General features: G+C 36.0%; 4 protein-coding genes, 1 non-coding gene and 7 pseudogenes across 24 annotated transcripts; 5 read left to right on the top strand and 7 right to left on the bottom strand.

The window, feature by feature from the left end:
• The first annotated feature begins 88,749 nt into the window (after positions 1-88,749).
• On the top strand, positions 88,750-345,932 carry FMNL2 (formin like 2). Of its 5 annotated transcripts, none has more exons than XM_016151086.2 (27): positions 89,229-89,345; positions 236,425-236,508; positions 253,180-253,260; positions 258,190-258,266; positions 266,803-266,886; positions 269,823-269,975; positions 283,433-283,541; positions 287,379-287,455; positions 289,111-289,204; positions 310,119-310,193; positions 313,753-313,863; positions 316,213-316,362; positions 318,093-318,194; positions 319,808-320,120; positions 320,457-320,669; positions 325,663-325,787; positions 326,411-326,613; positions 328,130-328,364; positions 329,433-329,501; positions 329,616-329,696; positions 331,028-331,157; positions 333,772-333,935; positions 334,860-334,961; positions 337,290-337,388; positions 338,113-338,236; positions 341,926-341,972; positions 343,831-345,932. In XM_016151086.2, the coding sequence occupies exons 1-27, from the start codon at positions 89,229-89,231 to the stop codon at positions 343,867-343,869; spliced, it is 3,258 nt and encodes a 1,085-aa protein (XP_016006572.2). In that variant the 3' UTR covers positions 343,870-345,932. The 5 variants fall into 5 exon arrangements, with proteins under 5 accessions (XP_036091785.1, XP_036091782.1, XP_016006572.2 ...); XM_036235890.1 differs by having other exon boundaries at positions 341,926-342,019; XM_036235891.1 differs by lacking the exon at positions 341,926-341,972 and adding an exon at positions 340,215-340,340.
• Positions 199,974-200,092, top strand: LOC118614540 (annotated as a pseudogene).
• LOC118614327 lies at positions 202,383-202,501 on the bottom strand (annotated as a pseudogene).
• On the bottom strand, positions 202,958-203,076 carry LOC118614331. Its single transcript, XR_004956020.1, has one exon. It is a non-coding gene; the product is annotated as a 5S ribosomal RNA (ribosomal RNA).
• Positions 231,551-231,668, bottom strand: LOC118614562 (annotated as a pseudogene).
• Positions 345,933-351,774: 5,842 nt separating the features above from the next.
• PRPF40A (pre-mRNA processing factor 40 homolog A) lies at positions 351,775-400,768 on the bottom strand. 11 transcript variants are annotated; one of them, XM_016151095.2, is made up of 27 exons: positions 400,654-400,768; positions 399,698-399,773; positions 398,412-398,543; positions 386,043-386,123; positions 384,895-384,925; positions 383,114-383,130; positions 372,835-372,945; positions 371,296-371,416; positions 371,009-371,062; positions 369,430-369,454; positions 368,385-368,759; positions 366,331-366,439; positions 365,783-365,847; positions 365,253-365,417; positions 364,490-364,598; positions 363,609-363,759; positions 362,701-362,834; positions 357,969-358,083; positions 357,707-357,810; positions 357,499-357,615; positions 357,052-357,189; positions 356,635-356,730; positions 354,558-354,644; positions 354,377-354,473; positions 354,236-354,297; positions 353,338-353,469; positions 351,775-352,138 (listed from the first exon to the last, which is right to left on the bottom strand). In XM_016151095.2, the coding sequence occupies exons 2-27, from the start codon at positions 399,734-399,736 to the stop codon at positions 352,046-352,048; spliced, it is 2,760 nt and encodes a 919-aa protein (XP_016006581.1). In that variant the 5' UTR covers positions 399,737-399,773; positions 400,654-400,768; the 3' UTR covers positions 351,775-352,045. The 11 variants fall into 11 exon arrangements, with proteins under 11 accessions (XP_016006581.1, XP_016006579.1, XP_016006574.1 ...); XM_016151093.2 differs by lacking the exon at positions 400,654-400,768 and adding an exon at positions 400,353-400,371; XM_016151088.2 differs by lacking the exon at positions 400,654-400,768 and having other exon boundaries at positions 357,707-357,798; positions 399,572-400,185.
• Positions 393,584-393,702, bottom strand: LOC118614849 (annotated as a pseudogene).
• Positions 400,769-400,891: 123 nt separating the features above from the next.
• On the top strand, positions 400,892-599,573 carry ARL6IP6 (ADP ribosylation factor like GTPase 6 interacting protein 6). 6 transcript variants are annotated; one of them, XR_004955539.1, is made up of 10 exons: positions 400,892-401,389; positions 402,769-402,822; positions 411,284-411,416; positions 555,789-556,013; positions 563,366-563,451; positions 565,209-565,334; positions 587,184-587,284; positions 588,938-588,998; positions 596,627-596,698; positions 597,555-599,573. XR_004955539.1 is itself a non-coding variant. In XM_016151097.2 (4 exons), exons 1-4 carry the CDS (start codon positions 400,996-400,998, stop codon positions 430,261-430,263), a joined length of 675 nt encoding a protein of 224 aa, XP_016006583.1. In that variant the 5' UTR covers positions 400,892-400,995; the 3' UTR covers positions 430,264-431,578. The 6 variants fall into 6 exon arrangements, 2 of the variants coding, with proteins under 2 accessions (XP_016006583.1, XP_016006584.1); XR_004955538.1 differs by having other exon boundaries at positions 587,184-588,998; XR_001597643.2 differs by lacking the exons at positions 587,184-587,284; positions 588,938-588,998.
• On the top strand, positions 439,510-439,629 carry LOC118614127 (annotated as a pseudogene).
• On the bottom strand, positions 463,592-463,710 carry LOC118614599 (annotated as a pseudogene).
• Positions 529,321-529,439, top strand: LOC118613909 (annotated as a pseudogene).
• A 282,092-nt stretch (positions 599,574-881,665) lies between the features above and the next one.
• Positions 881,666-882,940, bottom strand: RPRM (reprimo, TP53 dependent G2 arrest mediator homolog). Its single transcript, XM_016165644.2, has one exon. It carries the CDS (start codon positions 882,841-882,843, stop codon positions 882,514-882,516), a length of 330 nt encoding a protein of 109 aa, XP_016021130.1. The 5' UTR covers positions 882,844-882,940; the 3' UTR covers positions 881,666-882,513.
• Positions 882,941-950,297: the final 67,357 nt, after the last annotated feature.

The following is a 950,297-nucleotide window of genomic DNA, read 5'->3' as shown; positions in this document are numbered from 1 at the left end:
AGGGATTCACTATATTTTCCACAAATGTATTCACATTTTTAATAAGATATTTTATAGGTCTCAGATTAAGCATGAAGACAAGATATCCTAAAAAAAATCTATAAGTTTTGTTTGAAGCTGTGACAGTATTCCTGTGTTGCCTGCACCTGGCTCAGTGGATGAGCAACAACAAATGCACCTGGACAGTGCCGTGTCCTGAACCACTCCAATTCCCATAGGCGGGGCTTCAGGCGCCTTATTGGAAGGCCAAGGCTATTCCCAAGCCCCATGAGGAGTCTTTCTAAGTATCTCCCTCCTGCTTTCTCTTATTTATGCACTTGTTCCATTCGATGTCTCTGAATCCCAGACTACACCTCATTCCTAGAATCCTCCTCTCTGTTGCGCCCCTTCCAATTGCCGCTTTGGTTAGCAAAAAAACAAATTCAACATTTATACCAATTTGACTCTCTGCCAGGCTTTTTCCAACTTTGCTGTCAGGTCTGTGTTTCATATCTTCTTGGACATCGAATTCTGTTACCCTCACACATGAACCCAGCCCTGGATCAGCAAGCTCCCACTTGGGGAATTCAGGGAACTTCAAGGAAAATGTGTAAATGTGAGAATGAACTAATATATTGTAAACAAGGTAGATTATTAATGACTTCAGTAGCTAAAGTAATTTGACTAGAATTAGAGATGGAAATCTATAAATATGATGGGTCCAATTTTAAAAAAAAGAAAATATAAAGGAAGAGTTGGAATTATCATAGGGTCAATATAATAAAGGAGGGCACATCCAAACTTATTGTTGGCTCCCTACTAGAAGTAACAGTTCAGTCACTACAGGAAAAGATCAGAGGCAAAAATTATAAGGAGTTTGTTAAGGAGGGAGGGAGGGAGGGAGATATTTTACTATATATCTGTTCTATTTATCACCATACCAGGTTAAATTGCTTTATTCAATAAGTCGAATAATAAATAAATTTAAACATGATTGTATACTAAAGTAGAAGTACCGTGAATAGAAATGACATTGTTGAAATACGGGACAAGCAAATATAGAGGTGGATCATTCTCTACACTTTAAAGAATTTAAGATTTTTTTTAATAGAGAAGACATTCAGAAATAATGCAGAAAATATTAACTTACTTTTCTATAAAATTATACTCTAAAAACAATGGAAATATTTTTTATGGTTATAGTTACATGGTACCTCAAGAAGGCTATAATTACTCATGAAAAAAATACAGAAAAGCATCATCAGAGTGATAAACTATATTGGGACCTACTGTCTAAAAATCAGCTAAATGATTAAGCCTTTAACTTAAGAAAGGTAGATGCTAAGAAAGAATATCAGTTTATAAACTGTAGCTCACACATATGTAGCACTTTTTTAAAACACTATCGTGCCTTATTTCATTTGCACATAAACATTTAGTAAAAATCATTCATTATCTTCATTTTAAAAAGAAATTGCTTGTAAAACCTTGAAAGGAATTGATAAAATGATAGTGTACTTCTTAATTAAATTATCAGTGGGGGAGATTTCTTTGTAGTTTGTAAGAAGTACATTAAATGTTATACAGTGGACAATAAACTTGAGATACTTTTTAAAAAAAACTCGGTCTGGTAAAGACCTCAAAGTTATGTGGTTTCAAAGAAGATTAAGATCAAATTATAGGTGATATATCCAAAATGAGTTGTTAGTAGAAAATAGAAAATATTCTTCTACACAATATCCCCATGATCTCAGAGTCAATTCTTAGATGCTGAAAACAAATATCACGTGAAATCAAATAAATTGCTGTATTCTTCTAAATACCCTGTATTGGAGTCTTAATTAACTACCAAATTACTATTTTAGGACTAACCTTTAGTTCAAAATTAACATCTTCCACATTCCACTTAAAATGCAATAATCTTTGCTTTCCAAATTCATTAGCACACTAGCAGAATCCAGGAGTAGCAGATATTACAGAAATGGCAAAATGAATCCCTAAGTGTAACTAATGAATGATTTTTAATATTCCTACACCCAATACATGTGTTCTCTATTCTCATTCCCTCTAGAAAATAAAATATTCATGCTCTTTGTATCCATGAAGTGATCTAGAGTTTTAAACAAAGACATGAAAAATACATTTTTCTTTAGCTAGTCTCCAAATACCTATCAATTTTGTTGTTTATTGGCCAGATCTGGTCTAACAGTAGTACAAATAAAGCTGTGATAGTGAGTCAAAGCTAAAAAAATATATATATATATGATCCACCATAATCTTGTAGTTTACATTGTTGTTGGTTATATGATGTTTATAAGGTTAATATTTGTTTCATAATAATCTTTCAAATAGGACTTATTTAACTAAATCAAAGAAGGTGAGATGGGTTTCCAGTTACTCTAAGCCAAGATTTACATGACATATAAGACAATGAAAAAGTGTTCGGATACTTTTCACAAATTGTCTTAAGGTTCTTAAAAAAAAACAGGAGAGAATACAAAAGAGTCTCTTTAAAATGTTAATTGTTTTGTTGACACAAATCATGTATAAAAGATTTCAAATCACTGGAAACAATGTGACTCAAAGGCTTAAAGCCCTAGTTCCACACACATCTGCACAAGGCCTTGTGTCTGTTTCACACTAAAACTCAAATTGGAGGAGCCGTAGAGCCAGTATATCCAGAAGCAAATGTGATCTGAGAAACAAGTGCAGACCTAGCTGAGAAGTAGAGGCAAGGGAGACCAAAGGAGCAATAATAGACATTCATCTGGTCCATAGGTAAGAACCTTAGAAGAGAGACCGGACAAGAAGTCAGGAGCAGAGGAGATAGGTGTTGGCAAGCCAGTATGTAACAGGGCAGAGCAAGGATGCTAGAGGCTCATTCCTGTGTGATGACTGTAGGTTTATATGCAGAGACTGAAGGTAGACACTCTGGAGGATATAAACAACATTAAATAGTACACAATGAGGTTGCTGATCTCAAGAAATTGACAATCTAGTTGAAGAGATTTTACTTATACCCATTAAAAGTTAAAAAACAACATAGGACAGCAAGGGGCATTGCAAAGGAATGTATGACTGATTAAATACGGAATTATGAGGGAAGACTTTGAAGGAGAGGACTTTTGAGCTCAGTCTTGATGGATGAGAAGAGTACAAATGAGTGAAATAAATATAGGGATTAACAGAATTAAAATAAATAAATAAAAAGATCAGATCAGGAACGTATCTGATATACTATGGGAAAGTAAATAAACCAACCTAAGAGGTATATTAATTATGTTTTTCATTTTTTATATTACATGATACTTTGACATCTTGGGACCTTGCACATTCAATGGGGGACTGTCCCTCTAAGGGGTAGTTAATTCATAGAAATAGCAAACAGCCTGCCTGGGAGCACAAGCATACTTTTGATATGCAAACTAAACAATCTTGTGTCTGTACACCCACCTGCATCCTTTAATCTGGCTCCTTTAGTCCAGGACACTATTCGCTTGCTCTAAATCACCTCAGGGCCAGGTATCAGACAACTAGAAAGAACACCTGTAGCCCTGAGCCCACGGACATTATTCAAACTATTTGATCCTAAACATGCACAGCTGATTACCCTGTTTCATCCATTTTTTCCCCCATGAAAACCACAATAAGGGCCTTTACCCACACATTCCCTCACTCATTCTGCCTCCTGACTGACCCTGGTACTTCCTGAGGCCTCGCATAGCATGGTGTACCCCCTCCTCTTGAGAACTGTAAGTAACGAACTGTCTTTTTAATGACAATTGTCTTCCGATCTGTTGGCCTCATCATACCTGAATAAGAACAAAATCCTGGGTACATTTTAAAAACAAGATGCAGAATGTGAAGCATTTAGGAAGAAGTTGGTCTCAATGCTGAGGAATTGAGTGCCTGAGACCCTTAAGGGAGTCTGAGATCAAAATCATGCACAAGTAAAAGATCCTCCCAGAATTCAATAGCCCAGTGGATTTTAATGTAACAGAGTATGAAAAGACCATCGATACAATGTCAAACCGCTTGTTGTAGCTAATCTTTGAGAAGCTACCACTTGGTATATATTGGTATTGTGTCATAGAAGAATATCAACAGTTATCTGTAAACCATTTAAAATACGTCTCCCTCTTCCAACTGCCTATCTGCACGAGGCCAGGTTTTCTTCATATACTTAAAGCAAAACAACATATTGGATGCAGAAAGATATCGGTTAGACCAGATAGTAAAGAGATTTTTAAAAATGAGATTGCTATTCTTTTCACTGAATTTGTTTAATTTTGAAAATACATTTATTTTTTATAAAACTTTTTTATGGTAACATGTAAAATGTTCATTATTATTTGTAAATTATCAATAAATTTTCAACATTTCTGTTTTAATTTTAAATATGGCAAATATCAATAGATATAGCCTCCTCTCAAGAGCAAAAAGGGGTCATGAGATCAAAATTTCAAGAATCACTGGTGTGAAAGTATAGCAACAGACAATACTGGAAATGCAGGAAGATTCACGTGGTGAACAACTTGAATTGCAGGCTAAAATAGGGATATATATCAAAGAGGTAATGAAGTTTTGAGCTGAGAGATAACATGATGAGAGGAAATTTTAGGGGAAAAAACCCCTGGAATATGTGTTTATGTTTGTAGGATAGTTTGAAAAGGGTGTATGTGTCTGTTTAGTGTGATTTGGTGGAGGGGGAGGTGGTGGCGAAGGCAGAGAAAACAGGCAGGAAACTGATTGAAAATCCTAGAGAGAGTAATCAATGTCTTAATGAGAAGCATAGTAAGGGAATGAAAAAGCTAGTATTTGTTAATATGTATTGAGTGCTTACTATATGCCAAGTGCTGTGCAAAACACTCGGTGTGGATTATCCAATTATCTTAACAGTTTTCTAATAGTTAACTTTATAAATTACATTTTAAAGATGAGGATATTGAAGCACAAAGCCTAAGCCTAATGTAAGACAGTAAGTGAGAGGGTAAAGCTGATGTATGAACCAGGCACTCTGACTACAGAGCCAGAGTAAAAGATTTGGGACAGCATAAAGAATTATTTCAGGCATTTGGTAAGTGTGACAGATGCCTTTGGTGTCCTCTCTGGTCCCCTTACTGGGCAGCGTACTCATCCCCAGCCACCATGAATATTGGCAGCTACTGGCTCACAACTACATCCTTTGGGGGAGGAATGCCTTTGGCTGACAGGAGATGATTAGGAGGCCTGGGACACTGCTGGAGGTGGCTCGTGGCCAGTCAGTCTCTGTGCGGTGTGCAGAAAAACCTCTGTGGCAAGTGTTCCACACTGCTTCCTGACTCGCATGCTCCCTGTAGGGTCAGGCAGGGTTGAGGCTAGACCTCTCCTGAAACTACACCTTTGTCTGCCTTCTATTCCTGCCCTCGCCTGCTACCCTCACTGCTTTTTAGTGTCTTGGGAAAGCTCTCTCTCAATAAACCAATTGCACACAAAACTCTGAGGCTCTGCCTCTAGGAGCCTGACTGAGACACCGAGGAAATTAATTTAAAAATACCTTTTGGAATTCTTTTTGCACGTCTCAGACATTATAGCTGTCTCTGAGATGGATCTGCAATGTGGTCTCTCATTAACCTGACTTTTTTTGACATCTAAATACCTCAAGAAACTCATTAACATTAGGACCTGAGACATAGTCATCCAAATCACAACTCCAATTAGAACCTTCAGTGCTTTTTTTCTAATCAAGCTATTCTGGCCACTCAACTCTCCCTTTAGCAGAATCACCTCAAGGACTGGAATCTCCATGCTTTACTCATTTTTTATTCCACCAGCTCCTATCATGGTGTTCTGTACTTCAGAGAGATACAGTAGATGTATTAAATAAAGAGAAAAAAAATCAGAATTAAGTTATTTTACTGCCATCTTTATGCTGAAGAATATCTATTTGATAATCTAATACAGGCATACCTGAGAGATACTGTGGGTTCAGTTCCAGATCACCCTAATAGAGTATGGCAATAAAGCAAGTTGTCATCTTTTTGCTGATGGAGGGTCTTTGTAAACAACACAACACCTGTGATGTGCTGAAGCACAATAAAATTAGGTATGCCTGAATGATTCTTTCATGAGCTTGAGACTCACCTGGGGGAGCTTGACAAAAATGCAAATTGAAGGGTTCTACTTTTCTAACTTCCCTGCTTTTGATTTTATTCTCTAGGGCTGAGATAAGGTTAGAATTTGCATTTTTAGCAGCACCACAGAAGATTTCAAAATATGTCATTGGGCCATATTTTGAAAAACTTGCTTTAAAATATTTAAAAATACATTAAACTGCCTATTTAAACGCACACGCGCGCGCACACACACACACACACATACACAATTTGAGATCTAAAGCATACAATGTCTCACAATCATGAACATTATCTTTTACCCAAAACTATCATTGTAAGAACAACAAGCCATTTTAAGGATCTAGGAACATTTTCAGACCTGCCAAGTTTTATTGAGATTACTTCCTCACTAAACATGGGAACAATGAAAAAATAATGTTTCCAACAAGTTTGGTATTTATATATGTCCAACATCCTATGCAGTGTATCATTAGATTCCCTCTAACATGCTATTAGTATTCCTAGGGGCCTTGGTTATCCCATAACACATTAACCACAGTGATTTGTACAGCCTTCAGGCAATTTGCTCTTCCATCCTTCAAAACAAAAATACAGTAATGAATGCTTTTGAAGTGTCTCTGAGGTAAATGACCTCTGCCACCTAGAAAGCACTATTAAAGTGATGTCTGCTCTGGGAAATTGTTGCTGCAGCATTATTAATCTATCAGTGACTGTGATGACCACTAAAAAGCCAGAGGTTCTGAACTGTCTCAGAGGGGTCAGTTCCCAACACTGAAAGTCAGTGATTTACAATAAACCATGCTGTGAGGGACATCTAAAAGGCTTATGACAGACTCATCCCCAGCTTATTCACAGTCTTTCTTGCCTTTAGGAACAACCCTAAAAAGACTGTGAGTTGGTTGGCCAGCTGTGGCATTGCTACCAGAATGGGCAAAAGTACTTTTACGCTCTCAACAATAAATGGCACTAGATAACGATTGCAGTAATATGTACACATGATGATGCACTAAGACCTTATAAAAGAGCTTCGGTTCAGGTCCCTTGAGATTATTTCTGATTCATCAATGAATCCTAATTATATCCTCCAAACCCCTGCACAGCCTGGCCTTCTGTCCCTTAAAGCAACTTACTTTCTTCGTATAAACTTACATTCTCCATGTGAAAGGTGAATTGATTTCCATTTTACAGTTTTGATTTAAAATAGCCAACCTACCTCACACAGTTGGTTGTGAAAAATCAGATCACAATCTTATAAAAAGTACTCCTGAAGTACCATATTTATTTCAGAAAACACATCAATGAATCAATGTTAATCCATCTGTCATTTTCAAAGAAATACTCAAGTCCATTTTTATATTGTATTCAAGACAAAAAATACAAGGCTTATGATTTGACCATAGTAAGTCAGTATTGAACACATAAGTTCCATATTTTATGCCAAAGTTTCAGTATTTTGTGTAGCTTAATAGCTATTTTTGAACAAAGTCTGAATGCATTAAGTAGAGGATCTCTCTCAGTATTCATACCTATGTCAAACTGGTTCTGACCCACATCATTAGAGGGATGTGGTATATCACAGAGATATGCAACTATCATCACAATCAATTTTAGAACATTTTCATTGCCCTAAAAAGAAGCCTGTGGGAATATCTTATTTTCTGGATTAATATTTGCATATTTTCAGCTAGACTAACTGTAAACAGCAAAAATCACTAAAACATTTTCTGTTGCCAAAGTATAGAGGCAATTAAGTTAAGTTAAGGCTCCTTTTTACTGAAATTATGTGTGCATCAGATCTTCAGATAATGTTTGTTCAACATTGTTTAACTATAAAAGTGATGAGATGCTGTAATAACTTGCTTATATCAGTGGTAAAACTTGGTTTCATTACACTTTGTTTTGCTTTAAGTCGCAGACCCCATTGATGATGTTAAGGACTTACTGTATTCTTTTAAGTGCAATCTCAAGTAAATACAGATTCCCCTCACCTTATTCTTCCAGATTTCACACTATTTTTTAGGTATAATACCTAGAAGTAGAATTGTTCCATGTTTAACTTTTGAGGAATTGGCAGTCTCATTTCCAAAGTAACTAACTGCTCGATTTTGTACTCTCGTCAACAGCATGAGGGTTCTGATTTCTCCATATTTTTACCAACACATTTCATTATCTGTCTTTTTGATTATAGCCATTGTAATGGATGTGACGTGATATCACATGTAGTTTTGATTTGCATTTCTCTGATGACTAATGATGTTGATCATCTTTTTATGTGCTCTTTGGCCATTTGTATATCGTCTTTGGAGTCATGTTTATTCAGATCCTTTACCCACTTTTTAATTGGATTGTCTTTTTATTATTTATTCTAGTTCTTGTCCTTGTCCAAATAGGAATTGCTAGTATTTTCTCCCATTCTGTGAGTTGTTTTTTCATGTTTTTGATAGTGTGGTTTTACACATCAATGTTTTTAATTTTGATGAAGTTCAATTTGTCTATTTTGTTGTTGCTTGTGCTTTTGGTGTCATATTTAAGACAACATTGCTTAATCTAAAGTCATGAAAATTTACTTCTATCTGGAATTCTAAGATTTTATTATTTTAGCTATTATAATTAGGTGTTTGATCCGTTTCAAATTCATTTATATGGTGTGAGGTAAGGGTCAAAAAGAATTCTTTTGCATGCGCCTAGTCAATGTCCCAGCACTATTTGTTGAAAAGACTGTTCTTTCCTGATTGAATTGTTTTGGCATCCTTGTAGGAAATCAATGAACTATAAAAGTGAAAGTTTATTTCTGGATTCTCAATTCTATTTTATTGGTCTGTATGTCCATCACATGTCAGCACCACATTGTCTTCATTACTGTTCCTTACAGTATGTTTTAAAATTGGGAAGCGAGTCCTCCAACTTTGTTCCTTTTAAAGATAGTTTTAGCTATTCTGGATCCCTTGAGTTTCCACATGAATTTTAGGATCAGCTTGTCAATTTCTGCAAAGAAGTAATTTTGGATTCTGAATAGTAATTGCATTAAATCTATGCATCAATTTGAAGATCATTGCCATCTTAACAATATTAAGTTTCTGATACATGAACATGAGTTGTCTTTTCATTTATCTAAATCTTTAATTTCTTTTAACAAATTTTATAGTTTTCAGAATGTTCTTCACTTCTTTTGTTAAATGTATTCCTGAGTATTTTATTTTGTGATGCTATTGTAAATGGAATTGGTTTCTTAATTTTAGTTTCTGATTATTTATTATAAGTATATAGAAGTACAATTGATTTTTGTATAATAATCTTGTATTCCACAACCTTGCTGAATTCATATATCATCTCTAAGTTTTTAAATGGATTCTTTAGAACTTTCTTGCAATATGAAAATAGAGTTAGTTTTACATCTTTTTGAATCTTCCTGACTAGAATCTCCAGTACAATGTTGAATGAAAGTGGCAAAAGTAAACATTCTTGCTTTGCTCCTGATAATATGGAAAAAATATCTAATCTTTCACCATTAAATATTTCATTAGCTGTGGTTTTTTTACAGTTGCCCTTTGAGAGGTTAAGGAAATCCCCTTCTATGTTTAGTTTATTTGGTGTTTTTAATCATAAAATCATGTTGAATTTTGTCAAATGCTTTTTCTTTGTTTATTGAATCGATCATATGCTTTTAGCCTTTATTCTATCCATAAAGTATTTTAGACTGGCCAATTTTCATATGTTAAACCAACTTTGCATTCCTGAGACAAATCCCACTTGGTCATGGTAAACTATCCTTTTTATATGCTGCTGGATTGAGTTTTCTAGTATTTTGCTGAGAAGAATTTTTCTCAGTATTCAAAGGGATATTAGCAAATATATTATTACATTTTTATATATTATAGGCATATATATACATATACAATTATATATAATTTCATTATATATAATCATATATATAAAATATATAGCATTTATAATCAATTGTATTATACATTTATTCATGTACTTATCTAAGCATTTTCTTTGAATTTGCTATTGAGAGCTCAGGAAAATATTAAGACGAATTTCCTTTTAGGTTTTTGTGGTTTATTTTCATCATTAACTCTGATCTCTAGAATTAATTTTGATCAAAAGTAATGATTTTTTTTTCAAATTGCTAAGCAACTATCCTAGATAATTCATTGAATATTTTTTGTTTTTTTCTACTTTTATCATGTAATAAAATATTACTTATGAAAGTACTATTTCTTTACCGTATTGTTCATGGTAAGCACCTCATGTCTCAGCTTATTTCCTTTAAATAACTGCTCCTCCACTTTCCACCAAGTTCTGTTGTAGCTGCTGAACATTTTACTACCACCATCACTGACTATAGAGATTCACACATGACAGGCAATCCCTAATTATCATACTTCATTCCCTCCTTCCAAGAAATTGGTCCAAGGGGTAGATAAGGACCCAGGCAGGGCCAGAACCATTCTCTAGGATTTAATATTTGGTTATTCAGAGAAAGAAGTTCTCCCTGAGATTGCTAACTTGGACAGTGTCATTTGTATTTCCAGTAAACTAGTTGTTTGATTTGAGGCTTGATCAGATTCAAGTTTAATTATTATTATTATTATTATTATTATTATTATTATTATTATTATTATTTTAGCTAGGCTTCTTAATGGGTAGCATTGTATATTTCTATCAAAGGACAATCAATGTCTGGTTAATACTCTTTTTGAGATATAAGCAGTCACTGATACTCAATGCCTAGATCTGTTAGTGCATAAAGGATGTAAGTGGTTATATATTAATATATAATATATAAAACAAGAGTGTTCCTCAGTCATGTATTACCTTCAACATTTCTTTAAAGAGAAACTTGTCTTTACCTGCTGTTGCATAATTACAATGATTTTTAAACCACATTTAATTGTATTAGACCTATATATTAGGCCTATACAATTCAGAAAGAATTGACATCTTTATAATATTTGGTCTTCACACTCAGAATATTATATTTCTTTCTACCTTTTCATCTTATTTCTTAAATTCTTCAGGAAAGGATTTTAAAACTTTTTACTTTCTCCAAACTTTTATGTAAAGTCTTCTCCTAAAGCCATTTACATAGAATTTCTCCTATTTAAGGATTTTTAAAGATGAAGATTCCATAAGTTTAGTAAGCAATAGCAATGTTTCCTAACCCCAAATGTACAAAAATTTTTCTTTACCTCTAAAGAAAATCTGCTCTTTACAACTAAATAACATTTTGTCCTTAGATCATCAGCTATTTTCCTTCCTCCCTAAAATTTTCTTTTTTTGATTTTCTCTTTAATCACATCATGAACTACTGGTTTCAAGGAAACCCCTCTGTAAATTAACAATCCATTTAGACTTTAATTTTATGAGACAAACATCTAGGCAATGTCTATCCATCTCTGGTAGCCAATTTTAACCTAAAGAATGCCAGTCATACATACAGACACTACAGAATACCCAAATCCATGGTAACCATGAGAACTGACATTCTACTTCCAATGTATCCATTCTAGAGCAGAACCAAACTTCTCAATTCATCCTAAATCAGCTTACATTCTTGAATAATGGGGAGTCTCCAGGAAAATGTGTTAAATTGAGAATGAGGTAAAGATTAGCAGTCTCCAAATTTATATATTTATCTTTAGTTGATTTTGTCTAAAATTCCTAACTATCAAATCAACTTCTACCTCTACTAATTAGAAACTAAGTATTCTGGACTAATTCTCCTGCTGAGGACAACTTGAAATATTGGGGAAATACCAAAAACCAAACCAAAGTAAATAAACTCCGAAATATAGATATTTGCTCAAAAACATCAAAGATAGAATAAAGACTTTCAGAGTACTGTCTGAAAGAAGCTAAAATCCCAAAAGATAAGCTTTTCATTTATGGTGACTTTTCCTCTGGCAAAATTTGCCAATTAAAGGAATGAAACCAAAAATCTGATTACTACTTATAATAGCCTCATGGAGCTGGGATGATAAAAGTTGGGGTCCAAGATCTGCAAGGATCCACAATGGAGGAGTAGCCATGGGAAACTCTCCCCATGTTTGGGTTGGAATCTCAAAGGGCTGAACCCTGGGAAAACTAGTGAATAGAAAATAGATCAATACTCACAGGCTTCATGTCATTTTAATTTCTAGAATTTGATTAAGTTTGTACAGGATTGCTAGTGCCCCAGAACTTAGCAAAAGGGAAATTAATTCACTATGTTGTAAGATAATGTTATCATAGGTGACAAATTATTACTACAAACATCTTCAAGTACAGAATCTAGCACATTATAAAAAATAACCAGATACCCAAGGAGACATAACAACATAATTGAGAACCAACAGAAACAATAGGCAACAGAAACATGCCTTCCAGGTCCATTAGAGTTACCAGAAATAGACTTTAAGTATTTTTTACCATGTTCAAGAAGGTAAAAGACAAGGTCGAAAGTTTTTGAGATATGCAACGTAAGACAGTTGAAAATGTTACCAAACAGAATCCTATAAATGGAAAACTAATGGCTAGAATTAAAACTCAGACATATTTGAACAATAACAACAAAAAACTAGAATGAAGCCCAGTGAGTCAAAAGGATGGAAATTGTAGGTGCAAGGGTATGAGTCATAGAGGGTGAATTGTAAAACCAAATGTGGATATAGTTGAATTCCAGAAGAAAAGGAGAGAAACTAAGAAGAGAGAGATCTAAAGAGATAGTAGCTGAGAATTATCCAAAAACTGATAGAAGTTATAAATTCAGGAATCCCTATAAATTCTGAAGACAATAAACTAAAATCTATACCTAGGTCCGTCACAGAAAAAATTATGAAATGGAAAAAGAAAAGGAAAAAAAGAGTCTGCCAGGGGTGTGGAGGAAGCAGCTAGAGGAAGAGGAACAATTAGACTAAGAGCTAACAGCTAACTTCTTAATGAAACAGTGGAAGCCAGAAGACAATGGTATTACTTCAAGGCATTGAAAGAAAATAACCGAACTAGAAATTTATGTGCAGTGCAAGTGTTCTTCAATAACGAGGAAATAAACATACTTTCAGACAAAACTAAGCAAATTAGTCACATTCACATCTACACTAAAGGAAATACTATAGAGTATTCTTTAGGTAGGAAGAAAAATCCCAGTTGGAAGTATAGATAGAAATGAAAGCATGAGATTTAGATATTTGGATAAATCTAAATGAGTATTTACTGCATAAACAGTAATAATAATGATTTTTAGTCTTCAGAATATGGAGAAAAAGAATGATGGTATTTTAGACAAGATACAAACTATTAAAGTATTCTAAGATTCTAGCATTTTCTGGAAAAAGGGTAAAAGTACCAGTAAATATCAGATTTTAATAAACCACAAATGTAATACTTAAGATAACACTGAAAGTCTAATAAAATAGTAAATAATTTCCCAGCTCATCATGGGTCAAGAATAGGGAGATTGCGTTCTTCTAATAATTGGAAATTTGACTAAGCAAGTTAAATGTTAATGAAACATATATTTCGAAAGACATTGCCCCATTTTAGGTAACCAGAATTATAATAATAGGCACATATAGGATTCTATCTTTTATTTATGACTACTTTTACCTTTTCATCATAATTTCTAAGAAGCCAATTGTTTCCTAAAAGATTTATTTTAAAATATTAAATTTTATTCATTTTATTCTTAACCAAAAATAAAATGGAACTAAACTAAATAACTGAATGTCAAGTAACTAGTTATACAGCCAGCTCATTTACACTGAATTAGTAATTTGCTCAGTCTACAGTTTATGTTAATTAAAGAAAGATTAGCTTATGTTATACATTTACATAATGACATAAATGTCTCATTCCTTTCTCTGTAAATGTTATTACCATCTTAAATTTCAGTACTTTTCCACTATTAGCTTCTAAGAGTAATTCCGTATAAGGTTATCATTTTCATTATACTTTTGTTACACTGTAATGGGGAGAATCTTCAACTTAAAAATTAAACAAGTATTAAAAACACATAGGATTCTCTAGGCTTCATTGAGCTGTGTAATACTCTGCAGAAAATGATATGACAATAAATACTATGATGTATTTATTTTTAAACATAAGTAGGCTCTTATGCTTTATAAATGTTTATATATTTTAATATAATTATGCTTTTATGAAATATTTTTAATAAAAATCTTAATAATGAAATATTCATGAAACATATATTTTTTCAATATTGTAGAGATTAAACAGTGGTGTGCTTGTATGCAGTTGTTCTGAATCTTTGTCTAGCCAATTAATTTTATATGCATAGTTTAAGGCCCCAATCACTCATTAGGATTATCTGGGAGAAAAGGGACATTTTATTCTTTGTCTACATTTCCTACACTTACCAAATAATTATCAACTCTCTAAAATAGGTAAAGACCTAAATTTCAGTTCCATCTTGGCCACTGACTTGTTTCATCAACTTGACTTCTCTAAGCTTTTCAATTTTCCTCTTAGTAACCTGTCCCTGTCTAGAATATGTATTTGAGTAATTTGACCTCTTAGGAGAAAAGAATTTCTGCAAATCCAAAGTATTTTTATTATCCTTCACTGGAATACTCATATCTAAAGTTTTCAGCTGAAAAACACCCTAAGTGTTTCCCCGTGCACAGTAAGGGCCTCACCACAAACTGAGGCTAAACATAAAGCATGTGCAGAATCCAGCAGCCTCTCCAAGTACAGTGAGGCTGTGACGTTCACCATCTTATTGTTCATTGTTTCCTGAACTTGTTGCATATAAGAGGCTGCTTTTCCAATATTCCCCACTAACAATTGTTTCTACTGTCATGGCATCTTTCCACCCAACATTTCGTTGTTTACTGTAAGAAAAGGATCTATAATAGAGAACTTAGCTTTATTGCACTTAGGACTTCAGGCCCAGCAGAACCAAAGAAATCCTGCAAGGAGCAAACTCTACACATGAGTAACCACTAACAGACTTCAGAGTGTTTGTTCTATTTTGCCAAAAAACTTAGGGGAGAGTTACCTCAACAATAAACTGAGCCAGCCTCTGTATAAGGGTTAAACTTCTAGTAATAGGAGGTAAACTAAATATTAAAAATAGGTTAATTCAAATAATACCACAAAATTAAGAGTATATGCAAATCACTAAAATGTGAGTTTTACAGTCACTGTGAAAAATCTTTATGAGTAAAAACTGAATTTTTCTCAATGAAAAAGAGGATGCTTGAGGGTCAATCAATAAAGTGACAGAAACAGGACTATAAATGATAGAGATAAAGAGAAAAACAATATAGGCATTAGGTCCAGGAAGTGGTCAAATATGTACCTTATGAGTATATATGACATTTTTAAAAATCCTAAAAGTAAGACTTCAATATTTAAGTTTAGAAATTATCGGGATTAGAAATATCCTATGTATTACAATCAACTGATCAAACCTGGAACGGTATTTTGATAATGAGAATAGAGAAGAAAGGAGGGCTTGGGGAAATAGAAAACAGAATCAAAAAGAGAAAGATATCGAAAGAGACAAGAATGAAGGACAGAAAAGAGAATTAAACATAGGTATACTGACGAGACATGTACATTCGTCTCAGTGATATTACATTGTTTATTGCTGCTATGGCTTACAAAATGCTTTGAGCAAGGATTAAGTCATAGAATTTCACCTTCTCTAATGTCTGTTTATGGAAGGAGTGTGCTAAGTAAGCACGCAGGATGGGCTGGAAGCAGACAAAGATATCATGATTCCTCAAAGTTAGAGTCCTCTCAAGATTAAGCCATAGCTGGGAGACAGTTCTGTCTGAGAGAAAACAAAGATGATGGGCTCCCCTGCTGGGATTACTATCCTAATTATCAGAGAACCATTGTTTCTTTCTGTTCCTGAGCATCAAATAGGCTGACCTCCTCAACTTCAAACAACCTCCCACCAGTACTGAGAGCATTCTCTGGCTCGTGCCTGCCTTCTCTAAAACCAAAGGCACTTGGCGGAGAGCCAGTTCTTAGTATTACAGTCCTTGGCACATTTCCATCTGCACTGATCTTGAACACATACACTTTAAAACTTCAGTTCACATTTGTCTTAGCATTAATAAAAAAAAAAAAAAAGTTCTAGTATTTCTTTTAATGTTAACTTCAATCTATTATAGGAAAAGCCTCCTTATGATGGATTTTTTTTTAAAAAAATAGAAATTCTAAAGTAGTATCTTTAGGGATAAAGAATCAAAAATGAACTCACCTTCAAGCTAATTGCATTATCACAGAAGACAGCAGCATAAGGTTTATTTCCTTTGAAATAGACCTTTATCCTAAAATCTATCAAATTTAAAATTTAATAAATTTGTATGAGGTGTATATGTATTATTTTCCTTGGCTTTAAATGGGACCTACCTCCTCCTTTCAAGCAAAATTAACTTGCCTTATGAGAAAGAGTTAACAATTCTAGATAGTTGCCTCCTGGGAATAGAATTGCATCCACTATTGGGATATTTTATACTTCTGACAATTTATTTATCACCCATTTTATTTTTCCTCCTCTTTAGTACAGCTGTGTTCCCTCCACACCCAAATATGGCCTGAGTCCTGATCCACTAAAGTAAACTAGCTTTATTACAGCCATTGTCTGGCCAACTCTTTCCTCCTCCACCAGGCTCCACCCTTCTCAGGGGCCTTGGGTCCCGTTGAAGCAGCAAGGAGTAGCAAAGAGCTGGAAATCTGGAGTCTCATATTCTAGTCTACTAATGAGACTGTCCCTGTTATCTAATTAAAGCCAGTCACATCTGTAGGCCTTGTAAAATAACAAGACCAGACTATTTGTCATCTAACATTCCTTCTCCTTCTAAATTTTATGACTTTAATAATGCTTTCTGGTTCCTCTGTTTCTAGAAGGCGTACTAGCCCAAAAATCTGAAAGATGTTTTTCTGAAAAGGGACGATGTATAAGAGAACTCTAATCTTTTATCCACTCATCACTCAACAAATGTTTATTGGACACCAACTATCATCCAGGCACTGACTTGGCATTGAGTATTAATTACAATTATATTTGTTCGTTCTCAAAGTGTTTTATTGAGGCAAAATTCACACAACATAAAATTAACCATTTTAAAGTGAACAATTTAGTGTATTTAGTATATTCACAATGTCGTACAACTACTACTTCCTAGTTCTAAAACATCTTCACTCCAGAAGGGAACCTCATACCTGTTAAGCTATTAGTCCCCTTCGTTCTCTCTCCCTACTCCTGTTAATGATGTAGTGGCTTTAACTGAATCCAGTTCAGGAAGACAGTTAACTGCTTCCAAAAATATTTTTAAGAGCTCTGGCCACCAATCGGCTTTCTGTGTCTGTGAATTTACCTATTCTGGATGTTTCATATAAATGGAATAATACAATATGTGACCTTTATTGCCTGGCTTCTTTCATTTAGTATAATGCTTTTGAGGTTTATCCATGTTGCAGCATGTATCAGTATTTAATTCATTTTTCTGGCTGAATAATAATACTATTTTACACACACACACACACACACACACACACACACACACCACAAGTTGTTTATCCATTTATCTATTGATGGACATTTGGATTATTTCCATCTTTTGGCTATTGTAAATAGTGCCGTTACGAACATGTGTATACATCAAACAGCTTTTAATATCTAGTCAAATATGGCTCAAATATACAATTTATGGCCAGAACTCTTACAAATTCTTTTAGAAGCAGTGAACTGTCTTCTTGAACTGTATTCAGTCAAAACCACTACATTGTCATCCAATCTATAACTTCTCTCATTTCTTTGTTCCTGATTTTACTACTCAATAAATTGAGAAAATATATAGAGTATCTCCTAATCCTTACTGTGTTCCTATAAATATATAAAACTAGAATTCAATAAATGTTTTTGTAATCAATGCCATATACAGTCATATAAACAAGGAGCCATTAATATCAGAAAAAGAAAAGATCATGTTTTGTAAAATGTTTCCAACTGATCAATTACTGGGAAGGGGAGTAGGAAGAAAGTGCCAGGTTACCGCTATTCAGATCAATTAGGAGAGCAAAGAAGCATATTGTTTTCTTTTATAAATTATGACTTATAGGAACCATTTCTTTTCTTAGCTATATGATAATTTAATAAGAACTAGGTTTTTTAACTTTTGTTTGTTTGTTTTCCTGTCCAGAGGCCAAATTGTAAAAATCTCTCAAATTGATGGTATCATTTTTAGATACAGCTTAATAAATGCTTCATCCATCTCCTGATCACATATCCAAGACATCTGTGGTTCTATTCCAGTTTCTCTGCTTACCAATCCTTAATGATCCATGTACTGTTTTCATTCTTCAATTCATTGGCTCAATGTAAATTTGTCAGAACTACAGTGCTTGGCAAAAACCAGTTTTCACATTAACACACACACACACACACGCACGCACACACATGCACACATACATATTCAGTGTTCTCTTTTGTATTCTCTTCATCAACTGAAAGATTCTGGCTTCATATGGTTTATCAATTTAGAACTATTTACTTTTAATATCTCACCATAATTTCTGGCTTGGCTTAGGTATAGGCTTAAAAATGATGGAAAATTTTACAAACTGATAGTGCTTTTATGATTCACTAAAATCTTATTTTTCTAAAATAATAGACTTCATTATTTCTAGGGTGGTCCACTTACTGCTCTGGCCAGTGTTAATTGTTTTAGCCCAAAAATAAATCCATATTCTCTTCACATACATAAAGTGCAGTAGCTGCCATTCATCCACTCGGCGGGGAAAAAAAGTCAAATTAGTTCTTTGAATTGAGTTCTGTTAGATCAGATAGATAGAAACTGAATTATCATCTGGATATTAGATAGAATCTGACTGCAGATATCACTTAAATTAATGGTAAATTATTGGCAAAACTATTTATGAAATAGCTGTGCTTATTGAAGCCATGAATAAAATATAATTTTTTAATGTTGACTACATTAAGGGATCTCAATAATTTTTTTAAAATCATCATGACATCTCTTATAAAGCAAAGAATCATTAAGAAAATTAAATTATTTCTTAATTATTGACCTATTTTGCAAAGTTTGATTTTCACATTAGGTTTGTTTCAAAAGCAAAGTGCTAAAATATCTTAAGTAATAAGACTTCCCATTTACATAGGTTTTTAATTTCCAAACTTGTCTTTCTGTCACCACATATTTGACAAATATGTGGTGACAGAAAGGAATCCAACTATGGGTGGTGAATACACAATGCAATATATATATTATATATTTATTATATGTTATATATATTATGTAATATATAATATCTCACCATGTAATATATAATATATATAATAAATATATTATATATATATAAATGTTTTATGGTTGAATTGTACACCTGAAACTTACTGGATTTCATTAACCAATGTCACCACAATAAAAATAAAAATTTAAAATATAATTTCCAAACATTTTCCTGGCTGTAACAGTGTAACTCACATAGTTACACTGTGTAACAAGTAAGACTGCTGTTATCTACACACAAGTTAGATATCTTCAGGTGTTGCTGCTCTAAGCATGATCTGTGAACAGTATTGTCATCAAAAGTATTTGTTAGAAATACAGAATCAAAAAAAAAAAATAAATGCAAAAAACAATATCACTCTAGACCTACTGAGTTAGAGTATCCATTAAGACATATTGAGTGGTTTGCCCTGGGTTTTCTAATGGTAAATCTGGGGCTAGCACTCTACTGCTCTATAGCTCAAAAGTTTGTCATCTGATTATCTTGAACTATAATAAACAGGTAACATGTATATGAGAGGATACCCTTCCAAAAATAATTATTAATCTGGCATTTTTATTGTGTCCATGACACAAGTTGTCAGTTACATCAAACAATAAAATATGTAGGATCTAGGAAACAAGGCCTGGCTGCAGACAGAAATTTGACAGGTCTTTGGGGGGGGGGGCGGGGAAAACCCCAAAAAACATTGTTTTCTTTGTCAGATTTTCAGCATCAATTTATTAGCACTGAGAATTATATAGGTGGCTTTGCTTTAATGTACAAATAAAAGTAACAGGAATTAAACACTAAGCCAGAGTTAAAAAAGGATAAAATATACACCAACTTTACCAAACAGCTCTCTGTATACACAGCATACTAGCATTTTCCATGGACAGATTAATGCTTTTTACAGAGGTAATGCTTTCTTTTCTTACTTTCTCACTGCCTCAAGTAAACTATTAGTGAGACCCGCCCCCCCTCCACTGCTGAACAAAAGTTACCAGGGTTCTTTTATGATAAGATTTTTATCTGAAGAAAGTTTGTTTTAAAATGCAAATATAAAAGAGTTGATATATTAATATGATAATAAATGGTAATTAGGTCTGCTGGGATTTGTTTATCTGATAGGTATAGAACAGGCCCTCTAGAAATGAACCTCAATTCCAGGGGTTCGTAAATGTACATCGGGTAGTAGTGGAAGGAGGCATGCAGAGAGGAGAGACGAAAGGTTGGGGGCGTACCTGGGGATGGTAATAAACAAGAAAGATATTAAAATTCTACACTGCTTTACACTCGTGGGGTGTTCTCCCTTGTTTATTTTTTATGGTAACAAGATCTCTGGGTTCATAGTGATGATAGGGGAGACCAAAAGATGGTAGATGCTTGAGACCAGCCAAGGGAGATGCTGCAAACTTGGAGCCACCTTACCTTGGCATTCCATCCAGGATAGCTCTTCAAGGGTACTGCCTCGCTCAAGAGCAACCGTGAAGCCAAGTCGGCATTCACAGTGAAGGCATCCTCTCTGCAGTGCGGTCCTATAAGACTTCAATCTTGCTCAAACCAACTCTCTCTTAATTGACTTAGGACAGTGAAATTCCCCAAGAGAATATGTTTTTTTTTTTTTTTTTGAAAAAGAGGAATGAATATTTTAAAGTCCTTTCAGTCCTCTTTTACTGTTTCCTCCTAGTTTACCCTAGAATAAAGATTACTAAAACAAGGAATTTTAAATACTGAAATGAATTATAAGAGAGGTTGTGAAATCATCATAACTCAGATATTCAAAAATAAAATAGCATCTAAGTTCTTTGGGGTGATTAGATAGACACTGGCTAAAGGCAGGATGATAGACCCCAAATTTTTTTGATTACTTCAGTTCAGTAACTCAGAGACGTGTAACATTTATGTTTAAAATTAGGTTTAAGTGTTGAGTTCCTAAAGATATTGAAATTTCACAATAGTATGTTTGAGTTTTGAGCCTGAAATAGTAATTTGGCTTGCAAGAGCTACACTGTAAGGACACCTAACAGAATAATTATATTCATATTCAGGATGATTCATGAGTGTTATGTATTATTAGAAATCAGTATTTGTTTTTGTGTCTTTAAAAGTCTTTATATGTGCTTCTACGGTGCTTCATAAATATAATTGTGAATTATATTATATCCAAAGTATAATTGTCATTTGACAAAAAAAAGGATGGAATCTTAGTAAATTATACAGAGGTGAGAAAAAATATTTTTAAACCTCTTTGACCTTAAAGTCTTTTCTTAATCCTGTTTGTTTCAGAAGGTAGACACTTTAACTATGGAAAGGAATCAATAAGTTACTCTTAAATAACAAAGTATGCAAATCTAGCAGACTTTGATCAAGGCTATTTTATACATTTTATAAATGATCTATTTATGAGACTAAGTGCAAAGTATTATGGAAAACATTTTAAAATATCTTTAAAATGTCTACAGCATTTAGAGAACATTTTATAATTTGTTCATCCTGATTTTTTAATCAAAATGGTAAACAATAATTAATGACATTCCTCTTTATTAAACTTAAACTTAAGGTGCTTAAATGTTAAAAGAAACTTCTTGAAATATCTTATATATCATATCTGCTTAAATGTTGTGATCTGTATTTGATGACATGTTTGGAAAGTTATATGAATTTTAGTGACTAAAAATATTAAAATGGGTGAATGATTCCATCTTTATATGAATAAGTAAAGACTGAAAATTCTTCTGTTTGGGAATAATATATAAACTAATCAATTTATAGTCCTGTATACAACTATGTAGATATATGTATATAAAGATCTTTTTAAAATGGCCTCAGTTTGCATATGATGTTTGCATACTGCCATCCCCAATAGGGAAGAATAAATGTTATTTTTATATATATACAATGTAAATAGATATATAATGTACATTTGTGGTATATATCCATTTCCCCAAAACACACAGATATACACACACCATACATATGCCAAAGAAAAGGAAAAGTAGTAAGTCCACAAATCCTGGCCTACAGTCCATCATTACTTTCTTTAAAATAGAATCTATTCATTAACTTAAAAAATAAACCAAACCATTCCGAAGAAGTGCTTGCTGAGCATAGATCTCTGTTTAGTCTGTATAAAATATGGGAATTCAAATATTGACTAAGGAAGGCTACCACTTTGGGTATGTCTAGCATTTGACTTAAAATCATAAAATAGTTGTTCCGTACTTCAAAAGAATTTTCAATTAGTGAATGTGCCAGTTGAACTTTATTGGCCTGTTGTGACATTATCCATTTGCCTGACATACTTCTATCTACAAAGATTTTACAAAAAAAAATGGATCAGGCCAGCCATATTGATCCAAAATGTGCTTTTTGCCCCTTACTTATATATCTAGATACATCTCTATATCATCAAACACAGATATTCTTACTTTCAGTAAGTTCTTGCATCCAGTGTTTGGTTATATCATAGTCTATGTAGGTATTCCCCATTGATATTTAAACTGTTTTCAGGCAGGTGTTTTCATTTACGCTACTAAAAATACTATTTCAGGGAACATATGCAGCTTTATGTGCTTGTGTCGCATTTATGTAAGATAGATCCCTCCATAGAACATTTCTCACTAAGGTCACCATAACAAGCCTGATGTTAGAGTCAATGGACATTTCTTATCCTTTGCATACTCCTGACCCAAGAACATCCTCTCTGTTCCCTAGAAGACTCTCTGCTTTTCTTCCTACCTCTTATGCTGCTCCTCATCCTAATTCGCCACCACCTCCTCCTCAATACAACCTCCTCAAGCTCAGTCTGGCCACCCTTCTTTTTGCATATTATATTCTGTCTCTAAACAACTGCATCAATGGCCAAGGCTTAAATTACCACGTGTCCAGGAATGGCACCTATATTTATATTTCCCTAGACCTCTCTCAATTCCAGAACCACATAGATTGCAACATGTCTGCTAGTTTTTAGATTACCTTTTATATATTTTTCCACCCCATACCTCTTCATGACCTTGGGCACAAAAATCCTACAGCCACAAACTCATTCTATTTAAAACCAAACTCATAATTCCATCAAAATCAGTCCTCCCCAGTATTTTCTATCTTAGTGAATGTACTGCCATCCAAATAGTTGCCGAGTAGAAATAACTACCCTTACATAATTCATCACCAGCACAGTTTTACTTTCTAAATATTTCTTCTGTCTATCCACTTCTCCCTATCTCCACTGCTATTCACCTAATTCATGCTACTACCATCTCTCATCACTGTAATATCTTCCTAATTGAGTTCTGCCCCCTACTCTTCCCCTCCTCTAATCAAGTTTCCATCTACAGTCAGATTCTGACCTCCTTCCTGACTTGATTCATTTAAGACATACCAGAATTCTTTCAGTTCCTCCAGTGTTCTCCCATGCTACTTCCACCTGCAGAACATTTTTATTTTGAGACTCTGGGGTTGTATCAGTGAGAAAGAAGTCAGGCAAGGTTTCTGCTTCTAGTGGAGCTTGCATTCTAGAGAGGGGTAGAGTGGGAAATGACATACAAAAAGCAGACACAAAAATAAACAAGACAAATATCAGATAGTGATAACCGTTAATTGCTATGCTAAAAATAAGTTGAAGCTGGTATAAGAGAGGATAACTGACTGGCTCCTCCTCATTCGATGGGCAGGGAAGGCCTTCCCGAAGGGGTGATTCTTGTAGTTGGGACTTGAATCAAAAGGTAGTCAACCTGCAGAGATCATAGGGAAGACCTTTCCAGGTGAAGAGAACAGAGAATGCAAAGACCCATAACATGAGAATGATCTTAGTTTGTTGGGCCAGGATGGTAGGGTGGATGTGGTGAAAAATGAACATATTGAGAAAATGCTCGTACATGCTGTTCTCTCTGTATGGAATAGTTTCCCTCCTTTTTACCCAGTGTATTCCTACTATTCTTTGATCTTACTTCTTGGGGAGGCCTTTCCTGACACTGTAGATGTGATCAGGTCCCCTGTGTATGTGCATCATGCACCTTTTCTTTATAGCATACATCACAGTTGTAGTTTGGTAACATTAATATCCTTGGTGATTTGATTAATTTGTCTTGTCTCCTTTGTGAATACTTGCTCCATGAGGGTCAGGATCTACCTGCTTTGCTTAATATGGGTTTTCTAGTTGCTAACACAGATGGGGCAATCAAATATTTGTTAAAGTGTGATTAGTGGATCTAAGGTATGCACCTTTAAAAAATTAAATTTGTTGGAGTGACATTGGTTAGTAACATTACATAAGTTTCAAGTGTACCATACCATTCTATAACACATCATTTATATATTGCATTGTTTATTCACCACCTAAAGTCTAATCTCCCTCTGTCATCATATATTTGAACCCCCTTACCCTCTTCAGACTCCCCCTACCACCCTTTCCTTTCTGGTTCCCACAATACTGTTGCCAGTGTCTACAAGTTTATCTGTTTGTCCTACTTGTTCACTTGTTGCTATCTGTTTTATATTCCACATGTGAACACAATCATATGGCTCTTGTCCTTCCTGTCTGATCTATTTCCCTCTCAAGAACCATCCATGTTGTCGCAAATGGCAGTATTTCATATTTTCTTATGACTGAGCAGTATTCTACTACATATATGAACCCCATCCTCTTCATCCAATTATTCATCAAAGGACACCCAGGTTGTTTTCATGTAATGGCCACTGTGCACGATGCCATGATGAACATAGCGGTACATATAGCTTTATGAATGTCTTCAAATACGGGGTGGGGGTGGGTAGAGACCCAGGAGAGGGACCACTGGGTCATATGGTAGCTCTATTCTTAACTTTTTGAGGAACCTCCATACTGTTTTCCATAGTGGCTGTACCAATCTGCGGTCCCACCAGCAGTGTATGAGGGTTCCCTTTTCCCTACATCCTCTCCAATGCTTATTATTTCTTGTCTTATTGATAATAGCCATTCTAACTAGTATGAGGTGGTATCTCATTGTGGTTTTCATTTTAATTTCAAAGGTATGTACTTTTTAAATTTCAATGGATATTGTCAAATTACTTTTTTTTGAAATTCATACTGCTTTCCATTTCCATTAAGTGTCCCTGAAAGCATTTGTTTCCCCTCATCCCCATCAGTCCTGCACATTAGCATTCTGCTTCACTTCAGCACTCCAATAAATGGCTATTTGCATTTTTTTTTTGAGCACCTACATTTGAAATCAATCCAATTGTATTAAACTCAGATCCATATTAGACTTTTTAGGCCTGAATTAAATTTGTTTATTTTGGGAATGCCTTCCTCCCATCTGACTCTGCAGTTTGAGTGTGACATACTGTGTATCTCATACTCTTGTTTGAAGATTTCGGTGCTTACATATGCTATTTTGGCAGTCATATCCTAAACAGCCAGAAGAGATTGGGTACCAGTGAAAGATAGGTGGATTATAGGTCTCAAAGTGAGGAAATATCAAATTAATAGGAGAATCAGAGAAAGAAATGAGAGAGTTAGAAATGAGAAGAGTTTTGTAAAAAGATGAGAGTTAAGGTAGACTCTGATAGTGTAAAAGATCTTGGGTAAAGAGTACCTGAGGTCTTGACAGATTCTTAAGAACTTGGTAGCGCCCCTATTTCTTCAGTGGCCAGGTGAGCTTAAGCAGAAACATAAAATTAGATTGAGAAAACAGATTTGTTGGTAGCAAACCATGACATGGTCTATGTCTGAAAAGGCTTGGACTGAAAAGGTTGAGTAATTGTATCTAAAACCAAGAACCACTAAGATCCTACTCATTTGGACAAATTTGGACCTAGATTTTGGAAACTCACTCTAATAGACTCAGCCTCACAGAAAGGTGGTGTTCTTGCAAAGAAACAGTACATTGTTTTTTTTTTTTTAAAAGGGCCATGGGAGACATTGAGGAATGGGCGTAGCACCTTAGCCCATAAGTACAAGTCTCTGGGGCCATAGGTAATGACAGTAGGAAGTACCAGCAAAAGTCATTCTCATTATTTAGGATTGGGCACCAGGCCTATATGATCATGGTTATCCACTTATGGGAATAGTGGATTATGAGGAGGGATCGAAGATTGTGGACAAAGAACCCATGGGTGCAACAGTAGTCACTGAATCTCTAGAGCTGTAGCCTAAATACGGACTTAATATTAAGTCCCCTCAGACTGGGGACAGGGGAAGGAGTGAGAGGGCAAGGTATTTTAATTAGCCTGAGGACTGAGACAAGGCCGACAGGCATTGTGGACCAAGCTATGGAAAGCTGAGGGGAGAAGGCAGAGGGAAGTGAGGTGGAGTCTAACAATGGCAAAGCCCAGTGATTCATTATGGGCTGCCTATTGAACCTAAATTATTCGGATGTTTTCTGTCACCTCCACTTTCACTATATACCGTAGCAAAATTAATTTCTGTAGATTTTTGGATTTAATAGTGTCTTGTACTGACATGTGTGTGGGAAGAAATTATTTCCTTCAGAACATCAGGTCCTAGAATGCTGAAATGAGGTGAATGTGATGGAGCACTGAGGGTGTATTAAATTTGGTTAGCCCATTCATTTCCCCTTTGTCTGGGAAGGATTTCATGGTACATTTTCTAGTGCATTGTCCAGGCTGGTTTTCAATGCTTCATTTGATATGGACTTTTTTTTTTTTTTTTTTTGGCAGCACATACCTCACCATTAAATAAATCTCACTAGTAGGAAATCAGATAGGTTCCCTATATCTTCCCATTTTATTTCACCTCATTTCACTTGTAACTCATGATAGTAAATAATTCCTTTCCCAGTATGGCACTTCGAAATAAGCACCACTGTATTTTCACAAAGCTCTGTAAGATTTTCTATTTTGTTCCAGTCCAATATTTTACCTACAAGCTCTCCTGGTTCCAATTATTACAACTGATTTGAGTCAGCACAATGCACTTGAGTGCTCACTGTCTGTTCCACTTAGATGAATGTTTGTAAATGTAGCACCTTTAGAATAGAATAAAAAGCCCTTTGGATATCTATGAAATTATTGGTATTATAAATGAGGAGAAAAATCTGTATTCACTTTTTTATACATGCTCAGACGAGATTGTTCTAATGAATTTTGGCCCTTTAAAAAATGCTAGCATCAATGCAACAGCAACAATAACAACAATAAATCTTAATAGTAATAAATCACCAGTGGCTTCACCTGTCCTACTTTTAGTCATGAAGACAAATATAATCTTCCTATAATACCTTTTATTCAAAAGAAGCCAGTGTAATTCTTATGGTATTTTGGTAGCAACAAGAATATTTCACATACGATAGTTAATTTTTAGAGAATTAAGAGACAGTATCTTACTATAGGAATAAAAATCAGATCTCTAAAAACGATAACTGATCAAGGCACAAAAGCTAGCCAATTGCTGAACAAAAGCTTGCTGTGTAAAAATAATGGAGTTAATAACCCTATCTATCACTGTCTGCTATGTGAGTTTGTGTCCAGATGGCCAAAATGCCAAGCAAATCCTTGACTCACATGTGGTGTTGAGATGCTGATTTGCATGGGAGATTGTGGGTAGGCACCACCTACCCCAGCAGGTAGGCTCTCTAAGTGAACTCTGGCAAGGAGTAAAATCATTACTATGCCTATAGGTGATACTGATGACACTGAGGGGAGTCCTGTTGTGGAACAAGGCAGCTGGGTGAATGAACATTTTTCCTTCCCTGATCATGTTTCTCAAGATGTGGTCTGAGGATCACCTAAATTAAGATCATTTGGATGTCTTTTAAAACTGTTTAGTGGGTCCCACCTTGGCTTATTCAATCAATCCCCAGAATACAGTTTAGGAGTCTGCATTTTTTTTTTTAAGATGCATTTTTAAAAAACAAAGTCCCAGGATGATTCTTCTAAGCACTAAATTTGAGAACCATTGGTACAATAATAGTGAGGTGATGCTCAACACCTGCTAACACATTGCATTATGGAATTTAAGGAGAACACAAAGGCCCATCTGCCCGCTGGCACAGCTACATGTTGGCTGTAACTGGATAGCTAACTATGTAGCTTTCTCTGACCCCTGGAAGACTTCCCCAAACAGTGAATTCCCTCGATATTAACATTTGTCTAATGCAACTTATGGCAACCATAAGTTTCTAGGACAGTTCCGATTTCCTGTTATTTCATTATTTTCAATACAAGTAGCCTATGTAAATGAGTATTTTATATTTTTACAGCAGAAAAATGTTTTTATATTAAAGCATGTATTTGAAAAATAATCTCACCTACCCTTGCCCTTTCTGCAGCATTCGAGCAGCACCAAGAACACTCTATATGCACTCTCCTCCGCGTGGGGGTGACACAGAGAGAAAGCAATTAGTGAAATTTCTGGCTTTAAGCTATTAAGAACACTTTAAAAATACATAACAGAGGCAATAGTTGGAAAGCCAAAGCACTTTTGAGTTATGTGAAACGGAGTCAGAAAGAAGCGTTGTTTTTGTGGATTGCTTTTAATTCGAAAAACTTGATTTTGAATATCAAGAGCCAAGTTTGAGAAAGAGAGAACAGTCTATATGAAAAGCCAGAGTGGTGAAGAAGGCGCCATGATGGTAAGAATAATTTCTTTACAAATAGAACAGGAAGTACATTTATTTTTCCTGCTAGTGGTGGAAAAGAAGCTGAGTGAACATGACTAAGGACTGCCACCGATGGTCTTTGAGAAAGGGCCCAGTGTTCTAGACCAAGTCCTGAAGTGTAGAGTCGGAGTGGTTGGTTGAGAGAATAAAAACTCAATAAATTGGGCAAGACTTGGATCTTGAGGCAGAAGGACCATTACACGGCGTCCTAAGATATTGCTGAGGAATTTGCTCACCTCACAGCAGAGCCCACTGTGCCACATAAATGCATGGGCCTGCGGGCAGCTAGCTGACCTGGAGAGGCTCAGTGTTGGATAGAAGATGCAGAGTGAATTTGCTGACCCAGGAGCCAAAAGAAAAGGGTCACTAGAATTTTCAGCCACTGAAGCCAATAACAGATGAGTGATGTAAACAACTCAAGGGAAGCCCACAAAGACAAGTATCTTCCCCTCCTCCGTGCCAGGATATTACATATGTGATATGTATCTTAAGGTTTTAGATCACCCTCCTGGAGATGGAAATGGAATGGAAGAATCTCAAGTTTACTTGAGTGTTGTCAGACAAAAGACACTGAGTTTCAAACTAGATGTCAGCATGGCATGTAATCAGTAAAAAATCAAATTCAATGCACCTTTGTGAGACTTCATATGAATGAATTCACAAATCAATTTAAAAAATTCTTTGTCAAGACACATGTTCTGAGTTCTTAGCCTGGAAAATATTATCACCATATTTATATCAACCTACTCTACCTCATATTTTCTTAGAATTTTTCTCCAGATATTCTAGGTCTTGTAACTTTCAGCCTTCCAACTGATTTAAGAACATGCCCCCTCTTCTCTCTCTTATTACTTTCTATACCTCTGGATGTATGGAAGGTACACAATGAATGAATAAATGGATGGTATACTAAAATATATATGAGGTTTCAATTCCAATAAATTAGTTGCGTAGGAAGTATACTAATAAATAAAACAGGAATTAAAATAGAGTTGGGCGGCCCTTAACTTGGGAATTTGTACAATGATTAAAATAACTGAAGAGAAAGAAATCTTGTTAAAACAACTGTCTTTTAAAAGCATCACTTGTCTCTTTTTTCCTGCTCTAAGCGCCAGAATCTTGATAGTGCTAGCTAAGGAATACAATTCTACATCTTGATCTAGAGGATTATTTACATTGGAAATAAAAATCTTAGGATTAATAGAAAGTGATTGAATACCCACCAGGGGAAAAAAGTATATATACATTTTGCCATAGAATATAGTTCTATAGTTTTTTGGTTCAATCCCTTATTTGTCATTTTGTTTCTAAACTTTATGAGGCAGAGACTGCTGTCTGACTACTAAATTTCCTAGGCTCTTAGCTAGACTACTAAATCTCTTGCAGTTAGGTTTGGCCGTGTGTCTAATTTCTAGTGGATGGAATGTGATTGAAAGTGATGTCGGCCCTTCTATACCTGGTTCATAGAAGACTTCCATATGTAATAATATTCAATAAACTTTTCCTATCTGGTTCAATTTAAGTGAATATGGAAGTCACATGTTGAAGATGACAAAATGACAAAGCGTAATGAGCTTGAGGTCGGCATTGCCACTTGGAGAAGAGTTGCCCACTGATAAGAAGTCCCCATTTTGGATGCTAAGTGAGTGAGAAACAAACTATTATATTAACTCACTGAAACTTCAGGGATTTCTTATTTCAGTAGCAGTAACTAATGTACTTATAATTTCATATGGTGATCTACAAATATACTGTGAGACGTCAACTTTCAATAATAAAAAACTGATGTAAACTCTTAGGTGAATAGGTTCTTAAATTATTCAAGCAAAAATAAAATACTTAAATCATTTGAGTAATAATACAATCACTACTTTATAGTAAGGCTGTACTATATTCTAGGCATGATAATTTTGTATTTATTATCTCATTTAATACTCATTTATAGTTCTATATTTAGGCTACTAAGATTACCTATAATAAACTCAGGGAGGTTAAGTTACTAGACCAAGATCACCCTGCTGGTAAGTGGCAGTGACAAGATTCAAACCCAGATTTGTAATTGCAAACCTTAATCTCTGGCACTCAGTGGTATCTTCTTCATCTCTCTTTTGCTTGCTTTCTATTCCAGTGTGGTCTGTGCTAGAGTCTTTTATGTCAGAACCTTCCTACTTTTTGCATGGTTTTCAGTTTCCATCTATAATTATGCAATTTTGTGTATAGGGTTTAAATATATATATATAATTTTTTAATTTGTCAATTACTGTTGGTATACAATATTATATTAGTTTCAGGTGTGCAACATAGTGATTAGGAACTTATATAACTTATGAAATGATCACCCTGAAAAATCTAGTACCCGTCTGATACCATATCGTACTTATTACAATATTATTGACTATATTCCCTATGCTATACTTTACATCCCTATGACTATTTCGTAACTACCAATTTGTGCTTCTTAATCCCTTTCCTTTTTTCACCCATTCCCCAAACCCTCCTCCCATCTGGCAACCATCAAAATGTTCTCTGAATCTATGAGTTTGTTTCTGTTTTGTTTGTTTATTTTGTTATTTGGATTACACATGTAAGTGAAATCATATGGCATTTGCTTTCTCTGACTAACTCTACTCATTGCAATACCCTCTAGGTCCATCCATGTTGTTGCAGATGGCAAGATTTCATTCCTTTTTATAGCTGAAGACTATTTCATTTTATATATGTACCACCTCTTTTTAATCTATTCATGCATTGATGGCCACCCAGGTTGCCTCTATATTTTGGCTATTGTAAATAATGCTGCAATAAATATATGGATTCACATGTCCCCTCAAAGTAGTGCTTTGGGTTTCTTCAGATAAATACTCAGAAGTGGGATCACTGGGTCCTTCTTTGTCTCTTGTTATAGCCTTTGTTTTTTTTAAAGTCTGTTTTGTCTGGTATAAGTATTTCCACCCCATTTTTTTTTTGTTTGTTTCTGTTTTCACAAAATATCATTTTTTATCCTTTTACTTTCAGTCTGTGTGTGTCTTTTGATCTGAAGTTGGCCTCTTATAGGCAGCATATGAAAGGGTCTTATTTTCTTATCCATTCAGCCACCCTATATTTTGATTGCTATATGTAGTTATTTGTTGCTATATGTAGTTTTTGCCATTTTATTATACATTTTTTTTTATCATTTTTTTCTTCTTCTTAAAGAAGTCTAATATTTCTTATAATATTGGTTTTGTGTTGATTAACTCCTTTAGCTTTTTTCTTACCTGGGAAACTCTTTATATATCCTTCTAAATGGTAGCTTTGCTATATAGAGTAATCTCAGTTGTAGGTCCTTGCTTTTCATCATTTTGAATATTTCATACCAATCCCTTCTAGCCTGCAAAGTTTCTGCTCAGAAATCAGCTGATAGTCTTATGGGAACTCCCTTATAGGCAGCTAACTACTTTTCTCTTGCTGTTTTTAAGATTTTTTCTTTGTCTTTAACCTTAAGCAGTTTGATTATGATGTGTCTTGGTGTGGGCCTGTTTGGGTTCATCTTGTTTGAGACTCCCTACACTTCTTGGGCTTGTATGTCTATTTCCTTTGCCAAGTTAGGGAAAGTTTCTGTCATTCTTTCTTCACATAGGTTTTCAATTCATTGCTCTCTCTCTTCTCATTCTGATGTGAATGTTGGTACACTTGATGTTGACCCAGAGGCCCCTTAAACCAGGAGTCCCCAACCCCAGAGCTGCGGACCAGTATTAGGAATCCGGCCACACAGCAGGAGGTCAGCAGTGGGTAAGTGAGCAAAGCTTCATCTATATTCGAAGCTGCTCCCCAGCTCTGCTTTCACCATTCAGCTCCACCTCATATCATCTGGCATTAGATTCTCATAGGAGCACTGGTCCCTGGTGTCAAAAGGCTGGGGACTGCTGCCTTAAACTACCCTCACTTTTTAGATTCTTTTTTCTTCTTGCTGTTCTGATTGGGTGTTTTCTGCTACCTCATCTTTTAAGTTACTTATTCGGTCCTCTACTTCATCAAATCTGCTATTGACTCCCTCTATTGTATTCTTCATTTCTGACTGGTCCTTTTTTATGACTTCCATTTTCATTTTTATGTTTCTTATCTCTTTGTTAAAGTCCCCACTGGCTTCATCTACTCTTCCCCTAAGTTTGTTGGGCATCTTTATAACCTGTGGTTTACACTCTGCATCTGGTACATTGCCTATCTCCATTTTGTTTAGTTCTTTTTCTGAAACTTTGTTCTGTTCTTTCATGTGGGACATGTTTTTTTGTCTCCCCATTTTGGCTGCCTCCCTGCATTTGTTTCTGTGTATTAGGTAGGGTTGCTATGTCTTCTAATCTTAGTAGAATGGTCTTACATAGTAAGTGTCCTGTGGGGCCCAGTGGCACAGTCTCACTGGTCACCTGAGTTGGGCCAGGTGTGTAACTTGTATGGGTTGTATTTACCTTTCTGTTGTAGTTGAGCTTTGGTTGCTATTTGCACATCAGTGGGAGGGATTGACCCTCAGGCTGACTAGTTGTAAGGTCTGGCTGGTGACTACAGCAGAGTTGAGTGGGGTGGATCTCAAAGATTCCCTGAAAATACCTTCTACAAGTCACTTATTCTCCCAGGATTTATTATATTTGCTGGTCAATATATATTATATATTTCTGACCAACAGATGAGAAAGGTAATTTTTTTGGGGGGGGTTTGTTTGTTGGTTTTGTTTTTGCTTTTTTAGGAGAGAAACTTCATGATTGGAATTCAAACTGAAAGTGAATCCCCACATTGGGCAAAATATTACTGCAATCTTCCCTGGAAATTTCTCTGTCTATAGCATTCAGGGATGTTACTATAAACAGTTTTATACCCCATGTTGTGAAGCTGTTCCAATTATCTGCTGATGTAGATGACAACCCAAACAACTGATAACTTTAAAAAATAACTTATTCTTATCACTCCTAAATCTAATTTCGCTGGGCTCAGCTAGGTGATTCTAATTTGGGGTGTCTCATGCAGTTGAAGTTATATTTTGACTGGGGCTGGAGTCATCTCAGGACTCTACTGGATGTCCAAGAGCTTTTTCTCTCATATCTGGTGCATAGGCTGAGATGGCTTGACTACCTGAGGGCTTCTTAGGCATATCAATCCACATGGCCCCTCCATGTGGCTAGCTTGAGCTTCATTATAACATAAAAGTCTCAGGGTAGTAAGAGTTCTTATATGGTAGCTCTTTTTCTCTAGAGTAAATGTTCTAAGAGGCCAAGGTGCAAGCCGCAAGCCTTCTTGACCTTGCCTCGGAAGCCATGGAGCATCACTTTCACAGCATCCTATTGATTCTGTGAGAACCAATAGAATTCAAGAGGAGAGAGTATACACGGACATGAGTACTGGGTGGCATTGTTCATTGGGAGACCATTTTTGGAGAATAGGTACCACAGAGGTTAAACATAACTGTGCTCCCTTCAGGAAGCCCCAGCTGAAGGAAAAGACAACAAAGATGTGGCTAAGATTTCTAATGCTAATAGGAGTAGCTTTTCAAGTTCTGTTCCATCCTTTGGCTGGAAGATACTCAAGTTTTCCTGCTTCAACTCTTGCTGCTTTCTGCCATCTGGCAACTTTAATTAGCAATTGCTTCTGCTGCTCTTATCTCAGAATATGACCTTGTCATATTGCTGAGGGTTGACCTTATTATTGCAATGATGTGAGACTTACTGCTTCTCCTTAAGATGCGATTAGACCTCTGATTTACTTGGGAGAGTCTTTACATCAGCATCTGTTACAAATTTTTTATTAGCATCCCAAAAGTGTAGTTTAGTTTCCTCAAAATCTTATAGATCTTTCCTCACTGTATTTTGGTCAAGTTCCTCTTGGTCAAGAAAATTTGAGTGGCATCACTCAGAGACACACCCCAAATTATCTCTCTACTTTTCACCATGAACCCGTGGCCTTCTCTTTCCTGAGATTCCTATATTGGTTGTGTATTACGTTTACTGCTTAACCCAAAAGCTCTTTAATCAGAGGTGCCATGTGACAGAATTATTGGGGAGTGAGAAAGTCAGCAAATATACAACTTTCATGATCCTAACTCATTGTTCTACAATGTTGGACATTTTAGGGGTCTAAACTGAGATTGCTGATTTCAAACTATGTAAGAATGAAGGCATGGAGATAAACAGATAAAGGTTAAAATGCCAGCTTTATTACTAAATTTCAGCTTTATTACTGATTTGCAGCTCTAGCTTTAGATCCATGGCCAAAGAGATTGCTAGCAATCCCATGCCTCACCTTACCCAGAGGTTAAACTTTCCCCTGAAGAAATGTGCCTGCTAATGTTATCGCATCATGAAGAACAAACCAGCATGTGAGAGGCACCTCCTCACATGGCCAGGCTGACTCCTCAAGAAATCCTAGAAGGGGCATGCCCAGCCACGCCAACATGTCATTGAAAACTTAGACAAGTCATATCTCTCAGGAGGTAGAAAAAGTGAGGGGTGGGGAAGAGGCTGAAGGCATTTGTTGTCTTACTCACCTCTCCATGGGAAACATGAAAATAGGGGAATATGTGTTTTTTCTTATTGAGTACTGGGGCATCCCCCCGCCACCCCAACCCCGAACCCCCAGGGATGTTGGGGAGGAAGCACAGAGCACTCGGACATTCTCAACATTCATGCTTATCATTGCAAGGAGGGCCGTTGGTGATCTGCAGTGGCTTGCCAGCGTTCTTGAAATACGCGCATATGTAAGTATCCTCGCCCACCTCAACTTTCTTCATACTGTTTCAAAAATACCATTGTAATTACCAAACAAAATCACATCTGCATAAATGAAGTAGGAAGTAAGGATAAATACAACTTGGAATTTAGAGAATTGATCTAGAGCCTGATTATACCCAACTATGACCTAATAATTCCACAATTTTTTTCCTGGGATGTTTCATTTCAAGGCCTATTTGTCATTGGGCAATACCAACAAAGCAGGAATACATTTCATAGGTTTTATATACAGATATATGTGTGTGTGGCTGTGTGTATAAATTGCCTGCTCACGATAGAATATACATCTGTAAATGTGATGTCTATGACTTCCTAAAATAAATAATTCCTTGGTTTCTGCTGTAAATTTTGAAAGTGGAGGTTTGGACCCCTGTATTTTGCCTTTGAGCTACCTCTCGTGTATAATTTACACATTTAACATGTAAGTGTCCTTCTTTATAGATCTATAGATGTCACATCTACATAATGCATGTGCTGAATAGACAAAGCTTATTTTCCTTTTGAATTAAAATTTCAGATATACTAATTCATCTTTAGAAGTAAGAACACCGATCAAAGGATGCAATGATACTATTAACACTGAGTGATGAAAAGCCTGTTTTAAGTATGGTGAGCAATAAGTTCTAGTGGTGGGCATAGGGAATTATGCAATGAGCTTTACAGCACTGGCCGTAAGCAGCCAGATCCTGCCCTGGGTCTCCTGTAGTTACCCAACAACCCAAGAATGTACGAATTAGTTTCTAAGAAACATTTTTAAAGATCATGTGAGTAGATAAGGAGCAAAACAGAAGCTCTTTACCATTCCATTGCATTTTATCTTTAATAAACACTTACATAGTGCATATCAGGAATTGTTCTAGGTACTTAACACACATTCTCACAGCAAAACTGCAAGTGAAAAATTCTGACTAGCCTTGTTTAGAGGGGGGAAATGGAGGCATAGAGAAGTTAAGTAGGTGGCCTAAGGTTGGCCCGCTGAGACTTGAACCCAGGTAAGGCTGGTGCTAAAACCCATGCACTTAGTTACTCCACCTTGCTCCATTCAGCCTCAGCACATGGCGCTTGGTAATCATCCTTTTGCTCATCTAACCTAAGGCAAATTATTTCATATTGCCGAGCCTTAAAGCCACCTTCTTTAAAACATGACAGATTTATAGTTATTCTTTACTAAACATCCTAATGGTAGGGTGAGAAGAAACAAAATGGACTATGAATTCCTCAAAGTTTTTACCCCGATTCCAGGTATAGAATTTTAAATGTCTGTGAGGTTTTTTTTTTTTTTTTTTTTCAGTATTTTTAAGATAAATTAATCACTTGTTGAAAAGTTATAAACAAATGTCTGGCCTTGTTATGTTATTCCAATTGTAGCACATACGATTTGAGGCAAATCGAATGAGTTGATGGATGTAACAACTCGATGGATGTAACGAAAAGGCTTTGACAAAGAAAGTTTCCAAACTTGAAGCTCTAACTCCCCTAGCTATTATTTAGCCTCACGAATTGCTTCCTCCATGTTCTATCAAATGCCTTCTTAGTCTTCTAGCTCCTGAAATAAATCCATCTTAGTTGCATTCCCATGTCTAGACCTTAAACTCTGGCCACAGTCATTAACACTAATTGGTAGGCTCAGCAGAGATGTTGAGGGCTGAATGAGCACCAGGCACAAAAGTAGGATCTCGCCTTAGAACTGTGTGAATGAAAAGGGTGGGAAAGGTCAGCTTGCTGCTGCCTGCATTGAATCTGCTTCAGAAGAAAGGACTTTAGTCTGGCGTACCTCCCAGCAAACATAATTGAAAAGAAATCCCACTAAGCAAAATTTTATCTTTGGATTTTATCAGATTTATATATATCCTAGTTATAGAAAAACACACAAAAAAAGAAACCAATCCATTCCACACTCTCTGGGCCAAAATGAGATTGTGTTTACTCAGTGACTTTAACTCCTGCGAACTTATCCTGAGTGGCTTTGCTCTGCTTGGAGCTTCCATTATTGCCGAACCCAGCAAGTGACTCACTTCAGGATGCTAGGGAGGTCCAGTGGTCATGGTTCTAAGGGTATTCTGTACTCACAGTGCCACAGAAATAAAGACAGGGCAGGAGCAAGACTCTACATTTTAATAAACAGAGGAGAGGCTCTTGACTGCTGCAATGAGGAAAACATTATACACAACTTTCCTTTTGTTGTGGCAGTGAAATTATGCAATGGATAGGTTTTTTATTAGAGTACGAAGATAGGAAAAATTTCCATGGGGGAATTTCTGCTCAGGTTTTGGCCAATAGTAATACATAGTATAGATTTGGGTGGAAGTAGAAAAGTAAATACCTAATGAATTACAAAACTATGCGTTTAGCTGGTCATCATCAACTTAAAAATCTGGATAATTTCTGAAAACTTCTGAATGAAAACCAAAAATGGTTTCTCCATCTGTCCAGAAGAGAACTAAGTGTAAGAAGTTTGATAATATGTGGCCCATGGCACAATACTTTAATATAGTCCAGAGCCTTTCATCAAATGACCTGATCGAGTGATCAAATTACGAACAGAGTCATTCAACTCAATCATAATATTCAGGTATACAGAAAACACTTTGAAGATATACCTCTATTAGTAATCAAGAAGTCACCAGTTCATGATTGTTTTATTTTTTTATTTTATTTTTTTTTAACCCAGCTCAGCAAATACTTACAACAAACATGATTCGAAGGCTCATTAGGTATTGAAGCAAACTTGAATAGGACCATAAACTCAATGAACATTTATGAACACTTTTTAATAATAAAAATGAAATTATCCAGGGGTAATGATATAAATTTACAGATGATTTATTATAAAATTGTGTGTCTGAAACTTATATAATGTTATTAACCAATGTTACCCCAATAAATTTAATTTAAAAAATTGTCAAATCTTTCCTAAACCTAGGCTCCCCTTTTCCTTTATAATTTATTTGGCTGGTCATTCTTTATGCTTGGGTGGATTTATCAGCTCCTTCCCTATGCAGACTCCCTACATCCCTACAGTGATTGGGAGACTCAAAAAAAAAAAAGAGTTGTATCTTGGTTTATACTCCTAAAACCCTGGCATGTTGACTCACTGCTGCTGCTGAAAATAGAAAGTCTCAGGCGAACTAAGATCTGTGATTAATGTCACAAATTTGGGATTCTTCTAAAATATGTTTTATTCTTTATAACATGTAATACAGAAATCATTATAGTGCATACCTTTTAATTGACTTTTAGGCATGTATATAAAGTGTGACATAATTAGCAATACAAGAAATATATTTCTTTAATCCATTTCCTTTAGTTCCTGGATACAAAGTTTACATAAATATAGCATAATGGAATTTTCTGAAGTGTTGGCAGCTAAGCAGCTAGACCAGTGGGGTTATTTTTTGCCTCCAAAACTTCCTTTTCATGTAAGAATTTTATAGATCTCATGAACGTTGCCAGAAACTTTATTCAGTAAACTGATATTAGAACCCCAATAAATTAAAGAAAAGGGAGACGTGTTTTCTAAAGCCATGCAGTGAGACCAGCGTCCTAAACATTGTTGATTGTAGCAGATGTGCTTCACCTGTCAAAATGATAAAATCTAGAAAGCTTTTACTTCTCCTGAAGATTACAATAATTTGGCTTTCAGACAAATCATGGAGAATATATTTACCAGATGAACAAAAAAGAATATTAGTTTAGTGAGTACTGGCACATTTTTTTGAGGTATGCTAGCAGTGCTTTCCTTTCCTGGAAAAAGCAGCCTGAACCACCCCCTTGCTGCTGCCATCCTGGTGAACTCATGCTCTTGGAGCCCTGCTGTAACAACTTTTCAACAGTTGTCTAAGACTCCTTACTCTACTATGGCTGAGACAAACAGAGCAGACAAATGAGCAAGAGTCCTGGTCATCTGACTTCAGTTGTGGGGTGGCAAGTCCCACGGATACTTCATCCTTTTCTTAGATAGGTGCAACAAGAATAACCACAATAAAGGGAATAGGTGACCCAAGGGCTAGTAAGCTTCTCAGAGGCATTCCACCCCTCTGAACTTGCTGAGGATGGCATCGTCATCCAGCCCAGTGCAAGCTCCCTGAGAATATTCACAGCATTGATTCCAGCTTATTGCAGGAAGACAGCTAACTCAGAATGAAGGTCCCAGAGTACCAGGAGGACATCTGGATCCAGATCTGTGCTGGTCAATAGAAAAGATCTAGGTCGGTATTGGTTAATAGAAATCGGTTAATAGAGAGAACCACAACAGTAATTTAAAAATTTCTAGTAATCACTTTAAAAAGGTAAAAAAGAAACAGGTAAAATTAAAAATTTTATTTAGGTAAAATTGATACATAACTGTACGAAGTTCAGGTGTACTACATTATAATTTAATATTTGTATCTATTATAAAGTGATCACCATTGTAATTCTAGTTACCATCCATCTCTATACAATTGATCCCCTTCACCCATTTTGCCCCCCTCACAACCCTCTTCTCATCTGGTAACCACCAGTCTGTTTTCTGTATCTAATAGTTTGTTTTTGTTTAGTTTCTTTGTTTTCCTTTTTTTTTTTTTAAGATTCCACGTATAAGTGAAATCATATGGTATTTGCCTTTCTCTGACTTATTTCACTTAGCATAAAACCCTCAAGATCCAAATAGCTGAATAATATTCCATCTTTATCCACTTAGGTTATCTCCATGTCTTGGCTATTGTGAATAATGCTTCAATGAACATGAGGATGCATATATCTTTACAGATAAATGTTTTCAAATTTGGAGGGTAGATATGCAAAAGTGGAATAGCTGAATCATATGATAATTCTATTGTTAATTTTTTGAGGAATATCCATACTGTTTTTATAGTGACTATACCAATTTACATTACCACCAATATGTATGAGAGTTCCCTTTTCTCCACATTTTCTCCAACACTTATTTCTTGTCTTTTCGATAATAGCCATTCTAACAGGTATTAAGTGATATCTCATTGTGGTTCAACTTGCATTGATTAGTGATATTGAACATCTTTTCATGTGCCTGTTCATGATCTGTATGTCTACTTTGAAAAAATGTCTATTCAGATCTTCTGTCCATTTTTTAATTGGGTCATTTGTTTTTTTGTTGTTGTCGAGTTATGTGCATTCTTTATATATTTTGGATATTAACTCTTTTCAGATATATGATTTGCTAATATCTTCTCCATTTCTGTAGGTTGTCTTTTCATTTTGTTGATGGTTACCTTTACTGTCCAGAAGCTTTTTAGTTTGTAGTCTCACTCATGTTTGCTTTTGTTTCCTTTGCCTTTGTAGTCGTATTCAAAAAAACACTGCTAAGACTGATGTCAAGAAGTTTACTGCCTATGTTTTCTTCTAGGAATTTTGTGGTTTCAGGTCTTACATTAAGTTTTTAATCCACTAAATGTTAATTTTGTATATGGTGTAAGATTGTGGTTTAGTTTCATTATTTTGCATGTGGCTCTCCAGTTGTACTAACACCATTTTGAGGAAACTGTCTTTTCCTGTTGTATGTCCTTGGCTCATTTCTTGTAAATTAATTGTCCATATTTGTATGGGTTTATTTCTAGGCTCTCTATTCTGTTGCGTTGATCGGCCATATTGTCTTGACTACTGTAGTTTTCTGGTACAGTTTGAAGTCAGGAAGCTTAATACCTCTAGCTTTGTTCTTTTTTCTCAAGATTGCTTTGTTTATTCAGGGTCTTTTGTGGTTCAATACAAATTTTGTAATTATTTGTTCTAGTTCTGTGAAAACACCATTATTATTTTGGTATTACATTGACTCTGTAGATTGCTATGGTTAGTATGGATATTTCAACATTATTTCTTCTAATACATTTATTTGTATCTTCTCTAATTTCTTTCATCAATGTCTTATAGTTTTCATAGTCAATAACATTATAATAACTATATATAGTGCCAGAGGGGAACTAGACTAATTGAAGGGATCACTTCATAAATTATATAAATGTCTAACCACTATGCTGTATACCTGCAACTAATATAAAATAATAGTGCATTTTAACTCTAATTGGAAAATGTTTTATAGTTTTCAGTGTACAGGTCTTTTACCTCCAAGGTTAAATTTGTTTATAGATATTTTATTCTTTTTGATGCAATTGTAAAAGGGATTGTTTTCTTAACTTCTCTTTCTGATAGTTCATTATTAGCATATAGAAACATCACAGATTTCTGTATAGTGATTTTGTATCCTGCAACTTTACTCAATTAATTTATTCTAACATCCTTTTGGTGGTGTCTTTAAGATTTTCTATATATACTGTCATAAATAATGGTGATTTTACTTTTCCTCTCCAATTTGGATGAGTTTTATTTCTTTCTTCTTGCCTAATTGCTGTGGCTAGGGCTTCTAATACTATGCGGAATTAACATAGAGAGTGGGCATCCTTGTTCCTGACTTTAGAAGAAAACTTTTAGATTTTCACCACTAAGTATTATGTTAGCTGCGGATTTGTCATATATAGCTTTTATTATGTAAAAGTACATCCTCACTGTACCCAATTTTTTGGGAGTTCTCATCATAAATGGATGTTAGACTTTGCCAAATGCTTTTCCTGCATCTATTGAGGTGATAACATGATTTAAATCCTTCATTTTATTAACGTGGTGTATCATATTCATTGATTTTTGCATGTCGAACCATTCTTGCATCCCTGGAATAAATCTCACTTAATCATAATGTGATCGTTTTAATGTATTGTTGAATTCAGTTTACTAATATCTTCTTGAGAATTTTTGCATCTATGTTCAGGAATATTGACCTATAACTAACTTCCTTCCTCCCTCCCTCCCTCCCTCCCTCCCTCCCTCCCTCCCTCCCTCCCTCCCTCTTTCTTTCTTTCTTTCTTTCTTTCTTTCTTTCTTTCTTTCTTTCTTTCTTTCTTTCTTTCTTTCTTTCTTTCATGTGTGTAATATACTTTTCTGATTTTAGTATCAGGATAATGCTGGCCTCATAAAATGAGTTTGGAAGTATTCCCCCCTCTTCAGTTTTTTGGAAGAGTTTGAGAAGAAAAGGTATTAAATCTTCGAACGTTTGGTAGCATTTACTAGTGAAACTGTCTGTTCCTGAACTTCGGTTTGCTGTTTTTATTTTTTTTTTATTATTATTATTACTTATTCAATCTTCTTACTAGTGATTGGTCTATTTGGATTTTCTACTACTCCATTGTTCAATCTTGGAAGATCATATATTTTTAGGAATTTATCATAGGTTGTCAAATTTGTTGGCATATGATTGTTCGTAGTAGTCTCTTATGATCTTTTGTATTTCTGTGTTATCACTTAAAACTTCTCTTTTATTTTTTATCTTATTTACTTAACCTCTCATTTTTTCTTGGTGAGTCTACCTAAAGGTTTGTCAATTTTGTTTACCTTTTCAAATAATCAGCTCTTCATTTCATTGATTTTTTTCTTTTTCTTTTCATTCTTTTAGTATCTATTTTATTTATTTCTGCTCTGATATTTATTATTTCCTGCCTCTACTCACTTTGGGCTTTGTTTGTTCTTCTTTTTCTAGTTCCTTTAGGTGTAATTTTAGAATGGTATAACTGCTTTTGTTACATCCCATAGATTTTTAAATATTGTATTTCCATTTTTGTTTATTGTTTTTAATTTTATTTTATTTCATGTTCATTTAATGTGTTTTGTGGCCTAATATATGAACTATCCTGGAGAACATTCCATGAGCACTTGAGAAGAAAGTGTATCGTGCTGCTTTGGGATGAAATGTTCTGTATATATCTATTAGACCATCTGATCTTATGTGTCCCTTTAAGGCTGATATTTCTTTATTGATTTTCTAATGTAAGTAGATTATTAAACTCTGCTACTATTATTTCATTGCTGTAGATTTCTCCTTTTAGGTCTGTTAATATTCACTTTACATATTTAGGAACACCTTTACTAGGTGCATATATATTTATAAGCATTATATTTTCCTGTTGGATTGACTCCTTTGTCATTATGTAATGCCCATCTTAGTCTTTTATTATAGTTTTTGTTTTAAAGTCTATTTTGTCAGATATAAGTATAGCTACTTGAGATTTCTTTTGGTTTCCATTTGCATGACACATCTTTTCCCATCCCTTCACTTTCTGTTTGTGTGTGTCCTAATGTCTGAAGGAGTCTCTCATAGGTAGCATAATATGGGTCGAGGTTTTTTATCCATTCAGCCACTCTGTCTTTTGATTGGAGAATTTAGCACATTTACATTTAAGTACTGTAGAAAGGTATGTACCTATTGCCATTTTGTTAATTCATTTCTGTTTTGTAGTTTCTTTCTGTTTCTTCCTTCTCTTATTCTCTTTTCTTGTGGTTTGATGACTTTCTTTAGTGTTATGTTTAGTCCATTCTCATTATCTTTTGTGTAATTACTGTAGGTTTTGCTTTGCAGTTACTATGAGGCTTATTCACACACACACACACACACACACACACACACACACACACAGGTCTATTTTAAGTTAATAGAAAGTTAGGTTTGAATGTTTTAAAACTCTACATTTTTACTCCCCCACCCCCATGTTTCATGTTTTTGGTGTCATGTTTTATATCTTTCTAGTCTGTTTATCTCTTTATCATTATAGTTACTATCATTATAGTCACTACTTTTGTCTTTTAGCCTTCGTTTTAGCTTAAAATTAATTTTAATAATAGATCTTACTTAATATATTCATAATAACCAATAGAAGTTATTCAAATTTTAACAATTGTCCCACTAATGAAATATTCTGGTCCAAGATCCAGTCTAGAGTTCTCTAATCTGAAACAATTTCATATTCTTTGACTTTCTTGACCTTGACATTTCTGAGGAGTCCTGCCCCATATTTTTGCAGATATTGCTTAATTTGAGTTTGTATAATATTTTCTCATATTAAATTTAGGTTATATATTTTGAGCCAAAGTACTGCAGAAGTGATGCAGTGTCTTTCTTGGTGCTTCATATCAGAGCTGCACGATGCCAATTTGCCCCATTACTATTAATTCTAACTTTCATCACTTGATTCAGGTGGTATCTGCCAGATTTATTCCCTGTAACATTACTAAATAACTAACTTGAAGAGAGATACTTTGAGACTATGCAAGCAAAAGGTTTATTATACTTTTATCTTCTAATTTTAGCATCTACTGATGGCTCTTGCCTGAAACAATTATTACTGAAGTGTTTGCCAAATGGTAATTTTTCTATTTTCACCATTCCTCCCCCATTTATTGGTTGAAATTCCACTGAAGAAGAGAACTTTCTTTTCTTCTTCCTTTGTTTATTTATATTATTATACACTCAAATTTTTATTTTATTCAATGAGTTATATAAATTCACTATGAAGATATTTATTTTGTTGCTCAGATTATCCCAGGTTGGCTATTTGGAACCCCTTAATGTTGGTTCCTGAGTCTCTTCAAGGTGCCTTCATCCTTTTTTGAGCACTTTCTTACTTTTTGTCATTACAAGATATCCCAGGCTCATCTTGTATTTTTCTTGCCCAGATGTGACATCAACCATTAATAAGAAACCTTCGATTCCTTTTACCATAGAATAGTATTTAGAAGATAACATCTGAGCATTAGGTTTGTTTTCTGCCATTAGGTATTACTGTTGGCATGCAGTATTACTGTTGGCAGGCCCTCTCCATGAACAGAGCTGGGTATATACATGCATACACATATATGTCAATATCTATATTTATATATAAGTTTAAATGCATGAATTCACAACAGTACCTTTGATTTCACTCCAATACCATAGGGTTCACTACTTTTTCTCTTTTTCCATATCTGTAACTCCTCCAACAGTGAGAAACCTGGCTCCAATTATGTGTACTGTATTACTTCTTTGATCTATTCCCTTATATGTAACCAATCTTCCATAAGCCATCACCATTTCTTTCCTTGCATGAATGCTTGCCTCACTACACTTGGGCTCTGACATACTGTCAATATTTTTATGTAAACAAAATGCCTTCCTTATCCTGCTTAGACTCTGATACTTTGTACCCTTACCCAAAGGCCACAGCCTCATGGAGGGGAGCGAATACCTAAACATAATCAGTTAGCAGAGAAAAAGAAGAAAGTGGATTTTAGATAGACTGCTTGCTACAGTACCCACTGCCATTTCGATACTAGTAACCTGACTTTCCTTTGAGGAGCCATGCATCTTCTCAAATTATCCTTGTGATTTGAGTGGATCTGAACTCTCCTTTGGCTCCAGTGAAAGCAGATTAACCATATTACAAACCCTTGACTTCTGTGGTTGGTTCAAGGATGGATATGTGACCTAAGTGAGATCAATAAGAGCTTTGTCTAAATTGCTAAAAAGATTATACAGAATCTCTTTCTACTGGTGTTGCCAATCCCAGGACTGTTGATAGTCATTTTGCCACCACATTTGAATAAAAGCAGATCTATGACTTGGAGAGAGAGAAAGATTCCATACATTATTGTTTAAGCATCTTGATCCAGTCATGCCTGAAGCTAGTATACTCCTAGGCTTATCAGTTTTATGAGCCAATAAATTGTCCTTTTTGCTTCAAGCAATTTGAGATAAATGTCTGTCACCAGCAACAAAAAGAGTTCTGATAAAGATTCACCTTAGATGGCTTTTATATTCTCCCACCAGCTGGGGAAGGCTTATGTATCATAATTCTTAGCTTAACCTAGTGAGATAAAGCAAAGACAACATTAGACTTTAAGTGAGAACTCCATGGAAGAACGAAAGGGTTAATAATGATTTTTTAAAAATCTCTGTGGACCCTAATATATTTTTAAATATTAAGCCAGTGTTACTTAACTAGTCTGTTTCCTTTCTAAGTGTAAAAAATAATGGCAAAGATACTAAAAATTTCAAGTTACTCCGCCCAAAGATCAAGCAAGGAATTAAGAGGACATATTTTAAAGCAGCTTCAATTCCTCAAAAAGTACGGCTAAGGGTGTTTTTTAATCCGCTTTTCCTGTGCTGCACTTGTATTTATCATGTAGCTGTGGCCAATAAAAAGTGCTGTTTCTAGACTCTTGAACATATGGCATATATCAATTTTTAAAAAACAAACTCATACAAGAAAGAGACTTCGAAGGCCACATCTGGGCATTTCAAGAAAGTGCTTCCAGAAGGAAGTCAGAAGCCTCAGATGGACAAAATGGGCGTTTCTGTCCAAAGACAATGGTTTTTTTTTATGTTTATTTTAGTCATCCATTTGGCACTGGGGCTGAGGTCACTCTCCCAGTCATGCACTGCAGCGTCTTGCCTGGGGTTAGCAAAGAAAGGCGAGACAAAGAGAAGCTGAATCGCTGAATCGGCAGGACTGAACTGGCAGCTGTGACAAGAGAAGTGTGACATGAAGCAGCTTTCCTCACAGCTGTACATCTCACACTGTCTCTTTAAACCTAAAAGTGGGAATCTGAGGAGTTTTTGCTCTTTTTTTTCTTTAAGATTACAGACTTTTCTTTTTCTTTGTCTCTGGTGATTTCTGCTTCCCAGTCTGTGAGCTCCGCCCTTGGTTTGAGGTGGTGGTGGTGTGACCCAGTCCTGTGGTGGAACCAGATAGTCCCTGCTAAACTGCCACGGAGTTCCTGGTGGAAAAGACTTAACAGCTATAATCCTGTAATCTCTTCTTCAAACAATGACTCCATTTCACTTGAAGAAGTTGAAATGAATGGCTTTTGTCATTTGGAATCTGAACACATATGGACAAATTTTTAGTTAAAAAAAAAAAATCAAACCATAAAAATGCCAACAATAGTCCCCGTTTTGAGGACACATGTGATTTCATCATATCAAACACATGTTAAAAAGCTGTGCTTATTCTTATTTCCTTATTCTGCCGAAGCCAACAAAGATAGCTGAGCTACTACTCTGCCTCCCGTTAACCAGATAAGGAAGGTATTATGGACTTGGGATATGGGTGGCATAGTTCTGACCACACAGCATTTTAAAAGTCTGACAAACAGAAAGCAAATAAAGCTATATAAGATTGCTGGCCATTTATTTTTAATTATCCTTAAAAGAATAACTTTAACAAATAAATTTGGATTGTTTTAAAGATAGTATATCCAAACTTTTCTTTTAAAATAGTATATCCAAATTTTCTTCCAGATACTACAAACCCAAAGCCCAAATCCAGGGAAATTCGCCCTCCCTTGGATAAAAGAGAAGCTTCATAACTCAACTTTTTACTTGAGTGTAACACTTCTAGAGTGATCTGTCTAAGGAATAAATTAATTTTGTACCCCAGTGAGACCTTTGGAAGATGGGAAACATAACTGGGTTCCTCTTCTCCATTAGTTCTTAAATAATCAGTCACCAGCCTAACAGACTACTTCCTAAGTGAGTGTGGCATTGGTTTGCTCCATCCAGCACATCCTCATTTGTTCAAAGCCTTAACATTTCTCACCTGAATGACTGCAAAGGTCTCTTAACTAATTTCCTTGCCCCAGTCTCCTGCTTGCCATAAGAATATCTCTATTCTATTGTCCATAGTGTCTTCACTTTTATCAATGAATCCAAGTGGCCCCCCATTGCAGAATACATACAGTCTTTTGGATCTGGCCCTGTTAATCTCTCCTGCCTCAAGGTCTTTACTATACCCACTTGATGTTCCCAGATGCTGCATTACTTGAGAGCTCTCTTACTCTCTTGTGAGCATTTCTCTCATTTGGGCCTTTGCATTTGCTGCTTCATCCACCAGAAATGCACTCTGCCACTTTGAAGCTGGTTAAATAACTGCTGCTGGAATTTCAACACTTAGCTCAGATGCCAATGCCTCTCAGATACCGTTCCTGGATTGCCATCTGCTTCCAGGTAAGGAACCTTGCCTGTTCACCTCCTGGATTTATCTTCATTGTAGCCCTACTGCTACTATCATCATCATCATCATCATCATCATCATCATCATCATCATCATCATCATCACCATCATCATCATCACCATTTTTACTTGTTGTGTTGCACACTAGCCTGGCAAGGGCTGTTTCTTTCATTTCTTTTTTCCTATTACCTACCTTGATTCTTGGCTTAAAGTTGGTGTTCGAATGCTGAATGAATAAATGAATGATGTGGAACATGGAGAATTGGTTTTGGTTACATAAAATTTAGTCATTTGTGTTTTGTTAGTTTTAATTGGCAATGGCAATGACCATCTCTAGGTCACTGTATTAGTCTATTTGCTTGGACATTTTTTATTACGTTTTTAGAAGCTTTGAAATGTGTATTGAATCTCTGCTTCAGTCAACTGTAGCTGAACAAAATTATTCAACACAAAACACAGTAAGGCAAACACATAAATTCACCATATGGAGTCAATAAAAGGTGTTAAAAACAGGAGGGAAAGTTACTGATAAAATGTGAGAAGGTTTTCAAACAGGGGCAATGTTGTCAATTGAAATTACAGAGACCTTATTCACACTCACCAGCGAACAAAAGAATAAAGATTACAGATTTGTTTGGGGATATTTGGAAAATGGAAATAGTTCTCGTACTCTCTGTATCTGAGTCATCATCTAGAGATAATTATTATCAAAATTTATACCTGACCACTCCCCACTCTGAACTTTATATCTTCTGAAGTCTGGTTTTTGTGCTATTTCCTAAATCCCTTATCTATAGTATAGGTTTCATGTCCTTGCTCATATATGTCTTCAATTTGGAATACAGTCATGTGCCACTGAAAAACAGGGACATGGTCTGAGAAATGTGTTAAGTGATTTCGTCATTGTGGGAACATCATAGAGTGCACTTACACAAACCTTGATGGTATAGCCTACTACACATCTAGACTATATGGTATAGCTTGTTGTTTCTAGGCTACAAACCTGCACAGCATGTTACTGTACAAAACAATACAAGACTAAATCAAGCACTAGAGAAAATAATACAATCAAGAGATTCAATAAACATAAGATGTATGAGGCTGCTGCCGGTGTAACATGACATACTGTTTTAGAGGAAATTTTTTTAGAAGTAGAAGGAGTACACTCTAAAATAATGATAAAGTATAGTAGAGTAAATACATAAACCAGTAACATAGTCATTTATTATCATTATCAACTGTTATGCACTGTACATAATTATATGTGCTATACTTTTATAAAGACTGGCTGCACCATAGGTTTCTTTACATTAGCATCACAACAAACACATGAGTAATGCATTGCACTGCAATGTCAGTAGGCGAGAGGAATTTTCCCCTCCATTATAATTTTATGGGACCACTGCTGTTTGTGCAATCTACCATTTACCATAATGCTATTATGCAGCAAATGGCTATGTTCTATCTTCTGTCATTTACCTAAGCAACTTAAGTTCTCTGTCTTTTAGTCTCAGCCTAAATCCTACCATTATCAAGGGAAACTTTCCCAACTTTTTTGACCCACGTGAATTATACCTTTCCTGATTTTCTACACCACTCACTTCTGTGGTGTTGCCCCTCTCCTATCCTACCTCCAACAGTCTTCATACCCACTGGAATCTACATGTCCTTGACACCTTTTCGCTGTCTCCACGTCCCTCGTGTCTTTCCCTCTACACTCGGTATAAGTTACTTCCACAGTCAATCATCATAATCACTCTCTTGAATATATTTTCAACTTTTATGGTACACGCTTAGCAAAACCCCAGTTCAGGGCTACCTCCAGTGCTCTGCCTCTGGTGCCGCTGCATTCGCATAACTGCTCCTGACTAGAAAAACGTCACCATGCCAACTGGTTTCATTTTGAATACATCATCGCTAACCTTGAATGGGTTCCTAATGCTACCTGGCAATCTTTTTATATTTCCCTATTCTATTCACTCTCCCATTCTCCTAAATAACTATGTTATGTTGTCGTTTGATTATATGTTGGCTTGTCCTCCAGTTATTTGAGGAGCCTTGTTTTTGCAGGGCTGTATATAACTTGAGGGCAGGATCCCATTGGCAGAGGTCCTTTTTATATTCTTAATAATGCTAAGCACATAAACAGTGCCCTGTAAATGGGCCAAAGTCCTGAAATAGTTCCTCTATCCCATCCTCAAGATATGGCAATATGGCAAGGATTTCTGAAAAGCTAGGAAGTTCAACTGAGTGTAAAAGGCCCAAAGCCATTTAAGATTGCCCCTTATAGAGAATACCAATAGTTAAGGTGACTGGAGAGAGAAAAATGAGAGTCCTTTATATTTGCTGGAGGTAGCCAATCAAGAAGGCAAAAAAATTGTTATGAGAACCAGCCATAGAGTCAGAGAGCCTGAGTTTTAATTCATTTTTATCACTAACCAGCCATGTGCCCCTGGGAATGTTATTAATTCATCTTTGCATATATTTCTTCTTTGGTAAATAAAACAAAGTAATTTCTAATACATAAAGCTTAGAAAGTTTTAATGAGATATGCATGTCAAGTACTATCATGCATATCCCAAAATTTAGCTATTATTTTTACGAATTAGAAAGATGCTGAACAGGTTAGCCTGAGCTTCTCTAGCTTAAAAGGTAATATCAAACCTCTGATTCTGTTTATAATGAGCTTTAGAAGATGATATGGCATTAAGTTTTTGATCCTGAGACCTTAGATACTTTGTTAAGCTCTCCAGAGCCGGCTTCCTCACCCTACTCTGCTCTTGGACCTTTCAGTTAAGGTCTGTTGGACCACATTTGAGCTGACTCAACTCATGGTCAGGCCTGGCTCTTTCAGTTGGCACCACTAGTGGCCGGCCCAGGTGATAATACATTTTGTTGAAATGAATTGCATTTGGCCCTACTCTAGTAGTGTTGGGAATTTATAGAATTACCTTCATTTTACATTATGGTAATTTGTATTACAAACATAAATACTACTTCTTGGGAGCAGAGACTTCTACAGTGGGCCAGTCAAACCCCTGGGAAGATGATATAGCTGCTAACCTGAGCCAAGAAGGGCTCTGGTGTTGTTTGGATTCAGTCTAAAACAGTCACCTCTGTTCACCTGATGTGTCTTCCTCTTAGTACTGACCAATCTCCCATTGAGTTTTGTGCTAGGCACAAAGGAGGATATAAGCCAAATGTAAGATGTTATCCTTTGAAAATCTTGCAAATGCTAGACTAACTCATTACATGCCCCAAGGAAATCACATATGATAATTTTGTCATATATTTAAGGGTAAACTCAAGCTGCAACTCTATAAGAAAATACGTGGAGAACAGTTGGGTCAGATGAGAGAAAGAAATGAGCTGGCGCAGATGACCCAAGGACACAGCCACCAATGTATACATTTCCTTTTGCTACTCTCTCTGCTGTGGCTCTTAGAGCTGGCTTGGATGGAGGTGAATAGTGTTCTGATATAGCAATGTCTTGGAAATTCTTGCCCATCAGAAAAGTGAGGGACTAAGTTGTAGCTCAGGGAGTAACCAAGTTTAACAATCTCTTTCTTTAATTAATTAATTCTCTCTCTTATTTAGTCACTGATTCTCTAGCCTCTTTAATGTTTAGATGTTATGTTTGTTTGGGCAGAAAGGGAAGGAAAGAGTGACATCAATAATTAAAAATAAACTGTAGGGAGAGGCAGTAACGAGACACATTGTCCTTATAACGGCATTCTTAGAAAAACATGCCTGGGCCCTAGCTTCTGACTGAAGTCACTTACTTCATAAGTTTTTTCCCTCCCTATTAATTCTGCCAGGATCTGATGTAAACCAGTCCACACTAGATTTTATGAGATTTCTTAAAAAAAAAAAATCACCAAAAAAACCTTTCTCTGTTCAATCAAAACTTTTCTAACCTTTAATACTGGATGAGGGAAAAGCCAACGACCTGATTAGCAACGTCATATTTTGGTAGGAATCTGAGATCTGCATCTGGTTTGAATTAATTTGGGGTGGTTAATAATTGTCATTTGACACTTATTTGTCAAAGCCAAGTCCCAGCAGTTACTAGTCTAAGTTTACATCAAATGTAGATAATACTAATACAGGGTAAAGCTTTAAGCTCTTATTATACTCCAGTCATTTGCTGAGCAAGAAACTCTAATTGGTATTGCTATTAATGTAAGTGAATGGCAGCTTTCAGCTGCAGTCGAATTGGGACTGGTTGTGAATTAGTCACTCAAGAGAATTGATTAAATTGGAGATCACCAAAAATGATGCATGTATACCTTAAAACATTTTGTTTTATCTAAAAACATAAATTTATATTCATCTGCCAATCTTTTGATGTTTAGCCAATATCTTTTAGTATATGTCTGTTAAATGGAGTTCTGGGGTTTTCATTTGTTTGTTTTTGTTTTGTTTGTTTGTTTTTCAAAAACAATACCCATAATTAATAGTCTGTAATTTCCATGTTTCATTTCTTTAAAAAAAAGCAGAAATTTCAATGTACTTGGGATGTACCTTAAATGCAGAATTTGTCTAGATTTTTAAGCTTGTTACCCTAATCTTTTACAGTCATCTAATTCACACAATTACTTTTCAATGATTTGCCTTTTCTGAGATTTTTCAAAAGCAATCAACTTGATTTTTATCAGTTTGCATGCATTTTCATCTCTTTAATTGAATTAACTAATTATAACAAGTATAAGATGCATAAACAGATTTGGGAATAAACACAGTGACTTACAATTAAGAACTACAATTTAATTGGTGGGAGTAAAAGTGTATGCATATGACAAGAGATTACTAGTCTCAAGCAGTCAGTAATTCTGCAATTTTCCTAAGAACATTAAAAATGGCAGTTATTTAACCTTTCTAAGCCTGCATTTTTTCATCTTTAAAATGAGGAAAATAGTCCCTATTTGCAAGATTGCTATTTGATCAAGTGAAGTAATTTATGAAGGAATTGGCACATAGAAGGAGCTCAGTAAATAGTACTTTAGAAGAAAATAAGAGACAATGAATTTCTCCCTTTTGTTCACTATGCTAATTATAATAGAGCCTTTTTTTTTCTTTTTTCTTTTTTTCCTAATATGCCTGCCCTCCCTCATAGTTCAGCTTATTCCTAACTCCTACCTAATTCTTCATTTGGCTATGTTAGTCTGTACTGATTCTTCCTTTCTAATAAGTTACCATATATATCACACTTTTAATAACTCAATTCAGTTGTCCAAGAATTGCTGAGAATATGGAACTACTAAATACTAAGCTCTCTTCCACTGCTGGTCAGAGTATAAACTGGTACAATCACTTTGGAAACCTGTGTGGCAATATCTGCTACACCTGAATAAACACATACCCTGTTACTCATCGATTCTACTCCAGGTATAGACTTCCCCCTCCAAATAGGGAAATACATGCACCAAAACACGTGTACAAGAATGCTCATAGCAGCATTATTTATAATATCCCCAAACTGGAAACCACCCAAATACCCATTGACAGAAATATAGATAAATTTTGATGTATTCATATAATAAAATGCTATACAGCAACAAGAATTAACAAACTATTGCTACACATAGAAAGATAGATGAATTTCACAAATGTAATATTGAGTCAAAGAAGCCAGAAACAAAAAAAATCCAAACTATATGATTCCATTATATGAGGTTAAAAAGCAGGTAAAATCAATCTGTGGTGATAGAAGTCAGAATAATTGTTACCTTTGGTAGTAATGACAAAAAAGGAAAATTAAAAGAAGCCTCTAGATTGCTATGGGGTTGATCTACGTGATCGTAGTATAGGTGTATTTAATTTGTAAAAGAATCATCAGCCTATTCACTTATGATATTGTTCTCTTTTCTGTACATATGCTATATATCAATAAGAATCTTTACTAAAAGAAAAAGAATTTGCTTTTCAGGGGAAAAAGATGGGCACAAGTCAAAATGTGAGAAGTATCATAAAAAGATTCTAAGCGAAATGCTGTAGAGTTAGAGAGGATATATCAGGATGGAAGAAATCATGGAAGGTAGATATTTTTGGTTTGCTTGGGAAGGACAAAGGTAAGATTGGAGAGGGCAAGAGAAGGACATTTCTTCAGGAAGGGAGTAGCAGGCACGAAGTTACAGTTTCTGCCCAAGGAACAGTAAATATTCCAAGTTGGCTGGAGTATCAGGCATGAGAAGGACAACAATGAGAAAAATGCCTGGAGATGTAGGTAATAATCTATTATGTAAAGCATTGATAGGTTGAAGAATATGTACTCCATTCAGCAGGAAATAGGGAGCCATTGAAGATTTTTGAGTAGGTTACACTTTTGCAAGATCAAATGAATGGTAGTGGGAGGGAAATGTAGAAGCAGAGGAACTAGAGCCCAGACAGTTAGTTAGGAGTCTGTCCCAAGTGGACTTTATCGACTTGAACTAAGTTGGAGGCCTATAGCATGGAAAAGAGAGGTTAAGTGCAGGTGTCAACATACAAACGGACTTCATACAACTTGAAAACCAACTGAACATGAGACCAAGAGAGACAGAGCAGTCAAAGAGAGAGAAAGAGACAGGCTGTCCAGAAGTATAATGGTACATTCACTGCGAGACGACTTTAAACCATTAAATCTTTTTATTTCCCTATGTTCTATCTCAATTAAACTCTATTTCTGAGAGCAGAGTGTATGTCATAATTTCTTGCATTTCCAGCTCTTAACCTGATGCCTTGAACATAAAAGTATTTGTAAAGATATTTATTTTTGATTGTTATTATGATAGGTATAGCATGTGGCCAAGATTTTCCCTCAGTGCTTCCAGATAGACCAGGAGTTTGACTTTGCTTTAAGTTTTAGAGTTGCCAAGTTCAATAGTGCTCTGGCCCCACAAATTCATTGAGCAGGAAAGAATTTCCAAAGATAATCCAAGAGTCATCACATTTCCAACCTCCTTGTGTTTAATCCCAAGAGACATCTGAATATAGGAGTCAGGACTGTTGCCCCGCAAAGTTCTTCACTCGACTAATATGTATTTATGTCTCTTCTATGTGTCAGACATTTTAAGGGAGCCACAAGATTTACAGAACACTTCTCAAGTAAATTTATGGGGTTTCAAATTTTAGACATCAGTAACAAAGATATAGTTCGGTACCATTAATGACACTTGGTTGGCAGAGTATGCTTAAGTAACTAAGTCCCCAGGCCCTAAGGACAATTTAAATTTGTCCCACAATCATCTTGGTCCAGTGTTTTATAAACATAATACTTAAGCTTTTTATTGTTTTCTAAATTAACTTTTTAAAATTAACTTTCTAAATTAACTTCAGCACCTGGGCTGTTCATGAAGCCAGAAAATGACTTTCTGTGTTAGGTATTAGGTCTGCAAAACAACTTTGAATTGTTTCCTAAATAACTACAGAAAGGTTGTGGGTTTTATTTTCTTTGGATCTTATGGCCTAGACCAGTGCTGCCCCAAAACATTCCGCACTGATGGAAATGTTCATTCTGAGCTGTCTGTACAATATCCGCTAGCCACTGCTAAACACTCGAAAGGTAGCTGGGGTGACCAAGAAACTAAATTTTAATTTTAATTTAATTATTTTAATTTAAACTTGAAATAGCCACGTGTGACTAGTGACTACCATGTTGGACAACACAGCCCAAGGTGTAAGTAATTACCTCTCTCAGGAGTACCCAACCGTCTTACCAACAACACAGTTTAATACTGAATAAATATTTGTGCAGAGAATGCTGAGCTTTTATGCTGCATATTTTGTTGAAGATCCTCAGGAACTTGGTGGAGGTAATAAGGACTAGAGTAATTAATTCGATTGGACTCCACCTAATACATACTGGCCACTTCCTAAGTACCAGACTATGCTAGTGCGGGAGATACATTCATGAAAATGCTATTTGTTTGGGGGTAGCCTACAGACTAGCTGAAGGGAAACAAACAAGCAAGCAATGTCAGCTCGACATGGCGAGGTGGTAGAGGGAACACAGGGGATGAGCACTTCACCAAGGCTTCCTTGTCAATCCTCAACTGGGTCTTGAAGGCTCAGCTTTAGTAACTGGTAAGTGGTGGAGGTGAAAAAAAGAAAGTTATTTACGGCAAAGGTTGCAGCACAGTCAAAGCCAGGACTGAGAAATACACATTTTGTTACAGCAAGGAAAAGTACAAGGCAAGTAATGGCAGGAAAAGAGGCGGGGAAGATAGACAGGGGCCCAGATCAAAGGAGCCAATTCATTTAGCAAGTATTAATTGCAAACCTACTATGTATCAGACACTATTTGAGGCTAAGTTCTGGGAACATCAAAGTGAACCCATGATTCATCCTCATAGAGTTCAATATCCAGAAATAGCCAACTATGAAATTTTGACAGATACTAGGATAAAGTAAGTACAAGATGCTTGGGAACATACAAGAGGGGAACAAATACAACACTATTATCAGGAAAACCTTTCTCAAACATCCCCAACAGTTGACAAAGTGTCAAAATCAAAAAGCAGATGTTGTAACTCTCATTTAAAAGAGTTGGACAGTGTCCTCAAAGGCCAGATTGAACAGTACAGAATAGACAGGTGCACCCAAAATGGCACTTCACTTAATTTTTACTAGAACATATATATGATGTGTAAAAACTGCACAATTCTTCTGTGACTGTGGATGTTTCAATATCTCTGTGATAGACTGTGGAAAGAGAATGGGATCTGGTAACTCAAAGGTAATTGGGACCCTTGAAATAAGATTCCCTTTAGAAATTGTCTCTTTATTTCCCTTCCTGCCGCCCCCACCTCAAAGTACTCTAATTTATAGTTATGTTAGAAAATTAAACCACTAAGTGCTCTTTCATTTGCATGTTGCTTCAACTAACATTCATTAAAGGCTCTTTTTAACTGAGCTCCTTGAGGGAAGACCCCATATTTTTCATCTCTTTCTCCCCAAACATGGAATACAGCATACAAAGTTATTCAAATAATATTTGTTGAAAAAAAAATGAATGAATAAGTGAAAGAATGCCAGGCAAGTGCTAGATGTTATAAATATGAGTTTAATGGGATGGGTTCCATTGACAAGCCCATCACTTAACCAGAAAATCAGACACATATTTTTTACCTAATATCAAGTTGCATTTCCTAGAGTGTGCTCCATGGAACTCTGGTCTTGTGAGATTATCTAAGAAAAGATAAGTCCATGCTCAAATAAGTGTGTGAAGAGTCACACACAACATATCTCTTCTCTTCTATATTTATATAAGAATGTTATCACTCCAGAATATTAAAACCCCTGAGAAGTCTTGTGGTAATGAAACCTATTTAGCTTACCATTTGCCAAACTAATTCGACCTGGGTTTTTTTTTTTTTTTTTTTTTTCATAACATCTGTTAACATGTCACAGAGCTAATGTTCTAAAAAGCACGTTTTGGGTATTTCTGATAAAATGCAATAAACACTTTTCCTCCTTAGAGGTATTATAAATATATTATGATGTTTTATGTTATTATGAATGCAATATATATTTAACATTCAAAATACAAATGGTGTTATTTACCATAGCAACAGACTAAAAAAAAAAAACCCATATGGTCATCTCAATAAATGCAAAATAAGCATTTGACAAAATCAACACAGTTTCATAATAAAATCTCTCAGCAAATGAAAGAACCCAATAAAGGAGATCTAAGAAAAACCTGCAGCTAACATCACACTCACTGATGAAAAACTAAGTGCTGGTCTTGGTAATCATTCCACAGCATATATATATCTCTCATCATCACATCGTACATGTTAAATATGTACAATTATATTTGTCAATTATTCCTCAATAGGAAAGAAGACCAGTGCCTTTTTACTAAGATTGGAACGAGGGAAGGATGTCTGATCTCATCGCTTCTATTCACTGTACTAAGAGTTCTAGCTAGTGTAATAGGAACATAAAAATAAATAAAAGGTTTCCATTGGAAAGGAGGAAGTAAAACTCTTCATAGAGGCCATAATCTTCTATGTAGAAAATCTGATGTCATCTAAAAAAAGAACTACCCAAACTATTAGAACTAATAAATGAGTTTTGCAAGATTGCAGAATGTGAGACCGATAGATAAAGATCATATTTCTATATAATAATAATGAACAATTAAAAGTTCAAATAAAAACAATATTACAATGGCATCAAAATATAAAACACAGAAGAAAAAATCTGATGAAGATGTATAAATTACAAAACATTGCTAAAATTAAAGAAGACATAAAAAATTAAAAAATATATTATGCTTATGGGTCAAAGTGTCAACATTGTAAAAGTATTGATTCTCCCTGGGAAATCTCAATTAAAATACCCACAGTATTTTTTTTTTTGTAGAAATTGACACATTTATTGTGAAATTCAAAAGGAAATGCAAAAGACTAAGAATAGCACCCTTTCCCTTCCCCCAAGAAAAACTTTAGGGAAGAGCAACAAAACTGGAGGACTTATAATACCTTAGTGCAAGTGTTATTCTAAAGCTACAATAGTAACCAAGACAACGTCATACTGACATAAAGATATATGAATAGCTCTGTGGATCATGGTCTAGTGTATAAAAATAGACCAATGTATATGGTCAATTGACTTTTGATAAAGATTCAAAGACAATTCAAAGGAGAAACAAAAGTGTTTTCAACAAATGGTGCTGGGACAACTAGATATCCATAGGCAAAACAATGAATTTTAATTTATACTTCACACCATATATAAAAATTAATTTAAAATGGATCATAAGCCTAAGTGTAAAAGCTTAAACTGTAAAATTTCTAAACAAATACATAAAAGAAAACCTTTATGATCTTAGGTTAGGCAAAGATTTCCTAGATATAACACCAAAAGCATGATCCATAAAGGAAAAAATGATGAACAATATTTTATCAGAATCCAGAATTTCTGCTCTTTGAAAGGCCCTGTTGAGAGAATAGAAAGACAAGCTACTAGAAAATATTTACAAGTCACAAATCTAATAAATGGCTTGGATCCAGAATGTATAAAAATATCTTAGCCTTCTATAATAAGAAAAAAACTCAAATTTTTTAACAATTAAATGATTGGAAAGGACACTTCGTCAGAGGAAATATATGGGTAGTAAATAAGCACATGAAAGCTGCCCAACATAATTTTTCATAAGGTTAATATAAATCAAAACCACAATGATATACTACTATATACCTTTTAAAATAACCATAATTAAAAAGTTGATCATAGCAAGTGTTATGAGGTTTTAGAGTGACTAGAACTTTCATGTACTCCTGGTAAGAACTCTCATCCACTACTTTGGAAAACAGTTTGGTAGTTTCTTTAAAAGCCCATCTAGTCCAGAAAGATGGAATCAATGTACTTCTCCCTTTTCCTTCCACTAAGTACAGCTAACATATCTGGATATTATATGTAAAACAAACAGGAGACTTTAAAAGGTAGAAAGAAGACAGACAGGCTAGGAATTTTGGACCTAATGTGGCAGTGAATTCCCTGGATTTTGTTACTGCTGTTGTTTTGCCCTAATTAGTTGCTAGAGCAACTTGTAACTTAGAAATGCCAATAGATAGGGCGGGGAAAGCCTCTAGAAAGATCTGCTCTCTCTAGTCAAAGAAGTAGGAAAGGGACATCCTGGCAAGACAGAAATTTTTTAGATAGTAACTGTTCTATTGCAGCCAAACACCATAGAAAAATAGAACTCTGATCTTAGCCATACCCATGCCAAGCAAAGGCCGTGTGGGGCACCCAGACTTATACCCTTGTCAGGCTGTATAAGGTATTCAATGTCCTTGTTGGGGTGGTGTTAGAAGGCCAAATATGGAATTGGATTTTCATCTTCACTGGTTAGTAACAAAGTCCTTCTTCCCCTGTAACATTAGTTAAGACCAGTTGGAGAGCCTGGACTCATACTTCCATAAAACAACAAGATACCCCTCTCCCTCTTTACTAGAGTGATACCAGAGGAAGTCTATGGGAAAGTAAGGACTTTCACCATAGCCCAGTGCTAATTGTCAATGGAGGCCACCGTGGTCAGCCAGAACTATCACCCCTACCCAACAGTAAAGAGGCTAAGTGGGGAACTTGGACTTCTACATTCATCTGCCAGTAATAAAGCATTGCCCTTACCCCTTCCCCTGCTGAATTAGTATCAGAGAAAGTCAGCTAAAACAGAATATTTAAATAAGATCCAGGGTCTCATAATAAAATATTACCGAAATCCATATTTAATTGAAAATCACTTGTTATAGTAAGAACTAGGAAGATCTAAAGCTGAATGAAAAAAAATTAACAAATGCCAACAATGAAATAACAGAGATATTAGAATTATCTGGCAAGAATTTTAAAGTAACCATCATAAAAATGCTTCAACAAGTAATTATAAACCTACTTAAAACAAATGGAAATGTAGCATTTCAGCAAAGAATTAGAAAGGCTCAGCAAAGAAATAGAAAATATAAAGAGAACCACATGAAAAATTTAGAACTAAAAAATACAATAAACAAAATTAAAATCTCAGTGGATGAGCTCAACAGCAAAATAGAGGGATAGAAGAATCAATTAACTTGAAGATGAACAATAGAAATCATCCAAATTTAACAACAGAAAGAAAATACCCTGGGGTGGGGGGAGGGAAGAGCTTCAGGGACCTGTGGGACTATAACAAAAATCTAACACTTATGTCATTGGTGTTTCCAAGAGAGAGGATAATGAGGACAGGCTGAAAAATACTAAAATAATAATAATAATAATAATGGTTAAAAACTTCCCAAATTTATCAAAAGACATAAATCTATAGATTTAAGAGGTTTAGTGAATTCCAAGTAGGATAAATCCAAGGACAACCATACTAAAACAAAGTAAAGTCAACTGCTCAAAACTAAAGAGCAAGCAAAACAAAATCTTGTGGTATCTGGGGTATAGAGCTACAAGAGAATTTTGATATTCTTCTAACCCAGGAGGAAAAATATAAAAGAACAATGCTTTGGGAACCTTTATATAAATCTGCATATTCTCTTTTCAAGTTTTTGCTATTGCTTCCAGGCATGCAACAGACATTGAATCAGTGTTAGTCATGACAATAGAACTTTTCATCATAGATGAGGGATTGTTTAGAAGTGGAGGTCTGTCTAAATGGAGCAAATTCTCAAGATCTCTTTGAATAAGCCGTGCCTACCAGGGAAGAGATCAAAGACTGTGGAACAGAACTGAACCTGTTGTATTACATAACCCAGTACATATGAAACATCTTCCAGAACAGACCTTCTTCCTGGTAATATTAGCATCATATTTCAGGCCACATAAATGTCTGCTATTGAAATATGAGCCAGAAAAGCAGGCTTTTAGAAACTGAAGTGACACCACCATGATATACATGCTGGAGGCTATAATTACCAATTGCTTAACATTTATTATGTAGGTGGAGCTGCTTTAAAAAAAAATTATAAATGCTGATTTAAAAAAAAAAAATCCCACTTTTAGTGTTATTGACAACAGGCAGGTAATTTAATTCCCCACAGGGTAAAATTCTTGTTCTGTTACATGTTCTGGCTTTGTCAAATTGAAGAAGTCAAAGGCTTTCCATTCCTGTGGTTTTGGGCTGGGGTTCCTCCAGCTCTGAGAAGATGCTTAATCATGAATGATTATGTCCAAATCCCATCGTTAATTCTGTGATTTTGCTATGAACAAAGATGTGACTTCATTTATCTGTAAAACATGGACTATGTCCATGACCTCCCATGCTACATAGCTTGTGATGATAACAGTAGTGACATGTATTTCATGTAGAGCATTTATACACAGAATATTTATTATCTCCTCCATACCCTTTAGAGATTTTAAAATTTGTCCAAAGTAACACATTAAGTCAATGGAAGAGCCAAAATATGAGCTAGGATTTCTTCAATTTCACTGTTTTGTTCTCATGACAACCTTAATTTTGAAGACAGTGCAGATAGGAATAAGGGAGAAAAAATGAGGTAGCTTCTGGACTGTGGTAATAATGTTTTTCTAGTGACAAAGAAACTTCTACTGATAAGGAAATACAAAGTCTTGTCCACTCTCTAGCTTCTCTTCAGTTGCTTTCTCTACTCCAGCCTTGCTGGTTTTTTAATACCTGGAATAGATCAAGCTCTTTCCCACTTCAAGACTTTCACACAGCAATTTCCTAACTTGGACCCCTTTTTTATTCCCCTGGTCTCCCACATCTGATCTTTCAATTTTTGTGTTTACATGCCTCTAGTTCCAATCTAAGTAAGATCCATGCCTTATTTAGCTCAGGTTTTCCCAAAGCAGAGCCTGAGACAAAGGCTTTTGTGTGAGTGCCTAGCAGGATTGAGAACAGGGAGTGAAAGAAGGAAAAAGGATGAGCCAACATAAGGACATATTATTAAGCTGACCACTCCTATGGAATACTAGTTGCTTTATCACACAGGACTTTCTGGGAATCTTATAAAATGCATCTCAGAACCTTTTGGCCATTTATCCATTGGCTTCTGTAAAGCATTTGGTTGGAAGAGATTTGTCTGTCAACTCAATGCTATATGAGGCTTAAATGTCTCTAAACAACATTCTATGTTTAATATAGTGCAACCTTGAAAGCAGATGAGGCTGCTGGTCACTGGGATCTCCTACATCTTTGGGCCCCTGAGATATAACTAATGCTCTAGCAAATGGGTAGAACCAAGATCAGCAATTCCATAATTCTTATAATTATGCCAGCAGCATGAGTCTGGCCATACTGCTCAAGTGTTACATTTACCACATAACCCAATGCTTTATCTTCTACTCACATCTCACGAGTAACAGTCTTAGTTATTGTGATGCTAATGCATGCCAAAGTTCATCAACACACTACTAGCAAAAGAGTTCTTATTGCTACCTTATTGGTGAGTGATCTGATTCCAAGTTCCCATTCTGACTGTCTGTTTTCTAGAGCCATGTCAGATCACTACGTCTTATCCTTCATTTCTCCCAAAGCAGAGTCTAAAATAGAGACATTCATATGATCAAGGGGCTATGGGGTGCTGATGAAAGTTTGACAACCAGCTCACTAGGAAAAATGTATGCAATATACATATACATTTGCAAAAGTTTATTACAAATTTTTACTGACATAAATAACATATAGCATATAGCACACAATTTCTAAATTATAATAAAACGTACAATGCTCTTTATGATAAATTCTACATAGCTGATTGATTTTCGCGGGATGTTGTAATGATTTTTGCTGGTCTTATATATATAGCCAACCAGTGTTTATGATTGTTAGAAAAGTACAGTTGCAACATGAATGTTGATTAATTTATACTAATGAGTAGGATTAAAGAGAAACTGGAAGATGTGTATCAACTTCACTCATTTATAAAGGGTATGAGTGACTTTTTTCCTAAATTGAATAATAGTCTAGAACACAATTTTTTATGCCATTTACAATGTAACTGTTAGAGACATGACATGCTTCTAAGTTTAATTTACATTTTTAATATTTTCTTAAGTCTAGACAATCAGAACAATTGATCAAATCCTATTTTGTAGCATTTGCCTATTTCTGTAATGTAGATTCTTTCAACATGGCTGATAGCAGGCTACTCACATAGCACAGAATATACACTTGGGAAGAGATGCAACACAGCATACCATTACATAGTATTTTCACCAAACATATATATGATGTAAATAACCTCAGGAACACAAATAATAATAAAATGAAGTAAAATAATTAGGAAGTAATAAATATTTTATTCCCTTTAAAATATAATTTAATTTTATATAATTTAATTTTAAGTAATGCCTGGCTTTATCCACCAAATGGCAAAATTCCTGAAATTTAACTATCAGCTCTTGCCACCCTGAGTGAACCAGTTTAGCACACAGCTGGGAGGAAGTGAGTCATGGAAGGAGGGAGAGGCAATATAAGGATGCATTAGTGAGTCCATCTACCTGCTATCGACAACTGGGAGCTCAACCTCACAGGAGCCTTCTGAGAAGCCTTAAAAAAGTGTCTCAAACCATCCTGCCAGCAGACATCAGAAAGAAAGAAGCATTTATGCAGTGGTCTCCACATGGCATTAATATTTCCACACTCTGGCTTGCACATGTGTGAGTGTTGGGTGGATTCCCAAAGTCACGTTATACTTGTGAAGTCAGAGAATCTCTGGGGCTGGAGCCTGGACTCTAGCAGTAAGAGTCTGATAGAAATGCAGATTTACGCTTGTATGAAACTGGTTGAAGCCTGCTTTGCAACTGGTTACCATGCAGTCACTGGAATCAGAAGTGAGTGAGGCCAGACAGATTCGAAGTGGCAAGCAGGCAGTACTTGTTAAAGCCCTCTTACACTGTCTCATATCACCCAGTTTTTTCCCCCACGACATTTATTTATGTCAGTATTTTTTTAATGGTCATTCCTCTACCTGGCTGTAAATTCTGTGATGTCATGACTCTGTCTTTGTACTCCCTACTGTTCCCAGTGCCTGGCCCTTATGCTTTGTGCCTAATAAGTGATCGATACATTTGTTGACCAAATAAATACATAAATAGGACATGACAGGCATTTTTCAATTATCCTGGAACCTCCTGTCCCTCCCACAACTACCCTCCATCCTGATAAACAACAGCAAAAAAACATAAAATATTTGTATGTGGTAAACATTACTGAAGTTGAGGGTAATGGAAAGGCACATCCACATTCTTTTTATCTTTTTGTTCATTTTCTGGGGCTCCTACCACCAGGCTCATCCCATTAATTAGTGGAGGAAAGCAATTAATCCCTTTTCCTCTAATTGGTTCCTTCTCCAGTTTCATATCCAGAGCCCCTAACATGCTTTGCCCAACAGTGGTGGATTTACTCCCTGTCCCTCTCTCTAGAAGCACAAAAATGTTACCAGAGGATTAAAATTCCCTCTCTTCACTTTCTTCTCTCTCTCATCAATCTCTGCTCGTGGAAACAAGCAACACAAAGATTTATTTCCCCGTTAATGTGAATTATGATACCTCCCTCAGTAAAAAATTTTCCAGAAGGAAAAAGCACCTATGATTAGTTTGGTTTTTAATTGTCAAGTTTTCCCATCTTCATTATAAATGTCTAATGCTTGGGAGAATACTTGACACATAACAGTAATTAATATCAATTCCATTTACTTTCGCCAGTGTTTCTCAAACTTTAGTCATTCCCATTCAATTTTCACATATTTGATGAATTTATATACCACCAGAACTATTATTTCCTTTGGAGTTTTCTTTAAATCACTTCATATTTTTACTTAAATAAGTTTAGTTAAACGATAAATTGTATATTCTCATCATAAATAGAACTTTTTGAATCACGTGTTATAAATAGAAAGTAACCATAAAACGCATTGTTATGGACTGAATGTTTGTGTCCCCTCAAAATTCATGTCGTACCCTAACCCCCAATGTGATGATACTTGGACATGGGGCCTTTGGGAGGTAATTAGATTTGGATTGAGGGCTTAAAGGCGGAGTTGCCATGATGGGATTAGTCTTCTTCTAAGAAGAGGGAGAAATCAGAGCTCCCATTCTCTTTCTACCATGTGAAGATACAACCAGAAGGTAGCCACATGAAAGTCAGGAAGAAGGCCCTCATCAAAAACTGAATCTGTCAACACCTCGATCTTGGACTTCTCAGCCTCCAGAACTCTGAGAAATAAATGCCTATCTTCTAAGCCACCCATTCTATGGTATTTTGTTACAGCGGACTGAACAATTCATTAATTAAATACTAGCTTGATAAATCCCTGATAGATGCCTTGATTTTGAAGCCTGTTCTCTCTTACTTAGAAAGAAAGAAAGAAAGAAAGAAAGAAAGAAAGAAAGAAAGAAAGAAAGAAAGAAAGAAAGAAAGAAAGAAAGAAAGGAAGGAAGGAAGAAAGAAAGAAAAACATGTGTTAGAAAAGTTTTTAAAAGCATGAGAGATTTTTTTCCATGACATAATCAGAAGGATGAAAATAGAATTTAAAAGCAAGTGGGTTCCTCAGTATGGTTGTCTATGCTTTTCAAAGTTGTGTTTGTGTATCCCCCCAAATCTCCTTGTGGATATGTCCTAGACTTTAGGAAACACTGGCCTACATTCTTGCTGTCCATAAGAGTAGACATTTGAAGGCACTGCTCAGTTTTTGTATGTTGATGCTCATGTGCAAGAGAACATTACAACTTTATGTCTTTATCTCCTGCCCCCTTTACTATCCATGAATCTATTGTTTGATGATCTCAGTTTGAAGGTTGTAGAGGTCCTGTAGAAAATTACAGAGTCCTGGGATAGAAGTGGTAAGGTCGGGGGGTGCGGGTAGGGGGCTGCATAAATTAGGCAGATACCTAATTTCTCCAACTTCAGTTGCTTTGTCTATAAATGAGGTGTCAGAATCAGTGGGAGACAATGATATAAAATGACAGGTAGTAGATGTAGAGATGGGATCTCAGCCATGTTCTGCCTGATCTTTGTCAGAGCCTTTAAAATGGCCACAAATGACCATTGGAAAATGAAATGCTGTGAACACCATCCACCAGTTGTATTGCAGCAAAAAAAAAAAAAAAAAAAAAATTGCTGGGAATGCTGAACCAAATCATTATTCCCAAACCATGACAGACAGACTTCTAGAAATTGATTTGAGATAGTAGACATGTACAAACTTATTCATAATTGTAGTAGTTCTGCATCAATTTTTAGAATCACCTTTTTAATTATGGAATAGACAAAGTTTCATTTTAAAATGAATGCATTTAAGTAAAAAAAGGTGAATCAGTTGAAAGACAAACACAAAACTAATAAAGTAGGCGTGGCTTATGGATATCACTGAATCTGTGATGTGGAACTTGAGTAGCTGAAATTTAGGAAACATCAACTCAATCTTTAAAATATTTTTGGCCTAAAGTAGTAAAATTCTGTGCATTATCAGGGTTAAGAGGCTCATCTATTTTCTAAGGATGCTGTTAAAAAAATAAAAAAGATTAGTGTATGTGGGGTCAAGGAGTATACGGAAACTATGCTTTGTGCTCAATTTTGCTGTGCACCTAAACCTACTCTAAAAAATAGTCTATTTAAAAACAAAACAAAACAAAATAATAAATAGTAAAGCATTCTATGTTACAGGCATAGAAAACTTACTCACCTGCTACAAAGGGTTATGGGAATAACCCTTCGTTATGTAAACAAGATATGTGCTTTGACCTCTCAATATGCGAACTTAATGACTCACTCTTTATAAATGAAAAAGTTAATCCTCTGAGGTCACTTAAGGTAAGTAATTTATTAATAAGGAATTTTGTTCCGTATTAAACTATTATCTGGTATACTTCATATATCTATTCCTGTCATTATGGCCTATGTTAGACTGTGAACCCTTGGGTAAAGAAGACTAAGCTAATTAAGATGCCCTTTTCTGCACAGAACAATATATTTTGGTGTAAATGATGATTATAATAGCATAGTAATTTTGAGGGATTATAGTGAACTAAGATCATGAACATATATAGGTGGTTAGACACAGGAAGTTCATCTAGAAGTTACAATGATGGCAAATCAAAAATCATGAAATGTAATACATATTTTTTTGAGACTTAATATAGTCTTTTCTTATACACAGAGCCAGCTTTATGGGCCCTGCACTTGGTTTGCTACTCTGCTGGTATCATGAAATTCTTAAAGGTTTCCTCTGGGAATTTGTGTTTTATAAGTCAAGTTCCGATGGGATAATTGAGCATGCACATGAGCAGAGGAGAAAGCACAACACACGTGTCCACTGTTTATCCACTCCCCATTTATATATCACATTTGCAATGCCGCATGGGCACAGAATTCTGGGGAACCCACGGCGAGGCACAAAGCAAATGGAAAGTAAGAGTTACATCCACAAATGAATAACTAGAGGTCCTGACGGCCCTGGAGGGGCCATGCCTTCCATGTGAATCAGAAATTGTTTCAAATGCAGAAATAAGGCTAAGGAATTTTAAGAAGCATTAAAACTAAGGAATCCTATCATATCTTTTCTCATAATACTTCCCTTTATTAGTGAGCCACTAATACTGAAAACGACAACATGGAAGGAAAGGGAAAGATAGGGCAACACATAGATCCTTTTCCTTTCCGTTCTTCCTTACTCACCATTCTGTTGGCAGAATGTTTCCGCGTCAAGAAGGGAAATAAAAACAGTCAAGTTAATTTTGTGCAGCTTTTCTAGTGTTCTGGTAAGAATGAAATGTATATGCCTGTATGAGACATGAAAATAAGAATTGTGTAATTTTAGTGATTCCACATACAAGTTAATACTCTTCTGTTTAAAACTGGCACTGAAAATATAAGGATAAGTAATAAAATTCAAACTAATAATTAAAAATATTTTTTTACTTAGAAGAATATTAAGTAGCAAATAAAAAAATACAAGTCAAAATAGAGAACACAGGAAAAAGGAAAAATAATTATATTTTAGTACCTTTAACACCACTATTTTTCCTGCATTTTGAACAAAAATTTCCACAAATTATATAGAGTGCTCTGTTTGGAGAGGATGGTTTATAAATGCAGTTTGGGCTAAATGCAGAGAAATAGATACCTGTCAGCCTAATATTCTCCAATTTCATGTGCCTTAGATAACCTCATGGATTCCCGAAAGATCCGCTAGGCTTGCACTACTGAATGAGACATTGTAGGCCTCCCCCAAACTTCTCTGCCCCAAGAGAAAGTTAGTCACTACTGTTTTTGCTACTTCTGTACCCTCCACTCAGTTTTACTGCTGTACTTAGCACAGTATGTTATAATTAACATTTATAGATGTGTCTTCCTTTTTGGTCTGGGGACTTCTTAAGGAAGAGACATAATTTACTTATCTCCATGACCCAAGAAACCTGGCTTAGAATAGACATTCAATATATGTTTCTTAATAACTCATTAAAATTATTTTTTAATTACTTATGTATAGAATAAATTCGGGAAGGTCCTTTGAGTAGATTATTTCTCCCCTGAATTACCTGTCCATTTGTTTCAGAGGAGCTCTGGAGAGACACAATACCAAAGGGAGTGTTGGAGTTTGGGGTGTGGTATCTCCAAAACCTGTGTTTTTCTTGTGGTGTGGTACTATTTGCAGTCAGAGGAGAGCTAAGTAGAAAAGCAGACTTGCAGACCATGGTTCTACCCACTTGCTAGAGTTTTAGTTATGGCTCAGGAACCCAGAGGTGAAAGAGATCCTAGCAACCAGCAGCCTTATCTGTTTTCAGGGTTGCGTTATATATATATATATAAATAGAAGGTTGTGTAGAGACCTTTAAACTGCATGCAATATTATTTTAAAATTTTAATTTTTCAATTAGAGTTGGGATTTAATATTATTTTATATTAGTTTCAGGTATACAGCATAGTAGTTACATCTATATAATGTATGAAGCAATTCTCCTGATTAGTACCAATCTAGCGCTATACACAGTTATTACAATATTATTGACTATTTTCCCTATGTTGTACTTTAAATCTCCATAGCTATTTTGTAACTACCAATTTGTACATAATCCCTTCACCTTTTTTTACTCAGCCCCTCAACCCCCTACCCATCTGGCAATCACCAGTTTATTCTCCGTATCTAGGAGTCTGTTTTCATTTTGCTTATTTTGTTCTTCAGATTCTACATATAAAGTCAAATTATATGGCATTTGTTTTTCTCTCTCTGACTTATTTCTGTTATCATAATACCCTCCAGGTCCAGCCATGTCATTGCAAATGTTAAGATTTCTTTTTTATGGCTGAGTGATATTCCATTGTATATATGTACCGCCTCTTCTTTATCTAATCATCTATTGATGGGCACTTAGGTTGCTTCTGTATCTTGTATTGTAAATAGTGTTACAGTGAACATAGGGGTGCATATATCTTTTAAAATTAGTGGGTTTTTTTTACGGGGGGGGGGGAGTAAATACCTAGAACTTCAGTTGCTGGGTCATAGGTAGTTCTATTTTTAACTTTTTAAGGAACTTCTGAACTGTTTTCCATAGTGGCTGTACCAATTTGCAATCCCACCAACAATGCACAAGGATTCCCTTTCCTCCACAGCCCATGTGATACTGAGTTAGTTGAGAGCTTAATTTATTTCAACCAAATACCTTACATTTGGAAAAGATGTTCATTTATCAAAGATTTGTTGGCTATTAGAAACTTAGCTGAATCATGCAGACAGTGTGACCTGAAAGGAAAAAATGCAAATGCCAATAGAGACAAAGCCAACTCAGCAGTCAAGGGACTGCAAAGAGCAGTCATATGGCCTCACATTTTAGGGAGATTTCAGAACTTTTGAACTTAAGCTAGCAATGGTTGATGAGATATTTCTTGAATGTCTTGTCATAAAGATGATATTCTTTCCAGTTAGCCTAAACCCCTGGGGACAGGAATAAGAGCTGAGTGAGTTCCCAGTGAGAATGTGAGGGAAGGGAAGGGATTAGGAAGACCGTTAAGCCCATATCTAAGAGAACATAAAGTGAAGAGATCATATTATTATCCAAGTCAATTAAAAACCCAAATCCTTAAATCTAATGATTTTTGGTTTGACACTTTGAAATAATTAACTCATTGTTTTTTTCCCATCTATAAGGGGTAGAAGCGGTAGATCCTAACTCTGCAGAGAGCTCTCTACAATTCCTGTGGGTATCTGTTTGCATGAAACAAACACCTTGGAATTCTGTAACCTAGTACATATGTACAGTTGCTCTTCCATCTCTCCCCTTCCCTTGTTCCCGCCTATCTCATTGTTGCTCTCATTCATATATAGCCTAAATGTATTTAGATAGATGCTATAACCCAGGTTCTTATGAAGTCATTGTATGACAAAATATTTGGTTCTGACCATCATAAAATGAAACATCACTGAACTTGAAAAATAATCAAACATCCATTGCTACAACAATAACTTTTTATTCTTAATGCTTCTTTCAAAGAAGCAGCCTTGGGCATACTAATAGGCTAAAGCCAAAAAAGTTCCATCAATATAGCAGATAATTATCCTCTGGAAAAATCCCAGGCCTGAGACCAGTGTTGACTTGGCAAATCAATCTATATTTTTCAAGTGCCTCATTAACTGTAAGCCTTTTAAAAATTGCTTGCCTAGTATATTTTAGCTCAAAACCTCAGGTGTAGGCTTAAGGGCACAGTAAGAGACATGGTGATCATTATTAATGATAACACGTGTGTGTGTGTGTGTGTGTGTGTGTGTGTGTGAAAGAGAGAGAGAGAGAGAGAGAGAGAGAGAGAGAGAGAGAGAGAGACCACGCGCACAAGCGAGAGATTGAGCAGGAGAGAAGTAAGGAGGGGGAGAAAAAGAGGCAGTCAGTGTTCCATTGTTCACAAATGGACCAGCTGCCTTCACAGCAGGAATACAGCCAAGGGAAACCACCAGGCTTGCTCTCAGGAGACTTGGCTCTAATGCTACTTCTGCCAAAAGATGTCAGTGACCCTGTCAAGTTCTGCCACTTCTCTAGGTCTCTGATGTAATACAGAGTTTGAATGAAATATTTGAGCTACTACTAGCATATAATATTATAGTATCTAATTCCAAGATTATCTAAGAGACTTAGAATTTCCTTCTATTTTTCCCTAGTTCATCCTACTCGAGTAAGAGGTTCAGATTTACATCAGGGGACTTCCTTCATCATTATTTCTACTGCCTAAGCTAACTCCTGCTCTCCAAACTAGAACTTCTCATTAAAATGCAGACTATATCGTAATCTAGTTTATTTGTGAGCTAAGAAGCAAGTTGCTAAAGCCTCTCTTTCCCAGTTCAGCCAGACTTAGTGTAGTATAATAATATATTTCTCGGAGGCAGGACGTGGTGCCCCAATGCTAGCCACTGTAAGCTGACACTCCAAGTCGCAAGTCCCCCAGCATTCTTATGTCCTGATAATAGGTTCTTGGTTTCTTCTCCTGATTCCTCCTCTCTATTTTAGGCCACACCACTAGGTTTCAGGCCTCTTTCTATTTGTTGTTCCATTTCTTATAAAAGTTCTACATGGTTACCAAAGGAAATTTGAAAAATTAAAGAAATAGCGAAGCAACCATAAACTATAATCTCACTACCCAGGCAGCCACCCATAGTAAATTGTTGCAGCAAGGCCCCCAAATTTGTTCAGACCTTCCTGTAGCAACACCTGTGGGTATTCCTCTCTCACCCCTGAGTCTGGGTTTGGCCTATGCGGTAATAGCAAATGTACCTTAAGCAGAGACTTGGAAAATCTTATGATTGTACTTGCCCTCTCTTGCTGCTTGTGGAATGTACTGCCACCTTGTAAGCAAGCCTCTGGTAGCCCTCTGAATGACAAGAGATATATGCCCAGTTACCCTTATCTCATCAGCCATTACTTGGCAAATTCCCAAAAGCAGAGGTGCCCAGGTGAATGGCAGCTGAACACAGATGTGTCAGTGAATATGATCAAGACCAGCAAAAGAACTACCAGCTAAGCACAGGCCAGAATGCAAGCCCACTGAACCCCGAGCTAAATAAGAGGTCCCTCTTCAAACCACTAAGTTTGGAGGTAGTCTTTTACGCAGTAAAAGCTAACTGACAAAATAATCCTTCAGCCTTTTTACATAGAACAAAATTGAGATTATACTATGTATATATTCTATAACAAACTTTTTTCACATGTCATTTTTCTAAGTCTTTAATATTATATCCTCCTCATAATAAGTTCTACCAGGGTGAGGAATTATATCTGTTTTGTTCTATGCTGTATTCCCATCACATAGAACACTACTACAAACATGGTAGGAACTCAAGAAATATTTGTTGAATGAGAAGACATAATTTTTTTGGATGCTTGGATGGTGTTATGTCATATGAAGCTACCACTTTTGTTCTGAGTTTTTGTTTCTCTAATAGGTTTGATATCTCAGCTTCCCACTAGAACTGAACTTGCATGAGGTCTTACCACCTCCTGGGAATCAGATCTCCAATTCAAAATCCCAGACAGGAGGAGGGCTTTGCTAAGAAGACTTCAAAATTTAGTTGAAATAACATGTCCTGTGAGGGCATACTTGGCCCCCATTGGGGTTTACATACTGTGTTATGTAACTCTCTGTCATGTCAAGAATACTGTGTCACAGTATTTCATTTACAAGTCTATTTCTTTTGCCTTGTGAACTTCTGAGGATAAGAGTTCAGCTCCCACAGTGCCTGGGACATAATAAGCACTCAATCAATGCCTGAGGGATAAATGAACAAATTAACTCACACACTGCAAAAGACTCCCCTGACAGCAACATATATGTAACCTTACTCCTTAGTTTTTTTAAAAATGCATTTTTATTGCAAACAATAAATACATTAAGGATTACAACAACATTGTGAGATAGCATATTTATATCTCAAAAAATCTTAATTAGGAAATATCATGGAGGACATTTCTTAAATGGCTTTAATTCCATTTGAATCTTTTTAAAAGCATGATGAAGAAACTAGAAAAATAGAAAACAGAAGTGTGACACAGAGTATAATACTCTAGTTTGCAGTTTGCAATGGTCCATTATCTGCCATGGATAAGGAGGAAAACAATATCAGTTTATATATGTTTAGACATAATAAAACCTAGAGGTTAAAGCCTGAACTAAGGTTAATGTCAAATAAAAGTATATATTAGGTCTGTCTTCGGTTAGAGTTCCATTTGGGATTTTTTGTTGAAGAAAAAACCTTATACTTTTCTGAAAACTACCGTTCTGTAAAAGTACTACTTAGGAATAAGACTCTGCCTGTTAAGGAATGTTAAGACTTGATTATTCACGCACACATACACACATAGAGTTCCAACACATTACTCTGATTGCCGTAATAAACTTAAAAGACTTCGGTTTAGACAAGCAGCCAGGCTTTGTTATAATAAGGTTGTAAACACAAACTCTGATTAATTAATGTGCTGCAGTTCTTTCCTTATAAAGGATATCAGCTTAAGTTTGGGCTTCAGCACAACAGAATTTACACACATGAATTTTTTAATGTAAGCACCGTATATAAGTCTATTCCAACAACATTGCTGGTCTTTTAATACCAGAGAGCAGAGCTAACATCCTTTTTAACTCTCTCAGGCCATGGGAGCAGCATTTACTAAAAGTCAGCTCTGTTAGGCTTGTGGTTTCATTTGGGGGTTTTAACCATTCTAGAAGAGTTTAGGGGAATGGCTCCTCCCCTCATCCTAGATTCCAGCTGTGATGGCATGTAATTCACGTGTTTACACTTCCCTATAAGATTTCATTCAAAGATGAAAACAGGTTTTTATGCCCCAGTGCTATTAAGGACAAAGCCTTTGATTGAATATCCAGAGCTGCAACTCTGGCCTGCAGCTGCAGTCCCACAACCACAGCCTGCTCCCGGAGCTCTGGCTGTCCATTTGGTAAACAAGATGTACCAGAAAGTGAAGCAGAAGTCGTGCAGTCACCTATACATTATTTAAATGCATTTAACTGTTAAATGCACTACCAATCAATAATGAAATGGACCTTTATGGAAACTGAAAGAAAAAAAAAAAAAGGAAGAAGCAGAGAGAGAGGCTGGGTCATAGCAAGCGGCAGGGAGGCCAGTCTGGAGTCCCTTGACTCTTCTTTCAGTGCCAAGAATTGGAAATCATGGAGAAGCACCTGTATGGTAGACACGGTTAGTTACATAACCCCCATCTAGTGAATACGACAGGAATTACCAGAACGTTGTAGGGAAACATATTTATATCCAGAAAAAAAATTTTAATTAGGAAATACTATCAAGGAGGAAATTTCTCCACTTCTTCCGTGCTAACAAAACTTCAGTTTAGTTTAGGGCATCACTGTTCCCAGTCTGGGCAAAATCATAATGATTGGTTTAAGTCAATAATGGTAATCCTATTTCCTCTTTTCTCTGCCTTTTTAAAAAATTGACCATTTTTTCAAGGAAGTTTTAGGTTCACAGCAAAATTGAGCAGAAGGTACAGAGACTTGTCATATACCCCAACCCGCCCACACACATAACCTCCTCAACTACTGACATCCTTGTACTAAAGTGGTACATTTGTAACAGTCGATAAACCTATGTTGATACAGCATCACCCAAAGTTCATGGTTTATATTAGGTTTCTTGCTTGGTGTGGTACATTCTATGAGTTTGGGCAAATGTATAATGACATGTAACCACCATTGTAGCATCATACAGAGTAGTTTTCTGCTCTAAAAATTCTCTGTTCTCTGCCTATTCATCTTTCTGCCTCCCTCCCTTTACCCCTGGCAGCCATTAACTTTTTAATGTCTTCATAGTTTTGCCTTTTCTAGAATGTCATATAGTTAGAATCATACTATGTGGCCTTTTCAGATTGATTTATTTCACTTAGTAAGATGCATTTAAGTTTCCTCCATGTCTTTTCATGACTTGATAGCTCATTTCTTTTAAATGCTGAATAGTATTCATTGTTTGGATATACCAGTTTGTTTATCCGTTCATCTACTAATGAACATCTTGGTTGCTTCTAAGTTTTGGCAATTATGAATAAAGCTGCTATAAATATCTGTGAGGGTTTTGTGTGGATATAATTTTTCAATTTATTTGGGTAAATACCAAGGAGCATGATTGCTGGATTGTATGGTAAGAGTATGTTCAATTTTGTAAGGAACCGCCAAACTGCCTTCTAAAGAGGCTGTACCATTTTGCATTCCCATCAGCAATGAAAGAGAGTTCCTGTTGCTCTACTTTCTTGCTAGTATTTGGTATTGTCAGTGTTTAGGGGTTTGGCCATTCTGATAGGTGTATAGTGGTATCTCATCAGTGTCTAAATTTGCAATTTCTTAATGACACATGATGTGGAGAATTATTTCTTATGTCTATTTACCTTTTGTATATCTAATTTGGTTAGGTGTCTATCAAGGTCTTTTGCCCAGTTTTTAATCAGGTAATTTGTTTTCTTACTGTTAAGTTTTAAGAGTTCTTTGTATATTTTAAATAATAGTCCTTTATCAGACATGTCTTCTGCAAGTATTTTCTTCCAATTTGTGGATTGTCCTCTCATTTTATTGACAGTGGTTTTTGCAGGGCAGGAGTTTTTAATTATAATGAAGTCCAGCTTATCAATTCTTTCATGGATCATGCCTTTGTTGTTGTATTTAAAAAATATTGCTCTATCCAAAGTCATCTGGATTTTCTCGTATGTTATCTTCTAGAAGTTTTATAGTTTTATATTTTAAATTTAACTTAATAATCTATTTCAAGTTCATTTTTTGTGATGAGTGTAGAGTCTGTGTCTAGATTTTTTTCTTTTTTCCTTTTTGCATGTAGATGTACAGTCGTCCCAGCACCATTTTTTGAAAAGACTATTTTTGCTTTGTTATATTGCCTTTTTTGAGTTATCAAAAATTAGTTGATTATATTTTTGTGGATCTAGTTCTGTTCCATTGATCTATTCATCTGTTCTTCTACCAGTATTACACCGTCTTGATCATTGTAGCTTTATAGTAAATTTTGAAGTCAGGTAGTATCAGTTCTCCAACTTTGTTCTTCTTACATACTGTGGTGGCTATTCTGGTTCTTTTGCCTCTCCATAAAAACTTTGGAATCAGTTTGTTGCTATCCACAAAATAACTTTCTGGGATTTTGATTGAGATTGCATTGAGTCTATAGATCAAGTTGCAAAGAACTGACATCTTGACAATATTGAGTCATCTTATTCATGAACATGAAATATCTTTGCATTTATTTAGTTCTTTGAATTTGTTCATCAGAGTTTTGTAGTTTTCCTTATATAGATCTTGTACATATTTTATTAGAGTTACACCTAAATACTTCACTTTGGGGGGTGCTGATATAAATGATATTTGTCTTTACTTTCAAATTTCACTTATTCATTGCTGATATATATGAAAGTGATTGCCTTTTGTAGATCAACCTAGTAATAAGAACCTTATTATAATCCCTTACTAGTTCTAGGAGTTCTTGGTTGTTGTTGATCCTTTCACATTTTCTACATAGACGGTTATGTCATCTGCAAACAAAGACAGATTTATTTCTTCCTTTCCAATCTGTATACATTTTATTTCCTTTTTTCATCTTATTGAATTAGCTAGAACTCGAAAAATTTTTTTTATTTAAATATAGTTGGTATACAATATTATATTAGTTTTAGGTCTACAATATAGTCATTGGACATTTATATACTTTACATTGTGATTACCACACTAAGTCTAGTAATCATCTGTCACTGTGCAAACTTATCACAATATTATTGACTACTTTCCCCTTCACCTTTTTCACCCATGCTCCCCATTTCACTCTGCTCTGGCAACCATCATTTTGATCTCTATTTCTATAAAGTTGTTTTTGTTTTGTTTATTTTTTGTTTATATTCAAACATATTCGTGAAGCTATATGGTATGCCTTTCTCTGTCTGACTTATTTCACTTAGTATAATACCCTCTAGGTCCATCCATGTTTTTGCAAATGGCAAGATTACATTCTTTTTTATTGTTGAGTAATATTCTATCACATATATTTTACACACCTTTGTTATCCATTCATCTATGCTTCTATATCTTGGCTATTATAAATAATGCTGCAATGAAATAAAGGTTCATATATCTTCTCAAAATAATGTTTTTGTTTTATTCACATAAATACCCAGAAGTGGAATTGCTGGGTTGTTCAGTAGATCTATTTTGATTTTTTTGAGGAATGTTCATAGTGTTTTCCATAGTGGCCACACCAATTTGCAGCCCTACCAACAGTGCACAAGGATTCCCTTTTCTTCACATCCTCACCAACACAAGTTATTTGTTGAATTTTTGATAACAGCATTCTGACCATTTTGAGGTATTATCTCATTGTGATTTCGATTTGCATTTCCCTGATGATTAGTGATGTTGAGCATCTTTTCATATGACTGTTGGGCATCTATACATCTTCTTTAGAGAAATGTCTTTTCATGTCTTCTGCCTGTTTTTTGATCAATTTATTTATTTATTTGTTTGTTGAGTTGTATAGGTTCCTTTTATATTTTGGATATCAACCCTTTATCAGATATATCATTAGGCAAAGTCTGCTGGATGTGTGTAGGGGGATATGTTCTGGGAAAGATGTGTCTTTCTTGATAAACGAAGAAGAATACAACTGACACTGTCCTGCCCTCTTTATTTGATTTTGAATATGGATGCAGTAGCTGGAGATATAGCAGCCATCTTGCCATCTTGATGGAGGGAGAGTTCAGTGGGGGTGTAGGGACAGTAGCTGTGAAATCATTATAGCGCCTTGCGCAAACACCTGTCTCTGAACTCTTGTTGTATTTAAAAAAAAAAAAAAAAAAAAAGGACCACTTTTTGTTTAGCCACCATAGCTGGATTTTATGTTATACACCCAAACCTGTTTTCAACTGATACTCGTGTCATGTCCATAACAAGACACAGGGAAGTCATCAAAGAAGACTACACTATTGCTTTGTTTCTGCAAGTGGTGCTCTGGTATCTAAGCTTGGGAAGATAAGCCATGAAGGGGAAGCCGACAGAGGGTAAAAAGGAGAATAGCTGAATGAAAGGGCATCAACAGAGCATCTGATTGCTAGGGAACTCCTGGGCGAGACCAGATTAGTGTAGGAAGACCAATACATGGCTAAGAGCAAGATCTATATCCCAGGGGAAGGGCAGGAAGGTGTTCATGAAGTGGCAAGATAAAGTGATGTTACAACATGGTTTAGTAGAAGTAGATGAGCCTAGGGACCAAGGAAATGGGAAATTGAGTCCTAGCTGTGCTATTTCTTAGTTATATGCCTTGGTCCGACTATATAGCCACTATTAATATTAACCATCTCTTCTATAACATGAAAAAAAATTGCCTGCCTCACAAGGTCATTATAAAGATTAAAAGCAATAACACATTTAGAGCTCATAGTTACATCACTTTTGTTTCACTTTCCTTTTCACTTATTCAAAGTCGGAGTGAAGTTAGCAAAGAGATCAAGGCAACATCTGTTAGAAAGACATAGACTGGAGAGAAGCTTGTGTGCTAATGGATTATGCTGATAGAAGTTCTGTGAATAGAGGGTCTCTTAAAATCAGTAATCCAAAACATCTTCTTGGAGTCACCCAGTCTTAAATGAGCTGCAGCTAGGAAGCAATAAGTGCTTCCAAACCTAATTGAATACATAAATCAAAATGTTAATATTCCCCGGGAGCAATAGGAAATCATTGGGTTTCATGTATGTACTGTGTGCGTAACAATCTGAATATTTAAGTATAGTAAATATTTGTTGAATTAACAATACGTTAGAACATTAAAAAATTTTTGGTAGTGCCTATAACAATATTTGCCTGGCTTACGAAATCATTTTGGTATTTTCTCACAGTAATAACTGGAGGAAACTTTTCTAGCTTCTAATGGGGAGGAGGTCTAAATGAACTAGAGGACACCTGGAGAGTTGGGAACAAATTCAATACGATGTTTCATCACAACCAGAGTAAATTAAAATTACATTATTTTAGAAAGAAAGAAAATCCAAAGGTGATTTAAGCAGTTTAACTCATGAGAGAATGAGGATTATACTAATTGAAGGTGCTATTAATGGCATATTTATTAAAAATTGAGAATATATCCTGAGAGTAGGGAAGATTTCCCATGATTGGATTTCCTTCTGAAGTTAGATTTATTCATTCCCTAATCCAACAAGTGATTAGTGAGAATCTTCCAGGTGCTAAGCAGAAAACTAGAAGTGCTTGGAGTTCTGTTTTTTGTTTTTAAATAGTCTGTGATAATAGTATCTGTTCTTTCAATATAATGAGTCCTAAGCTCTGTGCGCATAAGAATCACTTGGGTAGCTTGTTAAAAATGCTTACTTCTTGGGCTTACCACAGAAATGCTGATTCATGAGGATGGGACTAAAAATTTCCATTTTCATTTTCATAAAGCACTTCAGATGATTCTAGTGCAGGTGGATGGATAATCACACTGTGAAGCATATTATTCTATATTATAAGCTAGTTGTAAAATAAAAAATACATATTTCAGGAGGTCAAAAATATAGAATGACAGATCAGGATGAAGGGTGCCAAGGCAGAAGCAGTAAATCAGAATATGCTAGTTTAGGGAACAGATGGACCTGCTGTTTTCTGGGAACTGTGATCATGGGTAACTAGAGCTAGACAAATTAACAGTCCTAATTAGAATATATAATAATCCTGCAAGTTGGGATAAAGCAATGATTGAGACTAAGCAGGGGCCATAGGAACCAAGAGCAGTCAAGAATTAGAGATTTTAAAAAAGACACACACACACTCATGACTAGAAATAAAGAGACCCTGATTTGGGTGGAAATTCAGTGTTATCCAAAAGTTGCTTATAGCTTTCCCATTGGAAAACAACGCAGTTCTAGAGAGGCTTGCCAGCAGCCAGCAGAATCAGGAGAGCAGGGTAGAGAGGAGAGTGAAGAACTGAAATGGAATTGCTGAGCCTGCCCACAGTTGAAGGGCAAGAAGGAGAGCCACTGGGAAAGTAAAATATGCCTGATTTTAAATTCATTTAGTGTGGTAATGGCCACTTCACTGACTTAGCAACTAACCAGTAACCAAGGCAGGCTGATGGACACGGGTAACAGAAAAGTGCGAAAAAGCCCTTTTAAATACATTGGCCAACTACCCCTGAGGTACCGGGAGCACTAGGATCTCAGTGAATGGTCTTCTTGAAGGCAGATTTCAATATTATGCATTAGTTTACTCATCAGCAAAACAGGAATAAGAATAATATTTAACTCATATAGTGGTAGTAAGTACTAAATGTATTAAATGTAAAGCAGTTAGCTTCCTGCTTGGCCCGCCGTTAGCACTCAGAGTAAATGATGTTATTATTTTATTATTATCATTATTAACCCTGTTCTGGGATTTTCTTTAGAACTGGAGCAACCATAGGTCACTATTTGCCATGCTTAGGTTTTTTTTCTGACTCTTTTGTTAAAATTTTAGTTCATGTCAATATTTTGAGGGTATTTTTCTATTAATTAAACAATGCCGGAAATCTTGTCACATCATGTCTTCTGAATATGGGTCCCACTGTTGCAGTTTCTTAGTCCCATGCCTGGAGGTGTTTACCTGCTGACATTTATTGAGCTCTTTCCATGTGTTGGGTCCAGCAGTTAGTGATTTATATGAATTACCACAATTATTCCTCACAAAAACTACTTGAAGTAAATACTGCTATTGCTCTTATAGAACAGACAAGGAAACTGGGATTTAGATAGTTTTAAAAACTGTCTTCAATTTACCAACTGCTTTCTTCTTACATAAGTAAGTTTTTCAGTCAGGTCTTATTCACCATCTCCTATCTCTGCACCTCATCTTACATCTGTTTTTCTCTCTGCTTATCAGTCACCACTGTCATCAACCATATTTAAACTTTATAGACTACAGCTTCAGCCACCTGAGATAATGTAACCTGATACTTTTAGTCTAAAATCCAAAAATCAGAGGAGAGAGGGAGGGATCACTCTGCCAAGCCTGAGTTACAGTCATACCCTTTGACAGGTCAGCTGGGGCCAAGAGAACTAAGGAAATATGACAGCTCTTTTGTTGATAATAGAATGGAATGGAAGGGAAAGCCATTCCTAGAAGAGGGTGCTCTTTTGAGAAGGGGTGTTGGACAGATAAAAAAAAATAGGGGTCCAAAGCATCTGTCTAGAGCTGTATATTCCCCACAACTTCATTGCATCGTTCATATTTTGAATTCCCATTTTTAATTATTGTTAGTACAATAGAGGTTTAAGAATATATAGATACATATTACTTTTGGGGCTTGCTTCTTTTTCATAGATTTCAATTCAGTATTTTGAATTGTTTCTTTAAGAATTTTAATGAACACCTCCCACCCTCCCAAATTGACAAAACAGAGCAACAGGCGGTGAGAATTGGACCAGAGACAGGCTCTGGCTCCTGTTGTAAGCACTTTTTTAGTATAGTTGGACAAGGTTAGCAGAGTTCAGTTCTCCAGAGAGGGTTAGCTCTGCAGGTGTTTGTATCTGGTGATTACAGAGCAGGCAAGGGGCTTGATCCTTTGAGTGAGATCTTTTAGTTCTACTAATTAGTTGCTCAGCCCTCTCCCCCTTCCTTCCACCAGTGAACTTTTCTTTGATCTTAATCATGTATGGAAAATGATTGCAACTAGAATAATATAATACAATAAATATATTTGTAAAATTAATGTGATAAAAGGAAAATATTGTTAGTAGCATTCAGTAGCTCTGGACAGTTTTATTTCTTCTATGTATAATGCAATTTTTGGCATCCATTAGGTCTATTTTTGTATATAAATGTGAATTTAGGGTAGGAGGAAAACTATATAACCTAAATTCCACCTCGAAATTTGGATACCTGACAAATCTGTCCCTAAATCAGGTGTAAACAACCTACACAATAGAACCAGTTCTTCTCCAAAATCTAAAAAGCACAAACGAATGCAAGTATGAAAGAACTGATGACTTTGCTTATAACTTTAAAAATTTGTGTAAATGTACTTTAAAAGGAATAATTTTTCTAATTAAAATAATAGCTAATTCAATTTTAAAGCAGCATATATAATTATTCAATGGCTTGAAAATAATTTGGCTTTGTTCCCAAGTAGAGGCATTATTGCTTAATTGCAGATGAGTCACTTCCCCAGTCCCAAGCAATTAATCACTGCTTCCTAAACTTGCCTAAAATAGGAATTATCTGGGTTTTTTGCCAAACATACAGATTCCTGGGCCCACTCAAGACCTATTGAATTAGAAATTCTAGAGAAGACCTGTGGAAATCTGTATGTTTGTTAAGAATCCAAGATGTATCTTATTATCAAGCAGGTTTGAGAAATATTGTTTGGATTCCTTGGACAGTGGCATTAACTTTTTGAATTACTATTTTATTGAATGACCAGAATAGAGATTTATAACTGGAAGAACTGGGACATTAGGAAGCATTCACTGACTCTAAACCAAAGCATGTTCTATTTCATGTAGATTCGTCTTCTTGTTACCTGAAACAAATACTATGTATTTACATATTTTCCCTTTATGCATTAAGATTTAGCATAAATTTTTATTACTTCAATTAAAAGCCCAAGATTAAAACCATTACCACCTTGGGAAAAAGAACATAAGGAGGAAATATCTCTTACTGGCCATCTGCCCATGTATCAGGCATGATCCTGATAGTTGGTTTACGTAGTTATTTCCCTTAATCTTAACGATCCTCTCGTGGCATGAGTATTTTATTTTTATTTTATAGATACGGCAACAGAAGTTTGAATAGATTAATGAATTTTCCCATGGTCACTCAGAGCACATTCTAGAGCCAAATCCACCAAGTGCATGCTTTTACACGATACTAGCCTTTAGGGTTTAAAGTGCAAGTCAAGGAATTCAAATTAACTAGACATCATAATCACGTGTTTGGGAAAATTTCTTCTCTGTATACAAAAAAGAGATAATTTGTCATATATTTGGGCTGAGTCAGAGGGAGAAGAAAGGACAGGAGATTTCAAAAAGTCCGATTGCCTCTTATAGGATTATAAGCCACTTTTCTCCTTGCGATCCCTTAAAAATTAACTCTCCCAGAGAACAAACGAGAAAAGTAAATAAAATTGTAAATCTGGAAGTGCAATATGTGTGGAAACAGATTTACTCCAACTCATTCTCTTTTTTATTCTCCCCATGCTGTTTATTTTGGTCGAAGTAGTTGTAGCCAGAAACAAAAATGCCCCCTTTGGGATTTCTTGTTTTAAAAACCCTTTTTTCAAAAAGTTTGTTTTCTTAGACTTGGAAGCTGTTGAAAGGTGCCAGATGGATAGCCTTGGAAGCTGTTTATCTGCAGAGGAGGGTGTGGATGGGGGCATCCTGGGCTTCCCACGCAACACAGCTGAGGTACTCTTGCCCTCCTGGGTGACAGTTAATATTAAGTTAAGAGGACTCTCTGAAATAAAAGCAGACACTACAAGTCAGCAGCACATTCCTTTGCAGACTAAGACCAAACCATCCAATCATTTTTACTGCAGGCTGTTAAGGATTTTGGAGAAGGCAATACAGTACAGGAATGCAGGACAAAGGGAGAGAGTAGGTGACACAGTGGGTAGGATGGTGAAAAATAGTCAGAACTTGACTTTTCCTACAATGCTATCGGCATTTTCTGTTGTCCTCCCTCCTTTCCTCAATCCCTCGCTTCCTTCCTTCATCTCTCTCTCCCTCTTTTTCTCTCTCTCTTCTTTCATGCAAGAGGTGCTTTGCATCCAGCATGTCTCAAATGACTTGTAGTAGGTGACTAATTAGTCTTCACTCGATTCAGTTTCCTTTAAACTGACCAATTGGTGAAGCAAGGCAGTGGCGGAGCAGAGGTACCAGTGTTTGCGAGCCCATTCGAAAAGAACTTTCACCAATTTTTTCTTCTTTACCACTGACTGTATTTTTTAATGTGTCCTATAGAGACGTACCCGTTTAGTATATTAGCTACTTCAAGAGAAGTTTCAGTGTGTTCTATATATACATATTCATGTATTTCAAATATATATTAAACTTGCATAAATAAAATTAAGTTTCTGTGTTACTATTTTCATATCATTAAAAAATGACTTTTGCTAAATTTGAAGGTATGTTTATGTGACATGCTATACATTGTCAGGCCTAAAAATGATGGTATCCCAGAGGCAAGATACGAGCTGGAATTTTAAATCTTACAGATAGTTAATTCTCTGGAACAATGTTGGAGAAGCTAGGATCTTCTAAAACTTTTTAAATAATAAGGGTGACATTATTTAGTTAAGATATGATTAAAATTCCTAGTGCCTGTTAAAACTAGCAGACAAAAGAGCATATAATGGGTTTCTATCAAGATGGTGAACAGAATATATGTTTATCTTTCCTTCCCCAAATCTCGAGATGATGGAATAGGACAGTATTTAAAAGAGAACAGGCCGACTTGACAGAGAACTGGAACTTGTATTAGAAGTTCTTCAACTAGAACTTCTACCACAAAGTTATCAGTGAAATTTAAATCTCAATGAATAAGGAAAACAGTAGATTTGATAAGGTTAAAGAATACTGGAAGCTCTAAGAAAATCAGCTACAATTCAGCAAAGAGATAAAGATACGGAAAAAAAAATCAAAGAGTAATTAAGAGACTATAGATAGACCAATATATATATATACACATATATATATATACACATATATACATATATATATGTATGTTTCAGGAGGAGAAGAAGAGAGAAGGGGGAGAGACAATATTTTAAAAGATAACAGCTGAGAATTTTTCCAGAACTTAGAAAACAAAAAAACTCTGGAGTCTTCAGACTGAGGAAGCAAACCAAATTCTGAGCAGGATAAACAGATTCATTAGTACCTAGACTCACTGTATGTAGTAAAAATATAGACAATCAAAGACAAAGAAAAAATGTTAAAAGAAACCACAGAGAAAAAGATGTAATAACTATTTTTTAAAAAGTGACAAGTACAGTTATGGTAGATTAATTTTTTTATTTGCTTGTTTATTTTGTTTTTTAGATTCCACATAGATTTCTCATCACCAACAATGAGGAGAGATAATGGAATAATATCTTCAAAATGGGGAGGGAGAAAAACTTTAAATCTAGCATTCTATAACCAATAAACTATTTTTAAGACTAAGGGAAAAAAAGACATTGCCAGATAATTTTGCCTTTCACAGTCTCTCATTGAAAGAAACACTAAAGAATATACTTCTGAACAATGAAAAACAAATCCAGAAGCAAAAAGTAATATAAATCTATACATGCTCAGCCTATTATCAACTGAAAGCCAGCCAAATAACAACTGGATAAATGAGAAATAAATGCTTATTTTTAAATGGCCAAAAAAAAAAAAAGGCAAAAAAAAAAGTAAATGAATTGGTAAGCATATCAGTAAATCTAAATAAGGATTGGCTGTGCTAGGACTACTCCTAGTACTAAATAAAGGCTAACGTGAATAAATAAAGAAGAGTTAAAATAATATATAACACTTAACATGGAAGACAGGAGGTGAGTTCAAATATTCTAAGTTGCTTGAAGGAAGAGGAGAGAGAAAACAATTGAATTAACTTTTATTTTTTGTAACAACTTTATTGGGATAATTAGCCAACAGTACTGTACATATTTATAGTTTATAATTTGATAGATTTAGCATATGTACATACCCATGAAACCAGCACCATAATCAAATTAATGAACATATCTAACTCCCAAGTGGTTTCACTTTCGTTCAGTTCAAAATATGTTATAAATTTCACTTTAATTTTAAAAACTGATTTGTGGTTTTTTAGAAGTGCAGTATTTAGTTTCCAAATATACGAGGATTTTCCAATCTTTGCATTCTTGATTTCTAGTTCTATTGTGGTAAGAAAGTATAGTTTGTAATACTGGAATCTTTTAAAATCTACTGAGAGTTGTTTTATAACTCAGAATATGGTCAATCTTGGTAAATGTCCCTGTGCACTTGAAAAGTTATGTATTCTGCTGTTATTGGGTGGGGTAGTCTATAAAATCAATTAGATCAAGTTGCTTATAGTATTTTTTAAGTGATTTTTATTATTTTTTATTTTTAAATTTAAATGTACTTAAATTTATTTTAAATTTGATTTGGGTCAATGAGACCCAAAATATAGGTTTAGAGATTACAAAGAAAATAAATACATTTGTGGGTCAGAAACGTCCCACCTGGTCTGAACTGCTTTTCTTCCTCACTCATTTTCACTAGTCGGGGTCTGTGCATGTGTGTGTGTATCTATATCCCTGTTTTTCTTTATTTGATTAGTAATGCACCATTAACTTTGATAAAGTAATTTTAGATATACAGATTGCATTTATTCAGACTTTTGAATTGAATTTATTATATTCCTTTAAAAAGACTAGAAGCGGTTTATTTAATAGAGCATACACACACATGATGTATTTGTGTGTGTATTTGCTTCACATAGGCTTTTGGTAAAAGCCACTTGCCAGTTCAACAAATAGTCATTGAACATCTATTATGCTCAAGGTATCTTGGGGTTCAATAAAGCTGAATGAAATGTGGTCTTTGATGCTTTAGTCTTGATGTGTTACTTTGTCCAGAAGCAGCTGCTTTTTAACAACAGGGCAACAACCCTGGCTTTATATCAGATTCACCTCCCAAAACTTGTTAAAAATACACCTGCCCAGGCACCAGCTCTCAGCTTAGGGAAATTCTGGTAATAGGCAGGGCCTAAGGTGTGTGCAGTTTTAATAACAAGCTCCCTAGGTGAATCTGATCACAAACCAGGATTGAGAAACACTGCTTCTAGCTAATTGCAGTTCAGTCACAAGTTAACCAGGTGGATGCCCTTGAAATCTACAACATGAGCAGCTGGCTGAAGTCGTTTATAAGGCTGTTTCTATTTCCACTGCTTAATAGTGGGTAGTTACAGTCTGAAAAGTACCCCAGAGGAAAGGGTTGGGCCCAATCTTCTCTGTAAAACACCTGGAACTAGATTTATGGAGGAATAAGATTGCTACAGCCAAAGATCATCTCCAAAACCTCCCCAGTCTGTTCTTATTTCCATCTCAGAAGAAATGTGGTTGTGTAAATTTTCTCCTTCACTAGATTGTGAAGTATTCCAGAGCTGGAGCAATCCTCTTTCTTCCTTCCACTAAAGAACTCAGTAACCCAAACATAATAGCTATTGACAGGTGTTTGTTGTGAATTGAATCTTTCTCATGAACTCTTGGGGTCTGACCATACACGTATGCACATATTCATAGTGCATATTTATAAATATCCATAAAAGTATATTTGTTTGTAAAACATTTCAATTACACAAACGAATACGTAACATAGATAAGAAAGAACAATAAAACAAGTACCCATGGATCCACACTTCAGTTTATGAAAAAAGACGCTGCCAATACCTTTGAGGCCCCGGGTTCAACTAGATTTTTTTTTTTTTAAACGGTAACAAGCTCCTGCAATTTAAATCTGAATGAGTATATTCGTTGATTGACTGGATCATTCATTCGTCAGATGTGCCTACTAAGTGTCAGAATCGATATAGACGACATGGTTATTTCTCTTATTGGAGTGAAGTGGCTCAAAAGTGACATAACTGTCTCTTGAGGTGTACAGATTGCCTTTGCTGCCTGCGGTCCCAACCCTGCGGGGCCCTCCAGACCCGCGTGGTTTCGTCTTGCGGACACTTTGGGCCGAAACTACGGGTCCCGGCAGTCCGCGGGGCGAGTGGGCGGAGCTGGGCCCGGAGCGGGGGCCGGGCGAGAGGGGGCATTGTGTCGGGAGCGCGGAGCTGCATTTGTCTCCTCGAGGTGCTCGCGGAGCGAGCGTGGTGCTCGGCGGCCGTGGGCTGGAAGTGTCAGCGGTGGTCGCGGCCCCAGGGGGAGACCGAGTCGGAGGAGCCACGCGCCGGCTGTCTGCGATCGCTGGCTGGGAGCGGCGTGCCAGCGGAGCAACATGCAGATAGGCGCCCGGCGCCCTGACGACCCCTCCCGAGGAAAAGAGGCCAGAGCGGCGCTGGGGCGGCGGGGAGCATGAGGGAGGCCGGGGGGCGGCTCGGCTCGGAGCGCTGCTAAGGAGCGGTGCGCGCTGCACAGTCGCCGGGGCGCAGCGGAGGGCGGGGAGCCGCGCAGGTCGCGCCAGCGGGCGGGAGCCGGCCGCCCGGAGCTGTTCTGATTTCCGACGCGGACGCGAGGGGCCCGGAGCAGCCCCCAGCCCCGGCGTGCAGCCAACATGGGCAACGCGGGGAGCATGGATTCGCAACAGACAGATTTCAGGGCGCACAACGTGCCTTTGAAGCTGCCGATGCCTGAGCCAGGTGAACTGGAGGAGCGATTTGCCATCGTGCTGGTGAGTGTGCGGCGGCCGACGGTCGGGCACCGGGCTTCGGGCTGGGAAGCGCTTCTGACCCCCTCCCCGCGCCGAGAGCGAGCCTCCCGTCCCGAGGGGGAGGCGCCCACCTTCCCCATTGTGGCCTCCCCCGCCTCCTCTGCGCTCCCCTCTCCAGTTCCTCCGCTCTCAGCCCCTTAGGGGTCCCTGGATGGGGCCGCGGGCTGCCTGGCTAGCCCGGAACCCATTGTCTGGCGGGAGAGGCACCTCGCAGCGTGTGTGCCCAGGAGGTGCGGCGTGGGAGTGAAGGGGAGGCGGCGCGGGCCCGGGAGGAGGGGGTGGCGAACCGCTAAGGCTTAGAGGAAAAAAAAAAAAAAATCCCCGCAAGCCTCGAGCCTCGAGCCTCTGCGGACTGTCCGGCGGGCACCCAGCCCCGGGGCTGCGGAGTCCCGGGCGGCGCACCAACCGGGGCGCGAGAGCGAACTTGGACGCGGACGATGCGGCTTGGCGGGGGTCAGTGCCCCCGAAAGGGAAAGAGAAGACACCCGCGGCAGTGCGGCGCCCCAGTACCTAAGCCAGGAGAGAGGCATCTGAAACCTAGGCGAGAGAGAATCTTCGCCTCCGTGCGTTCCTTTTGGTCTTAAATCTTGAACCACAAAAATGTGCTCCTTCGCTGGGACGTGTTGCGAGTTGTACTGACTCCAGGGGCGACCCCTCCCCTCCGACACCTAGCCAAGTCCCCGACTCCCTCCCGAAATCCGCTTTTTCCCAGTTTTACAGCTTCTCAAATCCAAGACTTTGAAGACTCCCTTCTTTCTCCCTTTCCTTATGGGACTAAGTTTCTGGGCCCTTCCTTGCCAAAGCTTGTCAGTGCTGTGAGCTCAAGAGGGTGTGGCGGTTCCCCCACTCCCCCTCCTGCCGCGCCCTAGCCAGTCTGTGAGTTGGTCCTCAGACTTCAATTTTTAGTGTCCCAGCCTCTTTTAAGGGATGTTGGGAGGGAACCAGACAAGATCAGACACTTTGTACGTTTCCTTTTTTCCTAGCAAGTTACCTCAGCTCTACAAGGCTAAGCAGCAAGAGAAACTCGTGCTCAGGGAAGCCAAATTTTGCGTCTGCCTGAGGGTTTTCAGGATGTAACCTCACAACCTTGGGAAAGGACCAGAGTCTGAACACTAACTAGGACATTTAAATTGTCTTTTTTCAGGCCTTTAAAAAGGGGTGGTTTGATATGGGGAATAATATTCTGGATGGTAGGTTTGCTTTGTGCTCTTTGGGAGATGGTGGCCACGAGCTGTTTTCACACCATTGGGAAACACTGGTGTGGCAGTTGGGAGACAGATGAGGCTACTTGTCTTGCTTTGCATCCTCTGTGATCTCCCACAGCTGCTCCCACCTTGTGCAAGATGGGACACTCTGAAATGAAAGCATAGGCTTAATTACTTCTCAAGGCAGCCTGGCTGCATACTTAACTTGCCTTTCCAGAGACAAACGTTTTTATTCTAAATCCCCTTCCTACCGGACACATGGTCCTTAGCACCCAGCTCTGGGTTTACTGTCTTTCCATTTACGCTATGGTGCTCTGTTTTTGTGTACTTGAAGGGCCAATGACAAAGGAAGACCAGATAACAATAATGCAATTAAGTTTGCTCAACTGGGAGAGCATGTTTTGCATGAGCTCTCAGTTACGCTGCTGATTGATAACACATGGTATGAATTAATCTTTAAGAAAATAATGTCTCATCATTGCCATTTGTGTTACTATTAAGTCTAGCAGTCACAAACTTAGTAAGTAGATACTTCTGATTCTGCATCATAAGCTCCTTGGGGCAGTGGTTCGTTGTGGCTATTTACACTCTACTATGTGTCACACAATTAGTGGATGCAGTTCCTTTCATAACTGTTGACAGTATTCTAAATCTATCAAACAACACCACCAGGCTGACCATTTTTGAATAGAGACAGCTTTTGAGAAAGTCTCAGCTTGGGAGCCCTCTTGCTAGGGATGCACATTGGTTTAATGTAACTCCTTAGCTCCAGCTGCTCTTTGAAAACCTACAAAAGGAGTTAAAAGGAATCTTGATGGAAGTTCAGAGTTATGGTGATTTCTCTTGTGGTCAGTCCTCGCCCCCCCCCCCCCCCCGAAATTGTACATGTGATGCTTTCAACTTTGCTTTACTTCATGAATTGCTTAAGAAATCAGCTCAGAACAATTTATTTCTGGAGTTCAAGCTTGGAGGACATATTTTAGGTTGACAAGTTTTTAAGTATGTTGAGAAATTCTCTGAGACAATAGGAACCATTTCGGCATTATTGATCCTAGTTTTATTTTACTCTATGATAAAGATCATATATGTTTTGGGAGGAAAACTAGATTGCAATACTGTACAGAACTTCATACAAGTGCCCATTGTAAGTATGGCTTACATCAATAATTAATGAGCCATTTCAGGCATAGAAAACAATTCCACCTGCCTCCAAGCTCTAGAATATTGAAAGCATTGGGGAAGAGTAGATAAAAGTAAAAATGACAGAAGTCCATCTATTTCTGGAAAATCTCGAGAGAACAAACCTATTCGATGACTATTTTCCAACCCCTTCAGTCTATATGAGTTAAATTGTATAAATCTAAAAGTGGGTATGAATGGAAAGGTGAGAGAATAAAAGATTGCTGAATTAAGATCAGTGGAGCGGTAAACTTTAAAAAATAACAGTTAAAAAAAACTTTTAAAATGAGATTTCCGAATAGAGATTTGTGTGAACTTCCCATAATTAATGACTAGTAACAAGTGGATACAAATCTTAGGACTTGTCTTCAGTATTATTATCATAATAGTTATAAAACTTTAAGGGTAAAGATTGCTGACTCCTTATATACATTTAACTGTTTGCCTCTTTGTACCTCCTTTTCAGGTAGAACTATAAATGATATGCCTCTGTGCACGCGCATACATACGTGATGTTTCTGTTCCACCCTTCAATATGTTTCGTAAATTATAAAATTATAAATTCAGTCATCTACTTCAACTTTTGTTCCTTTGGTATATATGTTTTATATATTTTGCGGGTAACATTGGCCTGTGTTCGTTGGGTTCCATACATTTGTAATTAAATATCCATGTGGCTTTCCATTATTAAACACTGTCTAATTGTTGGGGACACACATATGTTTCCCATGTCCTTCATTTTCAAAGATGACACTATGAAGGTGATTTTGGGTATGGTGAACAAATGATAGTCTTTGTTCAAGAATACTTCTTTATACATTAGACATTCCATAATATTCAATAAGTTTTGGTTTGCACACTGTCCCCAAGAGCCTTTATCAAAGAGCTGTCCTAAGGATTCTGAGTTTCAGAGGAAAAGATAATTTTAAGCTCTCTATCCTAGCTGTTTTATCTCTGTATGATATCAGATAGCTGGCTGCTCAGAAAACAGATTCAAAAAGACAGATTAGGAAGTGATGGCTTAGGGCAGTATTATCTCATGTTTGATACTGGGAACTGCTTTGGTATGGGATTACTTTGAGTCAGTTTCCTTTTTTTTTTTTTTTTTTTTTTTTTGCCCTGGGGTTGAATGTGGTCATTTTGCTTTAGAGGAAGTGGGAATATTTTTTGAGTACCTACTATGAGTATGCCCTGTGCTTACAAGTTCTCATTTAATCCTCATCATAATTCTAGCTATGAGAAACATTATAGATGATTACCTTGGACCTAGGACTGAGGAGGAAAACAAGTGGTGTGGGGATGGGGGCGGAGGGTTGGAACTATCAGTAAAGCTGTAAAACCCCCCAGAAAACCCAAAACCTAAATCCGGTAAATGCAGGTTTGGCATCTTTACCGATCTGTTGTTTTTGGCATGGAGTTAAATACTGAGTTGATATGAAAGGTACTCTTCAGTTTTTCCTAGCCAGACAGACTTGAACTACCTTGATTGGGAAGCTTAGGTTTTCCAAACCAGAGGGAGGAGACAATCTGTCAGTGTAGTGCATACACTAAAAATGTAATTGTGAAAGGGACAGGGAAGGTCAGGTTTTAACATTTAAGTTTATTTCCCTCTGCAAGGTGTCATTCCCTTTTCACCATCTCCCAGGAGAGCTCTTGCCATGAAGTCTGCTGAGCAGATGGATGGGTAGGAGTATAGTGAGGCCATCGTCAGATGCATGCTCATTTGTTTTCTCACATCTTTCTCTTGTTGGGAGGGAAAGGAGGTGGAGAAGTGGGGTAGAGTGTTGCCACTTTGAGCCATTGCAGTCTCATCCTAAGTAGAAACTCCTTGAGCTGTTTTATTCTTAAAAGTAGAAATATATGCTCAGGACTGTCCTTGTCATCATTATCTGGGTGCATTTTCCCCCATCTCTCTAATAATATGAATACAATAAATTTAGGTATCTAGGATAAAAGTTGATAAAGGCTATTCTCTGAATGCAAATGTTTGGCTGCAGTGTGAGACTGGCCGCACTGTAAGCGGATGAAATCTGGGGAGAAAAGGTACGCATGCTTTTAAATCCTTAAATGATAAGAAGTACTTTTACTTGTAACCTCTCATTTAGCAAATAGCTTTGGCCTGGGAGGCGGGAGACGTAGTTTCCAGGATTGTATTTGCTATACCAGCTTGAACAAATTAAACTCTCTGGTCTTTGATTTTCAATCTCAATAAATAAGAACAAAATTTGACACAACTGTTAGGATAGTCATGAGATTTAAAAAAAATCATAGCACTTGAAAGCGTAAAATTTCGAGAACATGATATATTGTAATCCATTAGCCGACTTCATATTTTGAAGAACTTTTGTGTAGAAAAGTCTGTAGCTGTATTCTGTGTGGTCTAGAGAAGAGAATAGTACAGGGTTGGTGACTGAAAGTTACACAAGCCTAAGGAAAAGTATTGTAACATTTAGAGTTGTCAAAGAGTGAATGGTGAGCTCTCCATTAGATTTGCTCAGACTGACGTCCTATGTAAAATGCTGATGATTGGAAGGTCTTTCTGAACCCAAGAAGTAGCTAGTGTATTATTGGCTTGAACCGTGCCTCACCTGCAGGTTCTAGACATAGAATGAAAGCAACTGAAAGTGAGGATGGACCTTGTAGGTTCCTCCTGGGCTCAAAGAAGAAAACTATAGACTCATGTTTGGGAAATTCATTCAACTTTATTAAAACTGTTGCCTGAAGGGCTTGGTCTTAATGAAATGTGCTCTTCTTTTCATACTAGGGCTTGGGGAATAAGGACAAGATGAAGTGGGCTCTCTGGCCTCATATTTAAGCAAGTAATAGATGTTGTAAAAGTGGCCAGTAAAAGAAGCACTGATTCCAGATGATTGTCTTTTGCAAGAGGGTGCTAGGACCTGGAATCCTCTTAGGAACAAAGCAGTGAATTCTTATAAAAGAATAGACTGGAGTTGCTTAGAAGAGAGGGTGAGTTACAAGCTGTGCCGCTGTTTGGCAGATAAACTCTTGTAGAGTGGCTCTTCCACTCCAAAATGGGTGACCTGTGCCCCTTTCTCCGTAACAAAGAGTATATTCCCAGGCTTATGGGTCATGTTGCCTGTAGAGAGGCTTTCTGCACCTTCTCAGCGCCCACCTACTTGAACGGTGGGGGCAGAGATAACTTGCCTCTTCCCTTGAAGATGATGTCTTTACCTTACTTAGGGGTCATCTTCTTCCCCAGTCACCTATCTTCTCCAGAACCTTCTCTTTCAGCCTAACACCAAGGACTGTGTGATTTCCAGCAGATATAATTCGCAAGCAATGTCTAGGGAAGAGCTAGTAGGCCAGAGAGCTATCATGGGCTGTGATTCAACTAAGGCCCACGGGTGTGGGCTAAGGTGGCTGTGACTCTCTTACTTGGGAAATGCTAAGTTCCTTCTTGAAAGTATGATGGTATTTGATGTGGACTTTCTTTTCACAGTCTTAATATAACACCAGCAACAGAAAAAAAACCATTGGCTTCAACTCCAGGTAGGCACCTTATCACAAACTCTAATTACTAGGACATACCACAGGTGTTCCCCTCATCACATCTTCGTTGTTCTTGTGTGGTGTAAAACTGACTTTAGTGATTCTTATTTCACGTGTAACCTTAGTCTACTGTCTTTGCCAAAAAAGCTTTATCATAAGCCCTTGTATCCCTTGCTACAGAAGCTAAAAAAGATTTCAGGTGTTTAGACCCTACTGTCTCCAGGGCTAATCTGCCCTGACTGATTGCTGTATGATAAGCTGTGCCCATGGCCTGGTTGATACTAAAACTTATTGGCTTGGGAAAGGTGTTGAATAGTTCACATTTTTTGGCCCTTTGGCACTAAGGTGTGACTGGTGCTTGAAGGTAACAGACCTCACCTATCCCTGGTTCTGCCTTAAGTTGAGAGGATTTGCTCAGGAACCTGATTTTTTTTTTCTCTCGTCCCTCCACCCCCCCCCCCCATGGAAGTTCAGCCAGACACTTTAAGGTAGGATAATGAAGGATTGATAAGCTAAAGTGGTGGCTTTCACATGGCTGCATGTCAACATTACCTGGGAGCCTCAAAAAATATAGATGTCTAGGTCCCACTCTCAGAAATTCTGATAAATTTGTCTGGAGTGTGACCTGAGCATCAGGATTTTTTAAAGCTCCTTAGGAGATTTGAATGTGCAGCCTTGGCTGAGAGCTGCTGTGCTACAGAAGTGGGTTTCCCCCCTTTTCTGCCTTCCTCTAAACACCAAAAATAAGAGTTAAAACGACAGTGATAAAAGCAGATGAGTGTAGTCGGAAAGGAATTTTTTTAAGAGGTCCCAGAAAGTCCCGGGAAATTGGGCACAGTGGAGAAGGGTTAAACAAAACAAAACTGCTCAAGATGTTTGATTTAACCAAAAGCACCAAGATGAGAAATACAGAGAAATGAATCAAATCCTGTTGAATGTTTGAAGGACTTATTTAATCACTTAAGAAATGACCATCAAATAATCATACTGGATATTTGCAGAGGAAGTTCTGTATGTTATAGCTAAAGAGAGAACAGTGACTCTAAGGTGTACTTCTGGACTAGAAGACTCAATAAATCAATTGTATTTTTGCTTGGGTCTCTATTCTTCAGCCTAATTGTTGGTTCAATGCAGGCCTTTTGCTTTGATCTCTGGTTTTACCACTTACAAAGACTTGATGAGCTTGGCGTCCCGGAGTGAAATTCAAATACTCTCATGAAATGTAAACAACATTCATTTATTAAGAATTCTATAATCAAGGCAAATTGGCATGCTTATATAAGCAATTATCTTTGAGAATAGAAAGATAAATAGGATGCTAGGTCAAGAATGAGCTGACTGTTCCCAATGCTAGACTCTAGTTATTCCTTTTATAGTTATAACATAAGCAAATAGACATTCTTCTCATTCATAATCTTTAGCATTTGTGGTTTGGGGTTTGAGGACAGTGTATGCGGTTTTCTGAGCTGAGAGGGTAGAAGCAATTATTGTCTCATTTTCGTCTAGAAGTATAAATAAATCTTTCAGGAAATGTAGGTAGTTGGTTTATGACCAGACAAAACTTTCTAGTATTTGGAAACAGGGTGAGAGAAGGTATGGATTTAGGTATAGATAGGAATAGTAAAGAAGAATAAATATAGTTTTATTTTGGTAGGGATGGTAAAGAAGACAACTGTTTGATAAAGGCAGAAAGATTAAAAATAACCTCATCTGTCTTAGGTGAATATCATAATTATTATTTTGTACAGAGAAAGTGTCAGGGTAACTAATAGCAGGAGAGGCTGGATAGAACATGATTAGATTTGTACCATGGCGACACTCAATTTGCACAGTGAGTTCACTGCCAAATGTCTTATTTGTGAAAGCTGGGGAACCTAAATGCAAAGGCCGTGAATCAGGGGAATAGTTTTATGGGTTAGTTTCAGTTCTGGCTTTTTCAGTCTCCGATTTGGTCAGCCTTGCGGGTCTTTCAAGGAACCTTTGCCTTTTTAGTGGTAATGGAATATCTTGTCTGATCGGGATTCTTTATCCCCAAGAATTTCTGCCTGGTGAACCTACGAAGCTAGTTCAGTCCAAATGTCTTGGGACCAGGATGCTATAAATTTGGAATTGGTGATTCACCAGGCCTTATCGCAGAATCATTATTTTATTGCCAACTAATCAGGCCATCCAGATGCAAACCTGGAGAGGCCATTTAGAACTGTGTGGCTTCCTGGAGTTGTGGAACATTCAGCTTGCCAGTGTTCGGCCACTCCAATGTCCTTTCCCGGTAAAAGTTTTGAGTCTCAAGGTCAGCTTTTTGGAAAGCATTTGTTTGATTTAGAAAACCTCAAATCATCTGAATTTACCAGGTCCCAGTCATTTAATAGAGTAATACTTTAACATTAGACAACTATATCTTTATCATTTTGCCAGTAATTATCAGAAATTCCAAGGTTGGCTTTTCTGTAATTTTTCTATTGATAATGGAGAAATTTAAAAATTCTTTCTTTGTTCTTCGGTATGATAAAGAATCATCTTTTAATCATCCTTTAAAGGAATCTTTTTAATGAAGAATAATATACAGAGTTGAGCCCATATCATTAAACATGTGGCTTGGTGGGATTTCACAAACTGAACACACCGTTGTAACCAGCCCCTCCTTCAGGAACCGGAATGTTTCCCTGTTTTTCTTTAAACATGGTTCTACTTGGCTCCTTGCCTCCCTAGCCAGTCACTCACCTGAACTTACTTTCCAAGTGGCGTGACTTACGTGGAGAAAAATAGACCACAGGATTGTGCCTTGCGGTCTGACTGTGAATGACTGTAACCGTGAGCTTTCCACCACTTCCTTGGAGAGATTTCCTCAGCCCAAGTAGGCCTGACCGTTAGGAGACATTGACATTGTGACATCCTCCTGTTGTTTTTAGTTCTATTATCATAGATAACCCTAATGGTGTTTCTTTCGCATGTGTATGGTATCTCTGTTTTTCATAATACTGAGATGAGAACATTTTGATTTGTGCTCTTAGAGTAAAGCATGAATGAGGAGGGATTTCCGCAGTGAAAATGAGCATTTGCAGTTGGGGTGTCAATATGTGGAATTATGTACTTGCAGACACACGTTTTATTTATTCACTCTCAAGCCTGAGTTCTGGCCTTTGGTTTTTGCCATTTTTCTTGATGCTTCTTTTAAAATATTAAAAAGTGTATGATTGCGAATTTCATTTTCTGGTTCAGTTTTCCCAGTAAAGCCCTGTTATTCTAGACATCGATCCAACTTGAGAGGTTCTTTGGCCACATTTGTTAATGATTTGCTTCCATAATCTCCCCTGTAACTTGTGTCCCTCTCAGCCTTCCCCTTGAAGTTTCCACTATCTGGCCAGATCCAACCCTCTTCTTTCTCCTTCCTCGGACCTGAGTTGGAGTTTGCTTTATCCCTGTCCACAGAACAGTCCTGCACTTTGCCTCCGTATGCCTTTTCTCACGGTGATTCTCCTACGTATAATATGTTCCCTTTGCTTCTCTGTTTATTGAAAACATATCCAGCCTTTAAGGCTCTTCTACAGTCTCACCTCTTCCAAAGGTCCTTGCAGACGACATCTGCTTGGGAGAGGTGGGATAAACAACGCTCCTCTCTTTGATCTCTTAATAGGATGAATAGTATGAATTGTTTCTCATACTCATGAGGCACTTGATTAAATACCACCTTGTGAGAGGTGTGACTGTAAAATAAGGGGATGCTTTTATGTGCAGCTTTGTAGTCACTCATTACACTCTTGAGCCATCTGTTTATGCCCCTGTTTTATTTGCTGGTTCACATTGTGGGCTCCTGGAAGGCAAGGATCATCATATACAGGTCCTTAAACATTCCACTTTTCCTTAAACATACCAGCACAGTGCTTGGTCTGGGGAAGGGTCTTAGCAGAAAATTACTGACTTGATTAGAGAATGGTGCCCACAGAAGCAGTGCCGGAAATTGAGCAGCTCTCAGAGAATTGACCACAGTGGGCTGTTGGTTGCACAAAATTGGTCTTAGTGTTGAAATGAAACTTTGTCACAAACTCTTACTCATCTTGGTGTTCCCCACATCATGTGTTGTAGTAGGTGCCCAAGAATACTAGTATTCAGAGGTAATGAGTTGACATCATGCTTTACCTGACGCCTTATGGAAAACTGGTGAGTTAGGAGAAGAGGAGTAGGGCAGCTGAAATGGTCAAAGAAAATCAGTTTTTCACTGTCACTTAGCCAGATTGGTGTGTCATGATGTACTGTCACCAGTGAATAGTAGCACAGTAGTATAAGGCTTTCTTTTGACATAAAACGTCCTTCATGATACTTTTTAAATTTGGACTGAGACAGGTTTAAGTAAGCAACATTCCTTATTTTGGCAGTTTAGTGCTTTGCTGTTTGCAGTGTTTTTAAATTATCTTCTGTAAGTCTAAGGGTTCTTAGTAAATGAGGCAAATAGAGCTTTAGGGTGTGTGGCTTGAAGTTACATAGGAAGGTGGTGAAGTTTGTGATTTAGTCCTAGATCTTTTGCACTAAAACTCTGGGGGACATTCTACTGTAAAATAATATGTCTATGTGCTCACTCATTCTGTTATGGTCTTTATGAGCATATTTCTGATATTCGCAGCAACCCTTGGAGGGAGATATTCCTTTTACTAATAAGACAGTGAGGCTCTGTGTTATAGTGGCCACTACCAAGTGACAGAGGCAGGATTTGAATCCAGTCCTGTCTCATGAGAGAACCTGCTGCTTCTGTACTCCGCTGTGTATATTTTCTGAGTTAGTTATGTCATACATATGCTTCTTGTTCTTCGTTCTTCATATTCAGTTTAACCCTTTGGACTAAGTTCATTAATTCACACAATAGCTGTACTTTTATGAGTCCATATTGATGTAAGTTCTCAGCATCCAGAAGGGAGGCACCATTTCTATATTTTGAATATTCGGAAAAAAAACTTCCTTGGAATAGGAAGTGGAAAGATGCTAGCTTGGTCCCAACCAGTACCTAGACTATACTTTTTAGTCCACATTGTGCAGTTTTGCTCTTTTGTCACCGCTTTAAAAGGGCTGCTATTTTAATCTGACAGTCCAAGGATATTTGCTCAGCACTTACTATGCGCCAAGCACTGTTGTAGGCACTGGGGGATGCAGTGCTGTGCAAGGCTGACCAATCATCTGCCTTTGAGGAGTTTATAGTTTAGGGGTGGGAGCAAGCAGTGGGGAAGCCAGACATAAAGGGGTACACAGATATATAAATGGTCAGTTCTGATGCTTCAAAGTGCTAAGAGGAGAATAAACCAGGATGATGTGAGGTGATGCCCTCTTGGTTAAGATATGAATGATGGGGTGCAGGCAGTAGTGTGGGGGGCAAGTAAGAGCCCTCAGGCAGGAGTAGCCAGGGCTCCATTTGTTTCTCTCCCTGCTGGCTCAGGATGGGGTTCCACCAAGTCTGGAGTAAATGAAGGGAACAGCATAGTTAGCCCAGTTGACTTCAGACCTTACCTGTGGGGAATCCTCAGGGTGGAGGTGCAGGATTCTATTTCCTTTGACTGTCATAACAGCTGTTTCTTGAGAGTGGCTTTGAGCAGTCACAGTTCTGCCACTTGTTAAATTAAAATGATTTCTAACACATGATTATTGCAATCTTGTCACTTCTAGACCCTTGGGATGTACAGTTTGAGAATGGAGTATTTGGTTAGTGGAATATTTGCATTTGCAAGTAAGGGCACTTTGAAGGCCTGTATTTGAAATGGCCCATTTCAAATATAGGCATGGGTTAACCTGGGTCAGGCAAAGGAGGAAGAAATTCCTTTTTTGCTGTAACTTGCTGCTAGCTTGTTGCTCAGATTTTTTTCTTTTCTCTTTTCAAAAGATTTATATATATATATATTTTAAGGGCATGCAAGAGGTTTTTATTCTGAAATTAAAAATAAAAGTCGTATGTAGTTAAAATGATCCCTAAATTTCCTTAAGTTGCCCATAAAGGTACAGTAAACACAGTTCTAGATCTATAGCCCTAGAAAGTAATTCTAGTGTAGGTTAAAGTTTGAGAACCTCTGAGCTTGACTAAAGGAAAAGCGCCAGCAGAAAGGTCTGCGTGCAGCCTTCTGGGAATTCAGACCATCTGCCTTTAACTCTCAGACCTCCCGGCAGTGACTGGAAAATGGGAGGAGAATTCTAATATCTTGCTTGCTTATCAGTTTACTCTGTTCAGTATCACAGTAAGTCTTTTAATTCATGGGAGTGAACTTATTTCTTATGAGGACTTTAAGGCAGCCCTCAGGTTAAATGTGGGTTTGATGTAAGTACAGCAATAATAACAGTATCACCTATTTTACATTTTTAAAATCACTTCAGTGAATGTGAAAGGTAGCTCAGAATACCATATTATCTGTTTCATATATGAGAACTGAGTGTTAGAGGAGTTAAAGGACTGGCCTGAGGACACATTTCTAGGCATTGGAGCTGAGAATCAACTTTGTTGACTCTGAAGATATGCTCCTAACATACTGTTTTGACTTTCAATTGCAAAAATATAAGCATGATAAATATATATGTAATGTTTTGAAGTAAATTGAAAGCCCTTTGAGGGTAAGTGCAGTATCTTTTCAGCCTGTATTAATTTTGTTGGTATTATATGCCCAGAACCAACAGCAGTTACATATTCATCCAAAGGAAAAAAAAAATGATAACTGGATGAATAAGCTATTGTCCACTGTTGAAATAGTAAAGGCCAAATAAGCTTGTGATCAATTGGCTATTTTATAGTAACTTTTGTTCTCTGAAGGCTCTCTTTCAGACAGCTGTGTCTGAACGTTTGTTTTTAAAATGTATAATCCCATTCATTCATTCAACAAATGTTTTGTTTGGGTGTTTTCTTCAAGCCAGACATTGTTAAGATGCTGGGACACAAAGGTGAATAAAGCATCATCTCTATCTTTGAGGAGTTAACTGCCTCGTAGAACAGATAGGCATGAAAATGAGATTTTAAAAGGCATTTATCATATGTATGTGCTGTGTGTATAATGTGCTATGGGAGTGCAAAGTGTTGTAACATTTTAGGTTAACTTGTTAAATCTAGACAAGTCAGTAAATCTGGGTGAAAGTTGTAATAAAGCCCAGATGAAATGAATTCTGCTCAGTCTGAATACTTATTCAGGCGTATGTGTAAATGCACCTGTGCAAACCACTTGGAGAAGAATCTGGTAAAAAGTACTCATTTTCAGAGACAGACTTTCAGGTGGTAGAGCATTCTACTCTGAAGAGTAACAGACTGTGAGGTTTACTCCTAGGTTGCAGACATCAGAAACTAAATGTCTGCTACACTCACTGTGCTAGAAAGCCTACAGTTTTCTCAACAAAGCTTATTGTAGGAAGTAATGGCATTGGACTATTAGGACCCAGAGTGAGCCTTTAAACTAAACTATTAAACAAGGCTTAGTTTTTTAAAAAAATACTTGTTTATGAGCACAGTCTTTGCATTTAGACCTGAGTTTGAATCAGGATTTTGCTGCTTACTGGTTGAGCGATCTCGCTAAGCCCGGTTCGCCATGCCTGTCATATAAGTTCGAGAGCTACCTCTTTGGGTTGTTGGAAATATTAAATGCTGTCGCTTAGCATAGTCACGTTGTGCAACTTGGGTAAGCACTTCACAAGAAGTGGTGGTTCTGATTATTTCACACTCTTTTTATTTGCCTTTATTAAAACATTAATTTTAGAAGCTAGGCTGTGGACTCTAATAGGACTTTAGTTAAATTATCATCAATCAACCTCAGTGTAAAGTATGCCCAGAATCGAAATGAAGGTGGTTTATGCTTGCTGCTCTCACCTTAAAGTTGTATTTACTGACCTTCTTTGATATATGAGTGTTTCCAAAAGCCTGGTCCACTGTATGTGGCCTCTACTTGGATATTTCATCTTGACCCCTGTTTATTTTGTGCTGTCTAGAAAAAAAGAGCCGGGTGTTTCAGGGCATTGGATTATTTCGTTTTGGAGCCTAATAGAAGTGTTAGCATTTTCAAAATTGGAGCAGACAGCCACCATGCAGTGTACAACAATGTGACTGTGACTTCTGAGCAGCTGGTTCACATAAGAAAATACATTTAAGTAGTGAGCATTGAAGAAACTGCTGTTGAAGTTTTATTTGGCTCCAGCTGCATTCTGGGATGGATGGAGTCTTTGGGACTTCATTCTAAAATCCAACAGTGGCAGAAAAAGGATTTGTATAACTCGTGTGTAGATGGCCTTCTGTTTGATTTGATTGAGATAACAGCATTGTTAAATAAAAGCTTCATCTTTGTTTCAAATCAAAAATACAATGCCATCCGACTTGATCTAGGAAAGAAAGTAATATCACTTACAGGTTGCATTCCCTCAGTAACCCCTTGCTGTATTTTTTTTTTTTCCCAGAAAGTTCTTTATTAATGTATTTGGGTTACATAATACATAGTCCATCTTGCTGAATCAGATCTAAGCTTATGAAACAAATCAGTCTCAAATCAAATCAATACACTACCACCATCCAGAAATGAGAGCCTTGAATTTTCTGAAGATGCTTTTTACACCATTTTCTCTCTTACTCACCAGTGAGGTTAATTTCTTTTTCTCTCAGTTGATGAATGTCATTTTTGTCCTATGTTTTATAGTGGCACTCTACTGTTTAAAGTTACTGAGATGAAAGAATATTTGATAGAACTTTCAGACTAGTATTAAATAAAATTCTGTATTCTCAGACCCTTGAGGATCCATAAATCTTGTGGGCTGCAGCTGTGTGCATGTTTTTCTTGGTGCCTTATTTTCATATCAAATTGCTTTAATTTTTGGATTTTAGTAATGAAGGTATGAACCCAATCTGTCAGGCTTCTAGAGGCATTTATTGTAGCCCTGAGCTTAGAATTGTATGAAAGGATGTAATAAGCCAACTCTAAGACCATCCAGATGAAAAGGATTATAACTTGGTACAAAAATATTAGCATGCCCGGCCCAGCGTGTGACTCATTCCTTTTAGAGTATCCATTTTGACACCTTTTTTGAATCACACATAAATCACAATGTGGGTATTTTTGGCTGGGCGCTAGACTTTACCCTGATGCTGACAATGGTGACCGCCAAAAGTGAACAAACAATTAGAAATGAAATATAACAGTGTTGCAAATGGTTTTTTTCCTCCTGGGGCAGAAACAAAATTGGGAGCCTGATGATGTCTTTTGCATTGTCCCAAGAAAACCATTGCTTTATTGCAATGAAAATAAAGCTCTGATGGGTCGTCCCAGTCTTTGGCTCTAGGAACTATTCTTATGTTTCCATTCAAGAGTTTTCCTTCCTGAATGCTCTCCCCTATCCAAGGAATAATTTTTCGAAGGCTTAAGGTTTTTCTCATGATGTCCTGGTGACTAAGCCTGCTTTGGGATCACTCCACCCTGTGCTGCATGTAGTCCTTCTGGGAAGAAACTCCCATGCACTGCAAAAGAGCAGCAGAGACACAGGGTGTATCTAGAAATGAAAATTTGACCTTTTGTCTCTCTCTCTCATCTTTCTCTCAAACAAGCCTCCTTTCCGTCTGTGTAAACAGACCCTTGTAATTGTGGTAGTCTATCATGCTGTTAAATGATTTGCATCACTCCTCCAAATATGTGCTGTTGTATTGCGCAGAAATCTCCTTTCATACAATTTAATGCTCAAAAGTGTGTGTACTTTGCAGCATGTGTTCTTCACTATGAGAACTAGTTCTAATGGATATGTTCTTAATGAAATCGTCCCATCGTTACAGACTAGTCAGTTAAAATAACCACCTACCTAAAGAGAAAAAATCTTACAGATAGAGTCCAAGCTTCTCTGTCTTCATTTCCTCTCTTCCTTGTATATGTCATTTCTGTTCACATTTGGCAGAAATTATTTGTAATTGTTTGAGTTTATACAACTAGTCTTACAACTCACATGTGCTTTTGACTCTGCACATTTGGTTTGAGGAGTATTCATGTTAATGCATGTAGCTTCAGGTCATTTAATTTGTGAATTCACTGAATGAATGTACCATGAATTATTTACAGTTGGTCCTCATCCTTCCTGGAGTCTGAATTTGCAAATTTGCCTATTCAGTAAATTTACTTATCCCCAAATTAATGCTTACAGTATTTTTGTGGTCATTCATGGATCACAGAGTGGTGAAAAATTTAAGTCACCTGATGAGCAGTTTCCCTACTGAAGTCAAGCAAGGCTTCTCCAAGTGTAGTGCTGAAGTGCTGTTCAGTGTTCCTAAGCGCGAGAAGACTGCAATGTGCCTCATGGAGAAAATATGGGCGCTTTGTTAGGGCATGAGTTAGAGAGATGTTGGCTTTGAGTTCAAAGTTAATCAACAACATATATTAGATAAGATGTCTTTAAACAAACACGCACATAACAATTTTATGTGTCGTGACCAGAGGCTTGCAGAAACCTAACCCCGTATTTCCCCTAGGAACAATGGTTCAGTATTTGCTAATTTAGTGTTTGCTGTCACTTTCTAGAACATGACCACTGTGAATGAGAATCAAGTATCTCTTACCCTATTGATGGGCATTTAAGATTATTTACAATTGCTTATTACAAGTAATGTTACAATCATTATCCTTGTCTATGTCACCTGATGAACAGGTGTAAGTTTCTTAAAGTTGTATACATAGAGGTTTAACTGCTAGGTCCTGGGTATGCCCATCTTCAATTTGATTATTGTTGTCGAAACGCTCGGTAGAGTGGTTATTTCCCTTGGTATAGTTGACGTTAGTGGGGTTTGTTCCTCTAGTCTATTCAGATTGTACCTACTAAGAGAATTAACAAATATATTTTTCAGCACCTACCAGGTGCTAGAGATTATGAATAATAGCAGTGAGCTGTCATCCAGGAGTTTGTTTCCAGTGATAAGATTTAGAACGAAAGAAAAAGTAGTTTCCGTCTATTTAAACTTTATCTTTGAATGAGACGAGTAGAGACAGATTGTTTGGGCAATGCTTAATGTTACAATAGCAGCTAATATTGTCTTTTGTGCTGGACTGGACATCTTTTATTGCATTTAATCTTGGTAACAACCCAAGGGGGTACGTGCTGTTATTAGTTCAGTTTTACTGAAGAGGAAACTGAGGTGTGAAGAGATTGAGCAGTTTCTCCAAAGTCACACAGTAAGTGACAGAGTCAGGGTTTAAACTCAGGCCCCCTGATGCCTGAGCTCCCAATCGGAACTGTTAAGTTCTATATGCCTCAGTTTTCCACTTAATTTCTTACATGTCACCATGACCTATAAGGTAGTCTGTCTTTATGTAACAGACTAAAAACAATTCAGGTGAGTTGGGGAATCATGAAGCAGGAGGTAAGTGTGGAGTTTTCTTAAACCACAGGCAGTGGTGAGGTAGGACATACAGGGGACCATCATGGCTTTAGTATGGAGTACCCAATTTGTCTTTGATCTTGGTAGGAGGAATTTTTAATATCTAGCAATTTTTATCACTGTTTATAAGCCACTGAGTAGTTTTGGGAAGAGGAAAATTTGTGAATTTTGTTTAGTTTATTTGCTCAAGTGAGGATTTTGCTATTTGTACAACAGTTTCATTATTTATCTTTACTACTTTTGAGGCTTTCAAAGGGCCAAGTACTATGCGAGTGCTCTATTTGTATTTCTCAGAACAATCCTGTGGAATTTTGATTAATAAGTGGCTGAGCAGATTTGAATGAGGCGTTCTGACTCCATAATACACATTCAACTGCTCTGCTCTGTACTACGTTGGTGAAGATGGAGTGGCTTGGAGTAGATAACACTTAGGAAGATGCCATCCTCTGATAACAAGCCACAGGCTGTAAACCCAAAGGCCTGATTATTGAAATGGAACACACTGTTCGTGTTATTTTGTCATTATCAGAAAGGAGAAACAACAGCAGCAGCATTATTAAGGGGGGTTCTGTAAGCCACCAATAGTACCATTGTTCTCAGAGGCATCTTACTCGTTCCTAGTCAGGTGAATGCGCTGTATGAGATGTTCATAGTAAGGCGAATGAGAAAATTGCTGCCTCATTTCTTAAAATCAGTGACTTTGTTCTTATTAACAAATGATCTATATCTTCTGAAAGGAAATATTCATGGCCTACTCTGAAAGAATTAAGATTGTTCTTGGAATCAGCATCTTTCAAATTCCTGACTACAAGCTATGCTAAAATGTTTTACATTCATGGTCCAATGTCTACAAAATCTGTCAGTTTGAATAAAAACCAAAGCAAGTTTTCATAAAATAGTACTTTTACTAGGTGAATTGTATTCCATTTTCTATACTCTTCTATCCTTCGAAAATGTAGTCACCTTATTTCAGATGTAAAAGATGCACTATATGATACAATTCCAGAAATTGTTCATAATTCCTATTGAAGCAACCTGGTCAGTTATCCTTCAAACTCCTTAGCTCATAAAGTCCATACAGAAGAAATTGTTTACTCTTTAGATTTGATCATATGACTATTCTTCGGTCTTTGATGAGTTGCCAATGTGTTTGTTCTCTTTGGTTATGCAAAGATTGGAAACATTTGCTTTATAAAGTTTTTGACTGCATAATGATCAGTGGGAAAGAATTAAGAGTCAAGAGAATATTGAGAAGAGGGCTTACTTGTATCAGATATAGTAATATACTTGGATTTGTACCCTGATTTTTTGGCTAGAAAAACATTTATCTGGAAAATACTACACTTACAAAGTAAGGGAAGCTTTTTTTATTCTTTAGGTCTCTTGAGTTTTGTATATGTGGTGGCAATCTGGATAATGGTAACACAGTTTTGTAAATTTTTTGAAATTTAGCTTGATATTTTCAACGTAATTTTTACTCAATGAAATATTTCCACTAGAATAAAAATGAGAAACCAAAATCACAGGGTAGCCATTTGGGGTGTCCTGTGTTGTTTGTGGGTGATTTCTATCTAGGCTTTTTGCTTTGTTTCAAGTATACTTTAACTTTCTGATAACGTCATAGGTGATGGTCCTTATTTATTATGTCTGTTTTAATCCACATCCGTTCCGCTTGACTTCAGTAATAAAATACTATCACAACGGAAGGTGGTTTGATGTTTTGCTTCTGTGTGCCTAAATTTTACTGTATATGTGAGGTCTGTAGACTTCACAGAGTAGCACCATTCTCAAAAAATCTTTTATTTTCCTGGGTTTATGTTTCTGATTTATAGTTTAACCATGAGGGCTGGAATGACTTAAACCAGAGGCTTTAATCCCATCTGTGCCAGCCACATCTTTAAGGTCTCCTGTATTTTAACTTCACCATCTGCAAATGGAATAAATAAATAAAGATGTTCTTACCATCTCAGAGCATTGATGTGGAATAAATCCTGCAAAGAGCTTTGGTAGAGGGAAATCATTTTATATATAATAATGCAGAAAGAGGAATTATACTCAAAGTCTTATTACTGTAATATTATCAAATAGAATATAACCATTTACACTAAATGCTAATGCTAAGCATATTTAAAAGTAATTTTTTCTACTAATGCAAACAATATATTTTTATTGTGGGAGATAACACAGTGTAGAGACAGAAAATATAAATACTTTAAATTCCATTGCCCAGAGATAAGCACTGTTAACTATTTTGGTGTGTACAGTCTTCCAGTATGGCTTTGTTTTCTTGTGTGCATCCGTGTCATGAATATCTTTTAATCAATAATTAGAATTTCTGAGTGCTTGTGAACTGTTAACATTGATGTGCATTTCACAGTTTATTTAACTAGTTCCTATTGTTTGAGTCTCATTACTGTCTTACTCTTAAGTTTTGCCAAGATGAATATCCTTGTAGCTGAGCGTTGACACATTCTGAATCTTTCCTTAGAATGATGTTGAATACAGTTTAAAAGGCAGTTCAGAGTGCTGAATTAAATGGGTAGTAGGAGAATTAGATTTGACTTTTAACATTGCTGTTAATTGTTGCTCTAACCTTTACGTCACTTTCTTTCCTGGGCTTCATTTTCCTCTTCAGTAACAGAGGTAAAATGAACCAACTCCTGAAGGGAATTTAATTCTGACTGCAATCACTTGGGGGTATTTTACAAACAAAACTAGGACTGAAAGGGCCTCTAGTGTTGCTTCTTCTAATGAATTCTGTGTTTGGAGGTTTACTCTCTCTTTTTTTTTTCTTCCTGATACCAAAGGTACTGAGCACGCTGTGGTACTTTAGAGTTATAATCATTTATATTCAGTGATTATGATTAAAGGTGTCTGAAGCTGAGCCTATTCTGACTTTAGGAAATAGCTTTATTGATAAAATCCCACTTAGGAAGTTATTGAGTTTAACATTGTTTTCTTTGAAAGTCAGAGACCCATCAATGGGTAAACAAAATGTGGTATATCCACACAATGGGATACTATTTGGCCATAGAAAGGAATAAAGCACTGATACATGCTATAAGACATAGATGAACTTAGAAAACATTAACTCTAAGAAGCCCGTCACAGAAGACCACATATTACATGAGTCCATTTATATGAAATGCTCCTAGCAGGCAAATCTATAGAGACAGTGGATAGTGGCTGCTTAAGGCTTGAGGAGGGACTTAAGGCTTAAAGCTTGGGTGGGAATCGGTGGTGGGGGAGTAATAGCTAAAGGGTACAGGGTTTCTTGTTGAGGTGATAAAAATGTTCTAAAATTGATTGCGGTGATGGCTGTACAACCCTCGAATATAGTAAAACCTCGAATGTTGTATACTTTAAATGGGTGAATTGTATGGCGTGTGAATTATATCAGTAAAGCTGTTACCAAAAAAAAGTCAGATTCTAAAAACCTTTGTTTCAGGTTTTTAGATGTTTGAATTATAGCTAAATGGAAATCGATTATATTAAACTCCTTATATGTTGCTTCATTTCCTGAGAATCTATTTGAATCTCAATATGGGAGGATGGCTGAATTGCCAGCCTCTTCTTCTCCATGTGGAGTTTGTTTTGAGGGCTTTACTAAGATACTTGTTAATTTCAACATTTTATGATCTATTTCCTTTGTCTCTCGGGGTTTCTGAAGTGTTTGTAAGATACTCATTCTGGATGCTTCTGAGTTGTATAATGCGTATCTGATAGGCAGTGCTGTCCGTTAATTAATGTTGCCATAGCGGATCCCAAGTAGCTTGGAGTTGATATTTGTTGTTATTGATGTTGTCGGCATTAGAACTCATAGCACTGAGTTTTCTTGGTTATTTGCCTGAGTGTATTGAGGAGTTGCTCATGAGGTAGTTGCCTGAGGAGCCTCAGGTACCAGGCACTTCTCTATTGGGACAAATTACAGAAAAGTGAATTCAGCTAGGGAAAGCAGAAGTAGGGGTAAGAATTGGTCTGAATTTACAAGCAACCCACGTTTGATCATTTTCACTCAACTTTCCCCATCCTTTGGAGATTTCTACCAAATTAATAAATATTAAGGTTAAAATTCAGTCAAAAATTTTGTTTTTTCCTATAATGACCTATAGAATATGTATGGAGTTACTGTTATGTAATTTTGTCTTCAGCCTTTCTTGTTCTGCCATTGCATGCTGTCGTGATATCAGCCAAAGAGCTAGGCTTTTAAACCAAAACACTAATAAACCATAGAACATATCTTAGACAATCTTAATGCAGCAAGAGCAAATTTGGCAGAATTTCTGAAGCAATTCCATGACTGGTATTTCTAATAAATTAATCTGTTTAGATATGCTTTGGGTACTTTTCTTGGCAAAGTAGTATATTATGCAACTGGAGGAGACTAACTCAGATCTTGGAATTAGCCTATGACTTTGATCTTCCATAAATGATTTTCTTCAACAATGTTTCTGTTTAATGTCTGAAAAAAAATCCAGTTTTATTCAAGAAGGTTTTTAGCTGGACAGTTTTCTGTGTCATTACTGAGAGTTCAGAATTGTCTCTCATAATAAGTGAAATTTGTTTATAGGTTCTTGAGAGATTGAGAGGTCTTTTCCTCCCATCTAGAACATCCCTCTGCAAACACTAAATTATAATGTTTAATTAAACTGCGAGGATTCAGACAATTGAGATATCAAATAGAGTACAAGTATTTATGGACACTTTTCAATCCACATATGGTATTATGCACCTACTATGTGCCTAGCACATAACATATAATTTATTCATTCAGTGAGGATTTATTGGGTGGCTCCGGTTTGCTGGGCACTATATTAGAGTGTACATGTACTTACATATAGTAAATGCTGTAATAGAAATATGTATTAAATGGCAGTATAAGGTGATATATGATCTTCGGAGGCAGAGATTGACAAGGAATTAGAAAAGAAACTGAAGAGAAGTTGACTCTTGAATTGGAGAGTGGAAGATGAATAGGATGGCTTGGGGTTGGGGAGAGGAGAGGAGCACTTTTGGGGGAAGACATTCTAAGAAATGAATGGAAGTCTGGTGCATTTTGAGGGACTGCATGTAGTTGATATTAGAACATAGGTGCCTGTAGAAATGACCAGAGAAGTTGTGATAAAAGCCGTTTTAAGAATATTATCTGGAAGGAATCTGTTTCTTTTTCTTTTTCTTACACCTACAGTACCTGATCTTCCTAGGTGGTCTTCCATCCAAGTACGAACAAGGCCCAACCCTGCTTAGCTTCTGAGATCAGACGAGATCGGGCTTGTTCGGGTGGCATGGCCGTAGACTTGGAAACAATCTTTGGATGGTTTAGAGTGGACATAGTTGGAGTTGGAAAGCCCATTCAAAAGTCTACTGCTGTAATCAGGCTGTGAATGACTGGGAATAGACAAAATAGGTGTGTGTATGAATGAAGAACAGAAAACCTGAGCATTGGTACCTAAGAAGAAAAGGCAGGACTGGGATTTAAATTGGTTCTTATTTGGATCATGGATCACTTTGAGATTCTTATGAAAATCGTGGATTGTTTTTCCAAGAGAAGTCCATACGTATATCCATATGTATATAAACAAGAACAGGCAGTTCCAGAAACCCATTCACAGACTGTCAGCTGCGTGGATCCCTGGTTCAGAATCCCTTGGTCAGTAGAATGATGGAAAGAAAAGAATAACTCTCATGTTTACTAGAGCCTGGGAATTTGGTAGGTTATTGGTGTAGCCAATAGACTAGGCTAATTGGGTAGAGTATTTTGTGTCATAGAAGGATGTATTGAGATTTTGGGAGTGTATTGAGATTATTGAGATTTCCCTATAAGCCTAGAACAGTGCATTTGCTACTGGTGTTTATTGTACATGCACTCTGCTTGAGACTGCCTGAGGCTAGATAAAGCATAATAAAGCATACTATTTGACTGAATGCAGGCTCTAGATTAATCCTAGTAGAGCTGCAGTTTCAAATGTAGTGTGCCCTGGTTTAAAATGTTCTGACCAATGATTTGATTTTACTTGCTTTGTCTAGGAGGCTACAGTCTTATTTTATATTGTCAATCTCGACTTTAGGCATTTAGTGGGCATTTATGTTTATAATCTTTGATGAAAATGTGACTACTGGCTGGAGGCCAAGAATGATGCTGGAAAAAAAGTGGATTATTATATCTAAGCAGGTCCTATGTCTATACATTTAATGTCTTTACACTCATGATTCATATTTTTTTTTTGACAGAAGTCTTAAGCAATAATTTCGGCATCTGAAGAGCCACTTGGAGAATTTCTTGGATTCCCAAGAGCACTGATTAATTTGTAAAACGGGTTGGAAGGGATTGTGAAATCAGAGTCTGTCTTCTAGGTGTGTGAGGTCATATTGTCTTGCTTCCTGTCTGTTAGATTAAAACCACACCTCAGGCTCCAGGAAGCCAACTACGCACCTGGTTCGAAGAGATTTTGTATCCTGGTATTTAAGTTATTTTTTTTTGTGTGTGTGAGATTTCCATCTGAAAGCTCATTGGTGAGGAAGGTTTATGGGAACTTGTTAGAAATGCAGTGTCTCTGTTCCTGCTCCTAAATTACCGAGTCTTCATTTTAACAAGATCATACAAGTGATTAGTGTATGTGTTAATGCTCCAGACTTACTGGACGAGTTCACCCACCTACTGTATAGGACCCTGGGCTCTCAGAGCTCAAATGCTTAAGTCAAGGCTTTTCCCATTTGTTTTCTACTTAGAGGTGATGGGGAACATCTGGTCACCATCTTTCATATACAAATTTTTGTGGAATTAAAGATAATTTAGGTGCCTCTTAGCCTTTTTTTTTTTTAAGCCTAATAACTGAAGTTTGTATAATCTCTTTCCTCATAGAGAAGATTGTCTGTTATCCTTTCATCCTGTAATGCCTCTGGTCTCTGTTTCCTAGATGATTTTTAAAAATATTTCTAAAATGAGCAAAATACTCTTGTTAAGGTCTGTTGTTACAAACAAAATAACTCCCGATCTATGTATTTTATGTTCTTACTCTTAAGATCTAGAGACATTTGGTTTCAGTTCCATTTGAAAGATTATTTTTTAAGCAGTAAAAATAGCAACTATTCTTTCTTGAAGGAACTTCAAACCCAAAAAGTACTGACATCTCGTTTCTGAAGGATGGAACAAGTTAACAGGTGGTCTTTGGCATCTCTTTGCATTGGTACTTCAGGCTTGTTTTAAAAGAAAGAATGAAAGAAAAGAAGAAATCAATAAAATTAATAAAGGGAGCCAAGAAAACAGGGAAGGGAACTAGATGAATAATCTAAAGCAGAACTATTAAAAGTCAGTCAAATGGGAAATGAGAAGTTTAATGTTGGTGATTGTTTTATGAATCTTTTGGGGACTCAGAATTCCTTGAAGAATTAACTTTTTTCTCTTGATTTTGGTGGGAAAAAAAAAGCCATAAAATATGTCTCCTGTGGTTATTTTATTTTTTAAGCATCATGGATTTTTTAAGGCATTGTTTTACCTTTTGGGTGTTTTTAGTCCACGCGTCTTTGAATTTAGTGTAAGTTGTAGCTCTAAAAGAGATGCGCTTTAGTTTTCTGCAATAAAGTATCCTATTGAGAAAGGGATAGTAGTCCAGGTAGTATCTTTTAAAATGATTCTTAAAATCAAGCCTCTTTAGAAAAAAAGATGTTATTTGTGAGCTGGAGAGACTTGGCATATTCAGGATTTATATAACATCTTGTTACAAGGAGAGGAGACAATAGTAGTTAATTCATTAATTGTTTCCAGTCATATTTACATAAGGTCATAGGTTCAGCATTACTTTGCTGGGTTGTAATTTAACGAACCTGAAAGCCCAAATTAGTACCTACAAAAGCCATGTGGCTGATTGGCAAATAAGACTTGGACAGATGCTTGCTATGCAATTAAATTATAGTCTGCTCACCTTTAAGTGTGGCTTTCTTTGTATAGTAATATCTGTATACTTGGTGTCCTGCCTTTGCTATTTCATTTAATTGCATCACTGTTAATCTGTAAAATTTGTAGGTGTGATAAGGCTGATAGGTGAAGGAGGTAGAGGTTCATTTGTGTGAACACTGCATGCCAATTATCTAAGCCACTAAGACATGCAATTTAGCTTTCCATGACTGGACATGTATATAGTTAACCAGAAATCATTTCTCTCTTTCCCTAGGCAGCACATGGGGTCTGAGTTAGCACGAAAGAATGCAGGAATATGGAACTTCAAGGTTGCTCTTACTGCAACTGTGTTCCTTGGAAAACAGCCATCACCTCTCCCCTCCCTTTTTTTAAGATGGGGAAGAAGCTTATTTTCTCGGGGTACTATAAAATCAGTAATAAATACTTCATGATAAGGCATTTATGTCAAATGATAAACCTGTTGTTTGGTTATTTATATGCATCTCTTTGGGACTTCTTGATTTCGTAGTTTTCTTGGCTACTGCTTTGCTCTATATTATGAGTGGGCAGTAGAAGATGAAGCCTGAGGAGGGGCAGATGAGTGGATGGAGAGGCAAATCAAATAAGTGATTTGACTTAGTTTAACAAAGAAAAAGTTCAGCTTCCTAAAGACAGTTTGTGAACACTAGTTATGGCCTTATATCCCTTCAAATAATATGAGTTTTTATTAGCATTAGGGTGGATGATATTGAGTTGATTGAAGTGGATTTTCAAAAATAGCTTCCAACATCTATTGATACTGTAAAGAAGATGGTAAATGATTAGGACCTGGGTTGGTCACTTAGGAATGCTGCATTCTTTGCAGAGAAGAGTTGATCAAGAAGTGAGACAGGTCACTGAACCATTGGAAGAACGAAATTAAAAGTCATTCAAAAACAGAAGATGCTATACTTTCATTTCCTGAAGGTTGAGTTAATCAGGAAACATATTAGTAACCTATTGCTGTGTGACAAATAACTTCAAATCCTAGAGACTTAAAACAATAGTAAACATTTATTATCTCCATTTCCGTGGGTCAGGTCTTTGGGTGGTTCTGCCTCAGTTTGTCTCATGAGGTTGCAGTCATATGAAGGGGATGCCATTATATGAAGGTTTGCTTGGGACAGAAGGATTTGCTTCAAAGGTGTTTCATTGCCATGGTTGCTAAGTTACTGCTGGCTGTTGCCAGGAGTCCTCAGTGCCTCTCAGGGAGTTTCCATAGAGGACTTGCATGTCCCCACAACATGGCAGTTGGATTTCCCCAGAGTGAGCAAGCAATCTGAGAGGCAGTAAGCTGGAAACTGATATTCCTTATTACCTGTCCTTGAAGCCCTTCACATTCACCTCTGCGATGTCTAGTTGGTAACACAAGTCAGCCCTGTTCCTGTGGGTGGTAACTGCACAGGGCATGAATAGCAAGAGGCTAGGATCATTGGGGGCTGTCTTGTAGGCTGACTACCATAGAAGGACACTCCATTTAAAAAAAAAAATCTTAGATGCTTTTCTCCTAATGGTAAGTCAGATATTGCTAATTTACAGCCTCTTTAAGCTCACACACGGAGTGGAGTGTATGGGACACAAGAGATCTCAATGCAGTGGGGAGATATAATACATACCTTAGGGTAAGGATTTTTATGTGACTGATGAAAGTATTTTAATTAATACAAATATATGTACTAACTGGCATGTATTACTAGCTTATTAAATTTTGTAGCCCTAAGATGATTCTTTAGGGAGACAAACTATAGTTAGAGGTCTACCAACAGAGAGTCTAATTTATTTAGTATGTGAGGCAGATTTATGGTTCATAATGTATTCATTATATGAAAGATTCTGTTAGAAGTTTGGTCAGTCGCCTGCCCTAGGATAGCTTAAATAAACTCTGTACGGCATCCATTATGAATTGATAGTTATTCTCTTTATAGTTGGAGCTTTTGGTTTATTTTTACATTTCTAGTTTGGCATAGGGCCCAGGGGACGAAAGCTCATTACTACATCTGACAAATGACCCATGTTGATGATGAGTCTTATCTCACCTGTTTATTTTTGGGATGCCTTCTCCATGTTATTGGAGAGTTTTCATTCTGTGCTCACTAACCTTGGTAAAGACCTTGACTACTCCCATTGTACTTTAACTTTGGCAAGGTCTTTATGGCCGACTTTGCACTACTTTTGAGAACTTCTTTGCCTTTTCCTCTGGGCAGTCTGAGCACTGGCCATTTTTACCAGTTAAAGGTGAGAGCTATTTCTCTCAATGAATTGTGGTTAATTACAGCTTATATTCCAGTCATCTGAGATGGAGCTGCTTTCTCTAGTTTCATTGAAGACTGTTTAGCTCCTTTTTTTGTTGTTGTTGGCTGATAAAATCTGAGGAAGAGGCAAATGCTCATTTGAGGATAGGAAGAGCCCTTTGACGTCTCGGAGTGTTGTCTGGGAATCAGAAGAGATGAACACTATTCTCACTGTGTTGTTTGAGCTAGGTTGGGTCTATGAGGGAACATGGCAAAGTCAGACAGCCGTGGACCACTCAGTGATCAGGTTCTAAGTGCCAGCCTTAATACTAACTGGTTGTGTGACTGGTTGGAACAAGTCATTCAATCTCTTTGCACCAGTTTTCTAGTCCATTAAAATAAAAGTTTAAGCGAAGTTATCTTTACTACCTCTCTGCCTCTAAAATTCTGTTAAAAGTTGGCTCTTCTCCTTATAGGTCATATGCAAAGTTATGAGACTAATCATGTTTAATTCTTCAATTTGAGTTTTTGAGAATCTTTGTAAGGAAGTTTTTTGGGTATTTAGTGATAATAGAAGTCTGGTCCCTCATGACAGATATAAAAATTGGAAGATTTTTTTTCCATTAACAATTTAGGAGAATTTGACTTTATGCCAGAGTGTGGATAGAGGAGTAGAATTGGGTTTGGTGTTTCTGAAGCCCTTGGCTCAGTGGTATTTTAAAGGAAATCCTTAGATGGAGAGGCTTATTTTTAATTCTGGAATATGGGAGTCCAATGTCATTTGAAGCACATCTCTACTTCATAGTATTATTTTGCACTAAAAATCAGGGCACATGATTGGATGAAGATATTCTGGGTTTGAAAAGTCGTCTGGGTGATGTTTTTTGCATTCAAAAGAATAGAATTTCCTAGATGTTGTGATTGGTTATGTCAATGTAAGAAATGTCCAAACCTGCGGAGAATTTTTATGAGTTTGTTTGAGCCAAACTGATGACAGTTACTGGAAAGCAATATCTCAACAGATGGAGAAAATGTTCCAGAGGATGGCAGTTTTGCAGCTTATTTTAATTATATTAGAATAACAGGACATGAAGGGAGGGTTTCATGAAGTCCATTGGTGGTAGGTTAAGGCAGTGGGAAAAAGCAAAGTGGGGTATCTCCGGGATTGGATAAAAAGGTGCAATGGATAAACACAGCCCCTTTTTTATTGGTGGGCACAGGATAGTTAATAATGAACATTTATGGTACATAGAGTTGATATGCGGGGAATGAGATAAAGATAAAATGAAGGGTTCTGTGGTCTTGTGCTCTGGTGCCAGTGGATGTGCCCTGAGGGGTCTGGAAAAGAAGATTACTTGGACATTTCAAAGATATGTTATCTTAGATGCAGAAAGACAATGGACTGGCTCACTTGAGGTAAAGCTTGACCTTTGTCAAGGAAGCTACAGGCCTAGGATATGGCTATCTGCCATGACCTTTTTTTAGTTAGGAATTTTTATGTTCAGACCATCCTCTGTGATTACTTTCGGTCTCTGAGTTTATAAGGCCCGCCATGCAGGCCTCCCCTGAGCTTGCCAGCTTTAGTAAGTGACCCCTTTTTTTGTCCACAGTTCTCTGGACAGTGGGAAAGGATATTTGAAGCTATGGCTGATCTGTATGATTCTGGACATATAGAAGCTTTGCTTCTAGGTACTTTTCCTCTTTGTGTTGATGTTCAGGTTAGAAACATCTCAGTTATGTTCATTACATTAATTGTTCTCTGTTAATGAATGGAGATACAGGTTTAGCGCTAAGAGAAAGAGGCTGCAAAGGGGAATCTTTCACCCTAAATCCGAAGAATGGTTAATCCAAAGACTAACCATTTCGAAGTGAGGTATTGTTTTTGCCAAGTGCTGAAAGGGAGATTATCTTGCTTGTCATATGAGTCAGGGTTGTGGTCAACAAGACCAGGTAATACTTTCATTACACATGTTTGGATGAATGTCACTTATTGTGGTCTTCAGCACTAAGACTTTCTTGATCACATAATACCTTGCCAGTTCCAGAAAACCAAGTGCTAATCTTGTGTCAGCTGTAAATAAGTGAGTTTAGAAGACAACATTGTACCAGTGGGTTGTTTTAGGCAAAGTATTTGAAAAAAGAGGTGGATAACTGGATTGAAAATGAGGTAGATAATGGAAAAGTCTTCATTTTAATGGCTTTACATTTATTAAGTATCCCAAATAAAACGTGAATAATTAGAGACATAGACCAGGGGGAGAGACTGTGGGAATAGACATTACGATTGAGTTTCTGTGGGAACCCCGTTACTGTCATTTGATGAAGTCTTGTGTCCTTAACATTTGAATGTGGATTTAATAAGGCTAGTTGGCTGCCACATCATCTTCTAATGGGCCTGTGAGCCTATGTGCTGATTCTTTTTCCTTTGCCCCCAGATCTATTCTTCAGTTTGCTCTGTGCACCCCTCCCCTCACCCAGCTCACCTTTGTAGACTATTTATCAGAGGCCTCCTAGCTTTCCTGTTCATTTTGATTTAGCCAGTGGAAGTCAGAGAGCAGGAGTGAGTTGGCAGCATTTATTCTGTCCCCCTTCACTGCTAGGCTATTCTGCCTTTAGACCGTGAGGTGCTCACCACTCTTCACTGTTGCTATTGAACTGGAACTATAGTTTTCTATTGGTGGATTTGAGATATTGTTATTACAAGTTTGTGTGTATATAAGTACATGTAGATATATGTAATCACACACGAATATATGCGTATATGTGTGTGTGTGCATGTGCAAATGTGTGTATGCGTGTGTGTGTGTGTGTATTTTTTTTATATATATTGCATCTCCAGTGAGTGAAGTTCTTGGCTGAATTTTATTACTTTTTGGCGCCCGAGAATGGTATTACCTATTCTTGTTATAGAACCTTTACATGGAGGAAGAGCTTTGAGATCTTCTCAATTTGCAAGTTAATGGAGATGTAGTGATCTATATAGAGAGCACTGACCAGATGTTGCAGGCCAGACAGTTTGAGTCCTGTCCACCACTCACTGCAGACCAGCTTTTCCACCAGCAATAGCTCTCCAGACTCTGAAGGAATGGGCATTTTAATTAACAGTTTAACTACACTTGGGCTGGGTTATATTTTGGGCTCCTGCCATTGCTTTGTTATGATTATTTTAGGATTAAAAATATATATATAGTTTGCATACCATAAAGTTCACCTTTTTAAAACCTACAATTGAGTGGTTTTAGTATGTTTACAGTTGTGCAACTATTATCAATATTTAATTTTAGAGCATTTTTATTACTCCATTATGAAATCCCTTACCTGTTAGGAGTCATTCCCCACTGCCCTCTCCTCCTAGCTCCTAGCAACCTTTCTGCCTTTATAGGTTTAGTTACTTTGGATATTTCATACAAATAGAGTTATAATATGTAGCCTTTTGTGACTTGGCGTCTTGCACTTAGCATGATGTTTTTAAGGTTCATGAATGTTGTAGCATGTGTGAGTACTACATCTCCTTTTAATGGCCAAATAATATTCCATTGTGTAGATATACTCCATTTTTTAATCCACTTATCAGTTGATGGACATTTGGGTTGTTTCTACTTTTTGCTGTTATGAATAGTGCTGCCGTGAATATTCATGCACAAGTTTTTGTGTGGACATGTTTTTTTTAGGGGAGCTCTTCTTGCTTTGTTTTTAGCAGAAGTTTCCAGGGCTGGGAACCTTTGAACTCTGTATACATCTCTGGCACTGTTGAGAGGAGGGTTCCTCTGCAGTCAGAGAGATCTGCCCTGATGATTCTACAAGGGGTCAGATGGCCTGCTGGGAACTGAGGAAGGAGCTTTGAGCCCGTAATATCTGAGGAATGGAGAGCACAGGCATAGTGTGATGTGGCCTTGGGTGTTCACCTGTCAGATGCCTTACCCGTAGGGGAAGAGTGACATTACTACTGAAAGCAGTGACCCTCTCCAGACATGAGGTAAGATTAGTGAATACATCTTGGCTGTGCTAAGCTCTTCCTTTGATGGCTCACCGTCTCAGAGGCAGCTCTGCTATAGCGCTGAAAGTAGTAAGATCTGTGAGACAGCTGGAGAAATGCAGTTGTCATCGCTTTCTCGGGAATGGGGGGCTTATAGTTGCATGATTAGGACACCAGTTAATTTCCAGCATTCTAGGTGAAAAGTACCAGATGTTGGAAACTTGGGGGCATGTGATCTACCACTTCAGTGAAAGTCTGAAGAGCACAGGGGTGATAGACACACTGAAAAAGAGGCAGTTTGGTAGTGAGGAAATAACCTGCTCTCTGAAGTTGCATAGATCTGAGTTGGAATTCTGCTTTTGCCAGTCTCTCTAGAGTTAATAAGAATAGTGATGGCTACTTATCAGAATTGTGGTGAAGATAAAATAAGACCACGGTTGTAAAGTACCTGCCATAGTGGGTGACACATAATAGATTATTTGTAAATATTAGTTACTTCCCTTTTCATCTGGTTCATGGCTGAGCTTCTAGGTAAAACTCTCATCTTGGAAAGAGATTGCAATGGAAGACAAGCCAGCTTGTAACTGTTAGAATTTATTTGACCAGGCGCCAAGATATCCACTAGATTTTGAAGGTTTGTGTCAATATTAAAATTCTTAGGTATCTGGTCTAATTTTTAGACTTGTAGGAATGACTCTGTCTTTTAAAGAGTTCTCGATGAAATTTAATGACCTTCCTTATCTTCTGTAGCCGTTTTCTCTAACGTGGTAGCCACCAGCACCACATACGGCTATTTAAATGTAAATTAATTAAACTTAAAACAAACCCAAAATTACATTTCTCAACTGTACTAGCCACCTTGCAAGTGCACGAGAGCTATAAATGTCTAGTAGCTGCCTGGACAGTGCAGATACAGAATACTTCTGTCATCACAGAAAGTTTAGTTGTCCACCGCAGTTCTTATTCTATAGAATAAGAAGTGGGAACTTCAGTAGAAGCTTATTCTTACATTCATCTTATGAATCTATTTGTGGCTAGAACTCTCTCATTCCTTCACTTTGGATTGCCAACATGATTGATATTTGAAGTAATGACTCATAATAGTATCTTTGTTCAGACATTTGTTTCTCAGATCTCCTTAAAATTTCATACTTAAAGATACAAGATAAATTTAGCCCATTTCACCCTATACACAATCTCATCAGCTCTCCAGACCTCTTCCAATCCTAGGGATCTGTTTACTTTTGGGTGAAAGTTTATAATGTTGCAATCATCTTTTCAAATAGGGTCATTTAAAAAGAATACATTTGAATTGAATTTGCTCTGAATTGTATTTAACACTTAAATATCCATTTCATCTATGAAAACTTCTAAACTACCAGGATTTAGACATCATTTTCAGAATTCCAGTGTTTTTCTTAATTCTGAAATGAGTGTATCCAAATCCTGGTGTGGATTTGTAAATCTGTTAGGTTGGCTACATTTGCATGTAAGTAACTAGATATCTGTTATGTGTATTTTTCATGTTTAACCTACTCTTCTGTTTTTCTTTGTATTTTCTTTTCAGCATTGGGTTAGCAGTCAGAATACCTGATGTTTATTCTGTTACCCCAATTCCCTCTCTTGCTACCTTATTTATTAAGCATTGTCAGTGTGAGTTGCTGAGGATGCAGGAATGATCACAGTGTGGTTTCTGTTCTGGAGGCGCTCCCAGTTCCCTCATATGTGAAGTTGGGGATAGTAATACACGGCCTGTCTGCCTTATTGCTTTGTTAGTGGATTTACTGAAAGCTTAGATACGAGACACTGTGTGGACTGCTCATTGTTACACAAACAATGTGTTATTAGCATCCTTTTTAGTAGGATAGGTGGAAATGTGGGCTATTAGATTCTTCATGGAATGAGTTTTCTAGAACAATTTTCAAGAGTGAGGAGAGATGTGCGTTGGAGCTGGTAAGGTAGGAGGATATATTGCAGATGTTGACAGGAATGATGAGGGAAGGGCTGAATGGTACAGCTGTGAAACAAGCCTAGGAAGCGGAATGGAGGTGAAACCTAGCTGTCTGTGTCTGTGTTTTCTTATGCTCTCATGTTGGCGAAATCGGAACTTGAGATCTGCAGAGTGACGTTGAGTGCTGCTGATGAGGAAGGAGATTGGTTTAGAGACTGATGATGGTATTTTAAAGATCTATATGCAGTGTGTCTATATGCTAGGCATGAGCCATTTAAATCAGAAGCTACTTTCCTGCTTAAGGACAGGTGCTGGGATGTGAACGCTCGGGATACAGTTATAGCACCATGTTGGTTTCTTGAGCAACCCATTATTAGTTCTTACAGGTTGGCAGTAAACTCTGCTGTGACTGTTGGATAGTCTGTTTGCAGTAACTTAAAACGCTGATGGTTTGTGGTGAGTCATTTGTATTGTTATGCTTTACTGGTATCCGAGCCATCTTGATAAGTATAGATCAGTGCTTAAGTGTGTGAAGTGTAATATCAGGATATGGTTAATACTCCATCATTTGTATGCTTAGCTCTTAATCCTTTAATTTTGCTTTTAAATGTATATCTCGTATTTTTAAGGGTGTTAGCATATAATGTTTTAGTTTTCCTTTTAAAACAAATATTTTAACAACTTGCTGAAAATGCGGTAGTCATAGAAGGGAATGCTTAGCATCGGGTTTAAAAAATTATACTCTGTTCCTGGGACCAGATGGGTGCCACATTCCTAGCTTTGCTGTGGTACATGGAGTGCTAGAAAACTTACTGGAAATGGATTTCTAAAATATTTGGGAGGATGGTGATATTATTGTGTATTTTGACTTGAGTCTCAAATAGATAATAGGGTACAAGGACATGGAAATGATACAGAAGTGATAGAAAAGATTTTTATTTCAAGGGCTGACCCATACTTGATTTAGTTGATTATTTCTCTTAGATGTTATAGTGATAGAAAACAAAATAATGAAATCTGTGAAAATGGAGAGGTGGGTGAGAATTCAGTAGCTTTATGAAAATGTCTACAAATATGTAAATCAGAAATAGATGCAACCGTATCCGAGATAGGCCTAGATGTGCACAAAAAGGTGAGTTAAAAAAATTTTTCTGTTGCTACCCTTTGAATATGGACCTAGTTAATTGATAATAGTCACTCCCTGTTTGCTACTTGTATAGCACTCATTGCCTTTTAATTATTGTGGCTGTCTCCTCCTGGGTTTTGAGCAGCTAAGAATAAGGTCAGTTCATCTTTGTATCCCTAGCATCTAGCATGGTGCCTGGCACCTAGGAGTTATTCAGCAACTATGGGTTGAATGAATGAACCATTTATATGTGCAAAATCTGATCCCTGTGTGTGAGCCAAAGGAGCCCATTGTCAACCTTGGCGAGCGCACTGCTGGGAAAGCTTTCTGCTTGTGTAGCCATCTAGCAGCCGAAGTCTTTCCTAAAAAGTGAAAACTTTCAGATGAGTCTTCATTCTGATCTTTATTAAAGCAGCAGTATTATATCCACACTCTCCTAATTGTATATGGTAACTTCTCAGAAGTTTATGAGGTACTTTCTTGTAATCTTATATTTCACACTCCTGAGAGAACTGGGAATACAGTTGACGAGACTGCCCTCTCTTCCCTCCCTATCCTGGGCTCTCGCACCTCTGCTCAGTTTTTCCCCTTCACCTGGAATGCCCGTCCTCTGTGGTCTGTCTGCCCTTTGGCTGTCTTCTAATGGATTGCTTTTGAGGTCATCTCCGTCCTTTTGGCTGAGCTTTTATCTAACTTGTCTAAAAAGACTATCTTTTAAATCAGTGGGGGGAAAAATATTTTTTTCTCTTGCCCCGTGTACCCAATACAGTTGGTTTGCAGATGAATGTGTAGTTTTACATGGCATATATTGTACTTTACTGTGTCTGTGAAACCACACCAGTTTGAGAACATGGAGGATAGCAACAATGATATAATATTGTTATTATTAGTTACTAGTGGTTTATGGCAGATTATGGCATTTTAAAAAAAGAAGTTAAAATGTAGAAATATTTCAAATGGACTACTTCTAGAAACCATATAACTCCTGATTAATTAGCACAACAAATAGCAAAACAGGTCTTTACACAGGTTTTAACTACTTTGTCCTACTTTTTGAAGCACTAATGAAAGGTAAATGTACTTATGGAAATGACATGCTTAGAGGACAGACTGAATGTCAGTCCTCCCTTAAGCAAAATGGGAACTCGGCATGACTAAGTGGGAGAATGTGTATGATGCTTAGGAATACCTCTTTTTAGGTAAGTGCCTAATAAGTAGAGGTTCCTTCCCTTTTCTTTGTTTCAAATGGTATAAATGAACCTTATTTTGAAATCAAGAGTTGCTGATCTCACCAAGCCTGGTCAAAGGATATTGATTGCTACATATTTGTCCTCAGTTTGGTGCAACCTGACTTGTATCTCTGAATTGCTGTGGGTTTTATTTAAGCACATGGGATTGGTATTAAGATTATGGTTCAAGAAAGACTCATACATAGGCTGAGAAGTAGAAATGATCATGAGAGCAAGACACTTTGAAGACCTTGACCATGGTGTATTTCATAAACCTTGGCTTGGTGTCCAGGGCTTCCCTAAGAAGAGGAATTTCGTGATCTTTGAGCTCACACACACCCTTTGCCTTGAGGTCTCTCAGAAGGGGAAGCCAGATCTCCAGGGATGCTCACTGCCAGGGAAGCAAGGAGAGGAGCTTCTTGTTTGAATGTCTTTGTTCACAGCGGAGATCTTATTTGAAGTTCTTCTCTTCAGAGAAAAGAGCAGAATGGAAACTCGTTTAATATTCCTGCCCTTGGGGTTCCCACTCGGCATGCGGTGACAAGAGTCATAGCCTTTATTCTGGATTCTAAAGCGACAGTTGTTTTATTTTAAAAAATACATTGCACGGTGTTGGGAAAGTGAGAACTGTTTCTGTGAACTTCCCAAAGGCGGGTACTCAACTCATTTACTGTGGCATTTTTAAAAAAGAAGTTAAAATGTAGAAATGTTTCAAATGGACTACTTCTAGAAACTATATAACTCCTCATTAATTAGCATAACAAATAGCAAAACAGGTCTTTACACATGTTTTAACTACTTTGTCCTACTTTTTGAAGCACTAATAAAAGGTAAATGTACTTATGGAAATGACATGCTTAGTGGAAACACATACAGAAGAATGGTTCCCAGATAGCTGACTCACCCTTAAGATAGTGCTCATTTTTGTATGGAGGTTTTTGTTCCCGGGCAATCACGTTTACTTCTGTGCAGTAGACTTGCCTTGATCAGGATGAAAGGGGAGGTTGCCAGTTATGAAAGTGTGTATGTGTGTCTGCCTTCACGTCCTCTGGATGTCCTGAAGCGAATTAGCCTGGATTCTCCACTAGGAGCTCCTGGGAGGCTTCCGTTGTCACGTGTGGGAGACCTTTTCTGACCCTCTTCAGTGCTGTCTTGGGTCCTTCTGTGAAAAGTGGAATTTAACAGGCTAGAACAGGGATTCCACCCACCTCCACAGAGAGCCTGATGCCGACAGAGCCTCGCTAAAGAGAGGTGACTCGGCCTTGACTCTGACTGCATTATTAAGGCTCTTAGAAATAGGAGTGTGATGAGGGAGGACCAAGAGGGCAGAGCGAGGTAATTGTCTTAATTTCTGGGAGGCGAGATGCTAATGTTAATTTACTTCCCTTCGGAACTCTGGGAAAGGGCAAGGCAAGAGGCCCGAGGAAATCTAGATGGAACCTTTTAGGTGTAGACTCATGAGAGGTAATACTTTTTTTTTTCTTTTATAGTTTTGGAGGCAATACTGTGTTAGGCTCTAAATTTGGGTTTTGTGACTTTCTTTTATGAAATGAATTTTATTTTCCATTTTGGAATTTGTTTCATGCAGGGATAATCATCTGCTCTTCATGCAGAATGATAATAAGCTTACCTATATACAACTCTGGATGTAGCAAATACTTCATAAGAGATAGCTGGTATTAATAATAGTGTAATTATAATGATGTTACTATTATTAAATGTCCAGAATGGTTATAACAGACTTGGTGCTCTTTTTCCTTTGAAAATTACCATAACAGTTAACCTTAGAAAGCCAAGAAAGTCATTGAAGAACTCCTAGCCATCCCCAAACTTGGAAAAAGTAAACTAGGACATTTCCTTCGACTTTGAGGATCTCGATTATTTATGGTGAAGAAATGAGCAAGAGTCATCATGTAGTTTGATTATTAGCATCTGTTTTGTTTAGAGAATTTTGACATCATACACTAGGAATTTGTAGAACTGTTCGTGTGTATATTTGTTTTGTTCCTGCATCAGGATAGCAAGCATATGTTAAACAGATCTAATCCTTTACTTTTCTAGAGTTATATTGTAAGAATTTTGTCTAGTAAAAGCTCATTCTTGGCTGGTATGCATTTGGCATTGCCCTTTGAGTTAATAGAGAAATAGGAATATTAATTACCACTTACTGAATGTCTGCTTTCTACTTATTTAATTTTCATAGCAGCTCTGTAAAGTAGGCATCGTCTTTTACAGATGAGGAAACTGAGATTCTGAGGAGTAAAATAATTTGCTTCAAGTCTTGTGATAGATTAATAAGTAATAGCACTCGGGTTGGAACCAGGAATTCCAAAGCCCATTTTCCCTTTGTTACTTGAGTGGTTGAACTTACACATTTTTCTGTATTTCTTTTCATGTTGCCTATCCTCACACTAGAGTCTGGGTTACCAGTGTGGATCCAGTAGAAGCTGGGAATGTCGAAGTGGGGCTTGGGCCTTGGGCCATAGGCATCAGCGTTGCTGGCCAGGCTAGAGGCTAGGCCACGGGATGATTATGGGTAGAAGTCAGCTGGTGGGAGGTGTGGTCTCATAGGTGGCTGACATTATCAAAAGGTCAGCAGAGTCCTCTTGACCAGTAACTGGTCCCCCAGGACAGAAGCACAGCAGGAAACTCCAAAGGCCACGCTCTAACTCCTTGGTGACTCAAGCAATGAGAATTTGAATCCAGAGGCTTCAAAAGGGTGGGGCCGCTCCTGTATTCTGCTAGTGCCTATTTGCTGAAAGAGTTAGTTAACAGTGGCCCTTTGAACAATGAAGCATTCTGTTTTTGGTGCTAGCATCTAAATTGAAATTGAAATGATTTGCTCTTGATGTTAGTTGGCAAGTATATTCTCTTCCAGAGAGTAAGGATGAAATAGAAGCCCATCCAGAGAAGGCAGAAGGGAGGGAGGGAGACTGGGGGTGAGAAAATGAGCTTGATGGGTTTGCAGAGCACTTGTGGCTTTGAAGCTCAGGCCGAGGCCTTTTACTTCTTAGTGTTCTCACAAATATGCTTCCAATAAAAACAATTCGAAAAGCACAATATAAAATTCTTCCATTTAAGAGTACCTTGCTGAGATCTGCGGGAGTTGTTTAAACTGTGCTGTGATTAGAACCATACCCTGTGAATGTGTAATATGTTGTCAGACCAGATGGTCATATAATGTTCACTGTCCCGATGAGTTTGAATTAAGGACCTCCTCATCTCTCCTGCGAAACGGGGTGGGGGTGGAGGTGGAGTCTTGGCTGGGAAAGGTAGAGTGAGGCAAAATATATCTTTGGGGGGCAAGGTTGAGTTCAGCTAATTTGATCTCTGCAGTAGTTTTCCCTAGCAGTCTTGCCATTATTTGTTGCTTTTTACTATTAATTGGGGTTTTAGTCACATGCTTTGTGGTTTGTTTATGAAGTTTTTATTTAAATGACTTATGGGAACTATCAAAATGGTTGCTCTGAAGGACTAAATTATGTTCTTTTGTGGATTTTCTTCAGATGACCATCTTAATCATGTGAAAATGCTTCAATAGTCTGACTGCCAAATCGTACCGGAAGGCTTTTGGGCGTGTCTTGATTTATCTTTCTTTCACCCCTCCTGGATACGCTATCTTCTCACTCAGTGTAAGTGGCATACATTCAGTGCTGTAGACAACAGTCTGTGCTTCAGCACCTCAAAGGTAGAAGTGAAGTCCCCTACTTCTCTTGGGAGGAAGATGCTTGCTTGTTAATAGATCAGAGAAGAAATTAGAATATCAGGAAAGATTCCATCATTGGTGACAATAGAAGGGAGAACAATTTTAGGGGAATAAGAAAATGAGATGAACTTGTCTTTGTACTAGCATACCTTGGGGGTGGTTATCTTGCAATTTGTTCACCAGTGGTCTCAATGAAAGGGAAGAAGTAATGAATGGAGTTCTGCCTCTACACTCTGACCCTGGGTCCATGCTTTTTTTCATCCTTGATCTGTAAGTAGGAGGAGTGTGGCATGGACTTCACTGAATGTAACCTCTGCTTAGAACCTCTCTTAGCTCACTTGTGTGATGCTTCCTTATTAAAGGGTTTCTGCTTTTGCTACTCATGTCTTCATCTTCTCCCTGAGAGTGTTTTACCTTAGTAGTTAAATTATATGATTTAAAAAATACCTCTTAATTTGGTAGGGTCAGTGCATGTGGTAACTAGTTTGGTCATTCATTAATTCACTCAACAAACTTAGGGCTTCAGTGGATCACCTTTTAATTATCAGTCTCCTTTGCTAATTATCTTTGATTTTCAAGCTGTTGACCTTAAATATGCCTGTCATTTTTCTCTATAGGACTTTGGTGACCCTACTTTCCAGCAGTTCATTGTCTGTCTGATGTTATTGCTTTGAGGCCTGAGGTGGTTTTCATTGACTTAGATAAAATCAGAAGCAAGTTACCATAAATCACTGACTTTTGACTTCCCCCCACTCCCCGTTTCTGTATTAAATATTTACCATAGTCTAATGAAATACATTAAGTAGTAATACAGAATGAAGTGGTTTCTGTTTTCAGAGTGTATTTAATTCCTCTCAACAATAGGTGGAGATAAATTTTGTTGCTGCCAGAAGTTAGAGGACTCTCCTGGGCAGTGGTCCCCAACCTTTTTGGCACCAGGGACCTGTACTCCTATGAGATCTAATGCATGATGAGCTGAAATGGAGCTGAGGCGGTGATGCGAGTGCTTGGGAGTGGCCACAAATACAGATGAAGCTTCGCCCCCTTGCCTTTCACTCGCCTCCTGCTGTGCAGCCTGGTTCCTAACAGGCCCCAGACCAAGTAGCCTGGGGGCTGGGGACACCCGTTTCTGGGCAGTTTGCTGTTCTTTCTTCCTGAATCTTCTTCCCTCTTCACCATTTGTCCAAGAAGCTTGGATGATGGGTAAAAAGAAAAAAGTCATGAGGGAGGACTGGTTCCCAGATATTTCGTGAAAAAGTGTGGCTTGTCCTGGGGTTAAGCCCTTCCTGTGCAATAGGAATGAGCTTTTCATTGCTTTGTAGATGACCACACTATGTACCTGCCTTACTAGGTGTGGATTGCATACTAAAGCCCAAGCCGTTATCTATAAAGTCTGTGCTGTTGCTAAGCTCCTGTAAAGTTGTAGTTGGACAGACCACACTGCAGTTGCAAATGATGATTTTGTGTCATCTCTGTTCTGTGAATGGCTAGACTAAGTTTCTACCCTAGACAGATACTTTTTTTTTTACTGACAGCACCAACCTAGGGCCTTGCTCTTGTAGTAGGCCTTTGATAAATGTTTAAATTTAATTGCTTGCTGACTTGTTGAATACTGAATACTGAAGCATTATTAGTTTAAGGCTAATATGTTGTAGCTAAGAACTGTTTGTTATTCAGTCACAAAATAAAAAATTATTTTAGTCTAAAAAGATGTGAAGTATAAAACAAGTTAAAAAATAAGCCTAACGGAGGAAGATTGTGGCTCGGGAAACCTGGATGCCCTATTAATACTGCATTTAATAGTGGAGATTCAGTTATTTAATTGAGTTTGAACTCCATGCACAGTTGTTTTTAAACATTTTTCGTTGTTGTTGAACTGTCAAGCGAAAGTCTGATTAACAGGGCAGAATGCACCATGTTAAACATAGTGCACAGAAGACAATGTTGAGGAATGTGTTGGAAAATTCCTTGTTGGCCAGTCCTCCTTCTCATGGAATGAGAAGAACAGTCAGTCATCTGAAGGCAGTGTTGTCTTGTGCTTGGCGGGTTTGTCCTTAATGAGTCAACCTCTTTGGACCTGTTGAAATCCCAGCTGCTCTTTGTATGTGTGGTCCCCTGGGCTTTCCTGCATTTCTGATATGTTTGGGGAGTACTATCTGCTAGGAAGTTTGAACTTCATGTTCTAGGTGGGCCGTGGACTGATTCCGGGAATCACTCAATGCAGTTAAAACAATTTACTGCTAAACACATATTTTAGTTGTAATTAAGACAGTATTTAATCTTTAATTGTTAAGTGTTTTCATTTATGTTGTTTGTTCCTCACATTTGTCTTTTGAGCTAGATACTGTAAACCTAGAGATCCCTGATTTTCCAGGATAAATTTTGTGACTATTACTGTGCATAGATGCAAGAGCTATTTTTGGATTCTAGAACCTCCACCAACACCTTATTGAGACACTCAAGGTAACTATCTCTGATTTTAAACTTAGATATTCTCCACCTTCCCTTCAAAGTTGTTCTAGGTGTTAACCATCAAGGAGTCCTTTTTCATATTTGCCCTGAATACCTGTAACTGCACACTTTCATCAAAATTTCTTTTTTCTTTTTTGGCTCTTCTTTATTGAAAAGCTTCATTGTCCTGATAATTAGGTAATATTTTAAGAATTAGGAAGCCTCTGCTTTAACAGCTTTTCTTAGATGACAAAGATTTATAAAGATTCTAATGGCATTTATTTTGTACTTTCTGGTAATGCCATTTAGAGCTGAAAAGCCATAATTGAGATTAGCTCTCACAGAGGAAGAAAATGCTTGTGCACTAACGATCAGTTAAAATGATTCAAGATAAGTGATCAAAGAAGTATTATCTTCACCTCTCTTCTGCCTGAATTAGAAAGCTATCTGTAGCAGCTGAATAACTCAAGTGCCTAGTGTCACCACAGGTTTTGTTAATTGCTGATTTTCTAATGCCATTGCAGGACCTTCTGATAGTTTGTGCACAAATCTTCAAAACAAAGGAAGTTAGTGTCACTTTCGAAGAGAGATTTATGAACTAAAGTGCCCTTAGAACCAATGAACCGGATATTGAAAAATTACTGAGGTAGTCACATTGGTGGATGGCTGTGCCTGTCTACTTTTCATTTACAGAGCTCATAACTGTTTTTAAGTGAAAATGATTCCCTCAGTCTTCACTAAAAATGAGTGTTAAAAATATCCAAGGTAGATATACTCTGGTTTCTCTTCAGATCCTAAAATCTTCCACCTTTTACTAAAGAATTCTGTGGAGAGGAAAAAGGCCAGCAGTGGCTGAGGCAGTAACTACTAAAGAAACTGAGTCATGAGTAAAATAAAAATCTTAACTTTGGCTTCTTTGGTTAGAGTCTAAATGCTGTCTCCCAATTCAGGCTATACTGGGAGGTGGTACGAATGAACGGAGCATTTTTAATTTCCCCAAAATGTTCACAGTGTATGAGAGAGATACTTACCTTGTCTGAAGACACTAAAGTATTTAACTCTGAATTCTTACATACCTCATGGAAATTAGAACTGCTTTATTTCCTATTTGTGATGCTAAATTATAATGATTAAAGTAATTGTTCAGCTAAGGCATGAAAACATGTGATTTTAGGAGACAAAGGTAGCTAGAATATCAACAACTTTCACACCCTGGTTTGAAAGGATTGTTACTGTGCTTTCTTGGCTAAGCTGAAGCATGAATAAGTACAGTAGCAATGGTAACCACACCCTTGCTGTGTCATGTTTTTTCAGTTTCCATCTGTTCTTGCAGCTTTAGCTAAAGCACAGATTCCCGACTTAAAACCTGAATTACGGCACTGGGTCTTGGTGACTTGTTCCCAAAGGTGGAAGTCAGTGTCTAAATTTGATTTAGCCACTGGAGTCTTTTGGGCAACTTCACTTCGAATCCTAAAAGTTTGACTTAGATAATGCCAAGTGAACACCCTGGAAACTGGTAATGACCTTCTGGGAGATTTTGACTGAACGTTCAGAACAAACAGGTAAAAGAGACTTAATGTTTTAGAAAGCAATTGCCAAGGAGCCAAGTGAGTACAAAATCAATGAAGGCAGTGGAGATAATTGAAAGGAAATGCATAAAGGGAGAACTGGGAGGAGCGGAGTTCACCAGGGAATGTTTTTTGGGTACTAGGTTGGGAAGCTTGGTTGGGATGGGGAAGGGATGGGGTATAGGAAGACATGACGGTGGGAGTAAAACTGAGTGCCGGGAATAGCAGGTTGACTCTCTTGGCGCCATGAGCTTTTTAGATTAGTTGAAAATAAAGTTAATTTTAATTCTAAATGAGACGTCTGCTTTACTTATTTCCCAATAGGGCTTGTGAGTGTAGTGACTTTGAAGCAAGGATCGTTATCAGCACTATCCATGGTACCAAATCTTTGAGGGTCATGTTATTGATTCAGTGGTCATTTCGCTGTTTGACCTTTTAAAATTGGCCTTTTCCTGCTGCAAGCCTTTATATGTTTTAAAATAAATCGAGGTAGAGCCCTTGCCAGAATCTTATCAGAAATAGTGAACTTAGAAGATACAAAAGAATGGGAGCTAGAAACTGATTCTTTTGAGCTCCATGGAGTCTGGAAAGCACGTCTCCTTTCTATCACCTCCTTGCTTTCATTTGCTGATTATCAACCTCACTGCTATTTGAAATAACTCGTTCTTTGATATGGTTTAAATGAGATTCCCTACCTAAAAGGACAGCTATTTGCATAACATATCAGTTGTACCTAAACATTGTGGAAATTGTTTTCTTTTATAACCTTGTAAAAAAAAAGTTTGACTTTTCGAATCTTGTTTCCTCATCTTTTGTCAGAATTCTTTTTGAAGTGACCAGAGCTACTCAGGTCCTAATTTGTTGGGTGATTTAGGGTAAAATTTTTTTTAAAAATTAAAATTTTTTTTTTTTTTTTTTTTTAAGGCTTTGGGATATACTTCTCTCTTGTGCCAGTCATCAATAGTGGGAAATCCCTTTTCACCTTCCTTGTTGGATGATGGGGAGAATGACTGAGATAGTTAATAGTTTTTTTCCCCCTCTCCAGATCTATTGTCTGCTGTCCTTTGGGGTGGGCAGTGGTGTCGACTGTGTCCTCCAGGCTTCCTGGCTCTCTGGCTTCCTATTGGATTGGCCAGTTGGAGGACGTCAGGAGCGCTGAGCTGGAGAGGAGAGAGATACCAGGCATCATGACCCCGCACTCTCCTTGTATCTCTGCAGAAGTGTCGGCAGTGGGTGTGTCACACCAGGGAACCACTCTGCCTGGTGCGCACTCTTCCAGGGCACGCTTTTCTCCTTGTGTGTCGTTCGCTTGCTTTCTGCCTGAACATCCCTTGGTGGTCCTCTTCACCCTCCCCAAATCCTTGTAAATGAGTTCTTGAATCAGGTGTGTTCTTTGTAACTATATGAGTTGCCTGTATGTAGTTCTCACTCACATAAAACACCATTGATTAAAAGTGTTTTAAACAAGAAACAAATAGTGCATTGAATCTATGTGTAATGATACTGTAACATATCTTTGTATGCAAACTTGCCATATACCAGGTTATGTGTTTCCATAGATGAGAAGTGTGTTATGGATATTTTTGAGACTTGTTTCTTTTTGAACATTGCTTTCTAAAAGGGTTGAACCTCTTTAGCATGCTACCAGCAGTGTGTTAGTTTTGTTTCACTGTAACCATGATAGACATCATTGTGTGTTGACTTTCCTAAAGATCTTTCCTAATTTGATAGGTCAAGAGATTCTTTTAATTTGAAGGTGAAAATGAACAATTTCTGGATTATCGATGAGTTATATTTTTAAAAATCTCCACCTATTGTGCCTCATTATTTTTCTTATGCATAAAATAGGTCAGAAGTCAGCTAACTTTTTCTGCAAAGGACCAGAGACTAAATACTTTAGGCTTTGTGGGTGATGTAGTTTCTGTCCCAGCTACCTCAACAATATATTGGCAGACAAATGAGTGTGGTTGTTCCTTATTATGGACACAGAAATGTGAATTTCAGATAGTTTTTACTTGTCCTGAAATAATCTTCCTCTTGATTTTTTTTTTCAATCGTTTAAAAATGTAAAAACCATTCTCAGTTCATGCGCTGTGAAAAAATGGTCAGAGGGCTGGCTTAGGCGTATGGACCATAGTTTGCTGACTCCTATAAAAATTTATTTAATTTTAGACTGTTTCTCACTTCCCTTTTTAGATCAACATTTTAGACCTACAGAAGTTTAACCTTTTTTACATAATCAAAATAAGCTTCCTGTTATTTTTGTCCTTATTTTGAAAGTTAATATGTCCTTGCTAAAGATTGAACCCCAAAATACACATGATTTAATTTTATTATTAGAAACTTATTTTTCTAAGAAAACAATTGTGGATTGATTTTTGAATACTCGTAGTATAGAGTTTCCAGCTCTACTTTGGATGTTTTTGACCTCAGCCTTGTATTATGATTCTGTCCCTACTTTTCACTTGTATGTAAGAAGTTTCCGTCCATCCAACCCTCCATCCATCACAGGTTACCCTGTGTGGTTTGGCAAGAATGATCTTTTATTTAGCTATTGTAGATGTGCTGAAGTGGCTTAAAAATATAATTTGACAAAAAACGAAAACCTGTTGTAATGAAAATTACAGAACTAAAATTGCGGGAGTGGTTTCCTTACTCTTGAGACTTAAAATGTGTCTGCTCCCCATTCAGTTTATGAAGAATAAATGCTTTTATTTTCTGATAACACCAAAAGTTATTCCTCTTGGACCAAAATAGTGTTAGAACGTCAGTGATGGATTTGCCTTAATTTATTTTCACACAAAGCTGTACTTTTTACAGTGTGTTAAAATTCCTTTCTAATTCTTTGGTTTGCAGAAAAAAAAGCCTGCTGAGAAGCCCCCTGTGATCAGCCTGTATTTGCAGTTAGAATGTTCTCTCAGACTCAGGATTGTCTGTATGTTCAGGCTGGGTTGCCATGGTGTTGTGTGACATGAGGTGGCAAACCTGACACAAGAGTTAAAGAGATGCGTAGTACTTGGGATGCAGATGACGGAAAGTACCACTTGCCAACAAGTTCTAGGCAAGAGGTCGAACGAACTGTCTTAATCCGAAGCGGAAGAACTTCAGTCCAAGGTGCCTTGGGTCGAAATGAGATTCAGTGCTTGATTATGCCCCAGATGGGCTGTGAGCTTCGCTTAGGGAACTCCTTCCAATTTTGTGTCTCCGCAATGGTCGTCAGCTAACCATCTGGACTGATCTCTTAAAATTAAATTAGAGGTGATCTTTTGATTTGAAATTTGAAGCCCACGTTTGTGTTTAGACTACAGTGATATACTTAGAATTTTTGTTCAACATCCCCTACCCTATATGTATTTGGAGAAAAGTAGGAAAGAGTAAAAAATCAATAGACTCTTATGAAATGAGAGGACATTATGGAAATCGCCTTAAATTCCTGTTTGTAAGCCAAATTTATTTTTATAAGCCTTTAACGGAAGACAGCTTGTTCTTCTTTGGATAATTGGCCCAGGCTTTGTCCTCCTCTTTCAAATATGCTTCGACCAAAGACCCAACTATGAGATGAATAGGAAAAATGAATTTGAGAAGTAAAACAAAGTTTTGTTTTCTTAATGTGGAAGGAAAATAGTCACGTGGAATCTTCTCTTTTTGTTTTTTAATAGTTCGTATGAGCCTCTGTCTTTTGACAGCATCAGAAAGTTGTTGCTTAAGCACATTTGTCACTACAGATAGTAAGTGGGATTCAGAAGTCTTTAATGTGGTTCTATAAATATAATGTTGTTTAATCATAGCATTTCTGCAAAAATGAACTCTCATGTGGCTGCATCTCTCCCTCTCATTTATTTTAGTTTCTTAGATCTAGACTAAGCACTCGAACAGCCATTGCTAAGTATTTCCACATTGGAAAACTAGAAGAATTTGGCTGAATATAGTTCTGATTTTCACGGGAGGGAATTATTTTTCCCTCTTCTGTTTTAGAAGTCATATCCTATATACTTGCTCTTTGGGCTGAACTGGCTTGAAGAGTCAAACAGGAATGAATCTAGCTTCTAAATTTAGAAAACCGATTCATAATTTCTTGATCTTATACAGTGGGCGGTATGATCATTGACCATTTTATTGTTTCAGTGCTTGTCAAATCTAGAAAGAAATCCAAAGCTCGCTGTTTAACCCTCTGTGGCTCTGATAATTCACTTCTACGTATCCTGCTCATTTTTGAAGATAACGTGTAACCAAGGGCCCGTAGGTCCTGGCATAGATGGATCCTGTTGCGGGCAAATTTCCATGCCTCTGCAAGGACTTCAGAAGTCATTGTCTTCACTTCACCCCACTCCCGCCCCCAATTAACCAGTGCGTTTCTGTGTAAGTCACACTTTAACTCTCCTGTCTCACTGACATTTTCCAAGTCCCCTTTCAAGTATAGTTAAAGTGAGATTTAAAATAACTGAGGAATTACATTTTGGGTAGGTATGCTGTCTTAAATTCTCTTTATGACATGTCTACTTGCCATTCGGAGTAATGGTTTTTCAAAGAGTACTACGTAAATTCCATCATTAAAAAAAATGTGGCTCTGTCTGTGTACTACCCCCATCATTTCTGAAGCTCTCTAGAAGCCTGTCTGACTTAAGACTTTGAAGGAGAAAAGCACTTGGCACATTGTTCAGTATCCCACAGATTTGTAGACGAAATATATTTTTTCTGTGGCTCATCCAGAAGACATCGTCATCTTTTAAAATTGCAATTAGCACAGTTGTAAAATTGGCCGATGGAAGGTGATATATTAAGGTTGTGTGTGTTTTGGATTTAACGTTGTTTTACTTAAGGAAGTTAGAGGTGACCTAATCCTGCTTCACCTGGGATATACAGGAAGGGAAATCGAGAATATATTTTTTTAATTAATAAATTACAGATGGAAGAACTTGATGACTGTTAAAAAGTCACAGGCACAGATGGTTCACCTGGATAATTTACTGGGGAACCAGATGAGCAGAATGTAGGCAATTTAGAGAAATTATCTGGATTATTCAGCTCCCTTCTCTTAAACTATCTGAGCCTTTGAGAATAAATTGGGTTTTTGGATGTCAGAATTACCTGCTGGAATTGTATGTGAACTTAACCAGGAAAAAAACAACGAAAGGGAGAAGTTCAATTTTCCAGTATGATGTAAAGAAAACTAAACTGAGATATGCTGGGGAAAGTGATAGAACGCTTCCAGGCTGTGAACCTCAGGTAATTTCCTGGTCAAACCATGCAATTTGTAGTTCCCTTTTTTCCTTCTCTTCCTTCTGTCGGTCCTTCCATCGGGGTCAAGTCTTTGGAGAAAAGTGGCTACTATTATATCTGTAGACTTCTGAGCCCTTTGTCATTCTTTTCTGAGAACTGGCATTGGTGAAAAGCCTCAACTATTTGTCCTCTGGCCTGTGATTTGCCCAGGGTGGGGAACTCCGCGTTATTGAGGCAGTGGGCTGAGTGGCAAGAACATGACATTTGTAGTTAGACTAGTTACATGACTTTAGGCAAGATACTCAATTTCTCTGATCCTTATCGGTAAAATAGAAATAATGTCTAGCTCAAAGAGATGTGAGAACTGTAAGCTACATAAGAGGTAAAGTACTTAATACGAGGCCTGATACACATGGTAGGTTCTTCTCAAGGAATGCTATTTTCTTTCCTGCTAGGCCTTAATAATTGTAATTTTGGATGACTAACTTAACATTCAAGTGATATTTTTTGAGCAATTAAAATGTAAAACTTTTCTATGCCCTTAGAGGAATAAGGCATGAATGACAGGAAGCATTTGCATGCACAGACATTATTTTAAGCCATGTGCATATTTCATCAAATTTAATCTTCTCTATGTTGACTGTGAGGTGTGCATCATTATTATCCCTAGTTTCTAGGTGAAGAAAGAGTATAGAACATTAATTTACCTGAGGTCACACAACTGATAAGTGATGGAGTTGGCTGAGGCAACAGATAAACTGATGAACGTAATACAGGCACAGTATGGTACTTATTCCAAAAAGAGAGTGAACCATCAACAGAATGAAAAGGCAGCCTACCAAATGGGAGGAAATATTTGCAAATCATAAATCTAACAAGGGTTAATATCTAAAATATGAAACGAACTCATACAACTCATAGCAAAAAAAAAAAAAATCCTATTAAAAAATGGGCAGAAGATCCAAATGGACAGCTTTCCAAAGAAGATGTATAGATGGCTACCAGGCACATGAGAAGGTGTTCAGCATAACTAATCATCAGGGAAGTACAAATTAAAACCACAGTGAGCTATATTACTTCACACCTGTTGGAATGACTATTATCAATAAGACAAGAAATAAGTGTTGATGAGGATGTGAAGAAAAGGGAACCCTTGTGTCTCGTTGGTGATAATGTAAATTGGTACAGTCACTATGGAAAACGTTATGGAGGTTCCTCAAAGAATTAAAAATAGAACTACCGTATAATCCAGCAATCCCACTTCTGGGTGTTTATCTGAAGAAAACGAAAGCATTAACTTGACGGGATAGCCACACCCTGGTGTTTGTTGCGGTGTTATGACAATAGTGAGGACATGGAAACAACCTAAGTGCCCATTGATGGATGAATGGATAAAGAATATTATTCAGCCATAAAAAAGGAAATCTTTTCATTTCAACAACATGGATGGAACTTGAGGGCTTTATGCTAAATGAAATAAATCAGAGAAAGAGGAATACTGATTTCATAGGTGGAATTTAAAACAGAATTCATGGATACAGAAAATAGATGAGTGGTTGCCAGAGGAGGAGGTGGGGAGAATGAGGGATGGTCAGAATTGGTGAAAGTGGTCAAAAGGTACAAACTTCTAGTTATAAAATAAGTAAGTCATGGACACGTAATATATTGCATGATGATTATAGTTAATACTGTATATTCGAAAGTTGCTGAGAGAGTAGATCTTAAAGATTCTCATCACAAGAGAAAAATTTGTAGCTGTTTGTGGTGATTGATGTTAACTAGACTTGATGTGATCATTTCACAAAATATACTAATATCAAATCATTATGTCGAAACTAATATGCCAGTTATATCTTAATTTAAAAAAGAGTGAAAATGACCAGTTAATTTGGAAAAGAAGGCAATTTCGTTTGATTTTGGTGGGAAAACTAGGAAAGGCTTCAGGAAGAAGGTGTTGTTTAAGCTGGCTATAGTAGGAATGGGTACGCTATGGCGAGTCAGAGGTGGAGCCACATAGAGAAGACCGATGGGCACAGAGATGGAAAAGCTTGGTGGTGCCCAGGAGCAGCAGACAGCTTAGCTGGCTTTATGAAGAATACTGGGTGTGTGATAACCAATTCAGAGGCAGCCCCTGGGCACTGGTGCTGGGATCCCAGTCTTGAGATGGGGCTTGGGGGCAGGGCTTTCACTGCCTAAGGTTGTGCGGCAGTATGGGAGGCTGAATATTGACAGAGAGAACTCAGATCATAAGCCAGGTGACTAAACGCGTAGATCTGAAGGGTAGAGGAGTAGAAAGTGGCAAAACAGGACTCGTGAGAATGTTTGAAGTGGTTGTAAGGGGAGCCTAGATGGTGAGTCTGGACATGGGTGCAAGCAACTTATCAAATGTTCTCTTTGTGGTGTTGACAAGTAGGAGAGAAAAAGGCTTGACAGGTAACTCGAAGTGGTGTTGTTGGAATCCTAAGTGCCAGCGTCAAGTTTGAACTGGAAGAATTTGATAGGCTGTTGAAAGTTTTTTGGAGGCGTGGGGCAGGGGGAGTAGTGATGAATTGGGGATTAAGAGAGAGAGATCTGGCATTTGTGTGGCGATGATGTTTGGGTGTTTGAGATTGTTTTGACTTTGTAGGCAGGACATTTGAGTTGATGCCTTTTCATCTGGAGTTTTCATCTGGAGGTGGGATTCTGAAAGCTTTGCAATTAATTTGAGTTGGAGGGAAATGAGGAAGGAGTAAAAAAAAAATGCCCTTCATGTTTTTAATGATGTGATTATTCATCTAACAGATATTTGCAGGACTTCCATGTGCTATGCAAAGTGCTGAGTTCTGTGTATGCAGATAGCTGGGGAGGAATAGAGTGAGAAGTGTGATTCTCTGAAATTCTGAACCTCTGTCATGGGGAGAGTGCGATATTTACTGAGACAGGACAGGCAGGAGATCCTGATGATGAATTTGTTGTGATGAATTGAATTTGAGGTCGGTCATGGCAAGTAATCAGTTATCAAATGAGATGTTTTGGGCAGAGGTTAGAGATGTCAGTAGATGGAAAGTGGATCAGAAAACAAAGGTCGTGTAAATATTCAAGGGAAGAGGGCGGAAGACAGGACTTTGAGCAAAGCTTAAAGTTTCAGGGGCAGAAGTAAGATACTGCAAAGAGGACTGAAAGTTGAAGTTGAAAGTGTAACTTGAATTTTTCTACATACATGTTTCTTTGGCAGTTTTCAAGCCCTTTTCTTTCCTTTCCTCTCCTTTCTCCCCTTCCCTCCCTTTCCTTCCCCTTTTCTCTTTTTTTATGGCTTTAGAACAAGGTTTCTTAACGTCGGTGCTAGTTTGGCATTTTGGGCTAAATAACCGTTCTGCTGTGGGGGCTGTCCTGTGCACTGTGGGATGTTTAGCAGCGTTCCTGGGCTCTAGTCATTAGATGACAATGGGTAGCACTCTCTCCTCCCAGTTGTGACAATCAAAAATGTCTGCAGACATTGCCACATGTGCCCTGAGGGGAGCAAATCTCCCGTGGTTGACAACTACTGCTTCAGAAGTTATGATTTTTGTCATTTTCTTTTTTTGTGGGTACGTCCCTCCCAAACCACAGTCAGGGAGTAATTACAGGGCAGACAATGCCAGCAAAAGGCTTGAACGTTTGTTTGGCTTCAAGTGTTTTGTGACTCAGTTCTCAATAAAGTTAACAGATAGGAAAACATTGGCGATTATCCTCTGCAGAGGTTTACTGTGCTCGAGGAGGCGTCCCGGGCTTGCAGGACCGTTTCGCTTCAGCTCTTCAGCAGGCCTGGGCCTGCGATGCGACTGCACTTGTGGACATCCATGAGGGGTGGAATAGGGGAACTTCAGCTCTGGAAATTTGGGGAATTTACCCATTTCAAAAGGAGTATTATTTTACAGAAGTCCCTGTGCAGTTCTTCGTTCATTTAAATGTGTCACATCAAAGAAAATAGATGTGTGTCCTAATAGAGTTCTTTAAAAGTTTATATTGAATACCTCCCTCCACCAAATCAATTAGTATAAGAGGCGTACACAGTTTCAGTAGTTTCTGCATACCCAGCGCAATACTTTTTCACCTAGTAGATGAGTTATTTGAGTTGAATTGAAATCCTGGCTGCCCATTATGCTTGAGGAAAGCTTCCCTTTTGATCTTGAAAGAGGAAGAAGTAATGCTGGGAGGCAAAAAGCATTAGCTTAAATCTGTGCAAGATATCAAAGACCAAGTTAGTGACAATGAGGAATGCACACAGTTTTATTTGAAACCTGTATTTTCAGGTTGGCTGTATTTGGGTTTGGTCGTTTGGTCAGCAGAGGGATGATGTTGATTCAGGATGTCTCTTCTCCTCTCTGGAGCCCTCCAGGTGCTCCGCTCTTGTCTTTGAACCCCAAGTTGATTTCTGACAGGTGCTTGATGAAGATGTGGTTCCTGTGATTAGTTCGGCCTACTAAACTATTCATAGGGCTGGAGAAATTGTCAGAAAAGAGAAGCACAGAGGAAAAAGACAACTTTCTAAGTAGTTTCAGTTGTTGTGTTTAATCCCTTAAAAGCTTGCAATGCCAGAGTTGTTCTCATTTATAATTAGTGGTGAAACAAAAGCAAAGGGATGGGAAAGAATGTATGGTTTTAGTCAGAGGCCGGGTGGAGGCGGGTCTAAAAAGGCTAGGCAGATTCCCTTAATTCCAAGTGGGGTGTTTGGCTAGCAGGCTCTGGGATCCTCTCTCTCTTTGAAAGAGCAGAAAGTGCCTATTATACCTCTGGCCACTGAATAAGACCTGGACTTTTCTGAGTGTGGTCCACCTCATAATAGATGCAAATTTAGATCCCAGTAGAGTTCTGACGTCAACAACTTGGCTGATGTTTACTAGTCGTTGAAGATAGGGTAGTGAGTAGAAGGGAATGAGGACGAGTATTTGCTGCCAAAGTGAATTTGGCCAAGTTCATCCATCTGTTCTTCATTGCACACTGCTACTCGTTCCCTCCTCTTTGACTTTTTTTTTTGAAATAAACTTCTTATTGTAGAACAGTTTTAGATTTATAGAAAAATTGAGATGATAGTATAGGAAATTCCCATATGCTCTGCGCCTGGTTTCCCCTGTTAACATCTTAGTATGACACATTTGTTGCAATTAATAAACCAATATTGATATATTAACTAAAGTCCATACTTTATTCAGATTTCTTTAGTCTTTACCTAATGTTCTTTTCACATTCCAGAATCCCCCCAGGGTACCACATTACATTTAGTCATCATGTAGCCATATGCTCCTTTTGACTCACAGTTTCTCAGAATTTCCTTGTTTTTGATGGCTTTCACAGTTTTGAGCAGTACTGGTCAGATATTTTGTATGATCCCCCTCGGTTAGGATTTGTCTTTTGTTTTCCTCTGATGATTAGACTGGGGTTATTGAGAGGAAGGCTAGAGAAATAAAGTGCCATTTTCATCACATCGTTTCAAGGGTACATACTATTAATATGAGTAATCAATGTTGATGTTGACCTTGATCACCTGGCTGAAGAAGTGTTTGCCAGGTCTCTCCTTAGTAAACTAAGCACATACACAGCCCTCCCATCCCCCCATTGCGTCCTGCTCTCACCGGAAATTACCATGTGCAACCCACACTTAAGGAATGAGGAGTTAGGCTCCATTGCTTTAGGGTAGAGTAGCTACATAAATTATTTAGAATTCTGCATGGGAGATTTCCCTTTTCCCCCCATTTATTTCTTTGTTCTAAATGTTTTGATATCAGTATGGACTCCTGGGTATTTATTCTTTGGGCTATAATTCGACACTGTTTTGTTGTTCAAATTATTACATTTTTGGCCATTGGGAGCTCTTCAGTTGGCCCCTGAGTCCCTTAGGCTCTTTCTCACTTTCTGGTTCACAGGTTCCTGTTAGGTTTTGTATATGCCTTTGTAATGCTTCCTGCCCAGTGTGGAGTAATGATAAATCATCACATGCTTGTTGGCTGAGAGCCAAGGCTCTGGTCTCACCTCACTAATTTACCTCACCTTTGTGATTCTGTTTGCTCTAAAATAAATATACCCAAGTCTTTAGCTAAGAGTTGTAAAAATCCAGTAAATATAAAAGGGCTTTATACATACTTTATCCATAGTGTTTTTTGACATTGAAGCACATCTTAAAGACTTTCATTTCTAGGCCTTCCTACAGCTCCTGTCCATGTTTACTAAATAATCCAATGCTCATTCAAGAAATGCAACTCCTACAGTACATTTAGCCAGCTCTTTGAGCAGTTTAGTGTATATCAGTGACAAGCTTTTCCTTTCCCACATAAACATTTTGTTTTTTTGAGTTAGATTATCTTGTATCTCTTCACCACACAGCACTGGCTCGCAGGTTACTTACAAGTGCTAGCTGAGAAGCAAAGGAGAAAGTGTACACAAACTGAATTTACATAGAAAAAACAATGAGGGAGTATAAATAAAGTCTGGCGATAGTATCATTTCTTTCTTCCTGTTGACTCAAACTTTGAAATGATCTTTTACTTGTAATCAGGTGCTTGTGTTGTCATTAGATTGCCAGTGATGAATGAATAAATGAGCAAATGCATGCGGGGAACTGTATAGAATGCTGATTTAGGGGAGGAGTCAGAAGAATTATCTTTTGAATAATTTATCTGTGCGTTCTAGACTCTCAATGATAATGAAGTGGTTGTATTAAATGCAGCAAAGTTGGAATAGAAACCTTATTTATATTGTTAAATCCAGCGGGGACTTAGGGTGTGGTCAGCCACTGTCCTAGAGGAGGTGTAGGAATAGATATTTTTAAACACATGAAAATATAAATATATCTATCACATACACATTAAATTTTTTTTTTTTTTTGAGAAACAGAGGATGAGGAAGTGACCTGTGACATTTTATAACATATGTCCCAAAGTAACACGAGATGGAGACTATTCCATGTTGATGTTTCTCTAACAATTGAGTTTTGGAATGACAAGAGAAGTGTAGGTCCCTCTGCAGGACAGGTCCAGGGCACAAGTACTGTGGCCGTTGCTCATCTTCCTTCCTTTTTAAAGCCTGTAAAGGGTTCTTACTGGTCTTCATTCATTCCTGCCTCTGAAGGAATGGTTGGTAAAGGGCATGTTTATATGCTGACGTGTTGGGAGATAGGATAGGTGCTTGGGAACAAATGTTGAGGAGTAAATTGTTGGTGGTCTTGCTGGTATCAGGCAGGTGCCTTTTCCACAGCATCTAATTGCTTCTGTGGACTTTGGGGTTCCAGAAATAAGGCCTTTTCACTCCTTTTATCAAAATGAGGCTGTGTATTACTATTAAACATAAGGTTGGATTAGGGAGAGTTTGGACACAGAGATTCCTCTGACATTCAAAAATTCTCCCTTTCTGTGCTTTTATTTTTTTCCCCTCTTTTGAAGCAAGTTTTCTGTCTTCTCTAGGAAGCTGATCTGGTTCCTGACCTCTCACTGACCAGTACCTAGAATGTCAACAGTGACTCATGTTCTCAACATCCTGTCCTTGTTCTGGAGAAATGGAACTGTTTGCCTTAGGAAAACACAAAGTTTACCTCTGTGGAAAACTCCCCAAACAAGCATTTCTTGTACACACAAGTTTTCCTTAAATGATATCTTGTGATTTTTTTTTTCTTTAATGAAAGTGTTGAGTTTTCCTGTGTCCCTGTGTGTACCAGGTGATTGAGGATTCGAGGCCTTTAGATATGGAAAGGAATTTGGAGACCAGCTGGCTGAACTCCTTTTTATGGTTCTAGAAACAAAGTTCCAGGTGAAATAAACTGATCTGAGATCCAAAAAATAATCATTGATAATCAAGACTAACTAATACCTGAGTCTCCTGGTTCTTCGTTCTGTGACCTTGACTTTGTGGTTTGTAGTGGGGTTTTGAACATTTGATTTGGCTGCCTCAGTGGATGTTTAAAGCTACAGATAATGTACTTTAAGAATAGATGAGATGGTGTATTGTTACTCGGAAGCTAAGGAGATGGAGAAGGGTGAAAATTGTTTTGAGAATCAAGACATTCTTTCCTAGTTTCGCCTCAAGACACATTTTGGGCAAGTCATGTCTTGAGACTTTACTCAGAAAGGGGCTGGATTTGACTTTCTCTTGTTGTAGTAAGCTCTGAAATTTTATGATTTCATATTTCTATAAATGTTATATCTCTTTCCCATGAGGGTACAGAATGTCTGCAGTGTGGGTAAATCCTTATCCTTTAATTCCAGTATTACAGGATATAGGTTTCATGTTATTTACGTGATTTTTTTTTTTTGTCAGGGAGGGGGCTACCTTGATTCCCCGAGAGTCATTTACTGTATTCATTAGCCTTCTGAGTGAGGAGAGATGTAGAGTAAGCTTGCTATTGGGCAAACATTAGACCTGTGTTAGGTTAGAATTAGTGTTACAGTGGGGAGAAAAACCATAGGAAGAGGAGGAAAGCAATTTATTTGTGGGAGTTATAGACCCATCATTTCATTTACCCTTTCAGGTGTCTTGAATGCTGTGGTTGAAGATATTTGGCAAGTTTTGTAAAGATGGCCATCTCAATTTCTTCTACAGCCCACACTTTCTTTTTTTAGATTCTGACTTTTATGGCAATAGTATAACTTTTGTCTGCATATGATATTAGAGATTGAATCACTGCTTTTACCAGTAATTAGCTCAATTTTAGAGATGAGAAATTTGAGTCTTGAGAATGTAGGCCCAAATCATGTAACTGGCATAGGTGAGATCTCAAACCCAAGTCTTTCTGACTTCAGAGTTTACGCTTTTACAAAATTACAATCCAGGTGCCATGCACGTACTGTCCTATTTTAAATCTCACATGTTTCATTTATTTTTTTTCTTATTGATTAGAAGTTGATTGTTTTCTTAAATTACTCTCTAGTCCCTGATACTAGAAATATTTTTATTATTGATTTAAAGGTAGCAAATATGATGAACTGAAAGAATAAAAGGCAGAGGCTTGTGAGTCACTCAGACTTCTTTATACTACTGGCTCTGTCACTTTATTAACTTCTCTAAAAATCTGTTTGGTCACCTGAAAAAGTAGGGAAACTATTATTTGCCACACTGGGCTATTATGACATTAGAAATAGAGTACATTGAACTCTTTGCAGTGGTTAGTACATAATAGGTAATTGAGTGGTTGCCATTATACTTATGTTGATGTTAAATTAATAAAAACCTAAAAATATTTCTTTTACTTTTTCTTTTTTTTCTCCCCTTAGGACAGACCATGTCATTTCCCCTCAATGCCTGCTACCCTCAGGGAGTTCTTAGCAATAGAAGGAATGTATTATCCAGGGACTATGAGTATTTAATGCTATCAGATTCTTTTTTTCATGCTCCTCCCCGCTCCCTCCCCTTCAGTCATTCATGCAGCCTAAGGCACTGTGGAGTGTTAGCTCAGCTCTGCGTGCTGACTGCTGGTAGGTCTTTCTTCAGGGAGTTGGATGTGGCTTACATGGTAATTGGTCTCTTTTCTTCAAGTCTTCCTTCCCCCCTCAGAATTCTCAGTTCACTGGAAAAGTCCCCAAAGCTTTTCTTCAGCTGATTGTGGCCCAGTAGCCAGATAGTGGCGTCTGCTAAATGGAGAGGAGCGTAATGTTTCTTCCCTTGTTTTTCGACATGTTGGCATTTGAATTTTTATCTGCCACAGTGAGTCTGTTGACTCCTCCTCCTGCTATCACGGATCCTCTATCAACATTACACTTTTCATGAGTTGGGTTAGCCGCCTTTGTCAGTTTTATTCATCTTAGATACAAACCTCTTTTTTTTCCCTTTCCTTCAGCATTTCGAGAGAAATGGACTTTCTAGGCAGGGAAAATTCATCACTGTGATAAGTAATAAGAAAAAGTCACCAGTGCAGTACCTGGCACACAATAGGTAGTCAGTAGATGAAAGAAACCACAGATGACTACAGTTCCAGTAGCTCTACCAACGCATTCAGTGTTTTGGGGGGAGACTGAGGGATCTGTTTATAAAGATGAGAATTAGATTCAGTAACTTGGTTTGGAAGAGCACTCTTCCATCTCTCTGACGCACGAGGATAGAAGGTGGCAGGGAACAGGGTCCCAGAGTTTCTCTGGGTAAGTGGATTAGTATGGCTCCAACTTGGAATTAGGTACATATTTAAAATTTACTTAACAAAGAGCCTTGGATTAGCTTCTGCTTATAGAGTTATTGAAAGATAGTGAATAGTTGTGATAGGTTATAATATGTAGCACTTGGGTCTTTTTTTAATCCTCAAAAGAACTTTTTAAAAACACTTTAAACAGTGAATCTACCTCATATTTTTCATTGTACGTTGTAGCCTCATGTTCTCGTCTGTGTCTTTGTTGTAATCTGTTTCTTAGGATGAACGAGTAAGCTTTGCCAACTGGTTTAAAAAGTGTTTATGAATTTAAGTCTCTGCGGAGTGAGAATTAAAATGACACTATCTGGAGCTTCACATTTACAGATAAAATGCTGGCTTAGCATTCTTGTCTTGCTTATTTTCCCAAGTTGTGAACTGTCAATCAAATCAGATGACATTCAGGAATTGTGAGTTTTGTGTTTTTTCCTTCAAGTAGTTAGTACTGACTGCCAGACTTGGGTTGAAATGTGCATTGTGCATTAATATATAAAGTTAATCCTTAGTAGATACTTAAAAAAAATGAATTTTACTGTTTACAAGAGAAAGATTTGCAGTTGGCTTCATGAAGTTCTTAGACTTTTAAAGTTGCAAGTGAAGAACCTTTAATGGACCACTAGGAAGTGCATCCTGTCCTGTCTCACCCCGTTCATCAATTACATAGCTATGAAAGTGCTCCAAGGAAATCCGAATACGATTATTCCTATTGATTAGCAATTTTCTGCCCAAATCCAACTGCTATGCACAAAGCTTAAATTCCATTCTGTGGATTAGGAAAATGATAGCTGACGGAACCAACTTAAGTACAAAGGTGATATAGTAGAACTTATTTATTCTTTATATATGGCAATGTTTTTTGAGTGAACAGGTGAAAGAAGTAAAACCATGGCCGCTGCTCTGGACCAACTGTGATCAGAGAACATTTTTTAGAAGCTCAGAAAAGAGGTGAAGAGCAGGGATTAAGTTTTCCTAGCTTGGAGGAAGTTAAGGAAAGGAGTATGATGGAGGTCATGGGAAAGGCAGTTGATGGAGTTGGAGAGTTTTATTGTCTGTGGTAGAAGCTTCCTCTATGATATGGGATGTAATCGAGAGTGTCAAGTGAAGTCGGTGTCAGTGAGACTGCTAACAGTGACCCTGGGTGCTGGAAGATGTAGTGGTGTAGTTCACTTCAGGCAGTGATCAAGACCTGGCTTATGAACATCTGATGACATTGATGCTTTATTGAGAACTTAGCACATACCAAACAGTTTCTATGCTTTCTCCCATTTAATCTTCACAACGACCATTTTCAGATGGTAGTTCAGGGGAGTAAATCATTTGCCCTGGGCTATATTGTCAGGGGTAGAGCTGGGATTTGAAATCGTGATGCAATACTGCACCCTCTTGATGAAGTCAGGGTTATCAAAGTAAAGAACACTGGAACGAGAAAAATTTCAGAGACAGAAGCCTCAATGTTTAATAACAGAGTAGGAAGTATGTGAACTTAAGGCTCAATGAGAAGGAAGAAGATGATTTTCAAGTTACAGTTCTGGAAAAAACCAAGATCATAGGGCTAGTGAATGAGGGTAGGAAGAATAAACAATAACCCTATGTCTCAATCATGTTTATGGACTCCTTCCTAGAAAACAGCCAGTAGCCTTTTATCTGTCACTGTTAATTTCATCTTTTGACTTTCAGAAAACAGCTGTCACTCCAAGTACTTGTTGTCAACATGGGACACAAATTGTGAACACAGTGCTTTTGTGCTAAACTCCTGTCACACAGGGTAATTGAGAGTGCAGCAAACCAATACCCATTCCCAGTGGAGCCAGATTCACACATCACATTGTCCTCTAATTTTGCTGATTATATAATTGGCATCTCATTGCAACAGTACAGTGATAGTCACTGACAAGACCTTCCCTGGGAAGGATTACATTTATTCTAACTTCCCCATATCAGCTCTTTAGGACCACAAGGAGAGTCTGCTCTTGTTCAGAGTTCACTCTGAGCAGGTGTAGCATCCTGAAAGAGGTTGTGCTAAGGTCCAAAGATGCCCAGGCCTGACCTAACAACATACAGACTGACTCAGGAGGAAAGTTGGCTAAATCTTGAGTTGGCGATTGTGACTTCAATAGATCTGCCCATTCTGGTTGACCCCCTCCCCCCCTCTGTCCATGCATATTTTTTTTTTGGATTCACATGAATCATTAAATGTTTTATTCTCTTAAGCTTCTTATTTTTTTGGGTGAAAAGGTGAATTTTCCTAAATGAAAAACTGACTTGATTGAAATAAGCCTCTGCATAGGAGAGAGTATTAATGTTGTAAGCTGTGTGGCTTTGTGGGCAGCTGGCTGTCCTGAGAACATTTTTGGTTAAGAGGTGAAGAAAGAGGGAAAGTCTAGGAAGGGAAAGTGAAATTACACACCCTATTAAATGCCTGAACAAATAGTAATCGTAATTGGTTGCATATTGGGGTATGTATGTGTCATTGAAATGGTGAGTATTTTACTTGTCACCAATGGGAAGAAGAATGTTGGAAAAATGATAGATGTTTGCTCAAAATGAGAAATACACCCCTTTGTCCAAGAATCTGTCTGTAGCCCACCTTTGTTCATATTATCCATTCATTTTATTGACTATACTCTTCTGGAGAGAGAAATAATGTATGTAAGAAGTCCTAAAATCCATTCCCTCCCTCTTCCTAAGAAACCATCTTTATGGTTAACATACTTCGAGCTAAGTAAAGGACCAGCCAGCTATTTTTCTCCATTATCTTAAATAGGATGATAGCTTAGCTCATGCACTGAGGCCTAGTCATTTGTTCATTCTACCAGCTAGGGCTTGATGGTGTTCTCGTTTCTGGCTTCACCTCCATTTCACTCACATTAAATCTCAGCAAGTTCCTAGCACTCTGAACAGCTTATTTTACTTGAATGACTCCTGTGTGACCAAACTCTTAGGGAGCTGAGCTCATGGTGGTACAGTTTTATTTGATGTCATAAGATAACCTTTGTACCCCTTGGACTTTGAGCTTTCAATTGAGCTTATAGTTAATTTCCCAATGAACATTTTGTGTGTTAGCCCTAGTGTGTGGCTTTTATGGTCAGGAGAGATGACCCTATTATGGTGGCCCCACAGCTGAGATCATAAAAGCATCTCGAGTGTCATTTGGAAGTCAAACACTAGGTCACGTGGCCATTTTTTGGAGGCGGGGAGGTTAATCTCCTTAAGATTTGTACCCAGTTATTCTTCATCAGTTTACCTGTAAACTTCCATTTATTTCCTTTATCATGTATCCTTAAATTCTTCTTTGTTTAACCTGTGCGAACGAGGCTGGTTCTTGCTCTTTTATATCGTCTTTGAGCTTGTGGTAGGCGGCATTTGGATCCCTCTGAAGGCTGTCCTTGTGTATTGTTTTCATAAGCTAAATAAGGCACGGAAAGAACACCGAAAAATAGACTTCTCCTCTAGGGTAGAAGAGAAAGGGAAGATGGACAGTTTGCAGTTGACATGTGACTCTTGTTTGAGTGCCTTTTAGAGGAGAAATTTTCTTATTCTTCAGTCTTATGTTTCTTACTTTCTTTTCCTCAATACATGTTATGTATATATTATATTTTTTAAATTAAGAACAAAATTTATACCAGTCTAATGTCGAATTGATTTTAATTTTAACTTTTCCTAGATTAATCTATTTTTAGAGCCCCTATTAATAAGAGACATCTGTCTTTACAGATAATAAAATTCATATGGTACAGGGGAAAGAATTTTCAGGTTTAGTCTGATACATATTAGTTCTGTGGCTAGTTGATTATATATTCAAAGATATTTGTTCTCTTATCAAGAAGAGGCAATTTTATAACAGGAGCTTCTGACAGGTTTAGTATTTACAAATATCAAAAGAATTAAAGACTATCATGGAAGTTTTAAACCTGTTCATTTCCTTCTATCATTCTTCCTTTTTCCATGCTCATTTCCTCTCTCATTCTTCCTTCCTCTTCCTCATTTCTTTAGTTTCCCCACGCTAACTCAAGTAGTGCTGTTTCTATTCTCCTTTTCTTCCTTCTTATTCCTTTCTGTGTAGAAGACAGGGCAGCCCTTGACTGTTTTTGGTAATGATATTGAAGTGGTTTTCATTTTCGGGGAAAAAGTCTTCCTAGTATTTCTTTCTTCATAGGTGAGGAATGCCTTTGTACTTACTATGAGACAAAAAACAATACAAAACAAAGTAGATGTTTTGGTAGAGCAAAATGGAGAAATTTGGATTGGCCACAGCATGAAGTTGCCAAAATACTTCTTTAGCTAGTAGCTGTATTTAAGAAAAATTCATTTTTTATAAGTGATAAAATAGTGATCAGAGAGCTAAACTGAAATGAAAACTTATTTCCATATCCTATCTTGACCAAGTAATCAAGTGTTTCTATTGCCATTAGTTTGAGCCATATGAACATGCTGTTGTTACAGGTAGGTCAGAAATAGTTGAATGATGGTGATTTGATGTGGTTCAACTCAATGAACCTGATCAGGAAATGGAGACACAGGGAGGTTAATCAGTTAACTCCTCCCCACCTTCTGTCCTTGAACCCAGTAGGCAGAAAACTGAGACAAAGCTACTTTTTTCTTTTTTCCTTCTTCTCTTTAACTCTCATCTTATTGAGTTAACAGATAGAAAAATAAAGAATATCTCTGTAGGAGAGACTGTTGGGAAGTCATTGTGGCTGACATTTTGGAGGTGAGCAGGGAGCAACAGGTATTCTATCTCTCTACACTAGGGCAACCATTACACCCAAGTTTTACGACAAGGGTAAAATAGAGACAGCTTCTGCAGAAATGAGTGTATTTAGTCTCTGGTCCTTTTGTGTAATTGTCTGAGCCACATCATGCTGTCCTTGAGGAGCATGGATTGTGCTGTTTTCATTGCATTCCTGACATGCTTTAAAAAAGGCTGCTACAATCTACTGTAGCTGATTGATGCCAGGAAAGTTTATTGCCCCTAACAATAGCCTTTCTCCATGAAACACTCCATTGATACTTTTAGAACTCATTACTGCTAACCAAACAGTAGTGGTTTTATTACTGTACTAATGGAGCCTGGTACTTGGAGGCTGGGACTTGATGGAGGGGGAAAGGGTGGGGCAAGGAATGTGGACAGGAAAAAAGGATCTCTTTCCATATTAGTAGTGTCCCCCAGATAAGTTGTTAGGCAGTTTTCAGAAAAATAATGTGATAATCTAGATATAGAGCTGGGGTTAATATGCATATGCAAAGATGCACTAAATTAATTATTCCCAGCAGGGAGGGTAGGAACAAGGGCTTTCTCAATGAAGAATCAGCAAGACAGCAGAGTTTTCAGTGGTCTTTTCTAATACAGTAATTTGCTTTCCTAATAGTGCGTGGAGAAGAACAAATGTGTTGTAAGAGATACCGATGCACACAGGACCATGCTAGACTTGGCAGGCTCTTCATTGTGGGCAATCGGATAGGCCCAGGCGACAGCTTCTGCCCTCTTTTGTGGTGGTTGTAATGTACTTGGGTCCTTCCCTTCTTCCTTCTCTTCTTTCCTTCTTCTCTTTGTTTTTATCTATTTTAAAATGGGAGTTTATCCATTTACCTTTCATATGATTATTGATATAGTTGAGTTTTTATCTACCATTCTACATCTTGCTTTCAATTTGACCAGTTTTATGTTTTTTCCTCCTTTTGGGTGAAGCAAAAAGTTATTCCATTTTTGCTGTTTATAGTCTTCTTAGTTCTTTTACTCTTTTAGTGGTTATCCAGGAGGGTACAGGGTGCATCCCTGACTTATTACAGTGTAAATACAAACTCTTTTTACCTTTTTTTGTACATGGCTTTCATTTGGTAAAGTATGTGATTCTTAACCCCATTGGCAGTGAAATGATTTTGTCCTTGTTTCCTACTTAAGTCCCTCTCACACTAGCTCTTAATTAGCAAAACGGCTTATAACTTTCATCAGAGCCTTTGCCCTTGGAGACACTCCACTCAGAATTGGACAGCCCACTGATGAGTTTTTGGCTTTCTAGAATAAGGGGTTTTCTAGTAGCCCCCTGAGGCTATCAGCTCTTCCATAGCAAGGACTTGCCTACCCCTTGTGCCAGGCTATCGGACACATAGTAGCTTGTCAGTTGAGATTTGAATGACTGAGTTCAACTAAACCAAATGCCAGGCCCACCTTAGAGTCAGGGTGCAAGCCGGAGAGGTTTAGCCCATTTTAGGTACGCTCTAATCGTTAAAACTCTACCAGCTTCTCCCAGTAACTTCTAGCTGTTTCAGTTGAATTAAGGTTGTTCTTTACTTTTCTTTAATGTCACTCTCCCATGCACACTCACGTAAGTTTCAGCCATACTCACTCACTAGTTGCTACCTGTAATGCTTTTACAGAAAATTTAGTAAAGTGGTAGAGCTCCCCAAGTATCTAGTAACTGCCATTGTTTTTCAGCGGGACATGAGCAACATACATAGAAATAATGTGAGAAAAGATCCTCGAGTTTCTCTTGAGCTTGTTGAGTTTTGTGTGCCTGAAGCATAAAATCCCAGTATAGGGTAACTTACCACAGAGTCAGCTATAGGTCACTAATTTTTAGGTCATTTTAAGCTGTGATAAGGAAACCCTACAGCAGAAATGTGAACCCTGTCTCCCAGTGGCAGCAATGTCAGTTCTATTATGTCATTTTTTAAAGTAACCCCAGGGATTTATCACGTTAGTGTGAAGACCCATTTCTCAATGGCGGAGGAAGTTTTTTTATTTTTGTTTTTGCTTGTTTATTTGTTTTGGATCCTGCAGGTTCTTCACTTGGAGACAACATAGTCTGTGCAGAGGCAGCTTGGATTTGTCAAGACCTGAGTTCACCATCCACTCATCGGTTTGGGGGTTTTGAGTACCCGTGGATGTGCTTCGTCAGCCCTTTTAGTCTTATCTGTGTAGTAGGGATAGTAACACTCAGCTTACTTCACAGGCTCATTGTAAGGTTAACGTTATTTATTGGTTCCTAAAAGTGGTTTTTGAAAACTGAGTCAGTCACTCTATGAATGCAGTTTGTGCATTCTGTTTTCTCTCATTAGCTGTTTTCCATTCGGGCAACTAAGAATATAGGCTCACCTCAGGTGGAGCCTGCTAACATTTATTTTTGAGGTGGATGGTGGAAGATTGAAACCACTAACTAGTACTGAGTGTCAGAGAATCTTTTCCCCACTCTTAACAATGCTGTCCTTGGTATCTACTCTAAGATATTAAGTGTGTTCCACATGAGCCAGTTTTGGGCTCCGTGACGTGTAGCAGAAGTCAGAAGGTGGAGAGTGCTGCCTTTAGGCATTGTCGACTTTCCGAGAAGTTTTCTCAAGATAAATTAGCAAGAAGTTGTTTCCTTAAACAAAGGCACCCGGTTGATGTGAATTGACTCTCCAGAGAAATATTTACCACCACTGCTTCTGCCAGAGTGAATGTGGTCACCAGGGGCAACAATAGCCGCAGTCTTGATCCAGACAAGTGCAAGACCTGAATTCAGATGCCCCTTCCTACGGCTGCCAGCGAGTCTGAAGTTTGGAGTGCAGGGAATGGGTGCTCAGTGTTAGTTTCCTTGGGTTTTGGGAAAACCATATTTGTTGGGGCATCTGCCAAGCGTGGATGGGAGAATTGCAGAACTACTACTTGAGAGACTTGTAAATGGAGGGACAGATGTATAGATGTTCTGCTCAGTGCCTGGAGGGACTATTGAAAAGGTTTCTTAAACCACAGAAGGGGCAGAGATGTTCTTTTCTCCCATCAGGATACCCATGAGAATTGGAGAACGACAGTGGCAGGTACAGGGACACCCTGAGACATGGCAGAAGGATTGGTGTACTTACCACATTTCTGGAATTGACTTTGAGGAGTGATGCTCACTTCTTTTTTCCAAGCAAGTTTAGCATATAGCAACAGTAACTAGTGACTAATGTTTTGCCTTTAACTTTCATGAAGAATGAACCCATTTTCTAATTTCTGTAGGAAACTGCACCATTGTTTAGCCCTCACTATAGAGACTGCCTAGATGTTTGGTAAAACTTCCATGAAATCTCACAGTTTCTCAGTTGACGTAAAAGATCGAAGCTATTATGTCAGGAGTGGACTTCTTTCCCTGGCTCTGCTGCAGCCTTTACAGATGCGATGCAGCTGGCAATAAGGGCCTGAATCCAGAGTGGCTCATGCGGACTGGTAGCCACCCAGTAGAGTAGCACTTCTATGATTTGGAGAAGACTTTCAATGAGATTAGATTTTAATTGTTATATTTAACTTTTAATTACACCTTATTGGGATAAGTTTTAATTTCCCAAATGTTAACAGCCATGGCGTGAAAATGTGGGTCAGAGAAGCTAATAGAAGTAAAATAAAAACAATATAACAAACCCTAAAGCTCACCAATTGCATCTCAGGTAATTAGAGGAACATATAGTTAACTAATGTGTGTGAATATTTCACAGGTCCAGAAAAAATAGTTCCATTGTCTCCCAGTTGGCAGTGGTTCCAAGGGGACTTGAAATAATGAGATTCGACTTGGGTTTTTATACATGTGGGTAGTCAATGAAGCCTTAGTGATTCAGGTATAGGTAGTTCTCTGTGTTGACTTTCACATTGCCATTTATCATTCTAGTCTCATTAGGGAGTGCAGAGTCTCCCGAGCAGACAGAGTAGCACAGACATAGACATAACATGTGCAAGGTTCCTTAGGCTAAATAGAAAATATGTGAGTTTATCTGTTAATTCAGACGCTTCATGCCCCTCTTCTGCTTCTCGCGGGCCAGTGATTGACGTTTGTGTTAATCTTGTGCTTGAAGTCACCAGATAAGAAACTTCAAGGTTCTGGCTTAACCAGAGGAGTTTGGGAATTTTTTGTATGTCATTGACACACACAGACAATTTTGTGGCTTTCTGTGAGCTGAATCCGCTGACTGGTTAGACTGTTGGGGTAGGAGAACAGCTCTCTTGCTGTGGTCAGTGTGGTGTGCTGAGAGGCTGAGAGGTGGGGACGAGAGGGTGTTAGGTAGTAGTCTAGGCATTGGGACTATTGGATGCGCCTATACAGAAGTTTTCCTGTAATCTGTGCATGTACATCCAAGATAATGGGGGCTTCAGGTATAGGACTGAAGCTGGCTTTCAAGGTAAAAGATTAGGATAAAGAAAACATGTCGGCACATATGTCTCTTCTTTGCTCTGCTCCCCTCTGTGTTGGCTGCCCTGACATAACCTCACCTGCCATGTGCTTTGTTGAATTGCTGTTAGAATCTCACTGAACCTGAACTGTTATTTTGACCTGCCTTGTCTGTTTCTTGGTGCACCGAGTGTGGGAGTAAATGAACTGATTTTTTTTTTTTTTTTAATTATAGCAACTCTTATGGAACAGTTTGAACCTAGAAGAGTCACCCATTATTCTATTGCTTTTTGTTTGGTAATTTCCTTTTCCTTTTTATTTATTAACATAGAGTGGTAGTTTTTGTGTGTGCTACATTTATATCTTTTTATTGTGGTAGAATAAAGATTCAGTGGCATTTAGTACATTGTTGCGCAGTTATTGCCACTATCCATCTCACACTGAAACTCTCTACCCATTAAGCAGTGACTCTCCAGTCTGCATTCCTTCCAGCCCCTGCTAACCTCTTCTAATTCCCGGTCTCTACGAATTTGCCTATTATAGGCACCTCATATAAATTGAATCGTACAGTATTTGTTGGTTTGCATCTGGCTTATTTCACTCATACCATAATGTCTTCATGGTTCATTCACGTTGTAGCGTGTATCAGAATATCATTCCTTTTTAAGGTTCATTGTGTGTGTATACCACATTTTGTTTATCCATTCAGCTATAGATTCAGGTTGTTTCTACCTTTTAGCTATTGTAAATAGTGCTGTTATAAACATTGTTGTATTAAGTGTCTGCATTCCTGCTCTCAGTTTTTTTGGGGGTATATAGGAGTAGAATTGCTGAATCAGAAGGTAATTCTGTTTAATTTTCCGCAGAGGTGGCACCATTTTATATTCCCATCAGCGATGCACAAGGGTTCCGATTTTGCTACATCTTTGTCAATACTCGTTATTTTCTGCTTTTTTGGATAATAGCCATCCTAATGGATGTGAAGTGGTATCTCATTGTGATTTTGATTTGCATGTGTGCATAGATTTAAAAAATATGTTTAAACAGAGCACACATGTCATTTTGCATCTTTGCTCAGCTACTATTTCATCATGTTCTCTTTTGCATATAAAATGACTATTTTTAATTGTATCTTTCTGGGATTTATGTCAAAGTTACCAGTTCTCCGAAGATTTAGAATTTGAGCCAGGATCACAAATGTGATCTTTGCTGCAGAAAGGAAAAGGAAAGTGTGATACAGTGTGTAGGTGCTTCTGAGAACACCCCAGGAGGAAACTGGAGGGCTTCCGATGTCTCTCTAGGTGTTCTGAAGGACTTTACCGGTCAGCATATGCACTGGATGCTGTGGAATATGGGAGGAACTCTGGTTATAAGAGGCAGGTTCCTGGTGAGACAGAAATGTAATTAGACCAAAGCAGTGCCAAACAACAGAGACAGAGCAAAATCATCCAATTTATCATTCTTCTCCCAAGGCTGAGAGGCTTTTAAGTAGTTTGGGAAAACTTTGAAGGGGTAGGGGAAGCTTGAGAATAATATAAAAACTTGTCCCCTGCAGGTCACTTGTTTTACGAAAAGGCTAAAGCAGTGATTAAGCAAAGCTTTTGAAAAAGAATCTTAAAATACTCCAGTAGGAGAGATGACAGGATATGGTTACTAAACACCAGAGTATTTAAAAGAGGATAGTGAAGCAAAAATGACTCCTTTGTGTAAAGACGAATTTGGTCACCAAAAATTACAAAAACTTTCAGAAGATACAGAGGAATTCTTGTAAGCAAAAAGGAACTCTTTGTAGAACTGAGTTAAAAAATGTTTACCATGGAGCTTCATTTCTAAGCAGGATTTCTAGACTAAAGCTGAATATTATTTAAAATTTAGTAGGAAAACACCCATATCTCTTTGCTACTGACTGTTTTAACCTGTAGTTTTGGGGAAGAAGCATCTATTTGTGAGAGTTATCTGAAAGAACCAGCCGTTAATCAGGTCTCTTCCAGAGAATGAATACTTGTCCTACAAGATGGCCAAGACCACAATTGACGCTGGGCCATTTGGACATCAGTGGTGAGTTCATCTGTGTTTCAGGAAGGAGCTGACAAGCCACCTCTGAATCCAAAAGTTGCCAGACAGACACAGTCAGCTCTGAGCCGCATAGTCATTCCGGGTGATTATGTGGAGATTTGCAGACTAGAGCAAAGAGAAGAATGAATTGAATGGGCCTGAGGGGGATAATTTATCCACGACTGTTGAATTCAACTCTGCTGTGGGTTTGCAGGGGATGACTTCCATGAAGATAGTGCTTCCGTAAAGATCCTTAGAAACCCACTGGTGGAAAGAACTTGACCAGGTCTCACCACCATCTCAGTTGTAGGGTTAGCATGAGGTTGAGCACAAAATTAGGAACAGGAGATCTGGGTTCTGACTCAGTTTTGCCTGTATTAGCCCGAGGCGTCTAATGTTGGTAGCTTAGTATTTCTGCAAGGTTTGTGGCAACTGTCAGTTGCATCATTTATGTGGGAACATTTTGGAATTAGAGAATGCAGCAAGCATTGTTATTAGTAAGTCAAATAGTAAAACTGAAATGAAAGAATAACCCTCCTGCCCCACCCTGCCCCCATTACTCATTTCCTCTTTCGGCATTACTTAGGATTCTCCTGTCAGTGAGTGCAAAGTTCCCATTAAAGTCTTTGGCTCAGAGGACGACAGAGTCGAATGAATGACTTTAGAGTTCCTAAAATAAATCATTGGCATGTTACGGACATTGTGGTGGTTTGCCTAATCCTGAAGCCAGTAATGTGAGGTACTTGAACCAACCACAAATTAATTCTCTTCTTTTACTGAGACAGTGTTAGGGTTGCAGGTGCAGCATAAGCACCACTGCTTTGTGATGCTGTTTCTGGATATTTAATAATGTGCAGCCACTTTGGGACAAGACATCAGTGCTGATGTGTCTTGGGAAAGTTGGGTGCAATTCTGAAATGTAAGTGTTCATCCACAGGCCCTGCAAAGTAGCCTCTTATTTTGTAAAATCTATGAGCATGGCCAAGAATAGATAATTGGTACATTCAGGCTCACAAAACGCTTCCTCACAGGGTTTCTTCCAAATGGTTATCAAAAGACCCTGAGTTCACCTGGAAACTTATAGAAATGTAAGAGGACTCAGTTTTGTGTCAGCATGTTTTCCTGTTACTGAATCTTATCTACTTTAGAGCTCATTTCCTTTTGTACTAAATGGAGGACAGAGAGATATTACCAGGGATCGATGTTATTGGAACACTGTAAGTGTAGGTAGATGAAAAGGCTTAGTTGCCTTGTTATTTTGCACAGTGATCTCTTTGTGTACATTTTATTATGTTTATCTATAATCGTAAAATGTAATTGGTATGAATGTGCTGTATTTGAGTGCTATCCCTGTGCCAAACACTAGGTGCTTGGCATTTGTCTCCAATCCTATTAACACCTACAAGATAGGTGGTTTTATTGATGATGAAACTGGCTTGGATCGGTAAACTCCTGTAGCCGTGCAGGCTGGGTTTGAAATCACCTTTGCAAATCTCAGAAGGCCTGAGCTGCTTAGGTCATACTCTGCTGCCTCCCATGTTTAGCGGAATTGGCTTAAGAAAGTCAGGGGAAGTACTTTATTGTTGAAGCATGTTTTCTTAGTCACAGGTACTTAGTGTTTTGTGCTTGTGTGAAATGTTCTTCCCAGAAGGAGGCTTCCTAGGGATGCTGTTGTTCCAGTGTTTTGCCAGTCATTGAAGTCATGGATACTCAGTGTGAGATCACGTGTGTTTGTCAAGACCTATGAAGAGGCACCGGGAATATCGGTTTGCATGCTGGATTTTGATTCCAACTGAGTTTAGAATTTTGATTTCCATTTTTATAACTACATAGTTAATTTTGTTAAGTTGACATGTGATTGTCTTCTATTTTTTTAACTTCTTCATTGAAGTGTAGTTTATATCATAACATTCACTAATTTAAAGTGTAGCTGTGAGTGATTTTTAGTAGACTTACAGAATTGTGCCACTGTCAACCACAGGCTAATTTTAGAACATTTCTGTTGCCCCCCTCCCCCCAATTGCTCTAGTTGTGTCAATTTTTATCTCCTCTGATTTGCTATCAGATTTTCAAGTTGGCTGTGAAGAAGAAGAAAGCATTTTTAAAAAGAATCTTTTGAATTCAAACATTTGTTATAGAAAATATGTTCACCACTTGTCAGGCACTGTTAAGACTAACTCATCGAAGGCCTTGACTCCTCCTAACACCCTTTGAGACAGTAACTCTCATTATTTGTATATACAGGTGAGGAAATAAAAATACCAAAAAATTAAATGTTTTGGCCAGTGTCATAGCACTCGTTATGGTGGAGCCAGGAATCAAAACATGTTATTCTAAGTATTTTGAAGCACTCTGAGGCCAGAAAGAATCAGGGAAGCAGTGGTTGGCCAAGTGGGTAGAAGGCATCATAAAAAGTGAGCTAGTCCCCTCCAGGAAAGAGTCAAAGCCTTCAGTTGGGGCTTGGTCTAAGGTGCCTTAGTGTGAGGTATTAAGTAAGGTCTGATACACCCATCCTGTGGTCTGCCGAGCACTTACTTACCTGTTCTCTAGGACTCATCCCTGCAGTTACCCTTCCTTTGCCTTGTTGTCATAGGGAGCAAAACATGTTTTTATGGACTGACTTTGGTTTGTATACTGGATGCCCAAGAGCTGCAGTGTTGTGCTGGAGGCGCCTTACCTCCAGCAGGAGAGGAGTTATGTTGGGGTGTGTGTGCATGGGCCATGTTCAGGAAAAGGTCCTTGGTGCAGGTCTGAGACACTTGGCTTGGAAGGATCTGTGGGAGGAACTGGGCTCAGTCTGCTGCCCTGGGTCCCTTCCTTTTTCTTGGCTCCTTTCCTCTTTCCTTGCAAATAGTTGTCGTATAGCCTTTAGGGTCTGCCTGTTAACCTTGCTTACTTTGAACTGTGTGACCCCTTTTCTGTTGAGAGGGATGGTCTCTTAATGTCTTTGGATTCTGGGGAGGCAAGCCCATAAGGATGGTACAACAATTGAGTTCAGCAGTGTACCAAAGACAGCTGTTTTTGGAAATGGGTAATCTGGAAAATGCCAACCCCAATAGTAATTAACCTCAAAGAGAAATTTTTCACTCTGGTTTTTGCTTAGCATTCCCCTGTCCTTAGGGCATAGAAAGGTTGAAGAAGTATTTGGTAGTATAGATGAGGAGACCCCTATGCTGAATGTGTGTTCACATTTATAGTTAGTAAATGTTATTGCATTTTGGTGGGAAGAAAATTGGGCTTGGCATACTTAATCTGTAACGTTGTTGGGATTTGATAATTGTTATAAATGTGTTCATTTCAAATATACTGGCTTTCTCCCCCCGTCCCCCCCCCCCCCCCGTGTCTACCATCTTTTCATTCTGTCAGGTTATGGCCCTCATCTAGTAGATTTTCATCTAGTTGAAAGACTCTTAACTTATTAAAAATCACAAGAAGATGCCCAAGAGGAAATCAGAGTTTGTGCAATGCAGGGTAATCTGTCAGAACTGTTCGTATGTATTAAAAATTGGAAAACTACTAAACTTGAAACTCCACTGCTTTTTTTCTTCCTTGCACCAGTTTGCGTGGGTTAGTTCTAGACTATAGCCTTTAAAAGCAAAATGTGGACATAGGAATCTATACTGACTGATACCCAAGTGTCTTAATTTATGTAGATTAGTTTCATAAACTTATCAGCTTGGCGAGCCACCCTAATCATGATTGGGAAGAGCTGTAAGTTTCATACTTGTGCAGTGGCATGAGGCACCTCGTGGACTGTTGTGTGGTTTAATTTAGATGGAACTAAAGCACTGATTGTAGTCACTGGTACTTGGTCATTTCATAAATATTTCTTCCTGCCTCATTCTCACTCCAGCCTATTCACTGCTCTTCTATTTCTTGATTCTCACTGACCTTTCTATCTGTCTGTACAGTTCATTCTTGTCTCATAGTCTCACATTGCCTTGCCCTATAACTTAACTTGTTCACATATGTCAGTGTAAATGTTTACATTTATAAAATATCCTCCCAGATTTATGGAGATCAGGAACCCATTCTTTCCTTTCTGACACTCGTTGTGTCTGGGATATAATAGGTGTGCATCAGACACCTGCAAGGTGTGCTGGCCAAAGACAGCCCTGGTGAGAAGGCCAAGTCTGCAATGTTTATTCACCTTTCAGATGTCATTTTTTTTTCTAGTTGTGAATTAGAAGATATTTTGAAGCTGAAAAGAACTTCAATAAAACTTTAAGCACAACCTGTTCATTTTACGTATGTAGGACTTTTGAAGCCTGGAATGGTTGTCAGGGCTCCAAAGTCCTAGAAGGAGTTAGGTGAAATAAGCAGTCCAGTTTTCTGATTTAATTTTCCGGTGCATCTTCATCCGGAAGATCCCATATGCAGCCTTATTATAAAGCAAAGGACATAGGCCTGTAAGATCTTATTTTCTAGGTAAGAGTGCCCCGTGCTACTTCAGTAATGGGATTGGAGAAAGAGCTACTTGAGATCAAGTAACTGCACATAGTCTTATAGTTTTCATTCTGTGCTGTTGGTTAATGCTTAGTCGGATTAAGAATTTCCAGTGTATGCATTGGAAATGTTGGCAAAATCTCTGTAAATGACACTTATGAAAAATTTTTATACATTACATAATATTTTTCATAATATTTTTCTGACAGTTCTTCAGTTTCTCGGCTTAATTTCCAAACAGAAACCAAAAATAAAAATGGACAATCTGGAGTCCTCCTTATATTTGTATTAATGATATTTTGTTAATATTGAAATAAAATAGCAAAACTGTTATATCCTAATATACCAGATTAATTTAACAGTCAAGTTTATACCAGATATTTTATTGTGAAACATGCCCCCAATTGCATCTTGAATGGAATTCTAATTAGGTCATGCTTGTAACATTGGGAAGACATAGGAACGCCCCTTAGGCTAAAGTAAGTCAAGGCAATGCTTTTTGTGGTTTTCCATATGTTTCCAATGAATATTTCTTGGCAGTTTCCAAATGACTCTCTCACCCCATCTCTCCAGGGTGAGCATTCCGAGAAAAAATGTATAATCTTCGACTAGAGCACACAGGGTTGCAAGGCTTTTTAGCAATGTTTCGTTGGCAGAATCTCTGATTTCACAGGTTGACCATAGCCTCTGTTAGCGTTTGGTTATATATTATGGGAGATTTGCGGTAAGGGCCTATCATTTTTGGGATGACAAAGGTATTTTTTCCATGTACCTCATTGCCGTTCTGTAAAAGTGTATTTTAAGTGTTACAGCATCTGAGTAAATGGAGATGGGAGACATGGAGAAAGGGAACGAGGAAGAGGCGTTCAAGGTCTTTTAGGCCATAATGGACCTTGAGCTGTGAGTCATGGGTTATTTATTTTTGCAGTTGTCTGTGGTTGAAATGCCCACCAGAATAGCAGTAGGTGTTAGAATAGCAGTCTAGCAGGGTGCTTGTGTATTTAAAGACATTTGGAAGCGCTGGTAGCGGCGTAGACAAAAACCAATGGAAAGAGACATAACACAGCAGCCCCTTCAATATCTTGTATCACTTGTTTTATCCTCCATTAACATTCAGCACCAAAGGGAAAGGCCATATTACTATGCATTTAAATGCCCAAGAATTATTTGTCTGCTTAATTCTTGAAAACTTATCCTTCACTTCATCAAGTAACAGGATGAATACATACTCAGCTTTGATGTGAAATGTGTTCTTTAACCATAAGTTAAGACACAGTGGTTCTGATTTTATTGGCCAGAGGTTTGGGATGTAGGTATTGGGATTTTTTAAAGGTCCCCAGATGATTCTGATGGGCAGCCGAGGTTGAGAAGACAGAGAAACATATAAAGCAACATATATTTTATATATGTTCACTACTTGATAGTTTTAGAAAAGGTATGTATAACCTTTTCCTATTGTTAATTTGAACTACCATAAGGGAATATACTTAAAGATCAAGCTCATCATGTGTTTACATTTAGATAATTCTCTTTAAGAAACCTAGAAGATACTTGTAAGAAAAGTAAGATTTTAAACAAAACTGATCCATCTGGAGAAATAAAAGATCAAACAGTTGCTGCGCTCCAGGTAGGCTCTTCTTGCCTGGCCTCCTGGTCCCCACCTCACTGGGTCAGGTGGCCTGTAGAATAGCAAGCCTGGTGTTCTGTATTTATTACAGAATCTCTCTGTGGACCTTTTCTTACCCCTGGTAGGGGAGGATTGTGTCAACCTGGTTAGTTTCCCCTACTCCAATGCTGGAATGATTAGGAACAGGAAATGATTCTGATTAGGCCACAAGCACGCGTAAAACGAAAACCAATACTCTAACCACTGAGTCCTAAAATATATTTTTGCAGAAAAGGGAAGAGAAGTGGGGGAAAGTTATGTTTAAAATCATTTGCTGTTGTTTTATTTCTATAATTTATTCCCTCCCATCCTCCCTTCTTTTCTTCCTTTTTGAATATATAGTAGATACCAATGCTTTAGAGACTCTTTTCAAAACTTTTTTGAAATGTTACCATTTTTATTCTTTTTTAGGGGAGCTATTATATAATGTGTCGGGAAGGTGAGAAATTTCTAGTAATTTGAAATGAGTTTGTAGAAAGCCTTGTGTTAACTAATTTCTCTTATAATTCTGTAACATGGCTGTTGGTCTTAAATCATTAACGACTTTGCATGGAAATAGTTCACATTGTGGGGTAGAAAGTGTTTCTAGTTATTACAGTATGTAATATCTTCTCTAATGAATGATGCTATGTTTCTGGTCTGTCTAGAGATTTATGTGACATCGTTGCATAAAAATGGTTAAAACCCAAAGCATTGTGCCATTATCGATCCAAATAAGTCTATGCAGAGTTGTCCCCTCCTGGGCCTACCCCAGCCTTATGTTGTGGTTAAATTCCCGCTTCCTTACTAGATTCTGGGTAAGGGCCTACTGTGAGAACTGGAGCATGAATCAGTAATAACGTCCTGCCTCTAGCGATTCATTTTTCTTTTCTACATTCTTTTAGAGATAGAGGCTTTATTGAAATTTAAAGGGAGAAAAACTAAAAGCTTAGTATTTCAATTTGCCAGCCTATTGCCGCCGACTTGCAGTCAAGAGCTGGTGCCAAATTAGTGCGGTCGATATTTATTGACTGATCCCTTAACATGACCCCCACTTCTCTTGTTTCTTTGCCTTCTAAGGCCTTTTTTTTTTTTTTTTTTTTTTTTGGTACCCGCCTTCAGCTTGTCTTTAGTTTTGGCGGAATTCTCTTTTATTTTAATTTCTAGACTTTTATAAATCAGTCCTTCAGATTAGTCTCAGAATTCACACAGTATGATAAGAGTCTAAGACCTGATTTTGTTCTCCAGTGCCATGAGTGACCTGTTAAGCAGGTTGAAATGAAGATGTTGGATTAAATAATCTCCATCTTTTTCACTCAGCTCAACCATTTCATGCATATATTGGATCTGCATCTCTATCTTGAAGTTTTTTTAAAAAACTATGGCAGCAAATGTGTATTCTGAGCAGTTATTTTGGGATGTTTATACTGGTTTTATCAGGCAATGACTAATTATCATCTCACTCAAAAACTAAAGCGGTGTTCATTTTCCAATTTTGGGAGATTGTAATCTGAATGTAGGAAATGTGTTCTCGCATTAGTCTGCTTTAGAATTTGGGGACGTGGAGTTCTTTGTTCCTCTGTGGACAGCACCCCTTTGCCAGCCTGCACTTGTGTGCGCACTCATCCTTTATGTTTCTTTGTTCATGTTCTATGTTGGGCTAAATGAACATTGACTCAATATGTCTTACTCAAGTCATTTAGGTGGGATAAAAGTGAAATATCATTTCCTAATGGCCTTCTGGATGGCTTAGAGCCTGTGTCTGTGGGGTAGAAGGAAGACAACGTGGTAAGGCGAGATAGTGTTTGTAAACCTATTTTTATCTCTGTTAATCCCTTATATTTCTTTAAAGGCTTAATTCAGGATTTATCTCAGCAAATCCTGTAATTACAAAACCCCAGCTTTTTGTTTTTTGCTCATTGATGGTTATAAATGGACCTTAAAAATACATTTCCCAGACTTCTTTGCATCTGTTTTGAGTGATTGTGTTTTGCTTTACAAAGGGCAGTGTGACTTTGGGGCCTGAAGGCTTGGCTGACTTTGAATTTTTGAATTTTTTTTTGGGCTACTTCAGGGATCTGGAAATTAATTTCTTTAGGTCAATTATTATTTTCTTTATCACACAAAGAAGAAAAGATCACCTTTAGGAACCATTGCTTTAAATCAGTGTCCTTAAATATTAGTTCTCTATTGCTTCATTCAAAAATGGAGAAAATTAATCCCTACCTCCCCAGACTCATATAAGATTCAATCAAGGTAATGGTATAAAAAATTTGAAAATTAGACTTAAGAGAAATTGAGTTAATCTAGGATTACTTATCAGTGTCTCAGTTTAAAATGTGTTTTGTCTACCAGCTTGTTGCATGTGCACAGTTGATCCAAGAGTTTGCTTTTCAGCAAATGAAGAAATGAAGAAAGATTAATTAATTTCTTTATGGATCATATTGTGAGATGAAACATATTCTATTCTAGCTACTGCAGTAAATTGAGAAACATGTTTTCGAAACAAGTGTGATTTTGAATTAGTCATTTAAATATCAAGTATTATCATTTTTAGGTTCAGGTACCGTAATTTGTGTTTTCATTATATAAAACTTAGAGTATCTGGGATAAACAGGAGTAGTTAATGTTCCATATGCCTCTTTTAAAGATTAAGTCCAAAAACTTTAAATCTGAGAGATGTTCTGAATGTTTTTCAGAAAAGATTCTCTCATTCTCTTTGTACGAAATTATGAAATGTGATTTACGGTGTTACCAGTATTTGGCTTGTATCTGTGTAAAAGGAAAACGGTGTCCTCACGTAGTAAATTGTGTTTTCTCATAGAGACTAGCACTTGCATTTTTTTAAGGAGTCTTGGCTGATTCGTCTCCACTTTCTGGTAGTGCCTGTGTTGATCGAGCATGTTAAATCTTGACATCATGATTAAATCATTCTGTGATTTTGCAATAATTCAAAGTGGAGCGGAAGCATCATGAGGGAATCTTGCCAGTTTTAAGGTCTGACACACCCATCTTAATTTAGAGTATTGTTCTAAAGATGCACTAGGAAATCCACACATAACACACACACACACCAGCGAGACATCTGAAGGGACTTTTTTGGCTGCCTCCTGCCCTTTTCTTGTCTCTTCCCTTTGTTTTCCAGATTCATCAGCCTATGGCTGTTCAAATTTCTAAATTTATACCTTGTGTGACCTTTAGGCTAGAGGAAGGCAATCTCTTTTGAGGGTAGCTTTCCAGGCCATTGCAAGTAGATCTTTTGTCCATTGTCATAAATAAACTTAAGTCTTTAGATATTACTTCTGAGGTTTAAATAGTGTAGCCTTTTTGGGGACTGTAACAGATTTAAAAATAAGCGAGACAAAACTGGACAATGTTCCAAGATAGTTCCTGAGCCCTGTAGTATGAGAGAATATAGAAGTTGCAGTAGACTTCTGCTGAGGGCTGGCTTTGAAAGAACTTTTCAGGGTATATGTCGGGTAAGACATTGTCTTTGGAGCTAGGCCGAATGGGGTTTGAAATCTGCCTCTGCTGTGTGCCAGCAGAGCTTACCTTCTGGAGCTATTAGCATTTAATGAGGTCCTACATCTATGCAGCCCAGAACTGATCTTGGACCTCACAGGTGCTCAAAAATTTTAGGTCACTTAATTTCCAATTATAAGAGCCCATTCAATTCAGAAAGCTATTTATTCAAGGACAGGAGGCTCTGGAACTGAGAAAGGAAAGGGAAGTTGTATGTTACCGAGCTGAGAATCAGAAAAAGAATCATGTGAATAATTTTGTTAGCTTCTTTACCATCCACTGTATTATTTATTGTGTTGGGTGCTTTTAACTATTGTAACATAAATAGAGAATGCAGGTAGTCTTAAAGAAGTGTCTTTGTGTGTGACAACTTATTTTATGGGAGAAGTCACATAGGTTACTGTATGTATGTCTATTGATCAAAAGACCTAAAGGGTATAGACAAAGGAAATTGTGATGATCATTCTGGAGGAGAGGAAGCCAACTTCTTTCCCTCCTACTTCTGGGCTGTGGGATTAACTTGAGAATGGGAAGTTTTGGCTCATTTAGTGAGTCTACTCAGTGTAGGGGTAATAAGTATAGCGAGATCAATCTGAACATACCGTTATATGCTCCTGGGCATATTTGGTTGAGAGATGACAGGAAAAGTTGGAAAAAGTAAATGGAGTAGTTGAGAAAAATAATGGTCTAGGAGTTTTTGAGAAAAATGTATCACTACTTTAGGTTGACTGTGATTCTACTTGACTGACTGGGCCTGTGATCAGAGGGTGATGGATAAAGTAGGGCCAACATTTTTGTCCTTCTCATTTCTGGATTATTCTGGTTCTTCCCTGCTATTGGCCCCACATTCTAAAAAAAAAAGCTCTGCAGACAGCAGTGGGAGAAAATTAGTCTTAGGTAGTCTGGAGAAAATTTGCATACTGTCCTACTTCCCTCTAGCTTTGAAAATCTCAAATGCAAGGCCAAACAATGAATTATTACTAACACGAGATAGAAAATCAGTACTGTTAATGTCATATAAGGAGAAAGCCCATTCTGAGTAGGAACAGAAGGACACTTATGAGGGAAAAGTTGGCTGGCTGTGGCAAAACTGAGTAGTAGGAAATTTAACTGTAATTATTCCATTGAAGTTTTTAGAGGCACTCTTCAAACTGTTGGAAGTTAGCTAGTAATTAGCATAGTGCCATTAACAAAAGCACACTTTGACCTAGAGCAGCAGGAAAGGCAAAGAGTAAGATATGTAAATTTTGTGCAAACTGCTATATAGCAGGAAAGTATGCACAGTGGATTTCCAGATTAGATCACTCCCAGTTAAAATTTATAAATGCCAGGGGTGCGGATGGGTGAAGGCTTTGGGATTGTATGGGATCTTTGAAAACTGCATGTTTGGGCTTCATGTTTCTAGTTGCAGCTAAATCAAAATTTGAGATTTTAATCCCTTTGGATCAAACTAGGTATATTATAAGAATTAGACACTTGATCTCATGCATCTTATCCAGTACACAGGGGCTCTAGTGCCTCCTCAGCCTTGACATAATCTGGATCCTGGCTGGCCTTTGATTTTAGTTTCTGTGCAGTGATTAGGGGGCACCTTGGTGATGGTGGGATCTTTTCACAAAACCAAAGGGCCCCGGCAGAACACAGCAGTGGGTTTATTAACCAGTCTACCTCCTGCTTGCCCCAGTGGGCTGGAAGTTGGCTTTAGGTGGCTGATTGGTTTGTTGTTGACCGTAATTAGGTAGGTAGGCTTAGCTCCTTTAATTATTCATGCCACTTGGGGAAAGCATAAGCTGCCTATTCAGAGTTCTGGGGCCCGGTCTTGGGTAGGAATTCTTTGGCCAAGCCAGCTGCAGGATTAGCATTAATGTGATACTAATTCCTGGGATAGCCCCTCGGCTGTGTGCACACGTTTGTTTTCCGTTTCCAGAGTCCACAAACACATGTGCAGTAGTAATGAGCAGGCTCTAGCAGTCAACATCCAGACGGCAGGGTTTATGGCAAAGAAGGCTTGGAGCATTTGTCGGAGTCTTGAGTAGAGAGAGACAGAGATACAGTCTAGAAGGTATTATATTTAATATCTCTGTGGAGCTGCTGGAATCATATGGCCTAGATTTCTTTACTCAGATACCCGTACATACACACCCTTCACTGAGCTTTCCTCACGCATTTATTTAAGGGTAAATAGAATGGGTTATGTAAAAGTCTTATGGGATTTATTTTAACTTCTGTATACATTTAGATATCCCATATTGATTACACTTTGGCATCTTTTTCTGTTCTATTGTTTGTGTTTAGTATTTGTTGTTATGTGCAGTAAATACATGAATACTATTACTGAAGAGATGGTTTCCTAAACTAGTTAGTGGGATGTAAACTGTAATTAGTAGAACTTCAGACAGACCAAAAATAAACGGTCTCTCTATAAACAAATAAAAAACTGTAACAGGCAATGGTGCATTATGTTTCTGTAAAGGTGGTAAAATGAGGGGTTTCTAGACTATCCCTCTCAACTATAGATTTTCTAGCATTTATATTTTGTTCATGCTGAGTCGGAGAGACATAGCTAATTGTAACATCAGGGAGTGAAAGAAATGAACAATAATTTACTGAATTGTTAATTATGTCCTCAGCAAGTTGCTGTGATATTCTAGCGTTTTATTGTGTGATACACTTTTGGAGATAGAGGGAACCTGACTATTCCCTTTCAAGAAATAAGCCAGGGTGCACAGACTTGAAGAGGACACCACGACCACCACGTACTTCCTTGACCCCACCTGGGTTGCTGTGCAGATCCCCAGGACTGTTCCCTCCACCTTCTGTTTCTTCCACATAGCGTTAAGTATATAGGATGTGTACAAAAAAGCATCATCCTGACCATCAGAAGACCTATGTTTTTTCTCTCTCATCTCTTTCACTGAAGATACCTCAGATAGAGAGCATCAGACCATATTGCAATTTCATGCTTGGTAAACAGACCTTTTCCCACTTCTTCATCCCATTACAAATCTAATGTAAAAGTTCAGAGTGAATGTTCTCTGCTAGAATTCCACTGGCTGATTGTGAGTTTCACTCACATAACAGCTCAGTGTAGATGTTCTTGGTAGGTGGGTGGGTTACCAGATTTTCTTCCTCCCTCCCTCCCTCCCTCCCTCCCTCTCTCCTTCCCTCCCTCCTCCCTCTTCCCTCCTCCCTCCGTTCTTCCCTCCTTCCCTCCCCCCTTCCTCCCTCCCTTCCTGTGGCTTTGGACTCCTGTGAATCTAGATAGCATAGATGGGAAGAGAGGGTGAAGAGACTCCACTTCTTTGCCATCTTTGCCTAGAAGTGATATACATCACTTCCTCCTGTGTTTTCTGAGAGTGAAAAGTGGTCCCAGTATCCCACATAGATGTGAAGGGCCTGGATATATAGTCCTGGGTGGAAAACCACTCCCCAGTGGCAAGTTGACAGTATGAAGAAGATCTGGTGGACAGGTAGTCCCTTCTGCTCACAACACTTACATATTCCAAGAATCTAGGTTTGACTTTATTTGGACATCATGGGGCTAGGCATCAGAGTTGTCACTATGTATCCGACATGGAGCCACGTCATAAACTTCTTGGAGTGTATTTTATTTACTGCCTGCCATGCCTGTTTGCATAGATTGTAAAGATTAAATGGAAGAGAATAAGATCATATTGACTATAGAAACCTTAGCTGCAAAGCAGTGGAATAATGATGGTTAGTCCTCTTTGCAGAGAAGATGATGCTCTGGCCCAGCAAAAATGATATTGACTTTGCGAAATCATTTCTAACTTACAGTAGATTGCTGGATTGATTTCATGCTGCCTTTTAAAAAAACCAAATCTTGATTATGCTTTTTTTAATATGCTTTTTTAAAATAGCCAATTAGTTTGTCTGAAACTATTTGTAACCGCAGTGACATAACAGCTAGGACAAAAACCCAAATTCAAACAACAGGAACAAAAGCGACATGGTAATCCCCTTCTTGGCCATTCTTTGTCACATCTGCAAAAATTATATAGTTGATCTTTGAATTTCACTACCTCTTGGCTGTTCATTGGATTTATCTACTACTAAAAGAGGCCAATTTGAGACTGTTTACTCAGTTCTGTATTACTCATGTCTTTTGTAAAAGACTTATTAGAATATGTTTAGGAAGAAAAACAGTGCCTTTACGGAATGTATACTTGAAACAAGAGAGATGTTTGCCTTAAATTTGGCCATGACAAATAATAGAGACTTATGTGGAAACTTTGGAAGTATTTTTTAGTGAAATTTGTTCTTAAAGTCTGTCTCCTCAGTGCCAAAAGAGAAGGCAGAATGTCCTAATGTTAGAATTTGACTCACTGAGACGGGGAAAATTTCGATAGAAATAGGAAGTATGTTCAAATGAGAACACAGATATTAGGGAAAATAAGAAGCCCTGTTCAACATTAAGTATAAATAGAGAGGAAATGGGACATGCTGTCATGCACTGTTGACTCATCCTTCTTCTGGGGACAGTCATTCAGAAATCACAGGCAATTGGCCAACTACCCTTTGTATCTAGAAGTAAAAGGGTCACCAACTCAGATGTGTCCAAAGGTCATGCAGTTAACCTAAGTGGGTGATGCTGGTTTGAATTAAAGTGGCAAATGGAGAGATGAGTTTCTGGTGGAAGGGAGAGAAAGTAGATATTGAAGCTTATGCAGACATACAGGACTAGCGTTGCAGATCTTCAGGTTTTTAAAGAGAAGCTTGAAATTTGTTTTTTGTTTTGTTTTGTTTTGTTTTGTTTTGAGATGTGAGTTGTATAGGTTAGTGAGAAATGATCTGCTTGTCTTACTTGTCCTGAGAACCGCTTCTATTTTAGTGGCACGGGAAGCCACGTTGGATTCTGGGCCCACGATGAATGGAGAAGAGCTCTCTGGTTTAGCACCATATTATCAGGCTCAGTTTGTGTAGTTGTAGCCTCAGGAGGCTAATGCCATTCTCAATCTACAAGGATATATTGGCTCTGTGGAGAACCTGCCATTACTGATCCTCTTTCATAAACTGAAATTCTATTTACTCCATAGAAGTGCCATAATTATCAGTTGCCCATACCGATGTTCCTAGTAGTTGAGATTAGGAAATCAGCAAAGATAGTTTACTGGGGATTGAAAGCATAGCAAATTTAAAATCTCAGTTATTAAAAAGGAAGTAAAATAAAAGCAGTTGGCCTACAAAATGGGTGGAATTCAGTTTAATTTTTTTGTGTGTGAGTTGGCCATAGCTAATTCAACTGTTCTGTGTTTCATATCTCTATATTGTTGGAGAGATTTGGCTTTTAGGGGAAAAAATTTCTAGATGTAGAAAAAGAAGTTTTGGTGTGTCCTTAGGTGAGTGAGTGAGAGAAAGAGAGAGAGAGAGAGAGAGAGAGAGAGAGCGCGAGCGCGCGCGCGCTTGCATGCACCCACGCATCAAGCCAAGTTTCATTTTATGTAATGGCTGTGGTAATTAAATAAGAAAACAGCTTTTAAAAATGAAGCATTTTCGCTTTAAAAGGTCTTTTGTTGAATGATTAATTTGTATAAATCATTGTCTATCTGAACTTTCATCTGTAAATTGGGAATGGTTTCCCTATCTTGCAGATCGTTCTTTAGCATTAAATGAGTATTTGTATAATGTACCTATTGCAGTACCTGGTATGTAATAGGGACTCATGCCTTCAGCATCTTTGGGCTTAAATATTATCAGGGTCCTGACTCCTAAGGGCTATCAGACTGATCCTAGCCAAGGAAAGAATATAGCTTGAACTGTTTTTCTTTTGAGCTATGTTTTATTTAGTTTGCTCTAGTGTACCATGATGATAATTTTTAGGCAGCGCTTACCTCTTTTTCTAAACTCCTTGGAGGTTCTAGGTATATGATATAGCAGGTGCTTAGAGTAGTTTTACCACAAATAAAATTTTTAGCACATTCTTTGTAGAATTGGACAGAATAGTCAACATTTTAGTCACTGGTAGAAAGCACATAATCAACTTAACATACTGCCAAGTGGATCTCTCTACTTTCTTTACTGAGAACACCTAAAGAAGAGCCACAGAATGAGAAGTGGCCTTGAAACACCCCTGGATCAGCCCGCCTTCCCAGATAGAAGGGTTGGGGCTCTATTGCATATGAATTTGGCAGTTAAGAACCTAATTCAGCTGTGAAGTTGCTTGGAAGACAGGGAAAAGAAAAAAGTTTGATAAATGTGCTTGCTGTGACTTCATGCTTGTAAACAACCAATATCTTAGATTGTTAGTATGGCTGTAAATACTCACATGTCCTTCTGCTTCTTGACAAACACACTGCTGATAAGGACCAGGGAAACAGCATGACTGACTGTGTTTGGGGTCAGGAATTCTTCCTTTTGCTTCAGAATAAAACATCTTTTGTTGGAATATGAAGTTGAAACTGTCTTCACAGGATTTAATTCCTGTGACATCAAGTTAGTTTCAGAAGCCCTCCTTGATATGTATCTGTAGTTCACACCAGAACTAACTTTGTGGTTAAAAAACAAATAAAAATGAATAAGTTGTTACAGATAGAGCCGTGTAGAGAACACTTTCTTGTTCAAACTGTAAGTCATTGTACCGGGGAGAGTCTGCATGAGGAAAACACAGACAGGCTTTCATTCTTTTCCTTTGAAGTGTTTTTTTTTTTTCTAGCCTTTCCCCACAAAAAATGGGAGACTACATTTATGGAAACAATGAGAACACTATAATGGAAAAGTTAAAAAAAATTTTGTTTACTTAATTCCGAAATGTGGCTAAATCTTACTAGCCTACAAGATGTGGTTGAAATGCAAACCTCCAACAAAATGGTGGGAATCAAAGAAAAACTGCCTTTACCTGGCCTTTTTCAAAGTGGGAAACATAGGGAAGGCAGGTTAGTCTTTATGACTTCTATGAAGTATGATTTCTGGAGTCTTAATGGCATTTAAGGACTATGTAATATATACAGAGCACTAGATAGAATTACAGGTAATGAAATTTTGAAGTTAGAATTGACCTTAGTTGTCATTTTATTCATCCTCTTTATTTTGAAAATGAAGCAATTGAGAAAATAGTTTTGCCTTTTAGGAAGTTAAACTATTAAACAGATATATGTGCCTTTCTAAGTATTCTTGAGTTTTATGATGTAGCAAGTGATTGATATTTATACAAACATACACATTAACACATTTAAATACTGAGGATTTGTAGAGTGATGAATGAGTATGTCTGATTATAGTGATATATTTTCAAGAGGAGATAATGATATATTTTTTAAGTGATTCGAACCAGTTTTTGTAAAAGGTCAGGGACTTTGGGTCAGCAGAGTTAAAGTAGATGTAGAAGTGGAATGGGAAATAAGTAATTGGCGAAAACCTTAAAGGCTAATTAACAGTGTGTTTATAGGATCAGATGTTAGAGAGTAAGTTCTTACCACTTGGGATTACTTGGGGTTTATTATTATTTTTTAACCGGAAGTGCTGGCTAGGGAATTTTGTATGTTTCATCTTTATTGTGACCGATTTCTTCATTGGTGTGGGGGGGGACAAGATAACTGGATGAGGAACATGTAAAATTTTGACACCCAAGAAAGGGGAGAAAGTGTCATTTGCTGCCATATTTTTAGATATGAGGCTACCTCCTTGGCCTCATCTCTTTTGATCATTCAGAATGTTATCGGTTTCCTCCGTGTGCTGTATTTCTCTCTTTAGCCCTTTTCATGTTATTCCTTCGGCAAATAATACCTTTTCCATGCCTCTGCTAAAGGCTGATCCATTATCTGTTTATTTGTCTATTTAATCCCTACTCACTTCCGCCTCCTCACCAGTTCTCATTTTAGGATAATTGTTTCTACAATAAATAAATAAAGTTGAAAATCTGATCTTTATTATAGGAACAGTGACAAGACACCAGAAGCTTTCAATCAGGAGATTAATGTGAGCAGATCTGTATTTTAAAGCAGTGGTTCTCAAACTTTATCATGTATCACACGATGACCTGGAGGGTTTATTGAAACTCACATTGCTGAGTCCTGCACCCAAAGTTTCAGATTCAGTAGAGGTTGAATGTTTGCATTTCTCACAAGTTCTGGGTGCTGCTGCTGGCCTGGAGAAGACCATATTTTGAGAACTACCACTGCAGACCCATCTTTTACTGTTTAATTTTCATGCTAATTAGCACAGATAGAAATGCCATTGGCCCATCTTCAGGGTCCATGATCAGCTAGTTGATAAGCATCCTAGAACTACACCCCTACCCACCTGCACTAGGTCCCTTTTCCAGATCAGTACAGCTCATCTGTAAAACTGACTATTGACACTTTTTGAGCAGCCATGGTAGTTGAAACAATGGCTTTCTGGGGGAAATCTTCAGCCTTGAACAGACTTTGTTTTTTATTTCAGCTTTATTAATTTGTTCTCTAACCTTATAAGATATTAGACTGTGTGTAGTATATGTAGAGTGTGAGTAATTTTCTCTTTGCCAAGTGCATACTTGGCATTATACTGAATGATTTTTGTATTCATTCTGGCTGGCTGGACTGGGCTTGGATGGGCTGTCCCTAAAATCCTGTTTTAACCAAAAAGGCTGTTCTTTACTTGATTGTCTCAGCAGTCCTTGGTTTTTAAGTATTTATTGCTTGGTTTCAAATTTTTGTATAATAGAATTGATTTATCTTCCCCCTTTATAGAGTTTCTTCTAAGAGAATGTTTGTACTTCCTTGGGTGGGGTGTGCGTGTGTGCGCGCGCACACATGCACACATCTGTGTTTTAAAGGACGTGATATTTTTGACTCTTCAATGGAGTTTTAGTATTATAAAAGAGTAATGCAGAAAAACCTCTGGGGAAGTGAAATATTTTCAGGACAAGCTTAGACTGCCCCTCATTCAAATCAACAAGAGTAAGGAACTTGCTCATAAAATTCTCCTTCTTTGACCTTGGACGGACAGGCTAAATGTGGAGTAAAATTCTTGGGGGTTTTCTCTTTTGTGGATTTTTCAGTGTGGTATAAAAGGAAATCTTTATAACTCGATAATACAGAGCCTGGATGCATTCATCAAAGCATTTGTCGGACACCTATTCATGAGGCTCTGCTGTTCTCCCGAAGCTTTGCCCCTACGTTTTTCAGAAATGAGTTTAAAAGTAGGTCAGTGACCACTCGAGGTAAGAAAAAAGTTTTGAGAAAGAGAAAATCCTTAGGGAGTGCTGCTTTGATAAGATCTATAAGCTTGTCCCCAGATCACTGATTAAATGTGTCTGTCTGGATTTCCTACATCTCTCATGCTCTTGTCCCTTGAAGAGTCTCTGAAATACAGAATTGTTTAGTGCTTTTAAGCTTTGCACTTTGGCTTTGTAAAGAAAAAACTGAAAGACCTATGTTTGACAAAGGTGTGTTGGAGCCTCTAATGTCATGGGGTAAGATGGCACTCAGTGATCAAGACCAAATTTGAACTTACCACGCACAGGCACCAGAGAGGCTGTCAAATGTTTCTTTTTGTAAATGTCTTTGCACCACTTAATTGCTTGCTAGAAAAGACTAGGTGATACCCATTTTATAGACAAACGTCTCCTCTCTCCTTTTTTCTTTTGTTTTTTTTTTTTTTTTTACTTTCTGGTTTCTCTCTTTTGAACTATGAGATTGTTGTTGCATGAGGTCCTTAGATGTGTGACCAAGCTTCATCCAAGGTTATATGCAGGGAGCAGACTCTGGCTGGGACCACTTTTTTCCTTTTTTGACTCCACTTATTGGCCTTGGTATATAAGATTCTTTTCCAGGATTTTTCTACCTTCTAACGGATATGTGCAAAATTAATCAACAATATAAGATTTCTCAATTTTTTTCTCGACCCCTCTCCTCAAAATAATCATCTGTTCTTTTATGGCAGGACTGTGGGGTTCTCACCCCGCAGGGAAGGATTAATCAAGGTTTTCACAGTAAATACGTTTTTGAGACATTTAAAACTACCTGATGTTCTCTTTTAGAGAGGAGGGGAAACCTTTCATTTAGGTCCATACCATTTGAGCAGGACTTTGGTGTAGAACAGACTAAATAAATGTTCCTATTTAGGTCTTGTTTTCATTACTGAGTTCCCTAGTACAAATAGACATATGTGAGAGTTGTGGCTTTTTAGAATAAAGACAGTCATTAAAAAAATCCAAGGACTTATAAAATGAAATTTGCTTATAACAGAAGCTTCTCTGATATGGTATCGAAGCTATTTGTTAAAGCATTAATGTGGTCACATGTTTGACAGACCAAGTAAAATTCCTAAATTTTTCTAGAGTGATCTAATGAATTATCACCACCTTTATGCATTTTCACCCCAGATGTAAACTTTGCCTCATTCAAATAGATTTCAAAGATGAGTCATACGTAGCCTATTCCAGATCTACCCACTGCACTACCGCTTCTGTATTCTTGCCTCCACTTTCTCAGTGACCCACAGAGGAATAATCTAATTCTTGAAAAATGCCCAGTGAGGAGTTTCAATCACTTGAGTGCTCAGGGAAAAACTAGATTTTAATATTTGCATTTGCAAAATAATTAGTCAAATATACTATGAAAAATGATATACTGTTTCAAAGCCAAATACATCAAATCTATATTAATCAGAACTTGTAGTTAAGTCACATATTTTTCTTTGCTTTATGTTAATAAGACAGACAAGACACAAGCCGAAAGAAAGGATTTAGAAAACACAAGCTTACTTTTGAGTAATATACTGAAGCAATGATAGGATCACACTAAGTTTTTACTTTCAAAGTATTCTACAGTGAGAATTGATGTACTAGTACCTTAAGGTACTACAGGTTTTTCATATGTTGTAGTTATAACAACTAGAAACTTTCGTAATACGTTTAAGTTTTATATTTAAGGATGAAAACCAAAAATCTTTTCTGCTTTTAATTAGATATATCATTAAAAAAAAAAATTCCCTTAAAATTTTCCTGTTAAAAAGTGGTTGATCAGCCTTCGTTATGCCTAACACCCCATAGCACACACATACCAACAATTACATAGTTGAAGGCCAGAAAGCAGGATCAGCTCCAGCTTTTCCTTTCCCTCACTTCTGGGTGAAGTCACTCCCCTATCACCTCTCCCCCCCCCCCCCCCCCACTTCTGTCTCATTCCCATCTGCTCAATTTCATGGTCTCCTGCCGAGCTTTCACAAAATCTCATAGCTAGCCTCTCTGACTTCAACTTCTTACCTCTCTACTCTATCCTTCAAAACTATTGATTGTTGTCATCTCAAAAAAACAGGACAAGATCATGAGATTTGGTCCCTGCTCTGCAAGCCTGTTGCCTGTGGTGATGGTTTTCAGAGGCGTTTCTCTGATGCCGCTGGGTCACTGGGCCTCCAGGTCTCCTCCACCCCGGCTCTTGTCCTCAAAGTTCTAAAGCGGCTCCACTTTGGTTCTGCCTTTTGAACTTGAACTAAGATTTTGTTGAACAAAGTGTTCCAGGACTTAAAAGAAGATTGAAAAACAGGCTGAGATAATGGCTCAAATGCGATGTCTTCCCCCATATTTTGCTGGAAGTGCTAACTTTGAACTTTTGGCCTTTTTTTTTTTTTTTAAAGAAGTTTTTATATTGTTCCAAAATACATTGGATGTATGTTTATGTTCAGATCACTTACAGCTCTCCAGTTTGTGGCTCACATTTATTGAGGTACTTATTGTGACTAGGTCTCTTACGCATATTAATTTATTTAATCTGTACCTGATTGATATCGGTGCTATTATTTAGTACTATTTTATGGATGAAGAGACGAAGGTACAGAGGTTAACTGTTTTGTCTGAGGTTACATAGTAAGTTGCAGAGCCTGGATTCTGACTTCAGCTGACTTGTTCCAGAGTCTATGCTTTTAAACACTAGAATCTCAGAACAAATTCATTGCGCTAAGATAATTAGGTGGCTTTTAGAGACTGGTAGAAGCATAGCCTCAGACACTTGTTTCTGCAGGCTGAATGTGCCCTCACATTACTGTTAAGACCAGGCCCGTGTGGGGCTAATTGGGAGTGGGTGGAGGGAGAAGAGGGAGCAGGAGGGACTGGACCACAAAGGCCAGAAAAGAGAGGCAACAGGCCATCTCTTCCAAAATCTGGAAGGACTCTGGCTAGTAGGTTCCCTGACTGGGATCTGAAGACCCTGGAGCCATTTGTTTGCCCATTTAATTTTTGATGTCAGGACAGTGCCCACAGTTACCCTGACCCAGTCAGTGCTGGTTCCCTGTCCTCTTCACTCTATTCACTTCTGAGTGAGGTTGTCGTTTTATTCATTTGAGGTGTTAGAATCTCCTTTCCTCTCCCCATCCTGAGAGACAGTTGGGGCACTTGTAGGGTAGATTCTAAAGAAAAATCTCTGAATCATAGAAATCAGATTTTCGGGAGCGTGGCTCCTTTAGCTCTCGGAAGCCACGCCTGCAGTGCTGGACAGAAGGCAGCCTCTATGCCCAGTGCCACCGCCTCCTGCCTTTGGTAGCATTTCAGAACAACAGAAGCTCGCCTGTGTCCCTTCTCACACATAAGTTTTGCTTCTGCAGAGTCACCATTGGGAGGGCTAGTCAGGGCTGCAACCTCATTACTGTGGGCAGAAAACACTACATATTGGGCAAAGACTTCTTTACACAGACAAATAAATGTGGGTTGGGAGGAATTTGTGCAAAAAAAAAAAAAAAAAAAAGGCTTTTTAAAAACACTTTTGTAATGGGACAAATGTGACTGCTCAGATCCTTCCCACATGGGCCCTACATAATATATTTCTCTTTCTCTTTTGGAGGTGAGGGGGCAGTTTAAGTCTGTGTGGGAAGTAACTGAGCTTCCTTTGCGGACTTTTGTCCAGGCCCAGGTGGGAGGGGTGTTGTGCCAGGTGAGGTGCAATTTGTGGTTAATCTCAGCCGTGGAAACAGCAGGATTTAGTTCTCAGCTTCTCTGTCTAAATGTAAACCAGAGTTTAGAACCAGTGTGGTGCAGGATTAGAAAGAAAATACGGCGGAATGAAAGGTCAGGAGTGGATTCGGGGGCCTGGCTTGACCATGTGTGATTATGAACAGACCCCTTAATTAGGAGCAGTCTGCTAAGTAATTTTATATACACACACACACACACACACACACATATGTATATATGTATATATATTCAAAGGGAGTTTGCTGCATCACGAGTGAATGTGAATTATTGGACCGTTTTAATACTTGGTGGGGGGAGGAAGGTGTATGGAGTCCTCAGCCCTTGGTCTTCAAGGAGGGGCTTATCCAGTTTGTGGATTGCCAGGAAGCTTGTTTTTGTTCTTTTCCTCCCCTGCTGCCTAGCCTTCTGGCTATTTTACTGCTTATTAACCTCTTTGTTAGAGGAAGAAACAAACAAAAGGAGTTAAAATTCAACTTCTGGTTTTGCTTCTGGTTTAGCAGCTTTCCTTGAAGGTTAGCTGGGCGAGTTAGGAGTTTGGAAGGTAAAGATTGGAAGGATTTGAGTTATCGATTGGTTTAACCAATCTGCCCCACCATCTCTGGCATGCCGCCTCTTTGGGGTTAGAGCCCTGATGAGCCGAAAGTGAAAAGGGAGATTTTTTGTAACAGAAGACAAGGCGTTGGAGCTTAATTGGAAAATATGCATGCCCAAAATGTGTTTTCATGCAGCCAATAATGTGGTTTCAGACACATGGAAAAATGAGGATAATGCAGTGAAAAATATTCAGAAAGCTTAAAGAGCACAGAAAGGGTATGGCAGGAAGTGGACAAGTTAATATTAGAATTGGGTTCTTTTTCTTTGTAGTTGAGAAGACAATAGGCAATAAACTGATAAAGACGGCCAACTATCATTATTTTCCTAATCTTTTTTGGTCTTATATTTAAGACTGTAGGCTTATCACTGGTTCTTGTAAACACATTGGTAAAAATCCTCACACATTAAGTTGAAAAAATCTCTACTTTGGGTGGGTGTAATGTTTCACTTGAAAAAGAACTGTTGAAATCCTGCGGGATCACAGGTAACAGTGCAAACGGCACAGAAAAAGCTAGTCTTAGGCTTAAGGCTTTTTTTGAGCCTATGTCATGTTATAAACTTTGTCTGTTCCTGCCGCCATCCATAGATTTGCTCATTGCTGGCTTGCTGTGAAAGAATGTGGGCATTACGGGGGGGATCCCAGGCGTCCTTCATTAAGCTCAGGCTCCGCGTCTTCAAGGGCCACTGAATGACTGGAACTTTAATCAACATGCATGAGGAAGGGACCTAGAGTGGCTGTTCATGCCTTTGAGTGAATCAGAGAAAGGACCAGTGGAGGGGCGGTGACCCTGGGGAAAGAACACCACCTGTAGCTGTTTCTACTCAGATGTAAAAAAGCAGTGTCCCTGGAGGAGAGCCACATCCTGTGTAGAAGCTTGTATCCGATGATGCTGCCTCTGGGCAGGAAAACCCTATCCAGATACCTTCCTTTGAAGTAGAGATATGATTGAGAAGCTCCCCAGGCTTTTGTGGGGAGTCCCTAGCCAGGGAAGAAGCTGTTGCACAAGGAAAGCCTGGTAGTATTCAAAGCCCACCTCAAAGGTTTTCTCTTCAGAGTCGGATCCCTGGAGCCAGGAGGCAGCCCTGCTTTTGTATGGATGGCCAGAAGGGAGGTCAGGGAGGGAGGGCGAGGGAAACGCAGCACCAGAAGGCAGACACAACAGAAAAAAGTGAAGCAGCTGGGAAAGTGCACTTAAAAGGGATGAGAGTGGAGGTTGGCTACTTAAAAGGCAAGAGGAACAAGGCCTCAGGGAGAGAAAGCAAATAAATAAGGAAATGGAATCAAATCAGATGTCCTTTTAAGGAAAGGATGGTGTTAACAAAGCAAATAAATCGTAGAGAATTAGGGAAAGCATGCTGATGAAACTGCCAGAGGAAGGTTCCAGCAAGTATATAGGAAAGAGGGAAACTCATGTTCAAAATTGAGGCGAATGCTCTGAGGAAGGAGCCGGGAGGCTTAGGGCCTCATTGAGACCGGAGCCACTGCAGCTTGTATTTCATGTCATGTTTTTCGTTGTTGGATGATGCCCAGACTATCCCACGTCTTTTGGTGCAACATATGTCTTGGTTCACGCACACTCGAATGTAAAGGCAGCACATTAATAAGTGTAGGAGGGGAAGATTTTAAGACGAGGGACATCTTAGAGCTGGAAATGTCCTCTTTTAAGCTCTGCATGTATCTGTGTTTCTTTGACAGACTCCTATTTTAATCAAATTTTCTTACCAACTATCTTGTGAATAGTAGGAGGATTTTATTAACCTCATCTCCTAGAATTGTAGATTTGGTAAATAAGGTTTGAAGAGGTTAAATAAATGAAAGCCCCCATTTCTTAGTTTACCAGAGTGTTGCATTTACTACATCGAAAAGTTGTACTTCAGCGATGCGAGCTCAGCTCTTTAGTTAGATTGGGCCCACCCAGATAAACCAAAATAAACCTATGTGTGAAATCTATTTTACTATGTAAGGTGGCATAGTCACAGGTTACTGAGATTAGGGTTGGACATCTTCCTTCACCAGAAACGGAGGGTCCCATTCTTTTTGCTGTGCCTTTGGTTCTCTAACCCAGGTAAGTGTCTCCGGATGAGTTTTCTTTCACACTTATACCACTGCTGTAATTGTTAGACAGCTCTATTTGATTTGTCATTCTTCAACTCAGATACTCCTTAGCCCTTAGCCAGGAGCTCGGGTCACCCCTTCTCATCCCAGTCTTAAACAAGAACTTGGCTTTCCGATTGGATGTGCTTACTTGCCATCGCCCTCTGTCCCCTGTTCCATTCTGCGCTTTCCTGACTGCACGTGTTTGCCTGGGTTGTACCTGCCAAACCAGAACACCCACTTCCCTGATTTCTGCCCATCCTTCTCACGAAATCCTGTGACATTGCCCATCTTTATTCCACATGTGGCATTTACCATAATTATCTAGGGCTGTCTTTTAATATCAATGTGAATGCATTTGATTTTCCCAGCTAAGCTTGTTAAAAAGGTGGAGTCCTGGGATTTATTTACCCATGGAGAGATTGATCGAATGGTCTGGGATGAGGCCTGGAGGTTGGCTTTTTAACAGACTGTAGGTGATGCTGATACAGGTGGCCCACATGCAACATGTGCTGGAAACTCCTTGAGGGAGGGATGGTTTCTGATGATCTAGCCTCTTATGTGATAGACATGATACTCTACTTGTAGGTGGAGACTATTATGTTTTTGAGAAATGAATGCTAGTTTTCTTCAGGTGAGTTTTAACTTAGCGTCTCGTGGGAAGTGTGCGATAAAAGTTAAGGACACCAAACTATGCCCCATCTATTTGGAGCCAACTGTTGAGTTGTAAAGTTCAAAGATAGACCAAGAGCCAGTCTTTGAACCCAGTGGAAGTGGGTAAGACAATTGGTACAGTTGAGATTTGGAAATAACCTGTTAGGATGGCAGAATTGTCATGCCTCTATGTTTACTTTTTTATTTAACTTTCCTATGTTTCAGGGACCTAATGTGCAGTATCAAAACCAGAAATTCCGTTGTGAAAAAGATTTGGAAAAGGGAAGATGGCTAATTCTTGGGAACATGCAGAGGGAACTCTATGCTTTCAATGCTCATTTTGATAACTAGTTTAGTTCTTCTTGATGACTGGAATGCAAAGAATACCCCAAAAGATGAATTCCGACTGAACTAAGCATTTTTGGAATGAGGCCTTTCATGAATGTGCCATGATTTTGATTTCTGCTTTTGTTAAGGTTGGAATGGAGCCTTTGTTATCTTACATTATTTCCTAGACCCCTTGGAGAGTTTAAGTCTAAATGATTGAATTGATTTTCTGATTTTGGGAGATCTTAATGGCATAAACTGAAACAATTAGTAGGCTAATTAAGCAAAATATTTTTTGTTTCACTTGTTTATCTACTTTTCGTTACTTTTTCTGTCAGCTTTATGGCAGAAAGGGAAGACATCAGTTTTTATTGAGAGACAAGATTTAACTAGCTATTTTAGATTTTCTATCGCAATAGAGTTCTACCTGTTATAAATAAATAAAGGAATTTAAACCTGAGCCAGAAGAGCAGGTATTAAAACTAACAGATGTTTCTGTGAGCTGGAAGCTCACAGTGGTGATACACCTTAATTGGGAACCACCAAAATTTCCTTCTGATTCCCTATTCACCAAACAAAACATAGGCGTATTAAAAAAATATATTTCTGTCTTTTATTGAAAGAAGAGCTATTATAAGATGAATTGTGCTAGGCACTTTTATTATAGTCTCTGCTTCAACTTAAGCCAATTCTCTGTGCTTGTTAAATTAAAAAATTTCATAAATGAAAGAAGTGAAAAATCACATACTCTTTTTAGTGGGCTTATTTGAATACATGGTGGTCCTGTTATCCTCAATCAGTATTAATGTTCTGTGATGATGCCCGAGTCTGACCAATAGGGACAAAGAATAGCATGTTCTGTGCTGCAGAGCTAAATTAAAATATTGATAATTAGTGTAATTCATTTGGTTTCAAACGCTTGGATTTTTTTTTTTTTTTTTTTAAGCAGCCATTGTGTTTGCAGTATCTTGTCAAATAAAATAAAATGGAAGGCTGAAGAAAGTTACTACTCAAGCTGTTCCTAATACATTATTTCTTCTGGATAATCAGTGTCACAATGCTCATTGTTAAAATTCTCTCCAGTATAGCTAAACTTAGGAACGATCAAGGTATTTTGGCCTAGTATTGAATTAAACTGAGTCAATATTTCTTTAATATCTTTCTTGCTCACAGTGGCACTCTCTGTAGAGAATAAGAGAAAAGTAATATAATCCTTGCCTTCAAAGAATTGATGGTTTAGAACAGAGCTGTATAATAGAAATATTAGGAGAACCACATAATTAACTTAAAATTTCCCAGTCGCCACTTTAAAAAAATGCAGGTGGAATTGTTTTTAATATTTTATTTTGCACAAGATAAGAACAATATTTCAACATGTAACCTCTATAAAAATTACTGAGACATAATACATTCTTTAAGAATACTAAACTAAGTCTTCAAAGTCTGGTCTGTGATTTACTCTTAAAGTACATCTCAGTTTGTATGCTAAGTTTTCATTGGAAATATGTGATATTTATTTAGATTATAGTAAGTTGAAAAAGATTCACAAACTAGGTTCGTCCTATACATACTTAAAAGTTGTCTCATGACTGAAGTGAACATCTCTTTTTAAATTTGAATCAAAAATAATATTGAAAATTTCAGTTCCTTAGTCATTCTAACATTTCAAGTGCCAAATGTCCCCCATGGCTGGTGGATACTCTATTTGACAGCACAGATTTAGATGCTGTGACAAGTTTTTGCACCTTCAGTACCTAAATAATTCAAGATGGTATGTAATTACAAAATGAATGAATTTGCATTTATGTAGGATAATTAAGTGTGGGTTAAAGCAATGCTGTCTAGTAGAACTTTCTGTGATGAAAATGTTCTTTGTTGGCACTGCCCAGTGAGGTCGCCATAAGCCCTATGTAGCTTTTGAACACTTTCAATGTGGCAAGTGCAACTAGGGAGGGAGTACATTTTAATTTTGTTAATTGAAATTTGAATAGCCACATGAGGCTAGTGGCTGCCATATTGGTTAGCCCCGAACTAGAGTCTCAGGAAGGACCCCCAGAGTGAATTAGGGTAGGTTTTGAGAAAATAAGACATTATTGAGTGGGGAATAGCATGGACCAGTGGTTCCTAAACATTACTGAACAATACTGATCAGGGGGATCTTTAAAAAATTTATATTCAGCAGCCAGCCCTAGATGTACTGATTTAATTAGTGTGGGTGACCTAGTCATTCATTGAGTTTCCAAAGCTCTCGAGATGAATTTGATGTACAGCAAATTTGGGAACAGATCTATGTTTGTATTATAAATTCTCCACAAATCTGTTTCCTCGCTATTTGTATCATAAGTTTGCTAGGAACAAGCACAGATAAAGAAACCAAATCAGTACCTGGTATTTTCTAGGTTCCTAAAACTATTGCATGTATACTCCCATTCGATCATACAGAACCCTGTGCATTAGATGGAAGAGAAATGATTCCTAGTTGTCTAATAAAAAGATGGAGACTCAAAGGTTAATTCACTTGCTTGAAGGTCGCATAGCGGGCGGGGCGGTACGATGCGGTGATGGAGTCTTGTCTTGAACCTGAATCTCGTGTTTCTGCCACCACATACGCAGAGCAATATAGAGTATCCAGCCTCCTCCTATTCGTGGCTTTTTTTTCTCTCTCTTCATAATAGAGGCCTTGTGCTGAGATTTATAAAGAATGTTTCTTTTGATATTTAGGGGGAAAAAATCTCTTTAACAATTGGATGTTTGTAGTCAAATAGATTCATGATCCTCTAAAGAGCACTGTGCTGGGTGTTGGGAGATCTCTGTTCTTTTCCTGGTACAACATATGAGCTTGGTGACCTTGAACCAGCCAGTTAGCTAGTTGGTGCATCAAATTTCAAGTTGTTAGAATGGGAGTTATTGAACTTGCTTATAATAACTTAAAGGATTGCCGTGGGAAAAAAAAAATTGTTGTCTCAGGTGAAAGACTGTTTATACTTCTGCAAATTGTACTTGAAATACTTATGAAAGTAAAATATTTCTTTCCTTGACTCTTTAAATAATAAAGAGAACTTTTCTAATGCTAGATGTAGATTAACTCAACCCTCATAACAGCACTGGGAGATGGGGCTTATGACCTTATCTTACAGACGAAGAAAACGAAGTTCAGTGACTTGCCCAAGGTCACACATCAAATGCAAGGCAGAGCTGTGCTTAGCACAAAGGTGGTTTTGTGTCAATGCCTGTGGTAATATCTGCTGCAGAGAGCTAAATCAAACCCTTGTGGCCCCAGTGCAATGTGGTATTTTACAGTGCTGTGTATTAGTGGTACCTATGTGGCAAGACTCATTAGTGACTTCGAAATTCCCTCACTTAGACATGTAACATGTGGTGGATATTTTCTCAGTCTCAAGTAAAAATCATCTTTAGAAAATATTGCTATTCATATGGCTCAAAGTGTAAGAGCAGTGAGCTTGCTATGCCAAGGCAGCTCTTAGGTAGTCCCCTTCCTCCGGCTTTTTCTAATAGTCATGCTGGAGATCCCAGTACTATTTAGCCAGAATTTAATTTGAATTGAATTAGTTGATAACTAATTGGATGTCGTTTGCAATTCTCCCTTGTTTCTCCCTCTTGGAGAAAAGTATTTTAAATCTAGAATAGGTATTAGCTTTATTTGATGGTTTTAAAAGTTCTCTTTTGTTTTTCTGTGGGAGTGGCAACAAATTGAGTGGTGGATCCTTTTGTTATTCTTACCTTCTTTGGCTAGCTTTAAACATGTTCTTTTAGCTTTATCATTTTCTAAAATGCAGACATTTCTTGTTTGATTCCCTTTCACTGGATATGACAATTGTCAAGATTTCTAAAGCTCCTTGGGAATGCATCTTGATCAGCTGAACTTTGTTCACTTCAGCGAAATTGTTTTGGGGGAAAGGGAACAGAATCTACTTTCTAGAAGGTTCCTCTTGGCATTTGTCTGTTGATGAGCTTTTATAATTTCTATTTCACCATCCTTGCCCCTAGAGGATAACCTTGGATCTTAGTGTGGACTTGACTGAGTGTAAAATGAGTTAGCACAGGTGAAGTGGAAAGAGATCAGTCCATGAGGAGGAGGTTCAGATGCTCAGTCCTCTAGTTTGATGAGTTCGAGGCGTCTCTGCTAGGCATGATCTTGCTCCTCTCTGCTAGGCTCAAGATGTACAAAGAGTAAAAAAATAGCCATGAGTGCTACTCTCTTTTGGTTTACAGCTTAGTAGAGAACTCATCTGTGACTTATAATATAGTATGGTCAGTATCACCATAGAAGCATAGAGCAAGAAACAGGACTCACAGCCCAGAGCGAGTGCGAACCTCTGCCAAGGAAGTCAGGGTGACTTCACAGAGAGGTGGAGTTACGGAGTTTTGAAAAAGTTTCCCCTCAATAGTGGGGTAGGGTACTTTCAGAGGTAAGAACATCATGTGCAAAGGCAATGAGGTGTGAAACAGCCTGGTGTGTTGGAGAATACACAGGAAGACCTTTAAGTATTATTTCGTACGTGTCAGGCAGTACAGAGGAGCCGGAGAGCAGGAAGGCTGAACTAGCCAGATTTAGAAGCACACTGCTAGGATGTCCCAGATGAGTGGGCTACGTGGACAAAGTGGTTAGAGTGGAATGAAGGCAGAGGATAGGAAGGACTCCATGGAGGTCAGGGGGAACAAGGCCCCTTTACCCTGAACAAGACTTTTGGATGGGAGTCCAAGTACAGTGCTGTATTTTGATTGTTTTTACTCCTTTTTATTTAAGGACAGTAATTGTTCCACATAGTGACTTTGGATCTGTCCTCCCCCTGCCCAAGCTAAACAGTTTGCATGAGGAGGGAGCAGAAGGCCTAGCGTTGTTGACTGGCGCACTTGCTTCTCTTTAGTGAGGTCAAGTTTCTTCTATGGGATAATTATCTTCACATACTTGTCTTAGTACCTTGACCCCAGGACACTTGGTGGCCTTGTACCCAGAGCAAAAGAAAGGGGTTCTCTAGAATTTTCTTCCCGCTTTGAGAGCAACATACATGATATAATAGTGAGAATATCTTTGATTAAGTTTATTATACCAGTTTATGGTGGAGATGACACCAGGCTGTTTTACACATCATTGCCTTTGCACATGATGTTCTTACCTCTGAAAGTACCCTATCCCACTGGAAAGGTTGCTAAACAGAATCGTGGCTCGTTATTTTCAAAAAGCAACTTGGTGTTGTGGAAAAATACATTGGACAAAGATTTGGGAACCGTGGAGTCTAGTCCTGGTTCTACCCTAACTAGTCATATGACCTTGGTCTTTCTGAGCCTTTGTTTCCTAATAGGCAAATGAGAATAGTGTTGTGAGAATCAAAAGAGCAATATACAGACCTGGTAAGCTATATGGCACTTTATAGATTGCAAGCTCTGTCTGAATCTTGTCATTTAGTACCTCCATCTGGTGGTTCTGTGTGTCTTCCTGCCTACCGTGAGGGAGGAGGTATGTATGCCTGATGCACCTGGGCTAGACCAGCCCCTAGGTGACTCACCGTAGTTGTTCAAACATCCTTAGCTCTAAAGAGATCGTTTCTCAGTATAAGTGAAACTTCATTTCTTTAGTTTATTTTCTCTTTAAGGTTTTCATAAACTGTAATGATTTCAAAGAAGTGTCTGGAATTCTCTTCTTCCCTTAACCCTTTATAGCCTACTTATCTCCAGTGACCACTGCAGTATTTCTGATAAACGGTAGATATAAATTGGGCCAAGGGATTTGAGTAATCAAAGAAAGTCTGGCTAGTAATTGGGTTTGAAGAAGTGTGGAGCTGAAGTCCTCTGATGAAATGAAAATGGCACAGGGTATTTTGTTAATACTTGGCCTCCTTTGTCTTCTGCCCTCATAAGACCCTTGGGATTTTCCTTAGTATTGAGGAACAGTGGGGGATAAATGGGGAGTAATGTAGACAGCCTTCTAACTAATATTCTTGAAGTCATTACCTCTAAAGCATTATAAACTCTTATAGATTTCCTCATCTGTACTTTATAGAGCAAGTCTTCCTTTCTCAACTTGATTCAAAAAACATCAACATCTTTAGTTCTTCCAAAGTGATATAAGGGGGAGGCCAGCAGTAAGTAATATTTATATCTTTCTGTAAAGTTTGGTTGGTGCTGTTGAGCCTGTTGCTTCTCTTCCTGAGTTCAGGCTGCACAGATTGTGACCCTGAGGTTTTTGATGCTGTGGAGGATTATTCCGTCTTCCTTCTTCCTGCCTCCTCCAGCCTGAGAAGCCTCACAGGCCGAGGGTCCCAGTGAGGCAGGGCAGCACCTACAATGAGGGGAGCTGCAGTGTTCTTGGCCTTGTCCTTGGATTTGTTTTTTCCCTAGACTGACACTACTTTACCTTAACCCTTGAGTAAGCACAGTGCCTGGGCAGAATCTCAGTTCTCCTTTATTCTTGGTAATGTGGCTCTCTTTATTTCCCCAAGAGGTGGAATCATGGACCCTGCTTGTTACCCGTCCATCCGCCCCCACTCCCCCGTTTTCCTGGAGGTGCCAACATGTTTCTCTACATGCTGAACTTGTTGATCAGTAATTTTTGATGGATTGTCATTCCTTTTGGCAAACTGAAATAAAGCACAAAAATCCCAAAATAGATGTAACCAGACTCCTCAAAGTTAATAAATACCATATGAGCTTACACTTGGAATTTATCCTGTTTGGGGAGTGGTACTTCTCCCACTCTCCTGCCTCTTCCCGCCTCCCTGCTTTCTGCAGGTGGAAGGCTGACGGAGCTGACGGAGCTTTCCCAGCAGCTCTTGCCTGTGCAGTTATGTGGCGTTTGTTTTGATGCCATGCACCCTGTTTGGATAGAACACGGTGTTTAAAGAACTGTCTGGACGTATTTTATTTGTGGACGATGTTAACTGTGTAGCATCTTTGGAGTGAGCTAGCTCCTTTTCTAGCGTGTTGATGGCATGTGCACACAATGGGTCTGGCTATTGCAGCACTTTACTTCTGAGAGCAGCCATGGAGGGAGGTTGTGCAAGTCAATAGCACTACTTTTATTGCGCTCTTAATGTGTGCCAGGCACTAGCTGTACTTGTTTTAGCTTATTTTATCCTCAAAATAACCTTATATGGTAGGTGCTCTCGTCATCATCCCACTTTCCCAATGAGGGACTCAAAACACAGAGAGGTTAAGCTACTGGCTAGTGGTCTGGATTTTCAACACAGGCAGTTGGGCTGCAGAGCCCGTGTTCTCACCCAGATCTAAACTGCTGCTCTTGAATTATCATTGAAGGAATTGATTTAGCCCCTGAGTGAGAAAGCATAGAATAGTCATGGCTTTAATTTAACAGTGGTATCTTTATTCAAGGGATTCTAAGAACTCTGACTTCATTACTTCCCTTGAGGCCTTTCATTAAGAAACAACTTTCCCTGATCCATAATGAGATTCCTTCCTGCCTGGTTTCCTCACACGGGAGTTTGGCTGTGGAGCTGTGCTGTCTAAGACAGGAACCAATAGCCTAGTGTGGCTGTGGAGCGTTGAAATGTGGCTGATATGATGGAGAAACAAACATTTTCATTTTAATTAATTTCAACTTAAAAACATATTCGGTTCAGTTAATGAAAACCTTTTATGTATATTTGGAACAACTCAGGTATGTGAATTTACTTTTCCAACTGTATTTTATGAAATCTAAATGTAAACAAGTATATATAATGAAAATTTAGCATCCAAATCGGAATGTGTTGTAAGTATAAATTATGCTCAGGATTTCAAAAATTAATTTTGCCTTTTAAAATATTGCCTTAATAACTTTTATACTGGTTACATGTTGAAATTATGTTTCTTACTTTAACATATCTAAATTATTATTGAAATTAATTTTATTTCCTTTTACTTTTTAATGTGGCTACTAGAAAATTTAATTCCATATGTGGCTCACATCATAATTCTATTTGTCAGTGCTCTTCTGGAGTATAGATGTGAGTGTTCCCCTATAGAATATACTTTGTTAAAGCAGGTGCTCAAAAGATAATTACTGAATGGGTGGTTTGTTGGTTGGAGCTGCCTAGGAGAACTGATTTAGTGGGGAGAGCTAATGGAACCTGATGACTTTTGTTGAAGTTGGTATCTTATTTTAGGATATAAATGAAGCAAAAATGATGCATGCATAATATGCTAGACATAACATGCACAGTGTTTTATGACCTTTTGAATAAATTACCACCTTGGATATCATGAGATAAGACGAAGATGTAGACTATTAACATGAGTCAATTACAGTTGATTCTTGAACAATGGGAGCTGGGAGCACTGAACCCCTTCCCCCCACACTCAAATCTGTGTATAACTTTTGACTCCGCCAAAACTTAACCAGTCATCCCTTGGAATCCACAAGGAATTGGTTCCAGGATCACCCAACCCTCTGCCCACTAGACCAAATTTCGAGGATACTGAAGTCTTATATAAAAAGGTATAGCACAGTCCATACAGTTGGCTGTCCATATATGCAGATTCCCAATTCATGATCAAAATACAATGTTTTCTATCTGCATTTGGTTGAATTCACTGATGGGAAACCTGGGGATATGGAGGGCTGACTATATACTTACTGAAAAAAATTTGTGTATAAGTGGACCCATGCAGTTCAAACCCATGTTCAAGGGTCATCTGTGCTTTCTTGATCAAGAGATGTTTCCTTTTTCTGCCTGAGCTGGATTACACTGTGGCACTTGATTTGTTTTTCCTTCCTTTCGGCGGGACTTGGCAGTTAAGTGAGTGAGGCCCTCATGACCTGCCTCATGCCAGCCTCCTTTTCCTTCTCCCCTTCTGTTCACCATTTGCCTCATGACCTGAGAATTGCTGCACATACATGCTATTGCAGATCTCCTTACTCTTGTGTGACACCTGGGAGGCAGTCAGTGTCTCTCAAATCAAAATTAAGTGTCTTTGTTGCCTTGGAAAGCCACATGCCCAGGTTGTGACACAGAGCTCTGTCACTACCTCTCCTCAGCGTCCATCTGCCTTTAGCTATTATTTTCCGGCTTCCTTGGTTAGTATTTGTTTCTGTGCACCCCCTAAATGTTTGTGTGTCTTGGGGCTTCACTCTTCCTCATTTTATTTTTCTTTTCATTCTGCACTCCTCTTGAGCTTCCTCATGTGCTCTCATGACTCCACCCTCTCCTTGCCTGGGTTCCTAGTGGTTGGTCAACCTGGGGTGGAAGTGCTCAATGAACCCCCCATGTCCTTGCCTCCTCTGGAGGGGCCAACACTTAAAATTCTGTGATTGATTGATTATGCAATTACGAGTCAGAAAAATACATGCTCTAATCTTCTTTGCTACTTTTTTTTAGTTTGTTTTCTGGTCATAACCTATTTTTTTCTTTTCTTTTCTTTTAATGTCTTGGTCCTTTAGTTTACCTCTTTGTAAAATGGGAGCAGTATTTGCATCCAAAGGATACCCTAAGGAAGCATTACACTACCATAGAGAAACACAGTGAATCTGTGGTGTGTGGTGTACTACGTTTGGCTTCATGCTAATTTCAGATTAGTTACCTGCCATTGGATTTGAAATAATAAATTCAACCGAGATACTAGATTTGCCAGCAAGGAGACTTTATTCTTATTAAAGCATTTTGAAAATGAGTGTCTTAAGTGTCTATATTTTCTTTCCACCCTCACCACCTGCTTTGTGTCTGAATTATCATTTTAAAAGTTTCAAACAGATATGAATAGCTCTTGGCTTTAAAGATAGCCTTTCCCTCTCCCTATGCTGAGGCTGTTTCAGAGGAAGATAGTTGAGGCAGAATAGTGCAGTGTTTAGAGCATCTGCTTAGAAAGTGGAGAGACCTGGCCTCTAGTTACATTTCTGCCTGTTCAATCAGGGTGTGAATTGAGCATGTTCCTTAATCTCAGATGACCTATATCTCCCTTAGAGCAGGGTCTGTTATGTAGTAATTGTACAGTAAATACTAGCTGTTATCATTGACCATTTCTGTAGAATACTCCTTGAAGATTTAGATGAAAGTATTTGAAAAGTTGGTATTGATGAATTGTCAGCCATGGTCGACAACCAAGACATTGTCCTTAGATCTTAAAAAAGTAGGAAAAAAAGCTGATAAAGATGAAATATCATCCATAAAGGAGATCGAAAATTTATTCTCAATTAGAAATCGACTATAGATAATAGTCTATAAGGAAATATATGCCTAACCAACCTGCTTTCCTTATGTGGCCATAATTAATACGTAGTCCTGCCAACCTTTATAAAGGTTTGTAAAATAGTCTTCTCACAGTGCCACTCTGGATCCCCCTTGCAGATTTAATTCCAGATTGTATGCAGGGATTTGAATTGCATTATGGAATCAAAGTGATTATAATGGTCACATACAGTTCCAGGAAGGAGTGAATCATATGTTCTGGTTATTACATGAATGGGAGACCCGAAAGTTCAGCCAGCTAATACAACATCTAGTCAGAGAAACTGTAACTAAGGGAATAAATACAATTCTCACTTGAAACTGGGAGCAGAGCAGGGACTTTAAAGCTGTACGCTCTCTTAATGAAGTTGTTAATTTAAATGGTTTTTAAAAATGAAGGATTGGCTTTTGACTAACAGTTAACTGGCCTTGTTCTTGCTTTTTCTTGGTATGACCAAATCCTATTCTGTGGAAGTGTTAGAGAATGTTTGGCTTCACATTAGAGACCTCCCTTTCATGTCTAAAGAGGCAAGGAATGTAATTTTAAGTTGTTTGGAAGACTTAATTTTTAAAGCTGTGCCATGAAAAAAAAGGGGGGGGGCAGAAAAGTCCTATAGGCTGTCGTTTTCTTAATTTTATCTAAACTGGCCTCACATTTTTGCCCTTTGTGCCATTTGTACAGCCATGGAATATTAGTTTATCTCCCTTGGCAATTTCGGACCACATTTTATCTTGGGAAATGCAGTTACAAATGCGTTTTTTACAAAACAAAATGAGGCTCTTTTGTCCCTCATTTTGATCCTGTGAGGAGTGAGAGGCTGTTTACATTGAACGAGTAAGGTATATTTATTCTTCTTGACAAAGAAAGACAAATTATTTACCAGAAAGCGCTTTAGTTTCCTGTACCTAGCACTTGACTGCAGGGAGCCTTAAAAAAGCAGGGGACCGAAAATAAGCAAAAGAATGAGCTCTCAGTACAATCCAAGAGGGGGTGGGGGTCGGCGCCTGGGGATACTTGTGTAGCAGCCCTACACTGGAGCTGGAGCCAGCATTTGTTTCCTTGTGGTTAGATTTAGAAACTTTTAACCCTGCCTTCTCACACTCCCTTAAATTTATAAATAGGAACCTTTTATTATAGAAAGCTTTTCTTAGGCTGGATCACTTGGAGGCCTGCTATTAGTTTGGGGTTCTGAATGATGATATTTGGGAAATTGCACTCTTTGCTTACAGCATTAGTAAAGTTTTTCTTTGAGACAGGGAGCCCACCTTAGCATGTATGTTAACCCAGTGGTTCTCAAACTTGGCTGTATACTAGAAGCGTTCTGGGAGCTTTTGAAAATTATTAATACCTCATTGTACTATATGCTGAGTCAATACTGACTACAATCTCAAAAGTGGGACCCAGTCAACACTTTTTCAAGCTCCCCAGGGGATTCCAGGGCACAGCCAACACTGAGAACAAGTGATCAGATCAGCTGTAAATTTTGGGTTGCTCACTAGCCACCAGAAGTGATGAGAATCTTCCTTTCCAATAAATGCAAAGTGACAGTATACTAAGGATGTTGTTATTGCTGTTATGATTAGAGTGATTTCATTGCTTCGATTAGTTTAGGTTTTCAACATTGCAGTAGCTGAGGCTTTGTGAACCAGACATGTCATAATCTTCCTTTGTGGAAGTAGAAGCCTCTCATTGGTGTCCTGAAGTATCGTCAGGTACCTTGAGGTAGTACCTTCTCATTACTGGTGATAAAAGGTCAACAGGCTCTAGGTGCTCTTTTAGTGTATATGAAACCACTTCGGTTACTTGTATCTCAGTCTGTGCGCTTTTTTGTACAGGTGCACAACCCTGGATTTGTATTTCCGATTAACACGCTTCAGAAAAGATTTTGTTTTCATTTGTTTGGCAGAGCCTGGCCAGACCTGAGCTCACCTAGCAGTCAGTGTGACCTCACCTGAAGGAAGCTACTTGCAGCTTTATTTAGTGTGAACATTTATCTTTTGCCATAGACGTTTTAATGTTTTTACTATGGGGTACTGCCCCAGACACCACTGTTAAATATTAGAGAGGGTATGACACTATGTTTATTACCTTTTTAAATTCTAGAAGAATTGTGAATTCTGAACTGTTTCTGGCTCCAAGCAATTTAAGGTAAGGGATTGTAGATCTGTGTTGTGTCCTCATTATGAGTTCTAGAGTTCCCTTTGCAATCACACAGTTTGCCTGTGCGTTCCAGTCCTGCTCCTCGTTAGCTGTGTGACCTCGGGCAAGTTACTTGAGCTCTCTGAACCTTGATTGCTCATTGGTAAAGTGGTACAAATGGTAGTAACTGCTTTAAGAGCATTGCAAGATCAAGAGGAATAATGTACATACAGTGTTTTAAAAATGGAGTTTAAAGAAGGTGCAAATACCACAGGTTCATCCTTTGGGAACCAAAGTGGCACATGGTAAAGCCTCAACTATAGGTTTCTTCTAGGTGAGGGTCCACTGTGTATTACAGTAACACACAATGAAGTATTTGTTTTTTTTTTCCCCCTAAGCTGTAGGTCAAGATTGCGTCTTTGGAATTTGTTTAGTAGGATGCGATCTTGTAACCACTTTATATAGAAAAGAAATATAGTAATAGAATAAAAAGAATTTGTGCATTGCATAAAGGCAATTTTTGTATGTGGATTTTTTTTTTAATATCTACATCTGTACATTTGTATATGTATGTTCAGTTACGCTCCTTAATTTGAGAGTGGCAAACAAAAAGAATTGAGTCCCCAAACCGTTGTTAGTGGTCTGCTTATTTTTAATGTACTGAGATGGCCTAATACACATATAACACATACATGGTGATTTGGAGAATTTAGAAAATGTTGGGGGCGTTATGAGTCAAAGTTCCTTTGCTTATAATATACAAAAAAATCAAGGCCAAAGATTTCACTGTTTCCAGCTATATGGACAGTTGCTTCTGCTTCTCATTTCGTATTGCTTATGCAGGTCCAATATTGAGAGGTCTCCATAGAAAATACAATACACTTCTGTTAGGAAACTCTTACTATAAGAAGGCACATACTGATTTTCTTGGACTATGGAATATTTGTGTATTTTATCACATGTGGAATTTTCTGCTTTTCAGGAGTTCGTCTAATCATAGGCCAGATTTACTTAAATCCAAACCAAGGAAGTGTCTTTGCTCTTGTTCCATCTCGTTTCCCAGCTGGGGTCTTATCCAGTGATCTTGTCCCTGTGCCACTCGGTTCCATCAGGAAAATCTGTGATTCATGATTATTTTATTTTTTGTTTGAATGTTGACTGAAGAGAAGTTGTACCTTTAAATATAAAGCACTTTAATTAATTGGAAAATGGGCTTAAGTGACTATTTAAGATGCGGCCAGCACTTATTTCATAGACTGACCTTTGGTAATGATTAACAACTATTAGTTGGGTCTGAATGGACCTGTGGAGTTTTTACTTAACAGTTCTTGATCTGCTGGCTGAGAAACAGAAAAAGAGTCGCAGAGCCTTTGGAAGGGGTGTCATTGTTGTCTTATTTATGTAACTAAGTTGATTGCAGGGATTTTTGTCTTTTGGAAGGCTATAGAACATAGTGCATTGAATCAAGTGGAGCTTCATCCCTATAGTTTACTCTCCAAATTCTAAATGACTATGAAGATACTTAATCTTTTGAAGTCATTTAATCTCTTGAAATAGCTATTTGATTATTTATAAAATGAGGAAAACTGCTCACGTACAACTTGCATTGAAGAATTAGGCGAAAATGAGTGAAATATGTGTAAAATCATTTTTGAAAACTGGTAAATGCTATTAAAATATACGTCAATTGCATAGTGATAGAAGACTGGAAAATTGTTAAGGATAGGATCTGTGTCTGATCTTTGTACCCATAAAATACAGCTAACGTAATACCTTATAGCAGTTAAGTAAATTCTGGGATGATAGTTTGCCTCTGAAAGACTCTGAAAGCTGTTACTTTTATTTCTCTTTTAGATTTTTTAGATGTTGAGTACTGAGCGGGCAGAGATAGGTGTTTAACCTTTTAGACCATGGTCTTGATAGAAAGTGAGACTTGGTCTTAGATTTAGCATCTTGGGTCATTATGTATTTGTAGTAAGGCCAAGAAATCTCTGAGCAGGGTGCCCGGGGTGCAATCGTATTGGGGTGGGTGGGCGATGTGCTTTACCTTCTCCTCCTTTATGAACACGATGACAATTCATTTCAAAATTTCTTGCTTACGTGATATCCCAAGGAGCCTGTGGCTGACATCAACAGTGTGGTCTACGGCCATGCCACCCTGAACAAACCCGATTCCGTCGGATCTTAGAAGCTAAGCAGGGTTGGGTCTGGTTAGTACTTGGATGGGAGACCATCTAGGAAGACCAGGTGCCATAGGCGTAAAAAATAAGAGATTGTAAGATGACAAGGTCCTTACAATTTGTGAGGTCGACCAAGGGTTGTCTCGCCTAAAAAAATAAAACAACAACAGAAAACAGTGTGGCCTCCTGTCAGAGCCTTTGGTGGCAGCTGGTGGAGATTCATCAGGAGTGCACTATCCTAGCAATGGCTCTCCTTAAAGTACTGGCTATATTTACTATTTGATGTGCCTTTTTTTTTTAGTGTTGGCTTTTTATTTATTATTTTATTAAGGAAAAGGAAGTATTACCACCATTTTGTAGATGAGGGATGGAGTTTAATTGATTTGCACAAGATCATGCCGTTACAAATAGTTTCGAGAAGAACCCTCCACTGTAGGTGGAACACCCTACCTTGTATAATAAACTTAGTGTCTGACATGTTTACACTGTCTTAAAAAAATAATGATGCTGATCGTGCCATTCTCACCTCTGAGAAACAGAAGCTCATAGATGAGTTCTGGACTGAGAGATTGAGTCCATTGTCTAATTTGTGGGAGGAGTTTCCTATCTGGGCAGTTAGACTAATCATTTGTGTAATATGCTGTTTACCTTCTCAAGCTTCAAAACAGGATTATAAACATTGGAAAGTTCCAGAAGCATGCAGGTGTTCCTGGTTAGAAACAAAAAATGCTTAACTTTTCTGGAAATATGGCAAATAGTTTGAAATCTCCCTATTTAGGAAGTTATCATTTAGCACAATCAAGAAAATACTTAGTTCTTTAGTTAGCAGGAATTATAGTTCATTAAGCCATGGCAGATAGCTAGCTCCTTAAATCCATAAAAGTTTATTAGAGAAGAGACTACTCATTGTCAGTGTTGACTTTTGGAACTGACATTTTCCTTAGGAAGTTCTGGGATATCTGGGAACTAAAGAAATACCTGTACAAACTGGGAAAGTCTCTTAACTTTTTGGGTCCTCATCTGTAAAATGAGGGGGTTAGGATTAGAAGACCTCTGAAAAAGTTTTAAAAACAAACCAAACCAGGGTATCCAGATTCTGGTGCTGTTCTGCCCCTGTCCAAACATGTTTTTTCATCCTTTGGTTCCTTTCACCTCTGCTTGCTGTAGATTATAGATCATGACAAACTGGGGTCTCAGGACAAGCAGTAAACAAGACTGGAGTCTCGAGTAGGTTGTCCGTTGAAGCTTTACTTGATGTTCTTGGTCTATTTGGAAACTTTCAGGTCCTGGCCAATCCAAATAGGTGAGTTTCTTTCATAATTTTATGCTGACAAGTTTTAAAAAAAGAGAAGCAGGAGATGGATATTGAATATAGGTTGGATAATAGCTATAAAAATGGCCTGGATTCTTTATAATTATGGTCTGACATGGTTCCAGTAAAGATGTTCTTGGTTAAATTAGGTAATGCAAGGTGTATATATACACACAAACTATATACCTATAAACATAGTAGGCTCTAAATTTAATGTCCCAGTGTTGCTTTATACCACATGTAATTTTTATTGAGTCAGCACAGTCTGCTAAACCAAGCCTCAGGAGACTTGAGCCCTTACTTCAATCAGTCTAAACACCTATGATAACTCACAATGGGTGGTTAAAAAAATGTTTTTTAAATAGCAGAACCTTTGTTTCCCAAATTAAAACTTAAAATAGAACCACAGTATACAAAATAGTTAAAAGCAAAAACAGTTCTGTTTTCCTGGGCTCCTTTGGGGACTCCAGGTGGCCTTAGGGAGTTAGGTTACATTGTTTGAAAAATCCTATTGAAATATCTTTCAGTTATCACTATAAGGAGATAAAATATACCAAATAGCAATTATAAAACACCACTCAAGTGTTATGGTGGTGAGGTGTTTCTGTTTTTAGTATAGTAGGAACTGCTCTCTGCACTAAAAATCATTTGTGTTTAATTTTAAATGGTCTGAACAAACATCCATTATAAAGACTGTTGTATCATGAGAGCTGAATTTCAGTAAGTTGCTGCCAGTATTTACTGAAAAAAATATCATGATGACAAAGATGAGTTTCACTAAAAAGTATATAAAGACCAAGTTAAGCAGAAAGGAGAGATTAAAATTTGTGGCCTGGCAAATATTAAATAAAAACTGCTGTATAAGCCTGAACATAAGGCAACCCTCAAATTAGGCAACGTCCTGTTTTCTCAAGAAGAGTTTGAACAGATAAACTTCTTGAAATATAGATAAAATAGTGGAAAGTATATTAACATTTTTAGTTACAAACAAAACGATGTAACTATATTTAGAAAATTTGCAATTTTCTAATTTTTTTCTTTTATTTATTATTATTTATGCCTATAGCACCTGGTCTTCCTAGGTGGTCTCCCATCCAAGAACTAACCAGGCCCGACCTTGCTTAACTTCTGAGATCAGATGGGATCGGGCTTGTTAAGGGTGGCATGGCCATAGACCATGGACTGTGGCTCCACTGAGGCAGGAACCCAGGACCTTCTGCGTGTAAAGCAGACACGCTAACCGCTACATTATGGAACCATATCCTCTATTCTATTTTTCTGAATCAGTTTTATTTAAACTCCTTACATGTGCTTTAACATCACTATCACCAGAACCACTTTTTGGCTTTTCCTATAATTGAGAGCATAGCATCTTCATTTCCATACAACTTTTTTTACTATGTCATTTTAGTCTGTATGATGTCAGTTTTGCATTAACCCTCCAACTTTGATGTTTTCAAATATAAATTATGTATGTGGTGTCAAAAACAGTTATTTGGAAAGAAGAAAAAACACAGGTACATTGACTTCTTAAAAAATAAATGCAGCTGGCAGATTGATGGGTCATTGACATTGTAGATTATTATTTTCTTTCTCCTTCCCCTCCCTCCCTTCCTTTTCTTTTTTATTTAAAGCCTACAGCACCTGGGCTTCTCAGGTGGTCTCCCATCCAAGTACTAACCAGGCCCAACCCTGCTTAGCTTTTGAGATCAGGCGAGATCAGGTGTGTTCAGGGTGGCAAGGCCGTAGACTAGATTATTATTTTCACATCTTAATTCTTTCCTTCCATTTGACTTACATTGCATGAGAGTGTATTGCCTGCTCCATTGATCATGGGCTTGGTCCATAACCTATTTGGCTAACGAAATATAAATGCACACTACGCAAGCAGATGACTTACACGGGCTGCCTTAAATGCGATTGGGCTTTTGTACGCCTGTGATTGTCATGAGAAAAATATGCCCCAGCTAGCTATAGTCTTTTTAGTCTGGACGCCACAATGAGTCAGGTGGCGTAGCTGACCAGATCCTTATCCTGAGCAGGCAGGCTGAAATCTTTAGGATGTATCAGACTACAACTACCTGTTGGCTTAGCATATCTAATGTGACTCCTACAACCCAGAAATATAATAATATTCTTCTTTCTTTATTTTTTTCTTTTCTTTTTTTTTTTTTTTGATCTGAATTAGCAGAACCAGAAGTTAAACCTTAGGTAATTTCTGTATCAAAAATAATTTTGGGGATGATGACTGTCTACAAGGCCTATGCAGTAACCTGGGATTCTTGATAGTTGGTGCTTTCAAGACTACATACACCAAAACCAGATGTATGCAGTAAAAATGTATTGCCAGACTTGAGTGCACTGTTCATTTTTCCAGTGAGACCTCCAAAGGGCCTATGAATAGAAGCCTGGTGTTTGCCTTGTAGATGACTCATTTTTAAGTACAGTAGGAACAAAATTTTGGCTTTTGTGTTAGGGATAGTTTCAGAGTCTCTGTATATACATTCATTGACTTTTGCGTATGTATACACAAACACCTATATTTGTATGTAGGTTTTAAGCATGTGTTGTTTATGCATAGTTGTCTACTTCTGTGCATGTTTAAATTTATCGCACATACTCTTATTCTCTAAAAAATACTACCTGTACAAAAAGTTGATTGATACTTTAAAAATTTCTTCTTAGAATAATTTGAGATTATCTCATTATGTCTGCATTTATCTACTGCTTCCCAATTAACTCATGAGGTTTTAGATTCCCAAAGTAGATAATGTAATTGAAAATATCCAATTTGTGCTATATCTTCCTAAAATTCATTTATTTGACCAAATTTTTACACTTCTCTTTTCATAATCGTTTTCTTTTGTATAATTAACTTGATCATGTGTGGGACCAACTAATATAGCACTTTCAACAGTCCTAAAACAAGATTTTGGCCTTTTTAATATTTCTCTATCTTGGTTTCACATGAGTCCAACATGAGACGCTTTGAGAAAGAGTAATATCCAGGCTCCTTCCTCAAGGTTAACTGGTTTAGGGTGGGGTCCAGGCACTGGTATTTTTTAAAGCTTCGCAGGTGACTCTGACAGAGTTGACAGCCATTGACACAGATCCAGCCTTTCTGTATTATCTAAGCAGTTCAGGTTAGAAATTTGTTTTGCATGTAGGATTGTTCAGTTATGTCATCTCCATTGTTCCAGTCAACCTGATAATGTCAGGTCTTCTAGGAAATTAGCATCATGTGGAAGCAGCTTTATTTATCTCCTATGTTCAACCTGTTGCTTTTGGACCCTTCTTGATAGACTGATAAAAGGAAAATTAGTTGCATAAATAAGATCTTAAGTTAGCCTGGGGATCGCTGCCTACCTTTATGATTACTTTTAACCATTTGGGCAGTTCTCAGAGTTACCTCTTAAATCACACTACCTCTGTCAACTTTATGGAAACTGATTTCAGTTGTGAACTTTCCTTCCCCATGGAGGGGAGCCCAGTGGATTTTCTCAGGTGACCTCAATTAAAGTGAGCACAGTAGAGCCTTGTTAAGGACCCAGGAGACAGCATCTTACCTTTCTCTGCCGGTTGCCTATGTAAATAGGCAATGACAGGTCCCTATGTAAGTTTCAAATATAAAGCCTTAGCATGTGTGCCTTAAAAAAACACACACACACACACACACACACACACACACAAAACTGAAGTTCACAGAACTGGTAGTGTGTATTTTCTTCCATATAAACCACATTACTAAATAGGTTATCTTGTGGATATAGCCTAACAGCATATACCTGAGTTTCTTTCATGTTTGAAGAAGCATGTTGGTTCCACAAGTCATTAGTACTCATACTACTGTAATTAGTGATGTGATGCAGATGAGTCTTTTTGATTCATTCTTGCTCTTCTCCAAGGACCCTTAACAGCCTGTGTGGAAGTTTGTGATCACTTTCTTAAAATGGCATTGATGGGTTTTTTTTAAGTTTCTCTAAATCTTAAACCTGAATTTCTTCACATACAAAATGTGGTAATCATTGTTATCTATCTCATAGGAAGGTAGTGATGATAAAGTCAGATTTTTAAGTCTTTAAAATAGTTTCTGGCATTCTGTAAATGTTGGCTGTTGCTTCATCCACCCCACAATAATTACTAGTGTAACTGCGTTAGTGCTATCCTAGTTATTACTCTTACAATATTATAAAATTCAGCTAAACTGAGGTCATTGGTGAATTAATATGAAAAAGAATCAACTCTTTCTGTAGGCCTTCTCTTATAAGTTCTGTCACGTGGTCTTTTATTTGAATTGAGGCTTATCTTTCAGTATTTACAGGCTCACTGAAGGCAGGATCTGTTTTATTCTACTTAAACTCCATCTTCCCACCCGGGGGAAAGCAAAATTTTTGCGTGTCAATAGAGAATATACGAGGCTATTAATATGAATCTTATGGTATAGTTCTATAGTCATAGGAACTACAGAAAGATTGGACGAAGTTTTTTCCTGATAAATTGACTTAAAGTACTTAAAAATATCTTGGAGTGGCTGCACACTGGAAGCTTAATTCTTCAAGTTCATGTCTGTGGCACTGTAGTCACTGACTGGAAAGTCATCATTTCCTTTAACCAGAGGAATGTGCTGAAACAGTAGTAGGTGTTGGTTAAAATTAGAATCAACTATTTCCATAACCAAAGCTCCAGACGTGTTTTAAAAAGACAAAAAAGAAGTAAAAGTGACAGAGCTCTACTAGTTTTTGCTTGTGGGTTCAAGAGGTTTTCAGTCCAATTCAGCTAACTACAGCTGGATCTGTCCCTGAATTTGGCACATGACATGTATGGCAGACTTCTTAAACCTAGTGATGGAAGCTCAGAACTCTTCCCAGGGATGGGAGCATTGTCACCAGGAGCTGAACAGCAAGTAGCAGGCCATACCATTGTTCCCTCATTGCCCCAACTCCATGCTGAGCCACTGGGAAGGACTTAACATTGACATTATTTGGACTTATAGCTCATTACTGCTCCATGCTCTCCAACTCTCCTTTACTAGCAGGGAGTTTGTCAAGGCTCCAGCACTGTAACTGTACACATGTGTTTCTAGACTACAATAGGAATTGTTCATCTCTCGAAGCTACTTATTAGTAGCTAATAGCTAGCATTTGATGTCTCTTGAGAATTGCATACACAGTTTCCATGGAGAGGTGAGAAGAAAAACAACCTATGATCTAGGCTCCCTTTTTTGTGTAAGGAAGACGCAGTTTGCATGAGCAAGACTCTTCAGATGATTTTGTACAGGGTTCAGGCGTTAAGTCGCTGGTGCTTAATGTGTCTGCAGAGGTGGAGCCAGAAAATGGATCCTAAGTCTGGTCAGTTAGTTGAATCGAATCAAACCATTGCCAGAAGCTCCCGAGGAAGCGATTTCTAGTGGTCGTGGCTCCAGTCGCTTTGCATGTGGTTTGTTTTGGCCCCTTTCTCCCCTCACATGTTGAATTATAACAGTGCCACTGGTGTACAGTGCCAGAGTTTCTCAGTTTTTCCATCAGATACCTAACATTTACAAAATGACTTTAAATATTTGCCACAGTCCAAGGTCTTGGCACTCAGCATCTTTTTTCCCGCTTACATAATTTCGAAAGTCCATGTTGCCATTTTCTCAATGAACAAGCCTAATTAGGGGGAGAGAATCAGTGGCTTTAGGATTCAGACTGTAAGCGGTGATGCAGAAGAGATTTACTCTACTGGAAGAAAACAAGATGTTCTTGGGGAATTTGAGTCTCTGGTGCATTTAGTGTTTTCATGGCTTGGAAAAGAAAAAAAAAAAAAAGCTGGATGTAGCAGTGTCTTGGGCTTTTCAGAGTAGCTCCTGACTATGAGATAGGGTCATTTTCAAGATCGTTCACCAATGGTAGAAGAATAGGTAGTATTTGATGTGGTTATTTTCATTTTTAAAGTAAACTTATTCTAGAATTTAAAGGATTCTGATATGGACAGTTTTCAACTTAAAATGATTATGTGCTTTGGAAATTTTTCTAATGGTTGTTTGAAAACTGAAAGTAGTTCCTCCATACAAATAATGTTTTGAATTAAAAAAAAAAAAAAGCATATTTAACCAAAGGATGGTAAGAGTATTCCATAAAGGAGGAATTCCAGGGACTCTCTTTGAATAAGGATGTTATTCTCTGAGGGGGTAAAGGTGTGTTTTGTGTACAAATTGTAGCAGAAGAGAAGAGACTACCCTATAGTTTGGGAGGACGCTTAGTGAATTTACTGCCAAGAGAAAACTTCAAAAATATATATTGTTTGTTATACTACACCCCAGGCTGTGCAGGGACATGGGAGGAGCATGCAACTTTTCAAAAATAATATTTAGAGGTAGAATTTTATTGTTTAATTGGCAAACTCCTCACTTTCGGGAGTAATTGCTTGATGTCATGGAAAGGGCCAAACATAGGTATCTTGAGGCCTAAAATAAATAGATAGCATTGGATCCTGATGGTCCCCAGGGTTACCAGGAGCTCAGCCCAAAGTGGGCTGCTCTCCTGAGTGCACCTGTGCCAGGCTCTGCCTGTGTTACCTTTCAATTTTGAATCGGCAAAAGAAATCATTGTAAAATTAATCTAATTTGTTGGATATTCTCCTGCCACACTACGTGCTTGTGTGTGTCACAAGACTCAAGCTTCCTGCCGCTTTCCATTACAGGAGAGCTTTTTGTGTTTTTAACAACATTCCATTCTTTCGGGAGCTCCTTAGCTGGGGCTGGTTAATAGAATGATGGGGACTGGGCTCTAAGTTTTTTAATGCAAATAAATCTGGGGGTTATTATGAACAGCCTTATACTACAAAACCTCAATTAACTAGGATTATGTAGAGTAAGGGCAGATTCTGGTTATTTGAATTTTCTTTTGAATAGAAGGTGTTAAACACTATACCATCTCTCAACCCTTATTATTAACTTTGGCTTTTGGAATTCTGATGTCAGGATACTGAAAATGAGGTTTTTCTGAGTTAGTCTGTGATAGGTCTTTGGAACATCCTTATGAGTTAGGAATTTTGTTATTCAGGCTTTATTTTCTACAGGGGTTTAAGAGGCACAGGGTATGGCTGCTGAGCTCTGTAAGTTGTGTTTGTGGGGTGAGAATGAATCACTTTTTATGTTTTTTCATTTTCTTGTATCTTTCTCAGATTCAGAATGAAAAAGCTATTTCACCATGCCCCGCCTCAGTAGGCCTAGTTATTTTATATCATCCTGTTGTTTGAGGGTTTACAGATATTCTAGCAAAATATAGTAACAGAACTGAAGCTACTTAAGATATTGATTTGTCTTCAGTGTGAGTTAGTCAAGTTGTATTTACTTTAATAGGCTGTTGAGTTGGCTCTTCTGCATAATCCAGACAGTAAATGCATCCAACAAATATTGAGCACCTGCTCTTGCTCTTTATATACCATTTTGGCAGTTTTAATGTCAGTAATGTCACAGCTTAAATGTATCAACTTCTGATAACGTTTGCAGAAATCTTTTTTTTTTTAAATTGTTTTTTGGGGTAACATTGGTTAAACAATAATATAATTTTCAGATATACATATAATTTGACATCTGTATATTATGTTGTTTATTTACCACCTAAAGTCCATTTTCCTTCAGCTACCGCATATTTGATTCCCTTTACCCACTTCATCCTCTCCTACCTGCCTATATTTGTCCCCCTTTAACCATATACCTACCTCCTCTTCCCCTACCCGTTACCCTCTGGTAACCACGAGTCTACAGTCCACGTCCGTGATCTCTGTTTGTCCTGTTCATTTGTTGCTTTTAGGTTTATGTCCCACAGAGCAGTGTCATCATGTGATTTTTGACTTTTTCTATCTGGCTTAAGAAATCTTACTTTCTAAAAAGCAAGGTAAACTTGTCTCTGAGGGGCTTGGTGGTTATAGCAGTTCTGAGTTCCTTGTTTGAAATTAGTGTTTGAAATATTGTTAAACTTGCCAGCTTTTTTCTTTTGTACTCAGTGGTTAGAAATACATTGAATTCCAGAAGTTAAAATACTATAATTTTTATTAATCATAACTTATAGATATTTGAGAACATAGAAATTTTTCTAAGCATAGGTAGAGAACTTAGGTGAAAGGATTGCTTTAGTTTCATCTAAAATGTAATGCTGATTTTCAAATAAGTCATCAAGAGTTCAGTGTTTCCAATAAAGGAGAATTTACATTATCATCTGTCAGTGATAACAGTGAAAGCTAATAATATTAGGAAGTAAGGTAAGAATAATCATTTATAGTTCAGATTTTGGCTTAAAATGAAACCGATTTTCAGTGGTTTCTCCCCTTAGATATTTGATCTAGCTATCCTATGACTATGAAAAAAATGACTTTTAAAACATACCCCAAAAAACCTGAAGAAAATGTAGCAAAGGTTAAGATTTGATAAGAAGTGGGTCTGGGTTCATAGGGGATACATTATATTCTCTATGTGTGTTTGAAATAGAGTAATGCTTTTAAATGAATCGTTTCTTCTAGACATTTATTTAATACATGTCTGCAAAAGTGTTTCATTTTAGTACTGTGAGAGGAATGGGCCCTATGTTGGGTCTTGTTGGGGTTTGTGATTTATAGATGTTAAAGTAAATTTCACACTTTCAAGAAGCAGTCTTCCTCTATCAGGTTTTTATAAAGAGCTTGCCTATGGGCGGTAGTATCAGGTGTCATCTTATTATTTGACAATTGAGGGCAAGAGAGAGGTCAGGCTATTGGTGGAGCCCTTAGAGCTAGCAAGTCAGCAAATAAGCTTTTGAGCTGCTTAAGCCTAGTTGTTTTATTAACATTGAAGCCTTGGTCACACCAGCCACACTTGTGCAATAAAAAGTGTGATATTTTTCAAGGTATCTACTGGTCTTGCAAGAAAAATGAATGATACTAAGATAACAACTGAAGAGTTTACTTATTGTGTATACACTTTGAATCCAGAATGCATGATATAATGTATACACACATTTTTAATCGCAGTGCTTATCTTCCATTTAATTTGTGTAATTTGTCTCTCCAACATAGCCACTTTAATGCCTGTAAATTAAGTTACATTTGCTGGAAACAATCTGCAAGATCCTAGAAATCATCTGCAAGATACAGTTTTGGTGTCAGTTGGAGAATAAGATGAGGGGATGTGGATATCATGGGATGTAAGGGATGCCTCTGGAATCCCGTGAGCACTGTCCTTCCTCCTCAGTGTAAGGACTTGTTGGTTGCCACTTGCTCACAGGCTAAGACCATGAAAAGAACTCTAACTCAAAGGATATTTGGGAGTCCGGGGAGAAATAGCAGGGGTTTTCGCTATGGCGAGGGGAAAGTTGAAGTTGAAGGGAAAGGCAAAACAACAACAACAAAGCAACAACAACACCAAAATAATTCCTAGCTGTCAAAACAGAAAGGGAAAAAGAAAGGGAAAGGCAGCATCTTCAAAAGGAAGGAAACATTGCACCTGGAGTAAAGCTCCTTATTTGACAGTCCCGGGCCCCTGCTTATGTGTCCTCCTGCTCTTCATGCCTTCTCAGTGTCTCTGTAGATGAGTCCGCTTTTCAGCTTTCCTTTCTGGAAGGAGCCAGATGTAGAAGTGCCTTACAATACAGTGGAGGAAACTCTCACCCAGCTACCTGTACCAATAAGGGATATGACATTTGAGGAAAATGAATAGCATGAAAGCAGGACCAAGATGAACAGAGCAGTTGACCCCAGAGCAAACAGCATAGCTGCAGAGCCTCTGTGCTCACTACATATAAAGTATAATCCTCGTAAGGGCAGAGCAGACGGGCCTGGAGAAGGGCGCCTGCTCCACTCTTAACAGTATTTTCCTTTGGGGATATGGATATGGTAGGTGGAACCTAAACTTCTTACCCCTATACCTTGATATAATTTCTTTAATTATAGTGAACATTTTAAACTTTAACAAGTTTTTTTTTTTTTTTTTAAATACATGGTTTGTATCTTGAGCTTAGGAGATGGTATGGAAAAAACAACCTGCCAAATAGTCCACTGTCAGGAAAAGATGTATGACTGACAGTTTAATACAAACATTTGTCAGTCAAAATATATTGAGGGTTTTAGTCATAGTAACTGAACTGAAAGTGTTATCACTAGGGAATATAAAAGACAATACCTGTATTTTAGTGATAAACTGCAAAGAACAAAATGGGTTTTTAACTAGCATCATGTGGCTACTTATGAATTAGCAAAGAAAATGTCTGTGACAGACCCGTTTAGTTCTCCCTAATTTAGAAAAACAGATGGTAGATTTTAAGTATTGCCTGTTACTGGGGGAGATTTAAAGATTGTACTAAAAAAAAGTCTGAAGGTGTTAATATTTGCCATGGCAGAGGCAATGAGGAAGCTTGCCAAAAAGAGAAGAGGGAAAGGAATGGGCATGCTAGAAGTAAACATGAAGCCTCAGTTGGGAATGAATTTAAAATGAAGGGTGAGAATAAGGGAGGAGGTTAGGGTTTAGGAGGATAGGGGAGAGTGAAATGCAGATATCGAGTCTTTATGTTCATTTTTTCTTTGAAAACTAAAAACTTACACCACCATGCCCAGGCCGATTCTGTGATGACTTCAGTTTACTGCCTCTTAAAGCTTTCCTGGGAGTCTTTGGCCTTTGAGCTGACTCTTGTCTGATGTGCGTGAGCCAAGAATTTAACAGCTCTGTTGCATGCACTGTCTACAGATGCTTCTCTTCAGCTTTTGTGGTCGTGTGTGTGTGTGTGTGTGTGTGTGTGTGTGTGTGTGTTTGATAAACTTTAAAAAATCTGTTGATTCCATGCCCCAGTGATGAGCCACAGCTTAAACTTGAGAATTATACTTGGCCTTGTCTTACACATTGTATAAAACTACATTTGGGGTGGGGGGAGATGGAGGAGGTAGATGAGGTGAAAAGGGTCAAATATGTGGTGACAGAAAGAAATTAACCATGGGCACACGATGCAATAGATACATGACTTCCTGTTGAATTGTACACTTGAAACTTACTGGATTTTGTTGATGTCACTGTAATATAAAAAAACGCAGGAGACAGTTCTTTGAATTGAAAATAAATAACCGAAAAGAAAATCATAAGGTTTCAAGCAAGTTGTTTATGGACCACTATGTGAACAGAACATCTGATTAAAAAGAAAAAAAATTACAGATGGGTGGGGATGGGAAAGCAAATGTGTTATGTAGCTGGCCAAGTAATATCTGACTGTCTCAAAAAGTGGGAAAAAAAATCTTAAAATGCGTTACATTATTTTTATTCCTTCCATCTTGCTTGCCATTTGTCTCAAATAATACTGCTATTCCTTGAGCCTGCTGCATTATTCTGTCGTGCCGTTTGTGGGGGAGCCCAGGTGGTTTGGTGATGTGCGTGCTCGCCTTCTGCTCACTCTTGCTGTTGCTATTTGAAAATTACTGGTGTAGAGAATGAGTTATCATCTCCTCCCCCCAACCATTGCTCTGTGAAAAAAAGCCAGTAAAAATGAACATCTGGCAAAGAAACTGTCCTGATTTAAGAAGAAAGTTCCCTGGATTTATGATCTCCTTTTTCTGCTCAAGTATAAACTGGAGACTAGCTGAGGAAGAGAGCTTGCTTCACAGTTATTTGGAGGCCAGGGGTGGGATGGGGTGAGGGGTCGCTGGAGTTGCTGCCTAGGCTGGAAAAACATTCCCGGCAGCCGCGTGGCTGCTGGGTGCTGCTGTTTTCTCTTCTGATTCAGTTTTGTGAAAGGACAGTGGGTGTGATTTGTTGGCTGAAAGCTCTTGTCCTCTTGGTCATTAACCAGAGTTAAACTAAATTGGCCACAAGAAAATTCAGTTTCTTAAATCCCAATCACTAAACTCCCTATTCGCCTTATTTACCCCTTTTCCTTGACGTTTGTTTGCATCGTAGGATGTATTTTATCTTCACAATGACTATTAAAGATGATTTGAAAAATGAACTCTTTAATACAACAGAATGATACTGATTCGCACTTACATACCATGAAAAGCAGTAAATTGATTTTTTAAAAAATTACTGACATGGAACAGGAACTTAACACTCTTTCTATTGAAGGGATTTTGTGGATCACATGGTTTAGGTGGAGTCCTGTTTATTAAACTCATGGTCATTGTCTAATGACATATCTTTAGTCAGTACTCCAACCTCTGCCCTCAAAACATTTTCCTTGCTTTATGTGTTTTCTTGTTAGAGTAGTCTCTACTTTCAAAAGCAACTGGGATAGATTAAATCAAAGCCCATGGTCAGCATATAAAAAAACAGGAACTTCATTTCAGGGAAGGTTTATGTAAGATCACTTTCTCAAATAGCATAGTATCAGAAATATTTCAGTAATGCTTTTTAGCAAGGAAATTAGTTCAATATTTTTGGGTTTGTCATCTCAGTACTCTATAATAATAGATATGCTCTCTTGTCATTACGGTATCGGCTTTTATCATCTGAAGAATGATTTTAGTTTAAGTGCTTTGAAATTACTTTTTTCTTTCGTTTTTAATTCTTTGTGAGATTCTCAAGTATAGTATGGAATTAGGAAAATTCTCGTTTCCTTATCTTCATCATTTTCCATATTTGTGTTGAATTAATTATCTTTGATTCAGATAAGAAACTAATATTTAATAAAAAGGTCTGGTGCCTTAGCATATTTAGGGGGGGTTAATCATCTTTTATTCCTTGTGACACTAAATTTTTCTCAGGACCTAAGAAGATCAGATATTCCTTTATTTTATTGAACTTCCTAATAGAAAAGTGTTTTAACCAAGAAGCAGCTTTCATGGGCTGCTTATAAGAAGAAAATAGCTGAATTATTAGTAATTGTTCTATGTTTTTTCTCCCGTATCAGTTTGTTGTGCAAAATTATTTCATTGCCTAACAGTTTTCATGCCAACATTCAACAAGAATTATATACCTACTACCGCCCAATGTAGCAGATGTCTTTTCTAGCTTGAAAGAATATGTAATCTAATTAGATCAACAAGAGGTACATTAGGAAACAATCAATGATTAAAATTGGCATTGTAAGAATAAGCTACAGATGGTATAGTGCAACCTGTAAGAGCTACAGAATTTAAAGAGAAGCAAGAGATTGTCGTGCAATTAAGGAAAATGTTCTTGAGTAGGAACTTGAGAGTTCAAACCGTTTTCTCACCAAACTTCTCATTTTAAATTCAGCATTTGATAGGCTTCAAATTTAATATTTTTCTCCCCTTTACAAAAAGCCTCAGAGTTCCGAAAATGATCTTTAAGAGGAAAGATATCAGAGTCTTTTAAAACTCAGCTGTCCTGTCTTTCTAGAAGAATGTGGTACTGTGGAAAGAAACGAAGGTGCTGATAAAATGAATGATGTTAGTCATTTTTAATTTGGGCTTGTAGGATCCTGCAGTTCTTAGAAAATCATAAAAAATAATAAAAAACTCATTTTAGATATTACCAAACCATTTGGCTCACATATGTTATTTGCTCGATGAGTACACAGGCTTGGTTAAAAACAAAGGAAAACACTGTTGATGTGTAAGAAAAGAAATCCAACAGCATTTCCTGGTGGATCCTTCTAACTATCTACCCCAGGAATGTTTGTAGCACTGGGTCAAGTAGACTGAGGCCTCTGGAAAACTGTAGGATAAACAGGGGTCAGCTAAGAGGAAGGGGGCCATCTTCAGGAAGCTGTGAGCCTTTCCTTTTGTAGGGTGAGTATTTTGTTGGACCAAAATTATAAATGGCCTTTGACCTCTTTGTTATTGTACTTCCTATTTAACCCTCAGGATCCAACGCCAAATAACAAGGATCTTTTCAGTAACTAGGGGCAAAGCTGACAAAAACCAATCAATCAAATTTAGAGCCTGATTCTAAAACAAGGATTATAAACTGTGCAAAGTGAGATGGGTGTAAAACATAGGGGAACTATCACTGCAGGAATGCTGCAATATTTTCAAAGCTGATGTGAAATTGTGTTTTTCACGTTTCACAAGTGTTTAAGTTTAGCTTAAGAAACATATGCATTAAATAAAGATTTCTTAAATTGTTACTCATTTCTATCCTTTCAGAGAAAAACAATACTAACCTGAGAATTATCATTTTGGTTTAATTAATGATTGTTTGAAAGATGTTTAACACTATTGTGGTAAACTAGTTTTGCCCAAACAATTGCATGATGATTGCAGGTTATTCTTTAAATTTGATTCAAAATGAAAAGCTTTGTGTAGTAGTCCTTTCCCATGTCCTTTGGCTATTGTCAAGTAAGCCCTACGTTATCAGTCTATTAGAAGAGTGACTTGGTATGCTTTGAAACTGAAGCAGATCAATAGGACCCTGCAGATTTTATACATTTGACAAATACTTATTGTACACCTATTACACTGTAGATAATGTGTGGATGTAAGGGGAATCCACGTGGAAGCAAATGGAATTGTCAACATAATTGGAACATGGGAGTCACCCCTACAAAGTCAGCATTTTTGGTTTAGCGCAGTTTCATTAACAAAGAGTTTGCTCTCAAGAATATATCTAAAACCTGGAAATTCTGCGTTGGAACACTGTATTCGGCTACGCTGCCCACTTACTGCTTCTATACAGAGCCTGTAAATGTAAAGGGGAGTTTAGAGATCTTGAAGGAAAAATTTTTATTAAAAACAATACTAAGAGGCAACAGGAGAGTCACTCAGCGTTAAAGAATTCTTTGAGTTTCACTGCGATTTCAGGTAATTTCTTAGCACAAATCAGTAGACACTCATTTTTTATATGAGTGGTGGTATATCAAGTGTCTCTTGCAAAAAAATTACCATAAACTTAGTGACTTAAAACAATACAAATTTATTATGTTTGGACTAGGGATTGGGTGTAGCTTTCGATGGATCCCTCTGCTCAGGGTGTCAGCCAGAGCTGTGATCTCATCTGTGGCTCGGGGTCCTCGTCCAAGCTCACTCACAGGTGTTGGCAGAATTAAGTTCCTCATGATTGTAAGACTAAAGCCTTCATCTCTTAGAATCTGCCCACCGTTCCTGCCACATGCCCCTCTCTCCAGCATACAGTTTGCCCCTTTGAGACCAGCAGGAGAGTGTCTCTGCTGCTTTGAATTTTTCTGACTATGTTTTCTCTGACAGTAGATACTTTTGAAAGGGCTCGACTGATCAGATAAGTCCCACTTGGGGTGATCTCTCTCCACCTTTGCCATATAATGTGCCTTAATTGTGGGAATACAATTCTGTCATCGTCATAGTTTCTGCCCATGCTCCAGAGGAGGAGATGATACAGGACGTGCACCAGAGAGCAGGGATCTTAGAATTCTGCATTACCAGGTAGCATGCAATAGGTACTGTATTACATATAATATAATGAAATATTATGAGAAAAGAATTTTTAATTGGTTATGCTTCTCTATAAGATGTATTGGTTTTTTCTTTAATTTATTAAACTATCTTTGGTACTTCAGAAGGTTTGAATTTCTGTTCTAGTGGTTACCTTTGTATTTTGTTTTTTAAAAAGCCCTCAGCCATTCGTTTCTTATTTAACCTTATATGGTTTGTCAGTTTTTAGTGATATTCTTTAATTCTTACTTGTTTCTTCTACAACAATCAACGAGCTTAATCTGTTTTCCTCTTTCACTCTCCCTTTTTCCATTTGTTTAGTTGTATTGTTTTTATGTTGTCATAACATGTAACATTATTACATGAGTCTTCCAGATCTGCATTTCATTCTTTGTCTTGAAATTTTGTTGCGGGCGTGGTTTTTGTTTAGCTTATTTTTTCTTCTTAGTCTGTATAACTTATAAGAAAATACTTTGGTCCTCTTATAGCAGGAGTGTTTTCTCCCCATCTTTTCTTTAAAACCTTGAGAATATTGAGTTTTGGAGATCATCAAAGAAAATAAAAATTGAAGAGAAATGGGCAAACTTACCGGAATGTTCAGAGACCTCACCATTTATGTGCATGATTGAAGACATAGCAAATGGTCTCTACTTCAGAAAAAGTTGGAATGGGTCCTTAATCAACTTAATTAGTGAAGAAATTTAGCATCTTTTTATACATTAAAGGGCTAATATGATGAATATGTGGCTTTCTATAAGGCACTGAGTATGAAGGAAAAGAGATTTTTAGTTATTTAGAACCGGAACAAGATGGGAAGGGCTAATGGCATTCTTTAAATAGAAAAAACAGTAAATAAACAGCTTTTTTTCTCTGGGAGCTTGGTAAACTCTGCTTCCCGTTAAGCCTGATTGGAGGGTGAAAGGTTGGCCCATTGGAAAAATATTAGTGATGAGAGTGCAGATCCTAGAGATTCACTATTAGGATCTCTCTCTGAGCTCTTTGAAATTCACAGCGAAAAAGCTGTTGAAGCTCCAGAGAAATGAAATGAACAAGTGAATGGTCAGAGTTTTCATTGATATGATTTTCCTAATAATAGGTCAGACGTCCTGAGAATGACTGCTTTGAAGCCTGGCCCTGCTCTCTCTGCTGGCTTTTGACTTGTTCGGGAGGTAGCTGAGTGTTTGGGTAGTGGGCTTCTTGATGTTTATGACTTACATAATGCAGCTCTAGAAATTTTTTTAACCATGACTTAGGTAATAACCAAGGCTAACCTAAAATCTAAAAGAAATTACTAGAGTGGAGTGAAGTGAGAAAGTATCTAATTTGTGAAAGGATTTTCTGACGTTGTTATAGTTCGTTCACTCAGGACCAAGTACAGGCTTTTTAAAGGTACGTGTCTTTTAAGCCTGAGTGGGTTCTAATCTATAGAGAAAGGTTGGGCATTAAATACATTTCATCAGCTGATGGTTGGCAGTTGATCATCAGCCTTTCAGGCTTATAGTTCTGACAGGAGATTCTGTGGCACAAGCTTAGAACATGTATAATCGACAACCACACATTTGCGTGTTTACATGTTAGCTAGCAGCTAACATGAGTTACAAGTTTTATTTTTATTCTGGTAATCTGGTGCCGTGTGTGTGTGTGTGTGTGTGTGTGTGTGTGTTTCTGGAGAATTAGGTTGTGCTGTGCTGCCCCAAATCGAACTCTGGATTTACTAAAGAATTCATCTGAGTTTCACTCTCGTTTTCCCTCCAGCCTGGAGGAAGTTTGTCTGCTTTCTCTTTTGCACGATCTGGAGATAGAATGTCGACCTCTGATGCAGTGCTGGGTTCACTTCAGTAGAACTCATCCGATGTTAATAAAAGCAGAAGAGTGACTCAGATAGCGCTGTCTTCAGAGTGAGATGACTTGGGTGGGGGATCTCTGAAGATAACATGTTTTTGTAGGCAACACCCAGAGGAAAATGGACAAACCGCGATAAGGATCTCTGGATATTTCTGGCCCACCAAGAGAGCAGGAGAGTGAGAACTAAATTGTCTTCTCAAATAAACTTAGGTTAAGAAATCAGTTTGATTCTCATCCCACAATGTGACTTTTATCAGAAAGAAAAACAAAACTGGCCCCAGGCAAAATTGATTGGAGTGTAAAAGGTATTCTTTTATTCCCCTCCTTGTTTCTACTTAGGTCCCCAGAACGTGGTTAATTCCATCCTCCCATCTACCTGCTCAAAAGCTTTTCTCAGAAACCACCTGAGATTCATTCTGCTGAAGAATCAACAGCTGCTAACTGCTTCAAATAGATGCCCCTGCCCCACTTCCTGGCCATAGCCCAGGACCCTAAACACAGGTCAAAACTCAGACGTCTACAGGTTAGGTAGGTCCATCAAATTAGTAAAATCTATCTGGATTTAAGACGGAGGGGAATGGTGGGGCCTAAGCAAGCCAGAAAAGTAAGTGCCCTGAACAAGGGACAGGCAGGTACTACTCAGCTTTAGCTTACACTAACTAGCAAGATAAGCCACTGCCTCCAGGCCTTCTAGATTTTGATGAGAAGATGGAAATTTGGATTTTTACATGAAATTTTTGACATTTTTCTTGTGGAGGTGAACATTCGGGTTATTTGCTAGGTTTGGGAGAAGGTGGTAGCAATGAGAATTTTTATTTGAGGTAAATGCTTGTCTGATTCTCTCTCTCTATTCAGATTTGGGATTGATTGTTTTACCCTTGGAGTGCTGACTTGGACATAGCTCTATAGGAAGCTTAATACGGAAATAGCTACTGTTTAGTGAATACTTTGTAATGTGTCATACATTGTGCTTTGCATATGTGGATTGTAACATTTATATTTCACAACCGCCCTGTGAACAGAGAATATAGGAGAATGGTTTCCGAAGATAGGAAGACAAACTTCCTTGATTTTCTTGTGAGGAGAGTGGAAGAGGAAGGTACAGATGTGAGGTAGGTTTGTAAGTTTCATAACAGGAAGTGGAGAGAGTTCTGGTGTCAAGTGTTCACTTCCTTTGTGAGGTGTAGGGGATGAGGCTAGATTCAAGAGGGAAGGGTGAGAGGGGATGGAAGGTGGAGGTTTGAAGAGACTGGAAAAGGATTGTGTAGTGTGTATGCAGAGTGAGTTGATCAGGGAAATGGCATATGTATGAAGGAAATTGGAGAATGATTATTGTCACTCTGGTAGAGCAGTTGGCTTGTTGGTGGTATTCTGTAGCAATGCTCAGCTGCTTACAGGATGAGCAGATTTGGTAACCACGTTCGTCTGAGTTTGGGGGTTGGTTAGATGACTGTACTGAAAAGACAGCTAGTGGAGCAAAAAACTTTAGTGCTTCATCGAGACTATTATTTATCAGGACCATAGATTCTAAGCTGCATAAGGAGGGAACTACAGATAGCACTGAGCTGATGTGAGTTCTTTACTAGGGATCAGACAGATTTGGGGAAAATATTGCCATATGGAGGAAAGAATCGTTAAAATTAGAGCCAAGATGTTCCCTTGCCAACTGAGTTTCTGCCTTCGTTTTTGACAAGAGATCAGTTTTACACACTTTTCCCAGTGAGAAGTAGTTTGTCCATTTCTGGTTTGAACTTCCTTTCTCATGGTTTCTCCTATGCAGGTGAAGAAAGACCTCTTAATAATCTGTCTAGTCTGTGTCTCCACCATGCTTGTGTCTCGTGTTAGGTTTTTAAAATAGATACATTCATAACCAAAATTGTGATAAACGAGTACTTGGGTTATTCATTGATTGTAGGCCTCTCTCTTATGCACTGGGACACCTTTTAATCGGTAGATCACAGACATTATGTACAAAAGGATTTCTTCCAGAGTTGTAAGACATGTGAATTCCTGGGCTTGGATCCGAGAGTTCCTGAGACAATACTCTCAGGCTGAGGCCTGGGAATGTGTATATCTGTACTACTATGAGTATGCTTGGAGAAATGCCAGTCATTCACCTATATCCTAGGCCTTAAATGTGGGAAAATACAAGGGTGAAATCAATTTTGTCTTGAAATACCATCACATTTGAAGCACAGTTCTTCAGAAATTGAGTGAGAATATCATATGATATCTCACTCTATTTAGCTGAAATTATTTGTAGTACCTCTGTCCTGGATATTACCGAAAGTCAGGCATGAATGTGCTTTTCTTTAGGAATCTGTATTTGATTAAGTCATAAGATTTTTTTCCCTTTTTCCCCCTAAAGCATGAGAGGTTTTGAGAGAGGAAAAAAATCATTGCATCTTTAATTTTTAATGAACAAGAGACAGCATGAAACCTTATCTAGTCACTGATTTTCTTAAAAAGAAAGTAAAGTTATTGGTGCATAAGAAGTATGTTTTTGTACGAAAAAAAGCAGTTAGAATTTTCTATAGGGCAAGTTGGATGGTTACAAGAAAAAATTGGTGGAATTAGTGAAAAGTTCCAATTGTAGCTATCATAAAATGAAATATGAAAAACCTTTGAACAAATGAGAGTTTAGAATTCATGAACTGCTTTTCTTATGGCATTTTCTCCTTTAAATAAGTAAAGCCAGGTTATTACTTGGCTTATTATTTCAAATTATTAACAACTTATTGAAAACATAATATACGAGGAGCAGAGCCTGACTCACAGTAGCTTTGGCCGCTAGACGTGCTGATTCACTGTCTAGCCCCAGTGACTTCAGAGTCACAGGACTATGGGATTAGAAGGAGGATATTAAGGGTCATCTGGTCTCAGCTGGTCTTTGAGCATCTGCTGTTGAGTTTTTAAAAAACGGAAACCCAGTATTATAATTCTGATTCTTGCTTAGCTCCACGTAGACATTCACTTCTTGATTTCTTCAGCATGTAATTGCCCTTTAAGTTAGGATGGCCGTATAATTAATCATCCAGATTGGAGTACTTTCGAGAGTGAAAGGCACTGTTAATTATGCCAGGACAACAAGTATTTCAGATTATTATTCTAGCACAAAACTAAGTTCTTTCAGGTAGTTTTGAAACAGTGTCTAGCCTGAAAGATTTCTTTAGAAATTACATGCGAAAAAATTTTATTTAAACTGAAGTTTAACAGGTAATTAGTGCTACATATTACATGACACTGTTTACATGGAAGGAACTGCTAGAGAATTATCTCTTAATTTCTTAGTTTGCAGTGCCCTTAGTGTCTCTCTAATTTTTCATGATGCCCCTAGGCCAAAAGGAATCGGATGATTGCTCCATTTGTTAAGTATTTATGTCCAAACAATTTAATATGTATTTATGTACTAATAATTTAGTGGCTTTTTGAAAGCTGTTACAGGTAAGTTGAAAGAAAAAATACTTTCACTGTATCCTTAAAAAAATTCAGTTTTGTGTAATACAATATATGCACCTAGTAAATACTGTACAGCTTCTTAGACACTGAATTCAGATTCGATACTGTCCTTTTCATTTCCTATTCAATTTTTATTTTCTTATGTAACTTCCTTTTTATCACATCCACTGATAAAAAGCCAGCTTTGCAAAGGTAAGCCATCATAGTCAGGGATGTAGTGCAGTATAATGTGAAAACTGTGAATTGCTACAGGGTAAGTAGTTTGTGTGATGTCAGGAGAGTTTGTTTTGTTGCTTCTTTTAAAGTTTAAAATACTTTGATATTTTCCCTCTGAGTTTACCATAACGTGTTGGGGTCCCTTGGCATTCATTTTGGGAACTACAGATCTAGCCATCTCAAATTTATCACGTGGACTAAACACGCATTGTATTTAGCACCAGAAATCCGTTCGAATGTGTGGATTTGAGACGCTCTCAAAGACATTGATAAAGAAGTGAAGATGGTCCTGTTTTTCATCCTTCCTCTTTCTCGAGTTTGGTTGCATTGGATTCTGGTACTCAATAGATAAAGGTTATTGAGCTCTTTTTGTGTCGGGCACTGAGCTCAATGAAACACTTTACATGTGCTCCCTCATTTAATTTCTTTCATGGCAACCCTACTGTATAAAGCCTCTTCTATCAGGCGTCTCCAGAAATCCCCCAAGTGGATAGGATCCTCATGTTACAGGTGAGGAAACCAAAGTTAAAAAAAAAGCTACGTGACTTGCTAGTGAACATATAGTAAGTATTTTTAGTTCTAGGATATAAACTCACCATTTTTTTTTTAAACTCTGAGAACAGATCTTTGTCCCCAGCCACAGTCTCTTCAATAGAGACCGTACTGCTGTCCATGTGTCTCCTGCCAAGACAGGTACGTTTCATTGTGACCCTAATGAGGAGGTTCTTTTGTCCTCATTTTCCGATGATGACACTGAGGCTTAGAAATTTAGTTACTTGCCAAAACAAACCTCTAATTACTAGAATTTGAACTCGGGCTTCAGTGATTTCAACCACGAGGCTTATCATTGTAGTGTATAGGAATGATCAGAAGATATTGTAAAATCCTGGAGTTCATTCAGGCATTAAAAAAGATTAAGCTATGATAATATAGCTTTTGTGTTAATATATTCTGATAAGTCGTATTCATTGAAAATCACACACAGTATGTGTGGCACCTCTCCATTAAACAGTGTCTCTATTGCCCAAACATGTGGAATAACAGAAAATATATTGTGCTTACCATTTATAAATATATGTATAGAGGAGAGAAAAGAAATGAATGGATCTATTTGTCAGTGGGCCAGCTGACTAAAATGGAACATTAGAGCAGCGCTAAGCCAACAAACCCCTGAGATTGGAAAGTGTGCATATTTCAGGTTCTGTTTTAAAGTTCATTTAGGAAGTAACTGCTAGGTAGTTTTTTAAGTCACAAATTGGAAATTCTCTTGACTCTGTCACTTCTTCTTAAAGCTTAATATGCAACACTGGTTCATGTATACTTGGAGTTGAATTTCTCTCTGGAAGAAGACAGATCCAAATCAGAGGCAAACTTAAAGTTGGCAAACTCTTCTGTTAAAATTTACTGGATAGATTGTATCGCTTCATCCCTGGAGTCCTTAGGACTTGAACTTGAGGTTTAGTTTGCAGTAGGATAAATTGGTTCCTGTGAGTTGAGTAAGGTCTATCTCTTGAGTGAGGGGAGTAGAATTGTTACAGAATGTAAGAATGCAAAGATTAAATGGTCAGTGTAGTATTTTGGCATTTTTCCAAATACTTATGACTCTCTTGGAGAAGCATAATGCTGCTTTGTAGGAAACAGAAAAGTGTTTACATCTAGAACGCATTGAGTGGGTGTACTGAGTTCAGCAGCCAGGGTCATGTCCCTCAGGCCTGCTGTTGTGCTTTACCCAGTTGGGAAGCACGGGGAATCAATACAGTCAGATTCCTCCCTCCCTCCCTCCTTCCCTCCCTCCCTCCCTCCCTCCCTCCCCCTCCCCCCTCCCCTCCCCTCCCCTCCCCCTTTTCATCTCTTGCTTGCATGCTTTCTCATTCCTTTTTCTTGCACACGGCCAAGTCTAGCACTTAAAATTGAGTAGTGCTCACCCTTGAGGCCTGCTTCCCAGAAATTTGTTGTCTGTAAACGTAGGTGTTTGCTTTCCTGTGAACGTGTTTTATTCTTATTGCGCTGCTTGATGCATGCTGTGCAGATGTGGCCATTCTTCCTCTTCATAGACCGAGACCAGATCATGCACTTGGGTAGCACTTTATGTCTAGAACAGATCACTTTAGTGTGAGAATATAAAACCAGGAATAATCCAAATGACGTGGATTTTATTTCAAACAAACCATAATACTCTCCTAGATAGAAACAACAAAGATTGAAAAGCTGTACCCTAAACAAGAGATACCTTTTACCAAGATGTCTAGGGGTTTGAGTTTATAATATATGATTTAGTTAAGCTGTTTAATGTTTAGTGTTTTATTTAATATCATAATTGTTTTGTAGTGCATGTTATAAAATCTAAGTTACCATGCACTAAACATCAGAAGGTTTTGGTTTTGCTGGTATTGTGGGAGTTTTTACTTAACTCATGAATGTTTATTGAGTGTGTATTGCTTGTCTGTCGTGTTCAGGGTATTGTCGAAGATATCAAGTATGCCGGAGAACTTTCAAACTGATTGGAGGAAAAAGCTTTCACGTGTGAAAGGGTAGAAGAACACAAATGATCATGTTTGGTCTCCCAAACAAGTGCTGTAGGAGATAACACATAAAAAAAGGCAGCTCTAAGCATGGTGTGTAGAAGACACAGGACCCAGGTGGAGGCGTAAATGTTGGTAGAGAAGGATGGAGTGGGGGCTGTAGGGAGGGGGAGATCAGGTACAAGCTAGAGGATGGGAGGAGAAAGTACATTCCGGACCTTTTTAATATCTGTATATATTTATATATTCTTGTGTATATAAGAATATATGTTTAATTTTATATATTCTATACATAAACATATAAATATATATTTTTCTTACAGAATTGAAATAGACATTATTAGTAGTCATGTAAGATTTAATGTGCAAATAGATGATGGCTAAATGTAATACTTTTCTTTTGGCCCTAATCGTTTATTTGTCTAAAAGAAGATAAAACATCTTGCAGGGATGTCTTTAGTTTTTTACAATACAACTTTGTGTGGATGAGCAGAATTCAGCACACAGTATTTATGTACCACCCGAGTGTTAGTTCTTTGCTGGAGGCTACGGCTATAAAGGACTTCTCCAGGGACTTGCAGCGTTATAAAGACAGAGGGAATAAATCAATGAAATAGAATGTGACCAGTAGTCCTTGCAAAAAGATTTTGAAGTTGTTGAATCATTTTGTTCTCACCGTCAGTTATTAAGGGAAATTTTTCAGTGTTTATGACATCATGCGGAGTTGAACACAAAACAATATAAAAAAATTTCCCTTGACATCGTGTATGAATTAACTTTGTGGCGGTTGGTATTGGCCACCAAAATACCAGTGGCATTAAAGTAAGTAGCAGTCTTTTTTTAGCTTCAATATCAGAAGGGTATTTTTTGCACATGAATTATTTGAATTAGTTATTAAATTCAAATTGGCTATCCAAGTTTTATGTTCTCTTTCATTTTTTTATATCTTTTTAAAATTAATTGATACATCATAAACTGTACTTACTTTAGTGCTTTTAATAACAGGGTGTTGTACATGTTTATACAAAAGTTTCCGTGGTGGTCTTTTCCACAGCTATGAGGGGTAAGGGTCGAAAAGCTAAGTAGCAGGCTAAAGGAGGAGAGAACTAGGATCTGAACAGTGAAGACTTGTTATGCATCAGAAGAAGGCCTGTCAGGCAAGACTTCCCAATTTTCCTGCCCGTCTTGGCAGGGCTTGTCTTTGGAGGCTCCATGGATCTCTTGAAACAAAGTTCATTAAGACATAAACATGCCTTGCAGTGAAACCTAAATTGTGACAATGTTACTGTGTTTCTGTGACTGCAATAGAGTTTTATTTTGTAACATGTCCTCTTCATGAGTTGGTAGTTTTATTTTTAGAGTTTTCAGTAATTTCCTACTGTAATTAAGTACTGGCTTTTATCAAGTTGAATCTGCATCATATAAATGGAAACCGTGCCTCTGCTCATTGTCAGTGAGTAGTGGAATGAAAACTTTGGACTTTGGCGTTTTGGAAAGAGAAGCCATGCATTGGGGGAGCCAAAATATTGTCAGCCAGAGTATTAGTTTCCTATTGCTTCTGTAACAAATTACTATGAATTTAGAGGCTTAAAACAACTCAATTTAATTATCTTACAGTTTTGTACGATAGAAGCCTGACACTGGTCTTGGTGGTTGAAAATCAAGTTCTCAGCAAAGCTCCATTTCTCGAAGCTCTAGGGCAGGATCCATTTCTTTGCCGTTTCAGCTTCTGGAGGCTGCCGTATTCCTTGAGCGTGTGTCCCCTTTTCTCCGTTGTCAGAGCTAACAATGACTGGCTGGTGAAGTCCTTCTCAGGTATATAACTCTGACTTCTTCCCTCTTACTCTCTTCTGCCTTCATCTCTTTTAAACTATTTTTTTTATTGTGATAAAATATTCATAATATGAAGTTTACCATTTAACCATTTTTTAAACGTACAGTTCAGTGGCATTACGTAAATTCACAGTGTTATGCAACTATCATCACTACTTATTTCCAGAATTTTTCATTACTCCGAACGGAAACTCTGTACCTATTAAGGAGTAATCTCCATTCCACACTCCCTCAGCCACGGGCAGCCTCTAATCTGTTTTTTGTCTTTGTGATTTTTACCTGTTCTAGATATTTCATATAAGTAGATTTATACAGTATTTGTCCTTTTGTGACTGGCTTCTTAGCATGTTTTCAAGGTTCATGTAGCATGTATTGGAACGTCATTCTTTTTATTGTTCCATGTATGTACCATATTTTGTTTATCCATTCATCTCTTGATGGGCCCTCATTTCTATTTTTGGGTTATTGTGAATGATGCTGCTATAAATATTTGTGTGCAGGTATCTATGAGTTTCTTATTCTTTGGGGGATACATACCTGGGAGTAGAATTGGGGGGGGGGTCAGCTATTCCTTTCCTATTTAACTTTTGAACAACCACCACACTCTTTTCTACAGTAGATGCACCATTTTACATTCCCAACAGGGTGTCAGTTTCTCTACATTCTCACCAACATATATTTACCGTTTCTTAAAGTTCTTCCACTTTTAAGGACTCTTGTGATTACATTGGTCTCATCCAGGTAGTCTAAGATAATCTCCCCATCTCAATATTCTTAATCATATCTATAAGTTACTTAATACGTAAGGTAACGTATTCACAGGTTCTTGGCATTAGGTGAGGAAACCTTCAGGGGTCATTATTCTGCATATGACAGCAAGTCTGCCCTTGAAGCTGCAGCTTTACAAATAAGGAGCTATAGATTTGCTATTGCATTGTCAAATGGTTGTCCATTAAGCAGTTGTCTAGCATCTTAAGTGTGGCCTCATGTGTAACTCTTCATCCCAGTACACAGATGTGTGCAGGGAGGCACAGCTCTTGGCCCAGCGATTAGCAGACGCATGGTAAAGAACTGTTTGAATTCCAGAAAATGTCAAGGAGTCAGGCATCACACCTATAATGACCATCAAGTGTGAGGTTTGAAAGAAACTTAGTGTTTATTTCTTTTATTCCCTTTGTGCTTGGATATAAGAATCTGTGTTTCAGGAGTTGGCATGACTGCCAGAGGAGGGATGTGTGGTTTTGGCATCTGTTGGGTGTTGAATCACTTAAGCTGGTGATATATGGCGGGGAGTAGTAGAGAGATGGGTTGTGGGGAAACTTGGCCTAGACTGCTGGAGCTGTGCTCTTCTGTTGTGTAGATAAGACGGGCTCTCCTGCCTAGCTTCACCCATACGTATTGATGATAATCCAGCCATTTAATTAAATGGATATTATATATATATGCCATAATAAAAATGTCAATGTGGAAAGAATTTATGCACACACACGTGTGTGTGTGTGAGTGAGTGTGTGTGTGTATGATCAATACTTGTTCATTCCCATTTGCAAAGGGTAGTGAAAGTGTGACAAACTTAAAACAGAAAATTTACATGAGACTTTGGGAAGTTTTTTGTTTAATTTGTGTTTACTGGTAAAATGTGTATAATTTTCTAGAAGTTCATGACTTCACAAATAAAATGAGTTCTATGACTACAAAGCCCCAAATCAAGGAGTAATGATAGAGACAACGGCAAATGTTGGTACTTCTCATTGTGATAAAAGAAAATGTGTATAGTCAGGAAATGATGGAGGCTTCCTAAAGTAGGAGAAGAATATAATAGTGCTTACTGTATTACTGTATGTGTGTGTGTGTGTGTGTGTGTGTGTGTGTATGTGTATGTGTATGTGTATGAGTGCGGGACTTTGTACTAACTACTGTGCATGATCTGATTTGATTTTCCCAAACGCACATGCACACACACACATGACAGATATAAATGAGGCTTCTTTCATTATAATGGAAAAAGAGTTGGAGACATGTTGGCCTGGATTCTTTGTTCTACCACTGGTAATCAATTATATGAACGTGGGTATTACCTTCCATTTTTTGAGTCTGTTTGGTCTACCTATAAAAGACAATAGGACGAAAATAAAACAAGCTTCTCTTCCAGCTCTGTACTTTTTGATTAATAAAAAAAGTATGGAAGAATCACTTGTATTTAGTTCAATCCTTAAAGAAAGCCTTCCAAGAAAACAGACTGTAACTAAAATTGTGAATGGGAGATTAGAGATACGTCTCAGTCTCATAGGTTCCCCAGAAAGGACAGCTTTCCGGTCAGATTTTATTTTGAAGATGTAATTTGATCAGAGAACAGGCAGATTTCTCTTATTATGAGATTCACTGGCTACAGAGAATGATAATACCCTCAATGATTAAATAAGCATAACAGTGACAGTGAAAGATGACTGACTGATGATTCACTTTGAAAACTCTTTGGCTTGCTTCCTGAGTCCTGTGCCAGGAAAGAAGCTGAATATATTTTAGTAGCATCCTTTAGGCTAGGAGAATATTGAAATTTAGGATGTCAGGTAGTTGCTTGGAACAAGAATATGTAGACGATGGAAGGAAGTGGCTTTGAGGTCGGTGGAACAGAGGGATGGGGCATGTAATTTTGTAACCACCCCCCTGCTGCCTTTAGATGTTGCAATTTTAAAGTGAACTCATAACGAAATTGGTATATCATTCAGTATCCAGTGAGTCAACTCGATGTCCTAGTAATGGTATAAGGGGAAAAGTGGCAATGTGGGAAGAATTGACAGAAGAGAAACCCTTTACCTAGTGTGATTTGAGGACCCCAAAAGCCTGTTTTTCCTAGATATTTCCTTGGCTGATGACTTCTTACTGCCTGTCAAATAAGTTTAAAATTCTGGTATTCAAGTCCTGCCTTTCTGACTTGGTCTCATACTACCCACGCCTTACCCTCAGTTTATTCTGTGTAGTTCACACTCCTCTGCCTTCTCCTATGTTCATATCTCTGTTCACACTTCTCCTTCATCTGGAATAATGAGAATAATAAGATCTAACATATTGAGTGCTTTCCACATGCCTACATTGTGCTAACTACATGCATTATCCAATATGACTTTTCTCAAACTCTGTGGCAGGTAGTATCATTATTATTACTGTCATCATCCTTATTGTGTTCACCACTTTCCTCTCCATTTTACAAGCAAGGAAACTGAAATTTAGTTTAAATAATTTACCAAGATTACCCTATTAATGATTGTTAGAGTTAGCATTGCAATCTGGGTGGCCCATCTCCAGAGCCCAAATATTTAAATTCATATTATGCCGTTAAATGCCATTCTTTACTGCCCTCCCTGCACATCCAAGCGCAGTCCATAGCATTTCCTGCTTTCCATAACAAAAAATGATGGCTGTTCTGACGGTTGGTTGTATTACATAACAGGTTCTGTTTTGTACTAGTTTGTTTATCTTCTGCTTCATTAGAGCCTGAGTTTACTCATGCTTGTATATCTGCTTTCATTTTTTTTTTTTTTTTAAATTGGGGTTTATTGTTTGCTGAATTGAGAGAGTACCTGGCTGTCTATAGATTTGATCCAGTTACTTTTGGGGGGGGTCTAGTTCATATTTTTAAAGATATTGAAGGCTGCCGTTAAAATGACATTATTTTGTCTGAAAATATCAATAACTTAAATAATAGTGTGCATTTTCACTTTAACCTTCCATGCTAACGACTCTCTCTGCTGTCATTCATGTAGAATTGTTGGATTTCTTTGCTTGGACACGTCATATTTTAGAAACACCATAGTTTAAGTGTCATGGGAAGATTGTGATCATACAGACCTCTCTTTTGAGTCCTAGTTTTGCCCCTGTCTCGTGCATGGAAGAATTAAACTCCTTGTCCTTCAGTTTCCTTCTCTGTTGAATGGAGAAGATAATGTCTACTTGTGAGGATTACGAAGCAGAATAAATGGGATAATGTGTGCCGAGAACCTACGTGCCTGAGACATTTCAGACCATCAGTAAATGATACTGTTTTTGGCCTTTAATTTTGATTCTGACCTTCAATTGCAAATTATATTTACTTGCTCTTTTTAAACTCTGGACTGTTTGTTCGTTTTAGTTTGCTTTGTGATTCAAGTCATGTGGGCCTAGATTACCAGTAGTAAGTGGTAGATGAGGGTTGGAATCCAGCTAGTCCAACTTAAGAGCCAGGCTTGTAAGTCCTTGCTTCTTACTCCCTCAGGAGATCTCATTCCAAACTGTGCTGCCCAAGCACCCAGTCACAACCCATCACATTTCCTTGCTTTTTGTAGCATGAAGTCATGGCTCTGGGGAGGGATTAATGAGGACATCGTTTGGGTAGAATTTCAGTGTCCTATGATGAAAGCGTTCTAGATATATGTTATACCACCCTGTGACTATCGTTAACACTACTAAACTGTATATGTAAATGTGGTTAAAGTGGCACATTTTATATCATTTTTTTTTTTTACCACAAATTAAAAAAAGTAGTGGCTCTTTTATCATTTAAGAATTTTAAATGATTGTCTATGGCACTTCTCTTGAGACATGCCTTTTTCCTGCTTCCATAACCAACACTGCTTGTAAAGTCCACGTCTTTTCTTCTTTTGTACAGGTGGTTATGCAATAGAACAGTTTCTGTTGTTCAATTTAGTGACTTAATACTGAGAAGTTTTCATTTAGAGATTACAAGATCAAAGGTGCTATATTACATAAGGTGTGTTTGAGTATGATTTACTTTTACTGCTGTGTGTCTACATAACACTGTGGATTTCTCAGTATGAGCCTTGAGGATATCAGGGGAAAAAGGAGGTTTTCCTAATTTTCTTTCTCTCATGGACTTGGGATAAGAGCTTATATCAAAAAACTGTATTCCTAGGACATGGGTTTATTTGTTTCTGAATGAGTATGGTGCCTTCATTGTGCTCTGTGTGTATGTTATAGTTAATCTGTAAGTGTAACATCAAATGTATAGACTCGTAGAATCTATTTTATTTATTTATTATTCTTATTATTATGCCTATGGCACCTGGTCTTCTAGGTGGTCTCCCATCCAAGTACTAACCAGGCCCGACCCTGCTTAGCTTCCGAGATCAGATGGAATCGGGCTTGTTTAGGGTGGCATGGCTGTAGACCTCATAGGCTCTCCTTAACTATAATTAATTTCTTCATGAAGTACCCAGAAACTTGGTATTTCATTCTTATTTTCAAAATGTTCTGAGATGGAAAGCACATTTAAAAACAATATAAACTAATACAATTAAGAATAAAACCAGAATATAAGCCGAATTTGTAACTACCACTTAGTAGATTAATTGTTATAGTTGATAATGATTTTAATTTACTGGCAACAAAAAACAAAGTTCAATTTTCATAGTTTACTGTATGTGGCAGAAGAGTGCCTAAAACATAATTTTTCTTTTTAGGATTGAAAAGAATTGAACTTGAAGATTTTTCCCCATGATTCCTTGTTTGAGAGATAATTACTAATAAGTAATAGGCATTATCACTGACTGAGGTTTTATAAGAAACAAGCATTCTTTAGTGTACAGACTTTGTTAATAGCTAAAGCATAAATGCTGACTCAGTGAAGATATTTTTGGGCTGTACAGTATGACCAAGTTAGTTTGCTTTTCATTTTTTCAGCAAACTGCTTAGTGCCGCTGTTTGCCATATATTGTACCAGACATTGGAGATTAACAAAGAAATTGTCCTTCAAGTACTTAGTCCAGTGACAGTTTGGTTAGGGAAACATTATTAGGGTACAGTGTGCAGGATGCTTTAATGGAGACATATGTATAGTGCCATTAGAGTAGTTGGGGAAGGTTCTCATGGTAAATGTTATTTGAGATGATTCTTAAAAGTTTGCTTGGTTGAAAGGAAGGAAGCAAAGGAACATTTGTTACAGAAAGAATGCTCTTGGATGGTCTAATTTATTTTAACTAGGAACTTGTACAATCTAGACATAGGTAATTAACATCCACTGAACTTTTCAACTCAAGGAGCAAATGACTTCAGTGGAGCTTTGGCATGTCCTTGAATGCAGCAACTTCATGATTAAATTCTCTCCTATGACTACAGTGCAAGTATTACAGCACATGGTCAGCACAGTAAATGTTGGATGGATTGATGGATGAAAGGAAGGAAAGGAGAGATCTGTGTCACAGATATCACAAAGTGGCATGAGGTAGAGTTAGTTGTCACTGTGTTAGGAAAACTTGGAAGTTGATTTACATTTTCAGTCAAATAGAAGAGCAATCCATTTTTATACAGGTAGCAAAGGGACCTGGAGATAGAACCAGGGTTTTCCTCAGAAAATAGCTTGGACTCTTAGGAATTACCTGCATAAACATTTAGCTTGGACTGCAGAGTCCTGCCCCATGCAGCACTAAAGGAATGAGTTCACTTTAAAAAAAGTTTAAGGGCAGATATTACCAGCTAATCACAACATCCCTGAACTTTAGCCAGGCCTCTGTGGAGTGTCTGATTTTAAATAGAGCTGCTTCCTCATGGTCCCTGTCGAATTGGTAAGCTATGCAGTGTATGCCTGAGCAGTTCGGAGGCTTGACCTGTGGAAGGAGTTATTTTAGATGAATGATTACCAAGTACAGTATTAGTTTTGATGTACTGATGCTGAGCCACTTCTCCTGACAATAATGAGTCATCAGGCCCTAAAAGACTTCTTAAGACTCTTCTCGTTTAGAAAAAGATATGTACCTTTTTTCTAACCACCAGAATAGTAACCTGCTTGACTTTTCTCTTGGATGTCTCATATCTATCTCAGACTTAAACAGGGCCAGTTAAAAATCTTACTTCCTCCACACCTGTGCTTTCCTTTGAGGTGTGCCACTCTCACTAAATGAACCACCATTCACCTAAGTGACTCAAGGCAGAAGCAAGGAATTAATTTTTGGCATCCTCCCTCAACGCTTACTTAAGTCTAACCAGTCGATTTTTCTTATTACTGACATCTGTCTACCTTCATTTGATGTTTCATCACCCTCGTCTAAGCCATCATCATTCATTTGAACCACTGCCCTGGCCTAGGCCTCTGTGCTTCCACTTTTGCTGTTTAATCATTTGTTCACAAAGCACATAATAATCTTTCTAAAACGTAACTCGATTATGTCGTCTAATGCTTACAAGCCTTTAATGGCTTCCCATTATACTTTAGAGTAAATAAGAAGTATTTACCATGGCCTACATTGCTGGGCATGCCATAGCCGCGATTTATCCCCCCAACTCTAGCTTTCCCTCATCCCCTCTCTTACTTTCTCTCCAGCCATGCTCACTCTCTTTCAGTGTTTTGATGTGCCCAGCTGTTTCACCACCTCCTTCTGCTCAGAATGCCGTTGTCCACTCACTCTTTACCGGGCTCACTCCCTCTCACTTTTAGGAATCATCTTAATACATTTTCCTAAGCGGTCTTTCCAGATTGTCCAATCTAAAGTTGACCTCTGATGATCTCTGTGAATACTTATCAGAGTTTAAGAAGATAAGTTTTTTTCACCCGTGTCTCCTCAGCCATAATACGATGCTCCACAAGGACCAGAGCACAGTGCTTGTAAAAGAACAGTGCTTCATAAACATTCGTTACATGGAAGACTGTTTCATTAAAATAGAAGATAATCTAAAAAGGAGCCTCTTGGCTTTCTCTTTGCAGTAGTAACAGAGCCTATATCTAATTCCTTATCAGGGTTTGCACACTTTTCCCACACAAGTGTCTAGTAGACTAGAATAGTAGCAGAAAGTCAGTTATTTGCTACTTTTGCCTTACTGCCAAAAAAAAAAAAAAAAATTGGTAGCATTTTCAGAGTTCGTCCTTGGAAATCTAACAGACCAAGTTTAGGCCATGTTTTTACTCCTCTGAAGCTGTCTAACCTTAACCTTGAACAAGTTAAACAACATCTGCCAGATCTATTTTCTCATGTATAAAGTGGGGAAAATTATATCCGTGGGTTTATTATGAAGATTACATGAGATTATGTATTGAAAGTGCCTCATACAGTGCTTGGCACCTTGTAGTTCAGGCATTCTTTTCTTATCCCCTTTATATCGCAAGAGATTAATAAGGACTCAGAGAAAAACTCATTTAACTTACCTCATAAACTTATTGTTCTTATTTAATGCATAATCATACCCAGGGGCACTCATATGAGGTCAGCATCACTTTAAGAGGAAATAATCCCTCTCTAGGGGGCAAATAAACAATGATGGACTGGTTATTTAATGGTCAATACCATTGGGCTCCCTCAGAAAGATACACTTGGAATTCTCCTTTGCCTTATCCCAGGAGTTGCTGTTTAATGTTGTAAAATTAAAATAACAAATAAATCCAAGTAGATATTTTCCATTCTAGTTCAAGCAGGCAGTCTATAGAGATAGGTCCTCTGAAAATACTTTTCCCATTTTAGGTATTTCTATGCAGAAGCCTTGGCAGTACCATTGAAAACTCTGTAGTCCAAAGCGTTCTAATTACATTGTCAGCTTTGAAGATCATTAAAAAATTTAATATTATGAAGACAGTTTATTAGATTCAAATGGGTTAGGTTCAAATTACTAAGTGCTGTATATCTACCATCTACTTAGGCATTCCAATTTGGATGCTAGATTGAGTTTAAGGGAAAATGCTTCCTTTATATCTATCAGAATCATTCAAGGTTAACTCTCTGACTCTATTAAGTCAGAATAACTCACCTACTCTTGTCTCTATTAAAGTTGTTTCACTGGATGACATGATGTAGTAACCATGGCAAGGGGAATCACTCCTCTATAAGCCAGGTCCTCCGCAGAGCTGGGGGCTTGAGCAATAAAAGTTCAAAAACTTTGCATTTGTGTACTCAAAGATTGACACAGGGAAGTAGCTGTATTGTTTATTTTGGGATAGGTATGATTTAGAGCGTTGATACAAGGAGATAGATAGAACAATTAGTAGGTATAAAACATTGAGTATTTAGCTCAGTCGTTTAGAGCACAGGAGCTTTAGAGAGACCAAGAGAACAGATATGAATTCCTTCTGGGGCCATCCAACTTGTCATGCTCTGTAGCTAAAGATTTTACCTCAGACCCAAGCCAAGTATCTTGAGAATGTGTATGATTGGTTATTTGGGACATTAGACTAATAACATGTAAATGTAATGGAAAAATCCATGGCCAGCACTACAGAAGGTGCACTGTAGTGACAGAGAGGGGAGGGAGTTATATGAGAACTACTGTCTAGACATCTCTTTTATCTTATAGTCAGTTTCTCACTGCAAGCCCAGTTTTGTAAAATCAGTATAGCTGAACTGAGAATTGGAGTTGTTCATGTTAACATAAGTCTTGAAGGAGTGCTGTCTTCTCACAGAGGTAACAGAACCAGTTATATCTTCATTTTTTTTTTTTTTTTAACCTGTGCTTTTGCTTGTAGTTGTATGTCAAGGCGAGAAGAAGTCAGTGTTATCTATCAATGGCTTTAGTCACTGAGTTTTCTTTTGGTGGTTTCTGTTCAGTGTCTAGTGGGACTGCAGTGCTTTAAAAGAAATTGGGACAATACCTTCTCAACAATTTCTGAACCTTCGTTGAGTAGAAGGGAAGCCCACTGTTAAATAAAGAAATAGTGTATTACCTGTGCTGAAATGCAAGTCTGTGTAGTTCAAAGCTGACCTCTTCCCTTTCGATGTCCCAGCAGAGGACTTCAGAGTCTCTTCCCTCCCCACCCCTCATTAAACGGATTTGATGTTTAAATGATTTCCGTAGGGTATTTCTGTTTAATCAGATGCTAGGAATTGAAAAGAAGTCATAAAAGAATAAAAGAACCACAGTAGTATTCTTCGGTCTACCTATGAGTTAGCCATTAGCAGTCTGTTGTAGAATGTAACAAATCTCTTCCTTTTTTTTTCTTTTTTCCAGAATGCTATGAACCTACCCCCTGACAAAGCCAGGTTACTGCGGCAGTATGACAATGAAAAAAAGTGGGAACTGATTTGTGATCAGGTAAGAAACAGTGATGCTTTTATTAAGAATCAATGAAAAAAGAGAACCAGCTTTCCTTCCTAAATATATCAGACTTTTTCCAGGGGATGAATGAATTTCTGTTTTGTGACTCTTTGCCTTCCTGTTTCTTATGACCAAAGGAAAAGTTAGAAAGTGACTTCTTTTATTCTTGCATTATTTTGACTCTCTTTTATTTTCAGATGTTTTGCAGTTAGACTTTCTGGGAAATCTAATCAAGTGGACAAACCAAATTCAGATCTGTTTTACTATTTACATAGCAGTTTATACTGCTTGAATAATGCAGGTTCCTTATTCACATATATTGATGCATATTCATGCAGAAAGCTGAATTGTTTATAAAGAAACATTTCTTAGGCTGATAAAAATTATTTCAGGTTTTTAGCTATTCTCTAGATATTTTTATTTTATCATTAACACAATGTAACAAAATCATACTCTTCAGAGGTATATAAAATAAAAAGTGGAATTTTCCATTTTATTTCTACCTTCCAAATTCTGTACCTTAGAGGTCTACTGGTAAGATTTCGAAGTCTGCTTCCAGCTTTTTTTTATGTTTTTGGTTTTTAAACACAAAGAAAAGATATATTAATATATACACACTCTTCTGTATCTTGATATATTCGTCAGTATATGTCTCTACCTCATTCTTTTAAGTGGTAGGTAGTATTCCATTGTCATTAATAATTTTGACGGAGCTTTATTCTGGGGCTAGATGCAGACCAGTTGTTTTAAAACCTAATTATTCTCTAAAGGTAGAGAGTCAGCTCTGTATATTATATCTTAGTAGCTCTTTTATTTTGTGCCATGAGCTTCAGAATGGTTGTGTCCCTTCCCCCATTCCCCTGTCCCCCTGAAAGTTTCTGGAGAGTGTTATAATTCCTCCTAACACAACTCCCTTGGATCTCTTTTGTGGAGACAAGATTGTCAGGGGAGAAGAGAAGTTTCTGTTCTCCATAGGTAGGGAGTCCATTTTTCCTAAGAAAGAGAGACCCGCAGTTCACATAGAATTTCTGAAGCACTCATTGTATGTTGTTTCCCCCTAAACTAAAACAGTAATGAAATGGTGGTGAAATCCTCCTCTCTTCTCCATGCTATATTTGATCCCTAAGAATAGATAGAAACTGAAGAGGAAGCTATCGCTTATGTGACTGCAATCCAAAAGAAAGGTTTTGCTGACACTAATGTTCTTTTATGAGACTTAATTTTTAATGAATATTATCTAAACGTATTATTGCAAGGGAAAATGATTTATGACAGTGAACAAAGATAATAGGGATAATTAATATAAAGGACAGATAATCACACAAGTATGGGAGGTCCAAGGGCGTGAAAAATGCTGTAGTATGATAGATTTTGAGTAGGAAGAGCGCAGACAAAGGGCAGCTGTCTTGGGGGGCTATTTTGTTAGTGTTGCAAGGAAGGGCTGAACCATCCTTCCTCAGACCTGCAGAGACATTCACCTGCCAACTCAGTCTGCCCTGATCCTTTCTCGCTTTATTGAATTATTAATTTTTGTATCTCCAGTATGCTATAAAGGGAAGATTGCTGATGATGGAAGATTTCTAGCAGCTGCACCCACTCTCTCAGATCAAAAGTAGCTTCATAGGGTTGGTGGTAGAGTCATAGGGCCTCTGAGGCTGGGAGAGGAGCAAGTCAGTTATCTAATTATGTTTCTGATTTTCAGATTCTCAAAGTTCAGGTTATTTTAGCCTCAAATGTTAATATGCCAGAACATGGAGAATTTAGCTGCTTCATCTATTTTTTTCTGGCAGTCACTTCAACACATACCGAACGCTCCAAACTAAAGCAGCTTCATCAGTTCTGAAGTGTCACGGGTGATTTGTTGGTAATAGTGAAATAATAATAATCATTATTGTTGCCAGTAGCCAGCATTTAGTAAGCAGATTTTCTTAGAGCTTTGCGTTTAATCTTCAAAGCACAGCAATAAGATATTTATTAGTATCTCCATTTGACGTATGGGGGAAACAGACTTAGAGACTAAATAATTGCCGAAGGTCATATAGCTATTAAGTAGTAATGTAGCGAAGGTGATCAGATTCTACAGAATGTGCACACTCTGGGGTCTGTACCCTAAGCATATTTTCTGCTTCCTTCCTCACCAAGTACTCAAGTGTGTGGTTGATATACTAAGAATAAATAAAAAATACAGGATATTTCTGTTTCTCAGACTTGCATTTTGGTATTCTTTCCTGAGAGGGAAAGTCAGCTGTAACACAGGCACCGAGCCTAACCTACCCTACACTATTACCACTATGGTGAACTGCCATTTTTGGTCAACGATTAGTCATTGTGAAAATTGTGAACTTTTTGTCATACACAGGTAATTTATTGGTGTGTCACACACATGCTATCATTTCTCCTATGTATGTTTATCAGGGAAAAGATAAAATCCGTAAACTTAAAGTATGTATAATGTACTAGTCACATGGCAAATATAATGTATTTATGTTTATTTGATCAAATGGACATTCGAATAACCTGATGGACATTCAAAATACTTTTGCTTTTATTATGATTCCATTTATGTGAAATGTCTAGAGTAGGAAAATTCATAGAGACAGAAAGTCGGTTAATGGTTGCTGTGGACTACAAGGGAGGATGATAGTGGCTGATAATGGGAATTGTATCTCAATAAACAAGATATTTGCCTCAGCAACAATCAATCATAGATAGGAAAAAAGGGGAGGATAATTTGAGAGAAATAATTAAATGTTTGTATGGATCTTCTTTGGATCTTAATCTGTGCAAGCTAAGTCTGAGAAGACTTTTTGAGAAAATTGTAGATATTTGATTAGTGACTCCAAAGAAATTATTAGGTGATTCCAAAAAATTATTGTTGACTTTGTTGGGTTTAGTTTTGGCATTGTGATTGTATAAAAATATGTTGTCATTTTAAAAAAAATGCATGCTGATGAGGGGTGAAATTATATGACTGGGGTTTGTTGTAAAATACTTCATTAAAAGAAAAATTGAAAAAAGAGACAGATGAAGGAAATGTGGAAAAATCTTGATAGTTGATGAATCTTGGTGGTGGGATACATTGGTGTCTATTATAGTATGCTCTCAATTTTTGTGTACGTTTGAAAATTTATAATATAAAATTTAAAAATAAAGATATTTGCACTTAATGATCTCCAGTTTTTCCTCATCTGTAAAGTGTAGTTAATACTAACATCCTGAAATTATTTTGAGGATTGGAGGCAATATATGTAAAGTACATAGAATAACACCTGCAACATAGTAGGCATTTCATAAATGGTGTAGCAATGGTGTAGCTGCTTCTGCTGCTGCAAAGGGGTCCAGACGTTTAATATTGGTACCATTGTTTTTATTGTTAATTTGTCTGCAAAAAATGCAGGAAAATTTATTGAGTTGGATCTATCATTATATGTTTACCCAAACATACTTTACGATTAGAAGTCAGGATGCTGACGGGAAAAGGCACAGCTATAAAATTTCAGTCCAAGAAAATATTAAGGCAAGCATCTTATCTGTGAAGTCTAAGAACAATGACTATGGAGTGTTGTCATTGACATGTGACCCATTAGACTCTCCCTGGCCCCTTATGCTTTGTACACAGTATATTGAATACAAATATTAATTTTATTTTTTTTAAAACAAATAACGGCAGATATATTATTATCTGTTATTTAAGATACATGTTATAGGCAAGTTGTACAAAGTGAAATAGGATATTACAGAAGGAAGTATGTGAACAAAAGTTGGAGGGCTTATGGTGGAATTATTTCAGGTTTAGTTCCATGAAAAATTATCATGTGGACACTGAATCATGGAACTGGCGAGTGTCTCCTTTTCTTCCTTGGCTGCTGGAATGCTCAGAGCCATGCTGCGGTCCACCCATTACCAAATAAACAGTGTCCTACAGGCATGTGTTTTGTTTACCGGTCTTATCCATGACTTCCTGTAATTTTTCCTGCCCATGTTTCCCCTCCTCACTGATTTCCTCATTTTTAAAAAAAAGTGTTTTATAAAGTTGTAAACTTTCATAAGTCATCTTTTTGAATGAGGAACATAATAATATATCAGGACTCCTGGTGAACAAAGATTATCCTTGCACTGATAATGAAACCTAAATTTTCTATGTGTTGTGGGCATCATGTAACACAGTCCATCAAACCCACTGTTTTTCTCTAAAGAAGCACATATGGAGGGTTAAAATAAGATGCTTTGTCCTGATTGAGTTTAGGAAAGTCAATTGAGTTGACTAGAATTCATATACTTTTTTGTACTTTCATATGGTTGCATCAGCATGTCTCTTTGTTTGGTAAATATTTAAATATGTCTCTCACACTGTAAGTGAGTTACTTAAGGGCATGGGCCATGTGTCCTTTGCTTAGTGCCTGAAACAAAATAGGTGCTTATCGAAAGTGTATCGAATGAAAGAAAGACTAGCTAAATGATATGTTAGGGTGACAGTGAGGAAGGAAGAGAAGGCAAAAGGGAGAAGATAGGTGGGAGAGGAAGCATGGGGGTAGAGGTTTCCTATTTCTCTTTCCTTTTCACCTTCCTCTACCTGTTGGTGTAATTTGCTTGTGATAAGTGAAGCTAAACTTCACCGCTCACTTTGGGAAACTCTTTTAAAGAGGAAAGGATGCCTAAGTAGGTAGAAAGGAGTCTGTATGGGCATTTGTGCAGTGAAGCTCCGTCTTCACCTACCTGTGGTCAACTGAAAATCCAGTTCTTTGGCTAATACTAGGACGCAAAATAAAAAATTTTAAGTGGTTAAATCCCAAAGAGCTTTCCGTAGTAAGAGTATTCCAGCAATGTTCCTTAGTCCTTTCCTAGATTATCGCATAAATGTAAAGAGGATCCGAGCTTCTAGTGGGTCTCATAAGTTAAAATAACATGGGAGAACTGTTTAGCCCTGGTCTGAATGGGGCTGCAGAAGCCACGGAGAGCCTTCCCTGATGGATTTTGGGTGGTGCAAGGTGCACCCCAAAGGATTTATTTCTGTGCTGTAGTAAGTGGGCTAAGTTCCCACGAGGACATTAATTTGAGGACTCTGAGGACACTAAGGGAAGTTTCAGATGGCATGAGATTGACACTTTAAGAGTAAAAAGCTGGAAATGTTAAAGTTCTTTTGACAACTGCAAATGACAGTAAAAGGACTCTTTCAGTGTTCTTCATAACTATGCAGAGAACACCCCTTGCTCTTCTTCAAATTTTGGTGTTCCTTGGACAGAGACTTTTGTGCTGCATTGTTTGGCTTTGGGGTCTTGGCTATTTCACACCAGTTTAGGGTGAAGGCTGCATTTAGGGAGCTTTAGAGATCTCAGATGAACCTAAGACTTTCAAATCATTATTTCAGGTAGGTTTTTTAGTGACCATTTATTTCAAGGCACTCTTTATTTCACTAACTTAAAAAGTTAACACATGCTTGTCAAAGAAAATTAACTCTTTTAGAGCATATGAAGTACAGTGAAAGTACTTTTTACCTTTTCTGTCTATTCACTCATTCTCTTAATTGATTGATGATCAAACTGAGGTTTAAGAGCATAAGTGACTATGCTGCTAGTTAGTGAGGTGAGAACACCTATTTCCAAACTCTAGTTATGAGCCCTTTCAATTATTCCCTTTTACAAAAGGACCTGGAAATGAACCATTGAAACAAAAAAAAGAGGCTATCACAGAGGCTTCATCTGTGTCTTCTCAGGTGTTATTGGTGGGGAGGGAGATGTAGAACTTACAGGTGGTGGGAGATTGGTTCATAACTATGCCTCTGCTGAATGATGAAGTGGAAGTGCTTAGTCATAAATTCAGGAAGTTTTAGATGACTAATACTGATGAGTATAGATTACATGAATGTACAATTCATTCCTGAAACATTAGTGGTGCCACACCTGAGTTGGGTTAGAAAGTTTCCACGTGGCTTTGCCCCTACCGATGGCATGATTTATTTTGGGGGGTGGTTTCGAATGGCTCGACCTTGCCCCCTAATGGCTGGCTGTTGTTCCGCATTGTAGCTTTAGTGAGAGATGGGGGTCTTCAGTTTCCTTGACTTGTATGGAATGATTTGGGAGATTAAAAACAACAAAAAAATGTGAGAGTGAGAACGTGGCAGGAAACCATTACCCACTTACACTCAGCTTCCTGTGTTAAGCACTTCAGGGAGATTAAATTTCACCTCCCAAGGCTTGGCACGTGTCCTGATCAAGAAAAAGGAAGGCTCCAGCTGCTACTGGGCCAGAGTTGAGTCAGACCAGTTGCGTTGATATACTCCACTACACTAAGATACTTCATTACTCCATTACAGTGAGAGTTGCTCTCTTTTTTCAGCACAACCGACCCATACTATTTAAATGCAATCATTAAGAGCATAATTATTTTTAAACCCTTTACTTATATTTTCTAATACTATCTCTTTCAAAAGATAAAACATTACTTATTGGATAACTTGTATCAGTAGTGACAAGTTAAGCCAATTTACCACTTGAGTAAAATTTCCTAAAAAATCAAAGAGCAAACATATTGCTTTTTTTTTTTTTTTAAATATTCGTGATTTTGTGAGCTAGTACAGCTCTTCTCTGCCAAGTAAGCAAATATTACTGGATACTGATATATTATTTCCTGTGGACCATCATATCCTAGGTGATGAGGGCTTGTCTTTGGAGCACCAGGGGTAGTAAATGAGTGGCGACATGGTGAGGGTGGGAAGGAGGCTGTGGCCTACTTCAATTCAGTGTTGGCGGCTGCCATGTTTGTTACTTCGAGCAAGCCTGTGAATAGCATAGACAGTGGGGGAGAAGTTGAGGAAAAGATAGTGATGCAGCAGCAACCATACCCCTGGCTGCCAAACTCCAGACGTAATCTGCCTTCGGCCGCTGTCCTCAAGTTCCAGGCTTTGATTCTACATTTAGCCGCAGTCACTTCATTCTGGCTTCACCAGCTGTTGGTTTACCAGACGGCCATCTCCCCTTATCGAGTCCGATGGCTAGCTGATATTTTTACTATATTTAATATTGTTTGATGTTAAATTAAAATTTTTATTACATTTCCGTAATTCTGTGGCATGTTGAAATGCTATCTTTTTAAATTATTATGAGGTTTTTGAGATCTGTTTAATTCTTTGGAAATTCTATTTTTCAAACCCTAAGTGTTTTTCTTTTATCATTTTGATACTCAGTATTCCCCCTCTATGTAATCCTTCTTTTGGATTTCAGATTATTTGTTTGGTATTTTGTTTCCTAGTGTTTGTTTGTTTGTTTATTTATTTATTCATTTATTTATTTAAATAGTATCTTATGAAAATGAGAATTTTCTCTTGTGTCCAGATAAACTAATCTCAATTAAAATGAATAATTCATTAATATCATAATTCATATTTCCCACTTTTCCATAATATTCTTTTCACCTGGTTTGTTCAAACAAGAATCTAGTCCAGCATCAATCACACATTGCATCTGGTTGTTATATTCTTTAAGTCTGTTTGAATCACAACAGACTTTTATTCATGATGCTCATAGAGTGAAGAGAACCAGGCAAGCCGGTATATAGCAAGTTTTGTTTTCTGCATTTATCTGATTGTTTCCTAGAGGTGTATGAATTCCTGAATTTCCTGTTAACCAGAAGTTACATGTAAAAATGTGCTAAATTGATGATGAACTACTTTGTCTAGAATATCATAAGGAGACAATGTCTGATGTCTCACTATTAGATAATATTAGTCAGTGGATCAGGTCACAATGTGAACCCTCCATTGTATAATTATGTTTTAACCCTTGAACCAGAAAGAATTTGAGGAATGTTACTTTGGGACCACACATATGTCTGGTTACCAATCAGCCTTGTACCTAGTGGGTTTAAAACCAATTGATAAACTTTTGCTGAATCAGTTGCACGAGGAGTTGCACAAAGGTGATTTTATAATCTCATTTCCCTTCTACATTAAGCCAGCAACTAGAGCTTTCAGCTGGGTCTTGGTTTTCCTCTGGCATGTAATTATTCCTGGAAGTCTTCCCTTTAATTACCATTTTTCAGAGTAAGGATTTAGTTTCATAGGTACCTCAAAAGGTGGCAAATAGATTTGCCTTTTGTAAGCATCATTGTGAACTCATGGGTTTTCAGAGCCAGTGTGTTTCAATCAGTATGATATTTTCGAGGCTCACAGTATCAATACTTTGACGTATGAGAACCCCTTCATGCTGGCTCCTGTGTCCTTTTAACATGACTCTATTAATCTTTGAGAGCTTGTTTTTATTTTGCAAAACTCATTTCTTATGCTTAACTTGTATTTTCCTTGCCGCAGACCTGGAATCTGACTTTCTCTAAGGAGCCCTATTCTTTTTAGTGGGGGGTGGTATTAGCAATGAGAATGCGAGAGGGTAGAGATCATCATAGCTGCTTGGTGCACCTGCTTCTCAAAGTTTTAAGTGTCTAGACCTTGTCTAAAATATATGTTTAAAAATAGAGATATTGATATTTTCAAATCATTTTTAATATTAACATACTTCTTTGATTTTATAATTACTGGTTTTCTTTTACGTTTAACTGTTCGATTCCTAACATAAATGTAACTATTTTTTCCTATAATGTAAAAAATTTCCTCCTCTTTCTCCTCCTCTTCTTGAGCAGGATCATCAGAACTCAGGTATTTTTCCTTTTCTCCTCCATGATTTCGTTGATATAGTACATGGTTAGCTCAGGAGACTTAAAAAAATCTTCAGCATGTTCTTGTTTGAAAGGCATCCTTAAGTAATATGTAGTAAAATTGGGGAGAAATGTTTTTCTATTCCTCTTTTTCAGGTGAAGAAACAATGAGGTGTGTTTGTACCTCTTGCACTTTTATAGGAGAAATACTTCCCAAGGATTATGCAAAATTTTCTTGAAGTTTAGTACAGACTGTAACTATGGTTTTATAATGTAAGTCTGTATTCCTAAACATAACTGAAAATAGTTTTAAGCCTTTTCTTACCAAGGATTCTTTTTGTAGGTTCTTTTTACACATTCTTTTTGTAGATTGAGTAAAGAGAGATCCAGGTATCCAAAGTAGGAAGTATAATCTAAAGCTTTAGTGTATAGTGGATCTACTTGGGGGCTTTAAGAAAATGCAGATTCTTGAGTACTTGATGAATTGGATCAGGAGAATTTTTGCAGTTTAACAGGCATCCTCAATTGCTTTAGATGCAGGTTTTTGATAGCGTATATTTTGAGAAATGCTGGTCTAAAAGAGGGGAAAGCTTTGGCTGTTGTGGGCAAAATACAAAGGAATTGAAGACTATCTCGAGGATTTCCCAGTATAAATCCAATCTTCTGTCACTGTATTCAGTTCTTATATCCCCAATAATAACAACAACTATACTTACTGAACACTGTTGTGTATCAAGCAGAATCATGTTTCTGTTTTTTCTTAGGACAACATGAGAAAATAAACAAACTTCATCAACATTCCTTCCTTCCTTTCTTACAAAGTCAATAAATTGAATTAAAACACTTTAAATTGGGGGGAAATGATGGACTATGAATAGGATTAAAGAAGCCCAATTAATATTACATATTAGAGAATGAATTATAGGATGCTATGATTAGGAAAGACCTGTTGAACTAGAAGAAATTTTTGCTAGTCTAAATAAAGGAAATTATTTGGAAAAGTCTCATCAAAAGTTATTTTCAGTCTGAGAGTTGTAATGGAACACTTGGAAAGTTGTCCTCTCCTCTCAGACTAGGAAAATGATTTCATATTCAGAGCTGAAGAATGCTACAAGGCTCTCCAAGAAACTAAGGCTGTGGAATGAATCTGACATACTGATTTTTAAAGTCTAGTCTAGTGCAGAAATGGCCAGCTTTTAAAGTTGAGAATGAAGAAAAGAGAGAGCTTTATTACATCCTTACCCATGTGCTCTTCCACTATTCAAAACTCCTTATTGTATGTCCCCTATCCAGTAGCCTATTATTTGATGTCCATTGTTGCCCTTTCCAAGTTACTGGTTAGATCCTTTGTGCCATTACCTTTCATAAACTGCATTTCTGGGACCCAGCTAAACCCCTTGAAGTTGTGAGCACGTGCCCTGTGCTTTTCTACCTTTATTCCCATGGTCCTCCATCTGGAAAACTCCTCTGTCTCCTGCCTCTCACACTGTCCCAGGATATCTGTATGCTGCCTGTCCTTCAAAACTCAATTCAAAAGCTACTTTCTCCAGGGAAGTTCCTTTGATCATCTCAGTTGGAAAGAGCCTTACCTTTCTTTGAACTTCCAGAGGATCACATATGGTTCTTATCATATTCTACTTTGTATTACAGTGATGTCTGTTGTATCTCAGAGATGAAATTCTGTGTTTTGGAATTGAATTTGTTTCATTTTGTGCTTTTTATACAGTGTTTTGGATAATGTTTTCTGGATGAATGAAAGAATAAAATGACAAAAAAAAATTTGTTTTTTTACCTTGGTATTTTTCACGTCGATACCTAGAATCAGGAGACCTAAATGTGATAGTAAGATTTAAGATGTTCACAGTCAGGGACTTATTTAGCAAAATATTTCATCCGATAATAACCACAGGGACCCTTCTAAATAGGATCACAGCTGGCACTAGCTGCCTCTGGTAGTTGTTAGATGAAATTAGAATCCCATCTGAGCTTGCTTTTCTTTCTATCTATTATTATAAGTAGGTAGAGTCTTAATACTTTTTCCTCATTTGCTCTAAATTGTCCTCTTCTTTCATACGCATACTTTTCATAGGTGGGACAGTCTGGCAGCCTTTCTGAAGTTTCAGAATTTTTTTTGGTGGGGCAGGGGCAGGGAATATGTGTTCCCTTGGGAACTTTGGTACTCAGTTTTGGTGGGGCAGGAATCTAGATCTGTTTGTGTAAATTTTTTTTTCTACTTGAATAAATTGTTAGCCCTCTGAGGGCTGAGGTGTTAAGGCTTCCCTTAGTCTCTTCTGCTTAGGAACCCTGATTCTGGTCTTGGTACCCCCCTCCCCACGCCCACCCCCCAGTGTATTTTCTTGGTCTCTCCTATATTGTATAAATCATTTCTGTGTATATACAGTATTAAACCCTTTTGTCTTTTCTTCTCCCTGTATACTTACGTCAGTATTATCAATTTTAGAAGTTAAACTACTTGAGGACATAGATTATTCCTGTCAACATAGCTCTGAAGAGCATTTAGTACCAAGGTAAATCCTGCAAATGAGTAATCATTAATGACAATTATGCTGGCTATAATTATGGTTTGTTTAGAGACTACAGTTTGCTTACTCAGCCTTGGGAAAGGAAGTCCGACTACTTTCAGCTTCTAGGAGTAGAAATCATTCAAGTGTAGTGCACTTATGTGTACAAAAGCAAAGCCCTTTGAATTTTCACTATCTGAAGTGAATTATTACAAGATCAAATAATAAAGCATTAATAATGGCATAACGATGGTGACATCTAATTTATCCCTAAGGGTGTTTAAGCAATTTATGTAGTCCTGCTAATACACTACCGAAATAGAGCCAGTAGCCCTGTAGCCATCCCAAACAACGAGAGAAACTTGGCAGTTATGTCCCCCGTGAGCCATCCATTTCCCAGAGACTTCCGTTATTCTCAGATGTCTTGCTATAATTTCTTTCCTTAAACCTAAGAATATTAAGATATAAGATAAATTTAGAGTGAAATTCTGTTTGCAGCTGCCTATCCAAATATAATTTATAGAGCGGAAATGCTTTTAACATGCTTGGTGTAAGTCCAGTTAACACCAAATTAACCTCAATTAAGTAATTTCTTATGTAATTATGTGCATGGATAGAGTGGATACAAAGGATTATAAATGTTTTGCTAGATGAGTGTACTGTCCAACTCTAATCCTTTATGCAGGAAGGCTTTCAGTGACAAACTTTATTAGATTTGGGTGGAGAAAGAGGGTCATGGAGTGGGGGAGGTGCCAAAGAAGCAGTTGGGCTGGTTAGAACCTAAGGCTGCCTGTCTGTGTCTAATTGGGAAGGCACATAGCCAGTAGCATAGCTGGTGAATTCCATTTGTTGTGGCTGACCTAATGAACTTAATACACTCCTTAATGCAACCCTTGAGTTAGTTCCTTTAGGAATGGCCTGGTTTTCCATTTTGGGTTGTAGTAGATGAACTTTAGTCATTAAATGAAGACCAGTAACTGCTTCGTCTTTTAGTTACATGCAGGCTGTGCTGGTGTGTAGGCCACCTAACCTTCCTGGTGGCCTGTCGGGGGAGGGGAGGCGAACATAAGCCTTAGCGGATTGAGTTAATGAGAAATGTATGATAATGTAAGTCACTGGGCAGTTTCAGAGCCATTAGAGATACAACCCAGGCTTACAGCAGATGTTCTTCAGCTATGACATTAGTTTGGCTGACTTATGTCTAGCATTGGCTGTATGATCTGTACAGAGTGTTTACAATCTCCTTGTGTACTTTTAAACTTTAAAAAGTTACCTTTAATTTATGAGAAAAGTGACTTGTAGATGACATTTAAAAGAAATGTAAGTCTTTGAACGTTATTAAGGACTAACTGTGCCAAGCATTCTTCCATATATTGGGACTCAGAGAAGAAAAGAAGATGTTTCTACCCTTTTAAAAACTTTTATCAAAAAGCGAGATGAGCACACTTATTGCAGTGTGGTGAAAAGAACAAGGATCAGAGACGCGGAAAACCCGAGTTTGAATCCTTGACCTGTGCTGTGTGTGTGCACGTGTGTATGAGTGTGATTTAAGGAAAGTCATTTAATCTCCGAACCTCAGTTCCTCCAACCTGTAAAATGGAGTTAATAGCGACTTGACATACAGGGGAGGCTTGAGTGAGTAAGAGGTGTAAAGAATATGATAAACTGGAAAGTTATTAAAAGATAAGTTAACCTTTGAGAAACAAAAGCACTGCCTCAGATGCAAAGATAATTGTGTTCCTGAGCTTGCATAAATGAAGTTGCTTTTAGCAGTGAAAAGAAATTTCCTAATTATTACCAGAGAAATCGAAATCCTAACAGTCTATCGAGTAAAATATTTGCAAACAACACAGACGCTTCATGAAGATTCCGATTCTAAGGCCTGTACTCCCCTCCTTCTCCCAGCCACTTCTCCCAGTGCAGTCTCTGGCCAGGTGCCTGAATTGTCTTCGGACTCTTTTTTGGGGGCCAGTGTGAATACTTATGGGGACAATTGTTATTTCCCATCGAGAAATATTTTGTGAGGAAAATTTGATCATACAAAGAGATAAATGGCAAGAGGTCAGGGAGGTGGTGATGTATTGATAAGACATTTTGAAAGAAATTTATACTTTAAAGACTTTCGGATGGCTTATCAATCCATATTGACAAATCACTGTCATTAAAGAATATTTTTTACCCCTATGTATATTTCTGTATCATGTAACTCAAGTAGAGGACTTAATTTCTATAAGCTGTCCATATCAGTGATGCTGAGCAAACAGGTAACCAGTTGTTGAAAATAGCACGTGGGAGATGAAGCAGATTTGGAAATGAGGGTGATGGAAAACTGCCAGCCAAGGACGTTTTGGGTTTCACTTCAAAATCTAAAATTCTAATAGAGAAAAAAAATATCAACTTAAATAAATATGATGTCAATAACTTGTCCAGAGTTCTTCACAATAAAAATGTGTTTTGGCAAGGTGCTGAAATTCTTCAATGTATTCCCTCAAATGTTTCTGTTATCCAAATGTTCATATTGAAGAGACAGAGAAAAGATTTGGTGAGCCAGATGCTGGATTTATAACTCGAACAGCAGCTTCTTTTGAGATTAGATGAACAACCTCAAGTTTTAGGAAAATGATTGGGACTTCACATTCTTCTGCCATAGCAGTTTTATTTGAATCCCTAGATATAGGCTGAATTTTCTGAGACGTAGCTGTAATGTTAACCTACTGTTTTTTAAAGCATTAGATGTATTCATTTTCTGTTTCTTGGAAATATATTACTAAGTTACTCAAACAAATGAAAAATATACCTAAAACATAACAGTAAATGCTAATAAGCACACTTGAAAAAGTATGAGTGTATTAAAATTAGACCTCATCCATAATTTCAGGGGAGTAATTATAGGGGAATATTTACAGGGCTAGTAAATGTGTATATTTGAGGAAGCCTTTCTAGGTCACCCCTATCTTAAGTAAGAAATAGACAAAGGTACATTTATTGACTATCAGAAATGGAATTCACCATGCCAATGTTATATGTTGTATTCAATCAGATTTTGTTATTTTAAAGGAATAAACATGACTTTTGCTTATTGTCACATTGCCTAAAAAGAATAAGCATTAGAAGGCTCAGCAGCTGTCCACACATTTAAATTTTAGGTCCTCAAGCAAATACTACATTAGCCACAGATAAAATTCCTTGAAGTTCATGTGTTAAGGACCTTATATTTAGAAGTAATTGGTTTCTATAACAGAAGAGAGAACATTACATTGTCACTAGTCATAGGATTTTTAAGAGACTGGATAATTGGATTGTTATTAAAAAGCATAAGTTTTATTATATCCTAATATATCTCTGGCATCAACTGTTATACGCAAGGTTGGAAATAATAACTGATTTCTGGATAGTTTATCAGTTCATTTTTCAGACCAGAGCTTCTTGTGATTATTTTAGCCTTCAGCTGGGCTGTTGCTAAAACTCCACGGCACTTGGATTCTATCTGATCCCTTAGTGAAGCGATGGTGATTTAAAAAAAAAAAAAAAAAAAAAAAAAAAGGACTTCATACATAAACACAGCAATGGCACTAGAGATGTTACTTATGAATTGTTATTTAAGAATGGCTCTTAGGATAGCGAATTTGGGGGAATAATTAGAAACAATATGCTAATCTAACAGCTTCGTTTAAATATGGTTTATATGCTACTAAATGTACCCTGATGATTTTTTTTTAATAAAGAGAAATTATTGATAGGTATCTCACTACAAGCCACTTCCCCCTATTTTAACACATTAAACAATAATAAAATATACTTTCACTAATAAGATTTTTTTTTGATAGTAGTAAAATGATCTTTAGCATTTCTAAATTTGTAAGTGAGGAGGAATTGAGTCGGCCAGGAAGAATGTTGTGGTTCCCTGTGTTGGGAAATATAATTTATATGGGATAAACAAATGCTTAAACATGCTGGCCAGGGTCTGTGTTGTGAAATACTAAAAAATTTCATTGTGGCCTAAGCACTAATCAGTTTGAAAAGAATTACTAGGAAACATCTTTTGGGTTGTAGATAAAGGAGAACCTGATGAGAATTGTCCTGATTTCATGATGAATCTTTGTTTTTCCTTTTGGAGCTGATGTGTTTAAATGTTCTTTGCATGTGTAATAATATAGCACATGTACAGAAAAGGCTGTGAAACCTAAGAACAGCATAATAAGCAGGATAAAGCCAGCACCTGTGTAACTGGTACTTCGATCAGAAATAGAACATTGCTGGCCTTTCAGGATTACTCTGTATTTCCCTTCCCCCACCTCATCCCTCTTCAACTATTATTTTTATGTTAATGGCCTCCCTCTCTCTCTCCCTCCCTCTCTCTCCCCTTCTCCTTTTCTTCTTCTCCCTCTCTCTCCCTCCGTTTTTCCCTTTCTCCCTCCCTCTCTCTTTTCATACACAAAATCACCAATGTATGTGTCCCAGCCATTAAAGTTTATTTTTGTCTGTTTTGTGGATCCATATAAATGAAATCATATGTTCCTTTTGTCTCAACTTCAGGCTTATAAGATCCATCAGTCCACACAGGAGGATGCAGTACATGAAATACAGTGTACTCATTTCCATCGTAATATACTGTTGTATGAATGTAATACAAATACTTATCCATTTCATAGTTTGTGGGCATTTGGGTTTTATTGAGGTTTTCACTACTGCTAATTATGCTGCTTTGGACATGGTCTATCAAACCTGACACACATAGGCATGAGTTTCTTGAAGTATGACCTCTCCATCCACAGCATCAACATAAAACTTACTTGACATCCAATTCTCGGATTCTACCTCAGATTTACATTTAACTATCACATTGGGATACATATTATATGTTTATTTCTATGATTGTGTTTTTGCTCAAACTATTTTTTGGGTCTTCCAGTTTGAAACTGCCTTACGAACCCTTTAACGATCACACACACATACATGCACACAAGCACACTCAAACTCACTCTAGTCTCTTAGCAAGAGACTCATTACTCATTTTTGAAGCAAATTGGTTTTATCCAGTTTGAGTCAAGTTTTTTTTTTTTTTTTTAAAGACAAAATAATCAAAAAAATATTTGCCAACTTTGGAAATATTCAAAAGAATATGAATAGACTGAAGACCTGGTAAAGGAAGGCCCGATACCAGGTTGAGCAGAGCATTATTCCCAGAATGAAAGCTCAGAGCCCTCTGACGCGGTATAGACACTAGAAAATGGAAGACATGGGTTTGAATCCACTCATACCACAGACAGCTGTGTCAGCTTAGGGAAGTACTGAATTTTTCAGGGCTTCATTTTCTCGTATGCAAAGAGAAGATAATAGCATCTACTACTGTTAGTACATGATGATTATCTGCAGGGCCGCATTCATACAGTGGGTATATTTCAGCCTTGGATCATCAGTATTAACGCGTTTGAAAATGGCTGACTGTCATGCCTTCGTACCTGTCATGCTTTTTACTTTACTTTTGTGCTTCCTGCAGGAACGATTCCAGGTGAAGAATCCTCCTCATACATACATTCAAAAGCTCAAAGGCTATCTGGATCCAGCTGTAACCAGGAAGGTAAGATGGATTTGTTTCCATTCTTTGTTGCCGCTTCCCCATGAGCAAGCAGAATCCTCTGCATTTGGAGGACGCCTTCCTTCCTCTGCATTATAACCTCTGCCAGAGCCTCCAAGAAAACAACCTTCGGAGATAGATGACATGAGAAGACCAAAAAAAAACCCCCCAAAAAACAACAAAAAAACCCCCATCTTTCTCACGTGAGGATGTATTTAAAAGTACTTCTCTAAGATGGGAGCCATGTACTTCTGATTGTTATCGAGTCACTGCCATTTCTGATTACAGGGCAGCGAGTCCAGTGCAGAGGTGTTTGGGCCCCTAGAAAAGCAGGCCTAGCAAAAAGGAAAGCTTATCTTTCATGTCTTGGTGCATTTCCAGAGACCTTGAAAAATCACTAGGGCATTGTCATCCCAGCTGTGCTCTCACATCCTGTGTTGATGCTTTTAGCAGCTTCTCCCATCCCAACCCTGCGCTTGGCCCCCAGAAGGTAAAGAGAGAATAGCTGATTCCATTCTTGACTGGCTCTCTCCTTTTCCAAACAAGCCCTGCTTTGTGCAGCCACACAATTGGTTTATACTGATGCCTCGTGGTAAAGCATGAAGCCTGGCACAGCCCTGCGGCTCCGAGGTAGTCCTAGGCTGTCTCAGGGCAGAGCTGTCCTTGCTCAAGATGAGTAAAGAGACTCTTCACCAGATAACACTCGATTTTCAGTTGACCTTCTACTTCTGCTTTGAAGTCTGCAGTGAAAATATCTTGAGCTTAATTCTCTCTGTTGTTTCCACGTGCGACTCAGCAGAAAGGCACACTTTTCCTGGTTAGCCACTGTTTCCAGGGCTCTAGTATTTTTTAAAAAACCTTTTTCTTCATCTTTTGCTTCCACTCTACCCTGCCCCCCCCCCCCAAAAAAAAAAGTCAAAGAGGTGCAGCTATTATTTCCTTTTGGAAGTTTCCTGGCCCTTTGTGTTATGGTTGACATGTAGGCAAGCGGAAAGAAAATCTAGGCATAATGATGAAAATGGACTGTAGACCTTTGCTGTTGGCTAGGTATCATATGTGACTTGAATGACACATCCTCATCTTCTAAGAACAAACTTGTCAAAGTATCATAATATTTTTCCTCCTCACAAATATGGCACACACATTTCTTTTTTAAAAAGAGTTTCTGTCAGCCCCACTAAATGAGACAGCTGCTTAATTCTCATTTGTTCCTTTTTTTATTTCCTCCTCCCAAGGATGTAGCAGTCTCAATTTAATCAGATTACATAGGGTTAAATGGAGGCACATCCATACACACAAAACAAAACCAGAAAGCCTCAGGTGGTTTTCTAGGCTGTTTCTTTGTATAGGACAGCAAGATCCTATTTTGGAAACATTTTCAGAACTCTCCAGGCAGAAGCCTTTAGGCACGATGGCTCAGACCCCAGCATTAGGCATACTCGCCCCAAGCTGAGCGTGGCCAAAACATTGATGCTTGTGCACAAGAGTGAGAGCTCCCCTCAGAGCATGTCTCATTCCCAAACAATTATTGCAACATTTGTCAGATTCTGAAGAGAAAGGAGAAAACGCGTTGACTCCTAGAGAGCGTTTCTTAGACTCCAGCTTCAAACCCCACAGGGAGGAAGATTCTTGGAGGGGAGAAGTGGGTTCCTACTGGCACTGTCCCATTTCTCCTTTAGAAAGATTATTTCTGCGTTAAGGCAAAGACTGTAAAACAAAAAACAAATAAGAGTCTAAGAAATTTTTTTTACTCCTATACAAATAACCTAATAAAGAGGCCCAAGACAAAGATGTCACTTTGGGTTGACCTTATTCCGGAAATCTCTTCCCTGAACCATGTGTGTTCACCTGGATGGCCTTGTTTGGTCTGGGCCTCATCTTTCACCCTCACTCATTTGGCTCAGACAAAAATAAAATGGCTGTTGGATGAGCCATCCCTGCTTTAAGTACGATTTCTGTCAGAAGCTAGCAGTAGGAAATGATCTGTTCCACTCAACATAATTGTCATACTTAAAGCCTGGAGAAAAAGGAGATTTTGTTTGGAATAAGGCATGGCTTGCAGTTAAAATGAGTGTACGATTCTCAGCTGTATTATGTGGGGTCGGGGGGTGGGGAAGATTTCAATTCAGGGCTTTCAATTTTAGCCAGACAGCGTAGGCTGAGTAGTCTTCCCTTAGCTGCATCTGGAGCCCTTGAATACTTCACTCATTAATTTTTTGTTTATGTTGAATACAAGATACTTAATTTGCTGTCTTCTAAAAAATTTCTTAAGCATATGCTACTTAAATTTTCTTCTGAATAGTTTTAAACCCTCCAGGGCAGGGAAGGAAGAGCCTCAATTAGATATCTTTGTGACTAGAACTCTCCAAACCAGCTTCCTCATTTAATATCGGGCATTTCTCCGTCAGTGCTTTGCGGGATGGGATTGGGATGGCTCATGTCTAGTTCGCAGAGGCTTCTGACCATGGAGAAAGAAGTCTGGTCCTTTGCGGTGCTGCAGTTGTGAACTGAAACCTATTGTTTAGGTCTCTAGGGCTCAGTCACCTCTGTGGGCCTGTCCCTGGCCTTCCTCTGACAGCGCGGGCTGGGACAGTGGTGGAGATTGCTAACAGACGGTGCCTGGTTCTTTGTTGCTGGTCCCCACAGGCATGCAGTTTTCCTTCTAATGCATTCTAGATGCATTCTAGGAGTGCAGAGTGTTAGTATTCCTTCTTCATGTGTTAAGTGGGTGCCAAGGCTTCTCTCTAGTCCAGGGCCTAGCTGAAAATTGTACAGTTCCCAAAAGAATATAACAGAGGGGTGAGATCAGTTTAGTTTTACCTCAGGTATCGTGCCGTTGTCATAGTAAATGCCTAATAAATGTTATCTGCTATTGTCGTTTCCATTATCTCATAGAGTTTTGATGGAGTTTTGTTTTGATAAATGCCTGTTAGCCTGTCAGCAGATCCTCTTTTTTTAGTCTTAGGTTCTCAGTGCTTCCCCGGATGCCCTTGTGGCTGATGATGTCTAGAAGGGATGACCTTGCCCTGAGGAAGCATAAAGCAGAGTTAGGGGACCAGCATAGTCAGGAACACTGAGTCGTTTTCTAAAGGCCACATATGCAGACTGCCAAGACTTGTGACTCTGACATGGGAACATTCCCTCTGGAGCAGCCAGCGCACCTGGAATTGGTTCCCTCAGCTGTGTGGCATCGATTCTACCTTATCAGCAGCCCTCATTGCTTGAAAGCTCTCTAGGAAGCGCTGGGCTTAGATATCCCTCCGAACTATAGATGACTCTGCCATTTCTTAGGCCTTTCTTGACAAAAAGAGGCCTGCCCTTCTTTTTTCAATGCATCAGGGATGCTTTTATTTTGAATTTCCCACTGTACCTACATTCTAAAATCTGAGAAAGTCTTTGAGGGTGCTTTAGGGATGGCAACCAGGGGAAAATTGTGATACTTTTGGCCGAGGTGAGAAGAAGCAGTTGGGGGAGAAGCAAAGGGCCTTCAGAAGAGGGAAGAGGGTGACAGGGTTCCAGGTCTTCACTGGGGCACCGGGATCCATCTGTGGCATGGCATGGCTCTCCCTACCCGATATCCCGGAATCTTTTCCAGACTTTCTCCTTTCCTTCTTTTCTTTGCATGCCTTTGCCTTCGGAGCTGGATGACCCTGTTTATACTGCAATTGCGGCAGCAGAGAAAGGTCCCTAATATCCCGAGTTAGAATTCCCAAAGACTTTTCCTAAAAACAGTATAACATGAAGGTTATTTGGGTCTGTAGGACAGAGAATTTAGCACTCTTAGAAGTCATTTTACATCAACTGTCCCTCTTCCAGAATGGCCTAAGACTTTAGTTGCTGTAAAAAATGTTTCTGTAGGAAATTGTGTTCCAGAGAACTGATGTGCAGTGCAACCTAATGATTCCTTGGAGATTATTTAGAGTTGAGAAGATAGATGGATGAATACATTTACTATCAGAAGAGGATTCGTCAAAAAACAACAACTTAAGGGAGTTATAGAAGGATTGGTGGGATTTTATAGGCAGGGAAATAAGGAAAGGCATTCCAAAAGTAGAAGGGAGGTGCTCCAGAAGAGGGACCTTCTAAGTGAACGGTCATGGGTAGAGATAACTCTGAATATTTATTTTTGGAAAATGTAGGTCATGCAGAAAAAAATTAACATAGCAAAGCCTGAGACTGCCATCTTAGAAAGGCCTGCTTGTAAGGCTGGCTCTTGGTTGTCAACTGGGAACCTACATTTCAGGAGCATTCCCACCATTTCCTGATAGAATGACTCACGGTGCCTAAACCGTTGATGCCAACGATATGATTTAAGTTGAATGCTTGTTTTCCTTCCGGGAGTCTGGACTTTTGGTATGTGCTAAGCAGAGAGTGCCTCCGTCACCAGCCCGCAATAAAAACCCTGGGCACTAAGTCTCTGATGAGCTTCCCTGGTAGACAACATTTCACGACTGTTGTCATTTGTTACTCCTCTGGGAGAAGACTCTTAGAAGCTTGTATGTGGTTGGCTCTAGACTTCACTGCAGGTATCATTTCCCTTTGCTGATTGTGCCTTGTATTTTCTTGCTGTAATAAATCCTAGCCATAAAGACAACTGTATGCTGCATCCTGTGAGTCCATAGGTCACTGAAACTAAGGTGGTCTTAGGGACCCCAACACATGGGAATATTGGTAAATATTGTTGTATTGTGGAATTGGGAGAAAAAAATTTCCTTACTCAAAGTATGTGAAATAAGTAATTTTCCCTAGTCCTTTCCCATAAGCTGATTTTCATGATGAGAAAAAGCTGTGTGCTTTGCTAAAAGAAATGTGAGAGAAGCCTACTTTAGAAGCAGAGATATTTTCATATTGTGTTAAACTTGTTACAAGTAAGCTGCAGTTATAGCAGTTGCTAAAATGTGTTTTGTGAGAATATGTGTTTTTGAATTATAGAAATTCAGACGGCGTGTTCAAGAATCCACACAAGTGCTAAGAGAACTGGAAATTTCTTTAAGAACCAACCATATTGGGTAAGTGTGCCCATTTAACATTTTAGCTCTAAGGCTTTTGGACACTTTACAAAGTGACTGAACCACATGCAAAGAGTTATGCTTCCTTACTGTTCATTATAAGTTAGCAGACTGAATTTTAGACGGGTGAAACTTGTGGTAGTGCTGGAATTGTTCACTGTACAAGAATCAGTAGAAGCAGAACAGGCAGACCTTGATTGGGGGTACTTATAACCATTCTGAAATTTTTTGCTTGGATGCAGTGATAAGTGCTTGGTCTCTTGTGTGCATAATAATTTCCTGGCAAATCAGGAACACTCCAAGAAGTAATGTAGATGGAGTTCCTGGAAGATCTCTAAGTCTTCATGGGAGTTTTCCGAGCTGGTCAGTTGAAGCTGCTCCATTCTCCTTTTCCTCGGTTCCCTGTCCTTTCTGGTAGAAAGGGACAGAAGCTGGAGTGATGTCACCTGACGCACCTCATTGCACTTTGTACTTTCTTTTGTTCAGAGTCATTCTTCCTACATCGCAGAATTTCGGGACCATGAAATACAAATCCATTCTGGAATATAAAGGTTGGGAAATTTTTGTGCTAAGCGTTTAAGAGTTTTTCATGCAACAACATGGTTGCTTTGCCTCAAATAAATGCAACTTTATGACTTTCTCCCTTACTCACAGATGTCATAATTTTACAGTACCTTAAAATAATTTATCTCCAAGGTAGAATGATATCAGATATCCCATTTTATAGCCTTAGTTCCTCCTAAACTTTAATACCTAACAAATCATTTAACCCGTTGGGTTTTCATTCTTTGAGTTTTACAATGAGAAGACTTTAGATCTTTTAGAATTTTCCCTTGTGGCATTCTTTGCAGGTCTATTGGAAATGACATGTATATTATTTTATAGTTTTACAGACTATTCTGTAAAATAAATATATTACATAAATAACAGTGTACTTCTACTTTAGACGGTGTTTGTTACAAGCCCGTTCAAATGTGTTAATTTTCACAGTTATTTCAGAATAAGCTTTTTTAGCGACAAAATGTTAACATTTTATTTATATCATCTACACAATTTAATTAAAGAAATAATCAATTACAAACCTATTCAAATAAAGGTGCTTGTAAGTTCTGTATAGTGCATAAAACATGAATTGCTATAACTGTACATGGAATTATAGAGAGTCTAAGTTTTGGTGGCATTTAAAGTTATTAATTTTGACTCATTAACTTGGAATTTATGATAATGTAAATGAGGACTCACAGGCTTGTATACTGTTCACAGTGGAAGAAGTCTTAGAAAACATCAAGACTGGAGGTTTCTCAACTGCACTGTGTGTGTGTGTGCATACGCGCGTGCGCGCATGCGTGAGAATAAGCTTTTTTTGAATTGCAGATATGCACGGTTGATTTATAGGAAATGGAATGTGAGTGCAAATGTTCATTTCCTAAAAGGTAACTTTGCACCTTTGTCACCTTGACAATGAAGTATTTGAAAAATGAACTGATTCTAACCTAAACTTGAAAAGCACCTTTGTCCCAGAAAATAGGCTATAGAAGAATGGATCATAACATCATGATTTAGAACTGGAAAAGAAATTAAGGTTTACGTAGTCCCTCATTTTACAGATTAAAAGATTTAAGGAACAGAGAAGGTGAGTGAATCCCACAAAGTCGACAGATGTAGAGCCAGGTGCGTTGGTTCACAATGCTGTGTGCTTTTTCTAACGTAGCCTAATCTGGCAGCTCTTCCTCTGAAAGGAAATAAGATAACCAGGGCTCTGGGTTCAAAGCAATGCTGCTCATCTGTTGGGGGTGAAAGTGGTGGTGATTTAAAACAGTTGGGCATCCAAGCTTAGGAAATTCAAGTACTTTCCAATATTTGTGAATCAGGAGCTAGATTCCATTTGGTAAGGTCCGACCCTAAACACTTGGCACCACTTCTTGACTGAAAGTTGTGAAATGAACTGCAGCCAGGATTTCTACAAATTGTCAAGAAGCATTTCTTCAAGCATTGCTGGCATAAGGTGAAATTGACCATCAAATACCAAAGCAAGATGATCATTTTCAATACAAAGTTGGCTGAATACTAGAGCCCGGGTTGGGTTGAAGCCAGTGCAAATCTGCAAGCAATTGGAGTGGTTTGTTGTTTAGGATACTATAGGCATGTTGAAAGATTCTTACATTCCTTTCATCTTCTCCAGCTGAAGTTTTCCCTTGTCTGTCACCTATGTGGAACACTTGGAAAGCTTTGACTTTAGCAGCAGAAAAAAAATCACAGAGCTGCATTATCTGGTTGTGTGTAGCCAGTTACTGGCATAGCCTTACATGGCAGTATGGAATGAAGCCACACACTAGAATTTCAACCCATCTCGCCTGTCCTGAAAACCCAACCCTGAACTGGATTCTTCATTATGGAAACTAACTGGCTTGACTTCATTTGATTGGAAATGTTCTGAAAAGTTATTCAATAATGTGAAAATAATCGGTTACTGCAATGAGGGATTCTTAGAATGCAAGGTGCTCTATAAGAGATCCATGGGCTTAATGTACTCTTTGAGGTGCCAGAACAGAGGTAATTGAGTGCCCATTTGCCTTATGGAAAGAGAGATCTTGGTTCAGATTTTTGCAGTGCCCTCCCCCCCATTTGTTATTTGACCTTAGATAAGTTATATGAACTCTTTGTACTTAACCATATGACCCTAAGTTAACTTCTCATCTATAAAATGAGGATGTTGCTTATTCCATAGGAATGTTTTAAGGATTTAATGAGATAACAGAAGATCTAATATAGGATTTAATACATAATAATTACTCACTATATGATAGCTGTTTGTTATGCTTGTTGAAAATATATTTGGTAATAATTAAGCAATATTATGTAATATATCCCAAAGGAATTCCATGCAGAGAATGTTGCCTTCTCTGTCTAAAATGACCCCGACGACGCCTAAGAGATTGTGCTTCCCAGAAATTAAAAGGAAGAATTATGTTTAAAATCTACTTGCCCTAAAAATTCTTGGCACATGCTTGCATTTCAAGGTTAAAGTCTGGGGCTTTGCTGAGATAACATTTCAAGCTACAGCTTTGTCAAGCAAAGGGTTTGTTCTGAGTTTTGATGTTAGCCTAAAACTCTATAAATGGAGCAATCTTCTGAGAAAGAAAATTAATTTTCTTTGAACCAAATTGAAATAAGAATTAGACTAGAAATAATCTCATTCACTTACTCTTTGGAGCTCTAATAATAGAAAAGAATTGGATTATGACTTATCCAAGATCTTGAAATAACTGGAAATACCCTTGAAAGAAGACAAGTAATGTTAAAACACTTTGGCAGTGCACTGTGAGTAGGCACATGGCATGATGCTTTGGATGTCATGGTGATAAGATTCAAGTGGTGGTGAGGGTGGTGAGCTAGATAGATTTATGGGCTTTATTTCATGGAACTGAAGTGTAGGCTCTCTCTCCTTGCAGGTAATTTATTTTCATAAAACTCCTTGTTATGATAGAAAATTAATTTTCATCCTTGAGTACAAAGTCATAGAAATTCTGAAAGATGCTCATTTCACTTTATCTCACTAGGAGAGTTGACAGCATAGGCATGAGGTTATAGGAGGAATGTATGAGTTGGCAGGGGGAGGAAGAGATTGGTAGAAAAGGAAAGGGACCAAGGAACTACTCAGTGACAAATTCACTCCTGGACTCCCTGCTTCTTTGTGAAACAGTGTGGGCTGGGCCAGGCCAAAAGGGGAAAGAGAGAAGAATAACTAAGGTTGGTATAAAACGTGTATGGGGTGGGGCAGGGGTGGGAGGGCATGTGCATCAAGCTATCCTATGATTAATTCATTCTTCGATGATGCTTTTTGGAAATTCTCAAGATCATAATCATTTTATCGTTTATTAAGCCCTGTATTAGGCATGTTAAATGTGTGGTTTTATTTACTTATTGCACAATCTTTTTATTGCTGCTTTTTACCTCTGAACCTCTGTTTTACACATGAGAAAACTGAGTCAGCTATTTAAGTATCTTGCTCAAGTCCACACAACTTAGAAACACTTAGTTTCGAACCTAGATATATTCTAATCTAAAGCCTGTTATAGAAAACCAGTGGTCCTCAAATTTTTTAATTTTAGGACTTCTTTGCTCTCTCAAATTATTTTGAGCCCCAATAAGCTTTTATTTATGTGGGTTTTGTCTATTAACTTTTTATCTATTGGAAATTTAAATGGATACATTTGCACATTTTAAATATGCTTATTTAATAAAATTTAATACATATTTAATAAGTATAAATATGTAAATATAAAGTATAAACATAGCACAAATAACATGTTACATAAAAATAAATTATTTTCCAAACCCCCCCAAAAAAATCAGTGGCAAGACTGGCATTGATTTACATGTTTACAAATCCCAGTGTTTTGTTAATAGAAGGCAGCTGGATTCTCATAACTTTGCATTCAGTTTGTTGTGATATGTTGTTTTGGTTGTTATTTATGAGGAAAACCTGGCTTTACACAGATACACACTTGGAAAAAAGAGTTTTTAAATAACCTTTTCAGATAATTTTGGATATTCTTTGATATTACATGAAAATTCAAGAAGTGACAATTCTTAAAGTTAGCTGCAGTATGAAATCTAATACCGTATCAATGAGCTTTTTTACTCTTACACTAAAATCTGTTTTACTGTCTAGCACTTGAATGAGTCTTTTTACCCATCATAATTTTGTAACAACACAAATTGGTCATTTGGAAAATATTATTTCACTGAATTATTCTAATCTTTGAAACATCGGCACATTTTATTCTACCCTATACAAACAATCATGCTTGTTACAAGCACCTTTCTTGTCAGAATATGCTTTTAAGTATTGAGAAGCTGTCAGGCTAATAGTGTTTAATACAAATATTTGAAAGTTCTATTTTTTTGTATTCAAGGGCTCAGATTTTATCAGCGACACAAATAATGTCAGTTGTTTTCCTCAGAATGACAGACTCACTTCATTCACGTTTGAGAAAATGTCAGATACCCAAGACAGAATAACCACAGTTTACCAGGCATTTTACATTCCATGTAAATTAGTAATTCAGTTTGCAACTCAGACAATTGCACAAGTGCTTTTCCTTAAGACGACTGTGGAACTTGGGTGGGCAGCAGACGAGCTTTATGTGGGATTTTCATCTTATCACACAGAAAATTAAAAAAGATGTATACTCAAGGAGGAAGCTTTAATAAATCAATAGTTTTTATTGATTCACTAAGGACAGTTTAAGCGAAGCTAACTTTTTTCCCCCTTCCTGAGTATATGGGGTGAAGAAGACAATTAATAGGTGTATTCTTTGGTGGCAGCAGTTTTACCCACAGTTGTTTTGTACCATCAGTACAAGTGTCAGCACAGTGACAAAAACAACTACTTTCTTAAGGAAAGGTTTTTGGAGAGCTGTTTTTCGTGACCACAGTCTCTTCCAGCTCCTGAACAGCTACTTGGAATTTGCCTAATTCACATTTACCAACGTGGTAATTACAGTGAATCTGTGAGGCACTTAGTGAGTGATGCATGCTGTCAGAATCAGAAATAATTCTGCTTTCCCAAACCTATAATTACCCAATTTGAAGCAGTTTGCATATTGGTAATATATAAAGAAATATGTATAGCATCCACAGAGGTGAAAATGGAAATTGACTGCAGGAATCTAAATTTCTGTTATTTCATTAGACGATCATATATGTAAATCTGCAGAATGTGGTATCCATTTTTTAAATGCCTTTAGATTCAGGAAACTGCTTTGAAGGTTGCCTTTCTCATCTTTACCTGTTTTCTTTCCATCTTCTTTCGTTTCCACAGTTTACTCTCACCTCTGTTGTCTCCATACAGACTATCCCAAGTGTGGAAGGGACAGGGATTGAGAGGACAGGAGGAAAGTGGAGCCTTTTTTTCCCTACTTATAATCCATAGCTTTTTTGTTGAAATGACTTTGCTAACATGATGTCAATTGACAGAGAAGGTAAGGTAGTGAACCGTGATGAATTTTCATCTTCTTTTTTCCTGAATCACTTAGTGGTTTTTGGGCCAGATCAAGGACGCAGGAAAAAAAAGGTTAACTGCACGAAGTTAAACCTTTCCGAGGCAGGACATTGTTACTCTCTAGCCAGCTTTTTAGCAGCTAAGCAGCTGGCTCCTGATTTCATTTCGAAAATTGTTTTTAAGGCACTTTTGCTCAAAGTTAGCATTTGGGAGTGGGGGTAACGATAAGTGCATTGAGTTGAAGTAAGAGAAGCTGACTACTAGTTTTTAGCTCTGCATCGAAATACGTGTATATTAGCGTTCGAGTCGAGAGAATTGTAGCTCAGTCCGTACTTGGTTCTTTCCTCCCCCTTTCCCTCTTTTTTTCCCCTCTTCTTTTTAATTTTATTATCTCTGAGTCATTTCCCTTCTATCCAGTTTGTGGCTGAACTTTCTAAGTGAGATGGAGGTGCTAGTGCTTGGGACAGTGACAGGTCCTCGGGGTGTCCTGGGCCATCTTTACTCTTTAGGGCAGGGGCAGTGTCAGGAAGATCAACCAGAAGGAACTAAATGGCTTTTTCCCCCTCAGCTCTGAAATTAGAGTACTCTCATGGGCCACTGGGAAAGAATATGTAGAACCAAGACTGCCCTGAAAAATCTAGTCCTTGTGGTGACTTCTCCAATTAAAAAGATGACCTTCAGGCCCAGATCTGGGGGTTCTTGCTGTGTACTCATCTCCGAGGGCCAGTTTAAATCCGACAATCAGAGCCTGGATGCCAGACCAATGGAGAGGCCTGAGGGAAGCTGAGGGGCTCGAATTTCAGGAACAGCTAGTCATCTGATTTTCATAGTGAGTTTCAGCCTTTCTTTAGGCTCCTACCAGTTGTAAAAAGAAAAGAAAAAAAAACTTTTACTATTTCTAAGCTTCTATTTATCAGTGCTTAAAAGTGTCCAGTATCTCTGGAGATTTAGCTGCAGAGTGAGTAATGAAATCAAATCAAATGAAAATAAGTAGAAGCCATGAGATGGTGTGTGTGGTGCTTTTGAAGTGAAGCTTCAGCCTGGACCAGTAGCCAGCCCTGTTAATTTCGGTCTGTTCTTACAACAAAGCCACTTTGTGAAGTCCAGTGGGTGGTGTTTTCTTTGCCATTGTTGCCACTCTAGGTCTCTTTTAAATTAAATGTTACTTCCTTCTGTGTTGCTATATTAAGCGCATAGACTTTGTGATAGTGTGCCTGTGGCTCTTAGGGGAAAATATGAGGCAAGTTGTCTTCTTTTCCCATCTTACTGCCTCTTGGAAACTACCTGCAGACCAGAATTTACATCATGGAGATGACAGGACTAAAAGAAAGTGAACTTCGAGGATAAAACAAAAGCAAAGAAAACATCCTTAGAAAACAAAAATAGAAAACAGCCATCTTGAATTCACCAGATTTTTTTCTTCCTTTAAGTCAAAGACCTCAAAGGGCCGGTCCTCCTCAAAGATACACAGTAGAACTGTCCTAATGTTGTTCTAACCGCTCTCAACACCGGTTTGCATTGTAGCTATTGTGCCCACAGCTGGTGGGTCTCGTTGGCTTGGTGTGCTGAGAAGAAGGCAACCATTTCGGAATGCCATTGGCAGTCGTACCACAAGTTTTATTTCTGTGATAGTAGCAGACCTTTTTATTTATTATTTGTTGGCATTTCCAATCTAGCAAAGGCTTTATGGCGTATCACATGTCTTTGAAGATGGAGGTCTTAGAAGAAATCTGTAAGATGGGGTAACAGCTACTTGGTATTCTCAATACCTGAAGATTCTGTTTGACTACTCTATTTAATCTCTAGGAGTTATTATAAATAATAAATAAAAATGTGTAAAATACAGTGAACTACATTGAAATCCATCATTCAAATGCAAGATGATACTATTTTAAAATGAGTTTAAAAAAAAACATGATATTTGTCACGTCTCAGCTTTGATGATGGTGTTCGGTGCCTGCAACTTCTTAAAAGGTTTTAGCATTCATGGAAAAAATGAAGCAAATCATCCTTATTGAATTTCCAGAAGCCCATAAGCAGTGGTTTCTCATTGGTAGGTTAGTGTTTTCTGCAGCGTAGTGTGCCAAGAAGGAGCCGAATGTGAACTTGGACTCATGCCTGGGTTTCAGTGGTTATGTCGTCATGTCCCCAGTCTGCCTCATTCCCTGTGTAGTCTTGGCTGCTTTAACAAGCAGGCTGCGGATCAGTTATGGTAGAAAAAGTACGTTTAGCAAGTTCCTTTTTTAGACAATTTCTTATAGGTTATCTGAAGTCTCTGAAGCAGTAAAATGCAAAGAAGGCAGACATATACCTTTTGCCCCCTATTCTTGCACATCGAAATGTCGTGATTTTCCTAGTCGTCGTATCTAAAAGCTCTTACCTCATGTGATAGAGTCCAGGCCTCCTTTCTCCGTATTTCCTTTGAGGCAATGAATATTTGTGGTGGAAAAGCAAAAGTTTTCACTGTGGCCTATTGTGGCAGAGCATATGATGAAGTTCCCCAATAACTTTTTTTTTTCCTCCCAACAGATGGGTCAGAGAGTTTTTGAATGAAGAAAACAAAGGTCTTGATGTTCTTGTGGAGTATCTATCATTTGCTCAGTATGCGGTAACGTAAGTAAAACTTGGCTTGTTTCTTTTTCGTTTTATGTGGTCACAGAAGATGCAGCTCAGTGGTAAAATTATACACTACACTGAAGGGAGAAACCATAAGCAGATGTAGTAAGGCTTAAGGAGGTTTGTTTCTATTCAAGTAACTAAAAGCAAACATATAATTGTTATTAGAAATGCTTTTCAGGCAGAAATAAAACAGGGGAATAAAAATTACCCTTAAAGGAGTCCTTATTTTAAAAAGAAATACATTCTTTAGTGCTTGTTATATATATCTGTATGGTGGAATACTCCAGCAGTTATTGAAAGAGACATATGTTATATGGTTGAGTGAATAAAGCAAGATACAAAAGAGTGAGTCCCTTTTTTTTATAAAATAACATATGTATGCATATTCATATGTGCTAGAAAATATAGACATAGATACTAATCTGGAAGAAGGGATAAATAAGAGGCTTTCCCTTTTTACTTTGTATGTATTTGTATTTGTATTTGTATTTGTATTATTTTTGACTTGCCCTTTACAAGGGGGAAGGGAAAGAATACTGGAGCAGAACAGGAAAAAAAATCAACTTTTTAATTGTTTTTGTTAATTCATAAAACTTCACCATTTGCTTCACTTCTAGCAAGATTCACAACAGGAATGAAAAGTGTACATTTGAATGAGATATTCTCTTCTCTACATTTCCTCCTTGAATCCAAAATATTTCAGTATCCACAGATTACTCTTACGTGCACAGCCTGAGAACTAATATTGTATTTTTAATTTGACTGGAAGACATTTTGGCCTACTTGTTTTTTCTCCTAAGCTCTTCTTTTCAAAGCAGTAACTTGTTTTTTGTATTGCCTCACTCCAGCCAAGTCTTAAGACCTAACCAGATGTTATCTTATATTCCTCATTACTTCCTTGAGAATTTGTGAGAAAGCTATAATTACCCCTATCTTGTTGATGCAGAAACTAAAGTATTAACTGAAACTGGCTTGATGAGTTTCAGTTTTGATAACTCATATATGGAACAGAGTAAGAAAAACCAAAAAGACAAGTTCTTACCTTTCTGAGAAATTGTCCTCTGAAATATAATCCTAGTTTTTGTAGCATACTCTTCCGAAGGTCTATCTACATTTATGTCAAAAGCTGCTTACTAATCTCCCTTACACTTCATATTACATGACAAAACAATATTAACTTGTTGCATATTTTTAAATCTGGAGGAATGTTTATGGCATTAAAGAAGGGCTCAGAAACTTCAGGAATAATGAAAAGAAAGGCATGCTGTTTATTACATTTGCTGTAATTTACCCTTTCCCTCCACCACAAAAAAGCTTATGATCTAGCTTTCCCAAATGTGCCCTTACATAAAACCAGCAGGAAAAGGTAGTATACTGTGAGGGAATTCCAGTCTGTGGTGGAAGATCAAACCCAACAGAAGATCAGAACTCAAGAGCTTTTGCTTCCTAATCTGCTGCTTTTTTGGCATTAGCTTTATATTCTTTGCGTATTAGTTTTGCTTTTCTTTTGTTTTAATTAGATGAAAAAGCATAAATGATTTTTTTTTCTTTTTTGAAACTAATGGGCTAGAAAACATCTTATTATTCCTTGGCATTTGACAGTTTCCTAGCCCATGTAACGTGAAACAACAGGTCCGTGCTCCATCCCTAAAACGAGTTCTCTCTAAGGTGTACGGTTCTTTTTCCTGCTGTGTTTGAGTAGGGGCTGAGCCAACAGAACGTGAGAGAGCTCAACAGCTGAATGACACGGGGGGCTGCAGGGCGACTTGAGTGTTAAAGGCCTGAGTGATCTCGGAATGTCTCCTTGGCGTAACCTTCTCCAAGATCAATTACGGGCTTCTATTTTTAGTACTAAGGGTCTGTTTGATTACTCAGTTCCACCTCTTTTCTGTTCAGCACTATTTCCTGCATCCTAAGGCAGGACAAAATTTTCAGACTAATTTAATGACTTTATACGCCAGTCTATGCCATCTGGATATTTAATAGATGGAGAGTATCCCGTGGTTTACAGATGACCGTTCTAACCAAATATTTTATATTGGTAATCATACTTTTATAAAAGTCATACTTTTTCATAAAAGTCATACTTGTTATTTCTAACCTGCATTATTGCTGTTTCTTGTGTGATAGCCTCCAAGATCTTCCAGATGATTATTAATTATAGCTGCCTTCTGTTTATTCTCTATCTGATCTGGTGTTGCTTTGTGGAACTAGGGTAGAAACAACTGATAAAATATTCTGAAGGTTGGGAATAGAGTTACTGGTTTTGGGAGGAGGAAAATATACAGAACAAAAAGGCCCGTAGGTTTAAAAACTTTGTTCCTAAAATTATACTAAAATGAGTGACTTAACTTGCCATTTATTCTAACATGGTTAACATGAGTAATAACCTCAAAAAATGTCAGAGAAACAACAATCCTACTTTAAAGAGCACCACATTGGGGAGAGATTCCAAAATCAAAGCAAATTCATAACTTTGTGAGTAATGTATCACATATGGTTGGAAAAGTATACTTGCCAACACACTAGGAGAAAATGCTCAGTGAAAATTGATGGGTAGGAATAAATTAGTATAAGCCTAACATATTGACTTGTTAAAGCAAAATGAAGACAGCTGTAAGATCTCCTTCCTCCTTAGCAATGTTGGCAATTGGTAACTTAGCAAGCCTTGTAGTAAAATGCAAATAAAATATATGCTGTTGTTTAACTCTTATTCTGCCTGGCCCAGTATTTGTCATTCCGTATTTTTGAAGTTAACACCGAGTCCATGGAAATTCTTTTCTATTTCCTTTGTTTGCAAAGACTACCCTATATTAAGGTGCCGATGTGTATAATAGGAAGGTGCAGGTTGTGCACTGTGCACCTTCGTGTATTTGTGTGAATATAAATCTTTATGTCTTCAGTGGCATTTGTTGTTGTTGTTGTTTTAGTTTTGACTTTGAAAGCGTGGAAAGCACTATGGAGAGCTCGGTGGACAAATCAAAGCCCTGGAGCAGGTCCATCGAGGACCTGCACAGAGGGAGCAACCTGCCCTCCCCTGCGGGGAACAGTGTGTCCCGCTCAGGAAGACATTCTGCACTGCGGTGAGTTCCTTTAATCAAGAGGGAGGCAAATTTGGTAGGATACACTGGGACAAAAGGATCTCTCACTTCTGTGATGATCCTGGGCCATGTAGTGCTGTATCCTGCCACACAGCACCTGTATTTCCAGTGATTCTAAATGAAAGGTTTTTCAGGAGTTCCTGGGATCATCATTCGGGCAGTTTGCTATAAGCTTTAAATAGCTTCCGGGAAACACCACAGCACAAAGAGAAAATTCAGCCAAATGATGCCACAAGAGAGTGGTCTCCATAGAGGCAAATAAGTTTCTGAAACCAGGGAGATGCTGATATTGTGGTTTAGGCTCTGTTTCCTGGGTAGAGGCAGCACATTGAGATTGGAGAATCTCAAGAACTCCTTGTTGCCATTTGGACCTGTTCTTCCTCTCCCTTCCTCCAGTGGTAGCTCAGGTGTGTGTTGTGTGGGATGTGTTCTTAGTCGTAGGTACAGAATTTTACAGTGATCATTTTTATTAATGAGAAGACTTTAAGCAGTGTTTCTTTCTTTGGTTCGGTGTGCTCAGTGGCCGTCCTTTTTCTAAGAATTCCGTCTCTAGTCTCCTTGCCAAACTATCACCATTTTAAGGGAGGGTAGGCGCTGACCACTGGTGCCATTAATGGGTGTAATTTCACTGAGTTGTTCATTCCCTCATACCTGCAGTCATTCATTCACTGAAAAAAATGTTTTTGAGCTTCTATAATCTGCCAGGCACTATACTTGGAGTTAATATACGTGGGTGAGTAAAGCAAAACTCCTACCTGCCAAGATAGATATAGACTCAGTTCATAAAAGTTTCTGTGATTCAGGAGTTTAATACAAAATTTTATTAATACATCCCTCATTCCCAAATGTTGCTTATTCTGTGTAACTTGAAAAATTTATCTCGCTTAATTTCCGGCTTGACCTGGCAAGTGGATGTTGTTTCTGTGCGTATTTAAGATCACCATGGGTACTGGGTTATTGTAGTAGCATCCGTGTGTCAGGTTTTAGGCAATGAATGTGTGGCTTTCAGACCGTTCATATTTGGTAGCTTTTAATTACCTCTGTCCCTTTGATTTGTGCTTTGGTCATAGAAAGTTAGGCTCTCTGATGAAGTTCAGTTCTACAGAAGGATTTGACATTTAAATATGTTGCTTCCAATCAACCATTCAGATTTTCCTTGTTTGCAAATGCCAAGAATATTAATGGGTTTAGAATGATTCAGTAATAACGAAGAGCAGTGTTTCAGTTCCTCTCATGGTATTTGCAGTAGGCCAAGGCCTGTATAACCTGCTAGTTTGCATCAACTTTACATGTGGACTCATGTAGGCTGATTTGGAAGTTGAAGAAAGGGCAGTTGTGACTGAAGAATTCCCTAATCACCGTGGCACTAGAATGGAAAGTTTTTACCATCAGTATAGCTATAATTGTATGTAAGGGATTTAATTGACAAAGTACATTTTAATTTGCTTTTCCATCATTTCTTAACTAGAAAGTATCATATTGCCCAGCTACCACCTTACCAAGGATTAATTTTTCTGATTAATAATTCATTACTCTTGTTTTGAATTATTGAAGACCATTCATTGAAAGCACTCTTTTTTTTTTTTTTTTCTGATAGAGTGGAAGAGTTGGGGAAATAAGGAAACATTCCAGGTCCAGGGAGAGTTGTAATCCTGGACCCTGGAAGGCATGGTACAGGGACATCAGTTTCCAGCCTGATTTGCTTCATGGGTAGCTTGAGGTAGAATCCTGCTAGGATTAATTTTAAATCGAAAAAAATAGACCACAATTATAGAGATGGACATGATGAAAACTCTTTTTTGAAACACTCAGGACTTTCTGGCATTTCCAGTTGGCAGGTGTGCTTGGAGATGACCAACTAAGGAACCAGCATCACGTTCTTCTGTTTTGTGTTTGAACATTTTCAGCCCTAGGAATGGATGGAACTTTGGAATTTCTTTTGATTCTCTTTCACGGGTTCTAGTCACTCAAGAAAATCAGTGTGGCAGTAACTTTTATGCCACTTGTTGACCCGAAGCTTAGATTTTTGTTTTTAAACAGTGTGTATCAATGATTTTCCAGCTCTGTGGTTCGCAGATTTGTGCCTGGATTCTAATTCTGTATTTAGTCATTTGATGACATCTGTGACTTAAAAAAACAAAGAAAAAGCAATCAGAAGTAAAGGCGTTTGATACATGTTGCTTTTCATATACCCAGAGATCGTTCATGTTTTTTTTCTCTTCCTCCTCCTTCCTCTCTCCTTTTCTTTCTCTGCTCCCCACACTTTCTTCGTTTTTTGGCTTTCTTTTTTGTTGCCCTTCTCTTTTCATTCTGCCATCTCACTTTTAATTGTCTTCTCTTCTTTGTCTTCTCTCGTCCCACTGTCTCTTCCTCCGGTTACATTCATCTCTTACACCACCACCAGACTGGTTTCTCTGCCCGAGTATCTTCAGTTCAAATGCCACCAGAGCTGCTTCTCTCCCTCTTGCCTCTGGAGCAGCTTCAGTTTACACACTGATGATGAGGCTTCAAACCGGAAAATCTCGTAAGTCACGGGTGAAAATGACACCCAAGAGAACTTGTAGTGCATGGTGGCAGGGTATCACAACTGCTCTCCATGTTATAATATGATAACCTCATGACTTAGTGCCATCACCTGTGCTGGAAGTGCCCACTGCCCTTTAAACTTTGATACGCTCTGTTATCATATTATGATTCCTCATTTTATGAATTCAAACCTTTAAGGTATTTTATATTTTTGTTAATAATGTAGAGGGTTTTTTTTTGAAAGCAAAAAGGGATATTAATTCTATAGAGATGATTTATTCTAGTAGCTTTATTTGATTAGAATATGTCTTCTGTATCCAAATATAAATTTTTGTTCCCTCATCTTAATCACTCGATAATACATAGATTGAATAATCTTATTCTCTATCACTTGGCAAAAAGTGTTGGTAAAACTTGGAAGAAGAAATGAGATTTCAAGAAATTTAAAATGCTTCATAAATGGGGCCTGATAAAAGAAAAAAAGGGGAAAATGCTGTTTTTAAATAAAATTCGAATGTTGATGCACACTCCCATTTCAGACCTTTTTTGAAACTATTTAAAATGGATTAGTAAGCATTTTATGATATGACATTCACCTTGCAGTATATCAGCTATTAGATTATTATCATAAATTTGTTTTATCATGAATTTGTCAGCTTGGCCAGCGGTAAAAATGTTATCAATGCAATAGAAACGTACATTGTGCTGTCTTCTAACCTTAGAAGCCTGATGTGACTTCAGTTAAGCTAGTTTATGTCAATGTGGCTACAGGTCTAGCTAAATTAAATGGTTCTATGTGCGCATATGTGCACTCTAGATTTTTGAAGATATAGGTTGCATTGATTCTGATGCAAGAGAAAGTAATTTTTAATTTTAATTGGTTAATGCTATTAGATTTAAATAAGCAGTGACATAGACGTTAAATAAATGTTCTGAATTTTTAGAGAGAGAGGTAGAGCACAGAGAGCTTGAAGGAAGAGGTCAGACTTAAACTGGGGTTTTGGACAATGGACAAAGGTTGATTTTCAAGGTGAGGAATGGCTGCTCCAGGTGGAGAAAAAATGAAAGAGAATGAGATGAGCAAAATCTTACATCAAAGGTCGGCATGTTTGGGAAAGAGGAAGGGACCTGTCCTGTCTGGGAGAGAGGCTTTGTGGTGGTGGAGGACTGTGTAATGGAGTGACTGGGCCATAGACATAAAAAGCTGGAAAGGCCTCATAGGTCACCTGATTGACCCTTCCCACCATCGTGAAGAGACCAAGATCCATATTTCTTTTCAGATATTAACTCTTGTTAAAATTTCTTCCTGAGATCCCTCAGAACAAATTTCACTGTTTTTCCTGAGATTTTTATGTTAATGGAATGGCATTTCATGATTAGTCATCACCTGACTCTTTACCACCTATGTACTTAGTTTATTTATGTGAAGTGATAAAGAGTTCAAATTTAGATCCTCGTTTGTACATTTTAATACAACAATCCCATTCCTGGCATTGTTTTATTTATGGGAGTAATTTTTTAAAAGTATTTTAAAATGGGCACAAAGATATACATGTAGATAGCACTGATATAGTTTTTACTGGGGAAGAAAGCTTTTATTGAGTGTCCACTGTGTGCCAGGCACTGTTCTAAGGACCTTCTGTGATTTACTGCCCACAGAGCCCTTTGTGATGGCTAACCGTTATCACTACAAGGAAACTGAGGCCTCTAGGGATTGAGCAGCTTGTTAGTAAAGGAGGTAGGATTTAAATTAGAGTTGCCTGACCCTCATGTCCACACTACATTATCCTGCCTGTTCATTTACAGGATGATTTTTCCCCCAGTAAATATACACCGTTTTCATATAAGGTTGTCCACATGTCACTAGGTAAAGTGTCCCCTTCAGGAGGCCAGAAGATATGCCTTTTTCTACTACACAGAAGAGCCAGCTGAGCTAGTAGAGACCCTGTTCCATATGCCATAATATTTTATAGCTATTAGAAAATAAGGTCATATAGAAACATGAAAAAGTATTTTCTAAACAAGTGAAGAATAAGACAAAAAATTCTCTCTCTCTCTCTCTCTGTCTATATATATATATCTATATATATCTCTATATCTCTATCTCTATATAAAATTTTATTTCTTTCTATTGGCAAATGGGAAGACTTTGAAAGGAAAGTTCATTAATGGAAAATAGTGACCTATTTTTACCAATGGGCATATATGCATGAATGTTTTTCTTTTCAAATTTTTGTTTTTATGATGTTTCGAACTGACATTAAATACATGTAATATGTACCCATGAATCAGGGAGAGACCACATAATAGAGAACCATGAATTGTGGAATTTGGCTTTTACCTGGCGGGCAGCGGCATGGGAAATCTTGTGAAGCAGTTGGTCTTTTCAGGCGTGTGTGGTCTGGTGAGTTCACTGGATGTTGATCGGAGGAGGAACAGACTGCTACAGCAGCTGCTGCTTGGACCTACACACGAGGTATCTAGAACTGAGAATGTAGTGCAGAGGCTGAAGATGAGAACTTTTCAAGAGTGGCTTGGTGACCAAGGCAGTTAAAAAAAAAAGTTTTGTGTAGGATTGATTAGAAGAGAAGTAGAACCATTAGTAGAAATAGAGAAGTTGGAATCTGGAAGGGATCTCAAATGTTATTTAGATGAATTCTCTTTTTGTTGATGAGGCACCTAAGACCCAGCTCTAAGACCTTGTTCTCCAAGGAGTTACTTAGTTCCTGTGAACCTCTTTCCGTGTATGGGCTACTGGCCCATGTGGTTTTTGGCCTTTATTGCAATAAATACTTATGTTCATAGCAGTTTTCCTGATCTCTGCATGGCAGTGATTCTACTTAAAGATACAGCAACACCAACTTTGTACTAGTTTGCTTGTAAAGTAAGGGGTATTCTAGAAGGGTTGAACTCTTTCAAGCACTTACAAGTTCGTTTATTTAAGTAAATAGCTTAATTTTAATTATTGAGGGGAACCATCTAACTTCTTATATTATCACATAAAAACATTTCTGAATTCTGTAGTTAGAAGCTAAAGCACTTTTTATCTCAGTTCATAACAAGGAAATTGAACTCAGTTTTGTCCATTTTCCAACTTATATAAATTAGGAATGTAATTTCTGATTAATGACCATCATCCTATTTCTTCCCTCTTCTTCCCCCAAATTATACAAAATTACCTAAATTTGGATTTTTTATAGTCTTCATTATTGAGAGCTGTCATCTATATTTTATTCCACATATATTCCTTTTCCTTAACTCCATTTAAGTATTTCTTATGGAAAGATATTTAAGAACCTGATCTATTTCTATTCTTGCCAACTTAAAGGGGAACAAAATTACCAAAAATATATTTAAAAATTATTCTCCAGATTTGAATTTTCTCTGTTCATTAGATGAGGTGGCAGGTACTGATTAAGATTTTCATTAACAATTAAATTAGAAGGGGATAAGATACTGTTAAAGAATGGGAGAAAGAATAATGAGGAGGCAGTCATTACAGGAAACAGCCAAGTTTTATTTCTGAGGGAGGAGAAATGTTGAAAATAGTCCTTAAAGTGATGAAGATCTGAGGTTGAAGAAAATCTAATAACCATCAATAAAAATAAAGGCTTTCTAAATTTGCAGGCTTTACAAAAATAATCCATAACTACAAACTTCCAATTCTATTTTTCAGCACATTGTAAGCAGAAACAAGTGAAAGTGTTGGGTTGTTTTGTTTCAGATTTTTTTCTATTTCTTTGTTTATTTGAAGTTGCAAAATGAGAAAAATGTACTTGCGTTAAGAACGTACATTCCAGCTTTTCAGCTTGGAGCTTATTTTAATGGCCCTGCTAGTGAAAATGTTGACAGCTTTAATTATAGCTTGTTGGGTGCACCATGCTGGCAGATTTGTCCAGCATTTTCCACTATGAGTTTGACTTGACTTCACTTTATTGTGTCTTTAGTGGAAAACCGAAAGACATGCTATGCGGGAATGGAAAAAGAAGTCACATAGCCAGTGTATTGTTGAGGATCTGTCTCACAGATTCTCAGATTGGTAGAGATGATCGTGTCTAGGACCTGTCTCTCATGTTGTGAGATTACATTAATAATTCCTGGCACAATAATGAGGAGTCAATACATGTTAAGTATGTAGGATTGAGGGAAACACTGAAAAGTGACTCAGCTAACTTCTATATCCATGGTCTGGTACTTTCATCAGCAAGATTTCTTACGTAATTAATATGTGAAGAGTACTTTGCCACGTGCTGAGGTTACAGAAAGAGACATTAAATAATGTATGTGTATGTGGTTCATGGCTGATAAAGGACTTTCTTATACTTATATTGTTATATCTTCGTGAAATCTTTAAGAGGTATTCAACAATTATTAGCCCCATTTTACAGATGAGGAAGCTGAGGCTCAGAGAAATTATCCATAGTGAGTAAGTGCCAGAGCCAGGATTTATACTCACAGTCCTCTACTCCTTTCTGCTGTGGCACAGTATCTTTATGATTTGGCCGAGGAAAGTATTATGTTTGTGTGTACTTGCACTCGTGCACACTAATATGCTAAGGGTCATATGAGTATCACCAAAACGAATGATATGGAACTAGAGTGGACAGCAAAACCTAGGGAGGATGTATATAGTGTGGTCTGGGTATGAATAGCAGTGAGTCGGACTTGGAGGAGTGATGAGGAAAGGGGAGAGGTAGGGAAGGTGGTATGAGCAGTGTTTCCGAGGTCAGACCGCATGGTTTGTTTAGGAAACAGTGAACAAATGAGTCTGGCTAGAGGTAATTTAGAAACAGTTTATGTAATATTTTGAAAGCCAGGCTATGAAATTGTCATTTTATCTCACTGGCTATGATTTATTCAAGGTTTCTGAAAAAAGAGAGGTAATTTGGGATAAACATAGAAACATTTGTCTAAAGGTCACTTGAGATAGATGGTTTCCTGGGACACTCTTCACATAGGGATAGAGCCTGATTAATTAGCCACTCAATAGCAAATGCCTTTGACAAAGGGAATATAACGAAAAATCAGAAAATTGAGACTAATAATGGCTCTCTGTTCATACTATAGGTTGGCAGGCTGCTCGTTTGCTATTCTACTCAAAAAGCATGTTGATTTACAGGTTGTATTCTAGCAGTTAGTCTGGTCCTATAATGGGAAAGATAGATAAACAGAACATTTTGGTAACTATGAAAAAGATCGAAAGGTTCATTAGGAGTTTTTTTTGTACTTTTTTTCTTATTCTCTGTTTCCCTCTTTCTCTTTATCCCCACTTTGAACCATCTGGATTCAACTCTTTCAGCTCTGTTTCTTTGGGCTGTACAGTCAGAAAAGTACTTTGTTCTTTTTTTTTTTAGCATTATATTTTATGAGTTTAATTGATAGAAATAAAGCCCAAGTGACATCATGTCTGAAGAGTAATTCAGAGGAAACCTGAAAACCCCAAATCTTAGTAAAGTTCTATTAGTTCAGAACTTGGAACCATTAAAGACTAGTAAGATTATGCCAAATGATGTGACATACCCAGTTGGCATTGCATTCCAGTTGGAATGCAGTGTAACCCTTAATGTAACCCTTATTACATTAACTTCCAAGGGAATTCTAATGTTCTTTATTCATAGGTACATTCTAATTTGATAAAGGAATAGTTATACTGTTTGAAAATACTTTTTGTAAGAGAAAAATACATATACCTTTTCTTTTTCCTGTTGCCGTTAGGACCTGGATGTTACAAATCTCACAAATATTGGCATGGAAGCTCCACAAAAGAATTTTGAAAAACCTTGTTTTTTTTTTTTTTTTTTTTTTTGCCAGCTTCTGGGAAAGCTTGGTTAGGTCAGTTCAGGAAATATTCATTGAAGGTTCTGCAGTGATTGGATAATACAGGTTCAGAGAGTGAGGCAGACGTGTCCATAACCTTCATACAAGAAAATGTTTAAGTGTCTAGAAATAAGTGTATGTTAAGACAATAGCACAAGTGATTAGATTTATTTCAAGGCATCACTGGGTGAACAGCAGTTTCCATTTCGGTGTTATTACTAAGTGCTTGGTGCTTTGCAGATATAGATCTGTGAACAAATCCAGTATTTGATCACATCTTAATTTTGCTCAGGAAAAGTAGTCTTTTTCCTGTACTCCCAGAATTATAGACATACTACTTATGTATCCTTATGTTTATCAGCTGTTTTTTTTTTATGTGCTGCTTTTATATTTTGTGATAAGAACACTTGACATGATCTCTCAACAAATTTTTAAATGTATAATATGGTATTACCGTAGGTCCGATGCTGGCATGTGGTACATCTCTAGAATTTATTCACCTTGCATAACAGAAACGTTATACCTGTTGATTAGCAAATACCCATTTGCCCTCCGTCCCGGCAACCATCACTCTACCGTCTGCTTCTATGATATTGACTAGGTACCTCGTATAAAGACTTGTACAGCATTTTCCTTCTGCAATTGGTTTATTTCACTTGGCATAATGTTCTCAAGGTTCATCCACGCAGTTGCATATCACAGGCTAGCCTTGTTTTTTATCATTGAATAATAGTCCATTGTCTGTATTTACCACATTTTCTTTATTCATTCATTCTACATCTTGGCTATTGTGAATAATGCTGTGATGAACATGGGAATGCAGATATCTCACTGAGATCCTGATTTTAATTCTTTTGGATATTCAGAAGTGATATTGGTGGATCAGATCATAGCCGTTCTATTTGTAATTTTTTGAGGAGCGATCATATCTTTTCCATAGTGGCTGTACCAGTTTACATTTCTGCCAGCAGTGTACAAGGGTTCTCTTTTCTTCATGACCTTGCCAGCACTTGTTATGTTTTGTTTTTTGAAAATGGCCATCCTGACAGGTATAGGTGATATCTCATTGTGATTTTGATCTGAACTTTTCTCTGGTGATTAGTGATATTGAGCATCTTTTATATATCTTTTGTTGTAGTCTTTGGAAAAATGTTTATTCAAGTCTTTGGTTCATTCTTTCATTGGGTTATTTGATTTCTTGCTATTGAGTTATCAGAGTTGCTTATGTATTTTGGATATTTTGCCAGAATCAGCTTTTTCAGCACTCTAGAAGTTCAAGTCTAGCTGCAATTCAGGGAACATCTGTACAGGAAAACAGTGACTCTAAGAGCAGCTAGCTTTGTGAAGTTTTTTAACTTGTGCTGTTTCTCTCCTTTCCTCTTCAGTTGCACAGTAGCCTTGAAAAACAGTAGCTCCGTAATCACAGTGAAGACCATCAGGCTGACAACTGTTTTAGGGAGTGGATGGAGTTGAAGTGCCTTCAAAGCCCCTCTCTTTGTTGCCTCATCCGGCGTTAGCTGTGATGTACCATGAGATTTGAGAACTACCCCAAAGAACCTATTTCAAGTCTCAGTTAAAAGAACATGCACTATTGGCTGTTTATAGAATCTGGGATCACTCAGGACATATTACATGGGACAGAACTGAAGCTCAGCTGCCTCAGTTATCCATGGGAGACCATGCAGAAACCAGCACTGCCTCTCACTGGGGCTTTTTAAATATACTCCAGTAAACTGGAGGAACACTCTCCAGTCTGGCTCTGTTCAAATAGTCTGTTCTACATGAAACCTCATAATAGCTTCAGAAAGAAAATGTTATAGTAGTAGGTTTCATTTTTTCTAATTCTGTAATAGAACATGTGCCAAGGTTATTAGTTTACCACAGAAGCACCCATGCCCTCTACTGAGTCACCAGTTTAATCCCTGTAAAGCCGAGGTTTTTGCGGAAAGTATATTCAGATAGCTAAGTAGAATGACCAATGCTGTTGAAGATAGCTTAGCCTGAGGGCTGCGTCGTAGAACCAGATGCAGGCCACCTTTTCTACCTTTTCAAAGATAATATGTTGAATTGTATTTACTTGTGTTAACATGATTATGCACAGCACCTTGTACATTTAATATTTGATAGGATTAGTTTCATTTAAGCTGTTTGAATTTTTAATTGGAGACGGATTATTGCTGTGATTTTCCAACCATACCTAAAGGAATTGGTACGACTCGTACAGTTGGTCATTTTGTGGCACTAATCAGTTACCCTTATCCATTTTTTCTATGGAAAGTGTTAATCACTATTTTCAGTTTTGACATCCTGGAGGACGTTTGCAACACCAGGGAGTAAGATTTTCACAGCTTAAATATTTCTGATGATATTGAGGGGTTTTTTTTTGTTTGTTATATGTGTTGTGGTGGAATTTGGCCTCATCACAGAAACCTTAAACTGTGCTTTATGAGGGAAGATCAGGACCAGCTCTCAACCTAAGCGGCCTTTTAGAAACATTCCGTAAGGCGATTGAAGTGGAAAAAGCACTATGATCGCATTCTCCAGTTAGTCTTCTTTCTTTAGGAGAATCAGAACCTAGACCATCTACAAGAGTTCATTTTTTTTTTATGCAATATTTTTTTTCTTTGTTTGGAAAGTAATACACATCCATTGTATAAAATTTAAAATAGACAAAAATAATGAATGAAAGTATAATTCCACCAAAGAACCATAAGATAGGTATGTTTTAAATCTGCATTGGTAATATTTCATGTTCAGTTATGTTCATTTTTATGCTGCCTTTGTGATACTCATCCTACAATTTGTCGACTCCTTTTATATTCACTTCTTGAATTAGAGCCTGATTTAAAAATGACTTTCACATGTCTAAAGACAGTTACCAAGAGTAAGTCTATATTAATTCAGTCAAGTCTGACTTGATTGAGAAAAGGTTGACTACGTGGGAATTTTAAGCATGATGTTTTGCCAAAAAAAATGTTCTCTTTTGAGAAGATGTGACTGTCATCACTCCATATTGTGCTGTGCAGGTTTGTGTATTGTTATTGAGTTTATTTTACACATATGTATTGTGCATGTAGAACCAATGTACAATGGTGATGGTATTCAGAAATCCCATCCCTGTGGAGCTAGTTTTAATAGATTACCCCAGGTTGACTGCAAATTACCAACAAAATTAGAACTAAAAATTGCCCAATCTATTCTACTACAATGAGGACACCTTGTTGAGGTGAGCAGTCTAGAAGAATTGGTTTCTGGTACTTTCCACCAGCCACAGAGAACCAAACCTGATCTCTAGTTGAAGAACCAAAGTTGGTTTTATTAAGCATCTACTGTTTATGCTAGACTCTGCTGAGTGCCAGGGAAAATGAAATATAAATATGTTGTTTTTGTTCTCAAGGCCTTACTCTAGTTCAGGAAGCAATAGATAATTATATTGATAGCCCCGTATTAGTCTTAGATACTTTTATGCTAGTAGCTATTGCTTTTTAATTAACAATGACACTTATTTCTCTAATCAACTATTATATACCTAACAAATGATTCCACTAACGAAACACAAAACCGAGGTTAAAATAAATTAAGGTAGAGGAAGTGAAAGAACTTCTGATGTAGACTAAGAAGATCACATATTCTTGAGTCAGACTGGTGTGTGGTTGTTGATTGAAGGTGCACCAATTTCTGTGAGACCTCCATCAAGTGTGTTAATAGTTGTGCTCAGGCTGGGGTTATGGTGAAGTGACACATTTTAAAGTTGTTTTAGATGTTGGAATTGGGCTAACACTGAAATCTTAATTTGTTTACTTAACTTTGTTTTTGCATTAGAAATGAATTAGGCCAACTTCCATTGTTGGAATTTCATTTCCCAGTGTGAATAAAGTGAGAAGTCCTTGAATAAAGCATTCTTCTTTAAAACTAGCATGAGCAAACTAACTTTACACATTCAGGTCTATCGAAGCAAGTGACTTATTGAAATGTTCATCAAAAATTTATTTGGCTCATTAGCAAACTTATCTTTTTTCTATTTGATAGTATTTTTAATAGAAAATAAAATTTAAAAGGGTTTCTCAACTGAACAGTTTCAGACAAAGCTGTCAATTCCTAGCCTGCACCTGTGGGACTTTTGAAAGCAGTTAATATCAATCATAACTTCCTTTAAATTTTTCCATTAGTTCAGTTCAAGAGGAAGGAAAACACGTAGGTTATTTTGTGGAGCATTTCTGTCTTTGACTGTCTATGGGAAAGTAGTTGACAGCTTTAGAAATTTGTTTTTATTTCAGGCTTGAAGTTGCAGAGAAAACTGCACTCTGAGGTAGTAATTTAAAGCTCATACTGCCATCTTTTCTACTTACACCATGTTACACTGTCACTTCTTTACTACTTGCAGGCTCTCATAAATCTCCAGACAGAACTACTATGGCTTAGCAATGTGGGATCTCTAGAATGAATCCTAATGTTGAAACATCTTGACCCTGTGAAATATCAGCATATTTCCATCTAAGTTTCAGCTGTCATACCAGGCTTTAGGTGAGATGTAAGGCTGTGGAGGCATTTGCATACTATTAAGTTATGCATACTGTCAAGGTCTAATATTGTAGTTGTTAACCTATAATCTTGCCCTGGCTGAAACTCCAGAAAGGATCTCCTGAGAGCACTCATGGTAAGGTGTTGTTTAAATTTTGTCAAATGATCAGAGATCTGTATATGAGCTAAGTTTCACCCCTTTACTTGTTGGCAAATGCGATCTGCATGTGCTTTGCCTTAGATCACTCTGCAACTCTAGCTTGGCCTACTGAGTTGAAGCTGGGGATTGCGGGTGAATCTCACACACAGTCATTTGTTACATGCCATGTCGAGTTGAGTTTTATTGTCCATGGGTAGCTGAACTGACATGACAATGACCAGTACACACAGTCCTGCAGGCCTCACAGTCTACGGAAGTAGCTTTGTGGTGATGGGTTTGTTGGTGGTGGGCTCGACCGGCAGTCCTTTTGTAGGTGCAGGCGAAGGTAGAGAACAATGTTCACTTTCTTCACTGCATGTGCCTGTGCTAAGAGAGTAATCTATAGTTTTATAGAATTTTACCTTTTTATTTGTAGATATAACACTTTGCCAAGCAGAAGAACCTTGAAAAATTCAAGATTAGTGAGTAAGAAAGATGATGTACATGTCTGTATCATGTGTTTACGAGCCATCATGAATTATCAGGTATGTTTGTGTTTCCGATCTTTTTTAAAAAATCAATTTGTCAGATCCTGATCTTGTTATTTTGGTTTCCTTGTATTATTTCTATCTGAAGTAAAATATCAGGATTTAATGAGATTCTATTGAAAAAGATCTGGTTCCTTCTAATGCTTAAGATTTAATTCATTGTTCTCATTTTAATTAGAATTTATAATGTATTTAAAGGGAATATGTTTTCACCTACAGTGATAAATTTGTCTAGGTTACTTAGTAAATGGGACCATTAAAGACAGAGTTTCTAAATAACTTGGAGCATTGAGGAATGGTGAAGGAGGCAAGAGAGGAAAATGTTATTTAATTTCTCCTGGTTTTCAGTGAAAGATAGGGCTGAAACCTCCATGGCCTTTAGACAATTTCAGTCTAGTCTTGAAAAAAGTGTTTTTTGGTGGTGGTTGTTGACTTTTTAGGCCACAAGTGAGAGATTTTAAGGAGAATAGTCTAATTTCTCAAAATTAAAATGATCATGAAATCCAAAAAGTAAGTTCAGCTTTAAACACCATTTTTATAACAGGGAACAGTCATTCTCCTTTGCCATCTACTGGCCACAGCTACAATTGGTAAATAATCTTTGGTTTTTGGAGCTAGGGTCACCATTAGAGGTAGAGGAGTGGCCAGGGTGCCAAATAGCCCTTGCAAGTGTGCATCGTGCTTGAATGTGGCTTACAACACCAGGCTCAGTGGAGCCAGGAGGTCCACTGTTGGGATGGGACCTTGACCAGCCAGGGGGCCCTGAGGCTGCCTGGTGCCCCACTGGTCTGATGTGTCAGAAGCTAGAGGAGGATAGCCTGCAGATGCAAGGGTCAAAGCAGGTCTGGCATGCGAGGGTGGAGTGGGCCAGTCTCTGTACTGGTGAATCCCTCTTTAGCCACCTACATGCCTGAGCATGACACTATGTCTGTTCATTCCAACACACAGACATCTCTTCCTTTTATGAAATAATGTTTTCTTTAATCATTTTCTGAAATAAAATGTAAGCCTTTGGTTGTGGGCAGCGATGTGAAAACTTTTGAACACCAGGAATGAATAGACACACACTGAGTAGGTCAGTGGTTTGCAAAGGGTCATATGGTGAACAGGCAGAAAGTTGCTGTCTATTGGACCCAGAGGTGCCTAATCTTTCTAAGAAGCACCTGGAAGATTCTTGTTAAAAGTACAGATTCCTGCTTCAGGTAATTGTGATTCAGGTAATCCCCATTCTGAGAAACACTGGGAGAGAGCACAGTGTGTTGGCTGGATTAATCCAAACAACAAAGTGGAAATTAGAGCCTGGAATATCTAGGGTGAACTGACAGAGTCAATAGTATAATTAGATAAGAATCCAGGGATGAGAATTAGAAAGACATAACTCCTATATAAAAATAGGATTTGATGTCCATTGATAAGGATGCTACAGGTGAGTCCAGGTACAAATAGAAAGTACCTACACAGAGGGTTGGTAATTGAGTTCAAACCCAACATCATGGTGCTGAATTGAATTCAAGAAGGGAAACATGCATTTATTCTTTTTTTCCAGCCAATTAATATTTTTTGAGCATTATTAGATAGACCCTGTTCTAGGCACAGAGGATATAGCATTAAAAAAATAGGAACTTACTTTCTAGTGAGGGAGGCAGATGGTAAACCAATAAATTGGTAAACTATAAACATTCCAGTGAATAATGATGGTGATGAAATGAAAGCTAACATTTATGTAGTACTTCCTATAGGTCTAGTGCTTTTAAACATGTTAATCAATTTAAGTCTCATAACAATCCTGTGAAATTCTCCCCAGTTTATTGATGTGGAAACAGAGATGCGACAGGGAAGTTAAACAATTTGCCCAGGATTACATGGCTAATAAGTAAATGGAGTCAGATTTGAACGCAGGAAGACTGGCTTCAGAGAACTAAATGCTGTAGAAAAAATCATCAAGAAATGGAATAGGAAGTGATGAAAATGTGTGTTCAATTTTAAAATAGGCCAGCCAGGAAAGTGTCACCAAGAAGATAAAATTTAGTAACAACTTGGATGAGGGAACAAAGTGAAGAATATTAGGGAAAGAATATTATAGGCATAGAGAAGAGCAAGTACAAAGGCCCTGAGGCAGGAGTAAGTTGGATGTGCTCAAGGTGCAGAAAAAAGGGCAGGTTGGCTGGATCAGAATGAGTAAGAGGGAGAAGTAGACGATGGAATCTGGAGCTAACAGGGTCCTGATTGTATAGGGCTTATAAGCCAGTGAAAGGACATTGGCTTTACTATGAGTGAAAAGCTATGAAAGGGTTCTGAGGAAAAATGTGACTTGATCTAACACTTGAATTTAACATGATCACTGTGACTTCTGTGTTTAGGAGTGACCTTGGGGGGCAAAGACAGAAGGGGTTAACCATGTAGGAGGCTGTCACATTAATTTAGGTGGGTGCTTTTGGTCGTATGGGACGAGTATTATAGGAGTAGAGATGATGAGAGTTGGCCAGATTCTGGTTTTATTTTAATAGTAAAGACAAAAATAGCATTGGATATGTGGTGAGGAGGGGAGTGTGGCTCCAGGATGTTTGTCCTGAGCACTCTGTTTAAGTGCCAGAGAGATGAGGAAAAACCATCTGGAGAGACTGAGAAAGTAGCCAGGGACATAGACGCTAAGTGCAAGAAATTCTTTGAGGAGAAGAGAGTGCTTGGCTGTGTGCAGTGTTGCTGCAAAGCCATGTAAGATGAGGAGTGAGAATTGGCCATTGGCTCTAGCAAAATGTGGGTTGTTGGTGATCTTGGCACAGTTTCATTGGGATGGTGGTGATGAAATGCCTGATCAGAGTGGTTTCAGGAGAGAACAGGAGGAGAGGATTAAGACTCAGTGCTAGACTTTAGCTGAAAAGGATAGCAGAGAAACGAGGCAGTAGCTGGACACTGGTTTTAGGGTCAGGAGAGATTTGGTTGTTATTTAGGATAAGATAATTTGTATCATGTTTTTATGTTAATGTTATGAATCAGAGGAAAATAATGGTGGGGGATGACAGATTTGCTGAAGCATTTAATGCTCTTTAGTAGGTGAGAAGGAATGGGATCAGGGACTCACGTGGAGGGATTGGCCTTAGATTGGAGCATGATAGAATTCATCTTTGGGGAGAGATGAGGAGGTAAGCCACAGATTTATGTTTGAGGATTGATGTGGTGGTGATGGCAGCTTTTGGAAGCCTTTTTTCTACTTAGTATAATTAGAAATAAGCTGAGAGTGAGTTTGGAGAAGAAGGAAAAAATTCCTCAACTCAGAAGAGCCTCCTACTGAACTTACTTCCTTTTATAGAAGGATGAGGTAACATGCCTCAGAGCAACGCAGATTTTCCTTGGATTTAGGTCCAGTTAGCCATTGCTTAGAGAAGGGAGTAGATATAGTGGTTGTCAACTCTGGCCCTGTGGTGGAGTCACTCTGAAAGCTTAAAAATATTCCGATGCCAGGGTCCTGTCCTTGAGGGTTAGAGTGAGTTGACCAGGAGAGGGGCCTGGAACAGTGTTCTGTTTTGTTTACTCTTTCAGGTGATTTTAATGAGCAGCCAGAATTGAGCATCTCTGGGCTAGATTGGAGCTTTTTCACTATTTTAATAAAGAGAAACATGTAGTTCATGGATGATGACTAGAAATAGGGTCCCTTGATAGTAACACCATTCCTGGAATTTTTCTGGGAAATATGTTCAAAAATTTATGTACTAGAGACATAAATACATTTATGGTGATATAAATTACATTAGGTAGAAACCAGGTTTTTGTTTTTAATAAACATTGGCAATCCCCTTGGTTAACTCCTAATGCTTTGTTTTTTTCCACATTCAGTATGGTTTCAACATGGTCATGTCTCATCCACATGCTGTCAATGAGATTGCACTAAGCTTGAACAACAAGAATCCAAGGTAAGCTTGATTTGTAATGTACAAGTCTAAATCGAACTGGAAAAAGGAGAGCACTAGTTAACATTTAACCAAGTTAGAGTTTGGAAACTTTCAAGTGCGACTCTGTGAAATCAGATTGCTAGTAGACTCTCGGTTATATAGATCAGCTAAGTTAAATTTTTACATGTGGCAGAATTGAACAACTGGTGACAACTCCAGCCCTTCATTCTTCTCTTTAAGCTTTCATTCTTCTTGAGGCCTGTTCTGAGCATCCTTGCAGATTTAGCAAAATTTGGTAGAGAGCATGAGATTACCAGGACAGATAGAGACTAGCTACACCAGGTATAGCTGAAGGCTAACTAAAGCCATTCTCCCTTGTCCACACTTCACTTGCAGCATTTACATATGTAGCTTTTATTACCAAACAAAAAAGAAACACAAAAAAATAATGGTGCATGTACATGTCATTTTATATTTACTTTACTATAAAGGCCAGTACTATATATATTATTAACATCACAGATTATTTCTTATCAATTTCTTTTAGTTATTCTAATGTATTTTCCATTCTGCTGAGGCTTTCTGCATTTCAAATGTGTTATTCTCTTTTATCAGTTACCTCTGTATAGACTGTGGATCTGAAAACTTCATTGAACAACAACCCAAAAAAATCTGATTATAAATTAGATCCTTTCTGATTCGGAGTGCAATTCAAACCATGAAGTCTTATTTTAGATGTTGGTATTATTATTTCAAACTTCCCCTGATAAAGCTTATGCAGCTTTGTGATTGCTTCCTTAGTTTACTGGAATCCAAAATAGTCATGTTTCTGTGTCCCTCCCTTCCACTACAGGGAAGTCATTATTCATTTTTCTTAAGACAGTTGACATCAGTGGATTATCAGAACAGTCTTTGTTTAGAGGTCGTAATAGCTTTTATTCCAGAAAAAAAGATTAAACACTGAAGTGATCTTATGATGAAGAAACAGTGCTGTCCTTGACATTGTGTTTGAAAACTTGGACTGTATCTCTAGGTTCTCCTTCTAAAAATATTTTAGATGGAGTTTGTTTTCTTGAGCAAGAGAAAATATTTTTTTTTTATTAGCAGGGCTGTAATCCAGCTCCTGCATAGGAAGAAGACATGATAGAAACTTGCATTGTCATAGGGGGTTTTTATGGTGTCATGTGCAAATTAGCAGATTTGAAATGCAGGACATTGATTTCAGTTAATTGTGAACTTTTTTTTTTGTCAAATATTGTGTCTCTTACTCTAAAACTAGAGAAAATATTTAACCAATGGGTTCTTTTCCTGAATATTTCCAAGTTTCCTATTGTCTTTAGCTCATCAATAAAACTTCTTCAGCCATATCGTGGAGTCATCTGATGTTGGGGCTAAAAGACTAATCTCTCCATAATTAATTTTCATTAGTGAGTAATTTGTAATTTGGGGAGTGGGAAACATGCCTTCCAACTTTGCTACTGTAGATAAATTACATATATAGCAATAGGTAGAGGTTTAAAAATGTACTTTAATACAATTACCTTACTAGAAGTTTAAAAAACATACATGGACAAATATTTCATTATTATCATATTCATCTTGGAAGCAAGGAATAGCTGATTCATCTTGTCACTTTCACTGATTTGTGTTTTTCTTTTCTCTTCTTGTTTTTACAGAACAAAAGCCCTTGTGTTAGAACTGTTGGCAGCCGTTTGTCTTGTCAGAGGAGGGCACGAAATCATTTTATCAGCATTTGACAACTTTAAGGAGGTAGGATATTCTTTAGTTTTAAGAAGAACACAAACATCTTAGATTCGGACATCTTTGAACAGAAAGATTTAACCTTTTTACTTATTCTATGGCCTAAGGAGTATAATAGTTAATTTTCTAAGATGATACCAAAGGAAAAGTAGTGAACTCAGTCTAAATATCTTAAATGGGTACATTAAGCATTCTTTGGTGTTTCATTTCCAAGAAGAGTTAAAAATTATTTGCAGTACTCATTTTCCTTTGGAGAACATGGAGTAGCCATTTAAAAATAGATTTTGTTAAATGTATGTGGTTTTCATTATGGTTGATACTTAAGCATCCATAATGTAAATTTTATGAACTCTTCCATCCTAGTTATTTTCTTCAAGTCATACTTATTATCATTGCTTTGCTGGATGCCATGAAAAGCCTATCAAATATATAGACACTGATTTTAGCAGTTTGTAGTCTCAACCAGGTAATCCTGTCATAGGAAAACAACAAACTGATGGACTTACATGGTTGAAAATGGAAATTAAATGACTACAAAAGAAGGAACAATTATATATAGATAACTTGACACCAAAGATTTTGGCCCGAAATATCAAGACATCACAACTGAAATAGTAGCCAATTACCCTTAGTGGTGGTTTGCAGTGTTACTTGGCCAGGAAGAGTACTTGTTAGCTCACCTAGTATGTGCCTAACACCTGAGGCTACTTCGAGGTGAGACATTACAACAGTAATCGAGGGTAGAGCCCCAGGTTACAATCCCATTTGATTCCAGATGGATTTAGAACCAAGCAGCATTAAAATATAGATCTCAGAGGGACTTTCAAGCTATCCTTTTTCCTGGCAGCCTCAGAAGTAGAACCCAGCTAGTATTTATTGAGGCCAGGGGCTGTACTGGGTACACACATGAAATCATTGGGTTCTATTAAGAACATCTGTAAGACAATAGTAATATCTCCCTGTAATAGAAGAATGAACTAAAATTCCAAATAACATCGTTTGCCCATGGTCGCATAGCCAGATAAGGGACAGAGCCAGGATCAGGATTTGGTGCTCCTGATTCTGAACTTTGCTGCAAGTGATGTTTGGTTCAGTGCATGTGACTCGCCTGAGGGACATACTGAGTTAGACAGAACCTTGGAGCCATTTCCCCCTCCCTACCCGCTTAGTTGGACTCACAGCCCCAGCTACCAAGTGGACCAGAAAGCGACCCATAATTCTGCACATGGGCTGGGAAGCTGCAAAGATATCAAGAGGGAAAACAGTCCTCCAGCTCCTCTATTCGCTTGTTTCACCTCCCTCCTCCCAGTCACTGCTTTAAGATTTTGATATTATTCATTTTGTAAATCTCAACCAGGGACAGAACCAGATACTGTCTTTTTATCTATTTAGCCTCAGTGAAAAAATATCCAGCTCATAAGAAAATGATGAAGAATAATAGTGAATCTTTAATTCATTCGTATTCGGGCTTCAAAACAAAAAGAGATTTTAAAGATAAGAATTTATGAATGCTTGTCTATTAATGTTTTTATATATCATATATCAGTACATAAAATTTACATTTATAAATAAGGACATACAGGTTTTGGTGGATGGGTCTAATATGAAAGTGAAACAGTAGTAAACTCTCAACTCTATCATTAAATGCTATTTGAATATACCATATATCAAATCTCTTTCCTACTAGAAGCACTATACATTTATCAGTGACTCTTGTTATGAGCCATATTATAACAAGCATCTGATTATACTACAGGTCTAATTATGCCCTAAAATTTTAATTGCGTGAAATCAATATTAATTACAACCAGCAGTTCATGAGAGGAATGTTAACTTTTTTTCCTTAGGTAAGCTCGGGACTTTCTTATGCCTAGTAGGCACGCAAATACTTGCAGAATTGAGTTTTAGCTGTTCTCAGAATTGTATATGGCTTTAGCCATTTAAGATGTACTGTGTGCTTCGTTGAAAAAGAAAATAATCCTACTCTAAATCTAGTAACTGGCTAGTTGTAATGAGAACTAAATGAATTTTGACTCTGAATTTTTAGAGCTTTAACTAAAATCCACCTCATTTCTGAATAACTTATGAGTAACCATGGGAGTTTAAGTTCTGATTCTCAGAGAGGCATTTGCATCTGTGAGAAACCATATCATGTGGTAGAAGGGACAAGGACAGAGCTGGTTCCATATGTGCTATCAGCCTGCATTAGCCTACAGTCATGGTGTGCATGTGGACAGACCAAGCAGAGGGATTATCCTAATAGCCTTGTGAATGAGGACAGGGCAGAAGGATTCATGCCCACGAGAAACTTTATTCTTATGGATTGGTCAGATGAGCATCAACCTATTTACCTGTTCAGTCTTAGGGTGAAAAAAGGTTACTTTGTGTTGACTTTTTTTTTTTTTAATGTAATGCCACTCATAGCCCAAAGTCTTTGAAATCCTTTCCTTTTCTTCCATTTTTAGGTGAGTGGATTTTTTTCTTATACATCATAGTGAAGGGTGCATTCATTACTTTTTTTAATCCAAAATGTCATTGGAACCTCTGGGGTTTAGAGAGGTTTGGGAGCCAACTCTTTCTGAGTAGGAAAAGTCCTGTGGTCTTGGATGCCTGTGCAGGTAGGGTTTCGGTCCGTGCATAATACCCACTGAGCTGCACCTGGCAGAGAGAGAGCTACAGTGGGTCCCAGGACATTAGGGAGTAAGGCCAAAAAATAGTCTTTACCCTCAAGAAGATTATTTTTCAAACTTTTTATCCCATTTAGTAAATCGAGATTCTGTTCATGTCCTTAAGAAGATGAAGGAATTATCCCTGTTTTTACAGGGGGGAATGGTGTGTAATGGTAGTGGGGTTCAGTATCTAGTTTTGCAATAAAGGAATATACATTAGAGTAACCAGACCCTTGCTGCTTTGGCCACTGATAGAGCACAGCCAAGCATACTGCTGCAGTGTGGTACCACATGCTAAAAGGAAATTTAAAGACCACACGTCTTACGTACGTAGCAGGATTTTCCCCTCTTCTTATTAAGCCAACAAATCCATTCTGTCCTATTTGACCGCCACTTATTAATTTAAATGTAAATTGAAGGAGGGTATCTTTTACCTTTTGATAGATTTTTTATGTATGATTACCTCATTAACAGAATCCCAAGTTTGGTTTTTCATCGCCTACCCCCCCCGCCGCCCCAAGAATATTGTTACATGCCTTATGGTATCTGAAGTACATGTTTTAGGAAAATAGGGAGCATTTGCAATTTAATATCTGATGGTGATGAGAATATTAACCCAAGGCCTTACTTTTAGCGGGTGTAGAGTTTGGCGGCCTAAGTCTGTTGTTACTGAGTAAGCACCTCAGTATATATGATGAAAAATGTTTTGATTACATAAATTCAGGTGGCAAATTTGTACCAATCATGGTTTGTGACATACATGACAATGTGAGTATAGTAAGTAGATGAAAACTAAACTAAGTTAACCATTATTCTCCTTGAATTCTTTTTCCTTAAAAAAATGTTTTTAAATAAATGGAATTAACACATCTGGTATTGGTGTTGAAACATCTCCTCATGAAAATTTATGGTCCTGAATTGAGGACCAGGGTGAGAACAAGCAGTCATCTGTTTTTCCTTATTGGTTATTTTAGGCACATGGGCGGATTACCATCTTCCCTAAATTGATACTTTCTTAATTGCATGGCAATATATATTTTCAAGCATTTGGCCTACTGGACAGTAAAAAAAAAACAAAAAAAAAACACACACATTTGGAAGTAAAGTCGCATTAGTTCAGGGTCTTGTTTGCAATAAGCAGAAACTGACTGTATCGTGCAGATTAGAAAGATGTGGAGAAATGCACATGGTTGACGAGGATCCTGGAGAAAAAGGCCTGGAAAATGGGCAGGCGATCCTAAAATGTGGCTAGACTCTCATGCTGTGCCCTTGAAGCGTAGCCACAATAAACACTTTGGGATTCTGGTCATGCTTTTCTCTCTCAACTGACATGGACCATAGCTAGCAATCCACTAGGTCATAAAACTACACTTAATGGGTTAAGGACATCAAGTAGCCCCTCTTGGAGAGTTTTAAATACTGTATTTAATCTAATTTCTTTTAGAGACCTTGAGATATTCTACCAGCCTTCGCTCTCCTCAACTTTTCTTAGTCTTTCTTCTTTTTTCCCATTGTGTTCTTTGATCTAGCTGAGAAATTGCCTTTAAGAAAGCATCTCTATAACTCTGGCAGAAAGAATGCTCCCATTTGAAATCAAAGTGAAAAAGTACTGAGGACCCAAAGACGCTGCAACAGCATTGTGTGCTATGACACTAATAATGTAACCTTCTGAGGGTTCCGAGCTAACAGCCCCCCCTCATCCCCCTCCACCCCAGGCTGCTGGGAGGTACACCTGGAATTCATCAGGATTCCAGATCAATTATAACTCTGTTCTCATCTGCTTCCAACATGACAGCAAACTGGCTTTAACAACTAAGCCTGAGGCCTGAGTTTGGTTACTAAAGCCTCAACTCCTTCCCACTTTTGACCTTCCAGTATGGGTAGATGGAACCTTGCAAAATGAGTCATTCAGGGCCACCAGCTCTCTCATACAGAGTACTCTTGGCAGTATCCATTATTATTTTCGCCTCTTGCTAGAAGGCTTCCTAAGAAGCTGATGTGGTTTAGCTACTGGGCATCTGAAAGCACTTGTGCTACGCATTATTAAGTTGATTTAAGCAAGCCTGTCAAGCTTTATTTACAGTGGGCCAAATTGGGCAGGAAGGAGAGCAGACATTTTGGTGTCCTTCCAGCATCCTTCTCAGTTTAATCCCATCTAATCTAACCTCTTGAACATTTGAGGTTATGGGGTTCTAAATCCAGCAGGACCATCCAGATAACTCCTTTGGTGGTAAAATTTTCAACATGGAGGGAAAAAGGGAACTTATTTTTTTCAGTCTCCCATTTAACTATAAGCAATGTATTTTCTCAGCTCTCATGATGAGAGATTTGTATGGGAGCTACAATTCTAGAGCATGTGTATATTTCACATATCAGGCCAGAGTTAGATTAAACTAATTCACTGAGACTCTTCTGTGGCCATGCCATCCCCCAAGGATCAGGATGCAAAGTCACAGTAATTATTTTTGTGGATTGCTTATTAACTGTTACTGTTATTGGTTGTCAGTAATAAATTACCCCAACTTAATTTTATTAGGCTGATAGATTCTGTGGGTCAGGAAGTCAGAGGGGGCATGGCAGGGATGATTGTCCCTGCTCTGTCACGTCCAGGGCCTCAATGGGGGAAGGTCTGATTGACTAGAAGCAGAAATTCATTTGAAGGCTTTTTCACTCATGTCTGGTTTCTGGCCTGAGCTCAGTAGAGCCTGTCACCCACAGTGCCTCCACATAGAACTCCATGTGGCTGGAGCTTCTCATAGCATGACAGCTGACTTCCCAGAGGGAATGAGCAGGAAGGAACATCGAGAGAGCAGGCCTTCAGAGGGACAGAGGTTGCAGTGTGTCCTCTGAGCTGTCTCAGAAGTCATCAGTGTCACTTGTGCTACGTTCTTTTGGTTGCAAGTGAGTCACTAAGCCAACCCAGATGCAAAGGGGAAGGTCATGACCTCACTTCTTGATGGTGGAGTGTGAGAGTCACAATGCAGAAGAATGTGGAGTGGGAGGGATGCCGTGGTCATTTTTGGAAGATACAGTTCACTTCAATAACTTTTTGAGGAACACCAGTATATCTCTAGTTGTTCCTCTTCTATTTTCTCTCTCTTCTTCACTCAAGCCATCAGGACTGAAAGTTTTAAACTTTTTCAATGGTGGTAGAAAGGATAGTTACTACTTCCTACAAACCAGTGTACCATGAGCAAACACTGTTTTGAGAGTCTTTTCAGAGGAGAAAGGAGCTATTTGCATAGGATTTCTGAGCCCCTGGAAATGAACTAGTTGTTTCTTTATCATCTGTGCCTTTATCATCTAGTAAGTAAGTGAAGGCTGTTGATCATTAAGGGATGAGTCATGCTAACTTACTGGAAAAAATTTTTTATGAATATTATGCACTCCATTATGTCAGAAACATTGACAAATATTGGGAATAAGAAAATGAATAAAACATTGGCCCTGTCCTTAAGAGGCAGCATTTTAGTCTAGTTAAAGAAACAAATATTTCAACAGTTATACGTCTAGGCTCAATAAAGGTAAATGCCAGGTGCTTTGTAGGGAGGAGGAATAGCTAACTCAGAGGAAGTAGCGGAAGGAGGACAGATTAGTTAGGAGCTCTTGGGAGAGCCTCCCTATAGGAAAGGGTGCTCGAGCTGAGTTTATGATGAAGAGTTAACCAGGTGTATTAGTTGTTGTTTTTTTTTGTTTGTTTGTTTGTTTTTATCACCGCTGTAACAAATTGCCGCAAATTGGCTTAAAAACAGCAAAAATTTTTTATATTTCTCTTGGTCAAGCATATAAAATGAGTCTGCAGGTTGGTATTCTTCTGGGGAATTCATTTCCATGCCTTTCAGTTTCTAGAAGCTGCTTGGTTCATGGATTCCTTGGTCCATGGCCCCTCCTCTGACTCTGATCCTCTCTCTTCCTTCCTTTAATGACCATTTGGTTACATTGGGCCCACCCAGAAAATCCAAGATCATCTCTTCATCTCAGGACCCTTAACTTAATCATTTCTGCTCAGTCCCTTTTATACATAAGGTAAATATTCACAAGTACCAAAGATTGGGACATAGACATCTTTGTGGGGGCCATTATTCAGCTGACCACACAAGATAAAGGTGTCATTTAATACAAAGAAGGTGGCATCTTAATAAAGCTTCAAGGACTTGAATCTCCAGTCTTAAAGGGAGCAAGGCGTGGGAAGAGAAAACAGTGGACTAGGAAGTTGGGCAGATCAGGAAAAGACTCCTTATTTGAGTTTTCATATTGTCGTGTAGCCTAAAAGTAGGAAATGTGTTCCCCAATCTTCTCCAAACATTGGCTATTTAGATTGACTCTCCTGGTTAGTAAAGAAAGGGCCGTTCTATTTTGCTCCAGAAGTAAGTTGGTCGTGGGCTTAGCATGAGGTCACTTTGGCAGAGCAGGGTGTGGCTGAGATCTGAGATTTGTTTCAGAAATTTTGCCATTCATATTTCTCATTCCTTGGGCCACTGACAGTTATCTGCTTCCTCAGCTGCTATATACATTCACTTCTAACATCTTCAGGACTTTCCTCTGATGTGGGCCTGAGGGAGCTTAAATAATAACAATAAAAAAAAAAGAGTACAAGAAGATAGTGGTAGATATTATCATGTTAACTGGCAAACACTTATAGAGATACTTTGCTTTTCAATCTGACTTAGACTCTTCTGTCTCTCTGCAAGCCTGAGTGCAATTTTCTACAATAAAGAACTTCATCTTCTATTTCATTTTTAGCAGCTACTTAAAAAACAAGAAAAACAAAATGAAACAACAGTGTTTCTCCCTTGTTACCTTTACTCATGTAAAAATGCCATTTCTAAAATCCATACCCTCTGCCAAGTGTAAGATAGTTGGCATATGTACTTTTATTTCATATTTGGGGAGAGATAACAATGAAAGACCTCCAGAAGAACCACTGGACACTACGTGTTACTTTAAGACCCCATAGAATCTGAAACAGAGGCTGGCTCTGGTCCCTAAACATGAAGCTTTTACTGGAGAAGTATTTCCTTGGCAATAAGTTATCGTTACACTTGTAAGATACCTGAACGTGGTATGAAGCCCTCTGCAGTGAGTTGTTTAGAGAACTGGAATCAAGATGCTTACAGCTGTGGCAATATCATCACCAGCTCCTAAAACTATTAGAATAATGGGAGTTTTCAGTTCCCGGTCAGGATTCGGTTGCCATTCTGGTGTTTATTTCTTCAGAGTAATGTTAAAGGTCCACTTCAGGATCTCCTTAGTTTCTTTTTCCTGTATGAAAGAACTGCCTTCTTATTCTTTTTCTTCCTCATTCTACCCTGACTTGAATAGTAAGGATCTTTTTTAAAAAGTTAGTGTCTTGGGACTGAAGTATACTTTAGTATTCTGTATTTCTTAATTCTTAAGCTGCTTTTTAAAGTGAAAATAGAAATGATTGTTTTTAAATGTCATATGATTCTGGGTTATAGGTTATTTTAGTGCTTTAGTTATTTTAGTCCAGAGGCAAGCAGTGGCTAAGGCCCCACACCCAAGGCTATATTACCAGTCTTATTAGATAAGCTTTTAGGTTCAAATAGAGCTGATAAAATAATTAAGACAATGCTTATGCTAGATATGTTAACTAGGAAAAGAATAAAAGGTAAATCGTATATATGTCATAGGTATGCATATATGTATGTATGTATATTATATGTGTGTGTATTAGGATTAACAGCATAAAAATGTATTTGTACATAGTAACAAACCCTAAAGAAAAACAAATGAAAGGCTTTGGAGTAGCATTGTTGCTTCTATTTTGTGTGTGTATATTTACTTCTGTTGCTTGTGCTGTTTGGGAAGTAACGTTATGCCTCACACAGCTAAATATTTCTATTGCAAGGGGTTAGATTTTTCCTTCCAGTACGTTTCTTTTTTTTAAAGATGCTCAGTTATCTTTGTAACAGCTCTGCAAAAGTAAAGTCACTGATCATTACCACCTTTTCTTCAGAACTAAACTAATAAACAAAATCCAAATTCTTTGTTACTTCTGAGGAGCGGTTGGGCATCTATATTTTTTACCACAGTAAAAGCACCGTTACAAGATCAGAAGAATTTGACAGAAAATAAAAGGCATAATTTTTGTCCCCCAAAAGTTTCTGTTACCTTGAGAAAGATATGACTAACTTTAATATTTAGTTAAGGACCAAATGTATACTACAGTTAACGTAAGAGGACAGTAATTCAAAACTTTAAGAATTGGGCTTATATTTTTATTCCCTGTTGTAGTTTAAAGTTTTAGGTGTTATTGCCAATGAATATACTTATTGAGCATGATTTCCTGTGTGAGTCGAGTTCAGATTTCATTTGAATTTTAAATACTTCCAAAACACAAGCACATTTTTATTTATCTGGGCTCCATAGTCAGTACATAATAAGGGTTTTGTTTAGTTTCTTTTAAACTATCAAACAATCATCTTCAGAAAGAAAACATGAGCAGAGTTCGTGAATCTATTTTATTTTATTCCAGGTTGTAACATTAGCCAGTGTATTTGTTATGTTATGCGTACGAAAAAGGCGTATACATATATAGAAATAGTAAGGCTACCATTATTGTTTGCCGAATGTCGACAGGCTAGTATCAGAGGAGATAGGCCTACTGCCACATGTTAAAATGGCAGCCTTGGGATTTTTACCCAGATCCATTTAACTGCAAGGCTCAGAGTCAACCCAATATAATGTTATCACATACCAAGCACTTCCTACATATGTTCATATACACCTTCAATTTGCCACTAAAAAGTGAACCTAATTGGAATGGTTATAGCTTAGGTAGATTATTGGAGTGTTTGAAATTATTAGTGAAATTCAGGATAAGTTTGCAGTTTATATGAGGCCCAAAGAGAGAGGATAGTCTTGAGCAGGACCATAAGGGAAGAAAGGTACTTGATTTGGGTGGTGGAGGGAATTCTTAGAACAGAAGATGAGATTGGCACAAAAATCTGTCTTGGAGCAGGATATGTCAGAAAATTGTGCTAGTTGACAAGAAAAAAAGTCTGACTGGGGCCCATTAGTGCGGAATAAAGAATGACAGGAGGAAAGCCTGACTAAGCTTCTGAGAAGTTATAGTGGAGAGATTTGGAAGCTGTGAAGCTGTGATTAAAAAAAAAAATCAACTGTAAGATAGATGAAAGGAGGGAAAAGAAGGGAAACAACTAATAGTTATTAAGCACTTTGCAGTTTGTGAAGTGCTTTTAATATCTATTCCATTTGATTCAGTGGAAGGGCATTTTATGTAATTCTGATAAATCTTAGAGTATCAATACTCTGTAAAACACATTAGAAGAGAAAGATGCTGGAGTTTGGAAGATAGGTAATTCAGGGGTTAAATGACTGGGCCATGGACCAATTTTGTTGATATGAGTCCACAAAATTAAAGGACAATCCACGGAATGTGAAGATGGATATAAGAGGAGAATAAGAATCTACTTAAATAGTATACATTTAATTAGGAAGAAAGTTTCACAACTACAATGAACAAAGATTATTTGGATTCATTTTTTTTTTAAGTGGTGGTAAAATGCCCCACATTAGATTCTTAGTTGTGAACTGAAGACTATGAATGAGAGAACAGAGTTAATCAGAGGTGATTTGGGATCGTTTGTGTATATGTACACACTTGAGCACGCGCGTGTGTGTGTGTAAGTGTGTAATCCAAATAGAAAAGGGGATTATAACTAAGGAGGTCAGCTCCACAGGGGCACCTGTCTAGAAGAGGAAAGAAGCCAGGCTAGAACGGGCTAGAAGGATGCTCAGGAGAGACCAGCACTCAGTGCAGGGGATAGTCAAGAGGATGAGAGGCTACCTGGTTGGTCTGGTATCTCGCGGTGCGAATTTATGCTTTAGAAAAGTTAGTCAAATAGTCTCTATATCCTTTCTAATTCTACAGTTTTATGTTTCTACATAAAATTTTGTCAACACATGCCCATATGTATAATATGTGTTATGCATATATATATTTAAATAGTTCCATTTGAAAAAGGTTAAGTGCTTCTTTGACTGCATAAATAAAAACAAGTCACCTAGATAATAAAATGATAGGTACAAAAATTTACAAACAAGAACAAAAAGTAACACATCCAAGGCCAGTTGGTAGGATAGTAATAAGTTTAAAATAAAAACAGATCACTGTGATTTTAGACTACGTTGTGACTTTAGACTCTAGTTCCTTTTTATAACCACCTTGAAATGGCTTCATCAATCTCTAAACCCAAATCTCATTTTAAAAATCTGCAGTGTGTCAAAGGAGCTTGCTGCTTCCTTCCCTAACCAGAAAGTGAGCTGGATATGCTGGGCACACAGTTGGTGGCTCCTACCAGTAAGGGCCTGTCTGTGAATGCGTCCCTGGCTTGGGCAGGGTTTGAAAAACTGAGCTATCGAGTCATTATTTAGGCTTTTTATTTTCCAGCTCCTCTGTCATACCCGAGACACTGTTCTGTTCACCATGATTCAACAACCATTCTTTATTCCTTTTACGACAGTGATGCATGTGGCTCTGGCCCAGCGCTTTTATTCTATGTATCAATCTGCTAAGGATATATAATCATACCTAGTTTTCATTCACAGCAATTGACTAAAACACTCAGCAGAAGAAAATGGCTCAGCAGTTCCCAGTTGTGGTCCAACAGCCACAGTGTCTGTCACCCTTCATCATGCAGTTGAGCTTTCTGACAGGATCTTCCCCTCAGCTTTGCGTCACTGGAGAGTGGAAAGGTTCAATCACAGTAACTTGAGCCATGTAATTCTGTTTTGTTTTAGCAGTTGGGTTTTGGCTGTGGAAAATGAGGGCTCTTTCTCCACCAGTAAATGTACCAGCAACACATGTGGTATCCCAGATTTACTGGTCCACCACTGAGAACAACGCTGAATTTTCCACTTAAGTATTTTCCAGGAATAGGTGTAAAACTAGGAGATAGTGTGTTCCGTGTGGTAGGTATCAAGGGCATGTTTAGTCCATTAGTAAAAGACAATCATCTTTTTGTCGTTTGTGTATTTGTTCTTGGTTGTTTGGTATTATAGTGTGTCAGGCATTCCAAGACACACCCATTTACTTGGATGGATTCGCTGAGTCTGATTCTCCCTGAATTTTGGGGATTGCATGTCCTGTAGACCATGTGAGAGAGAACCGTTTCTGTGTCTCTCTCATATTCTTGCTTGAAATCTAACATTCACTTGGCTGTGGGTAAAGAATGTCTAGCTTTGTGGTAACCTTCCTATGAAGAGGTGGGGACAGCCAGGGAACAGGTAGGGACTGCTGTTGTCCCTGATGAAAGCCAGGGATTGTACCTGACCTTGTTAAACCTAAGAACTGAAGAAAGTGTTTTTTCTCTGCCAACCTTCTAAATTGATGGACAGCTTCTTTCAATAGCGGGAATCCTGACCTGTCTCTGAATGATGTGACTTTATCTTTGTTGAGCGATAGCAGATGTAGTTGGTCTTGAGGTGGTGTGGTTGGCTCCCCAACTATCTTGCAAGAAATTTTAATACTGGAAAACCATTTATTTTCTTCTTCAAGTTTTGAGTTTTAAGAATTCATCACTTTTGTAGAAATAGAGGTGATTCTATAACCCAGTAGTTCTCAAACATTTGGCCTCAGGATCCCTTTTTATACTTTTAAACATTACCGAGAACCCCAACAGTTATTGTTTATGTGACCTATGTATTGATATTTAGCACATTAGAAATTAAAGCAAAATTTTGATACTTATTTCATTAAAATAACATAATAAACTCATTGTACGTTAACATTAATTTTTACATTCGCTGCATACTCATAGCTACTCCTGCATTCAGTCACTTCCATTGCTTTGGTTGAAGTAGTTGAAGAAAATCCGGCCCTACACAAATATGCAGATGGAAAAGGAAGTATTTTAACAGATTTCTAGGTAATAGTGGATATTCTCTTTTTTGATACTGTACTGTACAAACACTGGACAGGTAGTAGTTTCTTAAAGATTAGTTGCAAAGTGGAACCTGAAACCATATTAATGAATTTCTTGTACTCTGTTACATTAAGCTTTATTTGCCTGTCTTGCATCTTAAATGAATCCATAATTTTGGACCAGCATAATTTTGTACCAGCATGCAGTGGTCACTTGGAAAATATAAATTCACCATTGACATATTTTATAATACAGTATTTTAAAAAACATCACACCCATTATATTACTACCAAACTCATCAGAAAAGTCTAAATATTTGTAAGCTCTCAAGCTCACGGTGGATACAAATTTTATCATTTTTGCTTGAAAGCTTAATTTTATTGTTAGAAACACATATTGTCAGTTTTTTTCCTTACAGTAAAAGCCTCACTTCATTCATTTGTAAGAAAATAACTGCCAAATCTATAAGTCTGAGTACCTGTGGTTTGTCAGTCATTCTTTCAAATAAGAAAGGAAAAGTGGCTGGTTCATCTTGCAGTAGTCACAGAAATGCTTGTCCTCATGGCAACCATACGTTAATATGCAGGTTCCCCTCTTTATCATATAGAATATTAAATAGATATGCATTCAAGTGTTGAAATTAAATTAATACTTTTTATTGTATCATCAAGGGTATTCTTAAGTGAAACTGATTTTTTTTTTTTTAATTGAGGATGCATGGCTGTGATAAATATAGTGATTACTGGTATAATTCGGTTTCATTGCCTTGATTCATGCTAAGGGCCAGCAGGTTCATTCACCCACCTTTGCTTTTGGATTACCAGTACAAATTTCAATTCTCTGAAAAAGGCTGGTAACATCTTAGTACTTTTATAAAAATAATTTTGACCTCACAGACTTTGTAAAAGGCCCTCAGGGGCCCTTGGTGTTCCAAGACTACGCTTTAAGAACTGCTGCTCTAATCCATTGTCTGCCGTCATCTTGGGCTGGGTGCAAGTGGTTATCAGTAGCTAAGAACGAGGTTCTCTTCATTAAGACCCAGAATTAGGGCAGTGCATGGGAGGAAGTAGAGGAGATGTGAAGTTAGAGGAGAGAGCCGTGGACAAACTTCAGGCGTTCGCCTATTTGTGGGCTGAGGTCCCTGATCTCATAAACAAAGAGTCTTTGTCCTCAAGGGCTCTGAGTTCACAGCACATCTTTGTTCAGTTTAATTTGATTTGTTGTGTTTTGGGCATGAGGAGAGCATGGGTTGACATCTGCCCCCTGAGCAGGTCCCAAGTTCTGTTGGTGTAAATGCCACAGGATTTAAATAGCTCATACCATGTGCTATTGCTGTAGTCTAGTGTACATGTAATGACCACTAGAAATGTGTCATTGTGTCCCCCCCTTGCCTTACTTGACCAAATTGGGTATGCTCAATAGGATGAAGTTGTGAGGAGAAATGAATGAAATATAAAGGGTAACATTAAGCCTTCTTTTGAGGAATCTGACTGGTAAGTTGTCCTAAAGACGCCTGAAGGTTTTTGACATTTAGTCCTCAGGTAGCTAGCTATTTAAATATCAGTCTCTTTTAAAGAATGAGAAAGTACTTTGGTTTTCCTGTAGGATAAGCTTTGAAAGAATCTGTATATGACCAAGAGATATGAGTCTTACATTGAAACAAGAGAGATTCAAGTTGTACATTAGGCATATTTCTGAAAGGTATCATTTATTAGAAATTGTATTATGGAGGCTTACTCTCTAGACTTCAATGAAGGTCATCTTTTTTTACGGGAGTGTTAAAAATGCATTTCTCATTTAAGGTTTGGTGTGTCTACAAGTCGTCCTTCGGGGATTTCACTAGCTCTTTGTTTCTATGTCAGGATTCTTTATCCAGTGCAGCAAAATATGTGTACAGAAAGTAAAACAGTCATCTGGATGGTTTGTGTGCCTGGTGCCAAACATCTGGATATTTGGAAACATCTGGAAAGTGACTGATATTTTCAAAAGGGTGTTTAGTATTATGTGGATGAAACTTCAGGCTCATCATCAGATGTCCGCCAGTCCAAGACTGGTGTAAATATTTTATTAATTTACAAGGAAGGAGGGTTGAATTGTAGATTGTAGACTACAGTCAGCTGTATACCTTTCACTAGTGTTTCTTTTAGTGGAGTGAATTAAGGGTGTTTAGTTTCAGAATGCTTTAGTTCAATGAGCATTTCCGTCTTTAAATCCTGATGAGGCAGGAGAGCCAGCAACAGGATGGAGTGATCTGCTTCTGTCACAGCAGCCATTTGGTGTCAGTGCGTGAAGTGTCTGGTCACCTCAGGGGAAAAAGATAATAGACCCCCAGCAACTGCCGAACACCTCAGAAAAGAGGTTTTTGGCAGGCTGTCATGGCGTCAGTAACCCTCAGTGCGCTGGTACTCTAAATAGAAGGTAAAAGATGCTTTCAACCCAGGAGTAACTATGAAATAACTGTTTACTTCATGTGGCCCTGAAAAGAAAACGGAACTTTTGTTCCTGGGCAGCCCCCAAGCAGGGTAGTCTAATCAGTCATAATAGACTGTGCCTCTAAAACTGTACCTTCCTGCAGGGAGCCCTGTGGATCACAGGGGCCTTTTGTGAGAAGAGAAAAAGAAAGTATTGAGGCAGGCGCCAGGCAACAGGGCAAGAAGGAAACACTTAAGCAAGGGGCCTTTAATTTTTATATAACTAACCCAGAAACGTTATTTTATAGCCACCTCATGAGAGTCAGGCTGCAATCTGGTTGCAGACTTTGTGTGGTGTCCTGGGAGCTATTGCTGGGGGAAGCCAAAGACAGTCACTGACCTTGAAGGCAGACAGAGAAGTGGCTGAAGGCCGGCAGTCTGTTGTTCGTGTCAACATCTGGCGAGCCAGATAATGCTCTCTATTACAGGGCTTTTGGAAAACCATCTTTTCTCTGCCATTTGCCTTTAGAGAAATCATCCCCCAACCTCTGCCACCCTTAGTGATGCTTTAAACCGCCACCCCTTTTGTATCTAGGGCCTCAGATTTATTTAAATGTTTTGGGACACCATTCAGAGATATCTTTCACAGATGTTAGAAAACAGAGTTGAGTTGTTTTTTTTTTTTTTTTTTTGGTAGAAGCTGTGCTTTTGCTTCAGTCCTCCTTGAAGTGAAAATGTATCTTGTCCTGGGTGTGGCCCATTTTATCTGGGCAGGGCCGAATTTATCCACGTCACCGGCACCAGTGAGCCGGATGCTGTAAGTCTGTGCTTTGGCTCTTAGATTTGGTGCTCTGGGCCTGTGAAGCCGGGTGCGCTCTAAATTTGGTTTGTATAGAGCTTCCAAGCTGGTCAGTTTGGGAATATCATGTTATATTGCCAGGCCTAGATTAGAATTTTAAAGCTTCAAGATAGCAAGTGAGAGGATTTTTTCAAATTTTTATGGAAACCTTCAAAGAAACTTTTCTTTTTCTTAAAAAAACAAAAAACAAAAAACAAAAAACAAAACAAAAAAAAACCTTACCAGGAAACTCAAAATTAAGCAGAGCTGGACAAATGAGGATGGAAGTCCCTAGAACCTTTCTTACTGGTGCTTTTCCTTTCCTGGCCAAGCCCCCATCCTTGGAGCTTCCAAAGCATTCTTCTGTAACTATTATGGCTTGCTAGAACAGGGCATGAAAACCAAGGCTGTAATCTGAGGTCTCAGATTAATGGAAGTGAAAAACGAAGTCCAGGGAGGTTCCCTGAGTTGTCCACGGTCACTGTGGGACAGTGGCAGAACCAGGACTTGCAACCAGGTTTTGTGGTGCCATGTTTAATACTCCAGATAGTCCTGTTTCTGCCCTAACACCACTCACCCTCATAAGTGACAGAGTGAATAGGACCGGATGTATTAGGAACCCACAGGGATGGGCAGATGGGTGGCTGTGTTAGCAGACTAAAGTCTGTGCTCCCAGATCCCAGCCTGAGCGTTTTTACTTTATATGGGGTTAAATTAGGGTCAGTGAACTTATTTACATGAGAGTGATCTATAAATGATTTTAAAATGAAGATGCCTCTTAAATTGACAGTATGGAAACATAAGTTTATGGCAGAATACCCGCTTTTCTGTGGAGCCTGTACTTTTATTTTTCTGCTAGTTGACTTAATTTCTGGTAGCCCTGGCTGCTGGGATAGAAGTCTCATTCCTGATGGAGTGGCCCAGGGGACAAAAGTGCTCCACTCCAGTCTGCTATGCTCAGCCTTTTCTGTGGTGGTGGTCTCTCTTAAATTCATTCTCTACCCCACCACTCTAATGAGTACTTGGTACAGAAAATGTCAAAGCTAGTGGGGGAATGAGAGATACCAGTGAAAATAAAAGTCAAGAGATGATAGATTTCAGTTGCCATAGTACAGTTTTGTTGTTTTTTTTTTTTTTACTTAAAACTTTTTGGATTATATAGTCTGGCCTTTGTTAGCAGGTGGAAGTTATATGCAGCAAGCAATAATGTGCAATAACATATACATGCAAATATGCTCCTGGTTCTTATATCAGTTTTGATGAGGGCCTTGAGAGCATCCACACAAAGGGCAATGTGTGGATTCTGAAAATAACTGAGTATCAGTGGTTTCATTCCTTTCATCCCCACCAATTTTCTAAAACGAGGCCAGTTTCAAAGGAGAGAAGCAGACTGTTCAGCCACAATGGTCCTAGTTGAACAAAGTCTGTGGGGGTGGTCCAGATGTGAGCTCTGTGAGCTAAGACAACTTTCCTTTGATGTGAGACATGACTTTTACCAACCTTCCCCAAACATATCTTCCCATTTCCTGTGGGATTGTAGTATATACTTGTTTAATGATAGCTAAAGCAATACAGAAACAAATGTGAATCTGGTGTGCATGCTTCCTTTCCTTCAGTGGGAATGAAGGGGGTCTCTGGAATCCATACTCTTCCTTTGGAACAATGTCAGAAACACCACCCTGAATTCGTTAGTCGGGACTGACAGCAGAGCAGTCTGTCTAAACCTTTACAGGGAAGGGCTTGATGGGTCTGATAGGAAGGGCCCTTCTAGTTCTTACAGTGCATGAGGAGAGTAGTCAGTCAGACCATTCTCTCAGAGTTTTCCAAATCTGGCATCTATGTTGGAGAAATGTTGTTTTGTGCATTTGGATTCTTTTCATCAAGTTTATAGCAGCTTAAATTAGAAGACGTTTAAGTCTGTTATTTTTGAAGATAAAAGGTATTTCTCTGTTTGATATCACATGTTCTCAGCATGGATTTGTCTATTGACAGAATGAGCAGTTTCTAAAGAAATGTGTATATTCAAAGCTTTTCATAATGTCTATTTCAGTCCTGCCTACTGGACTAGTACAATAATTTTGGGGATCTTTACCCCACATGAAATTAATCTAATATTGCTTGTTTTAGATTTGATACCATCTCTTTTTATTCACATACTATGAGTAGTTTTAGTTGCTGCCCACATGTGCTTTCCTCAGTCATATAAAATCCATGTTCTCTAGTGCCCGGAACACAATCCCAGATTATTTGGGAGTTACCTTATTATTCATTGCAGCTGTACAGGGTCAGTGGGCCAATCCCTATTGCATTCCTATGATGCCCAGTTATAGTAACTGTGATTCTTTATTTGTATTGTTACATTGGAGGTTGAATGAATAGGACAGGTAATGATCTAGCCATCTGGTTTATAATTGGTAGCCAAAAAGATTTAGGGTTTAATCAGCTAGTCTTATATTGTAGAAGCCACTGTTTCCCAAATACCATTCCAATGACCGTGAGTACTTTTTAAAAGCACAGATTCCTAGTTCTGTCTGTGGAGATTCTCATTCCATATGTTTTGATTTAGAGCCCAGGAATCTGCAGTTTTTAGAAGTTCGTGCAAGATTCTGGGGCACAGACATCAACTGTATGCACGATGTAATGAATGTGGTTTTTAATAATGGATTTTTTTTGTTTTTTTTTTTTTTTAATCTCTGTTGGCATCTCAGGTAATTCTGGGATGCTTTAAACTATTGTTTTAAATGGAATATCTTTATCTGAACGTTCTGGGCTATGTGGGAGAGGAACATAAGGCTGTCAGTTGGGGACCTCATTTTACCCTGTGTGCTACAGACCTTCATCAAGTTGGAGATATTTAATGTATATGGTGTCAGTCTGATTCATAAATCGAGGGCACCAGATTACCTAAGGTACTTTCCAGATTTCTGACATTCTTACATTTAAAAGGCTTTGCCTTTCTATTAGAAAGAATTGTATTCCTCATTACTGTTCATTGATGGCCATTGCCTTGTCTGTTCTATGGGCACCTAGCTACTCAAAAAAGACATTAAACACAGTCTGTTTTTCAGGAGATCTGGCAGCTAAAAAGACCCAAGATTGCTTCTCTTCCTTTCTCCTGCCATTACCAACCTCCTAAAACAGATGGAAATAAACCATTTCCTAAGGAACAAGTTTTTATGTTGAATTTTCTCTTAAAGAAAATTTATGTTGTAATTCTGACCTTTTCTGTGCCAAGCCTTGGCAGTTGTCACCACTGGGCCCTTGTTGCAGGCTAGGGACACTTGTGGCTTTGAGCACAAGATGTGACTGCTATCATAGTCTAGGGAGCCGATTATGCACTGCCTCACCTGCTTTTACAAATCTTTTGTGTCCAGGAACTTATTACATATTCTCTAGAGGAGCTAGGGGCTGAACACAGTGTCCCTTTAAATCTCTGGTTCTCAGCCTTTGCAGAGCATCAGACGGTCTGTAGTGCTCATAAAACTGTACATGCCCACATCTCCCCATCCTGTCCAGGCCTGCTGAATCAGGCTCTCTAGGGTGGGATTGGACATGTGTGTTTTTAAAAGCTTTACTTCAAACTCTCCCTTCTGGAGCCTCCTCCCTTCCTCTAGGCTGAGCACATGTACTGTTCCTCTGTCTTCTGTAATTTTTTGTTAAGGCCAGGTATAAATAAATGGAGAGTTATCATCAGAATATAGTAAACCATCTGAATCTGTTGTGAAAATTTAAATTGCTTTAAGACTAGAAGGCCCTCTGAGGTTGAAGTCTGTTCCCCTTAACATTCTCAGTTCAGGCACAAGAACCACCACTCCTGGTGCCGTCTATGTCGTCTGATGGTTGTTTCACTCTAAAACATGGGAGAGAGTATTAAGTCCCACCGTTAAGTGTATTTTGACATAATTACTTGCTATTCTCTATTCAATGCAATTCAACAAATATTACTGAGAACTTACAGTGTGCTAAGCATTGTTCTGGATGCTGGGGATAGAGTAGTGAACAAAATGAAAAATTCCTGCCCTCAGACTTTCTTTACACACACACACACACACACACGTAATTTAATATAATAGAATTGAATGGCTGCATTATAGCATCATAAAAAATCATTTATGGAGAGTTCTTTAGGATTGGACCAAATATCCCTAAGATCACAAATGGAATCAGAAAATTTAGTTAAGCATGTGAAACCTGAATTAAATTTGCAAGATGTTAAGACAAGAGACCACATTTTACTATTACAACGTGTAGCTCGTAGATGTTTAGGTGAATATTTACTGAAGGTAGAACGAATAAACCAGTGGGTATAGGATTTTGCTTCAAAAAAGGTAGCCAAGGACACTGATAGAATTAAAGTTTATCTTTTGGTTTTGGGAATAAGTCTCCAGAGAGTCATTATTTGGTACAATCTTTTCTTTGACTTTGTGTTTTTAACTCAGTGTATTTAATTTCATGTATATGCAGATACCTTGGGGCCCTGACATTCACAATATTTTATGTTTTATTTCACCTGTTCAGTGAACACATTAATTGGTGCCTCTGGAGTGCTACTTCAGAAATTACTGCTAATGTCTATACTCACCTTCATTGCTAATATAACTTCGTAAAATTTCTGTGTTGTAGCTTATACATTAAAATGAGTTGATTCAGTTAGACATGAACATTTTGAATCTGCCTTTTAAGGAATTTAAATACAAAATTATCAAGTTCTTTTAGCAAGTCAGTTTTAAAGTACTTTTTTGGTAAAAAAGGAAAATTGTGGGTTTTTCGTTTGTTCGTTTACCATAAGCAACACTCTGGGATTCTGAATGCAGGCTAAAAATATTGGTGGGACATGCAAAGATAACCAATGAAAGAAGAACACATTTGATATAGATTTCAAAATATCAAGAGAACATGCAAAAGAGGCCAGGATCAGCTTTGGTCCTGGCTCGTGTTGCTATTTGTGAGTTAGCTAGCTTAGAAGAAAAGTAAACATAGTGCAAGGGGGAAAAGAAAAGGATATTCTGGAAATAATTTTTAATGCTAAAATGTCTGCATCTAATTTTGGAATACTTGTTTGGAATTTCACACGCATGATGAAAATGTGTGTTTCAGGTTTGCGGAGAAAAACAGCGCTTTGAGAAGTTGATGGAACATTTCAGGAATGAAGACAATAACATAGATTTTATGGTGAGCTATTTTAGTACTACATTCAATAAAACGAACTCAGTCAGCACTTTTTTTCTAAAGCCATTTATGTTTTTATGTATTAGACATACATATGTGTGGATATGTTACAAAGGACGGGAAATTGAGTATTATATGCTATTACTCCAATCTAGACTGTCCCTCGTAATCTGTGTTTTTCCTTTATGGCCAGTCATATTCCTTATACATGCACTATGGCACTGCTCAAAAGTACAGATTATTGATAACAAACAGAGGGTGAAGCCATGCATTCAGGAAAAGGAAGTTAACACCTGGTGCTAAGTGGCTGCAGTTGCCACCTTGAGCTGTCAGTCATCCTGCAATAATAATCCTTAAGGCAGAAACCAAAGATCTTGAACATTTTGACTTTCGAACACCCCAGCCAGCAGCCTTTTCCAGACACTATTCTCAAATATTAAAGTGTTTTGGCTTGTAGAATTGACTGTATGTACCCCCCTCCCAAATTAATATACAGCAATGATTTTTCCCCCTCTTTATCCCTTTCCTGCTCTAATAATTGTATGAGGAAATAATCACACTGCAGTCCCCTTAGCAGGATAGATCACATGCAGTGGTACGGGGTCCGGCAGCAGGGCTGTCATTTTCAGGTACAAACCGCAAACATATTTGTGCACTTCTGAAATCGTGTACCTAAATCTTAATCCTGGACTGAAGGTGGAATCTACTATACAGAATTTCCTGAGACAGATTAATCTTGAGTGTACCCAGGTCTGCAGGCTTTCTTTGACCCATTCCCATTGACATAGGAAGCTTCTGAACCCAGGACACTCTTCCCTGGAATTAATCTCCTAGATCGCTTCTAGCCTGGAACAGATATCTCAGTCAGTTCTTACAAACCGAGTCTTCTAAAACCTGTGCTTGGGTTATCAGGCAAAGTTTTCATTTGAATTGCTTCAGTGACAGTAAAATATGAAATAGAACTTTGCAGATTTCTAACCCTTTTATGTAAAATTTTTTTTCTGAGTCCTCAAATTTGATGTGCATCCTGGTCCTCAACCCCTTCCAAAATCAATGAGAAAGATGAAATCTTTTCTAGAGAAGATTTTCTGTTCCATAAAATATATATATGTACGCTTTTTAAAAAGATAAAAAAATAAATGTGAAACGTACCTTTATGCTGGCTTTTTAATTCTTGTTATGAGGATTTTTTGGAGTGTTCAAGGCTGTTTGAACTTGTGATAAAAGGTAAAGATGTCATGTCCTGGCTCACGAGTTTCTTTCCTCTGCCTTCAAAGGAACTTATTTTTTTAAGCCGGGGTTGCAAACTGGAGACTCACAGGCTGAAGTCAGCCTGCAGGCCTGTAAGTTTGACAGTGATGTCCTTCCATAAAAGAATTTCGAAATTGCACGTAAAAAATACAGAGTTCAGATTTTCTTAAGCTAAAAATTTCTCATAACACTGGGCCCCCGATTTTGCGGAATATCGGCTGCTGGAGCCCAGTGTCCCCTATTCCTTTGGTTCATCACAGTCCACCCCATTCCCTGTTGTTACACATGGCCCACCTTATTCATTTATCATACCTACTGGGTGTCTCTTCCATTTGCGTTTCTGCTGAAATTATAATTACGTTAAGCCCTTTAAAACGCCTGCACTATGCATATGAGAGCGTATTTCATGTCAGTTCATTTATTCATATACATAGGAATCTTAGAGGCTGCTGGTACTTGAGTACTATGTGCTCGATTCATGTGTCACCTAGCAAGTAGTTGCCTCTTAGGCAAATCATAAAACTCAACACATCATTTAGACCTGCTTTCAGAAGAGATATGGAAAGATGCCCGAGTCCAATCATATTTTTCCTCCAGAAAATGAGGCTTTTTATAAACTATCTTGGGAATACAATTAAGGTACATAACCTCCCAAACAATATATTCCTTATAAAATATAGTATAAAGTCTTCTAATGTAGCACAAGACCTTGTTATGTTTTTTTTTTTTCATACCAAAGGGGAAAAAAAAACTGACAAATCTTTTTTTGGCTCATTAACCATAGCACCTGAAGTAACTTTTCAGTAAATTGCAAGAGTCCCTTGTAACCTTGAGAGTTTATGCATCTTCCAAGGGTATGCTATGTATAACAAATACTCAAGGAAGACTCTAACTTGATTACAAACAATTTTAAAAAGATGAAGGAAATTGGTTTTAAGGGAGCGAGGAAGAGTGTTATGGTTTTCAGAGTAAATGTGAAACCGGGGTCCTACCATCTTTTTATCTCCTTGCAGGAGGCTCTGTTTAACCATATGGGGAAAGCATCAGTGAGATATTTTTATTATAAATATACGGTCACTATTAAAAGCAAAATAGATCTATGGAACTCTATACTGCTTTACCATATGAGGAGCAGGTTTTCTCTGTGGCCAGTCTCAGGGCCACTGATACAGTTGTGGGTAGAAAGCAGTAAATCTGAGGGTTCTATGAAATGGAAAGTGGTCGATTGTTTAAAATGGAAAGACGGGTCTGAGATCCTGTTAAGATTCTGTTGGTGTGGTGGGGCCCACAGTGAGATTTTAGAGTGATTATATCTTCTGGGGTGATTATAGGAAATTTGAATTTTTTCTTTGTAATCATTTTCAATAATATATCTGTAACAACTTACATAGTTTGTGCTGTATACTTATATAAGACTTAAAAAAAAATAGCTTTACTAAGATACAGTCAACATACTATCCAATTTACCCATCTGAAGTGTACAAGTCAACATATTTTTAGTATATTTGTCGGGTTATGCAGTCATCACTACAACCTAATTTAGAAAATTTTGTCACCCCCAAAAGAATCCCTGTACCCATTAGCAGTCATCTCATTTTTCTCACCCCTAGTTCTAGGCAACTAACTACAAACCCGCTTTCTGTCTCTGTAGGTTTGCCTATCCTGGATATTTCATATGAATGGAATCATATGTAGTCCTTTGTGACCAACTTTTTCACCTATAATGTCTCAGGTTCATCCATGTTGTAGCATATAGCAGCACTTCATTCCTTTTGATGGTCACGTAATAGTACATTACATGGATAATCACATCATTTAATCCATCAGTTGGACATTGTTTTTTTTTTTTCTCTTTGTCATTATTATGAATAATGGTAATGTGAACATTTATGTACAAGTTTTTATATGGATTTTATTTTCATTTCTCTTGGGTATATACCTAGGAATGAGATTGCTGGCCATGTGGTAACTCTGTATTTGACATTTTGGGGAACTGTCAAACTTTTCAAAGTGGCTGCGTCATTTCGTATTCCCACCAGCAATGGATGAGGGTGCCAGTTTATTCACATCCTTGCCAACATTGTAATTATCTTTCTTTTGGATGTTAGCCATCCTAGTGGATGTAAAGTGGTATCTGATTAGGATACCTATATAACTTTTGAATTAAAAAAAAAAGTTTTAAAGACTCAGTGAAATGAAGGAAAAGGAAATTGGCAAGTGAGCTTAGATTTATGCAATTGAAAGCATATGTTATGATTAAACTGAGAAAGCAAATGTGGAGCCCATTTAACCTGTTGCAATTTCATTTCAGGTGGCCTCTATGCAATTTATTAATATTGTAGTCCATTCAGTAGAAGACATGAATTTCCGAGTTCACCTCCAGTATGAATTTACCAAGTTAGGCCTGGATGAATACTTGGATGTAAGTATAGCTGAAAGCTTTGGCTTTAATATAAGACTTGATTTATTGCCTACCTTCCAAAACACACTTACACAGTGACTAAAGAACTCTTAAAGCTCTATGCAGTCAGCTTACTGTAGTGTTAGTTCAAAGGAACCAATCTGAGTGATGCAGTCTGCCAGAGAAACTGGATTCTTGCAGATCTCCTGGGACCATAGGCTGTCATCTGCCAGCAGTCTTTTAGTACCAGAGTCGAATGACCTCTTAGAGCCTCGTTGCAGCTTCCCTCTGCCTTTGAGCTCTGTGTGGGCCAAGTCTCATTGCACCCTTCCTTTGGGCTGTTGGGCAATTCTCATTCTTGATTTCTCTGGGGACCCTGTACGGGCAGGGAGAGTCAAACCAAAACTGCTGTAGAGTAATGAATAATTGCTTAGAGCATAAAAAATATAATGGAAAATGGAAAGTAGAGACTTCCTTATGCAGTTTTTACATTCTGATTAAAATGTTTGATGGCTTTAAAAGTTCTACTTTTAGTTCTTGGGAGAAGGGAATCAAAAGTTCCTCTCTCTCTTGATCCCTTGCAGAAGTGCTCAGCTACTTCCCTGAAGGTCTTCAGCTTAGAAACCGAAAGTTGATGTGAAAATCGTAAATGGACTTGAGTAGCTCTGTGTGCACAGGACATACCCCGTCCTTTGACTCTTAGGCAGTTTTATTTTCCATTCTCAATAAGAATGGTCCACTTGAATTTGGGAGACCACTAGCAATAGGGCAAGAATTGTTGACCTCAATTTCAAGGCTATTTAGAAAAAGACAGAAGTACTTACTTTCGGACATCTATAGAAATTCAGCTGCCCATCTTCATGAGGCGGAATGCTGAGAAATTACACAGACTGTACCCTCAGTTTATTGCAAAGTGGAATCACAGAATTGGATCCTTTAGAGCTCATGGCTTTGCTTATTGGATCAGTGGGGCTGCTCTTGGATGAACTGGCCTAATGTTCTTCCATTAAAGAATTGTTTCTCTGTTTAAAGGCCACTTAATCTGACAGAACATTGTACTGAAAGGGATTTTTTTCTTCTTTGAGATTGAGATTTGTCTGTCTTCTTTCCCCACATGCTTTGAGAGTAGCAGAATTTGGACAAAAATTGTGTATATAGCTCCCTAGTGGTGGTCTGGGTGGTCTTGCGATGGCCGTGCAGAGCATCCTTCAGGTCCAGGATACAATGGCAGGTAGTAACATATCAGCACCTGTTATTTGTTGTGAATCTTGTGAAAAATCCCACTAAGCTGCTTTTCTGTTTTCTTTTCCAGACTTTGCCTTTATTCAGAAATCTTTTTCAGTTCTGACTCCTTAACTCAGAATGAACATACTACCTCTTCAGAACAAGCTGAGTTGTGGAATGCCAGAGTAGATCTAGGATAAAATCTTTTTCCCTGAACAGAACAGAATTCCTTTGAAAAATTTAAGATTTTTTCCAAAATTCTGCATTTCTTTAACTTTCTGGTCTGTTGCTTCTGGACCCTGATAGAGTGGTTAGAAGAATAATATAAGCATAGAACTTTTGATGCTTTTGTAGTTTACAAAACCCCAGCCTTGTAAGGAGCCATTAATTTGTCTGGTAACTGTTCGTCCGTGTGCCACATATTATTCTAGCCACTCATCTGCCCCCCAGGGAAAGCCATGACTTATGTTACTTGTAAGGAAGACTCACTGATTTACTTGACCTCTAATTTCACCTTAGAATTAATTGATTTCCTCTGAAATGCCTAGCCCTGGAATGTGGAAAATGGGGGAAAGCTTTCTGATCTGTGCTTTGGGGCACCGTGAGCTCCTCGTGTTGGGGCAGTGTCTTAGGGAAGTAATCATGGAGGGTGGATTCTAGCAATTTGTGCTCAGATAAGTCCCACAGCTAGTCTGCTCTCACCTTCCACCTAACGCTCACCTCCAGCTGGAACCACTATCACTACCCAGGCCTAAGGCTGCTATGAGTTTCTTCTCTACAGCTGCTCCTCACGTTTTATGTTATCTGTGACTGTCATTCCCTCTCGAAGATGCTTTTAGTTTTTCTATTTTCCTGATTTCACCTGTATCAAAATGTTTTAGGTTGGAATATATACACACAAGGAATATATCCACAAGAAGGTTAAGGAAGAAATGTGTATATATTGAGAGAGGATACTAAAAGTAATCTAATAGTACCCCTTAGATAGTTATTCCATAATTCTCTGAAGGAGGAGGATATCTCATACTCTCTTTTGGAAAAGACTAGACTGTTTGAAACAAACAAAAACATGTAGGCCATTGGGTAATTATGTTCTGTTTTCACTGATATACTAACACTATCTTGTCTTGTATTTGGATTTTTTAGAAGCTGAAGCACACTGAGAGTGACAAGCTGCAGGTGCAGATTCAGGCTTACCTGGACAATGTCTTTGATGTGGGAGCTCTGCTGGAGGATGCTGAAACCAAGAATGCAGCCTTGGAGAGGGTGGAAGAACTGGAAGAAAACATCTCTCATGTAACTAGATCTCAGAAAAGGAAAAATTGCTTATGTTTTAGCTAGGTGCAAAGCAGAATAAATGTTAGCTTTTATTACAGTAAATGGAAGGATTTGGAGTATAGAATTGAGTTGCAACTTGGGGTAGAGTTGTCAGAAGACATCTGGGTTCTTTCAAAGAAGACAGGTATGTAACTTCAAACTAAGTGGAATCTGTGTCTTGTCTTGGCTCATGTGCTCAGTTTCTGCTGAGTCCAGATTTCCTGGCCATCTTAATTATAGGCACAGGAGAGTTAGAATGATTGGCATTGCCTAGAGGGAAGAGCAACTCAAATATGTGAATTTGGCCCAGGATGAAGCGTGTTTTCTGAATAGGAATTCTACCAAATGTGTCCACACAGGCCCGTGGACAGCAGGGTCTAGTGGTTTCATGGTGCATGTCTTCACATTCCTGCCTTAGAGTTACTCAAGTTCTAAATAGATTCAACAGTCAGCATGCTCAAGGAAATCAGCTTTCCCATAAGTCCCTCTTTCAAGCAAAGTGTCCTCTAGTATAATGCCAGCTCTGAATCAGAGCAGGGGCTCATTTTTATTTGAGAGGTTTTTCTTGCCACAGGCCCAGGTGAATTGGAGTCTGAAGGCCTTTAGAGGCTATTTGTTTGTTCATCCATTCAAGTAACATTGGAGTATTGTGAGCATGAACAGAAAAATGGTGCTTCTTAAAAACCCAAGCATTCTGAGGACCATATTATATTTTTTTGATCAATTCCAATTGACAATGTCCTTGATTGTGAAATGAATCTTTTTGAAGGGATATTATTTTCCCTGTGAACATTTGCCTCCACCTTTTCTTAGTTATGAGCATTACACACGTGTTTTAATGTCCTTCGCCTTTCCCATCACTCTGCTGTGAGCATCTTCATAGCTGAGGTTAAGCCGAATTGCCAGACCCCTCTCTAAGGAAGTGCTGTAGTGAAGGCCACACCAGTTGACACCTGCTTAAGAAGAGCATTTACAGGCTGAGAGTTTCTTCCCTTGATTGATTTGTATTATTCTGAACATGATCAGTGTAAATCTCTATTCCTCTTCCTCACCCTGCCTCCCTGATATTCTTTACTTGTGATCATTTTGGGTGGAATATAAGAAATCAGAAGCTGCTCAGTTCGAGAGCCTTATGCAGACAGTAACTGTTTAATGTATAGCTCACCCTGTCTTCCTCTTGAAGCCTCAGCCGGCATCGCATGACCAGACTTACATAACCCACTTTCGTAGCACTCCACCTGTTTGTTTGAACTGCCCTTCCAAAATGACTTTTATTATTTAGTTAGTTTGGGTCAAAACAATAGTTGTGTTTTTCAACTGGTTACCTATAACAACAACAGAGCCAAGTTTTCTGGATCAACAGTTTTCAAAAGCTTTTGCCCAGTGGCCTTTCTTAGGGAGGGAAAGGTGGACTTCCCCCCTCCCTCACCTACTGATCTCTAGCCCCAGCAGAAGTGGAGAGAGCCACTGCACGTGTCGAAACACCGAGGAGCTGATGTGTGGGTTTCATTAAAGATCATGTATAAATTATTTTCTGTTAGAAGCAAACACATATTCAGAGCCATTATTATAAATATTTACATTTCCAGAAAACAACTTGTGGACAGTGATGGGCCCATAATGGTCTTTGAGCTATGCTTTCTGAGAACCAGGGACCTGATCAGCATGATCCTGTGTTGTGACCCAAATTCCCTTTCAAAACTTTATAGTTGTCTGAAAAACTGCAAGACACGGAAAATGAAGCCATGTCCAAGATCGTGGAACTGGAAAAGCAGCTCATGCAGAGGAACAAGGAGCTGGATGTTGTTCGAGTAAGTGTGGTGGTGACAGCCGGCCCAGATGGGCATTGTGGGGAGTGTGCTCTAGCTTTGGTCTAATAGAGCAATGATGCATTCATGCCATCGGAATGCATTGATGCAGCGTATTTACTGGAGCTATTTCAGAGGTGATATTCAAAAGTACACATAGTTATGGTCTGTATACACACGTGTGTGCAATCAAATGCCAGGAGTTCAGTATTTCCTTATCACAGGTTTTGGGAGCAACAATATTTTCCCATCTGGATGATTCTGTGGATCACTCATTTGGTTGGAAATAAAAAACACAGCATGGATTTAATTCATGCCACTTATTTATTTTTATTAGAACTTGGATTTCTTTGTTATTTTGATTTGCTTCTACTTGAAACCAGATTTGGTGGTTGCCATGGAAATGGTGAAATCACAGTACAGGCGAGACCTAATGGCATTCACAAAAAAAAAAAAAAAAGGCAAAGTAAAACTGATCCGTTTTATTATCAGATAATCCCAGCTATTTTATTTGGCGTTAGCATTGTTTTACCTTATGTGTCAGGTATTTATGGAGTGCCATCCGTGTGCTTAGAATCATACAAAACATAAAACCACTAAAATGCCTGGAGGGCTTTCAGGCAAATGGCTTGCCTTTACACCACTGTTAATGAAATGGCACATTTTATGTGATGGTTATCATGTCTGTGTGTGTTGCTTGATATTCTGACATGTCCTACAGTTAACTCTAGGAAATTTATTTTCTGGCATGCCATCGAGACACAATCGTAGCATATGGACTCAATTCAAGTTCAGACTCTTAGATTATTAATAATAGACAGGGTGTGAAGAATGTTTCCCTGCCTGCTGGAGGTTTGTGGTGAGAGATCACGTGTAGAAGGTCCGGCAAGTAAGTTTCATACAATCCTTTCACTGGAACCTTCGTGGGCCCCTTTTAAAAGGAACTGGGACAGCCTTTGAATTGAAAATTGTAACTTTTTTTGTTTTTTGCTAAAAACCTAGACAGAAATAAGTAAATTAGAGGAGGGAAGCACTGGCCCATTTTGTTAACTCCATTCCCAAAAGGGAAATGTTACAATAGTTGCCGTCCTGAGCTTGGTCAAGAGGCATTGTGAAGGCCAGAGAAGTCCACTGAGGCACAGTCAGCGCCTGGTTACTCATGAGGAGATCATTACATGCTTTGCAGATTTTTAATCCCAGTCTGACTTCTATCCAAGTCTGAGTTAGGGCCTTTTCGTCTGCTGTTAGTTAATAATGTATATAGGAGTTACAAATGAATTTTAAAATAAGTGAAAGGAAAACGTGTAGCACTACCAGAATACCCTCAAGATATTCTACAGTCAGCTATAAAATTATTTTGGAGTCATCTCTGCCCTGTTCCTCTCCACCTTCAGGGAAAATTGAGTTAGCTACATTTATTAACAGAAAGAACTACATTAACAATAACAACTGCTAGCTTATATCACGTGCATTACCAGTGAACAAATGATAATGATAACGAATGATACAGAATTCCTTTATATGAATTGTTTTCTTTGTGCTCAATTTGTCAATTTGAAGGTAAGAGGTATGAATGTCATGTGCAGACAGACTCTTGACTATGGATTCTTTTGCAGGAAATCTACAAAGATGCGAATACCCAGGTTCACACATTAAGGAAAATGGTCAAAGAAAAAGAAGAAGCCATTCAAAGACAGTCTACCCTGGAAAAAAAGATTCATGAGCTGGAGAAACAGGGGACCATTAAAATTCAGAAGAAAGGGGATGGGGACATCGCCATACTTCCAGTCGTGGCTTCTGGCACATTGTCCACAGGGTCAGAAGTGGCAGTGGGTAACTTTGTGGGACCAGTGACGGGGGCTGCCTCCTCCGGACCCTTGCCCCCGCCTCCCCCACCACTACCTCCGTTGTCAGACACACCTGGAGCAGGTAAGACGCCTTGGAGGGAGAACTGAGGTAGTATGGGGAGATTTGTATTCCTTTTTTTTTTTACCCACTGTTCATATATGTTCTTTGTCTGCTTTTGTTGGCATGTTCTTTTACTTATTGATTTTAAGAATGTTTTACATTTTGAAATTAATGTTGTAAATCTTTATTTCACATATGTTGAATATACTCCCCATTTGTCAATGAGGAAATTTTAGTCTTTGAAAAAATTTTTTGTCCTTCTCACTGTTTTGTTTTCAGATGCTTTGTGTGCACATGATGTATTGCAGGAAAAACCATTCCCTATTTTCAAAGTCAGTGTTTCTTTTCTTTTGCTAGTGCAAAATGGTCCAGTAACACCACCTATGCCGCCACCTCCCCCACCGCCTCCCCCTCCCCCACCGCCTCCACCCCCACCCCCGCCTCCTCCTCTCCCTGGTCCTGCAGCTGAGACTGTGCCAGCCCCTCCTCTACCACCCCCTCCTCCCCCCTCTGCACCCCCGCTGCCCGGGACATCTTCACCCACAGTGGTTTTCAACTCAGGATTAGCAGGTAAGCGCATAGAATTAAGACCCAGGTTCTTGAGTAATAAATACTCATTTGTTTAGCTCTGGAGGGTTAAAGCCGTTCTTTGAAAGTTCAAGTCTTGTAATTGCATGTATATCTTCTTAATATAAGAACATCGCTGCAAATATAAAGGGAAATTGTCGTGCACAGGAGGCATTTTTCTCTGAGTAGCCTTTGTTACTCTCTCCCTAGCAGGAAATTCTCATCTCACACTGTCTTTCTGCCTTCCATGCTCCCAACCTAGAGAAAGGCAGAGAGACAAGTTATCTTCTTAGGGATCAGTGCATTTCCATGGGTTCAGCAATACTCTGGACACCTGTAGTAGCCAAAGCTCTGACACAGGGTGCCTCTGGTACGTGTGGCTCGCTCTTTCTTTTCTTTCCTTTTTTTTTTTTTTTTTTTTAAGAATTTGCGATATCATCTAAAAGAAAGCGCCTTTTTGTCTAATTGCCTGATGTCGGCTCCCAGGCATTTCTAGGCATTTGGAGGCATCAGAGTTCAGTATGGTACAGTTAAGCTTCGAGGAAAGTGCAGCCAGCGGCAGTACCTCCATGCCTTGGAGTGCTGCCAAATAATACATGTTTCCTTCCTGCTGACCAGGGCAGAAAGCAGCATCTCTGTTTCACCAGAAATAAAACGAGGTAGATGCGGGACAAGAAGAAGACAGTTGCTCTGATGCCTCACAATAAGAGTTCTTTTTTGTTTTTTTTTTGGATTCACAGAAGTGAACTTTTAGTCTTCCAAAATACTGCAGGCCATTTTCCCAGCCTTGGACCGTTTCCCTGGCATTTGGAATTGCTCTGAGCTTTGCCATGCCATCCCTGTGACATTGAATGATTCTGCTGCCTCATCCACTTAAGTCTCTTTCTGAGATCTCTTTTTCTGATGAAGAGCTATCACTCTAATAGTCTCCATTTCCAGGGCTGTGGTAGTTCCAAGTCTTTTACCCAAAGTCTAAAAGACAGTCTCAGCTACAAATGACGTCCCAGTCTCCAACCGTTAGAGGGTCCCATCGTGGCTTTACCAACCAGTCATTAGGGCTTGCTCATCCTACTGACTGAATGCCCTTTTGGGACACCAGAAAGCCACCCATAGCAAACTTGTTCCATATTTTTGGCGTTTGTTTCCACCCCAGCTTCTATAAAACTGTCAAAGTAACAAGGTGCCTGTTCAAAGTAATGTGTACAGTAAACCAGTGACTTATTTCTACCTTTCAAGGTCATCCCCATCTGCTACATCCTTCTAGAACTTTTATTGTTTCTGAAGGACAAAAGTTGAAGGAGCATCGCTGTGGAACTGTTTGATTTTAGAACATAAACAAAAAACCTAACAGGCCACAGGAGTCTGTTCCCTCAACAGGCTGTTTTCAGCGACTGAGTGTGAAAACATGTAACTGCCATACGCACCTGGGCTCACTGATTAGACTTTCCCTGTAACCCCCTACGCGTCCTCACTGTGAGGAGTATTGCTGTGGTCTCTCATTGAGTCCTGCTTTCCTTTCTTTCTGGCAAAACCTAATGTTGATGCAGCCTGCACTTGGGGTCACCTGAACTCTAACATAGAACTGCCTTGGCAGGGCAGAAGAGCCAGCAGGTTGAGACGTGCAGGTCCAGGGCTCCCTTCCGAATGGGTCTTGTCCTCTCTGGTTCCTTTTTTTTTTTTTTTCGTCTGGGTTCTTTCCACTACTTAATTTTTAAAATTTGTTGCCTATATTGCTTGCCTCAATTCCATGGAGTCGAACTCTGTGTTCAGCTGATTACCCACTGCTGCCTTTAGGGTTTGCTGCAATTGGAAATTGTCCCCTTTGTGTCTTTTGCAATTTAGAGGACTGTATGTGGGATTGAAGAAACTCCTCTTTAGTGCCGTAAGTATCCCTGAAACAATTACAGGATTTTCTGTTTTACGGACGTACAGATTATAATTTCTTTATGAATCCTTGGTCGCTTGAGATCAGGCAATTTCTCTAAGGCCTGTAATTTCTTTTCATTACTCATCCTTAATTTGGCTGTTAATACTCAGTGGTTGTAGCTCATTTTGCGAGATGTTTTGCTAGTGTGTTCAGTAGCTGTCTTTCTCTCTGGAAACAAGAAGCTAGACAGAATCAGGATGTCCCATTAGAGTCAAGAGACAACTGAGGTGATATGCTGAGAGTTCCCAGGAAGCCCTAAACCTGTGACATCGCTAGGTCCTTGGATCCACAGGCAACAGGATATCTTATCTCTTCAACAGGCAATGAGCAAGTGTGTTCTTGGTGGCTGAGATGGAACCAGGAGGAGGTCCCCTAAGTTTAGTTGAGTTTTCTTTGCATCTTACAGAGAAAACATTAGTAGTGTGAATTGCACATTTGAAGTGTAAGACTTCCTCAAACCTGTGACAGGTCAATCTGGCTCCCGTTTCCTGGTTAGGTCATCTACGGCAGACGGCTGGGCAGTCCCTAACCTTTGCTGTCTCTCTGGGAGACTGCTTTGGCACTTCACAACGAGAATTTGGACTCTAGCTGATCGTTTTTCATTAAAATATTGTTCATATCTTATGGAACACTTAGTATAGCACTTAGTTTGGGACCGCTATAATGAAATTATTTTCTCCCTCTTCTTAAATAAAAGGATTATTTTTTGAAACAAAATAAAAAGTGAGTCTTCAAGGCAGGCCTGAATGGAAACGAACTTTGCTCTGCGCTGCTGCCTTGTGAAATGTGTCCGAGAAGCATGAAATTTTACGCTAAGAGCGTGTCCACTGCTGAGCTGCTTGACTCTAACTGATGTATCTATTTTTTCTTTTTTCTTTTGTATTTTCTTTGTTCTTTCCGCTTCCGCAAAAGATGGGCCAATCAAGCTTTTCTGTAGGTCGCTCCTCACTGAGTGTGTTCAGTATTTGCCGCGTGTTCCTGTTGGTCACAGTGTGCCTTGACATCTTTCCACTCCACCTAACTTTGATCCATTGCATTTTGACTGTGTCTGTGGGGAGTCTTGGTGTTGACTGGTATTCCAGGTTTGCCCGCGCTTTTTAGTTGAACCTGTAGAAGAGATCGTGGCCCTTTAAGCAGACATCCTGGATTTCGTATGCCACATTCCTTTCCCATTGAGAAAAGAAGGGTTTTTCCTTTTAGTTCAGTTTTCCTAGTTAGATCTAAGGCTTCAACTTTAGAAGGATTTTAGGTTATTCTGAAGGGAATAGGAAAGCTCCCCTACTACCTTTATTGAACGAGAAGAAGCTACTCCTGGGTGCTGATTTTCCAGTTCCCTCCCATTGAACTCCGGCTCTCTTCATGGAACACCCCATGCACTCACACAGTCACTTCTCGTAGCCCGAATGCCATGTATATCATGGTCACCTATACCCCTCTCCTTCCCTGACCCCTCCCCACCATTCCCCAGTCAGAGTCACAGCACCTTTTCCAAAGAGATTTTTTTGTCTCTGTTCTGATCTTGCTAAAAAGTTAAAAGTGGGGCGGCTGCAGATTGAATGACTTGTAATGAGTGCCTTGAGGCCTGCAGTGTCTGTGGAAGGATGGTGGAACTGACCTGTCACCTGAGATTATGAAAAGATTCCTGCACAGCCACTCCCCGCTCCCTCACCATTGCCGAAGTCCCAGCCGAGAGGCAGGTCTGTTCCTGTGTCCCATGAAGGACATAGGTTTTCCTAGGCATTGCAGACAAAAGTGAAGCGCGGCAAGGAATCCAACTGTCGGGTACTAGGGACTAAGGTGTCACATTCAGCAGTGGAAAGGCCTGGTTTGGCAAAGCTGTGTTTCTGTGTTCCTGCATGCCTTTGTGTTGATTTTATCAGATGACATTCCTGCTGTTTATATGGCTTTGTAACTCTGGAGGAATGAGAGGCACTGTCTGCCTCCTTTTTTCTGTTACCTCCCACTGAGGCAGGCAGCCAGGTAAAAAACCCCGTCAATGCGTTGCCTTTATTTTGTTCTGTGCTAAAGTTCTCCTCCCTCCCTTGCTAATGACATCAAATAACAGAGCTCCCAAATAGTGCGGTTCGTGTCCCAGGACATACTTAAAAAGGCAAATACATACAACTAAATGTTTTGTGAAGACTTTTTTTTATGATGTGTAATTAATTAATAGACTATTTAATGGATTGCCTTTTTTAGCTCATTTCCCCAGAGTAAGAAGAGTTGCCCCCCACACCCCGCCCTGTGCCCCGCAAAGATAAAGCTCTTCTTATCTATTAAGAGAAGTTTTGGTATTTTTATTAATGAGTACATTGACACCTTCTAGTAGCACATAGCTGACATGTGGCGGGAAGTTGCTCTTCAAAAGAGGGGAAAGGGACTGTGGCCAGTTCTCACAAAGCAATATGAAATTTGACTTCTAAGTACCCCTTTTATCTACTTAAACATTTTCTATTTTAGGCCATTTGTGGCCCTTAGTCTGTTTGAAATACCTCAACAGCCATTATAATCCCCATTCTCGAAATCATCCACAGGAATGTAGTACTCCGGCTGAAAGTCAGCATTCTTGATGTTACATTCCTGGTGGTTTAGAGAGCCACTACCTGAAGTCTCTGACCGTCTTCTGAGATTTGTTTGAAAAGATGTGTTCTAGAACCAGGAGTTTAGCATGTCAAAATCTGAGTCACGCTCATCAATATCAAGCCAAGTCAGACTATTTGCCTTCTCGGCTATCTAGTAACATTAATAATGGTTTTTGCTTCCCATACTTTATTTGCCCTAAGCATTATCCAAACTTTGTGACCATAATGCAGCAATCCAGTCGCCTGCATTAAAAAAACAAGAGCCTCTGGCTCTTAGACAACTTTAACACGATGTTTTATCAGTTAACCAAATAATGACGTCAGATTGCTCTGCTGAAAGCTATGTGTGATATTCTCAAACACTTGGGCATCTCTTGCCAGCTTCCTCCAGTGTTAAAGTGTCATCTGCAAGGACTGTTGCCTGATTGTTCTCGAGGGTCTTGGGGTCTTGGTGGAATCTTAATTTTGTTCTCTCTGACCTCTGTAGCTGTGAAAATTAAGAAGCCGATCAAGACAAAATTCAGAATGCCTGTGTTCAACTGGGTTGCTCTGAAGCCAAACCAGATCAATGGCACTGTCTTCAATGAAATTGATGACGAGCGAATTTTGGAGGTATCTTTCCATTGGTTAGAAATGGGGCCCTCTCTGTGTAGCAAAGGCAGAGTGGGTGCTCTGTTAACCTGGAAGTTTCAGCGATAAAATAGTGGTGTTTTTAAGTGCCTTGATGTAAAGAAAAAGATTTATAATATCAGGAGATAAAATCAGACACTATTTTGTAAGGTTGTTCTAAAACTGTTTTAAAAAGTTATGTTAAAATAGTTTCTAGCATCTTTAATATATGCCACAAAATATATATATCTGGTGTGTTCCCTGCTCTTAATTTATAAAAGGGCATAACACCCTGTATTGAACTGTAAGTGAATAAAGACTTAACAGTTCCACTCGCTAGCTGGGTTGATGGATAGTTTTAGTCTATGGTTGCCATCCCTGCAAGCTAATTATTGAAAGGCAATTGAATCAACTGGGATCAGTTGTGTACTTCAGATGCTCACATCTATATATGTGACATAAGTCACACTCTTAACACGAATAGGAAAATAGAGCTAGCCATGTTCAAAGACAAGTATCGTGTAGAAAAAGTAAGTTCTTTAATATTTAAACTGTATAAATGGTGGCTTCCTGACTTGATTTTTAAGTATAATCCAATTTGCCTATTTCATCCCTCTCTACCCCAGGATTTAAATGTGGATGAATTTGAGGAAATATTTAAGACAAAAGCCCAGGGTCCTGCCATTGATCTTTCTTCAAGCAAACAGAAGATAACACAGAAGGGATCCAACAAAGTGACATTATTAGAAGCAAATAGGGCCAAAAATCTTGCCATAACTTTAAGGAAAGCTGGAAAGACCGCTGATGAGATATGTAAAGCTATTCATGTGTAAGTTTAGGGCATTCTGAAAAACTATCTTCTAGTAAATTTATGATAAAAATGTAAAAGTTATGAATTGGTAGGTGACAGAAATATTTCAATAGTGAGGCAAGATGCAATGTAAAAGATGGAGCAATTCTTGGTATCCACGTGCCAGAGATTCCCTTTGTTGAAATGCAATCTCAGCATTTAATAAAATGCTAACAAAAGAGGTGGACCAGAAATTACCCTTGAGATACTGTATTAGAATTACAAGTAATCAATTGTTTTAGAAGAATGACAACTGGATTGTGACGTCTGCTGTCTTATATAGATCTACAGGAAACTTGCGTGAAAGTTGAGTGGGGGAGTATTGCAGATGCTAAGAATGGGGAGAAAATGTCAGTTTTCTCGGGAGTATCTAGAGTTTATCCAGATTTGTTGAATACACATTTGATGGCATTTGTGGAATGATATAATTCAATGTCAGATGCAAATACGATAGAGATACTATTTAAATTTATAACAATAGGAATGTGACTTCTATTGCTCTTAGTGCTTTCAGCACATTTTAAACAAAGTTCAGTTCTTTTTTTTTTTTTTAATCTTTAAACAGCAGAGAAGGCATTGGCTTTATTTGCTTTTCTATTAGAAGAATCTGCTCTTCTTGAGGTGATGATGACTTTCAAATATAAGGGTGTTATTAGATGTTGGAAGAACGAATTCAACAGAAATTTTTATTTCGTAAATTTGATTAGGGATTCTTAAAGCAGTAAAAGGCCTTGAGAAATCATCTGTTCCAATTTCATATCCGCAGCCAGGATCATAATCTAATAGTCTAGTACATCTTATAGCCTGTTTTAATTTCTGGTGTTGAAACCTAATATATACCTTTTGGTTTTTAATTTTTATATACCTTGTTTGTCATAATGATTAAATACAACTATATTATTTTGCCGAACAAAGATTGTCTCCAGAATAGAGGTTGTAGCAAATACTGTATTTGTTCAAATTGAGCACATATCCACAAAGATCTGATATTTCTTAAAGATATGCATTTATTTAAGCCAAAACATCCATATGGCACAGGCATTTGGATGCAATTTTTTTCTAAAGAAGAAAATATATCAGACTGTTGGTTTAATTTAAATATTTTACAGAGCTCACCAGATAGTCTATAATTGTATGATATTAATCTCCTTAGTTAGCAGCACTTTATATGCCTAAAAACCGTGTCCTCGAACGACTTAACCATCAGATGCTTCTGCCTTCCTTCTGCCTCTTTCTGCTGTCACTTACTATTGATTTCTAGAAGCTTAGAGTTATATAATAGCCTAAAAACTACGTGAATGGTTGTGGTAAAGTCCAGACTTTCAGGAAAGACCAAAAGGTTTTTGAGGCACAGTGAGGAGTGTGCACCAAGGGGGCATCTTCCCAATCCAACTATCAAGAATTGACTTGGTGGCTCATGAGCTGGGCCAGATGGAGGTGTGGTTGAAAGAGTAGGTTTTCTCTCTCTCACTGACATGTCCACATCTGTCTTCAGATTTGACTTGAAGACACTGCCTGTAGACTTCGTAGAATGTCTGATGAGGTTCTTGCCGACTGAGAACGAGGTGAAAGTGCTCCGGCTGTATGAGCGGGAAAGGAAGCCCCTGGAGAACTTGTCAGATGAAGACCGGTTCATGATGCAGTTCAGTAAGATTGAGAGGCTCATGCAGAAGATGACCATCATGGCTTTCATTGGGAATTTTGCAGAAAGCATTCAGATGCTGACTCCTGTGAGTGGGCCACCTCCGGCAGGAGAGGGTGTCTGACAAGATGGAGAATTTTTTTTTTCCTTTTAAATCTCTCTTAGAATTGCATTTAGTGTCATGGGCTCTAAAGACTCCTTCCCCAGAACTTTCAATATTGAATTTTTATTTTGGCCATCTTTTTCATATCGTGTATTCAAAGTAAATTTGAAAATGGCAACTTTCCATATTTCATACTACTATTCTCCTTAGAGAATGCATACATTTTCTGCGTTTCTGGATTTTAAAGGGCATGTCAACACAGAGGACAAGAGAAAACTATTTTCACAAACTTAGTCCCCTCCTGAAGATACCAGTTCTCTGGTTCGGTTGGCAAGACTGAACATATGACTTTCATTTCTAAAAACAATCCCGTATCTTAATGAACAGGCTTATTGGCTTTCATTAGCAGCATTAAATTTGCCATAGATGTCTTCTTCCTTGGAAGTGGATTATGGCACACTGTGATGATACAAAATAATAGCCAACCATCTCTTGTTCCTTTGTATTAATCTGGTAGAGACTTAATACCAGCAACACAAATACCATAGACAGTTCTTTCCCAGTTTTATTTCTATAGTTTTGTTAATTATTGATTATACTAGCGCGTCTATTCAGAACATGTTCTCAGAGCTTCTAGAGGGTGATTACATTCTTTTACTGTCTTGTTTTCATTCTTGGACAGCCGCATTGATTTAAAAATATTAATTGTATTACATTATTAGAGTCCGTGGGCAGGGAATCGAGTTCAGCTAGAAGATGCCATTGACTCCTACCTCTGAATTTCATTGGTTATAGGTTTCATATAAGCAAGTTCTGACATTACTTCTTATTTCAAATATTTTTGGAGAAAAGCTTGCATGTATAGGCTTACTTAAGACCTAGCAGGACAATTTAAATTTGTTATGTGTAGGAAAAAGAGAATCTCAGCATTAAGGCATTAAGGTCTAAATGCAGACTTGTTTCTTCTGTGCTAATTTTTAGTTTCCACTTAAAGTTGCCTATTTTTAACATCTTTTTTTTCTTCTCCCTTTCCTTCCGTTGACTGAAATCTAGCAACTGCACTCAATTATCGCAGCATCTGTCTCTATAAAGTCATCTCAAAAACTCAAGAAAATTCTGGAGGCAAGTAAAGTTTTCCTGGTATACATGTACGGAAAAGCTGACTTGTCAGCTCCATTCCTCTGCCTGGAACACTGTGCTGATGGGCTTCTCTTTTCTCTCTCTTTTTTTCTCCAGATCATTTTGGCCCTTGGGAACTATATGAATAGCAGTAAACGAGGAGCAGTTTATGGATTTAAACTTCAGAGTTTAGATCTGGTGAGTGGGTTAAAAGAAATACAAGAGCTATATGAGAGATAAAACAGCTGGCAGAGGTCCTGAAGTGGAGGATGTCTGCTCTTGGAAGAAGGGGTGTGCTGTTTCAATGAAGATTCTCTGCTAGTGGGAGGACCAATTGGTACAAATTTTCTGGAACACCATTTGGCAGCAGACGCTTACAACTTTAAAAATACTCATGCTCTTTGACCCAGTACTTTCATTTCTAGGAATCTTTCCTCAGGAGTCTGAATTATGGATGCTGTATTTTATTTATAATTACAAATAAGCAATAATATAAAGATCCAGGATTTGGGGACATGATTAAATATATTATAACAATAGTTAATGAACTCTCTTTTAACTCTTGGAATATTTGGGAAGAGTTTTCAAAGAAATAAATAATTTTGTGTTGAGAAAAGAAAGCAGAGTATAAATTGAATGTACAGTTTGATTTTAGCTAAGTAAAATAGAAAAAATTGAACGGAAGTAGGTTAAAACATTAATGAAGAGGTGGGATGATATTAGGGAATTTTTTCTGTTTTTATACTTTTCTGTTTCTTTCTAAAAGTTTCTGGTTTTTGTTTTGTTTTGTTTTGTTTTTGTTTTGTTTTCCCTGGATAGAACAGGGTGCTCTGTTTTTCAGAGTCACCTACCTTAATATGGACAGGACTAGTAAAATTCTTGCAATTCACCCCCTTCCCTAGGCTGCGTGTGGGTAATGTGGCTTCCATGTGAGAAAGTAGGGCAGTGGGCTGAATCCTCAGTCCCGGGAGACGTGATCATTTCATGGGAAGTGTCCAGTTCGTCACAGCTCTGGCTCCAGAAGGTCATGGTTCATTAAGCACATCTGCTTTGGGCCATCAGAGGCTGGGGAATGAGAAAGTGGGGCTGAGCTAAATGTGGCGACTGTGGCATAGGAACCCTGCTGTGCGGACGGTACCCGAGCACACCTGCTAGCTCCACACACACACACTTACTCTGGGCCTTTGCTTTGGAGAGCACTAAAACTGGAGTCTTCCTTCCCGCTTTTAAGCCAATAGAGCAGATGTGGTGTAGGGGGGTTCCTGTGACTGAAGGTGTGCGAACAGTTATAGGTGCTTAGAGTCATCCCTGAAGTTAAGCACATCTCCTGATCAGCGAGTCCTCTGGTCACTTCACAATCGGTGGCCTAGTTCACCAAAGGATTAATTGAATCTTGACTCTCCCGTGGGAATTTTTTTTTGGTCCACTTTGGGGCATCTGTACTCAGTTATTAACTCTTGAGTGGGAGAATATCCTCTGGTGGGTAACTCACCATTTTTCACTCTAACTTGTGTTCCCCTTTTTTTCAGCTCTTAGATACAAAGTCAACAGACCGAAAGCAAACACTGTTGCACTACATATCGAATGTTGTAAAAGAAAAATATCACCAAGTGTCCCTATTCTATAATGAGCTTCATTATGTGGAGAAAGCCGCTGCAGGTACTTCATTTAAGCTACTAATGTTACTCTTGGGTATTGAATATCTTTAATCATTGGGGATCCATCCCTCCTTAAATGAATGCTCTTCAGAACATCCTTAAAAAGGCAAAGCTCAAACCTCAGAAGCTCTGAGCTGGAACACATGGGCCATGGTGTTGCCCACTGTTGGGAGCAATGATGAACCTCGACATGAAGGTGACCTCTCTCAGTGGCCTCTCTGTAAAGATCCAGGTTTTTGGGCCTTGCGCACATGTCCTCTTCTGTTTGTTGCCCTTTTTAATCTATTGCTGTCGTTCGAAATATGAGAATGAAAATCTGAGACTCATCCCCCCTCCCCACCAAGAAACACTTAATTTGATTTTGTGCTGTCCTGCACGCTCAAGTGTGGCAGTTCTAAACATTTTGCCTTTAGTCTGAGCACAAGTTAAAATATCAGTACTTCTTGGTTGTTACTTCGCCATGGCAGTTATGCATTTTCTCATTTAAACAATCAGTGATTCTGAGATAGCTGGGCTGTACTAGGTAATCATATCCCTATGTTAGATTGTGAAAACTAACTTTTTTAGGGGTTAAGTGTCTTGCCCAACATTGCATGGGTCACAAGTATTAGAACCAGAACCAGAACCCAGGTTGTCTCCTCATCAGTCCAGGGTACCATGTCCTCTCAAAAGAATAGTAGGTTAGTTGATCTCGGAGTTCATTACAGGCCATAATTCCCAAATTATGATCTTGAACCATGCATGAGCCGCCCAGGCATTCATCACTAATTTGTATTCCCGAAGCTTATCCCAGCCTTCCTGAATTGAATCTTCGAGGGCAGGACCGTCTCTGACTTCCTCAGGCAGCAGACATGGCGGGGGCTTGTGTGTCCTTACCCAAGAGCACTCCATGCCACCCTCGTACTCAAGGTTTAATAAATTTATTCTAACAGTTTGCATGTCCATCGCAACCTGTGTGTCCTTATGGGCACAATCAAGTTTTATTTATCTTTTTAAAAATTTGTTTTTCAATTACAGTTGACAGATATTAGTGATTAGACGTTTATATAACTTATGAAGCGATCACCCCAATAAGTCTAGTACCCATCTGACGCCATAATTACTACAGTATTATTGACTATGTGCCCTATTCTATAGTTTAGGTGCCCATGACTATTTTTATACCTGGCAATATGTATTTCTTAATCCTGTTCACTTTTTTCACGTATCTGTCCAACCTCCTTCCTGTCCATTAACTGTCAATTTGTTCTCTGTACCTATAAGTTTAAGTTTTATTTATCTTTGTAATTCTCGTAGCCCCTGGGAAATTGATATTGGGTATAAAGAATGAAGAACAAATGAATGGACTAATGAATGAGTGAATGAACAAATGAATGAGATGATGCATTGTTACTGGGATAGTTGCTGCTGAGACTCATGGAGACTGAGAGGCAGGCGGACATGATACTGTGGCTCAGAAGGCCTGCCGTGCAAGCTGCGACAGACCTACTGAGGGGCCAGGGCTCACTTAGGCTCTTGTCAGGACTTCTGACCTGGCGGAGTGATTTTCCTCTTTGCCAAAATGAAGTTCTTTAGCATCACAATTCTATTAAGAAAAAAAGTTTTAAAAATTTCCATCTTTCTTGTAAACACATATTGTTTGGTCGAAATGAGCGTCCCTGAAAGTGTCATTAGAAAAAAAATCAGTGGGGGAAAGTGAAGAGATTGAGGAATTCTCTGGCTGAATTTTTTTCTGTTTGCTCACTTGTGCTCAGATGAGCTGACGTGGATTCTTAATACCTTCGCTCATTTGTTCACTCCTCTATTAATCCAGTAAACCTTTTTGAGTTCTTGCTGTGAACTTGACATTACTCCAACAGTTGAGTCTAGTGAGAGGAAAGCATACAGCATTCATTATTCTGTAATCATTCATGTGCAGAGCAGAATCAGGCAGTGGGGAGCCAGAGATGGGGCCTGGGCCTCCTGCAGGAGGCTGCAGTGGCGTACCTGCTCCCAGAGGGTGGCCACACTGTGCATGGAAAGGTTTATGCCAATAACCCGTTCTGAAGCAGAGAAGGGTTGTTTAACCAAGAGAAGAAGCTGTCCAAGGTTGCCTGAGGTTGTAGTGATCAATACAACTGAAGTTCAAAAGGTAAAATGCTACCCCCTGCTGGACATCCAGAGAAATGCAAAAGTTAAAAGTGTTAGGTGAAGGATAAGATCTTGGAATCTTTCTAGGCCAACCATGGGCCATCATCTCTTAAGAGAAATGGAATAGTTGTGTATAAGCGCAGAATTTGGAGTCCACTGTTTTAGCTGAACTCCATCTCTGCCTCCTCCCAGCTGTGTGACCTAAGACAGGCCACGTAACCTCTTTATGTTGCTTTTTCTCTTTGGCAAAATGGACTAATGGTGCAAATGAATTATTGCATGTAAAGAATTTAATGCAGTGCTTGATAGTGAGCACTTGGTGAGTTATTCACATTAAAGGATCCCTGTGGTGAAAGCTGGAAACGAGATCTAAGACCCTTGAATAACCCTAGGGATCTACGGAGAACTCAGCCTACCAGCCAGACCCACTGTGGTTTTGACTTTCCTGGTTGAGGTTCACAGGGACATTGCTTTTTTTACTTCAGTCTCCCTCGAGAATGTTTTACTGGATGTCAAGGAGCTCCAGAGGGGCATGGACTTGACCAAGAGGGAGTACACCATGCACGACCACAACGTGCTGCTGAAGGAGTTCATTCTCAACAACGAGGGGAAGCTAAAGAAGCTTCAGGATGATGCCAAGATCGCACAGGTAAGTAAATACCTGTGCCCCTCGGCACTCATAAAAAGGTAACCGGATTCCTCAAAGCCACCTGGGGTGCTGGCCCTGGCTGCGAGGTACATTGTCCTCCAACTGCTGAGGGTAGATTTCTTATGTAGCTAATGATTATCATGGGGAGGATCTTCCCAAGTAGTGTCCCTGGAAGTGCTCCAGTCCTGCGCATTGTCCTCTTCTAGTTTGGGGTCTTCACCCTCTTTTCAGAGGTCCTCCCTGCCCCCTTCCACTCTTAGACTACCTCTGTGTGAGTCCTGTATTCAACATGTATCAGGCCTGTGCTTAGCAAAGCAGTGTTCCCTGTATGTTGGGTTTCTGTAGGCCTTGACTTTGGAATCTTACGCTACACTGGGGGTCAAATTTACATGCCTGAAAACCAGCCAGAATGGACCGCAGGCCATCATAGAGGAGAAGGCAGAGTGTTGTGGGAACTCAGAAAGGGGACATGGTGGAATGGGTCCTGTCTGAGGCTGGCTGTCTTGTGTCATGGAAAAATGCAGGCAGACACTTCAGTGTTCCTGATGCGAAGATACTGTAAGGAGCATTGAAGTAGCAAATTGGGATTTAAAGTCTGAGTGACTTCTAAGATCTTTTCTAACCTTGTTGGTTTTAAGGAATTCTGCCATGGCCTTGAGAAACTCTTTAAAGGAATGGGTGGGGTGGGTCGGGGTGTGTGTCAGTCAGAGTGGCAGGGTGTCCCACTCCCACATTGGTTGCCTTTGACTAGGCACTGGGAGGAAGCCCCGGGGCTGTGGAGAATCATGAGGAGCTGAGGGAGGATAGAGACAGGAGAGACGTGGGAGCCTCTGCTGTCCCTGATGCTTTGCTGTAGCTCTTCCCCCCAGGCCATCAGATTCAAGTGGAACTAAAGAAATTCAAGAGCAGTTTGCTTCTTCACAGGATGCCTTTGATGACGTGGTGAAGTATTTTGGAGAAAACCCCAAGACAACACCACCCTCTGTCTTCTTTCCTGTCTTTGTCCGGTTTGTGAAAGCTTATAAGGTAAACAGGAGCATGGTGTCCTTTAAAGCCTTCTTTGGCTTTATTATTCAAATGGGTGCCTTCTGAGAGCTGGGTCTGAGTCTCCACAGCTCTGCACAGGCCTCCCCCTATTTCTTTGGGCAACACATCTGGGTGGTCAGTATGAGGTAGCAGTCTCTGGCCCTGTGGAGGCTGAACACCCCTGGGGACTTCAGTTCATCATGCTCTCTGCCTTTACCCAGCCAGCCCTGGGGCTCGGCCTGAAAATAAAAGCTCTTAGCTGATCCCTGGGGCAAATGAGATTCTCCAAGACCATTGCTGGCCCATTGACCGGCCATCCTTGCAGGAGGCAAAGGCCTCCCATGTTGCTGAGTGGGTAAAAGGCATGAGTCTTGGCCCGTGGCATGGCATTGTAGCTGGGGTCAGGAAGAGCAAGAGCCTGCTGCTGTTAGTCCGGCCCCAGCCATGTGGACCAATGATTCTGCAGCGCCGACCGAAAGGTGGCACTGGGAGGGCCGGTTGCTCTCTCTTTCTTCATCTGAACCAGTAATGGCCTGTCCTTTAGATGGATGCACTCTTCAACACAATCCAGGGTCACGATCTTCAAAAAGCACGTGACTCAAAGAGGCATATATCAGAAGACTTTGTCTCTTGAAAAAGAATGACAGGGAGGGCATTAGGGGCTTTTAATGCACTTAGGAGATGTTGTAATCTATATTTTCCAGGCTTGTCTACCTGTAACATAGGTAATGTTGGTGGAGGAAGGAGGACTGTGATTGTAGACGAGGAGGCGAGGTGCATCAGGTCTATCTACATTTTTGAGAAATATCCTATTGGAAATAGTGGGTCACTTCTCCAGCACCACTGGAGGCTAATGGCTTTGGAGAGCTATCCTTGGGCCTTTTTCTGAAACTCAGAAGGTTACAATATTGAGCCATCTTCTCTCAGCATGGCTTCGTGTAGCAATGATATCACAGCTGTTTACAGAAGGAAAGTGTCCTTGACAAGGAACAAATACACTATACAAAGTCCATGTCCAAAGGACACTGGGAGCTGGGAGCAATGAGGTCGCTGGTCACCAGCTTCTGCTGACTGGTTCCTGGGGTTCACTGCCTGGTGATGCTATTGTGCCACAGAGATGGCTCAAGGTGTGTCCTGTTAAATACTGGGACCTCTTTTTTCACATAAAAAATTACAAGCCTAAGGTCTAGAGAAAATAAATGCTATTTTTTAATTGTGTAATACAAACTTGGAAGCGGCTGTGGTTGGTCTCAAAACCTGATGCTTCAGCAGGGACACATGCAGAGCAGAGTGCAGAGAGAGGCTGCCCTGGGGAATGTGGTGTGTCACAGGTCAGAACCTCTCAGGGTGCCCCGTCTACATTATCATCTCTCTCTGTGATCCTGTTAGCTGGCTCCATGGGGTGTTTGTCAGCCAGTGATCTTAGAGGATGTTTTACTTGCCCTAGGTACTGGGTAATGAATAACCTGCCAGCCTGACAGTGACCTAGGGGACTTTGTGGACAGATCTTGGGGTTTTAGGATGTCATCCCTCCTTTCCCTTCCCAAGTTCAAACCAACAATGAAACTTAAGACAAAAGCAACGGAGGTCAAAATGTAAACTTTATTACCAATAAAAGCTTGATTGGAGGGTATGGTGTATATCTGTGAGCTCACGCTCTAGCCCTAAATTAAATGACTTTATCAGTTCACAGCTAGACTATTAGAAGTCCCGTTAGGGGAGGTGACTTCAAAAGAGTGAATGCTCAAGAGAGCTGAGCCAAGTGAGCTTGTTTCATGCTCTTGTTCCGAATTTGTCAGACTGGTCGCTCTCCTTCCCTTGGGAAGGAGTGAGCTGTCAGTAAAGAGCCCAAGAGTATCACTCAGTAAGGCCCCTGAAGGAGACAGGAGGCAAGGGAATGTAGGTCTTCTAACAATGGGCAAAAGAGAAGAGTCTGAGACTCTGCTGTCAGAGAAGCTTCAGTAGGTGGACAGATTGGAAGCAAGACAAACTCACATGAAAATCACTGAGCAGAGCTGCCGAAAGGGTAGGTCCCCACCACATCTGTGGGACTGAGACCAGGCAGTGGTGTGAGCAGGAAGAGATTCATCAGGAAAGGACTTCTGGATGAGGTAAATTTCCGTTACTAGATTTTGAGGAAATGTGATATAGATAGTGAAACCTGGAATCAGGTTTATACACAGGTATCAAGTATAGATCTTCTGCTTAGAAGCCTTTTATTTCCTCTAATTCCTGGCTCACCAAGGATTCTCTAAGAATGACTTCTAAGGATCTTGACTGCTATAATTTCCACTGACATAATCTTTTGATTCTTTTGACTTTACCCAGCAAGCAGAAGAGGAGAACGAGCTGAGGAAAAAGCAGGAACAAGCACTCATGGAGAAACTCCTGGAGCAAGAAGCTCTGATGGAGCAGCAGGATCCAAAGGTAGGCAGTGCCGGGCTCCTGAGACGGCCCTGGTGTGAGCGGGGCCCTGACGGCTCCGCAGAGGCAAGCAGGAGAGAGGGGCAAGAAGCCGGATTTGCACGGGATCCTTACCACTTTCTGGTAGGGCTTGGAAATGGCAAATGGATAGTCATTCATTCATTACTTTGTTCGACAAGAACTAGAATGTAGCTACGAGTGCATTGGTATAGCACTTCCAAGTTTTTAGAGTTCTGGAAATTAAATCTTTTTTGGATATACTGTACGCAGAGGCCATATCAGGCACCTGGTGATGGGACTGCTTAGTGTCCAGGGAAGGCTTCGTGGGAACACCGTTGGTTCTGGCCCTAATGGCTGAAAGGCTTCCCTAGGAGGAAGGGGAGGGAGCATTCCAAGGAGAGAAATGTCATAGATAGAGACCATAATAAAGGCTGGAACGTCAAAGTATTCATCATGATCTTCTGCACCAAAGTTTAATAAGTCGATTTTTATCATCGTATGGTCCAGTCGTTGCCAGCTGGAATCTTGTGTGTTGTTTAGTGAAAGTTCGTTTACTTCCCAGAAGCCTTCTGAGTTTTTCTCTGTTTGAGCACAATGTTGAGATGGTGCTGTTTCTGTTTCTGCCCCAGACTGCTTATTAACATAATGCTCAGACGCATTTTGGGTTTTCTCAGACCTCCAGCGGGTGCCAGCCACACTAATTCCTGTTATGCTTCTTTCTTCTCAGTCTCCTTCTCACAAATCAAAGAGGCAGCAGCAGGAATTAATTGCGGAATTAAGGAGGCGTCAAGTTAAAGATAACAGACACGTATATGAAGGAAAAGATGGTGCCATTGAAGATATTATCACAGGTAACAGATATTTCCTCATCGTGGCCCCTGGAGACCCCGCCGGCCCCACCCGTCCTGAGCCATTTACAGATTTTGCTGCTGCTTTTGTTCAGAGTTTACAGGTTCTTCAGTTGACTTTATTCAGATCCAGAATTATGCAGAGAGATTCCATGCTAACGGTTTGAAGTATATTTATAGTAGCCTGTTTCCTCCTATCAGAACACCCCAACACTGTCTCAGAGTAAGCCTCCTATTTCTCAGTATCATTGGTATCCTGTAGATTTCACCAGGGCTCCTTCTAATGGTTCTCCATGGTCTTCAGTTGGTCTCCAAATTCCATTTTCTTCTTTGTGGCCACTCCTACCCACTTGCCTGGTTAATGAATACTGTGGATGAGACCCCTTCAGGGGTCTGTACAAACTAACCACAGTCAATGCAGATTTGCACTTTAAAAGCCTATTTAGTCATTCAAAGTAACTGAAGACATTGGGAAATCCGGGAGCTGGTGCTTTCATTCAGAAGAGGCATGAGTTTCTAACCTGGGATTAGGGAGTGGTCCTTCCATTGGCTAAGAGTGGTGGGCTAAGAATGGTGCCTAATGCAGCCTGATTCCTGTCTGATTAAGCTGTAACCTAATGTTTTCTGCTGGACCCAACTCTCTAGAGTTTCTGCATTCCCACTTAAAGATTGGGACATTAATTTGGGTCATTGTCTTGTGGCAGTGGCAGCAAATGACTTTCTTATCATATCTGTTACATATGAATACCATTTATCAGCTTCCAAGATGCTTAAAACTTTTTATGAGAAATTTTAAAAATATGCAGTAGTAGAGAGAAGTTATGTTGAGTTCCCATTTACCCATCACCCATCAACAGTTTTCAACTCAGGGCCAATCTTGTTACATACCTGCTTCTACCTACTCAGCATTCCCAACCTTTGGGATTATTTTGAAGCAAATCTAAGACATACATTTTCATCTGGAAATATTTCAGTATGTATCTTAAAGCTAAGGTCTCTTTAATAGAGCAAACAAACATATCCATAGTACCATTATCATATACCTCCTAAACTAACAATTCCTTAATATCAAATATCTAGTCATCATCTACATTTCCCCAAGAGTCCGAATTTTTAAAAACTTTTAGACTTTAACTCTTCTGCTTTTGACTTCTCGTTTCTTGTTAGTAACTTAGTCAGCATTGTAAACAAGGATCCCCAACTACCAAAATTTACAGGTTTTTTTCACCAGCTCAGACCCAAGGAAATAAGTAAATAAATCACTAAAAAGAAAGTCAGTAAAGAATTTCTTGCCCAGAGTGAAGCAGTGTAAGTTTTGAGTGGATAGGTAGGTGACTGGTGAAAATGCCAGTCTCCATATATGGTACAGACATTTTATATATATGTGCTGCCGGCATCTCAGTGTTGACCCTGCAGTGGCTCACAGGTGGCTGCCAGGTAAAGCCCTCCTTATTTAGCATCTTTATTGCCTCCCTCACTTTGAGGGAGGTCTGCTCTGGGCAAGACCAGGAACAGATCTCCCGGGTAAGGCTTCTACCCCCAGCACCACGATTCAGATTGACCTGCAGGCAGAGGATCATCTAGCCTTGCACATTAAGGACTTCAAGATCCTTTTTCATTAATCTCTTCTCCATCTCAGTGACACTGGGCTTATAAAATGACCAAAATGTACAGTATCTTTATGTCCGACCTAATCATTAATCTACCATTGGAGTCAACAGTGAATGTTTGCTTATGGAGTATTATCTATTCTGCTTGGAATATCTTTTGTTTTCTAACCCACCACCAAGCCCCAGACAGAGTAACTCTTTTGGATTTTATGAGCTCACTTGGGTATATATTGCCTTCCCCCTTTCTGGCTCACCTCCTCTCCCTTCCTCCCCAGATATGATTAACAAAGTACTAACCGTATACTAATGCAGTAGATCTTGGCCTTTTACTCTCTTCTGTTTGTCTTGTTTGGCTGTCATTTTCGATGCAGTGCTGAAGACTGTGCCCTTCACTGCTCGCACCGCCAAGCGTGGCTCTCGATTTTTCTGCGAACCTGTTCTCACTGAGGAATACCATTACTAAACTATTATTCTTTCTCACCTGATGCTCTTAAAAGGTTGCTACAGATTTTTTGACCTCTTACGACCCCTCTGTATGTTTGTCTGGGCCACCCAGTATGCTAGCATGGAGTCACCATCTCTGTCGTGTTGTATTTTGTGTTGTCTTCATGCCGCATGGTTTTGCATTTCAGTCAGAGCTACTTTCTCACTGCCACTTTCAACACATACACAAATCCACATAGCTGTGACAGTCTGGATGTGTGGAATTGAATTAATAGAATTGCTTGCAGAAATTTTCAGAAAAATAGTAGAGTATTTCTTTGAGAATCAGGGTTGGGACCAGCTAGGTTGCTTATAAGATTTTGGGGCTCATATCTTTAAACAAAAAATGATAGTCATTAATAACAATAACTAGTATAGCTAACATTTATTGAGCACGTAACTGTGTTCTAATAGGTTTACAGATATTGAACCAGCGCTTCTTTGTGTACTCATTTTACATGCTTTGATAGTAAAATGAGCTGCTATGTAAGTGTTCAGGAACGAAGGGTGCTCTAAAGTTAGAAAATGATTTTCAGAAGGAACTGTGAACTGCACAGCTGTAAATTGGGCCTTAACTGACTTCGCATGATGGTGGCAGTTCATAGCCATCATCCAGTGTGATGGAGCTCATGGTATAAGCTTAACATAGGGGAGTCCTTTTGACTGAGAAGCCTATCTAAGCTGATAAGGCAATCCGTAGCTTTATACTCATCTCTGTTCCCTCTGAGCGACATGCCCAAGTTCTGCGGCCAGCAGTTCCATTGTTGGAGTAAGTCTGTGAGGCAGGAAGTGAAAACAAAGGCGTAGGGGCACCTCACCGTCTCCTCATCCGTGCTCCTTCACTGGCGACTATGTTCCATGTCAAACCCAGGGTGTTTCTTCTGTGTTGAGATCATATTTGGATCTGCTTCTTTGGTCAGGATGATGGTACCAGAAACACTAATAGTAAATACCTATCATCCGAAAATGTCACCCTTCTAAGAATTTGAAAAATAAATAATGAAAAAATTTCCCCATAAGTAACTGCTTGAGCTTAGTTTCTGATGCCTAGATAAGGAACAGACTTCCCTGCAATGCCCAGTTGATTGGAAAAGAGACAAGGGAAGTATATGCTTTAATTGGAAATAACTGTTTGACTCCGTGCTGAAATTGACATGGAACTGGGTACATGTTTATTTTGTGGCATTAACTCTTCTATAATTGTACTTGTTATGTATGTTCCTCTGTCTCTGAAGATATCAAAAGATGTGGTGTGTCGTTGCCTGCTCTAGTGTACTTACCTGCCAGTGCTTATTAACAAGGATAGACACTGTCATCTACTTGGCTAATGTTTACTGTTAGTTTTGCTGCTGGTCTGTCTGTCATTTTGGAGCCAAACTTCAAAGCAGCTTGGATCTGGGTGGTCAGCAAGCTGGGTGGGAAGACACTCTCATCCTTTCCTTGTTTTATCTAACACCTCACGGTAGTGGCCTCCCACTCTCTTCCTCTGTTGGCTAACATGCCGGGGAATGACTGTTAAGCACTAAGTTGAATTGCTTTCCATTTTCATCCCATTTTTACTTAACCATCATTTTATGTTTTTGTTTTTTTTCTGTTTAGCTTTAAAGAAGAATAATATCACTAAATTTCCAAATGTTCACTCGAGGGTAAGGATTTCTTCTAGCACACCGGTGGTGGAGGATACACAGAGCTGGCAAGCATCACTTTTTACTTAGCTTCCTCCTCTCTCTGTATGCAGATCAATGGTTTCAATCTATGGCTAATCGAGGGTAATAATACTGGTGAGAGTCTGACCAGGGAGAAGTCTTTGTACCTTACTTTGCAATGATGTGAGGCTGAGCCTCTCTGTTGGACTCTTCCTGGCCTGCTTCTGTGTTCTCAAGAGTGATGGCTTGGGCAAAGGATTTTGCTGATGATTGTTAATTGCTTTGGGTGCGAAGCTGTCCTTCCTTCACCTTCTTGGCTTTCAAATTATTCAGTTAATTCCATTTTTATCTGAAGAAATGAGAGCAAGTCCTGGCCAGGGAACATGTGTAGCCTTTGAAGGATTAGGATCTTTAAAATTGATTGCTCAGAGGGCTCAAGAGTCAGAGGTCATTGCATATCCTTAGCCAGTAGTGGAATTCTGACCTTCCATTACTGCTCTGGGCCAGGAAGCAGAGGCTCATGCAGAACTATGCTTGGCTTGAATTTAGGTTGGGGAAGGGTCACAAATTCCAGTGAGTCAGGAGTTGGTGAGGAATGTGCTGAACCTCATAGCACTGTTATCAGTACTCAGCCAGCTCTAGCCTGTTTTTGTCATGTAAGAATTGGGGCCCACTATTACCAAATCCTCTGGTTTTCTAGAAGTCAGAAGTCCTGGTTTTTATGCTAATCACCTATTTACATATCAGGAAACTCTATTTAAAAATATGAGTCGGGGCCATAAATACCATTTTCAATCTACCGAGTAGGCAAAGGGATAAAAAAGATTCATTCTGGCTTAGTTCTGTTGTGTTTCCCTTTCTAAACAGTTTTTCCTAATAGAAGTCAAGAATACCAAGTGAATGAAAGGGAAATATATACTAATTAAACAAGGGGGAAGGAGTACCAAATCTGCTTTACTATTTTTTTTTTACTATGAGCTGACTCCATCAAAAGGAGGCTACCTGCTGGCTGAGCCACCTGCTTTATTCATCAAGAAAGCATGCTTTCATGAGAGTACTTACATAAAATTCTTGTTCGTCTCACTTTTCCCTCTAGAAAAATGCCTACTTGAACTGATATGCAGTGGTTGGTTCATTCATTCGACAAGGCATTTAAAAATTTTAGGCATCCTGCTGTGCATTCACAATACTAATTGGAGAATGCAGGAAGGCCCATGTAACTTCTCTGTAATGAAAAAAAAAAAAACGGGTGGCAGGAAAAAGTGTTCAGGAATGGAGTATCATTTTGATTTAGTGTTTACTTTTAGTGGTTAATTGAGTACTGTGTTTCTAATTCACAAGGTAAAAAAAATAACCTCATCTAATATTAATGGAATAAAAAATAATGGAACCTGTGTCTGCAAACTAAGCACATGTTCCTTGATTAAAACTTCATGTAAGGTAGGATAAAGCAGTTAATTTTATTAGTGTTGCAGTTTAAGATTCATTGCAGTTGTTTGGATTCAGGTTTCCAGAAAGAAAAAAAAAAACCCAAATGCCTAAGCCATACCTATTTCCATTTGAGGAAACATTTCAAAATAAGACTTTTCAGCTAGACTCTGGCCAGTGACAAGTGCCATCTACTCTCCTATAATAGTTTCCTACAAGTTCCAGAATCCCACCAGTATTACATCCTGTTTTGTTTGACTGTAAATATTGAGGGCAAAGTATATGTCTTTGGCTCAAATACTGAGTTTGAAGAGCCTATTAGCTGACTCTTCTACACAAGCTGCTTTGATTGGCTGCCAGCTGGCCTTTGTCTTGCTTAGACACCTGATTAAAGGTTGCAGTTCTCTCATTGGTGCTCTCTTCTTTACAGATCTTAGAAACCAACCATACAGACGAGCCGATGCGATGAGGAGAAGTGTCAGGCGGCGTTTTGATGATCAGAACTTGCGTTCTGTTAATGGTGCCGAAATAACCATGTGAACCTGAGACCTGCCTGTATGAAGAGGGTGTATATGAAAGAAACCGTCCACATGAACTTTATGTGCTACCATTTAAGTGCAGCCTTGAACATAGATAAAATGTTCTAAGGGCTCAGATTTTTAGCAAACCATAGGAATTTTCAAATGATGGGCTCTCCTTTCAACCTTTGTTAACAAGTGCCTAAAAAGTGGAAGTACTTGCTAGGATTAATCAAAGCAATAGGGTTTGATTTGATTGGGTATCTTTTTACACCAGTATGTTATTCACATTTTTAATCAAATTGTAAATTTCATATTACATGCAATACCTGCCATTATGAGTATCCCATGATGGCCCACCCTGGTTCCCTGATAAGTTGTAAATAACATGGATGTATCTGCTGTGGGCTTCCTTTGCTGAGATGTCTTTTAAGGAATTTTGTTTTAGCCATACACACCAACTTTGTATTTTTAAGGGCTTGCAATATAGAAGAAAAAGTCACATGATAAACTCATTCTGTCTAAAACCAAGCCCTGCAAAGTACAAACAGGATTCAATTGCAGCAGCACAGAAGTCATTCAACTGTCTTTCACATTCTACTACTTCTGTGCTAGGTAGGATATGATGCCCTATGAGAGATTCACCAGTATGAATGCAAGGATGTGATGGCATACAAATGTTGTATAAAACTTATTTGCAGTACTGTGTTCTTCAGCTAGAGGCAGCTTTAAGAAAAAAAATAATGCAAATGTATTTATTAATCAGCACTAAAATTAACATCTCAGTAATCAGTATTAGGATTTCTGAGGACCATTATGGGTCAAACCTGGGACTAGAAATCGGTGCCTTGCTAGCCAGGGAGTTCACTAGCTCTGTCAACAAGTGTTCAAGATTACTTCTGCTAGTAGTGTAGTGTTAGTAACTTGGCCTTACTCTCCTGACAATCGGTCTTTTTCTCTCCCTCCTCCTTCCTTTTGTAAGTTGGAGAAGATGTATTTGGCATTATATATCAAACAAAGCTAAGAAGTTCTTGTATTTCCCAGATTAAGGGAAATCGCAATTAAATTGCTGAAATACTTACATTGTGATTAAGCTTAAATGATATTTAATGGGACTAAATGGCCAACTAAGCCAGTTATTTTTCCTTCCTCTGGCAGGGCACTTGATCCATTCCAAAGTCAAAAACTGGATTGAAGCTAATTTGTACTTTCATAATATACATTCTGCTTCTGGCTTAACTTCTTGGTATATTACATCAATATATTAATTGTAAAGTTTATTGTATAGTATTTAACCACTGAATTTCTTATTTTATGTTGTGCTTATGTGAACTCCTTGGTGAAGGTCCAATTTTCCTTGGATAATGTGTAGTTATATGACCTCTTTTTAAATGTACAGATATTTTGCTATAAAATTGGTGCAGTTTTTTATGGTTTTTACACTTCTCTTTAATTACCACCTAAGCCTCTGGGTAATATTGTAAATATTGTTTAAAAATGCATCAGCCTATGCTATACAATCTGAATGTTATTTTAACTTATAGTTTTGTTTTTTTTTTTTAATATATATATTTAACTACAGGACAGTTTAGGGATCAGTTACGTTCACATTAGCATACCTATTTACATAAAGATTGCTTTTAAACTGCCACCTGCCAACACATTTTCATAAATGTGTACTTTAAAAAGAACATGCCAAGATTTTGTCTGTGGACTTAGCATTCATTTGATGAAAAAAAGCAACTGAACCATGAACTACGCAACACAAAATAGTTGGTCCTTTACCACAAGCAGCTGTTTTCCAAAGCTCAATGCTGATGAGCATGTATTAAAATGACTGCCTATTTATTAATCTACAAATAGACAGTAATGTTGGCATGTTCTTTTCTGTTTGTCTATTAATGGGCCTGCTTCTTAGCAATATTAGAAATGTTTTATAAGAGCAGTTCATGTTACTTTTCTGGTCTTTCCATGGCATATGAGCAAATAAACTATTTACACTACTATCCTGTAATATGTTGTAGTCTTTCAGTGGTATATTTTAAGGGTTTCCCAGTTTTATGTACACTTAATATTTTCTAGAAACACATACGTCTGGCTGCTTAAACTCAAGACGCTAAATATACTTGGTAAATTGTAAGTAAAACCCCTCCCTATACAAAATCTTGAGCACTTGCTGTATAAAATGCAGGAACCAAATAGATTTTGATAGTGAGGGATACTTCTCCAAAATCATACTCCTAAATCTGTTTTCTCCAGTTATCATTATAATGACAACCCCAAGTTATCAAAAGTTTAGTATATTGTTTTTAGTATATTCTTTTTAGGGAAGCAAGGAAATTTGTATTTTAGAAAACTGAGCGGCTTAAAAACAACTAAAAGGGGTATAAACTTGTCATTTTAAGAAATTATTGTTGCCTTAGGTCTTTAGTCTCAATTCTGTGCTCTTCCCACTGTACCAGTTATACAGTGTAATCGAAACTTTATAAAGAAGGGGACAAGTTTCACGGTAAGAATCTCTAGTTTGTTTTGTACCAGGACAAAGTACCTCATGGTAAAAGAAATAAGGAAGGCCTGTAATAGTCCACAAATTCTGGGTGTTTTCAAATCCAAACTATAGCAATTAAATTCAAATAAGGCAGACAAGGTTAGGTTTAAGGGCATTATATACCAGTAGCATCTGTTTTATAAGATTGTTACCAATGACTCAGAATTAAGTCCCCTAGTTCCCCAAGCCCAGATCTTTAAAAATCTAAGTCCTAATCCACTAAAATTCACTGCAATGATGCCCAGTGATCCTGCTGGCTCAAGAGAATGGAGCTTGCTAATAACCATCAGACTCTGCAGGTTCAACATATTGGATTTTGTAGAATTAACTAATTTTGCATTGAAAGATGCTCTTGTATTAGCTTTATAATTCACGTCTGGTTAAATATCTGATAAAACTCTTCTTTGCCCTAATACACATTTCCTAAATTGTATCAGAAATGTCTCCAAAAATGAATATACTATCATCCCAGTTCATACAAAAGGATTAATTTTTTTCATGTTTTAAAATACCACCATCTATTTCTAAGAAAAAATGTGAAGCAAAAAAACAAATGCATTAAGTATTAAAATACTTTTTTGATCTTTTTTATAGAGAAAAGCAAACACACTGAGAAAACAGAATGGGCATCTAGCATCTCACAGCACAGAACTGCTGCATATGAGAGGTTTAAAGGTAAAAGTTGACACGACTTATTTAGTAAAAGATGCCATTTTTTCTAATAAATTATATTTATTTATAAAAGGTCTAATTTTACGTAACTGAAGTTTTTTACATCAGAATATATAAACAGAAGAGAAAAATCTGATAATTACAAACAGAACATAGAAACCTTGTCCCCTCTATTATTCACCTTTCAGAACAAGTTTTCAGTTCAGTTGTAGAGTTGGGCAAGAGACCAACACCTATGAAAAATGTTTGCAGGCAGGACCAAAAAAATGTTTATAAATAGCACTTTTCGATACCCCAAGAAATAGGATAAAAGGGCATCAAGAAATGGCTTATTTTGAATCTCGGCTTATTAGGCAGCCACTCTTTTATAGTTTTATGACTGAAAACTGGAGTTGGGAAGATAGCCAGTTTCCCTGAAATGCCCCACACCTAGGGCAATTACTATCAAATTAACAGTTGTTAGTCACTAACAATAAGATGGCCTTGAACTAGATCCTGAGTCACAAAAGCAGTTTTTATATGGCAAGTTTAGAAAGCATAAAAAACCTACTGCAATTAAGGAACTTAGGCTAGGTAGACAAGCTAAATAAAATGGGGGGGGAGGGGGAGGAGGAAGGGAGGGGAGTGTTTGGGCAATTGAGGCAAAATCTTAGTTCTTACTATTAAGTCTGCTCCAATGCCATTTAAGTGCCTGTCATGTCACCATTATTCCCCTTTGTCAAAAACAGCCTGAAATGATTTGTTCTCAGCTTAGAATTGAAATAGAAATTTTGCTATTGTGTCCATTAGGGCCTTTAAAGACCAACTGTAATCTAGCTAAATGTTAGCTCCTCAAATAAGTTACATGTAAACTACTATTGTATAATATTAACTTATGAATATAATTGGAAGATAAGTTTCAAATCACAGGATTTCCTTTCCTACTTAAAAACCACATGTAAGTTACATGTTCTAATAAGTTTTTGGACTTTTCCGAAGTAACAGTTAAAGTACAGTTACTAAAACATCTTCAGTGCACTTCAATTATGTATGTGGCTTTAGTTGTGCATTAGTATGGTTTATTGCAATGCTTTTTCAAATCCTGTAATAAATGAGTACCATGGATGCCGGCTGAGTACATCTGTCAACTAACATTTTACATTCATTTAACAGATGCCTATCATATGCCAGGCACTGTTCTAATCCACAGGATAAAGGGTACATCAGTGAATGAAGCACAAATCCCTGTCCACAAGGAACCAGACCACCACTGAAGTCAAAACTATTGAAAACTTAAGAGCAAGGTAAGAGAATAAGGAAAGTAAGAATTAATTAGACCGGTATTACCAGAACCATAGAATGAGATTATAAGCCTATTATTATAAACCTATTAGATTCCATGAAAATTACTCATGACATTGTTTTCCTTTATGTGAAATGAGTGCAGTTTTACCTAGAGAATGTAAAAATTAAATTTTTACTTTGTGTTGAGCTATACATCCCCAGGGGAAAAGTCAGATTTAAGTATAAAGAATTAATGTGCTTTGCCTCATTTTGCTTTTAGAAATGTTTATTTAGTTCTTTACTTTTGTAATTTACATTTAAATTACATAATATACTTAAATATCCTATAATCTTTTTAAAAAGCATTCACCACTCTTCCCTAAGTTCTGATTAGAAACCCTTCTCTCTCTTAAATAGCATAGGCTTTAAAAAAAAAATCTATATAAAAGGGGCCTCCCCTTTCTGGATGCAGAAATAATAGTAGCTGCCTTGTCAGCTCTCAGCTGACCATCAACACTGGAAAAAACAAGAATCATCTAGGCAAACGCTTCTAACACAGGACGCAGGCCCTTTGGTAACTGAATGAAAGCTATGGACCTTCTTTCCAGAAGAATGTATAGATATTTTAGGTTTTAACAGTTTTATTCTACTACTGTGAATTAAGCTTACCTTACTGTAGGCCAGTCCTTTTCATAATTGTATAAAATGAAACCCAATTATCAAAAACCAAAAGATGAATAGTTATGATACTCATTTTCAAATTTATTGGGAGGCCTAGAATGTATTTTTGTTGTTGAAAAACATGAATAATCTAAATGCTAAAGCTACTTTGGGTAATGGTAATGAAATGCCATTGCTATGTTGAAAAAAAGTGGGACTACTGCTTTTATTTGAAAGCAATGAATTATTACCCTTAGGAAAAGGGCATTGAGTTCTTCATACTTGACTAAATTAACTTTTCATATAAATTTAATTTTCCAACATAAGAATTAGACAGGAAGAAAATAAAAACATCAAATATTTGAAGTTCTTATTTTGACTATTAAGTATTCTATTAAATGTATTCATGAATTTAATCCAATAATTAATATTGAGAAAAGAGAAATCTTTGACATTTACCTAAAAGTCTGAGACTTAACTGAAAAGTATAAATTCCCATCATCTGAAAATAAATACGTTTTCCTGTTTGAACACATTTGTTCAAACTCCTCTTTCAGTATTATCTGTTTAATTCTAACACAACCAATATTTCAAGACATTTCAGCTTTTTCCAGACTGAAGATTTAGAAACCTAAATCTTTAATAGGTAAAAAATATTTACACAAAACTCTTAACAAAATCTTCCCATCAGCTTTGCCTTCAGACTGTACAGTATCTTCCCAGCAACTAAATCTCATTTGATGGGATCATCAAAGAGTGGTAGACAAGGGTTATAGTCACTTGCATTACACCTTTTATAACAAGGATGTTGTATTCTAAGTTGTAATTTGTTCAATAGTTTTGTTGAACAACTAAATCTCATTTGATGGGATCATCAAAGAGTGGTAGACAAGGGTTATAGTCACTTGCATTACACCTTTTATAACAAGGATGTTGTATTCTAAGTTGTAATTTGTTCAATAGTTTTGTTTTTAGGTCAAATAATTTTTATGGGTGATATAGGGAAACTTGAATTTGTATTGTTTTGAAGGGATGTGAGGTTGTGATAAGACAGTACCTCTATAAGAAATACAGAAATCTATTTTGAGGACATGCTAAAACACATCAATAACTTTTTAAATATAAAAATCAAAACATTAAAGTTTACTTTAAAAAGTTATAGAAGTAATTAAAATATTTTACAGATTCTAAATTCTCTTATGAAACATCACTAATATTTCTGTCAATATCGTATTTATTTTAAAGATTTTACCACTCACTTCCATGCCAAGTGTTAGATGTGATTGGCAATGTTAACTATCATTACAATGGGACCTCTGAAAATTAAGTCTAGGCAACTCCCTCTTGTCAAAGTTGTTATACGTTTTGATTCTAATGTACAATAGGAGACCCAAGCAAGCAACTTGATTACTTCACATTTTCTAAAGATAGTAATTCTCACTTTCTACAAAGTCATGTCTTATTTCACAGCAGAAAAAGACTTGACAGAAAGTTTAAAAACAATCCCCCCCCCTTTATTTTGAGGCTCTCAATAGTGGACAGTATATTTAATTGAAACAGAACAGGGATGGGAAAGAGTCATCCTGGTCAGTCCTACTTTCAAATTCATTAGGATGGTGAAGGGAAAATAAAACAAACTTTTTGTTCTTCTAAATCCCAACTTGAAATAGGATCACTCAAAGTATCCAAAATAAAAAAATACCTAAGATAATACCAGAGACTATATGCTAAAATTTACTATTAAAACAAAAATCTCCTGCACTGAAGGAATATAGTATAAATTACATTACCAACCTTCAAAAGTTAGCATGTAAAAATATTTCAGCTTCAAACCATTGCCTCTCTATTCTATAGGAAATTCATAGATCAAAAACAAATATAGGGGCCTCAGATGCACTGGTTTATAATCTTAAATATTAAAAAAGGAAAGTAACCTAGCTATGTCAGTAAGAGGAAGAAGCAAAATTTCAGGAGTTTAGTATCTATCTTTAAATGATCATACAATTTTTTTTTTAAAGCAGAGCAGTTTACATAGAAATAAATACTAGTACACGCTAGACGAGAAGGTGTAATAATCAATAAGAATGTAAAAAAATAAATCTTCAAATCAGAAATGTTTTAGAATGTATACCACGAAGTCAATACTTCTCAGTGAGTAGGGAAGGTAAAAGACTTCCTAAATGAAAAAAAAGCAAGAGAAAGATCAAATTTTAAAAAAAGACAACTGTTAAAATGTTTGTCGACACTGATTTTTGTTTTAGACAAGGATATTGCAACTATCATTTAAAGTTCAGTGGCACATTCTTTAGTAGGTCCTTAAGGCAATATATTTAAACTAATTTACAATTTGATTTGATGTTAACTTTTTAAACATCACCTCAAAATAATGCCCTCACAATAGCCTTTTTAAAATGTATTCAGATGTTTCATAAAAAATAATGGTGGCTTTATCACAGCAGTGCTCATTAGCACCGCTATTGTTAAGGGTCTACCAGGTTTCCATTAAGAATACCTATTTCTGGGTTCACCATAAAAGATCAGCTTTAACCAGTTGGGGTAGTGCACAAAAAAGCCATTTTATCAGTTGCTGGTGCTTTTTTTGTACTACTAGATATCAAAAAATTGTTCACTGTATCTTCAAAATCCAACTTCTATAAAGTAAATCAAATCACCTCATCACTTACACTTTAGAACAAAGTAGAGACATTTGCAGTTATCAGTAAATTGCCACCTTTAATCCATCCTGCAGTGCCCTATGAAAGGGACACAAAGACATGACTGTATGAAAATATGATTCTTGATACAGAATCGAAAGTTACTTTCAATTTCCTTTGCTTTTATAAAGTCCACAATAACAATACTTAAATGCACTTTTTTTTTTCCTGTGATATAATTAAAACCCAGTGTTATTTCCATTGAACTTAAAATAGTCCCTGGTCTGAATCAGACTTTAAACCATACTGTAAACATATATTTGGTATAATTTATTGATCATCATCCAGTTGCTCCAAAAGGGTCCTTCTGCGCTTTTCCAATTCCCCTTCACTCAGTTCACTGCCAGAAGTATCCCAATTCCCCTGAAAAGACATTGACTGCAATTACATTTCATGTTAGTACTCAAGTAGTAGTGAATAAAATCTATATGGAGTCTTTCACAGAAACAAACATCACAGGGTTTAAAGATTTAAAGACTGATCAGTGGGTTGCTAACAAAGTATTCCTTGGTTACATCAGAGGAAATTCTTACAAATGAACACGAAACATCTAGTTTCCATTTAATGGGGGCCAGGTGTTCAATTTCCTAGGTACTATATTCTTTACTAATTTTGCACAGGTTCTATGTTGTCCTATAAACTTATATTACAAAAAGGATGGTTTAAGCACACGACTGTGCCCAGGTAAACATTCAAGATTTATGAACAATACAAGACTTAGGCTGAAGGAAAAACTTTTCAAATGCTGCATTATTTGTGGGAAATAAACTTGAAACGTGGAGAGTTCACCTATCCTTCCCTTCAGGGATTTCCTTTAACCTACTGTAAAGAAGAAGCTATTAAGCTGCTAATAGGTATATAGGAAATACTCATTTTTATCAAGGCTGTGTATCAAACTCGCCAATGCAGCATGTAAAAAACCAGCAAGAGACTATCCAGAGGGAGGGCCAGAGCTAATCTATATAGTTTAACATCTCCACTTGTGATTCGTGGAAGGAATGGCAAGGCTAAAGCTTGTGTTACTATGTTCTGTCATTCATACATATGTATGTACACACATAGAGGAACATAAGGACTAATTATGTAATTTGATATTAAAATATTAACTTTGGCATGTAGTCTCCTCCTATCTGTATGCCCTCCCGTCAAAACTCCAACGATTTCTAAAAACTATTGGAATGCTACCTTTTGAAACTGGATTTAGTAACAATGATAAATATGAATGTTTGAGTCTCCTAAATTTTATATTCCCTTCATAGGTAGGAAATGCCCAGTGGCACTTCTGAGAAAGCACTAAGCAGAAGACTATCCTTTCTCAATGACTTGAAAAAAATAACAGCGCTTCATAACTGTTATTTTTTAAGGAATATAAAATTTAAGACACTCAATATGGGGTCATATCCATTAGAAAACTTTTATGTGAAAGGCAGCTGAATTTTCATTTTTTTCCTTTAATGGCAGTAGATGTGAAAAACTCTTCTTTAAACACCATCATAGTTTTAACCACACTACCCATTTTTATATTTTGAAAATACAGGTATGAAAGAATTCTAAGTACTTACAGAATCCTTTCCAGTCTTTTTCTTAGGTGATTTGTGTTTTGATTCTGATCTTTGTCTAGTTCTCTCTTTTTCGCTTTCCCGGTCTTTTTCTTTTTTATCCTTCTCTCGCTCAGCATCTGACTCTGGAGAGTCCTGTATAAATAAAGAGTGTTAGCATTTGATGGCAACATAATTTTATTTTTAAAAATCCATGTGTAGGTAATATTTAAGAATCTACATATAACGGAGTATGTGTTCCCAGAGTGGTGAAATTTAAACTCAAGGAGTCTATAACAGTCCCAGGATTCATTGAGAGAGTGATCTTTCCTAGAGGAGGATGACATTCTCATAGAGTTATATATCACTAAAAGAGCTTCACTAGATTAGGGATGAAGGTACACTCAAGAATGGATAATATGTAAATGTAGACAGATATTACATTTTCCACCCACCCAATAAAATACTGGCTTATTTAGGCATGTATATAGGATGCTCTGATTCTTTCCTCAAAATTGCTGAGGCAAGAATTATTTAAAAGGTAATACCACTGCCTAAATAAGCAGTCTTTCATTAATTGTGCACAAATTCAAGTGAGCAGCATGGAAAAAAAAATCTTGTTTAACAGGTTTATGGTAACACCTAGGCCCTTATATTTTGAAAAAGCTCCTTAGGTATATCTTGATGTATACCTAAAATTAAACTTTTGGTTCTCAACAGCTGTAACACACATAAAACAGGGTGGTAATCTTAATGATGTGTATGTTTTTTTTTCCAAAGCTCACCAAAGGATTTGGATGAAGATCAATAATCAAACATCTTGAGTTTAGGTGTTCACCTAAACTGTACTAGACTATGGAGAAAATGGTTCTACTGCCACTGAGGAGGGCAAAAGCCCAATGTAAAATAAAAGCTTGCTTACAGATTTATGCCTCCTCTTCTTGCTTTTTTTCTTATGTTTTTTTGACTTCTTGTAACTTCTCTCTAAACAGCATGGAAAGGAAAGTCAGAATTTGAGGACATCCAACTGTCAGTGATTTTAATCAAGTTAAAAGATGCTTACCAGACTCAGCACTAGAAGAATGTTCTGAAGCAGAACGAGACTCTGATCGCTGTCTTTTTTTCTTTGAATGGCTGTCATCGTCATCTGAATCTGACCCCTAAACAATACAAATAATTTCATTCATAATGATGCTAATGAATGTTTCAATACACATATGGTGCCATCTAATAAAATTCCTTACCGATCGAGAACGGGAACGTTTCCTGTGATGTTTTTTAGATTTTTTAGAATGTTTCTTGTTCTTTGAATGATGATGCTGACATTCATGCTACAGGGCAAAAGAAAATAAAATGCAAGAATTTATATTTACTTTAGACAATAGATCATAAAGAATTTTAAAAAGTCATACAAATAAGTCCTTATACAAAATGGAATTTTACTCTAAAATGTGTATATTTGAAATTGCAAAGAATTATAACTGCTTAGAATGTTCTCTTGCATTTCTTAACCACCTTAGACCCACTCATTTAGATAACTGAACACAATATTAAAAACTATGAATAAAGTATTTTTTATAGGAATAAGAAGGACGTGGGGTAGCAGGGATAACCGATACACTCCAGAAAGGTATTATTTGCAGAACAGGTACACTGCTTTCGAAAACAATGAAACACATTACATTCAGATATGGTTTATCTGATGACTCAGCACCAAGATAAAGAACTAATTCAGAGTTGTCCCTGAGCTAAGATAAATGGAGTTGATCTCAAAACAAATACACAATCTACTCTTTATTTTCACCCAAGGAGCATTCTCTTCCTTGTCATGCTAAAAGACATTTATCCACAGGCAAGCTAACTCTAACTCACATGGAACTGGAAAAAATGTTTCTATGGATTTTGTTTTATTAAAACAATGATCAAGCAAGTAGGAAAAGGGAAATGCTGTGGTAAAAGCTCCTTAACTCCAACATATATGTATGATTTTGAAAATAAATTCTGCAGTTTATATGTGGAAATGGAAAATCTGGCTCAGAAGTGACTTTCATTGTATTTATTTTTATAACTGAATTAGTTAACTCTTCCTTTTCTACCTCAAGGCCCAGATTACTGGGGTTCAAAAACTTAATGGGTTCAGCCCTTCCCTATGCTACTATTTTCATCTCCACTTACGACCTCACCACTCTACCCGCATGAACAGATCGTGAAATAATCTTGCTGGAGATTCTTGAATAAAGTAAATGTTAAGACACTACCTAGAGTAGAGGTTCTGAAAATTTAATGTCCAATGCTTGAAAATCTTGTTAAATCTTGTTGAAATCATTCTGATGGGGCCTGAAGGGTTTTGCATTTCTAAGGCTCTCAGGTAATACAATGTTGGTAGTCCAAAACATACTTTGAGTAGAAAATCTTGAGGACTAAAGGACTAAGTCTAGAGGCAGCTGGAAAACTACAGTGTACATGTGGGTATATTAACAGAACAAACTTGTCAACATTGATAGTCATCAAGAATAAATACAATGAAATAAGCGACCTGCTATGCCATATGACCATGCAACACTAATAAACAAGTGCCAGCTTTCAGTTTATTGTAAAGTATTGGTTTGTTTATAACTGGTAATATAGCATGTTTGTTTAAAGTACTGCCCTGGAGTCAAATAGCCTGGGTTGGAATCCTTTCCCTGCAAATTAATTTATTTCTCTTTGCCTCATTTTACTTCATAGGGTTGTTGGAAGGATTTAAGTTCATATATGTAATATCTGTCTAATAATTAGAACAGTGCCTGGCCCACAAAGGCACCGAACATTATTTAGTAATTATTGGTCAATTTAGCATATTTACTATATACAAGTGCCTATTTGAAATTTTCATAAAAACACCCTTATTCAGCCATCAGAATAACTTGCAATTTTATTATTACTCTAATATAAACTACTTATTTCCTTATTTTTCAGAAGCTCCCTGAACTTTCAGCACATCTGATATAATCTGAAATATGTGCTTTAAAGCTATTATCTACTTTATAAGATTCTAAGTTTTCTTTTGGGTTTACTAGTCCATGTGGCTGAATTCCCAAAACATTGTAGAAGTATGCAACTAATATGAGCAGTCTCCACAAACAAATCTATATTCTCATGGAAGCTTTGTTTCACTTAAAAGGAGTTTCTATAAATGTTCCCTAACCATCCTAGATAACTACATATGTATAAAAGCAGTATAATTTAAGAAAACATACTTGTTCACTCTGAATTCCTTAATTTTTGTTTATATTTTTATGTATTTTGTATTTCAGCCAGTTAAGAAAATAATAAAATCACCTCGAGCACATGCATAAAATCTTTAAATATTCGTTTTCTTTCAGACTCTAGAGTTATGTCTTCAAATGCTGGCTCTTTTACAAATCTCTCCCGGATCTAAAAAAATTCAGATATGGAACATATTAATAACAAGAAAAGTATACCAATATGACTAAAAAGAAACATAACAGCAAGTGAAAACTATGAAAGTCCAGTTACCTCAAAGCCTATATTATTTCCTTTCCTCTAAAGTCCAAACTATTTTTAACAAGTGTATTTCTAAATGCAGAGTCACAGATCACTTTATACTTTTAATATGTTTAATATAAAAAGAACTTAAGCTTATTTTTGAGGCTATAAAATAAGGAATTAAAAGTATTTCTATCTTCAATTGTAAAGGAAACAGTTCATTAGGAAATAATTTACAAATATACATACATCTTCCCAGACAGCATCCAATTCTATTGGAGGAGTAGCTTGTTTCAACATACTCTTAAAAGCAGATTCTTTTCGTTTCATCTTCCGAGCCTCCTCTTTTTCTCTTTCACGTTCACGGGCTTCTGCCTTTTCTAGTAACTTTCAGAAAATTATATTTAATCAGTTATAATAGTATAATTATAATTTTTTATTGAAATGAATCATTATTCTTAATTTAACTATTCTCCTATCATTTATAAGGGCAAATTTATAACACCAGTTAATTTGAGCAAAGAAAGCTCCACATCAGCCCAACATCTAAATACATTATTTTCCTCTATCTTACCCCAGAAGACTACTACTTATGAAATCGTACTCATATTCCCTTATTCCAGTAACTGACTTTGGCTGAATATATTAAAAACCATGCTATTAAACAATTTCTTTAGAATAGTAAGGATAACTTACACTATTAAAAGCTAACTTAATATTCCCAGCATCTAATGTGGTTGATCTTTTAGTTGAACTGATTATTGCCACAAAGTCTTCAAAAGTCGTATTTACTTCAACTACAAATCCTTTATCCTAAAAAACAGAAACCCTGTTAATACATAAATATAGGAAAAATTTTTAAAATGTACCACAGGTTAACAGTAACAGTAAGTATCCTATTTACCTTTAGAATGTCTTTTATTATCTTCTTCTCATCATGATAACGTGCTTTAAGATCCTCAACATAAAACTTGAAAAGGTCAAGTGCAGTTGATCCTAATGAAAAAACTAAAGAAGTCAAAAGCTAGCTCTAACCAAAGAGCTGCAATTATTATTTTTTTTTTTATAAAACAAAATAAAGCACCCCCATTTCCCAACACAATCATATTTCCCTCTGGCCCATTCCAATTACTATCATTAACTATGAGAAAAGAAAAGAATCTCACCCGGCTGACCAAGCATATTAGTGAATCTAATGTCAGAACTAATCGTTGGATACAATTCCATCCAAGATGACATAGAATGCAGTTGTCCATGTTCATGCAGCTCATCTAAAAATATCTGAGGAAAAAAAATTTTTTTAAACATAAAAAACAAACCCATTGCATTAAAGTCATCTTTAGGACATCACCTCAAAGAAAAGGGCCTTTAAAAAGCTACATTTTCTTTCCAGGCTTCAATTTATTGTTCTGTAAGATGAAATATCATTTCCAGTTTAAAAATATATTAGATATCATCTATCTCAAATGATGATGATGCTAAAGAACATGTATACAGGTTTCCTATAAAATATATTTTTTGTTTTAGGCATAGTGCCTGATACATTTTGGGTGATTTTTTATTTAATTTTGTTAACAAATGTGGGCCTCTTAATAGGAAGACATACCTGATTTCAAAACCTATTCCCTTTCTTTCTTAGTAATATTATTATACCTTAAATCTAAATCTTTATATGCTTTTTCCAATTTCTTTTATCATTTTATACTATTTGCTGATTTTCACAGTAACATATTGGGATTTTAGTACTCAGAAATTCCCTATTTCCCCAAATCCTTAGGGATTTAAACCCTATAAACAAATATCCTTAAAGAACTGTGGCCCAAAATTCTCCTAAAATTCCTATTCCTATTCCTGCACTGCTCAATATGGAAATACTGGTCAAATGTAACTTCTAAGTATATTAAATGTATCTAGTCTGAATTGAGATATGCCAACAGTATATAAAAATGATTCTGAAGTTTTAGTACCAAAAAATACCCATTTAAAAAAATATCAATTGCATGTTAAAATGGTATTTTGGATATACTGGGTGAAATAAAAGAATTTCTAATTTTTCTAAAATTAGAAATTAATAAATTAAAATCACATATACGGCTTATGAATTATTAGATAGCGCTATTCTGAATAACACCAGATACCTATAATTCCACTTCTCTTCAAACAAGAATAACTATGTCCATAGAGTTTTACATTTCCAAAACTCCTGTCTCAAACTTAACATCCTTTTTGTTCCTACCTTTCAACATATGGAATCCTATCTTATTAACCAAACCTTATTGTGTGATCAAGTTCTTTACGTGCTTCCTCTTTTGAGTCCCTAAAATAGCTTAGAAATTGTCTTCGATGATGCTCTCTAGAACCTGAAAAGCTACTTCACTCTATCATACCTGCTTTGCTAGTGTTTCTGTTTTACTTCCAGGCTGCTAAGATCTGATAAAGTCATAGAATTTTGATATTAAAACCATTTCAACAGTGAATCCGTGAGGGAGTGATGCCAGAAGCATGGTGGAGTAAGAGATGTCCCCTAGACTTCTCCCCTTGAAAATAATAAGCTGAACATCTAAAACTCAATGAAAAACACCCAACCTGCACACAAGCACGTCTGAGTGAGGGATCTGTAAGAGACTTTTTATAAAATTTTGTCTGTTTTTGTTATAAAACCTATGTCTAGTGGAGACAACAGAGAAGATCGAATGAAAATATTAAGAAAATTAGAGATCATGCATAATCTCATGACCAGAGATAATCACAATTAACATACTAACATATTTCCTGTCAGTTTATGTATATATCTTCTCTAAAATTGAGATAATGTAAATGATTTTATATCCATTTTCCTTTCTTATGATTATATCCTAAACTTCTTGTTTTATTAAATGTTTCAAAAACATTTTAAAAAGTGAATCCATGAGTGAAAATGAGAATCATCTGAGAATTAAAAATATACATATATGGGCTGAAATCCAGATGTAATTTTTCTTTTTAAAGATCACCAGATGACTCTGAGGTGAATTCAGATTTAAAAACCATTATACTAAAATTGTATGTTTTTTTTTTTTTATTTACTAACGTCATCTTGGGGGTAAGATGGGGCAGGAGTCTATTCTTTTACCTTATGGAAAGCAAGTTGCTCTGCAGATGGCTGAGCCTGGTATTTCTCCTTCCCTTAGAGGAGAGGTTCCCAACCTTGGCCCTCAGTTTTCAGAGCCAATTCAGTATGTCTCTCCCCACATTTCCTTCCTTTTGTCTCCCTAGATATTGTTCATAATATCTATTCATATATATATGTTGAATTCCAAACCTTCTTAGATTTTTTTTCACAGATACCTCCTCTACCATTCAATTCTTCGTCCTTTTTTTAGACTGATTTCTCTTAAGAAAAGCCATTCTTTTTATGCTGAGCTCACCTGAAGTTTATCTTATCAAAATAATTGAAAGAAAGGTCTAATTTTCCCCCTACATACCTTTAACTTTCTCTACTATATCGATAGTCACTAAATACTTTAAACACTACACTTAACACTATTCTTTCAATCTTATTTCATAGTCTTAACATTTGCTACTTTTGGTAGGTTCCTTCCTCTATCTTAGCAGTTTCTCAAAAAATCATTTGAAGGATTGGTAAAAACTACAAATTGTTGGACTCCACCCCCAGATTTGATTCAGTAGTTCTGGTGTGGAGTTTGATTATCTGTATTTCTCTAACTTCCCAGATAACACTGATGCTATGCATCTGAGTGTCATGCTCTGAGGACCATTGCTCTATCTTAAAACTCCATCTTGTCTTCTGAGATACTACAGACTCCCCTGATTCTCTGTTAAAGTCCCTGATCATTTTTTCCAACTGTGGATATTAATTTAAATACCAGTTTTAAGATTTAAAAAAAATCAGGTTCCTTGTCATAGATGTGACAATTATTTATTACTGACTGGCAAATGAGTACTCAATAAAATGACAGCTATCATAACCATTACCACTGAAAATATCCTGTCATTTATGATCTTTTATGCTAAATGTCAATCTTCTAATTTACTTCACTGACATTCTAAATATACATTTTGATAGGTACTACAGTAACACAGGAAAATTACTGAGTTGGATATCTAAAGCAAAATCAACATAACATGCTAACACCAGCTATATTAATAGTAATCAGAATCCATGCCAGGTAAATATCAATCTGATTTAAAGCATTCCTTAGGCTTAGCCAGAAAGACTCATGTGGTCTTTTACATTAGGATTTCTCCTCCACATTCTCCAGTCCTAGAAATGAGACTGTTTTTTTCTGTGACTCAGATTCTCTTTATATTATTATTATTTTACCACATAGGTCTCTATTTTAAAGCACTGCAAAACCTTCATAAGAAATATTAAAACTCAATGGTTTCAAAAGAGTATAACTGACTTCCTAAAAATCTGTTTTTCCCCTTCTTCCTGGGCACATAGCTACTTAGTGAAAATCTAGGTCTTCTAGCCTCTTTTGTAGCTGCTCATGGCTATGTGACTAAATTCTCAGCAATTGAGAATTACGGAAGTGAGTAGAACTTTCCACAATATTGGACTGAAAAACAACAGCCCTTTCAACTTCTTCCAAACTGAAACGTGATCAACATATCCCTAAATCACAGACAAGGCCACTGGCCTAGTGCAATTCTCAAAGTATGGGCCATATATCACTATTATCTGGAAATTTATCAGAAATACAAATTCTCAGAGCCTACTCCAAACCTACTAAATCAAATTCCAGTGGTGAGGCTTAAGAATCTGTGGTTTTAACAATCCTCTGAATAATTCTTTGGGAAACCACTAAGATAAACAAACCCGTCAAGAGCAGAAATGTTAAGGTGCAATGGAATGAGGACTGAAATAATATTAGCTGTGACATTTAAGATGGTTAGTGGCCTATGGCATGATGGTCTGAGTTTTTTTAAAAGTCTGACAAATGATTCTGACCGAAAGTAAGTTTTGAGGATCACTGCCATAGGGCATGGCAATGTACCCTACCCTAGACCAAACAGCTGTTATTTCAAGAAATAAACTTATTTAAGCCACTATAACTTAGCGTTTATCCTAATACAGTGATTAATGGAAGAGACCCTGTAATTAAGACTGCATAGATTTAAATTCTGGCTCCACTATTCAGTAGTTGAATTTGGGGAAGTCGCTTCACCTCTCCCAGACCATTTCCTTATCTATACAAATGGACATAACAAAAATAGTACCTACTCTTATAAGGATGTCATAAAAATTAAGAGATTTAAATTTAAAACATATAAGCAGGAAGCAATCAATTGATGCTAACTACTATTATTATAATCATCACTAAAATGGAAAATCTGGTGAAATATAAAATGTAAAAATTCACTAGTCCATGATATTTTCCATTACTGAGAAAAATAAAAGTGGTCCTTAGAGATAAAAATGAGACACTAGCCTATATAAAGGGTATATAATTTCAGCTCCTATGTACAGTATTTTAGAATTATGGCCCATCCCCCAAAATCTACCACAGTATTCTCTATGATTCTTAGAGCCTAAAAACCAACCCTTACTACAGTAAAATGACTCATCACAAACATTTTGTTTTCCGTCTTCCCTCAACCTATTCCTCTTTTCCATGTGAAATCTTATCTATCAGTCAGCACTTTAAATACCAAATATGTTACTGTCTTATATGTTCCCCTAGAGTAAAATGGCTGTTCTTCATAAGTAGATAAACAACTAATTGTAGAATTTAAGAGTTAAATGTGTTTATCACTAACTTAGGTTTTGTGGAGTGTTTATACACATTTAACTCTTCAGTTAGTTATCTGTAATTAGATGTCTCAAAATTGTTTACAACACTGTCCAAGCTCATTAACTGTTAAAAAACTAAGCTAGAAAATAGATTTTATTACCTGAAAAGATTCTCTGTTTTTACGCTGTCGTCTCCTTTCTCTCAGCAAACTCTTCTGTTTTTCTTCTTCTTCTTCCTTTTCTAAAGCCCGAATGTGTTCTTCAAAGCAAATTAATGCATCTTCTTTATCCATGTCTAGAGTTTTTTTTTCAGTTAAAAAAAAAATTAAAATGTCAAATATCAGTAAGGAAAGCAGTTTAATAATTCCCAATAGATTCACCTTTCCAAAATACTGGTAAACTCAAATATGATCTACAATCATCTAAATACGAAACATTTAGGGAAAATTCCAAAAAGACCTCATTAAAAGATACACTGCATCTGAAGAAGAAACACACTACGCATGAGACATCTAATGAAAATAAAATTACTATAAAATTTTGTCAGAAATATCAGAATTACAAGGAGCTTTCCAAAGTATAGAATTCTAGGCCCTATCCCAAACCTTCTAGAACATAGTTTTCAGAGGAGTAATCAAGAAAGTTGTAATTTAAAAAGCAACTAGGTAGGTTAAAAGGACAGAACTTGAAGAAACTTGAATCTAAAATAATGCTAATACATATTTTGCTTTTTGAAGACCTCTAAATCCATTACCTCAAAAAGACGGCATGAGTAAAATGTAGTAATTTGGTTTTTACCAAGTCGCATATAAACGGCAAAGATAATTTCCAATAATAAACATATCTCAAGGATTATTTGATAAAGCTAACTTCAGATTTCCAGAAAAATATTATTGTCCTGAACCATGAGACAACTAGAAAGAAATATCCTATTTAGAAAAAAACAATTTTTCAGAAATGGACAAACAACTGTGTAAAATTTGGTTAGCAGTCTCATTAAAAAAGCAAGAATTCTTTGTTGCTGGACAATTTTTTAAAACAGTTTCTCCTATTTAGTCATTATGCTTACTCTGTAATTCCTCATCTTCTGCAAAAGTTGGATTATCCATCAGATACTGCTGGGCTTCAGACCAAGTAGTTGAGTATGTTACATTAGCCATGTTGTCAAGTATGTTTTTTAAGGCTTCCCAATTTCTCTTTCGCAGTTGCTTTGCTTGCTCCTAAATCAAACGCATGAATACATGTCTTGAAGTTCAGAGAAAGTATGTTTAAACTGTAATTAGTAAAGGTTTCCTTACATTCTAAGTGATGACTAACCAAATTTCAAATGTTACCCACTTTAAATATTATTTACCTTACCAGTGGCTCTTGCCTAAATGCTTGGCATGGTACCTACTCTCAACTTTTTTACTTCTTTTTCTGAAGCTAGAATCTGGAAAACTTGTCTCACCTTATCCCCTTCTCCAATAAATGTCTCTTTCTACAACTATGTATTATAAACACAAAGTAAAACTAAAGTTATTGCAGACAAATTCTACTATAAATAAATGCTAAGGTCTCCAATCACTCTCAGCTATGTTCAAATTTTTGTTACTAATACTTACATTTCTATAAGTTTCTTAAAGACTGGATAATATACAACACTTAAATATTACTGCCCTAACTAAAAAATTATATATAAATGCATTAAAAGCAAAAACAGTATGAGCTAAAAAGTCTCTTTCAAAGTAGGCATAAGACAGTCAATTAGTCACAATTCAAGTAACAGATGAATGTGTACCTACTATGTCCACATGAGTACTTATTATTATAGAAGTTATCCATTTTTAAATCTAACTCGTAATAAATATGTCGCATCACCAACAAAAATGGACATGTTATAAAGTACTTGCTAATTAGAATGAAGAAACATCTTTTCATCTATAAATACCAAAAACCAAGAGAGAATACCTTTTCTTTTTTTGAAAGAAAGAATAAAACATCTTCATAGATTTCAAGACGATCACGTTCTGATATTGCATTCCAGACTTCCATCTCTCCAAACATTTGCTCTGCTTTTCTATTTGTTAAGAAAATTAATTGTTACTCTATATTAGACAATAAAAATTAAAACTATTTTAATTTTATAATAAGTTTAAAACCACCAAAAGAACACTCTTTTCCACTCTAAGATCATGACTGTATTATAAAGAAAAACTTTTGGATAATTAAGAAAAAGAACAAAACAACTTAGGCATCCATTTCACTAAGGCTTTTCTAGAAGACCGTACGGAAGTACATAGGAAAAATGAACTTAACAGCTTATTACATAAATATTAATACTGAACTACCCACAATTTTAAATAATAAAGCACTGTAAAATCAAGAATGCTATATAAATGCAAGTTTTCAAAATGCTATGCTTAATGAAAATAGCCTATTTCACCCACGAATACCTAAAATTTCAATTCTTATATTATGGTGAAAGGAGTCAAACTTTAATTAACTTTTCCTCCCCTTTTGTTCTGGTCCCTAATTAATAACTCAGTGAGAGTCTACAAGTTAAATTCCACATTAAACTACTGATTTTCATGTATGTAATGAAACTGTCATATTTACAATCATTTAGTTTCATTTTATAAGCATTTACTTTGGATTAGTTACTGTACTTGGCAGAAAGTCTGATACAGAAACAGTGCAGTAAACATACAACATGTCTCATTAAAAATCTTACTTGTATCTGGTTGTGGAAGTCATTTTCTCATGATTTTCAAGAAAACGCTGAAAGGATTCCTTAGCCTCTTTGTACTTTGATCTTGCTTCTTCTTTTTCTTCTTTCTCTGTCTGGACTTTATAAGCATTAAAGGCTTGCTTTTTTTCACTCAACTTTGCTAATGCACTAAATAATAAAAAAATAACATGTAAGAGTAAATGAAGGCAGGATGATCAAATGTTAGTGCTTTGAAAAAAAACAGTATGATTTCATTCACAAATTAAGAAAATTTCAAGAAGATATTAAAGATAAGTGATTATAGAAAATTTCTACTTTCAAAATAATTCTAATTTCATCTGTAGAAGGATACTCAGATTATATAAGCCTTCTAAATTTTTATTTTTTTTTGGTTCACATCAGACGACTCTATTTTTGGTATCCAAATTAACAGAACACGGTAAGAGTGAAAAATTATACTATTTTATATAATTTTGAATTTGCTAGGATTGCAATGCTCAAAGTGAAAAGCAAATAAAAAATCCAAGTAGTACCTGTATCGTGGATCATTAATGATCATTTTCATAGCTTGCTCCCATGAAGCATTAGATGGTACCCGCTGAAAACCATTTAATGAAAAATTTAAATTTCACACAAATTGTAGTAAAAGTTATATAAAAGGGAACAAAGGGTTATACTCACTGGAAACCATAGTACTTTCCTTTGCAGTTTTAAAAAAGCTCTAAAAAATAATTTCTCATTGAATCAAGGCAAATCTGGGTAATATACCTACAGACTAAAAAGAAAACTTAAACTGAAATTTAAACAGAGCATGAACACTTTTTCTTTAGACTACTGATTCAAACAATTTTTATAACTAAAACCCCTTATATTAAATACTGAGGTGAAATGTACTGTGCAGTACAAAACTGTTCTTCAAAAAACACTAAGAAGAATTTAGTTCATTTTCAGTTACAACAAAGAGTTCATGATTTTATGAAATCAGTGCTTTCAATAAAGGCAACATGGTATTGATTACATTAAAGAGTAAATTCATTTATTAGAAAATTATTAAGTCATATAAACATCAGTAATATAATACCTTTTCTTTCAATAATTCTTTAAATGCTTGCTTTGCCTCCTCCTTTGTATTCCAAGTATATGTTTTTTTTGCTGGTTGGCTTTCCTCCTCTTCTTTTTTGGGAGTAAAACTAGAGAGAAATTTAAAAACGTTACTTATTACTTAAATAAACATATGCATCATTTAGAAAAATCTAAGTATTTGATAAAATTTTATAAATTTACAATGAGGTCTATGTGAACCCTATACATTTACATAAACAAAGAAGGAGCATATTTTACTGTAATATTCACTTAATACCCTGTACAAAGGTCAAAATAAACATTTAATTACACTAAAACAGCAGTTTTACTACTACACAACCTCATATTTTTAAATGGATTACAAAACTTACTTAATGCCTTCATTTTAGTGCCTTAACTACAGAGAATTTGGGCAAGCATACATAAATACAAAAAAGATGTAGAGATCAATCTAAATCAGGGTCAGCAAATGATCACCCACAGGTAAAATCTAGCCCGCTGCCTGTTTATGTAAATACTACTTTATTGGAACATAACCAAGCTCATGAGTTTAAATACTATTTATGGCGGATGTGTGTGCTACTACAGATGAAATGAATTGCTATGACAGACGTTCTGATCTACAAAACCAAAATATTTACTCTTTGAACAGTTTACTTGTTTGGGGGCCTTTATGAAATGAAAAAGTTGTATTCTAACATTTTTTCCTATATAAAACCAAGAAGAATGTAGGGGGAAAGAAAAAACAAAAAAATTAAGTATAATGCGTAGGGAAAGATACTGGAGTACTTACTAACAAAAATAAGTAAATAAATAATTTGTATATGCTCTGAATCAAGTACACTTACTTCGAGAAATTATTTTAAAATTGTCAAAAATATTATAAAGGACCCAGCCAAAAATTAACACTTGCAAATAATCTATATTACAGTAATTAAAATCAAATGCTAATTAAGATGACTCAGGCACTATAAGGAAACATTTGAAAAAAATTTTTAAAGCTATGAAAAACATATTATTGTGCAAAAAATACAATGAGTTTAAAAAGATGCAAAACAACATACTCCAATAAACCTACATGTCTATGAGTAGAACACTTAATGTATATGTAAATAATTAATATGCCATCATTCAATGTGATATGTATCTCTATTAATGTGGAAGGGGTCTCTCATAAATATGCATATATTTTAAAAGTAGAGAAAAACAGAATATAAATATTAATAATTACTCTAATATCTTCGAATATACTATAGATTTTTTAAAACTTCTAAACATCGGAAAATTAAAAAGCTATTTTCACTGAGAAATGTATACAAGAAAAACAATATTTACAAAAAGAGGTGGGGAGATGAAAGCAATATGCTTAAATATTAAGATGAGTGATCATGTTTAAATACTGACATCATGGTTAATGTTTTTTATGTATGTGGACATCATTAAAGTCGAGAAGCATATCTCTAGGTTACTTTTTATAGCTGTACAGGGTATGCAAATACTTGCAAACTGTAAACGAGAGATTCAGCTATTTTGTTTTATTAAAAAAGCTTTATCAATTTAATGTAACAGTTTTCCTACATCCTGCTAGGTGTTATCTTTATTTTGTCTACTTAATTTTTGTTTGTTCATTCAACATGAAACTATGGCACATTTCCTTGCAGTGCTGTGATAAGCCATATTTGAGTCTGAGGCCAAATAAAGAAAATCGGTAATACTGATTTGTATTTAAACTTTTTATATTTTATTAATCATGGACTATTTGCACTGATTTTAAAATATTGTACTAAGGTATGATATATCTTAATTAATTACTAAATTTTTTGGCAACCCTTTAAATCTGTGCCTTTCCCTATCCTCCACCTCTGCTTTCTAAACCTTCTGTAGATTAGGTTTACAACAGTTTGATAGCATGACCCCACAAAATTCAGCCTCAAAATGATCCATTATCAAAAGACTGTTTGATTCTCAAAAAATTAACACTGAATGGCCACTGACTAAGCTGGCAATTTCTTGTCTAGTACTGATTTGCAGAAAACAAGTTACTAAACTTACTCAGCTAAGGTTTCCTGCTTAGATGTTTCTTCTCCGGCATTACTAGACACTTCAACACTTTGATCCTGAACAGCAGGGGTACTAGTAAGTTGTGCTTGTTCCTCAGTTGAAATTGTTACTGTGTTTTCATTATCTACAACAGTAGCAACAATTGAAGTAACTTCAGGCTCAGGAACAACTGGAACAGTTCCACCCACAGTATTAGAAGCAGAGGTGGAAGCACTGGCATTGGCTGCAGCGGCAGCGGCAGCGGCAGCAGCAGCTGCTGCAACGACAGCAGCTGCTGCTTCTGCAGCAGCCATGGTGCTCATTGTGGTCGGAATTTCGGTTGTAGGAACTGGGGCTGTTGATGCTGTGGTGCACTCCTCTTGCTTACTATATATTTAAAAAGAGAAAACTGGTTATTTCTTTACCAACAATCACAAAGTCAAATAAAAGCTAGCTTTCAAGTATCACACAATTATATGAGCAAGAAACTATTAAAAGAGAAAAAAGACAGCGATGCCAAACTATTAAGCTATTTAAAAAAATTAAAATCACAGAATGAAACTATAAGGTTACTGTTACTTCAGCAAACATTCCTGATAATGTATAATAGGCACTCAGACACCACTCTGCATTTCCAGAAATCTAATAATTGCTTCTTTTACAAAATGCCCTATCAGATTGTATTATACCATAAAATTTGACCTGTGTCAAAAACTTCTCTAAGAATTTTAAATTTTATCCATTATGCCCATTAAAAGGAAAATCTGAAGAAAGGAAGACATAATCATTCATTCTCAAATTAACTCAAACCAAATCTTAGACTTTTCTAAATTCAATCTTAATTCATAAATGTAGTCCAAATTCAAATAATCACTGTCTGATAATTCATCATTTGTGTATCTTGAGTAAATATCCCTCTCCCCACCCCTAAATCCTCCAAAAACACCAAACCATCAGGTCTAATGTGTTAAATACTATTTATACAAACAGTTAAAACAAGAATATTTATAGGAGATATCAAATTTGTAAATAGGTCTAGATGTCTAAAACTGCTTACCTGCTTTCTTCAGCTTTGATCATTGCTATTGAAGAGAAAAAAAAAAGTTACATACTACAGTTTTTAAATAGAATCACTCAAAACAAACTATAGAAGGAGATAAAGAAGCTTCATACAATAAGATTTAATTTACCATTCAAAAAAAATTTAATACTTTTACAGAGCAAATACTTGCTCCAAAGTTCCTGGGCAGTAATTAAAGAACGAAGACAAATTTAAATAGTTTTTAAGGAAAGCTTCTCCCCACACTGCTGCTTCCCCAGTGATTGCTGGCTACTGCAAAAACTCTCTGAAAAGTATCTGCACAATTCTGGAATAAAACAGTATTCTCCCCAAAGATAAAACTATTTTTTAAGACATTAAATTCAAAACAGGATCAAATTTGTTTTGAAATTCCAGCACATATATACTAGCATTGACAGGTAGATAGATAGTTATGCACACCAACTATTTATAGTAGGGTTATATCAGAAGTGAGCTTGATATTCTTTACATGAATAAACTGTAAATCTACCTATCTACAATATTATTATTAGCCAATGCTAGTACAGAAATTTGACTTGAGCTTTAAATATTCACAATGTTTCAGATTTCAGCCTAAAGTAAGATTTTCTTTAGAGGTAACAAAAATATTCCTCATCCTTAGGGAATGAGGTACTCCATGTAGGTGATAATATAAGCTTAACTCCACAAAAATATTTCAAAAGTAAATCATTTCTGAAAACGTCTAGATGGCTGACAAAACACACTGAATGGGTTATTACTAATATATATTAACATAATTTCAGATGCAAATGATGATCTAAGATATGATCTAAGCGAATGAGGTGACACAGGCACAAAAAAAAAGGTAAATACTCTAAGATCACAGTGCCTTTAAAAATTTTTTATTCTCTTTCCCACCAGATGTCACTCTACATTGCAGACTACTTTATTATTTTCCCCATTCTCCTACAATCTGTTACTTTTAACCTGATATATTTTATAACATCAGATTCTACTAGAAGTGAAAGTAAAAGAACTAAGTTCTCAATTCTTACTCATAATCTGTTATTTTAAGTTCTGGGTTCTATTAGGTAGTATTTCTAGTTTTGAAAGGGTACTCTGAATAGTTGAGTATGTTTAAAAATCCTCCCTTTGTGAGGCATGATATTGTGCTTACCTTCGTTCTCCCAAAACAAACGTAAAGGCTATTTTGCAATGATGAGCTAATTCAAAATCAGCATAAAATGTATACTCTTATAACATATTAAAATGTAAACGAATATGGATTCAAGATTCTCTGCTACCTGCGAAATGGGTTAAGTCACATATTCCATTTATGCACCAACACTCACATCTATATTTAGAAATATTGTACGTGACTGTCCTTGTTCAATTTTCCAATGGTAGGTAATTTTTTAAAAAGAATCAAAGTACAACTTTAAAAGCTACAAGCTCATTTATAATATAACCCTTAGATGAAAGAAATTCTTTAGAGATTTCTCACTGCAGATTTATTCAATCATGGTTAGTGAACATTAGTGACATACTCTAAATGTTAAATAATGACAGAAAATGAATTATCAAAGCAGCTCACCATGCAGGTTTGATTTTGTAATAAGACTTCCAGCAACAATGGTATTCTGGTATCCTAGTTTCAGTGGAATCAAATCAAATAAAAATCTATTTAAAATCTATAGAACTGAGATCTAGAGCAACAAGAAAATAACAGCCCATAAAACTGTTACACCATTTTAAACGTTCTAATCATTTAGGTAAAAAAAATAATAATAATAAGGCCTTTGTTTGAACAATCCTATTTATGAAGGACTGTTTCAGTGTGAATGACATATAAACAATTAACATTAAGAATTTATGTTTTACCTTCAAGATCTTCAAGTTCTTTAGGTTTGGCCCAGCGGGATTCCTTTGTTTGAGAATTGTAATAGTAAGGCTTTCCAGAGTCAGATTTGTATTCCTTCCAGGGGCATTTAGATAAAAGTTGCTAAAGGGAAATAAAAACCTTCAGTTAATAGTAATATATTTAGCACCACTCATCAACATCACTCTTTTCAATAGATGTTATCAACCTATACAATTCTAAACCTTGTGAGATGATGGTATATAAGCTACCAATTACAATATACTCTAGTGAAGTTAAAATCTGATCATGTTATTTAATCTTAACAATGCTATTAACATTTATACTATTATTCCAAATTTACACTGTCACTTAGAGAAAGTAACTTGTCTAAGGTTATATATTCTAAGAGGTAAGAGGAAAGATTCAAAACGAGGTATATGTGAATTTCAAATCCTATGTGTCTCACCATTTATAACCCATCATAGGTAAAAATTACCACTATTTGTTTCACAAACAGACTTCTCAAATACTAATACAAGGAGGAAAAACATAAGATTTGGGGAAAAAGCAAAATCTTTTTAGTTATGCTTCAACTTCAGCTTCATGATAAGGAATTTATTACAAATGTATGTAAATTATCTTATATAAAGAAACAATATAAATATGATACACTTAAAACCTAATAAACAAAACCAGTTATGGCACTATGAGAATGCTACTGAAACCTCACATTTAGACAGTATTCTAGACAAATATATAACTGGTAAATATCGCTATGTCAGTATTAGGATAAATAAATAACCTACCGACGTCCCCTCCCAAGTACTGTGGTACATATTATATTAGTGTGGTAGCTGGAAAATGCTTTTAATTAACAAGGGAAAACAAGATAGGCTACTAATCAGGAAAAACCTTAAGTACAGCTTGAAATGCCAGATAAACTTTTACCTCAGACTCCAAAGTTCCCCTCATGCAATACTGCTTACTCAGTTTATTCCTTCAATCTTACCTATCTGTAAATTCTGAATAGTAAAACTTGCAACATAAAATGAAAAAGTGTGTACTTTTGGGAGGGCATTTTCCAAAGAGACAAATTCCCACTCTAAGTATTTTGTATTTATAATTTAAGTTCATTTCCATTAACTCAACCCTATGTGAATTTTTTAAGAACGCAGTAGAAGAGATATGAAATTATCCAGGTTTGCTATAAAGAGTTAAATTAAAATGTGAATTTAAAAACCAAAAGGAAGTCAGAGAGGAAGTTCCTTTTTTTCTTTCAATTTATTTTTTTAAATCATCTTAAATCGATGCCACTTGACAAGAGTTCCTGTACAGAGGGCAAAAATCAGTAAATAAAATTGGTGTGTTCAAAGAAGGGAATGAATTTGTCTTTTCGCTGCCCACTGTGAGTTTATTAACCCCTTTCTCCTCTGAATGCCTGAGATATCAGCAGTACTATTTGAGTAGTCAAATATCCATGAAATCTTAAAACAAACGAACAGAAAAATGACCCACCAATCTACTTAACAGGCCCTAATTTCTAGCCCTTAAACTTTTACCTCAGCAGGTGTTTTAAGATCATCAGGTTTCTCCCAAGTAGATTGTTTTGTTTCAGTATTGTAGTAGTAAGTCCTTCCATCAGGTGATTTATGTTCAGTCCACATTGATTTCTAAGGAAAAATTACAAAAATATTTTCAATTACTTAACAATGCCATTAACATTAAATAGGATCATTAATTTCAAAGCAATATATGGAGAAATTAAAAGTATAAAATGGACATACATGACAGTTGAAGTCATTTAGAATTAATTCATTAGTACAAGTAGGGAGGTAACTGAAAATTAAATTTTCAAAGTTCTTCAAAAGTAGCATGGATCAATTCAGGTTTTACGATTTTTCTCTACAAAGTATCAGAATTATATGGCTATGATTGTTCTCCTAAGAACAGTAACTTTGTAACTTAAGCACATAAGAATCTTTCAACAACACAAATCTATGCCTTGTGGATAAGAGACATTATATGAACTAGATGCTGTAGGTGGACTGATATGAGCTCAACAACCCCAAACCAAAGAATATTTACATCAAGTTGGACAAGGTTCAAAATTAATATGCTATAAAGATGTAGCTGTCAAAGTTAAAAAAGGGCAGCTTTTGGATGACAATCAGAATTTAACAATCAATAAGGATAAAATGTGAATTTGAACATCTCAAAACAAGATAGGTGAGAAAAAATTTCATGTGAAACTAGTTTGAAATAGAATATAAATCCACTCTTGGTGTCCGAAAGTATTAAGAACCTATAAAAGTTCCTGATAACAACTAAGGTATCAAGAGACATTAAACCTCAAGTAAAGGTTTGTTAAGAGTTTTATAAGGTTACCATACATACACACATGTGCACATAAACACAAACAATAATAAAGGGGATGAGAGGAAACTGAGAGGTGAGAGATATCTATAGTCTTGATAAGTTTCACAGGTATGTATTTATTCCCTATATCATCCAGTTATAAACATTAAATATGTACAGCTTTTAACATGTAGATACCTTAATAAAGTGGTTTTTAAAAAGTAGATTTACAAGAAACCATGAATGAATGAATGATTTGATCAAAGGTACTAAATCTAGTTCTGGCAGATTTTTCAGATGGCAACAAACTAAAGTATGCTTGAAAGATGGTTATACAGATGATCTTTACCACATTTCTTCAAATCTAAGACAAACATTACTGTACATACTTCTAAGAAAGAAAAAGTAAAAGCACTTTCAAACTATCACATGCTTTTTACCACTCAGATTTTATATTCAACTTTTTTGAAAAGATTTATTCTTAAACACTGGTTTTATCACATATTACTTTTGTGAATTCAAAAAGATGAAAATAAACAAATAAAACAGTTAAGCTATTCCTTAAACTTTACATTGAAACTGTTTTTTGTATCCGAGTTGCTGATATCCATTTTATTTCACACAATATCATCTTCTGTAGCATCAAGAATACTGGTAGTGCAGCATTTCTTTAAAAAGAAAACAACGAAAAACTACTGGCACTGGTTCCTAATTTTCTTCTGTTCTTATTTAAAGCTGCCCTACCTTTCTGTCTTCCTTATCAACTTTATTAAATAGAGCATACCGCTTTTGATTTCTGAGTAGGAATGTGGCTAAATACACAATTCATTGCTTTTCCAACTCTCTCACCAAAATAATCACGTATAACTAGACTTAACTGCTGCCTGGAGAACAGAGATCATAAGACACTATGAACTATAGAATGCACCCCAATTTCAGTGTTAAATGGGAAAAATAAACATGCTAATTGAAAACTAGCTAATTTAAAGAATATTTGCAAAATGTGAGAATGGAGAACAAGATGATTTAAGACAAACTGATATGATTTTTAACAAAGGTAGATGAGGTAAGATAGTCATTTTCTATAACTTTTGAGATGAGAACTTGAGTTAATGTGAAGAAATTATAAGAAGCCATTAGAACTGAAAGAAGTTGATAAAATTTGAGCTATATGTTCATAAAATAACTGGCCATTTCTAGAGATTTGTTGTCATCTCATGATTTCTTACAGAATGGACTTCTGAATGATGTGGGAGAATAGGTAGTTCCAAAGATGTATTAAGTTCTTTAACTTGTTCTAGCACCATGTACAAGATATAACTACAATCTCATTGGAGCAAACATTAAATAACTGCTGGAAAATACTTACCTTGCTGTTATCAACTATTTCAACATTTTCTTATCAAAAAGTGATGCAATTAAAGAACATTTACAAAAGCTTCAACTGTATAGATATGCTCTGTTCTAAAAATTAAATGATGTTAAGATAAAGAGGTGTGTATTTCATGGTTTTTAAGAAATAAATTCAGTAGCATCTCAGACTGCACCATCTAAAAAGATATTTAAACTTCAAGTCACATCTGCTGAAGGACATCAAGGAAAATAGTAGTTCACTAGGAATAAACTTATGAGATGATAGGATGAAAGAAAGGGACAATGTACACTTGACCAAACAATGGGGAACGAGAGAGGAAGTATAGAAACCAGTAAAACAAGTAATTTTGTATTCACTATTACTTTGAGTCTTACAACTATACCACAAAATAGGCAAATTGGGACCAGGAGTCACAATGTACAAATAAGAAAAATAAGGCTGAGACGGGTTAATAACTTGTTCAGAATGATTCAGGAAATAAATTATAAAACTACAACAATTCAGTCATATCTACCTCAAAAACCACATTTTAGCCCCACCGAAATATTGTTTCAAGCTCACTGCATTCAAATTATCAGTAAGTACAGATAAATTCCTCATCAACTACTGTATATTAAGCCCTGTGTTAACTGCTTTGCATCGATTATCAGTTAATTCTTTGAATAACCATGAGGTAAGTACTATTTATTATCACTACTTTATAGAAAATGTAGCACAAGAAAGTGAGGTAACATGCCCAAGGTAAGAGGTAATGAGTGCATTACAATACTGTCTCAGACTAAATTAAAGTCTTATTAAGAAGCAAAACTCCAACCCTCTGCATCAATGGAAGCAATCATTTAATAATATAAATTCTGCACTAATGTCTTAACTAATATGCAAAATTCACTTACAGAGTCAATTTTGAAGAAAAATGATCTACCTGATAAATTTTATATTCCTTTTCCTTAAAATTATCTAACCTACAACTTAAAAGTAAAATAATTTATTTCACTTTTGGACAAAACTAATAATATTTTAAAAGAAAAATCTAAAACCAGATATCTAAAAACAAAAATCTAAAACCAAATATCAGAATGTTGAATATGAGATGAGTGGCATAAAACATTAATGGGTATATCAACAACAATTGGAAAAGTTAGCTTCGTAGGATAAAATGAGTAGTTATTAAGTACTGATAGCTATATTAACATAGTCTATTCATAAAACTTACTTTCTAGCAAAATTGCTATTTTTTTTTTAAATACAAAATCTCTCCAGAACAATAAGCAAATGCTGTCTATCAAAGACTTAGAACGCTCTTCCAGAATCGGAGAAAACCTAACAAAGACTTAGACGTACATTCTCCAAATTATTTCATTACTGACATAGTTACTGTACTAATAAAAAGTTGTTGACATAAACGACAGTTCTGGGGAATCAATCAAAAGATAAAATTTTCGCAAACAACTGAGAGTCTATATTTGCAAAATTAGGCATTAAAAATTATCCTTAATATAGAAAAATCCACTATATCAATAACAAGACAATCTAATGGAAAAATAAGCATGGCCATTAACAGAACTCAGTATAGATAATATAATTAGATATTCAATTTCATTAGCAAATAAAGAAAGCACATTAAAATGGAACATTTTGCTCATCAAATAACAATTACAGACTATAATACACAATGTTAAAAATGTGTAAAGAAGGTGTAGTCTCATGATACTATTGGAAATGAAATTAGTACTATTTTTCTGAAGGGCAACTTAGTAGCTCTTATCAAAATTATAAAATGCAAACATCTCTTGACCCTGAAATTTAGCTCCACAAATTTATATAGTTGCAAAGATGTACAAGGACGGTGTCAACAGGATTACTTATAATGGTGAAAAGAGATAATATCCAGCCATAGGAAAACAGTTTAATTATGGTCTATTCATATGATACATGTATCTTGCGCAGATCTATTTTTAACATAATGGATAATATCTAAGAAACAGTGTTAATAAAAACAGTAAGACACTGTAACAAATGATATAGCAGCAAAATATATACAGAAAATATTTCAAAGGCAAGAAACCGGGCATAAGAAAAAAATGCACATATATAATTATTAAATATTTAAATTCAATAATGTATATGTAAGATAAACATTTATATACACATAATTATTTTTATAAATTTATAAGCTCAACTGAATGAAACAAAAAGAGAAAAAAATGACAATCTAAACACTAGGTAGAAAGATCCCCTCAGTAAATAGGGAAAAGTCAAAATATAAAATGAGAGTATTATAACTGATGAGCATATCCACAGACACAGAATAATCTACAGTCAATTTCTAAATATAGAGGAAATGATCTCCTCCCAAACTACTTTGTGAAAATTTAACCCTGAAGAAACACATCACACTTGAATCCTGCAATGTATACACTTTGATCAAGTAAAATTAATTGTAGAAGTGCAGGGGTGGTTCGATACTGGGAAATCTATAAAAGAAATTATTTCTATTAACAAATTGAAAAAAGAAAACACCACATGATCACACTAATAGACTAGGTATGATGAAATCACATCTTGAAAAGTGTGACAGTTCACAAGCATTCAAAAAATAAAAACAAAAAATTCTCAAATAAAAAAAAAAATCTAAATGATAGAGTAATTTACCAAAACCTGATAAAAATAATTCTAAAGCCAATTTCATTAAAACTATGATCAAAACATGAGTCTGCAATCACTATAATTCAACAAATACAGCATACCAGTAAAATGAAATGACTGGTATAAATGTTGGGAGATAAATTCTCTTGCCTTTACTGTTAGAGTCAAAAGAAATTTAGAAAATTAAAAAAAAAAATGATTCTAATGCAAAAACCATAATAAAGTGGGATTGTATACTGATAAATTGGTCCTGAAATAGAAGATAAATGAAGCTTTAAAAATTGCAAAGAATCAATACAGAGTGTGTTTTCTGATCATAATGCAAAAAAAGTTATTATCGTACACAGTAAGTAACTCAAAAGCATGATCCAGGAAATAAGTGACAGGTTAAACTTCATTAAAATTAAAAACTTACCCTCTGCTAAAGCAAGAGTCAAGAAAATGAGAAGACAAGTCACAAACTGGGAGCAAAAGGCACACTGATAAAGGACTATTATGCACTATATATAAAGAACTCTTTAAACTTAACATTGAGAATATGAAAAAGTCAATTAAAACATGGGCAAAAGATCTGAACAGACACTTAATCAAAAGGGAATACACATGGCAAATCAGCATATGATAAAATGCTCACTATCACACAATATAGATGTAAAACAGAGGACTTATAAGGCACTGAAACTATTCTGTATGACACTACTGTGATGGATACATGTCGTTATACATTTGCCAAAACTCACAGAATGCAAAACACCAAGAATGAACCCTAATGTGAACTGGACTCTAGGTGATAATGTCTCAATGTATGTTCATCTGGGAAGAACTCTCTAATTGGTGCTCGATTTTGCTATAAAACAAAATGGCTCTAAAAAAAGTCTATTTGAAAAAAAAAATCCCACATCTGGAAGCCAAGAAAAACGCATCAGCTGATAATCTTAAAAAAAAAAAAATCAAATGAAGGAAAGGCAAACAAGATATTTAGAGGTGAATGAAAATGAAAACCCTGTATGTCAAAACTTAACAGTTAAATCAGTACAAAAAAAAAAAAACAGGGATTCCTGAAAACCAGTGAGCTAGGCACTGAAGAAGCTAGAAAAAGCAAAAGTAACCAAGAACTAAATAAAGACAGCAGAAATAAATTTATGAAGTTACCCACCCACCAAAGAAAAAATAAGGAAGATGATAGCTCCTATGATTTGCAATATGCTAAATTATTATTAAACCTCGATGAAATAGAAAAATATGTGGGAAAAACACAAAATATTAGATGAAATTTAAAACTGGAATAGCTCAATGACCATTAAAAATATTGAAATTTCTATTCTCAAAAAGCATTAGGTGCAGTCAACTTTTAGTTATGCTCTATCAAGCTGTTAAGAAGTTACTAGTCATTTATACAAGTTGTTTTAGGGACCAGAAAGAGGGGTTACCACCTAGACATAAGAAACAAATATTAGCAAACTCAATTCAGAAGGAATTAAACACAGATGTGTGCACATATACACATCCTAAAAACGCATAATAACTAGGGTTCATCTTAGTAATGCAATGATGGGTTAATGTCAGAAAATTTATCTGTGTACTTTTACATTAACAGACTAGAGAAGACATATCATAATCTTAGTTAATATAGAAAACAGAATTGGAGAAAAATAAAAATAAACAGGTACTAAACTGTACACATAAACCAGAAATAGAAGAAAGTTTGAATTTAATGAAGATTATATAACAAAATGCTGTAATAAACGCCATATTTAACAAAAATTTTATACGTATTTCCTTTGAGAGAGGAAACAAGACAAAGATGTCACCTTATCACTGCTCCTGCTAACCACAATACTAGAAGTTCTGGCTGACACAATAAAAGTGGTAACAGATGTGAGGATTAGCAGAGAAAGAGCCAAAACTGTCATTTGAGAAAGACAGTATAATATAGACAGTATAATAAAACCCACTAAGCAAACCTGATGAACACATATAAAAGTGATCATTATAAAACTTAACAGAGAAATTCAAAATAGCACCAAATCTTTAATCTGTAAACTAACAGAATGAAGGCTGTATAAGCCTTTAAGGAAGAAAATTTATATAAAAGATGGTGCAGGAAAACACACAGATCAATAAACACATTCAGGTCATTTTTTTTTTTTTTTAAAGAGAAAACCAGGTAAACCACAGAATAAGAAAATTGTGCAATTTTATCGAAAAAAAAAATGTCTTATATGTAGAAAACCCTAAAGACTACAAGTTAAAATAAACAAGTTCATAATACTGCAGGATACAAGATCAGTTGCATTTCTATACACTAACAATGAACTATCAGAGAAGTTAAGAAAACAATGTCATTTATAATTGTGGCAAAAAAAAAAAAAACTAAGGAATAAATTTAACATGGGGGTGAGACATATATACTAAAAACTATAAAATGCTGATGAAAGGAACTGGAGATGATACAAATAAGGAAAAATATCATGCTCACAGATTGAAAGAATACTGTTAAAAAGTCCATACTACACAAAGCAATCCCTATCAAAGATCCAATGGCATTTTTCACAGAAATATAACATACAACTCTAAAATTTCTAAGGAATCACAAAAGACTCTGAATAGTTAAAGCAATCTTGAGAAAGAAAAGAACAAAGCTAGAGGCATCACACTCCCTGATTTCAAACTCTATTACAAAGCCACGGTAATCTAAACAGTATGGTATCAGCATAAAAACAGACACACAGATCAATGGAATATACTAGAAAACCCAGAAATAAATCCGGGCATACATGGTCATTAATTTATAGCAAAGGAGCCATGAAGATACAAATGTAGAAAAACACTATCTTCAATAATGTTGGGGAAAGCCACATTTAAAAGAATGAAATTACACTATCTTAAGCCATACACAAAATTTACCTCAAAATGGATTACGGACCCAAATTCAAACCTGGAACTATAAAATTCTAGAAGAAAACATAGGCAGTAAAGTCTTGGACATAGAATTTGGCAATAATTTTTGGATTTGACCCCGAAAGCAAAAGCAAAGGCAAAAAAGAAAAAATAAGTAAGCTGGACTACATCAAACTAAAAAGCTTTTGCATAGCAAGGGAAACCATCGACAGATGAAAAGGCAGCCTACTGAATGGGAAATCTTTGTAAATCATATCTGATACGGGATAAATATCCAAAATACATAAAGAACTCATATTTCAATAACAAAACCAAACAAAAAACACAATAGAAAAGTCTAATTTAAAAAGATGAACAAAGGATCTTACTTGACATTTTTCCAAATAAGACATAAAGATGGCCAAAAGGCACATAAAAAGATGCTTGACATCACTAATCATCAGGGAAATGCAAATAAAAACCACATGGCTTTTATTAGAAAGAGAAGGAATACTACGTGCTAGAAAGGATGTGAAGAAAGGGAAACCTTGTGTGCTCTTAGTGGGAAAATCGATGTGGCCATTACAGAAAACACCATGGGGGTTCCTCAAAAAAAAATGAGAACTACCACATGATCCAACAGTTCCACTTTTAAGTATTTATTCACAGAAAACAAAAACACTAACTTAAAAAGATATATATGCATCCCCATGTTTGCTGCAGCATTGTTTACAATAGTCAAGATATGGAGATAACTTAAGTGTCCATCAACAGATGAATGGATAAAGGCATGGTCTATGTATACAATGTACTGAATATTATTCAGCCATAAAAAAGAATGAAACCTTGCCATTTGTGAAAACATGGATAGACCTTGAGGACATTATGCTAAGTGAAATAAGTCAAAGAAAGGCAAATACCATGATTTCATTTAATAAACAAAAATGCTCTAGATACAGACAACAGATTGGTGGTTGCCAGAGGGGAGTAGTGGGTACTGGGAGAAATGTATGAAGGGGGTCAAAAAGTATACTTTCAGCTATAAAATAAATTATGGGGATACAACGTACAGCAGAACTATAGTTAATACTGTACTGCATATTTCAAAGTCTTAAAAGTCTTAAAAATATCTTAAAAGTCTTCATCACAATAAAAAAAAATTTGTAATTTGTATGGTAATGGATGTTAACTAAATTTACTGTGGTGATCATTTCACTATATATATATACTTAATCATAGTGGATATCTGAAACTAACATGTTATATTACAGCTCAAAGCAAATGATAAAATGCAATAAAGATGAAAACTTGAAGAAAAACACAAAAAAAGCCACACAAATTTTTCATAAGTTTTCCCCAATACACGTCTTAGGACATATATCCAAGTGAGCATCTCCTGAAGAGGGTGAATAGGAGTGAAGATAGAAATAAAAGAAAAAAATATGATGGATCCTCTATGGATCAATGACAATGATCATAATCTGAAGAACAGAAGTAACTCAAATTTGTGTACCTGACATCTAATAAGAAAGAATAGAACAGCAGCAAGTTGTCAAGCAAATATATAATATTTTTGGATGGGAAAGTTTAGTAGAAAAGTATGAAAATGTCAACCTTCTTAAAATTAAAATGAATTATATATAATCCCAGATAAAAACACAATTTTGTCTTTTGAATATGTTCTGGATGTGTATTTATAGATTTCTTTGGGAGAGGTATAGGGAAATTGATATGCTAATATCTGAAAATAGCTAAGGAAATAATGAAAAGATAAACCATCAGGACTTGCCTAATAAAATATTAAAGCTACTTCAATTAGAAAAAGTCTAATATTGGATTAGAAATAGACCAATAGAAGCAGACGGTGAAAAAGTCTAAAAATAGATGACAAAATATATGAGAATATATAACAAAAAAGGTATTTCAATTAACTGAGGGGAAAAAAAATTTGATAGACAGCTGACACAATCAATATGTTAGTGGTGGTGGTTTCCTTATGATGGGAAAATTTAGGATGAAATTTTACTCTCTTCTGTTTAACTCTGCTTCATTTTTGTCCCAGTGAGCCCACATTATTTAAATGAGAAAAACATGAAACGATCAGTAGTCAAAAATAAAAACAGGCACTTGGAAGAATACCAAATGGATATTTTCTAACCGTTCAACTTTTATAGCAAAAGATACAAGAAAGTTTAAAATATTCATACGTAATTTATAATTTTTTCCCAAATTAAAAATATTACCATATTACCAATAAATTCCCAGCTTTCTCTATTTCCTCAATAATAATATGGGAATAAGTTACTTCTCAGGACTGTTGTTTTGACTAAATGGGATTAGACATTTAGGCTCTTTTTTTTCATGGAGTGGAATATTCAAATCATTGTAAAAACTGATATACATATTTGATTCCCATTTCTCTCATTAAGACCCATTAAAATGAAATTTTAAAATAAATCAAACAATTTTTCTAAGTTTGGCACGTGAAAAGGAAAAGGGTTCAACTTAGTAGATAATATTTAACAGGAATAAGGATCAATATAGTAGGCTAAAGAAGTATAATGTATTCCAGAGGTACTTACTGCGCCAGATGCTGTACCTAAAAAAAAAAAAAAAAAAAAGAGAGAGAAACAATATTTACAAGGTGATGTCATGTTCTCCTTAACAGTTTAAAAATATCCTGACTGTCTATATGATCTATACACTTGTTCTCTTTCCCATAAAATAAATATCTAGAGTGCAACTCATTTTCAGAATTAAGTATTACTCTGAACTTTCAATATGTAATCTCACTTGGAGCTAGTTTAAGAAGCATTCACATGTTTTCCTTTTGTTTCTCTTCTTGCTATTTACAGGTGTCTATCATGACTAATTCCTCTTGTTCTGCTAGAATACCAAAGTAAAAGAAAGCCTTGAATCTCTCTCTGATCCTATTCTTTAGATTTCTAGCAACTTCAACTAGGATCCAGATTTGTGCTGTACAATACAGTATTCATTAGCTACCACACTTTCCTGTTTAAATTAAATTTAAATTAAGATTAAATAAAATTTAAAAATTCCGTTCCTCCTTTGCACTAGCCAGATTTCAAGTACTCAGTAATTACATGAGACCAATGACTACTGTATTTGACAGCACAGATTACAGAATATTTCCATTACTCCATGATATTCTATTAGATGGTATTCCATAATATTCTATTAAACTACTACCATAATGCCTTTAAGATTTAAGGAGAAATACACATTTGTTACAAAGTTCACATAAATAATTCTTAACATTAGAAATAACAAAAACACATGTAAAAAAAAGAAAACAAGGATGCATGTAAAAATAAAACAAAAAATATATATATAAATATTGAGAGCAATCAAATGACACTACTGTGGACATCAACGATAGAACGAGAGTATTTAAAAAGTAATTAAAAAGAAATGTTAAGGATGTTTTCCAGGATTATTTAGGGTAACAGTAATCAGCTGCAGATATATATAAATAGGCTAAAATATCATACCAGGTTATTTAAAAACATCATTTCAGTTTAAATAAATGATATTTATTTATTATTAAAAAGATGTTTCAATTATGTCCACTATAAGTCTGCAGGAAAGCATATAGTGCATTTTAAACACATTTTGACCAATCATGTTTAAAACAAAAAATGTTTCGGCATAATCATGGGATAAAGTTTAGCATGTGGAATACTAATTTGTGTGGAACATTATTTACTCATGACTAATTAAGGCATTAATTATTATAATAGTCACACTTGTGAAAACAAACACTTATTGGTAATTGGCTGAAGAAAGAATTAACACATGGCTTACAAATTATCACATGACTACTAGGATCAAAGAGGTTAAACAGAAAAGATTGAGTAGCTGTCCAGAAGGACAAGAATACATGCTCCCTATCTAAAATATGGAGGTGCTACCTAATTCCATGTTTGCTGAGTACAAATATGAACTCAACCAGAGTTTTTTCATTCAAATATTCTCTGAGTACCTTCTGTGTTAACAAGGACCATTGTAAACAATGAATATTCAGATCATCCAAATTTCAAGATAAATTCAATCTTTATGCAAAGTCTACAGATATTAAATGTTAGCAACTAATTATAAAATTTAAAAACACTGTGTAGGCCAAAGTATATCTACAGACCAAATTTGGTCCCAGAACTACAAATCTAAAACAATGATAATTTCTTATGAATACAATTATGAATACAATCCCTATTTCTCATTACTTATTAAAAAGAAAAAAAAAAAAAGGATAAAAATCAGGAGCTGATTACAAAGTCCAAGAGACACTGCTTCTATTCCTCAAAAGAAGTTCAATACATACCAACACAAATGGCATACGTACCTGCTGCTACATCCATATTATTTACTCCTGGCTATAAGAAGAAAAATAAAATTAGTAATATTCACCTTGTATAAACTATACTTTACGTAAGTTCTTCATAAAACACAATTAGTCCCCTCTCTGTGTAATTCTCAAGCCACTGGCTCAAAGATTTTTAGTAAGTTTTATTAGTCTCAGTTCCCTGAGCTTGTTATTAATTTTTTAAAAATATAAAGTAAAAAGGGGCTATAAGTACTTTAAACTATTATATTTATATGATCATCAATTATATATACATATCCACAACTCTTTAACCACAATTCTGAAATTCAAAGAGCTCTGAAAAACAAATTTTTTCATATGTGGCACCAAAACTCATTATAGTGACAAAACCTACCCTGAATGACACGACCTCTTTAGTCTTCATTTATCTCACATCAGAGGGAAAGTCATAGTTTTGCTATAGAAATTATAAGGCACTGCCTAAGACACCACGGGAAATTTTTACACAATATATGTGTTATGTATTACTTTACAATATTAAAAAAGATTTGAAATATATCAGGTCCCAGGGATTCTGGATAAGACATTGCAAACTCACCACCCCAGTGGAGTAAGCCACGTTGTCCATAACACCCACTAGGCTACTGAGTTGTACAAATTTGTATATTATGATTTATACATCACCCAATAAGGGTGATAAGGTTAATTCGAGGATTTTCTAAGTAACATGCCACAGCTGAAGTCTCAAGAAATAATGGATTTCAAACATAACCTTCTGATTTCTAAATCTAGATCTTGTATTATATCACATTGTATCAGTTTTTAATTAACATTCATTAAAACAAATGTCTACTCTTTAATATTAGAATGCTAGCAGACTAATAAAATACTCTGGAAGACAAATTATGCTTTTTAATATTCTAGTCTTGCTTAATGTATAATTATTTTAATATGGGTGTTCACATATTATAAATATAGGAAAAAATATAAATGCCTATCATCATTCAAGAAACTAAAAATAAGAGTCGACTGTAATTCCCATCTTAGCTACAGTATTCCAGAGGCATTTATAAAGCTAACATGATTGCCTATAAATGACAATATATTACTTCACATACATAAGTAATCAAAACATCACAGAAAATAAGCTATTTTCACAAGATTACCGGTAAGGCAGGCTGCATGGAAGCCTGAGACATATGAGACATCATCATTCCAGGCATTACTGAAGACATCATTCCAGGCATCTAGAACAAAAGTAAAAAAAAAGTTACTATGTAAGACCAAAGCACTTAACATGACTCGAAGAATCTGGTTATTAAAGCTAGTGTGTACAACTTAAGATTAAAACCCAGTGAGGACTCTACTATATGGATAGTGTGCTTAGTAAGTGCTTGTTGAATGAATGAAGTCCTTTATCTATAGTCTATTTTAATACTTATGCCAAATTACTTGCTCAGTCAAAATTATTTTAACAATTCAAAAAGTTTAGACTATTATATTATTAATAATCTAAATTTAAGAATATTAATTTCCTTTTTAGCTCAACCCTCATGTTTTTCTCACTTTTTTGGAGCAAGAAATTTTCCCTCATTATTTCTCACCTTTGATTTTAATATCTAAATTAAATAAACTGTATAGCAATCTGGTCCTAAAAATTCTACATCAAAGGTGCTTGATATTTCACTGATTTTAAAAAGTACATAAAAAACAAGCTTCTCAAAAATCATCTATGCCTTCTCTGGTTAAAAAAAAAAAAAATTAATAAAGCACATACATGAATACCTTAAGGAAAAAAATATGAGTTTTGGATTTTAGTCTACCAGTGACTGCCATCCAAATCTACGAATTAATTGTCCCTAAGTATGAACAAATATCATGACAATGAATATAAATTTCTGAAGGATTCTAACCCTATGCTTATCTATACTAGTATAATTTCACAGTATAACTGATTTTAATATAAACAAATCTAATACATGAAGGGAGGTAAAAATTATATACAATAATTATAGGTACTAAAATAGATGACTACTTATTCAACAGTTTCAAATTAAATAAATGATCTAATAATTAGGAACAACTAAAAAAGAAATAAGCTTATAGGCCAATAGGAACATATAAAATTTACTAAAGGTAGAGGAGAATAAACACACTGAATTTTATTACTGAAAGTCATGAAACAAAACCAGGCTAATGTACCATTAAAACCAAATGACATTAAAGGATTAAAGAAAAGGGTTCTTTTTTTTAAAACATTCAATAAACTGTTTAAGCTAGTAACACTAAATAAGAACTTGACAGAAAACATGTGACTAAAACTTGGAATACATGGTCAAATAGTAAAGAAATGAAGGTACAGAATTTGAAAAACAAAGAACTGATAAGCCTCCACTAACCAGCTTACAGAGTTATAGAATTTACACACTAAAGGAAAAAATTAGGGTGGTCAAATGAGAACTTTGCTTGTTCCCTTTCCTCCCCATCTCCAACGGACATATCCTCACAATTGATTTTGCTTTAGGGTAATAGCAAAATAGGTCTGAATTCTTTAAGAACTAAGTAACTGATTTTGGGGGAGAAGCAAGGTGGATCAGAGAGAGAAACAGCCTATTTAAAATGGCCTATTCATAAAATCAAAAGCTAGCAACACACCCCAAAACTACAATTCTAAGCTAAATTGAGAAAGTGAAGTTTGAAAACTTAAGAGAAAAAGCAATCAAAGTATATTCTCATAAGAATTAAAAGCATTAAGTGGGATAAAAATTCCATCATGAAACAGACCATTTCCAAACGGCAGCAGGACAAATGAATGCAATTTCAAAATGAAATACTGATTTCTTAAGATACACAGCGATCAAATCCTGTTTAAAAAGCAAAGCACAAAAAAGCATATAACAAAAGTTTACGAGACCATGCCAATGACACAGAAGACAATATCTGAAAACCATTAAAGGACGAAGTTTGACAGAATTCTCAATTGTTCTTCCCACATCTCAAATTTTAAAACATCTCAATTTGCCTTTAGTCATGGCACTGGGTTCTCGCTCAGTACCTCTAAATTCTGAGTGGCAACTTCTTAAACTTGTTCAACCAGACATTGGCAAGATTCTTAACAACTGAATATTCTAAAATTAATAGGTCATTAATATAATTTAAAACCAAAACTGTGATGTTGTTCTAATGAAACCAAAGAACAAAAGCATAAATATGTAAGGTACTCGGTTTCTTATGAAACTTTACTTCAAGAATTTGACAAATTAATAGCTCTTCTGAGGCTTGAGCATCATAGAAACGCTTGTTTCCCAAAGCCTGAAAATCTACTTTGTGGAAATACTACAATTTCTAGTTTTCATTAATTCTACAATCAACATAATATAGAGATGCATGCATGTTTCAACCCATGTCTGACTGAAGTTGATGTCTTTCAGAGAATTTATGTTGACTTAATAAGCCAGTCACTACCATCAATCTGAGACCATTAAATTTTTCTAAGTTATTACTTTTGTTTTAATATCGCACTGATCACAGGAATCCTGGATGCGAGTTTATGAGAACTGGCTTCTGGTTCGAATCCTCGGAAGTGATTTTTCTTTCCTCTGTGGAATAACTGAAGCTTACAGACACTCAAGCTATTCTACTGTCCCTTTTTGCATGGTAGGTTTACTTCTTGCTTTACGTGTAGGGAATAAATAAATAGTCCTCTGGTGTATCAGCTCTATTTGTAGAGTATTTCAGACTTCTCATTTTAGCCCCTTTAGGGTACATAATACAATGAAGTATCCCACCACTGATGACACTGTAAGTTCAATGAAATGGGATACTGGTTCAAAATAGCTAGAGAAAATTTTCTTAACATAGTTGCTACAATAATGCAACAAATTTTATAAGCCAGATCATTTTTGAAATTACAAAGTGTTAGTTCATATAAGCTTAATATGAACGACACTATAAAATTACAATCACGTAGTGCTTCACACTTTCCATGTAAGCTCCTTTGGCAAATATGTTATATGCCATAATAAAGATTTTTAGTTAAGAAATAAATAGGAAGGGTAAAAAATGTATATGTGACACATAAATATTACACCTTTGACTTTGATGGATACTATGGCATCTTCTAAAAACAAAAAATAATTCTGATGTACTATTTGATATACATTATCCAAAAGTGGCCAAACATTTGTGTCTGTATACACACGTATACATATGTATACCTATATATTATTTAAAAAGCTTTTATGTATATTTCTATACTTCCAATAATAAAAATCAAATTATCAAGATCCTCTAAGAAGAATCACCAGTGTTGAAGGAAAGGAACCTATAAAACGTAGGGAGCACCACACAATGTAGTCATTCTTAGCATCTCAGTTTGGAATTTCTAATGTTAGATAAAAACAAGCATGCTTCATTTATCACTCTAGGTATTTTTAAAATTAAAAGATACAGGAAGTAATAAAAGCAATCTTATCAATGCTACAGTAAATTAGTGGTACAAAATAGAAACTAAATTAGCCCAATTTTATTAGAATATGAAAACAAAAGTAAACACCTTCATGTAGATACTTCAAAGCTTCTTTTTTTTCCTAACTGTTTCCTGAAGTTTTCCTGCAGGAAAGAAATCATACAACCTAACTTATCTTTTGTATAAATATTAAATCTTAAATTTGGCTGTTGTGTTAAAAACCATTCTTGCTGCAAACCTGCAGTTGCAAATTAATTATTTAAAATGTTTGATTCTTCTATTTTCACTTGGTTACTTTTAAATATGCTAAAGTAAAATCCCACGAGACAGAAGTACATTCTATAGAAGCTATTAAGTATAGTATTTAAAAACTTTCTTCTACACCACTAACTTACCTTATAAATCTATGAATGAATGCAAAAAAATTATCTTTTGGCTACCCTTAAATTTAACTACTAATAACTAATACTACTGTTCACCAGAAGCCTTACTGATATCATAAACAGTCTATTAATACATATATCGTGTGTCATATGTATTTTACACTGTATTCTTACACAATAAAGCTAGGAAAAAAATGATTAAAAATCTTAAGGAAAAAACATTTACAGTACTTATTGGAAAAAAAAAGACATTGTTAAGTGTACCTATACAGTTCAAACCTGTGTTGCTCAAGGATCAACTAACTGTATACACTTTCCCTTCTGATTTGAAGATTAGCTTAATCACATAAATCTCATACTGCTATGCAGAGAAAGCAGCCTACCATTGCTATTATGTACACTTTGGAGTCAAGACTGCCCAAAATACTATCCCACGTTATCCACTAAGCAGCTACGTGATCTTGGGCTAATTTACTTAAAACTATTTGGACCTCAATTTCCTCACCCATAATACAAGAGAAAAACAGTACTCATTTGATAGTATTGCTGTAGGGAACAAATGGGATAATACACAGAAGGCGCAACGCTCAATAAATGATAGCTGTTTTATTACCACTACTCTCCTTCAACTCATTTAATGAAATTATCTCTTCTGTTGCCCCTTGTCTCATCTATTCTCTTCAGCTGTCTGTCTTTAAAGGTGTCTAATTAATATTATAAAAAAATCATCTTCAGTAGGAACAACACATGTAATAATCCGTAATGAAAAGTCAATCCCAGGTTAAACATCAGTTTAGTGCTGGCTCTGCAATGTCACAATTTATTTAATTCTCTGGGTTTTACTATTTCTATCTGTAAGTCAGACATCCATCTAGTCAACCCACTGTTCAAAGTCAGGAGAATCAAATTCAATAGGATACATGAATTTCTCAAAGTTATATACAAACATGGAGATATAAATCTTTCTAACACAGAGTAGGTTATCACAATCCCATTCCCTAAAACTTTAAAAAACAAACAAACAAACAAAACCCCTAAGTGTTGGCAAGGATGTGGAGAAAAGGGAACCCTCAAACACTGTTGGTGGGATTGCAAATTTGTACAGCTACTATGGAAACGTCTGGAGGTTTCTTCAAAAATTAAAAATGGCTATACCTTTTGACCCAGCAATTGAACTTTTGAGTATTTATTCAAAGAAAATCAAAACAATAATTCGTAAAGATCTTTGCACCCCTATGTTCATGGCAAGCACAATCTACAATAGCCAACATATGGAAGCAACCTAAATGCCCATCAACGGATGATTGGACAACAAAGTTATGGTTCATATATACAAAAAAAAAATGAAATCCTACCATTCACAATGACATGCATGGACCTAGAGGTTATCATGCTGAGTGAAGTCAAAGATAAATACCGTATGATTTCACTTATATGTGGAATCTAAACAAAAAGAACACACTAATCAAAAATAGACTAACAAACATGAAAGACAATCTAGCGATGGCCAGAGGGGAGGGAGTTAAGGGAGGATGGGAGAAAGGGGCAAAGGGTTAAACTACAAATTAGTAGTTGATAGGTAGCCACCAGGATGAGGAGCACAGCTTAGGGAATGCAATTAGCATTAATGTAATGGCTAGGTGCAGAGCCAGAGGAGAGAAAGAGCAATCACGGGATCGTTTTATAAACTATATAAATGTCTAACCAATGTACAGTATACTTGAAACTAATAAATTTAAAAAAGAAAAACATGTGAAAAGGACAAGTAAATAATTTCGTGATACTCAGCTCACTGCCTCTTACTTAATCCCAAACTAACTTCTTAAGCGAGGGTACAGAAAATATAAAGAAAACCACCGGGTATGGATATGTGGCACAAAAACCTCAGAAACAACTGAATAAAAATGAATCGTACCATTTTATTTTTAAGAAGCTCTAAACACACTGAAGATGCACATATAAATAATATTGTCTTGACTCATATAAAGACTTTAAAAGTAACTCTAAGAAGTCATATAAGGCTTCTTCTGGACACAAATACAGAAGAACACAAGACTATTACTATCCTTTTCCCCAAGAATTTTAAACTAGATTCAGTATTATATCCATTACATCTAAATCATTATCTATTTGTCTATACGAAACTTTCATTTAAGCTTCTTAATTGTGGGCATCTTTAGGAAAAAACGGCATGTCTCATTTGTGTATTACTGGTGCAGAGGACAGTTACACAGACATAGCAGAAATTCAAACACTTGTAGTAGACAACTTTATGACCAGTCCTTGTTTCTGTATAAAGAAAAGGAGGGTAATTTTTTTTATTGTATTCAACAAATATATAATCACAAATACACAATGACCTTGAAGTTAGTGAAAAATTATCATTCAAGGAAGTAGTAACTTTCTTGATACAAAATAGTCAAAGAAACAATACCAAGCTCATGTTTTCAAACAGAAACTTAGTATCCATTCATTATTCAAAAGGTAATTTTAAAAGTCTTAGCCCAAACAGAACAAGACTTAATGAGTAAGGTTATATTGGTAATGAGAATTCTTTTTTTAAAAAAATCTGAGATAATGAGATGAGAATTTTGTTTTTTTTAAAAAACCTAACATAAAGCAAACTATATTTCAACTTCAAGCAGTTCTTACTTGCTGGCATGTTTAGTCTTTTAAGAGCCATGGCTAATAGTATCACTCAGATTTGGAGATTTCTACTTTGAGTGCAGTGTACCAAGAGAAAGAATTGAAAGCAGATTTTCTTTCAAGTCCATTATGCAAAATACCACTGCTTTAGTAACCAATAACTACAATTAACAATTAACTTTTTTTTAATAAGCAAAAGAAATGTATGATTATTTGACTAGAGAAAGAAAACAAATATAAGATTCATCTCCACTAAATTTCCAAATGTCTAGAAGTCAAATTAGCAGTTAGCATATGGGGAAAAACAGTTTAGCCAGGCATCTGAATAATGCCTACAAATTCCCTGAATGCACAGTACCTACATCATTCATCTTTGCACTAACACCACACTTGTGTCTATTTAGTGCAAGACATATGAAGATATGGAAAAAGAAAATAAGACTAACGACTTCTATGAGATAAAAATCTATCATGACTTAGAACTATTATTTTTCTAGGCAAAAAAACAAACAAAAAAGCTTAGTATACAGCTATAGGATACATACAGATATCAAATCTTTACTAACAACTGATATACTACTTTATGGTGATTCAAAGTCATGTCATCATTTCTAACAAATCCAATTAAAAATCAACAGGTTAACCTGTTGAGATCTGTTCTCATTTCTGTTTGATCTTATACTTAAAATATGTTGCACTGTACAAGTTGTTATTTATGTGTCAACACTAATTTATTTCAATGTTGCCTTTTTCTTCTAAAGAGCAGACTGAATGAATAAGCAGCCCAAATTCATCATTTCTCACAAAATGCTAATTCCACGCAATGTGCTAGACAAAGCAAACAGATAAATGTGTGTGTGTGCGTGCGTGTGTGTGTATGTGTGTGTAGGGGTAACAGACTGGGGAAGTGGGGGAGGAGATGGTTAAATAAAACCCAGAAATACTATGTAAAAAGAGTTTTAAAAGGTTTCTGAAAGACTTCTCAGCATCCTTAGAAAATATTGTGTATTATGACTCTTAAAAGAGGTGGGGTAAGGGGTACAGTTCATTCTTCTAAGCTTACATGGTCTTAGATTTCTTCAAATACTTCCCATACTTAGAAACACTAAAGTTTTAGAATAGGTAGGTCATATTTATCTTTATATACATATATGTATATATTTTTTAAATTTAAATTATTCTCCCATTTTATTATTTTGTTTTTTTTTAATGCCTACAACACCAGGTGTTCCTAGGTGGTCTCCCATCCAAGAACTAACCAGGCCCGTCCCTCCTTAGCTTCCAAGATCAGACAGGATGGGGAGTGTTCAGGGTGGCATGGCTGTAGATGAGTTTATATTTAAATTAACTGCTACCTAAAGAAAATGAAAATAAATATATCTTCTAGTATCATTAGTAGAAACTATCAAAATTAACCACATACACAGCCCAAAACTTACAAACACATAAAGTCTGGGTCAATCTTTTTTTCTAAAAAAGTATTTGCCAGGGAAATGTAAATGCAAACAGAAGATTACCTAGAAACAATTATGACCCTATAACCTAAAAAAAAATTTGTCACTGGCTAATACCCAATTCATGACATGGAGTCTGTAAATACTCAAAATTAAGGGTAATTCAAAAGCAACAATAACAAAACAATTTGTCAAATCAGTCAGATAATCTAAGACAAAAATAATTTGGATTTCTCTGGAACGTCTATATTCCAAAGCAACATTTTTCTCTAGGTTATGGAAAAATCTTTAATGAGATGATCATCAATGAAGACATACAGATAAAAAATACATCTTGCTTATAATTTAAAACTAGAGAAAATGATTGTTTGCTTTATTCACCAAAAATTATTTTCAACTGATTTATCTTCCATTTTTGTCAAATGAAAAAGCAACAATAAGGAGCAAAACAAGAGTAAGTATAACAATGTAAAGTTATATAATTAATCACCTAATCACATGTAACATCCACTGACTGGCTTATTTGTGAGAAAGAGTATCTTTGTGTTTGTTTCATTCATTCAACAAGAATTTTACTGAGCACCCATAATGTGCCAAGAACTGTGCTCAGCACCTATAAAATTCTTTACAAGTACGGAACACAGCCCCTGCCCTCTAAGAGCTTACAACCTATTATTTGTTGGGAAGACAAAGCAAATAAACCATAAGCAAAACAAATCAATAACTAAATGCCAAAATGAGTGAAATGGTAAAGAGTTAGAGGCAGATTACATAGAATTTTATTTTAATAATTTGAAGGGGAGATATATGCTGGCCAAAGTTCTTGCTGAGGATCTCCTAGAGAAAGGAGGACATGAAATGGTAGAACTGAGGTTAAGTTCATGGAGGTGGGGGCGGAAGGGTAAGAACAACATGAGCTCAGTCATAAACAAATATAATCACTCAAAATACCATGTAAAGACCAGCCTGGGTTCAAATTAAGAGAATATGAAGATATACAGCTCAGAACTGTGCTTTGAATTATATTATCCATCAAAGTTAAGCTGTGGAATTTAGATATTATGCCAAAAGCACAGAAAAACATTGGAAGTTCTTGGGCAAGATGACATGCTGAAATTGAAATCTAAGAGACTTTTTGTGGGGCAGACCCGAAATAAGAAAACCAGTTCAAAAGTTAAGAGATCCAAGGCAGGGGATGTAATGACTTGGGCTCAGATAGCAGCAGGAATAGAAATAAAATAAGATTTGTGAAAGGCTGTCTTAACTCAAAAGAACAGGAAAATCAAACTCATTTGTATAAAACAATATTCACTTATCGAACGAAAGCAAAAAATAAGTACTGAATAATTAGAATTAGGGAGGTATTATTTTTAAAAATTCTGTTCTTTTATTTCCCTGTCAACCCATAAAATCTTACATATCGCTTACTCTTTTATCGAGAGATCTGAACTGAACTATAGGCTGCTAGAGCTGAAAGGGACATTAAATCTTTTACTGTACTCTTATTTTAAAAGGAAAACATAAAGATTAAAAAAAAATTAAAGGAAAAAAAGGCCAGCTAAGAGGGCTCTCTTGGACTTAAGTGAAGGCAAAATCATTCGTGATAAAGACAGCAGGAACTTGTGTGTCCTTTGTGTAGAAAGGACAACAAAAGACGCAAAAAAATTCAAAGGTGAAATATTTACCATAGATATGGAAGAAGAGGACCTGTCAATGCAAATCTCTTCCGAAAAGTATTGAGTATTACCACCAAAAAGAAAAATTATTAATTTTTAACCAGTGATAAACCATTACTTAACTCACAAATTATTTAAAATTTATACAACCTATAAGGACCCTTCCAATGGTTAAGATCCCATAATTCTGTAAAAGCAGCACAACTTCCCCATAGAAAGTTAATGTACAGTAAGAAAGAGGCAGAGTTAACCTATAATTTAAGATAAACTTGAAAGACATATTATGTTCCATTTGATAATCTTCAAATATTTTTTACTAACAGATTCAACCTGAAATCTAAAAAGAGCATTCTAGGTTATCTCCTGAATTAAAAAATAAAAAAAACATAATACTTCTTTAATCTAACTTGCTGCATCTGTAAAGTTATGAACTCTGGCTTATATAGATCATACTTTTGTCCAGCCTGCAAATTATTTTACAAACAAGTTTTAAAATTTCATGTCATGTTCGGTAACATTCTAAAGACCACAATCATTTAGAAGACTGCCAACAATTTTAGTTTTCAGCTGGTCCCAGAAGGAGATCTTAAGGTGAACTAGACAATATACATGAAGGTTCTGTAACCTTCCATTCCAATTTCTATAGACTTTACGAATTTTTTAAAATATTAAATGGCAGAACCAAATCTACCAGCTTTGTGTTACTGTGGTGAACTATATAGGCACCCTACTTCTTCTCATTATCTTCTCATCACTTATTGCTCATTAATACTTCCGAGAATGGGACAACAAAAAAATGCAGAGAAAAAAGGATCGATTTGCTAATTATCAACTTTTATTTTTAAGGCAGTTGTTTACAGGGCTTTAAATTAGATTTCTGGATTACTTGAGTATTTAAATTGCCCATGCCTCCTCAGTCTATCATCGAAGATATGAAAAGAATTAGTTTCACCAAGATTTGGACTCGATATGTGTTAGATAATAAGTAGGAAAAAAATAATTTAATTTTAAGGAAAAACAATGGGGATTCTCTTGAGACCCTCAGAGTGGGACTCCTAAAACATTTATTATCCTAACAGGAGCCATGGGAAGAGATAGACTTCTATTAAGTAGTTACACACACTTAAAGTCACATTGCAAATACTGGCCTATGTAAAATGTCAGAAAAAAACAGAAGGTAAAATCCAGAATATTGAATGGATGTGTACCAAGTAACCTTATAGGAAGATGGTCACTGATATAGCTAAAAAGAAAGGGCCATAGTGCAAACTGTGACCAGCTTATGTCAACGAGACACACAAAAGTATTTAAAAAAATAAAATCTGCATTTTTACTAAAAATGACTAGCTGGTATTGGGTTTTGTAGTGCAATAGCACCATTACAGCAAGGGTACGCAGGTCAATCCCTTGCAAACTTACCTTGATTGGCCCAATGGAAACAGAAGGCCCCAGAAAAGAGAGAAGCATCTGGCAGTAGCAAATTGTTTTATTTTATCTTTCTGTGGAAAGAAACTAATTTTAAATAAGAACCAGAGCATTTAAAGAATAAATATTTTTTAAAGCTCATTATCTAGTTAGAGCAGCTGTACTAAGAAAACAAGAAGAGCTCCTTGCTGCTTAGAGATGGAAGGAAATAGAAGAGGAATCAGAGTTGTTTCTCCATCACCTAAGGAGTTTTAAGACTTGCATCATTCTAGATTAACAGAATAAATGATTTAAAAACTGCTATAGGCAAAATCGATCGGGCCTGATGCCTTTGAATAAAGGTTTTTATACAAGTTAAGGGCTATATTCCGAATTAAAAAATAAAAGCACTTGACATTAAGCCCTTCTACTCTTAAGTAAAAAGAGAAACACAGAGCAAGCTCCTTTCTCCACTACAATTTCATCAGTAACTCTAACCATCAAGGCTTAAACGATTATCAAAATAAGCAGTATTAACTAGCAGAAAGACCATACCTGATATATTGGCTTTCCAAAATATTGTTAGCCTAAATTTTTAATGATTAAGATACTTAAATGGAAAGGACCCAGCCACCAAACTAATTTTAAATAAGAACAAGCGTATTCAAAGAATATTTTTCAAAGCTCATTATCTAGTTAGGGCAGCTCTACTAAGAAATATTATAGAGCCTAACAGAGGACATAACATTATTCAGGGTAACCGAAACTGTTACCTTTACTGAATGCTTCTCTAGGAACTCAGCTCTATTGAATTCAGAGTCAGCATTAAAATCTTTTAATCCAAATCACTCCCACAAAATGTCCATTTACAATTTATGCTGCAGATGGAAGGGACAGCTCAAAAAGCAGGAGTGCAGAAGCAATAGCATTAAAAAAAAAAAAAAAAACGAACAAAATAGTGTAAGTGGAAAATAAACTACCTATGTGGCACTGTCCTGTAAAGAATCAAATTAGAGTAGAATCTCCCCACCTCCATCCCAACCACACACACACCCACACACACGAGGAAACTACTACAGAAATAAAAGTCATTCTAAGCCAAACACCTAAACAATTGTAACTTTCAGTTTCAATGCATTTACATAGTCCGCCGACATAAATTATATTGATCTATCAGATAATATTTACCCTTAGGACATTAACTTCAATCGACATACTTGGGGAGAAAAAGTTATTAAGCTAAAAAAAACTACATTTACAATGTTACTTTAAAGTTAAAAAAAACAAAAACAAGTTTTGTTGCAGTAGAAAGTCGATCTTTTATACAAAACTTTTCATTATTCAAAATGGTTAGTACCATGATTCCACATTTCACTTATTTGAAAACATTATTTTAGTAGTATGAACTAATCCTTAAATAACTAAGTACAAACCCAGATTTTGAAATCTTGGCACAATAATACCATAACAAAAATTTTAAAAAAATAAATAATAACATTCTTACTTGTCCCATTGGCGGTCCTCCCATTGGGGGCATCATTTGTGGCATCATTCCATGAGGTACAGGAGGCATATTTGCTCTCTGACCCATAGGGTGCATTCCCATTGGGGCATAATGCATGCCAGGGTGCCCCATCTGAAAGATAAGGACAATTAAAAAATTAGTAAGTAACAATAAATGCTTCTCAAAAATTTGATTTCAACAAATCAGTTATGTGCTGTGACATACTATTAGGCTAATGTGTGACTTAATTATTGGGTTAGTTTATACTCTCTTGTCTTAAACAAAATATGCTACACTAATATTTATAATGAGCTTTAAACTAACCAAATTCTTGCACAAAAAGTAAAAAATTAAAATCATCACTGAACAGCTAGTTTTAAGCATGCTGAATCAGTTACTGACTTGCTAAACTCAGAAGTATATGTGAAAAACCACAATTGTCTACATCACAGATATTAAACAACCATTGTTTTTTACAAAGCAATTCTTAAATGTTTCTAAACTGATTAAGACTTAAAACGCTGAATTTACCCAATTAACTCAGATGAGAGCTGGTCTTATAAAACACAAACAGAGACACCTCACTCTTAAGAAATATAGTATTTCCTAATATAATAATTATATGGGTAAAATTACTTCTGCCAAAAAAAATCTTTTTATTCCAACTGAGGTCTGTCATTCAAACACTAAATACAAACAACTAACTCATCCACTTTAACATGCTTTTATAAGACAACTACTTCCTTCACCTGTCTGTCTATTGCTTCATATCTCAAAACCAGGTAATTATTACTTGGCAAGTCTCCCAGCTGTCCACCCTACAGACACTTCTACTATTGGTGAAAACAGATCCTGGGGCCTCTTCGAAAGCCTACGGAATCTCGTCTCCGCCTCCCCTTCCCTCCTAAATCGGGCCTACATCTAGGAGACGCTCACCCCGCTCCGGGCCCAGCACCTCTAAGCCAAGACAACTGGAAACTTCCAGGGTCCCACGTCCTTCCTTTGTGCATCCCCGCCCTCCATTTCTCTCCCCCGTAACATATCCCACCAACTCGAGCTCTTCTTTCGTCCACTCTTATCTTCTCCTTTTGGAGAAAGCTTCCTGTCTCTGACTCCGTTTTTCATTGTGCCGCCTTTCCCCTGCCACACTGATCCCTTACCGAGGGCCGTCTCCTCAGGAAGCCGTCAGCAGAGACCCAAGAGCTGGAGCAGAGGCTTGAGCCGGACAATCTCCGCTCCCCGTCCCCAGCACCCCGCGCGGGAGGATGGCTCTCCATTTCACTCACCATGAGGCCTCCACGTTCGGCTCCCGTCCCCGGCCTCATCGTCTGGCTCAGACTGCTCCGCCGGCGGCCACTGCCGCTGCATATACCAACAAGAAGCGATCTGAGTGGCTGGCGCCCGCTGGGGCTAAAGGTTAAAGGCTGCCCCGCGCTACGGGGCGGGATCAGCGGGGCCAATAAGCTAACAGGCTTCCCCGCTGTCCAATCAGAGTGCGCTGCCGACACGCAGCTCTGCGGCGATTCGCCCCCAGCCTCAGCCTCACTCGGCGTCGCCTGCATGGAGGGGGGGGAGGGGGACGGAGGAAGTTTCTGCGCCGAGTCCTCTGCCGGAAAAACTCCACCAACTTCCCCCCGGGAAGGGAAGACAACCGTGTCCCAGCTTCCCGAGCTTAGACCGCCTCACCCCGTAGGGGGTGGGGCAGTGGGGGCCTGCCACTTTCACCTCCCCTGCCCAAGTTTCGTACGCCCCACAAACCTGAGGCCGCCACGGGATAGAGTGGGGTGGGTTACGGTGGGGTGGGTGGGGGAGGGGTAAGCGGCTTCTAGCGTTAGCGGTGGCCCGGGCCAAAAGCGCGCGCGCGGTGCTCGAGACGAAGGGGAGGGGTCGGGGAAGGCGAGAGGAGGGGTCCTGAGGCGAGGGCTCGAGCTTCGTACGCACCAGCTGGAGAGCGCGCGTCGGGGCGGAGGGGTGGGGGAAGGAGGCGTGTCGAACTGCGCGGAGGGAAGTTGTGGTAGGGGCGGGGAGAACAATGCGAAAGGCAATAAGGAATGGGCACTTAAGGCGAGGCGAGAGCACCAACTAGTGAGCTGCCGTTAGTGAGGGAAGCCGGGGAAGAATGCGAGCCTGAGGGCAAGAGAAAAAGCAAATAGGGTTGGGAATGTGAATCAGGTGCAAGGACGGGCGCTAGGACCCGGTGTCAGGAAGATGCAGCTTTGGGGTTGCCGGGGCGCGCTCTTGCCTGGAGGTGACGCGGCGGTGGCGGAGGTCTTTGGCCGAGACGAAGCACGGTAGGGAGAGAAGACTTGGCTGCCTTCAGCCTTGGCTTGCCTATACCCGCGAGCTTCCCTGCTCCCCTTCTCTCCTACTCGCCAGAGGTCGTGCTCTAGTCCAGGGGTGCTCAGCCTCTCCTTACGCCCCACAGCACCCTCTCTGCCCTACCGCGCGCCCTGGCGCACCCCTGCGCGTTAGGGCCGTGTGGTGGAGGCCGTAGGGTGGCCTGGCCGCTGATTGGCTGCTGCGGGGGCGGGGCGGGGCGGGTTGGAGTCTCTCGACCTCTGCGCGTCTTACTGTCTTTCCCGCCATGTCGTTCGTGGAGAGTGGGAGTCGCTCCGCTCTTCTGCGCCGCCGGCTTGGCACCCCTGCTCCTTTCTCTCGGCCGCCCGTCTTCACTCAAGGGGACAGTTGGGGTGAAGGTGAAGTCGACGAGGAGGAGGAATGCGACCAAGTAGCCCGCAACCTGCGAGCAGAGTTCTCGGCCGGGGCGTCGTCGGAGCCTAAAAAGGGTCTGCTACTCCCGCCGGAGGGGGACGGGTCCCCAGTCCTGCCGGATAAGCGCAATGGCATTTTCTTCGCGGATGCGCGAAGCCGATCCCAGGCTCGGCGGTGGCCAGTCCAAATCCTCTCAATTCTCTGTTCGCTGCTGTTCGCCATCCTCCTCGCCTTCCTCCTCGCCATCGCCTATCTGATCGTAAAAGGTACTGCAGGTCAGGCCTCGAATATCTGTCCAGAATAAAGTTGAGCCTGGACATGGCTCTAGCCTTCATCACGCTTCTTCCCATCAAAGGCCGGCGAGCTGGTAACAGCTTTCACCCAGAGTCCTCAACTGTACCTTTCTTTCCTTTCTTCCTTTTGTCCTCACTTTTCTCAAAGGTGTAGGGCCCTGGTGACGCATTTTAAGAAAGGTTCTAGACTAACAGCTGTCTTAATGTCAACACTTGAAATGTTGGCAAAATTCAAACGCACAAAAGCCACTAGAAAGTGCAAAGCGTGTAATTAGAATAGGCTATACGTGTTCAGAAACGGATCCACAATTGGTTAAAGGTGTGTTATCCACCGATTTTTCTGTACACACAATTCCCAAAGGTCAGGATTTCCATCCCACAGCCCAAACTTACACTTTAATAAGTGCTTTGTTAGGTTTGCAACTGAGTGAGTGTAGCAATAAGATCTATTGCAGGATCTGGTCAATTCTTTCTCTGATTAATAGTTCCCCCCCCCCCCCCCCCCCGTGTCTGAAGTTGACATATTGGCCAGATTGGAATAGAAAGAGATGTCCCTTGAAAGGTTTTCCAAAGCTTATTCGGATGTGTTGTATGGTTGGGTATTTTCTGTTATAGTGGAATCAGACCCGAGTTTAAATCTCAGTTCTCACTCATGTGTTACTGGCCAACTTACTGAAAAAGAGAAATTAGAACAAAACTACCTTTGTTATATGAAAAGAACCCATAACATTGTCATTCAAGTATTAGTTTTACTTTACTAAATAGAATTAAATCTGTTTAATTACAGTTTTGTTTTTTTTTTGTCATTGCTTCCAAGCCATTAAGGGCTTCAGGTGGCCTCTTACAGCTCACCATACTTAATTTTGATGCAGAAAACAGACTGGCAAGTTTTACTTATTCATACAACGGTATTGGTTGTAAACCGTCAATGTTAAATACATGGGTGCCAATACTTCATTCCTCTGTCACTCCCCTCTCCTTTTCCGTGCAACTCTTAGAGTTCTGTCTTGTAGGTAAGTTCTCTTTTGCTCTGTCTTTTTATCATAAAGTCACAAAACCTGAAAGTCCATTGCAGAAGACATTAAGCTGTGCTATTTAGGAGAATGGAGAAAGGAACTGAATTCAAAACCCACATGTCCTGTAATTTGCATTACATAAAAAGTCTTCAAGACAACCCTCAGATCATCAGGTATTACATTCTCTTAGGAGCACCAGTCCCTGGTGCCAAAAAAGGCTGGGAACTGCTGCAGTAATTACTCTCTACAACTCTACAATGTCTTGCCAGCCTTTGAGCTACACAGTTCAAATTACAAAATCATCTTTTTTACCCAAGCCCTTTTTTGTATTTACAGAGTTACATGCTGAGAATTTGAAGAATGAAAGTGATATAGACACTGGACTATTAGGTATGGATTTAATTGTCACTTGATTTGATTTTCGAGCTCACTTGTTCTCCAGATCAGGTTTAAACTATACAAAATTTTGGATAAATTACTTGATATAGTTCCTTATACAATTGATTCAGTCTTACTCTTTTCAGTTACATATGTGTAGTAAGTTATTAGATTTTCTTTTTACACACGCATAGGGTATGTGTGCATATATATGTATGTATACCACACAATAAGTAGGAGCGAATGCGTTTTGAACACAATTCTATGTGACAGAGACCTAGAGAATACTTAACATTTTCTAGTTACCTCCTGGAAAAGTCTCCCTGTACCTCTTCCTGGAAATTAGAAACAAAAACAGGCTTCCTCACAAACTTAGCAAAGATGTCTTAAGCAGACCTCAAAACTTTAAGTTCAAATCTCCTTATAATCCGCTTGGTTTTTAAAAAATGTGAAAAGCATTGGACATTTTGCACAGGTTAATGATGACTAAGAAAGAGTCAGACCTGAGTTTCTGTTGAATGTTGAATGCTATATTTATAGGTTGCTAGTGAAGAACCAGGGGTTATTTAAACTGCATTTAGTTCTCTCTGCCAAAATGATGTTGAAGAGTTTGGAACTTTAGTATATTTATCCTATTTGCTATAAGTTATTTGATTACTCACTCTGAATTGGAAAAAAAATGGTTGCAAAAAATGGTTGCGATCCTATCCTGCATGTTACCCCTTCCCCCAATCTTAGCGAACTATTTAATCTACCTCTTCAAGGTCTAATGATGATACAAAGTATAGTCTACCAGATTTTGCAGGAGAAACTTTTATCTTCAAGTTACAAAATAGAAAGTTCCCTGAAAACTTGTCTGTGCTCTTCTCAATTTCTTGCATAAGGAAATATGATTTTTTTTAGTTACTCATTTTATCAGTGTATGGTATACTGTTTGATCTCTAAAAACAGCCAAATTTGGAGGCTTTCATAGCATTTATTGATAGGTCAACTTTGATACAGTAGAAACAATCTTATGAACTAGGTATGAATTCTAATTTACTATTTAAAAGTTGGGTATGAATTCTAACTTACTATTTAAAAGTTGGCAAGAATTCGCATTTATGAAAAAAATGTCTAGCACTTGTCATGGCCCTGCTTGGTCTTCCACTTCCAATTAAATGGTCTAATGTTGCTTTTAGTTGTGCTTACTTGACAGCAAACAGGAAGATCATTATCTAAGTCTTTGCTAATGACATGAATTCACTTTCAGGATTCAGGAACATTCTAAGGAGTGAGGAGAAACTGCTGTATCTTTAGGGCAAAAACCGAAAGCAACACTAAACAAATGCCTCAAAAAAGATCCTTTTTTTTTTTTTTTTAACCAATGCTCCAGTGGTCAAATGGAGAATATCTTCAACATTACCTAAAGGACTAATTCAGTCAGTTGCATTAATGTCTTGCGGTTAATTTTAAAGTTAGTCTAATTTATAGCAAATATACATTATAACAGGTATGATAAGGAATGTTTTTCTCTAGCAAGATAATAGGAATCTTAAAAATCTGTTTCATAGATGTAGTGCCAAAATGATTAAGCTTTTACAAGGTTTAGGTAACTTGCCCTTACATTGTTCTAAGCTGTAATTCTCACCTGTTGGGAGAAAATACAAATTAATGTCTTCACAGAATAATGTTTTGAATTGACAACTAGCCTCTGGTTAAAAATTCACTTGAGGCAGCTGATAGTTGAAAAGAATAGACCAGTTGTTTCTAATTTTTGACTTGCATCCAAATCAGCCCTGGGTTGATTAACTTAGATATTAGAAAGATTGCTGCATTAGCTTACACCTTAGGAAATGGCTGTGAAATTATATCCTTACCTTTTTATACTAAATATAAAAGTTTTCACATGAAGTAACCAGAATCTTTAATAAAAACTGTTGAATTTGTTCATTGTGCAGAAAAAGCAGAATGCGGCCTTTTATCAGATGATACTGATTTTGTTGTATTTTATTGTATTAATTTTGCATTATTTACTGGAAACCTTATAGCTAAATGTAATATTTGATTGTTCTGTGTATTATCCATTGTTTTTTTGGTCACGATTAACTATTCACTATACATGTTATCTCTGTTTCAATGACTCGTGTTGAAATTTTATTGCAAACTGCCGTAATTCTCTGAAAGTAGGTTAGTTTTTAGAAACAAATAATGTGAGCACAATAACTACTCGACCATGAAAGAGTTCTCTCTAGACATATTGATAAAAACTTTACATAGTGCAAATTTTTTTTTTTTTTGTCGCAATTTAATTCTAGTCCAAAATTGGTATAGCTCAGTAAAAGCAGATTATAGCAATGATTTTCATTTTGGTATGTGTAAGAATCACTTAGACTTTTTTTGGAAAAGCACCTCTAGATTTCATTTCAGTCCAGGATGGGGCCCAGTACCAGAATCTCATTTTTAAAAAATGTGTTAAGAGTAAAAGTCCTTCAGAGTTGACTGATTGCCAACATACTAACAAGAAACAATATATAAACCAAAAGGCCAGTTAAGAAACCTAATTTCCAAAGGTGCTAAGACTGCCATTCTCTTGTCATTTTTGTTTCTCTGACAAAAATATTTGAGGAAACCCTATTTATACTTTTTTACCCCCAAAGATTCATAATGAACGTGGTATCCGTGCTTTTGGGGAGTTAATTGATCCTAATGTCTAATAGAATTAGGCTATTGTAATGCTTATATTTACTAGTGAGACAGTCTAACCAGGGAGGTGTTATTGATACTGTCAGCTAGTTTGGGAATTTATTTCCCCTGGTATTCGCTTGGTAACATTGAATCACACTGCAGAGTTCTTAGGGCTTTTCTTTTATGATTGTCCTGCAAACTGTGCTCTTCCATAAGCCTGTTTTTCAGAGAGATTCATAAAATAAAACAAGTTTATTTAGTTAAAATAACATTCCAGTCATTCCTCATAAAGGTTATTCTCTGGCCAAATTGATTGCACTAATTATATACAACAATGTATTGTTTCATTTATACACATTGGCGTTTGCATCTTTCACATTTTCTAAATTTTGTCACATTTTATACTTTAGTCCTATTTTCAATTTTTGCATTTTTTTCCTAGTCTTAATATAAGATGTAATAAAATGATCTTTTATTTAAGGCAAACCTGAAATAAGTACATAAGGAAAATAGAATTGCCTTTAGCAGAAAATACTTAATCTAAGACTATTTTTATCAAATTAAACAGTTCATAATATTTTGCTATTTTATTGTATTAGGAATCATTTTACTATTACTCATCAATTATTCTCAACTATGCTAAAAACAATAAAATAATTGTGACAGAGACCTTATGTCAAGCAAAGCTGAAATTATTTACTACCTGGCTCTTTTTAGAAAAATATAGTACTTTCCTCCAGTCAGTTATTTAGCACAGAGTACTTAACGACAGAAACACAAACCTTCCCCTTATGCTCAAAGGATATATGACAGTATTTTCATCTTATATGATGCCTGTGTGGCCTAATTTATTTGCTACTGTTTGTAAGTGGACAGATGTTAAAGGCACATGATTGAAAAGAAATGAAAAAAAATCATTTGATCAGATTTTTTATAAATCTAAAAATGAAAGTGATTTGCAAATTATGGAGGAAAGCAGGTGATTGCCCTTTCTTTACCGAAATTATAAGTTATGAAAGATTTAAAAACTTCAAGTATTATGTCTTGGTAATGCAAGTACAAAAAAGAAAGGCAAAACTAATGATAAGCTGTAACCAATTATCAATATTTATAAGATGATTTATGTTTCAGATTGATGCATGAAGGAAGCAGTTATTTGCACTCAGGGGACATATCCATTTCTAAATTTTGTCACATTTTTTACTTTAGTCCTAATAGTAGTATAGCTTTAAAACAAGGGAAATTCAGAATAAAAATTTGCATTTACTCGTTAAACTTTCTAACAAAGTTTTTTTCACCATCTTTTTATTCTTCTGTGAATTATTCATCAACAGACTTAAGTTGGATCTAGATGACAGTGATGACAGTTTTCCCTAGTATACTGAAGATTATAGACTTCAGAAGAGAATATAGGTTTAATAAGATTTGCTGTGAGTTAATTATTCAAACATGAGTGATGGGTACATGGGGTTTGTTGTACTCTTCCTCTACTTTCATGTATTTTTGCAATTGGCCATAATAAAAGTTTTTTAAAAGTTTCCCATGTGAATTTGATGATTTAACATGGTTACAAACTACAGATGTTATTTATTATTCAAGTTTCAGTAACTTCATCTGTCAGAATATCCTCTTCCACTTATTTTTTTTTTTTCAGGAGGAAGGGGTATAGAATTGCTACATGCTGACTTGCAGGTTGCAGACAGTTGGGTGGAGACCTTTACTAATATATCTGGTATGCACCCACTGTGTGGTCAGGTGGCTGGCAGGGGAGGAAAGACCGCTTTCCTCTGATTCTGTACTTAGAAATAATAAGTTTGAAGATCCAAGGCTGTCCAGCTTTCTGCGTTGACATGTAGAGAAACACAGTGCTCAAAGGATTTGAAGACTTGGGCTATTGATAGAATGTGATTTAGTTTAGAGAGAACATTAAATATTTATGTTTCTATCACCCTCCTAAGTTAGAAAACTTTAGAATCTGATAAAGTTGGAAAAATTCGTTTGCATAAACATTCGAAAATTACTGATCAGTTTCATGCATGAGTACATCTAAACTTTCGTTAGTAGCTGCTTATAGGTTTTACAGCTTTTAAAATTAGCTAAATGTTAATTTAATTTTCATTTGTAATCTCATAAATTAATTACATAAGTAATATAGTCACACTAGGAAAAACATCCAACAGTTAAAGATTACCACTGATCTACTTGTGTACATTTTCAAATATTTTTGTGTTCATTTACATGTAGACATGATTTAAAATATGTGGTTTAGTCACTGTTGTAGAAAAAACATAATTGGAATCATACATTTTCTGCCGTTCCACTGAAATGTCTAGAGTTGATTCTATATTACTATACATAGATGTACCTCATTCTTTTTCATTATTGCATTGTATTTCATAGTATACTAGTTTACTTAAACATTTCAAATGTTAGTCGCTCTAAAATTAGACTTGAAATTGTTAGTGTGCTGTCACATTTAGTCCCATTATTTGCTTATGGTAGGAATAATTTTTATGAAGATGTGTAATTTGTTGTATAACAATATTTTAATGAGAAATCTTTCCCAGTATGGGAATATAGGAAGGTTTTGTTTTTTGTTTTTTTTTTTTCTTTTCCCGGTTGTTTCTGCTTGCATATACTATATGTAAGCTACTGCCTCCACATCTCGGACTTAATAAAACTTCTGAAAGTCACCTCATCCCTTTAAACTTGAAATTGTTAAATAAAATGAAAATATTTAGAACACATAATTTTCTTTGCTGGAAGCTTTTAGAAATATTGAAAGCCACCAGCATATTTTTAGAAAACTAACTATACTTTGAAACCAAAATCACTTATTTTGAAAAAATGAAATTTACCAAACAAAATATACCAAATAAGGGAATACAAAACTCCAACAAAGGGATTGAAATAGGAATTTCCCACCTACTCCCATCTTTGCTTTGGGTAAAAACATTGAGTACAAGAGACTTCAATTGGTGGAAAACGTGAGTTTCCAACAGTTTATCAGTTGATGAAAATCGAACTGTAGAGAAGAAAGAAGAATGTATACACTTATTTAAAGGCTTATATTCTTTGATATAGCGGTTCTCCAGAAATTTAATACAGATAACCTTGTACAGCCACATAATTAAGTACAAAAATGTTATTTGCTGCATTGTTTTTATAGTGAAAAACTGGAATAATAAAAATATGCAATGGAATTGTGGCTATATGTACTGATATTAAAGGTCCCCAATATTGTTATGCGAAAAAAGCAAAGTGTAGGATAAGGACAATTTTTCTGGTGAGAATCACATTTGTGGAAAATAAACTAAAAATATATTTATTTATTTATTTATTTATTTATTTATTTATTTATTTATTTATTTATTTATTTATTTATTTATTATTTGTTCACGGCTCCATATATTTTATGTTACCTAAACATTTATAAGTTAGAAAAGATGTACAACAAACTCTTAGCTGATTGCTTTAGGAGTGGAATTGGTAAATTGGGGAAGGAAGACTTTAATTTTTATATGCTTTTTTACCTTTTAAAAATTATATTAACTCTTGGTAAAATGGGTTTATAAAACATTAGTTGAATTTTTAGCTCACAGTCTTGTTACAGTTTAATTATTGGGAGTTGTCAGCTTCTGTGGCTTTTTGCTTGTTCATAAATGAATTGAATTATTTTCAGAAGCATAAGCACTTCTAGTAAAATGTCCAAAGTGAGACAAGCACTTAGATTGTGGAGTAGTCATTTTTGAAAACTCAATAATGCTTTTGTATTAAATTTGATAGACGTTCTATTAAAGCACCTGAGTGAAAAAGCCTGGTAGACTTTAGAGAGCATCACGTTTTGTTACTTTTTAATGTTCTTTTGTGTCTTTCTCATTTTTAGATATTTAGAAGTTTCCGTCATTCCACAGCAGTCCTCAGATATTCATTTTTTTAATTACCATCTTTGTTCTGCAGACTTATATATTATATTAAACTCAAAGTAAATTTGTCAGTTCTTTTTCTTCTTCAGAGATATTCATCTATATAATAACAAATAATAGTTATTTGGCAGCATAGTCACCCTTAAGTTGTGGTTGTACATTAAGCAATCATAGTTTCTATGATGGTCCCCTGTCTCACTGAGTTGGCAGGCAGGTTGTATCTCAATCTTTACTGTAAAGTTTCAGTTTACCCAGTCCTAGGTTGGGTTAAAGTTGTAGAGGCTGGCACTGTGCTGGGATACTGGGATAGGGTTGTAATCCAGTACTCATTTGCTCAAATGAGTTACTGCTGAAACATCTTGCATCCTGGTTAGGATGGTCTTTCAGATGTATCACCTTCCAGCCATCTGCCGTTTCTGTGACCCACTCAGGACAGAGGCATCTGCAAGTTTGGCACTGGCCCCACCTGCCAAGATGCTGTACACAGCTATTATCCCTGTCTGGTGTTGGGTGACCTTTTCTTGATGGCTGCCAGGAAATCCTAGCAGAACTACCTTCTTTCTGTATATACACACAAGTGTAAACACACATAAATAACCTGTATTCTTCAAACTAGAGAACTCTATCACCTTTAGATAAAGCCCTTATTCTCTTTCTCACTCTTCTGCACATTTTATATATACCCCAGTCAACTCATTATTCTTGCTGTTTAGTCAAAACATTTTGTGCTTATCAACCCTCCTGCTTATATCTATCCTCCTAGTTCCCTTAATTATTTTGCAACATGAAAACCAAAGAGGCATTCAGGCTAGTTCTTCTTTGCCACATCCTTCTGGGGCAATGAATGTGAAATCCATTATCTCTTTAAAAGTAGGTAAGAAAAAGGAACTATCAGGAGAAAAACAATCTTTCAAAAAATACTTTGTTACAGTTTTTCTTAATGCTTCATTGCACAGAGTTTTCTTCTAGCAGTTTTATCAGTCTCTTTCTTAGTGGGCTTCAGATGGTTTATAAATAGTCCAGTGCATGTATTTCCTCTTTTCTTCTTGCCAAAATAAGAGCATCTTTGGTTGTGCAATTTTGTGCAGCCAGGAAATTTGGTAATTTATAAGTTATTCTCTACCGTAGTCTTCTCAACCTTGCCTTCTTGTGCTACTGGGACAAGTAGTAGTGGCTTAGTAAACTCGTAAGGAGGCAGTTTGTTTTTAAAAACTTTCAAATTAATTTATTCCCTCTGTTGTTACTGTGTTTATTTCCTTCATCCTTCCATTTGTCAACCCTTTCCCTCCATACAGTAATCATGCTTTGGCTTGATTTATTTGAGAAAATGCAGGTCAAATCTGACTGAAAATAAAATTTTGGATCCTAACCCATTTATAAATTAGGAGTTAATGTTTGTTCATATACTGAGCAAGGTTAAAGAAACAGATTAAGTTTATCATGTTCACAAAAGGTGTAAAGAGTAGACCCTCTAAAATTGATTCATATGTCAAAAGTGCATGGTATGGAAAGAAAGTAACCACTTAGTGCAAAGTAATAAAAGAAAGCCGATTCACAAAGTCCAATGAAAAATGTTAGGGCATTTTAACAGTGAAGTGTTTTAACCATTTTTTTCTATAGTTGAATTTCATAAAACTGAACATGAGTTAGATTCTGAAGTTGAATTTGAACTTTTCCACATATTATAATTGAATTAAAATATTCAGTGGTAGGATTTCTAGTTGTACTTTATGGGTTAGCTTGTACTAAACTCAAATCTGTTATCATTTATATATAATTCAGAAGTTAAGAAATATACATGATCTGAACATGAGGATACTGGTTTAATATAAATTGCTTTGGTGTTAATAATTCAAGTTTTTTCCCCTCTTCCCATTAAGGATTCTGGACTCTACTTATAATATCCCTAATTGCGGGATTCTCCTGCTGCAGCTTTTCTTGGACAGTGACTTACTTTGATTCTTTTGAACCAGGAATGTTTCCTCCGACTCCCCTTTCACCTGCCAGATTCAAGTAAGTATACTTGTTTCTTCTTGTCTCTTTTTTAACCCATTCTAACTGATGAAAATGCTGAAATAAATAGAAGCAAGAGGCTGCTTATTTAGGAGATAATATGTTGAGGCCCCAGTCTTTATAAAATGCAGTGACACAATGTTTTTAGCTTGGCTCAGCCTTTAGATATATGGAGAAGAATATTTTAAACTTCATACATAGATAATGGGTTTTTTAAAAAATGAAATTCTAGAAATGATCCAAGAAGTAAGATGGCTATTTGTCTTTTTGGGGTGGAATTTCATTTAAAACAGTTTATGAAGGCGAAATCAATATCAGCATTGTGTAAGTTTTACTAGATCCATGTATAAATGGTGAGATTTATAACAGCTTAATAATTGGATTGGACTTTCCCCTCATATTTAAAGTTTGTGTAATAATTAGCAAGCATTTATGGTGCCCAATTTATATGTCTAGACCAGATGAGATTCATTTCATAGCAGTCTCTATTATTTGTGTTTCAAAAGTTTCAGTAGGCAGTTTTCTAATTTATTTATGTCAGGAAAGCTCAGGTTTTAAATATAAGTTTCCAAATAAAAGCATCTAAGACCTCTGTGTTATACTACAAACTGAGGTGGGATAGGGGAAAGATGAGTAGAAAATTGTTAAAGATACGTATGTTATCAGATTAATGTATTCTATAGTAGTTGTTACTACCAGCTCTTGCCCACCTGGACAGCTTGTAGAGATCAAGTAAGAAAATCTGTTGAGGGGAACTCTGTAAATATGAAGTTTAATATTAATGATACTTAACTGTCCTACCTTGTTCAAAAGTCTTCAGTGACTTTTTTTAAAGTAAAGTCCAACTCTGAAGTATAGCTCAACAGTCCTCCGCCAACTTTTACTTTACTCTGCTTTTTCGGCTTCAGCTATTTCTCTGGTGTACCCTACACTGTAGTCACATATCACATGACCTTGGCAACTCTAAAAAAACCCATCTAGTTTTGAGATGTCATTACTTTACTCTTGCTGTTCTTACATCTGTAATGTCTTTTCCCTCTCAGTTTTCTTCCATCACCACCAGAATTTGTAAGCATTATAGAGATGTTGGAAGCTTTTGGAGTTAGAGAAAAGCATTTCAGTATTCTCTTAAAGATGTGAAATTCTGAGGGCATTTAAATGATTTCTTAAAATTATCTTTTCCTTTTTTATTAAACTAGAACCAGTAATGACGAACCTCAATTTTCAATGTGTTTAATAGTCATTTAATTTTAATGTGAGATAGTGTCAGATCAGAAATTTAGATTACATGTTTGTTAATACATCGTAAAAAATAATTTTGAAATATGTGCATTGTATGTACACACATATGTATTTGAATTCCTTTCAAAACATAAGTAGGGCTAAATTGTATGTATGATAAATTAGCTATTATATATCTCATAGGAGTCAAACTGTAATTTTAAATTATGTTTATATAAGCACAGTTTTAAAAAGGCCTATAAAAAATAGAGTGACAGTTGATTATATAGTAACAGAAACCAGACCAAAAAATGGCATATAATATAGTGATAATTGGTGAAATTTTTATAGTGAAAACCCTGCCCTCTAGTGCTTGTGGAAAATAATGCAATGACTTCAGAAATGTCAGAAGTATATTCTCTATGTCACCAGTAGAGTGAGTGCTTGTACAGGGAAACAACTTCTCAACCTTTTGAGAAAGTTGAAATCTTCAAGCTTTATTTTCTAAGAAATCAGATTGATATATTTTATTAATCTACAGCATCACACTTTTATAAAAATATTTTTATAAGAGATTATGTATTCATTACCTAAAATAAACTGATTTTAATACAAATATTTTCCCTGACTATATAAAAGTAATGTAAGCTCTTTGCTGAAAATTTAAAAAACAGAAAAATAATGGAAGAACCCATAGTCAGAGAAAATGATTGTCAGCATCCTGATATATAGTTTTCCATTCTTTGCATATTTTAAAAAGTGAAATTGGAATTACTATAGACATTGTTTTGTAATTTTTTATTCATTTTTTCTTTTTTGTAATTCATTTTTATTTAACATATTGAGACATTTCATTATTTCTTTTTAATTTTTAATATTTTAAATACACTTTAAATACAATCATATATATATAAACTTATTTTTTAAAGGGGAATCTAATGTAAATGATAGCTACATTCTAAGAAAATATATTAAATAGGCATCTATTTAACTAATTAGAAACTAAAAAATGGCAAGATAATAAGCACATCATAAAATGAAGAGGGTTTTCTCTATTTTTCCAAGGGTTAGGTTTGTTATTAAAAATATTCCCTAATTCTGGCTTCATGAATATCCAACATGAAGAGTAAAATAATTATGTTTACTTGGTTTGTTTAAAAAGCTATCTTATGCATTCTTTTATACATGGGCTATTTTAACAAACTAATTAGAAGTGGAAAAAAGTTGAGAAGACTGCTAACTGTGGCTATTACTTGTGTTTCTCTGGAAACAAACTACTCAAGGGAAGAAAAAAACATTTATTGATATTTAGAGAATATTAGATGAAACTAATGAAATTAGCAGTTTGGATCAATAATTTAGTAGAGGAGTGGAGATTAGAAATAAAATCTATGTATTAATTTTTTTCAGATTTCTTCTTCTATATTTGTTAGCTTTCTTAAATTCAGGCTGCCATAACAAAGTACCAGGTGGCTTACAAACAACAGAAATTTATTATAGTTCTGGAGATTAGAGGTCCAGGATTGGGGTGCAACCATGGCCAAGTTCTGGTGAGGATTATCTTCTGGATTGCAGATGGCCTTCTTATTGTATCTTCACAAGGCAGAGAGTAGACAGAGGAAGCAAGGCTCTCATTCTGAGGGCTCTGTTCTCCTGACCTCATCTAATCCTAATTACTTCCTAAAGACCCTACCTCCTAATACTATCACATTGGAAGGTAAGATTTTGACATGAATTGGGGGGTAGAGAGGCAAACCTAATCCATAACAGATATAGCTTAGAAACTCACACTTATTTCCATAAGTACAAGACCTTTAGGAAATATAAGATAGTTAAAGAACTTTGCAAGGTATATTTTTAGACAGGTACTTAATGGACTTCACATAGCAGATTTTTAAGAAAGATAGTTGTCATGTTGACTTTGCAAAGTTTGCTGAGTTAAAAGGTACACAGCAGTGTCACATATACAAACTTTTATTAGGAAGCAATCTTTTTGTGTATTTGGATCCTTTATACTTATAAATTATTTTCTTAGTTGTTTCTGAAAATCTGTTGCAGTGTTAAAGAACAAGAGGCAGAGGCAGCAACTTTAGATTCCTTGGAGTACCTATATAGGTATTTTCCACTTCTCACTACTTTAAATTTATTATCCTACTCTCCTACACTACTTAATCAGCATATTCAGTTCACTTCTCATTAGTTTTCTCATGTTATTCATTGGGTTTTGTCAAAGATTTCCAAGCAGGCAAACATACCAGCATGCATGTAATCAGTATTTCACATTGTGATAATCTTTTAATTATGGTTTCTAAGAGTTAATACATCTAAGTATGTGACTTACCCATGCAAAGATACTGCATTCAGAGAGATCCCAGAACTTGAAAGAATCGTGGAGTTCTTTCTGTTGGCTGGGATGCTGGCAGTTCTAGAACTTTTATGTAAGTCCTCCTGATTGGGGAGAAAGTTAGGTATGGATAGGCGATGTGCCTTAAAGCTTCATTTTTTCCTATCTAACCCATCTCCTCTGCATTATGAAATGAGTCAGCAGGAGGAATTTTACTAATTGAAACAGCATCTTTTTATTGACAGTTAACGGCATTCTCTGAGATTTTGCTATGTGGCAGTTTTTCCTATGCAATTTTGCCAAATCCAATCAAAATCTCATCTTAACGTCTTTGTTCTCTGAATCAAACCGCTCTCACATTACCTGTGCACATGCCCCATCTAGTGGGTAGTGATGTAGCTGAAGGTTTATAGTTACTCAGCTTGCTAAAAAACAACCTGCATTCAATGATTCTAATAGGTCTCACCTAGGGAAGAAATGTTACTTCATAGTCTAGAAATTTAGTGAAAAAATGATAATATAAGTAGTGGGTCTAGTAAAAGCAAGTGTAGGAAAGCTCATTAATCTCTTAATTAACAATCAAAATAGTAACAATGGTATGAAAAATAGTGAAGTAAGTCATTAAATTTGTCTATAGTACTTTTATGTCGATTCAGAGGTAAAGGACCATCATTTTTAAAGAAGTTAAAGATGTCAATTACAATCAATAGTGGTAATTATAAGAGTCTTGTTGCTGGCATAAAAAAATGCTCATTATATAGATCAGAGTTCAAATTTAATAGCATATACTCCTATAACTTTCAAGCTAAGAAGTTAACTTTGTAGGGCTAGGACTATTATTTTGTGGTGGAAATACCCACTGAGACTTATTTCCAGGAAGGAAAATAATCAGTGCTTATGTTTACAGTTATTAAAGATAGATGTTAACTGTATTACAGAAATCAAGTGCTACTGAAAATTTCAAATTTTAATCTTATGCTGGTCAAAGGTTATGTAAAAATAAGATTGCTGGTGAATGGATATCTGAATCCAAAGCTTGAGTTATTGAATCACTTGTTGAGAAACTGATTTTAAATAGTTTTGCCTTATTGAGAAATATTGTAGAAATAGCATGTCTTGCAGTTCCAGTGTTGTAGATTTTGGAGAATATCTCATTCTTCATAAATCCTCTGTTGACTCCTGTTGTAAGAGATTTGTCATCTTGAATTTTACAGCTGAAGATGAGTCTTTTTGACGATAGGATGAATTTTAAAAAAAATTATCTCAACTTTAAGCAAATTGTTTTCTGTTTAATGATTTTGAATATGTTTTTGCTATAGGAATATTTCAAAGAGACCTAAGCCCTCAAAATCATCTCTCAAGTAGCTGTTTTGAATTACGAGAAATCAAGCAAAAATATTACATTTTTAGTATAAATCGACTTTTTAGTTTTAAGTCAGTTTTAGTTTTTGGTGCCTCAAATAGTCACACTTGTGTATTACTAAAATGAAGCAAATAGGAAGGAATAGTCAGATGGCCAATTTATAGAACTAAGCATAAATTCACTATTTTATATTGTGAGAAAAGTTAGAAATTTGGTATCTGCTTTTAAATGTATTTATGGCTAATTAGATGTGAGGTTCATTGTCAAAATGCAGGTGTTATGTCATGATTTCTAGGAATGTGGTAAGCTGAAAAGTAGCATCTTTTCACTAAAGCCCGCTTAATACATAATCTTTAGAATTCAACTGGCAATCTATAGTATTTCATAGTTAATATACTAAGCAGGGGCTATCTGCTACCTTTCTCATGCTTTGGTCTTTTTAGTCTGGGCTACTGTGAGTTATCCACCTTTCTGTTTCTTCCCTTCTTCCAAATACAAATGGTATTTGCTAAATAGCAACACTCAATTTCAAAAAACACATGCTTCTGATTTAATTTATTTCTACGTACGCTTGTTTTTTAAAAAAATTGTGTTGCCTTACCATGCTGTTTGAAATCTGCAAACTAAATTGGAAGTGAGAAAGAAAAGGGAACAGTTGGTTTTCGTTTGAATTGCTTTTAGGCAAACCGTTTTTGGTTAACTATTTTACAGACTAAAATTTAACACACGTGATCTGATATTCTCTTGGATGTGTTATTTCTCATGTAAAGTGTTCTGGTTGTAATCAGAAGCTGAAATATTTAAATTTTCATTACATTTGTGTGTGAATATGTTCATTGTTACTAGTGTTATAAAAAGGTAGTAGACAGTGACAATATTTAACATGAATTTTCTGGAAATCTCGGGATTTGGGATTGGCATTGCTGTATTATGATATTTTTCTGTTCAACATTCAGTTTGGTTTTTTGTTATTAAAGGATTTTCTCTAACTTGTTCTTGACATTGGGGGCTTTAATTATTGGAGATTAAGAAGACATAGTACAAATAGAATAGTAATATAATAGAAAAGGAGTTAGGGGTCTTGTGCAATAATACAAGTCATAGAGATCAAGAAAAGTGGGTGAGTTAGTATTTAAATTAGAAGTTTCTTTTCCAAGCATACTAGATTTAACATAGAACACAATAAATCGTCTCTACTACTCTTTTATACAGATTTTAGAAAGCTGCCTTTTGTTCAAATCAGATTCTTTCTTGCCATGGACTAATGAAACAGATGCCAGATGGCTAATTGCAGTAGAAGAGAAAAGCTACTGACAAAAGAGATAGGTCAAGAACTAGGCCTTTATATTTGAGTATCATGAAGTTTCATTATCTAGGGACTGTAGCCATCAGTTGCAATGTTGTTGCTATTAATGACCACACTGTGGCTTCTTGAAGTAGAGTTAAAATAGATATAAAATGTATTCCATTACTGTTCTGAATGGAGACTTAAGTAGCTGTAACAAAATACTGTAGGAAATCTTATTAACTATTCTTGATTTCTGAGTTTTCATAAAGCAATACAGCTAGTGTTTGCACCTGTTCACTATGATTCTACTTATGCTAATTTTCAGTGTGTTATGTGTGAGCTGCTGAAAAGGCGCAGGTGTCCATATGCACAGAACAGCACTGATAAGAAATACCTGTAAGATAGCACTTAATAGTTTTGTACTTGGAACCCTTTCTGTGTATTCAGCTATCTTTGTCTTTATAAGAGTCAACCTAGTATATTAGAAAGGACTTATAAATTATAAGCGGTGGCTTCTGAACTCAGGCTACTTTATATACAGCAGAACTTTTGAGCAAGTCAGCATCTCTCTGAACCTTAATTTCCTCCCCTCTAAACTGGGATAAAAACAATATGTACCCTCATAGGTAATAAGTTTAAATTTACTAGCTAAAGCAACAGATATATAAGATGATAAAGCAGACATGGTCCTACAGCTTTTCTTTCTTTTTCTTTTCTTAATTGAGATTTTTCAAGCTAGACTTGATGGCCTACCACTGTTTGCCAGTTATCTTTTCTTGGGTAACTGTCATTTATCTTGACATTTTATCCTGTTGCTCATTCTTTTGTGAAATAATGCTGATAGTAGATGGTAGTAGTTTTCAAACTTTCTTTTTGGCCACAAAACTGTCAATTTCTTTCTTCTAAAAAAAATTTTTTTTAACTGACTTACGAAATTTAAAGGTTTGGCGATTTCATTTTTCTTATACCTTTTATAACGTTTGCTTTAAATTCCTAGTAAATAAGGACTTTGTTTAATCAAAGTAGTGTCCAGCACATGTAGAATATCCTCAGGCATTTTTCTATCTCAACACGCCGGTGTATAAAAAGTTAACATGTCTGACATTCTTCAATTTGCAACCAAGTGACTGCTATGTGTAAGTAAACCAGACAATAGATTAATATGATGTTTCCTCCAACCAGATATCCCTTTATTTCTGTCTGACTGGTTTTCAGGGAATTGTAATAAGAGAGATATTTAAAATGTATAGATACGTAATTTCATTTTAAAGAACTTTGCTTATCCTTAGTATCTTTCAGTGCCCATAGGTCATTACGTTAGTTACTATTACACCAGCAAAACACAGGATTGTGACTCAATTAAAATCTCTAGTTGGAAAAATTTTAGGTAAAAGACTTTAGTGTACACATGGAGGCATAAATTGCATAATTGGGATCTAGAGGGATCACGTACATCATCTTTATGCTGCAGAAAAGGAAACAGGACCAGAGAAGTATATATAGCTAGGAAAAGAAATACAATGCTAAGGAAAATAGAGTCTTTTTTAAATTGAGAAAACAAAGTTGAAATTTTGAATTCCATTATTACAAAGCTTACAATTGTGTAGATTGATAAATCAACTTGTTTCATTAAAATAGTGGGTGTTTTAACTGATATTTATTCATAATATAAATTACAGGGCCAGTGGGGCAGTGGAGCAAATGCTCAAAATGTTCACCATTAGCTCCTGTGTATTTTTAAGAATAATACATGACAGTTCAACATTAGGTATATATATTTACACTTTTTTTCCTCGCCTTTTGCAAAAGTATATGTTTATCCAGATAATCTTTACCACAGATATATCATGAAATCTTGATGTCAGTACAGTCACATCACTAATGACTTTATATTTTAATAGCATTTTCTATTTTTTAATAATTTAGAAATTAGCTAGGATAGTCACTGTGGTTTAAAATTTCTCCTTATTGATATTTCTGTGATTATAGAATTTATAAATGCTCACAATAAAGCAGCACAGAATTACATAACATTGAAAGTGAAAGGCTGCAAAGTATCAATTTAAATAACTGAAATAAATAACTAGTGTTAGCAGACTGGGGGTAATACTGCTAGATTTTTTTTCTTTAATCTATATACATGCAAATATTTCTATTTTTACAAAAGTAATCACATAGCACATATTTTCGTAATTATTTATGTATTAGTACCTTGAGTACTAAAACCTCATGTCTGTATATATCTATATGCATAAGTATGTGTATGGTTTGTGTGTGCATGCATTTGAAATACATGACTCCATTAAGTGTAAACTATACTTTAAAATCTGGTACACTAGCCAATGTGATAGTTTTAATTTTATTCTCTGGCATACCATTCTAAAAATATTTTATCATATCTGAACAGGGTACTTTGAAATACATATTTAAAGATATCATAAAATCTGTTTAGGAACATGATACAATGAAACAAACACATTATATTTTACTTTTTGTTGTTTAAAACTTCAATAACTGTTGCTTTCATGTTAATTGGGATAGATTTCTAAAGTGATAATCTATGTAGAAATGTTTTTGCAAGTTTATATATTTCCAAATAGTGACCATCATACAGTCATACACTGCATAATGATATTTCTGTCAACAGCAGACCATATTATAGGCATACCTCAGAGATATCATGGATTCAGTTCCAGAACACCCCAATAAAGCAAGTATCTCAATTAAAACGAGTCCTAATCTTTTTGGGGTAGAGTTGGTAAAAAAACAAACAAACAAAAAAAAAAACATCTGTAAAGCACAATAAAGTGAAGATCAATAAAACGAGGTATGTCAAGTTGATTTATCAATATACAACAGTGCTCCCATAAGATTATAATGGAGCTGATAAATTCCTATCACCTAGTCATGTAGTATGTGACAATAAATAACTTGTTGATTTATGTATTTTTACTGTACTTTTTCTGTGATTAAATATGTTTAGACACAAATATTGTATTACAATTGCCTACAGTATTCAGTACAGTAACATACTGTACATATTTGTAGCCTAGAAATAATAGATGTGTAGTAGGCTATACCTTCTATGTTGGTTTAAGTGATGTTTACGCAACGATGAAATCACCTAGTGACTTATTTCTCAGAATGTATCCCTGTCGTTAAGCCACATATAACTGTATTTTCTTTAAGGCTTTTAGAATGACCAAAAGATGTAGCTAAAGTTAGAAATTCAGATTCAGCATGTCTGGGATGGGGTCTGAGATTCTGAATTCCTAAGAAATTCCCAGGTGATGTTACTGTGTTGCTAATCAACGGACTACACTTTGACTAGGAAGGGTTTAGGACAGACTCAACATACTTTTTCTGTAAGGAGCCAAATGGTTAAGTATTTTTATCTTTGTGGGCCATTTGGTTTGTCCCAGCTCTTCAATTCTGCCATTGTAGCACCAAAGCAGCCATAGACAATACCTAAAGGAAGACTGTAGCTGTGTTGCAATAAAAAGAAGCAGGTGGCAAGACAGGCATACCATAGTTTGCCAACCCTGCTTTAGGAAACCACTCTGAAATGAGATACTGCTTACAAAAAGTTTCTAATTTTTGGTCTCTCTGCGTGTGTGTATTTGCTGTTCATTTAGTTCCATTCTAATTGGTTAGTGTCATAGCCTTAATATGACACACATTTCTAAAAATCACATTTTATTATTGAAAAATAATTACTTCACACTTAATTAATAAACTTATTAACATTTACTGGCTGAGTTTTAATGGATAAATGAGGACAAAGTGGTCATGAAGGGTCAGCTAAAAGCTATCTATTTAAACAAGCAGGAAAGCTTAACAACATAAGGATGTTAAAAATTGTAACAAAATAAGAGTTATAAAATCCATTGTATTTATTTTACTCACTTTTAGATTGTGAGTCTACAAGTGACTTCCTTACCAAGTCTGGGACATCTTTTTCAGGGTTAAGAAATAAGGTAGAAGACATATTAGTGGCAAGAAAATGATTTTAATTGAAGTTTACAATAGGAAAACCAAGATAAATACATTATATTTTGTCATAATTATAAAAAGACTAGTTTTCTTTAACCAGTCATTAAAAAATAAATATGAAGTTCCTCCGCTATAAAGTTGCCGAATTATAGAGGTCAAAAGAAAGGTCAAGCAAGAGAGAGACTTGGAGCAACGCTAGTGAATTGCTAAAATAGAATACCTCAAATCCATTCTAAAATAGGCCAATGCCCATGGTGTTCCATATAAAGAAGGTAACGAGGCAGAGCTGAATCATCCAAACTAAGATCTGAGTAACCAGAGTTCACAACTTCATAGTCTGAACTAGAATCTTAGCTAGCATTATTTATCTATCCATCCATTTCCTTCCCTTTCCTATTTTTTTCTGTGGCCATTCCAAATCTTCATCACAGCACACTCTTGTTTTCAGTGGACCTCACTTCCACTTTCACTGAAGGGTCATTATGAGGGAACTTCCTCCTTCATCCTTTCCCCTCTCATGATTACAAACTTACTTTATATCCACACTCATCATTCTGCCCAGTCCTCTTATCTTAGAGGATGACATGTGCTTCCACCTGCCCAGACTTAGTTTTACTTCTTGGATTCTTGATTCCACCCTTCCTCACCCCTGCAGTTCCCTTTTTCATGTATCTTTTAACCTTCCCCCTTGTATCCAGTCTTCAATCTTCTTGTTAGCATATTTTTAAAATGTTCAAGTTTCTCCACATTAGAGAAAATATCTTCATATCTAGTTCTTATTCTCTCCACATCTAAGAACTAGCATCTTACGAGACTAGAGAAGAGTTAGTCCCTGTATCCACATTGACTCCAGTTGCTGCCACAGATGTCTTGCTGTCACCGCTACACTAATGTTTTTCTCTTGGAAATGACTGCAGACCTCTTAATTAAAAAACTTATTATTCACTTTTCAATCCAGTTTTTAAATTAGTTTATCATTCCTTTTTAAAATGCTTTCTCAATTTTTGTGACACCACTCACTCCTATTTTTCTTTCTGGCTTTTGGATCACTGCTTCTCACTTGTGGATCACTTTTCTTCAGCTACCACCTACTGGCTGAAGACTTCAAGTCTATCTAGCCTAGGTTCCTCTCTCCAGAGAACCTCAATTTTGGTTTTCATTTGTATTTCCTATTGCTTGCTGGGAATTTTTACTTTTGTGTCCCATAGGTATTTTCAATTAAGCATACCTAAAATTGACTTCATTATTTCTCATTTCCCACCAACATGTTTCTTCTCTTGGGTTCCTGATAGTGAACAGTATTTCATCCAGCTGGTAACTCAGGTAAAAAACGTGGCATCTTCTTCAGTTCTTCCTTCTCCCTCAGTATCTAACTTGTCAAGGATAAAAAATAATGGCTGATGTTTATTATGATATTAAGTGTTTAGTATTTAGTATACATAGGAACACTAAAGAGAGGAATTACCATCCTCATTCGAAAGATGGAGAATTAGATTGTCAGGTACAGTAGTCCTGTAAATAGTAGAGCCACGATTAAACCACAGTGGAAAGAGCTTTCCAGGTCCTTCATTCTAATCATATCAAGTTGTTAACCATTTCCCACACTCTTCCATTGTCCTTTGCCTTTCTGCACATGTTTTTATTTGTTTAACTCTAAATTCCTTATACTCAATTATAGCTCAGGTATTAACTCTTCTTTAAAATCTCTCCTCTTGTAAGTCCAATGGCCCAATGTTCTAGTAATGCTGTCACTAGATATGCCTTTGAGGGCAGTACTGATTCCTGCTTACTTCTCTATCCTAAATAATTTCCGATACAAAGAATTCATTCTGTAAATTTTGGTGAAATAAAAGAATGGAAAGAGAATATAGTAAATAAAAAAACTTCTAGAGTATAAATTAAGGGTGAATGCATGTTGTTTTTTTCCCTAATAAGAGACATTGAATTTTCTCAGGGAGGGAAGATTTCCCTTTAAAATTCTAATGCTTTATTTATTAAAATACACTGATAAAGTTCATTGGAATGCATGCAACTTCATGTTAGCAATTTCTAATAAGTAATTTCAAGGACAATAGAATACAAACTAAGTTGTTTCATTTTGTATCTGAAAGAAAGAAAAGGAATTGCTTTGTTAAGTAATTGAAATGCAGTGGTTCTTAGTATTTTCTTTAAAAATTTGAGTTTGAGGAAAATAACTTTTGATTCCAGATAAAGAACTGATAGTCCAACCATAGCTCACATAGCTTAAAATTCTTAAGGAATTGGAGATTTATTGATAGGATGAGAAATAAGAGTCAGCTCAGATGTATGAGGGTGAAATAGATTAGTACCAACTAGCTCATCCTGTCTCCTACTGAGACACAAATAGCCAGTTGGTTCTTAATGCAGGACATTAATATAACTTGTTATTCGGATAAGCATAGAGAGCTTTCTGCTTAGAGCAAAATCTGTTGGCAGTGAAGTTACTGTTTTCAATTACAAGAATTCTGTCACAAAAGTGTGTCTGGAATGTGGGAATACATGTTAAGGAAAGGGAATATAGAGAGTAATATGATAAAGGAATAAAGATTTCAAGACAGTGGAGTCCAATATATATAGTACAGAAATGCAGTCCGGAGTCAACCAGTGCTAGAGTAAAAACAACATGAAACATGAAAAGACACCTATCTGAATCTGTTGGTCTCTCTCAAATTAAAAAAAAACGGCAATTTATTTGAAACTTTGATAGTGGTTAATTCATTGCTTTAATTTGTGGTTCAAAAGTAATCGCCAGAATCATTGAATTCATTTGAATCTTAAATTTTAAATGTACTCCATTCCTGAAAAATGAAAATAATTAAGGTATAATTCTGTTCTTGTATATTCACTTTACAGGTTACTGTTAAATATATCAACATAAACATGTTAGAAATTAGACTTACAGACTACAAAATCTGGAAATAAATAGTGGAAGTTTTAAATTCTCAAGTAAATGATCAAGGGAGGAGCGATTATGAAGAGGGTAATACCAAGCAGAAACATGTACATATATACAGAAACCTATTATTCTTCATCTCTTTCATCCACCTCTTGAGTCTCTGTATGTTGTTTGTTTCTTTGTTTTGGATTTGGAATGGGGAAAGGGGTTTAGGTTTAGGTATTTTGCTTGGAAGGAAGGGAGAGCTGAGGTAGAACGTTCAAAGAATTTTTAAAAATCTGTAGCTAAGCCTTTTTTTCTTTACTACATAGTAGCTAATATTTATTGATCATTTGCTTTGTGCCAGCCTTCTGACTCTCATGACAGTTTTATAAGGATGGATTTCTATTTTTATTTCTGTTTTGAGAAATTGAGGCTCAGAGAGGTTAGTTTTTCTAGTGTCATATCCCTTGTAAGTGGCAAAGCTGGCACTCAAACCCTTGTCTAACTACAAAGCTTAAAACTCTTAACCACTAACAGTAACCACATAAGTACTTCATTGTAGGAGTCTTTATTATTGAAAAGGAATTCTTTAGAACCAGAACAAGGTTCTGGATGCGAAAGTAGTTCTATCATAATAAGCCTTCTTGGCAACCGTATTTTTTCTAATATCTTTTATTCCCGTTGAACAATATTTAGTTCTATGAAACCCCTAATCTACTTTTTGTCTCTTTGGATTTGCCTATTCTGGGCATTTCATATAAATGGAATTATAGAAATCCCCAAAATGTGGTCTTTAATGTCTGACTTCTTTCATTTAACTGTGTTCAAGGTTCATTCATGTTGGAGCATTTATCAGTACTTCTGTTCTGGCTAAATTATATTTAATTGTACAGCTATACTACATTTTGTCTACCTTGTATCAGTTGATGGACATTTGGTTTGTTTCCACTTTTTGGCTATTATGAATAGTACTGTTATGAATATTTGGTTACAAATTTTTGTATAAACATGTTTTCAGTTCTCTTGGGTATGTACCTGGAATGGAACTGAATGATATGGTAACTCTGTTTAACTTTTTGAGGAACCAACAAACTTCCCTATAGTAACTGCACCATTTTATATTCCCACCAGCAGTGTATGAAAGTTCTGTTTCTCCGTATCTTCACCAATACTTGTTTTCTTTTTCCTTTTTGTATTATAACCATCTTAGTGAGTATGAAGCGCTGTCTTACTGTGATTTTGGTTTGCATTTCTTTGACTAAAGGTGTTAAGTATACCTTCATGTGCCTATTGGCCATTCGTATATCTTCTTTGCAGAACTGTCTGTTCAAATCTTTTGCCCCTTTTTAAATTGGGTTATTTGTCTTTTGAGTTAAGAGTTTATGTCTTAGATAGTTAGACCCTTATCAAATATGTGATGTGCAAATATTTTCTTCCATTCTGTGGATTGTCTTTTCATTTTCTAGATAATGTCCTTTGAAGCACAAAAATTTTTTAATTTGATGAAGTTCGGTTTATTTTTTCTTTAGTTGCTTATACTGTTAATATTATATCTGAGAAACCATTGCTTAATTTATGATCATGAAAATTTATACCTAAGTTTCTAAGCTTTATAGGGTTAGTTCTTACATGTAGGTTTGGTATATTTTGAGTTAAATTTTATGTGCTGTGTGAAGTAGAAGACAAAATTCATTTTTTTACACCCCTTTATCCTAGTACCATTTGTTGAAAAGACTGTTCTTTTCCTATTAAGTGTTCTTGGTACCCTTGTCAAAACTTAATTTTAAGACTGTAGATTAATGAGTTTCTGGATTCTTAATTCTGTCCCATTGGTCTTATATATCTGTCCTTATGCCAGTACCACACCATTTGATTATTGTAGTTTTTGTCTTAAGTTTTGAAATTGGGAAGTGTGAGTCCTTCAACTTTTTTATTTTTTCCAAGATTGTTTTAGCTCTTTGAGGTCTCCTGATTTCTATGTGAATTTTAGCATCAACTTGTCCATATCTGCAAAGAAAAAAAAAAGGCAGTTGGAATTTTGAGGAATTATATTGACCTTCTAGATCAATTCAGGGAGTATTGCCGTCTTAACAATTTTGTTTTTAATTCTGTGAACATGGAACGTCTTCCTGTTTATTTAGATCTTCAGCAAAGTTTTTTGGATATCTTCATGTGAGACTTGCACATTATTATTAGTTGCATTTCTGAGATTTTTTAGTTTTTCTTTCACATTTTGAGGAATCTTTTAGCATAATTGGCTAATGGTTCTGCATATAAAAGCTGTTGATTTTTTATATCAGGATTAGAAAAATAGACCAAAAGAATAAAATAGTCCAAAAACAGACCCACACATCTAGGTTATATTACTTAGAACAAAGGTATCACATCAGTTCAATAAGGGAAAAAGATGATCTATTCAGTAAATTGCCCTGAAACAATTGGCTATCCATAGGAATAAAATGAGCCTTGGCCTCTATCTTATACCATATACAAAAAATAATATGAGATGAATTGTAGACCTTAATGTCAAAGGAAAAACAATAAAGCTTTCTAAATAGTAGAATATCTTCATAACCTTGGAGTAGTCAAAGATTTATTGTAAAGGCCACAAAAAAGTACTATAACCATTAAAAAATAAGTTGGACCTTATTTAATTAAGAACTTACATTTATCAAAAGATATTAAGAGAGTGAAAAGACAAGCCATAAACAAAATATTCATGAGACATTTCTGAGAAAGGATTTGTATACATGATATGTAAAGAACTCAACCAATTGAAAAACAAGGAAAAGATGAACAGGAATTTCAAAAAGAAGATATCTGAATGGGCAAGAAGTACATTAGTCATCAGGAAAATAATATTACAAGCACAACAACATACTGCAGACCCACTAAAATTAAAAAAGACTGATAATATAAAATGTTAGTGACTATACAGAGAAACTGAAACTCATAAATTGCTAGTGGGAAGTCTAAAGTAGTCAACTATTTTGGGAAAATATTTAATGCTTTTTACTAAAGCCAAATTTGCATTTACCTTATAACCCAGCAATTTCACTTCTAGAATATAACCAATAAAAATGAGTGCAGATGCCTACCATCCACAAAAGATATGTACATAGTATTATGTTCATAATATCTCTATAGTAGCCTGAAATTAGAAGCAACCCAAATTCTGAATAGTAGAATGGATTGATAAATTTCGGTATTTGTATACAACAGAATACTACTGATATACTAATGCTGTATACAACATGGGTGAATCTCACAGATAGTAACGGGTGAAAGTGTAGACACAGAAGTATACTATGTGATGCCATGTAGATAGAGTTTTAAGAGCAGGTAAAACCAGTCATTGTGATAGCTAACAGTATCGTGGTTATCTCAGGATTTGGAGGCGGGAAGGTGGATATTGACAGGCAAAAGGAACAAAGAAGCTTTCTGTGGTGCTAGAAACATTCTTTATTTGATCTGGATGATGAGTCCATGAGGGTGAACCATTATAAAGATTTCATTGATCTGTATACATGATAGGCATTAGCACTGCACTGTGTATACTTTAATTTTAAAAGTGAAATTCATATGTGTGTATGTGTGTGTATACATATATGTATGTATATATATAGAGAGAGAAAGAGATTGAGTAAAATAGGCATCATATTTAGTCATTTTTCAATTCAAAACATGACTCCTGCATGTGAGATAAATGAAGGGTTTGACAAGGAGAACCAAGATACCTTTAGTTTTTTAACAGGACTTCAGAGATCACAAATAAGAGGCATAGGAGAGAAAACCTGTGAGGGGTTGTCTATGTCTTCCCTCAAAGAGGAAAATCATGGTGTTTTGAATAGGAGCATTAAAGCAAGTGAATGCTCAAAGTTTTTAAGTTCCTTACCTAAGCAGTACATGTGTGACAACTGCTATCCTTGAAGTGGAAATATGGTACGTTGGAGATGGTAAAAAGACTAAGAATCACTGATCTGGAGCATAACTTCATTGCCATTAAAATTCCTTACTTTGCCTGTTTTATAAGGGTCACTGAGCATTTGAGCATGTACATCTCCGTGCAATTCAATTATACCAACATTGTAGTTATTGTAATTTCCTAAAGTTAAGTAAACTATACTTTAGAGGTTTTTCTATTTTTATCAAAGTGCTAGGTCACCAAGTAGTAAAGAGAACAATTCCTGAAATTCTATTCCATAATTAACTTCATTTTGTTAGTATGAATTTAAATGTTCTCAGGTAATTTGTAGGTTGGTGGTTTGTTTGTTTTTTGACCAATAATGCTGATAGTTCAATTTATGATTAGGTTTTTGTTCACTAATCAACATAGGTTTGAGGAATATCTTTTTTCAAGGAGCAGAGCATTTAGTACATCCTTTTTTACCATATAGTAGATAATACAGATAGGTAGATTAACCCTTAGAGACAAATGAGGAGCATCTTAAACTAGTCCCTAGGTGAGTAAGATTGAGTGGAGAGAGCAAATAATAACTCCCATGGACCAGAACAGGGAGCTATCAGAAAGCAGGATCTTCTGGAGTCTCAGGTGAATGGGAGGTGGGGGGAGTGGAGGACAGAGGGGATACAAAGAGGTGATTCTTAAAAGAGTGTATCTTCTTTACTCTCTGCTACAGATCTTGTGGGACTGGGTAGTGTGGTGCTCTTCAAATGTTAATTCATTAATTCAAATCTAAGTACCTCCTGGCTTTGACCTATCCTTAGGAAAGGAGGAGAGGACATGGGCACAATGACCCGCTCAGTCCAGGGGTCTTTATTTCTAATGACATTCAGCTCTTAACTGCTGCTAGTGCATTTCCCTATATGCCATATATTTAGATTGCTTCAGTGAGAAGATTCTGTTCTGCTTCAGACACCAATTAGATACTACCTTTTCTTTTTAGCATGTCTGATCCATATTAAGGTAAGCAAAGAGCATTTTTGCAATATAGTTAGTGGGAAGAATGTTAAGAAAGAAAATGTAGTAAATTTGCTACAAAAGAGAGGGAACAAATGTCGGGAAATCTGTGCATGTAAGATAGTTGGCATTCATAGTAACCATAGAACAAGAGATGTGTCTTTACTGATACTTAGGAACTCACTAAAAGCCACTTCAATTAAGTAACTTAGGTTGAGAACTGAAACATCTATAAAAGACATCTGATTTATGACTCAAACATGGGCAAGTGCTCAAAGAAATAATAGAGGTCCTTCACATAATCTAAAAATACTACAAACAGAACAAATACTTGAAATAATATGTATTTTAAGTTCAAAATGAAAATAAGAGAGCAGGGAGATACACTGCTAATTAATGAAAGAAACGCTTGTAATGTAAAATTTATACCTTAGAATTTGGTTAAGATATACCCAGTGATTATGAAGCACACTAAAGATAGGTATCAAACTGAGCATTTTCTCTAAATAATGAAGTTGAAAAATTATATTTGAGAACCAGGACAGTTTTTGACAAAGAACTTAAGATATATTACTAATCCTACGGATGTCCAATATTCTTTTTTAACCTGTATATTAATATATAACACATTTCCAGGTTGTAAGCATTTTCAATGATAACTGATGGTGTTTCTGTTATACCCAGTTACATTTCCTTTTTTTCATTTGTCCCCCCCCCCCACCAGGAAACTTACTGGACATTCTTTCCACATGGGCTATAGCATGGCAATTTTGAATGGCATTGTAGCTGCTCTTACTGTTGCGTGGTGCCTCATGTAAACCCATCATTGAAGCAGTATTCTTGACGAAACTTAGTCATGATTGCTTTGTAATAACGGAAGAACATCATTACCTACTGAGAAGACCAAGAAACCTACTGTTCATTATATGATTCAGATATGTATCTTATTGTCATTATGGAGGACCTTCTTAATCATCGTTCTAGAACATAGGCATTGGGATATGAGTATTAAGTTTCATGTAATTTTTTAAAATTGTAAAATGTTTACCTCATCTTTTTTCTTTTGGGTGTGTTATTTTTCTAAGTTGTAGAAAACATTTTAATGGAAAACAAACTGGAAAACTTGAATACAGGTCAATACCCACCTTTCCATATATGTACTACATTTTTGCTAAGAAAAACTGATATTACTGTTTCAATGAGCTAGATCCATTTCTTAATTATTATTATATCAGCAAAGCAAAGAATGCCCATTCCATTTGATAGAAGCTACTTTTAAATCAGGATATTTAGTTTTTGATAGTCATATAATCAATACAAGGTACATTTATATTTTTTATGGGGTGTAGCTCCTTATGTGTTGTTTTTGGTTTTTTGTTGCATATTTTCCTACTTCATATTGAATTTGTATGTTTTAAAAATTGTTACATCTAGGCAAATGTAAATGTTATTCTTTAGCTGGTGCAAATCTAATAACTGCCATTTTTAATAAGTATTTTGTCTTTTAAAACAAGCAACAAAAGCACATTGACCTTACTTTAAAATTAAATAAACTTATTTTTAACAAAAAAATGACTGAAAAAGGGGTAACTTATTTAAGCCGTTAAACTATTGAAAAATTTGAAGCTGTTCATTATTTGTTTCTACAATTTCAAATATTTATCCTGGTGTATATGGTGTTACTTCAACAGAACTGTTATTTTGTTTTTAATAATTACAAGCCTGACATTTTTATATTTAGAAATGCTTGAACTAGATTATTCTTAAATCTCAAAAATTTAGTTACCAAAATAGAAAAGGTATTTTGATACAGTGTATATATGTATAATTTTTTTATATATAGTTTCATAATTTTCCTATTAAATGTTCTATAATTGCAATGTTAGTTTTGTTTTTATAGTAATTAAGCCTTAATTTTTCTCACTTCAATTTTAAATACCCATTTAGAAAGTCACTTCAATTTTAAAAAGAACTGTTTTTAAAGTGCTGTTTTTCCTAGTTGTAGAAAAACTTACATTTTGGAAAGCACTGTAGAGTGAAACTGCTTATTCAGGCTAAATGGGAAATGAATATGCAGTGTGTGTTTATGTTATCTGCTGAGTGTTGTTACTGAATAAATGATTTAATGATGTTTCTAAGTCTTAACATTTTTTTACTACTCAAAAACAGTTGGAAATGACAAAGGATGTTCCAATTTAAATTATCTATTTAGATTAATATTGTGTGTGTGTGTACATAGAGACATGATACATATATACAAATCCCATGGCTTGATATTCCTTCCAGAGTGATTGTTGGAGTGAATCTATCTTCACTCCCTGTCTTCCTCCCCACAACCTCTCCCACCGTGGCTTGTAGAGGGCTCTTCTTTTGCAAAGGAATATACAAGTAACATCAGTTTTTCTTCTCTCCACCCCTCCTAATCCCCCAACCCCACAAATTTGGATAGCTTCTTCCAGATTCCTTGTCTTATGACTAAGGAAAATACTACAGTAGACCTATATGTAGATATCTAATAAGATATATCTATAAAATGTAGGTACATATATACAGATATATAAAAAGATATATAAGATTTTTTTCTGGTACCCTATTTCTTCTGGACTATCACTCCTCTTTCTTGAGAAATTGCTCCTCCAGTTTAACATGGGATCCAAATATAAATCATCCTACTTCCATAGCAGAGTGATTGACTAAGGATAGGTACCTAACCAAAGCTGGGCCAATCCTAGTTTCTCGTCTCTGTTGGTCACAGTGATTGCAACAGGAATAGAGACGTGACTCAAATCAGGCCAGTCTTTCCCAGGATTTTTCAACTTGAAATTAAGGTATGATGAAGATGGGAAGATACAAGCCCAGGAGATCCTGGCAGCCAGTGTTCAGCCAATAAGAAAAAAATCATTTGCTGAGGTTGCTAAGATGCACTGTAAGAACGAATCTGGAATTGTGAAGAAGGAAAAAAATTCACGCTAGGTTTGTTGTCGCACTTCAAACTGCAAAACTTACGGCTACAGTGTATGATAAATACTTAGTTAAGATGGAAAGGCATTAAATTGGGTAGAAGACATTAACAGAAAATATGTTCCGATTGATGACGGCATGGTGCACTAGAAAACATTGAGCCTATCCAAAGACTTATGCAAGAGATGCCCTGAAACAAGTGACCACATTCACATAATTTTTATTACAATATATTGTTATAATTCTATTTTATTATTGTTAATCTCATTGTACTTAATTTATAAATTAAAATTTATCATATGTATATATAGGAAAATAGTATTTATAGGGTTCAGTACATTCCATGGCTTCAGGCATCCACTAGGAGTCTTGCAATATATTCCCCAAAGATAAAGAGAGACTACTGTATGAGTCTTCAGTTAAATAAGATAAGTTTTAAATATACTACTGCTACTTAATAAAAATGTTTATCAGTTTACTTATCTGTAAAACGGAAAGAATAATACTTAACAAAATACTTAGATTTAAACTACAATGAAAATACCACATGTCAGAATTTGTAGGATGTAGACAAAACACTGTAAAGCAAATTCATAACTTCAAATATATCATGACACAAGGAAGATTGAAAATAAGCTAAGAATGCAAATCAATGGTTAGGAAAAGCGGCAGAGTAAAATAAACCCCAAAACAGATTGGAAATAGGAAATGTAAGACACAATCAGTGGAGAACAAAAGAAAAATAAGAGGTAATATCTGTCTTATCTAGGGCTGCAATCGTTACAGAATAGAGTTCTTCCAGCCACTGCCAGCAGATCAAAAAGGTAAACAGAATGATGGAGAAAGATTGGCTATTTTTTTATGAACAGCGCACTCAGGAGAATGGGAAGCTAATGCTCAAAGCCTGAATTCCTTGATCCAGTTTTTAAGGGTATAGGGAATTCGAAGTGCTGGTGGCACGAGCTTTTTTATTGTTTTCCTTTTTTTTTTTTTTTTCCTAATCTTTATTTTTGGCAGGGCAAGTTTTAATTGGAGAAACTTGGAGCTTGGCCATAAGGGGTGTAAACACAGGATCTTCCTGCACATCAGACTCTGCTTCTGTAAGGGTTCCAGTGTTCAAGTTTCCATTATGTCTGGGTTCTTTAGTTCTTTGTCTATGGGGGGTGAGAGAGTGGGATTGTGGGGGAGAGGAGGAGGATGGTGAGACTTTGGTTCCATTTTCAGCTGGAGATCAAAGTTCTCTGCACATGCTTTGGCTGCATGACTTGAGGTTTTGTTCTTTTGTCTCTGAAAAGCAATTTAGTGTCTTGTTAAACAGGATAGGACCATTTTGAGCTGGCTCTGTGGTTACAATAACAAGTTACCACAGCCTAAGTGCCTTAAAAAACATTTTTCAGTTTTGAAGGCTGGAAGTCCAAGATCAGAGTGCCTGCGTGGTTGGGTTTCAGTGAGGACCCTCTACATGGTTAACTCACAGATGTCTTCTCATTGTATCCTCATTTGGTGGGGAGAGAGAGGGCTGCTCCCTCTTATAAGGATTATAATCCCATCATGGGGGCTCCACCCTCTTGATCTAATTATTACCCAAAGGCTCCACCTCCAAATACTATCCTATTAGGAGTCAGAGTTTCAACAAATCAATTGGGGTGATGCGACACAGACCTGCAGTCTATAACAATATCCAATACCAAAAGTGAGTTCTTTGAAAATATGAAATGGCTGTAAAAACAGATTTTAAAAGAGATTTTCTATATTTGTCTGTTATTCCATTTCTGCCTGTTTTCTTAATTATATCATGGCCCTATTTTGCAAGCAACAGAACAGGTCTAACTTTAGGAAAAGGGAATTGATTGAAAGGATATCCAGTGTCTTTTAGAACTGGTAGGCAGGAACCAAAATACTAGAAGGTCAAAGAAGAGGAAGCAAAGGGACTCTGATAGTGGGAACAGCCTGTTTGGGATGATATGATGAATCCTTCCAGTCATTTGTTCAGTCATTTGTTTTTGTTTTTGCAAGATCAACTGAAGGTCGAGTCCTTGGATAGAGTGCCCAAGATTAGGTCATATGCCTACTTCCTTTGGCTTCTGTAATTGAAAGCAACATCTGGAATTCTTTTGGGAATGGGTGAATGGATATCAAGCAACTGGCAAAGATAGATACTCACTATAATTCATTCTTGACCATTTAGTTTTCATACACACACTATTCATATTTAAACTTCAAAAAATAATACTTAACAACACATCTGTTTATTATTATGTTCATTGTCAAGGCCAGGACCTTCAGATTATGTCATTCTTATAGTTTTGCCACATTCTCTTACTGATAGTCTGCAAATTACCCTAAATAGTTATTTTAATACTTAACGAATGACAGGGAAGAGATGGGAAATTGGTTAAAGTACATGTTATATGTAACAGCAAGAGAATACAGGTAGAAGATGCTGTCTTATTTAAGTGCCTGGTCATGAGATCCTCCTTCCTATGCATTTATTCTTTTATTTTTCTTCTGGCTGTACCTTGCCAAATTAGTTTTCTTCCCTGATAGTGACCAAATTTATTTCTAATAGGTCTAAGCTCCTGTTGGTCCTTTTGCCACCATCCATGGTAGTATAAGAGTACAGCCCAGAGAATCTTCGGTTTTCACTTTTCCCTGTATACTCTTCCCTGCTGTCATTGTAGCAACTGTATTAAAGGGTTAAAACACCCCAATTAACATAGCAGCCTTCTTTTTTTTTTTTTTTTTTTTTTTTTTTGTCTGATTGCCTAGTGGCATAAGAATCTAAAATTACCATATGGTAGTTTGAACTTCCAATTCTTTTGAACTAATTTCTTTTGTACTCCTTCCTTAAGTAGTAAAACCTTTAAAAACAGAGCCCAGAGTCATAGGAGCAAAAAGTAAAAACTTTATGAGTGAGTAATTGAGTGTAATAGTGAGATGCCTCTTCGTTCTTGGACCTATGTGGTATCAGAATGGGAGAAATAGCATCGAAAATCAGTTGTTGGATAAAAATATACACTGCATCCAGAGAGATCCCCAACTGTGTTTTCTCTCAGCTAGCTTCATAACTAAGTTTTTAGTAGATTATTTCAGCATTTGAAAACAGCAGCTGATAAGAGAGAGGTGCATAAGAGAGAGATGTTAATAAAACAAGAATTAAGCACATTATCTAACTTATGTGTAGTAAGTTCCTTGGCCAGAGATGTATGGGAATCTGTGATAGTGTATATATAAATTATTCAGTAAATCCATAAATAGTGGTGCTGTTAGAAGTATCACAGACAAGAAAAGCAAATCTAAGACTATAATATGTCAGCCAATGAGGACAAAACTGCTAAAATGTTACCCCTTCTAATGCAAGTGGTTGGTAGCTGGCTGAACCGCCAAGATGTGATACTATAAGTAGAGCTCTTGGCAAAGAGAGAGGGAAAAGGGAGAGAGGATGGGGGAGGAGAGACAAACTCCATCCTTGCCATCCTGGCACTTTATTTATGCTCCCATTAAGCACTGTCTTGACAGAAGGAGACTAACATCTACAAAATAGGTCACCTTGTCTACCCTATTATCCAGAGGACTTTGCTGTGAGTATTAACATAGCTCAGAAATACTTTCACATTCTGGATCCATTTAAGAGGCCCAGGTATACATCCCTTCCTAACCTTTCTTAAATTAGCACCAATCCTTTCTCAAGCCCCTGACAATCCCACCAACTGCCAGTTCACTCTCCATGAATGTACATAACCCTTATTTCATACATATCTCTTCAGGCCAAGGAGACAACAATATGAACTGCCCGAATTCCTCCCTAGGAGGATTTTCCTTTCCTGTCCCCCACTGCCACCCATAAACAGAGGGTTTAATGCCCCCTCCACCTCATTTTGGGCTAGTAGTAACCTAATACACAGAACACCTATAAGTTAAGCTTAAGGGTTTTTCCCCAACATCAGTCAGTTGTCCATAGGGAACTCTCATGAGGCAATAGTCGTAAGTTGAATGAAAAGAGGCAGTGTGACAGGAGAAAGCATACTGGGAATGTGATCATATTATTTACTCAAGATTTTAGGACTGACTCAGGACACTTCTGAATGATAGAATTCAAAGGACGTGCCTGCCAGTGGTGCTCAACTAAGGGCAGCTTTGCCTCCCAGAGGCAAATTTTAGCAATTCAATTAAATATTTAGCACTGTTTAGAGATATTTTCGATTGGGTGATTCTACCAGCAACTAGTTTGTAGAGGCCAGGGATGCTGCTAAACATCTACAATGCCCGGAACATCTCCCCACCAGAAAGAATAACACCCAAACAGTAATAGTGCCTGATTCATCTACTCATGTATATTCATGAGTAGATGAATCAGGTAAATCTTGTTCAGAATGGACAGTTGGGGTCACAGGGTTACCTAGAGTTCCAAGATCAAGTGTTCATTTTCTCACAAGAAAGTTACTAGCCTAAGAGAACTTGCCTCTGTGTCAGTACCCTGTGGGCCTTTGCATGGCAAGATCTGTTACAGATAAGTCATTAACTACTGTGGCCTTGTATGTCATTAAATATACTACTTCTGCTCAAAGAATTCAGTTCATAAGAAAAACCCACTCTTGAAACACTTTCTTCCCATCTCCATATGCTGCCTATTTTTGTACTCTAGGGAGAAATGTTTCCACAAAGGTATATACAACAATGCTATTGTGGAATTAGAAGCTGAGGCCACATTTGGCCATTTCAAGTTCCTTAGAGAACTGGGCACAGAGACAAAATCGATATTAGGTACTGATTGGAGCAATTGGTAATCCACCAAGGGGAAATCGAATTATGGCTATACAATGGGAGCCAGGAATGTGGACAAAACTTGGGAGGTCCTGAGTTGCTTCCTTGTTAGACTCTCATATTCTGCTAGTGGAATATTACAACCTTAACGCTGGCAGGGGCTCAGATCCCTCAAAAATAAGGCATTGGTTACACCACTGGGTGAAAAAACCTATACCTCTTAAGAATTTTATCTGAAAGTCAAGGGAATGTGGAATAGATATTGGACAAAATAAGTCATACATACTAGCTAAGGTCTTCTGACCAGTTTTAAAAATAAAAGAGCTATGCCCTCCACTCATATTTATTTCTTTTCTATGACAGGTGTGTATTTTAATTCCTTTTTAATTTTTTCCTCTTTTTTTCTCATTTCGTGTAGGAGATATATATATATATATATATATATATATATATATATATATTTACACTGGCTAACTACGGTGTAGTGCATAGATTGCAGAATATTATGATTGGATTACTATGTACTTTGGGGGGAATTGACATTTCTTTGAAATCCTGGTTATGGAACTGAATATAGTAACTTATGAGACTTTCCATTGTCTGCCTGTGGGTAAGAGTCTGTGTATGTATTCTCAACTGAGAAATGGTTGTGCTATATTATAGGTGGCATGATTTTTTTAAAGTACTGTAATCATGAGAAGTAATGTATATGTGTATATTGAGTGGGCAAAGGAGTGGACTCTAGCGGGTATTTTGTCATTTTTTGACTGCTCAACCCCAAAACATATTTTCATTTTGTAAGTCTTCCTTGTTATGTGAGTGTTTGTGGGTAGCAAGACTCTATGTAGCATTAGAGAAGGCTAAGAGGTTAGATACTTTCCCTCAGACCTATTGGCAGTATGTATACTTGGTGCCACCAACTGTATACTTCTCAAGTTTTGCATTGTGAATGAATGACAATAGCTAACAGAAAGCTTACAATTCATTATAGCTGTGCCATTCCATGGCAGTGGCAATGGTTTCTAGGAGTGTTCAGCGATGATTGGGCCAATAATAGAATCCTAATCAGACTGAATTATAACCTTAGCTATAATCTCTGCTACTAAGCTTTCTGTCATTTTACAATCTTGGTTTTCTGATATTTTCTTCAATTTTGTGAGCTACTCTCTAACCTTATAATGCAATTATTTTCTTCTTAGCTAGCTAGTTAGATTTTGATATTTAAAACAAAGAACCAAGAATTCAGCATTTATCAACTTTCCACTTCTACCTGTCCACACACTTGAAAACACTTTGTTCCACTGTGGTTTCTGCCTCTTGGATTTATTTCTCTTACTACTAATTTTTGAAAATTGTCAGATGCTATCCAGCCTTATTATTTTATAATGACTTGTCTTCCTAAAGAGTCTTTTTAGATTCTTTTATTAATGCTCACAATATCTAGGCCGAAGCTTACACCAGGTGCTCAGTAATTGTTTGTGACATTTATTGAACACTTAATCTATGTATAGATTTACAAAGTGGTATGAGAAAAAATGAATAATAATTTTGGAATAAATGACTTCAAATCTGTGTATCTTATAAGTACACTAGGCCAGGTATAATCATTTATAATTCTTAGTACTATACAAATCTGCTTAAAATGAAAGTCAGTATGCTGTATATAAAAGTATAATGAGAGTATAATTTTCTATTTTGCATTAAATGCAACTAATGCTTGCACTGCTGGATGTTACAAGTTCCTATTGATATAAAATATAGAGTGCACGACACTTATTTTATATCAGTTTTTATATAAAATTGTACTTTCAGATTGAGCAAATTTCCATTTGTACTCAGGTTTGGAGAAACAAAAATGAGAATCATACTTTTAAGTATCATATAGGCATCCAGAAAGAAACATTTTAGAAAATTGATAGAATAATTGTTTTAGATTGAAAGATTGACTAGCGTGTATCTCAGAAAATGTTTCTTAAAAGCCTTTCTTGATAAATTTTTATGCCTATTCTAATGGCAAGTAGAAGTCCACAAACAAAAAGAATCGTGGAAATATATTTTGTAAATAAAAATTATTACTAGTTCTTATTTCTTTTTCCTCAAAAGAAATGAATTTTTACTTTGTTGAAGTGTATCAGAAATAAGGTCAGTTTTTTTAAAAAGCTTATTTTAGTATGATAAACATGCAGAAAGCAGTTTTTCAGAAAAAAAAATTCTCAAAAGGAAATTTAAATAATTTTGGTGACTTATTGCTGCCCAAAACAAGCAGATCGATAGACCTCCAACCTTAAAATAAAAATCTTAAACAATTAGAAATTTCTTAGTGTTTACAAAAAAATCTTGTCTACGGTCATGCTACCCTGAACAAAGCCGAGCCCATCTGATCTCGGGAACTAAGCAGGGTTGGGCCTGGTTAGTACTTGGATGGGAGACCACCTAGGGAAGACCACGTGCTATAAGCATAAGAAATAAAAAAATAAGAGATTGTAAGCTGACAAGGTCCTTGCAATCTGTGAGGTCAACCAAGGGTTGCCTCGACTGAAAATAAATAAATAAATAAAATAATAAAAGAAAAAAGAAATCTTTAAGATGTAGGTAGCATAAGAATATAACCCTTCCCTATGAAATACAAATAGAAACTAAAGGACAAATTTTTAAAGTATATAATAGAAAAACTCTTATTATAAAGTATTACATTTATTCATATATTTCTATATTAAAGATTTTTTTCTGATAATATAGGAAGAAGGAAAAATGTGTAGTAAATGGCTGATGTTGATACAATGAAGCTACAGGCAGGTATAGGAGTTCTAAAACTATAGCTGAGAACATGATCCTTCCTGGTTGAATGAATACCTGAAAGCTTGGTAGGGACAATTTAATGACTAATGAAACATACAGTTGTCAATATGCATTAGAAACTTTGAACTCCTAATTATTTAAAAAAATTTAAAAAATTTTTTAAAATTAAGTTTGTTGGGGTAACATTGGTTAATACAATTGAACTTCTGATTTTATTTCTTGCCCTTCATCATGAAAAAGTAATGTAAAATACAGAAAAACGTCTGTATACCAAAGATATCCCTCACAAGCAAATAATTTGTTATAATAGGAAATAATGGAAGCAAATAGCACAGCTATTTGAAAGACTAATAGCATATGTACAGAAATATAATGGAATATTATGAAGCACTTTTTGAAAGTTAGCTGTCAAGAAGAGTAACATAGGAAATGTTATAATCTTAAAAAGCAAGATACATAATTGTATAAAGCTGCATTTCGACTATGTAAAATAACTACACAGCAAGATAATATGAAGGAGAATCATTGAAATATTGTCAGAGGTTGTCTTGGAGCAGTTAATTTATAGGTATTAATTTTATTTTTTATGGAGTCTACATTTTCTAAATTTCCTATAGATGTATATTATTTCATAGTTAGAAAAACAATAAGATTAAAAACAGGAATAGTAATTAGCTGTTTATAGTTCTCGTGAGGATTAAATAAGATACTCTATGTTAAATTCTTTAGCACATACTAAATATTTTCTTAGGGACACAAATAAGAGAAAGGGTGTCTTTCCTATATAGGGTTGCTCGTATATTGTCAGAAAATAGTAACAAAAATCTCTGAAAAATACATAGAATCAAATCCTATTGCTCTACTCACACGTGTTTCCAGGGATATTAATTTAATTTTTTTTTTTAAATAACAAACAATAGGAAACAACCTAAATGACTACAGAGGATTAAATATGTTTTGTTGATCCACACAATGGAATATTAGTCATTAAGAAGAACAAGGTAGATCTATAGGTATGGAAAAAGAAAATGTCTATGATATAGCTCTAAGTGAAAGCTAAATTACAAAACAATACCGTATTATCCTGGTTTTATCAAAGACAAAATAAAACAGGAAAAATGTTATATTTTATGGGTTTGATACAATACTCTTAAGGGGCTAAACAGGTGACATGACTGAATTCCTGATCTAAAAAAAAGAAACGAAAAACACTTCTAGTTAAAAGTGCCCAATTATATTTAAGGTTTTACCTTTAAAAATAGCAAGATTTAGATATCTTTACCTCTAGATTGCAAGACACCAGTAATTTATTAAAAACATTAAAGTATCTGTTAACTTTAGGTGCAGGTAAAAGAAATACACTTCAGCTACTTTATTATATTGGATGCCACGGAATCTCTAAGAAACAAAGGCTAAAATACCCTTAAAGCCCTTGGAATATTCCCCCTGATAAGAATGTTTTGTATGCCTGAGGCCTTGGACCATGTTGTACTAGTTTGACAAGATAAATCATCCTGATGATGCAATTTATGGCAAATACTTATTTTTGTTCAGGAGTGGTAAGGACTGGAATCTAAGTAGTTGAGGTCACTCACACAGGCACTGCATGCATATATAACTGAACCCCAATACGACTCTGGAAACCAAGGCTAAAATAAGCTTTCCTGGTTGGAAACACTTCACATGTATTGTCATATGCATTGAGAGAATTAAGCATGTCCCCATGTAATCCATTGGGAGGGGACACCTGGAAGCTTGTGCCTAATTTCTCCTGGACTTGACCACTTCTACCTTTTCCTTTTATTGATTTCTACCTGTATCCTTTCACTGTAATAACTGTGTGTACAATAGCATTTGAGTCCCACAAGTCTTTCCAGCAAATCACCAAGCCTGAGGGTGGTCTTAGGGACCCTGATACAAGAATTAACCAAAAGTTTGCCAAAAGATAGAGTTACTCTCCTCTTCCTGGGACCTACATAAGTGTTAAACCACCTTTCCCCCAAGTGACAAGCTCTGCTTGACCCATATACACCTGCCCACAAATCCTTAATTAGAAAATGCTAGCACTGGAAGGTAATTTAATTTAACCTTATTCTATGGAGGAAGAAATTAAAGATGAGAAGAAATTCTATTCGATAATCACTGAGCATCTGAGTATAAACCCAGGTTGAAGTTAGATTGATTCTTCCTTTATATTTTCACCATAAGAACCTAGAATAATTCTCTGGCTAGGTAATTGAGTACACACAACTGTTCTGTGGTAGCTCTGTGCTTATCTCTCTAGCCACCTGGAGCTATGGTACTCACCCTTGACCAGCATGGGAATGGAATGTGCTGGCTAGTGATTTACAATGTAAAGTGCTCTTTGGAGCTCAAAAAGTCCTAGGGGTATTCTATATCAGCTTCTCTATATTGTTTATACAAACATATATATTGAAGGTTTCCATTTTTATATTTGTTTACACAGCCTGGTTTTTGCCCTGTGACCAGTGTAAAAGACCCTTAAGTATATATAGTACATTAGTTTCCTAGGGCCAGCATAACAACTTGCCAAAAACTGGATGGCTTACAACAACAGAAATCTAATTCTTTCACATCTCTGAAGGCCAGAAGTCCAAAATCAAAGTCTTGTCAAGGCTGCACTGCCTCCAAAGGCTCATGGGGAAAGTTCTTCCTTTCCTCCTCCAGCGTCTAGTGGTTCCTGGCATTCTTTGGCTTGTAGATGCATCACTACAATCTCTTCACTTCTATGTGTCCTTTTCTGTCTCTTATAAAGATATTTTCACTGGATATTGGATCCACCCTAATAAAGAATGATCTCATCTCAATCTTCACCTTAATTACGTCTGTAGAGACTTTATTTCTAAATAAGGTTATATTCTGAGGTTATGGGTGGACATGAATTTTGTGGAGACACTGTTTAAACCATCAAGTTGGCCTTCCTAAGACTAACATCTCTCTCACACACATTCTGAAGATGGAGTATGTCTGCCTGACTGAGAGAGGACCTGAACTGTGCCTGCATGTTCTGGATGTTCCTAGTATTTTTCCTTTGCTTTCTTGCTTCTGACGCTTTGTTTGCTTTGCCTGTTATAAATATTTTGTGGGTATACCTTGTTAGAAAGTCCCCTGAGAACTTTCAATGTTCTTACCTAGTGTAAATTATTGTATTTTTGTTTTTATTACTTTTCCTTTTTTATTTTTCCACTGGAGTCACCATTATTTCGACTCTACTATTTTGGTAAAAAAGCATTTGATTGTTGGTTGTGAAACCTGTTGCTAATTCTGGTCTGTCAATAGGAGCCATGTGACATTTAGCAAATCATTTGAATCTGAAGTTTCTGAGCTAGGAGGAATATATGTAAGCCTAGGTGATTTTTGAGGTACCATCCTGTGTTGTAGAATGTAGCACAGCTCTGACAAAGTTTCAGGGATGCCCAGAACAAAGATTGCCCATTAGAAGAGTCCTGTGTGGTCATCAATGGCCTGACTAGTACCCCCGCTGTGTCATTAATTAGGAGCAGCCCAGGAAGAGCATAGTGTCAGCATAATCTGTGCTGTGGACCCCAAAGGTAACTGGTGGGAATCAGCTAACTGCAGCTCTCATTGCAGGTTCTATCTTGAAGGAAGATCTGAATGGCATACCTTCAGGACTGCCACAATGTTAATATCTAAAACTCTACGATTATGGCTCATATAGACTGCATGTTGGCTCCCCAACTTCGTATTTGGAAGCCTGAATCCCCAACATGATAGTTTTAGGACGTAGGGTCTTTGGGATGTAATTAGGTTTAGGTCATGAGGGGGGTGGCCCCAATGATGTGATTAATGCGTCTTTATAAGAAGAGAAAGACCAGAACTCTCTCGGTCATGTGAAAATACAAGGAGAAGATGGCTGTCTGCAAATGAGAAAGAGGGCTCTCCGAAGAGGACGAGTCTGCCAGCCCCCTGATCTTGTTTAAATTACCAAGTCTATAGTATTTGTTAGAGCAGCCTAAGACGAGCATGATTCCTTATTTTCATGAGAGAGGCAGAGAGACAGGGAGACAGAGGAAAGGAGAGAGAGGAGAGAGGAGAGAGAAGAGGGAATGTGAGAATGTGAGCATATTCCTCAGTGTCAATGATTCTCACTCCATGTGAGAGCCATAGGCCAGGTTTAAGCTGTGTTGAGTGTCCCTGCTTGTTTCATTCCTACTGTGTGATACAGATTTAATTTTCTTCTTCATGCTCTTCTGTCTTCTTTGAAACATCTCTTCTACTAGAAATATGGTGGTTAGGCAGTCCTCTGAGGGTGGCGGCACTACTTCAGCTTCTCTTTTATAGAGGAGTGCTCCTCAGCCTTGGCTCTACATTGGAATCATCTGGGGACCTTCTAAAATGTTCAAAGCTAAAGGCATACCTCAGGTCAACTAAATCAGAATCTCTGGGGGTAGAACCAGACATAAATGCGTTTTAAGTCTCTCCAGGTGATCCAATGGGCAGACGAGGTTAGAAGCACTGCAGCAGAGGCGCATAGCTCAGGGGAAATAAGAAGCAAAAGCTAAATTACTAAAACACTCTGTTCCTTTTTTTTTTTTTTAAGAGACACATAACTGTTTCTTTTATTTGCTTTTTGAATTAAAGATAAGGGATATCAATTTTATTCAATAAACACAAAGTTTATATGAACCATCCCCATTATTCATCATTTCAGTCTACCATGCAACATATTCATAGTTCAATTCTTGTCTTTTTACCTCCATTAAATTATCCCTATTGTTTTGTGTTCTGGGGGAAGTTATGCTTTAATAATAATGAAAAAAAATTGATCCCATAGAGGTGGAGTTGATTTTTGCAATGCTTTTACAAGGTTGGGGGTCATAGCCATGATGAAAGAGCTCAGTTAGGGTTGTTTTTCAGCAACATTGGACAGTTTTGAATGAGACTGCACAGATTACCACTGTCAGAAAAGAGACACATATTTATTGCTCTCTATTTAGTAAACAGGTATTTATTGTGGGCCTACTGTGTATTAGGTACTGTGCTTTGGTTCAGTGATATAAAAATGAATAAAAGAGATTGAATCTATTAATGTGGAAATGGTTAATTTATGTAATATCCTTATAAGGCATATGGATCTAACTTTCAAAGAGTAGATTAAATATATACTTACATACTTAAGAAGTTATTCATGACAATGCTATTAGGTGTTTGTAATTTATTTTAATGTATTTTATTTTAAAATGAATGTGTGTGTACATAAGCACATTGAACATTTAGAAGAATTTATACAAAACGGGGTATCAGTGGAGAGTGTATTGGAGCAAGCAGAAGGAGTCTCTCATAACCCTTACAGCTTTTTTTTTCTTTTAAGAACAGTGGGATTTTAAGTGCCTATAGGTATGAGGTTTTTGGTATTTTTGAAATTAAAAAGATATCTATAAAGAAGTATTTCTTCAAGGAATTGAGAAATAATTTCAACGTGTTTTAAAAGGACTTTGCCAATAAACTTAAAAATGTTTTCCTGTCTTCATAGTAATAAAAGAGGCTGAAAAAATATATAATTTAATAGCCTTGTCATTTCCTGTAGCCCTCCTTTGTTTTGAAACTGGCCCTACACTTTAAAAAAAAAAAAAGTTACCTTTTTAATAACACAAACATATAAAGCAAACTTGTAGCAATCAAAGAACAAACATTTCTCTCAGATCAGTAACTGCAAATTAATCTCAAAGACAGCAAAAATCTCTTTAAAAGACACTGTATCTGGATTCCAACAGAGAAAGAGCCAATAGGAGATAGAAACAGAACCAGTAGGAGATAGGTGAATGGATATATAGATAGGTAGACAGACAGAAAGACAGACAGGCAGGCAGGCAGGCAGACAGAAATAGGTATAAAGATATCTTGCAATATTCTATTTCTAAGATGATCGATAGATATAAATAGATATAGAGATATCCTATAATATTTTATTCCTTGTATTAAATCTGTATATATTATTCTATACTTTTACCGAATTATATAAATATATTATTTATCTATATATCTATCTATCTCTAGCTCTCTCTATCTATCAAGAAAGAGATGGATATTTATTGTAAATGATTGGTTTATGCCACTGTGGAAGCTGACTAGGCAAGTTCAGATCCATTGGGCAAGGTATCAGGAAGGGCAGGCTATAAATTCTTAGTCAGAAGCTGACACTGCATTTTGTAAATGAAATTTCTTCTCAGGGAAACCTCAGAGCTACTCTTTAGGACTTTCAACTGATCGGATTAGGCCCACCCAAATTGTCAAAGATAATCTCCTTTACTTAAAGTCAACTGATTATAGATGTTAATCACATCTACCAAATACCTTTACAGAAATACCTAGATTAATGTTTGATTAAATAACTGGGTACTACTGTAGCCTAGACAAGTTGACACATTAAATTAATATCACGGTCCACCCTTTCTCAATCTGGCACCCATACACATCTCCTTAAATGATACTTAATCTCCAAATATAGACAACAACAGGGCCACACTTCTGCCTAATATGATTCAACTATCCTGCACACAAGTTAAAATGTACTAACCTTATCCCTAGATGAGGATGCAAAGTCCTTGACTGAACTTGTTAAGGGTGGAAAATTTCCCATAAGCCAGCATTAAGGATTTGCTTCTGATTTCCTTAACCGGGGTGTGGTAATCTGCTTACTTGTTAACCAGGGTGTTGTTCTAGGCTTTATAAATTGCCTCTTTTGGGAGCTTGGGGCTGATCTCCTCTGATCCTGCATGGTAGAGAGTCAGTCGCCAGTCAGCTAATAAAGACTCACAATTCATCTCAACTGGCTCCGTGGGTCTTAGATTTGAGCGAACCACAACATTTGGAGGCCCCAGCGAGATTTCTCCAAAGAGGGAGATCTCTTAAGACATACAACCCTGGCCACCTTGGGCGAGGACCTGCCCCATCTAGAGGATGGCCACTGAGAGACGTTCCTCAGCCCCGGATGCCAGGCGGACTCACCCAGGAGGGCAGGCAGACAAAAGGTACAATTCTGTAACAATTGGGCATGAGCCATCTGGAGGAGCTTTATCGGTGGGTCAGACTGCACTACAGGTATCCAGGTTTCTGGGTATCTGTCGGGGAACTAGTGGAAGGCTGGACGCAGCAATACTTCCCTAGTTCGGTCAAGGTCTGAGACGTCAGACTTGACTTCAGGCTTTTGGGTGCGCTAGCGTTTTGTGTTACCTGTAGTTTGTCTTGTGTCTGTCTGTCTGGACTGGTCAAAATGTACTGTTACCTTCTTGCCTTGGCTTTCACAAGCTTACTCCATATATCAATGTGTGGTATTTTAATTCTTTCCTTAGATCTGGCCTCCATGGCCCTGTCCAATTGGATGCTAGGTCAGAAGCTGATCCTAGCCCTGGCTTATTTGGCTTTTGTGGGGGTCTTGCCTGTTTTCATTAACATGAGTTAAGCTTCTTCCTCGAATCATCCTACCCCCCTTCAGTACCTCCTTAATCATTTTAAGGATTTCAGGAGACGAGCCCACACCTACGGAGCCTGTGTCACTCCCTTTGACCTCCAGAGGTTCTGCCAGTTAGATTGGCCCACATTTGGAACAGGGTGGCCATCAGAAGGGTCACTTGACCTGCAAACAGGCTTTCAGGTGCGGAATATTATCTACGGAAATCCTGGCCACCCTGATCAGGTTCCATTTATCGATGTGTGGATCGATATTGTTTCTGACGCCCCCAAGTATTTGAAGGACTTCCGCAGCGTGAAAAAATCAAAGACGATTCCCAAGTCTCTCCTTCTTTCTATACCAAAGGAGCAAAAAGAGAAACTGTCCAGACAGACACCTGACTCTCCTTACCCTGTCTTACAGGTGCCCCCTGAGGACCTCGAGATCATTAATCCTCCCACTTACGCCCCTTATGACACGGTCCTGTCTCCATCTAACAGGGAGGCAGAACCCCTCCTGAGTCCTCCTCACAACCACACTGGGGTTGTGTACCGGTCCCCACAATACCCAGATCCTGTCCCTGACTCGTCAAACCAGGCAGCAGTCCTGACCCCACTCCCACAATTGACTCCCCCGGTTGGGGGAGAAACCCAGAGGCCATTCATGGTCTATGTCCCTTTTTCCACCAATGATCTGTACAATTGGAAACACCAGAATCTCTCTCCTAGAGACTATTTTCTTTACCCAACAGCCGACCTGGGACTACAGTCAGCAACTCCTCCAGGTCCTGTTTACCTCAGAGGAGCAGGAGCAGATCCAGAGGGAGGCTGCAAAAGCGGTATTAGAGCCCAATGGGCACCAATCCGGCCTGCATCCAACATGTTCCTCTGAACACTCATTCACCTTGGAACCCCAACACCGACCAAGGGCAGACACTCCAGATCATCACCCCACGTGCAGTTGAGTCAATGCTTCACAGCCCACTGGACCAGTGGATTTCCAATGCTCAGATCACCCATTATCAGGTCATGCTTCTCAACCCACCTCACATACAATTCCTGAAAACTGCTGCACTCAACCCAGCTACCCTGCTGCCTGACGATGACCCTCACCAACCCCTGCATGACTGCCTTGAGGTCCTAGAGAATGTCACCTGCACCAGACCGGACCTGACAGACAGCCCTTGGCCGAATCCAGATGCTACTCTATTTACAGATGGGAATAACTTCGTCTCAGAAGGGGTCAGGTATGCCGGGGCTGCAGTGGTTACCACTGAGACTGTCATCTGGGCACAAGCCCTAAGCCATGGCACTTCAGTTCAGAGGGCTGAACTAGTGGCAGTGACTCCAGTTCTGCGGTGGGGTAAAAACAAGACTGTTAACATCTACATGGACAGCAGGTATGCCTTTGCCACGGCACACGTACATGGGGCGTTATATAAGGAAAGGGGGCTACTGACCTCAGGAGGAAAAGAAATTAAGAATAAAGAGGAAATGCTAGCCCTTCTTGAGGCAATTTGGCTGCCAAAGAAAGTGGCAATCACCCATTGCCCAGAGCACCAGACCTCAAGCTCTGAGATAGCACAGGGCAACTCCTTCGCTAATCATACAACAAAGGAGGCTGCCCAAAAACCAGTGGAGCCAATTGACATTCTGCTGTCCCTACCACCCAGAGTGCTAATGGACACCCCTACCTACACTCCAGGGGAAGTTGAACTATGCAGCAAGCTGGGAGGCAAAGAAGAATCTACTGGGTGGATTAGGCTCCTGGACAGCCGCATTGTAGTACTTGAGGCCTTGAGCCAAGACCTTATAACCCAGGGTCAGCAGAGCACTCACTTGGGAGGAACCAAGTTAATTGAACTGTTGAAAAAGACTATTACATTCCGGGGCTGCAACGAATGGCCAAGCAGGTATCAGCCCAGTGCCACATTTGCGCACAAGTAAATTCAGGGCCTTTCAAGGAAATACAGCAATGGACGAGACTTCATGGATAAGCACCGGGGGAACATTGGGAATTGGATTTCACTGAGGTCAGCCCGGGAACTTCTGGATTCAAGTACTTGCTTGTGTTCATTGACACTTTTTCAGGATGGACTGAAGCTTTCCTCACCAAGCAGGAGACCACTCAGGCCTCAGGGTTCAGGACAGGTAGAAAGGATGAATAGGACCTTGAAAGAAACCTTAACTAAGTTCAAGCTGGAAACTGGCAAAAACTGGGAGACCTACCCAGAACTACTTGCTCAGTATCCAGTCCAGCCACACAATCATGCTCAAGGCGATTGGATCTGGGTGAGAAAGGTACAACTTACTTCTCTTGAGCCCCGCTGGGATGGACCTTTTCCTGTCATCTTGACAACACCCAACGCAGTCAAGGTAGCTAGACACCGTCATCGGATTCACCGTACCAGAATCAAGGCCGCGCATCCACCACAGACATCAGAAAAATGGGTCCTGTGTCAGACAGAGGACCCACTAAAAATAAGACTGTCAAGGGTCCAGTCTGGACCATCTTGATTCTCTCCGTCCTGAAGTGTGGGGGTCTTTGTATGGCTTTAGGTGAGGCCTGACAGAGTAAGAGAGGATTAGACCTACTGTTAACCACATATGTCAAAAAAGGGTGCAGGCAGTGAAACTCACGGTTCTCAGAGCTCGCTGCCCACTGCTCCAGGTTGACGAATCAATGATTTGAATCCTCCTAGAAAACCAGTGGGGAATGTTAAGGGTGGAAAATTTCCAGTAAGCCAGCATTAAGGATTTACTTCTGATTCTGTTAATCAGGCTGTGATAATCTGCTTACTTGTTAACCACGGTGTGGTTCTAGGTTTTATAAACTGCCTCTTTTGGGAGCTCAGGGCTAATCTCCTCTGACCCTGCATGGTAGAGAGTCAGTTGCCGGCCGGCTAATAAAGGCTCACAATTCATCTCAATTGGCTCCGTGGGTCTTGGATTTGAGCAAACCACAACAAACTCATTCTTCTCCTTGATGTTCTGTAACTTAAATATAATTATGATATAGTTAACTAGTATTAACACATGTTAGACAATAGGGGATAACAGAGGGACTAAAATGATATGATATAGATGTATATATATCTATATGTCTATATATATGTAGATATATATAGATATATATACACATATACATGTATGTATGGCTGGGTGGCAGTCTTAACTTCTAGTTCAATGAAATCAATGTTGGGGCTCCTGGTAGGAGCATTCTTTTCATTGAGACTAAAATCTTTAGGGCAGGAGCACATAAGGTCACAGGAATAGGAAGTAAAAATTTTGCCAGTGGACCACTAGGGGTAATAGTCAGTGGTTCCGCTCCCATTTCCACCCCTAGATTCCTGGACCCATGAATCTTGGCTATGGGAGAAACAGCACTATATGTTACTTGCTGATTTAGAGCATATACAGCCTCCTGGAGAACCTTTGCTCCTGCCTTGCAAAGTATTGCCACCTCGCTGGCACACTGTAACTGAGCCTTTAAAAGGTCATTCCACTATTCTATCAAGCCAGTTGCTTCAGGGTGATGGAGAATGGGGCAAGGCTAGTGAATTCCATGAGTATGGGCCCAATGACACATTTTATTTGCTGTGGATTGAGCATCTTGATTATGCTGTGCAGAATACCACGATGGTGGATAAGACATTCTATAAATATATGGATAGTAGTTTTGGAAAAAGCAATGTGTGTAGGGAAGACAAATTTGTATCAAAACTAAAGTGTCTATTCCAGTAAGAACAAAATGCTGCCCCTTTAATGATTGGTGGAAGTGGTTAAATGTAATCAATCTGCTGACAGTTAACTAACTGATCACCCTGGGGAATGATGCCATATTAAGGACTTGGTGTTAGTGTCTGCTGCCGGCAGATTAGGGACTCAGCAGTGGTTATAGCCAAGTCAGCTTTGATGAGTGGAAAGTTCATACTGCTGAGCTTGTGCCTAACCTCCAGTCCTGTTAGAATGGTCACTTTGTTCATGAACCCATTGACAATGACAGCAATGGCTGGGGAAAGAGGATGACTAGTAGGCACAAAATGGGTCATTCTATCCACTGGATTATTAAAATTTTATTTTGGACTCTTCCAGTGTGGATGAGCAGGTTTTATATGACAAATCTACTCAACCATCCCAATCTCCCTAACCCCTTTGATTCCTTTCTCCATAGTATACCAGGGCGGTTCTGGCATTTTGACTTCTGTTAGTATAGATATATGGTCCATGTTTCAGTCAATGAAGTAACTGTCAGAGCTCTTTCTGAGCCCTCAAACTAAATCATTGAATCTAGAATCTCTACTTAAGGGGCCCATATGAATAAATTTGGCCTAATCTAACTTCATACTCCCTCCACCATTCTTCCTTACCCTTTTTATTTACATTCCAGATTTTTGTCTTTATGAACTGGAAAATTCATGCACTTCTTTTCTGGTGTAGAGCAACTGTTGTAGCCACCAGTCCCTGAAAGACACACGGACCACCAGAACTCAGTGAGTTATAGGAAACTCTTTATTCAGCCAGCTGGGTCTTCCAGGGGTACTCAGACCCCAAATTAAGCAGCCCCGAAATGAAGAGGTACAGGGTTTTTAAGCTCAAAATCCTATTCTTCATCCTGTCTAAACCCAAACGTCTATTTTTCTTCTATTCATTACCTGTCAACCCACAGGTTGGGTGTGCAAGTAGGGGTACAGAAGCAGAAAGCTTATTGTTAGAATGTTATGTTCCTATAGGTGACAGCCTATGTTCACATGGACATAGCCAAGCAGTAATTTTCCAGCTAGCACACAACCACTTTTGGATTATATGTATATGTCACTCTGTAGGGCTTGTCGAGTCTTGAGTCTTGTTTTAGAAGCAAAGGGAGCAACAATGCTAGGTCCTGGAGAAAACATTAGAAGTGCCTTTGCAAGGCAACTACTTCAGGAGAGGCCATTATAGGTTCTTCAGGCAAACCAGGGTGAACCTACACAGACAGGGTAGAAGGACGGCTTCTACTGGCAGATTTACTGGCAGATTTACAGGTTCCATTTCTCTAGTTTCATTGGAATCTTCCAAAATGTCCCCATTTAAATTATCAGGATCCCCTTCCTTCTTAATTGATGCCTTCACTTCAACATAAAATACGTGGCGAGGTTGGAAGTTCAATTTGCATTGTAATCCAGCCACTTGTAGAATGAAATTCTGGGTTTGGTTTTCAGAAATCTTAGTCTTGTAGCTGAAAGAAATGAAAGTTTCTTTGAAGTCAGATGTATAGAGACTTTCAGGTCATTTATACAGAGCTCGAACTGGGAATTCGAAGCTCTGAGGTCATCCTTTTCTTTGCCCACTTTCTCCTGTGAAGTTAGGAGCAACAAACAAATATTAGTATTCTCTTTAGTTTCATTAACATGTTCTAAGGTATCAAATACATAGTCTCCTAGAATCTCAACTTTTATAGGTATTCGATTAGGAGTAGCCAACAGTGATATTTTGCATATCTCTAGTGTCACATCACATTAAAATTACAAAGACCCTCTTTACTACTGGATATTCTTTGGTATTTTAAACCTAATCAGGTTAGAGACCCAATATTAAAAAAAAAAAAAAAAACCTTGAACCAATTCAGAAAACTCATCCTTAAGATTCTGTTTCTCTAGAAGCATTATAGGTACTAAAATCTATATCAGTCATAGCTCCACCAGAGAAGCAAGATACTTATTCCTCAGAGCTCATAATTACCTTAATTTTTTTTCTTAGTTTCTATGTATTTATCTCTAATTAAACTTCAATCTCTCAACATATTCTGATTCAGCAGACATTCTATCTGTCTTTGTAAAGAAATATTTCCTGGAGCCGTCAGACTTGCTTCAGTCTCTATTGGGTACTCTCTCTGCCTGGGATACGGTTGTCATCTTGCAATCTCTCCTGCTCATCATTGTGGGCCTTCCCTTTGCATGTCCCTTTGGTTGACTTTCCCCATTTCTGCTCTCCCCCACGTTTTTATTCCATCACTTTGGTAGACCGCATTTTTTAATAACTTCTTGAGAAAGTATGCTTGGGGGTAATTATATTTTAGAACATGCATGTATGAAAAGGTCTACATCCTACTCTCACACCAATTAATAACCTGACTAAAGAGAGTAGATCATTTATTTTTCTCAGGACTTTGAAAGTTTCATTCCATTATTTTCTAGATTCTAGTGTCGATATGAAAAACTTTAAAGCCATTTGGAGTCCTGTACCTTTACATTTTATCAGTGCCCTACTCTCCATTCTAAAAGCGTATAGGATTTTCTTCTTGTTGCCAGTGTTCTGAAATTTCCTGGTATGTGTTTAGTGTTAAACTACTTTTTTTTTTTTTATTTCTCTCATTTTGCTGAATACTAAGCAGGACCTTTCAATCTGCAAACATATCTTTTAGTTCTGGAGAACCTTCCTGAATAATTTCATAGTTGACTTCTTGTTTCTGTGTTCTCTGGTCTTTGTAGAATCCCTATTATTTGTATAGTATCTCTCCTGGTCCTGTCCTCTAATTATCTTATATTTTGTCTTTAGCATCTCTTTGTCTTTTGGCTCTATTTTGGGGGAAATTTCCTTATTTTATCTTCCAAAACTCCAATTAAGCTTTAACAAAATTTTTCCATCATAATTGTAATGTTCAATTTTTAAAATTATCTGTTTTTTCTTTAAATAGCATCCTGTTTTTATCAAACATATGTGATCTTGTTTTCTCTTTTCTCCCTTGGGCTCTCCATAAGTGTTTTTTCTTTTCTCTTTTTCTTCTACCTACCCAGACTCTCTTTCATCTAAGTTGCTTTTTTCCTTTGCTTATTTTGTCTTATTGCTTTTCTGTTAGAAGCTTTCTTCAGATGTTGGATGCCCCTTGGCTTTCTCTTCATATTGAAGAGTAAAGCAGTAAAAAGCCACCTAGAGTATATACCCGAGAGAACTGTAAATGTATGCCCGCACAAAAACTCATACACAAATATTCATAGCCTCATTAATAGTAGCCAAATAATAGCCAAATGTCCATCAACTGATGAATGGATAAGCAAATTTGGTATACCTATATAATGGAGTATATTCAGCTATAAAAAAAAAAAAGGAAAAGAAATACTGATAAATGCTATAGCATGGATGGACTTTGAAAACAGTTTACTAAGCAAAATAATCCATATAAAAAGACCATGGTTTTTTAATTTGTATAATTCCATTCATATGAAATATCCAGGACTGGACCATAAAGACAGAATAAATGAATGGTTGCCAGAGGCTTGGAGAAAGGACACTAGGGAGTGGCTCATAATGGAAACAGAATTTCTTTTTGGAGTAAAGAAAATTTTTTGCAAATAGTAGTTGTGTTGGGACAACATTGTGAGTATACTAAAAACCACTGAATTGTAATTTTGAAAAAGTAGCTGCCCAGGAGCTCTGAGTGTATGTGTGTGTGCGTGCGTGTGTGCGTGTGTGTATGTGTGTGTGTGTGTGTGTGTGTGTGTGTCTGTAATTTGTCAAATACAGGTTTTCTCTACAGTAATCTGGCTGGGCCATTTCATTAAGAAACCCCCACATCAATATTTTTAGATCTTTCCTCTTGGGCTAGTCAAATTCTGAAGAAAAGAATTTTTCCATTTCTTGCTTAAAAAATATAGGCTTATCCACTAACATTTGGGCCTAAAAGAGAGAAAAAGGCTAGAAAGCTCAACGTTGAATATATAAGACTTCAATTAATCATCTTTTTTCCTTACTATAATTCTGCCCTCACTCTGCCTGATGATGTTCCCCAATCTAAAAACCCTTTTCTTTCCTCTTTTTAGAGAATGAGATTTCAGTTTTATGCCCAGTTTGGGGAGTGAGTGGTATGGTTATGTGGTTGGAGAGAATTCTTAAATGGATTCTTAAATAATCTTTTGGTTCTTAGTTTCACTTTCGTCCTACTTTCAAAGGATCCTGGTTCCTCTAATTCTGAGGCTTTTGGCAGTTCTATATGAGTCTGGTTGCCTCTCAGCTTTCTACTGTTTGCTTAAAACTTACCATTCTCCAGTATGCTAAGTTAATTACTGCTTGTCCATCTGCTTCTTAATTTCTATAATTTTGTTGCTACATCTCCCCTACTGTTCTTGTCTGAGTAAATGTATTAAGAAAAAAAAAAAGCAACAATTAAACAAACAAATTTAAAAAAATCTTTGTTGTCATTTCAATGGGATTTTGGGAAATAACAAAAGTAAATGCATTTGTTTAATACATCATCTTTACCTAGAACCTATCGATATAATTCCTAATGATGAGCTACCTTACATTCCTGGTATAATCTCTGCTTGATCATGATATTGTAAGATTAGTTAAATAATATTTAACTTGGTATATTTGCACCTCATTTCATAAGTGAGGTTCTCCTAAAATTTTTTTATGATTTGGCCTCACTCTATCACTTTTGCCCAAAACTCTTGATTGATACAAACTTTGATGTTTGTGGATTCAATAATGACTCACGGTTATTGCTCTCAATCTTATACTTCGTGGTATTACTTCATAGTAATAAGCCATAAGTAAAACCATAAGACATTAAACTCAATCTCAACTAATTCCAGAGTATATTCTAAAAACTCACTTTGAAATTTTTAGTTACTTAATGATGCTTGTTTTACAAAGAATAGCCCTTAAATAATTAAATTACCTACTTAAAAAATTAATTACATAGAATTTAACACTTAATTCTTTCCAGATGATTAAATACAGAAGTTTTTATCTGCCCAGCTAAATTGTAAGCAGCTTAACTCTAAGGACCATGTTTTATACATCTTTCTATCCTTCATAATGCTAGGAACAGTGTTGGACAGATAGACAATGTGTACATATTTTTGACTATTTTAGCATATCTCCTTACCATCTACATTTTTTCCTAATGAATTAATGTGGGAAAAAATTTAGCTTGTCAAGGATTCAGGTTGATTAAGTTCTAATAATTGATTAACTTTTAAAAATTGTGCATTAAACATATAATAATTAAATTTCTTTTGAAACTGTTGCTCAGTTTTACATTAGTCTAACTTTTTATCATTTTGTCTTAATGACTACTAGCTTAGGCTGCTCATAAAAGTAATGACCCATTCATTTACTTAATCCATCTCAATAACTGATACAGTTTATTGAATCCAGTGGTTCAGCTGTTTTGATTGATACTGATAATAAGTGTAGCTGAAATAAATATGACAATTATTCAAGAGCCTTATTTGTCTACTGCAATGTTATGACCCCCAGAATAAAAGGGTTTGTGGGGAGACCTGTCTGTGATCAGATACACCCAAAGAAGTATGCTCTGGGTACTCTATATTCATTTCAACCAGAGTAGTTTCTCTCTTTTACTTACTAGATTTCCCATTAAGTGTTGCTTGAACACTTAATTTTTTAGGCTAAAAACAAATTTTTTAGGCTAAAAACAAATTTTTTAGGCTACCGGTCAATTGCATGAATATGACCAAAGTCTTCTTAGTTCTCAATTGCTTCATCATTTATTTATTCACCCATCTATTTACTCATTTTTTCAGCAAACGTTGAATAAATATATGTGCTAAATACCAACAGATTTTTGAGAGAAGCTTTTGTCCTTAAGAGCACCAAGAGCTGGCTGATCTGGATGCAGTAGTTTGTGCTTAGTGAGAGAAAATAGGCAATTTGCAAGGTTATACTCTTATGTTCTTATTCTAGCTTATACAATTTTCTTTTCCCTTCTTCTCAAGATAACCAAATAAGTGAGAATATTTAATTTGGAATAAGTTTACCAGCCCACAGGAACTTTCACCTTTCATGACCATCCTCACTTAAGGTATTAGCCACACCAAAATCCCCAGCGTCCCAATGTGCAGATGAAGAAAAACTGCAATGCAGCTAAGCAGGCCCAACAGTAGAAAGAGATAAACAAAGGGAACAATTAGAATTAACCTCTAATGAAATGGAGATGTTGGATGAGAGAGAGAACAACTTGAACAAACAATAATTAGAACTCTTCAGTTTTCAAGTAAAGCACAAATTAGACTTCCTAGGAAGAAAAAAATACACACACACACACACACAAAATCCAAATAAAAAATTCAGTATGGGGATTTGCAGGAGAGAACAGTTATTTATATAACTAAGAAAAAATGATACACTTAAATTTTCACTTAAAAAAATATATCGAGCATCTACTATGTGCCTGGCACTACGCTAAGTGCTAGAAATAAGTGGCAATAAGAATATCATGGCTTTGACTCTCTTGAGCTAAAAGACTTGAGAATGACAAAAGGGAAAGCCATTCTGAAAAAGTGACATGATAATGAGTATGATTAAAATTTAAAATAGAATAAAGCTTATAAGAAAAAAGAACTAAAATGAATGAGATTTTTCATCTCTTTGAAGTCATCTGACTGAGATGAAATGCAAATATGCCACTTTCTGCCCAATGCTCATCAGGGACTTAGGGAGCCTTTAAAATTCCACCAAGAGTAATGTATAAATAATGCAGTAAAGGCCATGATACCATTAATTTTATTATGACCAAGTATATGTCATAATAGAAGTGTAGTGGATTGATAGCAACAAACATTTTTCGAACAGATGTGCCTTGCACTGTGCCAGACAGACACTACATTTACTGTCTCATTTATTCCCTATATAAAGTGGCTTTTATACCTTTCCCATTTGATGCATAGAAAAACCAGAGAGGCAGAGTGGTTATTAATTTTCTCATTTACAAAGCTAGTAAGTAGTTGAGTCAGGATTCAGTCAGGTTTTGCCTGACTGCAGTGAATTATTTTCCACTGCCCTGTACTACTCTAACCTGGATTCTTGAGAGTCAAAGAAGACATGTCCATTCTTGTCTCTAGTATGGTTCTGGGAGAAGGGTAGTCTTTTGGTGACCAGTCCTGTTTCTGGAGAAAGAAGTATTCCTTGAGCCTACAAAGCAATTCATGAAGCAGATAACTGGACTTTTCTGGAACTATCGCTTTTGGTCATTCAGTTCTCTTGCCTTTAGTTCTGGGCTCTCAATTAGTAAATTGGTTTCTGATTTATAATGTGTTTTGCTGAGTAAACCTGGGCTTGGTGGATATGACTGCTCACTTTTCTGACGGACATACTTCCTTTGGTCAACTCTTAAATTAACCTCTTATAAATTTAGTTAGTATGAATCATTTGCTCAGACCCAGTCATGGCTTAAAATACAATATTTTTATTTATTTATTTATTTATTTATTTACTTACTTACTTACTTATTTATTTTACTTTTAAAGTGAATGACAGACACCCTATGAAACTCATCCCCGTAGTCATCTCTTGGACTTTATTATATTTTTATCTGCAATAAAGAAGTTATTATCCACAAGTGGTTATGAGGCCCCTATGGTAAATACCAATACTATAGATATTCTTTTCTAAACAAACATAATAAAGCAAGAATTCTCAAACACACACACACACACACACACACACACACACACACACACACAAAATCAGTGAATTATGTGGACTTCACCAAAAATTGCACAGTAAAGACAGATAGGTTTATTTGGCATCCTCTTAGCTAGTAAGTTAAAATTTGTTTTCACAATTTTGTGTTCTCAAGCCTCATCAATATTCTGGCCTCAACAAGAGGAAGGTTTATAGTAAAGGAATTATATAGTACTTATTTAGAACTTTGTTTTAACTAATTTAATTCACTCTATTTGATTAATACTATTATTGTTCCCATTTTACAGATAAGGAAACTGAGGCCCAGAAAGGGAAAACGGTTTCTCCAAGATTACACAGCTAGTAAGGGGCAAAGCTGGGCTTTAACCCGGACTTATTTACTTATTTCACTATAATAGTCTTTTGCTTTTCTGCCTTCCATTTCCCTAAGAACATTCAAACCCTTTGACTTCTATCTCCTTCCCCTGGGGAATTTCCTGAATTTTCTTCCGGGAACTTCCTTGCTCTGTTTCCTGAAGAGGAAATCTCCTAATTACCTATCTTAGAGTCTCATAAAAAATTTTTCTCTCTCTCAATGAACTGTTCTCTAATTACAGTGGATACAAAGGAAGGTAGGAAGGTCTCTGTCGCAAGAAAGAGGTAGTGAAATGCGCCAGAATACGCTACCTCCAAATATGCCTCTTTGGCATATGGAAAACTTTGAGGTAAAGGCCGTTGAGAACCAACAGGCTCAGGAAAAGCTCTAAAAACAGGGCACAAAATTTCTTTTGTAAAGGGCATACACATTTATAAGATTTCTATTTATAGAGGTGTCATTCCCACATAGGGAAGATGAAGACTCTTCCCAACTCTTATAAGTGGAAAATGTGCAGACTTAAATCTACACAATGAACCTTACTGAACTACACTTGTTGACCATACTTTTCCTGGCCACCTTCCCAATACTTAACCTCCACCACCAAGAAGCCCCAGACTCCTTTGCTGGTGTTTAAATCCAAGTTCTAACCACTGCTTTGGGCTATTCATTGCTGAGAGCCCCATGTGTATATGCTCAATGCACATGTTAATGAACTTCTATTTGTTTTTTTCTTGTTAATCTGTTTGGCTATTCTCATTTATGGTGCCTTAGCTGGAGAACCTCAGATTAGTTGAGGAAAAGGTTTCGTTCTCTTTAAAATGAGGGAAGTGATATTTAGAGAAGTAACTAGACATCCCCAGGATTACGTAACTAGGCATGAGTCTGAAGGAGGACTAGAATCCATGACTCGTTCACATTCCACATGCGAAATGGAGTCCACTATTGTGACTTAAGGTGCAGAGTTTTGGGGCTTTGCAGCTTTTCAGCTCCTGACACCCAGAGATAGCAGTTGTATTTATAGTTGAAGGGTAGCAGAATATGACTGTAGGAGTTCAGGACATGCCACCCCAAAATATGCTGTTTTGGTATATTGATTATTTTGAGCTGTACGAACTTGGAAAACAACATGCAGGAAGAGACTTTCTCTTTACTCCCTTTATCTGCTAAAAACAGATCCTGCAAAAAGAAATCAACCCTTTCTGAGAGTTTCATGAACCAGTGAAGACTGACTCTAATCACAGGACAGGAGATGAGGAGTTGACACTATGCTCAGACGAACTTTGTCACAAGTTATCATACCTCCCATCTATTCTTCTAAGGACCCATTCATTTTTCTATCTTTCTTAAAAATCATTTACTTTCCCCTGAGAGGAATATATTCCTTTTCCCCTTTCCCTATTAAGATGATATTTAATTCTGAATTCTAAAAGAACCTAGAGGAGTAACTCACTTTTTCCTGGGTACCTCTGTATATGCATGAGTATACATGTTAATAAAGTTCTGTCTATTTTTCTCTAGTTAATCTTTTATTACAGGGGTCTTAGCTAAGGACTCAGAAGTGTAGAGGAAAAATTACATTTTTTCTTTTACATAATTAAACTTTTCAGAAGATGTCCAATCAATTTCCTAATATGATAATTAATGGGAAGCAGCTGTCTTCTCTTTTATTTAAAAAGTGGAATTTATGGGAGTGATATGCGGATTAATATTTATAAAGTACTTTTTGAATGGAAGAAGCACTGTGATTATTCAATAGACTGTAGAGTTATTGGAGAGTGAGATTAATCAATCTCTTATAAATCTCTTTAAGTAGGCAAAATGGATATGACAAAGGACCTGATCAAAAAGACATCAGGTTCTCATCAGTGTGCACTGTCAGCTTTGCCAGTGTTTCAGAAAAGTCTGCAGAGCATCACTCCTCCTGCGTGTCCCCTCTCAGTGTAGCTTATTGCTGGTATATAACCTTGGTAAGACTCATAGCTATTGTCCACACTCATTTAATTGTCTTTTTTAGCAAGATGTCACATTACAAAAATTGGGCCTGCTCCCAAAAATAATGTAGGTTGTTACTGAAAATTTAATGGAGAGTGGAGAAGAGAGTTTAGATTACATGTATCATAGTAATACTTAGTAAAATCTCTATATTACATCTCTGAGCTACTCCCAAATGTCCTTTCTGGCTGACAGTATCCTCATGTCCACACCCTAATCTCTCCCACAGCCTCCAAAACCTCATCGATTTTCTGGAGCCCTTCAACTCTGTTTACACCTCGCTATGCAAAATGAAGCATATTGGCCAGCCAGCTTTTTGCCTCTAAGACAATTCAGTTTCAGGGACTATCTATTGTTACTCAGATTGTCCTTGAAGCACATCCTTCCAAGTTATTTTTGATATTAATTCTTTGAGAATTATTTTATAACTCCAAAATTTGTAGATAATCAATAACAATGTAAAATAATTCTTGTCTATAGACAGACATATAAACTGTGTCTTGTAGAAGTTCAATTGACTTTCTTCCCCTCACTGAGGAATTAATCTAGTTTTGCCTCTATTTGCACATTCATTTCAACATTCTTCATCTATAAATGTGTCTGTTCTTTGAATTCTCTTTTGAATTTATTGTAACATCTTAACTCATTCCCTAATTAATGAGTTAAGAAGATCTTTAATATGTGTTCATTTTTATATTTGTATGAGAGTCACAATTTTACTCGAAAAAAAAAAATTTCTTTAACATTACTTAGGAAATAAGCTTCCTTTACAACTAGTTCAAATGAGTGACCAGAACATCTATTTCTATGGCATGCTGTATCTTCTCTCACACTGATTAAACATATTTTCTGCTTAGTGAATATGTTAAAGAAATTTCTGCTCACTAATCAATCATTTTCAGTCTGATTTTCTTCTCTATAGGAAGTTCAGGAAAGTAGGGTTTACCCAAGTGAAATCCCTGTAACTAAATGCCAACTATTCTTTCTGCATGTGGACTGCTATGCAGATATAATTCTGTGAAGTACAGAACTGAGTTTTCTATTGATCTTATAGCTGCTGACTGTGAGGTTATACTTTATGTAGAATTATGAAGGCCCCTAAAATAAAACCTTTGATTTCTCTAATCTCACAATACTTCTGACACCAAATGTGTGAGGCTTTTACCCACATCAACCAATTCTTCAGTTCTCTGTGAACACCAACTGGGTGTCCTATAATTTTATTCAATGATGACACTAACTACCTGAAGTTAGTGCAGACCTCACAGATTAAAGATTCAGTCCCACAGAACTGCCTCCCTCCACTTCAGACACCAATGAAAAGTCCAGGTTGTCACATATTTCTGATTGACTGGTTATAAATTAGAGATTCACATGACTTTCTGCTCAGGTTTGTGAATTTGCTAGAGTGGCTCACAGAACTCAGGAAAAACAGTTTACTCACTAGATTACTGGTTTATTGTAAATTATACAACTCAGCCAGATGGAAGAGGTGCATAAAGCAGGCAGGGAAGGGGGAAGAGATGCGGAGCTTCCATGCTCTCTTTGAGCACACCATCTTCCTCCCATCACCTAGATGTGTTCAGCAACCCCGAAGCTCTCTGAATCCCTTTGTTTATGGTTTCTATGGAGGTTCCCATTATGTAGGCATGATTAACTAAATCGTTGGCCATTGGAGATTAAGTCCTTCGCCAGCCCCCCTCCCCTCTCCAGAGGTTAGGGTAGGGCTGAGAGTTCCAACTCTCTAATCACATGGTTAGGTCCCCCTGACAATCAGCCCCCTATTCTTACAGCCTTTCCAAAAGGCAACACTTTAAGATAAATTCAAATGTGGTTGAAAGGGGCTTGCTATGAATAATAAAAGACACCTCTATTACCTTTATCACTCTAGCGCTATTTTAAGAACTGGGGATAAAACCCAAATATTATTTAAAAAATGCTCTTGCAATTCTTATCACTTAGGAAATCACAGGGGTTTTAGGAGCTTTGGCCGGGAACATGGAGGACTAAATAAACATTTCTTACTATATCATAATAGTACAGCCCTTTCTTTCCTGAATTATGGAAAGAATTATGATATATTAGTCAAGTAAGTAAGTCATCATTCAATAAGCTTTTATTAAGCACCTAGTATATGCTGAGGTTTCTGCAAGATGCTATAATATATAAGACAGTTTTCCTAAATGAATTTACAATCCATTTCACAAGAGAAAATTAAGAGCAAGGAAATAAAAATCAATAAAAGGGTATGTTGGTGAATATTAACAATGCAGTAAAGTTCAGAGAAAGGAGTAATCAGCATGGACCAGAGTATTAAGGGAAGGCTTCCTGGAGGAGGTGATACTTAAGTTGGTATTGAAAGATGAACTGAAATTAAAAAAAATAAATCTGTTTAACATTTTTTTTTTTAACGCTCATAGCACCTGGTCTTCCTTTGTGGTCTCCCATCTAAGTACTAACCGGGCCCGACCCTGCTTAACTTCCAAGATCATATGGGATCAGGCACATTCAAGGTGGCATGGCTGTAGACACTGTTTAACATTTTAAATAAGGATTTTTAGCCTAAGATCCATGCTTGAGTCAGGAAATCCCTGAAATTGTTTCTCAAATTCGGACATATTCGTGCTTGTGCATTTTTCTTATGAGTGGGTCCATATGTTTATCGGCTTCTCTAAGGGGTCTGTGACCACTCAAAAGTAAAGAACTGCACTTAAAATCATATATTCAGGAACAAGGAATCTTCAATCCTGGTCTTATCCCAGGAAATGACAAAATATTACAGTTAATGTCATCTCAATACTAATAGTAATGAAACACCAGGGAGCGAGCAGTCTCTGACATGCAGTGTGATTGAGCATTGATAGGTAGAATAAAGAGGCTAAACACGTTCCTGCCAGCAGCAGCGGGAGATAAGCCATTTTCCTCCAACTTTCTCTATTTTTAATCAGTCCTGACATGTGTAAAAGTAGTATAGTTTCTGCTCTTACATTGGAAAACTGCATATCTAGAAAATAGGTAAATCTGATATTAAAACATGTTAGATTTTCTCTTCTCAAACTTGGGCATGCTTATACTTTCCTACTGTTCTCTCTCTCTCTTTCTCCTGTTGAAAACAAAGGGACATGAAGGTAAGCAATCTTGGGTAGTCTGTAACATATTGTTTCTCTTTATTTTCTACATCTCCTTTATTATTCCCTTTTCATTAAAATTTTGCATCTAATTTAAAGACAAGTTCAATAATATAGAAATCTTAAGTAAGATGCAAATTTCTATTTTAAAAAGGATGTGAAAAAATAGAATCCATTACTTAGAACTCTTTACCCAATTACTTTCACTCTATCATAATTTCTGAGGGTGCCAGCTGTGTTTCCCTTGTGTTAAAGGCAGGCAATTTGAGTAAATTAAAGAATGTTTGCAATTGATGTGTATAGAGCTGTCCTTGGAAGTGTACATAGTATTTTAAAGATGATAGACTATAATAAATGTTTTATCTTTTCAATGTTAGACTGGTAAAATGCTGTTTTTTTTTTCTTTCTCAGTTATAATAAAAAACTAATATGATGTGAAATTCTATATATAATATCTGCCTTAGTTTTTTAGGGCTGCCATTATAAAGTACCACAACCAAGGTGGCTTAAAATAGCAGAAATTTATTGTCTCAAGTTTAGTAGATAGAAGTATGAGATAGGTGTTGGCAAAGTAGTTCTTTCTGATGGCTGTGAAGGAGAATTTCTTCTTTGCCTCTCTTAGTTTCTGGTGGTTTGCTGGCAATCTTTGGCATTACTCAGCTTGTGGATGCATCATGCCAATCTCTGCGTTCAAATCCACATGGCATTCTCCTTGTGTGCATGTTTGTGTCCAAATTTCCCCTTTCTATAAGGCCATCAGTCATATTGCAGTAGGGCAGACCTTAACTAAATTAAATACTAGTGTGATGACCATATTTTCAAAAAATATCACATCCTGAGGTATGATGGGTTAGGATTTTAACACATAAATCTTCAGGGGAAACAATTCAACCTGTAACAATGTCATTTACTGGACACTTTTGATGTGATTTTGTCAAAACATAAGCACATAATGACTAGAAGATTTTTTTTTAGAAGTGTTTCACAGTATTAGACCAGTAGCATGATTATAAAATCTGAAAATTTTCTGAGTTCTTTACTCAGTGTCAGAAAAAGACTTATGTTCTTCTTATCAAATACAAGTGATTTCTGATGACTCCTGTGTGGATTATTGACATTGCAAATTAATTGCACATGTTCTAAGACTATTATGCCTTGACATCACAGCATTTTCTTCTGGTAACAAGAATGAGAGCCAGTTTCTTCAAAATTCCTGGAACAGTGGTGAAGAGAAGTGGATTGCCTCACAGCTAGGCACTTAATGTGCCATATAGAATATGCCCATGAGAAGAATTATGTCACTATCATCAGAGTAGCTCCAATCATGCCAGACTGGAGATGATGAAATGAAAGATTGCTTTGGATGCACAGGGGCAACATCAGAAAGCAAGATGTTGGGTACAGGTTCTCTGTTTTCTTCTCTCTCTCTATCTCCCTCCTTCCCTAAGTCAAGTGGAAGTTTGATGGTTGCTGTGTTTAGAATCAGACCTATGCAGAGATGGCACTTTGCTGTGCTACCAATAGTCTATTTGATTTTTTCAGATTGTAATCAGACAGTGATGATACATGCAGAACTATATCCAGAGTGTAACACTAAAATGATAAGTCACGTTTATGAAATAAATTTCTTTATTCATTCAGCCACTCATTGAACAACCACTGAGAACCTCTGTAAAGTAAGGATTAATGCCAAGGGCTTGGGAATCAGATATGTTTGAGTTCCAATCTAGATTCTATTATTAACTAATTATGTGACCTTGGAAAATGTCAATATTTCTGTTTGACATTTTTGAACTTCAGTTTTCTTTTATGTGTATATTTGGAATAATAATACTCTAAGGAAGGATTAAATTATACATCTATGGGTAAAAACCTCCAGATCTGAGTAGCCAAAAGCAACAAAAGTTTGTTTCTTGCTTATGTTACATACTATCCTTGTTGGCTGAGTTCTCAACACCACATTCTGCCCTGCCAAATGACAGAGCAGCCAATATTTAGAACATTTTCCATCGTTATGGAAGAAGGGAAAAGAGCTCTTGGAGGGGCATTTTTCAGTAATTAATGCTTGAGTGTGGAAATATTTCTGCTCATAACTCACTGTCATTGACCCCACCCAACCATAAGGGAGCCAGAAATTGCAATACTACCATGGAGAGACCTGGAAAGACCTGGTGAAAAACACAAGGACTATCAAAAATACCCTTCTACAAGATACAAAAAAGGATTCATGAGGGAGTGTGTGTGTGTGTGTGTGTGTGTGTGTGTGTGTGTGTGTGTGTCCTGATACGGTGACTGGCAGGAACATGGTAGAGACTCAATAATAGCATTCATTATTATTCTAGTACATTATTACTTTTCAGCACCTACTGAGTTAGGTGCTAGGAATCCAGAGGCTGTCAGTGAAATTCGAGCCCTGGCAAGGAATTAGAAGGCTGTGACTGAAAAGAGCTATTGCCAGTTACTTTGAATGAAAAAACTAAAAAATTCATTTTGTTAATTGGTCATAAGTCAAGTGGGCTAGATCAGTGTTCGAAAGTGTCTCATTTAACCCTCACATCATTCTACAATTATTATTTATACCAGTTCACAAAGGAGGGGATTGAAGCCTAGGAGGATTATGTGACTGGCACAAAGTCACACTGCAAGTAAAGATAAGACTGGTGTCCTGGGGACAGTACTAGAAAATGCTCTGAGGACTGAGATTGCTGCTACTTGCTGGATGATATTTGGGGGTTAGGGTGGGGATGAAATTAGTAGGTTTGGTAGGTATGAATAAATTGTTTTAATTGTGGGTTTAAATTGGCATTGCTATGAATTGTTGGTTATTCAATTTTCTCAGTATTAAAATGGGCTAATAATAGTTACCATTTCATTGGATCTTTTTGCGAAGTAATATAACAGTTCCAAGCTTATGAAATAATATTATCCATACAATAAACACTCAAAAATGTTAGCTATTGTTAGTTTTTTTCAAGTCAGTGAATTTAATTGGTAATATGAAAGTTCAGTTGAAATAAGTAAAAATAACTGGTTCCGTCTGTAATCTCTGGCTCTGAGTGCTACTTTGTCCCTAAAAAGACGTGAGGGCTTTTCCATTAGCCCATAAGGATTTGTTGTAAGTTCGCATCCCATACATAGGATTCTCTCCTGCCTAAAGTTTTAAGGCAATTGAAACTATCTGCTCCCATCCACTGGACCTTGGCCTTGGACTCCTTCAGGACTCAGTGACAGAAATACATTGCTTCTCAGAGGGAGCAGGCTAACCAAGAAATTGTTGTGAAGTTGCCTTTCCTGTTTCTCCTGCCCAGTCTAGAGTTAGGATGACATCTAGGCATTGTAGTAATAAATGTGTGTAAATAGGCAAGTAGTACAGGGTAGTGACTGAATCCAGACTCTGGAGCCAGACCTGCCTAGTTAGCTGTCTGCTACTCCGTACTTGAATGACATGAGCTCTAGACATCAGTTTCTTCAGTGATAATGTGGTTATGACAATGAGTTGTGTAAAACACTTAAAATACTGACAAGCACTTGAAAGCTGTAGCTCCTCTAACACAGCTGGGAATCTAACTCAGGCGTTTTTTGATCATCAACTGTGTGAACAATGCCAGTATCCTCTTTGCTCCCACAAAATTCTCATCCTAGGAACTGACTCTGAGTCCAGCTGTTCACTAGAGCTCGGTTATACAGCAGGAGAAAGGAAATATGTGATAACAAAGTCACATATGTGGTTTAAACTGGTATATTTACAGTTTATTAATTTTCTTCATTGTAAATATATCAAACTATAAAGAAGCATTTAGAATGTAAAGTTGAAGCCACTGTCTGTTCTATTTGCTCTCAATTGTGCCCAGATCCCACTCTACTCCAGAGGGCTGGCTGTTAACAGTTTAGAGTTTATACTTTCCATCTTCTTTCTCTACATTTCCAAATATGGATATGTATGTATGTGTATATATACACACACATTTGTATCTTAAGAGAAAGAAACCGTTCTGCACACAATATATTTTGAGCCTTTTACTTTATTTTCAGTTAAGTGTATGCATTGGAGATTTATGCACTGGAAACATGTAGATCTAGTCCATTTTATGAGTATAGCACAATTTTTTCACCACTCCCTGTGAATGTTTAGTTTTTTTCCTCAAAGATATTTTTCTTATAAATGGTGCTTTGGTGAATGGGTTTTAGTACATATGAGAATATTTATTTAGATTAGAATCTTTGAAGTTGAATTGCTGGATATAAGGGTATGTTTATTTATAACATTTTGTAGACATTAATAATTGCCTTTTAAAAGGGCTTTACCAATTTTTACTTTGATGACAGTATATAATAATGCATGTTCCCTTGCATCCTCTCCATAACTTCCTATTATCAATTTTAACAGTTAATCTAAGGAAAATAAATAAGATTTTTTTTATTGCCACTTCAGTATGTATTTCCCTGATTATTTGTAAAGCAGAGAATGGATTCTTATGTTTATTACCATTTGTACATTATTTCTGTGAACTAATCATATCTTTGACCATTTTCCTATTGAATTGATATCTTATTGATTTGCAGGAGCTCATTAAATGTAATAGCAATCATTCATTGTATACGTTGCAAGCATTTTCTCTAAGTCTTTTGCTTCTCATTAATATTACATATAATATCTTTTACTAATAAGGAATTTAAAATCTTATATGTATTCAAATTGGTAGACTTTTTTTATGGCTTCTAGATTTTGTATGTTAATTGGGAATATTTTCCCCATCTAAATAAAAATAATTTTGTTCTTTTAATTGTTAAGTTTCTTTTTACAGTTTTTTAGACCAGGTGGAATTAATTTTTGCAGAGGTTCTGAGGTGGGATCTAATTTTATCTTTTCTGGCAAGAGTAGTCAATTGTTCCAAATCCAATTATTGATTTGGAAATTCTACCTTTGTCACACACACAGAAACATATTTTTCTAGACTATTTTTTCATTGGTATTGGTACACTTTATTAACCATAGCTTTATCGTATGGTTTAATAGCAGTTAGGACCAAAATCTCTCTTGTTCTTTTTAAAAATATTTTTGACAATTTTTAGTGTATTTTTTCACTCTGAACTTTAGAATCTGATTTTAAGCCCCATAAACTGCTCTGTTGGGATCATTGCAAATATATTAATTTGGGAAAGAACTGACAACTTTATAACTATTGAATTTTTACATTCAGGAACATGATTTATCTTTTATTTATTTAGGTCTACTTTTGTATCCTGAAGTAAAATTTTATAGTTTGCTTATGTAAGTCTTTCATATTTCTTTTAAGTATTATTCCCAGATATTGTAACTTAGTTGCTATCATTTTGAATGGAATAAATGTTTTCATTTCATTTTCTAATTTAACATTGCTGATATATAAACTTTGTCATTGATGTCAAATCACTGGCTTACTAAATGTTAACATTGATTTTAACCGTTTTTTGTTTAATTCATTTGAATAGTCTATGAAAATATTTTAGAATTTACAAATATCAACAGTTTTCTGTGTAGTCAGTCTTACTGGGGAAATAGAAACCACTTTAAGTCTTTACTACAAAGGAAATTTTAAACAGCAAAGCAGTTACAGATGTGAGGGGCTCTTGAAACACCACACCAGTAACAAGAAGATATCCCAGAGGTTAATAACAGCAGGAAGCCACAAACACTAGACTGAAGAAATAAAGGGAGGAGGCACTTTTACTAGTGCTGGGGACCAGGGTCACCCCAAAAGAACTGGAAGCATGGTGGACCTGTCTTGTGCAAGCAGGTTTCATGCAGGAGACGTAGCTGCTGCCAAAGAAGCTGTAGGAGGCCAAAAAAGAAGTGAGAAAAAAATACCTCACCTTCTCCATTGTCCTTCCCTCCAACGCCTTCCACCTACTGGATCGGACACCAGCTGAAGAGAAAGCATGGGAAACAGCCTGCAGGGTTTGGCCCATCTATAATACAGAGCAAAGCATGAGATCTTTCAGGAGTGGATCTGAGCACAGGTAACCTAGGATTGTCCCGTTTTCCAATAATTATGCCTCTAAAGTCTTTTTCTTATTTTATTGCATTAGTGAGGATCTGTGGCTCAAAACCAAAGAGTGCTGGAGATAGGAAGCCTCTGAGGTTATTCTTGATTTTAGTAGGATTATTCCTACTAGTAGGATTATTCAGTTTAAATAGAATGCTTCCTGTTGTTTATAATTACTATTTATCAATTTTAAAAAATCAAATCTTATGTAGCATTTACTGAGATGATTATAAATATAAATATATATGTATATATTAATTTACTATATTAATGTAGTGAATTGCAGTAATAGATTTACTAATGGTGAATCAGCCTTCCATTGTTGGGAAAAATGTTACTTTGTCATAGTGTATTCTTCTTTTTAATAAAATGCCATAATTGTTCACATCTTTTTTTAGGACTTTGAGATCTATGTTCACAGGTGCTACGACCCTAGAGGATCATGCTAGACTTGAGAATGGATTAAGACTCATTCCATTTTTTCTATGTCCTGTGTATATAATATAAAGTTTTCCTAGTCTTTAATGTTTGGAAGAACTCCCACTTAAAATCTGGTGTTTGATGCCTTTTTAAGGGGTAAAGCATTTATAACTTTTCAAGTTCTTCTATGATCATGCTATCTTTCCTTCTTGACTCAACTGCTGAAAGTTGCTTTAAACAAAATTTTGTCTAGTCAGGAAGGTATCTTGGTCTCTGACTCTTAGCCATGTCCCTTCGAGACACACAGTGCCTTGCTCATTTGAGGGAGGTTGCATACCAGGATGCCTTTTCTGAGATTGATGATTTCTACAGGAGAAATGTGTTCCTCATTAGGTGTAGATTTGGAGAATGGTATAAAGAAAAGTTCTTCACCCTAGAGGCCACTTATTCCATTATTTCAGAAACACATGTAGCTGTTTGAAAATCCCTCAGAAGAAAACAGCTGTACCAACTTAGCCAAAGAAATGCTGTCATGGGGACAGTATCCTGAAGTCCCTTCATATGTGAAGTGAGAAATGCTGTCACATTGGAAGAGAAAGCAGACCATTCCCAGGGTGAGCTATTTCAGTTAATTAAGATCAGAGGTCCTTTCGCTTGTGTTATTTACCAATGTTGGGAAAAGGATTTATTAGTTTTCTCATATCCCTCACTGTAAAGCAAGGAACCTAAAAATGTTTTATTTTTTCCTCCTTTACAATTCTTAGATCCTTTAAAAAAATAATTTGTTTTTTATTTTTAAGTTATAGTTGGCATACAATATTATATTAGTTTCAGGTATACAACATAGTGATTAGACATTTATATACCTTATGAAGTGATCACCTGATGAGTCTACATAGTACATAGTTATTACAATATTATTGACTATATTTCTTATGCTATACTTTACACCCTCATGACTATTTTGTAACTACCAGTTTGTACTTCTTAATCCCTTTCCCTTTTTCACCCACACCTCTAAACTCCCTCCCGTCTGGCAATCATCAAAATATTCTCTGAATTTATGAGTTTGTTTCTGTTTTGTTTGTTTGTTTGTTTGTTTTGTTCTTTAGATTCCGCATGTAAGTAGAGTGGATTTTTTTTCTTGTTGCTGTTTTGATTGGGTGTTTTCTACTACTTTATCTTCTGAATAGCTGATCTGATCTTCTGTTTCTTCTAACCTACTGTTGATTCCTCTTAAGGCATGACATTTGTCTTTCTCTGTTTGACGTAGCACAATGCCTGAAACACTGTTAGCAATCAATGTCAGTTATCATTATTCCCGTTAGAAGACCTAAGTGGTGGGTTACTTTAGACAACATATAAAATTTCTTTGTGCCACTGCTTAATCACCTACAAAATACATTTATACTTTTTTTTTTTTTTTTACAATTTTGTTATGCGTTTTCATATCTCTTAATCTTTAGACAACTTGGTCTGATAAATATTGCTCATTTTTAAGAGGATAAACTCAGACAAAATGATACCAAGGTCAGAAGACTAATCACTAGTGAATAGGGATTTGAACACAAGTTCTCTGATGCTAAATCCTCATTGTTTTTTCATCTGTATAGCAATGTGTTATAGTGTAGTCAAGACTGAGCAGTTATACATTCCAATACCTATTATATTATTGTCTCTTCCGTAATTAGGATTGCCACATTTAGCAAATAAAATGTAGGCAGCCCAGTTAAATTTAAATTTTAGATAAACAATGAATAATTAATAAGTATAAATATGTCCTAAATATTTATCTGATGACTCTACATAGAGTATATTTGGGGAATTTTATTGAATTTCTTGAAACATGTGAGGATGGGAAATACTGTATAATAATTTAATTTGTGGAGGTTAAATGGGGCATTAACTGATATCTACCATTAAAAAGGATAAGTGGAGCTAGATATTATTTAAAACCACTGGTTTAGTGCAAAACAGACGTAGCAAAGAAGCAACTACCTATTGTCTACAGCATCCTCCTTTGTCAGAGGGTCTTGCACTTACCGCTCTCATCCCTACCCGCTCAAATAGTTAAACAAATATTCCCTCATTTAAAAAAGTATATTCCTTAGTAAGAATTGTACTTCTAAGAAATAGTTTACTTTTTCATTTTGTTATATTAAGTCCAGATTTAATCAAAGTACATGTTCTTTGTATGGAGAGGAGGGAGTATACAACATTGTGGACCTTAAACACCTGGAAACAATTTCAGGTGTTGATATTAATCAATAAAATTTTTCTCCTCAAGCCTAATAGTCATTTATATTGTTACCTAGACACCAAGAAATCTTTCCTATATCTTTTGAAAGAGAAGTATAGTTTTAATTTCTTTAACTTTAATATTTGATTAAAATATTGCTACCTAAATGGGTTAAATAATATTTTAAGGTAGTATGCCCTACTGAGAACAATCAAAGATTGAATTATGACTTTTTGATTGGATTCAGGGAAAATCCGAAGACCATATATGTCAGAATGCCTCCAGCTAAGCTTCATAAGGTTCAGGATGAATCACCAAGTAATTTACCAAGGGCAGAGATATATTATGGTTTAGAAAACTGCTGAAGAATAAAATAATAAATAAGCAAATAAAAATGATATAATAATCATTAGGAGAAGGAAAGGCTTACCTGGTTTCTTCTGATGTAATTGTGCTGGAACCAGGAGGATCTTCCAGCACTGCTATCAGAGTATGTTATTCCCTTGCTTAAAACTCAGTAGAGACTTGCATTGAACTCAAAGTCAAGTTCAAAATTCTCTACAAGCTCCTGCATAACCTATTTCCTGCTTCCTTCTCCAGCTTCATTTTACACGTCCGCTCCAGCTGCACTGAACTCTGCTCCCTCGGATCTTTTTCCTTTGGCTTCTGCCCTAAGGTCTTTGAACATATAGTTTCTTCTATCTGAAGCTTCTGTACCTCTCACCCTTCACTTGTATAAGCTATTGTCCAGGTCTCGGTCTGTGTTTCCCCAGGGAAGTTTCCTACTTCCCCTAGACTAGGTTTAGGGCCCTCATTATATGCTTTATAACCACACTTTTTAATCCATTCAGTGTTTGTTATTTTCAGCCTCCTCCCCTCTGTGGAAGAGAAAGGGGTGCTTGACATAAGTGTTCTAAAGTTTGTTTGAACCCTAAACTCTCGAATATCTGTCTTCCCTACAAGACTGGAAGCTTCGTCAGGTCTAGGATCCTTTCTATCTGCTGTGAACCTAAAATTGCTCTAAGAAGTTAAAGTCTAATAGTACTTAATATGACAATAATGCTGTTCTTCCTCAGTCCAGTCCATGTATCAAATGTTTCCATGTTGTATATAGTACATGAGATATTTAGAAATGCGCATCAGCAAGGCAGAGATAAGAGAGACACCCTCACTTGTTTGTTGGCTTTTGGAAAATCGTAGTTTGATGTGTGTTATGTGTACTCAGTTAAGTGAGTTTAAAGATTATATCCTCTGGCTTTAACTAAACTAACTACCGCAAAATTGGATATCTACGGTGGTGTGAATGAGGGTTAGCAAACCGTTTCTGCTTCTGCATAAGAACTTGCCCTTTTGTTAGCTTTCCAGCTTTTCCTTTAGGGTCTCAATAAGGTAGCGTGTCAAAATATATCAAATAACTTGCTAGCCAACATTACGTATTGGTAAAAATGAGTACAAAGTTATGACTTAATTAGGGAGCTATCAGTTCCTAATCGGGACACCATAGCTTTTGGTTGAGAGTGGTGATCTTGGAGCTGAGGATGTCCCCATGAGAACACCAGAAGCAATGCCTATGGAGTTGCTACAACAGACACTGGGTACCAGAGTAGATCCTGAAACAAGTGAATGTGGAGGATTTCATGTTCTTGAACCTGAGCCAACATCTAGGGAGGTCAGAAGCCGTCCCCTGGCCTGCAACGAGGGCTGCTACAAGAAGAGAAATGCTTAGCTCTGACCTCTGGCAAGCTGTGAGTTCTAGCTTATATCCTTCTGAATGAATCTGAAGCAGAGTGTGGCCTATGATAGTCCAAAAAAGATGAATATTTAGTAGTCTTAAGAAGATCCTCTAGTAGATATTGTGATGGCCTCAAAATATTCTTGCAAAACACTTGCTAATTAGAAGTAATACTAATAATACAAACACACGGAAACAAGAAGAAAATATCAATGTCAATATTTCTTTGACTCTTAGTACAACTTCTTCATCAGGCATATGGCAAGGTAAAAACAGTGACACTCTATCAGATCTAGTAGGCAGTCATCCAAAAAAATTAGAATTATCGGGAAAACTCTTTGAAACATGAATTTATGTCTACTATCACTAATGGTTTGTGTTTCAGATACATGGTTGTATAAACCTTGAGCTATTCTGAGATGTTAAGAGTGTAGACTATGGCATGAGATCGTAGCTAGTAGCATGATGAAGCCATCATGATTAGCAAACATCTAAGAACTAAGCCTCTGGAATCTTATTAAAAATAATTTTTTAACCGATGACAAAGTTTTGATGCCATTAATAAGTTGAACATTATAAAATATTTGTATTTGTTTTGTTATTTAAAAATTTTCCACTTTTATATATTTTCTAAGTATATAACATTCTACAGATACATACTGGATTTATTTCCACTGTGCACATAGATAAAAGTATTTGGAGACCACTACTGTGAAGTAAACATTATCAACTCTGGCTACTATGGGAATTACTTTTTTAAGACTTACGCAATGCTTGGGCTCCTTGCCAGATGTGCAGTGTTAGAATTTCTGGGAGTGACGCCCAAGGATTAATAGTTTGAAAAGCTGAAAAGGTAATTCTGATGTAGAGCCACAGCTGGGAATCACAGTCTAGAGACAAGGGTAGTTTTTCAAAACACGTTCAGTTCCTGGACAACCTATAGCAAGATAACCAGGGGGAGGGGGCTCATTGGATCAGAATCTTGGAACTATGTTGGTTCTCTACATTTGGTACTGGGCTAAGGCTCATCATTTTATTTTAAACTCTAAAATATCTTTAGTGTAGACATAATTCTCATTTTTACAAGAGAATACCATGGGTCAGAGAGGATAAGGGCCATTCTGGATAAGGGTCACACAGGTGTAGGTAGGGACAGAGAATCCAAATTGTTAACAAGCTCTACACATGAGTTGTGTACACAACCAGAATTTGAGAAGCATTAGTACAGAACAGAGAAACTTTCCTCCCCATTGGTCAACCTGAATTCATACTAAGAAATCCTAAGCAGTTACCAGAAGCTATTTTGCCAGAGAAAAATTGCCTATCTACCCTTAAACATGAACAGCAATTACAGGAGTTCATCAGTATGACATATATTCACATTAAAGAGTCTCTGGGTTAGTATTTATATTATTTCAATAATTTCTTTATTAAAATATAGTAGTCATTCATTGGAAAAGCTCAGAACAATACCTGTCCTCTGTTATTTTACATTGTTCATGCGAGTAGAATAAATATAAGCAAAGAGTAATTTAAAAAATTTGAGTATAATCAAGGTTGACAGAAGCTAATTAAGTAGGACATATGCAGAAAGGTTCTTAATTAGCCTTTAAAAAATTGTCACTTATCTTGTGACTTCAACTCTTAAGAAGAAAGGAGCCAGAAGAAATGGCAAAGCATGTTTGTGTCGAAGAAGGCCATGACTTAGACCATCTGGACACAAAAGCAGTTGTTAAAAACACAGGAGAATAGTTAAGGCAGAAGGATTTTGACCTTGTATTCAAGAATTGTTGTCTAACTAAATGAAGGAGAAACTTAATATAATAATTTCCCCTCTGGGATTGGCTAAATACATGTCATCATGCTGGGAAATAATCAGTTTGAAGAGAAATAAAGTGAGCCAGATGGTTTTTGATAACATGTCTCAGGAACTATGTGTACACCACACAATGTGTGTGTGTACAGATACAGAGATACTTGTTTATGCATACCTACATTCAGGTTGTGTTGCAGGGGTTAGCATTTTTTTTTTTTTTTTGGTCCTTTTAGATGAGTAATGGTAGAAAACTTGTGGCCTATTAGATGGCGCAGGTCAGTAGACAAGTTTTTTTTTTTGACCTCACAATATTGGCAAATACTGTTTTAATAAATTTGATTTCACTATCAACATTTAAATGTGGAGAAATTTCACACAAAATTCCAGATTTCTGTTTAACTTCCATCATGGGAAGGTATAACAACATTTGACCTCTATTCCTACACTCATACTGTCTCATGCTCAGGCTGTTTTAGCTGCATCTATTTTGTGGTGCCTATTCTGGAGGGATAAAATGAAGAAGTGAGATACGGGAGGGGTGAATTTAGCATATCCTTATTCTATGCTTGGTACTATGCTAAGACGTCTATACTCCTTATTTTATTTAAAACTGTCAGACCATGTTTACTAGAAAAGAATACTGAAATTCAGAGAGGATAAGTAATTCTACCAATGTCACACAGCTTTTGGAAGAGGCAGGAACAAATCAAGATCCATTTTGGCTCTCTCTGCTATTGTATGATCTCGACCGGGGTTAAAGTAATGTCCCCTGACTCTTGCACTTTTGTTCTGACTGCTATCGACAGTGACTTTTGTTTTCAGATATCTTTCTGTTGCATCAGATCTATGAATATCAGAGGAAACAAATAAACAAATGCGTATTAACGATCCTTACATGAAAGGTAATAAACTAGATTATGTGTCTTAAATATAGTTCCAGTTTATATTGGAGTAGAGGCATTAAGAGAACTACACAAATAACTACAATATTAAGTGCAGGTATGGGATGCAACATGAATATGGTAGGAAGAAAGTGCTATACAACAGTGGTCCCCAACCTTTTTAGCACCAGAGACCTGTGCTTCTATAAGAATCTAATGCCTGATGATCTGAGATGGAGCTGAGGCGGTGATGCTAGTGCTGGGGAGCAACTGCAAATACAGATGTTGCTTTGCTCTGCCTTGCCTCCGCTCACCTTCTGCTGTACGGCCTGGATTCTAACAGGACCAGACAGTCCGTGGCCTGGGGGTTGGGGCTCCTGCTATAGAAGATAAGAGGAAGAAGAGCTCTTTTAGGATGTGCAGCATGAACTCCTGGGTGAACTATGTAGTCACTGGCTATCACCTTTTACCTTGCTTTCTTCCTGTGTTTCAGATCTCTGGTTGATATGCTGATACACACACACACACACACACACACACACACACACACATACACACCAAATATGTATGTGTGTAGATATAGATCAAGATATATTTGTTTATAAATTCCTACATATACAGAAAGGGCCAGGACAATAACCCAGAACTCTTATCTCAGAATCTCACAAGTCAGATTCTAGATCCTTGCTTTTAATAGATGTCAAGTGCTGGTACAATACACATCAAGAGGTGATATAGAGTAGAGAGGTTAAGGGCTCAGACCTTGGGCTAGCTAGCTGTCTGGGTTTAAATCCCAACTATGCTATTTATTAGCTGTATAACCTTGGGCAAGTTACTTAATCGCTGTGGGCCTCAGTTTGCTTTTCTATAAGATAAGAGTGTACCTGTCTTCCGTGGTTATTGTGAGAATTAACATAAGTTAATGTATATAAGTTACTTAGAATAATGCCTTCTTCCTAATTGCCACATTATAGTTAGCTATTGTTATTATTGCAATAATGTAATACACTGATCTTTTCAGTATTCAAATAAAAATATGTTTAATGATATCCATTTTGGGGTGTCCCTCTACTTAATGACGTAATCATCTATTCAGTAGCTGCTGTTCTGAAATCATTGTACAGTTCCCTTTCACTACTGGGTTTGATGTAAGGCCATCTTGTTTCACGGTCAGCTCCACTTGGAAAATTCTAAGAAAGTGGAAGAAGAGGGAAAAGAATAGATTTTAAGTAGTACTGGTAGTTTGGAAGGCATGAACCTAATGAAAAATCACACTGCTGTTCCTTCATTTACTCTGAGAGCTGAAGTACTGCAGTGTCGGGGGAAGACATCAAAGATGCTTTATGGCTTGGTGTAGAAAGTTATTCTTTCTCTTCTCTTTATTTAGATCATGTGCATATAAATAAATAAATAATATATATATATATATATATATATAATTGTAAACGTAAAGGAAGAATTGAGGACGTATAAGAACACAGTTAAGGTGTTTAATTTCTTTGTAAATAATGATTTTCTGCTTCATTTTATGGGAAAATATAGATTTCATACTAGGAGAAAATACTTTAGATAGTCTGAAACTTCATTCATATGTAGTAAATGCTGTATGTTAACATTATAATAATTCATTCGGTTTTAAAAGTTAAACCTCAAATCCCTAAATTTATCGTTTAAACCACTTTAATAATGTCAACATTCAAACAATTTTTTTAAAGTAAATTTAACATAACAATAGAATATAATAATAGAACAATAAGATATCATTTTTAAACATTTGCATTTAAGATATAGACAGTGTTTATCCTCTGAAAAAGTAAACTCCTGTCATTTTGTAGTCAACTGCCTTTGCAACTCCTGGCCCCAGGCAATACATTAGTTTTTTTAAGTTGTAGATTTTAGTTTTGTGTGTACTAGAATTTCATGGAATAAAATGGAACAAAACAATATTGTTTTTTAAGTATGGTTTCATGAACTTAATGATCATTTATATATCTTATTTTATGTAGTATTTGTTCTAATCTTTTGCCTACTTTTTAATGGAATTAACTGTATTCTTACTGAGTTGTAAGAGTTCTCTAAATATTCTGGATACAAATCCTTTGTCAAATATATGTATTGCAAATATTCCCTCCCCTCCCCACCTCCCCCCAGTATCTTGCCTTTTCATTAATAGTGTGTTTCAAAGAACAGAGCTATAAAATTTTGAAGGAGTCATGTTGAAGCTGTACTTTACCTTCTGCAGTTCCACAGCATCACTTCAGTTGTATTCTATTAATAGAAGCAGTTGTACAACCCCTAGGAGGTTTAGGAGTTTGAGAAAGAGACTCCATCTCTTGAGAGAAGGGAAGTTAGGACAGAGCATGTGAACTGAGAATTATTACTGTAAAATATAATTTGCTAGCACCTTTAAAAACTTAGTTTATTTCATCTAAATAGACAAGTTATTAGCATGAAAGTGTACATAATAATCTTTTAGTATACTTTTAATGTTAGTAGAATTTGTAATACTCTCCCTTCTTTCATTCTTAATGTTAATTTGTGTCTTCTCTCTTTTTTCTTGATTAAGCTAGCTAGAGGTTTATAAAATTTATTGATTTTTTTTTAAAGAACCAACTTATGATTTCACCAATTTTCTCTTAAATATTTTATTTTATTTTATTGATTTCATATAACATAAAATCAATCATTTTTAAGTGTATAGTTTTTATATTTATAATTTCTTTTATTGTTCTTACTCTGGGTTCACTATGTTCCTCTTATTCTAGCTTATAAAGCTAGAAGCTTAGGTAATTGGTTTAGACTTTTATTCTTTTTCAATATAAGCATTTAAAATTATAAATATTATTCAAAGCACTTCTATAGATGCATCTCATAAATTCTGATATGCTGTGCTTTATTATCACTCAGTTAAAATATTTTCTAACTTCTCTTTTTATTCTTTGACTCAAAGGTTATTTGTAAGTGTTTTATCTAATTTTCAAACAGTTGGAGATTTTCCACTTTTCTTTTTGTTATTGATTTGTTTTATTATTGAGGTAAAATTCATATAACATAAAATCAATCTTTTTTAAGTGTACTGACATTTAGCATATTCAGAATGTCGTGTAACCTTCACTGCTCTCTAGTTCCAAAACATTTTCATCATCCCAAAAGGAAACCTTATACCCTTTAAGTTATACCTCCCCATTTTCCCCTCTTTCTGAAACTTGTAATTTTTTCTGTCTCTGTTGATTTGCCTATTCTGGATTTTTCATATGAAAATTGAATCATATAATATACAGCCTCTTGTGTCTGGCTCCTTTCACTTTGCATAATGTTTTCAAGATTCATCCATATTGTAGCATGTATCATTACTCCATTTCTTTTTATGGCTAAATAATATTCCACTGTATGAATATAATTGTGTTTATCTATTCATCAGTTAAAGAATAGTTGGGTTATTTCCCACTTTTGGTTATTTGTGTGAAAGTTTTATTTGAATATCTATTTTGAATTTTTGTGGATATATACCTAGGAATGGAAATGCTGAGTCATATGGTAATTCTATGTTTAATATTTTTGAGGCCCCACAAAACTGTTTTTCACAGTGGCTGCACCATGTTGCATTTCTGTCAGCAGTATATGCGGGTTCCAATTTTTTCATATCCTTTCCAATATTTATTTTCTATTTTTTTTTTATTATAGCCATCCCAGTGGATGTATGAAGTGGTATCTCGTTATGGTTTTAATTTGCATTTCTCTAATGCCTAATGATGTTGAGCATCTTTTTGTGCTCTCATTGGCCACTTATATATCTTCTTGGGAAAGTTGTTTATTCAAGTTTTTTGCTCATTTAAAAAAAATTTTTTTTTTTTGTCTTTTGTTGTTAAACTGTAAGAGTCCTTTATATATTCTGGATACTAAACTCTTATGAAATATGCGATTTGTAAATGTTTTCTCCCGTTTTGTGGGTTGTTTTTTTCACTTTCTTGATAGTGTCCTTGAATGCACAAAAGTTTTTAATTTTGCTATTGTTCATTCTATCTGTGTTTCTCTTTTGTCGCTTGTAGTTTAGTGTTATATCTAAGAATCTATTGCTAAATCTATGAATACGAAAATTTACCATATATTCTTCCTGTTGAAGAGGCTTTTCTTTTCCCATTTTATGTTCTTTGCACCCATGTTGAAAATCAATTGACCATATGGGTTTATTTCTGAACTCAATTGTATTCTGTTGGCCTATATGTCTGTCTTTATGCATTATAGTGTTTTGATTATTGTAGCTTTGTATTAAGTTTTGAGATGCATAAGTGTGAACCTTCCAACTTTATTATTTTTCAAGATTGTTTGGAGTATATGGGGTCCATTGAAAGCCCATATAAATTTTAGTTTTTTCCTTTCCATTTTTTTCCAAAAAAGGCCATTGTGATTTCAATAGGGATTACACTGAATCTGTAGAGAGCTTTGAGGAATATGGCCATTTTAGCAACATTAAGTCTTTCAATCCATGAACATGGATGTCTTTCTATTTATTTAGGTCTTCTTCAATTTCTTTAGCAATGTTTTGTAGTTTCCAGTGTACAAGTCTTATAGTATTGGTTAAACTTATTCAAAAGTATTTTAATCATTTTCATGCTATTGTTAATGGAATTGTTTTCTTAATTTCCTTTTTGGATTGTTTATTGCTATAGAAATATAATTGATTTTTACATGTAGCTTTATATCCTACAACTTTGATAAAATTGTTTATAAACTCTAATAGGTTTCTGCAGATTCTTTAAAATTTTCTATATATAAAATCATGTCATCTACGAATTATAACAATTTTACTAATTAATTTCCAAATTGGATACCTTTTATTTCTTTGTGTGTGTGTGTGTGGGGGGTAAATTTATGTGATTAAAGCTTCTAGTATAACATTTAAAAAAAGTGGCAAAAATGGGAATCCTTGTCTCATTCTTAATCTCAAAGGGGAAAGGTTTTAGTCTTTGATCATTAAGTATAACATCAGCTGTGTCTTTTTCATAAATGCCCTATCACTTTGAGAAAGTTCCCTTTTATTCCCAGTTTGTTGGGTGTTTTTATGTACTATTTTTTTTTTTAATTTAATCCTGCTTTGATCAGAAACATACTTTTATTACCTTTTAAGTTTATTGAGATTTGTTTTATGACCTATCTATAGCCATTTTGGTGAGGCTTCATGTGTACTTTAAAAGAATTTCTGTTCTGCCATTGTTGGGTGTAATGTTCTATAATTGTCAATTAAAACAAATTAATTGATAGTCTTGTTCTGGTCTTTTGTATTCTTGCTGATTTTCTTTCTACTTGTTTTATCAACTATGAGACAGGAGTGTTGAGATTTTCAGCTTTAATTATGGATTTGTCTGTACCTTCGTTCAGTTCTGTCAGTTTTGCCCCGTGTATTTTGAAGTTCTATAATTATGTTGAGACACATTTAAAATTATTATGTCTTCTTAATAAATTAGCCCTTTAATCATTACGGAACAACCGTCTTACCTCTGGCAATATTTTGTGTCCTAAAGATTTGCTGATGCTAATGGAGTCACTCAAATTTTCTCATGATTAGGGTAAAATAGTATATCATTTATGATCTTTTAACTTTTAACTTGTGTCTTTATATTTAAAGTGATTTTATTATAGGCAGTGTAAAATTGAATATTGCTTTAAAATATCCTGTGGGATGATCTCTGCTTTTTAATGGAATGTTTAATCATTTACATTTTTTTATATTTATTAATATGGTCAGGGTTACATCTATAATCTTATTACTGTTTTACAGTTTTCTCTTCTTCTCTTTGTATCCTATTTTTAGAACCTCTTTAGGATTAATTATTTTTTAGCATTCCATTTTATCTCCAATATTGGCTCATTAGCTATTGTTCTGTTTTTAATAGTGATTACTAATATTTATAGTATGTACTTTTAACTTATCACATTTTACAAATAGTATCATGCCATGTTACATGTGATGTAAGAATCTTACAAAGATATAATTCAACTTCTCCTCTCCCATACTTTGTATAAATTGCTTTGGTACATTTCTCTTCTACATGTTTATAAACCCCACAATACCTTTTTATTATTATTGCTACTAAAGTCAGTGATTTTTAAAAAAATTAAAAATAAAAAATTATATTGCAATATGATATGTAAATGTATCAAATCAACATGTTGTATACCTTAAACTTATACAATGTTACATGTGAATTATATTTCAATAAAAAGGATAAAAATAATTTTGTTTTACCTATGTATTGACCAGTATTTGATGCTGGGATTTATTTTTATGTATCATATAAAGCTAGAGGTGTCTAGCAGATGCTGCCAGTACCTTCCCCCCACTCCTATATGCTTAAGAAACTTTCCATGTGCCCTGGCAGATTTTCAGTTGCCAGGGTCTGAATCTCTATGACTGAGAGCTTTTTATCAGACCTACAATAAACAAAAATACACATATGATTTGACCCAGAAATTTTACTCCAGGAATTTTATTCTATAGAAATAGAGCTTCAGTGTATAGGAATATATGTGTGTACATCCCCCCTACCCTGAATATTTATTGCAACATTTTTTTCTAGAAATAAATTAATATCTACACACACACATGTGCTCACACAATACATAGCTTGGAATAGTGTGTAACCAATAAAAAAATAATGCGTTTGTTCTATATGGATCTATACTACTTGCTTGGAGGGAGTTACAAGATATATTTTTAAATAGGAAATGGAAGATGCAGATATATGTGTGTATATAAATATGTGTTATATGTGTGTATATGTATGTGTGTGTGTGTGTATATTTCCTAAAAGGTAGAGTTTAACCCCCTACGTATGTGTGTATGTATTTACATATGGTTATATAAACATGAAAAAGGAATTAAGATCACAATAGGTTATGAACAATGGTTTCCTGGCTGAGGGAGACGGAAGAATTGGAATGTAAAGGATGGAGTGAGAAAAAAAGTAGGACTAGGGAAGTTTTCTATACTAATAAAAATAACATGTGTTACAGAATTTTATTTATATAGGATTTTTATGTACATATATACGCTTGTATATACATACATCAAGAAATCTATTAAAGTTGGCCATAAAATATTAATTTGTGTTTATTTCAAGGTAGTGGAATTTCAGGTGATTTTCACTTTTAGTTTCTTGGCAAATGTCACACAGCTAGGACGTGGAAGAGCCAGGTTTCAATGTATTTGGCCAGCTGTATTTGACCCCACATCCAGCACACTTTCACACACAGCACACTTGTTCACGTGGGACTGCAGCTCTGGTCCAATTACCAAAACAGGAGGATTAGCAGAAGCTCATTTACTGCAACAGGGGAACAAACTGGGGTCTGGGCAGAGGAAGGGGGCAGGAATTCCATTTTCAAACTTGGGACCTTAAAAGCCTGTCTTTAGGGACTTCATATGGCTGAGTCCAGAGTGGAGGGCAGACTTGCTTAACCGCATCCTGCTGGAGGTCAGGCTCATCCACACGGTGGTTCTCCACGATGGCTGCATGCTGGAATTCCTTAGAAAAAGAAAAAATGCGAATGCTTATTCTTTTCTCTCATTTATATTTATTTGGTCTCATTCTTATCCTGGGCATAGGGACTTTAAATTACTCCACAGATGTTTTTATTATGTAGCCAGCATAGAAGAAAGATAATCTTACGTCTACATGTGTCCCCACCAAATTCATATGTTGAAACCCCACGGTGATGGTGTTAGAAGGTAGGGCCTTTGGGAGGTGATTAGGCTATGAGGGCTGCCCTCATGAACATGGTTACTGTCCTAATAAAAGGCCCAGGAGGGTTGCCTTGCCCCTTCCACCTTGTGAGGACACAGTGAAAAGTTGGTAATTTGCAACTCATAAGAGGGCCCTTCCAGAACCCAACCATGCTGGCACCCTTATCTTAGACTTCCAGCCTCCAAAACTATGAAAAATAAAATTTTGTTGTTTATAAGCTGCCTAGTCTGTAGTATTTTGTTATAGAAGCCCAAACGAACTAAGACAGATAATAAACAAGTAAACAGACCAAGAGACAAGATAGCTAAATTGTGACAACAGTTATGTGTAAGAAGATGATGTGATAGAGCTGCAGTACTCAAACTTCCAATTTGCATCAGAATCACCTGGAGAATTTGTTAAATAAAACACAGATTTCTGGGCCCCACTCCCAGAGTTTGTGATTCTGTAGGTCCTGGACGAGGCCTGAGATTGTGCATTTCTATCAAATTCCTAGATACTGCTGAGGCTCCTGTTTGGGAAGCCTCACTTTGTGAACCACTTACTCTGGGGCTGGAGAGAAAAGGGTCCTGAGACTGAGAGTCAATTAGCTGCAGCTGTGAGGAGAGGGGCTGCAGAGACTGGGAACCAGGCAGGGCCTGATGAAACAATTTACCTTTTTGAATCAATCCATCTACCTGCCAACTCCCTTCAAAGAAAGACAACCTCACCTACTTCAAAGGAGAGATTTAAGCATCATTAGTTGTAATGAGATTTTATACTAATAAGACTTTATTGCTATCCATAAAATATATACTCTGTTGGTATGATACAAAGCAGTCTGTCCTAAATGAGAGGAACCCAACTTTGCCTGACAGAATAAATCGATGCGATACATTTTATAAAGCAATATCTTTCATTTTTATGTTGTTTGTTGACATTCTCATTTTCTGAATTCAGCAGCATGTCATTAGTGTGGTTTCTGGGTAATTGTTATAACATAGCAAGGATGTAACACTTTCTGAAACCACCGATTAATTGACCCCGATTAATTTCTCAGCATCCCTTGTAAGTAAGTAGCTGTACCAGTTCTACTGATGGGGCCTCGCTGGCTTGAAGAGAAAGAGAGGCTGTGTGACCTAGCGAATGTATGCTAGTAGTTAGGGACCATGGACCACTGGAATACACCTTCTGGAGTTAGTTTTTCTTTTTTCTTTTTTCTTCTTTTCTTTTTCTGTCATCCTACTTTAATCCCACTGCACAAATTAGTGTGATTCAAAGATGCAAAAATTACCTGCTGTGTATATTCCCTACTAGCCTGCTATAGTTTCTTAATTTCTACTATATTTGACATTCTCTTAGATTATTTTAGGTAATAGCAGGTTTAATATAAGGATAACTTGTAAGGAAAGAAGGTCTTTTTAATCCCAGTTTTGAAAATTCTCTTTAGTAAAGATTGTAATAAAACCAGAGGAATTTTCAATGGTATCCAATAGGAAATTTTGACTAAAGAATTTGAGTAAAATTTGTCCTTCCACCCAAATAAGCCAGACAAAATATATGAAATGACAGTTTTCAAGATAGTGGTCATCCAGGCAATGAAGAAAATTGACTCCTGAGGAAAGAAAAAAAAAAAGGTGAGTCCTACGATTGTCTCGGCCTACTGTATTGAGAGATGTCCAGGCTTCAGCACGGAGAAGGTGAACCCAGGTGGAGCCTGGTAGACATCCCAAGTTGAGGAAATGGAGCTGAAAGTCCAGGGAGACAACGAAAGTGAGAGTTTGCAGGAGAGAGTATCAGAAAAGAGAGCCACATAGAGATCAACAGAGTACTGATGAGTGTCTGTGTGTGAGGAAATTGTCTGAGACCTGGGAAAGAACCATGGAAAGGATTACAGGGCAACAGTGCCAGGGCCCCTTTGTGTTAGTCAGGGCCCATTTCTACATCTCTGTATCCCCATCTCCATTGCCAACACATGCTGTGAGAGAGTACAGCAATCCCTCCTTATCCACGAATTTGTTTTCTGTGATTTTAGTCCACTGTGGTTTGAAAATATTAAGTAGAAATTTCAGAATTGAACAATTCATACCTTTTAAATTGCCAACTGTTCTGGGTAGTGTGATAAAGTCTTGCTGAGTCCCAGCTCTGTCTTGCCTGGACGTGACTCATCCCTTGTCCAGTGTCTCCACACTGCATGTGCTCCCTTCCCGTTAGTCATTTAGTAGCCATTTGGGTTTTCGGGTTGGCTGTCGTGGCATCTGAGTGCTTGCTTGTGTTCAAGTCACCCTTATTTTACTTATTGATGACCCCAAAGTACAAAAGTGGTGATGCTGGCAACTTGCATATGCCAAAGAGAAGCCATAAAGTTCTTCCTTTAACTGGAAAGGTGAAAGTTCTTGACTTAAGAAAAAAAATTGTAGGTTGCTATGATCTACAGTAAGAATATATATTCTGTCCATGAAATTGTGAGGAAGGAGAAAGTAATTTGTTCTTGTTTTGATCCTCCTTCTAATGTATTAAGGTCAATAGTAGCCTAATGCTACATTACTATGCTTACGTCATTCACCCCAATTCATCTCAGGCATTTTATCATCTCACATTTTCACAGGAAGAAGGGTGAGTACAATATAGTAAGATATTCTAAGAGGGAGAGACCCTATTCACATAACTTTTAATACAGTATATTTTCTAATTGTCATACTTTATTATTACTTAATGTTGTTAATCTCTTACTCAGCTTGTTTATAAATTAAACTTCACCATATGTATGTATATATAGGAAAAAACATTGTATATATTGGGATCAATATTGTCCGTGATTTCAGGCATCCATTAGGGGTCTGAGGATAAGGGGGGACTACTGTATTCTTGTTTTCCCTCTTGTTCCCCACCCCCTCTCTCTCAACTCTGCCTCTTTTGAGGAGAAGGTGCAGACTTGGAAATTAAGCCCACTTGGAAATTAAGGCCATTTACTTATAGGATCTGCTTCCCTGGTCCTGTGTTCTGCTCTTTCCCAGGCAAAATTTATTTAGCTGAATGTTATGGACTGAATGTTTTTCATCCCCCGCCAACCATATGTTGAAAGCCTAACCTCCAATGTAATGATATTTAGAGATAGGGTCTTTGGAAGTTAATGAGGTCATGAAAGTGGGGACCTGGTGATAGAATTAATGTCCTTATGAGAAGAATTCCTGGCAGTTCCTGGATCTTCACCCTATATATTTGCTAGGTGTCAGAGGCAGTTTACAAGTTGATCATAACCACTATGTTTGTTGTCCTTGCCATGCAGAGGCAGCAAATTGGTCATGGTTGCCAACCAGTATGTAAACTTTTTCCCCAGATCCAACTTGTCCCCACTCCCAGGGCCCAACTGCCAGGATCTCTGTCTGAGGTAGACAAGGTGACTCTAAATGTTGGTTTCTTTTCCATGGTCTCCCATTAGCCTTGCAAGTGGGGGTAATTTAGAGGTGTTCTTAAGAGGTTCTAGCCAGTGGAAGGTTTTCTAGTGTAAATAGCTCCAATAATTTACTCCGATTCATTCAGTCTTCATGACTGATCATTTTGGATTATAATTATGTTTCTTTCTGCACTGCTCTTTCTAACAAGTCTCTAATCACATAACCATTTTTATGCCACAGACCCCTTTGTTAGTCTGGAGAAGCCTATAGATTCCTCAGAAAAATGCTTTAAAATGCATAAAATAAAATACCTACAGTTACAAAGGAAACCAATTACATTGAAATACAGTTACCAAAATAAAAAAATTGCAATTGCTGTCCTTTTTATTAACACATTAAATAATAAGATGTAGCAGAAAACCTAATAACTACTCTAATTTGAAAGTAGCAATAAATATAAATAATGTTTCTGGATATCTACAATAACTAATATACTATAAAAATATGATTTCTATTGTTAACAAATCACAAGTATTCTTAATTTTACTGTAGTTTGTGGCCTACATTCATAATGGAAGTACATGCTAAATAATTGATCAAATATTTGTGCAAATAGAGATGCAATATTTTTCTTCATCCAATTTCATGGACCTCTTTTGAATTCTTAAGGGGTTAAGGATCTCTTTTCTGATCAAAGAACATACAAGTTTTTTACCTCCTGCATATGAATACATGGCCAAAAATCAGACAAAATTTGGAAGTCTGGATATTGTCTCAGTTCCAAATGTGCTTTAAATAGAAGGAGGTGTTTGTACAAAGGCGGTAGGTGTTAAAATGGATGTTAGATACACAGTGAGTAATTGAATGTATCTGAAGTATAAGCTGTATCTTGGATAGTGTTTGGTGCTTATAGAAGTTTTCTTCTCCCTCCTCCTCTCCCCACCTATTCTTTTTTCCTCCATCTTCATCTCCTCTCTTCTTCTTTCTAATGGAAATGCCTAAACTGTGGGGAACCTTGTCTTTTAATAATTTGGTCACAGACCTTCCTTCCACTGTGCCTTGTAAGCTGTGCAGCCCACAAGGTGCTCTCCAACAGCTTATGGATGGTCTGTATGTGAGAGCTGTGAAGATGAAATCCAGGCTCTGATATTTGTGTGGTGCTTAGTAGGGTTTGCAGCTTCTCCTAATTGATTTGCAGTAGGAGCTTTTAATTGTTTTTGTTTACCAAGATTCAGAGTAATAAATACATTTTACATCATTACCCAATACACATCTACACACATATACTCACATATACATACATGTATACTTGTAACTGAAACAATATTCTAAGATGATACCTTACTAAGTGTGATGCATTCTGATTATTCTATTCTACTCTACCCTATTCTGTTCCATTATGTCATAAAATATGCTAAATTGATCTCATGTTCCACTAATAGGATGGCATCTTTAGTTTGACAAGCATAGATTTCAAGGATCTAAAATTAAATGTATTACATTGCAAAAACACTATAATACTCTTTTCATGCAATGAAAATTATTGATCCTATGTGAGGAAAGGGATCTGAATGGAGAATCCAGTATTCCTCCTTTCCAATTGACTTCAGGTTCTCTTCTTTACAATCTGTCTCTGTCTTAACTAAGCATATAGAAGGTTACCATAACTTCCTCCACAAAGAGTCTGTACTTTTTCTCATGCTGCATTTTATTAAATAAGTAGGTTCTTCTATGTCTCAGGTAGGGAGTGTCTCTTCAGATGTTTGTATCTGTTTTGGCATGACTGTGAACTCCTTAGCTTTTTGTCCCTTGCCGTTGTATGCCAATCTGCCCATCTCACTGCTCCCAGAACAGAAGAGCCACTTGTCTTAGGATGCCATGACTTATCCTTTGTGGACTAGGGTACTACTCCTTTTCTGTCAGTTCCCTGGAGAGTCAACTCACACTGTCTTCATGGAAACAGTCACCTGCTGCTGCTGCATGACTGTGTGTCACATGAGAGCCGTGTTGGGCACACAGCCGCTGCCATTTGGATTGAGCCTGATAAGGTGATTCTCTGTCTTGGGGATGAATGAATGATAGAGGATCTCAAATGAAGAAAGAATGTTGACAATGTCAAAGCAATTCATGTCAGTGAGTTAATTGCCATTCGGTGTCCCTACCTGGGCGCCGTGGCTGTCTTCTCTGCAGAGTTTGTGGAGAAATGCCATCTCCTGTTTCTCACTCATAGACTATTTAACATTTTGAGTAGTCTATGAGTGGTGATTATGAGGTTCTCTGAAAATGTACCGGTGTCAGCTCAAAGGTACTTGGACAGGCATAGCTGATTTTAGTGCCAGTCCACAGAGCATAAAACAGGAAAGGGGCCTGAGAAGGCACAATGGTTTTTTTCACAAATAATTTGGCCTCTTTTTCTTTTCATTTCTACTGTGAGATAGATTCATTTGTTTGGACTCTTGTGAATCACTCAGATTCATTCCCAAGTCAGTGACAAGAGAATAGCCATAATATGCCATGTAACCAATTTATCTGTAAAGTCATCGCCCATATAATTTGATTTTAATTAAAAAATGCTCTCTTCACTTTCCTTTTTCTATTTAGCCTAACACCCACTGAAACATTTTAAAATCTAATCATATCCTTGGATGGAGAAAACCATGTATTTTTAATGATATTTTTATATCTTAGGGGATTCATTAATAGGACTTCAAGTCTCTTATTCTTAGGTCATTGGACTGATCTTGGCAGAAGTCTGTACTGAATGTATATCACGATCACCCAATGGTGGGTGCTCAATAATTTGATTCTCAACCCAGTGTGGCTAGCTAGTTATAAGAAACATGAAATCACAGTATAATAGCCTGGTGCCTATGGCATTATTAATGGGTAAGATCCACTAGGAAGCTAAGGATTATTTGCTGTAATTACTATTATCAATATTGTTTATTTAGAGAATCCAGAAGCTAGCTAGCCTCTGAGCTCTATCAGTTACAAAGTCATGAGGGTGCTGGTGGGGCTTATAACCTGGAGACAAATGTTTTTATATTGAGTGGACAGCAGGGAAGGAAGATAAATAGCAGCAGGGCAAAGATCCCTTACTTTGCTGCGTAGAAGGAAAGCTCTGATGAGAGTTTCCACAAGGTAGGACCCTGGGGGCCTGCTTAGACTACATCTCTGGAATCTGTGAAACACTGAGTGATTCTTAGGTCCTGTCCCCAGAGATCTGCAGAAATGTGTAGATACCCTGAGAGGTACAAGCTGCTTCTGGGCTGGCTGCTAACAACATGCCACGACTATTCAGAGCCTCCTTGAGGAATTTGGAGGAGAGTAAGGATTCTAGTTGACATCATGCGTTGGATTCTTGCGTAATTGACTAGTGTTGCAGTTTGGTTCTCTGGAAGCAGATGCTGAGATAGAATTTTGTGTGGAGGGTATTTATTAAGGATTAACACCGATGGAAGAAAGTGGGGGTGGGGGTGGGGGTGGGCGGCGGTGGTGGCAGGGAAGCAGGACTGTTCAGAGAAAGTTGAAATATAATGTAGGCTGGACTAAGCTATGGCCAACATCAGGTGGTGCTCTGAGAATATCACTCCCCATCAGAACATCTCATGGACTGAAATTGCTGCACCTTTATACTCAGTCACAGAATGTTGGCTGTCTTTTCGGGGTGTGTCTTTGAGTAAGGCGACTCTCTGCAGCTAAGACAAATCCTGAAGGAGCTGACAACTAGGATATGCCACCCCTTGTAGGGAATCTGGGTGGCACATCTCCATATCTACCACAGCTAGTAAGTGATAGGGTTGAAATTGAGCTTGGATTCTATAGATTCCAAAGCTGATGATATTCCTTCCTACTTTCATTCAATTAATGAATACCTGTTGAAGACTTTCATAGTGCCGGGCACTGTTTTATATGTTGAGGATTCAGTGTTGGGAGGAGGGGGAGAAGGGAAAAAGAAAAAGAAGGGAAAAATCCATGCCTTTGGGGAATTACCATTTAGTATGGAGGCGATAAATTGTTACAAAAAAAGTAAAATACAAATAGCCAAGATATGAAAGCAAACTAGGTGTCCATTGATAGATAAATGGATAACAAAGATAGATAAATAGATATGTGTGTTTGTGTGTATACACGATGAAATATTACTCAGCAATAAAAAAGAATGAAATCTTGCCAGTTGTGACAACATGGATGGACCTAGAGGGTATTATGTTAAGTGAAATAAGACAGAGAAAGACAAATTCTGTATGATTTCATTTATATGTGGAATCTAACAAAACAAAACAAATGAATAAACAAAACAGAAAAAGACACATAAATACAGAGAACAAGGTGGTTGTTGCCAAAGGGGAGGGGATAGAGGGATAGGTGGAAAAAAAAGTAATAAAATATATATTATATGGGATGATGATAAATGCTATTGTGAAAATAAAACATCAAAGGTGGTGAGGACTATGTGTGTAGGAAGAAAGGACAGGACAGAGTGCATGGCTGTTAAAAACAATAGTCAGAGGAGGGTTCACAAAGAAGACATTTGAGCACTGAACGAAATGAACAAAAGAGGAGAGGTGTCATGTCATATGGATGTGTGAAAAACCATTCCAGGTTAAGGAAACAGCCAGTCCCAAGGTCTGAGATGGGAGCACACCCAGTGTCTTCTTGTCATAACATTCCCCTGCAAGTTTTTGTGCAGAATGTAATGTCTAGCATAAGGTTTACACAGAATGCAGTGTTTTCAAACTTCCTTGATTTGTGTACTACTGTGATAATTTTTGTAATGTTCATGTACCATACACACCATTATTTAATTAGATTTTATTTAATTAAATATCCTTTTCACATCTAAGCACTTTTATTTTAGAAGGAGATTTTTGTTTTATGGAAATAAATATAGAGCACCTAAATGAGAACAAGCAAAGACTATTCAGGGCTTACTATATAGCAACATTGTCAGCCACCATCACTTGCGTTTGACAGAGACTCAAAGGCAGGTAGGGGGTAGGATAGTGGAAAAAAGGACAGGCTTCAGGTATGACTTGATTGGAGGCTGTTGGTATGGGGAAACTATAGGTGGGCTAACTGAAGTGAAGCATCCTTTGTGATGATTGGGGGTGCATATTTAGCTTTCTTTTTTTGGTCCTAAATTTGAAATGGAGGCAAAAAAATAGGGAAGCTATCAGTTATTAATCAAGTCCTGGCCATTTGGGGCCTATATTTTACAGGGTAATTGTTTGATTTCCTGGACTGTTTGATAGAGATGGTCTGACCTGTGGAGAGTAAGTTGGCTTCCTGGACTAATTATTGCAGATAATGGGTTGACTTTCTGGGCCGGTTGCTACAGATTGTGAGTTCAGAATTTTACTTCTATATGTGGTCTGGCCATTATCCATTTATATATTCAGTCTCTCAGTTTTATTTCCCTAAAATACAAAGCTAGTATCATTAGTATACATTTAAATGTATGCTAGTATCATGGTATGTTACTTTTATTTTTAACATATAAGTAACTGAAGAAACATAAACACATATACACATACACATAACTATTAAAATAAAAATCAAGAGGGAGTAAGTGAATTGCAGTTATATAATATATATTTTATTTTAAATAATTGGTCTGTGGGGTAACCAGTATTTTCTAAATTTTGAGTTTATTTCCATTGATTTTTAAATGTTTCTGATTTAATAGTTCCTCATCTCCTGGAAAAGTTAATGTACCACATTACTAATTTATTCTTTAGTTAGAATTGGTCTAAGATTTATTTTAATTAGTTGATATTAGTTTCCCTAAAATCATAGGGGTTTTGATGCAATTGAGAAATGGAATGGAGTAATGCTTAGGTAATGCCAGAGAATTGCTTCAAGGCATTGGTGTGAGGGTGAGAGAGAAAAAAGGTGACAAACACAGGTTTTTTATAGGTTATGGTAACTCATAATGACATCCCTTGGGCCATGTTTTTCAATCAGGGGAACAAAGTATCACAGCCCTATATTTCCAGCCCTATTTTGCCTGACCTTCACAAACACATCCTTTGTGTTTGTACATCTAATATGCTTATTCATTTAGTTTAATGCCATTCGTGTTTATCTTCCCCAATTGACTGTGAAATCCTTGAGGGTAGCTAGAATTAGTCTTCCACATGTTTGAGCTCTCACCTGTTAGTCCCAAGTTTGCCGAATAGCAGATGCTCAATAAATGTCAATTAAATAAATTAGCAAACAAATCTTCAAGGGCCTTTGTACATTGTGATTACCTTCTTGAGTCTGTTGACAGTAATGGCCAGCAGGGTCTGCATCATTTTCCCCATGGAATTCCATAAGCAAATAGGTTCCTATCGAGTGCTTGATGATCAAGTGAAAAGCGAGCATGGAAGAGGACCAGCTGTCTGACTCCTTGGCGCCCAAGCTCATGATTTAACATTATGCTTTGTAGACATTTGGACAAATGAAACACATTGTGTGCTCTCTGCCTGATGAATAACCCCAGTCTTCAATTATGGAGGTTTGCTTTTGAAAAGATAAGACATGAGGTGTTTGATGGAGAATTAGTGGAAAGACTGCCAGTACCCACCATAGGATAGCTTGGCACTTCTTAGTCTATTTCATTTTCACATTCAGGAACAAAATGGACACATCTATATTTCTTCTCTTTTTTCTAGGTATTTATATTTATGATGGTTGGGGGTTGTTACATTAACTATGTTTTGAGTAACCTAAATATATATTTCCTTAAGTATGTGAAATGGATCTAATTTCATAAATATTTTTTCCAGTGGTTTATACATTTCCATGTGAAAGTTATTATTTTAAGGAATTCTCTCAAAGGGTGCAAATTTAAATTTTCACAAACTTTAAAAATGATATAAGAAAAATACCACAAAAATGACAATCTGAACTTGTTCATAGGGACAGTTGTGTCATCCTTGCTTATCTTAGCCTATCACAGTCCAGAAGTGGGAATTTCCTTCTTTGTCAAGAAATAATTAAATGTAAATAGGCTTAAGCAAACACTCCAGCTTGCTGGTTAGTAATGGGTTTCACAATTTGAAATACACTGAAAGCGGTGTAATGACTTATGGAAAACCTACTTTCCCTTTTACACAAATGGTTACAGTACTTATTATTGATGTTTGTAATTTACTCCAAAATACTTCCGCATAGCAGTGTGGTTTTGGGTTATGTTAGTTTAGGCTGTGTTCTAGGGGTAGGGTGGTGAGTTAGCATTTAGTCATAACGGCCACTTTCTGTAGGTGGCTACTGCAAGCACCGCAACTATGTGTGGTCCACACAAGAATTTTTCTCAGCATTATGAATGTTAGTAATCAGTTTTCAAAAGTGAAATTATCATTCAATCAATATAATGAATCTAACAAGTCCCTCATTAGTGAAATTAGTAGTATTTAGTATTGTTTATTGTGTTACCTGGCTAAAATATTTTGTAGACAATGGTCACTTTTGTATGAAGAATGTCTAAGAAAACTACTGAGCATTATATCTTTGGGTCTGTTTCCTTAGGTGGTTCCATAAGCAGTCCTGCTCTTAGGACCTTCTACTCAGATCATCTGGGACAGTATACATTGTTTAAAGTCAGATAATCATGGACTTTAATCACATCTACAAAATACTGTCATAGCAACACCTAGACTTGTGATTGAAAAACTAGGGACTCTAGCATAGCTGAGTTGATACATCAAAAAGACCACTATGTCCCTTCTTGGTTTTATGAGTAGCCATGGCAAGCTTGGTGACAATCATTCCTGTCCAGGGTCCCTGCACAGTCTCACCGCCAAAGGTCACTCAGTGTACATAATATCTAGAGAATCCCTTTAATCTCTTTCATTATTTTTTTGTTCATATTCATGAAAGTAAAAAAAAAATATGTATTTCTAAAGAGATTTTGTTACATATTTTAATGCTAGTGCTTTTTCCTCCTTGAAAACCTGCTTGGACATACAAAATAGGCTTCTCCAGCCCATTTCTCTGATGAAAGAGTCTTTCTTTCCTCTTAAAACATAGTTTGCAATGCAGTTGCTGTATTCTTCTGTATTCTATTCAGAACAGTGGTGGCATCCCAAAGTAAGTGGCAGTGGGACAAGTATGGGATTTAGTGTCTCACAAAGTCACATGCAGTTCTATTGAGTTCAAGTTTCGAGACATTTCTTGTGAACTGTGGGACCATGGACAAATTACTTAATCTATTTGAATTCTTAATTGTCTCATCTGTAACACAGAGACACATTTAATACCTCCCTTCAAGGACTGTTATGAAGATCAGAAATAGTATTGGGAAAGTGACTGGAATATGGTAGACTTTTAATAGATAAATATAATCATATTTAATCAACAATTATACCATCTAATTGTACACTAAATGCTCTAATCAAGCCACAAAAAAATCTGAAACACCAGAGCATGTTTAACAGGGAGAAAAATCTGGTGTTAATGCCTCCAACATAAATATTATCCATATAGAAATGCCAGTTATAATAGTGATAGAGACCAAAGGATATTTATTTTTCAACTAGTAGTTATAAATCCTCATGACATAGAATATTCTTTCCACCTTCTTCTGAGTTGAGGAATGTGTATTTATGACATGTTCTAGGCTTTATTATTTGTCTCAAAAATGTCAGTCTTGAAAAATGCCTCAGAACCTGGATTTCTCAATAGCAAGCTGCTTTATAACACACTGTTATGTTTCTTGTCTTTTATTTACTCAATATAACTAGATTTCTGCTAATGTTATCTACATCTTATTTTAATATTAAACATTACAAATGGGAGATCATAAAATAAGCCAGGCCTTTCACGATTGGCAAAATATAATTCCTCTTCTCCTAGAACCTGAGAATATAAACATTTTTAATTTCTGATTTTCTTCAAATCTAATGTAATTTGTGCTTTACATCCTGAGAAATATGTACTTGAGTTCCTTGATTAGTGGCAGTAAGGAAAACTTGTTTAAAAGACAATATCACATTCTTTACAACGGGCATGATTTTATATCTCAAATTATTTTAACTTCAAAAGAAACACACAAAACAATAAATTTAATGATTTCATAAGTGGTGCCACACTACTGGGTTTGGGGATGAATCTTCCAGACGAGGACAACTTGAGATAAAGTTGTATATAATAATTTGTCTTGCTGCACCTTGCCTTCCTTGGTTTTCTATCTCCCTAATCATTGTTATTATCACATAGTTCTTGGGTTACTTATGTCAGGCAACTTTCTTGCCTACCCCTGATTCAAAGAGCAAAATGCATTCATTTCATGACTGTTCTCACAGGTTCCTCTTCTCAACCGAATTGATGCTTCCCCTTTCCTGCTTTCCTCCCTCCTTCCCTCCTTTCCCTTTCCTTCCTTCCTTCCTTCCTTCCTTCCTTCCTTCCTTCCTTCCTTCCTTCCTTCCTTCCTCCCTTCCTCCCTTCCTCCCTTCCTCCCTTCCTCCCTTCCTTCCTTCTTTCTTTGCTATTTGGATAAATATTGATTTCTTTATTATTATTAATTTTTTATATTTTATTTATTTACTTTTAATTATATTATATTATTTTTTATTTTTTCAACAGTAAGTCATATACATCTTGTATTGTATGTTCACTGCTCATAGTGAGATTTCTTTCTTTCACTGGATATTTGACGCTTTTTATCCCATCAACCTCTCCCCTCCCTCCTTTTTACCCTCTGGTAATCACTTGTCTATTGTCCATGTCCATTAGTCTCTGTTTGTTTGTCCTGTTTATTTGTTGTTTCTGGTTTATATCCCACATAAAAGTGATATCATGTGGTTTTCAACTTTTTCTGTTTGGCTTATTTTACTTAGCATGATTATCTTAAGGTTCATCGATGTCGCAAATGGCAGTATTTCATCTCTTCTCATAACTGAGTAATATTCCATTGTATATATGTACCACAGCTTCTTTATCTAGTCATCTATTGTAGGGCACTTCAGTTGCTTCTAAGTCCTGGCCACCATGAATAATGCTGCTATTATATCATAATGCTGCTATATATCTTTTCAGATATATGTTTTCAAGTCTTTGGGGTAAATACCTAGTAGAGGGTTTGCTCTAGATCGAGTATCAGATTTTTAAGGAACCTCCGTACTGTTTTCCATAGTGGCTGTACCAGTTTGCAGTCCCATCAGCAGTGTATGAGGGTTCCTTTTTCTCTGCATCCTCTTCAACACTTGTCATTACTTTTCAGTTGAAAATATCTATTCTAACAGGTATGAGATGGTATCTCATTATAGTTTTAATTTGCATTTCACTAATAGCTAGTGATGTTGAGCTCTTTTCATATATTTATTGGCCATTTGTATGTCTTCTTGAGAGAAGTGTCTGTTCAGGTCCTCTGCCCATTTTTTAATTGGATTTTTGTTTTATTTTGTTTTCTGTTATTGAATTGTATGAGTTCTTTGTATATTTTGGATATTAGGCCCTTATCAAAGGCATTGCCTGCAAATATATTTTCCCATTTGGATGGTTGTCTTTTTGCCTTTTTAAAGGTTTCTTTTGCTGTGCAGAAGTTTTTTAGTTTGATGTAATCCCATTCATTTATTTTAATTTTACTTCCCTTACTTTTGAGGTCAAATTCATAAAATCCTCTTTAAGTCCAAGGTCCATGAGTTTAGTTCTTATGTTTTCTTCCATGCAATTTATTGTTTCAGGTTTTATATTCAGGACCTTAATCCATTTTGAGTTAATTTTGGTGTGTGGTGATAGACAACAGTCTAATTTCATTCTTTTGCAGGTGGCTTTCTAGTTTAACCAACATCATTTATTGAAGAGGCTTTCCTTTCTCCACCGTATGTTTTTGGTTCCTTTGTCAAAAATTATTTGCCGATGTAAACATGGGTTTACTTCTGGTCTCTTGATTCTGTTCCATTGGTCTGTGTGTCTGTTTTCCCACCGATACCATGCTGTTTTGATTACTGTCGCTTTGTAATATAATCTGAAGTTGGGCAAAGTGATGTTTCCAGCCTTGTTTTTTTTTTTTTCCTCAGGATGCCTTTGGAAATTCAGGGTCTTTTGTGCTTCCATACAAATCTGATGATTTTTTGTTTTCTTTCTTTAAAGAGTGCCGATGGGATTTTGATGGGGATTGCATTAACTCTGTATATTGCTTTAGGTAATTTAGGCTCATACAATCAGACACTCTACTTAGTTCCGAGGGCATAGAGATGAATAGGCATAGTTTCTGCCTTTAGCAAGCTCACAAAAAATTGGGGAAGTGGACAATGATACTACAATATAGTATTTTCTATAGTGGACATCTGTGTAAGGTGCAGAGAGCACTGAGTTCTCAGTAAATTGGTGAATTCCAAGGAGATTTGTTTGGGCTAGATCTTGAAAGAGGGTTACTCACTCTCTTTTGGGCTGCTACAACAAAGTACCATTGACTGGGTGGCTTGTAAACAGGCATTAATTACTCACAATTCTGGAGGCTGGAAGTCTGAGATCAGGGTACTGGCATGATTGAGTTCCAATGAAGGACTTCTTCTGAGTTGCAGACGGCCAGCTTCTCCTTGATGGAGAGCAGAGAGAGGAAGCAAGCTCTCTTGTGACTCTTAAAGGGCACTAATCCCATTCATGTGGGCTCCACTCTTGTGACCTCACCTAATCCTAATTATTTCCCAAAGATCCCACTTCCTAACACCATCATATAGGGATTAGGTACAGTTTCAACATAAGATTTTTGGTGGACACACACATTCCATTTATAATAGGGGGAGAGGAGTTTGTTAGACAAATAGGCAAAGGAGGAGTGTATGTGGCATGTGTGTGGTGGAGAAGACTGGGGCCATCCAGATGGAATAAATTGCATGCACAAAAGCTCATAGCTTTGAAACAAAAGCTCAAAGTTCTGTGTTAGGAAAGCTGCCAATAATTTAAACCTCCAGAATAATACAGCAAAGGGGTGAGGCGTAGTTTGTATGATGTAAGATAGAGGGGAAAGAGATAAATCTCTAAAGATACATAAGGGAAGAGAAACTCACACTTCATCCTATCAATGGAAAGCTATTGAGCAATTTTAAAGTAATGGTGTCAAGTTAATCATGTTTTCTGTGGAAACTCAGTTACAGGTGGTCAAGAATAGAGATGAAAATGCCCTTTTAGAGGTTTGGCAATAATTCAGGTTCAGGATAAATTAATTAACCAATTTTATCCATCTTCCAACAAATGCTTGTTGAATATTTACAATGTGCCAGACTTGGGGGTTATAGAAGGGAACATGAATTAACCCTTCACTCACGTTGCTAAGAGGCTAGTGGGAAATTAGACATTAAACAGACTCTTCATATTGTTTTTAAGATTTTCCCCTTTGGGGATATAATGTGTTATATATGAAAGAATCTTTGTATCAGACTGTCTGAGTTTTAAATTCTGCCTCTACAGCTTTGTACAAGAGAGACTTGGGGCAAGTTACTTTTCCTCATCAGTAATATGGTGGGCTTTGTGAAGATGAGAGGAGAAAATGTATGCAAAGGGCTGAGAACAGTGCTGGTACATCTTTCAGCTCTGAGTCTAGAGCTAAAGGAAGAAAGGGAAGACAGGGCAGGAGCTGGACAGGTTATAGGGTATAGGGCCATCATATAGTATATAGAATTTATAACTTGCTGGAGAGACCAAAAACAGTGTCGCATTAAAAAAGATTCTGTCCTTTCATCCTTATTTCTCTCTGGCTTCTGAAATAGTCTGGTAGGAAGGGTCAGGTACATCCAACATGGAAATTGCTGCAATTTGTCTGCCATGACATGGATTGTCCCCTATTCTTGATTCCTCTACTCCCACAGTTGGTGACCTTTGACTTCAGCTATATCTAGTCCTCTCTGCTGTACACAGTGTGCTTGACACAGGAACCAATGGACTATACTTCAACTCAGGTCAAAGAGTGAGATCATGGAAACAAGAGTCTAGTATTAAAAATATATAAAGTGGAAAAATAAAGCATACAAGACCAATGGTCAGAGAAAAGGAAACAGTAAGGGAATAACATTCGTTTAGGGGAAGGGCTTTGGACAGGTCATTCCTCGTTAGAATTTTACATATTGAAAAAGCTCGGTGACTGATGATTATCAAAATTCATGGATCTGAGCAGCCGCAACAGCAGGATGAGAAAAAACTGAGCACAAAATGGTCTGCAGGTGATTAGTGCCCATCTGACAAATTGCTTCTGGTCTGGGGACAATTCTTAATCATTGCCCTTTAAATATGAGCCTCATATTAAAGAAAAAAAAATCTATATAAAACAATAGCGGGCATCCCACCTGAGAGTGGATAAGATCTGAAAAACAGTTCTTTTTGGAGATTGCAGTCTAGGAAGTCAAGAATGTCTCCTCCAGAGTTGCCACGGCAACATCTCCCTCTTATGACATGAAAGAAGATAGAGGTCATGTTGGTGGGCTGTTTAAATGTTGCTCTAATCATGTCTTTTATTTCCATGGGGGAAAAGAGAAAAAGGCAATAGGTAGGAAGAAAAAAATAAGAATAGAAAATAAAAGAGATAAAAGGATTTCTGTGAGTGATTTTCCAAATAGATTTTGTTATTGCAGGATTCATATTAATTCAATAGGATTTAAAGTCTAATAGAGAATCCAAAATGCAATCTCTGACACTTCAAGGTATAATGAGTGTTCAAGTATAAGATGATGCCATGGCCACTTTTGTATTGTGGAGAGGGACTTTAAACTAGATTGCGAGGAAGAGAGGAAGAAAGGGGGTTACAAAAGCCATCACTTAAGATTTGGACTAAGTGAAAGAATAGGTTTTCTTTAAATTAATACGGCTTCTTTTGGTAATTTGTACATACTTTTTAAACCCACACTTTGGAATTATATAAAGCCTCTGTTAAATTAGAGAATGAGGTGATGTCAGTCAGGTCAGCCAGGAAAATAGAAACACAAAGGTAGTTTAACAGAATTCAATATAAGGAACTAGTTACCACATATAGGATGAGCTAAAGAATAAAGTGGATATTATGTTCTATTTTAACACACATGCACACACACACACACAGTGAAGGGGACAGAGAGGCAACCTAGAGATTAGCAAAAATCAGAGCTACATCCTGAGTTACTCTGCTCCTGGAGTGACAAAGGGAGAAGGTAGTAATACAGAACTACAGGGGCCCGGCAGCCTGGAAGGAGCAGTCATCATGGTAAGGGCAAATTGGCAGGACCTGGGATCACAAAAGTGACAAACTGCTGCTGGAAATACCATCCAAATCAGAAAAGGGGAGAGGAAGGGAGGGAGGGAAAAAGGGAAGGAGTGAAAGAATGAGGGAGAGAGAGACCTTGCCTTCTCTGCTCCTTTCACCCTCCAGTCTTTTATTTTCCAATCTCTCCCCAGTGCCTTCCATTGGCAAACACAACAAGAAGTTGTCAAGGGAGCCTGGGAAGTGCAGTAGCATGGATTAGCCTCTAGTGATGCAGAGCAGAAGAAGGATGCTGGATGGATCTTAGAGACAGGTAAATAAATCAGCAAAGAGAGTGTGGGTGTGTGTGAGAAGGCTAGCATTATGGACTAGTGAAAGTATGAATTATAGAATACATGAAAAGAAATGCTAGCTCAGTATTTCAAAATGCGTACCATCTTAGACATTTTGTTTAGGGGTCTGAAATTGCCTAAAAAGGCCCTGAGTGCTGCTGTCTGCAGCATGTAATCTATGGTATCAAAGACATCATTCAAGTTAGGGAAGCTCTTTTCAGTATCAGAATAAGATTCACCATAATAACAAATTTGGAGAATAGAATTAAATTCTTTATAAATAACTAATTGTATTTCTAAATTATCACAGCTAAATATGCATTAGCTCCAATTCAATTATAGGAACTGATTGGAAAAGTAATCACAATTGAGCTATAAGAAAAACTGGTAGAATGTTGAGGCCAGATCTGTGTTAGAATTCCAGAATATCAGGGTCAGGAGATCAGCTTTGAGTCTAGAGCAACACCTCTGTACAACCTGTATGATTACCATCTTTTCCCAGCCTCTTCTTGAACTATTCTAGAGGTAGATGTCTTCCTGAGGCAACTCATGTGATTTCCAGACTGCTCTTTGTCAGCAAGAATCACAGCTGGAGAGAAATTAAAGTGGTAAAGGCAAATACTATTTGGGGACTATCATGATAGGGGAAGAGAGACCTCAGTATAGAGACGGGCACCTTTTCAAATACAAAGACGTAGGTATTATAGACAAGGGGCAGAGTAGGGGTCAGTGGATACAAAATTACTAAGAGGAATCATTACAAATAAGGGGGATTCTGACTGAAATGACTTGATAGTGTTCTTACTGAAGACGAGCCAGGGTGATAAGATATAGAGGGTGATGGATCAAGAATTTGATCAGGTGTCAAGAGTGGAGAATTTTCACTAAACTGATCCATCAGCATTCTTGCTAAAACTGAGCCAAAGACAGAGCCCAAGTTTAGGACTCTTCGAAAAGACATCTTGGAGAAATCTGACTAAAGTTTGGTCAAGGCGAGAACCTTGTCATCTGTTAGCAAAAAAAGTTGTATGTAGAAAGAAAATTTGTCTTCCTTTTTTCTTTACAGCTGTACAAAAATATTTTTTCTTTATATTATTATTCTATAAGCTTTGTCCTATTATTTATTTTTTATTTTTCCTAGCTTTATTGAAATATAATAGACAATTAGTTGCTCATATTTACATTGTACAATTCAATGAGTTTTTTTCAATTATAGTTGACATATATTAGTTTCAGTTGTACAGCATAGCAATTAGAGCTCAAGTGATCACTATATCTAGTATCCCTCTTCCCTCTAACATATTTATTACATTGTTTACTATTTTACTTATGCTACACTTTATATCTCCATGACTATTTTGTAACTATTTGTATTTCTTAATTCCTTTGCCCTTTTTCACCATCCCTCCAACCCCGTCCTGTCTAGTAGCCCTCAAAATATTCTGTGTTTATGAGTTTGTTCCCTTTTTGTGGTTATTGTTGTTTATTTTGTTCTTTAGATTTCCACATGTACATGAAATCATGTGGTATTTGTCTTTCTCTATCTGACTTACTTCATTTAGTGCAATATCCTCTAGGTCCATCAAGGCAATATCTTTTTTTATCCCCTTCCTTTTAGTCTGCGTGTGTCTTTTAATCTGAAGTGAGTCTTTTGTAAGCAGCATATATAGGAGGTCTTGTTTCTTTATCCATTCAGCCACCCTATCCTTTGGTTGGAGCACTTCTTTTCCATTTGAGGTAGTTGTTGATAGATATGTAGTTATTACCATTTTTTATTCATGATTTTCATACATGTTTTTATTTTTAAAGAAGTCTCTTCAATAATTCCTGTAATAGTGGCTTGGTGGTGATCAATTCCTTTAGCTTATTTTTGTCAGGGATGCTCCTTATCTGTCCTTCAACTCTAAATGATAGCTTTGCTGGATAAAGTATTCTTGGTTGTAGATCCTGGGTTTTCATCACTTTGAATATTTTGTGCCAAGCCGATCTGTCCTGACAAGTTTCTTTTGAGAAATCAGCTTCCAGCCTTATGGGTGCTCCCTTGTAGCTAACTAACTGCTTTTCTCTTGCTGCTTTTAAGATTTTTCTCTTTGTATTTAACCTTTGGCATTTTAATTTTGATGTGTTTTGGTGTGTGTCTTTGGGTTCCTCTTTCTTGAGACTCTCTTAGCTTCCTAGGTTTGCATGACTATTTTCTTCACCAGGTTAGGGAATGTTTCCATCATTATTTCTTCAAATAGCTTTTCCACTTCTTTTTCTCCCTCTTCTCCTTCAGGTACCTCTATTACATGGATGTTTTTACACTTAATTTTGTCCCAAAGACTCCTTTAAATATTATTATATTCTTGGCTTTTTTTTCTTGCCTTTCTGATTGGGTGACCTTGGCTTCCTCATTCTCTGTATTGATGACTCAATCCTCTTCTTAATCCACTCTGCTTAATTCCCTCTAATATAATTTTTGTCTCAGTTAATGTGTTCTTCATTTCAAACTGGTTCACTTTTATAATTTCCATTTTCATTTTTATGTTTTTTAAATCTCTTTGTTAAAGCTTTCACTGAGTTCATCTATTCTTCTCCTGAGTTCATTGAACATCTTTATAAGCAGTGTTTTAAACTCTGTATCTGTTAGATTGCTTGACTCAATTTTTCCTAGATCTCTGTTCTGTTCCTCATATGGTTTCTGCTTCTTTGTCTTCCCACTTTGGCTGCATTTCTGTGTCTGTTTCTATATACTAAGCAATGCTCCTAAGTCTCCCAATCTTGTAGCATGGCTTTGTGTAGTAGGGGTCCAGAGGCATAGTCCTAAGAGGGGTTCAGCTGTAGGCCAATTTTAACCCCAGCCTGTGTCCCTCTGGGACCACCTGTTAAAATTCAGCAAGCGATCCACAGATGCTGTGCTTATAGTTGCCTCAAGAAACCATGCCAGAAACTGAGGTCAGCTGCCACCAGTGTGAGTGTTGGCACTGCTCAGCAAGGAGCACCTGACTCGCTGAGGATATACCTGGATGTGGCTTAGGTAGAGCCGCAAGCTGGGGGAAGTGGAGTTTCAGAGAATCCTCTAAGCCGAGAGATCTCTTATCCAGCTTGATGACATCTCAGCTCTGGTGGCCCTGCATCCACACACTGGGAGCAGCGAGGGCTCAACAGAGGAACAATGGACACTGCCAGTTCTTTTGCTCATGAGAAAGCCTTGCCTCCAGCCCTCACTCTGACAACTCAGCATCCCCTTGCAAGTCCCTGGTGCCCCCACCCGCCCCACCCCACCCCAGTAGCAGACAGAGTGCTGGTGCTCAGAGAGAGCAGTTCCATCACTACAAAATTCCCATTGCGGACACGGCCCCTTTAAGAGGCGTCTGCAGCTATGAGCTGCTGCCGCCGCAGCCTCTGTCTCACTCAGCTGCTGTGGACTGGGCAGCCTCATGTCCTTGCCCCATCCTGCTTTCTCCTGTTGCAGGGTGATTTCTTATTTCTCTCCCTAATTGTAGGGCTTGTTCATCTGGACCCCAGGAGACTTTGCTTGCTATTTGCTCCATGTTTCCATCACAACTCTAATGTAGTTGTAAGAGCAGTTGAAAAAAGCCTCTATCATCTACACCATCTTGTCTTCCAGTCCAAAGTCTGTCTTCTGAAGCTTTCCTCCATTGGTCTGAGTTCTGCTATGTAGGGTCACATAGCACAATATTAATGGCTTTGCTCCATGACATTCTTTCATACATCAAAAGATTTGTCTTGTTCTCCTGCCCTTCACCTTTTTCAGGCTAAAGATCTCTGGAGTCTTCACAAGTTCCTTCTATTAACATTCCATTGACCATTCTGGTTATTTTTTCCCCCATCCCTTTGTATTAGTGTCTTATATAAGCCTAAAACTCATTTATTCTGAGGCGTTATCACATTCCCCAGTGATTTAGAGGCTCAATCCCTAATCTCTCAAGTTAATTTGTAACTGTTACTTCTACCAGCCTGGTTATGTATTTTAGTATTCTCTGTTAGATTGTGTGTTTGTGAAGAGTAGGGATTGTATCTTGATCATTTATCTTACTTAAGGGTAATGTGTGTATATATATGTAGCCTAGCAGGATGTAGCGTATAGAAAGAATGTAAAAATTAATCTACCGAACATCATGATTCCATGCTCTACTTACAACTCTTGTGCCCTTTTCCTCATGCTCTTCCCCTTGCCTTAAATGATCTCTTTTTATCTTTATGGAGGACTCTTCCTTCAAGATTCAGCTCAAATATGACTTACCCTGCCTAGATGTCTTTGGCTCTCCATCCCCGAGAAGTCTGGCTCTCCAAAACCAGAATACGTTTCTTTCTCATTTGAATTCCAATGGCATATAAATCATTCCAATGGCATATAAAGCATTGGAGTCAGGTAGGTTTATGCTTGAATCCAGTTCAATTATCACGTGTGCTTTGGTAAATCTACTTGGTCTTTTAGGGCTCAGTGTTTTGTTTTGTTTTTTAAATATGAAATTTAGGATGATATCTATTTCATGGAGTTCTTAAAGGGTTAAATAAAATAGTAAATGTTGAAAACTTTACCCAAAGCATGATATATAATGGCACTCAATTTTTATCTATTTGTTATTGTGACATTTATACCTTTGTATTTTAGTTTTGTGGGCATCTGCCTACCTGCTAGATATTAATTGAATGTTACTTTTCTAACCTCAGAATAAAGCACTAAAAAAGTTTTATTGATCAAATTGTCTTCTTTTTATTATATAACTACTTCTATAATATTGAATATTTTATATTTGGACTATACAAATAATAGCCACTAGCCGCATGTGGCTAGTTATATTTAAGTTAATTAAAATGAAATACATTTAAAATTCAGTTCCTCAGTTAAACAATGTCCACAAGTGGCTGGTGGTGACAATATTGGACAGTGCAGATTTAGAATGTTTCCATCACTGCAGGAAGTTCTTTTGGACTGTGCTGCCCTAGATTGTAATAGTGCTGCTCCAAACTCCACATAATATGACCAACTTGGTCAGCTATTTCCTCCTTTATTTTGGATCTTATATTTCTAGCAATCCAGCTATGACTCAGTTTCACTTTGGGACAGCCGAATAATACAAATAATTCTTATAGGATCTACAATTAGTTAAATTCCCAAGTGCTTAATTATTTTTTTTCTTTAGGTGCTTTCATAGTATTTTGAAAGTATTGATTATATCAGGGGTTGACAACATTTATGTAAAGGGCCAGATACAAAATATTTTAGGCTTTATGGGTTATACAGTCTCTGTTCCAGCTATTAACCCTGCGACTATAGTGTGAAAGCAGACATAGTCACTATGTAATGGAATACGCATGGTTGTTTTATTTACAAACCAGGTTATAGACAAGTTATAGTTTTCCAACCTTTGGTCTGTTTTCAGGCTTCACTGCTTTTTGTAGTGATGTTGCCAGTCCTCTCTACCAACACCCCTTTTTAGATCAAAATGGTCTATCTCTAAACACTCTTTTTTTTTTTCCTCCCAGACTGGAAATCATCCAATCTCAGTTGGTACTAGGGACCTGTCTTCTCAAATATTTCATCGGGATTCTGAAGGTTTATACAGTCCCCAGAAAAATAAAATAGTAGAAAGAACTAACAAAATATGTTTATCGTATGCCAGATATTATCTAAAACTATTACGCCAATAGCTTCTTTAAACCTTGCAACAATCTGCTTTACTGATGAAGAAACTGAGGTACAGAGAAGTTAAGTAACTTGCCAAGATCACACCACTTCTAAGTAGAGAAGTCTCCTAGACGGTCTCCCATTATTCGTTTCTATATCACAGGGTTGCTTCCAGGCAATGCCTATGTCCTTGACTCTCCCAACGTTTCACTTCTGAACTCTTTTTTTAATCTGAAATTTCTTCCTATCTCCTCACCTGTACCCATCTCCAAACCCAGGAAATTAGCATAAACTCTTCAGTGCTTTACAAAAGACAGGAAGAATAGTTGTCTTCTAGCATCTTGTCTAGGCTCCAAAAATCATTTTTGGTAAACCTAATGGACATAATTTTAGCCCTCTTTTGTCCTTTCAGCAGCAATTAACATGGTAGTCACTCTTTTCTTCTTAAAAATCAAATCTCCTGACCCCTGAGATGTACACACCTGGCTCTCCTTTCACCTCTCAGGCAAGTCTTTCTCAGTCTGTTTTAAAACTTTCTCTTTTTGACCTTTAAAATCTGGTCTCCCAGGTTTACTTTTCTCCTTATGCCCTTTCTCTGGGTAATCTCATAAACTATAGTGCTTTAACTACTATTTGTATAAAAATTGTTCCCACATCTTTATCTCCAGAACTTCCCAAAGCTCCAATCTTACCAACCACATAAGCAACTTGTTTACAGAGGTGTCTTATAAGCACATACAGCTCAGCATTTTTCAAACAGAAATAATTATTTTCTCTCTTAAGCCTACTGTTTCTTATACTGCCTTCCTTTTTGAATAAATTTCCAAGCTAGAAATCTGCATGTCATTTGATTCCTCCTCTGACAATTTCGAATTACTTTGAAAATCACTTTCAAATCCACCCACTTCTTGCTCTTTTAACTGCCACTTGACTGCTTGTCTGTCTTGTAACATCAGTCTAGTTCTTCTTCCAGAGACTAGTCCTCCTTGTGCAGCCTGATTGGTCTTCCTTGGATACAAATTAAACTGTTATTTTCTTGCATGAAATCTTTAGTGGGTCTCTGCCGCTCTTATAATTAAGTATGAATTTCTTGAGTTGGCCAAGACTCTTTATGATCCTGTTTCCACATAGCTCTCCAGCAGATCGCTGTGTGTTCCTCCCCACCCTGTGCTCTGGTCACACTGACCTACCCACTCTGGCCTTGGAATCATTACATCTGCTCTTTCCCTAACTTGTAACATATTTCCCTCCCTTTTGGCCTCTGGCTAACACCTGCTTATTTCACAAATTTCTTTGGTGCTACAGACCTGTGCTTAGGTTTGCTTCCTCTACGAAGCCTTGTGTGACTTCTGGGAAGCCTTCCGTTGTCCTTCAAACCAGGTTTAAGCACCTTCTGTCTGCTCTCACAGTACCCTGCACCTAGTCCTACTCAACATCTATTTTTCTAGGTTGCAATTGACATAGGCTGTTGTTCTCTCCCATAAACTAAGCTCTGTGAAGGCGGGGACAGTTGCTGCTTTCCACTGTTATAATCTTAGTGCCTTGCACAGTGCCCAGTAGAAGCCTTATAAATACTTACTGATTAAAAAAAAAAAATTGACTAGGAAAAGAAAATTAAGAATATGAGCTTTGGAGTAACAAATCTTGGGTTTAAATCTCACCTTTTCTACTGTAGGTCATGTGTGACCATTGCCACTTACTAACGATATGAAGTATGCTGACCTCTTGAAGCCTTAGTTTTCTCATTTGTAATATGGGAATAATAGTGAAGCCAAATTCACAGGGTTGTTTTCAGGTTTCAATGAGATAAAACATGCAAAGCAATTAGCCCAGTGACTAGAACATGATAAATGCTTAATAAATGTCACTATTGGTAATACTGTCTTTGCAAGACATACAAAGTCTAGAACCAGGCTGCCTGGACTCAAACCCTCCTACTGACCATGGGAACTTGGGCAAATCATTTAACCTCTCTGTACCTCAGTTCCTGCATCTTTAAAATGGAAAAGTGACAGAATATGCCTCATGAGATTGTCATGAGGGATAAATGAATTAATGTATGGGAAGTGCTTAGAAGAGTGTCTATGACAAAGATTCTCTCCTTGATCAAACTTTAGTCAGACTGTTCTGAGCCCTGTGCTTAACTAAACCTGACCTTTGGTTTCTGCTTCTATCCTTGTAGATCTAGTTTTGGCAAGGAACCAGTCAAGTCAGTTTAGCCAGAAAAACCCACCTTTGATATATGATCACTCTTGACATCTGAATAAGTTCTTCACCCCCACTATTTCACAAGTGATGTATGATCACCTTGGACTGCCTTTAGCAAGAATCTGGTCAGGTAACTCCTTCATTCTTCTCCTTGGCTATAAATCTCTACTTTTTTCTTATTTTATTTGGAATTGAGCTCAGTTCTACATTGAAATCTCTTTTCTCTTATTGCAACAGTCTTGAATAAAAATCATTTTTTGCTGCTTCAACTATCATTAGGCTCTGGTTTTTCATTGATAACTGGCATACAGTTAGGCTGAGGGAACAGTAACTATTATTATTTCTTTGTATGAAAAGCAAACTGCTTTTGTCTTAAAGGGAGAGTAAAGCTTAATTTTCACCCGTAGCCTCTTTTTGGAAGGATAAGAAAGATAACAGGAATTGATAGTGTATTCCAGATGAAAGGTAAAATGCTTTCACTCTTTTAGACATTGGGCCACTTCAATGCTTAGTAGCAGTAGATTATAAAAATCCAGATATTTTTTTACAAAGCAGATTAAAAATGGATTTGTGACTAAACCTTCACTTTTTCAGGGATTTTTCTGGTATTACGCAAGAAAAAAATGCTATGTTTTGCAAAGCTGTGGTATCACGTGGGTGAAATTATTTATAAGTTCACTTGGTGTCATTTCATTTTTAATGTTTTTATCTGATCAAAGAAGATGCTTGTAGGTTGATTTTAATATATGAGTTTTAAAATTTATAATAAGTCTTTTTTTTTTTTTTTTCTGAATTTCCACCATCCCTAGTCCTTTACTGTGTGGCAAAACATACACAGTTTAGTTCTAGTGCTTTATTTTAACTCTCAGAGAAACAGAATTTCCATGTCATTTTTGAAAGTTTCCAAGAAGTGTTTCTTTAGTAAAAGGTGAAAAATTTACATGATCTGAAGAGAAACTAGAAAATTAGAAACGTATTTCTTATGAGAGGCTAAGCACGCAGCTTGGGGTAATTTAATACACAAATGAGCAAATAGCAGAAGAGAATCGTATGAGAATGCCAGAATTCTGTTAAGTAGCAAATAGCTTTTCTGCAGTTAAAAGCAGCATATTTTATCATGATAGTCACTGAATAAATAAATAAGGAGCTTGAGAAACTGAATCTTATAGGTGAGAATGAGTGTGGGAGCCAAGGATGGGAAACTATCTAAGAAGCTAGGTAAGTCCCTAGCTTTAACATACTGGCATAGAGGAAAAACGACCCTTAAGAGAAGGAATTTTTATTGAAATGAGGTTAAACTTGTGTAAATATCATGACTCTATTTTTATCTCTTTGCATTAATTGAAACTTGTTTTTCTCTGACAGTATTTTCTTTCCAGTAGAAAAAGATACTTACTAGGAAAAAATTCTCCCTGAGTCTCTTGCATTTCTACATATCTGGTGAGCAGAGGCACTGGCTGCTCACATTCTGGACTATGTTTTCAAGGATATTTGTATAGCAAACAGCTTTGGGAGATATAGTGTCTCCCTTCAGGTCAAAAGTCAGGCATTTTTACTGCCTATCATAAAAACTTCGGGGTCTCAAAGATCATGGTTTCTCTCTTGTATTTCAACCCACAGATTGTGCAGTTGTTACCTTTTTCATATCCCCCTAAAAGAATTAAGACTTCCAAAATGACACAAGAAAATGATAATTCTCCGGTGACTGCTGTTGCTATAAAACTATATATATATATATACACACACATATATATGTGTTATATATACATTATATATGTTCTATATATGTTATATATATACAAACACACACATATAACTATATATTATATATACATATAAAAACTATATATACACATATACATATACTATATATATAGTTACACACATACACACATATATGTAGTTACAAAGGAGTTTTATTATATTTTTCTTCCAGCACTCATGAAGCTGTGGCAAGCTAACTTGCTACTTGCAAATAGCATAAAATCTCAAAACTCTTCAAAAATTCTTGACAATACTTTTTCTCACATTCCATTCCCAAAGAATTTTATACATTTTTTGCTCTCCATTAGCAATTTCTTAAAGTTCTTTCATATTATTTTTCTCTTACTGCTTTTCTTAGTTACCTATAAACAACATATCTACTTTCTTCTACCGTTCTTAATAATTTTATGCATTACCTATTGCCTCACTGTCTTCCTTATTACCCTCCCTTGTTCCCCTCCCTTGAGAATATCTTTATACTTCCTTCCCCGATTATCAGATGCCTCAGTTCCATGGACTCCATTAAAAAAAAAGTTACTTAATCACCTAATTTGATTTTATATTTTATCAGTAAAAACTGCTTTGCCTGCAAGATTTCAAATTCTGAAACTTCCTGCTCTGACAACAACCTCTTGTATTTTTCATCTTCTTCTCCATCATTCATCTTTAACTAGCACTCATCTTCACCTTTCAGTCCTTTGATACAATTCTCCATTATTGATTGCGTATTGAGAACTTGGAATGTGCTAAATACTGTGCTATGCAAACATTTATTTCTCATAACAAATTGTGGAAATAGGCACTTTTATTATCTTGATTTCAGAGATTAGAAATTTGAGGCTTGAAGATGAAATGAAATTCTGAAGGCTATAGAGACAGAAGATTACAGATCCAGGGCATGATTTAAGGTCTGATAAACTCCAGGCCTCTACATGATATCTGGCTTTACCACCCATTTTGTAGTGGTAAACTTTTTAACACCTATAGGCAACTCCTTAGAATCTTAGACTATTGCATGTTGCCAAATAAAGTTAAAAATCTGAGTAAGTGTGCCCATAAAATCTGTGCTGTGTTCTGTATCAAACTCATTCTGCCACTCAGCAACTTTTTGATCACATTTTGTTGTCGATTTTCCATTTGTTCTCATAGTAATTATTCAGAATCTTCTTTATATTTCTCAAGACCCCAACCCTATATAAGTCACTCTTATTTGAAGCCACTCAGTAGAAGATTTCTTGGTTCATTCCACGGAGAGTCTTTTTCTCTCTCTTTTTTTACTCCTTTCTCTCAGGATGCAATATCTTCCAAGACCAGGCCTTCCATAGATGGTCATAAACCCATCTCTTTCAGAACATCACTCCATTAATCATGTCCCCTCTCTTACTTTTTTAACCATAAATAATACTCTCTTTAATGGCACATTAAAAAAAAAATTACTCTTACTCTTATAGCTGCCAAGGATTTCTTTGCATTTTAATTTCTTGCATTTGGTGTTCGCTTTCTTCATTCACTGAAACATTGTTCTCAAAAGTCATTGGGTATTTTATAAATGCCCCGTCTAATGCCTTCCTGTTAATTTTCACCTTCATTATATCAGTGTAACATTTGACAATTTGCTCCTCTTTCCAAGTTAAAGCAAAAGGCCAGAGCTCCAAGCTAGGTCTCTGAATTCAAAACTGGCTTTGAATTTAGATTCTTCAACTAAACTAGCTGTGAAATCTTAAAACTTAACTCTTCTGAGCCTCAGTTTCCACATCTCTAAGAGCACTTCTATATGTACCTTTAGGCTACTTAGGAGGATAAAATGAGATTATTAGCATACAATTCTTAACATGCAATGATGTATAATGGATCTTCTACAAATGGCAACTATTTCTGGTATGTCACTAACACAGTGTCTGACACATAGCAATTTGTTTCTATCTTCCTCCCCCAACTTCTCTTTTGCTTTATGTGATGTTGCATATTATTGGTTTTCCATTTAGTTTTTTGGACAGATATTTTCCTTTTTCCTTGGTCTTGTCTCCATTATATTTTCTGAGAATATGTTTCCGGGCTTAATCCTCAGACCACCTATTTCCTCTGTACATTTGTGTCTTTGTCCAACTGTATCCTCTCCTGCACCTTCTACTACCATTTTTATGCCAGTGATGCCTCAATCTATAATTCTAATGCCAAATATTTGAAATCAAAGCTTTTAAAATTAGCTATTACTTGATGATAACATAATCATTATAAAAATTCAAATAATATAAATATATAGAGAGCAAAACATGAAAATTCCTCTCCTCCCCAACATCTGGTCTTTTATCATCTGCTATTTCTCTCAGGCATAGGAGGTAGGACATGTATTATTATACAGCTTTTTCTATGCATTTTTATCCAACCCACAGATGACAACATGCAGGATTTGATTTTTTAAAAAATACTGTAACCCTATACTCTTAATCTGCATTTCCAGTTTCCTATTATAAACCACCATCTAGGAAAATGGAAAGTTAAAATACAACCTATAGAAAACTACACGCTTGTCCCTTCTCAAACAGCCTCTATTCTTGACTTCTCTGTCTGGCACAGGCACTGCCATTATCCCAGTCCTCATGGTTCAGACTCTGAGTCTCTTTGACCTTTCCTTCTCCTACATCCCCTACCACACTAATTATTCGCCAGGTTGTATAAATTCCAGCTCTATAGTATCTCTTTTGTCCTGTCTCTTAAATTCTTTGCATGAGGTTTTTTGGATCACACTGATAGTATGATTCAGACCACCAATTTATATAAGAAATGCTTTGTACTTCGGTTTTTTAAGGATGATATTTTTCCTTCTTAGACCAGTGCCAAGTTTTAGACTCATATTTGTTGTTCTATTCTGTATTTCCCTTATCACACTTTAATTCTTTATCACGCTTTCTACTTTTGTCACTACAATAGATGCTCTTCAGAAGTACAGATTACATTATTCACTTCTAATAGATTCTTCATCTTGAATATTTATTTTTCTTTTTCAGTGCTCAAACAGTGGTGCTTTTTACCATTGATTTTTGAACTTCATTTGACAAAGTATGGGAATTTCCCCACTTCTGTTGTCTCCTTGCCTTAATTTATTCTATACACCATTGGGGGAAAAAACTTCCTAAATTTTAGCTCCAATCATGTCAATATTTTGCTCGAACTACTCTCCATTAACTACTGAATATGTATATAATTCTTTCCTAGGCAACAAAACCTTCCATAATATGACTCCAAAATGTCTTTCTGGTTTATGTACACCCAATTTCACTTCCTAAACTTTAGACAAGCTAGACTACTCATGTTCCTCACAGTCATTGCTATTTAAGTTTTCATATTTCACATTTTCTAGCTTTGATATTTTTTTAAGACTGAGGCTTTTTAAGATTCCTGCCTCCATCTCCATCTATTAAAACACTACATATTTTAATTTCAAATCACATATCTTATAATTCTGGTGGAATTAATCATATTTTCTTCTTTTTCTTCAACTAATTGAGACTTTGTCTCATTGCCTACTGGACTATCAGCCCGACCTCTATTTTGTTTATCTCTCCTGCAGTGTCTTGCACAGGGCATGGAAAATTAAGTATGTGGAAAATTAAGTATTAATAGTTACTGTACTGATGGAAGCACATAAATAACTTTTGAGGAAGGTAACCTGCTTCTGGAGATAGAAAATAAGAAACAATAGCAATTATCTTAAACATTAATTAGTTAATTTTTTATTCATTCAATATATATATATTGGGTAGATACTTTGTGTTGGGTACCATGCTGGACACGGAAATGTGATAGAAAAAGGGCAGTATTACCTTTGTTTCCAAGGAGCTTAAAATGAAGGAGAAAAAACAGTGTAATAAAGTAAAATAAAAAGTGATAGAGGCAGTGCAGGGTGTAGTGGGGACACATAACTGAGCAGTCTGACTTGTTTGGTAGAGACACAGGAAGTGATAATCTGAAGGAATGGTAGGATCTAGCCAGGAGGTAATGCAGGCAGGGTGTGGCTGATTGTTTCATACATAGAAATAGTAAGTATGGTGGTCTTGTGGGTAGAATGCACATGGCACATGGAATAAGTTTGGTTCAGCTGGTATCTAGGATAAAGAGAATGCCAAGAGATCTAATGAAGAGATTCAATCACAGAAGGTTTCATAAATTATGGTAAAATGCTTGAACTTTTCCCTTAAAGAAACCATTGAAAGATTTTAAAACAAGGAATAACTTGATCAAATTGATGTTTTGAAAGTTTCCTTTTGCTGCGGAAAATGGAGACAGACTGAATGTAAAGGGATCTATTAAAAGTCTGTTTTAAGAATCCAAGTGATCTGATCTTGGAAGCTAAAACAGGGTCGGGCCTGGTTAGTACTTGGATGGGAGACCACCTAGGAACACTGGGTGCTGTAGATGAAAAAAAAAAAAAATCCAGGTGAGGTGGGGGGGGTGAAAAATGGAGTTTGCATTAGCATATTAAATGAGCTGGGAGAAGGGAAGAAGTGTAGATGGCAGGTTAATTAGAGAGAAACAGCCAAAGACTAAAGCAGAGAGGCCCAGGAGAACACTCTGAAATTAAAATATGAAAAATTAGGTATCCCAGCATGGTGAGCCAAAGTAAACCCATCGCAGCATTTGAGTTCACAGTCTTTCAGAAGATGAAAGGGCTTTGGACTAATCAAAAGCAATTTCTGTGATGTCATTTTATAGTAGAGACTTTCACAAAGTTCACAGAATGAGGCTCGTATTTATAAGAGAAGATGGAAAGAGTAAACTCTTAGAGAGGTTGTGTTTGTACTTAGAGAAGCAAAATGTTACTTCAGTAATGACATTATAGAATGAGGAGACATGAACTCTCTGAACTATCTTGTTTGATCATCTAGAAGAATGGTCTTGGATACCTTTTTATGACAAAAAAATGTTGCACTTGAAAGAATGTTTGGATGTTAGTAACACTCAGACTTTGAGGAAATGGAAGCTTAAAGAAACTTCTGATGAAGAATAGTAATTAAAGCTGAATAGAATTGATATGTATGACATATGCCAGGGGAAAGTAAATTATTTTGTAAGAATTTTAGAGAAAGGCAGTGTCTGTTTACTCTTAAATTAATATGAGATAGCATGGACATGTCTGTGTTAATTTTAAGAAATATTTTATTATCTTCCACTTTATCAAAATGTTCTATCTCACAACTATGTACATTCTATATTTTTGACAAATGGGCCTTTTTGCACAAATTTCATCATCAAATTTGTTCAAGAATAAATTTCTGAAAGTGGAACTTCCTTATATTTGCTCTTGTGACAGTTAATGAAGATGGATAGGATAAAGCAGAGACTTCGCTTTGCCAAGGAGAAGCTCTCATTCTCCACTGTGTTGGCTAAAGGCAAATTTGTTTTCAAAGGGAAAAAAATAGAATTATCTAAATTGCTTAATTCTTGTGGAAAGCCATGGTCAGCCAGCTTGCCCCCAAACATACACTTTTGTGAAACAAGCACATGTCATACTCTCACATACACGTTCAACAGGAACCTCAATGTTTTTCTCCTTTAGCCAGACATTTACTGTTATCAAAAATGTTTATATTTGATCTGACGAAAAAAGAATTCTTTGCATTTCATTTATTTCAGATTAACTATCTGAATAAACATTTCTTGTTGCTTTAATCTGAGTTATAAAGACTGTAATTAGATTCAGGGAATGACTATAGAAATTTGGAGGTCACAGGCAAATTTGAGAAAGATTCTTGCCCGCAGCTAATTTAAAAATCAATATACCAGTCAAGTATATGAAGCAATTGGAAGTCTCATATATTGCTGGTGGGAGTCAAATTGGTATAATTACTCTGGAAAACTATTTAGAAAAATCTACTAAGGATGATTATACACCTATACTATGGTCCAGCAATGTTAGTCCTGGGTATTGTGTTACTTGACAGAAATTATTTGTATGAGAATATTCATATCACCATTAGCCAGAATAGTCCCACACTAGAAACGATTGAAATATCCTCTACAGAATAGAATACTGCATAACAATAAAAAAAGGATAAACTATTGATCCAAGCAACAACATGGATGAATCTTAAAAATAATGTTGAGTAGAAAAAGCCAGGTACAAAAGGATACATACTATATCAGTATGGTTCAATTTTTTTTTTTTTTTTTTTTTTTTTAGTTTAGAAGCATGCACAATGGACCCATTAGGATAAAGATTAGAACAGTGCTTATCTTTGGTGGGGGATATTGATCTGGAGAGGGCACAGAGGAACTTTCTGTTATGCTGGAGATGTCTGAGATTTGAACATGATTATAAGAGTGAATATTAAAAAAGGGATTATACATATATAAAGATTCAATTAGCTGTATATTTCAGATTTATACATTTAACAGTATGTTATGGTCCAATTAAAAAGTGGATCATTTCCCTGCATCAGTGATTTTTTTTTTTAGCTTTTTTATTTACAGAGAAGGCAAAAGGAGGATTTGCTTCATTCGCCATGACTTTGCTGGCCCTACGTTGTTTCCAGGTAGATCAGACAAAGCTACAAAATCTTACTAAACTGAGTAATTGATTTTCAGTTAGGAGGTAACAACTGTAACAACTGAATATTTATTGGATTTAAAGTAGTTATTAAAGATAATTTGATTTACAGAGCCACAGAGGCTTTGAGAGCATTCTGTAAATAATTCTTTTTGAATTTGCTATATCTATGCATCAGTAGTCATAGGACTATGACCTTGACCACCTCTGTGTCCCTTGGTTTGCTCTATTGGGGCCTATGAACTTATGAAGTCTTTATCTAGGTTTCTCTAGATGTCCTTACAAAGGCTGTCAATGGCCAGATTTCACCTTCTTTGTAGTTTGAACCATAAACTTTGGAAGATAAGGCTGCATTTTAGAAAGCACAAGAAAATGAAAATGTCTGTAACTTTAGAAAATATTGGGGCAAGGTAGTCTAATTTTCACAATAGCAATCCATTATTTTAATAGATGTTTTAATCAGTGTTTTGAACTCTGCATCTGGTAGATCGCTTGTCTCCATTTTGTTTAGTTCCTTTTCTGGAGTTTTGTTCTGTTCTTTCATGTGGGATGTCTCTTTGTCTTCCCATTTTGGCTGCCTACTTGTGTTTGTTTCTATGTATTAGGCAGGGTTGCTATGTCTCCCAGTCTTAGTAGATTGGCTTTATATAGTAGGCATGCCGTGGGTCCCAGTGGCACAGCCTTCCCTGGTCACCTGAGCCAGCTACTTCAGGTATGTCCCTTATATGGGTTGTGTGTGCCCTCCTGCTATAATTGAGCTTCTATTGCTATTTGCTTGTCAGTAGGAAGGATTGTCCCTCGGGCTGATTGGCCGTGATTAGCAGAGGAGCTATTGTGCAGGAGCTGACCCTATGGAGCAGGATTCACATTAGCAGGGTTCTGGTGGCTGCTAAAGTAAAAGGTTCTGGTGCCCTTTGGGTATGTTGTCCTCAGATGTGACTACTGGTGGTGCTGCAGCTCAGACCGAAGCCAACCACCAGTTGTGCAGACTGGGGCATCCTGGGAGAGGCCCTGCCACAGGCCAAGTTCAGCCACAGCCAGTGCCCTGCCTGGGGCCACCTGGCATGAACCACCAAGCAATCTGCAGATGGCTGCCACCCATGCTAGGGTTGGAAGTGCCTCAAAAAGCCAAGCTGCAAACCCAGGCTGGCTGCTGCTAGTGTTGGGATTGGAGCTACCCAGCAAGAGGTATGGGGCACACTGAGGCCTGATGCTGCTTCCTAAGGTTTTGTGAACCTTTGAGAGATTTTAAGAAAGTACACAGCAAGAGCCAAGACAGGGCATTTGTATGAGAAGTCCATTGGAAGTGGACACAGTGAGAGGGGTAGGGTCTCAGGGAATCACCTGGGTGGGGCAACCACCCAGGAGACTCAGATATGGCTGGGTCTTCAAGCCAGGCTGGGGAGGGCTCAATGAAGGAACAATGCCTTCTGCCAGCACTTCTGTCTGGGAGAAAGCTGCCTCTCCAACCCTCACCCTGAAGTCAGACAACTCAGTCCCTTCCCGTATGTCCCTGGTAACTTTTAAGCTGCTGCTCCAGAGATGGAGCTCAGAGCGAGGGAGTCTGTTACTGAGTAAGTCCATACATGGGCCCCTTTAGAGAAACATCTGTGACTTTTTCAATTCTCTATCTCACTCTGCCACAATCTCTGCTGGTTTTCACAGCCAGAAGTTGTGGGTACTACTCTTCCTGGCACTGGACACTGGGCTGGGGAGCCTGGTGTGGGGCCAGGGCCCCTCACTCTTCTGCAGGGATCTCCGCAGCTGATATATTCCTCCTGATTTTCAACTGCTACGTGTGGGTGTGGGACCAGACCATTCACAACTCTACCCCTCCTACCAGTCTCAAGGTTGTCTCTAATGTGTGTTTCTAGTTGTAGGACTTCTGTTCAGCTAAACTTCAGGTAACTCTGTAGTGTAGTGTAATTTTGATGAGAGAAGGCAAGCACAGAATTTACCTACTCCACCATCTCGACCATAAGCCTAAGATCCATCTTCTTTATCTCTAAAGTAGAGCTTGTTGTAGTGAGTTGACTACAAAGTACTTTGCATTTAGTAGAACAATACCCAATATACCTTAGGAAGTCAGTGTTACCTATCATCATCAAATAATATTAACATTAAAATAACAACTAACTACTGTTTATTAGCTTATATTTATATGACGAATCTGGTGAAAACTTCTCTGTGGAACTGTCACTGTGTATTCACATCAAGCTCTCCCTGTCTTTTTTTATCTTTTAGCTTGCTAACTGTGTTTATCCTCCATGCTAAATTGAATTCATTTATATAATGGTTTTACAACTGAGGTAAATAGGATGAGATTCATTAGTGTTGGACTGATTCGTGCTTAGCAACCATATGGGAAATTTCTTGACAGCTAAGCTACCTAGGCCCCATAGCACCAGTTAATAGAAAATGCATCATCTACAATGAATTCATTTGTTATTGTAGTGGGAACATTCAGTTTCCTAGTATTTTTTATTTGCAGCTGCATTAGGCCCAAAGTTTTCAATATTTTTACTTTAAAGATATTGTTTACATTTGAAAATAGTATTCAAAGCATCAAAGGCTCTTTCTAGTTGTGAGACAGCATACAGGGTAATGACTCTGTAGCCCTGTTAGAACATGACAGTGGAGCAGCTGTGGGAGCCAGTGGGACTCAAAGCTCCTGTTGAGTTATAAAAAGTGCCAGGTACCTGAACTTGTATATATGAAATAGAAATATTTGTCTGTGTTAAATTTGAACATTATAATCATGAATGGAATTATTCAGTGACATTAGGCGAATGAACAAAAGTACCAACTATTGCCAGTGCTCATATCTTTCACTGTGATTATAGTTATATGACACCAACCTAAATAATAAATTTACTCAAAAAAATTTTAAAAAGCATATATTCATATCAAATGGTTCCTATAGACCAAAATATCTATTTGGTTCCAATTTTTATGGCTTAATTAGTAATTTTATTATAATGGATAATCTAAATATTAATTCCAACTAAAGCACAATTTTGATCTTATAGATCTAAAGTAGTTCGCTTTCCTGAAGAATCATTCTTTGAATTTGGAGCTTGGATTAGGAAAAAGGGGAAAAAATAGGAATTTTATGTCATATTTAAAAGAATAATCATAGAGACAGAAATTTATTTTCACAAATTTTATAACAATAAAAAACATAAGGCTCTATGGACATGAACCCATTCCAAAATCAATATTAAGATCCTTCAATCTGTTATCTATTATCTCTTTCGAAGCCAGTGTTTCCACTAGAATACACTGTACTCAAATTGTTTGAGTCACTAAGACATCTATTGACTCTACTTGTTTTTAACTGTTGTCTTTAGATGATACACATCTTTTTTTTAAAGAAACATCAAAGCTAACAGGGAAAACAGCTGAAGAATGTGCCATAAGAAAACACAGAAAACAAAAAGAGCTGGAAAGTGTGGTAGTTCTGTTCACCTATATGCGTCGAAAGCCGATCAGACAGTGAGCACAACCGCACAGGAGAGAACACAACGAATGGACTAGATTCAACTAGTTAAGGGTTGAATAGCTGGAGAAATATCTTTTAATTTGTCAATTAGTGTTTTTTTCTTTTGTTATGTCACACAATCAAGAAATATTTTTTTGATATTTATTTATTTATTTTATTAGATTTATTAGAGTGACATTAGTCAATAAAATTATATAGACTTTGCATGTACAATTCAGTAATATATCATCTGTATATTACGTTGTGTGTTCACCACTCAAAATCAAATCTCCTTCTGTAGATAAAGGTAAAGGTAGTCAAATGTATGATGATGGAAGAAATATTTCTTATAGTACCTCCTAGAAGCAAACATGTTCTAGACACTGAAGATTTATCAGTGAACGAGCAGAAGTAGTGTGCGGCCTATGATCAAGTTAGGAGACTGGTTGTTCCTTCTAAATTTTCAATAATTGATAGGGTTGTGATGGGTAGGTGTTAGGGAAAGCAGTATGCAATGAGACCGAAAACATAGGTAGGTAGACTGTGGATTACAGATGATGGGGCCTTTTAGCTGTACCCATCCCTCTGGCTATGAGCACCCTCGTCTCTGGCTTCAATAAAGTAAATTTAGTCCAAGCTTTTATGAGTCTGACAAACCACAAACAAAAATTAGGAAATGTTAAACGTTAGGAAGGCAATGAAAGGGGAATGTGATGTGTGAGAGGACAGGAGTTTGGAGCAGTGCAGCCTTAAGTAATGTGGTTTTAAAAGGTTTCTCTGAGAAGATAACATCTGAGCTGAGTCTTGGATGACGAGAAGGAGAATGTTTGTGAAAGCCCTGAGATGGGCATGATGCTTTCAAGAAACAGAAAAAAGACACCAGATGAGAGCAAATGGAAGGGTTAGGAAGACATTGAAGTCATTCAAGCCATAACAGAGCTAATTGATTAACTCCCAACTGCTCTCCTCCTCGAAATTCCTTGGGATTAGATAAACAAACTAATGACAGTCCATATCATCAAAACATACTAGTCATCCATTCTTTAAGAAATTAATTTATAACTGCCATAGTTTTTGGCAGAACATGAAATTTATCTTCCCGGAAAACATTTATTCTGAAAAATTGTGTACTGAAAATAACAAGGTTTATGGGAAAATAAAATTGGTTCAGACCACTTAAAATCTATGCAACTTTGTGACTGGAACATTAACAAACATGGTAACAGTGTCTGAAGGCAAAACAGCTAGTAGCTGCCTCAGGGAATGTTAAAAAACACAAGAAAAATAAAATGGAAATGCAGACTTGCTAACTTGAGACAGTGCAACTGGAATTGGAGCTCAGAGCAAAGGAAGAGGAGCATTTCAAGGCTGTGGTGCACCTCTTTGGAGAAGAAATCCTGGATGCAGGCACTCGTTTGAAATAATATAGAAATGAAGGAACCCTGTCTGTGAAGCTACCAAGCTAAGACTGCCCTCTTTTTCTGCTAAAGGTTATACTTTTCCTCCATTATACTAGCTTCCCTTGCCTGGAAAAAAAAAATGTGTATCAATCAACACAATTTCTGTATTGTATACTGGTACAATTCCTCTACTTACCAATTGCTTTAGAACTGATTGGTTTATAAAAACACATTGGTGGCAGAAGACTGTAGCTCGTTTTCTTTTATGTTTAGTCTCTATAAGCATACTGTGTTATAATTCAATTCCATTCAGTTCAATTCACTTTAATGCAACTCAGTTCAACTGAACTCGTCAACTAGACTTTATTGAGTGCCTACTTTATGTAAGTTACTTTAATAACTTAAAATGTATTTAATAAAAGACCCGGTCAGTTAATATATTATTGAATTCTGGAGTCTTCACTTTTTATGTCAGATCATTCTTGGGTGGAAAAAGTTATTTCGACATTGAATGTTTTAAGAAGACCACTTCAATTACTAATTTTTCTGAAAGAATTGCATGTAAGTTAACTAATAAAACCAAATTGAAAGTTTATTAGTTTATTTTAAATGTAGGATGGAAGTTTTTAAGAGATAATTTTATGGTGAATGCTCATGAAAATTGAATAATAATCCCATCATTTATCTATTTTGTAAAGTAAGAATTTCCATTTAAAATGGGAGACACACTTTCAAGAATAGCCTCTATGAGAATATAGTCAATAATACTGTAATAACCATCTACAGTGTCAGGTGGGTACTAGACTTATCAGGGAGATCACTTTGTAAGTTATATAAGTGTCTAACCACTATGCTGTATACCTGAAACTAATAAAATATTGAATGTTAACTGTGGCTGATAAAAAAAATAATTAGCCCCTATGGTTTTCTTTAGTGCAGCATTCTATATGGCGTGCTCTGAAAAATAGTCATTCTCTGTGGTTGCTAATGAGCAGTAAGTATAGTGGGTTCTGTAGGGGAGGCAAAAATGTTACCCATACCTCTTAAGATCTCCAGCCAGGCTTGAGAATTAAATAGGTAGAAGGCAGATTAACAGGAGAAAAGCATATAAATTTATTCACAATAAGTTTTACATGATATAGCCCTCATAAGGAAACAAAGACCTGAAGAATTGGGAAAACCTTTGTTTTTACTGCTTTGAACAAAGAGAGGCAATTGTGGAAAATAACTAAAATAGATGGAGAGACTAAAGGGAGATAAGAATTATTTTAACAGGGTCTGCTTATATAGAATTCTCTTGGCCTCAACTCCCATCTCTGGTGATAAGAAAGTTACTTCTCCCCTGGCTTAGGGAGGGCAGCTCTCACATGGGAGTTTCATTTTCTGTTTAAGGAAAGAGAAAGGGGGAAGTTAGAGTACTCATTTTGTACCTGCTATTCTTCAAGTACCTTTAACTCGAAATAATCCTTATGCCTAAGTGGCAAATTTTAGAATGGCATATTATGCCACCCTTCAGTTCCATAATTAAGTCAGTCTGGGAATCCTGGTTAAACAGAGCTAAACACATATCTTTGCTATTAGACTTAAAATTTTTCTGTATTTTAATGTGCCTTATAAATTTCCAAGAAGGGGATATGCTATGTGTCATTTACCAAAGTCATTTGTCCATGAAACTCTTCATGAAATATCTTAGGAAACTGGTGTTCCAAAAACATGTTTTGGGAAATCCTAATCTGTTTTACATAACTTGGAAGTAAAAAAAGGATCTTATCTTCCTTCTTTCTTTTACTGACCGTAAGAATAAATATAAACAAGGCTATATACTAACATCTTAACCTCAACATGTTGCCTCTAAACTATTCATGAAACCAACCATGTCTGTCTGTGGGGAATTTCATAATGTGCAAAGCAAGTAGTATCAGCCAATTGCCATTAAAAAAATAATGTGACATGACTGTGGCTGGAATGTGCTATACAGAGACTTAAGGGGTAGTAATGCCACAACATAGATACATTTAGCTATTTTATATTCAATATTATAGTGTTTGGGAAATGGTCACTTGAGTGTAAGGTTCTTCTTTTCCATGTCTGTCATTGCCAAGTTAACATTTGTGTGTGTGCCAGAATCCATTCAAACATACTTGTTCGCTAGCTTCAGTTTTATGTATAATGGTTTTAACCAGTGGTACCCTCAATGATAACAATTTTCGGGAGTAACATCATATTTTATGCATTTCCCAGTCAGATTATATGTGATACTTGAATTCCAATCTAAGCATGAAATCACCTATTTTAAAAGGTCTAATAATGAGCTAATCCTCTGGGGAAAACACCTAAAACAGTTAGTAGACAGCTAAGAGAACATCATGTGAGGTCAGCACATTTGTATGGATGGTCTAAAGAACCCTTAAAAATTCTGTAGCCTGCCTACAAAATGCAATATACATAATTTCATGTCTATAACCCTGTACACTAATTCTTATGTTTCTTAATTATTGAGAGCCACTGAATATATTAAAGGAAGAAAATCAGAACATTCTATATGTAGATGTCTGGGTATTAAATCCATTTTTTGTTAAGATAACTCTCTTATCCCTAGCAGGAGAACAGAAGGTAGGTGGAAAATTCTAAAGCACTGATTTATCTTTAGTTCTTTTTTCCTTTTCATCTTACTATTAAGCTTCTGTAAATTTTGTACAAATTAACACATTTATTTATTATAAGAATATCTCATCTCCACAGGTAGTAGCTTCCATAGTTCAGTACATGAATTAAATGTTGAAATTCTATATCTCTTTCTTCTGTGCTCCATAATACTTTGTACTTATCTTTATTATAGCACTTCTCACAATAGATTATAATTGTATGATTATATCTTCACCCCACTAGATAGGATCTAGGTCTCCTTTATTTTATACTACTAGTACCTCAGACAGTGACTCCTATGTGGCAGGTGCTCAAATATTTTTGTTGAATTAAAAAGTCTGTATCCCGGTCTTTGTGGGAGATATGTGTTTCCCAATTCATTTTAATTGTCTTTGCATTTATTGTTAATTTTTTAAATTAATAAACTTTATTTTTAACAGAAATTTTAAGTTCACAGCAAAATTGAGTAGAAACTACAGAGAGTTCCCATGTGCCCCTGTCCCCACACATGCACAATCTCCCTGCACAACAGCCAAAGTCCATAGGTTACATTAGGGTTTACTCTTGGTGCTCTATATTCTATGGGTTTTGATCAATGAACAATGACATGTATCCATCGTTGTAATATTGTACTGAATAGTTTCACTATCCTAAAAATCCTCTATGGTCTACCTATGTACCCCTTCTCCTCCCTAACCCCTGGCAACCACTAATCTTTTACTGTCTTTAACGTTTTGCCTTTTCCAGAATGTCATACAGTTGGAATCATACATTATGTAGCCTTTTCAGATTGGCTTCTTTCATTTAATAATATGCAATTAAGTTTATCCCATGTTTCTTAATGGCTTGATAGCTCATTTCTTTTTAGTGTTGAATAATATTTCATTGTCTGATTGTACCACAGCTTGTTTATCCACTCACTTAATGAGGGACATCTTGGTTGCTTCCGTGTTTGGGCGATTATAAATAATGGTGCTACAAACATCTGTGTGCAAGTTTTTAAAAAATTTTTCAATTGCAGTTGGCATGCAATATTATATTAATTTCAGGTATACAACATAGTGATGAAACATTTATATACCTTACAAAGTTATCACTCTAAGTCGAGTACCCATATGAAACTATTCATAGTTATTACAATACTATTGACTAAATTCCCTGTGCTGTACTTTATGTCCCCATGACTGTTATCATAACTGGTAATTTGTGCTTCTTAATCCCTTTCTGTGTGCAAGTTTTTGTGTAGACATATATTTTTCAGTCCTGAGGGTAAATACCAAGGAGCAGGATTGCTGGATCAAGTGGATGTACCATTTTTCACTCTCACCAACAATGTTTCTCCACATTCCCTTCAGTGTTTGGTGCCATCAGTGTTTTGGATTTGGGCCGTTTTGATAGACGTGTAGTGGTATCTCATTGTTGTTTTAAGCTGCATTTTCCTGATGATATATGATGTGGAACATATCTTTATTTTCTTAGTTAAGATCTGTATATTTTCTGTGATGAGCTGTCCAGATCTTTTGTCCATTTTTAAATCGAATTATTTGTTTTCTTATTGATAAGTTTTAAGAATTCTGTGTGTATTTTGGATAATGATACTTTATCAGATGTATCTTTTACAAATATTTTCTCCCATTGGTGGCTTGTCTTCTCATTCTCTTGAGAGTGTCTTTCAAAGAGCCAAAGTTTTTAATTTTAATGTAATCCAGCCTCTCAATTATTTCTTTCTTGAATCATGCCTTTGGTGTTGCGTCTAAAATATCATTGTCATACCCAAGGTCATCTAATTTTATCCTTAGTATCTTCTAGGAGTGTTATAGTTTTGTGTTTTACATGTAGGTTTATGATCCACTGCTTTTGCCGTATCCCATACATTTTGATAAATTGTATTTTCATTTTCATTTCATTAAACATACATTTATTATTTATTTTTCAATTATAGTTGGCATACAGTATTGTAATAGTTTTAGCTATACAACATAGCGATTAGATATTTATATCTCTTATGAAGCGATCACCCTGATAAATCAAGTACCACCTGACACCATACATAGTTATTACAATTTTATTGACTATATTCCCTATGCTATACTTTGCATCCTCATGACTATTTTGTAACTACCAATTTGTACTTCTTAATCCCTTTCCCTTTTTTGCCCATGGCCCCAACACACCTCTCAAGTGGCAGCCATCAAAATGTTTTCTTTATCTATAAGTTTGTTTCTGTTTTGTTTGTTAATTTTGTTCTTTAGACACCTCATGCAAGTGAAATTATATGGAATTTTTCTTTCTCTGTCTGAATTATTCCACTCAGCATAATATCTTCTGTGTCTCGGTGTCATTGTGGATGGCAAAGTTGTATTTTTTTTTATGGCTGAATAAGATTCTATTGTACATATGTGCCACCTCTTATTTATCCATTCATCCATTGATAGACACTAAAGTTGCCTTCATATCTTGGCTATTGTATAATGCTGCAATGAACATATGTATGCATATGTCCCTTTGAAATTGTGTTTGAGTTTCTTCAAATAAATTCTCAGAATTGGGATTACTGAGTCCTTCTTAGTCTCTTGTTATTTCTTTTGTTTTAATATCTATTTTGGTCTATGGCCATGTCACCCTGAAAGTGCTGGATCTTGTCTGATCTCAGAAGCTAAGCAGGGTCAGGCCTGATTAGTACTTGGATGAGAGACCACCTAGGAATACCAGGTGCTGTAGGTGTTTATAAAAAAAAATTCTATTTTGTCTGGTATAGGTATTGCAACCCCAGCTTTGTTTTTTTTTTTTCATTTTCATTTTTATGAAATATCTTTTTCATTCCCTTTACATTTAGTCTGTATGTGTCTTTTGCTCTGAAGTGAGTCTCTTGATGGAAGTATATGTAAGGGTCTTGTTTTCTTATACATTCAGCCACCCTATCTTCCGATTGGAGCATTTAATTCATTTACATTTAAAGTAATTGATGATAGATATGTAGTTATTGCCATTTTATTATTCATATTTTTTAAAATATTTTTTTCCTTCTTTTTCTTCTAAAATTTCTTGTAATATTAGTTTGGTGTTGATTAACTCCTTTAACTTTTTCTCGTCTGTCCTTCGATCCTAAATGATAGTTTTGCTGGGAATAATTGTGGTTGTAGATCCTTGCTTTTCATCACTTTGAATGTGTCCTTCCAATCCCTTCTGGCCTGCAAAGTTTCTGTTGAGAAATTAGCTTACAGTCTTATGGTAGCTCCTTTTTAGGTAACCAATTGCTTTTCTCTTGCTGCTTTTAAGGTTCTTTCTTTGCCTTTAACATTTAGCATTTTAATTATGATGTGTCTTGGCGTGGGTCTATTTGGGTTTATCTTGTTTGAGACTGTGCACTTTCTGGGCTTATAAGTCTTATTTCCTTCACCAAGTTAGGGAAGTTTTTCCATCATTATTTCTTGAAATAGGTTTTCAATTCCTTGCTCTCTCTCTTCTTTGGTGTCCTTATGATGCAAACATTGGTATGTTTAATGTTGTCACAGAGGCCCCTTAAACTATCCTCATTTTATTTGGATTCTTTTTTCTTGTTGCTGTTTTGATTGGGTGTTTCCTGCTACCTTATCTTCTAAGCTGCAGATTCGATCTTCTGCTTCACCTAATCTATTGATTCCTCCTGAGGTATTCTTCATTTCTGATTGGTTCTAACTCCAATTTTATGTTTTCTATCTTTGTTAAAGGTCTCACTGAGTTCATTTGCTCTTCCCCTAAGTTCATCGAGCATCCTTATAACCAGTGTTTTGAACTCTACATCTGGTAGATTGCTTGTCTCCATTTTGTTTAGTTCCTTTTCTGGAGCTTTGTTTTGTTCTTTCATTTGGGACATGTTTCTTTGTCTCCATATTTTGGGTGCCTCCCTGTGTTTGTTTCTATGTATTAGGTAGGGTTCCTAAGTCTTCTGGTCTTAGTAGAGTGACCTCACATAGTAGGTGTCCTGTAGGGTTCAGTGGTGCTATCTCCCTGGCCACCTGAGCTGAGTACTCCAGGTGTGTCCCTTGTATGGGTTGTGTGTGCTCTCCTGTTGTAATTGAACCCTGATTGCCGTTTGCACATCAATGGGAGGAATTGACCCTAGGGTTGATTGATCGTGAAGACTGGCTGGTGAGTGGCTGACCTTATGGAGCAGGATTTGCTTTAGCAGGGCTCGGGTGCCTGCCCTTTTTGCCCTTTGGGTGTGTTGTCTTCAGATGTGCTATAGCTCTGAAGTTGGCAGCTGGATATGCTTGCCTCGGGGCCTCCTGGGCGAGGGCCCTGTGCAGGCCAAGTTCAGCTTCCACCTGCGCCCTTTTGGGGGCCACCTGGCATGAGACACCAAGCAGTCTGAAGATGGCCACCACCTGTGCTGGGCTTGGAGGTGCCTAAAGAGGCCAAGCCTGAACCAAGACTGGCTGCTGCTAGTGCCAGGTTGGGGCTGCTTAGCAAGAGGTATGTGGTACACTGAGGCCAAAACTTTGCTTGTTTACATTTTGTGAACCTTTGAGAGATTTTAGGAAAGGCCACAGCATTAGTCTTTATTGGAAAAGCCACTGTAGGCAGCTTGGATGGGTCTGCAAGTTTGGTGGGGTAAGGTCTCAGGGAATCATCAGGATAGGGTAACCAGTGTTAGCCAGGGTGATGGAGATTCAGATATTGGAACAGCCTGAGTCTGCCCATCCAGCCTTTGCCCCTAAGCCAGACAATTCAGTTCCTCCCCATATGTCCCTGGTGTCTTTTAAGCTGCTGCCACAGTGCTGTAGCTTACAGTGAGTGAGTCCTTCAACAAGGAAGTTCCTGTGATCAATGTTTAAGAGGAGCTCCTGGGACTCCAGCAGCCCTTCATCTCACTCAGCCACAATCTCCACTGGTTTTCACAGCCAGAAATTGTGGGGACTTCTGTTTCTGGCTCTGAAACCCTGAGCTGGGGAACCTTGTGTGGGACTGGGGCTCCTCACTCCTCAGGGGAACCTCTATAGATGAGATATCCCTCCTGATGTCTAACCACCATACTTGGGTGTGGGATCAGCTTGTTCAATGCCTCTGCCTCTCCTCCCAGTCTTAATGTGGTTTTTTTCTATATGTCCTTAGTTGTAGGACTTCTGTTCAGGTAGACCTCAAGTGATTCTCAATGATGGTTGTTCTGCAGTGTAGTTGTAATTTTGATGTGGTTTTGAGAGGAGGCAGCCACAGCATTTACCCACTTTGCCATCTTGACTGGAAATCCTAATTAAAAATATTTTTAAACTTGAGATTTCTTCTTTGACCCACATGTTATTTAGAAATGTGGTGTTTAATCTCCACGTATCCTGGGATTTCCTAGTTATCTTTCTGTTATTGATTACTAGTTTGATTCTCTCGTGGTGGTTTGAGAGCAGACTTTGTAGAAATTCTGTTCTTTAAAATGTGTTAAGGGGTGTTTTATGGCACAGTATGTAATACATGTTGGTTAATATTCCATGTGAACTTGAACAGAGTGCCATTGGATGAAGTAGTCTATAGCTGTCAATTGTGTCCAGTGATCAATGGTACAGTTGAGTTCAATTATGTACTTACTGATTTTTTCTGCCTGCTGCAAGAAGGAATTTTTCTCTGATATTTACTGTGAGGCCCTGGTAGAGCTCCTGGAGGTAAAACTCACAAAATGTGAGGTACTTCTTGAATAAATCCCTCTGAACTTTTTCGCCCTGACTGTTTTACATTGTGCTTTCAGAAATTAATCCGTTACAATTCATGTTTCCCTAAGTTGGCACTGGTTTTCACGGCAGTTTTTGTTTGTGGATTTTTGCTGTAGTAAATTGTGATTCTCTCTTTTCTCCACCAGTTTCTCCAATTTTCAGGGCAGAGGTTTGTTCTGTGATATTACTTCTCTGACAAACCTAAGAGTTGTCGTCGATACTTTTCAGTGTAGTCAGTTTTCTACTTGTTAGGATGAAGTAGCAACTTTTAACTTCCTTACATGCCAGGCTAGATCAGTTTTTGTTTGTTTCTTATTGTTTATTTTTTTAGGGCATATATGAGATCCCTGGTTTTAATTTCTTTTCAGCCCCTCATTGATGTGGTAGAACAACTGTTGAGGACTTGTGAATAAATTCTTACATATTTATGAATTTACAGTTTTTTTTTCTTAATTTTATTTCTGTATTTTTTAAATAACATTCAGCCTAACCAATAAAATTTTAGGTGACTTGGCCCCTTTATAGTATATATTATCTGCTTGTGATAAAGAGGGGAACAGATGGCTGACAAACTTCAAATCTGATCTTTTTAAACCAAATTCAGAAAATGAACTTATCATAATGTTCGCCACTGCTACTTGTATTTTCCAAAGTCTGAAATTCGCATTTCTTCCTAATGCCTTTGTTTTTCAGAAACTTAAGAAATCACATTTTGTCTAAAGTGGAAAAGTAGTTGGATTACCTCTAATAAGGTCAATCCTCTGACAAAGCATGCTTTGTTCCTCCTTAAAGCAAGGTAACCTTTTAAAGAAAAGAGTGAGTAGGATATAAAGGTGGTCAAATTTCTGTGGGCGCCTGTGGATTCTGTTTTAGCCAGGACTAGAAAGTTGAGCATACAATTAATTTTCTGCTTAAAAGTTCTTCAGGTAAAACAGACTCTGCAAAACCACCAGATAGGCATACCCTCTTGGAATACTTAGACATTTCTGTTTCCTGGACTCTATGACCACATATCTAAGCTTTCTAAAATAATTCTCCTCTTGTATAATTTTGTCCTTTCTTAATAAAAGTGTTGCATTAAATATTAATAAAAATGATCTAATATTTATCTTTGTACATTTTAAATGTAAGTGAATTAATAAGTCAAGATAAAATATATTAACAGTCTGATTTTTTTCCTTTAGAAAGTAAAAGTTTATATAAAATATTAAGAATATTGAATTCATACTTTTTTCTTTCTTTTCTTTCTCTTCCTTTCCTCACTCTTTTCCTTTCTTCTTTATTCCTTTCATTTTTCTCACCAACAACTATTTATTAAATATATGTGCATATACCTACACAGTATGAGTCTTGTTATATTATTTTTAAGATTGGTTTTTGTTGTACAATGAGGTCACATCAGTGAGGCTTATGATGCAGAGGTAATGAGAAACTAAGTAGGCAATAAATTCTCAATAAACCGAGCAAAAAGATCATCTCTAGTTTCTTCTCTCCATGCCTTCCTCAAAGAGTGGAATCTGAATTCTTTGTGAACACAACACATATTTCCTCCCCCATACAGATCTTTCTAGTGCTCCCCAGGAAGACTTTGAGTCATAGACTATATCTGAAGACTCGGTCAACCTTACAGAGTTAAACCTTGTATTCTGTGATTAGCCCTAACCAAACATCTGATCTAGTTCTGGCTAGAGTTCCTGTTCTTTAATTTTTTTTTAATAGAACCTCCATTTATGATATCTCTCAGCCACCAAAAATTTGCTGCATAATTCTTATTCGCAAGTCTCCCAGGTAAATTGTGGCAAGGCACTGTAGATGAGATATTAAATAACGAAGTAAATCAGTAGCATTATATTTCCTTAGAAAGTTGTCAAGTAGAGAATAAGAGCTCTAAGAAGCTGTTTCTAGCTTAGTTCAGTAAGTGTTGGAGGAAAAAGAAAGTAAGTAGATCTCCAATTTCTGCTCCTTATCTGTTATTTTCCTCAAAAGAAAAACGTGCCTTTTAGGTAAGAGCTTCTGTAGTCCGTTTTTTCACTTTAACATGCTTGGAGCAGGGATTGTACTTCTGTGTTCTGCCCGGGGTCTGGCTGCCTAGACTCTGCTGAAGTTCCTTTTACCACTGCTCCTTATTTAGTTCTGTGCTGCCAGCTTTTCCACTCATCCTGTATGACTCAAGGGTGAGCTTTAGCCCTGTGCCTTCGTGGTGTATTTGATCCATGCTGTTCAGGTTATGTAGGATGTCATAAGATCTCCTTGTCCTTTGAGCCTTAATTTTCCTTGCTTGATAAGCTTTTGGATCGAAACATTCAAAGGCATGTGCTGATGTAGCTGCATTGAGGAAATTGGTGATGTTCACTTGGGTGCTTTTTTCTAAGTATAACTACTTCAAAAGTTGGGCAAGGAGAGTAAGATATAAAGATATAGAAATAAAGATGAAAATCTGGCTTGGGACTGTAAGCTCACATGGAAGAAAAATGTACTCAAGACTAAAAGTAATTAAAAAGAGGACAAAGTAATAATAAAAAAGACCTTCTCTTGGCAAAATGCAATCTGGCATTTCTGGAGGTAAATCAATGATACCTCATAAAATTAATGGATGAGATGCTTTAGAAGCCATCACATTCATTAAGTGTTGTATGGTAAATTAAAGGCAGAAATCTGGAAGATCCTATATTGAAGTATCATAACTCCTAAAGTCACCTTTCATGCATAGTCATGGAACCATTTTGCTATTTGTTAGACATCCTGGCTTGAGTATGAGTTGGCATGAGTGTCTGGGAAAGTTTAGTCACCTGGTAAGAGAATAAAGGGCAGATCTATTTGAATAAACTTGCTTTAAAGGTTTTTCTTGCTGAAAGATGGAGAAGGTTTTCCTTAAGGTCTTAGGGTAGGAGGGGAGAACAGTGTGGTGTTTACCTCAGTTATGGTCATTCTGTTAGCTTTAAGGCTTTGAGTTTGAACCCTGTGGAGAGAGGGCTATAGTGGAAGCTGAAGGGTTGTTTTCTTGAGGGAGCTGAGATACTCCCATTACTACATTAGCAGAAAGAGGAGTGTGCACTGAGGCTCAAGGGACATCTTGGGTCTTTGCTGCAGATTTGGGAAATCCAAGAAACCATTGGTATGTAGAAAGAAGCTAGGGGTAGAGGTTAAGGTGTGAGAAGGGTCATACAGAATGGAAAGGAAGCAGAATCTTCCTTGTGACCGTGACATGAGAACACAAACATCCCAGGAATTTGCAGCAACCATGTAGCAGGTATTAAGCTTCTCACAATTTGAGGCATGAAGCTTAGAGTCTGTCTTTTTAAAAGATTTTACGATGACACTCTGGGCCCTCCTTCCCTTCCTTATATTTTCCCTTCCTATACCCCTTCTTTTCTCCCGCTATCCTTTTATCTTTCCATGCTATTAAAAACAAAGCAGACTATAGTTATTTTTCCTTTACTACATCTTCAGTTTATTTTTTGCTATATTGTTGTTATTGAATGGGCCCTGGGAGTTGACTAGGCATTGCCTGAGAACTCTTAGTGTCAGCTGCATACTTAAATCATCCATACTTGTCCTGGGCATGTATTGATTTTTTTTTTCATGTGTATCCATTTCTTTCATATATACTCCCTGATTTTCTTTGTACACTAACCTTCATCACTCCCAGCCCAAGTGGTATAGATGAGGTTGAACATTACCTTAGCTTCTCATATGGCTCAGGATTTTGCCACGAGGACTACATTGCCCTGTATTTTTTTTAGAGCTGTTGGGAAAGAGGTTAGAAATCCCAGCAGAATGGAGCTGGAGATGCTGGTGGCTAATTTTGCCGCCACACTGGAAAAGCCAGCTTGAGAATGAAGCCAAGAAGAGAAGAACAGATCCAAGAGAAGTCGAGCCAGATTCCTGACTATATTGTTGAACCTTTGGATCTAGTCATGCCAGATGCATTTTCAGGTTTTATGAGTCAAAATGGACTTTTTCTGCCTAAGCAGTTTGAATTGAGTTTGTGCCACCTGAAGTTTCCAGAGTCTAGCCAAACATGCACCCAAGCCACACCTGCTGGTGCTATGTTAGGAACATGATTATTTGAAAAGAGATGATGCTATGAGACTAAAGCCTCTAAAGTAGGTATCTTAAAAGAAATCTGAGGACTAAAGTGACCTAGCCTTATTAGGGCATGATTGAGGGGATGTTAGGAAGTATAAGTGTTCCTCTGATCACTAGAATCCCTCCTCTCTTGCATAAAGTACACTCCTCCGCCTCAAGTCTACATATAGACTCAGCACAGGATTAGGGGCTTAACACTTTGAGCTTGTGAGAGGACCATTTTGAGATGTTTCAGCACACCATGTCTGAATGTTCATTAGCAGGTCCTATGCTAACAAATGCACTTGCCTGAGCTATTCTTTGGCTCATCCAGGTTGTCATATTGTCTATATACTGGCTAAAAAGTAGAAAGGAGCGGGGACAGTAGCTCTTATGATTGGAAATTGAAAGGCTTTACACATTTTTCTGCCTCTTCCAAGAGACTTATTTTTAGGTGTGAAATTGGCAGGTATGTGCTATCTTCTACTCTATGTACCTGACTGTTTCAGGGATACAGGCCAAACTGGAAAGTATTTAGAGAAGAAAAATATAAATTAGTCACACAGAGGAGAGTTTTAAAGATTCAAATGTGTCTCTTGACTTGTTAAAGATAGGGGTAAAACATTATTACTGTCTATAATCAATTAGAAAAGTTTGGCCTCTCAGAGTTTCGAGAAGCAACTCATGGCCACAGTTGGGAGAAATGAAGTAAGAGTATTGTATAAGCAGGCTAGTTGTTCTGCTACCAGTAACTGCCAAGCATTAGAAAATGGTGCTTGAAATTAAACCCATTTGAATTGTTGGCCTAATTCAGTCTTGCTCACTGAAGCCTTGTCAAGGAGATCAATATTGGGACTCAGATTTTTCACATTGAGGACAGTCTTCTTTCCATTGTCACATTGTTTTCTTTTAATCTAATAAAAATGACTTTAAAATATTATCAATACATTTTCCCTTTAGAGCTTTGGTTTAGGGAACAAAATTTTTAAGGTAATTTTGCAGATACAGAATCTCAGTCATTAAACTATCTTGGAAACATTATATGTAGCATGACAAGGTATTAAAGTGTGTGCGTGTGTGTGTATATATATATAGTAAGTGTGTGTATGTGTGCGTGTGTGCACATACATATTTACTTTAGGTGTCTACAACTGATTAATTGCAATTTTAGGTTTATGACATATTCTCATTTTTAGTCCATGAATGGACATTTTTATTCATTTACTTGGCTCTTTGGGGAGTTGCACTACACCCCACCCCGCCCCCCGCCCATAGCCTCTGAGATTTGGCATGTTCATATGATTTACTTTGGCCAACAAAATGTGACCAGAAGTGACCTGTATCATTTCTAAATAGAAGCATGGAAAGCAAGGATTCATACATACTTTCCAGTATTGTGGTGATTAAGAAAACTTCCATAAGTCTGAGTCCTCAAGTGGCTATGCTGAACAGAGCCTCCCTGATGACCTGCATTGGACATGGAGGAGACAGGAAATATACTTAAAGTAAATCGTGTTAGAGATTTTGGGTTGTCAGAACAGTGTAACCTAGCTTACCTGTGTGTGCCAGTTAGTAAGCTATTGTTTCTCAGTGCCAAACCCATCCTTCTCTACCCTGTGTTTCTGGGGCTGTGATTTTGCTAACCATATTCCTCCTTGACCAGCTGGCTCCCTGTCATGTTCCACTGACAGGGGCTTGCAGAGAGAGTGGATGATGAGATGGGCAAAGGAACTACTCTTTCCTGGTTTGCTCATTGTTCCTTTCAGTATTGCTTTCTTAATGGCCTTGCTCTGATAGCGTCAGTTGATTCTGGTTTCCGGCTTCTATGAGCACCTTCAGGACTGGCTTTACTGTGCCCCCTCAGAGGAACTAGCACAGGCTAGCAGGGCCCCCTCCTCAGACTATGTGAGCCCCATATTTAAAGGTTATAAATTCTGATAATCCTGACCTTTTCCTTTTGTTCTTCCAGCCCTAACAGTGGTAGATTATTCCTGCAGTTACCATATGCTACCTTTATGTTGTTCTTTTTTTGCTTTTTAAATTTCTCAAATATTGATTTAACCAACTCCCTATGTTAAATTTTCTCTGTTAAAATAAATGGTGTGGTTTTGGTTTTCCTAAATGGATCTTGGCTGATACAGAGACTGATATTGTTATGTTCAATAATGTAATAAGCACTAATGAATTTGCTACCCAGCGCCAAAGCTAGGTCCTTGGCAATAACCTTTATCTAACTGTGTCATGTCTAATCTTAACCATGTTCCTACTCTATATCCTATCTTCCAGCCTCTAACTATAAATGGTAATAAGTGGCTTTGATCCTATTATGTTAATCAATTTATTTCTGTGTGTTTTATGTAGTTTTATTATATTTATAATGTATGCCTAACCCTAAATATTATAAATTGTAATTATAGTTGTTTTAGCTTTACAAATAAAGGTATTAAGTGGTATGTAATTTTGGGATTTACTGATAAACTTATTTTATTGCTAGTATTTACCCATATTGTTGTCTGTTGCTTTGCTTATCTATTTTTTTTATTGCTGTAAGTGTGCCTTTGGGTAAATAGCCTAAAGTATATAATTTGAAGTAAATTTGGAAAAGCAAAGTCTAGGTTTCATGAGATCTGGAAATAAAGATTTGATATTGAAATATGGTCCTACTGGTCTCCCTGACATAGTTTCTGGTCACACACTCTGGGATCATGGATTAGACAGCAAGTAAAGAAAGAGTATGCATTTTACTAACCATTTAGATTTGCTAAACATGCAGAATTCTGTCTTAGGTGACTTTGGGTGAAATGTGGAATAAGGTTTTTATCTTTATACAGTGTAACTTTTAATTTAATTAAATAACTAATTCCAGGGTGAACAGTCAGCATAAAAGTACATGGGCTAATTACATGCCTTACTTTTTAAAGTTGTCTCTGTGAATCTTTTCTTAAAAGAAAAGCCATTTTCAGTGAAGTGTGATGCAGACATTTCCTGTGGACTAGAAATGGGTGGAGATACATGGAGAAGCTCTGAAAGATACTGTTAATTATAATTAACAATTACAAAAAGAATTAACAAAAGAATTGAAAGGTGGTCATTCTAAGAACAATTTTAAGAGCTTCCCACTTTGTCTGAAGGCATTTCTGTGGCAGAACCTCCTTGGCCAGTATCATCCAGTGAATTTCGGTGTTTTGAGAGAAAACCACCAAAGAGATACCTAGTAAATATTGAGAAATGAAAAAAATATAAGCTAACGTTTGTTGAATACCTGGGAACTTGGGCCTGCTAAATGACTTACATGCATCGCTTCATTTCATCCACATAAGAAGGCAGGTACTTTGTTTCCATTTTTATGGATGAGGAAATCAATGGGTAGAGAAAGTTAACCATTTGTTCAAAGTCACACAGCTACGTAATGGTGAAGTTGGATTTTAAACCCAGGTCTGTTTTGCTCTGCAACCTAAATTCCTAATCTCAATTTTAGCCAAACACAACCTCGCTACTTGTGTTGTATTCGATCTTTCTGTTTGTAGTCATGTCAACTTGTTTCTCTTAAATGCTAAAGACGAGGAGTAGATCTTATAAAGACGGGACCACAAAAAGCAAAGTTGCCTGAATTTTAACCTTATTTCTACATTGTTTTTTATTCATTCATAAAATTATCCATTAAACATTTAATGATATGCCAAAAACTGTGCACCTAAAAAGATAAAAAAGATGGTCTTTGCCCTTAAGGAATAAATAGTGAAGTTATATCTTTTCTTACTCGTAAAATACCTTTCCTCACTCTTAAGATACCTTTCCTTGTTTGATCATGTGCTTAACTTAACTTTATTTGGAGTTAATGGAGAGACACTGAAGAATTTTATAAAGAGAAGTAAAACAGTCAACATTATGTTCCTAATTCACTAGAGGTAACTTCTCTAGCAGCTGTCTGGAGGACAAAAAGTTTGTAAAAGTCACACACTGAAGGCAAGAGATCACTAAAGAGCTATTGAAATTAAAGGAGTCCAATAAAAGATGATAAGGGCTTGTATCTGAATAAAACCATGAGGATAGTATTCATAAATGCTCTTAGGAGGTTGTGGAGAGAGTGTAATTAAGAATGGCTCTCAGGTTTCTGACTTGGATAAATGGATAAACAGTAGTGTCAGTTCCCAGGCAGAGAATATGGAGCAAAAGAGCAGATTACAGATTGGGAGAGATGTTAATGAGCTGAGTCTGGGTGTGATGAACTTGAGGTAACTTTAGTTTATCCAGGTCAATGTGCCCATCAGGCAACTGGTTACATTCTTAGATATCACAATATTATATCTAATTTATATATTATGTAGAGGTCTTTTTTGAAGATAAAAAATTTGGAACTCATCATCAGAACTTTAAAAGCTTTTGAAGAAAATGTGATTGCAAAGGAGTGCATGTGTGAGATAATAGAAAAAATATATGTATATTGGTATCTGCCCCCATTTCCTGGCGCAGAGCTCCAAAAACCCTTGTAAATTCCTAAGTGATAAAAGCACAAGGGGCATCTTTTGTTCTAAAGAGGCGACTCTGTGTGGGCTTCTGGATGGCTCCAGGATGGGGCTGGTAACCGGAAAGACCAAGCCATAATTAGAAGCTTAGAATTTTCAGCTCTACCCCTCATTTTCCAGAAAATGGAGAGGGTCTAAAAATAGAGTTAATAATTGATTGCTCCTGTGTGATGAAGTCTCCATAAAAAATTTGAATAGTATGGAGTTTGGAGAGCTTTCTGGTCAATGAACATATCTATACACAGAGGGTGGGGGCGGGGGGTGTGGGTTGTGGCACACCCCAACTTCATGGGTATAGGAGGTCCTGCATTTGGGACCCTCCCAGGCCTCACTATCTGTATTTCTTCATCTGTCTGTTCATCTGTATCCTTTGTCATATTCTTAATAAACTGGTAAACATAAGTTAAGTGTTTCATTGAATTCTGTGAGCTGTTCTAGCAAATAGAATCTAAGAGGGTGGCGGTCATGGGAACGTGTGACTTACAGCCAAGTCACACATAAGTTGTGGATAACATGGGGATCTACTACCTGAGATTGACATCTAAAGTGGAGGGGGGGCAGTCGTGGGGGATAGAGTCATTAACCTGTTGGATTTGACACTGTGTCTCCAAGTAGATGGTGTCAGAATTGAGTTAAATTATACGATACCCAGATGGTGCCACAGAGTTGCTTGGTTTGGGAAGAAACACCCACACATCTGGTGTCAGAAGTGTTGTGAGTGTGATAGTAGTGTGAAAGTAAAGGAGAAACACAGGAGGAAAGAGTGAGGTTTTTTCCACAGAGCATGTAAAATGAGAAGGCCAGAAGTCCAAGAAAGAAACCATGGGGAGGACCAAGATTCAAGGGTGAATTCCTCACTAGTGGTTCAATAACTAGTTCTTTAACTGTATCTAGTCCCTGATATATTTTTTTTCATTTCTAGCACTTATTAATGACATTTTACAAAAATCATTCAACTTGTTTTTGTTTCATATCTACCTATTTTGTTCCATAACTTCTATTTTTTTTGTAATTGAAGAATTTTCCTCATTTTATCAGTTTGAGTACATTAAAATCCTGTTTTAAAAAGCTTTCATTGCTTTATTGTCTCCATTTTTGTGAGAAATCAGTTCTCCTTTTTGTTGTTTGTAGACTTTTCTTTAATGGTTAGCTTTCTTTGTCAGGTTTTAGATTTTGACTTTCAAGCTCATCTTAAGTGAGAGATTTTTTTCCCTCTCTCCTGACACAATCCTGGTACTTGCTTATTTGGCAATTTCTCCTCGCTGTATTCTCCGGGTTACTACTTCAAAACAATGTCTTAATATTGGCTTGTGAATATTGTACATCCAGTTCTGGAAGCCTTTGTTCTTTTCTTACAATCCAACACCTCGCAGATAGGAATAACCTTGCCCCAGCACATATTTTCAACATTGAGCCTGAATGTAGGCTTTGGCATACATGGAATTCTTTTGTCCTTATTCTCCTGTAGCCATTGACTTTCTAAAAATGAACACTTGTTTTTTAATCCTGGAACATAGAATGCTTAGAGCTGCAAACCGCTTTAATTATTATTGATTTCCATTTTATTTGTGAACCATAAAGATATATGTATATAATTTTTTAATTGTGCCTATAGCTTTTAAAGATATTGAAAACATTTTATGCTACTATATTTAGGTGTTTGGAGTGGTAGATAGGGATTTTCAAGGGAACTCACTCTACAAGCTTAATTAGTTTTCATGTTTTAGGATGGCATGGGAGACACTTGAGCACAATTATATCTGCGCTGACATTTTGGCCAGTGAAAGGCAGGTATGTAAGCGTATAGACATTTGCTTCTAAGATGCAAAAATAAGGTAATTGTTATAGAAAGGAATGTAAACTTTTTGTGTTTGTATTTGTTATCTGCCAGTTTTTAAAGAACTTGGTTGAGAAAATAGTCTTGGTAATAAGGAATATTTGAGTAGTGGTGATCAAGAAACATAGTGCCTATTTAAAACTTGTTTTCCCACTTCTCGAAGAGTGGCTATTGTGGAGAAATTGAGGCAACACAACAGTGATGATAATATTGTTGATATAGTTGTTGGGGGGAGGGTAGGATTGGAGAGAAAGCAGAAAAAAGAGGAAGATTAACCATGGTTATAAATCTATACTTTTCTTATCTGTAGTGAATTTTTTTTTCTTTTGGCAAATTTTCTACCAATGGAAAAATTACTTTGATACTCTTATTTCCTGTATCAAAAACATATTTCTTCAGAACTTAAAAAAATCTTAATCTGTACTCTATTTTGTGGTATTGTGACATCCTAATCTAAATGCAATCTTCTGGTATACTTCCATTAATCTTTAGAGAGGTGTTCTAGTCCCCAAGGACAGAATGCCTATTTTATGCAGTTTAAAACAGCAGTGTTCTTTTTGTGAAGTTCAATTACATTGTAGGCCTATTCTTAATGTCTCTTGCTAGTAGAAGTCAATCTTTTTGTAATGCCAGACTTCATGTAGTCACAGTCATCTTTTATTTTTAAGCTGTTTATCGAAGTATAACATAAATGTGGAAAAGTGCGTAAATCATAATCTTGATAATTTTTCACAAAATGAATACACTTGAATAACTACTATTCACATCACAAAATAGAAAATTACCAGCACCTCAAAGAGCCCCCTCTTGTGTCTGTCCCAGTTACTACCATCTTTCCTGAAAGGTAATGGCCTGACTTCTATACCTATCTGTAGATTCTATATGTTTTGAACTTTATATTAAAAAATCATCTAATATGTACTCCCTTTTATCTGTTTTTTTCACTCAATTTTGTATTTTTAAAATTCTTCTATGTCATTGTTGTGCCAGTAATTTATTCATTTTTATTGTTGTTTAATATTGCATTGTATGAACATAACACAATTAATTTGTCCTGTTTATTTATTATGAACATTTGGGTTGTTTCCATTTTTAGCTATAATAAATATTGCTGCTATGAATAGTCATATATGTTCAGGTAAGGTATTCTTGTATGTCATTTGCTGAGTATATACACACACATACACACGCACACATGTGTGTATATGTATGTGTGTGTGTGTGTATGTGTGTGTGTAGAGAGAGAGAGATTGCTAAGTTATAGAGAGATTGCTGCATTGTAGATATCACTGAATGTTTTTCCAAAATGATGGTACCAATTTTCTCCATGTATGAGAATTCCAGCTGTATCCTATCCTAGTCAATACTTGGTATTATTAGTCATTTAATGTTAGCTATTCTGATGTTCTATAATGAAATCTCATTGTAGTTTTAATTTCTATGCTCCTGAAAAATAACAAAGAACAACTTTTCATGTTTCTTGGCCATTTTCAGTACCTCTTCTGTGCAGTGCCCACTATACTAGTCAGTTTCTTTTTCTTATTGATTTGTGGGGGTTCTTTTAAATTCAGTATGTGAATTGTTTGATAGACATATATTGTAATTTTTCACCTGTCTTTGTTGCATGATGTCCTATTGTCGTAACAGTGGCTTTGGATGCCCAGAATTTTATTATTTTAATGCAATCTAATCTATTAATCTTTTAGTGTTTTTTATGTCTTATTTTAAAAATCGTTGCTTACTTCAAGATATTTTCTTTATCTTCTGGAGGATTTTTTGTTTGATGTTTCAAATGTAGATCTATAATCTATCTAGAATTATGTAAATGTATATACATGGAGTCAAAATTCGTTTAACTTTTATGCAAGTATTTACTTAACAGAGCATCATTTATTGAAAAAGCATTTCTTCCTTCTACACCATAGTGTCATTCTTCGTGAAGAATGGATCTCTTTCTGTACTTTCTTCTGTTCTGTTGATCTGTGTTCCAAATACAGTATCTCAGTTACTGAAGTTTTATATCTCGAGTTTTGATAATAGTGTAATTAAGTTCTCCAGCTTTGTTGTTTTCTATACTCTTGAAGAAAGGAATGTATTTGATTCTTTGAATTTCCATAGAAATTTTTAGAATCAGTTTGTTCCTCTCCTCCTCCTTAAAACTTCTGGGATTTTGATTAAAATTCATTTAATATATGTATTAATATTCAGAAACTGACATTTTAATAATATAGAGTTTGGAAATGTGAGAATTTGGTATTTATCTTTATCATGTAGCTCTTTTAAAATATCTGTTCATGTTTTTGTGTTTAAGTCTTGCATATCTATTAATGGAATTATATCTATGCATTAAACATTTTAGGAAATGGTGTCTTTAAAAAGTAATTTTTAATAGCTTTTTGTTAGTATCTAGAGATACAGTTATTTTTTATTTATTTACTTTTTCAAAACAACAGTTTAAGAGAGTGAAAGTCCAAAATCTAGGTGTTGGGAGAGCCATGCTCCCTCTCTCTGAAGGTTCTAGGGTATAACCCTTCCTTGTCTCTTCCAGCTTTTGGTGGTTTCTGGCTATGTTTGACTTGCAGATAGATGCATTACTCATGTCTTTACTTCTGACATCACGTTATTCTCTCTGTGTCTCTTTCGTATGTAGGTACTTATTTTTGCATATTAATTTTATACAGATACCTTTCTAAATTCTCTTCTTAATTCTAATAGACATCTAAACATTCTTTTGGATTTTTTCTATAGTCATGTCATCCATAAAAATGACAATTCTTTCTTTTTCAATATTTATAACATATGTAATATTAAAAATTTAAATATATGTGTGTACATATGTACATGTGTATATACATACACATATTCTAATTTTTAATTACAAGATTTACAATTTGAATAGAAGAGGTAATAGATGATATCTTTGTCTTATTTCTGATCTCTGGAGCATAATGTTTTCAATAGGTTTCTTGTAAATATCCTTTATTGGATTAGGAAAATTTCCATTTATTTCTAGTATGCCAAGGTTTTTTAAAAATCAAAATGCATGTTGAATTTTGTCAAATAATTTTTCTTATATATATTTTTCTCCTTTACTTTATTAAGGTGGTAAATACATTGATGAAATTTGGATTGTTAAATAAACTGTATTCCTTCAATAAACTCAAATTGGTTACGTTTTATATATATGTATTATTGAATTTAATTGACATTTTCTTTAGGATTTTTATGTTTATGTTCATGAGAGAAATCGGCTTATAAATTTCCTTCTTGAATTGCATTTGTCAGGTTTTGGTATAAACATTATGCTGTTTTTTGTAAAATGAGTTGAGAAGTGTTTTTTCTTTATCTGTTCATGTAAGATAGGTATATCTTTTTTAAGTTTGTGGAGAAATTCACTAGGGAAGCCATCTGGATCTGGAGATTGTTTTGTGGTGGTTAGGTTTTTGATTACAGATTCCACTTCTTTTCTAGTGTAGTCATATCTAATTTTCAATGTCCTCTTGTGTTAATTTTTATGAATTGTGTTGTTTAAGAATTTATTTTATATGCATTTTAAAATTTATTAGCAGTTATTTATAATATCTTTTAATTTTCTAATGTTCAGAATGTCTGTAGTGATGTACCCTTTTATATCCCTCTAATTGCTTATTTGTATCCTCTTTTTTTTTTAAAAAAATTGAATATTGACTTTGTCGATTTTCTATACTGTACACATTTTCTACTTCAGTTACATCTACTCTTATCTTTATAATTTTTCCTTCTACTTTATTTGAATTTAATTTGCTGTTATTTTTCTAAGTTCTTGAGATAGAGTTTTAGATTATTGCTTTTCATTCTTTCTTGTTTCTTAAAATCTTAAGCTAAAATTTCCCTATAGAGTTTTAGCTGAATTCCATAAGATTGGATATGCTGTATTTTAATTATCATTAATATAAAAATATTTTCTAATTTCATAAGTTGCTTAGTTTCCAACTAGTTGGGGCTTTTCTGATTATCTTTCTGTTACTGGTCTCTAGGTTAATTTTCTTGAATGACTTGTGTCCTTTGAAATTAGTTGAGAATTGCTCCATGATGGATTGATTTTGATATTTTATTGCAATGAAAAAAGTTTATCCTACTCTTTTCGGTTTAAGTATTTTTGAAAATTAGGTAAAGCCAGTTAACTGTATTGCTCAGAGTGATTATTGCTTAGTCTTTCAACTTCTGAGAGAGATAGATATCTTAAAATTTTTTACTATGATGGTGGACATATCCACATTTCCTTTTTAGTAACGTTAACTGTCGCTCTCTGTATTTTAAAGCTATACTATTAAGAGGATACAAGTTTAAAGCTGTTATATCTTCTCTTTTACCATTATGAGAATCCTTCTTTACCTCTTGTAATGTTTCTTGCCTTAAAGTTTATTTTTATATTAATGTAACCACACTAATTTTTAAAAGAAATTAGTTCTTCCTTATTGTATAATTTTTCCATCCTTTTACTTTCCAACCTTTTTGTGTTTGTATTTATTTGTTCTTCTTATAAACAGCATTCAGTTTTCCTAAGACTCAGCCTGTCAATCTCTGACTTCTAATTGAAATATTTAGTCCATGTATACTCAATGCAATTACTAATTTATAATAATACACTAAGATGTTAAAACCTTACTATTTGTTTCTACTTATCCTCTCTGTTCTATGTTCCCTTTCTTCTTTTTGTCTCTTTTTGATTAATGAGCTGTTTACAAAAAATGTTTCCATTTTCTCCATTAGCTTATTTGCTATGCTTTTTAACTATTCTTTTAAACGATTACCCTAGAGATGACAACATGCATCTATGGCTTATAAGACCTGTTAAAAATTAGAATTTTGTCACTTTTCAATTGAGGCTAGAACCTTAGAACACTTCTAACTCTTGCTAATTCTCCCCCTAGTTATCTACCTTTTGTGTTATCAGTGTCATATATTTTATCTACCTATATATTTTAAACCCTCAAAGATATTATTACCACTCTTATTTCATACTGTCAATATTCACTTTCATTTACCTGTTTATTTATCCTTTCCTTTGCTCTTCAATACTTCTCACATTTCTAAGAGTTCGTCTGAGATTATTTTTATTCTACTTAAAGAACTCTCTTTAGTATTTCTTTTACTTTGGACTTTCAAAGGACACATTTTCTCAGTTTTTGTTTTTCTGGAAAGTTCTCTATTTAACCACTTATTTATTTTTTGTGGTTTTTGAAAATAGGAGACCTGATATAATGGGGAGAGATGCTTTATCTTTTCATCTTTTATTTTCTTAAAACCTTTTTTAAAAAAATTATTTCATGTTAATAAGAAAGTTGCAATAATAATATCTGTGTATCAGTTATCTATATGTAAATAGTGTCTGTATGTCTTTTATTCAAATTCCCTACATGTTAACTTTTTACCATATTTTATTTATTTTCTCTCTCTCTCTCTTTCTTTCTCTCTCTCTTTCTCTCTCTGTCTTTCATTATATATAATTCTTTGGGACTGTTGCAGAACACTGGCAAATATGATGCTCTTTACCACTTAAATTATTGTATCTTTCTTAGAAAATAGGTATTACATCTTTATCTTTAAAGGTTTTTTTCTCTGGGTAAATTGATTGGATTAAAAATACTTTCAGCAGTTATTTTATTGTCTTCTGGTTTCTATCCTTTCTATTTAAACTTCGCTGTTAATTTGGTAGCTCCTTTGAAGTTAATGTATTTTGTTTCTCTAGATGATTTTTAAGATTTTCCCTTTATCATGATTGTTTTCAGTTTTGGTTATAATATGCTTAGATGTGTTTTTTTGTTGTTGTTTAATCTCTTTGGATTTCTTAAAACTTTATGCATCCGTAGACTGATTTTTTTTTCATAAGTCTTAAAACTTTATCACACATATTTCTTTAAGTATTGCTTTGACCTGCTTTTCTCATCCTACCATCCTAGATCTCCAATTATATTAATGTTAGGCTTTTTCTTCACATCCCTGTCTCTTATATTCTTTTCATTATCATTTTTCTTTCTGTTTTCAAGTCTGAATATTTTACAATAGCTTATCTTTTGTTCATGAGTTTTCTGTATCCAGTTTGTTGTTGAAACTGATTATATTTTAATGTCAGCTACTTTACTTTTCAGTTTTACAGTTTATAATTGATTATTTTTATAGATTTTAGTTCTTAGGTGAAATTCTTCATCTTATCTATATTTTTAAACATGATTTTATACCTAATTTAAAGTTTGTGTATAACTGACTTATCTGGCAGTTTCTATTGTCAGCTTTTTACCTGATTCTGTTTATTTGTGTGCCTAATAACTGTTTTAATTGAATGATGATATTGTATATGAAAAATTGGAGAGGCTCTGGTTGATGTTACCTTCCTCCAGAGATGATTCACCCTAACCTCTGTCAGACAGCTAGAGTGGTGGTGGTGGAGGCGGTAGACCCTTAATCTAATCAGAAATTGAGGGGACTCTAGCCTATATTTTTGTCTTTTTAAGTCTAGATCTTAGGTTTTCCCCATTTCAGAAGATAGAACTCAAAAGTTCTCATGTTAGAGCTTAGGATATTTACCTGGGCCGTCCCTCTTGGCAGATCTTGAAGTTCGATTTATGTTTAATTAGCACTGTAAGACTGTGAAAAATTTCACTGAGGCTTCCTATAGGTTTTCCCCCTGCTTCTTAGCTACTTTTCTTTGTGCAATTTGAGAATTGGCAAATGTTATGAGAATACTTGTGTGTGTTTGTACTTAACTTCTCCATGTTTCTCTTTTGTCAATGATCTCAGTTCCTCTGGCCCCTCTAGCTCCCTTAGTAGGCCCAAAGTATGCTTTTTTTCTTCTTCTTAGCTTTATGAGAAATCTCCATTGGTTTGTTTACCTCTTAGAATTTGCATTCTGCAAAACTTTTTAGTCTTTACCTTCAGTCTCTCTCTTCTTGCTTAAAATTCAGCAAATGCCCCAGGTGGAGAGGCTATATGCAGAATATTGGGCTCGTCTTAAAGAATTTCTCTTCTTTTTGAGAACTTGGCCCCTCAATTTCCTGATGCCCCCAAAGCTCTCCAATACCCACAAACATATTTGAAAACTGTTTTATATAGCTTTTCTTGTTACTTTTGGTGGATGTGTTGATATGTGAAAGTTATTCTATTTTTTTCTGTAAATAGAATTTCTACATTTATCTTGAATATATTAATACTTTTGAAAATAACATTTTTAAAACTATTAAGTATATGGAGGCGTTAATAATTCAAGTTATTGAAAGTTATTTTAATTAAAGAATTTTTTTTCACAAGTGACCCTATATATTCTTACAATGTATGCACCCTAATAATAAACACTCAGCCAAGATGGACAAATAGAAGTTATTTGTGGCAGGAGATCTCTCTTTAGGGTTTCACTTTATTGAAGCTTTTATGTTGAATACTGTTCCCTGTCCGTAAGTTAGACACTAAAGAGAAACACCTTCTGCCTCAGCAAGTGCCCTGGATGAAGCCTACTGGCAGGAGCGTTAATGATAACTGGCAGCCCTAAGGAAGGGAAAGAGGTCTATGAAAGGACTGGTGCCCTTGGAGAGAGGATATCCAGTTGGCAGCTACTTCAAGAATGTGCTATTTAGCCTTAAAGTTAAACATAGGCTTGGCCACCAGATAAAGGGTTTTATATTTTGAAAATTGCCATGATTTTTTTTTCTTCGTTATCTCAAGTAAATGACAAATAGCTTAAAAATGATCCTGACATTCTGAAGCTAAAGTAATAGAGAAGCTGTCCTTTCAAAGTCTCTTTCAACTCAGTTTCTATGTTATTATTAAAAAGAAAGTTAATATGGTCTTATACAGAATTAGATGATAGTATATTATTTCTATGATGAATATAATTACATGTTTTTTATGAAAATTTCATTTTCTTTTCTCTGCTCATGTCTTTATCTGGAACGAATTTTGTTTTCCTCTTTGAATTTTACTTTAGGAGCTGGCTCAGATTTCTCCATCTAAGGAAACAGTCCCTTGTCCCCACATCCAGTCTTACTATGTCCTTATTCATATTTATTAATACTTGTCATGCATCAAGAACTGAATAAGCACTCTGAGTTATCACATTTAATAATAAAAATACAATGAGACAGGTTGCCATTTTAGAAATATGGAGAATAAATTTGAGAGAAGTTAAGAAATTTGCTTAGTCACATTATTAGTGAATGATGTTGCCTTTTTATAACCTTTACATTTTCAGTTTGTAGTAAATCTTGATGTTAAATCTTTATATCGTTCATTATTTTTCCTTCACTGTGTCTAATGGAAGGCTCTATAGAGGAAATACTTACTGTGTCTCCCGAATTAACTATTCACAGTTTTAAGAGTCATCATTGCAGTAGAAAGATCGTCAACTGCTCAGCTTAGGTTTATGTCACAATGAGCAGAGAGATCAAGATATTCTGTCATACAGAAAACACTGAAAATGTACAATTTTAAAATGTGATTCAACTCTGGACACATAAGGAGACATTAGAATTGAGCAGACCCTTGACAATCACTAGAATACTTCTGGAGACTTATACAATTCTCTATATTTGTGAATTTCATCAGTAGCTTAGACCTCTCATTTTCTCTTCATTTTTGTTATGAAAAGTAATAGTGTACCTTTTGGAGACCCTAAGGAGCAAAAACCAAAGTTATGAAAATTATTTCCTGATAATCATTGCTGTTGTGGTAATGAGTTGAGTTTGGAAAAACATAAATTAGATATGGCTATTTGCCAGACCCTTTCACTAAAAAGTGGCATGCTCTTATACTCCAACCAAGTGTCAAATTCAAATTTGTGTTTTATCCAATTCAAAAGTTATTATAGCCTTAGATTTTGAGAGTTGCTTTCAAAATATTAGATAAATACATATGTCAACTCCTGAGACAAAGCGACTACTCCTGTATGCAATAATAGGTTTTAATTTGTGGGGGGATTGGGGAGATATTATTTATTAGAATAAGGCACCTTCGTTTTTGAAGACAAAAATGTCTTATATCTAAAATTAAAAAATAAAATACTACATTTTGAATATTAATAACTATAAAGATTTAAGTTTAGGAAACAGTCTATTCATTGTTGTAAAATTTCAAAATTTCATAATCAGGTTTAGAATTGTTTTCAGATAAAAGGTTATTAAAATGACATATTTTCCTCCTGGAAATAAATATTTGTCTTTCACTCTGTTTTAATTTACCAAAATTTCACTGAATTTTGATACTGTCCTCATTGCTTTAGCACGCATATCCGTTATTTCATTCAGGTTGTTGTCACTTTAAAATTCAAATTGCTTAGAACTCAGCCAGTTCAGTATATTCTTATTACAATGAATCTGCCATAACCATTCATGGAGTCCAGCCTAGCCAAAGATAGGCTCTGAGTGGCTTTTATATCCTGGGCACAATCAGAAAACATATAGTATGATGTTGCAATTCAATTTTCTCCCTAGAGAATTCACTCATGAATGGTGATAGTCTGACAGCCTAGACCTGGATGGAATGTCACAATTTTCTCAATTTGCCACTATAGGCTATTACTACCAATTCATAGACTTCGGCAAATAAGATGAAACCTCTATTCAAACTTAGGTCTTCTATTTTAATGAGGGAATGGTATATTATGCTAGATGGAGTTAAAAAATACTGCCAACACCAGAATTTACTAAAGCTTGTACATATGAGAATGTTTCAGTTCTCAAACTCCCAGGAAAAAGCTGACATGATAACCAGTAAATACCGGAACTGGATTTAATCCTGTCTAATTGATCAATGATAGTGTGAACTTACCTCTGAAAACCAACCACTCAGTGACAGCCTCATGTTTGAAAGTCAGCCAGTCAGCAATGGATTCACTCAGTGAGCTTCTATCTAAGGCTGATGTCAACCAACTCCTATTTCTCTGTTTCTGTAACCAAAGACAAGTATATTTCTTTATCCAACATAAATCACTTTTTAAGTCTGATATAAATGCACAGTAATATCAGCACTTTGCTTAATTCAGTGAGACTGGTTGTGCTCTCTCTTATCTAGACGAGCAGTAAGTCAAGCTTTATATCTTTGGTTTCTGTTTTCAGAGTTTGAATAGTGGTCTCACCCTTTGACAGATGATAATATATGTCAGTCCTTTTTTTTTTTTTTTTAAAGCAAAGGTAACACATTTGCTCAACTTCTCAAATAAATTATTTGTTGGTAATAAAGTCACATACCAAAGTGTGGGTTGGCTACATGACTGAGCTCTCCCACCAAAATTAGATTTCATTGGGCTACCATATTAATGAGCATTGAAAAACTCAAATTGTCTTTTCCATTTTAATTGCAGGTAATGTAGTATTTCATTGATGTATAGCATCTATTTTATATAACTTGCATGCGATATCAGCCTCATGCTGAACTAGACTATCAGCTTGAAATGTGAATAGCTGGGGGCTTAAGGAGAGGAAATTTCTGGGGAATCCCTATGAATAAGCCAAGAGTTGATGAGAGGTAGCAAATAAGTTCTATTTGGAGTGACTCAAAATGAGACTACTCTGGGCCATTTTTGCATCTTTCTCTACACATCCTAATCAGCCTAGAAATAGATTGGAAGTGGATGTATTAGTGGGAAGATAATTTGGAGATAAGCTTGCCAGTAGGTCACAGGGTGAGGCTTTTGATGGTGGTGATGGGGCTGGCACAGAAGTGACTCAACAGCAGTTCAGGACTGAGTAGAAATTATATTACCAGTGGAGAGATCATGATGGACTGAAAGAAATATAAAAGACTTGATTTTTAAAAGATTTTATAATGAAACGCAGATGTGATTGGAGATGGGGATGGGGAGGAAGACAGATAACACCATTGTGATCAGGGAGGAAAAAATGTTGAGGAAAGAATCTTGAATACATTTCATTCAAACAAAAAGATTTTTGAGCCTTAGTGGTATATTATGTGCTAGTAATTTTGCCATATGCTGTGGGAGCTCCAAAAATGAGCAAGCTATAGCTTTTGCTCTCATGGAACTTGCAGTTTAGTAGGAATAGAACTTTATGATGAGGTTGTTCAGAAATGTTTGTGGCTGGCTTGGGAAGGAAACCATTGAAGCCAAGAAGAAATACAGGCTGTAAAGTCCATGTGCCAGACAGTCATCAATGTAAGTGCTAAAGGCTGAGTATATAGGCAAGAAATAGGACTGAAGAGAAATGAAAATGCTGCATATCACCAAAGTACTGGACAGTTATGATTCCTTCTTGCTTTAAATTTCTTCCCTTTGGATTATTTAAGAGGGAATACGAAGCTGAGAACCCCATGGGAACCCACAGCATATAATATAAATTTACAGAGAAGTCAGATATACATTTACAAGAGGAGGTGGATCTGGCTAATTATGATTCCAGAACATTATTAATTGAAATATTAAATGCTACAAAAATTGCCTGAAAATGTGAATTTACACCTGAAAATTTGATAGGGAATGTATACATCTGGGAAAACTGTTAGCTGCACAATTCCCTTTGATCGTTTTTCAGTATCTAGTGACGAGCCACTGGCACTAAACGTTTGGAGAATAATGCAGCATTAAATGATGATTATTTGGTGTTTAGATCAAATCTCGGAGAAAAGATAATTTTGGAGAACATTAGATGCTAATATTGAAAAACAGTCAGTAGAATCAAGGCCAGAGGTCTAACCGTAGACTGGATTTGGGGTGAAGTTTTGTAAAATTCATGATATCTTATTGTACTTAATCCTCTTAAGCCAAACCGTTACACTTTGTACTTAGCATCGGCAGTAATTTATCCACAGTGTCCTCATGTCTATAATTTATGCTGCTAAATTTGTTTGCACTGCTCGGTTTTGTTTTCTTTAAAAAAGCCTTCTTTCAATGTGTGATAGTTGGATTTTATACAGTTATTAGAAAGAAGCTTGTTAGTGGTAAGAGAGAGCAGAGATGAAAGCGAGTGTTATCAGATGGGGTGTCTGTTCTGAATGCAATTTTCTGGGAGGTAGCCCTTATCAAAAGAAACATTGGCTGCTGCTGGCAAGTCTGGGAAGTCTGAGGGGTTTTCAGAGCTCATGCTAATGGACATAGGATGAATAGTTGCCAGTGGGTTTAATCCTGGCTTGTCACCAACCCAGTGCCTCGGCAGCTCACAATAGGAAATGACAGATGTGTTAAATCATGAGGCAGCTGTGTGACATGGTTTTGGACAGAGGCCACAAAGTCCTGTTTACCTTAAGTACTTTTTTTTTTTCTTTAACACCTGCTTTTCTTCACAAGGTAGCCAATCTCATGGGGCTCCAGTCCCTGATGAAAAAAAAAAATTTAAGGGGTATATTTACATCTTTTCTTTGTACTTACACGAATCATGTGTGGTGGCATCTGTTGGCTGTATTTGTGATGGGGCCAAGTGAGAGACATATACCCACATTTTTCTCATTTAATTATAAGGGAAAGAGCAGATCATCCTGTGTCACGTGCTTTGGTATCATGTCATTTCTAGCATCTGGCACTGCATGTGGTGCAGTTAGGCTCATATGGATATGTGGCAGGGGGAAGATGCCCAAGGCAGACAGAAATTGAAAACAATATCACAGGCAGAGCCAAATAAGTGGCACATCATTTTTGGAAACACTGAGATATTGAACAGAGCTTTCACTTGGGTAGCAGATTGGTTGCACATGGCCTTTTCTGGTGTCGGTGGTTAATGTAGCAATTAAAAAAAAAGAAAAACATATTGAGCCATTGCTTTAAAAAGAGGGCAAAAATTAGCTGAAAAGGAGATGACATTTCTCATATTGTTACTTTATTTACTTGTGGCATTGCCCTTGTCGTCTGCCTGTGTTGTTTACTTGTATCAAGTGTTTGGAAGCACATCTTGCTTCTTATGGGAATAACAATACCATTATTTAGAGCTTAGATTGCCTATGCCAAATACTATGTCTGTAAAAGCATTCTTTTCCTTTCATGTAGGTAGATATACAAGAAATGGTGACTGCACCTGGAGAAGGTATAAAACCAAATGAAGAGAAATAACTTAAGTATATACAAACAAGTATGTATTACATATTCTTGGAACATCACCCAGTTCTGTCTCAAGAAGAATATCAACGAAAAGAGAGAGAGGGGTTTGAAAAAGAGAGTAATTTGCTTTCTCTTAAGCGGTACTCTTCAAATCCTGCATGGACCAGAAAAAAGGTAAGTTTTCTTTGACTTCTTGTCCTGTAAATGGTGACAACATGAAGATAGTTTCCCAACAACTTAGCTTGTTCCCTGATTTTCACGCATTGTCTTTTAATCAAAGAAACATCAGTAGGAAAACATAATTTTGTAGTTTCTCAGAATATTCTGTGACAACGAGGACCATCTTTTGTTTTCTCCCTTGGGTTCTCTTATTTTGTATATGGTCTAGCAAATGCACTAATTAATTAGTTTAGCAAAGAAACATCACTAAGATTTTTTTTTGCCTTCCTGAGGAATAAGGTGTGATATGGCATATTTACTTTTCAAGCCATAAAGAGGTTGAAGAATGGCCACATATTGGAATAAGGTCTTTCAGCAAACAGTACAGCTTTCATTAAATTCTGACATAAAACAACATAGTCTATGCTCTCTGAAGTTCTTGGTGAGTTTTCAGAGTTAGGCTTATGAAACATGAAACTGTCTATCTGTCTTCCTGTACCACAATGAATTTTTCTTTTAATTTATGATACTTATTTTACCTTTTATTCAGAGAGAAACTAGAGACACATGGTAATTTTTCTATCTGTAAATGACAAATCAGACATAAAATAAGTAATTTAAAATTTTTTTCACGTGCAATAATATTTATTCCTTTAAAAAAATTTCTGTTTTGAGAGACTCATGGACATGGACAATACACTAGCGTTACTAGAGGGTGGGGGAAGGGGGGAGGTAGATGGAGTCAAAGGGGTCAAATAAGTGGTGACAGAAAGAAATCTAACTATGGGTGGTGAATACACAATGTAATATATATATATATATGTGTATATATATGTATGTATGTATATGCTTTATTGTTGAATCATACACCTGAAACTTACTGGATTTAATTAATCAATGTCACCATAATAAAAATAAATAAATAAATAAATAAATAAATAAATAAATAAATAAATAAATTTTCTGTTTTCAGTGTAAATGTCTCCTTGTGGCTGATTTCCTAGGTGTATTTTATATCTCGATGTGCTGCTAGTTGACAGATATACCACAGGTCATATTTAATTATTATCCTGGAGATTCTGGCTAGAGTGTCTATATAAAAACATTGAAATAACATTAATCAACTGTTGATCGGAAATAAGATTTTAATGAATGGAATAGAAATTCACTAATTAATGACATTTAAAAATAAAAAATTTCTATCTTATATAAAATAGTTTATTTTACAGTCTAATAGTTTATATTTACATTATAGTCTATAGTTGAATGTATGCATTTTGGCAATCTTCTAAGTCATACATAAAGAAAGGAGGAGAAAAGGAGAGTGGAAACTCACATTTGTTGAACACTGCATTAATCAAGATTTTTTAAACTGCAGCTGCTAGAACTCATCTCAAAGCTATATATATATTTATTAACTGACTTAATCAGGAAATTCAGCTTCTCTAGACATACGTTATTCTTATAGCTACCACCTCTTTTCTTGTAGCTCCAGCCAAAGTCTTGCCAATGACCTGACTTAGATCACATGGCCATCCCTGATCCAATTACTGTGGCCGGGCCTGAGTTACGTGCTCATTCCTAGAGCCGTAAGAACCAAGGGCAGCAGTGGTGCTTCCCCAAAGAGATTCTAATCAGACAAAAAGCACATGTTCTCCTCAAAGCTCCTATTAAATACAAGTCTCTATTAAGGCAACCTGTGACTACTTTCTAGAAACTCCAAATGGAACACGAAGCATAGCTCTTTTTTTTCTTCTCAGTCTTACATATAAATTGAATTATAAACCTGATGTTTTCAAATTATAATGATACCAATAAATCTCTACAGGGCTAATGCTTTATTTTGCTATTCATTTAGAAGTCTTATAATTTCCAAAAGATTTAGATCCCCAAACATTAGATGAGGGAGCAGAGACAACACAGGAAAATTTATCACTTTTTCTGGGCTCTCCACCAAAACAATATTTTGATGTGCTGCTTCAAATAGGCATTTGCATAGTTATCTATGAAATTGACAACCCTTTAAATTGAGAATAGAAATGGCAAAATAGCATAATTGGCATATCTGACAATTATTGATAGATATTAACTTATTTATGGAATTTAGTTATATAAATGTATTCAAAGTTGTGACTTAGCCGTGTGCCAGATTCCAGTCTATGTGCTCTATATAGGAGTCCTTCACTTTTCTTCATCATCAGAGTTCTTGTGTATTTGACTGTAGATTGAATCGTATTTGTCATTTTCTCTTCTGTGCTTTGCGCTTCTGATTTTGCACTTGTCCCACAGTTATTGTATCTTAGTGACTTAATTATTTTGGGGACAAAGTAAGGATTCAGTACACAAAGTGTTATAACATTACTATTTGCTTATGTATTTGTCTCAGTCACTAAACTTGAGCTTCTAGAGTGCAGATATTGGGATTTTCTCATAATTTCTCCTACATGCTCATTGGAACAATTGGCATGTAGGGAATCAAAAAAAAAAAATGCTGGTTGAATCAAAGATATCAAAACCTTTAGGGGATTTGCTACTAAAAAAAATCTCTGGGGAAATCTTTCAATGAGTCTTTAATAATCATCCTCCAAATTATATGTTTTATCAATTTGGATACTTATTAACTGTGTTTCTTTAAGGTAAAGTTTATACCCATACCTGCTCCTCCACCCCCCACAGCCAAAATTCTAGTAGAGCATTCTTGTGGATTGTCTATTGGAAATTGGATGGATTCTAACAAATGTTCAAAAATTACCTGTGTGTACATGAAAGAAAGTGAGTTAAGAAAACCTAACATTTATGAAATTTCATTTAAAGTGGAAAAGATCAGACATTGTAATAAAAAATTGGATGTGTGAGCTGCTTTGATGGAATCCCGCCCCCACCTATTATTTGTTGAAACCAGAAGAAGGAAAGACTTATTTCACTCTTTGATGTAAAAAAAAAAAAAAAAAAAAAAAAAGTTGTTTCAGAAAGCAAGGCTGCAAGGCATAAGTTTTTTCAAAACAACAGACATAATTTGGCAAAATTTAAAACAAGAATCAGATGTGTTCCCTTTGGCAGAATAGGAAACTGATATGTTCATTTCTGCAAAAAAGGATTTGGGATGTCTTTAAAACAAAAACCTCATCACTTAATGGAGGCATGTTAAATGTTAGTAGCTAACTTTTGATTTCCAAACTGAGATAGTTTAAATAATTTCCTATACATAAAAATGCTCAAATAGCCAAAATTAACTCTTGAATTAGATGTAGATATTTAGAAAGAATATACTAATTTTATTTATTAATTCTGTGATTTTTAAAATTTACTATATTTTGTAATTCTTTGGAAATTGAAATGGTGAAGTTGTTTCATTTCCAGAGCTGATAAAAATGTTTAGAAATAAAGGCATTCCTCTTGATTAATCATTCTCCTAGGAAAGCTTGAAGAAAGCTACCAATTATTTCTGGCTGGTGGCAAGGAAATTTTGAGCAATTTTCTGTTAACATGTTTTTGGTCATTTGTCAGCTTATCTGTATGGTCTAATGCTCAGTACTAATTAACAAAACTCTAAAGAGTGTTAAAAGAAAAAAAAGGAATCATGTAAGATTAATCAAACTTTCGTGACATTGAAAACAGCTGAGTAAAACTTTGCTTTTCTGCAGACAGATTCCTGAAAGAAAATCTCAAAAACTGGAGTTATATGCAGAATTACAAAAATGTTTGAGTTCTTTCACTTATTCCCTTATGCATTCTGGCTTGAGTTTGCTATAGATTGAATAGTAGAATGAATTTGAGATAAAGTTTATGAAATGCATTTAATGTGTTTATTTTAATACCTGAACTAGGACACTCTCCACATTTAACTTCTTATCATCTCACTGCATTGAGTTTTTACTTGATTTCTCTTATTTTTTCTTTCTAATCCTCCCCCCACCCCCAGTTTTATTGAGATTTAAATGACATACAGCCCTGTATAAGTTTAAGGGAAAGAGCATAATGATCTGACTTACACATACTGAGAAATTTTTTCATTAATTTTGAACCTACATTTTTAATACCTATTAAAATCACTTGTCTTAAAAACTGGCTTTTTAGTTTTTAAGTTTTGACAGAGTGATCTTAACACAGGGCATGCTCTCATACTCTCCATCACCATCCCTAAAGGACACAGGCCACTGCAGTGTGTGTGTGTGTGTGTGTGTGTGTGTGTGTGTGTGTGTGTGTGAGAGAGAGAGAGAGAGAGAGGGAGAGAGAGAGAGACAGACAGACAGACAGATAGACAGACAGAAGACAGAAGAGGGGAAGAAATAGAGAGAGATTTATTTATCACGTAGTAGTTAGATAGCCAAATAAAACTTTCTTAATATACAGTCTCCTTGAGGCAAGCACATGGTTAAGAGATATCATGCTAAAAGGGAATTTTGTCACTATCATTACAAATAGCAGAATTCCAGAAGGTTTTAATGAGGTTGCCTCCTCAATCTGAGTTACCTCATTCTGGCTCATCTCTAAGATCCTCTTCTTATTGGGGATTTGTTCATTAGCAAAGTAAACTGTTAATGCCGTGTTTAATTGGTTCTGTTCTTTTCCTTAGCGATGATTAATTTTTAGTGCTGCGGTATAGTGTCTGATATTTATAAAGGCTAATTTAAAGCTATAACGAATAATACAGATTAAACATGGGTGACACCCTGCTCTCTCATCTGTTGAGGAATGAAATATTGATATAGTAGGAAAAAATAATTAAAGAGAGCAAATACGCTTTTGTATTTAGTGTGTGTGTGTGTGTGTGTGTGTGTGTGTGTGTGTGTGTGTGTGTGTGACTGGCTCATAGGTGGCCAGTCTGGTTCACTGGATAGGAGAACACATAGGGATCTGGGGTCTAAGCCCCAATAAATAATAAAAACATCATATCCCCCAAATGTTCTCTGTGCAGTAGATATGTAGTAGAGACCTGCAGAGACAATAGGTAATTGGTCAAGGATCATGGATTTAAGATCAATCTTTCCTATCAGAGTCATGGCTAACACATTTAAAAACTGAAAGCAACAAACAAGCATGACAAATGAAAACTAATGGACACGGACAGTGGATTAGTAGTTACCAGAGGAAAGGGGGGAGGGGGAGGTAAATAGAGGTAAAAGGGGTCAAATATTTGGTGACAAGGAAATCTAACTTGGTGGTGAACACACAATGTAATATATATATTTACATATATATGTAAATATATATAAATGTATATATATGACTTACCATTAAATGATATACTTGAAACTTATTTAATTTTGTTAATCAATGTCACCCAAATAATTTTTAATAAAAATATTTTAAAATTTAAAATATTTTAAAATTTAAAAAATAAAAAGATAATTGAACATTTCTAATCAGTAACTCCTTTGTAATTTCTACTTTTTTTTTTTTTTTTTGGCATATTTCTCCACCTGAATCCCTGTAGTATTTTATTCAACATGTTCTGAAATTCTTTGTTGAACAGCTTGTTATGAATTTTGATTTGGTGGATGGTATGAGATGTGTATTATGAAACTTTTTACTATGCTTCCTGTAACACTGTTGAGGACATCGTCTTCTATCCATGGTCTTTAGAAATATTTGGATTTCTGAGAAGGTATTATATGTTTTTTCGTGCCTAATATGAATAATGTAACAAATTTGCTTTCTCCTCTTTGAATTGACTCCTATAATGTTAATTTGAATAAGCCTCTGAAAAATTTAAATCATATTTGGAAAAAGATAGTTATGAAAATGTTAATTTTAAAGACTATTTTAATCTTTAATACTCATTAGTAATTTTTCTTTGTTTCCTAAAGTAAATTAAGAGGATAACACAGTAGCTCCAGTAAAAGGATCAACTTTGTGATCAGGTGAGAAGGAGGAGGAAGATCTGGTGATGAGGTAGAAATTCTCCATTTCTCTTCTTTTTGCTCTCTTGTAAATGTCCCAGGTAAGACAACTACATTCATTCTCCTGGAAAGATAGAGGTTCTGAGGGTTGGGAGAGAAAGAAAAAAAGAGATCACTGGAGAGAGGCTACAGAGTAATAATTAAAAGGGGAGTTCAGAAAGCAAGAGTGAAGGGTGTAGAAGACCAAGACTGTTGATGTTATTCTTGATGCTAGAAGAACATGTCCAGATGCTACTCTACCAGCTGCTTTAGGCACAATTGGACAGTAATCAATGGGTGAAGGATTCATAACCCCAAATTTCCTCTATTTTCTTCACTATTCACATGATTGCCGAAATTAAACTGAAACGAACGAACCGACAAGAGAACTTCGTTAAACCCAAATTTGTTGCTTAGTGATATCATGTCCTTTATTCCAAATTTCAAAAAACATTGATGGTTTTATTTCTAAATAAAAATATATTTTTGATTTTCAGAATAATTTGTAGTAACAGACTTGGAAGCTGCTTTTATATTCCACTGTTATCATCTTATGTAATATTTGCCATAATCGGAGTGAGGGAGGTGTGCTGTAGGCATGCCTTTATTTATAGTGATTGTTTCAGGCTATAATTATTTCCTTTTTTATTTCCATAATCACTACTAATTATTGCTGTCCTTTTTGCTTATACTCAAATGGGACATGTATGAGAAGCATCACAAATAACTTTCATATATTCTTAAATTGTTTCTACAAAAATATAACTGTAAAAATATCAAAATTTATGAAGATGAATTACCATTCAGGTTGCTATAGAACATTAAGATTGATTTGTAGCCAGATTTAAAAAAATAATAAGCAACTGAACTTGGAAGGGAAGTATTATTTTAAATCAGTATTTAATGTTTTTCATTTTTGTTTTTTAGCAACAATTACTTTATTTATTCTTAAAAATGTATTTATTTATTTATTTTTATGGTGACATTGGTTAATGAAATCCAGTAAGTTTCAGCTGTACATTTTAAAATAAGGCACATATATATGTATATGCGTGTGTATATGTGTGTGTGTGTGTATTTACATTGTATTTATCTCCCCTAATTAGATTTCTCTCTGTCACCACATATTTGACTCCTTTTACTCCATCTACCTCCTCCCTCCCCACTCTTGTCTGAGCATTTAATTTAAGTGCAATATTATGTCTGGCATAACAAACACTTAAAATGAAGCCTCCACCATACTTCTGCCATTGTATAACCACTATAACAGCTTGTTAAATTCTGCTTGATCCTAACTGTCTGAGGCTATGAATTTCAGAACCTACCATAAAACTACTTTCTTGAGGCCCACAAAGTTTTCATAAAACTATTACCTGAGATTGCTCTCATTTGCTCTCATTCCTGCTCAATGAGTGTTCTTCCCTTTTCAAGCCCTTGAACTTCTCTCAGTTGCATCAGTAAGAAAATTCCTTCCATTCTTCACAGATTTTAAGCTGAGCTAAAGTTTTCAGTAAAACCCAAGCAACCACTCTGTCCTGCCTGAGTTGAATGGCAACAGAAGCAGCAGCAGGGTAAGCATGTGGGTTCTGAGTCTAGATTATGTTCAAATACCAGTTTGCATCTGATGAGGTATTTTATATGCCTCACTTTCCTAATATGTAAACTGGAATATAATGCTACCAACCTCAAAGGATTTTTAAGAGGGATAAGTGAGTTAAGATATGTATACTGCTAAAATAGTGCTTGGTGGCTTGTAAGTGCCATACATGTTTATTTTATTTTTTATTAATATTTTCATTTAAAAATCTTATAAATAAATTTAATTACATTATTAAAAGTGAAGGAGATCTTGCCATAATAGTAATAGTTTATGAGACCACATTATCTTTATCTTTTATCAGCAAAGTCAAAGCTATCACTGGGTCTTCATAAAAAATGCTCATATCTAAACACATTTGTATTCCAAGAGAAATGATTTAGCTAGGTGACTTTAGTATGCACTTTTAGGAAACTAGTAATTACATTGTGGGTTTTTTCCCCCCAGCTTTATCAAGGTACAATTGAGAAATAAAATTGTAAGATATTTAAAGTATACATTTAATGATTTGATATGCATATACACTGTGAAAATATTCCCCCATCTAATTAATTATGGCATCTATCACCGCTCATATTTATTATGCATGTGTTTTTAATATGAATTGTGAAAGGATGTTTAGGTGCTATTTATGCATCCTGTTGCCTCTTAAAGTTCTGAAGCCATTTATTAATCTGGAATTCTTACCACTGCCTTTTAAAAAATTTAATAGGGAATGACTATTTAAAAAAATCTCCCAAACTCAACTGAACTGTTTTACTTTTTCAGTGGTGGAATCTTGTAAATAATACTTTGACTGTAATCAAACGTTTATTTCAGGATTTTAATATCTCTAATATTTTAGTGCAAAGGTCACAAACTGTGGCCCATGGGCCTGACCCAGCTGTCACTCATTTTTACAGATAAAAGTTCTATTGGAACATAGCCATGTTCACTCATTTACATATTGTCTATAGCAGAATTGAATCACTGCAACAGAGACTGTATGTTCTGCAAAGCCTAAAATATTAACTACCTACCTCTTCACAGAAAAAGTTTGCCGGCCTCTGGTTCAGAGTATAAGGATTACAGTCTTTTCCAAACTAAATCTTTTATGTACTCTTCTTGATTTTTGCCACATCTGCTTATTAGCTATTATTTACTTAATATTTTCTTTAAATAGATTTATTTTTAAGTTATTTTTTTATAAAATGAAAATGCTTTTTAAATTTTAAAATTAGTAAAAGAATAAAACTGGAAGATATTTTGAAAGCAAATATGCTTAAAAATTAATTTGTTATTAAATTCCAGCTGAATACAATTTCCTGTCAATCTGAAACCTATTCTCTTAGGTAATAAAGGAGATTTTCAGTTGTTGGAAAGATGATAGATGTTCTTGACACCAAAGTTAAAACTTTAATCTTGCTTTAATCAAAAGGATTAAGTGAAAATTGAAAAATGAAGGCATAATTTTCTCCTTACAAGTAGTTTATGCCACTTAATGACATCTGAGTACCCGCTACAATAACTTTGAGTATCACCCCTAATCTTGTGTATTTGCAGTGATACACACCATGAACTCTCAGAAACACTGAGTAAACAACAATGATGATAATGGAAGTTAACATTAGCTAAAGTGTACTTAGAACTTACTCTTTGCCAGACACTCTTCGAAGAGCTCTGCATGTACAGACTTATTCAGTTCTTACAACAACATCCGGAATAGGTTCTCCAATCGTTCCTATTTTACAGATGTAACCACTGAGGCAGAGAGAGGCTGGTAATTTGCTCAAGGTTACTTTGGCTAACAAATGGCAAAGCTGGCAATGAGAATGCAGGTTTGGGCACCAATTGTGCTTCTACGAAACGAGATCGATTGTGAGTTCTCACCTTTTTCTCTGTATTCTTGATATTCTAGTAAAAATTTGAGAGAAGTTTTTGTTAGAAACTGCTATCTTATTAAGGAAACACTTTATTATTTTATGAATTTTTCTAAGATTGTAGTATCTTGGAAATATATATTACATATATTACATTTACCAATTTGTGGTGGCAATATAATTTGGTATAGCTGTTCAGGGAAATTAAGCTTAAAATATGTTTTTAGGACCATGACAAAGCTTATTTGCTTAAACCCAAAATTTAATTTTGGGGAATCTCTTTCATGGAAGTAATATTAATAATATTAGCAATAAAGATGATTTGGAAACAAACAAAAAACAATACAACTTTGGAATCAAAAAGGCTCTAGAGCATGAGACTATTGCCTGGTTCATAGTGAGAGAGTGGGATTCTGGACATGCTACCCCAAACATGGTAACTGGCATATTGAATATTTTAAATTGAAGAACTTCAGGAAGCAGGAAGCCCACTCTGACCTCCCCCACCCTCCAACCCTTCTCCCTTGATAAATTCATGATACCCTCTCAGAGGAAAGGAGCAAAATTAATCTGTCTTTATCAATTTAATTTTCAGATCCAGACAGGGATCTTAGGAGAGTCCAGGAAAAAATCTCTCTCCCCCCCCCCCCCCTTGCCATGGCAATAGACTAAAAACCTAATTAATATGGCATCTGAACCAAAGAGTAGAGGAAATGATTGTTTTACTCAGAAGGAGCTAATTTTATGATCAGGTGAGAGTTCCCACCTCAGTTTGGACTTTTGAGTTTTCAGTGGTACCAAATTTGATTAAACCATAGCCATGTGTGGCAGAAAGAATCAGGCTAAATTCAATTCCTGGCCCTGCCTCTGGGTGGTTTTAGGTTGCTTAACCTCTCTGAGTCTCAGTTTCTTGCCTAATGTGTAATAATATACACTTTGTAATCTGTTTGTGACATGCAGTATTTTTAACATTTTGCCATCAAACATTAAATATGAGTCAAATTTCAAGTTCAATGTTAAATAATCTTCAGTCGTATGCAAACACTAAGTAACCCAGTAACAGACAGAGAACCCAAACTACCAGAAATTGAAACCAGCCTCTGATACTTACCAGTCCGGTGACCTTGATTAAGTTAAACTTTCTGTGCTTCGGCTCCTCACATGTAATATGAAGATAAGAGTATGTCAGTTACAAGATTAAGAAAATTTAGATTTAAATTATATAGATTTATAACACTACCTGAACATATATAATAAGCACTCTATTTATGTATTATTTAATAAAATATTTGGACATTTCTGAAAAATGCCAATGAAGCAACAATTTTTACTCTTCTTGAAACTGTTGGTAAACGTTTTATCATTATGCCACAAATCCCTCATCCATGAGCTCTTAAAAGATGACAAGGGCTGGATTCCACACTGCTGTCTGTAGTTCTTGGTCTTCATGAAGTATGTAAGATATTACTTTGTTGTCACAGTAACAGGGTTCAAGAAGGAGAATGGGAATCATTAAAAACAATAGCACCAGAAAATGCTTCAGAAAGGGAGATGGCATAATAAACTTTTATTGAAAACAAAAGTGTCTAAATCTCATTGAAGGCAGAGAATTGATCACTCTGTAGTTCAGTTGCTTTACTAAAAGTGGCCTGTACTTTCAAATAAGTGCTTGGCATTTAATATTCCCACAAAATGGGGCAGAACTTTTGAGAATGAGATTATGAAAAGCTGGTAAAGATTTTTTTCCCTTGAAAAGACATAAAATAGCAGTAGATTTTACTGATTTGTCATTGGGAGAAAAGCGATATGTGAAAGGATTTGACAGAATAAACCTTAGCAATATGAAGGGTTTTTCAATATAACCCTTTCAACTAGCATTTCTACATGAATTTTGGAACCAGCTCATTCATGTGCTAAGCCAAAAGTTAATAAAACAATCTAGGAAAATGTATGGGAACACGTAACCTCATTTACACAACACCTAATTGAAATCGATCAGGATTTTTGCTACTTAGGCTACTACCCATGTGTTCAGTAGTTATAAGAACACAAATATGTTTATTCTCTTTTTGAATGCCAAGAAAGAAGAGTACATGAGAAAAACAAGCAAGGTATATGAGATATTTTACAGCTTTATTGTTAATTTTGTTTTGATCTTAATTTAAAAAGTTACTGTTTAGTAAAGCTAATAACTATATATTGAAAACAAAGAAAAAATGTTTAAAATCCTAATTGTGTGTGGAGCAGTCAGGATCTTGATGTAAGTAATAGAAATTGACTCTAGTTTGTTCTCAATAATAAAAAAGTCAGTCTTGCTTAATATCAGCATTGAACACCATACTAATGGCCAATGCCACCACAGTGAGTCTAGGCACTCCCTTTTTCTTGCATCATTCACTTCAGATTCAAAGTCCTGGGTGAAGAGCCCATCTGAGCCTGAGCCACACACCTATTCCCTGACTGCAGTGGTGGGGAGCTGAACCATCTGCTTCCCCTTAGATGCTGTGGTGTGTGGGTAGGAACTTGCTTCCCACCAAGTCTCATACAGTGGAGTCTCCCCTAAGTTAAGAAGGAAGTTTAGATACTGGGTAGATAATAACAGCAAATACCCTAGAGAGTAATTAAAAAGAAAAAAACCTGGAAGAAGTAAAGGAATAGAATCAAGCCATTTAAATACGTGCCATCTATATGGTAGGATATATCTGTATTAGAACTCAAGAACTTGGATTGCAATTAACATCTTATTAGACATGTGCACCCTCCTGGGTGTCCTAGAAATGTAACTCCATCCCACTGAGGGTGATTTAAAGACTCTGGGCAGGCAAAATATCCCTCTTCCCTAATCATTGGAGAGAAAGGGGGTAGAAATAGCTTTTCTTCTGAACACTAAACTCTCCTAAAGATAATGTCCTCTCTCCCTAGTCTTGCTCTTAGATTGATTAGGTGTTGGTAGTAGAGCTGGTCCTGCCAAACAGTCCTCTCAAAAGAACCACAGGGAGATGTCTTATACCAACTGCAGTGGTTATTAGAGCTTAGAATGTGAGATATACAGCATCTTATATTCTCAGCTTGGTGTCGTAGTCCTAATTCCCAGACAACAGGAAAAATTTCTATTGTTGCACAATAGCTTACAGCTGGTGCTCCTGAAGAGCACAAAATAAATAAGGCAGATAGACAGCACTTAAAGACAGAATAGAAGAAACCTGTCTTGAAATAAAGGAATCTGTTAGGGATAAGGTGGTAGAGTGGACCAATATCAAGCGATATCCTAGCGAAGTTACTGAATTTCAAGAATCAAGGAACAATTCTTAGGCCTAAAGAAAAAACACATTTAGACTATCTTGGACACAGTGACTTTCACTGATAGAATCAGTATCATGAAGCAACATCAAATAACTGAGAGGAAAACATGTAATGCAATGATCATTTTTATTCTATCAAAGATAAAGGTCAAAGACAGATATTGTCAAATATGCAAAAAGAATATAGCACATTAGTCCTTGAAAAACAATTTCCTGATGTAAATCAGGCATTAAAGAAGTGAGTCATCATAAGAATCTCAGAAATAGGGAAACTGGTATTAGAAGACTGGCTGTGAATATTAATATGCTTATATTAGAATTAGGGAGCAACAATTACGAGAACTGTGGTGTAGGGCAACATCTAAGTTTTATAAATGTAGACAATGTTAAAATAACCCCAAAAGCAAAATAATGGAAGAAGAAGAGAAAATGTGTGAGATAGAAGGAAATGTAAGTGCTTTTTTAAAAGAGGGCGTCAAAAAATATATTCTAAAGTGGATACTTCAAGAAATATAGTTTAAGTGTACCACTTAAACTTTAAAAAAAGACAGAGACAGCTTTTTTTTAAAAAAGTACTAAAATTAGAAAATATGCAAAAAATGTCAGGAATAAGAACAAAACATTTTTTAAAAATGTAAGATAAATTAAGATAAATTACTGGTAACAAGAGGAAGATTCTCAGATTAGTTTCCATGAGAACAGAGAGTTTTGTCTGTTTCATTCAGGATTGTATCTTTAATGCTTAGAACAGACACAAAGTCAAACTGGCTTGAAAACAAAGGGACTTTTTAACTTGTGTTAAAAAACAAAATTCAACTGAATAAATTTTCCGGATCTCATTGGCTTTATTCAACAATTCATGAATCATGCAGCATCCTGTTCAGCAGATAGAGAGGAGCTCCAAGGAGTTGTACAAGATGAAACACCTTTATAGGCAGAAGGGAGCAGGAACAAGGAAGCTATAATAGGCCAAAAGCAGATTGGTTATTGCGAAGTGACTTTCTTTTAGGGGATGACAGGGATCTCTCAGGCAGATTACCTAACTAGTACTGATGAGGTGATTCCTGATTGACTGGTTTACGATTCAATTTCTGGGAGAGCTGAAAATGTAATTAAATTAAATCTTGGTTAGGTGATGTGGGACTTAGCAAAAGTGATTTCATTATGGGTTTTGTTGTCTTGTTTTTAACACATATAACCAAAAAGTTCAGTAAAACAGTGGGCGCCATGAAGTCTCTGGCCTTGTTTTTCTGTGCCATTCCCTGGTGTGCACTCTACTTTGTATGGCTTGTTCTCAGGTTTGCTTTTTTCTTGGTCATAAGAGAACTACCCAGAGCAACAGTGGAAATGTGATTCTTTAGTCATAGTCATTCCTTTCCTCCTTACTCCACCCCCCAAAAAATTCCTAACTGCTCTAAACCAATCATGGTGGAAAGGCAGGTAGGATTACCTCCTGAATGATTTAGACAAAAGTTCCAAAAGTGTGAACCATAAATCCCCAGAAATCCTCAAAACTTTCAAGATGTTTGCAAGGTTATAATGACTTTAATAATAATACTAACACATGATTTGCTATTTTCACTGCGTTGACATTTGCCATGATGATTCAAAAGCTGATGGGTAAAACTGCTGTTGCCTCAGTGTGATTCAAGGCAAGGGCACCGAACTGCACTAGTCATCACTGCATTCTTCACTGCCAGTCACTCGCGGCCAAAAAAATGCCAATTCCACTTATGTCATTGATTAAGTAGAAAAAACTAATTTAAGTAAATCTTGACCCTTGAACATAAGTATTTTTAATGTTTTGTGTGATAAAATGGAAAGTAAGCATGAAGCACTTATGTAATATCTTTGAAGTACAATGAGTGTCTCTGATTGTCTCCAAAAAAGCATTTGAGATTGTTTGAGTTGCAACTGAACTAGCAGCTTTTTTTTCATGTAACACTATTTTATTTTGAAGAACCACTAACAGACAAACTATTTTATTCAGACTTGGATATCTGACACACGTTTTTTTGAAAACAAATGAAGTGAATCAGTCACTTCAAGGAAACCACTGATAGTTTTTTTTGTCAAAGATAAAATTCAGGCTTTCAGGCAAAAATTTGAATTTTGGAAAATTTGTGTCTGCCACTATGAATTAGCTCAACAGCTCTCCAATATTAAAAGACTTCTTTGGTTATACTGATGGTGATATTACCAAATGTAATTTTTTTGATATTGTATAATAAAATGTGTCAGCATGAGAACCAATATGTTCTCAATGACCGATGCACACTGTTACAAAATTATGCTTGGTAAAAGATCCATGCAAACTACAAAATAGACCAATAAATTTTAATACAACAACATGTTTAAAGAATATAAAATGCTCATTTACGTGGTTTCAAATTCTATATTGCAGCTAACATTTAAAATTATGTTGATGTTATATAGTATCAAAAAAGAATATCTATAATTATCTGAAAAAGTCATTGAATTTTCTTCCCTTTTCCAATTACATATCAGTGTATGGATTTTTTTTCACATAATTAAATCAAACAACATATAACAAATTGTATGCAAAAGCAGATATTAGATTCTATCTTTTATTAAGCCAGATGTTAAAGAGATTTGCAAAAATGAAAAACAGTGCTTCTCTTCTCACTACATTTGTTTCACTTTGGTAAATATAGTTACTTTCTATAAAAAGATGGTAGTTGTACTATGTAATAGGTTTATTGTATTTCTTTTAAAATGAATTAATAATTCTGTTTTTATTTCTAATATGGTAAACATTGATAGATATAACCAAAAAAAAAAAAAAAAAACAGAAGAATTTTGGAATCCTTGGTAATTTTTAAGAGTTTAAAGGGATCTGAGGCCATAAATTTTAAGAACCACTGATTTAGGTATTATCCATGGAGCTGGGTGGTGACTTAAGTCAACCTAAATTTTATAGTTTCTATATAACTGAGAGAGAATGAATAATGTTAGGGAGGCAACTGCAATTTTCAGTTTAATTTTGAGGCTAAAATTTACAATAAATAGATAGCTGTCACAAAACTTTGTGTACCTAATATAATATAGCACACTGTATAGCAATAATGCTTAGCAATTTAATATTAGTATAATATTTTAAAGCCACATTTTTAAGCCTATAACAGATTAAGTAGATGAAAAAATAAGTAATTCTATAAATTCAGACTATAATTAATATGAATATCCTAATAGTTATATACTAACTCTGTGCCATAGACATGTTTTATAACAATTGACCATTATATTAAACCTGAAGAAATTCTTAATACCGTAAAATTAGAAGCACTAGAGACTACATTCTCTGCACAAAACCAGCACCGCCATAAACAAACTAAAAGGTCACACTAAACACTTGCAAAATATATTTCTGTCTATCTCTCTCAATTTCAGATATATATATATATATATGTAAGATGTATAGGACTAATTTCCTTAATATATATAAGATATAAAAACCAACAAGAAAAATCAAATTTAGTAAAAATGGAAAAGTGTATGTGTTGACAGGTCACAGAACAATAAATATAGATAGCCAATAAATTAAACAAACAAACAAACAAACAAATTAATAAATTGCAAAGGTGTTTGATCACTGATAGAGAAATATAAATCAACAAAAATTAGATGCTACGTTTTCCATCTCTGAGAATGACAAAGATTTAAAACTTGTGTAGGAGAAATATTATCTTTGATATATTCTTAGTGAGAGTTAAAATTTGTTTATATTGACACGTTAGTTGTAAGTACCAGTAAAAACTGAAAATGTAGATAATAAAATATGAAGGCATTTTCTTGTCTAGGTTAATGTCCTAAAACTAATAACAATAGGTGATAATTTTTATTTTATTCCAAAGAGAGTTTCTAGGTCATCTATTAAAGATCTGTAAAAAGCGTTGACCCAAACTTATTCTAAAATCTTTACCATTCAAACAAGAACTATCAGCAAAAGGGACTGAAATAGGTTTCTTCTCTTTCCTTATCTTAAGCCAAGTAAAGAAATTTTCGAGAGAAGCTTCAGGCAGGAGGGGAGAAATAGTAAAAGAACTGTCCTTATTTCTCTTTTTCATTGGAGAATCTTGAAACAGGGTCAGGTCTGAGCTGGGAAAAGGGGAGATTTAAACTGGATGAGAGAATGAAGTTTTGTTTGAAGACTAGACTGGATTTTTTAGTATATGAAAGTAAAAGTGACTGGAAAGTTATGCAATCTGCTTAGAGGCAGGGAGGGGAAACCAGGGGTCAGACAGATTGAAGTTGTTGTTTTGCTTATACTTCACTGAGTTCAGCTCTTTTAATAATCTGTTACATGCTCTTTGACTCAGCAACTCTACTTTTAAATTTTTTCTTATAAATATTCACACAGAAGTGTCGGATACATGTATAATGATATTCACTGAAGTGTTCGTTGTAGCAGAAAAGTGAAAACAACTGATATATTTCAAAATGTAATAGCCAAATAAGTTATTGTACAGTTATATCCTGACATTTTGCAGCTATTAATGATAGTAGAACATACTTATACATACATGGGCATAGAAAAAGCATCAGTATATTTTAAGTGAAATACTCGAGTTTCAGAACAGAATGATTGCATTACTGTTAAAATAAGAAGTGAGTATTCATAAGTATTTTCAGGATAGAGATGGTCATTTTTTTTAAATAAATACATCTAATTATTTTTAAAAATATTTTCTTTTAAAATTTAAAGTACAATTCATACCTGCTATAAAATATTTTGTCAGTGCAGAAAGGTAGAAGAAAAAAATTAAAAAATAATTTATTGTTATCCTTATTCTTTTTCTCACTCCTCATGGGAGGTTTTAACATTTGCTTTTCTATCTCTGTGAATACAATTATATAACTTTTATTTTTTAATTTCATTTTTATTTTATATTTTTCTTAATTTTAATTTTAGATTGTTAAAACTTTTTTTGACTTTTATAATTTAAATATGCAGAGAGAAGTGTAAGAAAAAGAACTACTCTTTTTTTTAGGAAACCATATAATTCCACATTTATTATGAAAATTTAAAACTAATCTAGTTGAGGAAAGCTCCTTTATAATCGTTTGTGATGTTGTCTTCTTTTGACTCATTTTTTTTTTTGTGTTTCGATTTGTGTATTTCTAAATACTGACCACCTTCTTTCAGTTTTTGCCAGAGATGAAGTCATCTGAAAGAAACAGTTATGATGAATAAGAGACTGTTTGGTGAAGGCTTGGTCATGGGATCATAGAAAAATTTTGCTTATTAAAAGCTCAAATAGGCTTCCTTTTCCTAAATTGTGGCTGTGTAACATTTGAAAGAGCCCCTTTTACACAGTGATTCATGCCTAAGTATGTTATTTGGTTTCTTATACAATAAAATTCAGTGGGATATAGATTCATCACCTATATTTTTACTTTTAAGCACATAAATGTATACCAGTAGCCTTTCCACTTTTCCATCCTTTAAGGCTTTTTTAGAAGTAACAGATGACGTTGTTCAACCTAATAAGAAACACTAACTAATCCCACAAGATGCACCAGAAGATAAAGGTTCTGTGGATAAAAATTTTGGAACATGTTGCATACGCTATCTGTGTTTTGGATAGTCTCTGCATATTAACATATTAAAGCACTACTTTAAAAGCCTGATCATAGATATTTCATAGTCCTTAATTCAAAAACTATAAAATGTGAAAACTAGTTTCTTTTGTTAAAGGGAAGATTAAATGAGATGAAGTATCTAAAGTTGATACTTGATAAGTATGAATTTTCTTTCTATTCTCTTTTAGAGCTTTGAATTTATCATGCCTTCTTTCCCCATAATTTTATTTTATTAATTTTAAGAAAACTCTCCTTTCCCTCCAAAAACATGGAAACTTTTTTTTTTTTATTTTTCTCCTGAAACTTTTCATTTCTGTCTTGGCTCTTAAGTGTCTCTTGTTTGGTATGAATAATCAAGAATTTATGGTCAAACAAAATAGATACAAACTACTTTAAAGGTGAAGAAAATAACCTATTTTAACTTGCATAAAAAAAATTTAGCCTTTAAATTTATTCCCTACTTTCCATAATTATTCTAACAACTCATAGTGTTACAGAATCTCTTGGGGAACTTGATTTTGCTGCCTTCTCATTTCACTTCTTTTCATTTCACATTTATCCTAAACATTTTGCTAACCCTACTTCTTATTTGAGCAGCTTCCTAGTTGAACTTCCAGTCTCTAGTATCTCTCTAGTACCCAAGTGGTCATGAATATACCTGTCAGTCAATCCTCCTAAAACTCCACTTCAATTATCTTACTCTTCTAGTCATTAATTTCAATAACTTTTTTCACCCATACATTGTCTAATAAGCGTTCAACTGTAAGGTTCTTCCTTCCTAGTCAATGTATTATTCTTCATTTCTTTAACATTACCCTCCGTTTCACCAAAATCAGCATCTTGTCTGTTTCTTGTCCATACTAGGCTCACTCCAATGCCATTAGTTTGCTTTCATCAAAACCTCTGTTCTCTCCCTCTTCTTTGCTGGTCCTTAGCTAACTAACCTTTCAAGGACCAGTGAATTTTTTCCTTCAACACGAAGCCTTCCTCTTTTACTATAGTCAGTGAACATGATTTTTTTAAAAAAATGTTTAACTACATTTGACTAAGTTTGAATCAGTTACTGTGGTATTTAATTAAATACTTGAAACACTAAGACTCTATCTCTTCTCGTCCCCCAGTTCCTGGAAGGTAGGAATTGTTTTTTAAATTTCTCTTTGATTGTTTATGAGGTCTGGCATAGTGGTATGCTAATTGATTAATTTATTGAATCAGGTATGATTTGAACTCCATCTAAATCATGGTTAATAGCATTTGAATATTGCCATCCCACTGGGAAATGTAACTTTGTCCGAGGAGTTATCGTGGCTGTTTTAAAAGTTTTTGAAGTCCTACTTAGAGGAAATCTAGTGTAGAGTTATTACCAGGAACTCTGGAAGTTTTTATATGTTGCATGCAAGTATGTGCCATTGTAATCAGATGAGAGTTCTTACAGTCAAGCAATTTAATAAATGCATCACAAAACAGGAGCATAAGGATTGAGAGAAGACAGTGAAGTTCCAGCTCAAGAGGTTTAGGATGAAATGGAGCACAAAATTTCTGAGGAAATCAATAAATAAGATTATGTTTTATTCAGTAGCTTTCTGATTCAATCAGTTTTAAGAAGCCCTTCACTTCCCTCCAAATTTTGTGCTTTCTTGAGAGAAGGCAGGGCATGAATAGTAGAATTTTGAAAAGACGTTTAAGGGAAGAACCATGCAACTTGCTGTTATATTACTTTAAAAGAGAAAAAGGCCACAAGAAATGCCCGAACTTTTTATTTCCCTCCTGGCAATCAGTATCTAGAGTCGACATTCTTGACTATTTAGTCTTCCATACCTCTAATAGCAAATCCATGTTCAAATTCTATTGGTTTCTGCCTCCCAGTGCAACGTAAATTTACACTTTTATTTCTGATTCCATCCACACTTTAAATTAAGCTTTATTAGCCCTGGCCTGCTTTCTGCCATGAATCTTTCTCCCTAAATCCATTCTCCATGCTATATCCTGAGTCATATTCCTTAAACATTGTTCCATCACATACTTTTATGCTCACAGAAATGCCAAATAAAGTTCAAATTTTCATGTCCCATCTGGTCCCAACCTATTCTTTCTCTAAAATGTCTTTCCAATGCACAGCCCTTGGTCTAGCCATACAGAATTTCTTGCTGTTCTTTGACGCAATCTATAACTTTTTGCTTCCATTTTTGTTGTCATTCCATTACTTCTGCTTGGAAACACCCTATCTTTTACCCCTATCTATTGAAATCATTTTCATCTTCCCAGAACCAGCACCTACATTGACTATTTAAAAAACCATCCATGATTTTGTGAATGGCTGTGAATTACTCTTGTTTTGCTACATCTGTTTTCAACAAATATTATTTGTTTTCATAATCCCATTCTCCTAAATCAGCAGTAGAAATTTATTGGATTTATTTTTATTTATCCTGAAGCATCTAGAACAGAGTGTACTTCTATTTGCTACTTTATTGTTGTAAGGATTACCTGCAAGAATGATGAGAGCTACTCTAAATTATGATTAAACTCTTTGTTTTAGCTCAGTTTTAAAAAGGATTACTCATGTAATCTGTTGTGGACAGGACTCCGATAATTAATCAAGACTGGTTTCTTTGGTTAGAGTTAGCAAATTTCCTTTCAGTTTTCAAGTCATTATCAGTAAGGTCATGTAATAATAACCTGTCGAATTGGTACCTGTTATACCAAAAACGAATTAAAAATTTATTTATATGGGCAGGCTAGAGAGATCTGGCAAAGAGAATGTTTGGTGAGGAATGCATTGGTCCTGGTGTAAATATTATTGAAGGATACCTTCTTTTGTCATTTTAAAATTTATTTCTTAAATACATAAGAAAAATATTAAATTAAAAATTAAAGGAATATGAAATTTAACCAAAGAAACAGGTTAGATTATGATATAAGGGTACAATCAGCAAAACCTGAAAGTGGAAAAGTCTACAGGTCAAATGATCTGGTATCCTCAACAAATGAATTAAAAATACCGAAAGAAACTAAGAAACATATCAACTAAATGCATTATGGGAAACTTAAGTGAACAAAGCAACCATAAAAATAAATTGACAAATACCAACAAAAACAAGAGAAACCCAAAACATTGTGTGGGGAATATATGACTATATTTTGGATATTTGCTAACATTAAGGTAATTTTAAATGTTTCCATTTTTCTATGGGATAATATATCTATTGTTATATTATTAAAGAGAGACTTTATACTTTAAAGATGCAAATGGAAATAAGTACAGAAGAGATTATATGATTTGTTTAAAAATAATCAAATTGCAGAGATGATTTGGGTATACGTGAAAAAGCTATACCATGACATTTAAAAGTATATAGTTAGTGAAGGAAAAAAAAAAGCTGGTGACAAATAAACTCCAAGGAACTGACGCTGTGTTGATCTGTAAGATACTAGATCCAAGATGGAAATCAGCAATGCATACATACATCTGTAGAAAACTTATTTTGTACCAGAGGTTATTTTCGGAGAACTGAAAGGGAAAGAGTGGTGATGAGGGATATATAAGCAGAAGATGACCTTTTAAAATTCTCTTCTCCGTCTGGCAGACTCCCTCTTTTACCTTCCATATCTTTGCACAACTCTACCTTCACCTTCACCTCAGTTCCTTCCCTTCCCTTGCCCTTGCTTCTCTTTTTCCTCTTTTATCACTTGTCCTTAACTTCTTCCTTTCACTCTTGGATTATCCTCCATTTGCTAAGCTTATGATGCAATAAAGGCATATTCAATTTATTTTTAAAATTTGAATTTTCTTTTTTGATTGTATTAATAGATTAATTATTTTATATGTAGGTGATTATACTTAGGTTTGGATGAATCGGTCATGATGTATGACTTTCATCTCAGAAATGTTTAATAGCACTCCTTTCCCTCTTAAAAGAGTCCTGGATTATATGATAAATTATGTTTATGTTTTTCCAAATTTTGTAGTAGTTAGCTGTCATTCATAGTCTTTAGAAAGTGGTTACTTAGTGCTGTTGGAAAGCTTGGTTTTTCCCTGTGCTTTACTTTGGTGGACTGGCGCATGTAGGTCAGTGGTTCTCAACAGAAATGAAGTTTCTATTCTTCTCTTAAAACATTTTGTCAAGGAGATATTTGTTCTAATGAAAACACTTTACCTTTGAGAGATAGAATGTTAATGTACTGGCAGCTACACAGCTCTTTCAATAGGTTCATTTGGCAGAATTAAAATTTTTAGAAGCAGAGAGCAGGCAGAATTCCAAGAGAACAGAGGAAAGGCATATTTTGATAGGGAAGGAAGGTGTCAAGCACAGGCACATGTATGGAAGGAAAGACAGATGTGGGGGCTGGAACAGGACCTAAGAGCTGAATTGCACCAGTGAGAATTGATGGAGTCAGTCATGAAAACTGAGACCATGAAGAGTTCAAGAGTCTACTTTGTTTAAATAAAACATACCATTATCGCTATTGTAAATAATAGCTGCAGCAACAACAAAACAACAACACTACAGGGAAACACAGATGGTTAAGAAATGTCTCCCCTACCCCATAACTACCCTTGATTACCACTTAAAAACTAAATCTGGGTTAATTTATTGTTTGTCTCAAATTTATTCCTTACATTCCTCAGATATGTGTTTCACAGGATAGTTAGATGCCAAAATATATGTGGAGGAGTGGGGTGAAGCTGGGTCACATATTACCATCTGGCTGCTTGGGCATCCTCTTAGGTATAATAGTTCTTGTTTATCCTTTGGCCCTAAAGCTTCTTCAGTACCTACTCTCATATCAATATTCAAATTCCTTCTCCAACCCTTGGCCACAGAAAATCATCCCGCTGCCCTCTTGGCTCTGGGAGTGGTGGGAAAAGCTCAATGAGCTTATCTGAGGCTGGTTGCCTAGCTACCCAAGGTAGCCATGTCTACCTTCCTGCATCTATGTCGGTGCTATGCCAGGAAGCTCTTCAAGGCTTTCTACTTTTTCTGGTATAACCTGAAGTGAGAAGTTGACCTCTGCTTCTGAATCCTCAAATTTATCTGGGGGTTTGTGCCAGTCTCAGGCATGTGCATCCTTGCTCTTATTTTGTTCTGCTCTATATGGTAAGTTTCTTGCTATCGATTGTATTTTCCTTTTGGTTATGGGTCACATTTTTCCACTTCTTCACATAATCTAGTAATTTTTTATTAGACACTCAACAATATAAATGTTATATGGGTGAGGATCTGGATTTTTCTTTAAGTTGTGACTTGTTTTAGCAGATAAGTAACTTGAAGATCAACTTGATAATTTTGAAGCTTTTAAGTTTTAATAGTGCATATCTGCAGTAGCTTTTACTCTAGGTTAGTTTAGCCCTGATATTAATGGATGAATCTCTGAGGTCTCTACTCTCTGTTCATCAAGGTCTCTTTAATCTAACTAGTTATATTTCAGATGCCTCCTGGGCCTTTCTAAGCTCTGGTTATTGTTCAGCTTAAAGTTCCAACCTTAATAGAGTTTTTACCCTGTACATGTGCCCATTAGTATTTAGATTTAAGTGGGCTCCTGTGTAGATTTTTGGAGTTCTTTTGATTTCTTCCCTTTGGTTTCTGCCGCATATATTTTAGCTGCTTAGCCATGCTGAACTCTGATCTGTTTCCTTAATTTAGCAATATTCTTGTTCTCCACTTGGGTTTTTCCTCTCTGTACTACAGTCCTTAACGTTTATCCATTCAAAAAATGGGGTGATCATGGGGCCCACCTTGTTTGCATCTCTTCTCCTAGGAACAGTAATCCTCCTTTGCCTATTGTCCAAAGCCTGAAAATAGTTACTTTCAAGTCTATGATTGCCTCTTTGAAATTATACTTTTAACTATAAATTCCTCTGACAGATAGGTAATGCATTCCAGTGGCCCTCCCTACCAGTTAGCTTTACTGAAAACTACCAGCACTCTATATGTGTTGGAAAAAACTTAATTACTTGCTGCTTCCTGAATCTACCTTCCTTTGCCACTTCTTCATCTTTGAACATGGTTTTCTCTCTACTACTGAGATACTGAAAAGATGACATCATTTTTGTTTTTACACATATGATAAACTGGACCTTTTATTGTACTACAACACAAAGTCAAATATGGAATGGAGCTGAAGATGTTTTAGATGAGTCTGAAAAAGAAGAATAGATGATCAGATTTGATCCCTGGCAGCCAAAAACACATATTTATTATGTGTCACATATTCATTATGTGGCACACATCATTTCAAGGATAAAACAAGGTAATTAAAAGTGATACATTAAAAACAAGCCTTCTTAATGAATGTCTTTTACTTTTTAGTGATATAAATTAGGAGTTGGCAAATTATGGTCTTTGGGCCAAATCTCTCCAGCTGTCTGTTTTTATATAGCCTGAACACTGAGAATGATTTTTACTTGCTACAATGTTTGTATACTAAATGGTTATATAAGTGCCTTTATAATATTCTAAGTTTTGTCTCTTGGCTTATGAAATCTAATATACTCACTCTCTGGGTTCTTAAGAAAATATTTCCCAATCCTTGGTCTTAAACATTTTTATCCATGCATTCCACTATACCATTCATTTAACAGGTATTTTTCAATGCCTTGCATTGTGGAGAAAACCTACAGAAGTTCATAATTTATCAGAGAAGATAAGACATTGAACATAAACAGCAATTGCACAGAGTTGAGTGAAAGAGGAATCATGGGAGAGGGGTAACAGGTTAAGGACTGGCATATTCCAGAAAAGAATAGCTGGCATGCAGCTGGGAGAAGTTAGAGGAATGTTATTAAATGAGGTGATATTAAAGGTGGGATAAGAAAGGTGGATAGGATTTGAATATACAAAGGCAAATGTATTCAAGGAGGGAAACCTGGCTAAAACTCAGCCATAGTTGCAATTCATAAAATGTGCTACAAGTTCATTCTTTGACTCTGAGTCTTACCCTCAGCAGGGCAATTAATTGATGTTCTAGGGTTTAGAGAAAAATATTCTTTCCCTTTGATACCAATTTTCCTCCTGCCTTCTCACCTCTTTTCTCTCCTCCAGTCAATATTTAGTTTGAGTTTCCTTTTTGAAATTCTAAGGGAGTGAGTAACAGGTTTGGGGGCAGCTGTTTTCCCAGCTAATTTTTCTGATTTGGGATTCCAGTAGATTTAGAAGAAGCCAGTATTCTGTACTCTCATCCCAGATTAGAAGAGTTTTGGCCAGACGACTCTACATATCACTCTTTATGTATATCTGTGTTCAGCAGGGAGAAGTCTGCCAAGTTTTCCTTCTAAACTGCACTTTTTCTCTTCATGGAATTCCACAGCCAGCAGCATTTCTCTTTTTGTAGCTTTGCCAGGCTAGTGTCTATGATAATGGTAGGGGAGGTAGGAAAATTAGATTCAATATTTGTAATGTTTAGAAATTGCTTTCTTTCATTTAAATAAGCCTCTTAATGGTAGGACCAAAGAAAATGATCTGAGCAAAAAGAGAATATTTATGTCCCCGTTTAATAGAGGTCTGAATACACAATGAAGAAGTGGAATACTGTCATTCATCCCAAATGAAATGAACATAACTTGAAAATAATTTTCTTATGGATCAAAGTTTTAAAGTAGAGTTGGAGTTAAAAAGATTATTCAAAGGACTACAATTCATGATATTGAGCTTTCCTATGAAAATAATCTTTTAATATCATTTGAGATGATGGAATGGTTCCTGATTGATGAGTTAAAGGTGAAAATAGTTTTTGGGAGGATATGAATATAATCATTTTCAGAAAAATAGCTATTAGATAATACTATCTATTTTTTGAGGTAAAAGAATTTTTTTGCTATTAAAGTCATCCTTAAATCTGTATGCTGATTAACACAAAGTCCCTGAAATCAAACTCTATTCATAGATATACACAGCAATACTTAGTCACAATAACAGAATAATTTTCATAATGAATTTAATGCATTTCCATTTGATGATTTGAATAGTGTTTTTACATGTCACAAGTACATTGATTTCATAACACTGTTTCATTTCTTCCATGGTCTTTGCAGATAAGTTTGGATAATTTCGTGTTGTTTTTATTTAAATTTATTTCAATCTTTTATAATGGTCATACTGGCTTACCTAACATAAGGGTAGTAAGAATGGAGTTGAAAGTTGTAATAAAGAATGATGGAGTCACTGAACTTGAATCAGACCATCAGACCAAATAGAATATTTGGAGCAAAGCACTTGCATTTATTTGGCAACAATAACAATTCTTTAGATTTGTATAGTACTTTAAAGTTTTCTCAGTGCTTTGCCATAATTTTTTAGTCTACACTTGGTTGTAAGTGACAGAAACTTAACTCAAAAGAGCTTAATCTCAGGAAGATACTAATCAAAAACAGACTCACAAATATAGAGAACAATATGATGATGGCCCCGGAGGGGCAGGAGAGGCTGGGAGAAAGGGGTGAAGGGTTAAAGAAGTTCAAATTAGTAGTTGATAGATGATTATGGAGATGGGGAGCACAGCAGAGGGAATGCAGTCATCAGTAATGTAATGACTATGTGTAGAGCCAGAGGGAAGATAATCGGGGGGATCTTTTCATAAACTATCATCTAAATGTCTAACCAATGTACTATATACTTGAAACTAATAATGAAATAAAATAAAATACTAAAAAGAAAGACACTTTTGTCCCATGCTGCTGAAAAGTCTAGAGGCATCGGTCTTCAAGAATAGCTTGATGTATGTCTCCGACTATGTGATTATGGTTTTGTTTCTGTCCATACCTTGTCGCTGATTTCCTCTATGTTGGCTTTATTCTCAGAGAGTCTCTTTCTACAAGGTGGCAAGGTGTCCCCTGACAATTCTAGGCTTATGTGGTCCTTATAGATTAATATACAAAAGGAAGAAATAGCATCTTTACCCACAGCTCTAACAGTCTTCCCAGAGTAGACTCTGGTATGGGTTGTATATTTTAAATATGCTTAGGGAAAAAGATACTGATTGACCAAGCCTGCAATATATGGTCATATCCAAGGCACGTGTATTACTATGATTCAGGAGTGGAAATTTCAAGATCAATCCATTAAAAGTCAATTAGTCAAAAGACTAATGAGCAATTTACTGAATTCATTTTCTTTTAAGAGTTTATTTTAACCAGGTTTTATTTTGTATTCATAATGACATTTTGAGGAACATTCATTTCATCTTTGCCTTTATTCTCTACTCCTATAGCTAGAGATCGAGGGCTAGAGAGATGGGGAATGAAGAAGAGTGGGAGAAGAGACACCCAGGTCTGTTCTGTCATTTGATTCATTACAGTATCACTTCATTGGGCTTTTATTAGGCAGATCTAACATCTAAGTCCTAAGCGACTTCATTTATTAGCATTGAGAGGCATTCTTCTTGTGTCTGTACTAATCTCAGCGTTGTCCAAATTTGGGATAATCTGGAGGGAAGACACTTAACACTCCTATGATGTAATATGCAGTGGTAAAATTTTACAAAGTGAACTTGAGGGATGTCAGCCTGGGTACATGAAGAGAAGAGCAAGATAGGAAAACTTGTGGGCACTGGGTAGTAAACATGAAGAGAAGAGCAAGATAGGAACACTTGCGGGCACTGGGCAGTAACTGCAGCAAATTAATTGGTTTGCAGAGATTATTCTGGGTACCTCCAAAAAAAATAATAGGGATATAACAAAGGGGTCATATTTCTATCAGTCATTCTGGGTGGAGCTATCATAATTTGGTCATTAAAACTAAGTGTTCATTTGGGAGAAAATAAAATTAGATTCATCCACACGCCATGTACTAAAATACATGTTGATGGATTAAACATTTAAAATTTAAAAAACTATACAAATATTATAAGAAAAATCAGGAGAATATTTGTATATTTTGATATGAGAATATTTGTATTATTTTGATATTTGTATTATTTTGATATGAGATCTTCAGCACCACTGATAAAATATGTAGTTTAAAACTATTAAATATAAACTTTACATTAATCAGATTTTTGTTTATGTATAAAAATTAATATACAAAATCAGTTGCATCTCTACACACTAACAAAGACAATCAGATAATGTATATGTAATACATATATATGTATATATATGTATTACATATACATATATATATGTATATATACAATATCCTGTTACTGTTTTAGTTCGATTTACTATAGTTTTATAGTTACAAATGATTTATAAATTGTAACTATTGCTTAGCAGAATGTGAGTTAATAGAATCATGGAGAATACTTTAAGCTTTATTTCAAGAAGAGGGAAAGAAACAGACTTCTGTATAAAATTTCATTTGTAATCTAGAGCCAATTACTAATTTTGTGAATGATTATAAAGACCATAAAATCAAAAGAAGGTTTTAAACAATTTAAAATATGTAGGTAATACATACTTACAAATAACAAGTAAAAGTGAGCATTATGTGTATCTCAGAAAAAGAGAAATTTTGTTTTGTTTTGTTTTTACACAAGGTCATTGACTCTCTGATATCTGAAGCATGAAAAACAAAAGTTTTTCATAGAAACTCTGATGGCATTTTTTCCCTTCAAACTATAAAAGTTAAATATAGGATTCTGGACACAAGTATAAATTACTTCCTTGGGGAATTCAGTATTACTTGTGAGGAATTTTTTTATTCAGTTTTTCCTATAAGGGCAGCTACACATTAAAAATTCTGTTTTTCTTCTTCTTCTCTTGGTTTTTCTATTTGGCGTTGTTACATTAAACTCAGGAGTGGTTCAGATATGAGAAATGGGAAATATTTAGTGAGTTTAAAAATAGGACCTGAGTGTTTCTCTCTCTCTTTCTCTTTCTCTCTCTCTCTCTTTTTCTGTCTTTGTAATTGGCAGGTTACTCAACAAAATTAAGGGGTGCGTACTCTTGCTTTCCATTATCTGCTTCTCCTTATGGCAGTCTGTCTGCCAAGATAAAGATTTAAGTCATGTATGAATGATGAGATACAAATAAGAATATCATAAATATTACACTAACTTCTCAAATTTCTTGCTTACCTTTGTATTCTCCACTTGGTTTGAGTTCTCAATTTAGCCAGCAAACTAGTGGTAAATATTGAAATTTATTATAAAGGTACATTGAAGATCCTGTAAGCAAAGTGAGTTTAAAAAAAATTTACTTAACTGTGAGACTGTGGTATAGTTTAGTCTACTTTGTAGTGCTATACTTTAAAATGTAGTGAAAATGATAATTATCTGCAGTCCTAAATCACTCAATTTTGTTCAAGGAAGGTGTGATTTTAAGGATATTTGTAACAAGAATGGAGCCTCGGTGTAAGAAATACAATTTTGGTAAGGTAAGGCTTTCTTTGTAAGTGGAAGCTTTTGCTCCAGTGCTACCTGGCCAGTATCACTAAGCCTGCTCTGTTGCTTACTGATCTTTCAGCTGAAAACTTCTGCCTTTACTATGGTTCTTCTCCTTAAAATTCTCCAGATTCCTTCTTCATAATCTGCCTGCTCATATCCTTTCCTTCACTTTATGGCTTCTATTTGAGCACTGTTTTACTTTCAGGTCCCACTGCTGACACTGTCATTGTATTCCCCAATTCTCAGAGCGAGATTTTAATGAACTCAGTAAGTTTTTCACAACATGCCAATTTATGGGCCACTGGACAGCGGAAAGATGGTCTGACCTTGAGTCAGATACCCACGCATTTTCCAATAGCGTGTGGCCCCAGGGAGGTAGAGGAGGTGGGTTATGTGGTACAGAGCATGGTTTCCTTGCAGAAGGAAAAGCTGTGGCTAATCTCTTTAGCAGGAACTGTGCAAAAGCAGTTTCCTTGAAAGGAGTGTTAGGCACGATGACTGATGTATCTGGCATGACAACAAACCACAGACTTTCAAAGTTTGTAAGGAAGAGCTGAGCCATCACTCTGTAGTAGTCTCAGGAGACTCACACAGCAATTTAAACATCCAGAGAGGATAACTTTGCTGCTAGAATGTGATACCCGAAGAAACAGTAGCTTTCACGCAACCTGTGGTCCTTAACAATTAGTAGAGTTTCTCTTATAGTGATCCACATTGAAGGGATGGTTTTATTGTATTGTGAGTTTATCTATTTTGGGAGACGGCATGAGAATATTTATTAGTTTAACCACACAAGCAAAGAAATAGATGCCTTGCAACGTTTCTGGCTCCTTGGTTACCATATGCTGTGTGATTTTCTTTCTCATCAGTAGGCATTTGAAGACTGATTTATGATAATTAAATATAGATTAAAATGTGACAAGATTTAATATAGACTTCTATCCTTCCAAGGAAACTACAATTAGTGAAGCTTACATTCCAGAATCTTCTGAAAAAGCTACAGACTGCCATTTTTCTAATCAATTAGCTCTCAGCTTTGAATTTACTCGAGGTTTTGTAAGTAAAGAGAATTTTTCTCTGTCCAATGGAAATTCTGGCATGTTTATGCATGAAATAATATTAAAATTGCTAAAGGATGTCTGCTTCCATCAAAGTTAATCTGTTACAATCTTAAAATTATAAATTATTTTATTTTCTTTCATATAGTTAACTTGGAGTTATGCACAGTATAGAAATCTTTAGATGTCAGCAAACTTATTTCAATTTGGGATGTTAAAAATGTTTGGAAGATTTTCATGATTATTTAGTATGTAAAGGTAGGTAATAACCAACACCAAATATTCAGTTCACGAAACTTTCATCTTTAAAAATAATATGCTTTTAAATGATTTATTGTTGTATACCTGAAACTAATATGAAATAATACTGAAAGTCAACTATAATTGAAAATAAATAAATTTAAAAAAATAAGTAATGCAATCATATTGAATAACATCTGGAAATAGTCTTATATGTACAATCTATATGTTTATATCTGGGGTTTTAGATGAGGAGAACCATCTCAAATATATTGCTATTGGTATTATCCTCTTTTCCTAACTGACTTGTAATTAACACAGGTTGAGATGATTATTTCTAGGAAACCAGCATGAAAATGAAAATCACTGTCCATCTTACCTGAGTTTCCCTAGCGAGCAGAGCTTTCACTGAAAATTTATGTGTAAGTACTTCATTGGGTAATAACACTAAGGATCAGGATAGAAGAAAAGAGAACCAATACAAAAATATGAGTTGGTTACTGCAATAAGAAATTGGATATTCCGCTGAGAAACCATGTAAAATGTATCCCAGGACCATCTGCTTATGGATGGAAGGAGAAAGGGAGAAGCATTGATTCACTGAATTCTGTTCCCTGTCAGCCAACTTTTCCCCATGGAGAATTATGTTCAAGGCTTTATATGTATAAAATATGAGTATCAATACATCCACAGAGAAGCTTGGAAGCAGAAGAGAGATGCATGTAAAAGATGAAGGTACTGTATGAATCTAGTCAGGCCCCATGATGAACTTGCTGCACTGGTTTTTGTGAAGTCAGTAAATTTTCTTAATAACATATTATCAGTTGATGATCAAATAACTACTTTTTACTTTAGACACTTCGAACAAGATTCTCATTATATACAGTGGATTATTTTGGCATTGGGAAATATGATAAAGATAAATAATTTGAAAGTATGTGATAGAATGAGAGCACTGGACCAGATAAATTTATTATGTATTTGGAGTACCTCATCCTTTTTGTTCTAGAATTATATTAAAGAAGGCAGAGTTGGAGGTAAATGTAGGAGACTGGATTTTGCTGATAAGCAGGGAAGGAACTCCATATACCTGTCAATCATGCATGAAGTTGTAATATCAGAATATACTCATAGAGAGAAGACAAATATTTCCCTTATAAGAGAGTAGCTCACCCACCAAAGAGGTAAAGTGGCCCATACTTTCTCCTTTTTCTCCATCAAAGCCTTACCTCTCCAAAATTTAGGCTCTTCTAGCAAGCATAGATAGTGATTATTTATTTCAAAATCCATCTCTTGCCTATTCTCTCTTACTTAACTAAGGTGTTGGAGAGGGTCCCCAGTAATTTTTTTTTAATGCTTACAACACCTGGTATTCCCATCCAAGTACTAACCAGGCCTGACCCTGCTTAGCTTCCGAGATTAGACAAGATTGGGCATTTCAGGGTAACATGGCCATAGACAGGTCCCCAGTAATTTGACTGCTTTCCTCTCTAACAATATGTATGCAATTTCTGATGGAATATAAATACATGCTAATAGATTTGTGAATAGCATTGGCCTACTAAACATCAACAAATTAAATGTCCAGAGACTGCAAATAAAGCAAGTATTGAAAGATTCCGGATCTGAAAATTTTAAGTTCTTACTGATCTTTACACTGTGATTGGAGGGTAGAGATGGGTGAATATTGAAATGGGGAGGGATAGTACAGGCAAGTGCTTAATGTTCATGCTATTGCATAGTACCTACCTCATCAGAATAAATCTGACATTTGAAGCATTCAGTGATTGACTAAATTTTTCACTTTTCGTGTGGAGGTTTTGGCAATGATGGATCTTGTACATGGTGTTGGAGGAAGTAATTGAGAGGCTGTGACTATTGGTTGATACACGAGCTACACTTGAACAATTTGGCGGTCCTCATCCACTCCCTTGTGCTTGGAACGTAGGCTCTCCCACTGTTCCCACAGTGGGAGCTGTTTTGTAGGACACAGCCTTGAGAGCAATGTATTGTTGAGACCATCTGGATGGTAAATATGATAACCCCATTAAAATGGCCTTTATATAAACTTTTAGGTTTCTGGAGGCGTGTGAAAAGATCTACTCATCTCGTAGCCATCCAAGACAAGCCTCTTAAGTAAGTTCCTTTGCTTAAAACTGCCACCTGCCAACACCGAGTAGTCTTTCTTCAGTCTCTCTTTGCCCTACCTATATGGGGACCAGTTTTCGAACCGACATACAGTAGGGTCTTAATATTTTTGGATTGAATAAATGAAGAAATGAAATGTATTCAACCTGTGCATCGATTATAACAGATAAATGAGGGATTTATAAAATTTCTCCCTCTACAGGAATTTAACAGAAATAAATTATTTCTTAATCTTAGGTGTACTTGTGGTAGGACTTGACAGAAGGCAGGAAAATGACCACATCAATGTCTGTGGTCTCTTCTGGTCCTATGGTTCAAAATAGCTTCTACTAAACTGTAATACTCAATTATAGTTTAGAACTAACTTAGTTTCACTTGAATATTTTCCCTAAGGGAATCTAACACTTTTTATTCTACTGTCTTCCCTAAATTTAATAAATGTATTATATGATTGTTTTTTTTTTTTTTTTAATTCTTTTTTATACTAGTGGGTTGTTCAACCCACAATGACATTTCTGGGATATTTTCCAATTTTTTCTTCTCTTAAAATAAACTGAGACCTTATGTTCCATCTTGGAAAGCATTACATTTATCTGCTATTTTATATCCGAACTATGCCTTTTCAATGCTGCTGAAAGGCAATTCTCTGAAAGACATATCATTGTTTTCCAAGTTTTATCTGGCTTAAATTCTACATAAGCTTTCAAGTTTGTGTTTGTAATGTTCTCTGTTACTGTGTGTAAAGAAATATGACTTCTTATAGAAGCAATGGAAAAGATTCGACAAGATGTAGTTTGTAAATATCCTTGGGGGGAAATCTTCAAGGAAATTTTGGGAAATTTTTCCTTTTTCTTATAAAGATCCTTAAGATAGGAAAGGTTTGATAATACTGGGGCTTCAAAGTAAATATTTTTATAGACAAAGGAAATTGTAAAAGTATTGTTATTGTACTACTAAGTGATCGTTTAGTTATCAAAGCCTCTAATAAAACAAATATATGAATCATATGGATCTTTATCATAAAAAATACTATAGAATTAACATTTCAAACTGTATAAAACATATGTATTCATAAGATATAACACTCAAAAGTGAACAAAACTTCAAATTAAATGGGTTTTTTTCTTGATTTCTGGAAGTAAATTGAATGTGACCTATATATAAATATGAGTTTCCTTAAATTTTCTACATGATAAAAACAAATAATTTTTCCCAAAGGGAATGCACTTATTTCTAGACTCTGACTATTTTTCATAATGAGGATTAAGGACCTCCTGCTTTAATCTTACCTGAGTTGTTGGTGAAAAATGCATATTCTTTGATTTTACTCAGAGCTAAAGAATCAGATGCTCTGGGGTTAAGGCCTCAGAACTTAAATTATTAAAATACATCTGAGGTGATTCTGATTACATTAAAAGATGAGAACCTGGTGCAGCATGATGGAATTTCAAATGACCCAGAAAACAAGTAAATACAAAACTGCACTGAATATCCAAGGACCTAAATTTTTTCTGTTCCAAATAAAAGCAGTTTCATCAAATTACATTCTCATAATTAGTTTGCCAATGATATTAAAAACATAAAGATAATATGTAAAAACTATTAAAAATTTATTTTATGATCATTTAAATAGCTATCAAAGCCTCTAATGAAACAAATGTATGAATCACATGGATCTTTATTATAAAAAATACTATAGAACTAACATTTCAAACGCTGTATGAAAGAAACATATGTATCCATAAGGTAGAGCACTCAAAAGTTTTATGATAAAGTTTGTACCTTTTGGCCACCTTCATCTACCCCCCAACCCTGGCCTCTGGTAACTACAAATCTGATCTCTCTGTCTCTCATATTTAGATCACAGATATCACAGATATAAGTGATATCATACAGTATTTGTCTTTCTTTGTCTGACTTATTTCACTTATCATAATTTCCTCAAGGTTCATCCATGTTGTCTTGATAGACAGGGTTTCCTTCCTTTTTATGGAGTAATAGTATTCTACTGCATATGTACACATTTCCTTTATCCATTCATCTGTTGATGGACCTTAAATTATTTCCATGTTTTTGACTGTTGTAAATAATGCTGCTCTGAACAGGGGTATACAGATATCTCTTTGATTTAGTTTCTTTTGGATATATACCCAAAAGTGGAATTGCTAGATCATATGGTATTCCTATTTTTAATTTTTTAAGGAAACTCCATACCGTTTTTCATAGTGGCTCTACCAGTATACAGTCTCACCAACAGTGCACAAGGGTTTCCTTTTCTCCACACCCTCACCAGCATATATCTTTTATCTTTTTGATGATATCCATTCTAACAGATGTAAGGTGATATTCATTATGTTTTGATTTTCATTTCTCTAATGATCAGTGATGTTGAACACCTCATCATGTACCTGTTGGCCATTTATGGCTATTTTCTATTTAGGTCATTTGCACATTTTTAAATTGGATTATTTGAGTTTTATTTTGCTATTAAGTTGTATAAGTTCTTTATATATTTTGAATATTAACCCCTCATCAGGTGTTTGATATACAGATCTTTCCTTTTATTCTGTAGGCTGCCTTTTCACTTTGTTGAGTGTTTCTTTTGATGTGTAAAAGCTTTCCAGTTTGATGCAGTCCCACTTGTTTATTTTTTATTTTGTTGTTTGTGTGTTAGGTTCCATACCCAAAAAATCATTGGCAACTTTCATGTCAAGAAGATTTTCCCCTATGTTTTCTTCTAGGAGTTTTATTGTTTACAGCCTTACATTTAAGTCTTTAATCTATTTCTAGCCAATTTTTATGAGCAGTGCAAGACAGGGGTCTAGTTTCATTCTTTTACATGTGAATATCCAGTTTTCCCAGAACCATTTATTGAAAAGATTATCTTTTCTCCACTGAGTATTCTTAGCTCTCTTGTCAAATATTAATTGATCATATGCATAGATCTATTTCTGGGTTATTGATTCTGTAATGCTGGTACCATATTGTTTTGATTATTATACATTTATAATATTGCTTGAAATCAGGAAGTGTGATACTTCCTGCTTTATTCTTTCTCAAGATTGCTTTGGGGTCTTTTGTGGTTCCCTATAAACAACTTTATCTTTGTTTTATCTGATTCTGTTAAAATGGCATTGGAATCTTGGTAGGGATTGCATTGAATCTATAAATGACTGTAGATAGTATGGACATTTAACCATACTAATTCTTATAGTCCCTGTATACAGGACACTTTTCCATGTACTTGTAGTATCTTTGATTTCTTTCATCAATGCTTTATAGTTTTCACTTATTCAGTTAAATTTATTCCTAAGTAATTTATTGTTTACAATTTTATTGTAAATGAGATCATTTTCTTTATTTCTTTTTTAGATAATTAGTTTTTAGTATATAGAAGCACTACTGATTTTCTATATTTATTTTGTATCCTGCCTAATGTTAACATTGTACCCAGGAAAAATGTCTCAGGTGAGTATTGACCTAAAAATAAAAGATCCTATAATTTTGTAAAGCTTATGAATCCTGAAAGCTATGAAGACAGAAAAGAAACAAATATGTATTAAGAATCTAATATGTATAAAGAGCTTTACAAACTTAATCTCATTTAATCCTCTCTAAAGCCTTATTTCATAGGTGTTACTATTCCTATTTTACCATCAAGGGAAATTCAGGTACAAAGGCATTAAGTATATTATTAAAAAACCACAAAGGTAATGAATGGCATAGCCAAGGCTCGAACACAAAGGATTGAGTGGGCTCTCAATTCTTCCTAGCAACCTATGGTATACTGAAGCATCATTCTCCCATTTGTCACAAAAATCTTTTCATATTTTTTCTCTTTTTAAACTCTCATTGAAGATCTTGCCTCATATTTCTGTGACCTAGTTGTGACAGTGTTTCTCTCGGTCATCTTCTTTTTCCTCCAGTCTAGGCAGCCCATGTTGTTTGGCTGAGAGTAATCCAGTAGGGTGAATAAGTGCTAGTTACTCTCCTAAATACTTCCTTTCTCTCCTGTTTCTTCCAAAAAAAAAAAAAATACACACTAGAATGATCTCAGGAAAGCCATATATTTTGGAGGAGTAGATCATTTTATCTGACTTAGTGAATCACCTTGCACACTAAGACCTTCTAGGAGAAGCTGTCTTGAGTAGTTTTTCTCTTTCTAAAGGATCCTCTCTCTCTCCTCAGTTACCATTACCTCCCATCTCCCTATTTTTTGGAGCCCTTTATCTCAAAACTCACTGAGGTTCACACACTCTGCTCCAGAAAACTCCACTTCCCACCAGAAGAATAGGCCATGTCATCCCACTTTCGCCTTCTCCCTGGCCTTATAAGACAAGAATGTTTCCAGCTTTGCCTGAATGCTAATGGCCTTCCTGGTCAGCTCGGTTGTGCGGACTCAGGGGTTGGAGGGTATGCCTTGAGTGCAGACCAGTGAGGGCACTTCAGTTCCAGTTAGTCCTCTCCCTAGCCACAGTGGGTGATGTTCTCACTGTTAGCTTAAGAAATAAGTGTAGCTTACTAAAGCAAGCGTTTAAGTAACAGATGAAATACAGTCTAACATGAAGAGAGGTATTCCTCTTGTTAGCATGGCTTTATTCTTGACCTCTATAAACCATAAACTTTTACATAATTGTGCTCTGGACCTGGTTAACATAGCAAGGGTCTCCACAATAAAAGCTATTTTCTCTGCAAACCAAAAATAGATGGTGCCTGATTTTAATAGATTTCATAAAAAAATATTTCAGTTCTTTCTACCTCTTCCACCCATCACTCTCATCCCCCAAAGAAGATTTCTGTTTACCTAACAAGAAGGCCTATACCTTCCCACTAGGATATCTGGAAATATTCTTCTCTTTATACTCCTCTTGCTATAATAGAGGAATTTTTCTTCTATCAAAGAGGAAATCTTCTACGTACATTCTGGATTCCATCCCCTCGTACCATCTTGGGGTTCTCGCTTTTTTAATTTACTACCACTTTCTCTCTTTCCTGCATTTAGACTTCTTTTTCTCTATTGCACTGGTCTCGCCAATATTCAAATATTTTCTAGTTCTCTCATATTGTAAATATGCTCCTTTGACCCTACATCTCTAAATCTGCTGGACTTCTCCCCTTTCTTGATAAAATTGTCCCCACTGTCATTTTCTCTTGGGTCCCTATATCTTTCCTTTATAGCACTTATCTGTAATTACATATTTATTTATTTTTCTTACTTCTTTCTTTATTATTAGACTGTAAGCTGCATGCAGGAAATGACTATTTCTATTTTATTTCCAAAACACATATCACGTGGTAAGTTTTTAATAAATATTTGTTATGTGAATATAAGGCCCTAAATCCAGCTTTCTTCCCATTGAAGAGTGATTGGGAAGGAGAAATTGTGATGCGTGCCAATTGATTCTTGGTTATCATCTGTTTTATTGCTTTTAATCTTCTTTGATTGAAAAAATAATAAACTATTTTAGAGCAGTTTTAGTTTCACAGCATAATTGAATAGAAAGTACAGAGTTCCCACATATCACCTCTCTACACACACACAGGCTCCTCCACTGTCAGCGTCCCACGTCGGTGTACCAGTGGGGCACATTTGTTATAATAGATGAACCGACAGTGACATATTTTTATCAACCAAAGTCTCTAGTTAACATTAGGGTTTACTCTCATTCTATGAGTTCTGACAAGTGCATTATGATGTGTATCCACCATTGCAATACTTTGCAGGAGAGTCTCATTGCCCTAAATATCCTCTATGCTCCACCTATTTATCCACCACTCCCCCAAAATCCTGTTACTGGCAATCTTTTCTACTGTCTCCATAGTTTCACCTTTTTAGGTATGTCATATATTTAGGATTATACATTATATAGCCCCTTTACATTGGCTTCTGTCAGTTAATAGTATGTTTTTATAGTTTCTCCATGTCCTTTTATGACTTGATAGTGCAGTTTTTTTTTTAACACTGAATATTATTCTATTGCATGAATGTACTACAGTTTATTTCTCTATTAACCTATTAAAAGATATCTTGGTTGCTTCCAAGTTTTGGCAATTATGAATAAGGCTGCTATAAACATTGGTGGGCAGATTTTTGTGTGGACATATGTTTTCAACTCATTTGGATGAATATCAAGTAGTTCAATTACTGGATTATATAGTAAGAGTATGTATAATTTTGTAAGTAACTGCCAAACTATCTTTCAAAGTGGATCTACCATTCTACATTCTCAATAGCAGTGAACAAGAGTTCCTGTTGTCCCACATACATGCTAGAATTTGGTATTGTCAGTGTTTTGGATTTTGGCCATTCTAACAGATGTATAGTAGTATCTTGTTTTAATTTGCAATTCTCTAATGATATATAATATTGATTCTCTTTTGATATGTTTATTTGACATCTGTATATTTTCTTTGGTGAGGTATCTGTTACAACCTTTTTTGCCCATATCTTAATCAGGTTGTTGCTTTTTTATTGCTAAGTTTTAGGAGTTCTTTGTATATTATAAATACCAGTCCTCTTTGAGATATAGCTTTTGGAAATGTTTTCTCTGTTTGTGACTTGTCTCATCCTCTTGATCCTTTCACTTTTTTGCCTTCTTTCTGAAAAATTTTGAGATGTATATTTTTCTGTCATGGAGAAAAACTGTCTGAGTATTCACACTAGGATATATGTGCCTGTGTCATTTGTTTCTCAATAGAGGATTACAGGTAAATGGTATTGCTTAACATAAGGAAATAAATCACCGATGATAGAATTTAAGGCCTCATACTATTAAAGCATGAGGGTTACTGTAATGTATAGATACAGCCCTGATTGTGTCAACCTGCAGAATTCCAATGCACTATCACAGCTCCACACTTGAGATACTTTAAAGACAAATGAAAGGAAATACAACTTTATACAGCTGGTAGTTATCTTAAAGAGCTCATCTTCAAATTCCAGGTTCCTAAATATAAGTATATTCAAGAAGGAATTAAGTAACTCCATGGTCGAGAGAATTGTATCTGTCAAAATTTTTTGCTTGCAATTGAAACTCAGATAAAATTAGCTTAGGCAAAAAGGAAGTATGTTGGTTCATGTAACCATAAAGGCCAAGGGAAAAACTGGCTCCAAATGACACTCTTATATCACTCAGCTTTGCTTCTTCTGTTTATTGATTTTATTTTTAGACAAGATCTCCTCAAAAGGTGTGAGATAGAGCTGCCAGTAACCACAAGTCTATATCCTTACAGATCAAAATCCAAAAGGGAGATAGTGATCCCTTTAAGCAGAGAGTTAACACTAATTACTACTGAAATCATAAAATTTCTGTATATTGTATATATAGTAAACAACTACACTGAAAAATATGATTAGACTTCTAGGATAATGTGCCCAACTTTTGCGGCCAAAGGGATGAAGAACTTTGTTCAATTAGAGGTCTTGTACTAACCTCTGTGGTCTAGGATGTGATAAGTTCAGCTCTGCTTAAACTACAATGAATGTGTTCCCCAGGTAAGAAGGATTTTATTACTAGGAAAATAGGTGTGAAGACCTTTAGATAGCAAAAATGACAGATGTTCATTTCATAAATTCCTTATCTTGACTGTATGTTATTCATTTCTTATCTCCATAGTGCTTTTCAAAAACAAGACTTTGCTGTCAGCAACAGAATACTTTGGATGACTCACTGGCCAGATGCTATAAGGTATTTTTCTCACTGAAACTAAAAATATATTTGTCAGCTTTATACCTAGGAGGTTAGAAGACTCAACAAAAAAATGAAGAAAGCATTAGTTTATATGTTAAACAGCTATTACTAAGCATATAACTAATTTTATTTGTTCTATTTTGTAATTAAGTATGTAAGACTAGAACAGGGAGATAAGAAATATTCATTATTTTTAGTTCAATTGTGATAATTCTTAGGTAGTTGTTTTTCTCTGTCTCATGGTAACCAGGCAACAGAAATTGCTACAAGAATGAACTGTGAAGATTAAATTTTTATTAAATCTTTAAAAATTTCTCTCTCATAATTAATATTTTTTAGCTTATCCAAATTATTTTTTATCTAAATCCTCAAACATGATCTAAACCCCAAGATAAAAATGAAATATATTTTAGCCAGTTCTTGTTTTACTTAGCTGTTATTTAAAAGAATTAAACTTTTTAAAAAATTTGTTCTGCTTTTGCACTGTCTTTCTTAAAAGTTAGGGAAATGATTTATTATAATACTGATTCAGTGTAGCACTAAGACCGTGGATTTTGGAGCCAAAAATTCAGGTTTTAGATATTATTTTGCAAATTCTTAATTTTGTGACCTTAGGTACACTCGAATCTGTATGATCTGCAGCTTCATTTAAAATGGAAATAATGAGTACTGATCTCATAAAACTATCAGGAGGATTTGGTGATATAATGCATGCAAACCATTTGTCATATGCCTTGATACTCAATGACGATTTAGTCCATGTTAGTTTTTATTAGCTATGTTAATAATTATGCTAAGAGATACAGAAATTTTCTGATATCAGTAGTAATTAGTGTTAACCCCGTGCTTAAAGGGATCGCTGGAGCTGTCCTTTAGGACATCTGAGTCCAGAGTGAAGATGAATATTTGACACTCGATTTTTCCATCGGAACGAGAAGTAAGGAATGAATAAATCATCTTAATTGGATGCTCCAAAAGGCATTGGTGTATATCATTCAGAATTATTCCATACTTTGAAGTATATATTTGACTTGGGTAAATGTATGTTTTAGAATAAAATTATGTGAACTTTTTGTATGTTACTACACAATCCGTTCTAGTTTTATCTTTTCTCAATCATTTTAATTTTTCTTTATAAGTGAATTAACTTATATTTTATACCACAAATCATAAAAAATAACAAGTTCTTGTTTTAATTTATAACTTTTATAGCTCAAAGGAGAGATCTGCCCATTAATTTGTTGGTGCATATATAATACAACATAAACCAGCAACAGGTAAATTTAGAAATTTTTGTAATCCATTTGATGTTTGTCAACATTTAACTTTGTATAATACTAAGCAAATTAACAGTATAAGCAAGATTGCAATATGTATACTTCTTTTATACAAGAGAAAGTATTGTTTTCAAATATTTCAGAGAAATATATTTTATGAAAATTATTTTATAATTCATAGGTGTAATTTCATATTGTCTTAATAAGTATGTATATTTACTAAGTGCAATAAATTGGGCAACATTTTGTGATACTAAAAAACAACAGAAAAAGACTATTGATATTGACTAATGGAATGGGCAATGGCCTCAATGATCTTTTTACAATGAATTTAAAGGAAGGTTATATATTTGTATATTTTAATGGTCCTTTATAAAAACAAAAATCATAATATTTAGGGACAGTGATAATTAGGCAACAAGGGACTAAACTGTTCAAGAAAATGGTCTTCTAGAGGTCTAACTTGATTCTAAATTTCTTTAAGCATTTTCCCACCATGTCATTTCTTTTACCTGGAATTTATTTTCCAATTGAGCTTTGTTGGAATCAAACTGAATTTATAATCTAGGATGCTTAAGAAAACTGACATTTTATATTTTGAATTTATTTCAAATTTAAATATATTATACATTTACTTTTCTGATTTTTAGCTGGTTTAATTAAACTAGTCATACGCATGATCAATCTGAATTCATGATGGTTTATGATACAGCTTAGATTTTTTCAGATAATTTTGTGGAAAGTAATTATCTTCTGTTTGAAAACAAGAACTGTGGTATCAAGACATAAGAAATCTGATGTTTACCAGTAACCGCTTCTAGCATGGTTTTCATCATTGATTCTCTTCCTCTTTTCCACATGCTTAGTTGTTCTTTCTTCATTACAGATGCACAGAAAGTAAATATTCTGTTTATCTTTTATGACACTTGAGAACAATAATGCCACCAAAAGTAAACTTAGAATATAAGTAGAAGTATGCTTTAGATGACAGCAAATTCTTAAATTGGAACTAGAAATCCTACCTTACATAAGGCAAGGGTTAAGATTCTGATTTGATATAATGGAGGCTGTGTTTTCTGGGGAAATCTATTTTATTTTATTTTATTATTTGTTATTATTTTTATTTTATATTCATTGTATTGATATAATTGATATATAACATTGTATAAGTTTACACTGTACAATGTATTAATTTGATATATTTATATATTGCAATATAATTACCATCTATAGCATTAGATAACATCTCTATCACATCACATACATATTATTTTTCTTTTTGTGGTAGGAACAATTGAAATCTAGTCTTTTAGCGACTTTGAAGTTTATAATACAGTATTGTTGTCTATAATCACTATGTTGTGCTTTTGATCTCCAGGACTTATGTACTAGTTGCAAGTTTGTACCCTTAAATGTCTCCCCAATTCCTCTTACCCTCAGCCCCTGGTACATGGTATATATACATAACATATTGTATCTGTCAAAAGTTTTTGCTTGCAATTGAAACTCAGATGAAATTAGCTTAGGCAAAAAGGAAGTATGTTGGCTCATGCCAAGGGAAAAACTGATTCCAAATAAATATATTCTATCATTCAGCTTTGCTTCTTTTATTTTTAGACAGCATCTCCCCAAAAGGTGGGAAATAGGTTACCAGCAGCTCAAGATTATTTATACACACACACGCGTGCGCGCGCACACACACACACAAGCACATATGTGTGTATATGTGTGTGTGTATGAAAAGAATATGATTGGACTTTGAGGGCATTATGTTAGGTGAAATAAGTCAGATAGGAAAAGACAAATACTGTTTAATATCACTTATATGTGAAATCTAAAAAGCTGAACTCATAAAAACAGAGAGTAGAATGGTGGCAATTCTCTTCTTTCCATTCTCTCACAGAAAATGTCTGTTGGTGTTATAGAATGCTGACAAGGAAGGGCTATGTATCTGGCCCAATTTGGCATTTCTGTATACCAAGATTCTCCACGGGATAGAATTCTCACCAAATTATAAGCAAAGAAACAAACATCACTCAACCATTATGGGTATTATCGATTACACTATTGTACAATTTGTTAATTTCTTCTCTTTGACTAAATACTCTCACAAATTTAACTTACCAATGTGATTTAGTCATGTCATCATATTATTTGAAGGCCTTCTGATAGATTCCTAACACTTTATTGTCCCTCCACAACTAAAACAAGTTTTCCCTTTTCAGGTCCTTTCTTTCTCCAATTTGACTTTCTAAATTTAGTTAGATAGTCTGTTTTATATCATTTTAACCTTATCTATTAGTCTCTTTTTATGTACACATGCACGTTCACATACTCAGTTTTAGGAACTTAATCACATCCTTTTGCTGCTGTATGGCCTCTTAATATGTTAATGAAATAATAATATATTATGAAAAATTTTAATTTCACTGCATATAAATTTATCTCATTTTTTGTAAGGGTTACAAAAAGAATTATATTGAATATATATGCCGTAACTTATTAATCAGTTTTTTTTTTGTTGCATATTTCCAAGTTTTCCAATGTTGTATAATTTCTGTGTGTGTGTGTGTGTGTGTGTGTGTGTGTGTTCATGCGTGTGTGTATTTGAACGCTTGAGTAACTGGTAGGTCAAAGGGAATGCTCGTTTTAAATTTGGAAGTTATTGCCTAAAAGGTTTTATCCATTTGAGCTTTCTTTTAACACCATATGTAGATCCTTATTTTTTCATGGTTTTGCTAGTAAATGCATATTGTCAATATTTTTCATTTTTGTCTTTTTGATGAGATGAGAAATGGTGTCTCCTTGTTGATCTAGTTTAAATCTTCTAATGAAGAGTGAAGTCTAGCATCTTTCCATACATTGATTGGCCATTTGAATTTCTTGTCCTCACTTCAGCTTTTCAATAGAGGTCCCTTTTTAGGCCTCTAAAACCATTTATTATAGTATTGCTTCTTTTCTCAAATTCTCCCAATGGCTCCTAAGGTAAAAATCTTATGTTACTCTGTTCAAAGCCTATCTTTAGCCCTCTATTCAGCTAAATAAAATGTACATAGCTTAATATGATTTTTAAAATCCCTTCATGATCTGGACCTGATAGCTTTCCAGGCTTTTTTTTTTTTTTTTTTGTCACCTCCTTTCTCTTCCTTCACCTGTCAATGGAAGAAATCTTTTTTCTTTAATATGTTGTGCACCTCTCTCCCTGCCATTCTTCAAGCTGTCCCCTAGCCTGTAATGCCCTTTCCCTCTTCTCTGTGTAAAGTCTATGAATCCTTCCAAATCTGACTCAAAGGTCACTTCTTTAGGAAATTGTTCCTGGTCTACCCTTCCTTCCCATTTACCTAATGAATTAATTCCTCATTCCCATATACCTCCTTTGCTCTCTGATGTCACAGAATTCTAGTTCTACATCTTTCCTCTGTCAGAGTTTTTAAACTTATTGAAAGAATAAATTTAGCTGTTTTTTTTTTTAATATTCTTTCCTCCAATGCTCTTAGTATAGTATCTTGAACTTAATAGTGCTCAGAATTGTTTCGAAGTGGATAGAGATGGAATCACTATTATAAACTACTAACTAGTACTTTGACTACCTGACAACCATAAAATGACACTTGGGAATATTTTTGACTATGTTTACCACATGGCAAAGGAGAACATTCTATGGGTATGGGGAGAGTAGAAGTTATATATAAATTTGACACCTGCATGTCTAGGTACTAAAGGATAGTTACTATGTGAAATTTCTAAGATGGTCTTAAGACCATAGTTACTATAGAATTTTATTTCTGTAAAAGTTTTGGGAGAAGACAGAGTTTGTTTCAAGCAATTGCCTCTGTTTTTAATACAGCAGGGTATGTATGTATATACTTTATAAAAGACAAGTTCTGTTCTGTGGCTCTATAGGGATAAATTTCATAGATTAATGCCAAACTAGTAGTGTATTTGGTGTTAATGGGTGTTTTTAATGAGAGGCATTTAGTTCTTGATGTTTTGAAGTTCATATAAGAATTCATTTTCTTTAGGCTTGCTTTCTTAGTGAATCTCTATTAGTTTTTGCTAGCAAAATTTCATTTCCTATGCAATGTCTCTCTTGATTATATTCACATTAGGCAATTATCTGTTTGGATTTTGTTACTTTCACTATTTCGAAGGATATACTGTACGTATTCTTGAGGGAAATTAAGATGACTTCTATTAAAGGTAGAAATACTTCTGAATATAGAAAAATAGTTACATTTTTAGGATAGAGGTTTAAAGTTTTTATATTAAACCTCAAATCCCTCTAGAACTGAGTGTTATATGCAGTGGGCATGCATGGAAAGGTGGATATCTGCTGCATATCTGGATGGATTGCCATGTAAGGACCATGTGTCAAAAACACAACTTGTGAGTGAATCTTTTTCTAGAAATTTGTTAAACACATTACAGATGTGTTTATACAGATTTAAGAGATTTTTCTTTTTTTTTTTTTTTAAGGTGGTGGTTGTTTCCTCTTTTTTTGAAAGCAACCTCAATCTTTCAATATTTCGTTAACCATCACCTATCGAAGTTAAAAAAAATATACTCATTAATTACTCATCCATAGTTTAGCCCCTTGGGCTACCCTATTCCTTTCCTTTTTTAAGAGAACTTTTCTATTTTGCTTAAAAAATTTAGAAATATATTTGAATATATAATTTCTATTACTAACCCAGAAACTTTCACTGTTTTTCTATAATGGACTGAAGATATCCTTGGGAAACTGAAAAATCCATTATACAGGCAACATGTTAGAATCTTCTGGAAAAACAGTTTCTTCAGCTTTTTCTCTTTTAGAGTCTGAGAAACTCACTCAATTGTGTAGCTAAACTGAAAAGAGGTCATGTTATAATGACCTCCAGAGAGATGAGGAATACGAGTTAAGGAGGAATACTTCCAGGCCCATCCTACAGTCATTCCCTTCTGTTTAGTGTCTTCAGCTATGATCACACTAGGGCCCTGGAACTAGTTACTCTGAGGGGAAGCCAGCCCTGGAACAGTTCTCAGTATGTGCCTGTGCATTTCTTTGTGTATGTAGACAGATGTCTCAGGAGAATGAACCTTGAATTGTAGAAGTTATAAAAGTGCCATTTTGGAGGGTTGTAAGCAATTTCTCTCATCTGTGACATAAATTGTGTTTGATATCTATGGAAAACTTCCTTTTTATAAATTGAGTCTATTTTATACAGGTAGATATTCAATTAATTCTTACATAAGGCTTGAAATGTGGCCCAAATGCTGGCACTTGAATCTGAGATGTTAATCTATTTAGTAATATTAATTTCCATTATTATTAGCAGAATTAGGGTCCTATGGAATTAGATAGTTTGTTTTTTCTCCATCTGGATTTAGGCTGCCCCATGACTGAAAATATTGTTTGTTCTAAGAGATCTTTTTGCAGGAGATCCTGAAGCTTTACCAACCCTAGAAGGAAGATTATGCCATGGGTTGAGTCTGCACTAGTAGTGTTTCATCCAGAATAATATTCAGGCCTGAACAACCTAAGCTTTGAAAAGTACTATAAAATATTGTGATGAATTCTCTCCACCTTGGAGTTAAGGGAACACCTTGTGGATAAAGGTAAGAGTTTTTTCCAAATAATTGGACAGCTCCACCAAGCAGCCCTGATCTAAGGGAGGTGGAGATCTCTTCTTTTCTCAGGGATGAAAGAAGAGTTAGGGTCCTGGGTTCAAGATGTGGAGATGGGTGGAGATTCTCAATTGTGGGGGCTATTCCAAACCCTCACCTCCACCAAGAGGAAGCCTGAAATAGTAATTAAAAAAATATGTAACAGTCTCTGTCTTAGGTGACAATGAAATGTAGAAGAAGAAGAAGAGAAGAAGAAGAAGAAGAAGAAGAAGAAGAAGAAGAAGAAGAAGAAGAAGAAGAAGAAGAAGAAGAAGAAGAGGAGGAGGAGGAGGAGGAGGAGGAGGAGGAGGAGGAGGAGGAGGAGGAGGAGGAGGAGGAGGAGGAGGAGGAGGAGGAGGAGGAGGAGGAGGAGGAGGAGGAGGAGGAGGAGGAGGAAGAGGAAGAAGAAGAGGAAGAAGAGAAGGAGGAAGGGGAGGGGAGGGAGAGGGAGAAGGAGGAGAAGGAAAAAATAGACACAGCTCCTCTTTATTAATCAATCATATGATTAAAATATAAATTTGCAACTGTAACCAAGTACTATAACAGAAAAGTACATGATGCCATGTGAATGTATAATATGGATAATTTGCCAAATCTGGTAGCCTTGAGGACTCCTGTCTGAGAAAATGACAACTAAACTGAGAATTAAAACATGACAAAGAGTTAATTGGATGAAAGAGTAGGGCAAGAACATTGTAGGAAGAGAACTAAATGGTAAGCGCAAAGGCCCTGTGGCAGTAGGGAGCATGAAGATTACGAAGGACTGAGAAAAGACCCATGTGGCTATTTGAAAGGTAGGCTGGGATGTGTTGAGGCTGGGGAAGTATGTAGGAGCCAAACCAGGCAAGACTATAGGAGTTCGTAGGCTTCTTATGGAATTTTATCTTTCCCCTTAGAGTAACGGCAAACCTTAGCTTTAAGAATGAAAAGAGAGGTGGGAATGATCATGTTTGTGTTTTGAAAAAAATTACTCTGCTCAGATTTCAACAGATTTTGCACTTGTAACTAAGTGTACTAGAAAAGGGAAGGAGCCTACAGGTCAGTTATATTGGGGCATAGACCTGCCTTTAGCACTCTGGCCCGGCGGTGGATTTGTGGAGGAAGTAAGGGCTCCTTTGAGAGTCTTGGGCATTCCTGAATGGGGAACCTGATAGAAGCAAGAACTTCTGCAGAATGGGGCCTCATATATGTTGTCAAATGGCTGTTAAAGAGAGTATGGCTTTGGTTAGTATCACAGGCAGATCAGATCTGGGCAAAATGGTTCTGTGTCTACAACTCAATATTGACTACATGACAATGAAACATTAAGTAAATTGCTTCTTTTTATATATTAATATAAAGAACTTTTCAATTTTATTAAAATTGTCTCTACAGTGTCATTTTAAGTTGCTTTATTCTACACTATTGCATGGACTTACTATAATATCTTTAATCAATGGCTTCTTACTGGATATTTGTATTATTTCTAAGTTTTTATTGTAAGAGTTCTTATGATGTAGCATTACATGTGTCCTTGAAAACAATTATTCTAGGAATAGGGGCAGGGTATTCCTGAGACTATGTGCTTTTAACAACTTTTCTATGTAATGGCAAATATTCACTTTTTAAAATTGCTAATTTGATATCTTATCTGCAGTATTAAGAGAACTTGCCAATAGTGAATACTTGTACTCTTCATTTTTGCCAATTTGGTAAGTAAAATTTAGATCTCATTTTAATTAGCATGTCTTGAAATAAAAAAAAAAAAATTAAATCTGGAAGAAACCCTAGAGAGTATCTAATTTAACCAACTCATTTGACAAAGCTCACAAAAGCTACATCTTGGGTTGTACCCAAGATCTCACAGCCAGCGAGCTGCAGAACAGGGATTGTGATCCAGTTCTCCTGGATCTCAGCCCAGGGCTCTTTCCATTAAAACAAGCTCAGTAGGGTTCCTGCTGTAGTTCTCTTTCTGGAGGCACTGGAGCATAAGACTATGGGGGAGAGATTGGGGTTTTATGGAATGAAAGACTATTAGTTGCTGATTGCAGCCTACAGGAGCAATTAGTAGATGCAGTTTCCCAGAGATGCTTCTGCTCAGGGAGGAGACTGTGAGGATGCCATAGCCTACAGGAAGGGCTAGCTGTCCTAGTCCCAGAAACTCCTCAGAAGAAGACACTGCGTTGAGGAAAACTCACTTGGATGCCATTGAGCTTTCAGCCAACCCCAGTATGTGTCTTACCAGAGTCAGCTTGTCTTGTCAATGGACCTTGAGATAAAGATGGAAAGTGTTTAACCATCTCCTAGATATAAAGAGTAACGATGGCTTACCAGGGCAAGCTCGAGTCTTACAAACTATGGGAAGAAACTTGAGTCATAGCCAAAGACTTCAAATTGTATTCTGTCCTCTGGTTTTAGTTTATGAGGAATGCTGCTGGGAGAGAAGTCATGTCTTCAGTTTTTGCTTGCTCCTTTCATTCCCTTTTGCACACTGTCAGCAGGGTCATCATCTTAAACCCCTGTTTACATCCTGTACCCCATTTGCCTTACACCAAATGCAAAACCAATTGCTTTTTCTGTACAATATAATGTTTCATTATGACAACAGATGATACTAATGCAAGGAAAAAGAATCATTTCATAGAGTAGAATGGAAAGAAATAAAGATGGAAACCAGGCAAAAAAGAATAGGACTAATAATAGTAAATTGGATAAATCATGAGGAATTCTCATCTGCCTGCAAAATAAAGCCAGAAACAAGTTTGGCATTAGAGGCTGTGATTTAGTTCCAGCTTTGCTTTCCAGATGCATTCACCTACTTCTTGCTTCACAGCCCCTTTGTTCAGGTTAGATTGATCTGCCATTGTCTTGTAAGGCCTGGTTATTCCTGCCTCTGGGGCATTGCCATTTTCCCTCACTGGAATACTTTTTTTATTATCTACTTGAAATCTATCCATTGTGCCAATCCTGTTAACTACTGCCTCCATGTCTCTCTACTTCCCCTGAAACCACGCATTTAACATTTATTATATATTGAATTTCTGATACTTATCTTCTAATTTAATAAAATAAATTATTTAATAAATATTTTCTCTGTAACTATAATGTAAGCTACCTTGATAAAGGAACTGAGTGCTCTGCTTATTTTGTGGTGGCTTTTAAATGTACCCATTTGGCTAGGCTGAACTACATTTCCCAGAGATTGCTTTCTTGTATGATTCAGAGAGAGATACTTGGGTGAGATTTGGAGGGCAGAAGTGAAACAGCAGCTCACCCAGATTGTTTATGATCTACTACCTCACCCTGTTGCTGTGAGGTGCTGTATGAGCCTGCAACTACTCCACCATCTCCTTATCCTCCTTCAGGGGTGTGTGTGTGTGTGTGTGTGTGTGTGTGTGTGTGTGTGTGTGTGTAACTCCATGATGAAAGGACCTAGATTTTGCAGGACACCATACCACTAAGGTCAGAGGCAAGAGAACTGACAGGGTTAAGTCCACTTTGTGCTGTGAGTTCCAATTTCACCTTGCTCTCCTAGTATACATGCCTCTTCCTTTCCTGCTTTCTGTGAACTTAAAATCCAAGCATCAGAAGTGAAGATGACAGCTTTACAAAGACTGCACATCCAGCCTTGACAAATGTATGAGATTATATCAGTGTAGCATCTCTCTTTTAGAAAAAAGCTGAGGTACATGATTGGCTTTGCATACACACACACACACACACACACACACACCCAAACATATAAAACAGATATTTATGTGTGTGTACATAGAGCTTTACAAAGTCATATTTATTTTCTTTACAATGTAATATTTCAGTAAAATTAATAGATAATCATAATAGGGAGATTTAGAAGTCATTATAGAGGAGAGGAGAAATTATGATAGAAATCAGACAAAAAGAATAAGAATCAATGACAGTAAATTGATATAATATGATTACCAAAAAGAATGAACTAAAAGAAATCATAATAAGCAACAACTAACTGGAGTGGAATATAAATAAAAATAGAACCGAATGTCAGGGGGAATCCACATAAAGGAAAATTAACAACTGGCAGAGACAGAGGTCCCCACACATTCTCAGTTTCTTTACTGTCTCAGTAATTTTTTTTACAATGCTTCTAGGCCCAAGGAAATATTTAATGGTTTTGCTTATTAAGTAATTAGGTCCCACCAACTTAATGAGTATTCATGTCCTAACAACTTAGTGCCTATTGGGCACTGCAGATCTTCTCCAACTTGGAATCAAATTGGATACCTCCACCCTAATTTCTGTACTATATTGATTTCTACTTGATATTTCTTTTTTATTACAGCCATTGTTGAAAACCTAGCTTCACAAAGATATGACAGTTTTGAAAGAAATGTAGTTATCTAACTCCCTTGAGCTAGCAGTTTGCATGGTATCTGACAGATGTTGTCATACTTCCCTTGACAATTGGAAATATCGCATGGTGCCTCTGTGAATTCATTAAGGCATTTTGGGACACCTTAGCACATAGATTGGATCCCACAGGGCTAGGATTTTAATTTAAAAGAGCAATAAAAGTAGTTACAGGCAGAGGGGAAGGGCAATTAACAGGAAGATACTTTAAAAAACAGTAAAAACAAAGACAAAAACACAACATAAAATTCAAAATTCATTCATTCATTTATTCAACAGGTATTTGTTGAGCACCTACCTTCTGTCAGACATAGGCCTTATGCTAGGTACAGAGGATACAGTGTAAATGAGGAGAACATAGTCTCTACACTCAAGTAGCTTTGAGTCTAGCAGAGACAACAGGTATGAGAAACAGGTGAAACTTACGATAGGTGATGAACATGGAGCTAAGAAAGCATATAGGAATAAACTTCAATCCAGTCTGAAGGTCAGACCAGGACTCCTCACTGACTTGAGATACGAAGGACAAGTACTGTTAACTAGAAGAAACAGTAGACAGGAAGAGTATGCCAAGAAGAGGAATCAACACCCATGAAGGACCTTCCAAAGACCAGGAAGGACATGGCATGAAAGAAACAAAGAATTTCAAGATGCCTAGTGTATTAAAATTCAAAAAGATGGATTATACAATATGAAGCTAGGGAGACAGACACCCAAACTTGAAAGACCTGTAAGACAGTTTGAAATATTGGATAGTGTTCTAGTGGGTAATGGAAGATATGTTTTAGAAATAGAATGACACTAAAAAATTTATGCCCCCAAAGGATCACGCGATTGCAGGGGAATAAGACTGAAGTTGAGTCATGTGTTAGGAATCCATTGAAGTAGTTAGGTATTAGATGAGGGGCAGGACAAAGGTTGGTGCTATATATCAAAAACCCTGAGAAGGTGGTGTCCAGCATACCGACAGAAGGATTAGTGTGAGATAGTTCTCCAACTTGAGGATGCATCAGAATTACCTGGAGTGTTTGTTAAAACACAGACCACTGTGTCCCACCTCCAGAGTTTCTGATTCAGTAGATCTGACATTGGTCCAGGAAATTTGCATTTCTATCAAGTTCCATGATACTGCTTATTTGAGAACTAAACTTTGACCTAAAATGTAATGACCTAAAATGTAATAATAAGAGGAGACAGGAAGAACGGAAGAAGAAAAGATAAATAGGGAGCTGCGGACTAAACATTGAAGGAGCTTCACTCTATTTTTCTTTTCTTACTTTCATGAAGTTGAAGGAGAGGTCATCTGTTGAGAGTCCGTGGGGAGGCAACAAAGCAACGTATCTGAGAACAGTGAATGGTTAAAACTAGTGAAAACATTAAACAGGGCAGAGACTTAAGGATGCATAATTGTATTCTGGGATACTACTGAGCTTTAAGATGAAGTTGATGGTCTTAAATTTATAGTGACACAAATCTACCCATTTCTGTGATTTTATACAACAAAACTCAATTGTCCAAGAGCATATACAGAGAAGGCAGGCATTTGGGTTCACTGAGGGTTGGTGTTTTCCTGGGGTAGAATTACAGAAGGACAGTGAGGTAAGGAGATGAAGGAGTCATTGAAATGTTGAGCCCTGAGTATAAGCTGGAGTGGGAGTAAAAGGAGAAGAAAAAGATCCTGACAAAGAAAAAGTTGAGAACTAGAGATCCTAATGAATCAGGAAAACTGGTGTATTGGAGGCTAAATGAATGAGCAAGCTAGAAGAGTAAGATATTTTAGAGAATAAAAGGTCTAAATTAATGATTTCAGGGATAGAACAGTTTCAGGTGATAATGAATTACAGGTTGGCCGTTAGAACAGATGGTCGAAGTGAAAGAGAAGATCATTGGAGAAGTGTCAGGGCACTGAGATTTCAGGGATTTGTTCTCCTCCATGGATACTGTAGATAGCTAGGATGGTGAGAGAAGTCAAGGTGATATTAGTGAGCTATCTGCCAAATTCTTCATTGAAGGAGGGAGACTAACCAGGAGCTTGGTAATAATCCCTGCTGATAAAGAGGAGTGTAGGATAACAGAGCCAATGATGCGAATGAGCCTCAAAGGAGGAGAAGATTGCAAAAGAGAGTGGTGAAGGTATGTGTGAGCAGCAGTGAGGAGCACAGAGTGCCCTGATTCAGACCCCAAAGTGCAAGGGCTGTTGACGAATGAACAGCAGCGGTAGTGGAGTCCCCAAGGGAGAGCTAATTTTCTCTTAGGGAGACAAGACAACGTTTAGAAAGAAGTTGATGTTGTGGTGAAGTTTGTTAATAATTAAAAATGAGTTTTAGAGGACACAGCGGAAACATTTTAATTTATGGAATAGAAGCTGCATATTAGAGAAAATTGTTGGCAAGGAATCAATAAGCTTGACATAGCCTCCCAGCTTAATTTATAGTTTGCTGAAGATTAGTGAAATTGATTTGTACATTTGCTGAGATTGTCAATTAGCTAAGGAAAGTTGTTTACATGCTCCTTGAATTCTAACAGGTTTCATCATGTTAATGGCACAGAGGAAAAGTCAGAAAATACATGTTAGTAAAATATTGATAATTTAAAAGCAGGAACTGAGTTTGTATTATCTTAGACACTTTAAGAATTGCATTTAAGAACCATACAAAAATCAACCCAGAAATCTGCAGACCAAAGTCACCTACGTATGACTGACTAAAAAGGTTAATGTGATTAAGATTTATTAAGTTCATTGTCCCTGCTGCCGTTTAATACCAAGTGGTAGATGGTTTTTATCCAAGGGAAGCAATTATACTGAATTTATTATATTGCTAAAGTAGGTATCTTAAACTACATTTTAGAACATTTTAGGTCTGACCCTTATAGGATAAAATAACTATAACCTGTAAAAAAGATTTAAAATCCTGTTTACCTGTATTTTTCTATTGTTTTCTGGCAAAGGTGAGATTTGCAACTTCAAGCTCTTCTAGAAAACTGTCTTCTGATTATATGTAGTGATTATTGTGGAAGGGAATGATGCAAATTTTATTTTGCATGCACATGTCTTAACTATTGGTTAGAAGTGGAATGGTTTCCCCATCTGAAGAGAAGGGGGAGGTAATGCTGTGCTGGTGTTTCCTTTAAGATTCCTTCCTGGCCCTTCCTTCCCCAGCTTGTCTCTGTTTGGAAGGGAAGCTGACCCCTGCAGGGTGCTTTTTCTGGGCCTCTGTCCTAGGATAGGCCATTGGGAAGCAGTGGCAGGAGAAAAGGCAACATTTAAAAAGAAGTTTAGAGGAAGAAAGATGCTTGAGTACTTCTTCCCTTCCTTCTCTATGTTGGTGGCATTTCAGGCACTGCTGGTTTCTTCTTTGACTCCACAGCTCCTGGACAGCTCTATCATGAGTCCAGCTTCTGCCAGGATAGCTCAGACTCTAGGTTTCAGTAATCCCTTCCTCTTCCTGTTACCTCTAGCTCTCAGGTGGTCACAGTTTCTACTGTTTTTAACTTCTGGTTGCCTCTCCAATCCTTCCACTCATCCTCATGCCTGCATTAAATGACCTTTGTTTAAAATACTTACAAAAGTTTCTCTTTTTTCTGCATTGGACCTTGACAATGTAAATGTCTGACTTATCAAGCTGTGATAAGATTCTACGAATAGATATCAGGAAAATAGGGCAGCAAGTGATAAATGCTCAACCAAGTTTTGAGTGGAAAAAAAAATCTTTACAAAGCTGATATACATCATCATTTTAAATGCAGCGTGCACGTGTGCACGCACACACACACACAAAAAACAATTACCGGCATCTCTAACCAGTGCATAGACATATTAAATGGCTGCAATCACTTTTCCAACTCCTTATAAATTATGTTGGTAGGAAAGAATTTTGAAAAGAACAGAGACAGAGATGTGGTGATTTGAATCATTTTGATAGTAGTTTGAGGAAAATAGCAGTCATCAGAATAATTTCCAACTCTGAAGTACTTATTGCCTCAGTTATAAGTAGCTCAAGTACTAGACATTTGTATTTTATACAAGTGATGCTTTTCTGAAGGCGACTTATAATTCAAAATTCATGTAATTAAAGACTAAATTTTCCATAAGCTGAATAAGTCTACAACTTGTTTTACTAGTACAGTATATCAGTGCAATTAATTAGCTTCTCTCATGCTTTTATTTATTTATTTATTTATTTATTTATTTATTTATTTATATCACATCTTCTCTCCATAGTTATTGATTTTGGTTAATTCCTGCACTAATAATAGCCCCACCACTTGATCAATAATATACAGCATATTTTACTGTATATTAAAATTCAAGTATGATAATAGTAGATGAAAATAATGACACAAAATTTTGTTCACAATTCTAATACAAGCAAACAAAACATGATTTGCGTGCTGTGGAAGAAATTCTGTGAGTGGGTATTTATAGTTTACAAGGAAGGGTCATCTATTTGGCAATTCCATACATATAGTTTATCATAAAGTTGGTTTGCCAGCCTCAAATCTAAAAATGTTAGTGAGCTTTTACAAACTGGAGAAGTTTAAATATATTTTTTTTCAAATTTTATACCCAAAATGAAATTTTAGTATTATGTTGTTTTGCGTGATATCGAATTTGTATAATTTGTCTAACATAAATGAGAAACCAAGTCACTGCAAAAGTTTTAATGCTTATTAATCTGACGTCAAGGGCATATATGTACTGAGAGGTTTTTAAAAAAGTGTTATGTAATTTTTCAAGAAAAGCTTAAAAGAATTCTATTTAAGCTTTAAATGAAAATAGGATTTGATTAAACAGTTTGGTAACTATAAATACCATTGTGAGAGTATTATGCACATAACACATACATGCACATCTTTAAATTATTCTTTTAAATTGAAAAATTAGAAATAGTGTTGAAATATTAATTAAAATGCTATTCATGTCTGGATATTCCTCTTTACCCTACAGCTTGTTTTCTATTAAAGCTAAAACATAAGACTTAGGTATCCGCCGTCTTAGGGAAAGGTGGTTATAGGAGAAGAATAGAAAAACCAGTCAACTCTTGGCTTTTAGCTTTAAAAGTAGGCATGTAAATGCAAGGGAGAAATAATAGTTTTGAGAGAAAAAATGCTTTTGAGTTCAAAGAACCTGAGAATTTGTATTGGCTTAAAGGTCAGAGCATTGAAGTACTTGGGGTAGGAAGTGATGCCATGAATAACAGGTGTGAAAAAATACTGCCAAAGACAGCTTTTCTTTTCCCAGACCAGTTGAAAGTCTCAATAACTGGGAGGAGGGCAGAATCTGAGGAAAGGAAAGTGAGTTCTGAGTATGCCTTCCTGGTAAGTGAGCCTATAACCTGCTCCCTGGATTTGGAAGGGCAGGAATAGAAATTAAAACCCTCAGGCAGATTTCAGGAGTGGAACTCAGAGAAGCAGCAAGCTATGAAAAGAAGCACTCCTGAGTTCCTAAGAACTCAGGGGGTGCAGCAGAAATATCTGCATGGCATGTCTAGGCGGAGGAGACTTCAGAGAACTCGGAAAGTTCTCTGCTTTTCCCAAGTTGCGTGGGAAAGTGGCCACATCTTTCTGTGCAGCCCAGTATGAGGCCCAAAAGTCACTGAGAAAAATCTGGTATTTCAGATTTTTGGGTACCTTCTTGGTAATTAAAGGACTACATAGGCGATGCTCAGACCTCATGTCTGGAGGAGACTCAGTAATCACAATGATGTCTTATGTAGTGCTTTTTTAAAAATAATTTTGGCCCATGACTTACAATAAGAAAGACATTTTACATTGTGGCCCAGGACACAAAAAATATTTGTAAAACAATATTTACAATGCTGGCTTATATTTTCTTTTCTTTCCTATTTTATTCTTTTATTTAAAAGTTGTAGTGTGATCTACCGAGCTGACATCATAGATTAAAACCTACAGTTTGAAAAACATTCTTTAGTTGATGCTAGTGGATGCCCTGTCTTGGCACTCTCTAACCCCTACCCACCCATGGGCTATATACAAAGGGGGTTGGAGACCTCCAAATTAACTGACATTGGGGCCAAATGAGATTAGGTAAAATTATAAAAATATAATTATATTTTATGCATGCCTCATATATGGAAGAGAAATTTGCATCTATTACAATATTTACTACTTATATTTAATAAAGAAGAACATTGGAAATTGAGTGGGAAATGAATGCTAGTATCTTGCTTTTCCTAAACTGCTCATGAGCTTTTCAAACTCTTTGGAATGATTGGCACCATACCATTCACATAATGGTAGTTCCTTAAATCGTAGGGCAAGTACGTGGCTGTCAATAACCTCTTAGAACATCAACTTTGACAACTCGGAGCTATTATAGAGTGATGAGCATTTCTTCAGGAAAAAGTGGATAATGTTTTAAAGCTGATTCAAATCAGTGGGGTATATTTTTTTCCCATGCTCATTGAAGATAAGATAGAGAACATTTTGCCAGTATTCAGGCGAGGGCCTGGAATAGATTCACCTGTATTGTAGATCTTAGAGTTCTATATCATTTTAATCATTCTTTTCCCTTAACCTGTTTGCATTTTTTCCTCATATTTATGGCATCCTTGTCTATCATTCTCAACAATAATAATCTCGGCAGAAATGGTGTCAAATTCTGCCAACAAAATTAGATTGTGGCATTCTCTTACATTAAATCACTTAATCTTGTTGGCCTATAACTTTAAAAAAATCATAATAGGTTCAAAAGTAAGCTTCTGTCCTAGGTCAGAAATATTGACCTAGGACAATAAGTCAAATAGGAAGAGAATTCTCAATTTCTGTTTTAGTTTCTTTGTGCTGTTGTAATAAAAATACCATAGACTGTGTGGCATACAAACAATAGATATTTATTTCTCACAGTTTTGCAGGCTGGGATGTCCATGATCAAGGTACCAGCCGATTCATTGTCTAGTGAGGACCCACTTCCTGGTTCATAGAAGGCCATCTTTTCTCTGTGTCTTTACATGGCAGAAGGAAGAAGGGAGCCTCTGAAATTTATTTTAAAAGGGTACTGATCTCATTTATGAGAGCTATCCCTTCATGACCTAACACCACCCAAAGGCAGCACCTCCAAACACCACCATATTGAGCATTAGGATTTAACATATAAATTTGAGAGAGACACAGAGAATCAATAGTCTTTAGCAATTACAAGTTAAAGAGGATTGTCATATTCATGTACCACTGGGAGAAGTGTGACCTAACCTGTAATAGCAAGAAAGTGACAGACACGCAGACTGATGACAAGGTTCCATTTGAGTCCAAACCTCAGGCAGCCCATGAGGTCCAGGATGAAGTCCTTTTTTTTTTTAACATCAGTTATCCAGATGACCCAGACTCACTCTATAGCTTTTGAGTCTCACTATAAACCTGGAAGGATCAAGATCTTTGATGAAAAGAGAATGAAATAAAACAATTACATTTGTCCTGATAAAACTTTCACTTTGTCCCTTATTTCTTATCACATATTTTTGATTAGGAAATCTTTGTTTTTTCAATAAAATGTTACATCTTTATAAAGTATCTTGTCCTAACTAGGAAGTCACAAACTAAGTCCCTCTAGGGGCCAAATAGAAAACAAATAAATGTGTAAAACGTGGTATAAGAGAGTAGAGGTGATTATGAAAAATGGGAAAAGTCTATGCTCTATCAAAAGACCACCAAAAACACATTTTAAAAACCATTGTGTAGGCCTAAAACAATGGTCTAGGTGAATTCAGATTTGGTCTATTAGTTTGCCTTTAATCAAGAAACATAATTCAGTTAATCTGAGTATGATGAGAATATGAATACAGATCCGACTACTCTAACCAAAATTCAGCTTAATCCTGCTTAGAGCCCAGGTCTCAAATCACTGTCTGCTGGACCTGACTTGAAGCAGACATTAACTCAGTGCAAGGGAGGGGGAAACTATATATGGTAGGGGGAGGTGGGTGAGATGGAGATGGTGATGGAAAGTTATATCAGCTTCACCTAGAACCTTTTTCAAAATGTGTACGTCCATTTACTTCCCTTCTCACCCCTAGATAATGATGTGAACCACCCAAACCAAAGCTAGATAGCCCTCCCCAAATAAGAATGATTGCTATAAAGAACTGTTGTTAACTGCTGATGATAGTATCTAATACTTTGATGTGAGAGGAGTATAAATAAGATTGAAAGCTATTGCCTTTGAAGGTCATCTACTTCAATAAGATTTTTACCACTTTATAAAAATTAATTTCTTCTCTAACTTCAATATCTAGTCTCAATGAAGAATCAGAAGGAAATCTGATCTTTTGTTGTAAAATCATTATTTCCTTTCTCTGAATCAATGTTTCCTCATTATTTCAGATATAGTTCTTAAGAAAATTCTTTAAAACATAATTTTGAAACACTTTTCTATAATGGGCTGCCTCCTTGTGCCTCCTGCCCCTACCAGGTGAAGAGAAACGTTCTTATTTTGTCAGGATGCTACAGATGTATATCATACATATGCAAGTGAGGTGTGTATTTTTTTAAAATGGATACTATTTTAAGGTAACATAATTTGCCAGTAATTAAAGAAAAGGTTCAAAACAGGCTTTTACTAATTATACTCAGAGAGTGGAAGTATGGGTACAGGCATACCTCATTTGAGTGCACGTCACTTTATTGTGCTTCACAGGTGTTGCGTGTTTTACAAATTGAAGGCAAGACCTTCCACCAGCAAAAAGATTCCAACTGGCTTAATTGTGGTGACCTGGAACCGAACCTGCAATATCTCTGAGGTATCCTGCATATATGTAATAAGACGGAGAAAATATTATTCTCCAGAATTCCAGGGACTGGAAAGGGCAATCTGGCTTGACTGGGCTGCTTATCAAAAATAACTGCTTGAGGTAGGGAGAGGGAGCACTAGCATCTATGTCCTGCAGAGGTATGTTTAGATCAGGATAAGTTTTTAGAGTGTAAGGTGGGGAGGCAGTAAGATAGAGACTTGAAACTTTTTAAGCCTAAGGAAAGCTACAAAGCTTCTCTATTATCACCAGCATGGCTGGACTTTGTAAATGGAAGACAGTTGTGTTCATGTCGTGATTCTTGAAATCCACTTCACCGTGCAAGTTCTTTCTCTCACTATAATTTTTGCAGTTATGTCTTAAGTTGTTATCCTTTATTCAGGCAACTTTTCTCTCTAAAACATTTTTGCTCAGCTGCCAAACTGATGCTTCTAAAACATTAAAAAAACTGTGCCCTATTTAAAAAACAACATTTGGTGACTCTTGGTCACATTACAAGGGAATGCCAAACTTCTTATCACAACATATACATGACCCTTCATGACGTTATCCCAATGTAGCTTTCTAAGTTTATCTCCCATCATTCTCTCCTCCAACCTTTGTTCCAGTAATGAAGGGCATACTGACATTTCCCGAAGGGGCCATGCTTGGTCATACTTTTGTTTCTCTTTGTTCACACTGACAAATTCAGTATTTACTGACTCTTGGGTCAGAAATAATCTGCGGTGAAAACTTGAGTTACATTAAGGAGGGGAAAGCAATGTACTAGGAAACAAAGACAGAGTCAAATGCAGGTGATAGTGATATCTCTAATTTTTTAACAGTTTAGTTATAAATGTCCTTATGTTTTTTATTTTAAAAAATTATGAAAATGAGTATTTGCCCTCAATTCCTTACATAAGAGTTGGATGCTGCATTGACCTCATTAATTCATATGATCAAAAACCTAGTATAATAAATCTAGTTTGGAAATCAGATTTTTCAACATTCTTATTAGCAAGAGTGTCTTACTTTTTCTATATAGCCATGGCAAGTTCTTTGCAAATAATTTGGGTATGGTTCATAAAGGGTCGGTTTTGTAGAAAAGCTGCAAGCAATTTGTTTTCCTTAAAAAATAAACCGAGTAAAACGAGATTATACAATATGAGACTATCAAATTGTATTATATAAATGCAAATAAAATAAAATTTATTCTCTTTAAAGTGCCACGGGGTATTCAGAAGAGCCTAATGGGATTTACGTGAATTCTCATAAATAAACCTCCTGAGGTTACTGGTGTCCTCAGATAGGAGGCAGAGGACAGTGAGCTGCAGTCTTTGACATTTTATAAGATCATGGTTTTCTTTTTTAAAAAAACTTTTGTAAGAAATCACTTAATATCGCTTTTCATGAACTGATAGAAAATTTTAAAAGATTGTTACTTCAGCTCTCAGTCTTCAGCATACAAATTTCATTTGACCCATTTGGATTACACTGGTTTGTAGATAAGGAGGGTAATTCTGAGGGCAACGTGGCATAGTCGAATTTTCACCAGGTTGTTGTCATTGAAAAATGATTGCGATATTGTCTCTTATTTAATGGGAAACTATGAATAATTTGTAATCCCACTCAAATTAGAAGCTCCATGTGGTAAAAAATTGTAATGTGTAGCATTCTGCATTTTATTAAGCAGTCAAGCTAAAGAAGGTCATTCAGGCATTTGAACACTAAAATCTGAATGGTAAAAACTGAAATAACCTTCCCCCCTTGAATAATTTGGATAATATAAATTGAATCTCTATGAAAGCTTTCAGTTTGTTTTAAGGTCATGTTTAGATTTCTGGTTTTTCTTTTGAGCTTCCCTGACTCTTCTTGCTATGTATAATCCACCACTTTCATCTATATACATGTGAATTGATATGTAATATGTATCTAGCCTATCAGCTTCACAGCCTAACCTTTTATAGTTTTTGGTTATTGCAAACAGGAGTGTGCTGGTAAATGTTTAATAATAGACTTTGGGCAGGAGAGAAATGCTTGATCTGTAATATTTTCTGATTTCTGTGGTGTAAATACCCCCACTGTGGCTGATTTCAAGCTATCAATGACATCACTGAATGCAAAATTAGAAAGAGATGTGCATTGGCTCACCACTATATTGTATTTCCTCTGTACAGATACGTTAGACATAATCTTGAGAGCATAGATAATAGTAAAATGTAGTAATAATTAGGAGGTGATACAGTTTTAAATATTTATTACCTTTATTTAATAGAATATATTTCATTCTAAGTGAATATAATTTGATTTTTAATACTTGGCTATAATAACGGCTCATGAGAGTCTTGACAATAAACCTGCTTGCATATTTTGGTTTGAGGCTGGCTCTAGCACTTCAGTGATTATAGGTGATGTACCATGGTATGGAGTTTGAATCTCACTTTGAGTAGTTAAGTCTTTGAGTGACTAAACTTTGACTATGTTTATAAACTCATCGGTTCCTTTCAGAAATCAGATGCAGAAAGTTAACCAAATGAATGAGAACTGCCCTTAGTCTGGCCTAAACACCTAAACCCTACATAGTTTGATTCTCTGGTGCACTTTTCTCCCTCCATTTGAACATATCTGAAGTTGGTATGTATCTTATAATTGAGATATGTACTTTCTCATCATTTACTTTGCAATGTTCTATGGTACCTAAAATAATAGTGCATCCTAAATTATGGCATCTTACAGTTGATGAAATATGGCACTTTAAAGTATGAGAAATTGCTGAGTTAGCTAAGACACATAAGATTATTTTTTCTTATTGGAAAATGCAAGAAAGTCCCTTCGTGTTCCAGGAATGGAATATCTTAACATTAATTCAAAATATCTAAGTCCTGGGAGGTAGATGTGGTAAAAAGGGGTCAAATATATGGTGACAGAAAGAAATCTAATTATGGGTGGTGAACATACAATGCAAAATATATATGACTTACTGCTTTAAAAAATAAAAAATTAAAAAAAATTAAATAGAAAAAAAAACTAAGTCCTGTGTTAGTAGCCACAAAAAAAGGCCCAATCTATCAAATAGAGTGAGTTGACATTAAAATGTTCTAGGTCTTAAAGTCAAGACTATCATGTTCTGAGAAGAAAACATTATTATTTTTCTGCTCATCATAGCTTCAATGTTAACATCCATTGTGTGAAGCATGAAGCATGTGCTAATCTATTTCTTGTAGTGATTGGATATAATCATTATGTGTTTTAGTGATGGTAAATAAGGGGTTGTTAATGCAGAAAAAGCCTGTAGGTGACACTTGAAACATAACTGAGTATTAAGACCCAGACAGATAGAAAATTGCCTTCAGTTAACTTCTGTTGCCAAGTCATTCCATCTTCTGATTTTAGAGGAAAACCATGTTGATTTCATGTCAAGGCAGAGAAACAAATAGGGAGTTCTATTTTCTCTCTGCACATGGCCTGCTGTGGCAAATTACTTCTCCTGTCTCCTTTTTGTACACATTAATGGAATGAAAGTAGGAAAATAAAAGGGTGGTACTTCTTTTGTGGAGCTTAATTGCTGGTTCATGTTTTATCTTTTAAAATAGAAAATAATTTTACTTTATGTTTCTCTATATGACTCTATGTATTTAATGAAAATATTTGAAAAATTATGGACAAGAATTCCATTACTCAGAAACGCTTCTTTTTTTTTTTTTGCAGAAATTTTTGTGAATATTTCTGACTTTCCCAGAAATTTTTAAAAAATATGATATCACTATTCTAAGACAATGAACATTGTAAGGCTTTGTAAAATGCCTTCAGGAATTTGGACTGGTTTACACTCTTAACAATAGTTTATAAAAGTGCCTATTTCATTGCACTCATGCTAACTAACATCAGATATTATCTTCTAATTTGTCACTTTAATAGCAAACAATGTCATCTCATTGTTTTAATTAATTTGTGTCTATTTGATTAATGATGCTTTGATTAAGGTTGAGTTGCCTTATACATGTTTATTAGCCATCTACATTTCTTTTGTGAATAGCTCATTCATATCTTTGTCCATTTTATTTTAGAATGTTTACATTTTACATGACAATGTATAAAAACATCTGTATATAAAGAATAACAACTCTTGCGATTTATATTTCAAATATTCTTTTGATTTTTTCTTTTGATCTTTCTTTGATTTTACACATTTCCATAGACTATTTACAAGTTTAAATTCATATCTATATGTTATGTTTATATCAAGATTTTTTTTTATTTAAGATCATATTGTGACCTAATATAGCAGTGATATCTGCTTATCTTCATTTTGGTTCCTCCCAATCTTGAGACAAGGACTTGGGTGCAGATGTTCAGCTCACATGTACATAAGAGGTCAAAACCAAGATCTGACAATTCAAATGGCAGAGATACAAAAGGCCACTTTTAGACTAGATTGTCGATTACTTACAAAGACAGTGAAATGAAGAATAAGCTAAAGGGGCCCATTCCCCTTGATCTTTGTCCCACACATTGAAGCAAAAGGACCGAGAAGATTGCAGCATGAGTTGCAGACCAAGTCTAAACTGCCGCCAGTGATTTTATATTCTGCAGGGGGGCAGGGCAGAAGGTCTCACAAATCATTAAAATGGGAGAGGTGGTGAGAAATCATCCTGATAGCCAATAGGAAGGCTAGTGGGAGATAACCTCGTATCAGTTCATTACAGATGGCCCATTTTCCCCTGTTCTGGATGGAATACGAAGCATTCCACCAAGACTCTCATAGTTGTGATTCAAGCCTTTGCCTATACGAATACCTGCAAGATTGCTAGGTATGACAGCTGAAGTGTTTTCCTACAGCAGGTAGTTACATAGAAAGTGATTCCAGGAAACAAAATTAATGAAATGGAGAAAAGAAAGGTCAGTAAAGTGGGCAGGAATTAATGGGTTATTGCTGTGGGCAACTATGGCTCAATCCCAGTGGGGCCCTTCTGGCAATCTATGTAGACCTACAGTCCCCAACCTTGTTGGCACCAGGGACCAGTGCTCCTATGAGAATCTAATGCCTGGTGAGCTGAGGTGGAGCTGAGGCAGTGATGCTAGCGCTAGGAAGTGGCTTCAAATGCAGATGAAGCTTGGCTTGCCCACTTGCCACTTACCACCTGCTGTGCAGCCAGCTTTTAACAGGTCACTGACCAGTACCGGTCTGTGGCCTGGGGGTTGGGGACCCCTGATGTAGACTGTGCTTCAGTCGTACTATAGGACAGAGAGGCTGGGGCATTTATCCCCAACCCTCATCCTTCGCTGGTTAGGGGTTGCTCCTCACTGATTCTCTGCCCTTTCTAGGAGGTTCTGGATGTGGATTAAGGAAACTCCGAGAAAGCCAAAGGAAACCCTTGGGCAGAGAACCCTCGAGGCCTTCAGGCTGAGATCTGTCAGCATTTTGAAAATTATTTACAGTAGGTGCAGGCGAAGTCAAAGGTGAGCAAAAAGGATATGGGCTGCATCTGTGGCAACAATGCAGAACACAGGAAAAACCAAGTATCATAAAAGGAGATAACCACCTTAATTGCATACTATGAGGTAATTTTGCTAACATTTCAATCATATTTCTCAGTATTTTTCAATGATTAGAAGATACTATATAATTAATTTTGTTTTGTTTTTTAAAAAACTCAACTATTTTATAATTATTTATATTATTATAAGTGCTTTGTGAACATATTTTTTTCTATAGAGATTAGTTTATTTAGGGATAAAATACACATAAATCTTATAAAAGTAACACTGTAAATTAAGAATTATTGTTCCAAAAATTATGTAAATTTTGATTTAGATCATTAGTTTAAAGGGGAGACAGGATTATGGAGGTAGCAGGAAAGATTTCATAGTAGGAAAGAATTTTTGGCTGGATGTTGAAGGACTAAGTAGAAAATTGGCTAAGGTGTTTAGGAGCATATCAGCTAAATTCAATCAGGTGTGGCATGAATATAGATTCTGAAACAAAATTAAGCAAACTCTATTAGGAGACTGTGGTAGGCAGAATAATTCCTCCCTCCCCACACCAAAAATGTCCACTTCCTAATTCCCGGAACCTCTGAATATGTTACAATCCATGGTGAAGGGCAATTTAGGTTGCAGCTGGAAGTAATGTTGCTAATTAGCTGACCTTCAAATAGGTCAGCTAATCACGCTGGATGATCCAGATGGGTCCAATAGCATCATCACAAGGGTTTTTAAAAGTGGAAGGTAGAGGTAGAATAGCAGTCAAAGTGATGTGCTGAGATGGGAGGAGAGCTTTGTCTGCCATTGCAGGCTGTGAAGCTAGAGGAGGGCTGGGAGGGGGCATGAACCAAGGAATGTGGGTGATATCCAGAAGCTGAAAGATGTAAGGAAGCAGATTCTCTACCAAAGCCTCCAGAAAGGAAGACAGACTGTGGACCCCTTGACTTTAACCCAATGAGAGCCCAAATTGATTTTGTCTGCAAAGTGGTGAGTCCTTGTATTTTGTATTCTTGATTTTTTTCCCCCTCCCAACCAAGTGTGTGTGTTCCTCTGTTCCTATCATCATTTTTACTCTTTTTATATTTTCCATTTTTACTCTTTTTATATTTTCTTGAAAATTCTAAGAGAAGTTCTCAGTTTTGACTTCCACATCTCTAATTTTATTTTCCGCGGAATCAAATACATTTAGCTGTTACATTTTCATATTACTCACTTCTCTTTTCTAATTTTCTCAATGTCTGTTATATCCCTCACTGAGCCTTCTTAACTTAATCATGTCTATTAATATTTTTATTTCACTGACCATATTTTTCTTTTCAGAAATACCTGTTTTTTCATTTCTTCTGCTTTGTCTTTCCTCATTTTATTATTTTATAATTTTTTTTCTAAATGGAAGTTATTCCTTTATCTTTTTTGAGCATCCCGAGGATATATGTTTAAAGCTTTTGTCAGCCTATTTCATAAAATTGTGTCGTGAGTTTATGTTCCTGTGTTTTAATATTACAGATGGCTTTGCTTTGTGTGGGAATTTTTGTTCCGCCGCTTCTCATCTTTTCTGTTTCCCTGGGTCCCTAGCCTTTACTGTCATTTCAGGGCTTCTGTTCCATGTGATTATTTCAGATTTAGTCACAGAGTCAGTGGGTGGCTTGATTCATTTCCCGCTCTTTAAATTCTGTGACCTCTAGACAGAATTTCTAGACCCACAGTCTTCCTCAAAACTATAGCCACAGGTGGTAGTTGGTAACAATTTTTATTTAGCTACCTTTCTGAATACTCTGTATGACACCTCCAACTCCTGTCTTCAAACAATGAGCCAAGGACTACTTTTTAACTCTCTTAACCCTTTTCCTGTTTAGGAAAAAAAAAAGTGCAGTTCACTGCCACCAGTAATTTAATATCACATGTAGGAATGCTACATTTATTAGAATTTGACATTTTCAGCCACTGAGAATTACTATATTTTGTAAATGGAAATACTACTACTAAAAACAGAATGCTATAAATAGAATGACATGATTTGTTTCCAAAGACTATCAATATAGTAGAGCAATTCGAAAATTATAGTAAAAGTGAGGTATCTCTGGGTAAACGCTGCAGCCGCAAACACCACTGCCGAGTATTCTCAGGATAAAGGGGAAATGAGTTAAATGGCAGGGACTGAACTTCTAGCAGCTGCTGCCTGCCAGAATTCAGTAGGTCCAAGATATTGGTTCTTCTTACTACCTTGTGTTTTTGTTTTATTTCCACTAAAGAGGTGTTTATCTAGGTTTTGTGTCTATGTCTTTTTGCCTCTTTATTTTAATATGCTATAATTTCTCGGTGTTTGGCATGCAGGTGGATTATTTAAGTGTGAACTTGTACAATTGGAATAGAACTCTTACCTTTGTTTTAGAAGCCATTTTTAGACAGTGTTTACCTTCAATACTTGGTTTGGTATACATATATGCATTTGAGAGTGAAGTTGTATCTTTTTGGTGCAGACATATACCAAATACCATATCACCCTGGTGTATTTGGTGCCTGTTTCACTCTCTAATGGATTTGTTAACGGTTTGATTTGTTCGTCCATTCCTAAATATCATAGATCTAGACTCTAAATATAAATCGTACTTCTGGGCTAACAGTGGTTTTTCTGTGTGTGTGTGTGGCGGGGGGGCAGTTTCTGAACCATTTGCTATTCCTCTGTTGTCATTTTGTTAGTGATACTCTCTACTCCTCCCCTATCAAGTAAACCAGTGGACAGGAATTAATTTGGTTTAGTGCGACTGTTTTGGATTATCTTATTTGATTTCACTTAGAGAATTGCGCTTTCAACAGTTGTCTCTGTTTAGCAAGTTATAGCAGTGCAATTCTGTAGCTAGAGTGATGGGGAAAAAATCGGGTATAACCACACTTCTCCATTAAGCCAGGATGCCCCCCTTTTCTTGCTCTGAAAGAGTGTCCCACAGAAGATAATTTAGGTTGTGCTACCTTGGTGTCTTTGAGCCACCAAGAGGTGTGTTGTACCTTTCAGACTGGCCTGCTATCTTGGAAGCCTAGTGATTCACCTGATTTATACATTACAACCATGACATTTTTCCTTTTGGAAGATTTTGACACTTTCTTTTCTGAGATATAACTCATTGTCCTTTCCTATGATGCTTATTCCCTTTCTGCTTTTCATGGTCTCTGGTTTCCCCATTTAAGCAGGTTCCTTTATAATGAACTCCCTGACACCATCTTATCTGAGATGAGTGCCAGGGGGTGGTAAAGGGGTTGTGGTGGGGAGTTGATCAAATAACATCATTAACATTATTGTTACAACAGCAACAGAGTAAACCTTTTAGAGGTTTGGGAGTGTCCTGCTGCTTCCCCTTTATCTCCCCTTTTCATCTCAATCTCCTTTGATTCTCACTGTAGCTCTGAGTGAGAGAAGTAGCACTGTTTGCTCCATGCTACAGATGAAGGTACTGAAACTCACAGGGAAGTGACTTGTTGAAATCACAGAGCTATTAAGTGTCAGAACAGAAACTAGTGTCATTTGCTTGTTCCAACACTGTTTGCTGAGATGCACAAAGTGGAGCTTCTTTGTGAGAAAGTGGGTCCTACTAGCACAGATGTAATTGAAAATGGACCATTTTCACATTTCAAGAGCCTGTTTGTACCTATTTGCAAATGGACACATCTCTGAAAATAGGCAGGTACATTTATCCCTTTTTATCTCCCTGTTCTGGGGGTGGGTGCCTGGCTTTGATCATAATCTCGAGTGAGAGACAATGTGCATTAACTATATTTCTGCCACTTTTCATTATTTTTGCGATGCTGTTATATTTGGAAATTCTATCTAGCCAAATTGTGTAGCAACTTCTTGTATGAAGAAACTGTGAACACTTTTGACAGATAAATATTACTGGTAAAATCACCTGTTCACCCAAAATTATTTAATATTCCTCAATAAATGCCTTCTGGTGATGCCTTAGCTTACTTTGGAATTATTGTACTTTTTCTGCTCTTAAAAAAGTGCTGATGATAAAAAAAAAATGGAGCTATCGAAGTATGAAAAGACATGGAGGAACCTATTACTAAATGAAAGAAGCCAGTCTGAAAAGGCTACATACTATATGATTTCAACTATTAGCATTCTTGTAAAGGCAAAACTACAGTGACATTGACAAGGTTAGTGGTTGCCAGGGATTTTTGGAGAGGAGGAGGAGGGATGAATAGGTGAAACACAGGGCATTTTTAGGGCAGTAAAACTATTCTGTATGATACAGTAATGGTGGCTACATGACTTCATGCATTTCTGAAAACCCATAGAATTTTACAACATAAAGAATGAGCCCTAGTGTAAATTATGGATTTCATGTAAATATACAATATTATTTATCAATGATAACAAATTCCTCACACTAATGTAAAATGTTATTAATAGGGTAAGTTGTGTGTGTTTGGAGGAGAGGAGAAACATAGGAATTCCTTGTACTTTCTCCTCAATTTTTCTATAAACCTAAAACTAGTCTAAAAAATAAAATGTATTAATTAAAAAAAAAAAAGGTGATGTTACTTGTGCCCTACAATACATGTGAAGGCACCAGAATTTCTAAGGAGCTCTTCTCTTCAAAGCACTTTTTTCATTCCTTAGGGAGAAAAACTACACATGCATCTCTATATACTTATGAAGGTTACAAAAGCTTTGTGTTAGAAATATTCTCTGTTCATTCTCTTCAACCTGAACAGTTTTCATTTCTTCAATCTGAAGTATCTCTAATATTGGCTGTAGCTCAAGGGTGATTTTTAAAAGGAATGTGAAATTCAATTTATTCACATATGAGTTACGAGAGAGAGAATAAAAACACCAAAATTATTTTCTTGTGTTTAGCCTATAGGCATTTTAGCACTCATAAATCTTAAATAACTGCAGTTAAACATCCAATTTTGCAGGGTGAAAAACCCATAGAAAGATTGTAGTTTAAAAATAATTTTTTCATCTCTGATATCTTTGGTACTCAAACTTCTTACAGATGCAGTAATTATAATTGTTCATGGAGAGAGACTAATTTTAAAATTTATATGAATAAAAATATTAGGAATTGAATGTTTTATATCCAGCTTTATAAACAACAGTTTTATCTGTACTAAGGACATTATTGAAAGTAGAAAATAATTAATATTATAAACTTTATGGCTTTTTACATTCACATTTCTGATGTGGCATTTAGTCTTTTTTACTTTTAATTTGAACTAGTAGGTGCACTAAAATTCTCTAGCAGCATAATGCCATATAAGGTGACAGCATTAGTCAAGAATCAGAAGAGTGAAACTTTCCTAGTAGAGCATGGCACACACATAGCCTCCAGAATTACTGGTTATGTTGATTACTAACCAGTGTGGCTGTATGGATGTAGGTATGTGCGTATTAAGTATGAGGCCTCAGAAGCAACATCTGAGAAACTGACATCATTAATAAGCAAGGGCCAGAGCCCCAAGTGCTTTTAACTAAGCAGTTTTATTGATTGATTGATTGACAGATATTGGCTAAACTTTGTTTATTGGAATTTGTTTTATAATTTTTGTTTGGACATAATTTCTGTTCGAAGGAATTATTCCTTGGCAGAGGCTAGGCAGACTGCGACTCATGGGACAAATCCAGCCTCCAGTCTGTTCTCTCTGTAACCCACAACCTTTTTTTGTACTGCCCACAAACCAAGAGATTTTTCAATTTAAAGGGTTAAAAAGCAACAGAGACCATTACATGGCCCAGAAAGTCTAAGGTATTTTTTATCTGGCCCTTTAACAGGAAAAGTTTGCCAGCCTCTGTCTTAGAAGGTAGGAACTTGGAGATTCAATCCTTGTTTCCTATAACTAGATTAATTTGAGTAGCTCTTATCTCTGCTTCCTCCACAAAAAAAAAAAAAAAAAAAAAAAAAAAAAATGGCTGGAGTAATTTACTTGAGGCTTTTTTATCTCCTCTGTTGAAGGACCTTTAATGTGTTCTTATTGCTTATATTATTAATGAAGTCTTTGAGTTGGTCCAATAATTAGCATCCTCTCCTCAACCCAAGCCCTGAACAAAATGTTAAATAAGAAAAAAGAGTGATAGATAAAAGCCAAGCATCACTTTCCTCATTGCTAACAGTGAACTTTAGGGGCTAATGTCAGTGAAGTAGCGTTGTGCAAAGGTCAGATGGGCCCTATCTTCCCTAAGCAGTGTGGGGCCAGGGCAGGGCTCTTCATGTGAAGGGCACAAGATTGCGTGTTTGCCCCTATGGGCAGCTTCTTGAAGGAGAGAGGGAAAAAATAGGGCAGAGCTGCACTGAGCATTCTTTTTTAATTCTTAAATTTACTGACCACACAGGTCAGTCTTCCTCCAAAAAAAAAAAAAAAAGGAAGAAAGAAAAAGAAAAAGAAAAGAAAAAAAATAAGAAAGTGGTTAATGAGAAATCAGGGGTCAATTGCTGTGAATGCTTGATTCACATTGAAGAAAAACTCAGGAGTAAGAAAGAGCTACTTTTCCCTATAACGTTAATCTTCAAATCCTGAAAGTGGCCCACAAGGCACATCATCCTTCCCTCCACCTCCCCTGTCATTCCACCTCTCCAATTTCATCTCTTATTACTCTCCTTTACTTCAGGTTGTAACTGTATTAAATATGATTTGCTAAGGCTGATCTCTTCACCTTGACTCTCACCCAGTTAGTGATGTCCTTTCATAATCTGTATCCATCTTTTGCATAGAATCCCATTCAGAATTGACCTCTTCCAGGGACTCTTTCCTATTTACATAATGATTTGCTCTGTCCTCTATTGTCTACTGTGCATCCTTCCATTTCCTAAGTTTTCATCTTAATATGGTAGCAATGATTAGTGGTTTTATAGCCACCATTTATTGAGCATTTATTATGATATGCTGGGCATGATGCTGAGTGTCTTATACATTCTCTCATTTAATCTTCACAGTGGTCCTAATGAAGTAAATCATAAGTAGGTCACACATTTTGAAATACAACATGCTGTGCAAAAATGGGGATTGCTGTTTAGTAAATTCATGGATCAGTTTCCTAAGATGTTATATATATGTTTATTTTTCTCAATAAATTGCAAGGTTCTCAAAGGAGTAGTGGCTCCTCATTGTGGTTTCCATTGCATTTAGCACATTGTTCAGAAGAAAAATAGATGGTTCTATATTTTTTTGATCTTGACTCATGGGACTAATTATGTAAAATTAATAATAAAAGGAATAAAATAAAATTAATTGTTTTTAATATGATCTACAAACCAGCTGGGTAGCAGAGGAAAGGAATAAATCTCGAAAAATAAAATCAGTGAAAACCGTATAGGTTTTTCTTCTTCTTTAGCTTGTATGTAAGCAAAATGTCAAACATATGTGTATATATATATAAAGAATAATAAAATAATCTCTCATAATCTGCCATTAAGCTTCAACTATTGTCAACTCATGTTAAGTTTTTCATCTATACCCCATCCACTCCAGATTAATTTAAAGAAAATTCCAAGCATCATATAATATCACTTTATCTGTGAATATTTTAGTATGTTTGTGAAAGATGAGGGCTCATTTTAAAAACAAAAAAATGACAATTCTATTATTGCCCCCAAACTTAATAATTCCTTAATATTATCAAATACCCAGTTAATGATTAAATTTCTCTAGTCGCATCTAATTTTTTAAGGGTAGTTTGAATCAGGATCTCAAGGTCAGTACAGTGTAATTGGCTGACAGCTTGTTTAAATCTCTCTTAATCCATAGCTTCTCCATTTCTTTTTTTTTTCTCCTTACAATTTATTTTTTTTTAAAAGCTGGGTCATATGACTTTGGTGGATTATTGTGTGGACTTGGCTGCTTTAATCCCAGTGTATTTTACCATGTTTCTTTGTTCCCTGATTCCTGCAAGTTGATTGTTATGTCTAGAGGCTTGATCAGATTCAGGTTCAAATATTTTATCAAGAATGTTTTAAATGGTATTATATACTTCTATTAGGAATTTTATTTGTCTCTTTTGTGGCGTTAGCAGCCATTGATAATCACTAGCTCACTAACTCATTAGGGATTGTGAAATAGTGATATTCTAATTTACTATTTCTTCTTCATTCGCTGGTATACTTCTGTAAAGAGACATAGCACTACATTAACTATAAGGCTACTCTGAAATACATTTCTCAACTCTGAGGTAAACACTTAATGTATTCTTTGACTTAACTATTTTTCAAAATAATGACTCACTTCATTAACATTCTTTGAAGATGACTAACAAGATTTCTTTTTTTTTTTTTTGAGAATCATGATGAACTTGCAAATTTAAATATATTTGTGTTTTAAAATGTTACACTGTTTTTCTTGATGCTCATATTTTCAATCTTTGGTCAATGGGAGTTTCTTTAAGTTGGTTCCTGAGTCCTTCTAGGAATTTTGATAACTTCTTTTCCTTTCTACTATGACAGGGTTTTCCAAGCTAATCTTGAATGTTTTCTTGCCACAGCAAGGAAGTAGTCTTCTCTCCAAAGATCCCTGGTTCCTTTCAGTGGAAAATAACATTGAGACTGCAATCTGATGGGGTATTAATTACTACAGGGTTGGTCATTGGTCATTATGTGTAGGCTTATTCAGATAGTCAAATTGGGAAATTTATTTTTTTTGAAAGATAAAACCGAGTATGTATTCATACTTCACATTCAGACACAGGACTAAAGTTTTTGTTACTTCGCTGAACTTAATCTGTATCTCTTCTCATGCTCAAAACCTCATTCTGTAAAACACTAGCATACTCATTTTCTTCCCAATTCACAGACAACAGTCTTAGAATAATATCAGTACTACCATCTATACTATAATTACTTGAAAAGATTTAAGGCTTTTTTTTTTAATTCTTTATGTCCTTAAAGCAAATATTTCTTGGAATGTACAGCTAAATAGCTCCTTTCTATGTAGCTATACCATCAATTGAAAAGTTAAGTCCATCTGTTCAAATTTTAAGGAATTGTTTTTTATTTTAAAGTTGATTTAGTTTTGTAATTATATACTATGTTTACACGGTTTCTAAGTCAACCTTACAAAAACAAGATGTGTTCAGGAAGATCTAGCTTCTGTCCCTGTGTCTTGCACCCTATTTTTTTCCTCCCTCGTGAGTAACCACCAAACATTTTTTGTGGTTTATCCTTCTATTTTTTAACCTTTCTATTTTTAAGTAAAGAAGTGTGTATGTGTGTGTTTTTATAACTGCCTCTTAGATAAATAATTTATATGCTTTCTCTATCTTGCTTTTTTTTTTTTTTACTATACAGTAGAAACGGGGAATCACGGCATAGGAATATGAAGAGAAATTCCTTATTTCTTTTGACAGCTGCATAGAGCTCTGCCATGTGACTATTCCATATTATTCTCTATTAGTTTGTTATTGATGGACATTTCCACTGTTTTTTTTGTTGTTGTTGTTTTTTTGGTTTTGCCGTTATAAACAATACTGCCTTAGATAGTCTTGTAAAAACTCCTTTTGTATTTTTTCCCTGGAATCTTTGGGGTAAATTCTTGAAAGGGGGGTGCTGGGTCAAAGGCTAAACGTAATTGTACTTTTGATTAATAGTGTCAAATTATTTTCTAGAGAGATTGATATATTTTACATTCCTATCAGCAGTGGGAGAAATTGCCTGTTTTCCCATAGCCTCGCCAACAACAGTATATGTTGCCAACCTTTGTATTTTTGCTGAAATTATATCTCATTTAGTTTTAAAATTCTCATGAGAGAGATCGATTTCCTTTTCAAATGAGTAGGGGCCATGAGAATTTCTCTTTGGGTAAACTATCTTTGCATCTCTCTAGCCCATTATATTTTTCTCTTAAGGCTGACATTTTTCTTACCTGTGTTTAGAAGCTTTCTCTACATTTAGGAGACTTAACTTTTATTATACAATTTGCAAATATATTTCCTCATTATACCATTTGTCTTTTTACCTGGCTTAGGTTGTCAAATGTTTGGAGCATAGAAATATTTTAATGAAATTTATCAATCTTTAATTATATGACTTAATGTTGTATCATAGGGAAATTTTCCCCACTTCATGTAATAAAACTATTCACCTATGCTTCCTTGAGTGGTTTTATGATATAATTTTTTTACATTTTAAGTTTCATAAATTTATGATATGATATAGTTGAAGAATAGATCAAATTTAATACTTATAGCTCTAATTATCACAACAAACTTTATTTAAAAGTCATGATTTTCTTACTGATTTTTTTTTTGGCCACTTTTCCTTACACTTTACATTTCCATAAGCAATGAAATCTATGTCTAGTTTCTATTCTATTTTTATTCAAACATCAGTAGCATACCAATTTAAGTATTGAGGCTTGATGATCTTTTTTAGTATCTTTTTTCTAGTCCTCCTTGTTTTTCTTTTTTCAGAGTTATTCTAATTAATCTTGTTTTTATTTTTTTCTGGTGCCTTAAAAACAACTAACTCCTCCCACCAAAAATGGTATTTTTATTGAAATTGTTTTTATTTAGAAATTAATTCAGGGAAAATTTCACCTTTATGTTGTTGGGTCTTCCTATCCAAGAATGTTGTATGCATATTCATTTGTTCAAGTCTAGTTTTGTATTTTTCAGAAATGTTCTGTTGTTTTCTTTACAAATTTTAGACATGTCTTGCTAAGTTGTATGCCTAAATCTGATCTCCTTTTCTCTCTCCTACTTTTGTAAATGAAGTCGTCTTTTCTGTTGTATTTTCTAAGTTGCAAGCACATAAATGAACGCTACTGATTTCTGTATGTTGATATTTTTTATCTTGCTATTGTCTAAATTCTCTTTTGTTTTTGGTAATTTTCCATTATTGTTGGAGTTTTGCCAGATCTATAATTCCTATGTACAAATAAAGAGGTATTACTTCTTCCTTTTCACCTCTTATGCTTCTAACTGCTTTTTCCTCTCTCTTATTATTTATACCTCCAACAAAATATTAAGCAATTATGAATTAAGAGAATTTTTAGACTTTTTTATAATTTCAATAAGAAGTTAGTGCTTTTTCTTTAAGATATTACCTTACAATGTCAAGTATCTATTAGTGCATTTTTTTGAGTATTAGTATAATTAATAGATGGTGAAATTTGGGGTATGATTTATTTGAATCTGAAGTCGACTATATGATTTCTCTTAACTTTATTAATATAATGGATTATATTAATAGACTTCTTAGAATCTTATAATAAACCCACTTAATCATGATGTGTTATTTTTATATGCTGTCACAATCTTGGCTAACATATGTTTAATATATTTGCATTGATAATCATAGTGAGACTGGCCTGTAATTTTCTTTGTTGGCACATTCTTCATGTTTTTGTGTCAATGTTAAATTCACTATCTATGAGATAGGCTCTTAGAATTGGAAGATTTGGAAAACATCTTTTTCAATTCTTTCATTTTAAATATGATAAAAATGAGCTTCTGGTAGGTTGAGAGTGATGAATTTGAAATTCCATGGCTGGTAAGTTACCATTTTGGGTATGGATTCCTAATCTTATGATTTCTTTTTTCACTTTAGTGGGGTTTTTTTCCCCCTTTTTTATCTTTACTTAATAACTTTATTTTATCCAATTTATTTAAACAAAAACAGTTCACTCATTCTTCCCCCTCCCTATGCTCCATTTCTGGCAACCACCAATCTGTTCTCTGTATTTATGAGGTTAATTATATAAATAGGTATAGATATATAGATATATATGTGTATATCTACGTGTGTGTGTGTGTGTGTATATATATATTAGATTCCACACATAAAAGAGATAATACAGTATTTTTCTTTTTTTGTCTTATTTCACTTAACATAATGCCCTCCAGGCCCATCCATGTTGTTGCACATGCCAAAATTTCATTCTTCTTTATGGCCGAATAACATTCCTATGCTCGTGTGTGTGTGTGTGTGTGTGTGTGTGTGTGTGTGTACATTCACACACCACAATTTCTTTTTCCATTCATCCATCGGTGGACACTTAAATTCAATATCTTGGCTATTACAGTAATGCTGCAGTGATCATGGAGGATGCATACAGCTTTTTGAATTAGTGTTTTTTTTTTTTTCTTCAGATCAATATCCAGAGTGGAATTGCTGGATCATATGGTAATTCTATTTTTAATTTTTTGAGAAAACTCCATATTGTTTTCCTTAGTGTATCAACTGTATCAACTTACATTTTCATCCACAGTGCACAAGGGTTCCCTTTTCTCTACGTCCTCACCAAGACTTATTTCTAGTATTTTTGATAACAGCCATTTTAACAGGTTATTGTGGTTTTGATTTGTATTTCCCTGATGATTAATAATGTAGAACATCTTTTTATATACCAGCTGGCTATCCGTATGTTTTCTTTGGAGAAATGTCTATTCAGATCATCTGCCCATTTGTAATCAGATTGTTTGTTTACTCCTGAGTTGTATAAATTCTTTATAGATTTTGGATATTAGCCCCTTATCTCATATATGATTTACAAATATTTTCCTATATTTGGTAGGTTGCCTTTTCATTCTGTTGATGGTTCCTTTTGCTGTGTAAAAGCTTTTTAGTTTGATGTAGTCCTACTTGTTTATTTTAGCTTTTGCTGGTTTTGTTTTTGTTGTCAGATCCAAAAAAATCATCACCTAGACTGATGTCAAGGAGCTTATTGCTTAGTTTTCTTCTAGGAGTTTTATAGTTTCAGGTTTTACATTCAAGTCTTCAAACCACTTTATGTTTATTTTTGTGTCTGGTGTAAGATAAGGTCCAGTTTCATTCTTTTGCATGCAACTGTTTAGTTTTTACAACACCATTTATTGAAGAGACTGCCCTTTCCCCATTGATTATTCTCCTTTGTCATAAATTAAATGACCATATGTACTTGGGTTTATTTCTGGGCTTTCTATTCTGTTCTATTGATCTATGTGTCTGTTTTTATTCGAATGGCATACTGTTTTAATTACTATAGCTTTGTAATACAGTTTGAAATCAGGGAGTGTAATGCTTCCAACTTTTTATATTCTTTCTAAAGGTTGCTTTGGCTATTTGGGGTCTTTTATAATTACATACAAATTTTAGGACCTTTTGTTCTACTTTTTAAATAAATGCCATTGGAGTCTTGGTAGGGATCACATTAAATCTGTAAATTGCTTTGGGTAGTATGGACATTTTAATAATATTCTAATTTATGAGCATGAAATATTTTCATTTATTTGTGTCCTCAATTTCTTTCATTAATTTATTATAGCTTTCATTATGCAGGTCTTTCACCTCCTTGGTTAAATTTGTTCCTACGTATTTTCTTGTTTTTGGTACAATCACATTTGGTATTTTCTTAATTTCTCTTTCTAATAGTTTATTATTAGTGTATAGACACACAATGGATTTTTGGCTATTGATTTTGTATCCTGTAACTTTCCTGAATTTATTAGTTCTAACAATGTTTTGATGGAGTCTTTAGGGTTTTCTGTATATAATATTGTGTCAACTGCAAATAGTGACAGTTTTACTTCTTCCTTTCTGATTTGGATATCTTTTACTTCTTTTTCTGGCTTAATTGCTCTGGCAAGGACTTCCAATCCTATATTAAATAAAAGTGGTAAGAGTGGGCATCCTTATCTTGTTCCTAATCTTAAAGAAAAAGCTTTCAGTTTTCACCACTGAGTAGGATGTTAGCTGCGGGCTTGTCATATATGGCTTTTATTATGTATGTTCCCTGTTTGCTTGTTTTGTCGAGTTTTTATCATAAGTAAATGTTGAATTTTGTTGAATGCTTTTTATGCATTTATTGAGACGATCATGATTTTTGTTCATTTTGTTAATGTAGTTTATCACATTACTAGATGTTGAGTCATCCTTACATTCTTGGTATAAATCCCAGTTAATCATGATATATGATTCTTCCAATGTATTGTTGATTTTGGTTTGGTAACATTTCATTGAGAATTTTTGCATCCACATTCATTAGGGATCTTAGCCTGTAATTTTCTTGTGCTCTAATTATTTTAGTGTTCTTTCTGTACCATTTTGACAATAAAGGAATAGATGGAAAGATGATCAAACAGTTTCAAAACCTCAAGAAGGCTTATACTTTGGGCCATGCAGCAGTTTGAGCTGTACATAGCTCAAATGTGCTCTAGAGCAAGGGTCCCCAATCCCTGGGCCTTGGACCAGTACTGCTGGTCCATGGAACTGGGCTGCACAGCAGGAGGTGAGCAAACCAACATTCATCTGTTTTTGTAGTTGCTCCCCAACATCACTGGCATCACTGCCTCAGCTCCACCTCAGATCATCAGGCATTAGATTCTCATAGGAGCACCGGTCCCTGGTGTCGAAAAGGTTGTGGACTGTCGCTCTAGAGTCTCACTGTTGTAGAAGCATACAATATTGCTATTACAGTAAACCCAAATTGTTAAGAAAAAGATTGATTGGGTATAGTGTGTTTACAAAGGCAGAGAAATGCTGACTGCATTACAGAAAGATTTCACTAAAATGTTATAATTGACATAATTATAAAGGAGAAAGACTTTACTGGTTGAATATTTTATCTCCTGTAAAATACTGTATCATTTAAAGATATGAGTAATTAGGCATAACTCTGATATTCAATGTTTGGTGCACTCTGCTTATTTCTTATATTATCTCTCTAAATCACCAGTTCTTGTACAGTAGATGTAACATCTGTTATTATTTCCCTTTTGTCATTTTTCATAATACACTTTATGCGCTCGGTACATAAATATATGGAACATTTGATTCTGTCCATATTTTCCCACATAGTATGCAGCAAATCTAGAGTGAAAATTGTAAGAATGATGAGGGTTAGAGCTGAGCTTCATAAATATTTCTGAGGAGAGTTGAAAGTGATGCAGAAAGTAATACAGAAGGAATCTTAGAAATTATGACTATAAGTTGAGAACACATGTTTTTGTAACCTGATGGCTATTTTGTATAATTCAAGAGGAAAAAAATTATGTTATAATTCTTCTATGACCCTCATTTAGTCATTGAAAATTTCTCCACTAATGAGCATATGCCGTGAATTCTGTTGCTCTTGTCCATAGAAGCTGTAATGAACAACTATGAAAGCATTCCCTTCTTATCAGACCAGAGACAATAGGAGATGTAATTACAGCATTCTGTCAGCTATCCATGAAAATGAATTGTTACTTAGTGCTGTGTAGAGAAGTCTATTGTATCAATTTGGGGACTTCTAAATAATCTTACTTGGGAAAAATTATTTTGGTAGAAACAAGGAATTACTCTCGTTAAATGTGACCTGGGGGGTTTATAGCTCTTGTAGGATTATCAGCCTCAGTATTTCATGCTCCACCAAAAGTGAGTGCCTTCTTTGCTAACCTTCATTCTAGTCAACCTTAAATATTTGAATATATAATTTTTTTCACCAAAAAAATTGGAGGCACACACACATATCTACTGGCACATATTAACATCTAATATCTATGTATATTTATAACATGACAGAATTTATATTTATGTGAAGTATATATTATAAATGCCTATATATTGAAGTATATATTGTTTTCCCTGTCAACAACTCATGAAGGTGTTTTGATTACTCACCAGTGTTGTATTAGTAAATGTTGAACAATAGGTTTTTAGAGAAAAATAAAACTCTGATTTTTAGCACTTGCCTGCTTCCATGGTGTAAATACTTTAACCATGGACTTATTCAAGCTACCAAAACTCTTTGCTACTGAACATGATACAGAAAAAAGATGCTGGCTCCAGGACAACTTGTATCCTTATTTTCATATAATAAACTGAAACATAATGAAGCGATGTGATTTGTTAAAAATAATAGACTCATATGTTAAAGAACCCCACTCGAACTCAGATTACTTTATTTCTCCAGATATCTTTCTCTCCATGAACTTGTGTGATTTCCTCATACAATAAATTCTTAGAGTAGGACAGCACCTTTATCTTCTTAGCATCTCACCCTCTAACCCATATACATTATTCTTTTAATATAAGTATGTCCCATGCAATATTATAAACAGAATGCAATAATTGGGACATAACTGTACTATTTTGTCATTTATCTGAAATTTAGATTGAACTGGGTGTCCTACATTGTATCTGGCAACCCTAGCTGTTCCTTATATAAGCAGCATTTAAATGAGAATGATAAAGGCTATTGCATGCTGAGAGAAGAAAATGAACAAAAGTGTAAAGGGAGAATTGAATACTATGTGCTTCTAACCCCCAAGGAAACTCACATGGCAGAAGAGAACTCTCTATAAAAGCTCTCTGAGAACAGGAACTGTGTCTTCTTCACTCTAGGACCCAGCCCAGTGCCTGATTATCATGGGGCAGGTGATCAATAAGTATTGTTCAGTGTTTAAGTGTACAATTGCTCTGTAGCAGAGAGAAATAGGCTAGGGATATGGAGTGAGGCCACATTGTGGGGGCCTTTGGGAGCTGGGAAGTATGGGTTTAGAGTAGGTGGAGCTGAGGATCAGTATTGAGTGGACTTGATCAGAATCTCAAGTAACCAATTTATCCAGTTCAAATAGTACCCTTACAGCATTCACACTTTATCATACCAAAAAAAACACCCATTTTCTTCTATTACTTCTGTGGTCTTTGCTCATGTTGCCAGAGAAAGAAGTAGGGGGGGGGGGGGAATCAAGTTTTTAGGATAACAAAAGCAAATGGAAAGTTGTAAGAACATTTTTTACTTGATTGTAGGGTCATTTCACAGTGTTGTTGTTGTTGTTGTTGTTGTTGTTGTTTTTCAAAAGTGACTAATAAGAAGGATGAACTTCATTCTGTCTTAGGTTTCATGTATGTTTGAAAGACTAGTAAGACCTTCCAAGGAAGAGAAATATGATATACACATACCAGTTCTGAAGCCAGCCCTGTGTCTGTCACTCAGACTGCTTTCTGACCCTGTTCCAGGCCCTCTGAGGCCTGGAAGGAAAGGTGAGCAGGGATAAGAGAAGACATGGCTGAGGTTTTGTGAGTACTGAGTGCACTGTCCAGTGCCAGTGATAGGCGGAGGCATGGCAGCAGTTTCGGCAGTGACTGGCAGCTGCGCACCTGGTGCACACAATATTCTTAGCAGTCTTGATATTGGCAGTCCAGGGTCATCGGCAGAGGCAGTTTACTAGTTTGGTAGCAGAAGCATTTCAAGGCAGTATAATTACTGGTTTGGGTATTAGCAGATACAAGAAGCATCATTACAGTTTACTGGAGCTGAAATGAGGAAAACGGAAAACTCAGTCACCAGGACATCAGCTAAAGGGACTGGTTCCCTAGGTACAGAGCCTAAGAATATTAGAATGAATTTGAGATAAGAGTGTGACCTCGCAGAGGAGGCATTGTAAGAGGCGGAGAAAAAATTTGACTTGTGTCCCTCTGACCCTGTCTACTATCCATCCTGTTCCCTGGTGGGCTGCCATTTCCTGGTCACCATGGGCAATGGGGATGGTTTAGCTTGTGTTGCTTATTGTATATATTTTAAATTTTATGCATCCAAATAAATACATCAACACTATCCACACTGAGGTCCACGATGTACCTGTTTCACATGGCAGTCATAGTTACCTGTTATTTAAAAAAAAAAAATATTGCTGTTTAAATAAACGTGAGGATTCATGAATTAAGCAAAATAGTTTTCTCAACTGTAAGACTAATCAGAACCTTAAAATGATAAAATATTCATTATAAGTATCCAAGAGGTAGATTTAGAATTAGCATTTCTCAAACTTAATTGACCGCCACAATTCCCTCCACTGTGGTACATCTTTTAAGACCAGTGTTCCAAGGAATGGTACTTCAGGAAATGTTCTTCTTTCTACTCATGATGATATGCAAGTATGGGTCTGTTGGAAAATCACTCCAGAAACACAGTCCCTTTGTGTGACTCTTATATTGGTGACTTGTTTTAGTGGGCACAGAGTAGCATTATTTAATTGCATATTCACACATTCTTTAGTGGACCTACTTTCTCCAAGGCCATTGTCTCATGAAAAGAGCATCAGTGTACTTGCCCTTGGAAAACACACTTTATTTACACTCATTGGATCTGAGATTCCTCTTTTTATGGGCTGGGCAAAAGTAGAAAGGAAGCTTCAATGATGACCATATCCAGGGAACATTAGAGCATACTGATTATTTATCATCTGACGTGGTTTTACTGTTGGAGAAGGGATTTTTGTTGTTGTTGTTGCACTTTTAAAGTTCCCCTTGCCCTTCATCTCAAATGTAAGGTACTACATTCTGTTCGTTTGTTTGATTTTTAGCCTCAAAGCATTTGTGGCTCAACAATGAAGATGATTTGTGAAATTTGTGAAATTTAACAACTGGTTCCTTCTCACATAATAAATTCTGGCTGCTTATCTCTTTGTCTTTTAAGATATAAAAATACAAAGAAGATTCTGGCAAAAATATATCTTCATTTAGAAAACACCAGTAAATATATTCATATTTTCAGATATATATGAAATAAAATTCACCTAAACCCCATCTTTAACCCCTCAATCTTACTCTTCCTTTCTAGTCTTAGAGGTAACCATTATCAGGACTCTTTTATACTTTTCTATACATATGTGTATTCATAACACCTATACATATATATAGTACATAGATATGCACACATAAATCCTACATATACATATGTATAAATAGTATCATACTTTATACATTTTTATTGTTTTACTAATTTATATAAATACATACTAGATTTCATTTGTTTTAATAGCTGTATAATATTTTCTCTTATATATTTACATATTGTTTTTGGATGTGAGGGTTGTTTATAGTCTTTTTTCCCCATTAAAGGTATTGGTTTAATAAACATTTCCTGTGTGTGTGTGTGTGTGTGTGTGTGTGTGTGTGTGTGTTTCTTGAGTTTCTTGAGTTCATACATCCAGGATGGTTGTTACTGGGGTTTGGGATATGGGTTATATGGACCATACAAGGAAAAATATATGTTGAGGATAGCAATGGCTTTAACAATTTTTGTTTCTTTTGACCAAATCTGAGAGTATGACTATTTCCTCTAAATTCCAGCCAATGTTTTATTAGATTAAAAAGCTTCATTAGTGTGATGGAAGAAAAATATTACTGTTATTTTAATTTATACTTCCCTGATATCAAGAGAGAATTAGCTTACTGCCAAATTTATATTTTGAATTACTGGTTTAGGAGTTGGTTGTTTTTATATTTTGTCCATTTTATTGTTGTAATTTTTGTCTTTCTCATTGATTAGCTGAAGTTCCTTATAAGTCAGGATATTCAGGATATTCCTTATTCATTGGACAACACATTGCAAAAATCTTTCATTCTCTGGCTAATATTTTAACTTTATAATTAAAACTAAAAATGTTTATTTAAAATTTAAAATTAAATGTTCTTAATGTGTCTTGCTTAATTCTCTCATAAATATATTTTCCAAAATTTTAGAAATTTCTCACGTTTGGATATTTAATGTACTTAAGATCTTTTGTTTGTTTTGTTTGTTATGAAATAGTAATTTTTCTTTTCCTTAGGAGGGTTACTTTTACTAACACAGTTTCATACAAACCCTATATTTTCCTCACCAATTTATGTACCATATATATCATGTACCATATTCTTCTATTTTTATGGGTTGGTTAATGGGTTCTCTCCTAGTACATTGGTTTATTTGACAGTTATGGTTATCAACACTGTACCATCTTAATATATCTCTACATTTAGTAGGCAAGAACACTTTCTTTTTAAAAATCGTTTTAGCTAATTTGTTCTTTAATATATGAAATTTAGAATCAGTTCTATGAAAATGTCATTGCAATTTTATTGGGAGTTCCATTAAATCTTAGACCAGTTTTGAGATAAGCTGTTTTTACTGAGTCCTTTCAGTCACCCAGGTCTTTATGATTGTCAAAGAGTTTCATCATTTTATCTAAAATGATCTAATTCATTTTTTTGTAAGCCTGTCTGTGACAGACTAGTATGTGTCCTCCTTTCCCTTTTTTTTTTTTTTCCTTTGAAGACAGCTCTGTGTGTTAACTGGCCATGTGGCCATCCAGGAGAAAGCTTACATTTCCCAGGATCTCCTACAGTTTGGTGAGGGTGTATGTACAATCATGGTGATGTAACCGAAAATAGCGTATACAACTTAAGAAAAGATTATTTAAAGGGAAAATATAACCTCTTACTACCCCTTCCTTGTATGTAATGCAGAAGTGGTGGCTGGTGCTGGAGTGTTCATCTTGGACCAACCAGACAAGGAAAAGTACATGTTGAGGATGGCAGAAATAAAAGAGAGATTGTGAATCACCGATGATTGTCAGTCTTTACCATCACCCCAGGACACTGAGATCTATTTACAGGGGAGGAAAAAAAAAACAAACCAAAACCCAAAAACAAAAATTTCTTGATTCTTTAGGTATTTTGTTACTTGCAGCCAAACCTATTCTTTCCAGTCCTTCTATCCCTTTTCCCTTGTCTTGCTTCTGGTTCTGGCTACTCCCTTCAGCACAGTGCTTCACAGTTGGGCCAGCCTTATTTTAGCCCTGAATTTAATGAGAATATACCAAAAGTACCACCCTATGTATGCTGTTTGTTATATGGCTGTAGCAGTTAATGTTTATTAAGTTAAGGAAATGCCATTCTATTCCTTGTTTTCTAGGAGTTTTAAAAAATCATGTACAAGGGTTAAATTTTTCAAATGCCTTTTTAAAAGCTATTATCTGAACATCTGTTGAAATAACTCATGTGGTTTTTTCTCCTTTTATTGTTCATGTAGTAAAGTATGTTGGCAAATATCCAAATGTGAAATTATCCTGTCATTCTTAAGATACATTCTTGGTAGTAATGATGAATTTTTATTTAAAAAATTTAGATTTCAATTTCTAACATTTTATTTAAGACATTATGTTCATTTCATATTTTCTAGTTATCAAGATTATGCTTGATTTATAATGTGGGTTGTATAGTTTTTCTTCAGGAACAGTTTACATATACCTTTATTCCTTGAAAATTTGGTAAAATTAAACTGCAAAGTTGCTTTGTTCAGTTAGGAGATTTTTGAATACCACATCAATGTCCTTAATAATTATTGATCTATTTAGGTATCCACTTCATCTTGGATCAATTTTCTCTACGTCTCTGATTCTGTCTGATAAGTAGATAGATAGGTATATATAATGTATCTAACTCCAGAAAAATCTTTTATTTATTTTTGATTTTTCAGACTTATTGGCTTTGTTTTCATTGTGCATTTTAATACTTTTTTAAATTTCAAAAGCATCTTTGTAATTATTTAAGTGGCTACATTTAAAGTGAGTTTATTCTGTTGAATAATCATTATCTATTAAGGTAGGGACATTTGCTATATTGGAGTTCTCCAATTTTCAGTTTAAAAATTAAATGTTGATGTTTCCTTGGAGAAAAACATAATCAGCATTACAAAGGAACGTAGTGAAAATCCAGCTGTAGTATAATGTAAATTGCTATGCGTTTTAGGCAATATTAGTAATAAAAAAGAAGCCCTAAGTTCATAGCATAGGTTGCGGTGGCATTTAATAATATCTCGATCTTCTTTCTCTGAACCATTCTCCAAAATAGCTGTTATATGTCTTTTTCAAGTTAAGTCTTCAAGTTATCTTCCACACAACCACCAGTTAAAGGATTGACTTATCTATGGGTATGTTATGTGACATGCCATACCGAAAACCCTTCCCAGGTGTGCCATCAGATGTTGATCAATATGAAAATGTATTTTTTTTGCCATAATTGTCATGGTAATGTCCATCAGAGAGATTGTTGAACTGACTTAGTCATGTGGTGAGGTATGATGCTGGCTACTACCTCTTTTATGTAAAAGATAAGAGGTATAGCGTATTGGCGAGAGGGATGGCATGTTACTGAAGCACAGACCGGGGTAGTAAATGTTGAAACAGCCTCCCAGCTGGCACCCTGCCTCCATACTTGCTCCGTGCTCCCCACTGTACATTTTTTAAAGACCAACTAGACCGACCTTTCTAAGGCCTGAATCAGATCATGTTACTTTCCTGTTTAATGTTTAAAATCCTCCAACGACTTCACTCTCCATCTAGAAGAAAGTCAAACTTCTTGCCATGGCCTAAAAGGACTACAGTGCTTGCCGCTGCCCACCTCACTGACCTCAAACTTTCTGTACTACACCTGGTTCACTATTCCTGCCACATTGTACCTTCTTACTGTTCTTGAAGTACGTCAGGCTCATTCTCTTCTCAGGCATAGTTCTCACTGCTCCTTCTGCATAGAGTGACTCATGCCTGGCTTCCTTACTGATCTGTGACCTCTCCAGAGATATTTTCCCTCTTCTCCTTACATAGGCCCCAGTTACTCTTTATCTCATTACTGTATGTGTGATAGAAAGCTAGCAAAAGACAGTTTGAGGAGGAAAACTTTTCTTTAGTGGTGACAATTATAGAATTTTAAGGAGACAAGCACCACCTGTTTTCAGTTGTATGTTTGGCTTTGCAAACCCCTGAGTTTACATTTGGATATACAGAATGAATAATGCCACTTCTGTCAATAATGAGCGAAGTCTACCAGAACCCTTGATGACTTTCCTTTTGTCATTTTCCAGTACTCGAAACTCTCTTCTTTCTTCCATGTTGTCATTTCCACATTAACATGTAAGCTCCTTGAGGGCAGGGTGCCTTATTCATTACTGTAACCCGCACACCCAGATTGTGTCTGAGAGATGTTCAGTAGGTATTGCTCTACGCTGATTGATTAAACAACCTGGTCTGCACTGCTTCATAGTTCACTTACTCTTCTAGAAATCTTTTTTGAGTTTTCAACCCAAATGTAAGTTCTCTTTTCTTTGAAACCTTATGCTTACTCTCTAATGAAGTCATATTTTTCCTGTATTCTCACTATTTCTGTTAATTTCCAATTCTCTACATTAAAGAGTAAACTTATAAATGGCAAGGATAATGTCATACTCATCTTTGTATCTCCTGTTACACGTAGCACAATTTCTTAAACAACTTTACTGTTAGTGCATTAATTTATCAAATGGCATCAGTACTCATTTTCTGTTAATTTAGGCTTTTACATTTTGTATTGTGAATTTTTGAGTTAATACTCCTTATGTTAAGTGGAAGTAACAATTTTTCCTTTTAAAACTGTAATTTTTCCTGATCTGGCCTCATTCTGTAGTTTTCTTTGCTCAGATGTGCTCCACTTAGAAATTATAAACTGCCAGCTCACGTTCTTAAACGTAGCCTGCGGATATGTTTTATTTGGCTCTCAAGGATGGTTTTCAATTTTTGAATGAGTCTCTACCATTTAAAATTAGATTTTGTAAATATTTTTGGACTTTTGACTTTCTTTTAAAATAGGACTATCTGGCAGCCCTTGGTCAACATATTTCATGACAGCTAATGCTGAAAATGCACGTGTTCTGTCTGGTGCACTGTTGTCTTCCTTTATCTTGCCACATTCATTTGTATTACATGCTTAGACTCTTTACATACTGGAGTTTGAGACTCCAGTTTTATCCCATTTCTACAATGTCTACATCATTTTAATTAGTAACAATCCAATAGTATCTAAAAACACCTGCAATCCACCCAACTCTGACTCCAAAGTCTGAAATATTTCCATTATCTACCACATTCGACAACATGTAGAAGCATGTAAGACTTTCAAAGAAAAGGATTATGTTAACATCTCACAGAAGCTTCCATTCTGTAAGAGCAGTGAGAAGTGGTGGAATTCATATAGAAGTTAGAATGTTTGGATTTTTCTCACATTTTCATAGATTTCTTTGTGGTCATTTTACCACTTTGGTTTTAGTTCCTCCTCTATAAAGTAGAAATGATGTATGTTGACACTTAAGATTCTTTCTAGCTCTTACAGTCCTATAATTGTGGGGGGTTTTGCAAAAAAAAATTCAAATATTTTCTTTACATGTTGATTTTAGTTATTAACTCTGACATACATAGAGTTGACAAGACTGTTGACCTGACATTTGTTCGCAAGGCAATGTCTTTTCTGTGTTGTGCACACCTGTTTGATGCTTTCTAGGCACCCCATGGACATACAGAGTGCTAATTAAATTGAATACTATTATTCAAATAACTCCCCCAAAGATTACATTTGATACAGTTGAGCTGTGTGGTTACACATCCCTTGACATACGTTTAGCTTTCTAAATGAAAAGAGAAAGTTTGTGGAAAAATATACTTTAGCTTAAAAAAAAAAAAGATGACAAATAATGCATTATTTCCTCTCTATGTAGTTTGCAAGTCTTAAAACGTAGGTCACTTGGCCTATGCTCAAGGGCATTCTGCTCTTTCACTGAACTTAATTCATGGGAACTTCTTGAAGCATTTGTTCAAGCTCACCCTCTCTCCATGTGAATCTGTGTCAGACATGAGTGAGTGAGTGAGTGAGCGGTGTGCTTTACAGTGGAAGCAGAGAGAAGCTAAGTCACAGCATAGAGATCACAAGTCCTCCTTGTTTCTTGGGCAATTCTGTCCTTATGGAATGAAAATGAGGAACTCCAGGCTGATCATGAAAGGAAATCCAAGATATTTTCACATTTTCTTTTTAATTAACAAGATAGAGCTGTTGTTTTCTAGCCAATGTCAGTGTGAAGTGATGTGTACCCAAATATTAAATGTCAAAAAATGTTGGTCTGAGCCTATATTATTAAGAGTGAGGATAAAGAATTTCTTTATTACAATGGATGCTAGAAGAAATATTTTTTTCACTGATGTGAGGCATGGAAATTAGTGCTCACCTACTATTTACAGAAAACTCTTTTTATTAAAAGCTCTGGGACTTGTTTTCTCTGAGAAAGATATTTGTAACTATAATTAAGAAATCTCTTTAAATTATGCTGATAATTATCCTAATTGGATGAAAATCTGATTGAATATTTAGAAGAGTAAATTGGCACAGCTGAAGTATATAAGCAACATACTTATGAAAAAGAGAAGCTGAAGTAGGTAAATAGGTTTTCAAAAATAAAGACCCTGCTAACTAAGTCATATTTAGGAGTGCTCTTTGTGTGTCTGTTGATTTTAATTTGGGCATCTTGGTGGCCTTGCAATATTTATATCCAGGACTAAAATGAGATTCAAAATAAAGTGCAGTTGAACGGACTGAGATGCTTTGAAATGAAAGGTCCTCACTGTCAAGATCCTGACACTGAAATCTCTCAGAGTTAGAGGGACAAGACAGTGACTGAGTGGACTATTGGATGTAGACTCAACTGTGGGTTCATCCTCTGCATAAGACTAGTGTTTTTCCAGATGTGTCAAAAGAACAACTGCAGTGTTTCTTGAAATATATGTTCCCAGGGATTAGCATATCTGGGTAAAGGCCCTGAGCAGCTCTACTTTTAAACATGTTCCACTGGTGACTCTTTTCAATTCACTTCAAACTTGAGATCATCACTGCACTAATTTTACCAAACAGTGCAGAAAAAAAAGGCAAACTGAAGAACATCTGAACCAAAGAATAAAGTAAATTATTTTCCTGGAGAGGAATAGAAAAGTAAGTAAAAATGGATGACCTCAAATCATTTATATTTGCCTTTGGAAGATGTCCTGACTATGTTTTGGCAGCAGATTTACCATCATAACTTAATTTTGCTTAGGATAATAATAAATAGGTTTTCATTTCCAAAATACACACTCGAGAATGCGTGTGGGAGGAGAGAAATAGCTTCCCACATTGTAGGCGAATGACAAAGAAAAGCTGGTTTTGAAATTTAAAGTTTACCAGGGAAAATCTTCAAAGTGAATAATTCAATATAGATAATTAGGGGACAACTGTTTATAAACACCCTGTCCAACACATACCATTACTAAAAAGACATACCATCTTGTAGGTGGCTCATAGCAATGTACCTTTTGATATTATTGTAGTACATGGAATTCAGTAAACCCATAAGGAACAAATTTTTTCACTTGGGTAGTCACTTTATAACAGTAATCCCTGGATTACATGCTATGTTCATTGCAACTGGGGAGGGAGAGTGGTGCTGTGAACATGGTGGGCAATTTGTATTTTTTATGACAATTATATTTCCACTCTTCATTGGTCATTCCATTTAAAAGATTATAATCACTTAAACACTCATGTATCAATGCAAGAAATCAAAAATTAGTAATTAGAAAGGCAAAAAGTGAAGACATGAGTTTCATTTTCCTTTTAGTAATAATTACTTTTAATTTTATATAGAGTGTCACGATATATGTTCACACACTACCTTATGTGAGTGACCTTAGCCCAACTCTGAATGGGCAGAGACAATCCCATCACCTGAAGATAATCTAAATGGGTAATGGAGGAGAAGCTTGAGCCTCAGAGAGATTAAGTAACTCCCAAAGAATCCAACATCTTCCAAAACTAAAACCGGTGCTTTCTGTAGTGATTAAAAAAAAAAAAAAATTGAGAGTTCTATTAACTAGCTAACTAACCATGAGGGTGTCATACAGTTGGTTCCTTTCTGTTTCTTCTCTGGATGCTCTGGGCTGGAAATATGATTTCTAGCCATGTGCCCATATAAAGACATTTCATGAACAACGTGGTTATGTATGGGACGAATTACAAATGTCTGTGCAGGGATATTGAAAATATATTTGGAGCCTCAGCTGAAGCAAGTATAGTTTAGGAGGCTCTGATGAGGATAAAATAATAGTGGGGTTATATAGTCTTATGTTCAAGAGCTATTCATGATTTCTAAATTGACTTGCTTTAGGATTACTTCTTAATAGATCTTCTGTTCTGTCTTAGTCCCCTACATATCATGTGCTTTCATAATTCATATACATCATAGACTGAGAGAATCTATTCTAAAGATGAGAAAACTGTGAAACTGAGAAAGGAGGTGTCCACATGGCTAATAAAAGTCAAACCAAGACTTGAAAGTAGGTCCTCATTCTCTGCCCAGTGTTGTGGAAGGAACTTTAAGATGACATTAGTCACACTCCTCATCACCATTGACAAGCATTTTGTGCACTCCAAGCATTTGCCGGACACAGTGGAAGCAAAGCACTGTACAATCTGGCCCTGCGCTGAAAGAATGCATGCAGTTTTGGAAAACAGAACAGACCGACCATTTTGGCAAGATAGTTCTATTAATTCTATTAGCATTTAGGGTAAGAGATTTTTCTCTCTACTCTTGCAGAAGGGCCTCCCAATGTTTCACAACTAACAGGAAACAACCTAATTGTCTCTTGCTATTACTGAGCTAGTGTAAAGTAGCTAGAAACTTTTGTCCTGAAAAGTTGTGCCATGCCTGAACTACTAATTCTCCTACACCATTGCTTAGAAAGGTCAGTGAGTCTCTACTTTTTTCAATTCTATACCTCTTCTGTGGACCCTTCTGTTCACTGTCATCTCAGGATAATAATCTGACATTTTCAGTAAGTCGAAATCAATTTTAATTCTTTTAAAGTTTTAAAAATAAAAGCTCAATGATGATGTGAGTGTACAGAAAACAGGGTGACTTGGGTTGTATCAGGTTTGAAAGTTAAACAGTTTTATTTATAGATTTGTTCTGCATGAAATATTAAACTATAAAAGCACAAGGTAAACAAGTTTATTTTTAATTTGTGTATATGACATCCTAGACATCTTATCAAGCTTTAGAATAGGCTGAGCGATTCTGTGGTTTGGGGTTAAATGTACATCTGTTTTCTCTCTGTGTTGAGAAGACAACTCATAAAAATTCATTTTCAACAGATGGTAAGGAGACAGAACTGCCTTATTTGTATTAATACACATTTATGAAGAACATGTTACTTTCTGATAAAACTAAGTCATCCCATAAATCCTATCCATAAACTGATCTGGAATTGCTTTAAAATGTACCAAAATATGAGTAACAAGTAGTTGGATTATAGCTTTCCACCCCCTTTTTTGTTTCTTGGCCCCACATTTCCCACATTCGATCATTGATAGCTTTATAGCAGAGACAGAATTTTGTTTTAAAATATTTAAATATAGATCTGTTTCATTGAGGCTGGCAAAACTGAATCATACTATTGACATTTTCAGGTATCTAACAACCTCCCTCCAAATGTAAGTTTGAAATCCTATGTACAGTGATGCCAGAGAGCTCAGTGGGGATGGAAATCCAAAAGAGATCTCAACCGGGAGCTCTAGTGACCAGGTTCTTGTCTTATGCCCTGAGAAAGAATTCAAAGATAAGAGGAACAGCAAGCAGAAAAGTGCAAGGTTTATTAAAGTGAAAGTACATACTTAAGAGGGAGGTGCAGGTGAATTCAGAGAGTGAGTTGCCCCAAGGATGAGGATGAGGATGAGGATGTGTGGGTTATGGGCTTTTGTTTTTCTTGGGGGAAGGGCCTGCAGTCATGGTATTGGCCAGCCTTCTTGTCTCCTCCTAGTGGGTGGTTTTCTGCTTTCTTATTTGTTGTTTCCAGAACCGTCATGGTGTCAGGTGCATGAAGGGAGCCATGGTATTTGCAATGCAGATAATATTATAATGATATTATAATTAGTCAAAATTGAAAGAAGGATAAAGAAAAAATTTTATAACCTTCTCTTGGAAGGGAGGAACCATCTCAAGCCTATTTGTCCTGCCTCCCAGCTTTGACTTGTCTCTCCTGCAGGAGCCCAAACAAGGACAAGGCCAAAGGACAAAGGGAGAATTGCAGAGCCTTGTCCTGGAGGGTAGGGCATGTCCCTAGGCCATCTCTTCTGACTCAAAAGGACTCTTTTTTGAGAAAGCTCTTCTTTTAGTAAGGTTTAAGGAGTAAAACTTTACTAGTTTTTTCTTATTCTTCTAATATTTAAGCCTCAGCTTTGCCCCAGGTTTGCTTAAGGGGTATAAGGAGGGGGCTTGGACTTGCGTCAGGGACTCTTGTTTCTAGTTCTGACTCTGACTCTCACAGGATGTATGACTTTTGATGAGAGAACTAAAGTCTGAGAATATGTTTTCACAACTTTCAGATAAGGGGCCAGACTGATCAGTGCTGGTAGAGTCTTGATATTTTAGTATCACAAATGGGCTTATAGTAGAGGAGATGTGACAAAATGCCTTTCTGTCTTCACATGTGTTATTGCTTTCTTTCTACCTTTGAGCTTTTTTTTTTTTTTTTTTTTGTGGGGGGCATTGGTGTGGAGAGAGGAAGTAAGACTATCACACACATTAAAACTTGTGTAGGGTCAGTTGGAATCTTAAAATAAATCACTTTTTAAATTCTGTTTCCTAAACAAGATTCTTTCATGGAGTAGAAGGGAAAATGAGTATAAGAGTATAAGAAGCAGATTAAATCACTTATGAATGCAAGTGACTTTGAGATCGAAATGACCTCAAAGAAGTCTGTAAAATAACTACTATAACATACCAGTCCTTGTCCTCATCTATTCTGCCTCCCTCCATAGTTAGCTGCTGATTACAAAGAGAAGTAGATTGATATGAATTGGCTTTGTAAATGGCACAAATTATCTGGTTTCCACAATTCAATAGAGGTTTCCAAAATTATATTTATCATTATTAAAACAATGCATATTGTATTGTTATGAATTTAAAGGAATCTATCTTTTAGAAGATCATAATCTTGTATTTCTAAATAAATCCATTGAGAGATGTTGAACAATTAGAATTTATTAATTCCTTTAAACATCTTTGAAAACCAAAAATGAATTTGAAATACTGGAATGACAGTAAAAAACAAAATGTATTGTTTTCACTAAAAAAAAAAAAAATAGCACCTTTCATAATGCTGAGAACTCTCTTGATTGGAGATTCCATATGATCTTATTCTGGGTAAAGTCTTATAGTTCCATTTTGTCATTATATTTATAAATGAGAAAGGGGGTTTAACACCAATTTAAGTCTATGATTTAAAATTAAAGAAATTCCCCTACAGGAAGAAGAGCAATTTGGAGAGCTAACAGGATGGGAAAATGTGATTTTAAAGCAATATCACTAGATGTGGAAATAGTTTGCTACCCAGATTGCCAACATGAATATTTCTCATCTTGACTTAAATATAGTTTAGGTAAATTTTCTCGTTAATATGGGTATCATAGGGAAAAGAAAGTAATTTTAGTAGACTTCCCTAAGAACTTCTTTATCATAATAGGTTGCACTAATATTATTCTTTTCTATGAAATTTGACCTGGTCTTGTTTCTCTCCCTCCTGACTATCAGGTCTGTTGCAAAAATGGGTAGCTGTAAAGTTCTACCCAAACATAAACATTCCTGTTATCTGTCTCTAGAAGTTGTCCGTTGTATTGTGAGAAATGTAACCCTATGATCTTAAGTGGTAATTTACATAGTAGAATATTTTTATAAAATCTGTTTAAGGTTTTGTACTAGGCAATGGGGATATGAATTTGCCCTGTCCCCCATCTCAAACCAAATGATTGCCTTAGTGTGTTATTAAGGAATCGTATTTCTTCCCTGTTCCTTTGTTTCCTTTCATATGGAGGGGCAGAGTGTAATATTCTTAGCCTCCCTCTACCTCTTTGCTCACCCATTTCCAGGGGAACTGAGCACTGTTTGATTGATGAGGTTGGCTAACGTGGGCATTTCGAATCTACTCCTTCCTTTATTTCTCTTGAGAGCCAACTGCCCACAGGAAGAACGTGCTCTACTCCTCTCCAGTGAAGGCTCTACCCTTCATGGGCAGAATGGGAGGGAGAGCGCTGTCTTGCCCAGCAGTGTCTATCACTGGCTAGATTAATCTGTCTAATTTTGTGTTCAATATTAGAAGACACTCTCCTCCACTAATATAAGCCACATCATCCTACTCAGTTATTTTAGTAATGACATTTTCTTGCCTCCATCTCTTTATTTCTCAATTTCATATTCAAGTAGAAAAGAATGTTTTAATTAGCACCTATCAAATACCAAAAATATGTATGTAGATTCTGACCATGTTATTCTTCTATTCCCAGGCTAATGTTTTGTTAGAGAATAAATAAGCGCCAGGATTTAGAAAATTAAAGAGGGTGTTGAATTAGGCTTACATTTATCTTCTTAATTATAAAAACAAATTCGACACCTTCGTTTTAGGTATAACTTCGCTCTTAAAGACAAATAGCCATTTATTTGTTCAGTGCAGTTATAAGTAGAATAGTTCTCATAACCAAGTTTTCAAATGAGCTATTCTGTTAGATGTTTGTGGCTGTGGCTTAGCTTTAATGTACTATATATAGAAAATGATGGGAGGGATACATACAGAGAACAATTAGTTAAAATATATGAGCTTGTTCTCATTGTTTCCGATCAGATAACCTACAGTCAGAGGAGACAGGAATGAGATACTTCACTAGAATTAATTCATTCAGGTGAAAATCCATTTAAGGAATTTCAGAGTGGAAAGGAAGAAAGATGTTTGAGAATTATGTTGGTATGTACATTCTCACTTTGATTCAATCCAATTATAGATTTTTAAAAACATTTTTATATATTTACATATTTTAAGAGACTATTTATTGAAGAGATTAGTGTGCCATTCTCTTCGGGTAAGAATTTTGGATTCTAGGTTCATACAGTTTTGACTTTAACACCCAACCGTTTCCTATGAGGGAATAGGACAGAGATTCAGAATATCTGCTGAATTCTGAAAGTGTTTACTTTGATGTTTCTCTTTCTTCATGTTGGATTCTCCACTGCAAGCACCAATAGTATTGCAAAACATTAGCAAAAGCACCTAATTTTTAATGTTTTTTTTTTTCCTGTAAGCAGTGAGCTGATAAATTTTTATAGCTCAAATGCATGAAGTCAGAGCATCTCATAATTCTGTACTCCAGGGTTCACACATCTTTTAGGAAAGCACATGTGAAATATCAATGTTCCTATAGGTAAAACTGAGCCCTTTGAACTCAGGCATTCACAATGCTCCACAGACACGATGAAGTTTTAAGATACGTAAGCTAATATTTAGCATTGTCCTTGGATAATCACCCTTCTTCTAAAAGATACATACATTTATCAAAGCCAAAAATGTTGTACACATGTCCAGCCTCATATACCATTTAAAGCAAAGTAAAAACAAACAAACAAAAACAAAAACCAAACCCAAAGATGTTGAAAGGATCCAGAAAATCATTAAGTCAGACATCTCATTTTATATTTGGAAAAAACTGAGAAATAGGCAATGAACGTGACTTGTCCACATTTGCTAGTGGCCAATCCAGGAATAGAAACTTAGAATTCTGATTCAGTCCTGTGTGCTTTTTCATTATATCACATTAAGTAGAAAGGAAAATCACAGAGATGGTTTTGGCTCAAGATAAGAGGTTATTCCCAAAGTTTGCATTTACTGTCTTTTGTATTTATCTTAATTTGAGACAACACTGGATGAGCCTGAAGTAAATAGTAAATCAGTGTCTGTCTGTTGACAAAAATTGAAATAGATAACCCTTCTCTTGCTACTTCTCTTTTTACCTTTGTGTCTCTTCCTACCACTTAGCCGCATGTATAATTTTGTGGACATAATTTCCATGCTTAAGCATGCAAAACAATAAGCTAGACTGTTTGGATTATTATCCTGGTTCTGCCACTGATAAGTTGTGTGAGCAACAATGAAGAAAAGTAGCTTAACCTTTCTAAGACTGTTTTGTCCTCTAATAAATAAAGATGATAATTTTAACATTGTCAAGATCAAATGAATTAACTCACAGAGCTATTTCAAGGGAGTAGGATTGGCCTAGCTTAGACTTGTGTCAAAAAGGGATACTACTGGAATTTCAACTTTATCGATTTTTCATTTCATGAGGCTGTTTAGATCCCTGGTGCATACTTGCTAAATGCCAACCAAGTGTGACCCTAGTCATTACTATAAATTACATAGTGGACCTATACATACATCAAAGTGTTTGTATAGTTCTTAGCATAGTGCTTGATACATGTTGATAATTATTCCTAGATATCATCATCATTATCATCTTTATCATCCAGAAATTGCCAGAAGAAAAGTTTAGAATCTTTCTAGGACCTCAACACATTCTCCAAGTTGGGACTTGCACTATGGATTTGTATGAGATTCTCTTGTGCTATGAGCTGTTTCAAAGTGGTACAATTGTCCTAGATCAGATTTGAGGACCCGCTTAAGCTGTCCTTCCAAATAGTTTGGTTTGTCAAGTGATTAAATTTGATGATTTCGTTTCCTGACTCAAGGTCTACCCATTGGCCAGAATGTGACAACATAAAGAATCTATAATTGCTGGAGAGATCTTGGGAAGAGTCTGGGCCACATGCTTGTCACATTTCCTTTTAATCTCATCTCTTTCATCAGAGACAGCCTAGCCCTTTATCTCAGACATTTAACTTGAGGCTTTCTTGCTAGGCTTTTCCTAAAGCTACACTATTGCTCTCCCCTTCCCCTGCTTCAAACTAACACATGAGTAAATGCTATGGTTATGACCTGATGGTTACATTGCCTCAGTCTGCGCTTTTAGAAATGATGCTTGTCCAGACTCATCAAATATACTAAGATTTTCCCAAATTGGATTACAGTTCCACATTCGTGTTTGATCTTGTGTTCTATTGGTCAGCTCCTTCTTGAGACTGTGATTCATAGCTCTTTCCCTCCCTGTGTAGGTTCTTTTTCTATCATGCAAAGCAGTCAGCCACGTGGTTTTGTTACTCCTGGCCCTAGCTCTTGTACTGTGACATTATGCCTTGGCTCAAGAAGAAGCTAATTCTATTTCTTGTCAGCAACCTGATGAAAAGATTGACGAGTTTGAGTAGAAACTAGTGACTAAAATAATTATCCTGTTCATCTTCAGCTAATTTGAAATCTACCTCAAAGAGAGAGCAATAACTTTGAATCCCAGTGTATAGAAAAATGTGAACACCTCTGAGGACTGCCATCAGTGAGAATTTGATATTAAGATTGCTCTTGACAACTCAATATGTGAAAGAGATGACGGTTGAAATGATAGGCTAATGGGAACCAGAAACCTACCTGTATTTCTTCTTTGTTTTATCTAGGATATAGATCAAATATGGACAACTATTTCTCCATTATCTTTTTGCTGTAATTGATGTAACAGTGAGTTTAATTAGAATAGTAAAAATTTACCAGTGAATTTCAATGATAATCACATTTCTTTTTCTCCTCCTCTTCTTCCTTCTCATTGTTATAAAGCAGTATAACATAGTGGTTAAGAATTAGGCTTTAGAGTTATACAGACATCAGTTTAAACCTAATTTTGGAAAAATACAGGCTGTATGACTTTGAGTGAATTAACTTCCCTTCTTTGAACCTTAGTTCCTTCATCTGTAGGATAAAGACAATAGTACCTCTCTCATGCAGTGCTTGTCGCAGTTACATGAAATAACGTATGTAAAGTGCTATGCAGAATACCTCCTTTATAGTGAGTGCTCAAAAAATAACTATTATTGTGTAGCTAAGGGTTTAATATTTCTAAATACCTGTTCAAATGCTTTAATATGGTTCCTGTTAGCCTATCATTTCAATTATCTCTTTTGCATACTGAGTTGTCAAAAGCAATCTTAATACCAAATCCTCACTGATATCAGTCCTCAGAGGTGTTCACATTTTTCTACACACTGGGATCCAAAGTTATGGCTATCCCTTTGAAGTAGACTTCAAATTAGTTGAGGATGAGCAGGATAATTATTTATTAACCCTTTTCCTGTTTAGAAAAAAGTGCAGCTTGCTGCCAGCATTAATTTAACATCATGCCTAGGAATGCTACATTTTCTAGGATTTGGCATTTTCAGTGATCGAGAATTACCGTATTTTGTAAATGGAGATATAACTATTAAAAACAATGCTATAAATAGGATGATGTCATTTGTTTCCAAAGACTATCAATATACTAGAGTAATGAGAAAATAATAATAAAAGTGGGATATTTTCTGACAAAATTTGAGGGTAACGTTAGAACTATCATCTGTGAGTTATCCCAGGGTAAACACTGCAGATGCAAATGCTGCTGGCAAGTATTCTTGGGGCAAACAGGAAATGGGTTAAACATCTGTACAAAAATGAAGTGGTGGTCCTTATGCCTTGGAATACGCCTCTATCAGACCTCTCTGCCCTTTATTATTATCTGTTTCACATTCTAAGTGAATTTGAAAATTTTCCATAGGCAAGTTACCCAGAAAAGGAAGAGTAAGTCAGTGAAGGTCATTGTGAAGTACAAGGCCTAGAACATCTGTTTATGATCCTGAAGGGCAATAAAACAATGCCACTCAAAAGAAATGTGCTGGTAAGACACACCAGCATGTATTGTCATCAGGCTAGCATGTACTTTTATTGAGTTGAGACCATTTAAGATTTTCACACACTTTCACATGATTTGGTTGATTATACTGTTTTCATCAAAATGAAATGAATGTGATGTTTGATCATTGTCAGTATTACTTTTAATGAACAAAGTGAGGATTAGAAATCTACGTAGAATCAGAAATTGCTCATGATATGTTCCAAGACCATAAATTTCGTAAGGGTAAGGATCATACCTACATCATCTGTCTCGTTTTCCACTATGTTTTTACTATGTAGCATCATGCTTAGTACATAGCAGGTAGTAAAAAACAACCAAGCAAATTGCCTACGTTGTATATAATTGTTAAGGTTATTAAGCATCAGTGTGTAATTAGGCATTTGTGAAAGTAGTTGGTGAAAAACCTAAAAATAAGATGACATTCAGCCAAAGGTTTCTGTCAGATTTGTCTAATAAGACTCCTTTTATGTGAGCCAATTAAACTTAGGTCATTGCTCTGTCTTAAGGGAATAGCATTCAGTCATAATCAATCTACGTGACTCTTTTCCAAAGGGTATTTTGTTTTTAATGAAAAATTGGCCAGTGGTATTTTTCAGACTTGTTCATTAACATTTCAGCTGTGTTATTTAAAACGTTGATGTATGGTAAAATTAAGGTTGTGGTCTTAGGAGATCAACTAAAAAACACCAGAATGTTACATTATATATAAAGGACAATGAGGTTTAAATTAGTAATAAACCAATCGAAATTGGGTTGTCTTAAAATCTTTAATGATGATTGTACAAAGGACTAATGGAAAATATATTTTAAAAAGCTTTAGCATCCATTAAAATTTATCTAAAGTTAATTTTTGAGAGGTCTTGGAGTTTTTAATTAAAAAATATAAAATAGTAAAATACTAAGATTTTATAGTAAAGTAATGAGATTGATTTTTCCTTTTAATGAAGAGACCTGAACATATAATTTTATATGTATTTCCTTCAAAGTGGTCATTTATTTCAAGGATACAGTCATGTTTAGATTTTGTGTTTGGGATTCACCTATAGTGATAGGAAAACAGAAGAAAAATGTTATTATTTGTGATCGTACTTCACTCTTGAACTTGTTTACCTTCATCATTTGGCTGCAAATGATGTTTGGTTGGTCATAAAAATCAAACTCAACTTTAAAGAATGAGAATATGCTGTCACTGAGTAATTAAAATAAAAGTGGCATTATTTTTTAAGAATTCTAACGTTGTTTTGAGAGATGGCCACATCAATGGAAAAAGATGTCTAGCCTCCTAAATGACCACTACGTTGAAGGTGAAAACACTTGGAACTACATGTTCTGTTTTATTTTTTAAAGAAAAAACAGCCTCATTATTTTAGAGTCTAACAGGGAAGCACAGTTAAGGTAAGATCCTTGCTTGAAACATAGGCCTCCTTTATCTAGGAAAGGCTCTGTTAATGGTACAACGTTGGGAAAAATACATATAGAGTAAAAAGGGAGAAGGAGCCAACTGCTCTATGAAAAATATCTTGGAAATTAAATGATTACTGACTGGTTAATCTCAGAACAACTGGATTGTAAATATGGCTCATATATTTTGAATCAAGATTTGACCTTTCCTTTCAATTTTACAATGGATATGTTGGAGCAGTATCATAAAATAAAATGATCACCTGACGTTATTGGAAACATGAAAGAGAAAGTGTTATACAGTGATTGCTGTATAAGATTTACCCACTAGAGAGCTGAGAATGAGAGAGATTATTCTGCTTAGTAAAGACATCCATCTCATATGTTTATTTTGATGTGATTGAGGCAGTGGGGTGTCATCTAATTTTCTTCCAAATAGAATATAACTTGTGGGTGAAATAATCTATTTACATACTCATATGTTGATGTCTCTCAATCCAAGATACTCAAATAGACACCTTGACCTGAAATTTCCAGTAGGCTTCTCAAACTTACCCTGTCATTTTCTGATTTTGTTATAGTCCACTCACCCCAGCCCAAAACTTGAGTGTCTCTGTATCCCTTATGCCGATTAATGTTGCAGCTAGCCAATTTTTAGGAGCCGAAAATCATAGTGTCTTTCTTAACCCTGCCCTCACTTCTCTGTGCAGATCTATTCAATTAGTCACCACCTCCAAAAGTTCCCATTTACAAGCCATTTGTTCTTATCTCCATTGCCTTGCCTTAGAGCAAGCTCCACTGTCCGACTCATCTTGTCTCCAACTTGAACCATAGGCACAGCAGTCTTTGCTTCTTTGATTCCAGTCAGTCCTTCACATCAGTAATAGAATTCTTTTTCTTAGAAACAAATTTGAGACATCACTTCCTGAAATACGCACAAACCAAAACAACCAACCAACCAAACATAAAAACCAAGCACCTCTAGCTTCTCTTTCTCTATAGAAGAAAAGTCAGTATCCTTTACAGGCTGTTCTCCCTTCCCGGAGCATCCATCACCTCTTATCTCACAGCGCCTGCTTTCCCCTCTAATACCTCCAAAGGCAGACTTGTCACAGCATCGGCCACGTGGTTGGTTGCTCCCGTTCTGTGCTCTCTGGTGCTTACTACAGTGTGATATAATTATTTGTTTAATTTGTCCGTCTACTACTATTATTGTCCGTTTTACTAAACGACTGACTTATAGCCCTGGGCATGGAGCATAGGCTCAGTAAGTGATTGCTGAGTGAAAAAAATGAAGAAATAATGACTAACACTTATGAGAGAGCTCATTGAAAGCTATGTACCATCCAAGATTATTTATATTAAATCATTAACATTCCACCACGGCACTATCAAGTAGGTAAAATTATTTTCCTGTTCTAGATGAGGGCATTGAAGCAAGTTACTTGCTGAAAGTGCACAGTTAGTAAATGTCTGAGCACCGTTTTTGAAGCCTGGTTTCAGACATGAGGCTCTTAACAACTATACCTTACTACCTCTCACTGTGTCCCCAAACCAGAACCCCAAATTAATTATATTTTGTGAAATCCTTGCTTTTACGGCAAAAGGGCACTTACAAGGAAATTAAATAGAGATTTATTTATCAAAAGGCAGTTTCAAGCATATATCTGAGAGTTGAACAAAGAATTATTTGTCTACTATGACCCTAACATATCATAATATTAAATACAATAGACATAAAAAAAAAAGATTAAAATGATACTGTCATATTTTCAGAGTTTCTCCAAAGGAGTAAACTCTACCTGTCCACTGTGGTAGATGTTTTAATAATGGCTTTATTTTCTGGCTTCCCTTCCCCTATCATTTTTTTTTTAAAACATTACCCTTCTATTCTCTATATGTTTTCTATGTTACAAGTAAACTATTTTCCTTGGAATACTGTTTTCAGAGTCTTCTTTTGGAAGAACTCAGCTAAGACAATGATGTTTATAATTATCTTGGTTACTAAATATTGAATAAAAACGTCAACTGCGTTACTATATTAATGAAAAAGAATTAATGCATGGAGTCACTGATTATAAATTTGCCTCAGAGCCCTGCTCTTTACCTCTGGTACTCTGCCCAGTTTATTATTTCAACTTTACTTAAAACCAAGAAGACAAAACAACAATCTCAGTACAAATAAGAGCTCACCCCACCTTCCTCTTCACATGGTAGATTCTTTCCAGTATAAAGGAAAATCAATTTTCCCCTCAGACACCAAATGCAGGACTTAGCAATAAGACAATTGTCATTTATCTACCAAGGACTGAAGTAGCTACAACTAGAAAACAACTTATCTGGGGCCTTTCAATCTCCAATTTGAGTGGATCACAGGATCCTGACTGAGGTTTGTCTTTCAGCCAGAGTTTTCCTACTTGAGATCTTAGGCAATCGAGGGACAAAGTGGTGGGGATACAAAAGCTATTTTTAATATTGTAAAAATCCTAATAGAAATCATACATTTACTCACAAAAATCCGGGACAACCAAAGGATCAAATAAACTTGCTCTTAGTTGAAATTTTAATATCTCATATTTGTCTAAAACTGGCTAGAAGTTAGTTTTTATCATTAATAAAAAGGGAAGTTAATTTTTTTGTTTAATAAAAACAATTTTGTAAATCATCTTAGAAACTTGGAGTTAGGGCTAGGGGAGGCCCTCAGTGGTCAAAAAATGGGGAATGGAGCCCTTACTTCTGCTTTACCAAGTTCACAGCACAGAGCCTATTCTGTGAGTGAAGCCCAAAGTAATATGCCTGAGAAAAATAATTCAAACTCTAGTTATTGTGTGATATATTCCAAAGTGTCACCTACAATTAGTAAAAATAAATCTTGGTGTCATTTTTAGAGCATTTCAGCACAATCACACAGACATAAGCTTGTTGTTAGTTTAGATGGTGCTCCAATTAGAAAGACCAGCAAAATACTGGGTCTGCTCAGGAGGATATAAGGGGGAAGGAGGAAAGCATGATGGCATGTTTGGATACAAGCCCAGTGACTCTGGTCTTGGAAGAGTTTCATTTGGGCTGCATACCTCAAAAAGACCTTATGAACCTGGAAAAAGCTGAATCTACCTGACATTTGCAATTTACTGTCTGTCAGATACTGTAATCAGATAGCATGCAACTAATTTTTTAAAAATATTTTTTTTTAATTCAAAGGCAAATCCTCTGTGGAAAACTAAAAAATGAACAAAAATCAAGTTAAAATAGATAAAAAAAAAAAACCAACTAAAGTTTCTACCTAGTGAATAAAAATACATATCACTCATAATGTTAACTCATTATCTTAACCACTATTTCATTTTGGTCAATTTTAGTCCATTCTTTTCTATTTCTGTTTTTATGTATTTATGTATTTGTAATCATGATATATATGCAATTTTGTACCCTAATTTTTATTTCACATTAAAAGCATTTTTCTAGATTACTATAGTCTTCATTTTGTGCCTGCAGAGAGTTTTACTCACTAGGTAAAACCTTTCCTATTATAATATGTTTATTGTTTCTATTTTATTTTTGTTATGCATAGTTTTATCTTTGGTTTATTTTATTATTTTAGGCTATTTTCTTAAGTTATAGTTCCTCTAGAATATGAAGTATAGGCTATATTTATTGTTCACTGTTGCATTCCTTGGGTCAGGCTCAATGTCTAGCATATGGTATATATTTCATAAATTTTTGTTAAATAAGTGAATGATGTATGAAGAGGACTTATTGGATTAAATTGTGTGAATAAATTTTTATTGCCATTTTCAAATCCTAATAGTGTAATATTTTGAACTGGCTAGATTCTTTTGCAAATGTTATATATTTCTAAGAAAAACAGAGTGATATAGTTGAAGAAACAAGTTCAGGGATTGAATTATAGTCATATGGCTAGTGTGGAGTCAATAGTCATACTAATGTCCTTTGATGCTAATCTCGTTCTATTCATTTTGCCACATTGCCCCTCATCTAACTTTTCTTAAGTGAATTGAAAAGAAAAAGCCTGAGTTTTTTAACTGTTATCTAAAAATAGTTTATGGAAAAGTATAGCTAGCTGGTTGACTTGAGCAGAGCTTGCCAGTGTAGTCTGTGCACAACTCCATAAAACAAACTTGCAGATCTTGTCAGTCTGGTAGGTCCTTAAACCCCTGCCATGACCTATAGAATCAAAATTCTAGGAGATTGTTATGGCGTGATTAATTCTAAGACCCACGGAACCAACTGAGATGAATTATGAGCCTTTATTTAGCTGGCCTGCAACTGACTCTCCACCATGCAGGGTCAGAGAATCAGCCCCGAGCTCCCAGAAGAGGCAGTTTATAAAGCCTAGAACTACACCCTGGTTAACATCAAACAAGCAAGCAGAATAACCACACTCTGGTTAACATCAGACAAGCAAGCAGATTACAGGAGCAGAAGTTGGCCATTAGCATATCTTTGCCTAGAACCACACACTTAACAGACATGAGTGGTTCTTGTGGGGCTGGAATCTGCATCTTAACTAAGCATCCTGTTGTGTCCCCCCAAATGATGTGCTGAACCCCTAACTCCTGTGAATTTGACTTTATTTGGAAATAAGTTATTTGCAGATATAATCAACTTAAAATTAATTCCTACTGAATTAGGGTGGGCCCTAATCCAATCACTGGTATCCATATAAAATGAGGGAACTTTGGATACAGAGGTGACACAGAGGAGAATGCCATGTGAAGATACAAAACACAGGAACAAACACTATTTCAACACAGGCAGAGATTGAAGTGATACATCTACAAGCCAAAGAATATCAAATATTAATGGCAACCACCAGTTGGGAAGAGGCAAGGAAGGAGCCTCCTTTAGAACCAGCAGAGAGCATGGCCCTTTCAACACCTTTATTTCAAACTTCTAGCCTCTAGAACTGAGAGAATAAATTTATGTTTTAAGCTACTGGTTTATGGTACTTCATTGTGTCGGTTCTAGGAAACTAATATACATCCCAAGATAAATTTTCTACATGTTTAAATTTGAGAGTCACTAGTAAAATTTGACTGAATTTAATCTCTAACTTGACTGATTAACCCAAAATAGTATTTTAAATCCAGAAATGATCAAGTAAAGAGCAAGATTAACTATGTTGTATCATCAATGGAAATAAAGACAAACACGGTAAGTTTGGATCGATAAAGTTCTGTTTTGACACATCTGAATTGTTGCTACTTTTTGAAAAAAGGATAAACCAAATCTCTATGTGCATAGTTCACACTGGAAAAAAAAGCATTTATATTTGAGATATTTAGAAAGAAGAAAGCCATTTATCTTTAAGGATATACTTACAATAATGATTCCATTTTATTTTTATCCAAAGCCCGATGTCATTAATATTGACCACTAATTTTTTAAGGGCTCTCTATTTTAACTAATTATAAATTACACTTAACTAAAAATAGCTGTTCATTAATTTTTCCAGAGAAACACATTTTTGAAGTATGGCAGGTGGTGGCTAAAGTGGTTCCCAATGATCCCCACCTCCTGGTATTCACATTTTGTATAATCTCCTTCCCTTGGTTGTGGGCTGGACTTACTGACTTGCATTTAGAAAATAGTATGTGGTAAACATAATGGCATATCACTTCTGAGATTAGATTACAAAAAACTGTGTCTTGCTCTCACTCTCTGGCTCTTCTTGCTTGCTTGCTCTGATGAAGAAAGCTGCTATGTTGCAAGCTACCCAAAGGCAGGCCCACATGGCAAGGAACTGAGGGCAGCCTCCAGCTAATAGCCAGCAAGGAACTGAGGCCATCAGTCCAACAACCCACAAGGTATTGAATCCCATAAACAACCACACATTTAAGTTCAGAAATGTCTTTTCTATTTGACCTTTGAGATGGCTGTAGATCAGCTAAAACCTTCGCTGTAGTCTTGTGAGACCCCGAACCAGCTTATTAAGTTAAGCTGTTCATGGATTTCTAACCCACAGAAACTGAGATAATAAATGTCTTAAGCCACTAGGTTTTCAGGTAATTTATTTTGCAGCAATAGATAACAAATACAACAATTGTTAAAATGTTTGTGCTTTCTTATTTTTCTTATTTGGAAATGTACAGAGATATTGTATCTATCTCCACTATTAGGCTTAGTTTGCTTGGTTTGAAATGGGAGTAATTTCATGAATCTGCTTAATAACAAGGGAAAGCAAATATGGTGAATTTTGCCCCTTGCTTACCTATGAACCCAATATTTTTATGGTGTCTCACTTGAAGGTCATTCTGTCCAACCTCTGTGCTTCTCAAATGATGAAGCCATCATTAGCTTGCCTAAGCATGATTGCCAGATTTAGCAAATATTAATAAAGATTTCCCAGTTAAATTTGAATTTCAGGTAACCAGTGCATCCTTTTTTTTTTTTTTTTTTAACAGTTATGTCCTATGTAATAGTTAGGAGATACTTATATTACAATGTAGTTTGTTGTTGAATTGAAATTGAAATTTAACTGGGTGTCCTGTATTTTTTTTTTTTTATGACAACCTTATGGCAACCAGTTAGGAAGAGTCTGCACCAGCAGCCAGATTTCTGGTTCCCAGGTCGATATTCTTCCTCCCACAGGATCCTGAGATGCTAATGAAAGTGGTGCTTTAGAAACTCATCTTGTGGTCATACATGTTTGAAGTTTTAATGTAGTAACCATTACTGAACTGCTTTTGAAAGGAGCTCATGAGTCATTAAAGTACAAAACTGATGTTCTTTGACACAATCAGTGGGTCTCAGTCTGCAAATGAAAGTCCGGTCTGGTAACGTTAATGGAAGGCAACTGCAGGTCCTGATAGTCCCATAATAGTGAGCAGGACTAAATCATGTTTGTTTCTGACATGATTGCATTAATATGATTTAAGTATATGGACCTATTTTAAAAAGGGACAATTTGTGGAGAAAAAAATTGAATCAATTTTAAGAAGCTTTTATATCTATGTATTTAACATATGCAGATCTATAAACGTTATATGAAATACATAAATATACACAGTAGACACTAAAAAGCCCCTTGCTAACTGATACTAAGAGACCTTAAGGCCTGTGTGTGATTGCTCTCTAATTAGAATTAGTGTTTCTTTGCTTTTGTTCTTTAACTTTGAATATCTGTTTAATTGCCTAATTACATTTACATAGATAATTTACATAGTCTACTCTTGTTGATAATGGGTTTATATGGAGTATGGTCTATTGAGGATAACAAGTACAATGAAAAAACAGAGCCTACCGGAATAAAAAATGGAAAGCCCAGTGATTAAGGAATTGGAATGAATACTACTTAGATTTTATGCCTTTGCTCGTTCCAGTACGTTTATTCGATTGCATCTCAAGACCTAGAAACATTTTATATGTTGTGGCTTAAATAAAACTGATTGTATTTTTCAGAAGTTCCACTGATAAACCTTCAGTAATTTTGTCTTCTGTGGGGACAAATAGCCAGGAAAGGTATGAACAGTAATTCAGAACTCAACTAAATGTTAGGAGTCTTTTTATGGTGAAGGATTGTGTTTGTACTTCTTTTGTAATACAATACTAGGCTAGACACATAGTACTGATTATATACTTATTTATTTGTGACAATTTTATGAAAAATTCAATATCAGTATATTAAAGTAAAATAATTTTCATATATTTAATAACATGTACAGGAATGATGCTCTACTTTTAACAAAACATTTTCACTTGCATTATTTCCCCAAATCTCCAACACAGGCTTAAAGAAAAAGTAATTTGCCTAATGACATACTAGTAGAATGTGACACAGTCTGAGTTCAACAAACAGTTTCTGACTCTAAGCCCAAGAAACTTTCCACTATGACACTCTGCCTCTAGATCTCTGATACTGTTCTGTTAGAGACTGTATTCACTGAGAAACAGAGCCAGTGCTATAATGAAACCAGGATTTATCAAACACTCTAGAGCCTTGTTTCCTGGAATTTAGCATCTGAACTTCTTGAAGCCTGGAAGTGACTTATTTAGAAATACTAAAGAAGGAGGAATAGAAATCCACTTTTTTCCATTTAAAATTCTTGTGGCTGATCTCATCTCCATTCAGAGTGGTGTGTGTCTCTGAATATTTTATTAGAGTTCTGTTGCAGTTGAGTTAAAGTCATGCCTGCCCCACTGCCCTGAGCCAGTGCAGAGATGTGTCTCATAATTTTTTACTGACTGGCTAACTGACCCAAGGCCTTCCAGATAGAGTGAAGAGTGTTAAGGAGCCAGGAGACAATGCAAAACACCTCAGTAGTCAGGAAATGAACCAGGAATTAGAAGGATATGAAGTCTGAACTATGAAGAAAAAAAGGTTGTGCAACAATCTTTGGATTGTTTGTGTCAGTGTTCTGATTTTGTTGGTGTGGATAATGGAGAACTGAGTCTTTTTTTTTCCCTTTAGTGATAGCCCAATACATTATAAATCAATAATCCTATGATGTTATCTTCCATTCTAAAATAAGCATTAAACTTCCAATAGAGGCCCTGATCCCTAGTATTTGACTTTTTCTTTCAGCGTACTGAGCTGAGGAGTTCTAGGTATTTATCAGATTTATTTGAATTAACTGCTTTAATGCAGTTGTGTAGCCTCCTGTATCCATATATTCATGTTGAGTGAAATTCACATACTAAATTGAAATTACAAGAATTAGAGCACAACTCCAATTTTCCCTCCCTAGTTCATTTCTTTATTGGCGTTCTCCCTTAAGTCTCCCCAGGCCCAATCATACACAGATGCCCAGACATCTCAATGCCATTCTCATTACTGAGTCCTGTTTCCGGAGGAGCTTGGAGACTGTGATTTTAGCAGTATTCGAATTCCAGTCTTACCAGTCTTTTGATTTGTCTTTTTACTTGTGCTTTTATTTTCTTGAACTTTCTTTTATTTTTTTTCTACTTGTGCTTTGTTTTCCAGTGACATTTGACTCCTAGATTCACAATATAGCCCTGAAGTATATCTTGTGGACTGTCTTCGGGTCTTTTTTCTCATCCGAGCTTGCTGTATTCTATTGAGCTTTGCCATCTTCATGTTATACGCTCTTTATTTTATCTCATGGCTGTTTTTCCTAGGCCTTTGGTAGTTTTCTGTAATACTCTTTGAATGTAATCCCAGATATCTCTACCTGATCAAAGGACTAATGGAGAAGTTGAAGTTCCTTTGACCATAAAAATAATAACAGATAGTCACAGTAGTTACTATGTGGCAAGTGCCATACTCTGTGTTTAATGCTCATTTGATGATTACAACAGCTGTAAGAGTTAAATATGCCAATTATCATTTATGGATCACTTACCCAAAGTCAACATAAAGGTATGAGGTAGAGTCAGGCTTTGGATCCACGTATTTCTGTCACCAGGTAAAATCATGATCTTTATTACTGCAGTGCCTCTGTCGTATTCTCTCTTCTTGAGTATCGGATTCCTATTCACGTTGAAACCCTGCCTTCTAACCATTGGAAAGTCTATGTCCTTGTTATAATTAGAAACCTGCATTCTATTTATATATCAAAGGCAGCTATCTCTATCACTGTCTCTCCTGTTGTAGGTGACAGTTTATGGGGGGGGGGGGAGTGAGAGAGAGAGAGAGAGAGAGATTGAGAGAGAGAGAGAGAGAGAGAGAATATGAATGAGAATTGAATGAGAATGTTCATGGGATTTCTTAGAATTGGCTCTGAATATGTAAGAAACCCACTAATACTGCCTCTATTCCCTCTGCACTTCGTTTAGCTTGCACAACCATTTATCTTGTACCTTTAGCTCACTAGGGTGAAGGCTAAATTTTCAAATGACAGTTCTCCTTATATATGAGAGAAATGCAATTTACTCTTGCTTGAGGTTTTGATTTAAGGAAGAAAGCTACAAGAGGCTAATCAGGGTCCTTCTACTCATAATTTTCTAGTGCCCCTTGCACGAGGAATTTTCTCTGGCAAAATGAAAGTCCTGACCCAAGGCAAGGAAGGTGTATTTCTAGAAATGATTTATTACTTTTCACAGATTCAGGCCTGAAATGCTTACATGGTATTTTAGCTACTATAGTAGGCAATAGGAGGTGAATTGGATTGGAGGTATGAGTGGAGAGCAATCATTTGTTAAGAATCATATTGATGTTTGAACAGCAACTAAAAATATAGGACCCAGGAAGGTGTCTCAGGACCCAGGTATATTAACAGTACTAAATATTTGTCGAGTGGATAAATTATTAAGAGTCAAAGGCCAAGTTTAAGAATAAAATCTAGTTAACGGATTTATAGAAAGGGAATTCGGAGAAACTTTAAAAAAATAGTTATTTACTTTATTCAAGTGTTCAGAGAATACATTCTATAATAATAAAAGCATCAGGATGTGAGAATAAATGTACATTTTTTTCCCCAGTGTTTCTTCTAGAGGCAAAAACCCCAAAAGTGTTTATCAAGAGTTAAAGTGGTTGAATAAATTTTCATATTTCCATTCTATGAACTATTATGCAGCTATTTAAAAATAGCCCTATAGTTACTCCCTGGGAGTGATATGAATAAAATATTAAATGAGAAAATAAATTATGGTGGGATTATTTATATACATATATATACAGTTTATATGCATATATGTATGTAATATCACATACAATATACAATCACATATATGTGTGTACATAAATATTTGAGCATAGAGGAAGTTTTCTCAAGAGAGTAAGAATAGAAGAGGTAAAGAAATCACTAACTTGCTCTGCATAAAACCTTGCATTGTTTTACTAGTTATAATAATAAATATTATTTTCAATATCGAAAATTAAAAAATGTTAAAGGAAGTCTACACTTCTAGTTAAAATATCACTAGTGCTTGAAGTTTGAATGGATTTCTGTTATATTTGATGCCTGAAGAGCTTGACTTTCGTTACAATTTTAAAAGGCCCTCCCATCAGATATAGCGATAGATCCTTGCTCAAGAAACTCAGTTTCTTCAAGCCTTAATGTTCTTTTCTAGAATCTTAGGGATATGAAACAGATGCTTTCTGAGATCTCTTCTACTACAGATATTCTATTTTCTGGTTTAAAATATTAAAGAAATTGTGTGAAAATAGTGATGGTGCCAAGGGAGGGCCTGGGGCTTTAGTCTCCTCCCTATCCTTCACTTAGGCCCCAGTCACCCACAAACTGCTTCAAACGGTCTTATGATATAAAGGAAAACAGTGGACTTGTTATGCAAACCAAGCTTCAAGGTAAGCAACCAGACCATACCCTTACCTATTATGGCTGTTTCTAAAGCTTCTCCAAAGTAGAAACTCTAGGTCTGCTAGTATTGCAACTTCCTTTATAGAATAAATAAGTATGTGTGATTAGAATCAGAATTGGTCTTTATTCATGAAGTTTAAAAGACACTTTACAGTGCACATATCCTTTACAATGTATAGGTGCAAATATCCTTTGAGAAAAGTAGCTTTAAGCCGCACTAATTTATATCTCAGCAGACAAAGTTTTTAAGATCTTTTTCATAACAGCAAGATTTTGAGAAGGGAACATGGAGAGAAGCTTCAAGAAAAGGTGAGTGCAAGGACAACAGACAGTTCTGGAGCTTGTCGGAGGAAAGAATATACTTGTACCAACAAACAGCCTTTCAGTCTTCTTTGACTTCTGTTTTTCTCTACTTCCTCATATCAAGTACATCTGCAAATCCTGTAAGTTTTCTCTTAAAATATATCAAGAATCCAACCACTTTTCACACCACCACTGCTCCCACCCTGGACCAAACCACCATCAGAATTGCAAAGGCATTCTAAAATTAGTTCTGGCTTCTGTCCCATTTATGATCTCTTCTCAACACAGTAGCCAGAGGGACCATCTGAAAACTGAAGTGAGATCAGACACTCCTCTACTCAAAACCCCTATTTTAGTGTTTTCCCATTTCACTCAAAGTCAGAGTCAAGTCACTTACAAGGTCCTACAAGAGAGTCTCCACCTTGGATTGCAGTAGACACAACATGGTGAGCTTTGGAGAAATACTCATGTTGGAGGTCTGATCCCCAAAATGTTGATTTCATTGGTTTTCCAGTTGGGTTGTTGATATTCACTGAAAAGTCCCCAAGTGATTCTAATGAGCATCTAGGGTTGAGGACCACTGTCCTCCACAATCTGCTCTCACCTTCTATTTTTCCTCTCAAACCCAGACACACAGGCCTCCCGGTTGTTTCTCAAGCATACCAAGCACACTCCCACCTGTCTCTGCGCTGGCCAATACTCTCTAGTGAGCCTGATTCAGGTCTTTAAAATGTCAAGCATCCCACACAAGGATCCCTAGAAAATTATAAGTGGAAGGACCTTGATTAGCAGCTTGTAATTTTTCCTCTGTATCAAACTCCTCAAGCTATACCAGATTGTGTTTCCCTCACGTATAAGATCTGTCGTTTAATAATTTAGCCTTCACTCTGGTGATCTGAGGGTACAAGATAAATAGTTATGTAGTCTAAACAATTACCAAAAAAAAAAAAAATCAGAGCTAATATTGATAGATTTTCTGCATACATGTTCAGAGTACATTATCTAACAAAAATTCCTGTAGACACACACATGTAACCTCTCATACACATATGCAGGAAGGGTATGAACAGAGACTTTGATCAGAGTTTCTAAGGTCTCTTCCAGATAGTCTAGGATTCTGTTGTTAAACCCTAGTAACTAACACAAAATTATAAATTTTATTGACATGAAAACATTCGAGAAATATCTTGAAGGAATTCGGCCTCTTCATTTCCCATTACGCATCAACCACCATCAAATGACCACAAATAATCACACAATTAAAAAGTAAATTCTTTTTTTAAAGTAAAAAAAGTAGCTTTGTTGCTTATTGAAAGTTGAAAAGCCCCTGGCTTCACTCTTTTGAATATGTTGCTGCCTCCAGAACTCTGTCCTTCCCATCCCACAATGTAGAAGTCTCATTCTATGCCTTTTAGGACTCAATTGAATAAATCCATCCTGGTGATTAGGGTCATGGAATTTTTTATATGGTTTAAAAACACTTTTAAAAAATGAAAATGCCTCTTTGGGGAAGATATAAATTAAGCCTTATTATTCATTTATGTTTCAGCATATGATGTTTTTAGTGCTTGGTACCTCATGGGAGCTCAGAAAGCATTTGGAAAATGAGTAAATTGATGTGTTAATTCTTGAGTATTTTCTGAGACAAATATGGGCTCCAGGTTCTGAGAGAGACCTGATCTGGGGTGATCTTTAAATTGTGTCCAAGAAGATATCTAGAAGAATGACCCAGCCACAACAGAAGAACCTGGAGGGATACACGTGTCCAAAGATGGAACATTGGCTGATAATACGGAGAATTCATCTCCTGTGTTACGGGCACTGCAGCAGAGAGCTCTCCAGCTTGTGTATGTGGGGGAGTTTGTGTGCAGTGTGGGCAATCTCAGAAGAACCCATAAAAGAGCTCACCTTTAAGCATTTGACAAACCTGGAGAAGACCAATACCAGCTCACAAGAGCCTTGATCAAATAAAGTCTTTTTTGAACCTCCCGTTTTCCAGGTTTTCCTATTTAATCTAGGGATGGAAAAGTAGAAGCTCAAAGTGGAAAAGAGAGAAGACCATTTGTTTTTCTCCAACTGTGTGTGTTCCTCCTATTTTTAAAAGTACTCTAAAACAGTCTTTAATGATGGGGATGGAGAAGCTTCAGCTTGAATTCAAGTTTGGACTTTTGGTTTACTAGTGAAATAAAATGTTTTGTATTTAAAGTAACTCTAGGACTTTTTAATACTTAAGAACATCTAGAAAAAATAGTGGACACAGCCCAAATTCTCATCTGGGGGCAGTGGAAATACTAATCTAACAGAATAAATTTGAAGAGACAGAGGGAGATAAAAATGAAGTTGTTTATAATGCTATCCCATGAGTCATGCTTGTTACATATATCTACTTCACAGCTCTGCCCTGATTAGTATGATATTGATTCTCATTTCAGCTTGAAAATGTTTCTGTAGCAAGTAAAGCATGTTTTTAGTTAGTACTGAAATTTCACACAAACATTATTTTTAAATCAGCAGAGAAATGTTAAAGCAGATTAATTTTTTTTTCCCAGTCTTTAAAAAGAAAGAGACTGTCACGAAAGTCTTTGCTCCAGCATAGTCAAAAGATTAGAGTAAATCCAAGTCCTGTTAGTAGGACAGCCTACCAGTACCAGGCTCAAAGCTCACTTTTTAAAACCTCTCACAAAGAATGCCTCATGCTGATTTGATCTGTGGAGATTACCAGTTATAAAGGCACTTAGAAACTTTTTAAAATGGGCATTACTTTTTTCTTGAGATACATCAGGTAATAGACAACATTGAGACTTTCCTAAGAAAGAGTCACAGTCTCCTGAAACCATTCTCTTTAATTTTAGGGCATCACAACTTCACGTTTCTTTATAATGGAGATACAATTTCAGTCCTTAACAATTGTCATCGTTTTTGACAAAATGATCTCTTCTTGTGGGGATGGGTTCCCAAAATGTCTTGGTCCATTAAAACCTGTAGCCTTGTAAGCTAGAAGATAGGGAGTTTTGTGTTTCTTTTTTCAGACAGCTGCCAGGCATGGTGCTCTGCATACAATAGCTGTCAAAGAACGCTATGGATGGGATGTCTGGGAGTTTCAGTCATTTGGAATGCATATCACTGCTTATTCATATTTGAAACACAAACAGCATTAATACTAACATTCTGTGGCTTCTGAATTACTCACATAGCTCTTTCTCTGACTAATTACTGTAATGGACAGAGCACCCCATCTATTTTGACAGTTAAGATGAAGGAAATTGGAAATTTGAAAAGAACATAAAGTACAGAGTCTCAAAAAAAGAATCCATTAAAGTAAGTTAAAAGTTATCTCGAATTCTCAGTACTCAATATCTCTAACTTAGAATTTCCTATTTTGTTAAAGCTTAAATGAATTGGCTCCTTTTTTTCCCTCCTGAAGATCACAAAAACCATTTCTCTTTGGAGATGATTCTCCTACCTTTGTGTGTAAGTGTACTTAAAATTTTATATGGGTGAGAATAAGAATAGGTAATCTTTCCCTTTGTCATTTCTGAAAGTGAATTTTCTCCTTGTGTCCTCCGAGAGGATGAATAGAGAAGGGCATATGAAGTACTGGTAAATGGGGCTGTTTATTCATCTGCTGCAAGATTAATAACACACTAAGCAATTCTCACAGTTATATTTATGAATAGGAGTAGCTTTAGGCAAAACCAAGAAAGTTGTGTCTGTTACCAGCATATTTGTATTTTTTCTCCTTTGTTAATCTTCTCAAACTTCTAGAGTTTAATGCCAAATCTTTCTGCTGTCTCTTAGCTGCCCAAGCCCAAACCTACCCCCTGAGTATACATTTCAGTATTCTTCTGCAGAAACTTTGCACCCAACTTTTCTTGACTCCTTTTTGTTTGTTCTAATTGGCTCCCATGTATTCCACCCTCCCAGGCTTTACTTAATATTTGGCCAGCAAATACGATCAACTCCTCCATTCAAGGCAGCAATGACCAGTTATGATTCAATGTGTTAAAGAAGAGTTGCATATATGCATATTTAATTTAAGTAAATCAAGCGTGAATACAGGGTTTGGGAACTGTGCAAGATGAGAGCATAAGTTATAATGTGTTCCCCATTGCAGGCTGCTGGAACAAAGTGCCATATGGGAAGGCTTAAACAGCAGACATTTGTTTCTCATAGTTCTTGGGTCTAGAAGTCCTAGATCAGGATGCCATCCTGATTGGGTTCTAGTGAGAACTCTCTTCCTAGCTTGCTAATGGCCACTTTCTTGCTATGTCTTCATATGAAGAAGAGAGATTGTTCTTTTTCTCATAAGGCTACCTAGCCTACTAAATTAAGACTTATCCCTTTATTTAACCTTAATTTATTTCCAAAGGCCCTACCCTACAGTCATACTGGGGGTCACAGCTTCAACATATGAATTTTAGGGACACACAGTTTAGTCCATAGCATCCTATTCTACTTCAGCTATCAATGATCAGGTGTGAACAAGATGGGTGTGTGAGTGTGTATTTATATATTTAATGTTTCTCCTTGGTCAGTCTCAGTTTGTTTTCATTGTGTGAATGTTTTATTGGGTTGGGTTTAATTCTAAAATTTAAACATACATATAAATTTCATAAGAGATAGCTAACTTCTTCATTTGACAGTATTTTGAAAAAATAGTTCTCTGTTCCAGTAATAATGGGGAAGGAAAAATAAAACTGATTATGTTTGATTTGTTAAGTGGTATATGTGCATCCTATACCTTATGGGTGATTTAATGGACTTTTAAAGGTAACTTTGTGAATTTTCACCTTATAAATTGCCTTTAGAACTAAACAGGACTTCATTATACATTTGGATTTTAACAGGTTTGAATAGTATAACTGAAGGTCAAGAGCAGTTGGAGATGATAGGTATTTGCTAAGATGTATTTGGGTAGGGTGACATAGGGATAGTTTGAAAAGATGCATAGACAATGCCCCTCTCTGTAGATAATAACAAAACTAATTTTTACATATGACTTGTGATATGGAAAATGCTTTTATAGCCCTCACATAAAAAAGTGGCACGAAGTGAAGTACAAATGCCAGGTGACTTGTTTATTAATTAGTTCAGGAAGATATTTATTAATATGAATCAGGAATGGTCAATAAGTTCTATGTGGTGAAACAGATGTTTTCAAATGTACTTCAATGGAAATTTGCTCTCATTAAAAGCCAAGTTAAGAGAGAAATGATTCTCAGGTAGGATGAACTATTTAGCATTTACTTATTCAGGAATTAGTTGAGTGCCGACTACATGCCAGTCTTCATCTAGGTTCTAGGGACCACTTGAGGACAAGACTGACAAGGCCTTGTTCTAATGTAACTCATGGTGTACAGAAGGATAAAGGCAATAAACAAATACAATGAACACAATACCAGCTGGTGATAAATTGGGGTGACATAATAGAGTGCTTGGATTGCTACTTTAGAATGAGAGTTTAAGGCAAGTTGTGAATGACTGTTCAGTCATGTAAGAAAAAGGAGAGACCTAAAGCAGCAAAATACACATTCTTAAGTGCTTATGGAACATTTTCAAGAACAGACCACATGTTAGGACACAAAACAAGTCTCAGTAAATTTAAGAAGATTGAAATCATATCAACCATCTTCTCTGATCGCAATGGTATGAAACTAGATAACTACACGAAAAAAACTGGAAAATATGCAAACACATGGAGGCTAAATAACATGCTACTAAACAAGGAATGTGTTATTAATAAGATCAAGGAAGAAACCAAAAGATACCTAGAGACGAATGAAAATGAAAACACAGCAACTCAAAATTTACAGGACACAGTGAAATCAGTCCTAAGAAGGAAATTTATAGCAATACAGGCCTACCTCAAGAAACAAGAAAAAGTCCAAATAAAACAATCTAACCTTACAATTAAAAGAACTAGGAAAAGAACAGCAAACAAATTCCAAAGTGAAAATAAGGAAGGAAATAATAAACATCAGAGTGGAAGTAGAGTCTAGAAAAACAATACCAAAGATTAATGAAACCAAGAGCTGGTTCTTTGAAAGGATAAAAAAAATTGACAGACCTTAGCCAGACTCATCAAGGAAAAAAGAGAAAGGACTTAAATAAAATCAGAAATGAAAAAGGAGAAATAACCATGGACTCCACAGAAATATAATGGAGCATAAGAAAATACTATGAGCAATTATATGCCAACAAATTGGACAATCTGGAAGAAATGGACACATTCCTAGAAATATACAATCTCCCAAGACTGAGTCAAGAACACACAAAAAATCTGAACTGACGGATTGCCACCAATGAAATAGAAACAGTAATCAAAAACCTCCCAGAAAACAAAACACCTGGACCAGATGACTTCATAGGAGAATTTTACCAAATAGTCAAAGAAGAATTATCACCTATTCTCAAACTATTCCGAAAAATTCAAGAAGAGGGAAGGCTCCCTAACTCCTTTTATGAGGCCACCATTACCTTGATTCCGAAACCAGGAAGAGACATTACAAAAAAAGAAAACTATAGGCCGATATCTCTTATGAACGTTGACGCAAAAATCCTCAAAAAAATAGCAAACCGAATTTGGCAATACATTAAAAATATCATATACCATGATCAAGTTGGATTTATTCCTGAGATGTAAGTTTGGATCAATACCTGCAAATCAATTAATGTGATACATCACATAAACGAATCGAAAGATAAAAGCCATATGATTATATTAATAGATGCAGAAAAAGCGTTTGACAAAATCCAGCATCCATTTATGATAAACACTCTTAGCAAAGTGGGAATAGAGGGAACATACCTCAACATAATAAAGGCCACATATGACAAACCTCCAGCTAACATCATACTTAATGGGGAAAGGTTAAAAGCATTTTCCTTAAGATTGGGAACAAGACAAGGATGCCCACTTTCACCACTCCTCTTCAACATTGTATTGGAAGTCTTAGCCACAGCAATAAGACAAGAAGGAGATAAAAGGCATCCAAATTGGAAAGGAAGAATTAAAACTCTCGTTATTTGCTGATGACATGATACTATATATAGAGAACCCTAAAGATTCCACCAAAAAACTGTTAGAACTGACCAATAAATTCAGTAAAGTAGCAGGTTACAAAATGAATATTCAGAAGTCAGTGGCATTTTTATACACCAATGATGAAATTTCAGAAAGAGAAATTAAGAAAACAATCCCACTTAAAATTGCGTCGAAAACTATAAAATATCTGGGAATCAAATTAACCAAGAATGTAGAAGACCTGTTTTCAGAAAATTATGTCATTGGAAAAAGAAATTGAAGAAGATACTAAGAAATGGAAGCATATACCATGTTCATGGGTAGGAAGGATCAACATTGTTAAAATGGCCATTCTGCCCAAAGCAATCTATAGATTCAATGCAATCTCTATCAAAATACCAATGGCGTTTTTCAGAGAGTTAGAACAAATAATTCTAAAATTTATATGGAGCCATAAAAAACTCCGAATAGCCACAGCAATCTTGAGAAAGAACAAAGTTGGAGATATCACACTACCTGATATCAAACTATACTACAAGTCTACAGTAATCAAAACAGCATGGTTCTAGCATAAAAACAGATATATCAATCAATAGAACAGAATAGAGAGCCCAGAAATAAATTCACGCCTATATGCTAACTTAATATATGCCAAAGGAGGTAAGAATATACAGTGGGGTAAAGACAGTCTCTTTAATAAATGGTGTTGGGAAAATTGGACAGATACATGCAAAATAAGAAGCTGGACCACCTTCTTACACTGTATACAAGAATAGACTCAGATTAAAGACTTAAATGTAAGACCCAAAACCATAAAACTTCTAGAAGAAAACATAGGCAGTAAAAACTCTGGTATTACTAACAGGAATTTCTTTTCGGATATATCTCCTAAGGCAAGGGAAACAAAAGAAAAAATAAATAGAACTACATCAAACTAAAAAGTTTTTGTACAGCGAAGGAAACCACCAACAGAATAAAAAGACAACCAACTGGGAGAAGATATTCCCTAATGATACATCTGATAAGGGATTAATATCCAAAATTTATAAGAATTTATACAACTCAACAACAAAAAAACAATCCATTTAAAAAATGGGCAGGAAACCTGAACAAATACTTCTCCAGTGAGGAAATACAGATGACTAATAGACATATGAAAGGATTTGCAAGGTCACTATCAGAGAAATGCAAATTACAACCACAATGAGATATCACCTCATACCTGTCAGAGTTACTATCATCGATAAATCAAAAAACAAGTTTGGTGAGGATGCGGAGAAAAAGGAACTCTCATACATTGTTGATGGGATTGCAAATTGGTATAGTCGCTATGGAAAACAGTATGACATTTCTCAAAAAATTAAAAATAAATATATCTTTTGACCCAGGAATTGCACTTCTGGCTATTTATCCAATGAAAACCAAAACAATAATTTGTAAAGATCTATGCACTCCAATATTCATGGCAGCACAATTTACAATAGCCAAGATATGGAAGCAACCTAAGTGCCCATCAACAGACAATTGGATAAAAAATTCTGGTTCATATATACAATGGAATATTACTCAACCATTAAAAAAGTGAAAATCTACCATTTGCAATGACATGGACCTACAGGTTATTATGCTAGTGAAATAAGTCAGAGAAAGATAAATGCCATATAATTTTATTTATGTGTGGAATCTAAGAACAAAAAGAACAAACTAATCAAAAATAGACTCGTAAATACACTGGACAATTTGGTGATGGACAGAGAGGAAGGAGGTTGGGGGACTGGGAGAAATGGATGAAGGGTTAAAGAAGTACAAATTAGTAGTTGGCAGTTGGTTATGGGGATGAGGAGTACAGCAGAGGGAATGCAGTTAGCATTAATACGATGGCTAGGGGAAGATCCATGGGAGGGAGGGAGCAACTGGGGGGATTGTTTTATGAACTATATAGATGTCTAACCAATGTACCATATACTTGAAACTAATTTAAATAAATAAATTTAAAGAAGAAGAAAAAAGGGAGAGCACTTTGCAAACAAAAGGCAAAGCTAGGACAAAGGTTTATGGTATAAACATACGAATGTGTTTGAGGACTAGGTACAAGCGGCATGTCCACCTGCAACAAAATGGAAAAGGGGGAAGAGTGGCTAGAGTACTGATCTTCCCTAAGAAGATCTGTAGGAATTTGTTCAGTAACAAATTAGTGAGGGCAGTAGATTAAGCTATACAAAATAGTTGATGAAGACTGTTTAAACTGTGTACTCTGGCTAATGCAGAGACTGAGAGTCCTCAGAGGCTGCTCAGTCATGAGCAAACCTAGACAGTAATCACTGTGTCAGTCACCTTTTGGACAACTGACTCTTCAGCTAAACTTTTCTGATTCCAGTATGTAATTCTCATGCTCTTTATTTTCTTTGATGTTTCACTACTCTGCTTATTTATTTAATAGACGCTTACATAGTGTTTTGTATGTGGCAGACACTAGTTCTAGCTTTTTCAAATATTTACTTATTTAATCTTAATTATCTGAGATAGGTATGATTATTATCTCTGTTTACAGATGAGGAAACTGAGGCAGACAGAAGTTAAGTAAGTTGCAGAAGCTCACCACAGCTATTAAATGAGGAGCCTGGATTTAAACCTTCAAATTCTGATTCTGGAGACCATGCTGGAAACCACTACCCTTATGTTGCTTGTGTGTGGTGTGTACATTCTAATTAGTAGTACCTGGAATCAAGATGATAATTCCATTTTTAAGCTCTGCCATTGACTTAAAATTTGGCTTCACTCTGTACATTTGAGATTATTGATAGGTAACCTGAGACAAGTGTTTTAATGAGGTAATGGCTTTGAGCATCATGAGGAAAAGATATTATAAAAGGCAGAATAGTTATATTGTCAAATGATATCCAAGGCTGAATTTTCCAGTGTGAGTCTTTGGGATACCTGGTTTTTCCTTTTCCTCTTGACAATTTGTCATATAAAATATAAGACATTTCTCTTTAGAATGAACTGATTCTTTTGAAAGAAAAAAAAAGATTTGAAGAAAATACTAAAAATGTTTCATTAAATCTGTGGATTGGATAGTTACATAATTGTCAGATTAACCTAGATTCAAAATATTATACCGTATTTTGAATTAAGTAATTCTTTGAAAATCAAAACCTATCTTTCTACCTTCCACCTTGATACTCTTCGACCCAAGTAAACACTCATGCAGTTTTGCCTCTTCACTTCTGGTAAGTGGCTTTCTCTGCTACAAACCTCAGTTAACAGTTGCGTGGTTTTGCCACCATAGCCTGAGGCTCTTCACTATGATTAGTAGTACAGATAGGTTGAGGTGTATGCATAAAGCTTCATTAATCTTCTCTTTGCATATCCAAGTTTCCACTTTTCCTGGAAATATTTGAGAATATGAAAATCTCTGTCCCCTTTTCTACTGATTTATTTAGAATTCACAAATGCTTTATTCTAAGCACTTCTTCCTTTAACACAAGTTACAAATTTAAATTCAACAGAAGGCACACTATCTTCATTTCACGTTATTTCATATATTTTTATGGCAGTCAACATGAGATTTCTGAAGTGTAAGATACTATTTTGGATACTTTCTGAGATGAAATTGTGGTGCTTTAAGATTATTCTAGAGCCATTTCACACAGTACATTCTGTTAGATTCTAGAATATAAACCAGAATTTGCCTCTCGCAAACATGCTACAAAAAATGTCTTCATGATTAGCTTTTAAATTTATATCAGTTTTTGAGCACCTAATACATGCAAGGCATGGTGCTCAGCTGTCCTTCTTTGGATGCCAAGCTTCGTAAGATGTGTCCTTGGCTTCAAAAAGCTATGTTTACAAGTGCTGCAAAGTAGGACATTATAAGATTTATAATGGAAGTACGAAGGGCTACTGAGAGGCAGAAAAAAAAGATGTTTATGATGGTGTGGGAGGAGAGGGAAATGATTGGAGGAGGCATTTAGAATAGGTGACATTTGAGTACATCCTTTAGGGACAAATAGAATATGAACAGATAGAGACAGGAAGGACAATTCAAGCTCAAAGGACAACAAAAGCAAGGCACATTAGGCAAATGATAAAGTAGAAAGGGACATGTCTTCTGAGAGAATGGCCAGTCACCCCATGCATCTGGCACAGAGAGTTATGTGTAATATACAGACAGAGAGGTGGGAGTAAAGTGTTGGGAGGTCTTGGCATGCTTTAGAACTTTGTGTTTTTGGCAAAAGGAGCAATTGCTTAAATGAGAAACGTATGTGAGCTCATTGCATCTAACTCAGGGTATAGAACAGTTGGTTAATAGACAGCTGTAATTATTATCCTTACTTTTGGAGGTTTCTAGTAAATAGGAGTGATGAGATCATGTTTAGAAAAGATTCTTAACTATTTATTTGCCCCCAATTACAATTGCTATTTATTTTTCCATCAGCTCATAAGAGCAATAGAGGAGAAGTCAGCAGAAAGGACATCAGGTACAGCATTTGATGATGTAGCAATCCTATCAACTTCCTCAAAAAGATTTGTTATGCCAGCTTCAAAGCAAACTCCCAACCAACAACTATTAATCATGGAAGGTAACAACAACCTTATAGCTAACATTTTAAAGGCCATAGTATATAATTCTAGGGACTTCACACACATTGTTTACTTTCCAGTCTCCACAAGAATCTTATAAGATAACTGGTCTAGGTGGCCAAGTTGGTGGATACTTCATGGAGAAGACAGGTCCCGAGATCTTGGACAAAGTAAAGATTCCAAAGGTTGAATACAAAAAAGGACAGGGCATCCCGGCAGAAAGAATGTGAGCAACTGTACATATGTGAATGTGTTTTCATAAAAGGTAAAGAAACTGAAGCTGAGAGAGGCAATAACTTACCTAAAGTAGTCACACAGCTGGTAAATGTTAGAGCCAAGTTGAAATCCAACAGGTCTAACTTTGAAGTTTGTATCTTGAATCCTAGGACTTAAATCCAGGTTGTAGGTCTCCAAAATTTCTGCTGTTAATCCCATTTTACAGTTTTCTTCCAGTTGTAAAACTCATAGTTTTATAAGCATTAATATAATGAGTACCTTTTAAGTGAAATTTATGTTTGTTAAGCATCACGAGGAACCCTGCCTTCGAGTAGCTTCTGGTCTATGTAGAGAAGCTGAATATTAAAGTGAGAACTACATTATTCTTGCATTCTCATCAAATCTAAAAGAAAAAAAAGTTTTCAAAGATATCTAGCGCAGATCTGGTATGATGCTTTTTGCACTTAATTTTTAAATATGCTTTGATTGAAATAAAATCCACCCATTTAAAGTATACAATTTATTGATTTTTAGTATATTCAGAGTTGGGCAATCATAATCACAATCTTAGAACATTAATCAGTTCTCTACCCCAAATCTTGTGCTCATCAGCAGTCATTCCCCATCCTACCTGGCCTTCCACTATAGGTAACCCATAATCTAATTTTTGTGTCTGTAGATTTCCTTATTCTAGAAATTTCATGTAGATAAATTTGTGAAATATGTGTTTTTTTTTGTGACAGAATTCTTTAACCTAGCATAATATTTTCAGTGTCCATCCATGTTGTAGCAGGTATCAGTACGTTATTTCTTTTTTATTGTTGAATAATATTCATAGTATGGATATATAACATTTTATTTATCCATTCATCTATTGGTATTTCTTTGGGTTGTTTCCACTTTTTGGCTTATATGAGTAATTCTGCCATGAACACTTGTGTACAAGTTTTTACGTGAACATATATTTTTATTTTTCTTGATTATGTATCTTGGAGTAAAGTTGCTGGGTCATATAACTTTATATTTAACCTTTTGAGAAACTGCCATACCATTTTACAAGGAAACTGAATTATTTTAAATTCTCACCAGCAATGAATAAGTATCCCAACTTCTACATATCCTTACCGATATTTGTCTTTTTGATCACAACCATCCTTGTGGGTGTGAAATGGTATCTCATGGTGGTTTTGGCTTGCATTTCCCTGAAGGCTGATGATACTGAGCCTCTTTTCATATGCTTGTTGGCCATTTATATATCTTCCTTGCAGATCTTTCTTCCTTTGCCAATCTTTAAAATTGGGTTATTTGTCTTTTTATGATAGAGTTGTAAGAGTGCTTTATATGTTTTAGTCATATATCAGATAAATCATTTTCAAATATTTTCTTCCATTCCATGGAGTTTTTTTCACTTTCTTGATAATGCCTTTTGATGCTCAAGGGTTTTAAATGTTGACAAAGGCCATCTTATCAACTTTTCCTTTTGTCATTGGGCTTTTGGTGTCATATTTAAGAAGGCTTTGTCTAACCCAAGGTTATAAAAGTTTACTCCTATATTTTCTACTGAGTTTTATAGTTTTAGCTTTACTTTTAAGTTTGTGATCCATTATACTTAATTGTGTACAGTGTTAAGGAAGGGGTTCAAATTGACTTTTTTCCCCATAAGGATATCCAGTTCTTCCAGCATCATTAGTTTGAAAGACTGTTTTTTCCCCCATTGAATTGTCTTGGTACTCTTGTCAAAAATTAATTTACCATAAATGCGAAGATTTATTTCTGAACTCTCAATTCTTTTTCAGTAATCTATATGTCTATCTTTATACCAATACCAAACTGTCTTGATTATTGTAGCCTTGTAAGATTTAAAATTAGAAAGTGTGAATCTTCCACTTTTGTTCCTCTTTTTCCAGATTGTCTTATGTTTTCTGAATCCCTTGAATTTCTATATAAAATTGAAGATCAGCTTGTCAATTTCTGTAAGAGGGCCAACTGGGATGTTGATAACAATTTTGGTTGCGTTGAATCGGTAGATCAATTTGGGGACTATTGCAGTCATGACAATAACCAGGCTTCCAATCCATGAACACAGGTTTTCTTTAAATTTATGTAGGTGTTTTTAAATTTCTTTCAATAATGTTATGTAGTTTTCAGACTATAAGTTTTACACCTCTTTTGTTAATAAATTTTGTTGATTTATTCCTTGACATTTTGTTCTTTTTGATGATACTGTAAAAAAAAGTTTTCCTAATTATATCTTCAAATTGTTTATTGCTATCATGTAGAAATATAATTTTTTTTTGTATTTTTCTTGTATCCTGCAGGTGTACTGAATTCATTTATTAGCCTAATAATTTTTAGTTGACTTTTGAAGATGTTCTATTTACAAAGTCAAGTATTTACAAATGGAGATCATCTCATTTCTTTCTTTCTGATCTGGGTGACTTTTTTTTTCCCCCCTGACTAGAAAATTGAGTTTAGTGTTAAACAGAAGTGAGTAGAGCAGATATCTTCATCTTGCTCCTGATCTTATGGAGAAAGCATGCAATCTTTTGCCACTACGTATAATATTAACTGTGGATTCTTTTGTGGATGTCTTTTATGAGATCGAGGAAAGCTTTTGTCTATTCCTAGTTGTTGTTTGGGGTTTTTAAAGTATTAATAATGAAATAGTACTAAATTTTGTCAAATGTTTTTTTCTCCATCTATTAAGATCATGTGAATTTTGTACTTTATTATATTTATGTGATTTATTACATTAATCGTATATTGAACTAACCTTACATTCCTGGGATGATCTCATTTGGAACAGTATATACTATATTTATATGTCAAGATTTTTTTCAATAATGGTTTGAGGATTTTTGCACCCATATTCATTATGGTCTGTAATTTTGTGTCTTTTGCGTATGTGTGCCACACACACATGAACGTGCATGCGCATGGTTAAATTAGTCTGCTTGGGTTACTATAAACAAAATACCACAGATGATGTGGCTTAAACAACAGAAATTTATTTCTCAGAGGTTCGTAGTCTGGGAAGTCCAAGATCAAGGTACAGGCTGATTTGGTTCCTGGTGAGAGTTCTCTTCCTAGCCGGCAGTTGACCACCAACTGGTGCCAGTCGGTGAACATGAAGAAAAATAGAAGGCAATGAGGAGCAGTTTCAAGGAGTAGTTTGGAAAAGTAGTATGAATATAGAGGTAACCTGGCAATAATAAAGGGAAACTTTAGTTGCTAAAGAAGAACCCAAGTGGGTGAATCCAGAACCACACCAACAAGGGAAGAGACCTTGGGAGTTGACATTTTCTAATTTTCTAATTATTTCTGATGGAGGCTCTCAGGCCAAGACTCTGGTTGTCATCAATCCATCCCTTGATGCTGCTCTATCCCTTGATAGAGCAGGTCAAAGTATTTCTCTGATGTCATTCTCTTTTGCAAAATGGCTAAAATGGAGAAAAGAAAAGAAAATGGAAACATTTTTCACTTTGATTATTTCTGTGCTTTTCTTTATGCTGCTTCCCTTTATCTATTCTTTTGCAAGAACCCCTGGCTCATGCCTGTTAACACCTGAAGCCAGGTTCTAGGATGTATGATTATAATTCTGTCTTGTCTGGTTTCTCCCAGAGCGGATAATCTTTCATTTTGGGCTATAATAACTGTGGTTTTGTATCCTAGAACAATGAAACTAACTTAGACGTGGTCATGAGAATACTGCCTACATTGAATTGAAGCCTTGAAAAATAGCCATGGTTGTTTGAGCTCCATTCATCTCCCAAAGCAAGCGGTATTGTCGGCCAGATGGAAATAGTCTAATTTGATAAATTGAAATGTATCTAAGACTTGTGAACTGTATTACAAATGCTGCCAGTTAAAGTCTTCTGCACAACTCAGAATTGTATTCTCCTACACTATATCATTTAGAAAGCCCCAAAGAGAACTTTAAAATGAACTAGAATGGAATATCTGCCCCAGACAGCCCTTGCAAAGTTGGCTGATATCATTTAGAGATCAAACACTTTGTTACGTACCTCTAATAGGTTAAAAATGTTTCAAAGATTTTTTCCCCCCTGCCCTCAGCATATCTTTAAGTGACATGCACAGATGTTGCCTTTCCTTCCTAGCTTCCTCACCCTGGGCATTAGTTGTCTAAGCACTGGAGTTTTGGTCGTCACATGAATGATTACAAAACATAGCCAAGTCCACTGTCCTTTGGCATCTCTAGTTCTTGTGTGGGTCATTGAATAATTAGATATTTGAAGAGCACCTTGAAATAAGAGCTATAAATAATTCTCTCCAATTTTAGAAAGCTCCATGGAAAGGAGGATCATTGGAAAAATCCTTGGAGGACCCTGCATAAAAGATTGGGATTTGTTTGTCTTGGAGTAATTCAAGAGAGGGAATATGGTATGATGAAAGTAGATCCTGATGGAAAGAAGAATGGGGATCTAGACTTGGCTTTGTCACTAATTAGTTGTGTTCAGGAACGTCCCTTCTCATGAGCCCATATATGTAGAGCAAAGGTTGAACCTTATGATCTTTAGGATGTTTTTTGAATATTTTGTGAACATTTGTTTTACCTCTGTGCCACTTTTTAAATTTCCTTGGACTATCTAAATACTGGTTCCTAGTTTGTTACGAGGTAAGTGGCTCCTCTGACTTTGTATAGAACTCAGAAGCCTGATCTGAGCACTCAAACACTTGAGGTTCCAAGTTTCCCATTAAGGGAGAGAAGCCAGTGTGGCATACTGAGGCAGGAAAGAGATAGAAAAATTGGTGTCCCAGGAAGCAACTGGCACAGTCAGCATAGATAATTTAAGATGTTAGCTCACTGTCTGAAATTCTTGAATTCATAACAATCCTCTCCCAGAAAGCCTACTACTAATAGAAGACCAGAAGAGGGATGTGTTCATGGCTGAGGAAAACAGTAATTAAGGCAGTGGGCTCTGGGAGCTCCAGTGGTGTAATTAGTGAGCATGTGGTACTTACATGAAGTCAGACTGATCTAACATTGTGATTCCAAGTTGCCATTTACTAGCTTTGTGCTTTTGGGAGAATCGATTAGCTTCTTTAAGCCTCAGTTTGTTTATTTCTAATATGGGAGTATGGCAGAAATTATCTCAGATGATTACTTGGAAAATTATGTATGTAAAGTGTACTTAGAATGATGTCTGGCAAACAGAAAGTTAACATGCATTAATTATTATTCCCATTTTTATTAGTAAGGTCATAGGATGATGACATTTAGGTTTATTTTATGAATTATTTAATAATTACCTGTTGTATGTTCAGCACACTATAGAGATAAAGAAGTGGAAAACATGGTTTTATCCTCAAAAACTTTAGAATTCTATTTTTGACACCAAATGATCACTTATTATGGTGCTGGGTATATAGATTGCAGATTTTGTGTTTCTTGGATAGCTATTTGAAAGCAATATATAGAATGCAGAAGTTCACGAATTTGGTCATCAAAACAAAATACGACAAAATAATATTTTCTAGTTATCTACTCATTTTAACCTAAGGTTTATGAATACTATTGTGCTGAAAAAAGGTGTTTAAATATTGTTTTGATTATGAAAAATATATAGATATATTTTAATTATATTAACAAAGTTGACAAACCATGGTGAGTAAAGCTCTATTTTAAAAAATATATCCTATAGGATTTCATTTCAAAGATTGCTCATTATGTAATAATAACCCTTAAAGTTTAAACCTCAGAAAAATTAAACAGAGTTCTAAAAATATTTTTTAATTGAATCATTTTGAAATTTCAGGTCCTTGATTCACCTATAATTTTGGCATTGGAGTTTTCAGAGTGTATAACTATCAGACACCTGACAAAGATGGATTAGGTCTGAATCCAACCAGGCGCTTAGTGGCAGATGGCTCCCAGTGCTGTTACTCCAAACTTGGAATATGTGAGAAGTTAAATGCTTAGAGGCTGAAACCTAATCCATTATGAACATATGTGCACTGAGTTTGAGGGAATATGTGGCCACCAAGAACAGTGTTATGTACCTAATACTCAAGGAGGATTTGTGAGCTAGCATGACAAATATCAAAATCTACCTTTTCTAGGCCTCTATGTGATTTTTCAAGACAATGGAATGTTATTCTTGGGTGCTCTGAGTACACAATTTAGTTTATTTTCATTCCATTCATTCATTTTCCAAGTTCATTAACACCCAGCTTTAATCTAACAGTTCCTTTTAAGCCCAATGGGGCAGTCTCTCTCATTTATTCTGGTTTAAAGAAACTCTTGTCCTAAAGGCCCTAAAAGCTAGGGAGAAAAAACCCTATCTCTAAATACAAAGAAACTCTCAATGACTATTTTAGCCAGCCATTGAATTCTTTGGTAGGCACAAGTCTCCAGACTTTCCTCATAACTGTGGGGTACGTCACAGAAATTTGGTCACTGACCAGGATGCCTCAATCTAGCATTTCCTCCTGTTGCCCTCTAAGACTCACTTGAGCTGGTCTCCTTGAATTAAGAGAAGTTCGTCTCAGGGGTTTCCTTCAGCTAGAAGTTCCAAAAGCACTAAGATTCTGGTAGAAAAGACACTACAGAGGCCAGAGAAGATTCCATTAGTCTTGATGGTAATCCATCTAGCATGTTTGTTATGTAACAGGAATAGTGCCATGTACTGATAATAGAGCTATTTCCCCATGGGATTTATAGTCTGGTGGGCAGGTCCTCTCTCTCTAAGTATTTGTCAAGAATAGATAAAGCTATTTCTTTTAAAGCAGACTCTCACTAGTGGCACTATTGACATTTCTAACTTCAAAAATCTTTGTTGTGTGGAGCTATTCTGTGCATTGTCTTAATCATACCAGCATCTCTGGTGCCAGTATGAACTCCTAGTTGTGACAGTTTCCCGACATTGCCAAATGTCCCTTGGGGTCAAAATTATCCCCAGTTGAGAACTTGGATAAGTATAAAGAATTGAGGACTTTTTGAACTTCATAAAATGGATTCCAGGGGAGCCATGATAGTAATGTCAACTGGCACATATCGGGAATGCCCTTAGGGTGTGATGGGACTGCCCTAAATCACAGAAACCTCAGCCACTACTGCCGTTGATAAGCCCCCAATTTCAGGGGCTGATGAGCATCTCACCTTGTAAGGACCATATAAGCTGAACACCTCAGATAGATAATTCTCAAGCATGACCCAAAGCATGAAAGCCAAAGACCCTGACCTTCTACCTGTCATAGCTGCTGGCTAGGGACCAATGTAAGGGACCTCTGTCACATAAGACTCTGTACTCCCCCTCTCTGTATGTTGTGTGTTAACCTGTGTGGGTACCGGATTGGTTTATCTGAGAAGGTTCTACTCAGTAAACCTAGCACTGTGGAAAGACACAAACCTGTTCAAGGGTGTTGCTTTGGTAGCCTCTTTCCTTGCTCAGGACAGAATCACTCCTATAAGAGCAAGCATTCCACTCCTCAGGCTCTTCTAAAAACACCTGAGATGGGGCTAGTTTCTCAGTTTCCCTTCAGGGATCAGAGTACACATATCCCATAATCCATGTTTAGAACAGCTTCAATATGTTGTCATGGCTTTAGACCAACTGTCTTCAAGCTGATGTTCCACAGATGCTGTCTTCTAGAAGGTTAACTGAAGCATGGTTAAAAACGAAAAAGGTCCTATTGTCAAGTATGCTTGACCTATGCTGGATTAAATGTCAGAGAAATTCCTTTACTGCAGGATTTTTCATTGTCTTTGAAATACTCATGTGAATTATAACTCTACAAGAGGATATAGCACTCAGCATTCCTAAACTTCGTTCAGCAGAGATCCCTTTTTCACAACATGTTTATTGATGTCCTTGAGAATAGAATTCTGAAGAATATAGTTTGGGAAATGGTGGCCAGTGACATTCAACATCAATCCCCATTTTCACAGGCTTGTAGGCCTAAGAAGAGGTTCCCTCTGCATCATTTGAAGGAAAGCTAGCAGCAAGTATGAGCAATGGGAGGTAGATCAGCAAGAAGGTTGAGCCCTGGTCAATCTGGCTCTTTGGCTCTTTTTAAACCATAGCTCTGCTACTTACCATTCTGTGTCCTTGGGCAAGTTACTGGAGCTACCTGTGCCTCTATTTCACCTGGAAAATGTGGATATGAATGATGTTACTCTAAGGATCTTTAATGAAGATTAAATTAGTAAATAGATATAAAGCATTTGGAATGTCACTTAGCATATAATAAGTGCTCAACAAATGCTAGCTATTGTCATTATTAGGCCTAATGGCCAATATAGTGAGTCCAGAACTCAGCTCTGAGTTCTGTAAGGCTATCTCAATTAAGCACAAAAGAACTAATCGAACACATTGAGGGAGTCTACTTGTTGGCCTGAAGCTCCGGGATATATCATAGTTTCCCATATGCAAGAGAGAACTAAAAAACAATCCTGGCTGAAAACTCTTAAGTACTATTTCAGGTATAGAAAGATTCAGAACAGACTGGTGAAAGAATGAATTTTTCTTTCTGTTCCACATTTTGGTATGTTCAGAGCATTGGTTTAAATACTAGCCTGGGTTCTTTTCAGTTGACCACCTATGTATGAAAGGGTGAGGCCCCAAACCAAGATGGGCTTTTATTTCTCAGCATGATTTTCAGAAACCTAGCACAGAAATCCTTAAAGAATTGATGGTGACCGTATTGAACAAAAGGAGTAGGTGAAATGTCCAATGACCTAGGTAGTAACCCTCAGGTCTTCCTTAATAGAGGAAGACTTAGGTGAGGAGGTGACATAATTATTTAACTCCCTGCATTTCAGGCTCTCCATCACAGCTGAGGCCATCACACTACCAACTGTACACTTAGTTCTCATTCAGATTTTTAAATCAATTTTGTCCTTGGAAGGTCTTGCATTTGTAAAGCTTCGATCAGTGCAATGAAGTCTGTCTCTCTGGAGGTTCTGTTCTCCTCTGTCAATAGTATCTGGAATTCCGTTAGATATCTCTGTGATCCGGTCCTTCCTTTATATCAAGTTTTACGGTGACCGTGATCCTCTCTCTCCTCACAAAACCTGCATCCCTATCTTCCACCAGTTTAGGAACTACTCATTTCCTCTGGGCCAAGAATCCTACCTTGTCCCTTACAAAGCCTTCTGGAACCTGTTCATGGGTTTTAAAAGGGCCCTATATTTTCTGACAAGACTAATAAAGCCATGACATTACTACCTAATCTTACCCTGCTCAGATATGCTGGGATTGTTTTTTTCCCATTTAAAAACGTTTTATTTTTTTTTCCTAAAACTAGTGCCACTGAAATAGGCAATTTTGGCAAAACATCGTCTGTTAAAGTAAAATACACTAGACATTAAAATAAGTGACCTTAAAAACTGTGTGAGGAGATGCGAATCCAGTCAACTCAATTTGGAACAATGTTTTCTTCACAGGTGGGAACAGGCATACCTCTTGCTAAGACTGATGTAAATAGAACCATGGAAATCCTACAGGAGAAACAGCTGAGTGGGGCCAGGAGTTGGGGGTTTGGGGTAGAAGGTGAACCAAGTAGGGTGAGGGAGTGGCATACCTAAAATTACTCACCGAGGTAGCAGTTCTCTGCCTAGTGCAGAAAAACTGGCTTATGAGTAAAATTAGACTGTGATCTCAGATTAAATCCAGATAATTGTGCAAAAGACACAAGACATGCTATTTCGTTTTAGAAAAAAGCATACACATTCATTTCCTAAAATCTGATGCCAGTTAATTTGTTGACAATATCTGCTGGCTCATTTATTTATTTTTTAATACAAGAATGATTATTAAACAGAACACCATACATGCATAAAATAGCATTCTCCGTACATGTCAATGGACACTATATAAAAAGGAAAATCTTGCTCCCCTGGAGTCAGAAAAAGCAAAACGAAATCCAGAGTATGAAACCTCCTTTGTATGCTGGGATTTTTGAAGAGCTCAAGACCTCAACTGAGGTACCAGCAACAGTTTAATGGGTGAATTCATTTGGACATATTGATTTTCATGATTTTTCTTGAATCATGTTCTATATGTTGGACTCTACTTGGGTAATACACGGAGTCTGCCATTCATTGTAACTCAAGAGTTTTCCTTGTGTAATTTTCTTGTCTAGTAATTGTCTCTATCTTGTTTCTGTGATGAACTTAATACTCTCTTCTTTTATTCCTTTCACTTTATCCCAGAAATAATAGCAGAATATAATAGACAAAACCATTAATTCATCCTTGGACTACTCTAAAGAATTGGCCAGGAATATCTTATTTTGTAGTTGAGGAACTAAGATTTAGAGGGAAGAAATAAGTTATTCAAGATATACAGCTAAATAGACCCATTGCCCTTCTGGATTATAAGAAATAGTTGGTACATGATGAGGGTAGCTCCTTCTTGCTATGCTTATATTCTTGGGCTCCAGGATCTGATCCTGATAGAACTCTATTTACAGGTGAATGATGAGGCTACTTTGAACATGGTCAGAATTGGCTCCAAGCTTTCCACACTTGGAGGAGCCAGGGACAGCTGGTATTGTAAAATCTGCCAAGGACTCAAACATTCTTGAAGTGCTTTCTTAGCAATTAACACAGCAAAGTTAAAGGATTCCTATTTTATCTTGTTTCTCTCTTCTTATTCAGATGAGCATAAAGAGGTTCTAAATAAGGCAAACGATAAAGAGAAGGTTCAATAATTTCCAGAGATTTGTTACCTCACACTCCTTTCATAGGGAGTTTAGGAATCATGAGAGACTTTTTTTTTTTTTTTTTTTTTTTTGCCACTTTGCTTAGAAGTTTTGAAATTGGTTACATAACTAAGAGCAGCTTAGTCTAGAGAGATGTCTACAGTGATCTAGCAGAGTCACCTTATAAATAAAGTACAAGATGATTTCAGGAACTGGAGAAGCTAAAAACAATGGATTTATAAGGAAATTTGGGTATCATTTCATTGTACTCCATTTAAAACCAGATCCTTGAGTCACCTTGATGGCTTGACTGTCCTAAAACATTAGGCATTCATCAGATGGTTTGAAGATTATTTTGAACTTTTCTTTATAGTTGTGGGGTTCAGAGTAAGGGAGGGATGGGATTTTAGCAGCAGTAGCTGGGAGCTCAGTGTTCTACCAAGCACTGTAAGAACCCCAGGATGCATTATGGAGGTCAGACGTGCTTGAGTCAGAATTGTCTCTGGGTTATGACAAAACAATACTAACTAAATGTATAAGGTAAACTGTCTAGTAGATAGATTCCTATATTTTTAAGATAATATTTCAACAGTTTTGTCTTGACCAAGGTTGATATATGCACAAGCGCATTTTCAGGAACTCTAATAGAACAAAAGCTGCTACTTCCTTTTAAAAAATTCATTAAGAAACACAGCTAAAATCATCCAGAAGCAGTCAGAATGTTTCATATTTCATTTTAAATAACTCCTTTGCTGGTGTTGAATCCTTCTTTGCAGAACCTTTGGTACTAGCAGAAGTGATTTGTAACAAAGCACGAGAGAGAAAGTATCCATCTTGAGTTAATTCAAGCCCTGCAGGACAGTACACACTCCAGGAATAATGCCAGTTTTCTAGTTAGGCAGCAAGGCTATCTCTCTTGCCTCCTGAATTTTTGTGTTGACAGATCTTTGTACTGTGAATCAAATCTTAAAGGCATTATGAAAAAAGCAACATTTAAGCTTTCATTTACTTTTTGAGTAAGACCCTTAATTGTTTTAAAATAAGTTTCAAGTTTTGAAATAAGATGTCTTTTCTGCATCTGGATTCAGCAATGCTTAATATAAAAGGTATTTTCATTTAGCTGCTTTAAATTGGGTGCTTTAATGAGTGAAAGCAAAGTTAGAAAGAGAAAGAAAAATGCTGTCACTTAGGTGCCATTGCTTATTAAAACATCGGAGTTCTGAATTTTTTCCAATCTAGTTTCTAAAAGCATAATAAACCTTCAGAAAGAAGTATTTGATCAACAGAATATTGTCTCTAAGGTTTTCAAGACACTAGTTTTTTTTTTTTTTTTTTTTTAAAGAGTAAAGGAAAGACACAAACAAGGGAATAAAAAAGCTAATACTGGAAATCCAGAGGTTAACATTTAGGTTAAAGCCCCAGGAATTTTGCAATTGAAACATTCATTAGAAAGCAGAGAGGACAGAGCTCTGGTAAATTAAAGGTGGATGTTTGTGTATGAAGCATTTGACCTGGTGAAGCAAGTTTGAAAGTGCACATGCTCAGGTCTGCACAGGATGATTTTAAGGGCCAGAACAGCCTTAAGATCTGATGGTGCTAAACATGAAATCTGCTTTAGTCTTGATGCTGGTTATAAAAACCTTGAGCTATTTAAATAGTAACAGTGACTGCCATATATTGAGCATTAAATTAGGCAATCTATGCAGATAATTGATTAATTATCACAACAACCCTGTAAGGTGTTTGCTATTCCCATTTTATACTAAGGTGAGGAGAGGTAAGGCAACTTGCCCAAGGTGACATGACAATCAATTTCTCAACTGTTTGGATCCAAAGCCCATGCTTTTTGTGGCAGAGACAGTGATTTGTGTCTAGTTTCTTTTTTTTCTGGGCATCAGAAAGACTGCATTTTCCAGCCTCCCTTCTATGAGACTGAGTTCTGGCCAATGCACTGGGAGCAGAGGTCACTTGTGTGACTTTCAGCCTGAAGCAATTAAGAGTTTGTGTTCCTTATTTTTGTTCTCCCTTCCCCTTCCATTGAGACTGCAAGGTTCGTGTGTTTTGAAGATGTCAGCATCTCAAGACAGAAGAGCTCTTAAGTCACAATTTATGAAATCAACAAAGAGGTCCTTCCAATACAAATGTGTATGTGATATGGGCAACAAACAAACCTTTGCTTGGTTAAGCCCTTCACATTTTAAGGTGTATGTATTAGTTCTAACAGCATAGTCTATCCTGTCTTGACTAATACATTTCACCATGTGCATTTTACTTACTTGCTGTAAATTTTAGCTGTTAATACAGTATACCCCATGTTTTATTCCTATACATAGTTAGTAGATAATAAAATTATTAAAATAAAATATTATCTCTAAGAACATCATATAGAATAAGAGAATAACACAAAAATTTAGAATAGTGGTTTTTGCCTGAAAATGCCTTGGGGCTCTAATCAGATTTGTTGGTTCAAGGGCCTGCTCATCTAATTCATGAAGAATCCATGGTTTGATCTTTTTTGTCTGTGTACAGCCCATGATCTCTCGTCACCATCACTCTAATTGGCATATCAATGAAGAAGTCCAAACTATAAATTAATTGTCTTCCCTTTCAAATAACTTCAAAGGAAAATCTGAAGTACTATATACTTCTTGACCTAACTGATTCCTTAATGTCTTGGATTTCAGGAGATAGACTTAATAGAAGAGGAAATTTATGACACATTGGTTCTATTAATGAGCACGTATAAGAGGCTGACCAGCTGTTATATCCTGAGTGGAGTGGATCTAATTTATCTCCATTTTACTGATGGAGAATGTGAGGTCCGCTCTGTTTCCTGGAGGAGAGCTATTACTAAACCTTGATATCTGACACTTAGCCCTTTGTTAGGTATTCCGAAGTGTGTAGCAAGGAATGCTCCAAAGTTTTCTTAATAGGGAATGACTTTTAATTTCTTTGTAATTTGACAACTGTCCTCTTGATGATAAAATGCAGACTGTATGAAAGATGGATTCAGGGAAACAACTTCTTCCCAAGGAAACAAATGGTATGTGGCGGTGGTAACTCACTTGGAGATGGCCAGATAAAACGTTAACTCCAATTGGTAACATTAGGGTTTTGTTGTAAAAATTTTAATTAAGGAAGACCTTTATTCTTCAGCACTTTCTTTTATTCCACCTGTCATCTACTGACTTCTAGATCAAGAACACGTAGAGCTGGATCTTGGATTTGAGATACTTTCTAATCCAGGTTTCTCTTTAAGTCATTTACACATTTTAAACACATCCCCCCACAGCACGTGTTTTTCCAGCAGTAGAGCTTTCGTTACAGCTTCCTTAAACACTGGTAAAAGTTGAAGGAAAGTATATGACTGATTCATTCAAAAGAAGGGGGAACTGGTGTTTTGGGACAGACCATGAGGGGATTTGACTTTTTGTTTTCCCGTATGTGATTGTTGCCATCAGAAACCTCATGTTTCTGAATCTTCTAAATAGGTTAGATGTGTGTCACTTTTCCTTTCTTTTAGAGTTATATAGATAACTTAGAATAACTTAAATTGCAATACCAACCTAACACCATTGTCCAAACCCTGGCACAAAAGTGTATTTGTTTAATAATTACCGTTCCTGATTATATCGCTGTTTTAGAAACTGATCCAGATTTAGGAGCTCGGGGCATGATGCAGCTGTGCTAGAGGATGAGGATCTAAAGGTGCTTCTCTCCTTTTTCTGTGTATGGAGGTAAAGACTTTTCCGATTTTGATAGAGAGTAAAAGTTGTGGCACATTAACAGTGCAGACGAGGCAAGGCATGGCATTAGCCGTTCCATCTGGTGTTTCTTAAATAGGACAAACTATTCTTAGATCTCTGCGAAGTGCCTGCTTTATCTCCTAAGAGTTGGCATGACTGGGCTTTTCAGTGAAAATAGGTGGAAGATGTGACTCGTACGGCTAAATGAGAAAGAAATGGAGACAGACGTCTGGAGAAAAAATGTCTAGCAAATGAGTCTGTTTCTATAAAACCTCAGCAAATCGGAGGTTTTATGATAAACACAATTCCATTCCCATCCATAAAATTTATTTTAATAAAAGTCATCTATTCATCTCTTTAGTAATCCTTTTGAGGTTACAACTGCACTTTATCCTTTGCAATGATAAATTCACCAGTCCACAGGTGTTTAGTACAGGATTTGGGGAGGTGAATAACGCTGAAATTTCAATGCCACTATTTCTACATACACTTCATAAAATTTTTGACAGCTATTGCTGAAATAAAGGTTCCCTTCCATCTTTTGTCTTGGCTCTGAAAGAGCTAGTGTATCACAATAGGCCTTTTATAATTGGATGTTCTGTGAAGTTATCTCAGGTTGTTTCTCACTTTTCTGTCATACAACATGTTCTGTCTTACAACTGCTTGTTTCAGATTAAATATAAACATTAGATTGCACATTGTTTCTGATCAGGAAGTCCTGAATATATTTGTTGGGATGACGAGGAGGTGGGGGGCGGCGAGGTGGGAGGTAGATCATCATCTTCTAAATGTAGTTAAAAAGACAAGCTCAAGAACTTCTCCTGAATTATGACTTGACTTACTGAGTCACATGATAACCAGGTCCAGGAACATGAGAGTTCAAATGTGATATGCTTGGTTTCTTACACTTCTATGTATTTGCATAGAGCCTCCTCACTATGGAATGAAAAACTTTAAAATACCTAGGAATGTATTTAACAAAAAATGTTTGAAGTACATATTTTCTGAAGAATGTCAACCTGTATTGAAGGATATAGAAAATACTGAAAAACAGAGAGGTTTAGCATGTATCTAGTACAGATGATTCAATATTATAAATGTATCAATTAGCCCTGAGTGAATCTATAAATTCAATGTAATAATTGTATTAAAAATTCCACTTCATGGATTCTAAAGTTCACCTGGAAGAGAAAGCTCATAGAAATAGTTAAGTAAATGTTGAGGAAGAAAAATCAAAGAAGAAAATGCCCATTGTATTTCTAATTATGTGATTGTTGATATTGGCAATAATTTCCTGGACAATTCAGCTTGTTTTAATAGCAACTCATAATTCTCTTTTAAAATTAGTGCACAAATTACTTTTTCCTAGCTCAAGCAATTAATGTCACATTTCATCATTGCCTTCCTGGTTGAATTAATTCTATGTAATCAAACTGCCCTTAAAGTTTTATTAATAGGATTTTGTGAGAACAGGACTCTGGTATGTTTGCTACAAAATAATGCTTCAAAGGTTTTATTGATTTTCATTATTTAACTACAAAAATCTCTAAGGGTATGATGTGATATCAGTTTCAATATTAAATTAAATAATGAAATTAAAGTTAAAATTATTTTTCTCATTTTAAGTAGTCTCTAAGTGAGCCTAGGATAAAAATAAATATTTTATTATAACTAAAAATAGTGAATCAGTGAAAAAAATGGTCATCCATAAATAGCATGCTTACCTGTAAGACAATTAGTCTATTCCTGGTTTCTTAACTGTGTTGGTAACATCTTACAAAAAGATTCAAGCCGAGAAACAGATGTAAATTGGTTGTCTAATTCACATCTAATGGGATGACAGGAATTAAAATGAATCTATAAACTGCTTTGCTGCTTCCATGATCTATAACTTGACAGAGAGTATCCTGAGAAAAGCTCATGGCTTAAGAACGTGATGTATTTATGAAAATGCTCTGTTGTATGAAATCTCGAATTTCATCCTAAAATGCTTCAATGAAGCATCTAAAAACAGGCCAACATCGTATTTGAAATAATGGTTGTTTTACTAAAGAATCTATGTCATAGTCAAACTAAATTAAGCTAAGATTGCCTAATGTTCCTCTACATTAACTGAGTTTCTAATGATCACTCTGTTCGTAGTAAGAAACAGTCTTGGGATGTGGAAGAACATACTCACCATCTTGTTAGGCTTAGTCTTGTGAGGAAAAGACAGCTAGCAAGGAAGGATATAGAAATGTGATATGGACTGGAGTTATGGTAAAAGAAATAGCCATAACATAATTTTATTCATTCATTTTATTTAAAACTACTTATTGAACACTTGCTATGAGCCGGGCAATCTTGTTAGATGTAGGGATATAGTGACAAACAAGATAAGCATGGTCACTTATTCATGGAGCTTATCATCTAATTAATGGACTAAAACACACACTATTTCTTGTGAAAATTCCTTGTAAAGTTGAAATACAGTAGCGTCTGTAAAGTGTGTAACACACTATAGATGCTCAGTAAACATTAGTCTTCCTTCTGCTTTGTATTCATATACAGGAGAACTTACTGTGTTCAGTTGCCAAGAAAACTTAGCTTCAAGCAATATTGTTTTTGATTACCAGTTGAATGTGGATTATGAATTTATGAGTGATACAGGGAAAAGGTGACAAAACAAATGTATTCTGTAACTTGTGAGCAAGTAAGAGAGGGAGACCTGTATTCATAGCAGAAAAGCAGTCACTGCAAAAGTAGACATTCCAGATATGTCACAGAATAATTCTGAGGGAATGGGAGAGAGTGGTTCAGAATCTCTCCCAACCTAATCAACTGAATGTAAATGAGGTAGATCCCTTTACTAATATAAGAGTAGCATTCTTGGAGGTCGATAGTTCTGTTGAGAATGAAGGGGGCCAATTTCAAGTTATTAGGTTATTTAGATTAACCCTCAGTGTCCTCTATCCTTTCAGAAAAGACATTACTACAGGGAATAATGGAAAATGAGGGATAATGATCAGAGAATGACTGAAAGCTCTTTAAGCCAGAGGCAATGTTTGTGCAGGACAAAATGACTAGACTAGTAGGTAGTGTAGAGATAGTCTAGATTAAAAACAGTAAAATCCTTCCAGCAGCCATAGATAAGCAACTGCTGTCCTAGACTTATTCTAGCAATTACTACCAAAGATTTCAGCAAGTTCTGTTGCATTAACTTTTTGACCCAGTTTGCTTCTGCTATTCTGTACTCTCCTTGTGTGGGACTGGGCAGCTCTGGGCCAAGGGCTGAGCCTCTCTCATCTGAACATGCTCATATGCTACACAGTAAAAAAGCAATCTGCCGAACAATGTTAATGTCTTCATTCATTTGTTCATTTACTCATTTAACAACATTAGATTTATTGAGTATTGCCCACACATCAGACACTCTTCCAGACACTGAGGATATATCATTGAAGAAAACAAACAAAAATCCTTGCCCTTGTGGCGTTATAGTGTGTGTGTGTGTGTGTGTGTGTGTGTGTGTGTGTGTGTGTGTGTGTGTATGGGTGGGGGGTTGGTATGGGGTAGATAGGAATACACAAACATAGTTATGTTATATAGTATTTAGGAAGCTGGTAAGTACTAGGTAAAAATAGATCTAGGTGAGGGGATTAGGAAAACTTGGGGAGATTGGTGCCATTAAGGTGATATTTAAGCCAAATTTGGAGGAGGAGAAGAGGCTAGCCATAAGGATACCTGAAAAGAACATTCCAAGCAGAGAAAACAAGTGAAGATGCCTGAGGCAGGAAGGTGCCTGGTTCCTAAGAAAATAACCAGGTTGGCAAGCTTGGCTGGAGCAGAGTATAGGGCAGTCAAAGACGACTGGGTTCAGACTTTATAGAGTTCTTTAAGCATAATAAACCCTTTCAGTTTCCAGTCTTGCCTTGAAGATGGTTGATGACACTGATACTTTGTAGTCGTCAATCAGTTGAACTTGTTTCAACAGCTAATAAGGGTCAGTTCATAGTTTTTGACTTTCTCAGGAAATAGAAAGAATTTTGGGAGGAGAAAAAGAGATTTGTAGCTGACGATTGGTTTGAAGAATGTTGAGGTTGATTGTTGTTGCTTGATTATTCATTTGTGATTGATCATCCCATCTGAAGGGTTGAATGCACCCTTCTTGCTATAGGCATGAACCTTTGATATGAGATACAGGGTGATGATACAGAGACTCCCTACCCATGAGTTCCCATAGAGACCCTATCAATCAGAATATATCCATAATGCAGACAGATGCCTTGTCACTTTTTAGCCATTTAAGTGCATCAAAGAACCATTTCTTGGTCAATGGCTGTTTTCTAAATTGTTTGACCATATGTAGTTTTAATTTTAGCAATTGCTTTTCAAGATTTTCAACTATATTTTAGGACATTATCTCTTTGTCTATTTTATTATTTTAAAAATCATAACTATATTTTAGTCTTTCACTTTTAAGGACCGGAAAGCGCCAGCATTAAGGGAGGAAGTTCTGAGGAGATTATCTTAAAGCCTATACATGTGAGAGACCCCTCCTTTGTCACTTCCTAACTCTGTAGGGCTTTTTCAATGATATCAAAACGTATATCTCATTCCAGCCTCTGATGAGAAAAAACAAGTTTAGGAATTCAGCCCATTAGGAGTGTCACAGGTTCACTAAAACTAAAAAAAAAAAAAAAAAAAAAAAAAAAAAAAAAAAAAAAAAAAAGTAAAACAAATAGTTTAGCACTTGGAAGAATCTTCAAATATATCTACTTCTTCATCTTTATATGAACACATGCTACTTAGAAGCTAGTAGATATTTTGATATTTATATAAAGATGCCATGTATTCTACGAACAGTGTTTAGACTCCGTATCCCATACTAACATGAAATTCAGGAGACACCATCTCGAGTGAGACAAATATAAATGGATTGGTTCTGACCAAGAGATTCAAATTCTTCCTAAGGTTGCTTACGTGTTTTTGGTGACTTAGAGTATGCCGAAGTGACATGTTATCAACCTGTACGAGTACAAATTAGGGCCACTGAATCAGTTGGAGCTCAGGAGGCTAGAGCATATAGCACTGAGTAGAATAAAAAATGTGGCATTTAAAAGGCCAGAAGAAAAGCCATTTGCAAAGCAGGGAAACTTTTTTAAAAGATATCTCTAAATCAGATTATTTTATCTAAAACGAACTTTTTCTACCAATTATTGTCTTCTCCATTTCAGCCTCCACTCATACTGTCATATTACAGATTTTGTCCCCTGACTGATGGCAAATTCTATTGTTTATTTTTGGGATGTTTGTCTTTATATTAGATCAAGTTCCATATTTGTCTGAATCAAGGGCCACAGTTAGACAGAAAAGAATGTCTCTTCTGACTTTAACCACCAGGGGGTAGTCTAAATCTGATTTAAGAGTAAGTCAAAGGATCAAACCGAGGTGGGTTTGAGAATCTGGATTGTTTTTTGGTACATTCTTGGTCTTCAAAGTCTGGGAATCCGGTTTTTGGACTGCTTTCTACTTTGGTCATAAAAAACTTCTCAAAGCTGTTTTGCTTAATCACCTGTTGAGAAGATTCTTGACTCATTCCTCAGCAAACTATTTCTTATCCTCTGTAGTGATATTATCTTGGGTCCAACCTAAACTATGCTCTCAACCAGAACCTCAGCTTTCACCTTCATAGTATGACCCTGAACCTGACTAGATGAACTTCCTCAGGTTATGCTAACCCAGAAGATGTCTCCAAAATATAAATACCACTCAGAATGCCAGAAAAAGGAATTAGCATTCAGCATGGCAACTGTCGTGTCATTCATTTTTCCTTTTAAGGACATTTAAAATGTGAGTAGCCTGAGAAGCAAATGGAACTCCATAATTTCAATTAGAATATGACTTTCAGCATATCAGATTCATTCAGATGAAGTCCGTTTCATTTGCTTAGTTATTTCTTTATGTTTTTTATTGAAAAAATGGAATAGTAAAATTTTCAAACAGTACTGGAAGCAATGCAGTAGCAAGTAATACATATTTCTACTCCACAATTTATCTCCCTTTGCTAGAGATAACCACTACTCACAGGTTTAGTTTATCCTTCTAGAGGAAAAAAAAGGAAAAACTGTATGAAAACATATATCCCCCCTTTTTTAAATAAGTGAAATCATCTCATGTACACATACCCATGCTTTATCTTTTTTCATTTTTTAAGATATACATTTTGGAAGTTATTCTTGAGAAAATGTCTTTACTCTGGCGTGTGAGTATAAATCTAGGCAGAAACCATAGGTCAATGTTTATATGCATTTTAATTTTTTGATAGCTATTACCAAATTGCCTGTCAAGGAGTATTCCTCAATTTCTAGTCTCATTAACAGATTATGAGAGTGCCCGTTTCTTCACACCATGGCCAACACGGCACTTTGAAGCACTTTGATCTTTTGATACTACACTAGATGAGAAGTCATATCTTACTGTTTGAATTAGCAAGTCCTTAGTTATGAGTCAAGTTGAGTATCTTCTGATGTGGTTATAATCTCCCATTTCATTTGGATTGTCACGCTACCTTTCAGTGTCTTTGAGAACAAGAACAACATGCAGCCTTTATGGTCAGGAGTTATATTGTCATTGGTGTTACCAATGACATCTAGCAGCTGTGTGTAAATATAATATTTTATTATAAAACTCTGTTGAAAGACAGTGTTTCATTATTATAGTGTGAGAGAAACATTATACTTCCCATCTAACAGACACTTGATTATTATTGCATACAACACGATCTATGCTCTGTAAAATGTTTGCATTTTTCTTTGAAGTGGATTTTACTCTTAAAATCAAAACATTCCTCATAAAATATATATATGTATATATACATACACACACCATAAACTGTTAAAAATGGATAGCTTTATTGTTGCCAACTTATATTTTAAAGTCTTTTGCAGCATTATTTTAGTCCTAGGAAAAAACAAATTGGTCATAATTAACATTTAGAAATTTCTTTTTTAGTAAGCAAACATTTTCATTCAGTATGTTCTTTGGCAGTGCCTTTTATTTTGAGCTGCATGGCTTGTAAACACATAATATACACTAATTGTGGAAACTAGGATCCTGGCATACTCTCTTATCTTCACAGAGCTGCTTTGCATAGGTTGTATTTATTAGCTATTCATGCGGCACACACCGTCTATGACTAATGTGGAAACACTGATAGTTCACAAGGAGCAGACGAAAGAGACCTTAGGTTGTGAATGTATGCAGGTCAGTACATGTTTTTTGTTTGTTTGTTTGTTTGTTTGTTTTTAAATAATCCTCTTCTGGAAACCAAGAGAAACAAAAGTAAAGAAACAAAGATGATTTTCATCATTACTATGACCAAATATTTTCTTAAATTGTTTTCCTAGTAAATGAGGAATAGGAGCCTCAGGGCAGGAGAAGTATGATGGGATTAAAATACAATTTATTGCCATAATCATAGTCTAAATTAAATAATCTTACATATACAGAGTTTTCGGTAATAATTGGAACATTGTTGGTCGTGTTTTGAAGTATATGTTAACAGTATATTCTCTAGAGAAAGTCTGATTTCCTGCTCATTTCCACTCACCACTGTGGCAGACAGACTTTAGGGTGACCTCCATGATCTCTCTCTTGGTATTCACACCAAGAGATTGCATAATCCCCACCTATGAGTGTTCGTGGAACTGGTAACTTATTTCTAAACAATAGAAGATGGCAAAGTTGATAGTATGTCACTCCTATGCTTAAATTATGTTATGTTAGACTGTCCAGGCATACTTGCTCTAGAGGCTCCCTTGCCGGCTCTGAAGAAGCGAGCTGCCATATTGTGCACTGGCTATTTGGGGAGGCCTGCATGGCTAGGACCTGTGGGTGGCCTGGGAAGCAGAGGGCCTCAGACCTACAGCTGTAAGGAACTGAACTCTGCCAACAACCATGTGAGCTCAGATAGGATCCTCAGGCTCAGAAGAGACTGAAGCTGTGGTTGACACCTAGATTTCAACCTTATGAAACCCTGAAGGAGAGAATCTAGATAAGCTGTGCCCAGACTTCTGATCCACAGAAACAATGAAAATAAAATGTATATTATTTTAAGCTGCTAAATTTGTGGTCATTTGTTATGAGGCATAGAAAATGATATGCCACTAGACAAAAAATACAACTCGTGATATAATTTCGTTGAAAATAATTACTATCTTTGGGGACAAAAAAACTTCCCAACTCCATTGACATCATATACTACATAGTGCCCATCCCTTTAATTCAGGAATGACCATCTTATTATCTTTGTCCCATGGAATGTAGATGGAAACAGAAACATTAAGACCCATGTTTCTCTTTTCTTACCCATATCCGACCTATGATAGACAATAATGACAAAAAAAAATATGAAGATTTCTTCTTATTAGCTACTGAGCTACTACAACACAACCTAGTCTTTCCTACTCAGGAGAAATAATTCTGTCACACATTTGGGTCAAGTTACTGTGCAGAGTTTTAAAAATTTTGACTTTCAGGTGTCTGACTCTCTTTAGATAGCTTCCATCCATTGTATTATTTTTCTTTTATGATTGCCTTACATGTCGTTCTGCCTCTGTGTCTTCCAGAACAGAGTCTGGTGCAAAAGGACAGTTTGGAGATGGGTATTCTTTAGACTCTGATCTAGAAAGTCTTCTTGGGAATAGGACAGAGTTCAAGGGAAAGAAAGATGAAGTTCACCACTCAAGTACTGAGGAAAAGGCTCTTTCTGTGAGTTAATTTTTACACAACCCTCCTTACCTTTTGAGAAGAAAGATGTCAAATAGCAAGGTCAGGATGGGATCCAGCGGGAAAGGAACAGAGAGGACATTTATTTGGTCTACCCCTTGTTTAGAAAAGAGATTCTCAGTATCTTAAATGTTACACCCAAGTTCACCAGCATAGAGAACCAAGTCTGAATTGGTAATAAAGTGTTTCTTTTCCTGGAATGTTCATTGCGCTTTGACCCCTCAAGATTTATTTAGCCTTGTTAAGTGACCGGTTAAAGATGTAGGAATTTTTAGTATCCTAGCATCTCTATCATTGGAGATCCAATATAAATTGCTGATGATATTTAAATATTTAAGGATAGGATAGTAGAAGAAAGCAAGAGGAATGTTTCTCTCAAATGCTACCTTAAATTGATCATTTAATGCAGAAAAAGAGATTTCCAACATTTTTGCTCTTGTCTTGCCACATATAGAAACTATTCCTAAATTCCTTTGGAAGCATTTTACTGTGAAACAAAGTACACAGAAATGTGTACATTCATTTCTAAATGGTAGCTAACTTTGACTTATACTGATTTAAGAACACCCTGGAATCAGACTACCTAGGTTTGAATTCTTATTCTGCCATTTAATCGGCTGTGTGACCTTGGCTAAGATTTTGAAACTCTCTGACTCAGTTTCTTCATTTATCAAAGATGTTTATCTCCTATGATTGTTGTGAGAATTTACTAGTGCATGTTAAGTGCCTGCTTAAAAATCCTAAACCGCTCTTATTATTACCATGTATGCTTCACAATGGAAAAACTTCTGAAGACGAGACCTCATATATCCTCATATATTCAAAGCAGCTTTTCATTCATTTTCAGTTCTTCTTTTCCTGTGCTTCCAGATTGGGTACATCACACATTTATTAGAAGAACTGTAAAAATCACAGTTTTCTTTAAGCTGTCTTTCTTGTTATAGTCCCCCTACCAGCTGTTTGCTCTCTAGCAACAAAGTTGGAACTACAGTTTTAAAAATCCAGTTATCCTAATGGAGAAAAAAAAGTTTTTTGTTTTAAATATAGTCGCTTGCTTTCTTTGCACTAGCTCATGAGTCGAGCTGACTTTATTAGGTGGCTATCAACTAAATGAAAGTGTTCTAATATGCACCATATTCATTTGCCACGAGTAGCCATGCCTGACTGCATGGCATAGTACAATTCCCTAGTAGGGCAATAGGCTTGGCCTGTGGGCAGGACAGAATTTGTAATTAATTGGTGGAGGCTGAGGAAAGCTGGCCATTAGAAAAAGATGGTCTAAAATATAGTCTGAAGTAGAGTGTCAAAGTCAAGTTGAATCTCAGTGAGATTAAAGTTTGAGAGATTTTTGATCCAGAGGGGCAGAGTTTGGGCCAGTAGGAGGTTTTAGGATGGCCATGATTCTTGTTGGATTTTGGTATCACGAATGTAAGGATGGAAGGCCTGACTTAAATAAGGTGACGGATATGAAAGCATGGCCCAGCCCTGGAGGAAAAGTTCCTATAGGAGTTAGGATAAAAGGTCAGGACCATAATTGTCCGGAGTAGAAAGAGAAACCAAAATAAACTCTGGGGTCCTGTCCTTGTGATGGAATAGATTGGGGAGACTGTAGCTCACTAATCATTTTAGAACTAAGGACACTGTCTACGCAGGGATCTTCCATGTTCTAAAGAGAGGCTCAGAGAGCACCACCAGGCATGACTGTGCTGGACCAGGGCCAGGCCGTGGCTCAACTCCCAAGAAGACACTCTGTTACTGGCAGCTTGGGTGGACCTGAGACAGAAACACACAGTTTAAATCTGTAATGCATCATTTTATTTGTCTTCTCAAAGTATAGCCTTTTATATTTTTAAAGGGGTCAAAAACACAACCTCTACTATTGTTAGCATCCAGCTGTTTGCTGACGTGTGGAAACAGAAATCTGGAAGGAGCTGGTCCTTGACCTTATCAGCATGTGTAGTTTCACCTTTCTGTACCTAGAAGAGGATTTATATAAATGCCCTTATCCCAAATTAGACCTGATGTTTGTTTCTAACTAACCAACTTTAATATTTAAGTAAATTCAAGTTAATTAACTAGTAGAGATAATTACAACTGTTATCTAATTTATAAAATCCTATCAAATTTACTTTGGAGATTTAAGAAAAATGGTAGTTAAATCCTTAAATCTTAAGATTATGTTTTATTAGAAGACTATGTCATTCTATTAAGGCTAAATTTGAATTTGTTTTTTTAGTAAAAAAACAGATGATAGAACTAATGTGTTCTTTAAATTTTTACATCTCATTTTTAAACACATTTTAACACTTGCTTTGACTGCTAAAACGATGTATCGAAAAATTCTTTTCAGCAAATTATTTTTTAAATGAAAAATTTTTGTCAAAAGAAAATTATGCCTTGTTGGGATCTGAGAGATGTTACCATTTATCAGGGGAATGAGGAAGTTTCAACCTCTGAATTGAGGGGTCTTATCATTCTTTGATCCTTCAGTGGTCATAAAAAAGTGCATGTATGACTATGGAAACATATGTGTTACAGCCAAAGCCTGGAACAAATGATCATTGATGATAGATAGCACAATTTATAATTAACTTAAACAGCTGGCTTAGAAACAAAGTGTCATACAGAAAAAAAAATCTCTCACTCTAAGCCAAATAACACTGCTAGTAGTCAAATACTGCGTTAGATGGCTAAACACAGACTTGCTGACTTCTAAATATATGTTCGTCATTAGCCGACTGAAACTACTGAAGTCAACATTATCTACAAATGTTACCTCATTTGAAATTCAGACTATAGCTCATAACGTTTTGGTGACTGATTTTAAGTCAGTGGGGAAATTGTTTTTGAAATACATTAATGTGTTTTTCTCTTTTGCGTTTCCATGTACGTGATCTAATGACGAGGTAGTCTGATTCATCCATTTTCCTAATATAGCAGCCATTTAGCTTTAGGTGAACAAAATTAGGTTTTGAGTCAAGAAAATAATTATGAAAGCTAGAATTTGTCAAGAGATAAAATGATTTTCAAAATTCCTCTAGCATTTTCACATGCATTTTAGTTTGTCTATTTAGTAACCAGTAACTTTCTACTTTCTAACAGAATCCTAATTTGGTTCAGTTACCCTACTGTGAGGTAGGACTCACCCAACATGAGCCTTAAAGAAAATGGGTGTCTGCATCAGCCCAAGGCTGAATTAAGACTGGGCTGAGCCAATCATGGTATTCTTCCCTTTGCCAAAAATTAGTTTAGGTATATGTATATCTAAAAAGTGAAATGCTGAAAATATTTCCGATAAAGGTTTTCCTTGCCTTAAAAAGTCACAGAACTGTTTTTTTAGCAACTAATTGAATGCATAAGTTGCTAAATACTATTGGGTTGTTAGTGAAGGTGAGTTTAAAAGGCATGTTGTATATAAAATAAAGAGGAATCTTTGTGCATGAATCTAATTAGCATTATTAACTAATTATTCAGGAGTTCCAAAAAATAATAAGAAAGAAAGAAAGAAAGAAAGAAAGAAAGAAAGAAAGAAAGAAAGAAAGAAAGAACGAACGAACCCCGCAGGGATGGCTTTTAAAAAATAAGTGATAATACAAGTGTTGACAGAAATGTGGGCAATAGTAACTCATATGCTGCTGGTGTATGTCACACTTAAGTCAAAAAAAGTTTATAAAACATATAAATAAAATAGTCTGATAGAAGAGAAAACAGTTATCTTCTATTTCTTGATATTGTAGCTGTCTGTGATACCTAGAATGATGGCAACTGTCATGTGTCTGTCAGCTAACTAAGGATGATAGCAGAAGGATATAGGGAACCTGTTTTTGATGACACAGTCAAGCACAGGATTAACAAATCTGGAAGTTTTTTACCTTGAGAATAATCACATCAGATAATGCCATGTCTAAGCCAAATTGAGTTGGCATTGTCTATTAATTACAGCTACAGGCATTCTAACTGATAATTGCTTATTAACATATCAAGAGCCAGGCCTGACCATCTAGATTATAAAGCTTCTTTCAAAATATAGAGGCTAGCCTTTCCATCATTAGGAAGGAGACATAGAAATGGTTCATCCAGAAATAAGGAGAGTATAACATGAGGAAGTTCACTTAAGAAAGGAAGGGGAAATATACCATTCTAATGCAAGGAATTATGGAAATAGAGAAGCAAAGATGAGACATGGACTATCTTCAATTGAAGTTGTGGAGAAATGGAGGCCTAACAGATAGGAAATATAAAGTAGATCATCTGTTGCAACAATGTATATTTAATATTCTAGGCTAAAGTTGTAAAAGAACACTAGACCTACCTGTGGGAGACTGCATAAGTGTTAGAGGGTGGTGACAGTAGAGGAAGGACTTCAGTGTAGCTCCTCTAAGCCACCTTTGTTTTTTATGTAGTAGAGGTAGGAATCCAAAACTTAAGGGTTCCTCTGAGGTAGGAAGACAGAGAGGTAGCCAAGAGTTTGGGCGGGAAGCTTGCCAGAAAAGGTAGTCACTGCCAGGACAAAAAGGTAGTGACTGCAGTATCTAAGGACTTTTTGAGAGACTTCCTGGGATTCACAGTCAGCCCAAAGAGGGCTCATAATACCACTGAAAACAGAGGGTAGGTTGGTAGAGAGGACCCTTGGCTCTAACCAAGTTGAAGGAGAACAGGTCATGAGTTAGTTCCCTAGTGTAGATATCAGAAATAGTGACAGGGTAACTAGTGTCCAAGCAGACAAGGTGATATGAGTTGATTAAGAGCAAAAAGAGCTGCACAGAGCACTTGGTACAAATAAGAGACTCTCTCTTCCCATGTCTATAGTGGATTCAGTAAGCCATACCCCGATGACACCTTGGGAAGACCGGGGAGAAAGTAAAGAGATTTGCAAGAGATAAAGCATCACAAAGAGACTGTCTAAACCAAACCTTACACATTATCTTTGTGTTCCTCTGACACTATTTAGGCAGTCCTTGGCTTGAATCTTGGCCCCATGGTTTACTAACTGCATGATTGAGGCACATTATTCTCCTACAGAGGATAAGAGTAATAAATTGTACACAAGAGTTATTGTGAACATTACAAGTTGCATCTATAAAGTACCAGACACAAGTAGATTACTTTGACATGAACTATATGACCATGCTGTTCTCTTATAAAGACCAGAATAGAAATGTAGTCTTAGATTGGGGTACATTAGGTGCTTTAGTCCGGGTAGGAGACTGGTTATTCTGGGATGACCCGTGAGTTAGAGAACAGAGCAACAATGGTCACTGCTGGGATGCTCTGTCCTGGGTGAACCTGGAAGTGAGGGTGACTTGATATTTGACTACATTTATCTGGGTCTGCTAACATCATGAGCGGTCCAGGACCTCGCAGAGGACAAAGCATTGTGGTGAAATCAATTTGTCCCAGGTCTAGAGTGTGGGGGTATCCCAGGGAATATGAGAGGATGGGAAAGCTCAATAGTAGTTGAATCCCTCACAGGTCTCTTATTTCTCCATCATGAAGAAAATGTCTTTCAACTTCCCTCAAACTTAAGAGCCAAACATTCAAACTCCACCTGTATTCATAGAAACATGTACCTAACACTCCCAAATATTTACAATAGAACATGTCTCAATGTAGGAGCCGAGTGGAAAAGCAAACAATGTTCATAGGGAGGCAGCTGAGGTAGAATCTTTGTTTCTGTGCTCTCGAAATGAGAATCTGGTTGAGTTGGGATGGAATTTGACACTGAGATATTATTTTGTCTAGTTGAATCAGTTTGTGATTTTGAGCCAATTTTTTATTTTGTAAATTCAGTACATAATTTTGACTTGAATGAGCAAATAATCCATTGTGATGAACAATTTGTTTGTTGTATTTGGATGTTAGGTTGCCATAACAAAATACCATAAACTGGGTGGCTTAAAACAATAAGAATTTATTGTCTCTCAGTTATGGAAGGTAAGATTCTGAAGTCAAGGTGTTGGTAGGATTGCACTTGCCTTTGAGATTCTGGGTAGAACCCTTTCTTGCCTCTTCCTAGCTCCTGGGTTGTTGCTGGTAATGCTTGACATTCTGTGGCTTGCCAGCTATGTCATTCTAATCTCTGCCTCAGTCCTGCCTTGGCTGTCTTCACATGGTGCCTGTCTCTGTGTTCACATTTTCCTTTTTTATAAGGATACCACACATTGGATTAGAGCCCACCCCAATGACCTCAATTTAATTTATTACCTTTGTAAGACCCTATTTCTAAAAAAAAAAGTTTACATTTTAAGGTACTGGGGAGTATCTCTTTATGAGGGAACACAATTAAATTCTTAGCAGGTCACTCTCTGGCCCTCCAAACTTCATGTCCTTCCCACATGCAAAATATATTCACCCCTTCCTAACATTCCCCAAAGTCCTAATCATTCCAGCATCAACTCTAAATCCAAAATCTCATCTAAACCTCCTCAACTAAAAGTTCCAGATCTAATCATCTAAATTATCTAAATCAGTTATATGAGCGATTCAGGGTATGATTCATCCTGGGGAAAGATTCTTCTCCATCATTGAACCTGTAAAATCAGGAACGTATCTGTATCTAAAATACAATGACGGGACCAAAATGAGATATTTCCATTTTAAAAAGAGAAATCCTAGGGAACAAAGGAGTCACAGGAAGTATTAAAAGTAGCGGGGCAAAATCCATTCGAATAATCTTCGTGGGCTTACTGGTCTTTCCTCCTGGCACACCAGGGTATCATCTTTACCTGCTGGATTCTGGGTTGTGGCCCTGCTCTCTGGAACTCAGGGGGTAGTAGCCCCACCTCTGGGCCTGTGCCCATGGTGTTTGATAGATAGATAGATAGATAGATAGATAGATAGATAGATAGATAGATAGATAGATAGACAGACAGACGGACAGACGGACAGACAGACAGACAGACAGACAGACAGGAAGGGGGAAGACGAGAGATGTCTTTCTCTTAAAGGCCACCAGTCCTATTTGATTGAGGTACCACCCTTATGGCTTTATCTAACCTCATTACCGCCCTAAAGCCCTATCTCCAAATATAGTCATACTGGGGGTTAGATAGTTTGGGAGAACACAATTCAGTTCATATTCATAACAGTGTGAGAGAGAGAAAGGGTGGATGAGGGAGAATAATTTTCAAGTTCTTGAAACATGATGTCTACGTTTTAATTTTTTTTTTTTTTTAATTTGAGTTTAAGGCTAAGTAGGAACAGATTGGTGGAAAACTGTGGATCTGAAGCTGGCTCAGATTCTTTTTTCTGCAGTATGTAAAGCAATCAGATTATTGCTAATAAGTCAATCATTTACCTTCTAAGTATTAGAAAAGTGTACATAACAATGCCATTGCTGTTTTATATTAGAAAGTAATTTATGTGCTTTTTGCTTTTGAGTGGGATCAGTAAGTAGAAGCAGAGCAATGCTCCTTATGTAACTAGAAATATAATATGATAAAAATCCATAGTTTAAAAGGTAGTAAAGTATTGTGGAAGCAAAGAGAACTGAAGGAATACTAATTCTAGATAGGCGAACTATGTATTAATAGCTTTTGTCCTTGCAAACATTTGTGATTCAAGATGTAAATTAAAGATTAAGTTTACAAAGGTGGAGGGACTCTATTTGGGGGGATAGAATTTAGTATGGTCATAACTGAGGAGGAGGCTGTGTTAAAAGAGAGTGAAATCTCTACCAAGCTCAGTGTCTCAGGAGTCAATGTCTTGCTGGGGAGAGAGAGCTATGTTAACACACAGCTGGGCTTCCCTCAAGTAATTTGTGTGAGGCTAAAGAGTAAAGCAACATCTCTGAAGGAAAGAGCTAAATGTTTTAAAATACTACTGGGAAGAGGAAACAGACTTGATAAACTCTGAATCATAAAGCCAGAAGAGTAATTAACCTGAGGAACAGACACAAATAAAAGATGGAGTAAGTCTAATTAAATCCGCAATCTAGTTCTAACACTAATTGTATATTTAATTCTGGTGATTAGACCCTTACCTACCTAACAGAGGAAAAGATCAACTTTCTCTGGGGTAAAGTACTATCATCTGAGGTCTCTAGGGTTCTTTTATACACAGTGCCCAGTATACAATAAAAGTTGAAAGAACATATGAATAAACAATAAAGACAGAATCACAATGATTTAGCTTTTATGTAGTTACTAGAAGAGAACTATAAAGTAATATGATTAAAATGTTAAAGAGAATAGCAGGAAAGACGGACAAAAATGAAAGATGTCAACAGAGAATTGCTATCTATAAAACTAATCTAATGCATGTTCTAAAACTGAGAAATATAAAACCTGAAATTTAAAACTCATTGCATTGGTCTACCATTTCCTATTACCTTGCTTCCTTTTTTTTGCCTTCATTACTTTTTTGGTCCTCTATGTTGATCCATAGCCCTATTTTTCTTGCGAGATCAAAAGTAATAAAGCAAGGCTATGGTGATTCTAGATTTTACCCTTGTCAGACTGTTTGGGATCGTAAAGTCAATTATCAAGAATTTTAGTTGCATGTTTTGACCTCATTGAGCAATACTGCCTTTTGATCTAGCCAAGCATGGCCTCTGTCCCAGAAGCACAGGCTAGGGCCCCTGGACTTTGGAGAGACTTTATAAAATTTTTCTAAGTCCCCTCTCAAAACCTGAGACTGAACAGGTCTGCTTGTCCTTTCTTGAAGAGGCTCTCCAGGGATTTTCGTTAAGTCCTGGTCCCTGTTTTTCTGCTTTTGGACACTCTTAGACCCTTTATTCTGTAAGAGTAGGAATGACCAGATGTGCAGAACTACCTGCATTTTGCTTCAGTGGTGTCCTCCCGGAGTCCTCAGGCCTGGAACTGGTTTCTGAAGGACAGCCAGACAAGCAGATTGATGTGGTATTTCTTTCATAATATGAAGCCACCAGAGTGAGGATTACGTGCTGATTTGGGGTGACTCTCACTTTTGTCACAGGCTAAAAGAGGTTATGGCTTTGGGCTACCAATGGTCCACCACTTACTCTTTAGCTTGAGCCATTTGTGTGGGCCTGTGCATTAGCTCTGACTCGTCCTTGTTCTGACCATAGCATTGCCTATGATCAACATTAACCAAAAACTGGGCCTGCCCTGAGGATCTTAAGACTTCTCTGGCCTCTGATTAATGTGGCATATCATCAAGCACTCCTGAACTAATCTTAAACCATGCTAGATAAAGGACAGATATTCTTTGAGCAAATGGAGCTGCTTTTGGTGTTCCATCCCCAGACTACTTGTCTATCCTGCCACTGGGGATGCTTTGTGAAAGGTAGGGCTATGTAAGCAAATGGAAAGTGATCACTTTCAGGGAATGACTTGATTACAGACTATAGAATTAAAGAGAAGAGATGGTTAAAAGATGTGTCGCCCTTTGCTAATACTACAAAATTCAGATCAGTAAATTTATCATTCCCAGAAAGTCAATTGTCATTCACAGTTTTCTCATACTCTGGGTAGATTTGCATTTAGGAATATCATCATGGAAGCATAGTAATAACCTCTAAGAGAGTCATTGAAAGTCTGTATTCATGGAAGATGCTGGGAAAATTTTCCTAGGTGTACTGGAACCGACCTCTAAAGGAGGATGGGACCCAGAAACAAAAGAAGGAGGCTGACAACTCCAGAATTAAACAAGTTTATTAAGGGAGCATGGGCAGAAGCAGTCTTGGGGAGCAGCAAGATGGTGGATCTCTGCTCTCAAAAGGGGATGGTGCTTGATTTATATGGCCTCTAGGAACACAGGTGGCTTAGAGTCAAGTGAGACATGCTTCCTAAGAGCTGTGTATTCTAAGGCAGTAAACAACTTATTTATGTGAGAACATTCCTTTTAAGTGATATGGGCCCACCCTTCCTGGGATGAACTGGCAGTCACTGAGAGCAACTTGCTTCTTAAGATGGCGTCAGCCATGTCAAGCACCAGAAACTATTTTGCCTAACAGAAAGTATGAGGGATGATGCAGTGCCATGGGTAATGATGTAACCAGTGTGAAATAAGTAACATTAGTGAACTGTAGAGGCAACGAGATCTAAGTTGCTTCCATATAAACATGTTCTGAAAAGCTATAGTATGTGAGTAATAGCAGCATTATTAACTACCTTTTATCACAATGAGAAATATAAAATTAGACAGGAAGGGCACATTTGCCAATAAAGAACCTGACAAGATGGTTCCTGGATCTGAATAGAAATAGATGTTGCCTGAACACTCTAAAGAAACTTCTTGTGCACTAACTGGAAAATAAAAATACCCTTAAGTACTTCTTTACTCGCCTTTCTAAATATTTATTGATTACCATACTTCACATGGACCCATGAATTTTATAATGCATTTTAAATAAAATTTCCTATATAAACAGGGGGCCACACACACCCTAGGGGCAACTCTGGGTGAGATAAACAACTAAAGAGAATTTTGGAGTTGAAATCAATTTCCTGTCCTCTGCACTACATCCTTGAGGCCGAAGTCAAGTATAAGAGTTCTGGGGATAAACTGAACCAGGAAGGATATACCTTAGACAAGCTAAGACTGCAGTGTTGCCAGGATGGAGGACAAGAACTGTCATTGAGAAAAGCAAGATCGTAACCATGTAAACAGCAGTTCACTTCAAACAATTGGGGGAGGGAGGGCTGAAAATATAAGAACTAGTGATGAAGCTGGTGATGAGGAGAGTGCGAAGCAGTTTGGGGCAATGTGAAGAGCAAGTCATTTGTACACTTCAGAGTAGACCATTAATAGTTAGAGTTCTCTGTGGAAAGTATTTTATGTAGGGTCTGACCAGTACGACGGAGCAGAAGTGGCACCCTAGAGGAGCCATTGTCAGCTAGATCTGGGAATTAAGACTATGTGTTCCTCAAAGACAGATACTGACTCTTATTATTAGTGTCATAGAATTTATCCTTGCCCAAGATATAGAAAAGTGTCAGGAAATACTTGCTGGATGAGTGAATAAAAACATTCAAAAGAAAGAACAAGTGTTTTATTATTATTATTATTATTATTATTATTATTATTATTATTTTCTTATTTTGTGGATTGGAAAAATGCAGAATCCAGATCTACCAAAGTCACCTTAAATTTCCATGAGAATGTTTGCTTCCAGTTAAACTAGGAAACAAAAACATGAATCAATGTAGTCAAATTAAAGTTTGGAGTCATAAAAGAGACAGTTCAGCACAAGGGTAAGTGTCTGATAGGAAAGTTAAGATAGGTTTTTATTTCTCCTGAGAGCACTCATTTCCAAAAAAAGAAAGAATTGAATCCAGAGGCTTGCTGGGGGGTGATGTGCTTTCTTATCGTTAGTGAGACCATAATTTTTCTTGCGGCTCAAGACACAAGAGTTAACTACAACTTTCCATTACAGTCTTCTTTATGTTCCTCCCAGAGAGTAAATGGATCTATTTTCATTACTAATTTCCCCTGAAATTCCTGTTTTCTTGATTCTGTTGATAAGACAGAATCACACAACTCCATCTGGTCCTACATCTGCTTGTGCCATCTGTGTGTCCCTGAAATGAGAATAATCTTGCTCTCTACAGTGCTTTCTATGGCGGGTCCTGTAGATGTGGCACAGGAGACCTCACCTTGGATTGTGCTTCTTGGTAGGTCTGTTGTCATTTTGAGTTGTATGAAGTACTTATTTCCTATAGGATGGAGGTGGAAAGAGTGGCTGCTTATCTATTCTGACAATGTGTCTAAAAGAGAGAACCTACAGAGAAAAGAAAGCTAAAAAGTAAATTGATCTGCATGTTAATTCCCTCCCTCACAGACCTATTTCTTAATTGGTAGTAATTAGGAGTTAGAATTAACTTGGTCATGCCTTAAAATAGATTTATGTTATCAGCTACTTACTAGAGGCAATGCAAAGACTTCTCTGAGGACACATATTTTTCCCAAAGCTACTCTGCATGGCATGTAGGGAATATGTTGACCTTTCTAGCCCCTTATCTTGTACCAGTTATTTTATAGTGAAATACAACCATTCAACTTATTCGAAAACAGAAGAAATGAGACTATTTTCTAACTTATAGTGTGAAATGTAACACTTTTTTTTTTTTTAAATACAAATGTGATTTCAAACAGTAGAGTACTCCTTACAAGGTGGACTTCAGTTATTGTCTTGTTCTTACCCTGGTCAGGCTGTCACTGTTGGGGTGATCTAAATCCATCGTTACCCTGGTGGTGTTGAGGGGGGCCTGAGTCTTTCCTTGCTGACACAGTACAGAATTACAGATTAGCCAGATTTAGGAAAAGTACAATTTATTGAAAGTACATTTCAAGAGAGAAATGGGCTACACCAGAAAGGGCTGTAGCCTCGTAGAGTTGGGGAGGTTTGCCTTATATCTGGGCCATGGTGGGAGGTTTCAAGGGTGGTCCTAGCTGATTGATGTGTGCGGTCATTTTGATTGACAGTTGGCTATTATATAACCTATTGTCAACTGCTCATGTATCGTCCCAGAATTCAGTCTGTTATAATTAGATTCATGAATTTCCAGGCATATGTATGGCATTATAATGATGGTGTAATGAGACTGAGATAAAAAGAAGGTCAGAATACTCCTTCCTGTACAAACATTTGTGGCCGGCCTAAACTGGTTGCTATGTTATGGTCATTTATTTTCTTGTACTCCTGGGTATAGAGGTATTATTAATTGAAAAATTAGTTTTTTCTGGGGCAGCCTTTTGGGTTGGGCTGTCAGCGTTGTCATGTCTGTGGTTGCAGAGTTGGGCCTTTGCTTCTGTTGCTCATGGCTACCTGGCTCCCTAACAAGGCTACCGTGATGTCAGCCATTTACTGAACAAGACTTGCCTTTGGGATGCAGTTTATGACTCACCCAAGACCGAAGTAGCTGAAGCTCCAGATCTAAGTCTCTTCACCTCATTCCAAACAGACAAATCTTATTAATATCGGGATTCTATGGGGTAACCCTTCTCTCTACTGACTTTCTTTATGAGGATCCATCTTCACTAGGCCCTCCATCCACATGGACTGCTTCTCCTGCTTTCTTTATTCAGCATCCTCCCTCCCTCCCTCATCGTTCTCAGGCTTTACTCATAAATATACAGGTGTACCCTAGGATTCACAGAAATTTATGAATACTACAGAGAATAAAATGCTCAACATCACGAATCACCATGGAAATGTAAGTCAAAACCACAATGATTTGACCCAAAAACTATTGAAATGGCTATTATTAAAAAAATAAAAAAGATAAGTGTTGGAGAACATGGAACCCTCATTCACCATTGGTGGAAATGTAAATTGGTGTAGCCACTAAAGAAAATGGTACGGAAGTTTATCAAAAAATGAAAAATAGAACTACTGTATAATACAGCAATCCCATGTCAGGGTATATATCCAAAGGAATTAAACTCAGGGTCCTATAGGGATATCTGCCCCTTCACGTTCATTGCAGCATTATTCACACTAGCCAAAATTTGGAAACAACCTATATGTCCATCCACAGATGAATGGGTTAAAAAATGCAGTAAATTCATATAGTGGAATATTATTCATTCTTTAAAACAGAAGGAAATCCTGCCATTTGCAACAACATGGATGAACCTAGAGGACATTATGCTAAGTGAAGTAAGCCAGATACAGAAGGACAAATACTACCTGATACCGCTTATATGAAGAACCTATAAAGTCAAAGAAGCAGAGAATAGAATGGTGGTTGCTAGGGCCTAAGGGAAGGGGAAAATGAAAAGTATTAAGTTTTAGTTGTACAAGATGAATAAAAGTCCTTGATATATACTGTAAGGCCTGGAGCCTATACTTAATAATACTGTACTATGTACTTAAAACTTTGCTAAGAGGGTAGGTCTTATGGTGTGTTCATATTAAAAAAATAATAAAGAGGGCAAGAAGAAATGTTTGGAGGTCATGAATTTGCTTATGGTATATATTATGGTGATGGTTTCACCGATGTATACTTATCTCCAAACTAATCAGGTTGTATGCATTAAATACGTACAGCTTTTAATATGTCATCATATTTCAAGTGGTTTCTAAAAAATAAAAAAAACATGCTGGAAAGCAGTAGAGAAGAGCACAGTGCTCACACGGCTAGTTGGGTAGTATAATTCTTGAATACTAAGACTGACACATAAAGTCCGTGGCATAACTGGTAGGTTTCAGTTACAGTCCTTGCTCAACTCTCTAATCAATGTTGGAAGTGGGCCTCAGTCCTGGCCTTTTGCAAGTGTGTACTGTAAATGAGGGCAGTTTGATTCTGCTCTTTATTACTCACAAATAATGCAAACACATATGTAACTATAGTGTTTCAATAATGACATCATAAAGCACCTAGCAACAAAAATAGCCGTTTTTATCTTCATTTAGAATGTAAATGATGATTTCCAGAGAGTGTGCTGGGTTATCCTAACCAGAATAGATGGAAATAGTAAGATTTTGATTCCATCTTAAAACCACACGGTCTATTATTTTTTCATTTACCAATAGTTCATTCAAAATTTAAAAATATGTATTATTAAGAGACTTCTCTTTAATTATTTACTATAACAAAATTCAAAGGCATAATCTACTTTCTCCATTTGTTTTTATCTCACAATCAATAATTTTGTTTTCTACTGCTCTTGTTGTATGAGCCAATATTGATTTCCCTCTTCTCTTACCTCTCAGTTTCTTCAGAGTTCTCCAGTCTGGCCCAATGTGCCTTTTTGTGCCTCTTTGGTGTGCACCCCTGAGGCCATCTTTTGAATCTGATTCAAAAGTGAAGGAAGGATGTCTTATGTCTGCTTTCAGGAAGGTGGGGTCATGTATTTATTCTTAGGACATTTAAGATAACCGTAGATGGTACATTGAAGAACCTGAAGCAGTCACTTAAAGGAAGAGCTTTAATCATTTGAAAGAAGCACTTTATGGCTTCTCTTTGGCATATTCAAATTGCCGGCATCACTACTCTTGTGCTTTGGGACTGTTATTAAGTAAAATAAGCATTACTTGAAACAAGCACTGTGATACTGCAATGGTCGATTTGATAACCTAGACAGGTACTAAGTGACTTACAGATGAGGAGAGTATATAGCATGGATATGCCACACAAAGGGGATGATTTACTTCTTGAGTGGGCGGAGCAAACCAGGATGATGCCAGATTTCATCATGTTACTCAGAACGGCACACAATTTAAAATTTATGAATTATTTCTGGAATTTTTTAAATATTTTTGGATCCCAGGTAAGTGAAATTATGAAAAGCAAAACCAATTCTACAAAATTTCATCTTCAAGCACAAGTGGTTTCAATGTCTCTGTGATCTCTTTATTATTGTAAAACATTTTACGTACCTTTAATCAGGCACAGACCATTTGCAGTTTTTTTTTTTTAATTAGCATTTATTATAGTGCCAGCGACTTCTTAAGTGGGGTTTACCAGGCTCTGCGTTGTCTGGTGTACCTCTGCCTTGTTGGTGTTGTATGTCTTCTCCATCCTCCAGTCTTCCTACACTTTAGCCACAGTCACACTCTCTCAGTATTTTGGAATCAGTTAGCCTTTTCTTCATTTGAGTCTTTGCTCAGATTGTACTGAGCTTTCCCCCTTATTCAAATGACCGGCTCCATCTCGGCTTTTAGATCTCAGCTCATGTGTAACCTTCTTCAAGAAGCCTTCCCTGCTCCTTCTGCCTTAAGAAGGTCTCACCCGTCATTCTGTTCTTTCTCTTTGTCGCACACACAATTTATATGTATGTATTTTTTTGCTTACTCACCTAAGGTGTGTTTTCCTACTACACCTTAATCTCCACGGTGTAGACTCTCTCTGTTTCCTGCTATATACCTAGCTCCTAGCATAGTGCTGGCACAAAGTAAATATTTGTTGAGTAAAGAAAAAGTGTGACTATCCACTGATATGACCTTTTTCTAAACACATTAAACTTTGTGTTTTTATAAACATTGACCTTTGACCTCCAACTGGATATTATTTCCATAAGCAGTCTCATTGGGATATTACACATTTATTTAAATGAAATTCACATCATTCAAAGTATTTTTGAAGTGCTTCTGTTAGAATTATTCTTCAGAATATATTTTTTTGAATATCCTTAACAACGATAAATTATAGCTATTGAAAGAGGTTATTTTTGTAAGAGACAATTTTCTTTAGTGGACGAAACTGGAATATAAAATTAATAATACTAGTCACATTAAAAGTACTGTGGCAGATTTTTTTTTTCTTTTGAGAGGCTCAGGAACTGGTTCTGGAGGCTTTTCCCGCAGGAGATTTTAGATACGATTTCACACAACAGTGATATCATCAGAAATAGTTCATGATGTCTTTGGGTAAAGGACAATGTGCATTCAAACATTATTCTGATTTCTTGCTGAAACACAAATATCATATTCCTTACTTTAGAATTACAACTTTACTCAAAAACAGTTAATCTGAATAACTTTTAACATGTCATTTAATGATGATCGTTATTCAAGGGAATAGTCCTTGACTGTGGTAAGCAGCCTGGTGCAGTCTGTGACTGAGGAGCTTCAGGATAGGCTGGTGGTGGTCAGAGCAACCTGAAACCCCAGAAGATGAGAGGAGTTGAGTCTCAAGGCATGTTTCTGTGTGATTCTGTAGAAAGGGTAAGCTGCAAGATGCAGCCTCTGGACCCTCCTGCAGGCCCTGCTCCCAGTAAGCAAGTGTTCATGAAGGGCTATGAAAAGGGCCAACCAGCTGAAGAGCTCAAGCCCAAGAAGAAAGTCTTTGAGAAGCTGAGGGCTGACTTTAAAATTACTGAAGAATGCACTGCACAGTGGAAACAAACCAACTGTGTGACCAAGCCGGGGTACATCTCCTGTAAATCACTGAAAGGGTGGAACATTAGTTAGCTAACCCAATCTCCCTCCCTTCTCCCATCATCCTGAGTCATCTGCCATCTCCTCAGTTTGATAGGTCTATCATCTGTTTTTTCATCTCTCAAGACACTGAATCAGGAATTTTGCGACTTTTTTAGGAGTGAACTCTGTAAGAGGCAGCTCAACCTCTCTGGAATCCAGGGTCGTCAGTCTGACTGCACTGAGAAGCTGACCTCTCAGGTAGTAACGAGGGTGGGGCAGCTGCAGGCAGTCCAGCTCTACCTTCTTTCCTCGGCAACTGACTTGAGAAATCTGGTTTCAATATAACTCACAGAAGTTTATGCCACAAGCTTTCTAATTAGAAAAATACTGGTTCCCAGGTTTCCTAAAGTTATCACAGCAGCCATGCTTCTGCTTGAGATTCGATGCCTGAACTGGGCTAATTACAGCTTCTTCCCAACAGGAAATTGTGGAATTTGAAAAAAAAAAAAAAAAAAAGGAAAGGAAAAAGAGAGAACCCAGCGGTCTACCAAGTAGTTAGCAGCTTTTGCCAACACCTGTCAACCTGGAGGCTTGGCACTGGAGGCAGGGTCTGCCCCTGCCAGGGCTCTTGGGATTTCCCTGGATCCTACTAGGTGGAGACATTCCCTAAACAAGCTGTGTCATTAACTTCGGAAGTAGGATGGATGATAGGGCCTGATTCTTTGTTCAAAGATGGTGAGTTACTCCTGCAAAAGGCATCTCAATGAGTATCACTAATCATTACTGTCATGAGATCGAATTAAATGTCTGAAAAAGGGAAAAAATACTTTGAAAATCTAAATTGATTATGGTTGACCATATCTACATAAAAGAAAAAATAAATTGTGAAATCTCTAAAATTCTATGTAAATGCAATAAAACAGAGCTAAATTATCCTAATTGGGAGAAAAAGCCTGTGTGTTTTAGTGACAAGTTTACTTAGAACATTCATTTTAAAAATATAGTTTTATTATTTTAAGTGACTATAGTCACACTGCTGACAAGAGCAGGAAAGGGGAAAGTAGGCTATGTCTTAATCATATAAATGTATTTCGGGTAATTATCTTATGTTTAGCAGCTTTTACCATAATGTGGTTTTATAATCATCTGAGAAGAATTCCTTAGTCTTCAATCTTAATCAGGTTTAATTGCCTTCAGTAGTTTCCCTAACTAGCTAAAGTGAAGTTTTAGCTGGTACTAGTTACAATTATATAAATTTCTTAATGAATATAGAGTATTAATGAGTTTCTTTCTTTTTTTTTCATTTAGCCAATAAATTCATTAGGAAAAACTCTGAAACTTATTTATGACTACATTCTCTCCCATAATTCCACCATCCCATAGATAACCCTATACTCTACAAATTTGCCTATTCATTCTCCTTTAAATATTTCTTGCTCTGCCTGATATTTGGGTGCAGGATTTGGGAAGGCAGACAGGTGGATTAATTTTGGGTTGAGGCTTTGCCAGATGAGAGGGGTGAAAAGAACATGGGGAAAAGAGTAACGCATGCTGAAAGAGAATGGGTGAAATTCTGGACTGGTGCTGTCTATGAGGTTATAGACTAATTGTGATAGTAACTGGGCAAGCTCACTGGGAGGATAGGAGATTGGGGTGCATGACTGAGACATCTGAATTAGCAATTTTATTTTCTAGTGGTGATAGATTTCAACAGTGTGTCCATGGGGATATGGGAAGTGATAAAGCCAGTGGAGTGGGACTGATGATGGTCACTAGAGATAAGGTAGTTGGGGCGTGAAAGGCTAGAATATTGATGGAGCTGTTGATATGGGCATTAGATTCAGTCAGGATAATGGCAGGACTTGGGTTAGAGAAGACTTTGAAACTGGTATCAAATTTTTCATAAATGGAGGAGAGACCAGGAGACAGTCGGCAATAGTATGGCATGTGAGGAGTGGGACTTTATGGACAGGTAGAGAGTAATTGTTTAGAAGTGGTACTGGAGAATGCTCTCTGATCTCTGTGCTACATGGACTGTGGTATAATTAGCCACCTCCTGTTGGGAGGCTTGTCTCGTCCAAGGAGATTCAGGTTTGAGGTAAGTCCAGACGACAGTCAGTGAAGATAGAAGATACAGAGAAGCGTGTTGATCACTGTTCAAGTCCTCATGAAAGCAAAGTGTAGATGGGAAAGGAGGAGCAAGAAGCTGGGCAAGGAGAGAGGAAGTGCAGGGGGTTTGGATTTGATGAGAATATTGGGAATAGAGAAGACAGGAAGATTTTTATATTTAGTGATACGTCCAGAAAGAAAGGAATGAGAGAGAGGGCATGTGGAGCTGATAGTTCTTTGGACAGAGGGAGCACTTGAGTCTCACTGAATTTAGCTGCAGCTTGGAAGGGAAGCCTGAAAGTTGGTCTGCAAGGATGGGTAAGTGATTGCGGAGGGCGTGGTGACAGAGAGCTGTCTAACGGGAGCCTTGAGACATAGACTGCAGAGGTAAGCAACGGTGCAGGCCAACTTTTCTTACTCTTTTCCTTGGCTGGGTTCACTTTTCTGTAGATGGGAATGAGAAAGTAGGTTAATGCTTGCTCGGCTGCTTGTAGACTCAGCCTGGTCCTGTTCTCACTGAATGTCCCTAATGGGCATTTTTTTTTTTCCAACTTTTCTACAAAGGTCTACAAAATTACGGTATGTATGCTTTGGATAAAAATAAATGTTAATTAAAGATTAATCAGGGAAGGTGATTCTATTGTAGAAGGAGGGAAAATACTTAAAACAAAGTTAATTCATTAAAAAATGCTGATTAATGGCTCCCTTGTGTCACGCTTGGTCGGGTGTGGGAATGTGAAGACAAGACAGTTTCTGCCTTTAGGGAGTGGGCAGTTCAGTAGAGAAAAAAGCCTTGTTATATGAGTCTGTGACCTCAACTTTTTTATCTTGGAAGAATGCAGTGAAGAAAAGCAATTACTTGAGAAATTTAGCCTAAAAAAACAAACAAAAATCACTTTTAACACAAGCATCTTTATAATTAAAGAATGATAGCAGCTTGAAATATCCAGATGTTATCTCTGTCCTCCACATCCCTGTGGAAACCCAGCCTTAAAGTACTTTCTTTGGTATGTCCTTTGGCTTTCTTTATATAATATTATAAAAATAGTCAGAGATTTAGGAAAGACATTAAATACCACCTTGTCGTAATGTTTCCCAATAAAGTCTTTTTGAATTTTAAAAAGAACTTAAGCTTGATTACATAAAAATGACTTTTTAAAACCAAGTTTTATATTTGGAGTGGCTCTGCTATTTCTCATTAGATTTGGACTCAGGTCTGGACTCATATCACCTTTTTGTAAGGATTTCCCTGATGACCCTGGATTAAAATGGCAACCCCATCACCTTCCCTGATTAATTTTAATTAACATTTATTATTATCCAAAACATACATACTGTATTTGTTCATTGTTTATTACCTCAATAAGGCATGAGTTTTTGCCTCTCTTCTTCGGTATTGTATCCCCAGCACCCAGAGCAGTGTTTGGTGTATAGTAGATGCTCAATAAATATGTATTGAATAAAGGCATTAAATTCTCTCCTGTCATTCAGACTGTTCCAATAGGAAATGAGTAATTTTTTCACAACTGTTCAAGTATGCACAAGCTTGAAAATGATTATTAAGGAAAATTATAGCTCTTTTATTAGCAAATAAAATATGGAAATAGTGTGAGCAGATTGTGAATGCAATAGAATTTTTCATATTAAGCATTTCAAAGTATTAATGATGCTCTCACTTATAGAATGCACACACATTGTTAGGATAGTCACTGTACCACTGGCTTGGATGTCACTAGTAAAGGCTGCATCAGCCACAAAGAACACTATCCCATATGTGTGTGAGAGAGTTCCTACTGTTTGCCTGGAGCTGCACTCACCAGACCTGTGCCCTGCCCAGAGTCTGAGTCCTGAGTCTCCACACCACATTGCACTCTCCATACCTTGATTTCTAGAACACACCTCCAGCAGCTCCAAATACTCATTGTTTGGGGCTCTAATCAGGCCAGGTGATAGAGCACCTTCTTGGCTGCAAGCAATACACTGCCTTAGAGCAGCCAATAATAAAGGTGTTTGTCTCCTGCTGGTGTGGAAGGTAGGGCTTTGGCTGCCCAGCGCCTTGTCGAACCTTTGAGATGAAAGGATCAGTATCTTGCGGTATATCCACAATTTATTCATCACTTATTCACCTCACTGGCAGCTCTGTGTTAACTAATCAGAATCTTGCTAGTTGGATAGTTTCTAATACCAGTACATGTAACTGTAGACTCCCTTGGAGGTTTCCTTCCCTTCATGTAACTTTAGGAGATCCCCCAAATTATCTAGCAAATGCTTAAAGTTTCCTCAAGCTACTGTTGGCTTTATTTTTCTCCCTTCACCCTGAACAATGGCTTGATGCCTCCTGTGGTTGCTGTATTCTCTGTCTTGCCTCCACAGTGGTGCCTGTCTTTTCTAATATTTTAAGGTCTGTGAAATTGGTCCCCTTCACTGTTTCTAAGGAGAGAAACTTGGCACAAAGGTATTGCAGAACTTACCCAAACACATTTTTTTTAGTTCTACTACTTACTGGCTTTTCTTTTCTAAGACACACACCCCAGGATGACTAGTTTGTGTCAAGTTCAGGAACAACTACTACACTACACTATAAACTATAAATGTCTTTGGACATACTTTAGTCCAACTCACCATGCCTAAATTCTTTTTCCTCCAAAATGAATTCTCTCTCAGGAACCCTGGAGTATTCCTAGTTAGGATCTCTTAGATCTTCTTTCCTTTTCATACATATAACGACAAGTACAAACTATCCTGAGTTCTTTTCTCTGGAGGCTTTTATCCCCTTTGCAAATTATGGGTGCAAATAGGAATGGAGTCTGAAAGAGAAGGGTGAACTACATAGAGATTCTGGGCTATAGCCCATTTGGGAACCAGCTACACTGTTAAAAAATATTTTCCATTGAATAACTGCTTGTTGGCCAGTAAAATGAAAAAAGGGTGATTTATTTTATTTTACTAGTATTGGTACTAATGCTAAAGAATGACTTAAGTCTAAAATATTTACCAAGAAAACTGAAAGGTTATTTTAATAACAACATATTATAAATTCACTATAATATTTTTTGCTATAAAACAGAATTTGGTATAAACTTGGTCAGCCTTGAATCTCAACCAAGGGAGTCAGATTACTGAAACCCTGGCTATCTGCTTTTCTCTGCTTGTTCAGGCCCTTTTTTCTTTGTGCGTGGAGGAACTCGGTGACATTTTTGCTGGTCTCTGTCACTTCAATCTATTCTTCAAGTTTGACCTAAAGGAGCTGATGAGGTAAAGTTTCTTAACAAGAGTTATAAAGTTAATAGTGCCTGCTAGAATGTGCTCAATATATTTTTGTATAATTTAAGTTTGGATCAAAGTTTTAACTTTGTGAATTGCAGTTTAAGAACGGGTAGTTCTTTTCAACAATCTAACCAGCCAGACACAAGCTCCTTGTTCTGGCCGTTTCATATTTAACCATCCCCTTATTCTCATTATTTCCTAGAAGAGGCTCTTCCCTTACTTAATGAAATCTGATCAATTCGACTCCAGCAACACAGTCAATCTAATCAATCCAGTTGATACAATCCAATAAAATATTTTTTATTCTCTTTCATTCCAGTAAGCCTTATCTAGCACTTTTGCACACCAAGAGCTGCTTCATACATTTTATTGATCTCCATTTTTTAATCTAGTACTGTTTCACTTTGCCCTGAAAGTTGTTCTGATTCATATTCATCAATCGAAATAATTTAATTTTAAAATTTTATGCAAGACTGGCTTTTTTAGAAGGTTATCTAAAACCTTTAGGGCTAACTAAAGTATACTTACTTCCATATATACTTCAGTCTGTTATTAACCTTCTAATATTCCTTAGTTTTGAAAATACTTTTTCTTCTATACTATCTAATCAAATTTAAAGCAACGATTATCTTTCTTTTCATACCTTTCTTAGAGCTCTTAGTAGGTTCCAAATACCTGTTAAAGAGCAAAAAAACTGTATCTTCATGGGAATGCTACTGACTAGTGAAAAGAAAAAATAATAAGAAGAGTGGACTCCTCATTCATAAACACTAGTATTGTTTTCATTTAATTTGAGCCAAAAGTACAGAGCTGCTGCCATGATAAGACGGCAATGTTTAGAATAATTTATAATGGAATTTGAAGACTTGTCATGTTATTTAAATACTAGAGTACACTTTCCAAAGTGAACATTTTTACAACCAATTGTATAAGACTGTTTAGTTTTACATACAAACAATACCAAAGAGGGCTGAGAAGCCAAATAGTGGTGGTAAAGATCATTTTGAAAAGTCATCCTGAAATAAACTTTGGTTTTAAAATAGTGAATGATAAACCAAAGAGCTCATTTGTTACAAGATTAGAAAGGGCAATGAAAATTTATATCCAAAAGGAAGAAATAAAGGTCAAGCTTCTTCATACTTTCAAGTGTTAGCTATATTAAGATTTGAAATTGTGATGTGATTATTAGATCCAGCTAAAATAAGCTCAAGAAACATTTTTGTGCATTTCTATATCTCCTTTACATTTCTTTTTTATTATGGAAAGTTGTACAAACTTAAAAAGCAGTCAGAATAATTTAATGAACCCCATTGTGTACCCATTGCCACATTTAACAACCACAAACTCATGGCTAATTCTATTTTATCTATATTCCCACCTCTTAACTCTTTCATTCATTTCTTATATATTTCAGTATGCATCTGCAGAAGATAAGGACTCTTTTTAAAATCATAAATTCAATACAGTTGTCAGATGTTAAGAATACTTAATATTATCCACTTTACATTATTATCTTAAAAATGTCACATTTCATTTATAGTTTGTTTGAATCCTAGTCTAGATATGCAAATGGCTAATCAATTTCAATCTATTGATTACTCACACTCTTGTTTTTTCCCTTGTAATTAATTTGTTGAAGAAATGGAACATTTTTCTCTCAAAAATTGTTTTCCACAGCCTGAACTATGTTGATTGCCTTCCTGTGTTGTGTTTTACAGGATCCTCAGTCACTGAACTATCTGAATCATGTTCAGATTGTGTGTGTGTATTTATTTTTAATTTGTATTTCCTTTCTTCCATTACAACACACATAATGTCTGGATCTCTCTCTTTTTTGTATGTGATGTTAACAGCCATTGATGATGTATCTCTAGATCCCTAACCTATCACTAGCTGGTGGTACTTTAATTCCATCATTTCTTCTTCATATATCAAATGAAATACTATTAAGAGAAACTTCCTCTCATCTACCTTTGAATTTTCCAGTGGTACTATTCACACAGGAAAAGAAAAATGAAGGATTAATTCTTTCATTTATTTATCTGTTTCTAAATGATAAATTGATTTATGGCTATTTTCCTATGGTAACTATTTGCATTATCATAAACTCTTATTTAAATTTCTTTTTTTTTTCGATCAAGTAAAAATTACTTTGGAAAAAAATATGGGCTAGTCCAGGAAAGTGCTCGACTTTTTAAATTAGGTAATGCTCAAGTAAAAATGTATTTTTAATATTGCTTATCTTATGATACACCATTTTGGTATTATTAGACAGCAACATATGTGAAACAACTATTAAAAAGAGCTGTGTACAACTCATATAATTTATAAGAGAGGTAGCCCTCCCAATCCCCCCCAATTCATGCTCTGCTAGAATTTTGGAAGACATTTAGGTGTTTGAATCAAAGGACACAAACACCTAAGCAAGCACACACACTCTATTAAGAAAGAGCTACAACTTTTCCTAAAAGATAAATGATGAAGGCAAAAAACAACAACAAAAAACTTTATAATTATTTTTTAAAAGCTCCCCCATATTCATTGAAGCATTATTTATAATAGCCAAGATGTGAATAAAGAAATTTTGTGATGTGCACATGACACAAACACACACACATGAGTGTGAATATTATTCAGCCATAAAAAAAAAAAGAATGAAATCTTTCAATTTGTAGCAACACGGATGGATGTCAAAGGCATTATGCTAAGTGAAATAGGTCAGACAGAGAAAGACAAATATCATATGATCTCTCTTGTGTGTGGATCCTTAAAACAAACAAGCACATGGGTTGGCAGTTGCCATAGTCTTGAGGTGGGGAAGGGGTAGAGGGAGTGAAAGAAATGATGAAGGGGGTCAAAAGGTGAAAAGAAAAACAAACAAAAAACAGACAAAAATTTACAGTTTTCCCCTCCTACTTACTTGAGCTCATCTCAGTGAGTCTTGACTCTTTGTACAACTGGAAAAGAAATTGATAACTAAAAGTGGGGTTTTCAAATCACAGACTCTCAGTGAACTGTGGAACTGGCTGATATACATAGATGAACCCATTTCTGAGAAGTCAACAGTGTCAAAGCTAGACCAAGAGAGAGGTGAAAGCTCTGGGGACCCTGTTAGAAAAATGAGAGGTTAGTAAAATGTGTTGATTATTCTTCAGGGCCTTAGGAAAAGCACAGTCCCCAAAAAGATCAACATTTTCCAGGTTTCTCGGATGAAAAGGCATAGGGTTAAAAAAAAACAAAGCAGTGCAATTATGTAATCCTGTCAGACAAAACTCTTTCTCCTTATAGTCTGAAACCACTTAAGGCTAGGCCGAAAAAAATTAATCTTTTTCTTGTTATATTTTAAAATATAAGTAAATTAATTAATTCTCATCAAATTTTAGGCCATACCAAATTCTTTACCACACTAGATTTTTGTGACTAGTTAATACACTGAGATTGGCTATGACTAGGCCCTTGACAATTGGAATGTGGATTTCTGAAAGAACGGGAAGAGATGGTGAAACCCTTAACATCTGGGCTACTCGAAAGCACATCTCAACACAACACTCTCCCGCCCACTAAACGTGTTAACATACATTTCAATGAATTTTAACAGTTGTACAGAGTTTGTATTGGCGACACCAAAAACATAAAACATTTCCACTGCTCTACTAAGTTTTCCTCTACTCCTTTACAATCAATTATTTGTCTGCATCCCCAATCCCTGGCAACCACTAATCTGATTTATATGCCTAAAGATTTCTTTTCTAAAAAGTAATATAAGTAAAATGTATAAATGGAAACAAAGTATTTTTGTTGCTTTTTGTGTCTGGATTCTTTTTCTAGTATGATACTTCATAGATTTATCCAGGATGTTGCATGTATGAGTGGTTTTTATTTGTTTGTTTTTACTGCCGATTTAAGTATGACTGCAGCATACTCTGTCTAGTTGAAAAACATTTAACCCAATTCCAGTTTTTGGCAATCATAAACAAAGCTGCTGTAAACTTTTGAATATGAGTCTTTATGTGGGCATTGATTTTCCTATCTCTTGGATATATATCTAGGAGTGGGATTAGAGGGTTGTATAAGTATATATTTAACTTTATAGATAACTGTCAAACTATTTCCCTAAGTGTTTGTACTGGTTTGCATTTTCATCAGCAATAACCAAGGGTTCTAACTGCTTTGCCTCTTCACCAGCAGTTGGTAGTCTTTTGAATTTTAGTGATTCTATTAGGTTTGTAACGGTATCTCTTTGCTGTGTCATTTGAGTTGAAACAACTTTTTCTACAATATCTTCTGGAAGTTTTATAGTTAAAGATTTTTTGTGTCTATGTTCAGGAAACATTAACATGATATGTGTGTGTGTGTGTGTGTGTGTGTGTGTGTGTGTGTTGTGAAGTCTTTGGTTTTGGTATCAGGATAATGCTAACCTAAAAAAATGAGCTGGCAATGCAATCATTTTTTTCAAAGATTATGTAAATAGAGTTCTGTAATTTTAGTAAGCAACGTAATAGGTGTAAAGAACTAGACTATATTATGTGGCCAAAATAAACAGAAAATCAGTATTGGAGTTTCCGTTTCTACCGTGATATTTGGTGACATCATATTATGTAGTATTTGAGAAAGCACTCATCCTGGCCCCTAATCCTTAATAGATGCTTGATAAATATTAGCTACTGATAAAATAATAATAATAACAATAATAATTTCATTGAGCTAACTACAATATTTTGAACCTTGTAATAAGCAGAAAATGGTTATATATAGAACATCTCAGAGAAAACCAGACATGAACATTTATACACCACTATGTGGCAATTTACTACATAAACATTTGGCTTTAATGGAGTTTTAAAGGCAAAAAATAACTTTAGTATAACCCTTGGAACGTGGATAATTCTTTTAAAACTTATTCCAAAATGCAACATTTTTCTCTATGGCTATCACAGTGATAATATATTTTCCCTGTCCCTCTGCCACTCACCTTAGCATTAATCTTCATGAGGAGATAAGAGTAGAAGCTAAAAGCCTCAAAGTCTGGTGCACTTCCTACCCTTAATTTTTGACAATGCTGTGTGCCACAGTGATACTTAAAAAATCAGCAGCATCAACACTGCCTAGGAGCTGTTAAGTGATGCAAATCCAAGTCTCCACCCTGCACTCTAAACCAAGGGACAAGGAGAAGAATTGGTGTTTTGACGAGCTCTCCAGGTGATTCTGGTGTTCACTAAAGTTGGTAAGCATTGGATGAGTAGACAGAGGCAGGGTGTGAGGTAGTTGGAAACGGTGAGAGTTAAACATGGTGCATTAGGAAGAGGTCTGGTTCCTCTCCGTTGATTTAAAACATACTGTGTTGTCAGCTGCAGTCAGAACCACAAAAAGAGACACAGGTTACTTGTAGCAGATAGCATGCTCAAGAACACTCCATCTTTTTCCCCTCCACTTATGTTATCTGCACAAAGTAACCCTGAGAGAAAAGCAGACTTTATGGAGAGAATAGAGAAATTTGTTTCAAAACCAGATATTCAGGAATCTGGACACTGTCTATCCATCACTTTTCCTAACCGCCAGCACATTCAACTATCAAGTGCCGAATATTAGAAAGCTGCCATTACTTAATAGGCCAACTCTTTCCTTTCTAGGTGCACATCTTTCTCTACTCTTCAAATTACTGGACTAGTAGAATTTACAGATATGTTAATACTAGTTCAAAACCTAGCTTAGCAAGAAAAATATGAACCATGCTAAAACCCCCTCAATGCCAGCTTCTTGATTTTACTCCTTTCAGAGACTGTCTTAATTTACCTAAACCTTGTCTAATTTTTTTTTGCTATTTATTTTTATTTTTATTATGGTGACATTAGTTAACGAAATCCAGTAAGTTTCAGGTGTACAATTCAATAGTAAGGCATATTGCATTGTGTGTTCATCCCCTATAGTTAGATTTCTTTCTGTCACCACATATGTGACCCCTTTTACCCTATCTACTTCCCCCCTTCCCCTCTGGTAACCACTAGTCTATTGTCCATGTCTATGAGTTTCTGTTTGCCCTGTTTGTTGCTTTTAGACTTATAGCCCACATACAAGTGATATCATATGGTTTTCAACTTTTTCTGTCTGGCTTATTTCACTTAGCGTGACTATCTCAAGGTCCATCCATGTTGTTGCAAATGGCAGTATTTTATCTCTTCTTATGGCTGAGTAATATGTCTTCTAAAGAACAGTGTGCTCTTTCTTTTGTGAACATTGCATCATTATGCTCATAAATTAAGTCAAAGGAGTTTAAAGATTAGAAGCATCTAATGAAGGAAGATAATCTGAGAGCAAAAGAAATAGAGAATGATTAATTCTTACTGATATGTACAGTTTAAATTGCCTAAAAACAATGACAGGTTACTTATGATTCAGCTGATGTGAAGATCTTTACTAGGAAAATAATAGATTTTAAATGATGCTAGAAGAAACTAATTCTTTTAGAGCGAAATATTATATACTGTCTCTTCATAATTAAACAAAATAGAATCTGAAATTCAATCTCTTTGGATTTGGGCAAAGGGAATAAAGGATTCTTTTTATTTATTATAATTATTAGTCTGATAACCCTAATTAGACTACACAATAGTCTGACTGCTCAGGATAGAAAATATACTTTCTTTTTTTCCTTCCTTCCTTCCTCTCTTTTTTCCTTCCATTTTTTTTCTTTATTCCTTTCTATATTCTTATAGAACTTACTTTTCAGTCATATAAAAGGAATAAAGCATTTGTGTGACTGTTCAGTCAGATATACCAAGTTCTGTTACTGTGTATCAGAAGATGGATTAACTGTTTGAGAAATATTATTTAGTGAAATATTATTCGTAGTAGATATTTCATACATCCACGTTTCAGTAAATTGCAAAAGGTTTGAATGCTGCCTAATGTACTTTAATAAGTCAAGTACTTGCTGCCGTCACTAACTGAGGGGTCTGCAATTCCACCCTACCTGCAAGCTAGCAACTTTGCCAGCCACGCAAGATCACTGGGACTTTATTACTTAGCACAGAAAGAAATATGAACTTTTATCATTAGTTTCTTTCCCTTCATTATGTTTCCACTGGTTCAGTTCTACTCCACCCCCAAATCATATTGGGAAGTGAGGAATGGCCCAAATAATGAAGCACACACAATGGGTTTGTGTCACAGCTGAGGACACCGAGCTTAGAAGCCCCTCACCCTCACCTCAATCTTCTAAAGAGACTATGAGTAAAACCTGCCCAACTTTTGCCCCACAGGGAGACATGATCTTGATCATCCTGGACAAGAAACAAATCTCCCTCTTCCCTAAAAGGTGACACTATATATTCCAAGGCTGTTTGCTATACAAAACTCGTTAGAAAGATAGTCCAAGGATATGCAGAAATGCCACGAAGAACTGTCTCAACATTACATACTTATGACACTATTACATACATTATTACCAGATGCTATAAGGGATAAGAGAAGAGGAAAGATGTAAATGATATGCCTTTGTCTTAAATAAAGGAAACATAATATATTAAAAAGGGCTTATTTGGAGAATCACACATATAGAGGTCCCAATCCTATTTCTGCTACTAACTGCTATGTGATTTTGGCCTAGTTTCATTCGTTCTTTGAGTTTCATCTGTAAAATTGACATGATATCTATCTTTCATAAGTTCTTAGAGGATGGAATGAAATATATAGTGGTACATTCATTGTCTGAGACAATGAAAGTACTGAGATGTTAATGAGAACTAGTATTTATTAAGAGCAGTAATGCTTTCAAATAAGTAAAAATAGAGGAGACCCTATGCTGAACATGCTCAGTTTATCTTTGAAAAAAGGAACTTCAGAGTCTTCATGAGGCAATACCGATGTCAGACAAGCAGTGATGTATGTGATCTTGTCAAGTGAGAGAATTATTTGCTATTGATTAAATAAATTTTTTCCACTTGTTCACCAAGTGTTGAATGGATGAAGTGTTTTTAAATAGTGGTGAAGAATTCTGTAAAATATTGTTTAGGGCCCTGGTTAATGGAACACTGTGCAGCACATCATACCTGTGGAATTCCCGGGCAATGCTGGATTCCAGTGATGAATTTTATACTGGCAGAGCTCAACTGGGAAGACAATGTCTTGTCAGGACCACTGACCATAGCTGATGAATCACAGCATCCTGTACAGTCCTTCTGCGTGGCAGCACTTTTATGATGACTCAGTGACAACTCGAAATGGAAAAAGGAAAGTTTGCCAGGAGGTGATAAGAAGCTATGTATTCCATCATAATAATTTCTATCACATAAATTTACCATCTTTTTCTAAGTCAACTGTTATAAAAACTAGACCACATGCTCTTGATACATGAACACACCCAACCCACAACCTCCTTCCTATCTGGCAATCCTCAAAATGTTCTCTATATCTATGAGTTTCTGTTTTGTTTGTTTATTTTGTTCTTTAGATTCCACATGTAAGCAAAATCATATGAAATTTGTGTTTCTCTGAATTACTCCACTCCGCGCAATGCCCTCTAGGTCCATCCATGTTATTGCAAATGGCAAGATTTTATTTTATTTTAAACATTTTTTTTATAGTTCAGTAATATTCCATTGTATACATGTACCAGCTCTTTATCCATTCATCTATTGATGGACACCCAGGTTACCTCCATATCTTGGCTATTGTAAACAATGCTGCAATGAACATATGGATGCACATGTTCCTTCCAAGTAGTATATTGGGTTTCTTCAGATAAATACCCAGTAGTGAAATTTCTGGGTCTTTCTTTGTCTCTTATTAGAGTCTTTGTTTTAAAGTCTATTTTGTCTGGTATAAGTATTGCAACCCCATATATATATATATTTTTTCATTTCCATTTTCATGAAATATCTTTTTCTTTTTCTTTACTTTTAGTCTGTGTGTATCATTCAGTTGAAAGTGAGTCTCTTGTAGACAGCATATGTAAGGATTTTGTTTCCTTATCCATTCAGCCACTCTATCTTTTGACCGAAGCACTCAATTCATTTACATTCAAAGTATTGTTGATAGATATTTAGTTATTGTCATTTTATTATTCATATTTTTATCTTATTTTTTTCTTCTCTTTTTAAAATAAGTTTTTCCAACATTTCCTATAATACTAGATTGATGGTGATGAACTCCTATAGCTTTTTCTTGTCTGGGAAACTTTATCTGTCTTTTGATTCTAAATGAATCTAGCTTTGCTGGGTAGAATAATCTTGGTTATAGGTCCTTGTTTTTCATCACTTGGGATATTTTATGCCAATCCCTTCTGGCTTGAAAAGCTTTTGTTGAGAAATTAGGTGAAAGTCTTATGCGAGCTCTCTTGTAGGTAACTAACTGCTTTTCTGTTGCTGCTTTTATAATTCTTTGTCTTTAATCTTTTGCTCTTTAATTATGATATGCCTTGGTGTGGGCCTGTTTGAGTTCATCTTGTTTGAGACTTTCTATGCTTCCTGGGCTTGTATATCTATTTCCTTCACCAGGATAGGGGAGTTTTCCATCATTATTTCTCGAAGTAGATTTTCAATTCCTTGCTTTCTCCTATTTCTGGTACCCCTATGATGTGAATGTCGGTACACTCGATGTTGTCCCAGTTTTTTTGATTCTGTTTTCTTGTTGCTGTTCTGATTAGGTGTTTGCTGCTACCTTGTCTTCTAAATCTCTGATTTGACCCTCTGCTTTATCTAATCTACTCTCAAGTCCCTCTAATGTATTCCTCATTTCAGGTATTGTATTCTTCATTTCTGACTGGTTCTTTTTAAAGTTTGCTATCTCCATTTTTGTTTTCTATCTCTTTGTTAAGTTCTCACTGAGTCTATCTATTCGTCCCTTAAGTTCACTGAGCATCCTTGTAATCATCTGGTAGATTGCTTGTCTCCATTTTGTTTATTCTTTTTCTGGAGCTTTGTTCTGCTTTTTCATCTTGGGCATGTTTTCTTGTCTCCTCATTTTGGCTGCCTCCCTGTGTTTATTTTTACATATTAGGTAGGGCTCCTATGTCTCCCATTCTTAGTAGAACGGCCTATGTAGTAGTTATCCTGTGGCACAGTCTTTCCCAGTCACTTGAGCTAGGTGCTCCAGGCAAGTCCTTTGTATGGATTGTGTGTGCCCTCCTATTGTGGTTGAGTCTTAATTGTGGGTTGCACATCAACGAGAGGGATTGACCCTTGGGCTGATTGGCTGGTGAAGGGCCAACCCTATGAAGGAGGATTCTCTTTAGCAGGTCTCTGGTGCTTGCCCAGTCTGCCCTTTTGGTGTGTCATCCTCAGATGCAGCCCTGCCTGGTGCATCAGCTAAGTGGAAGCCAATCGGTGGGCATGTAGGCCTCAGGCTTCCTTGAAGGGGACCTGCCACAGGCAAAGTTTAGCCTCAGCCAGTGCTTAGCCCAGTGCCACCTGGCAAGAGTCACCAAGCAATCCATGGATGGCCAGTAGGCTTAGCAGTACCTAGAGAGGCTGGGCTGTGAACTAAGACCAGCTGCCACTAGTGCTTGGCACTGCTCTGCAAGAGGTATAGGGCACACTGAGGCCAGATGCTGCTTCTTTGGGTTCTGTGAACCTTTGAGAGATTTTAAGAAAGTCCGCAGCATGAGCCAAGGCAGGATGTTTGTATGGAAGAGCCACTGGGAGCAGCTTGTGTGGGACCACAAGTTGGAAGTGGCAGGGTCTCGGGGAATCACCAGGGCAGGGGAAACTGTTAACCAGGTAGATGGAGACTCAGATATGGCAGCCTCCTGCATGTGTTCAGGTTGAGTGTGTAGAGGGCTCAACAAAGGAACAGTGATTCTGGGGGGATGCTGCCCCTCCAGCCCTCTCCCTGAAGCCAGACAATTTGGTTACTCTCTATATGTCCCTGGAGCTTTTCAAGCAGCTACCACAGCACTGGAGTTCAGAGCAAGTGAGTCTGTTACTGAATTTGTATGTGGGCCCTTTAAAAGGAATATCTGTGATTCCTCAGCCCTCTGTCTCACTAAGCCACAATATCCAGTGGTTTTCACAGCCAGAGGGCATGGGAACTTCTATTCTTGGCATTGGAACCCTGGACTGGGAATCCCAGTGTGGGGATGGGAAATCTTACTCCTCTGGGGGGATCTCTGCAGCCCATGATATCTCTTCTGACTTACAACCGCCACATACAATGTGGGAGCAGCCGATTTCAAGTCTCTGCCTCTTTTACTAGTCTTGAGGTGACCTCATATATGTCCTCAGTTGTAGGACTTCTGTTTAGCTAGACCTCAGGCTATTCCCAATGATGGTCATTTTGTAGTTCAGTTGTAATTTTGAAGTAGTCATGAGAAGAGGTGAGTACAGCATGTACCTACTATGCCATTTTGACCAGATGTCTACACACATTAGTATTTTTATTGCCATTTTATAGCTAAATCTAGCACTCCATAAAGTTTTATAACATGTTTAATATCATGTTAGGTAAAATTGAAGGTAAGAGAATTAGAAATAAGGCAAGTTTATCTAACTGAATAATCCATGTCATTCCCCTATAAAATACTATTTTACCATGGATGAAACTGAGAAGGTCAAGTGACCTTTAAGAACACAAAGGAAGATAGTGCAAGTTCAGGATTAAGACTGAATCTTCTGATGCTTTCTCTGATGTTCTTTCTATTGTATTATGCAGTCTTTTTGGATATTTAATTTTCCGTTGTTAAGTATGAATTTTTTATAGTCTGTCCTATTAGATGAAAATTCGAAATTAATCTTTCTAGATTTTATTTTTTTACCCTGTAGGTCTTTAAAAAGTTCTTTATTTGATTTCATTTTGGTTCATTTTTAAATTTACATAAGAGTAAAATTTACATTTTGTGGTGTACAGTTCTATAGATTTTGACCAATACTTAGAGTACTATATTTAAACCATAATCATGATACAGAACATAATCAATTTACTTACTATATGATGTAGTTTCATCAACTTCTAAATTTTTTCAGGCTTCCCCTTTGAAGTAAGACTGGCTTTAGCAGGCAAAGCACTTCACCAGTCAGCCCATTTAGAGATTCTGGGTGGGCAGTCGGGTGGTGCCTTTGGATGAGCTTACTGCTTGTATCTTTTGGTGGCCTGGTACTGAGATTGGTTGAAACCCTGGAACTGTGGTAGTCAGCCTGGCATTGAGCCCTGCTGGGGCCCTAGATTCATGAGTGCTGTCTGGAGCCTTGGTTCACAGGTGTTCACTGGGAGCCTGAGGTCACAGGAGCCACTGAGGGCTGTGGAGGCCCACTGGTGCTGGGATATGTTGAGAGCTGGATTTTCTGGAGCCCACTATAAATCTGATGCCACAAGAGCTACCAGAGCCACAGAAGCCAGTGCTGGGGTGAGCTAGAAGCTTGAGTTAATAGGAGCCTGGAGTCATAGGAACTATCTGGGTTTGCAGAAGCTGGCAGTCACCGTGGTGAGATGGAAGCATTAGTTGTGGGAGACTGCTAAAAAACTTGGTTCCATGGGAGATTCCAGGGGCTGCTAGAGGAAGCAGGTTTCAGGTTAAGCTGGGAGCCTGTATTCAGAGGAGCCTGCTGGGAACTGGTGCCATGAATGCTGCCTAAAACCGCAGGAGACACTAGGGGCCCACTGCTGCTGGCAGGCAGGGGCTGTTGGAGCTAGCAGGTGCCAGGGTAAGACAGTAGCCTAGGTTCCTGGAAACTCTGCTGTGAAAGTTGCCTGGGGCCGTGGGTAATGCCTGGGGCCTCTGTGGTTGGCAGGTGCCAAGGTAAGCTGGGGTTTGGGTTTTTAAGAAGAACCTCCTGGGTGCCTGGTGGCAAGACCACCAATTAAGGTCACTGGAGTCACTAGGAACTGGGATGAGTGGGGTTGTGGGTTTGCCTGAGTGTGCAGGAACACAGAAGTCAGCCTAGTGCTGAGGTGGTCTGACTCTGGGGTCTACGGTAAAGTCAGCTCACTTAAGTCTCCTTCTCCCATGGGGAACTTGTCTCTCTCCATGCTGGGCTGCCTGGATTTGAGGGAAGGTTACTAGAGGTATTGCGAATCTATCTATTCTACTTTCCTCAATGTGTCCTTTTAAATTTCTGTCCACCCAGGTGCTATTTTTCCTCATGTGAAATTCTTAGCTCTAATGAAGCTATTTTTCAGATTATTTCTTGGGGTGCTGAGCACTAGAAATTTCTATGCCACCATTTTTCTCACATCCTTTCTCTGTCTCTCTTCGAGCCAATGTCATGATATATGTATAATACTAGCTTCTAATAAAACCCAATATCAGATATTGCTTTCTCTTCATAACTCTTCATCTTTTAAAAATTTGTTGCTATTCTAGACTTTAAATTTACATGCATTTACAATCGACTTGTCATTTTTATTGAGATGGTGTTGAATATGTGGATCAATTTGGAAAGTATTGCCATCTTAACAATATTAAGCTTTCTCATCCATAAACATAAGATGGCTTTCCATTTATTTATATTTAGGTCTTATTTAAATTCTCTTAGCAATTTTTTTTCATTTTAATTGTATCAGACTTATACATCTTTTTTCAGATTTATCCTTAACTAATTCATGGTTTTTGATATTGCGAATGGTATTTTTTAACTTTCAATTTTTGAATGTTTATTGCAAGTACAGAGAAATACAATTAATTTTTCCATATTGGTCTTATGTATTACAACCTCGCTTGATTTACTTATTAGTTCTAGTAGCATTTTTTTTGGTTTCATGAGATTGTCTCTACAGATGATCATGTCATCTGTGAATACAGTTTTACATTCTCTTTCCCATATAGATTTCTTTCTTTTTTTTTCTGTATTGTAGTGCTGATAACTCCAGTACAATTTTAAATAAGAGGGTGAGAGTGAAAATCCTTGCATTATTTCTGATCTGAGAAGAAGCATTCCAAACATTTCTACCATTCCATCTTTGTATCAAGTTGCCACAAAAAAACACAATGCAGTCAAGTACTGGATGAAACAATACTTATGTAGAGAAGAAAAAGAGCAAGGTCTATTTTAATAGTGGACGCTGATCTCTCATTGCCAGTGGATCCATTCTGGAGGCTGATGCAGGGAAATTGGTCTGCACACACTTCTCTTGTGATTCAATGGAAGAACCGTATCCCCTCCCTGTGGGGAACATATAAAACAGTGGAGTCGACCACCTGTCAAATAATGCATATACTTTAAGCAGAACAAAAGAGAACTCATCAAACATGAAATAGGGCAAGATATTTCCACATAAAGTGATAAGCCTAGTACAGGCTGTGTGGGCTCTTTATCTGTTAGTAAGGAAGTGTCCCAGGCCAAAGACCCATTCTTATGTGCCCCAGTGTGTGTGTGTGTATGGGGGAGGGAGGGTTCAAAAGACTGCGTGCATGAGACTGCTTTTCCTATCATTCTGGTTTGTTGAGAGTTTTTATCAGAAATACATATTGGATTTTTCTTTTTTCCAGTGTCTATTTAGATTGTCATCATTTTCCTCTTTAATTTGTTAAATAACAAATTATGTTGATTTATTTTTAAATATAAAACTACTGTTGCATTCCTGAAATAATCCTTACTTGGTCAGGTTGTCTCATCCTTTTTTATATATCATTGGATTCAATTTGCTAAAATGCTTATAAGAAGTTTTACATGTTCATGAGGGGATATTGGTCTATATATGTTTTTTTTTTTTAAAATAATGTCTTTTATCTCGTTTTGGTATAAGAATAATGCTTGTTTCATGGAGTGAGATGAGAAAATATTCCTTCATCCATTTTTTGGAAGATTTGTATAGAAATTATATTATTTATTCCTTATTATTTGGTAGAATTCTCCAGTGATATCATCTAGGGATGGAGTGTTTTTTGTTGTTGTCAAAGTTTTTTAACTACAAGTTCAATTTCTTAAATAGATAAAATATATCCAGATTATCTGTTTTTTTTTTTAACCTTCAGTAAACTTTGACGGAATTTATCTTTCAAGGAATTTGTTCATTTCATCCTAAATGATCAAATTTATTATAATATTATTTGTAAAATTACCTTTAATCCTTTTAATAACTGTAAAAATTTTTATTGATATCATCTCTCTCATTTCGGATTCTGATCATTTGTATTCTTTTTTCTAGATTAGTCTGGCTAGATATTTATCAATTTATTGATCTCACAGAACAATCTTTTGTTTTTATCATTTTTTTTCTCTTGCTATTGTGGTTTCTTTTTTTCATGTCTTCGTATGCTGATCTTCATTATTTCTTTTCTTGTGCTTGCTGGAATTTAATATGCTCACCATTTTTAGTTTCTTTTAAGATGATTTATAAAATCAATAATTTGAGAATTTTATTGTTTTCTAATGTAGCTATTCAGTGCCCTACATTTTCCTTCAAGTACTGTTTAGCACTATTTCACACATTTGATATGTTTTTTTTTTTCATTTTCATTCAGTTCAAACTATTTAAAAGACCTCTTTTGATTTTTTATTTAATCCATTGGGTTTTTTTTAAAAAAACATGGTGGTTGTCAAAGGTTACTCTAACTATATTTTATATAAATCTGGATTCTTTTCACTAACATGTAGTTGGATCTTGCTTTTTTGTTCATCCTGAAATTCTGTCTTTTAATTGTTATATTAATGTCATTTACATTTAGTATGATTGTTAATATACTTTGATTAAACCTATGATCGTGCTGTTTTCTACTTAGATCATTTTTTCTCTTTTTAAACTACTCTGCCTTTGCTTGGTCTAATTGAGCCATTTTTTATTTGACATTATTTTTAGCTTTTAGAAAAGTTTGGTTGTTATCCTAGGCTTTACCAAATATATACATATATATATCTACTATACATATTTATATATGTATATTAAATAATTAGAGACCACTTTTGAATAGCATTATACAATTTCACATGTAGTATAAAAATCTTAAAACAGTTTATTTCCAATTTTTTCTTCTCATCCTCTGCATTTTTGTTGGCAGATATTTTACTTTTATATATGCTGTAAACACAAAAGACATTATTATATTATAGTTTAGAGATTTTAAAATAAGGCAACAAATTTTATTTTTATCTTTATTTTTCTTTTTTTCAAGACTTTTTATTTATTTGCGTAGATCTACATATCTGTGTGGCATCATGTTCCTTTTTCCTGAAGAACATCTTTTAGCAGTGCAAATTTCCTTGAAATGCATGTTCTAAAGTTTTGTTTCTCTGAGAAACTTTATTTCTCCTCATTTTTTTTTTTTTTGGCAAGATATTTTTCTAGGTATAGAATAAAGAGATGGTAAATTTTTTCTTTCAGCTCTTTAAGTTTGTCACTCTATTCCCTTCTGGCTTTCACTGAGAAATATGTTATAATTCTTTGTTTCTCTGTATGCAGTGTTATACAATTGTATCTATTTCTGTCTATTTTCAAGAGTTCCTCTGACTTTTGTTTTTAGCAATTCATGTATGATATTCCTATGTGTGTGTGTGCGTGTATTTTTATCTTTTTTTTTTTTTTTGTATTCTTGAGCTTTCTGGATCTGTGTTCTTTGAGATTTTTGGAATTGTGGTTTCTTGTATGTCATTAATTTTGGAAAATTTTAGTTCATTTCCCCCTCTCAAATTTTTTTTACCATTTTTTCATCTCTTTCTGTGATTCTAGTAATGTCCATGTTAGAAAGTTTTGTTATTAAATTAATGCTATTGGATATTCTGTTTTATTTTTATTTTTGCTTTTTCTTTCTCTTTGCATTTAAATTTGGGTGATTTATATTACTATATCTTCAAGGTTCTGGATTCTTTCCTCATTTGTTTTAGGTCAAGAAATAAGTTAGTCATAGGTGTTCTTAATTCCTCTCTCAGTAATTTTTGTTTCTAGTATTTCCACTTGATTATTTCCTCTGATTTTATATCTTTGGTGAAATTATCTATTTTATTACTCATGTCTTCTACTTTTTCCATTAAAGCTTTTAAAATATAAATTATAGTTGTTTTAAATTTCAACATAATTGGATATATTCCAAATATCTGTGGTGTACATAAGTATGACTTTATTTAAAGCTTTTTTACATGGCAGTGTTCTTGCTTTTTCATGTGCCTCATTACTTAGGTTGTTAAAGCTTTATGTACTATGTATGACAGTAGAGACTTAGATAAATAGTTTTTACACCCGGAAATGGGTATGCCTTTCCTTCTGTTACGTCTATAGTGTAGGGATGTGAGCCAGTCTAGTCTGCACATGAGCTTGGGTAGAGTTTGTTGTTTCTATAGATACCTTAAGACAACTGCAGTTGTAAATTCTTCTTGGGATATTTTGTGTTTAAAGTTGGGCTCATTTATCAGAGGGATTTTCCCCAATGTATGCTCAGTTCTCAGCTTTGGGTTTTTACCATGAGCTTTGTCTCAGATAACTTCTTAATGTACCCTCTTGTCTTTTCATTATCCCTCTTCCAGCAATATTCCAGCATTGCTTGTAATTCAGTACTAGTTTTTCTGGTGGTGGTAAATGGAGGAGAAGTCCTGTTCTAATGTTCTATATGTTTAGTCTTGTGCAAACACTGTGCACCTGAGACTCTGGAATGTAGTTTTCTTAGAGCTCTTGATCCTTTTTCAGATATTTTTCTGAGCCTAGCATTCAATTATGTCTCTCTTTCATGGACAGATTTTTTTCCTGTTTTCTTCCCTAGATAGAATAGGTTTTCACCTGTGCCTTAAGGGCAACAGTGTTTGTTCTCCCTCCCAAGATTTTCGTTCCTTAGTGGTAATAGGAAAAGCAGGAAAGACACATCTGAGGAGGGCTTTATGTTTTTTCTCACAGTGGCTGACATCCACCTCTTCCAGGCCTGCACCATGAGGAATGCCCTCTTTCACCCAAGTATTCGGTAGGAAGGGAGGGAGGGGGAGGGGGGGAGAGAGAAGAGAGGAGGAGAGAAAGGGAGAGGGGGGAGGGAGGAGGAAGGAAGGAGGAAGGGAAGGAGGAGGAAGGAAGGAAGGGGAAGGAAGGAAGAAGGGGAAGGAAGGAGGAAGGAAGGAAGGAAGGAAGGAAGGAAGGGAAGGAAGCAGAACAAAGAACTCAATAAGAAGAAAGAACCCTCCTTTCATCCTTTCCTCCCTCTCTCCCTCCTTCTCTCTCTCTTTTCTTTCTTTCTTTCTTCTTTTCTTTTCTTTCTTTCTTCTTTCTTTCTTCTTTCTTTCTTTCTTTCTTTCTTTCTTTCTTTCTTTCTTTCTTTCATAAGCATTTGGCGAGGTTCATGAAGAACTTATAAATATTTGTAAACTCATTCTATATCTTCAGCCCCCATGACTCCACACTTTCTTCAGCCTCAACTTGACCTCTACCAATTTGTTAGCAATTCTAACTGAATTCTTCTGTTTCCTGGCAACATTTGTCCCTGGTAAGGAAGTGCTCATGTACTGCATTTTATCTCCTTAGATTTCAGACTAGTTGGTTGCCGTGTGACCTCAACTCTCTGATGGGTTCCAAAAGAAAAGTGAAACACTTGCAGTCTTTGACTTTTTTTTTTTTTTTAAATTGCTGTTGTTGTAAGAAGGAAGGGAATAACAACACTTTTTTATAGCTGTCTACATTTCCAAGCAAAGACTGGAACTATGTCTTAATTTCAGTTTATAAGTACACACACAATTGAATAGTTGCATTTTCAAATTTAATTTCAGAGTCCCTCTTTGGGATGGCTACCAAGTTGAATAATTAATAAACTTTGTATCCTAAAGCATCTAATCCATAAGAAACTTACTCTTTACTCATTCACTCATTACCTCTGAATTTTCTTCAGGAAACTAGCAAGAAGCTAGGGACTCTGAGATGGGAGCATTGTAATTGCTGTTCACAAATGGAAGCTTATAAACTTCAGTTTTGAAGGAGGTGTTTTTGTTAAGACAATATACTCTCCCTGCGAATTAAATGTGCTATGCTTCATTGGCAGAAATTGGGAAACTTACATTTGAAGGACAGACCATTTTTCTTACTCACTTCATAGCAGATCTATAAACCATTTCTTCATTATATGTAGGATATTATGATTCTTGATACAGAGAAATCAACTGATGGTTTAATCCATTATTTCCCAGCAGAGAAGCTGTCTAAAATATTTTAGAATTGCCTTTTCTGCACTGTAGGTGATTTAAGTATTGGGCTAAGTGAAGTGAGTATTAATTTTCCAATTTTATACCTGCTTTAAACTGTCTAGGTATTCTGACTCAATGTAAGATCCTCCATAGAAACTCATTTCACAGTGTACAAGCTAGTCTCTAGGTGTGATTCAATTTAGAACTGGGAAAAATATACTAGAACAACTAGTTATTGCAACATGAGCATTTTTAAATTAAATATTTTTAGATTTGTATAAAGCTCTAGATAAAAAATCTGTTTGAAATCATATTGATATGAGAAGTTTTTACCCATTTCTGCTTGAAAGTGCTCTAAGCTGAATGATTGCTGAATCTGAGAGAGAAAAAATGCAGAATATCTCATTTCCTTTACATAAGACTACAAATACTTAGTCTGGTACAATTGATAGGGACTGTGATAAAATTTACATGTCCTGAATTCTGGTCTCTATTTTAATACTAGCTTGTTGTGAAAATTTGGGGAAGTCACTTGTCTTCCTTGATCCTTAGTTTTCCTATAATAAAAATAGTACTACTTGCTCTTTGTGCTTTTGAAGATCAAAATTTCAAGTTAGGATCTTGGTTAAGTATTAATAAAGCCTTAACCAAATGTTATCCAAGTAGGAGGTGCTAAATAAACATTGGTTGGGTAATTTACTAATAATTTTATTAGTAAATTAGGAAATAGAATGCCGTATATATCCAATATGCCTTTTTTTACTCTCCCCAGGTTGTTAGAAGCAGCTAGTACATATTATAACAATTATCATAATGTATGTTATATGTTTATATCCCTGCTTTTCCTTCTAGACAGTTGGCTTTTTGAGCGCAGTTTGTTTTTGTATTCTTCAATTATATGATAGAACCTCGAGCTGTTATTACTATAACAGTAAAACTGACTACTTATTGAGTATGTGTACCAGCAATAAACTCAGTGGTTTAGGTACATTTTCTCACACAACACTTTCACCTACTTTGAGAGGTAGTTTAAACTCCCGGGACATAAAATTTTAGGGGGAATCTCCTATACTTTCATGGGCTCTATCCTCAGAAATTCAGGGAAAGTTCTGAGAAATATCCCCTCATGGGTCAGACAATGGTTGCTAATAAGTAATTATTGTGAGACACAACCAGTGCATTCTCCATCACAAAGATCAGCTCTCTAGGTAAAAGACTGTCAGAGTTTTCCCAGCTGGGAGAATGAAGTTTCTTCAGTTCCAGGCTCCTCCATCTTTTCTCTCACCTAAGGGAAGAAAACAATCAACACAGTTTAAGGCTTCAAAAAAATAGATTGTTAACACTGTGGTCAGGGAATAGAGTACGGGGACAGCACTAGAGGAACATGTGAAAATCACAGCCCAGAGATACAGGACCGCTAAAAGACTGAGAGTTAATCAGAATATTATAGAATGCTCACCTCCCCCATCATCCCAACAGGGCTATAACATAAAAACATTAGATTACAGCTGAAAAAGCTACAAAAGGAGTGCTTAGAGAAATCTGAAGTCAAGAGAAGACCCCAAGAAAGGACACGAGAGTAATTTGAAGCCTCTGGCAAACATTAAATACAATATAACTCCTAAGCAGATTCACTTAAATCCTCACAATAAAAGCCTATTTATTTTAAATCATGTACCCCAATAGTATATGTGAAGCTTTCAACACAAGATTAGATGCCAAAGGCAAGAAAAACGCAGAATGAAAGGCAAAGCAAATCATTAAAAGACTCAGATCTTAAAATTATCAAACAAGGTATTTAAATTTACTGTAATGTGCTAAGAGTTGTAATTTAAAAAATGTAAACAACATATAACAGCAGATGGATAATACAAGTGGAAAAGAAGAATGCTAGAAATAAAAAATACTGTAACAAAAATGAAGAATGCTTTCTATGTACACATCAATAGAGTAAATATTGCTGAGCAAGCAATCAATAAGATTGAAGATAAGGCAATGGAAACTTCTCAAACTTAAATGCAAAGAGGAAATAGAATAAAAACAAAACAAAACAAAAAAATTCAAGAATTTAGAGACAATATCAAAAGGTAAACTGTGTAATTGAAAAATCAGAAAAAGAAGGAAGAGAGAATGGAGCACAAGAAATATTTGAAATAATAAAACTGAGAAATTTTCAAAATCAATGGCAGACAACCACAGCTCCAAAAAGCTCAGAGAATACAAAGCAGGGTAACTACCAAACCAAACCAAATGAAGCATACCTAGGTATGTCATAATCTAACTTCAGAAAACTAAATCTTAAAAGAAGCCAAAGGGGAAAATATATCTTACCTATAGAGGAACAAGAATTAAAACCAACTTCTAATCAAAATCATGCAAGTTAGACAAGAGAGGAGTGAAATATTTAAAGAGACAAAAAATAAAATCCACCAACCTAGTATTCAAGATCCAGTGAAATTATTCTTTAGAAATAAAGGAGAAATAACGATTTTCTCAGATAAACAAATACTGAGGGAACTCATCATCAACAAATCCTTCTTGTAAGAAATATTAAAAAAAGATTCTTCAGGCATAAAGAAAGCAATATAAGTCAGAAACATAGATCTAATAAAGAAAGGTAGAGTATAAGAGAAGTAATGATTAAAGGTAAAATAAAGTCTTTTTTTTTTAAATTATTAAGCTAAAAGATAACCGTTCGTTTAAAGCAACAACAATAAAAGTATATATTGGTGATTATGGGAAATGGATAAGGAAATCAATGTCAGCAATGTAATAACAGGTCAAAGGGAGGAATGGGGAATATTTTGTAATATGGCACTTACATTACATATAAAGCATTATAATGATATTTGAAAGTGGACTCAGAGTAGGTTAAAATATATATTGTAAACTATAGGTCAATGACTAAAGTAATTTTTAAAAGAACTATACTTGATAGGCTAAGAGAGAAGATAAAATAGAATCATATAAATTGTTTGGTTTGAAAAAGAGTAGGCATAAAAGATGGGAAAAGAAACAAAGAACAAATATAAGCAGTAACAAACATGGTAGATATTAATCTAACTGTATCAATAATCACTTTAAATATGAATGGTCAAAATATATCAATTAAAAGACATTGTTATCATGGTTAAAAAACAAGACCCAACTCTATGTTATCTATAAAAATTCACTTTAAGTATAAAGATTTAGGTAGGTTAAAAGTAAAGGAATGGATAAAAATACATCATGACAACACAAATCAAAAGAAATTTGTCATAGTAACTATATTGATTTCAGACAAAGCAAGCTTCAGAACAAGATTACCTGAATAAAGAGGGTCAGGACATAATGATAAAAGGGATACATTCTCTAAGAAGATAAAACAATTCTTAATGTGTATGCATCTAACAAAAGATCATCGAAATACAAGAGGTGAAAACTGATAGAATGAAAGGAGAAGCAGAGGGATAGACTCTTTTAGAAATTTATTAAATCTATAATAGACTTTAATTAATGGACTTTAAGTCTATTAAAAGTAGAAATCCACTGTTATGGTTAGAGACTTTAATATCTCTCTGTTAGTAATTGATAGATCAAGCAACCAGCTAATAAAACAAGTAAATATATAAATGACCTAAACTTTACTATCAATGAACTTGACCTAATTGACTCTATAGAACATTCTATCTAACAAAAATAGAATACACATTTTTCTCAGGTTTACATGGAACATTCACCAAGATATAACACATTCTAAGCGATAAAATACACCATAATAATTTAAAGGAATAAGAATTATCTAAAATATATTCTCAGGCCATATAGAATTAACTGGAAATCAATAACCTATAATAATCCTTAAATCTCTGAAAATTAAATAAAACACTTCTAAGAACATGTGGGTCAAAGAAGTCGCAAAAGAAATTAAAAAACTATTTTCCACTAACCGTAAGTGAATATACAACTTATCAAAATTTGTGTAATACCATGAAAGTGGGACTCAGAGGGAAATTTATAGCATTTAATAGATATGTTAGAAAAAAATCTAAAATCAATAACCTAAGCTTTCCCCTTAGGGAAACAAAGACAGGTAGATGTGAAATCTAAGTCCAGAGTAGGAGTAATGAGCATGTGAGGCACAGTAAAATCATGAGAATGGAAAAGATGCCTTTGGAGAGAAAAAATACAATGAGAAAATAAGTGGAGAGATTATAGGCCCTTGGGGAGGAGCAACATTTAAAGAAGGGACAGATTTAAAAGTCTGAAAAGTCAGAGAATAAATGATTATAGAGACTTGAGAGAAAACCAGGAGTGTATAGAGATTATGGAAATTGAGAGAAGAGAGAAGTTTTAGAACAAGGAGTTTGTCAATAATAAAAATTCAGGAGGGAATGCTAGTAAGATTAAAGCTGAAAAATGCCTATCAGATTTGAATATTATGTCTTAGGTAACATCAAAAAGGGCAGTATCAAAGAAGGGGTGAGGGAAATAAGGAAGTGATTTATGACTTTTTCCAGAGAGCCTTCAAGTGTTGAGGAAGAAGAGCCTGAGTCTAGTAAAGAGACTGGGTATTACGGAAATGAAGACAATGAAGACAATAAGTGAAGACAATTTTAAGAAGTCCGCCCACTATAGGAAGAAAACAGAGTAGTGTACATGGCGTATGGGGTCAAAGGGTGGCCTTGCTTTTAAAAGAAGTACAAGAGAACATAGGCAGTTTTATAAATTGAGGAAAAGGGTAATAGGCAGAGGCTGAAGGTACAGAAAGGGAAGGGATAACTGATGTAGGAAGGTGTCAGAAAAGAGAGCAAGGGGGAGCAGTAGAGTCCCGGTACAGGAGCTGCTTTTGCGTAGGTACGTGACCACCTCATCCTCTGAAACTGGAGGGAAGTAAGTACAGAGGTTGACTGTTTTCCCTCGCTTTAGATAAAAGCATTTGGACAATTAAAGCCTGATTATCCTGATTCATCTACATTTCCTTTGTGAAGTAGGAGGTCATCATTTGATGAGAAAAAGTGCAAAAATGTTGAGTTAAGATACTTGAATTAAGTGGTAAAGTTTTGGAAAAGGTACCAAGGAAACGAAAATGAAATTTGTCAGAGAAGTCAAACATGATTTGAGTGGGCCAATAAAATTATAATTCTCGAATCTGTCATGGCATTAAGTCAAGTGATGGTACAGTGTTCTCCAGGGCACGCAGGTAGATAAATATGGGTATAAAGCAAGCAAATTAGAGGATTGATCTCTTGGAGGGAATTTTTAGGGCCAATGTAGTGGAAAGAGAAGTGGTAAGGAGGTCAAGATTGTTTGTGAGAGAATTTTTTATGGTGCTTGGAGTAAAAGTAAAGACTATTAAAGCTGATGTAGTAAAGGATCAGATGAATAGATTACATGGTTGCTGTAATCACCTAGGATGATGCTAGGAGTTAGCAAAGAATTGTGTTAATGTGAATGAGACCTGGCATAGTTTAATTCCATAGCTATTTTATAAAATGTGTTCAAATTTCTCTAATCCCACTTAGAGTAGATAAATCTATATCCCAAAGCTTTCAACTTCTCTTGTATTTAATACATACTTGGTTGCATCTTTAGGTGATGTACTCATATTCTCAATTTTCTAGAAACCCAGTAGGACTCAAGGGCTGTAATAAAAGATAGTTCTGATTTTGTGGGAATTTCAGTTAAAACAAGGTAATAAAAACTTACTGGATGGTCTATTTTCCTATATAATATGCTTTTACAAAATTATTAGCAAATCCTGGAGTAAATGCGCACATTCTATTGGCTCATGTAGAATAAATTAAAAAATTTAAGGCTTTTAAAACTCATTATTTCTGTACATAGCCTAAGCATAATAAAACCAGTTATAGGGATGACAAGATGTTCAACAGAACTGAAGTTGTTCTATTTCTTGCAAATTGAATCTGGATGTGGATTGGTATAATGTCTAATGATGCTCTCAGTCAACAATGTATCTCAGTCAATAATATATCTTAAAAGTAGCTTTAAGATATAATATCTAGAGTTGTTGAAGAATGTAAAGTAAAGAAGACATAAGCATGTGTGTTGTAGATGGATGTCTAGGCTAAGAGTAATAAAATCTGAATTCAGTGCTCTGGTTATTAAAATCCTGCCTGGTCCTGAGTAAGTGATGCTGTAGGACTTTAGTTCTATGATTTACAAAATGAGAGGATCAAACAAAAAAAATCTTAGATCCTTTTTAACTTTGAAATTCTATTATTCTCCTTTGTCAATGTCATAGATTAGTTTGTTTTAAATATTGAAAATGGCTGCATTTAATTATTTTGGGTGGCTCCATGAATGGAGATAGTATCAGGATATGTGCAAATCTGCATTACAATGGCACTAATCTTTATTAGCTTTCAATTTCAGTCTAGACTTGCAACTATTTTATTCTCCCTCTAAGTTTTTTGTGTTTAGGTAGAAAAATTAAACACTTTTGAACACTGCTAAGACTTACCGGGTAAGAGATGGTTAGGGATATATGAATGATTTATAATTGACTACCTTGTATCCAAATCCAGATGTTTTAGATGGAAGTCTACTTGAACCAATTTTGTTTTCGCTAAACAACAGGCATGTGGGGGCTGAAGGCTGAGAAAATTAAAGAGTGTAAACTGACATTGTTTTTTTTTTTGTTTTGTTTTCATTCTACCCACTGCTTTCTCTGGGCTATATTTCTACAAGGCTGTATTTCTGCTCATGCTGTTTGCATCAGATCCAATTTTCAGTTATGGGTGGTGCAATATAAAGCATAGCTTTTATCCTTCTTCATCTCACTCTCCATGAATGGAAGCCTGAATTTGAGAGTTCTCCAGCTTATCGGAAATGTCATCACTCTCTCACCTTTCTTCTTCAGGACTTTAATCTTTCAAGTAAATAAGCAAACTAGTTCTAATATTGAAGCTTGTGGCATTTGGCTGGTCACTCATTTCTAGGCTAAAGTGCTTCCTTATCCTCTGTACCTTAGCCAGTCTGTTTCCTATCATGCGAAAGAATCTTATTTTGAGTCCATATTTACTAACCTTCTGGATAAATTCTCTATACAATATTAGATCAGCAGCCTTGTGTTATGTACAAGTAAATTACAGGCCACTTATGTGAGAAATCATCTACCATTTTTCAGGTGAAATCAATGATATTTCATTGAAAATAATTTTTGATGGAATGTGTCTATGCAGGATACACCAAATTTTATCACTTATTTTTAGTTGTTCCTTCTATTACAAGTATGACTAGTATCTCTAGACTGGTTTGTGTACTTTCCTTTCCGCTGATGATTTGTTTGTAGCCTGAAAAGCATGCATTTGGTGAGGGTTAGTCAGGAAATTGTGCCTCCCAGTTTCTATTTACCCAGAAAGTATTTGGCAATCATGTTCCTTGGAAAGTCTTTAAATCTTTCTTCCATTTCACAAGTTACCATGGTGTTCAACAGAGTAATGAATTGTAGCAGTTTTACATCGTGGCAGAGGATGAAGCAGTCTTCGAAGGGAAGAGAGACGAGAACACTAGCTAGACTCTGCCCTTTCATGGAGTTTCACTACTCCATAGCCACTCAGTACCTTTCGTACTGAGATGCCCAGTAAAATCACTGTGCTCCACTTCTCCGACAATATTAGGAAGCTTTGTACTCTCTAAGAAATTTGATGGAGGCATTAAATATTTGATCAAATGAGTTCATACATGGTTCCTCTCCAGAAGCCTCTGAGTACACACTGGGTGGGTGTGAGAAAGTGGGGGTAGAGAGAATCGGCTTAAGTAATAAGTTGTTGGGCCTGCTAATTTATTTCTGTGTGCTGAAGATTCATTAGTATAATTTTAGGGCTAGGGATTGGAGAATCAAGCACTTTAGTGGAATTTGAGGAAAAGTTGCTTTTATTTATTCTTTAAAAGTTTTCTTATAAACAGATAATGAATTTTGTCTATTAATTCTCCTTTTTGGATTAGATCATTTTACATGATCAGAAATATATAAAGTATTAGGATACAGTGCATTTTACCTTTTAATTCAATAGTGGTGAATATTTTCTTGCATCATACGCAATTCTTAAATAGCTTTTCTTGTGAGAAAGTTGTATCTTGCTGCATTAAATCAGCCTCTGGCTGATGTTGACTTAATAATGGCATGAAGCCACAATCTTATTAGCTGTGATATGGAGGAGGCCCAAATAATTCATCATGAAGTTATAACTATTTTGTTTTATGTTGTTCACAATGGCTGATAGAGGGCAGTCAGATACTCAAGCCTGCAGTAAGGCAATCATTTTCTCGTAGAATGATTGCAAATTGTGATTTAAATATACATGTACATGTCCAGGAATAACTTTGAAAATTAAGAATCCATATTTTTCTGCTCTCTAGCAAGTTTACTGGCCAGTCTCATATCATCTTTATTTTGCCTTTCTATTTCCCATTTTAATACTAGACTTAGAAAGGAAGAACATAAACTTTCAGTGTTTAGGAATTGAATTTGGAGGGTTTTCCCACATATACATGAGTATGAAATCCACAAGATAAGCTATAGAGCTTATTAAATTTTCTGTGGAAAGCTTCAGCTTTTAAATCTTCTTGTATGATTTTCTTTAGGCTCACCCAAATTTCTTTTAGACCAGAACATGGAAACTTATGATGTTTCGCTTGATTGTCCTAACTAGTGGCTGACTGAAGATATTGGTTAATGTTCCTTCACTATTTTGCATGTTGGACGTTTCCCTTCTCCAGTCTTTGGTTTAAGCTGCATTTTAGCCTTTTCACCTCCAGGTAATGGAGATGTTCCCAGGAATGTAGGCCGATGATGATACAGAGGCTGGAACTGTGCCAGCAGACGCATTAGGTTTCTTTTCCCACCCCAAACCAATTGTCTGAAGTTTTTAAATGAGAATTTTGAAATTTGAACTCAGTTTAAAAAAATAGAGGCAAATTACTCTATGGTATACAGAGTTCACAGCTTCCTCAGTTTTTCACATCTGTCCTTTCCAGGGAAGAGTTTGCAGAAGGCAAAGTGATGTGTAGCGCTGTTAGTATGGAACAGGGCTCTCATTTGGACATGATCGAAGTTATGTTCCTTTAAGATTCTGCACTGAATTTGCATCTTATTCCTTTTTTTCAGGTTTTTTTTTTAGCTTTTATTTTTCAATTACTGTTAACTGTGGCTTTCTTGGCATATTATTTAGTTTCACTTGTACAATGCAGTGATTAGATGTTTATATAACGAAGTGATGACCCCAATAAATCTAGTACCCATCTGACACCAGACATAGTTCTTACAATATTATTGATTATATTCCTTACACTATAATTTACATCCCCATGACTATTTTGTAACTATCAGTTTATACTTCTTAATCCCATCCCTTTTTTCACCCACCTGTCCCAACCTCTCTCCCATCTGACTAAAAACATGTACCTTATTCTAGAGAGGAAAACACAACAGCTTAATAATAGAATTTATAGAAAATTTATTTAATAGATATCAGAGTAGACCATTAGGGATTCTAGCCTAACTATATACACTAACAATAGAGTAAATATCCTTCAGTTTCCTAAATAAGGTTTCTTTAAGTTGTTTTGTGAAATAAATGACAAAAACTCATAAATTGTCAGCTACTACTTCTATTATTTTTCCTTACTTCATTTTTTTATGTTATTGAAGGAATCTTAAAGTAGTTCATAATTAGAAACATTTAGAAATATAGGTATAATAAATTTTATTTCTGGCTATTATTGTCCTGGACTTCAAGACAAAGCATATTTTTCCTAGACAAGAAGGAAAAGACAATTTACATCTTTTTTGCAGAGGTCCCACAAGCAAGAGAATGTTTAACTGAGGGTTAAATTAAAATGGTTTCAGCAGTGGTACCAGTGATTATTGAGGACCTGACTCTTGGTAATGATCTCTTCTCTTGGTCCCATATGCCTTGTTATTTTCTGTGGTGCTGAGTGGTGGTTTTCAACTCCTGGAAAAGGAAATGCCAAAACAGGCAGTGACCCTTGTTGATGTTTAGGAAGAATATCAGAATAACATTAACCTTTTATTTCATCTTCAGCATCTGTTTGTTTGTTTGTTTTAAATCAATTTTAACATAACACAAACGCATGCTTTGATGTGTTCAGGAGTTAATAGATTTTAGAAAATAATCCGTGTTAAAGACATAGGAAATTATACCTCATTCATAGCACGGAATATGTGTTGCAATGGTACAAAACCTAAACTTTAAATTCATATTTGAACAAAGCAAGCTATTTTAAAACCACAGAGTCTCTGTTTAAAAACTTTGGAGGCTGCTTAGAGAGTGCTTGTCAATGATCACATGGTATTTCCTAGATAAGAGTGTTTTGTTTCTGTCACTACTCATATAGAAATTCTAATAAAGTGAATTTTATTGTTTCACATTTAGCCTTCTTTTCTTTGGCCATACACACCATAATAAAAGTCTATATTATTTAAGGCTTCTCTATAATTCCAGAGAATTTTATTTATCCTACCTACTTTCTTATAAGGAAATGTACTCTGAGTTGTAAATTGGAAAAATGGTAAGGCTCACAGCCTGCAGCTATCAGTGGTGACTCATTCTGAGATGCTGGCGATAGGTCTGAGAGGGTTGATTGGCCGATACTCAATACTTGAAATGTGATTCCCTCACTTAACTCTCTTATCTGCTACTCCCAATAGCAGATTGCCTTTCTTGGCAGCAATGGTAAGCTACGCTTCGCCTAAGATGCTCAGTCTGAACCAATGGCTCCTGGAGACTTTTCTCAAGTTCTTATAAGCTTAGTGACATAAGTCACAGTGGTCTCCTACTGGCTAACATCAGTTATGTGTCCCCAAAGTAGCTACTCCTAAAATCCTTTCCTTTATTGCTCCCATGGGGTCACTTTTATCCCTTGACCTGAAGAACAGTTCTGGATAGTACTTAGCTCAAATCAGATATAAGAAACTACGGCTCTCAGGGCGTATCTGACCCATAAATATAATTTTGTTTGGCTCAGAGTATTTAAACTTTTTGAATTACTTAATAAGATTTAAAAGTTAGATGGTTTTACATAAAAATCTTGATTTCCATTGCTTTTTCCTTGAAAAATTGAAAATCTTTGCAAACTCAGAAGATGGCATGGTTCTTACATGGCCACCACATTCTGGTGGTGAGTGAAATTGCTTTCTTTAGGTAGATCATAGTCTCTCTAGTTTGTCATAGATCACACGCCCATTAGGAATACTTCTGGGCTAATTCTACTTGTGTTAATATTTTTGGTTCCTGTAAATATTCAAATCTATATATGACTCCTGCCTAAAACTCTAACTGTCAAGGGCAGTTTATAGGATCTCAAGTGGAAGCCTGTAAATCTATTCAGGTCCTTGGACTTATTCTGAGTGGCATATGAAATTTTGATAGGAGCTGTTTTAGGTGTGTTTGAGTGCTATAGCAGAATACCATAAACTGGGTGGTTTATAAACAACAGAAATTTATTTTTCACAGTTCCAGAGGCTAGGAAGTCCAAGATCAAGGCACCAGGAGATATGATGCCTGGCGAGGGCCTTTTCCCTCATTGAAAGCCATTCTATCAATTTTTATCTTCACAAAGGTCAAGGTACCTCTCTGAGGTCTCTTGCAAGGGTGCTAATCCCTTTCTGCCCTTATGACATAATCACCTCTGAAAGGCTCCACCTCCTAATACCAGCCCATTGGGGATTAGGTTTCAACATATGAATTTGGGGAGATACAAACATTCATTAAATTTTTTTGCCTTCAATTTAATGATTATCTCTTAAATTCTGTGACTGATGCCTTTAATACTAACCTATTATTCCAAAACAACTTACTTGTTATGAGTCAATATAAAAAGGACATAAGCAGACTTATAGATAAATGATATATTTATATAAAATGAAGGCCAAATGTCATATGATGCTCTACGAGCAAGGTTTCATAATAACTTAATCTAAAAGAGAGGATGGGAGAACTGATTTATCAAGGATGTGGAAGGTCTCAAGAAAACCTGCCTAAAAAATAAAAAAAAATTGCCTTGAAACAGCCAGTGTTATAGTCACATCGAAAACAAACATCTATTTATAGCCCAGCAATATTAACTGTCACATTATATTAATTTTCTTAATCTGAATTACATTTGTTTTATAGTTTCTGTTTAATTTACTTTTATAGATGTTTAAGAGTAGTTACAGAGGTATAAAAGAAGAACATACCTAATTTCATGTCTGTATTTTTTAAAGTCGTATTCCATTTTTAAAAAATTTAAGTTGTGATTTGGGAAAATAAATATTTTTCTTTCAAAAGTGTCCATTTAATGCTCAAAATTGAAAAATTCTGCTTAGATGATATTGACTAAATTTTCTTTTTTTAAATGCAGGATCAAGATTTGGTTTGCTTGACTTTAGAGGATTTTCATTCCATGAGTTTGGGTCAATACCCTGAAGCATAGCCCAGGAAAATGATAGGGGCCAGCTGCATAATTAGTTAGAATTAATAGGTAAGGACATAAGAAGGGGATGGATGAATGTCAAACCAAAGCGGGAGAGACAGAAGGGATGATCAAAGTTGGGGCCATAGAGTTGAGTTCCGGATCTAAGTCATGTGAGTCAGTCAAGTGAGGGTGGGGCTGCAGCATCCTGGACAACTCTTCTGACACTAGTTGATATTTGAGGTTCTACCTTTATGAGTTGTAAGAAGAGTCCTAGGCAGCTGAAGTAGTCTGGCTCAGAAAGATCTGAGGTGAGTGAACAGCTACAGTGGTGCTGTTCAGGTTCAAAAGGAGTAATTCTTTAAAGGGACTAACTTAAAGCTCTAAGAATTGCATTAGTAAACATCCCCATATAGCACCATATTCTCATCTACACAAGGAATTTTTCGTCCATCCTCATCCAGAACACAGATCTATTGAGCCTCTCTTACTAAATGTGTTCTCATACCTTCCTGGGTTTTCAGCAGAGAGCTGAAACATATCTCTTCACTTCTAATTTTGAAAGGCCATTGGTACACAAAATAATCCTGACTATCTCATAACTGCCCAAGCCATGAATCATATAAAGCTGAATTTCAATTACATGAAATACTGAAATGACTGATATTATTGCCTGATATATAGTTGAGAACAAAGGACAGTGGGCACTTTGGTGAAATGTATGTTAAATTTTCAATTGAAATGTCGATTTGAGATATTTGATCATGTTACGAATAGGCACTTCTCTATGTCACTAACCAAATTCCTCTCCTTATTTAATCTTAGAGCTCTAAAATGTAATTTTAAATTGGAGAGACAGGGTCCTTTACAAAGAGGCTTAAGCTAGTTAAACTGGAATGTGGGTCTCCAGGAATGGAAAACCCTTATTTATTCACATGATGATTTCAAAAGCCCCAGTTTTTGAGATCTAAAATTGGGTTTTGAGAATTGATTTTCAACTCCCGATGCAAGTAAATTGTAGGCCACATGTAGTAATCTGAAGAACTTCTCATACTAGGTTTCCAAGGAAACATTCCAATGTGTGACATACTTTCAGAGCACCTACTCTGTGTTAGACACATTAGGTACTGAAAAGATTGTGCTGAGCAAGACAGAACTTTTGCTCCCATGGGCTCACAGTCTAATGCCAGACATTAGACTGAGTTCTCTCTACACATTAACTCACTTAATTCCAGCACCAAATCTATGTCTTAGATGCCAGTTAGAGTTTTAGCAACTTGTCTAAGATTCTGCACTAGCAACTTGTAGAGCTGAGATCAAAAATAGGCAGTTTGACTTCAGGACCAAAACTCTCACATACTATATGTAGTGTCTACCTCTTAAACAGTTTCCTTCGTTTAGGCTCTAAATACAATTTAAATTGCAAAAATACACAGTCATGATTGTTAAAAAGTGAACAACTGTAAAATACAAAGGAAAAGAGATTAGATATGTGAGGTAAAAATAACTACTAGGTAGTGCTACGTAGAAAGTTTGGTACCTAATGTTGCTTCTTTGTCCTTTGTCTAGAGTTATCTTTAGTTTTAATTGACATGTCTGCAGTATAATACCACTTACCCTGTACTTTAAACTCGCCTGGAGTCCAAAGAATAACCCTCAGTGATGGCAGAATTTTTACCAGGTTATAGAGCCATGCACTGAAGGTAATACTGATGGTGGTCGTCGTTATTATAACTAATTATGAAAATTAAAAAGTGTCTGAAGATTCATGGTTAGTGCAGAAATATTTATATATCGCTCAAAATCAAATGATGGAAATAGAATATCCTTGCTTATGAAGGCATCACATGGAGAATTATATTAAGCTACTGCTGCTTTTCAATGACTGTCACAGGAGGGTGAATTTTTCATTTAGTTGTCTCAACTGGAAAGCAATCAAATGTCATAGCTGTTGGTTAAATAATAGTGGGTATGTGTGAATATATAGATATTTTTCTGATCCTTAATTTTACCCAATATTTAAACCTAAATGTCATTCTTTTATATTTCTAATTATGGTACTCGCTTCGGCAGTACATATACTATATTTCTAATTATGTCCTGAAACAAATGTCGGAAATAGCATGGAGATTAGACCAACTATTTTCCTTTTAAGCTGAGTTTGTTTTGATTATTTACCATAGCAAACGCCTAGGAAGACTCCTTGGGGATGTTCAGCAGGCGTATCTCCGGTAAATCTCATAAACATTAAGATAATTTATAGCTTTCAATCACGGCTTGCCTGCCATTATTTGTGACTTAGCTCACTGGGTTTTTATGTCAGCCTGTAAGAATGACACACTAGGGACAGGGACTATGAGATTGAGACAGTGATCATCCAGAAATGGATACTATCCTTCCTCCTATTCTTCTTCCTGTGTTGTACACGACATTCTCTAACCAACTCCATTTTGCTTCTAAAAGGCAGGAGGGATCACATGAATAAAGGAGGAGATACTTACAGTGGGAGAGTTCTGTAGAGAACTTCAGAAGATAAGAGACCTGGTGATAAAAAGAAGTCTGATACCTCAGTACCTGACATCGGTTGTAATTGCTCCATATACTGGTTTCTCTAAACTCTAGGACAGAGGAATAAAAATGGGTCTTGGATGAATTCAAATTCCTGTATTTCGCAGATTCTGCTTTTGGAGATCTTCTTCCTTCTATCAAAAGCTCCTGGTTTTATAGGTGTGGATTTATTCTTTGCTCTGAACTTCTTGCTCTTGCATTTGCTACCAGGGGTTTGAATACTATTAGAGACCTCACGTCCCCATCTTCCAATTACTCTCAACCTCTTACCCACTTGTACCTCTCGTTGCCTTCAGAGCAATGGATTATTAAGGTACACGTGATGAGGACTGTCTCGTAAAGATTGCCTACATTCTATCTTTCCAAAGACTGTAGGTGTTACAAATATTATAGTCAATTAGGCTTGACATATTATCATGTTCTTCTTTCTGTCATTTCATATTGATAAATTTCAAATTTCTAACTGTAGACATGTCTTTTTCTTTTTAAGTTACAAATGTAGTATATGATATACCCAATAGATATAAACAAGTCAAATAATAAATTTAAAATTGAGTTCTTTCAACCTCCTCTGCTACCCCTAACTCAATTCCTAAAATCTAACCACTGGTAATAGTTGGGTATGTATTTATTCAGACCTTTGTAATAGAAACACACACATTTAGCTTGTGTATTTTTTTTAATGTAAAAAATGACATCATAGTAAACTATTCTTCTTCAACTCACTATTTGATTTTAACAATATGTCTTGGAGATTACTTCATGTCTCTTTCTCATGTATCATTTATATTGCTACATCATTCTTTTTAATGGAAGGACAGTATTCCATGTTAAGGCAATATCATGATTTATTAATAAGTGTTTAAGTTTGTTCAGTTTTGTTTTGTTTTTGCTGTTGCAAATATATGCTTTTATGTACCTATGCCAGTGTTTCTGTAGGGTAGATTCCAGGAAGTACAACTTGAGGTCAGATTATAGACAAATTTAAAATTTTTCATTGATCCTATAACTTGAAATTGATATTACTGAAATTGCCAATCTATCAACTGTATTTCTACCAAGACTTTATGAGAGTACCTTTCCCCCTACATCCACAATGTAGGCTATCATTTATTTTTTAAATTTTACCAAAATGGTAACAAATCATACTTCATTGTTTAAATTTGCATTTCTGAACTATTAATGAGGTAGAGTCTTTTCATACTTTTAAATTCCATTTGCATTTTCTGTTAATTTATTATTCCTAGTATTTGCCTATTTCAGTATCAGATGGTGCTTTTCTTATTAACAGATTTTATACATTATGAATAAAGTTATTTCTTTGTTTATTATATATTGTAATGTTTTATTTTCAATCTGCCTTAGTACTTTGTTTCGTATTGTATAGAAAAAAGCTTTATAATTTTATTTAATTAAATTTATCGAAATTCATTCTTTTATAATTCTTATTTTTTTGTTTTTTGCTTTATATAGGAAAATTTTTCCCATGGGAAAAACATAAAATGTAGTCTTCTATGTTTTCTTCTAATAATTTTAGCTTTGCACTTAGGTCTTTAATCAGTCTAAAATTTATTTTTCTGTGTGATGTAAGGTAATAACTGTTTTCCAAATGTGTAGCCAATTTTCCCCATATCATATATTGAAAAATCTTTCCTTTTCTCATTAATTTGAAATACCACCCTGTCATAAATGAAATACCTACATATATCCAAAATTTCTTATTGTTTTATTATTTTTTATTATACTGCCAAATCCCTAAGAGACATGCTGTGCATTTAATTTGTAGTTTCTGATCGCTAATTAAGTTGCACACCTTTTTCTTATGTTTATTTACCATTTGAATCTTCCCTCCTTTCTGAGGTCTTTTGCCCATTTTTAAATTGGATTCTTGTCTGTTTATTGTTAATTTAAAGGCATTATTTATATATTCTAGATTCAGATCTCTGTCAGCTGTATGCATTGAAATATCTTCTACTCTGTAGGTTGGCTTCTATTGCACTTTTTTTTTCTTTAGGAAAAGAAGTTTTTAATCTAATTTAATTTAATTAAATTTTTTAAAGATAAAGCAATCCTTCACTAGGTACCTTAAATCACTAAAACGTATCTGACTAAAACATATCTGACTAGCTTCAAAACAACCCTGTTGTAACAAGTAGAATAGCCGAGAATCATATTTGTCTTTACAGTCTTAGTGGAATAGAATGTGAATTCAAATAGAAGATTATTCAAATTTTAAGTCATAACTTCAAGGAAGAATCATCACTTTAGAGCCATTATCCTTTTGTTTTTATTTTAAAAACATTTTGTTGTAGTTAACCACACAGGACTGACAATTATGCCTGCTAAACTAAAATACCTGTTTTTTGTATATTTTCCATCTAAATCACTATGCCTTAAAACTAATTAATTTTACAATGTTAGTCATCCCATTTATCTAATCAAATATTGCAATAATTCCTAACTGATTAAAGATAAATTCCAAGCTTTCTCTCTTTTTGACATTGAATACATAATTTTGTAATTAAAAAAAATTTTTTTGACTTTTTCCGCCCATTACTTACTCTCTATTCCCTGCCCAATGCCCTGCATCTGGCAACCACCAGTCTGCTCTCTGTATAGATGAGTTTATAAGCTTGTTTTGTTTGTTTGTTTTGTTTTTAAAGATTCCACATGTAAGAGATCTAATGGTGTTTTTATCTGACTAATTTCACTAAGCATAATTCTCTTAATCTCCATTCGTATTGTTACAAGTGACAAAATTTTATACTTTTTTATAATCGAATGATATTTTATTGTAGAGATACCAAAATTTCTTTATCCATTCATCCATCGATGATCATTTACATAGTGTTCATATCTTGGTTATTGTAAATTCTGCTGAAATTAACTCTTTTTGAGTTAATGTTTTCATTTTCATCACCCAGAAGTGGACATAGTAGATCACATGATAGTTCTATTTTTAATATTTTGAGGAAACTCCATACTATTGTCCTTAGTGGCTGCACCAATTTACATTCCCACCTGCAATGAACAAGGGTTTCCTTTTCCCCACATCCTTGCTAACATTTGTTATCTCTTATGTTTTTGAGGATAGCCATTCTATAGGTGTGAGATGATAATTCACTCTGCTTTTGACTTGTATTTCCCTGATGATTAGTGATATCAAGCAACATTTCATGTACCTATTTGTCAAGTGTATGTCTTCTTTGAAGAGATCTCTATTCAGATTATCTACCCATTTTTAAATCATATATAGTTTGTTATTGAGTTGTATGAGTTTCTTGTATATTTTGGTTATTAAACTCTTTTCAGATATATGATTTATAAATTCTTCCATTCCATAGGTTGCCTTTCTATGTTGTGATTGTTACTGTTTTCTTTGAGGGGGGGGGGGGCCGAGAGGGGACTGTGCAGAGGCTTTTCAGTTTGATGTAGACTCACTTGTTTATTTTTGCTCTTGTTGCTTTTACTTTTGGTATTAGGTTCAAAAAGTCATTACCGAGGCCTATGTCAAGAAGCTTATTGCCTGTTTTCTCCTAGGAGTTTTATGGTTTCAGGGCTTGCATTCAAGTCTTTAATTCATTTTGAGTTAATTTTTGTGTATGGTGTAAGAGAGGGGCCTATTTTAATTCTTTTGCAGGTGGCTGTCAGTTTACCCAACATCATTCATTGAAAATACTATCGCCTCCCCATTTTATATTTTTGGCTCCTTTTTTGTAAATTAATTGATCATACATGTGTGGATTTATTTCTGGGCTCTCTATTCTGTTTCATTGATCTATTTGTGTTTTTTATGCAAATATCATACTCTTTTAATTACCATAGCTTTCTAATTGAGTTTGAGTTTGGGGGCAGTCAGGGAGCATTTTTTTTTTTTTTTTTGGATTGCTTTGGCTATTCAGGGTCTTTGTGGTTCCATACAGATTTTATAGAATTCTTTGTTTTAGTTCTGTAAAAAATGTCATTGGAATTTTGATAAACACTGTGCTTAATCCTCTAATACCTGGGATAATATGGATATTTAAGCAATATAAATTCTTCCACAAACACGAAATATCTTCCCATTAATTTGTGTCTTCAATTTATTTCCTTAATGTCTTAAATTTTGTAGTATATAGGTCTTTTACTTCCTTCGGTAAATTTATTTCTAGGTATTTTATTCTTTTTGAAACAATTATAAATGGGATTGTTTTCTTAATTTCTTTTTCTAGTAGTTAATTATTAATATATGGAAATCCAATAGATTTTTGTCTATTGATTTTGTATCTTGCAACATTACTGAATTCATTTATTAGTTTAAACAGTTTTTTGATAGAGTCTATAGGGTTTTCTGCATATATATTGTGTCATCTGCAAATAGTGAGTTTTATTTCTTCCTTCCTGATTTAAGTTGTTTTTATTCCTTTTTCTTTTCTAATTGCTCTGGCTAGGACTTCTAATACCATGTTGAATAAAACTGATGAGAGAGAGCATCCTTGTCTTGAGATAAAGCTTTTAGGTTTTCAATGTTGAGTATAATGTTAGCTTTTGGCTTGTCATGTATGGACTTTATTATGTTGAAGCATGTTCCCTTTATAGCTGTTTTGTTGAGAATTTTTATCACAAATACATGTTTCATTCTCATATACTTTTTCTGCATCTATTAAGATGATCATATGATTTTTATTTTTTATTTCGCTAATGTGGTTTATCACATTGACTGATTCGAAGACGTTGAACCAACATTGCATCCGTGGGAAAAATCCCACTTGATGATGGCATATGATCCTTGTAATGTATTGGTGAATTCAGTTTGCTAATACTTTGAAGGTTTTTGCATCTATATTCACCAGGATAGAGGTCTACAATTTTCTTTTCCCGTGGCATTCTTGTGTGGTTTTGGTATCAGGATAATCCTGGCATCATAAAATGAGTTTGGAAGAGTTCCCTTCTATTCCATATTTTGGAAGAGTTTGAGAACAATTGATATTACTTCTTTGAATGTTTGGTATAATTCACCAATTAAGCTGTCTGGTCCAGGACCTTTGTTTCTTGAGAGGTTTTTATTTACTGATTCAATCTTCTGACTAATAATTGGATTGTTCACATTTTCTGTATCTTCATGATTTAGTCATCATAGGTTGTACGTTTCTAGGAGCTTATCTTTTTTTTTTTTATCTTGTCCATTTTGTTAGTGAGTACTTGTTTGTAGTAGTCTCTTATGATCCTTTGCATTTCCATGGTATCTATTGTAATATCTCCTTTTCCATTTCTGTTTTATTTGAGTCCTCTTTCTCAGTGAGTCTAGCTAGAGTTTTGTCAATTTGATCTTTTCAAAGAATTTTGCTCTTAATTTCATTAATCTTTAAATTGTCTTTTTAGTCTCATTTTATTTATTTCAGCTCTAATCTGTGTAATTTTCTTCCATTAACCTTGTGCTTTGTTCTTTTTTGTTTAGTTCCTTGAAGTATAAAGTTAGGTTGTTTATTTGAGACTTTTCTTATTTTTTGAGGTAGGCATTTATCGCTATGAACTTCCTTCTAAAAACTGCTTTTGCTGCATCCCACAAATTTTGTTATATTATATTTCCATTTTTACTTGTCTCAGTTTTTTCTGATAGCTCTTTTTATTTCTTCTTTGACTCGTTGGTCATTCAGGAGCAGGTTGTTTAATTTCCACATATTTGTGAATTTTCCAGTTTTCTTCTTGTAATTGATTTCTAGTTTCACAGCATTGTGGTAAGAAAAAATGCCTGATATCATTTCAATCCTCTTAAATTTATTAAAAACTTTGTTTTGTGGCCTAATATATGATATGCCCTAGAGAGTGTTCCATGTACACTTAAGAAGAATGTATTCTGTTACTTTTGGATACGTGTTTTGTCTGTTTGTTAAGTTAGTCAGGTCTAATCTGGTGTTTAAAGCTGATGATTCCTTATTGATTTTCTGTCCAGATGGTCTATCCACTGATGTAAGTATGTTATTAAAGTTTCCTATTATTGTTATGTCATCAGTTTTTTGCTTTCTGTCTGTTAATATTTGCTTTATATATTTAGGTGCTCCAATTTTAGGTGCATAAATATTTAGAATGTTTATCCTCTTGTTGGATTGAATGCTTTATCATTATGTAATGCCCATATTTGTCTTTTATTGCAGTTTTTGTTTTAAAGCCAATCTTCTGATATAAGTATAGTTACACCAGCTTTCCATTTTGGTTTCCATTTTTATGGGATGTTGTTTTCTATTTATTCACTTTTAGTCCAGGTGTGTCCTCACATCTACTGTGAGTCTCCTCTGGACAGCATATAGATAAGTCTTGGTTTTTTATCCTTTCAGCCACTCTAAGTTTTTTGACTACAGAATTTAGTCCATTTACACTTAAAGCAATTATTGATAGTTACGTACTTATTGCTATTTTGTTAATTGTTTTCTGGGTATTTTTGTAGTTCCTCTATGTTTCTTTCTACTTCTTTTGCTTTCTTCCTTTGTGATTCGATGACTTTCTTTAATGAAATGCTTATATTCCTTCTTTATCTTTTGTATATTTACTACAGATATTTGCTTTTTGATCACCATGAGGCTTACATATAACAATTTACATTTATAAAAATCTATTTTAAGTTGATAACAGCTTAAGTTTGATCTCATTCAAAAGCTCAACATTTTTACTCTTCCCTTCAGATTTTATGTTTTTCAATGTCACATTTTAAATCTTCTTATCTTGTGTATCTCTTAACTCATTATTGTAACCATAATACTAGCTTTATAAGTGATTAATCCACTACCTTTGCTATATATTTACCTTTTCAGTGAAGATTTATTCTTTCAAATGTTTTCCTATTACTAATTAGTACCTGTTCTTTTCTGCTTAAAGAAGTGTAAGTTTCCTTAGGCTCATCTTATTTAGAACTCTAGGATTCTTGGATCTGGATGTCTGTTTATCCTTTCTTGGATTAGGAAAGTTTTCAGCCATTATTTTTTAAAATTTCTTCCCCTTTCCCTTTCTCTTTTCCTCCTTGGAGCCCTATAACGCAAGGATTAGCTTGTTTAATGTTCTATAAGATCCTTAAGCCATCTTTATTTTTTTCACTCTTTGTTTATTTACTGCTTTGATTGGGTGAGTCTAATTGCCTTGTTTGAGTTTATTGACCCTTTCTTCTGCTTCATTTAGTCTGCTGTCAAACCCCTCTACAGTATTTTCCAGTTCAGTATTGTATTCTTCACTTTTGTGACATCTATTTGGTAGTTTCTCATATTTTCTATCTCTTTGTTGGTGTTCTCACTGTATTCATTCATTCTTCTCCCCAATTTGATAAGCCTCTGTACAACCATTACTTTGAATTCTTTACCTGGTAAGTTTACCAGTTTATTAAGATTTTTTTCCCCTAAGGTTTTATCTATTCTTTCATTTGGAAGATATTTCTCTACTTCATTTTGGTTGACATTTTGTGTTAGTTTCTATGCTGTATGAAACAGCCTCTTCTCCTAGCTCTTGGTTGTCTCTCAAACCTTTGTGTTTGTCAAGCAACCAATTATATAACTCCCGGCAGTTATGTGCCAAGAAGTCCTTAATTTTAATGTATTACAGTTAATTTATATTTTCTTTTATTATTCTTTCTTTCTATATCCTGTTTAAGAAATTGATTTATTTTTTTAAAGATGTATGTTTTTGCATTTTTATTTTTTTTATACTTTTAATATTATCTTATTAAAATCAGTTAGAATAGTTATAATGTATATTGTACACACACACACACACATATGTTTGTGCAACTGTATTCAGACAAAAGCAGAGATCTTTGTCTAATTTTAAATTAAAAATTCTGGGTCAAAAATATGTTGAAATTTAATTTTTTGTGGAATACCTATACCATAACTATTACTAAATAAACATTAAATTATTATGAACATACATAGTTTATAGTATATATTTTTTTACAATACTTTTTTAGTTTTTTAATTACAATTAGCATACAAGATTATACTAGTTTAAAGTGTATAACATAGTGATTAGACATTTATACAACTTACAAAGTGATAACCCTGATAAATCTAGTACTCTTCTGACATACATAATTAATAAAGTATTACTGACTATATTTGTTATGCTATTCTATACATTCGCATGACTAGTTTGTAACTACTAATTTGTACTTCTCAATATCTTCTCCTCAAACGTTCTCTGTATCTGTAAGTTTGTTTCTGTTTTATTTGTTTATTTTATTCTTTAGATTCCACACGTAAGTGAAATCATATGACATTTGTCTTTCTCTGTCTAACTTATTCCATTCACCACAAGACCATATAGATCCATTCATGTTGTTACAAATGGCAAGATTTCATTATTGTATGACTGAGTAATCTTCCACTGTCTATATGTACCAACTCTTCTTTATTCATGTATCCATTGGTGGATGCCCAGGATGCCTCCATATTTTGACTATTGTAAATGGTGCAAGGAACATATGGAAGCACATGACCCTTCAAAGTAGTATTTTGAGTTTCTTCAGATAAATATCCAGAAGTGGATTAATGGATCCTTCTTTGTCTTTTGTTATAGCTTTTTTTAAAAAGTCTGTTTTGTGTGATGTAAGTATTGCTGCCACAGCTTTTTTCTTCCCATTTTTATTTTCATGAAATATCTTTATACATCCCTTTGCTTTCAGTCTGTGGGTATCTTCTGATCTGAAGTAGGTCTCTTGTAGGCAATATATGTAAGGGTATTGTTTTCCTATCCATTTGGCCACCCTATCTTTTGATTGGAGCACCTAATTTATTTACATTCAAAGTAATTGTTGATAGTTATGTACTTTTTTCCATTTTTTATTTATATTTTTTAAATCTTTTTTCTTCCCTTCCTCCCCTTCCTCCTCCCCCACCACCTGTGCCTCCTCTGCCATTGCTGCTGCCAGGTTAGGATAGTTTCCTGTCATTATTTCTTCTAATAGGTTTTCAATTCCTTGTTCTCTCTCTTCTCCTTTTGGTACCCTATGATGTGAATGTTGGTATGCTTGATGTTGTCCCAGAGGCCTCTTAAATTATCCTCATTTTGTTGGATTCTGTTTTCTTGTTGCCATTCTAATTAGGTGTTTTCTGCTACCTTATCTTCTAAATGGCTGCCTCCCTGTGTCTGTTTCTATGTATTAAGTAGGGCTGCTTTGTTTCCTGGTCTTGGTAGAGTGGTCTTATGTAGTAGATGTCCCATGGTGTCCAGTGGTGGAGTCTCCCCGGTCACCTGAGCTAGGTGTCCCAGGTATGCCCCTTGTATGTGTTGTGTATGCCCTCCTGTTGTAGTTGTGCCTTGGCTGCTATTTGCACATTAATGGGAGGGATTGATTCAAGGGCTGATTTGTTCTGAGGATGAGCTGTGACTATAGTGGAAAAGCTGTTGTGCAGGGGGTGACTCTATGGAGCAGGATTCACTTTATCAAGGTTCTGGTGCTTGCCAAGTCTGCACTTTGGGTATGTTGCCCTTGGATATGACCCTGGGTAGTGCTGTAGCTTAGCCAGAAGCTGGCCATCAGGTGTATCAGCCCTAGGGCCTCCTGGGAGGTGCTCAGCCACAGGCCAAGTTCAGCTACACCCTGTGCCCAGCCTTGGGCCACATGGCACAAGCCACTAAGCAATCCACAGATGGCTGCAACTTTGATTGGGTTTGGAGTCGCCTCCAGAGGCAATGCTGTGGATGAAGGCTGGCTGTCAGTAGTGCCAATCTTGGGGCTTCTCAGCAAAATATGTAGGGCATGCCAAGGCCAGATGCTGCTTTCTTGGATTTTGTAAACCTTTGAGAGATTTTAGGTAAGTCTGTAGCATGAGCCAAGACAAACCTTTGGATGGAAAAGCCACTGGAATTGGCATGGGTGGGACTGCAAGTTGGGTAGGATGGTTTCTCAGGGAATCACCAAGATGGGATGACCAGTGTTAGCTAGGTTGAGGAAGAATTAGATTTGGCAGCTACACTGAGTCTGCACACTGGGAGGTGGAAAGGCTCAAGAAAGGAATAATAGATTCTGCTGGCACTTCTGTCTGGGAGAAAGCTACCCCTCCAGTCCTCACCCTGAAGCCAAACAATTCAGTTTTTCCCCATATACTTCTGGTGCTTTTTGAGCAGCTGCCCCTGTGCTAGATCTCAGAGTAAGTGATCCCTTAGTAAGTAAGCCCATGTGCGGACTCTTTAAGAGGAATTTCTGGGACCTCAGCTAACATATGTCTCAGCCACAATCTTCACTGGTTTTCACAGCAGAAGTTATAGAGAAGTCTCTTCCCCACACTGGGTCTTTGAGCTGGAGAGCCAGGTATGGGGCTGAGACCCATCTTCTGGTAGGGACCGCCACAGCTGAGATATCCCTCCAGATTTTCAACTGCCATACATGGGTATGAGACCAGCCTGTTCTGTGTCTCTGCCCTTCTATTAGTCTCAAAGTGGCTTCTTCTGTATGTCTGTAGTTGTAGGACTTTTTTTCAGGTAGACTTCAGGCAATTCTTAATGATGGTTGTTCTGTAGTTTAGTTGTAATTTCGATGTGATCATGAGAAGAGGCAAGCACAGTGTTTACCTACTCTGCTACATTGACTGGAAATCCTCAGTATAATATATTTTCGAATCATGAGATAAAAGAACATCTTTTAAAAATGCAATTTAATCGTGTTATTACGCTGCTCAGATTAGTGTCTAGGTATACTTAACACAAGGAGACTCGCACATATACAATATATATATCCTCCTTGTTATTATTTCTCTTTCTCCCTCTCACTTTCATTTTAATTTTTATTTTCTCTCACTAAAGATAATGCAATTATGTATAATGGAATTATTAATGCTCAATATTATAAAATCTGTCATGTATATTTTAACAAAGAAGAAAATATTAATATTTACACAAAAATAATGATATTTGATAAATGTTGCCATTTATTTATAAGAAAAACTTATTAAATTAGTATGTAATAGATATACTCTTAATATTATAAAATACATACTGTAAATTAAAATTTCCTATTAGGCTAAATAGTGAAACAGTAGAAGCAATACCACTAAAGATAGGAGCTATAAAAGGATGCTGAACATTTAACTTGCAATAAATTATGAAAGTTAGAGTTTATGAAGGCGTGAAAGTTATTTATACTATTCTAAAAATACTAGCCAATGTAATTGCACAAGAGGAAAAATAAGTATGAATACTAGAAAAGAGAAGATAAATTTACCTGTAGTCTTAAATGACATGTTTAATTTTCAGCAATATAATTAGAAGAAGTAAGTATAAAACTAAAAAAAAAAATTAATTATTTTCTTATTAATAGCTTATATTATTATTACATGACATGATTTACCTACAAAAACACAAAGAATAAACCCAGGAATTATTGTAAACAATAGGATAATTTAAGTGACAATTAATAAAATTAATGTGAGAAAATATAATTACCAGTAGAGTTTCATTTAAAATGAGTGTAATAAAGCCATTCAGTATCTATATAAATGGAAATTTAAAGCCCCAGAAAATGATATGAAGGAAGTCTATCTTGAATTAATGATAGTATATAACCCATTCAATTATAAAAGGCATGATACTGTAGATGTGCTAATTTTCCAGAAATCATTTTATACATTATAACGATAGAATCACTAATGTATTTAATGTTGATCATATGCCAGGCATATATGTTTTCATTGCTTCTTCTCCTTCATAATCCTCAATATTATGAAAAAATACAATTTATAGACATTTTATATGGGGAAACAGAGGCACAGGGCATTTCAATAATATTCTCATGTTTGCACAACTAATAATAACCCATGGCATCTAAATATGTCATATTGTCTCTTAAAACTATTGATCAGATTTTATTTATAGTCAACAAAATTTCATTTAGAATATGAGATTAAGAAAATTTCATAAAAAAAGAGTAAACAATTAAATTTAGTCAATATATTTAAAAGTTAACATATTTTACATAGGTCTGGAAATACAGAGACTAATTAATGAAATAAAATAGAGTTAAAACTACACCAATGCATATGAGATTTTAGGATATGAACAATTTAAAATTAATAGGAAAAATCTCTAATAATTTGTATTATGGTGACTGCATATCATGTGGGAAAAATTAAACTACATTTCTATCATTAGATATACCAAATTGGAATCACAGGTGAAGGTAATATGTATATGTAAACAGTGAAACAAATACATAAAAATAATTTTTATGTGAATTTATAAATAATCTTGAGTGGGGAAAGCCATTCTATAAATGAGCCAGTTTTCAAAATTCATATATGAAATGACCAATTAAATTTTTTTAAAAATGTTTTTTAATCGTTTAGGGAAAAATAACTCAAACACAATAAAAAGACACAGGACAACAGAAGAAACTATTTACAATGCTTTCAAAGGTTAATTTAAATTTATTAACCATGCTTTCAAAGGTAAATTTTTTTATATTCAAAAATTTCTCATAAATTAAAGAAATATATGAAAGTGAGCTAATGATAGTTCACAGCAGAAAACTTACAAAGGCCAAAAAAATTTTTTCAACTCCACAATGATTAAAGTAATGCAGTGAGATTATATTTTTCTCTTTTCCCAATTTCCAAATTATCAAATAGTAAATGGTATTGGAGAGGTTGTGAGTAAATAGGCGCTAATGAGGGATGAGATACTCTTTGGAGTATAGTCGGTAAAAACTGTCACAATTGAGAATGACATGTCTGAAACTTGCTTTTAGAATGTGTTCTAGAGATAAAGTTTTTGATATGGAAAAGATTTGTTTATTTCGGTATTGTTTATAATAGCTCAAAATAGTTTAAAATTGACAGAAAAATTCTGAATTATGGAGTAGTACCCAGATGTTATAAAGAATGTGTCATATTTATTATAAACATGTGCATATAAATATATATCTATATACATCAACATTGTGTGTAGTATCCCTTTATGTGTAAGTCTATATTTATATATACAGTCTGTTTTAATGAAATAGCTACATATATATGTTTATAGGTTATAAAATTTCTTAAAAAGAACATGAAAAGTATATGAGTATAGATCTAAGCAGCAGTAATTATTTCTAGAGTGTTGTTGGAGATTTGAGTCAGACGACTTATAGTTTTACTCCTATAACTCTTTGGATTTCTTTTTTACCATAGGCGTATATTCATTTTTATAATTAAAAATCTAGTTAAACATTAATTCCCTTTTCATTTAGTTCAAGAATATATTGATCTTACTCTTCAACTTTAATTAAGCTTCCAATCTGCATTCACAGTGGGTAGACGCATACCCAGAGGTGAGAGCAGAAGGATCTTTATTATCTTATCCACTGACCTCATTTCTTCATACATTGTTAATTTAGTCCTCAATCATTAACGACAGATTTTTTTTTTTTTTTACTGAGAATCTGTTAAGGTGATAGACATTCTGTTGGAGGGTTTATCTGTATAATCTAATTCAAGCCTTGCCACCCCCAGTGGGAATGTTTAATACAAACTCTATTTTATAGATGATAAAAATAAGACTGAGATAGTTTTAAAACCTTGCTCCAAAATAGTTAGATGAAAATTTCTACCAGAGTGGGCACTTTTTTCCACCACTTTACAGTGTATTCCTTGATGAGTTAGTTAAGTTTCTGTGCTCAGTCCACTCTCACCATATAAGAATAACACTGAATCTCCTGTTAACCTTTTGGTTTATTTTGTGTAGCAAATACCATTTGAGAAAGTTCTTTGAAAATAATTTGAAATACAGAAAACATTGTCTTAGGGGTTGCAACTCAAATACCTTCAGACCCAGGCAGATGAATGAAATGGGAAGAAGGTAAACTTCCTGCCAAATAGAGCATATCTAGGACCCAGTTTGGCACAATGTGGGACCTCTCCACTAAACAAATGCAATGAAATATTACAAAAAAATATTAATTTAACATGTTTCCTTATATTTGGAGGCCATATAGCAAGATGGTTAGGAGCATGGAAATACAGTCATACAGAGATAGAAATCCTGGCTTCATTGTTTCCTGTGATTAAAGGCAGGTCGTTAACTTCAGTGAAGCTTAGTTTTCATCTAAACAGCTTTAAGACATTGATTTTTAAAAAGTGTTGTACTTTTATTATTTCATTTTTAACTTCAAAATCATCTTATTATTCCTTAAAATCCCAGTCATGATAATTATTAAATGAATGAATATAATGAGACATAAAGAGACCTGGTCTTTCAATTTTTCAATTGATTGTTTTGCCCCCAAATTGTTAGTAATATGTTTAAATATTGTGATTACTGTTATTTTTAGCTAAGAATTTTAGTATGAGTTAGCCTAGTCTTGATCTCATCTAAGCAGGGATGTTTCAAGTGCCAAAGGGACCTTATAGTATAAATATTTCACAGAGAAAGGATATTTAAAGTTTGAGAATCATTTCCTGGATGCTTCTTCATTGCTATAATATTATTTAAAAAGTTATTGAAAAATTTTGTTGGCACGTCTTATCAAAATGCTGTCACTATTAAAGCAGTTGCCTCTGACTAAGATTTACTTTATAACATATCATCATCAAACAGTTATTACTAAGTACTTGCTGTGTTAGTAGGGCCCAATACACCATATCAATCTCCCCATTTTGTTTCTATTGCACTTCTGTGACTTTAGGTGGCAGAACATTTTTCCATGTCCACTACTCTCTATAGAATATCTGAGGGCAAGACCAAAGCATGATTTTAAAAATTCCTACATATTATACTCCTATGTCTCTTAGAAGCCTTATCTTGTACCTTGCATGGAGAAGTTTGATAGTTTCTTTAGTAAAACTGATGATATACTTCAGTGTTATAACTATATAGGTAAGAAAAATGCAGTAGTAGGTCCATTTGTAAAAATATAACTTGATATTGCAATCAATCATTATATAGCTATATAAACATGACAGAATAAATATAATTTTCTAAATTGTTAGCTATGAAATTTAGAAAATCTAAATCTAGACATTGTTTCACATTTTCCTTGTTCTTTTACTTGTTTAGTAGAGATTCTTTAAATTTTAACCAAAAACCTTTCTGTTTTCTTAAAATTAATCAGAATTGATTCATGCAGATTTATTTGATAGAGGTTCAAGCATCCATTCATGCTGACTTGGCCACCATTCCCAGTCATGACTGTTAACTGGGCAGTATCGATAGAAATATCAAGATAAAGATAAAAGATATACCAGTTGGGTTATAATTACAGAATGATACAGTGTTTGCCTCATTCAAAAAACAGCCTTAATGCTATGTTTTGATCAGTACAAAATTTATATAATATGCTGCACTGTTTTTCATTAAAAAGGAAAGATATCATTATCTGTATTGTAAAGAGAGATAGTGCTCAAAATATCATGTCTTCCTCACTAACTCCATGGAGTTGGGGGCTGTGATTTACCCATTGTTTTACTTATAACCTAGGGTAACATGTGAAACAAGAGAAAACTTTCAAAAAATTTGCATGTGCACATTTCCCTTTTTTTACTCTGATGAGTGCCTGAGCTCTGCCTCCCTAAACCCACCATCCCCTGATGGCATTACCTCTTCTCCTGCTTTGGAGTTTCTGGCATGGAATAAAAACCATGTCTGTGGCATAGGTTTTGGATATTTGCTGCTTGGCTGCTTATCTTTAAAAAGGAAAAAAATCATTTTTGTGGACTAACAAGTAAATTATCAAATCTGTCCAATTTGTAGTAAAAAAGCGAATCATCTGGAGACATGTAGAAAAAACACCCACCATTTGAACTGAACCGTGTGTGGGTGTGTCTTGGTGCATGTGTAATGATCTGTCAAGCTAGTTCACTGTAAATAATAACATGCACTTTCCCTGAAAGGACATGTATGAACCAAATTAAAACGTATTTTGAAAATATAAAGCATGATACCTCTGATGCCACCATAGTAACAAAGTTATCTTAGATTTTTTATAGATGTTTCTGGTGCCTGCTTAACTAGTATCCATGTTTCGCATCACTGTGATCATAGTTTATATGTAATTAATCATTTCTATGCTGTCTGAATGATTAGGTTTCTGAAGTATATCACCGTGGGCCAAAGAATGTGGACCAATGACTAGGAGAGTAATTGGCAAGGGAGTGTTGGTGAAGGTAGATGCTCCCTCTATATTCTTGTCTGAGAATAGAGAAAAAAGCACCTTATCTGTATTTGTATTTTAACAGTGGTACATTTACATATTAAGCACATTTGCTAGGAATTATATGCTGGGTGTCATGTCAAATGCTTGGTATAGCAACCCTTGCCCTTATGGAGATACGGTCTAGTGTGAAATCAAAACAGCATGAAATAGTAAAGAAGGTATTTAGGGGACTGTGGGGAAATATGGCAGGTGGTCTGGCTGCAAGATCATCATGAAGCCCAGTGCAGGTGAATTGGAGAATATGAGAAGAACAAGTTAAAAACTGAGGCTGGAGAGATAGTGGAGGCTAAGGTGGAAGATGTGCAGTTGAAACCAGTATTTTTGGATGATACTTGGAGAATGGATGAAAGGAGCAAATGTGAAAATAAGAGAAATTTTAGAGGCTACTGTAATAATTCCAGAGAGAAGAGATATAACCTGGACTAGGAAAGTTCATAGCAGGAGGAAACAACATTTAGAAGGTAGAATCCAGGGAAATTATGGAGAACAGAAAGAAGAAAAGATTATTCATTTAATACCACCAAAAACTGCCCATATAATTCCTATCAGATATATGTATATGTATTTATGTATGCACATGTATTTATATATAGTGATAAGCATATTTGTGCTTATTGCCTACACATTTTTTGTTTCGTAGCTGAGCCTAATTAAAACTATGAAGTAGATGAAGTTTGACTTCATCACTGTTTACCTTTTTGTTGAGGTTTTCTCCCTAAATTTGGAACACCTTTTCTTTCCCAGGTGCTCAATATTGTTATTTTGGTGTCCTATGCATTCCTATCCAGGTCCTGCCCCCTAACCCCTTAACTTCTTGTGCCCCATTATCAAAACTAACCTCTTTATAGGGTATGATGGTAGGCAGAATCATGGATTCCCAAAGATGTTTATATCCTAAGCCCTGAAATTTGTGAATATGTTACCTTATATGGCAAAATGGATTTTGCAGATGTGATTACGGACCTCGAGATGAGGAGATTATCCTGGATTATCTAGATTAGCTCAGTATAATCATAAGGGTTTTTAAAAGGTGGAAGCAGAAGAATCAGAAAAGAAGATATAAAGATGAAAACAGAGCTCAGAGAAATGGATACTATGCTGTTGGCTAGGAAGATTTAGGAAGGGACCATGAGCAGAGGGATGTGGGTGACCTCTACAAGCTAGACAGGCAAGGGAATGAATTTTTCCTTGGAGCTTCCAGAAGAAATGCAGCCCTGCATACATCTTGATTTTTAGCTCAGTGGAACCCAGTTTGTACTTCTGTCTTCCAGAACTGTAAAATAAGAAATCCGTGTTGTGTTAAACTACTAAATTTGTGGTAATTTGTTACAATAGCAATTGGAAACAAATGCAGAAATCTACCTGAAAGAAGCAAATAGATTTACTCACAAGAAGGTGTAGACAACTGACAAACTTTACTGTGCAGTCTTTTTTTTTCTTTTTCTTTTTTAACTCTAAAGAATGACTTCTAATGTTACAATTTCAGAAATCAGTCTGCTGGGGAAGGTATTTGGGGTTTGGGTGCAGGCAGATGAGTGGTAAGAGTACGTGACTGGAAGAACTTTCCTGGAGACCTTCACAGTGCTCAGGCTCCCAGGAGCCATCTTTTTTCCCGCTAGTCCCACAGAGACTTATCAACTCAACTGAGCTCAGTGCAAGCATGGCATGTGAAATGCCTTTGAGTTATGAAGGATTTTTAAAATTCTTGTGACATGAGTGTGTGTGTGTGCTCATGCATGTAGTGTACATACACTTATGTACGTATATACCCATATTTTGGCATGAATGTGGATTTAGAAACTGTGTAGTGCATTTTTACACATTCAGTTTCAATTATTTTTATTTTTAAAATCAATATTGTGGATTTTGTGTTGGCTCAGATAATTATTTCCAAGAGATTGTGTATTCCCATGTCTTTCAATTATAATCTCTCCCAAAAGGGAATTTCCTGCTTCTCAAATAAACGACAGATGTTGAATCTGAGGGAACAGGGAGTAGAAGGGGATGCACTCAGAAAGATGAGAGGATATTTTCTGTTGGCTGACAGAACTACAAGATTAAATAGATGTTCAATGAAATGGAATAAATTGAAGAAGTAGAGTGTCACTTGACACTTACATTGCTTCCAATTTATTAAAAACACTGCAACCTAAGAAACATGTCTGATGCAAACACCAAGGGTCACTGATCCTCTTTATTTACTAGTTGGAGAGGGGAAAAAATATTTTTGTCAATGTATTATACAGGTCTCTAAACCAAAGCTTTAGGCTCCAAGAACAAAAGAATATCAAAGATATTATTAGAGCATGAAGAGAAAAGTGATCTCTTAGGAAGCTGGGGCTTGATAGATTTAAATTTGCGTCTGCAATTGTTCCTGACCTGAAAGATAGCCAAGTCTGACACGAGGGAAGCCCATTTCTGACTGACTCCCTAAGTAGATTCTCTGCTGCTTTTCTCAGCACTTGAGGCTTCCTGGTGAGGCTCCAGGACTCCCTCAGAACATATTACAGTGATCCTCCCTCAATATTTCAAAATATTCAAAGGCAGGGCTGGCACTGTATCAGGAAGAAAGTAGTGACATCTCAGTATCGAGTGACTAGAAATTGTTACAGAGGGTTGTCAGACAACTTATATTTGTATAGTTTGTGAAAACACATGATCTAATTGGAACTTCACGGCAATAGGAGGACACCAACAGAGCAGATAATATAAAAATCCACTTTATAATCTTTAGGAACTATACCTAAAAGATGTTAAAATACTTATTTCAGATTATAGATTTAGTAAGTTATAAAGCCAAGAGTGGTACCTTGGTCTGACGCCTTGTCTGGAGTTGAATCCAGCACACTCCAAACTTGTCTTTCTTAAAAAGTGGACTGCTGATGCCCTGAAGCCTCAGTATCAGGAGCACTTTTAAAAAAAAATGATCCATGGGCTTCACCTGTGATCTTCTGAGCATGGAGTTTGGGACTCTGCCTTTTAAGGAAGTTTACCAGGGAATTCTTTTGGACACCAAAAGTCCAAGAACTTCAGAGCTTCTGGAGTTTCTTGTTTCTCAAAGTGCGATCTGTGGATCAGCATCAGACCAGCATCGCCTGATCTGTTAGGAATGCAGAATCTCATGCCAAATTCCAGACTTACCGGATCAGAATCTGCATCACAAGAGGAGTCTCAGAAGGTCACTGACATTAAAGTTTGAGAAGTACTGGTATAAATCTTGGCATTAAAAGCTAATAACTGTCTTATCAAAGTAAGAATGATACAGTTGGGATTCAATACATTCGACTTTGAGTTTTCCCTGAATGAAGCCCGAGTCAGTTTTTCCCATTTCCGTGTCTGACATAGGACGGTGCAAGGTCCGCATTAGAGGACATACTCGGGCTGACTCTACACATCAGACAAGCTTATGGAAAATGCTGCTCCGCTGTCCAGACTGCTGAAGCAGTGAGGCGCATCAGATAGGAAAACCCTAGCTATCTTGTTATCTCTGCATGCTGTCTGCTACACAAAACTGAACCCTGAGATAATCCTGATCAGCATTAAGCACTGAAACTTGAGGAAGGAGATTTGAACAAGTGGAAAATTCTGGAAAGGAGACCCCGGTTAGGAACCGAAGTTACCATCAGTGGGATGTAATGACTGTATCTCCTATTCCTGGAGCACTTCTGCTTTTCAAAACTGTCATAGTGGATGGAAGGCTATCCACCGAGGTTAAGATCTCCAGGGAAAGATTTGTGATAATTGACACCCACTTTGCAAAATGAACAACTTCTTATCCATTTGGAAGATTTAATATTTGTTCCGAGAAATCCAAGTGCTTCCCATTTCAGAAAACAAAAAAAACAAAAAACAAAACAGGATTTAATATTGTTTTAGCAATGAGAAGCTCATGATGGAGAGAGAAAACACAGCATCTTCCTGAACTGTTTCCAATACGTGATTCATATATGATGGGTCATCTGTGAAAAAGTTATATCAAATCACCATTAGACTCATTTGGCAGGATGTATTCTTGGCTGACCCAGAGTGAAAGCGGATAATTTAAAGGGCCAGAATACAAATCATGTTCCTAGTAGTTTCTAGCTGAGACCAGGTAATTTTGACTTTACCTAAAATATTTTGTTAGAGAAGAAATAAATATACACAGAAATAAACTGATAAAAACACAGAGCAGAAAAAGATTCTGAAAAAATTATATGGAAAACCATTGATTTGAATAACTATATTAAGTTTTTAATTAAAAAAATTTACCTAAACTATTGGAGCTCCAGACATCCCAAGAGGACCAGGAGATCATATTTCCGAAAGGATTACATGCTTTCTACTTAATTTCCAATAACCTGGTGTTTAGAGGTTGCTTTAAATTTAATCTTAAGAACCAGTCTAGAAAATGGGATGGAAGAGGATGTTTTAAATTCATTTCGAGGAGAAAGAATTCCTAATAAAGCAACCAGACTTCAGGACAGCATTAGCACATCCCTGAAAAGTGAAAGCAGAAGGTATTAAACTTTTATAAGCTTACTTTAAAGGAATGTGGAATTGGGTAATACCATTTTAGTTAGAAGGAAAGGAAGAGACTGTGTTATATTATTTATCCCATGATCTTTGAAGGTAACTGCCCCCCCTTCCACTCCCCCTCCCCCACTGGTTCATTTTGGTGTTAATGAATATTAAGCTCATGCATCAAAAGAAGAATAATAAACTTTTAAATGTCAACCTAAAGAATGTCTTTACTTTTCTCCTTGCAACTGTGAGGGAGGGAAGGTAATTTAAGATATGAAAACCAGAAAAATTACATAAAAATTTATAAAGGGGAAACTGGAAGAGGCATGAAATTGCAGAGTATTTTAACAAGAAAGAATTTTACCTGTGTATTTAGCACGTAGTAGTGAAGGAAAGAGTACTTCTTTAAGGAATTGACAACGTGGAGTAAAAATTTAGAAACAAAGCCCCTTATATTTGTCTTTGAAATGACAAATGTGAACATTTAAGCACTAATTTTATCATAATTTCTATGGATGAACTGATTGATGGTTTGGAAAGCCAGTTTTATGTCTTGTACGTGATACTAAATTAGAAAAGAAGGTAAATAATGAAGGGCCATTCAGGGTGCTACTAACTAAAGTATTTAAATCATTGTAGTGCTATCGCTGAGGCTAATGATAGTAAATGCGCTTAGAGTTTAGGGTAGAGTAAAATATTCCTCTTGAAGACAGCAAGAGCAGGTCTCTGTGAATAAGAGTGTCACAATGTGCCAACTGAAAAGAAATTTCAGTTATAAAAAAATCCTTCAAACTGAGTGATTCAATAAATTCAACACAGAGAGAAAAAGTTATGATTCAAAAATAGAATAAACACATGGGCATAAAGGAGGTCTCAGGCCTGCATGCAGCTGCTCCAGGCTGGTTCTGAGCATGTAGTGTAGGAGAAAGTTGGAACATATTCAAACAAATGAGCAAGTGATTTGAGAATTAATGGATATGTTTTCTTTTTTCCTGATATCAAGGTTTTGTTACAGCTGACTCTGTTGTTATTGTGGTTATACTACTATGCTTCTTAAATCAAATTACTTTTTTACTTTCTTAAAGCTTAGGTGGTCTATGACTTTAAATCACAGGATGTAGAAGAATTGAATGTGTACAACTGGGGTAGAACTTTGCAGAAAAGCCATGCGGATAATCACCGATATGCAGGTTAAGACAGACATACATATTTGCACCTCTGTGATGAGACTGAGGCTTCTTGAAACTCAAACCATCTCTCACTGGAACTGATATTTTATCATTGAAGATTCAGTCCTTAAAGACTTTTTTATGTCTTGCAGTTACCCATTTGCAGGTAAAAGCTTATGAGAATAGAGATCTCCTACGTCATTGTGAGTTCAATCTTTAGCAAGAGGTTAATGAACAATTTGTTATATCACTGGTAGGAAATAAGGGAGCCAGAAATTATTTCATAATTTAGGGCAACATGAGTCATGGATTACTACATGGATTTAATGGAAGGCTTCAAAAAAGCTACCTCTGTTTCTTTTTTTTTTCCTCCTCTCTACTGCCTTTATTCTTTTCTTCTTCTTCTGTATTTTTTTTAAAGGGCTTTACTAAGAAACTTGTGCTGCTCACCTACAGAAATGAGAAGTACATCAGTTATGAAGCACATAAAGCATCTCCATGTTGTTCTTTCCTTTTCTGTTTGCTAGTCCAGGCTCTCACATGTACAATGCCCCTTTTCTCTTTGGGAGCTCAAGTGCCTTACTCTTGCTAACAAGAGAAGATCTGATAGAAAATTCACTCTAAGCTGTTAATGATTTATTGTGTGACTCCTGCTATATAGATAAATGTACCTGCAAAGAAGAAGAAAGAGTGGATAGGAAGAAGAGGGAAATGCTTAACCAAATAATAACTAAAGGAAACCCTTCAAGCATTTTAACGCTTGCAAGAGAGAGACAATTTGGGATTGGCAGAGGTTCCTCTAATATTCTCGAAATCATTCTGTTTCTGCATGAAGATAAGACAACTTGTATTTATGAAGAAGTTTATGTTATGTTACAGGGAGTGAGGTCTATGCTTTATTAAAATTATAGTCATTTTCATCTTATGATAGGTATTTTTATAATCCAGCAGTCTTTTAGGGAGTCAATTTTATTCTCAGTCCTCAAAAGCAAATTGATTTGGGGGCACAAACACAAAACATCTTTGAAAATAAATGCACTCCCTATCTTATATTTTTTAAAAAGTGCAATATAAAATCAAATAATATAAATTTCAATACAATTTTAAATTTTATGTGATAGAATTGATTTCTTTAGCTTAAATACATAAGGATATAGCATTCTATACAGAATATTGATGGGAAAAATTATGAGAAGTCGATGTATGCTAAGGACGAGGAAAAACTTATTCGTAAATGATTTTCAATGTTGTTTCAGCAAATTATGAACTTTAAGAAATCTGAATCAGCTTGTTTTCAGGAAACAGCAAACTTGAACTCAGTCATTGAGGAGAATTTGATAAATGAACCTTTATAAAAGAGTGGGTGGGGTAAATAGGGAAATCAGCAAGGGATACGTAGTACCAAAGGGCTAGCAAAAGCAGACAAGGAAGCAACTAAAAAGAGTAACTACATGGGCAGGGCTATCTGGTAGGCCTATGGCCTTCTATAGTGGAATCAGCTTGATCATGGTGACCTGGTAGAAGACAGCTGGAAAAATAAAACCTTAGCCAGCCTCACTCTTTTCCCATCCAACTATTTCCTGTTCCTTCTTTTTGGCAAAAAACAAAGGGAAACCAAAATGCAAAGGAGGTTGTAGATAGAATCAATATAGATCAGCCCTTTGGAGAACAAGGAGTAGTGGAAAGGGGAAGGGAGAAGATCTGGAGGGCTGGATGGAAAATAGTCAACACAATTGCTTACTGTCAACTCCTTTCAATTTTTATACCTGAATTTTTCATTTTCCCATCTTCAAGACCAGTCTCATTGTAGAATTTCAGTCATCAGCGTGTTGGTGTTCTTGTATGTTTTCAGACTATTTCTTTTGTTCTCATTTTGTCATTAACAATTCCACAAAAATGCAATACAAAAATTTTAATGTCTTCTCTCTGACTAACATCATCTCGAGGTGCTAAGTACAGTCATGGTTGCTGCTGGTAGGTCTTATATTGGGGCAATATTCTTGAATTCCACAGCTATTCTGGATCATGGGAGGAATATATTCCATGAAACATGTAATGCTTTCTCAAATTACATTTTTGAGACATTACACCAAGAAGATAAAGTTGGTTGGTTACTGAGCAATAGGTAAGTAGAAGAAACATTACTCCAAATTGTACTTTAATTTGGAGTCCTGTAGTGATACAAGAATTAACTTTGGTAGGTTATATGATTCTCCTCTCGGAATCATATAATAGCCAAATTTTGCTCCCTTTCTCTTTAATAGTGTATTTAACAGCAATGAAATTGCAGGAGAGTAGAAAGAAGAAAACACTTGCATGGGAGCTGGATATGGAAGGAAAGCTGGGATATTTACGATGAGATTATCTGAAATATCTGTAATAAGGAAGCAAGTAGGAGAGCAAAAGGGATTTATGAGGACTATATATTTAGAGCCTCATCATTACTTTTCATGCAAGCATATATTTTGAGTTTTTGGTAAAATTCCTTCTGGTTGCTAACTGTATTTTCTTAAACCATGTCACTACTTTGAATCAGGACAATGTAGAGACCAAATTTATAAAAATTAGTCTTTTGGAGATTGTCATTCAGGATTCTAGATCTTATGTAGGCACATGACTGTACTTCAAGTCATCTTTCTAAATCGGAGTTTAGAGACATCATTTACCATAACTGCTGACTTATTGAAATAATTATGGAAGGAGGATGTTGTTAGGAAGGAATACCATGCCCGAATTGACAGTTATTGAAATAATTAAATTATAAAGACCAGTGGAAACAAACCAGTGGAAATATAATACAGTAAAAACTATATGGTTTAGGAATTAGCCATTTTGGAGTCAGAGAATAGCTACTACTCTTTGAAGAGCATGACAGGTCTAGTACTAAAATATTGTGTGGATTCAAAGTTACAAAGATTGAGGTCTCTGGGTGACTGATTTGTTGTCCAGAATGAATGTTTGGTAGGCTGGCCCATTACTTATAATCAGATACCACAACTATTAGCAAATATTTGTGAACAAGGGAATATTGTTCTGTCTTTGTGTCTAGACTAGAAGAATTACTGTGGAATACAGTCTGCCAAGAGAGAGTGCGAGAAGTAGATACTCAAAAGCACCTAAGTCAATTTCATATGGGGGGCAATTTGCAGAAATTAGTAAGAATTGGATTATTTCTCTTTTGAGTCTGTAAAGTCCAACTATTGGTGAACTCAACTGAGCTAAGGCAGAAAAAGAGTTAAACTTATTAAATAATAAGGAACAGAATAAAATTCAAAGCTGAAGTGCTAAGGCAAATGTGAGAAGCCAAAAGTCACTCAAGTATTACTCTGTACCTTGAAAATTGACACTTGAACTGAAATCCCTTTGAGTGGGTGTAAGGGGGTCCATTAGTCTTAATTGTAGAATGTCCCTCAGCCAGGCTTATGGGAATTAGACCACTAATGTGTTGCCACTGAGGCATAAGCAGCTTTACTTTGACCAGTGACACAGTGGGATATCCACTAGCTAAATACTCCCATGCAATCTTCCCTCTCCATAATGAAGGCAAAGCCTTGTAGAGGGAAGTATTAAATGCTAGAGCTTCATGTTTGTTTCCTGGGAAGTCGCCCATTTCCTAGATAGGCAAAAATGTGGCTGAACATAAATAATTCACATGGACATGGTCATAGATTTTAGTAGAACATAAATGGATTTTAGTGTTTCTTGGTTTGGAAAATTTACATAATTTAATAATTTTGGGAAAATGTAATTTCTTATTTTTAGGTAATTTAACATTTTATTTTGATTCAGTCATTCAAAAATATGTTGCTGGGAATAGCAGGGGAGAGTAGGAGAACAAAAGGCCAACCAAGTACTGGCTCTCAAGGACTTCAATTTGCAGGTGCTTTGTATAGTATGGTCTCTTGTGGTTTACAGATTGTCCACCCTCATCAGTATTCTGTAATAGAATATGTAAGTTCCAGGCTTATTCAAAATAGGAACAGCAACAACAAAAAACACAGGCAAAATTTGCTTTTGGTGGCCATGATCTCATTTTTCTGTATGTTTCTCTTAGGTTCTGGGGCCTCTCTTATCAAACTCTTTTAATTTCTGTACCTCATATTCTGCTTCCTCTTTCTGATCTTAAAATCTTCACACTGTGCTATTTTGAGAAAGTTTTTTAATTTTTTAGAATTTTAAAGTTTTTGATTTGCAAAATAAGGATTCTAATCTCTGAACTTTAACTAATTGTGTTGCTAATGAAAATCGAATGAGCTAATGAATGAGAAAATGCTTCGGAAATTATAAAGTGCAGTAAAAATGTAATTATTTAGGAGAATTGTTTACAACCTTGGCTAAAATAAGGTATAGGGAACTTTAAAAAGTACCATTCTCTGGGCCTCTCCTCCTAGAGATTCTGATCTAGTTGATCTGGGGTCTTGGTGTAAGAGTAATTTAGAAGCTCCCTAGTGTTTTACTGGGCAGCCAGTGTTGACCACTGGTTTATTTCCGAGAGAGTTTATGACTTCCCTTTGATAGGTTTTCTTTTTCTCTTTGCATTTTAGTTCTCATCGTGAATTGTGAAATTAAGGACTTTATCCTCTTTTAAAGGAATTTCAGCTTTTGGGCAGATAATTGCTAGAGTGTCTTCATAGAAGTTTTGATGTCTCCCATAGGATTTGCTTTTATCTCCCACTAATAGGACTAACCTTGGAATAGTCATAGAAGTCGTAACTGAAAAATGAAAAGAGCAGATTACCAAGTTGGGCACACGCTAGTAAGGACTGATGTGAGGCGTTTTAAGCCTCAGAACCATAAACAGCAGTAAAATCTGTAATGAGAACAGTCTTTATGGCCATAGCTATTAGAATATTCTGGTGATGCATTTTCCCCTTTCCTGTCTTGCCCACTATCCCCAGGAAATACAATCAGATTGTGTCCTAACTCCTTTGGTGTGTGAAGATAAATGATCCAGCCATAGAAACATCTTGGTTGGAATTTTATCATTGCAATCATGAGCAGTTATGTATTAAAAAGAGGTTAATTAACTTTAGCTTATTTTCCTATTGCCAGAATGTATTTAGTGTAAACTATTTATGTGTAATACAGTATTTGATAAATTTATAGATAGCCATCTATGTGTATAAATGTATAGGTATATTTTAGAATTTGATGTTTAATTTTAATCTCGACAACTGACATCAAATTTCCATTACCTTTGCTAAACATCTGTATATTTTATTATTTAGCACATTTATATTCATATTTTCCTTTGATAAAAACATATTTCCATCTTTTAAACTGAATTTTAAAATGATTGGTCATTTGTCCCCCTGATGCTGAAAACAAGTCTGAAAATTTCCAATGAAATCCAAAGCAGTCATTGCAATCATTGCCACTCATCACTATACCTGCAAAATAATATCACAATAATTCTTTTGAAAAATAAAAATGGAACCATTAAGCATTGCAGATCTATTTTATTATCATAGGAAGTAGTTGAGAAGTAATTTATTCTATATATCAATGGCATTGATTGTACACTGGAGAAGTTTAGTTTTTAAGCATTCATGTATGCCTCGACTTAAGATAATCCGAAATACAAAATATGAACTAACACATCTGATAAACTAAAAACAAGTATTTGCATTATAAAATAATTTGCCTTAAGGGTCTTTGAAAGTTAGCTCTGAAACCTTTAAGCTCATACATTTCTGGTGACATGGTAAATTGAAACTGGTGATTCATTTGTGGGAAATTATCTTAAAAAAATTAAAAACTTTACAATAGGGCTATAAATTTGTTCGTTGTCATTATGTAGACTGAAAAAAAGGAAATGGACTAAATATCTAACAATTGGAGAGTAGTAAGGTAAATTACATTATATTACTGGATGAACAATAATAAAGTTTTAAAAATGAATATTTAAAAATATGCTAAACTATATGCTTAAAAATGGTTAAGATAGTAAATTTTGTTATGTGTATTTTAAAACAAGAAACAAATCTTATAAAATATGCAAGCAATGTTTATTAGCACATAATATTAGATAAAATAGAATAAATTATGAATCATGGCAAGTATGTGCAGATGGAAAAAGACAAAAAGGATTTATTTAAAAGTCAAAATTGTGGTATTTAAAGTGGTAAGATCATAGAGAATTTTTCTTCCATTTAATATTCAATATTTTAAAACTATAAAAACAAGCTTTACATGGAAAATCTAATAAAATAGATTGAATTTATGTGCTGAGATCAGGGACCCATTTCAAATTCTTATTGTCAGTAGTCCTATTATCTAATTAGATGTGTAAAAGAACTCAATAATTTACTTTTATTTTTGTACTGAATGTTTCATGCAAATTGTTATTGCAAATAAACATTTTCAGATGCAAACAAGAAAAAAACTAGATATATTAAAATTTGTGTGGGTTAGAGATGAGATGTTATTCAATATCTCATTTGAAAAACAAGACAGAAATAAACAGAAAAAGATGCTGCTAAAACAAAAATGACGAATACGTAGGGACTATTTTTATTTTCTGTGGTATAGGAGAGCCTCACCATTCTAACAGTGTTGAGTACTGAGGAGTCTTAATAAAACTAAAACTTATCTTTTAAGCTCTAAAACTAAATAAACACAAGTATTTTGATGGGAAGCTTTCTGAAATGTATTACACACTTCCCTGCCTTCCTAAGTGGTTTACACTGAATTTAATCTGACTCTTTTAGTTTGACTTACATTTGTGGTTTACACTGCCAAGTGTGAATAATTCTTCTGTTTTTAAAGTTGCTCTGTCTCCTCCTTGCTATCAGATGCCACTTCTTTAACAAGTGACATGAGTCTGCCTCAGTAGAACATCTTCTTACTTCTATGTGAATTTCCTGTGTCCAATTTTCTCTGATCAGGTAACCTCTATAAGATTTTTTGAACTTTGCATATTATGTGGTTAATAATGTAAATCTCTTGGCATCTTAAAGAGTAACAGGTTTGAGTTTTTGGAAAGTTCTCTGGGCAACCCAGAGACTGTGTTCTTCATCCAGAATGTACAAGTATATTCTGGAATGGTAAGGCTTTCAGAAGTCTGGCTCCCAGATAAATGTAGAATTACAGAACTATTGTAATACAGAAACTCTAGAAAAAGAGGGGAAAAAAGGTTATAGGCAAATTATATTTTGTCAAGCTATGATATAGGTAGAATGTAATAAATAATCCAAAAAGGAAGTCAGAAATTGGAAGATTTCCAAATAGGCAGAAGTTGGCATATGGAGTAATAAAATGTAGAGGAGAAAGGGAAGAAGAGTTTTGGGGGTTTTTTTGGTCATTAGAACTTCAATATTCAATATGTATAAGGCTTTGCTCATAGCAGCTAAATGTGGGTTTTTCTAAATGTCCAGCAATCCATACTGAAGAAAAGAGAAGACTACAAAGGTTCATAAAAAATAGGAGCAAGGGACTATAAAATTATAGTCTTTAAATAAAACTTACATGTTATATTCTAAAGCCAGTATCAAAGATGTGACTGAAGACCTGTCCAAACTCATAAAATGTAACAATTCTACTACTTTGGCCAGAACAAAACTCTTATGATTCTAAGACTGTGAACATTTCTTTGTTCATGGACTCCAAGTCTTTTCTTTTTACTTAAAGTTCTAGAAGAAGAGGAGGGAGAGACAGGTGTAAGAAACATTTAAAGAAATAGTGTCTGAATAGCTTGCAAATTTAGTGAAAAATGTAGGTCTACATCTTTTCAAAACTCAAAGAATCTGAAGCAGAATAAACACAATCACATCTAAGCATTATCACAATGCATTGCTGAAAACTGAAGGTTAAAAGATTTCTTAAAAGCAACTAGGAAAATGTTAGAAATATTCCCTGACTTCTTATTAGAAACTATAAGCCATAACACAATGGAATGGCATCTTTAAAAAAATACTGTCAGTCTAGAAGTCTAGATTCAGTGAAAATACCCTTTAAAAATGTTGGTAAATTTTCAGATTAACGAAGTTGAGAGAATGTGTTTTCAGCAGATCTGCACTAAAAGATATATTAAAGGGAGTTCTTTAGGCTGAAGGGAGATGATATGTGGTAGCAACCCAGGTCTGCATGAAAAAATAAAGAACCAGAAATGGTAAATATGTCAGCCAAAATAAAATATTTGTTCTTATTTTTAAATATGTTTAAAAGACAATGGACTGTTCAAAGTAAAAAAAAAGAAATGACAAAATGTTATTTCTGTGCATTTATAAAGTAGGTAGAAGTAAAATTCATAATAATAGCACAAAGGAAGAAAATAGCATAAGGATGCATATTTAAACTCCAGTAAAATTACTATGAGATAAAATTAAAATACAATAGAAGATACATAATGCAATAATTAGAAACACACAATCCATAAGAAGGCAGTAATGATGCAAAAGAACAGATGTGACACAAAGAAAACAAGTAGTAAGACAGTGTACATAAACATGAATACATAAATAACTATATTAAAATGGACCGAACACTTTAATTAAAAGGAAAAGATCAGATGATAAATAAAAAAGCACAGCTATTAGATGGTCTTTAGAAGATTAATGTACTTTAAATATAAACATTCAGATTAGTTAAAAATAAAAAGATATGCTGTGGGAATGCTAATTATAAGCATGCTGAGCAAATATATTAATTTTGGGCAAAGAAACTTCAAGAAAAGAATTATTATGAGAGAAAAGATACATTTTATAATGATAAATGGTCAATTTATTAAGAAGACACACCCTAAATGAGCATGAACCTAATAAGAGTAGTTCAAAATACATTAATCAACAATTTTCAGAACTGGAGAGAGAAACAGACAAATCTGTATAGATTTTAACAACATTGTTTTAGTTATTGATAGAATGAGTAACAAACAAAAGGAAAAAAGTAACGAGAGGGCATGAACATCTTTATCAATCAGCTTAGATTAATCAAAATCATAGTACATTCAACTTAAACACAGTAGAATTCACATTCTTTGTAAGTGCACATTAAACACTCACTAAGATTAGTGTAAATAAATTCAAAGGATTAAAAGTTGGACTTTATAAAAATTTATATGTTATCAGATAATAAATAAGCAAGCCATATACTGGGAGACAATATTTATATTATATCTCCCTAAGAACTGGTATCTAGACTATATAAAATACTACTAGAATTCAGTAATAAGAGTCAAAGCAACCCCCAAATAGACAAAAACGTGAACAGACACTTCATAAAGGATGATATACATATAGCCAATAAGCACTTGAAAAATGTTCACCATCACTAATCATCAGGGATATGCAAAATGAGATACCATATAGAGTGGTATAAAATTAAAAAGACTGACAATACCAAGTATTTTTGACGTTTTGGAACAAATGTAACCCAAACTGGATACAATTCAAATATGCCAGCAGGAGAATGAAGAAACACGAGATGCTACTTAGCAATAAAAATGAACAAACTAATTATATCGATGTGGCTGCAGAGGCAGGGATTAGGGGTGGTATGGTGGGGACTGACTTAGTAGTCTTTCAGAACAAAAATTCTGGCATGACATACATATTCTATATAGGTAGGTGGGTTACATGGATGTATGCATTTGTCAAAATTAATTAAAGTACACTCTGAAAATAGGTACATATCTTCATAAATAATAAAAAGAGAAATCCTTCTTGGGACAAGATAGACTATAAATAAATATAAACTATTTTTCTTCTCCCTAAATATAGTTTTTTCCCCCTCTCACTTTTAGTATTACACCAGAGACAGAATGAAAAATTCAAAACTCTTAGTTAAGAAAAATAGTTATATTTAGAAGTCAGAGAACACCCTAGAAAGTCAGCATTAGTGTTGTGCTCCTTTTGAGAATCTATAGTTTTATGCTACAGAGATGGAAGTTAAGGTTTATTCAATATACTTATGCTCCCAAAGATGCTTATCTTTATTCCCCAACACCTGCAGAGGTTTCGTAATGCATTCCATTTATATTTTCAAAATTCTTGGTGGATAAGCAGAAATGAGAAATATTTAAAAGCTCTGTGACTTCCCACCTGCTGATTTTAAGTGTGAGGAGATCTTTAATCAAACAAACTAATTCTTTGGGGAGAACATTTTATATATATTTTGCTTCATGTTAAAGCTGTTTCCATGGAATTATCCTATTTTTTAAAATAAATGTTGACATTTTGAACTAATCTTTAATATTCTATGAGAAATTAATTATTGATAAAACAGCTCTTGTTAAAACCAAGCCTAGAATCCCTGAGGTTTTTCTGGCAAGGGAATCTCTTGGTAGGGACTGCCCACTGCCATTTCTACTGACCCCAGAGATCCATTTCTCCTCACTTTAAAGCTTTTAGTTAAATGTAAATTAAACCACCTCCTCTTGATATTTTCTGTACAACTGAGATAACCTATAATTTTCAGACAGATTTTCTCTTTTCAACAAAAGAGAAAAAAGATCAGAGAATACAAGTAAAAACAGGTGATAAAATGCAAGTTTTGGAATCTTATTCTCGCTAGTTTGCTCCCACAACTTACCTTATGAGAAAGAAATTAATTTTCCTGAAATGCCTCACAATTTCTTTCCAGCATCTTCTCTGGGTTATCTGCTTCTCAGTCCTTCATTAGCAAATTCATGGTGATCAGTCACACAGTGAAACCAGAATAAGCTGCTGTAAAATAATAGCCCAACCATTTTTTAAAACATTTTTGAAATGTAACTGTCACGTAACAGTGGGTAAGTTTAAGGTGTAAAACATATTGATTTGATACACGAATATATTACAATGATTCTCACTGTAGCATTAACTGATACCTCTAGTCCATCACATAATTATCATTTCTTTTTTATAGTGAGAACATTTAAGATCTAGTCTCCTAGCAACTTCGAAGTATATAATACAGTAATGGGCTGCTGTATTATCTAAACCTAAAAAAGAAAAGCAAAAATTATAAGACTTGAAAAGAAAACATGTGATAATATCTTTGCAAACTAGGGTAGGCAAAGATTTATTAGACAGGACAGTTTCTTTTTTTGTAAAATATAGACATAGAAGATATTTGCATCTATCTCTCATTCTGTATAAAAAGATGCATTCTGCAAATAACCACTATTTTTATTTGGAATTTTAGATCCTTTCCACTCTTCACTCACGTCATCTGGGTGGAGCCCTGCTCACAAAGACTAAGGATAAACATGTGAAACAGATCTAATCCAATCAGGGTGCCCCATTGCTCTGTCTACTTTGATTTGTTTGAGAATGGGCAGGTGGCCAAACTATGCCCACCAGAGGAAATCTTTATACAGAATTCCCAGAACAAGAGGTCCTGTATAAAGACTCTAACTTTTTAGTTGGATTTACTGGGTTTGCCAGTCCCATAAACTCTGGCAGCTGTTTTGCAGCCATGAGGATAGAGCCCTTTGGAATGAATAACATTAAAAATGGGTAATGTTATTTTATCCTTCGTTTTCAGCAGGGCCTGGTATCAGACATTCCCTTTGACTACTCAGTTACTGGAACCAATGTATTCCATTTTTTCGCATGAGGCTAGTTCAAATAGGGTTTTCTGCGCAGCTAAAATAATTAGCACTAAGACAGGGAATATTATCTATGACACAAAGTCAGATGTACTGCTGAAGGAATATCTAGAAAATATTTTGTGATAAAGCTATGTAGTGAAATGGAAGAAATGTAGGGTTTAAATTCTCCATCAAATATTATCTGTGTTATCTTTTGTTTTAAATATTATTTATCAAGCATTTATTCTGTAATTTGAGGGTATATTTAGACATTTCATCAAATTTATTACTTCAACTATCCAATTAAGTAGTTATTATTAACCTATTTCACAAATAAGGACCTAAGATTCAGAGAGGTTATGTAACATTTTCCAGGTAACAACTGGTAAATAGTAGAGTCAGGATTTGAACCTATGTAAGTGTAGCTCCAAATATGTGCTATTTATTATTATTGGACTTTTTTGTGTAGTTTTCTGTAAATTGTGAACAATAATATTATTTCCCAGCATTAATGTACTATAGCTATATTGTAGGCCCAAGTCATATGACTACCCTATAAAAGTGTAAACCACTATGTCATGTTTACATTTATTATAGCAGATTCAGATGCAGTGATAAGCAAGATTGTTTCCACCCTATACGTGTAGTTTGTTCATAAATGAGCTACAGGAAGATGTCTATAAAAGTCACTTTAATGTAAGTCTACAATCTTTGACATCTGTTACACTCACCTTTTATTTTTGACCCTCTGACCTGCAGATCCTTACCCTATTCACCTGAAATGAAGAGTACAAAAGCTTAACTAGTTTTAGAAAATACATTAGCTTTCACGACCCCCTTTTCTCAACTAAGGCCTCAGGAATGAGGCAGGGTGGGAAGAGAATGGAAATTAACACTGAGAGATGAAAATAGAGAAAGAGATAAAGTATAAAAGATGGAGAGCTGAAAAAGAGTTCTGTGATCGAGAGAGGGGGCTAGTTGTTATTTTCAACTCTGGCTTCACAATATAATTCCCTATGAATTTTAGAAAAAATAGCCATACCTGAGTCTCACTCTGGATCAATAAAATCAGATTTCAGAGCTGGAGCAACTGGTATTTTTCTTTAAAGCTCCACAGGTGATTCCAGTGTGTAGGCAGGATTAAAGGCCACTGGAATAAAGGAGGAAAGTGGCACTTCTCTTTGAGTTTATGTAATTGTAGTCATTTTTGTATTTCAAATATTAACCCATCTATCAATTCATTAACTCATACTTCCTGCATTTATTTATTCATCCTTTCATTTATTCAGTTAGTCAATTACTCATCTAGCACTAATTCACTCAGCCACTTTTTTTTTCTTTTTTTTTAAGATATTCACTGATTCAGCCAGTCAGTCATGTAGTCAATACACAAATGCTTGCCAAGTGCCTCAGTTCTGTGCTTCTGGAGACGGAGAAGTGAACATGACAGGGTAGGTCATGGCCTTCCAAAGCAGCAGCTGGTTTTGGCAGCGTTTCTTACTGTGTGTGCTGAGAAATATTACTTTTTTGGCTTCTTGAAAGGGATTATAGGAAACACCGGCTTATGGGCTAATTTTGAAGTTATGAAAAGTTTCCTTTTAATATCATTTGCATGGAATGGTAATAACTCTGCATCTCTGACACATTTAATGATACTGGAAATTTTAATTTTAAATTTGCTGAAGCGAGAGGCTGACTGAAGAAAATAAATAAATAATGTGTAATTACCACTTCCCTCCCACCTTATACCAAATAAAGTTTAGTTTAATATCTTCAGCTGAAAGATGCAGAAAATGACTATAATTAACTTTGGTTCAGTTCTTAGTCCTTTTTCTATTTCTAGATATTTCTAATTCCTGTAAAAGGCTCAGTTATGTATCTTTTAATCCGTTCAACTAAAAATTCTTCAGCCGCCCACTTTATCAACTTGAGTCAAATTTGGGGTTGATATTAGTTGCTGCTTACTTATTTGTACTGATGTACTCGGCTTTAATATAGCTCATGTTACAGAGTCTATGGCTGTAGTTTATTTCTGAGTGAGAACAGAATGTAAGGACTACATATTCTTGGACATCAGTACCAATTTGATCTTTCTCACTTGCTGAATCCCCAGATTTTTAAGGAAGTTTTACTCCTAGGGTATAGTATACAGTTTAAAGTGATACTTGGGTTTAATGTAAAAGAAGTATTTGTCAGACTTCATCACAAAGCAACAATGTCCAAACTGTACCAATTTTACACATTTTTAATTTTTTACATGTCTAAGGTTTCACATCTAATTTCTTTGAACAGGGCTTCCCAAATGAGTTGCTCGAAATGTTCATCAGAATTGCTATGGTCTTGACAGCCTAACTTGTTTAGAACCCTTTTAGTTTACCCATCTTCTTAAAATTATTAATCTTTTTAATGTATTTGATAAATTATTTTATTGTATGTTATAAACATGTTAATTTTTTCAAATGACACAAAATGGCATGAAAAAGTGAAAATATATCACTTTTGGTTTTTCAGAGTTAACCAGTGCTAATTGTTTCTTAAGTACCACTTCCAGAAATTTTGTATGTGGATAATATTATAGCTTGTCCCAAAAAAGAGAGAAGGGAAAAAAGAGAGAACTTATCTACCGGGCTCTATCTTCAATTGATGAAAATATTACTCAAGAAAGTGTAACTTCCCTACATTTTCAGGTTGAACATGTTGGGCATTGGGTAGTATTTCTTGGTGAAGCCTCGAGGCAGGATGTGAGAGATGCTTGGTGTGGAGATGAGGTAGAATACTGTCAAATTAAGCCTCTGCCTCCTTCATGAAAACTGCTTTCTAAAAGAGACATTTGAGGCTGAGAGTCACTACGTACTTCAAATGTATCAGTGTGTGTGCACAGGCATGTGAGTGTGGTCTGAATTTTATGTACTGAAAAATGATCAATTTTCAAATTCACAGCTTATGACATTATATTTTATAATTGTTGGCAGATTAGATATTTTTCACTTTACAAAAATTCCCAACTATCATCCACACTGTTTGCCATAAAAATTATAGCTAAACTTAAGAAAGTTACTCATGGCTAAATAATTTCAAAAGCAAAATAATAAACATTTTTCAAATACTTTGTACAGTAAAAATAATATTTATTGTGGCATGTGGATGCATTCTAATGAATTTTTTCTACTTTGAGAGGTGCCTGTGGATTTAAGAACCTTAAGTTTAGTGAGGATCTTAAAATGGCCTTGTGTTTACAGGGCCATTTTGAAACCCAGAATTGATACACATTTTCTCTAGGTCTTATCTTTGAAAATTCTCATTTTAGAGGACTCAGCTATAATCTCAGAAGAAGAAAGCTATTGACTAGAAGTTAAGGGTATAAGTAACATGCATGCATGCACACTTACATATGTGAAATAGAACATATCTTAAGAAAAATCGCAGAAAGATCTATTACACTAAGAACATTAATGAGTGAAGAACTGAGAAAATAGACCTTGATGGCCCCAATTAAACCTATATGACTTGTGGAAATAATAATACTTGTTGGATTGAACTGAAATGTGCAATGGGAAACATGTGGATGGCAGCGGTCTCAATTTAGAAAACCTATAATATTGGTTTGTGTAGGTCATTGTGTCAAAAATACAGAGAACATTGTTCATCTAAAGAGAATTTCTTTATTGGACTGGGAATAGAAGTTATGCTCCCAATAAAGTACATCAGGATTCCCTCTTCTTGAACAATGTTCAACAGTGACTTTCATGAACCGTCTCTGAAATTGATGAAAGCTAATTAAAAAGTTAAGGACTTTTACCTATTGATTTTACTTCAGCATTCCCCCTTAATAGAATAAATTATGGATAATTTTTTGTAAACCAGTGGAATCTGAACTGAAATGGAGATCTTATAAATAAGTCAGAACTTTAGGCAGTTTTTGAGTTTATTTGCCTTTAAAATGTGAATCCTTTCTTTATGTTCTAGCACTTTGAATTACAGATGAGATAACTTGTCATGTTATAAAAATGTAGTAGTCTATCTGAAATATTTTGTTTACATATTTTTCTAAAGCCTTTTTTTTTTTTTTTTTTTTTTTTTTACATACGGTACCCATTTCTCATTGCCTCCAATACTTGAGGACTATTTTTTGAGTGATTAAGCTTACTCTGTGCATGGCAAGTATATAAAATATGTGGATAGAAATAAGAATTTGCCATTAACATAAGGTGGTTTGTGTGAGAAATCATAATTTGCAAACAGCCTGAGAAATAGAATTTTTCTAGATTTACAGTTTAATTACCATCAGTGGGAATGTAGCAACCTCACCACCTCCACCAACGCTCACTGCAGTCACTCTCTCCAAGCTGCCTCCTTTACTAAACTTTTTAAAAATTGCTTTGAGAAAAGTAGGTCCTTTATATTTTACTAATGACTGTAATAAATACTATTTGTTCCAAATTGGAATAATTGGAGACAGAGGAAAAGCAAGGAAAAAATTATATACAAACCACAACACAAAGAATCTATTATATTCAGGTTAAGAACTGACAACAATTCTCATCCTATTGTCTGATTTTTTAGCAAGTTTAGTGAATGTCAGCATTGTTTTTCATATTTAGGGATGCCAGTAAGATTTAAAAATATTGATTTGACACTGATCATAATTAAGGCATGTTGAAATAACAATTGATTAATACAATCTAATTATTTGCTATCCTTAACTTAAAAAAATAAATAAAAATTCCCAGCACTAGAAAGAATGCTGCTGAAATGTAAACAGATCAAACCTATTTGGAAGACACTTTGTTAGTATCAGTCAGAAGCTTCCAGATCCCTATGCTCTTTGACTCAGTAATTGCACCTCTAGGATCCTAACCTAAGGAAAAAATTATAATAGTCTAAATAATGTAAAATGTAAGCAAATATTTATGTTTAGTGATATTCATAATAGCTGACCATTATAAAGCACTTATATAATAGGAATTATGACAAATTTTTTAAATGTATTAACCCATATAATCATTCTCAATACAATTCTATAAGATATTTACTGTTATTGTCTCTATATCATTGGTACATAATTATATAACATAATTACACAACTAGTAAGTGGTGAAATTGGGATTAAAACCTAGGTGTGTAGAATTCAGGGTCCACAGTTTTCTTTCCATTTTGAAAATTTTAAGTCTATAGAAAAATTGAGAGCTGAGTACAATGAACTATTCACCTATTCAACTAATAGTTAATTTTTTTCACGTTTGTTCTTTCTCAATATATGTGTGTGTATGTGTATATATATCCCAAAATATTTCAACATGTATCACAAAGAATAAGAACATTCTTTTGCTTAAGCACATGTCATTATTGCAGTGAGGACATTTAAAATTAATTCAAAAAATATCATATAACATACCCTCTATTTTTTTATAAGATTCATACTTTCAATTTCTCAGCTTTACTGACTTTTTTCTTCAGCAACATTGTGCTTTTTACAATAGCAAAAAGGGAGAATGATTATCTAATAATTAAAAAGTTTAAATAAATTATGGCCATACAATGAATTATTGTACCTGAAAAAAAAGAGGGGGCGGATTTCTGAAGGAATTTAATAACATGGAACAAATCTTATGATATAATGTGAAGTGAAAAAAGTGGAATATAGGACTAGAGTTGAACCCATCTACACATTTGTTACTTTCATAATTCTTGGTTTAATGTTTTTAGATGTTGTGTACTTGGTGCTGGCTGCAAAGAGGAATTAGATAGGTTCTCTCTCATTTAGAATTCTTCGTGGAGAGGGATGGGCAAACCTTTAAATAGATGCTTAGAGTAAGATGGAGTAAGAAAGTGAGGGGATCTGGACATCCTGGGAAAGGAAACTGGTCTAGTCAGGGTGAAGGGGACAGAGAAGGCTCCCCAGAGGAAGTATGATGTTCATTATTTAAAAGGTATGGAAATGATATTCAAGAATGAGCTAAACTTCCAACATGTTAGAGGCTATTTTTAGGTGATGGAATCATAGGTTCCTCTTATTGTCTGTGTTTTATTTCCAAATTTTAATTATATATACATATATACACATATTTTTATAAACAAAAAATAATTTGTTAAAGATTTATTAAAAATTAATTATTCTTTAGGATTTACCCAATGCCCATGGTAAGTTGGTTAGCTGCAGAGCACTGAGATAACGCTCTCCATGATCTTAAAAAAAGAATAAATATTTTTAATAATAAAAATAATAGCTACTAAATTTCATCACCATTGTTCAACAATATTTTAGTAAGGGATGTTGTATTGAAAGCATCTCTCTGATTATTTGTTAATTTTTGTACAACTTGCTGTATAGATGATAATATGTAAATGTATTAGCCCACAAAATAAAGAAGCTTAATTTAGATGCTTTGTAATCATGTATGGCCACTCTTCCTATAAGACTTAGTCATTTATCACATATTTAACAGATGTTATGATGGCAAATGCTCTGCATTTTTTAAGGAGACTTTCACGGAGTTATGAAATAGATTACATAGTATGTCAATTTTTTACTTGCCTTCAATAAATTGGTTCTCTTTATATTCAGGCTTATTCTCTTTGTTCTTTCCCTTGACATATGTGTGTAATATTGTTTTGCATAGCCATTAAAATACATCATGCAAATACTTAATGTTTAAAATATTTATAGCCTTTCCTATGAATGTTGATGTGCAAGAGATGAAGAAACCTGAGATGTTTGTGAAGTCAAAAATGCCAAAGGCAAATTAGGACCTTGAGCAAAAGCCAGGGTCAACATGAAGATGAGATTTCTGTATTGTTGTCAATTTAGAAGCAAATAAATCGGCTGATGGAGGGAAGAGGAGGAAGAAAATTGGAAACTTTAACCGATCTCTCCAGTCACTTTACCACCTGCAATGAGCCTGACTCCTCCCTATATTATTGTAATGTATTTATTCGATAAAATCAAATGGCTCTTTTAAAGATAACTTAATTCCTTTTAATTAAGGAAACTATTTTACTAGCAAGCACTTTGATACATGTGGTGCTCATGGCTCCCAATATATTGAACACCACTGCTCATTAGGAAACTCTTTAAAAAGTCATTTAGTGCAGACAGTATCTTGTGCTTATTAGCAAATGTGAACCTCTAATTCAGGCTCAATATAATTGCAATATTATTCACAAACTCAAAGACAAATATCATAAACAACCAAAAATATTAAGTTTAAGTATAAGATCACTCAACACTTAGACTGGAATATATCTTTTAAATGGACAATAGACAACACCCACCATTTTAATTTTTTTTTTCTTTTACTAGGAATGTATGCACTGGAAAGAACCTAGCATATTTAGAAGTTAAGGAGTCAATGTTTCATTGCTTCTGCTCCTGCAAATGGCTTTAGATTTAAACATTTATTTTATTGATGAAAACAAATGTCTAAACTCCAGAAGTCTAAATTAAATTCAATGATATATTCTCTTTTCTGAGCCTTTGTCTTGCCCAGTCAGGTTAAAGTGCAAGGGGAATGATTTGATCTCATTACTTTGCTGCTGCTTGAGGCTGGTGGTTATCACAGATGGTTAGGGTTTTCATCACAGACCTGTGCAACCAGAGACAGAAAACGAAAGGGGCCTGCCCAACCTCCAGGTGGTCATTTCTAGTAATTAATGCCTTGGGGAAAGTTCAGGTAGGTAGCACTATAATAGTCTGGTAAGCCTGCCAAGGAAGGAGCCCTTTCCAAAACAATTATTTTTTTTACCTTATTCCTGTCAGTTGTATAGCACAGCACACAAGAGATTTGTTTTCTAACAGGGTAGCCAATTAGAAGGCGTGCATTCAGTTTGATTTTTCCTACTGGTCTTGCTGACAAAACCCAGGTATTCTTTATCTAGAGTGTTTGATTTTATTAATCACTTACCACTGTCTGGATTTTCCTGGGAATGAATTATCCACTTTAAGTACCTAATTTGTGCCTAGATACAATCTAGCAAGGCTAATCACTGATATGCTGCGAACAGGAGTATTTGCTTAGTATGTAACAGACTGTAACAGCTTCTTTCATAGCCAGGAGTTAATTGTATCAGAAATACTTTCCAAAAAGAAAACAGTAATAGCCGTTATTTATGAATCTCAACTTGGAATTGTATTTTAGCTGCTGAAAGTCTTATGAGATATGAATAAGGAAGATTGGGCATTTGTGAAGGGCTGTAAACTAGACCTTTCAGAATGAACCATTTTATGGCAATGGCTACCATTTATTGAGAGCTTATTGTGTATTGGACTACTAGGAAATATTATCTTACATAATTTTTATGGCAAACCAATGACATAGGTATCATTATCCTTAATTCTTCAGGGAAGAAAATGGATCACTAAAGAGGTTAAATAATGTGTACAAATTCACAAAACAGGATATGGACTGGGATTAGAACTCAGTTCTTTACATCATAATTTGTTTCTTCCTCTACACTAGTTATCCTCATACTTTAATGTACGTGAAGATCACACAAAGGGGTGCTTAAGACAAAGGTTTCTGAACCTCACTCCAGAGCTCGTGATTCAGTAGGTCTGGCCTAGAATATAAGAGTTTGTACTTCTAACTTGTCATACCTGGCTGATGCTAATGTTGCTCATCTGGAAGCCATGCTTTAGATCCAGTGTTCTATACCATGCTACCTCTCCTAAGGAGCAAACTGAATTCAGGGAAATGGGCTAATGGATGTCAAGGTTTGGGTGACATTAGGCTGTAAAAAGCTTTAGTTATAATTGATATTAATCAACAACTTAAGTTTGGGACCATTTTATTTCAACATTGTTAACAATAAAGTTTTTGCTTAGAGAATAACAGTCCAAGTATATAAGCATTAATCACTATAACTATGTCAAGTATCAAAGTAGAAGCTGATATTGGAAGTACAATGCTCAATTAGAAATGGTACTTATATTTCAGGAGCTTAAAAGTCTCAAGGACAGACATGTTACCGTTGGAGTCAATGGAATTCCGTGTCTCCCCAACGTCAGATGGGAGGGAGAGTGATAACAGTGAAGAGGTGTAGTTAGCAGTTTTTCCTCGGTTCTTCCTCATTGATGCAGTGAAGGATCACAGGTCAGTGAGACTTAGAAAAGATTTATTAAAAGTATATGTTTTAGGAAGATAAAGTGTGCTCCAAGGAAGCACATGGTTTCAGTGAAGAGCTGTAACAACCACCACAATAACCTACACAAAAAGGGCTACAAAAAGGCCACGAAAGGACTCAAATGGAAATGTCTGCATTATATTTGGGCCGTGATGGGTGAGTTCCAAGGCGTTACTAGGTGATTGGCAAGTGAGGTCATTTCGATTGACACTTGGTTGCTATATAACTCTGTCTAGTCTGCATACTGAGAATTCTATGACCATAGAATTCGAGCAGTCTCTAGGCTGGGCCCCTATTCCTTTGTTCCCCTGTCACTCATATCTGATTAGCTACCTAACAGATAAATGTTCATAAATTAGTAGGCAGAACACAGAAATATAACAGAGATAAAAATAATATGTCTGAAAATACCTAGCTGGGAAATATTGATCCCAACAGGATATTAATTTTATTTGGGGGAAAGTAATTTCTGAATATTAGGTTTATTCTTCTGAATTTCGGGTGTGTTTTAAGGCACACCCCTGTTATATTTTTCTGGCTTTCATCACACTATAGGTAAATAAAAATCTTGTTTCTGGGTTTCATGTGGAAGGCGGGCATTATTCAACAGGTGACTTAATCTTCTGACTATTGTAGTCTAGCAATAGTGACAATAAGTCTAAAAAGGAGTCATGTGGGTTTGGCCATTGCGTTTGGCCTGTAAGTGTCTTTCAAGGACTGCTGGCCAAGAGGCAGGGAGGTCCCAGAGCTCTATGAGCCAAAAAGTTGTGTGACTCTGCTGCTCAACAAAACCATGCCTGAGGGTCTGGTCCATTCTGAATGACTTTGAGGAGTTTAATGTGTTCTCTGTAGGGGTGAAGGAGTTTTATTCTAAATGAGAAATCACTCTCAGGATGTGTTGGAAGATGAAATGACTTTGGGGATGTAGTAGGGGGTATACTGAGACATATCATGTTTAAATCCCAACCCCCCTCCCCACAATTATAGAAAGTAGACATTTTGGTTTCCTAGACAAGAAATTAACAATTTTTTAATTCTTTTTTGTTTAACCCTCTTCTTCACCATCCATTTCTTCTATTCAAATTGGTTTTAGAGATTAGTTATAGCTCAGGATGGGACATTTCCCTTGAGAGACCTGTGAGAGTGGATAATGGAGCACTCACTGTCACCCAGGGCTGCGTGGGCAGTCTTTTGAGGCCAGACTCCCAAATCTATGGCCTTCACATAAATTATTTTCTCTTTGTGGTCCCATCATGTACATTCTAGCCATTGTTCCTTAATAAATCCTTTTTCCTAATATTTCTAAATTTTATAAATTATTCTTTTTTAAAGGAAAGAGGTTTTTTTTTGAATACTAAGGTATTCAGTGCATTTTAATTTGGTATTGTTGAACTTTAAGAAATTATGGGCCAAAATATTCTTTAATTATGTTTGTTATGTACTAACTATTGTCCACATAAGTATGTAAAGTCAAAGCATGATTTTGTTCATTTGTTTTATAATCTTTGAAACTAATAACTAATATTATTAGTCTCCTTACAATGCACCAGGTTCTATGTTCAGCCCTTTATGTGAAGTTTTAAAATTTTCACCCTCATTACAACTCTATGTGATAAGTGTTGTTATTTCTTATTTTCTAGATGGGGAAAGTGAAGCTTATATATAATTTTCACAAGATCATACTGACAGTCAGGGCTGGCTATATACTTTGTAAGGCCAGGTACATGATGAAAATATGGCACCTTGGTCAAAAAGTAGAAAAAAGATTTTCTTTTCTTGTGCAGTCTTTACCTCAGCTGTCATAGTATTTTTTATTTTTATGGCCATTGAATGTTTCCCTCATTTAGATATAAGGATACTCACATGATATATGCAGACTCTAACAGGTTCCCAGAGCCTCATTCTGCAACTTGTTGCACTGAGCATGCAAGCCTAAGCCTGACCCTCCCCTGTCCAGGTCCCATCAGGAGCAGAAGATAGCAAGCAGTGGTCACTGAGCAGGGCTTGGAGGAAAGCCTCGGTGGTACCAGGGGAAGAGGGAGCAGGTAACTGAAAACTAATCCCAGGAAAGTGGGACATTATTGGGGTAGGTCTACACTTGAACTCAGGCTCTAAGCCTCTGGCACATGTGCTGGTTTCCCATTAGACTTTGCTTAACAAATCGCAAATTCAGATATACATTTATGAAAAATTTCAAGACAGCTACGGCAAAGCATTAAAAACCAAATATGGGACCATCTTCTGAGCCTTGTTGTCAGAGGTGAGAGATCATTAAAAAAAAGACTAAACTTCATGAAAATTTATAAAGGCATACATCCAAGAAGTTGGCATTACTAGTACAAAGTATGAGAAATACAAAGTTTGGAATCCAACACAGTTATTTAGGATTACAAAGCCAAATTCTTTCCCATCTTGGAAATTGCCTTATTCAATAGTAGAGGAAATACGAGTAACACAAGTTCATCATGGATGAAAAACCTACAGAGGGCTTTTACTGAGACAAAAGGAATCCTCATATAGGACTGAGGTTGGGGAAGAGACTAACCCCCATCTTTAGGCAATCATGCCATTGCAGGCTTTGACTCTTGACTATCATTATGCTTTTGATCAAATGACTTGACCTTTATATTATTATCTGTATGAAAGCATGCAATATGAGTCATTGATGCATCATCATTATTGTTTGAAAAAAATATTTCCTATTATGGTGACCTGGAAAATTTCCTTCATAGCCTTTTAATTAGTTTTTTTTTTTTTTTTCTGAAGCAAACCTTAATTTTGATCATGTGATTCTTGGCCTCAGAGAGTGGCTCTCCTAGGAGCTGAGGGTCAACCTCCCTGAGAAGGCAGGCTAGAATCTTCTGTTTGGTGTGGAGGCTGCCATCCAGCTCAGCCCACTCTGCTCTTATAATTTAATGACAAATTTGCCTATTAAGTCTGTGTTCGAATTTCATCTGAGGAAAGAAAAGCAAATTTACCAGCAACCTGCACGTTTCCCATTACCCTTAATAAAACATATTCCACAGTGCAGAGTGACATTTTAAAAGAAAAGACCTTTCAGCAGACTGCCTCTATGCCATTGTGTATAGCTGAAGCCTGCTAGGTCACAAAGGGAGATGCTGGAGAAGTGGATTAATATGTAAACCAACCTAGGTGACTTAAATTGATGAATTCTAAGGCCTACTTTGTAAAATTCATTTCATTTTGAGAGCAATTGTGCCTGGAAATGAATTTATATTCATAAGGCTTCCTCCCCCTTTTACGCTTTAGAAAATGACAGGCTTTGTTCTTGAAAAGTTTGTTCTGTGGAATAACTTTTGTAACTAAAGTATGATATAGAAAATTATGGATAGAAAATAAAATATATTTTCCAAAAACATAGTGTCCCAGCTTTCTTGTGGTGCCTGACTTTGAAATGCAATGCATATAGTCTGTTGTGTGTTTTTGGATTTTTAAGGAACATATTAAAGCTCATATATGTAAGCTTTGTTTATTTTAACATTATGGACAGCAAAGCAGTCTTAATTTGTAAACAAATCACAGGAGCTAAAAGCACTGGGATTTAATTATTGCCCTGTTCTGAGCACAGGCAGTCTTCCAATCAGATGGGAGTGAGTGGAGCAGCGCTTCAGGCACTGGAGCCGGACTCCTGAGGGCAGGAATCGGCAACAGCCCGCCTTCCTTCTGGAAGCTTCTATTGTGGATCACTCTAATCGATGTCATTTCTTTCTAGAGGATGACAAAACATTAAAACTACAAATATCTTAAAACTACAAATATTCAGGCCACCATTATAGACAGTGGAATAACTATGATAAGTACATTGCAAACTCCTAGATCTCAACTAATGGACTGTCAGGAAGAAATATGGAGCTTCATGGGTCATGCATTTATCAGCTGGCAACTTCCTAACATCTTCAGAGTATTGTCTTTGGAGGGGAAAAGTTCATAAAAAGACTAAGCTCCATGAACCATGCATTTTCTTTCTTAAAAAAATATGAATAAAGAGGCCTTTGATTAGTCAGGGAGTATAAATGATGTATTTGATTAGGTGATGGGCATGCAAGCTTTGTAGGTACAATGATTCAGCTTTATCATTTCTCCAGCCTATAGTGTCTGGTGTCATTAAGACAATAAATATTTCTACAGATTTCAAAATAATCCATTGACTAGAACAATTTGCATAATTATGGCTTCAATAAAGAAAATATTCAAGACAGAGCTTGGAATTGGTGTTTGTCATTTATTCTGACTACATAAAAGAAAAAGAATAATCAGAGGAAAATAAGTTCTAAATTACAGCTCTTAAAGATGGTGGCAGAGTCCCAGGAACGATGTTAAGTGTCAAGCTGTATGTCTGAAAAAGCACTCAGAGCTCTTTGCTCTTGTATACTGACAAGGTGTAATCACTTCTAAATTTTCCTTTACCCATCTACTACCTAAATGAGGTTTCCCTGCTCCAGTGCTCCACACAAAGAAAACACTATACGCCATGGTAAAGAAATATGCTGTGGGCACAGAATATTCCACTCTTTGCCAACTTTTCTGGCTTGAATCCCACACAGGTCATCTCCTTTCAGTGCTAGAGTTGTGGCCTGGGAATGGTGATTAACCATAGAGTCCAATTAAGCATAAAAAAACCAAAAAACCCATAAACAGTTTTTCAACTGATGGGGAATTTGGATACAAATTTTAACCAAAACATGATGGTCTTTTCAAATATTTTAAAGCACCAATTTTTTAATGGAGAGACTTCACTTCACATACCTATACCTCCTTTTCACACTACTTATACCGTTTTTCTCTTATGTGGCCTAACCGATGTACAGATGCTTCCCTAAGCATCGCCTTTTCTCTCTTTTCTCTGGTTTTTAGCACATGCAATCTGGGAGTGGTTGAATTATATGTAATTCTAATCTCTACCCTCTTTTTTGTAGTCTTACTTTAATAAATGTGCATTTCTTTCATAATCAGAAAAGTTTATTTTTAAAATTAATAAGAAAAATTAAGAGATACATAAAAAATATTTAAAATAGTTTCCTTTGGTAGCTTTCTTGCTTAGACTAAAACTGCCTACCTCACAATGTATCTCTTCAGGAACGTGTTACTAAGTATTCTTTAAAGGTATCACAGGATAATCATTCATTTATTTTAGCCTCACCAGTTTTTAATCCGTTTACCTCAACCATCATGGACCTAGTTGGCAGCAGGAAGCATGCCTCACCTAGAGGGTGCAAGCCCTCATGTGGATGTGTCAATGGTAGTGATGATATTTCACCCAAGAAGAAATAGCCTAGTCACATAGCTCATTTTCTATGTCTCAATTTACATTCTGAAGCAGAAAGGAATTCTTCTCTGACTTGGATTTTGTAATATAAAGAAAAAAATAATAATATTATCTCTCAGGGTAAAATGTATTGCTTCAATTTTGTAATCATCTAGTAAAAATAACAGAAAAATAAATTGTTTAATGATTTGTGGATTTGGGGGCATGATAGACTTCACCCTTTTAAGAAAAATTCTTCGGAAAAAAACTAAGTAAGCACCATCTAGGGTTAATGTGTCTATAATTTAGAGTGAGGAAAATGAAAAAGTAGAAAACATATTTAAAATTATAAGCTGGCTGAACACACCACATCTTGTCTGATCTCAGAAGCTAAGCAGGGTCAGGCCTGGTTAGTACCTGGATGGGAGACCACCTAGGAATACCAGGTGCTGTAGGTGTTAAAAATAATAATAATAATAAAAAATTATTATCTGGTGTGTGTGACCATACCTACTCGAGTTACTTCAACTCGATGCCATGTGTGTAGGTTTTTTTCTCTCATTTTTTAGCAAATTTGTTTAGAAAACAAGTGATTATATAATAAGAAAAATGCTAACATTGTATGTAATTAACTTTTAAGGGGAACAAACATAAGAAATAAAGTTCTAGACTTTTTTTTGTTTTGTTTTATGGTTTAAAGGAGAGTTTGACTGTTCCTTCTGAAGTGCCATAGTTTGAACAAACATCACCCAAGTGGTAAGTTATCAAAGGAGTGAGGACCATTCTTATTCCCATTAATCATGAGCAATTTTGACGGGGTGAGAGAATGTTAAATTGATTTATTGGTATGCTGGCAGCAAGTTGACCTTTAACTCATGGTGAAACATTATTCCAAATCCAATAACTAATTAGCTAAAGTGTTGAATTTAATTTTGGAAGGAGGGAGATATGTATGCCTTAAGATAACAATGAGATGTAAAAAGGTAGTATGGAACTATGGCAAGTATGTGAGAAACCTTATAAAAGCTGCTACATGACCATAGCAGATTCAGGAGCAGCTAGAATAGCCAGTAGTTATGGTTCATTCGGGTCAGATTGGGAGGAATTGGGCTTGTTCACATTTTTCCTGCCTCTTGTGTTTTTGTCCAGTCCCATTTATCGCCTAGTGTAAGCCCAGTTAATCACTAAAAGGTTCACTCAAGATTTTAACCAGTTCAATTTGTATTTTATAACAAAAGGTCTAGTTTTCTAACCTATACCATTCTTCTTGAGGATGAAACTTGACATTTCAGGATACCTAAGATCATTATGTCCTAAAGTACATTGATAGGAATAGCTTTTTAGTCTGACCCATCCATAGGCCGAGATGCCTGGGTTAGCACTCATAATAAGGGCTAATTTTCCATTGCTGCAGTGGAAACACACACAAAACAGTTTATCTAGGTACTTTCTGAAATAAAATGTCTAAATATATTGGATTTCTCAATTCTCAATCCATAAATCAAGAGAAACATCTAGAGAAGAATGAACTGAAACTTTCCTTTCACTCAACACAATCCACACCAAAATGTCACATCATTTGGTAGAGTAAAAAGAAATGTTATTGATTTTTTTTTCATAGGGAGTATGAAAACAGGCTAATAATTTAGCTAGACTTGTCTGTTCATCCGGACAAAGGTAATATTGCAGAAGAACTTTTCCTCTTAAAATATTATTTTAAGAGGGATCCAGAGCAAAGCTAATGTAAATATTATAAGTATAAAAATGTATTATATTTTTATGAAGAGAAGATACTATGAATAAATATAAGCAATTTTATATGAGACTCAGCTCAATATTTCTCTATTCCTTCATTATAAATTAGGTGCCCACTCTGTGTATGTCTATTATAGAACATTGTTATCATCATTTTCTATTTTTCCTTCAATAGACTACAAACTCTTTGAACATAGATATTTTGGCTTTTTCTCTTTGTGAACCCAGCACATGGCATAGTTTCTTGTATAAAGTAATAATTAGAGAATAGATAAATATATTAATATAAAAACAGTGGATCAAAAGTAGGATGTGTTTGTAATATCATGCCTGATCTCAGTTTCACCCAGTTTCTAAGAGTTTGGGTTTCTTAATCAAAGAGCATGTAATCCTGGAGCATTCGTTACTAACTCTGACCAATTTACTGGGCCTCTTTAAGAGTTAGTTTCTTGATATGTAATATGAACGCAATTATAGTGCCTACAAGGTCATCATGAGGATCAAATGAGTCCAAAAGTTTTCTTGTAAAGTTTTCAGATGACCGCCTGACTGAAATAGCAAGTGCTTGGTGAATGTTAGTTATTAATATGTATATTTTTAAAACTAAAAATCACATTATTACTCTTCTTACAACTTACAGCTTACCCCCCAGAAAAGAACATAAAAGAATACAGAATGAATTTTGGCTTTTAATTCTAGCTCTGCTAATTCTTAGCAGCCAAAAAAGGTCCTTCGGCCTGCTTCCCTTAAGTATTTCATAGAATAAGGATATTAACATTTAATTCACGGATTTGTTGTGAGAATTGAATGGAACATTTGCAAAGTACCTAAAGCAGTGTGGTAGCACAACACATAAGTCATTTTCCATTTAGCTAACTCAATGATTGCATTAGTTAGCTTTGCAGTACAGAAATGACATATTAGTCACCCAAATAGATTTGAGGACAATGGGTAATAATAAACAGACGTACATTGTATTGCTGAGAGCAATTGGATTAAAATGACTAAAACTTGACATTAGAGGTCAAAGATATTTTCTCCAGTTGTTCAGGTGATTTTGTCTTTCTGGAAAAGTCTCTGAGTGGCATAGAAAGTTCACTTTTGTGTCAATGTGGTGTTTTGGGGCAGACAGGCTGTAGCTGATAACTTCTCTTTGTATTCTTAAGTGTCCTCCTCAGTGAGGGACACATAACAAGAAATGAATAAAAATTGTTCATCAATAACTGATTGATTTGTATTTTATTACTCAGAGCTGCTGAAATAAGAGACTGCCCAATATGCTCAATAATTAATTGGATAAAAGCAAGTAAAACCTTATAATGCTTAAAGCATATTCTAGTTTTCTTGTTATAAAATACTTTTAAATTAATATATAAATCAATTTCCTAGATATAAATAGACTGTTGTACGTTTATGAGGTGCTCTCTCAACCCCCATATTAGATAGATGGAGGACAGAGAAACTGGGTATAGAGAATTCAGGCAGAAACAGAGATCTGGAAATTTTCCAATTAATTTGATTACTTTAGATCGCGGATATTTAATCTTCCTTGTCTGTGTAGGTATATCCCTGCTGTGCTGGAATTTGATGCATGCAACAATAGGCAATAGTTTAATTGAATACTTTCTATTTCATCAATATGTCATCTTGATTCAGAATTGGGAACACATTTAATGGGGAAAATTATTCAGATTTAAGTATTGTACCTCAGCAAGTAATTTGGGTTAAACTTGATTACTGAAGGTGTTTATTTCAACTTGATTATTCTTTATTACTTTGCATTACCAATTTGTACTTATTAAGATGCTAATGTTCTATGTTAATAAAGAATTATAATTAAAATTTTTCTCAAATTAGTAAGACTGAAATATTTACAAGAAATTCTACTTGCCTGTGTACTAAATAATGGAATATGAGATTTCAAAATAAGATGACTAGAAGCAATTGGGTCCATAAGCTGTTCTGGAAGTATTTTATTTTTCTTAAGATGTTTGTGGAGCTTCCTTGCCTAGAAAATTTTATGATACTACTTCTATAGATATTGAAAGAGGGTGATGGAAGCAGAATCTTGAACTATTTGTAGCCACTCCAAGACTAATTCTCCATCATCACTCTGTTTAGGGTCTAATACATTGGTCCTTATTTGTGCCAATATCATCAAAATGACATTGTATATTTGTAAACATATTGGTCAAATTGATGCATTTAGAAGTAGCAGATATTGGTTCTAATTCTATTACTATTTTTTGCAGTGATTTTAATGGGAATTAAGTCTCAGCCACAGCATTAAATTTACATCATTTTTATACTGTTATAATAAATCCTCATAGTGCAATATCACTGTGTGTCCTATCAAGGGACATTTAGGGGCATACAGCTTGTTTATGAACTGAATTGGTTGTTCATGTAGGCATATACAGTCAGAGATTAAGAATTTACATGAACATGAGATTTTCAAGTGTAAAGGGGAATGTACGCAGTTGCTTGAATTCTGCAGGCCACTTAAAATCCTCTGCAAGAGGCCTTTAAAAATAGCTCTTGACCGTGTTGGATCTTTTCACTTGTGTCTTATCCTGAAATGTACTTGCTACCTAAGTCTAGGGTTAGGAACGTGCACCATAATGAGACGCTTGAAAATAAAATAATTTAAATAGAAATCTGGTAGAGATACCTTTATAGTGTTCTTCAGATATTGACAAGATGATTCTAAAATGTATCCTTTCTCAAACATCTGGAGATCTTTATCTTTTAAAATCTAAAGATTGGGCTCTAAAAATCTCACCAAAACCTCTGTGTGTTTTGGAGAGGCTTGTTCATTCGTGGGCTTCACATTGGGATGGCAGGGCAGTACCTCTGCATTTTTTTGGAGGACATAAATGCCAGTGTTTGTTGTGAAGAACCATTCGGTTTATGACTAAGTATGTGCTCATAAATGCCTCATTGTCAAGATTCTAATCAAATGAGCCGGAAAATGAGATACAGGTGGAGAGGTAGGAAGAGGGGTGTTTCACTATTTAACATGTAAATTTTACTTAACCTCTTATTTTTATATCAATACCTCCCCCTTCCCCCTGCCTATCCCCCCAATTTCAACAAACCAGTTTCTGTGAATCTGGAGCTTCCAGGGTTCAATATTCCCAGGAAAAAACTTTGGGTTTCCCCATAGGGAAGAATAAACATTTGGTTGGAAGAGAAGCAGAAGAGACCTTATTTTTACTTTCGTATTTACTTTAAATTGGTCTCCAGGCTTTCCCTTTATCTCTTTTAGAAATAAATGATACTTCTATCATGAGACTTATAAAGGTTTTGCTTGATGAATTAGTATGCTTTGTTGTAGGTATTCTCTGTGCTGGTGTTGAAGCAAAGACTCTTTTACTCTTTTATATCAATTACCATGCCTTTGTCCACTTTCAAATATTTATAAACATTATTCACTGACTGTTACTTTATTTTCTATTGATAGGCATTTATTGTTATTTTAGTGGAGTTGTCTAAGGCACTAGAAATAAATGAACATTTTAATTCAAGCTGTTTAATTTTGTGTCTGAGGATGATATGATTTTCATATGATTATTGGTCATTTACTTTTTTCTTGTGAATTGTCAATTCATCACCTTTGTCCATTTTCCTATGATGTGCGTTTGTGAGTGTGTTATTGTTTATAGGAAATCTTGACTTTCTAGGAGATAAAATAATTGGAACAAGAAAGAAAGTTGGGTCAATAAAACACATAAACATAACGTTCTTTTTAACTAAGAAAGGCAAAATATACTTACCGCAAATCTTTTTAATTATTAAAAAGGTTATAATGCCTCTATTACATATTATACACTATGATAAAACTGAATTCTATTTTTCTTTATCTACAAGATTCAATTTCTGTGTCCCCTCAGGTGCCCTTAGTCCCATCTGCTCAGCTACCCTCAGTTATTTGCCTTGCTTCTGACCTAAGCATCCCTATATACAATTTTAATTGAGATTGCATCAATTCTAGAGAATTTACTCTTTTACGAAACTGTATTTTGCAAAAAATAAACATTTGCCATTTTAACCACTTTTAAGTGTACAGTTCAGTGGCATTAAGTACATTCATATCACTACCATCTTTCTCCAGAACTTTTTCATCTTCCCAACCTGAAACTCCATATCCATTAAACAGTAATACTCCATACTTCCATCTTTCACCCTCTAGCAACCACAATGCTACTTTCTGTCTCTATAAATATGACCACTCTAGGTATCACTCATAAGTGGGGTCATACAGTATTTGTCCTTTTGTGACTCGCTTATTTCACTTAGGATAATGTTTCGAGGTTCATCCATGATGTAGCATGTGTCTGAATTTCCTTCCTTTTTAAGGCTGAATAGTATTCTACCACATGTATATACCATAATATGTTTCTCCATTTAACTGTCGGTGGACACTTGATTTGCTTCCTCCTTTTTGTTATTGCAAATAATGCTGCTATAAATGTTGGTGTACAAATATCTGTCAGAGACTTCGCTTTTAATTATTTTTGAAGTAGAATTGCTGGATCATATGGTAGTTCTATTTTTAATTTTTTGAAGAACTACCATACCATTTTCATAGCAGCTGTATCATTTTACATTCTCACTAATAGTGCACAGGATTTTGAATTAATCTATGTATTTACTAATACTTGTTATTTTGTGTGCTTTTGATGATAATAGCCATCCTAATGGATGTGAAGTGATGATACCTCATTGCGGTGTTAATTTGCCTTCCCCTAATGATTAGTGATCTTGAGCATTTTTTTTTCATGTGCTTATTATCCACTTATATATTTTCTTTGCCTAATTTACTTTGGAGAAATGACTAGTAAAGCCTTTTGCTAGTTTTAAATTGAGTTATTTGTTTTCTTGTTTTTGTTGAGTTGTGAGAGTTCTTTATTTTGAGTATTAACCTCTTTTCAAATATGTAATTTTGTGGGTTGCCTTTTCATTCTGTTGATAGTCTTCTTATGCACAAAATTTTAAATTTTGATGTAGTCCAATTTAACTGTTTTTCTTTTGTTGCTTGTACTTTTTGTACGTTTTGCTAAATGTAATATCATAAAACTTTTTCCCTATGTTTACTTCTAAGAGTTTTGAAGTTTTACGTCTCACACTTAGGTCTTTGATCCCCTTTGAGTTAATTTTTGTGCATGGTGTAAGGTAAGATGCAACTTCATTCTTTTACATGAGGATATTGTTTTCTCAATACCATTTGTTGAAACATTCATTAATTTTTGAAAATTCTTTGGGCAGGATATCCTCAAATATTGCTTCTGTTACATACGCTTTTACCTATTTTTCTTTTAGAACTTTTAACAATATACACCATGCCTTTTACTCTTTTCTGATTTTTCATCCCTTTTCTCTCTGTGCTTCAATCTGGTATTTCACACTGATTTATATTCTAGTTCATAATGATCTTTGCTTCATCTAATCTATTAAGTTCATTTGTTGAACTCCTTATTTTACTTACTATATTTTTAAGCTTTTTTTTGCCTTAAGAGAATGAACACTATGGACTGACTGATGGATACTAGTTAAGTTGAACCAATCAGGAGTACTAGCAGAAGATTAAAGTAGGGGAGGAGAGAAAGGCAGTATATGTGTAACCCTCATTTCCTCTCTCCATCTCTTAGAGGGTATCTGAATTCCTGCAGGATCAGATTCTACCTCAATGAATATTTCTCTCTCGGGGTCCAGTATCTTCTATTCTCTTACCTCCTCAGGCTTACAGTAGATAATGTGCCCTGCTAGTACCAGTTCTCAGACAGTGCACTGACTGCATTGTTTTCTTTATATCCTAGACATAGCTTCGTTAGTAGTCCTTTTATTTAGCATTCCTCAAAGTATTCAATTTTAATGCATCATCTTTTTCCATCTAGGATATTGACTATAGTGAATTTGATATATAGAAAATCTTGATTTATCCATATTTTCTTTACTGGTTTCTGACATTTACTTTAAAAGGCAATTTTCATACATATATTATGTAAATAAAGTATTCTATGTTTCCTTTTTATTATTTTATGGCTTCAGGTTTCACATTCAAATCTATAATCCACCTGGTATTTCTTGTGATTGTAGAAATGAGGTATTACTCATTTTTTCCTACAGTATTTGTGGCTATCCCTCTGCTTATTTTCTGTTTGACTTTTAGAATCTGTTTATCAAATAAAAAATATTACTGGCATTTTTATTGAGCAAATATAAAATTTATGGATTAATTTTGGGATAAGCGACATCTTTATGAGTCCATTTAGTCACACAATCTTCATTTCATAGTGCACTATTCTCTGTTTCTTCAAGTCTTCATTTGTACTTCTTACTAGCTTTTCAGAGTTTATTTGCAGAGATCTTTTACAATGCCTGTTACCTTGGATATTTTATCAAATTTTTATAATAATAATAATATTTCATTATAGCTTGTAGTAGGTTTTTGTTTGCAACCATGAAAACTAGTGATTCTTGATATGACTATTTTACTAAATTATATTTGTAGTATTTCTAAATTTTCCAAAGTTTCTTTTAACTAACTTCTGATAAGAGAAACATAGATGTATTCAGACTGTGTGTTCAACAAATCTTCAAGCAATTAATGACCCCTTAGTTGAGTTGCCAAGTTCAAGTGAGATTGTGATAGTTGTAAGTAAAGGTGAGAGGAATATGAGAAGAATGTTCTAGATTAAGGAACGTATGATAATAGTTAGAAGAGATAAAGCATATGGTTGATTTCAGGACTTGTATGTTATTCAATCATTGGAACAATGGGCTATAAAATGGATAATTGTGAGTTATGAAGACTATAAGAAGGGATGAGTTCATTTACAGCCTAACAATGCAAGAGTTCAGGATTTATACTAAGAACAATTGAAGCAATTAAAGGATTTTAGCAGAAGAACAACTAAAATGACTCTGCTAACATGGAAACTGGGTTTCTGTGGTTAAGATGCTGGTACAAAGGTATTGCAATAATATGGGAGATAAACACAATAAAGTGACAATAAAGAGGAATGTATGGGTCAAAGACATATTAATAAGGTAGAGTCTGCAAGAATTGATGACTAATTGGCTGGCAGGGAAAGGAAAACAAAGGGAGAGGTTAAGGATTCTGGTTAGGGCAGTGTGTGAAGAAGAAAAGAATTTGTGAGAGGAAGGGATGAGTTCATTTTTGGTGAGGTTGCATTTGAGAAGTCTATGGAACATACACATATAAACTTATTAAATATATCTATGTACTAGTCTCGCTCATTCATTTGTTTATTCAACAAATATTTATTAAGTGCCCTCTCTATATTAGACACTTTCTTCGTGGCAGGGACAAACATTAGGATATGTCCCCTGTTCTGTTATAAGAGTCAAGATAGGAGTGGGAACATATTTGTAACTTATACATTTTACATTCAAAAAGAAAGCAAAGTGACAGTTATGGGCTGAAATATGCCTCCCCCAAATTCACATATTGAAGTCCTAACCCCCAGCACTTCCGAATGTAAGTGTACTTGTAGATAAGATCTTTAAAGAGGTGATTAACTTAAAATGAGGCCTTCAGGGTAGGGCTCTAATCAATGTGACTGGTGTCCTTATAAGAAGAGAAAGACATCAGGGGTCTCCCTGCACAGAGGGATGACTGTGTGAAGAGGCAGTAAGAGGGTGGCCATCTGGAAGCCAAAGAGAGAGGACTTGGAGGAAGCTAACTCTGCAGGCATCTTAATCTTGGGCTTCCAGCCTCCATAATTGGGGAAAAATAAACTTTTGTTGTTTGTGCCAGCCAGTATATGGTATTTTGTTATTAAAGCTCTAGCAAATGAATACAGGTGGCTAAAAATTAAAACGTGCATTTACAAGCACATGGAACAAATAAATTAATAATAAAGAGAGTCAAGAACCAGGCAAGCAGATACATAAGACTTCTTTTTCCCCCCAAATTTATTAAGGAATCATTAACTAATATAATTCTGTATGTTTAAAGTGTACAGTGCAATCACTTGATATACATGTACATTTTGGAATGCTTATAAAGATCAAGTAAGTTAATAAATCCATCACCTCATATGATTAGCTTTTCACTTGTGTGTGTATGTGTGTGTGTTGGGGGATGAGGACACTTAAGATCTAATCTCAGCAACTCTCAAGTATCAATACCATATTATTAACCATAACAATTTATTTTTAAAACATTTTCCAGCAAGTAACTAAATATTTAAATTCAGCATTAAATTGGAATATTTTTTCAGCAAGAGATATAATTTATTAATAGAACTTTTCAATGCTTGAATCACTTCTTTATTATCATTGCCATTTTCTTTGGTGCCAAATGAATTTTGGGTTATTCTTTAGATTCTCAGAATGATTCAAAACCAAGGGTAAAGTTTGGAAATTAAAATGTTTCTTATTCTGTGACATGGAGTATAATTAGATGACATGCTTCAATATGATGACCTTTCATTCATAAGCTATTTTTTCGAAACATTATTTTTAATATATTATAAAAAGGCAATGTTCTTAAAAGGGTAGATAATATTTAATAGCATATTTGAGTAAATGCCAATTCTCCAGCCTTTAAAAACTTATTGCTAAGAAATAAACTACTACTTTAGTTTTCTGAAATATACAGTTGTAACATCAATATGAAAACAATAGCTATGAAGAGAAAATAAATCTTTTGCAGGCATAATTAACTCAGATTCTTTGAACTGAGGTAGCTGGATTCTTTGAACTGAGGAACCAAGTAGCCAGAGAGGGTAGCATCTGTAAGCTACTGAACTTCAAAGTGCTTTATTTCCTATTATTGCCTCTCTTCCAGATTGAATACGAGTTGTTTAACAGAGTTCACCATTACGTGTTGCCAGAGTTCAAGATTTAAGCAATAGTTTTTCCTATTAGTCAGTTTACTTCTTAAGAAGAATCACTTAGATTATGTTTTACAAGCATGTGATTTCCCTGTTAAGTGCTTGAAAAATATGATGATGGCTCAGTTGTAGAGGTGACACAGGCCTCTGTGACTCTGGGCCTCTGTTTGGGTAATTCATTAATTTGGAAGCTTACACTGGCTTCAACAATTGAAAGAAATTTGTTTGTGCACTTGTTGAAATGTCCAGAGCGATGGCAGATGAAAGGCACAGGTTAATCACACTTCTAGTGCCTCTTTCAAGGATTCTTTTGTCAGTTCCTCCTTAGTGTGTTTGCCATGTTCCCTGAGGACTCAAAAGTGTTACACACAGGTCCCAACCTCAATTAATAAACTGTAGCAAAAGGGGACCCACCCCTAAAGCCTGGAGTGGGTATAATTCCTTGAAGTAGCCCATGGAAAGAAGATACTCATAAAGGTCCCTCTATTTTTAATGTGATTATGCACCAAATTTTTTTTAATTAAAAATAAGATTCATTTAGAAAGATTCACTAGTCTATGAATTTGATTCTAATAATGGCCAAATAACTTTTTTTAGAATAAGGCATACCTAGGCACATAAGTACATCTTGCTCATAATAACCAAGCAAGATTATGACATAGATACTATTTTTGTTTCTTGGCAGCAGTACGACTGTGCTTATTTTGAAAGGGGTAGGAGACCATCTAAGTGAGCCTAGGTTTTCTAAGAACCTACTAGTCATTTTAACATAGAGATTAGGCAATTAAAAATCAATACTTACAAAGCTCCTTTAGGGAAATACATTTTATTAGGTGCTAATCTAGTTGATTAGGCAGCAATCAGGCTTCTTTGTATTCCAAATAAAGTGGTTAATATGACAACATTTTTTTATTTACTCTGATTAGGACTCTCAATTAGGTCATAAAGACTATTTAAGATAAATGATGACAAGTCTAGAAAGAAGTTGGAAATCTGATTTAGAGCCGATGTTTTCTTACTTAACTATAGTTAATGCTTCAAAAAAAAAATAAGACATCGTTTATATTCATGTCTTAATATTTATTACATGAACACAATATTTCTCTGGCATAGAATCTCATATATACACTCATTCAACAATCATTTCCTGAATTTCCATTATGTGTGTGAAACTTTTAAAGGTACAAAATTAAGAAAGACATAATCCTTACTTTCAAAGATCTTATGATTCAGTGGGGGAAGATAAATACATACATAAATACAGGTCTAAATATTAAATATACATATGCACATATATATACATACACACTATGTATATATACACAGACACTATGTATGTATGTACGTACATATGTATGTATGTATGTATGTATACAGACACACAATTCTGATAGAGAAGGAAGAAAGAATATGTAAATGTCCTGAGAAATGTATAAAGTCTTTCTAAAGGAAGTGATATTTCAAATAGTGCTTGAAAGATCAAAACAACAGTTATTAGTGGAGGTGAGGCAGGAAAGAGGGAAAGAGGGATGCTATTGAGGAGGAATATATTTGAGTGCGTATCACATAGTGGAAAATGGTGGTGTAAAGGTATATTCTGACCAAATTGAATCTCATGCTAAGGAATTTGAACTCCATTTTATGAGTAATGAGAAATTGCTGAAGAATATATGATGAGGGAGTAAAAAATTACATAGGATAGTGATCATACAAACTAATAACATAGCTGCATGAAGGATTGAACATTGAGAAGTTCCGTTTCTCAAAGGAAAGCAGGGAAATGATGGCGGAAAGGCAGTTATCAAGTGATTCCTAGTAAAAACTATTTCCATAGTATCATTGGAGCCAAAAGGAAGAGTTGGAATTGAGAGACATTTAGAAAGTGAGATTAATAAATTGTAATGATGTGAAAGATGAGACAAATGTTAAAATCAAACATAATCATGGCTGACATTGCTGGTTACCTTTCAATATTTCTTCTTTTTTTACTTAATAACATTGCCCAGGATTTTAGCTGAGCATGTTGTCATTCGACTAAAAGATTATATTTTAGAGCTTCCATAGCTGGGTGTGGCCAGGGGATTACATATGATCCTGTGAGTCATAAGTACAAGTTCTGAAATTCTCACTGGAAGAGAAGTGTCCTTCCGTTTTGCCCTTCCAGGTACTGCGATGTGGATGGGACATGTGACAGCACCGCCGACCATCCTGCATGTGAAGGGGAAGCCAAGTGTTGTGGCCGATGCGGCTGCTCATGAGGAGCCAGAGTCACTACAGGGCAGCCTGAGGATGCTTGCTCCTAGACACCTTTCACCTGATGAAGACATAAAGATAAAAGTATGTTTTTTTTTTCATTTACATTTTAATGTTTTATGTTATACATACCTGCGCTTAATTCTGACTAATTTGGTGACATCAGATTTCACATCTGAGAAATGATGTGGCAGGCAGAGTAAACTCAGTTACATTTTAATAACAAAGCATCCTCGACTTTCAATAATGTAAAGCAACAAAGCATTTATTTTCCTCCCTATGTCACATGGCCATGCCTAACTTTAAGCAAATATAGAAGTGGCATCCTCTTGTGCCCAGAAGGAGAAGAGAACCAGAAATATTGAACATCATTAATATTTACCACAGATTTTTTTAAAAAATGATTCTCTTATTAACCAGAAAGAGGAAGCAAGAAAGAAAAAGGAAGGAGGTAGAGACAATGAATTTAATTATGAATATCTTGCCTGTGGAATTCAGGTTTCTTTATATTCAATATAAAACTGGAAATATGGATTTGGAATCTGAGCAATACTAGATATAAGGCTGAGATTCATCTTCATCCATACAGAATTTAAATTAATGGGTGACAATGATACTACTTGGGGCTAGATTGTAGAGGAAAGAGCTATGATATGATCTTGGAGAATTACTAAATTTAAAATGGAAAGAGAGGAAAGGGATCTTGTGAGAGAGTGTGAAGACTGGTTAGAGAACTAGCAGGAAACCAGGATGGAGTAGAGTCTCAGAACCCAAAGGAGAGTGTTGCAGAGAAGTCATATCAAATCATAAGAAAATGATTTAAAATATTTGAGAAAGCAAATTTCAGAGCAGTGCTAGGAACCAGACTGCAGTGAGTTATGAAGCAAATGGGGTGAGATGGAATATACAATCTGAAAGTAGCAGTGAGATGTTTAGAGAATTACAGCAAAAAATAGATTATCTAGGACACACAGTCTCGGAAGATGTGATTTTTAGGAGTTAACATTCTGTTGAACACTCATATAAATTTAATAAGCTCCCACTTAAAACCAATATTAAATGTTGAACAAACCAATCACCCTGCATTTACACTGTTATCTGTGAGACTTTTTTTTTTTTTTTTTTGGCAGAGACAAAACAGTTACACAAAGCCCTTTCTAATCATTTTATCCCAGTGGGATTGTAATGTACAAGAAAATAATGCCATGAACCTAATGACGAAAAACTAAAACTCAGTGTAACCCAGCAAGTATCCGGAAACAAGCACTGCCAATTACTGAGAATGAACTTCTAAACAAACTGAAATGATTCTCAGCATGGCTAATGGACTTGGTCAGTTAAGGGATGGTTTCTTGATAGAATCAATTTCCTCCCTGGTCCTGCCTGCCCTATAAATTATCCACCTCCTTCAGGAACATATCGTTCCTACTTAGCAACAGAGTAAACTTTCTTACTTCAGTTATTTGCTTCGACTTTAATTTTTACTGAGTATATAAAGTATAACATTGAAGTCTAAATAATAAATGTATAAATTAGAGGCAAATTTGAAATGGTAGACAATAGACTTAAACTTTTATGTAAGTCCAAATGAAACTTTAATTTTATTTACTATATGACAAAATTGTGCATAACACAAGTGTGTGGCAGATTGAAAAATTGATCAATAGTTAAAAATGGAAGTATAATAGAATATTAATGAAAAACAATGGTTACAAAGTCTAAGTGAATCAAATTGAATTTTCTCCTTAATCTTATGAAAAATATTTTCCTGTTGAAAGTACGAAATCATATCATTATATACATATTGAAATTATAGAAATCTTTAAGGAACTAATTTTGAAATTAGTTTCTGTAGCTATCCAGATTTTAATATATTTAAGAAACTGATTCTAACTCTCAAGTTCTTTCAGTAGCATATTTATAAGCTAGACACTCTGCCTACTTTGAAGCAAATTTGAATTAAATAATTTTACCTTGTAAAAATAATGAGGTCTCTGCAAGAAAAAGGTACAGTACACATAACAATAAAATAGAAATCCTAATATCTTCCAAGTGCTTGGTAACTATCACTAAGGAAACCAGTTTCTTAGCATCCACATAGCATGGAGTTCACAATTCAGAGGACCTATCTATTGAGCTTACAAATATATAATGACCACACACACACAATCATCAGAGAGTTATATGCAGTTATACCAAATGTTTCTATTTTGAAATATCCATAGTTAGTGCAGTAACCGTTTAGTTGAATTCATTTTCTAAACGAAAAATTCTATTTTATCCATCTTCAGAATGCTTCAAAAATTAACCAAACTTAATTATGTGAAAGCATAAACTTTAATTAGATTGAGAAATGTTTTATGCCCTGAGCTAAAGTGCTACCTGAAAACAATGTAAACAGTATATTGGTAGGAAAACAGTTCATACTGGAATTGAAGGAGAAAAGTATGGTATTTGTCCAGGTTTATCATTGGCTTTCTGCATTGCCTTCTTCAAGTTACTTAAATGGTTTGTTTCTAATTAATTTATATAAATTGTCATATTAGCACATATATTGTAAGAATAAATTTGTTCTCTAATTGATTGTTCAGTAAAGTCTCCACTTTTCAATTGAGTACGACACTATCAATGAGAAGAAGGCTTTGCCAAAGCACCAAGTCCAGAGCTAATAGGAGCCTCTGATGAGTGACAGCAAAATCAAATGGACTGCAATTCTTTGTACAACAGCAAGATATTAAGACTCATTGAGAAAGAGATACTAAATATATTCTGATGGGCTATGATATTTGAAGTAATATGGTAGAGTAAAAGAGTGGAAGTAGGTGAATTAAAAAAATAATAAGATATAGACTTAGGGGCAGAAGTTTTTAATTTTTACCAGGAGCACTTTGAAATGAAGATAATCATGAAGGAATTTCTGTTCCTTCACTTGTATATTATTGGGCACATTTTTTGTGGAAAATAATATTTCAAATTTGATGTGTTCGTTTTTCCTTTTTTTTTTTTTTTTTTTTTTTTTCCTGGAAATAGCTTTGACTGTGGTAATTCTCTGTTTATGTGATCTTTGTTACTATGGAACTGATTGTCCCCATCTAACAGGTAGGTGAGTAATTACTGTCACCAAATTAAATCTGAAGACATTCTATTGCTCTGCAAACTTCATCCTTAAATACTCTTTTGGGGACATATTGAAAGCAGACAGTATTTTAAAAACTACATGTTATTCAAGTGATAAAGAAATGGGTTGTTCTTTACAGCAAGAATTCTTAATCAGGCAAGTAATATAAATGAGTGAAACAAGCTGGGTGTAGCATGACAGAAGTCTATGGACACCAATAAATTAGAGAGGGCTTCATCTTCAAAGGAGACACCACTCCAATTGATTGTTGCCATATTGAAATTAAGGTCTGGTCTTGCTAGATCTTCCATTTTTTAAAGGCAAGACAAAAATCTGAACCTTTATGTAAATATCTCTTGATTCTTAACAGAAAGTCTTCCAAAAAATTGAAAAAAAAAAGTTTTCTATCCAAACAAAACACATCTGTGCACACAATCTAGCTAGCAGCTGATAGGCTACTAGCTTGCAACCTCTGCTTTGAAGACATTTTTGTTTCAGATTTTAAAATATATTGGAGAGAAATAAAAATCTCTATTTTCAAATTAATTCAGAAACTAGGTAAGTATACAATTTCAGCATTGCAATGACCCAGGTATCATGAGGTATAAAAAAAAATGAGCAAAGTGTGACCACAGGCTTTGAAGAACTTGAGAGGATGAGGTAACCCATAGATTACAAATTAAAAACATGAGTGGATCACAAGTGTTCACGTTTCCCAATTCACTACATATATATGTGTGTATAAATACATATATATTTAATTTTAATGGAAAATTTAAAATCTACTCCATATGGAAAAATAAAAATAGAGTAGTATTTTTGTATTCAATTGTATGGAAGCAGATAGCTATTTCTACAGTATGATAAAATTTCTCGATTCTGAGAATTTATACTTTCTAAAGAACCAATATCAAAATACCATCCTATTTCTTAAAGAAAGATTTTTATTTTTATTTTTATTTGCATAAAGCTCTAAATTCAGTATTCACTGTTCCACACATGCTAGATTTTTAGGAGATTTGAATAATTTGTAACCACGTAGGGAAATTTTTGCTGAATTGATTTGACAACATAACAGTTAACTCTTAAGTGAGCAGAAGAAAATTAGTCTTAAACTAGTTGCCTTGAACTAAGGGCAATTTTAATTGGGTAATTCATTTGTAAATCTTTCTTTCTGAAGTTAGGGGGTGGGGACTGTTTTAAAGGGAATGAGCAATTTTCAGGGAACTGAAATGCATTGGCAGAGTTTTAAATGGATATTTTCCCAGTCTACTGAGAGGCAGTATTTCTCCCCTATAAAATTCTCTAGTAGATTTTTTTCAACCAACATTCCGATCCTGCTATTTTCTGTACCAAGAATGGACAAGGGACATGGGAGCTCCACGTGTCCCATAAACTGGTTTTATAAAACCTTCCCTCCCAGTACAGCTAACTCTTTTGTTCACTCTTGTTCTCTCTTCCCTTTTGTTGCTGCAGTCAGTGAGGTTTAACTCCGTGGAGCTCCGAACTAAGGAGCCAGTCAGCTCTGTTAGTGCTTCCCAGGTCTGCTTTACCTTCCATTCAGAAACCCTCTGAGACTTCACCTGTGAAGTGGGGATAAGAAATACATACCCTGCGGGGGATTTTTTGTTAGAATGAAATTAAATAATAACGCCTAGTAATTTCGGGTACTCTACTCTGTTTCCGTCCCTTTCTCTTACAACCATAGTGTTCACTTTATTTTTACTTTCCTGTTTTGCTGTTGGATTTGGGAGGGGGGCGGGCAGGAGGACATACTCAGAGGTATCAAAAAGAAAAGCTTTGCTTCAGTAGTGGCACAAAATGTTGAAAGTGTTTTATGGGCTATGAAGGCCCTCTGTAATTATCTAGGTGTTACTTCATTAGTATAGTCTTTCTTTAAAACTTAATAGAGAGCAGTTTAATTAATTATTAAATATCTAGCATGTGCTAAGTGTGGTATGGGGTCTAGTAAAAGTATAATCTCAAGAGAGAGAATTACCACATACCCAGACAGGCAAAATGAACTAAAAAAAAAAAAAAAAAAAAAGAGAGAGAGAAGAAAAAACAAAGCGACAGAGAAAAATAAAAGATAAAAAAATATATATAAAGTTGGTAAAGTGCTAACGTACTTCTCTAGACTTTGTGAGCTTTAGAAAGGAGATGTGAGTGCAAACCAGAAAAGGCAAAGGTGGCTTTGTGGTGAACGTGAAATCTGATGGGTGTGGAGGAATTGAAAGGGGAGCAGATTCCAAGTGGTAAAAGGGAAAGTAGAAAGGTCGATGTTTTGTCTCATTTGGTTCTACTCTCTGCTGGGAAACTGTTACATTAATCAGTGCTAACGAGGCTGAGGGAACAGGTCAATATGCTCTATTCACATGTATTTAATGTAATTGCATTTCTACTTGGACATAGTACTTTATCTCCACAAGTATCAGTGGCGGGTTTCTGGGAATATATGTCTGGATTCGGGCCTCCTAATAACTGTTTACTTTGCCTATCCCCCTGAATACTCGAAGCTATATCCTTCATCCACACTCAAGCCTGAATGCTTTAGATAAAATTAATAATAATAATAATAATAATAATAATAATAATAGTCAAATAACTAGATCAGCTTTATAGTGCTGAGTAAACTTTAAAAAAATAAACTCCTCTTCTTCTCTCCCCAAAATATTTCATTGTTGACAATCTAGTCTCAGAAATTCTAATTTGGAGGAAGAAAAAGAAAAATGATTATAGTAATCATTACCTCATACCAATAGGCTCCAGCACTTTATTCTAGAGAATAAAAAGTAAAGACACAGGTTTGAAAGAAGAGAGATTAAAAGTAATCTTTGAAAGGGAGTAATTTTTTTTCTAAGACAATAAGAAGACAGAATGGTATGCAAGTCTATAAAGATCTTCTTCTAGTTATTTTAGTTTCTAAACCAATTTAAATAATGTACAATGGTATGTTTATCCCATGATTATCAACTTAAATAGTAAAAGTAGGAGTTTGAAACAAATGTAATACACAAACACACACATATAAACACATACACATATGCACACACATAATTATGTTATATATGTGTGCTTTTTAAGTTTGCTACTAATACATACTTTCATTTAAAATATGCCCTCATGCCCTACTCAGTGTCCTGACAGCTGGGCTTCTAATTATTGCATTTGTGTCGGCTGCTTTGGTTTGATTTTGATGAACTTTGTTGTAAAGGAGTTTCATTTTCACCATTTAAAGTATCAGCACATTTTCTTTCTCTTTAGAACAATAGACATCAAATATCATTGGTAAATTTATGTATTATTAGCGACTTGCTGAATTTATTTGTTGTCTCTGAGATGTTCAGAGCTGTTTAAGATGTAGAAAAATATGTTTATGTTTATTGCATGAAGAAAAAGTCAGTCAACACGACTTAAATAGGAGCTAAAACTTTAATTTTTATCAAGGCTATAGACTTCAGTTATTCCCTTTATCCATGTATACAAAGAGATGAGTTTTTGGAAGTGAGGTGATGTAATTAAAAAATACCTGTCATAAAATGTTCCATATTCTTCTGGTTCAAATATTGAGTATTGATAGTAGTGTCTAAAACAGTGAAGTAATAGCAGGCCTGCTATAGTAGTATTTTAAAAAAGTCATCAGGTAGCCCGTGGGAGGGAATGAATATTTCTAGCACATAAAAATTCCTTCTAATACATATGTCATATCATATAGTTACTTTGAGAATTGTGAAATGAATGGATAAAAGGAAAGAGAGAGAAGAGGAAGGAGGGAGGAAGGGAGGAAGGGAGGGAGAGAGGGAAGGAAGGAAGGAAGGAAGGAAGGAAGGAAGGAAGGAAGGAAGGAAGGAAGGATGGAAGGAAAGAAGGAAGGAAGGAAGGAAGGAAGGAAGGAAGGAAGGAAGGAAGGAAGGAAGGAAGGAGAGAGGGAAGAAGGGAGGAAAGAAGGAAGAAAGGAAAGAAGGAAGGAAAAAAGAAATGGAAATACAGTCCATAGTTCTTGCTTTGTCACTTCTTAGTTAACTTAAACTTCCTTGGGTGTCATTTTCAACATCTGTAAAATTAAGGCCTGAAATGTGATCTCTTAGTTTGCCTCAGCTCTGTGTTCTCTGACTTATTCATTAATCTAGATAAATTTAGGTAGCACTATTTTCACGCTTGGCTCTTCAAAGCTCTAGTGGTCATAAAAGCTGGCTAGTTATAAGAGGCTATGTGGAGTAGTGGGAATAAAGAGAACCTGCCTCAGAGTCAGATATACCTTAGGCCAAGTTTCTCCTGAGTCTTAGTTTCCTCAGCTGTATGGCAGAGGTGTACTGACCTGACCACACAGAGTTGTTGTAAGCACAGACTGGAAAGCATTTACTTTGGTGTGAGGTATTTATTTGGCTTATTATCAGGATTTTAGGTATGTGGTACATTTTTGATACATGGAAAATCTTTATTAAAACTTTCAAGAGCCTGTCAATGGAGAGTTAAGCATTAATTCATCAGCCAGAGCACAGGGATCAATTGGATTTTAGAGTTTGAAGAGACCTTTGCAATTTAGCCCAACCGCCTTATAAGAATGGAAAAGCAGGAACTTTAAGTTTGGGTCACTTGTTAAGGCCAATAGGTAGGTGGTTTAGTTGCAAAGACAGGAGTGGAATTCTGGTCCCCTAACTCCCAGCCCATGGTATCTTTCTTGATACAACTCAAGCCCAGAAATTCAGGAGGAGAGACTGTGGGCAATGTAGGTTTTCTGGCTTTGATATCCTGACACTATTCTCCATCCTTACTCTACCCTGGGGATATTTTGCTTTCTAACAGCTAAGGTGGTGCCTGGAGCCTACTTGGAGAAAGTAGAAGTAGTCCCTCACATGATACTACTGGGAAGACCACAGTGAAAAACCTTGACCATAAGAAAGTATGTCAGGAATATATGCATACCTCACTGTTAAAATGTACAGCTGAAACTTAACAGATTTCGTTAATCAATGTCACCATAAAAATTAATAAATAAATAAATTTAAAACAAAATAAACAAACAAACGAAAGTACATCAGGTCTGCAGCAGAATCAGATCCTTAGTAAAGTGGCTCATGCCAATAGATTCCAACCTGTGCTGTGAGGGTTACTGTTTCTACTGGCTGCCTATGTGAATGGAGTTGTTAATACCTGCATAAGAATCTCTGCATAAAGCTGATTCAGACTGTATCTTTCTGTTACTAACTTGCACAATGTTTATTTGTAGCACAGCTGACTTGAGACCCACAGTTCTCTGCTGATATTTGAATTATAATTGTGATGTATAAGTTTTGAAGCAGAATATTCCCATTAGCGATGGTTTATGCAAATTTGCCTTGCTGTGCCCAAGTGGAAATTTACATACAAGTAGCATAGGTAGCATCAGGGAGATGATGGTGGGGAATGGGCAGGCTGCCTGAGCCTGAAATTCCTGAGGGGAAGGTTCACATGGGCAGCCCTAAGCCTGCACTCATATCCAGCGACTCCAACTGGGGGTTTAGCTCCAAAGAGGTGTAGAGTCTAGAGCCATTGTTTGCCAATTGCATCAGACCCCTATTACACACATTTTATACTGTGATGCCAATAGAATGAACACAAAAAAATTAATATCCGGAGGTCTTAAAGGATGATAGAAGGCCCCCAATTTTCATTGGCAGTTTGTAAAATACAGATGTGAGAAAAAGTGTGCTACACAACTTGCCTTGGTGATGGTAGAAGAGTTCTGAACTGATACATATAAATAGGACTTTCCATGACAGCCTTTGGGAGAAGTATATTGGCGAGGACTTGGGGCCGGGAACAAAATATGTGATCTTATTTAATCTTAGGTAGTCTTTCTTAAATTCAAATTCTGAGACTCAATTTCTGAGTCTATAAAATGGAATAATAGTTTTTAATTACTTCTCAAGTTTATTGTACAAGTCAAGAATAACAGTGCTTACAGAAACACTTTGGAGATGATAAAGATCCACATAAATATAATTTACCCTACATTATAACAAAATCAATCAAAAAAGCCTTTTTATATTCTATAGATGCTGCTGGTTAGACTAGAGTTCAATCATAATGTGGCAACTAATATTAATATTAGATTTTATTTGTTAATATTAATTATATTATTACATTATTATTAATATTTCTTCCTCCCACTAACTCCCTGGATCTCTGTCCATTCATCAGTTACTGCAGTTATTTGTTCATCCAATACATATTTTTGAGTATCCGCTGTATATCAGATAGTATTGTAGGTGGCTGTACTAATTTAGAGGGCCAACTACCCTCATTGGGCTTGTATTTCAGCAGAGTTAAAGGTAGGGAAGATGATAAACATAAACAATAAGAAAATTATATAACATATTAGATGATGATAAGTATTATTGAAAAAAGAAAAAGTGGAACAAAGTAAGGAAAATTAGGAGAGTCAGGATTGGAAGCAATTTTAAATAAGCTGATTAGAATTGGCTTTATTGAGAAGGGGACATTTGAGCAAAGAACTCAAGTTGGTGAGTTCCTTGCCATTTCTATATGGGAAAGGGCATTCCACGTGGAAGGGCTAAAGAGGTTATAGAGGATAGGATCATGTAAGGTCTTGTAGGAGGTTTTAAGGACATGGGCTTTTATTCTGAGGGAAATGGGAGCTTTTGGAGGGTTTGGGCAGAGAAGTGACAGGATCTACCTTACATTTTAATTGTATCACTCTGACTACTCTCTTGTGAATTGACCTTAGAGAGATAAGGAAGCAGCGAGAATAGGAGTTAAGAGGTAAATTGAGAAGTGTGGGAGCAAATAATAGTAGCTGACATACTATTACTCTAGTAAAAATTGCATCTTGTATTTAGAATTCACTTATACCTATGACCAGCAACTGGGATAGACTTTTAAAGTTCATCCTGAAATAAGAGATATCGTAAGACATTTCCACTGGCAATACTGCAGATAGGTCTTTTTTAAAGAACTGGTATAAGATATCTCTAATGTATCATTTTAGATTTAAAACATGAAAAAAAAGCTTTGTTAAAGGGTTTTGAAATCAAGTCCTTTTTTTCAAACTCCATAATCTCCTCTAAGAAAAGAATGGATTTTTAAAATTTATGATAGAGTATGAACTCACTCAATGCAATATGAATCCTAGTTGTAATAAATTTGAGAATGTCTCTCTCTTTTTTTTTTTTTTTTGGTGCTAGGACTTCCTCTTATGCCTTTCACTTGCAGATTTTGTTGAGGAAAAGGACAGTTATGTTGCTTTCAGTACATTCATATCAGTATAAATATAGTTATTTATTTTAAAACAATTTTGTCAGGAAAAATCATAATATCCAAGCTCTATGACTTCCAACTAAATAAGAAGCTATAATTCTGAACCTAACTTTACCCTTTGAAATATAAACATTTTAATAATAATATTTAATAACATTAAATATTTAATATATTTTGTTTATAGTTATAATATATAAGTTATATTAAATGTATACTACATCTTAAGCTTTACTATGAAATAAACATTACGCTTTCATAAATTTCAAGAATAACCTAATTTAAGGCATTATATACATTTTTCTTAAGATTTTAAAAGCATTGAGGTTTTTGAAGTGCTTAAATTTATTGTCTTCCAACTTGTCTCTAAAAAATAAATCAAACAATACAACAACAACAGAAAACTTTTGACATTTTAAGACCTAGGACATTATTCTTCTTTGGTAAAGGAAAACTACAAAAGGTCATTTGTTTTCATCTCAAAGTAGACTAACCTCCTCAGCTGAAGATCTTTACAATTTCTAAGAGAAAGATGTTGGCAGCCACCGAGTTGGTTGACAGTGCTTTTTATCAGTTAGGACAGAGCTATGAAGGTAGGCAGACCTTTTGAATCTGAGTGTAGCTATTCTTCTATACTCCTCTGAATTTCAATTTGTTTGTCATCTCTTTCCCCAATTAAATTACCTTCCTGAGATCTTCAAATAAAACTTGTGCTGGGTAATCGAAGTTCAGAGCTGCATTTTATTATCCTGGTAGTTTGATGTAACAACAGTATGCCAAAAATCTCTCAATCTTAATTTATTTCGTAGTTCCAACTACCAATTCAGCAGTGTCTAATTTTTTGTCCTGTTTAAGGAAATGGAAATATGGCAAAACAGATCTCTAGTTTCTGTGGCTGTTTGCAATTTGTTTTAGTGATATTCACCAGATGTTTCTAGCTCTCTGTATACCAAACCTATGGTGGCATTATACTTCTTACTTCCTTAGAAGTAAAGTGAGGCCACACGATGGACATTTTTTATGTGTCAACTTGGCTAGGCCAAAGTAGTCAGATATTTGGTCAAACACTTTTTTATAGATGTTTCTGTAAAGGTATTTTTCAGATGAGATTAATATTTAAATCAGTAGACTTCCAGTAAAGTAGATTACCCTGTATAATGTAGCTGGACCTCATCCAAACAATTGAAGGTCTTTAGAGAAAAAGGATGTCACTTCCCAGAGGATGAGAGAATCTTACCAGTAGTGAACTAAAGTTGCAACAGCCTACATTACAGGTTTTGGATTGTCTGCCTCCAAAATTGTGTGAGCCATTGCCTTAAAATAAACTCATTCACTCTCTCTCCTCTCCTCTCCTCTCCTCTCCTCTCCTGCGCAGCGCTCGCAGACAGAGAAGGAAGAGAAGCGAAGAGAAGGGTGAGAGGAGCGGCAGTTCTCTCTTCTCTTCTTTCTCTTCTCTGTCTCTTCTCTTCTCTTCTCTTCTCTCTTCTTCTTCCTCTTCTCTTCTCCTCCTTCTCTTCTCTTCTCTTCTCTTCCTCTTCTTCTCTCTTCTCTTCTCTCTCTTTTCTCTTCTCTTCTCCTTCTCTTTCCCTCTTCTCTTCCTCTTCCCTTCCCTTCCCTTCCCTTCCCTTCCCTCCCTTCCCTTCCCTTCCCTTCCCTTCCCTTCTCTCTCTCTCTCTCTCTCTCTCTCTCTCTCTCTCTCACACACACACACACACACACACACACACACACACACCCCTTATTAATTCTGTTTTCTGGAGAACTCTAATACAGCCAATGAAATGTGAACAAAAATGATTTTTTTTTCAGTTCTAAGCATAAGCTTCAAGATCCAGTACATCATTTGCCATGTTCACATATTCTGGCCTCAGAAAATGAAAGCAGAGAAATAGAGTCTTTATAGCAAACCATGATGGACATTGGGTCTGAGCATTAATTAAACTTTCATTTTTGTAAGCCTCTATGATTTGGAGATTTTTAATTACTACAATGTAACCTAAATTTTCCTCACAGATGCAACAATCTCTAAATTTATACTTCAAGGTCAGACTTTTCTTCTCCTCCTAGATTTTACAATTTCATTTAATGCTATTTTTAACCTTGGCATTACAAGAATTAAAATTGGGTTCATGCAAATGCCTGGACCACTTCCTTAATTGTCCAGTTGACTCTGAAGAAAACTGAACTTGAGAATGTAGAGCCAACTAATCTTGGCTGCACAAGTGCTAATTAAACCTCACTTCCATGGCTCAAAAAAATATAAACATTTGCCCCCTCTACACTTATAGAACCTTCTCTCAGGAAATAGTCTCATCATAAAGATTCTAACATTTGATAACCCAAGGACTGTACAACGTATGTTAGAATTGCTATGATCAAAAGATAAGCACCATCATTCTAAATATGTCTTTCCAACCCTAAGGAGAAGTTTAAATAATCCTCTTTTTCCCAATAATAAGATGTATTAGCTTTCTATTGCTATATAACAATTTATCACAAACTTAGAGGCTTAGAACAGAAATTTCTTATCTCACAGATTCTGTGGGTCAGGATTCTAGCATGTTTCAGCTGTGTCCTCTGCTCAGAATATCGCCAGTCTGAAATGAGTATTTTGGTCATCTGCATCTTTATCTGAAGGCTCAACTACGGAAAGGTAGACTTCCAAGTTCCCTTGGTTTGTTAACAGAGTTATGTCCTTACAGTTGTATGATTGAAGTCCTTTAGTATTGTCAGCACCCAGAAGCCACTCCTAGGTCCTTACCATAGGGTCCCCTTCTTGGGTGCTCTCCTATTTCCAATCTCCCTCCAGTCTACTGTGAGGAGTTTTACGTAATTAAAGGTGATCACAAAATGACTATCCAATTGTCATTTGTCACATAACATAATTTAGTCAAAAGACTGACTATCCCATTGTGTTCACAAGTCCTATTCTCATTCAAAGGCAGAGAATTATACAAGGTATAGACACCAGGGGATGCATATTTTGGGTATTATCATAGAATTCTGTTTGTCACGTGGGGCCAAAGTTATACAGAATAGATAGGGGAAGATCAAGTAACATGTCAGGTGACCTGTTACTTGATCTTCCCCTATCTATTCAGGTGTGTTAAATTTCTAATTTAACAATTATGATCCTTTTCACCAAATAAATGCATAAGACCTAGATACATAGACCTCAGTGGATATCCAAAGATATTTCATTGGGATATGCTTCCTACTGTATTTCTTGCTTCTTATTTTCAGAAACTCTCTTGCAGTCTTTTCCTTTTTATTCTTTCAATCCTTTCCTTGTTCTACCAGTGCCAGCTCAAGAGTTACAATATAGAGAGGATGTACAGTTAGAATATAATTTGAGATGTGTTTATGCGTGTATGGGAGAATAGGCTTGAAGCTTCATTGTGGAAGGTTTTTTTTTTTTTTTCCCCCCCTGGAAAATTGAGAAAACATATATATCAAAGTAGGGGGTTAGCTGATGAATATTTCAGAGCAGAAGTCAGGGAATTGACAAGATCATATTCGTATTTTAGAATGATTACTTTGGAGTCAGGGAAGAAGGAACTGCTGTGAGAATGTGTGTGTAGGAAGGAAGGTAGTATTACTGGGTAAAGAAAGATTACTTATAAATTATTTCAGTTGACCTGGGATTGGCGAACATTTTCTATAAAATAAATAGAAAGTCCATACTTTAGCTTTTGTGGTCCAGATAGTGTCTTTGTCACAATAATTCAACTCTATTACAGTGTGAAAGTGGCTATCAATTTATGTAAACAAATGGGTGTGATTCAGTTTCAAAACAGCTTTATTTATAAAATCAGACGGCAGGTCAGATTTGACCACTGGTTGTAGTTCTCTCACCCTGTAATATAGACCATTCCTTCACTAAAGCAATGACAGTGGAGTATGACAGAAGATGGAATTGAGTGACTTAGTTCTATGTATTTTGAGTACCCTTTTGGGATGGGTGCTCTTCTAGACACAGGAGATATGCAGTGAACAAAACAGACAAAACTCCCTTTTCAAATAGAGTTTTCATTCTAGGAAAATTTAAAATACACACATTCTACCAGGTAGTTCACCTATTAATAAGCAAAGGTCAAGCAGTGAGGGGAATAGAAAATACTTGCTTCAATTGACAAAAATCCATTGTGGCTTGTCAAGAATTGTGTGGAAAACATGGTATTAAGCAGAGAAAACTTCCTCAATTACACATTGTGACCCATTTTGTTTATCTATAAACATATGTTACAATGCATTTTATGCTTATTACAATGTGTATAAAATAGTCAGCATGCATAAGAAAATATTTCCATGTGAATGGAAACTCAGCCAGAGAATTAATTTTGGACAAGGGTAAACAAGGTGACCACACAGTGAATTGTTCAAGAGCCTCACAGAAAGAATAATAAAGTCAATTTTCCTGTCCATAGATATGAAACATGTAGCCGTTCTTCAGTACAGTTGGCAATTTTCATAGAAAGGCTATATGATTCCTCATCCTTTCATGGAAAATGGGAAGAGGGTTTTGGTTTATTAGGAGCACTGGATTCCCTCTTTCTTTTTGACCTTGGCCAAGCCTTTGTGTTGTCCGTCTGCCCATTCAGGAGGCCTGAGAGAGGACTCCTCACAGTGAATTAATGCAAGAAGAGTGCGTGTCCAACAATGGCATATGTTGAGTGTGAGTATAAGAAAAATTATACGAAGTAATGAGAAGCTATGACATGGATGACAGCAGTGGGAATTGGGGTTGGTTCTGCCACCTGCTTTCATCCTCTGAGCCACATTTAGAAAGTAACCACAGGCTTAATAATTGTTTTTTCTATAAGCTTACAGTTAGTTGTATATAAAACATCCAACAAATGGCACTATAATGAGCATCTGCTCTAATGAAAAATGCCCTTAACATTGTTAGTGTCAGAGAGTAAAAAATGTTTCTCATTTCTGGTTGTGGGATCTTTATTCTTTCTTCGTCTCCTGGGTGTATCTTCAAATCAATGCATTTAACATAAGATATGTTTTCAACCTCAAGAAACATTCCACATTTTATCATTATTTTATTAATGACAAGGTTCAAGGCTCTATGACTTAATGCAGCATATGAAAAAAAAAATAATACAAATCTGTTAAAGCTCTCTATGACAGCATTGTATGCCACTGGGAAAACTAGCCTTCCATAAAGGCCAAATGTGCACATGTGCATATTCTGAAATTCTGAATGTAATATGGATTCTGCTACGGGGGATACCAATTAAAATTTAATTGAGTATATTCTATATGGCATGACAACTCCCTAAACTAGATACTTTCTCCACTCTACTTTCAGCCCAAGGAGGCTGAATCTATGAATAGTATCCATAGATTCCTGTGCCCTCAGACCTCTGTGAGGTTTTGGTCAGTAGGAGAACTCAGATAGATATGGAATGGAAAGACGGGATTCAAGTTATACATTCCCCTGTTCCTTCCCCATGAGGTTGCCTTGGGCTGGCTATGTCCCCAAACAAAAAGTCACTGTAGCCTGAGCTATCCAGCTCTTTCCTGGGCTCTGGTAAACTCCCCTTCTTCTCATCTTTCAGTCTAGAACTGTGACTAGTTCAGGTTTGCGCCTGATCCCTTATAGTGCTCCTACAACTTGCCCACATTTTTGTAATTAGTTGCTTTTTATAGAAGTCATTCTTGAATTAGTATTAATTATGTGTGGGTCACATGATTTCTGTTGCGGTCCTAACTGTTATATCTCCTTTTGAAGAAGTACTCCTCTCCTGGGAATATCCCCACACACACACACACACACACACACACACCCCTATTTGGACAAAAACTAATTTCATCCATTAACTGCTAGACAACAAACTGCATTTTTTAGAGATGAGCAGTATAAGTTTCAGTTATATAACTGTCATAGTTGACCTTTATTGAGTTCATTTGAAATAGAACTTCATTATTTGCAATATATTAACAGAAATTATTTTTATAATCAGAAAAAAATTATGTTGTTTAGAAAAAAAAGAAAAAAGTTCTGCAATAGCAGTATATGTAACCTATTTAAGAAATTTTAACCATTCTAGATAATTGCTTAAAGAACATTTGCTATAAATAAACAAGCCTACCAGCAATTCTACTGGAATTAGGGTCTATATTAGAAAAAGTATATGAATCGTGCTTATAATTAAAGACAGCAGTACAAAAACAGCCCCCTGGTTTTGTGGCTTATGATTCATAACCAATCATTTTCTTATTCAACATTAATAAATACTTCCCAAATTACTGTTGTATTAAGAATAAGAAAACGTACTTGTATACTCCTTGAAAAATGTGAAATCCAAAGCCATGTGACCGCTTCTGTTTTATGAGAGCAGTCTATAGAGTCTCATTGGTCTGCTCCAGACACCCTGGAATAGAGTCAACATAAGAATAGTAATAAAGAAAAAGTACTAAACAAAATAACTTAATTATCACTTGTTATCTTCTTCTATCAAAACTCTATGAGTCTTTATTTCATGAGCACAAAGGCATCATTTTATTATTGAAGCTCTTAAATAACTACATATTATCCTATAGTATACTGAGAATTTGCCTTGTCTATTTGCATGTGGTTTTATTTTGTTGTTGTTGTTATTTTGGGCTTTTTTGTTATTGTGTTGGATTTTTTTGGAGAGATTTGGTTTTATTTTATTTTTGTTTCGATTTTGTATATTAAAGACATTAAACTGGTGCAAGTATAGGGATCCTGAGTCTACTGCATTAAAATTAGTGCTGGGAAGAAAGCTGGGGAGTGCTATGGCAGAGGTGGAGATCACAGCTTCCTATTGGGTAGTCAGAGAAGGCATCACTGAGAAGACCAAGTTTCAACAAAGACCCAGAGGAAGGAGGGGAGCATCTCAAGGAAATATCTGGGAAGAGTACACCAGGAAAAAAAGAGAAAGTATAAAACCGCTACAGGGAGAGCATGCCTGTGATGAATGGAAAGGGAGTTGGTGGGGCAGAAATGGATGGAGTCTAGGGAAAGTACTAGAGGATGAGTCACAGCAATAACAAAAGGGAGCTTATGGGAGAGGGCTAGTAGATATGGCAGGGCCTTGCAGGCCTCCAGAAGTCTTGGTTTGTTTTCTCTGAGAGTGAGGGGAAGTCACTAGAAGTGAAGTGATTTGATTTATGCTTTAATTCATGTTACTGAGTTAAGAATAAACCATAGGCAGAAAGAATGCAAGCAGCGGGATGGATTAAGAAGGCTATTAAAATAATCCAGGCAAGAGATCAGGTGGCTTGGGCTAGACTGCTAGTAGGGTGCAGAAATGTCATTTGTTTCAGAATATGTTTTGAATACAGGACTAACAAGATTTTTAGGTATATTGGATATAAGTGGTAGAAAAAGAAAGACATCAAAGACATTACTTACATTCTATATGGTAAGTAAATATAGAATTTTTACATTAATGAGATGAGAAACTCAGAGAATATGCTTTTAAGTGCAAGATAAATGAAAAATTCTTTTTGAGGTATATTGAATTTGAGATGCTTACTGCAAATACTACTGGAGATTGTCAAATATGCAATTGGAGTTTAGTAGAGAAGTCCAGACTGAATTTGAACATCATCAGCATATACTAGAATTTGTGAACCATGATATATGAGCTATATGAACCACCGTATCAATTAACCTAGCGAATAAGTATAGATATAGAAAAAAAAAAAAAAAAAGAAGAAGATTCGAGGATTAAGCCCTTGGAGCATGCCAATGTTTTTGGTTAGAAAAATATGGAAGAATCTTCAAGGGAGAATGTGATAGGTGAATAATGGTTTTCTATAGATGTCAACCTCCTAATCTCCCCAAACCTGTGAATATGGTACCTTACATGACAAAAGAGATTTTTGCAGATATAAATTAAGAATCTTGAGGTGGGAGACTTTTAGTGGATTATTGGAAGGGTCCTAAATAATCACAAGCATCCTTTAAAAAGGGAAGCAGGAAGGTCAGAATCAGAGAAATGTGATGATAGAAGCAGAGGTCAGAGTGATGTGATTACTGAAAGGGGCTATAAGCCAAGGAAGCAAATAGTTGCTAGAATTTGGAAAAAGCAATGAAACCAATTCTCCCCTAGAGCCTCCAGAAGGCTTAACAGCTTGATATTAGCTCAATAAAACCCATTTTTACATGTGACCTCCAGAACTATAGGATAATAAGTTTGTAGTTATTTGTTATAGCAACAATTGGAAACAAACACAGAGACTGAAAAAAAGCTGTTAGTGAAATAAGTAGGGAAATAGGAGAGTGGCTTGTCCTGAAAGCCAAATGAAGAAAGTATTTCAAGAAGGAAGGAAGTAATCTCGTATGGTTAATGCTACTCATGGATAGGGTAAGATAAAGCCTGATAAATGACCAATTTATTTAGCACTTGAAGGTCATTGATGACCTTAACAGAAATACATTTTGTAGAGACGCAGTGGGAAAAGCTAAATTGGAATTGGCTTTAAGAGAGAACTGCTGTGGAGCAGTGGCCACTGTGCGCTTCCTCTCTTTGAATGAGGGGGTCTCTTGTCTCTGTGCCATGCCATGGAATGAAAAGAAACAACTATTGATGCATTTAACTGGTATGGTTCCTAAATATAAGAATTATGCTTAGTGAAAAACTGCCAATGTCAAAATCATATATACGCTATAATTACACTTATAAAAGGTTCTTAAAATGACAACATGATAGAGATGGAGAACAGATGAGTGATTTTTAGGGAGGAAAATGGGGAGAGAAGGAGATAGATGTGGGTAGCAAGAGGAATTTTTGTAATGGAACCGTTGTTCTCTCTTTGACTGTGGTAGTAGATGCAACAATTCATACATGTGATAAAATTTCATAGAATTACACACACACACACTTAAACACTCACACACAAGTACATGCAAAACTGATGAAAACTGAATAAGGTTAATGGTTTGTATTATTGTCAATTTGCTGGTTATGACATTGTACTATTGTTGTGTTAGATATTATAGTTGAGAGAAACTGAGGGAAGGGTATATCGTAACTTTGCATCAATCTACAATGATCTCAAAGTAAAAGTTAAAAAACTAGAATGGCAGAAATAAATACAAAGTATATTAAATAAATTTGCAAGTTAAATGGCAAGAATTCTTAGAATGCATTAAAAAATAATTCATCTGCCCATGTTTTATTTAAAAGAGACCTACTTAAAATATAAAGACACAAAAATGTAAATGTAAAGACATGGAAAATTATTTTGAGATTAATACTAAACAAAGAGAGCTGATATCACTATGATAATAGCAAACACAATAAACTTTAAAGCTAAAAGCATTCTTGTGGGAAAAGAAGTTATAACAAAGGAGTAATTCACCAGTATAGATTCACAAAATTGACTCCAAATATATGAAGCAGAATGGGCAAGTTTGCAAAAAATAATAATCAAATCTACAATCACCATGATATATTTCAACATATTTCTTTATGTAATGTTCAGATCTATCATATAAAAATTATATGTATATATGCATGTTATATATAATTAAGCATATAGTCATTATATATTTGCACACACACTAAGTATATATATGGTCTATAAAAAGGGTTACAAAGTTGATATATACGGAAACCTGCACCTAAGAATTAAGGTATATTTTTCAAGCCTATATAAAATTATTAACAAGGGACAACAAATATAGGCATAAAATAAAGCATGCAGCTCATACTTCTGCCTACAATTCAATGAAATTAAAAAAGCAGCAACATGTTTTAATATATCTGGGAATAAAAATTATTTAAAAATAACTCTTGTACTTAAATAACTCATGAAAATACTTCGAGAGATTTTGATGATAAAAGTTAATAAATATTTAGACTTAAGTGATAATACAAACACTGTAACTCAAAATCCATGAGATTAAGCTAAAACTACAATTAGAAAGCAAACCCTTAAATGCATATATTAGAAATGAAGAAGGATGAAATCAATCACAGCTTCCAATTTGCAGATTAAACAACAACAACAATAATAAAGTCATTCAAAGAAAGTACAGATAGGAACAGAAAATTCTAAAATAGAAAATAAAGAAGTAATGGATAGAACAAATAATACCCAAAGTCATTTTTTTTTTAAAAAAACTAATATAATAAAGAAATCTCTGGCAGATTAAGCAAGAGAAGAAAATAACCTTTAATAAAAATTAGGCCATGATTACAAAATAACATTTTGCCAAGAATTTTTTAAAATATAAACTTAGAAAAATACAGCTCACAAGATATAGTTAAGAAGAAATAGAAAGTCCGAGTAATTCTAGTAAAATGAGTGAAATTTAATCAGCAGTCAGTGATTTAACCATTGGGAGAATCAACAACAAAAACAATAAAAAAATAAAAATAAAAACAAAAATCACCTAAACAAGCAAAAACAACATGAAATCTTTAATATATTTATGGGATAATTTCACCAAACAGTCAGGGGTTAGATAATCTCTATTTTACTTACACTATGCTAAAGAAGAGAGAAAATAAAAAAGATCCTCAACAATTTTATATTTTGGTAAAGCAAATGTAATATTTGCTATAACTATGATATGAAATTACATAGATAGTTAATAAAATCTTAGACAATTATCTTTTGTAAACATAGATACAAAAATTCTAATTAAAATATTACCAAATATAACAAAGAAAAGTATGCACATATAAATTATTGCAAAGGAAAATATTTTTCTTGAGTATGCAGGTATAACAATGTTAAAAATCCGTTAGTGTAATTTATCACAACAGATTAAAGGTGTTTAAAGCATACGATTATGCCAATACTTGCAGGAAAATTGTTCAGCAAACTCATGGTCCATTCATGACATAAACTGTTAGCAATTAGAAATAGAAAAGAGAGACCCTATTTACAATGTTTAAACATTAGCCACCAATATTATCTACATGGAACAAGATACTTCATCATGAAATATTAAAACATTGTCTTTAAAGTCAGGAACAAGACTTCAAACTGTCTTCTATTCACCATCATACTGGAGTCTCTATTAATCAATAAGGTATGCAAAATAAATAACATAAGGAGATGAAACTGTCATCATTTGTAGATATTATGATTATGTATATTAAAGTTCAAGAGATACTACAGAGAATGATTGATATTTTAAAAAATAAAAAAAAATGTGTGTACAAATAACAATTTTAAAATATAATTTGAAAATTTTCAATTGCCACAATTTAAAACAAGAAATGAAAAACTGTGAAAAACTGTGACTCAGACATTCAGGTTCCATAGGACTACTGAGAACTACACATGAAAACCAAACTATTGGGTTTCAGTGAGTGTGGAAAATGTGTTTGGATTCGGTGCCCATGACTACATGTATTCAGGAAGAAATAAATGCAATGAGCAGGAAATTGATAAAGAAATGGTTATCATAGAAATAAATGTTAAAATTCTGACTCATGAAATCTCCATTTATTTCCCTGCTACACGAAAGGAGAAACACATATCCGAGAGCACATATTAAGTCTCAGGAAAAATGATAGCACACATATGTTATTTACATGCAAGTTTTCAGTAAAGCTACACATATGAAAAGTGACGTGGGTATACCTCACAATAAACAATTTAATAAGCCTAGCAAATAGTGCCATGGTCTAAAAATTTATATTATTTAAAATGTTACAAAGCATGATGAGCAATTACAATCAGTACTCCTGTTACATTCTATTTGAGTTTAGTAATATGAGATCAGCTTTTTCTTCTGAGTCATTCTGCTTTACTATCTCATCTTCCTTCAGCAGTAATTATTCTAATTAGTCACGGTCTTACAAAAAAAAACTTTTGGATCATCTTGATGTCTTAAATTACCTTAGATTTCACCAATTTGTTTATTGGGTCACATAAGATCTAATCGTAAATTAGTTGAGTTTATGATTTAATATTAATAATGAGAATGAAGATAAAATGTGAATAATGACTTGATCATTATATTTTCCCATTTAAACAGAATGCTCTATAAGCACAGCCAGCTCATATTAGCTCCATCTAGTCAGTCTTGTCATAAATCAGCACTGAAGGTTTACAGTTTTTAGATTATTGTTTTCTAGATTGATACTTGCTCAGTTTCATAGTCTGCATGTCTTGAAAACACATAAAGTGAAGATATCTAAAATACAACACAGGGTACAGAGTTTCCATTTAGCAGAGCACAGATTTTTGTATATTTTTCTTTTGCTAACAATGATTAGTATCAAATATAGATTTATGTTTGTGTTAACAATGTGGAATTCTTTACTAATGGCTCTCCCAAATCCTAGAGCTTTATGTGTAGAAAATACAGTGCCGCAAATTAAAACCAACGTTTTAAGTCTTGGTTCATTTTACAGGCCTAAGAAGAGAACTATTAGTAAAGAAATTGAAGAAGGAATTATTTTATTTATAACCTGTTCATGCAAGTTTAATCTGTACTATAATCTTCAAAGTTATGTTTGTTACTAGAAATCTTCCTGTAATATCTGGTGTCCGGTTTGGTTTCATCTTGGGTGTTTTACCTGCTTTGTTGGCGTGCTCATCTTGAGGCAAGCTTGTCTCCTAAGATTGAAAACAAAGCTGTGTGGAGTCGAACAATTCAGAGCAATTAGTCTTTCTTTGATGGAGCTAATTCAAAATGTTGAAATATATTATCCTTATTGTGAATATATTTTTCTGTTTTAAGGTAGAAAATGAAGAAATGTCAAAATAAAATTTATTGGAAATTCATGTTTTCATAAACATTTTTGCCTTCCTTTTGATAAGCAGTCAGAGTAATGATCACTTTGTAGAATTTTAAGGTGTCCCAAGCAATCTACTACGATTGATAAAGATTAAAATTCACACCCCCCAAAAGTAAAATTCTAATTCATCTGGAAATACATTTTTCTTTAAAGATTTTTGAGTACCTATTCTATGAATGGTTAATTTGTTCTTGAGATGAAATTAAACAGTAAATGACTCTTATACAATTTCTATCATGGAATTTGCAATATAACTGAGATGACAAAGAATATGCATATGAAAAATTAAAGAATAATAGGCCAGTGTAGACTAAATGACTCTGAGAGTAATAAGAATACCTCTATTAGGAATATTAAAAGCAGAAGATAAGAAGTCTGAGTGTATTGAAGGAATGAGCAAATCTATAGAATTTTGAGCTGTTGAAGTTTATTGTGAAAAAAGCTTTTAAGATGAAACTTCTGGAAAAAGTACATTGAATAGGTTAGGAGAAACGAGACTAGAACAATTAATGAGTTAGCTAAGAAAACATCATCAAGGAAAGGTGAAGGAGAAAGGAAATTAACAGGAAGAGTTAGAGGTTACCCTTGAAGAAAAAGATGGGTATCTATTTATTGAGAAACATGGGAAGGAGAAGAAGATGGGTAAAAGTTTGGAATATTTGAAACTTTAAAAGAATTGCATCCTATGTATTGATTGAATCATACAAAATTACAGGTATTAGACTATTTTTTGACCTATAAAACAGCAAATTCATATGGAGTGCTAGGTGATTGGCATGTGAGGTCATTTAGCATTCCATGCTCCCTATCAGTCACATACTGTTCTTTGTTTTTCTGTATAGTTTTTGTCATTTCCTTGTACATTATATATTTGTTTATTGCATCCCTCAGCTAGAAAGTTATTTTAAGAAAATAGGAATTTTCTGATTTGTTATTGAAAAACTCTTGTACCTAGAACAATGATTGATGCTTAGAGAACACAATAAATATTTGTCGAATAACTGAAGCAGTACGTTTCCCTTTCTTCTCTCTCCTCTCTTCTCCCTCCCCTCTCCCTCTTCTCTCTTTCTCTCTCTCCCTCCCTCCCCCACCCCCTACTCCCCATTTTCCTTTTTATTTCTTTTTTCCTTGCTTACCGATTAAGGAGATATTTAGAATTATCAAAAAATAAGATGTGCTTTCATTGCAGAATCAAAGATAATCAAAAGGATTATTTCTTCTAAAAAAAAGCTTCAGATAAAAGCAGGTAGTATGAATGTGCAGTAAGCATGATCCCTGTATTTTTAGGATGATCTAACTAAATACTGTATTATAAAACACTCTCATAAAATTTCAATGGTGGACAAAAATTGGGATAACCACCACCACCACCACCATCATCATCAGTGTAAGAAACTAGTAGATCCCAGGTGCGATTTTCCAGTACAGCCAGAAGGCTAATTAAGATGGTAACCTAGAAATCAGTTGACAATTGATCCTAGTAATGAAAAGAAGGTTCAGTGGGTTTGGGGAACTGGAAAATTATATTAATAATAGGGAAGAACTAACTTTGATGAGGTAGGTGTAGGCAGTTAGGTAGATGTGAGTGAAGGGTGAATGAAGGCCCAGAGACCTCCCTTAGGACCTCCCTGAAATACCCATCTTATGTTAAAGATTACCATTAAATTCTGAAATAACAGGAAGTAAAAAACTACAGAAATAACTGCTGGTTTAATCCAGTCATAAGTGCTTGCACAGTTAGTACACTGTACTTCCTTGACCTTAGCCTCATTATGCCATCATTATAATATCATACATATGCCTGGAAGTTCATGAATCTAATTTAAAAAGACTGAATTCTGAGTAACCACCTGCACAGTAGACAAAGGTTATATAACAGTCAACTGTCAATCAAATGACCTCACATGCCAATCACCTAGCACTACCCTTGTAACCTCTCATCATGACCCAAATATAATGCAGACCTCCCCACTTCTCTGGCACTACAGCCCTCTCTGGTGTAGCCCATTTCTCTCTTGAAACCTCCTTCAATAAACCCTTCCCAAACTTCGCTGATCCATAATTCTTTACCGTGTTAGCAGAAAGAACCGAGGCCCCCTCAGTGCCACTGGGGCCACGACAGATTTAAATCACCACCAGTGGTAACATGAGAATGGTAATCAAATGGGAGTTTGTGAGTTGACTGCTATCTAACAAGAAAAATAACATGCATCTCCTTTACTATGAGGGAACGTTGCCTGCATTTTAATAAGTTCAGTTCTATGGAGATAGGCAATATCACTTTCTAATCATCAAACATTTCCTTATCTCTAATAAGCTACTATAGCTTAAATACATTTATTTCTGATTCTAGTAAATCCTCTCCTGTACAGAGTACTCACATACATGATCTCATATGATCAATAGAATAATGATATATATATACATATGTACATATATATATATTATATATACATACATATATATATAATATATATATATAATATATATATATGGACAATCATCATCAAATACCTCCTAGAGTCCACACATCATCAATTAAGGAGTAAATAGCAAAGTTGTTTTTATATTTTAAGAATTTTAGTCGTACAAAGGGTTTAAATGATTACTACATATTTTCTTTGTGGAAACAAATAAAAAATATGCAAGCAAAAGATTTGTTGGAATGAAGTTTATCTTAGGAAATCAGAGTGTATCTGTGTCTTTTGAATGTCCCGATTCTCCCACCTTATATGTAAACATAACAACGTTAGTCCTGTGACTTACTGTGGACTCTTAGTGAATTAGAGAGCTTTTAATGTGAATTTTTTTTTGGTCTATTAAAAACACAAATAAAATTAACTTTGTAGAGTTTTTATTCCTTATAGGTGTAAGTTAATTTAATAAAAAATAATTGGCATGTGTAAAATATTTTATTAAATAATCATAAAAGTAATTTTAAAAGAGAGCATGGTGAATTTTATCTTAACTTTGGAGATGACAGTTATTCATTTCAGCAATGCTACTTGACGGTATCAACTACTTTACAAAAAATAAGCAACAGCATTAGTTAAAAACTCTAGAGCAAAATTAATGTGATTTCAAAAGTTAAAAAAATGATATCAGGTTTCTTTATTTACCTGCTACTGGTACTTACCTAACGAAAACTAGAATTTTATTTCGTGCATTCTTTTTTTGTGGAATGACTTCCTTTTATGTACTGCCTATTTCTTTTTTGAAACTCAGTAATCTTTTAATATCACTACTTAGTAAACTTTTAAATAACTTTAAAGTTTAAAACTTTTTTATCCCATATTATTGCTAAAATAATCACATCTTGCATTTATAAAATACATTTACTTTCTTCATTCAAATGCTTTGATGTGTATCACCTTATTTTGCCCTCACACCTATTTTTGTCAAAATGCTTTACCAAGATTTTAAATACAAAAAAAGGTAGCAAGCAGTTACTTTTACTTTTTAAGTCATCACAGCAAATGTAAATTGTATCCTCACTAGGAGAGTGAGGTCCTAATAGATGTGGGAAGATGTCTGTTTACAAGCAATTTTTGCAGGAATTGCTTTGTGTGCATTTATACTGTAAGTTCAAACTATAATCACTGGAATTGTGTGAATGATTAGGTTTTCATAGTATGAGATGCCTTGGCATAACCTCGAGTGACAAGTTTTAGATTAGACCCATTAAAAATATAATCTTGTACAGAGACAGCAATATGGAATATTGAGTTTTAAAAAATTTTCACATACTTTAAATCCCAGAGAAAAGTGAATAATCAATTTTAATCTGTGTTTTCTGTAGAGTAAAATGATGTTCAAATAATATAGTAAAAGTTAGCTAAAAAGTTTTGGCTATTACTTTAAGGAAATGATCTTTAGTGATAGTTTTTATATATTATCTGTTGTTGTAACATGATTAGATATTCAAATTGCATTTAATACTGTAACAGTTGACCTTTACATTTGTGATTTATAAGATTTGGGGGGTAATTGTGTTCCCTTGAGATTCTCAAAAATATTAGGGGCCTCTTTCTCCTAAAATGCAGACAATAGGTAGATGAGTAGGTAGGTATGTAGGTAGATAGATCAATAGATAAATATGATAGATAATAGCTCACTATTATTTTGTCTTTGAGACTTATATGTCAGAATAATAGATAATGATAGATGATAGATACCAAATCTAGTTTATAATTTTAAGAGTCACAGCTCGTTGATCTTTAAGTGTCCATTGACCTCATATGACCTTTGCTTCATATATTTGAATATGTCAATAAACTACTTAAACCCTGAGTATAGAGGACTCCGTCCGTTGATCTGCTCAACCATTTAAAATTTTATTTTAAAAATATACTTACTTAAATCTAAATTCTTACCAGTTACTATTGCATTCTTATGTAGAAGTTAAAACACTTAGGATTATAAAAGGGAACAGTATTTAAAAGTCTTGATACAATTAGGAACATTTTATTTTACTAGGACAGTTTTCATTGATATTAAACTAAGCAACCCTGGAATTGCCTAGTTTAAGTTAATAACCCACTTTACCCTTTTTTTTCTCGTCATAGATCTCCAGCAATTGTTCCAGATTTCATCTGCTGAGCTCACTATTATTTTGTCTTTGAGGCTTATATGTCAGAAGCATAGGATGTGTCATGTATCAAAGTCTTTCAACTAATGAATGACAGCCCTCACATGAAACTTGTAAGTGGTGGCTATTCAGCTGAGGGCAGGGACAGAAGCTTGCTTATGCCTACTCTGCCTGATTCAGATTACATTTGCACAAAAAAGGTAATGAAGATGCAGTTTTGTCCGTTGGTTCTTGAGACCACGCTTTAGCCCATTAAAGATGACGCGCAGAGCAGTACGTGTGAGTCATCCTCCCTCTCCTTTAGGGTTTTGAGCCCCTCTCCCTTTGCTTTAGGTGAGAGCTCAATTAAACAGACAAGTGGCATGGGACTGGAAGTTTCTCCAGCTTTCTGCTTTTGCTAAAGTCATGGAGAAGATTTGATTTTTCAGTTCTTTCTTAAAGGACATATTTTAAAGGGGTGACCCATTTCTTTTAAACATCTAATATATTTCACATGCAATGGCTATGAAAAACTACCCAGTTACATGCAAGACTTTATTGCTTTCTCAACAATCACTGAAGATAGTGAGGTTTACAGCCAGAAGACAGTCACATTGTATCAAAAGACACTTGGCATACTTCATTTATTTTCCCCTCAAGCACTACAGCTGGAATAGCTGTTAGGAAGCTTTAAACATATGCCAGAACATTTTAAACCTCCAGAAATGCTCAGACTCAAATTATTTTTTCTTCTCAAATAACATCTTTAAATAGTTAATGATTTCCTTTCTTTCTTTCTTTTTTTTTTTTAAAGTCTCCTGATTTAGGAAAAATTAAGGTAACTGAAAATGGAAAGAAAAAAATTACAGAGGAATTTACTTGTGAATTTTCATTTTCCATAAAATCAACAATCTTGCTTTGAGACTGCCAGAATGGATTCTAACCAAGGTCAATAGCACAATTGTGTGCCATTGAAATTTGTTAGCATTACTATGTAAAAGCCACAGAAGATTGTGTGAACAATTCCAGGGCTCCCCAGGACTCTGTTTCTATTACCACCAGTGGACTTTTTTCAGGAATGTTTTTTGAGAAATAGTCATAAACTAGCATCAAATGGTTTGGAACGAATTTGTTTTTTTGGAAGAAGGGGTCTAATTAACTTTTGAGCTGCACAAATTAATCTGGACCTGACTGAGGGCCTAAAAATTGATTAAACTGCAAGCACCTATTCAGAAAGTATTTGACCAGGAGATAAACTCATTTCTTCAAGGTCAATGACCCTACAGGTCGATGGGTGGCTTAGATTGATGCATATTGGGTTTCCAGTTTCAGCCCTTGCTCCGCAGAGCTTCCCCCTCCCCCACCACCGTGCTGCTTGTTGTCTACCTGATCTTGTTGTCACTTTCTTCTCTGGACCAATATTTTCTCACAGAAATCTTTTTCAGCATTCTGTTTTGTTTCGTTTGGAGTAGAGGGGGGTAAGGAAGGCAATGTTTCATTTTATTTATTTTTATCCAAGGATGAATCATAATATTATGACATAAAAATAAGACAGAATAGCCTTATTCAGATTAGTTTTTCCTTCTGAAAAGTATTAAATGGCTATCAAACAGAATGTATTTATCAGAGTGTTTCATAGAATCTTATTCAATTTGATGATGTGCCTATTTTTCAGCAGTGTCTTTCATTTTTTTCCCCTGAGGATAAACATCTCTCACACACACACACACACACACACACACACACACACACACACGCACGCACACACGCACACATTCTCTCTCTCTCTCTCTCTCTCTCTCTCTCTCTCTCTCTCTCTCTCTCTCTCAGCATTTGAAGACTCTTCTCTGTATATTACCTACTAATGCAAGCTCGGGGGTCAGAAATGAACTATAAGAGAATATTAAAATTATTAGAGGAATTTTGTTTAAGGAATGAGTAAAAAGACTCATTGTCTATTCTATGAGGAGAGAGATGGCAAAAAAAAAAAAAGTCTCATCACTGAGTTAGGAAGAGAATTTAAAACACAATTTAACCTTTTCACCCTCACTTAAAAAAATAATAAATTATGGTCTTACAAGGCTCTATCTACTACATTTTTCCACAGTTTACATGAAGTGGCAATGTGATGATTTAAAGATGTTTCTCTTTCCCCTTGACTTAATGTCAGTATAATTTAGTGAAGAATTATATACAATGCCTTAGGTAATTAATTTTCCACACCAAATTAAGTTTTGGCAACCCTTCTCTTATCATTGCATAATTTTTCTTGTGAAGTAATGTACATTTTCCTTTTGTTTTATTTTATCTTTCTATATAAATTATTTTTAAAATAAATATTCACTATTCTACATAATTTCTAAGTAAAATCTTCAGATTTTAATAATAAATTTGTTTCTTATTATAGAAAGAAACATTTTTTGCACAAAAAAATTGTTAGCAAGTACTTAGAGAAGCAAGTTGAATTTGATAAAAGTTTTTCTTTAACTTTTTAGATTAAAAAAATGAAAACAACTTTCCATGTACTCAAACAACATTTTGCTCTCCAAGCAGAAGAGTTTTAATATTGCTAAATTCAAAAATATATTTGAATAAAGCAGAAATAATGGCCTTATCAGATATTGATATTTATGTGTTTTTAAACAATTCAAAACCTCTCGATTAATGAAAAAAAAAAACCCTGTTTTTCCACAGAATAACATCTCTTCTGCTATTAATAATGGCTTGAATCTGTGTCCCAAAGTATCAAATGAAATGCTATTTTTCTCCCCAATTTTTATTTCAAATGACTTGGGTCTCCAATCAAATTGTAAGCTTAGAGATGTATCATACCTCTTTGGATTTCCCAATACATTAACCTGATTCTCAACACATAACAGATTCTCAGTAAATAATAGTGGATTTAGTTGAAGAGGCTTGGGCAGCACTGAGAAGTAGTAAGCAGTTGGCCAAATGGGTAGCTCAGCTCTCATAGCTTTGTCTCCAAAACTGCTATGCCAAGTCAAGGAGACTGGAGAGATACCAAATAAGATAAAAGATGTCAGGTACTATCAATTATTATTTTTATATAGCAGCTCCTAAAGCCCATGACCTGATAAGTATTAGATGGTCACTTTAGAAAATATGCAATACAGTGTATTAAAGAGGAAATCACAGGCCCAAAATAGTGTCACTCCTAAAAGTCCATGATACCAAATCAGATTTAATACATGATCTAATTGAGTTTCAACTGCTCCAAAAATCACCCAGTCTGGAATTTTCTGGTCAAGGTAATTTTCAGTAAGATAATCTGTCACATAGACCCTCTTCATCCACCTCCTCACGCCCAACCAAAGAAGAGACAAAATGCATGATGAAAACATTTGCCATTCTTTTCTGTGGATGCAAGAACATCCAAACATATAAAAAAGTTTTATGCGAGTTTATTTGTATTTATTTGAGCCAAACTGAGGCTATGCCTGGAAGCAAGATCTCAAGAGCTGAGAAAATATTTCAGAGAATGGCAGTTTTGCAGTTCCTTTTATATACTTAGAATCAAAGGAGAAAACATAAGAAAGGTTACATGAAATCCGCTGGTGATAGATTAAGGAAGCTAGAGAAAGCAAAGTGGGGAAATCTCTAGGATTCGATAAAATGTCAAATGGAGCAATATATACCTTTATTTTGATAGGTACAGGATAGTTAACATTTAATATTTTTAATAAATAGAGATGGTATGAGGGCAACAAGATAACAAAGTGGAGTTTTGGTACTTGTGTTCCTGTGAGGGTGGTTACTGGAAAAGAAGATAATGCTGGCATTTCAAAAGTATATTGTCCTAGATGTAAATAAGAACAATGGCAGGGCTCAGTTAAGGCAAAGATGAACCTTTTAATAAGGAAGCTATTGGCATCGGGGAAGACTACCTACCATGACCTGCCCAGTTGGAAATTTAAGATCAGACCATACTGTGTGGTTAACTTTTGGTCACTGAGCTTGTCAGGCCTATCATTTAGCACCTTTTTCATTACACCTACCCCCAAAAGCTGTGCTGGTATAAAAATAATCCTTTGTTTTCTTCTGTTAATAGCCCCTTGCCCCTTCTTCTTAGATAAACCTTCCATTTCATATAGCCCCTATGAGCGCCCATATAGTTGCTAGAAAAGATGCTGCTTGATTCATGAATTGTTTAATAAAGCCAATTTGGGTCTTCAGATTTACTCGGTTGGATTTTGTTTTTTAATAAGAGGAAAGAAGAAAGAGTAAGGCTTGGGGGAACAACCATCATCTTAAAACTCAGACAACCACTGTTAACATCTGTAGTATTGTAGCCTATTATCATTTGCTGCATTCTCACTCTGTTTTTTCATATGGTACTGCTCTGATAGTACCCTATATTTGTGCTTCATCATATTATAGATCCTCTTTATAATCATAGTTTTTATTGGTTTTGTAACAGTTCATTATATCTCTGTATCATGGCTTCTTTAAGCAGACTGTGACACTGTGGCTTATAATAAATATAAATATTTGGTCTTCATCCCTGTTTCTGACACAAAACTCCTGAAACCTTTGAAATTTCCTAAGTAATGAAAGGAAGAAAGATGTTTCTTGTTATGTTGATAAGGTAACTTTTAGACTGCGGTGAGGATGGGGGATGTTTGCCAATGGAATCAACCACACATGGGACTAGAGGGTTGAGACTTTCAGTCCTACCCCCTAGACCACCCAGGTGGGGAGTAGGCGCTGGAGGTTAAATCAGTTGCCAATGGCCAGTGACTTAGTCAGTCACAACTACACAATGAAGCCTCCATAAAGCCCCCAACAGACAGCTGTAGGCCCTCTTTTTAGAGAGCTTCCAGGTTGGTGAACTCCTGTAGGTGCAGAGAGAGTGGTGCACTGGAAGTCCCGTGCCCTGCCCCCTGGTCTTGCCTATGCACCTCTTCTGTCTGGCTGTTCTTGAATTTTGTCCTTTAATAAGAAATCAATAATCTAGTGAGTAAACAAGTTTTCCTAAGTTCTGTGAGCTGTTCTAGCAAATTAATCAAACCTGAGAAGGGGGTCACAGGAACCTCTTATTTGTCACCAGTCAGAAGCAGAGGTAACAACCTGGGCTTGAAATTGGCATCTGAAATGAAGGGTGGTCTTGTGGGACTGAGCCCCTAACGTATAGCATCTGATTCTACTTCTGGGTAGATCGTGCCAGAATTGAGTTGAATTCTTGGACCCTCTGGTGTCCAAGAATTGCTCGTTGGTGTGGGAAAGCCTCCACACACCTGTTGGAACTGGGTCCAGGAACCCGTTTCACATCTTCTTACTGTCAAAAATATTAGATTGTTTCTAATTTATAATATTATAAATAATGACTTAATGAATGCCTTTATGTGTAAAGCTTTTCCAGACTTATTATTTCCTTGATTCCCAGAAATGAAATCAGTGGATCAAAATATATGACCTTTATGAGGCTCCTGACATATAGTGCCAGGTCTTGGATCATTCATTGAGATCAAAGTTAAATGGGAAGGCACTGTGTTCTAGGAAACTCTACTTAAAGGGTCATCGTACTCTTCATAAGATCGTTGTTGATTTTGAATAGCCATACACATTTCCTCCTCTGTTACCTGAAACAGTATCTGTTGAGTTTAACCCGAAAGTGTCTGGATTAATCTACACAGGAATAGTAGCTTCCGTGAAGGTTTGCAAAGCCAGCATATTAATTGGAAATGAGGTTTGCGCATTCATGTTTGGATTTAGGGTGCTGATTGGGATGAAAGATTTACCCCTTATGCAAATGATAATAGGATTTTTGGGGTTTTTTTTTTGGTCTTATTTAAGTGAGTAATATTGCTTTTCTGTATTTGTTAACAGCATCTGCAAGTGGATGGAGTAGGAGATTAATAAGGAGATCTTGAAGCCAACCTATTTTTATGTGTTTTCTAGCTTAGAATAGAATCCTATTTTTATTTTAGTCCTATGATAGTTTATTTTTTTTTATCAGGCAGATAAACCTTTGTTGTTCAGAAACAAAATTTCTACAATGCTTCAGTATTCATAACGTCAGGTTTAGGAGAGGTATTTTGGTGATAAATTATCGATCTTCTATAGCTTTTGGTCACAATTATTAAACCTGCCAATATATATTGATCTGCAATTACAGTAATTAAGAAACACATATTTCAGCACATTATATTAAATCCATTCAATTCTATTGTTTTTCCCCAGGTTCCATCAAAAATCAGATTAAAATAATACTGAGAGAGTGTACAGGTTAACACTCTTGGATCTATTTCACCTCCCCTCCTTTTCTGTATCTCAGGACATTTCCCAAGGTCCTTGCCTGTTGTCACCTCAGGCAGTGTTTTGGGCCGAATGTTTCTGCCCCCCCCCCCCCAAAAAAAAATTATGTGTTGAATTTTTAATTTTCAATGTGGCTGTATTTGAAGATGTGCTCTCTAAGGAAGGGATTAAGGTTAATTTAGGTTATCAAGGTGGGGCCGTAGTCTGATAGGATTGGTGTCCTGCTTAGGAGATGTCAGAGAACTCCTTTTCCTTCTCCCTTTCTCTTTCTTACTCTCCATGCCCCAAGGAGAGTTCATGTGGGAACATAGCAAGAATGTGGTCATTCAGGAAGTGCAATCTCTCAAGAAACTTTGATCTTGGACTTCTAGTCTCCAGAACTATGAGAAAATAATTTTCTGTATTTTAAGCCACTCAGTCTGTGGTGTTTTGTTATGGCAGCCCAAGCAGACTTATATAGGTAGGCACTGGCCAAAGATTAGCGGGCAGAAGGAGAACAGAAGTCTGGCTCTTTTTGCCCCTTTCCTTCTGTTTCCTGTGGTGTCTCTTATCAGTGACTATTGCTCTGTCACCAATTTCCTCTAGGTAGCCCTTCACTGTGAGGTCCCACTTCCCACCAGATGGATAACACTACCTGCCATCATCCCTCCTGCCCTTGAGGTAGTAATGGCCACCTGCTGTTGCCCTACTCTTTTCTGTTCCTCAACAATTACATCATCTGTGAAACAATCTTCTATATTAAATCCTCTGCTTTAAAGATCTAGAGTGGCTTCAGCTTTCCTGAATAGAGTTTAACTACTACAGGGGCATTTTACTTAAGAAGGCTTATTCTTTCAGGGCTTAGAATAAGTCTTTTAGGTTGGGGGTGCCCAACCCTCAGGCCGAGGACCAGTACCAGCCTGTGGCCTGTTAGGAACCATGCTGCACAGCAGAAGGTGAGTGGCAAGCCAAGCTTCATCTGTATTTACAACCGCAAACTAGCATCACCACCTCAGCTCCACCTCAGATCATCAGGCATTAGATTCCCATAGGAGCACCGGTCTCTGGTGCCAAAAAGGTTAGGGTCTGCTGTTTTAGGTATTTATCCTTCAGATGATAATTGGTGGAAGGTCTTTGCAACCTACTCTCACTTGAGAAGGTAGTAATATGAAATCTGTTTTTTATTTTTTACTGAATCCCCTCTTTTTTTCCTTATAACTCAAATACATTAAAAGATAAAACAGCAAGTTAAAGCTTCTTCTAGTGTATTACAAATTACAGCATTTATTTATTTTAACTTTCTTTATGTTCCTTTCCTTCTTATTCTTTTTTTCTGTCACTTTGAATTAAAAAAAAAATAGATCCAAAACAATCCATGACAAGGTTTACTGCTAAAACACTGAGAGAAATCATGAACTCAGACACTGATTTTGTCACTGTGATTGCTTCTCTAAGATATTTGATGGTCCTTTAGATAGTATATTAGGTGATGAGTTCTGATTCCCACAGATAATTGAGTTTTAAGAGGTTTAAGAGTGTATTTTTTTTTTTTGTCCACACTCTAAATTGTGCCCAGAATATTTTCTGAATGGAATTTGATTGCAGGTGTCTATTATATTCTGATGAATGCTTATCAGCTCAGTCTTCTAAAGCATATTCTATTAGAGTGGTACTGACCTTGTAATATAGTAGCATATAGGCCATTGATATGTCTCTTTTATGTAATGGTAGACAGTCACAGTTGACTAGGAGAAACTGATGGCTGTCTACTGGCAACTTGTCTGAGTATGTTTTTCACTTTAATGTATTTCCTCAAGACCTTGGGTTTTTTTGTAGCATATTTCAAGTTAGGGCTGCAAGAAAACGTGAGACAAGATTTTTATTAAGACCTGTCCAATGTCAGAGAATTTTCTATAGATTTTGACCTTAAATACAGAGTATTTATTATACACAATTCATTATCATACTTTAATATTCCTTAAACACCCACGAGAGATGTGCCTTCTCAATTATTATATATTTTCAGCCTCATTTAACCAAAAAGTATTGTGTGATTAAATAAATAGTAATATACTGATAATTTAATTGAAACTATAAAAATAATCTAATTTATAACCTCATAAAATATATTTTGACCTAAAATTATCAGATGCATTAAAAAATTTTATGCATTTTATTTTTCTTCCACATTTTTATCTAAACAAATAAGATTTTTTAAAACCTAATACTGGAATTAGCAATAGCTAGGCCTCTTCTAACCCATATGTGACACCATCCATTGTCACAAAAACCCACTTAGCTTAATTACGTATTAGAATTTATAAATGTATTGAATCCTTTTATTCTCAAGCTTTGGAAGAGGATATCAATTTATCAGTGTCTTCATCACCATTATCATCATCAATTAATACTTATTGCTGTCTCCCAAGTGCATGATACAGGACTGGAGAATACTAAATTACATTCAACTACCTCTTTTCCTTTTTAACAGGAGAAATTTGCCCAGTTGTTAGGCAGTTTAAAAAGAGAAGGTTAAATGTCCAATCCTGATCATGTGTTCTGATGTGCTCCACCACAACCAGCATTTTACAGTAATTCAAGTGTACTGTATGTTTTTGTTCAGCACTAAAGCTGAGCTTGGGAGAAATTTTTATTTTCTATAAAGTTTCAGTGCAAGAAATGGGAAAGAATGTCTCCAGGCCATGACAGAAAGACTGCTGCTTTTCCTTTTCACTGCAATTAGAGTTCTGGCCCCAGGAGACAGAGTAGGTGCAAGACACAGGTGACTTGATTTTGACCGATAGACCTGAGAAGCCAGCTGGATGGGAGATCCCTGGGACTAAGTGGAGGATTCCTTAGCCTTCAGGGCATGGTTTTGGAATAGGCGCTGGAATCCTGATTTAAAAACAAAACAAAATGAACAGCAACAACAAAAAATGTGGATTCTCCTTCATATCCATCAGAATCAGTCTTAGAGTTGCAAAGCACGTGAGGGGCAAACGTGAGGGGCAACTTCCTATAAAATCAGCATCTCTTGTAAAGCTTCTAGAACAGAGCGGATTCCATCTCTGGCTGACATGTTTTCATGAGAATTTTATAACTTTGAGTTTGCAGTTTTAGCATCTGTTGCCCTCTTTGCTTGCTTAGAGAGTTCCCCTCCAACTGGTGGCATAAAATATGCTCATTTTCTTGAAATTAATATGATTTCCTGATCAAATAAATAAGTAAAAGTATGATCTTCCTATAATTTAAAAATAAAAAAAATAGAAATACCAAAAGATAAAAATTTAGCTTTAATAAGTGAAATACATGACGATTTCAGTAAATCATTTCAGTGCGGAATTAGTCTCCTTCTATCTTTTAAGTTTTAACATTCAGTTCATAATGGAACCGTACTACTACTATTCCTTTCTGATTCCATGATTCAACTTTAATTCCTAGGCCAGACTACTAATGACACTCTCTGTTTTCATAATATGCAGCAGAACAAACTTGGCGGCAGCAGAGACTGTTTGAACTTCAGGCAATTATATCTAATTACTTACTGGAAAGTTAGATTTAGATGCTCCATGAACAACTAAAACTTAACCTGTAAAAAACTGAAGCCATCATTTCCACTATAAAAATCACTTTCTCCTCTGGAATACCGTATATCAGTGAATGTTATCCCACAGAACTATTTGTCCAAAAACAAAATCTGGGAACTGCCCTAGAGTTTCTTATTCCCCCTATGTTCAATTTCATGTACCCTCTATCTAGCTGTCTCCACTGTCACTGACAGTTTGGGTCTTCAACATATTTTGAATGAGAAGCATGCCAAGGTACATGAATATGTATGTGTATACACACATTGTAACATTATTTGTAATGTTCAATAATAGCAGCTTTAATATATAATCATATATGCAAAGTACCTCATGCAATAGAATATACTGCAGCCAATAAAATATTGATATGTATGTATTTACATATAAAATTTTACAGAAAGAGATGTGCAGTATAACTCCATTTGCAATTAAAATGCACATACATGTAGATTAAAGTAAAAGTGATTTTTTTTCTCTTTTTGTAAGACTATAAACTAAAACTGACGAAGTATAATGGAGAGAAGAATAAAGGGTTAGATGAGAAAGAAATATTTTTTTTTCTTTTCTTTGTTGTAGGTTACTTTTTTTCACATGTAGTTCTTTCTTAAAAAACAAATTTTCAAAGTCCAATGAATTTATTCATATTATGATAATTTATAAAGATTAACAAACAAGAACAAAGTTTAAATTTGAGGAGCATAACTATAGGAGTAAAACACTTTAAATGAATGGGATAGGAGGGTGGCTGGTAAATAGTAACATCTTAGGAATACTGAAATTGCATCTGAGTGCTGGCTTCTTCTCTAAAATCACTAAAGTGGGGCCTATATAGGCTTTTACAGAGCCGAGATTTGAGCCACCCCTGGAGAAAAAAAACAAAACAAAACAAAACGTGCATTGCAAGTGCTGAAGCCTAAATGTACTGATAATGTGTGGCGAATATTTAAAAACCCTGGTTAAGGGAAAGTCAGGAAGTAAGTGGTTTCCCTGGAAAGGCTTTCTGAGAATAGTTGAACCCCTGAAGATTCTATCTGTATGTACCAAAACCTAAGGCAAGTACCCACTTACTCAGTACCTAGCAATGAACACTAACTGTTGCTATATAAAGTCCTATGGAATATATATACACACACATATATATATACACACACATATATATTCCATAGGACTTTACATAGCAACAGGTTTTATATATATATATATATATATATATATATATATATATATATAATTTTTTTAATCTTCATGACAACTGTTAAGGTAAGTATTAATATCCCTACTTTACAGAAGGAAAAACTAAAGTTTAGAGAGCTTAAGTAACTTGTCCATGGTCAGATAACAAGCATCAGAGCTGGGATTTAAACCTATGAGGTCTTACTCAAAAGCCCTGGTTCTTAACTACTGGTATAAGTTAAAAAAAAAAAAAATGTTGCCCACTTGGATGAATACATGGTCCATGCAGGTACTGTAAGTGAACATAAAGGACCATCTGATATCAAACGGGAAGTGGCGGGGTCTATGTGAACTGAAGAGCTGAGAGCACAGAGGGTGTCAGAGCTTCTGATTTTCAGTGAGAAATCAGAACCCAGAAAGAGTCTATATGTTCAGTCCTTATTGTTCTATGTTGCGTTACTACTTGCTTTCTTAGGCCTTCCAACATGGGATAACCAGACAGTTGGCTATGTCCCTGGCATGAACTATCTGACCACAACCTGGAAATTTGCATGCCTCTGGAGCTCCATGTATTTGGATGTATTGTCATGATGAATGGACGACTCACCTGGTATTTTGTATGCAGACAGTTTGGACAACTTTCATATTTAACCTTCACAAGAACTCTATGAATGGATATAATTTTACACTGTTTAAAATGAAAACACCAAGACTCTGAGAGGTAATTCTATATATATTTTTAAAAATCACTGAGTAGTTGATTTGGCACTGACCGTATTTCTGTTACCTTTATTCTGCCTCCTCCCAACCCACTTAGTTTTCATTTTTATTGCATCAAACTCCATTAAGCATTTTCAAGTGCTCCCGCGTTGGTGTCATTGTCATCATCTGCAAGTACATTCCATTCTTTTTGACTGTGATCATGTCCAGAACGAACCTCATGGTCTCCCCCTGTCCCAGACCCTCCCTCGTCCTGTTGAAGAGGCTAGAAATCCTGGATTCATTCCTCAGCACATCCATCTTTTTCCTTATCTCATATCTAATCTATCTCAAAGCCCTATAGATTTGCCTCCTAAATATTGTTTGACTACAAATAGTTCTTTTCATGGCTACCATTCTAGACAAAATGACTATAAATACTCACTTGCACTCCTGCAGTAGCCCCCTTCCCTATGGTTTCTCCCGACACCTCAAAACCCTTCTCTACACAGGGAGAGCCAGAGAGCCCCTCCAGGTAGTGGAGTCTGCCTAAAATTCAAATATTAACTCAATCACTCTCATTCTATCTTCAAATCCTTACCCTATTTAAATATTTAAGTACTGGTTTTCTATCACTTTAAAGACAATGATCAAAAATTTTAACCTGCCCTAAATGCCTACCTCAACTGGCTCTAGTACACCTCTCACTGCTTCTCATGTCATGTGACTCCTTTCTTTTTTCATTCTATCTTCAAAGGCGAAACAAGCCAAGTTTCCCCTCCAATGGGCCTTTGCACACACTGTCCCTTCTGCCCAATACACTCCTTCCCACGCTCTTGCATGATTATAACCCACTTTCTATTTTGACCCCAGTTTAATATTCGTACTTAGGGAAGCCTTTCCGAGCCTCCCTAACTGGATTTTCCTCCTGTTGATGATCCAGCACTTAACTTCTTGGGTACAGAACTTAATTTAGACCTACTTGGGTGATAAAATCTCCTGATATATACTCTAGGCTTCATGTTATGGAGTCATTTATGTACACTGTTATATTACCAACACACATTTCAATTCTATTAAAATGTAGCTGCTTGGCCAATGTTTGCTGAATTGAGAGAATGGCTGAATGAACTTTTTTTCTTTATGCTACTTCCCCACAGAAAACGAAAATGGTCTTTTCATTTGCTAATGACAAAGATCCATGAGGCTTACTCCAACTATTTCAGTAAGCACTATCTTCTTTCTTTGTATATCACACAAATTATAAATTCCATAGTGTTGACATTTACTTTTTCTTTTCACTTCTCTCTGAGATATAGTCCTTAAAATCAAGGGTTACACTGTATGCTTTTGTTGATTTACTTGCTCCATGCTCCACTGCCTCTATCTTACAACACCTCTTGCTCCATAAGTAAAATTTTGTTCATTTAGATTTGATATTAAATAAATATGAACTTATGTGAGGTTTCATGAAACTCATTAAGAAATTGATAGATTGTGAGAGGGGAGACTTCGGCAGATTAACATCACTTCCTTTTGGGAATTTTATATGGAATTGACTTTGAAAGTTTGGGAAAAAATAGTATGGTAAAACAGAGGAGATGTTGGAAAGAGAAAAATGGAAAAGAACATAACACACAAATGCTACCAATCAAAGTAAGGATGAAAATATGAAAGGTGTATGGAATAGAATTTGAGGAAAATTTATGTTAAAGGAGAGGATATAGAAAAAAGGAAAATTCATACACTGCTGGTGGAAATGTAAATTGGTGCAGTCACTCTGGAAAACCATATGAAGGTACCCAACACATTTAGAGCTACCATATGACCCAGTAATTCTTCCTATGGATAGCTATCTGAAAAATTTTTAAACACTTATTTGTAAAGATATATGTACCCCTATATTTATTATAACATTATTCACAATAGCCAAGAAATGGAAGCAACCTAAGTGTCCTTCAATTAATGATTGGATACAGATGTGGTACATATATACAACGAAATACTACTCAGCCATAAAAAAAATGAAATATAGCCATTTTTGAGAACACAAATGGATCTTGAGAGTATGATGCTAAGCAAAATAAATCAGACAGAATAAGTTGAGAACCATATGATTTCACACAGACATGGAATATAAAACAAAAAGCAACAAATGAACAAATAAAACAAAGAAGCAAATAAACAAACTGATTCTTATATACAGATAACAGAATTTTGGTTACCAAAGAGAAGGGGATACGGGTAGGGGAAATGGGTAAAGGGGGTCAAATATATGGTGATGGAAGGAGCCTAGACTTTGGGTTGTGATTACACAATGAAGTTGTATTATAAAGTTGTACACTTGAAATTTATTTAACGTTACGAACCAATGTTACCCCAATAAATTAGATTTAAAGAAGAAATTGTTTATATTGATTAAGAGTCATTTCATCAGTACTTTCTGCAGCTATAAACCCATATGCACTGAATAACTTAAGATCAACATAAATATAGTAGAAAATGACAAAAATACAAGGAGAAACTGAATTACTCAGCAATAATAGTAGTAAAAGAATGAATTCTTTCCATTTTTGACAACATGGATGGACCTAAAGGGTATTATGCTAAGTGAAGTAAGTCAGAAAAAGAAAGACAAATACCATATGGTAGCACATATATGTGGAATCCAAGCAAGCAAGCAAATAAAACAACATTGAAATAGACACAGATACAGAGAACTGATGGTTGCCAGAGGGGAGGAGGATGAGGAGTATGGGTGAAAAATGTGAATGGGGAATAAAAGGTACAAACTTTCAGTTATAAAATAAGTAAGCCACAGAGATGTGTACAGCACAGGGAATATAGTTAATGATATAACTTTTTTCAGTGACAGATGTTTGCTAGACTTATCATGGTGATCACATCATAGGGTATATAAACATTGAATCACTATATTTTATACCTAAAACTAATATAATATTGTATATCGACTATATTTTAGTTAAAGAAATATATAGATGATAAAATATACTGATATCTGGGCTAGTGTTGATACTTTGTGATATTTACTTTAGGTCATTTTATCATAAATGATTTCAGATAGAGTTGAGTTGCTCCCCTCCAAGGTCCATCATCCTCTATCACAAATTTGATATGTTTCATGTAATTGTTTTTTATTTGTAATAACTATGTATAGAATTAAAAAAAAACCTTACAGTATAATTTTATTTTTAATTACCTATGTGGTATATAATAAAATTCAAATTGCTTTCATGCTTAACAAATTTTCAGTATCAAGCTATATTGATAAATGCATATAGAGTTCAAATTCACTCTAATTTCTGCACAATGTTCTACTGGTTTATTTAATCCATTTCCCTAGTAATAGTCCTACAGGTAGTTTTTAGTTGTCTTTGTTTAGAGACAACACTAAGAAGATCATTATGCTAAATACTTTGTTTACTTGTGAAATAACTTTTCTGTACCTAAAAGTAGATTTGTATCTAAGAAGTAGCAGCATTTAGATATTTATTATACATAAAAAATAAATCTATACCTAAAAGTGGATTACGGGACCATAGAGAACACTTTCTTCAACTTGACTAGATATTGTGAAATTGTTCTCTAGAATAGTCACGACAATTTATACTACGAGCATTTCCCATTTCCTCAAATCCTTAAGTCAATATTGTCAAGATATTTTTATTTTTGCCAATTTGGTGGGAACACAACTATTTAATGGTCGTAATTTGAATTCTCCCTGTTTACTATGCTACGTTGAGCCAGTTTCCTTGCGCCTGTTCTTGGTATTTCCTCTTCACGTACATCAGATTAAACCATATTATTTTTCTTATTCTCATGAAGTCTTTAATAATTTGAATTGTCAATTTTTTTTTTGTCACATACACTGAAAACATCTTTACTTAAATGGTGGTTTCTCTTTCACTTTGTATATTTTATTAAATATAAATCTTCATTTTAATCTGGTAAATATGTTTATTATAAGAAAGCCTGAAAATACTCTGTTTAATTTGAAAAACTTTGTTTAAGCCAAAAAGAAACTTAAGAATGATAATAAAAACTAAAGCAAAAGTGAATAAATCAGAACTTATAAAACTTATACATTATAAATAAAGACAAAACTGCTTCTTTGAAAACACCAATAAAACTGACAAACTTCTTTTGCCTAAATAGTAAAGAAAGGAGAAAATATAAATTATAATAAAAATAAAAATAAGATAATCATGTAAATAGGTTGGTAAATAATGAAAGGAAAGCATAAGCAATCCTTTACCAAAGCATTTAAGACTATGAACTAAATGGATAGTATTCTTCAAAAATATAAAGGATAAATTTGACTCAAAAATGTTAGAAGACGCAAATATATCAATAACCATAGAGGACATAGAAGAAAATAACAAAACATAGATACCCTCCATCTCCAGAGGCACTTGACACTAATGGTTTTATGGTGAGTTTTACCCTAGTTTTCAAGGAACAAGTAATTATGTTATTGATGCTGTTCTCGAGCATTAAAAAAATATAAATATTCTCTGAAGTCATTCTATGATTTTAGTATAACACTGAAAAGTTCATTCTAAAGTTCAAATCTAAGAGGAAATACTCTAGAAATGCCAAGGATATTTGGAAAAAGTAATGAATTCTGACTTACCCTAACACATATCAGAGTATAAGAAATATAGTAATTTAAGCAGTTTTGTATATTTCTTAAATAGATAAATAGATTCATTTAGAAAAATATATACTGATTATTATTTCAAATCAGTTGTGAAAATAGTATATGATTTGAAAAGGTAATAGAATAACTAGAAAAGATGTTAGTATTCTGCTTACATCATGTCCAAAAAAAAAAACTACAATAATTAAAGTTCATGGACCAAATATTATAAAATAATTTTAAAATGGAAGACTTTCCAACATAGGAAATGCACCAGTTAAAAAGCAAAAGAAAAACTGGTATGATCTTTCAGAAATATAAAATGTAAGGAAATGGAATAAGGTGTAGAACAAGATGCCACCACTGCTCTTCCTGAAGCTGTGGCACTTTGTAAGCTCACAACCATGGACCCAGCTCTGAGGAAGGAGGTGGGTGTGATTGAGGGGAAGAACCAATTCAATAGAATGGCAGCCTACTATAAGGTAAGGTGTAGAAAAAAAAAACAGTTACCATCTTTTTTTGTATTTGAGCTTGTAGAGTAAAATTTGTGTCTGTTGTCAACTGAATCTCTCCCTTCTCATACTTTCTTTAAATCCTAAACTTTTACTGTTGTAGCCATGCCTCACCCAAGAGTTGTTAGAAAGCAGGTAGAGATTTTCACACTTTCTCTTATAAACTTCTACGTTAGGTTAAACTTTCTATGGCAACACATACTTATGCTATAATTAAAAATAACAAAACAATAATTGAAATTCCTCTCATAAAATAATAGAGTAAAATAAGTCTCAAATTACTTGCTAAAGATTACATGTTGCCAAGGTAAGTATCCCTTTAATTACTGGCTGCAGTAATCATTGTATTTTCTGCATTTAAATTTAATTGACTAAATAAAAGGAACGAAGGCTTTTTTAATAAGAATATTTCGAAGCGCTGTTGTTGAACCTGCTTTCCTTCATACTCTACCATTGCTCAGCAATTGAAGCAACTGTTAACTCTGCTTATGCCTATTAACGGCTGGATGCAGTCTTTCAGAATTTTCTTTCTGAAACAGCAGGGCAGAATCAATGGCAGTTGGAGCTCTTGAAGATTGATGCAGCTTTGTGGTGCTTAGCAAAACCATGTGATTTTTAAATCAATCATCGAAATAAATCTATGCAACTGGTGTTAGGAACGAAAGTCATTTCATACTCACCTTCCCAATTGCCTAGAATAAAAAGAAATGGAATCCAAATTTGACTCACTCAACCACACTCCTGAGCTCCAAAGGGATTTAAAATTTGTCACTGTTCAAACGACTTGTCATGCAATGAAAAAATAGAGGTTGACATATTTATCTGTAAATATGAAAGCGATGAAGCAACCTTGATGGTCCTGGATCATAAATAGGCCAGAATATTACTGCATGAAACCGTAGTTCCTAATCACTGGCACATAAACAGTAGCTATATCTTTTGATAGGATCCCAGAGAGATTTTGTAGCAATCTTATGATTTGCTACCCTGCCTCACATAAGATTTAATAAAGTAGTTCTATACAGAATATTCTTCTTTACTCTTCAATATCTTTATAAAGAAGTTTCTCAAAAAATATCTATGACCTCATCTTTACTTCTAGGATTTTTTTTTCCCATATAAAATAAACTTTTGATTGTAATGGGAAAGATGAGTGTGAACCAATGAGTACAAAATGATGAATAATTTAAAAATTAATTTAACTTTGCCTTACAGTGTTGTGGGAGCATTCCAGAGTGAAGAACAATGTCCTGATATCTTAGTAATGTTTTTAAGAGCTTTTATTAGCTGACACACTCAAAATGCAAGTGTGTATTAACATAGTGGCCATATTCAGTGCTTCTTAAATTCGAGACCAAAATACCATCTTAAATCATCTTGGCCTCTATGTCTGAAGATGTAATCTCTCTCTGAACACTCTGTTAGTTGCCAAGGATCTCACTGGAAATGCAGGTAGAGGAAGCAACAGAAATACATAGTTGGCTTTAATAGATGTAGCTTTCAGCTTTACATCTATCCTTTTTCTTTTGATTCATATTGGTCAGCATGCTATAAAATGTATAATTTACACTGAAAAACATATTGGGTTCTTTATAACAGATCAAGAGAATGCAAACTCAACTGTAATTTTGACTTCAGATGAGGAGAGCCAGCAGCCATCCAAATCCCCAGCTCATAGGAATATGGTTAACTTGAGCTTGATCCTGACTATCATGTGCTACAGTTTTTGAGACATAATAATAGTAGCTTCAAAGCAACATTCACTTTATACGAAGAGGTGATAGCATCACAATTCTAGGTCATCTCAGCAACAGCTAGGAGTATATCTCAACAAAGTTTCTGTTCACAGAGAAATAGTAAAATTTTGGCATAGTAAATTTACCTAATAGTAAAATATTAGATATGTCCAATTCTGTAGCAGAAGCCAAGCTATGTAAATTAGACAAACAAGTAGACTTCAAGGGAAGGGCTGGTATTCTCGGGATAAAAGATTGTCCAGGCAACACTTTGCGCACACCAGATACTGTTGTAGGATCAGTCAGACTCCACTAGCTGGTCCTCTGAAGGCTACTATTATATTCTTTAATCAGATCATAAACTGGACAGAAATGAAAATTTGGTTGAGGGCCTCAGGGCTGAAGATTCAGGAGAGCTGAGAAAGTCATGAGCACAGTTATTTATGTTAATCAAGGGTTGAGATCCTCTCCCACCCAACCACTGGTGCCTCTGGGTGCCCATGAGATACATGACATGGATAAACCACAAGATTCCTTCTAGGAAGTATTCCTCTCCCTGATAAAAATTTAAGACCATATTACCTATTATTTTTAAGTCTAAGTTTGAGGATGATTTATTGTCATTTCAAAGCATATGCTACTCTGCATTTTATAAATGGAAACAGGGTGAGATGTATCCTTTGAAAGACATTCTTTGGGGCTATATATAATCAAACTTTAGCACTCAGAATGACGGTGTTCTTGGCACAATTTCAAAGTAAAGGCCACTCTGAGGACAAGACATGAAATTATAGCAAGGAATACTGAAGCAAGATCCTAAGATGACAATGTCAATTACAGTGACTTTGGAGTATAGGACTGTGAGGGCACGTGATGCTGTAAAATTAGGTCAGGACATTTTTGATAAAAAGGTCCATTTAAGAGTGTTGTCTCCTAGAAATAGACAACTCAGGTCTTATGATTTCATGATTTTTTCTCCCTTTATTATACAATATAAAACATATCATTAATAAGGCATTTAACCAATGTTAAGTATGTAACATTTTCTTTCTTGAAATAAATAATAATAATAAGCAAATGAAGTATGGAGAATATCATGAACTTTGCCAAAACTAGATATTTATATACTGGAAAACACATATCTAAGGCCCTTAGGCCAGGGATCAGAGACAAGCATCACAGTGGTACAATTCGAATAGGACTGATTTTGATTTAGTATGAATGAGTGGTCTCCTGGTCAGTGAAACTTATTACCAACTCTCTTTCCAGTGAGATGAACAGAATCAACCTGTATTCAGGAAGGTGGTCTTCATGTCCCCCATGTGTCTGTGTCTACTAACAATGCTTTTAGCATCTGGAAAGAAGTCTAACCTAAAATATTCCTCTTGTTAAAAAAATATTTTTTAAAAAATTTAGGAGGCCTGAAATGCTGTATTGCTGTGATATCATAGAAAGATATTTTGGAATTTTGACAGCACACTGGCAAAAACCTCATATCCCTCAGAACAGGGACTCTGTTCTTTGCAGTGCTGTGCAGATTCTAAAACACAGTGCTGTAATTACAGGCTTAGATTCTGTGTGTGTTCTCAAGCCTTGAGAAATAAAAGTATTAAGTTTTCTTGCCTAGAAACAATTTAATGTTCTTATATCTGATTATTTAGTATGGCAGAGACCACATCTTGTGCTGCATTAGAAAGAATGATTTATCCATTAATACCTTTTACCCATATAGTAAGGAAACAAAATCCTGTTAAATAAATCCACAAGAGTCTGTACCTGAGGGATCCTTTTGTTTTGGATAAATAGTTGCCCTCGAGCTAGCTGAATTTTCCTTTCGAGGCAAGGAGCATAATGTGAAAACTACCCTTTGAATGTGGAGAAAGCTAAGAGGCTATGTCTGCACCTACCTCAGTAAAATAATCTCAAAGTCATTTTGAGTATAACCTCTGGAAAAACCAATTAGGAGTGGTCCATTTAGAAATGAGATGAGAAAATTTTTATGATATTTATGGCCAAGATGTAATAAAAGATAATTTTAGCACAATGGGGGAATTGTGAGAAAAGGCAAGCACATGAGTGATAAAGGAGGATGCAGCCTTATTTGTACTTCAGGTTTCGCAACTTATGCCAAAATCCTGTAACTCAGGCGGACTTTCTCCAAGGTCCCTGAGCAGGCTGCTGCTTGATCAGACCAGACAATAGAGCTACCTGCCAGGTGCTCACACTTTTCTGGAAGGCACCTCAAAGATCTAGTCTAACTGTCTAGTACTTGAATCTCCTTTGTAAAATCTCTGACAAATGGCATCCAGAAATAGGGAATTCATTTTCTACAAAGGCTGCTCACTTCATATTTGCACAATTCCAACTATTAGAAAAATCTTGCTGGTTCAGAGTTGTAGCTTTCGAAGTTGCTGGTTCTCTGTGTAGCTTTCTCTATTCACTGGTGCCAGTGCTACCGTTTGGGTTTATACTAAACAAACGTAATTCTTCCTGTTTGTTTCTGTTTGTGGCAGTTTCTCAAATATTGGAGCACAGTTTATTCTGTTATACCTGAGGCTTCCCCCCACCCCAAATGGTAAACACTGCCAGCTCTTTGACCATTTTTCATCTGAAATGGTTTTAGAACCCTTGCCAGTATAGTTGCCTTCTTTTGAGTACACGAAGTTTATTTACAACTTTTTAAAAAGATGGTATTAGGACCAGAACCATTCTAAGATTGAAATGATCAAGAAACAAGGGATCTGGACTCTTGCCTTCTCCTTATAAGATTCTTTGTTTCCATTAATACATACTAAGTTCATACTATTTTGAGGGGTAATCTCAATATTCCATTGACTTGTCTAGAGCTTCTTGAGCAATAGCTCTATGTATTTTATATTTATGATCTCTTGATATACCACATTTCCCCCATTCTACACTCGTAGTTGTTTTAGGCCCAACTGCAGGACCTTGTATCTCATCCAGGTTAAATTTTATTTTATTAAAATCAGACCATTAGTTAAAGCTCTCAGAGTCTTTTTGTATCTAGATTTAGTCAATCAACATATTCTCACTCTGCTCCTCAGTTTCCACATAAATGACAATAAAAACTACCTGATAAGATGATTGCGAAGACTCTGTTATCCAACATATGGAAAGTGTTTATATTGGAGACAATACATAATTAGTGTTCTCTTAAGTAAATTAACATCATTTTGGAAGCAAGTCTAGTTTACAAAAATTTCTTTTAATTTTAAAGTACATTTGTTGATATCATGCAAATAAGCCCCAACAATTTAGAATAAAATATTTTAGCCAAAACTACATTGTACGCAGTTTAAATTTTAAAAATTATTCAAGCAACATGATGTAAGTTAACACTAGAGGATTTTACAATTATAGATTTCAAAGAGAAAAAAAATTAATCTCTATCATTCCCAAGTAAGGGGCTATATAATTGGACAAGTTGAGTCTCATTTTGAATTGCCTCCTAAAATCCACATTCCTACCTCCTAGGGCTGTCTGCTACTAGTAAACTATAAATCTATCAAAATGATAAATTGCTTTGCATCTCCTCTATGTGAAATCATTACTCAAAAGCTGTAGGGGTGGATCCAAGTTGCTAATAACAAAGCACCATGTGTGTGAGACAATTGGAACTTTCCTGTCAATCTGTCACAGGAGAATTAGTAGGATGACTAGTGGAAATGCTCTAAGTCATAATGTTCTCAGGTTTGGTTCATATCTTTTCACAAAAACATTTTAGCTATGTGACATTTTAGCTATGTGACTGGTCACTTAGTCCTTTCATTTTCTCATGTATGGTAGTGAAGTAATAGTAACTTCTAGAATTGTGAAGAATTTGAAGTAATGTGCAAAAAACCAAGTATAATTATATTAGCAGTTCTCAATCACTCTTATGAATGGATGATGATCACAGTAATCAACAAGAATTTATTTGTTGCCTACCGAGTTTCCATAAACAGAATTTGAAAATCATCCATGTCAAGAATACAATCCAATAAGAAGACAATAGTAAGAAGAGAATATAAAAAAAATAGGACCATAGCACATTGCAATTAAGTGCTTTGGAATAGTATGGAAGTAAAATTCTCTTAAAATAACAAATTTTCATTTATTAATTTAAAACATAGGATAAGGAAATTCAGATGATCTTATAGAATGAACTTATAGAATGGTCTAATATTCTGGCATATAATTTCACTCAAGCATGGAAATTTGTAAGTTCACTCAACCTTTTTAAGTGACTGCTACTTGACAGGTAACTCGCACTCTAAGAAGACAATGCCCTTGGTGGTCATAAAACTTTTCTCAGATCCCTCTTCCAGTGTCTAAGCATTCTTTTTGAATCTGTAGTATCATAAATTGAAAACATTTTTATCTCAAAATCACTGAATCATGGAATACTGTTAACATTTTCTTTCTTTCTCTACACAGCACATTAAGCATGAAATGAAACTCAACATCAAATAGCAAAGGTTCATCCTTTGAATAGCCTTTCTTTATCTCGATAGTCAGTGAAGTCTTTGTTTGCTTTGTAGAATGGAAGTATAAAGTTGGGAATTAAAATATATTTTAAAAACTGCAAAGAATTCAGTAAAATTTAATCTCTGTATTATGTTTGAGGTATGCAATCTCACACAAAAGATAGATATGGATTTACTTTAATTTTGTAGTAGATGCTTATCCAAAGCTAAAAAAAAATCCTTTGGTAAATTCTCCTTAAAAAGAAGGAATGTATTTCAATTGTAAATTTTCAAATTTTCCATATTATTATTTGGTTTTTTATATATTGTCATTTAAAAATGATATGTCTTATATTCACCCAAGTTAATTGGTTTGGCATCCCTAAAACTTTCTACGTATAAATCTTCTAAATATTAGATAATTTTAATAAAAAATATTAGTCATTGACAAAATATTAAAAACATTTATTTTTTTATAAGATAATTCAGATAGGCTTGGATATTGTTCTTTCTTCAAATAAACCAGGGTAGTACATGATTTATTATTTCATAGTAAGAACAAGATTTTGTAAACAACTGTGCAATGAATTATGCCATATGGTCAAATGTTAAGGTGCATAAAGACTAGACACCAAACATCAACTCAGGAAATTAGAAATCAGCAAAAAGTGATTTGCTTAGAAAACTATCCCTGAGCAAAATCTGGGTAATCAAGCTGTTGGAGATAAAGCAATCAATCAATCAAAGATTAATCACAAAGTAAATCATATGTCTGGAGCAAAGTGGCTTATGTTACTAACTATGGAAAGTTGTTTGTTTTTTACTTTGAAGGTTACCACTCCTGAAAAAGGAATAGTCAAAGTATAGGAAGACCGTCATGCCAAGAGAAAGAGGATACATTGCCAAGAAAAGGGAGTGCTCTTATACTGGTACACATGTGTCTTAGAGGCCATTATGTGTGCTGTAAATGCAGAGCCCCTCTACTGAGAACATCGTGCTTCTAATTCTCGGATACATGCTTTCACAGTTGAAAGCCTGAAGATGAGATGAGCTTACCTGTTGTGATGAGTTGTAGGAGAAACGAGCTCCTAAACTCTAGTCTTTATGGTTGACAGGTTTCCTCTCTCAACCACACCATCTGCTCCCCTCCCCACTTGTGAATAAGAATGAAGAAGCAGAACTAGCACACATCTCATGGCAGAGAGCAGATACCTGCAAAGAACTAGTCATGGTTAGCAAAGTAATTTCCCTAAGTCAGAAGTGGAGAGCAAGTAAAGCAGCTGGAAACCCAAAGAAATGAACAATGATGGTTTAGTTTCTATGTGGATAAGAAAGCTAAGCCAATCTCTGGGTTGGAAAGAATTTAGATGAGGGACAATTTGGAAACCAAATAAGGAGGATTCAAAGAAAGGCAATAAAAATATCACATGTACTTACTTACAGGGCAGCAGCATTTCCAGGGAGGATGAATCATGAGAGAGGCTACACCAAAGTGATTTTGTCAAATCAATTTGGGAAATGCTAAATATTTTATCCATCTCATGGAGAATCATGATGTTTAGAAGAGAAATCTTGCAGCGAATGAATCTTCTTAACTTTGTGTAACAGTTCATCATATTAAGGATGTTTTAATATAAAATTTACCATCTCATCTTAAAGACATTTTAATGCTAGCCAGGTCTGGAAAGGGCAGAGTTTACAAATAGAGATGTCAAATGACTGGTAGAAATTTGCATTATCAAGTACAGGGTGGTGACAATGCCTGCCCCAGAAATCCAGGCTATTGTCCAGCGCACTTGCAACTACATCAGCTCAGACACATCAAATCATGAAAAATTATAAAATGCTTGTAAGCCTTGTTGAAAGATAGTCGATAGAATAAATACTAAGGTAAGCTTCAAGAGATGTAGGCCCCATTGCTGGCTCTACCACTGGCTGGCTGTGTGGGACCTTGGGGAAAAGACTCTCTCTAGGCTTTGGTTCCATTGAAACAGACAATTGTAGGCCATCCAGCAGCCCTAGCAATAATAGATAGACTATCTCGTGTGAGGACTGAAGTCCTTGTGGTTTGAACAGAAATGACTCTACTTGTTCTCTTTTTTTACACAGGGGTAGAATTGGCTGAGTATTCTCTTCTTCCTGCACCTACTTTAGTCACAGGGATGGACGCATGACCCTAACTAGGCCAGAGTTCACCTTGGAAAAGAAAATTTCTTTCTGGCAGGTTGTTAAGCTGGTAAGATGTAAGTTTGGGCCTAGGGGAATCTTTTTCTAAAAAAAAAATTTTCTCACCATACAGCTGAAGTATCTCTATCCTTGGACTTGCAAGCCATACAAAATGAGTAAATTCAGGTTTCTGTTTTAAAATTAGCTTGAATTGCATTTATTTTGATTGTAACCCAAAGAGTCTTAATTAATACAGCCCATTCTAGCTTGAACATTTCGTAAATTTAGAAGATATTTATGTTACTTAAAACAGGGATCTATCATTTTCTTAGAAAACTCATCAATGGAAAGTAGAGGAGAGAATTCCACACTTGATCCTTTTGCTAATTACTCAGTCACTGAAAATTCGTGGTGGGGGAAATGGATAAAACACTTGTTCCTGAGCTAAATTTGCAGAAAAATACAGTAACCTCAAGAAATTCATTTGAATACTTTCTTAAGTCCTTCCATAACATGATCATTTTGAGTTTGAAAATATAATGTACAGCAAGCCTTGTGTTTGCTGCCTGGGGAAGACATGAGGAAAAGCCAAATTTATTTGTTTGAGTAATTCAGGTCTCCGCATTAATTATAGAGACGAATAGAGAGTCACCTGTAACGAGAAAAGTCTCAAGTATGTGTCTCATTCAGTTGGATCTCTAAGGACACAAAATAAATTAGCAGAAGACAGGATGGAGTCATTGAAGACCCCTTTCAATTCCATGATACTTTGCACTTACTTCCAAGTTAGTACCTAGTGCGAAGTCATCACTATAATGGATACTAAATAATCAAGATTTATTGATGATAAAGATAAGATCTAGCAAGACCTCTTTGACCTTTGGGTATAAAAAAATTGAGCTAGCTAACAGGATGCTTGCAATTAACTTGAGACTTCATAGAGAAGAGAGAAGTAGAGAAGGAATTAACAATTAATTTTCCACATTCCTCTCACATTGCTTAGATGTTTCTATTTGGTATTCTTTGATACTTTTACTAAGTCCTCTAAATGTAAAATTTCCTAGTCACTATTTTTAAAATTCAGAATCTCCCTTTAGATTTGTAGAAATTTAATTTGATAGGTTCTTTTTGTTTTCATTGATCATCTTTAAATTTAGGGTCCCCTCTCATTTCTCTTAGTGCTTAAAGATTTTCAAGCCCGTACAAGATATAATCTTTGACTTTTCTGTCCCTTGGAGTTTTAGCCTCTTTTTCTTTTCAATTCTTAAATTAAGATTGAAACATATATCTCAAGATACAGATGTATTGCAAGACTCCAGGCAACTCATATAAATCTTATTTACTGAACATTTTGGAGCTATTTACTTATAACTTTTTCTATGCAGTGTTTTACTGTAAACAAATAAATAGTGTGAAACAAATAATTAAGGATTATGTGATGCTTTTAGTCTGCAGTCAAATGGATATATTTCATTGGTATACAACACGGGAAACAGTATGTGAGTGTGTGCATGCGCACCTGCCTTAATCAATACTATTTAGACTATGAACTACATGATCCTGCTCAATTTATAGGAAAATAAATAAAGCAAAAGAGACACTTTGGCTCTCAGAGGAATTCATTTCCCAAAGCAATCAGACATCTGGAGTCTTGGTCTGATAAAAATCAATGACTCTTTCAGGGTAGTGTATCTTTAGATGTGGGTGAGGGAAGAAGTAACTAATGAGAGAGGAATTGGTGAGGTTATAAGGCAAATATGAAAAAATATTGAAGAGAAAAACTAACATTTCTCCCTATAATAAACCATGCCAACATGTAAGCTAAGCATAATTATGTATGTATATTTATATCACTATGAATTCCAGAAATAGTAAATAGGAACAATTTATTATTTGACTCATGTGGGTAGATCATACGCCTTCATTATGTGTTTATTCTGTGCCCATGTTTTAAGGAGCAAATAGATAAGAATCATCTCAATTTTTCAGTAATATGTTGCAATGTAACATGTACACATGGGTGCTGGGCAAACACTGTCTTAATTATGAGTTGAGAGAATATTACTATCTAATGGAAGCCAGTTTTAAAATGGGGGGCAGGGCAGAGTTTTGTTGCAGTGTTAGCACAGATGGCTTGACTTTTTATGTATTGATCACTCTGCGCCTGCATTTACCCACTCAAAAATATTTCGGCAAGCAAGCACTCTTTTTATTTAGGAAAAAATACTGTTTACTCATTATCCCTTCAAAATATACATAAATAGTTAAATAAATGAAAATATGCCTTGCTTATTCTCACTTATTATTTCTGTTAAAAGCAAGCCACTGTAAGCTTACTATGAATTATTTTAAAATTAATCGAGTAATCCTTAAAATAGACCTTATAGAAGTTCTCTCTGAAATATTTGGAATTTCTCAAATATAAGTAACAAATTCAGACTATTTTATCATCACCATAAATGATTTATGACTTGCTGATAACATAATATACTGTATTTTTTTCTGAAGTATACTTTCCAAGAATTTTAAAACCTAAGCTGATGCCGTGAAATTAATCTTGGACTTTCAAAGATGTTAAGTATTTAAAACAATACAAAAATATCTGGAAAGAACAGAGTGAAATTGGCCATGGAAGTAATTACCCATTGAGCATTTAAATTCAGACATTAGTAAACAATTACTACAGGTGGAGCTGACTTTGACATATCCCATTTGAGCTTTTGTGCACATATCTAAATGGGATTTGGCAGGTGGATAAAAGATTTATTGATTCCTGTTTAGGGGAATTGCTGTCGACTTGCTGTTTCAACAGGCTTTCAAATTAGGTTTGAGTCTTAGAGAACAAACTGAACCCTGGAATCCATTCCTGGCATTGGAACCCCCCAAAGTGACAAGAATAATAAGCCAGAGCTAGGGAAGACTCTAAACTGCATGTAGAACAGCGGCTGTGGGCTGTTGCAGAAGCTCAAAGGGGAAAATGCTTTGGATACAAATTAGTCTTCAAATACACAAGAAGTTTCTGTAAACAACCGTGCATATTAATCTGAATGTGTATATACCTATGAGAATCAGTTGCTGATTACTTGTTTCCTGGCTCACTGAGGTTTTGTTGCTTTGTCCAGTGAGAACACACAGATATTTAAGGCACCGTTTAGATGTGTGATCTCTCTGCTGAGAAACTACTGTCAACCTAGGCCTGGCTAGGTGTCTGAAATTTTGCTTTGATTATTGTAAATAATGTATCCTGAGTCGAGGAGCACTTAACTTTTGGGAGTGGAAATGTCTACCTAGAGGACTAAGATTGGAACAATAAAACATATTTCTAACTTAGCTATTGAAGAGAGCTAGGAAATATCTTGACACAAGGAAATCTTAAACAAATTAATTCATTATAATCATAGAATTAGAATATTCTTTTAGAATCCATTTTCCTCATTTTAGGAATGAGGTCACTAAGCTATTTAGAGACCCAAACCAAACTTTCTTACACTGCGGTCCAGCATGCCTTTCCTTCTCTCACTCAGAATTAGCATAGGAAGACACAGTAAAAGGACTGACCCAGGATCTAATGAGAGGCCAGGGCAGCTTAGAAATCAGAAATCAGGCACAGTGATTATCTACTAGGAGCAAGTGTGCCTTAGATTTAACATAGTACTGTGACATTTGTGCTTCTACTTCTCTCAAGCAGTCTTTAAGGTGCCCGGCACTCGAACTCTTGGTATATTTTCGGAAACTGTGGGAAGATTCATAACACCAATCTTAAGAAAAATAACATTTTTCAACAATTACCTAAGCTACTTATGTGGGTGGAGACCACCCAATTAGGCTCAGAGGCATCAGTGGCTGTCTGCACAGCCTGTGATGGTTACAACCTTGCTAATCCACGTGCTATGTCTCATGAAAACCTCTCCCCTCTTCTGCTCTATTTCCAGAAAGGTTTCAGAAAGTATCAGATACCTCCCCATGGGCCATGTCAGATCTAGCAAGCTTTTACAGGAAGCTCTCATTCTCTCTCTTTCTCTTTCTCTTTCTCTCCTGCCCCACCTCCCCGCCCCTGAGAGCTTCCCACTAATTACTGACCAAATGGTGGACTTAAGTGTGCGATGATAAAATATGCCCTGTTTGCATTTATCCTTCTCAATTCTGTTTCTTAAAGCCGACATTTTCTTTTGTGAAAATCAGAGTGACTTTTAAAACTCACTTTCCTTGTAGCACATCTGTGGGAAAGGATTGACACTCCATAAACTCTGAGCACAATCTTAAAGTTTCATTTAACGCATTTGTTAGAATCAGGGAAAAAGAGAGTCAAAGGCAGGGTGAGACATGGAGGTGTGGGGCCCGAAAAAGTGGTTGTTGTGTGGCCGCAGGGAATAGGGAGTGTAAAAAGCTTCTTGCACACATCACTTCATCTATAAAAACCAAAACCACTTGGCATCTCTCTAAGTAACAAATGGATCTAAGGGCTATAGAGAAGAATTGTTGGCAGGAAATGGTCCCCAGGGCTATGATATTTTCAGACTGTGTGCATTTCTCTATAATGCATAGATCATGGATTACAGAGCTCTGTTCACATATCTTTTCTACCTAAGGACTAAATGTTGCAGGTTCTGGATTGTATGACAATCACAATTTCTAGGGGTAAGAGAATAAATCTGGATTCTTGAGATAAGGAGAAATTACGAATTTTGATTTTGAGGTGCAAAGAGGAGGCAAAAGGTGTGAAGAAATATTAAGAGGAACAAAGATGGTGGAGATGGTAGTGATAGAGGAGACAGAAAGTAGTAGAGGAGAGAGCGGTAGGGAGCTTGGGCAGGCTTTCTCTCAGCTTTCAAGACTTAGGCTTTAAATGGAAACCTCTATTCTATACAGACAAGTAATAACTAATCTGTAGGTGTGAAACCTTTCTGTGTCTGAAACTTGCTATAAGCATGCACCTTGCACACAGCTGAGCCCAAAGCAAGGTATCTACAAATTGTAACCAATTGATAGGTTTTTGATCCCAAATCGATTTCCACTGGAGCACTGAATTCACTGGTGGGCTAATAAATCTGTGGGAAGAAAAGACTCTCAGCAGATATTGCAGCCACAAAAAAAAAAAAACTGAGTTTAATTTTAAATGTCTGATTTGTCCCTGAGCAAACCAGTTGTTTGGCTGCTTCTCTTCGAAATGTAGAAGCTGCAGATTTAATTTTGTGCTATAGAAACTGTCTACCAAATAAGAAGTCTCCACTTTTTGTCTTACCCATGATTCACTCTTGACTACATGTTGACCCTGCTCTCCTCCCCAGACACAAACAAGTAAACAAACGAAAACAAGCAAATCCTTACCTGCTGAAAAGGCAGGACCAACAGGCAAAACTTCAAAATCCATTTTTCAAGCCTGATACCATTTTAGGTCATAATTCCTGGCAAGGTTTACTTTGAGAGTGAAGTAGACACTTAATAGTGGACAAGATGTTAAAGGACACTCAAACCTTTTGGTCCCAACCTTTGAGTCATTCACATTGTTTATGCCAGTTGTGCTTCTTCCAAGTAAATGGGAGCACTTTACTGTTACTTCATTTCAGTCTTATATCTGCTATTGTAAAGTCTTCAATTGCTATAGCTTAGCAGAGGATCCTTTATGTTCTTGAAAATATTTAGGATCCTACCCAAGGGCTAAAAATGAACTACTTAGAATCTCTTCTCAAGCTTAAGCTTGAAGCTATTGTATCCATTGGATTGTTTTCATGGTCACGGTTTTTCTCTTTTATCCAACACTGTTCAGGTTCTGAGCCCTAAATGTGCTGACTACCATCTGTAGCTCCACTCTGACCCAACCTTCCCAGTTTGGGTTGTAATACTCATCTCAGACATTTGGGAGCTCACCTAACTCCTTTGAACCTTCCTGCCCGGCCTGGGCCTAATTACTCTAAATTCAAAAGCAGGTGAGGTCCATCTCTTTCTTCTAATCTTACCCTTTAGTTAGAACACGTAACATGGCAAAGACAATGCATCTCATGTTTTCGTAACACTAGTTTACCCCAGGGAGTATTAACAGCACTATGTACTTTAGCAGCTACTTCTCCTCACGTTGTTGTTGTTGTTGTTGTTGTTATTATTTTAATTTTTTTTGAGGAGCAACCAGATGCAGCCTTGCTGACGTTGGTCAGGGAAAAGATGCCCCCCCCACCCCCCGCCCCTCGCCCCAAGGCTGGCCAAGCCGTCTCTTCCTTTCATTAGTGGTGTAACCCTGTGTTCCCGCTGGAGCCTTGCTCGGAAGTGTAATCTTCCCACTGGGACCTCCTGCCGTCTCGCCTGGCTCATAGAGCTGAGCTTAAATGAAATATAAAATATTAACTGTAAGAGAAAACAAATGCTGCTGCCACCAGGACGGCTCTTGTGCCCGAGGCTTGTCCCTGTCTCACTCTCCTCTAGGCCTCTCAATCTCACCCCCACCCTCGACCCTCGGTGGGATCCATGGGTTGAATCACAGCTCTGCAAAAACGAATTCCCTGGTCCGGTAACCCACCGCCCGTTCCCTTCTGCCGAGAGCGCAGAATGACCACCAGGAGGCCAGGAACAAAACACTTAAATGTTGCATTTATTAAGGAAATGTTATCTAAGGAAAAAAAAAAAAAAAGGTCAAAATGGTGTCACGAATGTCAAGAGCACTTTTGTGGCGTAAACCGTGCAGCTACGTAAGAGTTCTTCTATTCTGGATCTTTGCCCAGGGCAGCTGAGGTGCCAGCTCCCCGCAAAAGACCCAGTTATAAATGCAATAAAAGAAACAACTCACCCCGTTCACATTCTCAGGTTCCCCTCCCCCACCCCTTTTCCCACGATGATAAAACTCTAATCCCAGGCAGGCAAACAGGCCACTAGGGCAGACAAAGACTTATCAAATATTTGTATTCAAGCAAACTAACACTAAAATCCCTTAAAACCTCACGTTATAACTAATCAAAGGAATTTACCGCCTCTCCCGCCAGCGCTGGGAGAAGCGGGAGAGAATGGGCGCGAATCCGGACACGGATTTCTGTGCCCCCATTAGTTCTGTTGTGTGGTGTATACACAGATCACTTTCTCGGCCACCAGGCATTCGGTGCCGCTGGGTTTCTCCCCTGCCCGCCCTCTCCACCTGCCCCAGAGCTTGGCCCACCTGCGGGTGGAGAAGGGCCTTCGCCCGTCGGTTTCCCTGCATCTCAAACTAGCGACAGCTTCCAAAGTTTGCGCCCTAATCTCTGTGTTCTTGCCACTTGCTGCTGAGTCCAGAATCAGGGCACTTCCTCCTGCAGCAGGCATGGGGACTTTGAAAGAGCGAGCGAGAAACAGGTCGCTTCATCCCGAAAGGCAGAAGTCGAGAGAAATAATTGACTCCGACAGGTTTGCTTCGCCCATTCTCGGATGGTGAGGGGGCGCGGTCGGTCTGGCGAACTGGGGAGGCACGGAGCGGCTGCCGCGGGGGCGGGAGGGCCGGTCAGTATGGCCCCACGACCACCGCCTCCACCTCCTTAGAAGGTCTCCGGTCCTTCACCAGGAAGTTGATCATGCCCTCGGACTTGATGAGGAGGTTGCAGCCGAGGAAGAAGATCCCGAAGACCACGGTGAGCGAAAGCACGCACATCACGGCGATCTGCACCACGCGCATGATGTACAGGCTGCGCTCGTCCGGGCTGCCCTCTGCGAAGCCGTCGTCGGTTACCACGGACGCCTGGGTGCAGCAGCGCACGGCGCGCTCCAGCGCCTCGCTGCTGTTGGCCAGGAACAGGCCGGCCACATCGGTCTGGTTGCCCAGAGCCGGATTCATCGCGGGAGAGGGCGGACGCCCGGGGAAGCGCGGGTCCGAGGGGTGGGAAGGCAGCGGCGCGGGAGGAACAGGTGCCGAGCTGAGCGCTCACTTGCAGACTCGCGCGCGCCCGCGCGCGCGGAAGGGCTGCTTGCTCTCTTCTTTCCAAAGTCCCTGGGCCGTGGGAATTTCCCAGGAGCCTTTCCGAGTCGCACCGCAGCCGGTCTGGTCTGCGCCGTCTGCTCCTGCCCGGGCGGTGCTTGTTCCCGGAGCTCGCTCGACTGGGGGATGTTGGAACTTGGCGGGGCTGGGCCAGCAGGGCCGTGGGAGGTGCGGGCGGCCGCGGGGAGGCTGCTCTGAGCGAACAGCGGCCTCTTCCGGCCACGCCGCGGTTCTGCGCCGGCTGAGGTTGGGCGGTGGGGAGGCGAAGGGGCGAACCTTCTGGTTTTGCTTTTCTTGCTTCGCTTCTTTCCCAATTGCAGAGGTCACAGTGCTTTTCTGCCTCGATGGATGATTAAATAGTTCGGGCGGAGGAAGGGTTGCGACCAGCTGAAAGTTTCCTAAGAACTGGGTCACACCAGCTCTGCGTGTCCTTTGCCTCCCGCCCCTCTCACCTCTGGGCTGATGGAAAGTGGCGATGAATCGAAGGTGCCAGATGGTGCTTGCGAATGCACTGGCCAGCCGCCTGTGTCTTACTCTGTCTGGCCTGCGACGGATTTCTAGTGGTGTAAGGTTGACCTGGGGGTAGTTTTAAAAAGCGATGATGTCGGGAAGAAAGAAAAGCAGGGAGGGAGGGAAGGAGAAAAAGAAAGAAGAAGGGGAGAAGGAAAGGAAACGATTGGAAGACAGAATAAAGTAGATTTTATACTGATTTTTAAGACAAAGGAAAGGGTTTCGTGGGAAGAGGGTGTTGCCTTTGTGAGGAGGTGGTTCCCAGGAGCAGGGTCACGGCTCTGGTAAGGGAGGGAAGCTGGACAGAGTGGCCGTTCTTGTAATCTTAATTGCAGATGAGTTTTTGGATGCGCTTCCAATGTTTTTCTCTGCTGGCAGTAAATCAGTTGTTTAAGGGAATTGTTCATCACATCCATCACCTAGAACACTGGCCAACTCCTGAGAGCCCTCCCCATTTTCAATAATCTGATGTATTTCACCTTTGTTATTAAAACAAAACTACAGATATTTTAGCTTACTGATCGAAGCTTCAGCTCATTATAATTTTGCTGTTGGTTTCCCTGAAATCTTGTAAACCAGACGGATTGTTTCTTAAACTCTGAAAGTTTCTTTTTCTTCTTTCTACATTCAGTCCTCCTTTTTTTCCTTTCTTCTTGCCTCCCTTCCTCCCCTCCTTTTTTCTTTCAACTGCAACAGCTGAAAACCAGTAACTTGAAGCCTAGTCCAAACTTCTGATAGACTGCGTGTACTGAACTTCTATTATAACATAATTGTCTTGCCATTTCAACTCTCTTCTAAATCCATTTTATTTGCTTGTTAAACCCTCTTATTTTTGTCTCCACCAAGCATCTTTTTTTTTTTTTTTTACCATTTTCCTTAAGTGTTTTTGTACTATTTCATGACTACCATAAAACAGAATGAAATGTCCTTTAGTTAAGAGTTTTCAATTTTTGGATATCGATTATATATCAGTTTCAATACGTTTAGATCCTTGTAAACAGCTATTTTTATTTTGAGGAGAAGTTTACTAGCTAAACAACCAGGCTTGTGGAACTCATCCACAAGTCACCTGGTTTATTGCTTGAGTTTCTTATGATTATATTAGCCTTAAAGAATGCTCCACTCCGTACAGTTTTTTTTTTTCCCCTTTGGACAAATGTATTATTAATTGATTAGAAAAACTTATTTAAATTTCACTATACCATCAGTCTATCTTAGTTAATATGGGTGATACTTAAGAATAGTAAAACATAATGCATTGTGGAAAAACTTACAGAAGAATTTTAGACAATATAAAGCAATACTAAAATGAATGATAGAGGCAAGTAGTAGGAATTTAGAAAAGCAAAAGATAGAGAATAGAGGTCGACTCCCAGGGTTATTAATTTGCATAGGACTATGTGTTTAGTAGAAGTTGGGCATGGATGAACAGAGAATTATCCCTTCTTTATGTGATAAAAACAAATAGAGTTTTAGTACATTTATAAGGTCCAGCATGGCAGACTTGAATTACAAAAAATTCCTAAAATGTTAACAAAATTCTTTTTAAAATTTGAGTATATGTGTTGATGTTAACAGTATTAGTATTTTAGTAAGAAGTCAATGTTAAGATGATCAAACCTTGGAGTCCAGTGGAAGTTTTATATTGTCTAACCTTTAGATTTAGAGAGCACATTTTTTAAATAAATAAGGTAACACTCTGACTTTATTTTCTTTCAGCTTTAACTACTGATCAGTCACAAAATTATGAATAATAAGATAATGGCTAGTCCCATCAGCTAGTTCAGATCTTTTGGAATGTGGTCTTGTACCCTTTAACTTCTTACAAATCCTCCCCTTTTTATCTTCTTACAAATCCTCCCCTCACTCTGATTTTGTTAAATAAAATTACTTGGAGTATTGAGAAGGAAATTAATTATAAACCTAGTAGCAAAATTTACATTTATCATTCACTCATTATAACATTTAAGGGAACCTGGGCCACTAGAGGTTTACAAAAGAAACTTATTTGTTTTTCCATTTTGTATTTTGAGCGAAAATTTTTCTCTCAGCTTTATTCCTGTTATTCACCTGTTTGCTAGGAAAATCCTATAGATGTGGAAAAGAATCCTTTAAAAATGTTGATTTAGAAAAAATTTCTAGAAAAATAGATGGTGATAGGGAGTGAGGTGACATACTGATAATTCACTTTAAATGAAAGTTTTTTTAATACATAGATGGACTCACTGTTATATTCATTTAACTAGTGACCTCTCCTACTTCATTAGAAAGAAGGTTTGATTTTTGGAAAGCTAAATGCTCGGCATTTCACAATATATATGGTATGCAAGGAAAGGAATACTTGTCCATTCTTTTCAGGAAATATATCGATGGCATATAATAAATTCTACGAAAATATTCCAGGCTGATATTGATGGGCATCTGTGATTAGTAGCCATCGAGTGTATAGTTTGAATAGGCGTGGTATAGGACCAGACATTTTCAACATCAAAAGCTTTTTTCTTAGTTCTTTCTTTGCTTGTACTATGAAAATATTAAATGGGCATTTTTTAAAAAAGAGAATATCAGAAATATTAATGATATTTATTACTTTGGTACAAGCTTTTTAAAAAGTAAATTACAATATAGTACACAACATAAATAGAAGTAAGAGTAAACACTAATATTCACTCATAAAAGTAGACTCAGCACCTGGAGAACAAGAAAAAAAGCCAGAAATAAGCCAAATGGGTCATTGAACTACTAAAATAGATACCATAAAAGTCAAATATGTAAATTCATATATTTTTACTCTTAGACCCCTCAAATGCTCTCTCAAAACTATGAACTTTTACTTTTCACACAGTTTTAATTCCCTTCTTTATCTGTTTTTCTTGATGACAGGATATCAATATCGAGTAGGTTGGAGAGAAGAAAATAGCTGGAGGTGAGTGCTTTTACCACGACAAAGTAACACTCTCTGCTGGTGAGGGGTCAAGCAAAATGTGTAAAGACATGGACTTTGAATCCTGCTGTTTTCACTTACTAGGTGTGTGATCTTGGAAAAGTTCTTTAACTTCTGTGCATCTCCTTTACTTACCTATGAAACAGGAATAATATCCCATGGGATTTTGAAAGAATTGATTTACTCTATGAAAATAACTTTGAATAGTAGCTAGCAATAGCAAGATCTCAAATAAAAAAAATATATATATAGTCAATTGCTCTTGAGGGAGTATCAATATATATGTCATTAAAAGACATAAAAGTTACAATTTGTTCAGTATTTCCTTTTAAGAAGGCTGAAAAGTGAGTGATACACTTTAGAAAGATCTCCTTATGAAGCGATTGACCTTGGTAAGTAAAAACTTGTAAGCTTGTGGTATAGTCATACAATAGACTATCATGCAGCCTTAAAAAGCAATGGAATTCTGATACATTCTCAACATGGATGAACCTTGAAAACATTATGCTAAATGGAATAAGCCAGACACAAAAGGACAGATATTGTACGATCCATTTATATTAGATACCAAGGATAGTCAAATTGATAGAGCCAAAAAGTAGAATAGTTGTTACCAGAGCCTGGGAGGGGAAGCTCTGGGGGTTGGGGGTTGATGGTGATAATGGTTGTACAACAATGTAAAAGAACTTATTGCCACTGAATTGTATACTTGCAAATTGTTAAAATGGTAAATTTTGTTATATATATTTTAGTACAATAAACATTCTAAATGTTTAATTAGGCCTTTTAGAAAGTTATATAAATTTTCAAAATTCAGAAAAGTTAGAAAATAATCCCCAAAAGTCATTTACCTCCCCATAGCTCAAAGTAACCACTCTTAGTAATTTAGAGTATTTTCTTTCTATCTCTGTGCTATGCTTATTTTAACTTAGTCTTGATATGCAATAAATGCAATTTATACCTTATTTTTTCTCCTAATCCTGTATTTTCCTACGACATTAAAAACAAGTACATTTTTAATGAGTGTATAGCACTTCCTTATGTGAACATACCATTGTTTATTAAACCATTACCCAATAGTTGGCCAGTTATGTTGCTCTCAAATATTGTTATTGAATCAATTACACACAAAGAACATCTGTGCTCATAAATGTTTTCTATATTTAGATTACATTAATAGGATAAACTTAATTCAATTGAAATTTTTATTGAAAATAATTTTTTTAAAAAGCAACCCAAAGCCAAATTGTTTGTAAAAAGGTTTGTGCCAATTTTCACTCCCATTTGTAAAGCGTACAAATATTCATTTTATCGCACTCTCTAGAGTTGGTGCTCTCAACTTTGGCTACACTTTAGAATCACTTAATGAGCTTTTAAAATGTTTGATATTCAAACTAAACCCATAAGGACTTTAAATCTGAATTTCTGAGACTAGGACTCAAGTGTCTGTATTTCTTAAAATTTTCCAGGTGGTTCAGTAGACTAGCTATGGTTGAAAACCACTGCTTAGAGTAATGTTATCAAGCTTGCTCTAAGATCACTAAGGGTGGGGATGGGAAATCATTGATTTCTAGGTTCTACTGTAAGTCAGGTGAATCAGAATTTCCCTAACTTGCTTCCAAGGTCCAGCCACTGGGATTCTACTTCAGTGGGTCTGGGATGCGTTCTTTCGATTTTTATTTTTAGCAGGTAACTCAGGAAATTTTGTTCTTGAGCACCAAGTATTATAAGTTTTAAAATTATCATTGCAAGTTTGATAAGGAAAGAAATCATATCTTGTTTGAAGTTGCATAATATATCATTGTGGCATACAGTGTTTCCATATACATGTTATAGGACTGTATATCTTATTTTGTAATCTTTATGTTCAGGTGCAAACCCCTTGTCTATTTCTCATGAGACATTTTATCATTAGTATTGATTTACTGATTTCTAATAACTCTCTTTTATCAAATATATTAACCCCATATTTACATATTTGTAAATATCTTATAGTTCATTTGCTTTTTAAATTGGACAATATTCTTTTTTGGGTGTAGGGAATTTGATTACATATGTAAGTGCACCAACATTTTCATCAGTGATTTCTTTCATTGCTTTTATTTTCTTAAAATGTTTTATATTTTCTAAGGGGAAAGCATATATTTATTACTTCAGAGAAAATTCTTGCTTTCACTGAAGATCCATTTGGGGACACAGGTTCAGATAAGTTTCTAACACAAATACTTTTGACAGGTGACTTATTGGGGATGCACGCTGCGACCTGGTTCTGCTTTAATGATCTTGCAGAATACTCCCATATCTGCCAAGGCATCAAACTGGGATGTGAAATTGCTGCTAACTCTTGTATGAGTTTTTTTATTTTATAAACAGTCTAGAGTTGCTGTCATAAAATTAACAGTTTTCCTGAGAAAATACACCACCTGTGTTTTATATCCAGCATCAGCCTCAGTAGAGCAGGCATTTAGAGTTTGTCTTCTCCTCACTAGGTACCAGGTACAAGAAAGCTGTTCTGGATCTCAGATTATATAGATTATACAGCCACGCACTAGAGGACATTTAGGAATAACCCATCCAGGAGACCTTTCACATCCATCTTGTAGATTGCATGGCTAATCTTGGAAAGGAATGGTAGGCAATGGATGGCAGAGGCTGATGGTCCATTCACACCTGCAAACATATCTGTTGGTCAGCCATAGGACCTTATTCTCTTGGCCAGCCATACAACTTTAGCATAGGGAAGGAAATACATTTAATTCCTATGAAATACAAAGTTAAACCAACCCTATTAATATATAAAACCCACCTTGACTAAGTGAAATAAGCTAGTCACAGAAAGACAAATACTATATGATTTAATTTATAGGAAGTGTCTAAAATAGTCAAACTCTTAGAGAGAATACAGTAGTGATTGCCTGAGGTGGAAGGGTGGGGAAAATGAGAAGTTGTTCAATGGGCATAAAGTTTTAGTTACACTAGATGAATAAGTTCCAGATATCTGTTGTACAGCATGGTGACTATAGTTAGCAATATGGTAATGTTCACTTCGAAATTTCTTAAGAAGTTAGTAGATCTTATGTTAGTATTCTTACCAAAAAACAAAACAAAACAAAAAACCAAAAGCAAATAGACAAGTAAACTCTGGGAGTCGTTGGCTGTGTCTATTATTTTGATTGTGGTAAGAATATCATGGGTATTTGCAGATATCCAAACTCATTAAATGGTACACATCAAATATGTGTAGTATATAAATTATACCGCAACAAAGCTGTTTTTTAAAAAGTGAATTAGTTGTCTCAGAGATAGAAAGAAGAGCATCTCCCAGGTTTCACTGCAGTGGAAAAGCAGGCTGAGTGTTTTGCAGAGATTGGCCCCAGACTCTATGAAAAAAAAATATTATCTTAGCCATTGCTTCCATTAGCAATCTGGTGTGTACTATCTATGTATTTGGGAAGCTATGGATTGAGTAGGGATTTATTTTTTATTACTTCTAAACTTAGAAAGTTTACTCTCATCCAGAATTTATTATTTATATATTCTTTTATTTTTAAAACATTTTTTATATTTGCATTGATTTACATTTAACACAGTGATCTATCTGGAAGATATGTTGGTATAAGTTTGCCTGTGCCCTAAATAGTTTATTAATAGGTCAATAATAATACTGACAAAATTTAAAAATTTAGAATTTAAGGAATTTTAGTTATTGATTTCTTTAGAATAGAAAATATGTAAACTTTCATTTTTAACAAAATTATTAAACTTTAAGCTTCTAAAATGTAGAGACTGTATCTGTCTAATTTAGTTGGGTCGTCACATCTACTTTACAAAAGGTAGTTCAGAACAAAAACTGCCAAGTGGGGGAAACAATAAAGGTTTAACCAAGTGCCTGCCTCTTTATTTTCTGTTTGAATATATTCCCTGGATCTCCGACCTGATGCCATATGGTGATGGTGGACTTCTTTCTGTGGAAGGAAAGTAGAGAATGTCCTTATGTTACCAGGTGACCTCTATGAGTCAGAGTTTCCTTTAAACGCACAGGCACTTCCTTGGAATAATACAGTGAGTAGCAGCCACAGTGTTCTTATCTGTTAATACCTTTGCATTGTTGTCGAAATAGAAGGTCAAGAAAAGCATATAATAATTCACCCCAAGTTTGATTAAAAATCCTAACCACTGAACATGCTGAGAAGTTCTCAGAATGATACCTGTGGCGTCCTTTTTTTAAATACGCAGCATAGACAGTTTTTGCCTCTATGGAATTTCTGTCATTATTTCATTCCGATTTTCTGCCCTCTCTTGAAAGTCTCATGATTTAGACTTTAAAGTGAAACAGTCACCAAGCTGCTTAAAGTCTTTAGTGTTACTGGTGGTGCATCCTTTCCCACATTAAAGAGATAAGACCTGAGCCAGCCTCAAAGTAGGGAGAAGCAGGTGGCATGAAAGATGCAATTTCTCTAATTTCTCGGCTTCGGCCCAATTAATCGAAGGCAGGGTTTTATCTTCTATTTCAATAGGACAAAATTGGGTGCTATTTCTTTCAAATATATAAAGGAAAAATCATATTGGAAGTAAAGAAAGAAAACAAAATCTTTTGTATAGCACGTCAACTTTAGATTTGTATATTTAAACTCACGAAGATTTATGACTTCTGCAAATTTGTAGACACAATAAAGAGGAATAATGAAGGTCACTTATTTTCAGATAACAAGCAGGAGTGGCATCATTTTTTGTTTATACACTAATAATGGCAACAAAAGTCCAACATTTACTGTATGCACACCTGTGATTTGCAGTTGAGAAACTTATCTTTAAAAGTCAATGTGATAGATGTCCTTCAGCAAGTTACTTAACCAACATAGGTCAAATATTTCTCCTTTCCCTCCAAGATTTTTATGACAGATAATCAGTGTATTTATTCAGGAAGCATCTTATAGACCATTTTATGTATATAACACTATTTAGGGATATAGAGCTGATATAGATTGAATGTCCGTGTACCCCCAAATTTATATGTTGAAATCCAAACCCCCAATGTGACAGAGGTAGGGTTTTGGGAAGGTGATTAGGTAATGAGGCATCCGCTCTCATGAGTGGGATTAATGCCCTTATATAAAAGGTCCCAGAGAACTACTTGCCTTTTCCACCATGTGACTTTATATTGAGAATATGGCTGTCTGTGAAACAGGGAGAACGCCTTCACCAGACACCAAATCTGTCAGCGACATGTTCTTGGACTTTCTGGCTTCCAGAAATATGAGAAATAAATTTTGTTGTTTAAGCACCCAGTCTACAGTATTTTTGTTATAGCAGCCTGAAAGTACTAGGACAGGAACTAAGAGGTGCAGCCTCTGCCCTCCAGTAATTGGAAAGCAGACTGACAAAGAGGCTAATAGTGTAGATAAATTCTATGAGAGATATATGAAGAACACCTAACCTAGACTGGGGCATTAGGTGGGTGGTGATGAGGACATGATAGTAAGCTATGTATTGAAAGATGACTAGAAGAGATGTTAGCCAGGTAAAGTGTGCTGAACGCACCAAGGTGTGAGAGAAGGTGAATTTTGCATTTTGCATCTGCAAGTATTTCTAATGTTTTGGAGTATTGACTACTACAAGATGGGGAATGATTAGAGTTTGTAGAGTTCTTATGGAATTTGGATTTCCACTGGAAAGCCATAGAGAGACATTGAAGAGTTTTAAGCAGCAGAACAAAAAAGATTTGCATTTTAGAAAGACTCTCTGCAGGCAGTGCTAAGGATTATTAAGGTAAATGAAACCTCCACAAAGAGTATAGAGTTCTCTATATTAGATATTAAATCACACCAGAGATGCTCGGTAGCCCAATGACAGAGGTGGCTCCTTATTTCTAGAATTTTATTTTATAATTCACTGAAGACAGTGTCTAGTACATAACATCCATTTTTTGGTTTTAATTTCTTCAGTTGTGCTGGACAACATTATTTTTTTCAATAATTACTTTATTTTATTTTTTAATAATTTTTAAAATTTATATATTTTTATGGTGACATTGGTTAACAAAATCCAGTAAGTTTTAAGTGTACAATTGAACTATAAGGCATATATAAATATATATATACACACACATGTATATCTCTCTCTCTCTCTCTCTCTCTCTGTATATATATATATATATATATATATATATATATATATATATATATAGCATTATGTATTCATCTCCCCTTAGTTAGATTTTTTTTCTGTCATCACATATTTGACCCCTTTAACCCCTTATACCTTCCCCCTCCCCCCTCCCCTCTGTGGAAAACTTTGTGAAAGAGAACATTGTCCCATGGTGAACTGGACTGAAATGAGCAGAGAGGGCATTTACACCCAGTAAATTTCAGTTTTCTCTGTGATGACTGCTCCTCTTCTTGCAGTATGTCTCTGCATATAGCATGTCACATTCACTCACAGTGAGCAGTGACTCTGAGTCCTTGCTAGTGTGTTCTTTTAGGCACTTCTGTTTCTCTACAACCCAGAGCTGTTATACTATGTACCACAAGGAAAGCTTTTGTGAAGCGTTGTAATTTTTTTTTTTTCAGGCTGCTGGGTGACCCACTTTTACTTTTAGAGTCACCAATTAGCTTCACGTCCTACTCAGTTCATGATGTTATGGTGGTTCATGAATCCATCTAGTGGTCTGACTGCAATCTGCAAAACCATCTCTGGAGAGTCTGCCTTGTATTTAATCTCTGTGGAGCTCATGTAGTGGCATTGTTGAAACTCACCAAATTCTGGACGATGTATCTATGATATGTCCAAAGCTATTTTCAATATTAGAAAACATAAACAATTGAGAACCCCAAGAAAAAATTAACGACGCCCTATTCCACTTTTTCAGTTGTTAATTCCTAATGGTAAACATCTCTTCAAGTCTCCTATTGTCCAAAGATTGCTTGGATAACACTTAGTCATTTAGAGAAAAGTTGTTGGGGCTTGCTTACTCTTTTTCAATTCAAGCTTATATTTCATTGTTGCAAGGTATACTGTTTTTAGTGATTACTACATACAAGGGTTACTAACCTCAAAACTTATTTTTTCCTGCTTTATTGAAGTATGATTGGCAAATAAAAATAGTATATGTTTAAGGTGTGCAACATGACGGTTGGATACATGTATCCATTGTGTAATGATTACCTCAAGCAAGCTAATTAACATATCCATTATCTCACATAATTACAATACTTGAGCTCTATTCTCTAAGTAAATTTCAAGTATTCAATGAGTCTTTAACTATAGTTACCATGCTATACATTAGGTCTCCAGAATTTATTAATCTTATATCTGAAAGTTTATGTCTTTGAACCAACCTGCGCCCCACCCCCCAACTCCCCTAGCCTCCGGTAATCACCATTCTACTCTTTGTTACTAGGCGTTTGACTTTTTTAGATTGTATATATAAGTGAGATCATAGGGTATTTGTTTCTCTGTCTGGCTTATTTTACTTAGCATAATGTCCTCCAAGTTCATTAATTTTGTTGCAAATGGCAAGATTTGAAAGTATATTTGTGTATAAATATAATATATCACATTTTCTTTATTCATCTATCGATGAACACTTAGGTTGTTTCCATATCTTGACGTCTGCGAATAATGCTTCAGTGAACATGTTCTGTGAAATGTAGGTGTTCAGCAGAAAAGAATTCTATGATCACATGTTTGAGAAACATTTGGCTATTAAAAAACTGACAGGCATGTTTTTAATAGCTGAATTTCCCAGTTTCTAATATTTAAATGTGGATTGTAGATCTCTAAAAGGAGAATGCCATTCCTATCATGTCTTATTTAACTAATGATACTGTCTTAAGGAGTACTAGTCTCTCATGGAGCAGAGTTCTATTGAAAAGCAGTAGAAGAAATGGCAGTGGATGCTTAGAATGTGAAGATTTAATATTTATGGTCTTAAAAATATTTTATAGATTCAAGAAAAAAATTGATCTTATTTTTACTCAATTATTGGAAATTGATAGATCCGAAAAGACTATCTAAAAAAACTAGGATTTTTTTTCAGTTTTAAGGTAATGGTTTTATTTCCTTTGGATATATGGCCAGAAGTGAGATTGCTGGATCATATAGTAGTTCTAGTTTTAATTTTTTAGAACCCTTCATACCCTTCAACATATCTGCACCAACTTACATTCCCAACAGTGTACAAGTGTTCCCTTTTCTCTGCATCCTCACCAAACTTCTTATCTTTTGAATTTTTTTTTTTTGTAATAGCTGTCCTAACAGATGTGAGGTGATAATATCATTTTGGTTTTGCTGATTAGTAATATTGAGCAACTTTTCACATACCTGTCAGTCATTTGTAGGTCTTCTTTGAAAAATATCTATTCAGGTTCTTTGCCTATTTTTTTTTAAATTTATTTGCTCTTGAGTTGTATGAGTTCCATGTATATTTTGGGTATTAAACTCAAATCAGATATGGTTTACAAATATTTTCTCCCATTCTGTAAGTTGTCTTTTCATTTTCTTGATTGTTTCTTTTGTTGTACAGCCAAAATTTTTAGTTTGACATAGTCTCACTGTTTTGTTTTGCCTTCATGGTGTTTGCTTTTGATGTCATATGAAAAAAATCACTGCCCAGACCAATATCAAAGAGCTTACCACCTATGTATTCTTTTAGGGGTTTAACAGTTCAGATCTTATATTTAAGTCTTTAATCCACTTTGAGTTGATTATTTGTATGAGTTAAGATCGGGCCCATTTTCATTAGTAATGGAGGACATTACCTAGAAAATACTCTGGTGTGCTTAAGACTTTAAGTGAAAAGATAGAACTATTACAAATCAATAGGAGAAAGGATTAGTTATAGGATAAATGGTGCTGGGAAAATTGTTGGGATTAAACTCAGTTCAATTATATTCCTGTTCCACATCATGTATCTAAATACATAAGTCATAATACTAGATTAAACATAAAGGAATTTCTTATAATAAAAGTAACAGGAACAATAAATAACATTTGACTATCTTAAAATTAAAAAAGAAAACTCAGCATGTTTTCAACCACAATACAATGCAGTTACTATAAAAGTTGATTTAAAAAATAATTTTATAAGCAGACTAATGCCCTCCAAAATATGCATATGTCCTGAGCCCCATCACCTGTGAATATGTTACCTTAATTGGCAAAGGGGACTGTTGCAGTGGAACTAAGGTTGCAAACCAGCTGATCTTAAAATAGGAGATTATTCTAGATTATATGGGTAAAAGAAATGTAATCCCAAGTGTCTTTAAATGGAATGTTGGGAGGCAGAAGAGGTCAGAGTGATATATGAGAATAACTCTAATCACTGTTGCTGGCTTTGAAGGTGGAGAAAGAGGACCACGAGCCAAGGAATGTGGATGGCCTTTCTATGATAAAAGGAGCAAGGAAAATAGTTCTCCCCTAGAGCTTCTAGAAAGGAAAACAATCTTTCCAACACCTTGATTTTAACCCAGTGGAGCCCATTTTGTACTTCAAAACGATGATAAATTTGTGTTGTTTTAAGCCCATTGATGTTATGTATACAGACCAGTCTGTGGCAGCAGAAAGCAGGGTGAAGGACATGGAGAAGAACTGAATAGAGCAAATCGATGATACCTAGACCTGGTCATTTGCCAATGTTCAGATGAGATTTTAGGGTTTGAGGCTCCACAAACTTCATTAACAGAGTATATTGCAATATATTCTTCATAACATTTTCTCTCTTTTTTTTTTTAGCTCAAAAGTTGACATAAACCATGGTTTCTCTAAGGCAATTCTTTTTGAACCTTTTCTTTTCAAGAACCCCTCTAACGACAAAAGAAATCTGAGAGCAATAGCTTGAAATTTAGTGTGCATGTACATTTCTTCTAAATTTATTTTTGTTTGTTTTGGCTAAATAACTGATGTGTTTTAAATTGTACTGTATAAAATATTTGTTCTATTGAAATTACTTGTAAAAAGAAAAAATCAACTAAAAAATATTCTAGTTTTTTAGATTATCTTTTTAGATCTATCAATTTCCAATAATTGAGTAAAAATAAGATCATAACTTTTTTCTTGAATCTATAAAATATTAAAAGCCATAAATATTAAATCTTCACATTGTAAGTCTCCACTGCCATTTCTTCTTCTACTTTTCAGTAGAACTCTGTTTTATGAGAGACCGATACTCAAGACAGTATAATTTTTTAAATAAGACACGATATGATAGGAACTGTATTTTCCTTTTAGAGGCCTACAATCCACATTCAAATATTAGAAACTAAGACATTCTGCTATTAAATACATGCCTGTCAGTTTTTTTATAGCCAAATGTTTTTTAAACATTTGACCATGGAATTCTTTTCTGCCGAACACCTAATTACATTTCATAGAGTACTAAATATAGTTGATAAATGATGTTCTAAGCTAAGGAAGGACAAGTAATAAACCACATCAGGTATATAAATTTTTCACATGAGGATTAGCTGTATTTCTTTTGAGGATGATGTTTGTTGCCTAAATTCTTTATGAACCTCTCGCTATGTGTTTCCACAGTTCTTCGTTTATATCTCCTTCATGTTTAGATCAAATGCAAACATTTCTATTTGATATTAGAATTTGGGAGGGAGGAAATTGATGAAAAGAAAAACTAGAATGTTGCTTTGTAGTTTAATGTACAGAATTCCTGGGAAGGTGAAAAAGAATGTGTTTCTTTTTGGATTAAAAAAAAAAAAAAAAAAGAAAGAAATGGATGCAGCCAACCAAATACAAACGAAGGCGCCTGCTGTTTGGGGAACTACTTTGAGATTATTTTGTACCATATGCTAATCTTGACTATAAGGCTGATAAAGACATAGATCAAATTATAGCAGACATTTCAGGTCATGCAGTGACATCTAGTGTGTGTAGGAGACAGTATCCTCCTGACTCTCAAAAGATAGAATTGAACTTTTATTTTTTTAATCTTTTAAAGATTTTGTCTGAAAGTTGTAAAATAAAGGTAATGATAATCTGCTTATATTTAGGAGCTTGAAACTGGTTTTCATAAATAATTAGAATATATTAATGCATAGGCAGTAAAGAAAAATCCTGGATAAGAAAACATTTAAAGAAATTTGCAAGTAAATTGAGTAAATTGAACTTCTTAAAAGTATTGTTGTGGATGCAAATAGAAGGTATCAAATTTCGGCATTTACCATTTAACTCGGGCGTGTGTGTGTGTGTGTGTGTGTGTGTGTGTGTGTGTGTGTGTTTGTGAGAGAGAGAGAGAGAGATTTCAGTTTAGTAAAGGGAGTGACAATCACTACTTACAACTAGTTTCTTCCTCTTTCAGGGTTATGTAACATGCAAATATTTGGCCCTTAAGAGAATCTCAGAACTGCCTAGTAAAACGCCTTTCTCTTTTGGCTCGGTGGATTATAAAGTTTTTCAGGAAGAAGCCCAACTTCTTTTATTAAATGCAAAGGATTGAGAGGTGTGGAGTTCTGCTTGTAATTTAAAATTTTTAATTCAGATACAGGACTGAATTTCGGTTTTAGTGAAACTTATTTTACTATCAAATATATTTTGATCTCATTTCATTTTGCACTGTATTGTTTGATTTTACTTATTTGATAAATATTTTGGTATCAGCACCAGGACTTATCTCTTAGGAACTGTAGCTCTTTAGGGTGTCAGAAAATTTAGAAAAGAGGAGTATTTAAATACAAGCAGAAAATGTTCCAGCCCAAGCATGACTCAGAGAATGTAAATCTTACAAGGATTTATTTTAAGCCATGGTATTGCGATATCTTTTAATAGTCTTGTCAATGTCATTTCCCCACCCAAATCAAAGGGATACTCCTAATAAGCGACAAAAGGAATGATTTCTGAGGTCCATTTTTGTTTCTAAAAGGCTTCTCTGGTCCTTAGGTTTTCCAGTAGCCCTGCAGAGGCTGTGGCCAGAATCCTTAGCTTCCCAGCTGGACTCACTGATTGAGCACGTGATCACAGAGCATCTGCCACATGCCAAGAACCACTCCAGACTTAAAGATCCTGCCCTGGAGGAACTTGTATATTATTTGGGGAGACTGAAAACAAACACACATATAATAGGAAGTATATAGGTACAGATAGGGAGTATAGATTGCGGAAGTGCTATTTTATATAGTATGGCCAGGGAAGACTTTGGTGATGAAATAGCATTTGAGCGCTTAGGGGAGATATTTGAGAGAAGAATGCTCTTGGTGGCAGATAGACCACCAAGTACAAAAGCAAGAGTGTACCTGGACTGTTTCAGGAATAATTTGATATCTGATGTGTCTAGAGTGGAAAGAGTAAAAGAGAGTGGAAGAAGATGAGTTCAGAATGGTAGCTGGAAGTCATATCATAAAAGGAGTTTGGGTGATGGATGCCACTGGATGGTTCTAAAGCGGTGGCCTGGCATGTTCTAAACAATAATGTAAAAGGATAGCTCTGACTGCTGTCTTTGGTGCAAGGGTAGTACCAAGAACACTAGTTATGAACTATAGTAATAATGCAGAGAAAGAGGATAGGGCTCGAATCAGAATGTAATACCATAAGTCGTGAGAAAAGTAACCAGATTCCGAATTTATTTTGAAACAGAGTTGGTTGGCAGTTTGGAGGTAATATATAAAAGTAATAGAGGGATAAACAATGACTCCGAGGTAACATTTGCCGCTGTGTGGATCCGTGTTGCTGGAAATATGGAATTGCTGGTTACTGACATGGTAATGAAGGCAGAAACACATGGTAACACCCCAAAGTAGATGACAACAGGAAGTTATATGTAGAATTCCTGAGTTCAAGAGAAAGGTTAGGGCTACAGATAAAAATTTAGAAGATACCAGGTATCGATATTCAAAGCGACGGTACTGGCGGAGATCACCAGGGAGGTGCAGATGGAAAGACTCAAGGTCTGGGAAGGAGCCCAGGTGCTCCATTGTTTACAGCCTGGTTGCACAGTAGAATCACCTGGGGATCTTCAACAGAATTGCCTAAGCCTATCACTTCTCCCTGCAGGTTCTGATTTAATTAGTTTAGTTGAGGCCTGGGCATTAATACCTTGAATACTCTGGGAATTAGGGGCCTGACACTCCCCTCAATAGCATACCCCCCCCCCCACCCCCAGTCAAAAAAGTGAGTTTAACTTTTGACTCTGCAGCAGGTGCTTTGTATCTGCAGATTCAACCAACTGGGGATGAAAGCCAGCATTTTCCATTCGTGGTTGGCAATCTGCACTTGGGAATGTGAAAATGTTGTTGTTTTCTATCCTGATTGGTTGAACCCTTGGATGTGAAACCTGGGACTGTAAAACTGGGGTGGGGTGGGATATGAAACCACTGGATATGAAGGGCTGACTGAGTTTATTGAAAAAAAGTACACATTTACTTGGGCTTGTGCAATTCAGTTCAAACCCACGTTGTTTGAGGATGAACTGTACTTTCAAAGCTTACCAGGTGATTGTTATGTGTGATGGTAATTGAGAAGCACTGGTTTAGAAACTGGAGGCAGTAGAGTGTATCAACAGGGAAATGGAAGCAAACAAGAGAGCTGTGTTACAGATTTCAACTAAAAGTGTTTCAAAAAGAGAAGGTGATCAGTCGAATTCTGCCGAGAGGAGAGAAGTGACCACTGTGGTATGCGGCAATGTGGAGAACACCACTGGACAACAGAGGACTCGTTGGACAGGTAAGGATGAAAGCTTTCTCTTTCTTAGCTAGTTCTTTTGATATAACCTATTAAATTATGTTTGTATGCTTATGAAAATCATCCAGTAGAAAGAAATTGATGAAGCAGGACAAAAGAGAATTTTCTAAAAGAATGTCTTTAAGTGTGGGACAGGAGCTGGGATCTTGTGCGAAAATGAAGGGAGTGTTGTTGATTGTAGCCCAAGCCAGCCATCTGTAGGTAACAGGAGGGAAGACAGAGTTTGTGGGGACAAGTTTAGAGGGCTTGCAGAAGACAGTGGAGCTTCTTCCCAGATTATTTCTTTTGTCTTAACGAAATAGAAAGCCAGGGAGGGGAAAGTTGAATGTCTGCAGCAAGAGAATAACAATTCTAGAGGAGAGGAAATGTAAACGGACCAGGGCCACATGAAATTAGTGGTCATGAAATGAAATTTATGCCAGTTAGCATTGTTGCATATTTTTCACTAGCCACTGTCAGCTGTGTGAGTGTAGGTTTGGTGTACATGAAGTGAAGGGATTTTTTTTTTCTAGGGTTGGAGTCTTGCCAAATGCATACAGCAAAGCAAAGTAGGAGTGTGAATTTTCTGGGTGAGGAAAAGAAAGTGTTTGTAATTATGAACCATGTAATCTCACATTGGTAAGAGAAGCTAAAACAGGCAAGAGATGGGGGGCAGGAATAAGTGGTCAGAGAAAATAAGGTCCCAGTGGGGTTGAAGAGTGATTAGAGTTTGGGTACTCAAATTGGTGTTCTGGAAAGCAAAGAGAGCGTGGTCAGAGGAGATTGCTCTACAGTGAGATTATGGAGGAAGCAGTTATTGCTAATCCATATGTCCGGACTGACTCAATGGCCACGGGTGAGAGGCGCTGGAATGTGGTGGGCTTTGGGCTGTGGAGGAGTTACTGGTAACTTAACCGAGAGGACAGGGAGTCAGGAGGCTTATCTTAGGAGGATACTGAAAGCACTAAAACCTGCGGCAGGGGGATATTGGAGAGAAAGACAATGATGCAGGTACTCAGTCTGCAAGGAAGGTAGGAGGGCCTGGAGTCTGTTGTACTGATGTCCACAAAGCAAAGGAGCTTGTAGGGAGACTTGAGCTTCAAAAGTAGGCTGCTAAAAAAGGAAGAAGGACAGTAATTTGGACGTAACAATGAGGGGTATGAAGAACATTTACACCACTTTCAGGCACAAAGAAGAAATAGCCACCACTTGGGAAGGCTAAAGACTTTTTACAGCAGACGAGAGTAAGAATATTTGTAAATTCATTGACAGCAGCAGTACATAATGATGGTTAAGAGTGCAAGCTCTGGAGCCAAATTGTTTATATTCCTGTCACAGCTACTTTACTTATTCTTCGTGATGTTAATGCCTTAGTGCTTTGACTTCTTCATTTATAAAATTGGGAGAATAACAGTATTTGTCTCATAGGGTTTCTGTGCAGAGTAAATGATTTAATACATGTTAAAAGATAACACCTGGCATGTATTAAGCTTATACAGCCAATAAATGTTAGCGATGATGATTACTCGTTTTTAATTTGCCTTTGAGGGACAAAAATGATTATTATTGTTGTTATTACTATTACTCATTTTTAATTTGCCTTTGGGGAGAGAAAAACAGATGCCCGGCCAAGAATGAATGAAACTGTTTTCTGTCTAGCTGATCTTACTCCGGAGCCGTTTGAACATTTGGTCTCCATATGATGTATATTAGGCTTCTGAAGCATCAGGCCTTTGTAATAGTAATTAATAATTCTTAACATATGTTATTAATTCAAAATAATTCTAAAATCTTAGAAAAGAAATATCAAATAAGGGGACCACGTGTTAGATACTTGAACCCCAGATGTAATATTGCATTTTAACCCATAGGATAAAATAAATATCCTTTGAATACATACTGATAGAGATAATTGAATAAATAAATTTTTCTTTTTCTTTTCTTTTTCTAGTCTCTCTGTATTCTTTTGGGTTAAATATAGTTCCCACAGACAACATATGTCTGGTCCTTTTTCCCTTCTGATTTGAGAGTTTCTGAATCTTGTTACTTTTACAGATGTATATTTATTGACAGTGCTGCTCTTCTAGAACTTAATTTTGCCATCTTATTCAGGAAATTTTATTTTCCATAATTCTTTTTTGTTTTTCTTGCCTTCATTAGTCTCTTGAACAAATCAAATTCCACTGCTTTTTTGGAAGATACGCTTTCAAATTTTATTCATATAGTGGTTATTCCTAAATTACTCAGACTAACATTTTGCTTATTTTTCTTTATTAATCACTAACGCTTATCAATATCTATGTCTAGAGAATAAGAAAATAATCTGAGCACATTTTCATTTACCTCAGGTCACTTCTTCCTCCTTTTTTAAAAAAAAAAAAAAAAAACTTGAGCTATAACTGACATGTAAAAAGCTCTATATATTTAGCTCTATATATTTAGTACTCAATGAGTTTGGGGATAAGCGTACACCCATGGAATCATCACCACCATCAAAGCCATAAATATATTATCTCCCCATGTTTCCTCTTGCCAACCTTATTTCTTACCCCCTTCTTTAGTCAGTTAGGTGCCTGAGTTTTAGATGTGTTTATTCATTTTTGTTTGTCGTCACCTAGGCAACAAAACACTTCTTTAATTCAGTTATTCCTTTACTTTCCATATGTTTTTTGTCTTCTTTTTGCTGGAGAGCGACTTCTAAATGTTTGGGTTTGTTTTTTTATTTCCCCACAGAAAATTTTACTTTGTAAATTACTCAAGACCTTATATGCCCTAAACATCTTTATTCCATTTTTAAGTGAAATTTCAACTCTACATAAAGATCTAAGTTTAAAGTTCTTTTCCTTCAAAGCCCCGAGGAGAATATTCCATTCTTGTATCTAGATGTTATTGATAAACTTGGTGTCACTTTCCTTTATGTGATCTTTATGTCTGGAAGCTTTTAGATTTTTTGTTTGTTTGTTTTTGGAGTGTGTGTGTTTTAATAAACTTTATAGTTTAGAGCAATTTCAAGGTCACAGCAAAATTTAGTGGAAAGTTCAGAAAGTTCCCTTATAGTCTGCCCCCACACATTCATAGCCTCTGCCACTTTCTCCTTCCTCCACCTAAGAGATGCATGTGTTACAACTGATGGACCTGCATTAACACATTATAATGCAATAACCCAAAGTTCATAGTTTACATTAGAGTTCACTCTTGGTGTTGTACATTCTATGGGCTTGGACAAATGTATAATGACATATACCCACTATTATAGAGTCATACAGAGTAGTTTCACTGTCCAAAAAATCTTTTGTGCTCTATCTGTTCATCCTTTCCTCTTCCTTAGTCCCTGGCAACCACTGATATTTCTGTCTCTATAATTTTGCCTTTCCCAGAATGTCATACAGTTGGAATCATACAGTATTTAGCCTTTTTAGATTGGCTTTCATTTAGTAAGATGCATTTGTTTCTTCCATGTTCTTCATGGCCTGATAGCTTATTTCTTTTTGTCATCAAGTAATACTTTATTGGATATACCACCATTTATTCATCCACCTACTGAAGAACATCTTGGTTGCTCCCAAGTTTTGGCAATTATTTTAAATAAAGCTGCTATATGTGCAGGTTTTGTGTGAACATGTTTTCAACTCCTTTGGCTAGATAACCAAGGAGTGCCTCTTTGGTGGTTTAAAAAATGAGTATACTATTTTATTTGGTGGTGTTGGGGTAGTGGAGAGGATGTCTTCTTTACAGTTTGTCATTTGTATCAAATCCAACACATGGACGTCCCCAGAGTTGCTTGGTCCTTCCTGTCCCCAGTCTTTGGCTACTTGCCTGATGGAGATCCTGGACTGCACTAAGGTTGATAGCTGTCTCAGCCTCTAGCCAGAGCTTCTGTATAGCCTTGATTATGTCCACTGCTGTGGCCTCCCTGGACCAGGGAGGCTATGAGTTTTCCCACTCCTTTCAAGCTCAGGGCAAGTGTGGAAGTGTGGGAGTGGCATCTAGCTGTTTTTGGAAGCAGCCTGGCTAGAGGAGGGCTTGGGAGCAGGACACAAACCAGAAGTTCAGGGAAGTTAACACCCTGTGAGGCCAACTTTGACCAATAAAGGACAAAAAATAGGAGGAATTGGCAGGTAGATCCTATTATCTGAGCTTGTTTGGAATATAATAAATGTAATTGAGTACCCAGCTGTTATTTATTTTTGTGAAGTAATGGTGAACTTGAAAACTTTCTCTTTTTCCTTGCTTCACTTCTTTCTTGTTCTTGCCACCCTCGAACTGTAGTTTCCAAAAAGCCTTTAACCTGCACGTTTTGCTTCAAGCTGTTTTCTAGGGGATATTTATGACATCGCCTCTAATCTTAGGGTTTTTTTTTTTTATTTAATTCTGGAGAATTAATTTTCATTATTTCTTCAAATAATCCTGCTTATTCTTCTAACTCTGGAATTCTTAATGTTGACATTTTAATTTAATCCTCATCAATTTTATCTTCATTCTTTTTATCTTTTGCTCATTTCTTTTTGAAGAGCTCATTTCTTTTTGAAGAGCCCTAATTTTCCAGCTTATGAAATTATTTTTTAGTTGTAGTAAATCTTTTTTTAAAAAAACACATTTATCGAGTTCCTTATTTAAATAATTATTTTTTCAAGTCCACTGTCACCAACTGGTTGTTTTCATATTTTATGATCTTTCTTTGTCTTGCCCATAACTTCCTCATCTTTCTGAAAGCAAACAGTTATTTATTTATTTTCTCTGTCCTTTAGTTCTTATTTTTCTGTTCCATTTGTTACAGTGCTGACTTTTGCAGTGGCTGGCAAACCTATCAGCCACTTCTTGCTAATAATGATAATTTTGAGGGTGGGGTAAAAGCCTGAGCCCTGACTTCTGCTCCTCCCTGAGGTTTGGAGGTAGATGGGGGATGAGGGCCTTTTAATGGATGAGCATTTCTAGAGTTAGAATCTAGGTTCAAACCATCCCTTCTCACTCCCAAAGAACTTACCAGGATTTCTGCTCCATTTCTTACTGTTATTCAGCGGCCACCACTCATGTTGCAGTTGTCCATAGACTTGTAAAAAGTCTGAGATAAGGAACACTCAGATGTTTGTTTATGCTACTGGCTCCTTCCTCCGTGCTATTAAATGCCTATGTGCTATTATCTGCCTTGCAGGTGCTGTGCTCAGAATTCTATTTTTAATATTTTGTCCTTTAAAATTTAGAGAAGATTTAAGTGGTAACACACTATCCTATTACAATAATAGTGTATTCTGAATCTATGCTTGCCTTTACCAGTGTATTGTATATTTTCACGTTTTTATGTTACTGCTCAGTATCCTTTCATGTCAGCTTGAAGAACGACTTTCAGCATTTCTTATAAGGCAGGTCTAGTGGTGATGGACTGCCTCAGCTTTTGTTTGTTGGGGGAAGTCTTTATCTCACTCTTATTTCTGAAGGATAGCTTTGCTAGATAAAGTATACTTGGTTGGCAGTTTCTTTCAGCACTTTGAGTACATCATCCCTTTCCTGGCCTGCCAAGGTCTCTGCTAAGAAATCTGCTTATGGAAATTCCCTTGTATGAGAGAACTTCCTCTCGTTGCATTTAAAATCCTCTTGTTGTCTTTGATTTTAGACAGTTTTATTATAATGTGTCTTAGAGAAGATCATTTGGATTGAAATTTTTGTGTGACCAATTGGCTTTGGGAAGTTCTTAACCAAAGTTCTCTACACTTTATTCCTTCTCTTCACCTTCTGAGACTGGTGGCTAGAGCCAGTAGTGCACACACTTGGCTGTATGAACCAGCTACAGATGCCTGTGTTGTGGCAGGGGTTGGTTACAAGCACGCACATCATGACGGGAGTTAAAGCAGGCAGCAAGGGCTGTGCCAACTACAGACTCACGGGCAGCTGGAGGGGCTCTGGCTGTTGGCATGCACTATCGTGGCTGCTAGATCTCACCAAGGATGTATGGCAGTGGAGGCTGGTGAAGGTGTTTGGGCTGAGGATGTGTGTTGGTGCATAGCTGGAGGGGCTGCCTACAAGTGAGCACAGTGGTACAGGCCAGTGACAGAGAACAGGGATTAATCCCAGGCCCATAAGTAGTTGCGCAGACTGTGGCTATAGGTGTGATTTCCAATGGCTGCATTCTTGGGCATATCCATTGCAGTAGAGGTTAGTGATTGGTGTCAGGATTGTCAGCGGCTTACAGGTGCATGGCTGGAGGGGCTAGCCCTGAGTATGTGCACGGTGGTGGGGCTGGCCAGGATGGTTTAGGCTGGTGTCTTGCACTCACATGGACACAGAGGCCTGGGCTGGCTGTTAGCTCAGTTTCTGGGCTTCAGTGAGGGTGAAGGGGAGCAGGGAAGGAGTCAGGTGGCTGGCATTAATGAATGTGGATACCTGCGGGGGTGAAAGCTATTGAAATCTGCAAAGGGTCCATGGAGATTGCTGGATGTTGGTTTCTTCACTGGCAAAAGCTGCTAGATTTGTTTGCAGAGCAGGTCACTATGAACTGTGATCACCCTTTGTTGCATGGCTGCTACTGGTAGACCCTACTTTTCTTCCTTGTTGTCTCTATATGTCTCAGCTTTGCCACTCCAGGTGGGGCGAAACTGAAGCAGGACTTTCGTGAGAAGCCCCCAAATGCCAGGGAAGCTCTTTGCTCAGCCCACTCTTCCTTTCTTATCAAGGGGAACCCTTTCTAACTGGAAAGTTCCCTGATGGTGCCAAGTAGTGCTGTCTTGGGAGTTTGAGTGATGCAGGCAAAATGAAGCTGTTTTCCTTCTCCTCTTGTGCAGTTATTGTCAGGTTTTTATTGTTCCACTGTGTTGCTAAAGTTCCTTACATGGGCTTCTAACCTCTACAAGAGCTCTTTTCATTCTTTAATAGCTATTTAATTATTGATCTTGTGGGTGGATGGAGGCTGGGGTCTCCTAAATCGCTGTTTTGGTGACATCACTCTAAGCCTCATTTTACTTATTTCTAGAGATGGCAAATTGGTTTTATGTGAAGTGAGAGCTGTATTTAAAACAGCAAGGGGCTTGTATTGATTGATTATAGTAGCGCTGTAATTAGGTAGGGATTTCTGCCTTGGACATATAAATGTGCATATGATTTATGTGTTAGCCAGATCATTTCTATCCTTAGAATAAATAACTTATCATGTTCCTTAAATTTCTGTTAATTATATCATTCTATGCATTTTAAATTGCTTATATTTATAAGTGTACCTAAAACATATACTAAGGAGTTAATGTGTGAACCTATTGGGTCCAAGGCGTTTATGGCCATTAAAGATGCATTTAGCCTAACTTTGCATCAAAGTGTTGCCGTTTTACACATCTTTACATTAAAATATGATTTTTATGAACTCTAAACTGGACATTTTTCTAAAGTTAAGTGGCTTTATTTAGTAACTCACAGGGTTGATTACATGTTTATTATAAAATATTGACTGCTGATATGTTACCAGAGTTAATTGATCAGTCCTGTAGATTTAAGTTTCGAGTTCTTTGATTGAAAACAGTTGTCACAGCATGACATAATGCACCAAATTAAAAGGATGGGAAAAATTCAAATAGGAAATTAGAGGTAAGTATACAGGATAGTGCAAGTGGTTCTTAAATCTCCAATCGGGCTAACACTGATGGCTTGCAGTGCCACCTGCTGGCCAGAAGTGTTTTATTACTGTTTCATGAGTTTGTTGCCCGCCCTGGCTTTTTCTATGTATGGTATCTATGTATGTATGTAGGGCTTATATACATAAAATTTCTTCTTTAATTGGCTGATGAATCAAGTCATTCTATCACAAGCTCCTTCTCGCTATAAAATATATAACAATAGGTTGCAATGGGAAACATTTCATAAAACAAAGATTCGAAAACTAATTTTTTCTTCTATCTTGTATTACAAATAGAATGCCAATGTCAGAAATTATGGGAGTTAGAAAATGGAATGACGAGGCACTGTCAGCATCTATCACATTTCATTGCTCTGCGTTTGTTTTGGCACTTCAAGTTTAGTGTTGTTTCTTAGATGAATCTAGAATACCTAGAGTGTTCTGGATCTATTACAAATGATGGCCAGTGTTTCCAGCATCACATAATGTGGCCTGAATATCTTTGCTTTTTAGAGCATGACTGCTTTTATTGGCTATTACTAACCACAGATGTGGCCCATCTTTAATTTCTACCCCTGTAGGACTGGCTGCAAAAGCAGCAGATCCTAAATTAAACATGTGATGATGTTAGTATGAGCTGGACATCCACCTGTCTTGCTAGAAAAAAATATTTACTCATTTAAAAATATAGAACATATTTGAGTTATTTATTTTAATTTTCTTGATAGGTCTAATGACTTATTTCAGGCAGTAAATCACCTGAAGGAATGGGTAATTATTGAATATTTTTCTCCAGAGGTCTTAAAAATATGACAGACACTAGGCAATTCAGGCTGGTTGAGATGCTGGTTTGTTGGGAAGATTAGCAGCTAAATTAAGTGACATCAGGAGAGTCATTTGAAGTTTATAAATGTCCAAAATTTTGTCATGACTAAAAAAAGATATTTTTTTCAAGCTTAGTTTGGGCTCTCAAAACTATGAATTGTTAGCTTCATTGGCAAATTAATGATTTATCTAAAAATGGAGTCTGCAGGAATATGAACTCAGTCTGTTCTCAGGAATCCTTCCTTTATTTTCTGTTTCTTCCTCTTTTCCTTCCTTTTCTTCTTTCCCTTCTTTCTTTCTGGTGAGAGAAAGAACTCATCAGTGATTCTGGGCATGGGTTTTATGGTGATGCTTGAGAAATAAAAGTAAATGCTGAATGGCTGGCATAGTTGCATCTCCCATTTTCCTGTTTCTGCTACCTACTTCTTTTCATTTCTTTTATTAAAGACTCACTTTAAAGACATTTTCCATTTTGGTAATTTTTGGAAATCTAAAACCTCTGTTAGTGATACATTATTATCTCGATGGGAATTACTAGAACATAATAATCAAATTTGAATAATTCTCTGGCCATAGACAAAAGCATATGGACGGAAGAGAGCATGAGATCTTCTGTAAATCACAAATAAGTTGTTCATAAATACGAGCTCATTGAGATAATTGAATAGAAATTGCTTTTAAACTGCACATTTTATTAGAATTTTATGACATTCATTATAGCTTTAAAATTTTCCTTTGGCATACAACAGATTTAATTATAATCCTGTTTTATACTTTTAAACATGCATATTTTCTTTAAAAAGAAGACAGTGAAATTTAGGAAATATACCTACAACCACCTTATAAGGGGTACTTATTCGCTGTATGTTGTAGGTATCTCAGTGCATGTGCTTCTTATGAAGAAGCTTCAAGCATTTTTAAAAGCAGTCTAATTTATGCAGAAATGCTATGGAAAAAATAGGTGAAAATACTATCAAATTATTTTCTTAATTGGTAAGTTGTAGCATAAATTTAAGTGTCTTGCCTAAATTTATATAATCCAAGGTCATAAATTATATCAATTTTTAAATCAAATAAAACAGATATTTGCCTCTTGTTTTTCACTATGATAATCTACTTTAGTTTGCCATTCATTTGCCTATTCAGTTAATATACATTGAGTATCTAATAGAACTTTTTCATTATCTAATAAATGATGATTACTACTCTCAGGATACTTACACTTTGGTGGGGAGACGTACAGATGTGTAAGTCAGAAATTTTTAAAGAGTGCACTAAATGTTATTGATCCAAAGATATTATATGTAAGTATAAAATTCTGAGGTAAGACAATTATAAAAACATAAAGTAAAAAAAAATACAATGTAAAAGACATATAATTGAATAATTTAGGAATACATATGTGCTTATGAAGCAGTATAATCAAGACTTTGACAGTATTTTGCATCCTGTTTTATGTGTATTTAGTTGAAAGCTAAATACATTTGATCGGGAAATCACAACACAAAATTTATTTTCCCCTTCCATCTTTGTTGATACAGAATTAATATAAAACATTGGAGGTAAATCTTGAGCTGCTTTTCAAAGTGTGAGTCAGACTTAGGCAACATAGGTGGCAGGACAATTCAGTATGAGAAATCAGCGCATGGTACAAGAAATCAGAAATCAGGATGCCCAGAGGTATGCACTGCCTCCTGTGTCCAAGGAACCATGAGAGAGATGGGGCAAGAGGCTGACAGGACATGAAGGTAAATACCGAGCTAGGCCTTGGAAGCTTTGGGGAGATCACCGAAGGATTTTCAAATAGTTTACAGCTGGGTTTTCTAAAGAGCACTCGAAGAGGTAAACCCTGTTTAATGTCTCATCACCAAGCAAGAGCCTGAACTAAGGCTGTAGCTGTCAGAATGAGCAGGAGGGATCTGTGTGTAGGACAAAAGCATTGAGATCTGTTTGTAGATTATTTGGTAAGTGCGTGATTGTAGGAGAGAGTGCATCCTCTATCTTTGGTGGTTGGTGAACATTGGTGCTGTTTACTAATTTGAGGAGGAACAAATTTTGTGAGAAAGATTATGGCTCTTACCCCATTGCTTGGGGAGGCAAATATATATATTTTTTATTTTGCATTTTTAAACTTCATCAGTAAAAATACGCATTCAATAAAGTTTTGAGCTTGCAACCAATTTGCTGTATGTTTATGATGATTTATATAATTATACAACTTTCATTTGCAATGTACATTATAAATAGAAAGTTTAGAAGAGATTGAGAAATATCCACAAATAGTTCTGATATTTTTTTCCCCACGTTCCATTAATTGCCTTGCAAACTGCAATTTGGAAGCTCCTGCTTTAAAAAAGTATGTAGATTAGGTCACCCAGAAACACTTGTTGAGTGAAAGTAGTGGAGGGGTGAAGGTAGCAATACCCACTTTTAAAAATACAGTTAAGAGTTGAACGGAAAGGAAAAATAAAAGACAGAAAAGGCCTGAGAGGTTAAAAACAATCTCACAGAGCTGACGGAAGACAGTGAATCCTGTGGTTACTACACTGACCCACACTTCATTACGGAGTTCAGGCACTGCGGCAGGCACATTCACACCTTTGCGGGGCTGGAGACTCTCAAATGAAACATTGTTTTTGCCTGAGAGAGGCAAAAAGTAAATTAATGATGATACTACAGGGCATAAGTGCTTTAATAATAATAATTTAAAAATCTGCATTCTTAATGGAATGTATGTTTGTGTTAGGGAGGTAGGAAACTTAGTTTCTCAGAAGAGGTAGTGGCTGATCTGAGGGATGTGTGTGTGTAGTTGTTAAGCAGGAGCTAGGTAGAGAGAGCTTGAAAGGTCTGTGACTCTGCTCCTATAGGAGAACAAAATTTTCAGCATGGTACAAGGAACTATCTTCCTGCTGTCTGTCATCATCATGAATACATGCAAGTACTGGCTCATTTATATTCCTGAAGGGTATTACGTTCTTGCAAATTGTTACAGATAACAGTACGCACATTTAAATGAGAACTTTTAAATACCTTTTTCTATTTATAGCAGGGAAGGAAAGAAATTCCCTGCTTCTGCTCCCTGGAGGTGTTCATTAGGGAAAGTTTAATGAAGCAGGCAAACAGGTGCTTTTTATGTGCCTTTTATAACGAGTTGCAGCAGCGCTCATCCCATCCCTTTAGCTTCCATCTAGGAGCAGGAGTCATCCACTGAGCTAATTGCTCACAGCAGGGTCCTTTCGTGTGCTGCACATAAATATTCAGAATTTTATCTTCCTTTGCCTACTGATCGACCATAAGCACAATGGAGGGAGAAGGAAAAAATAAATGCAAAAATGTATAATTTCCAGGTTATAAATCTAAAGTTAGTTTTGGCACAGTAAGATTTAAGAAATATACTGTATATAAGGTTGGTGCATGAGTTAATAAAAACTCTGCAGATTATTATTAAAGATTTCCCTAAATCCCTATATCTTAGGAAAAATAATTCTAGCTAGTGGCCATCTCTCTCTCCTATTGTTTTTTGATCTCTTCCCTTTCCTTACAATTCATATGTCTGTTGGCACTTATACCATTTATAACCATTCTTAATAGTTTGGACATAATGTAAAAATTGCATGCATCCTTTGTGGGTTTCATGTAAGTCAGAAAGTTAACATTTTCATCACTTGGATACTTTAATACATGTCAGTTTGGTAGTACTCTTTCCTTCTAACATCCACAGACTGGAGAATTACTCTGATTTGTTTCCTAAAAGCTCACTTAATAAAATAACTGACTGAGGGAAATTAACGAAAATTGTCCAATTTCGATAGCAACCCATGATTCAAGTGAGCTTTCTCATTATTTATTTAGAGTTTACTTGGAAAACTTTCCCAAACAATTTCTACTAAGATACAACAGAGTGAGTGTATAGTTACTTTTATATAGCCAGTATATGCTACTTCTTTTCAGGAAAGGAATAGAATCTCAAGATCAATTATAAGCATTTAAGGTATAATAAAGCTACAGCAAAGTGAAAACGATGAGGAATATCCTCAGATAGCTTAAGGGGACAAATATTGGTGAAGCAGGGGAAGAAAAAAGAAGAGGTCTTGGGGTTGGATAACTTATTCTGCCAGCAAGGTTCAGTGCTGAGTATCGTAGCATGAAAACCAGATTATACTTTTTAGACAATGCTTATAATTATAGTTTGGCTGTGCGGAAGAGACCCAGAAAAGAAAGCCATAAACAAGTTGTCAATCAATCAATCTGTCCCTTAAGGTCGATGATGGGCAGTCTATAGCTGCTGAGGTGGCTCTGTGCTGTGAATGCTTGAGAGACTACCTTTGTACTCCCTTCTCAGTTATCCCTGAAGTATGGCCTTTGTTCTTGAGGTTCAAGATGACATCTGGAACTCTAGATATCTATGTTCTACACAGCATATGACAAAGAGGCAAAGAATGGGCACAGATGTTGATTCCATTTACACATCATTAGCCATGACTTAGTCACACTATATACTTAGCTGCAAGGCTGACTGGAAAATGACTGAATTATACCAGATGTCCTGCACCCAGCTAAAAAAGTTGAAGGTTGCATGACTATAGAAAAGAATAGATACTGGAGACCAAAGAGCAGTCCCTGCCCAGGCTTTCTCAACAGAAAGGATATCTTAGTAAGCAGAGCTGTTTCATGAGCACAGGACCAGTGCAGTGCATGAGGCCCCACGGATGGGTTCTAGGTCCTGCACTTCTCCACCTCCTGGAAACTTAGATACTACTGCTGCCACCCCGCCATCCAGAGAGGGACTGGTGTGGGTGTTACAAGGGTTGGGGTCGTGTCACCTCACGAGGAGAAGGGGCATGGTGGCAGCAGCCATCCCTACCCTGGCAGCACCAGAGCAGCCTCTCACACCTACCCGTAATCCAAAACTTAGGTTCTCAGCACTGAGGTTGCCTTGGACTTGGCTGTAGTGGTTTAGAGCAGCAGACTTTGTAGAGAGTGTATGCCTGGCTCAACTTCCCCACCATGACCAAGGCCATGCACATCAGTCTGGTGGCTGGCAGGAAGCAGAACCCAGCTATGGGCATGTCCCAGCACATGTTAGCCGTGGGATGTGAGCCAAGCCCCTTGCAGCTGTGAGGGTCTGCACTCACCTCACGAGTATACAAGGAACAAGTTGACATTGGGGGATACTTTCTTCCTGAATCTGGCTTGAGTTTGTCTGTTTTGGTCAGCTTCAGTCACTCTCGAGGGATAAGCCACAAAATTAGTCTGAATTTTGATGATTTCTAATACAAATTAAGTGCTCTGTTAATTGCATTTTAAACTGACATTTCATCGTATAAAGATGAATGGTTAAATTCATGCTAATAACTTAAAATCTTAATATTCTTAGAGTGAAATAAAGTAGCAAATTGGAAGAGATGCTTCTGAAGAAAGGGAAAAGGTTTATGTATTAATGCCTTTAATGGCGTTTCTCCCTATGTCCCCTGCTGTTTTGAACAGGAAGCCCCATATTTCATTTTGTACTAGATCCCACAAGGTGGGTCCTGTAGATGAGTTTTCATACTGAAATACAGGAATATTATGCTTTTGAAGTTTTGGAGGCAAGTTTGTAAAATTTCATGAAAGGATTAATTAGAACAGCTACCCTTCGGCTGTACAGGTGTGCCCTTCTTGTCAAGTGTCAAACAGGATTATATATTCACCTTCATCTTATTACATACTTACCCATTCTCCATCCATAGCCCAATAGGATATTCTCATTAATGCCAATAAGACTTGTGTGCAGTTTGGTATTAGCATCAGATGCAAAATAGCCTTGTCAATAAATCAGTGTGTATATTGCCTCAATAACTGCAATGTAATTTTCAGCATGTCTGGTATAGATTTATACTCTTTTATTATATTAAAGAAATGCTGAAGGTCTTTTGTCTTTTCCTAAGTATTTTTGAATAATTGTACCCTTTCTTACCACTACTTCTGACAGTTTCTGTACATATAAGTGGAAAAGACAATTTCTACTTTAAAAGATGAGATTATATAAACAAATTAGTTCTCTTGTTTTCTTTTGCCGATGGCCCACCTACTCAGACTTCTATTTATAGCGCTAGCTTGACATGTAATTTGATTGCCTAATAGAATCAAGGTGAATAACAAGTGGCCCTACTGTAAAAAAAAAAAAAAATCATGTGGAAGATGGATGAAGTAAAATATTTGGTTTCAAGAGTTTCCCAAGCTGATAGTCCCTTGGGTAATACATCTTAACTTTCCCAGTGTGTACTGTGCCACCGTCAGGCTGCACATTTTCAGTTCTTTCAAAATGCACCAACTTGCCAGGCCCAGTTTGACATTTCCACATTGATGTTTCCTAATAAAACAACAACTGACAAGATACATTTTTAGCCACAAAGACAGCTCCTTCAAGGTTGTACTGTGTCAAAATGCTCTGTGACAAGATGGCACTGTGAGGAGTTATTGTCGATGCATAACACCATATTGCCTCTGTTTTCATTGATGATAAATGCCTCAGCGCCACAACAAAACCAGCCTTTAGTGTTCGTATTATGGGTAAAGTCCAAGTGAGAGAAATGGGAAGATAAATCAGTTAAGATGAAATTTCGCTCATTTTAATAAACCATAGGTAGGGTTTTGATGCATCATTTAGTTTGCTCATGAAATGAATTCAGTGAAGTCTTAACACATGCTGGATACTGCTATTCTACATACTGGAGATGAAGCGACAATGACAAATTCCTACCCTCATGGAGCTTTCATTCTCAGTTGGTAAGAACAGGTGTAACAAGTTAAGGATGTTTAGAAATTATATAGCACAGACTTTTTTTTAATAAATTAGATTGTGGAAATACTATTTGCAGAAATTATTGGGAAAGGTAGAGCAGTGGTGGTGAGGAAATTGAGTTCTAGAATCAGATAAACTGGAGTTTGACTCCTGACTCTCTCTTAAAAGTTGGGACTTTTGCGACACGAAGGAGATCTGGCTGTAGCATCTACCACCCCACCAATCACCGGGGTGGATTCTGCTGATCTGGCTGGCGAGGTGGTTGTCCCATTCCTCTCTCTACAACATGTGTGTCCCTCCCAAGGCTGTGCACTCAGTGGAAGAGGACTTCCTTCCCTGACAGGAGAGGACAGATCTTTGGTCAAGGGTATATCAGTAGCTGTGCTCTTCTGCTAGAACCTCCAAACAGCTCCCAAGGTCCATTTGTAGGAGAACGTGGGATAGTCAAACTTCCAAGACTCCCAGACACATTCAAATGAGGCGCTGCACGTGGCAGTGCGCCTTTCTTAAAAAAAAAAAAAAAAAAAAAAGAAAGAAAAAAAAGAGCTGTGACGTTTGGCAAAGAGCTTAAGCTCTCTGAGCCTTGATTTTGATGTCTGTAAAATAGGGTAAAAGTAGTCGATTGTCATAAGGATGGAATGCGAAAATGCTTAGAAAGCATTTGAAATAGTGCCCGAATCATAGTTGAGGCCCAGTAATGGTTCTGTATTACTGCTAATATTATTTAATGTCTGTATTTTCACAGGAAGACCTTGAATAGAAGGCTAGACCTCCAGCTTTAAGTTATATAGGGCCCAATGAATTAAAATTGCTCTATTGCACTGCCTCTCACTTTAATGTGCACGCGAATCCATGGGGATCTTGTACAAATGCAGTTTCTTATTAAGTAGATCTATAGTGGTGCCTGATGTTCTGCATTTCTAAGGAGCTCACAGGTGATGCCTGTGCTGTGGCTACTGCTCTGTGGATCATACTTATGTGGTAATGTTATAAAGTACTTTGATTTGACAATGATAGGAAAAATAAGACCAGGCGCTAGGGGCCAATGTTAAGCAAAGGGCGTGCCTCCAAACAGTAGGGATTTCAGTGACCTCACTTGATGAGGTATATTAATAACACCAAAGGACAGGAGGGAAATACCTTGTTTATTACACACGCACACACACACACATACATACACGCACACACACACATACATACATACATACATACATACATACGTATGTAAGTGGGTAGTCGGGTACACAGAAAGTTGAGAATCATGGGGATAGGGATTACCTCTGGCTGCTACCTCTGGAGGATTGTCCTAACTATGTTGGACCACAGTAATGAATTTGAACTTGCTGGGTTAAGGGCTTTTAAGTCTTTTCATTTGTCCTTCCCTACCAGAAACACCTATCAAAACTGACTGTTCCCACCCCTATCTATGAGAATGTGTAAAACACATTGGTATGCCTCAATCAAGCATCCATATACTAAATACTGGATATAACTACATCAAGACTCTGCTTCCGATGTATACCCAAGAAAATTGAAAACTTGTACACACAAAATTTTGTACGCAAATGTCTGTAACAGCATATTCATAATAACCCCAAAGTGAAAACAACCCAAATGTCCATCAGTCAATGAATGGGTAAACAAAGTGTGGTATATTCATGCAATAGAATATTATTCAGCCATAGAAAGGAATAAAAAACATTCTACTCTATGGATAAATTTTGAAAATATTGCGGTAAGCCAGACACAAAAGGTCACATATGATTAAATTTATATAAAATTTGTAGAAAAGGAGAATCCATAGAGACAGAATAGATGAGTGATTGGTGGGGCTGTGGAAAGGGAAGAATGTGGAATGACTGCTAATGGATACAGGGTTTCTTTTTGGGGTGATAAAAATATTCTGGAATTAGATAATGGAGGTGGTTATAAAATACTAATATACTAATAATAATCACAGAATTGCATACCTTAAATGGTGACTTTTAAGGTATATGAATTATATATCAATAAAAATACAAAAAAATTAAAGTATATAAAATGTTGGCTACTAGACCTAGGAACAAAGTAGTTGACTTTACTCATATTCTTTAATTGATATTTAAAGGGCCTAGTTTTATTATACAGGTCAGTGATAGATTGAAAGTAGGAATAAGTTCTTTGCAACTCTTTAACACAAGAGGTGGAGTCTAATTTCCCACTCTTTGAAACTAGGATGACCTCTTGGCTTTCTTTGTCCAGTATAATGTGGCAGAAATGATATGTGAGAGCTCCAGGCCTGGGCCTCAAGAGCAACTGTGACTTCCACTCTTGCTTTTTTGAAAAACTGCAGGCACGTGATCAAGCACGAGAAAGAGAGAACATGGGAAGAACAGTCTCAGCTTTTCTAGCCCGCTGTTTCAGCTGGAGGCCTGAATGCAAGGATGAGCTCAGCAGAGACAAACTTTCTTGATCTGGTTCCTATTTCTAGAATACCACTTAAGAGCCTGACTCTACGAGATACCACGTAGCTAGCATCAAAGTGATTTCTCAGTTTATTTTCTGGGTTATTTCCATGCATATTTTCATGTTGACAATGCATAAAAGCAGTCTTGTAACCTATTAGTCTCTTAACTTTTGATTTAGTTATTAAGGTGTACAAAGTAATGGTCACAGGTTTTGGGGTAACTCAGTAGATATTACTATAATGTCCATCACTATTACCATTCCTAAAACACAGGCACTTCTTTAGTGCATAGTCTATATAATGAACCTTATCTAAATCCAAGCTTAGTCTCCAAATACTTCCGTTATTGGTAATGCTCTACCTTACATACTTTACATAATTCCTTATCTTTAGTGTCATTTAACGTTGTCATTGAATATTTCAAAAAATGATTGGTGTATAAATGAGTAAATTATCTAATTTAATCAATTAACAAATATTTATTGAGTGACTACCAGGTCTTGTCAAGTTCCTAGACACTGGGAATATAATAGCAATGAACAAAAGGTTCCTACTTTCATGGAGAACATATTCCAGTGGGGGAGGCAATAAAAATTAAATTTGTATATTATAGGATATGCCATGCAGTGATAAATCCTATGGAGAAAAGTTAAGCTGAGAGAGTCTAGAGAGGCCTGTTGAGTGGGATGTTGTAATTTTAATCAGAGAAGTCAAATTGTGATGCAGGGCCAACAAACCATGACCAACCCAGTGTGAGTCTCTGAAACAAATATAGCCCATCAGAGTTGTCCCACATCAGGCCAGAACGACTGGGCTTTTCTATACCTGTTTCGATTATTCATTAGATGTGGGCGAGGTAGCTTTTGCACCTGAGGAAGATCCTGAGGCTATGACAACTCAGTGCTGCCTGCTGACCACATTCTCTACATTTAGGCAACAATATCCTCATTGAAAGGGGATGTAGGCCATCCTTTTTCATGTTTACCCCAAAAGCCAGTACAACATTTGGGCAGAGTAGTGATGAGATATGACTTATATCATAAAACAGTCACACTAATTTCAGTGTTGTGACTAGACTGTAAGGAGACAAAGGAAGCACTAAGGTGGACAAAGGCTGAATGAAAGAGACAGAAGAATATTGTAATACAGGTGAGACATGGTTATGGTTTGGGCCAAGGTGATAGCAATGGTGGTGGTAAGAAGGAACAAAATTCTGAATGGATTTTAAAGTTTGCGTGGACCGTGTTCACTGATCAATATCATGTGTGATAAAAAGCAATAAATGATAACTTACAAATTTGAGGGGATGAACGACTGGAAAAATGTGGTTTCCAAAACTGAAATAAAGAAGTTTGTAAGAATAAAATCTGAAATTTGATTTGGGATACATTAAGTTTGTGATGTCCATTCTATATCAGAGTGTAGTTATGGGGTAGCACATGGGGCATAAAAATCTGTAGGTCAAGGCATGACTGTAGGCTGCAGATGTAAGTTCTGGTGTCATTTGCATACAGATGACAAAAGCATGAACTGAAGAATCATCGTTAGTGTAGACAGAAAAGAGAAGTGTGGGGATCAGAACCCGTGGTGCTATACTATGTAATGGTTATGAAGACGAAAAAGAATTAGCAGTAGAACATCAAAAAGAGAGGCCAGTGCTATAGTAGAAAAATATCTAGGGGAACGGGAGATCCCGAGAGGCAAATGAAATAGTGTTCTACAGAAGAGTCAGTTGTGTCAAATATTTCTGGAAGGTCAAATTCCAATGTTGTTTTTTATGGAAATAGACAAATAGTCTTAAAATTTGTATGAAACCACACAAGACCCTGAATAGCCAAAGCAATTTTGAGAAGGAAGAACAAAGCTGGAGGCATTACACTTTCTGATTACAAAACAGTATGCTATTGGCACGAAAACAGACACATAGGCTGACAGAACAGATTCAAGAGCCCAGAAATAAACTCATGCACATATGGTTAACTAATATTTAACAAGGGAGCCAAAAATACTCAATAGGGAATAAATAGTCTCTTCAATAAATGGTGCTGGGAAAACTGGATATTCACATGCAAAAGATGAACCCAGACCCCTGTCTTACACCACTCATAAACATTAACTCAGAATTGGTTAAAGGCTTAACATAAAACCTGAAACTGTAAAACTCCTCTAAGAAAATGTAGGGGAAAGCCTCCTTGACTTGGTCTTGGCAATGACTTTTTCAATATGACACAAATATCATAATTAACAAAAACAAAAATGAATATGAGGTACTACATCAAACTGAAAAGCTTCTGCACAGTGAAAGAAAATATCAACAAAATTAAAAGGCAACCTACAGAATGGGAGAAAATATTTGCAAACCACATATCTGATAAGAGATTAATATCCAATATATATGAGAAACTCATACAACTCAATAGCAAAAACCACAAATATCCTGATTGAAAAATATGCAAAGGAACTGAAAGAGATTTTTCTGAAGATGCACAAATGGCCAACAAGTACATAACAAGGTGCTCCTATCACTAATCAACAGGGAAATGCAAATAAAACCATAATAAAATATCACCTCATATTTATTAGGATGGCTATTATCAAAAAGATAAGAAATAATGAATGTTGGTGAAGATGTGGAGAGGTGGGAACTCGTGTACACTGTTGGTGGGAATGTAAATTGGTGAAGCTACTGTGGAAAACAGTACTGATGTATTTTAAAAAAATTAAAAATAGAACCACTGTATGATCTAGGAAACTTCTGGGTATATATCCAAGGAAATAAGATTGCTATCTCAAAGAGATATGTGTACTCCATTATAGCATTATTTATAATAGCCAAGACATGGAAACAAGTGTCCATAGGTGGCTGAATGAATACAGAAAATGTATCTTATAAATACAATGGCGTATTAGTCAGTCAAAAAAAATCCTGCCATTTTAAACCACATGAATAAAACTTGAGAACATTATGCTATATGCAATAAGTTAGAGAAAAAATACTGCGTGGCCTTGTTTATAGGTAGAATATTAAAAATGAACTAATAGAAACAAAGTAGATTGATGGTTGCCATAGGTGGGGGGAGGGTAGTAAGGAAAGTGGATAAAGATTGTGAAAGGTTACAAACTTCTAGTTATGAGATGAATAAGTTCTGGAGATCTAAACACAGTGTGGTAACTATAGTAAACAATACTGTATTACATACTTGAGAGTCACTTAGGGGCCTTAAAAATTCCCAACACAAAAAAAAAGTATGTGAGGTGATGAATGTGTTCCTTACTCTTATTGTGGTAATCATTTCACAGTATACATATATCAAATCGTCACATTGTACATCATAAACTTACACAATGTGTCATATAAAGCTGGAAAAGTTTCTGATAGGTGAAATGATGATCAAAAATTTACCATGGGATTTAACAACATGGTTGTTATTTGTGGTTGCTAAAAGGAGTTTCAGTGGAATTGTGGGGCAAATACCTGTTTAAATGGAGTTTAGGAAGCATTGGAGCAGAAGACTTTAAGAAAATAACAACTCTGTGGAGAAATTTGCTATAAAGTATAGAAGAGAAACAGGACAATAGGTAAGGCAAATGTGGGTCAAACAACTTTTAAAATGAAAGAAATTCCAGTGCCTTTATATGTTGTTGAGCATGATCCAGTAGAAAGGAACACATTGAAGATAGAGAAGGAAGAGAGATAGGACAGTTGCATGAGTGGTGTGCGTTCTTGACAGAGGAGAAGAGATGGGGTCGAATGCATACGGGTGAGAATGCTGACACGGAAATAGCAAGCATGGCCACTCCCTCCTGAATGTCGAGATAGTCAGGGTATCTAAACACATGCAAGTAGGTGAGCAGTGGTGGTGGTGGTGGGAGCTGCTGAAGATCTGCTGACTGATTCCATTTACTTTTCCTCTGTGAAATTGGAATTAATGAGTGACAGAATGATGAGAATGATGGGAAGGTGGTGTTGAAGGTTGAGGAGAGAGACAATGGTATAAAATTATTTTCTAGGCAGTAGGAAAGCCATGGTTGAATAATTGTTGGATTGGGGGTATTAAAGGGAATAAACCAGAAGAACAAAGCAATACTAGCCAGTGAGCAGGATGTTGGAAACTAAGATATAGAGATTATGTGTATTGGTAATAACAAAGTCTGGATTGTGGTCATGCATGTGAAATTGAACGTAAAGTTCACCGAAAGAGAACAGATTAGTGAATAATTGGACCATTTGCATGCTGTTAAAATTATCAAGCAATATAAGAATGTTTCTGCAAGGTATGAAAGTGATTGTGGAGCTCGTCAAGGAATGAGGACAGGTCACTCTGATGATAAAGTTTGGATGGATAAAATTAAAAACTGACTTTTAGGGAAGAGAAAGTGAAAAGGTCTGGAAATGGTGATGAGGAGACAGGGTAACAACTCCTCATTCCCAGGATTAAGGGGATGAGAAATGTGGGAACAAAGAAGCTTCATTTGACAGGGCTCAGGTGAAGATGTGTCCTCAGGGGAGAGTCAGGCTCCAGACAGAGCAAGAGGAGATCGGGGCTTCCAAGGATGCTGAGGATACAGGAGACTTTGCCAAGGATGGACCGAGTCACCCCGGTTTTCCTAAATTGAGTGGATATTAGTTCTAGGGATGAGGGATGCCCTGGGCATTTTGGGTTTCCTGTGGTATTTGGCATTAACAGGGAAACAGGGAAAATGAGAGACAGCTGTTGTATTTTCTAAGAGTAAGTTCATAAATCAAAGTTTGTGATATCCGCAAGCTAAAAGGAAACAAAAGTTTGGTCAGTTGCCTCAAATGTGGCATTTCGTGCTATACAAGTGAGAAAGCCGATAGTGACAATTTATTTATGTATGCTTTCTCATGAAGTTTCTTCTTGCCTTAACTCAGCACTTTTCTGATGTATTTTTCCAAAGCATATGTGAAAGAAATGCATCTGGAGTTTACACCAGTTTCTTAGATTATAGACCAGGCACTGAGTTGAACCAAATATCATTATTATCTAAGAAAAGGTTTTTACAAAAACAAGAAGCCTGGGATGCTATGTGCATACACACATACCACATAAACTATATATGCAGACTGTCTGTGTACCTCATTGGAAAATCAAAGCAACATTTCACTGTATATTAATTCCTTTAATCAAATCCTCCTAGGTTTCTTATGAAATGCCCCATAATCATTTTCGATTTGTGAAATTATTGTTTGAGTGTGAATGTGAGAGAAAGGGTCTGTGTGTGTGACAAAGAAAGAGAGACTGTGTTTATACAATGTACTTTTCACTAGAATATAAACTCTGTTCGGGATGGTAGAGTTTGAGCTGTATCCATGGGCATAACAAATTGCCCAGCACAGTAATATTTAGTTGAGTAAGTGAAAAAAAAGGTTAAACTCTGTGGTGCCTTTTAACAAAACAATATGTTTTATAGGGTGTTTCTATAGCTTATATGGGTAAAATAGATTGTGTTGTTCTCCTGTCTTGATCTTTTTGGGCTGCTATAATAAAATATGACAGGCTAGGTAGCTTTTAAACAACAGAAATTTATTTCCCACAGTGCTAGAGGCTGGAAAGTCCAAGGTCAAGGCTCAGGTAGATTGAATGTCTGGTGAAGTCTTGCTTTCTGATACATTTTTTTACTGTACCCTCACTTGGCAAAAGGGGAGAAGGAATTCTCTTCAGCCTCTTCGATGAAGGCATTAATGCCATTTATGAGGGCTCCTCCCTTATGACCTAATCCCCTTCCAAGGGCCACACTTCAAAGCAGCATCACATTAGGGATTAGGTTTTCAACATATAGATTTTGAGAGGATATAAACATTCAATCTGTAGCATCTCCCAAGATGATATTTCTATATCATCTTGATTATAATTTTATTAATGGGAAACAGAAGCTTAGATTTTAAATAATAAATACTAATAAACATTGATAGTGTTTATTACATGCTAAGCATAATTCTAAGCACTTGTAATGAATTTGAGGTAGTCATTATCTCATTTATATATAGGGAATCTGAGACGTAAAATATTAGGAGTCAGCAATTAGGAAGTGGCAGTGTTGGGCATCCGAACCCAGGTAGTCTGTGCTCTTACCTGCTTCATGATAGTGCTTCTGAATGATTGTTCTTAAGACCAGATTAAATTTCCTTTTCATTTATAATTGAACCAATTACAGTAGTAACAATAAAGAAGAAAGACTACTAGATAAGACTGTAAGATTTTTATTAGCATATAACTTATTTGAGTATTAATTCAGTGCATTAAGCACAACATAATGCCTTTGCCTAAAGCTGAGGAAAATTGTTGTGAAAACCACTATAAATGACACTATATGCCAGAATATGCCAAGTGTCAGTATAAATTTTTATTTAAAAGGTTGCATCCTAATATCTCTGCAATTATAGTAAAATAATATTTTTTAGTCAGGCACTTCTACACGTTTTCAATGTTTTTTATTCTTTATTCTCTTTTCATAAATGGTGATGCTTGAAATTATATAATTACTTTCCAGTTTTTCAAAGTTAGAACATGTTGGAATGAAGGATTATATGTGATAGCCTAACAAAACAATTTCTATTATATTTAAAGGTTAGACTATTCTAATTAGGAAAAAAATGAGTAAGGCTCAGTTTAAATTAAAACAAATTTGTTTATCTTTTAAATGTTTGCTTCCCCATTAGACTACATACGTTATAAGCTTTACACATCAGAAAAAATTCATGTGAAATGTAAAATGAATATAGTGCATAAATGATCATGGTTCAAATATTGTAAAATATATCTAGAAGCAAATATTTTCATTATATAATTTAAAATTTTTCCATAAAGATATAAAACTTTTAAAAAGATTTCTGTGCAACCCTTAACCCTTAAGCCATTTTCTCAATTTCCTTTGCAGGGTTTATTTGTCTCTACTCAAATGTTAAATACGTAATGAATTTGCTCAAGACTGTATCCTATATCCACTTACTTCTCAAGCCATACTGTGAAAACTCAAATGCCTTCAAAGCCAGAGGGTATTGCAAATGTTAGTTAAGAGGCCTGGTAGAATCACTGAACTAGAAAATTCATGCAATATCTGAGTATTCTTACATTCAGAAATTTAGGACATTTGTCTGGTAAAAGTCAAGCAATCAACCCTCTCTGTTGGATTGATTCAACTTATTGAGGGCCTGTTCTCTACTCTCTCTACTTAGAAAATCTTATTTATGCGTCTGGCCTCATTTACCATCTGGCTAATGACTCTCAAATTTTTACACCTTTCTTTGAGCTACATAGTTTTATACTCATTTTCTCATTTGACATTTCAAATATATCCTATATTTAATATATCTAGACCAGACATCTCCAAACATAGTTTTCTTCGAATATTCCCCATCTCCACAAATTGGTCCCCACGCCTTCAACTGCACAAACAAGCTATCTGGGGGTTTCCTTGACAACTCCAACTGCCTTACCTTGCTTCTCACCAACCCTCTGTCTAATCTCTTACTTAAGGCCTGTCGTTTACACTAAACATGTCTCTTTTGGCCTTTGGCCTTCTCTTCACCTCCTCTGCCACCAACTTACTTTCATTTTTTATAATCTCTTGCTTGAACAATTACAACACCCATTTACAATTCTTCCATCTATTTAGCTTGCTCTACAATCCGTTCTCCATACTGAAGCCAGAATGATCTTCTTAAAATGTAAATCTGATCTTGCTATTCCTCTGCTTAATATCTTTCAATGGCTTCCAGTTGCTCTTAAAATGAAATCCAGACTCCTTAACGTGGCTACAGAGTTCTTTAAAGTTTGGTTTCCTTCATTCTCATACTTCATTTAGCCTCATTCTCCTCTTAGTTCCTTACACAATAGCCCATCTGGCCTCCTATTGCACCTTTACTTCTTCAGCTCCCTCTGCCTGAAAAGTTCCTGCCATACCATTGTCCAGAGCTCACCTCTTCCTTTAAGCTTTAGTTAAGTGTCATTCCCCAGGAAAGTCTTGTTTGAATCCCTCGGCCTAGAAAAAGGATTCTTTGAGTGAACAGATGTTTAAATAAAAGTATAACCTAATGCTCGGTGCCAGCAGAACTGAGAAAGATTATAGGAACACCTAACAAGGCTCTGAGCTCCTCAGGTGTTTACTGTTTGGGGATGCTGTTATTTCTCACTGCTCTCCTTAAGCCTGAGGCAATTCCATATATCCTCGGTGGGCAGAGTTTGCAGAAAGACCTAACTGAGATTCACTCACTGAAAACAGAGCCAGCAGCAGCTTATGAAGAGTTGTCCTGTCATTTGTAATAGCTCCTCCAGCTACAGCCCACATATCTTAGAGATGGCATCATAAACATCCACTGCTGACCTCCTTTCTGTGGTTTCTAACAGTGGTTTATACTTTAGTAGCAAATTGAGCTCTGATGTCTTCCCTGTCCCAAGGTTCTTTGTAGGTTGGCATTAATAAGTCCACCTCCAGTTTTACTGTTTTTAACAATAATCCTGAGACAGGTATAGGAGCCTTCAGGTAATGACCCTCTCCAAATGGGAAAATAACTCCACAGTATTCCTATATTTGGATATCTTTTATTAAAACATATTGGTTGCATATTTCTCAAATTATGGGTTTTAGCTTCTCTGAAAAATCATAAACTTGCAGGTCACATGATTGTCAGTTTCTCAAAAAGGCAAATGTGGTGTTTTGAACACAGTAGAAAATTCATAAGTATTGGTATCTGCAATGTCAAGAACAATGGTTAATTATACTAATAAGATATGGTAGTCTGTCCACAAGTTGGATATTTTGGCATATAGAAATTTTATTATATTTGGTGGTGGTAAACTGAATATCAGCTGTTACCAAAACCCTACATGTATTACTTTGTTTTCAGGAGTATATTTGAGGCATACATAAGTATGCATTGTTAATGAATAAATACATTTATAATATCATTATTACAACTAATGAAATTAACAATAATTCCCTCATTCTATTTAATACCAAATTTATGTTGAGATTTTTCTAATTGTCTTTTTGCAGTTGGTTTAAATAAAGATCCAAGCCAGATAGCCATTGCTTTTGATTTTTACATCTCGTGTCTTTTATACCTTAACAATCTCCCCTCCTGTTCTCTGTGCTACAGTTAGTTGGAGAAATTGAGACTTTTGTCCTTTAGAATGTCTAATACCCTGGCTTTAGCTGATTGTTTTCTGATGGTATCATTTACCTTGTCTCACTATCCCCTGTATTTCTTATAAAATGGTTGTAATATAGATATTACTTGATTCAGATTCAGTTAATACAAGATATTCTCATAGATTGTGCTTTGTACTTCCTAGTGCATCACATTAGGAGGAACACAGTGTCTGCTTATTTCACTTTTAGTTATCTTTTCATTTAAGTAATAATAGCCTGATTCCTCCTTTAAAAATTTCCCTCCAACTTTTTACCTAATAATTGAAAGATCTATTGATTATTACCCTTATCCATTATTTAAAGCTTGCTAAATGATTTTCTAATTTGCTCATTTGATCTGCATTTATTAACTGTAACTCTTCTTTAAAAAAGAGCTTACTTTATGTGGCTAACTTTTTTAAATAAGAAAAATAGGATGTCTTTTATTTTTCTCCTTAAAATGATAAATTTTCAAGCCAGTAAGTTGTATTCTAACAAATTTTATAGCTTCTAATCAGTTTTTTTGATAATTTATTTTAATCATTAATCTTGATAGTATAACAAGGAAGCATTAAAGGGGAAACAATAAAAAGTGATAGAGATACTTTTTAGGTTTTGACAAACCATCTAGAGAAAGCAGATTCCACTGGCTAGGATTCGCTTAAGTAAACACAACATTCACTTTTGCATTCTAAATCAATTAAAGTCACCATTTCTTATTATCCACTTTATTAAGTGTTTAACCTGATTGAACAGATTTCTTTCCATTCAAGAATAAATTTTATCTTTGGGAAGATACCATATAATAAATCTCATCCATTTTGTATCACTTCCCAGCGTATGGAGAAACTATTCCTAATTTTATTGGAGAAGGAAAAAGGATTCTGTATGGACTACATATAAATGGTATTTATCTTTCAAAACACAACACTATTAAGGTAAAGCAATTTTCAGTGGAGTAGGTGTACAGCAGGTGATTTTTGCACTTATTACCCAACATGATTAAGTCAACACTTTACACACACACACACACACACACACACACACACAATTGTTACTATATAGAACTATTAAAGCAAATTTAGAGACAATACTATGTGTTTGCCAAATAAATTTTTCTTTCTCCTCTGTACGTAGCTTGACTGCATCACCTAACTGATAAGGTGGGGTTATGCAATAAAGGTCCAGGTCTTGGATTGGGGTTCTTTATTTCCTCACAATCTTTCTTTCTTTCTATGTTCTTTCTTTCCCCATTTCCTGGCTACATATAAAGAAGGAAGAACCACATTGGAAGAAACCTGGCTATGGATGGCTGCATGGAGCAGAGATTTCCCCTGGCCCAAATCTGACTGCAAGGTGATCAAGGAATGAATTTCTACTGAGGTCTTTGATGTTTATTATAGCAGCTAGCTTTTCTGACTAATACATTGTATACTAAGCAGGATACTTTCAGACACAACACAATGGCCAAGTTATAATGTCTACGCAGTAAGGACATTTACCATCTCATATAACAAGAAGTCTAGAGTTTGTTTAATTACGTCGATAATTTAGTAAAATCATAAAGGACCCAGATTTTTCCATCTTTTTACTCTGCATCTTCTTAGGCTGGCTCACTTCTGGGTCTCAAAACACCTCTTTCAGTTCCATATATCACAGATAATAATGGCCAGAGGCAGTAAAATGACATTTCCCGTCATTTTTCCCCTCCAAATTTCTATTTCTTTTATTCATTCATTCATTCATTCATTTATTATTTAAATTTATTTTCTATTTTTATTTTGATGACATTGGTTAACAAAATCTAGTAAGTTTCAGGTGTACAATTTAACCATAACTATATATATATATATATATATATATATATATATATATATATATATATAGCATTGTGTGTTCACTGCCCATTTCTTTCTGTCACCACGTATTTGACCCCTTTTACCCCATCTACCTCCCTCCTCCCCACTCTCCCCTTACCCTCTGGTAACCACTAGTTTATTGTCCATGTCTATGAGCCTCTGTTTGTCCTGTTTGTTGCTTTTAGGTTTATATCCCACATATAAGTGATATCATGTGGTTTTCAATTTTTTCTGTCTGGCTTATTTCACTTAGCATGACTATCTCAAGGTCCGTTCACATTGTCACAAATGGCAGTATTTCATCTCTTCTTATGACTGAGTAATATTCCATTGTGTACATGTACCACAGCTTCTTTAGCCAATCATCTATCATAGGACAATTCGGTTACTTCCATGTCCTGGCCACTGTGAATAATGCTGCTGTGAACATCAGTGTGCAAATATCTTTTTGGATTTGAGTTTTCAAGTCTTTGGGGTAAATACCCAGTAGAGGGATTGCTGGGTCATATGGTAGACCAATTCTTTGTTTTTTGAGGGACCTCCATACTATTTCCATAGTGGGTGTACCAATTTGCAGTCCTGCCAGCAGTGTATGAGGGTTCCTTTTTCTCCACATCCTCTCCAACATTTGTTATTACTTGTCCTATCGATTATAGCCATTCTAACAAGTGTGAGATGGTATCTCATTGTGGTTTTGATTCGCATTTCCCTAACAGCTAGTGATGTTGAGCATCTTTTCATATATTTGTTGGCCATTCGTATGTCCTCTAGGGAGAAGTGTCTGTTCAGGTGCTCTGTCCATTTTTTGATTGGATCTTTGTTGTTGTTGTTGTTGTTGTTGTGTCGCATGAGTTCTTTGTATATTTTGGATATTAGGCCCTTATCAGAGGTGTTGCTTACAAATATATTCTCCCATTCAGATCGTTGTCCCTTTACCTTGTTGACAGTTTCTTTTGCTGAGCAGAAGCTTTTTATTTTGACATAGTCCCATTCATTTATTTTTGCTTCTACTTTCCTTGCTTTTGAGGTCAAATTCATAAAATCCTCTCTAAGTCCAAGGTCCTTCAGTTTAGTTCCCATGTTTTCTTCTATACATTTTATTGTTTCAGTTCTTATATTCAGGTCTTTAATCCATTTTGAGTGAATTTTGGTGTGTAGTGATAGAAAACAGTCTAGTTTCATTCTTTTGCAGGTGGCTTTCCAGTTTTCCCAGCACCATTTATTGAAGAGGCTTTTCTTTCTCCACTGTCTATTTGTGATTCTTTTGTCGAAAATTATTTGCCCATATAAACATGGATTTACTTCTGAACTCTTGATTCTGTTCCACTGGTCCGTGTGTCTGTTTTGCTGCCAATACCATGCTGTTTTGATTATTGTCACTTTGTAATATAGTTTGTAGTTGGGTAGAGTGATGCTTCCAGCCTTGTTCTTTTTTCTCAGGGTAGCTTTGACAATTTGGGGTCCTTTGCGCTTCCATTCAAATCTCATGAATTTTTGTTCTACTTCTTTAAAAAATGCCAATGGGATTTTGATGGGGATTGCATTAAATCTGTATAATGCTTTAGGTAATAAGGTCATTTTAACTATGTTGATTCTTCCAATCCAAGAACACGGAATATTTTTCCATTACTTTGTATTTTCTTCAATTTCTTTTAATAGGGTCTTATAGTTTTCATTATATAGGTCCTTCACATGTTTTGTTAAATTTATTCCTAGATATTTTATTCTTTTTGTTGCAATTGCAAAAGGAATTATTTTTCCACTTCTTTTTCTGACAATTCATTATTAGAGTATAGAAATGCTGTGGATTTTTGAACACTGAGTTTGTATCCAGAAATTTTACTGTATTTGCTTATTGTTTCAAGTAGTGTTCTCGTGGAGTCTTTGAGGTTATCTATACAGAGAATCATGCCATCCTCAAATAGTGACATTTTGACTTCTTCATTTCCTGTTTAGATACCTTTATATCCTTCCCTTGCCTGATTGCGCTCAGTAGGACCTCCAATGTTATATTGAATGACAGGGGTGATAGTGGACAGCCTTGTCTTGTTCCTGATCCTAAAGGAAAAGTTTTTAGTTTTTCACCATTAAGTATAATGTAGGCTGAGGTTTTGTCATATCTGGCCTTTATTGTGTTAAGGTATTTTCCTTCTATACCAATTGTGTTAAGTGTTTTTAAAATGTTATTTCTTAGTCAGAGGTTTTACTATATTAGCTGTATTCATTATAATCCTTATATAGGCATACCTCATTTTATTGTGCTTTGCTTTACTGGGCTTTGCAGATATTGAGTTTTTACAAATTGGAAATTTGTGGCTACCCTGTGTTTAGCAAGTCTATCAGCACCATTTTTCCAGCATGCTCAGATGATGGTTAGAAATTTTAGCAATAGTGTTTTTAATTACGGTACATATGTTATTTTTATTTTTATTTTTTAAATTTCTTTATTTCCTTTTTTTTTTTTTTTTTTTTAGGCGAGGCAACCCTTGGTTGACCTTACAGATTGCAAGGACCTTGTCAGCTCACAGTCCCTTATTTTTTAATTTTTTATGCCTACGGCACCTGGTCTTCCTAGGTGGTCTTTCATCAAAGTACTAACCAGGCCTGACCCTGCTTATATGTATGTTATTTTTAGACATAATGCTATTATGCATTTACTAGACTACAGTATAGTAAAAAGATGTACTGGGAAACCAAAATACATGTGTAACTAGACTTATTACAATATGAACTTTATTGTAGAGGTCTGGAACCAAATACACAATAACTCTAAAGTATGCCTGTTTTTCGGTGCTTAATCTCATGTAATTTAAGCCCACGGGAGTCCCATTAAATTGGCTTCTATAATCTTTAAATATGATACCCTAGGATCATCTTGTATATTTTCCACCCCAGACCTAGTATCAGCTACTTTCCAAAGAGTGTTAGTTCCTTTTAGTGGGAAATAACATGCAGAAACCACAATCTAGGCCCTGTATGTTTCTTTGCTAGTGGGTTCACATTATTTTTAGGGCTTTCCAGTGAACAGAGATTGAAAATATGTACATATTTTAATAGAAAATTTTCAAGTTTCCATATTCAATGTGCAATTACAAAGTTAATACTTTTTTTGGTGGGGGAGGGGGTGTTAGTTCCTTTAATGCCAGATCCATGTAATTGCCCAATGTCATATTGTGGATGGGTGGATGGGTGGGTGGGTGGGTGGGTGGATAGAGAGATAGATAGGAATGAAAGTGTTTTTCCTCTCCCAGGTTACAAAGCAAATTCATCCATATTTTTCAGGACTTTTATCATTTTATTTTTTATTTTGAGATCTCTGATTTATTTGGAATTTATTCTAGTATACAATATGTGTCATTTGTGATTAAGTTGGAGATACTATGCTTATTTACCCAAGGTTTGTGTTTTTTCTAATAGTTACCTTAATATATACACTTGGCTCATTCTTTTATTGATATTGTCTACTAATAATGTAACTATAAAGTAGCTATAATGAAATTAGCTGGTAACTTCCTCTTTATTGTTCCCTCCCTTTACTTCAGAACTTAATTAGACACAATAGTTTCTTACACCAATTCACATTCTATGAGGCAGTGAACTTGTATATTCCATACATTTTGCCTTTCTTATCTACTATTTTTTTCTTGTCAGAGAACATATTTACACTCTATTTGGTCATGTTATCCCCATTTATTCGTGTTAGCTTTGTAATTATGTATATTCAATTTATTTTAGTCACAGTTTTACAGTTAAAATCCTGAAACTTCCTCTGAATTCGTGGTGGACTCCTCTAATAAAGTCTCAGGAATGGATCTCGGGATCAGTATTTCCTGTGCTTTTTTGAATTCGTAAGAGTGTAATTTAAAATCAGTTTGGATTGATTTAAAATCCTGAGCCCACACTTTTTCCTGACTATTTATATCTCCATTGTCTTATGTTATGCTGTGTTGCCATTGATTTCTGTTGCCAATCCAGTTTTCTTTCCTTTATACCCGATTTGGTCTTTTTGCCCAGATGCCCAAGAATTCTTTAATTCTAAGAAGTCCCATAGTCTTACTCGAAGTTGCCTCAGTGTTGAACATTTTCCAACAACTTTCCCAACTGCACAAATTACCCTTGCAAATATGTAGGTTCAAGCCTTTTATCTTTTCAGGATTATGTGAATTATAATATTATTATTTATGATCACATTTTTTTCTTCTTTAGGATCACCTATTATATCTGTTATACTTTCTTTTATATCTGCCTATTTATCTTTTTACCTATCTGTCCATCTATATATACATACATATAATTTCTGTTCAATATTTTTCCTCCTTCTTATCCTTTGTTTTCCTTACTTTATTTTCAGTGGTATTTCTTCATTCAAGTTTATTCTAATTGAGCTTTTCTTAATGAAAACAACACTTCTCTCTTTTTTCTAATTCTGTACTTAGTTCTGAAAGCTCTATTTTCAAATTTTCCTCTTGTTTAATCATTTCATTTTTGAGATTTTCTCTTTTTCATTTATACATTTACTTATCACTTTAGATTTTTCTTAATTTACACTTGATCTTTTCCTTTGCTTACATGTTGTGGTATTGTTTAGTTCTGATTTGTAGTGAGACTTTTTAGTCAACATTCATGTTTCTCTATAAATGTTAAGTTCATTTTCTTTTTCTTATTTTTGTATGAGATTTGATCACTCTCCATTTCTGTTACTCATGCGAATTGATATGGGTTTTCTTATACTTTAAATGGAATGCTTCTGTGGTGGGGAGTGGGTCAGGGTAGCTTCACTTTTTGATAGCTTTTTTCCATGGTAACTGTAAAGTATTAAAAATATAACTTCTTTGTGTAGCCATGCCCACAATTTTAAGAAATGCCTCCTTGACACCTCCTTACATCTACTGACCGGAATTTGAAAATTCTTTTTCTTTCATTTCTAGGAGTTTTACCTCACTCCATTTCATCTATTTAAGTTTCTTTTTTAATCCCCTTGGGTCACTCTCCTTCCATGAAAGTTTTTATTCGGTAAATCCAGTATCCCTAATGGGTAGATTTAACGAGTGTCCTCTGATTATTTCCTTATGTTGGAACTCATTATCAAATCAAAACCAGTTTATCCTTATCCAGCTTTCATGGATTATTCTTAGATTTGAATGGCTGAGGAGTCTAAAAAGAGTTCTTTTCTTTTGTGTGTGAATTGTTTTGGCTGCTTATTGCTTCTGAGCTCTTAGAACCACTAGAGCTCCCCCTTCTTACCCTACATGAACTCTCTTTTTTCTGCACAGGTTATGCTACTCGTGGTGGTGTGACTGTACCAACTTGTATTCTTAGAAGTTGATGGCGATATTTTGTTACTAAATTTTTTCCACTTGTCCATGGATTATTTTTCTTTTCTTTCTTTTTTTTTTTTGTTTTTACGAAAAGATTGGTGGGATAAGTCTCTTTTACATACTGTCTGCAGTCTCAATTCTATATCTTCTTTATTTTCACAATTTGATACAACACTAATACTATACTAAATAATCATCTTAGTTTTTAAAGGGAACAGTGAAGTAGCATAGCTTTGTTATTATAAAGAAGAACAATATTTTTGGAATAAAGTTTAACCAAAACAATCATCTCATGATACATATGCTATTTTTTGACAATATCAATATTTTATGAAGTGATTGTCAGTCAAACATGTGAAAATGGTAGATGTAAATCTCGAAACGACCCTGCAGAGATAAAGTGGGATCAACATATTAGCATTAGTTTCTATTTTGAAGTTAAAAAAATTATTTCTGATTTAAAAAAAAAAAACTCACTGGAGTTTGTACTAAGGTGAAGGTCACCAATGTGGATAAATTTGACTAGTGATCTTTGAAAGAGAATTTTTACCAAATTACTATCATACAGAGTGGCAGACACATCCTAAGTTGACTCCCACTGAGTCTCATTCTTGTGGCAAAGGTCGTTCTGTTGATTAGGTTACATTATATTGCAAAGGAGATAGAATGGTGCTCCTATGATGATGTTATGTTGTGTAAGATTCTGTATTAGCAGAATGAAGTTAGAGTCAAAATTTCCTGGCTTTAAAGAAGCAGGCAGATTGTGATCTACCTATGGAGAGGGCCACATGGCAGGGAGCTATGGACATGAGGGTTTCTTTCAACAGCCATAGGAAATACATTCTAATAACCAGAATGAGCCTGGCTGCATAATCATATCTAGTTGAGCCTTCGGATTGGAACCTGGGAAAGCCTGGGAAAGCTTGAGCAGAGGACCTATCTAGGCTGTTGTGCCTGACCCACAGACACTGTGAGATAATCTGCGTTTTGTTTGTTTGTTTGTTTGTTTTTTTAATGCTGTGCATAAATAGAAAACAAATACAGGATTACAAAGAAAGAAAAGTGAAGAGATAGGACAAGGGGAAGGAAAGTGGAGAAGGTATACACCGTGGTAGGTGTATTGACTATGTGACCTCACAAAGTGTTGGAACCTCTCAAATGCAACAGCTTTTCTCCAAGCACATTAGAAAATGATAGTGAACTTTCCAAATTAACATTAATTATTAGGTGGATCATTTTTTTAGTGATTAGCAGATCTTGTGCATAATATCTTTTTGCTTCTTAATTATTTTTTAGCAAGGCTTAGGGCCTTAAAATTGTGTGTGTGTGTGTGTACATAAGAGCACACATGTAAATTTATATGATGTATCTATCTTATTATATATAAAACACATATACACATAATACACATAATACATATAATTATATATGTATTATGTATTATTATACATAATAATACATAATACATATATAATTATATGTATTATGTGTATTATGTGTATATGTGTTTTATATATAATAAGATATATAATGCAGTATATGTTATATATTATACATAATACATATAATTATATATGTATTATGTATAATAATACATAATACATATAATTATATGTATTATGTATAATATATAACATATACTGCATTATATTTTTTTAATATACCTTATGCATATGTATGTGCTTGTGCATGTGTACACACACACACACACCTAGTTATTTGACATTCAATTTCCTTATGCCTTATAATGTAAATTTCCCTCTTTATATGGTTAATTATTTTAGACAAAAATAGATGAAAATAAATTCAAATTCAATAAAGACTGGTAGGTAAAAATGTGTAGTAAAATACATACAACTTAATGCACCATATCGATGCTTTTAATATAGTTGTATTTCAATCATTTTTATGCCCTTAATTATATGGTATCAAAGGTAAGAAAATACCTCTTTAATAATAAAATATCTGTTGTTATTTTAAATAAAATTATTGAATCATCCTGGTAGAAAGGCACAATAATATCAACTTCAAAATATGATATGTAATAGTTTAAAATAAAATCTTTTGTTTAGAAAATATATTTTATTATAATATTGAATTCTGGAGTTCTATTTGATAAGTCTTGGTGTTGAATTACAATATGGTAAGATTCATCCAAGTCTTGAGCCCCACAATATTTAAAGGCTTTTTTTTTTTAATAACAGGTAAGATAATTGTAGCACATCAAAATTGAAAGATAATTTAAAAGTTTTCTATTGTAATCACATTTCAAAGATGAGGAATTGTCAGGTTACATCACTCATCTAAGATACCACAGTGGCCAAATAGCGAAAGTAGGATTTGAAACTCTCCTGATTTGTGTGCACTTCACTGTTCTTTCCATTATTCTAGTAGATCTCACATTACATATTTACACTGGTAAATATTTTTTAAGTGTCTTTTCTGTTCTACATATTGCATGATAAAATCTCTATGGAGTCAGCCCTATTATCCACATTTTAAAGATGAGGAGACTGAGGCTACTTAAATCTGTGTAATTGTCCAATGTCATATCGTGTGTAAATGGGGAGGTAAAGATTTAACTCTAGCTTCTCTGGCTCTAGAACCAGAAATATTCATATTCACCAGGGTTCTAGTAAGTCAGCTCTCTGTTCTTCATTTCATTCCAACTAAGTTTGGGACATACATAACTTCATTATTCTCATGGACCTTATGACTTTTGCAAATTGAAGGAATTTCAATCACCCCAATATAGGGAACTCCTGATAGCATCCAAACAAGCCATTTTAAATGAGGAACCCAACCAGGGTTAGTGATATTTTTCAAATTCATATGGTTTTGGGTAAGGATGAGTCAAAAGCTAGAATTACTAAAGCTTACTCTTCCTGGTTAAAAATAAAGAAAAGATAAATGGACACATATTGACCAATTTGATAGGGCAAAACTAAGCTAAGCGGAGTGGAGTCGTGGGTATAGGGGTAATGTGTTCTACAAAGGAGATCTGACAGTAACAGATGAATGAGAAACAGTAGTACACAAACTGTCCTGACATCGTCTTCCTTTCTTTTCATACTCTTCATTTTGTGTCTGGCCTCTTTTGCTTTTCTCAGCTTTTCCTGTCATTTAGTTTCATTTCAGTGCCCTAAAGTATGTCCAAGTGGGACGGGATTTGGTAAACCTTGTCAAGGATGGAAAATTCCAGACTATTCCTTGTCTCGCTGCATGCTGAACCTAACTGAGTCAAAAATAAATATATTCTTTTCCTAATTCCTGCTGCCTTCTTGCTAGAGCTATCAGAAGAGCCAGACAGAGATGTTTAGAACTCAGAGGTGAGAAAGATCTACTGGGCTGGGAATGCACCTCAGAAATCAGCCATGTGAAGGATTCTAGAAAGGTGGATGCATAGTAAGTGTCAGCCTATGGTTACCTTAGGCTGTTTCCCAGGTGAGATGAGGTGATTGATATAGAAGTCTGGAAACTAACATTGGTGGAAGTCCATTCAGAGACATTGAGGTCTGGTGGGGAGTGAGTGACAGGCAAATGTCCCGGCTTGCAGGCAAAGCATGGTTTCATAAAAGTTTGAGAATAGGCAATAGTTAATTGTCCAGGGACACAATGGCCGTCAGCACCAAGCAAATCTAGTGATAAGCACACAGACCATCGGCCATGGGAAAAGAAAAAGAAGCATAGTGAGATTTCTGTCTAGAAAGTGCTGACATGTAAGGCAGGATGCTTCTGGACAAATCATTCAAAAATCGAATAACAGGAACTGGGTTACTAAGCAAGAACTGCTTAAGAAGGAGAAGGCAAGAGCTGGTTATAAAAACAAGTTATATAAAAGAAACAGCTAGTTATAAAAAAAAAAAAAAAGACAATAATGCTAGTCTAGAGAAATACCAAGAACCACAGGACTGATATTATCAAAATACTGAATTCCTGGATAGAATACTTTAAAAATCTCCCTAGGCATTTTTATCCAAAATCTGTAGCAGGGTTGAGCATGTAGGTCACAGAGCTTAATTAGCATTTGGTTTGGTCTCTGAGGAATGAGTGATAGAGAAATGCTTTAGCTTCTTTAATGCTTCCAATAAATTGTTTCCTCTTGTTCTGGCCAGGTGATTGCTGTTTCAGCTAGTTTCATTTCTAATGTTGCTAAAGGAAACTCTCAAATAATCCACTATGTTTGGAACTCTAATTTTGAATTCACTCATAAAGGAATAGTTTGTTTAACTTCAAACTTCAAATGTTAAGAATAGATTGACTCATGTCATGAGGCCAAAGTATCGTTATTTGTTTCTTTGAATCTGCTCTTTTGCATGTTACAATTTAAATATTTAATCGGTTTCTATTAAATTTTCATATTTCAGAAAATTTGAAATATGAAACTGTTACTTAGATACATAGCCATCATGTGCTGTATTTAGATTGTAATAGAATGTTTTTTAAAAATTCAAATACATCCTCCATAACACTGAATTTTTATGCTCTGTTGAATAAAAGTGCAATTTCTTAATAATACTTATTTTAGAGATGACACTTTTCTATTAATTGAATTATGATATGCATGCCTAAAAGTGAATATATGATAAATGTACACTCAATAGCTTTCCAAAAGTTAAATACATCCCGGTAGTCAGAGCTCAAATAAAGAAAAACAAAACAAAACAATACTAGCCCCTAGTAATTACAGTTCCCCAAACTTACCACTACCCTAAATTATACATCATAGATTAATTAGATTATGGATTAGTTTTTTTCATTGTTGCGATATATATAGTTACATATTTACTATATTAATAAAATAAATATCCTTTATTAATATATGTATTCTTTTAAGTCTAAATTTCTCTGGGTCATAGGTTATACTTACGTTCAGTGTTAGTGGAAGCTGCCAAATAAGCAATGCTTGAGAGTTTGGTTTCTGTATACCCTTGCCAAACTTGTTTTTACTGTTATTATCATTTTAGCCATTTTGGAATATGTATGGATGTTGTTTTAAGTTTTAACTTTCATTTCTCTAATGATTGATGAGCTCAGTAACTTTTTATATGTTTAATGAATAATTGGATATACTCTTTTTAAATTGTCTAAGACTTTTATGCATTTTTCTGCTTGGTTGCCTATTTTTTAAAAATTAATTTTAAATTATATAATTTGATATAAATCCTTTGTTGGATGTATGTGTCATAAATGTCTTCTCTCACTCTCTGGGGTTGCCTATTATTCTTAATTGTCTCTTTTGATAATCAGAAGCAATTTAACATTGTCAAATTTATCAATATTTTCTGTTGGTGTTTTATATTCTGTTCAAGAGGTCATTGCTTCAAAGTTACAAAGATGTTCTGTTTTTCTTTAAATGTTTCAATGTTTCATTGTTTTACCTTCTACATTTAAATTTGAAAACCATTTAGAAATAATTTTTTGCGTATGGAATGGGATATAGGGTCAAGATCCTTTGTCACCCCTCATATGGATATTGATTGCCCCAGACTATTTATTAAAGACACCATCTTTTCCCCACTATATTGTAGTGATGTCTTTTTTTTTTTTTTTTTAGGCGAGGCAACCCTTGGTTAACCTTACAGATTGATATTGCAAGGACCTTGTCAGTTTACAGTCCTTTATTTTTTTACTTTTTATGCTTACACCACCTGGTCTTCCTAGGTGGTCTCCCATCCAAGTATCAGACAGAATCGGGCTTGTTCAAGGTAGCATGGCTATAGACACAGTGATATCTTTGACATGACATTTTTGGAGGAACTTTCAAAAGAAAAAAAAATGTTCAGGGCACAAAGACATTACTTTTCTCATTTATACTCAAACTTTGATTTTTCCTAAATTTTAGATTGCAATGAAAAAATCTTAGGTAGCAATGTGTCTTAATATTTCAAGGCTACAACATAAAAGCATTGCTGGATTGCTTATCTTTGAGAAGCCAAACATCCTTTCTTTCTCAGACACAGGTTGTCTATTTCCTTATCACTATTCTTCCAGTCAACTAAAGGATTACGCTTAGTTTGGCTTTCTAGTTCACAGAATAGCTACTTCTTTCATTTGAAACAGAAAAATATATATATAAATATCTGTATGATGCCTTTAAAAACATTTAAAAAATGATGTCTATTTTTCCCATAAAAAAGAGAAAAGCTTACTTTTTTTAGTATCCCCTCCCATAAATGTCTTTATTGGGTACTATAGTCTAGTTACATACACATATTTGCAAAAGGTGGTCTTAGTTTTTTAATAGTCTTGGACAGAATTGGATTGGTTGTTTTAGGGCACTATCTCAGACACATCTTTTTTTCCTAAGAAGCTGTATCTTTGTAATGGACAAAATATTTTGAAAAAAAGTGGAAATGTTTTAGAGATAAATATAAAATATTTTGTTTCTATGTCTGACTAAAAATTATTATGTAATCATATTCAACAAATGTATATTGACTGAAATTTAAACATGACTTCTCTATATACATATTTATAATACACACATATATTCACATATAAGCACATATAAAAGATCCTTTTCTTCAAGAAAGTATTATGTCCTTAGAATCTTTTCAAATATTTTAAACTCTAAATTTCTAAAGAAACCTGGCTTTAAAATAGTGCTCTTTGCATATTTACCACCATGCCAATATGTCATATTCTTAATGTCAATTCATGAGGTTAAATCTCAAGCTTAGGTCTATAACTGAGTCAATAAAATATTTTTGCTTTTTTGCTGGGTGGTTATAATTTAATTTTATATTAAGGAATATAGCACATACAAAGCTAATTTTAATCTTAAATCGTATTTCAGTATATGACCTAAAATTTAGATTCATAAGCTGTCATGTCAACTCTTAAGACAACACATTTGGCTCCTAGCCATGTAATAGAAGCTGGGACAGTTAATATCATTAGATCATGGGGAAGTCAAATTACCCAGAGTAAAGGACGATGCATCACTTATTAAGCCAAACCTCTCTCCATGCTGCAAATTCACAAAGGTAAAATGAAGTGTATGAAGAAGGCAGCACCCTTTACGGTAGACCTGTCAAAGAGTGGAAATAAGACCTTAGGATTCTCAAAGCACAAAACCATTAGCTTTAGCTGTTTAAGCTTAGAAAGCAGACACGGATGAGAACAGAAGTTGACTGTGATTTCATCTCAGAGGATGAGAACCATTTTGCCTGTGGGATAGTAAAGGTCCAGGAACTGCAAGTCAGCAGAGCAGAATGAATGCTGTGTGGTCTATACCAATCAGTAAGCAACATTTTATGGAGTTAATCTTTCAAATGCTAATCTTTCAAATGCATGCGAAACACATTGGCATCACTCCTGGGATTGTTAGCAGTCACCTGCAATTTAAAACAGTTACATAGGGTATCATAAAAAGCATAAATGCTAAGAGCATTTACATTATACAATTTTCATTGCTAACATGACAATTAAATCAGACAATGATTCAAAGTCTTCTAGGCTGAGGTAGTTACCTGGTTAAAAAATTCTAGTCAATTGTAAGTAATGACCTTAACTTTAGAAAGGGTCTAGTGTCTCCTAGAGTCTCTTAGGCATATTGATTTGTATTGTGTAGGGAGCAGGGAAAACTGCAGTTTTCCTAAGAATTTTAGCTCATAGCATAGAAAAACCTAAAATCTCTATTGTTAGCCGATGGGATGGATTTTTGTGCCTCTCTCGCCAATGTAGGATTAAGATCTATACTAGGTGGTGACCCTAGATTTATTGAAAGATTTAACCAGGACATCAAAAACCCAAGAGACTTCAAGCTTTAAAAAAAGATATTTTTCCAGCATAGTATCCCAAGTTTTTATTTGCTTATATAGACTTCCAAGTTTTATGGCTCTATAATTAAGGTGATTATGAAACATATTAAACCATCAATAGAAGTGAGATCAATCACATAGAGAAAGTCGTATGTCTTTTAGAAGAACATTTTGGGGAAGGAAAATGCTACCGTTCTGATTGTAATGTTATTTTAAATAATTTTTTATTTTTCATTTATTAAATAGCCATATATTAAAAATACTCTGTAAGGCATAATACAAAGATGACTGAATATAATTTGAAACAAGGGGTGGAATGGTGAGAACATTTCCCTGTTTATTCCTTATAAGATTTTACAGAATTTGTTTGCTTTTCAAATGAATTGTAACCTACTTCCTTCTTTGCAATTTCATGAGATAGAGAAAGCATGTGATCCAGACAACCCAGGAAAAGCTCCCATGAGTTTTAGTTTAGCTCACTCAAATTTAGTTTTTGGTATTTTCTCATCTCCTCAAGGAAATGAAGTGTCATAGTTACATGGAACACAGAATGGTGGTAAAATGAACCACGTCTGTGGATCCTAATGGTTTTCTGCAAAGTAAGCCATATTTCATACACTTTAGTCCTCTGTAAGTTACTTTATTCTATAGAAAATGTCATGGTTATGGAGCAATTCCTAAAATAGGCCATTTAAATGGATGATTTCCAACAGTACAAAAATTCACTGTACCAAAAAAAAAAGTGCTGCTAGAGATAAGCCACACCACCTTATTTCTAGCTCCTTTGCAGAACTGAATGAATAATCAATAGACCCATCTGAAATTCAATTTTGACTTATGGAATCCAGATATTCCACTTATAACCAGGTGAGAAAACCAAGACAATGTAGTATGGGAAATGTTTTTTGCTAGAAAAAACTACACTCAAGTGGAAAAATTATTGCAGGAGAACTGAGAGAGGACAGAAGAGACTGTAATTTTAAAAAGACAATACAGAGGAGAAGGAAATGAAAATTTATTTTTGCTTTATTTAGATATAATTGACATATGAAATTGCATTAGTTTAAAGTGTATAACATATGATTTAATATATGTATATATTGCTAAATGATTACCACAATAAGTTTAGTTAACATCCGTCACTTCACATAGTTACATTTTTTTTCTTGTAATGAGCTTTTAAGATCTGCTCTTAGAAACTTTCAAATGTGCAATACAGTATTGTTAACGACAGTCATCATTCTGTGGTTAGAATAGTGAAATAGTTAGAACGTATCTTATAATTGAATTTTGTACCTTTTGACAACCTTCATACATTTCCCCCACCCCTACCCACTGCCTTGGGCAACCACCAATCTGGGTTCTGTGTCTGAGTTTAGTTGTTTTTAGATTGCACATATGAATGAGATCATACAGTATTTTTTTTTTTAATTTGTCTCACTTATTTCACTTAGCATAATGCCCTCAAAGTTTATCCATGTTGTCCCGATTGACAGGATTCCTTCTTATACATGGCTGAATAACATTCCATTATATTTATAAGTCACATTTTCTTTGTTGTTTCATCTATCCATGAACACTTAAGTCGTTTCCATGTTTTGGCTATTGTAAATAATGCTGTAGTAAACACAGAGGAGCAGAAATCTTTTTGAGGTAGTTTCTTTTTCCTTTAGATATATACCCAGAAGCCAGATTGCTGGATCATAGGTAGTTCTATTTTTAATTTTTTGAATAACTGCCATGTTGTTTTCATACGGGGTGCCTCATAAATTTATATTTCCAGTAATAGTGCACAAGTGTTTCCCTTTCTTTACATCCTTGCCAACACTTGTTATCTTTTGTCTTTTTGATGATAGTCATTTTTAAAGATGGTAAGTGATTTCTCATTTCAGTTTTGTTTTATATCTCTCTGACAATTATTGATATTGAATACCTTTTCTTGTACCTGTTTACCATTTATATGTCTTCTTTGAAAAAATGTTTATTCAGTTGCTTTACCCATTTTGAAAATCAGATTTTTAGGTTTTTTTTGTTTTTTTTCTGTTTTTATTTTTTTGTTTTTGTTTTTATTTTATTATTTTTGCTACTGAGTTGCATATTTTGGATGTTTACCAGTTTTCCAATAGAGAATGTGAAAATACTTCTTCCTTCTGTAGCTTTTCTTTTCATTTTGTTCATGGTTTTCTTTACTGTGCAGAAGCTTTTTAGTTCGAAGTTATTCTACATATTAATTATTGCTTTTACTGGCTTTGCTTTTGGTGTCAAGTCCAAAACAAAATTATTGCCAAAATTGATATCGAGGGGCTTACCGCCTATGTTTTCTTCAAGGTTTCAGCTTTGGTGCTTAAATCTTTAAGCCATTTTGAATTGATATTTGTGTATAGTGTAAGTCAGGTATCCAGTGTCTTTATTTTGCTTGTAGCTGTACAGTTTTTCCAATATGATTTATTCAACAGATTATTTTTTCCTCATTGTGTATTCTTGGCTCCTTGGCTCTGAAAAATTAATTGACCATATATGTGTGGGTTTATTTCTGTGCTTCTATTCTGTTCCATTGATCTGTATATTTGTTTTTATGATAATGCCATACTCTTGATTATTATAGTTTGAAAGCAGAAAGTGTGATCCCTCCTGCTTTATTCTTCTATTTTGGGTGTTTCCATAAAAGTTTTAAGATATTTTTGTGAAAAAAGCCATTGGAATCTTGATAGAGATTATATTGAATCTGTAGATTGCTTTGGGTAGTATGACTACTTTAACAATTTTAATTCTTCCAACTCATGAACAAAGGATATCTTTCTATTTATTTGTGTCTTCTTCAATTTCTTTCATCATTGTTGTAGTTTTTAGTGAATAGATCTTTTACCTTTTTGGATAAATTTATTTTTACATATTCTTTCTGATGCAGTTATAAATGAGATTGTTTTTGTAGTTTCTCCTTCTGATAGAATGTTGTTAGTATATAGGAACACAACTAATTTTTGTTAATTGCTTTTCTGACAACTTTACTAAATTCATTTATTCTATTTTTTTTAGTGGTGTCTAAAGGTTTTCTATATATAAAATGTTAACTGCAAATAGTGACAGTTTTATTTCTTTCTGACTTGGATGAATTTTTTATTTCTTTTCTTGTCTAATTGCTGTGGCTAGGCCTTCCAGTACTATGCTGAATAAAAGTGACAAAACTGGCATTATTGTATTGTTCCTGTTATTGGAGGAAAAGCTTTCATATTTTCACTGTTAAGTGTGATGTTAGCTATGGGCTTGTAATGTATGGCCTTTATTATGTTGAGGTACATTCTTTCTATACTTTGTTGAGATTTTTACCATAAATAAATGTTGAATTTTGTCAAATGCTTTTTCTAGATCTATTGAGATGATCACTTGATTTTTATCCTTCATTTTGTCAATATGGTATATCATATTGACAGATTTGCAGATGTTGAACCTTCCTTGTGTTCCTGAAATAAATCCTCCTTGGTAATAATATATGATCCTTTTAATATGCTATTTAATTTGATTTTCTAATAATTTTTGAAGATTTTTGCATCTATGTCTATCAGGTCAATCAACCTATAACTTTCTTTTCTTGTGGCATCCTTGTGTGGTTTTGATATCAAGGCAATGCTGACCTTGTTAAATGAATTTGGAAGTGTTCTCACCTTTTCTATTTTTTTTTTTTTTTGAAGAATTAGTATTCTTTCTTAAACATTTAGTAGAATTTACTAGTGAAGCCATCTGGTCCTGGAATTTTCTTCATGAGTGGTTTTTGATTACCGATTTAACAAATTATTGTAGTCCTAGTTATTTTTAATATTTTTGTTTTCTAACCTTCATTCTAGATATATAATTGATTTACCCACTACCATTATACCATAAGAGTATTTTGAACTCAATTATATATTTATCTTTACCAGTGAAATTTATACTTTCATATGTTTTTCTGTTACTAATTAACATTATTTCATTTCAGCCTGAAGTTTATTTAACAGTCTATTTGGATGAACGCCATCAGCTTTTGCTTATCTGGACAACTCTATCTCTTTCAATTCTGAAGGACAACTTTGCTGAGAAGAGTCTTATTGGTTGGCAGTTTTATTTTTCTTTCAGTATTTTGGATATATTGTGCCATCTCCTCTGGCCTGCAAAATTTATGATGAAAAATCTCATAGTCTTTTGTAGTTTTCTACTACAGAAGTGATTTTCTCCTGCTGCTTTTAAGATTTTCTTCTTTAACTTTTGACATTTTAATTATAATGTGTCTCAGTGTGAGGTTTTTGGCTTTTTATTTCGAACTCTGGGTTTTCTGCATTTGAATTTATTTTTCTTTTTCCTGCAAGTTAGGGAAGTTTTCAGCCATTACTTCTTTGAATAAGCTTTCTGTCCCTTTCTCTGTCTGTGACCTCTGTGATGTGAACGTTGGACCACTCGATGTTGCACAGTAAATCTCTTAATCTGTTTTCACTCTTTTCTATTCCTACTTCTTTTTGCTCTTCCGACTGGATGAATTTACTGCCCTGTCTTTGCATGCACTAATTCTTTGTTCTACTTGATCTAGTCTACTGTTCAACTTCTCTATAGAATTTTCATTTTAGTTATTATATTCTTTAGCTCTGTGATTTCTATTTGATTTACGTTCTTATCTTTCCTCTTTATTGAAATTCTCACTTTGTTCATGAAGTCTTTTCCTGACCTCAGTATTTTTATCACTGTTATTTTTAACCCTTCGACAGGTAAATCACTTGTCTTCCTTTCATTAAGGTCTGTTTTATAGAGTTTTGTTCCTTTGTTTGGAACACATTCCTTTTTTAAAAAAAAATTTTTTTTTTCTTGATTCCTGGTATTGGTTTTTGTGCATTAGATAAAACAGTCACCTCTCTCAGTCTTCATAAAATAGTCTTCTGTAGGAGATGAACCTTATCGTTCAGCCAGGTCTTGGATCTTGGTTATCTCTCAAACCTCTGTGATTGTCCATGCTGCCTTTGTTCTTATTGGCTCCCAGTAGTTGAGGATGTGCCAAGACCTTTCAGTGTCCCAATGGAGAGGATCTCAATCAGCACTGACTCTATGCCAGACCCTCAGGCAGCAGCTTTTAAAGTGTGCAAATGGGCCTGTTTCAGGGAAAGGCTGTCACTTGGCCATTCTGTCTGCCCCCTGTGTACTGAGCCTACAGGAGGTGGCCTCAGTGAGCCTTTAGGAGCTTACCAAGAATTGTTTCTTTGTTTGCTATGGTCTTGTGGACCTCAAGGATGCAAACCCGGCTTTCAGAAATAGATATTCTGGGGCCCCATTCTTCTGGTGGAAGTTTTAAAAATTGGGGTACTAGATATTGGGTCTAAATCCTTCATTCCACAGGGAGAGGCTGGTAGTTTGGAGTTCCCTCTTGCTCGTATGTCATTTTGCCAGGACTAAGGTTTATGGCAAAAGTGTGTCTCAGCCTCTCCTACTCATTTTGATGTGGATATTTTCTTGTTTACCCAATGAATAAAAACTTTTCCCCTAGTTTCTGGATTTCTTTCAGAAGTAATTGCTCCATGTGTAACCATACATTTGGTGTCTTCATGGAAGGAAATAAATTCAGGAGCCTCCTGTGTTGCCATCTTGGACCAGAACTATGAAAATTTATAAAAATCTAAGAGGTTGTGCTGGATCTTCTGAGGGAAATAACAATGGAAATGTAACCTTTCAGTAAGAAATCCTTTAAAAATTAAATCCATTATGCTTACTTGTTATAAATGCTTAAAAAGAAACAACTATTGGCACAGAATTACTATTAACTGAAGGACTATCAAGAAAATGCATATTGTAGTAGCAATAGCAGATATAGCAGCAGTATGTACTCCAGTCAACTTCACTTAGGTACATACTTGGTTGAGTATAAAGGAATTATTTTGGTTATCTTTTTTCCTGTAGTATTAAATATTGGTGTTCATATATAAAATTCTGATTCATCCTTCAAAGACTAATTCCAAATGATATCTTTTCTCTTGCCTTCATTGATCGAATCCAGATTATTCTCTCTTAAATAGAGATCCTTATGCATCCTCTAATATGGTGCTCAAATTTTTGTGTTATAAATATTTATTAGTCTTTGTATTTTTTCTATCTTATGTTGTATTTATGACATGTAATGACCTGTCTTCATACTCATTGGTATATTTAGTATTTGGACAATGTATGGGATTTTGAGTTGCTCAATAATGTTTATTGGGTTACTAAATACATTGAAAAGAACTCTCCTTTAGAATGGCACTTAATTTCTAAAATAATTATTATGTTGACTCAGAGTGGTTTGATCAGTGAACGAATATTAATTGAGTGCCTACAGTCTTCAGGTACTCGGCTTAGCGTGTTCACCATCCTTTGTTCTCATCTCTTTTATTTATTTTCTTGGTTCATTTATTGGCTGATACTATGCTATTCATATTTACTTTCTTTTTAAATATTCTCTTTCCAATTTGCATAAAATAAGTATCTCCAAAAGGAAAATAAAAGTTATTACTTCTTTTTAAAAATAAATATTGGTACCTAAAATTTCTTTACTATTATCTTCTATGTGTGTGTCTGTTTTATCCTATAATATCCATAACAACTGAATATGCTATAATTAGAAGTAAGATTCTGGATCTTCTTTAGATAAAAGTAAAGCTTGATGTGTAAGTAAAAAAGATGCTTTGCCATTAATTTACATATTGATTCATTCACTTGACAAAAATCTATTGATGCCTTACTACTAAAATTGTAAAAATGTAAAAGGACCTGGGTTTTGCCCTCAGAGACCACTTTGATTTCCTGCCCCCTCTCTCTTTCCCATATGAAATTACAATAATTTTGGTTATATTTATGTCTTATCTCATTCCTTGAGCCTTTACTTATCTCTTTATAAATGAAAAATATTCAGAATTTATTGTTTCCAAAACTGAGTCCTGGAAGGAATTTTGTATCTTCTTTTCAGCTGTAACTTACAAGCTTAAGCAGACCTTGCAGTTTCTATAAGGAGGAGGGAAGTTTGTTCTATGTATCTTTCAGTATCTGTATGTTTATTTAGCGGGAACCCCCGGTGTAGCTGGGAAAGTGCTCAAAGTTTCCTAGATGTTTGACAAAAATAGCTGTGATTTTATTGAATGCTTGTTATGCAATACAAAATCAGCTATTTTTCATTTTAGTTAAGAAAATATTTTGTAGTTCCTAAGCCATTAATTGCACACAATTTTCACATCGACGACCATCTTAGGAGTAAATGCAGACTTGTCTAGTCCAGCACATAGTGATTTCTAAGAAATTTTGTTTATCCATAATAAATATTTATTCTCATATATATGTTATTGAATTGGAGCCATTTGAATACTTGAGCAGAGTGTTTTTTAAATTAGCCTATTAGAAATGATTATAACTTAGTAATGAATAAAGCTCTGGTTATACAGTAATTTAAGAGCTTCAGCTTCCAAAAAAACATTTTTGGCCCAAAGAAATATATTTATCTCATTTAAAATAAATAAAAAACTTACCTTAATAACTAAAATGTTAACCCATTTTTACCATTTTAATTATCTTAAACATATAAGAATGTGATTGTGTCTTTAAAATTTAATGCCTGTAGAATTTTTATCTTTGATAGCAGAATCTATAATTGCTGTCCTTTAAATGAGTCTGATTCTTTATCTTCTTGAAATAAAAAATAACAGATAAGTAAACATTTCTTGTCCAAGTACTGAAACTTGGATGTATAAGGTGCTTTTAACTTTTTAGATTCTGTATTGTAACTTTATTAAGTATAAATTTCTAAGTGCAGAGTAATTCATTGAATATGAAAATACATATTGTATTTTTAAGAGCATTCATTTCATCCACCTCACAATTGCCTGGCACATACTACATGCCAAATATAGTGCTAGCTACAGGAGATAAAATGGTAAAAACATACATGGTTTTGACTTTCATGTTGCTTAAAGTATGAGAGGCAAGCTGTGATACATACTATAAAAGAAATGTGTGTGAATGTTCACTGTAGAGAGATTTAAATTGGCACGGAGGTTGCTATAGTCTAAATGTTTGTGTCCCCTCCCAAAATTCATATGTTGAAACCTAATCCTCAATGTGATGATATTTTGAGGTAAAGCCTTTAGGAGGTGATGAGGTCATGAGATTGAAGCCCTCATGAATGGGATTAGTGTTGTTACAAAAGAGGCCCGGGGGAGATCTGCCCTGCTATCATGTGGGAACACAGTGAGAAGATGAGTATTAATGTGGAAGCAGGCTTTCACTAGACACTGGGTCTGCCAATGCCATGAACTTGGACTTCCCAGCTTCTTTACTGTGAGAAATAAATATTTTCATTTTTAAGCCACCCAGTTTTTGATATTTTTGTTATAGCATCCCAAAAGGACTAAGAGGTCAAAGAAGGCTTCTAAGTGAAAGTATCACTTAGATAGAAAGATAAAAATTC

This window comes from Rousettus aegyptiacus, unplaced genomic scaffold (genome assembly GCF_014176215.1).
Source record: "Rousettus aegyptiacus isolate mRouAeg1 unplaced genomic scaffold, mRouAeg1.p scaffold_m13_p_2, whole genome shotgun sequence".
Lineage (NCBI taxonomy): Eukaryota > Metazoa > Chordata > Mammalia > Chiroptera > Pteropodidae > Rousettus > Rousettus aegyptiacus.
The sequence above is the reverse complement of the archived record's forward strand: the minus strand, read 5'-3'. Positions and strand labels throughout refer to the sequence as shown.

Bases quoted from the DNA above. Each gene is read 5' to 3' on its own strand.
- RPRM (XM_016165644.2), bottom strand. From the start codon at position 882,843: ATGAATCCGGCTCTGGGCAACCAGACCGATGTGGCCGGCCTGTTCCTG.
- PRPF40A (XM_016151087.2), bottom strand. From the start codon at position 399,973: ATGCAGGCGACGCCGAGTGAGGCTGAGGCTGGGGGCGAATCGCCGCAG. The intron at 363,760-364,489 runs GTATTCTCTCTT...CGTTTGATTTAG, and splicing joins TTCTTTCAAAAAAAGAAAAG to GAGCAAGCAAAGCAACTGCG. The intron at 354,474-354,557 runs GTAAGGAATTTT...TGTATTGTTTAG, and splicing joins AACGTTCCCGTTCTCGATCG to GGGTCAGATTCAGATGACGA.
- ARL6IP6 (XM_016151097.2), top strand. From the start codon at position 400,996: ATGTCGTTCGTGGAGAGTGGGAGTCGCTCCGCTCTTCTGCGCCGCCGG. The intron at 402,823-411,283 runs GTATGGATTTAA...CTTCCCATTAAG, and splicing joins TATAGACACTGGACTATTAG to GATTCTGGACTCTACTTATA. The intron at 411,417-430,169 runs GTAAGTATACTT...CCCCCCCACCAG, and splicing joins CTTTCACCTGCCAGATTCAA to GAAACTTACTGGACATTCTT.
- FMNL2 (XM_036235889.1), top strand. From the start codon at position 89,229: ATGGGCAACGCGGGGAGCATGGATTCGCAACAGACAGATTTCAGGGCG. The intron at 318,195-319,807 runs GTAAGTGTGGTG...ATTCTTTTGCAG, and splicing joins AGGAGCTGGATGTTGTTCGA to GAAATCTACAAAGATGCGAA. The intron at 333,936-334,859 runs GTAAGTAAATAC...GCTTCTTCACAG, and splicing joins ATGATGCCAAGATCGCACAG to GATGCCTTTGATGACGTGGT.